At 38.1% G+C, this 1,153,433-nt stretch overlaps 3 protein-coding genes across 5 annotated transcripts; 2 read left to right on the top strand and 1 right to left on the bottom strand.

The window, feature by feature from the left end:
• Positions 1–289,386: 289,386 nt before the first annotated feature.
• CTNND2 (catenin delta 2) lies at positions 289,387–923,057 on the top strand. Of its 3 annotated transcripts, none has more exons than XM_066326477.1 (22): positions 289,387–289,654; positions 409,555–409,688; positions 534,323–534,435; positions 621,198–621,232; positions 621,774–621,890; positions 644,740–644,912; positions 653,503–654,070; positions 674,718–674,912; positions 694,124–694,376; positions 762,025–762,157; positions 783,479–783,692; positions 799,048–799,231; positions 827,779–827,896; positions 830,886–831,071; positions 840,644–840,817; positions 852,649–852,799; positions 886,743–886,953; positions 890,219–890,303; positions 909,205–909,331; positions 913,342–913,473; positions 920,459–920,532; positions 921,859–923,057. In XM_066326477.1, the coding sequence occupies exons 1-22, from the start codon at positions 289,618–289,620 to the stop codon at positions 922,117–922,119; spliced, it is 3,675 nt and encodes a 1,224-aa protein (XP_066182574.1). In that variant the 5' UTR covers positions 289,387–289,617; the 3' UTR covers positions 922,120–923,057. The 3 variants fall into 3 exon arrangements, with proteins under 3 accessions (XP_066182574.1, XP_066182588.1, XP_066182581.1); XM_066326491.1 differs by having other exon boundaries at positions 289,394–289,654; positions 653,938–654,070; XM_066326484.1 differs by lacking the exons at positions 289,387–289,654; positions 409,555–409,688 and adding an exon at positions 505,082–505,215.
• A 79,792-nt stretch (positions 923,058–1,002,849) lies between these two features.
• Positions 1,002,850–1,055,678, top strand: DAP (death associated protein). Its single transcript, XM_066326498.1, has 4 exons — positions 1,002,850–1,002,991; positions 1,009,335–1,009,431; positions 1,051,038–1,051,080; positions 1,052,872–1,055,678. The coding sequence occupies exons 1-4, from the start codon at positions 1,002,937–1,002,939 to the stop codon at positions 1,052,989–1,052,991; spliced, it is 315 nt and encodes a 104-aa protein (XP_066182595.1). The 5' UTR covers positions 1,002,850–1,002,936; the 3' UTR covers positions 1,052,992–1,055,678.
• A 15,950-nt stretch (positions 1,055,679–1,071,628) lies between these two features.
• On the bottom strand, positions 1,071,629–1,113,704 carry ANKRD33B (ankyrin repeat domain 33B). Its single transcript, XM_066326533.1, has 4 exons — positions 1,113,285–1,113,704; positions 1,085,291–1,085,420; positions 1,079,505–1,079,645; positions 1,071,629–1,072,692 (listed from the first exon to the last, which is right to left on the bottom strand). Exons 1-4 carry the CDS (start codon positions 1,113,702–1,113,704, stop codon positions 1,071,842–1,071,844), a joined length of 1,542 nt encoding a protein of 513 aa, XP_066182630.1. The 3' UTR covers positions 1,071,629–1,071,841.
• Positions 1,113,705–1,153,433: the final 39,729 nt, after the last annotated feature.

Consider the following 1,153,433-nt stretch of genomic DNA (forward strand, 5'->3'; position numbering starts at 1 on the left):
GTAGTCAATCCAGTACAGTGCCAAAACATTTGAAGTTAATTCACTGTAGTCAACAGCTGCTCTTGTTTTGCAGAGGGTGTGATTTGGTCCAACAGATGGACCTTTACAGTAGCTTACATTCTTCGGAGTTCTGATCTATCAGAGTAACTCAATGAAACTACTGAAGTTAAACAGGCATAATTTTGTAGTGACATAACGATTGATTAGGTTTTCACTGCAGTTGTGCAAAGTAGTCCAGAAAACTACAGAAATAATAAACTATCTTGTTCTCAGAATTTATGAATCAATCTAAAGTTTTGTTCTGCAAGCTGCAATATTAACATCTTGGTTGGGCAGTTAAACTGATTTTTTTTTGATCTTGCAAATTGTGATGTCACATTTTTAACAGTTTAAACAAAACCTTTCAATCCCTCTCTTTTTTAGTTGCTTTTAGTTATTAAGTACATCCTTCTATAGGATACTACTACAATTGTGCACTTGCATACAAGCCAGAACATCTGGGGAGCTTACCCTGATAAAAGAGGCTGGAGAAAGAATGAGATATTCTCATTTTTTACTTTTGGTCTAGACCTTCTAACTCTACCAAAAATGAAAGAATGCAAACTTCCTAAGAACACTGAGGGACAGAGCTGTCAATCTCACACAAAATATTTAATATCCGGCTGACACTCCTGGACTGAGATGGAGGGAAGAGTCTGTGGCGGTAGTCGATACTCAGTTTTCAGTTTGCATAAACTAGGGTTTAACATTTTGTTATATCTCTTAGGGAATCCAAAGATGTCCTATGTTCACAGATGTGAAGAAAGCTTAGTTTTTAAGGCTCATTGTAACTCAAATTGTGAAAGAACAAAACACCAGCCTTCAAATGCAGGAAAAGTGAAGGTGTAAACTTTGCCCATTCATAGTGATAGTTTAAAATTTTTAAAATTTTGGTTGGATGTTAGGAAGAGATTATTTATTCACTGGGTAGTGAGGCACTAGAGCAGGTTACCTGGAGAAGCTGTGAATGGCCCATACCTGGAAGTGCTTGACGCCTGGTTGGATGAAGCCTTGGGCAACATCCATGCCCATGGCATGGGGGTTGGAACTAGATGATATTTAAGGTCCTTTCCAACCTAAGCTTTTATATTTCATATGATTCTATGATAATTCTTATCATACTGCTAACCACAGCATGAAATATATTCTGCCAACAATCATTTTGCTTCTTTGCATCAAAGAGCGTTTTTTACAATTGGAGAAAGAAAGAATCTGTGGTTCTGCTGCATCTGTCAGCTTAGATTGCCCTTAAAGTACTCAATGACACACATAAAAAGCACAGGCTGTGTGTTTGTATGTCTGTGATAAAACGTAAAATTTGTAAAAAAGTACACATGCAGGTGATTTTCCTACATCTGGAGCAATTATATTTTATGTGAATAAGATGAAAAATGAGCTAGCTGCCACACATGATTCATCAACAAAGCCAAAACCAAAACAATAAAATAAACCCCCATAACAGCAGGTAAATCAGCTGTGCATTGTCCATCTGTGTTAACCTACTCTGAATTATGAAGTTATGAAGGAAAACAATTCCTCTTTCTTAGGATACTTAAGCTTCAAATTATTTTTGTTTAAGGTTGTGAGGATTCAGCACCCAAGAAAATTAGTTAATTGTCCTTCTCAAAAAGACATTTACAGTGAGTGGGGAAGATTTGAAAGGCATTATGTGACCTGTCTTGGGTTCCAATTTCTCCCCTCACATAAATTTACAAAAAGTGACTCAGTATGTGAGAGGGCCCCCTTAAGAGTTCATTGTTATGCAGGACTAAGGAGGATGTTTCTAGCAGTCCGAAGCTGGAATAAAAGGTCGTTCAGAGCCCTCATCTACTACAATCATCTTTCTACTTCTTTTATGCACCAGGTTAGTGGCTATTTTTGGACAGCAAGTATCTGCATGAGCTTGTCTCCTGCTGCTTCTTTATCCCCTAAATTTCAGGTGACTTGTATCCACCAGATTCCACAAGGGTGTGGAATAAGAGAGATTTTGTCAGAATTTTTTACATGGTTCTCTTTAAAACAAAAACCTCATTAAAATGCTATTGCAGAGCTCTGTTTCCATTTCTGTTATTTTTTAAAGTCTTATCCTTTTATCTGTTTTGCTGTCATTCTTGGTTTTATTTTGAATTTTGCATAGTTTTGTTTAAAGCAAAGGCTTATGCAACAATATGGTGGCTGTCTGTCTGCATGTGCTGTAATAAAGGATTGATGAGTCGTGTCTACTGGTTTTCTCTTCTTAGAGTACAAATAATTAGCCTACAAACCTCCAGATCTGTGTGTGCAATTTCCATGGCACTGCCAGTATAAAGTAAAATGGCACTCTCCTACAAAGTAAAAAGGTTTTTCAGGAAAATGTAACAGTTGGGGCATGTGTTGTCCCACAGTTGCTAATGCAAATAGGAGTGATTAATATTTTTAAAGCCTTAAACAGCAAAGGAAAAAGCTTTACTTTCTCCACCAGAGAAACACTGTTACAGTACCATTCTTTTAACTGTGCTATTAACAGTAAGAATTACAGGTCTCACTGCTGAGTAGCTGTGCAAATATATCAATGTAACAAGGGGGAAAAGTTGAGCTCAGACTACAATAGCTTTCCTGTTCTTTACAGGATGCTAGAGATGTTTTTCTTCCTTTACTGAAATAAATAATTTTGCAAATAAGAATTTGTACTTTGATTCTGAATGATTTTCAATTCTAGCTGCTCCCCACTACCTGCTATATCCCAGAGGAGAACTGTATTTTCCCTTATATATCATCCATTGTTCTTACATTTACTGACCCTGTGAATTCATTTATATTGAAATATAGTATCTCTGAGCAGCAAAGATGACATTTTTGTGAAACATCAATGCTACCTTATTATTGTTGCTCTGAAATCTCTTTTTGGTTACCCTGTGAATTATATGCACAGCTTTCTGTGGAGCATTTAATTTCTGTTAAACTTGCAGAAAGAACTGCTCATACAGGGCATTATTTTAAAAAATCCTATTTTTTTCTAGTAATTTTTTGTGTTATAATTTTTGTGGATCGCAGCATTGAATTGCGTAACATGACATTTTTTCCTAAGTTTTTTCTGCATTTTCATTAGCAGTAGGAGCTAAAGGAAAAAGAAAAGGATTAGTTGAAAAGTGATTATTAGAAAAAATGATAGAACACATGAATGTGGAAATACACAAGCAAAATAGGTGGGGGTTTTTTCCCCAGCAAGGTGGTATTGCAGGACTGATTTAGTTTTTTATTTTCCTAAGGCAAGAATCAGAAGTATGAGAAAAACAGAAATAGCCTTAGCAAAATATTTAATTTATTGACCAAAATTTATGGTAAAATGTGATTTGCAGTAATTATGTTGCAAAATCAAAGAAAGTACGTTAACATATCAAGACAAAGCAAAAAAGAATTCAATACATTTGTAAATAGTTCAGTGAAATATAAAAATGTTAATATGTTTTACTGATATCTATTAGGTTTTTAGCATCTCAGTTTATAAATGGTTGGCTAAGTCACTTCTTGTTTCCAAGAGAGTTAGTGGGGAAAAATGAAATCATAACTTCCAAATTCGTGACATTTTTCTGGTTTTAGACATTTTTAGGAAGTCTTATTAGCTACACAGTATATTAAAATTATAAGTATGAGAATTCTTTTAAAGACCACATTTTTAAATTACTGTAATCAATGAAAAAGCACATCATTAATAGCAATTTAAAATAAAAAATAGCAAATATTCTATAGTGAAAATTTTCATAGTGAAAAATGAACCAGTATTTAAAACTTGCTGCAAAATTTCATTAAAATTACAAAGGGAAAGAATGTCTATCTGCAAATAATTTATAAGCAGAGGAAAAGATTTAGCTTTGAAAATGTTCACATCTATGTATATTTGAATAGTTATGCTCATGTATGGTTTATGAATACCTCTGCTCTGTAAAAATTCCAAATCTACCATTGTAGTGTGAATGCCTCATTGAGACTTCCATTGAAACCAACTAGCATCCCCTGGGATAAACTCTTCTTAGCAATTTGTTTTCTTTTAGTTCCATGAAATGTGTTTGTATGTGTATGGGTAATAAAGCTGGTGGAGGAATTAAAGAACAAGTCCTATGAGGAGAAGCTGGTGGAGCTGCGTTTGTTTAGCCTCGAGAAAAGGAGGCTCAGGGGTGTCCTTTTTTCTTTTCACATCACCCAACAAGAGGTTGTATCCAGGTGAAGAGTGGTCGCTTCTCCTGAGTGAGACAAGATGAAAGGACCTCAAGTTGTGCCAGGAGGATTTTAGATTGGATATTGGAAAAACAGTTTTCACCAAAAGGGTTGTTAAGCACTGGAACAGGCTGCTCAGGGAAGTGGTGGAGTCACCATCCCTGGAGCTATTTAAAAGGCTTGTAGGTGTGTGCTTAGAGATGTGGTTTATTGATGGACATGGCCAGTGATGGATAATGGCTGGACTTGATGATCTTTAAGGTCTTTTCCAATCTAAAATGATTCTCTCTTTTCCAACCTTAGCAATTTCTTGATTATATGATTCTATGATGATCTTAATGATATTTTCCAACAGAAATAATTTTACAATTCTTTCTATAATGCTGCAAATGAACCTGAGCTTTTTAAGAATGATGGTATAACACATGCCAGTGATGTCCCTGTTTTCTTTTAGAGCTGATAGAAAACTTAATTATCTAGAAATCTGTAAAGGTAAAACAGCCTTCAGATATTTTGTTTAATGTTTTAAAGCAATGTAATATATAAATATGAAATATTTATTTTTGTGGATTTTTACACAAAAGATGTTTCTTTTTCTGTAAGAAACAGTCTTACAAAATAGACCTGTAAATCCTGATATGCAGTATCTGTATCTACATATAAAGTGAAAATGCCATAAACACACTGAAGGCACAAGATAAAAGCTGAAACTTTCAGAAGAAATGGGAATTACACACACTATTGAGCACAGTAAATCAACCATATGAAAATTGTCCAGCATAAAAATAAACTCTTTTCCAAAAGCCCTTAATGCAAGAAAGGTATATAACCTATAACAGTGAGATAATTGAATTTCACCACAATACAATTTAAAAAAAAAGTCTTTCAAATTCTTAAGAGTGATGTTATCTATTCACCATAAGTCTTGGAAATGAGGACACACCTGGATTTCCAAATATCAGCTGAAAAGAAAGAACAGCATTACGAATTGCATAGTGTTAAAGAAAGCTGCCTTCTATTTTCTTTTTTAAACTATTCTTCTCGAAGGTAGTTGTGGAGAGTTTGTCAGAAGAATGGCTGCGTAGCAAAGGCCACGATAAAGTCAGACTGGTCAAATTGTAGCCATCAGCTACATGACTGGTGGCAAGTATACATTACCCTTGAGAAGGGATGTTAGTTAACAACAGGGATGTTGAAAATACATAGTATGCAGAAAGATACATAAAGCGAAAGAAGTTGCAACAGCAAGGCTAAACACAAAAGCTATATGCGTCATAGAAAGTATAACCAATAATGAGCTGTATTTTTGCAATATGCATGAGCTAATTACTGTCTGTATAAGTATGATAACTTTGGAAGCAAAAAACTGAGACTTGCTGACCATGATAGCATGAGACTCGTCTCCCGCGGCTCTTTCCAACAGGTAGTCACGAGACTTTCATAGCAGTAGAGAAGGGAGGAAGTAAGGGTATAAGGACGCACATACTGCATGAAAGCAGGAAGTTTGCCTAGCCCACTATTCTGTGGACCGATATAGAAACATGTAGATGACAAAGAGTGTACACATGAAGTAATGCATCTTCAGGACTTACCAAGCTGAAAAGAGAAAACATTTGGAGATTCCATGTGTGAGAAATTACATCTTTGATGTTACTCGGATACAATTATTGAGCTGTACAGTGCACTCTAGTTTCATCCATTTATCTAATTGGCTAGTAAACTTACAGCATCTTACAGAAAAAAAGTTCCTCATTAATTACAATGCGCCAGAGGAAGTTCTTCCATCTGACTCTTTTGAAACCCTCTCAACCCAGCTTTAATTGATGTTGTCATTACCTGTACTGGAGGATATGTGGAACATATTTCCTGATTATTTTTCCTATGCTGCTCATGATTTTCCAGGTCTCCATCCTCTTCGTCTTTTCATTCTTATTTTTCTCTCCTTCAAGATTTAGAAGCAAACAAACAAATGAACACACAACACTTATATAGAGAAGTGGTGTTGATATGGAACATGTTCTAGACCTTTGATCATTCTTGGCACCCTTCTCTGAACCATTTACAGGATTATCTGCATCCGGAGGAGCAAAGACAAGAGCAGTCTTCAAGACAAAGACATGGGTATAAAAAATGGCAAAGTAATGAAATTTTCTCTCCTAATAAAGAGCTTGACTCCATGTAACAAGGATTCATCACAAACTACGCAGCAGGTCATAATGTCTTCCAAGGAATTTCTTGTGTTTGGTTTTAAATAAGCCTATCACATTGGGGTGCTAATTATAAATTTTTGGTAGGAGTAAAAACTTGTTCAATTTGTCTCTACATGGTGACATTTAATGTTTCTCTGATTGAAAACTTGAGTCGTATTCACTTTAAATGTAAAATGTCTTGCCTAAATTGTAGCTCTGCAAGTTTCCCAGTATAACAGTTTATTCTCAGACCAATTTATAGCCATAATTGCAGATAATAATGATGATGATGAGGATGACGACATTTCATACTCTCAAATTATAGCTGGTGACATCAGGGCCAGTTGCACTTGGAATTAGCTGGTACAAAACGGTTTCAAAAGAGACATGGTGAACACCAAGACAATGGCCATGATTTCAGAAATAGTTGAGTACACTAAGGTGATCCCCCATTAAATTGTCAGTTCCTTTCCTATGGGTATTCAAATAAGGCAACTTCAGTGTTAATGTCTGTACTTTGTCAAAATCAGCAAATTTGGGGGCCTTGAAACTAGGCTACTTTTGGCACAGTTGCACTAGAACAACAATACATAATCTTACTCCAAGAGGTGATGCACAGCCATCTCCCAGCTGTGCAGCAGCAAAAAGTGTACAAATTACTATCTGTGACTGCAAAAATATTTCATGACAAGAGTTAGCTCTGTTTGAATGACACATTATACTGTGTGAGGCAAAAATGAGCAGGACATCTCATTTAAGTATGTAAAACAGGCGCATGGGTCAGAGAACTTAAGGCAAATTTCTCTGACTGAGAACTGAAATGCCCCAGTTCTTAGCTGTGTCAGGTTTGATGTGGCTTAAAATAACTTAGTAATGAGCTTTCTTAGGCTCACATTCACACATGAATAAACCAGTACTGATATTTTCTGTTACTAGACAAACTCAGGTTCAGAATCATAGAATCCTAGAATCACCAAGGTTGAAAGAGACCTTCAAGATTCTTTAGTCCAACCACTCACTCAGCACAACCATTTCAATTCCTAAAGCACTAAGCCACATCACTCAGCATCAGATTCAGACACTTCTTGAACATCTCCAGGGGTGGTGATTCCACCACCTCTCTGGTGGGGAATGAGAAACCTATTCCAGCCCCTGATCACCCTAACAGTAAAAAAAAAAAAAAAAAATAGTATCTAATCTGAATCTCTCTTGTTTCAACTTATGGTCATTTCGTCTGGGTCTCTCACTGCAGGCACAGCAGAAGAGATTTGCCTCCATCTCACTATAACATCCTTTATGTTACAGAGAGCAATAGGGTCCCCCTGAGCCTCCTCTTCTCAAGACCAAACAAACCCAGCTCCCTCAGCCAATCCCATAAGAAATGTTTTCTAAAGCCTTCATAAACCTCGTTGCGCCTGTCTGGACATGCTCCAGCACCACAATGTCCTTTTTGAAGCTAAGGGCCCAAAAATGAATGCAATACTTAAGGTATATAATAATTATTGGAGGCATTAAATGAGTCACCTTGCAAGAGACTCAGAAATTAACTTGAGCAGAAGGAGAGATCACAGTCTAAAGAACAAGTTCTAGAGTAGTGTGACTGTTTACATTGTTAGGTGACACCAGATGTAAGAATTCAACACTAATAGGAAATACTGACTTAAGAAAAAATTTGAAAAATTTAGCAATGCTTTATGGGCAAATTAGAAATTGTTTTTGTTGCTAGTGTATTTTAATGGCCTAGAAGGTAATGGGTTTTTTTTATTATTTTTAAATCATGGTCCTTCTAATGACTACTACTTCAGGTCATAATAAGTCTACATGTTCCTTTAGACAAAGATCAAGATAATGTATTAAAGCATTAAAAGTATTAAAACATTGAGACGTTTAAGAACCAAACCTTGGTTGTAACAGCTAACAATGGCTCAAAGTGAAACTAAAAAAGAGATAATTTGAATTCATAATTGATATATTAATAGATCATATTTGATACATTAATTTGAAAATTTATTTCACAAAGAAATAGTATAAAAATTTGGGAAGGGTTTCTTTTTGGAGTTTTCTGTCAGTCAAAGTTGGTTCTGCTTCCAATCTTAACAAGTAACATATGTCAAAAATTGTTACCACCTTGAGTTTCCAACTTTTAGCAGGTTTGCACTTTGCTTAAAATTAGCTATGGTGAAAAGAGGAAGAATAAGACAAGATATAAGAAAATTTTGCAATATTCTTCATCTCACAGTTTAGTGCTTTGCCCTGTGAACTCTTTGCTCTTCATAGAGACTAGACTGCACAAGAGTGATACAAGTCTTTCTAAAGAGATTTGTTTGCAGTTATTTGTCTTTGCTTTCTTTTTCCATCTGTTTAAGTGTGAAGGCATCAATCTACAAGACTACAAATGCTATTTTTGTATTTGAATGCAAGTTTAAGTGCATCAGTTTAAATTAAAAATGTATGCAGAAATTAATTTATTATCCCAAAAGGGTTGCTGATAGCAACTTGTACCAAAAAGCAGATGACAATAACAACCAAATGCTCTCTCTACTAACTTGCTATTCCTGTTTGTCATGTAAGTCTTCAATCTCCAGTGTGCATCTCCTAAACTTGATTTTTATTCAAAACAAACCAGAATTCACAAAAGTAATTAAACACGTTTTTTTCTTTCTTGATATCCTTGAGATTAAGGTTAGATACAAACTTTAAAGATGCCAAATATAATTTTTCTCTTTTGCTTTTCCTTCAGCCTTCCAATATATAATTTACCCACCCATGCAAGTTGGATAAAGTAAAAAAAAAAAATAAAAAATTAAGTCTTTAATTTCTATAAGCTATTATCACAAGAAAATACTGATTTTTAATGTCAGTTCTATACTGCAGTTCTATAGTGCTTACCTTGCAAGTTGGATTTTCTTGCAAATTCAGTGTTTAGATTTCAGTGTTTTCAGTGTCCTCCTGTCTCAGTGTTTTCCTATTTCAGTGCTTAGATTGTCCCGAAGATTTAAAAAACTCATAAGTACTACGGTGTGTACAAAACTGTAAGTCTTAAATGCACTAAGCCTTTGAAGAGCATCTTTTGAAAGTCAATCCACTTTTGCATCTTTTCCTCTGAAAAGTGTATTTTAAGTGCTACTTCAGTGTTCTTCATATCTTTCAAATTAATGTTTTAATCTAGTAAGTCAAAGGTGACACGGAATTCATAGTGAACTAGGTGAAAAAAAAATATTAACAGTGATTTTTCTAGAGTAATAATAGCCTAAAACAGCAATTAGCATGCAAAACAAAGCCAGCCAAATTATCCTGGTACATAAAGAATCAGTGGGAAAGATTTAACTAAATATTAACAAAGTCATAGCAGATTGACTTGAAGGCTCTCAAATGGAGGGTTTCCAGCTATAAATATTTACTTATAGAATTTGTCATTCCTGACTTCTTAATATCTTATCCTTTTTGCATAGTTTATTTGTGGCCTTTTTAAGACATACTTATCTATCACATTCATTACATCATTGTTAAAATTGACTTAATATTTCTGTTTCTTTCTCTTTAGTGTTTAAAAGATGATCCAGGAATATGTTTGTACAGGTAATGAATGACAAACAGTTTTGAATTTCTCTCTGTTGTCACAAGGAAGCAGATGTCTATTCTAAAATGAAAATAATTATATTCTAATAACTAAGATATGGAAAGTAAAAATAGGTGTTGGCAATCAGCTTTAATTTTCAGCATGTTCCTGGTGCTATCTGGACAGTGAATGCCTCAATAAAACTGATGTATTTACGGAGCAAATCAGTAAAAATGAAAATAAACTGCATAGCTAGTGGATAGATACAGCATACCAGACAAGTTAAAAGACAGGGAACTAGCTGATAATAAATTGTTCAACTTCACGTAGAAACCAGTCACACTGAAATCATGCTGGAGGATTGATACAGATATCCCTAAGATTATGACAGGCTATGTAATATTAATATAGAAAAAACTGTTCATGTTCTCTTCCAAGAAAATAAATTGATTTTACTAACAGAGGTAAACTATAGAACACTTTACCACAGCTCAGTAGGGTTACCAGAACTGTGTATGGCAGATGAAAGCCCAGTATGGGTGTCTGTGTAGAAGTGATCTAATGAAAAGGAGTCAAGTAAGAGAAAGAATTCTCCAAAGGTTGTGGGATAATATACTTTACAATCTTTCTTGTACCTCCACGGAGCCTTTTGGGCTAGTAACAAGAGAAACAAAAATCTTTTAATTATTTCATTATTAATAGTTTTGTCACTGTTTACACTGTGCATGATCAAATTAAAGCAATTTGGGTAAAACAATACGGTTTGAGAGTTTTAGTACATAAATGACTCCCAATACATAGTTTTTCAGCTTCTCTAGATTTTAAGAGTTGCATTGTACATTTCTAAGTCTGTAAGCTCTCGTGGCATTGCACCTTTGGTGGCTTATTGACTGCTGCTAATGGAAAATGATCTGCAACAGAAATACTGGAGGATGTTTCATCTCTGCTACACTGTAATACCTTCAATTTCTACATTGTATTAATACTTGATGCCTACTATAATTTATTATCTCTAGACTTTTGGGGTAACTGAAACATTTTCTCTATTTTCCTCTTTCATGCAGAAATAACAGAATTTGCTTGTTTAAGAATTGGAAAGATTTTCCGTTTGTTTGATAGTTATTCTTCTACGTACAGTGTATCAGTCAAATAACTGTATCAGACAAGTCACTGACACAGCTGCTGAGCAATTTCTCTGCTCCAAATGCAAATCTATAGAAAGATATGTAAAATGATGGATCATTACATATATAAGTACTTAATTTAGGTTAAGTTATGCTTTTAAATTTATAACATCCACAACACAAATCCCTGCAGTCCTAGGGTATTAATGATTCAGAAGATAAAGCTTTGAAAAACAGATGTATTGTTACTGACTTTGATGTGTTCAGTCATTATGTAAATCATTTCCCTTAGCAAATAAAAGTTTAGGAAAGGACATAATTGTGATATATCTGCAGTTATGGGTCAGTAACTGTACATCTCCTTGTCAGTGTGATGGGATGAAACCGATGTGCTTAAGCATAACCTGGAACAAATTTGTTTCTATTCAACTTGTCATTGTCCTTTTCAGTATTATACTCAAAACTACTGATAAAAAATTTTTAGGATGAGAAGAAGGGATAAACAGACAAGTATTTCTGCTGTTGATCCAGGACATATCTTGGCTGTACTGTTTGATGTAACTAACCTTTTTGATAAGCTTTGGACAGTCAGTTGACCTTTTTCTCCTAATACCTCCCAGCATTCGCGTACTTCAGAAATGATGGCTTTTTGCTTACTTTAGCCATACTTTTTCTTATGAACACAGTGTTCATTATCCTTTTCACTATAATGTCAGATTGAAAGGCAAACATTTGCTGCACTATTACTTTTTTCTTTCAATACATCAATGGCTTAAGCTATGAACCCTGTATATACTTCAGGCTCCTAAGCACATCAAGGGAAAATGGATATTACTGTCCTTTTTCAAGCTAATACCAGCCAGAAAGTGGCCAACAAGTAACTTCAGGTAAGACCAGTATCAACTGATATCTCTTTATTGCTTTTGGGGTTACTCAATGAGGCCACTAAGGGGAAGAAATGGAGCTGACCAGTGACTGTTATAACTTGTGAAACAAGAAAAGTGTTGTGGATCATGAGTAAAGCAATAACAGTTCTGCCTAGAAATGGAAATTCGATTCTCTACTTACAGTTAATGAGACCATTACCATGTTTTTCATAGTTCTTAACACTTAGAGACTGTTGTTATGAAATCTAACAGATTTGTATCATTATGTTCTGTAAATGATGGAAATTAGCATAAATTGCCTGAAATGTGCCATTTGAAATGCAGTACAGAGTGAGGCTGAGAATATTGTCTTCCCACTTTGGAAAGCATTAGTTTATAATGACTTTGTATCCCTTGTGTTAATATAGCATGTATGTAAATGTTAAATGCTGCCAACAACAATTATAAAATAGAAAAGTTTGTGTACTTTATTCCATATTCATCCTGATAATGAGGGATGAATTGTGCTGAGCACCCAGGAACAATGCTGGTAAAACAGGCAAAAACTTAACGAATGCGAAGTATAATTCATAAAGTTCCATATCCCTCTGTGTAGGGAATTTAATGGCAACATATTTTTCTAAGAAGTGATACTTGTTATGAAGAGGAATTTATTGTCCACATTTTCCTCTCAGGCTTTGGGATTAAGACAAGGAACCAGAAGTTTACAGACTGTTCTTTATGGCTAACTGCTTGTTGCAAATATTTTCCTTTGAAATAGCTTGAAAAACACCTTCAGGGAAAAGAAAAAAAAAAAAAAAAAAAAAAGACATTTCATTTTTGCTACATGTTCAGCATTGTGTCCTTTCAACAGAATTGGAAAAGTATTTTGAATATCAAGTATAGGCCCAAACAATTTCCCTCAAATATTTTTTATCTTTTGTGAGGCAGTATCAAGTGTCAGGTGCTACTTCTTAAAAGCCTTGTCCAGAGGAAGTGCAAGGGTTCTCCAAAAAGGACAAAAATATGCACTAATTATCAACCTAGGAAGTGTATCACACTTCTCAAGAATGACTGTGAATTTACACAGGATGGGAGAAGTGTTCTTCCATTCATGGCTTTTAAAAAGGTGAAGGAGGAGATGGATTTTTTTTTAGATATATAACAAATAATCCACACAGAAGGTAAGCAGAATGTCAAGAATGAAATTTTAAGAGAAGGGTAATTAGCTAATAGTACCTGTGGGTCCATATTTATTGGAAAAATGTCGCTAATTGTGAGTAAAGATGGGTGTCCTTGCTGATAGCTTCCTACTGTGTTCATAGAAGTAGAACTAGTTATATCCTTAATCCATAAACAGGATTGCCTTGAATCCACTTTCCATTTACTGTTTCCTAATGCTTGGCTGCCTCCAAATTTGTAATTGACTCATAGGTTAATAACTTAACTTGTTGATTAATAACCCAGTAAAAGTGTTCTGTGAAATAAACTCCATAGCTTTATCAGACTCTTCCTTTTGATTCTCTTTTTAGTGTGGATTTCTCTTAGTGTTTGAGTCTCTTTTCAAGTGGAGGGGTTTTTGGTTTTATTTTTAGCAGTGATTTTAAACATCATTGCTAAAATAAGAAGCTTATCTTCGTTATGGTTCTTATTAAGCCATGTCTTTAAACCTTTAGGAATGGTCGCTGAATGGGAGTAGGGAGATGTAAGAAGTCAGGTCTACAGATTCTTCTAGTATTTTATAGGATCACATTGTATTTATGATTCTCAAAATGTGTACTTACATTGAGAGCTCAACATTCTACGAGATAAGGATACATATCATGCACAACCATGCTCAAAGTTAAGGCTGTGTTTTTTCAAGTTCTCATCATGCTATGATCACTAACATTCACTAGAGATCAGAAAACCCTGGTTGTCTCTAAAGGTACTCAGTTCTTTGCAGACAGTACTGTACTTTAATACCAGTGTTCTAAAACTACTGCATGTTTCTATCCACTACATACCTCCCCAGAGGACATAATCTAAAATTATCCCTTTCTCCTCTGTATTTTCCAAACCATTGACAAATTCCCCATTTTTCAAAGGAAGACTAAAAACCTAGAGAGTAAGTACCTTTTCTTATTTTAATGGAAATATTTTTATATTGATTTGCTTTTATTTAATTTGGATTTTTTTCTCATATTCACCGATTATCTTAAGAAATATCTGCTAGGCTTGTTGAGCTTTGATCCCAGCATGCAGCTATGATATAAAAAATAGAATATTTATTCCAGAGGCCAAACAGTGAATGAAGCAAGAAAGCCCCATTTTCTTCAAAAAATATTCAGAGAGACATCCTTATTAAAAAAACCCAAACCACCAAAGACAGATGATTTTGCTTGTTATCTTAAAAGAATAAGAGTAACCTTAAAAAATATCTTGTTAATATCTTCAAAATTATGCACTTGAAAGTTCAGGTACCCCATTAAGCACTTAGCTTTATTCATTTTACTGACATACAACCATTCCTCCTGTCATAAAACCCAAACCAAACAAAACAACCTCAGCCACAAACTCTGAACCCAATACCTATGGATACCTACAGATAATTGTATGTGAGCCTCAATTGTTCTTTGAATTTCTTTTTTCTTTAAAAAAATATAGAGGACCTTATAAAATACATAGAAAAAATGGAGTTTGGTTTGATTGCTGGTTTGTTTTTTGTTTCTTTAAGGGAAAAAAAGTCTCATCATAATATTTTAAGTTTTCTAGAACACATATATACCCCAAAAAGCATGAATGATTTCACACATTTATCTTGAAGGACTACTCCCAGCTCATCTGAGATAAAAGTGTCTGAAGACTGTGAGATAAAATACCAGCATTTCCACTGCCCTAGTGTACCTCTGTGTTTATATACATATGGTAACATTTGGAGCAGCTGAGGGAAAAGTCAGGTGTACTTGAGAAGGGAGGATAGATCAAAGAAATACCTTCTCAAAGATCTGAAAATATTGATAGAAGACCAAGAAATTTTCCACACACTCAGGAAACTACCCTGTAAAAACCTGGCATGCACTGTCTCTGTTAACAATGAAAGGTGAAGCATTGACACTTTGGGAACTAGAACATAAAAAATACATTAAGCTATTAGAGAGTGTCCAAAGGAGGGCCAAGAGGATGGTGAAGGGTTTTGAGGGGAAGCCATATGAGAGGAAGCCCATAGTGTGGCTGGTCACTGGAACATACTCTCCAGAGAAATGGTCACATCACCAAGCCTGACAGAGCTCAAGAAATGTTTGGACAACACTCAGGTTCATGGTGTGGCTCCTGGAGTGTCCTGCATGGATTCAGGCATTGGGCTCAATGATCCTTGTGGGTCCCTTCCAACTCAGCATATTTTACAATTCTGTTATGTATTGAAATTTGCTTTGTGGAGGGAATGAGGCCTTATCCACTTCAGCAGTACAGCAATGAGAGGTACAAAATGTCAGTCCAAATGACTGCAGTCAGGGACATTACAAGATGACCAATGAATGTCACTTTTCCTAGCTGCTTGTCTGTCTCATTCACAGAAAGTCTTGACATAATTTCCTTACACTGAAGAAAAAATTGAAAGCTATGGAAGAGAACAACAGATCTTTTTGAGAACTAGAATGATGACAGAAATGGAGAAAATGCAGGTAGTTGTAGGGCAGACATATTAGGCAGCTCAATTTCAGGTTTCAAACACAAAGTCAGACTGGGTCTGATGGCACTTCTCTAGCTGAGAATCATCACAAGGATAGGACACCCCTTTTCACATAGTGAGTCCAGTTCCCTTCTCTCCATTCACTGCAAGGGATTTGTCATAAGAAGAAAGTGTTTCAGAGGGAGAATGGTTAAGCTTCAGCAATTGCCTCAACATGTTTGGGAAGCAGCTATTCCTTCATATACATTGCTCAGCAACTGGAGAGTCCTGTGCAGTCCCTTGATACAGTCACAAACTTGGCTTTTTGTAACCTGAGTTACTCAGAAACAGGAAGAAGAAATCCCTCTTTTATTTTGTAGATGCATAGAATAATTTCAATGACAAGGAACCTTAAAGATGATCTAGTTCCAACACTCCTCCCATGGTCAGGGATACCATATTCTAGACCAGATTGCTCAAAGCCCTATCCAAATTGGCTTTGATCACCTGTTTTATACCAAGAAATGTTTATAAAAAATGTTGTTTTATAGGAAATGAACATATGTTTTAAAGTGAGATTAAATAAATACTTTTGGACAATCAAGTCTATATGTTTAGATATTTTTATTATAATATAATATTTCCAGTTACTATCAGTCGGTGTCCACACTCAGATATAGAATGAGTTTAGTTTGAGCATTTCACAGAAATTGCATTCAATAATACAATTTTTCTGTAGTTTCTTACTTAGTTGTCTTTTTTACTAATGTTTTGAAAATGAAGTCAAAATAACAGTAACAATACATAGAGAAAAATTCCACTAAACCATAGATCAAGTTGTTGTCAAGAATATTTATTAATTTATATTCTGTAAAAAAAGGGGGGGGGGTTATGTTGAGTATGAAATAGATTATAGTCTTGTACATTTGTTTGCTTTGTTTTGTGCTTCTATTGCTTTCATTTCAGAGCCAATATGATAAACAAAACTGTTGCTTAGCAACTTCAAATATTTCCTTTTAAATTCAGTGCTCATGTTTTGTGTTGTAATGTAAGTTCACTTTGTACTGTGTGATGAGTTACTGGAAAATAATTAACTTCTTTCTTGAACTAATTTCTCAAAAAATATATTTTATCTTTTATTTGTCTAGGGAGAAGGAATTTTTCTAAATCACATGCTTCAATAGAGATTTTCTTAAAAAGGCAATTTATTATCCTACATACTGAAGAATTATTTTTTCAGTAATTACCATTTAAGTAGAATTTATTTTCTTTGGTGTATATAGAATAGTCTCAAATCAGTAGACTTCTATAGTTTAAATGTACCTCAAGTAGAGTCATTCCAGCTTTTACCTGTCTAATGAGTACCCAGCGATGCAACCTCTTCATGCTGTATAGTTATAGTCCAAAACTTTTGCATTTTGTGAGTGAAACTACAGGCTATACTTTTATTTATTTATCAGCTCAGCGATAGAGAAGTAAGCCATTAATTTTCTTCTAGTAGAATAAGGTGTCCCAACAGTGTTTGCCTTCTTATATAATCAACCTGTTACTAGTGACTAGTAAGATTATCTGGCCATTAATACAAGTAGGGTTATATGGTTATTACTTTGACCATCTTTTTTATTTGAAAGCTTGTATTTTCCTCTTCAATACATTATGATATTATTTCTTGTAAAAACTATATGCATATTTTTTCCAAGTAATTAGAAGCCATAGATTCATTTAATTGGCTTTTTTTATGTCAATTAAAGCTTGAAATTGACCATGCCTATTATTCATTTTCTAATCATTCCTGGAAACAGATTTAGGCAGTAAGATTCTAAAATACAAAAGAGATGACACAAAATTTCTCTCATCACTTGTGATTCACATTTATGGTCTGGGTTTCTTTGGGCTTTGTTGTTCGGGGGTTTTTAAGAGTTTGCTATTCTGCGTTTAGAGACAACAAGGTTTCTGCATTTTGGTAGATTAGTTATTGTGGATAAAACTGAGACTTTCAGCAGAAGAAGAAATTTATGGAAGATTGCTGCATTGTGACAAAAAGAGTTTTCGAAGTGAGAATGCAAAGGGAGAATGGACTAAAGAAACATGGAAATAATTATTTAGGGCTCATGTTGAATTTGGGTGCTGTCATGACATGGTATATCTTCTATACCGAAGAAAGGGAAAGGACAGGAGTTCCTTATTATATAATAGTATACATCAGCTGTTTAAATGTTAGTTATCATATTTGGAGCATTTAAAACAACCACAGTATTTCCCAATAGCAAGAAGCTGTCAGAAATTTAATAGGCAAAGATTAACATATTTTCTTATGATTTATTAAGTAATTTAAGTAATTTAGGTAGACTGAGTTGCTGGCTTGTTTTTTCCCTGAATTTTTCTTGAAGAAAAGTAAATCTTGAGTTAACTCTGGTAGATGGGCAGCATTCATTAATTATACTTGCTCAACGCCAGCATTTTAATCTCTGTATCATGTCACAGATCAGTCTGGAATTTCATATTTGTTGGGATAGAATCAGTGAATGTGTTTCTCTAAATAGCATTTTCTTTTTTTTAGTGAAGAGGGAACTGTTAATTTTGAATAAGAATTGGTAATATGTTGTTGCTTTAGTTACCTTCTGACTTCAAAGGGTAGACAAATTTCTAAATAAATTAAAATATAAGCAAAAATGTTCTTAGTACTTTCTTTAATCAGAAATTGCAGTCACCAATTACTTTATCTTTTAGTCATAAACTGCTACTTGAAATGTGGTGACAAATACTGCCTGTTTTACAGTTTTGTGCAGTTATCCACTTCTTACTAAAGGTAGAATCTGTTAAGGAGAATAAACTCATGGAAGCTGGCATTCTTGATTTAGCTAATGGACAAATTGTAGAAAGATGAGTTGCAATATTCTCCATGCCATGTTACATTGTCAAACGTAAAAAATGTTAAACAGAAGTGCATTTAGGAAAAAAAACCCCACCAACCACCCAAAAAGTTACTTGTTTTACTTTCAACCAATACAGTTTGCCACAAGCATGTACATGAAAAGATTTCAAATCACAGTGATTTCTGAGCTGATTAACAGCTACATTTAATGAAATATGAAAAATGCAGCAAAATGCTATTATCAGTGGTATTAGCTGAGATCATAATTTCCAGAGTTTAAAATAAACTCTAGAAATATTTTGTAGCTCAGGATATTCTTACTTAGAAAGTCCTTTACCAACTTTTTCAAAACCATTTTTTCTGTTTTTTCTTTCCTTTTCTTTTTTTTCTTTGAGGGGAGACGGTGCACAGGGAGTGTTGGTTTGGTTGGTTGGTTTTAGTTTTGTTTGTCTCGTTTTGTTGTTTGTGTTTGGGTTTCTTTTGTTCTTTTCTTTGTTTTCTTTTCTATTTCTGAAAAGCCAGTATAAAATGAATAGATCATCTGCTGTGCTTGTTTCGTACCAAATTCTACAGTGTAATATCTGATTGGAATATAAATTTATATGGCTTGTTATTAACTCAGTAGGTATGCTGCATATTTCAGGAAAAGGCACTTGTCTAAGAAACAATGGTAGCTTGTGATTCAGGAGAAGATCTGAAAAATTGCCTAAGCTATAATAAGACTTAATCTTGCAGTTTCTCAAGTCATATACATAATAAACATTATAATTAACAATCTAGCTCAGATTTCTTAGCAGCAGCCCTTGAAATTCCTGTAGTTCTCCTTCCCATTTTTCATGAGTTTGAACTGGTTGCTGATCGCAACCTGCGTGCTCCTTTCTCCATCTAGATGCATTTTGCTCATGTCAGGAGTTTTCCACGGAGAATTTTTACAGCACTCTTAGAGCACATGCATTCTTATTCTTTGGCTTAGCTACACTAAATTTTTTTTCTTCTACTTGAAAGAAAAAGAAACAAACCAGGAAATGCAAAAATATCTTTCTGTATAGGTTATTATTCTCACAATGAGAGAACATAAAATACTATGTTAATATTGTTTCTTGAGAAATTCAGAATGAGATATAAATTTGGTATTATAAATATATGCAGAAAATAAAGGGGAGTTCATACAGCTTTTACTAATGGAGAAGACATGAAAGATGACTCTACATGTTCCTACCAAAACTTACTGATTTGGGGACTTCTATGAGTAAACAGTTTTAAAAACTTGTTTGTAATATGATTATCTGAACTTCGGTAATCATATTAGTGTGTTTAATGTTGTAGAGAAGGTGAATTCTGGTTTTAGAAGTTCCCAGTCTGTATCTACATACAGTATCTCTCTTCCTGCAGGCTTCTACTTGTATCTCTCTGGTAGAGTCCATATTTTTGAGGTTTTTTTTCTCTCCCCTTTCTTGCTCCCTTTGTAATGTTGTTAATATTTCTCCTATTTCTTTTAAGTGCACTTTACATTCCTTTGGATTCTGAAAAGATAAACACATAACAGTTCTGCTTCCACTTATGATTTGATTTTTTCAGTTGGTACTCTAATCTGTGAAAAGTTATGTGTCAAAACAGATAAGGTGGGTTAAAAATTGAATTTTTTTTTTATCCATACATTTATCTTTTAACATTTCCTTTTTTCATTGGACCTGCAGAAACATACATTTAATTCTTCCTTTTCATTCATCAGCATTAGTTCATCATTCAGATGAATCAGAAGACTGCTTCTAGAAAGAAAATGTGCATGTCCTTTATTTTATGAAAATGTAAGCTCTTTGAGTTTGATCCTTTTTATTGCAATTGAAGAGAAAGATGTTTGTTCTGAATAAAAAGGAAAAATAATGACTAAGTCTTTAAGAGAAAACTAAACACCTACTGGGAATTAAATATAAATCAGTCAAAAGGCTTCTTCTGTGAAGCTGTTGTATCTCTTCCCAAGAGGCTGAAATCGTCTTATTTGGCTTCCAGGAGGTACCACACAGAATTATTTCTTCCCTGAGAGAAAAATTTCCATTAATTCAAAATGATTTAATGTTGAATTTTTCATACCCTCAATGATAAAAGCCATAATGATTTTCCCTGCAGGCTAGAAAAATATGCAAGTATCATTTCTACGTGATTTAAAAATGCATTCCTCTGTGTGTGTTTGTGTGTGTGTTTCTCTGTGAGTTTTATATACACAGAAAAAAAAATTATGTATGCTCTGTTTTATATACACAGAAAAAAATACAATAAACTGCAGATTCAGATTTTTAAATGCTTTTGCCTGTCATCATTTATAGGTTTTAATTATTGGAAAACTTGAACTGGTATTTTAAGATAATGTCAACCAGTCTAACTAGAAAAATCAGGAAAATTTCTACTTAAGATAATTATGAAAAATAGTTGTTGCTGAATGGCATGTTTTTAAGGCAATAGAATGGAAAATAACTGAGAGCCCTGGTTGCTCTGCTTACATGTCATCTAGCAATTATGTGTCTTTCACCTTCTCTAAGATATGAAAAGGCCACTTTGCTTTCAAACATAAAGCCATACAGAGGGATTTGATATCCTACAGACCTTCCTCTGAATGTCTTTTTGATGATACTCTGAACTATATGGATGATATCTGTCCACATCAGACATGGACAGATAGTGGCAGGCTAATATTTATGAGTTAAAAACAAAAGAAAAAAGACAAAAGATGCATTGTAAGTAATCCATATGCATCGCAATAACAGGACTGAATTTAATTTCTCAGATTAAATTACTTACTATTAGTAGAGCTACAACAAGAAATAGTGTTATTTGTATGTCTGACTTAGCAAGATTGCAAGCTGTTTGCCTAGTTAGTGCTAACCTCCAATTTTTCACCAGTGATGCATGTACTCTTCAACATCAGCGAAACTTGCTGCAATTGTAATTTTTCACCAGTTTGATTTCATTAAACTGACAACTACATACAATTCCTAATAAGCAAAGAACAAGTTAATTGTGTTTGCTGCAGACTGCAGCTTTCCCCACTGTGGTTCAAAATCTAAAAATTCAAGAAGACTAAATGCACTCCTTTTTCTCTTGTCACATGAAGAGGGAATATTTCCTTGACTCTTAATATTTAGTGTGTCTGTCAGTGTCTCAGGAAAGCTGAGACCCTTGTGCTCAACCAGACTGTCAGCATCCTATTACGGGGACTCTTCACTGAGCAGTTCACTGGAATGGAGAGTGGTTTGGTTGACCTTCTCAGTGACACACACCAACAGCATAAAGGAGACCCTCCAGCAGGTCTTCCCATTTTATAACTCCTATGTGAGTCTTCCCATTTTAGTGGGTATTTTCTCTGATCCTTCCACATCCGCTCTCAGATGTAGTTGCTACCTCAGATAGTTTCAAGAATACACTGTATTGTCTTCTGCAGGTCTAAACACCCCAAAGAAATTAACTGTATTAGTACTCAGAATTATTTGATTCTTAATGTTGTTGCCTTTTTCCCAACCTGGAAATAAAACTCGAGATAATAGAGGTAATGTAAAAGGAGATCTCTATTTGAAGGCCTCCAGGTTAGTAATGAAAAGATGTCTGCAAAAGCCCACACCCCTCAGGGAAGGTTTAGGAAGGTTTATAAGTTTTAGGAAATTAGTATAATTGATAAAAAGCACCAGTTTGGAGGACAAGTGATGATGCAATTCCCCTCCAGGTCAAGCCCCTTCTCTAGAGCCCTGCTTCAGCACTAGCTGTGTTTTTTTCATGAAAATGTATGTCCAAAAGTTGTCCTCAGCCCTAGTTCCCAGGAAGAACCAAGATAAGACAGGGGCCTTTTACCCTAGAGGCTTGGAGCTCTGGAATTTGTTTTGACTTTCTGCTTAGGGAAAGGCCATGGAAAAGTACTGGGAAAGCAAGCTACTAATACAGTAGCTGACAGAGTTACAAATATATGTGTGAATAATACAGAGAACATATAAAAGAAAAAAAAGGCAAAACTAAATGGCATCACTGTGGCAACATAAACTGTATGGACTTTATCCATATTCTCCCCTGACAGGGTAAAGGCAACTTAGATTCCAATTGTGAAAATTTATATGCAGAATCACTTTTTCTTCTTTCTTTTAAAAATTTTCAGATTTCAGAACATTTTTGTAAGCAAACTCAATAGCAAGGATAATTCCAGAAAATAAAAAAAAAATGGAAACAACAAAACTATTGGAAATTTATATTTGAAGTAACATGAAAGAAAGAAATTTTATACAAAATTTCCCAAGAGTAAAATGTACACTGTGTATCAAATATTATCAAAATAAGAAATTATGAAAAAATTTATTCTCAAAAAAATCTGTATGTGTATGTGAATGTTTGTGTGTTTGTGCACCCATATATTTACAAAAAAGTTGAAAAATATTTGGAGGATAGACAGAGAATACATAGTAATTATTCTTTGGTACCACTGTAGACCAGTGAGTGATTAATTAATGTAGTTTTGCTGTTTTTCTTGCAGAAGAACCAAGAACCAATCTGTCCTTAATATGAGATTTAGGAATGGTTTCTTACATGTGAATGCTCAACTACTACGTATTTTATTTGGAATTGCAGTCAGATTTCTATTCTATTCTATTCAGATCTATTCTACAAAATCTTTACTTTTTTAACTATGTTGCTTATCAGAGAATAAATTCCCTGTCAAAAAGGATTTGAAAGATTTTTACTTCTTAATACCACACTGAAATGAATTCCTCGCTGCCCCCACCCCCCCCCCCACACCCCCCCGCCCCGGGGCTAGCTCAGTTTCTTGGGAGGCTTTGGGAGAATATTTCAGGGATAGGGCAAAAGATCCAAAAGAGGCTCTTACCCTCAGGGTTGATCCAAGACGTTTATTCCAGGAGGGGAAACGAGGGCAGGAGGCCCAGAGGGCAAGGGAGGTCCAGAAGGAGGGAAGGAGGGCTGGAGCCTTGGAGAGCCAGAGGACAAGAGGAAGAAAAAAGGGAGGACAGGCCCTTATCAAGGTTTCTATCCAGAGGGGATGGCTGGATCTCAGCCAATTAGGTCAAGAAAGGAAGGAAGAGTAAAACTACATGGTTACAGGCTTCAGGGGTCCTAGGGAAAAACCATTCCCCAGAGAAATACAACACCACACAATAATTAACCTAAACACAATAATTTGTGTTGTAAAGGACCTTCAGTGGTCATCTACTCCATCTTCCGGGATGGTGATCTATATCCATGCTATTTTTTTTTTTTACTTTGTATGGAAATAGTCTTCAGGGTATCTGAATAATATTCTGGAAATTTTAACAGGAAGATGTTTGTAAAATATAAAAATGGATGAAAAAGTATATAGTCATAAATTTGTTTTTTAAATATTTACATTTTAAGCAGAATTAATGCAGTGTAAGCAGAAGAAAATGGGGTTGAATTTACTTATCTAAGTATACTTAAGGGACCCTCTCCATGAATCAATACTGTATTCTGATTCATACTCTATAACTATATACAGCAAAATCATCCCTGCTCCTATGAATTTTTAAGCTGTGTAGTCTACATACAAAAGAGACAAAAGTACACAGTAATACACAGAACTTTATCAATCATCATAACCAATCCTTTCACACATCATCAAACTAAGGATTATCACAGATTTCATAAAAATTCACAGCAAAGTGGTGTATGAAAAAACAATTTTTAAGACAGAAGGTGGAGAAGTCTGTAAATATTTACACAGAACTTCTGTGATCCAGCTGCCAGCTCCCACCTATCTGCCCCTCCTTAACAGAACAGGGGAGAATATTACTTCCAAAAGTTTCTTGCTTGAGGTAAGGCAGGGAGATCATTGACTCGTTGAGGACAACATATCTTGAGTACCATCAGTAGAACAAACAAAACTTGAGGAAAAAATCAAATAATTTAACCAGTAAAGAGTTGAGTTGGACCAAAAGAAAGAAAGAAAAAATCTTAAACTACCTTCAACTAAGCTCCCTTTCTTCATAGGCTCAGCTTTTCTCTATCATTCCTATCTCTTCTACTTCTTCTCCTCCAGTAGCACAGGGGGATCGAAAATGGGGCTGCAATCAGTCCTTAACAGCTACTCTCTCACCCTTTCTCCTCATGCTTTTTTTTACCTACACCAGTGTGGGGTCTTCCCATGGGCTGCATCTTCCCTCAGGCCATTTCCACCTGATGTGATGAGGGGTACTTCACAGCCTGCAGGGTGCATACCTGAAACACCTTCTCCACAGGATTTCTTCATGTTGGGGCTGCAGAGGCATCCCTGCCAGGAACTTCCCTCCTGTCTTTCTCCCCTTGGAACTGCTGGGTGGTTTCTCTCATGGTTCCCCTCAGACCTGGCTGTCTGGCAGTGTTTTCCCTTCCCTTGCTCATCCATGCCCTGTGGTGGGACTGTTGGATCTCGCTGGAGCCAACAGAGTCTGCCTCCACACAGGGACCACCTCTGCTCCCCTCCCATTCTCACTAGAAAAACCTTACAACTTAAAACAAATACAATTTTTCAAAGACGCAAGAATATAACAACAAAGACATGAAGGTTTAGAAAGGAAAAAAAGAAACCAAAAAACCAACAAAACAAAACCCAAAACAAACAAACAAACAAACAAACTAACTAACTAACTAACTAACTAACCAAAAACCAACCAAACAACCAACCCACACCAAAATCCAAAATTTAACCTAACTAGAGGACGAAAATTGGCCTCTTGGAGTAATTAGAGTTCAAAGTAAGGTTTTTCATACAAAAATAGAGAAGATACACATAGGCCAGCCAAAGTAAAAAACATCAGTTTATTTGAGTGCCATGGCGAACAGCAAGACAGCAGAAGAAAAAATAAAGATGGATCCTCTAAAGCTGAATGGGAAAGCACTATTTATTGAAATGTTGTAAATATACTGGGAGAGAAATATTGAAATTGTCAAGAAAATGACATTCCAAATGAGATTCTGAACAAGCTCTACTGTGTATTTGAAGAGAAAAGGTCATGGCTTATATATTACACAGAAAAAACTTGCCAAACAATAACTACAGTTCATCTGTAAGAGCCCAGAGTATGTTTAAGAAGGGGCTCTAAGTTGACTGGGAAACTGAAAAGCAGTCTGGTGAAAATGCCATTGGTAACTGGAGGCAGAAGGACAAAGAGCTGTGTAACCTGTTAGGTGGGCAGCAGAGACAGCAAGGTACTCATACAGGCACATGAAGGCAGAGGAAATCAGGGCTGGGGTAAGAAGGCTAACATCTAAACTGACCTTATGAGGCAAGTAGATAACAGAAGGGAGAAGAGATTAACACCGGGGAAATTCACCTTATAAAAAAAAAGCTTTGTGGAACAGAGCCAGCAGTGATAAGACAGCAGCAGGGTCATGGAAGTCATTTGAGAACTTATTTTAAGAACTTTGCCTCTTTATTTTATGGACAATGTAAACACGAGTAAGAAGGAATGAGTGTGCCTGTCAGAATTTACTTGTTAATCAGTGAAAGTCCAAACTGATTTAACAGTCAAGATTTTGAAAAAACCTGGTCTATGCCTTTTTGTTCAGGATATAAAAACAGACTGGAAAATAAACCACTACCAATCATGACTGTCTTATCTTCTGTCTGAATCGCTTTATTCCTGAAGCTTTCTTCCTCCTTCCAATTTTGAAAGGAGCTTAGTTGTTGATTTTCATATCTTTTACTGGTTCTTTAGTAAAATAAGATTTTGTCATGTTTTGTTGCCCTAGGACTCTTACCTTCCTAGATTTTTTTAATTGCCCTTATGGCATTTATTTGAACATTATTCTTTTTTATTATTATTATTAAAGATACAATGCCATTTCAGTGATTCTTTGTATCATAGTGTTCATCACAGTGTTCATCATCTTTGACAATGATGTTTAGTTGTGCTCTCTAAAATGTTTCCTGACAGTTTGTTCACATATACTTTTTTTTTTCCAGCATGGTCCACAATTAACTCCCATGCTGCCTGAGAAGACTTACACCTCCTATTTGGTTTTTTTTATGTTTTTTTTCCCAGAAATTTGTTCGTCTCTATGATGGTCACCTTTTTTAATTGACTGCAGCTCTAGTGAATGTTTGCTTTTGTTGCTACAGAAAAGGGCTAGAGAAATGCTGAAGGGCCTAGAGGAAGCCATTTGAAGCTAAGGTCACTCAGCTTGTCCAGCCAGGAGAAGAAGACAGAAGAGATCTCATGTCGTCCACAGCTTACCACATAGGAAAGCAGAAGGGCAGGCAGAGATGTACTCTCTCTGGTGATCAGTGGCAGGATTGAGGGAATGGCTTGAGTCTGTGTCAGGAGAGGCTTGGTTTAGATATTATGAAAGGTTTCTTCACCCAGACAGCGGTCGGGCACCAGAAAAGGCTCCCCAAGGAAGTGGTCGTGGCACCAAAACTGCCAGCCTTCAAGAACCTCTTGGGCAGTGTTCTCAGGCACAGAGTATGAAGCTTGGGGGATGTCCTATGCAGGGCCAGACACTGGCCTTAGATTACTTTTGTCTCTTCAAAATAAGGACATTCTATGATTCTGTAAATACTGAATTACAAAAATCAGCCACTGTAACTGAATTTGCCTCAAGCATCAGCATTTAGAATCACATCCTTTACGCTGATGAGGACCAAATAAAAAATTACCCTACTTCTTAGAATAACTTATGTGATCTTTCCCTGCTTGGAATAGGTAAGTCAAGTCTGCCATTTGTCTTGTATGCCCTAATCTCAAAGCATCTCTTATCTCTTTTGCATATTGTCATTGTCCCCTGTGTGGTCAAGGAGACAGTAATATCCCAAAATTGCTTTTTTTCTCATCTAGGTCTGGATTTTCCCTGGAAGAAGATAACATCTTTTAAGAATTAAGTGAAATCTTAAAGGGATGATTTTACAGTGATCTCTGCACACTTTTGATTCATGAAAATTTCAATTTCCCCAAACTCATTCAAGTAGTAACCTTGGTTTTAAGGGATATTTAGATATTTACCTCAGAGGAACATAAGCAGCTTAGATAACTTACAAGTCTGTAGAATTTGCCTTATCCCACCAATACTACATCTGACACTTAATTCAGTTAACTTGGAAATCCATTCTCTTGAAAAGTTTCTAAGTGATCATTTTACTTATTTCAAATTAAGAGGGATTGCTCTAGGTATCCTGATAAGGCTGACTTCCATTACTAAATTTCTGTCCCAGGTTAGAGAAGGTCTTTTAGACTTTATTCTCCTCCTGTTGCTCCATTTACTCCACATTTAAAACCCCTTTACAGTTTAGTTAGTTACAGATTTTGTTTACTGTTTATCTTTATGTGATAAAGATGGTTTTGGTGTTCTTCAAAGGTATCTGTATATATACCATAAATACTTATGGAAACAAATGTGGCTAATGTGTGGCTGGATCTACACATCAGCCAGATTCTTTCTTGACTGTTTTACCTACCCCTGCAACATTGTGAATTTGTAAGATCTTAGAAATTCTCCTTTGTTCCTTAGCAACAGGGTCAAGTTCTCAGGTGCACTGATGATCACAGTTCTCAAGGTTTACAATGTGCTTCTTCATCTCTTCTGTGCAAGGCAGAGCATTCTACATGCAAACTCTCCTCAGCTAAGTTTATATTAAAATTTTTGGTAGAGTTTTAGTCTAGTATCTTATATCTTTATACAGTGGTTTTGCTTGAAAGTCAGAGAATTTAAATTGCTAGCTCAACACTTTTCAGACTAGATTAGATTCTTTTTTGATAAAGGAAGCTCTAAAGGAATTTATGAGAATGTGAACTATCTTTTTGTTCCTGCCTTCACTTTACAAGGAAACACACTTTCTAAACTGGACCAAGAAGTATCCTAAGAAAATATTGGGACATCTCTTTGGACAGAAAGCCCTATACTCCCACAGCTGCAGTTAGATAATATACTAAGACAAACAAAACATGGTTGTTTAGAACAACCATGGACTATGAACAATAAAGCAGAATCATTTGTCTGATCTCTGTCTTCCCCCATCTGCCCCAGAAACTATTTCTGTCTTATTGTCATCCCAAAGGTACTGAACTAAAGCACTTTCACAAGGATTCTGTCAAGTCAGTCTAGCCAGCTAGATTAACTGAGACATTTGTCTTGGGGAATCTTCTGCTTTGACACAAGGTGAAAACTAAGTAAATATTCTCGTTGGATGAGGTGATGCCAGGAGAACTCCTCATTTTTAATATTCTAGATGCCTAACATGTGTCATATGTCTGTTTTCCTCCCAGTCAGCCACAAGCAGTTAAAGACCAATTCACCCGAATATTCAAATATACAAGAAAAAGCTATTAAAGCCTCTAACCAAAGCAAATCTTCAACACCAACTAAATCCTACTTCTAACTGCACAAACCTGACATACATAGATAATAAATTTAAAGCACGCATTACCCTTGCCTCATGACAGCAGGATCACATGGTAGTACCCCTGAGAATATATTTTCTTTTTGCTTACCCATGATTTTCTATGTTACATTCTTCCTTGCAATTTTAATAATTTTATTTTTAATACAGTAATAGTTCTGTTGGATAACATGATATTAAAGCATTTTTACAATTCTTTATTCAAAGAGAAATGTATGCACATTTAATGTTTTTGATACCCACCAAAAAGGACAGAACTGATATTTCTGCGGCACTTGGTGGGCAATAGAAAATTACTAGGATTTTTATTTCCCTCAAAATCACATAGAATCATAGAATTATAGGCTCATTGAATAGTTTGGGTTGGAAGGTACCTTAAGCATCTGGTTCCAACCCCCACTTTCTTTGGCAGCGACATTTTCCACTAGACCAGGTTGCTTAAAGCCCCATCCAACCTGGTCTTGACCCCTTCTAGGGATGGGATATCCATAGCTCTTTTTTCAGCAGTCTGACTTTATTTGAATTTTACAGAATCAGGATTGTTGAATTTGGAATGGACCAATGAGCTTGCTAAACCTTCACTATTCAACTATTAAACACTAAATAAGTCAAGGTTCTGAAAAAACTGATCAGCTTATTCATTACATATTCCTAGGAACTTTGTGTCAAGTTTACTTTTACTGGACAAATTAAGTGTAATGTTGATGATGACATAAAAATTTTATATTCCTTATATTCCTACTGTTTTCATGATATTTTACTTTCATTAAAAAAATCTTATGCAAAATAAACCTCATTTATTATTGCAAGTGAGAATTCAGATTGATTATAGAAAAACTGCTACAAACCCAGCTTATTTTTATATTTTCATTGACAGCAATTTCTTTTCAGCCAAAAATTTTAACCTTTTAATGTTAGGGTTAAGAAAATACATATTTTTAATAATTTAATGTTTGAGAGAACTTCAGCTATCAGCATAACTGCTAAAAAAAAAGAGAAATCTAAAATCTTCAGTTATAGATGCAGTCTCCAAATAAAGGAAGAGAATCTGTTTCTTAATCAAGGCCCGCAGACTAAATAATTAATCAAATTAAGGGAACATATTTTCCCTATTTGCGTGAGAAAATTTCCAAAGAACCTAAAAAACCCTATTGAACTGTAGAAGTGTAAGACCCCAAGTATTTTTTTAAGTTCTATCTCTAAATCTTCTCTATCTCTATGGATTGTTTGTATTCACACTGTGAATACATTAGGCTTGGAAGAGTATTGACCTCACATTTGTTTCATTTGTTCACATTCCAGATTCAGGTATTAAGATGATGCTTAGTATGTACATTTTAGTACTATAAATGTTTTTAAATACAGTTCCATCATACTTTCATTTCTGCAGTTTTATGGTTAAAGTTTTTATTCATCAAGTTCAACCACATTTTATTTTCATATAGCTACATTTGTGAATTTGAGTTTATTTTAAAGTATGAATTTGTTAAAAGTTACATGGCCACACATAACTTGGTTTAGTATCAGTTACAAGATAATTACCAAGTCTAATGTCCACTACCTCACTACAATCATAGAATAGATTGAATTGGAAGGGACCTTTAAAAATCATATTGTTCCAAACAACTTCCTTGGACAGGAATGCCTTTCACTAGACCTGTTTGCTTTGAGTTTCATCCAACCCAGCTTTGAATACTTCCAGGAATGGGGCAGTCTCACCAACCCCTCAGTAAAAAAAAAAAAAAAAACATAAAGAAAGTAGGTTTAGATTAGATATTAGGAAGGAGATATTTACTCATTTCCTCCTTGTCCTGTCACTTCTTCCCCTTGAAAAAGTCCTTCTCCATGGTTCATGCAGTTTTCCTTCAGGTAGTAGAAGGCCAAAATTATGTCACCCCCAAAGGTAGTTTCTCTTCCAGACTGAAGAATCTCAGTTCTCTGATTTTTCTCACAGGACAGGTGAGGTGCTCCATCATCTCTCTGATCAGGTTGTTGGCCCTCTCATGGTATAGGTCATGTCCTTCCTGTGTTGGGGACCCCAGAGCTGGCTGCAGCACTGCAGGTGAGGTCTCATTGGAGCAGAGCAGAGGGGCAGAATCCCCTCCCTCCCCTGCTGGCTTTGGATGCTGCTTTGGATGCAGCCCAGGACACATTTGGTTTCTGGGCTGTGAATGCCCATGGCTGGGTCATGTCCAGCCTGTCCAGCACCCCCAAGTCCTTCTGGGCAGGGTCACTCTCAATTTGTTCATCCCCCAGCCCATGCTGATACCAGGGGTAACCCCAACCCAGGTGCAGCACCTTGGTCTTGCTAAACCTCATGAGATTCCCACAGGCCACTATTAGAGCTTATCCAGCTCCCTCTGGGTGTCATCCAATCCTTCAGGTGCATCAACCACACCACTCAGCTTGGTGTCAACTGCCAATCTGCTGAGGGTACAACCACCATCCTCTTGATATCACCAACCCAGCTTTTTTTTTTGGTTTTTGTTTTTTTTTGGGTGGGTTTTTTTTTTTAGGGTTTTTTTTTGGGGGGGTGGGGGGGAAGATTGGTTTTTGTTTTTCTTTTTTCCTTAATTACGGACTCTTTTTGAACAGTATTTCACTAACATTGTGGTTAAAGTTGTCCCATGGACAACTGACATGCGAACGATAAGGTATGTGGACTACCAGATTTTTTTTTAATGAAACACAAAATTTTGCAATGAAGGGAAAGGAACAGAGAAGTTGGGGAATGTAGAAAGCGATCCTTCTGAGTCTAATGCCAGAATATCTTCATTAAAAGGAAGTACCATCAGCCTTAGAGCTAAACCTCCTCCATAATCAAAGGTGCAAATGTGATTCTCTTTCTGGCTAAAACTCTGAAAAGAGGAATGACAATCGTGAGCTAAAAAAAATTAGAAGTCATTTAAGCAGTAAAATGAGTTTTGACATGGAGATCAATTATAAAATGAATATTAAAACTGTAAGTGGTACAGACAGCAGGACGAAGAAAGTTTGGGAGAAGATGTAAAATAACATTCCCAAGTCATGAAACAGGAAAACTAACACCACTGAAACCATCTTTCTAGGTGTCTGTTAGAAATAAATGCAGTAAGTCTTTCAGCATTTAAAGCATTTATTCATAAACATCTAATCTGGAGAAAAACGCTTGCAAAAATGTACCTTGTTGTTGTGGTTTGAAGACAAACCAAGTGAGAGGCTCTGAGTCAGAAATAAAATTTAATGAGAAGAAAAGGAAAATAAAATAGAATAAAATAAAATAAAATGAATACAGAAAGAAAAAACCACTGACAGAGTCAGAATACAACCTGATCAGGGTGATGGAAACAGTCCAGACGAGGTGGTCTTCCTGAAGCAGATATCTCGTAGAAAGGTCTGGTAGCTCCAGGAATCCAGTAGGTGAAGGCTGCTTCTACTGTCCCAAATCCCAGCTTATATCCAGGTGAGAATGCTTGGCTCCTCCCCATGGGCGGAGCATCTCACAATGGGATGATGAGTCATGGAAGAGGGCCTTGATGGCCCCTTAAAGAGAGATAGCTCCCGGAGGGAGTTATCTCTGAGTCATGCACAAGGCATTGATGGGCCATTAACTGAAGATGGTGATAGAATATATCCTAAACTACAACCCAGGACACTTGTACTTGTAGGTATGAAGAACTGGCTTTCAAAAGGTCACAAATTCTTGTGAAATACTCATACTTTGTCATACTATAACAAGGAATGCCTTTAACAGTAATAGATTATGGTAATAGAGATTCATAGAACAGTGCAAGTCACCTAACTATTAAATAAACATTTTCTTTAGGTGTGTTTACAGAAATCCTCATAGAGCAGCATTGCTGACAAAGCTTCATAGAACTTACTTATATCTTCAGAATTAGGAAAGGAATTTGTGTCTTTCAGGATAGATCATAAGAGAATCACTGAAATATGCCAGAAAAAGAATAGGAAAGCATTTCATCCACAGCCATAAATGAAAGCACTAAGGTACAACAGAAAGAGCTCTGAGATGGAAAGATGATCTTGTTAAAAATGAAAGAAATTAGAGTCTAAGGAGCAAGTACTGGCAGAAGAAAATATTGTGAGGAATAATGAAAGTTTAAAGAGATCTTCAGTTTAGCCAGCAGGAAATCTCTTTTCACCACAACAGTAATTAAGTACCAAGAGAGGCTATCCAGAGAGACTGCAGATTCTCTGTCCGGGGTGATTTTTAAGACTCAGTTAAATAAAGCCGTGTCTGACTTGATGCAGTGTTGGTGTAGTGCATGTTGGAGTTGGAGAATGGACTTAATGAACTCCAAAATTTGCTTTAAGCTACTTCTGTAACTTTAGGAAAAAATAAATAGGTGGATTACTTGAAAAGAGCCACAGCTATTAGAAGCTGGAGGATTGTGAATGATAAAATATTATGTTGGGGTGTGTGTGGAGCTGCAAGATTAGTAGAGTACACCAGAGATTTAATATTTGCCTTCTTATTTCCTAAGTGCTCATGTGATGCTGTGTATGGCTAAAATCCTTTCATTCTTTTTGAAAGTAGATTAAAGCAGTTTGTAACATCCATTTAACAAATGGACTAAGAACAATAAAAACATTCAGGGAAAAAAAAATCTAAAGATCATAAAATATTCTTAGATAACAATAGGAAATGGTAATAGTATGCTCCAACTTTTGCATATTCCTGTGTGTGCACATATATTAAGACACTACAGAAAGCAAAATATCACAGTGATTGTCTTTGGAGGGTTTTTCAGAACATATCAGATCAAATCTGTTAAGTGCATCCCAGCTCATCATATAATTTTGATTTGGGTAACCTTTAAGTTTAAATAAAAGTAAGGTTTTTTTATGAATCAAACATGAATTATTTCTAAGCATTATCACTACTATTCAGATATTTAGATTTGTAATAGTTTTGGGGTATTTTTCGGTTTGTTGGTTGTTTTTGTTTTTTTAATAGGGTTATTCTGTCTGTGTCTTTAACATACTGAAGCCTCAAGGGCTAGTAGTTTAAAGAAATTTGCATCTAGGCTTTTGAAAAAAGAATCATAAAACAGCAATTAAAAATATAATGATATAAAATAACTGATCTCTCTAGTTGCTCAACACTCTCTTGAAAGCTGAGGCGAGGAGGGTGCGTGTGTGAATGTGTGTGTGTGTGTGTGTGTGACTGAGATTTCATCACTGTATGCTTACACTTTCTAACTGAGAAAATTGCAACCAAAAAAATTGGCAAACTTCATGCTTGGCCTTTCCTTTTGTGCTACAGGCTTTTTCTTAGCTGTTCTGAACATGGCACTTGTCAGTGTGATTGTTCACATTTTTCTTCTCATTTTATGCATCTAAGGAATGCTAGTCATTAAGCTCAGTTCTCGAGTGGCATACTTGAAGTTGTGACTTCCACAAATTAGATGGGGTTGTTGGATATGAAATGAATGGAGAGCTATTCATTTTAATGAAGAATCTTTAAAGTCCCATGGATGACTTACCTTATTAACATCCTGCCCAGACTCAAACTTTTACTAAAATTTGCTTTTTACATTGATGCTCACAGTAGACAGCATTTAAATGAATAGAAAGCACTTTCTCTTCACTGTACCATTCATTTTACAAGTACCTAAGTTATGCTTTGTTCATCACTTCTCCACTTGTTAAATGACACTGTGACTTTAAATTACAAACCAGTGTAAAACAATACTATTCACATTATGGTATTTGACTCTTCTGTCATTGAATCACCATGGAAGAATTATGCTTCTGTATGCACATGATGAGTTGTACTATTAAACAGAACTAAGCATAAGAACTGAACATAAAAAGGTATTTACACATTAAATCATGAAAAAAGTGTGCACAAACATGCTAAAAATGTATATTTTGTCTAGTTATAGTAAAACTGCAGATTTCCTTTTCTTAATAATAGAATTCAGTTTGAGACTGAATTCAGTTTCAGTTTAAGTGGCATTGGAATCTGATAAGAATAATCCAAATTTTCAAATACTCATAAACTCTATAGAATGTGTATATCACACTTACAACTAGCATTTTCATTTTTCTTCCATTTATGTAACCCTCTTAGGAAATAAAAAGTAGATTTTCCAATTGAGATATTAGTTTTGATCAAGAGTAGGACTGCCTCAAAATACTTACCGTAGGAAGGAAATAAATCAAATAGTTCTTTTTATATCCTTGTGGAGTGACGTTTGAAATTCAAATTGAAAGGACGCATCAGGTTAAACAGCCATGACAGTAATAACTGGTCTAAACAAATAAACAAAAACGCACAAAAAACCCAACTCAAACCAAACCAAAACAAAACCTCACCAAAACATAAAAAAACCCACAAAACAATCAAACAAACAAAAAACAAAAAAGCAGCTGCAGAATTTCCTGTAGTTTATTTGTAGCACATAAAACAGAAGCAGATGCCTTTTACAGAAAAACAGGCCCAGGATAGACTTCAACATTCCAGATTTGGTGCTAAATCTAGAAAATAAAATGTTGCAAAATTTTAAAATATTAAGCCATCACCTTATTAAAGTGTTTTTATAATTTTATTACCAGGAATTTACTTGAAATTAAATCATACTTATATGACAATATTTACCTCAATGTGAATTATATGATAAATCAAATGTGTAGATCTGTAAAATCTTTTCAAGGACTATATACCTAGGTAAAAGCTATATAACCCTGAGTAGAAATGAATCAATTTTAACCTAAATTTGATACTCAGTCTTCTGAAGATTTTTTCTTTTAATATGTTTTGTATTTAGAACAACTTATCCAGCCCATTTTGGGAAAAAAATATTTTTATTAGCAGAAAAAAAATCTTTCTCAAACCTTATGAAGTTCAGAATTGTGTTAGATTAGAGCAGCTTTGCAAAATCTCAGTAATTTTCAAGCACACTTTTCTTCAGCTGTAGAAATAGAACAAGACACAAAGTGGTCTTGTCAAAATTATCTAAGCCATGTTGTTCACATAGAATTATAAAAACAGGAGTAATCAAAACGTATTTTTTACAACTTTCAAAATTGTAGAATATAGAAGTAGAAGCTACTTCTTGTAGAAGGCACGTGTAAAAAATGAAAGGAGTAAAAAAGCATCTTATGAAAGCATACTTTTAAGAGACTTTTGTAAACTTTAGCTCATCATAATCTTAACAGTTACTGCATGGTTTGCTCATTTTCTAAAAAAAAAAGGAAAAGTGCTTAGATGCTTTGGGATATGTGTTTTGGAATATGAAAAGGAGTAAATATTGTGTTTTTAAAAAAGGTAAAAAATTTACATCAGACTATAATTACTTTTTTGAGTAATTATATCTACATTGAGCGTATATTCTCATAGGTTAATCATTGGACTCCAGTCTGCCAACATATCTGTAATTTCTCAGTTCATTTCTTTCTGTTGCTGATATACATAGTGTTAATATGGAATCAAGGGACCATCAGACTTTTATAGAAAAGAATTTTAAATTGATATAAAATTAGTGGCATTTCTGAAAAATATTTGAATTAATTTTCTTACCCAATAGAGCATTTTAAATTATTAAAGATATATTTGTCAACAGGTAGCTTAGACCTCCATTCTGATACATTGTGTGAAGTAGTACTTGGTGACTATATCGCTAATTAAACTAAGGTGGAAGTCACTTTCCTGACTTTGAACTAATATCCAATGATTATATCACCATTTGCTAGTATGGATTCCTTTGGTCAGAGATGTTCTCATGATTGTAAACTACAATTTTATTTCCGCAAATATGAGTTTCTAAAAACAGATTCAGTTACCTAAACAAAGTGTACAAGATACTATAAAATTATGCTCACAATTTGACAAGAGAAATACCTTGACTAGTTGACAAGTACCATCTGTAAATAGAGCAAGACAACAGCAATATAGTAAGGCATGGAATGATTGGTTAGAGGTGCGTGCAGCCCGTTAGGTTTGAGAGAAACCTGATAGGGGTGCTGCATGATCAGCAGCAGAACAGTATTTGTCCAAGGGTTATGGGGTGAACTGCTATCAGTAGTTCAGTCTGGAAAACAAGGCATCTTTGGAGTACCATGCTTTCATCCCCAGTTTCCTTGTGAAGCTGACAGCCAGTTGCCAGTCACTGACAGTGTATAAAATTGTGGTCTCTGCATTGGAGCCTTCTATGACACTTGTCTAGTTTAAATGGAGTCAAGGTTACCATGCCTGCTGTATTTTCTGCCTCTAAGCTCTGTAAGTAGATCACAGGCGATGTCACCAACACATGGTATCAGAAAAATACATCAAAAAATTTGCTCTTCCTATCTGAGACTTGAAATTTTAATCTATTTGGATCCTGTTACCTTCTGAGGCAAGTAATTTTTATATCTATTTCAGCATTAGTACATTTTGTAATTCAATTACAGTCTCCCACTGATTAGATAAATATTCTTCTGTCTTTATTTAGTGCTAGACTAAGATCATCCACACAACTTCTTAAGCTTCCAACTTTGATGCAGAAGCATAAATACTTCTGCTTTTGTTCTTGTCTTTACATCTGTCCTGGTCCTGGCCAGGACCAGGTTAATATTTGCAGTAACCAGAAGGGGTATGGACCCTGAGGACCCTGAAGTTATTTTAAACAACATCACATCATGTGCAGGGGGTGGGGAAAAGGGTCCCTGTGGTTGGGTAGCATGGCAGAGCAATCAGGTATTCATGATTTCCATGAGGTGAGTACTTGCATGTGAATTCACCTCTTGTACACATTGTTATTAACATTGTAGCTGTTACTGTTCATTTCTAATTTCATAGTTGCCTCTAGTACATCGTTCCTATCTCAAACCACAATCTTCACCTTTTGTTCCTCCAATTCTCCTTTCCAGCCTGCTGCAAGAAGGGGTCAGGGGAAGTGATTGAGCAGCAAGAGGTTTGGAGTGTTTCACTAAATTGTGGACTATCTATCCTAAACCATGACAGCATTCTGTATGAAGAGCACCCAACCATTCCTAATTCCTCTGCTTGAGTGTGTATGTTTTCTTTCATAACTTAGCTGTTGCTATTTATTACATTCTTGAGAAACCTAGCTCTGTCATTGAGTTAAAAATCCATTCCTTACTAATAAATGCTCTTTAATCTACAATGGTTGGATGAATCCCACCTGGTTTCTGATGAATCCAAGTTCTTACTCCTTGCACTTCCTGAGCTAGATATAAGATTCTTTAACTTCCTAGAAACATTTCACTGACATTTCTCTGTGCTTCCTGTCATCTTTCTTCTGAATTATCTGCATTTGCTTTCAGAATCTTTCTCTTGCTCTTCTCTGTCAGCAGTACCCATACAAACTGTGGTTGCTGGCTTTTCTCTCTGGGGTGTATCTGGACTCCCTAAGAGACCAGGCTCTTCTATAATCAACAGACAAATCTCTAATATAGTATTCTCTGGGAGGAGAGGTTGCCAACTGCATTAAAATAGCATCTTCTGCCACAACAAGTACTGCTTTAGAGCTTGGTTCTCTGATTCCAAAGGTATTTGCTCAGTGCCAGAGGTTAAATGGCCATCTTTTAATCAGGAAAGAAACACTGACATCTCCCCTTTCTTTCAGTTTGGTGTCCTCCCAGAAAACAAGACTGCTGTCTAGACATTCATTTTGCTGTGTGGTGTTCCTAAAGAGCTCTACAAAGCTCTGTTGCCTTTATCAGCACAGAGGATTGTTTGCTTTTTTGGCAATAATCTATTCAAGGGTGTTCTTAAATTTAGTGAATGAACCTCTTCAGTACAGCTACTCTGCTCTCAGGAGATAAAATGTTCTCTGATGCTATAAGTGGTCTCTATTATGTGTAAATATAGACTATCTTTTCAGAAAGGTGCCAGCTTTAAAATTTATCCCCACTTTCTTTTGCTGGAGTTGTTTCTCCATTTCCTTTTTCAGAGAAGAGAAAACAGAGGGGTTTTGAGGCTGTTTCTGTGTCTAGATGAGTTTGCATTCTGCAATACAATGAATCAAGATCTACAAGCTAGATATCATTTAGTTGTAGCACCAAATACACACTAATATACTATATTATATATACACACTAATTATTTTTTAATTGAAATTAGAAATTTAATTACACAGATGGCTCGTGCACTTTCATTTTTAGTACATTTATTTGTACTGATTACTATATATAGGATGCATTGGTTAAATGATCTACTGTTGGTGTGCATCAGATATGGCTTGCAAATAATAATCACAATTAAAGTGATGTTTTTTACTCCCTAGAAGTCCAGTTAGTTTTGTTTGAATTGCAATATTGCTTTTCAATTTTTCATAATTGACACCACTATTAACTTTCTTTGGCATTAATTTGCTGTTATGCCAATAAATTAGAACTAGAGATTGAAAAAAAATGTTTCTCCTCATTTTTAACTATGACATCTGTTATTATTTTAACTCACAGTTTGGTAAATCTGCATGCATTGCCATAAGACACAAAGGAATTCTTAGATTTTCTCATGGGCCAAATGAAGTTCCCAGAAAGGCAAGAGAGTTTTTCCTTATCTCATCTCTCTATGCTTTGTTTTCCATTTGTTGAAGGTCCTAAATGTTATCTATCATTATCCAATGGATATATTTAGTTCTAGTTTGTTCACAGCAGAGCACTCATAATACTGTAGCATCTCACTCACCCTGGAGAGGAATGATGGGTTGCCTGGCAGCAATTCTCATTGAAGATGATATCAGGCCCATCCAAGCCTCCTTGTCAAGGTCACTTCTCAATAAATAACAAAGGGTAGAATCAGTCTACAGAAAAATACTTTCCTGCACAGGATGCAAATCAATGCTAAAGTAGTTTTGTGTTAATCATATAAATGTTAACACAAACGTGTAATTAAAATATATTGAAGAGAATTTGCAGAAGGCAAACAACTGAAAAACTGTATTTATTATGATGAGTTCACTTTTTAACATGATTTATTAGCTCTGAAGGAAGAATGTCGTGCAACTAGAGAAAACAATTTCTGCCTACAGTAGAGAGCCTTCAACAAGATAAACACATTAAAACACCAATCTGGCTATTGTTTCCCAACAAAATCTATTTGGAGTAAAATAAAGGTGTTTATATATCCTAGACTCCCTTAGAATGATTTAATGAAGCCTTGTGGTATGAAGGAACAAAAAGACAGATAAATCTGGTATCCTGCTCTACTGTGAAATTTCTGATAAAAGAAGAAATAAAAGAAATTTAGAAAAGGTACAGTTCTTTTCATATGAAAAGACTCTTAGGAAATAACCACTGAATATTTTCTTTTTCTAGCAGTGTCCATTAAAACTTGACAGTACATATGGATGCAACCATATGCCTGGCTAAGGCTTTATACTCCAACATTGGAAATAACTTCACTACATGTTGCTGTTCCTAAATTTTCATCACTGTACTGATTTATCTTGCCATCACTGAACCCTAGTTTCAGAGTCAACCAAACTGCTGGTTTTCCTGGCAGTATCTCTACTATATATTCCAATCAAGTCTGGAATGTCCCCCAGAAGTCAAACTGAAACTTTTCTCCTAAATGCCATATAGATTTCTGAATTATAACACTCATGAATCAAACCAAAATATCAGCTATCAATCTCAATTTGCTGGCTGAGAAGTGATGAGGAACAAATGAAATTCCTCTTGACTGTAAGTGATCCTATCAGGCTACTACTTCCCTTCCAGTACAAAATCAAAGAGAATATTGACACAACACAGTATAGGTGAACTCATTTGAGTTTGTGATGAAAAGAATAGGACTGCACACACCACTAGCTAGAGATGACAGAGACTGATGCAAAGTGTAACCACTCCATTTCAATGCAAAGTCTAATAGACAGCCATTTTTCTTCCATTGGTAATATGAATAGAAAAAGCTCTGCTTTCCTGCAGGACATGAATATTTTAGCTGCATAAGAAATTTTTTTGCTTTGAGCTGCACCTGAATTGAACAAGCTTAACCCAGGAAGGTACAGCTAGTTACCCAAAAATAAATACAGATAAGAGGGAGTTTGGTCCCTAGATTTAGTTTGTACTCAGAGATATTCTCCATAGAGATAAAGCAATTGGATAAACACCACCCGACGAGAAATGAAGGGATAACCTCCACAAAATAATTTTTATTAGATTTCATTTGTCTTTAGTGCAATTTCAGATTCACAGGTGTGAATACATGGCTGACTTGTAGATAATGTACAAGCTCACTTCTAAATAAAGATGAAACTCACTGATTATTTAATTTTATGCCCTTTTAGAAGGAGAAAGACAGCTTGTCATGGAAAATAAAAAGAGTTGCCATTCTCACTTTGACAGTGGAGAAAAGCATACAATCTTTATTTTATTATCATTTTAATCAAGCTAGCAGTTGCTTGCTGTTGAAGTGAAATGAGAGGAATCTTACATCAAAAATAAATCATTGGTCATGCCTGGTAGCATAAGTTCTTAGCTTTTTCACCTTTTGTAACATAGCTGCGATTGTGTCATTTTTTAATTCTTTGTTATTTTACCCATTAAAGGTCAACTAAGTGCATCTGGGGGTGGTGTTTTGTTCTGGATTTTTTTCTGTTTTATTTATTTTTGGGGTTTCTGGGTTTATTTTGTTTGATAGTTTTGCATTTCTGTCAATAGCCCTTACTCAGAGATACTCAAGCCTTGTTTCTGATAGAGGTAAGCGGTGCACAACCACAAAGCAGTCAGAACACTGTTTTTACAAACATCACAAGCAATTTCCAGGTTAATTTTAATTAAAGACACATTTTCCTGCAAAAAAGAAACTCAAGGATCATTCTAGATAGGTTGTTGTTGGTTTTTTTTTTTGTTGTTTTTTTTTTTTCAAATGGTTGGAGACTGCAGCTGATTGTTCACCTCATGGCACTACACGTTTCTGGTACACTCTCCTGTCTATGGCTAGTTTTCCAAATTTTTCTAAAGACACACAACCATCCTGATTTTGCCTGAATGTTACATGTTTATGTAAGCACCTGAAAAGAAATGTGACTTCCTTTATGGTCTTTGTAGCCTGAGACTGTCTTGGCTTGATACATGTCTCAACGGCTCTGGTTTGGCCATTTTGCCTGAGGGAGTGTATCAGACAGATGATTCCATAGCCTAGTTGTTAATGATTATATCCCATGATCTATTTATCATCTTGGGCTACTTTCTGTTCTTTGATGTTTGTGTTATCTGATTATTACTAGACACTATTTTACTGATACACAATAATTACACAACATCAGTATTCCTCTTCTGTCAGTAACTTACCTGCAACTGACAGAAACTGAAGGTCAGCTTTTAAACTACATTAAGAATTTGATACTACTCAGGAAATGAACGAGAAGGCCTTGACAGAACCTTTAGAAACATCACCCTTCAGGTTAGAAAACACTTTCTAGAACTAGTAAGGCTTCTAGTTTCTAAGAACCTCCAATAGCACATGTATTGGAGTTCTCAACCACATGCGTATATCAACAGCAGAGGTTTCTGATCTCTTATGTGAGGAAATAGAATGCAGCACAATAAAAGTAGTGAAATTTAAGTTCTCTGAATTTGCAGTTATGAGAACACAGAATTTAATGTCACAAATTATGAAATGTACATAAAGATATTTCCTTGATTTATGGAAAACAACCAAGTTCCATTAATATGAATTAGAATGCCAGATTACAGAAGAAGACAGCTAACTAAAAAGAAGAGATTTCTGCCCTCCCTCCCAGAGGAGGCTGGATTTTTTTAATGTTTTATTTAAATAAAAGAAAAAGAAAGCTGGAAGCTTACCTTTATCTTTAGCAGCAGCAGGAGGTTTTGGAATAAGGAGAAAAACATTGGGAATTATGGAAATGATAATATCATACATATACTTCTAAAGAAAAATACTTTCTCATCCTCTTAACAAAGCCAGAAGTATCTGTTCACAATACATTCACATACACATACCCCTTGTTTTTATTCCTTGAGTCAATCTTACAGGTAATTGTTCATAAATGTGCAAGTGACTACAGCCTTTGTTCAAACATATATTTCAAAAACTGAAGTTATAGTGGGTTTGTTCTAAATGTTTTGTGGTTCTTGAACCATTTGGTTTGGGAAATTTCCTGTCTGAGTTTGCTGCTGTTGTAGCTCAATTGCTTTTTGAAAATTAGCTTTGCTATTCTGTATAACAAAACCCCTTTCTTTTTTTCCTCTGGAAATACTTCTTCTTAAAGATGAATAGGAACTATTCCTCCGTTGAGAAAAAGTTCTTAAGGTTATCAAGAGCCTATTAATTATTGTTCTTTTTCCAATTTAATCTTCTCTGGAAGTTTTTTGAAGAGATAGAGCTTTCTTATTTACAGCCATTAATTTTACATAAGACATGTTATCTTTTCCTTGGAGATGATACTTATTGGAAGAAGGATATTTTTCCTGGATAGTTTTTCAGTGAAAGTTGAAATACTGTGACTATATTACGCATAATTACTTCATAGATTTGATGAGTTTACTGTCAACCCTTCCAGTAATGTGCTAATATCATAAGAGTGCTTTTTTTTTGTTTCATCTGAAACTTCTGGTGGATGTAGAGAACACAGTTTTTGTTTGATTATTTTTGAGTTGAATCCTTCTATCATATATATATATATATACACACATACATATATATATATATATATGAGCGCACATTTTTTTATATATTTACATAGGCACATATATTTAGTATCTGAAAATATCCATTCCTCAGATTCTTCTCAATTTCATGGTGTGAATCATTGAAACTATAAACCTGTAGGTCAGGATTTACTTTAAAGTATAATAACATGGTAACCATCTGAAACTCTGCTCAGTGTTGTGATCTAACCCTGGAAGCAGTTAAGCCCCACCCAGCTGCTCAAAATCCAAAACACAGCATTATACAAGGTACTGTAAGGATAACAACATCACATTCAGACATAGTAAAAGCTGATTTTGGCGTTCTTAAAACATAGGAGCAAATATGTCAGAGAAGTTAGCCAGAGCACCTGCTCCAGAGGTACACAGTGTTGTGAAGAGGATGCTGGGACAGGTTCAAATGCACAAAACATTAATACAGCAGTCTGCAGCTGTTTAGAGGAGAGAGGGAGAGAGAGAGCAGAGAGAGAGGAAAGGGAAAGCTCTTCCTAGTGGACAGTTCTTAAAGGAAGCACAGGAATTCCCAGACAAACACCCTCCCTGCATGTTTTCTCTGATGCAGCCAGCTTTTTTCCCTGTAATACTTTGCCTTTAGCAACTACGCAGTTTCCATCAGGAATTGCTCAGCTTCCCAGCTGATTGTTCCTGCTTGTGATGCCTCAGTTGCTGACAACATCAGGGCAGGTACTGCACGCTGCCTGGCTGCTGACCTTTCTGGATGCATATTACTGTCCCCACTAGCATAACCAGGGCTTATCTTGGGCAGCAAGGGAGAACAATGGTAAAGAAGGGTCTTTCTTGTACTAAAGGCAACTGCTTCCCAAAAGTAATTAAAGTAGCAATGCCACTGAGCTTGTGGGAGCCAGGCCACGGGAATAATAGTAGCAAAACAACAGCAGGAGAAAAAAATGGGGAAAACACTGTCAGCAGATCCTGTGAAGAGGTACAGAGCTTGCAAGCTGTAGAGTGGGGAAACTGAAGGTCCTTAGCAATATAAAAAGGTTAAGACACCTAAGAAACTGTGAAAAACCAGGCTGATACCAACTGAAGAATGAAATTCACTTTCTTTGGTGGAAGGGAGGGTGAGAAGGAAACGAGAGGTGAGATCTCATGCTGACCTGCAGTGAAAATGATGGACCTTTGATTTGGGATTTTTTCCTCTATCTAGTAGAAAAATATGGGATTGTTTAGAAACACTGTATATTTTAAACACAAAATAATAGAATTATAAATGCCTATCTAATTTGTACAAAGGCTGAGTATCCTTTTGTGGAACAAAATATGAAATACTTATTTTGAAATGTGGAGACATTTTTATAGAAAATTTGACATCAAATCGCATCTGCTTAGAGTGCTGCAGGCAATTATGATTCATTCAGCTAATATTATCTTTCTTTGAGGACAATATCTTCCATAATCTCCCAAGCAGAAAGTAAAATAATGTATTATAATAATCTATGTAATTAAAAACAGAAAATAAGATGCAAACTGCATGAACTGATGACAACTGGAATATATGCAGTTAATATTTATTGTTTATATTTAATTTCATACAATAAATATTGTATTTTTTGATACATGGTAAGTAATTTTTCTAATTGTAACAAGAAGTACATTTTCTGTTAAAAAATCATATCAGAAATTTTTTTCTGTACCATTTATGGATAAGATTAATCTTATAAAATATTATGAATCTAACTTTTTGCTTAGAAAACATGTTCTAGGCTTTACAGAGAGTATTACTCAGACCTCAAGAGATTTTCTGGAATGAAAAATTCTCAGTTCATTTTAGTTTCTTGATTAATTCAAATATTATTTTCTCTAGTTTATACCAATGAGCTATATTTACTAAGAAGTCATGTTATTTTCTTTTACTTAGATTATCAGATGGCAAAATCTTTAACCTGTTTGGCAGCTCTTCTGAATATATGTGCATAATGTCCTGAGATCACTGCCTCTCAGTCATCAAAAATGGAAATTTTATTACTAAGTAAACAAAGATGCTTACCTCACAAAATTCTTGCTTTTTTAAATACATCATCTATATACCTGAAATAGGGGAATCTTTGATTTGATTTTACTCCTAGTTCTAGCAGGTGATGCTCTCTTCCATGTCCTTTATAATGGTGAAAAGACGTACTTCCTACCTTGTCTTCTGTCATCCCACATGAAGCAAAAGCAGCCTGGACATGAGAAGGACAGGGACATTCCTTTTACAACTCCTTTATAGACTAAGTAAGACTAACAATGGTCAGCTGCCACAGACAGCAAATCACATCATGGTAGAGATTGCGGACACATTGCAAGACTTGTACAATTACAGAGTAGATCAAGCTTGGAAGGGATCTCAGAGGTCATCCTGTCTTAGCTCTTACTCAAAACAGGGTCAGTTATAAGGTTGCTCAAATATTTATCTGGTGATGTCTTTAAACCTCCTGGAGACTGCACCACTGCTCTGTGCATTCAAGTTTGAGTGTTTACCTGTCATCATGACAATGATAAGTGTCTCACCATTTCAGATATAAAAATAAATTTAAAGCAGTGCCCTGAGTTTATGCCAAAAACACTAACATGCTCTGTGCTTTATTCTGAGCCATAACAAAATACACTGCATTTGACTAGACTACTTTTAAGAATTTCTTGCTTCCTTAAAGTGAAAAATAAACAACCTCCAAACATCTGCAAAGAAACAAAAAAACTCCTGTAAAAATTAATTCACCATATTTACTGGAAGATGCATTCACTCTTCAAATGTTTCAGTTTGAGAAGTTAACAGTTTTTCTTTCTGATTTTCCAAAAATAGACAATTACAGAGATCTACAACCACCCCATCTGCATTTTGTGTCATGTGTTATGCCTTTCAAGCTATATTCTTAACAGCACTCGGAAATACTCAACTGATATTCATTTTTGTCCACTAGAATAATGCAGACAGAAAAAAAAAATCACTGCTCTTTTTAAAATATGTGCATTTTAATAATTTGCAGCATGTTATAGGTGATATTAGCTTGCAGCTCTGTCTTGCTGGTTTCATGGCTAAATCACAAGAAATAGTTGTTTTGACTTCCATAATTTACAGAAATTACAAAAGTGAATTTTTAATCGAATTTATCTGTCTCTAATTCCTTTTTCCCAAGAAACTCTGCAACATTTTTTAGTTCAGATGATGTATTTAATACTTAATTCACATTAATAAATTTTCACTGCAGATATAGAAAGGTTGTATAGGCCAAACTAGAATTGGTTATCACCTTTAAATGGATACAAGGAGTCAGTGATATAACATAGATTTAATATCCTATTACTATTAATTAGGTTTGCTTCACTTCCTTCATTTTCTTTTGAATCCTTGTCCTATAACTTGTCTTGTCCTTGATTGATGGAGGTGTCTAGAAACAAAATATGATCACTGTCAGATATACTCCTGCTTTCATCAAGTGAAAGCTCTTCAAGTGCTTTACATCTCATTCTTTTCCTCCTCTGCTGTACTACAGGCTGCTGTATTAAATGATACAGTGAGGGCAGTACCTGTTTAGGTATACCATGTAATACATCAGCTTAGTAACTCCTTTGCCATCCAATAGTGCTTATCTAGGACCGTAGAGATAGACATTTTATTTTCATCTGCAAGTCTATGACCTCTCCACCAATTATCCCAGGCTCAAGATCAGCCAGGCAGGGAGAGGAGCAGCATGAGACAATGGCTCAGTGCTAAAGAGGAGCCTAAACATTTCCCAAAAAACGACCAGCTTCATCTTTACCACGCAGGGGGTCAGTACCATCAGCAAAGGATGAATGGTTACTTACTGCAGGATAACCAGGGTTTCAGAAATATCCAAAGCTTTTCTGTTGCTCCAAAAACTTACCACTGTTTAACAACTGTCACAAGAAGGCTAATGACTGCAGGGAATGTGTCACAGATCCCATCTCTGAGACAGCAATGAACACGTCGTATCCCACATTCCAGATATAGATTGAAAGAGATGCAAATTCATTTATGGTTTTTTGTACTGCTATTAGTCACTGATGTCAGTATTAAAAATAGGAAAAAAGAGGGCACAGTTTCGATGAATGTGATTTGAGAGACAAGATGCACAAGATTAATGAATTATAGAGATTCAAAACCTAAATAAAATTTTACATGTAAAATAGATTGAATGTTTCATGAAGAAGAAAAAGTACAAATAATAGGATTCACTTAAGTCACTGTAAATCAGAGTATAAATATAATTATCCTGCAGTAGTGTAAATTATAAAACAAATTTGTGTTATGGTTACTAGTACTGATGCCCATAAAGCTCGTGCAGGTCTAGTGATGGGAACAAAAATGGTAAATCAAGAGACAATGGGGTGCAAACTGAAAATATCTCAGATCAACTTTCTTACACTTCTACTACATAAATATAAAACCCAGGAAAAGTCAGACTTATGAAAGCTATTTTTTAGTCTTCTCTTGTAGTATGTAAATAAGGTTGCAGATGGTACCTTTTTTATAAAAACTTAGAAAAAGCTTACTGGTGAACAGGAATCTTTTTTTTCTGAGATGGGGTGGGGGTTATTTCAGGGTTGAAGGGAACTTTAAAGATCACCTAGTTTCAGTCCCTTTGCCAGGGTCGGAGACACCTTTCACTAACCAGGTTGCTCAAAACCCCGACCAACTTTCCCTTGAACATTGCTAGGGATGGAACATCCACAGCTTCTCTGGGAAACCTGGTCCTGTACCTCACATTCTTCAAAAATATTTTAATTATATTTGTCTTTATATTCTTCCCCTGTATTATGAAAAGTTTCAAAAGTTTCAAAAGTTTCAAAAGTTTCACATTATGAGCTCCTGTATTTTTAATTGTTTTACTATTTCGACTTTCTCTTTGAATCTATTATTATGTGTTCATGGAAACTATTTGTCTGAATTCAAACTAAGTATTTTAAAACTTCTCTCACATTCTATTGTCTTTCCATGATAAAATGGGTAGTTAACACATAATAGATATGGAAAAGAAAGGCAAAGGTGAATAATTTGTTAGCTTCTTTAGCACATTTTTCCTTTTCTTTTCTTTAGGAAAATATCTTGCTACTGTTATGATTAAATCAGGGCATATTTGAACAAAGAAAGGTCTTTTTGCTTGCAGGCTGAGGGGATAAGAAAGAAATTGCATCTTTAATCCAGACTCAGTAAAATCTGACCCTAAATTATTATTTTTCACCGATTTGTCCATTTCCTGACCACCATGGATCAGGCAGTGTCCATTGCAGGAAGCGATGAGATTTAAAGTAGGTCCTTGCTGTCTCATGGTGAAAATGAAGTTATCTGTGTACTGATGGGGCATGTTAAGGATTGTGATGATCTGTTCCCTTTAGCAGAATACTCACTTGTTCAAGTTTAAAGTTTGGAGATAGTTATAACTCAGTTTGTTACTGAGAAAAAGAAAAGATTACCACATTACCATCACCACAAGATTCGAAGGACTTGATCCAAGGTCTTGACGTGCATTTGATGTCTTCCAGTTTCCTCAAATAAGCTTTTGGTTGCACTCAAAGTGCTCGGGTTGGAATTTTCAAGTCTGTTAAAAGAATAGGCAATCCAGATAATTCTGTGTTTTTAAGGAGACAGGAGATGAATTTAGTTCACTTCCCTTCCCACCTTGTGCATAGACTAAGTATTGGAATATTGGAATTTTCAAATACTTGGTCCACAAACGACAGAGAACATGCTGCAACTGAGAATGGAAGGTGGAATTAAATGAAGGAATAAGAGGAGGAATCCTGCATGCCAATAGTCATGTTTGAATGATGAACAATGATTAGTCACATGAAGAGCAATTAATAGAACTGCTCTTAAATCATTAAGAGTCAAATAAATCTCTCTTTAGGAGAAAGGAGGTGCTTAAATTTAGATCAAAATTTAACTGCAGCTTCATTATTTAAAAAAAGGGCAAAAAGCTCATTTTGCTCCATAACTAGAGATACTAAACCTCTGAAGATGAGACTATGTGTATACATTAATATAAAATAATCTATGCCTTATACAAATCAGAAAGGTCTGATCCTTGGGTGTAGGTCAAGCAAATTGGTTATATTAAAGATGTTTAATCTGGTGATTCTGAGTTTGAACAGAATATTATTACTTGTTTAATTCACCTTCATGTTTAAAGTGAAAACAACTGCAAGGGATGAAATATTGTTTAAAATATTCAGGGCAGCAACATATGCCTCAAGAGATAAGAGTTTCACTGTTAGTTTAATTAAGAGAAAAAAAGCACAAGCTTCAAGTGTTATTTACAGGTTCTTGACATATTCACTAATGAATCATAGGATGCTGTAAAGGTTATTCTGCCTATTACAAAAGAAGAGCACAATAATTGTTTCTTAACCAACTTATTTTCTTCTCACTTTTAGTCTGTTCATAGTAGATCAATGTGCTTGAAATTGGAAGCAAAGATTCTTTGTTTTCATTGTGTCAGCAGCCTGGCAATATACCTTCATATGTGAGATGGAGTACAGTGAGACATTTTTATGTACATTGTTCTACATTAAGGAGTTGAGCATACTACAAGCAGAATTTTTACTACTCTGTATTTTCCAGGACACTTAATTTGGTTTTAGGAATAGAGGAAATGTTTGGTGCCATTGTCAGCATACCAGACACCAATTGATTTTCAAAATACAATACATTCTTTTCTTCAGTATAATCAATCTTTATTCTTTTTGTATGTATACTTATCAACTAGACTGGTATTATTTGTTTCTATTTCTTTTCTAATTCTTTCCAATGCAGTCACAGTCACTGTCTCTTAAGAAATTACCTGCTACATTAGACAATCTTACAGCTAAAATAAATCAAGAAACAACACTTCCAAATAAGTGACTATATGGTTGATGGAGATGATGATGGATCCCACCTCAGATATAAGGAGTGCTAGACAATGTGTGGCAGCATCCATATTAGCATTATGCCAGATTCTTAAGTAACAGCTCTAAGTACAGCATGTCTTACATACTAATGTGTTGCTCATCTTCTTCTGTCTTCCAAAGAACAGGCATCAGCTTACTTCAGCTGTGGCTAACTACAGAAAGACTTTATTATGGAATAAAGTATTTATAGTTCTTGGGTTTGAGTGCTATCTAGATTAGAGAGCCAATATTTGAGAGTTACTGATTTGTGCCTGTGAGAAAAATAACTATATGCACCAGAAAATCAAAGAATCTATCTTTTTAATTTTTTGAAACATCTATGTTATTTCTTCCTCATAAAATGGAAGACCTAATTTTATATTAAAACATTGTTACAATATCATTTTTATTATTCATGTAAAAAAATTTAAATGTGAAATCTTGCCTCTCTTCACATCACCAGAATTTGAAGGTTAAAATCTTGTCTGAAAAAAAACCTGACTTCCCATCCTTGGCACTGAAGGAAGAAATGGCAATCTATTATAGCTATAATAGCTAGTCTGAACTATACACACTCAGTGGAAAGGAAGAAAACCTAACATCCCAAACCTTCTTCAAGGGTGACAGTGAGCAGCAAATTAGATACAGCTAGTGGTAAAGCATGGCTGGAAGAAGGCCATGACTTGCCCTGCTGAGGAGTTAGATATATTTCCACATCTACTTTAGTTTCCCTGCATTTTGGGCAGACATCCAGATTTATCAGCCTCCAGCAGTCAGCAAGGATATAGAAAAAAACTGAAGGAAATTACATTTTCCCCAACAGCAGGTGGTTTCCCTCTAATGAGATTTTCTGAGGACCTTAAATGGGCCCATTTAATTTTTAGCTATGTTCTAAAAGCTTTTTTTTGGAGGAGACAGTCAGTCTTTAACTCAGACATTTATTCCGATGGATTTATGTCAGGTTATGCCCTGAAAGATTCAGTTATAAAATGTGTGGATTTTGTCCACCACACCAGTCTCACAGCCACTTCCACCACCTGTAAACTTGTCCACATTAGGAACTTTGACACATCAACAAGTTCCTTTGTTCCTTTCAGTGGATACAGGGCACTGAGGAACTTCCACAAGCCAGAAAGAGAAACAAGAGGAGAAAAAAAAAACAAAGCAAAACAAAAAACTCACTCACTTGATTTCTCTGTTATTCAGATCCTACTGTCAGGTGTTTATAAATAATTGTGATCACATCTGAGATACATGACTTCATTACTAAATTTTGATCCTGACTGAAATAAAGTATGAAACTCAACTTTTTTAAGATTTAAAAACAAAATCTATGACTATCTAAATTGAAAATGGGCATGAGGTGTGGGATGGGTGTTTGAAATAAACAAACAAGCCCAAGATTTTTCTCATACATCCTACTCTTTCACATAGATGTATTTTTCAACATCTTTGCATGGTATTGTTGATAGTTTTCACATCTTTCTCTCTCTTCTTTTGAGAAAGATTCAGAAGCAAATGTACTCTTGAGTTCCACAGTAAATGGACGGAAAAGCAAAATAAGCCAAATGGAGGATGTGTAACTTCCTTCTCACGTAACATGTTTCAATATTTTTTAGTGGGTTTCTTGACCATAGAAAAAGTAAATGTGAAACTGCAGTTTGAACACTGCATTGGACCTCATCGATAGAAATAATTCTAAATAAAAAACTGTAACTCTTATTGTAGATTTGAGATTTCTCTACCTTTTCACATTAAAGAAATAATCCCCCACCAGGATTTTAAATGAAAACTGAGGTGGAGTAATTATTGGTTTTTTGAGCCCCAAAAGAGCAAATAATCTTACCTTGCAAACTAATGTACAGTCTTAAATTTAAATACCTTGTCAGATGGGTGAAACATGCTTTGAATTGCTCCAAAGTGTTCTTATTATAGGTATTTAAATTGAAGTCTAGGGGGAAAAAAACCCTAAATGTCAATAGCAGAGTTCTTAGAATGGTAAGGGAGATGTAGTATACTAAAAGATTACTTATTATGTTGGTAGCTAAAACGGGCCTTGGAAATGTAGATCTGATCAGGGGAATCTATTTGAAGAAAAGAAAATCTTTATTTAATTGCTCTTTTGTGCTTCTACTATTAGCAGATATTTCTTATAATTAAAAATTAAGAAATAAATCCTCTATCAAGAGAGAATAATAGAAAAAATTTAAGAATTCTGAGAGTATTATAATAGAAATCGACCAGGAAAGCCTTTGCTTTTTAAATCAATTTTTCAGCAACTAATTTTAAGATGTGACATTGCTGTTTCTTCTGGAAGAAGTCTTCTCCGTATTACAGAGTCCAAATAAAGACAAAGAAACAATTTAGAGAAAAAGCAACAAAGAAGATGGCTGAAACAATGTAATTATTATTATTGAGGTTCACATATAAATGAGTATTCTATTTTTACTCCAAATGCCAAAAATCCCCTAACACAGTACTACTTAATAATGTACGGTACAAAACCCAGGAAAATATAACAGCATCTAGCTGTGAATATTTTTGTTTTATTTAGAATACTGAAATCTACATGTCTCACCTGCATGGAAGGGATATCAGATGACCCAGGAGAAAGAGAAACGAAAGTTCAAAGTCTCATGTTTCCTGTAACATGACACTATTCTCTGTTGTGGCAAGTAACAGCTTCTCTCTGCCTCAGGGTTAATATAACCTGTTATTTTGTAAAAGTAGTACATGGAGGGACCCTACCTGGAGAAAATATGCCCATGTTGCCATAGGCTGAAAGATCTTGTTTTTACCTTAAGGTGCAAACAAGTACATATATCCAGTAGGATGAGAGCTACAGAGTTCATATTCATAATTTTTTTTTTTTTCATTTTGTCGCATGGATACTTTTTTTACAATAACTATTAATGTAACATGGACCATCAAAATAAGACCCTTTAAAAAGAAATAATAGTTCAATATGACATACAGCCTAGACTGTTGGAATTGGATAATTTCAACAGTTTTAGAGAAACAGAGAGGAATGTTTTTAAACTGAAATGCTGCTACAGATAAAACTGCTGTTTCCAGAAAACTTTTATATTTTATTGGAATTTCCTTCAGTGACAACCACATTGCCATGACCTCATAAGATTCAATTGTATTTGAATTTGGTGAGAGTATACAATTTTGCTTTTCCTCTGGAGTTTTCAAAACTATATGAAACTTTTTAGACATTGTTGTCTTTTCTGCACTTCCTTTCTTCAACAGGAAAATCCATACTCCTCAACACCAGACACACCCAAAAGGTTAGCATGCTGATGGTGGGCAAGAAATTAGGAGGCAATGTAGCCAGGACATCTGGCTCAAACTGACCAAAGGGTTAGTCCATACCTTATGAGATCATGTTCAGCAATAAAAGCTAAGGGAAAGGAGGAAGAGATGGGAAATTTCTTATTAAGGTGTTTGTCTTCCACAGCAAATACTAGTCACAGTGATGCTCTACTTTCTAGAAAGTGGCTGAGTATCATGTGCTGATGGGAAAGAGAATTAATCTTATCTCCTGATCTGCTGTAGGAGGTGGAGTAGGATAACTGCATAACTAAGTTGTGAATGCAGTTTACAGCAGAAGAGCCTTGCATTCTGAAGACTTCCAAGATCATTTTGGAGAACATTCAGCATATCATGAGGCAAAGGTACCTGCCATCAATAGAAAGCAGACCTATCAGCCTGAGGCTCCACACAGGTCATCTAGGTTCTTATAATCTTGAAGACAGCACAGTACATTAAAAAACATAGTGGCATTTATTCTGGACTACCACTAGGCCATGAAGAAAAAAAGAATAAAACAATTAATTTGTGACTTTAATTTGTCCAGGTGCATGGAAAATTTGTAGATACCATACCTAATGATCTCTCTTGGACTGCAGTTCTGCAAAGACCTGAAGTCTGAGAGCACATTTTACAAAAGAGTGTGATACATCCCTTTCTTGTTTCATATAATGTTGTTTGTCTTCATGACACGAGAAAGATCCATTGCTTTGAATGAGAAAATGGAACTTACACTTAGAACCAATATTACTATTACGCTTGACTGAAATTCTGCCACTCAGTGGCATGGAATAGCACTTGTATCTTGTATGTTTTCCTAACTTCATTCAGAGGTATGATTCAGTTTCCCTTAGACTGGAAAAAAGAATAAATTAAACAAAATTACATACATTCTGGTCCTAAATTACTGTTTCTATTTAAGGGTTTGTCATTGTTTAAGTCATCTAGAAGTTAAGCCAAGTAATTTTTTTTCAGTGTCTTCACCTAGTTAAGGCTTTAATAACTGGTTTTGGCAAGTATGTCATCACAGGATAAAACTCATGTTGTGATTAGGGTGGATGTAAGCATTTATCTTCTACTGACAGCTTCATACAAAAGTGATGCTGTCGTAATTGTAAAATGACCTTTCTGCTATAAGGATATTGACAGCCATCCTCTCACTTCTGTACAGTATGCTTTCCATCACGAAAACTAGGTTTTTGCTAGTCTATTGTTGGCTTTTATACACAGTGCTGCTCTCTCTCAAAATGCTTGTAGATTTTTTCCTGGTTTCCTCAAGATAGCATTTACTATGTACCTGACAAAATGTCAGCAAATAGTAGTACATGTTTTCTTAAAAGGAGTCTTGCTTTTTTCATGTTGATATCAAACCGTAATTTTGTTGAACAGAAAAATAAAAAGCTCTTTCTTTTTCAGTTTTAAGATTTTTTTTTTCATGTATATCTCTATGGGATCCCCAGGGTTAGAATGCAGAAGGGTAGACCAACTGCAAAGATTCATATGTCAAATAAGAAGGCATAAAATCAACTTTTGAATACAAGAAAATGAAGCTGGATTTGCAACTCAGTTTTCAGAAAATGCTTTATAGTTCAGGCAGTTATAGCGTGGAAACATTTAGTTAGTGATTTAAAAATAAAGGTAATGTTCATCAAAGTAAGATAACAGGGTACTGTCATTCTTTTTCACAGTGACAAAGTGACCAAAAGGACTAGAAGGTAAGGAGCAGACTTGGATTTGATTTGGCAACCAGTCAGGTAACTACAAAAGCCCTATTACATTTTAATTTTCAAGTACACATGAATAAATTTGGACTTCTCCGTGCTACTCACACTTAAGATTGGATATCTGGCATTGGAGCTGGGCATAGCTATGGCTTAACTTTCCCTCTTCTTGGTCAATACTACTGATTAAATGCAAAGATTATCCTGATTTATAGAAGTTGTGCACTATCTGAAATTTACCATCCTTCTTCTCTCAGGGAAAGGAGGAATTTTGACTTAACAGTTTGACCTAAGTCATGAGCTAGATGCTAAGAAACTCCTCTTTGATAATGCCACCCTGTGGTAGTCAAGTGGATTCACTGCTCCCTAGAAACAACTCAGCAAATAATTCACAGGGCTTTCCCCTCAGTTTTCACAATAAATGTGACTAGTCTGCTGTTTCCCAGCATAAGTATATTATTTGTGTGCTTGACTATCTTTTAAGTCATTGTTCTTTGTATTGTTCATCTACATTTTTGTGATCATGACTTGTGAATAGATATTCCATGCATGAGAAGAAATGCTGTAGTCAATGGGGTGATGATTTGCCCATAAATTTTGCCTTAGTTGTATTACTAGAGCACCACTGCTTGAACACTATCATTCTAATTTATTGGTGTATATTTATCATTTCACATTAGGACATTTCAATACTTTATATTCCTTCCTGTTCTCTTGTGTCAAGAGAATATAAATATAAAGAGAATAGAAAGTCAATATAACAGCAAAGGTTTTCAAAGGCACAGGTACCTCACTCATACATTGAACTTCATATAAGGAACTTAGAGTCAAGGTAAGCTCCTCTACATTTGTACTTTGACTTTTCTCTTTAGATACTGCTCTTTTGACACAATTTATGTTAGAATCTAATTTTAAGATATAGTTTTAAGGAAGCACTCCAAAATGAATCTTCAGAAAAATACTGAAGTTATTTCAACAGTTTCTCATCTTCCAAGTCAGCTACAGATGTGGGGAAAAAAAAAAAAAAAAAAAAAAAAAAAAAAAAGCTTCTTTAGAACAATATATCATAGAAAATGGCTTACATTCTGCAGTTTATGATGAAGAAAACATCCTAGGTGCAAAAATGGCACTGACAGTAAAATTTAATGAAAAACTCTTTTTCCTTATTTCTCCATAAAATATCCTTCTTTTGGTCTGATATGCCATAGAAAAACTGTTGTTTACAACAATCTCCCTTTTATAAATCCCAGCAATGGGACTTATGAATTATCATCTTAATAATTGGTAATAATCAATCAATCCTTTGCATCAAATGTGTAGTCTTTATTTTTATACATGTAGACTTCAAATTTTTTGTCTTTCTTGAATAATTTTATTATTCTTCATATAGTTTCAGTGTATTTGATGTGTTCTGTTCTCAAAAGACCATCAATAACATTTGACAGTAGGCTATTGAAGAGATAAAGAGGGGAAGGTTACTCTTTTTATTAATGTGATAATACTGTGTGCCAACAATGATGGCCTAAGTCTTGATAAGGACTCTGTGCCAATACACATTCTACCCAAAAGCATCTTTCTCTTTCTGTAGAAGAACCCTCTCAGAACCACTGCAAGACCCCAGATTGTGTGAATCATACATTGCCAGCTGCTGTTACTTAATTTGCCTTAAGAAGGAGCTGTGTTCTGTCAATGAGAGTTCTTGCCAAGGAAAGAAAGGAACAGATATAAAGAAAAATTAATTCCTTTACTTTCAGATCCCTAAAGGGGATCTCTGTAATTGGAATTCTGACTGAAAATCTCTGCCTGTGGAGAGGCACATAGGTGCTTACAGATCATTTTTATGGTGATGGTCAGGTTTTGATCCATACTCATTTTTGATTATTTGAATCACCTACACTGACTTCATTTCCTGTTATTGGAGGCAGGCAGACATACAAAATATAGCTAGATATAAAATCTTTATGGACAGCACAGATCATATAAAGAAAAATTTATTAAATAATATATTCCTTGCCTGAAAACATTGATCCAGGTTTTTTCTTTGAAATGTAGGAAAGGAAAACAAAGTGGATTAATTTGACCTTGCACCTTTAATTACCGCCTGTAGTTAAAAGCAAAGTAGTTTAAGTATAATATTATAAAATGTTATGGCACATGTTTACATTTATTGCATGCATTTGTTCTAGGAGCTTGCCATTACTTAGGGTAATTTCCCTATTCTTATGGTGTGAGGAGTAAGGAATAACAGGAGAAGTATACAAGTTGCGTTAAAGTCTTATCCAACTTCTTTTTGGTCTATATTTTTGAGCTGTCAGTGCCAAAAGCTATGATATAATGTATAACAAGAAAGCTAAATTATCCATGCAGAAAATATAAAAGAATTGAGTCTAAAGGTGAATTTCAGAGTAGTTATTCTAGAGAGCAGTCTCTATAAAATGCTTTTTTTTCCCCTGATGCCAGTAATTTTAACAATAAAAATGAAAGCATAACAAACTTGTCTTTAAAGGTGACAATGCAGTGATTGAAATGAGTGATGTTTCTACACATATAAAGCAGCTAGAGCCTTTCCTCTGTTTTTAGTGGTACATAAATCAATCAGTCTTGCAGAGCTAGATACAGAATTCTTTTTTCATGGTTAGATGTTTTATACATAAACAGAATGCTGTAAAAATAAAAGACTTTTGATTGACTAATATTTTAGCACAGACACAGCTACTGTCTCTTCTATTTAGATGATGAAATCAAAATTAGTCATTCCTTGTTATTAAAAAATACTCCTTCAAGAAAGTAAAAATGAAAACAGTGCATTAACTTATAAATTACTTTCTGGAGACTCCACAATTTTGGGAGGAGTCCAACAAAACACTTCTAAAGATTTTTTTTTCTTGTAGAAGAATTAGATTTGATGATATCCATGCATTCTACAAGATCTCTATGGATTTTTCTGATGCATTGAAATAGCTGCTAATAGCATTCTACATTAATAAATTGAATCTATAACGAAATAATCTGCGTTTTTCCCTCTCAGCGGCCATCTTTGTAAAATGATATTGTTAAAATAGAATCTGTGCTTTATTGATGAAAATTCTTCTTGTGCATTTTTTTAAAATTGTATTACAAGAAAAATTCAGATATTTTTTAGTCTCAGAACAGAATTAGATTTTGTGGTCCATTCACCACAAGAACTGTTTCCCTGAAGGTTTTAATTCCAGGAACATTCATTCAGTTTTGATGAGCAAGCTGATAAGAAGAAGAGGGAAAAATTTTCACTGATCTATCAGTATAAGTATGCAACCTGTCATTTAAAAAATAAATTTTAAAAATATAATCAGATAACTATGTCCCACCAAGGACACATAAGCCATACCCACTGAAGCTTATTAGAGAAATATCTCCTGGAACTAAAAGCACCTATATTCAGAATTATAAAGACATTTTAGAAGAAAAATGAAGAAATTTCAGGGATGGAATCTGAAAAGTAAAGCCTTTGGGGGCAGGGAAAATAAAGGTTAGTTCAAACCAACTTTCAGTAGGAAGCAGTTCTTGAATTTTTACATATCTTGCTTTGGACTTTTGTTCTCTTTTTCAGATGCAAATGACAAGATAACAACATTTTGGACTTTTATACTTGTGACCCTTGATACAGAAACAGATTCTTCTGCTTATCTTGCATGACTTTTATTACATTCTGGTTGCACTGATGTTGCAAAGCATTGCTCAGAATCCTGAAGCAAGCATTAAACAATTGTCTACAGTTTTCTCCTTATTTTCTACTTTATTTTGACTTACCAGTCCATTTAATGTTCTTTACTTTCCAGTGATACTGTCCAGAGGCTTTCTAGAAGTCTCAGTGAGTTCAAGATGGGGGAGTTAATGCTATAAAGACCTATAGTTTGGCTCTCCATATTTACTATATATTCCCATTGTCCCTGGTGCAAGACTGATTTTTTTCTTCCAATGGATACAATTTCTTAGGGACTAGATCTAGTCATCTCCTTCACTGTTGTTATAGCTGATAAAATGCACCAGTGATACCAAAATAATAGTAATATTTCTGCCTCAGCCAATCTTCTCTTTTTCAGTGGCTTATCCACTTAGACACTTTACATCTTCTCAACAGGGATAAGCCGGAACTCTGAGCATTTTCTTATTTGGTGTTGTAAGACAACAAAAAGTCAAAGAGAAGAAAGGGAAAAAAAAATCACAAAAAAGAAAGGTATAAAAACTAGCTGTAAGGACTTGTGGAGACCCTGTCTGTGTCAAGATGTGTTCCCTTTATACTGGACTGGGCAATTTCTTTCCTAAATGCTTGTTTTATTTTACTTTTGTGTCTTTATCCTGATCCAAACTTTCATCTCTATTTTCCAAAATGTCCATTGCTTAATCTTTTCATTTCTCCATTAATCTTTTGGCTTCAGCAACATCCAGTACTGCCAGGAATTTAAACCTTTTCTTGTGTTGGCTATGATTCTTGGCTCTGTAGACAGGTCTAAAATATAACCTCCTGCAGCCTATATAAAGATGAGAAGTGTAATGATGTTTGAAAAGCAATGTGATCTGGAGATTGAGCTTTGAGAATTCAGATTTTAACACAACTCTTCTCTTTTCCCATGTAAAGACAAATGAGCAGAGCAGTGGTTATGCAAGACTAGCCATCTTCAGCTCAAGAATATATCTGATATATCTACTCTTACAACCAAATGACATGCAAATGCTCATGCACACTCTCAATTTGACTTTATGCTAAAGGCTTCTTGCATCTTAAAAACATGAAGGAGAAACACTGTAGCAAGATTCTTTAAAGAATAATGGAAGGTTTGTTTCTAATAATTTTTAAGAAAGGGCTGAGTCTTGTGGGGCTGCAATTCTGCCTTTGTTTCCTTGTGCATGTCCAGTTATTCTAAAACAGATAAAAGATTGTACAATCTAAGCACTGTCTAAGCAAACTGGGTTAAATATCCAGGAAGATTTGTGAGGTCAGATTGTCCCCCATATACGACACTTGCAGCTGGTTTGTGCTCACTAAATAGAATAAAAAAAAAAAAAAAAAAAAAAAAAAAAAAAAAACCAAACAAAACCAACCCCATTTAAAAAATAAATAAACAAAAAAACACCATAAAGCAAAAGAAAACAAACTCACCATTGAGTTATGCACTCTTAAGTATATACAGAATCTAGGTCCAGAAAATCTGCTACCTTTGAATGTTAGTACTAGGGCATAATTCCAGGTGCATGTAGCAAGTAGATTCCTACTTCTGTTACTGGAGAGCTCAAGCACACACAGAAATGGTTTTGGACACGAATTTGGCCTGTGCTAACTGCTGCCTTACCAAAGAAATCGCAAGCATATTTTGACAATTATAATGTTATCAAAGGATAAAATCACAGAATCATTCATGTTGGAAGGTGTCACAGAGACAGACTATTCATTTTGCATAGTTTAAACCAAGAGTAGGTCTGATATGGTTTATTAGTTTACTAATGACATGTAATTAACCAGCAATCAATGAGCTGTACATGTGGTTTGAATATTGCTAATACCACAACTGAAACTAAAATAAATCCATACAAAATTGTAAATATGTCTGTATAACTAATCCCAGGTAGTTCTAATCACAAGCATACACACAGTGGTACAAACACACCCTCCCTCTAACAGCACTTGTGCATTACAGGTACCCCCTGCCCTGTCTGGGGCTACAGACTTCCCTACTTGTACCCACATCCTTCAAGAGCTGTGGGTGCTCTCACCTTGTGGGACCCCTTGATGCTCTCTGCATCTCATGAGGTTACATCCATGATCTCATATGCATCCTGTGAGGTGTGGAGCTCTGCTTGCAGTAATCCCTGCTGGTACCCCTGATCAGAGAGAACCAGCTTATGGCATCTGACCAGACTGCTCTGTCTGGTCATGGAAGAAGTATGATGCCAGTGCAATGACTTCTAGCAGTGTCGAAACAGGTTTTTGCTACTGCTATGTCTACTCCAAGGTCCTTGTGTAATTCCTTGGTTATTCATTTCCAGAGGATTTATGTCTTTCCCTTTTATATGACCATTTGGGAATTAATAGTTGTCTTTCAATTTAGTACAATGTGTTGTGGGCAAATGTTTTCCAGTTTGGCATACTCAGCCCAACACATGCATTAAAATAGTTTCATGTTCTTACCCACAGCAGATGCTGTTATCCAGGCCATTTGCCAAGGATAGACTGTGAAAATATCCCACAAAAAAAGGTCTTATGGAATCATTTAATCCAATCTCCTGCTCAAAACAGGTTCAACATACAACTCTGATCAGAGTGCTTATGTTTTTTGTCGACTTGGGTTCTGAAGGTCTTCAGAGCTGGAGATCGTACAATCTCTTGGGGCAACTGGCTCCAGTTCTTAATTATACTGAGGATACTTTTTCCTTATAACTGTTTGGAAGAGGGAGGGTGGGGACAGGCTGTTTCTTCAAAAGAAAAAGGTGTGATAACAGCAGATAATGGCAGAACATGGCAGGCATATTGTACTAGATAATCGTAGTTCCAAACATTCTCTAAAGCCTGTGGAATATGTTCTGTGTCAGCATCTGTGTCAGCTAGTTTTCAATCTGATCAAGGCTGATTTGTTTTATGATATAGAAAGTTATAATCTCATAGAAAAGACTGTTCCATGCTGGCGGCATCAGTGACAGAGGCTGTTCCTGAAGAGGCTTAATTTACTAATGCAAATATAACCCACATGTCCTCTCTTTCCTACTTCTCCCTGCTTGTAACCACATTGTGCAGTTGCTCAAGACATTTCCTCAAACATTCTCTTGTTTGTCAATGGAGGCAGACTAAATTTTGACCTAAATGTATGGCAAACCTTTGGGATTCAGTGGAAAATTACATGGAAATATAAAATTATAAACATTTCTGGAAATAAGTAAAATATGTGCCAACCATATCCTGGGCTGCATCACAAGAAGTATGGCCAGCATGTTGATGGACATGGTTCTCCACTTTTACTCCATTTTCACAGACCCCACCTGGAGTGCTGTATGCATCTTTGGACAACCCAATATAAGGTAGAAGTGGACCTGCAAGTCCAGAGTAGAGCCACCAAAAAGATCAGAGGCCTGAAGCACCTCTCCTGTGATGACAGGGTGAGAGAATTTGGATTGTTTAGCCTGGAGAAAGCTCCAGGGAGGCCAACAAGTGAACCTGAGAGGGACTTTTTGGAAGAGTACATAGTGACAGGACAAGAGGGAAAAGTTTCAAACAGAAAGAGGCTGAGGTTAGATATTCGGAAGAAATTATTTACTGTGCAAGTGCTGAGGTACTGGAAGAAATTGCCCAGAGAAGCTGTGGATGCCTCATCCCAGTAAGTATTCAAAGTCAAGTTGGATGGGATTTTGAGCAGCCTGGTCTAGTGGAAACGTATCCCTGCTCCTGGCAGAGGTCTGGAACTAGATGAACTTTAAGATTCTTTCCAATCCAAATAATTCCATAATTCTGTGTTAATTCCTTCTACAGTGTAGATAATATACCAGTGAGATTTCTTATTTCCTAAAAATACTTTGTTTATGCATTAGTAACTGAATGCAGTAGAAAGAAAATAAAGCTTTCTTTCATAGAATGACAGTTCTATAAAGTCTGGTGATCAAAAATTCCTGAGGGGAAAGAGTTTTTATTCCCTTTGTGTGGAAAAATGAGAAAAAGCATAAGACATACATCACCCACTCACACCTCCTCTAGGGATATTTGGAGAGGCATTCTAGCAATCAGAGCTGACTAGCAGTGGATTTTCCACTTCATGGAAGCAGCCAAAGTTTTACATTTCATTATGCTTTGATATGAAAACTAGAAGTGCAGCCATATTTTCCATTTGAAAATTTCCAGTCAGCTCTAATAGCTGCATATGAACTTAGACACCAGCATGGTAATAGTTGCCCAGAAAGGCTCAGTGATGGAAACATCTCTTACTCAAGAGCTCATGTTTGGCAGCTGTGTTTCTATTTAAAAGGACTAGATGCTCGTTACTGCTCTCCCATGAGCCATGTGTTGTGGCACATTGCACATATGATAGTAAACAGTGCTGACTCAGACCACTTTTCTAGGAGACATGACACAGAGAACACAGCATAAGATTATGAAAAAAACCACAAAATACTACACAGCTAATCAATTTACTGTGAATTTAACAGAGCTGGCCTTATAACAAAAATAAGGAGCTTCAATATGGGACCAGAACCAGAGGTAAGCAATCTCTGGCTAGCCTTTTTACTTCCCTCAGTGCATCTTTAAAGTGTATTTTATGGTCATTCCTTGTGGCAGAACCAGAGAATCTGGAAGGCTCCCATTCAGGCTGAATCTCACTATGTGTCTGTAAGGCTCTTAATCAACACAGGAATCTTGCTTGCTCGATTGCTTATTTTGTACAGTATCTTCTCTGCTAATTAGAATGACTGATATTGCAAAGAGATGGGTAAAAGAAGAAACTATGATTTCTAGTAACCATGTCTACTACTCAGAAAAGATTTTGCTACTGCTTAGAAGGCTTGACTGCATTAAGATGAAATACATGTGCCTTTGTGTAGAGGGAATAGTCTAGATGCATGTAATGTCTTGTTATTTTATGTTGGTGGAAACTTAGTAAGAATGGTACATTAATAAGACACAGACATAGCTGACACAATATAAGATAGCACCAGGAAATTTTAGTTATTGTAGTCATTTCCAGGGAAGACCTGCTTGTGCCTGCAGTCTTTTCTCCAGAACTTTCTGCCATGTATTAAAATTCTTTACCTACTCAGCTGGAGCCTCTGATCTTTTCTGTTATGGTCTTTGATATAAGGCCACTCTTTTGCCAACAGTATGGTAAATTAAATAATGCAATGTATGGACTGTTTCAAGAGGATAAATAGACTGTCCTTTCTTTGAGGACTGATAGAAGGAGCTAGTTCCTGAAACAGGAAAAAGGGGGTGCTGAAAACATCGATAAATTTTATGCCTTACTCCACACTATGACTGTCACAGTGCACATGTTAATCCAGAGCAGGTGATGCCTCTCTCAAACCAGCAAGCCTCGTCATCGAAGGTCAAATAGAAACTTGGAGCTGGGAAGGGTCAAGCTAGTGAATGAGAAGGGAAAGCTTGCTGAGACCATAATCCCTTCACTCATGTCAAAACAGATTTGAGCTATTGTTCAGCCTGTGGAACCTCTATTACCTTTAGAAGTCATTCTCTTTGAAAGCATTCAGGAGCCTGTGGATAGGAAACTTGAAATGAGCACAGTTTAAAGGAATTCACCTTTGTCACTTCAAGGAGAGAACAGCCTGTGCCCTACAGATATGAACATAAAACACAGGCACAGTGAAAGTCCACTCGTTTATGAGTTTTGGTGTTAGAATGATTACAATCATATAGTTTTGAATTATTTTCCAATTGTTATAATTTAAGATATAAACAAAAGTAATTACGTTAATCTTGGTCTGAAGGGTAAAGTCCCTTTAGATTTTGATGGAAGCAGTACTTGTAAAAGATATAAGCTATCAAGCATAGCTATAAAGTACAGCTGAAAAGCTCTGCTAATACAAAAACTCAGAAGAAAACCTGAGTTGTTTGCAGGGTGAATAAAGACTATAATGTATTTTTAAAAAGACAAAAGATTGCAAGGCATCATTATAGTCTGAATACTGCTCAAAATTTATGCGTAAGTAAGAAGGGATGGAACTGGGAAAATAGGTACTAAGGCAGATCATGCATGAGCTCATGACTTCTGGGAAGCTAAATATTAACTTTGTAAATAGAGATAGAGTATTGGGCATGGGAGTTTGGAGACCAATCCATTTTCTTTAAACTGAAGGCCAGTATGACCAGGATTTTCATATTCTCTGAAATCTGTTGATAAAATTATCAGCATGTAGTCAGTATAAATTACTAGCAAGAATGTGAACATCAAAGAACATATTGAAAGTACATACTGCTGATGTGATTTGATAGAAATCACTAAATAACTAGGTGTATTGGTGATACCACGAAGGAGTATATCTTTTAGATCTTTCCAAAGTAATGATTTGTTTAAGTTTACAAGAAAATTAGGCACATACACTGAGTCTCAGACCAGAGCCATAATTCTCAGCTGCCTGATTTAAACAAGCTTCTCTGCAGAAGAAGAGCGCATAACTGCTTTTATTCTTAGGTGGGAAAGATCCTAGGAGACTTGATCAGATAGAGAAACAGAAAAGAACAGGGCAGATTATTGTGTTTGTTCTTAAGTGTGATGAATTGTCACTATTTTCAGCTTGTTAGGGGAAGAAAAAGAAAAGGAGGGGAAAAAAAGGGAATTTATCAAGAGATTTTGACTGTAACACTGACTGTTTGGTTGGAAATTATTTGACACACACTCTCTTTATCTTCCCTCTCCCAAGAGACCCTATAACACCTTACAGAAAGAATAAGGCTAAAATCTAATTCCAATGCCAAAATGATCTTTAAAGAAATTTATTAGATCTGGACAACCAGAGAAATTCCTAAACTCTGAAAAGGCTTCAAGTGGAATTATCAGGTTGCAAAAATAGATTGTAGAAAATAGTACTAAAGCAACCAGAAAAACTAAAAGTAGAAGAAGGATCCACTAGGGAAAAAGGCAGAATTTTTATTTTCAGTATCCCAGCAGTAAACCAAGGTTCATCTTCCTCATCATTTCACTGGCATTGCCACATTATTCCATGCATGCATTACCATGATTTTGATATATATTTTTAGAGAATAATCAGGTCACATGCCAACATTTGTAGATCAATTTTGATAGATTTCGACTTAATTATAGAAGCCACTTATAAGTCACTGAAGTCTGCAGAGGATTTTGTTCAACATAGGAACTTATGTTAGCTTTTAAAAGAGATGCTTAAAAACTGCTATTGTCAGAGGTAATCTTCTTCTACCACTATCCTGCAAGGCTGATGTTGGGGTTGTATCGTGTAAGTCAACACTCTGTCACTCGTGCTTACCACAATGCTATCTTCAGAATCTAATATTGGAAAAAAAAATGGTTTCCTTTGTGTAGGAAACGTTTCCTATGAATAAAAGATATATGTCTAAATCTGACCATTGAATCAGCATAGATTTAATGGAGGGGCTAATAGGATTGGATACACATGACATAAACCCACTTGTCTGATGATAACATATCATCATATCCTGGTGCAGAGTTACACTTTGATAGCTGGTCTAACTTACAGAACTAGAGGATGAAGAAGAATCAGAGAAAAAACCCAAATTCTGCATGGAAGGAACAAATAAAGTCCCTTAGTTTTTATCATGGAGGCTTCCATAGACTACATTGATTACAGAAATTGTGAAGGAAAGAGAGAGGCAGAAGGAGAAAGAAACTGTAACCTGAAATAAAAAATTGTAAGTTGAAATGAAACCATTTCAATTGTTCCTCTTGGTGTGGACATAATGGTAATATGTCTCAGTGTGTTGCAAAATCTAAAAACAAGAAGGAACAAAGCTACCTTTTGAAACTTCAAATTTCAAAAGGCACCTTAGCCTTTATGGCTGAGTTCAAATTAAACTAGACAGCTACTTACCAGATCTAAAAGGAGTTAACTTCTACTGGTAACAGTCACGAGTTTCATAAAATGATTTAAGACTCTGCTTGAGAAAACTGACTGTCTTAAATCCTTTCAAATAAATGCCCACAGTAAACCAATAAAAACACATGATACTTGCTGACACATATATATTCTAAGAATCAGATAAAGGATTCATTTTCAAATTAGGTGAATACAACTGAGTATTGTATGGGATGAAGTAAAAATTCTGAATATTTAACCAGTCTATCCCTCTTGGGGAAGTGTCAGTGCAGGCAAGTATAAAAATATTTAGTCCTTGTTATGACATGGATTGGGAACTGCCAGGAATTCTAATAGCTAGCAAAGAATCTTCAATGGATCAACTGAACACACTTTCTAATTCTAATGGAAAAAGTGAAATTGCTGTAATCAGATACCTTGGTTTGGTGAAGAAAGGCAACCAGCAATATTAATGACTTGATTTTGTAAAAGGATCAGCTTTTTTAAGTAAACAAAGGGGCAACTCAGTGTTTGATTATGAGAACAGGTATTATTAAGGAAACAAAACCATAGTAAGGGACTAAATTTGAAGAGACAATCCAAGTAATAGTAAAACAATGAAGGAAGAAAAGTTCATACCTTCTACCTTCTTCCTTCATGCAGAGAGATTATTTTTTATAACAGACATTTGGCTCTCCTCTAACTAGTGCGTATGTCCACTTGAGAAATGCAATGCAGCTGGAGAAGTAGACCCCTTAGTGTCAAAAAGTGTTCTTTAGAACCGTATGAAAATGTGGGTTTTCTACTTCTCTTTTTTTTTATTTTTGTTTTGTTTTGTTTATTTGTTTGTTTTTTGTTTGTTTGGGGTTTTTTGTTTTGTTTTCGGGTTTGGGTTTTGGGGGTTTTTTTTGTCTGGTTTTCTTTGTTTGCTATTTGTTACAGAAACCTCCTTTTTCATCCTGTGTTTCAAGACATAGAATTCGATATGATTTCTTACCCATAACAGTGTTCAGGGGGAGATGACATTTATTTATTCAAAACCCCAGAAGGTCAAAAACTGATTTAATAAGCTAAAGTTAATTTTTCTATTTATTGGTCAAGCTTTCTTGGAAAAATAAGTTCTACTCCACTAAAGATTCTTTTCATTTAAAAGTAGTGATTTCTTTTAAGGAAAGACAAAATATTCTCTAGGATACACAAAGGTTTGATTTTCCTGCTGAAACAATCTCAGTCCTGGAATAGGTTGTGGAACCTTTATGGGCTTGCTCTGTAAACCAGTTGTGGTAAAATGGTAGCATTACTGGTTAGCATTTAGAACTCATCAAAACTATTCTTCCCTTGAAATGGTAAAGATTTACATAAAGGAGTAGTTTTGCACCAGACCCAAAAATGTAGAACATTTTTCTTGTTGGCAACAAGGGACAATTCTGATCTTACATGTCAGATTATTTCTTTCAGTACATGTAATGACTTTGGGTGTATGCTTGGAACTCTGAAAGATGCAAGCACTCTTGCATTATTTATGTTAACACCATAAATAATCATGTTGCAGAATTTAGTGGCTATACTTCTCTGGATGCTTAGCTGAAAAACACTTCTGGATTCCCTCGGTTTTACCATTAAAAGCTTTGCTTCTGTCTCCCAGTGCTGCACTTAGTGCAGAATAGGAGCTAAAGCTGCAACAGAATCAAACTTAATTCCTCTTGAAACAGAAGAAGATTGCGTGGTACTTTTATACTACATAATGCAATGTATAGTGAGCCACAAATTCATAACTACTTACAGAGTGATGTTGTTTATGAAAGAATAAATCTATGATCCTGTTTTCTTACTCCTTGGTCAAAGACATTTACTTTTAATGTCTATTATTTGTTTTTCATTAAGGGCACTGAGTTAACACGTGGTTTTATCATCCTAAGACATTTATGCCTAATGGCATTTCTTGTCATTTTTTCTTATTGTTGTTAACTCTAAAACCCATTTGCTTTGATAAGAAAGATCCTAAGAGAATATTTGACAAATCAACACTGTCCAGACACCAGCTATTTTACTACATATATTTTCCTCTGTACCTCATGATGATAGTCTATCATCCATTAGATGAGATATAGATAAAAATGAGAGGCTTATTTTTTTCTTTATCTGACAAAGATACCCTGCTCTGATAGCATCACTTTTATTCGAGAAGCATATTGTCTCAGCCTGAAAGACTGACAATATGTTTCTAGTTTCATTCATGAGCCAAAGGTTTTTCATGGCCTTGGCCTCTCTCTTCTTGTGAAAGACAACTGTGTACCTAATAGGAAAACAGAAGTGGAATTTAATTCTTACAGTTAACTCCCACAGGAGTGAGACAGACTTATCAGTGTTTAAAGAGCATTCTTTTTGGGAGTGGAGGGATGGAGAAGAAGTCTCTGAAGCTTGATTGTCATACGTGTACATCTCTTTTTAACTCATAGTAACAAAATCAAATGAGCTAGAGGGACCTTGAGTATGTGCTACTCTGAGTTCTGTTACAAGAGTGGAGACCAGAAAAATCTGCTATAAAAAACTAAAAATGGTCTACAGAGAAAGAAGACTCATGTTACCTCCTGTGATGGCTGAGATTTAGCTGATGGCTGCAGCATTTTTTTCATCGAGCATGTGTGGTTAGGAAAGCAAAGAAAAATGCCTGAAATTCACTTTTGAACATTTCTACCCACCTGCCATGTTGGCAACCACATTTTTAACCTGTGTGATAGAAAGATGTTGACATGAGGATATAACTTCTGTGAGAAAAACTGCAAACACTGAACTACAACTTGCAGACTCTTCAGGTAATTAAAGCAAACTTAGTCCACTGAAGTTCACAAAAGCTGGCTACAACAGCACCACAATATTACAAAAGGAAGTAAACAAAAGCAACAATCCAAAAGCATTTTTGCACCTGTTTCTTTAGGAAAACTGAACAACATCATGGTGCTCTCAAAGCCTGGAGCCAATCTTATAAAAATTCAAGTGATGTGTGTTGGAGATTCATTGCTGCTACCATTCAGGGACATTTTTAACTTATTGCTGAAGCTGAAAAAATACCTTTTCAAGCATGCTGAAGATACAGAGGTATTCAAGCTGCTACATACAAGTATAAGTGTGTATACTTATACTTTTCAATTTTCAGTGGCATGTTCATCATTAAAAAAAAAAAAAAAAAAGGGAAATCAAAGTGCCTCTTATGCTGTTTACACAATATCTGTGACAGCATACTTGAGATTTTGCTCTTGATTCTGTTTGGAAATAAGCTTACAGAAGTCTTCATTTTTATCCAGAGTTCATTTTTATATTCAAGTCAAGTTTGTATTCTTAGCTTACTTTTTACCTTTCACAAATGACCTAAATCACAAAACATTGGGCTAATATTTAACCTTACCAAGATTATGTTAAGGCAGGAGGAACCTTTCTTTCCCATTTTATCGTATAGGTTGGAAGCAAGAACCAGAATATTTTATTGTATATTGCTCTAGTTGTGTTATTTCAGATGATAAAGGGACAACTTCACAACAGGGAAGATCCTTGGTTTCCACCTATTTACTTGAAATTATTACATGAAATCTCATGTAAAAATAAAAATGTTAGAAATGGCTGCAATAGATGCAACAGAAAGTGCTTTAGTGAGCTACTGGAAAAGTGTGGACTCTCAACAGCACTTGCAGCAGATTTTTAATTGCTTCATCAGCCTTCTACTTTTTCTCTCTGATTCAGTGACAAGTCAGTAGACATATATTTTGTTCTGTGCTAGAGCTGAAGCTGAAATATGTTCACTTATTTCAAACAAGATTCAGGATGTTGCAAGAGTGCCTGATCGGGAAGTCAGGAAAATGAAACGAGAGGAGGCAGGGCAGAGAAACAAGGTAGGGAAGAAAACATAGTTAATCGGAAAGCTTTTGAAGTATCTCAAAGTGAAGACAGAGCAAATTTGTGATGTTTCTGAGAGAAGATAACAGCCTATTCCCAATTTCAACATAACTGAAATTGTTTCAACGAAGAACACTGTGAGTCAATCACTGCCCACTCTGCTGTGCCCATCTGGTCACTTAGGTAAGCTAAAACAAATTTCAGACAGAATTCAGTTCTTGACTTCTTTTGTGTAACTTTTCACTCACTTCTGCCCACACAGTGTGCTATTTAAACAGCTGCATGATCCATATATTCCAGACTATTCCCAACTAGCAGGGAAATGTGAGGGTGTCTGTAACAGTTCTTAGCAATACTAAGTATTAGCATAAAGTTAAGACTTAGAATTTGATTCTGCTTAACCACCATGCATATTTTCCTATGGAGCCAGTAGGGGAGACATATACAGGACATATACACTAAAAGATAAAAGAGATCAGAGAACCTAACTTTGTGCCCAGCTTGTTTTCATCTAAAGATCTTCCTGTTAGACAGGTAGTGGCACGCAAGAAATAATACAGCAATGCCAGCACAAGTATTCAGAAATTATTCTGGCTACCTCACATATCAAATAATAGCATCAGCTGAAACAAGTAAAAAAAAAAATCAGTGTAATAAATTTGTATTCAAAATCTTTCTTCGTTTTGAACCTTCAGAATTTATACACTTTCATAACTCTGTTGTGACTCTGAAACTTGCCTGAGTTTCAGTTTAGAACAATTCATCATTAAAATGTAAAATCATGTCATTGGTCATAATGTAGAAGTTCACAGTATAGATGTTGTTTTACAGATCACAAGAGAATTTGAGGGTGATGATCCAAACAGAGCATATAATGTCAGCTTATTCTCAGTCTCCTTTGTGAATTAGTTGTCACTCAGTATTATTTTTTATGTTTTTCCAAGTTTTTTCAGGTTAAAGAGCAAAAACAATATGAAAGGATTCATCCTATACTTTTGTATCCAGATTGTAATAAAATGTTCCAAACGTTGACTGCTGCACAGAAAGCATCTTCCTTTGTCAGATTTTCTCTGAGGAGCTGAGGAGAAACCTCTTGTTCTGCATTTTACTGTGATGCCTTCACAGGGCCTAGGGTTAAGATTGTAATCGCAGGGTGAGAATAAGGTAGAGAGAAGCAAACTTCTTCCTGTATATGCACGCAGAAAACCCCTGGGAAATGCAAGCCACTGTAGCTATGTCAAGCGTGGACCATCCTGAACTACACAACATTGTCCTTTCCTTGACTTCTTGACAACATAGTTCTTTTCTTCACTGTGTACCTCCAAAATTCAATGAATGAGTCTCTTTCTCCTCCAGAGACAATATGAGAGCAGGGGGAATGATACACAAAGCCAATTGTTATCATGATAATCTGAGACTTCTTTATTTGTAAAAGTCAGTAAGCAAAGAAAATCCTAGTGTTTATTTTTTATTCAGCCACTGAGGTGTAAATCCATTAAATTTCACAGAACTATATAGTATCTCTCTAAATTTAGAGAAAGTATTACCAAAATGTATACTGATTCTATCCTATCTTCAAAGGAAAATTCATATGGCTGTTTCTGTCAGGACTTTATACCTGACTATGGGAACTGTGAGACTAGTGTCATAAATCAATGTTCCTGAGTATAATACCTTTCTCAGAGTAAATATACAGTCCAAAGAGTACTTTCATGAGCTATGTGAGAAAACTCGTTCATACTCTTAACAGCAGTGAATGCCATGGATACTGTTCAAATTCTGTTATGGGGAGATATTTTTCATTTTAGTGATATTGTATGTGCAAAATATAAAGAAAAACTCTACAGCTGTGAACCAAGTGGTTTTGGTGGCTTGCTAGTGGGTTGTTTTTTTTCTGCATCTCTGTGCTTTTCCATGTTTCAAAACTCCAGGTCTGGTCTTATTCTTTTAGAGGACATGTTCCCATTTCTTTAGTCTTGAAAATTAATTTTTCCTTCTCAATTCTTAGGTAATTTTGGTGCCTTTTTAGTTCCCCCTGCTTTAGCCTTCTTGTTCTTCTGTTCTTAATTTCTTTTTGTTCAGTATCTCCTGTATAAAAAAAATTACAATTAATTTTATTTACAATTATGTTATTGACATCTATAATCAATTTTTTATGTTCCTCTAGGTTTCATTTTTTTAAATAATTATTTTATTGTGGGATGATTTTTCTTTTCTCAGATGATCTCTGCCCTGAACAATGATAATGCAAACTCCTTTGGCAACTTTCTATGTGTATCCAGAGGTTAGAGAACACAGTTGAAAATTTTCTCTGAAAACTTATTTTTTAAATTACTCTTTCTTTTTTAAACTTTCATTGTAATGTGGCAACATGCTGTTTTCCTGTTTTGTTGGGGTTTTTTCCTTAAAAATGTACCTTCACATTTTAGAACTACCAAGGGCAAGTAAGAAGCCAGGCAAAAAACGGTCTTAATAGGAAAGTTACTCAGAAGCAAAGAATGCAGAATTGATTTTATATTTGTTTTCAGAAAAACCGTTAATTTTTTTTAAATGTAATGCTTCTGTGATCCTTTATCATTGACATTCTGAAAAAATTTAACTTTTTTTAAAATTGTTTAAGAAAATTTGGTGAGGCGTAACTTTGGAAAAACGTAATCACTAGTGTCAGGTAATTCGCTGTTCAGTAATTAAAGTTGCCTCCTCTTGCCCTTTCTCTTCACTTTTGGATTTGTTGTTTCTTTGTGAGTGAGCACAAAGGAAGAGTTCTTTTTCAGTTTTGAGTTTTCCCTTGTTCTCTACATTTCTCATTCAGTCTTCTTTCTTCCAAACGGGAGTTAGAAAGAAAAAAAATTTAAAAGTAAAAGAAGCAAAGAAAGCACAAACAACAAAACATTTTTTCAACTTTTTCATCTGAGCTAATATAAATTCAACATGTTTGAATATGGAACAAAACTTTGAAAATACTAAACAATGACTTTTTCAACCAAGAAGGATATTTTCATAAATAATTATCTTCCTCATTGAGATACAGCATTCACCTTTATCATGGAAATTTTCTGAATTTAAAAAAATATATTTTTTTATCTGGTCATATAAGGTTTTGTTTATAACAAAAGTCACTATTAGAAAATAATGTTGTAAGTGGCATTATTTTCTATATTAATTTGGTTTTTTCACAGGCCCAGGAAACAAAGATATTTTCATGGACACATAAAATTTTGACTGTCAATTGTTACTGCTGACCTTGCACACTACTTACTGACAGAAATTTGTGTATCTGATCTGCGAAGAGCTAAATATACATTGACCATATTCAAACTTTTCCTGTGCTATAAATGTTGCATGCTGAATTACCTAATCTAAAAATATTCAAATGGTTTCTCAAAGTAATAATAGATTTCAAGCACCTTGGAAATATTTAAAGGTAGTAAGGTACTTATGTAAGCTTTAAAGCATTAGGTTTCTTTTTATTTCTGCTCTGTTTGCCTGAGATACTTGCCACTATGCATTGGAAATAGTAGCACCACAAAGATCCAGTCAGGCTGTAGGGTGTTTGATGATTGCACTTAACATTGATTGACCAAAAATATATTAAGTTTCATCTTAAACAGGCTATTCGGAGGTAATGGGCCAAATAGTATATTGTTGCTCTAGATAAGATTATGGCATGATGTGAAAAATTAATTTTTTAAGCCCTTAATAAATCAGTGGAAGATTAGACTACAACCTACCATTTCCTGGTAGCTCATCTCACACTTATCCCATTAAACTGACTGCAATTATACAGGAAACACTTTTTTTAAGGATGTTAATGAAACTCTGAACATGAAAAAACTTACACAGCAATATTATGAAATTGTTTAATTTTATTACCTTTTATGATTCTATTAACATTTGAATGATGCTACTGAATAATTTTTTCAGCATTTTTGTTGGAGCATCATACTGGTAACTACTAACACAACCTCCTGAATTCAAAAGAACAGAGTACAGGTAAATGTTCAAGAGTCAATAGACAAGACACACTTTTTTCTTGTGATCCAAGTAATCTTCTAGTGACTACATAAAGAAAAACATGTGTCTATTAATAAAATTAATATTAATGAGTTTTCAAGAGGTAGTAATATCATCAGCCATGTGCTATTTTGAGCTTGCATTGCAGTTTTTAAAGTACCTTTGGATAACAACCTGATGTTGAAATGACAGACTTTACAGAGAGAAAAGTTTTAAAGGACTTTTCAACATCTCTATTTTCATCCAACCTATACTCACCCCCTTTTCCACCTCTCTTCTATTGCTTTCACTTTTAACTTTTTAGTCTCAACCAAGAAAGTGATTTTTATGCTCAGTTGGCTCAAATCACTATAGTCATTACAGAAATATTCAACACCAGGGAACAAATAGTATTTCATTACAATTAGGATTTGTCAATATTGCAAACATGAAGTGTATAGAATTTGATTAAAGTGCTGCTGTGTCCTGACCTGGTTGTGAGGTGATTCTAATTTGCAGTGTAGACAGTTGGGTGTCTTTTTTCATTTCCCCTTTATAACCTTCTCCACTCCCTTAATGATAATAGAATCTGATTCTTTCCATTTTATTTTGGTGAGAAGGTTGGAGGTGAGCACCATGGAGAGCTGCTGAATTTCTGTCACATGACCAAAAAGTCAGCAAGAACATAGTACAGCAAATTTCATTTTCAACATTCAATTTTAATCCATAATGTTACACGATATGGCCAGAAAAATAGCTTGTTTAATGTTAGCCTTATTCTCTTCTTATAAAGGTTTTTTACCCTGTTTGAACTGCTTCAGTTCTTTCGTAGTGATTTCTGTGAGGTCCTTCACATATTTGCTTATTTCAATTCTTTCATTTTCATCATCTTATGGTACTCCATTTCTAAAAAACGTTTTACCCTATTTTTTATAAGAAATAAACAGAAAATCAGAGCTGAAGAAAACATGCAAGTGCTTTATGTTCCAGAACACAAAAAAAGAAAGCCATCTATAAACTAAAAACAAACAAACAAATAAACAAACAAAAAATCCCCACCCAAACCAAGCCAAAAAAACCCACAAAAACAATTCAAAGAATAATAACAAAAAACCTAAAACAAAAACCCAACCAAGGAACCATAAAATAACAACAGTAAACCCTTAAAAGCAGGGTCAGGTCCTGGCCTGATGGGACTATGGGTATCCATCAAGGTAGGGAGTAGTTAAAGTAATTCACTGTCTCTGGTTATCTCAGTAACTACTGGTGTTCACAAACCTTGAGCACACCTGCTATTGCATCAGTTTACATAACAGAATATGGAGTCAAGACCACCTAGAAAATGTGAGAATCATACAGAACATCTTCTTATCACCTTACTTTGAGCTTTCTCCATTCAGAATGAAAGCCCCTTCTGAGTGGTGTCCCTCAGAGGTGGGTAGAGGGATAAATCACGAGTTACACAGGCTGTAGGATTGAGTACAGCCTCAGCAAATTTGCATGTGACACCAAGCTGAATGCCAACCTGACGCACCTGAAGGAAGGACCCACAAAAACCTCATGAAATTCAACAAGTCCAAGTGGAAGGCACTGAACCTGGGACAGATAATCCCTAAAATTGGTATAGTCTGAGGGATGAAGGGGTTCTGACCAGCCCTTTGGAAAATGGTTTGAGGTGCTGGTGGATGAAAAACATAGCCAACAGTGTGTGCTCACAGCCCAGAAAGACAATTGTATACTTCGCTGCAATAAACAGAAACATGTCCTGCAGGTCAAGGGGGAGCTGGTTCTGTGCCTCTGCTTCACTGCTGTGAGACCTCACCTGGAGTGGTACATCCAGCAATGAAGTCCCTGGACCAAAAAATAGATGTCTTAGAACAGATCCGGAGGAGGGCTGCAAAAATGACCAGAAGGCTGGAACACTTTGCCTGCTTGGGAAGACTGAGAGAGTTGGGGTTTTTTGACTCGGAGAAGAGGAAGCTCTGGAGAGACCTTATAGCACCTGTCCGTATCTAAAGGAAGATTATAAGAAAGGCAGAGAAAACTTTTTACCAAGGCTGATGGACAATGTTTTCAAACAAATAAATAGAAAGAAGGCAGATTTATATCATATTTTAATCTTAAAAGGAGTACTTTTATATAAGAGAGAAGGAAGGAAGGTGAGGGTGGTAAGTCACTGGAAGAGGTTGTATAGACTGGAAATATTCAAAGTAAGTTTGGAGGAGCTTTGAGCAACCTGGTCTAGTGGAAGCTGTCCCTGACAATACAAACCATTCTATTACTCTATGGAAGAACTGAAAGTGCACAAGAGGCAAATTCTAGAGCAATTCTGGGAATAAATGACTAAACAATAAATAAAAATCAAAAGTAAAGCTGTTGACAATAAAGATAGAAAAACATTGTCAAAAACTCTTAAGCTTTTGGAAAAAATGTGCTGGGTCTTACCTGAATTAAAACTAGAGACACAATGAGAGTCAGCTTAAGCAGAAGTTCGTTTAGATGTAGTCTCATGAAATTGGAGGTTTAGCTGAATTAAATGAAGATTCTTGATCATATTGTGACTTTCTTTACTGACATAATTAGAGACAATTCTCAGTGCTATTAAAAATCTCTAGTATTTGACATGTATGCAGATTCATACATATGTGGATTTATGTACATCTGAATATAATGAAAGACAGAAAAAGCAAATGAAATCCAAAATCTGTTTTTGCAGAATTCTACATCTTATCTGTTTTTACTTGTAACCAAAGCAGTCTGTAATCTATTCCTTCTGGAGATTTCAAAACTGCTTTCATATCTCTGTAAGTAAAACAAATACAAATTCCAAAACAGAGAGAGATAAAATAAAGTAACATTGGGAGAATTTACAATTGGACAAGTATGAATTTAACAAAATGCAAAGTTTTGTAATTAGTTGAGTGTTATAAAATTATATTAACATATAGTATGGCTTTCTTATTTCCATAACACATTTGGAATGTGGCAAAGCATAGGAACATGTACGACTTACTATTTTAATCCAAATTGCAGAAATTGTGAAATCTTTGGGTTTGTGCTGTTATGGTTAAACCTCAGCCAGCAACCCAGCCCCACAGAGCTGCTTTCTCACTGTCTCCTTATATGATGAGGGAGACAAACAGAAAAGAAAAGCTCATGGACTGAGATAAAGACAGTTTAATAGGGAAAATAAAAGCTGTGCACTCAACAGAGCAAAGAATTCATTCACCACTTCCGATGGGCAGGCAGGTGCTCAGCCATCCACAGGAAAGCAGGGCTCCATCACTTGTAACAATGACTTAGGAAGACAGATGCCATCACCATGAATGTCATGCTCCTGTTCCTTCTCCACCCAGCTTTATATACTGAGCATGACTCCACATGGAAGCTCCCTCTGGTCAGATGAAGTCAGCTGTCCCAGCTTTGTCCCCTTCCAACTGTTTCTGCACTCCCAATATCATCACTGGTGTGGTGGGGTAAGGAGCAGAAAAGGCCTTGGCTCTGTGTAAGTGCCAATCATCAATGAGAAAAAGATCTCTGAGTTGTGAATTCTGTTTTCAGCACAAATCCAAAGCATGGCCCACACCAGCTATTGTGAAGAAATTTAACTCTACCCCAGCCAAAACCAGAACAAAGGATCAGTCTCTACATGCTACATTCTGTGTCTAACCAAGTGCAAGAAGGGGGAAAATATATTGTGCTATAAAGGATGTACTTTAGAAGCAAGCACAGTTTTCAAATTAAATTGGAAGCCTCAGGTAAATAGATTGTTATTTTTATCCTTGTTTTTACTACAAATGTAAACTGAGTTCTTAATACAAGCAAAAAAATAAAGGCAGTGCAAGCCTATTATTCCACACATAAAAGCCAGACTTTAAGACCCTTCTGTGATCTTTGGAAACTCATTTGAATTCTGTGGATGAAATCCTGGCCTCATTCATTGAGGTCAAATTACTGTTGAGTTTAGGATTTCTTTTTCAGAGACCAACTTCATCTGCATGCTGGAGATAAAATTAATTCTACACATTATTAATTTATTCAATTTATGAAAGCTGGTAGTAACTGTTCACACCAGGTATGGCATGCAGTTGCAAAAATTAACACTGCTAATTATGAGTCAGAGTCCTGAATTTTTCCTGCTTTCCCTCTGGGGTTTGACTGTTCTCAAGACCTGCTCTGATCTGGTGAAGCTGTGGAAATGAAGGTTTTAGAGCTTGGAAAACAACTTGGATGGAAAAGGCTGTGAGAAGCCTTTTTAGCACCCCGCTCCTCTTTGCACCAGAAATGTTCTTAGGCTAAGATGCTCAGCCTTGTCTTTGCCAGAGTTATATTACAGATTTGCCTGTGCCTGTATACCTGGCTGTTCCTGACCTGTGGACTTAAGCTTCCAGCTTGGTCTTGGACCATCCTTCTGGCTATAAGTTAGCCTGGTGAACTGTCCACTAAACCAAATCACTGGAGGTGCTTTTTCCCTTGAGTGCCATGGGACTATGTCCTTTATCTTTGAGGGTGCTGCCCCTCCTGCTCTGCTGTCTGTCAAAAACTGGCTTTCTCTCTCTCCTGGACTATCTGGTTCCTGCTGCCCTTCGACCCTAGGTGCAAAAGGTTGTAGCACATACCATGGACTAGTCATCCTCACCTCTAAAAATAAGCACATATTCATCACATGTGGTCATAAATGTAAGTCTGCTGAGGGGGAATCTAGTGACAATACACTAGGTAACTTTTTAAAAAAATACTATCTATCAGGCTGTTATAGAATCTGAAGAAAGGAGGAAACAACTTATTGAATGCATGATCAAACCCTAATACTGATATCTAAGTGTGTTTTGTTTTGAATGCTCAGAAAGATGGAAGCTTAAACCAAACCCTTAAATTCGAGGAGAAATGAACTTAGGCGATTGCATGTCTCTCCACCTGTCACTCACTTTTAGAAAGTGTTATTAGATTCATAGCTACAGTGGGCAAGAGGTACACCCACTTAAAAAAAATATGACAGTTTAGCTTACTGAAGTTAAGATACCTTGCTTATCCACAATGCACCAAATAATTTTGTGATTGCAAGAAATCTTTATTTGTGTAATTTTTTTAGTCAATACAATGGAGAAAAAGACTACAAGAGCTAAAGAGAATTTAATGCTTTGAAATATCAGACAAATTATCTATCAAGATGTTTACTTTGCAGAGATGGAAGCATAAGGAATTGCCTAGATGGATCAGAACAGAAAAGTCAAAGAGAAACGACTTTGTCAACATTTTCTATGAATTTTCAGAAACTTCTTCACACAGACTGTATTCACTTGAATTCTACAATTTTGTGATTCAAACAAGAGTTACAGTGTCAGTGCAGTATAAGATATGTTCATGATATTAAGAGGACCAGATCTTATAACATCCATCCAAGGTTTTCTGATATATTTGGGTTTTTTTATATTTCTGTTTTCTTTGAGAACTGTACAGCTGGAAGCCTATCTTCCAGAAATACCCAGTAGAGATACAATTTTGCAGTGACTGTTCTAGGAAGAGGTGGCCTTTAAGAAGTAATGAAATTCAGGAGTGATATAGCAGACAGGTGAAACCCAAACTGTTACCAGAACAGACTAAGGTAGTTGGAAAAAAAAATCACACATTCATCATGTAATCCACATAAGCTGATGATACTTTACCTCCTCATAATAATGAAGTGCTTTATGTATGAACTGGAACTCAGACTTCTAGTGAAATTCACAAGGACAAAAGAAAACCAAGAGATAAAAAATTTTCATTAAAGATTGATCACCAATTTATATTTCTTCCTTATTTCATGTGTCCAAATGTACTGCAGCCCAAAGAAGGAATGCTTTGAAGATCCTTTTATTAGCAATACCAGCAATTTGGCATTAAAGTGTATTAAGTAACTTATTCCTTTCTCCAGTGATAGGACTCTTACCAAATAAAACCATATTAATAAAATTCTGCATATGTCTTGAAGTAGTGACTACAACAGGAAATACGGTCAACATTCATGGTAGCTAACTCTTTTGTGAACATGCCAGCTGTGGCATAACTTGATCTCAATTACAATCCATTATTTGTATTTCATATTTCTTGAAAGTTTACAACAGAGTGGAGTTCAACCACTGAACATTACTGATATTAGGACTTTTTTTTTTTTTTTATCACAACCCTTACCAGTAAACTGCATGAAGGATAATGTTATGCATCTCTTAAGGTGGATGTATTAGTATTGTCCCTCACTCCGTCACTGCCCTGAAGATGCAGCAGCAGCTGCCAATCACAAGCTTCCTGTAGAATGTGTCAAAGAATCTATTTGATAAATCCATTATCTAACTGTAAAGGCACAGGATTTTAATGGAATAATTAAAGGGTTCCACGTGTATTCAAAGTACCTTGAATTTGTATCTCACTTAATAAATGGTCAAAGCACAAGAAACTAAAGGCGTTTTTATTTAACAGAAAAAAATACAGTGTAGTGATAATACAAACAGAAAACCTGAGTGAAATTCCTTTTTTTGTTTGCTTGCTTTTAATTACCAAATTGTTTTGCAGGTTTTGACAGGAATCATTGCACCTGAAAATTGCCAGCATGTTAACATACACCAGATTTCAGCTGAGTTATTTATGCTCTAATGTCACACATACAACTGATTTCAGGTATTTTGGATTTAGCTACCATGGCTTTTTCTTCTGACCCCACAAACCATAATCATTCTAGATATTGAGCCCCTTCTGAAGATCCAGGATTTCCTTGGTCATTTTGGCTTTAAATCTCAGATTTTCTGGGAGAACATGACATTTTGCAAGGATCAGTACTGTGTGGATTATTTATAGTTGCATACACTAACCAACCCTGTCTCTTACCTGAAACAGAGAAGCATAAAACATTTCTTTCTTGCTTTGCAGCCAAAGCTTTCAATTACCTGTTATGTTTTTACTATGTAAAAAAGTAAATTCTGGAAATTCTTTTTTGTCTCTGTATATCTTAGGTGAATCACCTTCCCAAGTATTACAACAAATCTTATAAATTGGGAGTGTTTATGGAAAGAAACACTGATTAGCAGTCAGAGGAGGTGCAATGCCTGAGCTTCTTACAGGAACCAAGCTTTCAGAATTGTGGTTTTGAGCTGTATGCAGTAGGTTGGACTGGAAATGATGTGTTGATGAACAGTGATTTTTTTGTTATTTTTTGTTCTTCAATTCCATTTATTCAAGTCTAATTACAACATCAATCCTATAATAGCTGGCTATGCCACCTTCAACGGCTTCTGTCTGCTGAACCATCAGTCAAACTTATAAACCTTTTTCACAGAAACTGTCATCTCATGGCTTTAACACAAGAGATGTCAGTCCTATTACAAATGAGAATGAGCTTTTTCTTTTAATTTCAGTGAAAAGAGAAGGTCTTTTTAAAATCTTAGTGTTTTCTACACTTTACAGAACTCTAACTTCCATGCCTCATATTCAGCTTAGCTGATGATTTCTCTATTGACAATTCATAAAGACGTGCCTGGTGGATGATGAGGGATTTTTCTGAGCTGAACAAGTAGCAAGGAAATATTCTGGCAAAAAGTCAAGTACTTCATAAGCCATTAGAGAAGATAGAAAATGTTTCTGTCAGTTTCACATGCTGTGCAATACATATCATGCAGGTTTCAACATTATTATTTCTCATTCAGAAATTTAAAAATCGAGGTACAGAGCATACACTTTCCAATTATTCGAAATTTAATTCTGTAAAATTATTTAAATGACACATCATGTTGTGGAAAAAAATTGTTCCAATTAAGTAATTGTCAGTGTCATGGAGTTATATCTACAGACATTGTTTTTGTTAAATGAATTTCCAGAATAATACTGCAAGTATCATACAAAGTATTTGAATGTTAAAAGAATATTCTTGTATGAAAATGACTCTATGAAAGCTTTAATATAAGTAAGTAAATAGTAAGCCATGCAGATAAATGCATTCACCATGAGAAAAGAGATATTCTTGTTATTAGGTTTACCAATCCATGTAAAAATGAGGTGAAATTTTGTCAATCACCTCATTATGTATGTACGGCAGTAAGCTTCATTCTAATAAGAAAATATAAAGTCTTAACAAACTAGATGTGTCATGTTAATAAAAAAAGGAACAATACTTGTATGAAAAACCGATGATTTTATTTGTATTACATTAAAATAATGATCCACTGTAAGTAAAACACCCATACCACAAATATTCTCACAGGAGGGAGTAACTTCTCAAACAGCAAATATTACCAGTGCTGAAGTCACAGCTGACTCCTGTTGCAGCTTTTAAATCTTAGCAAGCAGATGCGGGTTGTGCAGTAGTGGACAGATCTTCTCCCCCTCTGTCAGGTTTTGTCATTTCTAACCTGAAGACAGGAAGTAGATTTCAACCAGGGATAACAGCTGAAAATACTTCTAAAAGATAAGCTTGCACAATAAATGTAACATAAAACACATGTGGACTTTATTTTGATCCCTGAACCTAAATTATTTTTCTTGGAAGGTATAACCATTAAAAGCTACCAATAAAGACTAAAACCTACTATGAATCCCATAGATGTATGTATAAAATTGATAACCAAGCATGAAAAGAATCATCTAGCCCTTTTCAATTTTCACTTTTCATTTACAACACAACCCTGTGTCATACATGCTATGCTATTTTTAAAAAATGTCCTTTATTCAAGAGTGTATACTCTGTTGTTTGCCCAAAACCTTTTGATAACATACCCTGTACATTATTGAAGGGATGTAGAGAATCCTCTTTGTACTTCAGAAAGTTGTTTTGCTGGAAACGAAATACATGACTTAAAGAGTTCTACAAATACAGTAAAATTTCATACCGTTTAAATCTGTCACAACAAATTTCTATAAAAGATTGGCGTTTTTGATGTGCACTGAAATTTTTATTATAAATTGAGTGATGAGTACATGAAAAGGAATATAACACTCTACAGTTCTTTCCAATGCCTGACAAAAAAATTAAGGTAAATTAAATGAACAGATAGAATACATGGTTAATCGAGAAAATAAATCTTTCAAGATCTGAAGTGATATCGTTGGTTTTTAATTTTGCCAGGTTTTGTTTGTCTTTTTGTAAACTAACATTTGTGCTATGACGAGATGGCCCACAGAGAATAAGAATACTCTAAGCCAAGGTCTCAAAACTTAGTCCAGAAATAGTATTTCATAAATGGGTTTTCCATTAACCTTTGCAAAACACACGTACCATGACTTTTAAGATCTGGGACTTCATGCAAACTGACTTCATGCTGCCGATGAACACATGGTTCAGTGGAGATGCATTTCATCAGCGACTATTATTTTCTGCCTTGGTAACAGTTTGAAACTAGAATATCTCTCAACAAGAGCAAGAAATTCCTCTGTTCTGTCAAGAGTCTTCCTCTCCTCCTTCCTTCTTCACTACAAGGAAAGTAGGTTTTACATCTGTGTTTTTTTCCCATAATACCAGTATTTACTAACAAGTTAATACATTAGTAGCAGGGAAAATAATACTAGCTGACTCTAAAGGTGGTATATTTTTTTCCTGTGGATTTCTTTTTTAGAACACCTTGTTAACCTCCAGTTGAGGCATTTGTCAGTTAAAGGAACAGCAAGATGATTGTGTGTGATTTTCTTGGTTTAGATACAGAGAAAAGCCAGGATTTAATTAGTTTGGTGTGATAAAGAGAGGAGGAGGTGTTATTCAGATATGAGCCCAAGCACCATGCCAAACTAGTACTTAATCTCTGCTGCTAGTCAGATGAGGTGGAGTATCCAGGCAAACAAGGTGGGTTCATGCAGCCCACGTGCTTGCTACAGGGACAGAATAATGTACATAAATATCTTAGGGCAGATAACGACAGCAGGAAAAGGAAAGAGAATGCGTGGTGGGAGTGCTAGAGGCCAGACGACATCCAGACTGTCCAGTCACAGATCTCTTAGCACATAACATGGACCTCATTTATGCTCACTTACTGCTTCTTACCAGCAAAACAAATGGTGGGAGCCACAGACATGGCTAAATAATATAAGTGGCAACTAAATAAGCAAAATGTATGGGATGGGACAAGGAAGGAAGACCAAATAATAGAAATCACAGCCCCTCAGCTACAGTTCATAAAGTAAAATTTTGAAGTAACCAGTTCTCTGGAAAGTGAAAATCAGGAGTGCTTTAAAATACATAGTTGTAAATGTTTTTTCAGGAAGATTGAACAGAATAGCAAGGTACTGAAACTGTCCACAGAATCTTTCTAACTGAATTAGTTTAGTCAACTTCATGTAAAATGCTTTGTATTTTGGTGTTTAAGATTGATTTACTTAGTAATATTTCCAATGGTGTTGGTCTCTTTTCCTGAGATTCTCTCAAGCTGTAGTTACTTAATTTGAAAACAGTGAGAAAGCCACATTCTCCTAACACTTGTAAAATTATTGAGAATTGAGCCATATATGTACATTTTCCCCTGTGCTTGGCACAGGTGAGGCCACACCTTGAGTGCTGTGTTCTGTTCTGGGCCCCTCAGTTTAGGAAGGACACGTACAGAGGAGGACAACAAGGCTGGTGAAGGACTTGGAACACAAGCCCTATGAAGAATGGCTGAGGGAGGTGGGGTTGTTTAGCCTGGAGAAAATGAGACTCAGGGGAGACCTTATCACTCTCCACAACTGCCTGGGAGGTGACTGTAGCCAAGTGGGCATCGGTCTCTTCTCCCACGCAACCACTGGCAGAAAGAGAGGACATAGTCTTAAACTGTGCTAGGGATAGTTTAGGCTGGAACTTATCAAAAAATTCTTCACTGAAAGAGTGGTTGGGCACTGCAATGGGCTGCCCAGGGACATGATGGAGTCACCATCCCTGAGGTATTAAAAAAAACCTGGATGTGCCACTCAGTGCCGTGGTTTATTTGGTAAGGTGGTGTTAGGTGATAGGTTGACTTAATGATCTCAAAGGTATTTTCCAATCTAGTTAATTCTATGATTCTGTGATCCTGATACCATCATTTTATTGTTACAATGTTCTGTCATTTTGAAGATCAGTTGAAGAATCTGAAAAGAAAGAAGAGTTACTTAATGTGGGAAGATGAGTGGAAGAAGCAATAAGAGATCAGACAGTCTGATAGAAAGAATTTGTTGAGGGAGAGGAACAGCACTGGAAATGCCTTTTCAGTCTTGAAGATTTGAGAAAGGGGAAGATGAGCTGTTAGAATCATTGTTAGGGAAGAGGAGGAATGAAATTGCATGCAAAGACTCAAAGTTGAAGAAATACATTGTGGGAAAGGAGGACATAGAAACAGTTCTAAGAATCCAGCTTGAAGAAGGCTATAGAAGAGGAAAAATACAATAAATATTGTCAGAAAAAGAAACATGTCTTGCAAGAAGAAGCAAAGAAACATGGCTAGCATCACTTATGTGGTATTTTGTGCTTCTTTTTCTCAGGTAGGAGTCTCTGTAATACTGGTTCAGACAGGTACAGAGACACTCCTCGGAACTGAGTTTGTTCATTGGGAATAAAATGTTTAAGGCCTGCAGCAGGGAAAGAAGAGAAGGAAATCCTCCTCAGAGGAGCATCAAGTACCTTCAGAGATGACTGGAGGGCCAATCTGGAACATGCTGAGTTTGTTACAGTTTGGGAAGTTGCCTAAACCACACCTGGAAGCAAAGGCATAGAGGTCAGGATTAGCTGTAAGCTCTTTATTTCTCTTCAGTCTGGTCTAATTTGAACTTCTCCTAGTAAAAAGTTAATTACTTTTCTATAATAAAAGCTGATTTTTCTGAGTTTAACCTTTCTAGTCTTCACTGGGGGCTCACTACAGGGTATCTACATCAAAGTTTTGGTGACTCAGGTTACACTATGCGTTTAAAAGACACTGAATTTAGAGAAATGGAAGACAAATGTCTGTGGAAAAAGAGGAGATAGGTTGAAATATAAAAGGAAAAATAGAGAATATGCTTTTTGCTGAGCTATGATCTCACCTGGATAGTCTGCTTGGAATTGTACATTGTTTTTAAATAGCATAGATCCTTATGAACAATTACTTTGATTAAGACCTAAATTGGATTATTCTGGATTTAAAATATTTTATCTTACTTTCATGTGTTACTATGCTGAATTGATGGGAATACACTTTTCTTTTAGTGGGATCTATTAAATCTTGTTGTTTAAGAGAAAGCTGTTTTCTGTACATTGGGGTTTGATCCCCTGGGTCACTGGTCAGCAGTGTGCATTACTGACACAGCAGTAGATAGTTATATATCACAGTGCCATCTCAGCTTTTTACCTCTCCTTATTCTCAGGGTTATTGTTGTAACACTTCAGATAATTCTTTATGTGGTGGTTTGCTTTTAAAAACTTATGGCTATTAGAACAGTGAAACATTTATCTTAACATGTTTCCTCTGTTCACATATTTTTTTCTATCCAGTGTAGCACAGGGTAAAATAATGTTTTTTCTAGCTATGGATTTATGAGCAAAATCTTTACAATATTTATTGAAGGCATGAGCATAAATTTCTTTGTGAACTGATGGCATTATATTTCTCAGAACGTATGTGCATTGCATGTCTTTGACGCTTAGCTTCACTAGAATCTTCCCAACCATTTCTTCTAACCTCTTAAATGTGAGCCATTAAGGTACCATTACATGCACAGACATTTCTGAAAAACTTTCACATAGTTACTGTTGCTAGGTAAATCACTCCCTTGACATCCCTGTATTTAGATATGGTTCTTACTTTCTTTGTCTTAGATCTGACACAGTGACATGAATTTAGGTGTGAGGGTAACGACAGATGTATGCAGCCAAAGCAACTGCTGAATTGTGGGAATAAAAAAAAATAAAATTTTAGGTATTTAAAATGTGTTTTAATTATATCTGGATGGAACTCATACATTGAAAAGATGTATGAGATGTATTTACCAAGCCAATGGTAAAAAATGGCAGGAAGATATTCAGGCATAGGTTAGCTTTGACAGTGCTCTGCTGTTGGTAAATTAAACTCCCTAGGCTGAATCTGTCTTTAGGATTTTCACTCCTATTGTATTTCTATCAGTACATACATGTTTTATGCACCTATGTTCCTGCACACCAGTACTTAGGTCAATTTTGGATGATGCAAACAATTCAACAAATCACTTTTCCATGGAACAGGAAAACTTCAGTTTCAAAAGTGAGACATGACCATTGATTGCTAACCTTTAGGATTTGTCAGATGAATGCATAAACTAGGCTAAAGAACAAAAAAAATTCCATTTTAAAAAAAGAAATCTATGGGTGGGGAATAAGAGAAAGGAAAACTCTTCTTCATAAAAGGAATACTAGACTGAGGTTGGCTTTAATGTTCTGCAACAGTGCTCTAGACATTATCCTCAGAGTCTTGGAAAGGAACAGGCTTGCAGTAGCACAGCTGTTCAAATACTTTTAATATCCTTCTGCAGAAGGACAAAATCTGTCAGTTGCAAATGTTCAGTAGACTGTCAATGGCACTGATCAGGTTTCTAATAGATGTTAACATTCACTGGATGTAAGATGCGTCTCACAGCTTTTATAGAAGTTTCTTAAACAACTGTTTTCAAAAAGGACATGAAAACCTTAGCATTTGGCTCTTAGTAACACAATTGTTATGTCAAAAGTAGTGGGAAAATTAATTTCTGGAACTAACAGATAAAATAAACGTAAAGTTCTAGACCAGCTTATCATTTAAGTAGAATTTTTTGAATGCACGACAAGGCAGTTCATGTCATATAGATCTTCTTTCCTTGAAATCTTTGTAGTTTTTACCTTTAATCATTTGATCAACTTCGTATTCGTATTCAACTTCTTCGTGTAAGCCAAACATATTTAATTTATAAGCCAGAATACAAGCTGAGATAATTGGGATGTTTGATTTGCAGACTATTACTAGTAAATAATCTTTTATGTCACTGAGTCACTGACCAATAATACCCTACAACGAAGGAAGGCTCAGAGGAGATTGGTACAAACGCCCAGGAAGCTCAGGGAATATTGCAGGGTATGACTGACCACAGCTGTTGCACAGAAGCTGTCTGTATCTCGACACAGTGGGGGCCAGTACAAGCTTAAGATAAACAGCTCTTAACAGATCAGTGCATCAAGCATAAATGTGTCTCCCTCAATTTCCTTAAATCCATGAATGTCTCCTTGTGTTAGACCAGGATGAGGAAAGTGAATATGTAGCCCAGCTCAACTTAAAGGGTAAAAGGGAAACGATTAACAAAGTTATTTCAAAGAGAGCAAGGAGCATGGGCTGGTTTTAACCCCGCCCAGCAACTGTGAACCCCCAGAATTATGATGGTGAGTGTGTTACAGAACCTGATAATTGGGACCTCATTGGTGTTTGATTGAACCCTGTACTGCAATTTGGTTTTTTGGGTTTTTGGGTTTGGTGGTTTTTTTGGGTTTTTTAAGTGTAACTCTCATTTGTGTTATTTTTTCCAGTATATTTTATATCACTCTGTTAAATGATAATCTCCGTTTGACCTCCATGCAACTATCTCCATGCAAGTAAATGTGATGTTAAATATTGCATCTTCCACTCAGAAAATGTCAAAGATAACCTGGTGTACACACAAAAAAAAAGTGTATTCTATTTCATCTGTTGAAAGCAGTTAGGGACATGTTTTCCATTATCTCTCATAACTCCAGTGGGGAGGGGAGCGGGTGCCTACTTGTAATGGGTTAGCTGTTATAACCTGATGGAGCATGGTTTCTTATCTCTCTTCCATGGCCCATCCACCCTCCGGGGGATATCTTCTGTTAATAGGCCATTAAGGCTCACCAATGACATGACACATTATATCATTCCATTGTGAGACGCTCCACCCAGTGAGGGGAACCAAACTATTCCTATCCAGATAAAAACTGAGTCACAGGGACACCAGATGCTGATTTTTCCATTGGATTCCCGAAGGAAGACTGGACTCATCTCACCATTACTGGACCTTTTCTACAGGACCATTTCTACTCCAACAGAATTACATCTGTCACTCCAGGAGGGCTTAATTTGGACTGTTTCAAACACCCCGACCAAAAGGGCATCAGGTTGTATTTCTGACTCTGTCAGGGTTTCTAGGATTTTTGTTTGTTCTGTTTGCTTGTTTTTCGTACTACTACATTTCTAATAGTATTTCTAGTAAAGAACTGCTATTCTTATTCCCAAATCTTTACCTGAAAAGCCTTTAATTGCAAAATTATAATAATTTAGAAGGGAGGGGTTTACATTCTCCGTTCAAGGGAAACTCCAGCTTTCTCTGGGAGATACCTGTCTTCCCAAACCAAGACACCTGGGCAGAAAGCGTGAAACTCTGGAACACTGATTTCCTTATTAAGCATTTGATTTCTCTCTGTCAATGTTCCATTTGCAAAAATTTGAATTAGTTGTATCAGTAAATCATAATTACTAATATCATAACTATTCTTATACACACACACTCACATGGACTAAATAGCTAAAGCTGTGAAGTAAAAATGTTAATTTAAAAAGACCTATGCTTTAGTATTTTTCTTCGTGATTTCTCAAGATGACTTCTTTAGGGAATGAAAGCACTATTGTCAGAATTTTTTTTTTCTACTTTCTCTGTGTCTACATTTGTTTTGCAAGCTTCCCATTTACAACAAAAAAATACAGTAAGTTTTCAATATTCAATGTCACCTGAATCATTATTTCTCCTTCTCCACGTTTAATTTCCCTGATAGTGTAATATCCCAGTCTGGGGGATACCAATTTTTCTTCAAGCCTTACTGATTAAAGACATTATATCCTCTCCAATCTGAATATTTTAATTCAGAGGATTTATTCCTTGACAAAAATAAATAAATTAAACTCAGGAAAAAGCAACTGAATAACTTAAATGCCCATTAATTTAAAAGTGGTTTGAATAGTGTTACTGACTAAGTTACATGGGACATAAAATATTTATTGATATTTAAAAATAACTAGGTGGGAAGAAGATTATTTGCATTAACCCCTCAGCATTTTCTGAAATGCATAGTTTATTACAAATAAAACATTCTTCTGGATAAAAAAAAGAAAAGCAGAAAAAGAAATTTGTTCTTACTGTATCATTTAAGGCTTGTAGCCAGTCTCTATTAAGTTGTTCTAAATTGATTCTAACCCAATTTTCTTATGTATGTTTCATCTATGTCATAAATGGTAGAGTGAACATTGGCACCAAACTCTGTTAAAGTCTCAAGAGTTCTTGATAAAACCTGTTTTTTCCAATATATTTGAGGGTGAATTTTTAAAGTGGACCAAACCACTTCTTCATGATGGTGATTTAAGGCATTTTAACAACAATATAATATTTGTCTTGGGTGTGGCAACCCTGTAAACCAACAAATATAACAACTTATTCCAATGAGGAATAAGAAGTTAGTCTTCACCCTGGGCAAGGAACCATCTTCAAGAGAGAGTTCTCCAGTGTTTGAAAATCCTATATTATTATTTACACAGGAGGTTGATAATCTTTACACCAGAACTTAGTTTAGAAGACAGGACCCCAGAGTATTGAACACCTTTGGTGAACGCTTTCAGGTGCACCTAATGCACAGGCTAGGCAAAGAAATATAGTGGTATTTATACAAATCATCCAGTTAGTATTTGGGATTACTTAACTGACTTCATTAGAAGCACAAATTTCCCAATATTGTAGCAAGCACTGTTCAGTTTGTACAACAAGAACTAGAAAAGGAAATGAATGCACAACAAAAACTGGAGTGGAATAGAAAATAAAATCATGTTTGCAGAGAGGGAGAAACCTCTATCATTCAAGACGTTTAAGAAAAGTTTTTATAGCTGTATCTGTAGGTACAGCTGGCCCTGCCTTAGAGTCAGGAAATTAAATACAAAGACCTCCTTTACACATTTACACTTACACAACAAACAGCTCTCATGAACTGTAATACAGATTTTCCAACAGACCAGAAGCAAAATGAAAACCTAAAATCTGGGTTAATTTAGATGACATGCCAAGTGACAAGAAGTAAGAGCATTTGGCTTTTAAAATGTAGTGTAGTATTAGACACAAAAATTCATAATGCTTTTTAATTTATGTAGCACCTTTCATCTCAAATAATTTTACACATTATTAAATTCAGAACAAAACAGTTTCTTTTGAACTGGCCTGTAACAAGGATAGCAAAATAAAGAATAATCAATTTAAACCCTCAGCATTTTAAAAAAATTATTATTGTTTTAGAACTTTCTAACATGTGCTGTCTTTGGAAACAAAAAATATCTGCCTTACAGACATGAAATAAATCAACTCTGCTTGCATATTGATATTTGGATTCAAGGAAAGTATTTAATATATTTTTCTGCTGTAGAAGTCCTCATCATAAATTGTTTGCAGCAATGCTAGACATTAAAAAAAAAAAAAAGCTTTTTCCTTTACTTTAAACAATGTTATAAACAATCTGTTATAAAACAGAAAATATAAAGAAACAAAGATATTCATGAATGCTCTAAGAATAAGCAATCACAAGGCATCAGCTGTGTACCTATGTGGAGAATTTCTACAAAAAACCCGAGTTTTCAGAAGGCTTTTCACCAACAAAATTTGCTGCCCATTTATTTATGAGTTTAGAAAGAGCCTGCCACAAACCCAGGAAGAGAATACCAACAGAAGTAAGTTTACTTCTTAGAAGGAAAATTATTAAATTTATAGGAAAGTTTCTGCTGTGCTGAAGTGGAGGGAAGAATCAACATCCCAGTAGTGTGCAAGAAATGCTGGGTAGATTATGCTGTGAGAAGAGAAGCTGTTAAGTTTGACACATTTGACAATACCAGTCCTTATTACTTCCATTTGAACAAGATAATTTTTATTGCATGTAAAAGGGAATTTCTTGAGAACAGAAAAAGAAGATGGCAGCACAAAAACCATGAAAATGTTCTTCAGGAAATCATTTAGGGAATAAGGAATCAAGTTTGAATTTTAAATTCACTTTAATAGAAGTAACATTCCATGAAGTCTCATCCTTAAGGTGCACAGTTTCACTTCAGCATTTTCGCTTACCTTGGATTTTAAATCCATTTCAGAAAGTTTTACTTGGGGATGTTGTTTTTTCCCTGTGAGATTTTATGTCCATGATTGTTTCTGTAGTCTGCTCTTGTGTAGGATCTGTCTTACACATTTTCTTCTTCTTCTGTAGGTTTATGCCTCCCAGAAGATTCCTTAATGTTTGTTCAGCCTGTAGGATCTCAGTTGACTGTGTTCTGAGTAATGTGAAACTTGACTACAGAAAGGAATAACAATTCTTACTCTGTAAAACAGCTCTGTCATTAACCATGCATAAAAGTAAAAGGACAATATTTGTGGAATGCTTTATTTTCTTAACATCCCCAAATTCCTCAAACTCCGTTTCCCTTCAGGTCCACATTTTCTTGGAAGATGACGAATGTGTATTTGACTGCCTAGTGAAAAGGCTCAATTTTTTGGTGGGTTTGGAGTTTTTCAGGGGAAAGGTGTAATTCCATGGGCAATGGACTAAAATCACTTGTTTCTTTCACCATTTATTTGCCTATTTTTACATTTTCAAAGAACTGTAGAGCTCAATGGTTAGGTATTCTCACTTTTGATCGAAAAGCTGTAATCTATTACTTCAGCCTTAAGAATCAAAAAGAAATGGTGACTAATCAGATTTCATTCACTGAAGGTTTATGTGTCCTTTCATGCCTAATTACAGGAACTGTGAGTTTGATTCTCTTCTAGAGACCGGTTTTAGCTAAAATAAACCTAACCTAGGATAAATGAAAGAACTCTTGTTCACCTCACTTTGTCACCTACTGAGCTAATTCAATAAAATCTAGCATATTTCCGTATTGGTGCCCTTAATCCTCGGACTAAAACGGCAACACAAGTAGCAGATTATTTACATGTATCTGGAAATAAAGACCGTAGTCATTTACACTATCTGGGAAAGTTTGATTTTGAATTAGGAATATGGGTGTATAATCCTATTTTATTAAAAAGGAATTAAAATAGCATTTCGGAGGCTATTTCTTCAGTTTCCTCCAGCCTTGTATTTGACGTATTTGTGATGATGTTTCAGGCTAATTTGTTTATCTTAGCTGTCTCATGTTGTGGGGTTTTTTTGGGTTTGTTTTTTTGGGTTTTTTCCCATCAAGATTACATCCATCCCTTAGTCTGCACCTATACTTATCTTTTAATAAGTCCTCTTTAAAGAATGTCATAATAAGTCAATTTTTCCCCACTTGTCCCACAGTTAAATTTTCACATAACACATGCATTTTTTCTTAGAAAGTCAGGTAAGTTCCTTTAAAGATTTCTTTTTTGTGTTCTTTTAATTTCTCACTAGGGATTTTTACTATTTTTTGTGGTATTTTTCTGATAAAACCATTTCAAGATCACTTAGAAAGGATTTAGAAACCTTGGTAAACTTTCCCTCAGTGTCTGTGATGCTCTGAGTTATAAATTATCAATAAGCACTCATCCTTTGAATATTTAGTAATAATAATCATGGAAAAGGTTACCTTTCCACTAACTGTTTGGGTTTGTATCTGGTTGCCTTGCAATGTATAAAATGCATATTCCAGATGCCTCTTGGGAAAGCTGAGGAATTCCTAAGAAAGACTATTCAAATAGTGTTGGACATATCACATGACCTCCCCTACCCTGAGAATTAAAAAATAGACCATAGTGAAGCCCTGAAAAATTTAACAGATACTGCTTTTACCCATACCAAGTTCAAGTGAGCTAGGTATTCTTCAAGGATGTTTGAAAATGGCAGAATTGTGAACAGATTTCACTACTGTAACACCCCATATTCCAGTCACTACTTTGATAAAAGCTATGGGAGTTTCGCATGGACAAGGGTTGTAGGGTCAAGCCTGCAGTACTAACAAAACATTGAAGAGAAAAGAATTTAAAAACTTAATGGCACAAACACTTCTTGAAAGCTTTGCCATCACTGGGCTCTTGAGCAGAAAAATATTCTGAACCAGCTCTTGGGTTTTTGTAAGTGTGCATGAAGTGGAAAAGGCCAAAGACTGCCCTTGATTTGTGTACTTCCAGGTGAAGCCTGGCCAAAGTCAGGTCAGAGTCTCCCCTTTAGCAATGTGATAGACTTAGAACCATTTAGATTAGGAAAGAGCTTTAAGATCATCTATCACCAACCGTTAACTCAACATTGTCAAATCTGCCACTAAACTGTGTCCCCAGGTGTCATATCTACATTTATTTTAAATACCTCCTGGGATAGTTACTTCACCAGTTTCTTGGGTGGTTTACTCCAATGTTTGATGACTTTTAAGTGAAGAAGTTTTTCCTGATATCTAAATTAAACCTCCGCTGGCACAACTGGAAGCCATTTCCACTTGACCTGTCACTTGCTACCTAGGAGAATAGACTGATCCCCCACCTGGCTGTAGCCTCCTTTCAAGTATTTGTAGAATGATAAGATCCCTCTTCAGTCTCCTTTTCTCCAGACTAAATAACCCCAGCTCCCTCCACTGCTCCTCATCAGACTTGTGCTCCAGATCCTTTCCCAGTCTCCTTGCTCTACTCTGGACTCACTTCAGCACCCCATTGTTCTTGTAATGAGGGGCCCAAAAATGAACACAAGATCCAGGTGTGGTCTCACCACTGCTGGGTACAGGGGGACAACACTGCCCTGGTACTGCTGGACACATTATTGCTGATGGAAGATGAGATGCTGTTGGAAGCCAGGATGCTGCTGGCCTTCTGGCACTCCTGGACACACTGCTGATTAATCAGCTGTCTGTCTAACCGGAGAATGGAGAATCTGAGCCATTAATTACCACATACTTATCTTTCAAAATTGTCAGTTAACCAAAGAGAAAAGCCTATGTATGTTTTCTGAAGTCTACAATTTAAGTCAAATCTGGCTAATCTTGAATTAAATGCAGGCAAAATTCCTAAAATTATTTTTCCTTCCTGGTTATTGGTAACTAATTTGAGTATGAAGATTGCAATCCTAACCTGGAGAGCATAGACAAGTTACCATACAGTACTCAGTGGAAAGACTAGAGCAGTTCACAGACACAAGGGTTTTTTGAGAAGGAAAAAAATACAATCTGAAAGCTGGGTGCTGCTACTGTATACATCCTTGTCATAACTGGGGAAACTCAGCTTCCAGAAAACAGATAAAGTGTTGTCAGATTAAACAATGTGCATGCTGTTGAAGCTATGCCCTCTGAAATGTTTTACTGTGCTGTGGATGAATTGTATTGAACACAGTAGTTTCTGTCTATCTAAATTTATCCACCTCCCTTAGCATTTAAAGCAGAATAGTTTAGGCATGCTCATAAAAGTACAGGTTTGCTATTGAGGCAGTTATTGCTGTCTCATAAATTTTCTCTTAACTGGCTGTACTCTCTGAAATGTATTCTCTGCAATGATCTTGTTACTGTCACAATACAATTTTGTTTTTAAGTTGGTGCATATTTTAAAAATTGCACTATTATGTCTCATGATCTTGACAAAACATCTTATTCCCCTGCTTTCTGCCATGTCTGCCTTAATGTAAAGCCAGGAGTGGGCACAGATCGCTCTGTTCAGTTTTGTTCATTCAATGAATGACCATTAAATAGGTCCTCTGTGAAGAGCAGGTTACTCATACCATGCACAAAGGCTGAATTTCTTATCAGGATTTCTAGGGATACTGAACATCTTTCATGGCTGTATCCTGATCTATATTTCCAAAGCAATTACGTGATCTATTTGGAGGCTAGACAGTTTTTCTAATTATATATTTCATTTGATTGAAGTCAAAGTCTCAGTGTCTTGGGTTTTTATGAACCTTTGTGCTTCAAGAGCTTTATACCATATTCCATTAACTTGTTAAATTGTTTTGGTTTCTATGTTTCTGTGATTATTAAGATCTGATCATTTAATATTTTAGCAATGGGGAAGAAAGCCATCAAAGCTAAATTATTAAATGTAAATAAACTTTTTAAAAAAGAAAGTGCGCTTCTTGTATTGGAAGAAATTATATTTAAAATTTTAAGATTTCATAAGGATGAAGTACTCTTCCTAGCACTGAAAATAAAAATAACATCCTGAATTTAGCATTTCAAGACTTTGTATGCTCTCATTTTTTTGTGATACTAGAAATCTTTAAAAATCAGTGACACTGTTTCAAATATTCATGGGGTAAAATATTTTGCAGTTGATTTATTATATAAGTTTTCAGGTTACATCAGAGGAACTTATATTGATGTTTTCAATATTAGGACTGAATTACTGCCAGATGAGAAACCCCTCCTTTAATGGAAACCTCAGTGGAGCTTCAATAGGCAACTTTTCTTTACTTCATGTGGAACTAGCTGTGACAAATGTCTTTCCATAAAAGGTGATGTAATCTGACTGCAGTACTTTGTCCTGCAATCATAATCCTTTGATAATCATTCGGATCTTTCCACAATTTTTCTGCAGAGCTGCATTCTTTAAAAAATAGACACTCAGTGCTATAATTTTTTAGAAACATTTTCCTACTCTCTCTTCAAAAATTTAATATTTTGCCAGCATGGCTTTGACAGTTATGACAGTTTTGAGAATGGCATCTGTTGAAGAGGTGTACTACTGATTACAAAACAATTACTCAAACACCAACAAAATGTGAAATCCATAGATTTAAGTAGATAACAGTTTATAGTGACTCCTTTTGGCCTAATCAGTGCATGTACTTGGAATATTTGCTAGTTTTTCACTCAAACATTGTGGAAAATTACAATAATCTCTTAGTATGTAGCAAGACCTGTATGGAGTGAAAATTGGTAATACGTTTCTTGTTATTTTCTCTCATTGTACAGTTACCGATTTTGTGGTATCCATACTGTTAGAAGTGCTAAATGTGTGTTAACCTTTCTGCCACAAAGACTACCACAGCCTACCTGAGCCAGCCATACTCCCTAGCTACCAATTATAAAAAAGGACAAATGTCAGAGAATTTAAAACAAAAAAAAACCAAACCAAAACAAACCAAAACAAAAACAAAACAAAACAAAAAAAAAATCACAACAACAATAAAACCCCAAACTTCTTTGAAAAGGATTTTTCTACTGTTGGGTTCTTTTGATCAGCAAATATCTGAAGCATTATGAGAGGTATGAAATATCATTTTCTTTTTTAAATTTGAACAATAAAACTTTGCTAGGCATAGTAATAAATGAAAACTTACAAAATAAAAATACTCTTATGAAGTTTAAAAAGCAAACATATCTGGAGCTGTAATATTATATCTGTTGGTAGGTGAGTTCTACCTGTTTTAAATAATTTATAAGTGCTGGGTCTTTGCACAGGAAGCTGACATTCAAAATTATGCTTGCTACACTTGTTGCTAAGTGCAGTAAACCTCTGAATGAGTCTAGTGGGCTAATTAATGAAAACAGCTTTTGAATAATTTGATAGATACTTTAAAAATTATCAGTACTATGTTACATAATCTATGAACCATTCTTTATTTAATCCTAATCTTTTCACATTTAAAAAATATGAAGGCATTCAATCAATATGGATTTATTTTCAGCTTAGTAAGTGTCTCTATTCGAGACAAGAGGGATAAAATAGTTTATTTTAGGTGTTTATTACCTTACACCAATATCCTATAAAAATATGCGTGTGTCTTTACTTTGAAGAAAAGGCTTTTATAAGAAGACTTTTGAAATAATCCCATTGAGATCAAAAATGGTAGGGAGCCTAAAAGGTAAAGAACTACTCAGATATACATAATTGTTGTTTACACTTAAAACCTACCATATTATTTAACTGTGTGTTTGCCATTTCTTACTATTCTCAAACATATAAGCATATTTTTTAGTTCTTTACCTCTTGTGAATCAAAATGTCAATTTATGCATAGCAGTTTCTTGTCACATACTCTGGACATGAACTTCAGAGTTATATATGGTGTTTTGTTCAGAGATTTTAAGCATATTAATTTCTATGTATTTCTCAAATACAGTTCTTCTCACAAATGTGAACTCTGATGAGATCAAGTTATCCCCTTACTTTTTTTTAAGAAGCAAATTGATTTTCTGAGAAAATTTATATTGCCCTAGTTTTTCAGAATCCTATAGATAGGGATTCACACTAAGTCATCATGCCAAAATTATTCAGGCAGTCATTCAGGTTTGTGTAATAATGACTGTTTGAACATGCCTTATCCTGTAATATTAGATAAGAGTGGAAAACGGTCCAAATAGCTTGAGGTGAGAAAGGCAGTCTGAGGAGGAATAGCATTCCTGTGCCTTATTGTATTTGTTGCTGGCTGCTAAAAGAGTGTGCTGGCTGCAGGAGAAAAAACATATTTATTTTTAACGATAGTCAAAGTACAGCCAAAACAAGCATAACAATCTGCATTTACACTTTCTGTCAACTGAAATAATGGGAGGAGTGTAAAGAGTACACAAAATCTTGATTGATTTTAAAATTTGTGAGCATTTTGGGATAAAATATTTCATGTCAGGCAAAAATCTGTTCCTTAGACTAGGTCCATAAATAGAGATAAACAGCAAGACGAGAGGATAACTACTCAAACTGTCTTCTTTCCTGCCTCTAAATTCCCTAGAAAATCAAGAGCATGCTTGTATTGTACAGCATGATCTAGATCAAAGATCTTGAGGCAAACACTAAAAGGTTATCTCTGGGGTTGGAAGCAGTACAGCTTCATAATCTTGGTCTGAACTGATTTAGCTATTTTACTTATGGACCTGAACTCCTTTCTGTATGCAACCCTGCACTGTGTAAGGAAATAGGAATCTGTTTTATGATACTGGACTGCAGTGCAGAAACATGAAGCATCATCAGAAAAGTTCCTTTAGAGGTGCTATGCATTGGCTAACTGGACACACTGATAACCTGCCTTGATAATGCCAAGAAGTTGTGACTTCACCTCTGCCAGGTACTTCAGCTGCTGAGCTGTGCTCTTTTGTCCAGCCCTGTGGTATTTTACTTGAGCACTCCCAGTGAAGTTATGCAGCAGTAACAAAGTCATCACTTCTGGTCTAAGCACCTTAAGCATCTCTGAGGTATGTCTTAAGAAACATACGGTGTTTTGTGCACTAGAAAGGGTTATAGACTATCTGCCCAATTTTCTGTCCTTCCGTTTAAGTCTTAATGTGTTCAGTTCCAGCATGGGTAGATAACAACACAGGTTTTTAATGTTTCTATTTCTTTATAACCAACTGTTACACTGAAATCTTCATTGCAGCTCAACTCAGACCTTCACATCGGTGTCATGTAATTTCAGATTATTTTCTTGACAGCCTATGTGAAATTTCCTTTTAGTAAAACTACAACTTTTATGTTGTTTGACTTAATCTAGACACAGAAGTATATGAAGGTTCTTTTATTTGAATTATCTCCTTTTTGAATTATCTCCAATTATCTGTTTGAATCAGTTCCAGTTATCTCAATTTATCACTTCAGCCTGTATCTTTTTTCTCTCCTTCCCTGTCCTTCTCCTGCTGCAGGCCTGGAAATGCAGTCCATCTGTTATTTGCTATAATAACATTGCAATTTGCAATTGTACCTAAACCTAGTTGATTTGTTTGTTGGTTTGTTTCTCCCTGATGCCAGCACTTAACATTTAACACTTGGGGCCATGAAAGAGGTGGAATTCAGTCATTGCTGTTAGCAGTGTTTAATGATTGAATATTTCAACTGATCTAACAGGAAAAGTACCCACTCTAATTTGTGTGCTTAATTACAGTATAAATAGAATTTTAATTGCCATAACCAGAAACATCATTCTTATTTTAAGATCATGAGGTAACATCAATTAAACTCCCATGTAATGCTGGACATATTGCCTCACTGCAGTCTTAAAGCAGCCCTAGAAGGATTAACTATTGGGCATTTTTCAGGCTAGAAATATAATTAATTCCCTAGGTATCAGTTAACATTTAAGGGTTGCATCATTTCTCTGTGCAGCTTAATCACTTCACACACATATCATCTCCGTTGATTTACAGAGTTTTGATTCTGTCCAGTTCACTTTTATGTTCTCTGGGAAATTTAGGGGAAGGTAGCCAGCACCTCTAACCCAGCCTAACAATCAGCAGGCATAGATACTAAGATAATTTTCCTTAAACCAGGTTTTATTTCTTCTAGCCTTCTATTCCCGAATAAAATATTAGTATAAAAACTAGGTTTTGAATTAGAAAAGAAAGTTCATCAAGAAAGCAGGTGGCTAGGGTTCAGCTTGAGATGTCCCCTAATGCCACATATATTTTCTTGCTTGAAGGACAAATCATGTTATTTTATTGTGTCTATTAGGCAAGTTGCAAATCTCTTGGTACAGTATTTCAGGATTTATTCTGTTGCAAATAACTGATAATACGACTTCACAGAGGAGTAAGAAGTTAAATTATTTTCTCGCATCCTAAATAATATCACATTGCAAACAAAAACATTTTGTAAAATTTACTCTTTCCCATATGGATCATGAATTGCTATTCTTTTACTGTGATAAGAATCAGTACATTAATTGAATTGATAAGAGGCAACAGTCTATCACATAGTACTGTTTGAGATAAAAATACATATTTTCTGTTTCAATCATATAATTATCTCACATATTCCAACTTTAACCACATTAAAGATCTTGCTTTGAGTTTCAGCCTTAGTAATCTTTTTATTGACAGCTGTAAGACAGAGTTACTAATGCAACAGAAGCATACAGAGTAATATTTCCCTACTTATTTTCTCATATTATGATACAATAAAAACTTAATTTATAACTGAATAAAATGCTCAAAGTCCAGGTGCCTTGTTCTTCAGCTTGCTACCTACCCACATAAAGTAGGAGCTTTATATGGGACTTATCTATGTTATCTGGATTGGACTGTGCTGGAGCAATTTATTCATATCCATGAATATGCAAGTATCTTTAGACTATGTTTTGTCTTTTCATTATTTGATTACTTCAGGGTCTTACTTCAGGTCATTTTTCTCAAGCTTTTCAACCAGAGATGTTTAAAGGTAGTTAGGTTCTTAATTGCTGGGGAAGACCTTTTAAATACTCATGTAAGATATATTAAATACTGTCTTTCTGAGTCTGGAATTTTTCAGTCTAGGCTTTTCTGCAGAGAAAGGTGGGCAGTCTGAGTCAGATTAGTAGATACATTTAAACACAAGACTTCAAGGAAAGATGCTGTGTTATCTAAAGACAGAAATTCTGTATCCCCCTCTTCTATCATACTCAGGATCACAGGGAAACTTATGAGATTATCTTTTCTTCCTTTTTAGAAAAGCAGCTGTAAAAGTTTGATTTTCTTTTGCTATTTAATGGCTATGCAAGACCTGTGATCATATAAGCACTGCACATTTTCAGGAAAGAAAAGAACATTTTGGTTTTATAGTCTGTCTTTTACACTTGGAAATGGTGAGTTGTCCCTCACTGACATCTGCCTTTGATTATCACTCATCCCAATGCACAGACAACCTGTTGGAATTGTGCATTAATGGTACAGCATGTAAAAGGAGATGTCACCAGGGTTTTCACAGATAATAAGCTTTTTTAAAATATGCCTGATTTCTAATATAAAACTGAAAAGATATTAATGACCTTGCTCCTAACCTAGAATAAAGTGAGACATTCATTTTCTGCAAATTGGTATATCTTCTTTGACTGTTTGTTACCAACCTGATTTACACATAAAAAGAGTCTAGCCCACTGGTGGTAAATGTATTTCCTGCACCTTTTTAGCTGTTTCTTCTTGTTTCATCCTTAATCCTTAGTTTGGATGACATGAATAAGAAATTCAGAAATATGTGTACACATGACTTGGAGAAGATTTGTTTACCTCAGCTTGCAGATTCACTCCCCTCCCATGGGAGAATTATAGCTCCCTCTGAATTTTAACTCCCACTAAAGTCTCTGAAAAGAAGGACAGGATATCTTTCAAAATTTAGCTTGCAAGTTAATGGGAAAGTTGGTTACTGGCAAAGGAATAATAACATAGCTAATTCTCAAGACATGCATTTTGTATTAGTTCGAATACTGCTCTGTCTACCCACATACCAAGAAATTTTCAATAGCTTCTTGTTCACCGCATATGCAGGCAGAAATGTGAAGCCTGTGTATTTTTTTGTAATGGGGAAATACAAAGTATCTTGCTCCATGAGGGGAGGATCTACTATAAATATATATACATGCGCCTGTACTATAAATGAAGTTTAATTTATTATAGTAGCAATGGTACTCTTCATTCGTTACCACAAAAAGAGCTGATTTATGTTCCTTTAAACATTTCCCTTTATGTACAAGACTTTCTACAATGCAGCTGACTAACACAACAGCACTTAATAGTAAGGGCAGCGGCCTGGCCAGCAATTGGTGTCGCTGTGAGAATAGCCCATAGTCTCATGTCAATACCTGGGAAAGTCATAGAGAAAAGTATTTTGGGAGACATTGAAAATCACCTGAAAGGCAACACAGTCATTGCACACAGCCAGCACTGCTGCATGAGAGGAAGGTCTTGCTTATCAAATCTGATTTCCTTTTACAACCAGGTAACTCACCTAGTCAATCAAGGGAAGCCAGTTAATGTAATCTTTTGGGATTTTAGTAAAGCTTCCAATACCATCTCTCAATAGATCCTTCTGGACAAAATTCCCAGCATTCGGTTGGATAAACACATCATGTGATGAGTGAACAACCGGCTCACAGGTCAGGCACAAAGAGTTCCAGTGAATGGGGTGGCATTAGGCTGGTCACCTGTCATCAGAGGGGCCCTGCAGGGCTCCATCCTTGGCCTTGTGCTCTTCAACATCTTCATAGGTGGCTTGGATGTAGCACTGGGAGGGATATTAAACAAGTTCATAGATGATACAAAACTGGGAAGAGCTATTGACTCCCTTGAGGACAGGGAGGCCCTGCAGAGAGACCTTGATAAATTAGAGGGCTGGGCAGTCAGCAGCCATATGAAGTTCACCAACAGAAGGTATGATTCTTGGAGCGTTCTGTGCAAACCCAGGAGTTGGACTTAATTATCCTTGGGGGTCCTTTCCAAGTCAGCATGTTCTGTAATTCTGCAATGACCCAGAACCTCCATGATGCTTGTGGTCTCTAGACTGAAGACTTTTCTGCTTGATGGAATTCACTCAAAATTGTAAAGTGTAATAGTGAAGGAGATTAAACATGGATTAACTGACCCAGCAATGTTGTTTCACTACTTTCAGTCAAAGTATGTTACTAAAATATTTGTTGGAAATAAATTAGGGTGCAGAAAGAGATTAAGTTAATTTGGATCATTTTGAGGCTTAAAAGTTGTCGATGAAATTGAAAATTAATAGTACATATTGTCATGCTAGAAATTAGAATGATGAGAAAGTTTTGCTACATTTCCAGAATGTCTGGCAAATCGCATTTATAGGTCATAGGATATCATTTGTCATGCTCACTGGATGCCAAAACAGATTTCAGCAAGAATACTGATTTTGTGTTTTGACATTTGTTTTGGAAGATGGAAAGGGAAGAGGTCACTTGTTTGATGTTATTTATTTGCAGCCACCCAAACAGACTGATCGAACTTGGCTTTGTTGCAGAGTAACTTTCACTGCTGTCTGTATGTGACAAGACCCAGAGTTGACCTGAGTTTTAGATGGGTATGAGTAGACTTTTATATTTAGACCAAAACCTGTAAAATCAATTTGTACTTCAACATGAGGTAAACCCCCTGAAGTTTTGCAAATCGACTAACCAGAATGAATTGGAACATGAGTAAGGCCAGTTCTTTTCTTTCAAGCTTGCTCTTAGTCAAGAAAATCTACAGGATTTTTTAGGAGGGGGGGGCTGTTGCAGCAGACTCTTTAAAACCTTCTTTAAGTCTCCAGATAAAGTTGTTTTGTTTTGTTTTTTCCCCATCACCTCTATAATTTAGATTTTTTTCTGCTGTCTGCTTCTATCAGCCATCCCTTTTGCCCTCCAGTTACAGTGTTTGATGAGCACTCAAACCTGGGCTCCCCTACCCTGTACCTAGGGAAGTATGTTATATCTTCTGTGTGAACATGTTCATTTGCAGTAGTAGATAGAGTCACCCAGGTTGATCTGCACATTTCCCACATTTTTAGCTTTCACTTTGCTTCTGCCTCTGCTTAAATACCCCTTGGCTTCTATTGTAATTTAGGAACCTCCATTGTCTCTATAATAAATTATTTTTGTAGATAAAAGACCTCACTGATCAAAAATTAGATTCCTAAAACAAACTCTGGCTTTCAAAATAAGACTTGGCATTGTTTAAGCCTTATTTTCTTGTGTCTCGGTTTGGGAAGACAGGTATCTGCCAGGGAAAGCTGGAGCTTCCCTTGGAATGGAGAATGTAAATCACCACCACCACCCTTTTTCCAATTATAATTTTTTCAGTTAAAAAGCTTTTAGGCAAAAGATTTTGGAAATAGAAATAGCAGTTCTTTACTGGTATGTATAAAACAACCAAACAACCAAACAACAACTAAAAAAAAAAAAAAAAACAAAAAAAAAAAACCAAAACAAACCAGCTACGGCATTGATAACAAAAACAGTACCAAGAACATCGAGGACTTGGCTTCACAAAAACCCAGGGCAGTTTGGCCTCTGCAGGATCCTCAGAGCACCAAGCTGGGAACAGTGGAAAAAGAGCCTTGGTAGCTGTGGAGTGGCAGGATGTCCTGGCAGGGCAGGGGGATGCAGGGTCACTCTGTAGCAGAGGAGCAGCGCTGATGGAACCACCACGGCAGGGCAGGGCTGGCCCAGCTCTCGCAGGGCGGCAGAGAAGCTCAGAATTCCAGGGTGAGCAGATGATGGCAGATTTCCCAAGACAGGACTGCAGTGAAATCCTCCAGCAGGAGCACCAACCCAGCCGTGCCTTCTCCCCAAACTCCAAAAACCAGAGAGAGAGGCTACCTGAAGATCTGCTCTTTACCTGCCTCAAACCCCCTCCGAGCTTCGACCACCCATTTGTTTTGTTAAATAGTCTTAAGTACGACATTTAGTCTCCTTGGTAACTTATGGGGAAAAAATTCTTTAGAGTAAAAAGGAACAAAACCTAACCCCCAACATCTTGTAAACATCAGTGAATATTAGTCATAAATTTCAGTTGCCTATGTTAATTACATGTTCTGATATTAGTTTCATGCAATCATTGGATAAAATTCCAATATCAATGGGATAAAAATAAAACCAAACAAGTATCTTTCCCAATCTATAAAGAAATAACAGGATGGTTTTTGGGCAAGTAAACTTTTAGTACTTAGATAATTCAGATTCCACCTTTCATTATGTATTTGTGAATGCTTTTTCCCAAACTCACACATTCAAGATTAGGAAAAAAACAAAACAAAACAACCCGCAATTAACAGCCAGAATATTAAATAAAAAATAAAATAAAATATTTAATTAAATTATTAAATATTATGTTGTTATTATAATCCTTGGAAAACTCTGGAAAGCTAGTATAATACCTGATGCTTTGGAAAAATATGACTGTATTCTGTAACCAAAGCATTAGACTATTTCACCCATGTAGTAGAATCACAGCTTAAGTTAAGCAAATAGATTTAGACATCAACACCCTGTTGAGGTTTAGGAATGGTATTTCCCAATTTAGTGCTCCCACCAAAATACTCTATCTACCATGACTCCTTTGTTCACTCCCCCATCCCTTCATCCCTCTTCCCTGCAGCAGGGTGGAGAGGAGAATTTGAGGCTCAAGAGGCAAAGAATACTGGTTGATATAAGGACACGTTGCTGGAAACAGCAATTAAATATGGTAAGGAAGAGTAACAGCAACAACAGTAATCATAGAGTATTTTTGGGAGGTGAACAATTCGCCCACAAGACCAAGTGTAAACCCCCAACCACACCAGACTGCACCACCACTGACATGCCACCTGGAAGGGAACATTTTCTCTGTATGCAAAAAAATGAGGTGAGGTGGTAGAGAATAATCTCTGAGTCCTGGCCATTCCCCTTCTGGATACTGCAAAAATTAACCCTGTCCTGGCTGGACACACACCAAAGTAATGTGTCTATAAGTGGTAAGCCCATAGTTGTACATTATCAAAAAAGCCTAAGCACTGACCTCTGGAAGGACTTTGCCTGTGGCAAAATCTACATGATAGATGAGTGGGAAGTGTAAGGTCTAGTCCTAGACCCATATTTTCTGTGTTCCTTAGCTTCACTTCCCTGATGTGATAAGCAGTGGTTTGCAGACAGAAGCAGAGTAAAGAAAAAGCTTTTAATTTCATAAAATAGCATGTAAAGCAGTGTTGTCTTTTTGGATGGTTTTCGTTATTTAAATAGCTGATCTGTGTTCGTATGTACTAACCATAACTTTGTGGAGCATCTTTGCCTAGCTGTGCTTAATTAACACTTCCAGTGAAACACTCCTTCAGAAGCAGGTTATTGTCACCAAGCATAAAACTCACACTACTGGACACAGGGAAGGTATTTTTATGACTGCTTTGTATTGGATTCTATGGAACATATGGCTCTTAAATAAGGCAGGAAAAGTCAAAGAAGGTGGATTAACACCTTGTACATCTACTTGTTTTTACAAAGAAATCAATGTACATTTCAATTAATTTATGTTTAGGGAGGCAGACGAGGAAATATTAAGTTAAAAATCAGTAGGGAAGCCATTAATACACAATGGTAAAAATTGATTCAGTTTTCTGTGTAATAACTCATCAAAAAGGATTTTGGAGTTAACAGCTGAGCACTCGGTACTGATTTTGACCCAGCAAGTTTGAGAACATTTATTCATTTCTTATTCTAAATCAGTTTTTGAAAGATTTCATAAGCCTGAAAAGCCATTCTTTGTCTAGAGGAACACATCAATCTTCTACATACTGTTAAGCTTTCTTATAGTCTTACCCTGCAATAAAAATGAAGGCAGTTTGCACCTGCAGATGTGAATGTGGACACTTCATTAGATAAACTAATGGCCCCATTCACCAAGCACATTTCATTACAATTAAAATACACTTCCAACAGACTGGGGTAAAATTAGTCATGAGCTACTATGAGACACAAGGTAGGTTAAAACCCAATACATTTTATATAGGAAACTAATTTCTATCTCTCCAATGGGGTTTTTTTGTCTCTCTTTAAAGTGCAAACCTTCAGCCACAACTGTTAGCGAGGAAAACACATAACCATCGGAATGATTATGAGGTGCTTTATTGAAGAGCTCTGGGAGCCGGGGTACAAACCCAAATCCAATTCCAAAGAGGGTCCAAAAAGGCCCCAATTTTATACCCTTCTGTTACATAACTCTGTGTTAATCATTAAACCTACATTGTTCTATTGTATACATCCGAGCATGAATTTTGTAAATATCTTCTTTACGATTCTGGTTTGAAGCAATAATCGTGTCCAGCTTCTAACAATCATTACAATTCGATCATCTATCTTATGATGATTAGGTACAGTTTCACCCAACCTAGTTTCCAAATACAAGTCGTCCCAATCTTCTCCTTCTCCCCCCATCCCGATTACCCAGGCAGAGTTATACTTGATTTGGTTAAAACAATGAAAGCAACACCTGGTTGCTGTGAAGTGGAGGCTCTATTCCCAGCTTCTCTGGTAAGCGAAATTATTAACCCTATCCTAACACAACGACAGTTCCTAGCTGTTTGCTGTTACACAGAAACCTGGCTCTTTCGTTTTCTTAGATGCACCTAATCCTGCAGACACTACTTAACCTTGACCTGAGAATGAACATCCAGTGGTTGTCAGTGCCATGGTGATACACCGAGGCAAGAAACATTCTTGCTGATACTGTGGTCCTCTCGCTTCTCCCATTTCCTTCTGTGGAAAGGGAGGTGGGAGGAAAGTCACACCATCATATGAACCTACCCAGGGATCCAAGATCTCTGGAGCACTTAAAAACAGTCATACTCTCTCTCAAGTTGACTTATGAAACTCAAATTATCCCTCAGAGTGTCCTGCACAGCTCTGTCCTCACAAGAATATCTCCTTATGTGGCACAATATTATATGTACAGAACCTGCAAAACTTTGTATTGCCATGCCAAAAGCTTTGATGTGGCTACTGTACGTCTCTTACCTGACACTTCCAATAAGGAAATTAGCACTTGGGACCGGCATTAGTACGTCAATCAAATAAACCTGTGCTTTTAGATTAGTGGGCATTATTATTTATAACTTGCACAGGGATTGTATCCACAGGTACCTGTCAGAATTTCATTTTCTTGGCCATTGTACAGATCTACCATAGGAGACAACCCCTCCTAGAATGAGTGAGTACAAAATGTGAAAACACAGCATGGGTTGGCAAGAATGAGGCAGCAGCAAAAGGAAGCAAATTGCTGTGCCATTACTGAAGGCTCCACTTACTCTGCTTAGATGTTGTCAGTCTGCAGCACACTGGGTCCTTGCTGCGTGCTACTACACAGAGAAATTTGTAAGTACAAATAACACTTCTGTTCCTAATGGCCAAAAGATTTTGAAACCCTTTTGAAGAGGATTAAACCTTTGGTTTTAGCGTAAGCATAACAGGAAAAGAAATTCACTTCTGTGGGGCAGGCAGAGTACTTTTTGTTTGTTTCTATTTGGAGTTTTTCATGATTTGAAATAGAAAGAATTCTACATTAGAGTTGGATATGGCTCTTTAAAGTTTTTAAAGAGGTCTAAATTTATCTAAGAAATAAATATATCCACACCACTAGGGAAATCCTGTCAGAGGCACAAGAGGCACTATATCTATACATATTCTTCAAAAGCAATCAGCACACTTCTAAAAATCACTGCTAAGATTTCCCTGTGACCAAAAGACTGCATTTTTTTTCCCCCCGGGAGTCCCTTATGGGAAGCTTTTCCTCTTTCAAGTACAGTTTCAAGTTTATAGATACTAAGTTTTCATTATATTGATTACAAGCATAGGTCTTTTAGCCAAACATGGCTTGATGAAGGTCAAGCCTGATCACTTCTTAATCTCTTGTGTGAGCAGTGACCATGACAGAATAAGTTTGTGATCTCAGCCCAGTTACCAATGAAATATATTCTTTTCACACGAGGAAAGCCAAACAATAGTATAATCACCCCTCCAAGTAACTACCTTAGAGAATTTCTGAATGAAATTGCCAGGAGAACTTTGTCCTTCTGAGGGTTTTGATATCTTAGATTTGTCTTGTATCTCACAAAGCATTTTTTTACTCACTTATTATAGCATTTCAGTTGAAAACCTAATAAAGTGCCAGCTCCCAATATTTTCTTTCTATAAAAATGCTTCTTAAATAAGAATGCTATTGCTACCGATTTAAACATTGAAAATTGTTTTCCTCTAGATGAGGATGATGAAATTTTTTTTCCTCTATGCCCTGTAATATAAATAAAACATTGCCATATATGCTTGATCCCTGGCAAGAACTGCAACACAAGAAGATTTATAATGGCATCCCATAAATATCTGACTGATGTCAAACAGTTGCAGGTATTAGTCTTAAATCATTAAAAAGGCACAGTTGTAATACAATTAGGACATAATCTTATCTTCGTAAGAAAATTAAATGGTAGTCTACTGGGTAATCTGTATTCTTTAGGATAATTCACCTAATCCTTAAAGCTAGAAATGCCAGATTAATGATCAAACTATGCTTTCCATTCTGAGAAATCAGGAAAAATTTTTTTTCTGCTTCTTTTCTGTTCATGCTGAATTTATTTCTATAAAAAAAATGACAATTACATCCCCGCCTTTTTCAAAATCTTTTTATAGAATGTAAAGAGAATATTTGAAGATAAGTCTTCTGCGAGTCTCCTCCGGTTACTTACCAGTCTAATCTTATGATTAAAGATCTGTTTTCTAAATCTTGCTAGTATTCGGTATACCATGGGTTTAATGATGTTTAAATTTGTTTCAGTTTTTCTGACTTAGGAAATTAGAATCTTTAAGATTCTAATCTTGGAACTGTTTTGACTTAAATTTTAGGATTAACTCAGCTCAAATATGATTAGTATAATTAATATGAAATAAATAAAAGCAAATACACAAATGGGCCATTTTTTTTTTCCCAGATAAGATCTCCCAAAAATTTTTGGAGCTTTCTCATTGCTTGTTTGACCCAAATATCCTAACCTTCCTATATTTTCATATGTATTGGCTGGTTTATCTCACTTTGGACACAAAAGACAGTTTTATAAACCTTCAGGACATATAGGAGGTTTGAAAACCAATTTTAAAAGCTGAACAGCAGGAAGTCAATAGTGGAGATCAAGACATTAAACAACAGAGATACCTAGCTGTCTTTTGCATTCTAATTGATAATTAACTGTCTCTTAGGTGAGAGAATGAAACTTGTCAGCTTAAGAGTGGTTGGAATCCTATTATGTACTAGAGATTTTAGTTAATAATATTTTCATGATAGCCAAATAGAATCAATTGACTCTATGGACACTGTTGTTCTTCCTGAAACGCTATTGTGTAAGAAATCTCAAAGGAAAAAAATATGGTATTTAAGTTGCATTAGTTAAAATTTAGTGCTTTTTGTATTTTTCTGTTTTACTAAATGGACACAATCTTTAAGAGCTCCTATCAGTAAATCAGGATATTTTTTAAATGAATTGATTAAAAAAAGATAAAAAAAATAAGACTGACAACTAGGCCCCACAGAGCCGCTTGCTCACTCCCTCATCAGCACAATGTGGGACAAAATTGGGAGTGAAAGTGAGAAAACTTGTGGGATGAGGTAAAGACAGTTCAATATGAAAAGCAAAAGTCATGCACACAAGCAAAGCAAAACAAGGATTTCATTTATCACTTCCCATGGGCAGGCAGGTGTTCAGAACCGATTCTCTTTACAGGTAGTTTCCTTGTAGGGTTCTTTTAAAAGAAAATTATTTTTAGCTGCTTACTTTAGTAATTGCAGCTTAGTTCTTTATGGAAAAACAGCATTTTGGAAACATGGAAAAGGAAACAAACAAAATGAAATTTCAGTATGCTTGAATGGGCTTATTTCAGTTTATTTTTCTTTTTCTTTGGAAGTCAGAACACATAAAAGCTACAGCAAAATGATAGTGCACTACTGTAACCTAATAAGCAATTTTGTTTACATTCATTTCAGTAAAATTCAGTCCTGTGCAGGCATCGCTGTGAGCTCTGTGGAGGTATGGACGGAATGTTCAGGAGCTGCCCTTATGAGGTTTTCCTAGAGCTGGGATGAATTCCTTCTGACTAAGTGCTAACCATGTGAGCTGTGACATTATTCAGTAGGGCTATTTGTGGCAAGATTAGTGTGTGCACAGCACTTTGAGAGAGCTTCTGTGTTGTTTTGGGGTCTACCATCACAGCAGTAAAAGAGTCACCTCCTCTCTCCTGTAGTATTAATACTTTCTTCTTGATAAGAAGCTTGCTGCTGTTGACACACTAATTAAAGTCAACTGTTATGGGTTTTGCTAATGTCTATTTGTATTTGTACACAACTAATCATTTGAGGTTTCCTTTTAAAGGTTTCTTAGAAATGTTACCTATAGCTTGCTAACACGTGCATAGAGAAAGAAACTGCTCTAAAGTAGAAACAAAATCCTTCCTGCTGGCATACTGTAATGGAATAATCAGAACAAAAAAGAAAGAAAGAAATTATTTTACTCTGGAGCAGACTTGACATTTTTTTTTTCTCCCTCAAAATAAAGAAAATAATGCTCCAAGAGCATCTGTTGTGATGATGACATTTGAGATGGTTTTGGAATAAAATTCGTAACATATTTTTGTACTTTCATCTTTATTGTTTCTTCAGTCCGTAAAGAACTTGTCTCTGAAAATAAAGAGGGGATACAAGGAGAAGAGCTTGCACATGTCAATTGAATTAAAAAGGCCTTGCCAGTTCCATTAAAAATGTCTGATACATGAACTAAACTATATTTTAATTCATTAATTTTGAGAGTGCCCTGAAGTGAAAGCACAGTATCAGTCTTAAATTAAAGTACTATTAAAATAGATGAAATCTCTATTATATTATTTGCGACTATTTTTAATATGTAAATATTTTCAAGCTTGATTCATAGTCATAAGGAAATTTATATCCTATTTTAAGCATAACTGGAACTTCTCTTTTATTTTGTAAGAGGAGAACAAGTTACTCCATCTCTAATGCCAGAGTTTAATTTCTTCTAAAATTATGAAACTTTCATTTTCTATGCAAAGAAGAATGTCATCATATTACATTCTTCTATTGTCAGTCTGATACAAAACCCACTCTATCAGTAATGCTAATCCTGCTTTCCTATAGAAGCCTAATTTTAAAGGTTGACCATTAGTTCTGCATTTTCACACCTTGGGAATAATATATTCTCTGATTTTTCTGCATGATTAGTACTTTTTTTCTACCAGGGATTTAAAAAAAAAAAAGTAATTTTAGATCATATATATCTAAGTAGGTGTTAAAAACAGGGTTATGAACCTGAGTCACTGTTGAAAAAGTTTCTTCACTCAGTGCTGCAACTGACATATTTTGAAATTTTTGTATACCCACAACTAATGAATAAATTTTGTTATTCATATAATTATCCAAGCACCATTTTTAAAAACACCTCTTGTTCATCTGCTTTCTTTTATATTTATTTTTCTTTGGTTAATTTTTTGCCATGGCTTAATTGCATTCCCATATTTTGCACTATGCATTATAGAAGATGCAGAAGCAATCCTGACATGGGTAATAATATATGGCTAAAATCAGGTAAATTTCTATGAGGCAGTATTCATCTCTATAAACTAATACTACTTCATCCTCCAGAGAATTCTTGCTACTGAAGGTAATGTTTTCTTACTCGTCCTCCTTTATTGTTTTGTGGATTTATTATTTTCCTTTCTACTCTTCTTTTTATTGATAACTGATCAGTTATTTTACACAATTTGTGCAAGACCATGCAAAACATAACATCAAATAGCAGTGTAAAATCCTATCAGTAAATGAAAAAAGCTATCTAAAAGTAATCTGCAACAAAATATCTGGTTTGGGAAACAAACTGGAAAATAAGGATCTACTTAAATTATTATATAGACTTACTCACATAATTTAGCCCTACAGAACAGTGGAAAAATACCAGTAACATGGGAAATCTGAGGTTCAGATCAGTTCATAAGTAGGGTTTTTTGAATATCTTGAAGGTCAAAGTACTGAGGTTTTTAGGCAGATACAAAGCAATTAGAAATCAATGAAAATACTCAGACTTCAATGATGCTGAGTTCCGTAGAACATCGTTCTTTGGATTGCAGCAAGCTGTCATGCCAGCTGACTCTCACAGTCTCATTAGCAGTGTTTCAGTTCCAATTCCTCACAACATTTCTTTTCTTGTTCTTTATACACCAAAGATATGTCTTCCCTTGTAGGAGTGTTACTCATACCTCTTTTTTTCTCATTCCTAATGTAAAACAAATATAAAAGGGTTTGCTCTTTTCTTAACTTCCCTGGAGAGCTTGTTTTACACATTGTCCCATATCACATTACTGAAAAATATCAGAGAAGACTAAAGATGTTCAACACAAATGTAATTTCCTTTTTAAAATTGTAAGGTTACAATGAAGCCTGTTTGTTCACTGGAAATTTCTGTGTGTGCATCTTGTGCTCTTTTTTCCTGCTTCCTTCACCCTTTGGTTTGTGTCACACTGTTGGTAGCTCAGTGCATACACCCAATCTTTTTCCTTCCAGAAATTGTTTGGTATCTGTCTGCCCTTGTTGCTTATCCCCCCTTGATTCCAGTGACGTCATGAAACACCATCTGTTGCCGTGGCAACGATCAGCGGTGTGTGGCGTGATCCGTGATGATTACAGGTCTGCACTGCTCCACTGTTTTTTCCAGTCAGTTCACTGAGACAGCTTTTGTTTTGCAGTATATTTCAAGTTGTGTTATTAACACGCTTAACCAATTTCGTGCCTATATAAGTGCCTATCACTGGAGAAAACACATTTCCCAGAGGGCCTCCCATGCACCGTTTTGTGTACGTGCAGCCACGCTTCTTCAGCTGGTGTTTATGCCTTTGAGTGGCAACACCTTACCTGTGTGGAGAAGAGCATAGGGAAGGGCTCATTTCTGGTGTGCAATAGCACTTAATTCTTCTTCCTAGTCCAAGAGGCAAACAGGCCCAGAATGGGCAAGTGGTGAGTAGCTATTAAATGAGGAGTAGATTGGTGGGCAGGGGGCTTTCCTTTAACAGTACCGTCACAGAAATCCTCCTCTTTTTTATTAAGTTTCTTTTTAAGAACAATGACTGAGATGTGATTTACAACCCGGATCCATGTTCTGAAAAGGGAGAATTTCCTGATGACATGTCTACCTATGGAAGAACTTTGATTCAACTGTTAGACACAGCCACAGCTCAGCCACTCTCATATGGCATGCAGCAAACATTCATTTTTTAAGTTTATTTAGTTACAGTTTGCAACTGGAGGAAAGGTGGACAGAAAATCTCATTCTGCTTAATTTCGGGGCTGTCAGTGTCTCATACTAAGATGTAGGTGTGATCTTCTTAGGCACAATTTATTAACATGAATAAGCTCAGGTAGCATCTTCCTGCACTTTTGCGCTGGCCTACGGAATTTTGATGTCAAATTGTTCCCAAATGCTTGCCAAGCACATTAAAAAAACCCTCACATGTCCTGCTTGAGAAGTATGTACCTAAATCTCCCTCTTCAAATTTTATCAGAATTTTACTGTATGTAATATCTTTAGGGAAGTTAAGGGGAAATATTATAAATATTCTATTTATTCCTTATCATCCATGAAATCCATAATTTAATTTTCCTTTCCATCCTCAAACCACAAAAAATATTCATGAAGACTGTCGAACAAAAACTGCAGTAGTGAGAAACAAGACTGGTGAGAAGAAGAGTTCTGCTACACAGTGCAGATGAGCCACAGTCCTGTGACTGGGAAGCACTGTCATGGCAAGGACTGTTCAGGACTGTTTATGATTTTCAGAATCATGGGACTCTCAAATTATGTTTAGTTTAACAAATCATGTGGTGCAAAAGAATAGGTGCTTACAGCAAAAGAGTTGGTGTGCTCCTGGAGCATGTTCCTATTTTTGTTGCAAGACAAATACTGCAAAAAGTGAGAGTTTGCTTGCTTGAAAACCAAAGTAGAGCAAACAGGGACAACAAGATCTACTTCAGAAATGTTTTTCACATCTGAATTGAAACTTGACCCTGGATTGAAAGCTGCCCAGGGATGTTAGAGCACTTGTTCCAGGTACCCTTCTTTAAAGGGAAGCCAGTGTGTTTGTTGTTTATAATTAGGAAAAAAAAAAAAAAAAAAAAAAAGTGTTATGTGCTCATATTCTTTGGATAACACTTGAACAGCCCTGAACTGTGCTCTATCATATGTTTTTCTTCCATATTTAGATTACAGGCTACCTAGGAAACTTCAAATATTTCAGGGATTTTCTTTGTTTCCAAAAAACGTTTAAATATATTTGAAAAAATGTATTTAAATAATATATTTAATGGTCTATAAACATTTTTAGCATTGTATCTTGAAATACTAACTGAAGAAAATGCTTTGCATTTTTCCCTCTGCTCCCAAAATGAAAGCCTTAAGTAAAGAAACCTACCTTTTTTAAAAAGCAACTCAGCCGACTGATTCCTCTGTATGTTCTTTACCTTTTGAAGAAACAAAAAAAGAGGACGTAAATAAGTGATGAAATATGTAAGTCAATTTGAACAAGTTTTCATTCCTGTTTTAAAAATAAGTGGCAAAAGGAAGGAAATTTTCTCTCCCTTGCTGAAATCAAAAATATTCTTTGGTAAGCAGGAACTTTTTTTAATACTGTTATATTTTTGAAAAAACAGTTTACTTTGAGATCACTGTACATTTTAGATTCTGTAATAGAGAGGCAACTATAAACATACACATATCTATCTGTGTATATATCTATATCTATATCTATATGTAATTTCTAAATTAACCACTAGTTTTCATTTGCTTCTCCTGTCTTTTGTTCCTTGACCATAAAGAGATGAACCACTATGAAAATTAGAAATTTGCAAATAATTTTGTACAATAGAAAGTGCATTAATTTTTCTAGCACAGGTTTTACTCTTTGATAGGGAAGGTCGACCAGCTTGCTTATTTCCACTAATTCCTTATACTTCAGGGCATGGACAAATGTTATCTGCTCCTGGACTGCAGGCAAATACTTTCAGTCATTCACTTCCATCCTCTCTGTCTGTTGCTTTTCTAGGGCTAGAAATTAGGAAAGAAGACTGAAGAACATCCTTACATATTCTATGGTGAACTGTCCTCTTTCTTCTAAACTTCTGTTTTTTCTGAGTCTTGACAGCATATCAGTGTGAATCATGCTTGCATATAGAAAGAACAATAGTTTTTGTGGATGAGTGCTAGTCATGAATTCATTTGGGATTTTGACATAAAATTGTAACTAGTCATATATCTAAGAATGTTGATGCCCTAATATGACAATTAATTATACAATAGAATGAAATCATAGAACCATCACTGATTATTTTCCTGTCTGGCAGTTAATCAAAGAAATGAAACTATACCAAAACCCAGATATGGATGTAAATTAGCCTGGTTCCTTTCACTGAAGATACATTTTTATGTTGTGCTTCTCCTTGTAATTTCCAGCACATGTCCTGTAGACGCAAAGTAGTTAGTGTTTGTCAATCAGTTTTCAGTTAGCTAAGCTTGTTAGGTAGACCTTTGCAGGTCGCACTGGCCAAAAAACATTTGCAGCCAGTGGTCTGTCATTTAGCACAATCTATCAAAGGAGTGAATTATTCATAAAAGAATGCCCTGCATGGAGCCTCAGTATCTGAAAGACTTTGATGTCTGTTGTTATTTATCATATCCTGTGTATCTGACCCAGTTTTGAAGAAGAACGTGTTGTGTAACCTAAAGGTACATGCATTCTGTCACTCACTGCTCCATGCAGGCAGAGCTGGCCCTCACAGTGCCCAGATCTGCTGTCCCAGGCTCTCTTCCTCAGCTACAGGAATAAACTGCTTTTTTGATCTGACTGCATGTCAGATTCCAGTTATTTCTGCAACAGACCCTTACACCTAGGAATCAAGAGCATCTGTTCAAAATACTAATTGTCTGAGCATAGGCTGATAGTAAGTCAAGTGTAGCTTCCAAGGATAGGGTAATGTCAGTTTATTCAGGCCACTGATATGAGGAGGGGGTAATAGTGAACCAAGGGTACAGAAATTTGGAAGAAAATAAACCCCCTTTTTTTTCCAGATGGCCCTCAGGGATTAAAGGGGCTAGGTATGTCTGGATTAATTTCTGATTAGAACCAAGTCAACACTGTAAGTCTGGACACCCAAGTTCAATAATAATTTCCATGAGCACAGGTTCACGAATAGCACAGTTTACCAACCTGATACTATGAGTCTGGCTGAGTTCTGTAAGAACTTTCACAATCCAAATTCAGTAATAATACACTTCATTGAAACAACGGGGCAACAGGTTCAGAATTGCCAGTGATCAATTCACTAATTCTTGACTGTTATTATGTGCCACTACAGAAGGTATAGTAACAGAGATGTATTAGTACTATATACATATATATACACATATATACACAGTCTGTCAACTGATCCCAAGCAAACAGAGGTATTTCCCCTTTTTTTTTATTCTTTTTTTGTTCTGGAACTCACTTTCTTTTATACTATAACTTTCAGCCCTTCCCAAAGCAGTGGAATAATTGCATGTCTTACAGGTGGGGCTTTGGTAACTGTTGTCATACATGTAAGGCATGTTCTCTTTCTCTTCACTTTCATTCTTATGGGTAAGAAAGTCAGTGAAGAAATGGGGATCGTGAGGGTCTTGGTTACTTTTGGTCAGACTTTACAGTTGATTCAAAAGATAAAATAAAGATTTAGTTCCACCTCCACCTGTTTTGGTGGAAGTAAAGACTGTCTGACCCCAGAGGGTCTTTGAGCTTATCCTTATCTCCTTAAAGGACCAGATTTACAGCAAGGCTTGGTATGCACAGGAAAGGGGGACTGAGACTAATGGCTTTTGTCTTTTGCTGAAAAAACATCAGGCCATGAGCCCTCTACTTCATTGCAAACATTATTCAGTCATTAGGTCCTGCTTGAGCCAGGTGCAGGATAAGTGAAGGACCCAGTTCGTGTCTTTCTCAACCACCCTCATCAATTCTTCTCTGACTTAAATCTCAGATTTAGGGCTCTGACTGTAGCAAGCCTGACAATTTGCCACAGATAAATACCTGTTGATGATCATGCACCTGTACTAATGCAAGTGTGCACAAGAGAGCAGAGAAGGCATTAAGCCTGTGCTCTTTTTCTTCATTGTGTTTATATCCTTTCAAGAAATTGATCCTGCACTGGGAAAAGACCATTCAGGAACTTTTCCATTGTGTGATGTGAAGGCAATTAGCTGGAGTTCTTAGTGAGGATCAAATTTCTGTACCCTGTTAGCATGATTAATAAGCAAGCAATAATAAATATTTTGCCATTTAACAGAAACCTTCTCAAATAGTATAAACTAATGAATACCTAGCTATTTTTAAAATTGAGGCTGTCTCAGTAATAGTTGTGACAAGACAGTTTTGCTCCTTGTACTCTGGTTAAGGGAGAGTACTGCTCTCTCTTGGCATGAAGCATTTTATTATGTAAACATTGCAGTGCTCCTAGTCCCTATTAAATTTAACTACAAACTTGCTGATGGTCTACTGGCCTATATTATAGCATCATTAAAGTTTCTAAGCATTATTAACATACCAGCTACTTGCTTTTGGGAGGGGAAGATATTATGCTGAAGATTTAAACTTTTTTCTTTCTCTGTCAAAGCTAGCTGAATCCACAGGAGAGAAACACTTGAAATGTATAATGTCTTCCTTTTATAATGGTGCTTTATCTCTTTCAAATGAGGAAAATGTTTAATGCAAATGGCTGTCTTCATGGAACATACTGTTATATGACACACTTGGGATTTCTTCAGACACCTGTATAACTAAAACTGGGGGCCTCAGGTGATATTAATTTTTTGGCTTAAGCATTGAAATTTTCTCCTGAAGAACAAGGAGTACCCTTTCAGTATATTTTTATATTTCACTGAAGAAAGAGGAGAGGGGAATTTATTTAATTAGTCAAGTACATCCTTGTATCCAAAGTTTTTTGAATTGAATTTTTGGCTTGTATTTTGAATTTTTTCCACTCTAGATTTTTTGCTCTGTCTAAAACACCTGTCTGTCTTGCCTATAACTCAAATAACTGATGGCTGTGAATAAACCTTCCTCTTACAAAGAAGTAAGTAAATAATCGCTAATCTTGACTAAAATGAAAGAGGTAAAATAAATAAAAATATTATATATCTCTACTTTCACATATTTTATCATTTCTTCCCTAGAACTTCTTTAATGTACTCTAGAGATGTAGACATAGTATATCCTGAAGGCACACACCAAATATATCTCATGTAAAATAGCAATTATGACGCATCATAAGTATATTTGATTACCACAGCAGTACTTTTTTTCTGTACTTGGACTTTAGGGCCCCTTTTAACTTTCTGTTTCTCACATTTTCCAGAGTAAGTCTGGTGACTCTATCAAAAAATAGACCTATACTTCAAGTTAGACCTATATCCAAATAGCAAACAATACTGAGCAGATTTCTTTTGAAATCTGTTCAGTAATTTCACCTCTGGTGTAAAAGTGTCAAGAAAAAGAAGGGGTTTTTTTCTCTTAATTATTATCTCATTCAGGAAGGAATTGTATTGTTTTTATCTGTAGAATGTATGTGCTTGTGTTAAAGCTTTAGGTGGTTACTCCAACATCAGGTATTAAGCAGCTTTAGATCCTAATGTAAATATACATTCCAGATGCATGTTAGAAATGAGACTCTTTTTCCTGTGGCTAAGAAAAAAGACAACCAGCTTTATGAGGGTAAGCCAGAAATATATGAAGATAATTAATTGTCCTAATGTGACTAGGATATTTTCACTAAAAAAAAAAAAAAAAGATCAAAAAGTATTCAAGATCCATATTGACTGAAAATTTTATTCTGGAATGATTTTACACAGATAATTGAAGTTTGCTAATATAAAGCCTTTTCTTAAGGATTTTTTTAAAGTCAAAGTAATTAGTCAAATAGTATACTTTGAGTGAACAATGCATTAAATAAAACATTTCCTTGACTCATCAAGTTAAGTCATGAAAGCTATGAGCACTCAGATGACTTCTATGCTTGGTTCCTCACTTGCTAAGAATATGATTTTGCTATGAGGGACAGTTAGGAACACTGGGTTCTGGAAATCTATACCATGACTGAAAAACAAAGTTAAAACTAGAGTTGAATTGCTCTGTTATCTCTTTCAGGTCCACACTCCTGTTACAATACTAAAATTTCTCTTTAGTAAATATCACTTTGAAACAAAAAACAAAGCAAAACAAAACTGCTCCAGCCTCTTCATTTGGCTAAAGCCCTCCCACTAACAAATGGAAAAAAAGCAGTCTAAGAGATAAAGCAAATATGATCAAGAAATGGTCCAATGGAAGAGCTCTCTGTTTTTTATATCTGACAACTTTCATTAACTTCTTTTTTCAGATGGACTATAAAATTAAAAATACTTTTAAACAAATTAAAGAGTGAGTTTAGAAGCTTAGCTACAATCATTTAGGATAGGGAGAGGAATAATAGATAATTCCACAATTCAGCAAACAGATAAAGATTTGGGCTGTAAAGTTAGAATATAAGTCCAGGTACTTATAGTCTAACATTCTGTAAACTTGGAATCATAACATGATATAAGTTGTTTTTGAAGTCTTTTAGAAAGAAAGGTGAAAATTTAAGGGTCTGGGGAAAACAATCCAAAAACACAACATGCACACAGATGCAAAATGAACCCCCAAAGCCCCCTAAACATGATGTAAACTTATAAAGCGTTTAGATTTATTATGGGGTTTTTTTCTAATCCACAAGCTAAACATTCATTGTTTTATTTGTTTCCCTCATTAGGGCTACAAAAATGATCAAGAGTGCTGGAGCAACTCTACTTTGAAGACAGGCTGAGAGAGTTCTGGACTCTTCAATCTGGAGAAGAGGAGGCTGCCAGGAGACCCTATTGTGGCCTTTCAATATATTTTCAAAAAGCAGGCCTATAAGAAAGGTGTAGAGAGACTTCACCACAGCAGGTGGTGGCAGGAGAAAGGCAGTGATTTTAAACTGAAAGATGGTAGATTTAGATTAGACTCCTAAAAGAATTTTTTTTTTTTTTTTTAAAAAAGTGATGGGAGTGATGAAACAGTGGAACAGGTTGTAGGCATCACCTCTGGGAGTGTTCAAGGTCAGATTGGACAGAGATTTGAGCAACCTGGTCTAAGAGAAGGTGACCTTAACCCTGACAGGGAGTTGGACTAAATGATCTTTAAAGGTCTTTTCCAACTCAAGCCATTCTACAATTCTATGATTTTATTATATTATTTTTTTCCAGTGAAGCTTGAGAACAAGAGACAGAGAAATTCCAATAAATGCTAACTTTCTTACCTTCCTTGTAAACATCCCAGCTGTTACAGATAAAAAATGTATTACCTAAAATGCACAATGAATGATTACTAGAAGACACAAGATTTGTTGTTTTCAACTTTTTGTTTACTTGGTTGAAGTTTTTTAAAGGAACCTCCATTTACCTCCTGTACCTCCCATTTTTGCATGCACAGGCCTCTGTAGAATTGTATTATTCTACAGTCTAAGCAAATACAAGTTTTCTGGGTTTCTGAGAAAGAAAAGCAAATTAAGATTGAGTGGCTGGTGTCTGAAGTAGCTGCATGTTACTCAGACTAAAATAAATAAACTAGAACTAGATTCTGGACTTGATTTATATTGAAAGGCTTCAGTGCAGAATAGGGATGTGCAGGTTTTTTATCAGAAGAGACTGGGAGCTGACCCCTTGTCAGAAACAGCTGTTTTGAAACCAGCTGTTTCCAAATCAGACCCACCACTGATCAAAATCTGAGCCCCTCAACAACTCCAATGTAGCCTCTGTGATAACATTTTTAGGAAAGGGCAAAAAATTACGATGAAACTGAAAGCTGTTGTGACAGGGAGAGGAATAAGGAAAATTAAGCAGCCCTGCACACATCAAGGAAGACGGAGAGGAAGCACTCCAGGCACCTGACCAAAGATTTCCCTATTCAAATCCTGGACTTTGGAGGAGGAGGTGTTTCCCAGAAGTTCACAGAGAGACCATGCTGAAGAAAATACCTCACTGCATCCAGTGGAGAGACTGTGATGGAGCAGGTGGATATGCCCTGAAGGAAACTGCAGCCCATGGAGATCCCATGCAAGAGCAAACTTCTGGCAGGAACTGCAGTCAATGGAGCAGAGCCCAGACATAGCTTTTCTGGCACAATCTGTGGTCTGTGGGATACTTGTGGGGGACCTCTAAGCCATTCTTGAAGGACTGTACCACACAGAAAGGACTCTACTTTTAACTGGAAAAAAAAGAATCTCCCCCAAGTCCAACATGTTTTGCCCATGAGAGTAATCATTGAATGATTTCTAGGTCCTTATCTTAAAATATGATCTTCTTCATTTATTTTCTCTCTGTTTTCTGCTGAGCAAGGAAGTGAGGAAACAACTTGGTGGGCATCTGGCAGACGGCCAGGTTTAACAGATCACAGGGTTATATGGGAGAAGAAAAAGGAACAACTATTTCATACCTAAAATGTATGTTGGATTTGTATTTTGCATTTACTGTGTCCATTAGCACTTCTTTCTGAAGATCTAGTTGTGCAGTAATGGTGCATCCTTACAGTCTTTTACATGACTCTTCTCATATTTATCTCTAGTATTGTTTTGTTTCATTTACAAATCCTTATTATTTCCATTAGAACTTAGTAAATTATTTTCATTAATCACACACTTGTAAGCTTCAATGATGCTGTATGCATGACAGAAGAAGCCCCTTCATAAAAGATGAAAAATTAATCAATCTCTTGATCACTAGATTGGAATATTGCAAATTCTTTGGCAGATTATGTTCTGGGTTTCAGTCTTCCTCATTTTTCTCTCAGTACTCTCCATTCTCACACTGACATAATGTATTTCATAATCATTATGACTTCCATCTTGCCTAAGGAGTTGAAACATCAGCTCTACAACAGCTAACTCCCACAACAATCTATTCTCTGATGAAGAATTGCTTCTGTTGCCTCATACCCACCTCCTGTGTTTCATTCCACATCTGCTCCACGATCCTGGCTTGATATGTTCTGCCTCTCCTGACTTTATTTTTCATTTTATAATATTCTCGACACATTTCTGGAGGGACCAGAAGAACTCTGCTTCCCCCAAGACTGTGCACTGCAGGGAGAGCAGGGGATGCATCTCCTCAGAGTGAAAGAGAATTGATAGATCCGGAGAGCTGCTGGACTCATCACTGTCCCCTTTATTCAGTTTATAAGAGCTACCCTAGGCTACTAAGCTGTAGCAGAATAAATTCTGCTTGCCAAAAGGCCTAATCAGATGACTCTACCTCGAGAGGCAGTAAATTGGGATGGAAAGGTAACCTAAGAAGTTGCCTCTCTCCTTCCCATCAGCTATTGAAAATGTATTCAGTTTCCACAGAAATGCGGAATCTTTTTTCAAAAAATCTTGTTCAGATTAACAGAAGATAATTTATATTAGACATAATCTAAAACTGCAATGTTTTCCTAGGTGATAAATCCTTTTTGGGAGTGTTTTATCCTAAGAGAGGTATGTTTAAAGTAAATAACAGTTGTCTATTAAGACACAAAATCACAGCATGTAAATACAACTTTGGCTTTAATATTTGGTGCTGGTTGCAGCACTCCTATAAATCTGTTTAAATATTCAGTTGGATTACATGTGAAGAGATCCCTAAGTCAGACAAGGAAATCTTGGCTAAACCCCTGGACTGTCAGCTGTTTTTCTCAGTGTTTTTCACTCTTGACTAGTGCCCACCACAACTGAAAAGAGGAGTACAGGGTATGGGTCAGTTCTGCTACAACCATTTCTAATCCTGCTTACCTCCTGCCTTTTGCTATCAAAAGATAGAAGTTGCAAATGCATTATCTTAAGGTCAGATCTTGGGGAAATATATTGGAAATTTAATAGCAGTCATGAGGTTGATATACTGAAAAGGGACTTTGGGATGCTTGGAAGCAATAATAAAGGGCAAGTAAATTCTGAAAGCTAACTATTAAACTGTGTTCATGAGGAAAAGAAATTTAGTTGGAGGAGCCATTTTTAATAAAAATATTGCTTGCAGGAAAGAGAATTGTATGAATTAATGGAAGCTCATATGAACTTAATCCTTAAACTGAAAGGATGAAAAATGTAAGACCAGGTAGCTTGCCATATTAGAAGAGACAATTAACGTGGTCATTGTGGAGGCATATCCACATCATGCTAATCATTAGCTGTCTGTCAGAAGAAAGATGAACTTCTTATAAAAAGATGTTACACTATCTCTAAGGATTTCAAAGTTATGATGAGAAAAAACCAAAGTTGCACAACTTTAAGTATTAAAACTAGCAAAGCTGCTCGAGGATTTATGGAAAAAAACCACACAAGTCATAAAATTAATTTAAAAATTAATAAACATTCCAACCATAGGCATTGACTTGTCTTTTGAGATTAGATATGAGTTCTCTCTTTTGATGCCTTTGTTGATTTTTGCATTTTTATCTCATGATTCAAAGGGCTAGAAATGTGGTATAAATTGGACAGTTAGATGATGGCCTAGGACCTTAGATGAATGTCTCTCAAGTATTTTTTAATGTCTCTTGCTAAAACTGTTGGGGTCCCATCGATTCTGGATGTTGTTATTTTCCTACATGGAAGGTGGATGGTCACCAGAGGATATATCTGATTTCTACAATATCAAATCATCCTAGACCATAGTTTTTCTTCATATTCATGAAAATTCATTCTGGGAATAGAGCATGTCTAAGGCTGTTCAAATACCCCATATTTATTCAACATATCCATTTGTGACAAATGGCTGGATATTAACCAGAAAATCCTCTTTAAGTCAAATGAAATAAGGCAAAATATAAGTGTAGGTATTAATATACTACCTCCTAAATAATAATCAAATTTAGAAATCTACATTAAGAAAAAAGTGAGGTAATTTTAAAAAAACCACCAAAAATCCAAGAAGTACCTTGCAATTCACTTTAAGGCAAAATTTTGCTTAAAATGTCTGGGTGTTGATTCACAAAGGTTTTCATAAATGCCTGGCACTCTGGGCTGTGCACCTCAGATAATAGCATTCATTGCTGAAGCATGTTGATTTCACGAACTGTTTTTGGCTTCTTTTCAAGGTCATCCAGAGGGTCTACTCAAATTTGGTGTTTCACCATCAAAGCATATTCCAACCACCAGCAAAACCCTTCATTGGCTTCTTCTGCTGACACATACTACAGCTTCATATAATCTTTTAGCAGTACACTGTCTAATTCCTATAATCCGGCTGCTCATGGCAGCATCTCTGATTTTTCCTTCATCTTCGTGGTTGAGGCTTTATGTGAACTAAACTTGTACACCATCGTTGCTTGCAAAAATTGAGAGTGGATTAAGCAATCCAGGATTTTCATTCCATTCCTAAAATTAAATGACTGTAATTGAGGTTTCTAAGTGATAGCCTTCCTAGGACAGATGGACATCAGTGTCATTCATGCTAGGAGTTTGTTTACATCTGGAGCATAAGGTATCATTCTTGTTGTTTGTTAATATTTACCAGGGCATTATAGACTCAAGGTATATTTTGTGTACCATATTCAGCTTGAAAGGACACATTTGGAAACAGCATTTGAGAAGTCTAATGAGTATGAAGCAAATACAAATAAAAGAGGAGAGGAAAACATACAGACCGCTTTATTTTGGACTGTGTATTTGCTTTTGAAAAATGGGAGAGGGATGTTTTAAAATAATTTTATTTTGCACAGCGCATCTTGCAGTTATTGAGGATTATATATTCACAGCTATTACATGAATTCAAAAAGATTATATGAAAGTCTGAAAGTCTTTGAAGAAGAGCATTAAAAATGGAAGAAATCTGCAGTATGACCTATCACTGTAATATTGGAATATAATATTGCAGTGATAAATATTAACTCATTGTACCAGAATTATGAAGTGGTCTGATTTATTTCATCTCAAGGGGTTTGCAAATACTTAAACAGTTACATCCATGTACACTGGTTTGAACAGCAAATTACAACTATGGAGTCTAAGTATTTCTTTATGTTGAATTTATAGTTGCAAAACATCTGCAATAAAGCTGGGAAGAAAATGAGACTGACAAAGAGGAACCATATGTGAAAGGGTGTGGTACAGAAAAAGGGATGAGTGCTGATGCAGAGGATAAGGCTGAATAAGCAGACAGGAATGGAAAGCTTACATTTGCTCTAGCGGGAGAGAAGATACAAGAATCTGGCCAAGGTTCTGTTTAGTAATGAGTCCACACGTGAAAATGCATGTAAGAAACAACATGAAGCATCTGCGAAAGGTTGCAGCTGAGCTGAACAGACTATTCTGTTCCTTGATTTTTCACTTTTACCCTTTTCTACGTCAGACACACAAAAAAATCTGTAGAAAAAGAATGTGGCAGGTCTTTCTAGCCTGGTGGCACAGTGTCAGTAACATGCTGAGAAAGTCAAAGAGGCAAATGGAAACAGGAAGCACAGTATCAGTTGAGGATCTAACTTACCTCGCTACAAATTGGAGGAGCATGAGGCCAAAGCATGATGATAAGGCTGAAGTTGTCAATACACACCATGACTTCTTCATTAAGTTAACATAAAGACAAATACAGCATAGCTGTATACAGCTTTTCAAAGGGGATCTAAAAAAAAAAAAAAAAAAACCAAAAAAACCCCAGAAAGCTAGCAGGAGCACACACAAAAAATATTCAGAGGCAGCATAGGAATCATACTGGAGTCACAGAGTAAAAGCATGACACATACCAGTAAAGACTTCAGAAGTGAAAAAGAAAAATAGATAAACACAAAGGTAGAGGAAGTTAAAAAATTAGGAAGGTATTTAAAAAGAATATTTTTTGTACACAACAGAAAGGGGATCTTAAGAGGCAACAGAATAACTAAAATATAGAAAGACTACCCTAAATAGACAATGGTTATAACACTGGTTTTTTTGTTCTCATCTGTGTTAAATATGGAGGAGTTTGAAGCGTAGAAACAGAGACCCTTCTTTAGAGAATGTGTGTCAGAGGTTTTATTTAAAATTGAAGTATTGGCAGAAAAGGTGAATGGATCAAGGAGACAGTGTGAGCAGTCAGAAATCACCAGGAGCAGGTGGCTTCTGCCCCAGAGCTCTAAAGGAATTCAAGTGTGAAATAGCCAAACAACAAAACAAGGTGTGTAAAAAACTGACTCCTAGTTAGAGGACAGTAAATTGGCTCAAATAATGCCAGTTTTGAAAAAGGACTCCAATGGAACTGCAGATGGAAAAAAACTGAAAGTAAGGAACATATGGATGCATATGAGATGTTACAAAACTAGCATAGTTCTTTGAAAATACTAAGAAGCATTTAGATAAAGATTTATGAGTAGTATTCCTTTGATTTTTCAGGGTCCTTTCATTTATGTACCTCACCAACAGCTTTCCAGAAAACTAACCAGAAGTACTTTTAAGGGTAAAGGATAATAAAAAACTTAGAAAACATAGGACAAGAATAAATGAAGCCACATTTGCAGTGAAAGACAATGCACTGCAGAAAGTCCATAGATGTCTATGCTGTGTTCCTTGGAGCTTATCACACTCACACACATTCTGGAAAAGGGAAATTACAGAAAGTGCTGATTCTGTTAAGCTATTCAGGATTGTGAAGATGATTTCCTGCCGTGAGAAACTGCAAAAATAACATTGCTGGGAGCTGAAGTGAAGCTAAAAGCCAGTGTAGAGAACTGCAAGTCAAAATCCCTGCCTGAACAACTTTCCTTGAAACATCCTAATCCTATTCTGCAACAGGAATAATGCAGCATGGGTTAAAAAATCACCTCCCTGATAATCCACCTTCCATATTCTCAAATTCTGAACCCCATACCTGTGCTATAGCTGTCTTGAAATGGCTGTAAAATTAATTTGCTCAAGGATCAGAGTGCTGGAGTGCTTCTACCGTGAAGAAAGGCCTAAATGTTGGGGTTGTTCAGCCTAGAGAAGAGAACACTCTTAAGACACCTAATAAGACCTTTCAATACCTAAAGGAGACCTAAAGAAAGAACTGTTTACAAAGTCATGTCATGATGGGATAAGTGGGAATAGCTTTAAACTGAAAGATAGTAGGTTTAGATTAAATATTAGGAAGACATTCTTTGCTGTGAGGGTAGAGAGGCACTGGAACAGATTCCCTAGAGAAACGGGATGCCCTATTTCTGGAAGCATTTAAGGCCAGTCTGAATGGAACTTTTGATGTGTCCCTGTCCATGGTGTTAAGAGTGAAACTAGGTGATCTTAAAGGTGCCTTCAACCCCAAACCATCCTACTAATCTGTGATTCTCTGACCTAGCCCCTATTCATGTATAAAATGCATAAACCTTAAAGAAGGAACAAGCACTTAAACCAAAGTTTGCCAATGAAAGCATGAGGATGATGTGATTTTTTTCCTCCCATCCTCTCACTCACATCTGTTGCAAATGTGACTTACTTAATTGTGACTGTGCTAGTATCTGACCATTATCAGAATAATTTTATGATGACAAAAATGCAAATCTCCAAGAGATTTTTCCTGTATTTTTTTCTTTAAAGTAGAGAGAATGCACTGGTAAATTACTTCAGTTTATTGACTGGAATCCAAACTCTGTGAAAAGACTGCAGAATCAAAATGCCATAGGAAAGATGGACATGGGAATGACCATCACATATAACACAGAAAAGTTATACATTGACCATACTATTTTTGAGATAAATTACTTTCTGGATAATTTTCTGTATCTATTTTTAAAGTAACATGGAAACTGATAATGTAAGATATTGACACCAAATAGACTGCTCGGGTGAAACAAACCTGACAATTTTATTTTAATTGCTATGCATTTATTAGGAAACCTTAGAATGTGAAATATTCACTTTTGTTCTGGCGTGTGCCTGATTCTGACTTCTGCCTGATTAAGTTTAAAATGAGAGTCCCTTAGATACAAGTTTATAGGGAGAGGGAGTTAAAAATAAAGTCCTTGCTCAGAATCTCTTTTATCTGTGTTTTCATTCTGTGCTATTCTTAAGCTCCATGAGCTCCACATTTAAGTGCCTATTCCAAAATCAGAAGTTTTTGTTGGCTGATGGCAGAAGACAACTTGAATATCAGTCAAAGCAGACTATAATATGTGAGTGCATGAAGATATGTGGGTGTGACTAAAGAAGATATTTAATACATGCCAAGCACTTGCTAATTTCTACTTCTGACTGCATTTTATGTGAATTAAGAGACCATTCAGTATAAGAAAGTTCAGTGGCTGATATAAAAGAGTTTTCAAGAGAGTGGACAAAGTATGCATAAACCTTATTTCTTAAGCACCTATTTCAGCCAAGTTCTCTGGTAGACTGCTTGGTTCAATATGCAGTTAAAGACCTTTTGTTGGGCTACAGAGGGATGTGAAACTTCTAGCTGTGCTTAGTTGCCCAATTTTCATTGCTCTTTTAGAAGCAGTTTGATGGAAACTAAAGGTAAAAATAAATCTCCTAACATTCACTTCTTATGGTATTAGAGCAAGCTTCAATTCAGTTGGATTATGAGGATATGTAAATTATGGAGAAAATATTATGGATATTCAAACCTTTTTATATTTCTCCGACTTCTTATTTATACAGCTTATCAGTTGAAGGACTCAAAAGAGATGCTACTTCAACAGGTACATCTGCATTGCTGCAGTGTGTGAAGGTTCATAATGGTCTATGCAAATTATGACTGTAATCAAGCCAGGAGATCAATCCCCTATACAGTAAGCACACATGCAGAGAGTGATTCAGTCATACATTGTGGTTTAGTCCTGTGGTAACAGGATCTTAAGTTGGAAATTAGTTTTAAGGATGAAATTAAAATTTGTCCTTTAGTTCTAACTGTGGCATAGTTGTGTCAGTGTTGTCCTTATCTTCACCTAGAGTGCACTAAAATCATTAACTCCTTCAGTTAGTAACTTTCCAGTTATGCATCTGCATAAATGAGGCAATGGAGTAATTTGCACAGTGGACCAACACCAGACCAAGTGATTGAACCCCATCTCATGTCCATAATTATGTACTTGTGCAGTTGCTACAATTTCTGATTGCCCTGGAGATCCACCTCATGCAACTTCTGCCATACCTAAACAAATGAGCACACTTTTGTGTGTAAATAAACATCCTAGGTGGAGAATCTGGCCATCCCACATCCCACACAGCCCACTCAGAGATTCACAGCTTCTGATGTGGTTCTTGGCACCACACATAGGTCAGAGACTTGTAAAGATCGGAAAAAATTGCTCTATATGTGCAAATAAATTACCTCTGTGCAGATAAGTAAGGAGACGTTTTGTACATTATTTGAAATAAACCCCTGCAGCCCCCCAGGGCTCCTTGGCTAACTCAGTTCCTTGAGAGGCTTTGGAGGAATATCTCAGGGACAAGACAAAAGATTCCAAAAGAGACTCTTACCCCCAGGATTAGTTCAAGGCGTTTATTCTTGAAGAGTTCCAGGGGGGAAAGAGAGCAAACAAGGAAGAACAGTGTCTTATCTAGTCTCCTGCTCAGGAAAGATAGCTGGAACTCAGCCAGTTGGGTCAAGAAAGGAAGGAAGGGTCAACTACATGGTTACAGGCTTCAGGGGTCCTGGGGAAAAAACATTCCCCAGAGAAATACAACAATTATTTAAGTAAATTATTAGCAATAAATAATTCATGTTGACAAGTCTTACAGAATTGTGAGCCAGAGTTAAGCAGCTCAAGGAATCTCACCTGATTCAGCTGAATCAGAGATTAATTTTTTCACACTGTAGTTTCCACAATATGTTCGTGATCTGATTTTTTCTAGAAAGAGAACGTTGTAAAAAAGCAATGTCTATTGTTGTTCCTTTCTTAAACAAGAAAGTTTTTAATTCTTTAATGGTAACTATTTTCATTCTGTACTCTGAAGTACAATTTAAACAGTAGTACCACAGCTTCCCCAATAACCAAATCTAGGTATCACAAATTTAAAAAGGAAGCTTATTAAGAAATTCGAATAAAAATATCATTACTATTATACTTTATTAGTTTCCACATTTTGAAGTACCAGTAATATATTTCAATAGAGAAGTAACACATGCTTTCTTTTGCAGTTCAAGATAACATCTCTTTCAGAGACATTAACCTGCAAGTGTATAATAGAGGAGCATTGTACAAGTAAATGTGCAAGACAAAAGAAGCAGTGCACCAACCTGTATCACTCCTACTGATAATTGGTTTAGAAATAATACTAAACAGAACAAATATAGCTTTTCCTTGATTTATTCTTGGTATTTCTGATTAACTCTCAACTGATTTTTCTTTTATGCCAGTCTAGCACCATGAAACTGAAATGTAACCAGGAAATGTGACATATTACTCAGAATTGAAACACTGTTCATAGAAAAGGCAGAATAGAGTTCAGGAGATAGGGCAAGATGCTATTATCATTAAACTAGTGCAAAATAAAACTTACCTTGCTGGGAAAGAAGGCTGTGATAAAAATTTAACTTTTAAAGAGGAGCTGAAAGTAATGGTGTAAGGATGTTTTCTGCTGTTACTTATCCTTTCAAATCCAATTAATAAAGCTGTTAGGAGTCAAGTCAAAACAAGCAAGGAGGTGAGTCTTCTTGCAGCATTTAGCAACCTTTCCAAGGGTTGTTGTGAAAACAAGAAGATTACATTAGTTCTAAAGAGTCATTCACAGGAAGAAAAATCCTATCAGGGCTCTGTGTTCATGACCCTTGAAAGGCTGGAAGGTATTCAGAGGAAATATTTTGTATTCTTGCCCAGTTTTTATCTTTTTGAATCATTAGCACATACCTATTCTGCTAATTAGTTTTGTTTTGCAGGTTGAAAGAACCTAAATCTCTAATATGTACTTAAAGCCTTCCCTGAGAATGAGGTTAATAAAAGATACTGGGGAGGAGGGGAAGAGTGGGGGAAGGATTCAAGAGAATAAATTTGGTGGGAGAAGGCAACAAGTGACACAGAATGAATGGAAAGTCAAAGGCTCAGAAGTAGAGAACTGAGGAACCCAAAATACAACCTGGAAAACAAGGACACCCCCAGCATCACCTCTACTCCCTGGAAACAATCAGATGAGCTGGCTGATGGTCATGGCTGGAAGGAAGATTTTGAGGTGGAGGAATCCTTGACCTGACCCATTCCTGTCTAGCCTCCTGAAGTATTTTACGAGATTATATTGTTGAGCACTGTCTATTTTCTGTGTACAACTCAGAACAGCTCCCAGTGGGAGAGCACTTACATTGACAAAAGTGTGTGCGTTGACAGATTCGACAGTGGGCCTGCAGGCTGAATGGGCTGTGATAAGAAAGGTGATTTTAGTAGTCTGCACCAAAACAGGATCTTCTGTCTTAGAAAAGAGAATAAGGTGCAGAACTCTGAAACTAACTAAAGTAGATGTGTAAATGTTATCCCTGGTTACGCAGGTATCTGTTACAAGTGGCTGATATGCCTAGCCACATATCTTCAGGCCTTTTTTTGATTGATTAGGTTTTTTACAGATCAGCGAGTAAAAGTTGTTCAATGACTCAGAGAGGTCAGTTCATGTTAATGTACTTGTGTGGAAAATATGTGAAATAACCAAGATAATAAAAAAAATGTACCTAGGTATTCCACTGGTGCTAATAAATCTCAGTTTAATTTACAGCATTGATATCCTTGATCCTAGAATACCATTAGGTCACTACAAACTGCACTCTTTTAAAGATGACACTTTTTTATCTTATAACATTCAGACAGTAAAAATACTCTTATGGATTTTACTTCCTGAACAGACATACAATAAGAAATGAATGAGATGAATTCTATTTAACATTGCTTTTCCTGGTGCTCCATTTTCCTTTTTTTTTCTCTCTTGATTCATACCAGAAACCTTAATAATTGCAATAGACTGTAATAATAACACACTTAGGATGGAAAGCATTGAAAGTTGAGTTGCTTTACTAGTAGGGTAGGGAGGTTTTGTAGTACAAGATCTTCAAACTTAATTTATTTTCAGTAGAAATTTTGTTCATTTTCTTAATTTCTGTTTATTGTATTATCAGCCACAAAACCCCCAAACTGACTCACAGTAGCACAGGAACATGCTGTTGCTCATCTGGAGATGTGAACGCCAGGATATCATGTCTAATTCAGGAGCCGGGTCCAAACATCATACTTCTGTGATTCAAGTGAAATAAGATATCCAGATAGTGAAAAGCAAGTAATTAAGCTTGCCATTGTCATTGTTATTGTTGATATTGATCTTCACAATCTTTTGACATTGGGATCAAATGAACATAGAATTGTAGAATTAAAAGTTTTTCTAAAGAACTACTCTGAAACATATTATTGTGTAAAAAATAAGGTGTGCAGAATAAAACCTCAATTAACACATTCTTCAAAAAATCAGAATTAACATCCATACCAAAATTTTTATCTGGAAATTTTCAACAAAATTGATAGGAAAAGTGTATTTAGGCCATCTTGTAAAACTTTGTTGTTAGCCCAGTTTTTCATGCATATCTAGCAAGGATAATTTGCTGTGGTGGGGTTAAATTGTTTTGTTGGGGTTTTTGGCAGATTTAGTACTTGCTTATAGAATGTTGGAAATTTCCTGAAAAATCTTCATGAAAACAACACAGAGAACACTTTGTCAGTGACTCCATGCAACATGGTTCTCATTCAGCAACACCCTTATCTTGTCCTTTCTCCCCACTGTAGGATTACGCTACACAATATTTTCCAATGCATCAGCCTTGCTTGAGTATCTCAAAGTAATGAGCCTTCCATCATCCTATGATCTGACAAAAAAAGCTCTGATAATGATTTTTTTAGTCTCAAAATCGAATTAATAATAGTTAGCATTTGGACTAGACAATTCAGAAATTACATAATTCACTTTTTTTTTTTTTTTAAGTAACAACAATAGCTAAAAATGTGGTACTTCATTCTATTTTATTTTTATTAGACACCCTCTTGGAGGGTGTCTTGGGTTGGAATGTATAACCAAAAGCATGTATTCTATTCCTAAGGTGTTGAAACCAGATGAAGAGGTGTTTTTACTTTCAACTCTAGGTGGGGAGGGGGCAGGTGCCTTCTGTTTATGGGCCAGCTGTTAAAACCAGGTGGAGCAATGTTCCTTATCTCTTTCACATCCCATCCACCCTCCAAAGGGATATCTTTTGTTAATGGGTCATTATGGCTCACTACATGACTGATATAATTTCATCATCCTATTGTGAGATGCTCCACCCAGTGGGAGGAGCCAAGCATTCCTACCTAGATAAAAGCTGACATTCAGCACAGCAGCACAGCTTGTTTTCCACTACATTCCAGAGGTAGACTGGACCCATCCCACCACCACTAAACCCTCCTACAGGGTCTCTACTTCAACAGAATCACATCAGTTACCCCAGAAAAATTTATTTGGACTGCTATCAACATCCTGACCAACAGGGTGTCAGGGCATATTCTGGCTCTGTCAGGGTTTCTAGGATTTTTGCTTGTTTGTTTGCTTGTCTTTTTGTATTACTACATGTGTATTTTTAATATTCCTGGTAAAAAACTGTTATTCCTATTCCCATATCTTTGCCTGAAAGCGCCTAATTGCAAAATCATAATAATTTGGAGGGAGGTGATTTACATTCTCCATTGCAAGGCAAGCTCCAGCTTTCCCTGGCAGACACCTGTTCTTCTAAACCAAGACAGAGGGAACTGCAGATAAGGTAAAATCAGCCCACTTGAACGCATCCACAAGCAAGGCTGAGAGTAGCAATTACAGATGAGCAACCTGGGCACTTGATTCTGTACTGTCAGAACCACTTAGCATTTGGCTTGGATCAAGCACCAGATTTACATTTTCTGTCAGGGAACCCGATGTGGAGAGAGCTGCTGGAAGAATTTTAAATAGAATTCAAAAGTAGAATTAAATTGCACTTAATGTACTAAATCTAAAACACTGAATACATAGTCAAACTTTGCAACACAATCAGTGTGGATTTCTACTTATTACTATGTATAGGGAGAATGAGCACACCTCCGTTGCAGATTTTAATCCAGCTTTCATGGTGTTAGAGATTATGCATCAGTTACTGTGCATTTAAGTGTCACTGAATAAACATACATAAACACAAATTTGGATATTACCTGTTGATTACTATTTTCTCTTTCTTTTCCATTTTCTGCATCCCTCCTATTATTTAGAGTAAATTGCTGAGAGATTTCAGTTTAAATATATTTTGTACTACACTACCTGGTTGTTGCTTCTCTCTTGGTGTTTTTTCCAGTGTTACTAACTCCCATAAAATACATGTATCCTTTCCTTTTCTTTCTCCTTTTGACTAGTTCTCTTGGTATTTAATTTTAACCATAATGCAAACCTTTCTGGCTCCTTTTGTCTTTTATTTATTGTATAAATAAAGTATGAATAACTAGTCTGTTCAGATTCTGTTAGAAGTTCATGCATTTCTGTCCACCATATTATACCCTAATATTGAAGTTTTACAACTAATATTAAACTTCTAACGAGATTTCTGTATTTTCATAATGTAAGGATACATTGATGCAATGACACAGATGACATTCAAAATGGTGAGATGATATTCTCTAATACTTCAATAAGATTTGAGTTGTTTGATGCATTTCATTTATTCAGAACTATTTTCTGTAGTGTGTTGAAGGAGAGATTACTTGCCCACAAATTAATTTATGAAACTGTACATTTACCTACTTTGAGGTTTTTCTTCCCTCTATCCCAATTCTTTCAAATTAACTTTACTTAAATTTATTATGATGATCATTTTCATAAGAAGTCTTTTACTCATAATATCATAATAAAATTATCAAAAATCTGAATATTTCAGAAGGAGATATTAACCATTAAAAGCAATCTTTCTTTTGTTAAGTTGCTTTATTTCTCAATTTGTCTCCAGTCCTGGTATTATTCTTTGTTTCCTGTCACCAATATTGTTATATAGCCCAATACATTTTTTGGCATTTTAGTAAAACCATAATCCTTGTCCTATTTTAATAGTATTGGTTTCTAGGAATTTCTTCTGCAATTTGCAAGTAATTATGTTTGTCTTTCATCGTGTAATTTGAATTTGTGTCTTTTTTGTCCATTTTATTAAGAGAAGTAATTTCAGTACTGTTTCTCTTCTCATCAGTGTGAAATTTCACTGGATTTTAATGGATATGAATGTACTTTAAAACATTAATATAGTTCAATAAGCATTTTATATTTTTAAAAGATTTTAAAAAATTATATATGGTATTTATTTACGTACTTGCAAAGGAGATACTCTCTATTCTACAGTTTCTTATAATAAAATGGATCAACTAAAACCTCTTTTGATTTTCAATATATTCTCAATAACCTAAAGTAATTTGCAGTATATTTTTGAAAACTGTACTTTCCACAGAGGCAACATATCCTACATAATGTTTTGGATCAGACTGAACTGGCTCCATAAAAATTCATTCTATGCTTTCTAACCATTTTTGTTTAAACCACATTTGAATGTCACATATGGAGGATCATCATGTTAGATCTATTGGGGAAAATAAAACTGTTAAACTGGAAAGTCTGATTTTATGACAAAAAGACGGACTCTGACACATAGTGAGGGAAAGATAAGAAATGTACTTTGTTTACTGAGTCAATATAGCAACAGGGTGAGAATGAGCTTATTTCAATGTCATTTTAATTTAATTGTTCTTTTCAGTGGAATCAAATTCCTGAAATGATGTGATGCATCTGTGAAGAAGGCAAATCCAATTCTAAGATGCTCCAGGGCAAACATTTCCAAGAGAAGTAAGAAGTTTTTGTGCCATTGTACAAGGTCCCACAACAAACTCATCTGGAAAACTGTTCTATTCAGCCATATTAAAGAAAAGGAAATGAGAAGAGCTACATATAAGAGCAACAAGGAACATCAGGAGAACAAGAGTTTGCACTTGGAGAGGATTCTAGTAGAAGAGCACAGCTTGTTTGTATGAGCAAAATGAAGATTGAAAAGAGGTATGATTACTGTCTTGGAATACATTATAGGGGAAGTTCTTAGAAAAGAAAGAAGCTGTTAAAGCTAAATATCAGTGTTGGCAAAAACACAAATGGGAATAAACTAGCTATAATCAAACTGAGCACAGATACTGGAAAATGCTTGGCTATCAAAATAAAAAAGCTCTGAAAAAAGCCAAAAATATTGGTCAAATATTTTTGCCAAGTACACTTTCGGATTCATTTTGCTATCATACAAAAAACTAATAATAAACAAAATAATACTCAGTTTCGTGGTTATGCTTTGAATGATTCTTTCTGAGCTGCTCTGATTTTTAATAGTTCTTTTTTATTATTTATAAGTCATATGTTTTGTACTGCTTTGATTCTGAAGACATTTAAGAGTACCTTTAACTTCCTTTCAATGGTCAACATTTTTTTATTCTCATTCCACTTGTACTTTATAATATATGTTAGTTTGTCACCACTTTTTCCTGAAGGTTTTTGTTCCCTTCTGCCCACATGCTGAACTAAGGTAAAGAACATAAAATTTCAGAAAAGGTGTGGAACTTCCTCAAGTTGGCACACAAATCATCATTTTTTGAGAAACAGTGCTATGATCAATTTTAATCCCACATTGATTACACAGGAAAATCCAGAAGATATACAACCTAACAGCAACCAAAGGGCAGGATTATCAACATTAGTAAATTTCTGACAGCAACAAGTAACCATTATTTTACATCAAAATCATTACATTTTATAATGAGTGGCTGATGGTCTAGTTCTGCATGTTAAAGGACAAACCATGTGCAGCCTGGTATGTACTTTGCACAGTTTTCTCTACTGCCAATAATTTTTTGATTGCATAATCAAATTGTCATCAGAGTGGCAAGTAAATGAGTAGGAAGGATCCACATGTTTAGCAAATAATGTTAAGATTTTTGGGTTTTATTAATTTCCAGTGTTTTTTGTTCATCAATTTATCAAAATCCCTTTTGGAAAAGAAATACACTCAGATTTGAAGTGAATATAATAATCCAAACTGTGGCAATCTTCTGAATTGCTTAGAGACTGGGATTAGCAAATACACTGAATGTGTGTTGTTTAAATGGAGTATCCTAGATCTTTCATGTACACATCTCCAGAACAGAAGGTCAGCCTCCTGGTGTGTCATTCTTGCTGTTCAGTAATCTGAAAAATACAAAGGAAACAGAGATTCCAGAGGCCAAACCTCCTGTTGATGTGCATATCAGATATGAAGATGAAAACATTCCAATATATTTGCAGCTCTTCCATGGAGCTTAGTGCCTAAACTCAGTCAAATATCATAGGAGCGTTTCATCTCTCACAATCGTGCTTCTGTAAAATAGATGAGGCAAGTCCTGAAATTTCAACAGAGGGAATACAGAAAACGGGCTGAAATACGATACCATAAACATCTTAGAAGTGCAAAAGCACAGGGTAAGACCTCTCTGAAAATTCCCCAACCAAAAGTATACAATGTAAATACTTCCAAGAAACTGCCTTTTTTATGGTGTCAGTTCTGAGTGGACAGAAGACACAGTGAACATATGCCACACTACAGGAATCTGCTGCTCTAAACTACTCCAGCTGCCATTAGATCTTCCAGCACTGCTTCATTTCTTTAAATTTTATTTTCATTCAAAAGAATATCTCTAATGAGTTGTTACCTCCGAGCTACTCTGAATTTCTGAACCACAAGTGGTGCCATGGCAAGTGTCACTTGACAGTGTTGGCTGACTCATTGCAGCCTAGACCCTTAGGCTCTTGTCAGGTATTTTATTTCCCACAACAGAATGATTTCTGTCTGTCCTATTTAAAAGTCTTCATTTTATGTCTATAAAGCACCATGCCTTGAAACTAGTTCATTAACTTTATGTGCAGCAGTCACGCAGATGTGATAGCAGCACTTGTGATGAATGCCCAAAGCATGGATGAAAAAATTATATTTATTTTCAGTTTAAGTGTTATTCCTATTAACAAGACAAATCAGATTATCAAATAGTTAGTGTCTGTCTCTCATATATCACAGCTGAGATTTTTTTGCAATCAAAACTTACACCTTTGTAATAATTATCAAGCACACCAACTGAAAACACAACAACGTACAGACGTGTATATGTGTATGTATGTATATGCATAAATATGTTCTTTTCAAACAGCAGTTCTAAAAATGGAATTATTTAAGTTCCTTAGGAAGGGTGCCACTGTCTTTTTTCCTTTTTTTTTTCTTTTTTGTTTTTTGGTTGGTGGGGGTTTTTTGGCTTTGCAGGGAGCTACTTATTGAAAGCAACTGTCAGGGATTCAGTATTTTTTTGAAAACTTACAGGATAATATTAGCTCAGAATAATCTCTGGAGATACTAATTTCTGCAAATGCTGACCATGACTGAGAAAGCAGAGTAGTGCTCCAAGCAGTAATACATTCTAGCATAGTGTAGCCTTTAAAAAATGTGGATGGAAGTTCATGAACTTTTGGAGGAGAAAACAAAAATCTTTAACAGGTAAATAAAATTTTTACTTTGACAGCTAGTGATAAACAGAAATGTTTGGAAAATTTTGTCAAATATGTTTGAATGTTTGCTCACAAAAAAAAAAAAAAAATCAGTTTTCCATGGGCAGAGTAGATTTCTAGAGTTCAGGAATAAATTACAGCATGCCATAATGACTCCTCTCTTACCCCTCTCTGTTTCAGGTGAAAGTTCTTACAGGTCCTTTTTCCTACTGAATTTTTAACTTGATGTTTCTACTATCCATATCTTGCCACTCAGAGCTGATACTTTAGCTTCTTTTGCCCACATCACCCTACCACAGATCACACTTCTACCTGTGACACTCCATTTCTCTTTTACAGATTCCCATTATATCAAGCCAGTGGCTTTCCCAGCCTCTTCATCCTGTTAATAGCTTTTCTTTTCCTCTCAAAGATATTATCTTTTTAATTCTTCTGTCCAGAATTCCTTCCCATGTCTCCTGAATTTATGCTTCTGGACAAAAAAGAAATTGCTTAGTTAAGGTCAAAGTTTTTTAAATCCAAGTACTTTAATGAGTATCTAAATGCATATTTTAAAAACTATACTTATGCACTAGACAGATTTAAGAGAGCTATAAATCGGTATGTGTTCCTGTGAAATCACCCTATTTTTTCAGTTAATCTCACTTTAGTATTCTCAGAAGCGGTAATGCTTATTATATAAGATCAGACTTCAGGATATTTCATAATTTGAGCATACTCTGAAGACAGTTGAAGTTAATTTACAAATTATATTGCAGTTAAATCACTACAATTTTAACTTTTTCAAAATCTTCCTTGCATCACCCCCACCCAAAAGGTGTTTGCCACAGATCTTAGCGACAACTCACTTCTTTATGGACCATGAAAAGTGAATGGAGGAGATGGTGCAATGTTGAGGGTTTGGATGCTGATTTTTTCCTAAGAAAGTTTGCTTTTCACTTACAGATGCATGGGGTGCGTTTAAATGTTACCAAGCAACTGTCCAGTCCTTGTCTACATCACCACTTCATAGGAATATGTAGAAACTTCAGTGACAATTATTATAAAATAAAATTTCCTAGGAAAGAAAATTATTAGTTATCTACTGCTTTTACATTCTGTTAAAGACATAAGAAAAATAATGCTAGAAAAATTTGTGTGGCTTTTTGTCCTGGTTTGGAGTAAATTAGGGAAGAACCTCCAAAAGGAGTCCCCTAAACCAAACCTCCACCACCCCTTCCGCCCCCCAGCCCTGGGTTCGGGAAGGAAAATACCTCGGAGGAAAGTGGAAAAACCGGTTTATTGACAAAAATACACTCCCCAACACCGAATAGTGGGAAAGGACGGGTTACTGTGTCGATGGGGAGGGTGCTGACGCGTCTCTGTCTGGCCCGGGTCTTCTCCAACTTGTCAGGTCAGGTCAGGTCCGGAGCCGGTTCAAACCTTCGGGGGCGGGGGAGAGAAAGAAAGGAGGAGAAAAAAAACAAACAGAAGCAGCGGGGGGAAGAAAAACGGCGGCAGGGGCAGCCGGAGAGCAGAGCGAGGCAAAGCGAAGCGAAGAAGGCAAAAGCAGCTGAGCCAGCTGAAGCAAGAGCCGAAAAGCAGCCAAGCAGCCAAAAAGGAGGCAGGAACTGCAGGCTCCTGCCCAAGAGGGCGGGATTCAGCTGCGAGACATAACAACATATCCAAGATATGGGATGGATATATGGGATAGGAGGCAGCTCAACCCAGAACACTTTTTGTGGTGAGTTGTGTCACACATTATTTCTCTACAAAATGGCTGTTCAGCAATACCAACTGAGGTTAAATACTTTTTTTTTTAAATGTCATCCTATGTCTCAGATGACAAATTATTCTTAATGTGTGAACTTTTAGAAAGCTAGACTTGTTGAAATGAGAATATTTTTCTTTTAAGCTACATGAAAATATCACTTCCCTCCTCTCAGCATGCTGGACATCTGCAATGTAAGGTGGAAATTAGATCTGGGCCTTAAAAACAATTTTGTATCCACAAGATTCTCAAAAACTGAAATACATGGCAAGTACCTTAAGTGACAGGTAGCATGAAAGAGAAGAGGACTTTGAAAGTAAATATTATCTGAAAAAAGTAAAACTTTAAAAAAGACAGCCTAAGTTTGAAATGCAGGTGAGATGCAATAGGTTGTTTTCCTAATAAATGAGAGGTCTTTTTTAAACAGTCTTCTAGAATGTTTTCAAATAGATTTTTAAATGAGATTCCTAAACAATCTTTGTGACTCATTCTGGGAAAAAATAACACATACAAAGGTCAGTGGCAAAGTTCAACTCTCTTTAATAGGTTAAGAATTAAGTTCATTCAGAGCTGACATTTCTCTGACAGTATACTCTGTCTTGAAATATTTCTGTGAAGTAAGGCTAAGGTAAAATTATAAATTTTTAGTATATGAAAAAGCACAAATCTTAATACACCTTCAAAACCTTAAACATCCTAATCATTAAATATAAGAATATTTTTTCTAACACAATTTCATTACAGTTGCCAAACCTTAAAATTATCTGCATTGTCCATTAGCACCATAAGAAAGACATCTTTTTCCACTTAAATTTCCAGCTCTTCAACCTATCTCCAAGAAATTGCACTGTACCGCCATCTAAAAATAAGATGTATCATAACCAATTAAAAAAAAGCCCCCACTGCAATGGTACACCAAAACTTTATGTTTGCTTTTATTACAATAAATAATAGCTATTACAAAAAAAATAGCTATTTCAGCTATTACTGAATGAAAATATTTCTTTACAACTTTCCAGTGCTCACTTCATACTAATCATGCTATGTGAGAATAGCAGTACATCATGCTATTTACTGAAAACTTTTGGAAACCCAGCTGGACAATCAGAGAAAAATGCTATCAGTCTTTTCAGTCTCAGCTTTTTTTTTTTTTTTTTTTTTTTAATTAATTAATTAATTAAAGACAAAATATCTAACCTAGTAGCTACTTAGTGCTAAGTAGGCATCCAGAATTTACAGGAATAAAAAAAATATTTTTTTTGGATGCTATTTTCTCTATTATTTTTTTCCTCAGCATGTTTTCAGAGATTGTTTTCTCTGGATATTCCCAAGAGAAGCAAATTCCTTCCTATCACTACAGAACTGATTCAGTCATAAATCCAGGAACTAATTCCTTTAATATTTTAACTTTTTATTTTCCTAACCTTATAGAAAATGGAAATCTCCTACCCCATGTGGTACCTGGATATCCTTTTCTATGTGGTGATCAAGCCTTGCCATCATCAAGCTGAGCAATGGTCCATACTTAAAAAATGACAACTGATCTCTCAAACACATTGTCAAAGACCAGGCAAAGATGAAATTTCAAGTGGCATTCATCTGCTGTGTATTTGCACTCCAACAACTGATGTAGGTATCTTGACAGATGCTTTTTTTCAGCTCTGACTTATGTTTCAGCTCAGCTCTGAAGTACACAACTGCCCTAATTTAAAAAGCATACATAATTTTTCTCCTTATAAGATGAAAAATGTGGATGGGTGGATAAGGGTATAAGACTGGCATCTGTTTATACTGAAATGAAAGTATTGAAGTTCACCATCCTCAAAGTGAAACATTAATCCCTCCATTTCCTCACCCTATATATTTTTTTAACCTATATAGGAAGAATTTAAAGAGTGAGCTGTTACTAAGATCAAGAAATATATTACTATGATGCAATGGAATAAGAGAATACTCTTTGTCATGTCATTTTCTGACTTCAATCTCTTTTTAGCTCTTGTTGGGATGATAAGGTGCTGCTGCTTTTGCTGGTTCTGCAATTGAGAATTGCTATTACCATCTGAGTTGTGTTTCTGGGAGCTACATTTAATCCCAGTCAATTTTCTACTGGTTGGAAAACTTTTATTCCACAGAGAGTGTCCATCCCTTCGAACAGGCTGGAGTTATTTAAAAGATATGCAGATGTGGCACTTGGGGCCATGGTTTATTGTTGGGCTTGGAAGTTCTGGGATGATGGTTGGACTCTTAGAGGCATTTTACAACCTAGATGACTTTATAATTCTGTGATTCTCTAAGTGTGTGTATGCAGAAGAAATAAATATATGCTTCACTTTCTGTAACTGAGGTTTAGTGGCATCCTTTTCCCACCCATTTGAAGGATGGGGCCAGCTGTAGCTCAGTACTGCAGGAGACAACACACTCTGGTTATTGGTCCATCCTCAGCCCCAACATCTCACAGAGTCATGACTGCACTAAGCCAGATGGCTACAAGATGGAGAAGCCTGCACGACGTGCCTCATGCCATATACTGAGAAAGAGCTTGTGCAAGGTGCTGCTTCAGTTTTTCCTGCAGGAGTCAGTTCCCTGGCACTCTGAGCCCAGCCAGGCTCCACTCTCCCATCCACCCACAGCTCCCAGCATGTACCAGGCCCAGCTCAGACATCTCAATCAGACATCTCCATCAGCTGAGCTGTCTGGTAAAAAAACCCAAACCAATGAACAAAAAAACAAACCCCAAACAACAACAACAGAAAACCCAATCAATAAAATCTGCTTTACTTCCAACTTTTCTTTGCTTACTTGGAAGGCATATTAGACTACTACTTTGTCTCCTCCCTCCAGGCTTCTGACAGACTACATGCCTTTGTTTTCACACCTATTGTTTACCTTTTCAAAGCACTCTTCCCAATGTCATGCTGTTTTCTGAATTTTGTCTTTAATCGCAGGGTATGTACTTTGCAGAGGCCAGGAGCTTGGAAAAAGCAGTGAATTCTTTTCCTAACTGGAAGTGTTAAAGCTGCTGTACATACATCTTTTCACATATAATTTTGTAGTCGGGATTCAGCCCTGACTGCCTTCTCAACTCAAAATATTAGCACTGGGACTGATGAACTGCACAAACATATGCTGAGTTTGATGGAATATTCACACATTTTAGATTCTACTTGCTAAAATAAAAGGCTCAGAGGCAAGACAAGAGCCTTTTCTTATAAAATTATACAAATCATAAAAAAAACCACATTTATCAACAACAAAGATACAACCAGTTTTCCACACCCTGGTCACATTTCTGATCTTGGTCAAAGTGGCTGTAGTACTGTTGCACTGAGGTGAGATCCAGTACAGTCTAGTCAATGTGAAGAACCCCCGGGTAGTAACCTTTATCAGCAGTTGTGTAGGAGGAGGTTTTTGATGATTGTGGGCACATTGCCACCACAAGTGTGGTAAATGCAGAAGGTTCTGCAAAAGGATCATGGGACAAACACCTTCCATAGAACATGTCAGTCCCAAATTCTTTCTTGCTTAAACAACAGCTACACTGGAAAAATCCTATCCTTCCACTCAGTTCCTGCACAGGCTCCCAGCAATAGACTTGGTCTTAGTAGATGAACTCCACTCTCCTGTAAAAATTTGTCCTCCTTCCCAGCACACAGGATATTACACAAGTTCAGATTTTTTTAGTCTGAAAGTGGATGATGCTGATGGCTTTTCTTGGAGTATATTTGGGGTGAGACATAAAGGGGTTTGTTCTTCCTAGGCAATAGCTGGAAGCAGAAGAGAGCATAGAGTGCAGAAGAGTTCTCCCTTATCTGCCTTTATCTCAGCTCCTTGCATTGCAAAGCCAAAGCTCACAGTTTGTGTGTGAAGAGGTTTGGATCTTTCATTTTTGTGTCCCAGTGAACCATAAAATTGTTTAGGCTGGAAAAAACATTCAGATCATTAAGTTCAACCATTAACCCAGCACTTTCAAGTCCATCACTAAATATTAGGTTTTGGTATATATATAATGTGAGTGTGTGATGGCTTCCTGTTCAGAAAAAAAAAATGATTATGTGAGAGTCTGATGCTATGTCAAATACTATACTTAAGGCAAAAGAGTTGATGTTATGTTATCACTACATAGCAGAATCATTTATTGGGAGTACATCTATTTGCTGAAGAGCAGCTGCTCACATTTTGCTAGTGCAGCACTGACAAAGTTCTTTCCTTTCTGAAGACTTGTCTCTCACCATTCTGAGTAGTTTATATTAGTAATTGTGAAGATTTTCTGTATTTGCTGGGCTTTTCTCAGTCTCCAGCTCAGCAGCTAATTCCAGTGCCTCTCCAGAAAGCCACAGAAAAGTGTCCTGGGTGAGCCTGGGACATCTGGACATCACCTGATCCCCCTCATTGCTCAGAGGACAGCTTAGATCAAGTGCCTAGGGGCACTGGATGGCTATGACCTGGCTAGCTTGGCATTCTCTTGAAATGAAGAGTCCAGCATTCAGACTCACTGATAGGTGAGAAAGTCTCATCACAAATAATAGGTCAGAACTTTTCAGTAACAGATTTTTCGAAGTTTTCGCTGAAGTGTTCTGTGCAGGAAGTTTGAATGATTATGGAGGTTACATCCTTTTAGACAGCTACTCACTTACTCTGCACATGAGAAGAGGAAATAATTCTAAATATTTATATATACATATCAGATACTTTACCTGTACTCAGATATATATATATATTAATTGTCATGGAAAGTTGTTTTGAATTGCCCTTTGGTTTACAATTTTTTAATTGCAATTCTCTTAAAGTAGCTATCAGAAATAGTCAGAATAAATAACAGGAAAACAAGCTACCAGAGAGCACAGCAATGAGAACATAAATTGCAAAATTAGCTTTCAACTAACATTTAATTTACTATAATAGCTATTTTTCTGATTACCAAAATAAGTGCCAGTTAAAACCTCAAGTCATAAATAGTCATAAATAATTGTACATGAACTAATATAGATGTCTTTTAGGAAAAAAAAACAACAAACAAGCATACGAAAATTGTACAACTAACTAGGGAAAAGAAACAAGAATGGAAAACACATAAAATGTATGCATGTTGTTATATGTATGTGTTTTTCATTGTATAAAGAACTTGCAATTCTGATTTTTAAATTAATAACAAAAGCATTTCTACAAATAGTAATTGCTTTATGTATACTGCACGTATTGTGTAATATATGTTCAAAATGATATGTGAATGGGATGTATATGTACAAAGGAATAGTATGCATCATATATATGCTATGGCTATGATAGAACATATCTGTTTATACAAACACATATATTTAGTATGCTTATGTTTAAATATGAGGGTTCTGTAAAGTAGAAATATTTTTACCTTAAAAATTGAAGGAATAAATTTTTTTAAAAAAATATGATCAGCAAAATTCAAGAAATTATCCTGTATTTTTTTTATAAACCCTCAAGAAAAAATTATTTCTGGTTAATTGGTGTTACCTGTAAAATTTAAATCAAAATGTCTTCTCAGTCTATCAGATAATTACTATTACAGCAATTTCTAAAGTAATCTCATACCCACTGATACTGTCTTCAATATCAAATATATCTATGCTTTAAAATAATCATCAAGGTTATTATGTGATACGTTTTCATAATAGTCTTTGTGATTCAAACTATTTACAGCATGTAGTTGAATATCTTCAAATTCTCAGTTCACATTAGTCAATTAAAGAAATTATTAATATAAGAAACCTGAGAAGATTTCATTTTTTTTCCTAGAATATAACCATTCAGAATGTGGCAGCAAAACAGCCACACAACACAATTTTGAAATAAGGACGCCTAGAACAACAACAACAGCAACAACAACAAAATTCCACTACCTAAATCTCTTACCTTGATAAGAAGATCAGGAAAAAGATATGAGGTTTTTAAGAAATGAAGACAAAGAATCATTTAACAGGAGGTACATATAGTCATCATATAGTCATAAAACATTTAACCAATTCAGGATTGCAAGACAATGGCGCAACAGTTTCACAATATGTGCAATTTTACTGAGTCATCAATAATATTTACCTCCTCTATTTTTTCCTCTTCAGCCACACTTTTCATCATTACTATCACTTTTTCACTTTACAGATACAATATGGATAAAACAGGTGCAAATCAGTGGAACAGAAAAGTTTTTAATGTTAATTGGTCAAAAATAAAATATGTAAATCACCATGACTTCTGTTCCTTCAAGGATAAGGCAGAACAAAAGTTATCTGTTTTCCAATTTTGTGTGTGAGTAAGTCACTATTTTGCTTCAGTGAATTTATGATTTGTTCCTTGATTATGAACCTTTGAGAAGGCTATGAATTGGTGTGAAACAAATGGATTAGCCTGAAAAGAAATATGCATTCTGCTTTGAAGAAGAAAAAGCCAGAAAGTTAGAAACAAAAAAGCTGTGTTGAGCAAGCTCTACAATAATTTGACATTCTGGGATAGGCATCTGGGTACCATGTGTAGAATAAACCCACTGCTCAGATATATCATGCCCAACACTTCCCACTCTCTCTTGCCTGCTGTTTGGCTTTGACATAGATGATAAAACCTACCACACTCGTGACTGTGCGACTGCTGGAGACTTAGTTGTGGGATTTCCTCTCAGCGCCTTGTTTGTCACCATTTTTTACATCCTTTTCTTAGACTTATCAAATCTGGGAGTTAGGAAGCTAACTCGTAGGGTTTATTGGACAGCTTTCTCCCTTCCTTCTCTCCTCCCTCTATCTCACCACCCTCTTCCCCATACACACTCCCACACCTGAATAGGAATGATCCCTTTATAATGGGATGAACTTTTAGCTCCCATATGCAAAATCTGTGGCCTGGTATTTCCTTTGCTTGATGGTCATAGGTGTGCAACTCTCTTCCATTTTCTTCAGTTTTTTCACTCATTTACTACCTTTGAGCTGAGGCTTCTGAGCATCCTGTGGTATCCTTCTCCAGACATTTCAGACTGGGTCTCTGCCTACAAGCCTGTACTTCCCAATGAGACTGCAAGTGGCTGATGCCCACTGCAGTGCTGTTACCAGTGCACTGTGTAAATGCCATTCAGCTCTGACGTTCCTGGTCACCTCAAAGTGGGAACTGCAAAGGTAGTTCTGATAGGAAACTCTTAAATACCAGCAAAACTTTCAAGCTTTTACTGGAAATGTTCCATTTCTTGAGCCTGCCCACACAGCAGCAGTGTGTTCAAAATAAAGCCATTAACAGAACTGCAAACAAGGTAAAAGTCGAAGTTACCTGGAATAAGATTCACTCTAATTTTGTGTTACTTCACGATTTAATCAACAATATTTTCTGACTAAGCAAAATCAGCAGAAAATAAACCCATCCAGGATAGTTACTGTGAAAAAAACTATTAACCTATGCTTAAATGCACTTTGATTTAGGTGTCAAAGTGGTACACAGGAGTTACAAGTGATTGCCATAGGTAATAAAGAGTGGAAGTTTAGCAGTCATTCTCTATATTTAGGATAAATATTTTCTGTTTTAGGTTAATGCAGCTGTGGAAACAGATACTGAGGCCTTTGTGGCATTGAAATGATTGAAACTGTCTATGAAATCTATATTTCTTTTATTTTGAGTCAGAAAGAAAATGTTAAGGAACAGAATAATGACATTTCAAAAAATATTTTATTTGCTTTTGAACATCAGTTTTGAGTGCTGTAATTTTTTGCCAGTATTTGTGATTAAATTATCCCAAGTCTTAGAGCCATTAACAGCTAAAATACACTTCTCTGAACATGCTACACATGGGTAATCCATGCAAACATTGGTGCCATGAACCAATATGTTCAATGTTTCTCTTTTACTTTTTACTTGTTGGTGTTTCTTGGTTTTGTTTTGGTTTTGGGTTTTTTTCTTTTTTAATTAACCTGTGTCAAGAGTTCTGGTCTATTAAGCCCTTCATCGCTATTTTCAGTTTATGCTTTCCTGTGTACTAGGAAAAAGAGAATGTCAAGTCTTTCCTTATCTGCAGGCTTTTACTACTTCAATTATTTGAGTTGCTAAATTAATTGTTAAATAAATTTACATCATTAATTATTGGGATAAGCAAATCTGTCAAATTATACTGGTTGTCTTTGGAGGGCTCATCCGGAAGGCCATTTAGTGTCTTGGAAACAGCATGCCTGTTGTCATTCCAGTTGAAAAAAAAAATGCTAATAGGAAATAGTTAACCTGTACAGACAAAGAGACCGGATGGGATTTTAGAAAAGTAGTGTTTTGCTCACCAGTACAAACAGGAAAGCATTTTGTTGACACAGTTTGTCCTGGAGTGCCTAAACCAGAGCTAAGAATTGCTTCACTGGAAATCATAGACACCGGGAAGTCCTTATCTGTGTAGTAACTTACTATGCATTTAGTTATGACCTTGGCTCAAGCAATACAGATTTCTTTGGATGAAAATTTTAAATTTACTGAAAGCAGACCATCAAACTAGAGTGATTATCCCAACTGAATGCTGTCATACATGCCACTCCCCAAATTTACTGTTTATGAGAGTGCTTAATGATGCATGTTATGTTTTTATCACCAGCAGTTTTCAGTTATTATCTTCAGGACCCCATGTACAGATGTCATATAATATCTTTTTTTTTTTTTTTTCCATTGAAATAGTGTTCTTTCTTCCAGGCAGATTTTATGAATTCTGAAGAACCTTTATCCAAAAAAGATTAAGTGAAAGGACTGGCATTTTGATCACAATCTGAGGTGATTGTGATACATCCAGAACTCAGAATCCTACTTACGGGAAGGAAAAGAAAATTTCTTTCTGTATGTTAGTAGGTTTAAGCAATATGATTAAGTGTTTCTTATTTTCAATAATGCCTGGCATTATTGCAGTGAGGAGAAAATCAGAAAACACTCAGATTTCTTTTGAAGCAATTAGCCTGCCAAATGATATGGTTTTTCTGAGAAAATTCCAATGTCTTCTAAGTCTAGGGGAGATAGAAATACCAGAAGATCTTCATGCATTGTTTTCAGTTTACATTAAAAAAAGAGAATTGTTTATTTTTCGTTATTTCAAAAAAAAATCCACTCCAGTTTAGGAGTCTGAATTTTTCCCACTTATTCTCATAGTATACAGAAGAACATATCTGTAAATATTTGCTAATTAGGGACAATTAAAACCGAGAGTAACTTGCATGATGGGCACATTTTCTTGTAGGCAAAAAGTGCAGATTGACTAATTTAATCATGATGTCTTATGACAGTGCTACAGTACCTGGGATCATATGAGTAACTGTCTGTCCAGAATGCAGACAACCAAAAAGAATGGTTTAACCTCCCTACTGAATTTTAAAGGGTGATTAACTCAGGTGATTTACAAGTGGAATGGTATTGCACCATGCCCAGAGATTTCAAAGAGAATATGAATTTCATTGTGTAATTTTTGTTTTTAATTTCTGCATCAGTTTTTAAAAATGGATGCATTTAGATGAACAATTCAGAAGGGGTTTTTTTTAACTTTCATGCTAGTATTCTGCCCCAAGGGTAAGATATACACTTTATTTTTTTAGCATGATACTAATGTGAGGGGGTAATTCAAAAGTTTGGACTTCAGACTGTGAAGCTGTCTGTTTATATTCAATAAAGCTCTAAAAATATCCCTGAACATATTTCACTAAATCATATACATATTCAGTTATGCCTGTTAGTCCCAGTCCTCTGTTAGATGTGAAAAGCTATCTTTAAAGCTAAAAGGATATTATAGCATTTCTTTTGGAAAATAAAATTTAGTCTGACAGCTAGATCCTAAATCAGGAATGAGAAAAAAGAATTTTATTTAAAACATCGAGCTCTTATAGTTGGTGTTGTTTCTCTGACACACAGGACCTTGAGATGAATTATCCACTGTAAAATATTGCAGTGGGTATTTTGTTTCATTTGATCCTTAAATTACTGAGTTTAAAGACAATGTATCTGATCAGGCATTTTGGAGCTTTTTATGTACCTAGATAGATCCATATAGTATTTTTCTATTATTTTTTGTATATAGTAATATACAGTATTTCTTCTGTCACTATTCTGGGGCTTTTAAAATTTTGTTATTTATTGCAATTCTAAAGATTGTCTTTAGAAATTCTTTTTAAATACTTGGTCTTTAAAATTACTGAAATCTACTTGTTTTGATTAACAGCTCAAACCCATGGATTCTCACCAGGAACCAAATTTTCGCAACTTGTAGCATGAGTCACCAAAGCATGTGTCATTCATGTGGAGTCCAAATTATTCTGTCAAGCATTCAAATTAGAAATAATTCAAATTCTTCCTAGGTGTTCCTTCAGTCTTTTTAATTCTTTAGTTATGGAGTAATACAGTAATTTTTCTACCGAAATTCAGAAAAGGGGCATACTAGGGAAGATAAAAAGAGTATCCAGGTTTAGGATTGGCAGTGATAATGGAAATCTTCTCCTTGCATAAAACACTGATTGAAATTATGTGCAACATTGTCAAGTAAATGTAATGATTCAGAATCACCCTGGATGTGAAAAATTCCTTAATCTTTGGAAAGCCTCATTTTCTTCATAGTAATTCTGCCTTACTCTAGGACAAACATTTCATTTTGTGGTCAAATTTATCTCTGGGATGAAGGAGAACCGGGAAAGAAAGAGTGAAATATATTTTGTGTCCTTAACTGAATGCATCTCCATTGAACCTAGTGATAAAGCACAACATGATCTGGAATGGCATGATGTATTAATAAGCTTATTAAGAAACTCAGATTATGCCATTATTAATATTTAGGTTTTCAAATTAATGTGCAGCTTTTCTTTTGTATAAAGAGATTCTGCAGTATAAACAGATTCTTCTTGCAACTCTTTGCTTCTGCCTGGAAAAGAAATGTATCAATCTCCTGGGGTTTTCTTTGGATTTAAAGAAAGCCCTAAGGTTTCCTTTGAAGGGGGATTCCTGGAGAGTGGCTGGTATTTAGTGAATTTCAGAGTGCAGAGTTTAAACTGACAGAGACAATCTTGTAAAAAGGGAAGATGTTAAACCTTATCCTTTCCCTGTATAGATCATAGTCCAAGAGATGACTAATTGAATGTTTTTACTTTAGATACTTTATATATTGCAACTGTATTTAGTCTGGCAAGTTTAGTTTTCCAGTGCTATCTGTAATGCGTTTCTGTTGTTACCATATATGTTTAAGTTCTGTATTTTAATTCTATTAGCTTTTATTCTAGTGATACTTAACTTAAAACTCCCTCCAAGATAAGAGTAAAAAATACTGTTGCATTTCTCTTATTTGTATCTGTATCACCACTGTATCCAAACAGGAAATATTATCTGTACTTCTCTGAGAGTGAACAAAGAACAGATTCTGACAATGTTTAATTGTTTCATAAAAAAGTTATACATTGCATATTTGGAATACTGATGCATGCAGAACTTCTTATTGTTTTAAAGAAGTTCTGGACAACACCTGTAGTCTTTTCACTGTCTGTGAAATATCTGTAGATTTTTCGCTGTCTTATCAGAGTGCATCTCAGCAAGTAGCTCACACTTTTCAAGAAATAATCCAATATGCCTTCTGTAGAGCAGTAAATATTTACTTTTTTTTTAGGCCCTATGTTGCACTGGTTAAGCTGGAAAGGTTGACTCATGGAGGAGCAAAGATAGTGAGGGAACAGAAGGAAATTGTGCAGTCAATATACTCACAAGTGCTTGAAAAAAAGGGTAGGTAATAAAGTTATGAAGTTTGAAGTGAAGAAAAATCAACCTTGTGACAGTCCAAACTAAAAACTCTGTGAAGAGCTTCATCAGGATCTTATAATGCTGAATCAATTTGCAAATCGAATTTCATATCCACATGAAAAAAAAATAAAACATGAGAGCATTGACAACACCATACACAGACAATTATGGTTCAGAAGTAGCTGCCACTGCTTAAGAAAGATATTGCAATCATTGTAGTTATCCTCACACAGAATGCTCAAATAATTACAGACAAAAAGACAGAAAGAATGGTATCCCACTCAGTAAGTCCATTGCTACCTCAACTTGTGTACTGCTTCCACTTCTTGATCTATTTTTCCCTTTGACCAGGGCTGTGGAGAAGACAACAATGGGGGTCAGAAGTGCCTTCTGCAGAAGACAAGAAACCAACTGCAGTACTTTTCTTTACAAAGCTGGAAACAGATGGCTGTAATAAAATTATGAATATACAGAAAGTTTTTAAGGAACGATTTTTCTTTTTCTGCTTAAAGCCACTGCAGTCATACCATAAGGATGACTGAGTTATATCCTTCCTTTCTTAAACACTGGTAACACCACAATATGCTATAAATACCTTTGATGTGAGTGAGAATCAAGATATTTTTCTTTGTCTGCAAACTGTAAGGATAAACCTGCTCCAGCATGGACTCCATGAGCCATGTTCTTTCAAGGAATGTCCATCCACACAGTGCGGTTCTCCAGGCACTGCAGTGCCCCAGTCCATCATGGCGCCTCTTCAGGAGCTGCAGGACACCACCTCCTCCACCAGAGACTCTGCAGGGGCATCTCTGCACCTCCTCCCCTCCTACTGCTTACCCCTCAGGTCTCAAAGTGCCATTTATTTCACTTTTTCTGTCACCTCTCATTGTTTCCCACTACTGATACTACTCCTGCAGCCCCTTCTGCTACCAAAACCTTGAGACCTGGACTCAATACAAGTATTTACTTTCCAAGTACCTCAGGTCAGAACTGTTTAAAAACAATATTTTACATCCTTTGCATTGGATTATGTGACTTAAAAGTTCATATCTAACAAGTTTCAAATAATGTAAGTCAGTATAGAAATCTTCTAGCTTTCTTTTTGCAAGATATAAGTAATTCATGCCTTCTAAAAAATACTACAAATTCTTGTAACCTTCCTATCTCCCTTTTGCTGTACCCACCTTCTTTGGCTGTGCTTTTTTGGTTTGGTTTTTTTATAATTTTGTTAGCACAGAACTTTTAGCTTGCTGGCAACAGGGAACATTCTTTTCAAATATTCCCTCCCATCAGTATGATGAAGTCAAATCTCATGTTTTATTGAGCAACTATGTCATGAAGTAATAATGGCACTGAATTAAGTAGCTAAAAGATATTCAGATATCATTTTTCAGTCTTTCTCCTCACTATTGATGACATTATATTTTTTTACCTGATATAATAAAACGCATTAAATCTTTACAACTTTTTAAATTATAAAAATGCCAGAGTGCTGGTTTATGCTGAATTCATGATGCTTTTTCTACAGACTTTTCTTAAGCCACAATTTTCATCTATGAAAATGGCACTCAATTTTCTCTGAACTTTAAAAGCAATATATAAAAATGTATATTCATACAGAAGACTTTATTGTCCCTTCTTCTCTTCAATTTTTCCTTCATTCTTTCAGAGCAGATATGTCTGAAGGCTGTCTAAATACTCATGACTAGTCTACAGCTCAGAAAAAAATCTAAGCCCTTTCACTAATTATAAATGTCAGTGATATGAAGATCACAGTGGCCTATAATTCGTATAAAGTCTCTGATTATTTCAAAGTTATAAGGCAATTAATACACTCAGATTATTAATGAATAATGTATTAGAAAAAAAGAGAAAACATTGCTGTCTTTGAAGAGCTTGCTTGCTGCAGTCAGAGATATTTTTTAAAGATCACTCAGTGTACATCAATAATCTTTTAGATCAAATGCCACCATTAGTTACATGAAGCTCTCCAGTAATAACCATAGCTAGTAAATTACAATAGTGAACACCCTGATCAAGATCTGTTTGATGGAAAGTCAGCATCTTCTTGATGTTGTGCAACACTGAATTAAAGAAAAACCCTAGCTGAACATATAAATTTGGACTCCAATACTGATGTAAATAAGAGAGTTTTTTAAATTATGCCCTTTACATTTTCCTTCTCAGAGTCCTAGGTGGCTGTTGGATGATCAGGAACAGCCCAATGCAGAGTTTTTCTTGCATCTTGCCAGTAGTAAGTGAGCCTTTTATTTACCCAATCCCAAGAAAGAGCAACATGAAAAGTACATACTGTGATTTCTTGTTTTACCATGATGTGTAGCATGTCCTCTTTGTTTTTTCAAGTTTCCTTTATTGACAATTTTGATTTCAGCGCGTTTCCTGCTTAAATTAAAGTAATATTTTATATTCACTATGTGCTAGAACTGAGACAATTTAGAAGTGCAAAGGAAAGTCAGATAAATAAAGAGAAGACCCACTTAGAAACTTGTATTACCCCTACATCAAGAAAGTAACATGCACAGAAACTATCTAGTAAGGACAGACTTTCTATCTGAAAAGAACATATCATAAGATAAAAGCTTTCATCCATCTTACAGCTGCCAACATTTGTTGCATAGGAAGAACTGACTTTTTCCTATGCAATCAGACTTGATTTCTCCAACTTTTCCTTGGAGAGATAACAATGAATAGTTGTCTCTTTTTCACTGCCCTGACTTTTGTGTCTCTTCAGTAATTTCAGGAGGGAAAAGTTTGACACACCTATACCTGTTTCATCCTCAAGTTCTGTGGAAGTTCTACTATTTTCTGTTACTTTTACAAAAGTTTAACAAAGATGCAGCTACGAACTAGGTAACTACAAGCAGAAATCCTCTATAACTTTTATTTTAACTCAGAGTTTCTGTATTCCCAATGCTTGAGTTTTTTTCTAAGATTTTTTTGTTGTTGTTCATTCAGTTAAATCATAGGTATGTGTCTATTCATTTAGCATATGGGGTCTCCCACTGGAGCTGGGACATCCAAACTTTCCTGAATCAACATCTTCTTCTCAAAGGTGAAGATTGAAAACACAGAATAATGCAATCTGGAAGGGACTTCAAGTCATATATGCTTCAACCCTCTGCTCATTAAACCATAGAGTAATACTGAAAACTAAATGTTTGTGGAGAATCCATACAAAGAGTGGCTGAGGTCACCAGCCTGGAGAAGAGGAGACCAAGGGAAGATGCCATCACAAGGGGCAAGTGCTTATCTTTTCTTTCTAGTGACCAGTGACAGAATGCGAGCCTGAGCTTGTGCCAGCGGAGGATTGGGTTGGAAATTAGAGGGTGGTTGTGCACTGGAACAGGCTCCCCAGGGAAGTGCTCAGAGCACAGATCCTGGCAGATTTCAAAAAGCATTTGGACAACACTCTCAGGCACATGGTGTGACTCTTGGGGCGTCTGTGCAGGGTGAGGAATTGGAGACTCGATGGTCCTTGTGGGTCCCTTCCTCAGGATATTCTATTCCATTCTATTCTATTCTATTCTATTCTATTCTATTCTATTCTATTCTATTCTATTCTATTCTATTCTATTCTATTCTATTCTATTCTATTCTATTCTACAGTTAAACTTCCTGGATTCTTAGGACTGTCTGAGCTAAATCTTGTGTTTTGGGTTTCAGTGTCACTCTTCAAATTTTGCTGTAACCATTCCAGGAGAAATGAAAAGTTGAAGTTCTTTAATTTCTTTTCCTCAACATTGTCTAAACTGCTACCGTGTTTAGTGACAATCTTTTTAAGTGCAGAATCTGTTGTTTATTTCTTGTTATAGAAAACCAAAGGATGTTCAAAAATTGCTGTATTTTGGGAAGTATCTCAGTACCTAGGTTTTTGTTTGATGAAAGCTGATATTCATTAGATGGAATATGAGAATGTTACTATACACCTCAGTTCATGTGCCCACTATTCTCCAATGAAATTTCTGTTCTCCAGTTAAAATTCTTCTAGCTGGTAAATTTTTAAGTTCCTTTTGATAAAGGAAGAACTTGGTTTGAATTACAAAATTCTTTTTAATTCCTACAAATACTATGAACAATGCACTTAGCAAAAATCCCCTGAAATTGCATACGTTAAAAATAAATGAGATTAAAATAACACAGAAAATAATTTCTATCTGTGCACATATCTGCACAAATACTTTCCTAAAGAAGAGCCAAACACTTCAGAGCCTAATGAAAATCAAAATTAATTTAGATGTATATAATGTTGTGGAAATGAAATCACTATTTTTAAAAAAAATATTCATTTCATAATCTATCATACTAAACAGGTTCTGATTTACTAATATATTGTATAGTCTTCAAATGTGTTGTGGAGAGCTGCTGAGTAATTTCCAGAGCTTCTATGACTTTTTTCACAGGCTTGGTCCTTTCAGATAGGCTATAAAATAAACCTGGACCTATTTTGAAATTTTGTTCTCTCCCTTCCCTCTTAATTCATCTTTAAGTCCAGCAGGATCATTAGGAGCTTCTGGGAGAAAAAAAAAATAAAAGAAAAAAGATAAATTTCATCATAGTGCCTATATTACAAAAGAAGTTAAAAGACCTCCTCAAAGTCTCATGAGAAAGGATACATTGTCAAGTTAAATACTGGAAAGCTTCCAGAGAGAGACAGTGAGAACAGTGCAAGAACTTACTTAAAGCAGGGATTGAAACATAGAAGATTGAAAGCATAGAAGAGAAGATAATTAAAAATCTCAGATCTAACCCATTTCCATAACTCTTCTATTGTGTTCTCTGTGGAGCATCTCTGTAAAGGCTGAGATAAGCACTTGATGGATCTGTGGGTTTGACAGCAGAATGGCAGCAAGAAAAAAAATAGATTGATGAACTATGGGAATTTTTTTTTTGTATTAAATTGCAGGGTGGGTAAAGAGGGACTGTGGAAGTGGAGCCTTGAGCTCTGAGAATATTGATGACTGAACAGTGGACTTGCACATACTTAGGCTCCCTACGAGTTCAGTCACACTGAAGCTCCCTATAAAGCAAATTTTTTTGCAGTGAGGATATCTGGCAGCAGAGCACTTCTCGGAGCTCAGTGATGCACTGACACAGAGTAATGCTGCAAACCAGTACAACTCTGCACTAATGCTCTTATTTTGGAAAGACAAAAAAGCATTTCCACTTCTAATTCAGTAGAGAGGGAGTATATTTCTCTATTCCACTAAACTTTAACATTTCTAGGTGTGTTGTGGAGAAGCGGTGACTTAGACATCAACTTTAAGATCAACTCATTCTTCGATTATGGTTGTTTCTGACTCCACCACACAACTTATTGTGTCGTAAAAGAAAGGTTGTATTGTCCTATTAATCACTGTCCAAATAAATCCAGGAGTGCTCCTGTTGATAGCAGTCTAAGCTTTTTAAACGTGTTTTCCTTTTTCAAGGATTTTCAGTGAACCACAGGGAAGCCCAGTCTCGAACCCCAGATTTGTAGTGTTCTCACTCCCCAAGGACCTCTTGCTTCTGTACCAGTGTTATGTCTAGATTCATGGAAAGTCAGAGAAGGAGAAAGGTTGACACAAGGGCAGCAGGTCCTGGGCAAGGCAGGGCCCAGGGTGATTAAGCAAATGGTGTAGCAGTGATTCACAGAAAAATATTCCCATAACAATTTAATAAAATGATTGGTAAGAAATACTTTGGCTTGAAGGAAAATACACTATTGCTTCCCACTCCACCCTGAACTATTCTGAAGCACCTGCTAGGTTTCCAATGGCACATATGAGTATGCTCCTACAGAACCAAGAGAAAATCCCTTTTACGAAATCCAAATGGGAATATATTTGAGATATTAGGGTATCCTGGGTGTTTCCTTTTTTTATTCATTTATTTTTTGAAAAATTATGAAAGAGGAATGTATAGTGTGAGTTGTGTGAAATGTGTTCTTATAGGGACTATTTCAATAAATGAACAAAACTGAGGAAATTAACAACTGAAATCCTTAACAATTTTTCCTGACCTTTGCCTTGGCAACAAAGTTGCCTTTAAGACATTATGAAGTTGTTGAGTGTTGCTGGAAATTTGTATCAGAAAAAGACTATGTTGTTTATGTTTAATTTTTTCTTCATGTTTTAAAGCAACTCAGTGTGCTGAATTGGTGGATTGGGTGTGTGGCCATGTTTTGATAGCAGAAGGCCCCACCCTAGTGGCTTCTGTGAGAAGCTGCCAGAAGCTTCTCCCATGCCTAGAAGAGCCACTGCCAGCTCTTTCCAGGATAGACCCACCTCTGGCCAAGGCTGAGTCAATCAGGAATGATTGTATTGCCTTTGTGATGAAATAGTCAAAAAGGAAAAAAGAAAATATTGTGCAAAGTTAATTTCAGCCAGAGAACAGAGGAGTTCAGTCAGAGAAACTGCTCTGCAGACACCAAGGTCAGTGTGGGAGGAGCAGGAGGTGCTCCAGATGCTGGAGCTGAGATTTCCCTGCAGACTGTGGTGCAGACCATGGTGAATTAGCTGTGTCCCTGCAGCCCATGGAAGCCCATGGGAATGCAGAGATCCACCTGCAGCCCATGAGGGAGCCCCACACAACAGCAGACAGATGCATAAGTGGAGACTGTGACCCTGTGGGTGGCCTGTGCTGGAGCAGAGTCCTGCCAGGGAAGAACCTGCAGACCCAGGCAGAGAGGACCCCACATTCAAGCAGATTTCCTAGTGGGATTTCTGACCCCATGAGGGATCCATGCTGGAGCAGCCTGTCCTTGAAGTACTGACCCCATGGAACAGTGATGCACTTTGCAGCAGTTCATGAAGAAGGCTTGCCCAGGGGTTGGACTCAGATTAGAGAAGTCCATAGAGGATTGTCTCCCATGGGAGGAACCCCATGTTGGAGCAGGAAAAGGACTCCTCTCCCTGAGAAATGTCAGAAACAACATTTGATGAAATGACACGACTCCCATTTCCCATCTCCTTGTGCCACTGCAGTGGAGGAGATAGAGCTTGGGAAGAGAGAAGGATGGGGGGAAGGTGTTTTTAAGATTTATTTCACTTCTTATTATCCTGCTCTGATCTTGTTAGGAATAAATTCAGTTAACATCCTCAGGTTGAGTCTGTTATGCCTGTGATGATATCTGGTGAATGATCTCTCCCAGTCCTTATCTCAACCCATGAATCTTTTGCTATTTTTTCTCCTTGTCTAGCTGAGAAGGGGAGTGATAGAGGAGCTCTGGTGAGTGCCTGGCATCTAGCCAGTGTCAACACCCTACAACTGATCATTGCTAAGTTGTGTACATTTCCAAACATGTTAATTATACTGGCCATTGCAATCATATAATGGAAGACTCTTTAGACTGTTGTACAGCTGCCAGCTTACATACCGTGTTATGTCATTACAGAATTTTATATATAAATAAAATTGACACTCTGAAACTTTATCTTACTCCTGCTGCCATATCTTCTGAGATAATTTGCTCTATTGCATCTTATGTCATTACTTCTGTAAGGGTCTCCTCTGAGAGAGCACCAGACAAGCCTGGGAATGAACACCCCATGCTATCATGGCTGTCAGTCAGATGTTTGCTGGCCTATAGGATATATCCATGTGGGCAGCTGGTATGCCCAACACAGTTTTAGATCCACGGTGTGGATTGTGGCTGAGACATATCACTGCATGTTGAAATGGAACTTCTACACCTGAGAGATCAGTTTTGACAATATCATTGCTCTCTGTAATGTGTGAGAGATGTGAGATCTGTCATTTTGGCATGTCAGTCCCTCACTCTCTGTGACAGCACCGTGCACTTCACATGGCTTTTTTTGGTTGTAGTACCATAAGGTCTGTAAGCTACCAGCAAGGGTAAGAGTGCTGTATGTGTGCATCCACGTACAGACTGGGGACATACTTCTTTTAAGAGCCACATTTTCTCCAGAAACAGTAATAGAATATTTTTGCCAGGGTTCCTCTGAGCTGCTAAGGACAAGTTGTGGTAGGTTGCTTTGACAAACACTGTCAAGAAGCTGGAGAAGGGAGATGCAAAAAATTAAAGCACTGTCAATGGAATGGGGTTCCCTGTCCACTTCATTGTGTTGAGACCCAGATTTCAATGTTGAAGCAGAGTGCACTATCTTCTCACAACACCCAGTGTATTTTGCTGTACATTGCGGTACAACTTCAGGTGAAGTTTTGGGTAACAACATTACAAAAGTGAGTGCATTGGACAAATATTTCATACCCAGTGATTTTTGTCCTTGACCTTCATTCCACCTGCTTTCCTTTCCCTGAAACAGCACTAATCTATGTTTCTGTCAGAAGTTATTCAACCATGTTTCTCCAGGTGTTCCTACTGGGAAATTCTCCAGGCAGCAACTCTTCCTCCAGCATAATCAGACCAAAAATTCAATTTATTCCAGTCCCCAGGTTATCCTTCTGTGCTCCTAGGACTGGGATTACAACATTTTCTTTCTCTTCTGTAGCAGCCATAAGAAGTAACAAAATGCTCTGCGGGAGATTTTTATTTTCCAGCACGAGAGACCCATGTTTTTACAGCTTTTTAAAAGTTGTGGGATCACTAGCTTTTAGGGAGTTTTGGAAGAAAATGTTGTAGGGCTTAGGAAGGAAAAGAAGACTGAAGTTTGCAGGCTGTTGGTCCATTATACTCTGTGGATAAACCCGGTTCTCCTTTCCTACAAGATTTTTGGGGTTGTGACTAGAAATGTGACTAGAAAGCTTCTTCCCTAGCATGTGACTCATGCAATACAGAAAACAGGTAGTTAGATACTCTAAGTACTGAACTCTTTGTTCAGTATACTTCCTAATGTCCCAGTTGAAGTGGCAAAATGTTAATCCATAAAACTGAGACTGTAAAATCACACAAAGGACACAAAGATATCAAATATATGAAAGAAACATATCAAAAGTGAAACAAAATAAATTCTGAAGCAACTAATTTTAATAAATGAAGACACATTTCTTGGATATGAAGAGATTTCAAAGAAGGAGCCTTTACGATTTCTCAAAAATTTTGAAAAATTATTGTAATAAAACTTGAAACTTCACTGGTACAGAATGAGCCATTTGGTCTTGCAATTTATGGTGAATTAAAGTTTTCTTGTACCATGACATACAGAAAAAATATCGGGAGTTTTATAAGATAGTAAAATGAGGAAGCACAATTGGCTGAGAGGATTATCTAAACAAAATTGTATAGAGTGAAGGAAAGCATTCACTGAGATCTACACTTAAAAGATTTAGGCACAATCACTGATATTAAACTGTCTGTTTCAAAGAATGACTCATGCAGAAGTTTGTGGAGACAGTATCATGGGGTGTAGCTTTTCTGCAACTTTTCAATGACACAGATAATTGGACAACACAGTGGAGACACGGATGTGTGGCTGACAGTGAGTCTGACTGGGTGATGTATGATGCCTCCCTGAAATCAAACTCTCAGCAAATGTCCAATGGTGCCACACAAAACGATGCCCCTTGAAAGATTCGCAAGCTGGGCATGCAACATGCTTGGGGTTTATACAACATACAGGAGTGATAGGGCTGAAATGGCTTAAAAAAAAAAAAATTAAAAATCATCTCAGTGGTGTTCACTGAGCTATTTTTATTTAGCTGAACAGAGCCCTTGGTACCCACAGTGGTCACAAGGGGCCAGCTACTATAAAAGCTCAAGAAGCTGTTTGAAGCTATCACACCCTCTAAGCTGAGGTGCTTCAAAACTGTTCAGAAAAAGGAAATGTTGTAGCTGTTTTCAAACCTTGTTCTAAACAGGTCAGAGCACAGACTTGCTGAAAAAGCTAGTGCTGGCAGGAGGCTCTGGCAGTGGCACCAGGCAGATTTGGCACTACCTGTTTTGACGATATTCACCCTTCTGCAGGCTTATTGTCTGTATCAATGTGTGAAGAAGTTCCTCTTCAAGGAGTCACGACTCCCCTGAGTCACCCACATTCCCTGAGTGCTCCCGTCTGAACCACTTCATATACATCAGGCAAAGAAGCAGCTTTCTTTCAGCTCAGAGAGAAAATGTATTTGAAATCCTGGAGAGGGGTCCATATCAACCTGGTTCAGACACTGTCCCAGCTGTCAGGCCAAAGCAATGACAGAACAATGCAGAATTTCAGAGTTTTGATACTCATCCAGAAACCATGGCAGCTGGGTTATCAGTAAAACACAGAGACAGAATTACCTATTATGGTCCTCAGCTGTACCTGATGTAAGGCCCTGAATATTTGTTATGAGACAAACCCAGGACATTGCCAGTAGCAAATATCTGCTTTGAAATTTCTGGAAAAATAGAGACTTAGTCTGACAATGGTTGGCAAGTGGCTGCCTTATCTCACAATACCTGCAGTTAAGGCTAAGAGGATTGTAGTTTGGTGGAATAGTAGATGTTTTTGTATCAGAAGGCTGACAGTAAACTTCAGAAAACTCTTCTAACATAAGTAGAAGTCAAAATGCTGTAAAATCAAAAATACCTTAACATTTGAGTGAAAATGTTTGGAGCAAATTCATATAAAATCTATGTTTCCTTCATAGCACAAAGTAGACACGTGTAGGACAAGAGAAGATTTAGGGCATAAACTTATATATATTTTTTAAAAAGCCTTCTGTTGTTTATTGGGGCTTTTTTCCTTCTTTTTTAATCTTTGAAGCAAGAAAGATTCATGAAGTGCCAAAATTCTGATTTTTTCACAGACCTTATTTGGTTTTTCCCAAACTTATTACTTCTGAACTACTGAGTGTCAAAAGAACAGAACAGCATAAGATCTTCTATCAAATGAAGACATTTTCCTAGCAAGTTTTATAGTTCTGAAACCCAATAAAGCCACCCACAACACTACAGGTCATTGTCTGGACACCCCTCAGGTTTCTCCCTATAGCAGTTGACATTGCAGTAGATGGCTTTGTGCATTTCCATCATGGACACATTTTATCAGTGTGGTTTGTTGCAAGAGTAAAAATCATTTTAAAAGAATAATCAGTTATGCAGGGAAAAAAAAATAATGTATACCATAGCTCAAACTGATTTATATGCAATATAGATACTTCAATATTCAAAATCCATGATTTGAGAGTATTTTTATTTTGGTGAAATTCTTCGCCCTGTCTTCCTGTACAACTGAATCTTTGCATTTCAAATTTGTTTCAGTGAATGATTATAAGAAGTTTTTCTAGTGGGCAGAGATATTAATCATATTTGCAAAACATGAAAGTTGGAATGAAACTGTGTCATTAATAAAAAAGATTTCAAATTCAGTGCACCTTTAAAAACATTAATTGGGTGGATTTCCATAGTATTACAGGCCTCAGAATGTAGTTGTTTAGGAGCCTGATCACTTAAATTATGCAACTGTTGCTGCATAGAATAGTAAGAAAAGTAATTAGAAAATACCATTAATACATATACATTTGTTTTAAAATAAAAAATTAAATGTGTTTCTTCTTCTGCAGCTATGTGTTTTCCTCATCATAGTTGAGCACAACAAAATTTGTGGAAAAAAGTTATACCTTTTATTAACTCAGCTGATGGCAAAGACAGACATCTTATTATATTATTGGACATACTAGTCTGAGACACCAGACATGCCACTAGTTTTTAGAGGAGGAAGGAAGTCATTAGCAAATGACAGTAACAAAAAAAAATCTGAAGATTGATTTCCTGGAGGAACTTTCTTTATCAGAGTCTCTATTTAATTAATTTCACCCTTTGAAGATTCATAAATTCATAAATTAACTACGGAGTAAAGAAGATGAGTACCATCATGTCTCATGGCTGTGCACAGTCCTGTTTATTCTGGTACAAAAGAACTGGGAAAGGCAGTAAAGTCAAAAGCATGGAAAACGTTCTAAACTTGTCAAGCAGAAAAGTTAGTCAAGAATTAACTTGTTACTTTACATGGGGGATTCAGGAAGAGGTGAGTAATCCAACTGAACGTGCCAAAATAAGTACAAAAATCAGTGATGATGGTACTTTGATAAAGGCCTCTCAGATACTGCTCAATCTATCCTACCTCTTCTCTTCAGATTAAATTTCTTGTAATTGAATCTCAAAAGAAAAATGAGGAACAAGTTCCAGCAGTGATGAAATATAATTTTATTATTCAGGTTTTTAGCTATTTTGCGCTTCTTAATGACATATATAATAAAATAATTTGCTTGCTTTTCTAATTGATTTTATTATTTCATGAAAAATTTGAGTGTAAAATCTAACAACAAAATAAAAAAAATTATTCTTATGTTTATTTTCACTAGATAATAAGGAAGTTATTTTCAGATTCTCATAGCATGGAATTTTTTGTCTGTGTGTGGATACTTTACAAGTATTCTGGTTATTCCTGTTATAAGAAATTATAAAAGCAAAACATAATAAGGAATAGCTAAGAAAAATATTTATGTGTTTTGTTGTGTAAAGCTTTCCATGAGAACGAGGTTTATAATTATTTTTGATCTTTCAAGTTTTAAAAGCAACAAATCTATATGCCCTTTCATAAAAAAAAAAAAAGGAAAAAAAATACAAAGAAACCCTTTTACAAAAAGCATGTAGCTAGCATGTAAGAAGTTAATTAAAATTTTGCAGATAGAAGAGAAAGATTTTCTTATAGTCAAAAAAAGTCCCTGAAAAACAAAGATTCAAGTCAGCCAAGCTTGTCACATATTCTTTTTTAATGGATTTGGCAGGAAAATCATTTCAAAAAGTGAAATCCCTTTCAGAAATTATTTAAAATTTTAAAATTTCATCCTGAACTGTTTATTATGTCATCTTAATTAGCCAAGGTGTTTAGAACAGTTTCTATCCTTTCACTATATGTTAACATATGATTATGTATTAGCTTATGTCTTTATTTATAGTTATCATAGCTACTCAGAAGAGTTTTAAACAAATTGTGGAAAACCTCCAATCATTTTCAAAATTCTTTCTTAGAGGAAAAAGAAATATTTTTTAAGAAATCAGTTTACCCCAATATTTTGTTCTCCTCCTTTTTTCCCTTGGTTTTTTTTTTTTATTTTTTTTATTTGCTTAATTACTCTGCTCTCTGTAACAAGTTGACATGTCTCTGGCAGTCTATTATTATCATTCGCAAAAAAAGCATTCCAAAAACATTCTATATTTCTTAAAGTGTCTAATTACAATAGCAAGTCACTGAGAAATTAGAATTAATCTCGATACAGTAAATGTTTTGTATATAGACAGTGAGAAATTTGATTTTAGAGAAAATATTCTGTGATGGAATTCTAAGATGAAACGCAAACTTCATTTTGACTGCAGAACCAGTAACAATATCTTTTTAGGACATATAGATAATGTGTGGCTTTTTGTAATACCTATTGGAAAAACTGAATATTCTTAAAGCTGCCTTTTACCTTCACTTGTGTTTTAAGTCACAGCAAGCTGTACTAAAGTCCTGTGAATTGTGTATTTTAGGGATGCTTTTCAACCAAAGGACTTCTTTTAAGCATACTATAATAGTCTTCCTGAAAGCTTAGCTTTGAACACTTACATCAGAGAATTGGAAAGGCCTCTTTGTCAGGCTTTTGCTCAGGAGATTGTGCATATATTTCAGATGATTTTTCAGTCTAACAGAGGATGCTGTAGCAGCCCCTGGTCATACAAAACAGTTTTCTGGTTGCTTAGAAGCACAAGCATTTGCCCTGCCTGACATAATTGCTCCCTCCCCAAGGTTTCTGCATAGATCCTCAAAGAACAAACAGACAATTAAAAAAAAACAAAACAAAAACAACAACAAAAACTCAACCAACCAAAAAAAAAAATCCCAACCACCAAACACCAAAAAAGTAAACTAAGAAAAGCAATTTCTTAGTCTCAGATATACTAGTTCTAAAGAAGACGCAAGGTTTCATCAGGCTGCTTCTATAAGAAGAGGCACAGTTGCTGCATCTCCACAGAGAAAATAAATTCACTGGCTTAGCTTAAAAGCAATATTTTGCTTTAAAAAATCTCATTCTTCTTTGATCCCTAATATGCCCATTCCACAAAACTAAAGAATGTCCTTATGCTAAAGATCTACAGATCATGTCGATGATCTAAAGGTGTTATGAAAATTAGAGCTGAGTGTGAAACACGTCACCCTGACCATCTAGTATGTCTTGTTTCACTGTTCAGTGCAGCACAGTCTGCCTTGTCTGTTCTTGCACGGCTTTAGAGGTTGCAGATTTGCGCCGTATTTTTCATGTGATTTAAAAATATTGAGGCCTATGCGGAGATTCTAAACAGTTATATAATAGTAAGAATTCTACAGATTAAAAATGCAGGCTCTAGGTAACTAAGAATGGAAATCTCTTCAAAGAAATTGCTCCCTCATCATATAACCTATATTCTACAACTTGTAATATGCATGCAAGCTATAGGCCTGTAAAGATACTTTAATATTTTTGCTGATTAAAATGCCATCTTTGCAGATTACAGATAATAGATTAGATTTTAGCATCAGAGAAAGAGTGTTTATTCAAACATGATGAAATCCATTAGTGTAGAGTATTATTGCTATTTCATTCTTTTCTTTAAACAATCTAATATTAAAATGCAAAAATTGAGATTATCATAGGAACCCTTTTCTTTTAAGTTACTGGCATATTTCTGTTAATGCTATATGTCATGTATGGAATTGTTTGTGTAAGATTGAAGTTGATACAGAAACACTAAATATTAAGATTAGAGATCTTTCTGACTTCATTAATTGGTGACTTGTGCTTTACCTTTGGTGGATCATAAATACCTTTATTTTCCTTGCTCTCTGTAAGATTATTACAGGTGTGCAATGTGATTTCTTAATTTCAAATATTCTTAAAAAGTCCACAATCAAAAACTTCAGAATCACAGTCCAGAAATAAAAAATGCTTGGTTTTAACCTTGAATGAAAGCTTTAAAAATTTCACTGAGAGAAAACATGTTTGTCTGAATGTCAGTGGGCATTATGCTTTATAAAGAACTAATCTGTAAGATGGGGAAATACTAGAGTTCTGTGTATCAGCACTGACCTTTGCTTTCACTTGGAGACATTCTAGGTCAGCTGAAACTTTAATTTTTTTATATTTACTTGGTGCCAGTCTATACTCCAACTTGAATCATGACCTGAACGCAAATTCAACATTTGCCACATGGACATTATGATATAGAGAAACAATGACAGAATTGATTATGATCTAGAGAAACAATGACAGAATTGAAGACACTTGCTAGTAGGAAAAGAATAAAATTTTGAGAAGCTCTCTTGCTTTAGGATACTCTATTAGTCTCAAATGCATTATGTCAGATGATAAATTAATTGATTTCTAGGGAATTAAAGCTACCCTCATTGTTCATCTCGAATTTGAAAGATACAGCAGTGGGCAAAGGGAGATACATTGCCAAATAGGTAAAATTTGTTATGTACGTTGTGTTTTACATTAAATAATAAACAATCTACTAGTGCATTGGAAATTAAAAAGAAACATACTAAAATTGCCGAAACTGAAAAATAACCAAACAAAAGCAGGTCACTTGGAAAATATAAAAGAAGGAAAAAACAAAAAGGAATATATGTTGCTTGGAGAACTGTATTTTGACTAGGGTAGGAATGTCAAAACCTTAGCTGACCTGATGACAAAAACTCAAGCCCTGTAAATCCATGTTGACATACTGCACAACAGCTCTGTGCACTTGAAGCCAGCTTATGCCAGTGCTGAGCTAACAGAAGTAAGTTCACTGTCATCTCTCCTCACTTCCCTTTCATTTCATTTCAACAATGTGTCTGGCCCTTCTCTTTTGCTGGTGGAGGCAGTATCTGAGCAGCAATACATGTCAGGGAATCCTCTGCTCCTGCTGAAGCTCTGCTCTTCCACAGCAAAGAATCTCATTCATGAGGCCTGACAGAGACACAAAGTTCATGGTCATGAAATCTAAAACCCTACATTACTGTATTTACTTATTAAACTCCTCACTTGGAGAGAGAGCCTGGCCTTGCTTCCTAGCCCTGAGCACATCTGGTAATTGATACAGTGAGCGATTTAAGTTAGTGCTTGCCATGGGCCTTGCTGTGATATTACTTGGGCCTAAGAGATTTTTTTCATAAACTGATTTGCTATAGAAGAATAGTAGTGGTCACTTGGTTTTATCATCACCTGAGCCACTGGAACTTTTGCTTCCAATATAAATCCAAGCTGCGAGGTCCAGGACCTTTGCTGTGCAGTGAGCTGGACTAAGAACAATGTGAACTGTGTAGGGCTTGGACTTTGATCTGTAGCATGATATTTCTAGGAAAAAACACAATTATTTTTTTTATTTTAAAATAAAGTTCTCTTTTACATTAAACAAATTTTGTGTCTCTCTGTGTGAGAGATAAATGTATTTATTACTCTTTGTCATTGATTGAAGAAATAGAAAAGAAATGTAATTTTAAAATGTGCAAGAAGTACAAATTCCAAATTTAGCTGCAGCAGAACCTGAGATAAATACATTTCTGTATTTGTAACTCAATATCTTTTTTGGTAAACAGAATGAATGTTTCTGAGCTGCCCATCTGCTTCAAGTAAGTATTTGTACTGCATATCTTTAAATTAACCACAGAAGAAGGTTAATTCTGGTAGTATTCCTGAGTGATTACTTCCTTTTTTTAATTGCAATTAGAGAATGAGGTATTCAATTTAGTCATTTATTCATTAGTAGAGTATAATAGATAAATGAAAGACATATTACTGTCTTCAGTGTTATGTAAATAATGAAAAGTTTCTTTCCCTATGGTAGTTATACTTTTGATGACTAGACTAAGATAGTTTTCATCACATGAATATTACATGGCACTGCTTGATGGAAAGAATTAATCACATTTTTGTGGAAGAAGGCACTGTGTTTATTTCAACGAGATTGCAAAAGGTGATACAAAGATCTAGTTTTGTTTCACCTCAGTAGTGCCTTTGCAGTGACAAATATAGTGCAGAAAGCAAAGCTGGGTATTGTGCCAGATTTGCAAGCACTGCACAAAAAATTGTTGCCGTGTTCCATCAGTTTTTACACTGGACAAAATTATTTTTGCCAAACACTACATGTTAGAGTTGAGTAGGAAAAAGGAGGATGCTAAAGAGGAAAGTTTAAAGTGATTTGTTTGCTTTGTTGTAGAACCGAAGCAAGCCTGTGGAGCATAGCAGTCTCACTGAAATGAGTGAGTACATAATTAAGCAGATTAGCAGAAAAAATATCTGTCTGTGTCATGGGTCTGTGTCATCATTTCCCTTTGGGGTGTTCTGAAAGGGAATCACAACACAAGGAAAGGGTAAGGCACTTTCTTTACAGAACTCTTCTCATGTCTCGATCTTGTCTTTTACCTATTACAGTAGGATACGGAACAACTCATCTAAAAAGAAATTCTGATCTTTTGCTAAGTCTCACAGTTTTTAATTCTTTTTCTTATCCCTGATAAAACAGGAATAGGTCCCTTGAGCACAGTAGAAGGAAGACCCCACAGTTCACATGACTGCAGAAGTGAACCTGGGTTTCTTTCTATTCTTGGTATATTCCAAACAGGTATGACTACCATTTCTGGGTCCTGATATAATACAGCCATCTTTTGGTTGTATTCTACCTGCTCCATAACTGCCTTCACACTCAAGCTCTATGGTGTGTAACTATGGAGCACCTACTTATTGAGAATTTTATGGATGTTTCTCCTTGTTGACTTTTTTTTCCCATGAAATAACTGGGGACTGTTCTGTTTTTTTGGAAAAGTCTTGCCCTTGTCCCATCTATTCTTGCCAACCTAGCATGAGATATGAGATTTGTAGTGCAATAAGGTTCCTGTCAAATTCAACCTGACCTCATTTGTATGAAGCTCATTTATCTGAAATACTCATATCAAGAAACTTTTTGCTGAAGACTAATAGAAATTATATTGTCCAAATCTTGTTTTACAAATAAATGTTAAGGATATTTTTGATCCAAATATTCATTATTAAAGCATTATCCTGCTAATTGCTCTGATTTTTCCGTACTTTGGTGTTAGCCTTTGCAAGCAGCTGACCCCTGCTAAATGATATATGTTCTACACAAAATTACTATATGTATCCTTTCTATACCATTTCCATGGTTTTTCCTGTATAGAGTGAGCTAAAAGCAGGAAAAAAAACCCTGAGGTAACACTGTAATGCCTGACTAACCCCTAGATTTCAAATTATCAACTTATATTATTTTCTCACAGTACAATGAAAGCAGGAATACCATTTATTTCATTCAGATTACTGTTAATTTTGTTTGGATTTACTATTAATTTCTTCCGGCTGTCCTTGCATACAGACAGAAAAACAGGAAAGAAAACAATACCAAAATAAGAATGGATTAATTGTAACAAGGCAGTTGGAAGGTTTTGTAGACAATGCGTTCTCTATTTTAGTTGAAATACTGAAAGTAATGAGGAGCAGAGGGAGATAAGAGGAGAGGATGAGTGAATAGTCACCTGCCATCTCATTTTGCAGGCACCAATGGGCAGATTTCCAAGCCAGTTTTTAACTATTTAGAATTTAAAACTGTGCCAACAGCAACCTCAGTGAAGGCTAATTCTCCTTTCTAGGCCAAATGCATTCACTTTCCCACCTTAACACAGAAGGTGAGTCAGGGAAGAACTTGATGGTGGATTGATCCCACCATTTGCTGACTGCTTTGTCAACATTCCCTTGGTTTGCTTTGTTAAAAATGTCACTTGGGACTGGTTTTGACAAGAGTCTCCTCAGAAACATTCATTTTCTCCCAAGATAAATTTTCTAAATTTCTGTTGAGGTAAACTGGGTAAAGTCCAAATAAATGCTTTTGGATGATCATAAAATGCACACACGTGATCAATGGCTCCACAACCTCTTGCTCTTTTGGGCATTCTGTGTGTCAGCATCAAGGGGTGGGAGGGTGCAGTGAGAAAGCTGATTGTGAACAAATGAGTAGTATTGAGATATATGAGAATATAAGAGAAGGGATTTGTTACCTTGTTCTTGCTGAGCAACAATTTATAAAACTGAACCAAAGTTTCTTACTCTGCAGTTTTTACCGGATTCTTACTTAGTATAGCCTTCATTATTCACTTCAACTTAACAACTCAGAGCAGGTCAGGAAGAAATACATCTGGACTGAGAAATTACTGACTCCATTTCTTTTTGTCTGGTAGGAAAACGCATTCTTTGAGAACTAGCAAAGCGCTGTTACTCTGGAGTGACAGTTAAAAGAAACATACCTGAAGTAGATCCAGAGGACACTTGCCAAAGAAATTCACATCCTTCCTGGTTTGTAAATTTTGAGCACCTTAAGTACTTGGCAAAACCTTTTTAAGCTGCAGCAGGCAAAATTCCAGCTGCAAAATCAGAACTTTAAAGAGGTTTGATTAATTTGCCATTCAGGCTTGTACCATTATAATTATGTTTTCTCTTGGCTGCTTGATTAAAGAAATAAGTAAACCACTTCTGCATTAGAGACATTAATATTGAACGTGCTGATTCTGGTGGGAACTTAATACTTCCTTCTATACAGACAATGATACAATCACTTAGGAGATGGGAAATGGCAACTTTGTCTTCAGGTGCCACAGTGTAAGTAATGACAGGAAAAGCTAAGCTGTTCTGCCATGGCAAGCTCACTGTGTAAAAGAGGCTGAGTCATCTCTGCAGACAGTCAGAAAGTAGATGGTTTTTTCCATAAGAGCTCTCTTGTTCTGAAAGATTTGTGCCAAATATTTTTCACTGTAGAATGAAAAAAGAAATTGACAATAAATAAATCAAGACAAATAAGATTTTAGCCAATGCAGAGGCATGTGACACCAATAAGCTATAAACGGACTAACGAAGAAATAATCAACATTAACTACACTATAAAGTATGAAACTATTAAATGCTATAATTAACAGTAGTATGAATTTATAACACTATGACAGGATAGCCAGACAGAACTTTGCTGAAATATTTGAGTGAAACAATCACCAAACACTCAAAGAAAGCTTGGTCTGGTTGCATATAAAAGGCATCCTGACAATTAAAGCTGCCAGAGGGAAAAAAATAAGTGACATCCTTCCAAATACTTGTGTATGACTGGCAAGATAAAAGTTATGGAACAAAACTCCCTTTCCTATTTTGATAGGAGAACACTAGCATAAGCTCGTGGAGCACAAGTGACTAGAACTGGATAACTGGAGAAAGTGAAGGAAGACAAGCACATTTCAGTTCTGACTTCTCTTGTTGACTAACTTCCAAGCCTGATTTGTGGGATTTCTGCAACTAAAATCCACCAAGGGTTTCATCCATTCATACAGTTACTCATCCACTGAGTAACTATACTGCATGTGCTCCATGTTATTATGCATTGACAGCTAATTTAAAGTGAGACTCTCAGCCTTGAGAAGGCTGAACTGAGACTACACAGAGCTGAGAGAATAAAGCAGATATTTATTAAAAGGCCTTAAGAGATACACTTCAGGCAGTACAAGAGCCTGACCAGGGCTACATCCAAGGCGGACTCAAAATGGGCAAAAATGGGCAACTGGTCTTGATATCTCACACTTTTATAAGTTTTGGTCCATTTGCATCACTGAGTTTAATTGTCCAATTACAGATTCAGATTATGAAGTCCCACCCTTCTTGTTTTCTCTCTTTGGTCCATTGTTGTTTTTCCTTTTGGGACTGAAAACTTGTAATGGCTGTCCTTGGTCTCCAGCTGGAAAAGGATTACTACTCTGTGAAGAGAGCTTACTAACACTTAATATGAGGATCTGAACTACACCCCAAGGTAGCACAGAATCTGAAAAACATGAACACTAAAACTTAAGGCATCATTAAGGCGAAGAGTTTTGTGCATATATTGGTGCATATGAAATATTAATCGTGCATATTGAATATTAAAATCTGACCATTAACAAATCTGCTACTAATGAACAAAATTTAAAATTGGCTTGATTTGCCACTCCTCTAAAAAGTTATATCCTGATGGTTCTCTAGCTGATATATATATATATGTGTGTGTGTGTATAGATAGATAAATATAAATAATATTTACATACACATATGTTCAGTAGGAATAAGGTGTCAATTTTTCATAAGAATATTTACACATAGTGGTACATGTGTGGCAGCACTTGGTATGAACATAGCATCATTGACAGAGAAGAACTTCCACATCCTTGCAAGCTAGGAGCCAAAATACCATATTCTTAAATCCTAGTGAAGAACTTGAACTACAATCATGTTATAACTTCTAACCTGCAAAACATATCTGGTATCGGTATTAACAATTTTTCTTAAAGAACATCAAAAAAAGACCTGATTACCTCTGCCCATCCTTCGTACCATGTTGGAAACAACCTCTCTTCACACCAAGAATTCAAAGCAGATGTAACTTAGGAGCATTCCCTGATTTAATTTCATTTTTATTCAGGAACTACTTAATGCAAATTGCAATAGCAAGTTGCTTCATTACTGGATTAGAGATGCAAGCTCGCATGATCGTTATTGTGTCTGATGCCATGAATCTTGAAAACTCCCTGTTCCCAGCAGTAGCACAGCTGCTGCTGTGAAGCAGCCTGAATGTTCTGAGCTCTCCAGAACCAGAGGAATTTGTCTTCAGAAGTGTGAGCTCAAACTTGTTCCAACTCAGGTGAGCCTGCCCTTTGGCAGATGCTACAGTCGCAATGTTTGGTTTGCTGTGTTTTTTTCCAGCAATTGAAAGAGGTGTTATATTGACATTTAGTCGGAATTCTTCTTGTGGGCTTGTGCAAAATCTGCTTTGGCTCTACTAGTGGTCCAGGGCTTAGATGGATCTCTATCTGCTTTCCTGTGTGTCTGAAAAAAGACGAGGATTTGGCAAACAATTTTAAGTAGGCAGCCGTAGAATCAAAGACAATAATAGAGCAAAATATCAATGCAGGAAGCACACCTGTGAAGTGGTGGTTTTGTGTATAATATCCAAACTATGGATTATTCCTGGATTTCTTAGCTTAATCTAAGATATTTTCTTTAATTGCTCATGTTGTAGACAAAAAGAAATGCATGTCTGCCACAGGGTAGGTTGGGATTTGCATCCAGTTTTATCAATTCTTGATCTTGCAGACTGTTACAAAAATCTTAAGTGTCATTTACACTGAAACAAAGTGGCACCTGAAAAGAATCAACTTGAAGTTAATGAGATCATTTATAAAGATAGATTCATCTTATAAGGTTTTTTAAAAAAGTAGCTACAAAAGTCGAATGATATGAAAACTCATTAGTCAGAGAGCTATCATAAAACTGAACCTCTGCCTTACACAGCTCTTAAATGAAACTGCATTCCTTAACTACTGTTTTCTAACATACACATAGATTTATATGTATTTTAGTATAAATATTTAAACAACTTGATGGATATCTCCATCTGTTTGAGGCATGCTAAGTTTTCTGTTTCTATTCTGGCACCAAAGATTGCCACTGAAATGTTTTTTAGGCCGCATTGCATTTAGGCCTAAAAAAATTATATCACTTAATTCAGATTTAGGACATGAAATATGTTAGAAAAATTTAAGAGGTCAATATAGATCTTAAAGTTGCTCTGTCCTGCACAGAGAATTCCAAATTAGGGTCCAGGATTACACAATGATGGCACATCTCCTTGATCTATTCTAAACCTGAAACAAGTGTAACACTAGCATCACAGCAACAGTAGCATCACCGTTGCAGGTTTGGGCATTTAAAACCAAAGCTTCACCTGTTGTAATTGAAATTCTGGTGCTAAATCTTCAGAAGACAGGGAGTCATAAATCATATTGTGAGTTTCCTTGGAGTTGTGATCACAGATCTGTATCTCAAGTGTTCACTTTCAGTTCCACATCAAAGTCACAGAATGGTTTGGGTCGGAAGGCATCTTAAAGATCATCTAGTTCTAACCCCCTGCCATGGGCAGGGATAACTTTCACTGAACCGGGTTGCTCAGGGACACATCCAGCCTGGCCTTGATCACTTCAAAGTGTGAGGCAACCACAGCTTCTCTGGGAAACTGTTCCTTTGCCTCACCACCCTCAGTGTAAAGAATTTTTTCCTAATCTAAACCTATTTTCTTTCTGTTTGAATCCATTCCTCAGTCCAGTTATATAGTTTTGGAAAAAGTCCTTCTTCATTTTTCTTGTAGGTTCACTTCAGCTACTGGAAGGCCACAATTAGGTCACGCAAGGCCTTTTCTAGCTAGGAACAATCCCAACTGTTTCAGCCTTTCCTCATATGAGAAGTGATCCTGTCCTCTAATCATTTCTGTGCCCCTTGTCTGGACTCACTCCAATGCTTCCATGTTCTTCCTGTGTTGGGGACCCCAGAGCTGGCTGCAGCACTGCAGGTGGGGTCTCACCAGAGCAGAGCAGAGGGGCAGAATCCCCTCCCTGGCCCTGCTGCCCATGCTGCTTTGGATGGAGCTCAGGACACATTTGGATTTCTGAGCTGTGAGTGCACATGACTGGGTTATGTCCAGCCTCTCCAGCATCCTCAAGTCCTTCTAGGCAGGGCTGCTCTGGATCTGTTCATCCCTCAGCCTGTGCTGATAATGACCAGCAGCACCTTGCATTTGTTCTTGTTAATCTCATGAAATTCCTATTGGCAAATGCTAGAGCTTGTCCAGGTCCCTCTGGATGCCAGCCTTCCTTCGGGTGTGTGAACTGCATCCCTCAGTTTGGTGTCATCTGCAAATATGCTGAGTGCACTTGATATATTTGTCATTAATGAATATATTAAATATCACGGGTCTCAGTATGGACTCCTGAGGGACACCGCTTTTCACCAGGACTCTTAGCCATTGACCAGTATCCTACTAAATATAACTTTCAAACTCAAATTTTATAAAAGTTAGAAGATGTGTTAAAGCTCTCACAGAAACGATTGCCTGTGAAATAAACAAAAGAAAGGATTAAAGATCTGATATGGTAAAATGTTTAGCATCCTCACCATTAGTCATTTTAGTGAGAGGCTTAAGGGCATCACTACTTCATGATATTTCTGTAGACTTGTCATAGGTATGAATTTCATTTGTATCTTAAGGTGTGGTTTTGACATACAGGTACAGACAACAGACTGGGATCCATCATTATAAACATCTAGAGTTAATGAAAGCACCAAAACTACTTTCACAATAGAACGTTTCACATGCAGCACTTACACTGAAGCACACTCCTCCCTGATGTGCCTATCCTGACGTGTCTGTATAACTATCCACAGAAACTCAAAACAGCAGAGGAACTGTGGAGAGAAGATCAGAAATACTGCTTTATAACCAAAAAAACTTGATTAATCAACATCACAGAAAGCTGGTAAAATGAATTAGTAGAATTGGAAGTCTAGTAAAACAAAAACAGTTTATTTAGGAAGCATGAACAGGAGAGAAGGAGACCAATATTATACTGTAGATCAAGAATGCTTTGAAATCACTCTCTGAAGCTGAGAATAAGGTGAGAGGCAAATTTGTTGCATTTCTCTAGGTGAAGATAAAAGGAGAAAGAACAAAACAAAAGCTCTTATCTAAAAGAAGCTGCAGATGAAATTTTTGATCAGGCAACAACAGCAACCAAAGGAAGAAAGCAATGTGGGACTAAGTTCTAAATTATTTATTGAAAGAGAGTATGTAGGGCACAGTCCTACAAAATGTGTAGAAGGGAACTTTGCATAGGAAATGTTAGAGAGGTTCAAATGTTCAGAGAATGATAAAATTCTTTCTGGAGTATCTCATAAGTAATAGAGACCATATTACAGCTAGTCTTGAAGAAATATTTAGAGCTGCTACACCAGGAAATTTACCCCCCAAAGGTTAAAAACTGTATCAACGTAAAAAAGGTATAATTAATAAATTACAGATTAAGTGCTTCATCTTGCCTTCTCAATTCATTTGGTAATCAATCTGTAAGCAACTGAATGACAACCGCAAAAAACATGTACTGTTTCTGATTGTTGCTATTACTTTTTGGCAATATAACTGGCCTAGGATGATGCAATACTTGTGATATATCTTTACCTCAGTAATATTTCAGGCACTAGTCACATGACATTTTGAAAATAATGGAGGTCAGGTTACATCCTATGGAGTAAGCCATGTTCCCAAGTTAGTGTGTGCTCTTAGAGTGGATAGTGATGGTCCACTGATGAGCTGAGGAGATTTTTCAGATAGATACCTGTAGGGATTTGGCTTGGGCCAAGTTCTAAATGATATTTTCATTAATGACATTGAAGAAAGAAATAATCAAGATTATGTTTGTAAGACTTGCACAAAATTCCAGTCTAAGAGGAATTTCAAGTTCAAAGAAGAAAATGATAATTCAAAATGCATCTGATCTTCACAAGATCAAAATAGATTAAAAGTAACCAGTACTTTGCTAAAAAGGAGGCATCAGACAATCTGAGACTAGAGTCTGATCTCCAGCAGGCTCTGAGCTCTGTGGATTTCTGCTGACGAAGACCCCTATGAATGCAAACAGCAGGAACATTTTCCTCTCAACAAAGGGGAAAACCCTTCAATGACCCTGGTGCCAACTCCAAGTGCAGTGACGGTGCCTTGTTCAGAAAAGTCACAGAAAGGATGTCTAATGAAAATCTTCTCTGATTCTTGTTAATAAACTATCAGAAGCTAACCTTTCCACTACAGGACACTAAGTCCATTGTTTCCTACTATGTCTGAGCTGCAAAGTCCTCTTTTCCCAGGGATGGATGTAGCAAGAAATCTGTCTTTAGAGTCTATTACAGTTTCTCCTTCTCTGAACAGGCAAGGTTTATTTGCTCTTATTGTTTGAAACTTTGAAGAAGGCAGATTTCAAATTAAAGAACACTGTTCAGCTGAAATGTCAAAAAATAATCTTACACCGTCACAACAGAAGCATATTTGGACTTTGGCCTCTAACTCCAGCTGCTGAATGGACACTAGAAACACATGGACACTATTTGTTAAGTTCCCAGCTTTTATATATTTTCCCTAGAAAGGAACTGCTTGTTTTCTTTATACCACACAGGTTGCTCAGGGTTGCAAATACAGTGCCTCTTGTCTGGGGAAAAAACCTCCCAAATTTTGCAAAATTACTTGAAAACAGCTCCAGCCTTTGAATAGAGAGTAAGTTACAAAGCCAATCCACTCACATGGCTATCGTTCAGTTTTTTACTGCAGGATAAAATAATCCTCTTTTTTATTTAACAAAGAGTTAAGAATCTTGCACATGAAGTCTCCTGGAACAGCAGGAAGAACAGGAAGAAAATTTTACCCATTTTGCAGGCACAATCCATGTTTCCTTTTATGCCTGACCTTTACCACTTTCTTAATGGCATGGGTGAATGAAATATCCACAGGGCAGTGAGATAAGAGGTTGGAAAAGTGCCCCAGAAGGCAAAGTTTTCTGAGTATGAAACCAGTGTCATCTTAACCACTGCAAAGTTAGGTTCAAATTAGTGGTTATAAATATTGTGGTGAGACAATTACACTCATGCTCCTATTTGATTTTAATATCTGCTCTCACTGCAGAAAGAGCACCATAAGGTAGCCATGAGTTGTCTGTGTCTCTCTGAAAAGATGTCAAGGACTTTTTTCATTGTAAGGATCTTGGTTGCTAGAGAAAAGGGTCGATTTGGCTTAGAAGTAGAGTGGTGTAATTGCAGATTTGATTCAATTCCTCCCTTTGTTATCAGTGACACACCATGACCATTTCCAGAGGTTCTGCCTGCAGTACCATAAAAGGCACCACAATACCAATTTAGGTCTTCTAAATCCCAAGCACAATAGCTATCCTCTGAACCAGCTAGGGGGAAGATCACCACCACTGATTTTATTAATACCTGGTAGATGGTACAGCCTTATAATTGACACAGACATCTGCCTTCAAGTGCTAAAATTGAGTTCAGAATAGAAGTAAAAAAATTCTGTGCCACTTATTTCCTTTTCCTCTCTTTCCTCATTTCATTCCAATATTATTCTCACTGGATTCTTAGGAATTTGGGAGTCTAATTCTGCTAACTAGAAGTCTTATTTTTGCACAGAACAAAATTTGACACTTTATACAGTTGTAAATTGTTCTTTACTCCTTCCATCTGTGAGGACAGTTTTTCTTGAGGATATTTCTTCTACTAGGAAGTAGGAGATCTGCATGGTGGTACATTACATTATTTCTTTGATGAATGAGACCTCTGTTACAGCTTATCCAAGTTTCTACTTAAGGTGAAAAAGTGACTTGGTACTAACCTGATTGAATCTATTTTTTATTTTTTTTTTTAGTTTATATATTTATGAGCACATGGGAGTTTTTTTCCTGCATAGACTCAGTCTTCAGTGTCATTGCAACAAATTGTCACCCTTTTTCTCAAGTGGCTGAAAATGAAAAGGATGGTAACAAAATTGTACTTGTGAGAAGTAGAAATCAAAAAGAGACACTGTTTTATTTCAAAACTGATATAAGACGCTGAGATTTTTCTCATGCTGTTTAGACTGAGTGACTAGAGTACACCTAATGTCCAGTAGTGTATTTCATTAATTTAACAGTAAAGGTCAGTAGGACAGACCATATCTTTCTAAGGAGGATCAATGAATTTACCTGCCAGGTAAAAAGTTTTTTAATTAAGAATAACAACATAAAGATCTGCCTGAAATGCAGCAAGAAGAGGCTGTGACAAAAGAATCCCATAAAGCCCAACCATCCAAAGATGGGTAAGCTATCTGATGAGGGCATCAGCTGATCGATGAACTACAGCCTGTAGACTGCAGAAAGTTCCTGTATTATTTTTTAAATAAAACCTTTGCATGTGTGTAGTCTACTCTTCCAACAAAGAAATATCTGCCTGATTACAGTTATTAGATGCAGGATTTATCTCCTATTGCAAAGGTGCTGACTGTTCTTAAAAAGCATAATGTCTGTTTGGATCAATAGTTTGAGATCTCTGCACAAAGAGAATCTGGATCAGAGATTTTGTTAGAATATCTAAGACCCAAGTGGATCTGCCTTCATTGATCAAAGTATATTCTGACAGAGCCAATATTATTGCAGGTGCCTTGATGAGTGAGACCTCTATTAGCATATTTTTCCATAGCGTCCTTTAAATAAAGAAAAAAGAAAAAGAAAAAAGCCCTACAGTGTGAATCCATACATAGACAAGCATTCAAAGCAGAAAAGTAACTGGAAATTTTAGACATATTTTATCCACACACACATAATTTATTTATTCTTGTCCATATCTTCCTCAAGTTCTTAGGTATTTGGGACTCTGAAATTGAGGGTGAAATTGGGAAATGTGCATACTGCACTGCCCCATATACAGAAGTGTAAGATTAATGAGAAGATGGGGAAAAAAAATACATATGAACTTCCAAAATGTATAAACAGAAACATTGTTACAGCATGGAATAATATGTTTCCTCTACTTGTCAATGCTGACACCTTGCCAAATACCATGTCTAGGTTGGTAAGAATATGGAGTCTGACAGCAAAGAGAATAAAAAGGAGCATAACAAGCAATGAAAAATATTTGCTACACTGTCTTGTAAAGACTAAGTCAAAAGATCAAGTTCTACTACATTAAAAATGCCACTAAAAAAAGACACAGTTTTCCCTAGAAGAAAATTTTATGGGAAATGATCAGTCAGTTTTTCTCTGTTGCTGGTTGGCTGGTTTGTTTAGAGAGATGTCTGGTAATAGATATTTATCAAAGGTGATCGGTAATATATGACAAGTTTTCATAGAATCATAAAATGTTAAGGGCTAGAAGGGACCTTTAGGACCATCTGGTTCTAGCCCTCCTGCTGTGGGCAGGGACATGTCCACCTAAACCAGCTCAAGACCTTGTCCAGCAGGTCCTTGAACACTTCCAGGGATGGAGCATCCACAGGCTCCCTGGGTAATATGCATATAACCTGAATGGTTAATTATAAACAGGAAAAAGGATTTTCTTCTGAGTTTGTAAAATCCTTTTCACTGCAATTTTCACTGCATATTTTTGTGAGAGGGGGGTAGCCAAACACCTTTCAAGATGGGGTTTCAAGTATTGTTTTCCTTCACATGGGACAGACAAAGGGGACTTTTTAAGTGCCCCTTTGAGGCGAATGTGTTTGAAATTCTTTAAGGTTTTTCTTTTTTTCCTCAGCCTGTGAAAATTCCATGTTGTGCTACACCCAGAAAATCATCAAATAATTTGCTTTAAAGTTAATTCTTAGGACTCTCTTGTACTGCAGGAGCATTTAGCTTACAACATTTATAATCCAGATCCGGAGATATTTTAATATTGATTTCAAGGCCAAAAATGTGTCCTCAAACAAAACAGTTCTTAATAGTTTCTCAGAGTTATTCTCTGATTTTATTACTCCCAAATCAACAGTGATATAAATCCCGTCTTTCTTTTAATATGAAGAAACTGGATTCTTTTCATTTCCCTTTATTTAAGATTGGTTCTGTTCATTTCAAAGATACTCAGCATTTTATTTCCTTTGACTAGATCACGATGTATCAGGCATCAATTTCAAACAAATAACCCTTGAGGTCAATTTTTGTTACTGCTGTATCTTTTCAATATTTCTATTTAAATGGAGAGTCAATAGCAAAACCAGTAATTTCTTTCCTTTTTATTATTCTAGGAGTCTCCTAAAACATCACATCTATCTAAACAATTCTATTTCTGAGATTAAAATATTTGTCTATACAGGATCAGAACTGATGATAATTTCTAGCAGCCACAAGCTATGTTTAAACCTCAAAAATAGTAAATAATTTGAACCACTAATACATAGGCCATTCCTTGTAATTTTCTGGTGATTGTAAGCATTAAGTTTATATTTTCCACACACAGACAATTTTTGTACACTTCTGTTGTTATTGCTGGACTGAAAACTTTAAACTAGATTTGCGTTTTCCTGAAAAGTCAGCATCTTCACCCAAAGTAAGTAACTGAACTGGGCTAAAGATCGGGATATTTCAGTTTTAATATTGCTTCCAGTAATGAAAACCTTTGCTGTTGATGACTTTCCCCTCCCACTCACACTGTTTCAAACTGCTTTGAAAAATGTAGCTACAAAGTTTGTACTATTTAATGTACTGAATCATAAACTTCAATATGAAATGTGTCAGATAGGATTTTAAAAATAGAATGTGAAAAACCATTGGAAATTTGAAGAGATAGCCATACTTTCACTTGTTAATAATATCTTTTTCTCATAACCTGTGCAACATGCAACGCGTAGAACATGCGGTTGGGTTTGTTGTGTTTTGGTTATTATATAAAACTAGCTTAGGGAATTTGGAAACTATTTCAAAGACCTTTTGATGTCAGTGTATTGAGATAACACTCTGGTAAGGGATGTGCTTGAAGATGCCATTGTGATCAGGCAGATGAAGGCAGGATCTCCAGAATTTTTGACAATACAATTAGAGATTGGTGGAAAAAAAGTAAGAGAAAACCCCTCAACTTCCAATTCTTTGGAGAGATCATTGTACAAATCTCCAAATATTAACTTGTCAGGAATTTATTTACCTATTTTGAAAAAAAAAAAAAAAAGTTGGAAATAAATGGTTCATTCCCCTTTTCAGGTATTTATTACAGACCCTTCTGAAAGGTAACTTCAAATTATTACCAGATGAAGACAGAGTGTCTAGCTTCAAATAACTTGAATCTGGCATATATTGTTGCTGTTGTCATTCCTGTTGTTAAAAATTCTTAGTGGAGTTTAATCTCTGTCCATAAAACAATCAAATGGGAAATAATTAATTTCTTCTTCCGGCGGTTTAATAGTTAGCAAACATCAGAGATGCAACAATATTTCTGTGGGTTGTGGCAACAATTGCCATGGAAAAAAACATGCCTTTTCATTTAAACCCTTTTCCTTCTCAAATGAAAGGGAAATTAATATATTGTACTACCAACATGTCGTAGTTTAGCTTTAGGTAAATCTCCAATTATAATTTAATTTAGTATTTTGATTATCATATTTTGATTGACTTGATCAACATTTATTGCTTCTCTCACTCAGTTCTAACTTATAAAAGTGGGGGAAGAACTGGGGAGTTCAATAATCAGGGAAAACAAAAGCCCCAGACTCATTGGTTCTGTAGCTGGCGTCATGATATATTTTGCTGGCATTTTGATAATTAACCATGAGCAATGGAGAAACCTCCTCTGTCTAAATGACAAATTTTCTGTAACCATTACCTCTAAAACATCATGAAAACATCTCAGTACACTCTTACATGACCAATTATTCTCTCTGCTCACCCTCACTTGTGTTTTGGGATATAGCACCCTACACTCAATGCCCAGCAAAATCCATATTTACCCCACCATGAGTATGCCAATATCTACTCCACCAGGAGTAGATCTAGTATGCTAATATCTCCTCCAGCAGGAAATTAGGAATGTCTAAGTAAAAACAGTATCGAAAATATACAATCATAATTTTGAAGAACAGACCTAGTCTGGGAATAAATTTTCATTTCAGTGGTGATAGAAGCATTTCATTCTGAGTTGTACAAAGCATGAAGTGTCCAGTCATGTCTGATGAGTTACTATCGGGTATCTTATCTTCAGTGTGCTTATAATCACTTCCAGATACTTAAGAAAGTGAGTAATTTTTTAATAATACACAGAGTAGGTTTTTTTGGTTTTGTTGTTCCATTCAGAGAACTCATGGGTTTCTAAATCGTTTGGGTTCACTATATGTTAAATGAAAGACAAGAAGAAGACTTAACTTTTAGCCATCAATCCCTAAATGCTGACGTCAGGCTGCAGTTAGAGGTCTAATCATAACAATTATGGAGGGGCATAGCTTTGAACTCCTCAAGATTTACTGTGACAGGTACAGTTTAATTTGGTAATGAACTTCTACAAAATGAACTTGATGAAAATGAGAGATGGTTCGTGACAGGGCGAAGATTTCTTTGGTTTTTTAAATATAACTACATTTTTTAAAAACCTTAATATCTTATATAGATGCATTTGAAGACAATATTAGATTTTTTTTGAGTAAAGTTAAAATGAGTTTATAATTGGAAACTTGTTTTGTTGGCCTTAACAAAAGCTGAAGTCTGGACTCCTTTCTGAGCATGCCCCTTAAAGAGCTGAAAATCACAGCTGCTGTAAACATACTTATATCAATATAGCTTAACTACTACATGTTTTACATAATATGTGCAAGTTAGACCTTATTTAAAATTTATGCCTCTCTGAATTCATCATTTTTCTGGAAATCTATTTGATTTCATAGCAAAGAACAGTTTCCTCACTACTGAAGATGCAATACATCAAGGTAATGACAAGTACAAGCAGAAGTCATCACATTCTCTCAGCACATCATACATCCATCTGAATGCCACTTCTTATCATGTGGTTTTACAGTTCTTCAGTTCTCCTCTAAAAGGTACAACACATAAACTATTTCAGCAAGCACTAATGAAGAAGTAAAAGGATGGAAGAAGCAAGTTTTGACATTAAATATTCCTGCTGTTTTCTTTTTGCATTTAAATATCTAAATATGACTTAATTGTATTTGATTTTGTATTTAAATAATCAAATATGATTTCTTGTTTGTTTTTATTTTTAAATTGGATACAGCTTAACTGTAATGATATTTAATTTTTTTGCTGATTTTTTGTCAGCTTTTATTTACTTGGTGAGTTGATTGCTTCTTGTAATATTTTCTTTTTCTTCTTCTTTGCTTTGTTTTCCCTCTCTCTAAAAAATACATTTAGTGTTCTTTTATTATTTTATATTTTCCAGAAAATATAAAAATATGAGGCTGCAGATAAAAATACTTCTACAAGCAGTCAACCTAATACCGTAATGAAATAGAGCAACTTCAAGCGATTTCATTTGGAGTGAAATCAATCACTCTGATACATTGAAAATCCTCAGTGTCTCACTTTTTTTTCTTTCTTAAAGTAGCGAGGATGTTCTTCAGTTTTCCCAGCTGCTGCAAATGTATTATTGCTTTCCATCAAATTTCATTTTTACGAGAGTGCACATTTACATTTTGCCTATATTCATTGATTAGATTTTTAATGCCCCATACTAAAATTTACTGTTCATTAATTTGGTATTCATCTCTGTGTTATCCTCTGTGAATTAATAGGTGATTATCCTGACTTCTTTAGCTATCTGTGATCAAAAAATGAAAAACTGTGCATTTATTAGGCTGGTGTATATGATTAAATTTTAAGGATCAAAATCGATATTTGCTTATGCCAAATTCATCTATTTCATTAGGATTCTACACATTCATGGATGCCAGAATCCCCTGTGCTTCTATGTTTTACATACATTTTTTCACAGCATAAAGCCATTCAACAACTTTATTATTCTTTGGGAGAAAAATTCAGAGGAAAGATGTCCCATGCCTTATAGATATTTGGATGCTTCAAGTCAGCCTTTAATTATATCTTATGAGGAAAATGGGCTTCAGATCTACATATGAGAAAAAAAAAAAAGAAACAAAACAACACCTCCTCTCAGATTGAAAGACCTTTAAAAGGCATGCATTTAATACATAAATATACACTATGAACCCAGAAGTTAAATTCAGTACAGCCTGTTTGGTCTGCCAACAGCTAAAACTCCCCAACAGAGAACAGAGCTTCCTTCCTTGGCTGCTTAACCTGTGCAACCACTAGCTCAAAACCTACACAGTGAAAACTGCAGGAACCAGTCCAGGCCCTGAAGTGTGAACTGTCTCCCTTGATCTTCCAGCACATTCATTTCATAAAGCACCAGCCATAGGAAAGTTGCCACAGAGCAGTGTTTTTCTGTTTAAAACAAGGATGTGGCACATTTGGGGGGGAAGAACCATTCTGAATTACATTATCACTGGTCTGTAATTCTGCATGAGCCTTTGAAAACGGAAAGCACTGATAAACTTGTAAGGCAAACTTTGTGCTTAGATTTCCACAACTTGGGTTGTTGTGCAGTGTTGAGGCAAATGTTTGTCCCAGAAAAGGCAAAGTAAGTATATCAGAAAATCTTTTTTCTTTTTTATTACGTAGTAATGTCCAGTGTACAAGCTGTATCTCCCTATGGTTGCAATGACTACATTTCCTACACCAATTAAGTGTTTTGCAAAGCAAAGTGAAAAGAAAATCAAGTATGGAGTACATCTTTCCTTCTTTTCCTTCTTGAAAAACTGTGAATTCTTTATAACTGAGAGCTATCAAGGGTTCTTATTAGGTGAATGCCACTCCTTACTATATTGAAACAAGAAATATTTTTCAACTGTGCCCTTTGAACATGAGCATTAACCCTTCAGTAATAAAGCAAGGAGCCTGTTAAGATTATTGCAGACACAAGTTTTTGGTTACCAAAGGAGTGGAGAGCTAATGAGCTAAAATGGCAGTGAGTGCCTCTGGCCTCCTTCCCTGCAAGGTCCCACCTGTTCTCACCACCAAGGGAAGCAGGACCAGGTCCTACACCTGTGGACCAGTCAGGTCTGTTTTGTTGTGGACAGACTTTGGAGCCAGTTGCTCAGTGCACGACAGCAGCATCCTGGGTGCTCTGCCTGCCCTTCGCCTCCCACCACCCCTCTAAGCCCAGCAGCACTGAGAAGCTCAGGGGACCCAAGGAAATGGGTCTGTTGGGAAATAGGGCCAGCATCCATCCACAGGGCTGGCATTCTGTTATTTAGGCAGGGGTAAGGTTCCACAGAGGGTTCTGCCATGTACCTTCAATTTTAATTCAGAAAAATCACTGGTACAGATGTCCTTGTCAAAGCATTGTCCTTCATGGTGTCCCTTAAAAGAAGATAGATTAGTCTAAATGCAAGAAATAAAACACTTCATCATAATAAGTGAACCATAATTCAGCTACTGGGATGAGAAAGAGCATATTGTTAAACATTTAAAAATACCAGATGGGAAGTTTAACTTACTCATTCCTGTCTCAGAGTCTACCTAACATTCTCACTCCTTTTGCCAAATGCATATATTAATATTTCTCCTTAAACCCTCTGAGAACTGAGAATATGTTACACAAAAAATTAACAGAATTAAGTAGAATGATTTTGATTGATGATTTGTGTGAAAGCTGGGTGCCACAAAAGCTGCTGAGAGTTTCAATATTTACTCTACAAGTATAAAAGCTGTCCTTTCTGAGCATGGAAGATTTAACACAGCTGATGGTCAAATACCCACCCACCAAGTTGCTTGTTCACCTGCAGGGGGACAAGGAAACAGGAAGAATAGGCATGAAAAAGATCACAGGTCAAGATTAAGACTGTAAAATTGCTTACCAAATGCTAGTGCGGACACACTCAGCTGAGAAAAAATTAACTTAACTTTTTGCTTACTAAACTAAATATCATTAACATGACAGTGAGAAACAGACAAACAAACATCTTTCCCGCCCCATTTCCAAGTCTCAACTTCACTCCTCCATTCTTGATTCCTCTACTTCCATCCTTGTTAGAGCCACACCTTCAGCCCCTTTGACAAAAATACGGGCAGAGTAAAAGTGAGGACAGGGAGTTAAGGTCAGCACAGTTTCACCTTGAAGTGCTCAGCTGTGTCAATTTCTGAGTCTTTATGCAATGGCCTTTGTAAATCAAGTCTGTCTGTTCATATATATATATGTATATTAGCTTTTGCATATGTTTGAAACTTTGATAATTTAAAATATTAAATGACAGCTACTTATTTTGTCTCCCAGGACCTTAATCCTTCACAGCCAGAATCTCAATGGTCAGTCCTCATAGCTGGTGGTACCAAGCCTGAAGTGGTGTGTTTGCTCTGCACAGGTATGGGTTGCAGGCCAGAGAGTGTGAGCTGAACATTCATACTGCTTGTAAAGTTCAAGTTTTGAGTTCAAACCAATTGTCATCCTGCCCAATTTTTCCTCGCTTGGAGACTGAGATTTCTCAATCCCTAAAGGAAATGAATTACTCCTGTTCTTACTTCATAAAAATCAAGGTATTTTATGAAACACATGCATTTCCTACAGACCCAGGATCTGCTCAAAATGCTTATTTTAGAAAGTTATTAGCGAAATTGTTAAATAAATACTCTAAAAAATTTAAATATCCACCATACACATGAGCTCCTGAATTAAGTCTCTGGTATCCCTTTAGACAAGTTACGTGCAGTTAACTTATCTTTCTCTCAGCTATCATGTTTAGACTCTCTAAAAAATAAACTCAACAATGAAGTATGAGATGCATTTAATTGGCACAAAAATTGCTTAGGGTAAACTGACACAAATTCTGTGGCTTATGCCACAGAAAAGAAGACTTGGGTTATGTGCAAATCCTGTTCTGCATCTTGCAGATGAAATTCAAAACTTTTCTCGGTCTTGATTTTCTATCTAGATGAGTGCCCTATATACTAGGAGATAGCATAAGCTTTGGAAATGACACCTCTTGGCACCTCACAAATTCAAGTGTTTTAAAAGAACAATCAGCATCTCTTGCTGGCTTCCTGGAAATTCTTTAGAGGAGTATTTATATAGTATTTTGTATCTTTTTCTTAGTATATTTACTTGCCAATCTTTTTCTTCTTAGAAATCTCTTTTTCAATCCTCTTTTTGTTTTCTTGCATCTGTGACCTTTTCCTATGTGGTGCTTTCCCTTTATGGCCTGGCATGCAGAACTGTTCTCTTCACAACATCTGCATTTTTTCCTCAAACCCTTACCACCATCAAATTTCTAATTTCTTTTAAATGTTAAAATCAGTTGCTAAACAGCATGTAGGACTCACTTCTGAATGTGTGTATGTAGCATTTTAGGAGGCCCTTTAGGAGGCAAAATGTCACCAGCACAGCCATTTGGTTAGAATGAGGAAAATAGCAATAAATTATTTATGTCTGGTATTTTGTAAGAACAGCTTCATTTGATAGTGTTGCATTTCATTTGGACCTAACCTAGGTAAAACTACTTTTAGGAGGAGTTAGTATGACAAAAATTAATATAGCATATTATTATAGCAGGAGAGACAATTTTTTTGAAATATATATACACTACAAGTCCCTAGTGCCCACTTGAAATACAAGCAAAAAAAAAATTCTGAAAACTCAAAGAGTAACAAGTATGGTTATTACAATATTGCAAATTATTGCCATTGCTATGACTAAACTGCAAGTAATGCAAGGAAAATTTTACATGTTCTGGACAATTGGTTGGAGAAAATAAAAGGAATAGTTCAGAGAAGGAAATTCATTGATCTTTGGATGAAAAACTAGAATGTGGATTTAGGACATATTAGAGGTTAATGCTCCATTATTCAACCAGCAGATAGGTAGTGCTGAGATCTGACTTGCATTCCATCAAGCCTAAGGATCAAGGACAGGCATCATCAGTACCATAATATAATCTATAACACAGCAAAAAACAATAACAATACCAAAGCATACAGCATAACATAGTGATTAATGTTCTTCCATGAAGTCTCTTTGAAGCTTAGAGTGTGTGTGACTGTATAAGTCGGGTCTGCTTGGACATAGAGACCTTACCTAGCTGCAGGATCTTTGTCATGACAGGAATAACTGATTGCTTTTGTAATTAGACAAATGCTTTCTAAGTTTTAAGCAGTAGTCGAAAGCCATAAATCCAAACCCTTGTCTCAGAAAAAAAAATGAAACAAACAAATGAAAAAATGCACTTGTTTCATTTCTTAAAACAAAGACTTTTAGGGTGCCGATGCGAAGCAAGGATGTCCTGCATGGTTCTATGGAGTCTGACACTCAGAAAGGCTAAGGGCTGCTTATGGTACTCTCATTAAAGGGCAGAAGGGCCCAGAGCATTACAATGCTGTATCATAGATACAGGAAAAAATAAGTTTGTAGTGAGCTTCATGATTCTGAGATAGACTTGTATTTTGCAATATAGCTGGGGTCAGTCTTTGGTAGAGAAAAAGGGGAATTGCATGATTTAATTTTCTCTTGCAATATGCTATAATCGTTTCAACAAATCTAAATTCAGATTAGTACTTGCACTTTTCCTTTGTGAGAGCACTGATAAGTTCAATTAATGATCAGTGAGCTCTCCCCAAGCAAAGCCCTGTTTACTCAGGACAGCAGCATTACAATGAAAATGAAAATGAGATGTAAGTGCCTGTCTTGCTTAGGAGTGGTCTATTAATATCCCTAAAGAAATATAAATCTAAATCCCTTCCCTCTGACTGTTCACTCAGCTCCAGGTTTTGGCCTAGTGCACAGCTCATACCCAGATCTGGTGTGTGCTGGGAGCAGCACCATTAGGTCAGCAAGAGAGCCACATGTAGGATGACAGAATAGACAGGACAGCACAAAGGTCATCATGCAGCTGTTATCACCTGCTGCTTGCTGTCTCCTCCAGCCATTGTCTCCTCCATCTTTGCATATTAATTGCGTGAAGTTCCTTCTGTATCCATTAATTTATGGAAATGACATAGACCAAATTTCTAAGCCAAAGGTTATAAATACATCATCTTACCTAAGGAGACTTTGAAGCAGATCCCATAGCAGACAGACTGCTGAGGCTTTCATTCTTTCCTGTGTGGCACAGGGGACACCTGTTCTGTGAGGGAGGAGGAAGAATATGTACTCCCACCTTCTGCAAGGTAAGGGGTTTGGTCATTGGCATGTGAGCCAAAAGTTAAAGAACTTGTGTGTCATGAATTACTGAAGTGAATTCATGTTATACTAGCCTCTACAAGTAAGATTGAGTGTTTGTTTTCCTTTCCTCAAAAAGTAGAGTTTAATTTACAGAGTATATTGTCCTGTAAATTTAAGAAGTTCAAATTGACCATGACACCACTCCTAGTGCTTGTTATACCTGCTACTGTCCCAAGCCATTAATTTGCAAACAGTGTATATTTTCAGACAGGACTGCCAATTTTCTAAGTTTAAAGTCTAATTTCCTTTTCTGCCTCTCTAATTAGGCCATTTATTTCACATATTCCTTGGCAGGGAAAGAAAATTTGGACAGTGAGATCTTTAAAGGCTTTTCTCTTGCATGGTTTTACCATAACAATTTGGTCTTACTGGCTCCTAACCTTTTCTAGACTCTTAGGACCTACCTTTAGTTCACCATCTTCTTTTTGGTCTTATTGCTGACTGAATTCCTGGCTTCCTGTATATCATTGATAGTCCTAACAAAGTAGCCTTCTGCTCTTCTGTGGTGTTACAGGATTTTTCACATGGCATATTGATCACTCAGAACTAGGAATATTGAAAAACAAGAATTTATTGTTTTCTGTAAGCTGTAACTGTTCAATTATGCTGCATTTAAATAATTTAAGTAAATAGGGCTCCTGTATTACAGAATGCCACCTGCTCCATCTTACAAATTTCATTTTGATAGCTTTTTCCTAATGTCAACTTTCTAAATTCCTCAATTTATAACTGACATTATCCCTTGCAATTCAACAGAAAAAAAGCACTTCTCGTAACAGTAATTTCTGAACAAGCATTTCCTTTCTGTTCTGTATATGGAGATTGGAGTTTTATTTATGCAATGAGTGTAAATCTCAGCTAAAACTAGAAAATGTTGCTGTCAAATGCTTAATCAATGTTATTTCAGTACTGGGATAGCAAACTAAAAATTATAATATCACATATTGCATCTTACTGAGGATGCCTAAGAGATCTAAAAATTACTATGGGTTCAGCCGCAAAAATCCCATAGGTATTACACACTTTAGGGAGCAGAAATCCACAATGCTATATGGCAAACTGAAATCAGATCCAAAGAGAATAGTTGTTTTGTGGCTAGGGAATAAGTTCTCTTTCACTGTATAAAGTAGATTTTCACCCTAATGTGCTTTCATAATTAAGGATTAAAATTTTGGTCTGGCACTACTACTGTGAATAAAGTTATGACAAACAGGATCCCATACTTATTTGGACCTTAACAGGTGATCAGTCTATTACTTTCTTTTTTTAAGTCATACAACTGTATAATTTCATGTCTATTTAATTAGGTAATATCTCTTTATTTTTTTCAGGCTATTACCTTTAGAGGAATAATGAAAAGGCTTTTCAGACAGTGAGGTAGCAAAACCTTGTCAAACCCCTAGATTTTAATAGTTCAGTTTACAGACACACTACATGTTGTGGAACCTGAAGGAAGTATACCAGAAAGGTGTCTGAAATTATCCCTTGGTTTCTGCCCAGGAAATACTAGATACAATTTAATTTGGGGCATTGTTCTTAACAGGAAATAGTCCCAAATTTACATTTATAAATGTAAATAATGAATACATTTGGGGTTTTTACCCGTTTTGGTATGTTTTTATCTGGTTTAAGGAAGAAAATAACACAGAGTAACAAAGTTTTGACTCGGCCGTGTGAGACATAAAAGCCAGTAGTAGTAGTTGGCATGATAGAGAATTTTCTTTTTGAGTTTATTACAAAAACATGCCTTCTTCTTATCTTTAAGCAGGATTTTATTATCATCATAGACCATCCAAAATTTTACTTAAAGATTACCTTTCAGCAGACAGTTTCTGTCTATCATCACTCTTATACCTGAGGTGAATATTATATCTTTCTATATTATATACAAATGAGGTAGAAGTTCCAATGTTCTTTATCAAGAATTTAATTTTTTCTCCATTGAGAAATTAAGATCAATTAACATAAAGAATATTTACTTTATCTGAGAAAATTAATCAGCTAACAGAAGTTTGTGACTTTGCTGTTGGTCTGAAAAATGTGGTAAACACAGTTAATCATCTCATTCATAGAGGATAGCTACAACTGCTAAGCAAATACCCATGGAAAGACTTAAGTCTTGGTAGACCTTGCAGGGAATATTTTTTTCCCCTGTTTTAACCAAAGGAAAAGTTTATCCTGTGTTTACAGAACTCAAAACAGATCAAAAGACTGAATCACTTATTCAGTCCCTTCTTCCTAAGAAGTTTCTTTTCTAAAAAATATTAAATTTCTTCAGTGAAGACCAAGAAGTTTAAATAACACTTGTCATCAATATTAGTTAGAAAGGCACAGAGCACCTTCCCATTGAAGATGGGTTGCAGAAAAACTTAAGTGCTGACAACTAAATTCATCTAAGTGTGAGAGGATTAAGTCTTGCAAGAGTCCTAAACTTGAAAGGGAGGTCCTAAAATTACAGGGAGGACCATAAGACCTAAGACCCACATTCAGTGGGGTAACAGAACAGCTGAGGATAAGACAATTTTCTTCTCAGAAATGATGGCTATAGAATGGTGGATGCTCCTGTTTCCTTAACTGCAGAAATCTCACCAATTAAATTAAAGCAAATACATGGAAAAGAAAGACAGATGGATGCACAAGAAATAAAAATAAACTCAAAAACCTTTAATTCAGTCAAGTTGCAGCCCACTACAAATGGTCTCTTATCAGGAAAAGACAGGTGGTGTTATCACCCACCCTTACAATAGTATCCTCTGATATGAAACATTTATCAAACTCTAGCTGAAAAAAAGTCAAACAGATAATCCTTGTGAATGTATATTTCTCAGCCAGACAGTTTGCACCTATTGGTGCATTTTTTAAATAATGTAGTGGGAGTGATCTTTTTTTTTTTTTTTTTTTTTTTCCTTCACACTTGGAACCTCAGTGGACAGTCCTCATAGCTGGTTTTATGAAGCCTGCAGTGAATTTTAAGCTCTGTACAGCTATGGTTTTAGGCCAGTGTGAGTGTGAGTTTGTATCTTTCCTAAGGCTCAGATTTTGACTTCAGACCAGTTGTCAGCCTGCTAATTAACTTGATTGGAGACTGACATTTCTCAACTTGCTGAAAAACCCCCAAAGAAAGCATTGATATAGTTTATTCAAACTAAATTCAACAGACATAAGCCAACACAGTTGACAGACTGAACTAAATGAAGTATTTATGAAGAATGAAATGACTACATCATATAGACATAAAGAAACGGAGAGAATTTTGTTATTCAATGGGAATGAGAAAAGATGGGGTGATGTAATTGCAGCCGTTCATTGCCCTGAAGTTGAGTTATGCAAAAGAGGGACATAAAATAATCTCCAAGCTGCACAATGAAATGATGAACCATATTCATAGTCTGCAGGAAGGAAATTCTAGACATATATAAGGAAAATATATTAACAAACAAATGCAGTGGTCAAGGACTTGGACAGGTGTAATTCAGAAACTGTGAAATCTTTATTCTCCGAGGTTTTTGAAATAAGATTGTCCTGAGCAAAGTAATCTATCTTTGAATCTATTCCTGCATTACAAACTTGAATGATCCTTTCCAAATTAATTTTTTCCTATGATTTGTATGAAGTACACTTGAACAACCATATGACTAGTCCTGGGTTCCCCAGTGCGAAAGAGATAATGAGTCACTGGAGAGACATCAGTGAATGGCCACAAAGACGATGAAGGGACTGAAGCCTCTCTTCTGCAAGGAAAGGCTGGGGGAACAGGGACTGTTCAGACTGGAAAAGAGGTGGCTTCAGGTGATCTCATCATTGTATATAAAAATCTGAAGGAAGATAGAAAGAAGATAGAACCAAGTTCTTTCTAGTGGTGTCAAGTGAGAGGACCAGAGGTAATGGACACGAACTGGAACATGAGAGGTTCCCTCAAAACTTCAGCTTTTTCACTGGTTCAGATTGACCAGAGAGATTGAGACATCACCATTCTTGAAGACACTAAAAAGATGTCACAGAGCTGGGCCATGAGCTCTAGGTAGCCCCTCTTGAGCAAGGGAATTGGACCATGTGATTTCCAGAGTTCACTTCCAACCTCAAATTTTCCATGATTCTGCAATGCATGTTATGTTAGAAAACAAATTTTGGGGCTTAGTTGACAGTACAGATCAATCCTGTGAGTTTCTCTTTTCTCATGGTTACAGCTCTAAATGGCCTAAATCCACAGCTAGGACTTGCACAATTTTGCCATCTCTCTTCAGGAGAATGAGAGATTTTGTTTAATATTATTCAGTTTTTATGCCTTGTGAACACTTCGCTTGTTGAAAAAAGAGTTTTTTCTCTAAGGAAAATTTTTTCCTTAACCAGCTGGGGGAGGGGGCCACTTGAATTTGCTTTCTAGAGGGACGCCATTGAGAGTTTTCCTCCCAAAATTTGCCCTAAACCAAGACACAGTGGTATCAAATATTCAGTGATAAGTTTTGTCCAATTAATAAAACATGGAAGATTTATTATATAGATAATGCTAATTACTGAAAACTAATTGTCTAAATTTCAATGAAAAAAGGGTTTACAAGTATTCATAACTTTCATAGTCTTTAATAGGATTAATTTTAAAAATTACATTTGTTTTAGTCATAATAGAGCATTATATAAACCATTATACAAAGCATTATAAACCAAGATAATGGTTGAAATGTCTTGCCAGGTTGTGAAAATACTATATAGCCAAACTCACAAAGTAAATTGAAAAGTTGCTCCTTCCCTCTCTATCACAGCTACCTTTTCTCCTGTATTCACAGAAAGTCCAAGGGAAAAAAATTCTGAGTTTCACACTTAGATTCAAATTGAATGTACTTGGCAATCAAAATTCATTCCCAGTTTGAACTCTAAAACACAGAGTTCTTTCAAGATTAGCAATAATTTTATGAAAGAAAAAATTATTATATCTGCTGGTGCCTGCACCTGTATCAGCAATTCAATTAAATAATTGAACTGTTCTACCTTATTCTGGAAGCAACATTTTCCCTGGAGTAACTAATGTTCAAATTGAAGCAAAACCAAATGCAAACCAAGCAAATCTATGTGACATTATTAAGACAGTATTAGGTTTATTTCTCTAACAGTGTTGGCTGTGTAAAGCAGAAGCTTGTGTGAATATCTAGGTCTCTTATCTAACAAGACTCCAAGCTGCAGTAGCTGTCTGGCATTTTTGCTGTCTGAAAAAATCGAAATATTTTGTAATTTCTCTCTTTGTTTCCTGGGTGTTTGTTTTTCTTATTTTAAGAATTCGAGTGAGGCAAACCAGAAGAATAAACAGAGCTTTTCTGAGGAATCCATAGGTAATTTACCAAGGTACACAATCTAACAAATTAATTAAGCAAATGGGTTGTCTGATAAGGATTTTTTAAGCTCATTAGAATTTTTTTAATAGGCTTACTTTAGAATTTTAGGATCATGTTTAATTATGTTTAAATTATTTCTTAGAAGTGTTTTTCTACAAATGGAATTGAAAGATAAAGTACTCTTCCATACATCATATTCATTACTATAGTGGCATGCCACAGCACAGACCATTGTACAGATTTATTTTTTGTCCACATCCTTGCTAGCAGAAAGGGGAACAAGAATGAGCCTCTGTTTGGGTTGTTTTTGTTGGGGTTTAATTGTGAAAAAACGATTTTTTCCCCGTTTTATTTACGAAATACAAGGAATTAGAGAATGGCAGTTCAACAGGACTTGGGTAAGTACACAAGGAGCATCACCAGCTGAGAACATTAGCACAGAGTAAAACTCTCTGTGATTATTGGGATCAAAAAACAATTTAGATATTCAAAGAGTTAAAATGCAAGTCCAAAATCTGGAGTTTTTCAAGTCCCTCTTGAACTGGTGCAAACACCAGAACAAGGAATTCCTTCATGGGTGTCCACCTGAATTCACAACTACCAGGTTTGTTTGAAAGTTCTGAAATCTCTTCTCACAGTTAGCTTTTGAATTTTATGAACTTTTCTTCATGTGTAGTGAAACACCTCAGGAGGACATGGCTGGAAAACTCAGTATTCATTCGTTTAAGTAAGAATGAATAATGAAGTGCAAAACAGTAAAAAGGTAAAAGATGCACTTCCTGAATCAGAAAACAGTATCAACAGTTCCCTTTCCTAAAACATTTGGTTTAACTTTTCATTTGTGATTGGTCACTGGCCAAATAAACCTTGGATTATCTACAAAAATGTCAAATCACTGATAAGATTGCTGGAAAATATCTCCAGGACCCAACAACCAGAATATGATTTACTTAGAGTATTCCTGTGGAAAATTTGATATGTAGACTTGTATTCTTTTACTTGAGGAAAAGAATCAACTAATTGTTCTGCAGTCGCATGAGTGGCATCAGAAAAACTAGAAGGTATTAATAACCAGTAGTGTAACACACACCTGCTTTGCTCTTTGAAACAATGGACATGTTGTGAGTCTACCTTGACAAGAAGTCCTTGTCCCTCTTCTTCTAGGCTGGGACAACTCTAGATCTTTCAAAATTCCACTCCTACTCCTCCATCTATATTTATGCCAGAAATTGCCAGGGAAAAACTGAAAGAACGGCATGAAATAACCTTCACCATTTAATTTCTAGCACATTCCTTGACACAGTTTGGGCCTGTGCCAGCTAGCATGGTCTATGTCAATGTCCAGTTCATGGCATGGTATGAAACAAACTTTTTCCAGTTCACATTTTGTGTAAGCTGTCATAGGAAGTGCACCAGTGTGGACTTCCTCTTGACTCCAGAGCCCGAGTACTGCTCCTGGCCTATTTTAAAGCCTTTGTCTTGGTTCCAGACCTCAAAGTTTGTAACTGACTGTGTTTCTTCCACTCATGAATTCCGTATCTCAATTCTAGCTGCTGGATGAGCCTAGAGTTACCATCTACTGACAGAAGTGAGAGGGAAAGTTCCAGCTGTGTTATTCCCATATGGAACAAGTCATAACACCAGCCCATCAGAATATGCCTCCGATTTTAGAGTAAACAGCAGCCTGAGTTGAAACTGGTTTCCACAGTTTTGACACCCACTGCTGCAATTTTAGCTGTGATTCAAATTAAACTTCTCTCTCACTAAATTTGAACACTGAAATGCTGCAGGCAGGTAAAGTAAAAGCTGAGGTTTCAGGCTTCAAAAACTTGAAATGCTTTCTATGACAGTCATAGCAAAGAGCCATCTCTGGATATGTGCAGGAAGATAATCAGGACATGGCCCAAAAATATTTCTATTTACGATAAGAAAAACTTATGCTTAGGGAATCAGGCTGCTTCATATCTTGCTGACAGCTCAGCAGTAAGAATGGAAGCAGATGTAGTCTTTCCCTAATTTTTTGTTGTTTTATATTTCTCATGTAATTCCAGCTCCAATTTCTTGGCTAGAGAAGGAATTTTTTAACTGCCTAGACAGGAAGACTGGTACATGATGTCCAGCATAACTGTGGGTGGGAGATTGATAACTCTTGTTTATCTATGCATTTCCATTGTTTAGGAAACTATTTGCCTTCCAGAGAAAAAGAGCTGAATTTAGTGTTCATTCTGTAGTTACTTCTATTTCGCTTTTATTCATTTGTGACTGGGGCATAAAAGCACTGAGTGGATTCTTCATTTTATTTTTATATGAGAACATAAATACACACTACAATTATGTCCCATGGATTCACAGTTGAATGAAACACTGAAGTACTATCTTTTTTATGTGACACAATTTTGTAACCTAAGCAGCAGTGTAAAGTAGTCTGAAGATCCGCTTGATCTGAAAGATAATTGCAAATACTTATGAGACTTTTAACAATTGTGATTTATTACCAAGCAGTTTATATTCAAATGCATTAATAATATTCTGAAGTAATGCAAACTCTTGACTGTGACAAAAGGATTCATAAAGTCAGTTAGTGTTTTATGACATGATGAAATGACAGCTTTCACTTCAATGTATGTAAATTGCTAAAAATGTGGTGTGACACCTTTGCTTTGCTGTCAAAGGTTTTCCATCTGAATATATGCCTAGTCTTCCCTGCTGCTTGATAAGACAAGCAGAATATTTTGGTTTCTGAGGAAAGTAATAAGGAACTACCATCTCAGTTTGCCGCTTCAAACACCTTTCTTTTGTTCCACTGAAACCAGTACATGTGGAAAACAAGCAGTCAAGGTGAGGAATACAAAATGCAAAAGGGTTTCCAGAGGGCATCCAGAGTAGGCAACATAAGAGTGGTTAGGATACTCTAGAAGTGAGTAGGGTGAAATCTAATTTAGGAATGGCTTGAGATTAATTAGATACAAAATGACTAAGCAGATAAAGGGACTAATTGAGCTGAAAATGGCTGGGGAAATGTGGAGTCCATATGGTTCGCAGTGCAGTTTCCCTTTCATTGTACAAGTATTCAGAAAGAGACAGTTAAAAAGACTTGGGAGAAACCAAATGTCTTGGGAACACAATGGCCTCATTCCAAGTTTCAGGGAAGATTCAGAGCTTTGTCTCTGTTTGTGTTAAGCCTCTCTCCAGGTGCATGGATCTCAATCTAGTTTCCTCCATATTTCTGATCAATCAGCTGCAAGTGAATTTTTTATATAAAGATCTGAACTTTTTGCTGTATATAGATATTAAGCAGTTTATTAATTATGAGGAAGCCAATGTCTGACACTCTTATGAGCATATACATTTAATTGAGGGATGCACATTGCATGTGATGGGTACAAGAAAGGGAAATTCCTTTACACATGTCAGATATTCATATTAAGATATAGGCTTTGTTTACTTTTAGCTTTAACCACTCTTCCTTTCAAATTGTGCAGTATTTTTCTCCAAGCATAGGTCATGGAATGGTTCTACACCAAACCAGGAGTATGTCTGGAGTGTTTCACAGGCATGGTGAGGGAAGGGTGGAAGCCACCACAGCTGGATCCAGCTCCACGGATCGGGCTCCTCTCTGGGGACAAGTTGGGAGCATGCGGGAAGTCAAATTGGCCTGTATATGCTCTCCCCAATTGATAGTATAGGGTCACCGATTTCTGCAGCTGCAAAGCTGCAAAATAGAACCTCAGCTTCACTGCAACCAGGATGTTGCCTTCATGTTATTGCTTTAACCAAATCAAGTGTAACTTTGCCTGGGTAATCAGGGGAGAGGGAAGATTAGAACGATTTATACTTAGGCCTATGTATCTTAGAAATAAAGCTATTCTCTACTAGGTCGGGTGAAACTATACCTAATCATCATATGATAGATGATATAATTGTAACAATTGTTGGTAGCTGAACGTGATTATTACCTTAAACCCGAATTGTTAAAATCACAAGGGAAGATATTTACCAAAATTCATGCTTGGATGTATACAATAGAACAACGGGAGGCTTAATGATTGACACAGAATTGTATAACAAAAGGGTATAAGACTGTACACCTCTGAGCCCTCGTTGGAGTTGGATTTGGGTCTGTACCCCCACTCCCAGAGCTCTTCAATAAAGTACCACGTATAATCATTCCATGATTATGTGTTTCGTATGCTAACACAATGAGTTGGTCAGGAAGGGGACAGGCTGCAGCTGCATTACCTCTGAGCTGGCCCTGAACTGCAACAGCCAAATCCAAAGGAGGGAGGATGAATCCAGCGCTCTTACATTTACTTAATAGCTACTCTTTTTTTGCTAGCCTTTACAATGAATTTCTGACCTTCTGTCTATAAATTGTATACGCTAATTGAATGTCTTTAATTTCTTTGGAATGTTTTCAAATATTATTTTTATAATCCTTAATGTTGAGCTTACTTCTGAACAATAGTAAATCAGAAATATAAATAATGTCTGGAATGGTTGATATATTTTTAGAGTTTCTAGAATATTTAAATCATGACTTTGTATAAAAGAATGATATTGACAGGCAGAACATGGAGAAAGATGGCTCGAATTCCAATTGTAATGTAAAAATCCTCTTTTATCTTCCAAAGGTATTTTTTCCTGTAACAGATTGGGTTTTTTACATAATATCTTTTCTCTAAGTGAAGTGTACTTCTGTCCTCTGTCAAAGCAGCTACAAAATCATTAGAATATGAGGAATTAGGCTCTCCTGCCTCACAATTAGTATTACAGACTGAATAGAAAGAATTCTAACAACTATGAAGGTCAGTTACAAGGACAGGGATGTAATAAACTATAATTTGTGATTACAGTAACAGCAATTTTATTTTAAAATTGAGCTGGACTAATTACTGTAACTTTGGTGGTTCTAGTGGACAGAGGTTTATTCTTCCTTAGCTTGGGATGATTTTGGCATAGGCCAATGCAGTATTATATTTAGGATAATTCACTGGATTCAAACAAATTTAGTGTTTCATCATTCAATTAAGTTTTCACTTTTAAGTGTAATGGCACTCAAAAGATCTGGTAAACAACAGACACAAAATTTCAGACAAAATGATGAAAGTGTCACCTTCTTTCAGGTCAGAATTGGGGTTTTAAGATTTTCTACTTGGAAATCTGTTACAAAACTTTAAAAAACTTTAAGAAGAAAAAAGGGTGGGAGAGTTCTTGCAGTTAGTCTGGAACTATAATTGTACAGTAAAACGAATATTCTTTCTTATCTATGACCAAGCTGTTGAGGCAGCCATCAGTGTAAAATAATCTGTTTCATATAAGCAATTAACTATTGAATACCTAATTATTTGTACATTATAATTCTATCGAAACATTCTCTTAAACTGCTTTGGCTTTGTCAGGAAAAATGAACTATAAAACTATTTCCTGTCTGTTTTATGTAAAAAGACAAAAAGTGTTCTTTCCTTTGACCCTATTACCCTCCTTTTGGCTTGATAAACTTTCTTTATGGCAAATACAGGCTTCTTTCCTGAAATTCCAGGCAAGATTTTAAACTCATTTCCTGACTTCTTTTTAGCTGCTTCTTCTATTGTTAAAAAAAAATTTGAATGGATTTAATCTTAGGTTTGTAGCTCTGATTTAATTTCTTGTTCACGATTTTGGACATGGTGTTGCTGCCCCCTTTGCAGAGAAGCTGGCTACCTGCTAAAACTTCTCTCCATCCCTACATGTATGTTGCAAAGAGACTGACTGATATACAAAGAAAGCTGCTGTTGCAAGTGTCCTTGAAGACAGCTTAACAAGAAGAATAGAAGGTGTAAAAGGGGATAAAAAAATCTGTAGCTGTAGAAACTGAAAAAAGGCAAAGGATAGCACAGAGAAGTACAGTTTGGGTAAAACATATTGTCTAGCTATTCCTCTCCTTATTTGTATCCAAGTAACAAACACCCAGAGAAAATACTATGCCCCCAACGAGCTGTTAACAGTAGCCTGTATTACCAATGAAGAGGTAATAACTTTCCCCTAACACCTGGGGAGAATTAAGTTTCAGTGTGGGATAGCATGTATATGTATGCATGAGTGTATATATATTCATATAGATTCATATATTAGGGTATGTGTCAGGAAAACATAACACAAGCTCTGCTGCTAGCATAGTATTTCTGTATTGTTGTGTAAATAAACATAAACACACACATGCATACATGCAAAATACATATATTTACATAAATATAAAATATTACATGTGACCTGTCTTTACATGTGTATAAATAGACACATTTTTGCCTTTGAAAGTATGGCTAACAACAGTTAGTTTGAATTTCCAGGTATCAGAATGGCTCAGAATATCACCTGTCCAAAAATCTAATCTAATTACAATTTTGTGCATGATCTACACCAGCAGCTTGTCGCTGAAACAGAAGTGACTAAATCTTAATATAGAATGAGAAGAGAGAAAGTAACATCCTTCAACAATTCTTTTTCCCCAAGAGGTAGACAGTCCTTGCAGTACCAATTTTGAGATCTCCACCTGCTTTAAATGATTTCTCAATCTGAAGATTAAAATTTCTGCTGCTCATTATTTGGAATTTAGGAATTATAGACCTATCCAGGAGACTATATAAAGTGATACAAGATACTTGCTATTTAAAGTAGAAGTGAAATAATTCTTCCATGTACCTAATTTTCAACGTTGGTATTTAGACTCACTCATCCTTCTGTAGCCAGCTAAATTTTCTAGTATAGTTTTTAGTCAAATGATTCCTGAAAAACATGTAAAAATTAATTTGTCTTGAATAAGCAATGGACTTCAGATAAAGGAGGTTCTTCAAGGGAAAATATTCTACAAGCTTCCCTTCCTGCTACAAAGGTGTGGCAGGGAAGCGTATGAATTCACATAGAAATATAAATATAGGTGTTTCTGAATTGAAAATTACCCCTTCCTCAAAAAAAGCCGAAAAGTAGAACTTTCACATTTCTCAAGGTCTCTCCTTAACCTACTAAGCACTTTTTCTCCAGCCTGCTAGTGACTTGAATTGCTTCTCAGAAATTAGGAATAAAGGAAAGAAAACCCTGCAGAGGAATACAAAGGGATCTGTGCAGGACAGGCTATAGGACTTACAAAAAGAAAAAGTGGAATTTCACACTACTCCCTGCAGTCAGGCAGTGATACCATGCGGAGCTGGTCACAAAAAATGAAAGTGAGATTTGGGCATGGTCAGGGTGTTGGTTGAATTTTGAGAGGAATAAGGGCTGAGTGAAATTTAAAGTGCGAAATACCTGTGCACTTGTAGAGAAAGGGGTAAGGGACAACCTTTCTTCTGAGGAGAAAATTTTTAGTAAACTATGGTGGTTGTATTAGCTGGAGGAAGGACTTGAGAGAACCAGTGAATTACCAAATGTTCCCCACTCCCAACACGAGAGGCTGAAAGACTCAAATACAGCCTTGTTTGCAAAAATACTGACAAAATAGCAAAGGAGTCTTTGCCGTTTAATACATACATAAATAAAACCCCCCAATTTTCACATAAAGCTCTGTCTTTTATTCAGTTTGGAGCTGTCCAGGTCATTAGTTGGATACTGGGGGATTGCATAAGTGCGTGGGCAATATTATACACATATTTGGACATGAAGGACACAGGAAAGTAATTTGCATAATACATTTGAGGCTTTCAGAGACAAAAACATCTTCCCTGCTTCTCAGCAACCGTGTATTACAGAAGTAGGATGCTCTTCCTCTTGAGTTTATAAATTATGTGAGTTTTAACTGTCTGTAAAACCAGAATCACTGGTAGAGAAGCTGTTAAATTTTGGAGGAATTACACCCTTAGGCACCATTAGAAAGAAATCTGGAATGTCACAGAATAACCAACATCATGATGGAGCACAATGCAGGTGCTCCTTTTCAGAAGAAAATGCTTTCAAGTGAATTTCCATCACCACTTCCTTTCATATCCTGTATGCTCTCTTTGGCCTCTGGTTCAATCCACATTTTCCAGGACAGCTCAGGTTGGGAGGGCTTGAAGCTGGTGTGATTACAGCAAGGTTGTTAAGCCAATTGAAGCACATAACATTTGCACAATTTGTTTAAATAAAATTTAATTTCGTGAAAGAAGCGGATGAACGACCAGGATGTACAGGGCAAATTGGGAAGGTGGAGAAGGAGGATGAATAAGAATAGGTTTAGTTGTAACTGTCGAGCTTTGAAGACCTCATTTGCAAGTCATCTGCTGGTTCCGTACTTCAAATGCAAAGAAAGGATTTACAAATCTACTTATTTTAATTTAGGATTTATTGGGATGATTTGTAAATTAATCATAGGAATTACATATAGCAAGTAGGATTTATAAGCCTAGGGGAAGGGGAAGATTAAAAAGTGTGATGTAGGATTAGTAAATCTATTGTATGTATATACATATATTTCCAGATATCTAAAGCTATTACATACAACAGTTACATCATATTTTTAAATTAATGATGTGTAAATCAAAACTAAGTAAAATACTTTTTTTTTTTTTTTTTTTTAATATAGCCGCAACATAAGCCAAGTTGGTACAAAATCTAAAAAAGGCACATAAACGCATACCATTTGTAGAACAAAGTCAGCACAGAGTACGTATTACCAACGTAAATGTGTGTTAAGAAGAACCGGATATACTGAAAAAGTTACTTTCCCCTAACTAGATTTAATTTGTAGGAACCTGTCTAGCTGGAACAAAGCAGCAGTCTAAAACAATCCTTTCAGTGATCACATACATGATGGTGAGGGGAAGTCAAGAGAGTGGAACTGAATAGAACCAGGGAAGAGTGCCTGCATCATGTTGATTAAGTTGATTAGAACAGACAAATCCAGTGACAGCACAGTGATCAGAAACAACACGGAAGTTACACTACAAGTCTGAAAAAAAACCCCTTGCCCTCCACAATAACTCTGGGATGTCTTCCCTTTTTATTCCTTCTCCTTAAGTCCTGGGTCAAGGGAAGACTGTGTTGGTGAGCCCTGGCAGAGACCATTTAAGTCTATAGGACTGATTCCATCTTTCAGATGGGCAAAAATACCTGTAATGATAGCATGAGTAATTTTAGATTTTTAGTAGTACAGCTTTCCAGAAAAAACTTTACATAATGACAAAAAATTAAAGCCTTCTGGTAGCCTGTAATCATTCAGTAGAAGACACCACAAAGTAACAGACTTAAAATTCAAGGGAAAAGCAACTGGCAGTGATATCAGAACAATCTGAGGAATTAGACTCACACTGTGAACATATTTGAAATTTTTCTTGGCTGGCACTCAGATTGCATTTGCCAACTTGTAGCAAGTTGCTCAGATTTACTCTGTGTTTGTAAACACCCTGCAGAATTCATTTTTATTCCATAAAAAAAATCTATTTTTATTCTGTTTCTAGATAACCACAGTATATGAGAAGGGAAGAAAAGTCAAAGCAAAACTGTGATGAAGATCTTCAAAGGAAGAGGACAAACAAGAAGGAGACCTCCTTTATGTAGAAAGCTTATTGGCAGCAAAGCCATAATTCTCTATTACTAAGAGACAGAAATTGTCTACTTGGGCTCCTACACACAAGTAATTTTCATCAAAATTTTAGCACTAAAAATTCTAATCAGGTGTTCAGCTTTATCCATATTCCATTAATAATTAAAAAACAACATCTCAGGAATAAGGAATAAGTTTACTTTTTATTAATTATGACTTTTACACCAGTTCTAATTTTTCTTAATTACTTAATCACTTCTGCAAATGCATTCAGTGGTCACAGAGTAAATGGAGGAAGAGCTTCTCCTTTAAATCACTGACAATGTTTAATATTCAAGCAAAGCTAGGGACTTATTCTGAGGTTCCAAAATTAATTTCAAGAGTGGAAATTAAGGAAAAGATGTTATTCCTTACTAAGGAAAAAAGTTCTGACTCCAGATAATTGAAGCAGAAGACTGACAATGCCAATTTATTCCTTCTTTAAAACACAAATGCATGAGAAAAAATGTAAGTGAAGCAAAAACAATGAAGCAGCAAAAATTGCTTGAAGCTGAAAGCCAAGTCAGAATAGCATTTTAAGCATAAACACAGACAAAAGTTTAGAGTTGTGCTAACTGACAGGTATTTTCCCTCATTTTACCTCAAAGCTCTTAAAATGAAATTGCATTTAAGAAATACCATGTTATCACCTCTCAGTCATCTGCAATGTTAAATCTTGCTTCACACTGCCTTTTGGGATATAAAAAATAAAAAAAAAAAAAAAAAAAAAAACGGCCTGTGGCCTAAACATTTTCTTGAAGCACCAAGTACTTTAAATTGTTTCTATCACATGCATATGCAGGAACTGCAAAGTACAGGAGGACCATCAGCTAACAGCTCACCACTGATACCAACATACCTGCCTATTTCTTCTAAGTTGTCCCATCCTCATCTTTTTGTGCATGCTACTTCATCCTCTACAAAACTCAAGAAAAGAGTGTTTCTTGGTTGCATCTACTTTTAATCATGCAATTATCTGGATTAGAAGGGAACCCCAGAGGGCAACTCATTCAACTTACTCTAGAAGTAAGTCTCATTAGATCAAGTTGCTCCGGGTTGTGTCTAGTCAAGTCTTGAACAATTCCAAGGATAGTTTCTAGACAACCTGTTCTTTCAGTTTACTTCACCTTATGGAAAACAAAAAATAATCCTTGTATTGATGGAAATCAGTTAAATCTTATTCTTTGTTCATCCTGACTTGTCACTCTCTTAGAAGAGTCTGGCTTAGTTTCCTCTGTATCTTTACAAGTAACTTTGGACAGCAATAAGCTGTCCCCTTAGCCTTCTCTTCTTCAGACTGAACTAACAATATTTTCTCAGTCTGTTTTAGTGCATCACGTGCCACAAGGCCCTAACAATCTCAGTGTGCCCCACTGGATTTGCTTTATGACGTCAGTATCTTCTTTGTACTGGTGAGCCCAAAACTTGACACAGAACTCCAAATATAATTTGATAAGTGCTGAATAAGTTGGAAGGTTCACTTCCTTGAAACTTCTGGCTACACTTTTACTAATACAGTCCAGGACGCAGCTGAACTTTTAGCTGCAAGGGTTCACTGCTAACTCATGCTCAACATGTTATCCAGCACAGGTCCTTTTCTTCAGAGCTACTTGCTAGTCAGTTCCCACCTTGTACTGTTGCATAGGGTTATCCCACTCTAGATGTTAGGCTGCATTTTCTTTCACTGAACTTAATGACATTTCTATCAGGCCATTCCTCCAGTCTGCCGAGGTGCCCATGTCCTCGAACATACTAATCAATTCCCACATTTAGCATCATTCACAAATTCACTGAGAGCACACTCCATCCCATCTTTCAGGCTTTAACAGAGACTTTAAACAATGCTGGTTCCAATATTGATCCCTGATGACCACTAGTTACTGACCTTCAGATGGATTAGGCAATGATCACAATTTTTTGAGACTTGCAGTCCAGATGATTTTCCACCCACATTAAGAGCCAGCCCATGTTTTACAGGGAAACTATGGAAGACAGTGTCAGAAGCTTTGTTAAATAAAGTCAAAGTATAAAACATTCAGTACCATCCTTTTGCGAGGGGCACTAGGCATCTTATCATAAAAAAAACCCATGAGATTATTTAAGCATGGCTTGCCCTTTGTAAATTGTTGCTAGTCACTCTCTTGTCCCTCACATATTTGGGAGTCGCTTCTAAGAGGACTTGTTCCAAAATCTTTCACAGGGCTGACGTGAGGCTGATCAGCTTGCTAACTGAATCTCCCTTCTGGCCCATCTTTAAGATGGGTATGACACTTGCCTTTTTACAGTCATTAAGAACTTTTCCCAGCCGTCATGACAATTAGTAGATGCCATCAGCCATCTCCACCACGGAGGAGGCACTCCATCTGGTTCCAAGGGATGTTGAATTTCTAACTGGCTGAAGTGATTCCAGACTTAAGTGATTCTCTCTGTACTCTGAATCAAGCTTCACTTTCATAGACTCTGCTAGTGAGCTTAGGGACCTGGGATGCCTGAGTAAATATGATAAATATTTCACTAATAAATATAACCACTGAAAGCTGAGGCAAAGAAAACTTACTCCACATCCTTAGTTGCTAAGTCCCCTGCTCCACTGAACAGCGGATCCATTTCCTATCCTTTCTTTAAGCTGTCAATATATTCAAAAAATTCTTTCTTGTTTTCTGTCACCTCTATCACAGTATTCAACTCCACCCGCCTTTTAGCTTTCTTAGCTAAATTACTACACAGAGGCAATACCTTTTTATTCCTTTTGAGCAGACTCCTTCCACCTTCTGTGTATTTCTTTTTTTGTATCAGACAGAATTTTCATGTTCACCAACACTGGCCTTCTGCTGTGATTGCCTAATTTCTATGTATTGGAATGGACCCCTCTTTTCCCTTTAAGTAAGCTGTCACTGAAACCTCCCCAGAGGAGTCTGTTGCAGCTTACTTGGGCTCTTTGAACTCCAGACAAGATTCCTGGGGAATCCTGCCAAGCAGGTCCACGAAGAAATGAACATCTGCTCTTTCAAGTCCAAGGCTGAAATTCAGATATATGTGTTGCTTACTTCTCTCAGGATTTTAAACTTCATAGTCTCACAATCACTGAAGCCAAGATTTTCCTTAACCTTAGTATCTTAAACCAGTTTTTACTTCCTTGGGAATAAATAACTGGTCTAAGAGAGCATTTGAATTGGTTCACTGATTACTTGCATTAAAAAAAAGTCTTCTGTGCATTTTAGAAATCTCCTAGATCTCTTGTACCTCACTTTATTGCTCTTCCAGAAAAATATATTAGCAGTTAAAGTAACACATGAGCATTGTGGCCCATGATTCTGGGGCTTTCTCCACCTACTTTAAAAAGTCTTCTAAAGTTGCAGATCTGCAACTCATAAACTTCCAGCCTTCTGCATCCTGAGAGTGAACCTCCACTGCTTATTTGACCATGGCCTCAGACTGTTTCTCCTTTGATGCTTTGTATGGCTCATGCTGTTGTCTCTGCCAATTTTCAGTGAAGACTCCCTCAAACTCCTTTTTGTTTTCCTTGATGACACACCCTGTACACCTCCTCCTTCAGCTCCTCCACTGCGTGACTCAGTGCCTCAAGCTAAGCACGTCACACACGTGAGGTCTCCAGGCCCAGGCATTCCCCAGAGCTCTGCAGCTGAACATGAATATAACTCCCACGGAGCTCTGTCAGGAAAAAGGCCTCCAAAGCATCAATGGCACTTGTACCAGTCGATACCAAAGAATGTACCCCCAGCATGCTGAAACCATTATCAGACGGTTTTCAAGCAGCCTCACTGAGCTTTGAGTGTTTTTTCTGTGTTCTTCTGTGCTCCTACTGTGCCATGATATCTGCTCTGGTGTGCTCAAAAATCTGGAAGAATAGCAATTGTTTTTCCTCCTCTCTGCTGCTCTGTATTCGGTTTTGCCTTTGCTTCTCAGATAGTTGAACCTGGCAGCAAAAAGGAAACAAATGCCAAGAGCATGTGTTAGAAGAGGATTTTAACACAGAAGAGAAATTAGAAAGGTAGTAAGTAATAACTCATTACTACTAGTCAGTAATTCCAGTTAAGATTTTTAACCTTGTGCCTAAAAAATATACCATATATATTGCACTAAGGGTTACATATAATGTCACTATTTTAGCAGTTTCTGTTTTGATGTGAAATTCCTTATGGACTTTCATAGAATTGACCAATTTACCTAGCCATGTCATTGCTATGCTCAACTTTACATCTGCCAGCACAGCATTAGAAAACAGACTAAGGAAACAAGGTTCCAGACCTTAATTACTTACAATTGTATTTGTATTGATTTATTGAACACCTTGTTCATGAGCCCTCATTGCAAGGATTACACTGTTTGTGATCTTTTTACCTTTTCCTGCCGCTTGCAAATCAAACATGCATTTGAAAGTCAAGAAAGTATGTTTACATTACTGCTCTAATTGACAAAGCATTCCTGTTATCATCTCAATAGGGAAATTAAACCTATGATAGACCTTTGAAACAAAGCATGAAAAGGAGATGACAGTTATTTGAAGTAACATGGAACATGAAATGTAGGAATGAAAGCCTGAAAGCAAATGGCATGAAATACAGTGTATGAACATGTGTCAAACTTATCCTGCTTTGTGCTTGCATAAGTTATTTTACTTTCTAAGTAGGTACATCAAAGATAGTGGAAAGCTTTGTGTGCGTGTGTCCTGGTTTTTACCTCCTGACAATGACAGTTCTGTTATCTGAACTATAGGGAAAAACAGTCTTGTAGAGCATCAGTAACAAAATCATGAACAATAACAAAAGAAGTGAAATTAAGAGGGTAGAGGAAAGAGCAAAAGACCTAGGCTGAACACAGTCATACCCATCTCTTCCTAACACATGCTTATCGAAGTTTCTTAAAAATTTCCAGTGACAGTCATTCCACCATTCATTATGACTAGAGAAATCCCATTTTATCCTGCAATTAAATGTCCATATTATTTTCCATATTTTCTTTATGGTAAGACTGGGGAACAATTTATTTCCTTCTCTGTGGCAATGAACATTCATAAACCATCACAGTGTGCAGAACCAGAAAAGAAATAGACTAGAATTCATTCTTAGGTCACTTCCAAATTGCAACACATACCAGTTTATTCAATGGTACTTTTCTCACTCAATTTATGCTTTTAAATTCTTAGGGGAGAAACTTTACATGGTTGGGTTTGGGTTTTTTTGTTTGCTTTATATTATCTTTAGTAAAAGTATCTTTTAAGGCTGCTGCTTGCTATTCATGGTTTTGTACTCCCTGTTTTTGCTGACTTTACTGGGTCTGGCTGGGGCAGAGTTGATTTCATTCATTTACAGCCTGCATTGTTCTCTGTTTTGAATTTGTAACTAAACCAGTGTTGAAAACAAAACAGTGTTTTGCCTATTGCTGAGCCATATTTACACAGCAACATGGCTTTATCTTTTTCCCATTCTGTCCCCTTCATGAGTGGCATTGGAGTGTGCAAAAAGCTGGGAGGAACCATGGCTGAGATAGATGACCCAAACTTACCAGAGGGATACTCTATACCACAATGATATCATGACCAGCCATAACATATGGGAGAAAAGGACTTCCAGTGGGAAGTAATGAAAAAGTTCCTTATTTTGCTTTGCTTCTAAGTGAGCTTTTTTTTTACCTAATAAACCCTTTTATTCTTGATCCTCAAATTCTCTTGGTTTTGCTCTTCCATTCTCTTTCCCATCCTGAGTAGGAAATAAGCAAAAACTGACTTGCTCAGTTGACAGCCAGGGTCAACCCAACACACCGGCTGTAAATATGAAAAGACATACTGCCAATAATTTCTCAATAATTTCTGTCTATGTTTTTATCCCATAGGAACTTAAGATTCTTAGTAACTTTCAGTGGCATTTTCTTATTTGCTTTTGTTCTTTAGTCTTTTCTCCCTACTTCAGGTGATATTATTTCACACTTCAGGAGCAAAAAGAGTTACCTGATCTACTGCATCTGATGTGTTGAGTACCTTCACAGTCACTTGAGAAACGTGGCAAATAATATGCACTTGACTGAAGTCATAGAATTAAGGTATGTATTGTGGAGACACTTCCCCCAAAGCCATCACCCCACTGACTCTTCAGTATGGCAATTCTGGCAGTCTAGGAGTCCATGTCCTTGGAGGCAGACTCTCCAAAGTCATTCACCAGGGCTCTCAACGCTAAAACTTCACTGACGGTATGCCTCTGCCTTGGGAGGGAGGCATGTGGCCGTTCAGCGACTCATCAGCGTAAGTCCAGCATTTCAATTTCCCGGTTACACTTTCATACAACGTTTCTCATGTGCTTTCCTTTATATTCACTCGCACTGAGATTCAGCTGACATTCTGTTGCCTCTCAATTTCCCTCCTGCAATTTTACAAGCAACCCTTACTTTTCATGTTCTGAGTAATCTGGTATATTTAGCAGATTTTTGTATTCCACCACTTAATCCCTTCATGGGTGTCTGGGATTAAACTAACTAGCACAGTTCCTTGCAGAAGCCCACTGCTGACCAGCCTCCATTCTGAGTGCTGAACACTTCCTCTCATTTCCTGGGGTTTACCCTACAAATAGTTTTTGAACATGCTATTACTTTTAGATCTTTTTTTTTTTTTTTTTTTTTTTTTTTTTTTTTTTTTTTTTTTTTTAAGGTTTATGAAAAGTGTTTTCAATGCCTTTTTCTTAAAGTCCTTTGAATTAAGACTCAAGAACTATCTGAATTACAAGCACCTAATATGGAATGTCCTACAGCTAGTGCCTACACTGCAGGAAGGGGAAGTAGTCCAGGGTTTAAGAGCAGCACCAAGTAATTAAAATATACCAATAATTAGGAGAATATATTTGGCATCCTTCTGCTGTACAAACCTTTTCCTTAAGTACTGAGATTCAGTCTAAAACTAGAGACCACAAAGACCATAAACTACTTGTCTCTCTCTTTGCTTTAGGAGGCTGGTATTTTCTCAGGTCTCAGAAACTGATATTTTTGAGAATTAGAGTCACTGCCCCTATCCCAAATATTTTTCCATTTCTTAGGTAGCAGCTGCACTATCTTTCAGAAACAGTATAACTGATACATATCTAATTAAATTCTCATTGGTTCTTCCAATTTGTTTTCAGATTTTTTTCCCCTCTGTTCATTGATGTGAAGAGGAATTTGTTTCCCTGAAACATTTTCTGATTTTTTCTATGGCAGGCACAAAAGAAGTGTTACTACCACTTGTAAACTTTGTCTTGCCTGTATCCTTACACTGTCACTGCAGCAGCAATACCACCATTAACAAGAGGGTATTGGTGTAAATTTGATCAGTTAGAAGAAAATAGGGCCACTTTGTTTCTTCATCTTTAACTCTGAGGTTACACAAAGGATTATGCACTACAAAATTTTCTTCTTAACCTCATTAATTCTGGAAAACACTTTGTGAAGAAATTTGCTATTTTATCTTTAATTTCCTTTATTTCTAGATATATTTTTAGCCATACAGTTAGGCGTATGCTTCTGTTTTTTATAGTAAATGATTAATAGGTTAATAAATATTTTTAGAAGTCATGGTTTGTATGCACCTTTAATTAAAAATTTCTTTTCAAACATATTTAAACAGTAAATATCAATATTTTACCATATATTTTCTTTGATTCATCAGCAGAATAAAAATGTAACAAGATTAAAATCTGGATTAAGACTGATTCTTTTTGCAAACCTAAAATACTCTGTGAAACCAGCATGAGGTTTGTATATCCAAAAACTGTAGCAATAATCAGAATTCAGTGTTACCAGAGATTCTATATTCTTTTATTGTTTGGTGATACTAATAAGAGAGTCTCTGATTTGCCTTGAGTTATGACCATTATTTTCAATATCCTAAGTTTTCACTTCATTTAAAGAAAAAAAACAGTGTCACTCTAGCCATACTTTACACTGTATTTCTCACACCTTCCACATATTTGAAAGTGAATAGCATTCTCTTTAATTCCTGTACATAACACCAAGGTATGAGGTGGACTCTGTATTAAATATAAGTCCTTATGATATCTAAAAATGTTTGATTTACACTTTTTTTGCATTTATATGTATTTCACTTTTATTGTGTAGTAAGATATTTTCTTTAGACTTTTTTATTTCCTCTGTGGAAGGAAGACTTAGATACTCATTCGTATTTTAAAACATTCTTTAAAGAGGTGTAAATAATTAATTTTTTGCCAGAAAAAAAATTACCAGCTACATACAATCCAATACTTTATCTAGTTTCCCATTAACATGGTGTTCATCAGAAATCAGCAGGAGAAATCCATCTCTAGAAGCTGCAGCAAAAGTATTGAATCTAATTACTACATATAGCACACTGCATGTCAGCTTCTAGACAGCACACTCAGCTAACTCTGGGAGTAAAAGAGGCATGGCATAAAAAAGGGATAGCTCATACCTTTCATGCTTAACTCTTTATGTATGCAAGTGGTTTTTTTTCATAGGAAGGAGTGGGTGTGAGCAGCATATGCTTTTAAATGCACATTTGTTGTATTTTTAATTCTGTGACGAAGTGTAGTATGAATCAAGCAGTACTTTGTTTCCAGAGTGCTGAACACACACAGCTGAAGCAGACTTTCAAAAAGCACAGAAAAGCTTTCAGACAATTAAATGCCATCCCTTTTTTCTCATGCTTGGTACCCACTAAGACCATTATGGCAGATTTTGCTAAATGATCTAGCACACAATGTACTACTCTATTCCAAAATATTACAATTTGTTTGGATATGTAAATAAAACCACAACCATCAAGAAACTCTGCCCCTTCATGTACGCAGGTTATTTCTCTTTGGGTTTAGAACTAACCTAGGCCTGGCTTTGAATTTTATTATAGTGAAACAGGATCTAAGATTGTTTCTGAATTAAGAGAATTCAGTCCCAGCATTTGAGAGTTAACATCAAATTTTCTTTCTATTCACAGACACAGCACTAATCTTTTCCAGTTTCCCTGTCCTCTGAGCCATCAAGAGACTCTAATTTTAGCTGACACTGGATTCTTATTCATTTCTCTCATTCTACAAGAGTGTTAAGACATTAGTGACAATGAAGAATTACTTGTCTGCATAGCATGCTGTGTATTGCAGCAATCACTGCATGCAAGAAACTTTGAGGAGTGACAATGACAGCTTGATGTTCACAAGACTTCAAAATTATTGATGTTACACAAAGAATATCAGGTTTAATATCAAGTTTTAATTTTCACTCTTCTTGTTACCAAATTTTTTATGTTCTTGACTAGAATTAAAGACAATGTATTTGTCCTATTAACTTAAACTTCTATTGATACTTCCAAAATTGTTTCACAAATGTAAAACCATTCAAGCAAGGCTGATAATTTTAAAATGGCACCTATATATTGCTAATGCTTGCACTAAATCTGCAATACAGATTTTACAGTTTTGTCTTCTGTACTTAAATGCTACACATAGAACCATAAAATCATAACTATGCCTCCTTTTAAAACAGGATACACAAAGGTATGATCAGAAAGCCACAAATGGAATGTAACATTTTCAATCTTCTTTATGATTACCATGTGCTTTTCCTACATTTCTACATGTTTGAAGGTTTTGTAAGGTAAAAAGCCTTGAAATATTAATATTGTTATAATTACAAACTTTTAATAATCTAAGAGGATGTAAGATAAAAGCCACTTGAAGCTCTTTATAGCCTGAGGGACTATTTTGATTCCTTTCTGCACTCATTTCTTAAAGTATTAAAAATGCATTATTGGAAGTGCTCTGATAACTGCTCAGATGTCTATTTATTCAACTCTGCAATTGTTTATGTTAGAATTATGGACTTGGTTTTCTATTCAGACAGTTATTTAGTTTGCTTGCATGCTGAGTCTTGAAGCTATTTTAGCTCAAATTATATTAGAGCATCACATACAAAAGAATTCTTTGTTCACAGCCTATCCAACAAAACAGAGAGGGCTTCAGAGGCATCCATAGCTCCAGGGCCCAGTAAATTAGGTCTTGACTAGAAAAATAAAAGGAATAAAAATTGCTATATGTAAGAGGGTGGATTGGAGGTGCTGTCTTCCACTAAGAAAAAGGAAACTGCATTCTCTTATAAATTGAAATCGTATTTATTTTGCAAACTTTTTCAAAAAGTCACGTATTCTTAGATAACAGGATCGACTCCAAGATGAAGAAACACTGTGTTTTATATTCTTTCTGTGGCCCAGATGACATTTTTCTATGATGAAAAAGAGAAGAAAGTTAGATAAGAAATCTCTATAGAATTTACATTATCTTTGCAACTACCCGTTTTAACACCAGCCAGGAAAGTTCTGGAGGTGCCTGGCTCCAGAGAATCTAAGTTTTGCCACATCCTTATTGTTGTACAACATCACAGTCTGAAAGTGGGAAGTATTTGTAGAAGCTGTTTCAAAATAGTATGTTTCTCTTCTTTCTCTGCTCCTGCTCTTTTTCAAAAGGTTGAAAATCAATTTACATTATATTCTTCTACTGAAGCAGCCACTGAACGATATCTTGGGAAGGCTAAGACATTAAAACTCTGATATCATCAAAACATTGCTTTTTCCCCTTAATCTCTTAATGATCATATTCTGAAGCAGATAGCCTTTTAAATACTATTCACATGGAGGAACCCATTTGCTTTGTTTCCTGTAGATGTCTAATTAGCTATGTCATTTTCCTTCACATTTTATTTACATAGCTGAAGCATAGAACTTGGTGGAAAGTGATAAAATCAGCTTTATGTACAAATTTGATAGTTATTTTTGCATTGAACATTATTCTTGTAATAATACAAGCTGTAGAATGAGGATTATTTTTAATAGATTGATTAATATAATAGGGAGAAAGAACGTGGGTTTAGTCATGTCTAGGTGAGGTCATTTGCAAAGTCTTCTACATTGTTTTAGAAAAATTTTATTCTCTGTTGCATTTTCCATTTCCTCAGTATTAACTCCCATGAAGATTGTACATATGCTATCCTTTAGTCTTAGTTAATAATATTTCAATTTCTACTTTCTTCCTTCACTTCCTAGGGATGAGGATCCAATTTTAGTTTTATTTCATTAAAAGAACATTTTATCTTGATCTTTTTGAAGTTCTTTAAAAGATCAGGTTCTGGCATACCATTTGTATACCTTGGAAAAAAACATAGCAAAATGGAACAAAGCAACATAACAACACCAACAAGAAGAAAAAGAGGAGGAGGAATTATGTCTTACTGGAAACACTGAAAAATTAATAGTGTATTTTAAATATGCCAGGCACTATTTTCAATTAATCTGTATTATAACCATGCATCTTTAAACCAGTATATGTTGCTCAGTTAAAATTTGACATACCTGTTGAATTCATTAATGTAGTAGGGTAAAAGATCATTCTTTAGTGCTACACGTGGTGCTATTTTGGATGAGGAAGGAATTGTTTTTAATTTAAGAACCTTTGTCAGAAGCTATCAATCAGAATTATAGATAGCTTTTCATTACAGCAATGAGATATTGATTTTTTTTTCCTATAATTACATGGGCCAATGCCTTTTTTTTCCTTAAGAAGTGTAAAGGGGTTTTTTTGTTTGTTTGTTTTATTTTAATTTTCAGTTAAAGAAGGATATTCACAACACAACCATTTAAATTATCAGTAGTGACAATGATATGAAACTGTGACAGAATAGGGAAAAAATAGATTGATAAAGTAATAGATAAATCAGTCACATTTCAGGGTTTACTATAAAGTGTTTGAGAGTCAGCCAAAGAAATGTTTATACTATTTAACTTTGGGAGTTACAGGATGATGACCCTGATCTTGGTTGTGTGGGGTCTGTAGCCCAACATCTATATTTCAAGGAGGGGAACTAAAAATGAAAATATGAGGCTATTTAGCCTGTTTCAAACCTAGAAAGATTTTAGCACTAATCAAGTAATTAGGGTGTGCATATGTAAATACAAGAGTGTAACAAATGTCAGATATGAATTTGCTGAGACTCAATGTCCCTCATCACCAGAACAGAGGCTTACTGAATGGAAGAAATGGCAAATAGGATAGAACTTCATTTCATAAATATTTTGATGGCACTGCATGGCTTGAAATTCATGCAATCAACTAGAAAAATACATTTTAGAACATCTTTATGAACTAGAAGTAACAAAAATTGCAAATTAATTATCAAACTTTCATAGCAGTGCTGAAAACAGGGCAAAGCTAAATGTAGTAGGCGTTCTGAACACTCAAAAGATCCAAATTGGATGGGGAAAGTGAAATCCAAAATGAATAATTAGGTGAGGGTCTGATGTACTGGGTAAGGTCAAAAAAAGCGAGCTCTTCATTGGATCCAATGAACGGTGTCCATCACCTTCCAAATGAAAGAATTAGCTTAATCTCTGCCACCTTTGGCTTGGCACAAGATTCCTTGCAAACTTATAAACCTCAGAAGAAAAAAAAGAAAAAATGAAGTCATTGCAGATCAACTTAAACAGCTTTAGAACATTACCATTGCCATTCAATCAAGCCTTTTGCAAATGAAAAATTGAAATTAATACAGATTTAATATACTGCTTATTAAGGTTAGTGAAGTAAAATAACTCAGCTTTATACTTTTCTAGCAATGGGCAATGTGCAAATCTCACCTCTTCTGAGATGAACAGAAAAAAAATATAAAGACCTCTTAAAAGAGCTGCTTTTGTGCAGAAGTTTTGTTTGCACGTGAGAATAATGGCTTCTCAGGCCTGAGAAGGCAATTTCAAAGAGAGTGTAGACCATGAGGAAACAGAAAATGTCTTTTGCTCTTTTAGCCAAGATACAAGCATGACAACATCACAGATCTTTTTTTGGCAATGTAACATTTTCTCCTTCTGAAAGTCAGGCACTTTACAGTGGTGTATGGTAGGAGAACACAGGACCACAGATAAAGCCAGCTACTAGAGAGGGTCCAGCCTGATATATGGAAAAGTTTTTGAGAACTGGAACAGGTTGCCCAGAAACTGCATGCAACTTCCACTGCTGAATACCTTCAAAAGCATCTAAGAAATGGTGAGTATTCTGGTCTGATATCACAGCCAACCCCACTTTAGCTGGGATTTGGACCAGAAACTTTCTGAGATTCTTTCTAACAGGAGTTATCCTACAAAGACACAACCAGCAGCTTTTCATACCATTACCTAGGAGGGTTTTCCTCATGCCTCCCTCCTGTTTTTCAGTGTACTTGTACTAACCAAGTGTGGATTATAGCCTTATATTTGTAGTGAACTTCAAGTTTCCAACTTTTTATAGATTGTAAGGCAGAAATTCTAAGCACACATAACTAATTTGGACTTAAACCAGACTCACTCTGTGAAACAGCACTCATTTCACTTTGTATTCTAAATGGCACCATTTTGTGTCCAATTTAGTGCCTTTTGACACCCAAATTGTATATGTCGGTCTGCTTCTTTCTAACTCTCAAAGCACTGTGTACCTGAGTTACAGTCCAACACAGAGAGAATAGCTTTTATTAAAAAAAAAAAAAAAAAAAAAAAAAAAAAAAAAAAAAAAAGGAAAGCAAACATGGTCTTTTCTGCTTGGCCTTTTTCATTCTTAGCCAAATTTACTTTGGTACCCTCTCATTCTTTCCTTTTACTAACTGCTGCTAAGAAAAACTTTCAACATCGGCAGAGAAAATAGACGATCTTTTTATATGTCTTCTTACTTTCCCAAAGCTTCTTTTGACCTGAAAAGAATTTTTTGCAGAGAGGTGTGGAAATGTATATACATTACATGTTTCCTGCTGGTTAGAGGGAGAAATAGGTTTGATGGGAGTGCAAAATAATATGTTTTTTTCTTTGCAGTAAGATACATCTTGCTAATATGATGTCATAGCGAATTATCAGGGTTAAATTAAATAATACCAAACTTACTTGATATTAATACCTTAAATATTAGGAGATGTTCTGTAGATTGTTATGAATGGGGCTCCATAGTTTCAGAGGTCTGTAGAATCATCTTTAAAGCATCAAGAACAGAGAGCATACAGTAATATGGACTATATACAGTGACTGTAAAGAGTTAATTGCCTTTTTTTTTTTTCTAAAGGACAGTTCTGAGGTCTCACTTCTCCAGGTCTGCTTCTTCAAAATGTCAGTGATTTGAATGAATAGGATTTAGAAAGAACAAGCTGTGCTATTTTCACATTCTTTCTATTTGTGTTAAAAGTTTGACCAAGCCTGCCAAAAATATTAATCTTGTCATGGAAATGTCTGGGTTGTTTATGTCCTAAACATAACCATTCAGAGCTGGCCAATTCTATTACTGAAATGAAATTGCCACATCTGAATGGAGAGAACAGATGCATTAGCAGGTATAATTGCCCAGTTTTTCTTTTTACTGTGATATCTTATGCTTAAATTTTGTTAGTAAACTATTAATTAAAAGGAAATATTGGTAGAAAAAAAGAAAAGGTAAATGAAATTTCAAATTGTTCCAAGCTTGGTCTTCATAATTCACAAAGACTAAGCCTCATTTTTATGGGTTTTTCTTAGTCTTTTTAGAAAAACCCATGTTTTTCTAAAAAACAAATATTTACTGACCGAATCTTTTCTTGAATCTTTTGAGGTTTTGGGGCCTTTTAGGTGTTTTGTTTTTTTTTTCCTGCATAAATCTCAAAAGAAATACATAATGTCTCATTATTTATTATCAGCTATATTTACATAAGGATTCCCTACATATAGCCGTAGATATTCCTAATAGATAACAGAAATAATGTTCTTGAAAGTCATATCTCAAAATATGGATACAGCTAAATAGTCCTCTGGAATCTAAATGTTGGTACTGCATGTGCTGGGAGTCAAAAGCTAACCTTTGATACAGCCATATTGTGCAGGAAATCTTCACTACCCAACTTCTGGCCCTTATGAAAATTTCTTACTACTTTCTACAATTACCTGTCAGTACTACCAATTTCCAGTATGACTATAAATAACCAACCTCTTATGTGCATTCTGGTGTCACTGTTCTCAGAACATCATGCTTAACGCATGACTCTTTATCCACAAAAAACTTTGTCATGGTGCAACATAATTATTATGATATAGAGGCACTTGTGAATGTGAGGTTTGGTGATTTTTTACATACTTTCATTATTAAATATTTGGAAGAAATTGATTGTACAAGATGGGTTGCTTTTGCATGTTTCTAAAGTTATATCAGAAGCAATGAGTGTGACCTTCAGATTCATAATTAATAATACTTTAAGATATTTTTCAGTTTTTTCCTTTGGAAATTTAACCATTGCAACTGCAATTATTTCAACCCATCTTTTGGGCAGAGAGGAAACCTGTACTATGGAATGTTCCTTATTTCACTTCTGAAGATATTTTAGAAAAAAACCCTGTGATTGGAGACCTGGATATATCTTAGGAACTCACAGAATCCAAGCAACTAATTTTTACTTTCCTAAAGCCAACTGATATGTCTACATTAAAGAGATGACAACTAAGCAACCCTGCAAGTAATTGTGGAAAATATCATCATATTTTCCATTATAGATTCTGTCATTCTTAAATGAGTTATTTAAAAAGTTTTCAACTTAAATAGTAAATGAAGCACTGGAACCATATTATGAAACACAGAAAAACTGCAGTTCAAGCTCAAATAACAGATACTCCTTAGCTGGTCCCATGCTTAGTTAAATATTTTTGAAATAAACATAAACAATGGTGACAGCAATTGCAAAATATTTATATGACAAAACTGGGAGCTGAATCATTTTCCACGTAATATATACTTAACTGAAAACTCTTCAGAGTAACTGAAATATGTAATTAAAGTGAGATATAGCAAGATAGTATTTGAAATGCCCAGACAAAGATCCACTGGAACAAACCTTAAACAATTTACAGCAGAGAATACCATTATACATTAATATACATTATAATATGCATTAATATCATTAATAATGATCCTGTTCCTTATGGTTAAGATTCATTACCTATGTATTGCAAAAAGATTAAGAAACTGCATTGCTTTGAGGTACTGAAAAGTTCCTGATCCTAACAATCCCCTTAAAGGAATCATATTTCGCTTGATCAGAGAAATATCTGCTATATATAAATATTTTTAAAGTTTTTCATTATTTCAAAAACATTATAGAAGACAAGAAGTTATATTTAATTACTCATAGAAATTTTATTAACAATTAATTGACAAGTTTTGCATTTAAATTATACAACCTACAGCAAAGCAACTGCTTTATAAACCTGAATTTACATGTGCATGAAAGCTTCATTGAAATCAAATTCAAAGATAAAATATTTCTTATAAAATATTTCTATCCTTCTCCTGTTCTTCATATGGTGTTACCATTTACTGTTCTCTCCTACGTGCTTGATGTACTGAAACAAATATAACTGTAAGCAAAATTAAAACATAATTGTTACTTACAGTTAAAATTGTCTTTAAGAAGAGGCTTGAAAAATTTAGGAAAAAGTAATAAACGCCATTTTTATACTTTCACTAGTGTCTATATTGTATATCAGCTGTGAAAGCACTGCAAATAGCAAAGTGCTGAATTTCTTTTGAAAACAAATATATTGTCAAAAATGCTTGCAATATTTAAAGCTTCCCTACAAAAAAAAATCTAAAATAATGTTTACTTTTATAAATATAGTCTTACACAGGCCTTATCAATGTAATATCTTCAACAGGTCAAATTTTGTGTTTTAAGGAAAAATAAAATCTAAAAGAAACATTAAAATGATCATGCAGTAAATTTAAAAGCAAAGAAATTACAAGTTAAAAATCCTCACATCATTTTATTTCTGCTCTTTCAGAACTATAATTTTCCATGGTATTATTGAACCACCTCTATGTATTCAACTACATGGATTCAAAACTGATGGAAAAACTCATCATTCTGATTAAGTGGTATTTTTTGCTGTTGTGTTACCTAAGTTATTTTTACCTTCCTCTATCACCATGTGTCACCTGTTTTGCAGGCTCATCAGAGCATATTCACCTAAAAAAAGTTATCTCCCATTCTATCGACATGGGGATTGCTGATACACTTGATTGCTCCTGCTCTCCTTCTATTTTTGTGATCTTTTACACTAAAGATCCTAATTTCTAAGGTTCTGAAGTGCTTTGTGATTCAGGGTATGTCAGTATGGTCCCTGCTAGACTAGATATTTATTAAATGCATGGCTGTAGCTCATAGCTGGGTATATTTGGTGGGTCAGAAGGTCCTCTCGAGCGCCCTAGTCCTAAAACTAAATGTGATTACATAAGGTGGGAAGTAGGAGAGAGATTTAATTACTAAATCACATAGGCTATTATTTGTGAAGGCAGTGATGCATCATGAACAAGGCAAATGGAGCACATTGCTTTATCCTCTCCTTTCAGTAAGCAAGGACACCTGCATCATTCCTCTGTCGGCTGTTTATTCTGTCAGTGGGGATTGCTCTCATGAGCATAGTACAAATTAGATTCTTCCTTCTAAACAAGACTGGGTCTAAAATACATTGCCATGCTCGTTAAAACAGATACAAGCACCATTCTTCAGCTATTTTTCTGAAACTCATTTTGATATTCTGTATGTGTTTATTGAAGAGATATCATCTCCTGCTGATTATTTTTGTCATTCAGGCAATCCTCACTTTCCTGGGACTGCAAGGTGATGGTTGCCTGGGTCTGACCTACCTACTTGAAGGAGCATGGTGAGCTACTGGACAAGAGGAACTCCTGGATGTGATGAGATGGGTTTATGGGAATCTAACAACATTTTGCATTTTGCTGGTTGCTCAGGAGTAGGTATGCAAGGAACAGGCAAACATTACAGGAGGTGAGAAAGACCTTTGGGAAAGGCAATATTGCAAGGCTCAAGATACTGAGAAAATCATATCAGCAGTAGCACATGGCTGCAGACACCTCCATAACAGTAGCTGAAAAACCCTGATTAGAATACAGATAGATGTACTAGAATATGGTGTGAAAAGTAATTAGGGATGTATTGTTTATTTGGTAGGAAAGAGTAGTAAAAAGAAAAAAAACCTTTGAGAGAAAAAAGGAAAAAGAGAGCAGCAACCAAGGATGAGTTGGGACTATATAGGCGGAGCAGCGGGTGGTCTTGGTGCTTGATTACCACCCCTTGGCAGCACAGCAAAAAAGAACTGTTATTCTGACCATAAATAATGTGGCAAATTTGTTTCTACTCTTAGGTGGACCAAGGGCATCCAGATGCCTTCATTTGCTTAGTGGAGAATGTACAGACAGTCCTGCTACTGTCACCTTTCCAGTATCCCTTCTGGGTCTCATGACACCACAACCTTCCACACAGCTACCCAGCACAATTCTAGTCTGACTATAGGAAACATGTGATTAAAAACCTGGAACAGATATGGACTTGAGGCTGTTTCAGATGGATGCACTGTTGTAGGTAAAATTGGATTAACACTGCCCCTAGAAAGCTAAGATAAGGTGAACAGGAAAATTTACATAAAATTATAAAAAACCCCCAGTCTTCTAGTTCTGTTCTTGTACTTTGTATTTTGAGAACAATGAACAATGAAAACTTTTCAGATTTCACACAGTAACTTTGAACACCTTCAGCTTCTTCACTGAGTTTCAGACTGTTTGGTCTACAGTGATACACGTGAGAGTCAGAGAGTCATAGAATAAACTGAGTTGGAAGACACCCATAAGGACCATCGAGTCCAACTCCTGGCCCTGCACAGGACTCTCCTCAAGACACACACCATGTGCCCAACTGTGCAAACCCTTGTCAAACTCTGTCAGGATCTGTATTTTGACTACTTCCCTGGGAAACCTGTTTTAGTGCCCAACCACCCTCTGGATGAAGAACTTTTTCCTAATAGCCAATCTAAACTTTTCTGGATACAATTTCAGGCTATTCCCTTGGGTCCTACCACTGGTCACCACAGAGAAGAGATTTGTGTCCGTCCCTCCACTTCCCCTCACAAGGAAGTTGTAACTGCAATGAGGTGTCTCCTCAGCCTCCTCCAAGCTGAACAGAACTAAGTGACCTCAGCTGCACCTCACATGGCTTCCCCTCCAGACCCTTCATCATCTTTGTTGACCTCCTCTGTATGCTCTCTAAAAGCTTGATATCTTTCTTACATTGTGTCACCTAAAACTGCCCCCAGCACTGGAGGTGAGGCCACCCCAGCTCAGAGCAGAGGGGACAATCCTCTCTCTTGCCCAGCTGTGATGCTGTGCCTGATGCTCCCCAGGACAGGGTTGTCCTTCCTGGCTGCCAGGGCACTGCTGGCTCATGGTCAACTTGCCATCAACCAGAACCCCCTGTCAGTCTGTCCATATATCCAGTGTTGCCCTGTCCAAAACTTTCCCTTAGTGAATTTCATCTGGTTGGTGATTGCCCAGCCCTCTCATCTGTTGAGTTCTCTCCGCAGGGCCTCCCTTCCTTGGAGTAGTCATCAGCTCCTCCCAGATTTGTATCATCGGCCAACTTAGTATCCCTTCCAGTCCTGTGTCCAAGGTGTTTATGCAGATGTTGCAAAGCACAGAGCTGAGGATGGAGCCCTGTGGAACCCCACTAGCAACAGATTGCCAATCTGTCAGTCACCCCATTCACTGCAACATTTGTGCCTACCTGTGAGCCAGCTGATCACCCATCACATGATGTGTTTATCCAGCTGTGTGCCAGACATTTTGTTTAGCATCACTTCAAGATTGCTCTGGTTTTATGTTCTTTACCAGGAATCCTCTACAGGCCTCTGCCCAAAAAAAGGCTAACACATCAGGTTGCCTTTCAGTCTGGTCTGAACAGCTAGCAGTAGATGCAAGAGAAGCTCTCTCAGAACATTTGCATTGATGCCTGACTTTGAGCAAAGCTCCTTGGAAGCACTGCCCAAATTACAGTTGTCTTCACATATCCATGGATTTGAAGGTGAACTTTTAATATTTCATATTCCACACAGTCTCCTCCTCTTCTGCATAAAGGAAGAATTAAGAAGAAACATTTTGAAGCATTTATTCCCTGACAGTCTGCTAAATGTCCTCCCAAAGGTCAAGCTGGTCTCTATGACTAGAGAAGTCAAGTGATAGAACCAAAACCAGGCATTTCAGACAGCAAAAAGGCATTAAAATAGCTTAACTAGAAATCTGAAGGTGAAGTTAAAACAAACAAGAACTAGTCTTATGGAAGTGTGTTGAAAATACAAGCTGACAAATTCTAAAATGTGTAAAAATTTCAGCCCTCAAAAGTACAATCTTGGCAAACACTTATAAAAAAAAAATTTGCCTTAGTTGCCCATTAATGAAAGAAAATATCAAAGTAAATTAGATTTTTGTGTGTGTTTTTCCAGCATAATGGCCAAATGCAATCTGGCTTCTTTTAATCTGACTACTTTGAAACCACTGTAAATAGCACAGTTAAACATAAGCAGGAGTAATGTAGCCGATGCCTAGCCTGAGGTCAGTGGAGCATGGCTGTTCTTCTCAAGGGCCAGATGTCAAAACAACAAACATTTTGTGAACAGGTGAAGGTAAAATGCAATAATCTGTTCTCAGGGTTGAAATAATCAGGGGCAGGGACATGACATGATTTTTAAAATGAGAAATATTTTTACTTAAAAATAATACCATGGCATTCAGTGCTGACACAAAGTACCTTTTTCACGGAGTCTTTTATGATTGTCTGCATATGAAATGAATACATTCAATTTTCAACAGCATCATTCAGTCTCACGGAGATCTGGATAACACGCTACCAATTAATTAAGTTCAGAAATAAGGTGTAATTAATTCTCTGAGCAATTACTTAATTTCAGTCCAGCAAAGTGATTCTAGCTAAAAATGTGCATGTCTTTCTGTGGCTAGCTGTGCTTCAAAGGAAGACTATTCAAATACATCCTGCATTTTTTTGTCTTCTCCCATCCCCCATGTACTAAGAGTTTCAATATATTTGGATTTATCATCACAGAACACATCCAGTAGAATGTGCCTGAATAGAAAACATAAACAATGCACGTAATATACAGACAATTCTGTCAAATATTGATTGATGCCTTTGCTACATATGCTGGAGAAGGCTATTATAGAGATTCTGCTAATGCGTGGAAACATTTATTTGCACCTATTCTTTTACATTTACTTTTTCACCCCTACACATTCACTTAAGATTTATCATGAGAAGCTTAGAAGATAGCTGATGTTCCTATGCATCTGGTATATTTTGACAGGGTTTCACTGGAACTGCATCAAATGAAAAAGCAAAACTTAGTGAAACCAATTGTGCTACTCCCACCATACACAAAAGCTAAAACATTTACCAATGCTTTCCTTGACCAAGGGATGTGCATGTATTTTTAGTGCTGTTGCCTGAACCAGAACACAATTTTTCATAGTAGTGATCAATCTGCTTCAACACTTCCTCATGTTTCTAGGCTTTTATAATAAGAAGTTTGTTTATAATGAAATAAAATGCAAATTATATAGGAAAGTAAAATGTGAATTATGTATCTTTCCTTTGTAAATACTTTCTTTACTTGGAATGCAGTTACAAAATACCCACATATCATTCCTTAGAGCTAGATAAAATCAACTGTATGTATCATGGTTTTGGTTGGTTTGATTTGACTTTTAATGGAGGAATGGATTGCTTTTTAAAGTTTTTTGCTTAGCCTTTTTTTAAGGAAATTATTTATGTCATCTTTTCAAAGGAAGAAATTGCATTGAAAACTAAATATATATGTGTATGTAAATCTGTTTTTTCAACTGTTCTTTGGCTGTCTCAAAGAACAAACTGCAAAATACAGTTTCATCTTCTTCCTCCACATCCATTCCTAAATGTTATCTCATTTACCAGTCTTTAAAAAAATTTTACAAAGAAAAGTCATTCTATCAGCAGAATTAGCAAGGACTATAACAAAAACATTCTCTTTCATGGAAATGTATAAGGTAAACTGGCATGGTACAAGTTTAGTAAGTGTGTTACTTCCTTTTCACTAAAGTGAACATAAGACAACATTCAACTGGCATAATTTTCACTAGGGATTGCTTGCAGGAAAGATAGAATTTCAAGATATTTCATTTTATTACTGATTTTTTTTTTTTGGTGCTCTCCTACAAGTAAATAGTGTCCAGATGTTAACATTTCCTAATTAGGATGGTTTAGAATTGTCTAAATCAACTATGTGCCTTGTTGGAGTCAAGCCTTGTAGCTGTTTCCAATTAGCATTCCCATTCTTTTCCATTGTTTATAGATTTGTCAAATCCATTGTCATTAAATTTTCAAAAGTATTAGACAACTAGAATAGAAATTTCTTCAAAATAATTCATCTGTTCTATTCTCTTTCATTATTTTATCATATCTTTTCAATTCTCCATTTATTGATATTAAGTTTTGTGACAAACTATATCAGTTTTTTAGTTTCCACATTTTACTTTCTTCTCTTTGATAAATCATCTTAGCTCTGAGCATATATGTCTATGAAACATGTCCAAACTGGTGACAGTCACTAAAATCTCAGAATTCCCAGGTTTTGTCCTAAGAATCCTGAAACATCCTTGGTTTTTACATAAGAAATAATGCTCACATGAAGCAATCCTGAAAAAACAAACAAACAAAAAAACACAAAGAAAGGAAAGGACAGCCAAGGGAAAAAAGTAGTTTCTTTCAGAAATTACACTTTTAGCAAAGCCTTTCTAATTTTTCAAAATTAATAAAAATTCAGACTTTTTATTGGTGATAAATATAAGTTATATAGAAAATACAGAGGAAGGTGTAAGTTAGTTGCATCTTTATTCACACATTTTCAACTTGAACATCCACAGGCATTTTGAAGAAAGTTTTAGGTGCCCTTTAAAGATATTTTTGTTTAAAGCAAATAAAAGCTTCTCAAGAATACAGTACAAGATTGAGAATAGAAAATCTATGAGTAAACATAGAATTTGTTGTTGATAAAAGGTCATAAATTCAGAAATATGTATGGAGTGCATGGAGAGAAAATAGTGACATGGGAAGAATCTCAATTGACACAAAAGATGAGGAATTGTACATAAAACTATGAATGTAATTTCTTTGGCTGTATTTATGCTAAAATGAACTGTAAATGTAGTTCTGTTTTAACTGAAATGAAAGGGCAACTAAGGAAAAGGCTTGCATCCTAATATTAAATAAAGTCACTGTGGTTTTGAAAACTTCCTCCAGTCTAAGCCACTGGCATGGAAAACTGAGATGGTAAGAGCTAATGAAAACCTAATGTAAATTTTAATATTTATATAAGCTATGTTAATATAATCACTTAACATTTGGGATGCTTATTCTCATATAGGATTCTACTGGGATCCTGTGTTCCTCTGCCCTCAAATATATCAATTACTCTCCTTTTTCCTTTGTAGTAATTTAGCAGATGGGAAAACTGAATATTTGTTTGCATGTTATTAGCTGCGGATCATAGAACAGAAGCTCATTTTCAAGGAGGTATATGTCTGGTAGCATTATCATTTAGAAATCAAAGGATGCAGCACTGTGAAAATGAGGATATTCATCAATGAGATGAAGAATTTTTGAGGCTGGATGTTGCTTAACTTCATATATCAGATCTAAACTACTTTAGAGAGAAATGAATCATTCCTTGAAACATCCGATCTCTTCCTATGAAGTGTAAAGGTAGTCTAAATCTCCATGAATACTTGGTGCTGAAGTAAAGGTCAGCAAGATGTATCTAATTTTAAAATAGTGAATGTAAGACACTGATTCTATGCTCTTTACTTGGCTTCATCTCATTTTAAGTTTCCAAAACGAACAGTGTTTGTACACCACATTACAATGTTCTGATCATTATGGTTGCTATGGAAACTTAGCTCAAGTTTTATCAATATAAACTCAAATAATTGAATTGTGATTAAGCACAGTAGGAGAAAGAAGAGCTCACACCACACCCTTGTACTTCAAAGCAAATTACAAGGTCATGAGTCCAGGCATGCAGGAGCAGGATCTTCAGAGAAATTCCACTGCTCCCATCAAGGTGCATCTGAACAGGAGTAAAGGCTGCAGAGACAAGGGCTATGACTCTCAGTACATGCTGTGAGTAAAGTGCTGGGGTAGCTTCTTCTGGCTACCATGCCTCATTGCAGGATAAAAACAAAACTTCCGGAGCCTTGCAAGACAGTGAAAGCAAAAAACAAAACCAAATGCAAGGTCTTACACCTGGGTTGTGGCAATCTCAGGAATATCTGCAGGCTGGAAGGAGAGATGGTTGAGAGCAGCCCTGTGGAGGAGGCCTTAGGGATGACAGTTGATGAAAAACTCATCCTGAGCTGGCAGTGTGTGCTCACAGCCCAGAAAGAAAATGGAATCCTGGGCTGCATCCAAAGGGGCTTGGCCTGTAGGTCATGGGAGGTGATTCTGCCCCTCTGCTCCACTCTGCGAGACCCCACATCTGATACTGCATCCAGTTCTGGTGTCTCCAACATAAGAAGGACATGGAACTGTTGGAGCAAGTCCAGAGGAGGGCCATGAAGTCAGTAAGCGGATTAGAGTGTCTTCCCTGGGTTGAGAAAGTTGTGGCTGTTCAGACTGGATAAGAGGAGATTGTGTAGAAATCTCATAGCAACCTTCCACTATCAGAAGAGAGCCTCCAGGGAAGCTGGAGAGGGACTTTTCTTCAGGAACAAGAGAGAATGGGTACAAACTGAAAGGGAAATTTTGGTTAAAGAATCAGGAAGAAATTCTTTATTGCGGGAGTAGTGAGACATTGGAACAGGTTGCCCATGAAGGCTGTGGATGCCCCATCCCTGGCAGTGTTCAAAGCCAGACTGGATAAAGCCTCAAACCACCTGGTTTACTGGGGGGTGTCCCTTCCCATGTCAGGGGGGTTGGAACTTGATGATCTTTAAGGTCCATTCCAACACCTTAATCTTCTCTGTTTCTGTGAAGGCCCTGATACAGCTGCAGAGTTCTTTCACCTCACAGCTATCAGCCTTGCCCTTAAATGTAAAGTTGATTTAATGCCATTTTCTGATAACTAATTTACATAATTAGCCCTAATTATCAAATAACTATGTCCACAAATTCCAGTGTGGAAAAAAACTAAATGTTAAACATTTTTAGTACCTTCTGTCTGTGGAAAGGCACAAATTTTTCAAGCCAGCACTAGGAGAGCTCAGTCCAGTAATTAATGATGTAGAACAGAGTATAATCAGAAAAATAAAAAGCTTCTCACATGATTAAAAAGGGTTTGGACCTGCAGCAGCAGAACACATTCTGAAGGTTTTGAGGGCAGCTATGTAACCACAAGATATTACAGAGTATTGTCCATGTGAAAATAGGGTTCGCAAGCACAAAGCAATGCAAGGGTTAAGATGAACTGCTTGTGAACATTGGGGTACATACAATCACTCAGGCACAGCTATTTAGGGAAAGGAACTGGGTACCAGTTACACAGCTCAGCTCAACACAGTAGAGTGTTCAGTTTTGGTCATTTTAATTAGAAAGGAAACAGCACATACGGAACAGGCTTAGTAAGAGTCAATGTTAATCAGGAGAAGCAGCGAAAAAGCCAGAAAGAAATGTATCTGAAATATCTAAGTTTATCTTAGAGAAGAATAAAAATGCCTTTTGGTATAAAAACCCCAATGAATTCCAGAGAGAAAAAAATGGCAGAAAACAGTAAATCCCTCTGTCTTTTCTTTTAGGAGACAAAAAAAGGGTAGTTTTCTGGTACTACTGTGTGTCATTCACTGAAAGAACTCATTGCCACAAAATAACACCAGGAGAAAGTTTGAAGTTGAAAGGGGAAGACAATTTGATGCTTACATGCTTGGTGAGTACATCTGTAGTTAAATCCTAGAGAGAATTTTAAAGTAGCAATATTTGTACACTGACACTTCAGAACAAAATGTCAAAAGCGCTTTTATAGTGCCAGTTTTTCTAGATTTTTCTTTCTGGATTACTTCACTCTCTCAAATATCAAAATCAGAATTACCAGATTGTGGTTAGCATTATAGCTCATTCATAATTGTCTCCCAACCATTTCTCTGATTTCTTAACTCGTCTATTTCTATGATGATCTCAGATCACAACAGTCCCTATTGTACCATAATTGCATTGAAATTAATCTATAGCAAATGAAAAGATAATTCCATGAGTTATAGTTGTTGATCAGGTTTCAGCATGGGGGAAAAAAGCTAATTTATTTCAAAATAGGGAAAATGCTGACATAAATGATGTGCTAAAACTATTGACTGACAGAAATTCTTTGTTAGAATCAAGAAGGACAAAAGCAGGGAACAGATTATTTCCTTTAATTTATATATATAGTTTGTTTTGTATTTTTTGTTTGGGATTTGGGGGAGGTTGTGGGATTTTGGGTTTTTTTGGATTTTTTTTCAGAAAGGGGGAATTTTCGTTGCTTGATATGGCTCTGTATTCTCTTTACCTCACTGAAATAAGTTGATGTGGCCAGCAAGTGCAGTAACAGGCATTATAGAGGATTTGGATGAAGATGCTAATGGGCCAGTTGTCAGACAAACTTCTTGTACCGAGACTGTGATCTTTCACTCAAGGGAAACTTTCAGTTCTATGCAATAGTTTATTTTCACAAAGCTTGTGGTAACTTAAAAGCTTTAAGTCCTCAACTGTGCTTTCAAATTTGAAATTGTATACCTTGTTTGAAAGCTGTTGGGTAGATTGACAGACTGACAGACACATAAATGGGCACGAACAACATGATTGCATAAAACTTTTCTTTTTAGGAAACCAGGATAAAAATAAACTACCTTTATTATTACACTCGGTAGACTTCTGGAATTGCTAAGAAAGCTTCCATAATTATAGCACTATACTTCTATACAGCCTTAGCTGTTTGAAGGTATATAATGGTTATAACTGCTATTCTTGTTTGACTACCTGTAAAATTGCTGCATGCCCCTCATTCCGAATGGTGTTTAACAATTTTTGTTGTTGAATATGTGCTACCAAATGACTGTAGCTGGATGAAACAAAAAGCAAGACAAAACAAAAATCTCAATATTCATTTAGAGTTGTCTCCACTGAGGTCTGTAAACAAAACCTGTTAATTCAGCTGGAAGCATGATGAGTGCTATACAAGCTGGGTAGTTCAATCCAAGAGAACTGAACCCCTTAAAATCATTTAGGTTGGAAAAGGCCTTTAAGGTCATTGAGTACAACTGTTAACCCAGCACTGCCAAGGCCACGATTAAATCATTTCTCCAAGCACCACATCTACACATACTCTAAATACTTCCAGCGATAGTGACTCCACCACTTCTGTGAGCAGCCTGTTCCAATGCTTGACAGTTATTTTGGTGGAGAATTTTTTTTTCTAGTGTCCAGATTAAACCTTCTCTCACACAACCTAAGGCTGTTTTCTTTTCTGTGGTCACATGTTAACTGGGAAAGGAGACTGACGCCCACCTTTCAAGTAGCTGAAGAGAGTAAAATGGTCCTCTCTAAGCCTTCTTTTCTCCACAACAAACAACCCTTGTTCCCTCTGCCACTCTCATAGGACTTGTTCTCTAGACATTTCACCAGCATTGTTGCTCTTCACTTACAAGTCACTTGCAATTATTTTATGATGCCACTTTTTGAAAATCAAGTGCATACTTGATTGTGAAGTACATCAGAAAAAGCTGAGGTCCTTTTGGTCATTTAGTGGAACACAAAAAGCCATTAAAGTAAACTGTGCTCCTCAAATGAATATTTATTCAGATCATTAAGTGGTTTATTTCAACCACTTCAAATTTTAAAATTCATCTTTGCTGCATTCCAATTGTTATTTTCAGTAAACAGAGAGGCATTTATCTAAACGCAGAAGAATATTTGCCTGTAAAAAAACCCCATTCTGATGAAATTATCAAGGTTGCAATGTACGCAGAATTCAACAAAAGCAAGCTACTTTCCTGGAAACTTATAGATACTTGGTGGGATTCGATTATTTACTGTTTTAAAAAAAAGGCCTGTGACAACTCAAGCAAATATGGATTTGCCAAGTGTTTGTTTTTGTCAAGGAGATGAAGAACCTGGTGGACGTTTGAAGCAAAGCTGAGGTGATGACAAATCCATTGCTGGCACTGAAATTACAATCTGGGTACAATTTGGGCCAACATCACCACATTTTAACATCAAATTAATGTTTTTGATTAAATACTGAGTAATGATTTTTGAGTTCTTTGTCTCATATTTTTCAGTAGCATAGCCATATGCTAGAAGAGGGCTCCAGTCTTTACTCTTTAGGTAAGACTAAAGAGTAGTCTTTACTCTTAAGGTAAGACATCTATTCTCATCAACAGAAATCATACATGCTTGAGTTTTTTGACCTGTTTTCTCTTCTCTTGCAATTGTCAAGCAGAGAACACCTCAGCTGGCAGGACAGTAGTGGTGAAAAAAAAGAAATAGGTTTGTTAATCAAGCTCTTCATCTAGTTAAAATGGTGCTGGCCATTCTTACTTATTATCACTTATTATTCTTTTTTGTCAATTATTTTTCATCTCTTTATTACTGATGCATGTCCATTAGCTCAAAAGATTCTTTTAAATTTGCTGATGAATAGCCTTGTATAATGGCATGGCAACAGTCCTCTAGAATAATGTCTGATTCAAGCGTACTGCCCTTGTCACCTTGTGCAGGTCTAGTCTCTCTCATAAGAAACAGAAAGTTGGAATACTGAACAAAGAGGTTTTTAAACCACTGGAGAAAGTTTATTGTATCATAATGATTCTTTCTGGGCAAAATCTAATAAATTGCTTTATAGGTGAGCTGACCTTATGTCTAAAGCCAGTCCTTCATATTCATCATTACATTGGCTTTCTAGAGTTATGATATGCATTCCTGCATCTAATGCTGTCCGTCTAGAGTTTTGGGATGATTTTGTTACTAAGCGTGAATAAGAGTCAAGATGCCAAACTTGAGGTAGAGACAGTTTTTACTACTGGACTGGGTAGAGGAGTTATATCTTTTTTTAAATATCTATTTCATCTCTTACACGTCTGCATCCATTTGCTCCAATGGCACCTCAGTGTTTTGTTTCTCTTAAAAGACCTTGGATGTGAGATTTTCTTTTTGATGAAGGGCTATTCAGAGCTTAGCGTTTTCATATCTTAAACCATTCCATGCTGAAAATATATACCCTTCCCATCACATACCAGAAAAAAGACAATAAAACTGCCATAGCAGAATAGACTGCAAGGTAAGTAACTGTTTCCTAGTTCTTAAAGACAACTTGTAAAAAGAAAATGGGCAGTTTTTTATAACCATATTTGAAAGAATTGATGTATTTATCTCGAGACCTGGAAGAATTTTTATATCATCAGTAAGTTCTGACCTATTGATCTGCCTTCCATCTGGTGACACCATTTATACTCATGCAGAGCACAATCAATAGTACAGAAAAACCATATTTTTTCCTGCATTACAGTGATATTTTACATCACAATATGGTCAAGGGAGAAGGCGTCAATAATAATAAAAAAAAATTGAAAGAAGAAATATAGTTTGGGGTTTAATAGCTTGTCCATATTGATTTTTACCAGGGTTATTTGCCATATTTTACCATCAGGAGGAGTTGCCACCTCTGCAAAAGCCATTTATTTTCCAATTAATTATTTCTACTTGAATAAGCAAATAAGAGTACCAAGGGATTATTATGTTTTCCCAAAAAATAAACCAAACTTTCCTGCCCCAGGGTTCTAGTAACTTTCTGCACCATTTCCTCTGGCTCTTTGGGATCCTTTAAGCTTACTATTTTTCAAAAATGTGAAAAGATCCCAGGTCTTTCCCTAGTCTCAGCAGTGCAGACTATCATGCCACAAACAAAAGAGGTTTCCAGAGGTCCTGTTAGGAGGAGAGAAAGCAAAAGCACAGCCTTGGCTTATGTTCCAGCAGAAATCACTTAGAGAAACATAGGCTTTCATTGACAGGCTTAGGCAACAACCAATGCTCAATACCACAGAGGAACATAAATAAAAGCCCAAAGTCTCAGTCAGTCTGACTGGGAAGAAAAGTCCTTCCTCACTTCAAAGCCAGCAAGAATTGTTTCAGAGTCTGTCTTATGGGATAAAGCTTACCTGAAAGTACTGCTCAAGTAAATGGGATCTTGTTTATATCTTCACAGTCCTGACTGACTGACTTTAAATTGTTGGTGCCAAATTCACACCCTTTTAAAATTTGGGGGGGTAAGAGACCTGAGTGTGATAGAAGTCAAGACAGAAAATGTTAAAAGGCCTTCAATATAAGGAAACTCAAGGAAATTGGTTTGGGCTACATGATTAGCAGCTTATCAAATTTCTATTTTAGAAAGTACTAAATGCTGAAGACAATTCTGGGGAGAAGAGAAACTCTAACACAGACACTGTGAAGACTGAGTCCAAGGTGAAACCACTGTGTTAAGGGTCAGGCCACCTGCCACATGTTGAGAGATTAGACTGGTGTCATGCTGCCCCAGATCTCCAGTGCTTGTCAGACCTGCACTGCAGGGCCTCAATTATGTGAGAAGTAGTTGAGTGCTGAGGAACAGAAATCTTAGAATAGAAGTTATTACTCACCTTTTTTACTTTATTACATAAATTTTACTGTGTGTCACTGAGTGGTGTGGCTCTGTTCTCATATCCATCTGATTCAGATTCCCTCCAGGACAGCATAAGAACAAGAATAGCACAGCTGACATTTTGGGTCATTGGTGTTACTGAATGCTATCTGAAGGCTGATGCTGTCTTCTCTGGGGTTTCCTGCGTTCACAGGTGGCCAGTATCAATGTTTCAAAAGAAGAGGGAAGGAAAAATGAAGTACAATTCAAAGGGGGAAAAAATCTTCCTTTCTTCTTCAGTGAAGTTCTATTTTTATAGCCAATGCCATCAAAATCTTTGGTGTTTTTCTCCTACAAAAGCAGCTGGCCTTATGAACAAATATCAAGAAATAAGCATTGTCTGCATGAAATGCCTATGAAGATGACATGAATTTATCATTCTTCTAATCATAGCCCAGACTATATATATATTTGGTTTTAACCATTTGTTAAAAGAGTTTGAATCTCTCTGGTGAGCTTCTATGGCTTCATGCAAATCCAGAGAGGCTGTGCCTGTCAGTGCAGCACCCTATCTTAGTCATCATTTTCTTTAAGAGTGAAGAAATTGCCAAGGAGTTCATCTAGCACCAGTGACTCTTTCTGGACCCTGAAGCAATCAGCAACAAGTAGTGAAATCCACACACACAAAGAAAACAAACAAAAAAAAAAAATCCAAACAAAACCAAAAAAGGAACAAAAAAGAAACAAACATAAACCCACACACAAACAAACCAAAAAATTGCAAACCAGCCCCTCCCCTAGAAACCCCAATAACAAACAAACAACCCCCCCACACGCCTTCAAAGTTAGTGAGAAAAGAATTGTAATAGCATAGCTGATAATTGATCTTAGAGCGATATTTTGGGAATTGTAAATTCCCTGGAAAATTCACAGAAACTTCAGCTGAAAGATTATTCATCTAAAACCAAGGAATGAAGAAAAACACAGCTGGATGGGTAAAAAAGAGAAGTGTTTGCTCTGCAGCAGAAATTAATTTATTAACTCTTCAGGGGAAAGATAATAGATGTCAATTATATTTCTGTACTTGGGCACTGTATAGCAAAGGTAAGGGAAGTGTGGCAGCTGCAAGTTTTGCAGGGACTAAATTACTAAGCACAAATAGTTTTGATATAATGGTAACCTAAAGTTTGAGCCATTGGGAACATTTCCTGTAAAACTACCTCTTCATTCCAGGATTATTTGTTTCTGTTTTGTTTTACTAGACCTTTGTAGACTTTCTGTTATTAAAGAGGAGAAGAATCAACATGGATAACTGCAAAAAAACCCAACCAAACAAAACACCCCCAAACCAACAATAACCATAGCCTCCCCCACTCCTAAAAAAAAAAAAAAAAAGTCAAACCAATTTTGTCTCAACAAAAGGAAACCTCAGGTTTAAGGGTAATTTTATGCAAAAAATGGATGAAAGGAAAGCTTTCTAGGGAATCTGTAGCACACAGAAATGAATCAAAGCATGAAAAGGGCATGCAGAGGAAAGGAGGCCACAACAGAGAAGAAAAATTACTTGTTTATATCCCTGCTTAACTTGGATAAGTTCAGGGAGATTTCTGAGCTGAACTATGTTTTTTAGCTATAGACTCATTAAAGGATACTCTCAGCTGTCAGCAGAAGTTATTGAAGTAATAGAATTAAGAATAAAAATTGGCAAGTCTCATTGATATTTCTCTTTACACTCTTGGGAAACTTAAAGATGAACATAAAAATCTCAAACCTCTGTCTCAAATACAGGGTGAAGGCAGAGGACTGACACATGTGACATCAATTATTTCAGAAAGCTGCAGGGGAACCTGAGGACTGACCAGTAACTCAATGCATCCAGCATGTTAATTAGTTGAAACTGCCTGAAAAATGAACTTAATGTGCATCTGAATAATATGAACAATAATGGTTAATAAATATGAATAATTAGAGAAGAGCAATATGAATTTTGCAAATGAACAATGGTTTTCACAAACATAAAGTTCTTTGAAGTAACCAGCACACCTCCAGACTAGTGCAAGAAGGCTGATGAAGTACACCTTTGCCCTTGAACAAGTGTTGAACAAGGTCTTCTGACAAAGACTTACAAGATTAATATTACTGTGGAGAAGATACTAAAATGAATAAATAAATTCCTTATTAAGAGGTAGAAAACAAGTGGCAAAATTAGTAAGATTTCTCAGGGTAGGAAGTTTATCAGAAGTATTCCTTAGTGATTTGCACTTGACTCCATAATTCTTAATTTAGTCTTTAATGATCTTGAAAAGATGCTGAGCAGTGAGGTGGAAAAGTCTGTCAAAGTTAATAAGTTATTTGGTACAATATATATGACCAGCGGCTGTGAAAAATGCAAAAGCACTTCCTAGTAGTGACTGACTAGGTGACAGAATGCTGGGTGAAGGTAAAGGAGAAAACAGAAGTCCACTTTATCACCTTTCGTGTGCTTCAATTAATCCTTTTATAAATGAAATTTACAGAAGGTAAATATAAAATTGAAGTCATCGACCCATTTCACAAGCAATATAGGAGCCTTAGAGAACTCTCCTGAATAGTGTTTCAGCTCAAAATTAGTATTTACACATTACATCCTTGGGTCTGTGGATATTGTTCCCTTGATTTTCAGGTTTCAGACAGAATGGAAGAGAACGAAACATCTGATTTATGTTCTGTTAAATAAAATCCATCTATGAAAACTTCTGATGTAGTATCATGATTTAATTTTATTTTACAAGCAGACAAACCATTTGATATCTATTTCCAATGTAAAGATCCAGAAATAATTACCATTACGGTACTGCTAGTGTCTAATTACCATTAAGCTACTGCAACTTTTAACGATCTTTTAAAATAAATATATTACAACTGTTTTCTAAAGCCAGGCCAAGAGTTAGAGAACCTAATACATACCATAATGTCATGAATACAAGCTAAAGCAAGAGTCTCCCAAAGATAAGCTGGAGAAACTTTTCTATATATTCTTCCCTGGGGCACTTCGGTCAATATGACTTGGTAGAAACTGATTGTTTATGCATATTTTTCTGTCTCTTGTTTTTTTTTTTCCCTGGGACTGATAGAAGAATAGATTCTTTTCCTATACTGAGAAATTGTGCATTTTCTATTTTTTATATCCTTTCAATTTTGTCTGCATTATGCATGTGATTGGTTGCAGGTGTTTTTCCTGTTTCAGGTACCAAAGAAGCTGTAGTATAATTTTTTTTTGTGCTCTCTAGTTTCTATTCTAAACTTAGCTCTCTCTCTTCAGAGATGCAGATAAAATTCAGGCAATTCTCAATTAACTCCTCATTCAGTTTTTTTAAGTGTAAGAAAAATGGGTTCCCCATCTGTAGCAGAGATACACACTACTTTCACTTCAAAACGATAAGCCCCAAAAACCAGCAAGATTTGTAGAATCATGGAATCATTTAGGTTGGAAAAGACCTTTTGGGTCATTGAGCCTAGCCATATGTGAAGGAATAATTTCTGTAGCTCTTGAGAAAGAAATAGTAAACAGATCAAAAAACTGAATCATTCATCAAAAAAAAAAAAAAAAAAAAAGTAATTTAAAATAATTTAAAGAAAAGTTAGCAGGGCCACTGAATTCAGTCTTGAGTTTTTGACAATTTCACTACAATTGATGATGCTATTAATTGCATCTCTTGAAGGTTTTTGGGACCCTAAGAGTGTCTGGCCATCATATCAGTACTGCAGGTACCTTATCAGGCTTCTATCACAGAGGTCTAAGGCATTGCAACCTTAAAAAATTGGCTGGCTATCTTGCATTTAACATGATAAAATGTTAGTATTCCAACTTTTCATTGGTCTTATCAATTTGTATAATTTTGTTTGCAGCCTTTATAAAATTTATAATTATTACAGGTGACACTTGAGTAGTCGATTTAAGATAACAAAATAAATATATGCCAGAAATAAAATGAAAATAATAATTTTATCAGTTATCTCTTCATCTCTCTGCCTTTTTCTTCACTGAAAAATACACCAGTTATAGTTTTGCAAAACTTGAATTAAACTATCAGTATCTAATTTAGAGAAATTTTCTGAAACATAATGCAAAGATAGTAGAGGCCATCATCCCAAAGTAATTAGCTCACTTTTTAAATGTCTTTCAGTTTGATGAGTCTGTCAGTGTCATGAACAATAGTTCTTCAAATTCAGTAGACACCATGAAAAAACACCTGATCTAGGGAAAATACAGGCAATTTTCAAAGAGGAGTTTAAACTGTAGAACGGCAATATCATTCCTTTTGAGTCAACTAATTTCATTTTCTCCAAATAAATTAGTAAATATTGGACAACATCTTAATGGGTCTCAGATATTAAAGGAAAATATTGCTGCTTGATGATTTTAAAATTAAAGGGTACACTATTATTTTTGTTAATTTAAAATTTGAATGTCAAATATTAATTCTTTTAATATGTACATACTGTTAGTTTAGTTGACTACTGTTACTAGCAAAGTCTTCTGCATATATGCTATTATTTAAGATGCTCAGAGCTTCTAGAAGCATATTTTCTTGTAATGTTTCATGATTGTTTTAGGTATTGTGAGCAACAAACAAATAAAAAACGTATCTGAATATAGCTGAACTAATTAGAGAGGTCAGGAGTGGTGTCAGCAAACTTTCAGCTATTTAAGGAGTTAGTGGATGTGGCCCTCAGGGATAAAGGGGATAACAGAGCTTAGAGAATATTTTTCTCACAGAACAAGAACTTTCGATTTCCTTTTTTACGAAATCAGGCACAGAAGGCAGGAGATGAGCATGGCTGAGCAAGGACCTCTTGATCAAATTAAGTATAAGAAGGAAATGCACAAGCAGCGGAACCAAGAACAGGCTTCTTGATTGCAATATAGCAAGTTGTCTAGATATGTACGGATGGTTCAGGAAATATATGGTTCAGTTAGAGCTGAATTAAGCAAGGAATGCAAAGAATAATAAGGATATCTATATGTATGTTGACATGAAAAGGAAGATTAAAGGAAAAGTACCTGTCCTGATGAATAAGACAGGAGAACTGATGGCAACAAACATGAAGAAGACTTTAGGTACTTAATTTTTTTTTCTGTTTCAATTTTCAGTTTTAATCTCTCTTCCCACATCTTTCAAATCCCTAAACCTCAAGACAGGCACTGAGAGGACAGTGTCTCTGGCTCTAGAAGTTCAGTTTCAAAGCCACTTGAGAAACTTGAATGTACATAAATCCATGTGACCTGGTGACATACATCTCAGGGTCTTGAGGCAGTTAGCTAAGACAGTGGCCTCTTATGATGGAGTGACTGCTTCAGTCAACAAAGGAAGAACTACAGGTGTCATCAGTCTGGACTTCAGTGAGGGTTTTGACAAGTCCTCACACTCCTTACCCACCCCTCCTCCCATCCCTGCCCAATATTCTTCTTGATAAATTGGAGAGATATGAGCTTGATGAATGAATTTTTAGATGGATAAGGACTTTGTCGGATCACTATGTCTGAAGTTCAGTCACAGTTAACAGCTCCATAGACCAGTGGAAACTAGTAATGAGTGGTGTCCTTCCAGGGTCCATACTGGAATCAATAGTATTTATTATATCCATCAATTATATAGACAGTGGGTTTGAGTACATTCTCACCAAGTTAGCAGATGACATCGAGCTCAGTGGTGAGGAGCCTGGTGTTATCTGCTGCTGTGCTTTAGGGAAGTGATGCCAACCAGAGGGATCTTGACGGGCTTGAGAAATGAGCCTACATGAACCTCCTGAAGTCCTACAGTCCCTGGTGCAAGATCCTGCACTGTGCCAGGACAGTCCTAAGCACAAATACAGGCTGGGTGGAAAATGGATAGAGAGCAGCCCTTCAGTGAAGAACTTCAGAATACTGATTGTATATGAGCTGGCAGTGTGCACTCACAGCCCAGAAAGCCAGCCGTAACCAGGGCTGTATCCAAAGCAGCCAGGGCAGCAGGATGACAGATGGGATTCTGCCCCTCTGCTCTCATGAGACCCCACTTGGAGTGCTGAGTCCAGGTCTGGGATTCAGCAAAGACGTGGATGTGTTAGATTGGATCCAAAGGATCCAGATCACTAGAGGTCTGGAGCACCTCTCCTATGAAGAAAGGCTAAGAGAGTTGGAGCTGGAGTTGCACAGCCTGGAGAAGGGAAGACTCATTGAAGATCTTATTGTAGCCTTTCTGTATGCAAAATGGGGCTTACAAGAAGGACAGAGGAACACTTTTTATGAAGATCTGCAGTAATTGGACAGGGTTAATGGTTTTAAGTTGAAAGAGGATATAAATAAGATGTTCTTTACAATGTGATCAAAGACTGGAAGAGTTGTGTATGTTCCATTTCTGGAAGTGTTCAAGGTCAAGTTGCATGGAGCTTTGAGAAATCTCAATCAGCAGAAGATGTTCTGGCCCATGGCAAAGTATCATGACTAGATGATCCATAAAGATCCTTTTAAAAAACATTCCATGGTTCTATTTTGTCATGATTCATAAAGTGACAAGTACAGTGAAGCAAGAACTCTTTAGTTCTTTAGGATGAAACACACACTAGCTTTGTAAATAAAGAGATTTCCCAATAAGCTTACTTTTGCACAACCTCTTTCAGATTAATCTATTACTAACCTAGACTGAGCATTTTTAGAAATCTGTTTGTCATATTTCATTGCAGTGGAAAATTAAGAAAAATAAGATAGTTAAATGCAGAATAAACAAGAAGAGGTCAACTAGATTAAGTGAAAAAAGCAGTAGCTATAAAATTATGCTTTGAAAAAATTATACCGTTAAAAATACTTTTAAATAGTAAAGATGAATATCAGTATTTTACAAATGTAAATAATATTGGCGCATTCTAATCTTGAGTCTGTATATTCTACCATGTAAATAATATACAGGTTTCTTCTTCTCTAAGTTGATGCTCTCTCAGCAAAAATAATTTTGTTTATAAGTGCTTGAAAAGTTGACCAATTTACAGAAATCAACTGCAAAATGTAATTGCCATCTAGTATTCCAGGCAGCTTTGCCCATAAAGGGAGGAGAAAGTAATAGATAAGGGAGAAACATAAAAGACAAACAGTGAGAAAGAAGTGGAATTATAGACTGCTGAGAAGAGGAACTACTACTATCAGTCCTGCCAGTTCATGAGAAACTGATCTGCAATTCATGAATGCGACAAAACACATTTTCCTTACAAAACAATAAAACAGAAAGAAGGGAGATAAATAGACAGAACGAAAGGTGCCTTATCCCGCAGCAGAATGATGAATAGTATTCCCATTGAGGTAGATCCTCACATTTTTACAGCTGAAAAAATTAGGTCCACAAAAATGAAGAGTTCAGTGCAAAATTCTGAACATATATACAATCTTCTGGTAACTCAGGAATCCTCAAAGCCTTGCATTTGCAAAGCTATTAAGAAAAACTGCATACTTTTTTTCTTCTAATTTAGGTTTCTTTCTAGCTAATAGAAGCTGAGATACTTTTATGTGTTTTTACTATTGTTTTGCGCTTTTTTTATAAGTAGAGCTCCTGCTATCCTTTTTCTATGACATTTTTTGTCTGTTTACTCCAAAGTAACCACATGCCTTCTGTTTCTTTCCTGTATTCCCATGTCTTTAAAGGCACAGCATGGAAAATTGCTTTTTCTTCTTTCTGCTGGAAAAGCAGGAGTGTTGTTTTGCTTTTGGAAGCAAATAAACAATCAGGGCAATTAGATTTTTTAAAAATCAAGTGAAATAATGCATACTATTGATTACTCATTCAAATGCAAGTGTAGTACTCTTAAATACTACTTCTAACATTATCAGTTTTGGTCTTTAAGCCTTATATTGTTTTTACATTCCTATTCTTTCAGGAGATTATTGATTCAATTTAGAATTCACTTGTAGGATCTCTAACCCTAGAAACATTGCAGACTTTCAGATTGACATAAGGAAGTAGGAGAATCTCTGACGGAAGAGGTCTTAAATCAGACAGCCCCACCCCACAAGACAGTGTAGAAAACCCTATTGTAACATATGTAGCTGCAAAATAAAATTTTTGTTGAACATAACAGAACGACTGTTCCGGGAAAAAGTGTCTGTGTGTTCTTGGGCATTAACACTTCTGTCACATGTCCTTTTCATGTTCAGTTTTTCTCAACTAAAAAATTCCTTCTGCTTCTTATATCTGTATGCAGAACAAATAAGGGTAATGTCTCAAAAGAATTACTGTAACAGATTAAAAGTAATGTGCAGGACCACTATTATATTGTACATGTCCAAAATGAATAAAATAGAATTAATTTCAGCTTTATAATCACAAGAAATGAGGCTAATGAACAGCACTAATTACACCCCTGTAACATGATAAGCATAAAATAATTAACTATGGATAATGTATCATATGATTTTAGCAGAGATCAGGACCATAGGTTTTCAGGAAAAGTTCTAGGCAATGGAGAAGATTCTAAACTTTCAAAATTAGCAAAGATCTCTGGAATATGAGATTTTCCTTTAGGTCTCTGGAATAATGCTTTTTAAACCGACATTTTATATATCTGAATTGTAAACTACAAAGCTTGTATTTAAGGCCAGGAAGACATAACTGTCTAATTCCCATTATTACTGTTCTTCAGACCATCTTTGATGCCTTTTATATCACACCATGTTCATTCTTTATGAACATTTAGTAAATTATTATTTTCTTAGGAATAGCTCTAAGTACTGATTTCATTCGTGTATCTTAACTTTCTCTGGAAAAGTAAATTTTCATTTTTTCAAGTAACATTACAAGAAAAGAATAATAAAAAACCCTAGGTATCCAAGCTAGAAATAGAAACACAAAATTAGACAAAGGTATAGAAAACTAGTCCACCTTGAAGTTATAATATTGAGTGTTTAAATAGCAAACAAAAGCATTCAAAGAAATATTGGGGAAATTACACAAATCACAATCTAAATGATTAGCAAATGGAAGAGAAAAATTGGTTTGTTCTTTAACCATTTTTTCTGAAATGGGGGGGATTTCTGAATGCTACCATGTTAAGGAGTTTTCTTCTTTCAATCTTTGATTTATATGTTAATACTGCTGGGGTTTCTTACAAAAATATTTCTGAAGTCAAACATTTTCTTTAACAGCTCTTCAGGTTTGAACCAAACCTTCCAATGCCTGCTGTCCTTTTATGCGCAGTATTCTTACTAACAGCAGACGCAAAGATGAGCAAGAGGGTCTCCGGTGACGTGCTGTGGACTGCTTATGTTTATGTGCTTCATGAAAAGCACATTCTAAATGGTAGGCATGTTGCCTAATGGAAAGAAAAGCCTTTTAAAAACTCCATGTTTTCAAGTTGTTTTGCCAATGCTTTATTAGCCTTGTTTTACAATCGGAGGATGAAGTTCTTCCTTTTTCTTTTTTTTTTTTTTTTTCAAAAGTAAGATTAGAGCTGGCACAACTCGGAGGGGGTATGTGGTGGAAGGGAAGCAACAGCCTCTCTGTTTATGTTTCATTCTTTGTAAAGCCACAGTCTCACAACCAACTTGCAGCTGTGTCAGGCTTTAGCAAGTCTGCAGGATTATGATGGCATAGGGAAGGGCTGAAGCTGAAAGATGAGCTGCTGTATAGTACATCTCAGGTTTAAACTTCCCGGGGAGCAAATAACATCTCTGAGCGGGATTAACATTTTTAAAACTTCTGTTGAACACTGAGCACAAACCATGCTTGTGTAGCTCCCAAAGGAAAAACACCTTTGCTAGGTGACCAGAACTGGAGACCAAATGTATTTGGACTCTCATACAGCAAAGCATAGAAGCATGGTCTTATTCTCCACATGGCCCTACCACATGGGCAAAACACCATGTTCCTTGGGTCTTATCAGAATGAAGCTTGTACTGGAGTGATTTGTTGAACTGGGTTCGTTGAAAGCTCACTAAGGAAATGAAAAATGTTGCATTAGCATTGCTAAGCTTCAGAAACAAAAATCCTATGATCTACAGAGCATGAGGCTGATTTCACAGTAAATCGCCTCATTGCAGTTTTTGAGCTGAACAAATGTAATGAGATTAGAAGGACCATCTCACAGATATTTCTCATTTCACAATATAAATGAGTATGTATTGCCTATAGATATGTTTTTGTCTGTTACTTATCACTAACTAGTAATTCCATGAAATGTGTATTTTTCTTCTCTGATAATGCCTTAAAACTTGTCAGACTCAACTAAGCATTACGACTTGGAATAGGAGACAACTTTAAGCCAGAACCTCCAAGAATAAAGTTTAAAAATGGACTTTTTTTTTCTTCTGTGCAGCAAACACCCAGATAAGAATGTGACTTTCTGAATGAAGAAATTATGAAATCTTTGTAAGGAAATGTTGACATGACAAAGTCCTGTTGAATTATTTCATTGATGAATGTCTTGAAAGACAAATTTAGTGGCTTTTTTTGAATAAAGAAGCATAGAGATTCAGGAAATACAACACTAGAAGAGGAAAGTTTCCATTCGTGACCAGGAAAATAGATTAATGAGGAAGTAAATCATATTCATCATCAAATAAAAATCTTGTTAAGAACTGAAAACAGTGAGCAAAAGAAAATTGTAAGCCAGGTTGCCCATCATATCTATGTTGTGTCTTTAGCTGGATCAGAGCATACCCTAAACAGTCAAAAAATCTGTGGATACGTGCTCTGTATCACTTTGGACTCACCCAGCAGAGGACGGAAGCCAAGGCTGACAGATGTCCACTTCCAGCCTCACACTGTACCATATGGCAGAGACATACAGACAGTGCCCAGAGGAGACAGACAAAAGGTTTGTTTAATTCCAAAAACCTTAAAGTGTTATGAATGAATGTTACAACAAAAAAGTGGGGAAAAGCAGCCTGCAGTTCCTGGTACTGAGCAAGCTGTGTATCTCCCATTCCATCCTATCTTCTGATAAACCAGTTGTAGTACATTATTTTGTACCAGCAGAGCATGCAGAGGTCTCCCACTGGAGCAGTAAATCTAGCCCAGTATACTTCATAATGGAGGGAACTGCTGAGCCTAATATTTACATGACCTGTAAATGATATTGGACTCCTTTATTTCACAGTAGACTAACCATGCTGGAGGTCACCTCAGGGTGAAATGGGCGTGCTTGAGTGTGCGGGTATACATATATATAGGTTCGTGAAGGAACTGCAGCACCATATATTTTGGTTTACTCCTAGTAACTGATTCTTGAAAAAAGCAAAACTAACATTTAATAAATTCACAATTTGCTTGGTAAGGGATTTGACAAATGATCTTAGGCTATCCTGGAGACAGGTAATGAGGAGCTGTTTTGGTGCTGGAGATCTAGCCCCTTTAATATGACATGGGGTGTCTGAGAAATATAGATGAGACTGACAGGGATAAGCACAGGGCCTGTTTTTCTTCTGGAATGGCAGGTGGAAACTAAAAAGCATATCCCGTACTGAAATGGCACGGGACCCCACCTTCAGGTACCTGAAACTCCAACTCCCTTCTTATTTTGGGAGAAATCAAGAGCAAAAAATCAGTTCAACAAAGCCAAATATAAAAACTACCAGTTGTAAAATTTTTGGCTGTGAGCACTAAGTCAGCACTGATCATATGTTAAATTATTATTCTGAACCATAAATATTTAGTGACTTTATTTTTAAAGTGTCACCAGTGCTGACATCATAAAACAAATGTAACCCTCCTTGCTTCACAGCAAAGCCACCCAGTGTGGGCCCTGCACAATGTACACCTTCCTTTGGCCAGGGGTGTCTGTCGGTGTGAGGGACTGGGGAGGGGGGGTGTGTTGCCCAAATGCCCCAGGGACAAACGGGCTGCCAGCAATTTTCCTTCCATCATACCCACATCTTTCTAGCCTGTTCATCTGGTTGTCAGCCTCAGCTACTTCCTGCTCATTCCCTTCCATCCTCCTCGCTATAGTATAGCAAGGATTCTGGTTTTGAGGCCCAACAAAAATCTTTCATGGAAAGGATAGAGACTACTAGCTTGTCATTTGCAATTTTGTCTGAAAGAATGCTTCTTATTTCAACAGGTTAGTCTCTCCTGTCACATGAGATGGTTGGACATCACCTGCATAACGTAACAGATTTTTTTCTAAACTGCTTGTGGGTTATTTACAACCAGTGGTGCACAACGATTAAACACAATTTTCCCCACTTTTCATCACCCACACTTTTTAAACTTAATTTTTCACCTATTTTTATCTGGCCTCCTCATTCTTCCTTCTGCCTTTATCCTACTTCAGGCTTCCTTCTCCGCCTCTTTGAAAAAAGAAGAACAAAAGAATATGTTGTTTCATTCTTTAAATGGGCTCTATCCTTTAGCATTCTAAGGAAGAGTATAGTGAAAAGCAAAAACTAGAGGTTGCAGACACAACAATCAAGGAGGAGGCACAAGTTTCACTACAGAGCAGCTTTTCCTTTTTTTTCCTTTTCTTTTTGTTTGTTTGAATGTATTTGACAAGGTCTAGGCAAATATATAGAGAATTAAAGGCTTCAGATTGCTAGGTTCATTGGCAAGGTTGGAATTCTCATTTATAAAGCTGTCTTTTGCAAGCTGGTAATTGTGCATCCACGGTAACATATATGTGATGCATGGCAATCCCAGAAGAATGGTGATGGAATTATTGCCAAAGATTATTATTTAAAAAGAAGAGAAAAAGCAAATTTACTCCATTGCCAAATGTGAAGTCTGTTTTTAATTCATACTACTTTTCAAACACTGGAGCTATCCAGGAATAACTATGGAGTTATTGACAAATTACTTCAAACATATGCATATATATTACTTATTATCAATTCCTACGCAGCCATACATACATAGAATACAACATTTGAAGGAGATAAATATGGTTTATCATTTCAGCTCTATTAAGTTTAAGTATACAAAATGTCTTTGACAAACTCAACTGATTTGAGCTCTGTGTTTCGAAAATGGAAAAATACCTGAAAACTGAAAAAGACGAAAAACAAAAGATATGATTCTGCTGACACTAGTTCATACACCAAGCAGGTAAAAATTATTTCCCAGTTCATCTCTTCTTTTAATCATATGATCAGTTTCAGTCCCTAGCATAATACAAAATTTCTAGTTTCTAGTTTCATTACTAGCATAATATAAAATTATTCTATTAGGTCCTTGTTTTCACTCAATGCATTATATGTGCTTTAGATTTCATGTACATTTTTCTCAGAATATTAGAATACACAGTGGAATATAATCTGTATTCTACTGTATCTTTACTTAGTTGTACATGTATTTAATACCGATAAATTACTATGTGGTGATAAATTTTGTCAGTTGAATTTTCACTGACTTTCCATTACAGCTAAGACCTTGCTTGTTTAAAAAAGCTGCAATGAACTATATAAAATTTCCTTTTATATTCTTCAGTTCTGCTAAGAATATTGTTTAGGTTGCTGGATATTAGCTTTTTCCCATTTAGGTACAGGCCTCAGCTCTCAAGGATTCACAAGACAAATGTATCATAGAACTTGCATCCTAAAGGAAAATTATATCAGTGCTCAGCCCCTCCTACTTCAGACAAGTCAATCATAAATTTTCAGTGACACCCACAGTGTTGTTTTACTTTAAGAAGGGCAATATAGCAATATGTTCCTTCCTTCTTAATGCTTTCAGATAGGGAAATGTAAAGAACAAAGCTCTAGCAAAGGAAATTAAAATTGAAGGGAGAAAGAAACCTGAGTACACCATCAGGTTTGACTGACTGAGTAGATTAATAAGATCACATTGAGTTTAGCTAAATTCTCTGGCCAATGCAAAACCAGGATTTCGTGAGTATTTCACAACAAGTTTTTTGTGAGTATTTCAGACCAAATTTTTATAAATGTAGAGGTAAACAGGTAAACAGCCTCAATTAAGTTAAAAAAATTAAAATAAGGAAAGAAAAATTTAATTTCCAATATTTTGCTTAAACCTTATTTTATAAGCTCTCAATATATACTGGGCAGTCTATTTCATGCTCTTGTATATAACAGTACAATGCACATCAATGTCCTAAATGCATGCAAAATATCCTAAATAAATAAAGCTGGCATATAAAAATAGTTCTTTGCCAGCAAAGACAGGAAGCAGATCTGTGATCTGCGTAACACAAACCTATGTCTGTACCATCTTTATGGAAATACATAAATGAAAATAGAGTCAAAGGGATATTTTGTGCAAATGATTGACTGCTTTGAATTAAAGGCTTGTACAAAAATAGTATTTTTTTGATGAGAAATGGTAAAAAATCTCCCAAAAGTTAGTGTTTGCTATAGAGAACTCAGGCTTGGTTTAGAAATGTTTATAAAATTAGAAAACAAACAGAAAATATGGTAGGCTATTAAGTAATTTTTTAAGTCCCTAAACCTAATTCTAGAAAATTAATGCAAGGGTATCAGCAGATACCACATTCCTCGGAATGACAAAAAACCCCAAAACATATTTCTTTGTTAAATAGTGAAGACATTGCAACAAAATATGATATTAGTTTTCTTTTTAGTGAGAAAAATCTTACCAAAGTAATAGGAAAACCTTAGTTTTTAATTTGAATCAATAAATTCGGTTAAAAATTCATAAAAACAAACTTTAAAAATACTGGAAATTTTCTAGCAAGTTTGCCTAGAATGTTGAGTTCAAGAACCTGAAACTGAAGAGGATGCAGAAACCTGTTGAGTTCAATATATTAGCTTGGTGCTTGAAGTTCAGGGGAGAAAATCCATTACAAACCAGAACCTTGAGAGGATTACAGACTTCCTGGGATGACTAAGCAGTTCCTACAGATATCAAGAGTAAAAATAGAGCATGCAAATATGAAAATTCGAATGTAGCATTTTTCTACATCTTGGAAATTTAGAGCTTTAGAAAAGACCAACAGCCTACTGTGGCACTAGATCTTGCAAAGAAAATGAAAATATAACACTAATGTTCTCCTTAGCCATAAAGCAAGAAGTAAACAGAAACTGTAGAATAGTGTACTGCAGACTAAAATCACAAGACTAAAGCCAAAAATAATGAAGCACACCCAAATATTAAAACATGATACTAGAGTCAAGGAAGAAAAGAGAGGGTAGAATCATGGAAAAACAATACGTATCATGAAAAAAGTATCCAGATTGCTCAGGATAGCAAAAGGAAGGGTTGAAAGATCAACATAGGGAACCACGGCTACAAATACCTAAACATTAAAGAATACGTGAAAGCATTTTAAATGCCACTACCAACAGATATTGTTGTTCACACTTTTCACTTTTTAACTTGGTTATTTTTCTCTATTGCACTAGAGAAATGGTTGACATTATACAATAAAGGCAGTTCACATTCATATGATATTATAAAATTTCATTACCGGAAACCCAAAGTCTAACTTTTCTTACAAGATATTGAGAAGCCAACTAAAAGAAATATTTCTATGACTTCTGATGATTCTCCACTGCTCTCAATAAAATATTTATAAGAACCTCAGTTCTTTTGCTGTTATAAAATAAAGCTGTGCAATTTTATGAGAGTGACTCATGAACTACAACAAATTTGTGATGTGTCTAAAACTTTGGTGCCTACCTAGACCCTGCCTGAGATTCTAAGCAGAATCGGAGAAAATCACATCTGCAGTCACTTCCACTCTAGTACCACAGCAGCTAAGCAATGAAATAATTAATTTCAAAAAGTTTAAGGGAAAACAGTAATCCACAGAAACCTATGAAGAATTTAGTATCTCAATCTCAATAATCAATAGCCATAACTATAATGACTACAAGAGGAAAAAAAGGAAGGAATTTCAAACTAAACAAAAAAGGAAAACAGCATTGTACAAAAGGGAAAAAAAAAAAAAGTTCTTTGTGATTTGACCTGCAAGAAAACAGTCTTCCTGATTTCCAGTATGGTCACCACTCCAAACATGAGCATGTGAAGAAAGAAGAAGACAATGATGATGATGCTGATGACAGAGTTTAAACTGATTTTTGTATTTCTGTGGTTATTTCCCTTTCCTGATATTTACTTATTTATTTTAATAAGTGGTCAACAACACCCTCAGACTGTTCCACTAAGCAAAACAAGTCAATTACTTTTAATTCCACTTCTTTAGGATAGTCTTCCCCTTTGATTAAGCTAGTAAATCACAGGCTGCTTTCAGATAAAAAATTTGTTACTTGAAAAAGGCTAATCTAAGCACTGTATGTTATTTCAGAGGAAGTCCTGACATTGTCTCTAATAAGAATTCTTATAATTCTATATTCCCATCAGATGTCAGAATTTTCTCTCTAAACTCACGGCTGCCCTGTTTTGACAAACTTATCTTAAACAGCAGCACTTTTCACACATGACTCACAGGGATGGTTCAGATGCCTTCTCCAGATGACCGTGCACACAGATTCCCCTTGTCATCAGAACTGCATATTTCTTTTGTCCCTTCTCACACTTTCCTTCAAGATCTTTTCTAAGACAATGTCCAGTACTCAGGTATACTATCAAGAAGTTTGTCGGTGAGTAATTTTCCACATTTTCTGAAAAATATGTTGAAAAACTTCAATTACAGTTCTGAAATAGATTTTCCTCCATGAGAAAAAAAAAAAAAAAAAAAAAAACCACACCAGCTAACCAACCAGGACTGGTTTTGCTATTCTTTAATCCACTTGATAAAAAGAGCTCAAGAAAACCTGGTCATACACTGTAGTGGGTCTAATGCTGGCCAATGCACCTACAGGAATTATTTACTCATTTTCTGCTGCGAGATCAGAATTAAGAGAGCAAAGCAGGCTCAAACTTTAAAGGGTATACAGAAAAACTTTTTTAACAGAATTGAAAGAAAAACTAATAAGAAATCAGAATAAACCTTCAGAACACTCCTCTTCTCCCCACACCCTCTTTTCTTTCTCACTGACAATGTAAAGAAACAAAACCTTTAACTTTCAGTCAGTTTATCCCCTATAAAACAGCCTTTCATCAGTTCACTTAGGGCGAGGAGTCTCTTTTGCTATGCCATGGAGACTTCTCCACAAGAAAGTTCTCTCATGGCTTCAATGTCACAGCAAATCAGCCACCTGGGAAAGGAAAATCTGTTTGCATTGTTACAGTCCCTACCCTCGATTTACAATTTTCCCCACAGCTGTTTTCGAGGGCTCAGTCTTGGCTAATGGGGTCGACTTTTAAGGATGAGCTGTTCAGAAGCAAAGGGTCTCTTCACCCATCTCGAATACCATCTCTGGGAACAGAGGTTTTCTTCTTCTTCCTCCTTGGGAGCAAAGTTTTCATCATTCTTGTCTCTCTGTGTTCCTCACTGGTTCACAGCTGCTTCAATATCTGCTTGCTTCAGCATGGGTGCCTTTGCTTGTGTCTACAGTTTGAATTCTCCATCCCTCCATGCTTTTCATGAATTACAGAGATATTCTAGTTTATCATAGTGTATCACCATGGCCTTATAAAGAATTTTCAGCTCAAACCCAAGGCATTTCCTCATCTTCCTTCCATCAGGAATTTGACTCCTTCTTTACTGACCTTGGTATCTTCATGTAGTTTCTTTACATGTCTTCACCCTTTCCTTTTCTCTGACTTCAGAGAAGATTGGCACCCGCAGGTTTATCTGGTTTTAAATGGAAAACAAGCACATACATTGAACTTACAGAAATTATATTTGTTACAGAACAGTGATACAGTCTGCATGTACAAGCATTAAATATTCTACCTCTTGGTTCCCGCATATTTTTTAGTTATCCAATTTTAAGACTAATGTTTTTACTAATATTTTTGGGAAATGCGTAAGGATTCATGTAAGATTGTTTTTGACTATATGGACTACAATTACATAAAAGAGTACACCTGAATATAAAATAAAGCTGTGCTTCTCGAAAGATCTTTTCTTAAAAAGAAACAAAAGTTTGGTTTAAAAAGCTGCTGCATTGTCAAGGATATTCAGGGATGTGTAAGAAAGAGGAAGCAACAGCAACTAAAAAACTCAGAGAAAAAATAGCTTTATTTTTTACAGAAAATTCACATTAAAAAAACAGTTAGTGAAAATGAAACTTCATTGTTATTTTTACAAGCAATCATTAGTTGGCTGCAGGTACTTTTATCTACTGGAAGTAGTGACTAAATGTCTGTTTCTTTTAACAGAAACTCATTTTCAAAGACCTTTTGAAAAAATCTTTCTGGATAGTTAAGGCAATTGACAAGCCTGGACAGAAAAAAAAAAAAAAAAAAAAAAAAAAACAACCAAAAAAAAAAAACCAAAAACCACCAGAGCTTTGATCCTTTGATCTCCTTGGTTGCACCTATCAGATATCACACTCTAGAAGATCAGGAAATACAGACGCAGATACGAAAATTACTGGAGTTAACTGGAATTAACACATGAAAATCAGAGCAGAACTTCCCCTGAGATAATTTTCCCTTCATTATCCAGTATTGACACTCAGTATCTGGGAGATTTAGATGCCACCACTCTGTTGAAGTGTGCTTTTCCTTTTCTTTCTGAAGTTCTCTACACAATCCTCATGAAAGTACATATGATATCTTAGTCATTACAGGGAATCTTGATTCTCAACTACTGTTTGCCTTGGAACATCTCCCTTTATGAAACATCCGCTAAAACAGATGCCTCCCAGATTAGACTGAGAGATCAGAAAGGAAGTAATAGCTTGAAATCACAGTATCCTCATGAAACCTGGCAATGCAGACAGCAACAGGAGACTGGAAACAGGGTGAGAACTCAGCTAACCGTCTCATTTCTAAGCAGATAGTCTGTTATACGCTGCATACAGCAGGTACAAGGCTTAAAAATGAATTCATGTTAGCAGAAAGCATACAGTAGATGTGCTGAAAGGAAGCTAAAGTTTTCTAAGCATAACAAGTATCCATGCCATGTGATACCAAGGATCAGCTACAGATAAATTAGTGTACATTTGTGTAGGTATCAGTGTTTTAATTTTTTTTTAACCAATGCACATTGCTATCTAATGAAAAATTGAAAAGTGCCAAAAAGATCAAAAAGAAGAAGAATGATTCCACAATACAAAACCCCAACTTTTTAAGCCACATTTTTTTCAAAAAAATTGCACAAGTTTCTAAACTGCATTGTATGAAGATGCTTTGGGTGCTGAATGTATCTAATATTTATCAGACATGCAACAAAAAAAAAGAGATTGCCCCAGGTTGCCTGAAACTTAATACAGATTCTTTAGTATTTAAGAGTATGGAAACTCTTAAATACTACCCTGATTCTACGACTCAGTGAAATCCTAAATCACAAACACTACACTGCCTCTGAAGGATTCACACAGATCTGACATGAACTAGATTCTCCTCCTGCAACAAACTTAGACAAGCAGAGTGCAAATATTAAAATTAAATTGTTGTGATGGAACATCATGCACAAGCATTTAACTCAGTAATTACACATACACTGAAAATAGAGCCCATGATCTCTAAACTCAGACTCAGACACTGAGCTTCGGTATGAGAGCTAGAAGTGATCTGTTAGTGTATGAGAACTTCGTCATGTACCTTAATTACTGCATTGCAGAACACAAGTATAATGACCACCATATCCTTAGAAGGAAATTTCTTAAACACCCCTATTTTATATATATGGGTTAATGACAGAATTAATGAACTATCATGTGATTGTCTAAAATAAAAGATAAAGTCTCATAAACAGAATACTATTGAAAATCACTTTTTATAGTTTACTCAGTAATATGATGACTTATAAAACATGAAATGGTCTCTAAAGGTAACAATAAATCAAAAGTGTTGTTAGAAGTGTGATTTATTTTTTCCTTAGTTTACATTCATCCTACTCTTTTCAATTCTAAAATATAAGCTAGTTTCAACCAAAATATGCCCTGAGACCTGAAGGACTGCAAAAATATTGTACACTTCATCATTCTGTGCCTATGAATGATTGTCTACACCTGAAATCCCAAAATTCACAGAAGCAAAGACCAGTAAAAAGCCCCATCTGAACGCACACGTTGTCTTGACTACCTAACATCGAAATTTATGGAACTGAGGAAGGGTACTAACTTCTTGATGCAAGTATGATGACAATATGAGCTCCTGTCCTGAACAATAGGAAAATTTTTTTTTTGGACAAGGTCCATTAAGCTATTTTTCCTCATGAGTGACCTGTCAGTATAAAACAATCATTACATACATAATTTTACTCCAGTTGGCATTTTCAAATACTCCTCAGCTTGAAATATCAAAGTTGGTACATTTTCTAGACTATCATAATTCAGAATGTTGTGTTGTCTACTCTCAATTTACATCAAAACTGAAATTCCAGTTATACTTACCTTACCTTTGATTTCTAGTACAAATTCTGATTGCTACTTTTTAATGTGTTACTTCCTGCTGCATGCTGTACTTAATGAATATAAATGGTGAGTTATGAATTGGACAATATTTTAATTCTTAATATCATGCTGTTTTCAGACAATAGGCACTTGATAACTGAACAAAGTAGGGAGGATTTATAATCTCTGTGAATCTGGACCAGATAGTGTGATTGTCCAGGGAAAAGAGGAGACATCAAAGATTGTACATGGATAGTTGATCATGACTAGATGGAATATCTAACCGTGCTTAGCAGCAGGCAAAAATATTTTGGAGGATCCTTAAAAATCCCAGCAAAACAGTAAAATTTCAGATTATATATATATGTGAACCTTTTTTATTTCTTTTTTATTTTCAGTAGAAGATACAAATTCATTTAAAGCTGCTAACAGCAGCTTCATTTAAAGCTGCTAGCAACAACAACAAAAAACCCCACAGAAGTTGAATTCTGAAGTAATTTCCCTAAAAGTAAGTTCCACATGAGGTAAAATATATATTACAATATGAATATTTTAAGGAGTATAGAAATTCAGAGTACCACTTGAGGGTGAAAAATAGACAAAACTTAATTTCCTGCTGAATGGTAGATGCCTTGCTTTGGTGAAGAGCTGGAATCAGTCATGGTTCTTCACAATTTGTCAAGCTACAAAATGTAAAGCAGAATTAAAGAAAACCTAGTTATTTATGATTTAATTATTTCAGGTTGATAAAATGTAGTGCTGATTTCTCAAATTACATTTGAAGTGCTTTGCAAACATTATCTAATTTGTTTATAAATATTTCTCTTTGCTTTGGATTTTTATTTATGCCACTCTTTGTTTTAGATAAATGTGTTAAATTAAAATTAGCCACCCCTATAAGAGATACAGTAGAAAAAGAGACTCAGTAAAATGTAAGAGGATTCAATGCAGCACAGAGCAGATTCTAATATTAACAACTATTGTATCAAAATTCAGGTTTTGAAGGCTGCAGCACTGCAGGGCAGACTATATCAGTAAGGCACATCTGTGGAGGTGGCAGAGAGAGACTACTGAAAGCACTGAAAAATAGCTTTTTCCCTAAAAGAGGTGTAATACACATATCTTAGCCAGCCACTGAAGACAGGTAGGGATACACTCACAAAAAGACACACACACAGAAGTCTAGGGCCTGAGCAATGCAAAAGCTGCTGAACTTTATAGGTGCTACAAATGCTCCTGTCTAATTAGAGCAGATAATTTTCCCCTGCATCTCTACACTAAATACTGGGAGATTTCTAATCTGTCATCTTGAAAGACTCGAACACTTTCATTAAGTTGGTCTTTCTATGAATTCATATGTCAGAACAACTACAGATATGAGATTCAACATATCCCATGTTAAAAACACAGCATAAGTCTCAGCTGACTGAAATGCTTTCAGATCTAAAAATATATCTACCCCTGAGATTTGTTTTGTTTTACTAAACAGCTGGGATATTTCTTACTAAGTATATTAAGTTAATATTGTATGAGGAAAAATTATATAATTTTTTTTCGAAGAACAGTACATTTATTTTTCAGAAGTTTACTTTTAATTTTTACTAATTTTCAAAATTTTTTTGCTTCGTTTTTCTTTAAAGTTTTTTCACTAACCAGGAAGAGAAATAAAATGCAAGATTTCTGTAATAAATTCCTCCTCATGATGGATGTAAATCAATTGCAAGTTTAAAAAAGGGGTGGGGGGAAGATATATATTTGCACTCATTTTTAAGCAGTATTCTTTTTCATAATGCAGTTCAGATTTTAATTTACCCTTGTAAGTGTCTGCAACCAGCGTAGGCAGATTTTGACATCCATGTGACCAGATAGCTTTAGGGGCAAGCAAAGCTTGCTGGAGCTTTCTTTCTGTTTAACTTGAAAGATCTAAAATATATATAAATATATATATACCTAATCCCGTCTGGCTAAACATTTGAGTTATGACTCAGGTCTTGATCTGAACAAACAAGAACTCAGAAAAGAAGAAGTGACTTGTCAGAGTTCTGCAGGTGCGCTTAAAAAGTAGCCAGTGCTTTCCAATGTGCTTAGATGCCTAGGATACTGCTGCAAGTGAAAAGCTGGCTGCTTCAGACATGAATACTGTCTGAAAGTACTTTTTCCGTGAGTATTCTGGTGGTTTGGATCAGCTTTACACAATTCCCCACCTCTGGCTGAATGACATATGTGGTGCATATATGCGTATATGCAGGTGTACTGTCTGTATGTATGTTGACATATATAGATACTGTGTGTGCATTTATGTGCTCCCCACTGAGCCACGGGCACCACTCCAGGAGCCTACTTGCTTAGCACACAGTCACTGACCTGTTAGTGCTGGAGTCTTTACACATCTGGGATAGTGGTTTCGGTTCACCAATTTTTCATTTCCTGGTCAATACACCAATTAATGTGGTGGGTCTAATGTTGTCTAAACACCCATTCACTCACTAGAATTATTTACTCCTTTTCTGCTGTGAGATAGGATTAGGAGAAGAGCAAAGCAGGCTCAAACTTTAGGAGCATAAAGAAAACCTTATTAACAAAAATACAAGAAAAAGAAAAAATAGTAAGAATCAGAATAAAACCTTCAGAACCTTCTCCTCCCCTCAAAACCTTCTTTCTTTCCCACTGACAATGTACAGACACAAAACCTTAGGACTTAGGTTAGTGTACCACCTCTAAAATCATCTTTCATCAGTCCTCTTAGGGAGAGGAGGGCTTTTTGCCATGTCATGGAGACTTCCCCACAACAAAACAATTCTTTTGTGGCTTCAATTCTGAAACCTGCATTTGTGAAGCCCCTCCATCTCACACAGTCTTCCCAAAGCTGCGTTCATGAGCAATGTCAAACTCATGGGGGTTTTAAGAATGAGCTGTCCAAAAGCAAATGTTCTCTTCATCTATCTCTGAGATCATCTTCATCACTGGGGAGAGAGGTCTTTTTTTTCTTTCCCTGAGGGCAAAGGGTCTTTATTACTCTTGTCTCTTGATGTTCACATTCCTCATTGGATCACAGCTGCTTCAGTATCTGCTTGGTTCAGCATGGGTGCCTTTGCTCATGTCTATAGTTTGATTGCTCCATCCCCCCCATGCTTTTCATGAATTACAGGGATATTCTAGTTTATTGTAGTCTATCACCATGGCCTTGCAAAAGAATTCCAGCCTAAGACTAAGGCGTTCTCCTCCTGGTTAGGACTTGACTCCTTCTTCATGACTTTGGTGTCTTCATGTTGTCTCCCTACGTGCCTTCACTCAGTCCTTTTCTCTCACTTGAGAGAGGATCGACGTTCTGCAAATCTCATCCGTGTGAAAAAGGAGTTACTATCCCACCCGGAGCTGGCAGCAGTGATGATGGTCTCTGCCGGGCGGTGGTTCTTACGGCGCCACATTCAGGCCACGCCGGGGCAGCGCCGGCACCTCGGGGCCCGACCGCGCTGCAGCGGAGACAGCGCCCGGCGGCGGCATCTCGGCAGCCTCTGGGGCCGGCCGGAGGGCATGGGGCCTCGGCTTCCCGCCCCTGCCCGGCAGCCGCCAGAGCCCGGCAGACCCCCGGGAAGGGGCCGGCAGATCCCCGGGAAAAGGCCCGGCAGACCCCCGGGAAAAGGCCCGGCAGACCCCCGGGAAAGGGCCCGGCAGACCCCCGGGAAGGGGCCGGCAGATCCCCGGGAAAAGGCCCGGCAGACCCCCGGGAAAAGGCCCGGCAGACCCCCGGGAAAAGGCCCGGCAGATCCCCGGGAAGGGGCCGGCAGATCCCCGGGAAAAGGCCCGGCAGACCCCCGGGAAAAGGCCCGGCAGATCCCCGGGAAGGGGCCCGGCAGATCCCCGGGAAGGGGCCCGGCAGACCCCCGGGAAAGGGCCCGGCAGATCCCCGGGAAAAGGCCCGGCAGATCCCCGGGAAGGGGCCCGGCAGACCCCCGGGAAAAGGCCCGGCAGATCCCCGGGAAGGGGCCCGGCAGACCCCCGGGAAGGGGCCCGGCAGACCCCCGGGAAAAGGCCCGGCAGATCCCCGGGAAAAGGCCCGGCAGACCCTCGGGAAAAGGCCCCGCAGATCCCCGGGAAAGGGCCCGGCAGATCCCCGGGAAGGGGCCCGGCAGATCCCCGGGAAAGAGCCGGCCCCTCGGCAGGGCCCGCCTGACCCGGCCCGGCGGCACGGAGCGGGCCGGGCAGGCCTGTGACCTGTTCCCGGCCTGTGACCTCTTCCCAGCCTGGAAGAAAAAGCGAGCTTTTCTGAGGGTTTGTTTGATATTTAACATGTGTGTTCACACAGGCGTGTTCAGCTTCCTAGAGGTTTAACACGGTGTCAGTGTTCAAAACCAGCCACTGATTGGTTTTGTCCCACACGGAACAAACTGTTGGCAGCTTCTCGTAGAAAAAAATCATTTCCATGGGTGGCTACTTCCCTGCTTACTTTGTGTCAATCAATGCAAAACCAGCACACCTCCTACTAATGAGCTGTGGGGGCCGAGGCAGAAGCCCAGCCATCAGATGAAGAGCCCCAAATGCTTGGTTGTCAAAAGAAAAAACGAAAGACAGACTGCATCTAAAATGCTTCTCCCCACCATGTATACATGCCACAATAAGAAGTGCATTATGTCAAGCTTGGCTTATGAACTCATTTTCACTATTTCATAGCAAGCAATATCAACGAGATTTGTTGGAACGACTGAAAGTGCCTTCTGGGGAATGGAAGGCATGAAGCACAGCTATAGCATACTTCATTTCATTTTTTGAGGTAGGAATGCATCTCTCTTATGCTCACCACTGACACAACAGCCAGTCACTATTGCTTTATTGCTCAGGAAAAAAGCTTTGTAAGAATCTTGTTGCCACCTGGGCACTTTTTCTATGATTGTCAGGATGCTCATGATAAATGTCTGTCTTCTGATAGCAAGGTGCAGCAAAAGAATTTTCCTAGATGCATATATTAATCAGTATATCTCTAAGTATAAAGTCAGTTTAATAAACCTATATTGCTGGATATGTTTTGCTATTTATAGCTTTTCATTAATTGATGACATATGAGAATTTAATTTTTTTCTATTCTTCCTCAATTAATTAATAAATATAGCACATCAATTACTTGTTTGTACAATAAAAAAGCAGGTAATAAGAACACCACAAGGAAAATATCATGAATCTTCAACTATGCCAAGCAACTGGGTTGAATTGTGCCCAGATCTGTCTTACAGCTGTTTCATTTTCTCACCCCACTTCTTACTGGAAAGATGGTTCAAAGTCTCATTTTGTTAAAGAATGTATTGTTAGCTCTAATCTCAGCTTACTTGTGTGCAGCATAGAGCTTTTTTTCTTTTTCCTGTGTCAATATTTTCTTCTGGCTTAACAAACTTCTCCAAGCTTTTTTGGTCTAGAAAGTAGAGAGGGAAGTGAAGGTCTCTCACAGAGGGATCAAGTATGTGTCATTCAGTCTTTGTTTAGAGAGATTATTAAACCAAATTCAGTTAGTCACTGTTTGCAGGAAGTTTTGCCCTTTCTCTGAGCAGTCTCTGTACTCCTTTTAATACAAATTTCAGTTTCCCAAGTGTGGACGATCACAATGTATATAGGACTCCTCATGATAATTTTCTTCTAGGACTTTATTTTATTAATATTTCTTAGTCTCCTGACAGTTCTTCTGATATGTTTAATTATATTTCTTTTCTCTGGACCACATCACACTGATAACTTATGACTCATCTTGATGAACTCAAACTTTTCTCTTCTACTGTTATTTCCTTTTCATGATCTCCATTTATAGAAGAAAATTCTTTTATCAATCCATAGTAGCAAGGCCCTCTTGTTCTTGCGTTTTATACTAATTCTTATTTGCCTTTCTAGTCTTAATTGCTTTTTCTTTGACAATATATTCCAAGTCTCTCACACTGTAGAGGTCAAAGTCATCTATTTGCAGCTGCCTAGATAACTTCTTCCTTTTGAAAAGTTACTGCTTCAAGAACTGTTTTTGATGCCTTCAAACATAGAGTTTTTAGTAAAAATTATTGCTACTAGACTCACTTGCACACTTTACTATGTTTCTGTACTTGGAAATCTAAAAATTTGAGATAAACCATCCTACTAGGTAGGCCACTCCATACACTGAGAAAGTACCCATGAGGAGGATCTGACTGGCATTTCCTATGTCTCAGTTTCCATGTCCATATGCTCTTTCCCATAGCCATCTTACTCCTGCTATATATTCAACAATGATGTCCCATTTTCTGCCAAGAGAAGCAGAATGCTGTTTTAACTTAGCCACTCCTGTAGTTATTTTGACCCTTCATCACTGATGGGGATGAGCTCAGCTTTGTTTAATCATCTTCTTTCTTAACTTTCAGACCTTCTTGATAAGATTCTTTGATGATCAGTATTTTCTCAGGATTTTTTTCATCCAAGTTTCTAGGTTTTTATTAGTATCCTGTTTCAGCTGCCTACAGGTATTCAACTAAATCTAGAGCTCTCCCCTACACAATTTCCTTTGTGCTTGGCAACAAACTCCAAGTACTGTAAATATTTCCTTCACATACTTCCAGAGCCTTGGACACAAGAATTCTCTCAGTTTGACCTCTGAATTCCTTCATAAAACTCAAATCTGTGATTTTGAACTAGAAAGCATTATGTAGTAGCCTGGGTTTTTAGACTTCCTTTTGATTTAAGTGAACAACTCCAAGATACTGGTTTGTGTACTTAGCATTTATAAACCTTCCAGAATTTATTTCTTGGCATTGTATCACTCTTGAATGACAAAATCTTTTTAGCTTTTGCAAACAGAAATGACATTGTTATTGTTCGTAATAATTTTTTGTGTTATCCATATAGGAAATTAAGAATCTGGTAAACACAGAAATATAAATACTTGCAGTATATATAATATAAAGAACCACAGATTTAAGTTCTTGGAATCTATAGAATATTTTTATGTTGTTGCAGTGGTACTAATTTGTTGCAATCCTTTCTCAAAATTGACTAATATATTAGTTCAGTGTCTCTGCTCCTCCTCTCCTCCTCCACATTTAGCTCAGTTACAGTTGGGCCATTTCAGTGGCAATATTTGACCTCAAAAATAGCAATTTGTATACTTTTTTTTGTTTCTATCAGAATCTCTTTTTTTTACCTTACATTCAACTTTCTTATTCTGTATGTCAGGCAATTAATTTTTCCATCCTTTGGTTTTACTTTGGATTTAGGACTGGAAGTTCTTTAACAGCAGTCCCCACTAGAAAACCTCAGACTTGTGATATTTGTAGCATCCCTTTAATTTCCCAAGTATTTCACTTTTAGTTTTCCCTTGCAATCTCTTTAGCATCATTCACTTTTTGGAGGCATTACTGCCCTTATCCGCTCCCATTTTCTTCTTTGTCTGCTCTGACGGAAGGAGTCTTCTTTCTCTTTGTCCTTGTCGCCCTGTCCCTTACCTGTTTCCCTTTTTACTTCTCCAGCACAGCTAAACTTGTTCCTCAGGGAACAAAAAGACTTGTTTGTCTTGGGAATTAGCTAAGCCAGACAGGATACAATTGTGAACTATTGGTTTGAGCCTGCATTCAGTAGAGAAGAGAGGGAAATATGGGAAGTTGCTGCTGAAGTGGGATGAAGAGTACCAGTGTCAGAATCCCAAAAAGCAGCTGCTCTTTACTTCTGCTTAGACCCCGTCAGTCAGTTCTCATTTGTTGTCTTATTTAATGAACGTTTACGCAATTACAGGCCTAAGAGTGCATGCTTTAGTCAGGCAAGCCTCCTGCTGAGCTTTCGAAGTGACTTTTCTACAAGTTTTTCCTTTCTAGAGTTCAAGATAAAGTACAAGGGAAGCAAAGCTGAGTTTCCTCTCTTTTGTATCTGGACTGATTCGCACACCATTTACAATAAGCATTCTTAAACAACTTGTTAATTCTCTAGGGTTCCTCACAGAAGCAACCCGATGACTATGTTACTGGATCAGTTTTGTTTCAAAAGGAGATGAGGTCATTACCTTGCTCAACCTCAGCAAAATTCCGGTGTATAGCACTACTCCAGAGTTTCACCAAAGTCTTATTTCTAACTCAAGACTTTAGTCATCAGCAAACACAGCTTGCATTCATGAGATATACTATTAAGTTTTATATTTATGCAATACCACAGAGATAACCATCAATATTTACTTTATATTACAAGCTACTTTTGGTCCAGCTTCGTCCCTTATTCACTCTATGTAGCCTCCTGCAAAATGGTGTAATTTCATAAAAAACTTGCCAGAGCCTGGATCTCTGAGCGACAGTGGAAATGACAAGGGAAACACTAAGATTATTTAGCAATGTCAAGCCCAGTGATGTAGCAGTGAGTGCTTTCATTTTTTTCAGTTTTGTTAACTGTAGTTTTGAATCAGCTTTACACTGAGAAAATAATGGATCTATTTCTGCCGACTGCAATAACTGTGGTTCATGAGGTCTATTCTGGCTGTGAGCTGAAGGGTTGCAAAGTCAATGAAAGTTATAAAATGTTTTGATAGCTGTTAATAACACAAACTGAGGGGTAAAAGTTACCAAAGAGAGAGTAAAGAGAGAAAAAAATATTTTAAAAATTGCAAATTGTATCTGTCTGTGAATATGATAAAATGACTGCACTGAAACCATCTTTAGCCAGAAAAAAAAGCAGCGCAGAAATGAATGAACCCAAAGTGGTGTGTTGGAACACAGTCTGTTCAACATCTGCCCTTAATCACTACCTTTTTAATGGTCTTTAAAGAGGCACTTTGAAAGGAACAGGTGGACACAAAATCCAACCATCAAGAAGGCAAATAACTGTTTTTTGACTCCAGAGACTTCAGCCTTTGATTTTGATCCCTGAACTCATCTCCCTAAGGGTGTTTCCAGATTAGCTCATTATAAAGTTAACAAAATCCCTTTTCTGATTAATGTGAAGCCTTCCTTCTCTGTTATCTGTCCGGGATTCAGGGGAATGAATATGGTGATAGAACTTACAGTGATTGAGCTCAAGCCTTGGACAGTAAAAAGCATTAAAAAAGTAGGGGGGAAAAAAAAGAAAATAAAGTCAGAGCTCCCCTCTGTTACCAGATATCACTTTCCCTATTTTGTGTTTGTTTCCTTTAAAAAATAATAAGAAAACTACCGTATTTCAAAGAACGGAAAGACAGTAATAGCCTTGTTTTCCCTATGAAATATGTCCTTACAGCAAAAAATTACTTTTGTTGCTAGACCCCGATATTTAAAAAAGACTATTTGGGGATCTTTCACCAGAGTTTTCAGTTTTGTAATTGTGTGTGATTTGTTTTTCTTTTTTTTTTTTTTTTTTTTTCTTCCAAGTAATTATTTCTTATTCTAACATGTATTTTCTAGATTCTGCAAAACAGTAATAAGTACCAGTACCTCTATTTAAAACTTATTTACTATTTGACACACTGTTACAATGGAGTTGCCGTATGAATATTGATAATTCACTATGCTTTTTTATCCTTTTTGAATAAAGGCAGTTGTGCTGAAGCTCAAGTAAAACTGATCAATCCATAGTGACTCCAGATCTGCTCAATCAAACTGTCAAACTAACTGCCTTTCATGGCAGAAGGTCTGAGGGGCTGAGACTCGGCTGAAAAAGAAGAGGACATCAGACCACAGAAACAAAGAACACTGCTCACACTGCAGCAGCTGTTGTCCAATCCATATTCATCCACTCCTGGAAAAGTTTTTGCCCTTACCTTCCTTGCCAGAATGCAGCTGCTGCTGACTAATGAATACTGCTCAGAATAACCACATTTTGCTGTAAGTGGACCACAAACACTATGCTTCCCCCATTACTACTGATGGAGAATGTGTTTGAAATACAAGCTATCTTTAAATAGCCCTAGGGTAGCTTAAAATACAGTTTAATTTGATAAAGAAGTGGGAAGGCTTATGGAGAGCTACATGTTGTATATCTGCTATTTATATGAATAGTGCAGAACACTAAGGGTCTTCCTGGTCATGTCTGAACAATAATTTCTATGTGTAAGGGAGATGTCCAATTTTGCAATGTGAAATGTTATCACAGAATATGAAAAATGCCTCTTTCTTTTTGTATGTTGTGAGGCTGCATTGCCAGCAGAACCCAAAATGAAGTTATCCTGAAATCATATGATCTTGTTAACACTTAGATAATTTCTCCATGAATTATTTACAACTTGCTGTTACTTAGACATGTTCTCCACTGCCTACATGGTTCAGGTTATTTCACCTTCCTTTTGCACTATCATGCACTTCCCACGGTCTTGCCACAGTCTTATTTCTTACCTCATTCAAATATTTATTATGTTTCATTTTAGACAGAATTCATTCCAGGGCATATGACTCAACTCAAGACTTTAATTATATTTCAGCAGGTAAAGTTTGAGAGTTTTGAGTCAGATTCATCACTTGCTAATTTTTACATCACCCAGTATAGTATCACATACTGGTTTATATAAATACAGGTTTCTCTTTATTGTAGGAATATATGGCTTGTCTCCTCCTTATATGACACAACTATTTAAATCCTGAGTTAACAAGTATTTAAATAAAGATACCTGCCTTGTGATAGCTTGCTGTATGGTTGAAGGGAGTTCCATTGGCTTGTTGTTCATCAGAGTGAAATAGCCCTGATATTTATTGATTATTGAACCTTCCCTAAGCTGGATATAAATTATTTCCTTACCAACTGGAAGTATAATATATTTAGTTACTAGTATATTTGTATTCTGAAACTAAGATGGTTTGGTTTCATACGTTTGAAGATATGTAGTACTGTAAAATGCAAGTACTAGCCAGCTGTGAATTGTTTATTTCTTAAGTGCTTTTAAATCATTGTGAATGTTTTTGTGCGGAAATTATTCCATATTCCATTTTAGCCTCTAATGCGCAAAATGTATTACATTCTTTAAAGAACTTACTTATCCATTTACAAATATAAATGCTTTATATTTGTTCTGAGTTTTTTATTTTAAACCTATTTTTCTTCTGTGCACTACACTTGCAAATTATGGTGGAGTCAAATGGATTAAGTAGAAATAAAATAAGGAAAAATTATTCTTTGCAGAATGACCAGCCACATTCATACCTGGAGTTTATTGACAATATTTTCTTTTATATATAAAATCCTCCAGATTTTTGTTCCCAACAGTGCTTGCCAATTTAAATTAATTTTTCATTATATTCTGAAAAAAATAGTTGTGCAAAGTAATCTCCAGAGACTTTTGAGGCTTGCATAAATGGAAGCTAAGGTGATATCTCAGATCAAATAAAACAACATATTGATTCTCCTTAAGAATTCTGATTATTGATTCAGCAGTGCATTCACATGATGGTGCTGTAGGTAAACATTCATGGATGGGGATCCTCAGACTTACATCCATCTGGCTGAAATGGATATTATAATGCACAAAACATCATGTGCAAGAAAAAGGTGAAGCAGCAACCAGCTGCTTAAACACAGAGGGGATTTATGCAGTTTTTTGTAACATAATTCAGACTATGCTACAGGCCATCTCAATCTGAAAAAATGTACAGAGGGAGCAGGAAGAAACCATTTACATAGAAAAACTCTTCTGTGATATTTACTGGTTTTATTCTTAGTCTTTGTTTTAGTTTTAAAAACAAGAAAGTGATAAACCATTAGCAGGAGATTATTATCTTTTTGCAGATAGGGATTCTATGTAAAATGTAGCATTCATTAAAAACAAAAAGGGGGCCTTTTTATTTTTGCTCAGGAAAATTGTTGAGGTTTCTGTTTTCTCCATTTTCAAGAACTTCGAAGTGCTGTTGGTCCCATGAGAATGAGAACTCCCCTTTCTTTATACCTCTAACACAGAAACGTGTATGCATGCACAAACACTCACACATCTGTTCATGCTGGTCCATTTATGAATAATTCCAGATAGATTTCAGCTAAGTCAGGAGTACTCATATTCTAAGCACTCTTGGGAATGGTGGTACAAAAGAGACCCTCTGACAAATCTTGGAATTAGCGATTACAAGAAAATGGGAGGAAAAGACTGGAGAAGCTCTTTGCTTAGTCTGAAGAAGGCTAAAGAAAATAAGCAGAGTTATCCTGTGCCATCTGTTGGGAAAGGATTTGGACGAAGAATATGGGCATGAAGCCTTTCCTAAGAGTCGTGGAATATGAAGTACACAGAGATGAGAAGGAAATAAATAACAATAATGGGTGGATTGGACAGGAGAGTCCACTTGTGAACTCTATACTAAAGTATGGTGGTAGAAGTATCAAGGATGATAGAAGCAGGGACCCTTCGGTGTGTTGTCACATGCATTTACTCTCACTGAAGAGCCTGTCCAGAAAATGCAAGAAGGTCTTTCTCAACCTTTTTTTTTTTTTTTTTTTTTTTTTTTGTGGGGGGACGACTGTTCAGGTGAATGATGGACAAAGTTCATATGAGGTTTCATTGCCTTGTGAAGAAATTATCTCGTTACCATGAGAATTCCTTGTGGCTTTATAGAAGTGCTAGCATACATCAGTTACTCCACAAGAAAAATAGTTTGATCAATGCCAGTCTGTGTATGGAAAAAGATGGGAGCTTCAACAGCAGAATACAACCTGAGGCACATTACCTCATTAAACACCCCTGAATTTTAAGTTCCCCCTTCTCCACCCTGCTCCCCAGAACCTGTTTTTTACATTCCAATGAAAACTGCAAGGAAAGAAAAAAAAATCTGAGTTTGAACAATATTTTTATCTGTATTATGAGAACATATGGTTCCATCTTTTTTTCAACCATAATTTTACTGTAAAATCTTTGTCCTAGCAGATATAGAAAACATGCAGATCTAGAATTTAAAGGAAGTGTAATGTAATGCAGTTTCTAAGAGAGAATGACAATAATCCAATTTCTTTACAGTCATTTCATTAAAAAATGAAAGATTTTCAAGGATCATAATATAGTAGAACATGAAAATGAAATTTGACCTAGCAGAATACATGGAAACATCACTTCAGAAAAAAAGACCTTTGGGTACATCATCTTAAAACAACCCAAAGCAAGCCAAACCAAACCAACCAACCAAAAAACAATCAATCAAACAACAAACAAAACCAAACAAACCCCACCAACCAACCAACAAACAACCAAACAAAACCACCAAACAAACAAACAGACAAAATCCCAAAAAACTAAATACATATGGAGGTATTTGGATGTTTAAGTGGCTCTGATTTCTTTGAACAATTGTTACACACTCTTCTCTAGGTGTCTGGCAATCAGTCACAACACTGCATCTGGTCCAGAAGTCACTTTTTTAACTGTGCTGATGCTGCAGGATCATAAAACTAATTTTGATTCATAACTAATGGAATATTTATCACACTTTAACTTAGTTTTTTGGTCATAAATAGATATTTTGAAAATCACACTGAAATCATTGATAAGTTTATGCATTTAGGAAAGGACCTTAGCAGATCACTTATTCCCAACTCCCTTATTAAAGCACAGTGTTCAATACAGACCAGGTTGCTTTGTTCAACCAGTTTTTGAAAACCTCCTTAAAGCTATTTGAGACATCTGTGATATAGTAAAAGCCCTGTTAGTCTCCGTGGCCATTTCTTTCTGAATTGATTCAGAAAAAGTCTACCTCAGAGATACTTCACCGAGAAAGTTCCTCAGGAAATTTCCAAAGGATATAATTGTAACAGAACTGCAATGATATTGTTCATTCTAGGAAATGAGAATAGGTTCTGCTGACTCTATTTGGTTTTGAATCAGTGTTGAACAGCTGGTGTGGTGGGAGAAACATTTTGTTAGACACCTGACTTTTTTTCTTTCTGTTTTTTATCTCTAGAGTTTTTAGTGGCCATCCTTTTTGAAATTACAGAAATACTTATAGCTTCTATTTTAGCAAAACGTGATTCCTGCACTGACATCAACCCATAGACTACTGGTAAGTATTTTCTAAAGTTGTTTTGTTGATATAACCATGGGCTAAAATTTTAGTGAAGCGATTCTTCCTTAAGGAAATGAACAAATAAGATTGCTTGATTTTTATTCATAAATAGTAGACAGATGTTTGTTTCAGTCCTACTTGGTTTTGATGCTCTTTAAAAGTGCTGTGCTACATTGTGAAAATATAGGAAATAATTTGATTATATGAAAAGGAATTAATAATATTCTACAAATAGACATATCTGTTCTACAGATAGATTTAATTTCTTATATTATCTTCTATTATTTCTTCTTAAAACACATTTCCCCTTGCTTGCATACATTAGAATTAAGATCTACAAAAAATTAAAATTGGTATGAATATTTTTTTTGTGACATGTATGGCATCACCCATGAAAGCACAGCAAAGAACAATCATTTAATTGATTTTTCATCTCTCCAGTACTTGAGAATAAATCTTCATGAAGAAGATATTTTTTAATCAGGCTAAGGTCATTATAATATCACAAAATTGTTTCTCCTAGCATGATATGTACAAGTTTTGATTATCTTTTTAAATTTCATTGTAATCTTTCAAAACAGAATAATATCACTTTTAGAAAATGGAGGAAAATAATTAAAACATACAAGGCAAGAGTTGAATTCTTTCAACTGGTTTATATGAAAATCCTTGAGATGTGTTTAATTGTAAGACTATTTCCTCACACATCAAAATATATAGTTTTTATTTTTTTTCTCATGTATGAATCTATTTCACCTACATTAAACTCACTGAGAACATGAAACTGTAGCCTAATGTTTGTGCTTACAGGAAAGCAGCAAGTTGTATGTGGAAGTCAAGCAAAAGGAGCTACCTGCTCATTTTCAGCCAATGGATTCCTGCTTCCTGGTTGCGGGGGGGTGGGGGGAAGTTTGTGTTTGGTTTTTTATTGTTGTCATGGGATTTTTAATGCCTGGGAAATTTTGATTTTAGCCTCAACTCCAGGACAGCATTATAAAATATAGTTGCAGTGTCAGAGGGTCTAAGCATAGAGACAGAACTACCAATTTAAGTATTACTTTTAATTTTCTGGATCTAATTTCTATAAAAGAAGGTTGAACACGTGATTAGAGAATTCTTGTGATAAGACAATTCTTGTGATCAAGATCTGCACTTCCCATGCTTTAGCTACTGACATGGACATTCAACAGACTGCATCAAGAAAACAGATCCTGATACTTTATGCTTGAAACAAGGAAACTAATTCTTTTTTCAGCTCAAGTGTAGCTTTATAACTGGATAAAACTCTGTTCAAGAATTTCTCAATCTTTTTTACTCCTACATCTCGCTTCATGTAGTCACACTTTCCATGACCCCACAGTCAACGCTTTGCAACAGCTCATCCTCAGATTCAGAAGTGCTCAAGATATTTTCTGTGTGTTTTCCAGAGACACAAAAGTAACACCTATGACCCCGAAAAAACTAGTGTTCTCTGATTTGGTCATAGGACTAAGCAACTGAGAAACTGCTGCAAAAGATTGGCAGACTAGATGAGTTAGAGGAAATGCTGAAATATTTCAAGACTTTATCTCTTAAAAAAGCAGAGGGAGAAGTGTGAAGATCAAACAGATGGAGGTTGTCAAAAGCCTTTATTAATGTTTGATTTTATGTATCACACTATATGAGACACTTATGTACTCAATCTTTTTACTGCTCCAGATATACATTAGATAGGATCTGTGTTGTCTGGAATGGCTGATAAAAATAAAACACCTTTTGTAATTGCAAGAAAAGAAGTAGTAAGAGTTATTACACAGGAAGAAGATTTATAATGCTGCCACAGGGCACATTACAAGCAACCAGGAAAACAAAAGAACATTAAAGGCCAGAGGATGATGACTTTATTGTTCTTCAAGGTCTGCCCTCACCATATGGTCTACAGTCTCTGATTGTTTTTACCTTTCCCAATGTTTTATTGTCCCTTTGTGTTACGCACATAAAATGTTAGGAAAATTAACCACTGGCACATTCTGATAAGATGGTTTTCAAACATAAAATGAAAAACCTTTCAGCATTTTTTGCCTTTGAAAATATTGCTAGCTTCATTTTTTTGTCTAGGTTGAAAATCCTTATTTGTTTTCTAGGAGCTGCCAAATGGTGTCCAGAATAATACCTGAGTGTATCTTGCAACACAAAAACGTCTGTTCTAATGCAGTCAGAGCCAAGTCTTGCCACTACATCAAAAATTAGGCAGACAGGAAGAGAAAAGGCCTTAGAACAAGGGTGAGTGCAGCTCTTGTGCATGCTGCATACTCCTCACCATCTGACTATGTCCAGAGCATGTGCTGCCAGTATTTTCATCCCAGCCCTTCTGCTGCCCCACTTATAGCTCATTTACCTTCTTCCCTTTACAGCCAGAGCACCCATGTGACATGTAAGGTCCAGATCTCCTAGAGATGGGGATAGTTTGAAGTACTGGGCATTCCCCAGTTTTCCTGGGGTGCTCAGTGTTTCCTTTTTGAACCCTTCTCACAGCTTCCTTCTTCACCAGCAGGACAGAAGAGGTCAAGTGATAGACATTTCCAGCCTTCCTTGGCTCACCCTTTTCCTCTGCCTTGTGATAGCAATAGCTTCTGACAGTAGCAGGCATTGCAGGTGCTACAGTGGCATCCTGGAGGACCACCTATGCTCTGACTCCTAAAAAGCAAAGCAGGGACTAGCTAGTGACTAGCTTTCCCTGCATGTTCTTTGATTGTGTAAGTAAGAAAGACTAGAAATTAAGCCTGGCTCATTTTCTTCTCAGTCAATGTCTGTGGGACTATTATGCTCTATAAAGCTAAGCTCTGTGAATTTGAAACACATATTCAACCTTCAGTATTATAATGGTTCTTTATGTTCCTCTCAGCATGGGAAAAGCTTCATGAAGTAGGAGCTGGAGTATGATAGGGAGCTGTTTTGTGCAATGGCATGTTGTCTTGAAATCGTAAAGAATTTCTCAGTACAAGAACAACTGCACCTCTTGAATCAAGCACATCAGAGGTGAATCCAACAGAAAAAGAAAGATATAAAAGGTCTTGAGCCTAAAGATAGAGTAAAAGAAAGTGTTGGCTACAAGCAGGTGCTACAGTGCTATGGGAGTTTCACAGTGGATCTCAGAACATAGAGGTTTGATGAGTTCTCTCTTCTGATGACACTGCAAAAGAAGAACGGGAGGTCAAATGGACCCTTAAAGCCCATCTGATTAAAAAAAAAAAAAAGTGGCAATATTTCACAGCCTGGGTTGTGTAATGCAGACATTCCTTTGTTCATCACTGATAGCATGTATGATAGCACAAAGGTAAGATCTTTTATTTCTTTTCATATTATTTGTTAGACCATTTCTTTTTGTGGAGTGAGATGTCATATTTTCTCCAGAATCAATAGAAAATATTATTAATATTATATAATATACTACTTGGTATATGTATAATTAGTATTTTTAATTATGAAGGACCATGATACTTGGTGCCTTGTCAGATGTTATTTATTATGTAAACAGTGATGCTATTTAATGCTTTCTGTATAAGGCAATCCACCCTTGTCCAGAAATACTGAATTCTGCAATGTGAATGATATTAATTCTTCCAGTCTGTAGTGACAGCTTTTAACAAAGGAACAGCTGATCTGCTGTAGATGCATCAGCTGCCAGACTGAGTCAACTGTGAGGCCGCAATGAGCTGATGAGCCCTGCTTATGTGCATGTGTGTGTAAGTAATCAAAACAAAAACAGTCAGAAACACCTATAAATAGAAATAGTAGCATTGTTCATAGCTGTAAATTCCTGCTCATGTAGTGACTCAGTTGGTAATTTGTTAGGTGTTTGTAGGTCTTGTCAAATGCCAGCTAGTATAATTGACTGGTATTAGCACTGTTTGCAAAACAGACTTGTAGGGTTATAAAACAGGCTTTATTAAAAGAGATGAAAAACAAAAAAGGCATTAATGCTCTCCTAGACAGCGTTTTTATATCAATCTTAAAATATTTAACTGATAAACTACAACAATTCCAATGCTTCTGCATGCTATGTAAATTAAACCTACATCTGTTTTAGAAAAAAGCCAATTCGCTCAGTATTAGCTGTATATCTCCCACTGATAAATTTTTATCCATCACATTCACTTCTGTGTAGGCATCACCTCTTCTGAAGAATGTCATGTCACACATGACTTTTAAGCCACAGTCACATTTTCACACTATTCTGTAGTGCAGTGAAGGGGAAGGATAAGAAGTGATGTAACTAATCACTTTTTCACTTACTTCAAGGAAAAGAAGAATCCAGAAAGTGAAGACAAAATCAGGTTGCTAAAGATTAACACAAAATAACATAGGTGAACGTATGGAAACAAAAGACCAAAGCATAAGCCCCATGAAACTGACAAGATGTATTATCCCCATAACATATGCTCAACTTACTAGCAGAAGAGCAGGGAAAAAATCCTCGCTCATTACCCAACAGTGAAGAAAACTCATGAATTTTGTGCCCTTTTTGAAACTTGCCATTCCAAAATTCCCATCAATTATCATTGGTTTTCACAAGTGATTACTTCACATCTGTGGGATAAGATCTTAGCCTAGAACAAGGGGAAAAGAGATGTGAGTACATTTAGGTAAGATAACTGTTTGGAAATCAGATGTCCATGATAAATTTAATTCTCAAATATTTATCAAAATGGCTAAAAAAACACATTTATTAGCAGTTATTTTTCAAAATTTATAGAGACAAAAGGTGGTCTAAATGCAGACTAACCCTGAGAACAGTAAAAAGAAGAGAGATGGACAATTTCATAGGGATTTTGCAGATTTTTCAGCTCTGTCGTGGACCCTGAGTAACCCTGATACACGTAACTAAACCATTTCCAGGTAGACAAGAGACTGAAAGATTACAGAATTAATAGCAGCTAATGTGGATTTGTAAAAACATTAAATGTGTCAAATGAATACAATTTTATCCTAGAGTGGAGTGATGAAACTTGTGGATGGAATGGAAACACAGGAACATAGATATATTTTTCATATCACAAGAACGATAAAAACTTTTAATGGTGCCTTGCATGATACCATATAAGCGGGTTAGGGACACATGATGTAGACAAAATTTATTATAGGATGACCTGGATAAATCTGCTACAGTGTGGGTGTAACTCTTTTTGGAAACCTGTAATTGGAAGGATATGTATCAATGAATCACCACCCACAGCAGAAGAGGTCTGCTCAGAATCTGTTTTTACTTAAATCTTGTCATGAATGAATTTGATACTTAAGTAAAAACAAGCTTATTAAATTCACAGATGATGGAAAATCAGATGATCAACTGCAAGCATGTTGAAACATAAACTTAAAGATTCTAAATGACTGATAAATAGCAGAGGTGATCCCACAATTTAAAAAAACAAACCAACTTAAATGGTTAGAAATGCAGTGTGCAGTTGTGAAAGTAAAAGGTGAAAAGTAACTTGTTAGAAGTCAGTCCTGTGGGAAGAAATAAACCATGTAAGCATAAAAAGGTTACTCTCAGGGGATCATTTTTGAAAGACAGCACAGTTTAAGCCATCCATGTGTCCACACTGTGCACCTGTTACCTAGTCCTGTTGTCCATATACCAAGGAAAAAGGAGAAAATTTAATATCATCTATGTACACTGAGCATTTTAGGTAAGGTAAGACCTAATTTGGAGAATTTAATGGTTTTAAAAATACTTCAGAAAAGGATGATATTCACTCTATTGATAAACATGTCAGAAAACTATAGTTATCTAGACAATTATTCTTTACTATTACTTTAAAAAGCAACTATTCATTTCCTGAGTTTCTAAAGTGTATCTGGAGTAGACCTGGTGGATATTTCACCTCCAGATTAACTGGCTGGCTCAGTATGAGGATGGAATTTAGAGGGAAATTACCTCAATCTTTAAATTCTTAGTCATCTACAATGAATAAAATCATCACCAGTTTCTAGGAATAAGTTCTTTTTTGACTTATACTAATGCAATACTAATTCTTTTCACGAGTTTTAAAGGTTTGTAGGCTGTAAAAGCCTATGCCACGTCATTCAGAAACCATTTCTATTCGTCCATGTATTTTCCTTTTCTAGGATGTAGGATGCTTTCCTGACATAATTCTTGGAAAGGCCAAAATGATTTTAACTCCCATCTCCCCACTTTTTTGCTGACTAGAGCTCTAGATTAAGGAAGTCCATCAAATTTGTGGCTCCTTCGAAAGTCTGAGCACCTTAAGATGAGTACAGGTGACTTGGATACACAATAAGAAAGGGTCAACTGCCTCTGGGAAGGGGTTGAGGTGCATGGAATATCTTGACAGGCTGTCTACAACAGGTCAAAATCTTTTAATCAATCAAATTGAGACAAAATTGTCCAGCCCCTTTGGGTTTTCTTCCTTCACATAATGGTTTGTCTTCTTTGAGTATTCTCTTTCTGTAGGAAAAAATAATTATTGAAAACTGAGTTTTTCAGAGCTAAAAAACATTAAGTGAAATGAAGTCACAGAAGCAAGTTTTCACATAAAGCACTAGAGCAGAAAAATTACCTAGAAAGAGCTCAAGAAGATACCCTGGGAAAAGTAGAGAGTTGCAGCTAAAATATTTTGGCTTATCAGTTTTTGCTGAATACTGGGAGTTCTGTGCAGAATATGCAGACTGTCTCAGCTGCTGTAAAAAAGCTGTCAAAGCAACACTAAAAGATCTGAAGATTATTGGGTATTTTAAAAGCCCGCAGGACTGCAGTTGTCTTTGAGTCTTCACATTAAATCATTGTATAAAACAAGTGGCTAGTTATTTGTTGTTACCAGTGTGGTTGGATAGGGACAGGCGGCGCGGAAGATTTTGGGCTGTAACGGAGAAGAAAAGAGCAAGCCTAACTCCCTCTTAAGATAAGTTACCCCTGAAAAGGAATGTAGACCCTCTACTAACATGTGCCAGTACTTTTTCACTCCAACTACTAACCCAGGAAGTGTGGCAATATCCTGTCTGACGTAGTAGTAGACCCGAGGGTATATAACTTGAACCTTTTACTTAATAAACGTCTTTTGTAACCGTCTACCATATTGGTACAATGCGTCTGTTACAAGACCCGACCCACTCATGAAAGCAAAGTGGAAGTCGTGCTGTATGCCTAAATACCAAAGCCTCCACTGTGGCAGAAACAGCGGACTGCTACATACCAGGGGTGTTTTTCTTTGAATATCAGTGAATTTCTTCTACCAGTAAAATACTTTGTAAAAATCAAAGTAATGTTATGTAGCTGTTGCTCTCTTTAGAGTCTGCAAAAAAGCGCATTGCTTGAAAGAGTATCAGGTGATGTTACCTTCAGAATCCTCTTAATAAATGACTCAAACAAAAAGAACTGGCTTATTTTTTTTCATCTAGATCAGTTTTCCTAAGAAGATGAGCTCTAGTTGCTCCAACATTGTGTTAATATTGCTAAGTACTGTTAGGAAAGGTGGAAGGTAAAAGCTGTGTAAAAGGATATATGACATTTGTAATGTAAGGACATTTTTTGAGAATATTATTTAAATAAAGAGAAGACACAGAAAAAGTAATAAACCCTACCTCAATACACAGACTCTCAGGAAAAAGATAAGAGAGACAATATCTATGACCAGATCTCCCAGCTCACAGATTGAGGGAACACAGCTGAACAAATCACTCAAGGCCTTGGAGAGGTTCCATCAGCTTTTTGTAACTGATAAGAAAGAGTGCAAAGCGGGAGAAAGAGTGTCACAGGTCTCTCAGAAAGAAGCAAACATTTTCAGAATCTTTGAGGGGCTTAAAGGCAATGGATAACACTGACTATAGAATGTTAGGGGATTAAAAACAAAGGTTGACAGAGTTGGCTAAGGTAGACAATACTTCTGCAGTGAAATCAGGTAGTCATAGATCTGTAGGGGCAAGAAGTCAAGAGCAAAGGAGACACCTTTGATATATAAATGGAAGAGCTTTCCCCCTTGCTCTGGAAGGCTAATGAACACCCACTGCCTGTCTGAGCTGAAAGAGTAGTCAGGACTTTTATCAAAATGGTCAGGAGTACCTAGTTTGTGTCATTCTTCATAAAAAATACATTAATCTGCAGCATGTGGTGGGCAACTTCACCTCTTTCAATAACATCATGTTTACTTGCCAGTTACTCATAAGAGGGAAAACTGAGACCATCTGATAAATGAGTGAAAGAAGAGAAGTCTATGAAACGGTCATAGTCAGGGCAGTCAGCCTTTCACAGATATTCATGTTGTGGTGGCTCTTTGTATTTGCCCATTCTGGAGTACACTGCCTATATTAGGGGAGTTTTTTCTATCATGCTTATATGTTGTTCCTCATCCCAAAACCTCAGTATAGTCTAACAAGTTTGATACCCCCATTCAATAAGTGAAAAGTAGAAAGCAGTTGTATGGAAACTACAGACATATCTTGTCTCAGTGAGGATCTGTAATAGGCTATCCTGACCCTCAGCCCTCTGTTTTAATGACCACCTCATATATATATTAAACACACAAATTGTCTGCTATCCCTATGACTGTGACAATCTTGAGATTGTTATTAGATCTATGAAAATTCCAGATCACGTTTTTTTATAATTGACTAATGCAATACTATGTCTGAAGAACAAGTCACTAAACAACCACTGAAGAAATACCCTTTACAGATCAAAGTATTTTTCTTCACTCTAATAAACTGGCTTCTACACAGGAAACCTAAGTGAAGGATAAAATTTACAAATTGTTGAAATTATAAACACACAATGCATTCTATAAAGAGGCAAGGAGTAATGAGTACAAAATGAAAGGGGAAATTTAGACTAGATATTAGAAAGAAATTCTTTACTGTGTGGGTGGTGAGATACTGGAGCAAGTTGCTCACCAAACTTTGGATGCATTATCCCTGGAAGTGTTCAAGGCTAGGCTGGATAAGGTCTTGAACAACCTGGTCTGTTGGGAGGTGAATGGCAGAGGGTTTGGGACTAAATAATTGTTAAGGTACCTTCCACCCCTTAAAATTCTGTGATTCTATGAGTCTTCTTTTTTTGAGCTCTGTGTATGAAAACATAAACTGTAGCTTTTGAAAAGTGAGGAGAGTTAGCCACTATATACTACTAAAATAACAGTATATTGGCATCTCTTGCATTTTGTTCTGTTGTTTAATCATTTTTTTTTTTACAAGAAATAGCTACCTTGAAAAAGTGAAAGTACAGTCTAGCCATAAAATTTATGCTAAGTGTATGAAGATCAAAGCCTACTCTGTGTCACACAATTGCTTGATGCAGTATTAGGTTAAATTGGCAACTGCATTGTCAATCACTCATTACAATAAGCAACAGGAAAAGAGTCAAAGATGAATAGTTGCTCAGCTGTATTTTTCTACAGAATATTTTCAAACTTCCAAAACCAAAGTACCATTCTCAGCCACTTTGTAACAGCTGAAAAAATCTCACAGACATCACAAATAGCATAAATATAAGCAAAGTTCACTGAATCTAATACAAATTTCTCAATTGATATCCTAGTGCGAAAAAGGAGATTTGCCATCTGAACTCCATGTGATGATAGTAACTTACTTTAGGGACAGAGTTGACATGGGAGATGTCAAAGATATTTTTGTAACTCAGTTAAAAGGCCTTACCCCTTTAAAAGGATTCTTGCTGTTGAGCTCATCAGAGCTATCTTTCAGTGTCTCTCCAAAAGACCCTGGAAGACACAGTGTGATGTGGGACTGACTATGTTACTTTTACTGGGACTGACTATGTTACTTTTGAACAGCTACAGTTGTTTTCATCTGTATAGCCTCAATAGAAGTTGTGGAAATTTCAAAATTTAGCAAAAATGACTGACTACATATATTTATATAAATGCATTTTAATAAGTACTTGATAAATAGTAATAGTGATTATAAAATTTTTACATTAGGATCATAAACCATCTTATTTCCCTCTTAGAATTTGGTACTACTTTACAGCTTATTAATTCCATTTATTTCTTCTTTCATAAAAGGTAAGAAAATACTAAACACAGTTATCTTTTTCTTTGTAATTTTAGCAAGTGCTGCTGATGAAACATATCTTTCTGTTTTCCACTAAGTTAAAAATATCACAAGGGAGGTCAGGTGTGCAGTAATACAGAGATTTACATAACAGGATTACATGAAAATAAGCAGTTCGTTTTTCTGCTGAAAAAGCATGGGGTAAGAAACTCAAGTTTTCCTTCAAAATTTGTTATCCTGAAACCGAAAGAGCAAGAACAGGAAATGAGGAGAAACATGTCCTGCCCCTTGTGCACCATATATTTTCTTGATGCACTTAAAAGGTGTGCTGAAAACTATCACAAAGAACATGAGACAGCAACAGACTTAAAGGATGGTACAAGGTTGAACAATTTATAACTGTTTAAATGTTGTGTCACAGATTTTTTCACTATTTCCATTTTTTAAACATAATTTTAAGAATCGAGTTTCCCGTGTAGAGAACTATGATGTTGTAAACTTTTGTAGGAAAAATGAACTGCATTTAAATTTAATTTAAACTGCAGCAACTGGTCCTCCTTCATTGCTGAAAATTATTCTTTCTGAACAACTTTGTTTGTAGAAATAATCTTGCTACTGAAAACTCTATGGGATGGTGATGAACACACCTCTTTACAAATTATGTATAGGACTAGAGATAGCCAATTATGCAAGATAGCCTGTAGCTAAAAGTGGTAAAATTGGGTAGTAGGCACGAACCAGATGATCTGCCACAGTCCAACCTAATTTGAGATGAACTGAGGCCTGACATAGAGAATTATCAGGTCAAAGTGTAAAGCAATCTGCTTCATAACTATGAAGTGCAGAACAGTTCAGCTGAGAAACTAAAGGAAATATTTTATTGTACTCTCATAATGTACAGGTTATTCTGGAGGGCCTTGTGTCCACACTGCCATCAGTGCTCTCCAGACAGCCCCCATCTATGATTTCAGCCTTGGTGCCCCTGGTGGGGAAACCACTTTGAACAAACTAGTGGCATACCCAAAAAAGTTCAGGTATGGGGAATATTACCTTGTGTCTTCCTGTACACTAAACCACTCATGTGCATGCCACAAGGAGACAATTCTTCTAAGTTGTCCTTGCTAAACAGTTGTATACCCATGAAGCTTCAAAAGTGTGGGTTTTCACAAGAGTTGTTAGTGAAACTATCAGATTAAATTTAGAGTGAAGTTCTGAAAAATTGTCAGATAAGAAGCTCTCCTGAGCACTGGAAAAACCCACCAAGACTTTCCAAAAAATTAAAATCATACTAGTTGGAAAAGGTAAATGTGTCTCACTTTTGGGGAATGAAGTTCATGGAGTACAACAGTGAAGTAAAACTAGTTTCATCTTTCCTGATACTGACTAAACATAATAGAGCGCAGATTAGAAAATGACCCAGCATTCCATAATTCCATAATGCCAAGCCATTAATTTTGCCTTCAGGGTAGGTAATATCTCAGTCTTATGCAACGTGAGGTCTAACTAGATAATCAATCTACTGGTTCCTTAAACTCTGACAGTCTTTTACACTGTGGAAAGATACAAAGTAAAAGTCAGACATAAATGGATTAAATGAAAGGTCAACTGTTGCGACAAGGTTTCACTAACTTTTATTCAAACAGCATCATTTCCTGAATCCTTGGCAAGATTTCTGCTTGACTTTTTTCAGGATCTTTTGATCTCAACTTTTTTGTTGAGATGGACTTATTCAATATACAAATACAGGGATGAGAACAAAGAACCCAAAGGTACAATACAGTTTTGTAAGTGTTATACCTTAATCCTAAATGCTTTTAAAGCTCTAAATGTATTAAAAGGATGCATCCTGAGAATGGCTCATCATTTCAGTTGACAATAATAGGGATAAGCATGTTTTGAACATCCACAGATATCCAATCCATAGATTGTAATTTGCAGCCGAGTTAACATAATACTGCTAATAGTACTGGGTGACATAAAGACAGAATGAAATTACTTTTTTTTCATGGAATTAGGGTTTACAAATTATTTCAGACCATTCAGCTCTTTGTATAGCCTATTCATGTACAGAGTATATGAATTTATAACAGCAAACTTTGTTTTCCTGGGTGCTGACAAGAACAATTTTTACACTATGTTTATTTTCATTTCAACTTCTGTCCTTCCATCTTCCAAATTATAATGTACAAAAAAACAACAAAAAACCAACAAACTAAAAAACACAACCCCTCTTTAAATCAGATCTCTTTAATGGAGAGGAAAAAGCAGCTACATTTTGTTACCCTCTTTTTCCACTATGAATTTCTTTGAAGTTAAGTAAAACTCCAACTAGTTCATTAACCAGGAAAACTTAGATAAAGCTTTATTATTAAAAAATGCAGGTCTCTTACTATACCTTGAATGCTCAAAATGCCAAGTTGTTTAGGAAACTAATGGCAGCTCTTCACTAAAAATTAATTTTTATAATTATTTTTTCAGTAAAATAGGTGCAAAATATTTTATTACAGCTGTTTCAGAGAGATCCTGTTCATTACTGCCTATCTGGTCATAAACGGATGAAGCTGGGAATAAGAAAATCTTAGTCAGGTCCTAGGGATGTGAGCTGTCTTCAGTACATAAAAACCAACTCTCCCAATGCAAATACAGATTCATTTACAAAATCTGCAGGTACTACAAATTCAATTGTATTTTCCTATTGCCAGTCAAGCTTAGCACTTCAACAATAATTTACTCATAATCAGACTGAGTCGAAGCCAGCTGTGCCTCAGAATTGAAAATACCTTGTATTTCTTTAGGACACTTCTGTTTAAAAAATATTTTCATGAGATCAGAAAATGCAGGCTTATGCAAATACAATCATGCAAACCTTCTCTTGTCATGTCATTATCGTGGCATAGAAAAATCATCCTCATCCCAGGATTTATGGGTACTTTGTTATACAATATTGTGCAACAAGTTAGGAGAAAGAGAAAATACATATAGTATTGCTATAATTCAGTCATGATTTGACTTTTTAAGATAACATCAAAGTCAAATAAGAGAGAAGAACTTTGGACCAATTTTTTCAATTCATTACCAGCTTAGTTGCATTAAGATACCATGCTGTGTGACTCAAGAAACATGCTCTTTATTATCTGAAAGGTATTTTGATGGATATTGTCAACTTCTTTTTATAATTTCACCTCAAAATAATTCTTAGAAAGGGATAAGACAATAATTGCAAGAACTTATTTGAAATACTGCTCTAAACTTGAAAAAGTATTCGTGCTTCACTGATTTTTCAGTTTATTAAAAAGAGCAAAAACAAGTTTTCCCAATTTTATTCCAGATTTACTAAAGATTGTCTGAAACATGGAATTATTACATATACCCAGTTTCACTTGAGTTACATTTTTAGTATGGAAATTTCCCATTTATTTCAGTGTGACAAAAGAAGTTGCTGGACCTGGACCAGGACAGGGTATCTCAACAATCTTCATATGAAGAATACATTTAAACATAATCTTAAATAAAGACAAAACAGCAAAGAAATGTTTTCATTTTTGTCCAAAGATTTAAGCTTCCAAACTCTGTTCCAAGAAAGATCAAACAAAAATTAAATATGATTTATGCTGAGACGGAACATTCAGACACAACTAGTGTCTTGGTAGCCCGTAGCTTAGATGATTCATCCAAGTGTTGACTAAAGCACTTTCATTTGGGTTCCTCCACAGCTTCATCCTTTATGTCATGACATAAATTTTTCACAAAGAAAAAGATATATTTTTAGTTGGCAGGATGGGAAAATTATCACTCACCAACAACTATTCCAAGATGGAACCCTTGAAACTAAACTTGAAAAAATTGTTACTGCTATTGTTTTTTATAATACGATCATTTGTAGGACTAGTCATCTGAAAATTTTGTTACTGCATTTAACTCTATTCATGTTACTACTTATTTTTTCTGTTTTCTAAATTTTTTATTTGCCATTATTTCGACCAAATAGAAATTGGGTGCCTCAAGAACCTTTGTAAATATAACAGGCAAATATAAATGGCAAAGATGATTTTACAGTTCCTGTGCTAGAAAATATCTGCATTGATATGATAATTTCCTTGTCTTTTTCCATCTTTTTCAAGCAAAAAATAAAAAACTGCAACTTGAACAAGCCCTCAGGGAAGTTAATCAAGGATTAGGATTATTCTTATTAGACATCACTTCTAGGTACAGACCTAAGACACCTGAGAAAACAGACAGTCTATATCTGAGAAGTCTGAGACTGACCAAAAAAATTAACAGCTTCCACCTACATATGCTTTTGGCTTGTCAGAAGAAGAGGTTTAGTCACTGAGAATGAAGTTGGCAGACAGCACCTACTGTAGATGGGGCAATCTCTTCCAGAAGTTGATCCCACTGCTTTTCACATTCTTAGCCCTCACTGATCTCCCTTACTCTTCCTCTGTGACAGCAGCAAAAGCAGTAAAAAGTTACATTGAAACTCTGTTTTAATTCCCTTGTTATGTTTCTCCATATCCATAAGCAGGGCTTGGTCCTGGCCCCTTATCTGACCTCACCTGGTGTTAGAGAACATTGAAAATGTGATACAGGGAGAATCGGGGGGGGAAAGTGACAGGAAAAGGAGAAGCTTTTTGACTCTTGCGCTATCTTAAGATGAAATCCCTCCCATGTGGGATATGAACTGTGATGTGAAAGGAGGAAACCTTGTGAGAGAAAAAAACGATTTCAGACACCTCCTAGATCCTTCCAAAACCCTTCTGCCTCCAGGCCTCACTTTCCCTGCAGAGGGTCTACATTATTACGTATCTTTATTTTTACTATATTTAACTTCCAGGCTAACAGCTTCCATACTGACTATTCAGATCAGTATAGCCAGCTGGGTAACCTTTGCAGTGTGGGAAAAATCAGATGTCTTAGGTCCATTCTTCAGTAGAACACACTGCATTTTGTACAACTAGGTCAGATGTGTACAGTATTCAGGGCCATGAAATGTCCCTATCACATGGGAGTATTTGAGGGAGAATGGAAGGAGGACACAGCCTTCTTCTAGTCTTTCAATCTCCTTTACCTTTATTGACAGAAAGACCTTTCAGCTCTGAAAAAGAGGCTGGGCTGCAGAAGATGGATCACAAGATGCTACGGCATGTCTACGATACTGTGACACCCAGCAATTTTATTATCAAGAACATCTTGAAGTTTAACTGTAAGACAGTGACTCCAGGTAACTCCTGAGTCATCCACTACCCTCAGTTCAGAATTACATGTCTGTCTCAGGCTGGAAATCACAAACCCAGAGTCTTGCACTTAGCAGACAGAATGAACGTTTGGTCTAACCAAAAGTTTGGACAATGGGCTAGGTGGTCACTTCTCGGCTTGGGTGAAGACTGGATTGGCCACTGTGCTCTGCCACCAGCAAGCTCCACTCCGTAGCTGCAACTCAGTAGGCATCAAGGCATGCCGGAGCAGAACCTGACAATGAGGGTTTGGGTTTACTCTAGATTTGTGCCCAGAGATGCTCTTCTCACAAGTCCTAGTAGTTGGGCAAAGTCTGGATTGGCATTGAGGGGTGCTACCAGGCTGAATCACCCTCAGCTGCAACTTACCGATTTCGTCACAGGTGGATGGGTCACCTTCACCTAACCCAGGAAAAGGACAGATACTAGTCATCTATATGGTCCAATAAATATGGAAATAACACCCCTTGTCCCACAAAAAGTGACCTTAGGCCTAAAACAAGGCATTCTACCACTGGGAATACGTAGCCTCCGGCCTTTCCGTGATATTAAGGGAGGAGTAGCCACCGTAACCATCCGTCGGTGTGGAGTGGGTTCTTCAGCCAGGTGAATCTCCTGCTAGCAGCAGTTTGGGAAAGCTGCGAGAACGCCAAGCGAGAGGTGGCAGCAGCGAGTCGCCGTGCAGCCCGGTGGCGGCCGTCGGCCCGTACCGCTGCCGCCTCGGCTCAGCCCGGCCGCAGGTAGCGCCGCCGATGCCGCTGCGGGGCCCGGCATGACTTACCCGGCTTGGCGGTGCGGGGCTGGGGGGCCGCGGGGGGATGGATGGGAGCGCCGTGTCCCGCGGGAGTGGCCCGCCTGGCCGCCCCTGGCTCCCGGGGACACGCGGGTCCCTCCCGCCCTGCGGGGCAGGGGCTGGGACGGCGCGGTCGGGCAGCAAATGACCGGCTGTAGGCGCTGCCCGGGCGCCTCGGCCGCCCTCAGTACCGCGTTGATGCTCAGCCCGCCGCCAAGCACGAATTAGCAGAGGTTACCCCGGGCAACAACCCAAAAAAATTGGGTGGTTTTGTTCAGGTACCAAAACTCCGAGCGGCGAGTTGAAAGGAGCCGTGGAGTGGCAACTTTCAGGTGAGTGCTGCAGTTGCATTCCACACAAGTTTCTCAACGAAGGGTTAAGCGTGAGCAGGAGTAAAACATGACTTCCATATTCCTTACCCTATTTGCTCGCAAGAAGACTTCTGAAAACATGGTAGGATTTCCACCTAGGTTTCCCAAGAATGGCAAGAGAGACCTGAGGTAGACACGAGCCGGGGAACGAGCTCTGGCTTCCCTGTTGCTGTCACCGTTTTGGCTGACAGACCCCAAGTTCCCAACCCATGACAGCAGGAGACTGCCGAGGGGCTGCTCCCCACCGACGACCCCCGCCCCAGGGTGCGCTCCCACAGCTGCGACCTCCGCCCTGCCTCCCCGTTCCCCAGTAAATCAGAGCCCCCCCGGCCGCGGGCTCTGGGGGAACACGGGGACGCGCCCCTCTGCGGCGCTGCCGGGGGACCCGGCCCGGCCCCAGCCCCGCCCGGCACAGGCGGCGGCGCCTCACCGGCAGCGGGGCCGGCCGCCCCCCTCTCTCCCCCCAGCGCCGGCTGCTCGGCCGCGGCGGGCGCGCTCCTGCTGGGGAGGGGACGGGCAGGGAGGGGCGGAGGCAGGCGGGAGGGAGGGAGGCAGGGCGGGCGGGAGCGCGGCGGCGGCAGATGCTGCGGCGGCGGCTGTGTCTCCTTCGGCCACATCCCGCGGCCGGTGCGCCCGCCCGGCGCGCTGCGCTACGGCGCCGCCGCGCAGCCTGCCCCAGCCGCCGCCGCCGCAGCGGCCCCGCGCCTCGCCCCAGCGGCGGGGCGGTGGATGCCGAGCCCTCCTCGCCCCGGCAGCCAGCCGGCAGCTGTCCTGCGGCCGAGCCCCTCGGAGCCGGATCGGCGCGCTCGCAGGGACGCGGGGACACACGGGCGCACACGGGCGCACACGCACGCCCTGGGGGGGGGGCAAGCCGAAGATGCTGCAGCTGGGCAAGGTCAGGACCTTGCGGTGAAGCCCGGAGCCGTCGCTCGCCCCCCCCCCCGCTCCCCCCCTTCATTCTCGCTTAGCGGACTGAGGATTTGCTCTTGGGTTTTGGTATATGTTCGGGAGCAAGCAGGCTGAATCGGCGCCGATCGGTGAGTACGACAGGCACCGTAATGGTGCCAGGTCCGTCCCCCTCCCCCCCACACACCCTTCCCGCCTGCGTGATATTTCTTCTTGGTGCGGGGTCCTGCGCTGCTCCCCTCGGCGAGGCAGCCGGGCTGGGCTGGGCTGCAAGTAGCGGTGTTTGTGCCCTCGGCCGAAAGGTAACAAAGTGCGTTATTTCCTCACGGTTCTTTCTCCCGGGCCTCCCCCCTCCATCGCTTTCCTCCCTTTCTTTCTACGTTAGTGATCGCTTATGTAGGGCATCCGCGGCACCGTGTCTCCCGACGCCCTGCACTAATGTGCTCGTTACGGCGGTGAAGTCATGGGCCAGCGAGAAGGAGGAGGAGGAGGAAGAGGAGGAAGAACGTGAAGGGGCCTGGGGACCCGCGGGCGGGGGCAGCGCCCGGCCCTGCGAGGACCCCGCGCCCTGGGGCGGCTCCGAGCGACGGCTGCTGCGTGTTTCTGTGTGTCTGTGCTGCGTGTGTGTGTCTGTGTGTGTGTGCCGAGGGGTGTGTGGGGTGTGTGTTCTTCCTTTGAAGCCACCGTCTGCGAAATCCTGCGCTCGAGGAGCGGGCGGAGGGGGTGGGGAGGGGAGCCGCGCTGTGATGTTTCGTTGATCTATATTTAATGGCTGAAAGGAGAGATGCTTTTCTTTCCTTTACCCTTACCTTACTCTTATTCTGGTGTGTAATGTGCTTGCATCGATCGGTCAAATCGTAGCTTCAGCTGAATCAAGTCACCACAGAGGAAGGAGGTGCAGCGGCACAGGCAGTACATGTAATACACAAATTCATCTGGCCAGGGATCTTGGAGAAAAATTGAAAAAAAAAAAAAAAAAAAAACAAACCAAAAAAACCTAAGAGGGATAATTTTCGAAACCATGTTAAATTTCCCCTGGAGGAACTGGAAGGACGAATACATGGAAGATTGTAATACAGTATCTTGTGCAGTTGCATTTTCTTATACTTTGTTAGGGTGTGCTTTGTTTGGATTCAGTGTGTCACGGTTAACCCTATGCATTACAGAAAAAGAAAAAAATCCAAAACTTGGAAGAAATATTTAGAAATGAATAGGCTCCTTTATTGAACACCCAGCTCTTAACTTTGGTAGCTGTAGTAACTGATATCTGTGCCCCTTAAAACATGTATACCTTTTTTTGGCAATAACAAGGTAAAGTAAAAACTTCACATTGCAGGTTTATTTTCGAAGTCTTTATAGGTAGCCTATATGTAAGGGGAAAACAGTGAGTCAGCCTGAGCTCTGCTTTGTAGCAAACCTCTCCATAGGGTACGTCAAGACTTACGTACCTCAAGACAGAGAGACGACAACCCAGAATTATATGGAGTTTATGTAAGTCTGTTGTGTCTTTTGCAAAATCAAGAGAGGGGGGAAAAAATCTTTATTGTTCTATAATTCAGGATATATTCATCCTGTCTTAAAAAATAAACTGATTATGTAACTCACATAGGCTGGGTTTATCTTTTTCAGACAGCCTGGTTAGTTGGCCAGTGTATAAATGATACGGCACGAAGGGGTTAAGGGCAGGTCTCCAGAGAAAGCTGCTGTATATCCTACCTGTGTGCCTCTGAGACTCAAGTGGCTTTAGGGCTTTTGTTGCTTTTACTCAGGTTATCTGGGGAGGAGCCCCGACACTAAACCCAAACCACCTAGAAAGACTGTGCTATTTAAGCAAAGCATTTTACGATGGTGAAATACCCTTGTAAGACTAATTTCTGAGGCAAGCTGGTGAAGCTGTCTCATTCCGGTCTGTGAATGACATGATCCTTTGGGAGCCTTGACTGACTATCGGCTGCAAAACTGCAGAGAACTTGCAATCGATCATCATCATTAGTAAGAAGTTGATTAATAGCTCCAGACTGGGTTGGATGTGATTATGTTGAATGTTGTAGTTCCAAAAGAGGAGATCACATCTTGATCACGTTGTTCAGAGATGGTTTTTGCAGTCTGTTATATAAGAGAGGCTTGGGGAAAAAAAAAAAAAAAATGAGGAGCGGGCTGTGTTATGTATACCTATGGAGGGAAATACCCCCCAAAGCTGCTAGTAGGAAGCAAAGTATTTATTTCCAAATGCCAGCTGCATGACTTTTTGTAGGTTGTAAGAAAGATGCTTTTGGGAGAGGACTCCAGCTACAGTGCTCGAGTTCTGTTTGTCAGGTGCCTTAATAGATGTTAAAAGCAATAAATACCTCATCAGTGACACAAGCCTCTGACTTTTGCTGTGGGGTTTTTTTGATAACAATACCAAGATAATTTCATCCTCACATAATGAACTCTAATGGACAAAACAGAAATAATAGCAACTAAAAAAAATGTATTTGCATAATTCTGATTTGCATAATTTACCTCTGCCGATGGATGGTATCAATTTAATGACAATGGTTCGATGTTGAGTATGTGTTGCTCAAGACACGTGTGAAATCAGCTTATGCTACAAAGGAAGTGCTGGAGTACTTTATTTTAAGGGTTTTAAGGAAAGCCTTTTTTAGGTAGGGGTGTAGATTGGCATGTAAATGGAGCAGATAACAGATTTAGCGGAACTCATGAGTGTTAAATTTTGCACTAAATTTCAGATACATTTTCTATTTCATGGTTCAGTGTCATATGATTTTTAGAGCCGATCACTTGTGGAATTTCCAGCATATCTTTGTTAGGATTTCAAGCATATGTTTCTATCCTAGAAGCAACTGTTTTCAGGAGCATCAGTAAGATTAGGAAAATGCATTCACTTAAATTTTGATGCTTATTGATTGTGCTTGTAAGTCATGAAGATTTTGATATTTGAAATTACAGCAGAGGTTTGACAAAAATGAAAGTAATTTTTTTTCTTTGAATTTCTCAGTAAGATTTATTAGAGGATGAATTTTGGATGCTTATTTAATTGCATAATATTAAGTTTAGTAGTAGAATTATTAAACATACAAGTAAACAGGCTTTAATAAAGACAGCAGTTTTAAATATGGGAAATTTATTTCTTAAGTGACAGAATGACTCTCAAATAGGACTAAACCACATTTGCTCTTAAAGAAGAGATTGCTTTTGTCATGACAGAAGATATTATACCAGGAAAAACATTGTATTTCTAACCTTTTTTAACGAGGGCATGGTGGGAAAAGTATTTTCTCTCGTATAAAGTCTCCATGCAGGACAGGTAAGTAGTCCTCTGCTCACACACTGCAGAACCACAGGACCCTTTGGCTAAATGGCTCCTTGGTAGTTAGGCTCACCTGGAAAGAAATCTGAATGTAGCATGACACACTGAAACAATTTCTTCTATCCCCTTGGGATGTGCTAACTTTGTGTAGCGAATGGGTTGTAAAAGCAGATTGCCTGACCAGATTGTCTGGCATTATGCTGGACAAAATTTAAATTCAATAGTATTGAAAAGGAAATGTGGTATCTGTTTGTATGTAAGCCAGTTGCCATGTTAATAGATTTTTTTTTCTTATATAAACTGCCTGTTTAGTCTAGAACTAAGAAACAGGGAAGCATTTCATTATCTATGAGAGTAAGCATTTCGTATTTGTTTAAATTGCTCTTGGCATGGTAACTTCTAGTGCATCCTACTGGCTCTTAATCTGCCTATTCTACTTTACAAAATTCTATTATAGTAATAAGCAATAAGTTCAAGAGACATAAAGCATTGAACAGAAGATATTATCTTGTCCTTTTGGTTGCTGCCTTTGTTTTATTGAAGTTTCTGAAAAAAAAAAAAAAAAAAAAAAAAAGAAAGAAAACCCCCCAAAAATCAAAACACCAACCTAAACACCCCCAAGAAACCCCCCAGATTTCTAATGAAACTTTAAAACTTTGTACTTCACAGAACTGCCAAAACAGTCTTAACTTTCTAAAATTCATATGTAAAATAACCGCATTTGGTGTTATATTTTGTTTTGGTTTATTGTATTAATCATACTAACTCTACCATATAATGAACTGTTATTTCCACTTGTTTTGTTCATTTTAAGAAGCCAAAAATATGTAGAGTTTGACTTGTAGCATCTGATATCAAGAATATCTGACCCAAAGAGGCTTTACATAAAACATTCTGTAGGCAGGATTTTGCATTTTCCCCTCCTACGTTTTCGATGTTTTTGTCTTCCACTCTTTTTCCTTGCCAAATTTACAATTGATTTCTTCATCTCCCAAAAAGCTTCACACTACAGCAACTTCCTTTTGGTCAAGAAAATTACTTTTGGAAACTGACAGTATAAGTTAAATTTTCCTGCTTAATGTAATATAAACATCTTTTTTCAGCCATGGGTACATTCTCCATTCAAATACTGTCAGTTGTTATTCAGTGAAGTAGCCAAGATATCCTTTTAAGGCTGAGTTTTTGAAGGCAGCCAAATGAAATAAACAGGTAGTATCCAAATATATTCTGATGGGATTCTTGATTGTTTTAAACCCACTTACGCATTCATTTATATCAGATTTATATTAGATAGTTTCATTCAAATTACTAAGATGCTGGGGAAAGTAATTAGAAATAGGTTTCAGTCTGGTGGTAGAAAATTGCTGTACCTTTTAGCTCCAGTAGGGTGATTATAGGTTGTAGTCTTCATCCTGTAAAAATATATGTTTCCATCAGAACCAGCAAGCAGTTTGGAAGGGTGGCTGGCAAGGATGGTCTGAGAGGTAACTCAAGGCTCCAGACAATGAGTTTCAAGGTATTTTAATTCCTACTTCCCACAAGAGCTCTACAATTCTTGAAGCTGGGTATCTGAAAAGCAAGAAAACATGCACTGAATGTTATAAGCAGAACATTTGAACTTTTTCAGTTTTCTTTACAGTTTTCCACCAGAATGCTGAAATTCATGAATTTGTGTGTTTCTGATACGCTTGCTGATCTGTAGGTGACTTTGGGGCTTGTTTGTTTGGGTGTTTTTTTTTGTTGTTTGTTAATATATGCATTATTTTAGATTTGTGTGAGCAAAGAGTGTAACTTCTGAAGATGCCATAAATGAATCAAATCCTGGCATGCTGGCTGGGTAGTAACCAGGTTTCTTCAAAAGCATGTAGTTGTTGTCCCGGTCAAATTTGCTTGTTCAAAAATAATCCTTCTTCTTGACAGGAGGCTGACTGTTGCTTTACCTGTTTGGCATATGGAAAGGCAAAAGCTTTTTCATGCTCTTTTTTTGCGTGAAAAATGTCATGACATTAGATATGGATGTTCATATTCAGTGAAAAACAGAGTGAGAAGGCAGAAGGCTAGGTCAGAGAATGGTTATCTAAGGAAACAACAACTTAAAGGTTTTCAGCAATGGAAAAGCCTCAGGATTAAACGTGCAAATCTTCCCTGTACAAACCTTGTTGTTGTCTTGTATGCCAGAATTTGTATAGTCAGTTCTTTAAATAAGCAGATATTTGGAGACATTCATAACACCATCACTTTCTCACTTTTCTTATGCCAACCAGGCTTCAGGACGATTTTGAATGTGCCTAATGGCATCATCTAATTTGTGCATGGCGTGATACTGTAGTGGGCCAGATTCTGTGTGATCAAGAAATTGAAGTCTCATGGAAAGCTGGAGTTGGGGCTGCTAAAATGTGTAGGTACCAAATGCAGTGGTATATCTAGAGAATTCTTACAAATCAAAATCTGGGTTAATCTGTGAGCATTTTGAAAAATTTAACAAAATGATTAGTCATTATATGATACTTTCTGTGTACTTCTGATGAAGCACCTGTATCCTTGATCACCACATGATGGTAATCTGAACTTTCAGTTCAGTGCCTAACCTCGTCTGACCTACTGTGCTAAGAAATGCAGTGACTAGAACAAAAAAAGTTCTGGCTATTTCTAAAAGTTTGTGTTTTAATGAAGGAGGTTGACAGTAATTGATGAGTCGTGGAATTCTTGCTGCAAATGGTTTTGAAGCCTGAGTTACAAGAATAATGTGATTTTACATGTGGATTTCCACTGCAGTGCTGATGTGTGTCATCTGATGGTACAGGGCAAAACTTGGAAGTGTGGTAGTGCATCTCTTCTTTATAAGTGTCAGAAGTCTAGAATGCATTCTCAAAATTTTCATCACAGTTAAAGTAACAGAAGACTGTTAGTTTCTGTTTTCTTTACTTCTGACATTTAACTGTGTTAACCTTCCCAACAGAAAGATTTTGAGTAACAGGGTTGGAAGTTCTGTCCTGCCTATGGATTATCAGGTTAATTCCAGATGCTTCTCAGCTATGTCTGTGTGATTTTCAGATGATAAAGTTTGGTCTGTTCTGGGGAAAAAAAAAGGGGTTGTGATTTGCCACACACCTCGAGGATTAACTGCTAGACATGCATTCATTTTACTGATGACTTACAGCATCCTATACTTGAATCTGTAGGAGCTAGGCAACACCAATTCCTCTTTTTCTGCCATAATAAACATGATAGTCCCTTACAGATTTTATAGATTCACTAATATGTATTTTTGGTTGAAGTGTTTCTGACAAGCTTGGCAGCTTATTGTACTTATTTTTCATTTCTGACTTCTACTGCCTTTACCAAGAACAAGTAAATTATTGCACAGAGCCTCAGGAGTCTTGGGGGACTCTGACTTTAATCTCAAAATCATTCTTCAAAGAAGAATGGACAGGTTGAGCTTAATTAGAAACATGCATGTCTAATCAAAGGGTAAATTTAGAATCACAAGTTTTGGAATCACTGGCATTAAAAGCAGACTCATGATACCAAAAAATCTTTGGTGTCATGAAGCCATGGTGTATTTGCAAAGCTCAATGCACTATTCTGATAAGCAATTGTTTAATACTCTCCTTCCTAATGTATGTCATTACATAGCTTTTATTAAAAAAAAATCCAGATAATGCAATTCTGGTCAAATTATGGAAGTTCATTAGCCCCTGAGTGTTTCCACCAGGATCCTGTGCACTTAATTCCATGCAGATTCTCATAATGAGCACCCAAAGGATGGATAATACTCTTAATTTCAGAAAGGAACAAACAATTCCTTACATTCTATGTATCCTATGTAGCATAGATCTGTTCAGCAAGTACTGTGTGTGGATGAAGTGGAAAGCTGTGGGGTAATACGTAATCTTTACATTTCTTCTTTGCCTTTCTTGAGATTGAGTTTGATTAGTTGGCTTACATATTCCCTCTCTATAAATACCTTAAAAGTAGCTAAGAGTAATCTGCTTATTAATTCTTATTTTTCTGTCCCTAAGTCTTGGAGATACCGTGCATGTATAGATCTCGCTGTTTTGTTTTGTGGGGTTTTTTTTGCCCAGTCAGTCTGAAGAGATGTAAATTTTTTGTAGTGAGTAATAAATATTTCTTTTATTTTTTGTGTATCAGAATAACAGTATTTGAACTCAGTAGAAGAGACATCTATTTTAGTGTGGTAAAAACAAAATTCCAGGTTTTGATCATGTTTTATGCCTTTGATTTACCTTGGAGTGGATAAAACTTTACACAAATATGTAAAGTAATTTAGTTTGATTTCCAGAAAAAGATTTATGGACGCAATTTTGTTGTTGTTGTTGCTGCCGTTGCTGTTTTTGTTGTTTTTTTGTGTGCAAGTGCAACACCAGTATTTGAGGGATATGCTATACCTGACAGTGACAATTAAATGCAACATAAACTTGACCTACTCTTAGAATTTTGGGAGATCTTGGATTTTTGAGACCTGGCATCTCTGACCTCCTGAGCATGCTGGTGTCATTTCATTGGAAAGCTATTTGAGCAAAGCCACTTCAAAGAACCTGATTTTCCTGTTTGTGTGTGAAGTCTCTATATCTCCCTACTCAGTGGAGAGCTGGCCAGTGAGGGGGAGCAGGGTCTCCTTCACAGCTGTGTTCTGCCCACTGGAGTCCCCAGGCTGACACTGCTGATGGATCACTCTGCCTGAGACTCTCCCCTCTAAAAATATCCAGGGAGGAACTACTTGGCTTTTGATCAGTGGTGATGAAAATATTTCAGGTCCCCAAATGACAGATTGTTGGTGATCTATTGACAGAACAGACTTGGAGCAACGAAGTTTGTCAAGGAGCCAAAGAGTCTGCAATATAAATTGCTTTTACATTTTAGGGTTTGTTTTGTTTTCATTTGGGGTTTTTTTGTTTTTACTGTACATAGTGTCCAAAGCAAAGAAGGAGATCTGAGATACTGGTTGTAGCACGCCAAAAAAAAGGCTGGATGGGAATTTGGGGACAGGGAGGCAGACTGGAAAGCATAATTGCTATGTTGTGAGTAGGAATAGGAAAGATGCTAATTTAATCTCTTAACACAGGTGGTTGATTCAGTCTGGTGATTTCTGGCAAACACTTTTAGAAATATATTTTTGGGAGTGTTTTATTTACTAAAGTGCATCACTTCTAACAGAACACCTTGCACTGATAAGCAAAATAGAGTTTGAACATGATTAAGAAATGCATGCATGCATATATTCTACTTTTGTGCTGTAAAAGTATGGAATTAGTTGCACCTCTGTCAAATGTAAAAATTCCTCTCTTGCATGCACATTACATAACTTGCATATTAATCTCAAAAGCAATGTAGCATTGTAATCTCCCAGAGGCAAAACCCAGTTGTACTCCTGTTGAATTTGGTAACAGAAATCCAACTGATTCTATGGGACCCCTGTGTTTGACTAGATGTCCTGTAGTAAAAATATTTTTTCTATTTATTCAGCCGCCTTTCACTTGATTCTTTCGTAATTCTACAAGATAATGTTCATCGTGAAACAGTTAGGGTGAGCTTTTTCAGTGGATTTTGTTTTGTTTTGTGGTTTTTGGTTTGGTTTTTTGGTTGGTTGGTTTGTTGGTTGAGCTTTTTTTTGTTTGTTGGAGGTTTTTGTTGTTTGTTTGTTTTAAGAAAATTACAGTTATTGCACTGTTATCATAACACAGGCAGAACAAGTAAATTCACTAGTAGTTAATATTTTATATATTATTTAGTCAACGTATGAGTTACAGGTGGGGGTAAAAATGGTGGAGGCGTGGGAAAGAGAAGGGAAATATCAGCATATGAGTTTGTTTAGCTAACTGTCTTACTGGAAGATTCTTCCTGACCTGCAGATTAGTATACTTCTGGGGGTATAAGGTTTTTTTACCTCACTGTACTGAGGTTGTCATCAAATGGAATTGCTCTCTAGGAAGTTGTACAGACCTCCTTAAACAAGTGACTGAGCTTATGGAAATACACATTCTTGGGAATAAAGCAATTTATTCTTCCTTTTCTGCTGTTTTTAAATTCATTTTTTCATAAGGTATTTAGCATGCCTCCAGTAAAATACTGTAATAAAGAAGCAAGGACTCCTGATTTTTGAAAGGCTTAATATTCGCATCATAACATTCAAGTATCCATGTTTTTCAAATACTTTTCTAATTAATCTTTACTTAAATGTGGTCTTTTGGTTTCACTTTGGATTTAATAACTAAATAGTATTAGCAGATGGCCAAAAATAAGGGGTTTTTTTTGGTCACATGGTTTTGTTTAGGAGTGTCTAATTTGTATACACTATGCAATGCATTCATATTTTTGTTACACAAAAGAGAGTGAGTGGTGGGTATTAAAAAGATGAATTGACCTGTAGGAATGGGACAAATTGAAAAGTGACACAGTCTTGAATGCAGACGTATAGCTGTGCTTCAGAAATAAATGTTGTGTCTAAAACCTAGATTGTGGATTACATTACGGGTCTCTAACTCTTTCACATCAACTACAGTAAGTTGTACATTTAAGGGAATGGGACGCAAAAATAAAATTATTTTAGTCATCCTCAAACTTAATGGGAATAGTAGAAGATCTATTGTAGAGATGTTGCTTCCATTAGCTGTCCCAAAACTGGACACACGTCTCTAGTCATATCATTCCAACATGGAAGGTTCTCAATGAATTATATAGGTGAGCTGAGATGCTGTCACTACCATTTACTTCTGAGGCTGATTTTCTGTCTGAATGGGAAGAGCCAGTGAAAACTTGTACCATTTCTATGTTGACTTTTCTACCTTTAAGTATGTTCCTGCACCTTGATACAGACCCTGATGGATGTCTGTCTTTCTGTCTACTTAAGTTGGTTGTACAATAACTATTTTGAACTATTGTAGTCTTGTTGTTTCACTGTAAGAAAACAAACTTATTTTTCTTAAAATCCAGTAAAGAACTTTCTCTGGGTTTCAGGTGGCTACCACACTTCCTAACAACATGACTGGAAATTTACAGAGTTCAAATTCTCTCTCATTTCTATTTTAAAACTTTTATTTGAATAGCAATATCCCACAAATAAATACATGTGCATTTAAGAAGCATGGAGAAGAATGGTTATTTCTGATTGTGTTATCAGTATCCAAAGCTTGCACTTCTGTCCATAGTCTGTGAAAGAAAAGGGTTAGAGACTTGTGATTGATTTCCCAATAACAGATTTTAGATACAAAGTGTATTTCAGAGGCACAGCTATACATCTGCATTTCACAGGAACCATTGAAGAAAGGAAGGCCATCACAAAGCTTTTTCTTTTTTGCACATGAATCATTCTAGAGCTCCTTCAAGAAGGTGACTTACCTTGCTGAATGAATTTATAGAACATGGTACAAAATTTCTGATGTTTTAATCTTCACATTTTTCATACATGTGTAGAACAGAAGAATAAAAGAGACTTCCAATCAAAAGTCTGAGCATTTATAAATCCAAAACTTCTGAAGTTTGAAGATATATGCAGAGCTTTTAATAATACCTAAATATGACATTCAAATATTACACGAAACATAACAGGCATATAAAGCAGTTCTTTCTACCTCTTTATTATCTTCCTGCCAGGCAGGCTTCCTCTTTTGAATGGACTTTTTATTTGGTTGTCTTGAAAAAGTCATTAATGGGTTAAATAAGACATCATGGAGATTGCTGTGGCCTTATGAATTCTGTTCTTGCCTTTTTATATATTTTTTTACTATTTTAGTAAGCTCTACAGCTTATGATAGCACTTTACCCCTGAAATAATTCTATGTTGCAAAAAAATATTATGAAGGGCCTGAAGCTGCTACTTCTAGATGCAGGCTAGCTCATAGTGGAAGCCTCAGGAGACCCCTTCAGTTTGCAGCTGTTGTTTCAGACTTCCTTACCATTCTGCCTACAGGAAACCAAACTTCTCAGGGTTTGAGTGGAAGTGTATTTGCTGCTTATTGATGCTGAATTTCAGTAGGTTGATTTTGTTATAGAACTGGACCTTGGAGCTAGCTGTAAATATCCCAGTGTTTCCCATGTTGAAATGCAGAATGAGTTCAACACTCCTGAGTCTGTCTGTGACTCTGCAATAAAAAACAGAACCAGAGTCTGGACTGTGCTGCAGCACCCTCTGCCCCTGCAGAGTGGTGTGTAACCAATTCCTTCCTGGGGCGCATTTAGATCATTGCGTGCTGCAACTTCATTAACTGCACCCTGTATGAGAGACCATATGCAAGAATGCAGATGGAGGAACAGACTGGAATCATCTAGGCAATCAAACATAGTGGTGGCTCTTTATTTTGTATTACATCAGTGTTTTGACAACCGTACTTAGATCACCGCCCTGTTGAACCTGTGCTGTCCAAAACATGCTCACAGATGGTCCATGTGCTGAAAAGTTCAAAAAACCTATCTAGCAAGACTGCTGAAGGGAAAACAAGTCAAGAGAGGCTGAAAATAGGTCAGGAACAAGCACGAGAATAGGATCCTGGTTGCTTATGTACTCTGTCTCCTAGAGCATGTAGCTCTTTCAATGTTGCTTAAGCAAAAAGCTCTTGCTACACTGCTCTAAGTTCATGGGTGGCATAAAAGTTAACTTCTGTTGTACTTCAGCTGGCTTTTTCCAAAACAAGTAACAACATATTTTATGTGATGTAAGAGGCTTTTTTCTAAAACAGAAAATCTCATTAGTGAGCATTTTTTAAAGAAAAGCTTTAAGAAAATAAAAATAAGTAAAAAAAGACAGTAGTTTGGAGGGGGGTAAACAAGGCGGGGGGGAGAAGTAAACTGTACAAGATCCCTTCTCTGTGAGAATTTTAAAGAACAAAACTAGAACTTGATTTGGCAAGAATAATGAAGCCCTAGAAATCATCATCAAACACTCTGCTGCTGGTCCCTTACTACACCTATTTTATTGTATTAACATAGTGTGTGAGGAACGGCACTATACTCATTTGTAGGCAAGAATTGCTATTGTTTCATTATGCACAAAGAGTAATGGACAGACAATTTCTGCTCAAGCCTTGCTGTGCTACCAATAGTAATCTTTTCAGTCTTTTTTTTTTTTTTGTTTCAAGCAAAAAGGAGCCATTTTAGAGCAGGAAGGTGAGGGACAAATGCTTGCACTACCTATATCTATAGATTTTCTTCTTTTAATAAGGGTCAAGTTGATGTTGGGGTAATTAGAGATTGTTTCAGCAAAATAACTGGCATAGGTAAGCCCTAAAATATTTGAACAATATTTCAGAATTTTTTTTCCACTTTTACAAAACATTAATACTATTCTAATCTTTGTCTGAAAATATCTCAGTGCTTTTAAGGCGGTTTCTCACAAGTGGTCTTTTCTGGGAATTTTTTTTCTGGGAATTCATTTTGTAAGGAAAAATAAACAAAATACAAAAGAAACAAGAAGGAAAGAGAAGGGGAAGGGGCCAAGGTGGCTGAACACCCTAGGCTTTGGTTCAGTGGATCAGAAGGGAACCATGGAATTTTCACCATAGATTTTTCTTTGTAGTTGGTTTATCAGGTAAAAGCTGCCTTTAACACTTCATGAGTTTTAAATAAACTAAAATATCTCAGCAAATACAGGTAATGACTTTGATGGCAAGAATATATTATCTTTTTGGACATGCTGTAGATTGTGTTTGTTGTTCTGGAATAATCTACAGGTATATAAATGTAATACATTCTCAAAACCATAATTAATGCAATATTAATTTGAAAAATAAAATGTGTTAAACTTAACAAATTCCAGGAGACTTCAGTCAGAGTTTTTGTAGATGCTGCTCTTTCAGTCAAAATAATAATTAAAGAAGGTTTGCTGAGCAAAATTAATTTAATTTATTGGAGAAATCTAATTTACTCAACTCTATCCATTTATATACTTGTAGTCAGCCTTGATAGCATAGTCTATTGAAATTCACAGTGAATTTTAGAACATCTGCCTTCTAATTATTCTAAATATCACTATCCTAAAAGCATGTGCATAAGGCAATTACTCCTTATGGTTTTATACATTTTTATTCTAGGAGCTGCTCAAAGCATGTCTTTGTTTTTCTTATCCATTGTTCCTCTAGTTTGTCAGATTACAATCAGCAAGGCTTGTGGAGTTAACAAACCACTTACACCTCCAAAGAGTAACTACAGCACGAATGACAACGGTGTTTCCTACAGATACAATCTGAAAATTCATTTTAAAACCCGTAGTTTCTAGGAGATAAGTTTGTGTGTGAATATAGCAGAGTACATTATCTCCTTTATCCATGGTATAGGTATTTTTTATGTACTCAGAGAATGATTAGACTTCAAATCTTATTTTTCTTTTTCCAATAGTCTATTCCATAGTTCAGCATCTTTCCCTGACATCACTTTGTCTCCTCTCATAAGCTTTGCTCTAGGCTTTATTTCCTGTGTTTTCTGCTACTAGCTAGCCTGTTTTGGATAATGCTTTTGGAAATTGTGTTTTCCCAAGTCAGGGCACAGGCTGCTGTTAGTGATGGAAAATCTGAGCTCACTCATCATGACTGTGGTAGCATTAAATTCTTCGGCATCTCATTATTGGTCTGTGACTATCAAGCTGTCTCAGGATGTTTCCAGTAGGGCCTTTCCTTTTATTCTGGTGTGGACTCTGTTACAGATGCAAGAACATATCTGATCAAATGCTAATAAACAGCTGATTTGAGCTTCAGAGCTATGTTCTAGACAATAGTTTCTTCCAGCAGCAGAAAGTGATCTCTCTCTCTTTCTCGTGCATTTCTGCCATATTTGCTCACTGAAAAGTGGAGGAGTCTATACTGATCCTCTTTATCATGGCATCTACCCATCATCTACTTTAAAAATTCTACTTACGTGCTAATTGTATGAGATTTAAAGTCTCTAATAATTATCTTTGAAAGGTCATGGCTATCATGGGAGGTTCCTGAGGACTGGAGAAAAGTGGACATCATCCCTGCTGCCAAGAAGGATGATCTGGAGAACTACAGGCAAGTCAGTCTCACCTCAGTCCTTGGACAGGTGATGGAGAAAATGCTCCCAGAAACACTTTCCAAACATATGAAGGACAAGAAGGTGATTCGGAGTGGTCATAATTGATTCATGAAGGAGAAGACAAATTTTGAGAAGACAAATTTTGCCAGTCTGATGGACTGCTGTGGTGAGATATGATGACCATGGGGAATGAAGGAAGAGCAACAAGTGTCATTTATTTTGACTTTATGGGGCACTTTTGACAGCATCCCATAATCTATTCACACTCAATCTTTTAAAGGATGGAAGAAATAAATGGACAGTGACATGGGATGAAAACTGTCATATCTGCTGGACCCAGGGATTGTTGTCAGCAACAGGACATCCAGCTGGAGGCCAGGCACTAACAGTATACACCAAGGGTTTCTGTTGTGTCCTGTATCGTTGAACATCTTTGTTCCTGATCGTAGTGATGGGACACTGAGCTGCACTCAGCAAGTTTGCAGCTGGTACAAAACTCAGAGGAGTGGCTGATACACCAGAGGATTGTGCTGCTGTTCAGAAACATGTCACCACATTGGAGAAAAGAGAAGAAGGAAACTTTTTGAAGTTAAATGAAGGCAAAATGCCAAGTTTTGCACCTGGGTTGGAATAACCTCTTGTGCCCATTATGTCTTGGGGCTGGCTGGCTGGAAAGCAGCTTTGCAGAGAAGGATCTGAAGTTCTTGGTGGAAGTTCCAGTGTGCTCTCATGGCAGAAAAAATACAACAACTTCCTGGGCTTCAGAGGGAAGTGACTTTTTCATTCTATGCATTACTGATAAAACCATGTCTGGACAAATGTGCACAGTTCTGCTTTATTTCATAATTCACATTCTTTGACTTAAGCATTGACACCTCCATTGTCTCAAAGAAATTCAGATATTAATGGACTGTGGTATCAGTTTAACCGTTACTTCGTATTGAAAAACGAACAAGGCTTTAAACCAGGAATGGAAGTTGTTTAGGACCACGGAAGAATCTTGGGTATGGGCCTGATATGTTTCCACTGATGCTTGCTTTTAACACAGTAAACAACTGGTTTCTCTGCAAATGGGAATCTGTGTGTGGTCTTCAGATTGTTCATTGAATGTGGTGGTCATCCCAAGGATGTCACTTGCATTAGTTACTATGGCTTGTTTCTTGACAGACAGATGGAAAGGACATACTCGAATGCTGCCTGAAGATTTAGACATTTCAGAATGTAAAGGAGCTTTGCATTATTTCCAGTATGGCCCAAAAGACTGCACTAAGCACCATTCAGCCTTGTCTGAGACTGCCTCTTCCAGATTCAGGAGCTAGTCTGAAATTCAAAATTCACAGTAGCTAGAGCTGCATCCCTTAGGAGCCATCATCAGGGTTTTTCAAGAGTCTCGTTACTGTTTTGTCCAAAGGAGATGCTGCACAATTTTTATTAACAATTGGTCTTCATTTAATTTCACCAGTCACTGATACAGAAGTCTAATTCAAATAAAGTGATGAGTATGTCCGAAATTAGTCTGATACTGGAACTGGAGAAGTATATGTGTAGAATCATAGAAAATTATGTGCTGTGTTGGAAGGGTCGTATCAGGATCATCGAGTTCAACTCCTGGCCCCATGCAAGACACCGCAAGGATCACACCGTGTTCCTGAGAGCATTTCCCTTATGCTCCTTGAACTCAGACTGGTATGATGCTGTGACCACTTCCCTGGGGATGCTTTTCCAGTGCCCATCCACCATCTGGGTGAAAAGCTTTCTCCTGACCTGATATCTGACCTAAATCTCCCCTGACTCGGATTCATGCTCAAGGATTTCCTTGAGTCCTTTCACTGGTCATGAGAGTGAAGATATTGGTACCTCCCCTCTTCTTCCCCTCATGAGGAAGTTGTAACTGCAGTGAGGTCTCCCCTCAGTCTCCTCCAGGCTGAACAGACCAAGTGGCTTCAGCTGTTCCACTTACAGTGTCCTCTCCAGACCTTTCAACATCCTTGTGGCTGTCTTTTGGATACTCTAAAGCAGCTTAATGCGTTTCTTACATTGTGGCACCCAAACCTGCCTCCAGCACTGAAGGTGAGGCTGCCCCAGTGCAGAGCAGAGCAGGACAATCTCCCCTGCCTGGATGGTGATGCTGTGCCTGATGCCCCCCAGGACAGGGCTGGCTCTCCTGGCTGCCAGGGCGCTGCTGGCTCAGATTCAACCTGCCATCAACCAGGACTCCCAGTCTCTTTCCACAGCACTGCTCTCCAGCTTCTTGTTTCCAGTCAATCTGTCCATACATCCAGGCTTGTCCTATCCCAGGTGTAGAACCCCTCACATTTCTGTGTTGAACTTCATGCAGTTGGTGATTGCCCAGCCCTCTGACTTGTTGAAGTCTCTCTGCAGGGCTTCTCTGCCATCAAGGGAGTCAAGAGCTCCTCGCCATTTAGTGTCATCAGCAAGCATATTTAGTATTCCTTTGAGTCCTGCATCCAGATCCTTAATGAACATGTTGAAAAGAACTGGGCCAAGAATACAGCATGCCTCCTTTTTTCTTTTACTCCTGGGATACCCTGGACACCCTAATCTGTGTGTTCTGGCAGTTTTTTTGATTGCTTTCTTCAGAAAATCAAGGAGGGATATTTGCAGCGAAAGACCAGTGATTGGAAAGCTCCAGAATAATGACTTGCAATTTCAAACAATTCTAAAAATAAACGCTTCGCAGTCAGAATTTCTGTGATATAATTGATGATGGGAAATGCTTCTTCAATATTCAGATTGCAGAATGTTTTGTTGGGATTTTTTTCTTTATTAATGAAGCATCTAAAATGACCTAATGCTTTCTGCTTTGTTTTGAGGAAGTTGTGCAAATCTGCTTGAAATACCCTTTATTTTTAGATATAGAGTGATAGTAGCAGAAAATTAATGCTTTGTTCCTGATCATATTTGTGTTGGACCTAAAGACTGTAATCTACTGAGATCTAACTGGCAGTTCCTCATTATATAGCTTAGAAAATGGCATCCTAACACCAACTTGGTCAAAATGTCAGAAGGCAGCTTTGCAATAAAAAGTTCTCTTCCTTCATATTTTGTATGGACAGGATTTTGTGGGAAGGTGTCTGGAAAAATGATGGCAAACAGGATTATTAATTCTGCTTTTATTCAGAGAATGTAAACAAAATTTATCTTCCACTTTATAAAAGTATATCCATGTGACAATAGAGGCTTGGAATATTGTTTCACAGTGTTGCATAGATGGGTGGTCTATTATTTTGCTGGCTCTCTCCTGTGTTGGCTAATTTTGTCATAAACTAAGTAAAACAATAAGCTTTATAAAGACACAGTTATGTGGTGATTCCCTATGTTTTTACAAGGGAGTGTTACTTGTCATCTGTTTTTCTAGTTGTTCTTACAAATCCAAAAGTCCTGAGCTGATGGAATGAGATGAGCAATCTGATCACAAAGAATGAAACCAGAACTGATTTTCCAATGCATTAGCTTTGCATTCTTGCATAAACCTTTTTGCAAAAAGCTTCACTGGGTCAAGGCTTGAGTTCTGGGTCATAAGCTCTTCTAAATTTTATGATAAATATCTATCTTCTGAATTGTTTTTCTGTGGGAGCAAAACCTCTAGAGGGTGCCAAAAACTGGTTTTGCTTAAAGAAGCTGTTGGGTCTTACACTACTAATGTCAGAAGTGGAAAAGTGCAGGTCACTGACTGGGCCCTGAAAGCTCTTCCTGCTCCAAATAATTGAAGTATCTTTAAAATCCCTGCTCCTTTAAATTTGATTCTGAAGTCTTTCTACTCTGTGATTTTTTTTCCTAGGCTTTTTTTTTTTTTATTTTTTTTTTTATAGTAGGCATTAACTATATGATTGACAGAACTGGCATTGGAAACCTTTTTTAGAATATCTTGGGTAATCTTTATTTATAATTTCTCCAAATGAGAATAATGCATCATGTTTCTAATGTCACACAGAAAATATACTAAGATAAGTACTGTTTATTTGACCAAGGCTTCTTGTACCAGCAGGCTCTAGATGTCTACAAATTGTAGGTTTTCCCATTCCTTTTTAACTCTAATCTTGCCCTTCACCATTGACAGGATTTAAAAAGGCCCAGCTAGCATTTAGAGCACGCTGTGCTTTAAAGGGAAGCACAACAAAACCAAAACTAACCTAACCCGCCCCCCCCTTGCCCCAAAACTCCAAATCAGAACTAGGAGGAATGGGAGGAGTTCAGTAGTGGAGAATGGTTCAGGGTAGAAGTTCCAGGAACAGGTTCTTTTAGTAGTTACTTCTAATTGACTTCTTGTCATGTAGCTGCAATTTAAAAATAACTAGATCAGGGTTTTGGGGTTGTTTTTTTTCTTTTCTTAAGAAAGACTGTTTTCTAGCAGTTAAACAGGTACATGACAAAGTATTGCCAGCTGAACAATGTATCAAGCTGCATCACTGCCAATCATCTGCAGCTAGGGGCAGTGAGGACGCTATCAGAAATGACTGGCTTGTAATTGCTCCTGCTGCCCCTTATAAGAGACATAAAATGTGCTTTGTTTCTTGTCTCTCTCTGTACAGGTGTGCCAAAAATACCTGGATGTGCTCATGTGTTTTAAGTTGAAATATTCCTAGGAATTCTTCTCAATGGCAGCCTTGCACACAACCTCAACAGTTGTAGAGGTTATAGACAGTAATGATGTGCCTTTAATCATAAAGTGGTATATCAAAGTTGCAACCATTAGCACAGATTAAAAGCTGGGAAAGAATGTTTTCAGGAGGTCTGTAGGAATTTGGAAGCTTCTGGTATAAGATATGATTGTTCAGGGAATTTGTATATGGCCTAGCACCAGTGCCCCCAACCTTCAAGGTATGGAAGATCTTTGTATTTTGGTCAATACAATCATATCTTGTTCATGATTACTCTCAAAATTCTATTGACATCCGTGGAACTCTTTACATTAGTGAAACCAGTGGGATTTTCCCCAAATTATATAATCTCCAAAGGAATTTAATAATTTGCATGTATTAACAGCATTTACAGTCCATGCTCAAGATCAATATTTAGTCTACAGAAATTTTAAATCAATTACATGACCTGCCTAAGGAGGACCTTAGGAGCCTGAAAAAAACTTCTCTTAAAATAAAAAAGGGTAGGATTTATTCTTAACTGGAGATGCTCATTTTGAACAGAGTCCTGAGAAAACGTGGTGAATAGATTAGCTAAAGGTAAAGATTGCCCCAGTAAAATATTGACTTGTTAGAATGGCAAGGCTAATGGGCACAATTGACAAAATCAATTTGTTTTACCAAAAGGTTTTATTTATGAAGCTAGTCATGCAGGTGCAGAGAAAATCTGATGACATTTCTAGGAAAGCGCAAAACTTAGGGATTAAGAAAAAAGGAGGAGGGATGAGTCTGTCCCAAACAAAATAACATGCTGTTTATTGGGTTAAAAATCAAAGGATTCTTGCCCTTCAGTGTAGTCATCTGAGACACTGCAGGTGTATTGAAAGGGCCTTTCTGGAGTGAATCATGGTCTAGAAAGCACACCTGCAGAAGATGATAAAGAAGCTTAAGCTGTTTTCCTTTGCCAGATGAATCAAATTATTGCAGACAGTTAGTACCTCCCAGGAAAGTGGTTTCTGGTGGATGGCTTTTTGATTTTGTAGCAAATACAGCAATGAGATTTGGAGTTGGTAGCTAATATGAACAGATTGATTTTAGGAATTAATTTAGACTTTTAATGCTTATTGTAGTTCATCATGGAAATAAAACCATCAAGTTATAGTTGTCTGGATATATTTCTTGAATGCTATATGTATTTAAAATACATAAATAGTCTGATTGGTAAGCTATTCTATTGTGGATATCAAATGCTAGTATATTCTGCCCTTACTACTGAATTAATTACTGAACTAATGCACTTCAGAAATTATTCTTGAAGTTGTTCTCAGTTGCTCAGTAGTGTTCAGTGTGCTGGTTCCGTATTCTGTCCTTCCTTTTGAAAGAACACTTGAAGCTCATTTATTTCTACTTAAATCACCAAACATAACACTATTGGTTGCATTATTTATATTATTGCTTCTGTTACCATTGGTTCTGGCATGATTCCAGGAGAACCAGCTGGGCTACCATATATTTATAGGTAGGGTAAATCCTGGTTTAATTTGTTTTCATTTCACAACAGTGGAAAGTAAGAATCTTATCAAATTTAAAATCACTAACAAAATCTCATGTGCAGCTCTAAGAACCTACTTCTTTTTCCATCTGAAATTCATGAACTATCAGGTTTCCATCTTACTGTTGAAATATCCCACAAAACTAGCACCAGAAGGCAAATGATAGCATTTCATTGCCTTTTTCTCACTGTTTTTAGGTTTTTACTTCTACCCGCTTCTCAAAAGCACAAGGGAGATTTTGGCTTCAATAGGATCCTTGTTAATATACAGTTAAAGGTACTGGATTGATGATACTCTGTGTTAGTCTTTTGCTTGTCTGTCTGTTTGGTTTAAACATTGTCTTAGAACGGTAAGGGTCATAAATGTCTGTTCCAAATCTTGGCTAATTGACTTACTGCATAATGAATGTGTGTTTTTCAGAAAGCAAACTAAAAAAGTGTTAACTGGTAACAAAATTTGCAGGAGATGAAGTTGGTTTCGTCTCTGCTAAGCTGTTTGCTAAGCTACAGAGGTGAAGTTGTTCACAGGTGTATGACGCCACCAAATATGACAGATACACAGGAAGACAGAGCCAAATTCTGCGGGGTTCTTTTTGTAATAAATGTTTATAATTTTCTAAAGCAAACTACTTTGATGAGATAGCCTTAAAATGATGGCCTTCTGTTCAGAAAGAAATGCAAAGACCTTTACATTTTTTCACAAGGATTTCTCTGTATAGTGCATTTCTGTTACAGAATCATAGAATCATTCAGATTGGAAAAAACCTTTAAAATCATTGAGTCCAGCCATCATCATTTAGACATCTCTAAATACCTCTAGGGATGGTGACTCCACCACTTCCCTGCACAGCCTGTTCTGATGCTTGAAAAGTCTTTCTGTGAAGACTTTTTTTCCAGATATCCAATCTAAACATCCCCTGGTGCAACTTGAGGCCATTTGCTTTAGTCCTGTTATTTGGGACAAAGGCTGACCTCCACCTGGCTCCAGCCTCCTTTCAGGCAGTTGTAGAGAGTGATAAGTTCTCCCTTGAGTCTCCTTTCCTCCAGGCTAAACAACCTCAGCTCCTTCAGCTGCTCCTCCCCAGATCTGTGCTCCAGACCCTTCACCAGCCTGATTGCCCTTCTGTGGACACGCTCCAGTCCCCCAATGCCTGAAACACAAGATTAGAGGGATTCCCTCACCAGGGCTGAGTACAGAGGGTCAGTCACTGCCCTGGTCCTGCTGGCCTTTTGGGCACCTTCTCTGTCAGAACTCATTCCTAAATCTGTCTCTACAATGAAGACATCCTTACTGAGTATTTTGATATTTGAATATCCAAATACTTAAAAAGATGTGTGCCACTCAGTTTCTTAAAAATATTATAAAGAGCTAGAGTTGTGAGGCTTAGAGTCTTCCATGTGTATAGAATGCAAGTTTCTTAGCACCCCTGAAGTGTGGTGGTGCTTGGGTTTGCAATTTGAGAGTAAGCATGTTTCTCCTGCAGCTATGACTTCTTACCTGACTGGCAATTCTGAAATTGAATTTAGGCTTCTCAGGTGTGCTAATTGAACTTTATTAATTTTAAATGCCTTAACTGTGTTATGAAGAGCAAGAGAGCATTTGTTTATGTTTAAAAGAGAGAGGGGGGAAAAAAGGGATTGATATTTCTACCTTGTTCTTCTCCAAGTCTGTTATGTAAGAAATAAAGATCTCGTCCTAAAATTGCAGTAAAAAACTACAGATAATCTTTATAAAATCCAGCTGACTGTGGAGTAGCTTTTTGTTTTAACAATGTAGACACCTACAAGTTCAACTTCCAGTCTAGTGTACCACTGTTTTTTTGTTCTTAATGATACATAAGGCCTTTTCCTCTTGGTACGACTGATTAATATGTAATGTTTTGTATATACCTTCTTGTCCATTTCCAAGTATTTGTATCTAGCACAGATTATTTTGTTGCCTGCTAAGTGTGAGACTTGTTACTTTTCTGGGCATTTAGTAAAGGAGTGGTTAGGAAAGTTTATTGGGAAATTATAGTAGCCTTTATGAAAAATGGGAGTTTGTCAAACAACATAATTTTGTAACATTGCATTTTACTGCTTCCTAAATAAAGGAAACACGTGGGCTGTGTGAGTGCCTCCATCCTGCTCATTCCAAGAGAACATGCATTAGTCTTTTAAATCCTGGTTTCTCTCAAAATATAATGGCAATTTGTGATGATATTTTTGCTGAAGAGTAATGACCAGTGTAACCTAGGCATGTTCAAATGGTTTAGAAATTATTTGTTATATTATGATACATGTTCAGAACAAGGTAATGCTTGTAAGAGTTCAATAAAGATAACTGTCCCTTTTTAAAAAAATAATTTCCACTTATAAATTGAAATGGATAGATGATAATGCGACTTACTTTTGTTTTCCCACAATTACAATAGTAACAGATCTTTAGTGAACTTAGGAGTTCAGAAATAGAGCATTTCATAACTAATTGAGAGAGAACTGCACGTGCAAGTAGAAAATTATTCTTGTGCTTATTTTTATCCTCAGTGTTTTAACAGCTGCATATTTCAATTATGTGTGGCTAATTAGAAGCCTGGCTTAAAGGCACTACTGCTCCTGGGGTTTTAAAAAATATATTGGGCTATTTATCACAAGAATGAAATTCTGAGACTGCTTTCACCCTGGACTGCTTCTTCCATGTTTCAAACCATGTTTCAGTGCATGACTGCTTCTTATTTGCCTGGAGAGATGAGGCATTGCCTTCAGTTGCATTAGGTTACTCAAGCTTGTTACTCAAGCAATCTTTGTTTCATAGGATCCCTTTTTTCAGAGGATACCAACACTGCCCTGTAATCACTTTGCTTGGATTGCTGGGCTGTTGGACTCCTAAAATCCCGAGACAATAGATTTCCCCCACCCCGGTATTAGTATTTGTTTCAGAGAATTTGGAAAAAATTACGATAATGTGTCCCAGTGCCTTGAGGCACAGGTGAAGCCTTACATAAATACCGCTGTTTACGGGTGGACTTTGAGCAGCTACCTGCTAGTCCAAAAGTCCAGCTCTTGTTCTCGCTGTTGCCTCTTACAGCATTCTCTGAGGGCTTTGGCTAAAGCATCAAAGCTCTCTTAAGCAGTGGATAAATTGTGAAGTCAATTAAATGGTGTGTAGCTTTCCTTGAGCCTTTCCTTTGGGCTTTGTCAGGAGATACAGGGGTTTTATTCTGCTGTTGGGCTGTGTGTTCTGGATGAATTGAGTCTTTGGACCGCTGCAAGGACCAGCGTTGCACCATGATCTAGGCCTAGAACTGTCACTCTGAAGTAGAGGGTGGAACTGCTCTGTTGAAGATAAGGCTTTCAGAAAGGAGAACTCAAGATGCTTTCTTGATTTATATAAATCATGCTTGAAAGAGCAATTGCGATGTCAGGTGAAATAAAAGAGCATTATGTAATGGGTCTTGAAACATTCCCAAGCTGAAGTAATCAGGACAAGATTCAGTCCAGTTTGCTGACAGTTTGCTTTTTGCACCCTTCCTTATGGTAAATCAATTTAATTTCACTCAGTTTTTAACAGAAGAGATAGTGGACTTAGTGATTAGCAGCTACTGTGATAGTACCAGCATTACTTCAGAGTGAAATGGTGTGTGTAACAAAAGAGTATGACTTTTTTTTTGTTCCTAAAACTGGTGAAATACATTGACTTACAGAACACATTTGGCAGGATTTTGTCAGCTTTTGGACATACAGTAGAGAATTCAGCAAGGAGAACATTATACACTGTAAAAAAGAATTTGAATTATTTTCAAGGCTGTTTAAAGAACCCTATTGTTAGTTCTAAATAAACACCCATTAATATAATATATTTAGCTATTAGTGGAGTTCAGACTAGTTCAGAAAGGCATTTTAACTTTATTAGGGCAGGGAGTGTTTGGGTGTTTTTTGTGTGAACTTGTTTGGTTTAGTTTTGGTGCTGTTGATTTTTTTTTTTTTTTTTCTTCTTAATTTAAGAAAAACTGCTTCTGTCCTCAGAACAGTTAGTATTTATGTTCTTGGTACCCAAGCATGCTTGGTTCCACATTGGCACTTGCTCTGTACAGTTAGAAAGTGTCACTGAATCTTGTGATTTTTTTTATTTTTAAGATATTTTAAGACCATGTATTTTTTTAATGTATTAAAAACAGGCAAATAACTCACCAAAAGGGTACAGAAATGTTCAAGTGAAGAACAAAAGAACAAAGCCAGATTCAAACATGATTTGAAATGACATCGGTAGAACTTTATTTTCACTTTTAGAATCCTGCTTTAAAAAATGTGCTCTCTCCTGTTCACAGATAGCCATTGACTTCAAGAGGGAAACCTGATAAACATGGACAGAATCAGGTCCACCAGCACTAACATCCTTTTACTAAGTATAAAATATATATGTAAGCATTTTCCAGATGTTTAAAATGTTTTCATTTCCTTCTTCTGAAGCTGGATTTGATGTGGATAATTAAAAGAATCATTGCTTACATAGCAAATAGGGAGGAATAAATGTTTTACAGTGTGTTTATTGTGCATGACCAGATGTCATGTTATCACGCTGCATTATTTTTCTTTGAGATTAATAGTGCTTTGTCTGTCTCCCAGATGTATGCGACACCTGCTAGTTTAATATCTGTCTAGGTCATCATTGCAGAAAGTCTCTCCACTGTGTGCCTGCTGCAAGGATATATCCTGTATAATGACTTTGCTCCAGTTTATACTGGTTGTTTTTCCTCATTTAGAGGATACATGCATTGATCCATAGAGCTGTAGGAAAAGTCCTCAGCTTCCTTCTCTCTCTTCTGGCACTGAGAGTGTTTTCAAGCCCAGTTTTAGACTGGATGTGAGAGCCGAAGCTGTTTCCTGGTTTGGCCAAAACCTCTGTGCCAATGCAGACATCAGGATGGAGAGAAACAGATCTGTCTCTTCCACCTACTGGTTCTGCCAGACGAAAAGAGAGGTGCAAATTTCTCTTGCTATCCCTTTATCCTCTTCGTGGTGTTTCTGGCATCCATTTAGCTCATGAATAACTGCACCACTTGTTTCAGATGCTCTTCACAGGGTCTTGCCAACAGCAGTGCTGTGAAATAAGCGTGGTTCATGTGAGGTGTTGTGGCTCCCCACTGGGCTCTCAGTGGCAGTGCTGAGCGATAATAACATGGTCTTTTTGCTTTCACTGCTGTGGTTTAACAAGCCCATGTGTAACAGCAGAGATTAATTCAGCTTTCTGTCTGCTGGCTTGGGACAGCATTACAGCACTCTGCATTACAAAGTTTAGGTTTACTATTATAACATGTAGTAGGACTTCTTATTCTTATTCTTATTCTTATTCTTATTCTTACTCTTATTCTTATTCTTATTCTTACTCTTATTCTTACTCTTATTCTTATTCTTACTCTTATTCTTACTCCTACTCTTATTCTTACTCTTATTCTTATTTTTATGGAATAATTTGAAACAGGAAAACTTCCAGCCTGCTTGGCTTGCTTCTGAAGGCTTTGCCCCTAGATAATTAGTAAAGTAAAATAGAAATTTAAGACCCTTTTGGTGCTGTGTAGCCTGATCTATGTAAGTGTTTTGTCTGAATCCTACCAGGATAACAGGCTTTAGGGTTGTGGTGCTAGTGGTAATTCCAGACAGAGTAGGGCTTGAGTCAAGCAAAAGCTCCTCTTGCATCTGAGCCACAGTAGTTTAATTTAAACATTCCTAAAGGTGTTCCTTCTTTTTAAGCAGTGAGAGTATATGTGCTGTTGCTGGTCCATGGGAAAGGAAAACTTGTTGTGGTCCTTCTCAAGTCCACTGCTGAGAATGGGGCCTGCCTTTGTTCTCTCTTTGTAGCAGCATTTGATTCTCTGCTGTTCTCTGTATGGATCCTCAGAGCTGCTGCTGGTGGTTTAGAAAAGATCTTCCTTTTCCAGATTATTGCATTCTAAGGTTTCGGGACTTGTTGCATTCATGTCCTGACCTCTTGGCTTTTTCTTGCAGCATATTTCCCTTCTCAGTGGGAGGAAAGGTACAAAAGAAAAAGTCTGAACAGGATTATTGAGGATGTCTCACTGTACAGTGGTTGCCTCGTTTTTAACATGCTTTTGAAGCATTGCTGAGCTGATTGACCAAAAATCATCAGTTTTGAGTATTTCAAGATGTAATCAGTTTTAGACCCACTGGACAAGGTTTTAATTTTTTATTCCTCACCAAGCAGGATCTGTTCAACTCTGTCCTTCTCAAGTCCCTCCACTACCGAGGCAAGCAAGTCACATGAAAAGGATTTGTTTTGCACCGTGGCCTGCATTGTACTGCTAATGCTGGTGCTACAGCACTCCACTCTTCTGCTCCTGTTGTGGGATCTCAGTCACAGTGGGCTCTCTTGAAATAAGCAAAGAAAATTCTCCTGCCTAGCATGAAGTTCAGAAGAAAATGCAGAAATCTCCCTTGTGCAGCACAGCACAAGGGTGGAATCTTATTTTCAATTTTGTGACATCTGCAGAATTTTAATGCTCCTGCGATAATTAATTCTGTTTTATTTTAATACCGTTGTCTGATGCACGCAGTCCAGATTACCTGCCTTTGCAATGAACTGAAAAAGATGGGGTGAGGTATCCATGTGAGGATCTGAGATGGACAGGCCTGCTAACCACTGCCATAAAATTCCTTCAAAATTGCTATGGAAATGCAATGTAAGAGTTAGATATTTGCTCTTGCTGATGAAGCTGGCATCTGTATTTGCTGTGGTGTAGTTTAGTGGGTTTGTTAATTAGTTTTAATATATGATTGAGGCTGCTTCTGCTATCTACAAGTAGATGGAGACTAAAGTTGCCAAAAACGAGTTGTCATTGCAGCTGCTTCCACTCTGTGAAGAGAAAGAGTGTGTTTTTTCAGGCTCAGATGAGTATATCTGTGATGCAGGAACAACACTTGCAGATAAACGCCAACTATTTGTCATTTGCATCCAGTTCAGACACTGTTCAGAAGTCAGTTAAAATTAGTCAAAATTAGTTCCTAAATGTTATATTAAAATGTGTCCTTTCATTTAATGTCATATTTATCTTGAAGTTTGAGGATGAACATGAAGTTACACACTTACTACAGAGCTTTAATAAGCTTGTGCAGCTAATTTTGGGAAAATAGAAATTACTCCATCTGCTTGCTGTTATTTAGAAATGTGTGATTTCTCAGGTGTCTAGGTAAAAGAGCCAAGCTATTTTGGTGTGCACAGAATAAACTCATGTTCAAATGTCAATGTAAATTTTCAAGTATACCTTTAAATAAATTCACTCATTCGCAACCTTCAACCTTTTGTAAATTGAAATGATCTTTACCACATATTAACTTGTTATATTTTAGTAAGCTTAAGTATCACAAGTGCTGAAAAGAAATGAAATTTGTATTAGGGGCAAACTTTTGAGATGTGGAGTTGCTGAAATTTTGATAAAATAGAAAATCTAAGTTAAATGAAACATTTTATTTCTATTGCAGAGGCATTGCGTTTTATATATTGGATGAATTTTAATGTGGTGAAAAAAATCCTATTGAAACATTGTTCTATTCTGTGTTCTCTCTTCACTGTGATATTTCACCAATATCTAGATTTTCCCTCACTCAAAAAAATTATGTTCGGCTTTAGTATTTTTGAAAACTTTGTCCAAGGAGAGGCACTGTGCTGCAAATAACTTCTTACGGTATTTTTGGAAATTCTCTGAGAAGGTGAAAAAAAGGTCTGTAAGGGTGAATATTCATCAAAGCATCAAGCCTATTACATGATCCATCAATGCAACCAGGCATCTTTGCTTGCTGACTCCAGCTAAGGCCAGCTCTGCGTTTCTGTGTTTTGCTGGGCTTTTTTGCTGATGTGAGGAGCTTGGGTTTCTGCTGTAGCTGTGAAATATGCCCTTTTCATATGTTCAGCAGAAAGTGTATGGATCGTATGGATCCTAACTTGCTAATATTTTTAAGGCTTTACAAGGGCTGATGTGAAGTACCAGCTCTCTGCTGAGCCTGTTGGTTGAGCTGTGTATCACTTTGAGTGTGAAAGGTGTCTTCATATCAGTGGTAGGGTTTTTTAGGTCACATTGGAGGATGTATACAGTTGGTGTAAACAAGATTTGTTGTATTCTTTAAGTATTGCAAACAAAATTCAGCTGTGTGGGGGCAGCCCACAAATATGGGCTGGGTGGAGAATGGTTTGAGAGCAGTCTTGTGGGGAAGGATTTGGTGGTGTTGGGGGACAAAACCTGACATGACCCAGCCATGGGCACTCAGAGCCCAGAACGCCAAATGTGTCCTGGGCTGCATCCAAAGCAGTGTGGGCAGCAGGGCCAGGGAGGGGATTCTGCCCCTCTGCTCTATTCTGGTGAGACCTCACCTGCAGTGCTGCAGCCAGCCCTAGGGCTCCCAATATAAGAAGGACATGACCTGTTGGAACAAGTCCAAAGGAAGACCACAAAGATGATCAGAGGGATGGAGTACCTCTCCTATGAAGACAGGCTGAGAGAATTTGGATTCTTCTGCCTGGAAGAAGAGAAGACTCCAGGCAGATACTGTCACAGCACTCCATAATAATGGGGATCTACAAGAAAACTGGAGGGGGACTTCTAAGGTCCTGTAGTGACAGGACAAGGAATTATGTCTTTAAATTGAAAGAGGGTAGGATTAGGTTAGATGTTATGGAGGAAATTCTTTACAATGAGGGTGGTGTGACAACGGAATAGATTGCTGAAAGAAATCATGGATGTTCCATCCCTGGGAAGCATTCAAGGCCAGGTTGGATGGAACTCTGGGCAGCCTGGTCTATTGGAAGATATTTCTGCCCGTGGTGAGGAGGCTGGAACTAGATGGTCTTTAACATTCTTTCCAACCTAAACCATTCTATGGAAACAATACCGTGTTGTAGCTGAAAAGATTGTGCCTTTCTTGTCATTTTCTTGCACTAGATTCCAGTAGTATGGGCTTTCTTCAGTACCTGAAGAAATGAATTTTTCTCTGAGCTGGTGGTCTTATCTATGAGTTACCCATATGGTGTACTAGATTATGCCAGGTTTCAGAAGTACTCTTGCTTCTGCATCCAGCTTTCCACTTCCATGTCCTGTTCGACTGCCGGCATACTCAGCTATGAGATTAAAGCATTTTGCTTTCTGGGGGATCCCACATTCATTTTGCTTGCTGAGGGATCCCAGGTTGTTGCTGATGGTGGAAGTGGTTTCTGTATGTATCCCTTCAATTCTGGCACCCCCAAGGTAGGCATGATGTGCTGTGAGCATGCTTGTACCTGCAGAGAATCCAGGAGCATTTGGCTAGCTGTCTGTGCATATGGGATGAGGGCAGTGAGGAAAACATGTGGAGTTGAATGGAAGTGCCTGCTCTGACCATGTAGCTCTGAGTGACAAGAGGTTTTGACATACAGCTCCCTGGACCTTCCCCTCTCAGGAGGTGCCCAGAGAAGTCTGAATTGTTTTTACATTAAGAAAGCATCAGGTTTTACCAGGGGGAAAGACGCTTCCTTGGTTAAAAAAGTCATGAGTGGCAGACAGGAATATAAAAGGAGGACTGTGAGTAAGTTTTGTTCAAGTGTGCACTGGCAGGAACAGCCCTTGTGGCTAGGCATAGCTGTCATGGCAGCAAACTGCATAGACCCATTTGATTTAGGGAAGATTTTTCCATTTTACAATCTTGGAAGAAGTACAGTTTGTAATAAAAATCTTCACGATAGGATAGTAATGCCTGGTAGGTCATTACTAAATGTCTGAGTACTGGATTAGCTCAGACAAAATGTTACGAGACTGAGTAAGGAACAAACTTTTTAATCTATAGTAAAATTACATATTTAATTTTGTTCCTACTGGACGTTTTAGTAGTGTGGTGTGGGGTTTTTATTGTTGTGTTGGAGTTCTTTTAATTATTTCTTTTTCTTTACTAAATTCTTTCCAGTTTCTCTAATGTTTTGTGTCTTTCTCTCTCTCTTTCTTCTGTTTACAATTGAACACTTATTTTTATGGTGCCATTTTTTAGTTAGTCAAGAGTGTCTGTTGATGATTTTTAGCATCTGTAAATAACTTCCATTGTTATTTGATCAAAGAGAGAGTTAATGAAGGAATGACAGTGTATATCCTGCCTAATGATCTCAGACAATTCAGTTGGATCATGGGTGTTGCTATTTACTCTGTAAATGTTTTTTTAAAAATAAAAAAACCCTACATAATCCATTATGGAGGAAAAAACTGCATGTTGAGATGATCATACAATGTTCAGATATTTAAAAACTAGTATAAAACCACTAAAATATTGTTTGAAATGGCTGGTTCAATAACCAGCTTCATCACCTATTATGTGCATTGATTTTATTCTGTTCCCATTGTGAACTTCAGAAAAATGTAATGGTTATTTGTCAGTGATTTTGATGTCCAGTGGGAACCTATGAAACACTGTGGTATGGGGGTCATCAAGATTCTTTTCTTGCTATGTACTTAACTCTGCTGTGCACTTCTTAAATTGGACTTTACACAGTGCTGAGTAAAGGAATACCACAATATAAACAGCAAAGATCGTGGTGTAATATTTATTTAGGGGTAATTTTACAATGAACATAAGTCCTAAGGCAAATAGGAGAGGTCCTGTGAATTATCTGGTATATTACATGATCAGTGTAAAAAAAGTTTTTATTCTCTTTATCAATTAAAAAAAAAACCCCAAAAACCCCAACCCCCCCCCCCCCAAAAAAAAAACCTCAGAAAAAAAAAAAAAAGGAAAGAGACCTCTATGTTTCTTTATAGCTTTACAGAACCTTCTATACATGGTTTTAGCTTGTAGTAAATGATTGTATCTATTTTAATTTTATTAACACATTAGTCTTTATATTTAGTGCATCTTTAATTTTATTGAAGTGTTAATGAGAAGATGAAACAGCCTGGCAGCTTTTTTTCTCCCCCTTAAATGAGAGTTAAATGGTAGTACACTAGAAAGTTCTCCTCCCACCTTGAAGCCCCTGCTAAACTCACCAAATTCATACTGCTATAATGACCATACAACCTGAACTTTGCCAAAAAATACTAGATAAACTGTTCTGCATGAGGCAAAGGAGAGGGTAGAGAAGGTTGTATGGATGTCTTTTTATTTAGTGTAGAGGACAAGCCCCACTATGCATGGAAGATACTTGGCTGAAAGTTTTAGAGCTGTTTCAGCTTGATAAGAATACTTCTTACTGCTTATGTTGTATTGGAGGATTAAACTAAAAGTTTATAGGACTAATGAATTCAGACTATTGCTTCCAATTATATTTTGACGAGGTTTGTGTGACCTCTTTTTCCTTTGTATGAGTTACAAGCAAAATTATTTGAGATCATAGAGAATGAATAAACTTTAGAACTAAAATGCAAGTAGTTTATTTCTCTACATTTAAGCTGATAGAAGCCTAGGCAGTTTTATGGGAGTGTTTGAATAGAACACACCATACGTATTTCAGCTCATTTATGTTCCAATATGCACACATCTAGGGGAAAATAAGGAACTTGCTTATCTTGCCTATCAAGATTGAAGATTGTCCGTGTTCCTTAAAAAGAGAAAGGGGAGGGAGACTCCCTGCTTCCTCATCCCTATTTTATTTGCTTTCCGTAATAAACTATGGTATTTCTTGAGCATGTTGGGCTTTACTTTGTATATTATTCATGCTGTCACTATGCCTAGGGCTTTACCAAAGCTAATGAATAAATGCATCAGTTATAGCTGCACAAGAAACCAGTTCAGCTGGAAGGCTGATTCTGAATTATATCAAGGAATGCTTGGAAAAGAAACAAGCAAGCCAAAATGCATACATAGCATTGTATGCAATGAGGAATTGTAAATTTGCAGATGGTGATAAAACTTTTCGTATAAAGCTGCTGCTTCTTCCAGTATAATGCACTCTCCTGCATTTGGGCCTCTACTCCCCTAATGTGCAGTAGGCAGGCTTCAAGCAGTGAATGCAGTGGGAGTCAGATTTGTGTGCATGGGATTGTGGAAGTTTCTATGCTTTTATGCCTGGCTGATGTATTTCTGGAAAAAAATAATGGACCTTACAATGTTAAGTCCTATCTCAAATAAGAAAAGGCTGATTAACGTTTTTATATAAGGATTAAGTAACTGGCTATAAACTTCTGTTAAAAAAAATTAGATTTGGAGAGTAAAAAGATTACCAGGCCTTAGACAACTGTAAGTACAAAAAATGTTTCCTTATATGGGATTAAGACAGAAAATATGACCTTATGCTTTAGGGTGTCTGCTAAGTACAGACGGGTTAGGAAGAAAGTTCTGTGATAGGCTATTTGTTGCGTGCTCACCCAGAATGGATTTTGTTTTTCTGAAGATAACCTCCCATAGTCTCCTGTACTAGACATGGACTGAAATGTAGCTGGAAAAATCAGTGGGGTCTGATCCCTCCTACTGCATATGCAGAGGGTTCCAGCAACATTGTTAAAGATGATTAGGAATGTTTGGGTATGAAAGCACCAGGAGGAATTAATTGCAGGGAAGGGGCTGTAGGAAGGAACAAGTCTAAATACAGATTTTCCTGGGCCCTGGGTTAAGAGGCAGTGATTAAGCCCTGGAGGCTCTCAGGATTGATCACTGGCAGCTCCTGAAGGCTGGATGAAGCCACACCTAACTGCTTATGGCTGCCATCCCGGCAGGAACAGATCTCATCCTTGTGAGCACCTTGGCTCCCAAATAATCCTAGAAGGCTTGGATGGATGCCAGTGACACTGACTCTGCAGCCTCACCACTGGGCAGGCTGCTCTGACCAGTGACTTTTGGTGTTGGTGAATACTTGGGACTGAAAGCCAGAGTGCGAGTGAGTGAGTGAAGGCAGCTTTGTTTAAAAACAAACCCACCTTATTCTCCTGTAAGGTTTGCCACAGGAACACTGTGATAATGGAGCAATGTTCCCTACATAGCAACTGGCATCTGCTCACCGGTGAACCATTGCATGCATTTCTCCTGACGTAACTAAAGATTATGGCACTCTTATGGGGTCTCGGTGGGGTGTTGCATATGTTTTTCGCAAATATCCCATCTGTGAGCAGTTAAGTACTGGAAAAACACTTAGAAACCCAAATGAAAGCAGAAAAACACACACAGAGAAACTCAATCACCAAGATGTTGTTATGCTTCTTCAGTGCATCGCTCCTGGAGCGCTGCTTGTGTTGGTGGTGCTGCCTGGTGGGTGTGAGTGGGGTGTGAGGAGGGAAGGGGGTTTATTGGTTTGTGTCTTCCTGCAGGAGGCTCTTATGCCATAGGTGTCAGGTCAAAGCAGTAACAGAAGTTGCTCTTGGTTTTGTTTTAAATGAAAAGAAAGGTGGAAGTTTTGATTCATCTTCCTCAAATGTTTGGGAAAAAAAAAATACATGTAGGGTTTTCAGGACTCCATTCTTTTTGTTTGAATGGGTACATGGTATTCGAAGTGTTAAGTGTGGAAAGAAATGATAAACACTCATGTATTTCACAGCCATCACTGTCTAATCAGCGTGTAACTTAATTTCTTGCTTTGTTTTTTCCACCCTTTGCCATGAGTCTGGTGAATTAATAGGAAAAAGAAATCAGTGGTTTGACTTGTACCTCCATTCCATAACATCTCTGTAAAACAAGCTACTCTTCATGCATGAAGAATCCTTTTCTTTGTCATTGCTGCTAGGTTCAGGGAAGCCTTTCTAAATCTGGGGATTTTCAGTCTTTCTTTAACTTGGGCTCTCACCAGATTCTCTCATTGCTGTGAAGATGATGCTTTGTTCTGCTAAAACAAGATGTAGTTTGTTGTTTATAATATGGATGCATGGTAGCATAAGTTTCCTAGGTGTGTACAGGGGTTGTGACAAGGCCACGGCTCTATCTGAGCCAGCATGCTAATTATGTGTTTACCTTGTAATCTTTACATCTTCCTAATTACTGTAGTTGTGAGGTAAAAGGTGTGATGCACACATTGTTCCCCAAAAACTGCTGAAGTGTGTGCTGGGGTCTACTTGTTGGTTTAGGGAAGAAATCTGAGAGACTAGAGACTGTAACACAGCAGTAGCATTAGAAAAGTTCATTCAGTGGGATGCCTGTGTATGCCATGCTGTACCTAGGCAGAAAAATGTTTGGCATCATGCATCAGTCTGGAGGAGTAGACTTTACAGAAGCAAATAGACAGTGGAAAAAAAAATGTACGTTGTTTACATGAATTGATTTTGATTTGCTGTAACGAAATTAACTTGAAATTCAATTCCTAAAAGTGTTAAATGTATTTTCACCAGCAGTAAACTGATCATTTATTAGTCTGAGTCTAGTCATCTGTCCTTTTAGCTGCAGGGATGTGGGCTGAAAATTTTCTCAAGGATGAGAGAGATTTTTTAAGTGTTTCTACTGGAAGTACATCCTACTCATGGTGAACGTGTTCAGTCATCTGAAAGATTCTCTGGATAATCCATCCAATACTGCATTTATTAAGAAGATGTAAAGATTATAAGGTAATTAGCATGTTGGTAACCTTATGAACCTTATGAAGTCTCAGGTTTACTGGCTTTCATGATTTTTTCAGGTATTTCTAATTTTTTTTTTGTCACAAATTAACATATTTTATTTAAATTCCTTTAAAATACAATTTCCTACAACATCAAAGAAGTTTTCTCCATCAGGATTACTATTTATTATTCACCAAGATTCTGAAAGAAGCATTGTATTATTTCATTGAGATCCTGGAGGAGGGTGAGGAGAGACGAAGCAGAACCAGTGTAAAGTCAATGTATCATTTTTTATTTGAATAGAAAAGTTTACTGTTCAGCTGGCTTCCTGCCACTTGTTCTATTCTAATTCTATGCTAAGAGAACTCTCACCATAGAGTTAAGGTAACATGAATTTCATAATGAAGATCTAGACCAGTGACTAGGATACTAATAAAAGAATAAGGGAGTCCTGTGTTTCTTTGTGAGCAGTGTTTTTCTCCTGAAATGCTTACATAGCTGGTGTAAGATGTAAAATGCTTACACATTTTGCAGGCTAGTCTTGCATTAAGTACAAAAACAGCCATAAAACATGACCATCAAATAATTACAAAATATGGCTGTCAATTAGAAAAAGTATTTAGTATGCATATTGCATTGAAACAATATTGATTCATGCTTTAAAACCCATAGTTACTGATATAATGTTATATTTCCCCCACATTTTAACAGCGACAAAGGCTTGCTTTCCCATAGGATTAGGAAAAAGTCAAGTTTTTACTCAGAAAGTAAAATTAAATGCTTTTTAATTTTCAGTAGTTGAGAAACTACTTTTTTTTAGGTTAAAATAAAATGTTGTTCAATTAAGTGCTTACACAAGTGCTCTATTTCTTTATTTTCTTCCTAGAAAACTACCGTGTGTTACAGAATTTTGATTAGAAAGTTACTGACTCCAGACTTTGAGAATTGTGTTTGCTCTGACTGATAGAGGAGAATGTAAGCCTCTAGAGTGTAGTTCATTTATTGCAACTAAACTTGATGAACTTCAGGGTCTCAGGACATACACATATAAAGTGACAAGATATTTTCAGAAGGCTCCCTCTGCTATGACAGCATGCTGTCTTTTATACAGGTTTTGCAAACTTTGTGGGCAACTTTAATGGGTTAATAGTTTTCTTGTTAAATATCCTATTTGTTAATAAAAGGTATTCTGCTTGTCCATCAAATCTATCTGTTCTTGGATTGTTTACATATTTTCTTTAGTGATTCTCATGGGACAAATCCTTTGTTATTACAAATGCATTTGTTGTTCACCCTCAGAATAGATTGTTGTGTTAAAGGAACTTTTTATTCTCAAAATACCTTCGTATGGGAACTTGAAAATTGCTTGTCAGCTGCACTAGAAAGAAATGTCAGGCCAGCTATAGCTCTATCTACATGCAGGGATGGTGTAGCATTATTTTACCTGAGAGATGGGAGGTGTGGTGGAAACCAATGCCTTGGACAGGAAAATATGGAGCTGTGTTTAATACGAATGGGGAAACTTCTCCCCAAGCAAATGTCTGACTCCCTACACGAGAGATGCTGTGCAAAAGCTGAAGATGAGAAAAATGTCTTGCACTGTGATCCTTATCAAATGATGTGCAAAGTGAGTTCCAGATATGGTGGAAAGTGTCCTGTGCAGCCAAACTTTTGATATGCTTGATTCTGTTCACTTTTGAATTTAATTAATCTAGTTAACCTGAACTGTTTTTTTTACTGTGTTTACTTTTGCAAAAAGTGTTAAATATAAGCCTAGATACATTACAGTGATGAGAAACGAAACAATTTTGGATTTTAGAGAAGATTTCTCCACAAAGAGGAATGAATGTAATTCTTGGCCTTGCTTTGTTCCGAGAAGAACATCTTTGGCCTTATTAATTGAGAGAGAATTGTATGTGAAATACTACTTGAAATAAATCCTGTCTTTTTTTTTTATTTTTAGGTTGTATAAATCCTATGTCTTTATGACAATTACATGTTTATGGACAACATAACTATTAACATCTGTAATTTTTGCTCTTCTTTGTGATTTCATGCTTTATATTCTTTACTTTGCATGCTCTAGGGAATTACTGCAAGACTGAGCAGTGACTGTATATTGCACAGATACTGCCTTGTTATTGGAGTTTTCTGGATCTGGAGATTTTATTTATGTGCTGGACTCTTGGCTGCTGAGTTTGGATGTAGCAGGTGGCTGTGGGAGTTGAGCTGTTCTCACAGTTTATGTGAAACTCATCGGTATTTCTTTGTTAGTGTTTTGCCTCTCTTATGGACTACCTGTTTTGCTAAGTAATGTTATGAAGCTCTGAATATATGATGTGTTTTCAGAATCGAAAAGCTGTAATAGTGTTTTTGTTACTGTGTGGTATCATTTTTTTCCCATTTGTTCTTTAATGCTGTGTTGCAAAACATTGAGCTGTGTTTGGACTCTTTTAATGCTATGACTGTTATAGGCTTTAATAATCTCTCAAACCTTTTTTGCACATAATTGTTTTTTCTGGCAGTGGAAATCTGGCAAATGTTAGGTCATTTCATTTTAAAACAATCCTAATGTTTGTAAATTGCCTGAAACACAGTTGGTATTTTAAAAAAAAAAAAAAAAAAAAAGGCAATTATCTTTGCCTTTTGCTATCCAAAATAAACAACAAATGCTAAGAATCATTTTATTCTAATTCCTCCATTTGGCTGTTTTGAAATAATTGATGAAATGCAATTTATACCTCTACAAAATCCTTAAATTAAAAAATGCTGTGATACCTTTGAATGGAAAGGCATGGCAGTTTCTATGAATGATGTGTGTTACCTAAAGCAATGTAGCTTTCATGCTATTGAGCACTGCTGGCTTATTTCATGCAGACTAATTAGAGCCATTGAGCCTGGCTTCAGTGGGGTTTTGAACTGGTTCTTACCTGGGCAGAGTATCTCAATTACAGAAATGCTGAAGATGTGATACATCAGCATGTATTATTAAATAATGTCCTTGCCTAGTGTTGAATAAACTTTAGAGCCCCATCAAAAATATATCCTATGCAGTAATCCCATTACAGTAATATTTCTTGTAAGGTAGTTGTTTGAAACTTATTTTGCTGTTGAATTCCCCTCTGATCAATTATGGAGTCTGTATTCAAGACAGAGAATCTGAGAGATCAAGGCACAAGGGATTTATGCAGATGTGGCCATACGCTAAATAACAGGATCTGAATCTATGGACCTGTCAGCCCTACTCAAGTGAAGTGGTTGCAACAGTTCTGTTAGATCCTTACTTGAAAAACTTGGAAGTTCAAAACCAAAACGAAGCAACGCCAACCACTGTCTTCCCCAAAACCCCTCTGAAACTACAAAACTCAAAAAACCTCCACCAGCAACCCCCAAAAACCAACCAAAAAACTACAGTCAAAACCAATTCTAGGCAAAGCATCTGTTTGTCCTACAGAAGGGACATGCTAGGAGCTGTTCTGCCTCAGACATATCAAATATCTCCTTGAGCTTCATGGGTGCTAAGTTCGAGGGAGTCTGCTGTTACCATTCCCAGGCTGCTGTAAAACTGTTGCTCTTTTTTGGGATGGAGTAAAAAGATGTAGTATGAATGGTAACAGCTTCAGACAACATTTTACTGGTGTTCTGCAGCTTCAAGTACAGACTTTCCAGAAGGGTGGATACACCGCTGACATGTGAAGCATGCCTGTCCCCATGCGGCAGTCAACCCTAATTGTAGAGAACGGCCCTGACTAACTGCACGTGCAATAAACACTTTCCTTAGTGAAAACCAAGGCTGACAGAAATTGCTTAGCCTTGGCAGACTTGACTAGCTGGCTGAGAAAAAGCATATCTGGACTGAATCTTGGATAGAAACATTGAGTTCGCATTTCTACTGTGGAAGCCCATAAATACTAAGAGGATTCTTGTGTTGAGGTCGGGAGAGGGTCACAAAAGTTTAAGTATGGTGTCTCTAATTTCTTTGAAAATAAGTAACCACAAAAAATTTACACTAAAATAAAAAGGAAAAAACCTATGTTAAATTGAGAGTGTAAAATCTTTGGTTTGTAAAACTGTGATTGTCAATGATAAAGTACTTAGTTTGTATTTCTCCTAGTTCAGGAGATTTCAGGGAGCTTTAGTATCATAATCAGATTTCAGCTGCTGAAAAATTTGGTTTTACAATATGTTCAATGAATATTTCTTTAAAATGATCATAGCTTTTGTCTTTAGGGTGTGGTTGTATTAATAACTGTTTTGTTGGGTTTCTTATTGCAGTCTCAAATACAGTGTGCTCCATTTCTTACAATGGCTTCTTAAAAAGCCCTGAAAGGTATTAGGTGACTTTGCTAAAGGGGGAGTGAGATTTTCTCTTAGTTTGCAGGCTCAGTGTATAGGAAATGAAACTGTTGCTGCCCACCTGCCCTCCCAGACGCAAGACTAGTTTCTTTCAGGCTCGTGCCTCTCTAGTTCAGAGTCTCTCATGTAAGTGAAAGAACTGGATTTTCATAGTTTGCATGTAAACCAGAACATTAAGAATGTCATGGGCAATAGGCTGAATTCCCAACCTGATCAGAGAGGCCTGCCTGAAGCAGCTGTCTCCACATAACTCTGGAAATGCTGGTGTCTGGTTTAGTAACACGGTTTTGTGAAACTTTTGCAAGCTTGGCAACGCGTGGGCCCTCCCAGTTGTCCAACCTCATGTGTTCAATGTTATCACAATATAATATGTGCGTGGGTCTTCAAGTATATGAGACTTGCTAATTTTTTTACAAGCTTCTGTAGTAGCTGTGTAGCAACTGCATCCAGAAAATGGAAAATAATGAAACAGATATCTGTGTTTTCCAGTCTCTCTTCTGAAAAATCATGAGCAGAATAGATCATGTTTACATCTCCATTAGAAGACATGATTTCTTGGGCTTCATACTATTATCTGGAAATGTTCTTCTAAAGAAAGTGTAGAGCTAAATAGCCACTATATTCAATAATTTTATCTCACAGGTAAGCTTGTTTAACATTTCAGACCATTTCCTGCAGACCAGCCTGAAACGGGTGGAGATTTTTTATGGAAGAGCACGGTGATTGAGCAAGCCAGTATTTCCTTGATATGGCCATAGGGATTTAGTTGCCTGTAAAATGGAAGTTGCCTTTTCTGAGGACATAGTTCTGGAAGTAAAGGTCAGGTGTGTCTCTGCTGCAGTGTTGAGGGGCAGGGGGAATTAATAGCATTAATGAATTTGCAGTAGTTCATAATAGTTCATTAGTAGCAGTCTCATGAAGTAATCTGTATTTAAAACTTTTTTTCTATGATAAAGATGATCCTCTTGCAATGCTTAGATACTATTTCATTATAATGACAAGTAGTAATGCTTAATTGGTGCTACATAAAGAATAAATTACAGAAGTATGACCGGTACCAGGCTTTAGAAAGCCATCACTACAATTTCTTAAATAAACCTTTTTTTTAAATACAGGTGGGAGGATGTCAGTGGTTCTGTGCAAAAATTTTTGATTTCTATTTTTTTAACTTAAATTTAAATTTAATGGTTTAAAAATTACACTGATTTTAGAGGTGGAAATAACTTCAGAGGATAAAAAATTAGTAACCTTTTAATGATAAATTTTAACTTTCAAAGAAATGTAGGAATATTATGCACAGATAATTAATTCAGCAAATGTTTATTATAAGCTGCTCCTTCTGGAAGATATATTACTTAAAAAAAAATTAGATATATGGAAGAATTTCCTTGGGTTTTTTCAGTGGGTCATCAATTGTTCTTAAGAGAAGTAAAGCCTTTTACTTTTGTTTGCATTCTCTGCTGTTACAAAATTCTTATTCATTTTCTGTTATCTCTCTGTTTCCTTTATCCGCTAAACATTGATTTGCCTTTGAGCTTTGTGTTTGGATAAATAGCTGGGGTTTCTTTGTAAATGGTAGAGAGACTGATAGTCTGTGTAGCCTATTTTTCCTTCTGAAAGAGAAGGATGGTATTTTGCAGTTGGTTATGTCTATGTTTCACTGCTCCTGCACTTGGCACAAATGAGATTTTCTTTCTCTTTTTGGCCAGAACCCTCTTTATGTTTATATATTGATTATTCATTGGAGAAGTAGATTTAGTTTAGCTGTTACTCAAAAGTCCTATATGAAGACTCTCATTCCCTTCCACTGCTTTCACCATTTTTGGCACTTCTTATGCCTATGGATGTATTTTACCCATTCTTTTTGAAGGAGAAGTGCATTCTTGCTTTTAGAAACAGAGAGAAGAGCAAGTGGAGACTATGCAGAACTAAAATTCTGTTACGCAAAGAATAGACAGCAGACTGCATGTGCTCATGTGTCCTTAATGGATCTGGGAAGCAGGTCTCCTTCCAGACAATGTTCTTGGCTAACCTCCATGTCTCTGCAGATTCACTCAAAGATGTTTTTTCAACTTTTCATCAGTTTGTGAGACTGTTAAGTAGACAAGAGCACACTCTTTTAATGAAAAAGAACCAGAACTGGGTATCCAGACTACTTTGTGATTCAAAGTCCCCCCTTCAATTTGTGTTGGGATGCTAAGTCCTCCTATTATGTGTAAGACATGCTTGTCTTTTGTGAGAAGGGGCTCTCCACAGGGTTGAATGTGCCCTGAGAAATCTGAGATTCCACTTGCTTCACAATCAACACAAGATGTGTTTCATGCCGGTGCAGTCCAAAGGTCCTTTCCTTTGGGGAAAGAGTGGTCCTGTTGGTCTGTTAATTGCATTGAGGTACAATAACATTGCTAGATCCCAAAATAAAAGTGAGTGGTCTGTAGTTTAGTTGTTCTAGCTTACCATTTTCATCTGTGGCATGGGGAATGAGCAGGTAGGATGAATGCTTTGAGTTAGTGTCTCGGATGAGACAACCTTTTTTTGCCTTCTCTCTGAGGGGCTTCTTCACAGTTCAGTTTCCATTACTTTGACCTCCTTGAGTATTTTTGTTTTGCTAGCCATAGATGGTAATTTTTGTACAGAAAAGATCCTGCTGACTGCTTTGTATTTTTTCTGAGACCTTGCCGGAGTTTATAGTCAGCATTTTTACTATAGTGAAATTAATGTTTTATTGCTGTTTAATGTACAGGATGTAAATCTTGGGGCAGAGTTGCTTGTTACTTGCCACTTTTTAAAATTAGTTTTTTCTTTGTCTTGCTCTGTCATTCTCTGTAGAGAATGGTGTTTGTTCTCTGCAGTTGTAAGTGAATTGTGAGACTCTGCACCCTGAGCCATATTTCCTTCACATTTGTTTTGCAGCGAATGTTTTAGATTGTCTGGCATCTTCCCCAAACCAATTAACATTAAAATCTGTCAAGAACAGTTCAAGCAAAAGAACTTAGCCTCTAACGTGTCAGACTACAGTGAGCAATTGCATTTTTAACAAAAATTTAAGACAAGCATCTCTGCTATTTAAATGATTATTTTATCTAGCTGTGATTTTCTTCTTCTGTATGTTTACTGTCTGGCGAACATATTCCCTAAACATAGCCAATGCTGAAGTACAATCTCTATTCCAAACATTTTAGAGCCTATAATCCCCCCAATCAAATACCTGTCAGAGCCAGGATCAAATTTCCATAATCTCATTTTTCTCAGTCTCATGAACAGTAGAATTACTTCTCCAACACTGTACGGAAAAAAAGTAGGATTGCTCTTGCGGTGAGAGAGAGGTTGTTTTAATGCCTATGATTTCTCCCTCTCTTCTTAACGCTCAAGTTGAGCCATTCTCCAGCACTTCAGATGTGGTTGTGGAAGCTGAACTGAGAGTGTCTTCAAAGTTTCCATGCTGTGTTTAAATGTTGCTAAGCCATAAAGTAAGGAGAAATTTTGATTCACTTTTTGCACTAGCAATTGGCTTTGTGGTGGCATCTAGGAAGTCAAGTTCAAGACAGTGTTACAAACACATAAGAAAGAGAGAAGCTTCTCCATGGAACTGTGCCAGACGTGTCATCAGAGGTGGGCAAGAGATGAGCAAATTTGTTTAAAGTTCAGTAGACAAATGTAGGGTCTTGCAGTGTCCCCTGGCAGCAGTGGAAGCTGAAGGCATCCTGGGCTGTGTTAGGCAGTACACTGATGGGTATGTTCCAATGCCCATTTGGGTCAGATCTTGTCAGAATTCCACCTGGAATACTGTACTGAGGTTTCAACACCATCTCCCCTCTTTTTGCCAGCCCAGTTCAAGACAGACATTGAATGGCTGGAATATATTCATTGGAAGGTGACCAAAACAGCTGGAAACTGAAGCATACATCCTTTGTGAAGATAAGGGAATGGAGCTTGTTCAGCCTGGAGGAGATGCTTCAAGGGGAGGATAACCTAATGGCAGCCTTCCATTCCAGATAAGGAGGCAATCAAGTGAATTGAGCTGGGCTCTTCACTGAGGTGCTTGGCCAGAAGACGAGACACCATGTACGTAAATCAAGACATAAGAGCCTCACTCTTAAGGAGAAATATCCATTCACTGTGAGGATAATTAGCCATTGAGAGAGGTTGCCTAGCAAGGCTGTGGAATCTCTGTCCTTGAGATTTTTTGACTCCTGCCTGACAAAGCCTTGAGCAACCTGATCTGAATTCAGAGTTGACTCTGCTTTCTGTAGATGACCACCTAATTCTTTTCCAACATGACTTAAAATTTGATTCTATGAACCGAGGAAGATCACCAAGAAAGATGCTGGGAAGAAGAATATTTGCTGTCAAAGATCGTGGTTTATATAAGATAGGCCTACTTCCCTGTAGCTGATCAAGAAAAAGATTTCAGATATTTTTCAAGAGGCCACATTTCAGGTTTTTGAGAGACTCATCCCTCTACCCCCAGAATTATGCAGTGTTCCAAAAGTATAGCAGTGATCAGGAAAGTACAAAAAGCTGAAGTAATTGTCAGGGTAGGGCACAACTTCCCTGAGAGGGGTGGTGTATGTTTGGGATCTAAAGGCTAGAGAATGGATAACTGAACAAGTGTAGGGTAAATAACAGGAAAAATGCAGGATATGAACTTGGAGCCTTTGTCAGGCAAATGTAGTCATCAAACGCAGTAAACAAGAAACAGGTTGAAAATACAAGTCAGTGGTTCTCTGCTAATAAAGGCCGTTGGGTGGGTCTGCTTGCTGCAGCTGTTAATTTAAAAATAAGTCAATAAGTAAATAGCCTTCAATATGTTTAAAAAGGAAAAAATAATGGAAGATTAAAAAATGTGATTTACAGGTGGTCTACCATAGACTTGACAAGAGTATGTGAGAGAAAAAACCTAGTTTTGACTAACAGTGGAGACAGGAGAGGACTCTACCTGACTATTAATACTGCTGTGCTCTGATTAAAGGAATAGTCTATTAACTAAGTGTGAATTGTATCAGCTTGGAATTTTCCATATTTCCAAACCTTAAAATGACATGATGTCACAGTCTGACAACTGATCAATGATTGATTGATTAATACCAATGATCTGAGAGCCTGGAATAGTCATAAAGGCATGATATCAAAAGGATATTTTTTACTGGAAGAGGACACAGAGAAAATTTCCTCCTTGCTGCTGGTTTTGTTGACATTCAAGAGCCATTCAGGATTCAGTCTGAGAAAAAGTGTTTTATCACTGGATCTTTTCCACAGAGTTTTCATCCTCTTGTAAGCTCATTTTCCTCTGGTTAAGAAAAAGAAGTTCTTTGAAGCTGTCAATAGGCATATATGTAGAGGTGTTTAAAGCAGTAACTTTATGATACTTTGATGTAATAAGGTCAGAAGGAAACTATTCCAGAGAACGAAAAATTATACTTGGACTACTTTATCCTTTGGGCAACACATCAAGCAGGAGTGGAATGTGTACACATACAAAGTATCCAATGTTTGATCACTTTTAATAATACTCAAATTCCAGACTTCACTGGACAATCCGCATAGGCAACTGAAGTCCAAGTGCCATGAAAGTGAGCTTTTTAAAATAGCAAACTTTTGACGGGTGCAGTTGGTGGCAGGATGTAATAGTCTATAGAAAATACCCAGTACAGAGCCAAGAGTGTGTAATTTAACGTAGTGTGCTTTGAGCGCTTCAAATGAGCATAGGATATGAGGGTATTGCAACAAATTTATGCACTGTAAATTTTTTCTCAATGCGTGTGGGATTTTTAATCATCACAACATGTTTCGAGAACTGCAGATAGAAAATTGCTGTAACAGCTTCTTCATATTTGAATAAATTTATGTTAATAGCAAATATATGATGACTGCTTCAGATGTAGGAATAGAGCTCCAGAAATACTAATGAACTTCCAGAGTTTTATGCACTCTTTTCCACTTCAGATTTGATGTATATTGAATCTGTTTTGTGGGTACAGCATCCAGCCTTGGAGATGTGTGTGGGTGGGAGGCAGAGGACAGTGAAAGGGAAGTACACCCCTGATTACATCTGCCAGGAACATGTTCTCTAAAGCAAAAACTTGAAAGAAGGATTATATTCCATATGAAGTTTTCCAAGTGAGGACAGGCTGTCTTGGCATGCTCTTTGTTGGTGTTTGACACACGGTTCTCATCTTCCCTTCAGTGCAGAAACAAATGTTAGCAGTTAGTGTGCCTGCAGTTGGAAGATGGGTGTTTCCCACGTGCTGCATCCTTTGCACTGAGCTGGCATCTGGAAAAGCCAGAAAACATATCTGTATCTGCAAGTTTTAAACTATCCTCAAAGCTACTGTTAATACTGTCTTTACATAGCATGGCAAAAAGCAATGTAAAATTGTATGTTAAGCAAAAGACACTACACCTGGCAAGCACCTCTGTGTGTATACTGTAAAAGCAAAAATGTGATGCTGTTCAGCAAATATGGTCTTCTGTTCAATTGGTTTTGGTCTTACATACTTAATCATCCATTTAAAAACCCTGAGATCTAGTCAGCAACAAGGGATTATGTCTATTACTTGATCACAGAAGTTCATGACTAAAAAAAGTTTATATATAATTAAGAGCATCTAAATGCAGTAATTCCATTTTGTTTACTTTATGCTATTTGAAAACACTTGTAGTGAAACAAAATATTCAATGTGCATTGTAGTCTCTTTTACTTAAAACAACAAAAATTGTATAAAAAGGTTATTTGCTAAAGCTGTAAGCGCAGATGATTGTGTTGAGCTGTGAATAATCAAGTGGCAAACACTCTACCCATTTCTAATTTTGGCATCCTTTAGGCAGCTGTGTTATAAAATAATGTGCTAAAGATTTTGGATTACTTTTATCTGTCTCTATATTGGTGGTCCCTAACCTCCACATGTAATGAAAAGTGTTTTAATTCAGATGGTCCTATTATATTCATTTGCATCAATTAGAATTGCTTTTTATTAAAAAGGCCAAATGAACTGAAAACCCCCAGCGAACACAAAACACACACACACAAACCCAAACAGCAAAATTAAGAATTTAATAAGTAGCCTGAATGATGTAATAGGAATTTGTGGGAATACTCTGAAACGATTTAGAGAAAGAAAATGAAATATTCTGAACAATGTAAAGTTTCACATATGCGGTCTGTTAATGTTGAATAATCACATGCTTTTTTTGAAACATTTCTGGGGGTAATGAAATAGTCTCAGAATGGAGTTGATGAGATGTTTGTGACTGACAGGTAATGTCAGATGTGCTTAGTAGCTACTTCGTCTGAACCAGTTCATATTTTTTACATGTGCTAAATGGCAAAATAGCTACCAAACTCCTGAGTGTTGCTGGTATGTTAACAGGTTGATTTAGACAACAGGAGACATTTGAATGTATCTATCTGCCACAAGAATTTCTTTATTATAACTTACTAGTGAGGATCAAAAATGACATCACTGTGTGCAGGAAGCTGACTTCTGACTGAAGCAAATGTAGTTTGTTGTCAGGGCCTATGAATTTACATTAAAGGAGTCCTAAACAACACAAGTGCTGCTAGAATGCAGATGAAGGCACACTGAAGCAATTGCTTGATTATGATGTTAATAAGTGAATGCAATAATTCTCTATTTACTGATTGTCAGAAAAACGACCAGTTTCAATAACACAGATAAAGTCATTGTAATGCTGAAAGAAAACTGTCATCGTGGATGCCCACGGCAGTTGTTTCGAGTTTTTTAACACCCATTTCTGGAAAAGGGTCAATGAGAGAAGATAAATAGTAGGTACTGGGGCACCCATTAAATATGTTTTGATTTGCATTTAGATATTACTTGCTAGAGGACTCTGAGAAATTCTATTTGTGTTCCAAGCTACTTTACTAATTTGCAAAGTGATTGTAGTACTTGCAGCTGTCTGGCTGTGTCCATTTTACAGGAGTCTATGATTTTACATGTGAGAGCTGAGAACTGGCCCTCTGAGACCATTCAGGTCAAAGCAAAGCAGACATGGCTTGAAGTCCTGTGGTGGTGTGGGCTGAATTTTTCTGTCACAGTGAACACGTCAATCACAAGGAGAGGACGACCATGTGTGGTTTTCATATGCCTCTGTCGGAACTTCTGTCAGCTGCTGGGAGTGTTTGGAGGTGTTTTAGAATAGGAACTCTAAAAGGTTTGCAATTGAAAATGGTGGAGGTAGAACATCCTTCCTAGATCAGATTCTTCCAATTTTTTTTGCCATTTCAAAAGCTGTTTAGAATATGTACAACCATCAGCTGAAAAAATTGATTAAAAAAAATACATTCACTGTTAAACATGGTCATATTTTGTTTTGTAATTTTATGAAACTTCAAAGCCATTCAGAAGCTACTGTTGTATCAGGGCTTCAGCTTGTTTTTCAGCTTTCCCCTTGATGTCAAATATGACTGTGACAAGAGCGACTTATTGCAGAAGTATGGTTAAAGGAATATTTCAAGATTTCAATGCAAGATCTTCAACATGTAACAGGAGAACTGGAAATTTATCTCTTTTTTTGTAACTCCTTCTTCAATCTTGACAGCAACTTTTTTGTTCTAGTGGTAAGATACATTCTGAAGGCATCAACATAGTCAACAATGTTGAAGGCATCAACTCCTGCTATACCACACAAGAATCTCTTGTTTTTTCATATCAAGGAATATATATATGATTGCATTTCTTAGTTCCATTCACTTACCTAGTGAATACATTACACTTGCGTACTTTGCATAGAATGTTTCCCTTTTCCTGTCTTTCTTTCTCTTTGTGATTTTTTTTTCTGATGTTCCTTTGCTTCCTACTTTGTTAAACCAAGTTTGAGGAATTGGTTTCATTAACTGAGACATTGAAAAGGAACAGTGGGACTGCTGACATGAGAAAAACCTGCAGGAGCAGATTTTCAAATAATACAATAGAGAAAAATCTCAGAAATTTATATTCAGAACCTAATTCACTTTGCTATTTTGCCTTCTTTCCCTTGCTAAAGATTTGACAAATTCTTGTTCTATTTTCAGCAATCACTCCTTTAAGTGTTTTTTGTCCCTCATCTTAGATAATCCTGTCTTGCATTCATATATATGTAGCACATGCTGCTGTAGGACTTCAGTCTTAATCAGAAATATCTTGTCTTAAGTTGCCAGTTACTGCACAGGTTGACAACAACTGTCCTGTTGTTTAGTGGAATTTTTTTGCTCTATTTGATGGATGGCATAGTGAGACAAAGGATAGGTGAAAAGATTGTATAGTTAGCCAAAAAAGCTACACCTTTCTGAGCAAACACCTAGTTTGAGAATTGCTTCAGTAATTAGTGTTTTGTTCTGTCTTTTTGAGCTGACTCAGACTTCCCAGTGCCCAAGGAAAGATGCACGACTGTGAAACTTTCTTTACTTTTTAAAAAATGTTACAGAGGCATTTATTCTAGTACTGCCAGTTTGTAAAATAGTTTAAAAATGTTTTAGCCACCTGGAAATGGGAGCATTTCTCCGTGAAAGAGTGGAAGAGCTTAAATTTCATAGTTGCGATGGGAATATACAATTAATATTTCTTCATTGCTACTATAATAGAAATTAAATGGTAAAACAAAGTGTTTTCTCTGTAAAATGTAATTGTAGAGAAAAAGCAGTGCTGCACAATTGGCAGGTTGAGCACCTATGAGAAATTTCCATTTAATTTAGTCATCTATTTGGTGAACAAGAAGGTATTGAAAATAAGGAACACAGATGGAAAAAAATCCCGAATTATTAATTATCAAATACTTTCATCAAATAAAATTGAGTTTCTTGAAAGTTTTGCTTTTTCCTCAGCTGAAAGTAGATCACATTTTTTAGAAAATGCAAATATGCGTGACTTCTTTGTCTTTCTAAGTGGTGGAGAAATTCACTAGGAACATCCCATTCTTCTGTGTTCTTGGTTCTGGGAAATATTCCTTTTCAGAAGACACTGCTTGTGCTTTTTTAATGAAATGGACACTTGAAGTGGTGCTTGGGGTGTTTCTTCTGACTGGCAGTATGTGCTGGAGGTGGGGGTAGGAGTTGCCACAAGCATTGGACAGAAGTAGAAAGCCAAAGGAGTAACAGTTTGGTTTGAGAATGAGTTTGTTAGTTAGTTTTATGCGTGGAGGCATATCAAAGCTAAGAAACACTAGGCTGATCTGACATGAAGAGTAAACAGATTGTATTTCTCTAGTTACATCTACTCTGAGAACAGATATGCAATGCTGAAATTGCTCAGCTTTGTGTGAAGACTGAGGAATCTGAATGTGAACTCCACGGTTTTAGATAAATGTATTTCCTCTCTCTGTAGGAAAATTGAAGGGTTGTCTTCTATATGAGCAAAAAAATTAGCATATCATACCATAGAATTGTTCTTGATGGCAGGGATTTGTGATGATGATCTGGTCCAACTACCTGATCACCCTATGGCTAACCAGAGTTCAGTGACTGGACACTGGAACGGGCTTCCTGGACAGGTGATCAGTGCCCCATGTCTGCCAGTGCCTAGAGAAAGGAAACATTTGGCATTTGATTATGCCCTTCATAATGGGATTCACTTCTTGGTCAGCCCTGAGGTCGTGAGGCAGTTGAACTAGATGATCACTGTGGGTCCCTGCAAATTGAATTATATCCTCCCCTCCCCGTTCTCTCCCCTTCTCTCTCCTCTCCTTTCCTCTCTTTTTAGTGGAGAAGATGCCGACGTCATTACTCAATGTACTTTGTTCCCCAATGCTTTTTGCTGCCTCTTTCTCTTCTGGGAATTGTCTTGATTATTTGGACTTAGTTCTGGGGGTGTTTGTGGTCTTTGTTTTCTAATGCTTCAGGATTTTATTTGCCACCCTTTAATAAGCTTGTAATTATAATAGTCTGGGGACATACAAATTATTATCTTTGGAAGGTGAAATTTCATATAGTGTACTTTCAGACATTGGCATGTGTGTGCATGAACAGGTTTAATAAGCAGAAGGAAATTTAACTTAATTCAGTGGTATTTTTTTGGTAATTATACATACATTGTGTATAAAAATATTTTTATACATTAGATAGTCAAAAAGAAAGGGAAATTATTAGTTCATACAGAGATGAGTCCATTTGAATTCATACAAATTCAATCTGTGATATAAACCTAAAAATGTCAATTATTTCTGCAGGTGGGAGAGATTTGGTAGCTATTAAAAACTACTTCTGTCTCAGACTGATAGACTAATGTTACTGATCTCCTATGATACATGTAGAATGGTGTTCCTATGCTAACACATTTTACATGATGTCTCAGATTTGTAATTCTGAAAAGGAAGCTCTAAATAATGCAGAAAGTTCCCAATATTGATGTGAAAATGATTCCTGAAAGTTAATTTTTATGTGTTGTTCGTATCTTGTGTTCATTTCTGCATTCATTCACTTATTCAATCATTCAGAATTATGAGAACTCACATTATGGAGTTAGTGTGTTTATCCAGAGCAGACAAGGAAATACATTTTCCATGCAGTGAAGCATGAATCTCTACTGTTAACACATGCCGCACCCCTGTATTACATTTGACTGCATTAATGCAGTGGGCACCCATCCCTTCTTCCCCAGTAAAGTTTTGTTGGACAGCACCTTGGGATCAGTGCTTGTGCTAGCTGTGGATGGAAAAATGTGTGGTGGAGGAGGTGATGTGTGGTTTTTGTCTTGGTTGGGTTTTCTGGCCAACAGATAGAGAGTAGGCACAAGGAAGATGCTGTTGCTACTGTGCCAGTTATTCTGATGCCTTACAAATATTTCAGACAGATATAAGTCTGGTTTATTTGCATATCAGGTATTAATTCTCCAATTACAGCATCCAGGTAATGAAGTCATATACCCCCAGTTTTCACCCCTCAATTCAATTCTGTTTATACTTTTCCGGACCTGAGGCTATGGTGTGTCCTTGGAGGCCCAGAGGGATTGTTTTGTCTAACCAAAATGTGAAGACGGTTAACTACACTTTATATGGAGTTTAGAGCTATGCACTAATGCATCGTGTTGGGGATTTGAAAAATACAAAAGCTGAAATCTTAAGGCATCCATTATGAAGGGAGAGCAGGGAAGAGGAGCACTCTTGGGAGAGAACAGGGATTTGTGTTCTTCGTGAATACAGAAAGCAGAAGCTAAGCAATCATGTGTAGAAGTGTACACCTGGTATATTTTTGTAGGTCAAAGAAGCACACCTTACACACAAAGACAAGAATTTATTGTTACTCTAATTGAAGTTCTAGCAATCTAATAAAGAAATGTCATTTTAATTGGACTAATAACACCAGGTTATCTTGGACTCAAAAAAACCAAATTAATATTATGTTTAAAGTTGTTCATAATTGTCCTTGAATTGACTCCTTTTGTGTCATGCTCATGTAATGTCACCTGGGTCCTGAGGTCAGTGGCATTGAGGACAGGGGCAGGGCAGCACTGATGTTCCTGGTCCTTCGCTGGGTGTGGTGAGATACTGTCTGCATGACAGGCAAGCTTCCCCCTTGGTCTCGGGTCTGTTTAGGTCTGGCTTTATATATTTGCAGTCTGTTCAGCTGCTCTTTCTTTTCTAAATGATTTGAAGGGTGGTTGCACAAGGACTCAGACCGTTATCACGACAAGGTTAAAGCACATCATGGCACTTGGAATTAAGCAGTAGCAAAGGCATCTCTTGTCAAGCTCTAGAAAATAAGTCATTATAGAGTCACAGAATCATGGAATGGTTGAGTTGGAAGATACCTTAAAAATCAAAGTTCCAGCCTCCCTGGTGTGGGCAGAAACACCTTCCAATAAACCAAGTTGCTCAGAGCCCCAACCAACCTGTTCTTGAACACTGCCAGGGATGGGACATCCATAGCCTTCTCTGGGAAGCTAGATCTAGTGTCTCACCAACCTCATTGTAAAGATTTCTTCCCACTATCTAATCTGAACCTACCTCCTTCAGTTTAGGGCCATTACCCCATGTCCTATCCGTACATGCCCTTGTGTAAAAAGTACCTGTCCAATTTTCTCATAGGCCTCCATTAGGTACTGGAATGCTGCTCTAAGTTCACCCTGGAACCTTCTCCAGACTGAACAACCCAAGCACCCTTCAGTCTGCCTTCACAGAAGAGGTTCTCCATCCCTCTGGTCATCTTTGTGGTCCTCATCTGAACTTGCTTCAGCAATTCCACACCCTTTTTATGCTGGGACCCCAGAGCTGGGCACAGCACTGCAGGTGGGGTGTCACCAGAGCAGAACAGAGGGGCAGAATCCTCTCCCTCACCCTGCTGGCCATGCTGCTTTGGATGGGCACTATTGCCCTTCTGGCCTCCAAGTGCACGTCAAGCTTCTTGTCTAACAAGACCTCTGAGACTTTCTCCTCAAGACTGCTCTCAATAGCCAGAGTCACTGTATGTGTCCCCGTCACAATCTTCCTATCCTTTCCTGGCCCTTATCAATATTTGCAATTCCAGCTAAAGAAGACCCATAACCATTTAAAGCATTCTCTGGTTAAGCCCCAGGGCCAGCAGTGCGAAGCTGCTGGTGGGCTCAGGTGTCCATGGCTGGTGCTGCAGGTGTAGGGAAGAAGAGCACCATGGGCTGGGGCATGAACTCCATGAGAGCCAAGGAGAGGAGGTGCTCAGGGAGAGGATTCCGAGGGTGGGTGCAAACAAAATACAGCTTCACATCAGTCATGGACAGTCTAACAGAAGATGTCACCCAGCACTCTGCACGTGGGTCTATGGAGACCTTTCTTTACCCTATGTCTGATAGTGGCAGTTCAAAAAGTCACTTTTTTTTGCCTCAAGCTTATGAACTGACAAAGCCAATTTGGGCACACAAGAAAAAAAATCAGCGTTTAAGCACGTGTTTCCATTTTTGGCATTTTAAATCTTTGATTGCTCTTTAAGCCTTTAACTTTAAAATGTCATTGATTTTCATTAGAAGGCTTTGTAATCTTTTTCAGAACTGCTCTCTAAAAAAAAAATCTATGTTGTTAGGGAGTTACACTGATTTTCTATGTTGGCCTCCTTCCACTTTTATAAATTGAGACTTAATCAGGGCTACTGAACTGAAATTGATTTTATAGAAAGTAACAACCCATTAATAAGATCTTTTTCTTTAAATAAGTCTTTAATTGCAGCTCTGTACAAATGTGATAGAGGAAAAATGTTTGTTAGTGTCATGACTTGATATTGACTAATATTTGTTCTTTGAGAAATATATTTTTCCTTCTCTATTTTTAGAGAGTACGACCAAACCTGAATCTAAGCTTTATTTGCCTAACCAAATGCATTTGAGGCATTAACGGATTTCTTTTTCAAATGTCTGTCAACTTAATCTTGTGTAGCAATCTTGATTCAGCACTTTAGAGTTCTAAATTGTTACAACAGTCTGTAATGAATTTCCAAACCTTGGAAAACCCTGTTAAATCTTTCTGCCTTCTCCCCCTCAGATCCACTACTGGGAGAAAAAAGTCTGCTGAGCTGAAGTATGAAAATGAGATGATGCCCTTAATGAAATGTGTCTTAAATAAAAGTTAATGTGGGTAGATTATATTGACCACCTCCTCCCTGGTCTTCTTTCTTTCCATCTCCATATCTCATTGAATTACCTGATAACATTTTTTTTGCTTGATAATTTTAAAATAAGCTGTCTTTAAAAAGCCTGCATATATCTCTGTATCAGCTGTATTCTGTTAATTTTCAGATTTAATTTGTAAAGGGCCCAGTTGAAATCATTTGCCCTTTCCCTTTCAACAGACCTATGAAAATGAGAGATTGAGAGGTGTCGTGGCATGTTGTTGCAGAGCAGCCCAATACAGTGGGATACCTCTGGCTGCTTAATGTAAGCACTACTCAGTGGTGTATAATCTCTAATCCCTGTATAATGAGCTCGTTGCTATTATTGGGGTTGCTATTGCTCTTATTCTCTGCCTTCCCTGAAAAACTATCCTATTTCTTAATTTCAGGGGTTTTGAGGAAATGACCTTGTTATCTCGTTTAAACGGGACAGGAGTTATCTCCCTCAGGTGTAGACCTAGGGCCCTTTTGGGAGGGGGTTCTTACAAGTAGTTATCAGGCTGTACTACTGGTTCCAGGTGTGAGACATCTAAAGTGGTGTGCTATTTTTAACCTATTTCAGCTACCTTTACTTTTGAAAGATAAGCTCAGTTCTGTCCTGGGCATACAGTTGATGTGATGTTTCTCAAGGAAATGCATCATTTTATTGATAACAAGCTGTTTTTTCTATTGATGTGTCACTCGGTCAGCACTGCAGTGACATGGCTTTCAGTGGTAGATTTTTGTCTGCGAGGTCAGATACATCTCAGGACATCTCAGTCAGTGTGTGTTGACACTTAGAGGGAGAAATTAGAGAAGGAGATCACTTAAGCCTCTCTCGATAATAGCTAGACTTCCAGCCAACAGTGAGGTCTCCCGAGGCTTGTGGATCTGACCAAGTGGTGCTCCAGGCACGTATTGCAGCAGTTATGGACTTGTTAGTCATGAGGGACCAGTGCAAACTCTTCTGCATCTTGGAAAGCTTTATATGTTGTTGAAGGTTAAATACAGAAATCCTTGCATGGAGTTTGTATTGCTTCAGCTGTTCATTTCAACTAGGCAGCAAATTTCTGGGTACCTTCCCCGTGTAACTGTACAATAATTAAAGTGCAAAAATTCTCAAGGATGTTGCTGCAGACATTTAATATATAGGGCCTATTGGTATCTGCCCTATTTTCCGTCCTGGGAAACAGCTGGACTTTTTCCTTCAGAAGTCACTTAAGCATTATTAAGATGCTGAACCTCATTAACTGCCATCCCAGATTGCTTTAACATTCTGACTTGGAAGTACTGCTCTTTGAAAGAGGAGTCTAGGATCTTTATTTAATTGGCTTATAATTTAACCACAAATTAGCCAGTAAATTTGTAAATGAGTAACTTCCAAGTTTATGCTCCAAATTAGACTTACCTAAGGAGTATTTGCATTACTTTATGCAGGTGGAATAATTACTTTAGCTTACTAACACTCAACAGATTTTCAGCTTAGATTAAATTCAGTTAGATTGAATTAAATTCAGTTTAGATTCTGTTTGTTTAAACAGAATCGAAATTCTTTATATTTATTCCCCTCTCAAAGTATGCAAAAATGGCCTTACGTGGTAGGCAGACAGAATCAAGTCTATTTCTCCCTTCTTTGTCAGGAGCCTTGAAAAACTGGCATTACCTAATTCTTCCAAGGGAATCTGTATCCTCCCAATGAGTTTGCTGTAATACTTTGTTTCCTTTGCTTGTAAATATCAATTTTTTAAAAAAAGTTATTTTGCTATGTCTTTAGGATTTTTGGTGATGCATATAAATGTAGGTGTGGAATGTATATTTGCAAGCAGTCACTTAGTCAAAGGAAAGAAAAATTAAGGGACAATAATAGAAAGCTTGAAATGCTAACTATTTTTCAGAGGTTCAAACCCAGAACTGATTAAGATAATGGAAAATACTGGGAGTGGGCAGAGTGATTAAGGCTTAAATGCTTCAATTAAAAGACAAAAACCAAACCCAAACTTCAGAATGAAGTGTTAATCGTGAGGGTTAATGAATATCTCAAAATAAGATGGAGAATCATTTCCCACTCAGAACCTCACACGTGTTACCAGAAGGATTCTTTTAAATGCCTTTGAAGTATGGTATTAAGAAATTCTGAGTCTTTGCCTACTTTGCATATGCCTTTATTATGCATAAACCTTATTCTTGACAGGTGAGTCTTATCGTGAATAATTTTTTTAGCTTGTTTCAGTATAGTATCACCCTTCCCAGAATTCTAAAATCGTAACTGAATATAAGCACGATCATGTTTTGATTAAAAAATGCTTATTCCTAAATTATTTGTGTTTCACGTTCAGTCTACTTTTCAATGTACTTTTCAGTCTTCCTCCTTTCCTTCTTCCTCTGCACTTCCCCACCACATACCAAGCAAGGGGCTGTAACATGTTAACACCATCAAGTGAAACATTTCTGCTAAGTGACAACAGATTGTTTTTGTTGTTTACAAAACTAATTTAAATTAGACACAAGTAACATCAAAAAAAGCCCCAACCAACCACCCCCCAAAAACCTTCACCCACAAAAAGAACCTCCCCAAAACAACTGAGTTTCAAAAATCAGTGCCCTTATCCTGGGATGAAGAAAAGAGAAAAATTCTAAAGGGCTTGGGTATAACTACCACCTGTGTAATGATTTTGAGTAAAAGGTTTCCTAAGAATGTGTCTAAGTTGAAGAAGCTTTGCTATGTGACTCTAGCAGTGGAACATAGCTGGCAAGTCTACTGTAGGCTGAAGTTTTATTTCATATTCCTTTGTGGAATTAGTAATGCTGTCAAGCCCACAACTCTACCTGTGTAACTGCTGCTGCAGTGGCAGCAGTTTGTTGTTTCAGTTCTTTAAGCTAGTGGAAATAACCTGTGGTGGTAACAGATGTTAGTGTGAACGTGGCTTTGATTTGACTTAGAACTGTCCACATATGTCATGGCAGTGAAAAAGGGATTCATTTGGGGTAAAGGACTTACTGAATGTGGTCTGCTACAATGACATGTATCTATCAGCTGAGGTTAGGTGGCAGCTGGTGGCAGCACATTGACCTATTCATGCACGCCTTCATGGAGACTTGGGCCGTTTGAGTTTCATTTATCCAAAAAGAATAAATGAAAAATTATTTACCCCAAAATGGTTACATTTTTCCCTGTTATAGTTTGGCTACTGGACTCCATTCCATGGGTAGCAGCATTGATGTCAAATTTCACATTTTGGAGCCATCAGTACTGACATGGGGAGCACCTCTAAAAAATTATTTAAGGCAGTGCTTATAAGATGAGGAAAAAGGATTTTCTTCCAATACCACCCAGAGGAGAACTCCAGGTTATCTGTTGCAAGTTTATCAAAGAGATCGGGAAAGCTTACGAGTGTGGAATTTAATGATGACATTTTTTCCAAGTGTTGATAATCTGAAATCATAAATTACTTGGCACTGATACTGCCTTTAAATAGGAAATGTTATGTAACACTTGTCAGAAGAGGTATTTAATCCTAAATTAGCTTTTTAAGGAGCTGTTGAATAGCTGAATAACCATGATATGGAAAACTACAATTCCTTCTATAATAGGAAAAAGACACAAGAGAAAAAAAACAGGGTGGGAACTTGAAAGTGAAAGGTGAAGGTCGAGTCTGACGGTTTGAACTATGGGTAGCAGAATTAAGAATCATTTGTCTGAGAAGCTGCTTGTGCATGGTGGGAAATCCTGTTCACTCAGAACTTATCCCAGAGTTACTTTTGCAGCCCAACGGGAGGAGAGGAAGGCTGGGTCTCACTTGTCCTGAACATGAGTGCCTCCAAGGCTGAGAACTCCAGACCACGATGAAGAACAATAGGGAGAGAACTTCGTGATAGTGTTGCTCATCTATATCAAAGACCTCTTCAGTCCTTGGCTCAATTTAAAGTGGCCTTGCAGCTCTTGTTTCCTGTGTCACTGTGCCAGTTCCTTGATAGCTGTGCAGTTGCAGAGGTCCTTGAGTATGGCAAGTTTATCTCTTCTATTAGCAGGAGCAGTTAGGACAGATACCATTTTAGGGTTGGGGTTTTTTTTGATCCTTGTCAGTGTACTTTGTCCTTATACATGAATAAATGAATATGACTATGTATGTAACTAGAAAGCAAAAAAAAAAAAAAAAAAAAAAAAAAAAAAAAAAAAAAAAAAAAAGAAAAAAAAAAAAAGTCCTCCTGAATGCTGTGTATGTCTGTACATTTTTAGTTATGAAGTACAGTAGAAGGGAGAAAACAGTAGATACATAAGAAAGGTTATCTTTTCTATAACTGATAATATTTTTCTTTGCCCTTTTCCTGTCTCCAGGTTAAGAAATGCAATGGGGATTTTTTCACTGGATTTCATGTTTCCAAATTTTTCTTGTAATGTGATGAATTTGCTGAAAAATGTAGTGCTGTGTTTTTATGCTATAGTCTTAACATAAATCGCATAGTCCCACTGGAACTAGTTCAGGTTTGTTGTGAAAAAGAGGGGTCAGTCTTGGACCAGTCACCTGGCTGCTGGAGTTGAGCCTGTAAAGAACACTGCTGACAGCATTTGATGCTCTTCATCCCCTGACCCTCTAAAATATTAATTAGCCTCAGGCTTTAAGTAACTCTTTAATCTTAAAAGTGAATATCTTTTCAAAAGTACTGTACTTTATTAGCTTTCTGCTGCAGAGGCATGGTAGATGTGGCTTCCCATCTGCTTAGCAGTCCTGATCCTACTTGAGACCAAGTTGTGCCACAAAATTGTGATCTACTCACACTTCCAAACAAGGATTACTTGAAGTCTGAAACACTACAGCTCCTACAGAAGAAATTTATGAATTTTTATCTTCAGGATTCTGTTTCCCAGAAGATAAGTGTAAAAAGTGTAATAAGTCCTTTTCTTGCAGTATCCCATCCAGTAAGATCATATTTTTCACCCTTCTTGAATGCCCCATTTCAGGGATATCTGACATGATCAGTGCTGACAACCAAACTGACATCAGTTTAAGGAGATGGGCATGGCCATAAAGGAAAATAACACAGCAGTGATGGTGGGGAATGGAGTTTGCTGGAAATGTTGAAATGTGGTTGTCTTTCCTTTTGCAGGTCAGAAGGAATGTAGGAGAAGGGGAAATTCAGCAGTGTAAAGCTGTAATTTGCCTGATCCTGCTGAAGGCTGAGCAGTGTTAGCACTATATTGAAACAGCACTGGTTTTGGAATGTTTGATTGTCAGTATAGCTACTATGGTGTGTTACAGACACCTGGCAGATAAAGTCTGTACATTTCTACCTGATGACACAACGTTGTGCCAAGCTTGTGGATTTTAGACAGGCGTAAGAATTTCTCTACTCACATCACCTTAAAATATCTGAGCTCTCCCAGGGGAGATTCAGATGGTACATTAGGAAAAGGCTCTTCACTGAGAGGGTGGTCAGCCCCTGGAGCAAGCTTCCCAGGAAAGTCAGAGCACCAAGCTTGACAGACTTCAGTGAGATTCTGGACTCCATGATCCTTATGGAATCGTTCCAACTTAGATGCTCTATGATTCTCGTCAGCCAAAAATAACCAATATTGCCAACACAAATAGACATTTAGACATTAGGCTAAACTACTGAGTTTCTAGTCCTGTATATTGAAACATGTTTGAGTTATGTTGGGTGGACATCAGCTTAAAAAGGCTAGTTAGTTATCTTGGATTGTACAGCATTTCTACTCACCAAGTTAATAAAGTGAAGAGCAGAGACTCTATGGTTTCTGCAAACAAGTCTTGACATCTGTGAATTTATCAATTAACATTTATCAATTGCCTTGTAACTTCTCCTTAGTTTGGTTTAATTTTTGCCTGTAACTTGTATTTCACTAAATGTAATGATTATGAACCTTCCAAAATTCTTCACTCGAAAGTTAAAAAATCCCAGAGCCAAAGTTGTTTCAGGTTATTCAAAACATTCTGATTTGTCTAAGTACCATATCCTCCTTTCAAATTCCCCGTATTGGAAGGGAAGAGTGAGAGGTTCCAGGAAACTGCTTCTGTTTTCCTCTGTGTATTCAAGTATCTTGTTGTCTCTTAGCACAACATTTAGTAGATAAAAGTATTTACAAGCGAGAGCTTTTGTATATAAAATAGGTAGCTCTTATTTCTCTAATGGGCTGAATATAAAGTCCTCTGTTGATTGCAAACATCTAAAAGGGTTGGACAATGTTATTGCTACATAACTAATACAATAAAAAAAAATTAATGGCTTTTTCAGAAACATGATGGAAAAAATAAACACATAGTTGGACAACTATGACAATGTTACCAGCAATGAGAATAAACCCACCAATGCTAAATAGTAATCCCTTTTTATTGGACACTTTTTATCTGCCACTTTCTTGCTGGGGAAAATCATAGTAATAACATTGCCCTAAGCTAGTAGGCATTCTCAGTCTTTTCCATGCCAGTAACCTCTTCTGATGCTAATATCAGAAAACTGAAGACAGTCCATAGAATTTTAAAATTTTAAAAGAATTTTAGAGTTCTTTGAATTTTGCTCTCCTGAGTCTAAGGATCTCAGCTGAAGTGGTCCACCTGAAGTGGATTTTTTTATAGTATAGGGCTAATTGTAAGAGGAAACACATAGTGGGATTGACCTGAAAAAATATGTTAAATTTTATTTCCTTTCCTTTGGCTTCAAATTAATCTATTGTCCATTTAAAACTTACCAAAGCTAGTCCTATAAAAACAAACAAAAAAGCCCCACAAGACTAATATCATATCTGTACAAAAGTGTTTGAAAGACTTGAAAAAAGAAGGCTAAAGTCCATCTTGTTTATCTCAAATGGTGAGAAAACCAATTGCACTGTACCCTACTCTGCCAACAAAAGTAGTTTGACTAAATTGAAGAGGGTCATAAAATGTGAGGAATGTGACAGATTGATGAGTAGGTTGAAAATGTTTATCCTGTAGAATATGGAGGCTTAGGGATGAAGACCATCATCAATCTGTAAAGCAAATGAGATAACTTGAGAAAAATGTGAGTTGAATGTGGCATAATTTAGTCATAAGAAGTAATTTATGAAGGGTTCTCATTTTTTTTCTATGAGATCATTATGTTGGTGTTGGGTTGAATAAATGACTTTCATATCATGTTGTCAAAGATAGTTGTTGTAACCATTCACCACAAAAATGTGGCTCCCCTGTCCTCATTGTTTCTTATCACTGCCTGAGTATTATTTCAGGATACAATGAGGGATATTTTCTGTTGGATATTTATCTGTTCAGAGTTTTCTCTGGTAGAGACAGAAAGAGAAGATAAGAAAGACAGGGGGCAAAGTGGAGATGGAGCAGGAAGGGAGGGCAACAATAAACAGGTGAGATAAATTTTGCATCATCAGAAATGATAACCCTTAATGATTTTTTTGTTATGGTTGTTATTTTCTGCAGTCTTATTCATGGGAATATTTTTTTGAGTTTTGGAATTAGTCTGACCTCCTTACTGTTAAGGTCAGTAATTTTATACTAGCCCAGCTCACAATTTTAGCTATCCTGTGCCTGTGGAATGCACCCTTCCTTTTTTCTGTGGGGAAAAGAAATATGAAACAAATTCCTGAGCATTACCTCTTTATGTAGTGACTAGGAATGTCACATTAGTAACTTAGCTTTTATGGGAGACAGGGCAATATTATTTGTAGCTACTTGAACATTTATCTAAATTGGCTCTATCAAGTAAATGCAAGAAGCTAATTCTAATTGACTGCATTTAATGCAGTGTCACCTGAAAGTGTCTATATTGCTAAATTTAAACATGAGCAAAATGACTTACATAGCCCAAGAGGAAGTTCAGGACGTGGTGGGGTTTTTTTCTGCTCCGTTTAACAATTAAAGAGCAAATCTCTCAAGATTAGCCAGGTGCAATATGCTGCTACTCACTTTTCTGTGTAGCATCAGGTATTGGCCGGTGCTGGAGGCAGCATGCTGGATTTTACAGAGCCGCAATGTGACCTGCTATGACAAATCCTGTGAGTTCTTTTGGGGAAGTATAAAGCTGCTCTGCTTTGAACACTGATGCATTCTCCATAGATTGTGTTTGTGGGTTTAGTGGCGTGTCTATTTTTCTGCTTCCTGCTTCATAGTAGTAACATTTCCCTCTCCAGCTGAAAAGTTATTATACGGGAGGACAAGATGTTTACCTTATGTGCCAGCATGAATGCAGTTGAAAGGGTGGAAGTATTTAGAAGGAAAGCATCAAGGCCAAGTAGAAAGAAAGATACAAACCAATGAGGGATGTATATCCAGGGCTACCTGTAACATGGCTGTAGGCACCCTATTTATTAGGTGAAAATGAAGTAGAACTTGCTAAACTATAACAGAAGCGGAGATGTTAAGCAGAAACAGTGCACTTAAGCTCTGGTTCACCACTCCACAATTACTGCCTGAAGACCATTCCACTTAGCCTGTCATGGTTTGAGCTGACTGTTGTGTGACTTCACAAATGTCTCCAGGCTAAGTAACTCACAGGAAAGGCAACCATAAGCACTAGTACATGCTGGGGGCCACCCAGCTAGCTGAAAGATAGCTTTTCAAGAAAGGACAAGGGGTTTTAGTGACCACTGAGTTGACCATGACCAAATAAATCAAGAGCAAGGGGAACAAGATGTTGCAGTGTAGGAGAAGGGAATACAGGTGACCTCATGCCTGGTGAGTAACAGCTATAGCCAATAAAGATAAGTGTGATAAAAAGGAGTGGGTTAGCTGGTGAATGGAATCATGAAGGAGGAGGAACATTGAGGAGGAGGGAATGAGAAAATCATGAAGAAGGAGGATCCTGGGGAGAGAGAATCCCTGCTGTGAGGTCAGTCTGGGTCTGCAGTCAGAGCCTGTTGTTGGAACCTTCAGTCATAGTCTAGCTGGGTAAAAGCCTGCAGTCAGAGTCTGCAAACTAAACCTGCAGTCATAGTTTAGCAAGAAATAACCAGCAGTCAGAGGCTGCAAGGGAAACCTACAGCAGGAGCTTGCTGCAGCCAGAGTCAGTGAATAGTTGGAGTCAGGATGGCTATGCTGTAAAGAAGAGTAAACCAGGACCCTTTTCATGCTGTGATAAAGAAGAAGTCTGTGTCTCAATTAATTTCTACCCTCTAACAAGAGGGCTGCTGCAACGCTGCAGTATGAGTCAAACTGATAATGAATAATGAAAGGGGAAGAAGAGGATGTCAGACAATGCAGTATTGAAGTCTTCCTAGCTCTAAAAAAAAGTAATAGGGATTCCATTTTTAAAAGGATGACTTTGCAAATCTTTCGCTATGACTGTTTTCAGGACAATGCTTCAATGTTTTCAGAACTGTTATTGCAGGAGGGAGTAAAAGATGTCAAAAGAATTTGGCATAGGGGTGATGGAGATAATTTCATTCTTTATTTCTATCTAATGTCAGTTCAAGGAACTTGGATGCATAAAAGCAGCTCAAAGGCTAATTACAAGATGACAGGAATGAGTTTGTATTATAGATAAAACTTTCCAGGCTTTGATTTATGCGAGGATGATGCAAATTCAAAGTGAAGGTTGCTGATATAGTGAACCTCATCTTGTCCAATTTTCTTCTCTTCTTATTTCTTCTCCTGTTGCAGCATGGACTTGGTTTCAAAACTTTACTCTCCATCCCTATTGCTGACAAGTTTCAGAAAAATGAATACCAAATACAGATACCTTTTTTATGAGGAAATGACATTGAACTCCATGTCTTGAATCAGTGCTTTCATCAATTTTGTGTGATAGTGGGCTAAATAGTATTCATGCTCAGTTTAGTTTTAATTTCAGGATGACATTCTCAAACATTAGTATGGAAAAAGGTGGATTTTTTTCCTTGTTCCCCCCTGATTCACCGCCAAATGAAAACAATTGTGTTTTCTGCTCTAAAAACACAGAAGAATTTTAAGTTAGAAAAAATATTAATTCTTAATTTTTATCAATATGAACACAAAAATGTCAGAATGTATTTTAGGGAGTATCTGTGTTTTCACTGTTTCAGCAGCCTTATGGTCTATAAAAAACCCCATAATCATTATTCCAAATTTCCACATTGAGGTTGTGTGGGTTTTTTGTTTTTCTTTTCAAGATTGGAGGCACTGAATGTGAAAAATCAAAGATAGCAGTGAGAAGATGATACAGACTGCATTAAGCATCAGAACAAAGTGTCTGGCATTATGCTATCCTTACCTGAGACTGATCACAATGTGAAAACTTCACAATTGTATTAGCTGGCATTTACAGGGAAAAAAAACCCAAAACACTACAAAGAGATAATTGGAAAATGGAGTGATGGGGATTATGGTTTGTCTTTTTGCATGTTAAGTAGTTTATGAAAGATCTCATCTGTCTTACGTGATGACTTCAGCTATCTACCCTTGCCCTGAGAGAAACATGGAAGCTAAATGTTCATGACAATGACCTAGGATTTTTATAATGGTTTGTTAAATGAAGGAAATGACTAGACCATATGCATAAATAGCCTGACCTGGATGTGATCTGTTCTAAATGTTCAGAACGGCCCACAACTCAACAGCTACAAGAAAGACACAATGATTTGTACTTCAGAGGATTTCTTGGAATGTTGCCTGGCACCTTGCAGATGGTTTCACTTAGAATTTATGGTTGAAAGAAACAAAAATGTTACCTGGTATCCTCTTTTTCCTTAAATCAACCAACCAACAAACCATTTTTTTTCTCTAGTCTCTCTGAGATGACTGTCTCTCATTTGTCCTTGCACTGGGTGAACTTGAATCCACCTAAACACAGCAAACCACTGTGATTTCTCAGAAAAAAAAAAAAAAAAAGTGAATTATATTATTCAAAGAGTGAATTCAAAGGGATGAATATCTGAAACACCTGCACTGAATCAGTGGTCTCTGACTAATAAAGACCCAAGAGAAATGGCACAAATTTCTTTCTGTTCAATGGTAGAATATAACAGTTTTCCATAATCTACTTTCTGTGGTGCAAAAATTATTAATGTATGTTTGCATTGGTAATAATCTGAAAATACTTGGTTTTGGAGTAATGGACTGCTTTGTTCATTCAGGTGGTAGGTAAAGATGAAACAAGGGCAGATTTAGCTATACAATACATGCTTGCTTTAAAAACCAAACAAATAAGCTCAGTAGTGGGGCTGAGAAAACCCCTGGAACCACTACTCAAAAAACCCTACATTTTAGCCTGATGTTTATCCTTGATCTCGTCTAATCAGTACTTCAGATCTCTTCTAAGAATATTCCTTCATGGGATTGCACTCCACATTAGAAATGCAGAGAGAGAATGAAAGAGACTTAAATGCAAACATTTAAATTCCTTGGCTCTTGTTGATTTCTTCAAGGCTGTGTGAATGATATTTTAACTTTATTGGTAGGGCCTACCTAAACCCAGCTGAAATATTATAATCACAAAAGAGGGAATTATGATTGCTGTGCTTTTTTAAAAGCAGAAACTATATTATATACCTTGAGGGGAAAATATTTTGAGCTTGAGTAATAGTCTAATCCTTTATTAAAATGCATTTATTTTGCCCAGGAGTTGAGTGTCCTACTCACAAAGAGTTTGATACTCATGCCCTAATTCCTCCAAGGGCACTGCACAGCCAAATTTTTGTAGCTTTGGGCATAGTCTCCTCGGTTCTCAATTTCTTGTGGGGTTTTTTTGTTTGTTTGTTTGTTTGTTTGTGGGTTTGTTTGTTTTTTAATTTCTTGACAGAGTGTAAATTATTCTAAAATTCTTTAAATAAAGCAAAAGTCTGGGATATCTGTAGTCTAGATTTTTTTTTATTATTTCTTCTAATTTATTTTAACTGTCTTTCTTATTTTGAAGTGCAGCAGTAGAGTAAGAAAATAGGAAAAATCTTTTCTGGAAATAGTTTTAGAAAATAAATTCAATCCAGGGAAGGAAAACTAAGTTCATTTAATTGTCTTTCACTGAAATTGTCATTTTCCCTGGAAAAACAATTGTGAAAATTTTCATTTTCAGAGGACTTATTTAGACAGTATTCTACCTGTAAAGCAAGATGTCCATGGTGAATAAATATCCTTGCTAAACTGCTGCTGTAGATGATTAGCCTTTTCATTAAAGGCTTGAAATACATTCAGAATATCAATCCAGCTATCCTTGAGGTCCACCTCTTGGTCTAGCACATAAAGGTAGTATTTCTGTCTTGTTTATATCTTCCCATATATTTATGGAGATCAAGATTATCTGCAACCTACTAAGTTGTTGAGAATTTATTTCAAAAATAAGGAGGTTTTGTCAGTATAGAAGTGTTGTCTTGGCTCTCTTTCAGTGCACCTTCTTTGTACTATAGGTATCAGAATTTAACACATTTACCATGTGTTTGTCTTTGGATTTATTAGCTGTCTTTCCACTGTCATGTCAGTTCATGGGTGTCATCACTGTTCTTTCCCAATGAACTGAAAATTTCACATCTGTGCCCACCTGTATATCAATTTAGTGTGTGCCATGGGGATCCATTTTTTGAATATTTAAATGTACATAAAGATGTGCCTTAAGAGAAGAACACCACCATTACTACTGCTTTCAGCAGAGGAAAATTGTCCTTCTGTATTCTGTTCCTTATTTAATATAAAATGTTTTCTTGATAGACACATAATTACTTTAATTATTTTATCAATGGAGCATTTACAGGGGGTATTCTTTTTATTCAGCCTACTTAATATTTTAAGAACAGCTCTTCGTAATTTCCCTCGCAAAGTAAAATTCTTCCCTGCTATGAGGGAAGAATTCCAAGTGGCATTTTAACTTGTGCTTATCAACTTACACAGCTATTCTTGGTTTTTTATTGATCTATTACATGGAACAGGTATGCTGCAATGAGATTGCTGTGCATTGCAATTGCAGGTAGGGATTTGGGTCTGCATTCAGGGTTACCTCAGGAAATGAAGACAGGCACTACGAGAATAAGTGAGGTGATCTGTCCTGGCTTTGGGGTTGAAGTTGTACATAGCTCTTCCCACACTAGTAATTTAGGTCTGTAAGTACTTCTGTAAACCTGGCATGCTCCCCCTTGCCTTTAATGCACCTCAGTCCTGCACATATTTGACTGCTAATATCTGTAAGGTTTATATCAATACAGTTTGTAATAAAAGTAATAACATGCAAGTTTTGTACAGTGTTTCATTTGTAAACTGAGACTGCTAATTATGATTGCTGCTACTCACATTGCTAGTCACATTTTGTAAGCATGAAAAGTGATCTCCTCTTTGTAAGGGGTTTAGGTCTAGTATAAAAAAATCTGTTTTTAAATGTCCATGTATCAGTATTCTGGAGGGCACTGGAATGAAAAGGCACTGAAATCAAGTTGTGGGTGTAAGCCTTATTCCAGTAATTTAAAGTGACAAACTTCCAAATTTGTATCCTAAGTGGGATCCTGATTGTGTCCCACTCTATATCCTGAATGGCTACGGGGAAAAAAGGTAAAAAAAGTAGGCTGTATTTCTCATTTTATTTGGTTATAAATGAGACAGATAATACAGTCATTACATAATTCTGAAGAAAAATCTGTTTCCAGAGATCAGGACATAAACCTATTCATAACTGCATGCATAATGTGATTTAATTTTTATTTTTTTTTTTCTTCAGAGCATTTGTAGATTGTTAGATATGTATATTCTCATTCCAGGTTATGAATTTTGAAGAATTTTTCTGGATATATCTTAGCTTTCCCGAGCCACCTTTTTAAATCAAAGGAATCCTCATTTTGACAAATATTCATAGCACAAAGAGATGGTCTTAAGGTCTCTGAGAATTTTACTGCATATTTTGTTTAAATGGCTAGCCAAAGCTATGACTGAATATTTTGAGCATATATTTTCCTACCCACTTTATAGGGGAGGGTAGAAGTTGGTGACGGTATGTGTTCCTCTAATCTTAGGCGCTTGAATTTTATGATTGAAATCAGAGATGATTTTTAATCATGCTGTGGCTGATTTGTAGTCTACAGTGAAATCTCTGAATGTTCCAAACACAGAATTGTCCTTTTTCATTCACTTTTTTCTTCCTAATGGATGTGTGATTTTTTTTTTTAAGTTATGCTCATTCACTGACCTTTTTTTGTTACGACAGTAGAAACCTTCCCAGCAATTAGTTAGCGTGAAGAGATCACTTCCACAGCCTGACTGTGACATTTGGCCTTGCCACAAATAAATGAGGGTAAAGAGTAATATATGCAGCAGCAAACATTTTCCCAGTGATGGGATTTCTTTTTTATTCTAGTCCTTTTTGCTGATAGGAGCTTTGTCTGTCGTTGCAAATAAATTACTCAAAATAAATTACCTAATATTTTCTGTTTGGTTTTTTGGGGGTTTTTTGGCATTTGTTTGTTTGTTTTACTAATTGCAATAGATAACCTAATGAACACCTTTTTTTAAATAAGGAAATTTGCTCTTCAGGTGTCTTCTTACTTTTTGTTAGCTGCATTTTTTATTCAGGTGCACAGTCTAGTAGTTAGCACTGAAGCGATATATTTTTAGGAAGGTAGATAAGATACCGTATTTTGGATTATTCAGGTTCTGTTTGATTTTGGTTTTGCTTGTGGCTGGCAGCAAGGAAGAATTCAGATACACTTATGGAATGACAGGCCTGTGCTAGTAAAGGGCTGCCCTATTCTCAAGCTGCATACATAATTTTTGCAGTGTTTCCTTTCTCCTGTGGAAGATTTCTGCTATTGCACGTTACCAGCCCAGATGGTTACAAGCATGTCACACATCCTTTAAAACTGATGTTTTCCAAGTGTTTCCCCTGCCTCCACAGCTGTAGAAATTTCATTTTGTACTGATTCCTTTCCAGCCTTTGGTTGGTTTAGGCTGCTCTTGGAGGTTCTTCATGAGCTGTACATTAAACACTGTTTTCAAGCTCATTTGTATGATGGTAGCTGGCACAGAGGAATTCATGTGCTAAAGCATTATTAAGATCTATCTCTGTCTTCCAACTTCCCTTACATTTGGCATTTTTAGCAATTTTCATAAAAACATCCCGTGATAGTGACAGATTAGCTTTCTCAACAAGAGCTTCTAAAATAGGAAATATTTTTGGTCGCCTAAAGATGAGTAGCTTAAATAACAAAGTTTAAAGCTAATACTCTTTGAAATCAGATAAAACAAATTCTTCCAATGAACTAATATATAAAAACCTTACAGATTTCAGATAGAAAAATAATTATCATAATACACTGTCACCACAAATTTGAAATCCAGCATTATTTACACAGTTTAGGAAAATTTTGGGTCTGGTGAAAAAGACATTGGCAATGACAACAGCCAGTGGTGGATCAGGTTGCCCAGAGAGGTCAGGCAGCCTCCATCCCTGGGGGTATTCCAGATCCAGATGGATGAAGCCATGAGCAACTTGGTCAGATGTCATGGCTGACACTGCTTTGAGGAGATGGTTGGCTTGGATGATTTTCTGAGACATTCTCTAACCTCATTTAGCCTTTGATTCTATGAAAATCAGTTGGAGTCAGCTGCTGCTACTGGAGTGGTTGTGTTGTAGCCCTCACAGGTCTCTTCCAATCAGTCATACCTTGTATAAAGATGGTGAAAGAAATAAGATTTAATGCTTAATGCGGGAAAACATTAATTCCTGGATGTTTAGGTTTTTCCAGTTGCCTTTTGATATCAAGAAAGTTTGATAGTCCCAAAATGTTGCAGTGTATCAGGCAAATACATGGAGTTTATTGATTCTCAGTTTCTGAAAGGATGGCTGGTCACAGATGGTCATGATTTGTCTTTGCAGACCTCTGGTGGAAAATGTATTCTGTACTTGAAACAAATAGAAATTGAGATATAGCTGGAGGAAGGGGATGGTTTTCTAGATATGATGAAGAGAAGCACTGAACTCAAAGAGCTGGTTGCAGAATGATGTCCAGAGAAGGCCTGGAAAATCAGTAAACTCTTTGGTATGAAATAGGTACTTTCTGAGATCTTTAAATACTGTTTTTAGCAATTCTTGTTTAGTTTTTCTTGTGCAATGTTTACAGGTTACTTTTACTGGCCCTGCAGTCTTGCACCAAGCCTTTCTCTTATAAACAGGAAAGCAGTTGGATCTTGGGCTATAGAATATTTAGAATACTGTAAAACTTTACTTCTATTTCTGTGCCAAATATGCATAATAATTCTTTAAAACATATGACTTCACATTCTTTTATTTATATGTCTAAGACCATCTACAGAGGCAATGAAGAGTTTCCAGGGGTTTGCTTGTGTGTTTGTTTGCCTTGTTTCTGTTGATCATGATGGCCTTGTTTTCAGTACAGTCATTACTACGCTTCATATAGTATATATTTTAGTTAGTGTTATAGTATATAGTATGGTTTGTGTTAGCCTTGGTCTGGTGAGGTATAGATTGGCAGGAGGAAAACAGGACATACTGGGTTTTTTTAATTTCTCCACTCTTTCCCCGTCCCCTTCAGCTGTTGGGACGCTGGAACAATTTTGTGAGTAGGAAGGGTGATAAGAGATCCCCATAACTCAAAAGCTGTCCCGTTTTCTTTTCCCCTGGTGGTCTGGGAGATGCCAGCTGCTGCTGTGCACAGGGTGGTACATAGCCCCTTGTCTTGCTCCATCCCATAACTCTGGCGCTTGTGGGCTTTGTGAATGTGATGGTACTTTCATGTTTGCCAGCAGACTGCTGTGTGTATCTGAGCAAATTACCATAGAATTCTGAGTTCTCAGAGCATAAATCTTGATGTTGAGTCTCAGTCTTTGCTTAGGCTTCACTTTTAGCACTACCTACCGATCTGTGTGTATACTTCTTAAGGGCCTTTATATTTATTGCACAATATAGAACCACCAGAGGATTTTCAGAATATTTTGCTACCTAAAGCAGTGAGATCAGTCAAGCAGGGTAAGATAATCTAGCAACTGTGTACTTCATTTGGCTTCTCAAGCTGTCTAGCCTATTTGATAGAAATGCCTGGTGTGATTCCTAACATACTGTCCTTTATCAGAGCAGAGAAAATAATGCCTTCAAGTTTACAATTTACATCATTGCTCAGATGAGAAAATATTTGATAGGTTTTTGTTGTATATTTAAAATTAGTAAAATGCCACTGGTTAGAAAAAAAAAGGGGTTTACTTATGCTCTAAAACCTTACTATTTCTGTTTAGTACCGTGCTTCTCAGAAGCCCTAGCTGGATTACCATAGCAGTTGTGCAAAAGCACTTTCAAACTTCTTGTAGAACAGGAAAAAATTTAAAATTTTTAGTTTTAATTTGGAGCACATTATTGAGAGGCATTAATGGCGTTCATTTGGTGGAATTCCATGTCACATAATAAGAATTATCTTTGGTGGATTGCGAAGAATTTTTACTTTTTAAACACTGAAGTGTTTAAAATTGAATGGCCAGAATACTTCAGTCTAAGTACTGAAGTGTGAGAAAATGTGTTTATGGAAATTGTTTCTGTGGCTAAGTCTTGGATAGTGGCATAAAAACTCTTGGAGTATTCTTCATTGCATTACAATTCCTTGTGGGAAGTGAATTCAGCCCTGACATGAAAATGTGGGAGGCTACAACTTAGGCAGGCATCTTACTTTTCTTATCTCCATTCCCATTTGTCATTGAAAATATTACAGACCTACGCTTTAGAGCCCCAGAAAAACTGAGCAAATGATGGCTCTGCTGGAGTAACATGTCTCTGGGCTCTGATCTTCCCTTCCCTAAACAAAATAAAACAAAAAAACTAAGCAAAAATGTAGATAAAACCCAAGAACATGAGAGCAGCCAATACCTTAGTCTGGAATGGGCTGAGAATTGATGAACAGGGGGAAGACATACCTTTCGTTCCTAGCAAATCTGAACTTGAAAACCATGAAAACTGCATTATCTTCAGTAGACTGACTTGCTAGTAGAAACAATGGATTAGGTATCTATAAACTTTTAAATACAGATTAAAATGCAACTGTGTTTTTTACCTTGTACTTGGTTCCAGATATTGAATAGTTCATACAACAAAGACATACAAGGCTTGTTATTCTGTGCTTTACTTTTTCATACACATTCTTGCATTCTTAATCTGATGACCTCCTTTCAAAATATGAAGTTATATAAGAAAATAGACATCTTCATGTGCATGAAGGTAGAGAGATGTTATGGCAGGTGGGGAACCCTGTTATTTCAGCTTAATGGCTTAGGGTGGACACATACTACAGTGAGCACCCATTGCAGTGTCTCTGTGCAGTCACTGCCCAAGGGTATGGGCAAATCAGGGTTGCAGTGGAATGGCATTTCAAGATTACTCCCACAGGTGAGGGGGTTGAGGGCTTCAGGAGGCAGGTGTACTGAGCATCAGGAGTGGCTGCTGGAGTGACCAGAGAGTGCAGGGGAACTCCCAGAGAGACAGCGGGGCTGTGGCAGTGTCTGTGTGTGGGGCCACTGGAGACAATTCAGACACGAGGTACAGGGCAGACTGAGAGTCTCAGGTGAGTTACTGGAGACTTGCACAGCATGGTTTTCCCACTAGTGGACCTTCATCCATGTCTGCTAGGGGTGAACAGGGTGAAGCTGCTGGTAACGTTCCTGTTTCCAGCTGACAATTTACAGCCCTGAGAAGCAAGTGAGGTAACTGTGCTGCTGCCTGTCCACATCAGCATGATGTTTTCACAACCACATGAATGAATTTCATAGAATTATTTAGGTTGGAAAAGATCTCTAAGATCATCAAGTCCAACATTTAACCCAGCATTGCCAAGTTCACCACTAAACCACGTCCCTCAATGCCACATTGACACGTCTGTTAAATACCTCCAAAGATGGTGACTCCACCACTTCCCTGAGTAGTGTGTGCCAATTCTTGACAACCCTTTCAGTGAAGAAATTTTCCAAACATCCAAACTAAACTTCCCCTGGCGCAACATGAGGCCATTTCCTCTTGCCCTGTTCCTTGTGACACCTTAACTGAATGCAGGTTCTCCTGGTAGCTACTTGACCTTTCTTTGCAGGGCTGATTTCTCTTCTGCTGTTGCTTTCTCATTTTTGTGTAACTATTTTTCTAGCTGGACTCTGACAGTTGTCTGTGTGGGATTTGGTTGCATCCCATTTTTTTCTCTTTATTCCACACTTGATTCTAACTCCATTTTAGTTGTGAGGGGAGAGTAAAATACCTCTTTGGTTTGCCATGTCTTCTCTGCTGTACGATATTGCCACTTGAGGTCTCTAGCTCATTGAGTGTGCTCAAAATACATGATTTTGTCCCTACCCCTGCCCTTTGGAAGTGCTGAGCAGAATTTACAGCAAAGATACCAATTCGTATGAAAATGAGTTCATCCAAACTGTCTGTCAACTAAAAGACCTTTCCTTTTTTTTTTTTTTTTTTTTTAATGCAACACTAACACAAACACATTTCTTGCTTGCCTGTTATGTGGAACATTAGAATCAAAGTTTCTGGTTATCACATTGCAGATATCCAAGACAGTAAAGCTGATTGTAATTGAAAGCATATTTGTATTAAGCAGCAAATATGCTCATTTTTAATATCCAGAAAAGAGCTAATTAGAAAAAAGTAGTTCATTTCTTTTGAATTGAATGAAATGTAAGTTTAATTTTCAGAACATTGCTTGGGGCAATGGTTTGACATTTTCTTGAAACCAATCTGATTAATTCTCAGAATTATGCTGAGAAATGTCACTTACTGTGGAAAATACCTTTCTAAGCAGTGAACCTCAGAAAAGAAAAGAAAATTATTTTTTATTTTTCTTTACAAATTACTTTGTGCTTTTAGTTGCAAGGGCAACAGTTAGTTCTACTTTTGTATTGAGCTTGTTTTTATACAATAATGGAATCAATTCAGAATCTTAATGGGAAAATTATATGGATTGAACCAAGCCCATTGTGCTATTTTTGTGAAGGTGACCTTAAAGAGAAGGTGTAAAGAATTTCCAGTTTGAAATTTCAATACTCTTCTACTGTGATTTTTTACAACATGAAGTTAAGAATTGCCTGTGCAAAATCTGCCTAAAATGAAACAGAATTCTTCATCCAAATTAGTGGCAAAGATGTATTGCATTGCTTAGACCTGGCTTTTGAGCAAGTGAATAAATATAACCAGGCTGCACACTGTCACTTACAGGACATGCTAACAGAAGTATTTAGCTTATATAGTCATGCAGGACTGTGAAGATTTCAGTAGACTTACTAGATTCTACTGGACAGTGAAATGATATTTTAGATGGGATATTGAAACTAGTGTAGTTAAACAGCTGGTAGAATTTCCAGAGCCAAAAGCCTGACTTTGATGATCAGATTTCATCTAGTGCAAAGTTTAAGGTTTCCACCAAAGGTGCCGTTTTCCCATCTGAATGAAGATTTGTGGTTGTTGTAAGGCCAGCAGAATCCGTTATCTGGGGGAAAGATCTTTTCAGCACTGCAGTAGGTTTTAATAACTAGGTTTCTTCATTAAGAAAATATATATAAAATAAAGACTGTGCATATTTTAAAAAATTGTTATTGTTTATGATGTTTATTATTTAAATTCTACACTGTATTTTTTTTTAAATTAAAAAGTCATGGGGATTTGGACCTCCTCACTAGTTGACTCAATGCTATAGTTTAATGTCTATTTTAATCCAAATCGGTTTTTAATTAGAGAACTTTTTGCAATGACAACAAAGTTGATCTATCTGTATTTTTGTGCAGTGTTTGATGTCATTGTAAACAAATGCTAGTTTCAAGACACTGCATTCATCCATTAAGAAGAGAATACAAAGTCAGCTGTTTTTATTCCTACAAGTTCTGGAAAATGTAAATTTTACCTCCAATTAAAAAAAGTAATTAATATTGAAGACAGAGAAAATAAGATGGATTTGTGTGGTATGCAATAGGCAGTTTACAGCATAGAACATGAAAATTAAGAGAGTGTTTCCAAAATTGTTAGTGCAGCTTTAAGCTTACATTGAAGGGAAGTCAACCTTGCACTATGTTTGTTGATAACTGATTTAAATGTTCATATGTTAATGCATATGTAATTAGTTGGATATACAAGTCAATGTATCTAAAATCCACTCTGACCGCTGTTATCTGAAATGTCTGTGTCTATACTATTTAAAAGAAAAAAAATTGTTATTCAGATACTTTGTGAAAGAGGTCAGTAACTTTTTTTTATCTTCCTTCTCTTTAATTCCCAGGTTTACAGATAGGGAAATGGGTAAGAGAAAAGAAAATATTATTCACTCAAGGTGAATTAAGAAGGTCAGTGACAGGACCCAGGTGTATTTAGTCCCAGCCATATGACTTCCTTATTCTTAATCAAATTCTCTTTCAAGCAATGTTAGTTTTAATTAAATAGGACTAGTCCTATCTCTAAGCTTCATTAAGGTATCATTAAGAAACCAAGGAGATGAGAAGAGGATGCCAGAGTTCCTTCAGCAGAACCTTAAATTCTGTTTCTAAACCATAATGCAATTTCATATTCCAGTTTATTTAATCATTAAGGACTGGTTTCTGTTGAACCCTTCTGAAATATGAAAGTGCTGGTCATATTCTAAAGAAGCATTCCAAATTTTTTTAAAAAATTCCATACATTCATTTCACCTTAAAAATTTTTGGGGTCGGGAGACAACAAAATAGCCTTATTTGTGGGGGGGAATAATGCTTATATTTAATACTCCATACCTGAGAAAAACCACACAAGTTGTGACTGAAGTGTCTCTAGTTGGAAGTTGGCATCATGGGGATATTACAAGGTTCAACAAGACCAAGTGCAAGGGGCTGCACATGGGTCAGGGTAATCCCAAGTACCAGCACAGGGATGAACAGATCCAGAGCAGTCCTGCCCAGAAGGACTTGGGGCTGCTGTAGAGGCTGGACATGACCCAGCCATGTGCACTCACATCCCAGAAATCCAAAATTGTCCTGGGCTGCATTCAAAGCAGTTTGGGCAGCAGGGGAGGGAGGGCATTCTGCCCCTCTGCTCTGTTCTGGTGAGACCCCACCTGCAGTGCTGCAGCCAGCTCTGGGGTCTCAAGCACAGGAAGGACATGACCTGTTGAAGCAAGTCCAGAGGAGGCCACTGAGATGGTCAGAGAGATGGAGCACCTCTCCTGTGAAGAAAGGTTGAGAATTAGGGTTGTTTATTCTGGAGGAGAAGGCTCTGGGGAAACTTTATAGAAGACTTCCAGTACTTAAAGGAGGGTTACAAGAAAGCCAAGGAAGGACTTTTTGCAAGGACATGTAGAGATGGGACAAGGGGGAAAGGCATCAAGCTGGAGGAGGGTAGGTGTAGATTAGATACCAGGAAGAGATTATTTTTAAGAAAGGTGGTGAAACACTGGAATAGAATGTTAAGAGAAGCTTTGAATTTCTCATCCCTCACAGTGTTCAAGGCCCAATTAGATGGGACTTTGAGCAAACTGGTCCACTTGCAGATGTCCCAGCCCACTGCAGAAGGGTTGGAATTACATTATTTTTAATGTCCCTTCCAACTGAAGGACATTAAAACTGAAACCATTCTATGATTCAATGATTTGGGGCAACTAGAAAGTAGTAATTTTTCAGATGCTCTGTTTTGGTGCTAAAATATTGTTACTGTCATCCTGAAATCAGGTTTGCATTTATGTGAAATTCTATTGTGTATCTTGTTTTATTTTGTTTTGGTTTTTTGTGGGTTTTTTGTTTGTTTGTTTGGTTTTGGTTTTGGTTTTGTTTAAGCATTATAGAGCGCATAACTTCAGGTTTTCATCTACAATTAGGGATTTGTAGACAGGTCAGAGAATTACATGACTGTGGAAACATGTCTCTTAAAGGAGGAAGAGAGAAAACATAATGTTGCAATAATGTTTAAAACCAATAGGCTGAAAACTGTTGACTTTTCCTTAGAGGTGAACTGCAGCACCATATGTGAGCAATTTAAAGTACTCTCTTAATTACAGTGTTTTGAAATTTGCAGCATATGCTTGTGTGTTGGGATGACTAATTGATGTCCACTCAGTTTTCATAACACTCTCAAGAGCAAGAACTGCTTTCCAACACGGTGACTTCTTGTTTTTTAAAGTAATGGTAACAGAAGGCTGCAGGTGCTAGCAGGAAATGGCAAGGTGGGCATTGAGCAGGCATTTTCCCCTGAAATTTATATATTTTAAATTGCTTGCAATCCCTGTGAAGTTTATCAAGTTAAAGCTGTCTCCTTAATTTCTTTTCAATTTGTTTTTCCAGATGACTTTAATCATCTGAGAGGTAGAGGACAGAGGATATGTCCTGGAAGAACATTGATTTGTTTATTTGGTTTGTACTGTTTTTCTCTGGAGACAGAGCACAGCCAGTGTTATCTTTGTGCAGCAGTCTCACTGAAATGCCTTATTCCTGGCCAGTTCCTTCCCTCTTCCTAAAGGGGATCAAACAGCTTTCATCCTCTTCAGCTCACTGCTTGTGCTATCTGCAGAGCTCTTGTTTTGAGGCATTTCTTTTATGTCTTTGATAATCTGGGGCCTAAGGAATTGGCCTTGTTGGTTTCCAGAACCAATGAATCAAGCCAGGGACTAAGGAAGGACTTGCAGCTCAAATCCAAGAATGGTTGTGTTAAACAGTATATTGATTTAAAATTTTTTTTTTTTTTTTATATTTCCCTCAGCACCATGCTTTAGGAAGAAATGACTCAAATGACCTGTATCTTCTTTTCTTCCCCTTTGCTTTTCTTTGTTGTCATGGCATTTTCACTTTCTTCTTTCTGAATCTGCAAATTGGCTGCATTTAAGCAATACTTTCCCTCTTTGTTTTGTTACTCCCTCCAAAGGTAGGCTATGTATTTGTTACATATAGAGGAAAAACCTATTGAAGTGACATGGAACGATTTAACTCTCACCAAGAGTGACACTTGCACACAACATGTGCTCTGTTTGCCTTGCAAGCGTGAGCCGTGTTTTGAGCAGCCTTCAGCTGTGTTTAAAGTTAAATCACACTGTGCTGTGATTTCTGGATGCAGCCACACGCTCTCTTTTTGTAGTCAGCAAATGTGCAAAAATTAGAAATCTGTGTGCTTCTAAAAGTGCAAAAATTATTTTGGACTCTCTCCATGTGTTTCAGGATTTAGACTCATTTGGACTCAGCATTCCAAATGAATCAGATTCACATCAACAGAGTTCCTATAGCCTGACTATAGGGAGATACTAATACAGGCAAAGAGTGATCTCTTACTTAGGCTTCCATTTAGTTTCACTTGAGCTGATCCCTTTAGGAAGAGATTTAATCAGCTTCATTGCTCTCTAGGTAGAAACATGTAGTCGTTAGTGGTAGGCTGAAAACTGGGCTACAGGATGATTAGAAAATGAGGTGGAAACTTACAGTGACCCAGTCTGACGTAGGATATTCATAATATGAAAGCCTGGGATGTCAGCTCTTTTTTTCTGGGAAGTTTCTTCCTAAAGAACATGTAATTCATTAATTCAGCTGAGTTTATCATCTGGTATGACCTAAGAGAAAGACTTAATAGACATGGGCCTTACCTCATAAATTCACTGATATTTTGTTAGTGAAAATAGCTGTACTATTGCTGTACTGAGAAAAACACACTTGCAGTGCTCTCCCCATCTTTCTGGTTCTAGCAGAGAACATGTTCCCCAATGCCTTTGGGAAAACTTGCACAGCTATAATTTTAAGACCAGTATCTCTAAGGCTTTCACAGTATTTTTGATCCTGAAAGTTGATGCAGGAGGAAAGTAAATCTGCCAGCACGTTGATTAAAGGAGCAATGTACCCTCCGATAACCATTCCCTCAGAGCTGTTTTCCCAGTGACCTGTTTTTCCTACTGAGGAATTCAAGTGTGGTCCTACAGCTTCTGAGGAGCAAAGTGCTGCCTATCAACACGTCTGTGAGATTTGGGGCACCAACACTGCAGTTTTCCAAACCACTCTGTTCTTAACCCGTAGCTGCCAAGATGAGATGTCCCACTGATTTGTAAGTGAGGGAGACTCTTTTCTCAGTGTCCTTCTTTCTGTGGAACTGTGACATGCAAAGATCTTTGTACACGTTAATATATATTCATTTGAGTTTGTCCATTCCACAGGAAACAGCAGCCTGCAACAAAAGGCTCCCATGAATCAATGTCACATAAGGGTCACTGGATATGGATTGCTATGTAATGAGTGCTTTAAAGTAAATAGGCATACATGTATGCATATGTATGTGCACATACTGCTGTGTGCTGTAATATGTGGGGTGTATTTACAGATATAATTTGCAGGTTTTTAAACTTTAAAAAGTTCTTGCAGAATGAATAGACAATATTCCCCTTACTCAGGCATGTTTTTTGTCTCTTTAGTTACTGTATTTTTGCCCTTCCTAGTATTTCCAGAAACAGGCTGTATATCTGCTCAGCACCCACACCTGTGTACTGTGTTTAGTTTTGATTTCTGTTATACAAAACAACCTTGTGGACAAGCTGGAGAGGATCCACAGAAAGGCCACAAATATGACCAAAGAACTGGGAAGTGTGCCATGTGGGCCGAGAGAACTGGGTTTGTTCAGCCTGGAGAAAAGGCTTATCACAATGTTCCAGTATTTAAAGGCTGGCTGAAAAGAAGATGGAGACTCCATTTTAAAGGAACCACATGGAAAAGATGAGGGGTAATACATCCAAGTTACTCCTAAGGAGATTCTGGTTGAAGATAAGGGGAAACTTTCTACACAGTGAAAATGATTACTCATTGGAATAATCTCCCTAGGGAGGTGGTGGATTCCCAATGTCAAAAACTTACAAGAGCCAGCTGGACAGGGTGCTGGGCCATCTTGACTAGACTGCGCTTTTGCCAGGAAAGGTTGGGCCAGATTATTCTTGAGGTCTCTTCCAACCTGGTATTTTAGTGTTCTAACTCCAAAGCTGAAGCAGTGAAAAAAGAAGGAATATTTCTCATTATGTTGTTCCATCTTCTAACAGATAAAAGTGATGCTTTCATAGTTTTCTTCTAAAGCTGTACATTTCCCTTAGGATTTTCTACCATCAGGAATTCAAAGATAACACTGACAGGCGTGACAGCAAGGCTGAGGTGTTGATCTGCAGATATATAGTACCTTAGTTATTTTCAGTCTAACTCTTAAAAGAAGTTAGACAAAATAGTATTGGACATATACATTTATGTAATAGTTATGAAAAATTATTCTACATCTCCAGTTAAGGTTTTGCTTTCTGTCTTAAAGTATTTCCATTTCTGACGGGAAACTTTGTAAAAGATAAGCAACTTAGGGGAAATTTTAAGATTTCTTAATACTTCAGCAACGAACAAAGACTTTTTATCAATGTCTTCCACTGCTGCAATAGCTTTGAAAAACCCTAGTATTTAATGTATTTCTTAAAATATTAAATATTTGTAGTTAGTGTTTGACCTCATGCAAAAGTATAAAAAATTATAATAAAGGATCTACTTTAGCAAACCAATTATGCTACTCTCATTCATGCATGGAGTTTGATTGACTTCACCAGTGGTTTTCATCAAAATCTTTTTCAACTTTAGCCAAAAAGTACCAAATGGACGGTATTATTGATTTTAAATAATTTCTCTACATGTGTTGTTATAGAAAAGACAATCAAACAACTGAAATTCCACTTATTTTTCCTTTACCTTTATTTAAAACGTCCATATTTTTACTGAAATAGTTCCTGAAAAGCAAAAACAGAAAAAGAAAGTAATATAGAAGCATTTCATCAGTGTAGTGTTAGCCGTTCAAGATGGATTTGAAACCTTCTCCCTTGGGATCTATGCAAGAAACCACTGATGTGTTATGTATATCATATTTTTTATTGTGTATTTCTATATAATTAAATTAAAAAAAGGGAAGCTGATTTTGTTTCAGATCTAATTTTACATAATAAATTGATCAAACTATTTGGCTAGTGAGTGGAAGTACCCTATCTTATTTAATCATCTAAATGTGTGTATTTATTGTAGGTGAAGTACAGTTACTGTAATTCTTTATACACATGTACTTAAATTAAAGAGCCATGTGGTGGTGGTATGAACTGGAAAAAGGAAATGTCCTCAGATTTCCAAAACCTGATTTATGAGTGTAGTGATATCTCAAGGAGTTCTATATAAAATTGCTTGGTCTTTTTGTCATGCATTTTCTGTTTAAGTCAGGGGAAGTTGTATAGCTAAAATCACACTGAATTCATTGCAAATCTAGGGCATGCTTAAAGGGCACTTCATCTGAGCAAAGAAATCATTGCTTTGACTGTGGCTATGTTAAGTGAGAGTTGGAAGTGAATAGCTTTTAGTATATTGCTCATTTGAAAGCTAGAGGGAAAAATGGCCTTTGTCTACCTGCCAAGCCCTTCCTCTCCCCTACCCAGACTTCCTAAAAATGCTTATTTGAAATCTGGCAGCAGCTACCCTTGATTTCTTTCAGGAGCTTTTTTTTTTTTTTTTTTTTTTTTTTTTTTTTTTTTTTTTTCCCCCACCATTTTTGTTTCTTTCTTTCTTGTAATAAATTGTATCTATTTTTAAAATGTAATAAGTAAAAACCTTATATGGCTTAAAAACAGGCCTCAAAGAAAAAGTCACTTATTGATAATTTGATACTTAATTCAAAGTTAAATCACTAATATGTACTCTTCAGTTGCTCAGTTCTTCTCTGTACAATGATAAATGAACCTGTTACATTTCCTTAGGTGAATTTTTCAAGTCTACCTCTATGTATACACTATAATGACATCTTATTGCAGATGCAATAAGATTGTGTCATAATGTTGAAATCCAGTAATTGCAGCTTGTAGCAAATTTCTCATCTGCATATATGTGGATATGACAACTCACTGTTATGTCATTTCAAAATGAAAATGAAATTATGAAGTCTTTTGTTGCCTTAAAATATTGTGCATTTAATGCATTATTTAAGCTCTGTTTGCTCTGAGAGAGCAAAAGAACAGAAAATATCTGTTGTTTTCATGGCAGATGATTAATTAACACAAGCTTTTCTTAACAGAAGCAAACATGAACTTACTGTGATTTTGCATTTTTTTCTCCTTTTTTATGTTCTCATTTATTTGGGAATTTTTCAGCTTCTGCCAATACCATGGATTTCAAGTAGGCACTTCTTGGAGATTTTTTTTTTTTTTTGAGAGGTTTGTTTTTATGCAGGAGAAAAAAAAAAAAAGGTTCATTTTTTTCCTTCAAAGCTGTGTTATGATAAAGCACTTTCCATATTTGGGGGTTGCAATTAAGGGTATAGCTAACTAAACCTGAAATCTTGCAAAGTCCTGCAACTCACTGCAAGAACAAATGAAAACACTTCCTGAACAGTGTGTCTTTCTAGGTGATATGAACATGTCCATTTATACTTTGCCCTTGTAAGACAGTGTTACTTCCTTAGAGCTTTAAATAGCTTTTATGTTTGCTTTAGAGTGACAGCTGATACCTGGAACAAAGTCAAAGAACAGTTTCCCAAGAAGAGAAGAAAAGTCAGTTTAGAAAAATTCAATCTCTGCTCACACTGGTGTCAGATTTTATTAGTGGGTGTGAAATTGAAAAGGAGGTACTCAGGATGATATTAATGAACACAAACCTAAGGGAACAGACTGCAGAAGTTAAAATTTGGGGTGGGTTTAGTAATGAGTCCCCAAGCTAAGCTTGCTCTTTGCTGCCTTGCTTTTGCTGGATTGTGAGAAAATCAAGTAATTAAGTAATTAAGTATTCCCAAAACTTAATGTTCCAAAGTTAAAATATGTCCTTATTATTGAAGTGGTCTTATAAAAAGAGAACAACACTTCTTTCCTCAATATTTTTACTTTGAGGTTCCTCTTTTCTAAGCTCTGGTTGTAGTCTTTTATCCTTCTCCATCCAAATTAAAACAACTTAATAAACACTTAAATTCCAAGGATATAAAATGAGCAAGGTGTACTATTTGTGATGGCTATCACAACAAATGCTGACCAGCAATAAAGAATGTTGTAGCAGCATAATGATTCCTGCTTGATAAAGATGCTACTATAGATAACGATGCTGCCAGATAAATGTCATTAGAGTATGAGGCATTTATCAAAAAACAAATATCAGGCCCCAGCTGATGTGCATATGGATCCAAAAAATTAATTCATTAGGAGCGTGGAAGGTGCTTATTTCTGCATCGAGGTTAAGCACGTTAGGATGATGATTCCTTAAGCACATTAAGAGGATATTTAGGAAATGTACTTCCTCTTTTTGCCTTCATGATTAAAGAGGCTAAAATTCTTAGCTAAAGTTGTGTGGTTGCCAGACCCAGGAGAGACCATTGTGTTCTCTGGGCAGTGCAGCCTGGTGCTGCCAATAGAGACATGATGGGAGAATTTTTATATGTGTGTAGACTATGAATACTGCTGAAAGTGCAGTATACATATAACAAAAGACTTGCCTATCATAAAAGTACAGGTCTTCCATAAGAAATTGCATCCTCTTCTGGCAGCCAAACTGGGAAGAAAAAGAGGTGGTGGTGCAGGACTGGTAGTTTTCATCAAAGTCAAAGGTCTGATTAAAAGCTGGAAGCTTGTGGCTTATAAACCACTGTGACAATATTTCATCATTAGTAGGCATTACAAAGTACAGTTTGAAGTAATAATTATATTCTTGGTTGAAAATAAATTATTGGATTATTCCTGGTAACTTCATAATCTGATCAATTTGATTTAAGGGAGAAAAAGCTTTCTTCATAATGTAACTTAAACACCTTTTAGACCATGTCTGTGTCATAGAAAAGACATTCTTAGGGAAGGAATGTTTAAGCAAAACAGCTTTGTTTCCTATTAGTTTATTCAAATGTTTTCAGAGATATCCTTCCTGAAGTTCGAGGTAAACTTAAAAAAAATAGAATGTTAATAGTTTACAGGCCATTATGTTAGAATATTGTCTGTACGACTTACCTCACAGAATCCAGTTTGCAACATAATTTCTCTCTGTTTCAAAAGAATTATAATTGGAAAATACAATATATGTTTAATTTCCAGGAGGTTTTGTTGGACAATATTGCCATATAAAATTTAGTTTTAAAGTTAGTTTTTTGAATATTTTTATCTCTTGTTAAACAGAAGTCAGAAATAACTACTTTAATTGTCTTGGCTTATAAAAAAAGGGAAAAGTAAAACTTGTTAAGCATGCAGTTTAGCTATTTTAATCATTGGTACGGTTTATGGAGGTTTTTGGTTTTGATTTTTTTGGTTGTGTTTGGTTCAGGATTTTTTTGTGTGTTTTCTTTTTGGTGTTTGGTTTTGTGCTGGTTTTGTTTGTGGTTTGTTTTTCTTTTCCAAATAGTGGAATTGTAGATTTGCAAAGCATTTATATTTTTCCTTGGAGGTAGTGTTTAATTTAGACAAAGTACCTTTGTGGAAGTAACCATGCTTCTCCCCTATTTCAATCTGTGCTGTAAAATGTAAGTTGATAATTGGATCTTTGGGAGACCTTTAATAAGAATTAATCTCATAAAGTAATGTTTGCTGGATATGTTTAGAAAATTAGACACCACAGTCTTTGCGTAAACCTCTCAGTGTTAGACATTTGAGGTGTTAATACTTCCTGTAAAAAGAGAAAAATTAAGATAGTGCCCACATTGCCTACAACTTGAAATATCGGGATGTGAGTAGCATCTGTTCAGTGAACATAGCTCCAGGATGTCATGGCCTGGGAGCCCAGGGAAGAGAAGTCTTGTGATTCATTCCGATTATAGCCAAGTTTGCTCTTGATTTAATTTCTGCCAGTAGCAAACCCCAGAGATAGGTATCATCTGCCAAGAATTCCCTCCTTCTGGGTGCATAAGACAGAATGCTTGGAACTCGTCAAACTTGGTGTGGGTGGGTTAGAGAAGGGTAGTGAGTCTCCAAAAAGGCATTGCATGCAGGGAATTGCCAGTTATACTGACTGCCCAGCACTGGGCATCTCACGTAGAGTAATACCAGCTGCCAAAGGGCAGCAGCACAGCCTAAAATATATATTGTGCTTTCACCTCCCATGTAATACCATATTATGGAAAGCATGATGCAGGTTTTTACAGCAAAGTTCTACTCTAGAACATTGGAACACTTCACTGATTTCTGTGTGAACCAAAAATACAAACTAACAAACAAGTCATCTACAACTTCTTATATATATCTACAACTGATATTATGCAGTTTTTTTATATTTTGCTATTAAATATCTATCTATCTACCTATCTACCTATCTATCTATCTATCTATCTATCTAGATATATCTAGGCTGGACAAATTCAGTTTCCTGTCAACATTTTCACAGTCTAAACAATAAACCTCTGTTAGACACTTGTGTCAAATGTATGCTTTGAAATTCCAGGCACTTGAAGAGTAGTCACCAAGGATGGAGTTATGCTTGATTTTTTTCATCCACTGCCTTCCTTCCCAAGGTAGAGGAGACACATTTGGCTTTAGGGAGCAGAGGAAAAAATATCAGTTATAAAAGCAGCACATGGAAGCTTTCAAGAGCAGTCAACCAATACCGTGATACTTCCAAAGTTTTTGTTATGTTTGAGCAATGATTTTTGCTGTGACTTTGGCTGTATTTTATTAGTATTCAGAGTGCCTCTTAAATCATTTCTAAGTGTAAAACTTTAAGGCATTATTGTAGTATGTGGATAAGAATTCGGACTACTTGTCCTTCCCTCTGTAATAACAAAGCTGGTAGTCTATTTGGCAGTGATGACTGCTTTACTAAGTTGACTTTAAATAGTATTGCTATGTCTTCATTTGCCAGAGAAATTGTATCTTCCCAAATAGCACCTGAAATATTTCTAAAATGGCAGATACCATTTAGTTTAAAAGCCAGAGTATCTGATGTTCCTGTAGTTAAGGAGGCTGTGAGTAGTGCATGATAAGCAGAACTTAAATTCCTTGACATTTAAGATTAAAAAATGGAAATATTATTATCAGTGTTGTGCTCTTTTAGTAAGCAGGACACATTGGAATTTGGAATCTAAACTTTATCCTATGATCAGCTTAGACAGGCTTATAATTTTTTTGGCTGTTTTTACACAGCCCTACCCTTCTTTTGGGAAAACTTTCAAACTTTTCCCTCTGTTGATGATTAGTGCTTTCTGTGGGAAGCTGAGTAGCTCCTCAGCAGAGTTAGTGCAGTGGAAAGAGGAAAAGCTCTTCCTTCTGCAGGGCCTTAAGGATCTGGTGCCCGGGAATATGGGAACCTACCTTGCAGAAAGTTGATGAACTCCTGAGAAAAGAGGCTCCCTTGGCCTCATAAGAAAAACCAGGTACAATGTGAATTTTCTTGTTCTGACATTTGGCTCAGACAAACAATACTATGTTGCTTTCCTTTGTCTTGTCTGCTTGTTTTCTTTGCTCCTCAAGATTGCCTGGCAGAACATCCCTCACCAAGACGCTCCTGGCAACTCCTGGCCTGTTTTTCAAAACCCCGTGTCTTCCTTCTATTCTTCTTGTGCCTTCAAAATCTCCATTCATCATGTTCCCATTCCTCCAAGTCACGGTCTAGTGAATAATCTCAGCATGCACTTTGGCAGGGCTGCTGCATTATCGACTGCCGTTCTCCTGCAGAGGAAGATACTAAAAATTTAAAGTCATTAAGTTATGCAAGCAAGATTTTGAATAAATGAATGCATGCAAAGTGGGTCGAATGACTGTTGATTTAGTGTTGCAATGTGGATTTTTTGTGGCCAAGGTCTTGACTTTCTTTTATTGATCATTCACTTTTGGGACAAGGGTAGTCACTGAACAAAGAGTATATTTGAACAACCTTTGTGTTGATTAAAGTGTGCTTGGAATAATTTGCAATGGAGTGCTTCAATATGTATCCATACCAAGTATTATTTTAGAGCCTATGTTAAAATGGCCTTAAGCTTGCTGATATATTCAATATAAGGAAATAGTGAAAAAGAAGACAGAACTATGAAAATTAGCTGATCTCAAATAAGTACTATATAATAGAGAGTTCACTTATTCTGAATATTGTTTTCAGAATCATCATGGAAGTCTGAATTATATAGATGTTAGAATTACAATATCCATAACATCATGGTCAGCCCAGCTTCCCCCCCCCCATACTCTTACCTATTGAAAGAATTAGCGTGATATAAATCAGCAAGCAGGATGGCTTTTGGGAGTTGGACTTGATGATCCCTGTGGGTCCCTTCCAACTCAGCTCATTCTGTGATTCTGTGAGAAGTAAAGGACTTCTGAGTATAGGAGTGGCAAACATGGAAAAGCATCTAGAATAGTAAATATTTGCAGTATGCCTCAAGCATAGGGAAAAGCTTTTCCTTAAACAGGGGAAAGCTTTGGTGGAGCCAAAAGTTTGAGATTTAGAAAGAAACAGAAATGAGACTTCTCATTCTATTTTTGGAGTTATGTTCAAATTTCTATAATTCTTGTATTGCAACAACATCTGTTTACACATTTTTCATTGAAAGATGAGTTTTTAGAAAGACTCCTGTTTGCTGTTAGACTTTTTTCCAGCTCTTAGCTTTACATGGAAGTGATCAATAACTTTATTACTGAGTTTACTTTCTAGAGCACCACTGATAAAATTACTTGCAACAACTTTCTTCCTCATAAGATATTAAAATATTATTGAGCATGATCAACTAGCATCCTATATTTTAGCAGTTCATTTAATGTTTATATGCAAGAATATATTTAATGTGCATCTAAAGCACTCAGCAGTCTCATTTATTGAGAGCATTTGTTTCCAGACAGGAAAAAGAAATTTGCTTTTCCTAAAAGGGCAAATTGCTTCTCTCTTAATTGATTGTCTTGAAAAGATCTGGCAAAATTTTGTGTTCTTCTGCATGTATTTCAGCTCTGAGTGTCTTTCCTTTCTTCCTTGTAAGTATGAACAGACATACTACAGTGCATTTTTAAGCATAATTGTGTTGTGATTTGCTAGCTGGTGAGCTACTGCTCATTCCATCCTGTTTCTCTTCTGTGTCCGCATTTTTTTTTCACACTCATATAAAGTAACTCAGAAGAAAAACCATTCTTGCTGCCAGATATTTCTTGTGGGTGATGCTGTATACTCCTTTTTGTGTTCTTATTCTCTATAACTTTTCTGACTGTCCAGAAGGTTCTTTGAAGTAACTTAATTAATGTATGTCTTGCTGGTATGGATTTATTACTTTTTAAAAAATTTTGTTTGCTTATCTTTTTCATCAGCAGTGTCTCCAAAAGTTCTCCTGCTGAGACTGCTAGGGTTCTACTTGTGGCAGAATATGAAGTGTTGTGCTGGCCTGGTGAAGAGTATTTCTTCAGTCATTTGTCAATGTTTTTTTTGTATCCCACCCTTTAGTAGTTGTCTCACACTTGAGAGTTACTTTGGCATTGCTGCTGCATTCCCTGTGAAGCAGAAAGAATGAGGTTTGGAGTGCTGCTGTTGCCACCATGTGTGTGGCAAGGTGGGCTGTCCTGGACGATGCCATGTCACTAGGCTGACTGTGTATTTTACTACCCGTGGGAGAGACACTAGAGCTTGTGAGGAACCTGCCTCCTGAAAAAAACACATAAATAAAAGTCATAAATCCGAAATCTGAAGTACTTGAAGCAGGCTTCCCTCACATGCCTCCAGGCTTAGGAAAGAGCATTATAAGAAATCCTCAGATCCTAAGCAGTCCCTCTAGATATACCGGCTCCTTTTTTCTCCTTTGTCTTTTGGAAAGCAATGCATTTTCACCTTCTGTTTTCTTTCCTTTTGGTACCTATTTTTTTTTCTTTTTTCTTGGTAATTCAAGAGCTTGAATATGTATCAAATTAGAAAACTCTGGTTTTCTGTTGTGACTTTCTTAGTACTGCTCTGTGACCGTGAGGCTTGGTATGGCATTCATTTTGTATTTGGTTTAAGATGTAGCTAGTCTTAAAAGACTGCTTTCTAGATTCAGCTTATTTGGCACACAAAGTACTTCCACTGGATATTGGAATGACCAGATAATTGAAGGTGGCAGAGAGCCATCAGTAGCACTCATTAGCTTTGTACAGTGATGAAATTCTCATATGCCAAGATGAGTGGAAATAGCTGCCCTCTTTCCATACCTTGTCTCAACTAAAACACAGGAGCTGGAATGAGAGAGCTCATTCTTGAGACTAAAGCATGGCCTGTTCAATTTTTTATTTTAAGAAAAAAATACTAGAGAGGGCAAAGTTTGGATTGCTTGTCTGCTACAGGAAGGTATGAACATAATTTCAAAATTGTTGTGCACTGAGAAGTTTGGGGGGTTTTCCAAGTATGTTCAGGATAAATACTAGGAAAAATACTTGCCCTTGTGGAAAGCTGCAAGTCCATAATTTGGGTTTCTTGTATGGCAGAATTTATAGCTCAGAGAAGGAAAAGGGTCACATTGTCATAGAATCATAGGACGGTTTGGGTTGAAAGGGACCTTAAAAATCATCCAGCTCCAATCCCTTGCCAGGGGCAGGGACACCTTGCTCAGAGCTTCATTCAACTTGGCCTTGAACACTAAGAGGGAAGCAGCATCCACAGCTTCTCTGACGAGCTGTTCCAGTGCCTCACCACCCTCACAGTAAAGAGTTTCTTCCTAATATCTAATCTAAATCTGCCCTCTTTCCTTTTAAAACTGTTGCCTTTTTCCATTGCTACAGACTTTGCTATAAGGCACCTCCCTCTTTATTATAAGCCTCCTGTCAATTATAGATGGCTGCAGTAAGGTTTTCCTTGAGCCTTCTCCTCTCCGGGCTGAACCACACCAATTTTTTCAGCACTTCTTCAGAGGGAAGTTGTTCATTATCACAGTATTTGACAAATTTTGGATGCTAATGATCTTGGAACATGCTTTCTTTTCTCAAATAGTGAATGAAATAGGCAGATCAACTGAACTAAGTTTAATTTCCTTTTTACAATTATTATAGCAACAAAATCTATAATCACACACAATTTAAATATACATTTTTTTAAATTAAAGCATTTTAGATCTATTTTAAAAATAAAAATACATTTACCAAGCAAGAAATTCAAGTAATATCAATGGGGGATCTTATTTTAGAAAACTAATTATCTAGAGTACATATTTGTTAAGAACTGCAGAGCTAATTTTACTTTTTAATTTATATTGTTAAAAGAAAAGCCTGGAAGGAGAAAACAAAGGCTTAATAGTATACTGTAAATGTATATATTTTTTTAAGTGTATAAGTCCATGACTTTTAATTTATCCCTGATACTAAGCACAGTAGCTATGGCCATGATCAGAATGAAATCTGATGATGTGAAAACAGGGTCTAAACATTCTGCTCTAAGTCATACTAAAATCTCTTCCACTTCCCTCCTCGTGGTATTGCTGAATGTTGCCATGGAGGTTGGTAGATGAAGAGGCAGACAAAGTAATGTAAGAAAAGAACAGACAGCTGAATGAAGCCTGGACATTAAGTGAAACCTGTTGCACGCTGCGGATGGTGGCCATGCTGGGCTTCCCAATAGAGCCCTGCTGTGCCAGCATTTATATGGCTGAGAAATTCTCCCTCTGGTCAAAACAGGAGAAAAAAGATGTGGTTGAGTTTTTCTTTTTCTCTCCCAGCAGTCTTTTACTGTAAGTACCCCGAGTTTCAAAATATTTTTTTCTCAAAGTTACTCAAACTCTGTGGAAGTAACTGGAGAGAGGGGCATCTGTTTCTTGACAGACTGACATGATTGGTTGGAATACTGCAAATTGACTGCATAACTTAAGTAGAACTGGGGAGGGAATCCCTGCCAAATTGTTATCAGCCTGGGACCATAAACTGCTTTGAAACAATTTCCCTCCTTTTTCCACTTCTTTTTTTTTTTTCGGTGATGCTTTTATGAATTAATGGTGCATGTGTGATTCTTTGAGCCTATTAGTACTGCATATGCATACTGCAAATGTCAGCTTAGGTGGCAAGGCTGGAGGAACAGTATGCTTTAGTTCACGGCTTTTTGCCACAATATCCTGTCTAAAGGGGGGCAAAAGAATCTGCAGCTGCCCAATTTGTTTCTGTTTTTATATTCTGTAAATATATGCCAGATGAAAAAGCTGAAATTGTGGTTCTCATTCAAAATAATTGCCTTTGAGAGGCAGTTTTATTTTGTGCTAAAATGTGCATCCTACAACAAGTAAATTATTTTTGTGGAAGCTTCAAAATAACATGATGACATTTAAACCAATAGAATATATGAAATTGAAAGAATGTTGCTCTGAATATTCCTTTTCTTCCCTGCCTCCCCCCCCCCACCTCTGAAATGAATGAATGTGACTGTGCCCTTTCTGTACACACATCTGGTTCAGGATTAAGCTCGTGAATTCAAAATTTGGATTTTAAATGCTATTCTTCTGCCTTCAGCAGTGCTGTTGTAAATCTGCAGCTTCTTCATTAGAATTGACAATTTTAAATCAGCATCTTCTGTCAGAGTACTCCTTCTTTTATTATCAAATATCTATGCAAAGTAACCATATCACTTAGGATCCTTACGGAGTCACCTACACAGAGTTTAAAAAATACTGCTAGCAAAATCTTCCATTTATCACTTTAGTTAGATAATAGTAGTGTTTTCCCTTTTCCATCCTCCTAGAACATCCTACATCACTCCTTCTTCTTTATGTCATCATAGATACTAGTTTCTTCACCTGTTTTGAGCCTCTCAACTGAAAGAAAAATCAAAACTCATTCAAAATTCATTCAGAAATGAACTGGAGGTAAACTTCCAGTATGTCCACTGGCATTTTAATGTTATGGGAATGAGATTCCTTTGTAACATTGTCCATCTAGTTCAGTTACCATCTGGCACAGTGGTACAGAGCCTAAAATTGCTTTTGTAATAAAGGAAACCTGATTGCTAGGGAATTTTTCATTTTGCTTTTGAAATTTCCTTTGATAGTTCCTGTTCTTGCTAAATTTCCTGGGAGAGAATTTGGCTGTGTCTTGCATGTTTGTGTAGTATCCAAGTGAAAGCCAGTTTAAGGAACCCAGTTTGGCTACTCTTGTGATAGGAATGATTTTGTCCAGAATTTGTAGCTACATCTCTCCTCACACTGGTGCAGAAATACACATAAAGCAAATTATTCTTAAGATATACTAAAAATTTGATGATACTTGCTTTTTGTTTGTTAGAATTCTATGCCAGACTTTAAGATGTATTTTTGACTTGCAGAAAAGAGACTTGTGCTAATTCATGAATAATTGTGGGTGGATGCAATATGACATATGACCAATCTTTTGAAGTTCCAGTTGTTTTTTTTTTTGTTTTTTTTTTTTTTTTTTGTCTGTGGCCTGTCCCTGTGTGTCATTTCAGTCCCCCACAAGTTTTCACTTAAGATGTATTCTTTTTGGGCACTGGTTTTTCAGTGCCTTATTTTGAACTTAGGGCAGGAGTATTCAAGAATATTTTTCATCAATTGTGTCTCAAAGTGTAGATTGATGCATTCTTCTTTTTTATATCATTTTTTACATCTACCTGATGCTGTTGCAGAAAAGCTGTGGTAAAGTTTATTCTGCATGGGAATGGTAGAAATCGGTGCCTCGTGTAAGTGCTGTTTTCACTGCAGCTAAAGAAAATTATTACTTTATCTGCCTGAAGTGTCATAACCTCCTGTTGTTTAGAGGTGATTCTCAACATGGCCTTGTAGAGGTAAAAGCTTAACCAGAGCTCAAGTAATTCTTTGGATGTCAACATACTTCAGCTTGTCAGCTGCCTGCCTCACTGTGCTTTGAGTTACAGCATTGTAATCATTGCTGCCTTAAATCAACGCTCTGAGCCACCCTTGCAAATGGAGGTTGATGGGTACCTGCTCTGCTGTGAGTGCAAACGTGTGCCTTCAGCATCAGGCAGCAGGAAAGCAGGGAAATTAAAACTGGGGGAAGGAAAGATGAAGTAAGTGGAAATGCAAAAGGAAAACAGAAGAGAAGGTTGTTAAGCTTTCAGAGGTGATTAGTGATTTATTTTTTTAATTTGAAAAGAAATTAAATTGCGAGGGGGTGTGTGTGTACTGCAGACCTGCAGTTCAAATTGCTTTGTCAGAGTCTTAAATTGAGCATTATAAAGAAAGCAACTTTGTGTGTAACATTATCATGTGCTCACATTTTTATTTTTACCTGTAACTTCTTAAGATTTTTACTCCATAGTAGAACCAGTGTAGGATGTTATGCACTGAGCAGAGGATTTCTAATCTCATGGAATAAATTCACAGACAGTTTTGAAAAAAGCTGAAATACAAATTTATTCAAATTAGCTTAGTGAAGCAAATTTTAGGGGTTTGCTGGAAAGAGAAAATCATGTACATCAGAGAAGCAAATTATGTATCTGATTATTTGAGAATTTGCATAGAAATAGGAAATTATGCAGAAATCAAAATGTAATGTTCATTGGAGTTTGGACAAGGGCAGTAAAGAGACTTGGAGTTACACAAAGTAGAAAATTAAGGCAAAATCTCTGACATACTCTATTTCAATTGAGATTATGTACAAAGATTTTTTTCCCTTTCCTCTTTCCTTTTGCATATGCATCTGAAAGGGATCATTGTATGTGAGACACTGCCCTTTAAAATATGTTTGATGATACTGTGTATATTGAGATCCATAACACTGATTGATTTTGAAGTTAGTTTTTTGATGCAGTTTTTTACCTTCCTGAAATGTTTGTTTATGCTTGCACCAATAAGCAATGCTCAAGTGGATTATAACATAAGTAGGACATCATGTCTGTTTTTCTTGAACCACAGCTCATGGATAAAATTTATGCTAAGGGTAATAAAGTTGTTAGCCTATAAAAAGTGCCTATAGTTATGTAAGACATGGATATCACGTATTCTCTTGTACCCCCACTTCTAGTCAGAAAATAAGAGAGTAGTGCCAAAGAATTTTAAAGCCACCCACCGGCAAAGAACCTTCATACTACTGCATGTAATACCAGTGAAATGTTTCAGAAAAAGAATACTAAACTCAAACCAGAAATTAGTTTGTACCTTGCATATGCCATTCCGAATGAAATGAATGGCATGGTTCTTTGCCTTTTCTCACAGGAGAAAAATTAAACAAGCTCTGAATGAATTTTATTCAGGCTAAAATTTATTTCTTGGGATAAGTGCAAATTGTATTAATGCTTCTCTTTTTTTAGAAATCACTTTGTGCCTCGTACTGTATGTGACTTTACTTAAAGATGGAAGATGATATTACAGTTGTTAGATGAGCTTATGCATAAAGAGAAGTGATGTACAAGAAGGAGCAAAAGTGAAGGGAGGGGCATTAATTGCTAAAGTGAAAATGTTAACAATTCTTTGTGAAGGTTTATAGGAAAGGCAAATGCCCATGAGCCTTGGAATAAGATAAACAAAATCTTTGAATTAGAGAGAGACATAATGAAGTAACAAGGCATTTAGAAAAGCAATGCATATTCTCAATACTTCAGAACTATTCTGAAATAAATGTAGGAGGGTTACAAAGGTAAACATCACATCTGAAAAAAAAAAAAAAAAAGTATGATAGGCAGGTCTATGTTTAAGCAACCTTGTTGAAATGAAAAGCAAATGACATTACAGTGATGCTGTGCAGCAGATCCAAAAAGCAGCCCTGAATCTCCACACTGCAGGGACTTGGGACATTGGAGATCAGCCGGTTGTGGTGAAGATATAAATAGGCTTGGTCATCCCCACTGGTGAAAACCTTAAAAGGAAATTTTATCTGAACAGCCTTTGAGGATCTTGTCTCTGTGAAGCATCTGACAAATGACTAATTAAACCAAATCAAATTAATCCTTTCTGTTAAGGATAACTTTAAAATGTTTGTGTAATCTTAGGAGAGAAGGAAAATTTATCAGATTTGAGGGCAAAGCACCATTCACAAACTGAGAACCAGGGCAAGAGGAACAGTAAAAGGGCATTGTGCAACTCATTAGGGACTATTAGCCTACAAGGTGGTAATGGACTTCTTCATGAAGCAAATATTTGACACTGATGCAGCTAAATCATGAAAAAGTAAAAATACAGCTGTAGTTCACAAACATAGTTTTGTAGCAGACAGAAAATAGGATTGCCATGGAATAAGGAATTGTCAGTTAAAGATCAAAAGCAGAAAGGATTGCATTTATACAAATGAAAGAAAAGAAAAGAAAAGGAGAAAGGGTAAATAAAGAAGCTAACAAACCCAAACAAGCTCTATAAAGACAAGTATTAATAGAGAAACTTGTCTAAAACCAGGAAATTATTTCTTATAAAGAGTAAAATAAATAATTATTGAATTTAATTTCATTCAATCTATAGGACAGAAATATAATTTTGTGGTAATTAAAACTCCAAAAAGCAGAAAATATCTCTTTCCCAGCCAAGCTTATTTCCTTGTAAGGTATGTACTAGGGATCTTGGAAAATGTTTTTTTGTGCAAATTACATGACTCATCTACATCCCCAGCGAGTGAAAGAAGGTGGAGAAAGAAAATTATTTCTTTTTATCAGTCTTAGTGATAGAGGAAAGGGAAATACTAGCATTGAACTAAGCTAGATAGAAAAGTGATTCCATGTAGCCAGCTGAAATAGCATTACTGTACACTGCAGTTCACCAGATCTGCCTTGCAACTGTGTGCAAGTGCTAAATGCTTCAAAAAGGTTAAGTCAAAGCACTAGACTTTGCAGTTGTTAATTATTTCAATTGAGAAGATACTTGGAGATTAAATATTCCTTGAAGATGAATACATGAAAACTAGCATGCTTTTAGTAAATGTAAATGGGGTTCTCACTGCATAGTGAATGGAAATGGTGTCTGTCTACCCAACATATCACAGCTCAGTATTTCCCTGAGAAACTATTTAGCATATTGAACATTTTGGAATCAAAATAGGTCTCAAAGCTTTTGTGAAAGTGTATCTTATTCACTGTTGGAGGCACAGAGACAAATCCCCATTCTTCAGAGATTTTCTCCAACTTCAGTGACAGTGGATCCTTTTCAGTGAAAGAATATCAGCCAGTGTGACAAGGTCATCTTCTGTGGCTTTATTCCTTCTCTGATTTGTCTTTCAATCTCTGGCTAACAGTCTATGAATTGATTTCAGATGCTGCATTTTTCAACAGTCCTGCTTCAGCTCTGTCCGTAGTAGGGAGGCACTTTTCTGTGCCTCTATGTGTCAGCTCTGGTGGAAATCTCGCCTTTTTTATTGACTTAATCAGTCCTGCTCTCTGCCTGGTCTTGTTAGCAATGTTCAAAAAGACTGGCTGCTGTCACTAGTAATTGCATCACTTCTCTCTGTCTTGTGACAATCTGTTGACCACACTAAGCACAAGTCAGCTCACAGCAGTAATAAGTGCTGCATTACTCTAGCAAATGGTTTATTTGGCATATGGTTTCCAACTGGACATGACAAACTCCCCAGGTGGACTCCTTTACAGTTCTGCAGTCTCGGGACTGACTGATTTTCACCAAAAATTTACTCAATAAGCACTTCCTTTAAATTATTGAAGTACAATTTCAGATACAAAAGGATATGCATTTTTGTCCAGTAATGCTTTTATCTTAATATATTTTGAAGAAATTGAGATTATAGCTGTTGAAATCCTAGACTTCATTAATATTCTGATCTTTGCCAATACACATTAGTGAGTTGTTTTCAAGTGAGCTATGTATTGTTTTTCTTGAGCTCTAATAACACTGATTCCATGAGATCCAGTTGCTGTTATTCATGTTAGATGTAAGCTTTACTCTTACAGCCATGTACAACAATGTTCTCGTGATCATTATGTGCTATAAATATAATGCACAGTTTAAAATCAGTATAGAAACACACAGATGAAGTTCAGATAATATTTGTACAAATTTTAACTCTGCATGTAACAAAATATGTATTGGAGAAAAACTGGAAATGGTCTGGAAAAACTGCTGCTCCCTATAGGTGCACATTTTCAGACAAAGAGCATTTAAAAATATGTGCATTATATGAAGGATTTCTGAACTTGCCAGTTCACAGAATCACAGAATTCACTATTTAAAATAAAATATATAGAAAGTTTTACGGTAAAATATGATATCTAGGGAAAAAATTCTTCAGAAAGCTTCTGCACAATTTGTAGTATATTATGGCATTCATATTTTTTCTAAAATAGCTGCTTTGTGCTGCTTTCAAAGGTCAGTGCTAAAGAAGACATTTAAAAATCACTCATGCTTTTTCCAGTATAGCAATTTTTGTATGGACCTTGCCATACAAATTCTCTTTTTTTTAGTCAAGGTAATCTGCCTATCCAGCTGATCTCGAGGCTTGTAGCTGTAAAGGGTAAGAAAGCACTGTTAATGCCAATAAGCAAACAATAAGCATGGTAAACTACCTGTGTTTTATCTTCTTCTTAACCAAGTCACAATAAAAACAAGGGAGTGTTTAGAAACAGAACGCTGTGGTGTTGCATTGCAAATTGTGTTTGGTTAAGAAAAATAATAATAATGCAAATCTGTAAACGCTTTGCATAACATGTTCACAGGCATTTGTAAAGCCTAGATTTATGATAAAACTTCATTGCATCTGCTCATCTTTCTCGTACATCATCTTTGGTATGTGTCTTTTGGCGTACCTGATTTCATACTTTAAACTGTTCATAGGGAAATTTTAGTTCCAGAAGAGATAATTTGTGCAGTACAAATTCCATAGCTGTGAATATCATTGTAGCATCACTTCAATGAATGATTTATTTTTATTTATACTGAGATATCTGCTGTGGGCAAGAGGAAAGTTCCGTTGTAAACAGAATAATTCGAAGTGCTGATAATGAAATGGTGCTTTATTTTCAGTCCAGCAGTTTAGGTCTAGCTGATCGTTGTTTATCAGTTGGCAGATGTTGATGAATGCACGTGTAAGACAGTACAGAACAGGAGGAAGATTGTGCACCACTGTTAATCCTGATGCACCTCTCTTACAATCTTGTTCAAGAGGCCACAGGTTCACTGACAGCAGACAGCAGAGTTTTCATGCCCTGTAAATACTGTGCCTTCCTTTGTACTGGATGTGGGCTATCTCAGATAGCCAGAAGCTTTGTAATATAGGTGGAGCTGTAAAGAGAAACAAAGAAGAGTCTGTTTTGCTACAATCTGTTGTGTAATTTATGTGGGCCTTATTGCTTTCATGCTCAGACAATTATTATTTTTAGTAAAAAAATTCTTCATGCAAATAGTCAAAGCAAAACCTCACTTCTGAGGAAACCTTTGGCATTACAACTACTAATTTAAATCTGTATTCTCAATAACATGGTATAATCAGTTTGTTATTTGTACTCTCTGTATGTATAATTTATTCAAAATGTGCAATGTAAAAGTAGAATTTTAAATATTATGAGTATTATTTATTTTTCCTCCAGATTTCTTGGTTTAGACCTTAGTCGCCAGGTATCCCCTCCTCCTTATTTCAAATGCTATCCTCATTCTGAATTTTTTAAAAGTTATATACGTCATCTTGCAATATGTGACTCAAAAGCTGTTGTACCTGAACACAAAAGCAAAACATGGAACGCAAAGTTGTGTTGAGGACTTTTTGTACAGAAAGATTTCGGTTCACATCCACCAGCTCAAACAGAGCTTATTATTGTGTGATTGTTGCAGTCAGAGAGAGCTTGTCTAATGTGACAAACTGATGGCACTTTGCCTTGTCACTCCTGAGTACAAGGAGGCAACACCTGAAGGAGGCAACTTTGGTTCACTCAGAGAGTGCTCTGGCCACATTCCACATTACCTGCCAGTAATTCTGAGTAATTTGCTGGCCACTTCTGAGATTCTTGAGTCATGGAGTGTTTGGGAATACTTTTTGCTACCTTTTGCAGCAACCAACATTTGTTGGTAGGTTGTGGATCTTATATGCTGGCTGTTATTGCATCCTGAAATAAGAATGAGAAAAATAATTTGTTTGAACAAAATGGTAGATGTTTTGATCTTTAAAAGTAGATCTTTTTAAGTTACAGAGTTTTAGTAAAATGACTTAGGAAGCAAAGGAATAGTATTTTTCTAAGTATTCTTGAATTTACAGAGATTCTTATTCTGTTTAAGCAACCTATTTTCTATAAAAAGTAATTCTAAATGAATAATCCAGCAAACTGTATCACTGTGTGGGATCTTTCCAAAACTATATTCAAATTCCCTGTCAGACCCTTTAAAAAGGAGGGCTAGAAGCCTGAGTTGTATTTCATAGAAATTGTTTTATCTCCTTGCTTACAATAGACTAATTTATCACTGGCATAGTCCCGATGTTAAATTAACTTGTTTCCAGTATCAAGGTTACTTTTTTTTATTTTACCATATCCATATTGCTCAATTTAACTTCTGCTTCATGAGCTCATGTGGCTTTTTTATCACATTTGGTTAATAAGGTTTTATTTTGAGCCTTTGCAGCTTTTCGTAATTCAGTGCTTATATTTCATGTAACTTGCAACTGCTGAGAGGTTGCAGTGCTGCTTTGGTTATGCATTAAACTTGTTCCATAGCTCCACAGCATGGAGCAAAAACAAATGTCTTGTTTCTGTAGCAAGCTCTGGTTTCCCCAATTCATGCGTGTACTGCAAAAACAATGGCTTTCCAAGAAAAATACATAATTTTTCCCTGCATTAAGCTCTTTATGTGGTGTTTTTCTCTTGTTTCACTGGGTTATAGGAATGGAGGGCGCAATTCAGTAACCTCAACATAGATGCTTAATGCCATTTGAAACAGTTCTAGTACAGCAGGTAATGCCATTTGTAGTTCCAGTATAGCAGGACCTACAAGAGAGTCCTCCTGAGTGCCACCTGGACTCCAGGCAGGATTACCCAAAGGACCCTCAAGAAGCAGTAGACATCTGTTGTTGGTTACCATTAATGTAGGGGTTTTTTTAATTGAGTATTGTGGTGAGAACAGCTCCATTGGATCTGACTGTCCTGCCCCCAAAATTGCCAAATATAAATGATCAGAAAAAACGGCCTGAACACGACAAATGTGCATTACCTATCCTTTGAGCACAATACCAGCCTCAGGCACTTTCCAGAAAAGGTGTGTTTGTTTAGTAATCTTGGTGCATTTTTCTCACCTGAAACCATATATATGTTTAGCAACTGCAGGAGCACTTCACAAGGACTTCAATAGCTCAGCAATGTACAAAGAGCCTCTTCCTTTTGTCTGCATGGAACTTACCACTCATCACTTCATCTGCTGTCCCTCTTTGTTCCTAATCCACCCTTCCTGTGCTACCCAGGCTTTCAGAGTTTTCTCATTCACCCTCTCAGCTCTGTCTTCAACCAGAGTTCTGGCATGTATTCTTATTCTCGATGTGGGGGCCATTCCTTGCCTCTGACTGTCACCCTTCTCTTGCTTTGCTATTCTGCTGTGCCCCTTTAACAAAGGGGAGCCAGACCTGCTCACACTATTCAAGATGCAGGTTGTGTTTATTGCCCAGTCATTTAGTCTTGCAAGTTGTGCCTCTGCTGTTCTCCCTAATTCACCGTTTTCTGTAATATTTCATATCATTAGCAACTTTCATTATCACCTGTAATCCAAAAAAAGGAATGAACAATATGAATGTGTGTAACACCCTAGCTTGCAACCTAGCTGTTTCCTGGAATTTGTCTTTGGTGTCTGTTGGAAGAGTTTACTCTCTCTGCTTTTGTTTGTCCTCATGTGATTAGTCAATTGCAAAGAAACCTTCTACCCTCTGTAGTATCTATACAGTTTGCCCAAAAACTTTCAGTGAAGGATTTAAGAAAGGCTTTGGCACAGGCTGACATGGCATTGTTTTATCCAGCTTGGGACATTACATCCCAGATGAGTGGTCTTACTAGATGGATGAAAAACTGTGTGGAACATCAGACCAGAGGTGTATCTTGACTTTTTTAGCTCTTCTTCTGAGACGTGGATGTGGAGATTTAAGGCATCATTGACAGGTTTGTGTATCACAATAAATGGTGAGGGGCACTCAAGGCACTCGGAGGCCTGGCTGCCCTTTAGATGAACCTACACAGGCTTGGTGAGAGAGCTGGCAGAGACCTTGTGAAATGAGGCAAATAATTTAGTCTTGAATCTCAGATGGACAGACTCCGGCCCCTGGTACGTCCTGGGCAGTCAGTGGGAAGTGGCTCTGCTGGAAAAGACATGTAGCCTTGTAGCCAGCAGCCTGAGCATGAGCTGACAGATACCTTGGCAGCCAACTGTGCCCTGGGCTTTGTTAATAGCAGCACAGCCAGGAGACTGAGGGAGAAGTTTATTCTCTTTTAGTCAGCACTCATAAGACTGTGCCTAGGCTGCCATGCACAGGTGGGGCACAGCCCAGTACAGGAAAGACATTGATAAACTTGGGCAAGGTCAGCAGAGGCCTCCACCATGACCAGTGGCAGGAGTACATGCTCTGTAAGAAGAGGCTCAGTAATGGGACTTGTTAAGTGTGGAAAAGAGATGGCTTAGGGGCCACGTAGCAGCCACCTTCTTCTTTCTGTGAGGAAGTTATGGAGAAGACTGAGGCAGGCTCTTTTGCTGAGATGTATAACTGGAGGTTGGCTCATTAACTGAGAGGAGATATTTTGGCTTGACCTACAGGGAAGAAAAATTCACCATAAGTGTAGTTAAGCAGTTGAGGAGATTTCCTGGAGAAGCTATAGGATCTTCATTCCTGGATGTTTCAAGAGCCAACTGGACAAAGCCTAAGCAACCTGGTCTTTAATGTTGATCACCTGGCTAATACAGATTTTCCTGATCTGCTTGAATCAGGATGTTGGATCAGAAAGCCTACTGAGGTCTCTTCTGACATGATTAATTATTTTTGCATGATCATTGCTCATTTTATACTTGCTCCTTTATTAATATTTAACTTCTTACCTGCATGCTTATTAATATCCAGCTTCTTAGTTAAAAGCAAAGTAATGTTTTTAAAAAAATAGTTACAGTATGGAAAACAGATTTGTTCGTATTTTCATTCAGCACTCACATGATTGAGTTCTTACATTTCAGTACACAGACATAAGTAAAAAATAGGCAAAAATAATATCATTTTTTTAAGAGATTCTAGTTTGAAATAAATCCTCCTCCCCTGCACTGGAGGAGTATTATATCATCTTCTTTTCCAAAGGAAAAAAACTGAACAATTAACTCTATCATAAATGCTGCATACTTAGCATAATTATTTTTGTACTGAATCTGCATGTGCATATATTTCTGCTGAAAATATTGTACGAAAAAATCTCAGCTGATGCCTAATCCTATGTGTGAAAAAAAAAAAAAGAAATATACAGGCAAGCTTGGGCTTGGATGTTTTCACGTCAGGGACAATTTCTAAGTCCTGGATAATTATACTCATCTTTCCAGAAGAAGTTTTGAATAACCTTTTGATTATATAGCGTTTCCCTGATGAGCTTGTTTGTTGGTATATTTATTATGCATCTCAGATGCAATTCATCTACCTAATTTTAGCTACCTGAAAAGGTAGTCACTGAGTTTAAAATAGTTGCCTAGGCACTCACTACAGGTAATAGAGATGATTCTTCTATCCCCAAACATGAGTCACACTGTCTGCCTCAGTGTCTTGACTTCTGATAGAATTCATCACTCCGCACAGCACCTGTTTTACCCTATTAACTAGGAGGAGACTTTAGGTATCTAGTTCTTCTGGGAGAACTAGTTTAAAATGCCTTTTTTTTTTTTTTTTTTTTTTTTTTTAATCTCTACATTCAGACTCATCCTGTGTCATTTTTTTCCCCCTCAAATATCATAGAAATACCTGGGAGGAATAGAAGTGAGCCCAACTAAAAGTAAATAAGTAAATAAATTTCTTAACCTATCCTTAGACTGGGTAGCTAATGCAAATATCTGTTTTGGCTAGAATTTTGTAATATAACTCAGTCCATTTCTGGAGCAGATACATACCTGATGTGATGACTCGTTGGAAACATGAAGTCAGCACTATCTTTACCACGGAGTGGGTTGTTTGCAGGACATGATGGAGTGGTGATGCTTGGTTTGGGGGTTATTTGTTTGGGCTTTTTTGATTTGGAGGTTTTTTAATTGTGGGGTTTTGTGCCGTGTGTGTGTGTGCATCTTTTTCATTTTCTCCATCTCTGGATATCTCACAGTAGACATTGGTAACTGTCAAGGTGTTGACAACACACCAGAGTTTTGGGTACTGCTGAGCAGCACTGGCACAGCATCAGCACTGTCTCTCAGCATTTCACAGATCAAGGGGCTGGGATGAGATCCTGGGTGGGGACACAACCAGGCCAGCTGACCCAAATTAGCCAAAGGGATACTCCATGCCATAGGACATCTCCTCAGATATAAAAGCTAAGGAAAGGAGGAGGAAGATGCAGCATTTATTATTTGTGATGTTTGTCTTCCGGAGCAACTACTGTGTGCACTGAACTTCTGCTTCCTGGCAAGTGGCTGAACATTACTTGATAAAGGAAAGTAGAGAATAAAATAATTTTTTTTCTCTTTGCTTGTGCTCATGAAAACTTTTGCTTTAGTAAACTGCCTGATCTAAACCTATGAGTTGTTTTCCATCTTATTTCCTTTCCCCTGTCCATCTGGGAAAGGGAGTGGTAGAGCAGCTTGGTGGTCACCTGGCATCCAGCTAAGGTCAACCCCCCACAGTATTGTTGGGAGACAGTGGAAACTCTAGAAGTGATGCGTGTGAAATAAGATTCCAAACCTATATTGGAATTTCCTATTCTTATACTTCTTTTCCTTGATTGCTAGCTAGACTTGAGAGCAGATTGATGTTGGATACACACGTCTTTTCTTCTCCCATGGCAACATATGAATCCTCTTCAAGACAAGTCAGATATGAGTTTGTATCTACTTCAGATTAAACCAGATGAAATCTGAAGTATTACTTCTTTCTTTTCTTTCAGAAAGTAATTGAAAGCAAATTCGTTCTAGCAGCAGAACTGTGTGTACTTCATAGGAAACTCATGTAATTGATAAGCACTTCTAAAAGCCCAACTTGAACTCCTGGGCTAAAGGTGATAGCAATAATGCTTAGCATTCAAAGCCTGCCTGCAGCTGAACAATGAAAGCAATACCAGATCAGTTCAAAGTATAGAATGTGTAGCTGAGGGTTTAAAGTGTAGGACAGGAAACAGCTGTGTTGTTAAGACTTCCCTTTTGTGGGCAAACTGTAATGTGTTAAGTCTAGTGGATTAATCAGAATGACTGTTCTTTTGGGGTTGTACATTCAAACATCTCTGGAAAATTCTGACACTCCTGTTAAAAGAAATGGGTAATGAATGAAAATGAAAATCATGAATACAGCCAGCGAAGAGTTATTTCTAACCTTGTACTGTCACTATGTTTAGTATTTTCATTCAGTAAATCTTGCATATGTTTGCTGATCATAAATTAATGATCTTCTACTTCCTTAAAATGTTTTAGAATGCTTCATTAATTATTTTAGAGAGAGTATGAAGTTCTAATTACCTTAGCTTTCATTCACTTTTAATCTCTTAGTTTCTCATAGCTGGCTTTGCTGTAGACAAGTAAACTTCCAGTGGATTGTTTTTTTTCCTGTGCATGTCTGGTCTAACAAGCCCCAAGTATCTTATCAAATAACAGTATCAAATAACTTATGAATAATCCTTGTGAATAATTTATTTTGTAGTGAGAAAATATCTCCATTTGTTAATTCTGTGCTTGATTGACAATATGGAACTCACTAGAGATCTGCATATTATGTTTTTATGATATTTTTCTAGTTTTTTGTAGTTTGTACAGTCCTTAGGCCAGTGGATCTTCATTTGCAGTTAGAGGCTCTAGATATTCCTATGGTACAAGTAATTATTTTGCTGCTGTGCTCTGTAGAACAGAAACACTTCCAGAGATTCTACTTTCTCGAGATTTTTTTTATAATGCAAACAGAAAAAGATACTCTCCAGAAATACAAATCTTGGAAATGCCCAAACAGTTAAAGACAGGGGGGAGTATGTGTGTGTGCTTAATGACAAGCCAGCTGCTTGGATAGAGTATTTCAGCCCAAACAGTGAGCTTGTGAAAAGTGTAAGTGGCTCAAAATAGGATCTTAAAATGAGAAGTGCTAAACACTGCTAGCTCTGCCTGCAACCAGAAAGAAAATTGTGAAACTTCCTCACCAGATTTACATCATGGAATTCCACCAAAACTGCTTTTAAAAATTGCTTCCAGCAAATTTGACTTCCTGCTGTTGCTGACTGCTTTCCTAGAAGCTGTAATGTCTCAGGTCTGCACTGCTCACCTTCCCCCTCTTCACCAGCTTCATTTCAGGAAGCGTCTTCTCATCTTGGTCAAGGGAGGGGAAAGGAAGATGAGGCACAGGGAGGAGTGGCACCTTCTTTCTTGGCTTCCTGCCCAAATCCTTGGCCTCCTCCCCAGTATCATGGAATGTATCTCTGGCAGTATATTCCTGAACATGACGTTTGTTTAACTTGTGCAAATGCTTTTATGGTAAAGAAATTTAATTTTCTTATGTGTAATTTGACAGGATGAACGTGTGATTAGAATTACAAATACAACCTGAGATTCTGTGGATATAAGCAGATTAAGCAGATAAGATTGCTGTGTATACATTCAAAGTATGTATATAGGAAGTTAAAACGAGGTAATATAAACAGCCAAAATCGACACTGGAGAATGTGTATAACTTAAAACAATTGTGTGTATGTCTTTCCACGTGCACTGAAATGTATCTGCTTTGAGTGGATGTAGCTGCTGTTCCAGCCAGGGCAGTGGAATTCAGTGCTGTCTTAAATCAAGCTTGCAATGAAAATGAGACACAACAATTATTACACAGCTCCAGCTTAACACAGCAAGGCAATTTTAAGGATTTACACATTGCACTAATTTGGCTTTAGTTCTGTTGAAGACTTGGACAATAGTGTGTGTTGGAAAAAAATATTCTGAAAAGAAATAATGGTTAAAAGAAGTCATCTGTATGAAGACTGGGATACATTCTCAACCAGGAGAGTGTTTAAGGGCGGGGGGGTGGGGCGGAAAGAGTAGTGTATCTTTGTAGGGCTATACAAATGGAAGAAATAGATGCAGGAGGATGTGTACTGAATTGAATATATTGATTTCTTTCCTGTTACTGCTAATAACTTTGATTTAGGAAAACAGAGTTACACAGTGTATAATAAAATTCAAGTACACATAACTCACAGGTGATTTTCAGTTCTGTGCAACTAGCTGGTTTAAACCCAAGTCATTGAGGTGAGCACTGGCTTCCTTCCTATGCTTAACTGCCACTGCAACTTTATTATTGTTTCTGATATTTTAGCATAGCCTTTAAAAATGGGCTCATTATTTAGGAACCAAATTTTGCACTGTTATATGTTCTTGAAAAGTCCTGTGGAAGTAAACAGGACTCTAATAAAAGACAATGACATAATAATATTGTAAAAGAAGATCCCAGTTTTAGGCTTTTAAAGAAAATTATTGCTTGTTCACCTGCCCAGAATACTTGTAGGTGCAATAAAATGTAATCATAATTAAAGGCCAATTTATGTTGCTATATTAGCTCAGCTGTTTATCCTCACTGCAAAAGAGTCTGTGGTTCTTCAAGCAACACATCCCTGGCACTGAAATAAGGAATTTGATTAAGGTTCTGATAGTGCTGTGGGACCATTCCTTTGGGTGAGTTATCGTGGCGCTTTACTGTTTTATGAATCACTTGATTAGTCTGTTGATATCATGTGAGGTTGCTTTTCACTTGTGATCTTGTAGGTGAAATGGACATGGATAAGTAAGACATGAGGTACATTCTTCACTAATACTGTTCAAACCATCAGTCTGAGCCTCCTTCCTGCTTAAGTTTAGTCAGCCTGTGTTTGGAAAATTTCTTTATAAGCAACAGCAGAATCCTTATCTGCTTCCTGATAATCTTTATCTTATCCTTAGCAACAAAAATATTTGAATGAACAATTCCTGCACTTAGAATCATAGAATGTTAAGGGTTGGAATGGACCTTAAAAGATCATCTATTCCCAGTGCCCCTGCCATGGGCAGGGTCACCTCCTCCTGGACCAAGATGCTCAAGGCCTTATCCAACCTGGCTTTGAACACTGCCAGGGTTGTGGCATCCACAGGCTTCTTGGGCAAGCTATTCCAATGTCTCACCACCCTCACAGTAAAGAATTTCTTCCAAATCTCTAAATTTCTTCTAAATCTCTCTAAATCTCCCCTCTTTTAGTTTGAACCCATTACCCCTTGTCCTACAACAGGTGGGGTCTCACAACAGCAGAGCAGAGGGGCAGAATCACCTCCCTTGGCCTGGTGGCCAAGCTCTTTTTGATGCAACCCAGGATTCCATTTGCTTTCTGGGCTGTCAGTGCATACTACTAGATCATATTTAGTTATCATCAGCCATCACCCTCTACTCCTTCTCCACAGGGCTGCTCTCAACCACTCCTCCACCCAGCCTGTTGGTGTGTGTGGGATTGCCACAACCCAGGTGTAGGAACTTGCACTTGGTGTTGTTGATCCTCATGAGGTTTGCATTGACCCATCTTCTCAGCCTGTCAAGGTCCCTTTGGATGGCATCCGTTCCCTCCCTGTGTCTAACACATCACCCAGCCTGGTGTTGTACTTGCTGAGGGTACACTCAATCTTACTGTCCATGTCACCAACAAAGGTGCTGAACAGTATCAGCCCCAGTACTGACCCCTGAGGGACACCACTGGTCACTGGTCTCCACTTGTACAATGAGACAGACCACGACCCTTTGCCATCCAGGCAGTTCATTGTCCACCAAGTGGTTCATCCATCAAATCCACGTCTCTCCAGTTTTGGAACAAGAATGTCATGCAGGACAGCGTCAAGCACTTTGAGTAAGTCCAGTGAGATGATATGGGTTGCTCTGCCCTGTAAAACAACTGTAAAACCATTGGCTCTGAGACAGTTACACAAAGGTTTAGGTTTGTTCATACTTTTCCCCCAGCAATTTTTACTACTATTTAACAGATTATCTGACTCAATGTATAGAAAACAGGAAGAAGACAGACATAGCATAGCCAGTCTATTATAAGCCCTGCAAATGATGTATTCTTAACCAATATATTTTAAGAATGTGCTCAACATATGTGTATGATGATACCACTGTAAATTGATACCCTTTTAGTGTGACAGAGTGAAGGCTGAAACTGTTAGACTAATTACAGTCTTGCACAACTTAAATATTTTTATTCTTTTCTGTCAATAAGCTATCTCCTGGATATTATAATTTTTGGCTAGAAAGAAAGTCAAACAGAAGATACATACTGTGAAGGGGCACTGGGTTAAGTATAACTGTGGGGGGGTTAGTAATTTGCAAACTTTCAGACAAACTGTGAAGAAAGTGCAGTTGTCATCACATTCTTATAAAGATTGTCATTTCTGATTTAAGTGTATTTCAGTTAAATCCAAACTTTCAAACTTGGTTTGGGTATGTAAGCTGTACTTAGTAGAAAATGATCCATTAATGCAAGGACTTTCTGGCAGGCAGAGATCCAGAAACGGTTTTCTACTCTATTGAATTTTTTTTATGACTGTGTTTCTCATGGACTTTATTAGTTGATGTTTCAGCAGAAATTTCTGTCAGTGTTTATTTCTATGAAAATCTAGATTTCATGCTTGGGAGCACATAAAATATTCCTCTGTACAGAGCTTAGAAAAATGGCTAGGATTTTACTGATAGAATTTCTGGATTGTTTTCTCCATTAAATTTTACATACTGTCATGGAGATCAAAGAAGTTTGACTCTTGGAAGAGCTGAATTCAGCTCTGATGTCCTTTAGATTTCTGCTTTAGATTTCTGTATCTTAGGAGAGATACTTTGTGTATTTGTGACTCTGTAGACTTTATGCAGTTATGAGTGTCACGTGAATTTGATATCCCATCAGAGAGATGATTTTGTCCAGGGGAAAATCTGGGCAAGTTAGTGCAATGGTTGCTTCACACATCTTCTCTTTTCTGCAGGGGTGACAGTGAAGTCAAGGAAAGAATACAGATGGGTCAGCACAGTGTTTCAAGCTGGACTGTGTGCAGACCCAGCGTGGAGTCATGGGGTCCCCCAGAGCACTCTCTGGTGCTCTGGGGTCCTCTGCATGTTGGTGAGGTGGTTCCTAATCTTGCTCTAGAGTCATGAGGTTCTCACCTCTCACTTCTGTACTCTGGTTTCCTGCAATATTAAATATCGTTAGTTATAGGACTAGACAGGGAATATCATGTTGGTAATGAGTCCTTTCATATCTTGATCTTTTCTGATTTGCAATTACTGCTCTCGCTGCTCACAGTCTGTTCCAGATACAGAGTCTTTGCAATTTTTAAATGATCATCAGGTAGTTTGCATAGTTTGACAGCCTGTTTTTTTCAGCACACAAAACCAATTCTCTTTTTCAGGACAGGTAGCTGACTGTATTTCATCTGCTTTTGCCACAGTAAAGAGCTGTTTACCATTTACTGGCTTATGCTAACAGCTATCCGGTCTGGACATAAATCATGTTAATTGCTACAGAGAATGAAGAAAAAAAACCCTAAGTTTTGTATTTGTTTTGTCCAACTTTCTTGGTCATAAAGTCTGTTCAGGGAGCTTTCCATTTTGCAGTGTTATTTGTGGGGATGCCCTAGACTCTCAAGATATTGTGAAGAGTTTATGAAGCCTAAAAATCAAAATAACGGATGATGAAAATACATGTGGATAAACTTAAAATGATACATATATAGAGAACAAGAGTAATATCCCAGCTTCACACAGGAATCTGATTTGGGATTTTCTACTTTTTGTGGGGCTCAGGCTGTGTGAATAGGCATAAGCCCATATCACAAGAAGTGAGGAGACAAGAACCTACAGTTCCCATTAGAAGTACAGCACTGTTCAGGAAAACACTCAGGAAATGTTTGATTGTCATGCTCATCTTCGGCTGGGAGAGGTGCATCCAGATGTTAAAAAGAAGCAGATCCCTACTTCAGCATGCAGTTAAAAAGTGAGGAGATACTGTCCTCATCTGCCAACCCCTTATTTAAGGGGTACAGCCATGGAAAGAACCCCTCCAGTTATTGCTGTCTTGGTTCCCTAGTGCAGCCCTACCTGCCAGACATTGTGTCTCTGAAGGTCAGGCAGGAGGCCCGTTGCAGAGTGTTGGATGGGGCTCGGAAGAACACATTCCGCTGTCTGGCTCTAATAAAAAAGGAGAGATGTGAGGCAAAGAGGATCTGTGCAATTCAGTATGATATATGTAAGTAAGCTCCTTAACTGCAGGAATTAGTGAGGAAGTAGATTAGTCCTGAGATTACACCAGTACCAGAACTGTCTAGCCTCCTTCAGGTTGAGAGCCATGGGAGACATGAAGAGTAGTCAGCATGAATCAGCCTGCAATTTAAATTTAAAGTAGTAGCAATAAAGAGTCTATTTTGGCAAGAACCTTAGTGGATTATTTGCTTCAGACTCATAGGGCTGTGCTTTTGCCTTGCTATTTCTGTTCTTGTAATGAACATGTGTCCTCAGGTATTTCTGCCATTGACGCCATCTCTTTCATTACAAACTTCTTTTTCCTCTGATTACCCTTGGTGGTGTTGGGAGGAATTACTCAGCCATGGTGTGGTTGGCGTTTGACTCTGGCCAGCAGCTGAGCCTTCACCCACTTGCTTGGTAACCCACTACAGCAGGACTGGGGGAGAGAATTGGACAGGCACAAGTGAGGAATAAACCTCCAGTGAGTCAAGATAAAACTTAATAAGTAAAAGGGAGAAGAAAGTAACAAATGATGCAAAAGCACCACCATCAGACTGATGCCCTGTCAGTCACGAAGCAACAGCTACTTTGAAGAAGCTGCCCCCAGTTTAGATGCTAAGCATGACATTGTATGGTATGGAGTATGCCTTTGGTGTGTTGAGGTCCTGGCTGTGTCCCCTCCCTGCCTTGCTGAGGGGCACAGTGAAGAACAGAGGAGGCTCAATTCTGTGCAAGCACTACTCAGCGGTAGCTGAAACACTGTTTTTTTTAATCACAGTGTTACCATATGAGTTTCTATAAAGAAAATTAACTCCATTGCAACATGAGCAAAATGTAATGTCACTTAATTTTTCAGTTCACCCCAAGGCAGTAAGAGACCAATTTAATGAAGAAAAAAACCCCAAACCAACCAACCAACAACAACAACAAAATCCCACAAAGGGACCCTTCATATTATATTAGTATCACTCAGTCCTATGGAGTCTACGTAATACAAGACTTTAAGAATTCATTGTAAGGTCTGTTTCTGGCTTTTGTTTGTAGATGTGCATTTTGCTCTCTGTGCATGAGGATATTAGCATTGTCACTGAAGTAAGAACTCCTGTTCCCTCAGTAACAGAAGCAAACAATATCCTTCATTAGATTCCATGAATGAAGCAAATTTGCTTGATTTATGAATAGATTTTTCAGCAAAACTGAAATCAATTTTTGTAAATCCTCATGCTGAGTTCTCTAAAATACTGAGAGGAGGATGAATTTTCATGCTGGTTTCTTTATGTGTCTGTATTACTAAATCCAACTGAAATATTTTCCTAAAAAATTTGGGAGGTTGCTCGGTTCTCAGATGGTGTATTCTAGCTGGCTAGGGTAAATCCTTACAGATTAGGATGGTGGTTTTAGGACCAATGAAACAGGAAGAAGCAGCATGTGGTTTATCTGTTCTGATTAATCACTTGTTCAGTTGCTATAATATATTGGCAGAGAAGGGAAGGGCAGAAGGCTGGGGGCACTGAACTGATACAGCTTTGGCTTTGTGGTTTGGGTCTGATCTTTAAATCTCCACGCACTGGTCAGCAGTGGTTCTGACTGTGGTTTGAGAGACAAAAAACAACAGAGGATGTACAATTAGACTGGCTTTGGCTTGTTTTCATTTACATTTACCTTTGGGCCAAAGGCTATACCTTTTTTCTCATTTAGCAGAGTTATTCTGCTAAAATAATTTGGCATGGTTTAGAATTTTTGTTTCATTTTAAGGAGGCAGGCTGTGTAAGTAATTCAAAGTACTTGAAATCATAAATATTATAGAAAAAAAAAAAAACAAAAAAACAAAAAAAACCCTGCCTTGCTTTATGACATGTTACTTGAGCAAAAAAAATACTTAGCAGGATCATATTGAACTAAAAAGTTTGGAATCATTGCAGATGGCTTAAGCACTAATCTAGACTTCAGGTTTCATATGGCTTCCAGTGTAGATTGTGGCAGAAAAAATTTGATACGGCCTGTGGAGGCCTCAGGGTATTGTGTACATAAGACCCTTCATTTTGCTTCCTCTGCAGAGTAGGAAAATGGAGATATTTTAATCAAGACTCAGGGTAGAAGTAGAGAGTTCCTGAGGAAGCAACTTTTTTGTCTTGAGCTATAGTCTTTGCAGTGTTTCAGAAAATGCCTTTTTGAGTCAGGCATCTGTGGAAGAGAAGGAATTTTTAGGTATTTCATATTTATTATCAGACTTTAGAATAGACTAAGTCAAGGAAAATAATGGAGGAAGTTTTCCAGTATAGCTTCTCTTCTGTCAGGTTTTAGAACAGAGTTGTCTTGATCTGTTACTGTGACAGTGGGCACCTTTTATATCTTCTACCGCACTTCTGCAAAGAGCAGGCAGGAAAAAAAGAGAAATTTCTTGATTTTTTTACAAACCTGAACCTCGATTTTGACTGAATTTTAAACCAGAGGGTTCTTTTTCACACCCTTAGAGGCCCTAAATACTTATACAGTATGCCTGAAATAACTGAATGCAACAAGCCAAAGTCACAAAAGAAGACAAAAGCCAAGCTCATCTGTCTTAGGGAGCTGGGAGATGGATGAGTGTATGAACAAAGAACAATCTCAGAAAGAAAACAGAGCCCTTGCTCTTTGGAAAGCCCTCGTGATGTGTTAGCGAGAATAAGAAGAGTGCTGACTGATCCCACATATCCCTGATCCCTAATTGAGCCTAAGCCTTTCCAAAGGTCTTTAAGATATCGTGTCTCCTTTAATTAATCTGTTTTCCTCCCTTTGTAATTTCAACATAGGAGATCTCTTCTTTAGGATGTTGTGATAACTACTTAGGCAATGAGAAGACATTTTTGCCTTCAAGCTATTTGGCAGGTTCTGGCAGTTTTTCCTTATCTTACTGTTGACTCAAGAGATTATCAACCTTTTTTTAAGAACACTTACCCAGACACAAATTGTACCAGGCCTGTCAGCTAAGATCGGACAGTAACAGAAATCTGTGATTTCAAAGGGGTTTTGTGCAGGAGGAGGGAGGGCCCATATTTACAGACCCTCTACCCTCTTTCACTGTCACAAAGCTGAAGGATTCAGATTCATTGCAGAAAAAATCCAATGCAGCATTAATAGGTATGTGTACTTCTGTCTAGAGCCAATGCTACCTCAGCCTTCATTCACCTTCATAGTTTGAGATTACTGAAGGAATAATGGGTTGTTTTCTACTGGAAGTGATTCCTTGCATATCTAAATTCTCAAGCAGAGCCAATTTCTACTTCTTCCAGTTGCAATCTTATTTCAAAAGTCTAATGTAAACATATTTGCTAGTCTACCAGTCATATGTGATATTTGAATTGACTTTACAATATTTTACAGTGAGATTTACTATTTTGGGTATGTTTTTCCTGTCCATATCTACACTTAATATGACTTGTGATATATCTAATAATTTGCAAGAATGACCAGGCCTATTTAATTCTGTGTTGTTCTGACTCATCACATATACCCACTGAAATCTTAGTTTATCAGAATTGACTCAGTGAACATCATAAAAGCTTGTAGGTTTCATGTTCACAGATACAATGCCAAATCTATGTCCTTTTCTTTTGGGTTTGGTTTTGAGGGTTTTTTTTTTTTTTGCTTCTGACAGTTGTTAGAAGCTGGTATGCTGGAGCTGTTGACAAGTGTAGTCTTTCAAATAGCAACTGTTGTTTGAATATGCTGGGTGAAATAGATATTCCAAGGGGAAATTGTGCAGTCATTATGTAGAACATTAGAGTAATTTATGCATTTATTTTTAAATTACAAACAGGTAGAAACAGGATCAATGTTAGCCCTTCTGACATAATATTAGTTTAGATATCATAAACAGTAAATTTAAGTGTGGGAATAGTTTTAGGTAAAAAAAAAAATCTAAATTATTTTCATTTTAAAGTAAGTCCTCATGGTTTTGAAACAGTAGAAAAAAGGTAAGAACAATTCTAATAGGAACAATAGAAATGCTGATTATTAAATGCTAGTCATACATTATTCTCTACAAAGCACGTCTAAGGTAGAGGAAAGAAAGCAAAAAGTTTTTCTTGATGCATAATTGCATATTGGATTATTTTAAGTGACTGGTTCTTATCCAAGGCTACTTCAGTATCATTTGTGGCTTTCCAGATGAGCTCAGTAACATGCCAGATTTGATTACTGTGCAGTAAAGACAGCATGACTTACACTTTTATAATGAATGCACTCACTGATTAATGGTTCATTGTACAGGAAGAACTCACTGCTGAGTACGTGTTTCTTACTGCAATATCTTTTTATAAAAGAAAGATACTTGGATTTTCTGATTGACGTGATTTGATGCAGTTGCCAGTGTAGTGGCTGACTGTAGATAATTTGCTGTAGATTCTCAGACATTGCGGAACTGGTTGGTTTGTTTTGGGTTTTTTTTAACCTATATGCATTTTCTACTCATGAAAGGGTGATAAAGCATTAGACTGTGTAAACAGCATTAACAGAGTGACTTTCAAAGGAACTACAATCTAATATTCAAAACTGAAAATCTGCCTCTTTAAGAAACATTCCCTCCTTCTTTAAGCATGGATGCTGCAGTTTCTTCAGTTCTAGATTTATTTTTTTCTGTGAACAAATCTTGGTTATTTCTGATGTGGAGGAGGAGAATAAGATTAGTGAAAGGCCCATGTAACTGCCCCATGTGAGAAAGAGCAGAAAGAGTGGCAACATGAGATTAAAGAACTGTGCCACCAAAGTGCTTTCACCAATGACGTTGCCATGGCTATACTTCTTTAGTTTCCTGTTTAGTAAATCTCTGCCCATGACCTATGCAAAGTGTGTGTGCAAAATTAGACTTTTAAGTGAAACCTCAACATCTGACATTGGCATTTTCATATGCATTAGAAAATCTTATTAATATTTTGTTTTGTCTAAGGATTTATTTATGGTGTAGAATGTACCTCTGCACCTGAGTTCAGCCTGAACAGACTTTTGCAGTTTGACCTTGGAACTAGGTTGGTTATGTTACCTCAGATGAGGCATGAAATCCTCCTCCAAGGCAGGGTGTCTGCTGTCCAGCATCCACTACCAGCCCAAGGGTCACAGAAGGAATGTGGTCTTGCCACCTTCTGTTTCCCAGTTCTGAATGTATTACTGTTGCCAGACGCTTACCTGATCTAAAAATTTGTATCACAGAGGTACAAACTGATGGTTCTCTGAAGATCATTCAGTCCAGCCATTAAGCTGGCACTAGGAGTCCACCACTAAACCGTGTCCTTAAGCACCACAATTACATGTGCTTTAAACGCTTCCAGGGATGATGATTTCAGTTCCTTGGGCAGCCTGTTCCAGTGCTTGACAACCCTTTTGGTGGAGAAATTCTTTCTAATACCTAGTCTAAACCTCTCCTGGCACTGCTTGAGGCTGTTTCTTCTTGTATCAAATAGTAATTGGGAGAAGAGACCCAGCCTGACCTCATTTCAGGTGGTTGTGGAGAATTACAGGGTCTCGGCTGAGCTTCCTTTTCTCCAGGCTAAACAACTCCAGCTCCCTCAGCTTCTCTGGACTTGCTCCAGCACATCAATGTCCTTACTGCCGTGAGGGACCAGAACTGAACACGGGATTCGTGGTGCCCTCAGCCGTGCCCAGTACAGGGTGACAATCCCTGCCCTGGTCCCATTGCTGGTACAGACCAGGGTGCCCTTGGCTGCCTTGGACTGTTGGTTGGGGTTTAGGTGTCGTTTTTTTGTTTGTTTGTTTTGTTTTGTTTGTTTGTTTTTTAATGTTAAGTTGAGATAAAGTTTTTAGATGCTCTTAGAAAGACAGGGGAAAAAAAAAAATGTAAAGGGTCAAACTCCAGACAGAATTTTGCCAGCGCTTTGGAACATGGGAAGCCATGAATTATTTATGTCTGGCTTCCCAGTATGTTCCCAAAAGGCTGGTAGTATTTTTCTGTTCATCTGTCTATGATCGTCTAAGATTTTAATTCGGTTCTCTCAGGAGCATGTATATGCTCTGACTTACAGAATTTCATCTGTGTTTTTGTGGCACAGATAGAAAATAGTGTTGCCGTTCTGGAAATGAAATGTAGCCAATTTACTTCTAGTAGTTTCTCAGCTATGGTGTACTCTGTTAGGCTGCTTAGCTTTTAGTTTTCTTCTTGTACTCCCTCTAATTTTCCCTTTGTTTTTGGTGCTAAGTTCCCAGGAGTGTGGGTGAAAAAGCTATCAGCCAACTTATTTTAGGAAGAAAAATGGAAAGGATTGGGCTGGGTTTTTTCAGGGAAGGAAAGCCAGAGAAGAAGGAAAGGTACTGTGGTCATTATCATTAGGTGAGAAAATGCTTTTTTGAAGACATCTGATGGAATTATTAGCTTTCTTGTGCCCATGCTGAACAGTGGAGGAAACAGGGAGATTAAATGTATTATATTAAACAGCAAAGCAAGTTTTCTACTGATAAGGCCAGTGCAGCCTGGAGCAGAGGGAGGTGGCTAAGAGAGGCTGCAGTGAGAGACGCTGTGCTGGACTGATTCTGTGTGTTAAATGTGTGGAATGACAGGAAAGAATATGCCTTGTCTAGAGATTTGCTAGTGGGCTAGGGGTGCAGAGGCTCATTTCAACCACATTTTTTGTAATTCTAAAGTACTAGCAGTTTTAAGTCTCACTGAAACCTAAGAATATCCAATTTCTTATGCTGAAGACTGAGCTAAATTAAAAGTTCATCTCTGAACAGATGTGCAAATGTGAGTGCTTGCTATGTTGGTGTTTGCTATTGAAACGCTGTTTCATGTTGCTGAATCACGTTGGTTTTTTGGTGTGGTTTTTTTGGTTTTGTTTTGGTTTTGGGGGGGGGTTGTGGGAGGGTTTTTTGTGGTTGTTTTTGTTTTTTTAATCTGTACAGCAGTGTTTCTGTTGCTTGTTAAAATTCATTCTGTATTTCCTTTGACTATGGTATTTCTCCTACAAATTTAAGTAATGAAAAAAATAACTGTTAGAGTCTATAACATTAACAGTTCACCTGGATATCACAAAGCTCTACGTCCAGGGATATTGGCCTACTAAGAACTATTGGCTGCAATCTTTGCCCTTGAAGAACTGTAGTAATAAACTGAACTCCTGTGATAGATGTTTGAAATTATATTCTCTGTCCAGAAGAAATATTTTGATAGGGGCACAAAACATTCCTTTTAATGTCAGAGACATTTATTTTGATTTCTCTGTTTCTAGATGAAGAGGGCATGCCTTTTTATAGTTTTCTTCCCCCCTCTTTTAATATCTATATATTTTTTAAAAATTATAGAAATATACAGTATTTGCAGAATGTCAGCTACTGTCCAGATATTGAGTCTGTTTGAACAAGTACAATTTATGGCAGTAGTTGACTGTGGAATCAGATTTTTTTTTTTTCCATTTAAACTGATGCTTGCAAATGTAGGTTGCTAAATCAGTTATTTGAAGTGGGTTTTTGGTGAAAACAAAGAGGTTAGAAAAACTTACGGCCTATAAATTAAAATGTACTGAAATTGAATTTAGCCCAAGAAGAAGTTACCAATAGCAGCAGGCAGTCGCTGCCTGTGTCTCATGGATGTAATTGTTTTGAACTCACATAAACTGTTGGTGTCCTGCCAGTAGCATCTTTTTGGTCGCAGAGCAGCTTCCCTCGGCCACGCAGCCTTGCAGCCGCTCTCAAAACACACGTTAAATATTCCGGAGCGCTTGCGCTAGGGCAAGCATTTTGCGTAGCTCCGGACTCCCAGCCTCCTTTACTTTGCTGGGTTTGACCTCCTCGGGCGAGTGTTTGTGCACGGCCGGTTCCGCAGAGGCTCCCGCGGGGCTCAGGCCGCCCTGGGATGAGCCGGGCGGACAAAGGGGCTTTTCCCTGGGAGCCTCCTCACCGCCGCGGGGAAAGCGGGATGCAGCGGCGGGGCTGCTCTCGGCCGGGGCGCCTGGGAACACTTCACAGCTCCGGTGTTTCTTGCCAGCCCAGTGCATAGTCGGGATGCGGTTCTTTGAGCCTCATGCTGTTGCAGTGTTTCCCCGGTGAGCTGGCCCGAGCAGGAAGCACGGCTTCCCGGCACCTGGAGCCAGTGTATGCCAGGGAGGCAGGGCTGCTGCGCTTGGCCTTCCTCATGTGCTTGGCCCCGTGGTCTCGTTCAGAATCCACTGACTACGGAGCTGATGGCGAGGAGTGTGGCATCCCAGTGATTTCTGCAAATATCACTCTGCAGAATTAACGATTAGGCAACAAAATCAATTAGTAGGCCATTTGTAATATTTTTGTATTTAAATTGCCGCACCAAAAAGAAAGCTACTTTTGTTTCTATTACCATAATGTAACTATTGATTTCTTAAGAAAATAAAATAACTTGATTGTTTGAAAGCAGGGTAACTAAGAATAAAGATTTATATGTGTGTGCCTAGGTGTCTTTTCAGTGATACTTTGCAAGACAGCAGCAAGTTTAGTTGTACTTCACAAACTAGTTAAATTCTTATAACAGAAGCTGGTGGTGTTTTGGGGTTTTTTTTTTTTTTTTTGTTTTTGTTTTTTGTTTTTTTTTTTTTTTTTTTTTTTTTTTCTTTGAAAACCCCAAGAAAATGTAGTTCAAGAAGTCCTTTTAGACTGAGGTCTTGGAATTGACTAGAAGTTTTGTTCAGTCTGCTTGTGATAGAAGAAGGCAGGTATGCTCCCCAAGGTTTTCTAGTTTAACTTCAAATAGTGTTTGTGTATGGAGCAAGGATATTACCAGAGCTGAAGATTTGGTATTTACCATTGTCAGTGAGATTTGCTTATGAGAAATAAGCTATATGAAAATATGTAGCTTCTTTAATTAAAATGATATATAATCACATTCTTCAGTGTATAAAGTAATCTAGCCTGAAATTTAGGGAGGTTGTTTTTTTTTTTCTTTTTCTAACAAGTAACTGTCTTTTTTTATGAATAATCTGTGTTTTCATGTTTTTGTCTTGCATATGTATGCCAGTGTCTTGAGCTTTGGGAAGCTTTGGAAAAATGCTACCCAGCTGGGCTGTGTCTTCTTGGGCAGCACTGAGGCTTCAGAAACAAAGCTTTATAGGATGTCATCTTCCCTTCTTTTGGAGCGCTAATTTCCATGGCAGACTGATGCAGGGATGCTTGGTCTGTGTATTGAATTCTATATTTGCTTTTACCAGCTATGCTTTCCTACTGTTTTCAGTCTTCTCACTTCTTCCAGAAAAAGTTTTATTATATATTTTAGCAGAATAGAGCCAAGGCAGGAGTTTTACTTCTGATGGTGACTGCTCTGAATATCCCCACTGCTCTTTAGGAGGCCCATCCAGCTGGCAGCCCGTGAGCTGAGCATGATTTTATCCTGTTGTGCCTGCGTGTAACCATGCAAGCTTTACTTCTGGAACGTGGCACAACATGTCTGCCTCTGGAGATGTGCCTGTGGTGACATTTAAACAGAGATACTGCACTAGAGCTTATCCTTTGGAAAGATTCCACATTGACACTACTGGTTTGCCCTCTGAAAAGAAATGCTACAAGTGCCTTCAAATGCTAGAGATTCTTCTTTTTTCCTTCTTTTTTTTTTTTTTTTTTGTAAGAGGTCTCAAAACTGGCTTAACAACTGGTGCTCTTTTTCATAAAAATACTGAGATACTCAGATAAAATGTTGTCAAAATCACCTTCTAGACTAGAAGAAAGGGCATGAAAAATACCTAGGCTTGAAATATAATGCATGTTAAATAAACATGTGTGTTAGCAAGTAAACACTAGATAGTTTGTATTTCTCTCATGTATCATTTGTTGGTTTTCTGTTCACAAAATGTTTCATGATTCATTACTTTCATGATACTATAATTTTATGCTGCATGCTGCAACTGGAGTACTATACAAAAATCACAGCTATAAATTATTTGAATCCTCCCAAATGTACTGATGGTAACTATTTCAGAGTAAAACTGGGAGATAATTTATTTTTGTTAATTCAGAAATTTTTTATGTTTTAAATAAGTGATATATTCTGCAGTAAAGAACAGAAGCAAATTTTATAATTTTTACTTTAAATGAGTGTTACTATTCTTCTATGTATATGATGAGTCTGGTATTTATCAGGTTTCTAATAACAAACCCAATTTTTTTTTTTTTAATTTTTCCATGACCTGCAGAAACTATGCCTGTTCCAGACCAGCCCTCGTCTTCTGACAAGACAAGTTCCCTTAGTCCTGTGTTGAACACATCCAATGGTGATGGATCTGAAACTGAGACAACCTCTGCCATTCTAGCTTCAGTCAAAGAACAGGTAGGCAAGTGATGCATCTGTAACTAGAAAACAATAGTATGATTTACTGAGGTTTTGTTACAAATATTTCATAGCTGGTATCTGAATAATTTAGTTCAGAAATGCATATTGCAAAGAATGTTGACCATTTCCTCATGTCTTAGTATACTTCTGTAAGCTTTCCTACAGTAAATTTAATATCATTTAATTGAATTACTCATTTATTCTCCACTTTCACTCTTTGGATGGTAATTTTCTGATCTCTCTCCTGTTATTGTTGGCAGTCTCCATGTGGAGTTACAGGCATGGCATGTAATCATTATGGACAAATGAATTGCGGAGAAGTTGTGCTTTTGTAGAATTTTTAAAGGATTAGTAAGAGCCCTAGGATTTTAAAATTTATAAACATGTTTCTAGGGGTTTTGTGTAAAACCTGATGCGAGATTATTTCAAGGCAAAACTAGGTATAGATAGAGGCACTTAGTTTTGAATGATTAAAACCAAAATATTAGAAATTTGAACAGAAAAGGTCTTCATTGTGATGATCTGTCTGCTTGATGCTAGCAAGGCAGGTTTGGACATTTTAATATAAATTTTTGTAGGCTGAATGTCAGAGATTTTCCTTCTAAAGTCTTTTCGTATATTAGGAGATGGTTAATATTTCAGTTAATGCAAGCAATTGGTCTCTGTCACTACCCCTTTGGTTCAACAGCATCAACAGGATTTCCAAAGACAGACATTAAAATCAGTTACTTTTAGGCTGCTGGTTTTTTGCTGAAGGTGGGACAATTGGTTCTTCCTTTATCAAGTACTGATCTTTGCCTGCCAAAGACATTTACTGCTTCTTGATTTAAATTAGTGCATGAATTCAGCTTATGATATCTCTCAGCAGTGGATTAATAATAGCTCTTGAAGTCATAGAGATTTTATAAAAATTATGACATCGCTCTTCACTGGTGTTTTTTGCTGTATGTGCCAGTTCTCTTTTTGGGGTGTTAGAGGTCAGTCGTATTTTCTGTCCTGAAAAGAGGAGTGCAGAAAAGAAATGTTATAATGTGGAGTTTTGCTTGAGATTATGGCAGATCTTTGGAATTTAAAATTGCCCATGGTTTAGATGTTTGTATTGTCTTCCATGTCAATAATATTTCTTGGGCATGTACCAGTGTTTCAGCCTGTGTCACTGCATTGTTTTGTAGAAAAATACCTGCCTTTCTTTTTGGCTGTCTGATACAGAAAAAGTGTACACAGAAGATGTATCTGCATGTCGCGGTGTGGAATAGTGACAAGAGTCTCTGCTGTTTGGTGTTGTGATGTTCACTAGTTTATACCTGGTTATGTGTTTTACAAACGAACTTCCCACCCTCATAAAGCTATTAATTGAGTACCAGAGGGATTTGTTGCTGAATTCACTGGATTTCAAGCAGTAATATATTAGCAAAGTTATTTCTGATTTCTGTGAACCACAGCAGAAAGGAGCCTGTAATAAAGTAGTTTGCATCCACTTATCACCAAGAGCAGCATGGCCAGCTAACCTAAGGTACTGCTGACTAAAAGATAATGTCTTGAACTATTGTGGTACAAGGTACCAAAATTTAACAGGTGTTCTCTGAAGTAAATTTGTTTCTTGATGGGTATCTCTAGTCAGACCTGTCTTGAAGCTGGAAGACTGTACTAAGCTCAAAAACAAGCCATAATAATAATAATAAAACCACAAAATAATCATCATCATAATCATCTTCCCTCAAAAACCCCCACAAAACCCCCACAAAACCACAAAAACAAACAAAAAAAGCCCCAAAAGCCCAACCACCCAAACCTGCTTTTGGTCCTTTTCTTTTCCCCACAAGATTATGTGTTTTGACGCACTTCCATTATTTAATGTTCTGTTGGAAAAATTCTAGGTAATGCCACAATCTTGTGCTTCAGATAGATGAAGTACATTGCATTGATTCTTCATTATGGGATTAATGAAGTTAAGTTTCTAACTGATTGTTCAAATGGGTTGCCACCTGCTTTTTAGAAGAAGGAAATGTCTGGTATGTGATTTTGCTCTATATGCTCTTTGATTTGTAGCTAAAAATATAACTAGAGTTAAACAGATACAATTGTTTGAAAGTACTGCTACTATAGAGAAATTAAGGTGTTTTTCAACATATCAATCACAATTAAGGTGGTTTTCAACAAATCAAGTATATTACATCCTCTTTTTCTGTGCCAATGCTTAGCTTTAAAAGGTTTCCTTGCATTTTTTTTTTTCTTTTGGAACACTTGGGGTAACTTGATGTGTTACTTCTCATAAAATAGATTGTCACTGAGTGATGGCAGCAGAGTAGACTATGGTGTCTATGATACTGAAAAAATAATAAGTGTTTGCAATCTTTGAGGAGGGCAGGATACATGAATGGCGCAGAGAAATACTAATAAATGTTGTATTTATTTGCTTTGCTTAAATCTCCTATGTGAAACATAAATGATATATTCAGAAAATTCAAAGTTTTGCTGTGCTTAGTTTGAAAAACTCATATCCCTGTGCTGTCATGTTTTGAGGAACTGATTTATTTGGTCTAAAAAGTTTATTGGGGCAAAAAATTGTGGTCAATATATCAGATGTAAAGTGACACATGTAAGTGTCATGACTCAATCAGAAGATTTATCCACATGCTTTTCAAGCTGAGGGTATCTGTCAAAAGAGAAATAGAAACCTGTATTTTGCTGTTGAAGAGTTAGGTTGATTTTGAGAAATGCAAATGTAGAACTCATTGTTTAAAAACATAGGCCATTTCATTTATGCTTTTCCAGTGAAGCATGCTGATTCACTTTTGGGCTTCAGACTTCAGAGATGCTATTCAGAACTGATAGATATGGAACATGAATCCATTCTTTATCCCTTGCTGCTTACTTTCTTGAGGTTAGACAGCACTGCTGCAGGCAAGGTCAGAATCCTTCACCATGTGTCTAAGAAGCCAGGAGATGCCAGGCAATGACCTATGGCTTAGCTGGTTTTGAGCAGTCCTTATGAAGAGAAACAGTAAATAACTTCTGTGAAAATGAAAGCTGTTGTTTTGGGGGTTTTTGTGTGGACTTTGTTTGCTTGTGGTTTTTTAGACAGATTCTCTCAAATTCTTTAAAGAGAAATCAATCAATAAAGACATAATTTCAGTTTTCCATGCTGTATAAAATGTGTGAAGAAGGAATTTTTTTTCTTTCTTATGGTATACTGGCAAACACCTTTGGCCCTATGCTTCATAGGTTTTAGAAAACATAAGGCCATTTCTTTTTGTGCTTTGTCATCTGGTTTTGTATCTGTAAATATGGGGAAAAACCTTAAAAAAAAAAAAAAAAAGTGAGATATCAGGACTCCTAATTTGTGAGAATATATGTGATAGATGCAACTAGTTCTGCAAAAAGTATGATGTGCTGCTGACTGGGAATTGCCACCTGCAAAAGAGACTTCTGAGCCCACTTGTTAAAAACCATCCTGGGAAGGGAGCTACTGATGATGCTCTTTTGAAGGTGGAAATAGCTGCTGGGGAGCCTTTTGAGTAAATATGTAATGAAGCTGATGCTCTTCCTGGAAGTCTCCAGACATATGTGGTTCACAGTATTTTGGTTCTTGGCATACAGAAAACTGCTCCCTTGGAAGCTGAGGAGGACTGTAGTGACCTAGCAGAGGCTTGTTTTGGCAGATTTTGTTTTTATAGAAACACTTGGAAAAGATGAGATAATACTAATTTCCTAAGAGTAAGATCCATCCTGAAGTTTGGACAGCTATTTTCAACTCAGAAATAGTATCATGCATCTCTTTTATTTTCTTTGTGGCTCTAGATTCCTTTAACATCTTAGCAGTTTCAAAGAACAGCTTTCACTTCTGGAAAACTTACACAAAGAATAGGCTGTGCCAATATTTAATATTTCTTTTGAATCCTTTTTATACATACCTATTTCGAATAAGGGTATTCCAGTTGCCTGTCTTCATTTCGCCCTTTCGAGAAAAACATTTTGACTAATCCTTTTGAAATATTTCTCATACGCTTCAAATAAGTAGGGGTTGATATGTTCTTTAAATCATGCTGCTAATTCCAGAGAATACAGAAATATGGCTTTTAGCCAAAGCTGGTTGCTTTTGGTTTTGGCTTTTTGGGTTGGATTGTTTGGCTTTGTAAGATGCATTTTTTTTTCCTAAAATGAACTATGTTGCTTTTAATATTTACTATGTTTTTCCACAAGAAAGCTAATTGTTTTTCAAAAAATTATGATTTGAAACTATATTAAAAATCACATACAGGGCAATAATTATGAAGTGTTACTATTCATATCAGTATTAAATAAGGGCAGTATATCTGACTTAAGTAGACTTTTGCATTAGGTGTTAGTACACTTTGGAAGCAGGTTTATGTATGCCATGAACATCCTATATAGGTACATGTAAGTAAAACTGCAGATATGGCTGTAGAAATGGCTGTAGAAGTTCAAAGATTATTTTCTTTGCTCTGCCGGGTTGTGTTGCTTGTGTGTTTATATCATGATTGAAGTTTTAGAAAAAAAATCACATATCTCGATGGATGTTTCAATTCGGACTATTTTTTAGGGCCTTAAGTCAGAAGAGATGTGAAATCATCTAGTCTGACCAGCAGATCATGACATTTCATAGAGTCATCCAAGTTTTGGGCCCTCAAATCTGACTACAGGATGACATATGCACTGTTTTCCCTAATATAATGGGAATGCCATATTGTAGTATGTAATATTCACCAAAATAAAACCCCATTCTTGCCTTATGGGTACTAGCAATTACTCTAGTAGTATCAAGTGTTCAGCAGGTTTTCTAAATAGGTTCAATTATGATATATTCATGTCTTGCTTCCCCTCAAACAGCGGGCTCTGTTTCTGCCTTTAAAAGTCCTTGTGGCTCTATTTCAAACCCATGCTAATTATATTCCAGCAATAGATACTTCTTTCATAATGTCTCTTAAGTAGCATGCCAATATATTCACTTCCTTAGTTATAGAAGTCCCTTGTTTCCAGTTGGGTTTTAAAATATTCGAGAGATATATTCCTCTTCTGTTTTCATTAATATATTGATTTAAAACAAGACCTGGACCCAGTTTATGATAAGCTCTAGAATAGCACAGGTCTGTGCAGTGGATATGCTTCTAAATTGCTGAATGGACCAACACATTATTGAAATAGGAAGCCTCAGAGTACAGCTGGTGCTTCTCAGATACATCTTCAGGTTGAATGGAATTGCTTTTGAGATGTACAACTCTGCTCCTGGAAATGGCAAGGTGTGTGGAGAAGTTTTGAAGAACACCATTTCATTGCCTGTTGAAGAGAGAAATCATTTAATATAGCTACTATCCACCCTGCTCTATGAGATTCTCAGGTTCTTAATTTAGTCTGGGACTGCTTTCACGCAGTTCTTTGGAGCAACCATGAGTGTATTTGTGTAGAGCTCCTCAGGAGCGACACTGGAGACCTAGACAAGCAATAGTTATTTCTGTTCAGAGCCCTGTAGCTCTTATATCATGCCAAAGGCATGCTGAGCCATAGTAGATGCAGTATGAAGAAACTAAAAGTTATTTCACTGATAAAAAGCTGCAATGATATTCCAAAACATTTTTGGGAGAGTTTGAAATGAGCTAGTAACATTTCTGTGGAGATTCAGTATGATCGAAGAGTATTGAGGCAATATATCCTCCCAGCAAAACCATCTTTGAAGGCAGGGAAGAAAATGCTAATTATCAGAATAAAATTAGACTCAAATATGATATTATTTTGATTTTTGAAAGATTAGTATTTCAAAGCCAGGAATTTCAGAGGAGCTGGGTAGAATGCCACTTAGACACAGCTCAGTCTAATGCTGATTTAAAGCATTAATAAAGGCCATCATAAAGAAAGGCAATGTATCCTTTCTTATCAGGCAGCCAGTAGATGAACATACTTTTGGTAATCCAAAAGCACTTCTGCTTTAGCTTATTTTTTTGCCAGTAGTGGAATAATTTCCATCTTGGAATAAAGATACCCTATGAAAGTAATAATATTGATCTCAATGCCAACATAATTTAAATTTTATGATATTATGTCTCTAACATTTAAACATATTACATTTATAACTTTCTAAGACTGTTGAGTACTTTCTCTCTGGTATCATTCATTAGGGTTTTTTTAAGCATAAAATATTTTCGCTCCTAATCCTAACTTTTTTTAACCAGTGTAGTGGAAAAGAGTCTTTATTTCACCTCAAAGTCACTTGAGAGGGAGATCTGAGCTTAAAAAACTTACAAGAAGCAAGTCAAAGTTGTGCCTTTTACTGCTCTGACACATCTGCCTCTGTTCTGGCAAACAGGTACTTTTGCAGCCATATGGGGAATGCTGCTTGAGTAGGTTGGAAATATGAAAGATGAGATAGCAGCTTTGGGGTATTGGAGTGTGTTGCTTTCCCTTTTGGTGAAGGGCAGTTGGGTCAATGTGTCAACTTGTTCACAAAGTATGGGGCTATTGTAAGCATATACTTTAGACCATGAATTTAATCAGCTTTCCTGTAATATTTGGAATTACTCAGAAAGTCCAACTGAATAGGCCTATATAATTGTATAGGGGGGTGGAAGTTTTCGGTGTGCCTCCCACAACTCTTTCTTTCTCTAAAAGCAAGTTACAAGCTTTATGAGGTTTAATTATCTAAGCTGTTTTCAGCATTTTTCTGTTTCTACGCATGAATTAGGCAATGTCCATCAACAGTGATTCTCATTTGCATGGAGAATATTTGAGGCTGGATTTCCATGTTGTTCAAAACCACCACACCTTTTCTACAGCGAAAATTAGGTGCTTTTAAAAGGCAAAACTCTGTAGGCTTCAGTTAGTGATTGCTTTCATTTCTTCAGTCTTCTTGGGAAATGAAAAAACCCACTAAAGAGCACTTTCCAGATTCCACAGTGACCCATTTTCTTCACTTGTCTTGCCAGTATTTTTCATGCAGTTTGCTCTTAAAACTTAAATTTTAAATGGGATTTTTGAAGGAGAATTGATTTTTGTAATTAATTTAGCAATTTTTGTTCCTCATATGTAATTTTGAAAACTTTATTACTTTTATTGTGTTTCCCCATCTCTTTCTGTTTTCTCATATGATATTATTTTCTACTCCCAATGCATTAACTGCTAAAGAAAACTATATCTTCATGTGGATAGTTTAAATCTTTTGTATTTCTAGGTAAAACTACTTCGGGGGTAGGCTGAATTCTATGCACGTTGTGTTCTGATAAAATAAGTTGCAATTTAGTTTGTTCCCATACATGAAAACTAGAACCCAGCAAATGCTAAACTAAGTTTAAACTTAAGTCTCCTCCAGAGTTAAGGTACATTACTACCAAAATAACCTTGACCTAGGCTGTGAGTTACAGAGTTGTCGTAAAAATAAACCAGGTTAGAATAACATAATAAATTGATTGCAGCATAAACCGCTCTTTTTTTCTTCCTCTGAGGTGAAAACATGTTTATCTCTGAAATTTCTGTTGTATTCTGGTTGCTTCTGATGAGGATCTTTCCAGTGTAAAGGGGTAAAAGGCAAGCAAAAGGACATTACTCTTTAAAAACCCCAAGCAAACAAAAAAAAGCTTTGAAGATTCATAGTAAAGTTGTAGACAACTTAGTTGCTCAATTCATAATTCTTTTCCTCAGTGTTAAAATTGCATTTTGGGTAAAACATCACTCACTTTGCTTTGGAGGAAGGCTTTAGATATATAATCTATAACATGCTTAATAGGGGAGCCAGACTTTTTGTGGGGGTTCCTTGCTACTCTTTATGAATGAGTTTTCTTTTTCTATGCAGAGAGCAAATCCAAGTCCTGAAGCCCGAAGAGATTTTTCTCCTTTTTATTTTCTATTAGGTTTCATTGTAAATTTTTAAGGGGCAGCTATGAGATTATATAGCACCTTAAATTATTTTTCTTGTTGAGACCTTGTCATAGTGCAATAGTTTTTGACCATGTTCTTTTTGATACATGTAGAAGACTCTTTAATATATAGTTAAAAGTTTAATTAATTTCATGTTACTTGCAGTTACAGGAGATTTTGATTTGAAAGTGATACAACAATTCACTCAAATCACAACTGAGTTGGTGAAGTGCAGCAATTGCAGCATGCAGTTGATACAACATAAACGGAATTTAATTATTTAGAACAAGCTCAGCACCATGGTGCTGAGCATCTCCCAATCCCCAGAAAGGAAAGTGTTTGTTGAAGTCAGTTGAAGGCCACAACTCTCTCTCAGAAGAGAGTTGCTTGGTTCATTAAGAGTTCCATATAATTCACATAAAGCTCTCCAGCGAGCTCCCCAGTGGGGATTGTATTCCTTCCTCCATCGCCCTCTGAGTCCCATATCATGAGCTGTCCTGCATGCCTGGAGCTCATGACTGGCAACCACGGAGGAGTGAGGCAGATCTCCCAGGAGACGTATCCCAGCTCAGCCCTCTTGCCTGCAGTCTGCTGTTGCATTGGGACTTCATCAGTCACTCACTGTAGGCGGAATCACAGCAGGCAAAGTCACTTGCTGAGGGCACGGCTGGGCTATGCAGAAAAGCATAGAGCAATAATCTGAACACCTATTACAGCTATATGAGTAAAAGATAGCCTTGATTAGAGCTATAGGATAGAAATTTATAAGCAGATCCAGTACATACAGAAGTTTTGTTATTTTAACCGGAAGCTAAAACTAACTCAACCCCTGAAACTGGTTTTGTTTTGCTCTGGGTCTACATTCCTTTCATTCAGGGACAGGCACTTAGGCAAACAGTAGAAATACTTTGCTGATACAGTCAGTTTGTCTAAAACAAAGGCACCCTTGGGTTTCCCTTGGCAGGGAGATGAGTCTGGCTTCCTTGTCAGAGTTTGTGATCAATCATGCCATTATTCTCCCCTGGGCCTTCAGGTCATGTAGCCTCTATTTATCTCTTCCATCCTTCATTGTGGGTGCCTAAGCAAGTGTGTAGGGGGCTGTGTGGAGAGAGGTTGTGTTTGATCTGTTAAAGCTCTTTGGCTCCTTGTTTTACAACAACTGATTGGAAAATCTTGTTTTCTCCTGTGCAGAAACGTACCTTTTTGTGTAATAATCCCTTGTGACACCAACTTTTGTAAGCAAAAACCTGCCACTGCTTCTCACTCGACAGCATATAGAGTAAAACTTCTGCTTCTATTAGTATTCCCTCAGTTTCTTCAGTCTAGATTGTAACACAGCAAATAGCTGTTTGTAGTTTGTTTCCTTAGTTGCTTCAAAATGTGAGCTGTACTTCTCAAATTTCACCTCTGTTCCTTTAGTTGCCACATTTGTTTTTCCTGGACTTCTCAAAAAGCATTATTCTTTACATTTTTCAGACAGTCCCATGTCTTTTGCATTACTAGCTCCTGTCTTTTGAGCTTTCTTACTTGGATTTCTAGTGCCCTCCAACATAATGATCTGAGTAATCTGGAATGACATTTTGCTGCTCAGTGTGGTATTCCATCACTCTAACCTGCAATTCATGTTGCAGTGTTATCCCATGGTCACGATTATCCATCTACCCCAACGGTAACACAGTGCAATTATGTGCCTGACTGTGTAAATAAGATTTAAATTGAGCTGTTTCTATACCATTACCAGCCTCTTCATCCAAGAAAATTTGTAGTTCATGTTCACATAGCTAGGCAATTTTCAACAGATTTTTTTGGTTAAAAATAATTATAAAACTAATTTTTAAAAAGGCACAGAATGGGACAATTTTCTGACTTTATCTGTTTGCTTCTACATATTTCATAATCTTCAGAGTCCTGATGTAAATAAGTCAGTTTAAGAATTGTACTGTATATTGCGTTGAATGTGGCAAATATTTTGTTCACTCCTTGTCTGATTCCAGCAGAGCAACACATCTTGGTTAATTCCTGTTTATATTTTTAGTATATTGTTATTTTCTAAAGTACCTTGGTGCTTTAGGTTTTACAGCTGGTACCCCTGGAAAATACTGTTTTCATGTTTCAAAGTGGTTGCAGATTTTTTTCCTCCTTGTTTATTTTTCCTGTACGTAGTTAGATCCGTCTTTGTTCAGCTCATTGTCAATCTAGGTCATTATTTGAAGCTTTTGTTGACAGACCTCTTGAGGGTAAGTACATCTGATGCTATAAATAGGGCTGATTCTTCATAATAAGTCAGCAGATTCACTTGGAAATTCTCGGCTTTGTAGTAGGTTTGATGAAATGGAAGATCTACTGCATTCCTCTGTCACCCAGTAGCATGATCATGTTTAATTAATATCTTCAAAACTGTGACATTCTAGAATTTAGTAATATTGAATTATTACAGGATTACTAATCTTGTTTAGAGGGATGAAATAGACTCCTTAAATGATCTCTTTTTTAATTTTGTTTTTTAAAACTTCTATTTTTATTTCACAAAGCAGTCCTTGCACAAGAAAGCTTGTTCCAAGACATTTTATACTGTTCTGTTTGTTTCAGATCTTAGAAAATAGAGGATACTATTTCTCTTACTGCATGTTTTCTGTATCCTGCACTGTGATTCTTTGGATTAGACTTTGTTTAGCACAAAATACGTCAGGGACCAGCCAAACAGTACTCATTCTTGCCATGGAGTAAGGTAGCTGCATGCTACAGCTCCAAGATGCTGTTCTGCTGGCTAAAAATTTTCAGGCATGGAAAAACCTGGAATAGGTTGTGTTTTCTGTATGGCTACAACCACAGGAATGGAGTTAGGAGCAGCTCTGTTGGCTACGTGTGCATGGGCACCATTCCGAAATCCTTGACCCCTCTCTGTGGTGCTGGAGCTTTAAAAATCCAAAAATTATGTCATTTTCACAATCTGTACGAGTCCTTAAAGGGTTATATAAACAGTGAATAAATTCTTGAGAATAAATTAGCAATTAATTTTCATCCTATGTGCACAACAAATGTATCATGGAACCTGGTGCAACACTAGGCAAGCACCTCAGTCTCTGAAAGTGGAACTGATTGTCCCACTGTGGTGCATTTTGGGTTGAGAAGCATTGTTAGTAGGGGTACAGACCACAGGCTGTAAGGATTTGCCGAAACACCCCCCACAGCCAAAAGGCACCAGCATTTACCCTCGAGGTTTGTCATGCTGAGGCTGCAGAGGGGCTGAACGGTTGGAACCTGAACAGTTGTCCATGATAAATCTGATAGCCACTAAAACTGAGGCTTGAACCAGTGCCTGTTGGCTGATTCTGAATTGGCATTGCTGCCAGTGCTGTGCTTCACCTGCCAGATTCACTGTCAGACACAGAAATATAAATTAATGGATGGCATATGCCACAGCGACGCCTATCTAAATGCAAAAGAGCTAAGTTAATAACTTAAATAAATTACTTATTTATTTAGTAATACATGAATATTTAACGGCTGATGAGAAGTCCACTAAGTGCTTTCCATTTAATTTTAGAAACTGAACTACAGTTTATTCCTAAATTTTTTAAAAATAAACACAAGTAAAAAGTTCTTTCTGCAGCAGTGGTGCGTGAGTGATATGCAGCTGTATTTCCATATTTAGCATGAGAAATTGTCCTATACCTAAAGTCTTTGCTAGATTGTTTATGTATGAGAGAGAGAGGACCTTTACATTGTCACTAGTTTTACTGCACTTTGGTTTGCAAAGGCCATACTTAATTGTGTTTCCTTTATGCATTGGAATGAAAGGATTTTAAAAAACCTGTATGGCTGAGATCAGTTTATCAGAAAAGTAACAAGTGTGTTCCCTCTTTTTTTTATCATTTTTGTCTATGGTGAGATTCATGTGAAACTTTTTCTTCTCAGTTCTCCCCACCACATACGGTTTTGCTTCTGATTTTCTTGTGTTGACAACTTTGTCTACTCCCTCCCAATTAATCTGTGGTCATGCAAAGAGCTACCTTTATGGCTTCTTACACTAAATTTGAATGGTATATAGAGTCCTTTGATTTGTTGTTGTTGTTGCCTTATATTTAATAAGGTAGGCTGTTAATCTATAGCCATAATGCAGGATTTATAGGTATAATTAACTAATTTTATGAGGCCAACTACACCCTTTACTGTGGTCTAACTTATACACCTCAATGTTTACCATTTTTTTTAAATACACTCAGTGGTTCTATTTAGTGTAGCAGTGCACAGGTATGCATACAGAGAAGTAAAGTCTTTAATAAAAAGAATATTAATTTTTGTCTGTTCTGTTCAGTATTTTAGATATTTGTGAAGATTTCCATGTTGTGAAACTTTATTTTTCTTTTTCTTTTTTAGTTGGCTTCTTTGATCCTTAATCTGCATTGGTAATCTTCATTACTTGAAAATGAGGAAATAGGCAAATAAACTCTCATCAGTGATTGTGGTGAGGTGTGAATGGATTGACTAAAGAAAAGTGAAAATCTTCAGATTACCATTGAAAAGGATTGTATTAACATTGACAAAGATACACAAGCTACTAAAATAATTCTGATTTTAATTTGAATATTCTTGACATAGACCTTCCTAGTTGGATGTGTTTATTTTTAGAATTTGTTTTCTATGTATTTACTTGAAAGAGTCATCAAATGGTGGCATCAGTGTGTCCTTGCAGTTGTGGTTTAATACTGCCTTTTTTCCCTGAAGTTCAATATTAATTGGTTTAGATAAAAAATTACCATGCAAATTTTAAAATGTTTCAATTCATTACTAAAAAGTGTAATATGGGAAAGATTACTTCAATTCCGTTCACTTTAATAGGTAAATTTAAAAGTTTATCACCAGTTGTGTGCTTCCCCCCGCCAGTGTCAGACTGGTTACTTTATAGCAGGAAAAAACTCATCTGTTTTCATTTCTTTTTCTGCAGTGTTCCCTGAGACTTCTAAAAAATTTTTCACCTGAGTTACCTACTGGGTAAAAGTTTCTACATGCGATGCCTTGTCAGTGGAAAAAAAGCCTACACCATTCATTCAAAGAACACAGAATTTGTTTATTAACCTTAGGCTTCTTTTGATCTGTAAGTTGAATTCAAGTTTGCTGTAGTGCTTCATATAGTACCTTTAATTTCTCCTTCATTATTTCTGAAGGAAATAAATTGAAATCAGGAAGGCAAAGCCTACTTGGAGCTGAGTGTGAAGGCATAACATAACAGGAAAGGATTCTTCAAGTATTTTCCAGAGGGAACTCAGGAAATTTGTAGGTGCATGGTTGAATATTGGAGGCAGTTTAATGGTGGACATAGAAACATAGAAAAAGCAGAAATCTTCTTTGTTTTTTCAGCAGTTCTCAGACAAGGGTCTGTACCATGGCAGAGGCAATGGTTCAGGACTGTTTAGTGGAAAATTGATGTATTCAGCTTCTTGGAGGTCTGTGCCAAGACTGACAAGAGCTCATTTAAGTAATGGGACTGCAAGGCAGCTGTCATCCAAGAGGAGACATGGTAAGTGAGGAATGTCCTGAGAATTAGAAAGAGACCAACCTTACAGCAGCTTTTACAAAAGTAATGAGAATGGTACAGGGGTACACAGGCTGTGTCAGGTCAGTGTCAGTCTCCAGGAGGGTCATGGAACACATCCTCTTGTTTCTAGACATGAGAAGGGCAAGTGTGCCTAGAAAGAGTCAGAATAGATTTCTGCTGCACAGTCAGTGTTTTATTTGACTATGAATGAGGGGAGCACATGTGGTATGGTGTAAATTGTAACTTTATTAAGGCTTCTGGTTCCTTCTCCCACACTGTTGTCAGCAGTAAGCTGAGGAAGCATGGGCTGGGTGTTGAGTGGGCTGAAAATTGGCTGGACTACTGTACTGTAAGAGTAGTAATCAATATTATCAACTAACCAATTGACCATCTATCAGACTGTAAGAAGTGAAAATACCTCAAGGGTTGATTCTGGCACTCCTGCTACTCAATTCTGCAGTGATTTGGATGACAGAACTGAACAGAATGCACCCTCAGCAAATTTATGAATGATACTAAATTAGGGTGATGCTTGGAAAGCCAGATTGAGCTTCAGTCTTAAATCATTCTGAGACCTTGAATGAACTGAGGACTTAGCCAATAGGAAACTCATGTATTTAAAAAAGAACAGATTGAAATTCTGCATCTGGGGTGGAACGACACCATGGCTGGGAAGCACCTGTCTGAGTCACAGCCCTGCTCAAAAGGGCCTGTGATCATTAGGAATGTCAAGCTGAATAGGAGCCAGTACTGCAGACAAAACTTGCCGTGCACTGAGCTGCTGTAGAAGGAAGGAGGAACATGACTGGCAGACTGAAGTAAACCTTTACCATCCCTGCTTGGAGCTGCTTCTTGCACACTGGTGGGTCATTTTGGTAACCCCCAATACAGAGAGGATGTTGAGAAATGAGAAACGGTCTGAGATACTAAACTGGCTGGAGGCACAGACAATGTGATGAAATGGGAGACGTTAGGGAGCTGTGATTTTCAGGGAGCTGGGCCAGGTAAAGCAGAGGCTAAGGGCGTGAGCTTAGGTTAGTTCACAGTATCATCAAAAGGAGGGACAAAGATGATGGCACCAAACTTTTCTCAGTAGTGGTATACAGTTTAGCAGGGGGCAATACCACAGATGACAGCTTGGGAGTCCAGGAGACTAGACACAGGAAAATTTTCTTCATTAAGAGGTTACTGTAGTAATGGAGGAGGTGGCTAGAAAGGCTGTGAGTTTGATCTTTTCCAGCCAACTACATAAATCCTGATATGTGTTGGAAATTATCATATTTTTAGTGGGAAGTGCGACTAAGTGACTTCCAATGAAAATTTCTGTGATTCTATATTGATTCTTTGATAACATACAATTTTACTAAAATTATGATTTAAGTATTTTTTATGTAGACCATGGAAAATAAAATGTGAGGGAGGACAGTGTAGCTTAACATTTCCCCCATCGTGATTACTTAGCTTTTAATGCTTTAAAAATAGGATAGAAACTGAGGATACCTGATTATTGAAATATAATCTCAATACTTTTCACTGTTTATATTAAGTGGCAAGCAATGAAATAGATCAAGCAACAGAACTGGTGGATAAAGGGGAAAATTGGCTAACACAGGGTGGAATACTGGAAGATTTTGGTAAGATTTCAGTTTTTTTCACTCCTGGAGATGTCATCTATCTTTTTAACTAGGTTTTAGACATCAAGTAATTAATTCGAAAACTCTACCAGATCTTAGTATTTTCAAGATATAAACATGTGGAAATAAATAAATAGTGTTTTCTTGATGTTATTATACAAAACTGTAAAGGTAGCCTCACGTTTAAATTTTATATCCTTTCTGTCAAACTTTGTATGACTGATCCCATCTTTTCACAATGCCTTAGCTTTTATTTAGTTTTTTTTTTTAAATTTGGAAAAGTAGCATTTACCTTTATTTCAGACAGCTTGCGTATATATGTACAAGAAGAGAGACAGCATAGGTCCTTAAGGGAGATAGGGCACTTTTCTGTCAGTTGCTTATGTCAGGTTGAATATCTGGAGAAGAGCAAAATAGGTATGAAAACGATCTTACACACTTTAATATGGCAAAGATTCCTATCTCATGAGGACTGAACCTTCCCTTCAGAGGATTCAGAGCTAATTCATAGAGACTTAGCTTCTCCCCATGTGACTCGGACCTCAGGTCACAGAAAAGAAGTCCAGGCTAGTCAGTTCGGCCGTCAGCAGGAAAATTAATCACCTCAAGGGGCTGTGTGTAGCATATAAATAATTAGCCTGGAAACCAGAGCAAGGAAACGGAGTGACTTCATGTTGCTGCAATAAGTTGGCTGTCTGTGACTGCTTGATCTCAGTGGCAGAGAGAGCAGTCAACACTTTTTGAATGCAAGATCAATTCTGCAGGAGACTATTCTTTGCGTTAATCCTCAGATTCAGCAAGGTATTATTTCCTGGTGTTTGTTCAGCTCTCCCTAGAGCTAAGGACAAAATACAATGTAATTGTTGCAATGATGGATTTTGGGATATAGTATGTTGATTGTTATCTTTCTAATACTGACGTGGTTGGCATGAAAATACATGACTGTTTCAAGTCAGACACAGCTCTTGTTCTTTTAGCAGTTGTTTAGAAGTTCCAGTGTCAGCATGCCAGATGAGGATTTCAGGCAAGAGAAGTGTGATTGTGGCAGATTTCTGCCTACTTTATCAGACTATTTATACAGTAGACATATACCAATAACTCTTCCTGCCCTCCTTCCTTAAATCCTAAGAAATGCTTGGTGCTTTAAAGAAAATCTGTACTTTAAGGGCTTTTGTGAGCATCTTGCAGTTTACTGAGATGCTATTCAACAGTGTGGTTTTAACTTTTGTGCCACTCTTAATGAGTATTGTTGTTCAATTCTGGGCTGTACCCTATAATCCAATATATTTGAGCAATGCCCAGAAAAGGAATGTAATAATAATAAATTTTTTTTGTGGAATCTGCTGCAGCTAATGTACACTGTCTAATGTGCAAGCATTTTCTACAGCAGTCTATTCACAGTTAAAGTTTACTTTCTCTAGTTCCTTCTGTTGCATCACTATCAGTAAAACTGATGTGCTGCATTTTCATACGCTTGTAAAACCTTATTGTCTTCATCAAGTTTCTGTAATTTCGGATTAAAGCAACTTTGCTATAGTGTTCTTCCTTATTACATGAATGAAGATGCTTTCTGACTAAGATACTGCCTAGCTTTGGATTACAGATATCATCTGGGGTTGCACTATTTTTTTCAGTAGGTTTTGCATTTCTGCTAGTTAATTTTAGCCCTAATGAAGTTGTTGTTCTGCAGCACAAGAATTCTTATGCAGCTATCATTTTTGTATCTCAATTTATTTTCTTCTTTAGTGGGATGTATTTTATTGTAGGAGGGACTTGCATAGTGTGTAAAAAGCTTACTTGCTTACTTTTCTCCATTAGCATTTTATTCCCAACACAATAAAATTCTCTCCTATTGCTAGGACCTATGGATTCTGTCATGCAGTTTTTAAATTAGAATAATTTAATTTTCAGTATCTTTGACACGTTCATAGTAAGTTAGCACAATCTCCAGAAGCACGTTCTTGTAAACAAGATTTTTTTATCTGCATACTTGTATAATGGAACAACCTAAATAATACCAGTGTAGCTCTCTCTCAGTGGCTTAAGAGACAGTCAGTATCTGGGAGGACTAGTACTGAGTTTGCTAATAGGCTGAGGAAGACCTGAGGTGGCTTCACGTGATCAGAATTCCCCATGGTTTTGAGCGCTTGTAGTCTCAAAATGAAATAAATGAATTGCTTCTAGATCCCAGCATGTGTTGAATGGCTTACAGAGGCTTGGTGCTCTACCTGTCTCTTCTTCACCTCTCATCTTTCCACAATTCCCTAGGTGCAAGGCTTTGTCTTGTTATTTTGCTGTCTTCTGGGATTCAGTTCCCTGAACTTCATTTTCTCCATGCTCCAAAGTCACCTTTGTTAGACCAAGCTGTGTTCAGTCTTCTCAGCTATGAAAGGTAAAGGTATCTAGCTACAGCGAAGCCAGAAAACCAAATGGTACAAAACAAAATTACACAAAAGGAGATCATAAAGCGCATCTATTTGTCTGGATATGGTAAATATCTGAATTGATCTTACTTCTTGGGCAGGAAAGAGTTACTCAGTTCTTGACCTCCCTGTCATACTCCTGGTGTACTTAGACATCCGGGAAGCCCTTTCTTGTGTGCTTTTTTACCACGGAGGGTGTGGAGAACAGACACACTGATGTAGCTGTATTCATATTAATAGCTAGAAGTTAAATTTTCAAGCAATTTCTCTGTAAGCATTATAGTGAAAGAGGAATAATCCTGCAGATCCTTGAGCATAAAAGTGCTCACCTGAACATCATAATACAGCTGGTGAAGTTACTTGTGTGAATTGTTTGCCAGTCAGAGGGCTTAGAGATTTGAGTAGAATCCTGATTTTAATTTTGAAGAGATGGCTTTGAAGACTGGGATTCAAATGATGTTTAAAATAAATCCTTTCATGGAAGTACAAAAGCAATTTTAGCATATAAATTTCCAAATGTGAATGATGTAATATCCAAATCCTATGACTTTTTACATCAGCCTTCTTTTTTTTCTTTTACTGTTGGAACTTTCTTTTCTGTTTTAAAAGGAACCAGCATATATTTGCATAATTTTACACAAATTTTAAATACAGCAAATAACCTGCACATGAATATTTTTTGCTAACAACTTACATTATCTACCTTGAAGCATATAACGTGTTGTTTGGCCTTTAGAAGGGCTTTGTCTAGTTTTTCATAAATTTCAAACCCATGATGGGTGTCAGATTTTAGACATCTCTATCTGAGACATGTATTTGTATAAGAATTTGAACATTTTCTTTATATTTTAAAGTACTAAAATGCCAATAGAATGTTGAAAGTCTAGTATGGTGCTGAAAAAGTCTAAATTGAGAAATTAAGCTAATGCCTCATTAGAGTTTTGAGAAAGAACACTTGTTACGTCTCTCTTGGTAAAAAGCACATTTGCTTTTGTGTCTTTCAAGGTATTTTGGTTGATTGGTTGGTTGGGTGGTGGTGTTTTTTTTAAGTGGGGTTTTTTTTCAATGACTAGAAAGAAATACCCTCTACCTGGAGAGAAATATTTGAAAGCAAACAATTAATATCTGGATAAAGGACTTTAGGAGGTTATTAATCAAAGTAACTCTGTATCAGTAGAAAGTTAGATAATGTGCAGTTGAGGACTTGGAGACTGGTGTGATGTGTAGGTGTGGCTAATGTTTTGAGGACTACTGAGTTAGTAACTGAGTTAACAAGGTTAGTTTTCCTGTCTTATTATATAGTAAAATAGAACTACACTCTGCATATTCTTGTTATCTCTATTGCAAGGTCCTCCCAAAAAATTGTCCCAAGGCATTTTTTTCCTGAAAAAAAGTACTGTTATTTTCCAGACATGCTCAGGATGAAGCATTTCACACTTATTGAAATATTTCACCTTTCTTCCTTTCCCCCTACTTCCTATCTCTTGACTTCCAAGGTAACATCTTGCCCCTGGCTAATCATTGGTTTCCAACAAGGAAATACTTCAGCAGAATGTTTTGAAGGGAATCTAATAGAAAATGCAGCTAAAATTTTAATATTACCTTATTAATGTGCAGAGCAATTTTGGACCACTTACACAACCCAATTCCAATGTGATAAGCAGTGAAGATTATAAATATTACCAACCTACAGATACAAATTATTTTACATTTGTTTATTTAACAGGAAGAGGAAATTATTTTTAATGATCTTACTCATTAAATGCCAAAATCTGGTGCATTTAGTGAAAACTGCAAGGCTGTTTTATTCCTGCTGGTATAGCAGTGTTGTGAAAGAGTGAAAAAAATCCATTTTGTTCTAATGCATCTACTGTCTGATTTTTCTCTGAGCTCTGAATGTTTGCATTCTGTCTTCATTTACTCCTTTGCAAGCTCATTGAATTTTATTAGTTATCACTGCAAGCTAAATGAAATACAAGTAGTTGCACAGCTGCAGTGATATGAGTCTGAACTGCTTCATCATCCTTACTTGCAGTGATATGAAAACAGGAAAAAACGAGCTTGATTATAGATCTCAGGAACTTTGCCAAAACCAATATGCAAGTGATTCTCTCAAAATGGAATAATTTTGCACTGGGAATCTTAAAAAAAACCCCAAAAAACAACAAAACGTGGGTGGGGGGATGGGGAAGAAAAAAAAATATAATCTCTTTAATTCTCTGATGCTTAGCATTCTTTCTCAAGTCAGTGAGAAGTGTGGGCCCCCACTGTCTTCTAAAAATTGGACCAATATGCAAAAAGTTTTGCTCATATTTAAGTTCATTATCTTACTGTAGCAGAAGTGTATCCTAAAGCACTCCAGTTGAGTTTGTGTAATTGTGGCAGAAACAGCTGTGCCTGAATATTGATCTTGACTATCACAATAAAACCATTTATTTTGTGTATGTAGAAGTATGTATTTTAAGCTTCCAGAATGAGCACATTTATACTCTGCAGTTAGGTAATTTCACAGTATTACAGCAGGCATAAAGACTGGAGTGAGGGAACATCTCTCTAGTGGGGTTGTACCTCTTGAACCGCTGCTTGTAATTCATATTTAGTGCAGTGTGTGTTTGTTTTGTAAATTTTGTTTTCTGCTGTTCCCACTCTGTAGATTCACAAAAACTATGCCTTGAAGATTTCAACCTGATTTGCCCTGAGATTTTTCCCAGTGGTGCAGGTTGGCCTAAGACACCCAGATCAAAGCAGCGTTGTAAAGAGGGAGCAACAATCTGTCTCCTGAGAGTGGAGTTAGGGAGCTCTTGTCAGAGCTCCAGACAGTGTGTGCTGTCCCACGTGCAGTGTGTCTGTCCTGACTGTCCTGATGCCAGCCTTGTTACTCCAAGAGTCACAAAGCCACAGTGCAGGTTAGGCTGTGCAGGGAGCTGATAGAAACTCAAAATGGCAAGTGTACAAAGGGAAATTGTGAGAGTGGGTATCTGTCATCACTACAATTACTTTCAGCTTATACAGGCAGGAAGGGCTGTATGGTCTGTATAGACACAAAAGGATATAAGATGCTTTTGGCATAAAGCCAGCCTCACTTGAACTGAATGAAAAGCTGCTGAAGGGGTGTGCTGCTCAGAACTGTACATCATACCATGCCTTCATTCCAAAAAAGTTTTAACGTTTTATAATCAGCTTTTATCAGTTAGATACACAGTGTAGAGTCTTTAAAAGATAGCTTTAAAAGTAGGATTTTTTAACATATATTTTGGATTTCTGCATTAGACTCCCCTGAATGACAGATCATTCATGAATTTACTTGTAAAGAAAGAATCTATAACAGTTTCTTACTTGCTTTTTTGGTTTTAATTTCCAAGGTAAATAAATTTTTAATAAATGAATATTTTATTTCTTTAGTACGTTAAGAAAAACAACTAGGTGAGCAGCTGTTTATACTTCTTTCCTTGCACTTCTGTTAATGGCAGGTTTTGAAACTGAAAAGGAAGATTGAAGGAACAAATCTGACATCCAAATATTCTCACTATTTTGTTATGGGTTTTTTGTTTGTTTGTTTTGTACTTATTTATACTTGCTCTGCTCAGTGTCAGTGAAACAAATAAATATAATAATAATAAAAAAGAGAGAGGCATCTTGCAGTAACATTTAAAGATAAAATATTTAGATATTTTTGTCTAAATATTTATGCTTTTACTAAAATAAGAAAGTTCAAATTATATTTCCTGATCTGATTGCAGTTTTTTATGTTCTTGCTTGAGATGCCTGTGTACCCTCCAAGTAAATCTGTCAACAGGTTTTAAAAATTCCCTATGTTTACCTGTTAGATTCTAGAACGTGAAAGCTCTCAGTTGCTAAAATAAATCTTGGTTTGTTTGTTTTTGTTAGAAAAAAAAATTATTCCACTGTAGGAAAAGAAGTTGTATTCTCTTGCTTGGAGAGTGGGGAAAATTTATTCATACATGAGTATATAAATGAAAATTGAAGTTTACACAGATGATGTGCTTTAGTCTCAAGAGAGGAAAAATATTATTGTCCCTTTTTTTTTTTAATTTGGAATTTTATTCTTTGTTTCAAGTCTTTGAGTAAGGCATGATTGGTGCTTCAAGTCCTGTGGGAATACGTGCTCCAGTGCTCAACTCTGCTGGGTGAATCCATTACCTCTGGCTGTTGCTGGCACACTATAAGACAGTAAATGATTTCACACTGAGAAGAAGCAAGAGAGTGGCATGTGCTGGTGACTTGGTGTTGCACTGAGGGTTGCACTTCCTGTTTCTCCAACATAAACTTTAGCACTGTCTCTTCTTTGGCCAGCCTGCGAGGAAGAACACTTATTTGTCCATGGAGATCAAATATGCTGCAGGATAAGGAGCATTGAAATGCTCTGACTTGAACTGGTTAGTGCTAGTAGGTTTTAAAATATGCCTGAGGAGTCAGCATGGTTTGGTTCATTGTTCACAAGTAGTAGTTTTTTGCATTTGCTGAAACAAGTGTATTTTCCATCATGGTTCACATGTGGAAACACCCAATTTAACCTTTTATTGCAAGAAATACTTCTATATCTCTCTTCTATTGCATCAAGCAGAATGCTGTGGAGACAGTGCGAACATTGAAGTTCAAAAGTACTTCTTTAAACTTATTTCAAAAAGTGATCATGTTTTCAATGGCACTGATAAGTTGCTATTATATCTTGTAATGAGAGAAACTTCTGCTTCTGACTCCTCCAAGGCTATTTATTGTAGGAAGGGGAACAGGAGGGGCTCTTGCCTTGTGCCACTGTGGTAGTACCTGCAGAAGCAAGACTGTAAAAATTTCTTTTTCTGTATCATCAGCCTTCCCCAGGCACAATTTTTATTACGAAGCATGTGACTAATTTTTGGCAGGCCCAGAAAAGTGCTTTTATTTTATTTTGGTTTGCTTTTGTTTAATCTTTCAGATTTTGAACATAGGAATTCACTTACTCATGCTTTCACATAAATATAGGCACTTATTTTGGAGGAAAAATTGAATTTTCTTGCAGACTACCAGAGAGCAAAGAAGGCAGAGGTTTCAGGAAATATGGCAACAAATGGCTGAAGGCTTCCTTTATTACCTACTTTTGTAGTAGGTAGGGATAAAGTATGAAAAAAATTTGCTGCATCCCTTCAGGAACAATAACAGTAGGATTTCTTATTATTCTTGAGAGTTTTTCAGAGAGAATTCTGAATTGCAGGGGAAATAACTCTTACTTACAGGATCTTAAGCTAAGAAATAGCCTGTAAAGTTGTCAGAGCTTAGCTACTGTTTCTCAAGTGTTGGAATTCCTAGAATAACTCTCCATTTATGATGATTGACATACCAAATAAGCAGGTACTATATAGTCAATCTGCTAATGTGTATGTTTATTAAAATTATTTCTTTGAAGTAGAAGTTGAGTGTTGTTGAGATATAAGTAAACCACTCTTGGGATCATTTGAGAGTCACAATACTAAGATTGTACAAATGTAAACACACGGAAAAGTTTAATTTCTCTACATTAAACACAAAGGATAAAAGAACTTCAATCTCAGCTCAAAGTATAGGGAGTAAATGACAAAGCATTACTTAATCTTTGCCAGAATTAATACTATTTTTTCATAATTTTACAATAAAATATTTAATTTCATAAAAAGAAGTAATTCTTAGTTTGGTTTCAAATAAGTCTACCCAAACCCTTAGCTCAGTTAAAGTACTTTTATGGATACTGAATATCATTCGAATTAAGATTATTTCAATGGAAAAATAATATAAGGCAAAATTACTGTGATTGCTTGTCGAAGCTTCTCAGAATGTTGAGAGCAAAAAAAATAAAATAGTCACTGAAGCCACTGGTATTTTGTTTCCAAGTCTCTCCGTTATTTTTTGGTCCTTTTTATAAGCATGATCTTCAGTGTAGTGAGTGAAAGAATACTCTTCCCAGCCCGTTTCCCCATATTTTTATCACTGATCTAAATAGTTGTATCAGCAGAACACTGGCAATTACACCATTGCTTTAAGAACACAATAAATAACTCTCTGTATGCCAGGGACTCAAAGTCATACTGCAGTCTTGTAAATTCTTGAAGTGCAGAATCCATGATGCAGAAACTTGGACCTAGAAGCAGTGAGCAATGGTGTGTACTTGAAATACGGTTTTGGCTTCTGGGAAGCATAAGAATGAGACCTTATAGTTTTCATTCCTTTATTAAAGAGTATTTTGGGTCAAGTTTATATCTGTGTGTTGTTTTGATTTTGGCTTTGGTTTTGGTTTTAATCTTGATATTGGCCTACCAAATTCATATTTGTGTGTGTTAATAAATGACCTAATATCCAGTGGAGGGACATATTGAAAGAAGCTGTTTTGAGCATCAAGCAATGGCTAGAAGTCAATAGTTCTTGTGTGAATATTTTGGTGATTCCAGTCTTTTTTTTATAGTAGTAGTAGTAGCAGTATGTAGCAACAGCGCCTGAAACTATTGAGGAATTTATTTTTTACAATTCCCAGGGAGCCACGTAAAATAAAATACAAAGGCAATCCCTCAAATGTTTCTGATCAATCCCTTCCTCCTCCCTAACAGTTTAAATAGTTCTAAAGTTAATTCTGGTCTTCACACTTCATGGCCTATGAGTGTCTGAAAGATTTCAACTTTCAACAAGATTTTTATAATACCCAAAATTCCTATATCAACAAAAGAGGGTTTTTTTCATTCACTCTGTTCCACAATTTCTTTTTTAGTTACAGTTACAAGAGAAGCCCTTTAAACCCCTGTTAGAAATAAATTAAACCATCACTCAGTAGCAAACAGTCACTGCCCCTACCAGAAAATTTGATTTAGAGTGTAATTTCAAATTAAACTAATATTTAATTTGCTGTCAAAGTTACATTTAAATAACAGCCTTACTAGAATTGCTGACAGGCCAGCACAGGTACAGGTTTTAATCTACTTTTCTGAATTCCGTTGTACTTGTGCAGAAATCTCAAAACCTGAGTAAAGTGTCACAAATGGCAAAATTTTACATGGGCAGAAAATCAAAATATGTGACACTTGTTCAGCATAGACTAGAAAATAATTAAGCTGAAAATGGATACAGATAGTTTTGGCCAATGCCATTTTGCTAGTGCTTTATGGGGAATGATAGACCTCAACCTGTCCAATGTTCAGAATCACAAGTAGGAGCGGGGTGCTTTTTGAGCATCACCAAAATGAGAGTATTTAAATTCTTGTTTAAGTCCATGTCAGCTTGATTCAGTTTAAAAGCAATTTGTGTTGCATTAAGTGCTGTTTTACCTAGTGACCCAAGCACATATAAGAGTAGTGCTTGGTAGTAGTAATAGAAGTTGTAAGATTCTCACTGACTCAAGGGAGTGTTCAAGTGGCTCTGGATACTCCAGTTGTTTTTGAACATATCCCAGCTCTAGTCCTGAACTAAGTTACGTTGAAAGCTGAGTGGAAACCCACTTTCAACTGAACTTATATACATGAAAATGTATGTAACCATCAAAAAAAAAAATCTGAAAGTCTGGAAACCATCAAAGAGCCTTGATGATGCAGTGGAGTAGCCAAGGACTTGATTTGTCATGTCATCACAGTCAGTAAGACTATACTGAGGTATAAAGACTTTCCTTGTTTAACGAAGTGATTACAAAAATAACAGACTGTAAAATTTCTGGGTGAGAGAGGAGAAACAAATTAGTGAAAATGAGGGTGCAAAATGTAGCGTTTCTTATTGTAAAAATGTCATAGTAAATTATTTTGGTGTGGGGTAAATGCACCAATCTTCATAGGAGTATCTCAAATTCCTTTCAGCAAGAGAATGAACAGTGTAATACTATGGTTTTGCCACATAGTATTTCTGATGACAGGCTAAGGAGTAAAGTGAAAACAACTTCCAGCTGAAGTCTATGGTCATGTCATAGTTAGAAGTGATTAATAAAGAGTAGTTTTCTTGAAATACAATACAAATTATACAAGCAAGCTGGTATTTTATTTTGATGAATGATTCACTTTTTGTTTACCCTGTCACAGTCAGCTCTGCAGGTAGATGAGACTAAGAGGATGTGAAATTCTCACTGTCACCTCATTCTTAATTAGTGCATTGATCCCATGTGATCCCTGTAGAGTAAACTCTGAGATCTCACAACATTTTTTCACTTAATTCATTTCTGCCTGAAAAATCCATATCACCTAATAGTTCAAATAAAACATATAGGTTAGATCTTCACTTTGTAGTCCGCTTAATATATGGGCAGGCTTCACATTTTTTCACATGTTCTTATTCACAAGAACCTATTTCAAATGACTGTATTACTCAAGTGACTGTATTAATCAAGAAAATAGTAAATACAAAAACCAGATCAGTATCTGCTGTCACCTCTGGTTGTTCCCTGTTACTTTAACTCTTAAAAATCCCCCACTTCTTTACTCTGACAGTAACGATTTTTATATTTAAACCTAGGTACAGTCTCTACTTTTTCTACTTTATAGCCTTCTTCAGCAAATATTTTGGAGCATGCAGTTGTCTGTAATACAGTCATCTTCCTGTTACTTGTGATGCAGTGGGAATACTGTGTGTCACAGTACCCTTGGAAATGCAGCTGTGCCCTGGAACACTTGTGGAAATAGATACCAGGAAATCTTAAGCACACACACATCCTGACTGCCCAGGAGTAGGGTCACCCATATGCAAAATGGTGTGTGTTAAACAAGACACAGAAACGGGCTGGCTGATTCTGAGGTAACTCCTACATTTATGTGTAAAACTCTACACACAAGTGGTGTGTGAACCAGAAAAGTCTATTTGTTCTCATATGGCTTTTCAACTTAAATGGCTCCCTGTACATGCAATGAAAATCTCTGTGGACATGAGCTTTGGGTTCATCATTCAAGTACCTAACTTGTTAATTATGGCTCAGCTTGGGTTTAGGTCACCTTGTTGGCTCTGTTTCAGTGTTGGCCACGCTGGAGCAGAGCTAATCTTTGTAGAGACACCCTAAAGTAAGTCAACACCTCATTCTTGGTTCTTATGGATCTCTTCTAAGAGCTGCTTACCTTACTGATATGTGTCAATGGACGCAGTTAAACCTGCCATGGAAACCCGGGATTACTCAGTAAAGTGCTTCTTGTCTTTACAGTTTTAAAAATCTAAACATGCCCGTATTTCCATAAAGAATGCAGCTGCAAATCTCACCTGTGTCTAGTTGTTCATGACGCACTGCTGGGAATCAGAAGAAGATTTGCATTTCTGTAGCTTACAGCTACAAAGCACAGACACTGTTTTAAGAGTTTCTGAAAGTCTGGAAAACAGTGCTAATAAGGAAATGTCATGTTGAAATGCAGTTTTCATTACTTAACCCATGGATTTTTAAATGCTTGTAACTTCAAGTGCTTCTCAGGATCTGAAATGATTCCAGGCTCTGTTTCAACTTAAAGTCATTAATTTTTAATTTTTTAATTTTTTTAAAGGAAAAAGGAAAAGAACACCAAACTTCTTTATTTCTCATTAAGATTTTTTTTCAACTACAGTACTAAAAAAATAAAACTTTTGTTTAAACTTTCCTTGTTTCATAGACTGTGTAAGCCTTTGAACACTAATCCTCTCATGAGGAAAATTGGTGCAATAACTCTGGGCCTTTCCCTGTGAAATACTGTACTTTATAAGATATTAACTCTATACCTATTACACTGATTTGTTAGTAAAGGGAACATTGCTGAAATATTTTTTGTGGAAAGGAGTTGAGCCTAAAATACTAGTACAAAATTGAACTGTGAGTGGTAGCTCCATAAAATTTGAAGTGTTTCATTTAAAAGTAATTTTTTGTAAAAGAAATTGGACTCAAATAGTTAGACTTGTAATGGATACAAGTTTAACTTACTCACTGAGACTCAGTTTTCTAAGAAGGAGTGGCAAAAGCTATGATTATTAGTAAAATTATGCTCATTGAATATTTACAAAGTTGTTCCTTCTAGACTGTTGACAGTTAATTGTCAGTTAATTGACAGTTAATGTAAAATTGTCACATCATAATTATATAGTATCCTACATATCAGAAGGTCTTCTGAGTGAACAAAAGTAATCTCAGAATTTATCTCTTTAAGGGATTTAAAACACAACCTGTAGACTCTCACATTTGGAGTTGAATCTGGAAGAGTTGGGCTCTTTTGTTTTCTGAGGTTTACTTCGCTTTAAACAATATTTCAATGCTTTTTCCCTTTGTTTTGTTTGCTAGGAGAATGCCATATGGATATTTGCTGATCAGAATAGAGCAAAAACAAAACAAACAAATGTACACAGAAGTTTTCTCTCAGATTATTTTTTTTACAATGCAGACATAGGTGTCCTTTTCCTTAGGGATCCTTAGCAGTGAGGTGAGAGTTAAATGAGGTCCTTAGATGAAATGCCAGCTAAGTACAAATACTGTGGTGGTGGATGGCATCATGTGTATGAGGGGAGGGATTATGCAGGCTGAAAACAGTGTAAGCATAAGCAGATTATTTTCTTTGTATAGAGTAAGCTGGGCATTTCAGTCATTATTTCAGTGCAGCTTTCTAGTAAAACTGTGTAAGTTTGGAAGCAGTCTCTGGAGGAGAGGAACAGTGCTGGCTATCAGACACGTATCTTAAATGCTGGATTTCTGAGTATTTAAGTAATTGAATTTAGTTTGCAAAGACAGTAGACAGCACTGACAAATGCAAGTATGCTCTAACCATGTATCTTGTAATTAATCTAAGTGTAGTGCAAGTATTGCTTCCAGGAGGCCATGAGCACACAGGGCAGATGTGAGGATTGCAGCCAGTGGTTGTGGCACTGCTCTCACCATGACTTACAAGGATAATACAAAATGGCAAAGGGCTTCTCCCCACTTTTCTGCACTGCTGTGGGAGTGGCTGAAGCTGGATTTTTTTCAGCTTAACTACTTAATGAGACTGGTGAATGAAATCACAGTTTTCATTTCAGCCTTAACAGCTTAAGGCATCTGTGGGGAAAAGTAATTTTAAGCATCTAACCCTTAAGTTTAAGCTGATTAACTATGCTGCTCCACTCCCTAATTGCTCATCCCTTTCAACATATAGGTCATCACTTTTACCTTCTCCCTTACCCACAACATTTTTAAGTCATTTTAGAAGTTGATACTAGTCAGGCATTCCCATTTTTCTCTGTTGTGCTTCTTTAGTCATCTGTGTGTGTCTCAAACAGTGTATCAGTGGACAACAGAAAGTAGTTTGTTATTTAGCTCAGTTTATATATTAAATTGTGCTCTCCTATTTAACCTGGCTTCAGCTGTTCATTCTCAACCAAAATTTAGGATTTGTTCATCCCTCTGACCATTTCTTCACTTCAGTAAATCTGCAGAGGATTATGATTGTGATGTGGCAACAGAGTAAAGAAAAGCAAAGAGAAACTCTAAAGTCTTAGAGAGGAAAACAGGGAGTAGAGCTTAAATGCAAATCTGAATATAGCTACATCCCACTGGTTTGTAGGCCATATTTTTTTGTTGAATGCTCATTCCTTATACTACCTGTATCATATTAGGGTCTAAAATATGTATCTCATAATTAGAATATGATGAGGACCTTTGATTAAGCCTTCAAGTAAAATAAAACAACACAGACCTCCAAATCCAATAAACAAGTAAAAACAAAAACAAACCCAAAGAAAGCAGATTTTTTTAAAGTCTCTCTTCCTCTTTTCCCTCTTTCTGCCTCCCTCCTTCTCTTTTTTTGCCATCTCCCTCCCAAATTTGGATCACTGTCACAACCCTTTTGAATTTTAGTAGCATGCAATTTTTAGAAGACTCATAAATCCTCCTTAGATGCAATCTTGATTCTACTAAAGACAGAGGTACAAAGGGTTCTCAGATGGATGAGGGTGTGTTTTCAGATATCTAGAAAATAGAAAGGCTTGTTTAGCTCTGTGGTAGTCTATCACCTGTTCCAAGTGGTGGGGACACCTGTCTCAGGTCCCAGTCATGCCTGTTTTCCATGTTTCATCCCAGTCTCCAACCAGAGTGCCTCTCAATAGGCATCTGATGCTCTGCTCAGGGAAGCAGGGTTGGATCTCAGAAATGATCACATCCACACTGGGCTGTGCTCCATCAAGTACAGAAGGACAAGGTGAGGAGCTCACCTTTCCAGTACACTAACAAGGAACTTGTGCCTTTGGAAGATAGGGGAGTCAGATGCAAGTCTCTTGAAGCAGAAATGAGAAGGCTTCAAACACAGGTCTGAGACAGTCCTTTCCCCCACCCTCTGATGAACACAAAGACAAGAATTGTATCCACCCTGTATCCTTCCCAATAATTTTCAATCCACTGTCCAGCTGTCCTTCTGGATCTGAACATCAGACAGCTCTCAGCATGTTTGGGTGAAGCCAATCATGTTCAACCTGTGGGTCAAGATCTCTCAGGTAATCATTGGCTGGATCCTCCTTCATGCCTACTAATTCCTCTCCTTTCCTGACTTTTCCTATGGAAATAAAGAAGTGGGAGACTTCTTGTTGTTTCACCTTCAGAAGAAGGCAGAGAAGGCATCAGTAATCTCAATGTGTGTCTATGTCTGCTTTCATCCACCCTATTCAACCATAGTTCCACATTTTTCTTGTTTTGTTTGTACCAGTAATTTAATGATCTCTCTGTTGTATTCAATTTTTCTTGCAAATCTTACCTCTAGTTCAGCTTTGGCCTTTCCTAATATCATCCCCTGCAATCAGTGTTTTCAAACTCCTCCTTTATAGCTTGTCTCTGCTTCCATCTCCTGACGGAGGAAGGAGTTTTATTCCATATATATTTAGTTTTAGTTATGTGAATGCTCACTGCATGTGTGTGAAAACTGGGAAGCTGCATATAAATAGAAGCAGTTGTAGCTTGCACTTTAAGATGTTCGCAGGAGACTTTTATGTGGGCTTTCTCTCATCAGTTTGTACATAACAGTTACGTGGTGAAAAAACATCAAATGCTTCTGTAGGAATGATGTGATATACACAATGTGAAATCTTTGCTTGCCATTATCATTTATCCTCAGCATCGCTGGAGTGACTCTAATTTGGCACAGTTTATTTATAGATGTAGTACAAAGAAGTTGCATTTGACTTGTGCTTTTAGCAGTAATAAAAATATTCAGAATCATAGTTGTATTCCTTTTGGAACTCATTACTGTTAACTATCTTGGAGAAAAAGATGTCCTTCTCTGGATTCTGCTTTCAAAATTTCTGTATGTGTGTTTTGTATTAATGGGAAAGAAAGTCAATGACTTGAGGTCAAACAATATTTTTTTTACTATGATTTCTCCAGTTAGTGCTTTAGGTATTGACATTGATTTGGAAGTTTTACATAAAATAAAGAGATTTCAGAAGGAGATATGTTAGAAAACCTGTATGGAAAATATGATTTTTTTAACCATTTTTAACTAAGCCTCAAATCTTTTATATATTTTATATATTCAGTATAATTACTGAATCTTAAATATAGACTATATCAAAAAGGAAAAGAAAACCACAGAAAACTGTCAGTTATGTGCATCTGTAGTTGTTTTGTGCAGTTACTTATCTAGTGTGTCTCTGCCTACCACTGTAGTAACACATTTATCTGAAAGAATCATCAGTTATTCTGTTCCAAATATTTATTACAATGATCTAAGCAATGTTCAATTATTATCTTGTGATATTCAATATGACTACAGTTATAATCCACATGATGATCAAATGTTTTCTTTTGATAGTGTCTTATTACTACCCACTCACAACAGAGACAGTATGTTGTTTATTTGTTATGAAATAGAGGACAATAAATGTTACTGAATATTCCAGAATTCATTGTTTAAGGGGAGTTATGTAGTTATGTAGTGGTTTAGAAGAGTTATTCAGTGAATCAGATCAAGCCCATTACATATGGCAAGGTACAACCTTATTTAGATACATGAAGTTTCAGCTATTTATGTTTTTTCTAAAATTAGGTCAGCCATATTGTGATATGGAAATGTACACTTAGGGCACTCATGTAACTTTAACAGCCCTATCACCAATACCCACACAACCTTAAGTGCTTTATCACAGCTGCTTTCCAAAGGCACCCTTCAATTTCGCTGAAATCCTCAGGGCAGAATATATTTGAACACAGAAATAATTCTATTTTTGCATAGCAAAGCTTATGTCAGACTTAGGAGTTGCGTGTTACATAACTGAAAACATTTTGGTAAGTCATTGACATCCATACTACTTAACAGGTATCCTGCTTCTATGCTTTTAAATACAGGTTTGGAAGCCTGATTGCAGTTTTAATCTGCAGCTATGAGAGCTGGGCGTTGCACAGTTTGGGACACGTGAGCAGAGTACTGCAGCAATGGAATAGACATTGTTAAAGAAAGGGCAAAAAGCTTGTTGGGGTGTGCCTCTCAAATGTCACACAGGTGTTAATTTCAGGAAAGGGATGACCTGAAGAGTGGCAGCATGGCACCAAATGACTCCAGAATCCTCAGTGTCCCTGCTGATAGCCTTGAGCAGCTGCACTGCTGAGCAGACAAGTAGATGTCACAGCCTACTTTTGCAAATATTAATTGCAGCAGTGGGCATAAAAGCAAGGAAGTGTGTAGGTAGAACCTTGCTGTTGCCTTTGATTTACTTGCAGTAATTTTAGAGCTGCACTGCATATGCCAATATACTTGAAGTGTGAATATCTGTACATGTCAGCTGTAGAATACCTTAAATTCAATTGATAATTGATTCATCTGAACTCTGTCATATCATGGAGAAACAAGACCACTTCATTTCTGTGCTGCCAAATTTTGTGCCATTAATAGACCTGAGGAAATAATTCTTATTTTCAAAATAAAAAGAAGCCAGATTTATTGTCCTGATGTTTTTAAAATTTATTCATGACTGTTCCTAATGGTAATATTGTGAGAATGCAGAGGACAAGTCTGGCCTCACAGGATTCCCTTTTAAATTCCCAATACATGAAATATAATGTTGGCTTGTAAATTGGTAATTTCTCTCTTAGCACACCCAAATTCAAATTTTATGTGTGTTTCTACATATTTCTGCTAAAACTTGTTGTCTAGTCTTCACACAGGTGAAGCTTGCATGAGGGATGAGGAAACACAACTGTTTATCCATAATAGTCAGACTAGCCTGGATATTCAAAGTAATGTAATTACATGAATAAAAGCAAAATGAAATATTCATGTAGCTGAGAACATACAGTTTTGCAAAAAACTGAAGAAAAACGGGATTTCAAAATGTGTTTTCCAAAGCCCTGAGCCTCTGTGTAGACGTTTTAATGTTTGCATCAAGAAAGGGTTGTATTTGTTTTGGTTAGTGAACCTTCTAAAGTTATTTGTGTTAGTGGACTCAGCAAGTAATACAGATTTTAAAAGCAACTATGTCCTTGGTGAATGAATATCTACAGGCCTAAATTCAGACATCAAGCTCTGAAAATTCTGGATGAAGGTAATATTGATTCTTTTCATATCTTGTGGTCTATGTGTATCTACAGGCACATTCTGATAAAATATACTCTTCAAATCCAGCACTGACCCCTGCTCCTTTCAGATTCACCAGAGAAACAAATATCTCTTGTTGGGGTATTTCTTGGCTTTTCTTCCAGTTTCTGAATCCCTGCCCTGTCACTGAGCCTTCTGATAGGGGAAATCAGCTGTTACTGGAAAAGGCTACATTTGTACTTTATATATTGATTTTGTAGTTAACTCACTAAAGGATGGTAAAACCAAAGAAAAACATTTGTTTTAAAGGAAGAGCATACTACGCAATTTGTTATTTTGGCAGTAATTACATAGAGGTTCCTGTTATCAAAGTACATTCATACGTGATACATTACAAACTGGACCAAAATTAAACCATATAAAACTAACAGACATTTTTAAAAGTATTCACAGAGGAATTATTAAGTAGATGTAACATAAAATTTTGTATAGAAGGTTTTCATTTCATGTCTTGATCCATGTAATTTAAATCTTGCAAAGAGCACTCACTTTACCCATTTGTGAAAGAGCACTGTCATTCTGGAGGATGCTAAGTAAATGCTTCTGAGGCCTTATTGTGGATAACAGTTTAGGCTTGGATCTCAGCAAGTATGTTTCAACCCTCTGTGATAGAAGAGAGGATATGAAACATGTGCCCCAGAGTGGCATTGAGTAATTGTTTGGAGTAAAATGGGATTAAAGAGCAAATCCTACCTCTGTAGCGCAGACTGACAGATTTCATAGTGTGAGGAAACAAGATAAGCGGTAATGAAGAGGAAATATTAATCTGGTGTATTGTGTTTTTTCCTCAGTGGTCATGATTTTTGGATTTTTTAAATTTTAATATCATTTAATTTACCTCATCACTTAACTCTTTCCACTGAGGAGTATTTCATTTTGTTGCCAAAAAGGGAGACCAAGGTTCTCAGCTGGAAAGTTTAAGCGGCCTTTCCTTCTCTGTTGCACCTAAAACCTATTATCTTTAAAGGCTGAGACATCAGTTCCTGAGGATGCTGAGAGGCAGATTGCATATTCTGTCCCTTTGTTTGAATGTGATAAATTTCCTTCATATATAGAGTTTCAAACTGAGGCTATTTGAGGTACACCATGGATATAATATACGTGCAGTTACAATAGTATGTCCAGAGATGATGATACTGGATGTTCCTGTAGGAGATGCTATTAAGATAATTGTCTTACCTGTCTTTGTTTTAAAGATTTAAAATAGTTTCATATTATCTGGTTTCTGGTAGTTTCTGTATTCCACTTGGCAGTAATGAAAACATGAGGCTGATTTAGGGTTTTTTTGGTTATGAAAGTCATGTGTTTAACTGAACCAGGAAATGAAATCATATCTTTATATTGTCCTCTTTGTATTTTGGTTAAGCATGTAATCTTTCTTTGTTAATGAATTTGTTTAGAAGCCTCATGAATACTCATTCAATATTATTTAGATTTCATTTTATGAGCTAATAATAGTAATGCTGTACTTAAGACCACGTTGGATTTGATATTACATCCAGTTTTGGCATCACAGTATCTAGTTATATAAAGTTTATTGTAGCTGAACTGTGTTTTGTTTTGCTACCCAAGAATGATTTTTTTTTAACTATTTGTATATCTTAAATTAATGAGAATTTTTTTTTCAGTTCTCCCTAGATAAATTAACAGCCTTAGTATTTTTCTAAAGATTCAGAATTTCTACCAGTAAGCTGTAATACAATTAGTTTTGAAGCTTGATTGAAAAAGTAATTCCCATTGCTTTGTTCACTTATCTTAGAAATGGTTTCTCAATGTCCTAGGTTTGAAAAGATGCAACTTTTTCAGCTTTGAAAATTTTCATAGGAATGTCTTTCTTAATTTTTTTTTGTTTTATCTCTTGTGGGTTTTAGTTGCTGTCACTGTTTGCCTGTAATGATGTAATTATGGTGAATATTATTTTCCTGAGAGGCTTTCTAATTTGAGGAAGAATGCCAGACACTTCAATTTTTTGGCTTCTTAAGCAGATTCAGAAAACATCTCAATAATTTCAGAAAATTCTTGCCTCTTTATTTTGATTTCTTTGGATGATTAAGATTATGACATATTTATATTTAAGTATAAGATAACGTAATTTTCTAAATCACAACTGGGGGGCTGAGGTCCGAGAGCATGGCACGACAGGTGTGAGGCAGACATAGGTTTACCACACAGGCTACAGTGACTTTGCCTTACAGTGCCTTTGCCTTTTGTTAGCACTCTTTGGGATGGCAGATGCTCTTGCATCATGGGGTAGGTCCCCATCTCTGTGCAACTATCCCATCGTATAAACTGAAGCTGCATCTTTCCATGTGGGATTATCGTTGGGAATGAAGATATGTTTTTCAGTTCCTTTAACATACCGGTTTGAATCCCATGCAACAGAGTTTATTAGCTGTTAGTGGCTTATCTTTCATCTCCTTCTACTCCAGATTGTTACAAAGTACAACTCCATGTCTGAAGTAGCAAGAGGCAAATCTTCACCATGTAAATTATGCACATTACAAAATATTTCAATATCTGGTAACATTTTTCTTTCTGCTTTTGGTATATAGGGGCATCCTAAGAGTTTGTGTATGGTCTGAATCTTCTCTTAAATAAAACACAATAAAAGGCAGTGGAAAGAAAGAATGTTTTTTTTTTCCCAAAAGCTTTCTCAATGTGCTTTGTTACAGATCCCCATTCTTGTGTACCTGCAAGAGGTGTGCACACAGAAGCAAGTCTTTCAGCATGTGTAGTAGAGTGACCGAATTGTTGGACTAATTTACATGCTGGAATATGAGTCATATTTACTTCTGGCACTACACAATTCAAATGTTTCCAGAGTGGTTAATCATGAAAGAGCTCAAAGTTAGGGGAGAATGTAACAAGATTGACTTACCAGCCCCAAAAAAATCAATAAAAGAGAATCTAATTATTACTTGAACTCTGTCCTTGTCAAATCAGCTGTAAATTAAAAAGGCCAGTATCCTAAGGCAGCATAATAAATAAAATAAACTTTGTAACTCCTTTTAGGAAGGAAATACAATTTTCTTTCTACTTGAATAACTAAAAAAACATTATATACATCCCTATACTTCGTGTGTCTTCTCCACTAATGAACCAATGCAAGCTAAGTGTTAATTCTCATTGTCAACATTTATGCCTAATATACCAACTTTTTTATTCTCACTTGATGATATTGAATTAATGAAGAAAAATGGATCTGGAAAAAAACCCCGCTATATGCACAACCTATAGGACTCCTGTCAGGTTTTGATTGACTTTATGGGATTCCTTATGTGTGATACAGACATCTGGATAGTCTAAAGTGCTCTCTTTATTTACAGGATTGGACAGGAAAATGTGCATTTCTAAAAAATAAATCCCCCTCTCCTCCAACCCCTCTTCAGTTACAGTGCTTAAACTTGTCATGAAAAGAATAGGTCAAAGTCATTGGAACAGACAATTTTTTCAAGTTACAAATGCTGTGCACAAGCTTTCTGCACATGACTGATTTCCGTGAGATTTCTTCATGATCTCTCTGTTTGTTGTAGCTTCTATAGTAATACTCCAAATAGCTTGGATTTTTTACTGCTATTTTTGGTTTCAGAACTAGTTAAAAAGGAAGATCCCATTCTCACTGCACAGTTGCTTCCCTCAGAAGAAAGTTCTCTTTTATCTGACCATGCTATAAGGCTGCTGGCAAGCTTCAAGCAGAAGTTCAGAGGGAGTTTCTCGAGAGGGAAACATTTTGTTGGGATGCCATGTTCAGTGCAGCCACGTCATATTTCCCCACCTTACTAGAAGAGATTGCTCTTGGCCATTCTCTCTCTTTAAAAAGGCCACTCAGTGAACAAACAAACAAAAAATTCTCTAACAGCCTATGGAGAGAACCTGTGATTGTGTAGGGCTCTGTATTTTGTCAATTATTGCCCAGTAGCAGACTAGTGAAACACTTTGTGAAAGTAGATACGTTTAACCCCTATAACAAAAAAAGAGGTCTGTTGAACGTACCTGAAGTCTTCCAACATAAACAGATTGCTGCAGTTCTGTTTTGTAGCCCATGTAGATGGCATTGTACTGGGGAATTATGGAACATAGACTGGTTTTGTTTGTAACGGAAGGTAAAGGAGAATACAAATCTAAGTGCTAGCAATTATCCATAGAATTTGGAGTTAACCAAATAGCAAATAATGATAAAGGAAAATGCAAAAATTGTATCTGCCTTAAGCTTATTTTGCAATAGGTACAGAATTTACATAACTGTAGTGCTGGTACCTGGAAAAGTGTGGGAAAAAACAGGATTAAAAACATTGCCTGCTCCATTTAAATTAAAATGCTTAGTGTGAAGAAACAGTGAGGGAGTTTTTAGGGATGGCTGGGATTTTGCCTCTTTTCTTTTGAAAGATGTGCTTTAATTTTAACACTCTAGTGATCTGATACACATCAACATTTTTTCTCAGAGAGATTATAGTATTCTGTTCTCAGAAATGCAAAGCACTATGTTTTTAGATGGTCTGTGATTTATTTTTTCTCCCTCAAGTCTCATGTAGGTAGAATTTGCTAATATCTGTTAAAAAAAAAGGAAAAAAATCTTTTATTGTCCTGAAGGTTTTCCTTTTTTTGCATCTTCACTAGGCAGCTTTCTGTGGCATACCTGGGTTTTTTTGTTCTGCTTTTCATGACCTTTGGTTATCTTTTGGTCTCTTTATAAGCATCAACCAGATTAAGTCTTGGAGATGTTTGATAGACTATATTGTCCAACCTAGCTGGTCTTAATTTTCTTCTATTTTTCATCTTCTGATCAGGTGACGTAATACTCTTTGATACCTCATACAGTACATATTTCTCTTCCACATTTTGCATAGCTCAGCCTCAGTATATCTTCCAAAATCTTGTTCCATCGAAGTTCCTTGTAAAACATTATCCTTAAATTTTCTGAGCATCAGTTGACACAGATGTTCAAGGCATTGTGATGCCTGTTCTTGGGTTAGGCTTACAGCATTTGCCTGAAGCAGTTGTCCTAGGTAATAATTACATTCCTAAATACTTAGAGAGTATTTAATATGTAGTTCCCTCTTGCAAGTATAACTGCTTCAGATGAAATACAGATTATAAACTCTGAAGTCAACCTTTGACCTGTGAACAACAATGGGAATCATAAATAGAGACATTGTGAGAAATTACCAAAGCCTTTTTTGTATGAAAATTATTGGAAAAACCTGACATAGTAGCAAGGTGAGAAACAAGGTTTGTTGGTTTTAATAAAGATAAAAGGAACACGTGTCGTTGAAGAACATTAACACATTCAGGAGAGAGCTGAATACAATTGGAAATGATAAAGTAGACTGATAGAACAAGGTATAAAAAAGGCTTCACAATAGAGAAAATCATACCTTTTCAGATCATCTCTAGGCAAAATGTCAAATCAAAGTGGGAGGCAAAATATCTCAGAACACAGATTTATTAAAATCTACTGATATTATGCAATCTTAAAAATCTTCATTCTCTAAATATGCAAATAAAAAAGATTTGGTGGGTGACTTTATATGTGGCTTAAATTTCAGCTTTAGAAGAGAAGGGCTTGATAAAATGACTTTTTAAAAAAGGGAAAACCTGGGTTTAAGCCTCAAATGTGTATTCATAAAGTAGGTTAGATGTGGTAAAATATATTAAACCTTCCAGAAATTCTGCATTAAACTAACAGTAAATTTTTTGTGCTATCTTAGCAGGGCTTTGAAAAACTGCTACTATTTGAGACTCATTGTTAAGAAAAGAGCGTAAGCCAAGAGTAGCTGGTTTGTATATTCACTCTGCCAAATTAAAAGCAAAATATGTCAGGTTGCACCCTGCACATTGTTGAGTGGCAAATCCTGCTGGAGGGTCTTTTTGTTTAAAAGAAACTCAAACTTTTTAAAACTTTGCAAAATTTATGGGAAGCTCCTTTTCCTTTTATAACTCTATCCAAAAAAAAGTCAGTAGGGATAAGAATGGTATTTTAATTCCTTATTTCATAATGAGAAGAAGCAGTAAATTTAAGAGCTTGTATCTGTGGCCAAATTGCCTTAGAAAATTGCTTTATTTCCATATTGATGCAAAGTTCTTTTAATCTGGTGAAAAAACCCTTTGATTTTTAAGTCTCAAGTAATGTGGCTCAGTACCAATTTTAAAAAGTGCCATTTAAGAAGTATGAAGATTAGAACTGATGGGTAAGCTAACTCAAGTATGCCTAGAGCTGCTCTTGCTGCCCAGTTTGCTGTTCTGTGCCTTCAAGTGCCTGATCTGAGCTCTGCCTAAGTATGACTGCGGGGAAAGTATGTGCTTAGAAGCCTGAGACAGAAGGTACTGTTTCGTCATCTAATTCTGCAGCAGTCTCTAACAGAGGCAGGGAGGTTCAGTCCTGGTGTGAGAGTGACACTGAGCTGCATCACGCAAGAGGGAAATCTGGCTTTGGTGGAATACCAGGTGACTGCTACTTCAGACAGATTCACTTTTTGCAGTTTTTGATGGGCCTGGGCCCTGTCTCTGGGAGTCACTGTCACCCACGTCCTTCTGCTGGCCTCCTCTGCAGAAGGATATGGCAGGCAGTGCCTGAGTGGGAAAGCTGCTGGAGCTGAAGGTTAATCTGAAGAGCTTTTGTCTTCTATTGACTTCCACCAGCTGAAGATTGTTTTGAATCTGGACAGCTTCTGAACACACTTTCTACTTGTGGAAGCTTCAGTGTCTCACTAAGTGGTGAGTATGGCCTCTACAAGAAGGTTTGAAGCCACTTTATTTCCTGGTATCGCATGGACTTCTCCAGAGCTTGGTGTCCTTTTGGTTACTGCTTTTGTTTCAGGAATTTCTCTGCATTGTTCTTACCCCTATGCAGCCTTCCCCTCCCCTTTGGTCATTTGCTGTCACCTGTGATCTCCTCAAAAATTACAAAAAGGTGATATTTACCTGAGGAGAAGGCACTAACTCTCTGCTGCCTTCTCCACAGATGTTCCCTGGGGTTTTACACTTGCATCTGTTCCCTAGCCAGTGAATCCTGGAAAGTTTTAGATTACTTGTTTCAGGTTTCCAATGAATGTCAGGAGGCCTTTTGTTCTTGGAAGTGAAGGAAAAGAGCTGAGGCAGACAAAAGTGCTTTCTCCTGCTGACCTCTAAAGCATATGAACCAGAAGAGGAAGCACAAGAGACACATGGAATACAAGACCAAGTTTTCAGGGTAATTCATGACATCCAGACATTTTTTGGATTTGCTAAATCACACTGGAATTGTGACCCCAGCAAGGGTCAGAATGATGTAGCAAAATTTAAGGAAAGAGGAGGTGTGTGTCCTGTGTGAATACAAAATTACTCCCTGAGTTTGGCAAGGTAGAGTAGGATACACATTGAATATTTTCAGCCTCTAGCAAAATAGTCCTTTCTCTTACTCTCTTCCCAGGTTATATTCCACAGATGTTACTTCTCCAAAGTCCTGTAGGTCCATTGGACTTTGGTGTTTTCTTAGTATAACAATACCCATTATCATTAGGATAAAAGGATTTATGCTCTTATTATTCTGCAGATTTTAATGTATTTATAAGGACTGTTGAAAAAGAAAAACAACCAAACCCTCCAAATAACCTAAAGGAAAAAACCACAAAAAAAAAAAAAACAAAAACCAAAAAAACAACCAACAAACAAACCCCCCCCCCCCAAAAAATCCAAACTAAAAAACCCATCTCAAAACAGTTTTAAGATATGCATATGCCTGAAGTCTTATTTTTGTAGATTGAAAACAGGGAGGAAAATGAATTATCCAACCTTAGCCTTATTAGTCTCTTGTCGACAGACATTTCTGAGGTTAAAGTTTGTTTTTTTCTCAGCATTTTCTGAGGAATATATATATGTGTATATATATGTGTGTGTGTGAATATGTGTGTATGTATTTCAACTATTGGCTGTTCCCTCAACTTAAACAATTCTCTGAATTAATTCTCTGAAGAAAAGAAATGCCTAAAAGAAAAGAACAGAGGACAAGATTGCTACTTTACACAAATGCATTCTGTGACAGGGAGGGTAGCTGAATTGAGTGGAAAGTATGACTATAAAACTTGGATGAAATAAAATAGAGATGAAAATCCCAAGCAGAATTTGAAAACAAGCTGTAGGCCTAAAAAATTCAGCTTCTTGAAGTACATTTACATTTTCTTAAGGATGTTACCAAGATTTGGAAAAAGACTGTTAAAAATCCTGCCTCTAATGGTGTTAGTTTGTGAAAGGATCTTTTGTATTCTCTGTTTTATTTGTTGTTGTGGGGCCTTTTTTCCTTCTGTTTTCCTTTCACCTTTTGCCCCAGAGATGGTACGTAGAGAAAAAAAAACAAAACAAAAAACTAGTGTTCTGGTGCTTTTAACTGCATGGCTTAAGATTGGCATCTGATATAGATACCAAGGTAAGGGCTGCTTTGAGAACTTAACTAGCTGTCTGCTTGCTTCTTTATATTTCCCTTGCAAGGAGATCTCTGAAGTTCTTGGGGATGTAGGGGAAGTGCAGTGTCATCTCCTTGCCATCAGTTTTATTAATAGCAAGTAGCGCCTCTGGCTATGTAGAAGCATTCTCTCTCGAACTGCACTTCTGCTAAATGGATTGGCTTAGATTATTTTATAAATCCTCCTTTAGGAGGAGCATAAGGAGCAGCTACTCAGATACCCAGCCAGCTCTCTTAAATATTTTTCATATAGTGTTTGCATCACATCTACAAAGTAGTATGAAGATAACTCAAACAATGTATTAAGATGCAAGATGATTCACTAGCAGTGAGCTACAGATGGTCTATTATTGAATTACTAAGTAACAGTGGGAAGGCTGGGACAATAATTATGGCATTTACCTGCACAGGGGCCAGCAAGCTGTTCAGACCTAGTTATCTGAGAAGCAGCCTTGCTGTTCTGCACATTAAACATTTGTTGTTGTTGTTGTTGTTGTTCACTTATTCATTATCAGAAGGCAACTGAGAAAAAGAAACCCTTTGGGTTAGAATAGAATAAGAGTCTGTTAAGGTCATTCTCCAAATTTCTACTTTAATACCAAGGATTCCAGACAGTATATAAATAGTTACAGTCAAAATTAACATTATGCATGGGAGGTCACAGCCATGTATGTAGCATCTCACCGCAAGGATGTGAGCAGTTTTTTGCAGGGAAAAAAATTTGAAAAACATGCTTTGCTAGAATTTAGTTCAAGTATCTAACAGACTAAATGCATTTTTGTCCTTTTTATCATCTTTGATGCATTCTCATGTACTGTGCTTTTCTGTTTATAATCTAAGTGCCATATAGATAAGCACTTCACATATAAATTCATCAGAAGAAGGATCAAATGAGTATGAAGCAATCTATACTTGCTTTACTATAGCAGGAGAGTTTAATTATCCATACCCAATTTATAATTGAGTAAGAAAGGAACAGATTTTTTTTAATACAAAAATAACACCTAGGCAATTATCTGGGAAGATTACATAATTTAAAATGTATTTTGATGACTGTGTCTTATAATTTTAATCCTTTTTATCTCAACATTTAGGTAGAAATGAATTACATAAACTCATTTTCTTTTTAAGAGTTTGACTACCTGTTTGTAAAATGTCTGTGGGAGAACGAACTCCCCAAGGTGCATTTCAGGATGTTTTCTATGCTAGAAAACAGCAGAAAGCCGGATCACTCACTAGTTTTTATTGACTTTCTGTGCAGCTCTGTCTCTCTTGGTGAATGACTTTTGTCTCAGATTCCCTTGAGTTCATTCGAGTAGCAGAATTACACCATCCTGTTCAATGTCAACAGGTGCACCCAAATTTTATCTCTTTAAATAATTAAGTGTTGTTTGAACCTCTTTTTGTAAACAGCATCTGACAGTAGAAGACTGCTCATATTCTTTTTATTCTTTACTTGGAAATGTCACTCACACATTTGATTATATGATTTAAGTATGAATTTATTATTAAGCACATGTCCCAAATTCCTCATTCTGCATAATACATTGAGCCAGTGATGCATATAGTAAGTGTTTATGCATTTTATTTTATTGGAATAAAAGCAACTGATGTTTTACTGTAGATTAAAGCCTTTTCTTTTACATTATTGTCTCGAAAATCATAATTTAAGGCATAAAGACTGAGAGAGGATGATCAGTTGGATGCCTTGTTAGCTGTGGCTAATGACTTTAACTGGAAGAAGCTTTTTAAAATGGTGGAAAATTATTGATTTAAAATAAAGCTTATTCTTCTCACTTTTTTTTCCCCAACAGTCAAAATGCTTCCCCCAAGCTGCTGCAGATGGTCACAGTCTTTCTTCAAACTTTTTTTTTGTCTTGCATTTCCACAGCATTAGGCTTGCTTATTTCTGTTGGATTGCTTTAGGGAACCCAACATCAACATTCATTTGCAATATCTAAGTAAGATGATGCAGTATGATAGCTTGCTCTCAAAAGAAGGTCATTATTTTTCCTTTAACCCTTCCTACAGATATGCTATAGCCAGACATATTGTCAGAAATCCTGATAGCTCCTTTTAGTAACTGAGGCTGCTGTTGGCAAAGGTTTAATATTATAAGCTTTCACATTGTATTTAGTTTGTATGTCTTTTTCTGCATTAACATAATTCCATGCAGTATTGGATTGAGTTTATATTGTTCTTTGAAAGATTAGTAAAATCTGTCATTTCCTATTGCTTCGTTTGGTTTGTTTCATGGAATCATTAAAAAATTAAGCTAGAGGAGACCTATAAGGTCATCTCATTCATCTCTAGAGTCCAAAGGTAGAAGTACCTCTACAACTAAATTATTATTGCCATTAAGTAAAACGTCATTTTTCAGTTCAAACTTTCCCTGCTTCAAATGTTCGATTAACTTAATCATAAGAAGTTTGTATGTTCTTTCTCATATGTAAAAGCATTGGCAGTACTGCAGTTTGAGATTATTCTGCCTCAGCTGTGTTTTCATCTAGTGTGCTGAATGATATAATCTCACTTTATATCTTCCAATAAATTATTAGGGGAACGCAGAATTAATGTGAGCATTTATATTTTTAATGCTTGGCCAAACCTAAGCTCTTCTGTTCTGCTCTTTTAATAGTAATAGTACCAATGGTAATGCTAACACTAATGCTACTAAAAACATAATAATTAAGTAGACTGGGCTTCTTCAATAACCATTGTTTCAGTGGCACTCTGTTCCCAACCCTTCATAAAATACTAAGAAAACCTCATACCTTGATGTCTGCCTCAATGTAAATTTACTCAAGGCAAACAAAACAATTCTGAATTTAGCAACTGAAGAAGGGGAAAAAAGGAAGGTGTTGCCATGGAGAAAGAGGTAGTATTTTTAACATAAGGTATTTAAAAAAAAAACCCAGTGCTTGCAGAGAGATTGAGAGGCATGATAATACATACAAGAAAAACCCAAATCAATAAAATCAAACCTCCCAAAACCCAATGAAAGCCCCCAAAAACTCAAGAGGGGAAATATGTTTGTTATACATGGAGAAATATATGATATCAGAGACTCAAATGAGAAATTTGAGAAGCAAGCTTATTTTGACATGTTGAAGTTTTTATATTTTCAAAAAAGTTGTTGTTGGTATAAGACGCTCTTGATTGGGGCTGCTAAATGAAGCATACATGCTGCTGAAACAGAAAGCTTTGTGTGTTGATCCAAGGAGGAATCTCCTTGAAAAGTAGAATGATTTTGTCATTTTTGTCTTAGGTCATGGTATCAGAAGGAACCTAAAAGATGAAGTAGCACTGTTGGTGAAAGGACAAGGAAAAAGTTGAAAATTTCATTTTCAGTTTTATCTTCATGTAAATGCACTTCAAGTGTTGTGTGGAAATGGTAAGGAGATGCCTATTAACATGCAAGGTGTTATTGTCTTGGATATCATAAAAAGGAGTTTGACATTTACTGGATTTGCTCCCCTGCCTATTTCTCCTTCCTTCATTATTTTTGTTCCACCTTTTTTTTTTCATACATCCAGAGTCAGTGGTGTAAACTGTGGTTCTAGAGACTGCTGTCACTGTACTTCAGTTGCCTGTACAGAAATTAGGGGTGTCCTTCTGTCATATCAGTCTCCAGGAGCCTTAAGGTGTCATGATATTAGCTTTATGCAAGTGCTCAGTGTTCCTTTGCTACTGTCATCTTGTCTCACCTATGTAGAATTTTCAGTGCTTATAATTTCTATTAATGAAAATTTCAACTCAAAAAGTATACTTATGGTTATGATGAACAATATCTGATACTTGTAAGATAAGAATAAAAAGCTATAACTCTTTGAGGTCTTTTTAAATATTAGGCTTTTACATTACTTGGCAGTACATACATATTGCCTGACAACGTTATACATGCAGATGTGCTCTTTCTAGTTGTGATTTGGTTTATGCGCATTGCTAATAAGATGAGATGCAGAAAATGAGCTTATACTTGGAATATTTTTTATCAATTATAGTCATCGGTGCCCTCCATATATCTTGTGTATTTAAATCGTTTCTATAATGTTAGGTCATGCTTCAATTCTCTGGACACTTGCTCCAGTGCCTTTTTTATTTTCCTTTATAGGAAACACTGTCAGTGGCATAAATCTCTGTAAATTTTCTAAATTATATTCAGGCTGAAAGGTACCTCAGTAGGAATTTATGCCAACCACCTACTGAAATAGATCTTTATCCTTCACGTCCCAGAAACTTTCTCCAAGAGCACTTGCTCCATGATTTTCCCCTGGGCTGAAGTGGAGCTGACTGGCTTTGTTATGACTTCAATCAGCTCTTCAGCAGCCTTGGATGATGCAGTGCAGCCAATCCTACAGACTTGATGAGTTGTCATAAGTAATCCCTTCTCTCCTTGAACCCTACCTCTGCATACAGAGGTCCCGAAGCCTCAGCTGTATCCACTGGCACAGTTCCACAGTTTCTGTGTCTAAACTTTCCATGTATCAGTAGAGGATATAGGTAGCTGGTTGCTCAGAGCTCTGCAAGTCACTGTCCAAGGAAAAGAGGTGGGATTGCAAAGTGAACTAAAGGACTGTGGGAGATGCAGTTCCTGTTCAAGGAGCAATGGAAAGAGGCTTGACTTGTCAGCAGAGATTCTGTACATAGGTGCTGCTGCAAGACAGAATGGAAGGGGGGCTTGAAAAAGGATTGAGTGTAGTGTCCATGGCTTGGGAGAGAGGGTAACTTCTCAGTGACAGTTAAACCAAGCGCAGAACTAGTTAATTATGCCTGTGGAAGAGAACCCTCTCAATAAGGAAGTCTTTTTGTCTCTCTCTGCCCAGAGAGAGAAGACCTTTCATCTTATTTTCCCCATTATATCCAACTCTCAGGAGATATCACCTCTCCCTGCTATGAGTGGATATGGGTCGTCTACCTGAGGATGGATAATCACTATTCAAAAGGGCATACTTCTGGTCTGAGGACTCTTCACACAGAAACCTTTTCTGTTCTCCAAAGTCTGTTCTGCCCATGGAGCAGTTACTGACTGAGTGCCCTGGTGTGCCTACTACTAGGATAAAGGGAGCAACTCATGGAGTGTCCATGCACTTCTCAACTCATGATGATCCACTGACACATTTGGGTCTGTGCTTCCCGTGTTACACACATTGTCCCCACACCACCAAGGATAAACATGTAAGGAATGCATGTAGGAGTAATATTTCAGTGATGTGGTGTGAAAGGTGTGGCCTTTTCAGGTTCACCCTCATGGCAAGCCTGGAAGTTTGGGTTGAAACAGCCTGTAGAGCTCAGCTCATTGCTTATAAGCTGGAGGGTTCAGTAATGTGGTCTTGTCTGAATCCTCTTTTTAGCAGATTAATGTCCTACTTAAAGTATTTTTACTTGGATTATGATTATTATGCCTTGTTTCAAGAAACTTGGCATCACCTTTTTTGGTTTAATGAAATATTCACACTCGACTGCAGTCATAAGTTACAAACCTGCTGATGTGGTCATCAAGCGGAACCACTGCCTAAAACACTTGCAGATCTCTTTTAGAGGTTAAGATACGTAAGGTAATATCATATTCATGAAGTCACTTCTCTTTTCCCATGAGTGGCATGAGTAGCCATTGACTGATAAGACAGAAGATAGTTAAATATGGAAAACGATAATAGGTAATAGGAGCAAAAATTAGTTTAATTCGGGGTGATTGCAGTAGAAGAAGGTGCAGGTAAAGAAAAGAAAGGCTTTCAGAGTAGAAAATGTATGTGACTGAAGAAGGAACAGCAGAATTGAAGAATAGTTTGAGAACTTTCCGTCACTTGGTATAATGGAGGAGCTTCCTCATGTTTGCTGTGCTTTACGAACTTTTAGTGATGCTGAAAGTTGCATGTGGCAGTGCTAGCTCTGTAGGAGTTTGCACCTAATTATCCCCGTAAATGTTGTAGAGCACTTTGGTGCCGTACTTCTAGCTGATTTTTCTAAAATCTAATTTATTCTCAAAACTGCTCTGAGAACTCAGCAAGCACATAGGAAACGCAGTGAAGCGAACCAGAGAATTTGGTTTGAGAGTGCACTGTTTATCTAAATGGGATTGCTAATGTACTCACAGCCTCTCTGAAAAAAAGGGTGAAAAACTGGTAAAAAAACATATTTTGCTTGTATGCTTGTATTCTACCAAAAGAATGGAGAAATTACCACTTGTAAATTAAAAAACAAACAAAAGCCAATAAAGGAATAACCTCAAAAAACCCAGTAAAAAACCAAACACCCAACAAGCACAAAACATCTTTGTTTAGTTAAGTTTTCTGGATATCATTTTTCTGAAATGCAGGTTCAAGCATTGGGCTTCCAACACCCTTGCTTTTACTTCCTTTACACTTGCATTCATTGTATTGTTTCGAGTAATCTAAGCTGTTTAATGGCTTTACACAGCTTCAAATTAGGTTTGAACCACAGGCTCAGATCATAATATGCTTGACTAAAAATCTACATTTACATAAATTTGTCTTTTTTTCTTAACAGTTTACTGTACAAACATGAAGCCTTTCTTTGCAAGCTTAAAAGGTTACTTCATTTATATGTGACATCTTTGTTCTGACGCTTGAATTTCTGCATTTGTTTAATAAAACAGTGTCAGCTGTGTATAAGCTAGTAATCAAGAAACAAAAAGAGTTTTTTAAAATGAGATAGTAGTTCAAACCTATTGACCATAGTCCATTCTCCTTGTCTTAAATCCCTATTCTAAGGTAACTTGTTTTGTAATTCAATAGAATTAATTCAGCTCAAAAGAAAGACAAAAGAAAAGGTGGAATTAAATCAACTTTTTGGCAATCTTAACCTTGCTCTCCCCCAGTCAATGTAATCTATTCTTTGTATAAACTTATTAATTGTTTGCAAAGCACTTCTCTGATAAGTGTTACATGAATGCTTAATATTAATGTTACAAGTATATTTCTTTGCAACTCATTCATTTAATTGACCTCTATTTTACTACAGCTTATAATGACAATCAATTAAATCCTTCTTTCATCCCACATTGTGTTTTCTAACTGTTTTTCATCTCAAATCCCTTTAGAAGATAGGAATAAATGTAAGATTGTTTAAACTTTTTTCAGCTTCCCCCTCCTTTTCTCAAGCTACCCACAGATTTGGAAGATTTTTACAGTATTTCAGCTACAGAAATTCAAAATAAACATACTAATTAAGCTATATGACTTAAATAATAATTATCAACTAAAGTGAAATGCAGCAATTGCAATAGTTTACCAGTAGATTTGAGAGAAGTGCAAAAAACGACTCAGGTGTTTTGTTCTTTTCAGTGGTAAAAGGGAAGTGAAACAGTCCTAGTCCTTTTTTATTTGTCACTTGGAAAATAAGTGACCAGTTCTATATTTTGTTTGCAACACTCTACAGCAGAAATAATTTTCTAAGAAATATTTCCATCTTTTTTTTCATAAGTAATTTTTTTTTTTGCAGTACTCCTTAAAATGTTGGTTTAATAATTTCCATCATGTTATTCCTAGGAAGACTCTTAAGACTCTTTGCTTGTTTATTTTTTTTTTTCAATATATTTTTAACTCAGTTTTGGAAGGTCCCTTGTTATAGAATTATAAAGGTGATTTACTTTGACTCTTATTAAAATCTCTACTCTGTGTAACATTTTCCATATTTATGCTTTAAACAAACATGTTTCCAAGACCTGTTCTACACTTGGTGTTTCTAACTCGGCATATTCCTTGTCATAGTAATTCACTAGGAGCTGGGTTTATTTTGATGGCAGATTCCCCTGGAATGCGGAAGCATTTTGTATCAGCCATGTGTACTAGAATGGAAATTCCCATCTATGCCATTCTGATTCTTATTCTTGTGAATAATTTGTAACCTGCTTACAGGAAAAGCTGCTTGTCTGTGGGATGGGACACATCATAATTCCACTGCACAAAATAACAGCAGCATTTTGTGAAACTAGCTAGGAGCAAAAATGAGAAAGGTGAAAGAAGAACACAGAAGAAATGCAAAGACTTAGAATATCAGTGAGTGAGATAGGTCTTAAGGTTTCTTTCATCTGTGGTCATATCCTAGAGTTAGAAGTAGCTCAGAAAATCACAACTGAAAAAATCCATCCTGCCACAGCAAATGGTGACTGGCAAAAGGAAGAAGGGGCATTCTTAGACTTCTCAGATCATAAGTGAGGAGAGGTTACTTTTTAAGCTTAAGTTAATAATTGAAAGATCCTTTTTGCATCTGACCTGTTAAATAAAGGTTAATGAAATGACCTGTGTAAAATATCAGATTATTATTTATTGCATTGAAATGGATTAAAATCTAAGTTAATAGGAGCTGCAGATACTGTTTCTAAATAGCTGATTTTGTAACAGTGAAAACCATTATAAGGCATGTTTTCTGGAAGGAAGTATTTAAGAAAGAAGAAGAAATAATAATAATTGAAAGCAATTGATTTTCAAGATACCTATTACATAATGCCAGTTGGAAATAAACTGGGATAGAAAAGAGCAGCATAAAGAAAAAGGCAATCTGAAGGCAGTTTAAAAATATGTATATATTTTTATGTGTATTTATATACACACAAATAGATTAAAGTTCAAGCCATTGGATGTAAATCTAATGGAATCCGAAACATTTAGAGAATAGCTGGTGAGAATAATAATCACAAGTGTAGCTAGGAAAGGTGAGGCAACAAAAGAGTGGTTTTTGAAGTAAAATAGGAGTTGATATTGCACAGCATATTAACAGTCAAAAAGTTACTTCAATTAATGGGGGTTTATTGTTGTTAGTATTACTACTACAGTGTTCAAAGAGGAAACAGAATAATTTCTGTTTAATTAAGAACCGTAGAAACAAGATTATACTTTTTTAAAAAAAATTAAATTCAAATTGCATTAATAAACATGACAGAAATAGTAGAATAGGCTTTCCTAATACACTTGATTTAATATTACCTCTGTTCTAAGAAAAAAAAATGGCATTAATTAAACAATTTAGAAAACAGGGTTTTGATGAATTTCAGATGTATCAGGGAAAAGCCTTTGACTGCATATTTGTGTAGTCAACAGCAAAAAACTTTCTCTTTTTTTCTCTAAGTTTTTTTTTTTTTGTAGTGTCCCAGATGACAAAATAAGATTGTTTCTTACCTGCCAGATATTGCATGAACCTTAAGGATGAATGCTACAGTTAGAAAAGTCTTATTATTGGTAAAGCAGCAGGTCATGACTAGCAAATTTGCGAACAGATTAATCAGTATTATCTCAGAAGGGTCGAAGAAGATGTCATGCAAGATAGATAGATAGACAGACATCATTATGTAGACATATCTTTGTATCTTGTATACCCAAGAATTTCTGACAATACTTAAAAGTAGTCAACTTTGTTGGGCAAATCATTGGAAGCCAGGATGGAATGGTTCCAAGTGTGGCTTTAAAGCCAAGCATATAATTTAGCTGGAGTGGAGTAATTATTTTAAGAGTGTCTTTGTTTTTAATTCAAGTCCTACAGGAGTTTACTAACTAGCTCTTATTTGTCAATAGTTCAAGAAAGATGCTGATAAACTCAGAAATATTTACAGAATGAGAATGACCAAAGAGCAAGAAAATTTCCTCTGTGGTGAAAGATTCACAGAATTTGAGCTGATTAGTTTATCAGGGGGATGATAAAAGGTACCTGCCTGGAAACGAGATATCTGATAACAGGGTTAATCTGTAGTCTAGAAGAAGTAAATCATCCAAACTGTGGAAATTGAAGCTATGGAAATTAAGACTCAGGTAACAAATTGTTAGTGATAAAAGTAAATAAAATTTGATAAATTGTTTCAAGAATTATCACATATATAGCATCAAGATTATTCTATTGCATGTACTATGTTTTAAAATGAAGGCTTAGTTCTTGTAATTTCTTACTGTTTTGGAAGCCACACTGGATATAGTTACTCACTACAAAATATTTTCACCAGCCCTTGAGAAGTAATATATTAATAACAACTCAAATGTCACTGTTCAAAACAATTCTGTTACTCAGTAATCCCTCATAATACAAAAAGGTTAGGTTCACTGACTTATAGCAGTTCAATTTGTACTTTGTTGCTTCATACAATCAGTGTTACAGTGGGGGAAGGATCCACCCCACTTCAGTGTCCTGTCTTCAAACAGTCATAAGCATGTGTGTAGAAAAAGGAATACAAGAGAGTACCTATACACTGATGCAGAGATCTGTGGCTTCTGAGCCACATATTGACTCTAATGGTGAATTACTTTTGGGGGAGGTGGAAAAAGAAGAGGAATGAGAGAGAAAGGACAAACTCCCCCAGCAGGCAGTAGTAGGAAAAGTGCTGGGGGGACCCCACGGTGTTAAGCTCTCTGCATGCATATAATGATTGCCCAAATGTAAACCAAGAGCTACAGTGAGAAGAAGGGAAGGAAGGAGTGACCAGTAATAGTTCCTTCCCTTGACTACCACCGTGAGAACACTGTTGGGGTGTGCAGCAGGTAAAGGACCATATGAATAACACCACAAGAGTAATTGCATAAGAGCAGCAGAGAAAATGCTGCCACTGAGGCTCTAGAAAGCACTCTTCTTGGAACTTGAGCAAAGGGATCCAGACCCACAGCTGAAGGGCTCTTAGGCCATTCATAAATCAAGGCATCAAAAGCACAAAATACCTCTTGGTCTGTGTCATGAACACAAGTGTTTAATGTGTCTCTAACAGTGTATAAGATGTTTTTCCCTTTCTGAAACTCGGTTGTGATGTTTTACAGTCACTCAATGCACTGTCTGCTATTCATCATTGAATAACATATTAGCTGCATTAGAATTCAGTCATTAAATTTCACCATGTCTTGGTTTGAACATGAAAAGCTCTATGATTTTTTCTTCAATACTAGTTTCCAATTTGGACATTGCTATTTGTTTCCATTCCACTTGTCATTCTCCTTTACTCCTTTTTAAACAGTTTTCCTTTCTAAAAATACAGTGAATTGTTCATTTACTTCTTGAGCCATATATTGATAGCCTTTAATTTTGTTCACAACCTCACTAAAACCTTCCTTGTTCATTTCTGCAGTTAACAGTTGTATCCATATTCAGCCATTTAAAAGAGAAATGAAATCTATCTTAATGATTACTGAGTAAAGGAAGTAAATATTTTAAGGATAGAAAAAAAAACACAAAAAAGACTTTTAAAACTTAGTGACTTAATTTTATTTTGATTTAAATTGAAGAACCCTAAACAAGAACAAAAAGCATCTTTATATACTACCATCAATATTTATGCAAGAAGGTGTTTGAAAGATTTGGAATGCCTAAGAGGGAACATTTAAAGGGCAGTTTAAATAATTCTTTAGAACTTCAAATAAACATGAGTTTGTTTTTAGATTTTATAAGCTGAATCGGTAATCTTGGCTGAGACAGAAGTGAAAATTTTATCTTTTTATTCCACAGCAAATGGTAGAGAAGCGATAAGCCTGGTGTGTAGGGTTTTTTAGTTTTTGGGGGGCTTTTCTGTGTGTGTGTATGCTCACTCAGTACAGGGATATTTTTGTTTTTTGCATGCACAATTCAGAAACTGCTGCAGGTATTCACCAAAATCCAAACAAGCCTGTACAAGAAAAACAAATAAATAACCACTGTTAGGTTTTGAGCCAGTGAGTACGTTAGGAATTTTAAATTTGAATGTAATAAATTGTGAGAGAAGCAATAAATCTTATTAAAAATGACATTTTAACTCTTATTTTTACACAGAATTATCTGGTTGTCAGAGTGTTTCTCTCCATTCAAAAAGATTGTAAATCTTTAGAAAGGAGGAAAATACTTTTTTAAAAAATTGCTATATTTTTCAATCCTAACTCTCATGTGATTACCAAAAAAAATAATTTAATAGACTCTGATTTTTTCATGGTTAGGGGGTTTTCTTCTTTTTTCTTTTTGGTTTGTTGGTTGTTTAGTGCTTTGTTGGTTTTTTTCCTAAATTGGGAGTTTGGAGATCTCAAAATCCTTAATAAAAGCAAAAATATGACAAGGAAAGGAATTTAATCTGCGTTTATAATAGGGAGTTTGCCTTTTAACACTTTTGACTTCCATGGAACTGAGGACTGATCCTTGCAATTGAAATCAGAGTATGAGATTGTTCCTTTAATCAGGCTGTCCCCTGTGAAGATCCAATTTTGGGTTTTGCCCTAGAACATAAATTCAGTTAGTTCAGCTGTTTATTTGCAGCATACCGACCCAGAAATACAAAAAAAAAAAAAAAAAAAAAAAAGAAAACACTACTGAAGAAAACACTATGCTGAAGGTATGAAGCCTGTGTCATCATATTAAATGAGTAAAGAGGGTATATTTAAGGGGATGGGGGGGAAGGAGGGGTAGAGACGTGTCACTGGCTATAAATGTATGTGAACTATAAATATATGCCTGAGAAAGGCAAGAAATTAAAGAATGCATTACTATTATAGGTGTTTGCCAAACAGAGCGACAGAGAATAATACCAAAAGACCTATTTTACCTGCAAAGGGCCCACGTCATTTTTCAGATTGGTTGCTCAGATTTATTTGGTTTATGTAAAGTTGATTGGAAAATAGTATAATACATCCATTCTTCAGGATTAGATACTATTATGAGGTTCTTAAAGTTCTTTTTTTTTTTTTTCATGTTATGAAACATCAGTATAAGCATCAACAAATATAACTACCGGTATTATAAAATCTAGCTTTAACCCATATCTTTGGATTGCATAATGACTTACTCATTTAAACCAGTCCATTTTACATTGGTAGTAAAAAAATTCATTCAAGTAGGTAATTATAAGGGTAATAGAAAAATCTGGCAGGAAGCAAAAGCAGAAAAAAGAACAATGGTTTCAAACACTGAACAGTTGGCACAAAAAAAGCTTATTGGTGACAGCTAAATACAGAATAGGGACAAAGACAAGCAACTCTTGTTCTCTGTGTTCCCACAAATGATCTCAGAAGCACAACAGCTTAGCAGGAGCTTCTCAGTACACACAGCAGGGTCTAGCTGGTACCAAGAATATGCTGCCCAAGGGTTGTGTGAGGGCACTGCCAGCCTCCTCCGCTTCCATGCAAGATGTCCTGAGTGAACCCCAAGGTGGACAGAGTTAAAGCTTATGGCAGTGTTGGATGCTGGATAGCATCCTCTTCCAACACAATGAAAGAGCTGGAAAGAGTGTTTCCTTGGTTTTAAATAGATTAAAAGGAAGTAGGAAGTTAAGAGACAGGAGTGTGCAAAAGGAACAGTGCAATGAAAAGAAAGTGAGAGGACTGAGAGAGATGGGAGAGAATAACATGAGGGGAGAATAAACAAGCTTTGCCATTTGGTCTGGAACTCAACTCCAGTTATGTCAATGAATGTCCTTTCCTGACTCTGTGCTAATCAAAGCTGGCAGAATTCTCTGGCAGTCAGATACTGGGGAGCACAAAAGGCCAGAAGCTCTTCCTCTTATGTAGGGAAATTCCCTCTCAGAAATGGAAACCAGACATCTTGATAGTATAACCTAAGCTGCAAATGCAATTGCAGTCAAATGCAGAATGCTGAACAATCAATACGGTCAAAAGCTACACTGGACGTGGAAAACTGCTGGCTATGAGTCAAGTAGGATAAATGCATTCATTCATCTGGGAGAGCACCTAGAATTTACTATACCAAAAATGATTTCTGCAAGCAGTAGTAGGAAAATACTTGACTTCTGTAAAACAGAATCTGAGAAAAAATAAAATTATTTTTTTGAGGAAAACTCTGTAACATCTGAAAGGTCTGTATTGGAAAGTAAAGAGATATGTAAGTATGGAGTTACCCATACCTGAAAGTCATACTGAAAACCTAAAATATGTGAGAAAAGAACATAAGTAATTGTAGTTATTAAAATGAAGAACACACTGAGAATATTAAAATGCAAAGTAAAGAAAGTGACTGAACACTATTATTTAGTAGTAATGCTGTAAATTAGCATACAGAAATAGAGAGAACCAATCAACTGGTGATAGCAACCATGAAAAGTAGAATTTCTAATTGGAAGGAGAGGAAAGAAAAACAGAAGCTAGTCACTGCAGAAGAAGGCCAAAATGTGTAGTATTATGGCTGAAAATGTGATGTGAGATGCTTTGTTCCTTATACAATGTATTGCAAGTGAGAGGGGTTTTGAGAGGCAGGAGGCTAAAACTATGTAAGAAAAAGTCACACAATGAAAGAGAAAACTAGGACTATGTTGCTGTGGTTTGGCTTTCCACAGGAACTCTTCTCTTTTCTCTTATAATATCAGAGGTCTTGCTTCTGTTCATTGTCTGTGCTCCTGCTTATCCTACCTTCTCTGCTTGTGTGCAGTTTTTTGCTAATATGCTCCTCCATCTGGTGGGAGGTATGTCAGGAAAGGTTTCCTGCCCTGAAATTATTGCTAGAAATAGCAATAACTAGCAAACTAGTTAGCAGTCCTGCATAATTCTAGTAAAATGCAGTTCTGAAGAAGAGTTACAAAAATCTCAGGCACTGAGAGGTGGTCTGAATATAGATCTTTTCCATTCTAACACTAACTCAAATAGCCATGGCTGCTTAAATAGCGCATGTGGAGATATCCTGTCTGAGGGCTTGGATATTTATCAAAAACATAGGCCAGCTTACTTACTACCTGAAACTAGATGGCACTGGAAAAATAGGCAAGAAACAGGTACAGAAATTGTGTGAAGAGACCTGAGATTCAGTAAAGTGAGAATAGATACAGCCTTTATTAAATATATGCATTGTCTGCAAAGTATCTAATGTTAAAAAAAAACACCTCAGTGAGTGAGAGCTCAACTATCATTTGCTATTATGAAGATTAATTAAATATTCAATACAATGCTTGAGATTTCTTAGATGACACAATAGTTTTCTGACGGGAGAGTAAAATGAAGAAACAATATCCCAAAGCCCCTGTTTTGACAAAGATGTGGCAGAATAACACCTAGTAAAACAGTTTGATAAAGGATATCCAGCATGAATTCAGGTAGAAGAGGTCATGCTGAGCTAATCTGTTTGAGTTCTTTGAAGATACTAGTGGTAAGAAAGATAAGGGAAATTTAGAGGATGTAGCATCCTTACATTTCAAAAAGAATTTGACAGGCTTTCACATCAGAGATAAATGCCTATGGAAAATACTCTGGAGGATGAAATAAATGAAGATCATGGTAAAAAAATTATTTGAAAGGGAGGAAATGCTTTGTGAATTTCAGAGAAGTTGAATTGACATTCTCCTGGTCATTCTATTTTATGAAACTTAGACAATAGGACCAAATATGATATTGTTAATTTTTAAAATGGTTGCAGAAAGAAAGCAGCGGTGACTTAAGGTTATTAAATCAGTTGCTCAAAACTTGAGTCATTTGAGTTAAGATTTGTCAGGAAACTATTTATGTTCGCACTCAGAAAATCTCCTGTTAAATGTTCACAACACAATTTTCCATGGCATTTGCCTTCTTTACTGTATAAAGGGTTTAGTATTCACTTGGCTATTCAGTAATTTGTTTTACCTTTTTTCAGCCTCGAGTCCTATTAATTATTACTGCTTGTCTTGTGATTTAAGATAGATTTTTTAAATTCCTTATTGGCTTTCCCATGATAGTTTCTAATAGCACAGACTGTACTACAGTGGAACTTTCAGTGATGGGGAACTGAGGCACTAAGCACTTACAAAGTTGTCTCCTTATTTTGTATTGTCATTCTGAAGTTCCTACAGCATGATTTTTTATTATACTTAATTTATACAGCATTCTGTTTCAAAGGATAATGTGGTAGAGTTTTTGAAGTGCATAGTATTAAAACTCTAAGTTTGAAAGAGTCATAAAATCACTGCTGATAGCAAGCTTTTTTGCATGTTGAGGAGAGAGGAAATGGTAACGCTGGGTTTTGTAAAGTCAATGACACATTTACTGATTACTGTTTCTCCTGTTATTCCTGCACACTTTGCATAAGTGGTCCCAGGGTAATGTGATGCAATCGCTTTCAGTTTCTATAATAAAGATGTGCTACTTTTTCTTATTTCCAAAGAAAATATTATTGAATATTACAGCAACATCTTCCTCTCTGAAGTTCAGGTCCGTCAGGAAGAGAGCAGTAGTTTTAGCATTATTATGTTGGTTAAAATCTTTCTGCTTTACTCGATTGAAATCTTGTATCTTTCTGGTGATTGTCCCTTCCAATAAGTCTGTGTCCGATTGGAGTGCAACATCTGGAAGAAAAATAATCTCACATCTTTAAAGTGAATCTGGTAAACCTGAACTGTGATTTTAGTTGACACCCCTTGGACCTCATAAAATAAAAGTGCTGTATCACACTGCTGTTGTAATGTCAGCACAGGATAAACAAGAGATATAAACATGTAAACCAAAGTGGGGATTTTAGTTCTTTAGAAGCTTCATTTCATGTGATTGTAGCTTGGGTTTGGCAGTATAAATAAAGTGATCACTTCTCCTTCAAGCTTCAGAGATTAAGTCATGAATACTTATTCCTTGACTGTCACCTAATTTATGTCTTTTGTTGTAAAATCTTTATCTGTCCAATTTAAATTGTGTTTTTGTCTTTCTATTGAGTGAGTTCTGTCACGAGAGAGATAGTTTCCTGCCAAATATCATTTTACTGCAATATGTAACAGGCTAAACAAGGCATGACTTTTTTTCATTTATGTGTCATATATATCACCTGACCTATTTAATGCAGGAACTGAATTAATAAATAAACAAAGGAATCAAAAGCCATAAACCATTATTTTCTGGGAAAAAAAAATCTGTAGGAATAGAACTACTCAGATACATGTTGGAATTGTGACTGCTTATATTTACTATATTCCCTTGCTTTGAGGCATATTTGCTATTGATTTTTCCCTGGGGCAACCAAACAGTCTTAAAATTACAAATTGGCAACAATGAACAGACAGAAAACAATGGGTAAATCTGAAATAGACATGAATCAGAGGTGTCAGTTGGAGGTATTTGAAAAAAAGAAAAACAGATGTGGGGTAATACTGTGAGAAAGAAATAAGAACTTGAAAGCCTTGAACATGCTGCAGTTACTGAACCTACAAAATGTATTGTTTTGACTTCTTTATATGAATCTCAAAACCTTAAGGTGACAATCCTGCTTGGGTTCTTGAAGCTGAGTCATCAAGAGATCATCCTCGGGGCTTGGACAGTTTGACTTTTTTCTATGTTTCTTTGATGTTGAGTTCTGTGCTATCATATAAGCAATGCTAGCATTTTTAGTGATAAAACTCCATGAATGAAAATTGTCAGTCAGATCATTATTTTGATGATCAGGCTTGACTGAAGCTTTTTTCAATCAAAAGATGGTGCTGTTAAATAAGCATTTGTGTTGCAATCATTCCGCTTGAGTCATTTCATGTCTATTTCAAGAATTAGCTGAGTAACAAGTTTTTCGTAAGGATTTTGGGATTTGGTTTGGCTTTGTTGGTTTTGTTTATCACAAAATGGGTGAGGAAGTAAAAGGGAGGGAAGGAGGCAGGGAGGAAAGAAGGAAAAGAGGGAAGGAGGGAAGAGAACAAAGAAAGAAAGAGAAAAGAAGGCGGGGGAGAGAGAGAAAGGAGCTTGAATAATCAGAAGCCTTTGGTTAAGCACTGGTCCTCAGGTTCAATTTTGGAGCACTTTCATTCAGATGGTGTTTCATTTACTCTTTCACACTTTTTTTCACATCTTTAAAAAATGATTTTGCCTTACTGAAAAAGATGTATATAAAAACAATCATTTCCTTTCATTGTCATTTTTCCTCTGTAAAAACAAGAGGATATTTTTGCAGATTTCAGACTATGCCTATGTGCACTGACTCATGTGAAATATCCTATATTCATTCTGGTTTGTACTTCACAATTTATTCAGGTTGTTAAAGTTCTGAGATTCATTGCTAGGCTTCTGGGTCTTCATATTATCACAGGACAAAAGGAATGACCTCTATGGGTGAATTCATTTTATTATTGTTTTCTACATGGGTTGATGATGGCAGCCCATAGGGATGAGACACTAAAGCTTAAACAGTAAAGCTCTCTTCAAGGATGAAGCAGTAAAAAAGTGAGGGTATTTTTCCTTTCTTTATAAATAAGAAAAATGGTTATACTTGATGAGTTTTAGCAATGAAATTGGTGAGCTGGAAAACTTCAGTCAGGTGAGAGAGCCTCTTCTCCACTCAATTTTTGGAGACTGCTTGATGGAATATGTCTATTTGAATAGAAACTCAGAGTGTAGAAGAAAGATTTTATTGAGTATGTCATTTTTGCGTTATAAAAGAAACTCTTGAAATTTAGAAGGCAATTTGCCTGTAGGGAGTTTTTGGAAAATAAGAGGATTTTTATTTTTTAATAGAGAAAGTCTTTAGGAGTATTAGAAAGGAAGAGGACTTTTTCCATCAGTATCAATTTTGATTTTAGAAAATTATTAGCTCTTGCCTGAGGCAAGAAACCAAATTATTTTGCTGTATTTCAGAAAGATGTAATTACAGTATTTATTTCCAAATGTGTTTTTAAGATAGAGTTTGATTGAACTTTATTACTATTACTGCCAAGGGAGAACCAAAGCTAAGATTGGTAAGAATAGGTGTAGCTGATACTGACCCCTTGCTTAAAGAATCTGAAGAAATAAAAAGACTGTATTAGCAGACAACACCCAGTTGGCTTCAGCATCATTGCAGTCTGCACACACAAGTGGAACTGATGACAGTTAAAACCTACCACAACAGTAATTAATTGGGCAAACGTGCATTTTTTTCCCATTAATTGAAAATAAAACATTTTGAGGCCAAAATTCCTGTCCTTCTTTAGCTAATAAACGCATTGTCAAAACCCTTCATCTGTGAAGGACCTACAGTCATATACCTTGGAGGCAGAAATGAGACTGTAGAATCATAGTTTCATTTCAGTTGGAAGGGACCTCTTAAGATCATACAGTACAACCCCCCTGCCATGGGCATGTTTCACTGAACCAGGTTTGCTCAAAGCCCCATCCAACCTGGCCTTGAACTTCTGGGGATAAGATATCTACAGCCTCTCTGGACAACCTGATCCACATAGCATATCTTATGTTCTCATCATTAAAAAAAAAAAAAAAAAAAATTCCTTTTATCTGATCTAAATTTACCCTCTTTCACTTTAAATCTTTTGCCCCTTATCCTGTTGCTACAGGCCTAGGTAAAAAGTTTATCTTGCTTTTAAGCCTCTTTTATACTGTGAAGTGGGCCTCTGGACAAAGTAGGCGGCAGTAGGATGACAATGGCTCTGAAAAGTGGAGCCATGTTGGGTATGAGTAGTTGCTAAAGTTAGCAGACATTGATGCACAGGCTCAAATGTGCAAGAAGTCATTCAGCAGTAACAAGCAGAACCAGCATTACAAGCTTGCAAGCCCACAGTGGTCAACAGAATAGAAGTTGTAAATCATGTATTGCTTCAGCTGAGCTAAAGACTGGCTTGTAATCACACACCAGTGCTCTAGCACAGGCCCTGGCAGAGGCCCTGCTCAGCTTCCCCAACAGATAAGCCCTATTTAGTTCCATGTCATTGCAACCCATTACTATCTGAGCACTGAGGATGTTCAGTAAAATTTATCCATGTAGCCTTCTTTTCAAAACTTCTACTCTTTGCTGGAAACGTGTTGTTCAAGAACATTGCCAGCACTTAAATAAGGAAAAGTTTTCTGTATACTTCAGCCTGTGTAGATACTTAAATAACTGATTTTTATTTACATGGAAAAGCTTTGGCAGCTGCTGAATATCAAGATGACTGGAACCAGTAATTTTTTTTCAGTAGTCAGGAAGAAATAGCTTGTTGCAGTAATTTTCCATGCACAGAGTGGTTCTTGCAACCCAGGCCAGTATTTCAAAAAATTATCAAAATTTACCTAACTGCTTGCCTTGTCATAGGGCTTGTGTGTTGGGAATCAATTTAGTGTGTTTTATTTTAGAAATGCTGATCTATTTTTATCTGGTTTTTCAAATGTAAGGAGTTTATTGGCAAAAAGTGAGAAATGTACCAGCAATCCAGGGAACTTGAGAGTTTTCCTGCTGAGCTTAATATAAGAGCAGTTCTCACTCCACAGGGGCACTCTATTTTCTGCTAGCTAATGTCCACATGGTGAAGTTTTTTTCATTTAGTAAAGAAGATGTTTTTGAAATCTGCTCCAGAGCCCATTAACAATTGCAGGAAAGCTTTGGAGCTCGAACCAGATGTAAAACATTTACTTTAAGTGCTTTCTTGACTCTGAGCCTTCCTTACGTGGTATCCCTGAATATCTGGATTCTAAGTTTACACCTTCAGGTGTCACAAGTGGAGGTTGCAATAATATCTATAAAAATGTTAGTGTTATTATAAACAAGTCACACCTGTTCAGGAGCAAGGAGCAAAGATAGGGCTGCTTTGGACCATCCAGTGCAAGACTGGCTAATCTTACATGAAGAGTCACAGCAAGGGTCCTAAAATTTAGCAGTGTCAGACTGTAATGTAGCATTCCTGTGACACATATCAGGTTAATGAACATCCTTCAGTAAGACACCAGTTACCTGTCAGTCACAAAGACATTTTATTCCTCAGCAATAAGAAATAATTTCAAATGTTATGTAACAGTAGTTATATTCCTGGGGAGTTTGTTTAGTTGAAGTACCTTGTGAAAATGATACAGGAAATTTCCTCCTTAAATGCTTTTCTTAAACACCTCTAATGTTACATATAGAGATTTTAAGTTTCATACTCTTAGTTGGCCTTGAGCCGTAGATTTCGCTAGTCCTTACATGAAATAGTTGTATTTCCCTCATGGTTATATTTTTATTTCTTTAAATTAGAAAAGAAAAAAAAAATTCTATTTTTCTTTTCCATAAGAAGGCATCAGCATAGGTTGTGAGGGCTCACCTTCCTGGTGCGAAAATGCTCTAAGATGTAAAGTCACTACATATCTTCATGTAGTCTTTCTCAAATCGCATTCAATTGGAATTATCTCAGTGTTGCTAGTAATTGTAAAATACGTATTTTTCAAATACAAATCTAGTGATTTTTCTCATATGCAAGATCACATAAATTGCAGGAGCATGGCAGTAATTAACTTGGAGGGGGATAAAATTAGTGAATAGTGTTTACAACGTATTTTCTAATTTGATTTTAAAAATAATTATATCATTAAAGGTATTTCAGAAGCCTGTGGAACTAGTTCCATGTTTGTTGCTTTTTTGGTGCATATGATCCACTCCCAAAGTAATGGAATTAAAAAGGTCATGCTTGAAATGTCTTCCAGTGTGTTGAGAAGCACTTTCTCCCCTCATGACAGGCCACTCTGTTGTCTAAAACTCATTTGAGTTCCCAGTAATGGCAACAGACAATATTCTTGGTGTGTTAATCATTGAGATGCCAAGCCAGAATGCAATTAGAGGTAGTTTAACATACCCTTAAATCCTAATAAAGCCAATTGAAACTAACTATGTGTTTAAATGCCTTCCTGTAATAAAGACTAAAGGAATAGAGGCAAACTGGAGACTTGCAAAGTTCCTCTAATCTGAACGAAACATCACAAAAGCGACTTGAATTCTTCCCTTCTCTGCAGTTCAGCTGTGAGGCTCAGCAATACAAACTCAAGTCCAGAAGTAACCAGCATTGATTTACATTTCCCTAGGAGTGTAGAACATGGAGAGTGGCTTCCTGGCCAGCAACTTATGGTTTTGCTCTAGTAGTTATATACCATACCTCTTCCCATCCTATATCAAGGATAACTGGTAACTTTACTTGTGGTCAAAGTGTTGGTGGTCTAAGAAAGTAATATCAGGAAAGATAATGCATCTCTACAGTCTGTTGTCTTTCTCAATTTTTGTGGGGCTGTCAGATGTACTTGCTAAGTAAGCTGACCACAGCAAGGGGGAATAAATCTATGTATGAGGATTCTTATTTCAGATTTTCAGAAATCGCAGTACTTCAGCTCTGACAACTGGCATGTTGAACTTATTTTTGTACATGTGTAACATTCATGTACATATGGGAAATAATGCACAAGCCAATATGTAATCTGGAAAGCTTATACACCAGGCTAGGCTTAGGCATTCCCTGAGTTATTTAAGTCTTGTTACCTAGCAAGAGAATGACAGAAATAATACTCTCTCTCCTAATATTTGGTGAAGTATTTCCATGATTTAAGCCTTTCAATATTCCAAGGTGCAACCTAACACCGAATGATAAACCTTTTAAACAGAATCTCTTGTATATTGATTGTATATTAGAAGTAGTGAATACCAACAGTCTTTTCTAAAGGAGAATGAAGTAGATATTTGAGTGAAAAATACTTTGCAACTGCTGAAACTGAAATAAGATTCCTAGTTTATGCTCTCAGCTTTAAATATAACGCCCAACGAGCTGCAATTATTTGTGATTATGCCCTTTTGGTTGCCTCCTAAGTTGCAGTCTGTATCTTGGCCTGTAGTTAGTTGGAAGTCACCAGTCCAGCAGCCTCCCACATCTATAAGCCTAGGGGTGCCAGTTCCTGAGTGGCTGACAGGGGTTAATTCAAGAGCTAAGATATTTTCTGCATTTTAAGAATATCTAGTCTGTTAGAAATGTGACACAAGTGAAACTTCTTTGCTTTCTGATCACTTGCTAATTGAGTGTCCTTGCAGTTCTCTACCTGAGTGCTTCAAATGTAATGAATGAATATTAATGAAAACCTCTAATGAATTTAGATTATGGAATGTGTTTGATCATTAGATTTTATCTTTGAAAAACTTCTGTTAGAAGAATGAGAAAAGAATTCTGTGCTGAAACTTGATCCCAAATTTATGCATACTAAGTTTGCTTCTTATTATGCTAGAAGGCCATTAGGTTTCATAGAACACATATTCTCCACTAAAACTGTTATGTTTTTTTAAGATTTTACTTGAAAGTGTCAATGAAGTTCTTTTCCACTTAAAAGTAGTCTTATTGCAGTTGTTACTGTTCAGCTGCAATTGATTTTTAGAGAAAAAAATAACAGATGAATTTCTAACCATATTAAAAAGGTGCTTGATAATTTATATGGTAAACGAACTGGCTCCTCACAAAAGGAAATGAAAATGCTGACTTTGTGACAATTCCTACCATCTTTATTCACAGTGTCTTATACTTTATTCCACATGAAAGCCCTAGCAGAGAGAGTTGGACTAGTTGCCTAGAAAAGCAATTACCTAGATAAATGAAGATGACAGAGTCTTTTCTTGAATAAACATGAATAATCCTTCCACCCATTCAGCAAGCTGAACGTACAGGTGCCATCTTATCCTGGCATAACAGTTTGTTAAAAAAACCCAACCTTTTCATTCACCATTTCAAAAGGCTGGATTAAGCTACAGTTATTTCCACATTTCTTGCTCTTTATTCCTGGTTTTGATTCATAGGTAAGTAATAGTTATTACAACAATTCAGGATGAACTTTCTAATTTCTGCATAAATGGATCAGTAAAATAGTCTTTTCAAATAAGATAAGCCTTTGAAAATACTGTTCCAATTAAAGTTTCATGAAATCAGCAGGACTTTTTTTGGATAATCTCACTGCAGACATTTTGTTCCAAAAAAACCACCCTCATATTTGATACAGTGAAAGAAACTAAGTATAGCCAAAATAGGTTACATTCTAGGTGAAGTGGTACTTTATGTGTATCCTGTTTCTGGTTTTTCAAAATCTGTCAGACTTCTTTTTCAAAATCTTCCAGACTTCTGATACTATTAATCAGGTTATTTCTACTGTCTTTTATTGATTCATCTCTTGAGTTAATTATTAATGAAGGTTTTCCTTTTACAGAGAAGACCATCTAAAGTACTTATTCTTCAAACTGTATGGTATTTTTTTAATTCTGGTTTTCTCCTAGAGGAAAGAGAAAGATTAAATGGCAAGATCTAATCCCTCATATGTTTGTATATGACAAAAGAAACAGGCCAAATGTTCCAGAGTTTCCAAATTATTTTACTTTTCTACATATTGTAATATATTGTCTTTGAATAACAGGATTACCGTGCCAGAATTTACTTGGCCAAATCAAACTGGAGCAACTAAGTTTCAAAAAACCCAAAAAAAGCCAACCAAAACCAATAAAAAACCCAAAACAATGAAAAGCCCAAACAAATTAAAACAAAACAAACAAACCCATAAAAATTTGTTCTTAACTGAAACAAATTGGCCCATAATGATCCCAAAAATGCAGAATGGGTGTCCAGTTTCTGTCACTGTCGGCCAGCCTTTGTGCAGTCTGTCATGATAAGAGTATGTTCTTTGTGACTCTTGTCATCTGCCAGGATCTAGGTGGCCTCTGCATGCTGAAGCCTCCTGTGTAGCAGCTAGTCTCCACCTAAGCATGTGTTGTTCACTCCAGTGAGAAGGAATGTTGACAGAGATGCCATTGAAGAGCTGCCCATGCAGAAATGAGCCTAGTAGTCTTATGCCTCTGGCCAAGAAAAACCCTAACCCAGTGCCTCCTTGTTATTTGCACTCAGTTCTGGATTGTTCCAAGTCCCATTAGGCAGTCTTCCTAGGAATTTTTTAAGTGACTCCTCCAGAAAAATATTCCCCTTCAGAGGTTGTAGTCAGCTGTTGTAGTCCTTGTCCATATTAAGAACTTGGCTCAACAGCCAAGGTGCTGTGGGAGCAGACTTTGTGCCAGGAATTCTCTTCAAATTAAAACCACTAATCAGATTAATGTTTTTTCTGTTTTGCACAAGATTTCAGGTCTTGTTTTGGCTGAATACACCAAAAGCATGTGTTACAGGAGCTGGTGCTGAATTCTCCATCGTTCCTCCCACTCTGAAATCCAGTAAATACAATTTTGGCTTTGACAATAGGAGGTCCCAGGCTTGGTGCTGACCTGATAGTGTCTCAGGACATGTCTGGCCTTGTCTTGGAGAGAGCTGGGTTTAGCTCTGAGGCAGCAGTTTTCTGGTGCCTACATGCCTGCGGCTTTCCTGCCTTTTCCTCTTTAGACTTTCAAATCTCTAAATAGACCAACAAACAGCATTTTGAGTGTAACTCCCACACTGTAGCATGACCAGCTGCAGCAGCTAGGGACATGGATGGTGGCATCCAGCTGAGATAAAGGTTTGGCACTAGAGCAGATTCCTGGTGCAGCCTGGGTTTGCCTGTCAGGACCTCTCTCAACTGCAAAATTATAAACTGTTCAATATTCCCTCGTCCTCCCAATTGTCTTGAATCAAATACTGCAACCTGGCTTTCAGGTGTGGCATTTGTGCCATGGCACTTTGGGCTGCCCTTTTTTTGGACACATTAAGAGATTCAAAACTCTCTACAATGTTCTGAAAGGCAGCATCCAAGCTGTATTTAGATGGTAACAAAAGAATGCCACTACAGATTTTAAACAATATGGAAATCTGTGATCTGTAACAAAATAGATTTTAAATGTACAAAAAAAATGGATCCAAAAATTCTAGTTTTTCTCAGTGAGAAAAAATCTGAGCTTTCTGAACTAATGTGATCTGCTGTGTATCTTTTCTCCTAGCTTTAGCCTACACAACAGCTCCAAATTCTTGCTGTTTAAAGTTTGTCTGAGCATTTACTTAGATGAGCATTTGGAACTAGTTAGTGAAGTGATTTCCTCATAGCTATCATGATACTACCATGACTAAAACACTGTGTCCTCTTCCTTCCTCTTTCTTTCTTTTCCTTCTATGCCTTTTAGTGTCTTGAGACTACATTTCAGTCATGAGTAGCTTTCTAAATTAAAGCAGTTCCAGCAGAAATGTGATCTGTGTGCCAGCATTCCTATAGTAGATTGTTTTCTTTCCTCAAAATATGATTTCAAGTGACCTGCAGATGGGATAGTTAGGATGATGTTGTGGTTCGACACTGGTCAAATGCCAGGCACCCAGGAAAGTTGCTCACTGACTCTCCCCTGCCACAGCTAGGCAGTGGAAAGGAAAAAATTAACAAAAGTTTCATGACTTGAGATAAGGATTGGGAAAAACCATTTTATGGACAAAACAGGCTCAGCTTGAAGGTACAAAGTGAATTTATTACTAGCAGAATCAGAGAAGGTTAATGAGAAGCAAAATAAGCTGTTAAAAGCACCTTTTTCCTCCCGGCCCCTCCCTCCTTCTCACTGACAGCACAGGGAGACAGGGCATGTGGGTTCTGCTCAGTTCATCACTTGAGGTTTTCTTCTGCTGCTCTGGGAGAGGAGTCCTTCCCCTGTGAGGCCGTGGGGTCCCTCCCACAGGTGACAGTTCTCCATTAATTTCTCTGGCATGGGTCCACTCTCATGAACAGCAGCCCAACTGCACCTGCTGCAATGGGAGTCCCTCCCACAGGCCTCCCAAAACTGTGGTGGTGAGTGCTTCTTTTTCCACAGGGTGCAGCCCTCCAAGGACAGGCTGCTCCAACCTGGAAGCAGGACCCTCTTTCTCCTCTGGGTCTCCCACTGGATCACAGCCTCCTCCCAGCATCCAGCCTCTCTGGCATGGGCACCTCTCCCATGGGCTGTGGGTGGATCTCTGCATCCCTCGTGGATCCCCATGGACTGTAGGGGCACAGCTGCTTCACCATGGTCTTCACCACAGTCTGCAGAGAAGCCTTGGCTCTGGCACCTGGAGCACCTCCTCCCTCTCCTCCTCCACTGACCTTGGTTTTCTTTTTTGACTGTCGTGTTTTCCTCCACATGTTCTTAACTCCTCCTCTCCTCTGGCTAGGAAAAAACTGTGTGTACTTTTGTTTTGATTTTCTTCTTAAATACATTATCACATAGGCATTACCATCATCTTTAATTGGCCCAGTTTTGACCAGTATCATGTCCATCTTCAGACCCATCAGGGATTGGCTCTGCCAGACATGGTGGAAGCTTCCAGTAGCTTCTCACAGAAGCCACCTCTGTGGCTGAGCAAACCAGGCTGAGCAAAACCAAACAAACCAAAACAGGTGACATGACATACCATCTATTCAGGAGGAAACTGTGCTTCATTAAGTTAGCATTTTTGTTGATTATGAACTTCATTTACTATTTTAGTAATTATTTTCCAAGAGCCACTTTGCTGTTGCTTGGAATTTTTCCTGAATTAATCTGCTGAAAAAAGTTGTTCTAATTGCTTTAACATTTCAATGATCTATGTAATAAATCCACTTTAGCAGTTCATTCAAATTTATAATTACTACCACTTCAACCAATATTCTCTATTTTGTGCATTTACGGTGAGGAAATGCCGTAGGTGTTTCTAATAGTGTTAACCCTTACAGCATGTTTGAACTGTAATCAACTATAGATAAAAAGTTATTTGTTAGAATATTTGAACTAGGGTCATCCACTGGGATGCAACGTTTTTCCTCGGTACCTGTTAAAGAGGATAAAAATAGTCCATAATACTTCCAAGGCTAATTTTCTTGTCAAAAATGTAATTGACTGCAATGGATTTCATTCCTTTCTGAAGCAGGATGAGAACCTGGATAAGAGCAGTCTTTCCTACTTATTACTGATGCATTTGTCCAAGTTCCATATAACCTGGTGTGGTTTCCACCTTAGCAAAATAGATGAAAGAACTGTGAGTTCCAGGATTTAGGGGGTTTTTTGTGTTTGTTTGCTTGTTTATTGTTATGTCGATCTTCTCTCTGCACTCATGCAAGAGTCCTATCTAAAAATCAGTCTTAGAGTTTAGCTTTATAACCAGATATTATTTATTCTGCGGTTTCCCATTGTTGGAAAGTAAGACACACATTAGCCTTTATAGTGATGTGAAAAGGGAGTTTCTTGTATGTAAGACCCACAAAAAACAAAGGTAGGTTAGTGTATGCTTCAATAGCAAGTATTTCAGCTAAGGAAAAAGAAATAAGATAAATGTAAACCTTTATGTTGGTAGCATGACCACATATTACAGGGATATGATAATCAGCAGAGGTTTTGAACATAATGTTTTCTGTAAAGTTAGATGATTTATTTCAATATGAAATAGATTGTCTTCTTAATAATTATAAACAACTTTACTCTCAGCTTCTCTCCACGTAGCACCCAGTTGAAATTGTGCCTTCTAGAAGACATGCAAATAAACACTTGGTCCTTACCAGAAGAAAAATAAGAGAAAGTGCATTACCCTTCCATCCTTTCATTTCCTAGCAACCATGTCTTCAAGTTATATTTTGTCCATAAAAAAGCAAGTAAACTAAGCTTCACTCTTGCCCTAGCCTATTAAGAATTTAGTTCCTTCCTGCCTTCCTTCCTGCCTGCCTGCCTGCCTTCCATCCTTTCTTTCGACAAGTTCAGCAGATACCATTATGGAACTCTGTACTGATGAGTTTAACTTTGGCAAAAGATTTGGAGCAAGTTTTATGAGAGAGAAAAATAATCATGCTATTTTAAAGATGCTGGATCATATATTTCCCTGTAATTTTTACTTCAACAGTGAAATGCTAGGAGTTCTCAACAGGATTTTCAACCCTATCTTCACTGTACAATGCAGCTTAGCCTTTGTTTCTCATTAAATTGTGTATATGTACAGTGGATCATTACTTCACAGAGCAAAACTTTGATAATCTCATCATTCCATGTGATGAATTCCAATAAGAATAAAGGTCTATTCACTTATGATGATTTAGTGTGAGGAAAAAAATAATATTTTTTTACTATTTTACTCTAAAGAAGTGGAAGGAAACTAAATAGTACTATGTTTGTAGGAAATCTTTGTAGAAAGAGAGTAAGATACGAGTGAGATGCAGAGTAAGATCTAAGAAATCTAAAAGGCAAGCTGGCTTGCTGTACACCATTCTTTTTTCAAAGGTCTTGGTTGCAAAAGGGATCACCTATACATAGAGGCATTTCATTTTGTGCATAACTGGTGGGTAGGAAGGTGTGCTTTATAAGGAGAATGCCTATAACGAGAATGTGTTAAATGTTACATGCTGATAGAGTGAGGGGGGAGACCCTGAAAATACAAAGCACTTTGGTCTAAAAGGTGTTTGAAGTTTTTGGTTTGAATTATTTTAAGCACTGGCTTTCACATCCTTTCACTATTGTAAGGACAAAATATTTCATTTCTCAGATCTGAGACAAAAATTGTCTAAATACTTTTGGAAAGTTTTATTAACAAATAGCGTAAAAATTTTGGTGCAATTGCATCTTCAAAATGGTGCCTCATGGGTATGACTGCTAGATGTATTGCTTAACACAGGAAGGATGTAGCTTTGTATTCTTGCTTTCAAATTCAAAATAAAACTACTTAATTAAATAGTGAATTATTGCTTAAAAGTCATAAATATAAGAGAAAAAACTAATTTTTTAAAAAAAGTCAAAATCTGCTATGGGTGAGGTTTCTTAAACTTCAAGAAAAAATGTTACTGCTTGATATATATAGGCATGCATCAACCTCTGCTCATGCTGCATTCACTCTGAATGTATCTACTTGAAACCTCTACTTTTGTTTACTGGTACTGGCTGAAGTATTACATGATGAAGGATGGAGCTCAGAGGTAATCTCGTCTATGTAGGTAAATACCTAAAGGGAGCATACAACAAGGGGGGAGCCAGGCTTTTCCCATTGATGCCCAGTGACAGGATCAGAGACTGTGGGCACAAACTGAAACACTGAAGGTTCCCTGTTAACATCAAGAAACACTTTTTCACTATGAGGGTGACTAAGCACTGGCACCGGGTGCCCAGAGAGGCTGTGGAGTCTCCCTCTTTGGAGGTATTCAAAAGCCATTGGATACAGTCCAGAACACCCTGATTTATTTGTGTGTCCCAGCTTGAGCAGGCAGGTTAGAGCAGATGAGCCCCAGAGGCCTGTGCCAACCTCAAGCATTCTGCCATCCAGTGGAGATGCCTGCTGTACATGGTTAGAGCCAGTGTATCCAGACAGCTTAACTTCTTGCACTGGAATAACATTTACTCCTTTTTTTTTTTTACCATCAGCACAATTCAGGCAGCTGACTTTGTAGGCACATGAGCAAAATCCTAAAGCACACTGTGACTAACAGCCATGATCTGTCATGAAATCCCAACAGGAGAAAAAGGCTGACTGATGAAATTATTTTAAGCCAGCCCTTTCATTGGCCCACCTGTTCTGGTAGTATCTCTTCACTGGAGGGAGAGAGTAATTTTCTTGTTACAAAGGGAATTACTACAAGACCTCAAAAGGTGTGCTGCAAGATAGCATGCTGTCTCAAGACAGCTATTTTAGTCACTTGACAGAGTGGTGTAATCAAAAGATTATGCAGTAACAGCAAGACTGTTGATGCATGTGCACTGCCACCACTTACTTTGTGCTCTTGATAAATGATTGAGCTGGACAACCTATGGGGTCAGTGTGCACAGTACAGCAGGATGCCCAGATCTAGTAATGGGGATTGAGGACAGAACTTCTGAGCTTTCCTACCTGCTGTTACATGCTTCTTTTGGCAGGTGTGGCTCTTGCTTCTCTTCTCCCAGTTGTAAAATGCAGCATTTTCTTCCCACTGTGTTATAAGGATTAATTAGTTGGCATTTAGAGAGAGTTTCAAAGAGGAGTTAATAGGACAGTGTTAAATCTAAGACACAAGAGAGTACAATCTATTTGGTTTTTATCTGAGCAATCCCACTGATGTCAGAGAGCCAAATTCCTTTTCTAATCTAGGAAGCGAAATCCTGGGAGGTGAAAAACCTCTGCAGCTTGCATTTGAAAATTTGATTTAAAGTCTTTCTGACCATAATTTCTGAACTGTGGCATGATGAATTAAATCAAAGTAAAGAAGCCGAATATGTAACTTCATTTCAGTTCTGAGCACTCAGTGACTCTCGGTAATGTTAAGAGGAAATGTGCAAAGTTTTTGGAGGTTTTTTTCACTTTTTTTTTTAATGAGGTCACTTAAACAGCTGCTTCAATATGGAATTAAGAAGCTAACTTTGGTTATCTTCTCAGAATATTAAAAAATTTAAGAAGGGCTTTCATTATATAGGGAAATCATAATGTGCCTTCTCTGAAGACTTCATCCATAAATAAATTCTTGTAAGCAGGGCTTAATATCAAATGAATAGAGTCTGCAGTTACAGCAGGTGTTTGAAAGTCAAAGAGTGGCACCAATAGGCATAATTTAAAGTTCATTAGCATCAGTAGAAGAAAAAGGTATCTTTTTTCTCAAGTTCTGTATTTTAGCTAGAGCTTTACAAGGCCATATATGCATTGATAATTTTAAAATTATATCTTTAGCAGAACTGTTAAAATGCTTTTTAGTCATTACAATATTGTTTTGAAAATTCAGGTTTAAAAATAAAGTATAGATGAAAAGAGGACTTCATTAAAACTATTAAATAGCCCTTAATGCAAGGCTTGGCTGTGGTATCTCTGCAGGGCTTGTGCAAATAAGATTCCCAGGGGTGGACTCTTAACACCACAAGAGACATTTTGTCTTCAAAGCCCATCAGCAGAAGCCCTTGGATGAGAAGCTGCCTGTTCAATGCCCAGGTCTCCTGTGACTAGAGAAGTAACACATGCTGGGGATGCGTATCCTGTTGGGATTGCACAGAGAGTGCAGCCTGATGTGCCACTTTCCCAGCCCTTGGGGAGGAAGTGGGGAGAGAAGAAGCCTGTCCTTCTGACTGCCAGTCCCCCCTGCCATTAATCTCCAGACTGTTTTGTTGCAGCTGTGCTGAAATGTATTCCATACACCAGCTGTCAGCCTAATGTGACTTGAAATGGGCCGCTGTAATAAACCATTATCAGAGCACTTGAGGAGAATGTGAGCCTTGACCTTATCTGGATAATTATCTAATAGAGTGCACAGAGTGATCCCTTTAATTGCTGTTGTCATCCTTTGCAGCCATGGTAGAATGTGCTGGCTTGGACAGTTACTGATTCCAAGGGTGTCTTTACACTTTTAATATCAACATCCCCTTTGCGGTTCTGTAGACTTTGTTATAGATGAGAATCACACAGAACTGATTTTATTTGGAACATTTAAAAAATTCTGTTATTTAAATTGCTTCCTAAATTGACCCCAGCCAGTTCTTGACAATTACTAATGTTTTAGACTGTGCTATGTAAGAAATCCCTGAACATTATAACCTTAAGTTATAGTCAGCAGACTGTAAAAATAAAGGTCTGCTCGGTCAAGACAAGTTTTTCACCCCTTCTTGACCCTGACAAGAAGGTAAGATGCTCAGGTCTTCTAGAAAACAAATTTACACATTTTGTTTACCACACAAAAGCAATTCATTATGGCAAAGAATCATTGAGTAGGATTCAGCAGTAAATCCTTAACAGTTCGTTTCCTCTGGTGGTGAATGGGGGCAAAGCAGAGACCTCAAGAAAGTTCTATTTGTGTTACTTTATTTAGGAGCTTTCAAAAACTGTTTTTTGATGTACAGAGAAGGCATTTTGTGAGAATCTGTATGTGTTGGTGGGTGAGATGTTTTTTAAGTCATTCTTGTCTTGTGTCATTCACATGCTTTCTGTTGCAAGTTCATCTAGTGGTAAAAATGGTTTAATTTCTTTTTAAGTAGCAAATATATTATCAGTTCTCATTACAGATCCCTTTTTTTGACCCTGAAAGAATTCTACCAGTGCATCTGTGTCAGTCATACACATGTGCATATAAATACACTTAATTGTGACTTGGATAAGATGTAGCTGACATTTAATTCCAAATCCAGTTTATCATCTTTGAAAGAAGTATCTCATATTCTGTATTGCTGTCATGTTTCTAGTCCATATTATATCCTGAAAGGTCAGAATCTGGAAAGCAAGATCCATTACTTTTTAAAAATACATTGGACAATTTTTTACTGAATAATTATGGTATTGTAGTACTATTTCATATTTTACCTTACCAAGAAGTCCTGCTCTAGTCCATACTTTTGGCCTTGTATCTCTCTCAGAATCAGATGGCCAGAAGAAAATAGATAACGGTTCTCATTAAAAATGTTTATGCTTTATTTTTTCATACTTTTGGCATTTTCCCCTTTTATATGTTATGAAAAAATTCTGATCATCTCTTTATGTTGGCAAGTTTATATCATATTTTTTTCTTGATTTCTGTGTTTTCCTAATGAATACTATATTAATACACTATAATGTTATCAGTTTTTCACTTGCACCCAGTGAGAGATTTCAGATGTGAGTAGCAACTCATATTTCAGACTCTGAGAAGACTGAAAACAATGCACTGAAAATTTTTTAGTGTTTGTAGATAACAAAGGACTTTGATTTTTTTTTTGCGTGCATATATAAATCAAAATACAATGCAAAAATTGTTGTTATTTAACAAAACAAAGACATAAAATACAGCAAACAAAGCCTTTGTGCCAATGCAGTGAAAATAAAGTAACTGTGTGAGTGAGTAGCGATGTAGGTCAATTCAGCTGCTCCTCATATTCGTTGTGACAGTTATTGGAATAGCTGGAGGCGGAGTGGTTACTGATCCACTATCCTGTATTTAGGGTTTTAGATGCTATGGCATCAACAGCAAGACCAATGGGAGCACTTAAAAGGATATTGGTGATACAGAGATTGAATTTCATCCTGAGAGGAGGTAATGAGTCTCATGGATTTTGGTGTTGAAACACAATTGACAAGGCAATAGGTACCAGATGCTTACGTTTTTTGTTGGTTTTTTTTTTTTTTTTTTTTTTTTTTTTCTCTTGTTACTGCTTTTATGACACTGGATCTCTTTGTTCCCCAGTTCTCCACATTTCCCTATTAATGGTATACATAAGGAGAAAAAATATTAAAAAGGATTAGATATCAGATATTACTGTAAGAGAAATCATTTAACTCCACATAAATCATCATCCCTGACTTCCTACTTATATTGACTAAGCAGTTAAGGCTGAACATAGTTATTCTAGGTACTGAGCAAACAGAAAATGGTTTCCATCTTACTCTGAACAGTTTAGTGGACACACAGTCCATACGTAGTATGAGAGGGGTTTACCAAACAAGAATAATAGAAGAAATACTGGGGAAATTCTGTGATAATCTTTTATTTGAGTGGGAAAGGCAGTGAAATGGAGGCAAATGCTGGGAGGGAGAGAGAGAATGGTAGACAGGGAGAAACACAGGGTGATAGATGTATGGGGTACAATGAAGGAACAGAGATTCAGGGAAGGCCTGATTTTGCTATTACTGTGTGTACCATTTTCTAATACAGCACTAACACAAGAACAAATCCATTTGAAAAGTGAGCTTTTTTTTTTTAAGCACAGGCCACAATTTCAGGAGTATTAAGTAGTATATGCCATTACCAGGAGAACTGGCTTATTCTCAGATCCACTTCTTGTGTGGAAATAAATACTGTAACTTAGAGACATATATATAGACCCCTAAAATGAGTGCAGATCTTCTCACTTCACTGACTTGATGCCTAGGCAGACAAATGTCTCATCACTGCAGATCTGTATCTCCTTGATAAGTAATCCAGTAGGATTGGAAGGTTGCTTTGGAATATTGTAAATGAAGGACACATAGCAAGACCTTTCAGCTGATGTTCACAGCTAAAGGTGAGAAAAGAGGAGGTTTCATGATGACTGATGAAGTTTGCAGTTGTGCTATGCCTGCAACTTAATAGCAGTTATCAGTAGTCAAGAGAGATTGTGAATAGTCTGTTCTATTAATATTACTTTGTAACGATGTGTTCTTGACTGTAACCCTTTCTTTACAACTGTCTCTCTGAGATTTGCCTTCATTTTTAAGCAAGTGAGGAAAACTGTTTCATCTGTACTGTCATGTTACAAATTTGGGTTACCACTTAACTGAGATCTGTACTTCACAATCGTGGCTCTCACCCCAGAGCAGGCTGCCATGCTAACAAGAACTTGAAATTTTAGGACAAGGTGCGAGACCAATTCCATGCTGCACACAGAGCCCTGTACTCCAAAGGTAAAATCAAGTGAGTTTTCTTTGCTTTCACTTATTAGTTATGCTGCAGCTTAATCTTGCAGCTCTTTGGATCTACATGAGCCTTCTTTTGCAGGATAAAAGCAAGATTTAATTTGACATTGACTTGACTTTCAGATAATTCCATTTTTAGCAGCAAGTAGGTAAGATTTTTAAATGCACTTGAATAAAATTGGTACTATGTGCTGATTCTCATTAAAGGATTAAACTATAAGCATTTTATGGAGTTATTCTTTATAAAGTTATTTTTATCAAGTTATTTTTAATTGACAGAAGAAAAAAAAATTAGAGGAACTCAAAATAGAGAGAAGTGCCATTATTCAGAAGCTTCCAACCAGGAAATTATTTGTCTACTTTGAATATAAAAAACCCAAGTACTCTATATTATACAGAGATCATGCTGGGCAAACTTTATTCAATTTCTTTTTTTTTTCTTGGGCCCTCTAATAAAAAATTCACCTAGAACATACTTCAATTTCTTGGGTCATTATTCCCTATATGAGGACTTGGAGTGTGAAGAATGAAGGAGTTATACTTTTTTCTTCCTCTTTTTCTTTATCACTTCATCTGTGAAAAACTTACAGAATTCACAGTGTTTATCTGGGTTTATTCCATAAGAGGGTGAAAATCTACCTATGTGCAACAGGGCAGTGAAGGGGCTGTTGAAGAATAAACCAGCAAAAGCCAGGTGATTTAAAGATAATTTTCTCCTGAAAAAGGCCATGGTTTTTCACATGTATCCTCAGCAAAGGGAAGCAGATATTTCATAGTGGTTTGCTCTCTGTTGTACGGAGTTGTGTCTTACCTTTTGCCCTGCTGTGATAAAAATCACCTCCCTTCCAGCTCTCATTTAGTCTGGTCCCAGAGATCTGTGTACTGTCCTGGGAGAGCGAAAAAGAAATAGCTTCCTATCTGAAAGAGCAGGATGACCTGACTAGCCTCAGATGGCTAAGGATAAGGGAAGGGAATAGTTCAGGAAGGAGAATTGCAGGGACAAGGGTGAAACTAGAAAGCTCTCCGAGTCTTGTCAGGAGGTGAAAGGAAGATGTGCTGGAGCTGAAAAAACAAATGGTGATATTATGAAAGGCCTCAGAAAGAAACTGGTTTACCAGGCCAGGGAAACATCTTCAGATCCTTAAATGTTGAATTGGAATGATTTTGTGCTTATTTATTCTGCCAAAGAAAACCTGAATTGTTATATTCTAATGATAGTAGATGGCAGTGTCAGTCAAATGTTCTATTTAGAGAGCAGCAATCACCTATGGAAAACCCATTGTATACGTGCAGATATTAAAAAGTAGCCCCAGTGATTGAGATAATTGTGAGCTCTTTTAAATGAGATACAAAGGAATAAAAGCTATAGTAAATAATAACTGTTTCTTGCTATATAGTTATTTCCCATTTGAAGCATATGGTATATGCCTTTTTTCACTTCTGTTACAGGGCTTCTTTTGTATTCAAGCTTCATATACTGTTAATAGGTCATATAAATCCATTGAATTAAAAGATACTGTGTACAACAATTTGCTTTAATTACGAAATATCATGTGTTCTATTTAACTGTGATTTTAATGAATGGCTGTTTAATTATGGGTTTTAACTCAGGTAATCAGTTTGCATCACTGGGCAACAAAGAATCAGTTTATAACATGGAGTTGAACAGTCAGAAAAAGCATCAGGCAAACCTTTTCCTGATAACATTTATTGGCTAATTAAATGATCTGGACTCCAGGGTAAGTACAAAACAGGAAATAGATGGTAGGTGAAAAGAATGTCAGACGAGGGTACTTGACAGAGCTTGTTGAAACCATCTAAATGTTAGTAGGGGATTGTCATTCACTGTGTAAATAAAACAATTCACTGTACACACACTGTATCATGTATAGAAAAAGTATGTCTTATACCTTTGCCTATCTTTTGCAAATACATTACAACTCAAGTAATGAAGCACTGAAATTACTTACTGATGGCTATGATATAAAAGAACACATCACTTCAGATTTTCTTGGGTGGTAATATAAAAATACTTTATTTTCAGGTTTGTGGGGGGTTTTTTAGGTTTGTTTTTTCTTTCCACTTTTATCACATCTTAAATGACTTCTATTTGAGTGAAATTGATTTTAAATTTAAATGAAAAAAACTCCTGTTTACATCAATACCTGTCAGAGCACATGCAATAATTGACTATATTCACATTCTAAGGCTGATATGCCTTCTAAAGGTGTAACATGAGGCTAAAGACTTGTATTTATGATTATGAGCAATGTCTTCATTTGATATATCTGCTGTCATTCATTCAGATTTTTATTTCATACATTGTAAGGATAAAGCGAGACGTTCTGATAGTCCATGGTATACTTTGTAGGCAATAAGATTTCAGCCAACAATCCTAGTATTTATTTCAAAAGCTGTGGCTGATCTATTGAATCATTTTAGAAAGACAATCTAAAAAGAGGAAGTGATGCATGATCCACTACAATGCTGGAAAGTTACTCCAACATTTTAGTTCCTTTATTATTTAAGTTTTCCATCTTATTTCTCAATTTCTTTTACTTTTCTTCAACTGAGCCTACTTGAGCTGTCAACTAAAGAGGTTTTATTTCTCATGTATACCCTTTTTATATACACCATAGCTAAAGCTTTTCAGATTGTTTCTTCCCAGTAATCATTTAAATTAGGAAATTCCTAAAGTTTTCAATTCAAAAGAATTTTTTGAATTATGCTCATGGTATGTATAAAGTATTCTACTTCAACTGAGAGACCAAAACCAGGTGTGATCCTGAACTAAAAAATGGGGAAGTGCCATGGATTTAATTCTCAGTTTTACCTTTAAGTGTTTTACACACCAAAAAAACACCCACAAAAAAACCCAAAAAACCCAAAAAAAACCCCACCAAAACTGAAGTCTGTTACACACCACATGCATATGAACTGTCTTTTTGTTTGTTTTAGGCTATGGCAAGCATAGGTTTTGCATTTAGACTACAAGAATAGATTTCTTCTCTCCTGCATCATAAAAGAGCTAAGTCATCATGATAATACAGGAGTGCAAGACAAGAAAAACATACTACATTTTAAATAAGTGCAATAATATTGCATACATTAAAGTTCTTTTCCTAGGCTGTCTTCATGGCCTATTAAGAAAGTATTTTTTCCCCTTTTCACTTTGCTGGGTCAGAGGAGGACGAGTTTTTTTTCTGTGTAAGAGTTTTAGAAGGGAATATTAGAAGGTTTTCTTTTCCAACTCTAGGTACAACTCCAAAATAGTTGTCTTCAATCAGCCTAACCATGCTTGCACAAAATCCTACATCTGTATGGTATGCTGACTGAAGAAATTGTTTTTCAGCTTTTATAGCTATTTTAGACGGAGATTTCTGTCTTGACTTTCTGCTCATATCACATGAAAATTTCAATTTTCAGGCACTCAGTGGCTATTTGAGTGATTTCTAAGAGTGTAAAGAAATGAGGATGAGTTGGAGTCTTTAGTTTAGATTAATCATGCTTAGATATGATTTTAAAACAAGTGAAAATTTAATTGTTCTTACTAAGAGCTCAACAGCTTCTGTAGTAGAAAAAAAAATATCAGTGATCATAAGACATTTCACTGTCTTCACTAATGTTTTACAGAGAGGGCTACCTATAGATGGCATCAAGAGCAAATACTAGAGGGGCTATACTGAGAAAGTCTCTTGTATCCAGTGTACTTGTGCTTCTGAAGCAGTACTCAATGACTTTCTGATTATGTTCACAGTGTTTCAGTAGTTTCATTAATTCTTATGGAAAATAATTGAAATCCTTCCTCTGACCAAAGCTGAATATAGACACTGGGGACTGGATTCAGGAGATAGTAGCTTAAGTGGCCTTTTCCTTAAATTCTGTCCTTCTAGCCTGTTTTAGGTCTTGTGACAGTTCTGAAGATTGTCATGTCTCTCAGCACTGAGCAGCAGTATCACAAGGCTCTCTACTCTCATGTATGCTGCTGAAGAAGATGGAGGGCGAGAACATTGTCTCAGACGCTTTTGCTTTCCCCCAGCTGCATTCTGGTTCTCTAAAAACACAAACAAAACCTTTCTGGGAAAAAAAAAAAAAAAAAGGGGTGCTGAATTACATCATGGATGGTCCCAGTGCTATACTATTTCTTTATGTGACCCTGTGCAGTGAAATGTTCTGAGACATGCTGGGAAGCAGAATCAGCCTTTGAGGCAGTGTGGCCCTTGGTTTTTGTGATTAGTACATGCATCACTATCTTTTTGCTGTCAATCCCCTCATCCAAACTGGCTCAGCATCCCCAGCCATAAAGCTTGCAATGCCAACTGGAACATCATCAACATTAATACAGCGTGTTCCCCTCCATCTTCAATTGCAAATATAGTAACCAAGCAAAAGAAAGTCAGCAGAAACTGCACAAAGAGTCTGTCCCAGTGTTATTCACCTTTGTAAGTCAAAGCAACAATACATTAAAGTACAGAGAAGTCAGGCTGACACTAGAGCAGGACTCTGGAGATTAGTACAAAGATGAAAAGTCCATATTACACATTTTCCCGTTCTGCCTTAGGTAGGGCAGAAAACAACAGTATTAAGGCAAAATAATGTAGGAGATACAAAGAAAATTTTGCAAGGTAAAACTAGTAACTATTCCAAATTTTAAATTTATCTTGAAACTTGAAATTAGATTGTTAATTTTTTTCTAGTTATGTGAGAGGATAAAGACCAGAGGCCTTGATTCAGCATAGGACTTACTACCACTTCACTCATTCTCATGAAAAAGCTTTTTATTTATGAAAGTAACAACTTAGATTTTTCCACCTTCCTTAGTCTTTGCTATGATCTCAGTCTTTGATTCATAACTTAAACAGTTATCATCCTTACTGCCATCACATGGCACCTATAAGAGGGCTGGGGAGGTCAGACCCAGCCAGCATGGATTTCCGAGGGGCAGGACCTGCCTGACCAGCCTGATCTCCCTTTATGCCCAGGTGACCTGCCTGGTGGGTGAGGGAAGGGCTGTGCATGTTGTCTACCTGGACTTTAGCAAGGCTTTTGACACTGTCTCCCACAGCACAGTCCTGGATAAGCTGGCAGCCCAGGGTTTGGACAGGAGCACCCTTTGCTGGGTTAGGAACTGGCTTCGTGGCCAGGCCCAGAGAGTGGTGGTGAAATGTGCCACATCCAGTTGGCAGCCAGTCACCAGTGGTGTCCCCTAGGGATCTGGGTTGGGCTGTATTTAATGTTTTTATTGATGATCTGGGTGAGGGGATTGAGTCTACTATTAACAAATTTGCAGATGACACTAAGTAAGGGGGAGTGTCTATCTGCTGGAGGATAGGAGAGCTCTGCAGAAGGACCTGGACAGGCTGGAAAAACAGGCCAAATCCAACAGTATGGGGGTCAACTAGACCAAGTGCCCAGTCCAGCACTTTGGCTACAACAACCCCTGCAGTGCTACAGGCTGGATGCAGATTGGCTGGAAAACTGCTCAGTGGAAAAGGACCTAGGATTGCTGATTGACAGTCAGCTGAACATGAGCCAATGTGTGCCCACATGGCCAAGAGGGCCAATGGCATCCTGGTTTGTATCAGGAATAATGTGGCCAGTGGGACCAGGGCAGTGATTGTCCCCCTGTACTCAGCACTGATGAGGTTACACCTTGACCACTGTGTCTGGTTCTGGACCCTCCAGCTTAGGAAGGATTTGCTGAGATGCTTGAATGTATCCAGAGAAGAACAAGGCTGGTGAAGGATCTGGAACACAAATCCTGTAGGGAGTGGCTGAAGGGTCTGGGGCTGTTTAGCCTAGGGAAAAGGAGAGTCAGGGGAGACTGTACCACTTTCTACAACTCTCTGAAATGAGGATGTAGCCAGGTGGAGGACAGTCTCTTCTCCCAGGCAACTAGCAGTAGGATAAGAGGACAGAGTCTTAAGCTGTGCAAGAGGAGATTTAGGCAGGAAGAAGTTCTTCACAGAAAGGGTGATTTGATACTGGAATGGGCTGCCCAGGGAAGTGGTGGAGTCACTGTCCCTGAGCTATTTACAAAAGACTGGATGTGGCAGTCTGTATCATGACACGATAGTACTAGGCAATAGTTTGGACTATATGATCTCAGAGATCTTTACCAACATAGTTGCTACCATCCTTCTGGAGTTCACCTTCTGAGACAGATTTGTGTGTATAGATTGCATACCAGAGACCCTCAAAAAGAAAAGAGAAGAAAAAAAAAAAAAAAAAAAAAAAAAAAAAAAAAAAAAAAGATTGAGGTGCAAATATTTAAATGTATCTCATGATTTAAATGTATCTCATGCAGGACAAATTTTTGACATTGCTCATCAACTGTAGTTTTTCCAAGTACTTCATCTCTTAAAGCAGCACTGATCCAGTAAATATGAAGAAACAGTGTTATAGTGTTTGTTTCTGAGAGAGTGAGAGAGTTCATGGCTGTTGAAGTCAGTCTGTGAGAGGAAAAGAAGAGAAGAAAGGAAAGATTCAATTTTTAGGAAATAATTTCCTCAGAGTACATTTTTCTTTTGATGTTGGCTTAAATACTGTTTCCATCATACAAATAAATTTTCATTTCTTTCTATTTTATTTCATATCACTGGACTTCAGGCAACAAATTTTCTATGCAAGAGGTACATACAAAAGGGAGTTTTAATTGTTTGCTATCCTTCTTTCCAAGAGCAAGTCTCAAATACCTATCATTTGGGGGGCTTAATACTCTTGTAAAGCTTTATTCCTTTATCAAACAACAGATTTTCTGGTTTGTTGGTTTCAGAAACCTTCCACAAAATAGGTTTCAAATACAGTGCGTGGCAGTGCCATTTTGGTTGAGTGCTGATGCAAATCATACAATCTTTAAGGCTATTAAAGATAGCTGCTAAAGCCACATAACTTCTTTTTAAAAATTAAACTTTTTGTTTCCTAATAGACAAAGCCTGAAATGGCATGTGTCATATTCTCATAGTACTATGATACTATATCTCAGCCATTTTTAAAATAATACATGTACTGTGCTGCAATTATTTTGAAAATGTTTAACAAAGTTGAGAACATTGTGTGCTATTTAAGTGTATTTTTGACTTTATTCTTCTTAACTGGCATTTTATAATTTCATTCCAGATTCCTTCTCACTGAAAGAATTAAAGTTTTAGTTGTTTTAATGTAACATCAAGGGGTTGTGTAACTTTTCCTAGCCATTATATCTAACTTTTGAACTGTACAAATGCATGTGAGTAGCACTAGTGATATCAGCTGAAACCATGAAAATATGTTAGTACCTTCTAGTGCCCATAGTGATACCAAGCCACCATGGGTATTTTGTGTTTGGGGAGTAAATTAGTTTGGATAACAGAACAAAAAGTGAATTCTCCTTATCTTCTACACAGCCGTTTAGTCCTAACTTCTCTCTCATTGGTACAGTTTTACATAAAGTATTACATACTGTGTGTCTGTTTTTCAGACATTTGATTATAAATATATAAAATTATGGAAATGGAATGGAATGGAAAGGAAGTGTTATTGTTTGTACTTTAAAATTTCTTATGTAAATTCTATGTATTCCTTTTTTATTATGCTCCAAGCTAATACGCAGTTCTTGTTATTGCTATCTTTATCTTCATATAATTTTATATTTTTTATATTCCAATATTCTTTTTAGCCTGTAAGGGTGACTCTGACTTGTTTCAGTCTTCAATAACAAAGTATTAATTCTTAATGTATAGGGATGCTCTGGATTTATGAACTTATTCCCACTTCTAAAATGTGTTTTTCCAGAAAAGAGTCAGTATATTTTGTTTTGATAAATAATACTCATACATTTTCTCTAAGTCTACAAGTCATGCATATTATAAGACCATTTAATAATGTCAACATTTAAAGAATTCCTTAGTGACCTTTAATTACTTGATACAGCATCTACTTTATGAGTTTGATCATGGTAAGTTTATCAAATTAAAAATATCTTCACATCGAGAAGGATATGACACATTTGGCACACGGTACTTTCTGTGATTTTTTCCCTTGGATATTTTACTTAGCTAGATGAAAGCGTCTCTGTTATAGAAGAAATTGTGAAGTTATTTGATGCTTGTATCTCCAATGATAGAGCAACAGATGACAAAATTCCTGGGCCCCAGATAATTTTTTGTGTCTTCTAGGCCACATCAATTTTTCCTTAATTAAACACTCAGTGGGAGGCTCGCAGTTTCTCTGGTTTATGCAAATTCTGAATTAAAAAATTACCTGCCATTCTTAGGTGAAATAGAATTTAGTAGGTTTGTGAAGTAGTTATCTTAATTAAAAGGAAAAAAAATACTGTATGGAAACTTGGTTATTTTCCATATGAACTTCATACAATTTTAAATTTAAGAGAAGGAAAAGCACAGTTGCCCTTACTTTAGTATGGAGGAAAATAATTAAACACACTCTAATAAAAATAGCAAAAGCTATGAGGGATGGGGAAAAGAAACTGGAAAAGGCAGAATAGGAAACACGTTTCAAAATGTTAGGTTGCAGAGAGTCAAGAAAAACCAAGCAAGCAACTTTCTGCAACAAGCCTTGTGTTCAGTGCTAAACGCTTCTTACCTCTTCACCACCTCCTGGCTTCATTAATAGCACCAGCTGTCAACGAGAGACAAACACCCCAGAAAAGGCCTTGCCCTTCTGAATGACTGAGACTTACTTGCTCATGTTTTTCCCCAGGATGCTCCACCGTCTTTATTATCAAGGTCCCAGAATGTTTCAAAGCCCATGATGTACCCCAAAAATAGGATATTTTGTGTGAATTGGTGAATGGTATAAGGAATACAGCTGACTTCTAAAATGGTGTTCTAAGCCACTGTTCTGTTCAGTAGAGGACTACCCATGAGCACACCACCACAGGCTCTTGTTCATGGTTTCCTGCCCTAATGCTGAAAGTGAATATCCCCCCAGGTTGTGAGAGCAGGCAAAACAGCCTCACTGGGCTCTATGCTCTCCTTACTCACTGCTTTCAATTGCCTTCCCACAGTCTAAATAATTTGGTTTAGGCTTATGAAGTAGTGTAAATTAATTTCCAGACTGACTTTATTTCACTACTTAGTGCTAAACAGCTGGGAAAAGAATTGGTTTTTTACTGAAGCATTCCTCATTTTCTCATTGTCTTCAGTAAAATGAAAGAGCAGAAAAGTGGACATGATTATCAATTATGATTATCACTTATTTACATCTGCTTGAATTTCTAAATTCTTGATGTCTACTTGTTTTACTGAATATGAGAAAAACCTTTTCATTAAGAACCCACAAGTTTTTGATTATTTTAGTACGTCTTGCTGTATTGATGCAGTCTCTAAGAACATGGTGGTTGTCACATATTACCTGCTAGAAGGCTGTGCTACCTACTGCTACAAGTAATAAAATATTCTCTAAGTTCTAAGCAGATTAATCTCTAGGTATCCCTTGCATAAAGATTCAAAATATGGAAAAGCTTATTTAAATGAGTGCAACACTTTCTGCTCATATATTTACTCCTGGGATGCATATGGCAGCTATGTGTGCATTCCAGTGTTGCATAAACATTTACCTGTTCCAGCCCTTTCAACATGAGCAAGTGTAACTTCCTTCCATTCTGCATTTATTTGCAATTCTTTTATTGTTAGAGTAAGTAAAGGCCAAACTGGATGCTGTCTAGGCCATGCAGGTCTATTAGAATCAGTTCTTTTGTTCTCAAAACCAGCTCCAGCTGACATGTATGGGGCATGTCTGCTTACGAGTGAACAAGAACTGTTCTCCCTAGGTCACAGGGAGCACAACCCAGTCTGTAAGTGGAAGAAACCCAGCATGTGCCTGTGCAGTTTTTAGTTTAGAAATGTGCAGTAGGCATCACCTTCCTCATCGTGAAGGAAATTTCAGCAGGCATTACCTTCCTCATTGTGAAGGAAATTTCAGATGTAATTTACACAAATGACTGCTGAATAGGTCTCAAGATTCTTTTAGGCAGATACAATTGCTTGTATTCATGCAGAAAGCCCCTGTTCTCTGTCATGCCCTTGGTTTTAATCTCCATAACATCCTAGCTGGGAGAAATTCTGTCTGTAACTAGCAAAGCATAAAGACAACTTCATTTACAGTAACTAGGCCCTATCCACCAGTTTATGAACACACCCAAAAGACAACCCCTTTCCTCTGGAGGCCAAGGGAAGGACACAGTCTTCCCTGAGACATGGTGTTGTCAGCTATTTCAAAGTTGTTTCAGGAGACATGAGTTAGGGAAGAGTTTAGTCATTCTTCTTATAAATGTAGACAGCGTGAAAAGGTTCTCATTAGGAGGGTTAAATTTCTTACTCTACTAAGACATTCTGGGAAATGTGTTGCTACCTTTCTATGCCCACTCCCAGCAAATATTTTGAATGTAGGGAGTTTGAGCTCTTATGTGGGTCAACACAATGTAACTTTTCACTTTCCAGTTTATAGAGATAATGTCATCTCATAAATAGAAGTTCTTAGACCCAACAGTCACTTGGTAGTTTCCACTAATGTTTTCTACCCAGTGTATCAGCTTGGTTTACTGATAGCTTTTATATCACATGAGGGCAGTTACTTGAAAAGCTTAGAAACAGATTTTGAATTTAACACTTGTGGGCAAGGTGTAAAGGCTGACAGACAGCTCAGCATGGGCCAAGACACAAGCAGAAATTCTTGCACAATGTGTTGCCATGAAAAGAAAGGAGACAATAAATTTGCATCACAGCATGGGAAGAGGCAATGACCAAAATTGCTTGGCATCTCTGAAGAGGGAGAAGAAAATATTGCAATTGAGCACTTTGAACACAGAAAAATAATGTTTGAGGACACAGGCAGAGAGATAAAATGCCAACAGAGGGAAGGAATAGTGTGCTTAAGTGTTGCTGGGATTTTTTTTTTTTTCTTTAAGGGAATTGCATTTACTGTAAGGAGAGCAAAGTGGCAGGAAAGAATAAGGGAGTGATTGAGAAGGGAGGAAGAAAAAGATGGAGGGACAAAGTGTGAAAAGGATGTTACATAAATGTAGCATTGTTAAGTTATTAGAGTGAATGCCTTATTGACTGGAGAATGTTAGCAGAAGTTTAAATAACTTAATTGGTCTTTTAATCATTGTCCAGGTTGCTTTCTCTTGGGGGTACATAACATTGTTTCTTGATTTTTGCAGCAAATATTCTACAGGTAGAATGTGAGGCATTAGTATTTTCTATGGTAATATGTGACTATACTTCATAATTTCCTGATACAAAATCATTGTATCTGTAATAAAACTTATGGAACAGATGCACTATGTACTTTTAGGAGGAAAAAACCCAAACACTAAAACCACACCAAACCAAAACCAAAACTACACCTTTATCCTTATCTGATTAAAAACCTAAACTGAAACTCCGATAACCAAGCAGTCATCACTGTTCAAAAGAATTTCCTGAAACAGATGTATTTGCACCTGATATGACTGCTGTAGCAAGGGAAGGTTAATACGCCTGTCACCTCAAAAGGAATGGTGGGTGCAGTCATTAACAGGTGCCTCCTTCCTGGTAGTATCAGTGTCTCATACACCTTTCTGAACATCAGATCCATTCCCAGCTTTTTATCTGTTCTTTTTATCCCTCAGCCTCCACAACTCCCTTCTGATCAGGTTAACTTGTTTTCATTTGTGACAGTCATTCATCAGTTTATTCTGAGTACTTCTATGGCCAAAACAGAAATCCATTAAATCTGTGTAGCAGTTTAAGCTCAACCAATAATTACTCATTAATCTTTCTGGAAATACAATTTTTCTTCAGCCCATTGCCAAGGCACAAGATTGAGGAAAGTAAGCGAGTATTTAATCAGTTTTTAAAAGTTTGTTAATGGCAAATTCTGGCTGACAGATTAAAAAATTAGGTCCACTGCACTGGGGTGCATTCAGTTTTTAAAAAATGATTAGCTGTATGCCAAGCTGTCAAAGAAATTTTGCATGAAAAAGAGGAGTTGTTAACATTATTATGTCTCTGCCCAATGACTTTATAATGTCCATTTTAAATAGACATGGGGGAAAACAGGTCCAGCACCATACAGTAATTTTCAAAAAATGGAGTTTTGTAACTCTCTAAAGAGACGCCTGAAACACCTTTTATGCTCATTCCCCAATATTTCTCCCATAGGTTTGACTTTAAATACCCTCCCCTGATTTTTTCTCCCATAGGTTTGTGTTTAAAACCATTTCCATCTTTCCCTCTAAAATTTTAGTTACATCTGCTAGCTGATTGAATTGAACACAGATTTTGGCTTTTCTGTCCTGAAGAACGTCTCCTTGTTCTTGCTCTCCCATCAAACCATGGCTGCATCCTGAGACACGCAGTTTTCCAGCGCAGTTGGATTTGCTGACACAGTAGGTCATGGCCTTGGTTGGTTTAGAAGTCCCACACTTGCTAAATAATACAACCTATTTTATGGCTACTTGCTTAATACCCAGTTTCTGTGGAGTTGGTAAAGTGTCTGACAAAAGCTCAAATTTATTGCACTGCTTCTCTCTGTTGAACTTCTCCTGCTTCCTCATGCTGCTGTCAGTGTATCTTCCATTCTGATCGATTTTCTTAATTCAAAAATTGATGCAAAAAAGTCTTTTTTAATGAAAAGCTTGTTTGTCAATATTCTCCACTCCCTTTATGGATTTCAGTTGTGTTGTTACTTTTATTTCCAGCCCCATATCTGTTTATATTCTGGTTTGCATGAAAACCCAAATCTTTGTTCTCCAAATGTGTAGTTTCATTTTAAAGATCTTTTTGAGAGCAGAAAGCAGCCTCATGCTACCTGAGCCATACTGTATTTTTATATACAGAAAGAGAAGAACAACAACCTGTTGTGAGCAGCAAGTCTTTATTTCTGGTCAGAGATGAATTCCCAGATAAAAGGATATATTTCTTCTTTGCCTTGTGACACAAAGTCAGACTTTAAAAGCATTCTACTTGTTCAAAGTGACTTGGAGGCTGAAGAAGTGACACTGTGTAAGACTGTATGTGACACACACCTCTGCTGTGCACTTGTTCTGTGCAAAGTATTGAGTCTTGAACTCTTTTTAGTTTGACAGAAAACCCATCATAATGTTTGACTATTACAAAGCTTCAGCATCACAGATGTTGAACTTTTCCTGACACTTGTATACATCATACAAGATGAAGCATGTGAAGCTGCGTTACAGACATTGTTTTGTGTTGTGCTGATGGGTTGTTTCTGCCACTGATCACCACACTAGAAATGGAGTACATGGCTGTAATAACACATTTTCACATCCCATTAGTTAGTTCCAATATTGATTAATCTTTTCCAATGCACCCTTAGACTTTCTTTGAAGCTAAATGCAGCAACTTTTGAGGATTCCTCTATTCAAATAATATTTACTAACTAAAAAAGATTCTGTCATTCAAGTGAAAATAGCCCACATTACCCAGTCCTCCAAGATTTTATACAGATGAGCACATCCTCTCATTAATTTGGTTTTCCAGGATTCTGTATTGTTGAAGTGAAGTTTAGTAAGAATGCACATGTACTGGGAGCACCTTCCCTCCCTACATCTTGAAGGATACGAACTCGAACTCTGAACTGGCATCAAATTTGTAAGATCAAATTTTGTTCAGGAAATATTTACTAACAACTTGATGCGAGGGAAGTGAATTGGTAATCCAAGATGGGTGACAAGTAGTGTTCCTCGGTGATTGGTATCGGACTGGTGATGTTCAGCATCTTTCCTGGCAACATGGACACCGGGACAGAGGGACAGAGTTCACCCTTAGCAGGTCTGCTGATGACACCAAGCTGAGTGACGTGATCGACACAACAGAAGGAAGGGATACCATCCAGCAGGACCTGCACAAACTTGAGAGGTGGACCTTTGCAAACTTCATGAAGTTCAGCAAGGCCAAGTGCAAGGTGCTGCACCTGGGTCAGGGCAATCCCAGGCACAAATAGAGGCTGTGTGGAGAATGGATTGAGAGTAGCCCTGTGGAGAAGGACTTGGGCGTATTGCTGGACAAAAAGCTTGATGTGAGTTGACAATATGCACTTGTAGCCCAGAAGGCCAAGTGTATCCTGAGATGCATCAAAGAAAACACGACCAGCAGATCAATGGAGGTGATTCAGGCTGTCTGGTCTGCTCTTGTGACATCCCACCTGGAGTGTTGCATCCAGCTGTGAAGTCTCAAACAGAAGGAAGACATGGACCTGTTGGATTGAGTGAAGAGGGAGGCCCCAAAGATGCTCAGAGGGCTGAAGCACCTCTCCTACAAAGACAGGCTGAGAGACTGGGGCTGTTCAGCTTCTCTGGAGATGAGAAGGCCTCAGGAAGACGTTACAGCACCTTCTAGTGCCTAAAAGGGGCCTACAGGAAAGCAAGAGAGGGATTAGTTACAACGGCTTGTAGTGACAGGAGAAGAGAGTTAGCAAATAAGCATGATCTCTTCTTGCTTCCTGTTACTGAATTGGTTATTCCCCCAAACACGAAAACAGAGTAAGTCTTAAAGGCTCTGTGGCCTATATTATTATTTAAAAATAATTTTGCTATTCATTGGTGTTACAGGACATAAAGAGCAAAAGTTGGTGGAAATAAGTGCTATTTACTACTGTCTATTCAGACCCTGAAAAAGGCTTTCTTCATTTATCATGCTACAAGAAAATTCCCCGTTTGTTCAATTTGCATGAGCTTAGTATGTCATGGGAGAAAAACTGTAGGGATCTTCAGGGCCACCATGCCCAGGATCACACAAACCCCTTACTTGTCCTTGGAGTGGTCATCCCCACAGGCTTATCAAATCGAGAGAAACATGAGTAAAATATAGTACGAGATTCTGACAGAGGCATGAGCTTCTGAAAAACATCTGAAGTTTTGCAGTATTTCCAGGACTATTTCACGGTAACTTACTGTCGCAGACCAGAAAATGTAAGTAGAGAAAAAGGAAAAATTCTGGAGTAATCTCTGTCTGCATATGCATAGATTGCCAAGCAGAAAATAGCAAAGTGTCCCTTAGAAAGGGTTTAGGAGGGAAAAAACCCTACCACAACTCAGTACAGAAACTACCTCAGTAAATATCTTTATTTACTTTATTTCACCTAAATGAAATAGTTTTATTTCTAGCTGGTACAGCAGTTTATCTTGTGTATGAGTGTTGGCTCACTATACTCATTAAGGATAGCACAAACTAACCCTTAACTCTGGCCTTCATACAACTGCCTTGAAATGTTTACAGATGTATCTTTTCTGAAAACATATATTTCAGGATTGATGTTTTTCATTCAAATTACAATGAATCCACCTAGGCACTACACTCTTGATGTTTGGAGGTGTTTTAAGTGATTCTTGGTGAGCCAACATGAAAGGCAGGGGAAAGTGCATTTGTGTAGATTAAAGTGAGGTGTGGATGTTAGCATAAGAACACTGAATTGTGGTTCAGAGATAACTGTTCATGTGTTGCATGAATGAAAAAAAAATCATACACCTGATCTCCTTTCCCAGAATTCCATCTAAAATGCAGTTTTCCTTTTATTCCAGTAGTTCAGAAATAAATTATAGGGTTTCTTTCTGTTTCTCTCTGTTCAAACTCTCAAAGTTTGCACAGCTTCAGCATACAATGAATGAAATATCAACAGAGCACTTAAGGAGTTGATCAATTCTAAGTGTGTAGGAATTTCTGTGATTCAGAAAAAGTAGGTATTCAACCCCTATATAGGAACCATATGTGGGTTTGAACTGGGAATAGCTTTCCTCCACTTTCATCAATCAGTTTTATGAGATAGGATCCCTTTATATGAAGACAGCAATCTGCACAAATGTCAAATGATTGAACAACTCTTTCATAAACATGTGGCAATCCATTTTAATACCAACCATTGATTTTGGCAATGAGAGTGAAATCCCTTTGAATTGTATTGATAGGTTAAATTTCTCTATTAAATACACTGCAAAATGGCCTGTGTGTTGTGCACTGCTGCAATAGATGCAATAACTTTATAGTACCTGTATTCTTATTTTTTAACAGAGCTGTCCTGAGGTGGTGATGTGTATTAACTCATTGAAATAAAACAGGATGGCTGTTCACAATATTTTAATAAAAGAGAACATGGTCAGGCTGCTATGTAATTAACTATGCCTTTGAGATATTCTTGCATGTGGATTAGATTTTTTTCCTATTAAATTGCCATTTATTTGTGACCTTTAATGTGTCATAAACGGTCTCCTTTCTACATCCTAAGCAGTGCTGGAGAACAACAATAAACTGTTGTATTGCTCTCCTTAAATGACACTTACAGCTTGGCAGAGTTACAAGGAAGCTAGTAAGTTTGCCATTCAAGAGCTAAAATAAAGAACATATCCGTTGCTCCCAGCAACATTTTACTTCCTCGAAATTTTAGAAAGACGATTAATGTTGGATTTTCCCCTTCCAAAAGTTTCTGGGATAAGTAGCAGATTGTGTCTATTATTGTTATTGTTATTATTATTATTATTATTGTAGTTGTTATTAGTATTATTATTTCATTGGCCTCAGCAAGTGTTTAAAAGCAGTTTCTAACGCTAAATCTCTAAACCTGCTTTGGTGCTATCTTTTTCTTCCCTCCCTTTTGGGAGGAAGCTGAGGGCAACCCCTGCACCTGTGTCTGCCCCAGGCAGTGCACATAATCCCAGGCAAGATTGGTAGAAGCCAAGTCAGCTGCTTTTTTTTCCCTTCAGACCCTGGAATGCTGCATTTCCTTCCTCAACGTGTATGCTGTGTCCTGTCGAATCAAGCAAAAGTGACCTCAGCTTCATTATGGCATTTTGAGAGAAGGCTATTGAAGTGTGCAGTGAAAATTAATGATTCCCAATCAGAAGTGGTAAATATTAATGATAGCATACGTGGTCCCTAAGTCCCTATGGTACATTGAGTACCGTGGTCATTGTGGTTCAGAGAAAGGGGTGGCTCTATGTAAGCAGAAAGGCACTGGGTTTTTCTAAGATTTATATTGAATATGGAATTTTAATACTAGGCTAAAATGCAAGCCTCTAGTCCAGCCCTGAAGCCTTTAACCTAAACATTGGCAGCAAATAGCAAAGGCTGTGTGCAAGTAATTCTTTTAAAATTAAAATGGGTATAAAAAATTACATTAAAAACCTCGGGAAGGGCTCATTTTGGAGTCTAAGATGATGGTTTATTCACATGAGGTATTTGAGTATGAAGCTTAACATTTATGTGAAAGGGAAGGCTATTTTGCCTGACAGGATCTTGGTATACAAAATAATGGAACAGTTGTTTTCCACCAGTATTCAGATCAGAGAGGTGTTGACCAATGCGAATGCGTGTACTGAATAAGCCAATTTAGCAAGAAATTTTCAGGAGCAAGTTAAATCTTTTTGACTTCAGCAGAATAATTGAACCACTAACGTTTGCACCATGCCAAAAAAACATCACCAGTCTTTTATGGCCGTAATTAGACCTGTGGAGGTCTTGCCCGAGGTTGTAGAAATTTGTCATGAATGTTGATTGAGCTTCATTTCCACCTTTGGCATCCTGATCCTTGATCCAAGAGCTCTCAGACTTCAGGGTGCACACAAAGTCTTGTGGCATTCAGCAGCAGGAATGATGTACATATATTGGCTCCTAGCAACGTGCTTTGGAGCCTCAGAGTTGTCCCCAGTGGAAGTTGGGCCAGGTACTTTTCCCTTAGCTTGTGACCTTGCCACCTGTTGCTTTGCGCATGTGTAAAAATTTGAGTGTAAGTAAGTTTCATTTTTTAGATGACTGTGAACTTTAAAGTTTGAGAGCTTCAGGTCATACAGTCTGCAAAGCAGAAGTTTAAAAGAAAAGCTAAAAAAAGAATGTATGTCCCAAGAATGTAGTGTTTTGTATTGTAAGAGACTGATGAGACCTGTAAGACTCTGATTTGGAGTTAAATTCATTCAGTGTGAAGTTATGCTATGCATAGAATCATAGAATATCTGAGCTGCATAGGACCTACAAGGAACATCGACCCCTGGCCCTGCACAGGACAGCCCCAAGACATCACACCATGTGCCTGAGAGCGTTGTCCAAACGCTTCTTGAACTCTGCCAGGCTTGGTGCTGTGAACACTTTCCCTGGGGAGCCTGTGCCAGTGCCCAGCAACCCTCTGGGTGAGAAACCTTATTCTAATATCCAGCCTAAACCGCTGACACGGTTTCATGCCATTCCCTCAGGTCCTGTCACTGGTCACCACAGAGAAGAGATCAGTGTCTGCCTCTCCTCTTCCCCTCGCAAGGAAATTGTAACTGCAACGAGATCTCCTCAATCTCCTCCAGGCTGAACAGTCCAAGTGACCTCATACACTCCTCATGCAGCTTCCCCACAAGGTCCTTCACCACCCTCGTGGCTCTCCTTTGGATGCTCCCTAAGAGCTCAATGTCTGTTTTATATAGTGGCACCCAAACCTGTCCCCAGCACTGGAGGTGAGGCTGCCCCAGCTCAGAGCAGAGGGGACAATCCCCTCCCTTGCCCGGCTGGCCATGCTGGGCCTGATGCCCCCCAGGACAGGGTTGGCTCTCCTGGCTGCCAGGGCACTGCTGGCTCAGATTCAACTTGCCACTCACCAGGACCCCCAGGGCCCTTTCCGTGGCGCAGATTTCCAGCCTCTGGTCCCCCGTCTGTCCATACACCCAGAGTTGCCTCGTCCCAGCTGCAGATTCCGGCACTTGCCCGTGTTAAACTTAGCAGGGTTGGTGATTGCCCAGCCCTCCAATTTGTTCAGCAGTAGCTTATCGACTTCCCTCAATTAGGAAACCTCAACGACTACACTTACGTGCGAAGATTGATCTGCACCCTGGTGGGGGGGAAAAAAAAATAAAAAAAAATTGCCGAATACGTGTGTCTGGGCCAGTGGCAGGGCCGGGGGCTGCAGCCTGCCTGCCCCGTGTGGCCCGGGGCCGCTGTCGCGGCCGTGCGGCGGGGGGCGGCGCGGGCGGTGAGGGGCTGGTGCCGCGGTTGCCATGGAGCCCTTTGTGGCCGCGGAGCGCCGCCCCCGCGCTGCCCCCGGCCCCGCCCGCCCCGGCGCTGTCGGCCCGCCGCTGGAGCGGGCCGCCGCTGCTCCCGAGTCTCTTTCTGCAAGTGTTAAAAGGAGAGAAAAAAAAAAAAAAAAAAAAAAAAAAAAAAAAAAAAAAAAAAAAAAAAGAAAAAAAAAAAAAAAGGAAGAAAGAGAAGAGTAGAGCTGCTGCTTGGGCCGCCGCTCCGGAGAGGAGGGAAAGTCGGCTCGGCGGTGAGGAGGCTTCCCAGGGCGCAGCTGAACTGATTCAGGAGATTAACTTACAAGTGCGCGACAAAAGGTAAAGCCTTAAAGATGGATCGCTTGTGTGAGATGGAGTGGGAGCTTGTGGAGTGGGAGCTTTCCTGGAAAGGTTTATGGCTTGTCTTAAAACGTCACTTTTGAATGTCTTACGGTTTTTTTTCGACTTCAAAATGCTCTTACCCAAGAGCAAGCAGGTAGTATTATTGGCCACATTTTAGAGTTTTTAGAGTTCACAGTAAAGGCAAGAAAGTTAGTGTTGCTCTTCAGTATCTTGTTTCCCCCAAATGCCTCGTGTTCTTTCTCAGCAGCAGTTGATTTGACCGCGGTTGTTTCTTGGTGCGACCCGTCTAAAGCAAAGCTTTAAGTAATTCCTCTGAATTAAAATAATTCAACCAGCCCAGTTTCCTTCTCCAAAAAATCTATTTCTGTAGATGCATGCTTTCGAGTTTGCAGACCTGTTGCTTTGTACTCTCGCCCTAGAAAATGTTCTCAGTAAAATACCGTATACTCAACTGTAGTGATATCTCTCTTTTCAAATTAAATAGGTAAGAACGGCATTTGCCTTTTTTATAATTATATTTAGCCTTTCACTTTCAGACTTAGTGAGCTTTTAAGGTGTATATATATATTTTTAGATGCGTCAACTAATTTGAAATTCATTACAAATAGTAAAAATAATGCATAGTTACGACCTGCTAGTTTCATCTGGTGCTGCCCAAGTCCCAGGGAAATGTGACTGACTGTTCAAGGGATTAAATAAATGAATTTCATGTGGAAGTCAGTTGTGTGGAAAAAGTCCCGACAGCCTTCTTTGACACAGATCTGTGTACTTGTTAAGGTAACAGTTAAGGTAATAGTTTGATCTTTTGGCTGAATAAGTGAAATAGCTAAAGTGTAAAAACAAACCACCCTTCCTTATGTCTAGTGCTTTCTACCAGCAATAAAAAAAGACTTTGTCAAGCAGTATTGTTTTTATGTATTTTTCCTGACTCAAAACACTGCAGAAATGTCTTAATGTGGAGTAATACTGTTTACTAGGTGACTGCATTTTTGAGATTAAAAGCAGTAAACATGTATCCTCCCAAAGTCCATAAGGACTGAAATGCATGATTTTGAGGGATTTTTTTTTCTGATAGTTTTTATCAGTTAAAGTAGGAAACAAAAGGTTTTCTCGCCCAAAATTGTATAACTACTCAATGTTAAGCTAAGTGCCGGAGTGTTTTGTGGTTTGTTTTTTTTTTGTTTGTTTGTTTTGTTTTTCCCTTTTTTTTCTTCTGGTAGTCTAGAGTATTCATCTTTAAAAAATATTTTTCTCCAGATGTACCCATCTTTATTAGACCAATAGAACCACTGTAATTACTTCAAGATCAAATTTTATTTCAAAAAAAGTTCAGTAAAACAAATTTAACATTTGAGTAGTGCTCAGTAGTTTAAGTGCTGTGTGCAATTGAACCAAGCTTTTTCCCGTTTGATCCAACTAGTCATTTAACTAGTTTGTACCACTGGACTGATTTTAGTAAGACTGCTTAACTTGTTCTGTGGTATTTTTCAGTTGTTTGTGGTGTCTTAAAGCGTACTTACTTACTGTGGATTCTTTCAGTACCTTTCTAATTGCAGACAGTTTAGTTTTAGTGGCTTCTGAAGTCGTGTGCAGAAGCTGGGTACCTTCTTCCTCTTCCTCCTGAGATGTGCTGCATAAAGGCCCCAGTTGGTCCCAACCGTGGGAAGAACATTAAAGTGGCTTAGAAACACTCATGAAGTGCTCATGAAGCCTGTGATGTCAGAGCAGTATGTGAAGTTGCTACAGCAGTTAATTCCAGTCTCCTTTTCTGAAGTCCTCTGAGTCAGGTGTAGAAATAAAAATTCAGTGAAGTTCCTAATAGAGTGTGCTCTCAGTGGAACCTCCTGCGGTTGATAAATATTTCAAGAAGCTGAAAGTTAGTGATACATTTTAAATGCACTGCTAAGCTGAGATACTTCATGGTCCTTTGCATACACATTTGCATTATTCATTTGTGCTGTGCAGGTAGATAATGGGCCAAATCTATCTTTGGTATTACTCCACTGATTTCTGAGTAACTGAGCTAATTCAGCCATATGTGAACATCTTGCTTTTTGGATGTCCAAGGCAAAGTCGGAATTACTTTGGTGGTTTTATTATACAGGTAAGAGTTGTTTGTATACTAAGTATTAATGTTCAGTAGCTTAAGCGTTTCTTCATTAAGGTAATTGTAAGCAGAAGGTACAAATTAAATTTTCTTATTTTTTTTCTGAAAAAAACCCCTGTGGTTAATGTTTTAATTGCTGAAGTGACTGAGAGATGTGATAAGCCAACTTTCTGTCATTGGTAAAAATTCATCCTAATAAGCTACTAACTGAGAAGTTCTTGACATAGTTCTTTGTACCATGCTACACTCTGCATATTTTAAGCATCCATCCGTGCCTGGGTCCATGATACTGATGTGCTGCATTTGTGTGTATGCATGTATACAAACTAGACATATATTTCTATTTTAAATAACTGGGTACTTGCTTAACTTACAGTGAGGGGCAGAGGTAACAGAAAATAGAAAGCCTCGATCTATCAGCATGGACTAGATTTAAAATGCTGACTGAGCAGGTCATTCAGATGGCAGAGTGTGTAATGCATTTGATGGAAGCTACTATCCCTACATTGAAATTTGTATATGAAAGAGGTTATTGTTTGTGGGGAAGCTTTCTTTCTTTCTTTCTTTCTTTTAGTAGATAATGATGCTGTAGAAATTTTAATGTCAAATTTAACTGTTTAATTTTAAGATCCAGAGAGATCCTTTCAGAAGACCCTTAGCATGGAGTTCACACTATTATGAATACTTTCTGCCAGAGATCAAGGCCTGTGTATGGCATCCTCAGAATGCTCATTCCAGTAATTGGCTTTTGAAAAAGCTAACCTGAAAATTAAAGCAGGAGCTTTGTCCTCCCAGCTGTTAACACATGAAAAACATCTCTGTCACTGTTGAGTGCTACAAAAAATGTGCAGCTTTAAGGATCTGGAAGAAAAAGTAGGTGGAAACACAACTGCATGTCAGTCAATTGAAATAAGTCTCTACTTAATACACCCTGTGTCTAACATTTTCTAATGACAATGTGCACAGTCAAGTTATTCAGCTGAAAGTCCTTCCTTTCATCACAGCAGAGTGGAGCAAATCAGAACTTAGGAGTCAATAAGAAAAACATTTATATGTTTAGGATGTTGTAAGGAATTATCACCATTGTCTAATCAATTAAGTAGTTAAGACCAGATCTAAATCTTTGATTCTCAGATCAGTGGGATCTGAGAATCTTTGATTCTCGTCAGTGGGATGAAGTATGTTGCAGCTTCAGCAGTTGTCAGAGAAGCTAAGACTTGGGACACCTCTCTCTTCTGTGGCAAGGAATTCTGTAAAAGTCTATTGAAATAGACTGCAATAAGCATTTATTGACAGTTTCTTCTAAAACTATAGGCAGAGGAATGTTATCTTTTTTAATTGTTGAGCAATTACATTCTATTGTTTGGTGATCAGCAAGCACTCAGATGTCATCACGCTTTTGGGTTTTTTTTTAGTTCTAGCATTGGTTTTCCTGGTAATGATGAATACTGGGGTTTTTTTGTTGGGTTTTTTTTAAGAAAATTTGAGTTCTTTTAAATAGTATTACCACTGAGCAGGTGTGCACCATGTATTTAAGATAATTTGATTGTGTAAATAAATAATACAGATTATTGCCATTCTCTTAGCTTTGTATAATTGTTGTGTAACATGTGGAGTGGTACCAAGCAATCAATTTGGAAACTGAGGGCAGAAGATGCCTTTGCTTTTTAGTATGTCCAGGCTCTCGTTCTGCCACATGCTCAGGGCTGTTTCACCTGAAGCAGGTACCCATTGCTTGTGATGTTTGCAAGCACAGTGCCCCAAAAATGATGTTGGTTGCCATGGTGGGAAAAGGGCAGACTGCTTGTTCAGCCTACTGGATGGCCCAGCAGACTATGAATAAATAACAGCATCTCTTCTACAGCCTAGGTTGTGCAGTTGCTCATTTCTATTTTGTGAACCCACTGCACAGCTGGAATTTGTAGTATATCTGAGGTTTAATGAGTTTGGGTTTGCTTTTCTGTGTTTCCAACTCTTTCAGCTTTTCTTAACTGACAGAATTCATGAATGTGCAAAAGACACTTACCAAAACCTGATACAAGTCTCTTGCACGGAGGATTAAAATGACTCCATCATCAATAATATTAAAGGGGTGGTGTTGACTAAAACTTACAAAACAATGTAGAAGTGAAGAGGTAATATTACACGCTTGTAGTTTTTTGCAGGTAATTTAATGGCAGTCATCAGATGGATCAGTATTTTATTGCTGAGCCCAGCCTTGTAACAGTGTGTCCCTTCTGGAGTGCAGCTACACCTTTCTATACCCCAGTCAGCCTCTCCAGTGGAGAAACTGCTTGAGAAGAATTCAGGCAGCAATCAAGCTCACACATTCACACATGTTACCGGCTGGCTCAGCAGAGAGGCAGAAGGCTTCCAGCCCCAAATCAATTTCCAGCAAGTGTTTATTCCATGTGCTAAAAGTGAATCCGGAGCCAGAGAGAGGGATCATATGGTTTTCCTCAGTTATATAGGGTCCGAGGTTCGTGGGTAGTACGAGGGCAGGATGGGGGCAAATGACCATAGAGAAGAGAGGATCAGGGCACCAGGCCCCATAGCCAATGGGGAAACAGGGTAAGGGCATACCACGGGAGGAGTGATGGACTTGGAAAACTCCAAGAGAAGATGGCACAATGTTTGAAAGGAGCCATGTGGAGAAGCCTTTGTTACACCTAGGGTATCTTTAATCTTCGCTTTTCCAGGGCAGCACAGCTGGAAATTCCTTTAATGGCACAAGGGACTCCACACAGCCTAGCATCAATCTTCTAATCATGTTTTTGTCTTTTAGTGTTGAAACCATTTGTTGTCATAAGATGGCCTTTAAGCAATGGAAAAGTCAGCTGTCACTGGAAACTAACTTAGAAAACTTAAAACATTCTTCTAATGCAAGAGGTGGTTAATTGAGAATAGATGAAGACAAAGAATTGAAAGAGAAGGATAGCAAAGATTTTAAACAAACAAAACCCTCCAAATCTCAATAAACAGTTTTGCAGTTTCGTTTTGTTTTTAAGGTTACAGTGCTACCTATCTGCTCTGCCCTGATTTCAAGTTAGGTTTCTTTTGGCTCCCCAGTTGACTCTCTCAATTGGCTTTTTATGTGATAAAAATTGAATAGTCAAATTTCAAATAGAGAGTCAAGCGTGCAAATGGTTCCATGACAGCTTTCTGTGAGGAGAGGGTTCTCATCTTTGTCCTTGGTCTGTGCTCCTTTTCTCCACCTCAGTCTGCACAGTGGCTCTGTTGTTTTTCATTGTCTGTCTTTCTGTGGTATTCAAAGCCATTACGTGTTCACAGCTCTATACTGCTGAGCTATGACTCTTTTTAAATAATTCCCACCTAATTGATACCCAGTCACATGGGTAAAGTCCTTCAAAAAAAGCTCCTGTCAGCCCAGTCCCGGCCATTAGCTGGGGAGGGAGATGCTCCTTGGCTCTCATGTGAAATTCTGAGCCATTAGGGAGGGAAGTTCATGGCTGCTGAGTCAGAAGAAATATTTTTAGTGATCTGCCTCTTGTACTTTTTTTTTTTCCTGATGAACTTGATGATATTCAGTCAAAGGCAGAAGTTCTCAGATGGTTTGAAATGAGGTGTCAGGATCTGCGAAATTAGTGGAACTTGGCTTATGTATCAGGAGGTGGGTCTGTGTTGGGTTGCCTTATGGTACCTTTGTAGCTGCGGAAGGCTTGCCTGAGCTGATAGGATCCATTTGTTCTGTTGTCACTTGCTGAAACTGTTATACCACTGCTTAAAGCAACTTCAGCCATAGTAAAGTACAGCACATCTTGGCATATCCTGTGGAGGAGGTGAAATGTCACCAGCTTTATCTGTGTAAACCATGCGCTCAGAAGGATGTAATTAAAAGAGGAAAGAAAATAGTAAATAAACTGCAAAAGCCCTTGAACTTTTCTAAATAATTTTACAGCATCCTCACTGTATTTGTTCCTCTCTGAACAGTCATAAGGGTAGACATTGCACTGGAAGGGTGTGTTTAACATTCATTAAGTTTCAAACACTGATGTATTTTGGGTTTAATTTTAACCAAGCCCACATGCCTAAAAAGTTGTTTCCAGTAAATGATTTCCTGGTGCTAGGATCTGATGAATAACTTGCATTCCCTAATCTATTAATTGAACAAACATATAGAAAATAATTTAGAGCAATTTTATTTTAATATAATTGTTCCTTTCTGAGATTAATACTCCATATGAGTATTGAGTAACCCCAGAATTAATGATATTTCATTCTTTATAATTCCCTTTCGGCCTCAGTTCACTGTAAAACTATATATACTCTGGTCCAGCACTAATTTGTGATTTTCATCACAGATAACAGAGACTGTGTATTCAGTACCAAAATATTAAATGTGTTGAAGTTGTAGTTACAGAGGTGGAGAATTTTCCTTCAGAGGTAGCATAATGGAATGTATAAATTTCTCAGTCATTTTTGTCATATGAGTTACTTGCATCAGCTTTTAAGGAGGTCATGTTATACCTCCGTTCTCCCATTACTGCTCTTGTGATGTGTTGGCAGTCCATGGTTTTGGTTTGATTTGGGTTTTTTGTTTGCTTGTTTGTTTTGGGGTTTGTTTTTTTGTTGTTGTTCTTCGGGTTTGTTTTGTTTGTTTTGTTGTGGGAGTTTTTTTGGGTTTTGTTTCATAGATGAAATAACTACTTTGCTTACTTTTCAGCTGTACTGTTGTTATTGCTCTGGGTACATCTACTTTACATAATGTGTTTGTAATAAGTATTTACCACCAAAAAAAGTTATTTAACTATTTTTTTAGTATACCTATAAGTGGGGCTTTTCAAGTGCCATTGCTCCTCTTAAATAAGCTTCTGCAATTTTTTTAAAGCCCTGTATATATAGATACAGTGCTGAACTATATGAAGAGTGATATCAAAATTAGCCATGTTCAAATTAGCTCTGTACTTAAATAGGAGCTTTACCTGGAATATGCATGTGTCTACTCTCTTGGTGTTTTTTGCACAAGGTGCCTGTCTTTGAAGAGGGGCATTTCACACAACATTAGTCCTAACAAACTGTTATTTTCACAGGATTTTTTAGCTTGCCAATCTGTTATTTTCACTGTGTTTAATGGTAGTTTAAAAGTGGTGTTAAATTATCATAATGAACCTGTGCAGCACATCATAAATAAATTATTTCTAATACCATATGAGCTGTCTGGCTTATACTGTAAATTTTGTAAAATGAGAACTTACTGTGAATCAGACACATGCTCCTTGATTCAGTTGATGGAGTAGCCAGAAGTTCCTTTGCCTGGTAGCTATAGTTCTGTGCTGAAGAACTAACACGAGGTCACAGGTTCAGGGGGGCAGGTAAGGGGAAGGAGGAAACAAAAAGTAAAGTCTTAAAAGGTGATGGTGATATTTTTCATCTGGACATCTAGCTGACATGTTGGTCCTTCCAACTGAAGAAAAAAGACTGCTTTTATTTTAACAGAGCAATAAAAATGTATAGGAATTTTCAAGGAAAGATGAAATCAGAAAGGTTTATAGATCCATCATATGTTGAGTGAGACCCAGAGCACCTTTGCAATGTTCCTGCAGGCATCACAGGACTGGGTTATGTTCAAATGGAATGGGCAAAGTTCCTCTTTTTTTCCGGTGGGCAATGGCAATACACTATGTGCTGTATTATCTGAAAACGTTCCTTAAAAGCGACAGGGTTTCCTTTAATGGATAAACTCTTGTCATAACAGCTTCTTGACACTTGTATCTTTAGAGTCTGCTCTTTAGCCTACCATGAAAGAATTTTATTCTTTTTAAACGCTGCCAGTTTGTTCATGTGTTGGTGATGACTTACACACAGACACAATAGCGTTGCTTCAGAACACATGCATTACACGTGTGAATTTATCTCTGTAGAAAATGTTACCTGAACTAATATTCTGGAAACACCAGGAGTCGACTTCAAGTATATAATATTACATTTATAGCCTTGCCATCTGGAAAGACACAAGGCATCACAGCCTTGTGAATGGGCTTGGTGATGTTTGAGGAAAAACAGAGGGAATAAATTTGGCTGTGGCTCCTTTGTCATCTATGTTCCTGCACTGCTAACATGAAGAGAGAAGTGGAGGTGTTTTATAGGAGAAGATGCTAACTGTTTTAAGTAATATCAAAATTATACATACTTTGGAGTGTAGGCCTTTACTGTGATGTGTAGACAAGTAAATTACAAAGCAGTCGCCTATAATTTTCAGGTGCTTACAAGTGGAGGACAGCCCCTTACATTGTGACCTGAGGCCATTTCTGTTACTACCTAGATGGTCAGGTTCCAGGTTAGTAAGCTGGCAGCATCTGAGCTGAAAAATTTTGACATCCCTGACTTGAGTTTGCACTTCTGTGCTATTCTAGAGAGTAAAACCCAGAAGCAACTTTACAAGTTTGGTTAGTGGGCTAAGCAGCCAGTTCTTCTGGGAGCCAGGTGATGTTACAGTCAGATTTGGGTGAAGTGTTTGTGCTTAAAAGTGCACAGAGGGGTGTGGTTGATCTCAGACCCTTGAGGAAGTCTTGGGCAGTTGGGAGGAGGTCTGTTCTGGCAGGCTGCAGGATGGCCTTACTTCCATTTGGTGTCCTGGCTCTGAGAGTTGTCTCCTGTAACTTCCGCAACAGAATGTTTTCTTTGTCATTACTTTCTTATTGCCTTTTTTCCCCCAGGAATAATTGGTGCATTGGGATTAAACAAGTACAGCAGTGATTCCAATGCTGCTGCACCACTTTCTTTCTTCTCCCAAACATTTGCTCTGTGTTCACTCTTACCATTCTGTACTGATGTGTTATGTATGGGTCTTTCTACGTTCTTGAAGAGTTCTCCGAGTTAGAGGTGTAATTTTCTTGTCTTGAACCATTTGTTATGTTTTTCATTAGGAAAATTATTTTACAATGAAATTCTGAGGGGTTTTTTTAACTTCTTGGAATGGTTAGAAATTGCATTTATGTCTGTGGCAAATACAGCATTAGATACGTTTGGACTCATTTACTCCTAACAGGAATGCATGTACAAATAGCACCTGCATCCATCTGGACAAGGCTTTATTTTGTCTATACGAGCATGAAGATTAAAGTGGATTTTGCATATTTCTGATTTTGTTTTTCCAAACTAAATGGGATTTATTTGCTATATTGTTTATTTTAAGATTTCAGGTTTTATTGAATCCTATGACTAGTTAGTGCCCTGCTATCAGTCACTGTTTGCATAGTCAAAGAGTCATAGATTTTAAGTATCAGTGTCTCATTACAGTGCTTTCTTCTGTAGCATTTTCAGGGGCTTCAACTCAGAAAGTCTGGCAGCAATAATCTCAACTGTTTTCCTATTCTTATTTTCTGCTCTTTAGCATCTGTGTTATAATGCCTCAAAATGACAACAAACTTGGATAAATGTAAAGGCAGTGTCTGGACACTTTTTTCTGGAGATAACTGCCTTGGGTTAAGCAGTCATACAACAGGGATGGCTGTGGCATAGCTGCAGGATAGGGCAGATAAAGAAACTGCCTGGTTGGCTGTGACCCCCAGATAGACTCAGGATATCTGTTTAGACAAACTCTAAAATGCCTTATGATTAGGCTTTTATTGCATATGGGCCTCCTAATGTAATCTTTTAACATTTTTAAGACAGCAAAGAGACATAACCTAACTTTTAATTAGTACTGTCTCTTGTAAAACAGCTGTCTATAAAATCAGTGAAATTCCTGTTTGGACATAGGTGCATTTTCCGAGCTCTTACACAACCTCCTTGTGTGGGTTGCTGTCTTTGCTTCCTTTAAATTTTTATTTTTAGTATTCATTGAATGCTTTTAAAGAATAATTAGCCATTTTGCTATTTGGAAGGAGAAGTCAGACACAGACTTGAGGCAGTCATCATTGGGACTTGGCATTTTATTATTGATTTTTCTGAATGGCAAAGTAGGTTTATTAAAACAACTCAAACACGCTCTTCCATCTAAATATCTGTATATTTGAAAGGGAATTTGGAAAACAAATTAAATACAAGCATTTTGAAGGGATGGAAGGTTTTTCTGAGAATGAGAGGCTCAGTCATTACTGTTTGGCAGCACTGTCCTTATTGTTTCTGAATATCTTTGTATATGACATGTATATTTTTTACATAGAAAGGAATTAATTTTCATTCTGATTTTTCTCATTTACCTTATGCTGATTTTAGTTGAAGGTTTAAAGCAGGCATCAATAAGGCACAATATAACCTTAAAAAACAACTTTAAAAAAAAAACCTCTTAAAAAATTAGTTTGAAAACTAGTTTAAAAAAAAAATCAGTTTACAAACAAAATCAATTTTGCGCAGTTTACCAAAACATGAGCAGGATTCAGAAACAGCTTGTTGGCTGAGCTCAACAGCAGGAGAGGCTGTAGTCGATCAGTTCTGCCCTCTTCAGCAGGTGTAATACCATTTGATGGAAATTGCAATATGTGGTTTCAGGGGACATGTGGATAATGTGTCCAGATGATAGCAGCATCGACAAAGTATAGAAAAAAACATGGGCAGATGTTTGGCTTTTCCAGTCTACATGGTTACATGTACTTAAATTCACTGTAATGGAGTTTATCTACTGTCATATTGTGGTTTGCTCTCTTACAAAGAAGGATTTTATGGCAGGCTGCTAATCTTGCAAAACAGTTCACCTGTTGCAGCAGCCATATTTTGCAGCCTTAGCTGCAGGACGTTTTACCTTTTTTTTTTTTTTTTTTTTTTTTTTTTTTTCCCACTCTTTCTTTCCAAACATATTGAAGTGCTGGCTTTCACTACAGCAGGATGAATTGCTTTATGGTTTTGACATACAGCAGGGGATTCTTGCAGTGTGACTGGGTACTCCAGACCTTCATAGACAGAAGAAGATAAATTGAGCACTTTTTAAATGTCACCCTTAGAGAGAGAGAAAAAAAAAAAGCCTCTGGTTTTATCTAACTGGATAACTCTTAGTTTTGTTTTTTATTTTCTTCTCTGTGTGTGCCAGAAGTATGGCTACTCCTGAAATTACTGAAATAGAATGTTGACTAAACTTGATCTATAGAATATTAAGATGTATCAATAATTACTGAAAATATTTAGACAGATGTTTAACTTATGAGTCATTGTTTTTCAGATCCATTTATGTATAATTCAAAGTGGTGGTGTATCCAGCTATTCTGTCATCAGGAGGTCCTGTTGGCATGGGTACGGCATCCTGTGTCTATTATCTGTTCCTGTCTCTTTTCATTCCCACTACTAGAACTCCTTAAAATTCTAGATCAACACAGCTTGCAAATTTAAATTCAGTGCTTTGTAAGATTAATTCAAAAAATGTATCAAACTATAATTTTGAAGCTGATATGAGCATTTAAAGAAAAGGGGGCTTATCTGCTATTCATTTAATGCAGCATGAAATTAACATCTGAATCAAACAGCAAAATTTTAGTAAATAAGATGCAGCATTTATTATGAGGCCTCATTATTCCATATGCATAGTAATATTTTCAAAGTGTATTTTTTTCTTCTTCCTAAGCTGCTCAAAATGTTTCCCCCTGTTTTTCAACAAGGCATTGTGTGTTGATGTTTGTAATTAGATCATTTGCATACAGTCATTGTCATTAGAAAGTTAGCATTTTCGGTGGTTGCAGTTGTCTGAGTTATCCAAAACTTTCTCATTTAGAAATATTTGAAATTATAATTTAAGTCACATCCTTTTTATGCTAACCATTATTTTCAGTGTTATTTTTCACATGACTGCTTCTCAAGCTTAAGCTTGTTTCACTGTAAATAATTTTGTAGTTTCCATTTTAGTGGAAACTAACTGTAGAGTATTTTCTTTTAGGGAACACATAGTTGCAAGTTATTTAGGTGAGGTACTGTATCCAGGGCCATGTGTACTCAGTTGCTATGGAGACACCTGTCATCCTGTCTTCCTAGGAAAGTGATAGTCCAGTGTGGGACCAAACATGCCCAAAGCAGTGGTGTGCAGAAAATTGACGAGCAGATACAAAACCTGTGTCACTGCCTTGAGAGATGTGTTGTGTAAATTCAGTAAAATCCTAAAAAACCCAAAACCTGTGCACTTCGGCTTACCTCCAGGAGGCTATGTTCCCCTCTGTCCAGTCCTGACAATAATCCAGTTGCCAAATTTCATAAGGCAATTAGAATCGTAGAGGCTACCCTATGCAAGTACTGCATCTGAAAGGGCTCCTTGCATCTCTCCTGTATCAAACGTGAGCTGGAAGAACAAAAGGTAGAAACTGTTTGCAGTGTTTGTGAAGCTGTTTAAAGGGAAGGCTTTAATTTTCAAAGTCCTCCTCTCTAGGTGGTATTACACTGTTGGAGGACTTTGCTCTTCCAGAAAAAGACATGGAAAGTGGTTAGAGACACTTTATATTCTGATGATGCTTTCAAAGACATCCCAAACATTGTTGCAAGGTCTCTGCCTACTTTTCATGAATGTATTCAAGGGAGAGTATGCTGTATTTCTCTTTCTCTGTCTTCCTCTTTCTGGCTTTTCTCTGCAATGGACCTGAGCCAGAGAAATGTCTTTCCTGGTCAATGCAGTCTCTTGTTTGAGGAATGAAGTAGAGTGCATCCCATTAAATTATTTCTTTCATTCTAATTTCAGTGACTTAGCTTTTGGAAAGGATACACACTTTGCCAGCCGTGTAATAAGAAAAACCAGTGTGTACTAAATAGAAATCAAGTTTGAGGGATAGGAAAGTAACACAATAATAAGAAAGCTTCAGTAGAGGTGAAATTTGGCTGAAATCCTGATTTTGGTACACTAAATATATACTCTCCCGTTTTAAGGCAGAAAGGAACTTGCTGTATAAATTTTCAGCACTTGCTAAATCAGTTGGATGTCACATTTTACTTGTCCCATGATTGGATAATGTAAAATACACAAGGAATAGACATGACAACAGGTCCAGAAATTTAAGTAGGTTTTCTTGTATTCTTACAGTTTAGCATTGCAAATGCTTCTGGTACTTGTGTATTCCAGTCTGGTGAGACTCTCCTCGAAAGGGTCTGAATCCAAAGAGCCAGATTTACTGAGCAAAGAGGCTTCTCAGGAATATATCCAGTGCAGCTCTCAGACTAGAGAAAGTTACTATTTTGCATGGAGCAGGCATTGTTTAAATTAGAGTGTCTGTGAGATGAGAGGAATAAACTTCGTAATGTAAGACAAGTTGGACTAGCTATGATCAATTCAAAAATAAAACAGTATTTTCCCATGTTGATGTAAGTGGATATCCTATCCATTCCTAGCCCTCAGGCACAGTAGGAGAAAGCTACACCTCTCATTCTGATTAGATGGAGAAAATTCTAGAAAATATCGATTTTGATGGCACAAAAAAGATTTCCTAGTACAGTGTGCCTGACAACTGTCTGGTCAAATTTTGCTGCTTCTGGGGTGGTGTGTTTGCCTCAGTAACCTTGATAAGGTTAGTTTCAGACAGGGCTATGCCTGGTAGCTCTGTGCACCAGTACATGCTGGAGCCACCAGGCTGATGAGCAGCTTTCCAAAAAAGGCCCTGAGGAGTCCTAGTGGAGACCAAGTTGAACATGAGCCAGAGATGTGCCCTTGTGGCAAAGAAGGTAACCAGTGTCCATGGCTGCCTTAGGAGGATGAGTGTTGTCAGCAGGGCAAGGTAGGTGATCTTCATCCTCTGCTCAGCACTGGTAAGGCCACACCTCAAGCACTGGGTCCTGTTCTGGGCTTCTTAGTTCAAGACAGATACAGACATATTGGAGGGGGTCGAGCAAAGGGCCACTAAGATGATGAAGGGACTGGAACATCTCTCTTTTGAAGATAGACTGGGAGCTGAGACTGTTCAGCCTGGGGTAAAGAAGGCTTGGGGAAGGAAGTCATCAATATCTGCAAACACCCGAACAGAGGGTGCAAAGAAGAGGAAGTCAGATCCTTTTCAGTGGTGCCCAGGGACAGTATCAGAGGCAATGGACACAAAATGAAACATGGAAGGTGCTGTATGAACACCTGGAGACACACTGTTACTAGGGGAGTGGCTGAACATTGGAACAGTTTGCCCAGAGAGGATGTAGGTTCTCCTTCCTTACAGATACTCACATGGTCCTGGACAGCTTGCTCAGAGTGGCCCGCTGCAAGGGCCCTCCAGAAGCCCCTGCCTATCTCCACGCTTCTGTGATCCTTTAAAGGTGCCTGCCATGCATGGTTAGGGCATATGTCTAGTGCTGATACATTACATCCTGGTTTGTGAGTGGCTTGGGAATTGGAAACACATACAGTAATCTTGCATCGTAGTTATGTTGTGCAAGCAGAGATTGCAGTTCCAGATTCTCATTATTTCAGGCTAGCGAAGATTATTCAGAAGTGTCACATCGTATCTCATTTCTGTCATTGAGACATTTGGCTGTGCAAATCATATGGCTTTGACAAATAATCCCAACATGTGCACAGTTCTGAGATGCTGAAAAATCCAACTAAAACTTTGGTACCATGAGTTTGATATTTCTGATTTGTGAAGTAAAAACAAGGTTCCCCTTGTGCTGCTTCAGTCATGGCAAGTACATATTTCTACTTCCCCTCAGCCATGGAATGACCAGAAATCCATCTGCTGCACAGTCAATTTGCTCATGGAGGGTAGGAGAGCCAAATGCTTTCTGGCCATCACAGGTTTGCTTGCACTTCCCAGCAAAACTCGGCACTCTATCCACCCCATCACATGGGCTTGAAGCACAGCAACTCTCACCCTGCACGAAGGGAGATTTTCAGGCTTCGTGGTACTGCTGGCCCCTCAGTCCCTCCCAGGCTGTGCAGTCAGCTTCTTGTCCCTGGTTTCTCAGAATACCTTGTCCAGGGAGGTGAGAGGGAGCTTTGCTGCAGGAGCGATTGTCATTTCCCTCCCTCCCAGACCAGTTTGGAATAGCTTTCCTGTTGCTGTCATGGAAATGGTGCCCGAAGTACAGAAGAAGGAATATGTGTGGCATTCAGCTGCTGCCAGGTGTGGGGAGGAGAGAGCCCTCATTTTACCCAGTCCAAGTTCCCACTGGGGGGAGATATGTCAGATTTAAGATGAAGGGGTCAGAGGGAAGAACAGTATGGCTCTAAACTGCAGCCTAGAAACCATGTCTGGAAATTAATTTGAATTCCCTCTCTGCCATTAAATTCACTTAAAACATTGAGTTTAAAATTCTGCATGCATGGCTTGTGTTCATTTACTTTGCCTTTCCTTTTCAATACTGAGACATCATGACCTGTTTTTTTTTTTTTTTTTTTTTTTTTTTCCTGAAAAGGGAGCTGCAGCTCCTCCCTGCTTGTTCTATATTTGGGACGAGGGGCTTTAGTAGTATGCATTATATGAGCAAAGTCTTGGACCTGTTACCAGCACTGCTAGAATGTTCCTAGCAGGAACCCAGTTCCATAGGGATAGATGCAGTTTTGATGGCTGTGTTTTGCTGTAATAAAGACTTGAATTTTAGATGACTTTCACAGTACTGTCAATGAAATATTCTTATTGAAGTTGTACAACAAATTTATTCATTTATCATTTCTACTCACTCTCTCTTCCCTCTTTTTTTGTTCCCCCTGAATCAATGAAAGTAACAATGATTCCTATGGCTCTCTTATTTTGTACTTGTATTATAGCAATAATTTTGATATTCTTTCTGTAAGGAGCATCCCTGTGGAGATGCTTCTCTCCGTTTTAGTTTACTGACAGTTTCCTCGACATCATTTTAGTGGCAACTGAATAGTCTTTGAACTGAAATCTGTGCTGTAATTGTGGAAGCAGCACAATTGTCTTAGTGGGGCATGGTGATTCTGGAGTGTAGCAAGTGTTGCTTGTATGTTTGATCTCCCAGAGGCATAAGCACAAATCCAGTCCAGTATATTTAATATTCCGTTCTATTCATTGCTTTGCCTACAATGAACAGTACAAATCTGGAATCTTTCTGTTTGATTGTTTGAGAACTCGATAGCAAAATCTATTTCGTGTTTTATTGAAAAAATAGCTTGGATTCCCAGTCTGGGTGTTGTAAGGATGAAAATCTATTTTTCTGTAGAAAAAACAGATACACTGTTTTCTGGTATCTGTTTGGTGGTAATAAATGTATGTTTTACTAGTAAGAATAGCCATTGGTGGTCAGATAAAATGTCTTCACTGATGACCTCAAGTATATCTCACTAAAGAGTAAGAACAGAGGCACAATATGTGATACTGTCTTCTAATACTCAAAAGCCACCTGTTCTCAGGTTTCCATGACCCAGTGAGGTTATGATGTACTAAGTAACCATCAAAATCATGCCTGTTACATAAAGAATCATCTTCTTTCCTCTCTTTTCAAGTCAGTAGAGTGCCTCTGGGTCAAAATCAGAGCTATTGAGAGAAATCTCATGATGTCTGCTATGGACCAAGGTGAGGAAGAAAAGAAAAGGTGAGAAGATCAAGCCTTTACTTCCAAGAGGCCTCAGGCTCAGGTTCTCAAGAGGGAATTCAACTGTTCTGGTATTGGGAAAACAGCATAGTGGTGCATAATGATCTGGGACATTTCCTGGATGTCACTATTGTATTAGGGACAGCTGAAGAATGGCACAAAGTCCAAGTCTTCTCAGAAGGCAGATCTCCCAGTTTATTAGAACTCTCATCTTTTATAGACTGTTCCGAAAAGCTGGACATGATTGGTCTTCCAACCAACACCCCTCCCCAATATTGGCTAATTAGAAACAACACCCCCTCGTAAACATCTCGCAAGTCAACAAGTGCAAAACAACAGGTTTAGGATTGTTTGGATTCCTTCATGAGTTTTCTCTCAGCTTCCCAGATCCGTGTATGGGAAAGTTATGTGACTTTCTCTCTCACAGGCTCTACTGCTGTCTGATGCTTCCTCTCTGACCTAGCTGTCAGCATCCACACCAGCATGCTTTGGGAACAGCTTTTTCACATTGTGGATGGACCAACTAGGAACAGTTGGACTGAATGTTTACCAGTAGAGACCTGTTGGAAGATAAAAATGTCAACAGCTGCTGCAGACACTGTAAGAGCATAGAGGCCAGGGACTTGAAGAGGACAAGTGGTCAAATAAAGACCTGGATTTCAGAAAAGCAGATTTCAAGTCAGTCAGGGAACTTCTAGGAAGGATCCAATGGGAACCTGTCTTGGAGGACAAAGAAGCTCAGGAATGTTGGGAGATTTCCCAGTGCAGCTGCTTCTTGAAGTACAAAAGAGCAGTCTATCCCCATAAGCAGGAAAAGGAGCAGACATAAAAAGAAATCAATTGGAAAGGCACCAAGCTACCAAGAGAGCTCAAATGAGAAAAGGAGCACTGGAGCAGTGCAAAAGGGGACAAACTTCCAAAGATGAATGTAGAGGTACTGCTTCAGTGTACAGAGATGCAATTAGGAAGGCAAAAGCTCAGCTGGAGCTCAAAGTAGCGAAAGATAATAGGAATAATGTAAGAGTTTCTGCAAGTATGTTAGCAAGTAGAAGTGTGAGAAAGATACAGCTCTGCTTCTGATAGGGGCCAGTGAGTTCATCAAAAATGGCACAGAAAAGGCTGAGGCACTCGGCCTCTCTTCATGGGTAATGTCAGTCCCCAGAACTCTGTGTCAAGAAGCAATGGCGAAGCAAATGGCAAACCACTGATAGTACAGAAAGTCAAGTGTTGCTGCCCTACTGCCCTCCATAATTTTTTACTGTTGCCTAACTCTGTTGAACTGTTGATCATTCCTTGTTTCAAGTAATTTTGTATGTATTAAACAGTGTGGAGCATGGAACCAGAATTTCACTGGTGGACATCTTCAGCTGGGAGAATTTACCATATATTTCCTGATTTGACCTCCTATTTGACAAAGAACTTACTCATGCAGAAACTTTCTAGATAACTTGTTCTTGTTTATGTTAGAGGCCACAAATTCTGTTCTGTGTTAATGACTCTGATAATTTTCCCAGTAAGACTATCTGGCTTGCTGGTCTATAGTCTTCTAGATCTCCCTGAAACTGGCATTGTATTCAATGTCTTATAGTTTTAACCCATGTATTTCTTAGTTCCCTAGAACTATTGAGCAAATATCATCTGATCTTCAAGTTGTTACAGGTTGTTTGGTCAGTTTGTTTCATGACCTATTCACTTCAATTTCAGGCAGATCCTCTGATAAGGCTCCCTCAGAGATTTCTTGGCATGAGAATTTCCCATAAAATAGTAAAATTTTCCACAAGGGATTCATTTGGTTTCTCTTCATTGAACTCTTTTGTACCCTCACCAGTGGTTTTACAGACTCATCAGGCAAATTCTTGCTCCTGATGCATTTGGAGAAATATTTGTTGCTTGCTTTCATGCCTTTGGCTATTTGTCCCTTAAAATCTTATTGTGCTGTCTTGTCTTCTGATGTTTAACCTGTCTGTATTTACACTCCTGTATTTTCTTCACTTGAAGATGATTTTAACTTTCAGAGAAAGTGTTTATTATTGATAAAAACTTCCTTTGCCCTATCTTTTGTGTCTTGACCTTTTCTTGATACACTGCATTGACTCTATACATCCATCATACACTTCCAACAATTAGTTTCCCTACTGTATATAAATACCTTACTCTTAGCTTTAAGCAAGCTTTCTGATATTTCTTCTTACATATTTTCTCTTTTTATGTGGCTCCTAACTGGCAGGTGCTCTGCTTTCTGTGGGCATGTTGGATTTAAGGACAGAATGATCACTAAGAGTGGCTTCTCAACTGCAAGATATGAAACTATCTTGCTTGACCAAGTCAAGAACTGAATCTTGGACAAGATTAAATCCTATGGGCATCCCAAGCATCTGTATACGATATTAACCTGAATTTCAGATATGTGCCATATCGTTGTGTTACTTATTTTCTTTTTTTGTACCAAGTGTTAGGGTAATTGAAGACTCCCAGAACTATTGTATTTTGTACCCATCTTTCAAAATACACCTCTGCCAACTCCCTAATGCATCAACCCATATGTCAACCCAGAAGAGGTATTTTTATTCAGTGAGATTGTTTGTTTTACTGATTCTAAGCTCTTTCCCTACCTATCCTTGCCCATACTACAAATATTAGCCTGAAATACATATTCCTTCCCTATTTGTTTTCAAACAGGTGATTTTTAGACTATAATTTCATTATGAAAACCTTTTTACTTTATTCAAAAGATGAGCTATTCATACCAGAAATTATAAGAATAAGATCATAATGATACTTCTTAAAACTAACATTTTCATTACTAATTGCTTTTCTTTTTCATAAGGAACAATATGAGCCTGTTGGGAATTTCCTGAAACTATGGTATTTCCGTAGGGTAGCCAGAAAAGGAATAAATTGCCTAATTATTTTACTAGTTCTCTTCTTTGTAATAAAAGATGTAATAAAAGAGGAAATATTCAAAAGCTATTAAAGTTAGCTGCTACTGCCACAGAATCATCTGTGAGAGAAAATGGGCAAATCTCAAGGGTTTGCAGTCCTTGAGTTAAAATTGTTTTTAGCCCATGCTGGGAATTTTTTCTTTAGTTCCTAATAGTACTTAGTAGCAGAAATAAATTAATTATTTGTCTAATCAGTGTACTGTTAGTTGGAATAGTAGAATTTTTGTTTATGAACATCCCTGTATTTGAGCTGAATTTACAATTTTAATGTTATCCTTTACTTATTTGAAAGTCTATCCACATTCAGTTAGTGTAGCAAAGTGTGTGTTCCAAATGTGCAGAAAATCAAGTTTCTAAGTTGTTAGTTTCAAGACAAGAAAAAAAAAAATCCTATAGGTATTCATTTGCATGTGCTAGGTTGTCTTAAAAAAAAAAAAAGGCCATCTTGCTTTGCTAGATAACTTTTGAATCTTAGTGACTTGCCAATGACCTGCTTTTTAATAGCTACTCATGGCAATCTTCAGATCAAGTATCCTAATTAATTCAGAAATTCAGAGATTATTGTAAATTATGGAGGCTGTTCTTGGATATGCTGTGCTGATGGTCTGTGTCTGTGTTGAGAAATAAGTCTTTCTTATAAGGTGAGGAAAATCAAAAGAAAAAAATTTTCACCAGAATAATTTCCTCAATTCAAGTAGGAGAAGAGAAAGGTAATAGTTGGCTGCTCTTTTAGACCATTTTGGACAAGTGTAAAGCTAATGATTTATCATGCTTGTTCTCCATCTGTTCCCAGTGCCTAGGATGATGTGTATTCTCACAACTCTGGGAGGAAGAACTAGTACAGAGGCATATAGATAGGGAACTGGAGAACTCCATGATAAAATGCTGGAGAAGGCTTCAGTTTTAAGCATGCAGACTGCTCAAGAAGTTGTGTGTGTCACTGGTGTGCACGTATGTTGGTGTGTGCTCTAACAGCTCTGCTGCTATTGCTGGCATCTTGGCACATTGCCTAACAGAGCACAGATCAAATCAGATAAGAAATGGCTACTAGAACCTGAGGATGTTGTCAGAACCAAAAAAGGCTTTCTTACTGCCTCAGTGTCTAGGACATTTTTAGAAGTTTCACATTTTGTGACCATGTTGTTCAACTTCCTTTGCTTTTCCTATGTCTTTAAACTATACAAATATATGTATAATTAAGCATTTTCCATCTGCAACAAGACTGTGTTGCTCTTTTCACAACAAAATACTGTGCAGATATGTACTGGAAAATCAAGGTGAAAAACATCATCCCACAGTTCTGTCTGTATATTAGATTTGCTGAAAATGTGAAGTCAGGCTTCAAGAGCTGCTACTGTAAATGGAATTACCCTTTTCCACTTAGACATATGCTTGGACAGCTGAGAAGTAAATGAGAATTACAAGCTCAGACCAGTGTAAAACTGAAGAGTCAGGGGCTGTTACTAAACTCCAGCTCTACTTCTCTTGCTCTCCTTGGAGAAGGCCTATCCTACTTGGAGGATTTGTTTTGCTCTTGCATTGAGCTTTACAAATAATAACAGTAAGCCCTAAAGCAGGTTGAAATTAGTAAGGTAGAAAGTCAATTTAGTCTTACGTCCTCCTTAGATTGCTGCTGCAGAGGGTGGAGAAGCAAAACACTTACATTAGAAAGCTCATAGTAGTTCTAATCCTGTCCTGACACTCCAGAGTTTTTGCTTACAGTTTATTGCTTTATGAACAGTAGTAGTTTGCATGGAAGGAAATGGAATACTACAGGAATCATGGTGGGTGATGAACCACTGGGAGTGTTGCAAGGGATGCAAAAACTAGTGAGAAGAAGAAAAGTTAGCTTACAGACTGAAGCTGAACATAAAACAGAGAGAAGAAAAAATGGAATAAAAAAGGACCAGACCATTTGAAATAGGAAAATTGAGATAATTTTTAAAAATTTGGTGATTATGCTGGAAAAGAAATAATGCAATTTCCATAGGAACAGAGGTCCACGCAGTTGGGCAATGTGCCTTCAGAGAGCAAGGCTTGCCTGCAGCTGACAGAGGAACAGGGCAGTATGCCTAGAGAGCTAAAACATGCACTGAAATGCAGTTGTCACCATATTTGTATCAGGATCCTAAACATAGAAAATGAAATAGGGTCTTATTTCTATAAAAGTTGTTAAAGGCATGAAAAGGACTTCTTTGAAGTAATCTTACATGAAAATGAAGGAATAGTTTATTTTTAAACACTGTAATCAGCCAAACTAGTTCTTTATCCCATAAATAATCCACATGCATAATAGCCTAAATGCCATGCTAATCTCTCGTAAAGAAGCATGGGATTTCTAAAACAGTCAAATCAGGTGAAAGAACAAGCTAGAGAAATTCATAAATGCTTGATAAAATTCAGGAATTTATGTCAAGTGAAATATGTCTTTATGTAATCATCATGATCAGAGAGTTTGGTAGCCTCTGATATAATCAATAACTGTGTTATAAAGACTTGAAAAAATATTCAGAGCTCATTAGTTCTAGGATCATGGAGAAAATAGGTTAAAAGGGACTCTGGAGGTCCTCTCCAAGCAAGTCTAGCTTCATTGTTAGATCAGATGTGAAAATTACTTTTGAAATCTCAGAGAATGGGGATTCTATGTGTACAAATTGTTCCAGTGTTTCACTACCCTTGATGGATTGTTTGGTTTTGGATTTTTTTAAATTACTGTTTTTGTTGTTTCTGTTTGTTCTTTTACCTTTTGTTCAGTTAGAATTTACTTCACTGCAACTTGTCTCTGTTGCCTGTGTCCACTTGCTGCATATGCCTGGCAAGAGCCTGGTGATGTGTTCACTATAATCCCCTTTAAGAAGTGAAAGTCTGTGACAACCACGCTACAGGCGGGGGGCAGAGTGTCTGGAAAGCTGCCCAGTGGAAAAGGTCCTGGGGCTGTTGATAGACAGCAGCTGAACATGATCCAGCTGTGCCCACATGGCCAAGAAGGCCAATGGCACCCTGGCCTGTACCAGCAGTGGTGCGGCCAGCAGGACCAGGGCAGTGATCATTCCCCCTGTACTGGGCACTGCTGAGGCCGCACCTCAAATCCTGTGTTCAGTTCTGGGCCAGTCCCTGCAAGAATGCCATTGAGGGGCTGTAACATGTCTAGAGGAGGGCAACAGAGCTGGTGAAGGGTCTGGAGGGGCAGTCATATGAGGAGTGGCTGAGGGAGCTGGGGTTGTTTAGCCTGGAGAAAAGGAGGCTGAGGGGTGACTTTGTTGCTCTCTACAACTTCATGACAGGATGGTATTGCAAGGTGAGGATCAATCTCTTCTTCCAGGCAGCCAGTGAGAGGACAAGGGCACAACAGTCTCAGACTGTGCTAGAGCAGGTTTAGGTTGGGCATCAGAAAGAATTTTTTCACTGGCAGGATTGTTAGGCATTGGAACAGAGTTGTCCCTGGAAGTGTTCAAGAAACAGCTGGATGTGTCACTTAGTTCTATGGTTTAGTTAACATGGTAGTATTTGGTGAAAGGTTGGACTTTTAATCTTGGAGGTCTTTTCCGGCCTTAATGATTCTATAAAATACATCCTCTCTAGGTGGTCTCTTCTCCATGTTAACCAAAAGAAAATTTCTTCACCTTCTGCTTGTATAATGTGTGCTTTAATCTTCTGACCATCTTTGTGGCCCTCTGGTGATCTTGCTTCAAAATCTTGTTGTGTCTTGTCCTGGTGGCCGAAAGCCAACTACTGTACTTGAGAGGCAACTTAACAAGTAGCAAATAAAAGGGAATAATTAGCTCAATCATTTCCTTGTTCTACTATTGGCTCTCTTGTTAGTGCAGTAAAATGAGTGGTTGGCCATTGTCACCACAGGAGTGCACTGCTATGTCATAACTTTGTGTCTGCCACACCCCCAGATCCTTTCTGGGGAAATGCTGTACTTTCATGTGGGATTCCATCCTCTATGCAGGACTGTTTTTCTTTCACAAGCTTCATGACGCTCTTGTTGGCCTATTCTTCCAGCTTGTCAAAGTTCCTCTGAATGGTAGTCCTGCCCTCCAGTGTATGAATTGCTTCTTTCAGGTTGGTTACATGGAAACTTGCAGTTGCTTGTAGGTGCAGTCTTCTCTCCGTTAGGATTCTGTGAGAATGTACATACTCACCACTGGGTTTCTGAATCTGTTGCCTCTCTGCTTATCTGATTACCTTTCTTTGAGCTTTTTCCATCATCCCTGTGTTATTGAGTAAAATGGAAGAATGAAACAATCCAGTGAAAACCAGTAAGAACACAACAAATGAGAACACAGTCCAACAATGGAGAGTGTAGAGAATGTGAAAGGTACTAATCAGTACATTCTAAAGCCCAGTTTTGAAGCTCTTGAACAACATTTAGTGTCAGATGTTTAGGGGCATTGCTAGTGGTGTTTTTTTTTTTCCTGTTTTTAAAACATGAAGGCTGTTTTCCTTCTGTTTACAAGATGAGCTGTCAGGTCTGGTTTATGTCTCATGATATCTGCCCCTAGATTTCTGCCAAGTTAAACTTCCCTAGGTTTTGTTGTTTTTCTTAGAAAGTATGTGCTCCAGCTTTTGCTACTCCTGTGTTTGGTAAAATAGTTTGTTACCAACATCACTGTGAGTAGTGGCATTCAATGGAGTGTACAGATGTGGAGTATATGGAATTGCGTGTGATGCTGTAGGACGTGTCTAGGAATATGCACATACTTATGATGTTGATTGAAGTAAGTTTCTTCTTGTTTAACAGGTTACAAAAAGGTAGAGCCAATGTTGCACACTTCTGTAGCCTCTGTTTTTTTTGAAGTTCTGTGGTTTCTAACATACTCCTTTGAAAGACTTCAGTCCCAGAGACGATTTATTTGTTTGTGTAGCTGTAATCAGGTTTCCTGTATTCATCTCACCAGGGATTCCAACCTGGATTATCAGTGCTCTTATTTGTCTGTATTTGAGGATTTAAATGATCACCAGTGCCCCAATTAGATTTTGTATAACATATTTGCAGTCAAAAGCTAAACACTTCTCCTTTTTCCGTGCCATGACCTGAAGATTCTTAGGAACCCAATAATTTTGCAAGCCTCTTGTGCCTAAATTTAGATTTTATTTTCTTTTTTTTTTTGGTTGTTGTTGTTTTGGTTTGGTTTGGGTTTTTTAGCTGCTTTTTACTGTCACTACTGATTTTGCTATGTCTTTTGCTTAGCATCGATACACATCTTTTTGTGAAAAGATTGAAGGATTACTGGGTCAATAGAGATGACCCAGCAGATGGAAAGCATAAAAAATAACAAAATACCCTCATAGCCTCTGGTTTGGTGTGCCATGAGCTCAGGAGTTCCTAACTTGTCCAATGACTGTGTAGTTTTCCATCATGCTTGTTCAGTGTCTGGACCACTGTGAATTGTTATGACCTGAGTCAAGTCTTACATTGTGCTTGAAGCTTTGGTGGCTGCAGAGGATAGGTAAAATATAAAACTCATGCCAATAAAGAAAGTACATTGAATTGCCTTCTGTGGAATAATTATTATTTTTTACAGAATAAACCCCACTGGACAAATACCATTTTTGAAACATAAATTACTTCAGGCCCTAGCAGATAAATACTTGGTATCACAACAAAACAATTTGATAAGGTTATCATGAAGTTCCTCCCCTTTTCTCTAGAGTGGTTTCTCTGGATTACTCTCGTCATTATCTCTGATCTCTGGTGGCTTCCCACTCCCACACCCCCTCCTGATGCTAAGGGCTGCCATGCTGGTCGCTGCACTTTTTGGTGCCTTTGAGTGGGCAGTTACTTGCTTCAGCATTATTGCCCTTTACAGCACAGTCCTTGAGGCTGCTCTTGACATGTTATTATGTAAATTAATTTTGATGTTGCATTGTAGTTCTTCATTCTGCAATTGTCTTGACAACAGATTTGCATAATCAGTGACTAGGAATTCGTTTTTAATTTTGATGTTCCGATTAGCTTGATTCAGATAAATAATAGAAAGTTGTGAAGATAACACAACGTGGCATGAACTGGTGAAAATGATTGTAAACACAACAAATAAGACAAATGATGGAGTCAGGTTCAGTGATTATTTTTATAAAATGTAAGCAAATGCTATTTCTGGTTTCTGTCTCCTTGCACTGTGACAGCTGCTTGAAATCTAAACATATGGATTTATTCAAATATTAGTCACTCTCACTGCTTCCCAAACAAAGAGAAGGAAGCTTAATAATTTGTTTTCTGCCAGGGATTCTTGATATAGAAGGAAAAGAGATTCACAAATCTTACTAGAATTCTTCTTTCCTTTTTTCAGTCCAAAGGCTGTAGACCTGCACCTTTTTCATGGCATGAGGGAATACCAAAGACAGTTGCTTATTAAATTTAATGCAGAGGATAATTCTTGAAGTCATAATTGTTTGGCTCTGCGCATATCCTACCTCCCCATCTTTTGTCTCCTTCCTTTCATTTTTAACTTCTGGTAGCATCTGACAGAAGATAATTAACTAAGAAATAGTAGCAATTAAAAGGTGGTATGAAGTTCCTGTTCACGTTTCCAACCCATTTTCATATATTAGAAACCCAAGTTATTTCTTTCTTAAGTGATCGAGTACATTTCTGCTTCCTATTTGCAGAGTGACATAGATACAACTTCCCTTTTCTAGTCATCTCTGCAGGGCAGGACCTAAATAGTGTGGGCAGTGAAACCAGAAAACATCAATTTGTACGTCTTAAGAACAGAAGAGTTTCCTTAATAAGGGACCAGGGAGAGACAGAATAAGAAAAACTCCTTAAACCGATCAGTTTAGGGCATGTGCTGGAGTAGCATTTAGTGTAATAGGACTAAAAGAGATTTAGTGGAGGATGAGTCATGAAACGTGCTAGGAAATGAAAGAAAAAGGGAAGGTGGAAGAGAACAGAAAGCACTAAGTAGGAAAGAAAAACAAATGACTGAGTGAAGAGTAGAAAAGGCTATTTTGGAGACTAGAATCATGAGCAAAAAAAAACCATTCTGTGGATAAAGTCATCATAGAAAAAGGATATTAGTTGAGGAAATGCAGAATTTTCTGGAAAAGTTGTCAACCAGAATCATTAACTGAATGAATACAAGGCATAGGAAAGATATGAGAAGATATAAAATCCAGACAGTTGAAGAAAAAAATAAAGGCAAAATATTATTTGCTTTTGAAGTATTTCAGTAAAATAAGTTTGGGGCATTTCTGTATTTAGTTGTCTTGGGATAGCATGGAGAAAATGGAGAAACTAGAGAACCATTGTTTGCACCCCTACTAGACTTACAGAACACAATGAGCTGCACTTTTTTTGTCTAAGGAAAGGCAGGCGGACAACACAGACAGTGAGGAACATTTGTTCCCCAGTTCCAGTTCTTGGTGCTTAACATTCTCTTAGCAACATTGTGAGGACAGCTGCACCTTCTTACTCACTGGGTAAGACAAGTGCCCATGGTAGGCCATGGATGGCAAAGAGCACATCTGACCTGCCTCACCTGGATGGTGAGAGCTGAGCTGACTGGGTGAAAATCTGCTAAGCACCAAAATTTACATTGTTGTGATAGAATCAAGTGGTTTAAAAAATGCAGTGGGACAAGATACTTGTTAAAAGTTGTGTTTCTATTTTGAAATATAATGCTCAATTAGATTTTTTTGGGTGTTTTATACTATCAAAATTTCTCCAGATTTGCATGCTTTGATTTAAGCATGCTGGCATGGCAAATACTGTACCACTGATTTTTCATTCTTCAACAATTTAGTAATATTTCTGTTACAATCCTTTCTGCATTAAGGGTTTTATTTTATGCAAACAAGACCCGTATTTGAATAATAACTCTTGGAAAGCCGATAAAATGTCTCTTCAGCTTTTCAGGCAATTGATTCTTCTAGGTGAGAGAAATGCTCTCTGTGAAGGAGGCATACATGAAATGGGTGATTATTGTCAGGTGATTTTTGTTAATCATATCTTCAAACAACAGTGAAAGAAATGTTTCTGCACACTACAAAAATGTGCAGAGAATATTAACTATTGATTACTTTAGCCCCATTGACATTTAGTGAGAAGTGATGTTTTGGTCTTTCATCAGTCTGACTTTCAGTGGTATTCTTGTACTCTCTGTAGATTTGTTTGGAATAATAAATTCACACTTAAGCAGGCCTTGTCACATAGTGGCCATTTAAGTATTCACTGGCTATTTCATGCTGAATATAACCTATGTAGAACTCTCCCTTTACTCATAGTGCAGGACAGAAGTTATTCCTTGACAATAGCAAGAGAAACAAGGAGGAGTGATCCAGCTGGATTAAGCAAAATGACCACCAGCCAGTTCCTTCTTACATTTCATTTATCCTTTGACTCATTTCAGAGATTTGAAAAGTTTAATGCCTTCATTTACCCTTGATTACTTGGTTATAGGTAGGACTTAGAATGAACACCTATAAATTGCACTCTACTTCTAGCATTTCTTCCTTTCTCTCAAATACAAAATCCTTCAATGTCACTTGGTGGGCATAAGTCATAACTCCAGTAATTTCCAGCGCTGTTCTGCCCAGCAGGACCTTGCTGGGGAGTTATTCCATGGACTCCCTCCCATACCTCTGCATTTCAGGGAGGTCGTTTTGGAAAATAAAAGAGGGACAAAGAGATAATGGGTTCATTTGTATGGATAAGGGAATTATTTAAGAAATGGATTCTCAAAATATTTCTCCTTGAGCCTTCGACGGACTTAAATAAAAGATGTTTCTGTTTAACTGTGAAAATGATGCAGTGTTACTGACCAAAATGAAAGACCAGCAACACTCGAAAAATTTCCAATAACCATAACTCCCCTAAAGGTATTGATTTTTTTTTTATTTGATAAAATTAGTACTAGAATATGTGAGGATTGTAGCCCTTTAAGAAATGGTGGGGATTTTAATCATATTGGTCTTACTTTTTTTAAAAATAAAAGATACTGTTTTGTGTATTAAAACAAAAAAACTTTAGAAGTACCTTTATAAGCTCTGTGGATAAGTGTTATCTGGTAGGACTGGTTTGGTTTCCTTCATAGAATAAAAGAAAATAAATTAAAATAGTGGTAGGAATTTTACCACCACTTATTTCCAAAACTTCTTAAGTTTCTCTTCTGCACATCATTAACTGCAGAAATTAAGCTGTGCTCAGGTCATATCCACACACCTTCAATTTAGTTTATTTCACTGGTGTGTACTGTGGTGGTTGTCTTTTCAAGTGCAGAAACTTTTGTCATCACAGGATTATCCACAGAATTTAGCATCTTTTTTTTTCAGTAACACGAATTGTACTTATTTGTGATCATACTTAGGTCTATTTGTTAAGATCTCGATGTTACTGAGAGATCTGCCTGAACTCTAGAGGCTAAATTATTTACTATATTTAGAAATTTCATTCCTGATAAACAGTCTCTCTATCCTATGACATACATCATTAGAATAAATGAAGGAGCAAGTAGGTGTCACCACAAAAACATGAACTTCGAATGTGTTAAAAAAGGAAAAAAGGCTTTTTTTTATAAGGTATTATGCTAATAATTATTGCAAAAATTTCATTTTTATGTGCTGAAATTCCCTCAATCTGTAGAGAAGTCAAAGCAAATGGTTTAACTTACTTTTTCAGGAACTGCAGTTTGAGAGACTGACTCGAGAACTTGAGGCTGAACGTCAGATTGTAGCGAGCCAGCTGGAGAGATGTAAGCTTGGATCAGAAACTGGAAGCATGAGCAGCATTAGGTAATGTATCAATTCTTGATGTCTTTATAATTAGTAAATTTTCTTATGAGTTATCACCAAGAACAAGTTTGATAATCTTTTTGTAAAATAATATACACTAGAGAGTCTGAGATTTTAGTAGAGTTTGAAAATTTGCATTATAACCTGCTTTTAAAAAAGGAAATTTCTTGCAATTTTGTATCTTCTTTGTCCAGTAACAAAGTAGTAGTCACGTTTGGAATTCGTTGATTGCTGGAGTTTGAATGAATTTTCAGCAACTTGTTTCCACCACCAATACAGCTATAATTTTCAGCTGAAGATTTTTAGCTTCATAATTACAGAGATGTATTGGTAAGTTTTGTGAACCTTACCAATCATAATTTTATCACTCAAGGTAATAATATCTTTAGAATTAATTATGTAACACTGCTGACTTTTCATCAAATTTTACTGAGAAGACATAAGCCACTCTCTTTGTTTAAACATTGGTTTTCTTTAAGAAAATGTTCTGGTACATTGTTTGGAGGATAACAAGTTTATTTAAGAAATTGTAACAAAAGGAGACTGATCTCTTGGTAAATTTAGTGGAAGTTGACTTTGCATTTTTTAGCTTCTTGATATGTGTGTGTGTTTTCTCAGTGTACCTAATAAATGGAAGATGATGGTACTTCAGTTTCAAGAATTAAGAAAAAAATAAGTTGTATAGGCATGTGTTCTATTTTTTTCAGTGGAAATATGAATAGATAATACTAATATAACATGCCAAGCTTGGTGCCAAGTTTTGTGTGATAATAGTAGCAAGAATACAAAGAGCATTGATCACTTTCTTAGTTTAAGCTATTCAGACTATGCTTCAATCAAATTAATGATTTTTCCATGATAAGTAGGAAATAATTATTTAGTAGAATACCAAAGATGTAACAAAAATATGGAATGTAAGTTCAAATAAAATGGCAAAAGTCAGAAAAATCTTGTACTAATTCAGCAACAGATGTACATGTAGTTGACTTAAATGTAAGCATTCCTAATAAATCAAGTGAGAATTAACTCTTTAAGACAAACTCCAATTTTATAGAAAGACTGTCACCATCTAGACTTGTTAATGTTAGAGGAAGTATGTCACTTAAAATTATTTAAGCACAGTCTATGTTGGCATGTCAAGTGCAGTTCTCCAGCATTTTTAATTTTACGTATGGTATGACTGCATTTCAAGAAAGTTATCTGAAATGTGTCTGATTAATATGGAGGTGTGTTTAAATAATGGTGTTATTTTAGGATTATTCCAGTCAGTGGTATGAAGGTTGGGAAATATGTTGTTGTGCAGGAGATGTTTCCTTGGTGAACTTTTTTCTTATTGATAAAGTTATACTTTTGAGTTACCAGCAATATCAAGGGCAGATGACTCGGAATGGGTTCTGAGACTCCAGTTACTCATGAAGTTTAATAATTGGACTGCTAATCTGTCTTTGAATAACAGAAGAAAAATGGAATAAAATAACAGAAGTGATTTTATGCAAATTTTTTTCTGTAATTTGCCCTTGAAATGTTTTACATATGACCAGGCAGTTTGTAGCACTTCAACTAAAAACATTTAAAAAATACCTGAAATACTGTTTTGCAGGAGATAACATCAAAAGCTTACAGTTAGATAGCTGTCCTTAGACTTGGCAAGTGATGTAAAGAGGAAAGAAATATTAATCTAATTATTTGTTATTAATTGTTTGTGTTGGGTTGTTGTTTATCCCTTACATATTAAGTGAGTAATCTTATGTCCAAAAAACACTAAATCATCATTGGAGGGGCTTAGAACTAACACAAATATGAAATTAGTCAAGTATCTTTCTGGCTTGCTGCGCTGACTTTCCAGTGCTCATCCAGATTTGAGAAAGTTTCTTTAGCATTGTGTTCTTTCACATATCCTTGATCTATGGTAATTTTTTTAGGGGATTTGGGATTGTATTCAATAGGAATTTTGCTAAAAAGGACTTGAGTGCGTTCTTTTCAGGAACAGGTACTTGGCTGTGAACCAAAGGCAGACTCAATTGCTTCTAATGAAACTGAATAAAATACTTAAACCGTCAGTTAGGAAAAAACTTGTGAACTCTTCCCTTCCCCAGTTTTCCTGTTGGCAGACTCTCAACAGTTCATTACTCAACCTGCTGAGTATTAAAATTTTATGGTACATTCCATAAGGAAACAAGTCATGTTCTATGCTATTCCATTCCTCTGGCTGAAGACCTTATTCCTTCTGTGCCAGATCTATCAGTCTGTCACTCCCTTTGGCATGGGGAGGCAATTATATGCCAGCATATCTTTAGAGTTCTTCAGTCTCTGATAATTTTAAGCACATATCAAAAAAATGCACTGTTAGCAGATCCTTAAAACTAAGTTTCTGTTTCCTATTCTTTATCAATGTTTTGAGCATTTCTTTGATTTTTCGTTGTTTTGGGGTTTTTTTGAAAGAGCCTTAGTGTTTGAACTGAGGAGCGTAGCTCAAACGTAGCCTACTCTTCTTCTTTGAACACAGTGTTTGCACATTGGTCAGGCAATAGACTTTTTCTGAACTGAATTTCTACTTGCTTCTGAAATTGGTAGAAGTGATGTGCCATTTGTTATTGAAAATCTCTCAAATAGACTGGCATTTGTGCCTGAGTGCCTGGAGGAATATGCAGAAGCTTCTGTATCTTACAGGTATCAAAAATAAAGTCTAACAAACTGAATAACAGGCAAACATACCTGCTTTGTATATGCTTTTTTCAGTAGAGTTCTCTCCCTTTAGAAATGCCTATGTTATTCACACTTTATTACCAGGAAACTTAGGTTTTCCTTTGGTAGATATAATTTTTGCAAACTCATTGAAAATAAAGGAAAGAAAGTCTAATTGATAAACCCATAAGATCCTTCATTTCAAGAACATTGAAGAAATAGCTGGTGACATAGGCAGACAGCTGCTGCTGTGTTGGTCAGGTAAAATTTTAATTACATTTTCCTGTACAACTGTCAGTGTTAGATTTAATTTGGCTACTTGTTGTGAAAGGAGTAGTCTTTGTAGATATTTAATATTAAGGATTGACAAATCCAGTAGCCTCATAGAGATGAGACTGCCGCCATCTAGACCTGCACAGACTGGAGAAATGGGCTGAATGGAACCTTATCAAGTTGAAATTCATAAATGATTTGCAAATGCATCTGGGATGGAGTATCCTCTTGGTACAACACAGCCAGGGATAGAAAATTGCCTTGCAGAAAAAGACTTTAGGACCTTGGAGGTGTTTTCCAACGTAAGTGATTCTCTGAGTCAGCAGCGTGTCCTTGCAGCAAAGGCCAGCTGCCCCTTGGGCTGCAGCAGCAAAAGTGGAGCCAACAGGTCAGAGCAAGTGATTCATCCCTTCTGTTTGAACCTCTTGGGGATACATCTTGAGTGTCCCATCCAAATTTGGGCATCCCACTACAAGAAAGGCATCAGCATGCTGGAGCAGGTCCTGTGCAGGGCTGCCAGGAAGGCGGGAGGCTGGAGAGCACCTGGGTGGGAAAAGACGCTGAGGAAACAAGGGGTTTAACTACAACAAGAGAAGGGTCAGGAGGGGTCAGTCTTCTGATTGCAAACAGGTAAAGGAAGGACATACAGAGGACAGGGCAAGAGTGTTCTCAGAGGTGCATTGGGGTAGAATGATAGGTGACAGATAGGAGTTGGAACACAGAACGTTCTAATTAGGTGTAAGGTGTTTTTCACTATGAATTTGGTTAAATGTTGTCACAGGTTCCTCTGATAGGTTCTAGAGTTTCCATCTGTGAAAATAATAAGGACTTTCTGTTCTCACTTGAGTTTTTCTGTGGGTTTTTTGTTACTGTTTCTTCATAAATCCTGGGAATAGAGTTGTATTAGTTCTAGAACTATTTTTTTTTTTTTCCCATCAAATTACCGGCTCCCCAGGGAAGTGGTCATAGCATCGAGGGTGCCAGAATGCAAGAAGCATTTAGATAAGTCAAGCACATGGTTGGGTTCCTGGGGCTGTCGTGTGCAGGGACAGGTGTTGATCTTTGTGGGCCCCTTTTGACTCAGGTTATTCTATGATTCTATTTAAGTATTTCAGGAAAAACCCTCTCTTAACTGAACCGGTGAATGTGTTTGCTTTTGCCTGTGAATTTGGGTATTAAAATAAGAATATGGGTATTTAAACAAAGTTGAAAAATGCATGGCTAGTATGGATTCTGGAGCAAAATATGAGGCAAAAGACAAAGATATGTTTGTCATATTATGAGGACAGAACAGGGTTTTTTAATGCAAAGAGTTTGATCAAAAGTCCTGTGTAAAAAAACACTGCAACTTTCGAGTAAAATTTATACACTATCGTACAGATAGAAGATACATTTCAATACATATTAGAAAATAGTTTTGCCTGCATTGTGGTTCTGTGTACACTCAAGATTTATGAGTTAAATATATTAAACCTTTTCCCATTGGTTTGCTTACAGTGCTATCTCCAAATGCTACTTGGAAGCTTCTAACTTGAAAACAAAAGTTAAAAAATCCTTTTAATTAAATGTAAATTAGAAAGCTAACTTTTAAAAAGAAAAAAAAGTCAACAATTACTGCAGATGTGAATTAAAAAGGATCAGTATTTTATCATGTTACCTATAAAAATGTCAGTTATAGATTTTTTTACGTTTTTAAAAAACAACCTGATAGCATGGCTGTTTTTAACAGGATTTTTAAAAGTGATGTTCTTTAAAGAGATGGGCATTTCACCAGTGGGGAAGAAGATTTTACTTAACTTTTGTGAGCAAATGCTGTAGCTCAAAATTAATCTCATTCTGCAGTGTGTGTTTGCTTAGTAGTTCAGAAGCTGAATAAGCCTTAAGTTTTGTCACACACTGTTGCTCATCATTGTGGATTGTGTAAAGCTTAACAATTCATGCTTGGCTGATCTTTCATCAACTGAATTATTAAAAAATGTTTATCTGAAAAAATTAAAAATGGCAATAAAAGCATGCAGGTTTTTGAAAATGTAAGATTTTGAAAATACTAGTCACAAATTCTACAAGTCAGAATTAATTAGCTGTGATAAGACGACATTTTGTAGGATTTTTTTTGTTGTGCCATTTTCCCCCCTTTATCTCACAATGATTTTATGTTGCTTTAAGTGACCAAGTCAAGTATCAAAAAGATGCAGATTGCTCTACTCCTGAAGAGAATTTTGTCAATGTTAGACATGATACTGTCAGAATTATTTCTAGATCTTGTGCAAAGCTAATCATGTGTGGGCTTGTGATAAAGCAGAACATCCTAGTAAAAATATCTTGTAGGTAGAAAGAGGTAGAAGAGGTTAAAAGCATCCTACCATTCTTTGCTAGGAAACCTAATTTTGGTTATAATGCTGTTAAGCCAGAATGAAAATTATATTAGCTGGAAGGAAGCATTCAATTAGAAGTAAACAATGTGAAAATGTGCAGGAGTTTGTTATGCCAGAAGGTTTTCACTGAAGAGTTTGCATTATTTGAGTTCTTTGCTATCTCTGGAAGGCATGCATCCAAAAAATACCTTTAAAAAACATCACCACTGAAAAGAAAACAAAAAAATACCAAAAAACAAAACCAAAACAAAGAGCTTTTCTTAGGAAAAGTTGAAAAGATGGTATTTTTCTTGTATTCAGAATCCTTGAGGAGGAATCCTCTAATCCATTTGTATTACCTGAGAAGAAAAGAAACTGAAGCAGCCTTTGTCACACCCTAATTAAGAATGAACAATGTGGTTTTAATGCTTGGCCACATTTTAAAAGGTTGGTTTGATTAGTTTTGTTGTTTTGATGTTTGTTTCGGGTTTTTTCCTGTGTCAGTTTTCAGCCTATAGTTTAACTAAGTCATTCTTCCCCGTATCATTTCTCTTTTCCAATAATCAACTGAGCTACCACCAAAAATGTTAGTGACTTTGTTGGGTTGCTAGGATGGCTAGCTGCTGGTTGATAGTCACTGTGCTAATGTATGCCCAGCTAGGTAATAGCTGGATTCCTTCCGAAAGTAGCTGATAGCGCTTCTGAAAATCGGGCTACTGATTTCCATGCTCAAACACAGCATTTAGGAACTTCTCATGATGAGAAGGTGGAGGGGCAGGTGCTGATCTCTTCACTTTTGTGAGCAGTGACAGGACTCAAAACAACATGAAGCTGAGCCAGGGGGGGTTTAAGTTGGATATCAGGAAAAGGTTTTTCACCTGGCGTGTGGTTGGGCACTGAAACAGGCTCCCCAGGGAAGTGGCCACAGCACCAAGCCTAAGAGTTCAAGAAGCATTTGGACAATGCTCTCAGGCACACAGTGTGATTCTTGAGGTGTCCTGCACTTGGCCTAGGATTGGGAGACTCGATGAACCTTGTGGGTCACTTCCAACTCAGCATATTCTATTTTTGCCTGACTCTGAGATCTTGGAAATCAGAATTTTGTGGAATACATTAAGTTGTCCAGAAGTAGAATGGGCAGATTCTGCTTGTCATAACTGTTATAGAGTGCCAGGCCTAGTTTCCTACACAGTTTGACATCAATAGTTGATGTTCCTGGTGTTGTGTGTAAGAGTTTAAGTTAGAGTGTTCAAGTGTTCAAGTTAGAGAAAAGGTTTTAGAACTCAGGGAAATACTGAGGATAATATTTTCAATACTTCAGTATCAACTTGTACTTGGTATCTCTTGATCTTTTGATTGTGAGACCTAGAGACCTGAAATGTGATGAACTCTATGCTATTAGACTTGGTCAGTAAATTAGTTTGAATCCACCAAAAGAAGATTTGAAGAAAATGTCACTCTAGGAAATAAATTATGGCTGGAACAGTTGGCACAATTAATATTAGTAATGTGCCTACTTAATTATATTTTGAAGAATGACATTTTACTGGATGAAAGTATCAGACTCGGTATCTGATCATTCCAAACAATCTGATCTCAGATTGAGTTTGAGCTTGTCTGTGCTCAGTTTGTTGTATGTCCAGTATTGAAGAAAATGGTTTAAAAATGCTGATATAAGAAATTGGTACAAAAACGAAAAAATGAGATGAAGTCAAAGATTATTGTACAATAATATTTTAAATTAATATTTCTATTACTAGAATATTTGTCGCTTCTTTGTGCTGGTTCTCCACAATGAGGCATATGAAGAAAACAGATTAATCCTGTTATCCTCCACTGAAACTAACTGGTTTCATAATTTTGGAGCAGATAAGCTTCTCTTGATGAAAGGCAAGTTTCCAGCATATGTCCAAACAATCAGGTTTGGTGTAATTTTGTTTTCTACCGTGCATCCATTTCTTTTACATCAGTAGTATGGATCATATCATTCCCAGATAGACATGTCTCTGTAGGCACGAACTCCAACAGGACTTTTAAAACGCTCCTTCCGCAGATATTCTCCATCTTCTTCTGCTCGCTGAATATCCTCCAGAGATACCATCTCCATGAGAGGAGTAAGACAGTAATATTCAGCATTGCCAAACTCATTACATTGGCATGTAATGAAGTCAAGTGTCAGATTTTTGTTTAATCTCAATAAAGAGAAGCTGTGTCAATAAGGATATGGACATTTTTTCTGCCCTAAGAAAGGATCTTATATGAGGCTGCCAGTTGTCACTTATGTTCTTTCTCAAGTTATTCATTATGTCTTCTCTTTTATTCGTACAGAACATATAGGAATAATACAGGAAAAAGAACATAAGCAAAACCACAAAAAAAGCAGAATGACAAGAGTAAAAACTGATATTTTACATAACAATTTTTACTGATACGTGAGTCAATGAAGACTGTATTTAATAGTAAATTCTCTACTGTAGTGCACTTTTGGCATACTACTAAGTTATTTGAAAACTGTTTCCAAATTTTGCATTTAATATGTTTTTGAAGGCCTGACTCTTGAGTATGGCTAATTTGAAATAAGCACAGAAATGCTGATCTTAGGAAATACATTGTTAATGTAAAACTTGGTTCTGTCTTACAAAGTGAAGTTCTGTGCTCAGCCTAATGTTCACAAGCTGTATATTGAAAAATGGGGACAATTCAGCTTATCATAAAGGTTGGATAAGCACTGTAGTAGTTTGCCCAAGGACACAATAATAAAAACTATCATCTGAAACTTAAGGATATGTAGAATATTTATCAAGACTTGGGCACCAATGACAAGTCTATTTCTCTACAGCCCTTCTATCTCTACTTGCTGGGCACTGCTTTAATAGTTTGACAACATTGTGTTTGTCCCCATCCTTCCTTATTGTATGTTGAAATGTTTTTGGATAGGTTAGGAGTAAGACAAAATATATACTGAGGAAAAGGATATACTGAGGGAAAGTTCCTTATTATCAAAAAGTTGTTGAATTTAGACTGTTTGCCGACAAGTTTAATAAAACTTCTTCAGTAATGTTCATTTTAGTGCTTACTGCTTGAGAGTCAAAGGTATTAGATAGTTTTTTTTTGTGATATCTTAGATGTAAATTGCAGCTGAGAACAAATGCTGTAACACGGTGCTAGCAAGAAATGGCCATGGGCAATTGACTTCAAACATTGAACAGAAGTAAGGTATCCAAGGTGCTTCAAGGAGTGAGTTGTGAGAAACTGTGGACAGAGACCAAAGTGCTCTCTGTCATTAAAGTTGCCTGCTGCTTTGCATAAAAACAGGATTTCAGTCATTCCCTAGTTTGATAAGCTCACAGGTTGAGTATTTCTTTTTCAAAATGCACATACTGAGGTTTTGAAGGGAATTTCAGCTAAGCAGCTTTCTTGCTGTTTTTATAAATTTGCACCAAAAGACATTGCTGTTATCAGAGGAATTAAACATACCTTTGCCCAGAGTTATGGAGGTAATTCCCTATTTTCCTACAGTGATTTTTGCCTTCTACCTAATGTGGTGTATGATGGGGCAGAATACTGCAGCTTGAAGAGAAGTCTCTTCAGTGTTATTCCGTCCTTCCTTCCATGTTGCCAGGGTAAGGAGGCATCCTTTGAGTCCAGTGGCAAGAGGCCAGGAAGCAGATTTCCAGCTGCATTTAACATCCCAGTTAATGCACGTATGGGGGAAGTTAGAGGGGAGGAACCTTAGTTCAAAATGTGCATGTGGCATCTGGTAGAATGCAGACTCAGTCTATAAAGTGTAGATTGGTCAAAATTGGGGACTTGAGAAGCGAAGAGTAGGTTGAAGAAGTATGAGGAAAAAACTGGCAGAGTCTAGAGAAGAGCAGAAGAGGTGGATAAGGCAGAGGAGTCAGGGAGCTGTGTTCTTTCCTTACAGCTGGAGGATCAAAGACTGAAGTTGAAAATACCCATTTATCCTGGCTACTCAGTCTGAGAAATCTCGGAGTAATTACTGAAGAGATCTTACCAGCTTCATTTGCTGCTGTAAGCAGTCATCACATCTGTGTGTCAGTTCCTGATCTGGGTATTAGGATCCCTGCATGTCTGGAAGGCTGTACAAAGGAATAAGAAGCAAAGAATACCTGTCAGGGATTCAAATGAGTCTTTACAGTAGCAGCATTAGGCAGCAGAACAATTCCACAGGTACAATTCCATTGGATTGCCTTCAGCTATTACAAGCAGATAGTTCTTTTCCTAATGCACATTTTGCAAGTTATGAAATCTATTAGTCCTGTAAACAGCAGTGTCCCTCCACACAAGCATGACTTACCCCTCGAGCAGTTTCGAAATGGCCATGAAAAAGAAGTTGTGTACAAGGACTAAGTCAAAATGCAGTCAGTTGAAGGTGTCCCAGAACGCCAGGTATACCTTTCTTCATGTGTTTCACCAGTGAAAACAAAGCCTATCTTATTGCTTCCTTGAGGGAGAAAAAAAATCTGATGTTTAGTTTCAAAGAAATATTTCAAAGAACTATTGCAGTCAGGCATGGTAATGTTTTTTTTCCTTCACCACCCTTACCTTCTGCTTCTCACCATCTGACCTTATATAGGCAATTTTGAATTATGTCTTGAGCGTCCACTCTTCTGATACCTTTCTTCTTCTCCACTGCCAAAATTTAAATTTCACCTAAATCATTAGACATTGTATTTTGACAAAATGAAGTTCTTACCTCATGCTCTCAGTACTTCCTTGCTTTGGCAAGTCCTGATCACCTTTCAGTGCAGATATGGGAACAGTTACTAAAGCTGCCAGCCAAACCCTCATCCCAGCTGCTTTATCTGTCCCTAGCAAGTGATGAAGTTATTTTTCTATTAAGAGTCCTTTATTTGGGTTCTTGGTTTTAATAAAAGTGTAGTTGTTTTCCAATGCAATCTGATTTTCAATAGGAATGTATTGGTGGAACTTACAGACTTCCCTGTAGTCAACAGCTTTCAAAGGTCCACTCCTCGGAATGACGGTAGTAATTTCTACAGTCAGAGCAAAAGTGGATCCTGTATCTTGCCGTGATTTGTCTTGATAAAAAAGATTATTTTTTTTCTATTTAGCTGTAGTATTTGATACAGCAAATTTAAAACTTACCAATTCACTTAGAAAACAACTTAGGGGTGGGGTTTTTTTCTGTTCTTTTTTCCTAACTTTAGGAATTGACTGTTCTATTGCTCTTAATTATTAGTTATTCTCTTCTTCATACGTGGTAATTGGTCCTGATTATCCTTTGTGTTATCCATGTACTTTTCTGTTGGATTGACACAAGATTCTTCATGGTGCTACTACAACTGTGACTGTTCTGTAGTGGAAACTGAGTTATGCATTCTTTGATACTCAAGTATTTTGACTCCCAGAAGTGCTCAGGAAATATTACTAGTATATATATATTTGAATTGCACCCATGGCATGAATGGACACAGTTCTATTCCACTGGCATCTCAGAACTGGATAGCAGCGTACTTTGAATGGATAATTTTAGATGCTTTCTAGTCACGTTGCCACTTCAGCAGTTAAGGAATATTTTATAGACTTTAATATGTTAAACTTAAAGGGGCTTTTAAATCCCTCATGCTTTCAGCTCATAGATGTACTCTGAGCTATTGCTAGTTGTGTATAAATACTGTGCCTCCTGCTGGCTTTCCTTTACCCCTTCTATTTTTACCTTGTCTCTACCCTATTTGTTTGTACAAGCAAATGATGAAAAAAAAAAAACCCAAACAAAATACACACACACACACACCAAAAATAAAGCTACCCAAAACCAACTAACCAACCAAAAAAACCTGCCAAAAAAACTCCCACAAAATAACCCCAAAACTTTTGCATTCAGCAATTCGGAGCTTCTTCACTGTCTATGAAGTAATATACTCAATATACCCAAACTCCCCAGGTATAGAGAAGGAAAGTTTAGTACAAATGTTGCATTTATATCTGTTCTGTTATCTTAACTAGATCAAGATTAAATAGTTATATTTTCTTTTCATGTAAATCTACTTTTTTGCATTTTTTCTTAAGTCTTCCCAATATAGCTATTGACTTTTTTGACTGTATTCGTGAATGGCTAGCAGGAGCCAGTGGCTAACCTGAAAGGAATGTCTCTAGCTTAGATAAGAATGCTTTCTTCAAAGCTTATCAGAAAAAGCATTAAAAAAAATATAGGGCACCGCCAGTTGGTAGAAAAGTTTTAGTTTCATGGGAACTTCAACGAGCTTCACAGCAATGGCATTCCTCCCCCCACCAGTAAATCCACAGTTTTGAGAGGATTAACTTGGTAGTTGGTTCTATGGATTCTGGCCAGTATTTCCAGCCTCCCTTCTGGGTTTGAGCAGTACTCTCCCAACCTTTTTGCTGAACCCCTATCAGTAAAACATTTTTGAGCATGCACCCACAATATATGGTTATTTGTTTATTGATTACATTAGTGTATTACTGTATTAATATATTATGAACCTTATAAACCATACAACCCCCAGAAATTAAAAAAAGTATGAGAGAAAAATAAAGCAAACACCATTTTACAAAAATTTATTTCCTTTTTGTATTAGTGGTGCAAAAAAATTTTTTCCTGCACTCCAGTGACTTGTCTTGTGCAATGCCCAGTGTATCTGCACCCCACTTTGGAGAGTGCTGGGATGGAGGCCTAATAATCTCCCAGTGGTAATAACTTTTCTGCTGAGGAGTCTGATTGAAACCTTGTAGAAGCAGTCCTGCTTTAGGTCAGACCCTGCAAGAAAGGAGTCCAAGGCAGTAGTGTTGGCAAGATAAGCAAGGGAGCTGTAGATGGGCAGGTGGGAGTTTCCCCCTCACTTAAACCATCTGAGATCTGCAGTTCTTTCACAGTATTGGGCACATTGTGTAGGGAGAGCAGCAGCAGCACATCAAAGTTGTAGTTTTCTTCTTCTCCCCCTTCTTTCACTGCCTTTTTTCTCCATTCTCAGTGTTAAAGAGAGACACCATCAATGTTTTAAGTTTTGACCTAGATTTATGGGTTTACTGAATAATAAGTACACCGTTATCTTTACAGTAGGTTTATCCTACACTTTCCATGTAGCTCCCAGTGCTTAAGGGATCTTGCCTGTACTGGGGTAAGTTCCCTTCTGTAAGCTGAGGCATGTATAGTTGGGGTGCTATTATGCCATTCCTTTTGCCTTTTATATCACTTGTGAAGAGATTTGTTTATTCTAAAAACCAGTTGTAAGTAGTATTTAAATCTAAACTCGTTTCAACCACTTCAAGCTAACACAATAATGGCATTTCAGCAACATCAATCTGGCAGTGTTAGTCTGTATGGAACCATTTTTAGTCAGAACACCAGACTAGTAGATAGAGAACATTACAAGAATTTTCTTTATTACACTCATAGGACCCATCTAGCTATAATCAGTGCTTTTGTAGTTCAGCTATCCAATTTTCCCCTTCTTCTTGATTCACTGAAAGCTCTGGCAGATCTTTGGAAGCTCGTGGCCAAATAATTTGTCAATGAAGCGTATTGTATGTAAATTGATAAATGTGGCTGTTAGGAGGAAATAATCGTTGCCAATTCATGATGAGAACAGAAGACCCTATTAATAATTTGAAGCAATCATCATGTCCACTTTTTTTCTTAGTCTGCTAAATATATTGCATCACAATATATTGCATGTTGCTTCCTTGGGATATGTAAACTTAAGGGCATATGGAACTCTGTATATTTATGAAAAGCTTTTGCATAAAGCTTTCTGATTACCTCCATCCAGTCCATGGAAATCCTGTTGAAGAAATGAGCCAGAGATGTACCTTATCCATATGTAATGGCGTTTATAAATCTGCTCCTGAAAAGGGAAGTGTACCTTACACAGTAGATTCCAAAATTCAATCTGAAACAGCTTCTTTTAGCAGCATTTATGTTTCCCAGCTTTTGGGAAAACGATCTAAAAATACCTCAATTTAGATGTCAGAAGAGTAGAAGTTTCATTATTGGGTATTTTCTCATCCACCTCTTCTCCACTCTTTCCCTCTCAACTTACATCCTCATATTGTTCTCAGTTAGTGCTGTAATTAAGAAGGCACTGTATTTATATTTGAAGAGAAAGGCTTTAAGATTTTCACCTTCCTTGAGTCTTCAATTTTGGCACTAATATGAAGAGGACATTGTGTTTTACCCTCCTTAGCACTATAAGAATCTGGTTGTACTACAAGTCACTTTTGTTCTGATTTTGAACTGTTTTTCAATCCGTGTAAATCTTGCTGTAGCCAACTCTACTAATAAAACCTAAAAATGGATTTATTTTAGTGCCTTTGGAATAAACAAATGTTTCAAGATTAATCTCTGTTTCTGCAGCGAGCACTGGTACTATGTTGCTTTATTCCTTTGCAGTTAAATTTTGTTGACAGTTTATATTCAGCTTAGAATAAAGACCCCACCAACAAAAAGGGATATTGATATAATTACAGTAAATGCCCTTTTTCATGTTATTAACATAAACTGTGACAGGAACTGCCTAACATCAATGGTATTTCAATAAGCATGATTTTTATCCCTTGATGAATAAAATTTAGAGAAGGCCCTGTTACTATGCATAATATAACCCTTGTCAGGTTTTGATTATTTAAAGCATTTTTGATTGTTTAAGGCATTTACTGAAAATGTAGGTTATTAATTCCTTTTATTTTGTTCAAAATAATGCAGGATACACATAGTGAAGAGATACAATTTTGGCTAGTCATTTAGAAAGATATTATGATTAATGTACAGTTTTGTGCATTAATGCTGACTTTAGTGAAAAACAGTACGACATTTACTGAATGTTTAGAGAGTAGCACATCATTAGTTAAGAGTGCAGTCAGCCTTTTAACCGGGGGTACAATTTTTTTGGATCTTAATTTTTTTTTACTCTATCCTGTTAGGATTTAAAGCCATATTAAATGATGCTAAGCAGTAATAATGCTAAATATTCTTAACCTAATCCAATTATTAAGATAGGATTTTAAAGGTTTATTTTGCTCTTTCATTCAAATTATACACAGGACTAAGTTGATTTGATGTTACTTTTGCTGTTCAGAGTTCAAACGGCTTGAATTTAGCTTGTGAGATACAGCAGATCTCATAACAGAAACTACAAGAATATTCTCAATGTCATTTTTGTAAATATTTGGAATCTCATGTTTTCAATTCCTTCTGTATTTTTCTTAACATTTCAGTTCTGGTTTAGCTTTTTGTCATATTTATAGAAATTTCTTCTGTCTCTCCTTTTCTCTTTTATTGATATTATAAAGGTGTAGGAGTTTTGATGAGCAGTGATCTGTTCTGTAGGATTCAATGTTTTTGCCACCCTGAAATGTCTGATGAGGTAAATAATTTATTTTACTGGAGTGATGTCATATTCATGAGTTTCAAGACCCAAGAGCCCTGAAGTCTTAATAACTGCAAATCCTTCCCAATTAACCCACTCTGGAAAATAAGGTGTGTCTAAAAGGAGGGAGATTTTTTTTCTCTGTTGATCATCTCTGGTTCTCAGCTAATCTAGGAGAAGATACAGGATTCTCCAATCTACTTAAGAATCTCCATACTTCTCTCTCTGTTGGCTTCGGAGGTATTTCTTCATTTGCTTCTGGAAGAACAAACAGTTGCTTTGTGTCCTTAAGCTTTTTCATCACTTCATGATGAAGATAGGCCCCTCTATGTATTTCATTCAATTATGTTTCCTGGGTCAGAATCAGGGGATACAAGACAGAGGTAGTGTAGTTTGGAAAAAATGGTAATGCTTTCATAGATATTGGCAGTCTGACTGAATACAGTACTTCCATGAAGGTCTGTCAGAAATACTACATGCTACATTTCTTGATAGTCACTGTAAAAAGAATATTATATGAAAACACATGTACATATTGCAGCTAAAATTTTATGACTTTCAATGAAATGTGCTTGCCTTCCTGCCTTGGGTTCCTTTGAACTGCTCAGTCTGAAAGCCTTGCACTAATGTTGCTGAAGTTTGTAAGCAATCTAGTAAAAAATTTATCCCTTAAGTCTGTTTTGACTAATGTTTAATTTTATTGCAGACAAATCTCAAAGAGGAATAGCATGCAATGTGACTTGCAAGCAGGCAGCAAGCCTTTTAATGGAAGATACAAGTCTTGCAGCCAGTCTTCAATTCATTGACTGCTCATTAATTTCAATGGTATTGCTTGGGTAAAGAAGTTTGAAAATGACCTTTGGTTCTGGCTGTTTAAATGTTGCATCATTCTTATGGAAAAGAACTATGAAAGTAGAACAAAAGGTAGTAAATTCATAATTGAAAGTACATTCTGTAGATTTGCTTCTGTATTTGCTTTAACTTATTATGTCATGGTCAACCGTTAATCTCAAAGAAGAAAAAACAAAAAAAAAAACCAAACAAACCTCCCACCTTACAGCATTGGGTTGACATTGGTCCTTCTTGTAAGATGGAATTGCAGGAGAATGCAGAGGTTTTGAAATGGCCTATACAGTAACAATTAAATTTTAAAATATATGCATTAAATTACAAATTCTCTTTTGTGGAACTTGAGACCCCTGAATATCTTTAGGAATATGATTATCAAGAGTGTCAGGGCAGAAATTCAAGGTCATTTTCTAATGGACCATTTTTATGGTCCAAGGTGAAATTTTAATTGCTTTTCATAACACAGTTTGTACAGAGATAAATATTGAAGTTTTACTTCTTTGTTGAATTGTAATGCTTCTTTTTAAAAGTAGGGGACCTAGGTGGTGTACCCTGTAGATTTGTTGATTTCCTTCTTTCAGTTCTTTTGTTCCCATGTGCAGGGGAATGAGGAAAAAAAAAAGGAAAAAGGAAAAGGAGAAATTTAAAAAAAAAGGAAAAGAGCTTTATTTGCATGGAGGAAGGGCAGGGACTGAATGAAGCATTCAGTTCTGCCAAGGCAGCCATTCTCTTCTGTGCCATCAGTACTCTGCCAAGATTGTCACACTGTGATACCTCCTTTATTTTGAAGTTGGAGACTTTCTAAAACTAGGTTGTTTTAGGTCTATGGGTTTACAGTGTGATAGCATGAAGCCTGATGGGAAATATTCACCAGGAACTACTGCCTGGAAAAGCTTGACCAGTTCTCTCTGAGCAGAAAGCTTGCAGTGTAAGAAATGCCAACAGGAGGAGAAGCAATGGATGTGGTATAAGGTTACTTTACTTGTTTGATAGGACACTGCACAATTAGTGTGACTTTTCTTATCTTTTCCACTGTCATCTTGATGGCCTTTTGGTAGCATCTGGGGGCAAAGCTATTAGCATTAAGAAAAAAAGATTCAAATACATGAGGACACACAGTCTCTCATGGGAAATATACCATCTTAAATGGCATTGCTTACTTTCTGAATGCAGCTCAAAATGCCTTCAAATTCCAGTTTTGACTGCATTGGATATTTTAAATAGTGTGATGATTTACCCAATATATATATATATATTTTTAAAATAAGATTAAACAACCTCACGACATTATTAGAAGTTACGGCAAGCATCTAGATTTTGGACTAATACTATGAGAAAAGAAATGCCTTACTGCATTAATTTTCAGAATAATTTTTTGTCAGTGTTGCAGCATATGATTTTCATATTTCATATAGATTCATGAGCTATAGAATAATTACTACAGGAAATATATTTTCTATAAATAGCTAGGGGTTTTATTTTTCTCAGAATCAAAATTATGTTTTCAATTAATGATAATAATATCAGGCAATTCGTTAAAAGTATATTGTGCATCCTTCACTGCTTTCCAGGTTTTCTCTGAGAGTTTTAATGTGTTGTAAGTAAAAACCCCTAAAAGCTTAAGTGCTCCAAATAGTTCATGGCTATTAAAGATAGTGCTCAATTACATTCAGAACGGTGATACTTTGGATGCTATGGATTGTTACACTGGTATTTGGGGAATAGATGCAACTTTAGGGTTTCTATAGTGAATGGCTTCCTGGACAATTTCATTGAGCTTGGCCATCCATTGTCCAGACACGGAGTTTTGGGTATCTCATTCTAGCTCCCTCACTGTTTAGCCAAGTTCTTTTCAGGTGGAAGCCAACTGTGCCTTTTGGTTCTTACTTCACTTCAGAATTTTTCATTGTTTTAATCTGTTCTGCACTTGAAACTTTTAATTTATGCCTGCTCTGGTGTTACAGTAATGACATACCAGGGACGGTTGGTGTACTGTAGCAAGGCACCTGTCATTGCTCCCTTGTACACAGGATAACTGTGTAATAAAATGTAAGAGATGTTAAGGAATGATCCCATTTCAATGAAAACTATAAAATAAATATATATGTAAGGCTTTCACAGACATTTTTTGAGTATCTGTAAAGGAAAAAAGTTGTATAAAATGAAAAGGCCAGGAATTATTTTATGGGGACTATTTAGGCATTCTCGGAAATAATTATACCTGAAAATCCTTTCTGAGTGTATTCCTGTGCTTCACCTGCAGAAAATGTGTACTGCTTCTCTGATAGATAGTGTTGTCAGTTTTACCAAGTGTTGCAGCCAAGTGGCAATATATTTGTTCTCTCTAAGATATGTACGAGATGACTGCACTTGCAGACTGGCTGTGAGAGTGACAGTGACACAGAACTTGCTTTTGAGTTTGCTGATGTTACTCCATAAATGTATAGGCAGGTCATGCTTGAAATGAATGTGTCACCATTACTTTGCTATACACTGGTATCTTTAATGTCATTTCCATTTCATTACCCTACCCAGAGCAATTTAAGTTACCTGTGATAGCATTTTTGTCTGCTGTCAACACAGTATTGGTAAGGCACTCAGGGGCCAATGGAAAATAAATGAAGAGTGTGGATATCCTTGCCCCCCTGCAAGATAAATTTGCAGAATGGTGCACTAATAATGCTCAGTAATTTCTAGAAAACTTTCCATGTCTGTCCTGTGGACTAGCTTTCAGCCTGAAAATGTGTGACACTGAGACCAAGTGTCACTTTCCTAAGGGCACAGAGTCAGTTTGTAGGTGTACCTTTTCCAGTCTAGTTTCCTTGATGAGCACTGAATGTCCATTGTTGGTAGCTGTGTCTTCAGCCCTGTGCATTGCTGTGTCACCTGAGTGGACCTTGGATGTATGTTATGGGTAACTTCTCTCCTGGATGGACCTCTTGGATGTGCACTGCAGCTTGTATTCGGGTCTGTCCCCAGCCCTACCTCTGGGTACTCGTGACTCAAGCTGCTAGACAGATTCTAGACCTGATCAGTTACTTCACTGTTTTGGGAACTGGAGGTAGACTGATACCACCACCCTGTCTGCTCAGTTCCTTGGCAGGAGTTAGGAGCTTATCCACAGCACAGTGTGGGGCACTGAGCAGACCAAAGATGTGTCCCTGGATGTTTCTTCACAATGATCTTCTGTCCTTGACGGCTTGAAGACTACTATTCTGGAGGAATCTCCCGTGTGATGGTCCTGGTTCTGTGGGTGGGGGTATCCAAATGAGTGCAAAGCTTGAGTGCTGTGTTTCCATATGAAAATGAGCTCAGGATGTCTGTAATGGAGACATGTCTGTTTTGCTACCCCCTAAAGTCTGATGGTGGTTTAGGGTCCTCAAAAACTAAGGTTTTCATTTTCAGCTCCCATGTTGCAGTGTAGTAGTATAAGAAGCACTAGAGAGTAGCTTTGAACCCCTAAGCCTTTCAAGAGCCTTTTGGGTGGCATATGAATGCTTAGCGAGTATTTGGTGTACCTCTGGAACAATGTTTTCAGCTAATTTTCCTCCTAAAAGTATCTAGTTAACATGCACTGTACCTCTTCTGCAAACTGACATTCCAAAAGGGCTTTACTTCATGGATTTGCTTCAAAGTGATATTACTGCTGAAGACTGAAGGGAGTACCACAGATGCAGCCTTAGGACATGGATTCATCTTATGATGACTGACTGCCACTGAAAGGAGCAGTAGTTGTCTCATGCTCACATCACTTTTTGTGTGCTTTTTCTGCTTCCTCTTCTAGTTGTCACACTAAACGTTCCCTGCTTGGAGGGAAAGGTAACTCATGAAAACCTCAGAGTTTTCCCTCAGATCAGCAAGCTGAGGAGAGCCACTGGAGGGTTGCACAATTACTAAATTTAACTCAAGGGAAGAGTCAGAAAAGCAGGGAGAAAGCAGGTCTACCCCCTCTGGCCTCTGCCTGCTGTTAGATTGAATTAAGTCTAATATGAAAATACACCCTGAAGGAGGAGCATGTGAGTTTATTTAGAGAAGATTATCACTGTTGCTGCTGGTTGAAAATTCACACAGCTGAAGATTTGCTATTTAAAAAATATGGTGGAATTCCCCAAAACCCTAAGATTTTTTTTTTTCAGCAGATAATAAACATTGTCAGATGTCTTGTGGAGGTCATTCTTGAGAAGCAGAAAAATAATGCATATGTATTTGGTTTTCTTAATTTATTCTGACCTCCTCAGAAGAATGCAAAAATTTCAGAAAGTAGTAGCAAACTGTTAAAATCAGTATGATATTCATAGGCAGATACAGTAGCTAATGCACCACTGAGATCATGCTTCTTTTATTCATCTTTCCAAAATCAGTTTTAGTATGAGGTCACTATTTTTCTAAATTTTAATTTGGTTTTGTGTATCTGTACTTTGATGATGATAAAGATGAAAATTTTATATTGTGTTTTTCTACCTGTAATTAACAAAACTCATATTACCTGCTCTCTTTCCAATCTATTTATCTTTTTCTAAGCATAAAAACACCACCACCAACCCTTCTTTAAATGCCATATTAAAACACCACTCAGTCTAGGATTGAATTTTGAGCCTCCTGCTGGAGCTGCTCCCAGCTCACTTTGAACTAAACTGAACAATGGGACAATTCTATTCCCTAAATACACATTTTGTTAGAAATAAGGTTATCTAATTTGAGCACGTTAGTTGTGGAAATCAGAAAGTCTCGATGCTGATGTATAGGCAGATTCAGGTGGAAGTTCCAAAATCAAATCTGACTTTTGTATTCTTGTACTGTAAGTTGTTTCTTGCTGCTTGTACATGAGCAGCTTCCAGAGATTTTTCTGGATTGAACAGGTACATTTCCTCCTAGGCTCATGATGGTCTGGGCTTTTTTCCCCAAAGATTTCTCTGCAGTATAGCTGAGATCTGCTTTCTGCTCTGAGCAGAGCCCCTCTCTTCGGGGCGTTTCTCCCTTTCAGCCTCATCCTGGAAGCCCTTCCTCTTCCCTCTGGATAATTGTTCTGAGTGCAGCAGCCAGGAAAGATAGCTGACCACACACACTTTTAGCAACAATGGCAGATAATGTTTATGCATCACATTCAACAACACCATGTGCCCAATAGACTCTTAAAATATGAAGACAGAGGCAGACACCAAGGAAGATCCCTTTGGCCTTAGTTATATCCTGCAGTTGTTGTGAGCCTGTAGCTAGGACAGTCCAGGCTTAGCACTCAGTGTGTGCCAAAGGGCTATAACTGGTTGAACAATTTAAGGTATCTGATGTTTATTATATCCGTTACATTAAGCCTGCTTTGGGAAAGTGAAGTGTGATAAACAGATCCAGCTTCAGAGACCTTGGCTGAACTGACAGTTCCATGGTTACCATGCCATGAAACCAAAATGATTTTTCTGCTGGGAAAAATATCCATGTGAGTATGTGCAGCGAGGTTGTGTCAGGATATATTGAAGTATATAAGTTTGTGGTTAGAGCTTTAGACAGAAATTATCAAGGCATTGCTTCTGTAGAGTGCTTAAGGATTGTGATAGAACAAGCTTTAGAGTCATTTACAGAGAATTTGCATATACGGCATCTTACCAGAAATTTTGCTGACCTTAAGGAGGATCCACATCTATTTGCCACATCTGTTCCTCACCCCTGGTGCCTTCATCATTCTGCCTAGGATGTCCAAGGAACCTGTCTGTCCCCATAACGTTATGTGAAATTATTCTGTCTCTTCTAGTTGCACCTCTGAGTTGCATCCAACTGAAAAAGCAACATAAGGAAATCAAGAATAATCCAAGACAAAAACTAACCCAAGGCACAACCATATCAAGTTTAATAAGGGGCAAGTGCTGGATTCTGCAGCTGGGAAGGGACAACCCTGGATGTTCAGATAGACTGGGGAATGAAAAGCTGGAAAGCAGTGCTATGGAGAGGGACCTGGGGGTTCTGGTCGGTGGCAAGTTGAATCTCAGTCAACTCTGCTCTGTCAGCCAGGAAGGACAACCGTGTCCTGGGGGGCATCAGGCCCAGCATGGCCAGCCGGGCAAGGGAGGGGATTGTCCCCTCTGCTCTGAGCTGGGGCAGCCTCACCTCCAGTGCTGGGGGCAGGTTTGGGTGCCACTATATAAAACAGACATTGAGCTCTTAGGGAGCATCCAAAGGAGAGCCACGAGGGTGGTAAAGGACCTTGTGGGGAAGCTGCATGAGGAGTGTATGAGGTCACTTGGACTGTTCAGCCTGGAGGAGATTGAGGAGATCTCGTTGCAGTTATAACTGCCTCATGAGGTCAACAGGAGGAACAAGCACAGATCTCTTCTCCATGGTGACCAGTGACAGAACTTGAGGGAATGGCCTGAAGCTGAGTCAGGGGAAGTTTAGGCTGAATATTATCCAAAGGTTCTTCACTCAGAGGATGGTTGGGCACTGGAACAAGCTTCCCAGGGAAGTGGTCACAGCACCAAAACCACAAGAGTTCAAGAGACATTTTGGATAATGCTCTCAGGCACATAGTGTGATTCTGGGGAGTTATTGGGCAGGGCTAAGAAGTGGACTCAGTGATCCTTGTGAATCCCTTCCAACTCGGAATATTCCATGATTCTGTAAATTTCATGTTTTAACTTTTAACTTAACTTATGAGACAGAATTGGTGAATTCCTTGTTCCTAAGTCCTTTGTACATCTCACCTAAGCAAAAAAGTTAGTCTTTTTTCCCTCAGCTCTTAAACCTCCAGATGAATATCTGTGGCTTCTTGAAAAAAGCTGGCAAATGTGCCTTCTCTCTGCATGCCCTTGATGAATGTGAGGAGAGTATCCACTCTACAGCCCCAAACTCTTCTAGCTGCAGAAGGGTCTGCTTTGTGCAGAGAGCATAAGCCTTCAGACCTCTCCCTTTTGTCTTCATAAGGTTCTCCTCATGGTTTGCTACTATTTTATGAGAAAAGGGGAAGGTAGGAACAGAACAAAGCAAGACTCAAAAACATGAGGAAGTGGCAGAGAAATTTAAATGGATGTTTAATAGTGAGAGGCTCAGGAATTTAGTAGCAAGGTAAGGAGAGTAAGTTAGAAGCAGGAGAGGGTGAGTGGTAAGCTGGGACTGGCTGAGCAAGCACAGGAAGACAATGGTGTACCAAAACTTGAGAAAAGAGTAACATGAGATTATAAAAGGAACTAGGCTAGGTCGATGGGAGCTGAAGGAAGTGGGTAGACAGTTTCAAGATAAGGAAGACCTGTTTCAGCACAAAATGATGATTGTTAGACTCAAAATTTTATTATCAACAGTAGAGTACACACCATATATATGTAAAAAAGAAACTTTTCAATGCAAATAAATAATTATGTTGTCTAGAAGTTAAAATAATAAAGGAAAACTTCATTTGAAATAGCTTATAAATTTTAAATGCAGGAGACACTTTTGAGTAACTGCCCCTTCACTCTGCTGCTGTTTGTATTCTTGCAGTGTTCCTCTGGTTCCTGGAGCTGAAAGTGTCAGTCTTTCTGAACAGGAAAGGGGGCAATTAGAACAAGCTTTTAGCAGGGTGAGGGCTTTGCTGAGCAAGGTTCATGGTGAGGGTCCCTTTCTCCTCAGTCTTGGCTCTCTTTTGGGGATACTTTTATGTAATGTCTTACCACAGCCTGTCTTCCCCCTGCTTTCCAAGTTGGGGAGCTGCACACTGCCTCCCCAAGTACCATTATGCTGGAGGAGCTGTTTTGTCACACAGTAATTATGAAGGAGTGCCAGCCCCCTGATCTGGATGCCCCCAAAATGAAGTCATTGTAGGGAAGCACAGGCATGTGGCCATCAGACGACTGCTGCCACAGCTGCCAGAGCAGATTCCACCAAGACAGAGCCAGACACATTGGGTGATCCCATGCTGCTGACTGAACAACATACCTCTGATCTTGTGCTAGTGATTGCAAAAACTGTATTTACATAGCTCAGGGAGAAAGACTGATGGAAAAGACAAAGATGCTGGAGTTAAAATCAAACTGGAAAAAGTGGACCTACATGTTGCTTTATAGGGAGATGGAGTCTGACTCCCTCCAACCCAAGAAAGGGATGTCAGAGTTATGAGTACTTGTGGATACAGTATGAGGACTGAGAAAAACAGCTTGGCACTATAAAGCAGAGGAGATCATGCTTGGAGAAAAGGTACCATTATGGAGTAGGAACAAATGTCCTGCAGGAAAGCGGGGTTGAGTTCAGGGTTGGTTCTTCATGTTCCCATTCCTTGCTGTCAGCAAGTGTCTATTGGGAAGTATGTCCAGTCTTGTTACAGGCAAAGCTTACCAACCTTCGAATTTGCCAACTACTTTATTAATACAGAAGATTGCAAAACCAATTCAGAAAGTCTCATCAAACTATTGATCTGCGTGAATCTCAGCATGATGCCATATTTGTGGAGAAAACTCTGCAATAGTTTGTATCTGTGTTGAAGATTTTCAAGGTTACTAATCCTTACTAAGTCACAATCCTTAAGAGGGTCATCAGGGGTATTTTTCTATAATCATTTGTGTCATTCTGCAAACAGGATGGATCAGCTAAAAGAATGGTTCATAATTATTATGCAGTTTGATGTATTAAAAAATTAAAGATAAAAATAGTTAAATGGAGTTTATTGTGCTCAATATTCTCAAAAATAAGTTCCTAATAATTTTGAGATTTCTATTTCTATGTATGTTTATGTTTATATACACAAGCAATATATATATATATATATATATATCTGAAAGCGAGCAGACTTCTCCACTCCTGTTCACTTGCAGTAATAGTTTTCTTGTATCATGTCAAGGTGCCAATTACAGTCTAATGGAAAAACATATTTAATCTGTGCTTTTATTATATTTTGGATATATTTGAGAGAAAACAGTTGAATTGGATAATCAGTCTTTGAAAATAGCCTGCTTTTTCCTTTCTAGGAACAGAGAATTTATCAACAAAAACAGTAGATGAGGATGAAGCCAAAACATGTATTTATAATGAGAGAATCAAGTTGTGTGTTGAGGCTATAATGCAGGGATTTTTGTTCCACTGTATTAAATGGCAGGCAAAGGCAATAACAATTTTGTTTGATATCAGTACATTAAAGTAAATGCTCAGCTCAGATGCGTTTTGATTATGTTTCAGAAAAGATTCATTTTTCAACCCAGTCATCAATCTAATTTATTGGTAAATTGAACTCAAAAAGTACGACTCAGTACCTACATATATTTTAGGTTCTCTTGAACATACCAAGGAATGTGTCACTGATGGGGAGGCTTTGTTAATTTTTGAATTTTATTTTTTGGAAAAGGTCAGTGCTGTGTCTTTTGGGAAGGAAGCCTGGTGCATACACAGCTTTCTTTTAATGGTTTGATTAATCTCAAGGATTCTTATTGTGACAGACTGAGTAATTCAGGGATCACTGCTCAAACTCAATACTTAACTCTCCAAGGAGGGCATGTACCTTGTACATACTGGCTCATCCCCTGTCTGAGTCTTTTTGCTCTGGGCATGGAAATTATAGACAGACTAATTCAGGTCTGGAATCATAGAAAAAAAAAAGTTCCTTTTGAGCTGCAATTGAAATGCCTAGATTGGGGGAAGGAGAAAGTTGCAATTTTATCTCAAAATCCATTGTGGCAATGTTTGCAGACATTTGTTTTTGCTGACCTTCTGCCCAACAACTTGAACTGCTTATGTTTTGAGAGCCGAGTCCATCGTACCCAGGAGACTACTGTACCTTTGGTGTGAGCTAGCTAGGTTTTCTCCTGTCTTTCCTGACTATAGAGACACTCAGGGAGGTTGGGTTTCTGTGTGCTGTGTTTGCTGTACTTGCAGCTATTTGCAGGGCTAGAGGAGGAGACACAGACTTGTTCTGGGATGGCAAGTGCTAGAAGCAGTTTACAAAATCAGTTCAGCAACTGCTGCCTGCAGGGCTCTGCACCTCTGGCTCTGACTGGTTTCATGTAGCCAGTGCGGTTTAAGTGATGTATTAAATGAGCTTAAATGTGTTGCAGTGGAAAAGTGTGAAGGACAATTAGTTAGCTTCTATTTTCATCAGTTTTACCCTTCTTTTGTCAGGCCCTGGTTCTAGGAACTTGGTGCACCACTGTGGGAAATGCAAGTTTTGATGGCTGGGTCAAGTATCGGGATGTGATGGATGGTATTATTTTAAGTTGTGAACTAACAGAAGAAAGGAATGTACTCTATTATCTTGTGTGGGACAACTTTAAAACTGGCAACTCAGGATCAGACAATGCAATTAATAAAGTTGCTCATTTGTCAAATATCAGTGTCAAGATATAGATTATAATCTACAATAAATGCTAGATGCAGCCCAGCACTGAGTGTTCTCAGTTGATGTTCAGGGTCACACTGCCTCTAGATGACTCTATCTGAAAAAAATAGTTAAGAACTTACAATGCTCTGAATATGTTGATTGAATGGCACATTTGAGCATTTTGGAGATTGTCTTCATCTCTGTATATGTATTACAATATACCACTTGTTTCCTTGTCCAAATTAGTGTATTTTCTCATTAATGTTAAATTTCAGTCACAGTGCTGGAAATCTTGTACAGTTTTCTTTTGTATGTGACTTTGCTTTTAATATCACTAGAGGGTGATACTGTAATTTACTGGTTATGTTCTATTGCTGCATGACTGGCCCAGCACTAAAATTTGATGGCCAGAAGACTTCCATTGTGATGAGGCTAGTCAGCACATTGGCACATTGTTCCTGTGTGTGGGATCATCCGACACCACAAACTGTTGCAGGGAGCTGAGGTTCTCTTTTGCCCAATGTCAGGCTGAAGGAGTATAAATTCTGCTTTTGAAATGACTGTTCGAGAGGTTTTACTTTGCTGCTGTGCCAGCATCCCTCACAAAGGCTACAGTGTTCAAGTACAAAATAGTATTTCTTACCACTTAACAGGATGCTCTTGGATTCTTTTTTCCAACTCAGCAGGGCTCTAACACGGTGCCAGACCTTTATTTTGTGGGTATCCGGTCTGTACTCCCAGTTCCAGCATGACCGTCAGCCCCAGCAAGGGATGGCTGGCCGTCAGCGCTGGGGAGTCAGGGCAGAGCATGCTAACAAGCCTGGCAGCATGGGGGGCTCACCAGCCAGGCCACATCCCTCAGGATCCAAGCAGGGTGGGGCTGGAGACAGGAACAAGGTTCAGAGAGGAATGGAGTTCACCCCAGGTTCAGTGAAGAGGGCAGACGAGTTCCTGGAGATGAGGCAGGGCTGAGGTGAATCCAGAGCACAAGTCAGTGACTCCTGTTCCAGGCAGGCCCAGAGGCAGTAGCTGGGTCAGCCAGAGTGCAGAGGTCACCTGGCGAGATCCCAGGGATGAGGCAGAGACGTGTCAGGCTGGGAAGTCACTCTGGGTCTGGGTCAGTGGGGTACATGGCCAGGAGCAGGCACCTGCAGTGTGGGGGCAGCATAGCTGAGGTGAGCTGTGGTCAAGTGTGGCAGCCTCAGCTCTGCACCCATTCCTGCACAAAGGGTAGGGCAGCCACCAAACCTTCTTCCAGCTTCCTCCTGAAAAGTTCTTTGAGGCTTGCCAGGGCATCTCAGTGCTGGCTTTTCCACACAAAGCTGGGCTGCAGTGTGTTGCAGTCTAGACAATCACTGAGAAGTCTCATCTCTGTCTCCCATTGAACAGTGATTTGAAAATACTCTCTTTTGATCAATGTTTAACAAAGTGAGAACATTTCTGATGCACCTCCAAAGACAACCTACTGGGATATCTTTTGTAGCACATTAAATGGTCATGAGCTATCAAAAAATTTAAACCAACAATATAGAACTGCTTGTCCATACTGCTTATGCACAGATCTATGACATTTGATCTCTACTCTGTACAATGTTGGAGGCAGACTATACATGTCAACTAGTGATGAGGCAGACATGAAAGTCTGCTTTCAGAGACTGCCATTTACTTTCAAGTACCTGTAGGCAGACTAGCTTAGCCCTGCTACAGAGCAAATCTAAGGGAAATAATTTCAAGATCTTCAGGTCCCTGGATGTGCTTTTATCAGCAAAAGTGTGTCTAATTTTCTTACAGAAAGTCACATCCATAGACCATCCCTTCCTCTTCTGCCATGAGGAAGGTAGTGGGTGGAGAATGACAGGAAAGGCAAGCTAGGTGGTTTCTGTGAGGGCCTCTGTTCATCACTTCTCTGACTCATGGAGGTTATGTCAACCCAGGAAAGCTCAGCTTAGGGAGGAACTCCTCTACCTATTTACATTCCACACACTTCCAACAAAAAAAGTTTCTGTAAATCATTAACAGGAACTCAAATGCTGAATTTACTTTACCTGGCACAGATGCTAACCTTATGGTCAGCATAAGTGAAAGCCTCATTCATGTGGTCCTAAACAGAATACTAAAAGGATAAATGAAGTCTCCCTCCATTTTCTTTCTTTTAGGACTACCCCCTTGAGTCCAACATTGTAGTATCAATTTTTGTGAAGCAGCAAAACCAACCAAAACCAGGAAGTATTTTTTAGCAAGTATCTCGTGGCTATTTAGCCAAGGCAAAAAGGTAGCTGTGATGCCTTGCAGTTTTGTGAGCAAGCTGTGCCTTCTGTGCAATTTTTTCTGTTCACTACCATTGGGAAGGGCTTCCTCTTTCCATGAATGTGAAGCAATGGGGTACTTTTTTCCCTGTTGGAGCGGGCTCACACGTCCCTGTGAGCTTATGCTCTTGGCTCTCCTGGCTGAAGATTTATGGGGTCCTGGGCACAGTTTAGTGGGCAGACTATAGGAAGTGGAAAGCTATCTCTTCTGGCACTTGCTGACAACTGTGACCTGCCTGCAGAATATAACAGAATAGATATTTAGTGTCATGTTTATGTGGACCTCATTACTGAAATCAAGGCAGTGTTTTATGTAAAGCCTATGCAAAGCTTTCTGTGCATAATGGGGACATTCTGCAGGGAGTCTGCAGGGAGCTGCTGAGGGGTTTTTGTGCTTCAAAGTTTCTTTGGCATTCACCCCAACAAAAGGCACCAGCTGCTATTAAGGCTTGTTGTTTTTTCTTACCTTCTCTGCTTTTGTTTCTCTGCAATTAAATAATTAACTTAATGAGAGATTTCTGGTTATTCTGGTAATGTTCTGGGACATTGTTCAATTTCTGTGATCAACGGGAACTCTGACAGGTGTCAGGATCTATTTACTGTCATGTGGAAAGGTACTGAGAAATGGCCAAAAGCCACATAGAGCAATGACACAGCACAAAGTGATTCAGGAAAAACACAAAGTCCTTTAAATCCAAACTATCTGTATGTTTAGGGAAAATACATTTGGTGGCTCAGTAATTTTTGTTTACTCATTTTTATTTGTTTATTTTTCTGACTAGATTAATGATGCACTGGGAAGGAGTGAGTAGGAAAACTGGAGGTTTTGTAGTAAAGAAAATAATTTCAAGATATTTATAAAGTAAAATTTACTTTGGTTCTTAAGTTAATACATACTTGTCAGAAGTAAAAGTTGGAAGTCTTTTTCTCCCCAGAGGCAAAGAAAACCATGATGAAAACTTACTTGTGGCTATAAAATTGTTGCGTAGGTTCTTGTTCTGAATAGTACATGGTTTGTAAAATTAAAATTTTTTTGCTATGTGTTGTTTTTTTAACTGTTCAACTTAAGTACAGTTGGAAATTTTGAAATGGTGAGTGCATTCAAGCAATGCTGCCAAATTCCTGGATTAGTACAGTTAATAAAGAACATTGTGTTGAATTTAATTTGTGAAAAGGGATATGCAGCCTCAATTATCTTTGGAAAAAATGCTACAAAATATGAAAGTGTTAGAACACCCAAATGATTTATAGACATAGTAGTTTATTGTCAAGGATAATTGATCTGAACTACATATACAGAATATAGTCTTTAAGTCTTTCTGATAACGGGATTAAACCACTCCAGTACTCCAACTTCTGTTTCAGAAGAACCCTTCACTCTATCTTTGTGACTTTTTAGAGGAAAAGGCACTAAGGCAAAAATTATGTGGTGGCTGGTTTGAAAACCATTCCTCAGACCAGCACCTTACTGAAGTTATCTTGCTGCTAGAAGATGTGGGAATTTGTGACAAGATCTCAACTGAGATAAGCAAGCCTGGTCTTCCTCCTAAAAATAAGCTCCCCTAAGAAGATGAAAAGGGTTCTTAAGTGCAGAAGGGGCAGAGGGTAAAGAAAAGGAAAGAAAGTAGAAAACTTATCTTTTAAATACAGAAAATTTCCAAACGACTAAGAAAACATCACAGAGATGAAAGTGGTTCCTACTGTGTCATGGTACAGTGATTTAGTCCTTCTGGGCTTGTTTTTGCCAGCTTGACCTTGAGTTGTAAATTGTGAACATTTTTTCCCCTTCCTCCCACCCCTGCCATGGTTTGCTGCATTTCCTCTCTGCTAACCCGTGATGTCCAGCTGCTCCAGAGTTCCTCTGACTTCTCTTCTTCTCCCACATCTCCCATCCTGCTATGGCCACCTGCCCCACCAGGCAATCTGCTTTTTAGTGGCATCCCTGGGCATCCCAGAAGGGAAGCACAACCTCCAGCCTGGTCCCTTCAGGGAGCGGAGCGTACCTCCGAGGGCCCAGGCCTTGACGAAGTGTATGATGAGAGCTTTCCCCAACAGACTGAATTAGTCAGCATGCAACTGCTTGTTGCTTTCTAGCAGTTGCTAAATCACAGTTGGGGCAGAGGCAAAACAAGGCTGCCCTTGACTTAGGGAATAGCAGGCTGCAGCCTTAATTATTCTTGAATTTAAAGGCTTACTGATAGCACAAGACAATCAAAGGGAAGAATGCTTTAATACTACTAGAGATTTGGATTTTCTGGTAACCAGGACTTAATAAAGCTGATATTTCTTAATTTGAGCAACCTTCCCTAGTTTATGTGTAATTTTATACTGTTTCTCTGGAGGCAATGTATGTGAGTGAGGAAAATACTTAATTCCAAGCACAGGATTAGAGGATGTTTTCCTCAGCATCTCAAAGTAATTCTGGCATCTTTTCTCAATGTTAGTCTTCTTTGTGGTGTTATACCAGACCTGCTAATAAGAGTCTGTGTGATACAAAAATTGGCAAGTACAGGGAAACAAGGAAAGGTGCCCTTTACTAAATGGTTGCTCGAGTGGCTTTTCCAAGTGTCACACCAGAGCAGGCAGAAACAACAGTTCAGTGGCTGTTGGAACTGCAGTTTGATGGGTTTTTCACTAAAAAGCTGACACTGACATTATGTTTTGAATCTTTTGTACTTCTTCACAAGTTGACTACGATTCATTTGTCAACTATCTATCCAGTAAATAATGTGTAGAAATCCTCCAAGTGACATGCCTTTTTAGCTTGTCTGTTTTTCCCCTTCTATTACCTTCTATTAGTTTACAGTTGCCTCTGAACAGAGACTAAGTATCCCGGTTTTATCTGCATATTTTCAAATTGTCAGTCTGACAATATTCTTTTAACTTTAGAAATTTTATTACCTATTGCTAAAAACCTTCATATTCGAATATGATTTTAAAAAATAAAATACAAGCCTAAGTATATAGTACTATCATTTTTCTTGCCTATGCCCTCCACCCCCAAAATATTTGGAAAACAGAACATTTAAACAAGTGCTGAAAAGATCCTTCTAAATTCAGACACATGACACTGTTAAATGACACTGTATATCCAAAGAATTTAGCATTGGTAACTGTTGAAGTAAAAATTTACTTATCTACCACAATATTAATTTTAGGTACCTGTTTTTAAAGCTGCACTGTACACTTGAGCTATCTGCTTGGAAATTAGTTACTCAAACTAGTATGTGATTCAGTGCCCTATTTTAGATTGATTTTTCCTGACCCTTGGCAAAATATTTTGGAATCCCCATTGCTAATGTCTCAAGTATCAAATTCCAGTGTTACAGGGGTGGCCATTAACCTTGATAACACATGGAGACTGTGCAAAAATTAGAATTGCCTGGGCTCAATTTTTCATAAAGAGAAGGTTCAGCTGGACTCTCTAAGTGCAGAAGAATGGGCAAATAAAGGGGAACAAGTTAAGTAGAAAACTGTAAGAAAAACATGTCTAAAAATGTTTTGTTGAAATTTCCATAACTGTTTTTCTTTTCTCTGCTAAAATACAATTTTTACATGCATAGATCTTGAGCAAAAGAGAGGACTGCAAAAGCAGATTAAAACCAATGGCCTCTTTTTACATTTAGTTTACAATGCCTTGCTGAAGATCAGATAATCCCAGTTTGTTCCAAAACAAAGTACAAGAGAAAGGGATTCTTGAGTTCAAGAGAAATCATAGATAAGCTACATGGTTGAAACAAGTGATAGATTGTAAGGTTTTTCTATTGTTTGTTTTTTAGTATCTATTTGATATTGTTTTTAACTAAGAATTTTAATAAATATCCAGGTATTTGTAAGTAACCAAATGGAAACTAAGACACCAGCCTACTCTTTGAAGGTAGTGGTTGTATTTTAAAAAAATAGAGCTCAGATTTCCTGAGGTGATGTCTGAAACTAGACCAGGAAAAAATGGGATACAAAATATATAGAAGAAATTAACCTCTCCCCACTATACAGATCAGCTTTGAGCCCTTGGGCTTTGTACTTAATAGCATGGGTTTCTAGGCCACTTCTACCCAGTTTTTTCCCCTTGTCCTGCTTTATTAACAGAGTAGTTTTTGCTTTTTCAAAAACTTTGTCTTCTAAGGTGACATCATCCTCTGGAAGAGATTAAAGCCCATTGGCAAATAGTTGTTGACTGGCATGTTTGCACTTTAGTCACCAAATTTGGAAAGGTACACCAAACTTATTTGGTGCCACTTCTATTTGCACAAATGGTTATCCATAATATAATAACAATTAAATAATTAATAATTAAATAGTCAAGGTAGCCCTGTAGTAGATTGAGGACTTGCTTAAGATTTAAATTTATTAAAGGCCAATATTGAAATTAAAGCAAAGATGAAGGGATAGTGCAATTTGAAGGATGCAAGAATTTTTTACTAAGTATTTCAATGGCAGGCCTGAACCACTAAAATTTTCTACTTTTTGCAGCTTTTTAATCTTCATTATTTTTGCATACTTTCTAATTTAATGAATAAAAAGAATCCTGTATTCATTTGGGAGATAATGCTGTTTGTTACAGAATGCACATTTCAGGGGTTTTTGTGGTTCAGTGACTGAGCCTATGTTTAGTTAGCATTACTGTCTTTTCATCAGGAGGAGGTCACACATGGTATCTATCCCCATACATGAAGTCTAGTCTACACTCTACACACTTGTTGTGTAGTAGGCCCAGTCTTTTCAAAAGAACCCTGAACAGGTTAAGCTCTTTGGATTTTTCAGCAAACAGCTGAACAGAAAATCAGATTTGTCATCTTAAACTGTGATTCTGAACCTTCTTTCAGAGAAAATCATCAATGCTTACAGACAAGTAGGAAAAAAGGGATCCTGTTAGAAGTAACTAATGTGTGTCACTCCATGACAGTAGTTCAGAGTGTATGACTTGTAATTTTAATTCCAGTGCTCGTGTTTTCTTCCATGCCAGTAGAGATTCAGAGAGGCTGTCATGGATATAATCTGCAGCATTTCACCTTTATGAAGAGTGGTGATTTTTTTTTTAATCAGGTTGGCTTCTGTTTGACAATACCAGCGAAGGATGACAACTTTATCTGGTCATGTATGTCAATAAACCTCATTTTTCAATGGGATCAGAACTTACATATGCAGAAAATAAAAACAGTAAAGAAGACAAAAACTGAAGTAGAGAAGGAAAAAAAATGAGATAAAGAGATGAGCAAGCAATACTGAAAGGAAAATTTGACAGAAGATGGCTATTTTAAAAGAACTCTTATTTTGGAAATACTACTAGTTTGGTAAATTTTAATTTTTTTTCTTTTGAATCTCTGCAAATATCCATCTATGTAATTTTGACAGTAGTAGTTGTCATCAATTTGAACATCCAGCCCATCTCATTGTCACCTAATTGAAATTAGAAGATTTTTAAAGGTGCTTTTCAACCCAAATGATTCTATGACATGAGTAAGATACCTTTGACTGAAAACCATCTTGACAAGTGAAAAGGGTTGCAATTACATACTTTGTAGATTATGCTTGTTCTTTATAGTATTTTTTCTGACTTGAGAGAAAAAGCATTCATTAAAAATGTCTAGTTCAAAAGAACAAATGTTGGGATAGTTGTGCATGTCTGTATTTCATGTTCAAACAAATTAGCTCTAGTATTTATTGATGACTATTCCAATCATATGTTTGGAGGAGAAAAAACTGAAAATGACTACAGTATAACAGCAGGATAAACCCCCAAAATTATGCTTCCTATACCTGTCTGTTTTTTCCATGTGTGACACTGTTACTATAAAATGGCTTTGAATGACTTTGTAAGTCACACAACTTGAGGTGCTTCCACAAAGAAGGAAGAGAGGAGAAATGAGTATTTATGAAGAATGCCTTTAGTTTTTGACAAACTTTGCTTTCTTTAAAAATTACCTGCTGCTTGTTTTCTTTGTTTTTTTTTGTCACTAGTAACTGACAACAAAAACTGCAGAACTGTAGTTCCAGCAAAAGGACTTGAATTTAATCCTTTCTTTAATTCAGGAGTAAAGCAGTAAGGCCTCGATTCAAGATAAGAGCTAGTAACATTTCTTTCAAGTTAAGCATATTTTTCCCGGCTATTTCTGCACTGTCGCTTTTCTATTTTAACCCTGCAATTACAATCAAACAAAAGTTGAAACCCTTTCAATAACAACTCCTGAGGCTACAGATAACAGGTCAGAATTGTGCTCTTCAGCCCATGTGTCTTGAGTGGAATAGACAGTTAATCTGCTAGCAGTGACTTCCAGAACTGGCAAGGATTTAAGAATAAAGATTTTTAGATCTCCTGGTTCTTTGCCCCTCCCCGCCCCCCCCGCCGCCCTTTTTTTTTTTTTTTTTTTTTTTTTTTTTTTTTTTTTTTTTTTTTTTCCCTTTTTTTTCTTTTTCTTTTTAAATCCATAAACTAATTCAAGACATTTTTTGACTGGCTTCTCAAGAGAGGGCAAGTGTAAGGTCTGAACATGGACTGAAATAGAATCAATGAATTTGTGCTGAGAAGAAAGAGGAAAACCTTCAATTTCTGTGAAATTAGCTGTAGTAAAATTTCACACATGACTGTCTGACTTCAATTTGTCACTGTTCTGTGTACACAGAGATTCCCCTGCCATGAGGAATATATAGTTTTTTGATATTATTTACTGTGTAATCCCACTTTGTGGTTCTGCTGGCTCATAAATGTCATTAATGATGGACATTTCAAAGCTCAGTCATTTTTCTACAGTCACTTCCTCTTCTTAGGTAACAAATTAACCACTGAAAACTGCATTGAAGTCTGAGGATTTCACTGAAGTTATAACTGTATTTGACAACAATGAGTTTGGGAATCTGTTACAAAACACTGAAATACTGACATTAAATGTGTTGATGGTTTTGAGTTAATAGCCTTCAAATGAATTCATCAGACAGAGAGAGTTATTTTTACCTGCTTAGGAGCCCTTTTCTGGATCAGTTAATTAAAATTTCAGCCCTGATGTGTGTGTGCTCAGCATGAATTCCCAGACTGCCTGGATTTTTATTTGAAAATCATGGCTTCACAGGTCACAAACATACTTTAGATTCTCCTTTTGAGAATCTAAAGGATTGATGCAATCAAAACTGAAAACTGATAATCCACTGTGGACTCCTAAGCTATCTCAAATTTCTAAGGGCTGTAAAGAACACATGGAGAAAGTAAGGCTGTTTATTATCTTGTAACTTCATTATTTTCTCCATTCCATTGCTTTGTCCTTTAAAGCATCTTTTAAAATTTTCCTCTTCTTCTAGAGGATGTACATGAGTAAAACATAAGTTAACTGTACATATCTGTTTCACATCTCAGTTGAAATTCTGAAATACTATATCAGGTAGTACAGGAAGACATGACAAGAAAAAATATTAATTTTTCTCCTAGGAGTTTTAAATTCTTGGAAACTTAAGTTGATATTCATGATTTCTCTTTATCCGAGAGAATGTTGTCTTCCATACATCTGCTGTTGAGTGTGCCACATTGAAACTGTCTCAATCAAACAACTGCTAAGAACTACCAGGGACACTTCATTTCTACCACATTTTTAATGGCTTGAGTGTGTGGATATTTCCTTTCTCTGTAAGCAATTTTCACATTCCTGACTGTTTGCATTTACTGAAAATTGCTCCTTGTTTTCTACTAAAACTGTAGTTTGTGTGCAGATGCTTTGCTGCAGGGTATGCAAAGATCAGAATATGCACTGGTTGATTGATTCCTTCTAATAAAATAAGAATTTTATACCACTCTAAGAATTTGATTTAGTAGCATTTCCTACATTCCAAAATGTCAAATTTTATCCTGTTCCATCCGTGTATTTAGTTGGTGCTTGTGTACAGTACTTGTATTAGAATGCAAAAAGATGAGCTACTGCAGTCCTAAGGTTGCCTATTTAAAATAGCTTAAAAAATAAAAAAGGTCAATGAACAATACTAATGTACTGTCTTACCACCTACAGATTAACTAATACTCCATCAGAGAGGTCAAAGAGAGGAAATTATCTCAAAGAGCTCCTGGAGTGTAGGGACTAATCCTATTTAAACTTCTGAGTTAACTAAGTGGTAGGTGTGGAGTCTTCATCAAGAGAAGGCAACCTTTTCTTCAAAAAGGGGTGCTGGAACACCAGAGCAATGTGTATTTTTGTTGCCTATCAGATCAGATAAACAGCAATGGATGACTGCATCTGTATTTTGCTAAAAGCCCAGGGTTTTGACAGCATACATGGAGACTTCTTTGATTGAATTTTTTAAATAGTTCAAATGTTGCATGGAAATACTATCTCCAAAATAAGGAGCTATTATTGCTGCATTGACTCAGATTTAGTTTGTAGGGTCTGTAGTGTATTGTGAGTAGTTTACCTTACAGATAAAATTTTCTGATGCATACAGTTACGTGTACTATACTGTGGATATTGCCTGTCATCTTTCTTTAACATCAGGCTAAAGGGATGCAAAAATTACCAATAGAAAATGTCTCGAATTTCAGTAAATTAGTAAAATTAAGTGCATTGGTGATAAAAAGCAATCAAGAATAGATGAACTAGCAGGATAGATGTCTAAAGGGTGAGGGGACTGATTGTGAGACTGAAGAAAATGCCTAAAGCATCTAGGTTTGCTTCATTGGTTTCACAAGATGGAATTAACTTTGCAATTTGACTTCAGTTTTGCAGTGCCAAGTCTATAACTCACTGTGGGCCTGGGTTAGTACCTGCCTTTTTTTCATTCTTTTTTTTCTTTGCAGGGTGTCTGTGGATGAAACATTTTTCATTACAGCAATAAGTTTTCTGTCCAACCCTTGCTTTCAAGAGGTAGAAGGGTAGAGACTTAGATTGTGATTTCATTTTGTGTGGAGCTGAGAGCACTGAGCCAAAGAATGCTTTTCTCAGTTATCCTAAAAGGCATGAGCATATTCTGTGCCTCACACAGACACACACATGTGCTGCATACACAAGTGGTATCTACACCTGCCCTTGTGTCTTGGGCCTGAGTGAAATGTGAACATAGCAAATACATGGAAGCACAAAAAGAAAATTATGTAAAATAGAAACAAAGACTTGTAAAAATATGGGGGAAAATATTCTGGCTATTGTGAACACGAACTTAAAATTTTATGTACAAGGTATGTTAGGAAAATGAAGAAAAATTTTAAAACTTAGTAAGTTAATCTTCTGATTAAGATTTTTGAAAAAGTCTCAACAAAGTAATCAATTCCTGTTGGTTTTAAGGAAGAGTTGCAGGCCTGATTACTTTAAACCTCTTTCAAAGCTAAAGAATTTGATGTATCATTTTAGGTGCAAATGATTCTCTCATGAGAAAAAAAATCAAAATACTTGTACAGATATTAAGTTCTTAATGTAAAGTATGAATGTCTGAGAGTGCAAATAGAATTATAAATAAAATTATATTGTAGGATAAAAGGGTATAAAATAAGAAGTCAAATATTTCATTTCTGAGAAAAAAAATCTAGTAATTAAGAAACAGAAGTCTAAGAAAACAAGTATGTTATTTGCTAACAAAATTGTTGTTAGCAAATACTAAATATACAGTCCAACAAATGCATACTTGTTTTTATTCTCTCTTGATGGATACACATTAATTAGCCTAAGTGGGTATTGCCAAATTTTCCATTTGGCTGTGGGTTTGTGAAATAACACTGCTGTTGCTTGGAGTATTGTTTTTAGAAGAGAGTAGGTAATATTGAGAAAAGTTTCATACTGTAATAAAATACTGCATCCTCATGTGTGCATGTTGAGAAAATATCTTAAATTTCACGAGTCACATCCAGCTATTAGTTTTCATTGTTGTGGAATTATAGAATAGTTTGTGTTGGAAGGGACCTTAAAAGTTCGTCTAGTCAAAACCCCACGCAAAGAGCAGGGACATCTTTAACTAGGTCAGGTTGCTCAGAGGCCCATCCAGCCTGACTGTGAACATTTCCAGGGATGGGGCATCTACCAACTCTGTGCAAATCACTCTGATGTTTCACCAGGCTCATAACAAAAAATATAGTCCTTACATCTAATATAAATCTACTCCCTTTCACTTTAAAACCATTACCCCTGTCCTATCACAACAGGCTCTATTACATGTCTTCATCTTTCTTAGAAGCACCCTCTAAATACTGGAATGACAAAATAAAGTCTCCTTGGACCCTTTTCTTCTCCAGTCTTGACAAGCCCAGTTCTCTCAGCCTGTCCTGTAATCATCTCTGTGACTGTCTTGTGAACCCATTTCATGTCTTTCCTGTGCTGTGGATGCCAGCGCTGGAGTGAATACGCCAAATGGGGTCTCACCAGTGCAGAGGAGAGGGGCAGAACCTACTTTCTTTGGATACAGCCCAGGATACAGTTGCCTTTCTGGGCTGCAAGTGCCCATTGTTGGCTCATGTCCAGCTTTTCATCCGCCGGCAGCCCCAAGTCCTTCTTGGCAGGGCTGCTCTCAAGTCTTTTCATATCCTAGCCCTGTTGATACCAGGGGTTAGCCTGACCCAGGCACACAACCTTGTACTTGGCTTTGTTGAACCTCATGAGATTCCCATGCACCCACTTTTCAGATTTGTGCAGGTCCCTCTGGATAGCATCCCATTCCTCAGGCCTGTCAACTGCACCACACAACTTGGAGTCATCTACAGGCTTGCTGGGCATGCACTCAGTCCCTCTGTCTGTATTGATGGAGACATTAAACAGTCCTGGTCCCAGTATGGAGCCCTCAGGGACACCACTCATCACTGATTTCTGTTCAGATATTGAGCCATTGACCATTACTCTCTGGATATGACCATCTGAGCAATTCCTTATCCACTGAACAGTCCATCCATCAGTGTTACAGCAAAACATATTTGAGTCTCCTACAGTGTATTCACTGTCAACAGTGATTTACTTCCACTTTTTGTATATTTTGTACATAACCAAAGCATCTGTGTGAGAGAAAATTGCATATAACTGTCACTACAGTGGAACCTGCCATAGTGTATAATGGAATTGTAAATAAGTGAACCCTGTGGAAGAAGCACTCTGCATCCTCCCTCTTCTCTTTCTGTTTTTCCGTGGAAGCTCCTGCAGGAAATTGCTGTTGTATTTTTTAAATAGCTGCTGTAAAACACATGATGATGGTACAAGATGCTTCAGCTGATTTAAATACAAATTCTTCAGTGACATTGCATATTATGTGTGTCAGCATGGAATTTAGATAAATGTCTTTATCTACCATGCCTTACCAAATCCCTCAAAAGATGTACTGCTGGCTTGTTAATCAATTGAGATTTGAGCCGGGATTATTTATGTTCCATAGTCACATGATATAAGGAGTTAACACCTTGAAAGTGAATGATTAGTGTTTAATTCAGGGTATACAGAGCTGTGGGCAGACTTAAGAAATCACATAAACTCTGTGTACATTCCTAGCAATGTATCAGAATTAAATGTTTAATTAAAGGACTTGCAAGGTGGTTTACGTTATGTTTGCTAATTCTTCTTCATCTCAGCTTATCTTCTAAAGAGAATTACACCACTCTTTAATAACCTTTGTAGTAAGAAGGTCATATGCTGATCTTAAAGTCATGCCATACATCATGCATAGCTCATTAACAGTATCTTAAATTGTCTTTTTGTGAATGTTTTACTATCAGGATATCATACATTCATTTTATTTTATTTTTTTGAGCAAGGACATTGGTGAAACAATGTGTTAAAACTAAACAAAAGAGAGAACTCTATCAAAGTCTGCCCAACACCTATCATTATTAACTATGTAATTTAGCAAATGAATGTGGATTGTTTCAGTCTTCCATGCCTATTCCCCTGATGATAGCAGAACAGGGATGAAAATAAGGGATGGAAAAAAATTATTTGTTGTGTATATCAATTGGCAACCCTTTTTAGTGATTTTTCTTACTGAAGGGGTGGACTTGGAATGCAAATAATGCTTTCAATCCTGTGATCTGGAAGGTTGTAGGTTACACTAAAATACTCCATCAGAGAATTAATATAGCTTTAAATACTGCATAATTAGTCACCTGTGTCAGTTGGTGCCATACTACAAGTGCTTGATCTTTATTGAAGAAATACATCCCCAAAATATATGTAGTAAGCCTAGAGGAAGTGAATTTTTGCAGCTATAATTTATATTTGTCAGTGTAGCATCTGCAAAGAAGTCAAGACATTGAACCATTATTAAAAATGCAAATGAATTCTTATCTTTTTCAAACACTTGGTAGTGGATGAGCTGTGATAAGGCTGGCTCTTTGCTACACAGTGCATAAATCTGCAAGCTGTGTCGATGTGAGATGGTTGTTGTAGGATCATTTAGGCTGGTGCAAGTGGTAATGCAGTTCCTGAAGCCTGGACCTTTATTAAGCTGTATACTCTCATCAGAACTGTCTAGGTCTTTCACATATAGCTAAACATAATTTCATTCACTGAAAGTTTTTTTGAGGTGGATGTTATGCCAAGGTCAATTGATATCTAATAAACAGTAGAAGCATCTCACATGATCCAGGATGATCATGTGTAAGTAGTAGAGCATGAAAGAAAAATGGTTTATTAGAAATTGAAATGGAAGTGTTTATTAAAGAAAGTTGTTTGATAATAGGTTCACTGTAGATAATATATACATGCCCTTTAGAATTCTAGAAATAAAATGAAGACTTCTATGATTACAATACCTATTATAGACAAGCAAGATATAATAGCTCCTGGCACAGTGGAGGATGATCCATGAGGATCTCTTCAGCACTAACCTACACCTTCGTGTAGGTTAGTGCCTAATAATGCTACCAACACCACCTAAGCTGCATGTAGGAAAGTGTATCAGTTCAGAGATTCTTCTGACTTCTTCTCGTTAATGATTATGTCATTATTTTTTTCTCCACTGATTATGTGGCCATTTTGGTGGTAGAATTGACTTGTCAAACAGCCTTAGTTCAACTCCTTCTGGACAAAATGTGTAAACATAATATTTGCTGTGTCTTGGATAACATATTGGTTTAGGTCTCATCTTTCACCTAGTATTGCTTTGACTGAACAATCTCTTTTAAGGAAATTATAGGCTAAGGCTTCTCAAGTAGATCCTTAGCTTCTGTGTGCACAGCTCCTTGCTGTGTGTTTCTTGTATCTGAAGTGTACCTGAAGTGACCAGTTCACATTCCAGTTCCTCAGTGAAGAACAACAGTTCCTGGTTCTACCTTGACTCCCAATTTGCATTTAAGGACGTGAGTCTGCACTGGACTTGGGGAGACTTGAAGTCTTAGATAAACACAGGTTTTAAGCAGTACTGTGATTTTCTCAGAATCAAACTTCATGTGATTGTGCTGTGTTCTTTTGTTGACTGATTTCCCTTTGATTAATGAAAAAGTCCCCACTATGTGATGCTTTGAAGTTCTCTCTGGATGGTCAGAGAGCTCTCTCAGCAATACTCTGGGCAGTCTTCTCATCTGAGAAATATTTTTTTTCTGTAGAGGGTGTAAGCAGTAAGAGACAAACCATTGGTTGAGCATAGTAATACATATCTGTTAATTAACCTGAATCTCATTCTGCTCTTCAGGAAGGGTGGGGTAGTGGCAGGGAAAATAGCTTTTACCAATTTTGACCCTAACTGGGAAACATTCCTACTTGATTCCAGAGTGTCTGATCACAGGCTGTTTGTTGAAAAACAGCCAGGGTGGATATCACTTAGTCCAGTGGCTCAGATCAGTCCAGGGTGTCACTTGTGTTTTCCCAAGCATGGCAGGGGTCGGTCCATCCAGGGAACTGATGGCTGACATCCTGGATGTGCACACATATAAATCACTGATACCCAGCCATGTCTGATTCGTAATTTCATCTGTGATTCACAGTTACAATTTAAGCTTCATAGATCTGGACACATATACCTTCCTGAAAGTGCACATCCTACATTAGCATTGTAGGGAAGTAAGACAGGGCAGATGTAGAAGAAAAATATTGAAAATACGTTGACATGTTAAAGTCACTGTCACATCCATGGCAAAAACTTCTTTCTGTCTTGGAGGATGAAGGAGGCACATGTTGCTGGGCCTCACTCACCCTCCTGAAAATGTTTTTAGTTCCCTTCTTGTAGATTTTCTTCTGTGACTTCTAGGTAACCACTTTGTCTGAGACAGGCTCAGATCTTTTTTAAATGAGGCCCTAGGAGAAAATCTGCCATTGGGCCACTATCAAAGAGTGGTACCTGGCTGTTAGAAAGTTTGCTTTTATCCTTATTGCAGCTGTGGATAACATGAGCTCTTAAGCTACAGCTCATCCTTCGAGGCAGTGAGCCTGTAGAAACTTGCCTGTAAAAGGTTTCTAAACTGTGGAACATGCTTCACAGATATTCTAGGAAAGTGAATTGACCTCAGATAGTACGTTGTAATGGGTTAGCGTTGGAATCTGAAGAAAGTTTCATAACAAAGTCTTTAATCTTGGAATTTTTAGGAGCATGTATTTTTTTTTCTTCATCATAGGTAGGGAGCTCTCTTGTGAGAAGTTCATAGAAGGGGACAGAGATAAATAGTACAGAATGTACCACTGTCTATTATCTTTATAATGGCAATATGAAAGAAAGAAACAGATTTGGGATGGATTTTCCTTTTCTGTAGCTGTCTCCACACCAACTGACTTCTTTTTAAGGTGAGTCTTATGGTTAACAGTTAGGAAGAGCTGATAGTGCCTGGATTCCTTTTGAGACGTGACACTGGATGGTGCAGAGGCTTCAGACGCTGCATGTGAATGTACAGTTTACAGAATAGCCAAGAGCTGTGTTGCATGCTGGAAGTCATGCTGGTTTTCTAAAATAGGACATTTTGTGAATTTAAGGTGTGAAATGGCCTGCACTAAGGAATTTTTTGTGAAGATAACATTCTGTCTCTTCTCTCACATGTGTTAATCATTTCAATAACTAAGCTACTATTATTGGCCACTTCATGAATGATTAAAGTGCTGCTGTCTTTAAGCCTTTAAACTAACTGTTATTGACATGTTTATGTAGGAAGAGCAATGTTCTTCCTGAGCTTATACAAGACAAAACCATCATTAATTGAACTTTATACATTGTGCAAGAGTTTAAGTAGATAAGAAAACCATGCATATGTTGCATACATGCAACAAGTTCACCTGTTGTGAACAAAACAGCACTAAAAGACGTACTCCATTTCCTTCTCAACAGTTCTGCCCCCAGCCTATGTATGATTGTTTGTCATATATAAATAAATCTGATTATTTAGTTTCTGAAAATGTCCCTTGGATATGGGTCTGTCCTCATTTTTTTAATTTTTCTAAATAAAAATAGGAAATAGTATCAGTAAAGTTCCTTAGAAAATACCTAACAAGAAATGAGATTCCATGAAAATAGTAATTAATACTAACTAACACACATTCCCATATTGCAGCCTGGAAAACCCAATGAAATGGTACTGAAAGAAAAGGTTACAGGTGGTTAGGCATTAGCCTCTATCCCAGTGTCTCACCCGTAAAATTCTGTACAACATCCCTCAGTCACAAAAACAACAATATGTTGCTGCACTGATGAGAGTAGAGGTGTCTCATTAAAAAAATAGAAAACTTGGTTCCAGAATATTGTTGGCTCCATCAGATAAACTACCAGGATTAGATATTGTAGCTAAAGAAGTGATAAATAAAAGCCTTGTCAGAGACTCGTACTGTTATAAAAATTCATAGTTATGTAGATTATATACTTCTAGAAGGTCAATAGTACATAAAGCACTGTAGTAATTACCATTCTTGTTAATACAGTGTATGTCTGCAGAAAAGTGGTTAATTTATGACCCAAATGCTATTGAAGGTAATAAACATAATGCCCTGGAAAACTACATGAGCAACTGTCATACAGAAATGATGCTTTTGACTTTGGAGAATGTCTTCAAATATTTTGATAGCTACATATGGCCATTAGCTCCTACAGTTGGTACAGGATGATTGCTTTTGGTACTGTGACACTGATGCCATATTATGTGCCAGTTATTCTCATGCCTACTTAGTATCATGGAATAGTTGATGTTGGAAGGGAACTCTCAAGCAGAGCCACCTGGATCTACTTGTCCATAACCATGTCCAGGCAGCTCTTGTATGTCTCCAGGGATGGAGGTGCTACAGCCTCCTTGGGCAAGCTGTGTCACTGCTTGGCCAGTACAGAAGTGTCTCCCAATATTCATGCAGTACTTTCTGTGTTTTGTGCCCACTGGCTCTTGTTTTGTCCCTGGTCACCATTTGCCATTTGTCTGGCTACATCTCCTATGCCCCCTCCCTTCAGACATTGATAGCCATTAATAAGGTCTCCCCTGAGACTTCTCTTCCCCAGGCTGAGCTGTCCCAGCTTTTACATCTGATGACTTCCATACTACAAGGTGTCCTTGAGATGCCCCTAGTTAATTTGAAACTCTTTTTGCAAGGCAAATGGTGCTTGAATTATATGGTAAAATACTGCAACAGGTATATAATATTTAAAAAAGCATTATTTGTGGTTTCTTTAGAAATTATTTTAAACAATTGTAACTAACATTGTTTGAGTACAAAAGGTGATTCTGTATTGTTCTTGGTGTCACTGAGAGGTAAAAACTGTAAAACATTATGTTATGTAGCATAACATAATATTACATCTCCCACAGCCTGTTTCTCTTGTCATGTTTGTGACTAGTCAATATAATCTGATGAAGGACCATTTATCATTTTTACTGTTGAACATTTGGTTCACTAATATAAAGAAAGAAGGTTCAGAATTGTATGTCCTAGTGGTTCTTGATTTTATTGCAACTTCTCCAATTTTAAATAATTAAGCACACTTTGGACTTAAGGATTCTTTTTTTATTTTGGACACATCAGGTCAAAACCTCAGCTAACTAGGTGAAGCTATCCATTCAGCCTTAAGTTTCTTTATGTAAAGGTTATTTTTGCTTATTTCCCCTTAGACAAAAAAGCTGGGATATCAAAAGAAAAAATATGAATGTCTGAGTGTACCATTTGAATTACTTGACTATATTAATATTGATATATAATACAGGCTTTCCTCATAATTTTCATCAGTTAAGTTTGTACAGTGTAATGAAAGTTTTTGTTTTGTTTCCGTGCAGCTTAGTACCATATCATTTCTCTTCTTTTCATGTGTTACCTGGCATATTAATTACTAGCATGCTTCTGCAGCTCTAGGCAGAATGTCTTGGTTTGATCTATGGCAGATTTTAAATTCTGTTTATCATGGTTGGGTTTTTGTTTTTTTTCATTTCTGTGTTTGGCTTCTCATTTTTCTTCCTTTTCTTTTACTACATACAGAGGGGCCCCAATACCACAGAGTACTTACCTGCATCCAAATCTAAAAGCAGCTGAGTTGTCATGAGTTATCCATGCAGAAGCAAAGCAGCAGGAAGCTGTGTGTGACAGAGTTGTATTATAAATTGCAATTCGCTACTTGGCTGTCCTGCTACATCAGATAATTGATAATCTGATGCCTTTCCCATCCTGCACCTGTACCCTGGTGAAAAAGAAATTAGCTGCCAAATAGCTGCTGTAAAACAAAACAAAACCAAAACAAACACAGAACAAGCAAAAAAACCCAAAACAGAGCTAACCCTGGAGATGCATACTCATTGAAAAGAAGATTTTTCATTATTACCTTTCCACCTTCTACTTCATTTAATCACTCGTGACAATTGTCTCATGTCCTCCAGTTCTTTCCATTTTACATACAATTTAAATTCTGCATCTGAAATGGAATAACCCCATCCAACTGCAGGGCTGGGGCTGCCTGGGTGGAAAGCAGCTCAGGGACCCTGGTGTACAGTAGACTTGAACCAGCACTGACAGAACGAAAGGCAACAGTCACAAACTGCAGCGTAGCCAATTCTGATTAAATATTGTGGATTTTATTTTCACCACAAGAGCAGTCAGGCTTGGGAACAGGTGTACACTTTGGTTGTGGAATTTCATCCTCATAAATATTGAATCCTCACACAAGCACAACCTTGAGAACCTGATCTACTTGGACCTGCTCTGGGCAGAGAGCTGGGCTAAATGGTCTTCAGAGGTCCTTTGGGACCCTAATCTCTCTATAGTTTCATGATAAGCAAGGAAAAGCCCTCCAAGGGTAACAGAAAGTACCTAATGAAGCACCTTCATTGTTGAATTTGGAATAACAAATGATGCTTTTTTTCTTTCATGTATATAGTTTTCAATCTGAAAAAAGAAATCAAACTTAAATGAGGTACATTTTTCAGAAAGTGCTTTTGAATTTTGTGACTTTCACTATGTCTAATGAATTTACTCTGGACAACATTTTTACCTGGTTTTTATGACAGACCAGTGACTGACTCAAGTTTTAGATTTTCAGCTGAGAATTTATGAGAGGCTGGAGTTGTAGGGAGGAAATATTCCATGCAAGTATTATATATACACAAGTTCTGTTTCATTGGTGCATCTTAAAAAATAAGTTAGATTGGACTGTTTTCAGGGTCTCAAAAATTTATATCCAAGCAAAAGCTTAGGTGAATAGGGCCACAGAAATAAGCATCTCTTTTAAGAATATTAGGAGTGTTAACTCCTAAAAGAGACAGGGTGAAGATTTTTCTTGCACCATGATTTATTGTATTTGTCCCATGGAAGGAAATATAATACAATCCTTGTTTACAAATCAAGGGAGTTGAAGTATAGAAGGAAAGAGAAGACAGGGCTATGACTCTGATGTTTCATTGGGAATTTTTACCTTTTGGGTTCTGCCAGAAGGGCAAGACCAAACACCTGTGCAATAGTGATAATTGGATTTTTATTCCTCCAAGGTAACAGGGCAACTGTATCACTTATACATTCTTGTATATATGTAAAAAACTTATATGCATACATGTAAAGAAATAGAAATGCCAAACACATATTCTCTTGAGTAAAAAAGATGAAACCCAGCAGAAATCTTCCCTGCAGGACTCGTATGCTTTTAGGCATAGGATTTAACACTAATATGTTTAGCATTAAATATTCCCTAAGATATTTTGTTTCTGTCTGACCGAAATAGAGCTTTTCTCAGGAAGTAAAATTACCCCAAAGGCAAAAAGAGAAGGGGGGAAAACATCCATGACTGTATGTATGCCTCCTGTGTGGCAAATAGGGAGGCACAAGCTTAATCGGTAGGGGTAGCCCCATTTACTGAAATAATTGAATTTCACCCTTTCATGTCCTGTCATTCAGACATTGCTTGACAATGTTGCCTTGTGGCATTCATTTCTGCAGTTTCATTGTTTGTTTTGTTCATATGTGGCAAATACAGCTAGTATTTACTGCAGCCAGAAGCAACCAAGAGATGGCAGCACTGCTTTTAATATTCTGTGAGCACAATCTGCACTAAGTAGTAAATCTGTCAGTAATACTTTTGAACTTTTCCCTTCGTACCTGGTGCATGCTTTCACCAGTCAGTGAGTAGTTCTTTCTTTACAGAAGACCTGTTAAAATTAGTGCCCTTACTGCTAATGGAAATCGTCTTTACCCATTGCAAATTTGCATGATGCTATCTCATCTCTTCAGCAGGAAAAGCCTAACAGACACAAGAACTCCTGGGAATATTTAAGTGCCAAAGGGCAGCTTTGGTCGGTGTAACTGAGCAATCTTGCTTCATAATTTTCTTTTTTGCCTTGCAATGATTTCTGTTTCATTTTTTATTCCAGAAAACAATTGTTTTCATCAGACGAGGGGTTTTGGAATATAGGATACTGAACTAACTGCCCATGCTTAGCAGTTTCTTTTTATCGGTGTGCTAAATACCTTCTACCCTTCTGAAGTGAACATCAATCACTTCAGTTTAATCCAAAGAAAGCCCTAGGGAGACATAGCCATCAAAGAATTATTAACATTGTCAGGAGGTTATTAGCATTTCAGTAATTGTTCATGGACTGTACAGAGTCACTTTGTTTTTGGCACTGTTATGGTCACATTATGTCACTATATACATACAAAGACGCAAAAAAATTTAATGAACTAATTTTCCTTTCATACTGTATTTTTAAAGATTTTTTTAGCAACTAGACATCTGCAAAAGACGACACAGTATAAATGTGGTGATTGAAACTACAAATTAAGTATTTAAATATTAAGTTAAATAGGTTGTGATACAGTCTGAGATTTGATACACTGCATATAAATGTGAGCATTTTTCATTTTGTATTTAAAGAAGGCAAGAACATATATTTGGCTGCAGTGTCAAAATGATTTGATCATGTTGAAAAGCAAGAAAATTTAGCTTGATCCTCCTGAAATCAACATCTGTTTCTAGAAAACTGACTTTCAGATTACTTCTTACTGTGACTTGGTAATGTACTGCTTGATTTTTGAGTTTTGTGGGTTGTGATTAGCATTTTAAGACTTTCAGTCTTGCCAAGAAAGACTCCATTACATGTAGACTACATACGTGTTCCTGCCCAAAACCATTTGATGATTCGGAGTGATACGGAATTGCTTATCCATGTGTGTCTAAACATCCAGAAAAAAAAGGCAAAAGCTGATGGGCCTGAACTTCATGGGTTTTTTGCAATATTTGATAAAATGGCTTGCCATGTTTCTGCTAAGAAATCAGTGTTGCCATGAGAAAATAGGCCTATTTCTGGCATTACTAATTTTCCAGTACTCACCTGGGCTGGAATTGCGACAGTGTTGCTGAATGGAATAGAGCATCATTATTTTAAAATAAGCACTTTGGTTTTGTTTTTTTTTTTTACATGGAAAGTATATAGCCTAAATGATTATCCATATTCAGAATTAGAGTTGTGTCATTTCAGCATTTCTCTTTACAACTGCCCTGGTAGTGGCCATCACCAGGAGGCTTCAACCATCAAAATTCCCGAGCTGCATGTGGATAATTTTAAATTATCCATGTAAGCCATTTCTTTGGATGCAGAAATGGTGATGCCAGGACATAAGGCTGCTGGGAGACATGGTGCCTATATGATGGCACAGGGCCAGACAGGTGCTGGGAATCCAGCAGAATAGTCTGGCGATCTCACTCAAGTCGTGCAGCCACTCCTGCAGGGACTGCCATGTGCAGAGGCTGCTGCTGCCACTCAGACAGCAACTGGCCATGCTTTGTGTGAGATCTGTGTATGTCTGGGAGCGTTACCCAAGACAAAGCATATAAATTAGCAAGTTTTGGGTTGTTTTTAAAGTACCTGTTTGCTAGTGTCTGTACTTTGCTGCATCACAGGTATTTCCATTGACACGCACTGTGAGGAGAGGCTCAGTGCCCATGAGCTGCTTGTGGCAGGCTTGGGTTGGTGCTGATGGCAGCAGAAAAGGCAATGGTTTAGGGCTGCTGTTGAACTTAGAAGTCAGATCAAGCAGAACAGCTGAGGGAGGCACAGGGCATCCCTGGCATCGGGCACCTCCCTGGGGATGGGGTAAGGTCAGGCTGGGACTTGGGCCCATCGCTGAGCTGGGCAGGGCTGTGGGGAGCTGGAGACTGGCCCTGCTGCAGCATCACTGGGGTAGAGGCTGATAGCCCTGGGGCACTGACATAGGGTCCTGGGCTGTGGCTAGGTTTGGGGAGCACCAAGGAAGACTGGGCGGGGACTGCAAGGCCTCTTGGGTTCCTGACAGTCTGGGCAGCTCACGAATTGACCACTCATGATAACAGGAGTCTTCATTGGTAGCATCTTGTAGGGAAAAAACCGAAAATAAACACTCCAAATAGCTGCAAGTAGATATTACAGTCATTATAATAAAATGTTTGTAGCCCTTAGACATATCTTCAAAAGCTACAGGAGAAAATGAAGCAAAAAGCTTTGTTATGCAATCAGCATTGGTAAGTGGCAACACTAAAGAAAGGTGACAGTGGATTAGCATTTCTGTGGATATGTGTAGAGTCCACTGGCTTAAATCACAGGGATGGAATTAGGGTAGCCAGCTGAAGTGAGCAACTCTAGTTTCCTTATTGACCTGTGTTTTCTTTTCTTCAAAATGGCTGTAATTTTCAAAAAAGAATAGTTTCCAGTTGGGCTGGAGAGATGCTGTCTTTTTCTTCACTTTGTTTTTGGAATCCCCCTTTCCTCTTCTCTGACTGGGAGGATGCTGTCATTAATTAAGTAGAAGCCTTGGCAGAATTCAAACCTTTTGAAGGACTTCACAGTCCATCAGGCTTTGACAAATGAAGACAAGTGGGAAGGTGTTTATCTGAATGATGGCTAAGAGTCTATAGGCTGGGCCAGGGACAAAGACATTTGTTCTGTCTGTGGCTCTGTTTGAAACGTATCCAGACCATACAGTAGAAGAGCTTTGTGATAGTAATACTGGATTTTAAATTCCTCATGAAGCCTAAAAGCTTTCAGAACTTCACTAACTTGAAAGTGGCATCTCAGTTTCTTCATCGCCTTCAGAGTTCAAAGGATACCACTATGAGTAATATGAATGTTGATATAATCCAAATCAGAAAATTATAATAATAGTTAAAACCTCAGTCATTATTTTAATTCATTAAGTATTTGTAATAGGTTCATCCACTATTGCTAATGAAGCAGAAGATGTAGCCACTTTTAATAAATAAGGTATTTGAGCAACTTTATTGGCAAGTGACTTGAAAAAAACCCAAAAGCATAAAATTGATCAAATCAAGATTGGTGAAAGGTGCAAAAAAATAGTTTGTGTTCACTGGTGGGAAAATAACTAGTGAAACAAAATCCTGAGTAATCTTTAATAGGACTTGAAGTATGTCCAGCAAACCAATAAACTTCTTCATAACAGAGGCATGCAGTCATGCAGTAAAAGAATTTAAATAGCATTGCAAAAAGTATTCCAAGTGTAATAGTAAAAGTTAACTCAAGAATTGAACTCAGATTTGGATTAACAAGAAAGCATTCTTTTAACAGAAAATCTGAACACTTAGTTGAAGATAAAAAAAATTAAATTCTAAGGATGAAATTCACATAGTGTACTCTGCCATGTAGTTTTTTTAGTCTTTTAAGCTTTATAGCTACTAAGCTTAAGTTCTAATATTTATACTTCTTCCCTCCAGAAAATTATAAACCCTTACAAAATTATATTTGAGCAAAATACCTGTCTTTTTAATTTTCCTCTGTCTGATCCGAAGTCATGAAGGAATGTCAAAGACAACACATGAAAGAAGTTACTCAGACAGAGAAATTTTAAGCGAAAACTCTCCAGTCATGAAAACCAAGTGTTTTGTTTTTCCTAAGTATTCAGAGAAGTAGTTTGCAAATAAATTATAAAAGATTAGTACAGCTGTGAAAAAAGCTCACTACCTTTCCAAGAAGCTGAGCATAGAGGAAAATACTGGATATAGTGGCAGTCTTACAGTCTTGAACAGTTGGAAGCACACACTGTAGAGAACCTCTATATGGGGCATGCTTTCAAGGAAAGAAGCAATAGGTAGGTTCAATAGGTTTTGCCTAAAATGTGTTTGAGACAGCAAAATCTTTCATGAGCATGCTTAAGGAAATGCCATGTAAGAGAGAATGGGAATTAGTTGCAGAATTACAACAGGCTGGGTCACCACCAATTGCTGCAAAACTGATTGAAAAAGCCATGTCTCTGTAATGCTGTTAGTGCCTGAAGGTGTTTTATCTGACACCAGAGAATTTCTTGCTAAAGACACCTATGGAGGGGAGACAGAATGAAGGAGGATTGAGAGGCCTCTTCAGCGTCCCACTGTGTGAGCTTCCCAAATAGGATACAGTTGTATTTTGGATGCCCAGTGCTCAGTTCACTGTGAACTTGCAGGCTGCACAGTTACATCAAGCAGTAGTCTTTAGGCCTGGTAAAATTACTTAAAGGATTAAGCTTTGGCAGCTGTGTGTTTGATATATATTTACTGATCTATATTTGAATTTGATTTTTTTAATATAGGTGGGAATATTATAGGGTAGGAGCTGAGAAAGGAGTTTTAGAAGGGATTAAGAGAAAAATCCGTGGTTTTGACTTGCAGATAGTTCTTCAAAATTTGTCCAGTTTTGATGATATAGAAATCAAGTTAAGGTGCATTTCACAACCGAAATGTAGACTTCAACAAGGTCTGCTTTTTTAAATGGAAAATGAAACCCTTTCTAAGTATGCCTTCACCTGAGCAAGAATAATAAAACTTCAGCAAAATTGGTAAGGCAAACCTTTCATGTACAAGTAAAATAAATTCAATTCTAAATTAATGACTCTTTATCAGTGGTCTGAATCATAGCATGATGTTAATGCACAAGGAAAGCTGCTATATTCAAATACTAGGCCACACAACAAATCTATGTTGTCTGGTTTCCATCGTAGAAAGCATATTTACCCAGATTATGTGGGCTGCATGCAAAAAGTAGTTTTGCTGTAGGGAACAAAGATCCTCCTTCAGGCTTTTGTATGTCAGTAACTGTAACCTCGGGGTTGTAGTTGTCTAAATGGCTGTGTTAGTAATTCTTTGTTTAGATTCTCTGGTTTTCTGTAGCTGGCTCAGCGGATGACCTCAGATTTAAATTCCCTGGAGCAGGGACCATACATTTATATGAGCATGAACAGTGAGGGTTTGATGTTGGCTGGGGCTGCAGGCTGTGACTGCGATGTAAATGTCAAGTCATAATGGAGTAAGCTCAGGCAATTTCTCTCAGAAATAAAACTTGCTGCTTTCAAATGTCACGAGGCTAAAGAAATTTCAGCATAAACTAATGCGGAAATCAGTGGGAAATACATTTATCCACAATGTAGCTTCAATATAAGTTATTTAGTTGTATGACATATTAAAATTTTATTAATCCAGTTATGCTGTATTGTTCACTCTAGCAGAACTATGCTGTTTGAGAGGAAAAAGCTTATTGGATGCCTTTGGAATGGTCACATTTCCTTCTGTCTCTCAGGCACTCCTAGCAATTTTTGGCCAGACAGTCTAAAAATAAATAATTATAATTAAAACAAAAATATAGTAACACCTCTAAACATAATCTTATGTGTTAAATCAGCCATAATGCATACCCTTTTTAGGGAAGTCAAGTTCTCAAGAGTCTCCTTACCAACAGTGTCATTTCCAGTTCGTAATTTCTTACTGCAAGTCCAGAAAACAGTAGGTTGCCCTTATGAGGAACACTAATAAGTTGGAATGATTTCCTCAGATTTTTTAGCTTTTTATGGCTACTTACCCAGAATCACTAATAGCTTTTTTTTTTTTTTGCAAAGCATAAATCTCAGTAATGCAGTCTCAGTGAATGCAAAGAACTCTGGATATATGTATGTATGATCTTGGACCTTTCTTACATGTAGTCTTTTATTCCTGGTGTGTATACCTTTTGTTTTCAGGCACTTCATTTGTAGTTGGAAGAAGTCACCATCCTCTCTCTTGTAGCTCTAGTGCTTCTTTGCAGAACATAATTAAGAATTCAAGTGTGGATTATACATGGACTGTGAAGAGAAAAAAAATCTGTGATGCAAGGTACAGAAGTAAATATTTGAGTTGGTACATGTGATTTTTTTTTTATTTCTGAAATATGTATAGAGTCACTCTCCTCAGTGGTGGCACAAAAAAATAGTTAAAGCTTGAATTTCATGGCAGATGACTACATGAAAATTAGATACTGCTGATTTGGAATCACAAAGTCCATTTATCATAAGTTTAATAGCTGCCGTGATTGAAGGGAAATAATTGTGTAAGTTGCAAAATCTTACAAAATACAAAGATGTGCTGTGATTTCCTTATCTTTAGGCAAACTGTTGCACATTTTGAAAAGTTTTGTTATTGACTCCCGTAAAAACAATTGAGGCATCTTGTACTGAGCTGATGCATGTTAGATTCAGGGAATGATTAATCATGAAAGATATCTTTAGGGTCCTGGTCTTACACCTGTGTTTTCATGATCATAAAGTAGGTAAAGTTTGTTGGGTACACACTGTTTTGGATTGCCTAGTAGCCATACTTCAGTAGGCATTGCTGTTGTTCACTACAGCTGTGAGCTCTGACCTTTGCAGGGACAACATGGATCCTAAGGCAGGACTCAGTGGTGTGTCCACCACCTCTTTGTTCCCTACACCTTTGTGAGGAATGGAAAAAGCTGAAGGCAGGAAGCATGTCTCCACCAAATCAAAGGCTTTTATGTAGGTCTGTCTACTTCTTCCTGGATTACAAAAGTCTTTAAGTAGCTTTGAATTAGATCTGTGTGATGTCTTACATCTGCTGTAACTCAGATGTGAAGCTTTAGCAAAGAGTGAAATTAACTGAATGTAGGTTCTTGGTGTTTTATAGAGCAGTGTTTGCTTGGCATATTTTCCACTGTGGAATCAGGACCGACCTTGAAAACACACAGTCACACACTCACGTGCACATGTATTGCTAAGATGGAGCAGTCAGCATCAAGTTATGTAGATATCAATTGTATAACATAAAAGAGGTGCTTTATATATATATATATATGTATAACCATCACATATAATTAATCTGCTTATTGTAAAAAAAAATATAGACAGCTGTAGAAATTCATCCATAACCAATTAATTCTAAAAAAATATGCTGCATTACTTTTTAACCTGAAATTCCTAAGCTATTTTTTCTCTTCACTTGACTTTCAAGTTGACATGGCAACTGCCATGCGTTCTCCTGCATTACCTTCATCTTCCAGTTTCAGTGAGGAATGCAGGAAATACTGACCTGCATAACGTTGTGTTGATGCAATGAGTTATCTTTGTGTTTTGGTGTAAAAGGAAGGTTCTGAGGGGAGAGCCTGGAATGGGGGTGCAAGCCAAGGTAGAAATTAAAGAGTCTTACAGGAGAAACTGACAAGCTGCAGATTTATTTGTAACAGGGTATGTCCACAAAGAGATGTAACGCATGTGTACAGCGGACAGAAGGTGAATACTGAAATGCTACCTCACATAGCTTTAGCCTCTCAGATGGAAATTTCCTGAATCTTGTGTTGCTTTAGGTGACAAATCGTCTGATGGTGTAATTTCCACTCTTAATTTGGCATAATTGAACTGGAGGAGTGGGACTCAGGGAAGCACTGCTGGTCTGTTCACTATGGAAATAAAATGAGCTAGTCCCGAAGGAGATGAGATAATCCATAATCCAATTTACCTTTCCTAAGGAAAGTTCATCACTGACTGTCTAAAGGACAGTGTCCTTAACTAAGGACACTGCCTTTAAATCCTGTAACTGGCCACAGATGTGAATGCTACTTGAAAGACTAATCAATCCAAGGGTTAGTAAGCTGGCAAAAAAAAAATCATTTGAGAACAAGAAATTTATGAAAAATTAAGACAGAAGAAACACCAAGTATGAGTAGAAATGCTTCAAAATCAGTGAAAAAACTGTAAGAAGTAATTAAGTAGACTTCAGAAAATCAGTAACATTGTATCTGCAATAAAACTATTAGGATATTCTCTACAAGTTTTAATACCCAGAAATTGTTAGAGAGTGAAAAAATCTGTTCTCTCCTGTCTCCTGAAAGAGACGTTTAAAAGTGATTATTTTAATGGGCTGGGATAGCCTTCTGACTGTAATACTTGCTGGTACAACCAATACAGCAGGTCAATATGAGTGAAGTAATTATTAATGTTAATCAATTTAGTAGTAGTAGAGTTGCTTACTACATGATCTGATACTGTTATGACTACTTGTCACTTCCTCAGAGTATTGCATTCCAGTCTCATATTTATTAGTAAACTGAGCAACAAATCCTCTTTCTCTTTTTATTCAGTCGTAGGTGAAAACATCATTCATGGACTTTCTGTTCAAGTAATTTTTTCTCTCTTAGCAAACATATCACCATTTATAATAGTTGCAGTCATGATCAGTCACAGATCCCACAATGTAGTTGTAATCGTGGTTAGTGATGTACTCAGTTCCCAAAGTGAAATCTGTGTTAAAAATTGGATAAGTATTCTTATTTCAATAAACAACTAGCATGCATTTACCTCTCAGCAGCTTCTCTCAAGTTTACTGCATTTCATCCTTTCACTGCTTAAAAATGGTTCTGAAATTTGAACAGTGATCAGCAGTAAGCAAGTTCTTGGGTTTTTCATTCGCTTTTATGTATCAAAGTGTGATTTAGTCTTAATTTGCTGACTAACATTAGTACATCTTCAAAGTCAGTTAGCATGGAAATTCAAGCATTCCTAATCTTTATTTACTTTAAAACAATTTTCTGTCCAATCTAAAAAAAGCTGATGGGAGACTTGTGACTTTGCCAAAATTATTTTCCTTAGAATTTTACTGTTTAAACCAAATTTTAAGGGCTGAAATGTCAAATAATGTGAAGACCATCTAAGATCTCTGGTATACTTCTGATCTGAAAGTTCTGTCAGTGAAGTCACCTAGTCCTCAACTGAAGTTCTGTTGACAATTTTAACGTGTATTAATTGGTAGTACTACCAGAAACATGAAAGGTTCTTTGAAGAAAAAAATAATAAGGTAGTGTAGGATTTGAAGAAGGGGCTTGTGTGCCATCTGCAGTGGCTGTCCTGATGTATTGCCTCTCCTCTCAAAGCACACCTTGCTGCAGTGCAGAAAACCAGGCATTGTGGGATCTGAGTGGTTTACAGGATGAAATTTACGTCAACAATTGACAAAAAGTTCATGTTCTTATGGCTTCCGTGGGAATCTTCTCATCTCTTACACACCCTAAAAGATGACTGTGTAGTCACTAACTTCAGATGTGATTTCTGAAGCTTCCTGAACTACTACTGCCGTCCATTCATGCTTTCCATTCATACTCAGTACATTTTACTTAGGCAGTTTCGTCACTTGGTACAATGGGGAGATACCCCATGAATCATTGTCTTCTTCAAGTTTAGCCATACAGTTAGCAGGGTTGTAAAGTCACAAAATACAGTATTTGTCAGAGTAATTACTTAAAAAAGCTGTAGAACCCCAATACTGCATTTTCTCTCCCTCCACAATTATGAACATGCATTTCAAATTGATGTCACTTTGTTTGTGGCTTAAAAGGATCTGGATTTCACTAATTGTCTGAGCCTTGTGACCTCATATTTCATACATGTACTTGCAACAGTTATTCTCCAGACCACACTTCTTGTGGCTCTTTTGCATTGTCAGCTTTTGTTCTTTTTGTTGCCTTTTTTCCCCCCTGGGCTGCAGCTCATGTTGATACTGTCATGGCAGTGTCAGGCTGATTACATGCCTGGTAATAGTTTTAAAAAATGGAGGGGAAAACAGTTGCACCACAACAAAAAAGCTTATTGCTGTAAGGTTTGCCAGCTCTACTTAGCTGCAGTGTATGTAACTTTTTCGCTTGCTGAGGCAAGCACTGACGTGTGTCAGGAAGATGCATGAAGGAAAGAAGTTATGGTTTCTAGTTTTTCCTTGTTTGCAAGTGGGATAGGAATCTCCATAAAGTATAAAAATGGTTGAGATTGAATACTGCATATTCATGGCCACGCCTGTAGATGTCTCTTGTGTTAATAGAAGAGACCATAGCATAGCAAGCAGTACAAAATCTGTGCTGCCAAATGCTTTTTGGTTGGAAATTACTTTGCTTCTCTAATAAAAAATGTTGCACTGGATCTAAGGTACAGTTATCACCTATTCTTATCCTTTGAATAAGCCAAGGAATGAGAAACTGTGATCTGCTGTGTCTGAATGCTGTCCCTTTAAAGCCAAAGGAGATGGGCTCTCAGATCTGATTTTCTATTTCCTAAGTCCAAGGGACAGCAGTTGATAAGGGAATAAATGCTTAAAGTATTTTGGGAAAAATAGTGACTTTCCAGGAGAAGATGTAAGAATGATAGGCCACTGTGCTATTAGAAGGAACAGAAACAAAAACCTTGCTGGTACATATCAATTAAGCTTTCTTTCTGTGGTCTTTTTTCTTTGTGAGAAATACTAGCTCTTACACACTTCTTTAAACCTTTCTCTTTCGTAGTGTTGCAAGGCGGTAACTTATTTAGGGAGGAGGATCAGGTTGTCATTATTTGACCATTATTGCAAGCTTGTTTCAACAGTCCTGCTCCATGGTCCTACAAATACAGCTGTCTCAGAGACAAAAATTACTGCATGAAAAAAAAAAAAAAAAGCAAAGCTTAATTCTCTATTCAATATACTACTTTATTTTTAATTTTAAATATTTTCTTATTAATTTATTGGATAGAAGGGTGCATTTTTCACATGTTGAAAATGTTGGAAGTCCTATGCTCTATATATCCTCTATATATTTTACCATATTGGACAGTTCTCTTACATTACTCTGTGTTGCAAATTGATGAAAAGCAGAAAGGTACAGTTATATTCCATTACAATTAAAACCTTTACATATAAAGAAAAGAAAACTAGTAAAATGGCTATATTATTTTTGTCTTAATCCTCAAAAGATTTGGTACAAGAGTTCTAAATTAATTATAAATGTAGGCATAAGATGGGGTCTGAGATTTGCAAGATGGGGAAGGATACGAGAAAGTGTGCTGGAAATGAACTCTCAAGTTCAGCTAAAGCATAGAGGGCAATATGCTTATGGGTATTTTTTTCTCTTTATATCAAAGGTCCAGTGTTTTTCCTCTAGAACTTACATGCAAAGAGAAAAAAAATAAATTATTTGAGGTGATGTTGTTATTGTTCACAGTTAGCTAAAGTCACATGAGTGACTTTTATCATTTCCAAAGGAAACAAAAAAAAGCCCAAAAAATCTTCAACCAAATCTCTTGCGAGTTTTTGGTTCAAATCCTTTTTTTTTTTCCTTCTCTTAAAAAAAAAAAAAAAAAAAGTCATCTTTAACCAGAGCAAGTCTTAGTTATAAGTTCATTTTAATACTTACTAGGTAAGCACTAGTTCGTAATATTAACTTTCCTACCTGTTTACATAAGAGAACAGATATATAGCAACTTCTAATTTCTATAGCAAACACAGAAGTGACAGCAGCATCAGTAATTGCTTTAAGGTTTGTATTACTTCAGTTTGGGGTAATATTGATGAAGCATCATTTTGGCAGAAATAAAATAACTGAGCATCAGGTGAATGCCTAGTATAAAGCGTTAAATAGGAATCAAATATTCATTATCTACATTCAACCATCTGTAATCAACAAGAGATTTGTAATTCAGAGCACATTTTAGCACCATTTCAAGTGCAGGACCTTTGGATATTTATGTGCTGAAGACTAAAATCACAGTGTGTCATATTCATGGATTTGTGTTTCAGAAAGTAAAAAGTTCTTTAGTCTAGACTGCCAAAGCTGCTACTGTTTTAAATCTAAATAGCATTGCTACCACACTAGAAAATCAAGTAAAAGTGGTAAAGGGTCTACCTGTAAAGGAATTTCTGATAGAAAAGGAATATGTTATCCAATATATATATAATAATACCAGAATATTGGTTTGGAATAATGAAACCAAATGCACTGACTCTTCCCAGAGTTCCCTTTAACATAAACTGAATGACCAATTTTCTGTTGTCTAAATACTGCTTTGACACAGAATGTTAAAAACAATAAGCAGCAGATGCAAGAACTGTCATACCGATGGAACACTCAAGTTTGAGACAAAGTGTTTGGTTCCTGACTGTACAGTGCTCATAAACCAAAGTGTAATGTCTAATAACTTGTAAGATAAAGCAAAATAAAAGTTTTGTTCTTTCTTTTTTCCATTTGGATTCTTGAAATACTTTTAAGGGACAATCTGTTTATTTGGTCCTGCCTGTCTTCTTCCATACCTATCTTCTTTTCCTGTGTTGAAAATGTGTGCACATATCTCTTCTGACATGTGTTATCTCAGGGTCAAATCCTACAGCTTTGATAAAATCTTTGGGGATGACTGGAATTTTAGATCCATGGAAAGGGATTTTAAGCTTCAAGATTTATCATGAAATGCTTGAAGGATATTAAATCAGATTCCTTGTGAGTCTCAGTGTCCAGAAAAATGGTGTAATTCAAAATAAGGATGAGTTGTTACCAGGAGGCCTGTCGCCAAATATTTTTAAGGTCAAAATAGTAACAATCATAACCTCTCTTTTGGATAATCCTGGAAAAATACACAGCTTTCAGAGTGGTTACATTTGATTGGAGCTCACCTTTACGTTGTTTCCTTTAATTTCAGGTGTGTAAGGCTCTGTGAGCTCATCTCTGGCATTTGTGGTTTGGACAGGTAGATGCACAGAGCAGTGAAATTACTGCTGTCTCAGACATTTGCTGAGCATCCTTTGTTACGCCTGGAGTTTTTTCTCAAGTGCACTGTGCACCGAAGAGTTTAAATGCTGGCTGCTGTGGACACAACTTGTCTTTAATTTAGTGTTACTGTGGGCAAAACCACATGAGGTTAAGAGCTTGTCAGTGTGATGTGAAACAACCAGCATACTGAATGTGGCACCACCTGAATCCACAGCATATTAGAGCACAGCTGTATACATCTGATCACATTTTCAGTCCATCACTGCAAGCTTCAGGAGGTCAGCTCTGTCCACCTAAGGCATGCTGGCCTAAATCTTCTCTGGTATATAAAAATTGTTCCAGGTTTCTTCTACTAATGTCCAAAAGGCTACCAGAAAAGGTGTTTGATATTCTAGGTAGAAAATTTATGTAAACTAAGTTCAATTCATTTCCCCAAACAACAAGGAGAATTTTCTAATGACAAGAAATATAAATTATTTTGTCTGAGATGTATTTTTATACTTCCTATCATGGCTGTTCTACTGTGCACAAAACTGAAGATTCATTAGAGTGGAAAGAGGTCAAAGAACATTATTCTGACAGCTGGGGAGGTACCTGCATTTCCATCTGTGCTTCCAGGACTTTTCTGTACTGTAGTTTCAGGGACTGAGATATCAGCCTTTAAAACATAAAGCTTTTATTTTTATTTTTTCCCTCTATCACCACTACATGCCACATTTTCTAAGAGTGATTTTTTTTTTTTGAGGTAAACATAGGCAATAACATAAATGAAAAGATGTCTTGTCATTTCTCTGCTCATTGGCATTAAAAAAAGCAGTGGGTCTTTTGTTATGAGAAGGTGAGAATACAGTTTGTGTGACTGAAATTGTTCAAGGTTATTCAATAAGAATGGCACAGAGAGGTGAAAGTATCCGTCAGGTTTGGTGGGCTTTTTTTAAAGTTACAAACCTTCTGTTCAAAAGGTTTGTGGGTTTTGTTTTTGTAATCAGCACCCATGGAGCTCTGGATATGGTCTTTCTTACACATCACTGCTGTTGTGCTGGTGGCAACACACACAAATGTCATACTTGAGTACTTCTGTTTTGACAATATCCCAGTGGTATTGTGAACCTTAGCAGGGGGAAATAGGGAACTGTAACTTAGACAGCCACATCTTTTATTGAAATCCAGGACAACAAGAGCTGTTCCCATTACCTGCAAGTACACCTAACTTTCTGTGGGTTGTAAGAATAAATTAACTAAGAAATTATTTTAGTTGTTTTAGAGAGCAGAAGGCTGATGAGAAGGAATGGTAATTTCCTTCTCCCAGCAGTTTTTTCTACATTGAGAAGAGGTATAACCACCAAGTTAGTAGTAGCTTTCACAGAAAGAACATCAAAAGGAAGAATGCTCGTGTGATTGCACACAAATCTCTAGCATGAACAAAGAGAAAGCTTAAAAAAAATTAAGCCTTAGCTTTTGAGTGAGATGTCACAAGATTAATTATCCTGATGAATCCTGTTTCTAAGGTTTTACAAGCTAAATGTACAGGTTTTTGCACAGTTAACAGTTCTAGTTCAGTGCATACTGGCCAGTGGTTACATAGGGTTAGCCTGATCCTGCTGAAGACAATCACACATTCCAAATAAAAGATCAAATGCCTTGAAGTAGATCACTTGGAGATAAACAGTATTAAAATGGAAGCACATCTGCCAAGTATCAGCTGTCAAAGCCCTGCAGCTATCTGAAACCAATCAAGTGTTAGAATAATCCGTTGTAGTGCACTTCATCTTTATGTCTTTGTAATCATCCAGCCAATTTCATGAGCTACATGGAAAAGCATACGTGTGTGTTTGTGATTATAATAATGCTTTAGGTGAAATCAGAAATAAAGAAAAAACACTTAATCTGCAGCTATAAATTTCAGAACCTCATTTGCTCATTATTTCCTGATTTCCCATCAATTCATAATTACCTATGGCAGTTGAAAACATTTATTCATTCTGTATCTGGCTGAGAATTAAAAAAACTTGCTGTAAATAGTCTGAAGCTCTTTAAGCAAGTACATATAAGACCTAAATGATTCTGACATATGCATTGTTGCACTTTTGTCCTTAAAAATATTTGTGTCAGACTCTTTGCAGAAGAATAGGACAAGGTGACTGCTAAGGTCCAAGGTCAATTTTCAGCTCACCTAGTTGTCGGATCAGGTATCTGCTTTGTTTGTGAGGGGGCTACAAAAGTTAGGTATATACTCTGTCACAGTCACTGAATAAAACTGAAAGCATTCTCTGATGGTTACAGAACAGGTTGGTAATGAGAACTGGAAGGCTGTCGGAACTGAAAGACAGCCCATGGGACATAGGAAAGGCCACTTCATGACACCCATTTTTCTTCTACCTCTTGCCTCCTCCTTCACTCACCATCATATTATTTGGATACTTTGTAGAGCAGAAACTGGCTTTTCATATAAACTAAGTCTAGCTTGTTTTGGCATTCCTAGAGCACTTGGGAACTATGCCATACACACTAATTGGCTTTCTTATGCAGTTGATTCTAAAGACAGAGTTTCATGCTGTTGGTTTTTCTGATAGGGTAGAGGAGATGCTGGACAAGTTGAATGTGAAGTCTAGGCCATCAGGACATTTTGGATGCTGCTGGAGTTCAAGAATCTACTTACTAAATATCAATAGTTAAAACTGTGTCTAACTTTTGCCCTTGGTTTTCTGGTTTTCAACATAATCACTAACTTCTGTGTATGGATTTCACTACTTTTGCCATTATGGAGATAAAAATTGGGTGCAGTCTTTAGAAGTATCATGGACAGAAATGATCCTGGGAGTGTTCAGATCTGACCTCTCATTTACCTTAGGCCATTTAATTTCAGCCACCTTATATGTACTTGAATAACATGTGTTTACCTCACATAATTTTCAGAGAAATGTGAACTCTTTGTTTATAGGCATTAAGGGATGGAGAGTTTATAAGTGTCCTTAGTAGTTTGTCAGCTCTAGTGGTTATGTACCTTCATGAATATTTGTATTTGATTATTCAAAGAAAGAGTTTGCTATTGTAATGCTCTCCTGGTCTGCTTTCTGTACCAGGAGAAAACCCTAATGCTATGACTGAGAGAAAATTTCATATATTGTAATCAGAAACTCTCTCAATTTTCTTGATTAATTGATCAAACAAAGTCTTTTAATCATATAGATCATACAGGGGCATACAGAGGCATTTTCATCAGTTTCATTTGTATTATTCTTCCCTTTTTTCTTCAGTTTCTTTCAATGACCCCTTTTGAATTTGATCTCTCTAAGCAATATTTAAATATCAAAAATATTTCTGGAAGCCTTTAACCAAAATAGAATTTTCTCCACTGTTTTTATGCTCTTTTTACATCCAAGGTTTTTAAATTTGCTCTTCCTGCTACAGCATATGGCATAACTAGATAGATGTTTAACCATGACACCAAAAACCCTCTTTAACTGTTTTTCCAAGATGCATTCTCCATTCTTTGGGAAAAAAGCAGGATTCCTTACTGTTAAATGAATTGCTCTCCTTTTGACCGTAATAAAACACATTTTTACCTAGGAAAGTAATCACAATTTGTCTTTCCACTTGTTTCCTTCACATCTGATAATGTTCCCAATCCCAGTCATCAGCAAGCTTTATAAAATCATTGTACTATTTTCTTCCAGCTCATCAGTGAAAATAGTGTTATCTGTACTACATACTGTCCCCATTTCCTACAGAAGAAGTCAGCCATTTCTTTACAAGTGCTTTGATTCTGCTCAGTCCTATTTTTTTCTCTGAAAATATTATGCAGAATAGTATTGTGTAAACTGTATCTACCATTAATTTTAAAAAGTGAAACTTTAGATCTAGGAAGGCAATCAAATTGGTTTGATAATATCTATTCTTGGTAAACTGTTATTGACTGACATTTGGAAGCAGCTCTTGGTCACTGCAAAGAGAAAATACCTTAATAGTCCTAACAATTGATGCAGCAAGTGGAAGAATAATTAGTTAGACTAAAGCAAAAAATATAAAAATACTTTCATAAAGTTGTTTTCTTCTGACTCTTGCTGTAGAAACCCTCAACAGAATTTCAGCTTCCATGGTTATTAGTCAGGCATGATTTATTTACAAAATTATGCTTAGAATGATACACATTTTTTTTTTTTTGGCAAGAGTTCTCTAAAGCAATTTGCATTTTGAACCAATATGTAGTCTGATAACTGGACTACAAGTGATATGAACAAAGTAGCTACATAGTCTAGTATTCAGTGTATTTTTGAAAACAAGCAAGACTATCTAATAGTACCTGAATGTTCATGCATAGTCCAGCCACTCAGTTTGTTTACAATTAATTCTCTTATCAGAAATACAGGCTTGAATATAAGTTACTAACTAGACTGTGTGACTTAAATTTCATTCTGAATCTCATCATTTTCTAAGTGTAAATTGTGCAAGAGATTAACCTTGACCTTTTTTTAAATTCATTGAGACAGAAGGGTTTTGGAATCAGCATTTGAGGTTATGGGCAAATGAATGGGTATTGGAATTGTTGTAATTGCCCTTCACATGCTTTGTTAGGTGTTGCATTTGCTATCTGTTCTAAATAATTCACCATTCTTTTTATAAGATTCTGGAATAAATTAACCTATTGACTGAATGTAGGATTTTCTGTATGAAATTTTTGTTTCCATTAAAAACCCACAATCTTCTCTTTTCCATTATTCAAATTGTCAAATAGTTTGAATTGTATAATATATTAATTAGATCCTCACATTTGAATCAGAGCAACGTCAGGATTACTTTTCAGTTGAGACAAATCTGTTTCTGTAGCTTTAAATATACCTGCAGGTGTGCAGGATGTTCAGAATGTTTGTGACAATACCCAGTTCTGAGGGGAAGGGGACACAGGTTGCATTTTGCCTTTTCTTCTTTTTTGGATTTTAACCATCAGGCACAGTATCAGGAGAGCATCCTTTATACACCAGGCTTGACAGAGAGACAGAAGCGAGTTCAGCAGCTCCTACCACCTCTAGCAGTATTCACTGCTGGCTGAGCTACACTTAAGACTCAGCTGTGAAGGGCTCACAGGCCTAAGCAGGCTCTCCTTACTTGATTGCCCTGTTCAGGGGTTCAGCTGAGGAAATGTAGGTAGGAGCCATATGGCTTGGATTACCACACAGTGTAGGATCTAGAGATGAAAAGCAACTCCTCTGGGAGCCTGCTGATAGGGTGGATGATGCCCTCAAACAGTAAACACAAAGATTTGCATCTCTTTGCTGAGTCTGATGAGTGATGCTGTATTCAACATTAACAGTTGTTACCGTTTACATTATAAAGCTCAGACCGTTTTTTGTGCTCCTTTTTCAATTAAATTATTTTGTCCAGCATCAAAAAAATGTCCTCACAATTTTGCCAATTTTACAGGATGAGGTGCTATTCTTATTTTTATGTGAAATTGTTCAAAACACTTAAGAAACTGGGAGCATGTAGATAATGCATGTGCCAATGTTACAGTTCTAGCAAAAATACAATATGAAAATTAAAGTATTTAATTTTATGCTTGCATATAGTTCACATTGCTGGGAGCTCTACATGTAATCACTTTCATTTTTCCTGGTAAATGTGCTCATAAGGAAGAACAATACTGCATCACAGCACTTTGTAACACTCAATCGTGATTAGCCTGATTAAGTTATATGGTACTCACAATGAGTAATTTAAAAGTATGTAATATTCAGAGAGGGGAGCAGGAGAAAACAGCTCACTTCCTTCCCCGTGTGCTTGCTGTTAACTGTCCAGTGAATGGCCTTTGGCCTTTGTCAAACAGCATGTAGATTTTTAAGTGCCAATTCTGTGACTTTTGTAAATACCCTGTACAGTGAGAATATATCTCACTCTTCTGTAGCTTTAAGGAAACACTTCTGAACACTGGCAGAGTTTGGCTTCTTCCCTTCAAAATTTTCATCTACTTCAGTCATCTTCTAGCAGTTTATTCTCTCTAGCTGATAAGGTTTATACTTAAGAATCATGCAAGATTCGTACTCTGTCCACAATTGCCTGTTGAAACATTTATTTCCAATACTAATTTTTTACCTTAATCTTTTACTCTGAGAAATGACAACCAAGGAGAGACCTGAGTTCTGTAGAGCAAGTAAAATGCAATAGCTTCAGCTATTAAATAAAAACATTACAGATTTTTGCAGCTGGAGCTTAAGAAACATTGGGTAGTAAGTAATGCTATTCAAAATATATTCCCATGATGTTTCCATTTAGAAACGTTCCTTCAATCTATGTATATTATTCTCCACTTGATTATGCAGTTTGAATTTTTATAGCCAAAATTCTCTTTGGCCTTTTCATAATGATAACACTATAAAATGCCTTCAAATATTTTCAAAATAAAATAGCTTTCAATAACCAGTTATATTATTTACTATCTATAGATCTCTGCAGAAGAAGCTTTTTTTCTGTCAAGTTAACTCTGGAGCCACTTATTCTCTCCTTATTCTTTCATTTCTTCATCATCATTACTAAACATTTATGTACAGCTGTGCATGCACTGTCACAATGATTTGACAATATTTTGCAAGCGAGAGAAAGTCAGTATTTGCATTTTCAGTAAGTTTATCCAGACTTCTTAGAGATGCCTTTCTAGCAGCAATGCTTACTGTGTACTGCTCAGATTTTGCCCTTTGTTACTTGATACAGCTACAAACTCAGAATTTTGCATAGATGGTACTTGGTGTAAGTGCCTCTGATTTCTCCTAATGAATTACAAATATCCAGAAACAAGTGAAATATATTGACTTCATAAAGAGGATATTAAGTACAGGAAAGACTAAAATGCTCTGAATATTCAGGTACTAATTTGTAAGCCTATTTTCAAGAATACATGTTAGAATATCACATTATAGAGATAGTGATCATCTTCTGGCCTGCCTTGTACTACACTAAGACTGATAACCAAGCTGTCTTTCTTTAATTATTATTGGTTTTGTCTGTGGAAAAATTGAACTGAAACTACCCACTCAATTTTAATCCACAGACCACCAGCTAGCTGGGGATGCAGCCTTTCCAATTTGGATTCCAATTTAGACAATAAAAAGAGATCCTTATCCTATCATCTGCCTGTGCCCTGCTGAGTGCACTAAAAGAACATAGCTATAAAAAAATCAGGCAGTTTTAGAGGTGTAGTCATGATAGATATTTATTCAGTTCTGAGATTTAGAACCCAATAATGGAACATTTTGATTCTTTTGAATGATAAGTGGGTTTGTTTCAGAGTTGCATTTTTTTTCCATACTGATATAACTCATGTAAAAGATGCTATTTAGTAGCAATCCCTGTTCTAATTAGAAGGAGTACTGGTGTCACACTTTTCATTAAAGAAAAGATTTCTAATAGTTCAAGTGTCAAGTAATAATAATATTAACTGAAATCAGCATTGGCAGAAAATTTGGACAAGGCTTTCATTTGCCATGTCTATCTGATTTGAACAGATTATTTTCTAATACATCACAAAAATCTGGAATTTAAAAATAGTTTGCTGTGCAGGGATTAGAATGATCATAATTTTTTTTTAACTTTTCCGAGTAAGTGGAGACCATCTGTCTGTTAATTTTTCCCCAAGTTCTAACTGTAATTATTTTGTAGTATCACATACCTTCATATTTAATCATTCCACTTGTATGAAAAGTTTTATTTTTAACTCATCTTAAGGATATACAAAAACGTATTTTCCCAACTCAGTCTGGATTGAATACTAACCTGTAGCTCGTGGATTAAATGTTTTTCTTGCTTGGCCAAGGTGCATCCTCAGTTCAAGAAACTGTATCTGGTGAGGGTTTTCTGTACACATTTCAATTTAAATATTTGCAGAATGAAGTTAGCACAAAATTGACATTTATCATGAGACTGTTCTTGAAATATAAGATTTACTGAGCAATTTAGATGTGGGAGGAACCCAGCTTTCATCCTGGATGCATGATGTTCTGAAAATAGAAGTGGTATTTCCGATGCTTGCTTATGATCCAGCTAAGTTGATATGTGCTGGCAAGGGGTTTTGGGAGCTGCAAACATTTCTTATTTTCAAGATGTCTTTTCAGTTTTAAATCAAATCTCAGTTTCTTCCAGCTGACTGTTAGATGATGGGGCAATGATCCATTTGAGTTCTGGAAATGAAAAGAACCTGAGTTCCAGCACAGTGGGGTTCTGCTAAGATTCTTACAAAAATTTGTTTGTAGCTGTACTTTCTTTTGCAAATATGAACATTACTTTCTGTCTTCTGAAAAAGGCATCTGTGTTGTCTTCAAAATACTATTAATTTGAAAAATAATTGTACAAAGTCTTCTTAATTAGGTGTCTGATTGTGATAGCAGACAGCCGGGGAGGAGGCTTCATACTTTCTCTGTGGGGCACATGGCCACAAAGTTGCATGTAATGGTTGAAGACAATGATCTTTTAGCTTTTTTGTTAAATCAATTTTTTTGCAGTTTCCAACATGCCTGGCTTTAAATTCTGGTTTATAATTTACCTGATCTTGGTAACATTGTCTTAGGGTAATCTAGAAACTGGTTTCATTTTATCCCTGTTCCTTCACAAAACATAAGTATTTTTAAAATCTCATTGAGATCCCAGTATGCTCCATCTTTTTGACATTCTGATGTAAAATCAGTGAACAGTCAAGATTGCAATGCATCTGTGGAGGTGTCTGGTGCCAGCTCAAACCAGGGTCAACCTAGAGTAAGTTGCTCAAGACTGCATCTTTACATCTGAACTGTTGACTCCACAACCTCTCTGACCAACCTGTTCTAGTCACTAACTGCAAAACAATTTTCCTCATGTTTAAGTGGATTTTCTTCAGTCTTAATTTCAGCTCATTGCCATTTGTCCTCTCACTACCACTGAGAGGCCTGGCTCTTCTTCACTCCCTTCCATCAGGTTCTTACACAGATTGATAGGATCCCTCCAAGCCTTTCCTTCTTGAAGCCTTTGCAGCTTTCTCAGCCTTTCTTTGCATAGCAGAGACTGAAATGCAGTTGTCATCCTTGTGGCCCCTCACTGGACTCACTCCATGTCTCTGTATCTTACGTCCTGGGGAGCCCAGAACTGCCCACTGTGCTCAAAGTGTGGCCTCACCCATGCTGAGCAGATGGAAAGGATCACCTCTCTCAGCTCACTGGCAGTGCTTTTCTTAGTACAGCTCTGGGCCCGTTTGGCCACCTTTTACTGCAAGGTCACACTGTTGATTTATGTACTACTTATTACCCAAAAGGACTTCTCTGCAAAGATTCTTTGTAGCTGGTTAGACCCCAGCCTGCACTGGTGGGATTGTTCCTCCCTAACCCCTTGTTAAACTTCATGACATTTCTGTCAGCTGATTCCTTCAGTCTGTTGAGACCTCTCTGAATGGCAACATAATCCTCTGCTGTCTCAAACACTTCTCACAATTTTGCATCATCTCTAAACTTGCTGAGGCTGCACTTTGTCCTGTTATCTACGCAGTTAAATTATGATACTCAAAATGCTCATCTCCACACTGATATAATTCATGTGGTATTTTCACCCAGCTGCCTTGAATTGCTGAAGAGAGGCAATATATGTTAGGGAATAGATATGCTGTACACAAACAACAAAAGACCACTTCTTAATTTCCTGTAGTATCACAAGCGGCTACAAAACAACAGTTCAGATGTAAGGGATATTGGACTTGGACACTTAGGTGAGTCTAGTTACGAATACTATAGAAATGCAGGATTTTCAGATTCAAGGCCTCATTTTTACTTCATTTGGAGCACCAAATGCATTAATTTTGGGTCTGTCTCACTGAAAGGGAAATAACCTCTAGCATGTGTTTCTGGTTTTCACTATATACCTCTTCTACTTCACACACGTAACGTCTCCTAAATTTACTGTTATCTGTATTTGGTCCTGAAGTACATAGCTCACTCTGTTTAAATGTCTTTTTACATATTGCTTTATTGAATTTTTGGTACATAATAGCATCATAAAATTACTGCTGCAGTACCTAATCTGTATTCTACATATGTCTATATGTAGTAGGTCACTATTTCAAAGTACATACTTAATGGACAATAAAAACATATTTAATAACTGTCTCCCTGAAAATATGTTATTTTTACCAGGAATATTGGTTTATTGGTTATTCATTTAAGTAGGCTCTATTTAAATGTTTCTGTAGTTTTGTTCAGGCTACAAAGTTCTTGGCCATAATTGTACTGACAGCTGTGGATACAGTAATCCATTTGTATAAAAATCAAAGTATTACTCACAACCTGAAAGCTGAAAATTGATAAAATGGTGGAATAGAATTGAAACATGGAAGTCAGAGGACAGAAAAAAAATTTTATGACTGGAATATTTATAAGGTTAAATTAATTTTAAATGTGATTCACACTGTGATGTGAGGAGTGAGGGTGGCTTCATTAATTAATTAAATAAATAAAACAAAAATAAACCTCTTAGCTACTGATTGGGCCATATTCTAGTCTTATAGAATTATTAGAATATTTTTGCTGCTGGAAGTATGTCTAGAACTTACTACATAGACATAGCCAATTTGTAGGGGAAATAAATGTCTGACAGTCTAATAACCTGTGACATCCATAGCCAAAGAATGTGGCTGTCAAGAGGATCACCTGCTGGTACACGTCATGAGTGGGACCAACAGGGTGTGCTGACCCTGGCTAGTCTGTTTGCCTAAGATGTATAAAGGAGTTTTTACTCCTAAGGAAGGGAATATTATTTGGCTACTACAGCGCAGAGCATTCAGTTTGTCAGTGAGCAGGAAGGAAATGGAAATGCACTTGAAGTCAGTGTGATAGGCTCAGAAAAGTGTAGTGGCAGTAGTGCAGTATCTGACCTGTGGTCACTCTTGGCTGATGGCTCTGATACAGTAAGTTAGACACAGGTAACACACACTGCAGCGGAGCAATACGGAATCCGACTGTTGGAGATTCCTGCTGGGGGAATTTAAGATGTAAAATAGGACTGGGGCAATGGGGGATATGGAGAAAGAAGGCTGAATTCAGAGTGGGTGTAATCCAATCATCATAGGGTCCAGCTTTTAATGGACTCATTCAGGTCAGGGCATTCATAGAATAATGGGGCAGATGTTACAAATTTACTTGCATTAACAGAAAAGCTTGAGCCTTGTGGAAGAGGATGAAAAATACAGAATAATTGTGCAGTCAGCTGCTCCCATAAAGCTGAGTTTGCCACACACAGTAGTTATGTCAAGTGTCCTGAGCTAGTTATACACTGACAAGGAATTTTTTTTCCAAGAAGTAAGAGTTTATTCTTTGTTCAAATGCAAACTTACGAAAGGCTTGAAGGGGAAAGGGGAAGGTGCCCATTTTATGTCAGATAGCCCTTCACTTCAGCTGATGCCACACTTTTGCTTAGCACATTGTTCTTCTGCAGCTGTGAGAAAGGTTGCCCTGTCTGCCACATGCGTGTATTGGTCAGAGCTCTAAAAGTGAATTGTCAAGAAAGCAGGCTTCTGGTCATAAGTTTCAGTTGGTTTTCAGGTGATGCCACATATTATATCACATTGCCCTCGGCTGAAGAAGTTGTTGAAAGAATCCTTTCCCTTCAAATGTTTCTGAAAATGTAACTCAGCCCTGAAAAGATGGTATCAATGCCTTCTGTTTCTGCTGTCCCAATGATTCCAGGTTATACTTTCACAGTTTCAAAGCAAATGTGGGGATTGCACTCACCTTCTCTTTTTCCTGTCTGCAGTGCAATTTGAGACTGGATGCAGCCAGACCTTCTTACATATGATGTCCTGGTTAGGAGGACACCAACAGTAATGCCAAGCACTATGTACAAGCCAGAACAAACCACCTGCTTTTTCTAAGCAGTATTGGCTCTGGGTTTGCAAGAGTTAAATCTATGTGTCGAATCTAAGTACTGGCATGTGCAAAATATACCTGCTTCATGTACTTGGAATCAAATTGCTTAATATACCAACATTTTTAATCTTATGTTTGATGGATAGTCTCACTTGCATAGTAATCTACCTTCTTCAGCTTGTACTAGTCTGAGTAAAATCTGAAGCTAAAATCTGCTTAGGAAGAAATAAAAGGATCCATTATTGTTCGCAATAAATATGTTTATTCACTGGACAAATATTATTTGAGATTCCAGTGTGCTTGGTCTTTCAATGGGTTCCATTAATGGTTATTCTAATAGGCAGGAGATTGGGAGGAGGAGATAATAACTCTGAAAAATATCTTACGCTCCCCTCCCCCCCAAGTAACTCATGTTAAAGGTTTTCAGAAGTGTTTTTCTTTGAGTGCAGGTGCTGAGTAGCAGCAACATGGAAGTTTTGGGTTGGAGTGGAAAGGAATTAACTAGGCAGTCAGGCCACCCACCATTTGTACAAACACCATGTGCTGTAGGAGAGGCTTTCCTCCTGTAGATACACCAGGGAATCCTTGATCATCTTCTCCTACTGCTGATGATATGCTCACTCATGCACTCCGGTATTTCTGGATTCCACCCAGCACCAGGTCAGCTCGCCCTGTGAAGAGGCAGGTGAGGGTGCTGGCTGTCACACCGAGATCAGCTCTTGTCAGTGTCTCCAGCTGTGCCCTGCAGCTGCCTGAAAGTGACCTAGCACACAGGCGAGTCACCTGGGGAGGGAGTGCAACCTGGATTCTTGTGCAGGCTATTTTAATTATGTATGACTTCTTGAAAGCGCTTCGACTCCTGTAAAGAGGACTTCATAGAATATGTCAAGAAGGCAGTCTTTACCTGTGACATGGAAAGGTGTTATGGGCTCACAGTGCTGCAGAAGAAAAATGTATTAAAATTTTTCTTATCTTTAGTGGTGATAACAGTGACTTTAGAAAAATAGGACAGAAAATTTTGGCCACTATTAGTGTGTGTCACTGACATTTCATGTGCAATTCTTAGTAGAATTTAATTTTAGACAGAGGTCAAGAGGTCCAGTCTTATCTGATACTAAAGGGCTGTTTTAATACATTTCAGGTACTGATCTTGCCTCATTTTCACACTGTCTGAATTGTCTTGCATACTTCTGTGGAAAACTGTATTCCCCTAAGACTGACTTTTGGGAAATGCTGGGTTGTGTCTCTCTTGCTCAGCTTCAGTTTAACACTGCCAATTGTCTCTTGTCTGGCTCTTTTTATGCACAGTGTTTAAATCTTGTACGGCTTCCCACTTTCTTTTTGAAGCTATTAACTTGGCAGTGTCATGTGATAATGGGTTAAATGCCCAGTGGAATTCCAGATGTATTAGATCTACTTTTCCTTTTTACTCTGTGAAAGAAATTGTGCTCTGTGAAACCTTAATAAAATCTAGTGCATTTACTTATTTTCGTTTTGAATTATTAGCACATTTTTAACTAGCCAGCCTTTCCTCCTTTCTTAAATAGGTGTGATACTTTGTAATGTCTGTTTAAAAATTGCCACTCCCAGCTTGATGGAGTAACAAAATGTGTGATTACATCTGTTTATTTCACTTATGGACTGGACATGATATAGTTCATCATGGGACATAGAGTGTATCGTTGTTATTCAAATTCTCTGAGTAGAATGTCATTCTTGTTGAAAACAGACCAGATAAAATGTTTTTCTCCTATACAGGTCACTTTTGTTCTAGTCCATCCTAACAGCAAAGCTGTTTTGTATTGAAGTCAAAACTATCCAGTTGTCACGCACAAGGTTGTCTTGAACTATATTTCTCAACACAAGAAACCATTGAAATTGAGATTCTTAGAATTTTGTTTATCAGTAGGTCTTTTCATGCTTTTTTTATAAACTTTTTTTTTTAACGGAAAAACACATTAGGATCTGGATACAGTTTTTAACATTTGAAGGTTAGAAACACCTGCCAGCCAGCACTCATTGATCTGGCTTTGAGCAGAGGTTTTGCTGCATGATGGGGAGTAAAAATCTGTCTCTGCTCTTGACACTGACAGCCCTGAGGCTAACTTGCAAATACTGTTCTTCTTTAAAATGGCCACAAAACTCATTGCTTTCTTAAGCAGAATTATTGTTTTCAACTCTGAGCTTTAGCATTTCTGTACTGTGAAAAATTAATTTTGTGAAGTCTAGAACAGATTTTATGTGATTCATATTCAGGGATAAAAAAAAAAAATAAATCGCTTTCTTCGCTTTTCATATTAGCTCTGTTTTGCAATGAGAACAGATTTAGCTTTTTGATTGGACTATTTCCAAGGTGCACTGAACAAGTAATATAAAATCTCAATTTTACAATCAGCTTTTAAGCCTAGATTAAGATATTCAAAGAGAAAGAAGTTAAGAGAGTCAGCAAATGACGGCATAACTCAGCTGAGAACCCCTCGAAATTTCATTTAGTGTAATTAGAGAAAAGAAAGCTAAAACAAATGCAAAGCTGGTGACTTTTATGTATATGTAATATTTCTGAACATGGAACATGGTGATTTAGATGGGCACGAAGAGGAAAATATTACTTAGTGGCATGAGCTTTAGTGAAAACTAACTGGATTCTGCATCTATAAGGCATGGGAAAGAAAGAATTTTAATTATTGTTTTGAACAAGTGATGTTGAAGCATCCCAGAGAGGGATTTGCATAGGTAGCCAAGAACTCAATTTTCTTATGGTTCAGTAACCTTTTCATCAAAACTAAGGACTTTCAAAAAATTGTATCTGCCAATGTAAAGCTCAGCTAGTTACTTGAGATTTGGGTTTCATTTCCCTTGTCTGCTGTTTCAGCAGAGTCAGCAGAGAAAATTAGTGCTTTTATTTAACCAAATAAACTTTAACATGTTTCTGCATAATTTTGCAGACTTCACAGAAAGTACTAGACAGTCCCATGCATAGGATGAGGATCACTGCCCTGTCTTAATACTTTAAAGTGTTACAACTTTCAAATTTGAAGTGCTTTGAGGACGGCAGTAGGTAGAGGGTTTTTTGGGTTGTTTTTTTTTTTTTTTAATCAAACAAGCCATCTCCACAGTTGAATTCTTTTATTAAAAGGTTCTTAGATATGAACTCAGTGCTGCTATAAGTGACAGACTAATTGGTCACTTAAATATTTACAAGTGATAAAAGCATATAGCTAAGCCTCCTGCATTTTTTTCAATGCAGTGTGAGAATCTGTAATATTTGTGAAGTCACTTCTCCAGTATTTGGCACATTTGCATTGGAAAAATTTGCAATAAGTAAGTAACAGACAGCTTTCACTACTTATCCAGTCTGCTTTCAGCTTTGCTCTACCCATTTTGTGGAGAGAAAGATGGTCTTTTTGGCAGCTTAATGGAACAATGATATGAAATTCAAGGGTATGCTTTTGTTTTTCATGAGTATTGGTAAAATTACCCAAAACAGGCCACAAGCATTAGGAAAATGTCTGCAATTCAGGTGTGGCAGTATCAGCTGCATGGTAATAGGTGCAGATGGGGAATTTGGTCCTTGCCTCAGTATGCAGACAGTGAGTAATAGAGGGGTTATAGAAAAGCCCAAAAGAACAAAGAAGGTGCATGTAGAATTTCCAAAGTGGGCTGAGCACTTGTTTTTAGATCTGATCAGAGTTTTAGTCTAACTCTGCCTGCTAGTACATCCCTTCATGGTTTACCTGGTTGGCAGACCTTTGGGACTGGACTTAGACATAAAGTTCTGTTGCAAAGTAATTGCAACAGAAGTAATTCAATATTGAAATGTGTAGATTATATATGAAATAAAAATACTCAATATGTTAATATCTTGTGAGGCTTCAGGTTCTGGATGTAAAGTATATATAAGTAGAAAAGTGATTTCATCCTTTTGTTAACAAATCAAAATTTCAAAGGATTGGTTTAGTTGTCTAGTAACTTACACAACATTTTATATTGTAATATTCTTCTAAGAATAAAGAGGATTGAAAATATTATTTCTTTCAGCATCACTAGTATGATATCTGTAAGATATTTTCTTTATAATTCCAAAAAAATATAGTTTTACTCTTTAGGAATATTCTTTATAATGCCTGCATATAATTTTTAAAAATACTGCATATTTGTTACATCTGTCTTTGCTAAATGTCTGACCAATGAACCTGGTTTTACTTGTATCATGTCTCCTGTGTTGTATTTCTTCTGGTACGCAACAAATAATGGAAGAAATATTATTTTCATAAGAAACTGATTCTTATTTTCCCCTTTGCACCTTAGTGGTGGAAAAAGCCAAAATAAAAAGACTCTGCTTACAGCAGTGCTCCCAATCTGTCTAAAGGTTACATTTACTTTTTGTCAGTTTGCATTAATATAATTTTAGTCATTTTCAGTAATAAATGTGTGATTAAAGGTTATCCATATAGCTAAATAGATGTTATTACCATGTGCCATTTTAGTTACTTGGATAATTTGTCAGCTCTGTATACAAACAGACATTTTACAAATAAGAACTTTCACCCCTATAGTTAAAATCATAAATCAATAGCAATTTTTCATGGGTTGATCCAGCTGCTTATCACCTGCCTAACAGACACAATTACCTTTACATTCATCTAACATGTGAGGTTAGAAAGTAGTTTTCTGTTGCCTTTATGTTCATCCACTGAAATGTAAATGTAACACTCATCAGTTCGTAGAGATATTATTCTTGGTACTAACTGCTTCTAGAAAACTCTATTGCCTGGTGTCTCTGGTGGTATCAGTTACTATTTTATGCAGTTGTGTGGATACTGCTCTGTAACTATCATCAATTTGCCAGCATCACAGATTAAGGTCATTTCAAATACAGAACTGGAGGAACCATCCTGGGCATTCCTCCAGTTCCTTGAAGCTGGAACTAACATCAGCTCTTTCTAATAAACTTACTAACCAACCTTCTAAGAGCAGAGTCAGTATACTTTTGACACCTCAACTCAAACTGCATGGGATTGGCTGTGGACCCGATATTTTCTGAGCCTGGGAATTGCTAGCTCTTCCCAAGGGAGACTTTTCAACAGTTCTGTTTTTCCCAAAACAACCTTGTGTAAACAGTATTCCTTTCCCATAACAACAGGTGTTGTTTGTTTTGCTATTTCTGTTACTTAGCCAATGGGAGAAGTCTCAGTTCTGTAGACCAATAACATCTTCTGAATGCAGCATGTTATAAAAGGGCTGAATGAATTGTAAATAAAGCCTTCTGATTTTTACTGCCTTCTGACTGGAGTCAAGCATCTTTATTTCATGGTTTATTGAGACAATTGGCTGCTTCCATGATGTTTTAATACCTTTTTTTAAGTTCCAGCAAAAATTTCAGTGGCCAGCTTGAACTTGTTTGTCCTTGTCCTATGTTCGCTTCCTCTGACTATTTCATTTTCTCCTGTTCTTCAGCCTTGCTAAATTATAAAAGCCAGTTGCACTCCTTTCTCAGACTTAGATTCTTTCATCTAAATTCACCAAACTCTTCTAATTTCACCTTTTATCAGTCTTTATTTTCTCTATTAAAAAAAACTAATTAGCTGCACAAATTCTGAACAGCAGAATACTGATAGAGTCTCCCATGTGCCTTGCTACATTATATCCAGGATAGTACTTTGAAAGTAGCCCAGCTTTGAGTGAGGACTGGACTAAATGTTGCCAAATTGTCCTTTAACAAAGATCAACAAAATCTTTCCTGCTTCCTGCAAAAGCTGCTTCTGTTTCATGGGAGTGTTTCATGTTCACACATCTGGTGGAGAATATGGAAACAAAAGACAACCTGTAAGGTATAGATGACCACCATGCAGTCTGTTCGGTGCCAAATTCAGACAATATATTGACAAATATTTAACCTATTCTTTGTTAGTTACAGGGGCCTTCTGACCACTGTGGAAGCACAGTAGGAGTTTGCTTCTTGGCTCCTACAGGCATAAGCTGCAGGAAGGGAAGTAGCTAAATAAAAAGAAGAAACATCCTGGTTCTGTATTTTTTCTGTATAGGGGAAAAGGAATGCAGAGAAAGGAAAGAATTGTTTACAACGAAAGAGGCACAGTGAGAGGTGAGGAGCCCTGTGAAGGGAGGTTTCTTGGAAGCAGCTGAATGAAGCTAATGTGAAGAGGCTGTAAGGGAGAAGAACGGGAAGGGCTGTGATGTGCAATTTCACACAGTGACAGGCTTTGCCTGTGTGTATTGGGAATTTCCTGCATGGAAATACACTTTCTTCAAGGTAGAGGCCGTCTGGCTTCTGTCTCCATTATTTCCCCAAGGAAGTGCTGAATTTAAAATGAATCATCCCCTCAAAACAGAGAGAAAATCCCTTTCTATTATTTACCAAGGACAACACAGAACAAATATTGTAGCTTGGAATAGTCAATAAACTGTGATCATACTTTACATAATTTACCTAAAACAATGGTCAGCATGAGGCTCTTGGCTTGATCTTCATGTTAAGGATTAGCAGGAGGGATATCCTTGTGCAATCTGTTGGTATTGAGAAGATGAGGAGCTTCATGTTACTGGTGCTGGGTTTTTTACCTGCTCTAACAGTTAGCTGTCCTTAGGAAAAAAAAAAAAAAACAATTGCATTATCTTCATATACGGAAGTGGTTTTCCTTGAAGAAATTTCATTTATATTACATCATATTTATTTGGAAATGAATGTTATGGTACCAAAGACCAGAACCAAATATTTACTGGAAGAATAATGTTGTAATTCTTATTTTTAGGTGACTGTCTCCACGCATCCATGGTTTGAGTTAGCACCCAAACCACAGTGCTCATACAATGCATAGGGAACTATGTGCCCCAGAAAAGAATTGATTTCATAGTCACTGAATGTTTCTCACCCAGCATCAAAACACAGGTTGTTAAAAGCACCTTACAAGAAATTCTCTCTCACTCTTCAGTCTTCAGTACCTTTTTCTGCTCCACTGGGACAATACCTTTCCTCAGTGCTATTGTCTGCACACTTTCCCTGAAGGCATCTCTCAAAACTTGTTGTGAAGAAAGTGTAGCTGTAGTGGTTTCTTTTTTATAATGGCGTTTCTTTGCTAAAATAATGTATTATTTTCTATACAGAATCGAGGTTTCAGTAGGAAAGACAGGGAATAGCCCAATGGTTACATTGAACTTAGTCACTGCTTTGATTTCTCACAAAATACTATAACTAGTTCCATCACATTGTGCATGAGTGTTTTAATAGCTAAACTTTTGGAATGAGAGGGAGGAGGGAATGAAGAAACTTACTTTTAGGGTATTGTACTGTTTTCTTTAAAGCATGGCAACCACTGTGCTACTTTTTGTGCAATGGTGTCAATAAGGCATGCTGGAGGAACACATTTTTATGAGTACTGATAGGCTGTGGTGTGATTTAGGCACCAGACTGCTCTGTTGCCTTAGGGCAGAGATCATTCTATCTCTCCACTATTGATTTCTCTAATTTGCCATTTTTGATTCTATTTTAGATGCTTGTTTGGTTTGGATCAGATCCAAATGCCACCACTGGGACTGAAGGAATATCACAGTACACTGCTATCTAAACTGCTCTGCTGTGTAGAAGCGGCAAAATTTAAAATTTAAGATGACTGAGCAGTGAGCTCATTGCTCTGCAGCTTCCTCAAGAGGTGAAGCGAGAGAGGGAAAAGCTGAGCTCTTCTCCCTGGGATCCAGAGACAGGGCACACCTGGGAACAGTTGAAAGCTGTGTCAGGACATTCAGACTGGCCATGAAGAAGTATTTCTTCACCAAAACGGTGGTCAAACACTGGAGCAGGCTCCTAGAGAGGTGGTTGAGGCCCCAAACCTGCCAGTGTTTTAGAGGCATTTGGACAATGACCTTTATAACCTGCTGGATAACCTTCAGTCATCCCTGGAGTGGTCAGGTATTTGAACTCAATGGTTCCTGTAGGTCCCTTGCAATTGAAATATTCTAATTCGGTTCTCTTCTAAATATGCTCCAGTGTAGCTATGTTCTGTTTGGGAAATGAGCTCGTTTTGCAAATAAAAAGAGGTTTGAAGCAAACCAGAGGAACTAACAGTATTAGCAGAAATCCAGCCTTGAGCTAATGCCTTCTTTTTGTGAACCATCATCTTTTTTCTTAATTAATTAATAATGGGAAATTACAAAATTAAGTAATTTGGTTTGATTTTGCTTTCTCTAAATAAAAACAAAAGAGTGGTTGTATTGATTCAGAACTGGGGTCTGTCTAGCCCAGTATCCTGTCTGGAATGCATAAGGGCATGAAAGGGACATCAGGGGAAGAGTGAGAACGGGGCAATCACTCAGTACTTGTTTCCAACAACAATAATGTTGTTATTGTGTCCAAGTTTGAAGTTAAATAAATACACAAAATACAGATTGCCCTCCAAATTCTTCTCCTTGGAACAGCAGAGCTTCCAAGGCTTCCACTCTGAAAGAATTCTCTGTGTTCACTGCCATGCCTGTAACTGTCTGCAGAACTGAAGCTAAAGGAAACTGGCTGGTTGCAAGTGAAGTAGCAAGTGTTCTCTCCCCAGATGACCAAGTTCATTCAAAACTGAAGTAAATGGGTTTTGGAGGCTTGGTCTGTGTGAAACTAATTCAGTAACAAAATAAAATTTACTATAATTGATGCTTTTCTAGACCATTTCAGGAGCGATGGTCAAAAACTACAGGAAGACAGGCTTTGTTATGCTTTGTCTGTTAAATAACAGCCTCTGGCACCTGCTTTGCAAGCCTTTAAGCAACGCACTGTGTGGAATGCCAGGCTGCTGGTGCCTTTCCATGCATGCTCTGTACTTGAACAGTGTTCTTAGTGGTAGAGCACCTTTACTTTTAATCACATTTAAGTAAGAAGAAACGTAACAGTTTGTTTAAGTACAATCAGCATAGGGAAATTGAATATAAATAGCACTGGAGCAGTTTAAGACTTGTTTTTAAGGGAAAATCATGTCTGCAAATTTCTGCAAGTATTAAATGCAGAGGAAAGCATTGATTTTTGAGACCTGTTTGGAAATTCGGCTGCGAACATTTCCCTGAATCATTGGAAAGAAGTACAAAACTTTCACAGCACAGCCACAAAGTTCTGCTATTGATTTTGTAAAGCCTAGGGAATAACAATAATTTTTCTGGGAAAAAATTAGACAGTTTTCTTTCCCTGCAGGAACTTGAAGCAAGGCTGTTCTAATAAAGGTGGGAATTAACCACCTGAATGGTTTTCTGGCACCTACAGCTAGGAATTTTGTCATCATTTTAAAAGTCAGTTTGAAATTTCCAAGATACAAGAGAGCAGCCATCAGTAAAAATTTAAAAATCAGTCAGACAGTATCTGCCTGTAATTACATACAGCAATGCTTGTGTAGCTCCACTGTAGAAATAATTTAAAAGATGGTGTGCTGATACAACTCCTTCTAAAATCCTTTCATAGCTTTTCTGCAGTAGTGTTACATATAATTTCATTAATTGTTTTAGATATAATTTCATTAACTGTTTTAGAAAACAATAAAAATATTTTCATGTACCAGATAGCTATATCAGTTTCTCAAAAAATGAGTGACAACTGTAAACTGAATGGCTTCACACAAAGGAGAGGCACACAAACACTTCTTGGATAATTAGAGGAATACAAAAGTGTGAATTTGCCCTGGCAGCCTGTATGCAGGCTCAGTGATAAAGCAAGGAGTGTGCCAGAAACTGTGAATGAAAGAAAACCTACCTCCCTTCCCAGCAAGGAGTGAGTTTCTTTGCTGTGGTGTTCTTCTGGGGAGCAGCAAGGCAATGAATAACCAACTGCTTTGGCCTGCTGTGCATGTGCACTGATGTATTTTGGTGCATGGGATAAAAACAATGAATTTCTGCAGGCTGCATAATAAATACTGTTGCTGGAGAAGTGTGTACAGGGCAGTGGAGCTCCTTCTTGCACTAAATGGTTCTGAACCTATCAAGGCATTCCTCTGAAGTGGGCCAGGTCTCACGTAAAGCCATGTAATGTCTAAAACTAAACCCAAGTGATGCTGCAAGTACTGCTGTGTCCAGGAAGTGTGTAAAGCGTGTCTTGGGCTGGGCTGTGGTGTAACTTACCTTTGCCTACCATTGTCCCTGCTGCCAGTGCCACAGGCACACATCCACCCTCTAGGAGTTCAGCTGAGTCCAAGGTGACCTTGCTGCTTCCCAGCACCTGCTTTGGAAGTGGATCTTTGGGTGTTTGTACAGGCAACACAGTCTCAGGGTGTCTCAGGCAGCTTTTCTGCTGCCAAAGTACTTAATAGCATTCCTTGCCTCTGGGTTACCTCCCTTGAGGACTTTTGTTGCCTTTATAGAAATATGGCTGGTGAATGTTGTCCAGGAAAGCATTATTTTGGTGTCATATGGAGCATTCACTTCTATACCACCAAAACTGCTTTTGACTCCCATAAATTGCTGGGAGTGGTATTTGGTGGTCTTCTGTAACTCATGTTGTTATGCAGGTGCTGGCTGTCTGCACAGAGTCCATCTTACCGTAGTGGATTCCTATCAAGTCCATCATTATGGGGCACCCACTTCTTGTTTAACTTGACTTGAGGTAGCGGAAAAAATGAAGGGTCCCTAAGGCCTGGTTTGTTGCTTGTTTATAGACAAACTGTAGGTCAGTCTGGGATTTTTCTGTTTGTGCCTGAAAAGGGATAAACTTGATGTACAGAGCTGCTGTCAATAGTCAGACATCCTCAGCTGGCTGTAGAAAATCTGCATTTTGGCAGTGCTCTGTGCTTCTGCTGTTTCCTCACTGTGCAGAGGCAGGTAGAGCTCCGCAGGTGACACTCCCCAAAACGAGCTCCTTGCAGTGTGCTGTGCTCATTTGCCTTTCGTCCTCCCCACGTGCAAGGTCACACACAGAGGGTTCTCACTCCTTGTATGCTTTCATGACATGTGTGCAGAAATGGGAACACGTGAGTTCAGCTGGAATCAACATGATCGTTCTGTGGATATTTACTTCGTTCATTCTTGCCTAGAGAGGTAAAACAGTTTTTAAACTCCTTTCCTAGGTAGTTATTAAAGGTAAAGCATTAAGCACAGTGTAGTGCATCTTTACAGAATATAGGTTACCTTAATTGATTAGTCATTAGCTTAAACATTAACATCAAGAACTAAACATATTCTTATTTTGTTTAGTCAAATGTTTGGTTCATTTGTTCGAGTTTTAGCATTATTTTCTCATTCTTAAGTTATTCAGCTTCCTTGTGATTTTCCTTCAATACATTGAATTTTCCAAATATAATACAAGCACAGAAGAAGTTGAATAGCTGCAGTTTTGCATAATTGAATAGTGATGGAGGATTCTTTCTGTAAGTCAGGTAGAATTAAGTAGAACATGTCTTGTTTGTACCATTTGAGGTATATACAGGATGCAATGACTATCAAAAATAAGAATAAATAAATAAATCAAAATTATTCTTTCAAGTTTGGTTTAGGGATGGTAATAATTCTTCCTGCTTGAGTTCTCAGCTCAGTGTTATTTTATGCTACGATTTTCTAACACTATACTAATGTAGTTCTGGTTAAAATCCCTTCCTCAAACTCTTAAGCTGGGCTCAGGTTATGATAGTTCAGAACAACTTGATAAAGGATGTTATTGTTCATCTGCCTCAGTTAAAGATACTAATGCTTGCAAACCTACATAATGAGGCATAGGAATATGCAGAAAAGTGGTTGCTAATGCATTTTTCTTTAGAAAAAAATATGAAGCAAAAAATAAATTTTGTTGAACATGCTGAAAAATTTATTAGGACAATAATTCTGTTAATTATTGGGTTTTTTGTCTTTTCATATATTTGATGTAAAAACACAGTCAATTTTACTGGTCTCTTGTGAAGCTGGAAAACACCTGAAAGAGAAGGACAAAAAAGCATGCCCTTTTGTTCATTCAAGCAGATTTGGCACAGTCGTATGACAGCCTAAAGGCTTCCTGCATGAACAGGTCAGGTTGCCTCAGTCAGGAGTCTTTTTCAGGCCAAAAGCAGGGGAAGCTTAGTTAAAAAAAAAGGGAAAAAGGAAAAATAAAGAGTATCTAAATTAAAACTATGGCAAATTCTAATAAAGTTTTCTAGTGAAACCCTTTTAATGTTTGTTTGCAAGGCTCTTGGCATTGGTTTGCAACCGAAAATGGCAGCTTCAATATCCAACCATACTGGATTTTTAAAAAGCTAAAGAGCATGAATTTAACTAAACAGCACTCTTACCATACCAAAATATACTGACATCTTGATAGGAGCAAACACAACTTTAGTAGAGAATCACAGCATGTTTTAGGTTGGAAAAGACCTTTATGACCATCAAGTCCAAGCATTAACCCAGCACTGGCAAGTCCACCATTAAACCATGTCTCTATCAACACATGTTTTAAATACCTCCAGGGATGGGGACTCACCACGGCCCTGTGCAGCCCCTGGTTCATGTTCCATGTGCTGAATGAGAAGGTAGCATTAGGATAAAAATTCTGATGGTGGATCTGCTATCATGACTCTAAGAGCTACATTATTTATTGAAAGACCATTACAGTGGTGGTGAGGAGAAGCGTGACTAAAATTGGAAAAGTCAAAATGTAGTGAAAATTCATTATGATCCTGAGATTAATATGGATACAGTACAGTGTTTCTGTGGAAGCCAGACAAGTGATATTGGGGATTACTACTAATCAGCCACAAGTGATTCATTGAACATAATGAGCTTTGTTACATTTTGTACAAGTTTGCTACTTAGAAAGGGCTAAACTGGGATTCTTGGAAGTGGTAATTCACTCTTTATGCATGACTTTATTTTCTTCGTTAACTTACTTGGGTGAGGTGGCATAGGCTTTTACATCATCATGTTCTTGCCAGCAACATCTAGTAATTCATTCTGCCAGCAAGAATACCACCTGAGATATTACATTTTTTCCTGGCTGGTGAGGTGATATCTGTCACATAGAAATCTGGATACCGGAAAAGGGACTCTAGAGTGGAAAGTAGTACATTACTTATTATGGATTGTGCTAATTACAGAAAGGAATATTGCTCCCAAGTCCCAGTGTGTCAGATGAAGCTGCAGTTATTTAGTAAATCTGAAAATCAGGCAAAAGGAATGTAAAATTGGAAAAAAATGTTATTTAAAAAAGAGTCAGTGTCCCTAGTCACCACTAGGACTTCATTTCAAAAGGTAATTTAAATTACAGTAATTTCATCCAGTTCAGCACTTCGCAGTTATTATTGTTTGTCCAAGGACTCTGGCAACATTTATCTTCAATATTGTTAATTTCAGTGGACTTGAATTCAAGAATTTTAGTTGATTATCTCGTCAAAGGACTGGCTTCTTAATCTATGACATCTCACTACAGTGAGTCAATATAAACCACAGACCATAGATATTAGGAAATTTTTGATGATTTATAGATTTGAACTTGCCAGATTAACATTTATGATGCCAGGTGGAAATGAAAAGTCCTTTTACAACTATTTTTATGTAAATTAGACAAGTATTTTTTATCACTAACAAATCTGGTAAATAATTGACACAAGTTCTTTACTGAAAAAAACAGACCTCCACAAGGAAGTATTTAATTTCATTTACATTACTATTGTTCAGAACATAAGATACTAGGAGATACACTGACGTATTCATAAGTGATCCAGCATCTGCTGGGAAAAGGGAAAATAATTAGAGATTTAAATCCATTTACTCATCCAAAAGAGCATTTAATCTTAACATCAGAAAATAAATAAAAAAGAAAGAAATATAATTGTTTGAAAAGTTAAAATAATTTCAGTCTTTGTTTTTTCTTAACTTATAGATGCAACAGATAATGTTGTTCTCCCCTATAAGTATGTTATAAAAATCTTCCAGTCATGAGTGTAATAAGTTCACCATTATCCAAAGAATGATTAATACTGAGTAGCTTCAACCTTTTTTTGTATTCCTATCAAGTGAAAAAGTCCTATAGTGAAGCATAAACAGAACATGCCTTGGAGGAAAGTGTAGTCATTGCTTAATTGAATATACAATTCATTTTATCATTCATTTGAATGTATCTTTCATTTTATTGAAAAAAAACCCCATACCCTACCTAACCCATCCTCTGGTGTGCATGTTCATTATTTTAAAATTAGGACCTTCTGTTGCTTAAGTGCTTGTACATAGAAGCACAAACACATCTAAATTTACTCTCCTGTGTAGGCCAATTGAATTAACTTAGCTGCACATTTGAATAATATAAAAATGCACATAATGATCAGTAGAAATAGGAATCATACTCATAATTTCTTTCAGAAATCATATAACTATTCATACAAGAAAGCAATTTATAATTTTCTCAATAAACATGGAGAATCAGACAAATGGAAGCTTCCAGAAAAGTTGAAGAATGCTAATGTTTTTGCTTTGAAATAGTATGGTTTGTATATCAAGACCAAGAGGCCAATTTATATATGTATGATTCAAATTACTTGATGAAGAAATAAAGATGCTTCTCTCCAGCTGAATGAATGTTGTACAAGTCATTAATCAAAAATACATATAAAATTATGCATTCCAAATATGCTTTTATCCTTAAGTGTATGTTCTTCTCTTCAATCAGTTCCTTCAGCATAGATTTGTATCTGAATATTCATGGCACACTACAGAACAATTTAATTAAAAATGGTCACTTTTTTCTTTCTCTTTCCAGTTCAACAGAAGAGCAGTTTCACTGGCAAACACAAGGTAATGTACTTACCTACATATATGTATAACATACATTCTCTCCCAAAAGGATCATTTTTACCTAAAGAAGGTGGAGGGGAAAAGCACATTGATGTATATTGAGGTTTTCATTGGGAGTTTTGTGTGATTTTTCTCATTGCTAGTGTGTGAAAACTCTGCTTAAAAAATGACAAGATTTGGCAAAAGTTGTTAGGGTTGACAAACAGTACACTGAAACAAATGTAGAGTTTTGAGAGGGGGCATTGCTAAATGTGTCTCTGGCTTTTTTTACTACTAGACCTAAATATTCTCATTTTGCTTTTATTAATCGAAGGCCACACTTTCAAAGTATGGCACAATTTTCAGTATGGCCAGCATCTTGGGAACAATTTTGGAACAAAAATTGTTTGGGAACATTCATGGCACAATTTTCAGTGTGGCCTCCATTAGTTGATCAGCTGTGAATGCTTAGTCACATATAACTGGTTTTAGCTTTTGTCTTGTATATGGCTTTACCTTTTTTGCCCTTCTTTTCATTTTTATCTTGTTAATTTCATCACAGATGGTCAGAAGGATATAGAAGATGAACTCACCACTGGTCTGGAGCTGGTGGACTCCTGTATTAGGTCACTGCAGGAATCAGGGATACTCGATCCACAGGACTATTCAGCTAGTGAAAGTAAGTAGCTCGAAATATGTTTTATAAACCCCAAAACTTCATGCTATAAAACTGAATGCATGTCTTTAAGTGCTGCTAGTTTTTTTGAGGAAAAACAAGTGCATGAAATATATTTTAAGGAAAATATTTTCTCATTGCAATGTAGCTGTACTATACTGTAAGGTCATGTTACAAAACTTCAGCATCAAACCATAAAAACAACATTCAAACAGCATTTTGTAACTGTCCAAAGTGAAATGAAACATACTGGGTGGCTGTGAGGAAGTCTGATGTCTAATTGTAACCACTTGGCCAGGTAGCTGGTAACTCTTTACAACTGAAATTTTCTTCTGGATGCACAGACAGAAATAAGTGAACTTAAAGATGATGAACTGAATGGCAACTGTAGCAAGAAAGGTGAAGTCTTTTCTCCAAGGCTGGCTCACTGGTCACTTACCAGCCATTCTGTTTGCAGAACTGTGCAGTGAGTGGATGGATTGTTGGCTAGAAGCAGCTACTGGGGAAGTGAATCAAGGCTAAACAACAGCAAAAGTGAACAAGGGACGTGCCACTCAGTGTGTTTGTAGAGCAGATGTCTACCAACAGTTGTGCTCATGAGTCACAGTGAGACTGTTTTCCAGCATGTTAACTGGTCTGTTATCAGATGTAGCACTAGATGATGAGAAAGGAGGTTAATTCCCTAGTCTCCTTTCTTTTTCCTCAGGCTCTTATCTCATATTCTGTCCCCATCTGCCACAACACATAGCAATATTCACTTCCCTGCCACTGCAGCTCCTGACACTGGCTTGGCTTTTTTTTTTAGTATTCCTCTACATATACTTCCCTCTTGCTCAGTTGATCCCTGTACCCAATACCTTCTGACTGAGTCACGTCTTTGGAGGTGGCTGCCCAAATTCAGGTTTTTTTATATCAAAGGGGATAATCTCCCCTTCATCTGAAAAGGCTGATGAACTGTGACAGACACCTTCTGCAAAGCATCTCTAGCAATGACAAGTCATCACCAGCATGTGGTCATCAGGTGACAAATGGAAGACATTGCACATTGGATGCAGAAGTTTAATTTGTCAAAACATTTTTCATTATTTTGAAACAAGGTTTGCTGTCAAATTCAAGCTGACAATCCTGGGAAAACAGAAAATTTTTCATTTTTCATGTGCACAGGATTTCTGGGCCAACAGTGTCACTAACACTTTTGTTATGGTTTTACTTAATCTGAACACAGTCTGTATGATTGACATCTGTTAAAATGCTGCTTGATCTGAACAAAATGGGGAAAACATGATGCAGCAATGTAAGCCCTTGTTTTTCTTCTTCATTTATGGGTGAGGAGAAACAAAACAGACTAGCATGATAAGGACTGGCTTCAAAATGTAATTCTATGATAGAAAAATGAAACTGTGTATATTGAGGAGATTGAGAGCAGAGTGGGGCCAAGTTGTATGGAAAACTGACAGAAACTGTCTTAAGAGATGGAAACTAAGAAAATAGTGGAGAAAGATGAAGATAGTACATGGAATGAAGTCTGTGTACATGAAGAAAACTAATACTAAAGAAATTTCTGGCAAGTATCACAATAAGCTAGAACAAATAGAAATGCAAGTAGATAGAAACAAGAATAAAGAAGATGGGCAAAGGGGAAACAGTGATGGAGGAGAGGAGCAATAGAGATGAATTTGTACAGGATCATCAGGAGAAGAACCAAGATTTTTTGAAGCAGGAGGTCTACACAGAATGTTGAAAGCTGAGTTCGTTTGGCTGGACGATTTGTTCATGAGAGCAAAAGTAAGGTGCAAAGAAAGGGAACAATGGGGTGATGAGAATGACAGCCAAGAAAAGGAAAAGTGGTATCATTAGGGACAGGACAGTAGCTGTCCCTAAGAAACATAGGTTTGGAGAGAACAGGCAGATAGATGCACGTGCTCACAAAGGAGCAGGCTTCCCCACAGGGCTGCAAGCTTGATCTTCTGCATTGTCAGGAAATATTTGTAAAGCCTTTTGTCACAGTGCCCTTATTCCTCTGCTCTGGGCTCAGCTTGTAATAAAACTAGATTGCTATTTGCCATTTATGGGTTTAATTAAGAACCAGATCTATATGCCAAAGCTAACAGTTGGAGCTCTGCTAATCACTCATAAATACAATTAGGATGTCATATACTGGATTTCTTTTCTGGTTTGGGGGTCTTTTTTGAATTTCGAGTAAAATGTTACAAACACATCAGAGGTAAAATGTTACTGTGTTTTAAAAGTCAAAAGTAGAAAAGTCAAGATTGTCTGTACAGCATAATTTGAATTTCTTATGAAGGCATTAGAAAACGATTATTACCATGCACTATTTTGTACATTTTCTGTCCATGCCTCATTTACCCCAAGTCAAGGTTCAAATTGTAACGGCACACTAGAGGGGAGAGTGCTTCTGACTTCTTTAAGCAATGAGTAGAACACACATACACAATGAAAACAAGCATCTTATATTTACTTAAAATTTTATTGTGTCCCTTCTTTGTGTCTTAAAAGTTTTCATGTTATAGTTGTGATATCATTCAAAATATTTTCTACTGATACATAGTTTTAGGTATTCCTAGTTAGGTGTGCTAAGAACAAAACAGTTGTGGCAGAACACTGTGGGAGCACACTCTCAAATATTTGAAGCATGATACAAAAACGAAATTTAAAGCCCACTCTGAAATGTCTCAAACACAGTATTAGTGTTTCCTAGACACTTCAGTTCTTAATCCTTTCAGTCTTGAAATAGGAAATGAGATCTATATAAATGTCTCACTTTACAGGTATTCCAGAAATCACCATTTGTGATGTATCTGAAGTGTTGAGTGCTGTAGAATTATCCACCAAGGTGCTACTTTTTTTTTCTTTGTATTGAATATTTTTCAGTGGAGACCTGATGTGATACAGTAAAAACACAGAACCATCTTGGATTGTGTGCACTGGCATGAGACAAGGAAGGAGAGGAAGAATGATGACTCAGAAAAGGAAACTTAGTCTGGCATTTTCTAGCTTTTGAGCTCCCAATTTGACAATTCTAGTTATGTTTACTTCTCTGCAGTTTGACTGCAAAGCTATATTTTAAATAACAAGACTCACTCTGAGGAGAGCATTTCCCCCCTGCCATGCATTTGAAGCAGACTTTTTAAAATCATCATATGAAAGCCTGCCCAGTGATGTGACCACAGCTTCCTTTTCTGAACTATGTGCATCTAGTCTAATGACTTAATCTATCAGTAGCCCTGCCTTTGTAGAGGATTAGTGTGTCTCTACTCAGAATCTTTACAATTTGATTTCATGCACTCTGATTTTCTCAGACTTAGTTTTAAAAAGTCATCACATAGCAGTCAGCTGTTATAATACTCTTAAATCCCAAACATCACATCACATGTGCTATTCCTTTAGTAGCAAATAAAAGCCATGAAAAAAAGGCTAATGGGACAAGTCACATGAAAGGGGCTTACACAGGAGGGGCTCTGTACTGCTAATAGAGATGCTCACTAATTATCTTTACTGAGTGCGAATCAGCAACTGTAAAAAACCTTAAGTATATAAAACTTACTAATTTGGTGAAATGAAAGCATAGTGATCATTGGTTTTAAAGACATTATTACCAGACAGGTAGATTCATAACTGCTGCAAGCTCTCATACAAGCTTCCTCTAGTGGAGCTAACCCTAGGATAAAGTTACATGCAACCAAGAACTCCTGCACTGTTACCCACCTCTTTCTTCTGTCCCAACTCAGTGTACGTTGTCTTCCTCAAACCATGTGCTTCCAGGTACAACCGACAGACAAAAAGTCAGGAAACTTCCAGAACTATGCAAGAAACTGCATCTGACTGGAGACCTGAGTCTGCATCTCCATAGTCCAGTTCCGCATCCTGCAGTGATTTCTCCTTATCTCTGTGTAGCTCTAGATCTGTCAAGACTATGTCACTCCAGTTTACATCAAACATGTCATGGTTTTGTGGCCTCAGAGGGGCATTCAGCCTGTCCTGAGCATTCCTGGGGATCATCAGCAGAACAACAGTGGTCCTCACATCCCCTCAGTCCCCGAGGGCAGGCACATACAGGCTCCTGCTAGTGTCAGTAGCCATTAGCTACAGTGGCTAACCTGGACCTTCAGGGTCACCCTGAGGGTAGTCAATCCCTCCTCCTCCCTGCTCCACATTGCTGTAACACCCAGCTTGCCTGGCTGCTCCTCTCTGAAAATATTTCTTCCTTCCACCATTACCTTTTTCTAATGGGAACTCAAAAGTACTGATTTTGCACAAATGAAGATAAGTAACTGTCACCTTAAATAGGGTCAGGGGAAAGACCAGATGTGTGAGAGCCAATGTAATCACATAAAAGATGCTGCAAACGAGTCATGGAAGAGGGATGGGAATGCACAGTAAGTGCAGGACCCGAAATCGCTGGGTGAGGAAACATGCAGGGGAATGAAATTTAGCTAAGGACAGAGATAACATTAGGGATGTTTCAGGAGACACAGCAGTACTGAACAGTGAATGTAGCTCAGGAAAGGTATTTTCATGGCAGAATGGTTTAATTTAGTGAGGAAAGGCACATGAAAATAATTTTGTGATGGCTAAGTATGCACTGTGGAGTCAAAAAAATTAATACTTCTTATTTTCCAAGGATAAAAGAATGCAGGATAAAAGAACAAGACATTATTTCCTCCCCTTCCCATAACTGCACCACTGTTTCAAAATCACACAGCTACTTCAGATCCATTCCTTTTACTACCTTGTCAATGCACCTCCTTTTTTTTTTTTTTTTTTTTTTTTTTTCCATTCATGTTATATGTAAGAACAATTGAAAAGGTGGAAAGCTGCATGGAAGGAAGGAGAGTAAACATAGATGTTCAGCTGTCTGAGTGGTGAAGATTGGCTGCTGAGGACATTTGTCATTAAGGTTTGATAAGGTTCCAGTCTGGCCTGCAGATAAGTGGGAAAGGTCCTGATGAACTGCCTGAGGCCCCCAGATGTCCATCCTCTGTGACAGAGAAACTGGAGTCCTCTAAGCAGTTGTTAAGACCAAAAGACCTTTTCCTGATGATGTCTGTACATTTACAGATGGGTAGTGTAAGGTAAAAGTGGAACAAGAGGAAAAGTTGGTTCTATATTTCTTTCCCTTGTATTAGTTTCTTTGTCTCCCTATTCCTGTGGGTCATTAGCGTGCCACATTAGAGGAATGACATGACACTGTCATCAAAACAGTTCCTGAGATAATTAGCTGAAGCTCATGGAGTCTTTACACAATATGCTGCATCCTTACAGTCTACAGCAGTGCAGACAGGCAGTGATTTCTCCTTCTGTCATGGCATTAGCAAAAGGAGGGTTAGAAGACTTCTAAGATTATTGAGCACATCCGTTGGCACTTTCTTCCCTACTTAAGCCACAGGCTCAAATGTCTGCTAATACAGAAGTCTCTAATTTTAATTTAAAGTACCTATTCTTAATTTTCCACACTTTTTCCTTTGCTTCAGCCTCCACAAAATGACCATAAGACTGGTCTTTAAAGGATTATGGGGCAGATTTACAGACCTTTTGGTGTTTATGCTTCGAACTGAAACAGAATAATTTCATTATTTTTCACTTGCTTCATCACTTCTTGTGGCAACTTTCCTTGTTTGCTCTCTAAATTGACAGCACAGACTGTAGGAACAGAGCTCTTGTTGACATGGATCAGAAAACTCTCTGGATAGTTTTCCCAATTGTCTTGCTAATTTTTAAATGCTCATTTTAAATTTTTTTTTAGAACAAACAGTTTCTATTAGGATTACAGTTTTTCACACAACACTTGACAGTACTCAAGATGAGGTTTTTTTCCCACATTCTCTGGATATATATTTTTATTTATGTCTGTGACCCTGTTGTCCTGGTGCTCAGGATTAATTGCAGAATCCAGAACACTCATAAGGGAATAAATACAATGCAGATTTTATAATATCATCTTCTTGCCTAAGGCCATTTCATAATGCACTTCACAGATGCTACATATTGACAGAAATGCAGGCAATTAAAGATGTCTTAAGTTCTTCTGGTGAAGAAAAAGCATGGCTTACCACTCTGGTCTCAATCTCACAATATATATTTTACTCTTTCAGTCATTCAAAACTATTTGCCCCAAATGCAGCACAATAGGTAGCAGTACCATTTAGATGCTGGGGGGTTTTGCCTCTGAAGAATAAGTTATGTTACAAGAACATTTTACCACATGAAATTATATACAGATGTTGCATTAGACAGATCTGGGTTTCATTTAAAACCGCTGTGTAATTATGAGGCTGGAAAGGTAGGCTAAATTGTCACTTTATTCTCTTAATTCACTTTTGTTTCAGCAATTTTTTGTAATGACAGAGATCCTCCTTACCCAGTGGGAAAGCAGATGTCCCAGCTTGAAAAAACCACTCCTTGTTCAACCTGTATGATTTTCAGCCTTTATCAGCTGCTTTTATCATGTATACTGAAAATGGATTGAAACAAAAAGGCACTATTTACACAATGAAGGTGTAAAAGGATGTGTGTTTATGTGTTTTCCATCCCATAGCTCTTGCTTTGTGAAATTGCCACCTGTCAGATGGCTGAACATGCTCAATGAGATGAAATTTGGCAACAGTGGACCTCACAGTTTTTTGATAGATGAAGTTATTTCCATTTCATTATCTGCTCTGAGAGCCAGAGCAATCCAGCTTAGTCATTCTTTGTGCACACAAAGGAGGTGTTCCTGTGGGATCTCCTGGTAAACATACACACTAATAAAATCACGTTGAATATGTTTCCAAGCTAAAAAGCTCCTAGGAAGCGTGCATCCCCCTCGTCCATTTCAGGATCAGAGTGTTCAGAGTAGAAGTGGCATAAGTGACTAACACAGGGAACACTATCTTTCTGTCTGCTGCATTAATGCAAACCTGGCAGTGTCTGACTCAACAGTTCATAGATCCAGATAAATATCTCAGAGTATGAAGTCTGAGGAAATTTTGATTTATTGTGGAAACTTCTGTCAGTATCGTAATATATTTAGGGTAAATATTTATGGTTGGACATGTTGGGTGCCTCTCTTTACTCCATTCATCTCTTCTAAAACAAGCTATTGGCTAACCTTTGCTTCAAAACTTTGGGGTTTTAAAGTCATCTTTGCCCTATTTGTAATGGAGTACACCACTTTTCAAAGGGTGAATTCAGAGTTGTTCATTGTATGTTCTCACAGAGAAAGTTGTAAAGGAATCATCTCAACTGTGAGTCAAATTCAGTCTTTTGAAGTAGTTGTTAAATATGTAAATTTTTTAGACATGGGGATAACATGTTGTTTCCTTTACCCTCTTCTCTTTCTGGCCCTAGTCACCCTAATTGTGAGCCTGAAATAATTATTAAGTCATTTAACATTGTAATAGCCACTGACTGATCAGAGAGACTTGCTTTTCAGGGGCAATCCTCAGCAGGAGATGAATGTCTTTACAAAATAGCTGACCATGAAAAGCTTCTGTAGATTCATTGCTGCACCTCACTAAGACATTAGGATTTGATGAAATGAGGCTGCCTCTAGTGCTGCTGAGAGCCAGCTCTTACATATCAGCATCACTGTTTACAGCCACTGCTGCCTCAGGAAATGCTCCATCAGTACTAAGCATCCTAAGCTTGGACTCTGTTGTTTTCATTCTCTGTCACAGGCAAAGCTCAAAGGCATTGAGAATAGCACCAAGAAGAGATGCAGCTCAAACGCTGTCATGCAGTACTCTATCACCTCTGCCCTTCTGGGTGTAGGATGGTATAACAGGCACATCTTTGTTGATGACATACCACATCCTGGGAAATTCATGTCAGTGCTCTTACTTTAAGAGCCTGAGTGAAGTTTTCCTTTTTGGACTTTCCACTTTCCTTATGCAGGCAGGAGACCAAACCTGCTTTCACCACCAGGATTCATGACACACTTTGCTATCTACTTCAGGATGGACTCAGGTCCAGCTGATCTTAATACTCTTTGGATTGCTGCCTGTCTTCAAGTTCATGTATGGCTGTTGCAAGCAGGAAACCTGGTGAAGGCTGAATGACCCATCTGTTCAGGGAAGCAGTTCATTGCTTTCCCTGGTTTCCTCAGGGGTGGCACAGAACTTACTGTGGGCACCTTCCTGTGCAGGGCCTCAGTTGTCTCAATTCTTCTGCAGCCCTTGTGTAGATTGGTAGGTGCCTGGGTGAGTTTATAGCTTTCTAGGGGGAAAGCACTAGAAACCACTGGCAGAAGTGCTGTTCAAAACTGATGGCCCAGTAAATGCCCATATTGTTGGACCTAAACTTCTGCAGGCTGCCTCTTGCAATTTCCTCTCCTCAGGAAGTTCTTCAGCTGGAGGCACTCACACCATCTTAATATCCAGCCTTGTCCCTTCCTATGCTCTCTTGCCTTTTCTTAGTGCCCCATCTTTCCCTAAACCCCCCATTTCTGTCTTACAACATCCTTGTCCTTTGCATCCTTTCTTGTTTCAATTCCCATCTTTTCTTTCATCTTCTTCCTTTATCTTTTATTTTATCATTTATTACATAACAGGCAATAAAGCCTCAGTGCTTGTTCCAAAACAGATGACCATTTATCCTCAGAGACAAAATATCCATCAAGCCCCCCAAAACCACACACATTTTCGATGTATAAGTCACCTTGCTATCCTGACTTTTCACATGCTTTCCATTAACTGGAAGCAAACCCAGATTGTGCATTGTTGTGTCATGTTGGGAGTCCAGAGGTAACACTATGAGAACATGCAAATAAGGATTTCCCTCAATTTCTGCACAGCAGCCTACAGGCTGAATTTTCCTTTCAATGTACTGTGACCTATAACATGGATTTTCTTGGAATTCACTTATATCTGCAAGATGAAACATGTTTTATATGTATAAGTTTCTACTGATATCACAATATTACTTCATATCTCTGAACTTGTCCTGTGATGAATCTGATTTGGGTATCTGGTGTCATTTAATGCTGTGCAACTGACTTAAAATCCATGCCTAAGGAAAACAACCCCTCACAATCTAGCTTTAGTACTGTAGTACAAAATAGTAAAAGAAAAAAAGGGCAATAGCAGCAGGTAAAAAATACATGGGGGGGGAAATGGAAAGATGAGAGTCAACACCAGGACAGCAGGAACAATTAGTAGCAATATCAAAGATGGATAAGAGGTAATGATCAGCTTGTAATGCTTAGTCTGTGTCAAACACAAATCCTTTACAGGCAACCAGGTGTTCCCTCATCCACTGCAGGAAGCAGCTACTGAAACTCGTTAGGAGATGACAGTGACTTATAGCAGCATCTGTAGGAGCAGAACAAAGAAAGGCTTTTGGCATCCGAACCTGCAGCGCAAAAGAACATCAGTAAATATTGTGCCTGTGGTACGGGCCAGGAAACAAATGCACCCACATCCCCACGACAGACTGATAAACCACTCACCCTGCTCCTGCCTCAGTGGCAGTGCCAGTGCCTGCACACTCGGCACAGTCAGGAGTGCCAAGAGCCACATCATTCCGGGATCTGCCGATGCCAGCTTGTGAGCATAAGCACCGTGGAGATGCAGCCCTGGAAAAAGAGGTAGTTGGCTTGTTAGCCTATGCAAAATGATGTATGTGGAAGAGAAAATTTTGGCAGGTATGGATTTGGGGTTGATTTCTGTTGTGCTACATGCAGTTTACACAGCTCTCAATCAAGTAGGATTTTTGTGACTTCTGTGGTAATGCGGATTAGGGAGCTGCTTCCATTTATTCCATTCTGGCCTTGTTAATGGAGAAATGCATTTTCTCAGGACATTGTGAGAGCAGAGAGTGGTTCACATTTGTGTGGACACAGAGAGAGAAAGCAGAAGGGTATACTTTCTGGTTTATGGCAGAGGAGGTTTTGGCATATGAAAAAGATTGTAATAAAATTTTGACCTTTTTGACTTACTTTTAATTGACTTCTGAGGCAGAGCTAAACACATTCTGAACTGGCTCACCTCAGAGACCAAATAGTCATTTTCTTTTGTGGATAGAAAAGATTCAGGATTTAAGCCTGCCAAAGGTCTGGAAAAAATGGAGTTCTACTTTGCACGAGAAGAGGAAACCTGTTTTGTGCAAGTAGTTAAGTTCATAGAACAATATAATAGCATAATAGATCTGCTGATGTCTTTTGTATTAGATCCATATATCTGTGAGCGGTTTTATAGGCTTTTATAATCAGAAGCTGTTGGGCACTTTTTTTTTCTTCAGCAGTTAATTTAGGTCTATCAGAGATTTGTCTGTTTGATTTTTTTTTTTCTGATAATGCATTCAACTTCCATGTGCATCATATTTGTGTGATGTCTATAAACATCTGATTTTATTTCCTAGTAATAAAAAGGGAACACATTAGTTTAGTAGTATTGATAGCAATTTTAGGCTGCGCTAGGCACAGAGGGTGAGTAGAAACAGTTGATGTTCACAGCTGGTTTTCACAGGTATAAACACTTAAAAAATAAGGATTAATAATGCAAAATATGTTCTTAACTTAGTTGGCCTTTTTTTTCCCTGTAAACAAAGCCCACACACCATTTTAAATATAATTATTCCTTTAAAAATGGGAGACTGATAATGAAAACACAAATAAAAAATAACAATTTTTAATGCCAAACCCCAGCGCTTCTCAAATGGAAAAATGGCAGTTCCTTTTGAGTTGGATCTTCCTGTCTGTGTTGCAAGCTGCAGTGCCTCCTCCGGTATGCAAATTTCCTCTTCTGCTCACGTTCACAAATGTACCTAATCCCAATAAGGAGTCCCACTCAGGTACAGTTCTCCTGTGTTTCCACAGTGATATTTTAATAGAGAGCAAGCTTCTGTTACAGTGAAATGTTCTACCACTCCTAGTGTTGCCAAGTTTCACAGAAGCAGCATCAGAAAGGCTTGAGGATGCTATTTTTCCTCTGTCTTCTGTAATGCAGAAATGTAATTTAGTTTTTGGCCTTGCTACCCATCTTGTTCTTGGGTTGTGTCTATCTATTGCTCCAATAAAGCTCATTGTCCTAATGGCCAATCATAAATTATCTTGTTCAGAGACTATCTGGTTTTGATACCTGCAGGGTTTAACAAGTAATTTCATAAAATGATTAATCTTCTACCAGAAAAAGAAAAAAAAAAAAGTTTTAATTAAAAGCTTACATTAGTAGGGTTATCCTTGGCTTTAAAATCAGATGAGGATAGATTTTTTTATATAAAAAAAAAAATCCAAAACAAACAAACAGAAGGAAAACAAAGACAAGGCAAGCTTCTGTATTCTGAGCTTAAATACGTATAGGTCCATTCTTGCTCAGTTCATGTATTTCAGCCCCAGTCTCCAGCATGTTCAGTAACTTCTCTCATGAGTAATGGAATTCCAGATTTGTCCTGATGTCAGACATTAACCAGTATAGCTTATGAAAGAAGATTTGGCTGGTTTTACATTTCATACAAACATCTGGAGTAATGCTATGCAAAGCATATGGTATAAAAATATGGTATAAAAAGCAAAATATACACTATCTGAGTAGTTAACACTGAAGTTACCCTATTATGCCAGGATTACTTTGGCTTTTCTATGTTACCTTATTCCATGAGGGTTAAGAAAAAAAAATCCTCCAGGAATCAAAAAATAATGTTTACTCTTGGGATGGAATGCAAACTTACTTTTTCTCTATGCCCTTCAAGTCTTATATTTTTCTACTACTTCTTGTGGACATTATGGTGCTTTGCTATCCCTTGGAAGTAGAGATTTATTATTTCCAATCCTAGAAGATGCCTCTTTTCTTCTCACAGTATTGGCAGAAACGTTACCTTGTCTAAAAAGCATAAAATAATCAGCATCTAATGAAACTAGTTTCTGTTTCCACTTCACTTACTTTTGAAATAACGTGTTCATCTTTCTTTTCAACAGTAATTAGGTCAGAAGAAGGGTTAGAAGGGATATCCTTGTATTGTTCACTTATATAATTGTATCAGCCTAGTTTTTGCATCATTTCTTCAGATATATATCATTTATAGAATTATTGGATGAAAATGAACTTATTCTACAGTCGTGAACGCATTCCAGTCGCATTCCACAAAATCCTATTTTCCAGTACCTAAGAATATATTCTATAGCAGTACTAAAGTCCTTTTCTGTATTTGTAGGTAGAACATAGCCCTCTTAATGCTGGTAGAGCGTGGCATTGCATATAAATGACTTTCCTTTTTGTAAAACAACTTTGTTTTCAGTGTACTCATTTAAGAATTGCTGCCTCTCATCTAAAGAGATGTGTTTGGTTCATAACAAGGGAGCTGCTTGTGATTAAGCATTTAAAAGTATTACCATTTATTTCTTCATTTTAAGTATGCAGTTGGTGTCCTCTCTCCTCCCCTCCCCCTGCCTTTTTTGCCCTTCAACTTTCTTCATTTCTAGGGTATGCAATCTCTTTGCTATATTGCAGCCTTGGCATTTTGTCTTGTAGTACAAAGCTACTGATATATTTAATATTTAATATCTCCTAGAAGGTAGATGTTGAAATATTTTCCTAGACATATTCTAGTTCTAGTCTAAGATTTGGAGGGAGAATGGGTGCCATGCTTATTGCTGTTGCTATAGGAGAGCTGCTTGTTATCTTCTATTTGAGGTCAGACTAACAGGTGCCTTGAAAACCCTTCTTTGCATATAGAATCTGTTCGACCAGTTTCAGCTGACAAGTTGTGTTTTCAACTGCAGATCTTAAGTTTTGCCTTGGTTTAATCTCTCCCTTTTCTGTCTGTAATTAAGAAAATGTCTTCTTTTTATGATTGCCACAAAGTTCCGTCATCTGGTTCCCAAGGACTTTCCCCATTGCCTAGTGCTAGTCTCGCCTTGCATTTCTCACAGCTTCCCTGGAGACTAGAAAATGGAGAAGGTTTGTACCTATGTGGCATTGTCACTGCTTTTTGCCACCTCTGTGGTACTTGCAGGGCCTCCCTTCTGCTCACTCAGTTCCTCCCCTTTCCAAGACCATCTTAAATCATCTTGGCTAGAGAGAGTTTCTTCAAAGAATGTTTCAGATGACCTCAAAAAATGGGACATAGTGCAACGGAGGGGGTTAGAACAGACAAATAAGTGTTCCTTACTCTTCTGATTTGGAGGGAGAGTTTACTCCTTGTTCTAGATGGAGCAGCTTAATTCTGGAGCAGACTTGGAAAACAGGATGTACCAGTGAGATGCCAAAGAATTTAGCATCACCAGGAATGGGTCTGTCCACCTCGTCATTACTATCATCACCTCTTCTCTAATGTCAGGTACTGTGGAAGGACACCAGCAAGTTACTGTCAAAAGCTCTCTCTTGTTATGCTGTTCTCTTTATCCATTCCTTTGCAAAACTGGGCAACAAATACAACTCAGCTTTAGGAGGGGTTGGCAACTGCCTACTTGGAGTACAGACACTTTAATGAACTAACAAAAAAGTAGGTTGTAGGGTAGGAATCGATATCTTGCTCTCAAACTAAATGACCTGGGAGGCAGAAGAAGCAAGTAAGTGATGACTTTTTGGTATTTGAGATCCTTAATTAGGCATATACTAACAGTTAGGAGGTGGTTCCTCTCACTGGGATGTGAGGCACCTCAACCTATTAACTCTGTAAATGAATGTTTAAAGGACATTAAAGGAGCTTTGCCAGTGTTTTTCTTCAACTGTTATCCAAATGAGCAAAGGCAGGTTGAAGAATGTGTGAAGTGATTAATTACACTAATTAAAAACACTTTATTTACACTTACTCTATAATTTATCGTTACTACTTTTGTCAGTTGATCGAAGGTGAGTGAAGCATTGTTTATAATTGGTATGGGAGCTAATTAAATGGTCGTTCAAGCACGTTTTGGTCTATTTCCTTTGTCAATTAGAACTGGCATCGTAATAGATGACTGACCAAATGGAGATGTATAGCACAATAGTAGTGCTACACTTTACTACTTACTTGGAAAAGCAAATGGGAAGCCAACTGACTTTAAATCCCGAGGAGAAAAAAAAAAAAAAAAACCTTCTCCTTTCACTTGCCTTCTATTTTTGTTTGTCACTTCATATGAAAAACTCAGGTAACAAACATGCAATTATTACCTCATGGAGGGCGACTAGGTAGATGTTTCTGTTGTTTGTACTGTAATTATTTTAGCCAAATCAGAGGTAATTATTGCATAGATTTGGAATACTGAAATAATCATACCCTTTTCTTGCAACAATATAGCGCTGTATGTAACTTGTCATTATCTGATATTTATTTTATAATGGAACAACTACCAGATAATGTGTTACTGAACACTTGTTCCACAGTAAATTCTGCTCTGTAGTGTAATACATGCATCCTGTTTCATAATTCAGCCTTTTTATTTGTTTTGGAGATTGACCATACTATTGCTGTAATATTATCTTGGATTGTTAGATATTATGACGCTAAAATGTTTCAAGTATTCCGTAAGATACTGTGGTCTAAGGATTAGGAAAGGGGAGCAACTCTTCAGAGGTTTGACAGCCAGACACTAGGGACAGATTGTCAGTGATATCCCCAAGAGAGCAATTTCTCTTGGTTTTTTATGGGAGTTCCTCCTTTAAAAGAAGCCCACGTCCATCCGAGTATTTAGTTTTGTGATACAGCAATGGTGCTACAATGTGAGACAGAAAAAATATAAAGATCTCTGAATATGTAATGGAGTTAATCCACACTCCTGCAAACCTAACTTGCTCTCCTGTAGCTTAAATATGTATCACAAATAGTGATTGTATTTAAATCTTATCAGACTTTCCCTTGGGAAACTGTCCTTAAGAAAAAAGGGGTCCAGCAAGGCTGGACACACTTAAGAAGGAAATCTTAATGCACAGGACTAGGCCATCCCTATGTGCCAAAAGATGAGCTGATAGGGAAGAAGGGTGGCCTGGCTGAAGACAGAGCTTTTGCCGGAACTCAGGGGGAAAAGGAGAGTTTATGACCTTTGGAAGAAGGGGTAGGCCACTCAGAAAGACTACAAAGATGTCATCTGGTCATGCAGAGAGAAAATGAGAAAGGCAAAAGCTCAATCTGTCAACTGCTGTGAAAGATAATGAAATGTGTTTTTATAAGTACATTAACAACAAAAGGAGGGCCAAGGAAAATGTCCATCCATTATTGGATTTGGGCAGGAGGGGGAACATTGCCACCAAGAATGAGAAAAAGGCTGAGGTATTTAATGCCTTCTTTGCCTCAGTATTTATCAGAAGGACCAGTTATCCTCAGGACAACCAGAATCCTGAGCTGGTAGACAGGCATGGGGAGCAGAACAGACCTTCTGCAATGCAGGAGGAAGTAGCAAGTGACCTCTTGTGCCACTTAGACACTCACAAGTCTATGAGGCAGGATGAAATTCATCAGAGGGTGCTGAGGGAGCTGGCAGAAGAGCTCACCAAGCCACTCTCCATCATTTATCATCAGTTATCATGGTGGTTGACCAAGGAGGTCCCAGACAACAGCAGGCTGGCAGACATGATGCCTGCCTACGAGAAGTGTTGGAAGAAGGAACTACAGGGCTGTCAGCCCAACCTTGGTGCTGAGGAATATTATTGAACAGATTATCCTGAGTGTGATCACGTGGCACATACCAGACCAGGTGACCTGCCTTGAGGATTAGGGAAGACTGTGGATTTATTCTATCTAGACTTCAGTAAAGCTTTTGATACTGTCTCCGACAACATTCTGCTGAAAAAACTGTCAGGTTGTGGCTTGGACTGATGCACTCCTCCCTAGGTTCGAAACTGGAACAATGCCCAGACCCAAACAGTGGTGGTCAATGTTGCTGCATCCAATTGGTGGCCAGTCAGTTGTCACCAGGACTGAAGCAAGTTCTATTTAGTATCTTTATCAAAAATCTGAACAAGAGAATGGAGTGCACCCTTGGCAAGTTGATGGTTGACAATAAGTTGGCTGGGAGTGTTAATCTGCTGGAGGGTAGGCAGGCTCTGCAGAGGGATCTGGGCAGGCTGGTAGATGTGCTGAGGCCAGCTGCATGAGGTTCTACAAGGTGAAGTGCCACGTCCTGCTCTTTGGCCACAACAGCCTCATGCAGCTCTAAAGGCTGGGGGAAGAGTGGCTGGAAAGCTGCCCAGTGGAAGAGGATGTAGGGGTGCTGGTTGACAGCTGGCTGAACATGATCCAGAAGAGTGTCCAAGGGCACCCTGGCCTGTAACAGCGATGGTGTGCCCAGCAGGACCAGAGCAGTGATTGTCACCCTGTACTGGGCACTGCTGAGGCCACACCTCTAATCCTGTGTTCAGTTTTGGATCTCTCAATGCCAGAAAGTCACTGAGGTGCTGGAGCACATCCAGAGACGGGCAGCAGAGGTGGTGAAGGGTCTGGAGGAGCACGAGTCTTACGAGAAACGGCTTGGGGAACTGGAGGTGTTTAGCCTGGAGAAAGAGAGGCTCAGGGGAGACCTTACTGCTCTCTACAACTGCCTGAAAGGAGACTGTAGCCAGGTGGAGTTCAGGCTCTTCTCCCAGGCAACCAACAACAGCACAAGAGGAAACAGCCTCAAGCTACACCAGGTGAGGTTCAAATTGGACAACAGGAAGAATTTTTCCATTGAAAGGGTGGTTAGGCTTTGGAAGAAGCTTCCCAGGGTGGGTGGTGGAGTCACCATCTCTAGAAGTGTTCAAGAAACTACTAGAAGTAGCACTTAGTTCTGTGGTTTAGTTGACAATGTGGTGTTCAGTCAAAGGTTGCACTCATCCTGGAGGTCTTTTCAAGCCTTAACAATTCTATGATTCCATCATGTGTTTGTTTTTAAAACCTCACTCATGATCTGATAGTATTACAAATATTACAAATTTAATAGGATGAGCTTCATTGCCCCTCATCTCTAATCAGTGTCAGTGTAAGTGTACTGAAACAGTCTCTCAGCACTTAGAAAATATTGCTTATCTTTGACACTGGTAAGCTCCTGGAGACCAAGTTCCTACTGACTTTCTTATATAAGATACTCTTCTGCTTATGACCACCATGGGCTGTGCTTCAGGTGATCTCTGCTACTTGTGTGGTCACTAGACTAGTTCTTACCCTCAGGTGGAAGGGTAGAAAAACATCTGATGACTCACCAGCTCTGATTCCTAAACAAGATTCCTGTCTTTTCAACTACTGTTGGTGGCTGATGCCTGTCACTGAAGCCTCAGTCAGCATAATGACTGTTCATTGAATCAAAATTCAGTACTGTGTTGATGCACTTGGCTCTTTGTTGGTTTGGGTTTGATTTGGTTTTTTAGCTAGAAGAGTATAAACAGGTACTGGAAAGTATCCTGGCATTCTGCTATTTTGCTATTTAAAATTTTTGCTTGCAGACACTTGTCATTCAAGAATAATTTATTAAAAAATAAATTAAAAATTAAATTTTTAGGTTGTGATTTTGTTTCCTTGGTTTGGTTTTTTGGTTTTTTACCCTGAATGACATAAGAAGCAAGAGGACATGGTCTGAAGAGAGCACAAATGACAGGCAAAGTATTTTATTTTCAAAGAAAATATTGTTCTTGAAAATTAAAAAGACAAATGTTTTCATAATTTAATTTTTTTCCTCACTTTTGACCCAGCCATGAATGATAATAGTAGTCTGGACTCTGCGTCACTTTTGTTTCCTGTAATCAACCCTTACTGTGATGTCCTTGAATTAATGATAGTCTCAACATTTAAGACCACTCACTTCCTTAGTTTGGTTTTTAAATAGCTAACCGCACCTTATTTCAGCACTGTGTGTTGTGTTTTCAGAAGGAAAAGCAGTGGCCCCTGAAGGAGTCCTGCCAGTGCAGATCCCGGTCCCTCCCAGGCCAAGGGGCACGGCATGGGGCTCACCCTGCAACCCTGGCCTCCGGCTTCCCCCAGCTCCCCCTTGGCAGAAGCAGGCAGATGCTGTGGAAGCTCTCCTCTGCTGTGGTTTGTCTGGAGCCTGGAGCTCTCCAGGGTACACTGGTGGCCACATGCAGTGTTCCCAATGCCAAGAATCAGGCTGGTCAGTGCAATGGCAAACTGCTTTGTCCAGTGCAGTGTGGTGGGAAGACGGCAAGTGTGGGCTTCAGTGCTGCTCTCTTTAGTAAGAGAGCACTGCCTCTGCTGCTCGTCCCCATTTGGCTTGAAGTAAGTGTGCAAGGTACATTCAGGTCCTCCATATCTCTTAAACTAGTAAGTTTTGAAATACAAAAAATAATAACCATATAATAACCAGCATAACTGCCAGTAAGAGAGGTGGGTAATATAAACTAAGGGAAACAGCTTCACAGAAAGCCCCCTCTCCTCACTGTCTGAATGGCAGAATCAGTTTCCTCTAACTTTTCAGCACCTGGTCTCCAAACCATAAAATAAATTCGTGTTTCCCTTATCTGATTCCTAGAAAAGTCCTCTGCTCTCCATCACCTCTAAAGTTTCTATGTGGGTTGGCTCCCTGATGTAAGCATATCCTCCATTTACATCTGTTCTCTTCTTGCCTGGTGTTCTCTGTGCTCCAGCAGCTTTTCCCCACTTAAGTGCACTTTTGTCCCAAGCAAGACACCACCCTCTCCCTCTCCTTCCAGCTCCTTTCTGAGCTGGATTACAGAGGCCAGGGTGAGCAGTGCAGTGAACACTGCTCTGCTCAAGGTTAAGAGGAAGGTCTGCAGTACCTGTCCTCCAAACTGGAGACAAAGAGTGGATTGATCTACCCTGCTCCATCATTTGAAGTCAGCCCACAGCAGTCTCTTGCACTATGATGGCTCTGACTTAGTTTCCTGAATATTCCCTCTTACTTCTACTATTTTAATAATAGAGGAGAGTAGCACAAACTAAATCAGTGAAAAATTGGTAGTATCAACCCTGAATAATCCAACATCAATATTCTTTCACAACGAATTTTTTTTTTTTATGTGGTGGTGAAAACATAAGGTGAAACATATATAAAACATTATATTTTCCCCATACCCTCAAATAGAAACCAAACATGGTACAAAATTTTAAAGCGATACTACAGATCATCGATATCTGCTATACTAAATCTTATGATACCTGAAGTGTTTGTTTTAAATTGAACAATTGCAGTAATTATGTCTCATTAAGGGAACCACTAAGACTGAATTGTGCTAGCAGTTAACTAGTCATTTCCAGTGCATAGGTGAAAATAGAGAATTTCCAGCTGCCTTAACTCTTTTGAAAGCAGATGAAAAACAGTTGGATGAATGCTTTCTTATACCAACATAGCAGAGTTTAGATTCTAGCCTGGAAGAAATGGTAGCTTATTGTCAAGAGCCATCAGTGTACAGGACACAAACTTCTGAGCGAGCTGCAGGCTCTTCAGAAGGTTTGGTTTTACCTTCGGTTGAAATCTCAAGAATGTTAATGAGAAAAGCAATCTATCTTTTTTCCCTATCAGACAAGGCAGGACTGCTTGTAGTCCCTGAAAAACGAACTCATGTTTTTTCATGGGTCACATTGATTGATCTCAAATGTATCTTCTAGTTTGTATGCTTGATTTAGGGCTTTTCTATTTAGAGGTGAGCAGCCACTGTTCTATTCTACAGTAGCTTGGGCTTATTTAAAAATTCTAGGTTTATTTAAAATATCTGTCCTTCTCAAATTACTTTGTAATTATGAAATGTATGTACATTTTATTTGTTCATTATTGCTTGTGAAGGTACAAAATAAAAACTGCTAAACAAAACCAATATTGTGAACTTCAAACTATGTGTGCCAACTTTTACATTCTTTTTTTCAAGGGTTGGATAAGTTTCTTTAAGTGCATGAAGTGTTTAAACTAAATGGTGCAGGGAACCCATGTATGTGTTTCTAGCTGGCAATGTAAATCCCTAGTGAGCCACAGTAATATGAAAGCAGCACTTGAAAGCCAGATGCAATGAAAATTTAAAACATATTGCATTCATAGCATGTGATAGTTTTAATCATTATTTAAGCTTAGAAATGTCACAGCATAATTACTTTCAGATGAGTACAAACACTTTCATGCACAAAAATTGCTTTCTTCTTGCAACTTTGCTTCTCATGGGAAAGTTATGCTTTTGTGAAATTTCTGAACTTGATCTTGTTCATGCACTTGATCACAGAAAAATTCTCAGTGAAAATTCAAAATCCAAAAGATTGAAATAAACCTCGCAGATCTTTTTGGAACTAGAGCATGTGTTTTCTTTATGCTCTTAAAATAACAAATAAATCTGTGAAAGAATTCTTTCATTAGAGGGAGAAATTTTTGCAAAAAAACCAGTTAAATGGAAAAAGGCTAAATAAACCCTATTTGCAGAGCCAGGGAATGGAAAGTACCAAAGGCTGGATTTATAAGCACCCATAGAGGATTAATTTCAGCTCATCCTGTGGATGTGATACATTTTTACTTGCCTCACAGCATACATGGAGCCTACTTCCTTCTGTACTTGTAAGGACAAAGTACAGGGACCAGAACTTACATTCTAAATTTGTTCTGTATCTCGAATGTACTGATGAATGCAGTTGATTTTGCAGTATAATTGTGTTGGTATGTAAAATAGTGTCAAAATCCCAGCCTACATTTAGATGCCAGCACTTCCTCTTTACATAGCCTACTACGATTTGTTTATAATACGAGCACTTCAGGTTGGATTTGGAAAATAGCAGTTATAATGATTCTGCCATTTCCTGAGAAATAGGCTGGAAGAAAAAAATACTCTCCATGTAATTCGGGGTGGGGTTGTTTGCACATTTTCTAAGTAGAAATTTTTTTGGAACAGCTTTACATCCTCATAGCAAAGACTTAAAGGTCATAAAAACTGCCTTTGTATCAGGAACGTACTGGAAGTTATTTCTGGTAAATTCATTGGATTTTTTCCATGGTGGGTCTGTTTAAAACTGAACTTATCACATATTCTGTAGGACCAAAATCACTGTAATCATTTCACACCTCTTAAGGCTTGTGTCACCTTCTGTGCTCTCGTGAGCTTGTTAGTGCTAACCAGAAGATGAACCTGTCACCCCTGTGGAGCCACTGAGTGTGCTATAGATGGGAGCTGTTGGGTTAAAGGAAACCTACGCAATGGCCAAGGTATAACCCTTTTTCCTTCTCCTGTATCTCACTTCCTGGGCCCAGACATTGAAAGAGACTAGTATCAGTGAAGACAGAGAGAGAATTAAGTGTGTATTCTTTAATGTAGCTCTCTGTGTGTATCATAGAATCATAGAATGACAGACTGATTTGGGTCAGAAAGAACCTTCAAAATTATCTTGTTCCAGCACCCTAGCTGCAGATCAGGACATCTTCAACTGGACCAGGTTGCTCAGGGCTCCATCCCACCTAGCCTTGAACACTTCCAGGGATGTGTTATCCTCAGCTTCTTTGGACAACTTGTGCCCTTGCCTCCTACCACAGGGAAGAATTTCTTCCTAATAGCTAATCTAAAGCTACTTTGTCAATGTGAAGCCATTGTGCTGTCACTACATGCCCTTATAAAAGGTCTCTCCATCTTTCCTGCAGGTTCCCTTCAGGTGCTGGAAGGCCACAATGAGGTCACCCTAAAACCTTTACTTTACCAGACTGAACAGTCCCAATTCTCTTAGCCTTTCATTATAGGAAAGGTGCTCCATCTAAATTAGTGGCCCTCCTCTGGACTGCCTCAAAAAGGTTTTCTTCCTGTGCTGGCATTTCAGAGCTGGCTGCAGCACTGCAGGTGGGGTCTCACTGAAGTAGAGCAGAGGGGCAGAATCCCCTCCCTCCCCTACTGGCTTTGGATGCTGCTTTGGATGCAGCCCAGGACAAGTTTGGTTTCTGGGCTGTGAATGCACATTGCTGGGTCATGTCCAGCCTCTACAGTAGCCCCAAGTCCTTCTGGGCAGGGCTGCTCTGGATCTGTTCATCCCCCAGCCTGGGTTGATACCAGGGTTTATCCTGACCCAGGAGCAGCACCTTGCACTTGGTCTTGCTAAACCTCATGAGGTTTCCATGCACCCACTTCTCAAGCTTGTCCAGGTCCCTGTGGATGGCACCCCATCCTTCAGGTGTGGAAACTGCACCACTCAACTTGGTGTCATCTGCAAATTTGCTGCAGGTGCACTTGATTCCTGTGTGGAAAAAGTGGGAAATTTGCTATGCTCATGTGGTAAGCTAAATCACTTCTACGTGAACCTACTGAAGATTAGAACGTTCCAGTTTCACAGAACTACCCAATAACTGTGGAAAGTGCCAGTGTTCATGGTCCTGACATGCCCTTCAGTCTGGCAGCCTCAATTTAGGCTTCCTGCCTGTACTTGGCTCTCCTGCTGTGCAGTGCTGTGGTGGGAAAGATAAGATAGCTGAGAAATAGTCATCAAAGATTCACTGAGAACAGGGTGTGTCCTGCATGATGAGAAGAGCAATTAATATTTTAAAGGCTGCCATCCATCCCTGCAGGCACCAAAGTATTACATCACTCTGTGTACAGGACAGTGGCAGTAATCAATAGATCTAATGTGCTGGGGGCCCAGGGTGGGACAAGTTTGCATTTCCCAGGCAGAACGACTGGATATAATTAAGAGAAATAAACAAGGCTTATCCTTAGGGGAAAAAAAAAAATTCCTCATCAACTATTCTGAGTTGAAAAGCAGGAGTTCTTTATCAAATAGTACAACTGGATTTGTTCAGGCATAGAATTTCTTCACCAGTCAAAACCATGCATTTCTTGCAAAGAAAACAATGTGGTCTGTTGCTTGAATGTGATGACCAAGTGGTAAGGAAACAAAGTAATGCATGTATTTTTATTACTGAAAAGTCAAATTCTGAAAATTTGAAGCTAGATATATCTGATAATTTCAAGTCTCACTTGACAGAGTACAAGTACCTCTTTCACTGAGGCTTTCTGACTGCTCTCAAATCTTTTCCCCACAGGGCCCAGCCTCCTCTCCCAGAGTGCACTCCAGCTCAATTCCAAACCTGAAGGATCCTTCCAGTACTCAGCCAGCTACCACAGCAACCAGACCCTCGCCCTGGGTGAAACAGCGTCCGCCCAGCTCCCGTCCCGCAGCAGTCAGCCCAGAGGTGCCATCCAGAGCTACAGCCAGGTATGTGTCCTAAGCAGTCCTGGTCTCTCACACCTGATACCGTGTGGAGTAGCTCCCGGGAAAAGAGCTGTTTGCTGCTCCCCACACCTGAATTTCTGCCTTTACTTTCTGTCTTGTTTAACACACCTGCAGCAGGGTGGAGTTACCATCTTGATTTTTGTAAATCTTTGTGGGTTGACTTGCATACTAATAAAGTAATCCTGATTAACAAGGAGATCTGCATGCCAAGATTTACTGACTTGCTTGCATATATATTTTGGTAATAGCATGTTCAAGCATTTTTTAAAAGCAAATTTCTGTGACTGTGGTGATTAGGAGTCCATGCTAAGGTCAAGGACATGCCAGCATTGGTCTGAGCACATTACTGAAAGCAGTAAGTGACAGGAAGAAACAGAAACAAAGGCAGGCTGATGCCAGATGTGAAACCTGCCTGGGATACCATGCATCACATGGTGCTATGGACTCATCTCAAGTGTAGGAAACTATTTTTTTCTCCACATATTGTAGGACAGTTCCCTCTACATTTGAAACATTTTGAAAGATTGTCTCAGATACTCATGAAAACTTTGTAAATCCGTCTACCTGTCTAAACTATCCTTCCCAGCTCTGACAGGTAACCCTTTCACCTTCTGTGCTTTTTACTGTGACATCAAAGCCTCTCAGCAGAAAGTTAAGCTTCAGTTTAGACAAAAATTTCAAGAAGTGTTCATGCCTCTGAATATAAACAAAGCCTAACTGGGTTGCATTGGTCAGCACAGGTTATTTTCTCTGTTTTTGATGCTAACCATCCTAGCAAAGCAGATCATCTCAGTGTGATAGCGGGACATTTTGCAGTTCAGGATTCTGTAGGAGAGAGAAGTTATTTGAATTTCAAAGCCTTAAATTGCTAAGAGATTTCAAGTATTAGAGTCATTGCACAGTTTGTGGGATACTGAGAGACATACAATATTCTATTCCCTCCATTTTCTCAGAAAAGCTCCCTGTTCTCTAAGACTGACAAATTAAATAAAGCACAGTTAAATTAAATTACAAATTGGGTAGGTACGTTTTTTTAATAGACTCTTTTACACTGAAAAAGACCTCTAAGAACACAGTCCAAATATTAAGCCACATTAAGCACTGCCATCAGCAAATCATGTACCCGAACTGCCACATCTGCATGTCTTCTAAATACCCTCAGGGACAGTGACCTGACAACCCTTTCAGTGAAAAAATTCTTCCTGATATCCAACCTGAACCTCACCTGGTGTAGCTTGAGGCCATTTCCTCTTGTGCTGTTGTTGGTTGCCTGGGAGAAGAGCCCGAACTCCACCTGGCTACAGTCTCCTTTCAGGCAGTTGTAGAGAGCAGTAAGGTCTCCCCTGAGCCTCTCTTTCTCCAGGCTAAACACCTCCAGTTCCCCAAGCCGTTTCTCGTAAGACTCGTGCTCCTCCAGACCCTTCACCACCTCTGCTGCCCATCTCTGGATGTGCTCCAGCACCTCAGTGTCTTTCTGGCATTGAGAGATCCAAAACTGAACACAGGATTAGAGGTGTGGCCTCAGCAGTGCCCAGTACAGGGTGACAATCACTGCTCTGGTCCTGCTGGGCACACCATAGCGGTTACAGGCCAGGGTGCCCTTGGACACTCTTCTGGATCATGTTCAGCCAGCTGTCAACCAGCACCCCTACATCCTCTTCCACTGGGCAGCTTTCCAGCCACTCTTCCCCCAGCCTTTAGAGCTGCATGAGGCTGTTGTGGCCAAAGAGCAGGACGTGGCACTTCACCTTGTAGAACCTCATGCAGCTGGCCTCAGCACATCCACCAGCCTGCCCAGATCCCTCTGCAGAGCCTGCCTACCCTCCAGCAGATTAACACTCCCAGCCAGCTTGGGGTTTTTTCCTGCAAACTGATTGAGGGTGCACTCTATCCCCTAGTCCAGGTCATTGATAAAGATATTAAACACAGATCCCTGGGGAATTCCACCTGTGGCAGGCCACCAACTTGATGCAGCCTTTCAGCACCATTCCCTAGGCCCAGTCACCCAGCCGGTTTGTTACCTAGTGAAGAGTGCACCCAGCCATGCCATGGGCTGCCAGTTTCTCCAGGTGACTCTTGTAGAAAATAGTGTCATCTGGAGTTATGCTGTTTGAAAAGCATCATACCCTAGGGGTTAGCCTGAAAGACTGTGATGCAGCCTTTAAGGAGGCTGGAAAATTAAGGTGATGGAAATGGAGCAGGTTATGAGAGCAAAAGAAACAAAAACAAAGTAGAAGTGAGAGGGGAAGGAGAAAATTTAAAAAAAAAAAAAAAAAAAAAAGCAGGAAGGAAAATTGTGCAGTTTTGTAGAGATTAGAAATAAATAATTTTAATATAAATTTTATTGTACTCATTGATAGAAAAATATGAATTTTTGGAGGGGGAAGAATTAGTGATTAGATTTTTTTTGCAAAGGATGCCTGACAACTTCAGATGAATTAAAATATATTTTGAAAATATTAACAAACTGCCATAAAAACTATTACTTAATACCATTAATAGTATATAAAAGAGGTTTTAAAATAGGTAAACAGGAAGAGGAAATTTCAAAAGTCAAAATTAAAAAATTCTGAATATGACCATTGCTGATCCCACAATTAACAGGGAAAAAAAAAGTCAACCCTAAAATTGTTTTGCTATATCTATTATAATTAAAATAAGCCTCAGGAGCTGAAGCTTCTCAGATTGTGATAATTTCCTTTGGTATTTGTGTGCAAGGAATATAGCTGTCTCTCAACATGAATGATAGTCCAAATGTTTGCAAAATAAATGTAAATAGTCCCAAGGCCAGCTGTGACAGCAAGAACAATTTGTGAAAATGCAATTGTATAAAAAAGAGAAACTAATTAGTCTTGGGACTTCCTGTATAGTGTTGCAAAGTGCAATCTAACATTTTTGTTAATTTGAAGTTCATTATAGATCAGTTTTTCCAGTGCTTTGCTTACTTTAGAACACAAAACTTTTACCTTCTATATACTACTGGGATAGGATTTCTTAGCAAAAACTGCTCCTCTGGCAGGGAATTACTCTGCTTCCCCACTGAAAACTGCTTTTCAAACTCAATGTCCAACCGGCTTTAGTGCAACCTTGAGAATTATCATCTTATGTTGCAGAGATCAAAGGAGTATGAAGCATAGCATGTACTAAGAAAAGCAGTTTTCTACATGCTCTGTCATGTGTTTGCAAGGGGACAGGAAAGGAGGTTTGCATTCTGGATGAGAACTTGTTTAGCTGTTGGTAATGCTGCAGTCTTTTCAGAGGCTGTGGCAGCAACACAGGTAAATCCCTACTGTATATTATCCTGTGCACCTGATGCTTTTGGACTGAGAAAGCTGGCACAGAATTGGAAAACTTTAAAAACAAAAAAGTAGATGGAAATTAAAGGTGATTAAAAAGTATTGAAAACCCATTTTACAGTTAGTGTTCTAACCTGTCTCCTTTTTCCTATGAACAAGTCGTAAGTTTGTCATTCATTAGAGCACCACACCTCATTAGCAAATGAGTACTTAAATGCATTAAGTTTTGAAGCAGAAACTGTATACTGGCCACAGGGTAACAGGCTGCTTGATAACCTACCCAGACAAAAGCTAAAATAAAGATTTCCCTTCTGGTAGGTATGGCTGATGATGATGTGTTTAAAACCAGATTCCAAATATAAATGTAAGAATTTTTCTGTCATAAAGGAAAGAAGATGAAATCTTAGGATAGATTACTCTTACTATGGCACTTGGAGAACAATTCACTAGTAGAGATTACGGCAGTGGAAATCTGCAATGCTGCTTTGGTTCTATCACAGGTAATGACTGTAGCTTTCACTGCTGCTTTAAAACCAGAGATGCACCATCTCTGGACACTCTGAAAAAATCTCACACCATTCTGTTTATGTATGTAGAAGACTACAATTACCTACCTTTGTCTATATGTATGACCTTTGAGAGCAGGATCAGGTAGGCTGACAAAATTTCCTAATATTGTTGAAATTTTGGAATGGAACAAAATCAGGAGAAAGAGATGGAATAGACCATATTTGAGGGATCCAGAGGTCTGGCATCTGTTATTCAAGAAGAGCATTTGAACACAGGTAGCATCTTCCTAGTCAGGTCAGGGACTTACAAATGATATTAAAGCAGTCCTGCAGAAGAAAGGCCCTTCTATAGGTGCTGGCCAAGGACTGAAGGGTGCATCCCAAGACTAGAGAATGTTATGCAATTTTATGCAATTTCTTTTACCCTTTGTAAGAGTTTTGATAGAGGCATTGGACCACAGCAGAGTGATGCCTTGAGTGAAGCCTTTTGGAATGTTCTTTGGGCTGACAGGAAAAAAAGTAGCCCTCAACAGACTGGCAAGTCTAGCAGTCTCTGAAAAAGCTCAGAGCATCACTGAGACTGTGAAACAGAACTGTGCCCATGGAATGTCACTAGAAAACCGTAGTAGAGGGTAAACAAGTTTCCTGCCTAAAGCTACCAGCACACACCAATGTTTAAAAGCCAAAGTGGCCTGGAGGCAGTTTTTCCACACAACTTGGAAAATCCTCCCTAAAATCAACAGAAAGGGTCTCCTCATGGACAACATGACCATATTGGTATTCATCAGATATGACCTTGTTTGAGATTTTAAGGGCAAAGAGATCCAGAGAACAAAATGAGCTGAAAACTGGTGCAGACATTTACTGCTAAACTAAAGTTCATCCAGACCTAAGATGGGCATGCAGACGTACTCAAACCTCTGGGAGCAATCTCCAAGGATCAATATACTGATTCATAATTAGCAGCTGACCCCAAAGTTTCACTTAAAGTTGTCTAGCTGTTTTGTAATTCCTTATCCATGAAAAATTTTCTACAGAATAAATAAGTCAACACAGTTATTTGCCCCTCTCATTTCTACTCTATACAACAGAATCTTACATTGCGTTTATTTACTCTTTCTTGGTTAAAGTTCCAATTTAAATTATCAACTGGATTGTAAAAAAACAAAACCAAAACAATAACAACAATAAAAAACCACAAAAACCCCCCACAAACAACAACAAAAAAATCTCCCCACAAGAACAACAACAACAAAAAAGAAACAAAAAAAAACCAACCCCAAAAAACTAATTTCCTGGAATTGAGGGCATTAAATGCTTGAATGAACAGGCAAACAACAGTTAGACTGTTCTCTAGTCTCCTATAACCTAACTGGATATCCCCAATAATTTTCTGTATGAAGCTCTAAAGATACTGTTTTGTATCAGTAGAAAATGATCTTCCTAGTAACATTAAATGGGAAAGAAAATATTTTTATAGCTGTGCTAATGTTCTCATGTTTTTTTCACATATTCCGTCTTCTAAAAAGGATATACCAGAATCCATATATTGAATCCAAATAAGCAAGGCTACTTTTCATTGGGATGCCAGGGAAATGGCATCCCCTCTGTCTTGGAATAGCTACTCATAGGGCTGTAGTAAGAAAGTCCTTGATTTTTATTCACATTTATGAAATAGGTTGATGATAGAGAATATAATTACTGAGAAGCAACTTTGCTCTTAGTTTATCAGCTTAAACACTGTTTAATTATCGGGTTGACAAAAACAATGGATAAATGGAAAAAACTAAGGGAAAAATACTGTTCTACTTCATTCTTCGGTATGAAGTATGTCACATTGCAGGGTGAACAATGACATGTCTTTGTCTCTCATAAGCCAGAGACAGGGAGAAACACAATGAAAAACCACATTTTGTCTCTGCAAAACTTGTGTGGAGAATGTTGCTGCACACTTGGCCCTCTGAAAAATCCTAAGAGCCTCACAGTACATTTAAGACAGGTCTGAGATTAGTCACATCCTAGAAAATACTTCATGCTAATGTTTTCATTGCAATCTGTTCATCCATAAGTTCTCTCCTTCACACAGAGCAAATGCTTAGCTTTTTAGGAAGTGCTATACACTGCATTTTTAATTAAGCATTTAATTATTGTGTCCCACCACTACACCTTGTTCCTTATAACAAATCCTCATGAAATAGGATTTTTGGGGTGTTTTTGAATTACTGCTTGCAAAATGCCCACAGCTTTATAGAGATTTATTAGGAATATGGGATAATACTGGTTTACTTGAAATTAATTACTCTAAATCCTTGACACATGAAGCAGTGTAGAAGTAGATTAGAAAAAGAAATTTTGTATACATGATGACAGTGCTTGACTAAAACCCTTAAGATCAACCACAAACTGTTAAAAGTTACCAGTGTGTTCAAGAAGTAACTGGTATACTGGTAACATTGCAGAAGCCTGTATTTTGGAGCAGTGTTTATTACAAAATTATTATTATTATTATTATTATGCCATTTGTCGGTCCAAAAAGTAAAATATATTAACAAATATCAATTGATAATGTAGCTAGTTTGAACAACATTTTGTTATGTGCGAAATTTGCTTTGCCCATGTTGTCTTAAATCATGCCGGCCTGTTTTTGTTTAATGAAAGTTGTTACCATATAGTCTAAACCTGGAAAATGAAAACTGTACTCCCATCAAATACTCTATTGGACAGTCAGCTGAAGATTAGTCCTTCTTGCCAGTTTAAAGCCTATGCGGTAAGTAGCTCAGTGTGAAAGTAGCTTTTAAAAGTTCGCTGATGTTCCCAGAGTTTTCCTTCCTGGTTTTTGTTAGAAGCCTTTCAAATGAGCAGCTTGAGCTTGTTGACCATTTATGACAATGTCAAGGCTTGTACTTGAAGCTGTGGTGTTTTTTAATTGCTGATGCAATCCAAACAGTTCAGCTCAAAAGAGAGCAGCTACTTCTGTGTGTGAGCCCCTTGCTCACCTGGCAGTCACCATACAGAGCACCTGGAGGGGAGCAGTTCATATTTCATTTATGTGTAAAGCCATTGCTCTGTGAGGTGCAAAACCTCTCGAAGCCAGGGAGGTTTGAGTGCTCTCTTGAGAAGCCTGAACAATGTCAGTGATGGTAGCTTCTTCCATGCTACTAACAACTGGGAGCAAAGCTCCAGGAGGAGTTTCTCCAAAGCCTTGTTTCTTATCTGTCTCTAGGAAAATACATATTCTTTCCCCAGATGCAAAGCATTTAAGATGAGGGACAGGCTCCAGAAGTTAAAAAAAGACAGAAACATTTCCAGTGGGCGTACATGGGAAGGAGTACAGATTTCTGGCATTTTGAATCTTGTTTATTTTTTTGCTCCTATTAGTTACATTGACCTCAGTTCATGCCAAAATCATTTATTGAATATCCTAGTGCAAATAAATGCAATTTCATACCAGGAACATGGTGCTTTTGCCCACTTGTTTTTTTTATAGGATGCTACTGAAAAACCACATTGCTATTCAATGTATAACAATGCTGCTGTTGGTATTCACAACATCCCTTTGAATTGAGTCACAAAATTCATTATTCACATTTTAAAGCTTCTTCTGGCTAAGGAAATCAGTAGCTGAGAGCTGTGTGTGTGTGTTTGGGCAAAACACTGGGCAGGCCGATTCAAACTATGTTATCAACTCTGAGCATCCAGAGCACTTTCTGAGGTTTCAAGTAAATCCCCCGCATAACCAGAAAAAAAAAATAGTATCTGAATCCCACAGTGCATCTCTCAACAGAGCGCTGAGCTCTCACTCACTGCAGGGTGCAGTTATGAGAGGATTTTAATGTTACCAGACTCACAGATGATCTCTTGAGCCTAAGATCCCCGATAAAAAAATAAAGGGAGGAGCAGCCTGTGTGTGAGTGCGAGCTCCATCCTCTGCGGCTTCAGAAGCAGCTCAGGCTCAGAACCGAAATTTCTCATAGGCAGCATCTCCCGAGGATATTCTCTCGCTCCCTCTTCCCCCTTAATTGCTGGTCTTAGAGGGAACTCAGCGCTGCTTTGCCCGCGGCCAGCGGGTCGGCGCAGGGAGCTCTCTGCCTCCTTCCCGATGCAGCTTCCCCGCTGGATGCGGCCCCGGGAAGCGCCCGGCCCCGGCGGCTCCTCCCGTCCCCCCCGCCCCCTCCGTGCGGCGTAACCGGGGCCGAGGCGGCCGCTCTCCGTGCTGCCCGCGGCGCCTGGCGTGTGCCGCCCGGGCTTCCCCCGCTCCGCCCCTGCACCGACTGTCCTCGCAGGGAGCCGCGCTGCTGGAAACCCAGGAAAGTTACTCCATTAGAGGCTTTTCCGAGGCTTCGGCCGCTCTTCTCTAATGTATGCAGAATAAAGGGGCGCGGGTGTATATATTTGTGTATGTGTATGTACGTAAGTATTTGGGCCGGGGTTAAACCCTGCCTGGTTTAGGGGTCAGCGGGCGAGCGCGTTCCGGACGCGGAGCCCCGGAGCGCTGTGCCCCACGGCCGAGCGCCGGCTTCAGCCGTCGGGAGGAGTTTCGACGGCTCTCGGCCCGACCGGCGGCTGTTTTTTTCCCTGAAGGGCCGGGAATGCTTTAGCAGATTACCGCCTCCCGTAATCCCGCGGGCGCCGGCCCGGTTCGAGGTCAGAGAGGGGGCTGCGTGCGGCCGGGGGGCTGCTCCGGCCGGCGGGCCCGCCCCGCCCCGCGCAGGGCCGGGGGAGCCGGGCGCCCGCCGCCGCTGACGCCTCTGCCTTTCCTTCCCGCAGCAGGGCCCGGGGGGCCGCGGCGCCCACCCGGGCGGCCCGGAGCCGCCGCCGCCGCCCGCCGCCCCGCAGCCGCGGGAGCCCTTCGCGCCCAGCCACGGCAGCGCCTTCCACCTGCCCGAGCCCCAGCACGCCGCCGCGCTCTACTACGCCAGCTCCACGCTGCCGGCGCAGCGGGTGAGCTCCCCGCTGCCCGCCCAGCCCGGCGGCTCCCCCACCAAGCTGCCGCGGGCCGGCTCCGCCGCCGAGGGCGCCGCCTACGCCACCGCGCAGCGCCTCTCCTCCCCGAAGCAGTCCCCCAGCCGCCTGGCCAAGTCCTACAGCACCAGCTCGCCCATCAACATCGTCGTCTCCTCGGCGGGACTGTCGCCGTCCCCCATCCGAGTGACCTCCCCGCCCACCGTCCAGTCTAACATTTCCTCCTCTCCTATCCACCAGTTAAGCTCCACCATCGGCACTTACGCCACCCTGTCGCCTACCAAGCGGCTGGTTCACGCTGCCGATCAGTACAGCAAGCACTCCCAGGAGCTGTACGCCACCGCCACCCTGCAGAGACCCGGCTCCCTCGCAGGTAAAAGCGCGGCCGGCAGCGCCTCGGGTCCGCGGCGGGGGCCGGGGCTGCGCGGTGGCGCCGCGCCCGCGGAGGGAGGCGGCGGGGGGCGAGAGGCGGGGGGCCGTGCCGCCGGCCGAGGACGGGAGGGAGGGAGGGAGGGAGCGGGGGCGTTTGGCGCAAGAACGGCGCTTGGGGGAATTGCGGGTGCTTTTCATCCCGGGTCGTGCCCGGAGAGGCCGCCTGCCGCTGCTTGGGCGAAGTAGCTGAGTTGTCCCGGCGCGTCCCGCCTCCCCGGCGCCGGCAGGTGTGCGTGCTGCCGGGCTGCGGGGCTCGCCGCGCTGCCTGCTGTGACCCGCACCGCGGGTGGGGGTTTGTTACTATGGCGAATCCCTTCTCTGCCGCGATCGGAACCTCGCAGCCTTTCGCAGGGGATCGCTCTTTCCCGGGTTTACGGGCGGCTCAGGCGTACTTGACAAGTTTGGGGTTACTTAGCAGGAACTCCCGGTGTACCGAGTCGTGCCGAGTAAGAGGTAGCGGTGATCTGGCTCCGAGTGCTCTTTGGGGAACAGGCTTTTGCAGCTGATTTAATGTCTCTGTAAACGCAGACTTTGAGCAGATCCTAGAAGTGAGATACTGGTGCGCTGTTCTCTAAACCATCTCTTTGCTAAACTGAGCATCCTTCAGGGGTGGGTTTTTTGTGTTCTCAAAATTTCCAGTTTCATTGCTATAGTAACAGCTGCTATGCTCATATGTTCTCTTGTGTGACATAAATAGATTTGAAGATAAATAGGATACATAAAGAAGTTTGAGTTTATCAGTCAAGTACACAAGTTTCTTATTGAGGTGAAGACCTCACCCCAGTTTCTCCTCTCACCCACCTCCCTTCCCCCACTCCAGCTGTTGTCAGAATCGGATATAATTCCAGTGTGTCTAAACACACAGATGGAATTAAATAATAATAAAATACAGTTTTGATCCATCTCCTTGTGAGAACTATTTGCTCGATTTTTTTCCAGTTTAAAGGGCAGGTATTTTAAAACTTTATATCTTCATATGTATAAGTGTATATATATATATGTATAACACCACATTTTAATTTCAGAATGAATAAAGTGACAGTATCATTAAGATAAAATTCAAGATCTCAGGAGGCTTGTATCAAGCCTGTCGTCAAATACTGAGCCTCAGAATACTAGGTGGTTTATTTAGCAATTATATTAATACAAGTTCTTCCTGCTGTAGTCCAGCACACTGTTAGCCACAGATACTAAATACTGCCGTTGTACAGTGGAAATTTAGAATTGCCACACACTCTGTATTTTAGGGAGTTTTCTAACTTCATCCTATAACAAGAGTTGTTTGAGTCTAAAAATCCCATGGATGGAACTGTCAACATCAGAGGAACTGAGAAAAAATCGATTTAAAACATAGATACCTGTGGCTATGAGCTATTAACATTGGCCTGATTTTTCTTACTTTTGTTCTTGGATAGAAGTCTTTCCTTTGGGAAGTTTCTAACAGGAACAGTACTTTTTCCTGCTTATGGACTGTTAGCATTGAAATTTGTATTGAGGGTTTCGTTGTGGTTTTTTAAGAAGACATCTTTATGGCATTTCAGCATCAAATCTGTGATAACAAAACTTTTTTTGTGTAGGGGTTAAGGTCCAGCATAATGACTCTCAGGTGCTACAGAAAGCTGTTCATCATGGGCTAGATCCCAGTTGAAACGTGGATTTAGGCTTTTTTGGCCTCCTTGGCCAATAATGTTTCTACAGACATTCCTAATAGGATTTTCTACTTTGTTTTGGATAAAAGTTAAAGAACTGACAATCATTTTCTTGGATTGCTTTTAAGTAAAAGCTTTTGATAAGACTTCTGCATCTTGCCTAACCTGAATCTTTTTAAAGCCTACTGCAGGGCGTTGCCTGATTTACTGATTTATGGCTTTGGTGAAAGAAAAAGCCTATAGATGATAAATGCATTTAGAAAATCGCTGATGTATTTTTGTGGGGGGGTTTCCTATGGGAGGGAAGTAGTGATTGACCATTTGACTTTGCTGTTGAGTTTGTAAAAAATTGATAAAGCAACACTAACCTTGCCAAGTGTTGGGCTGATCAGAACAAATGTAACATTCTACTGGGTCACTCATCTCTTAGGGATTTAATTTTAAGGTACGTAAAAACCCTTGTTGTTTTATTTTATAACAAATGGAAAATCGTGTAACTTGAATAAGTATTAGGTGGCAGACCTGGAGTGAGAGACTATTGCTACTTGAAAGACTCAGTGTAAGCAACAGTATGTTAGTAAATACCTTTTTTTTTTTTTTCCCCACAGTGGTGACATGGCTTTCAAGTAGTCCTTGAAAGGAGCTCTATCACATGATCTATTCTTTTGCAAAGGTTTCCCATTGTGTGCTCCTACCCCTTATTTTCCACTACCATTCTTATGCATGTTCCTCCGTGGCCTCTGCCATCCTGGAGTTACACATTTGCTAGCAGTGTTAAGTGCCTGACTAATCTTCTAGACTTTCACTGGATTCACTGAAGCCAATGGACTACTCAGAGGCTTAAAATTAGCATATGCTTTAGAGATAGCCAGGATCGGATGTTACAGATACTACTAAGACAATCTTAATTCCTTCTTTTTTCAGTTAGTATTTTTGCTCAGAATAGGTTTGGAATTTGAGCTCTAAGTATATTGTATTTTTGCAGCAGTTTTTCAGTCATTGTGTTAGAAATCAAACCCACTGAGAAGGAGAGCAAGCAATTGTGTTTTGAAGAGCTAATGTTCAATAAATTGTGGTTTTGCTTCTTGTTTAAAACATCCAAAATAAGTTGAAGTTTTTTGGGGCTTTTCAGAGAGAGAGAGGAGGAGGAAAAATGGAGAACAGTTGTCACATTGCACTGATTGATGGTTTGCCTGCTGTGATTAATGTGAAGTTGCATTGGTATGTATGTGTCATCACAGGGATGATGTTATACTAAGTAATCCTTTTATATCTGGCAATAAAAAATAAGTATTTGTAGTAATTACTAGAAACACAAATAATGCATTTGTTTTAATTATTTTTGCATGATACTATAAATTTGTCCTGGAGCTATCTAGTTCATTAGTACTACTGGGTTTCAGTGTGCTAAACAAGCCAAACTGTATCAGTGCCAGACTTGGATATTTAAAAGAGAACACATTCAGATAAGACCCATTAAAAAAAATCAAATAAAAAGTTACATACATGGCCCAAAACATAATCTTTGTGAGACTTTACTTAGGAGATGGCATTATTTATATTAATTTCCTAACAAATTCGATTATGAAACAACTTGAAAGTATAAAGATGGCAATTCTTAGACTTAATCCTGAATTTCAAATGAGACATGCAACAGCGTGCAATGACTCAGTTTTAACCGAGTAACCTTAGAAACGTCTTCAGAAATGGCTTTTAGTCTAGTTATATTTGAGCTGCTGCCACTGCCAAGTGTGTGTGTATGGGTGTGTGTGTACATGTGTATATAGTGGTTCTGGTGAGTGTACATTTGCTGTGTTTATTCTTAGTCTAGCTGCTTCATTGCTGTGATCTGCAGTTACAGTTTTAGAAGTAGTTTTGTGCTCTGCGCTGCTCCAAAGCATATTCGACCGTCTGTTCAAGCAGCGATCCAAATCCAGAAAGCACAGTTTGTAAATACCTTCTTGCAGCTTCCACACCTGGATTGAGCTTCAGAGTGCTGCTGGGAGCCAAACTCACCAAAACAGCCCATTTTTCTGGAAGGAGGAGTGTGTAGGACAGCAAGCAGCAGAAACATGAGAAAACTCTTTTAGGCGGCAGGTCATGGCACAGGTGCCCACTCTTCATGCTCTTCTGAAGCATCTCCGGCTGGGCAGAATCAGACAGACAGCACTGGAGGAGTGCTGAGTTTATTTAGGAGCAAAGGGAAAGGAGGCAGTCAAAGTGTGTTATTCAGGTGGTTTGTGCCTCGGGTTATGTGGCTGGGAGCAGCCCCAGTGGTACAAAGCCACTCATGCCTCTTCATCCAGGTTTAGGGAAGACTAGGGACGCGTAAAGCAATGGAAAGTGGTTTTATGCAATGCCTTATTAAAAAAACTAAAAGGGTAACAATCGTGCTTGAGGACTGCACCGTATTTTATAAACTGTAGTAAAAGGTTAAGTTTAAGACGTGAATGTTGGTATGAATCACTTGATATACTGCTAGATGGAAAAAAATATTACACAGCTATCTTTCCTGTAGTGGTGACACATTCCACTGAAACAAGAGCTGCAGCATCCCTCTGGACAGCCCTGCTGCTACCAGTGTTGAAAACTTCAGTGCTCAGCCTGGTGTTTACAGTCTTCTTTCAAGTCCCTGTAAAATCAAAAGGGAAAAGAATTTTTCCTTTCCGAGTAGGACTGTTTGTATGCAAGTGTAATACCAACATTAAAATAACACCAGTTTATAAAAATGTGGCATGGGTTAATACATAAAATATGTTCTCCACAGTTTATTGAGCAAAGAGTTCTAAGTTTATCAGCGTCTTAATTGGTTCCTTCTGCTCCTTCATATGTTTTGCCTTGCTTATCTCTCTCTTTGCTGAGGACCTTCCTTTACCCTTTCTCCTTCTGTAAGCTTTTCACTGCATATGACGTGTTGAACCGTGGTTTCCTGTTGGGGTTTATGGCAGGACTTCTATTTGATGGTGAGTGTTGACATGTGGAGCATGTCAGTGTGCAATCACAGGGGCTCAGAACAGTTTAAGCATCTTTGTATGGGATAAGCACGGACTGATGTTTCCGTTTGATTGCCTGAAGATGTCAGATTATCTATATATCACTAGTTCATTGCCATCTTTAAAAAATTATCTTGTTAAATGTTAGAGGTCTCCAGTAAATCACAGTGTACTTGTATTTGTGCTAGAAGAGCTGCATTACTGTTAGCTTACAGCCAAAGGGAATCTAAATCCACCCTGGAATTAAAACTTGCCTGTGCCTTTAAATCTTCACCTGAGACACTAATAAAATAGTGTAGGTGTGATGTGCCGTTGTACTTTTTTGGACAGGCGAGGAAGAAGAATGTTTGGAATTTTTTTGGCTTTAAGATAAGCTCTTGGACCATCTATATGATTGATCATAATAGAAAGGAGACTCAGTTGTTTCCTGTAACTATTCAGTATTTTTACAGAATCCCGTGAGTATCTCTTCTACAGGGAGAACCAAATTGCTTCGTTAATTTTAACCAAAGTAGTTTTCCATAGTTCTTTTTCCTAAGTTTTTTTTTCTTTGTTTTTATTAGGTGGAAAATTCCTTTTTCTGCTGCCAGAGCCTTTGCACATGAGAATACTGTTCATGCTCTATTGTTCTGGGACAGACACTGCAGTCATAAGGGTTTATTTTTTTTTCTCCTTCTACTCTTGTTGCTTTTGAGGCTCCTCCTTTTAGATAAGAAAATGAAGTGGAAGGTTTTGAGTAATATCCAGAAATATTTCAAATATTAATCAGAACACAGAATTTGGTGTCTTTCTGATACAAAATTACTTGATTCCACATTGCAACCTGGAGGTTAGATATGCTGGTATTGGTTTGGAGTTGATACAAATACACAAATCAATGTACACTTTGATTTTCTTTTTCACTTATTCTACCTATTTCTTTAGCAATAGTTATGTTTCTGATTGTTGCAACAGAAACCTTTACAATAGTGCTCAAATTCAGCTTGGAAAAGGTATCCACAGTGGACAGTGCACAGCAGGAAAGCAGAGGGAATAAGGCGGATGGCTTTGAAATAGGTTATTGTTGCTGTGATTTTTGCTCCTGTATCTTTCAGATTTAGATTACATGAAATGAATTTGCTTGTAGAAGAAGAATAATCGATAAGAGCCAAATACAGAAGCCCCACGTGCATCTTTGAGCTGATGATGTTGGCTCCCAGTGTGAGCAGACACCAGAAGCATGTCTAAACATGGGTCCTCTTCTTTCACTGATCACCACTTTTCCTTTTGCTTCCCGTTCTTGCTAAGGGACATTGTTTGACTGATCCTCCTGATAATCTTTCAGAGGGCTGTTAAATAACACTGCAGACTAACAAGCCTTTTGGGTAAAGAGCATCAGTGTGCAGCACTGCTGAAAATGAGTTCAACTTGTATAAAGCTGGAAATATTTTAACCAGATGACTGGGAAACCGGGTGGCAGTGGCTATTTCTGGGATTTTAGGTGAATGTAACATCAGACATGCTTCTGGGGACTCCTGAGGCCTGTGCTGTGGCTTGGTAGCCACACGTGGTTTTTGGCCTCTGGTCCTGAACTTTAGCAGTGTACCTGAGAAGGCCAGGATCCAAACTGACGTATGCAAGTCACTAGAAGAAATTTCTTAAGCATCAGAGCAGAATTTGAAATGTCTCTGTTTATATGCCTACTGAGCAGGAGCACAGGAAGGATGTAAAGTTATCAAAAGGCTAACAACTTCTGCTGTGCCCCTAGCAGAAGGATGGTTAAGCCAAGGAACTGGAATTTGCCATTTTTTCTTGGCTACTTAAATCCAATGGAATGTATGAAGGCAAAGAGCAGTGTTTTGGGAACCTGACTTCATGGAATTTAGGTTAGAGCAATGGAAATACATTAACTAGTGTTGGCACTACAGTTCCTATGCTTGCTTATGTTTATCTGTGTTCTCTTTAGTATGAGATTTAGTATGAGCAGGAAGAGAATAGGGCCTCATAAAAACAATTAAGCATCCACATTTTTGGATCTTAAGGGTGTATAGTGAGGCTAAGTCTCATCCTTGCCCATTACAACCCATTTTTGCCTTCAGGTCTCAGTGGGGTCCTCATGTACTCCTCTTGTCCTCTTCAGTTGGCAGCAGTGTGATTCTGTGCCATAGGTCTTTGGCCTCAAACTCACTTCTTGAGAGCAGAAGAGAGTGCTATTGTATGGGATGGGGAGTGTAAGCAAAGGCAAGGTCCGCTTCTATCCAATTTCTGACACTCAGGCTTTTCTGGCATCAGTGAAAATAGTTTTTTGTGCTGTACAGTCTAAAGTGGGATGACTGTGTTTGTCTTGCTTGTGCACTGGGCAGAGAAGGCACATGTGAAAGCTGCAGCTTTCTCAGTCTCAAACCCTGTTGCAAGGCTTATGCAGTAGCATGGAAACGTTTGTTGAAAAAGTATTGATTAAAAAATTACAGAAATCTTACGTTCATCATGGTCTTTGGGTATTTAAGGGGAGTGAGAGCAAGGCCTTCATTTTTACTGTGGTGGAAAACATCATCCTTTCCAGTTGCTGTGGCACAGAAACTGTTAGGAATTGATGGAGTAGCTGAGATGCAGAACGTCAGTATGCGGCTGATCAGTAACATAAACATTCATTTGTTGGCATATCTGATGGCTTTTTGGTTGTTGTGTGCACCCACTCTCTTTAAAACAGCACAGGTGTCTCTGATCAAAAGTAACTCATCATGGCAGAAGGAAGATTCATTATGGCAAAATGGGCAGTTGAGGAAAGCAACCTTTTATTAAGGACGAAGCTCGAGTGGAGAGGTTGCCCATGTCTGCCTGTGCCATATGATCATAGGTGAAACACATCATTTGTCAATGGTAGCAGCTGCCAGAAGCTACACTGGGCCAAATTTGCTCTGTGAGCAATCATGGCAGATAAGTGAGGCAATTTTTCAGTAATTGTAGGGTCAAATTTGAAGATCACATAGATGTGGACCCAGAACAGAATACCTTTTGGTTTTAGAAAAGTGGTATTGGAGAGGACAGAGAGATACTGTCTAATGACAATGAATTCATGGAACTATACATTATCATAAGTGGTTAGAAGCAAAAGTCGCAATTTAATATGCTGAAATGAGAAGGACCAACTGATGACTAATCTTACAATTATAAGGCATGGCATATGAAACTGCCAGTTGGATCACATAGATTTTTGGTAAGTACATCAAGTTGCAACTTAGAGTGTGTTACTGAAGTGTCCCTGCCCATGACGGGGTTGAAACTAATCCTTAAGATCTCTTCCAACCCAAACCATTCTACGATGCTGTAATAGAAAAGTGCTGTATTAGTTTGAATGCAAGTGGTTTGAAATCTCATGAAATCCTCCCTTTACTGAGGAAGTTTTTGCATATGCTTTTCTATATTTACTTCCTCCATAGTGTATATCTGTGTTTTGCCTTACGGCCCCTTATGGTTTCCGTGCAATCCAGGTGCAAAGCATCCCTTTTATCAGCTAGCCAGCTGTGCTGCTCTCAGGCAGTAAAAACTTTTGATCATAGATTGTCCCTAAAGCTGTCCCTGGGTTCAGAGTGTTTTCTGGGAGGAAAGCAAGGGTGGGGAAGAAGCTGTGACCCTCTGATACTAGGGCAGATTTCCTGTCACTGGAGAGTGAAATGACACCTCTCCATGGGGTCTTTCTCTCACCCACAACTTCCCTGAGCATCCTGGTTCAGTGGGAAGGCAGTCATGTTTACATTTGATCACCAAAATGTGTCAGTGAGCTCTTCAAAGTCCTGGGAGCATGTTCTGTAAAGGAGAGTGAGCTGGACTCTTTCAGATATTTGTGGGGGAAAAGAAGGTGGAGGGGAACAAGATGACAGCTCTTTGTGTATTTGGGGCTGTTCTAGTCTGGAGAAAGGAAGGACTAAGTGAAAGAAAATTTACAGATACACTGATCAAAATGCTCTTTGGACATTACAACATAAACTGATAGAAAGGATAATATAAGACATGAAGGTAGTAAATGGTTAATAGGACAATTTGCAACATGAGTTCTCCAAAAACAGATTGTGCTGGAATAACCTGCTTACTGACCTTTTCTTAGATGATACTTGACGTCTTTGTATTTCCTGTCAGGGTTCTGAGCATAGATTTTCTGTAGTGCCACTTGGGAAATGTTTAGTTAAGCTAGGGAAGATGGATATTCTTGCAGGAGTGTAGTTGGGCAGGGGCCTGGGTAAAGGAACATGTTTAGTTTGTCATTTTGAAGACTGAAGTAATGGAAGGGAAGGGTACTCCTAATAAAGTTCCACAAGGAACTTTTGGCTACTTGAAAAACGCTTTTTCGTTTTATTATCTTGGCGCAAAACCACGAAAAAAGCCAAGGAAACGTCTTGATAGTGGAATATTAGGAGGCATTTTCTGAAGAGAGGAAGATAAATCCTATGTAGAAAGGGTTTTGTAGATGGGAGGGAAAGAACAGAATTGAAGCTGAGGTAATAATACGCTTACTAGCTAGTGCATGTTCGGCATCTTCGGCTGAAAAGAGGAGTAGGAAAATACCTGCGTGACCTGGCTGAGCATATCTCAGCCACCTGTATTAGGAACATAATAGAATATTTCATGGCCTAACATGGCCTCCCATAATAAGCAGAACTGGGAGTGTTACACAGGGTTAGGACCTTATCTGGAGAACTCTACACAGCTGTGACCCTCTGTAGGCAAGAGACACTTTCTAGCCTTCATCCCCTCTGAATGTCCTGCATGGATCATCAAGAAGTAAAGAAGCTTGTTGTACGCAGGCCTGACTTAGTGTGTTTCCTCCATTTCCTAACAGAGGGAGAGGCTGCTAGATTACATAGCTTCATGTCGTAAATAGAGGTTATTCATTAAGAGTGCTGGATCCTGGTAAGAATAATTAATTTGGTGATGGATATACTTTCCTTGGAAAAAGACAAGATTAGTTGAGTCCCTGTCAGCTTTTAGGATAGTTCATCCCTGCCCATGTTGAGGGCTGTTTGGAAAAGATGATTTTTAAGGTTCCTTCCAACCCAAATCTTTGTATATTTCTGTAATTCATCTGACCAAGGAGGGAGTGATAGCTAAAGTTATCTTCTGAGTGGCTTTCCACCATCAGCCTTTGATTTTAGGGCTTTGACTAACCAACCATGATGTGTTTGACTGGAGCATCTTTGTCAGCTAGTACTCCATTTTCCCTCAAAAGATTTGAACCCAATAGCCATAGAGAATACAGTGAGCCCCCAGCCATGATTGCACTTTGTCTGGTCTCTGACCAAACTTCAAAGTTTTCAAGGTTTATTCATAGAAATGTTGAGTTTCTTTCTGTCTGAAGTTGTATTTCCTGTGTAGCTCATGTCATCCTTGTCCGTGTTGCATCTTAAGATGCCTTTGGCAAGAATTAGCTAATGCTGAACATAACTGAGCATCTCCTCCAGAGTGATCTAGTTTGTGTTCTGCCATGCTTAAGATCCTATCTTGTGAATCCAGAATTCAAGAATTGACTGTCTTAGCTGAAAAACTGCTTTTCACTGAAGTTTATTGAGGTTGTGATTGTATGTCACTGCTTTTTTCAGTATGCAGTAGATTTTGGACCACTTCTGTAAAATCAGCCAAAACTTGATGCATATGTCTTCAGCCAGCCATGTGGCCATGGAAGTGTAGGCTTCACAGGCAGGGCAGCCATTTGACATGCAAATAGTGTCAATTTACATTTATGAATAACCAGGAACTAATTGTGTGACACTTCAGAATGCCTCAAGTGTTTGTCACCTTTGGACTACACAAATCTCATTCTTCTGATTGAAATTGGAAGCCATTCTTGGAGCTGAATACTTCCAGTAGTTTATTGCAAACTGCTGTGAACACATTTCTTATGTTTGTTATCTTAGATCTGCTTTCCTTATGCTGTGCCCTTTTTCCGCCATTTGTCTCCTGCACCATTTGTCATGGCCATTTCATTTTAGCATGGACTCTCTGCTGGAGGGACAGCACTCTTTCAGCCTAAGGTCCTGGCCATGCTTTTCAGCAATAATCTGAATTTGTGAGGTTAATTGCAAAGTCTGTTTTGCTGTGTTTGTTTCTTTTCTTCTTTGCTATTGAGTGATTGCTGTATTAGTAAAAATAATGAATTAAAACAGAACTCTATTTTATGGGATACAATGATTATTTCAGCATAAATTTTAAGTCCTTGAGCTACTTATGTCGTGGTGTTAACAGTATTTCTTTTCTTTGTCTCTACATTTAGCATTTCTTTTATTTAGAGCATCCCTGTTAGAATTCTTTAGATTATAATTATTTTAGTAATAGGAGATTAACTTAAAATAATCTTCCCTTTCTTGAACTTGGCATTGACAAAAACACAAAGATAATAAACTGTTTGTTTTTTTGGTTTTTTTTCTCCTGGAATGTCACATACTTATACCTCATGTCTTGGTGAAGTCTAGAAACCAGGGGACTGGAAGTTCACTGAGGAGGAGAAAGAATGGGAAACACTTTTCTTTTCCCAGAGATCATCAAAGTTGAGCTTACATGAAAGAACAAATACTACTGATGCTTTTCTCTATTCTCTTAATGAAAAGCAAACTTGACTATAAAGAGTTGCAGATAAAGTTTCCAAAAGTTAGTATTGTTCACACCTCTAATAGTGTGCAATCTTCTTGTAAAAGGAATTACAAAAGGTAAGTTGCCAGGAGTTTTCTGTGAGCAAACCCCAGATGCAGTGTCTGAGATTTTAGCTGTGTCTGTCAGACACTGTAACACAGGTTTTCAAACAAGAATATTCATAATAAGTTAATATTTTTAGAAGGTGCATGCGTGATTTAGATTCATTAGAACTTTGATTGCCTTTTCCTTGTTAGCAGGAAAATCACCTCTTGGAACTGTGAACTTGTAGGAACAGCAGTACAATTAGACAAAGAATTTAGGTTTCCCAGCAAAAGCCACTTGAGGAATACTGTAGTTTGGGAGACTTGACACTTCATTACCCAGTTGAGTTTTATTTTCTGGTGTCCCCCAGTGTTGCACAGTGACTGTTTTTTCATTAGGAAACCACTGTTCCGCAGAGCACCTTTCTTAACATATTCTCTGTGAAAATCTTGAGAATTTCACTTCTAGTTGTATTTAAGCTCTAGATATTCTTTCTGATCTTTGTGTGGGGAGGAGTTGATGTGGAAAGGTTTTCCCCTTCCCCCTGCACCAGAGCTTGCTGTGAGAACTTGCTCTGTTTAAGGTTGACTGAGCTGATGCTCTGTTCGGGGAAGGCTTCAGAATTGCTGGGATTTTTGCTGCTGTGCTTTTCCACAGTGTTAAACACGATCAGAAAGTTAAATTTTCACCAGCAGGCATTAATGCAATAGTGCCTGATTTGTTTTGCTGGAGGCAGCAGTGCTTTTTAGCAAATCACTCATGCTGCTGGAAGTGGTCTCTAGCCCTAAAAAAACTCCCGGGCTTTTGGATGTTTAGCCTATACTGCTGCTTGACCAGCAGAAATTGGGTCTTCAAATTTGCTTAGGTATAGCCTTGTGAAAGAAGGAAGACACAGCCTTGGGGAATTGAGGATGCACTGTTACTTCCCTTTGGTTTGCAATCATTGTCAGGGAAGCATTCACTGTGGGGTTTCACAGATATCCCATGGAGGGTTTTTTTCCTGGATATTTGCTTTTGGGGTATGTCTAGTCAAGTATACCAGTGTTTCATTCCTTTACTTGCTGAGTTGAATGCATTGCCTCAGCCCCTGCATCAGCATAGAGCCCATGGTGCAACACAAACTATTAGCGTTCAGAATTGGAAATAATAAATTTCTATCTTTTCCAAGATCAAGATAAGCAAAACTTCAAAGATTGCTGCTGCTGCTACGAAGGCCTAATATTGTTTTCAATTGTCGCGTAGCTGGGGTGAACTATCCAAACAGCTTCTGCAGAGCTGCTTGGCCGCGTTGCTTAGTAACATCATCCTGTTGCTGAGGCACTCGGCCCTCACTCAGAGTGGGTAGCGAGAAGGAAAGTTAGCAACAGTGATTTGTATAACCAGACAGCAGCAGCTGTTCCCATTTGTGCATGGGACTGCTTTTCCCTCTTCTCCTAAAATGGGCGGGGTTGAAGGGCGTGGAAGAGGCAGAGCTTAAGAGATCAGAGGGGGGAAAAAACCCCAAACATACGCAAAGTAACACCCAGTATGATCATTTGCTAAATGGTTTTAAAAAAACCCATCTTCCTTCCCTGCTGAAGGCAAGTTGTTGATGTATGCCAGTGGTTGCTTTGGGGCTGTTTCTGGTTTTACTTTTTTCTTCATTGACAGTACCCTAGATCAGAAATGAAATAGGAATTATCTCCCTGAACTTGTCTGTCACATTTAATCTGCTACTTCTTCCTGGCTGTGTTTGCCTCTTAAATCTTTGCTCTCAGTCAAACTTTTATTTTCCACTAGCAATTTATTTCTGATAAAATGTTTTAAGCAGGTGAATGCTTTTCAACAGAACGAGGGCAGTAGCAGAAAGAAGAAAATGCTTAGGATGAGATACAAATTTATAGTGTGGTTTTTCTGTTTTCCCTAGATTCTTAGAATTACGATAACTGATACAATACTTGCAGTAAAGTCAGATTGCATGACTAGAATCAGAGACCATTTAAAAATACTTTTACCCTTATTTTTCTTTTAAATATGCTCAGAAATGTGGTGGATGCTGATATTCGGTGAAAAACTAGTTCAAATGTTGGTACTTCTTATAAGACATAATAAGATTTATTGAATGATTTTTAAAGTTTTTTTGAGGCCTGTTTATTACACTTATCGAAGTGTAATCCCTTTTTTTCCTCCTTCCTTTCTCTGTTTTTAGCAGTAATGTGAAAACTGCTGGCCCTAGTTCAGATCCTGGTTTAGAGGTGTCCCTTAAGCAGCCAAAGCCAATCTGTTTTGAGGAGACTTTCCTAAGATACTTAATCTGGTTAATGGACAAATTATGTCTGGGAAATTCCACACAGTGTAAGCTGAACGTGGCAGTATCCTGACGGTGACACTGCTAATAGGTTTGACAGTGCAGTGAGTTTGCAAGAAACACTCCAGACCATGCATCATACTGCACTTCTATCTTTTAAGTAGAAAACCTGAGGAAAAGCAATCTAAGATACTGACAGGTGAGGCAAGACTGTTCTTTCAGTTCTGGGGGCTTGGAATATTGGGGCACAGACTTCTTGTTTGGTGGTGAACTCCTATAGTGTGGGCTGAGAATGCCAAAGTAGCGTATCCATGGGGTTTTTTTCAGACATCCAGAGTTTGATATCAGTTGAAAGATGTCATGTGTAATTAGTCAATTCACTGAGGGCATTATTTCTTTCTGTATCTGTACAAATAGTCCTGAGTCAGAGAGAGAGAGTGATGTAGAGAGAATGGAAAAAGTGTAAAGACGGAAATGAGTTTTAATTCTGAGCTTTCATTAGTTAATCTTTTATTCTAGGATTTTGGGAAAGAAAAAATTGATACCTTTTGTGTATATGTAAAATCTAAACAGGCGAGAATCCTGGGTTTAAAAAAAACCCTAAACCCAGTTAGAAAGAATTCCCTGCAGACTATATCCTAATTCTAGTGACTGCAGATCTTTGGTGTGCTAGGGCCCAAGATGATGTACCAAGGTGTGCATTAGCTGGTACTGCCATATGGCTGAGCGTGTCTTACTGGTTAATTTAACCATCTGTCATGTCTTAACAATTTGTATTCACTTTCAGTAGTCGGGTTAGAAGTGTTTTCTTCCCTTTGGTACTGTAATTTTCATCACACAGTGCTGTTACATTTCCCCTTATCTGAGTTTTATTATTTTTATTTTTATCAATATTACTTTGAGATCCTACTTTCTGATGTTATGACTAGAAGATGCATACATTCAGGCAGGCATTTTGGAGATCTTTCTGCATAAATTTCTGGCACAGAACAAAGTCAGTATCAAAACTTGAGCTGTGAATGTTTGACTCTACTTCTCCTGTTCACTTTTAAATCTGCACTTGTGTTCACATCCATTTTTTTACTATGTAAATTAAAACAGATTAGCATGTGTAAAACAGGTTTCATTACATATGAGCTCAGAGTAAAAACCCCACTATTCATATACTCTTTTCTCACATGTTGCTTTTTCAGAATTGCAGTGAAGCTATGACCTGATCTACTGTATAGATATATTTATTTAATAATTAGCATTATTCTTATGTAAGTTTATTTAATAGTAGCATTTCAGGACAAGCATCTAAGAGAAACTTATGTCAAAAAGGGTTTTCAGCCATGATGTGCTGTTTAAATCAGAAAGTTCTTTCAGTCCTCTGAAAAGCATGCAACATAGCAAAGCCACAAAACTCCTTTCAGATTCTCTTTCAGACTCTGCCTGCAAGACCTTATCTCAATGATGGGCTTATTGCAGTTTTACCATAGTCTGGGGTTGGTTGTTGTTTGATTATCTTAAAAAAAACATGTAGTATAAGCAACATTGTCATTATATTTAAAATTAAGAATTGATGCAGCCACCTGTGGATCTTTAATGTTCCTTGTCAGAAAGATGCATCTTCTAAGTGAGAAGTGTTGTAGTGTGTTCCGATTTTGGTATCTAGAGCCTCAAGTAGCCAGAGATCCCTTGTGTGTTGAAAGGTGTAGGATTGCAACAAACTTTATTAAAGGTAAATTAAGCTGTTAACATGTTACTGATAAAGGGTAATAAAATACCATTGTTAATCTTCAGCTCATGTCTCACTAATGGTGTTCCTCCATCATATACATAAGGAAATTGTTTAACAGGACTATTGATCAATGATTTAATGTATTTAAAGATCAAGGATTTCTGAATGAGGGCTAAATGGTTTATCTGGTCAAATCTGAATGGTTTTTTTTTAACGTCGAGATTATCACTTGTGTATTTTGTGTTTCCAAGGAGCTCCTAAATCCTTGACAGGAGGACAGTATTGTATGCTCTTGCTATCAGAGATGTTTAGAGAGTATCATGACTTTGTAGCTTCTTCTTAAAGCTGCAGCAAGGCAGGATGGCAGGTTATAAAGACTTTTAAAAGGGGGCACAAATAAAAACTGTCCAAGGTTTATTAGAGCATACACAAATGCCCATGATCCATTAATTTCAGTCATTTTAATGTTTTTAGTTTCTTGCAGTGACAAATGCCAATATATTGGTTTACGTTATTCACCTAAACTGTCAGATCAGCAGTGTCATTCAAACATGTCTGTTGTGTTTATTTTCTTGACAGCCTGCACCAGCTCTGAAGAGCAATTAGGGATTATTTCATGTATTTCTCTCATGTTACACTTGTCTGATTACAGTATTTATCTTCCTGTGGGAAGTGAGACTTTGTCCAAAAAAAGCGTTTTCCTAGGAAACAACTACTTCCCTATATGACTGAGGAATGTATCTAACTAATGTGGGAAAATCTAGCTAGTAGAGTGGGTATTTTTCAACTGTAGGGACTGGAGATTGACCTTCTGATCCAATTTTGTAGGACTGCGCTTTTCATGCGTTCTTTCTATTGCCCCTCTTGAATGTGGGAAGAGAGGAAATACCACTTGTGGGAATGTATATTTTCATCTGGACAGTCTAGGTTATCATTGTTGCCCTAATCCAGTTCACTTGGCTGGAGGCTCATGTGATATCCCAGTGGACCCTGACCATGGATGATTTTTAAAAGCTCCACAGTGGTGCAGAAGTGGCATTCTGCTTGCTTTCAGGTTTCAGTCTTGGAGGCTTCAGAAGATAGAGAATACTCTCCTCCTTATTGTATGTTTTTGTTCTTATAGTTAATCAGTTTCTGTTCTAAAAAAATTAATGTAACTTTTTTTTCTTAATTTGGTTCCTCTCACAGCTGTTTTAGAGCTGTATAGTCTTCTCTATGTCTTCTGCTGTGATGCATCTCTGGCATTGCAATCAAATTATTTCCCAGTCTTTTGTCAAACAAGATTGGACTATTGGAATAATTAATTAATTTATGGTTTCTTGAACCCCTAAATACTGGTTCAGTTCTTCTCAGTGGTTTTGGATTGGTTTGATTTGTTTGGGTTTTTTTAATTAATCTACTACCCCACTTCACCACCACCATGATCATGATAGTTCTTGATATGCTTTGGTGCTGGATACATTATCTGTAAATAATGGCTATAAATAATGAAAGCTTAATAGTGAGTTTTTTTTGAACTTGAGCACAGACCTGTCAGTGAACAGGCTTGATGCCTGACTACATCCCTGAAGGAAAAATAGGATTGCTGTGAGGGTGGATTGGCCAGGGAGTAGGCCTGAGTCCATTTTCAGAATATTTAGAGAAAAGCGTGTGGCCTGGATGCACATCACTGCTTTGATATCAGGCAACTCAGAGAAGTGCAGTGCTATTAGTGGGGTGAAAGGATGGCAGCTGGTTAAGAAAAGGCAGCTGCAGTTTTGGGTGAGCCATGCATTCATGATGCCTCTAGGATTAGGGAAACCACTTTGGAGGGCGCTGAGTCTCCTTAATGCAAAACTGCTCGTGGGTCTTCGTGATCTTATGTTCTATTGCTTTCTAGTAGTATATTGGTTGTTGCTTTTCCATTCTGATCTGATGACTTTTCCAGCCTCTCTGAGCTTCAGGCTGCATTAATGCAAGTGTTTTTGAATGCTGTGATACATATGAGCTTGCAGCTTTAAGTGAGCAAGGATGTAGCTGTTGGCTGCTAACCTGGGATGCAGGCAGGAGACCTGCTGCACCTCTTCTCAGTGACATCACCTCTTTGAGTTCGTGGTCTTTGTTTTGTTCGGTTATCTCAACTGTCTCTCCAGTGCCTTCTAAAGCAGCAGGATATGGTAGAGGGTTGAGTGTGTAGATGAGGTGAGATTCAGTTGTCTGAAATCCCCAAGTTATCTCTGTGACCTTTCCTGGATATAACTCTTGGTATAATAGTTCCTGTTAGTTGATTTTAATATTTAAATAAAATATGCAATAAAAACCTGTTGCTCCTCAGTTGAGAATTTAATAAATTAAATACATAGAAAAACTTCTAGGAGCAATTTAAAAGAAATTTTAACTTAAATCAACTTGCTGTTCTACTTTTTAAAATACCAGCTTAATAAAAACATTAAAATTAATAAAATCATTATGGCATTGCATCTTTTTATAAATCTTCTGATTTATTGTCTTTTTAACTAGATTTAAGAACCTTAAAGGGTGGTAGTATTTTGTGTTTATATATTGATATCGTATAATTTGGAAATAGTGTAGTAAAATAGCATATAGAAAAGTATCATTTTTGCTTGAACCTAAAGGTGTTTAAGAGACATGCTTTTAAAATGGCCTCAATTTCTGAGATTTGAGAGTGGCTTCATTTCTAAAATAAAAATATTTTAGTTACCTATTGAAATCTTTGTTTTCTTGACATGTTAGAGGGATAGTGGCAGTTATTCTCTGACAGGGTTTTAACTCTTGAATTTCTTGGGGGAGATGTATCCTAATGTTGTTACCCAGATGCCTTGAAGCTGTTTTTAGAGTGCCACTTTACTGATTGTAGTCAAATTAGGTTGTTTAAATGTTTTGGTCATGAAGTTTCTTTGATTATACATATGCTTGCTGTTTAGTACAGTAGTGTTAAAGTTTTAATTCCGTATGTAATTTGCAAATAAATCTCTGTTCAATATTAGCATAATAAGCTAAGTTTAAGCTTCTATTTAGACTAGTATCAGCACTTGCAAATGCAGCACTATTGATAGTGTATGAAGGAGGTTGAATTAAGCCCACCTCACCAGAAGATTACCATACCGGTTTGGAAACATACTGATATCTGGGTTATACTGCTACAGAGTTCAATGGGAAAAATATTTTGGCATATAGGAAGCTGGATTAGGAAGAAAATCTATTGTTCAAGGAGCACTGTTAACTTGTATGTGGGCAAAAGAATTGTAGTGCTTCTAGAATGGGTTGTAATTCTTTATTCTGTAGCAAGTCTGCTTTGTTGATACACCGTTGAAATGTCTGAAATGTTCTCCTCAATTTTTATGATTTTTTTTTCCTCTGAATACAGATTGAACCAAATATGCATTGAAATTTGGACATAATCACAGCAGGCTGTTTTTCAGGCCACTCTGAAGGATACTAGCTAGACCTTGGTGGGAGTGGTTCAGCTGTTCTGAAAATCAGTCTCAAGGGTGCTGGGCTAAAGAGCACTTTGAAAATGTAGATCATGAAGAATTTAATTCCATAATAGTGATATCAACTTTCTGGATAATTGCTGTAGTTAGAGATAAAATATGTCTTTGGGATTCTTGGCAGACTTTCTAGTAAGGGGAGCAACAGAATTACTTTCAGCAGTGTGCTAATGGCAAGTCAGACTGAAAAATGTTTAAAGGGAACAATATGCAAATAGACCATTCCACTAAAAACATACACGAATGTTGAGAAATTCAGAAGAAAGCACATAATTGGCACAACCTGATTAAAAGAAGAAAAGGAAATAAATAAAAAAAATTCTTTTCTCCATACATTAAAGTTTAAAATTTAAAGTTTAAAGTATTAAAGTTTAAGTAATGTTGTGTCGGTGTATATTTCTCATTTCTATCCTGTGTTGCTGTTTCACCTTACTTTATATCTGTGCTTTGCATTTTAAAAGTACTTAGTGTCTTGTTTATGCCACAAAACCATTGCCAACACAATGATTGTGGCAGAGGCTTTCAGCAAGAATGGCTTCACCCATGTTCTGAGCAGTACAGGCTCTGACAGTGGAACATTACCTACATCCAGGATCTCAGCCTCACAGAACTAGCAGCAAGGGCCGTAATGGTTGTGTCTTTGATTGCTTTTCTAAACACTTAAGTAGCATGTTACCACTTTGTGGTATAGACCTGACATTTGCTGAGTGTTACTTGCATACCTATTGCCTACGTTATTTTTACCTTCAAAATGCGTAATGTTTGTATGGCATCCCCCTGACTCTCCTTGCCAGTTTTGATGACAGACCACAGAGCTGAAGGTCATGAGTGGCAAAAGGATTGAAGTGGCAACTTCAGTCATAGCTGGAAAAATACAAGTCTCTTTTCTAAATGTTATAATATAATCTGTTTTTAATAGCAGAATAAGAAAATGTTTTAATAAAATCCTGTTTGATTTTGTTATTTACGAAAAAAAAGCTGTATCCTTAAAATAGTTTTTTCAGGAGGCGTATTTAATTTATTCATTCTCAGAGGATATTTAAGTTGTAGAAAGTCTTAGCAACTTGATTTTTTTCGAAGTCTTGAAGACAAAATGTTGATAAGGCACAACCATTCTATTGCACTTCTGTGAAGTTTTCAGAAGATCAGCCTTCATGTAAAACTACATCCATTCATCAACTCCAGCTTATTTCATTTGTAGATCATCAGATATGGGCATAACATGTGAAACTTGTTCTGACTGCTGCAGCTTTTTTCTCCCCAACCCTACTATCTCCCCCAATCCTGGACCCGTTCCGTTGAGGACATTCCTGGGTTGCACACCTTTTGCTTTTTCTCGTTTATTTGGGTTTTCGGGGGCTTTTATTTTGCCGGGGGTGTGGGGGGGGATTGGTTTGGGTTTAGTTTGGTTTGGGGATTTTTTTGTTGTTGTTGTTTTTGGTGGGGGGAGGGGAGAGTTGGGTTGTTTTTTTTTTCTTTTTTTGAAGAGGAGGTTGTGGGTTTTTTGGTCTCTGTTTAAGAAGAGATGATAATCGTGATATCTATCTCACCAAAATACGTAGTTTCCTTGAAAGAAACGGGATTTTGGTGTAGATGCAAGCAGCTGGATGATGCAGCTGAAGTGATTAACTGGAGCTGTTGCTGCCCTTGTTTGTTATTTCTATTTGCATGTTGAAAACACTTACTACTTAGTTTTGTTTGGAGATTTTTTTGTGTGTGTTTAAGTGAAATTTTAAGTCAGATTCTGTATTTGTCTCTTGTTTTCTCCCTCTTACACATCTCTTACAAATCTGTTTGCAGCTGGGTCTCGGGCATCTTACAGCAGCCAGCACAGCCACCTTGGCTCCGAGTTAAGGGCACTGCAGTCTCCAGAACACCATATAGATCCTATTTACGAAGACAGAGTTTATCAGAAACCCCCTATGAGGAGTCTCAGCCAGAGTCAGGGGGACCCTCTGCAACCAGCACACACAGGCACATATCGCACTAGTACAGGTAGGTGGACGTAACCTGCATGATTGTCTTTCTATGGGATGTGTAACTTACTCTCTGCTACTAACTCTTCTTCTCTTCTTGATGTGCTTAACCAAATGTATTCTGTGCATGCCAGTCAAGTAACATACCTTCTGCAGATTGCAGCTATCAATAGAACCCTAAATACACTCATGAAAGGGAGAAATACTTAATGTTGTGCTACATGTACAGTAGGTTAAGCTAATTTGGGGAGGGAGCTTACTCAAAAGGAGAGTGAAAATACTGTTAATCTAGTGTATTGTCTTGGAGAAAGATCTGTTTTATCTGAAGAAATTGCTAGGATTTTTTTTGCTTACAAAGGTATTTTTTGTGATGCAAAAAATTCCTACCACATGAAACTAAGTGATTGTTCACTTGCTTTCAGAGTAAATCATAAGTAAATGTTCTTCCTCTGTCTCACAGAGGTGTGCTTTGATATAGGTACACAGACATAAAATTGAACTATAACGTAGGGAAAAACTGTTGCCATCACTGGTTTATCTATAAATAACAATGATTGTTCCTGAAATGCATTGGTGTACAAGTCCTACTTGCAAAATGTCCTCTCAACCCGATGAAATACAGCTGTTTGTCAGAACCCACAAATAGATCAAAAATCAACAGGGATATTTATGGTATTTAATGCACAAAATAATTAGAGTATATAAATGCTAGAGCCAAAATAGCCTAAAGCAGATGTAGAAGAAACTTGCCTTAGGAATTGTAAGTATTTCTGGTGTTTCATCTTTGCTGTGTTGATCAAAGAGGGAAGATTATGTCCATTTTCAGATCACTCCTATTTTCATCAGGGAAGTTAAGTGCACTTTTCAGAGCAAGATACTTTGCTTTCTTTTAAAACTATTTTTTTAAAACTGCTTTAAAAAACCCTCGCCAAGGGGAAGGCTGGCAGTTTTTGTGTGTCCTACTGACTTGTGCAAGTTCAGGTGTTCAGAATACAAGAGGAAATCTTAAAAAGGAAATTTAGCCAGACAATTACCAGCGAAATACTTGTAACAGCTTTATGCTTTTTGAAGAGCAACGTTACACCATTTCCCTCCTTTTAAAGAAACTACCACAGTCTTATGTTTTGTATAGAGTCACACATGTATATGAGGAAAAATTACTATTCTTTGCATGATGGGGACAAGACCTCTGCCTACATCAGTGAGCAGTAGTAGAGATTGAAACTACTGCTTCTATTAAACTTTAAGCCTCCTGTTCCACATGTGGCTGCCTCATATTGCCTATATGATGCTCTCTTTCCCAGGCGTGCCTTGAAGAGGGTTTCTTGTTTTGCTTGCAAAACATCCCTTGGTTGTCTGTGCTGAAGTAGCAGGCTGTCTTGTGACTGTACTGCACACAACACCTCCGCAAGGAAGGAAACCTAGTCAACACAGATAACAATTGCAGTGAATTAAACTGGGACATGGGATGTTAGTTAGTTACACATGAAGATGGATTTTCAGAAGGAAAGAGGAAAAACTAAAAAAACCCACAGTCATATGTGTAGCAGAAACATGCCCTGTGAAGGTGAGTTTTGTTTTGCCCCTTGGGATGTGGATTTAAACGTTGCTGCAGGCTCACTCTGAAGAAAGACCCCATCAGTCCAGTTTTGTGTTGGCTTAATCCTCCCTTGCCTTTCCCCCTGCACCCCTATCATTAGGGTCACGGGAAATGAAGGCAGATGGATGTATGCCAGGCTGATCACTCTGTTGGTAGCTGTCAGCCTTTCGCACAGCCAGGCTGAAGCACTGTCAGCGCTCAGAGGGAGTTTTGAGCTGGATTGGATCAGCTCTTGGACTCCTGCCTCTAGAACAAATAGCAATAGGAGCATATCCTTTCTGATGGAGACCATACAATTTTTTTTTTCAAATAAACAGGAAGGAGGGAAAGGAGTTCAAGTTTGCACGTATTTTTTTTTCCTTTATTGGGTTTTCTTAAGTGTTTGATTATTTGGCTTTTTATTTTTTTTTTAGGACTAGATTAGTATTTGGTGTAAAATATGAGTGATGTAGATTACCGTGTACTCCACGAAGATACGTGCCAAGGTTTCATGGCCTGTAGATTCTGTGTGCATGAGTCATGGCAGAGTGGGGAGCATTAAGACTTCAGTGTGCTCCGTCTACACCATAGTTTGCACCCTTTGTCTACCACAGAAACAGCTTTTATCGTTGTCATGGGTTAACACAGCTTGGTTTTTAGTTGAAGGAGAAACGGTTCCCTATAACCCTGTAAGGACCTGTTAATTTCTTGTGGAAAGGACAGGGCCCTGTCAGAGGCCAATTTTTAGATACTGACATGTTGTTTAACCACTGAGGAAGCTGGATGAGACTTTGTGAGTACGTATATAAAGCTGAGAGGATGTCTGGGTCGGTCGTTTTCCTTCTGGCGGAGAAGCACTGACACCCAGCCCTGCTGGTGCCCCGTGGGTCAGCCCAGGCCGGCCGGGCGCCGCTGCTCCTGCGCTGTTGGGGAGCCGGCGCTGGCCTGGCCGTGCCCCCGGCCCCATCGGCTCCGGGCGGGGAAGGGGAGCCTACAGCTTAACATCCACAGAGCTTTAGAGCTGGCCTCGCTGCCGGCCGAGGCGGGAGACGTGTCCCCCAGGCCCCTGGTCGCAGCTGCGGGCTCGGTTGGGTCCCAGTGGTCACTGAGGAGGTGATGCAGAAGGCATCCACCAGCCAGGCCACTCTGAGACCCCTGAGACCCCTCCCTGGGAGTTCTCTTCCCCCATCCCAGAGGCTTTCGAATCCTAGCGGCTGCTGCCCGGCAGAGATTGTGTGACCACTGCAGGCCCTGGGCGAGATAATAACTCTTTCCTTGCACAGATGAAACTTCCAAAGCCCTAACCCTTCTCTAAGTGAGAAAAAAGATCAAACTGGGGTCATGTAAAGGGACAATATGAAGATACTGGAGTCAGTGAAGGAAGGAGTGACCCCTTAGGTGGAAGAGATGAGAAGATGCCTTGGTCATAGGCTGAAAATCTCCTATGAGCTTTGGTAACAGACTGTAATATGCTAGAATATCCCTTTAAATCATGGGAAATATGGACTGGGGAAATGATTGTTCAGATTTCTAGATTTGAGCAAAGGTGTCTGTAATTGACTGAGTGACTGTTGAATTAGTAACTGTGATCTTGTGATCCCATGAGATGTTTGAACAGAGGGAGATAAGAAACCCTCTGCACCAGTGAAGTAAAAAGAGATCTCTGTCCCATGAGATGAAGAAATCGTTTGTGTTTGAATTGTTCATTTTTAAAATGACACCCCAGTATGCATGAGTCCATGGCCCATATGTAACCACAAGAAAGGCTACCTAATACGGGAGGTCCACAACTGAAGATTTTTCCCCCGGGCGGCTGCTTTTGTGAAAGTTAAAAGCCTCAAGCAGACTGTTACTTCTTGTGGAAAGTTACAACTAATCAGGAGACTTCTCTCTCTAAAAGGACTAAAAGGAGTATTTTATAAGTAGTACTGACCTAAAGTTCAGAGTTTTGTCTTTATCCATTGTGAAAAAGGAAATAAGCTAGTGAGGGAAGGGGAAGTGTTTTGAAAGTTTCATTTTAGTTCCAGTTTCTTCTTTTAGTGTGTGTTTATAAAATCTATCTTAATACCTTTAAGTTTAGGCCTGCTTTGCTTTTCTCCTAATCCTGTCTCACAGAAAGAAAAAAGTAAGTACTCAGACCACTGTACTAAATTTAGCAGATAGAAACAGGCGAATGTTAAAACCATTACAATCATGAAGATGAGGCATGCTTTTCTACATCTGACAGAAAGAAAAGGGAAGGCAGACTTAGTCTAAAAATGTTGTCAAAAGCCTGGATTTTCTTCTCTGCAGCTAACACTGTCCATTGGAAATAATTGAGTTAGTTATACTTGCAAACCATTTAAATTTTTTAGTGGGTGTTTTTTTGTTGTTGGTTGGGTGTTTTTTTTTTTTTTAGTTTTGTTGTACTTTGTGGGGTTTGAGAGGATTTTAATGGGTTTTTTGTTTGGTTTGTTTGTTTGATTTTAAAGAACATCATTCCTGAATTTGAAAATTTCACCTCTTTTGGAAAAGTAACCAAGAATGGTTACCTACTGTAGACATCACCTCTTTCTCCTTTGTGAGCTCTTAAATACATACTGCATTCAAGAATGTCTGCACAACTGAGAATAAAGTCCCCTGAAGAGTTTTTCATCTTCTAGGTGCATGAACCTTAGTATGCAAAATTCAATAAGCTAAAATTTCTCTGTGTGGTGACCTAAATTAAGTTTGTTGTATATAGTCATTGTTATTTGGGTGATGGTTTAGTTTTTAATTTTAGTAATTTTTTTTTATTGAATTTGAAAATGAAATTCATGATGATAGTTCTGCACAACATACTGCAGAAGGTACAAAAAGTGTCTGAACATCTCCCCTAATAGCTTTAGATAGGATGAAATTCATAGAATCACAGAATGATTTGTGTAGGAAAGGACCTTAAAGATCATCACATTCCATCTTCCCTGTCCTTGGTAGGAAACCTTGCACTAGACCAGGTTATTCAGAGCCCCATCCAGCCTGGTCTTGAGCACTTTCAGGGATGGGCAGTCCACAGCTTCTCTGGGCAGCCTGATCCAGTGCCTTACCACCGTCATAGTAAAGAATTTCTTCCTGATATCTTATCTAAACCTATCCTCCTTTATTTTAAGTCCATTCCCCCTAGTCCTATCACTTAGGGCTCTTGTGAAAAGTCACTCTCCAGCTCTTGTAGGCCCCCTTCAGGTACTTAAGGGGGCTCTAATGTCTTCCTGGAGCCTTCTCTTCTCCAGGCTGAACAGCCTCATCTCTCTTGGCCTGTCCTTACAGGAGAGGTGCTCCAGCCCTCTGATCATCTTGGTGGCCTCCTCTCAGCTCACTCCAGCAGGTCCCTGTCCTTCCTGTACGGAGGATCCCAGAGCTGGTTGCAGCCCTGCCGGTGGGGTCTCACCAGAGCAGAGCAGAGGGGCAGAATCCTGTCCCTGGCCCTCCTGGCCATGCTGCTCTGGATGCAGCCCAGGACATGGTAGGATTTCTGGACTGCAAACACAAATTGCCATGTCATGTTGAGCTTTACATCCACAAACACTCCCAAGTCTGTCTCCCTAGGTCTTGTCTTGATCCATTCTCCAGCCAGCCTGTACCTGTTGTGTAAATTATAACTGGGTGTGTTACTGTCATGCTGTCTTAGCTAAATATGTTTCAAACTCTATAGCAGCAGCTGTAAAAGCCCTTTTGGTGGTTAAGCTTTAACTTAACAATCCCTTTTGGTGTTCAAAGGGTAATGCCTTCTCTCATATAAAAAGTACTAGCCCAAACTTTTGCACAAAAAGCACTAAGTGTGAAATTTTCCTTTTGAAATGAGAAGCCTCGAAGGATGTGCTTGGAGGAGTACTCAGACATATAAAAAGAAAATTAATTTATTTGTTGAATAGCAACCTATAGCTTGCACTTGTAACTCAGCTAAATAACACTAATAATTTTTGTTCAGGCAGGTTGGTTACTGGTTTTCCTTATAAACCTAAAGGTTTTGAATTATTCATGTAGTAGAGATAAGCTTATTTGATGGGATGTTTACATGAACATTGATGGAATTTGAAGAGGGCTGTTAATTAAGAGGGAGGAAGGGTTGCCTTTCAGCCAGGGTGGCACATAGAATCAATGATTGTTTGCTTATTTGCAGAATTAGAATTTTGAGCTAGAGGTTTAGTCTATTGTTATTGACATTTAATCCACGTCAAACATGAAACCAGGCAAAACAGTCAAAATCGCATTATTTTGAAAGCCTAGGATTTTTGTAGCTGTCTTGAGGACAAAGCATCCTTACTGCTCTGGTTGGGGGCTGTCACTGCTGAGCTGCAGCTCAGGAGCATACCTTTGGCAGCTGTGGGGTCTATATGAACAGTTGTCATCATCACCCTCCGGAGACTGGCCTCACTGTCTGGAAGCTCATGCTTCTACTGTGGTCCCTCAGAGAAACAGATGAGCCCTCTTCTGTAAAAAGGATGTAATTTCCAGATAAAGTTTGTAATAGCCTTGATACTGTCTGGGAAGGAGGGATGAGAAATGGGAGAGCTGTTTTTGTTCTGAACTTTCTACAAAGAGGGACTTTATCAGATAAACTAAGTGTTGCTGTGTAAGAGCCCTGGTGTTGCTGGTGAACTGTGAGCATTTAGATCTTAAAACCTGCAAAGTACTCATGCTTTAAGAGCATAAGTGCACTAACTGGTTTCAGGGGCTGCAGGTGAATACTTTTGACCCCAGCCTTACAAAAGTGACAAGGATGCACTGGAGGAGTAAGCCTGTCCTCAGGTCTGTGAAGAGTACGTGCATCAGGGAAACCCCGGCAGCCTGGATGAAAGCTTAGGGATGGTCTGGGGATGCACAGCCTGAGAATGGTCTCTGTCTCAGTTCCCTGAGGGTCACCATTGGGAAGGTGTGATGCAGCTCAGTTGTATTTGAATGGACTTCAAAGTCCAGCATCTTTGTGTGGTTACAGGACTACTTGGTGCTCCTTGGAGTGCTGGGTTCACAGAGCTGAGCTGCCTGCTTGCTGAAGATGGGGCATGCAAGGTACTGCAAAGACCATTTTTTGAGACCTTTAGGAGAATAAGGAGTAGTGTCTGTGATTGAAATTAAAGAGAACCCTGAAAGCAAGGACTTAATGAAAGGAAAATAGAAGAGTAAGCAGTAAAAGTTTTTGTTGTCTCTGGAGAGTTGCTTAGGGTGGGATTTGAAGGACTTAGCAGGCATGCTCTTGCAATGGGTTACCTATCAGGGAGCATGTTTGTAGCAGGTGCACTCCCGCAGCACTTCTTGTGCTCCCTTCAGAGCTGCCCAGTGTCCTGTGTGTGCAGGCAGTTGCCAGGCTGCCCTCAGGCTTCTCTGATGGCCTTCATTCCTTCAGGCCAGCTCCATCTCCCTCAGATTCCTCCAACTGATGCTTGAGTGCTTCCACCAGTGCACCAACACCTCTGAAGAGGTCTGTTACCAGAAGCTGTGCTGCTGCAGACTCCACCACTTCCTGGGCACCATGGCACAGAGTACCAATCCAAGAGAAGAGGCCCATGGAATTTGTGATGACGGGTGCAAAGCAGAAATACATCTGTTTGCAAGCTGAGTTTCTGTGTGGAAGAAGAATGCTGACTGGAGAGCTGTGAACAGCCAAGGCAGTTGCTGTTCAAAGGAAAGAGTTATCTGTTGCTCCTGGCCATTTGCCAGTGGCAGGGAAAAAGGCAATATGTCATTGTCCTTTGATGCAGCTCAGGAAAAACTGCCGAAGGTGAGAATTGCCACTGTGTGTGTGGACAGATTCTCTTGTCCTCTTCTCTGCCTTCCATCCCACTCCTGCATTGTACTTCATTTACTGAAGGAAGAGCTTGCACCAAGGGATGCCTTATCTCAAGTGCTGCTTGTGGTAATACTGCCTTTCTTCTGTAAAAGTGTGCCTTGCTTAAAGTCAGATAGAAGCAGTGTTTGCTCCTGGAGTCCAGGCTTTCTCCATGGACTAGATACTACTGGAGAGATGGGAAGAGGAGCCAGGTAGCAGTGGCAGCATTTGCTGCTTCGTGCCTGCTGCACTTGGCCTGGGCTTTTGCTGCCCTGGAGTTTAAGCAGTACCCAAGGAGAAGGTGTACAAGAAAACCTGACTGTCTCTATGGCCCTCCTCTGGAACAGCTGAAACATGTTTGTGTCTTTCTTGTGCTGAGCTGGCTGCAGCACTGCAGGTGGGGTCTCACCAGAGCAGAGCAGAGGGGCGGAATCCCCTCCCTCCCCTGCTGCCCAAACTGCTTTGAATGGAGCCCAGAACGAGTTTGGTTTCTGAGTTGTGAGTGCACATAGCTGGATCATGTCCAGCCTCTCATCCACCAGCACACCCAGGTTCTACTTGGCAGGGCTGCTCTTAATTCCTTCATCCCCCAGCCTGTATTGATACCACTGCACCTTGCATTTGATACTCGACAGTCAGATGATATCTGAAACAAATGTGAGTGGGTTTTTTTAAAACTTTACTTGGAGATAAATATTTTTGATAGTCCCTTGGTAACTTGTTTGTTATTAGCTGTTTCAAATCACTGAAGCTGTCTTATGATTTAAACATGCTGAAGAAAATTTAGAAAATTAACACAGCATGAAATAAAATGAGACAAGTAAAATGACATTGAGGGACTGCAATTTTAATGTCATGACGAATCACATACAGCGGGCTTAGTTCACAGTTCTCTGCACCTGAAAAGTGTGCAAACATGAATTCAGCTTTGGGAATCAGAAGTCTGATCCTTGGACATCACCGGTGGCAATTTCCAAAGGGCACTTTATATCCCAGTTAACAGACACTTATCCTTTCTTGGATTGTGTTAAGTATTGCTTTTCAGCAGGGAACGGGAATTTAGTTTACCAGACGTATCACTTGTAATTCCATAGATTTCAGATTAATGAGTAAAAGGAATCTCAAGGAGCTTAGAGGAGAAAAAAAACACCTGTATACATGCAGTTAGATATTGTCAGGTTCTTACAGGGAGCACCAATGAGTACATTGGTATAGTAATTAATTTCAGAAGGGCATCTTACTGTTAATGAAAAGTTACCTGTTACATGCTCTTTCCTGTCTCTACAAGTATTTAATTTAAAAGTAAAATGGAACATTGGTTTCAAATATTTATTTTTCTTTCTTTGTCTCTAAAATTTCAGTTCAGGAGAAAAAGAGGAGCAACAGAAATAGCAGCTTTCACTTGCTCCATTTAGATTAAACCCTTCATCCTTTATGCTGCTTCTCAAATCTGTATTTAATTTCTCATTCTTCCTGACCTAAAAGAGTTATATTATAAATACCAAATATTGCTTCTTTCTGCTTAGGTGGTGGCTTTTTTTCTGGCTGGTTTGTGGCTGGACAGGTTGTTTTGTTGTGTCACAAGCTGATATGCTGTACATGGATGTGCTGTGATGGCACAGCTGCAGATTAATTGAGGATCATGCTGATAAATCACACAGCATGGAGTTCTGGCTATAAGACATAATGTTTTCAGAGAAATTAAAAAGAAAAATTATTCCTATGACTGCATCTCTTTCAGTTTGGTAATGTAGTGATAATAGACCTGTACTCCTAACTTGATAACATTGTTTTGGGAAAGAGAATTATAGGAAGCAAGCAGGGAACAAATTTTCAATACAAAGTAAATTGAGCAGAAAATACCTTAGTAATCTGCATAAAGAATAACAAATCACCTCAAAGCAATACAAAGTCATAATCCCATTTGATTAGTCAGATCCAGGTTCTCTTATATAGTCTTACCTTTGTTACAGGCTTACATATATGTTTTTAGGTGACTTTTTATTTTTTTTTTTGTTCTATGAGAAGGAATTTTCTATTTCCTTCCCATTAAAATTTTGAGAGAGGAATAACAAAATACACTGTTTTCAACTTCAGCAGTATCCTGTGGACAGGAATGGAGAGGGAGGTGGCTGGAGGTTATGTGGAAACAATGTCCCCCTAATAGTGCAGAAGCATTTCTCCAAATAAGATAGTTGTAGTTTCAAAGTACTGAGCCCATGATTGGGTTCCATAGAAGAATTGCACCCATATGAAGACAGACAAGATTTTACCACTCAGAATAGAAATGTTTTAGAATGGATAGTATCCATGACTTCTTTCCTGTGTCCCATGGGCAGGATACCTCCAGAAGCTCGTATTTTGTTCCATGTATTTTCTAATTCTTCTGTTCCCTTTTTTTAACAGAAGAATGACTTGTAACTTGTCTGACCATTTCTCAGGTGCCCCTTTGACTTTTGCCACCTGTTGAGGGAGAGCTGTGATTATAAAATCTTGCTCAGGGGAGTGCATACCCTGTAAATCTCATCTGCCACTACTGAGAAATTGCAGTTTTTGTGCCAGAAACTGTAAGTGTATATGTCATCTGTTTACGGTACAGGTGTAGTCTCTGTTTAAAGATCCATCACATGAGATTTTAGTGATACAGGACATCCATTCTCATTTATATACTTCAGTGTTGCATAGAAATGCAAGGTTGTCATTCATGAAATAAGAATTCAATTCAAACACCTTTCATAAATCTCATTCTTGTAAATCTTTGCTGAACAAAAGCACTGCTGTGCCTGAGGTAACTACCCAGTCATGTCTTTAAGATGACTAAACTAAGTCCTTTGTTAGAGGACCATTCCTTCTGTAGTATGTTTAAAGGCACTCTTAAAAATCACCAGCCCATAATTTTTTTTAACTCAAGCTGTACTCTTTCTCTTATTTTTTTTAAGGTATGACTGGCTACTTTTAGAACTTTTCCTTTGTCATAATTTCAGCAGTTTACATGTAGTTTTTATGAGTACAAGTATAGTAGTTTTTACTTAAAAGTGTTCAACAACTTTTAACTATCATTCTATCATTTGCAGAAGTTAGGTTAATGTTTAAGGTGAATATATCATGTGATCTGGCACTGGAGCACAAATGTTATTCCGTTAATAACGAAACACCTGTCTATTCCAGAGTGGAAACTACTCATTAAAATTGCTGAAGTTCAGTAAGGTGTTCTTAGAAATACCATTTATTAGCCACTTTACTACTTAGGATTATAGTGCCCTAAATAAGGAAAAGTCAAAATCCGAAGGAGAAGATGTCCATGTGCTTGATGGCTGTAGCATGATGCAGTGCAGTCTGTTAATCTGTTATTGTCTCATACTGTTTATATATCTTTTTATATATTAACTGTGACTTCTTTCCGTGTGTTCAGCTTTATGCTGGCCAGATGGACAGGAAACTTCAGAAATTTCAAGGGAAGGTTGCTTTATGAGTGAAAGCAGAGATTTCGTTGCAGAAGGCTCGTCTATGTGCAGCAGTGTGGTCTGTGTGGATTTGCTGTGATTGGGTCATTTTGTCCCACGCACAGAATGTGAAATCCTGTAGTACTGCAAAGAGGAGGAAAGTGATGTATGTGTCTCCTATATTGTGCCATTGCTCAGGGTTGAATTTTATCTCTAGTGAGTAAATTTCCATGATGAATTTTAGTATGTGAGATTCTGAAAGGGCAGTTGTTGATTTCTCTGTTTAAATGCTCATGTAGCAAATGAATTAAACTGCATGTTCTCCCTAAACTGAGGGATGCAGCTCAGAGAGAGAAGACACAATCTGAGAAAAGATCTTGGCAATAACGTCTTTAGCAGCCACAGTTGGCATCTGATTATCACATTGTGTGTGCACACCATTTTTTACATTCAGAGCAGCGTCACTGAAACATGGTAGAAGCTGAGCCTGAGAATGAAAGTTGCATATATAAGTGAGATTAAAATCTGGCAGATTTAAAATGCAGTTGGTTCCTGGAGGTGGAAAGGAGTATTATATTTCTTAATACAGATAACTTGAAAAATGAGGCTTCTCCTTGCTTGGTTGTAAACAAGGAAAAAAGTCGTTCCAGCCTTGAGTTGGAAATCTGAAATATTGAAAAGTTTTAGTTGAAATTCTAATATCTGCATAAAACCCTGGTGTCCACTTGGACTATGGGATTTTAAAATGATGCTTTAACTACATACACTTTTGGGATACAGCCTTTGAGATGCAGGCTGTGTTACTGTGGTGGACACCCTGTGACTCTGGAACCTCATGGTGGTAAATGACTGGAGGGAGGGATTTAGAATTGGAGGTGTTATGGGTGTGGAGATGTGAGATGGGGTATGGCAGTGAAGCCTATGACATGCCTGGCTGTGGAAGAGGCTGCATTCAAGTTTTGACTTGAGGCTTCGCTGAAGTCTCATTAAGCCCTGTTGCAAAATAAGCCCAGGCAGGAACTCACTCATCTCAGCCACTATATTTATTGAACTGAAATACAAGTTTCTAAAATACAAATTCTGACACCATTGCTGCTCACTGAATTACTTCATCTCCCTGTTTCTGCATTAACATTTGCTCAGAGGTACAAACATCTTTATAGATTACTTTGTTCATAAAGTCATTTGCTTCCATTGCCAACCCTGGTGGCACCAGGTGATTACAGATTGACACCAGCTAATTGCCTAATGAACCCATAAGTAAAATAATTAGTAGTAAGGAAATGCCAAGTCTAAACTGGTGATGAAGAAAGTCATTCCATGTGCTGAGGGTTAGGCAGTGGCAGTTATACAACCTCCCCCAAAAGAAAAACAAAAAAGGAAACCAAGACATAGTTTGAGTGGGCAAGCTGAAATGGAACAAGATAGACAAAAGCTTTCAAAGCGACCAGGTAACAGCTGTAATGGAAATAGAGGAATAGCTCAGAAACTAAGGAAACAGTATTTTCTTTAGCTGACCCTTTCTGCATTGTAGAGAAAACATAAGTTTCTAAGAAAAGGAATGTTCAGCCTTATTGTTACAATTAGTGTTAGATCTAAAGAACATTCTTAGAAAATGGAACTAAAAGGATACCTCAGTGCAGTAGCACGTTCAGTCTTCAGTCTTCAAAGGTTATCAGGTTTTGTATTGTAAGACTTACTGAAGACAATATTCAGAGCACAAATGATGTTTCCTTGGTTTGTCTGAAGCAAGGAATTCTGCAAAAGAATGGCATGTAGCTATTGCAATGGTCAGGAGATGATTTTAAGAGTTTTCAAAGAATCAGGTAGCAAGTTGTTGGAGTGTGCACTCACTTTGAATATATTTATGACCTTCATTAGGATTAGTATTTTACAGCTGCCAGCAATGGCAATGAGCCTATGAAATAATTCAGAGAGGCCCTGAGTATTTCCCATAGTGGCTAAACAGCTACCTGTGGTTTTGAAGATGGGATGGAAAAGTGATAAAAACATAAATCTCCTGTAATGGCATCTAGTAGACAGAGATGTTGCCTTGATAAAAAGGCTTCCTCCTCACCATGTCATGAAAACATCTGATGATTAAAATATTACTGAATATCTACTTGCACCAACTTGTAGACGTACTAATTGCAAGTAGGTGTGACAGCCAGGTATAACCAGTACTTGAGAAAATTATGAGTAACGTGTTTGTGGGTGGAAAAGAGGTCTTTTTTTGCTAAGCACCATCCTGTTCTGTATCAATTTCTTTAGTTTGCTTGCATTTCCTCTGTACATTGTGCTATGTTATATATATACCTTGTGCAGCAGGGAGACCTATTTGCCATGACCAACTGTTGAAAGGACGGAGCTGAGCATTGGGAAGCTGACTGGAGGGCAGGAGGTTGTATTTCCCCTGATCTACACAGAATAAGAGCATCTGGAGAAAGCTGGAGCCCATAGAAGGAATTAGGCAGAACAATCCTGGAAGCCCTAAAGGGTTTTGATATGTTTGAAGACAGAGGCTGGCTGGCTGGTGAAGAGCCTATCTCATGAGTATGCAAAGGAAGATTTGCTAAAAAGTCATTTTTGTTTGTCTCTGGCTGAGAATTGGGAGACTGGAATTTTGATTGCAAGAAAAACTAAACAGGACAAAATAAAGGGTGCAGGAAAGTGGGTGAGGAGCAAGTGGAAAACAAGGTAAACAGAAAGTTGTAGTAGTTTTGGTGGTGCTTCTTCTCGTTTGAGTATAAGAAGTCACATAGCAAAGTTGTCAACCTCCACAGAAGTTCTGTGGTATTGGTATTTGCAGAAGGTCCTAAATATTTTAAATCAAAATTGAAGCCTTGTCTCTTGAAATCCTGTAGTGTTACTTTTTTTTTTTTTTTTCCTTACTTTCCATGTCTGAAGTACAAAATTCCTTGTGCCTATGTACTTTGAGCAGAGGACATGATAGTGCCTTTATCAAATCTTAACAGCATTAGAGTTAGTTGTTAATATCAGTTACATTATCAGAGGGGTTTTTTTCCCCTCTTTCAGTACATATTTTCAGTTCCCCTCAACCATGTATTTCTCTAAAAATTTTATACTTTCCATGTGGAAAAGTGCTTCTAAAATTAACAGCTAAACAAATTATTACTATTATTTATTTATTCATTTATTTATTTATAATTGTTATGTGTGATACCATGTATCTTGAACAGTATTAAAATTGACTGTTTGTGCTTGTTCCTTTGGATTGCAAATTTGTTACTAGCTTGATTAACATCTATTTTCTTAAATTTATATTGCAAAAAGACTGGTACATGCCTTAAAACACTTATTTCAGCATTTTGAGTGTTCAGCATTTAAAGTGTTTGTATGTCCCAAGCTTGATGAGTTTTTTTCCTAATTGACAGAAAATGCACTGTGTTATTTTTATGGTATATTAGGTGGTAAAATTATCTGCTTTATAAATTTTCTATAAATTTGGTACCAAGAGAATGCACTGCATTTATATTGTTTATGAACTCGTGGAGGGATGGTGGACATACTTTGCACTCTCTCCGGGATCCAATTTTCAACTTTCATGAGAGAGAGTATAAATCAACTGCAAGTGTAAATCAGTGAAGAGAAAAAATAAAGGGAGAAAATAAAGAAAATAATTTTGAAATCTCCATGAAAGAAGCTAAGGAGAAGGTTAGCACAGGAACTGAATGTCTAATATCAAATTATAAGAGGAAAATTTTACAAGGTAATACCTCCAAATCAAGCAGCAACATCAGTGTGGTAGTTTTCAGCAAGCAGGTGTAGCAAGATAATTCTTATTAATGAACTTACAATTTCTGAAGGTCTGATCTTTCTTATGTTAACTGGGCAAAATGTCCTCTGGCTTCTAGGAGGTCTGAACTTCTTGGCAGTTTATATGCAAACTTGATCTCCCTAAGATACTTAGGTATGGTGCAATAGTATCCCTGCCTAGATCAAGGTGTTCTTACTTTTTACATTTTGTTAATGATTCTAACATCTGCTGCCTATGTGAAAAGAACATTCAAATGCTGAAAGTCAGCTTCTGAGCATGAGCATATTTAGTGATACTCCTAAATAATCATCATTAATATAAAAGTTGTGATCTCCTTGTTAATACTATGTAAAAGCCAAATAAAATTATAAAGACTGGATTTTCTATATGCTATTACTGCAATCAAGAGAACCATAATCAGGCCATATATCAGGTTTTTGGAGGGTTTTCATTATATTAAACAGGGGCTTTTCTTTTTGACAAACATTTTTAAGAACATACTAAATGTCTGTGTGGTACCCCAGATACTATGTTTGCTGCGTATGTGATTTTGGTTGGAGCAGTGAGGGGCTGAGATGATACAGTATCTCTTAGGCATGAATGGTATGACAAATAAAAGCAAGATCTTAAATGTTCAGGGGCCAAACTGAGATCACTGAGCCTGTACTTCTTGATTTGCCCAATGGAGTGCTCACTTGGAAAATTCTCATTTCAGAAATTCTCTGTGAAACCCTTCTCTCAACCCAAAATGAAAATTCTATTTTTCAAGGACAGTTCTTATATTGAAGTTTAAAATACTGATAATATATAGAGATTTATTGGCCCACAACTGAGCATGTCATTTTTTGTACTGGGTCTTTGCTGGCTGCAGCAGAGAGGGTGTGCTATGGCTCTCCCTCCAGCATGAGCCAGCCTCAGCTGCAGGTCATGGACCATACAAGCCCCTCTTGTGTGTCTGGAATGGGGCACTTGGGAGGGGAGGTCAGGTGCTAGTCACCCTCTCCTTGTGTCTCTGCAAGGCCACTGGGCTGAGCAGTCCCAGGGAGGAGCCATGGAGAGGCCAACCAGTGCAAAAGGAGCAAGCAGAGCTTTAGAAACTTGACTGACATTCAGAATGCACTGAATTTCCATTTAAGTTCTTAGAGAGTGAGGGGAGCAGTCGCTACTGAAAGCAGTATTTTCCTGAGTGGTCACTTAGGTAAGACACAATACAGGATAAATAAGGTTTTGAGTCCTTCTGCTTACTTGATTTTAATCTTGATCTGCTTGTAAATTTTGGGACTTTGGAAGACCAGAGGAAGGTCTGGTTTTGTGGACACCTTTTCCTTCAAGCTTCACAATACTAAACCTGCTTCTTCACAGTAAGGTTATGACTTTTTGGTTTTAGCTTTATGTAGAGGCAGAACAGAGTCAGCAGTAGCCCCAGGGAAAGAACATGACTTGACTATGATTCTGCTTCAGCCAGCCAGATCTCAGGCTGGTGGGAGAGGGAAGAACAATCCCAAGCTCCAGAAACAGTACTTTTGCAATTCCTTCTTGTCTCTCTCTCCCATTGCTGGGACAAGCCCCCCTCACCCCCCGCCAAATGCCAAAATGTCAGTTTGGCATTTCACCTAAACTGACCTGGTTCTGGTCAAAGTGTAACTGGCTTGGATTTGAGAGGATAGTCAAGTGCAAAAGTTAGAGAAAGGGCTAAGTGTCTTCAATTGAAAAACAAGTTAAAAGATTGCATGACCATCTGCAAATGTGTCTGGTATGTGAATGCTTTCTGGTTCAGTCCAGGCATGTGCCTTCTGGATGCTCTGTGCTCAGAGAAGAATTACTGTGCTGGGTGAGGAAATCAACTTCTGAATTTGTTTCATTAGACATAATAACTCTGGCTTTGCTGTTTGAATAGCTAAACAGAAAGGAGATCTCAATAGTTTGCCATAGCTTAAAAGAGCCATAGTTCAGTCAGTAGGTTTGGCCGCCAAAGGGATTTGTTTAAGCAAGGGAAGTGTATATATAGATAGAAGATGACTTTGCTTCAGTTTTACATACACTTATTTTTACAAAAATGTCTGCTAAAGCATAGCCCTTTTACAGTCAATGACAGTGAATGTAGTCAAGTTAGATGTAGGAGATTTTCTGAAGCGTTAGTTGTTTGGGTTTTTTGTTTTTCTTTTAATTAATCTGAGTAACACTGTCCAAATACACACAATTGTGAATGTTTAAGTCATAGATTTGTCTCATTCTCGTATTCTGAGTATCGCATTTCTGTGCTCATTGTGCTAAAGTTCAAAAAGAAGTAACAGCATGCAGGAAGGTAATTTCAGAAATGAATCAGAGTGACTGGAGAAGCTTGTAGGTGTTAGTATGACAGCCAGTTTCAGTTCATATAAATACCTATTTTGATAACAAGACAAAGGAGAAAATAGAAAGAAAACTTATCAAATAATTAAAAAACAAACATGATTTCCATTGAACTGTCTTGCAAAGAAGATGAAGGAAATATAGTGAATATTTTGGAAAGCAGTCAACATTACAATGAAGTTCTTGTTTTCAGCAGGATTGGTGTTGTAAAGTTTTTTAGTGATTCCCCTTACAATTTGTCAAAAGGTAGTAGCATATTCTATGGAATGACAGTGCTTAAGCGTATGCTATTTCAGTATACAATTACATTTTCTCTTTCTCACTTCAAAATATTTCTAGTTTGTTTTTCTAACTTGAGGAAATTTCTAACTTGTTTTATTACTCTGTTTCTCACTAGGCACCTGATTTTGGTTTTGAACTCTGTATTTTCTGTTAAAATGTGATGTTTGTCTTTCTTTCTAACACTGAATTTAGCATGATTTGTGCATGGGATGTATAAATATGCTGATACTGTTAATGTATTTGAAATGATGCAGTTTTATGAAAAGGTTTGTGTGTCTTGATTACTCATTTCTTAAGGAGGTATGTATATATATATATGTATACACTAGTAGTTAAACCAAAACAATATATGTAAAGTGTTGCTGTATATGTGAGTAAATGTGATTGTAGAATCATAGACTGGTTTGGGTTTGAAAGGACCTTTAGGGTCATCCAGTTTCAACCTCCTGCAGTGAGCAGGGACCTTTTCAACCAGGTCAAGTTGCTTAAACTCTGTTCAACCAGACTTTGAACACTTCCAGGGGTGGGATAATAAGTGGGTGATCCCGCTTTCTTATGTTTGTAATAAAGTGACGATTCTTGCTATTGTAAAATTCAATATTTCAGAACCATAAGGAAAAAAAAAAAACTAATGAAAAAATTCAAAATAAATTTAAAATTTTCAGTTGTATTTTTGACAAGTACAAGGTCATTCAAAACCATGGTAATTGTATTTAAAGCTCACTGTATTTAATTTGCTGACATTTTGAGATAAAATGCTTAAAATCCCTTTCATTGACTTATAATGCATTAACTATTTATTTTTTAAATGTGCATGCCAATAAATAATTGGGAAATCTGTTATGAAACCTATCTTTTCAGTATGTGGTTTTGTCTACAGTTTAGCATATGAATTTGACCCAGCTAAAAATAGCCCTGGACTCAGGCCACTCGTTTTGGCAAAAGTATTCTTGTTGTCTTGGGACAGGAGGAAATGGCAACCACCACAAGTTCATGTGCCACTTCAAACAGTCCAAATTTTCTTCTGAGCAGAGCCAGCATTTAATTTCTTTCTGTCTCCAGGCCAAAGATCATGTGGGTATTGGTCCTCTTGCCCTCACAGTGATAATCCATTTGCCATTAACTGGACTTTGGTTCTAAAATACTGCGTGTTTAATCCAGTAGACTGCATCTCCACTACCCAGTGCTGTAACAGAAAGATAATGGGCTGCAAGAGAGATTAATAAGATTTTTGAGTCGCAAAAGCATTAAGTCAGTTTAAAGCTATTGGTTAAGCTGCTCAGAACTGGTAATGCATTAATCTTGAGCTGTGGTGTGTAAGCGCAGCTGCTGCTGGCGTGCATTAAGACCTCTACATGGTCACCTTGTGCTTAGCTCTTTTTCAGACTGAGTTAGCAATTACGCTCTCCTAAGTCTTAGCTTAAGGTGAATTTGCAGGAGATCGGCTACCAAAGCACATGCAGTGATTCTCAGTAGCAGGTGTCTGGTTTTACCTGCTTTGTGGATGCCAGGGCTACAAATCTGGGATGGCTGGATACTTCTTCTGCTGTAGAGCCGTCTGTCTCAGTTTGGACTCTTGAGCCTGCTTTGATCCTCCTTCTGTTGGTGGACCTGACTGACTTCCACCCCTGTAAGGACTGCAAAAGCCTCACTCAGTGGTGGTTGTGAACCTTAGCTTGAATATTCCCATGCTGCTTCTGCACTTCATTTCGTGTTAGGGCAGTTAGAACCGCAGGTGAAAATACCTCTCCAATCTGTTTAATTAGTGTGAAGGTCTTCCAGTCCAGAACTGGCATGTCATTTAGAAATTTGTTTGATGGTAATTTCCTTCTGAGGTTTGGAAAATGACAATGTTGCTTGTTTCTTTTTGTTTGTTTTTTTTCTCATTCTTTTTGAACCCTCGTTTTATATGTGTGTGTTTTTCGTTTTTTTTTCCTCTGCCTAGACCTGGTTAACCATTTCTGTGAACAGGTCCTCAATTTTTTACTTTGTCCCTACTTTCCTGTCGTAGCCCCATCTTCCCCTGGTGTCGACTCCGTACCCTTACAGCGCACAGGCAGTCAACACGGCACACAGAACGCAACCGCGACCTTCCAGAGGGCCAGCTATGCGGCCGGCCCAGCCTCCAATTACGCAGACCCCTACCGACAGCTGCAGTATTGTCCTTCTGTTGAATCACCATACAGCAAATCTGGGCCAGCCATCCCACCCGAAGGGACCTTGGCTAGGTCACCTTCCATTGATAGCATTCAGAAAGATCCCAGGTGGGTGAAACCTTCTTCATTGTCTTTTATTTCTTGCTCGTGCTGAGATTTGCAATTGCGGTTTGCTTTGGTGTTTCTGCTGTTGGGTATTTTAAAAAAAACCACCTGGGGTGGTACATGGGAGACTTTGTTTGCATGACAGCATTGTCCTAATGCTTCACCTTGGAAAGCTCTCATGAGCTGTTGTGTGCAATGAAATGATAGGTGTGGTCTTGAATGTGTGTGTGTTTAGCCTGCTTTCAGTAGTGCCACCCCTCAAAAGCTTAAGAAAAGTAATTTTCTCTGGAAATGGGAGGAGTGGAGTGACTGTTGACTCTGTAGACATTGTGGATTGAATTTTCGAGTTTCTTCTTGGGCAGAAGTTGTTGCAGTTCTTGGTTTGTCTACATGTAATGTTTATAAATGCTGCAGAAAAGGATATTTCAGTGTTGTGCAGTGAGACTGAGCAATGTGAAAGCAACATGTAGCCAGGGTTGTGTTTCATCCCATGTGTTGTACAGGCTTCCAGTGCCAGTATGTGGTAAAAGAATGTATGACTATAGCTTTGCAGAAGTGGTTATTGGAGTACATGCTTTTCAAATATTTAGCACAATTTTTAATGTTGTTAGTGACCATCCTCACCTGCTTAGGGAAGGTGCAAGGAGAAAACTTTACAGCCCAAGCAGGCATATAGATTAGAGAGAGAATTTTCTGGGAAATTACTTGACTTCCATGATAACCGCAACAGAAATGCTAGCAGCAATCCTCAGTGCACTTTGTGATTTTGTTCAGTTTTCTGAGGGAAAAGAAAGCTATTCTCTTTGGTAATTCGAGTTTAAACTTGTTGAAAGTGTTAGTTTATACTAAGGTTTTTCTTTGGCAGATGGTGTGATTTATTTGTTTGCTTGCTGTAATGTGTAATTTAATGATAGGAGAATCAAAAAATTTGCCTGCAACAAAAATGCTGGAGGTTTTTAAGTAACAATTTGAAAAGACTTCTTTCCCAAAATTAAGAAAAAAAAATCATAAACTAATTCTTTACTTGTTTAGCATTATAGCAGTTCTTTCTCTCTCTCTACCCAGGAACAAAACAGCAGATAACGTTTTATAGCACATCAGAAACATCACTGCCTGCAGGGTTTTACTTGTTGAGAACACTACTGTCAACTTTTTTTTTTTCCCCCTTAACTTTAACAGCAGAAATTTGAAAAAAAAAACTAACATAATTGCTCCCCTTCTTCCCCCTGCCCCAAAGGAAACCTTAGTAATGAGAGGGAAAAAGTCTTTTTCTGAAACGGTGGTATTATATTTCTATTCCAGAATATAAGAGCCTGTGTAGAAAAAAGAGCTTTGCTTTGTAATTGTGTTACGTTGGAAGTTAAAGAAACTTAGATTAGGAGTGCACTAGACCAAAGGAGAAGTGACTGTAATCAATAGGGAATGTTCTTAGGAGAAGTATGATGGTGTTGAAAATGCTATTCCCTGTAAACAGGAAAGACATATTTACAGTGTCTCTACAGGTCTTAGACATAATATCTTTTTAAGAAAAGGTTATTTCTTTTCAATTCCTTTGCTATCACTTTGCAACTGTTAGCCAGTTAATGTATAGGATATGTGCTAATATTTTTCATTTGCTTCTTTTTTGGTTCTTTGTCTTGTGGTACTATTTGTACATTCATGAGTATTGATTTCTGTAGGTAAAATAGGAGCAAGCAGGCATCTAGGTATAAAATGAATTTCATAAGCGCTTTAGAGGGGATCATTAAATATTATTACTGATTACTATTAGATGGATTGGAAATTTGCACAAAACTTTTGTAAATAGATTTGCATTCCTCTTGATTTCATTCATTTGATCCATAGGCTGTGTGTGGTATATATTAATATTTCTGCCCTTGCACGTTGGTTTGAATAGCTCCAATAAAGAAATGTGAGAGACACACTTGATTATATTATGCCTTAATCCCCAGAAGCCATACTCCACCAAGGAAGACTGACTTGTGGCCTACAGCAGTTACTGATCATTCAGCTATTGGAAAGACATTGAATGTTTGAAAGGAGTTTGGAGAAAAGTAACAAAAGCAGTCAGAATGCTTTTAATGTGTTGATTTATATGAATGGATTACAAAAATGCCAGTGTATTAGAAATGTGGAAATGATAAAATGAAAGACTTTCCAGATACTTCAGAAAATAATATGGAAGGGTAGAAATTACATAGGGTAGAATGTGGGAGATACAACCAGGAGAAGGAAAATGACCCAAATGCAATACAGGCCTTCAGTGGCTGTGTTGTGCTGTGTGCCCCAATTTTTATAACTGTGTTGCCAGTTATATCTTACACAGCAAGAAAAAAATACACAGGTTGGTCAGCAGCTGCACTTTGTCAACTGAGAAGTCACACATGTCTTTACAGCCATGTTGCTGCTCTTGTTGGCTGGTTGGTTGGAATGTCTTGTGACTGTCACAAATTGTAGAGGGCAATAGTCAGCATCATTTTCAGACGCCAAACTTACCTGTCCAACCAGGAGTCCAAAAAAATACTCAGTGGCAGAGAAAAATCTGCAAGACAAAAGCACACTATCTGCAGGCTTTTGATTAGCATTTCCTATGTGTCACTCAGCTCAAGATGAAAAAGTAGATATCCAGAAAAGATTGTACTCACCCTAATAAGCAATTAGCATTTCTAAAATTGAACATAATTTTCTGGAATCTCAAATTCAGACAAAGTTTCTATATGGAGGCCCAGAAAAGTGGTTGGCAGGCACTGATGTAATTGACAATTTTTTCCACTGCTTTCACCATGTAGTTTGTCTTACTGATACTCCTAATTTTAAATACGTGTTCTGAACTGACATTTGGCAAATGAAATTTTAGCTCAACATCTGTTCTGCATCATCCAGCTGTCATAAAATGCAGTTCTTTGTTCATTAACTTAAAGTTTAGGACAAAAACGTAATGAAAAGAGGGGATTGAGATGTTTACAATCAAGTTTGTGGCAGGGGATAATTTTTAATTTATGCAGGTAGACTGTTAGCTCATAGGAGCTCATAAACAGGTAGTAAAAACTTCACACATCTATACTGTTGGAGAGTGAGGCTTTGCTGTTTAAGAAGGAAATAAGTCCCATATCACTGTCAGAAATAATACTTAAATTCTGCATATGGGAAATGGAAAAGTTCATATCATTAGAGACTGATTTTTCAGACCATGCTTTTATGTTTACTTCATATAAAAAAGGACAAGAAATATGCAGTAGGGCTGTGGTGTCAACTGTTTTGTGCCATAATCTCTTCTTTGAAGATGTGGTATAAGGAGGGAAAGGACACAATATTTCTTTTATAATTATTTGGTTTCTTCTGAACTTTGAATGAGAGAAGTCTTGAGTATTTTAAAGTATCAGAAATTAATGTTAATGTGATATTTTCCAGCCTACTTTCATGAAGGAAGATTAATCTGTCTCTTGGCACCAACAAATTATCTGTGGTTTGTGTATACTTCTTATTATTGCTATTATTTTATTATCATTTTATTTTTCAGTTTTATTTTGGCTATTTCGAAATTTTAGCAGAATGTGGGAGTCCTAGAAATAGAAATGTTGGGATCCAGTTGTCAGTATGTGTGCCTTCCAGATTTTATACCAAAATCTGAATTTGCCAAATGTGTATAAATTACTTAATTTTTGAAGTTTTAACCTAGTAAGACACCATGTACATGTACCGCTGCTGCGAAGTACACTTGCTCCACAACAGATGAAAAAGAACCTTTTCCTATCCTCCATTTAAATACATACTGATGAGGTTTTGTGGTTGCAGTGTTTTTGCTGGTTTATGAACTCAGACTGTGTGGTTTGATGTGTCCAGTCACCAGGTGTCCTTCATTGTCGTGTGACTTCCCACCTGTTTTTATTTACACCCATATACACAGGTCATCGCCTGCAAAGAAGCTGTCAAGAAGCTGAGGTAACAGCAAGAATTATGTAGAAATACACTCCACCATAGCTACCAAAGTGATTTTCAGAGCTCACTGTCGATTTTCATACTGGAATTGTATTGATCTGCAGTTAAAACTTTCGCTGGCTTTCACTGGCGTAACTTTTCATTTGTTTCAGAACCTTTAGAACTGTTTATTCAAAAAAGTGGGATAAATTGGTGAATGAAACTGTAAAATTATAGAACAGACTGCAATAATGATTGGGCTCTTGTTAAAAAAGAAAAAAAAATTATCATTAGAGAATCATGTTACTTCACAAGAAAAAAAGACCTTAAACCCAGTTATCTTGTAGTATTTCTCACCTTTAGAACTATCTGGATGTAACTCAGCACAGAGACAAAAGTTTTCCAGGTATTGCATGATTTAACTGTAATATCCTGAAACATTTCTGCATTTCAGAGTCAACTTCTCATTTCATTACTTCTGCTGACCTTAATTTCCTCCTAAGCAGAAAACAACAGTGCTATCTATCTTCTAAACTTTTAAACTGGCTTTCTTTTCACTTATGAAAGGGTATAAATTAGATTGCAACATTTTGTGTGAACTGTAAATTTCAAAACTCATCTTTTTTCTCTTTCTTTTTTTTCAAGAAATATATTTCATTTGCAAAATGCAAGCTAGAGAACATTCTTCTTCTGTATGAAAAATGATAGAAGTAAAATAAACTCTAGTTTAATTTCTGTGCTCCCGTGAAACTGCTTATGAGATTAGCACACTGAGTTTGGAGCGTGGCCTGTTAAATGTTTCTGCAGGAGTCTTCTCCAAATATTTAATCTCACTTTGTTACAAGGATTGTCTTGGTATTAACAGTGTTAGTCTGCTGTAAGTCTGAATAGCAGCCAGGCAGTCTGAGAGTCTAAAGCAGTAAGAAAATAACAGTATAATACTGCATGGATGGGACGTTGGCAGTCTTAGTGGGAATGTTTCTGGTAGTTTCTTTGGGAAGGGTTGTCACCTTCAGAAAGAAACTTCTGGTGAGATAGAAGTGACTACGGTACAGCTGGTGGCAGCAGTATGCAGTAGTGCTGTTTTCAGGCCTGAGACATGGGCTGGGGTTTTCAGAATCCCAAGGGATTGGTGGTGGCATTGGTGGGTTTCTGACCCAACTCTCTAATGCAAGGTGTAGAAGATTGAAGTTCACATTCCCAGTCTGGATGAGACAGAATGGGGCTTGCAGATACTCTTCCTGCTTTTATGTGACACAAGGCACGATAGGCAGCTGTCCTTTTCTCTTGATTGTTTTCAAAGGTCCCTCTTACCCTTATCTGAAATTAAGGGTAAAGGGGAAGGTTTCTCCGAAGGTGGTGGTAGTAGGGCAGCCGTGCGAAACACACTTTTAGTGAATCAGGGAATGTAAATTTTGGCAGTGTAGGCTTATCTCCAGAAGGAAATGGTTCTATTTTCTAGGTCCTGTGAACACCCTAAGAATTTTTTTTTCCTTAAGATTTGCTTAGACCAGGCTCCTTGTATTGGTAGAACCTATGGAAATGTGTTTGAGAGCACTCATTTCATAATCTGTGTTTAAGTATTTCTTTCATACAGGAAGAAAATGCCAGGTTTATTTTCCTTACACAGAAATCTTACAATCTCTCAGGATTTAATCTATACTCCTCTGAGTATGAAAAACTGACCCCACAAGAAAAAATTTGAAGAGTCTAAACAGAATAAAATTACACCAAATTCAAGAATAACAAGTCTGGAGCACATTGCAATTCTTCATACAGATGTCTTCTACATGGAAGGTGGGAATTTTTACTTAGTGGGTAAGTCAGTTTTTGAAAAGCATAGCAGCTATGGTAAAATAAACAGCAGTCTGTTTCCCTCTCTTGATGAAGATAATTAGGGATGAATTTTGCTTCCTTAAAGTACATGAGGCTGGAATCCATAGACTATCCTACAGTCTGTTAAATTGGGATTTCGGGACCTAGCTGGAAACCTTGTCTGGAAAAGATTTTCCCAGAGAGTATTTAGTTCCAGCTTGAGCAGGCCAAAATAAACAAGCATCCTTCTGGTCCTTGCAGGTGTCAGCTTATGACAAGGTAAAGAATTGATATCCAGAACTGGTAAAACTTACTTTAATGTGTATTTGAGCACATTGCAGTATGTGCCAACACTTCCTGTCTTTGCACTGTTTACATTGAGTGGTTTATAAATGGCTGGGGAGGCGTTGGGCACAGGTGGAGCCATCGCACAGCACGGCAAACGCAATTCAGTATATACGGAATTATCCACCTGTATTTGCTATTTTTCCTCACTGGAATTTGCCCTATATTGTTTACCAACTTTCTTTCTCTAGGATAAATGCTTGGTAGTAAAAAAAACAAAACAAAACAAAAAAACAAAAAAAACCAAACAAACAAAGAAAGAAACAGAAAATTAAAAAAAAAAAACTATTTAGAACTGTAAGTCTACAGTAATAATTCAGCTCTGCTTTTAGTTCATGGAGTACTTACTACCCTCTTTGTCTTCTTTTTGACTGGTACCATGTCTTGGTTTGAAAGAGGTATCTGCTAAGGAGGGGGGGGGCCTCTCCAAATTATTATAATTTACAAAATTAAAGGAGCTTTCAGGCAGAGGTATGGGGGTAGGAATAACAGTTCTTTGCTAGTATGTATAACCAGGCAAACAAACAACAGCAACTACAGCAATAATAATACCAGAACCAGGAACCTCAAGGGGCTTTGTTTCACAAAGCTCGGGGCAGTTCAGTGTCTTGGGACTCTCAGAGCAATCACACTGGAACGGTGGAAAACCCTGGGCTGGTGGATGATCAGAAGCACTGTCGGTGGTAGCTGGAATGTCAGGGATGTCCCAGCATGGCAGGGCAGTGCGGGGCCACAGAGTAGCAAAAAGCCTCAAGGCAGTGCAGAAGAAAGGGCAGCAGTGGGACAAGGCTGGCCTGGCAGGGCAGGAGAAGGCGAGCTCAGAGTTCCGGGGCCCACGAGCAGGTGGTAGTGGATTTTCTCAGGACCGGACCCGGCTGGGTCAGTGAACTCCTCCTGCAGCAGGCAGCAGCCTGACCGTGTCCTCTCCCATGCAATGCTTAGAGCAAGAGAGGAAGCAGCCCCCAGTCCTGTCCTTATCTCCACTTCCTGACTTTGGGCCACCTCTTTCTTTTGGTCAAGCACCCTTAAGTACCCAGTACTTAGTCTCCTAGCAACTTATGGGGAAAAATTCTTTAAGGTAAAAAAAGGAACAAACATAATCCCCGACATACCATTTTGCTGACAGTGCAAGAGGGCACTCAGTAATGTTGCCATCCAGCCACTCTTTCAAGAAGTCAAATAGTATCATTAGAAAGTCTGCTCTATTGTGATCACAAAACATCACCCTTTCAGAATATTACACTAACGTGGATGCTTCTGGTCCGTGTAGTTTGAATTATGAGTATGTCCAGGAGAGCTTACAGTTCCTAACCTGTGAGCAGAGTAGAAGAGGTTATATGTAGCTGTTTTATTTGTCAGGTTATTTAGCAGTGTGCAGGGTATAATTTTTAGAGGGATGATACCTTGTCTCTTGTTTTGATCTGCAAGTTTAGCTCTTCCAATCCTCTTCCTTCACCATAAAGTAATTCCTTTCCATTGTGCTGAAGGGAGAGAAGCAAAAAGCTCTTCAGGTACTTGTGACTGAGGCAGGATGCTGGCAGGAGAGCCACATAGTGTGGTAAGTGCACTTCTAATAGCTCAGGGGAGATGTGACTAATGTTTCCTTTTTGAAGTTCTGTTATTTCTAACCTTCCTTCCTCCCCAGTGCTGGTCTACCACTTAAAGGACAGGAACAAAGCCCTTCGCGCCCTTTCTTTCTTCGTCTGTGTACGTTGTGTATTTTAATGGCCTCATTCATCCAAGAAGCAAGTGGACAGTGTACTTCATACTGTTCATAGCTCATGACTGGTTCTTGCATGGCATTACTGAGCTTCTAATGGCAAACACAGGTTTCAGTGCAGTTTTTGGCTTTGTTTGCCACACATTTTGCTTAGCATCCTATGGCTCATTTGCAAACTTTGACAGATGCAGAATCTGTGTGGTGCCTTTCTGTGATGACAGACTGTATGAGCCAGGAAATGTTCTAAGTATGTTTTCTAACCAGATATTAAAAGCAAGGAGAAGAATCATACTTTCAGTCTTTACTGGGCTCATGTAAGCTGTTACGATCTTCTGGCAAGATAAACCACATAAGAAGCTTCTCAGTAGTAGCTCTTGGACATCTCATTAGCCAAATTGATAATAATGATCTTACTGTTTACAGGGACATTGAGAATAAGTTCAATTTTTAAGGTGCTTTGAAGTTCAAAGGATAATCTTGCTTTTACTTTCGTGGGAACTACGATGGGAGCAGAAGAAGAGAAATAGATGGAGAAGATGACTAGGGAAAATTTTAAAGAAGTGATATGATATCAGGATGCATAGTGCCAATTTTTTTCATCAAAAGAAGCAACTGAAAGTCATCCTCGATCCTGAGACAAATTGCCTTGCAGAGATTGTTAGTTTCGGAAGCTGGACCTCAGTGTTGTGTACCATAGCTATTTTATAAGCAGGAAACAAAAGTTAACATTGAGAGTGCAGAACATTTCTGCAAGATAATAACATCCAGCATTTGCTGAAAAAACCCTCTAGTGTAGAGCAGAGCTAAAATGTTTGAAAGGAAAGAATGGTCAACAGCTTTTATTAGTTTCTAACAGAACTTGATAGCTTTTATAAATTAAGAGCTTGACTTTAAGAACTTCACCTCTGTGTAGATTTAAAATGTTATCCTATCTCTGCCAGTTCACTCGAGGTGACAAAATCACAGAATATGCTGAGTCAGAAGGGGCCGATAAGGATCATTGAAATAGAATGGTCCTTGCACAGGACACACCAGGAGTCACACCATATGCCTGAGAGCATTGTCCAAATGCTTCTAGAACTCCGTCAGGCTTGATGCTGTGACCTGTGGAGGTCCCTGTGGAGCCTGTCCCAGTGCCCAATCTGTGGGTGAAGAACCTTTTCCTGATACCCAATCTAAACCTTCTCTGACACAACTCAGGCCATTCCCATTGGGTCTGTCAGTGTCGCCACAGAGAAGAGATCTGTGTCTGCCCCTCATAAGGAAGTGTAGACTGCAATGAGGTCTCCCCTCAGTCTCCTCCAGGTTCAACAGACCAAGTGACCTCAGCCACTCCTCATATGGCTTCCCCTCAAGGCCCTTCACCATCTTCATAGCCTTCTTTTGAGATCAGAGCCTGATGTGAAGTCCAGCTTTTCTTTCTCTGGTGCATCACCATTTCCCTGGTGATCTCCACCACCTTCACTTAGATTGTTCTTTCTCAGCCTACTCCACTGCCCCACTCCAGGAGCTCAGTGAGCAAGCAAGGTTCACAGATGCACCTCAGTTCTTAGCATTAAGCAAGCGGTTTCCTAGGAAGCAAAAGATACCACTGATCCCATGGAAAACTGCAGCCATAGTTGCCAGGGAAACTCCTAGTCTCTAGACTTACTGTGAAATATTTAGGGTTTTTACTTGGTTGGTTTGGGTTCATTTTTTTAAGCCACTGCAACACCAGTGGGACCACTTGCTGCTTAGCTTGCCGTTTACCATTAATAATTTGGGGGTCATGTGTGTCTTCACTGTTTAATGAAGTGGAAGGATCTGGATAGCTGAAGACCTGGACTGAAATGGACAGGTTTTCTTAGCCCAAAGGAGGGCTAAGAGTGAGATGTCTAGGTTTCCTGAACATACCAAAGGTAAAAATGTGGATAAGGAAGGCGTATGTGGAGAAAGGAAGGGCTGTGTAAACTCTGTCCCAAGATAAAGCAAATAATTTATGTCAGGAAATTACCAAAAGCTACAGAGGCTTAAGGAAAGTATTTTAATATAATTTTTTACTCTTCAGAAATCATTTGAAGTTAGCTTGGTAGTCTTTTCCATGTAAGGACATGATGTATTTATTTCATAGATTTTGAAGAGGAGTGCTGATTTTTTGTTTTATTCTATTTTATGCTATGATTTTGTTTCTGCCTATCTGAATTTGAGCATCTTGAGTGTAAAACTTGAAAGTTTGTGCCTGATAGCTTCAGTTTAAGAAGAGTGTGGGGGTGACTGGAATGAGTGTGGACAACACAGGTGTAACAGAGTTTCTAAGTAAAAGTAACTCCATTACTTTCTAGTTAGCCACGGCTGCAAGAACATTTTGTTGATACTCCCTCTCAGAATTTGGGCTGATCCATCAGCCTCACCTACTCCAGCTCTTGTTGCTAATGTGAAAAGTGGTCCCTTTTCTTGACCAGGAGGTGGCTGCTAGGAGTCTAGGCAAAGGGTGAGCCTAGAGCAGCCTACATGTGTTTGTTTTCCAGAGGTACTGGTACTTCCCTGCTAGCTGAGTAGTAACTGCTGCCATGCCCATATTATAAGAACTTGGAGCTGTGCATCTGAAGCAGGAGTGTGCGGGGAGTTCCCTGCTTGCAGAGAGCCAGGATGCCTGGGCCTGCTCACAACAGGGGGTTTGCTGCCAGTGAAGTTTACTGCAGCTGAAGACACAAAATACTTGAACTGTTTTAGACAGTTGTAATTTATGTCCAACGATTCACAGAGAGAGGCAGCCTCCGCTGTTTGCTGAAATGGTCCTGTAATTACACACGTAGTATGTATTACATTACACCATAGTTAGATTTATGGCCTTAAAATAAAAGGAATTTCTTTTCCTCCTGCAAGAAATTAGCCTTTAAGGGCTTACCCTTTTTAGACCTTTTTAGGTTTCTTTATACTTCTGTGATTCCTTCCAGTACCTTTTAATAGGGAAGGCTTGACATTTTTCTGCATGAGAATAGCTGTCAAATGTCTTGTAGAGCTCTGGCTGCACACAAATGCGTGCACAGGGGGATCTTTTAGATGTTTTTGCTGTTAACTTTTTAGGAAAAAGTGGGAGAAAAGGATTTGATTCCTCTTGCGCCTTTACCTGAGTTTGCCATGGTTTGCCAAATTGCAGAACCTCTGTTTCAGCAAGGCATTTAATCTCTCGTATATTTAGAAATTCTTTTAAATGTGTGAAATCATCTCTGCAGGATGAAATCTTCTTTGCATAGTCTTCTCCAGTGGATGTTTTTTTCATTTGTCAGCAGCTACATTTTTTAAATGAAATTTTATCCTAAACTGTAAAGGTTTTATCTGCAGCTGTGAAGGGATAACAGATCCTGTCAGCCACTGCTTTTTCTGTGGCATGGTTCCAGCAACCATCTGTTACCTTTCTGCTTCTGCATGATTTACACACTAGAATCTCCTCTCTTAAAAAAAAAAAAATAAAATCCACAAAACAGTAGAGAAGTGCTGCACAATAGCTTCGTTTGAAGTATATAAGATTATGTAGATGATTTGAGTAAACTTGAGGGACCAGTTCTTGGGTTTAATAAGAGAGACTTTAGAGCAATTTGGTTATGCTTCATAGGAGGAAGGGACTGCCTTTTCAAAGGGGCAAATGGCCTGAACGAAATATTCTCATTCAGAAGTGTGTGTGCATGACTTCTACAGTGAAATTCAGGAGAAATGCGCACTGAACACCTCTCCACCTTTTCCTTTCCAGTTATGAGTTTGAGCTGATCAATTTTCAAGTCAGCTAGGTGGAAATACTTTCATTGAGAAGCCTGTTTATCACCCCCTATATGCCTGTAATCATATCAGTTGTACACATGGGTACAGTGAAACTGAGCCTAATAGTTCCTAATGCACAGTAGGTTTATTACTAAGCCAGATTTGCCTCATAATAATAATGCAGACAGCTTCTCAGAATAACTTGCAGTGTGAATGCAGAAGCCTTATTCCTGTTTTGTTTCGTATTCATCAGCATAAAGCTGTCTGATACTGAACTTGCATCTTTGCTTTTGTTGTTGTAAAATAAAATCAGATTTTTTATAAATAATATTTATTAATATTAAACATAACGAAGTTCTATTCTGTTTCAGTGTTTGCATTGTGGGGTTGTGGTTTTTTTTTGTAATTGGCACTAAGAATTGGGTAGGAGTCATTAGCTTCTCAACTGTTTTCTAAGAACATGCAATGAGAAAAAGTCTGCGCTTCATTGCTTAAAGAAAAAAAAAAGGTGTTTTGAAAAGGTGAAGAGAAGAACTGATGGAGCTGTTTTCTGTCAAAAGAGTTTCTTGGGAAAGAAAATCAGGAAAACTATGTATCAATCTCTAAAGTTTATTTCAGAGCACTGTTTAATTATTTTGCCTCCCTAAGTTAAGAATAGAATGGATGGCAGAGAAATGATAGAGCTGGTAGATGAATCTGAGACATGCAGAATAGTGGAAGTAGCCTGTTACACTTGTATGGAGAGTTTCAGCATGACCTGAAGAATAATTAAATGCACAAAGTAGTTTTCAAAAACATTTTAAAGAAAAAACTATTTATGAGCTCACGTCTCTAACATTTTAAACTTCTTTGGAAAATGCAGTTCTCTGCATGTGGTGTGGATTTAGTTCCTTGCTGTTGCAGGCTTCTTGGGAGAGCTAAACCTACAGTACTCCCAGTTGTGCTGAATAGAAGCAATATAAGCTAAATCCCGCAGTCTTTTCAAAGAGGAAATTCCAGTTACTCTGTAACATGACTTGGAATGGAGTAAGGGCAATAATTCAAAGAAACTTTTATTTTATTGGAATATTGACCATGAGTTTTGATCTTCAGTGGTTAAGAGGTGAATTTTTAGTTTGGGATAAAAAAATTAAAAGGATAAGAGGATAAAACTGTCATGTGACATTTTGTCAGATTACAGTGAAAATTAGTGAGGTTGAAGAATTCAGTAATGATAGTTTGAAGTTCAGCATTTTTTCTCAGTACAAGCAGAGTCTGGGGTTCTATCAGGATATTTTTCTCCACTTTGTGAATCTTGGATGTGGGAGAGAAAATGTTCAAAAGGCACGGTTTCCAAGTTCACAAAATATGTGCACTGAGAAATATGTGTAGAAAACATTTCCAGCCTGTTTCCTCTAAAATGGTCTTGTAGTTTCCCTGTACCTCTCTAAAATGCAACAGCTGAGTCTTTCAGGAGGTTCACAAGAGCTAGGAGCAGTTCAGGGATGCGGTTTTTTTTCATAATTTCAGACTAATAAATCTACTTGATTCAAACAAGAAAATAGCATTTCTTGGATAATAACTGCCTAATAACTTATCACTCAAATGATAAAATGTCAGTGTAATGAGAAGTATTTTTTACTTGTCAGCATCTCTGTAGATTCAGTTGATATGTCATGCATCCTGCTTTAAAACTTTAATTAAACTTCTGGAGAGACATGTTTTAGATTGTTCTTGCAAGACTTAAAGTTTGAACCTGAGTGGTAAAAAAGTAAAGCAAATAAACTTTTAATAGAGCAAGTAGGATTTTCCTTTGCTGGCGTTTCATTTTGTTTAGAAAATTCAGGACAAAATAATACTCTTTTGAAATGAAAGCCAGGAAAAAAGAATAAAGGCTTAACTGAGTAAATGTAGCTTTTATGTTTTCTGGCATTTTAAAGACTGATTGAGTGTTCAGAAAGTTCAGAGAGAAGAGAGATGGCGTCTTTTACATGAGTGTTGTAATATTGTAAAAAATATGATCTCTGCCTTTGTTTCTTTTACCTTAGGGAAAGAACATTTTGGCAAAGAGCATTTGCTTCTTCATTCTCCCCACACCCATGTAAAGTGTGGGCTTTGTAATACTGAATTCTCTTAGGATCCCATTGAAATGAAGACTGGTGTGAAGATTTATGTGTCTCTGTCAGTATGTGCCCGTGATAGTGATGCAACTCCCTTGAGAAGATGCAAGTTGGAATGGAAGCTGTGCAGAGTGCCTGAAGAATTACTGGCCAGCATCCTCTTTTAATATGCGAACCAAAAGTAAAAATGTGGACTAATGCTGCTGTTTCTGCACATCTTGCTAGCATTTATATGGCCCAGTGGTTTCATTTTGCTGTACGTGTTCAGTTCTAAAAGCCTCATGTTCAATTTGAAATGAGATGTGAAAAGCTGGACCGATGAAGAACGAGAGAAGGAAAGGCAGGATTAAAAACAAAAGCAGTTAAATTGTTTAGTTATGCCAAGGATTAAGAATCAGTAGTTTCTTTCTGGACAGGTCTGCTGTGAAAGCCTGTAGGAGGGTGTCATGTGAAAATGCAAAAGTGTTTTTGGAAAAGGTGGGCAGATATGTGCTCAGGGTTGTTGTCAAAGGAGCTTTTCAAAGAGTGTAGCGAAGGGCAGAACTCTGAAGGACCTTGGATGAAAACTATCTCAAAAATGTACTCAACTATATTCAACAGTCTCATGATATCATCTTGTAAAAATCAAAATTGCTTTGAAATCTTGATTGCTGGAATGAAAAGCCCACATCTTTGAAATAGAGTAGTAGTTTAACTGCACAATTATTAGGTCTGGTTAATTAACTTGGAAAAAAACCATCTGTTTTCTTTACTACTCCACACGTGCCATTTGCTAATCTTAGCTGATTATATATACATATATTTTTGTGTATATACCTATGTATGTAGTTTTAAGTAGGGCTTTTAGCTTGAGCACATGCTGGCCATGGAATGTCTTGTAAAGAAAAAGTGAAGAGTACAGGATTTTTGGGAACAATGAGACAGTGGAGGCTTTCCTGTGGAAACTTCAGTCTTTCTGTATATAGAATAAATACAATTTATATATGTAGCATGTATGCATACGTAGAAACCATAATCCATGTTTGCCTGGCTTGAATCTGTATGCTGACAGCATGTGTGTGTAGGTGGGGATATGGAGCACAGGAGCAGGGTGTGATTTTTATTCAAAGACATGTGAAATTACTTTGGTTTATAAGAAACAGTAGGATCAGTACAGCGTGAGTGGAATCTCCTTGGCTGTTGCTGAAATTCCTTGTGTAAATCAAACGGAAAGGGAATACATTTAGCTTAGATATTAGGGAGAAATTATTCATTTATGAAGGTGATGAGGCATTGGAACGGATTGCCAGGAGAAGCTGGGGATGCCCCATCTCTGGAAGTGTTCAAGGCTGGATAGGGCTTTGAGCAATGTGGTCTAGTGAAAGGTCATAGCCTGTGATCATAGGGGAGTGGAACTGGAAGATCCAAAATCCCTTCCAGCCCAAACCATTCAGTTTGATTCTGTGAAATGCTATGATTCTGTGAAATGCTGAAAAGCACTTGGCCTGATGTAGACCCCAGCCTCTCCAGCACTTTTCACATAGAAACCTCATGTTCAAAGGACATGGTCTGTCCTATGTCACCTTCAGAAAAGATATATGTTATGTCCTCTACTTAAGGTAGAATCATTGTCCATATACTTTAAGGTCTTCGTGCTGGTCTATCCAAAGTATCTTCTCTGTTCTCTGAAATTACAAGCTCAGGACGTACAAATTTTATATATGCAAATTCAATTGCAGCAGCTAGTTTTATTTATGCCATGGGGATTTCCTTGATTATAAAGTGGAAACTGCAGTATCATTTTATTTGAGGTATTTGTGATGGTTTTCACTGACAGACAGCTCAAGAAAGAGTCATGGTTATTTTCAGTGTTTAAGTTACAGGCAAGTTTCAGAGAATCTCTTTTATTTCCATGGTTTCAAATGCAGAGTAAATAGGGATGCTTTGTCAAAAACAAATGAAAATAATATGAGTATTCGAAACAGAATAATATATTACCTGGGTTTCACATTAATGTTTTCCTATAGCTTAGTACTTTACCTTGGATAGTAACATAGATCTAGTTCGGTGATTAACCAGACTGACACATGCTGCACCAAATTAACTCGGCAGGTATATTTTATGAAGAACCAAAATATGTGACACAAGGTAGTGTAATCCTGAAGTGACTAGAATTCTGATTCGGTTTATATCAGCTGATACATTTAGGAAAGGCTGGTGTCTTGCTAGGGGTGTGATATTTAGAAGCTCTCCTCCAGTAGAGCTGATCTGTGAGACTAAAGTTTTTTATCTTTGTTTCATGGCTAAGTTTATGATGGAAAGAGGCTTTCACTTCAAAAGAGGTAAAGGAATAAGTAGGATTTGGTGAAGTTCCAGCTGATTTGCTTGCTGGGTGATGTTGCTCTTCTTGGAAGATGTATGACTGAGACCTGGATTAGCCTAAACTTAAAGAGTATTAATATTTTAAAAGTATTAGTTATTATAGGGTAATAGTAATCTTCATATTAAACAAGTATGTGTACTTATTGCATATTTCATGTATACATGACCAAATTCTTTGTTGTAAAAAGATAGGTTTGCCAAACAGGACAACAAAGTTGTTTGTTTTCAAATGAGATGTAGTTATTGGCAGATATGGTACTGTTTATTTGTTTGCTTGTTTATTTGTATTAAATTTTTTATAAGAACACTTATCCCTGAATAGTCTTTTAACTTATAGATTCAAAACTTTATTTGCTGAGGACTTTTGAAATAATTTAAAAGTATTGTAGTTACATTACATAAGATGATGCTTCCGTCTTTTGGGTAGGAAGCAGATTCTCTATGTGCTTAATAGAGATTTGTGTTTTATAGCCTATTACATGAGACTGCTCTCCATGGAAGCTCAAAAACTTAGGGAAAGTAATATATTTTCTGGGTTTTTGTTTGGGATGGGTTGGTTGGTTGTTTTGGGGATTTTTTTTATTGCTGGGGAATCTCAGAAACGTTGCAAGAATACAAACCTAGTAATAGTCAAGTGAAAAATTCTCCTCATGTGTTACCTCGCCTCCAAACCAAAGACTTGAGTCTCTGATATCCTTAGAATAGATACTTTCTTCCTTTCCTGTTCTCTTATTTGACACTTTAACTAGACAGAGCTGAGTGATTTTTCAACAAGTAGCTAAAAATATGTAGGAGAGTGACAGATAGAAAACTAGTATGAATTAAAATGGTCAGAAGATTGACATGCATGTGTTTCTTCTAAATTTGTCAAAGGATAAAGCAGAAAAACTTTTAAGACCTACAATAAAGTCAACTTGCGAACTCCAAGAGCAGTATTCCTAGTTGTGAATTTGCTTCCTGCTTATATTCATCCTAGGAGGCATATCTGGCTCCTAGGCTTCTAAACCTTCAAATTTGAAATACGATATCAAAGGCATCATTCAGGATTTCCTGTCTTAATGTTTTTGGGAACTGTAGCGTGCATGTGCCCTGTCAAATAACACTTCCTTGGAATGGCAGTTGGTCTCTTCCTTTATTTCTCCTTTTTGTAAAATCATTTTTCGAGCCTCTAGTGATGTGCTGTGTGGCAGGGTGTGCAGCCATCTCATGTCATCGGGGTTTTGACACTAAAGTGGTCCCTGATGCAAGTGAGAATTCCATCCCCGTGTTTCATGCACATGCCTTTTTTTTGTCCTCACAGAGCAGGATGCTGGCCAGTTTTTTATTGGGATAACTAGTCACTCCTCTGCTGAAAGAGGAAGAGTTCAGAGCAGAATTTTATTATGGTTAAAGAAAGTGTTGTGAGTAGCGAGGAGAGTGAAGCTGAGCTCTTATTCCTTTACGTGCAAGGAAGGGTAGAACAGGCAGTGTGGTGATACTTCAGCTGTGAAGTGTAAGGCTTTAATGCCTCATCCTTCAGAATAGCTCATAGGGCAAATTACAAGTTAAATTTCATAGTGGAAGAGACACGTACTTGCTGAAGGGCTTATTTCTTGCTACACTATACACAGTATGCTTAGGCTGTATCAGTTTTGGTCTATTATTGTTTAGTACACGAACTTTCATTATTGACAATTTTCTAGCTGGTGTTGTCTGAGGTTTTTAAGAATAGGTCTAATAAGCAGAACCATATTGGTTTGGGTTGGTAGAAGAAGCTCTGAGTGTTGGTAGAAAGCTGCTGCTGAGAAATTATATATTAATTCATAGATGATAAATGCCTTTTTTGTATATCCGCCTTCGAGAAACAACTAGAAACCAGGTATGGATTTCATTTTTCAAAGTTACTAGACATGTATTGTATAATTGAAAAACTTTTCCTCTTGGCTTTCAAGCTAGTTTGAGGCACTTAGAGGAGGGTGCCTTTCTGCCTTCCTCCATGCCCCTGTCTCCTCCACAAATTGTAGTTAGACTGGAGCAGTGCAATTTATGGTGTGCCATATGGAATGCCATATGAAGGGGAAAGCAAGGATCAAGAATCTTCTGTCATGGGTAGCTAATGAATATTTTTGGAATTAAGGCTGACCTGAAAGCTGTGGCTTGATGTTGCAGTTACTTGCAAGTTATAGCAATGGTCTCAGTAACACTGCAGCAAGAAAAGAACAAGGGATGAAGTCTGCGTTTCCTCACAGAAAAGGCTGAGGGCTCTGAGAGTTGTCGTTCCAACAGATTAGTAGAGTTGAAGATTATATGAACCTGTGAAGTACTAAAATATTACATTACTGAATGTTTGCTGTTTAAAGTTACTTTTATGTGTTTTTATGTAAATTGTCTTTGTTTCTACATTCTGAATTTATAAAACAGCTTAAATATTCTAAATAATTTCAGACATATTTCAATTTTTTTTGTAGTTTGCATTTTTATTTTTTTGTGGTTGAAGAACCACATAGATGCCTTCAGAAAGGAAAGTGCCCTTTTCAAGCTTTTTATCAGGGAAGGAGAGGTAAAATTGCATTTCAGTCTGTTCATTCTAAAATACAAAGTTATGCTTCCAAATACATTAATTCAGTTTTTGTTTAATAGAATTTGATTGTAGGGGGTATCAGAGGAGTATCTGGAGTATAAAATACTGAGAGGAGCAGAATTTTCAATGCACTCAACATGAAACAGCTTTCTTCATTTTATTTACAAAATCTACCTTTTTTGCTTGGACACTTGGTCTTAACTCTAACAGAAGGTATAGTATCTGATTCACAATAAATGTTCTAAAAGATACTGTTTGCAACCCCTCTTTAAGTTCTTAGTGTTGAAGGTGATGCCTTGTCTCTAAAGGTGTATGTACAGTACTGTCAGTTTTACACAGGCAGTATAAATAACATATTACAAACCTGAGCCAGCCAGCCTGGGTATTGATAACAATGTGCAGAACCAAGATTGTTCTGCGAAGCAATCCAAAAAATGAGGCTATCAATTGCTATCTCAGTGGGTAGGTGAGGCAGCTATAACTGAAAGCTAGTTTGAATTGTCAGCATAAACTCTGTCTAGCTTGTGCATACACTGAAATTAGTGGATTCTCCAACAAAAATTGTCACAGGTTGTCAAGAAAATCTGTTTGCTGATGTGAAAGAAAGATACCTGTCTCTGGGATTTCCAGCGGACAGTATTTGAATGCACGACAGCATTTACTGCAGAGTGCATTATTTCTAGCTTGGGTTGGTTCTGATTCTGCAAATTTTATCCACTTTACTGTCCACTGTTATCTTCAGTAGAAGGCAGATTTTCCTAAGACATGTGATACATGTGTAGGTTCATCTGTATCACAGAAATAGGCTTAATCTCTTAAAGTCTAATAAAAGGTGTGATGGATAGTGGTTACAGAGAAGGAAAAGTGGAAATGAAAAAGGGATGTGAAACCCCTTATCTTTCATTTGCACTGTCTAGTACAGAACTCAGCCTGTGTCATGTCTCAGGATGGCTGTCACAGTGGCTGTGCAGCTCCAGCATATATTGGTCCAGTTTGGCTTGTGGAAACAGTCATGATTTAGTATGTAATAGTTTTTGTTCGGGTCTTTTCCTGTTTCAGCCATACCCATGAAGCAAAATGCTGCTTTCCTGCTAGTTATAAACACTAATTTTGGCACAAGATTGTAGTTTTGTTTTCCACTATTTTGAGAGAAGTTGGGGTTTTTATATGATTCCTTTCATACGTTCTTGGTATTCTACAGTTACGCTTGCCAAGCTGGGATCGACATTTATTGTATTGCCACAAGTTGCTTAAGGCCCAGACGTATTTACCTACTCTCCTTAATCCCCTTATCTGCTAATTGAAAAAAATCCTTGGAAATTTCTTCAGGTACTATTATCCTAACTCATTCTAACAGGTAGTAAGTCATACTATTTCATACTTCTGGTTCATGTACAGAACTTTTACTAGAGATTAAACGGTGAACTCATCCTGTAGTTGTGTAGATGGTGTTTAGAGTGGCATAAGGGGTTGATCTGGAGTATTTTGTTTGGGGTTTATTTTCATTAGCTGAATGTGCCTTCTTAAAGGTTTTTTCTTAAGGCTTTTTTGTGTTTGGTTGGTTTTTTGGAGTTTTCTAGATTTCTTTACAGAGTTTGATTATCAGCTGTGTCTGCTTGGCTTTATGGTGACAAAATACCTGCTTTATGTCTCGACTGGGACTAAGAATACCATCTTTCTTTACAAATGACTTGTGAGTAGCCTTCCAAATTGTGGTTGCATTGTTCAGCCATGTGTGATTATGGGATCATTTGATGAAAAAGCACCTGTGATGCATATGAAACCTTGTGGCCCAGCTTCCACAAAAACCTTCTTCAGTTCATACTACTATATACCTCTCATTTTAGCCACAGGTTAAATGCAGACACGAAGGTAGTGTATTACTACTAAAAAAATTTCTAAACATAAGAAGGCTGAACACTGTAAATTGAATTCAAAAAGAAAGGAAAAAAAAAAAGCCCCCCAAACATACAAAAAACCAACACCACCACAAAAACAAAAAAACCCCCGCAACCTAAACTCGCAGTTTTAGTTGGTTTCCTCTTACGTGCTTGAGAACGTTTTCTATACAGTGGGAGAATATCATCTCACTTGAAAAGTAGACATCACGACACTTACAGATTTGTCATACAGGACATTGGAAATTATCCATGAGAGTTGTAGTGTGCTAATTTTTACTGCTGCCCATATATCTCCATACATTAAAAAAGATGAACTAGACTTGAGATGAAAAAAAAGTGTTGCCATACTTTTTCAGATGCATAATTGACTTCATATTATTAAACTGGAAATCCTGTGGGATGCTAGAGCTTATCTTGAATAACAACTCCTTGGTGGCCATCTGGGCTTTTAGATAATAAAACAATGTACTCATTTTTCTTAACACTGATTTTCTAGAGTACAGTGCAAGGTCTCTATTAAAATCAACTTTCCTAGGGGGAGCTTCCCCATCATCTTTTTTTTACACCCTCCTACCACAGTATTTTTGTGTGCTCTGCTTACAGACTTCACTTCCATAAAATCCAAAAGAGAGACAGCTTGTGTCGATTCTGTGCTTTTCTTACCTTATATAGGTTGAAGTAGTTTATAAACTTCCAAAAGATCAGTTATTTTTATCACACTGTACAACCTGGAAAGTGGTTTTAGATTGATATTGCTTTTGAAGCTTGTTAGCTGTTTGGCCTCCTCTCTTTTTATTACAAGATACTGCTAGAAAATCCCTTTTAAGGATTACTTAAATCTTTCAGTTACTTTAGTTTTTCTAATATGTAATTTATTTCTAGACTGCCTACCTTTGTTTCCTCATTCAGTAGCAATGAAAAATATATTCTTTAGGCCAAACATTCTAGAGGGTATTTTTATCTCTGAAATTGTAACTGTCCTTTAGTTAGATTTAGCCAGGTAAAATATAAGAGTAGAATGGCATAACATACTTTGTTCAAAATCCAAAACATTCCTTGTCCTACGGAGTTCAGCTGCAGCCAGAAATGCCACTGCTGCTAAAGAAAAAAGTCTGGTTAGGAAATGCTGGATGTTGCAAGTTGTTGAAGCCTAGATTTGTTAAATGCTATTAAAAATGAAGAAAAATTAAAGAAGTTAGTCCTGCAAAGCATTTGCTTTGTGTCTGTTTTTCCAGAGTCATAGAATCTGTTGTTTCCTTCCCTTCAGGGAAACAGAGATGGTTGAACTAGCTACTCAGTTTTTATACAAAGGCAGACGCTCCTGAACTTTTGTAGCTGAGTGAAGGAAGAATATTACTGACTGAAAAGAATATTATGTGGCAATACACGAGATGAGCCTGTCCTTGCAGACTGATAGTCTGTGTGAAACAAAGGCACATCATCAGCTACCTCAAGATGGCTAAATGCCCCCTAACTTAAGGGGCAACTGTTCTTCAAAGGAGACTCCTCAGTGGAGGTGTGTCAGCTGAGGTTTCTGCTCTGAAGTCACCATGCTTTTTTATTTATTAATTCCACTATTAGGCATGCAAGGGACATATATATATATTTCTCTCCTCTCAAATTCCTGTTGACTTCGATCTAAGATTTTAAATGTGGTCTGTAAACTTGTAGCATTCTGGAAGAGAAAGCAATGAAATTTTAGAATTTGATTCTAAGTTAGCTTAAAGGACTGTTGAGTCCTGTATCCCCTCTGACAGGCCAGCACCCAGGGAAGAGGACAGAACAAGCCTACTGTTACTATGTAAAGTGTTTTTGCATCAGTATTGTTTTCAAGGAGTTTTTCAACTTACATGTACATTGCTTGAAGATCTCTTGGGAAACTTCCACTTGATATTTTAATTAGATGTCTATTAGTTCTTGTACTGAACACAGCTGTAAAAGATAGATCCATATTCCTCTTCTCCATGGCAATCATAATTGTGTAGATCTCTACCACACATCTTGTAACTCATTTCTTTTATAGGTTGAAGCATTCTCTGTATATTTAGAAGTATATATTATGGAAGCTGCTTCTTAGCTATTAGTGTTCTCTAACAGCCTTCTCTATTTTCAGTAAGGTTTACTTAATTATTTTTGCGAGAGGGAGATTAGAACCAGGCATACAAGGTACAGGTGTGTACCATAGATATGCAAGTAAAGATAATGATAATGGTGCCTTTGTCTTACATTGTTTTTCTAATCACATATTGATTTCACAGATGTTTCACAGTATAAAGCTGATACTTTCCTAGAACCATTATAATCCAAGTTTATTTCATTTTTTGAAAAACAGTGCACTCCTTGGCTTCTCCACAAACTTCCAGTGGCTTGTATGTTTGCATGAGCGCATTAATTCAGTTTTAAAAATAATTTCTAAAATTTTGGCCAGGTTTTTACAGGCCTATGGTTCCCCAAATATTCCCTGCAGCATTGTTCTTTTTTAATTAGCATTCCTTCACCCCCCCCCCCCCCCCCAATTACTTAATACACATATAATTTTAAGCAGGAGATTGCACAGTCTACGTAGAGGTTCTCTTATTTTCATTCTTGCGTTTCTTTCATTGTGCATGCCATCATAGAACAGTTTGAGTTGGAAGGGACCTTTAAAAACTATCTAGTCCACCTCCTCTGCCATGAGCGGGGGTCTTCAACTGGATCAGGTTGCTTAGAGTCCTGTTCAACCTGACCTTGAATGTTACCAGAGATGGGGGCATCTACCTAGGCAGCCTGTTCGAGTGTTCCACCATCCTTGTCATAAAAAATGTCTTCCTTTGATCTTGTCTCAGACTACACTCCTTTAGTTTAAAACAATTCCCTTGTTCTATTGCCACAGGCACTGCTAAAGACTTTGTCCCCAACTTTCTAAGACACTCCCTTTAAGTACTGAAAGACCACAATAAGACGTTCTCAACTCCAGATCTCTCAGCCTTTCCTCATAGGACAAGTGATCCTGAGGCTAACCTGTTACTGGCCACTGCTGGCACCCTTGAAGCACTCACACCAACAGTTTACGGAATACCACTCTATATAATAATAAATTGTGACAGCTTAAGGTTTGAAGATTGAGGGTGATAATACCAGGCTGCGAAGTCTTATTCAAAGCAATATACAGATAAGCTCTAATTCGTAACAAAAACTACCTCGAGATAATCAGTCAATACACATAAACTACTAGCTCTTACCCAGTAGGTGTTCCTATGGAAAAGAGGAGAGATTCAGCCCAGAAGTTAGGATGGAGTCTTCCCTAACTTCTCCCCATCCTCAAATTCTACTATTTCTACTATTACTTCATGTTTTAGGTGGAGCTTGAGTGACTCTAGTCATACATAACTTTATCACTGATCGGTGCAATTTCTAAGGCATAGTCAAATGAAAAACAGAGCACATGCTCCGTAAGGGGTGGTGGTACTTCGGAGGCAGATGGCTTTGGAATGAGGTATTACATTTGGGATCAGGCCATGGTTGCTGTTTCAACAGCAATACATCTTTTTTTTTCCTATGCTTGACAGCTGCTTTGTGAATTGTCAGCTGCAAGGTACCACCAAGTTTCCCTCCATTGCAGCGATTTCCCCAGAACCTGGCCATGGTGTCTCTGCTCCACTCCACCCTTCATTTCATTCCCTGTGGCATGTGCTCTCTGCAGGAAGTCTGGCATGCTGACTGCATCCCATCGGGGAGCAGAAACTGCATTTCACCAATAGTGTCTGTATTTTTATGACCTTTGTTAGAATGTGAATATAACATCCTAGTTTTTTATAATTTGCCCTGAGTAATTTTCCCATTTCATGATACTTTAGTTTCCTCATTTAAGCACAATCCCAAGTTTTCTGAAAACTTTTTTCTTCATCTCCCATTATGCCCTTTTTGTTGCTCTTTAGCCATGGTAACTTCTTTTTAGGGTTTATTCATTTTTCTCAAATTTAAATATAGTGTACTAAATAGTGCTAAATCTTGACCTATGGTAGAGTGACCATTTAGCTGCTCTTCCTAACTTCCTTTTAGCAAGCTGCTTTATTCTAATATGATTTCTCTCCCTGAAATCAAAGATGACTGTACTGCTTTCTTTGGAGTTTTGCTCCAACAAAGATGTTTTATCTGCATATTCTTTATGATTTCTTGGAGGTGGTTTATTGACTGCAAAGTTGGGAACTAGACCTTTGCACAAGTGAGGACCAAGACAGGCATTCCATTCCTTGCATGGATTAGCAAAATTAGAGCCCTTCTGTGCAATAAGTGTGCCAGTCTCTAAAAACTAATTAGTAACTGGATTTATTTGGGGTGAATGTTCACCATACAGACTATTCATTGACATCAGAAATATTGATTTTTTTTCTTTTAAGATTAGGCATTTTTAAAATTAATGTACCATGGAGTTAATTATATGAAATTGCGAAGTGAACATCTGGTGCAGTGAGTCTTTCTTGTATAAGTTAATGGGCATATGAAAGAAAACATGACTGGAAACAGTCACCATAGATTTACTTAGAGTGAATTATGCCTGACCAGCCCAGTTGGCTTCTCTGATAAACTGACTAGATTTCAGGATGGGAGAATAGCAGGTCATGTAATTGACTTCAGCAAGGCTGTACTCCCACAGTATTCTTTTGTCCACATTAGAACATCATGGTTTTGGTGGAACAAGAGCTCAGTGTGTAGAAAGGTGGGTTTAAGATCACACTCTGAGGCTGATTGAAGGACATCCTATATCTGAAGGCCAGTAGCAGGTGAAATATCCTGGGGACCTGTCCTGCTTAATTTCTTTATCAGTAACCTGATATATATATATATATATAAAAATAACAGAGGACACTGTATTCAAATTTGTAGGTGACACTGGGTTAGGGTGACCAGTTGATACCCTTGAGAGCAAGGCCACCATCCAGAGAGACCTAGAGAGGCTGTGGAAATATGTCAGCAGAGGAACCTTGGGAAATTGCAGGTGGGCGGATTCCGAGTCCTGCATCTGACAAGGAATAAGGCCATGCAGTGACTCAGGCTGGTGCCTGCATGGTTGGGAGCAGCGCTGCAGCAAGGGACCTGGGACTTGGCAGGCACAAGCTGGGCTGGGGCCAGCACTGTATCCTGACTTCAGGGACAGCCAGCTGCACTCCGGGCTGTGTCAACAGGGGCACAGCCAGGACAGCAGGGGAAGTAATGATCTGTCTCTGGCCAGTCCTTGTTTAGTCACATGTGCGCATCCCCCATGCCTGATACAGGAGAAACATCAACAAACCAAAGCAGCATCAGTGAAGGGAACCCCAAAGATGAGCAGGGAACTAAATGTAAGTCCCATGAGGAGGGCCTGAGAAAATGGAGCTTACAGAGAAGGCTTTGGTGGTGTCTTTTCTGGTGCCTAGGAGGATGTTACTGAGAAGCGTTTTCACTGTGCTGTGTGGTAGAAGGATGGGAGGAAGGTTGAAACAGGAGAGGTGTGGACCTCATATAGAAAACATTTATTACCACATGGAGACTCCAGTTGGGAAGAGGTTGCTCTCAGAGGTGCTGTGGTTTCTGTCCTTCAGATTTGCAAGACATGAAACATGACAAGTTTAAACCCTGGGCAATCTGAAGCTTACCCTGCCCTAAACAGGAGGTGGCAAGAGGTGATCTTCAATTGTCACTTCTAACCTTGAACTTCCTGAGTTTGCTGATGACCATTCATTCTTGGAAGCTGTTTGACTGCATCTTCAGAAAAAATTACAAGGTTGTCTGTCTCTGTGTGTGTATGTGTATGCATACACATACATACATACATGAAGAATTTGAGATTAGTTAATGGGTTTTTTTGGAGTTTAGGAGTGAGAGTGGTATGGATAATGTGAAACAGACCAGTTTGTTGTGGGTATTGCAATCTCTTGGTAAAGAGTGGTTACTAACTTACTGTTCCATGACCAAAGGTGTCTTTGCTGTATTCTGTATGCTTACTTGAAGTACTCAAAAGTGGAGTAGATTTTCTTAAAAAGAGCAAGATGGAAAGCTTGGGAGTTAGACAGTATCAAGCAGTGGGCAAACATACCAAGAACTCACTTTGAATTTGAACATCGGTAGCTGTGGTTTGATCCCTATACAGTTACTGGTTCTGTCACTATTCTTTGTGAAAGCACTCTGTTCCTCACTGCGTCATCATTTTTCAATACTCTTAAAATACTGTGTGAATTGCCTCTTTATATCCATTGGGGTTTTTTTAATTAGCTTGAGGTTAAACCAGTTTAAATTTCAGGTGACTTTGAATGCACCTTGCTGCAATCTGAACCCAGCTGGTTTGTTACGAAGGCTGGCACAGGAAGACAGATGGTCCCTGAGGTGGAGTCAGATATGATACTTTACAATGCTTCCCCTGGAAGAAAATGTTGCCCAAAGCTGCTGAGGTTTTGATGGGATTTGTTATGATTTACTAGGTTTAAAACTCAATTCAGGTATATAGAATTCCTAATATGCCTGCTAAGAAATCAAGTAAGCCTAACACAAGTGGTGGAGTGGCACTTTTTTGTTCTGCTTGCCTTAAGATTGTTGAGCACTTTTTCCCTAATTTGTCTGTTTAATTTAGACTGGGCCGCTTGTGTTTCTCTCAAGGAATCAATGTTGAATATGTTTTAAAATATTACTAGAACACAGTACTGAAAGTTCAATTACAGATATTACAACTATAACTTGGACTTAAATGAAGCAAGCTCTTCATGACACATTTCAGAATTAAAAGTATGATTTAAATTGTGTACACTTTCACAATGACAAATAAAATAAAACCTTCCATTGTTAAACTAGACAGAAGATAATTAACCAAACTGAGCTACAGTCCTCTTACAGATATGACAGTGAATTAGCTCTGTATATTTTTGTTTCAGGACACCATTTGGACCTAGGGTGTATGTTCTCTTTCTCTTTTTTGCATGTAACTCATGCTCTGTGCCCATGCTGCATAGAAGAGGTGTAGGTAGTAGCTCACTTTGAGGACAGAAAGGAGCGTATTTACAGCCTCCATCCATGTGTGTATTTCCTGCTAACATGCACGTTCCTTTTTTCTTGGGGAAAAGAGCACAAATCCTAGGAGTATAACAGCAATATATGAGGCAGTTGTTAGACATTTAATTTGCTAAAAGCTAAGAAAGGACTCAAGCTCTTAAAATAGAATGGTGCTTTTCAGCACTTTTCTCCTGGTGACCACCTAGAAATGCCTCTTGTAGGTAACAAAAGATCCGTTTTATTCCTCTACAAGATAGTAATTAGCTCTAGATATTCGTTTGTAAAGAGAGGCAGTGAAAATAATGGGAGCTTAAATAGTTTATCATAACTATTAAGTTGTCCGTTTAAATGGGGCATCAGGAGGGTAGGGAGCAGTGATATCCAAATCAGGAGACAGGGAGACAGGTGCCCTTCTTCCACCCTTATCCATGGCAACTGACTGTCTCAGTGACCTGAGGCTCCTTAGCCCTTTGAGAGGCTGGTTAAGGCTCTACCAGATACTGTTGCACAAGGAGGCAATATTAAGGCAGGACCAGAGAGAAACATTGCCTTAACCACTACTGTGAATTTTACTTGGCCTGCTATTTTGTCCAGTCTTTTCCTAGTTCAGGCAGTAGCTAAGGGAAACCCTTTTCCATACCTTTCCATACCTGTTCCGTTCCTTCTGGAAGAATAAAGGAAACAAGGAAAAACTAAAGTAGACAGAGAAAGGGTCGAACTAGAAGCAGGGAGTCAATGGTTACTTTTATAGAGAGGTTAAGGGGGCTACACACCATAAATTGGGAAGGTGTGACAGGAGATCTCAAACCTGATATATTTAGGAGCAGTTTAGTTATCTGTAAAATTTGTTTACAGTTGCCATCTGAACCATCTGTTGCCTTTCCTTGCGTTGTAGTCAGTTGGGGTAGATGATACTCTGTAATAGATGAAAGGTTTTTTAAAAGTATGGTTTATGTCTCTACATATACATTTATAGAGCACATCTTCTAACGAGGCCTAGATCCCATTGGTGCTATTTGGGGATGCCACTGTAGTAACAATGATATATTACATGCTGTTAATGCTGTGTTTGCAAAGCATTTCCAATTAAAGTTGTTATGCAAATGAAAATTGCCTCCTTTCTCCACCTGGCTGTTTGCATACAGGCTATGGCATGCTTTTCAGTAAAATAGTTTTTGGTGTTAAATTTTTAAAAGCTTATCTTTAATGTTTGCAGGGGTAGGGGAGGACTTCCCTTATATGGAGTAATAGTGCCCCATCATAGGAATTGCCACCAGTGCTTGGACCTGCTGGATGTACAAGCATTTGAGCTGATGGGGAATTCACCACAGCCTTGTTACATTCTACCCTCCCTTGCTGGTGAGGGCGTGGAGGCTATGGCACAATGTCAGGAATCACAGCTGCTTTCCAAGGGGTCAAGTAGTATTAGGAACCTAGAATAGGTGTTCAGTTCCAGACACAATGCTGCTGTGTTTTCCCGGGTAATGGACCGGAAAGCATACAAGGAGTGACTGGATCTGGTTTCTAAGCAGCCCACTGAGTCATAGATTTGGTTCCTCCAGGTCATGTTTGGAAAACTAGAGCTTTTTCCCCTGCATCTTGGTGAGAATGTCACCATGCAGCCTTGCCACTCAGGGACTACTTGTCACAGGGACTACAGGATAACCAAAAGAGGTTGGAAGTGACTGTCATTTTTGAAAATGAAAGGTCAGTTTCACTCTGTGCTGGCATTAACATCAGTTGAAAAAGCACGATCTCCATTAGGACTCTGCAGAATTAACTGAGATTTAATGCACCATTTACAGATGTTTTTATTCCACTGCAGTTTTTGTCAGGATCTGTCAGTCTCATATGTAGTCATGACCAATTTATTTGAGAGCCCATCCCAAGTATGTATTTAATAGTTTGTTATGGTAATTATTTCACAAGATAGTATTCACTTCAGAGAAATTGCACCTTCTAGTTTAACAAAGTGTTAGGAATTTAACATCTGTGAAGGAATGTGTGGGTATGTGGATCACAATTTTCCTTTAAGAGAAAAAACATAACTATGAATTAAATAATGCTGAATCAGAGGCTAGGTGGTCCCCTCTGAAAAAAATAGCAAACAAATAATTTCTGCTAGCATTAATAACTATTTGCTGTAGCATTTAGTCTTGTAGAAGATAACCCAATTCTTCTTGTCCAACCTAAATGACTCTTGTGTGTTGATGCAAGACAAGTCTCAGCAGCTATGATCAGCACTTCAGAGATACAATCAACCTTTCTACTGTTTCAGCCAGAGGTGTATTACCTCCCTCTAGGATTACAACATGTTGTTTTCCTTAGAAATGGGGCTTTTAATTCATTGCAAGATAATCTGATTGTGGGGCCAAATCACAGCAATTTTCAAAATCTGGTACATACTCTGGACTCAGTTCAAAAATACATTTCTTTCCTCATAGAGGGCTTGGGATTTTTCCCCCTCTGCTTGTGGACTGTGGTAGATAATGATCACCTGTTAAAAATCTTGTATCTATAAAAACTCCACAAAATTAATTTTGTGTATGAATCCTAATGGCATGTGAAAGGAAAGGGATCAAGTCAAGCAATCCAGTTTTTGCATATTAAAAGAGTAAACAGATGTGTAAATACCACAGAGTGTCATGACTCTGCTCTTAATATAAAGTACTGCACAAAGTTGTATATATTTATATGTGTGTGTGTGTGTATATATGCATATATTAGCATATAGTTGAATACATGTATTTTAATAGACATACAGTTATGAATGTATATACACATAATAATTATGTGTATGATACATGTTTTTCCTAGAGAAACTGATGCTGTGAAGTTAGCATTCACATTTGGCAGAGAACTCAAGGAATGGGTACTGCTATCCTTTCATTGATGTTTGCCTTACCATTTCTAGTTGTTTATTCTGAAATACTAATTGTTTTTAGGGATTAAAGGGATGAAGAGAGATTTCTTTAAATTTCTTTAAAGTAAACTTCAAGTGACTAAATTCAGTGCTGCTGAAAGGCCCCTGGGAGTGCTGTTTGATGGCAGGTTGAAGATGAGCCAGCAGTGCCCTGGCAGCCAGGAGCGCCAACCCTGTCCTGGGGGGCATCAGGCCCAGCATGGCCAGCCGGGCAAGGGAGGGGATTGTCCCCTCTGCTCTGAGCTGGGGCAGCCTCATCTTGAGTCCTGTGTGCAGATTTGGGTGCCACAATATTAAAAACACATTAAACTACCGGTGTGTCCAAAGGAGGGTCACAAGGATGGTGAAGGGCCTTGAGGGGAAGATGCATGCGGAGCAGCTGAGGTCACTTGGTCTGCTCAGCCTGCTGGAGACTAAAGGGACACCTCATTGTTGTCTGCAGCTTCCTCATGAGGGGAGGAGGAGGGGTAGACACATCTTTTCACTCTCATGACCAGTGACAGGACTTGAGGAAATGCTCTGAGCCAGGGCAGGTTTAGGATGGATATCAGGGACAGGTTTCTTCACCCAGATGGTGGTTGAGCACTGGAACAGACTCCACAAGGAAGCAGTCACAGCACCAAGCCTGACAGGGTTCAGGAAGCGTTTGGACAATGCCCTCACACACATGGAGTGACTCTTGGGGTGTCCTGCATAGTGCCAAGAGTTGGCCTCAGTGATCCTTGTAGGCCTTTTCCCGCTCAGCATATTCTGTGATTCTGTAAATCTACAGGACTGCAAATCCTTGATAATCTTTTTATCTCTAGGGAACAAACTAGGGAAAACATGTAAGGCACATTGTAAACAGTAGTTGTTTCTGTAACTAGCTGACTTTCCCATGTTTGTCAGATGGTGGCATTTCATAATTCCCATCTTATTCCTTCATCATCCATAAATGATGAAATTGGTCAGAGTTTTGTCATAAAACTTTGTACACTGTTTAGAAAACTATATTGAGTTCTTTCTTACTGCAGCAAGAAAGAACTTAGAGCTTACTTAACTCTGTGTGGGACAGAGACACGAGAGAAAAGAAGTTAAAATGAAGTTGAAGAATACTATTGTAATTCCATTGTAGTTTACATGTTCAAAACACTTCGGTAACTTTTGTTATTGTATAAACATCTAAAATAAAGCTGCTCAGTATTTCATAAGGGATTTAGTAGTTAAATGGTAAATATCATAAAAAGAATTAATAGGTTATAATTTAAAAAGTAATTTTAAGGACAGACATTACTAATTTTAAATGGGAGTATTTAAATTGGAGATCTCTATCTCTAGAACCCATGTTTTAGCCTCAGGAGCTGAAAACCTGCAGCTATGTCATGTGAAACCTCTGAATAACCTTCCGGTTGCATGAAAAAAAAAAGATTAATCGTAATCAGTTTGCATTGTTTACTTGAGTTAATATTTAATGTGCATTATGAGTTTCTATAATAAACTGCTTACAATAATTCATTATGGAAGGATAATTGGTTTATAATTTTATTATGTCCTGTAAATTGTGTCTTGTGCTGGCACTAATCAAAGAAAAAATCATAATCGGAATTTTGCCCTAATTTGAAACAAAATTTTCATATTGGTAATTTTTTCCTTCAAACATCATAAACACAGGTTGTTTTATGAATACTTCAGAACTTAAATATTTGTAATGAAAGATTTAATCGTCCTATACATCTTATTTTCCTTCCTATTTGTATGAGAATAGGCAAGTATTAATCACTGCTGAATTTTTTTTTAGGCAGTTAGAGAATCTTTGAGAGTGGAGTACTTGTAACAGCACCAAGATTTTTAAACCACTTTATATTTTCATTTGCCCCTGTAATCCCTAGTCACTTAAGAGGTATGATTAGTTGCAGTTACTCAGTTTCTGAGTAGCTTCATGGTTTAAGTTGGTTAGATTGTTAAAATAATTTTTAGTATGAAGAAGCAGTTTGTTGCTTAGCCTGTAGCTTAACTATAAAATAGAAATTCAAAGTAAGTTTTTTCCTGTTCAGTTATCATATAAAGACACAATAAACATACTTTAAAAGGTATAATATTTGAGATGGGAAGTGTATTTGGTGTTCCTTTTTCATATTAATAGTCCTTTCTTACACAACTAGTCATTTTCAAGTTCAAGAGATTTGCTTCTGCTATGGCTCATTAATAACGATTTTGGAATTGGTGCACATATTTCTCTGAAGTTAAGGGTAAATCAAACACATTTGATGAGTTTTATTTCTGTACCAGTGCTGGCCAAGAAACTAGAAGCATACATATGGTTACATTGTGATATGGTTGTACAGACTATCTACAGTAAGAAAATCTTCCATTATCTCTCACAAAAAAACCCCAAACATTGTTTTGTATCTGTCTTATTGAGCAGGAAAAAATGGCATTATTCCCACTGTGTTTACATCTAAAAAGATGAAGAGCTGATTTTGCTACTTGCATGTTGCTGTAGAAATTATGCTCCATCATAGAAAGAAGTAAATGTTTTCTATCTCATGAAGTAAACATTATTAAATTCTTGAATCATTAAAGTGGAAACAACTTCGTACTGTTTTGAAAAATCTGCAGTGTATGAACACTAAGACTATTTGTAAATCCAGTGTTAATTCTAACTACTAGGAAAACATTATTTAAGCCAAATAGAAGTAGAAGATGGCTATGCCAGTAGTGGTGATTTTTTTATTGTTGTGGGTTTGCTTGGTTTGGTTTGGATTGGTTTGATTTAGTTTGGATTGGTTTACTTTGGTTTCTGGGGAGAGCAAGATGTTTTTTTCTTTTTTTAGTTGCCAGGTTAGATCTTCCCTGAGAAGAGCTAGTTAGAATTGTAGAAACTCTCACTCTGGAACCTCTTGGGAAATTCTGATCCAGTGATTTTCTCAGTACAAACTCAACACCAAATTTAGACCAGATTGCTGAAGGCTTTGTCTAGGTCTGTCTTGAGCATCTCCAAGAACAGAGATGATGCTGCCTCCTTAGGCAATGTTTTATAGTGCTTAATTCTCCTGATTTTGAGCATTCCTTTCTTTGTGCCAAGTCAGAGCCTCCCTCATTTTAATTTTTGACCACGATCTTTTATGCTTCAGCCACAGATCTCAGTAAAGAGCTTAAGTCTACCTTAGTATAACCTCCTCTTACATAAAGGAAGGTTGCTGTTAGGTCCTGCTCCTCAAACAGTATTTCCCACCCTGTAACGTTGCAGGCATTCATTCCTAGAAGCAGAACTTTGCATTTGTCCATGTCATGTGTCTTGAGGTTCCTGCTGGTCTGTTCCTCCAGTCTGGCCTCAAGTTTGTCCATGCAGCTCTCAAAGTTGCCCCCAGATAGGCAGCAGACAGTAGCTGGAACAGAGGAATTTCTGATTATGTTTCAGATCCATGTGCCTGGAAGTGGCTTTCAAGACAACTTTCTCTGTGATTTTTCCAGGTGCCAAAGAAAGATTTACTATCCTATCACCTATGACTTTGCCATTTTTTAGATACCAGTGTAGGTTTGCTTCTTTTTTTTCCTGTGTTACTGAGGACCTTAGCCAATCTTCATGTTGTGCTAAATGGCAGACTTTCAGTGTCACCAGCAGGCTCTCAGCACCATCACCTGTATCAGGTTTTGTCAAGTCTTTTGCTATTTGCAAGCTATTAGCTGCCAGTGTCTCTCCTCCTTGAACTCTTCAGACATAAGACCCTGGGAGACATTGTTGGGAAAACTAACACAGAAGGTGTCAGGTACCTTGATCTTGTCAGCACCTGTGATTACTGTTGTGGCAATCAACTGGTTTCATTGTTCATCTTCTGTTATTAATGTAGCAATAGAAGCTGTTTGCATTGCCTTTGACATTGCTTGCACATCTCAATTCATTTTTGGTTCATTTTTAGCTTTCTTAACAGTACCCATGCATGTTCAGGCAGTATTTCTGCTTTCCTCCTTCTACATCCTGTCCTCTCCTCTATCCCTTGTACCCATCCTTGCTACACTGGAGCTCGGTGGGGAGTTCCTCAAACTTTTTACTTAGTACACTGACATAAATAATCTTGGCTTGTGGTTTGTTGAGTATTAAAACTTGAGGATTTTTTCTGATTGATGCAACCTTTGTCCTGTGACAAAAGCTAAGGATAAAATGCTAAAAATAAATCAGTTAATTAGCCTTAATTTTCTTCATTTGAATTAATTTTGCAAATAAATCAGTAATTAGAACATATGTCTGGAATTTTCTGAGAAGCTTCAGCTAGGTTTCCAGTGATAACTGAAACTCATGCATGCTTTGTGTAAAGTTCATGCAAGTAACACTCATTTACTGTAAAATTGAAGACTTTCAATGTAGTCTTTAATCCCGAGAAAAATTAGAAAAATATGGCCTATCTGGAAGAAATTAGATAGAGGAGATGTAGCCTTTGTGTGCCTGTGTAACGGTTGATACTGTCATGAATTCAGAGCAGCTGAAGTAAAAGCTGGATCTCATAAGGGAAAATCAGCTAAATGCTGTTTAGAGGATAAGACAGCGATGTGCGGATAGACAGCAAAGCATATGGTGCCTGGAGCTTGATGCTGGGAACAGTCCCACTCTCTATCTTCATTATTAATTTGGAAAGAATGCAAACATATGTTAAGTTTTATTTTATATTTTCCTTTGCATAAATGGAACCTTATGAATTGAAGAATATTGTACTTTACTAGTCAGGACAGAGCACAGTGTGATTTGGCACAATTATTTTTTTATTGGAAAAAAAAAGGCAGAATAGTATTTGACTTGGAAATGACAAACTAATGTAATTAAGGGGAAATGAGGCCAGTTTATTTATTTAAAGACAGAGACACTCATGTAGGAAATAATGGTACTACAAGAGACCCTTGTCATTCCTTTTCCCTGGCAGCAGCATGGAAGTGCAGAGAGCTGTATTCCAAAGGCCTCCGCTCATGGATGAGGGGAGAAGGGGCTGCCCTTTCCTGCAGAGATGTGTTGGTGTTTGGCAGAGAGTAGAAAAACAGGTCAAATTGGGATTTAAGGAAAACTGCCAGAATCTGTGACAGTATTGATCAAGTGTAGACTTTTTGCTTTTAGTCATTTTTAATCAGTAAATTGAGTAGTCAGTTCTGCACTTAAACTGATCACAGGTTGAGGGCTCAGTTAAAACTTCACAGGGAAAAAAAGAAAACTGGCATATGGCTTTATCTGTCACTAGCATGTTCTGGCAAGCTTGGGAGCATGGTTAAAGTATTATAGATTCTTATGCAGAACAGAGGCTACAGACAACCATTGAATTTGGCCATTTTGCAGTGTGAAAATGCCATCTGAATACATTTGAAAATGTGAACAGTTATCAGGAAAACAGAAAGGTCTGTCATGCAGCAGTTCATCAGCACAAGCACAGAAGCAGCATCACTGGAGTTGTTTTACAGCAGCTCAGAATGCCAAGTGTGTTTCTTGCACTGATACTCTTTCAGGCAGCAGGTACTTGCCTGCCAACACTGTGGCGAATTAATCTGGAGGATAGAAAAGAAACCAGCATTTCTCTTATGTCTGCTGTCTGGAAAGGGCTGTATTTCATCAACAGGTATCTTTGTGCCTAACAGTATGACTTTCTTCCTTATTGCTTTCATTCTGTGTGGAGCAGTGGTTGGGGTTTTATCCTTCAATAACAATTAAAAAAAAAAAAAAAAAAAAAAAGTAGAATCATTTCAGAGCTGAAACGCTGAGATTTACTTTCTTCACCTGTATTTCGTGTACTTCTTTTAAGATTCTGTTCAAACAATCTCAAAAAAGTAGAGAATATTTAAATAATGTCCTGTGTTGCATATGGGATTATGCTTGACATTTGCTTGATATTTTCTAGTATATCTTGCTGGTTTTAGTCTCTACAGCATCTTAAAACTTTGCTTCTATAATACATATTGAAAAAGTACTTCTTAGCATTTAGCAAGTAATGCCAGCTGTATATTTTATAAATACGAATTCACTAAATGTTAAAGTAATGGTAATAAATACAAATTCAGAAAATGAAGATCTAATGCCGTTGTTTATACCAATTTTTTAAAATTATTTCTAGTGAATCCTGCAGGAAAATTCCACAGTTGTTACAATATTACTGTTACAGTTTCATCTGAACAATTTTTTTTCAAGAAACAGTGACTGCATAGCAAACTGGACAGATGTTTGCATAGTATATGTAACATAGCATTTATGTGAGTCACTTCATAGAGGGATTGCTCTGGAATAATAACCATTCCTTTAAGAATTAATTCACAATATATGCAGTTATATTTTCAGGAGTGTATGTCTAGGAAAACACATTCAAATTACAGATTTAATAATGAAATTTTGATGTGATTTCATTTTCAATACTACATATAGTCCTGCATTGCTTGTAATCATGAAGCTGCTCTTTGAGGAGCTGTTGCTTGGCGTCTTAAAACACCTTGCTGTGTTTGTATCTAAGTAGGGGTAATGCATGAACAAGTTGGAAAATGTACCTAAAAAAACTAGTGCTATAGTAAATAAGTGAAAGAAATTGATCAGCTGCATTAACAATAGTCAAGTAATTGTTGGAAAGACAAGCTTCATATGCATTGTTTAATGAATATAATTGTATTTTTTTAAATATTGTCCAGATAATCTTGAGATTTCTCTTATTTTTACAGTTTTTGAGGTTAGCTTTAAAAAAATTCTTTTTCTCCAGTTAGATTAAGAAACTTGCTTGATACAATGCTTGTTTTTCAGTCTCTTATTTTGACTTTTTCTAAAATGTCTTTAGTTATCTGTCAAAATCCTGAAGCCAGTACTGCTTAGTCACTATAAAAATGTTAAAGTATCAGTAAGATTTTTACCCTTCAGGAGGAGAGTATCCAGGCAGTTCAAGGAATAGCAGGGACCTAGTGTTCTCTCTAGTATTGTTACAGGTGAATTTTTGTATCTCAGTATTTTCTTTGGAGTTGCCAAGAGTCTCCTGTCCACATTTTCCATGGCTGGTCATCAGATCATGCAGCTTGATTCAACAGGAAAGGAATAATGACAATACAAGCAATGATCCAGGTTAGAATTATATCTCTGATTTCTATGTGTTGTGATTTACTTGGGGTAAAAATAAAAAAGGACTAAGCTGTGGTTTCACTCAGGCTGGCAACCAAGCATCACGTAGCTGTGGTGCTTCTGTGCAATAGAAAATCTTGAAAATTTAGCTTGGATTTAGTTGTTTATGTATGTGTAGGTAATTTCCACATACTTCACTAAAGTAGACTAATATACAGAAGATCAAGTGCCATATCAAAAAGGTCAGAACCTTTTGGATCAATAAAACTTTTGTAGTCTGGAGACAGAGTGTGCCAGCTCTGTATTGAGGGTTCCAGGTACTGCCTGAGTTAGCTGCAGTACAAGAGATGACACTCGTGTTTCAAGATCACACGTAACGATTTTGATGTGTTTTGTCTCACTGTGAATTGATGTTGGTGAACATCAACTTGATAGAGATGTCATCAGTGCTGGAAATCCACAAAAAATGACTCAGTAATTTGCCTGGAAGCATATATTTGAGTTTCACAAAGTATATGGGTACGATTTCAATAAAACATTAGTTACTAGAAGGTTGAAAAAAATACCTAAAATACTATGGTTACCTGTCAATGATGATGGTAGTAGACATTTGTAGAGCAGACATTCGTTTGAGCCTGTCTTTTTCTGAATTATATTCACTAAATTACATATGCCACTGATCTCATTTTAATAAACACAATCACTAGTTATAATAAACTCAATTAAAGTTTTTAAGTGTTTCAAGCTATTTTTTAACAGATTTAGGTGAATTTAGGTGCTGGTTCTTGGCCATGAGACTCTTGAGTAAAAAGAGACATTTTGACTAATGAACTGTTTAGTTCAATAGTCTAATGATCGTGCAAGTCATACAAAATCTCTAAAGGGAAAGGATCCAGGGGCTAAATTCCCTAACCAAATTAATACTTTAGAGTTTCTTGTTACTCTTTTAACTTCCCATATTTGTCCCTTTCCCCTTGTTTTTCACAGCAGTACTTTTTTTCAAAGGTTTCATAATACTCAGCTTTTGTAGATTTGTTTGTAAAGAGTTGACAATTGCAGCTACAGTAGCAAATAGCAAGTACTCATTAATCACTGTCTGGAGAGCTGTTCTCTCTATAACCTTATGCAACAAAGATTAAAATATAATGATTAGTTCTTAATGCAAAGAATTCCTAATATGTCTCTCACTTTAACTTGTAGTATTGCTTCCTCCTCCTTCTCCCAGCTTGTGCTTCCATCTCTTCAGATTTTATCACTTCTACAGGCATGTGCCAGAAGCACCTTCAGATACAGCCTTAGAATGATGTTGGGAAGGGAGCAGGTGAGGGTAGCTTTGCCTTTTGGGTCTGCTTCAGAGCCCAGAGTGATGGTGGGATGGAGTGCCAGCAAAGAGAGAGAATATCTGAAGGCCTGACTGTTTCCTCCTTGGCAGAGCCTAGTTTTATTTGCTCCGTAAGTGAAATAATCAGCTAGCTCCTGTTCTAACATTACACTGAAATAATGATATGCTCTTTCTGAGCATTTGGAAACTGTTAGGTAACTGTTAAGTCCCAGTTCAGCTGTGACTTCATTCTTAAACCAGACATTTTATCCATCTCAGTAAACTGATTTTTATTTTCAGCTCTTGGGATGAAATGAGAACAGCACAAAAATTGTTCAGGTTCTCCATTCATAGGTTCTTTTTGACTTTGCACATCACAAAACAGTTTAAAGACTGCCTTGCTGTTATCCTTGACCTCTCTGTAAATGCTTCTGTTACCGACACATCTCATGGGTGTGATGCAATCAATGTAGATAGAACAAGATCATTTCACGATGCCTGTAGTGAGCTGAAGAGTTAAGCCTGCTCTTGATTCATTTTCATTCTTCAACTTCACTGGTTTGTATTTTCAAAGATCTCAGAAACACTTTTTAAAAATGAATTTTCTTCATCTTTTTCACTTCTTTTTCCCTTCCGTCAGGCTCCTTTTGATGGGTGGTTCATGCTACTATCACGCTTTCCTTAGGGTGTTGTAAGGGAGCATTGATACTGCATTAAGTATCGTCACTACCCCTTTTATGAAGACAGTCTTTTCTTCCTTCTCTGAAGTTCAGTGGGACTGGAGGATATTGTGGCCTTCGTGTTTTACACTGGGGTGTTGAACCAAAGAACATTCTAGTCACTTGCGGAATGTGTCTTCAGTTTCAAGAGCTGAAACGTGAGCTTGCATGTCATCAGAGGCAAGAGCTGCACTTTGTGTTATGGACTGGTTAAGCAGGAGCTTTACTGTTTGTCTTCATCAGTAGAAGAAAGACCCACCCTAGACCATGGGCTATTCTGTACCCTCCATTGTCGCAATCAGGACACGAAAGAAAGACACTCACCCGTCAAGTTGAGAAGTGAGGAGAGAAAGAGAAGGTTTACTATGATTTGGGGTTTATGTAGGGTTTGGAAATCGTTCAGGGATTGAGGGATGAGAGGAACACCTCTCTGACCCCAGTGGTCAACTTGGAAGTCCATCACTGTTCTTGCCCCTGGAAAGGAATGCCTTATTTACCAAACATCAGTCCTTGTTTACGTTTAAATTGCAGAAAGCCCCAGTAGAATGAGAAACAATCAGAAGCCTGAAAAATCAGGGTGACACTCCATCTTTTAATCCTTCCTGCCACCCACCAGCCCCCACTAATTAGTATAAAGCTCATTCATGTCCTTCTGGATTTGAAATGCTAACAGGTTGATTCCCTTAAGATTCAAATGAGTTTCTTGTGTCTAGCTTCAAATGTCTCATACAAAGGAGTCTCCACTCCATAATGAATAGGAAAACTTCTCTTTTGGCCAGGCATCCTTGCACATTTGTCCATTTGTAGTCCTTTATGGTATGCAAGCATGTAATTACGTGGAAGACCTTGATTCTGGCTTCCTTTGTAGTGTCCTAGATTTTCTCTCTAAAATCTCTCTCTTGCATTTTCCCTGTGCTACTGGCAGCCAAGAAAGCAGACACGCAGGCTTCTCAGACCCAATGCTTCTTCCCTGGTGATTCACAACCTTTGTGCCCTTCATATGACCTTTGCCTCCAGCAAATGGCTATGTGGTGGTATCTGGTCTTGGAAACTCCTGGTTCCTTAGTGCCAATCCCACTTTTCCCATCATCACAGGTCCCAGATTGTAGGACAGAAGGAGACTTGGTGTAGAAAGGCCTCAGCATGGCCATCAGTGTCCTTCTGCCATGGCACGTGCTTTAGCCTGCTCTTGGATCTTGTTTCCTGAACTTCCTGAAAATCTTCTCTCCAGGCTGATCATTCTCTTTCTCAGAGGACTTGGTTTCTGTGTTTGGAGAGCAAATTGCTCACCAGTGTCTCTGTAAATACTGCTTTTAACGCATGTATTGTGTTTCTCTTGAGTTCCTTTGCTCCAGCCCCCTTAGAAAAGCTCCCAGAGATACTGTCTTCATCATGGTGCATCAGGGCTGCTTTCCTACAGGTCAGGTATTTGTACATTAAATGTTCAACATTTACTTGCTGGAGCTCTATCTTGATTTTTCATTCTGGATGGATAACAGCAGTTTTTTAAGATTGTTTCTGTGTCACAGTGATTCACCTGACAGGCAGATTTCCAGACGTTGCTGAATTGCCCCTGGATCCAAACATCCATTTATCTTCTCAGCTCACCTCTTCTGTTATTTCTAGGAGCTCTGCTCACTCTATACCAGGACTCATGTTGCCTTCAGCAAAAGGGCCCCATTTCTAATTTGCAGCTGAAAATCTGATCTTCCTTTCTTTCTTTCTTCCTGCCACATCCAGTGCATTACTCAGTATATACCTGTTCTTGATCTTACTCACAAAAATTTGACTGATTTCTTATTAATGCCAGAAGAATAAAGCAAAACATGTAAATATTTTTGCACAAAGCAATATATTCATATAACATATTTTAAAGTACCGGAGAAACACCTAGATTCCGTCTTTGAAAAATAGGAAGAGCATTAAACAATATGCCATGGTCAAAACAGAATTTCTGACAGTTTTTATTTCAATTTAAACAAGCAGTTTTCTGGGAGGAATTGTATTAGGGTCTTGTCTTTGAGCATCAACTATGAAATACACAAAACAGGAAAATATGCAAAATTTTCCATAGATCATCTATTTTCTAAATAGATCATGACTTTCCTGGTTTAGGGAAATTAGACCAAAACTAGCTACATTCTCTGATCCGGAATCAGTCATACTCAAGGGAGAGTCAGGTCACAGCTTGAGGTTACCTTACCACATTTATCTGTAGCGTGTATATTGCTACGTGGTCTGCCCTTTTTTTGAGGGCTTTCTTGGAGTTGGCAAGGCTTGGGTGTGTCCACCTTCTTTGGGGTATCTTCAGATCTGATCCCCAGCCATTTCCCATGATTTCATCTGAACTGGTACCAGGATTTTTAGATCAGTTGTTAGCAAGAGCATCATGTTGTTGACTGGACCAATGCCAAAACAAAAATCAAAATGCCTCTGTATTAGCTCTGTGTGTGGATAGTGAATTGATCCCAGAAATGCTGAGCTGAGTCTCACTGGGCTGAATAGCTTTAACCACTTAGGGCCACTGGATCAGAAGTTCATCATCCTCAACAAAAATAAGCAAAGCAAACTCACACTCCGTTGTTCCAAGAAACTCCCGGTTTAACTAATGGCAGTTCTGTGAGTTCATTCTGCAATTGACTTGAACCATCCTAATCTATGAGTAGCTATTGTGGTCCTTCTGGTATTCCACAGAAACTGTTCCTGATCTTACCCTGTCGTGTTGTTTCCCATTACTGTGGCCATATATCTGTTTGGTTGCAATATAAAAATACATTTTTCTGGTTTTGTTTGTGCAGGATAGATGACTTGTGTTTTCAGAGATACTTTGTGTCAGAATGAGTTTTGCGTAAGGGAGGAAATGTAGCTGCTGAGCACTGAATGATTCAGCAGTGTTCCAAGGGAACAGACTTTGACATATAGATGTGTAAATGACGTGAGCTTTTCCAGTATACAAGGCTTACAGCATTGATTCATTTACTTACCCCTGTTTTCTCTTAGTATATTTATTTTTTGTAGGTTAGATGTTTTCCTGAAGGACTGTTTCAGATAAATTATGAATTTTCAGCATAAATCTTATGTGACCATTGTTTCATTATGATTGTCCCGTTGTTTGTTTGTACTACAGAAAACTGAACAAACATCTGCAATTTTGGTGTTTCTTATTGCAGTTTTAATTAGTATTTTGGGGAGTTTATATAAAATCTGTTAGGATTTAGGTTTGCATTTTATACTGTGTCACATGAAATATGTCTCAAATTAATTCATATAGTTTCAGTTTAAATGTTGTCATCTATTCCAAGAGCTTATTAAAGGCTTTAGTTAAGTCATGATATTAAAGCTTGTGGCTTAGGTTGTGGAAAAATGTATATTATTTTGAAATAATATTTGTGTCTGATAATTTTAAATGAGATGCCTATATTAAAAAAGCCAAAGGAGGAGTGAGAAAGCATAACAATAAAAGCCATAAGCAGTTCTTCTTTGGAAGCCTGCCTTACAGGACCTCAGAAGAATGATGAGACATGAAAGACCTAGAAAAGTCAGTAAGTAAAATTCTTGTATTTACATTCAAACTGATAATGTGTTTGAAAAAGACTGTGAAGAAAAAACTATGAAGAGTGACAATGGATGGCAAATGTTTTAGAGGTATGATGTTTGAGATGCAGTAGTTTACATGACTCTTCTGTGATCAAGTGCAAAAAAATGACTTGAAAGCTAGCCAGGATAACATGCAGAACGGTGTTCTTCAGAATTAATCAGAAGATGGACAGGCACCTGTATTAAATTTCACACAGGAAAGCAAAAGCTAATTAAAATTTTCTGTATGGGTTGCTGTTTGCAGGAATTTTGCTATGCCTTTCAGTATGCAGAGTGTAGTTGTTTTCTAGTTCATCTGAGAAGTATTTGCTGAAATAATGTAAATAATTGTGTTCATCTAAATCAAATTTTTACTCTTCATTGAAGAAGCAAATTGTAAAATCTGAAAATAATGAAGAAGCAGATCGCATAACATTTATTGCTGTGAAAAAGAAATTTATGAAGTTTCTCATTAACTTAAAATTATTATAAAAATAGGTAATTGGAATTACTTTTGTAATACGCCTTGTCACAATCCAATTTATGACATCTTTTCAATGAAACAACAAAAGCAGGAAAAACAAAGCTGAAGTTCAGTGTATTAAAGTCAACTACTACTGAATAGAGACGATCAATATATTTGAAGGGAATTGCATTCCAGAAGTGCATGCTTGCACAGCCCAATACTGAGACTGAAAATCAGATAATTTTTATTTTTCTTTTAATACATTGTTCCAGAAACTACCATAGTGTTTAATCTTGTACTTACGTTCTTTTAGCTATTTTTTGGGGTTTTTTTAATCTTGTGGTTAATCCAAATTATACCTGCTGTCAGGAAAGAATCTGCTTCTTATTAATACAGCAAGGTTTGCCAAGACTTACATGCTGAATTTGATATGTGTCTACATAATTCCTGGAGGAGACAGAAGAACGTGGAAAGCTGAGAGTGCCTCTACCCAACTTGCACGTTTTTTCCTCCTCCCTGTAATTATTACAAATTTTATATTTGAAGCAGAAGAATTAACATTAATATGGAGTTCTGGCTTAGTACGAGCTTCTGATTCATAGTGTTTAGGATTTAAGGTTTCACTACCTAAGCATTAACCTTAAATTTTGTTCTAAATTTTTCATTTAAAATGTTGATAGATTTAATTTTTGGGACACTGCATTAAATATGATCTTTTTTTCTCTTATAAGCGCTGTGCCATGAAATGAGATTGCTGTTCTTAAATCAGGGATTGTCCAAAACATAATGGGCTAAACCTGCTGGCTGCAGTGAGGTGTGGGGTTTTGCATCCCACTGTCCCTAATGCAGCATAAAAGTTTCCAAGCCTACTCACAGCACCTGCCAATCTCTTGTTTTACTCCTTTTCTCGTGACGAAGACTGACAGGGTAATCTTGGTCTGCAAGGCTTCCAGGTTTCCCCTTCTCTCCTCAAATCACACTGTGATTTGCCAAGAAAATTTCCAGATTTCCTCTACTGTGTAAGAGATGATGAGACATTTGGTCATGTAGTTTTGAGACACATCAACAGGTGCGTCATGTTGGTTGACCTGCTCGCTCCCTTAGCCCGCACTGCCTCAGATTTGATTCTTCCCGTTTTTGAGGGTGTAAATGGATGTGACCATTTCCTATCGATGGCCAGCTCTTAACCTGGGAAACTACCCCTTGTCATCATGTAAAATGATGTTCTGTTCTTGAGTCAGACATTCTGAAGTCAAGGTAGGCAAAGCATAGAAATGACAAGAGGTTGCATGGGATCAGGAACAACGTAATGAAACAGTTGAGTGAAAATGGCCTCGGTGTCAGATTGCTTGTGCAGACCTTGCCAACAGATAGTTCAGCCTGTGAATCACAAATGTTACACTAGAGGAACATTTATTTCTTCCTGAATCTTCCTGCCAGCACTTGCTCACTGAAGAGCAAGTGAAAAGCTTTTGCTTTCTCTCCTTCTGAGAAGCATTTCTGAGAGAAAAGAACTTACCATTATCTCAAAATGTATTAGCGGCAAAATTGGGGAACAAATACTAAATTAGAAATAACAGATTGCCAGGACTAGATAATGTTCATCCAAGAGTAGCAAGAACAGTCAGAAACAAAAGAGCCAAACTGAAGGCTATAGTGTTTCTCTTCTAGCCCCCACAAGATATCTCATAGGACATCTGTGTTCCAGATGAGCTTCCAAGTAGGTCTGGGCAGCTCGGAGCTGTATCACATTTGCATCAGACTAATAGAAAAGGCAATCAAGAGCAGAACTGATTAGCTCACATAATAATACAATGTGGTGTGAGAGAAAAAACATGGGGTTTTTAAGAAAGAAATTCTGATGCCACACTGAAATCAGTTAAAACTGATTTTGTGGAAGTATGAAGTGATGTATATGGAAAAGTCATGACTTCGCATAGACATGTGATGCACTGTAAGCCAGTATGAGGCATGAAGAGGGTCTTGTGGTGATGACAGGATCATTCCATTGAAAAAGTTGTTTAGTGGTCAGTAACAGGATGCTGAGAAGTGCCTGAGATGACCTGGTATCCCAACCCAGAATGGCTTTTCCTACATTGTAACATACAACTCAGAGTGGCATTTTTGACAGCTTTGATTTTGCTTTGCAAGTCCCTTACCTTTGAGATAGTCAGTCCTAAATTACTTCCCAAATTTTCCGGTAGCATCAGCCTGTCTCAGATCTGTTTATCTTCATCAGAACTTCCTGCTGAAAACTTGCAAAGAATAAGCAGTCAGAGATCTTGTTTTTGATGAAACAACAAAGTTCTTCAGGCAAAACCCCCAGATGACAACCATTTAATCATTCAAAACATAATGTGGGTTGATACTACCATTTGTAAGTAGCATAAGCAGAGAATTCATTTATGCATTGTATACTATGTTTTAGATACAAATGAAAAATCATGATTTCACATCATGCCTGGAGAATCAGAGTGAGCTCATTCTTCTGCTACAGTTGTCAGAACTACCATAAGCCTTAATTTCTGGTAGAGTAAAAGGTTTTAGTCCACATGCAATTCTTCACAGTCTTCTTAAAATCTACTCCACCAGTGAGATACATATTTTTTTTAACTGAAGTATCTTTCTTCCAACTCATAAAATTAGACGTTTTTAATTAAGTGTAATTATCCAGATTTACCACATGCTGTCCTTTCTTCTGTGGAAGTGCTAGCCCTACATCTGTCATCTTTTGCTTTGTGAGTTGTAAATGGTGTTGAGAAGTGTGTCCCAAATAGACTTTTAGATCTCATCTGTGGATCTCCATGACCAACTGCTATTTTTCATACTGTCCAAACAGTGCCAATCTAATTTAAAACATACAATTTATTAACAAATACAGTGACTCAGCTATATTATCCAGAGCACTGTTCAAAAATTAAAACTGGAGAAAATGGAAAATTTTGGAAAAACATAATTTTGTAGAAAAAAAAGAATGTTTCTACACTACTCCATGCCCCACCCCCCAAACGGAAAAACACAAAAAAACACAACAGAAACCAACAAACCTACTAGAAAATCTAAATACTCATTCATGCTGTTTGTGGTGGAGATACATTTTAATGTCTTCACACTCCAGAGCAGCAAAAAATCCATTAGCACACAGATTCTCACAGTCATTGACTGTGTGGGAAGATGCAGATGGGGTTTTTTTCTTCATTGCAACAATATCACTAACAGCAGGAGCTGAAACATACTATGTCATGTCAACCTGAAACAAATTAGGATTTAAGAATCTAATAACGTTGGGATTGCTCAGTGGTGCAGTTTGCTGACAGAATGTCATTGTGCACGAATGGCATGTGCTCAGAGTTGACTCGCTCTGGCAGTTAAAATACCCATGTTTCCCTATTAAGCCGGAATGCCAGCAGCTACCCCACTGGGGGCTTCAGTGTAATATAATACACCCATCCCAAATGTTTTATGGCATTGAGTGGTCAGAGAGCTGTATGGCCAAACAACTGAACTGAAGAAAATGAGGAAAAATACCTGGTAACCTGTCAGAAACTTAAAATCTGCCGAGTTCTGTGGTTGCCTCACTGTGGCTAATTAATGCTTTCTCACAGATTCAAATAAATATGTTGATATATTCTGTACTGTGCTTAATTATAATGTTTAAAAAACCTTAAAAATGGGTTGGGTTTTTTTTTGCTAAATAACTAAAATACTAATTGTATCAGTTTTCTATATTTTTTCTATTACAGTGAGAAGAAAAGCAAAAGGTTCATGGGCAGACTTTTCATTTTATTACCAAGAACTGCAAGTGTTTGCAGTTTTTTGCATTATATATAGCCAGGGCTAAGAAACATTCTAGAGTTAAGTAGCTCCTTGTGCAGGTTTTTTAAACCTGATTTGAATTCGTGGTTGCAGCAATGTATGTACAATCCAAGAGAAAAGTTTGCATATAGAGATGTTAATTGCATACACTGTCCATCCTGTTTTACCCGTGATAAAAGAAAACTCACATAAGCACGTGTTGTATCAACAACAGATAGTTGATAAATTCCAAATTCAGAATACTCTCTAATAGATAGTGCAAATACAAGGCTGTGCTATCCTTCTAAAAATTGGCTGTTCTTAACTCACTTGTTTTGTGAAGCAGAACACAGCTCACTTGTTCCCAAGTGTCAACATCCCATGTTAGAAGGCTTTGTGTGGACACGGCTCTTCAGTGCAGTGGTCGTGTCAGCTTGACCTTCTTCCTTTTGCAAAGATATTTTTTAAACAGCCGTGTTTGAAAATGTAAAGATTGTTGTATGTATTAGCTGCCAGTTTTTCAACCACTTCAGAGAATTCTCTGTTCCTGAAATAGCTTAAAAATATGCAAAAGTATTTGAACATCAGTATCATATATAAACTAAATGAAATGTTTCGATTTTTTTTCTCTAAACAGAAAAGGCATTTTAAATGTATGTTAGAATAAGTTAAATTTTTCAGGGTCCAGTTGAATGGTGCAGAAGACATTGTCTGGTTTTGTACTTCTTTTGCTTATCCCCTAGTGTACATATTTATGCGTTTTTGAAGCTAATTGATGGTAAAGCTGGTGATCTTGTATTTTTTCCCCTATTTCTGACTATACAGCTGGACCTCATTATCTTTTAGTGTATTCCACAAGATTTAGCACTATGAATTGTCAGTTTCAATGTGCATGGAGAAATTTTAGAAAGACAAAAGTGCACATAACTTGTAAAGATTTCTGTATCTGTACCTAGGATCAATCACTTTTTAAAGGAGGAGAAAACTCATCCCTGCTACTTTCACATCTTTTACTGAAATAGTAGCAGCTTTTCCATGTGGAAAGTTAATATTCTGTTTAAAGACTAAAAGCTAGAGTACAAGGTCATAGGGAAATGCAGAAATCCTAGTGATTAACTGAACAAACCTTTGAGCAGCACACATTTTCAAGCCTGACTGCACATTTCAGTGCTCCTTGTGGGTGTTTTATGGCACCACTTTCTTGTGTCTTAAGAGCTGCTGGTACAGCCTTGGCGTCCTCTGCCTGTGTGGCTCAGAAAGCTGTCCCCCGATTGCAGTGTTCCACATCTAATTGCTGCTTCTCTCACTGGATCTTGCTGAGTTTAAATCTGGTAACTCCCTGCTCAGCACTGATGGATTGTTATCTTTTCCATGTCCTTTCATCTACCAGTGGTAGGACAACATTCTTAGAGCAGATCGTTATATAAGGATTTTGCTTTCTCTTAAGAAAGAGAGAATAGCTAGGGGTTCTTTTGTCTACTTACCATGTCTATGCACACCTTTGAAATGGAAATTGAGATATCAGCAGATACTTGAAGGCCAGTTTGCTCTGAATATACCTTAAACTAAGCCTTTACAGAAAGCACATAATTATTTAGTTTTTCTGTGTATTCCTTTGGCTAGTCCTTAACTTCCTGCAGTGTCAAATGAATCTCACAGAGAACTGTAAGGTTTTTTTGACTGTATCACTGTTCTTGTCACTGAGCTGTCCGCTGGATGATCTTGCTCACTTCTGAGGCTCCATCTGAATTTCAGCAATAGTGAGCCTTAAATCATTATTATGCATTCTTGTTCAAAATGGATCACATGAAAATATTGATAATTATTGCTTTTTTTACCTCCATTACGGCTCTAGGAAGTGTTTGAATTATCACGGACTTTAAGCTTCTGGGATTTTATTACAAACATTAAAAATGCATTGCTTTTTAAAAATTCATTAACTGTTACCTCTACGAAGTGGGATTTGCTGAAACAGCTCAGGTCATTTCAGCAGCTCCTTCAGTCAGTGCGTCTCCAAGGGCTGGACACCCTGATCCAGTCACAATCCAGGTAGACAGATAGAGGTCTATCTGGATTTCTGTTATATATATATATTCAAATAGATATTCTAAATATCTATTTGTTTCCTTCCAAACAAATGCTGAGCAGCTTGGACGGGTTCTTGACTGAGCAGTCCTCTTCTTTGGGGTTCCTATGACAGTGGTTGTCATGGAGGGTAATTGATCTTACTATTGCCTGCTCCTAAGTTTAAACACGGCTTTGGAGCTTTTAGATTATGCCAAATCATCACAAGGAAGCGTGGTATAGCACTTTGATTTAATACTTGGATGTGTAAGAAACTACCTGTCAGTTAGTCCAGTCATACCTGGAAATCATGGGCAGTTGTCTGCCTACCAAAGCAGCAGCCAGCAACGTGAGCAAGGCTCATGACTTCACCTCACAACAGGCGTTTTAGAGCAGTTTTTCCTTAAAAGTTCTTGTTTTGAAAGGTGTAGAAGTCAGGAAGAAAGTCGATCTGCAGAATGTCAGTAAACTCTTAAAGTCAGAGAAACATTTGGCTCTTGAGTTTTCCTGTGCACCAAAGATAGTCTTGGAAAGACATAGAAGGTTTAATGTCAAATGTAATAAATGTGTAATAAATGTGTTCTTAATGATTACTCAACACAACTGTGAATGGTGGAAATGGCTTGATTAGTTCAGTTATCTATTTCCTGGGTGAGTGTTATGTGTTGATTGATACTGCATGGCATATGAAAAACTTTTGTCCTCCTTCCACCATCAGTTAATTACTCATGAAATAGTCACACAGCTTATTTGATCTCCAACTTTCAGAAGTCTTCTCTGGGATAATGGAAAATTTCTTGTCATGTTCCTGGTTCACTCTCATTCACGTTTGACTTCCCTCATGAAGCAGCCCCCTGAGAGTCTGATGCTGAGCTTTGTATGGTTGTAGATACCATTTATGAGAAAACATTAGATAAAATGCAATGTCAAACTATTAACACATAAATTGCAATTAATAAAGTAAACAGCAGCAGATTTCAGTTAACAAACTAATTGATAATTTAATTTTGCTGTCACTTAGAATGGAATAAGAGATGCCATCTAAGTATGTGGCTATGGCTACGATATTAAAATCAAAATGTCTGAAAAGAAAATATAGTGCTGAGCAATCTTGTTGATAAGTAAAATTTTGACTCTTCAAAATGTTATCTCTTACTGACATGGAAGGAAATCAGTTCCAAGGCCAGCAGCATTCGCTAGAAATGTAAGCTTCTTATCTGGTTGTAGTGGATGATGGAAGTATTTTTAAGGAAGATGGTGGGAGTAGTAGTTAGATGTTTTCCAGCTGGTAAACAATTGAGACTGCTGAACAGATGGCAGTAAAGGCTGATAGGTATTGGTGAGTCTGGTGATTGGTATCACATAAATGCTCATCTATACTGTGTGTACATCCCTGGTCTGTTCAAGGTTTGTCATTAAATATCCCTTGAGTGTATGTAAAGCAAAATCCAAATTTTCAGCCAGCTAAGTTGTCCTCTTGACATCTAGGTATTGCTGAGTAATTCCATTATCACAGGAAAGACCAAGAGCAAGTCTAACTTGCTAAAATAGTCATGAAACCACCCAGTTCCAATTGTTCAGCTGTGAGAGTCATTCTTGTATTTGTCAACAGTATGGTAACTGTTGACAAAGATCAGGTAAATGCTGACCTAAGGTGTCATTTTATTAAGAGCTCTCCTCAGTGAGTAGTGGTAATTGACCATTTTGCAGCTGCATACACTGGGATTATTTTTAATAAGGTGAGGAATATTTTTCTTAAGCCTGTCTTTAAATACATCTTGTGCCTATATTCTCCAATCAGCATCAGTTCTCAGAACTGGGATATGAGGAATCTGTTCCAAGGAAATTTGAGTTTTAGGGCAGAACACCTGGACATAAATGAGAAACACAACCTCTTTAGGCACGTGAAACAAATTGCCTTTTACTAAGCTTCTCTCATTTTCTTGTTGCACAGTGCTTGCTTAACAAATGGTAGTCAATAATCTGCCTCCTGATGGGTTTTTTTTGTCTTAGATCTTCACCCTCTTTAAAACCATTTCAGTCTGGGTAACTACTCTGCACTTCTGTGGCAGCATTGATAATAACATTTTGCCCTAGAGTCAGTTATTTTTATGGCAAGATCTCAATAATCTTTCAGAAGGGCCTTTCAGAAGGGCTTTGTTTTAATAGGTAGCAAACCAGATGTATAGAGATATGCAATGACATGGAAAAAATAACAATTTATTTATGCCTCCCATTTCCTTGTCTCTTGCTGTGCTTACTCTGCATGATCTCTGCCTGACCTACTGGGGGTTTTTTCTTAGTTTAATTCATGGAGTTTGTGGCTGTGAGTATATTGCTTTGCTTTTATCTCATGTCTTCAAGCCATAACTCTTTATCTCCTAACTCAAAGCTGCAGGACTGAAGGCGAAGCTGATTTGCTTTCTTCTTTTCTCAGTGCTCTGATGTTCTGCAAGGAAAATTTGGCAGAGGTAAATAACTGTCAAACAGAAAGAACAAGACAAACCTAGCAGATCAAGGTTTTCAAAATTGGCTAGTAATTTTAGGTGCATTCATTTTGGATGTGCAGTTGATAAACAAAGACTCACAGCCAGGCCCTTGTAGTTTGGCAGCCAAAATCATTAGCATCTTTTAATAAACCTGGCTACCATGCTATCTTTATAGATAACCTGATTTTAAACAGCTGGCTGAAGTAAAATTTTGTTAGCAAAGGTAATTCAGTCTGTTGAAAAATATTACTATTTTTTTTTCCTGTATTCAATTCCTAATTATAACAAGAAAAGTTTACCTTCAGAAAAAGGTTAATGCTTGTCTTCTGACAAGCCAGCTTTTAATTTCTGCTGTGTGGTAGTCCAGTTCAAAGGGAACAGAACAGAAGTCTCACCTGTTGTTGGCTTTGCATTGCAGGCTGATGGGAGCTGCACAGCTGCAGCTGTAAGCAAACCTGGCTGGCGCTGGGTTAGACTTACGCTGCCTGTCCCAGGAGCATCCTCCTAAGCAGCCCTGGGCCTGCAGGTCAGGCAGATTTTGCAGGTGCAGAACTAGTTAGCCGTGGTCTCACTCCCTCCCTCTCAGTGTCTGCCAAAGCAGGGGCTCCCTCAATATTTGTAGCAATATGGAATAGACAGTGGTTGCTGCTACCTTTTCCCAACAAGCATCTCCTCTGGAAAAGCCTCCTGGGCAGGCACTCAGGCAAAGCAGTCAGGTCCACACACACACACCCCATGGGCAGCTCAGTGAGGAGAGGCAAGAAGGGTCTCCTGTCTCTGTAAATACCAGCAAGGTTTATTTTGCCAAAGGGGTCAGGGGCAGAAATCCCCAGATCAAAGCAGTGCTCAGGGTTAAGTGTGGGGTCAGGAACAAATGATCTGTGGGCAAGGGGTAGTACAAGGGCAGGGCAAAGGACAATGACCTCTAGGGGCCATGGGGGCAGGCCAGCAGGGATACCACAACTGATGGGAAAACAGGGAGAGGAGAAACCAGGGAACTAGGGACAGTGCTAACAACAGAGGTGGGCAAAGGCCAGTGGGGAAAGCAAAACTGAGATAGCTTAACATAGTGTTGTAGAGCACCATGGGGGAGAATCTTTCCTTTCAGCCTAGGTGGGGAAACGCTATCGGAGATTCTTCCAGGGCAAAGCCCTGGGGGCTTCCCTGAGGGGTTCAAGGGTTTCCACAAATACTGGATTGCATCATTTCTGAGATGGGGCAGCGGAGCAGCTTCACGGGACATATTCAGTTTTCCTTGCGCTTTTGGAACCTGTTGAACAGGCTGTGTTTATATAGTCTCGAGACAGTAGTTGATGCATCACTTATATGTCTGAATAAAAATTCTTTCAGAACCTAATTTAGGATGTATTTCCTTATCTTAAATTCTAATCAGGCAGAGCTTGCCTAGTTGTACATATTCCTAAGAAAGCAGTTAGTTGAAATAGGTATTGCAAATTTGTTTTTATCCAAGACCTGTTTTATCAGTTGCTCTGAATTTTTGTTGAATTTCTAGGACATCTCCTCCTATGTTATGTTGCAGCAGCAGCAGTCCATGACTGATTAGTATGCAGAGATCATTTTGGTCCTGGTCTTGCCTAATAGTACTAACCTCAAAATAAAAAGTTAATTAGAGCAAGTAAAGTTATTAAAAGTGCCTGTGTGATTTAAAAGCTGAAGTCTACGTTTTCAAGAGAGTCTTAGGCATTTTGGAAACCTAATTAAAATCCTTTATGAGGTTACATGAAAATAGAACTTCAGCTTTAAATCACCTTGCTGATTTTGATAATCTTAGTGTCTTTCATCATCTCACACAATAAATGGTAATCCTTCACAGGTGAAATTCACCACTATGGAGGAGTACGAGGACATCCTCACCAACAGGATATATTTAGTAAAAATCTTTCACGGAACTCAAGAGCACTTCAGATAACATTTATTTTTAAATGACCATTATTTAGAAACAGTTAGGTGCAGACACAAGAAAGTTTCTTGTTTGGTTTTTTTTTTTTTTCTTGTTTGGTTGTTTTTGTTTTTTTTTTTTTTTCTTTTTCTTTTTTTCTTTTTTTTTTTTCTTTTTTTATTCTTTAGTGTCAGGAGAGACTTTGTGACTGTGTTATGGTTGAGATTACATTTCTTAGCCCAAATGAATAACTCTGATGCACTCTGATACCCAGCATATACATTTGTGGGCTTTGGCAGGAGAAGAAGAAGTTCAATCGGAGGGTTGCTGAGGGAAGCACCTGTCCCTCAGCACAGGTTGCTGAGGGAAGGCCTCTCCTCCAGACTCAGTGTCGATATCAAGCCCAGCAGTACTCAGGGGCCACTGTCCACATACGCATTGCCCACACTGGCCATAGAAAACTACTTTGGTGTGGTTGGATCAGGGAAGTAGGTGTCCATAAGAGTCCCGGTTGCCAAATCCCCACTAGCTAACCAAAGACTAAATGAGCCTGGAGACTGGTTTGTGTTTTCACCACAGTGACTCTCTTCAGTGGAAATTGACTGCCTGTGGTTCAGTTAGTGTAAGAAACGCAAAACTCTATGTGTTTTCGCTAATACATGGAGTGGGAGAATGAATGATCTGCTGCTTGGTGATGGGGATGAAATGTAGTGACAGGGGAAGAAGGAGCTGTGAAGGATCTGAAACCACTTCTAGTAAAGTGGACAAGAGACATCTCAAATCCTTTAAGCATTCTGCTTATCTTTAGCGAAAGTATCTTGAGATAGTTGTGATGGTACAGATAATGTTTAATTCATAGTCTTGTTTTCTGTGTACTGTCTTGGTAACATAATAGGTGTTTAATGCAGCTCTGCTTGTCTCCTTTTTTCTACTTGTCTAGAATATCCTTGGTGTTTAAGAACAACCCTTATGTCAGCTTCTTTATTAAAGAATGTGCTGCGGAAATTATGTTAATTAAGCTGGAGTGTAATTATGGGCTAGAAAGATTATTTCACAGTCAGAATCAAATTGTTGTAGATAAATGTGCATTAACTTAATAGTGTGCAGCTAATTAGTTTTGCTATTTACTCATAAAAATTAAAAAAAAAGATATAATCAGTTATACAAAAGCTTGAGAAATGAATATATTGGAAAGCCAATGGGGAGCATACTCCGAATCTCTCTTTAATTACTGTTTTGCTGGAATTTTTTCTTAGTTTTCGTATTCTGACTTGCAATGGACACAAGTACCTAATTAAAAAACTTTATTTCTACTTGAAATAAAACATGTGGTCGACAGTTTGACAGCTATATATTTGTAATTCATACTAAAGCAGTTACAGCATCAGTGTCTTGTACTCTCCACAAAAGTTAAATTGCTTTGGATCTCATTCTGTTGCAAATTAAGATAGAGACTTTTTTTTCTATGTATATCTAACTTTAATTTTTCTGTTTGTCAGCCAGCTGATATTAGACTTTAGCATGGCTTAGTGAAGGAAAGAACGAAGTACTTTCATGGTCAGATACATCCACCTCTTAGAATACTGTGGTGCATAGTCATGGTACAGTTCTGAAAACTAAAGAGCACAGAATCACTTGACTTCCATCTAAAAGACCGAAAGCCTTGAGATGTTTGCCAACAAACATGTAATTTTACATGTTCCAAAAATACGCGTGATAGTTCTGTGTCTTAGGCTTTCACAAGTGTGAAAGGAAGGCTGCAGAACGTTCTCCTTAATGTACATTGTATCAGCTTCTGGGAAATCTAATACAGTAATTTGATTTGTGCATAGAAATTCATATATAAATATTTTTCTAAGCCACCTCTGAGCATAATATGGCTTCATATTGGCTTCATAATGGAAGAGACTCCAGTATAAATTAAAGTAGTGATTAAAAAGTGCAATCTCAAACTGAAATCTGGTGTGCTCTGAACTTCATGTGCAGTGTTGTCTACAGGGCTTTACTGTATGATCATCTTTCTTTATGCTGAAATGAAAAAATATAGAAGAGGGACATATTTTTATGAAACAGAGAAAAATAATTTCAATAGCCTATATAGTGATTTCTTCCCTAATAAATAAATAACACCAGATATAATATCCTCTGTTGCAGAGAAGTTCCATGGCTTTTCCACGGTGAGTTTTAATGAAATTGGATATCAGTTTCATTTTTATCAAGTTATATCAAGAACGCTAGCTCCTATGTGAATTTGTATTTGCTATTAGAAGAAAACTTAGGAACAGCAAGTATTGACACAAACCTAAAAAATCTCAGTTTTCCCACTTCAGCCTCCCTTGTGCAAACGACACAGCTGAAAATCTGTGAACTTTGTCATGTTTGAAATGGACTTTGGAATTTGCAACAAGAATTTGGAATATGGATTTCAAAATCATACATATTTTTCCTAACATGACCAGAAATGTAAAATTAAAGATGTGTAAAACACGGGGTTTTTTCTGCTTTGTAAGATTTATAGCTGCAGTTGATGCTATCAGTTGAGCACAGAGAGCAGAGTTTCAAAGTTTGAGGAAGTGGAACTTTCAGTTCCTATAAGGAAGTATAGAGGGAAAGATTACCAAAGTCTGAAAAGAAATCAGCTCTGAGGTGCAAAGGGAAGGATACAATTCACAGTCTTCATGCTGCTGGCAAAATACATTGCAGAAATCACCTACCAACTAAATTCTTGGATCAGTGAAAGTAATGAGCACTGGAATTTAGTATATCACGTGAAAAATCCACCCAGAACATGTTGCATGAAAATCAGTACCATACACATAACAACTAAGTAAAATACGAGTAACTCATTCTTTTTCTGTCAGTAGCTGTACTTCCACTGGCTGAGGAAAGATTTTTGATAGATTGAGGCATGTATTTTCCTTTAATATATTCAAGCTTCAGAGACCTCTTTAGGGTACTGATTCTGATTTCCAAATGACAGATCCTTGGCAGTATATCTGTCATTCGTTAATAAGGGCAATTGCCCTGAGTCAGTGCCATGATTATTGTCTCCAGTGGATTTATTAGGTACATGCAGTGTTTCACAATTCAGCTGGAAACATTTCTGTAGAAATGCTGTACAGCACATTCTGCAGCCTCATTCTTTTACTCAAGAATAGAAAAGTTACATCCCCATTGTATCCTGACAGGATGGCAATTAAGGGAGGAGCTAGTTTTCCCCATTCAAAGGATGTTTTTCTCTGAGCTGGATTTTACATGAGTAAAACTATCAAATATACATGTGAGATGTTTATTTTAGGTTCATTTAAAAGATACAGCCTACTTCTGCACTAAACTCTGAATATCATCCATGTAAATTTTTTTTGTTCTAGTTCAGCTTTTGCATTAATTTTAGTAAAACACTTCTGGTTTCAGCTGGGATTCACTGTTCTTCGTCTGCTTTTGTTGCTGATACTACATCTGTTTAGGGTTATGGATTTCTTTAGTGTTGATGAGCACTTGGTAGTACTTTAACCACTGTCAAACTCATCATTCTTCTGCTGGCTTTTGAGTCATTGTGAAGACTCTCTGGGTTATACTGTGGCCCAAATAGAGATCAGAGACATTACCATTTCTAGACAGCCAGCTAGAAATAATCCCTTCTCCATTTACTTTCTCCTGTAAGTGCTGAAGTACAGCCTTGTTTTCTTAGTATTCAGGAAAGTGGGACATATATTATGTTTGTTGATGCTTTGAGCAGAATAGGATGAAACTGAAATACCCAGTTAGAAACAGCACTACCAGTAACAAGAAAACACTTCTTCTGAAAGAATGTGTGACAAATTTTTTTTTTAATTAATGTTATTATTTATGAAATGAAACTGTTGTTAGTTTGTGTCAACAGAATCCAAGACTAATTTCAGTGCAAGCCAGTTGATGGCTACAAGAAGCCATCTTTAGGTTAAGCAATGGATGTGGCAGCATCCATGCCAAGTAGCAGGAGGCTTGCAGTCAGAGGTTGGCCTTGGTAGCCCAGAAGGTCTCTTCTTGCCCTGTACTCCCCTGAAGTGCTGTCCAGATTCTCTGCATTTTTTATATACTTGAAAACCTTTTGCAGTCAGCTAACAGTGAATCAGTCTCTCTGAGTTCTAGGGTTGAAAACCAGGACTGAGGATTGAATAGTGGCCCTTTTAACTTTTGCCAATTTTTTTTTTCCCCCTCTATCAGAGAGCCGTGTAAGTCTCTCTTTACCCATGCCTGGCATGAAGATGATGATATCTCTGTGCTGTATTACGAGAATTCACTAGAATTTCTGCAAACCTTTGAAGAGATTAAAAGCATGTGATGGGAAGTAGCAATAGTTTTTGAGTATCACTACTCATTGCTATTGGATATTTTTTCTTCCATCTAACAGCTTTTTTTGAGCAATTTTTTAACAATTTTAAAATTGTTAAAAAATTCTGTTACTGGCTCCATAAACTTTCTGTCTCATGAGTATCAAGCATGTCTTGCATTATTACATTGTTTTGGTGGTTGTACATCAAGGTAGCGCGCAGGAGATCAGTTTTTCCGTGCGTAATGAAAACTGAAATAAAGGCAGCACAGAAAAACTCATTAGTCTGTATTTCCCTTTGACAAGAAGATCAATTTCAAGTGCATGTATAGTATTATACAGCTTGCAACTTTAGTGAACAGAGTTAGTTCCTCAATTTCTCCAAAACACTGAATAGGAGTCTAGTTGTAAGAAAAAAAAAAATTAATACTGCTTGTTGTTTCTCTTTTCTAAAATTCATTATTAGAAATTCAAGTAAGTTTTTTTCTTGGTTTTCAAGAGTTGATGCTTCAGGACAAATTCTGGAGTTATCAATTTGTATAGTTTTTATGAATATATTGAGTCACTGTTAAGTTTTACTGTTTGATATTCATTTTTAAGCATCAAATTAATGCCTATTATGAAGAGTTTGCTGTGCTCAGGAAGACAGGGAGTGCTGAAAAGTGTTACATGGATAAGAATGATACCTGGTAGGGATGTGTGGAGATGAGAATTGTGTGGATTTCTGCTGTGCAGCAAGAGAACAAGGCAATAGTGCACTCAGTGGAGTCATCATTAAGGACTGAGATAACACAAGATATTTAGGGTTTAGACTTTTCTGTTAGTTTAGATTAACACCTTTTCCTGGCGCCCCACCCCAACTGTAAAAAGTATTTCTGCAGCTTGTGCTAAACTGTATGCTCTGTTGGAATTTCCTATTTTCTGCTATTTGCACACATACAAAACACCCGGTTTCTAGTGATAGTGGTTGCTGCTTTCCTGTTTCCAGGTTATCCAGGCGGTGGTATGTCCAGGCATTTGAGAACATGAGAGAAACATCCAGTTTCATTGTGTCTTGATTTGCCTAAACCTTAAAAAGCTTGACTTTGTCATCCCTGCTGGAAAAAGGGTAGAAGCAGTTTTCCTGTCACTGCCGTCGAACTTGAGATCTGGAGCCAGAAGCTTGATCAGGCAAAGAGAGCAGCAGGGAGAGACAAACCATGTGTTGTCACGTCCCTTATTATGAAACTCATTATGCTTAATAGCACAGCATTGAAAAGCTTTGACTGGAGAGAGGTGGCATGCCTCAAAACTTTTTGGGAACTTTTCGTGGTTCTGGTTATTTCAAAAAACAATGGGGATGCTTGGAGCCTTTCAGGGAAAGCCAGCTTCCCCTCCTGCCTGATTTAAACCACCTGAGTGTGGTTTAAATCATTAACATTGGTGCTGTTAGGCTAATGTTCAAGTGCCCCTGCTGCTTTTATTCACTTTCTTTTTTTTTTATAGCTCCCATGTTTAGGTGTTTTCATAAATGTAGGGAAATTAATATCTTCCTATCTAAAATGCTTCTCCCATTTTCCTAGGGAAATGAGGGGTTTGTGGAGTAAGATTTGTTCTGTAGAAAGGATACATTTCTGTATGGGCATATAGGAGCAGAGTCTCAAAAGCCTTTTTTTTCTCCTATTGTTATATAGAAGGTTTTCTTTCTGTGAATGCAGAAAGGTTTAGGGGACTCTGAGTGGGAACAGTCGATCTAGAAAAGGAGACAACTTTGATTTACGGGTCTCTGGAGGTGGAAGACCTCTCAAACCTCAGAGAAAGGCATTAAAGTAAATAATTCTGTCTGACAGTGTAAGTCAATGACAGGAGTCAAGGCTGGAATTCCCTAGGTCTGTGTACTGCTCTGGTCTCCTGTCTAAGTTTCCACCTTTCTGATCTATGAGGAAAGCATATCTGCATATGTAACAGCAGTGCTGCCTGTGAATAACATTTCACAATCTCCTGAAATCTGCCCTGTGATGTGTGAACTCATGTAGATGGAGGGAGGCCAAGTAAGCTGGTCTCTCAGGGAAGGGTTAATTTGGCATATTTTTACAGCTGCAATGTATTAGGCTACTGTAAGGCCCTTTTGTAGTAGGAGGGTAGAAAAATGTTACTCATCACAGGGGAAAAGAAGATAAATTAGGCAGCTTAAAGACATCTTGACAGTTTAGCTAATTTGCCTCTTACATGCTTTTGCAGAGGCAGTCCCTGTATATGCAAATACTGCAGAGGAACAGATAAAACAAGTTTTTCTAGACTTTCAGCTCAACAGCCTCAAAAGAGAAGTATCACTTTCTAACCAAAACAAACTAAAGAAACCAAGTATTACAAATGGCAAAGTAAGAGATAGTCTGAAGCACTGAAGTCCCTGCTCCAAACACACAGTCTAAAGGAGAGATAACATTGTACCAGGTACTGAGGGTATGGTTACCTCACAGTACAGGCAGCTTTTTTCCTAAGTGTAAGAAATGCAAGCTCCCTCACAGGGTGTGAGAGAATTAATATATAGATCAGTACTAATATAGAGTGAAAAAAATATTTCATAAAGGTTCATAAAAACATTTTCATTAAAATGACATTTGTAAATGAAATGAGGGTAGCCTTCAGTAGCAACTCTTCAGTAACTCAGAATATAATCATGTTGTATTGAAGGCAGTAACCTGGAGCTGTAAATAATAACACATGGTCCAGTGTCATTAGATAATCTTTACTCAGCTGAAGCATCTTTAAAATTTTTTCTCTTAAATCAAATGTTCACAAAATCTAGACAGTTCAGCTCCAGGCCATTTTTGTTACGTGGAAGTAGTTCTCATCTTGCCTCTACACATGCTCACCTTTTAAGGTTTTTTTAATTCTAAAATCTAAATAACAGAAGAGTGATGCCTTATGAGAGAAAATGTAGAGGATACAAAGGCAGAACTGCAGGAAGGTTTATTTGCCATTGTAGAAGCCAGTTTTAGCCCTTTGCTGTGTTCAAGCTGTAATTCTTTGAAGTACTGGATTAACCCCGAGACCCCAGGTTTATGGTTCTGTTAAAGACCTGGGACATGCTGAGCATCTCCATCACTGCTTGGCAGAGCTGGACAAGAATCCATTGCATCTGGTCCATCAGATCCTTCTGTGCACCTCATTAGCAGACACAAATACATTGTAAAAACCACACTGTGCTGAATCTGTGCACAGTAGTGATACTGCCTGGCAGTTTTAGTTTAGGCCACATGAATGCATAAACCATGGAAATGTCATAACCCAAGTGCAACATCCAAGTTTTTGGCAGAAGTGCCAGATACTTTTACAGCTGTTTTACATACAGTCATGTGAAATTTGAAAAGTTGTGACAAGAGCAGCTTTTCAGAAAGTGTAAAAAACTTTTTTAGAGGAAGAAAAAAATGGTGAAGATTTGCAAAAGTCCAGAATCGCAGGTTTGGTGAGATATTCACATTTAGTCTGTGTGATGGTGGATTACCTGGAATCAGCTTTAGGGAGCACCGCACACAGGCTACAGTTTTCAGGTTGGAATAAACAATAACATATTTCTTTGTTTCATAAGAACATTTTTATGCATAGAAAATACATCTTCAGTGCTTTTTCTCTGTCGTCCTTCTGGTACTTCCAAATTTAGACTAAACTATGTCAGATTATTTTGTTCCTTACTTTTCAGTGAGATTTGGCTTATCTAATTTGAAAGGACAAAAAGAGAAGTGCAGGGAGCTGTCTGCTGATGGGGGTTCATTTCTATCCTAAAGGGTTTGCATTAGGCCCAAACAGACTGTTGCTACATCTTGTGGTAGGTTATGCTTTGTTTGTGTCACTGCAGGTCTGAGGAAAATGATCAATTGCTTATTATTGTACACTCCTTTGACCAAGTTTAGCTGAGGGAGTGAGTATGCTGAAGGGTTTGAGAGTTTTCCAGAGTGAGAGGAACAGAGATTGACACGTCTATTTTATTTCCCAAAATTGAGTGCTGAAGTTAACCAGTATTCATATGTTCCATTTTCAAAGCACATACAGTAGTTCTGCCTCCTCTTAAACTGTAGCAGATCATTCAGAGAGGGCTGGCAGTCTCTGAATATGTGTATACGGGTATATATGGAGAAATGTGTTTGAAAAAGAGAAAGTACTTAAAGGAAGCAGTTCTAATTTAACTCACAATAAATTAAGTGTAATAGGTCTGTGTTCTCTTGTGTTTCACTGACTGTCAGAGAACCACAGAAAGAAAATAAGGAAATGAACTCTTACTTGCTCCTTCCTCTTTATATAACATTCATTTTCTATGGATTATGTTAAAGTGTTCTTGATTTCTTCTAGTTGGGCTTAACATCTTATCTTTGCTTTTTTAAATATACCAAGAAAAGTCCTTAGAGAGAGATTCTTATATTGGTATATTGCCTTCCAAATATTTTAATAGAAGTTAATGTCTCCCTTTAAACACAGGAGATAGTTCTTTGATCTTCTCTCGGCTTTTGATTAGTTCTCCTAGTGTTTGATCCTGAACTACATGTAGTTTGTTTTCTTTTAGTACTACCAGAAAACCATTTTCACAGCTCTCCTTTCTGAAAGGAGTGAAAAGAAATTTTCAGACTTTATTTATTGAATTGAGGGAGGAAGCTAAGAGAAGGGTCTATGTCTGTAGGCATAAATTCATCAGAAAGTCTTTTGGACATTAGCAATGCTACAATATATATGAGGTAAAAATTGAGGGAATATCCTTAGCTCAGATTAAATTGCCTTTGCCTTTGAGCACCACTTCGTATGAAAACCTTTCCTTCATCAGTTTAAGATTGTTTTATATGCATATTAAGACAGCCAGGAACACACAGACGAATTTGGTTTAAAGAGTTTTGTAATAAAAAATTGTGCATTCTCTTTCTTTGATAAATGCTTGGTGGTAGTTCAGTCTTTGTCAAGCATATGGTTCTTTATAGGGGGCGTCTTCACAGCACTGCCTTTGGGGAATGCTGCAGAGACAGGAATAGCTCTGGGTGTCAGTGCTTGCCTGTGCCAACTGCCTGATCAGATGTGAATATTCTGCTCTAATAATGTAAATTAGGAATAAAAACCCAAACTGTCATGAGATTCACTGTGACCAGTGGCTGGAGAGTAGACAGAGCCATCACACCTGCTCTTCTAATGCTTTGTAGAAGCAATCAGTATCCTTAATCACCAGCTGGAGACCTGTGTTTTAAAAACTAATTTAGTAGCATTTTTAAAATCAGTGCAGATGTCTGTGTAACAGGATTTTTGGTTTTGCTTTTCTGTGTACCATAGCATTTTCAGTAGCTGAAGAAGAAAATTCTGGCATAATGAAAGCAAATACTCAGATGCAGTACGTTCTCTGTGTTCAGCAACGCCTCTGAGTGAACTCACAGAGCCAATGCACTCAGCTGTGTTACAAACAGTCTCTTTTAAGTTTGCATCTCTTTTGCTTTCTGGTACATGTATGTGATATGATAGCAGGACCAGGACCTGTTTTCAGTGCATTACTTGCAGTACTCAAGTGAACCTGGATGTCTAGGTGCTGCTGCTGCTGCTATGTCAGAGCTGTATCTCATGTAGAACTCCATGTTGATTCTCTTCAGTTGTTCATAATAAGATGTAACCTTTTGCAATAACTCTAGGCATATGTATTGCCAGTTTACATAGAGCTTAGTGTTCCCCTTTGGATCCTCTCCCACTCCTGGAGCAGCAGTCTGGTGTAATCCATGGAACATCTGCCTTAGTCACCAGCTCAAGCTAAACCTTCTGCAGGATCCAAAATCAGATCCTAAAGCACAGTTTCCATCAAAGAAAGAAGGTTGGAGCACCTTGGTGTGTTCCAGTCAGTCTCCTCAGATGAAGATGCTTCCTAGAAAAAGATGCGCTTTTACAACCTGCCAAAATACTTGGAGTTTACAGCAAATGCTGCTTTCCAGACAAACTGTGAAGTTCTTGCACAGCTGGGATCCTCTTGTGGGGAAACTCAACACTGCCACCAGAAGTCTTTGGCTGACCTAAATGAATTAATGTTTTTATTCCAAGGATATCATAGGCAAGTGGCAGATTTGCATGGGCAGCTACTATCTTACTCTTCATTTTTGGATCAACCACACAGGTACTTTGGTAGCATTCTCAAAATGCCACACACCTCCTCAGATTATTCCAGCCTTCTGGCTTGTGTCACCATCTGTGTGGATTGCCTTGCTCAGATTTTGTAAGCATGGTGATATTTTAATAAAGGACATGGGCCTATAAGGTGTTTGTTTAGGATGTTCACTATGATTGCAAATTCTGCTTGATTCCACTTTATAATTTTACTAAGTGCCAGTTTTGTCAATTTGCATGTGGCACAATATCAGGTGTTTCACAGAAATGAAGGTAGATTGCATTTTCATTAACCTTCTACTTTCCTTTAATTTTATCTCTGTCAAATACCAACCCTACTACTTCTTGTTGGTAGAATTCCAGCTCCCTCCTACTAGTTGTTGCTTTTTTTCTCTATTTTAATGCGTATTTTTTGTCAATTAGGTATGTATGCTTGGAGGCATGGCCTGGATGTCCCCCCTCACATCTATGCAAATTGTTCCTCATACATTTTGTGCCATTATCTTTAAGGAATACTTCCTTCATTCTCCAGGCCTTGGCCAGATGACTTTATAAAGCAGCCTTTCTAATTTTTCATAATGAAACTAAATTTAAAAAATACACCCACATTTACATTTTTAAAACTAATGTTAATAGAGCTGAAAACTTGCTGTTCTTAAAAAAATCCTCTTTCTCATTCTCACTTTTTTCCACCTATAAAACACTTAAATAAAACAAATGAAAAATTTAAACCCCTGAAACTACTCTTTTGTGCCCTGAAAGCTGCTAAAATTAACGCAATTATTCAGGCAGCCCTAATTGTTGACGGAAGTTTTTGTTTGTTTTATGTAGCTACAGTATTCCATTTAGAAACTACTAAAAATACAGTCATCTTAAAGACCATCTGCTTAAAATGACAGTGCATACTAGGGCTAAATTTTTAAACTTCTTTTCCTGCTTTATTCATTAGCTCTCCAAAAACTGGTTACATAACAAACTCAGTATTCAGTGCTAAGAGTTTCTTTTCTGAATTGATTTTCTAGTTATGCCCATTGTGCACACATCTGTTTGCAACAAGTATTCATACCTCACTCTTATGCTTACTTTTTTGGGAGATCAGAGGGTTAACAGTAGGGAAAGCCTTGTTTTCATACTTAAGTACCATGTAAAAACTGCAGGTTCCTCAAAACAATTTTTTTAATGTCCTTTGAGGTCCTTTGATCAACAGACCTTTTTCCTTTTGCCCCCCTCATTGCCTGTTCTGTTCTGGATTCCATGACAAGAGGAAGAAAAACCTGAGCTGATGGTTAGAGCCCATAATGTACTACTGCACATAATGGGTCTTTTGTTTAGTTGGGTTTTGGTTGGTTTGTTTCTTAGTTGGATTAAGTAATACGCGTGTTGAGAAGGAGGAAATTTGTTTTTGGAGAGAATTTGTCAGTAGAAGTTCCCACACTTTGGTGTGTAGTTATTTGCTGTAAAACAACTCATTTCAAATGCTCCTCCTTGCTCTCTTGTCATTCAGACTGTTTTTGTCTGATATTTTGTATGATGTCCAAAATACCTACACTGGTACTTGGCATTTAGGATTGAAAATGAGAATAAATTAGAAGTGGAGGTAGGATAAATAATTTGTCCTCAGTGAGGTTACTGGATTTTGCTTTCAGTTCTTATTTTTATTGAAACAAAAAATCTGGAAGGTGTCTTTGGTTTGTTCAGAGCCGTTTCTGTAGAATGCAGGTCTAACAGGTTTGAAGGACTTGTTAGGAAGTGGTAACACTATAAATTGAAGGGAAACAGATATAAGAGGAAGCTACCCTGTCAGATAACATTGTTTCTGTGATCTCTAGCAATTTAAATTAAGAAGTGCACTTAACCAATGAATCCCTTCCTTTTCACCTGTTAACAGAGTCATGGTAAGCTGGAAATGTGATGTTCACCATCTTTGGCTACTGAAGTTTATAGCCTTCCCTGATACCTTTTACAGTGTTCTCTGTCTTTTCAAAATGTCAATGAAATGTTAAAATATTTTTGAACCTATGCAGATGTCTCTTGCTGAGATTTCCAACAGTCTATATGATCTAAAAATTCATTAGAATAGTCCATGTGTGATTTATTACTACATCTTTATGGTTTCTTTGTATTAAATGTTTAATGTGAATTCTAAAATTCGTCAGTTAACTTATGTTTTGTCAGAAGAGAAATTACCAATGAAATTCTGAGTGATTTTTTTTACATCTCATATTCATATTCTCAATCTCCATAAAGATACAATTGTAATGATAACTCTCAAGCTGGCAAACATCACATATGAGAACAGACAATCCGTCTGTTCTGTAGCAATTCATTATTATTGTAAAGTGAGTCTTCCTTCCCTGAAATGTTGTGGAGAGTTGTTGTATTTAAAGTGTGCTTAGGACAGATTGGAGAGATGCTGTGAATTTCCCTTGTGACATATACTTCTCCTCAGTGCAGAAAAGCCCTTATAATATAGGATGGAGACTGGCGATCAGGATTATTTTGTCCTAACATTATAGCTGGACTCTGCAGCGGTTCTACCAGGGTTTTTTTTGGCAATGAGGTCCCAAATGATCATGGTAACTGCAACAGAGAACTCTTTTGCAAGTTACCTCTCTTTCCTAATTTCCATATTTTATCATAAACATGTACTACTAGATAGAAGATGATCAAAATATTTATATGGCACAAAAAATAAGCTCTTGGGGAAAAGGCATGGCATAACTGAGTATATAATGCAGAAAGGCTGGATGTATTTCTGATTTTAGGGACACAAAGTCGAAAGCTGTGTTCATTTATGATTTTGCCCGTAAACCCAGAGTGGAAAAATTCACCTGAAGTGACTGGTTGATTTTAAGTTCAGGTCTGGAAGCTGCATAATATGTACTGGGACTTGCTCAGCATACTTGGATTCAGTTCTTTTGTGTGAGGCTAATGACATTTCATGTTTTGTAGGATTAAAGTAAAGTGCAAAGACTTGAGTGCTCAAGTAGGGCCAAAAAAATGTGTAAGAGTTTTACATTGACTGTATCTGAAAAAAAAAATCAAACCCAAACAAAAAACCAGAATTTGTCATTGCTTTCTATATAAGATAGCAATCGGTATTGCATAGAGATAGCAAGAAGTAGAAAGGACTTTTTTACAAATTATCATTTCATAGCAAACCATTCATGGTGATATAACCTTGTATTTTCTTTCTTTTCTTATATTCAGATTTCATATAGCCTTTTTATTTAGTTAGAGAACTCATTCCACAACTTTACTTCTTCCAGTTATATTTTGTATAATTATTTTTCCAGAGAAGTACAATTTAAAATGAAAAATATCTTCATATTTGATTTTAATGTTTGCTTTGATAATAATGGAAGGAAAAAAGATTTTATTTAGACATTTCTGTCGTCTTTGTTGACCTAACTAATGGCACATTTATCCACTAATAGCAGCATTTTTGATGAATCTTCTGTATTTTCTTTTGCACAGAGAGTTTGGATGGCGAGATCCAGAGCTTCCAGAAGTTATACAGATGTTACAGCATCAATTTCCCTCAGTACAGTCGAATGCTGCAGCCTACTTACAACACCTCTGTTTTGGAGACAATAAAATAAAAGCAGAGGTAAGACTCTTAATCCCTTTTACCAGCAGTGTTGCTGTCTGCTATTTATCATCAACAACTGTGTGTTGATCAGCACGAAGTGTGTGCTTTAAAAAACTTAAAAGAGACATCATGGATATATGCCTGGACCCATTTTACTAAAGCGTTCACTAAAGTCATTTGTTACTGTTACAAAATGTAAAAAAATGCATAAAATACTGTTGGAACCTTTTGTTTTCTTTGGAATAATTTGATTGATTGCATACCATTAAAACACTGTATCATAGTTGTTCAGTAATCAGCTAGTGGTGTAGTCTTGATCTCGTTGAAACATATGGGCATTTCCTTAGGGTTCTCCAAGAGGCATCTAGACACTAAATACAAATAAAGAATATGAAAATTAGGCAAAAAAAGTTCTAAATCAAAGCATCCTTTAATGCATAATTGTGTGAATAGGTTTAATTTCGCTGGGTTTGCAGTCTGAATGGTGCTCATTGGTCTATGATCTTAGAATTCAGTGCAGATTGTATCTAAAATGTAATTCAGAAATCAGTATAGAGCTTGTTCTGTACCTGTAGCTGACAGGTACTTCTTTCTTGTTTGTTCCCTGTGGTTAATGGGACCAGCACAGCTTTTGGCACAAGTTGAACAGAAGGAAGGCAGCTCTGAGGGTTATGACAAACAGACAGCAGTCAATTAAAATTGAATGAGTGAAGCTGTTACCAGCCCCAGCTGCTTCCCCTGGTCCTCTCAGAGACACTGCTAATCAGGTACATGTGGTGTGCACATAAATCTGTGCCTGTACTGGCACCTTTTAGCCTGGCATGTAAGGGTAAACTGAGATCAAGATCTGCTGTTGCTTATTTGTCAGAACTGTGCAGTGATGCTGGCTTGCCAGCGCTTCATCTTCCTCACCCTCAGCACAAACCACTCAGTGGATGTATCCCACTAAAGAACCTTCCCTTCCAGGCTTTTTCATGTTCAGCAAATTCCTTAGTGAGTAAGCACATAGTCTGCTGACATTGGCAGAGCTGCACTGGTTGAAGACATCACCTCAAACATCTCAGAAATAGTAATAAAAAAATATTCAAAAAATAGGAATATTAGAGTGAAGAATGTTTGTGCACTGGAGAACTCTGGTACAGGTATCACTGAAAATTTTAACTGTGTACTCTCTCTGTACTCAACTCTCATCCTTATTCAGAAATTCGTTTTTCAGTAAAAAAAAAATATAAACCTCTGAGAAAGGCAGTTAAATTATTAGAGCAATTTACTCATTGCACAATCTCTGCTGCCTCCTGTTAGCCCTAGATTGAGACCCCTCAATTAGCTGCCCTATTTGAGGGAGGCAGATGGTATAATTTCTGTTGCTAGCCATTTAGGAAAAAAAGTATCTGATCATAGTTGGTCTCACCCATCCCAGCAGCCTTGGGACATCAGCCTTTGGAAGCCTCAGGCTCATGAGCTGGAGGGGTGAAGGTAGGCAAATGGAACAGTAGAGCACTAGGCAGCATTTTGAGCTTCTTCTGTGAGTAAGGATAGGAGATAATAAGGATTCACCCACTTCATTTGTTATTATTCAGGACTTTTGTATGTTCCTCACTATGTAATACATAAACTGTTATGGAAAGGAACCAAAAGACTTTTCTTGAAACAGTTCATCTAAGAATATGCTTTCAAACTTCTGGTACTTTGGATTTTTGTAAGACAACGAAGTAGTAGGATGTATTGTATACTTCCCTAATGCTTTGTGGAGCTTTTCAGCCTAAAGCACACAATATTATCAAACTCTTTTATCTCTGTCTGTATTTACATACCAACCTCTGTTATTTAATGGTTACCTGTGTTGTGTTTAGGTCATGCCTCTGCAGAGCACTTGAAACAGTTTCTGTGTTCCCTTGTTGGGATCAGGGTCTACCCAAATGGCTCAATAGTGTACTGAAGGCCTGCTTGACCTTCCACTGAATCACAGTTTCTCAAGGAACCTTTTGTGTGAGAGTTAAAAATCCTGTTGATAAGTAGGTACCACAACAGATATTTCAGATTGTTCCTGTGTCAATATATCTAGTCAGAGGAACTTGAGCAGTCCTGGGACAACTCCTGTGATAACTGTTAAGGATGTATCAGAATGAGTTGAACTAACACCTAAATAATAGAAACTGATACCAAAATTCTCTTTTCTGCAAAGTATTTGTGTTGTAGTTGTGTGTCGTGGTCAGTTCTCCTCTGTCTGAGAATGAACCACATTTAATATCTAATTATTTTTTCATAACAGCAGCATTCCAGTCCTGTTGCACGTCGTTGCAAGGAATCCTGCCAGCTCTGACACAAGGAAAAAAGCACCAGAATACAGCATATTTTTCTTATAATCTCTTACTTAGATTACAGAGCAAAAAAATACTTTGAAGCAGAGAAAACTGCTCTTTAACAAAGTATCTAGCTTTAATATAGCAAAGGTCTTGGGCTAAAGATAAGAAACTGTCTAGGTGGTCTTTCAAATCCTAGAGAAAGGACAAACAGATATTTGTAAATAAAGAATGCTGCTGCTATTTTCTGTGCCTGACAGGCACTGAAGAAAATTGAATTAACTAAATAATTTTCTAATAATTTTTGTTAATCTTTAATGTACACTTGAACGTGCATGCACAGAAAGAATAATATTCTACAACAATTTAGTTTATTTGTCTGGTTTTATTGAATTCAAAGTATAATGTAGTTGTTAAAGTTTCAACTCTGGAGTTACCTGAGAGGGGAAAAAAAGCTCTCTTACCTTTGTCACTACTGAGCATTGAATTCTCATAGTGCAATTAATGGCTATTACATCCAGAGTTTCTGGAAATAACTGTTCTGAAGTACTTTTAAGTACTTTTTTTTTATTATTCTTTTAAGCGTGATTGATACTATATCACCTACCCAAAAAGATGATTAATGATCTGTCTTCTGAACCTGACCATTCTTTCAGTCCTTCTGTTTTGTTTTTGGATAGTGGCAGACTTGTCTTACTCTCATAAATTAGTGGGATATGTATAAAATTTCTCCTCATATACTTGATTGGACAAAGGCCTACCTTATATTCCTTTTGTGGAAGAGTGTCACCTAAAATTTAGACAGAAATAAAAAATAGCAGCTGCGACTATGTGCATTTCTGAGATTCCTAGTACCTTACGTTTTTATCTTCTAAAATATTTCTATTTTTGGGCTGAAGTGTAGGACACTACCCCTTGCTTCCTCTGAACCCCCCCTCAAGAAAAGTAAGTGGAAATGCAATCCAGAAAACAGATTAGAAAAAGATGCTTGGTCAAAAATGTTAGATGCACAGCTACAGAAACTAGAGCTATTTTTCCCTTCATGACCATGTAGGTTGTGGTAGGTGTTATTTCTAGAGCACACTGGTCACAGGTGTGCTTATGAATTTGGTGATGTCATTGGAAATGTGCTTTTATCTTTGCATCAGCATAAGTGTCCCACTCAGTCTTACATAGCAATGAAGTCTGTCCGCAAATCCCCCTCTCTATCTTAAAGTACTCCTAAGAAAGTTGGTAACTTTATGTAGGATGTCCCAGGCTGCATGCTAAAGTTACCTGAAGTAATTTTCTTTCTCACAGAATAAACTCAGCTTCTGGAGGAAATCAGGTTTTATATTTCTGGAAGAATTTGTATTTTTCCCCTTCCAGCCCTTATCACAGCAGAACAGTAATAGGTAAATACAATAAACACAGGCCACTGATGCAGGTGGTGGTGTTACTTCTTGTAGGTGCTGCCACTTCTGTGCTGCTCGAAACCATTCAGTGCAAGTCTTTATTTCAAAGTACAATCGTAACTACTGCTCTAATTTGAAAGTTTTTTCACAAATGCTACTCCTGAGTCTCCTTGAGTCTTGCTGACTGCAAGGCAGGTGCTCTAACATGCTCTCAGTAGTGCTTCTCATTCTCTACCTTTATTCCCTGTGCTGGACACTTATTTGGTGCAGCAGACATTAGAATGGAGTTGAAGAAATAGGATTATTTTTGCTAATGTTTGATAGTTTGATTTTTCATCTCCTTTTGAATAGTGACCAGTTGTTGCTGAAGGTCTCACATATGTAGAAGGGGACATAGGGACGCAGAAGTCTAAATATTATAAAAATTTACCAGGCAGCCCATTACAGTTAGGCATAATAATTCCAAAATTCAGAATGTCAGAATACTTCAGTAAGTTCTTACATAAATTCTTCTTTCATTTGTGACAGTGAAGAATGTAAAAAGGGCAAAATGGAAGGAGTGAAGAAGTCTTGATCAGATATTTGAAGGCAAATGAAAAGCCTATCAGGCAGAAGAGCACAAGAAGACCCTTTCAGATGGCATTTTTTCTTCTCAGGAGAGGCTCTTACACCAACAATGGTGAGATTGTGAGCAGAGCCAGAGTAGCTGCTCCTGGTTGCCAAGAAGGAGCAGACAGGGGATATAGGAAAGGAGAAGCATTTTAAAATACTCTGTAGAGAACATTTCTTTAAAAAAGCGCATTCTATTAAACACAGGATTCATTCTTCCACAGCATTTTTTTTTCTTTCTATAATGACATTTTTCTCCTTTGTATGAGGTCACCGTATAAAAGGATTGAATTGTGCAGTTTCACATGCCAACACCGTTTTTCTGTCATGGAAAATGGCAGGCTGCCATCAGCTGCAAAGGTGTAACAGGTCACTCAGGGGTTTTGGCACCAGTGATTCCCTTCAAGCTAGGAAATTAATTTTTGCCAGCTAAGTCACAACACTTGAGATTGTCATCTCAGAAAAATAATTCAAAAATGCCAAATAAAAGAACTGCAACTGCTGAACTGTCCTGCTTGAAGCCTTTCCTTGCATCCTTAATAAATATTGCTGAATTGGACAGTGTCCTCTTTATCTTGGAGAGCGTTTCCATAGACTCCCTTCAGAAGAAAAGTGTAAGTCCAGACGCTATCACACAGAGTTCTAAAAACTGAGTGACTGCACACTGAAAGCATCTATTTTCCCAGCCCGCTGAAGCCCATCATTCACATTCATTTTGTCATTAACCTTATGGTGTTTCTGCATCTTTTTCTGTGAGTTCTTTGTAATACAGATAGTTCAGTGCTGTAGTAACTTTGATGCTATCCATTACACTGCTAGATTCCTCATAGTCAAGGGACATGCATACCTGTTTATTGCATGCTTTTCTCCCAGGGAATACTTGCACTTAGTATGGGGCGATGGAGAAGTAGTCCATAATGTTGCTTTTAGACATGCTGACTGACAGAAATCTTCATAATATTTGAAGCATTGGGAGTGCTCACATCATCCTCAGAGCGTATCTGGGTTTGATTTCTACAGTGTTCTGCAAGATTCCGCTGTTTCCATAAGGATAGTCAGAGAAAACAGAATATCTTACCATGCTGCAGTCTTGGGGAAGAGAGTTACTGGAAAAGTTACTGGAAGAGTTGCTGGAGAGTTACTGGAATGCTGCCCAGCAGGAAAGGACCCATTTACCTGGTGGTTTTTGACAGCCAGCTGAACAGGAGCCAGTGTGTGCCCGTTGGTCAAGAAGGCAGATGGCATCATGGCCTGCACCAGCAATAGTGTGGCCAGCAGGACCAGGGCAGTGATTGTCCCTCTGTACTGGGCACTGGTGAGGCTGCATCTTGAGTGCTGTGTCCAGTTCTGGGTCCCTCACTACGAGAAGGACAGCAAAGTGCTGGAGCATGTCCAGAGAAGGGCAGCAGAGCTGGTGAAGGGGCTGGTCATGTAGTTGTGGTACTCAGGGGACATAGTTTGTTGGTGAACTTGGCAGGGTTAATGGTTGGACTCAATGATCTTAAAGGTCTTTTTTAACACAAATGACTTTATGTTCTTTTTTTTCCCCTATGTGTTTGAATAAAAATTATAGTTCTGGATTCACTTTCCAAAAGCCTTGCTTTTCTCCTTTTACTTCTTAAATTGCTTCAGTTAAAGGCTGGATTGTGGCTTGTACACTAGTGTTACTATCAGTTTTCCATTAACGACATTATGAGAACTCCTTTAGTCTCTGCATGCAAGAAGATACAGACATAGTATTTAGTTTAAATAAAAGAAGTATCTCACAGGTGATGCTGAAAAGTAATGTAGTAATTGCAGAGAGACTACAGCATTTGTTGAGAGTGCATTTTAGTGCAGAAAACATGTGTATACCTTTGGAGAAATTTTACTTCCCTGTTTGGTTATAAACATTTCGTCAGTACTTTGATAACCATAGTTTTCATATGTTAAAATAACTCTTCGGGTAAAATCTCACAATTTCAGAAATTACTTCCCTCAATAGCTTCACAAGGAATTTCCTATTGTCATAATGTTTTTTTATATTAAAAGGTGCTTGCCTGTACCTGATTCCTAAAACAAGCACTAAGATGTTCATGCTTTTGCTTACCTGTGTTTAGATTACTGTAGCACAGTTTGGGTCTATGCCCCCATTCCCCTGGGCAGCTGTATTCATCTCTGCAGGCAGATGTCAAGCCGTCCCTTTTCAATACACTTTCTGTGTCATTTTTACTGGTAGAAATTACTCAAATGAAGTAAAGCAGCACCCAGTGGCATATCCAGAAACAGTCTTTATGTAAGAATTTATTTTTTTTCTAAAGCCTCATTGATGATTTTACAAGACTTACCTTTCAGGTTCTTACTGATCTCTACTTTGTTTTCTAAGAAGTCAATCAACAGATGGTACACTATTTTGCCGTGAAGGTTTTATTGATGGATTATTTACTGTCAAGTATTCTAAGACAAAATGCTGCTTGTTTGCAGTTTTTTTATACTTTACTCTCAAGGTATTTTTGGAAATTATTCTTTGATTTGTCTTTTTTAAATTGTCTACGTTCGCATTGTTGAAATAGTTTTTTGTAACAAGGCTTTCCACTCTCAACATCTTTATTCAAGGATATGATTTTACACTGAGAGAAAGTTAGGTGTAACTTCCACTCAGAACCATCAGCAACACCAGGGAGTCTCACTCTTCACAATAAGACAAGGAAGACAAAGCATACAAATAGAGATGTATGATTACTTCTTGTCCCACTGTACTCAAGGTTTTTGTTCTTTAGCACAGGGAATGCCGTTTTTCGTTCCACCTCAAAATTTATTTTTATTTTCACATTAGTCTTCCAGAGAAATTTTGAACTACTTAAAGAATGTATTTCAGCCGAGAGAGGCTGCACTGTTACAGTACTTCTGGTGTACTCCATCTGAGAAATAGTACTTACATGAGAAATAACTTCGAGTGTAAAATAACTGGCCTGTGATTACTAAATGACATTTGGTCAACTGAGCAGTTGATAACTATAAAACCAAACTGTGACAGGAAGAATTAATTTGATCAATTTGAGTATCCATTGTTGTAGCTTTCTCTATCATACATATGACTCAAATAAACTCCTATCATGCTGTGATGCAAAAAAACCCCACATATTTACATTTCATTATCATCAGACAGAGAAGAGAAAGGGGTGTCACAAATAATGAACATGTTAAGTAAAAACTGTTCACATGAATGTACTTGAAGTAAAAAGGGTTTATACTGAAAGCTCTTGACTAAATTTCAAACCAGTGGCCCATTTTTAGTCCTTCTTGTTGATGGGCACTCCTTTAAATGGGGATGTTATTTTTTATTATTTTCATTTCCTTTTTATTCTTTTTAAGGGTGATAAGTTGGCAACAACCTGTCAATATCAACTCCTACATGGCTTCAGGTTGAAAATATTTGTGAGGGCTGTTCCTCTGTCAGGGTTTGACCCCAACCAGCAGCTAAACCCCACGCAGCCACTCGCTCACTTCCCCACGGTGGGATGGAGGGGAAAAACAGAAGACTAGAAGTTAAAAAACTCCAGGGGTGAGATAAAGACAGTTTAATAAGGAGAGCAAAAGCCACACACACAAGGAAAGCAAACCAAGGAATTAATTTGCCACAGCATAACAAGGAATTTCCTATTCCACCTCTTTGTATGGGCATGCAGTTTGCCTGGCATTTTGTGTCTTGTGGCATTCTTGCAGTCCCACTAATTTGAGCTGGGATATAGGGGCTGAAGTTATCTTTTCCCCTGTCTTATTAGAAGCCTGGGACAGCTGAAAGATGAATCTTCTTTTGTTTGAAATAGAAATTATGCCCTTTTTTTCTCCCAGAAAAATCCCATCACTTGGATATAATATTTATGGCTTGTCCCCACCTTCTTTCCACAGAATTTTTTTAGAAAATTTAGTAGTAGACTAACCCTTGTTTTCTACTATTGCTGATTGATTTTGATTTTCTTCTTTTTTTCTTTTGGTCCCATCTTCTGCTCTGTGTAGCCACTCGTGATCACTCTGCTCCCTTCCTTTTTATTCATTCCAGCATTCAGTACCTTAAATTCTCTTTCTCTGTTAAGGCAGGTGGATTTAAATGGTTTGTTTCTCCTGAGTAAAGCAGTCATATCTCTGCTTTGAGCTTTTCTCTATTGATAGGTGTACAATAGAATCTATATGACAGCATTTCAGTAACTACAGTGCCAGTTTCAAGCATCTCATGTGTCTGCTCTGGATGTCCCTTTACACCATTTCCATGGCACCCTCTCTCCTCCTTCAGTTTTGCACATAGTACAAGCCTGTGGCTGAACATTTTTCTCTTCAATATTAACTAAAACAGGTGAGACAGAAATGGCCACATTGATCTTGACACAATAGTCTATGTGAACACTGTTAAGACCACCTAAATATGAGTGGTCTTAATTATAATGCTCATAAGAACTCAGTTTCATTCTCTTCACATAAAGTATTGTAATTCTTATTCTCAGTCTAGAGAACAACACTGAGTTAACGAAACAATATTGATGAAAGTATATCACTCTGGTTTTTTTCTTGCTAATATATTGTCTTTATTTTGCTAATAACTTCCACAAAAATGATAAGGTGGTAGATCTGTCCACTTTTTCACAGGGAAAAAGCATTAAAGTGTACGTTCTGCCTGGTAATTAAATCTTACACTGACAGTCTTGCTTTCAAAAGCTTTTCTGAATGCATTTCTGTGTTCAGTTTTGCCATCTTACTTATACGATGCCATTTTATACTATTTCTCTTTTCTGATGAGAGGGTGCATCTCTGTTTTGTGCACAGTCTTTACACTGATTAAGACTGAGTATTAATGAGTGTCACTGAGTGCTGTGCTGTGTCCCCATAATATGTGTTTTCTGTAGCACTAAAGTGGCATTTTACACTCTGGGATCCCTCTGGGATCATTAAACCACGGTTGTTCTTGATTTCATCATCAAGATATTATGCCTGAATTATAATAATGATTTACTGTGTACCTGGCATATATTTCGCTTGATGCAAGATTAGGGAATGTTCTAGTTGTTCAATAAGTGAATTAATGATAAGCCCCATGGGAGTAACATTTGGTTATAGGGGGGAAAGGCAGATTTAGGATGTTAAGTTGGGATGTTAACTGAAGATCGCACAACAAAGTAGTGGCAGATTGCTGGGGCCAGTTGTCTTCTTGTCTTCTTGTCTTGTAATCCTCTGCTCTGCTGGGGATCTTGACCAATGCTTTGGATTCATGGCATTCACATTTGAAAATTATTTCTTTGGAGAAAACCTTCAGTCATGTGAAGTGGCATGATTTTAAAAAGAAGTACCTAAGAGTGCATTATTTCGTAAATGCAGTGGAACATCTAGTTGTGGTTGGGTTTTTTGAATTAATGCTACGTAAGCCAAAATTAGACATTTTTCTTGCCTTCCTGTTTTCAGTTGTTTTGTAACATACCATTCTTTCTCATCTTCAAAAGAGACTGAATCAAACAAATTTACAAGATTAGTTAAAACATTATTTTACAAAATCATGGGCTTTATATTGAGAATGCATGTTGGTATTTTCATCTCAGCACTGCTTTACCCTGCTTTGGTGTTTCTCCCCTCCCACTGCCCAGTTATTCCATCTCCAGGGAATAACCAGAAAGACACTTTTTTGCCACTCTTCCAAGAAGTTTCTCTCTAAGGTTTTTCTATGATAGAGTGAAAGTGAGCCAAAATTTTATATGCATTCAAGTAGTAGTAGTAGTAGTAGTCGTAGTAGTAGTAGTAATAGTTGACAAATGTCCATGTTTCATTTGGATAATTGCAACTTTGCTCTTTGGATTGTGCTGTTTATTCACTACACTGGGAGCTGTTAGCAGTGTCCACAAACATCTTTGGGATGCAGAATTTCACCTCTGTTATGCTGCTGTTTAGGGTCCTGGTTCTGGTCTTCTTGCAGGCTGAAGGGAGAGAGTGAGGCCTTGAACAAGACCCTGTCTAGACTCCCTGTTTATCTGGGTTTAGCACTCATTCCTACCGTGTCTGCCTCACTGGAGATGGGAATACTGGCTAAAGGTTTCTGTCTTTTTCAGCTCTGGACAGTCAGAATAAGCACCTAGAAGAGAATTTCAAGCAATAAAGAATGATTAGCAAAAAAATTCAGATGTGAGTATCTGGTGAAAATGCTTTTCATGCAGTTAGGAGAAGAGGAAAAAAAAAGGAGTATTATATGTGCAAGGTGAATGCCTTTGTGCTACTTTCTGTGGTATGCAGCAGACACAGAAAGAACGCTGCACTCTGCTGTTCCTCCCTCCACTGGTCTGAGGAAAGCATGTTGTAGCTGTATCAAAACATTTGCAAAAGCTTTATCTTTTGTATTTGAAAATATTCAGTGGTAGGAAAAGAAGGGTAAAACACTGAAAGACAGTGTCATTTGACATAGGTAGTATGACATTTTGAATGGGTAATAAATATATTTGCAGCTTCTTCAAGCAGTATAATGCTCTACTGTATATGCCATGGATTTCTTTCTCTTCATAACTCTCCTGCCTATTGCTTCTCTGATTTATTAGATAATGTGTGAATGCAGAGGATCACTTTCCTATTATAGAGCATATATTTTTATTATTGTTCTCATCATCCAGCAAGCCATGGCAGGACTTTGCACACTCTATATAGGAATAAAATAACCTAGACTGATAGCAATAGCTGAAACTTGATGCTTTCTCAACATAGCTTTACTAAAAAGGTTGTCAGCAAAATTATTTCAATAAGGAAAATCATAGTCCTGATAAAAAGGACCTGCCAAATGAAACTTTTAAGGTAAAGACCATCAGTTGATCTTCAAAATGTGTTTAAAAAGACAAAGAGACGGCTGCTACTAAGCTACTGAGAATGGTGGCAGCAGAAGGCACAGGTTTGTAGAGACATAAGAGCACCAAGGGCTCTAAAACAGAAATGCCCACCTTGAAACCAGTGCATGTGTATCTATATAATTGTATACACACACACACACACACACACACACTCTCTCTCTCATTTATTATATAATAGATACTTTTATATATCGGTAAAATTTTACATATTGATCTGTGGTTATTACAAAGTGTATTAGCAATGAGGCTGGTGTTTACTTGTGCTGCTTTTTACTTCATTTATAAGACTCATGTAAATGAGGAGATTGAGGAAAGATCCTGCAGTGCAGCTTTCTGCTTCACTGCAACTCTTAAACTGCAGCTCGTAGCCTGCCTTTGTTAACTTAGACAAAAATTTAGATTTTATGTGCCTGGGGTTCTATTGACAAAACTTCCTACCAAAGAGGGAAGTTGTTAGAATGAGTTCATTAGTTCTTGAGGGAGTACCTTGCTCCCAAAAATCTTCAGGACAGAAGATTCTCATGTGACTGAGAGATTCTTTGAAGAGTAATACATCATTTCTAGGAAGAGAACACCTCATATTTAAATCACAGTAGAGAATGTTCTGCAAGCAGAGGTTATCAGGTATGATGCTCAATGTAATAAATTGTAAATGTATTTTTAATCTGATGTGAGGCAAAGTGAGGTAACCACAGCAAGCACCAGAAAAGGAACTTCGTGAATTTCCAGTTAGATCTGAAATGTCAGATAAGAGTTGGTTTGTTGTTTGGGCTTAAATGATTGAAAGAAAACCCGAAACTTTTCTTTGGTCGTATTGGTGACCATCTTGTTCCTAGATGGCATTTTTGTTCACATTGACTAAATCTCATTTATGATATCCTTAAATGAATAGAGTCCACTTCAGCTTCAGAAATTTTCATATAACACTGAGGTGCTGTCCTCTATTGCTGTTGAAATATTTGAACAAGTGACATAATGCTTTCTCTAAAAAACTTACTTTTGCTTTACGTAAAAAAAAACCCTGAGTTTTCTTTATCTTTTTAAACTTTACTAGGTATCTGGTTATAGGAATACCAGAATGTTTTTAATTGAAGTATATATGTCAGTTCTTTTCACCAATAATAAAAGTAAACTTTCATTCTCAAATAGAGACTTAATTATTTTTAAATACCGGAAAGTGAATGATCCAAACCCTTGTTAATCATAATTTTTCATTTAATGTCAGACAGTACTAAATCAGTTGATTGGTTGAGTTATTCCAATGTCTTTGCATCCTAAATTAGTATTGCTATTGCACTGTCTGTGAAGTGCACACTGCTGAACCTTCTTTAGCATTGTACATTTTTTGAAAAACAAAGACCCCAAATCAATATCAAGTAGTTACAATAGCTACTGAAGGCTTTGGCATGTGTGTATTTTATCATATTTATTTGTGTTCCTCAGTTTATAATGTAGGTCAGTGCCAAGCTGTTAATTTTAGGAGATACTGCTTTTAACAGTGGGATTGAAAATTGCTTTTCTGATGCCTTCGCAGTCAGAGAAGCACTTAAGGTCAGCTCTGTGCTTGCAGTTAAAAGTGTTTTTTGGAAGATCCCACTAGTCCTTCATGATTTGAGTAGGATACTTGTGTTGTCCTTCAAATATTATGTTTTTTGAAAGCATTAGGGTAAAGTAATTTACAATTACAGGTAACTCGTGCCAACACAGGGATTTTTAATTTTTTTTTGTAAAATCTAAAATCACATGAAAACTTTGATTTATAATAGGTATAGCCTTCCTACCAAGCATGAAAAACAAATGTGTCGCAGAGCAGAATACATTAAGGCTTACTGACTGAGAAAGCAGCACATTTATTCTTACCTTCTCAGGGCAATTTTAGAACATGATTTTGAGTCTCCTCCTGTTCAGAAAATGTTCTTGACCCTCTGTCAACCCCACACATGGATCCCAAGATCTAAAGAGGTCACTTAAGAGACACGGGGAAAAACAAATCTGTACTCAGTAACAGAAATAAGATACCCACTCCTATAAAAAGAGCTCCTGAGTATTGACCCTATGTTTTGCATCTTCATGTCACACAACCTTTCCACCAAACACCCACCTGGTTTCTACAGACACAGAAAAAAAGATTCCCATCCTTCTCCATGAAGTGCAGTTTAACACAGAGAGAGCAATTCTAATCTAACTCTAAGGAGAACATTGTATATATACTGGTAGTTGGATTTATTTACAGTGTGCCTGTTCAGAGTTTTATGTTACCTTTGTATCTGATCCAAAAAGTCCTAATGAGAAAGCCATTCTTAAATGGGACCTACATCAAAACCCTGATTTAGATTCCTTAAACAAATTAGACTTTGGAGTTAATGCAGCAATTTGCATAACATTCTGCTCTATTTTCAGCTAAAATTGCTCAGCACTTTTTTAAACCTCTAGCAAAAAACTTAACTAATGAGGCTAAATTACCCTATGATGTTACATGTAAATTTGTCTGTAATAAATCTCATGTGCATTTGTAGTGTACAGATTTTGCATTGTCTGCCTGCTATTCCACAGGCATATCATAAGAAATAATGGAGAAAACTTAAAGTTTGACCTAGTGTATTTGTCTTAAGATATGTGCTGCACTAAATATTATTCCCATATTCTGTTCTGATGAGTTGTTTTCCTCCCCTTCACATCCATTTCAAGTTCTAGGAGTCAGCCCTCTGAAACTAGAATGCAGTGGGGCTGCTCATCTTCCAAACCTTTCTTCACATAATAGCGTAGTTCTTTCCCTCTTAGATGAAAGTCCTTTTAGTAAGGTAAACAAGGCAAAGATAAATAACTGAGAGAATTTACTGTAGTAAAAACATGAAGAAATGTAATGATTTCATGGGTACTGCGTGTAAATGGTCAGTGCAGTCAAGTTGCTGTGCAGCTGTCTTGGCCTTTGCTGCAGTGCCCTGGTCCGTGTGGGCACACCAGTCTGCTCACACAGTGAGCCTGAGAAGAACAGGGTGGCTGTAGTCAAAGGGGCTCACAAACACTGCATGGCCTGCCACCATTTAAAAATTCTTGGTAATTTGGTTTGGCTCACTTGTAGCTTCTCCTGCCAGCACTGGTGGAACGGAGTTGCTCAAAATCCATTCACATGTGAGTTAGTGCTTGCCCTGCTGGTTGGAAAACTGGTATCTAAGAACATTAAGACCGATTCTTAGCAATTATTTCCAGAAGCAGACTTAAAATGAGTTGCCCTTTTAATTTGATTTTTACTGGATACTTAACATCACCTGTGTTAGCAGCCAGTTATTTTTTAGTTCTGTTCTGTATGTAACAGAGTGGCATTAAAAATAATTACATGTATTTAAATATTCGTATTTTGATATATTAAAACATGCTTTCTTCATAGCAGAAATGTCACAGAATAAGTGGCAGATGATGCAATGTGTTATGTCAGTTAAACGGGCGATTAATATCTCTGATGTGTAGAGAGGATTGATTGTTGTTAGATTTCCTTCACCTCCTTTGGATGAAGAGTTGCTCAGTAGTGATTATTAAGAAAAATGTGGACAGTAAGCATCTAACCATGAATTAATCTTTGAATTAGGAGTGTGGAACTGTTAATAGCTGAACACTTAATGTCTTACCGGGAAAAGGAGATTGTGTTATTTTAGCAGCGCACTTTATCACTGTCAGTCTAACAGGTTTTTTTACCTATTCCTATTTCTCTTCTGTTTCCATGATATGTATGGCAGGGTACTCAGAATTAAATGCAGAAAAGGATGTTTCAGTCATACCTACTGGCAAAATTTGAACAATATCTTAGATACCCACTTGCTAAATATAAATAGAAAAGGAAGGGTGTTTTGGTTTCTGTCACAGAAGTATTTTTAGGCTGTTTTGAAATACTTCATTATCTAACAGTCTTTGGCTAAACTGTTTAAAACTTGAAGCTTCACTTTTCTTTCTTTTTGTTTCTCAGGCTCTAATTTTTGTAGCCTTCCAAGGGATGGAAGAGGCAATCCATTGTGCAATGATTGAAAGAAGGTGGTTTGCTTCTTTTCTTTGCTGCTGGGAGGAATAGACTAATTTTCACTCCACAGATTTCACAGAATGTATTTCAAAATAGGGTTCAAAACCTAAGTGAGAGTCAAACCAGATAAAATCTATTTGCTTTAACTTTGCTTCTGCTGTTGCAAAGCCATAAGCAATAGCTGGCTTCTAGGGCCAGATTTCTCACAGCTTGGTATGAAGAGAGGTCACTCACCTATATTTTGTTCTGTCTGGTCTCACCGGTATCTATTCCTGAGATCCACAGTGTCTCTGATAGCTCTTTCCCACATCTGTTCTTCTCATCAGCTATTCCAGCTCGAGGTTTACTAGTGTTATGTGATTGTTAGCAATTAGGATTAATGAGCAGATAAAACAAGGTGCAATGATCAAATGAGGGTGTGGCCAGACAAGCATGCTGAAGCAAAACTTATTTACAGGTGATGAATCTCTTTCCTCATGCACTTCTCTATTTCCTCATGTTTTTCCTCCCCCATGTTTTTGGAATGTCTTCTTTTTCCTATCTTTGCCCTTCTGCTAAACATCTTGTGAGTCTGGCCCACTGCCACAATCCCATCAGCATGCTCTGCCATAGGACCTTTCCATTTGTTCCTCCCTGTGTGCCCACTTTACCAGTTAGCAAAGCTCAGGCTGAGCCTCTCCAAGCCTTGGAATGGTTCCTTCAGCAGCCCATTGAGCAGTGACCTCCCAGACCTGGTCTTTGGTATTGTCTCTTGCTCTGCAGCGTTTGTGTATGCCAGTGTGGTTTATTGCTTTTCCTGTCTTGTCTCTGTTTATACACTGGACAGCCATTGAGCAGATGTCCTCACGAAACAGGTGTCTGTACATTACAAGTATCTACATACGCTTCACAATCCTACATTTCATTTTCTTCCACACATCCAGCCAATCTGTTGTACTGAATTAGGAAAGCAAGCTATCAAGGATTCATATGCTAAAATCTCACAGTAATGAAGTATATATAAGTATATATAGATACAAAGTTTAAGACATATCGATGTCTTATTGACTTGTTTTACCAGCACATATGCTTCAGGCTGGTGATGTATAGCTACTGGTAGATTAAGTGTCTAACAGTCCACTGTTGTGGTAAACACCACTGAGCCAAAGATAATCCTTGAAACAGATAAATAAATTTCTCATAGGCTCTTGGCATGAGGCATAGAAACTGTCCTTATTAGGAATATAACTGTCATCTTCACTGCCTCCAGCAGCGGCCTGAACCCCTTCTTGAGTGTAAATTTTATTTTCATAGTGTAGATACGAATACATATTCTCAGATGTAATGCAAAAAAACTTCATAATATACTTCTGCCAGAGGAGAAGACTGTCATCAAGTTGACATGAGTGCACTTTTATCAATCTGTGTACTAGAGAATCTGGCACCTTTTCCTGTCCTGTCTGCCTGTGTTGGGGCATCAGTGGGGTTGGTCAAGTGCTTCTGGCCAGCAAGTAGACAATAATATTAATGGCAGAGAGCCAACTTTAATGGAAAGTTGGAAAATTCCTGGTAAAAGAAAACACATGATTCCTCAGATGAAAGCAGCCCCGTGCATTCTTCTATGGAAGTAATTTTTTTCCAAAATTTATGTAATCTCTGTTCTTTCAGTTTTCACTTTGATTGGCATAGATTCCTAATCACAGCTCTGTATTTAACAGCACTCTAACAGTGTCTCCCAAAGATACACACAAAATATTTCCAGTGACAAGAAAGAGGGAAAATAACTTACAGAAATTAGCGCTATCTGTGGATTAAGAGAGTCATGAAAAACAACGCAACACAGATTCACCCAGCACTGTTAGTATTGTTAATCCTTCTCCTTGGATCCTCTTCTTTTGTTTTTGAGAAAAGGTGGTGTAAGAAGGGGGCAATGGATTCAAGACATGGGTGGATGCAACTGAGCATACTCAGTTGTGCTGGAGAGTTGCAGGTCATTCTTTTGAGTTCGGATGTGGCTACTTTGGAGCTGATCTGTGTGAGAATGGAGTTGGTTCTCTGTATCTCCTGACAAGTTGGTACTCCACTGCTTGTTTCTAGTAGGCAAACAGACTGACATATTCTATTTTCTTTTCCTCCTAGATGTAACAAGGCAGCAGCCACTGACATGTCAATAAATATTATAGTAAGAAATGTTTTCTTCATCTTAAGTTAGGAAAGAGACAGAACTATCAAATTGGGGTTTGGGATTTGATGCCCCATTGGTTCAAATTGCTGCTTATCCATCCATCCCAGCATTCTTGGCAAAGACATTTGGCAGTAGCACTACTGAATTCACCGGAGCTGTGACTAACTTAGCTGAGATCTGCCCTGGGAGACTAGGTCAGAACTGTCCTCCAGGCTGTGGCTCTTAGCTCCCTAAGGGACTTGAACAAATAAGTTCATTTCCTTTGCCTCTATTTCCATACATTTAAATAGATCCTGATAACATCCATCACAGTCTCACAATTTGTCAGGCATAGTTAAACCTGCTGGAGAGTATAGTTTTAAACATTGATACAGATATTTGATAGAAGCAATTGATAGAAGATGGGATGCGACTTGTGGTGAATAAAGGCCTGTTGTAAAAAAAACCCGGAACAACTAAACAAACAAAACCAACAAAGCAAGAGAGTAATCCACATAAAAAACAGCATCAGAAACTGAGCTCTTCTTCATGGACAATCAGTTCCATCTCTCCCTGCATGACAGTTACTCTGCCAAATATCTGAGCTTAGAAATGCAAAGAAAGTTTTAAAAATAAATCATGTATTTCCCAGGTAAGAATAGGTTTCTTTTTCTGTAAAATTTAAGACATTTTGTCAAGTTATGTAAAGTGTTATGTAACATCTGTTTAATTTCTGTTGTATTACCCTTTTTTTTTTTCTCTGACAGAAATGCATTTTAGATTAATATTTAATGCTTTTGCTTTTAAGAAAGTAATCTTTGAATCACTTCAGTCTGCTGCTGGCTTCAGGTTCCTGGGAGAGGAGGAGCTGCATGAGCGGAATGCTAGTGTGCTGTCAGCTACCATGAAAAGGGAAGGTGCAGCTCAGGAATACTGTCTTAATGTAGCAGAACTACACATGTCCCTTTAGAAATGAGCAGAAGATAGCAAAACCTATCACTTGAGAGCATCCACAGGATAAACTGCTGAGGAACATGAGATGTCACTTGGTTGTATGCAAGTGAAAGAGTGGCAAAAACAGCATAGGCACAGAGTCCCTCTGAATGGAGACAGAGCCCTCCGAGTCTACAGCTGAATTGTAGCACACGGAATGATTTTTTTCTACAAAGTAATACTTTTTCTCACTCTTTTTTTTAGCAGCACAGCAATTAAAATATTCATTCAACATATTGTGCTTTAAAAATATAATTCACAAAGATCAGCAGGCATGTTTTCATTCTGTCGTTCCTGATATTACTCATCACACCAGGCAACTCATATATTTTTTAACTGTATTCTTTCTTCTATCAGATCTTGTTTCTTTTCTGAGGTTGAAGTGTGAAGCTCAGTGGTTGATTCACCTTTTGTAGAACTGATGCATAAATTTTTGTTCCTAGTCTCTTTAGTAAATGTCATCTGTTTTGTCATGTAGGTGGCTCTTCATGTAGCGTGCTTGGTTTTGAAAATCTGGTTAGTAGGGGAAAAATGTATTTTTATATGAAGGTTAAATGGTAATGGATTGTAAACCCAGGCAAACAAAACAAGCAAGCTTCATCCTCCACCTCTCCCAGATAAACTTGGTAAATTGTTTTCTGGCTCAGAAATGAGCTTTTAATTGCAAGTCATCCTGTTCACATGGAAAAGATTTGACCAGTGAGATCTTTTGCAGCAGCACCTTTTCTCATTTCTAGACTGAAAGATGTCATGGTTTCTCTGAGCAGTAGAAGCATAAACTCAAAAAGATTGGTGAGTGTTTCTGCCTGAAATTGATGTATTTTACAATGTCCATTCATATCTCTTCATACATCATGTAGTGCCAGCTGCTGTAGTCTTTGAGGTTACCTCCATATCGCTCAGAAAATTGCACAAGTACTGATATAATGCTTACTTAAGGAAAAATATCCTAGTTTATTTGTCTTTAAACACTATCACTTTGGCATTTAGACCAAAACTGTGTGGTAACTGTACAGATATTAAAAAAATTTAACACTGTAACATCATGGTGTGTATGCTTTTTGATAACACAGCTGTTCTGTATTTTAGCTTTGCTGTTATTAAAAAAATAAGAATATGCCAGATAAACTTGAAGAAGAAAGGGAGAACTTCTGGTTTAGCAGTGAGTAATTTCATATAGCTCAGTTTTAGAACCCTAAAGCCTGAATCATTTTTCAGTCTTTATTTGAAGTGAATCATAGATTCACAATCATTTAGGTTGGAAACAATCAAGTCCAACCATTAGCTCAGCACTGCAAATTTCGCCAAGGGCCACATCTGCACACTTTTTAAATACCTTCAAGGGATGGTGACTCCACCATTTCCTTGGGCAACCCATACCAGGGCTTGACAACCTTTTCAGTGAGGAATTTTTTCATAATATCCAACCTAAACCTCCCCTGACATAACATGAGGCCATTTCCTCTTGTCCTACCGCTTGTTACCTGGGAGGAGAGACCAACTCCCACCTGGCTACACCCTCCTTTTAGGCAGTTGTAGAGAATGGTAAGGTCACCCCTGAGCTTCCTCTTTGTGCTAAATAATTTCAGCTCCCTCTGCTGCTCTTCATGAGACTTGTGCTCCAGACCCTTTATCAACTCCCTAGTCCTTTTCTGGACTTGCTCCAGCCCCTCAATGTCTTTCTTGTAGTGAGGAGCCCAGAACTGAATGCAGGATTTGAGTACTCACCAGTGCCAAGCAGAGGGGGAGGATCACTGCCCTAGTGCTCCTGGCCACACTTTTGCTGGCCAGGATGTCCTTGGCCTTCTTGGCCACCTGAGCACCTTCTGTCTCATGTTCAGCTTGCTGTAGACAGTTTATTTTCCAATAGCCAGCTTTCCAGCCACTCTTCCCAAGCCTGTAGCATTGCATGGGCTTGTTGTGACAGTAACACAGGACCCAGCACTTCGCCTCGTTTAAGCTTGGGTTAGATCCATGAAATGCCATACATCAGCTGTACTTTAAGATATATTTCAAATTTTTTTATCGTTTTTCAGTCTTAAATGTAAAATGACCAGCTGGAGTGCCTGCCTTGTTTTGGGCCTTAGCCAGCTGCACCCATAGAGAAACTTCTTGACTTTTTCAGATACCTGTATAACTTGCTTAAAGCTTGCTCAGTCATTGTACTCTTTAGATGTTAGTTATGAATCTGTGGTTTCTTGAAATTAAATCCAAGACTGATTACTCTTTGAGGAGCACGTAGTGCCACAGAACAATAAAAATGTATTTGTTTGAAATGGATTTCATAATAAATTGTGTTTGACCTTCTTGATTATTTGTCTCAAGTATCTCTGTGCTATTTTTAGAATGTTTTTAATATGAGATACCACATAAGAAATTTATTTCGTAGGCCACCTTGGGTACGCATAAGACTTCTGTTTCTGCATCATTTAAGGGTCTCCCTCAATACTGTTAGAACAAGCTTATCACAATTTATTTCTCATCCTTGTTTTTATATTTCTGGTGACCTCCTCCTTTTCCTTTCAAATTTGCTCATCCCAATTTCGTTGATATAACATCCTTACTGAGACTACAGTAGCTGTTCCCATTCCCAGTAATTAAATGTAAAGGCAGGTATATATGACAGTAAGTGCTTTTTTGTTGTTGTTGTTTCCTGTAGCCTTGTGGATTTTTTTTTTCCTAGCTTGTGATGTGTTGCACTCGGAAGGAGATGATATTTCTCCAGCACAGGAGGAACCCTTGCCAGGGCAAACCTTGAAGGAACCATGAGAAACATTGATGAGACAACCTGATGACTCCTGACTAGCTTTGGCTGATTTTATAGAGATTCTGGTTTGTCATTGTACAGTTATGTTGCTACTGAAAGAGTAGTACTAGGAATCAAAGCAGTGAAATGTAGCAGCTTTGTGGTGTTACTAGCACACCTTTGCTGGCCTTCAGTCCGCATAAAACACAGCTTAATTACATTGGAGAGCATTTGTTAATATTGTTCATTGCCTAACTGTATGATTATCACTTTGGCCTGTTTCAGATAAGAAGACAAGGTGGAATACAATTACTGGTGGACCTATTGGACCATCGGATGACAGAAGTCCACCGTAGTGCCTGTGGAGCTTTGAGAAACTTGGTGTATGGGAAGGCAAATGATGACAACAAAATAGCCCTGAAAAACTGTGGTGGTATCCCAGCATTAGTACGGTTACTCCGCAAGACTACAGATTTGGAAATCAGAGAACTGGTCACAGGTTTGAATTTTTCAGTATTTTTTTGTTCAAGCTTTCTGTCAGTCTTGCAAGCATGATTCTGTGCTGAATGCCATTGATCCATCAGTAACTATTTCATTACCATCTTATTTGCCATAACAAAAACTTTCAGTCCCTTTGGATTTATGTAATCTGTGAATGGCTTTCAATATGTAATCTGTGAATGGCTTTCAGTTTACTGATATTGATGTGGCTTATGCCTGTCATTGCTGGCTCACTTTGGTCTTGGTTAGCCATGCTCTTGCAGGAGGTGTGCTCCACACATGGATATGTTGTAGTGGGAATCCTCTGCTCTGCCTGCTGTCTGGGGTAGGGCTGGCCAGGGAGGAGCCATATTTTACTGAATTTACTTAGAAACTGTTACTCATTGCATTTATATCCTATGAAGTGATGTTGTGAGAGGGAGGATTTGTGGGTTTTCTGCCTTTCTCGGGGTTCTGATAGGAAAGTGGAACACTGTGTTGGAGTGGTGGACGTCATCTTCTGAAGCCTTTTGTCTGAAATTTGACGGAATGCTGTGTGATGTGTTTTACACAGACCATGCAGGTAGTGGTAGTTTATTTCATTTCTTGATATAGTGGGATCTGGTCGTTTTAAGATTGTGTGGATTTTTTCCTTTCTGAAATTCAAGAGAGAGAGGAGGGGTGGTAGTGTTCAGGAATACAGGAATGCTGTCAAACAGGACTGATGTCAAGTGTTTGGAGCTTTTCTTTTCACCTTGCCCTTAAGCTAGTGTATTTAATATGTAAAACAGAAGCAAGGTAGAGGTTGGGTTTTTTTATTTTTCACTTCATGATTTCATTCTATTTGGGGATTATTTAACACTGTAAATCAGAAACATTTTCATTATCCTATTTTCAGTGCTGGTATTTTTTCATTAAGATTTTTCTACTAAAATATGGAAGAAAATTTCTCATTTCTGTCACAGAATCATCAGAGTACACATTATCATTTATGTTTCTGCAGAAATTACTTATCCTTGTACAACAGGCCTCATTTAGGGTACGAATTGATAAGATTATCATCCTTTGGTTGGGTCCATGTTCCTTCCTTGAGGGTGTTTGAATAAACTGAATGGTGTTTATTAAATATACATTTTTTAATATTTAATTTTCTTTCTTAGTTACAACAGTTACCACCTCCTACTTGTTAGTCAGGATTTATGGGGCAGAGATACAGGTTACATGGGCTCGGATTGTGCCTCCTGTAGAGTGACAGAATTACTGACAGATCTAATAAAGTGTAACCACTGCTTCAGATTCAACATACTTGTTTGTTTCTTGGTTATGTTGTCAGTATCCTGCCTCCAGGGAACATTCTGCCTATTTATTCTGAGTAGTAAGTGGCAAACTGCTAATAAACCTCAGCAGCCACTTTGGCACTTTCCATGACATCTGTAGATGGAACATGTAATGTCATTAGGTCATTTAAAGTAAATGTACTGGGCTACAGTTTATGATGGTTCCATTGCACAGTATGCTGTTAAATTTTCCTGAATTCCCACAGAAAGAAAGGATGTTCTTTCTCAAAGCCCTCAAAGCGGTATTACCAAGAGGAGTAGGTGCTGACCATCAGTGGGAGGCAGTAACCTGCCTTTGCACAGGTAGATGCAGTTCCCAGGGATGGTGAGCATCAGGAGTGCTGGATGTGTATGAAAGGGGAGAAGACCTAGACAGTGACCCAGAGGAATGGGATCAAAGTCAGTGGTATTTCAAGATTTTATTTCTGAGCCTGTTTTTGTATCAGAGTTTTTTTGTTTGTTTTTAATAGCCAGTACATCTCAGGAGGCTACTGCTTGCCCTGGCCATGTTTTGTGCCTTTCAGAATGCAGATTACTGGCCCTTGCTTTCAAAATGCAGACCTGTTTGTGGTGGTGCTCTGCAAAGCTTCCTTCCAAAGCAAGGCTCATAGCTGCAGCTCTCATCTTGCATCTCTTAGGAAACCGGCTGAAGTCCTGCATCTGAATCAGTTCTTTTCTTGTTGTTTTTTGTGGGGAGTTTTTTGTTTGTTTTGGTTTTTTTTGTTTGTGGTGGTGTTTGGTTTTGGTGGTTTTTTGGTGTGTGTGTTTGTTGTTTTTTTGTTGTTTTTTTTTTTTTTTTTCCCCCGTGAAGTCTTGTCATATGACAGCTATCTTAGCTGAATTCCTTCTTTCTGTCCTTTCTGGGGGATGAAAGGTAGCTCCTGCAGCAGCTCCCTTGGTAATGAAAAGATTTGACTTGGTAGCAGCCACAAGGGGAAATAAAAGGTTCCTCAATGCTTTCCATCAGCCTTCATGAGCTGAGGTGGCAGGAAGGTAATTATTTCAGTAGGGGCTCCACAGCCTGGAGGAGATGCAGACAAAATAATAACAAATGTCTGTTTCGGGAGTAAACTAATACCTTGAGCCTTTCCATCTCATGTTCGTTGTGCATCCTGTCTCTATAAAAGCTGCCCTGGTTTGTTACTCTTAGAGAGGACACAAAGTTCATGCCTTAGGAATTCATACAGGCTCTGACATGGCTGCCCCTAAATAGTCATCCACATTTATCCTCAGAGCACTTCTCATAGGTGGGGAAGTATCATTATCTCTGTGTACAGATGGGGAACTGAGCCTGTCAGGTGTAAATGACCTGTCCAGGAATCTGGCAAGATGAAGGTGTGAATCCCTCTGAGTAGGCACCCAGCTGCAAGGGAAGAAATATGGCCTGGAGAGGTTATTTAGCAGCTCCATTTGTCTGGCAGTAGTGAAGCATTCATTGCCTGCCCCAAGTACCGTGAAGCACTTGCCCAGCAGAGCGAAAGTTCTGATATTAGTTTCTTCCTCAAACATGGACATTCTCTTCCTTCTTGTTGCTCTTCTCTAAGTAGATTATAACTTCAATTTCTGCCAATCTCAAGACTGGGTTTGGAAGGGTATTTAAACCTGCAGACCAGCTTTCTAGCCCAGTAGCTCCTTGATTGTCAGGATTGCCTTCAGCACTATTTGTGGCTTGTCCTCTTTTCCAGAGATTTCTTTCCGCAATAATCTCTCCAAACCAGAGTTTTTTCACTTCTTCCTTTAGCTCATCCTTCTCCTCCTCAGCAGCAATAATACTGGAAAACCTTACCATGCTCAAATTTTTGGATTGCACAAAGTTAACCTTGCAGCAAAGTGTCTGAGCTTCAAGGCTCTCCCATGTCAGGGAGATGGTTTCTGTGCAGGCTCCCATGAAGAAGCTCTGAGGGAGATGTGCTGCCTGGCTGTTATGAAATTAAATGGTGTTAATGCCCAGGAAATATTTCCTAAGACGTGGGAAGAATATTGTTACAGAAGCACTTCCACAGTTACAGGTTTTTACTAGAAGAACATGGATAAAATTAGGTATACCCATTAATATATACCTTTGTGCAAAAGTGAAGTACTCTGATAGAATTAGAGATGTTGGCATGGCCTACAGCCTCTGGTAATTTCTAGAGACTCAAGGAGAACATAAATCACAATATAATTCTGTAAGTCTGTTCATGTCAGTCTGTAAGTGAAAAGAAACAGGCGTAAGCTGAATGCACCACACTTAGTTCAGCCATCTTTTTCCCCAGCACTGTGCTGCCAGTTTCCTCAGTAGCACCTGTTAATGGGAAAAAATAAAAGCCTTCTATTTTAAAATAATTAAATGTTAACACTTTTCTAATAAATATAAATAGAGAGGAACACAGTACAAAATTAGCACAGATCCTGCAGATGGTAGAAAGAAATGTTTTCAGTTGATATAATGACAATGAGTAACTGATTTCTGATTCTCTTGCCTTTACGAAGTTAATTATGAACCCTTCCACAAAATTCTATTTTATAATTTTGCTATTTGTTTTACTGTCAGGGAAAAAAATACGTGGAAAAATCTTGACATTTTAGCAAGGATAACAGAGGAATGCCAAGGATGCCTTGTGCAGAAGGTGAGGTCAGGCTGCTGTTGCTAGATTCTTTCTAACTCAGGCCATTCTATGATTCTGTGGTTCAGCCTGTGCTTGCTCCTTCTTCCATCAGCTTGATTGGTTAACTGGGTACCTGTCTCAGATAAAATGGTTTAAAGTACTGTTCTTCCCAGTTTTGACAAACAAGATCCATCACAGCTAGAAACACAGTTTCTGTCTATGGACAATGAGGTAGCTGGATTGGAAAAAATTCCTTTTAAAGAGGGCCCTTGTATGACTGCATCACCTGTTTAAAATCTGTAAATACCATTTCTGATTGAAAGGTAAAAGTGGATAATCCACTTTTAGAAAGTACATGATGATAAAGAGCTGCAGCTATAAATAATGTCAGGAGAAATTGTTTTTTCCTGTGCTAGCAGCCAGTCTCCTGCTTATTTTAGTTGACAATAAAGTGTCAGAGATTTAACTACTGTCTACTGAAAATATATAAATTATAAAAATTAGCACATAAAAAAATTAAAAAGCAGAAACTTTCTAACACTATACATATATACTAAATATAGATAGGTAGATACTGAGTCATGTATTTCATTCATATTTTTATTCACCGAATCAAAAGGCATATATTCCCATATATTCCATTCCTGCAAAACATTTCAAGATGTTGAGTACAAAATGTTTCTTTCGAAGAAGCACTGGTTCTCCAAGTGTCTTAACCCACAGTCAAGTTGGACAGGGAAAAATTATATTTACTTCCCAGACTTTGGATTCCAGTATTCATTAGTGTTGTCTTTAATTTCAGCTGTGGCTACTTTGTGTTTTGTCTTAGTTGGTCCTCTTTTGTCCCCCCCATGTTATGCAATATTATTACACAGTCCTGTTCCAGTTTTAGTAGCTGCCATATGTTTATAAGGAGGGGTTTATAACCTTATGGATAATCTCTCAGTGTCACTGAAAGCAATTACATGTTGCCTACCTTAGATCTACCTGGCCTGAGTTAAGCACTCCTTTTGATTGAATGCTGCTTCTTAGCATGTGCATAAATTATTGGCAGATTGGTCAAGTCACTCCAGAAGGCCCCTTGGAGCCCTGTATCTGCCTGTGCTCATCTGTGTAGCTGTGAGTTAGTGAGCCTGCAGTGATAGGTAAAGCATGTTTAAGGGAGCATTCTATTTAAATGAACCTTTTAGCTCACTTCAATGGAAGATTTAATTGGATTTCATTTTTTTAAGTAATTCTGGAAAATTTTTTAGGATTTTTAACTTCCTAGTACAGTGGGGTTCCCAAAGTCAAAATCACATGCCTGCAATTGTTTCCTATTTGTAATGTTATTTTCTAATAGGACTTTGTAAGGCATTACACTTGTCATTTTTTTGTATAGTAAATCTTATTTAACAGTATTATAGCATAGGGCTCACTGCTTAGTACTTAGGATCTTGAAGCAGTTTAATTTAATAATATAATAGTTTTCTGCAAAAGTGCCCTTGACATTACCTTAGTTAGTGGAGTGTGTAAACACAGATGTGAAATTTTATTGTGATACAGACCTTCATTTAGAGGTGGCACCTGTTTGTAACCTTATTGCACTCTGGAAATTTGATTTGGAAATAATTAAAGACTTTTTTATCCCATTCCGAGATGTATTTCCCACGGCCTTAAGTAAAGAAGAACCAACCTCTTCTATGAGTTCTGTATTCTTACAGTATTTCACCTTGACGTAACTCTAAAATCTATTTTCCCTCCTTTTTCCTTTGCAGGTTTATATTAGGTGTTCCTCTAGTATTGCTTATATTAAGTATCTCATTTCTTTACTGTGTTCAAGTTTTGTAATGGAGCAATGCAAGTATAAGGAAGCCTGACCAGTGGAAGGCCTAATAAATTAGAAGTTTTTGATATGTAATGTAAAAAGATAGGTAAGAAGATAAATGTGCAGTGGCTTGCTCGTGGAACCAGAGATGGTTTCAGCATTACATGAACTGAAAATCAGATTATAAAGATTAATGTTTTAGGTTCAGATAAATATCCTGCCTATCACAAGCTTTTCAAACAGATGACACGAAAAGCAATATGTGCATATTTAAATTGTCAGGGTGCCATAACCATGCTAAGACTGCTGCTACAAGGTTGACATAGCTCTGGTTCAATATATGCTCAACTAAGAGAGTAGGACTGCCAGATATCCTTTGGGGGCCATAGCTGTGTAGTAAAATAAAATGGAGGTGTGGGATAAATGCAGAAAGTATGCAAGTGCCTCTTAGGATGAAGCTCCTCCACCTCCAGTATCTGATCTGATCTGTCACTGTGTCCTGTCAAGTCAAGGAAATTAGAAAGGTTAAGCATGGAGTTAGATAACTGCTAGCACACAACACTGCTTTCAGAAGTGATGATTTTGATTTTGGCAGGAAAATATGTTCATTCATTTCTTACTTAGTGTCTGCTCTGCACATAAGTGAATTCTCTTTAATAACTTGAAACAAGTGTTTTGAGGAACTCTGCCAAGCACAGGGGCAGGTGATTTACAGACTTTAATTATTTTTCCACCAGCAGATTTAGGATAAGATTAAAAAATTTTGAATCTGCTTGCCTAGGCACTGAAGTTTGCTTGTATGTTTTAAATGCTTTCTATTCAAAATGGAGATTTAAAGGGTATTAGCTCTAATAAACCTTTCCTACTCCTTTGTTAAATGGATGTAATTGCAAGTACAATATCCTACTACAATCAATTTTAAAAGTTGATTAAAGCTTATGAAGTAATTTACTTCTAATTAGGTGTTTTAAATAAAAGTTGTTTTCAACATTAACAAGATTATTTGTGTAATGAAAATTCCTATCTATTTACTCTGGATCAGAGCCAGTGGCTGAATAAGGAATTACCTATCATAGTTTCTTCGGTATTTATTTCTTCAACTACAGGAACCTTTTCAGTTCCCAGAGGTTACATAGTAATTTCACTCCCTCCTTTTGCTTGAGATAATTCTAAGCAAACCACCTTACTTCAACTTCCACTCTGAGTTCTGCAAGCCATTGAGGATTTTAAAAAAAATGCTGAACTCCATCAAATTCCCTGCAAGTCTCAGATTGCTTTTAGAACAATGTGTTTCATCTCACAGCCAAAACTTTGCAGAGGCTACTTTATCATTTTATACTGTTACATCTAAAATCTTACGGGAGGGAAAAAAGGAAAACCAAGGGTTTGTTTAACTCAGAAGAACTACTTGTTACTGCTACCCTGATAAAATTTGGCTTAATCCAGACCATTATCAAAGCTAAGCAAAAGCAAAATAAATGAAGGCATCTGGTCAGCAGAAACAGTTTCTCAGTTAATCTCACTGAAGGTCCAGGTGCCCCAATACAACTTCAAACAACTCCACAAGGTAGTACAAACCCTATGGCAGGGTTAGTGGCTGCATGGCAACTCTGTTTTTCCACCCCCCTCATCAGTTACTTCAAGGTTTTACAGAGAGTCTCTAAAAATTACTATTGCATCATCATAATTTTTGTAAAATACTTAAAATTTGTATTATGTACTATTTGTATTTCTCCAGACTAATAGGCTGACATTTCATAGTGGATGTGCTGTGGCCAGGCACAGCTGTGTGCTGTACTTTACAGTATGATTCTACAGTGTGGCAGAGTTTAGGTTTTTGATTTTAACATTGCCTACAGAAAATGTTACCATCATTTCTGGAAATGTGGAAGTGATTTTCAAACAAATTCAGAGCAAGAGTTAACTGGCATTTTATAAAGTCTTCATACAAACCCAGTGTGGAACCATTCACCAAAATACCAAATCTTTATAGTGACTTTCCTTGCAAAACAGGAAGGTAAAAGGTTTTACAGCTTACACTCATATGATGTTGGGAAACTGATTTCCAACCTATAGGCTGTGACATCTTCAAGAAATTCCAGAGTCATTCAAAACACATCCTATTTATAGTTCATATGTACCAGCAAATCTAAAAGTAATTTATTAAATTGTGTAATTTTTCTTCAGAAATGGTGCTGTCTTATCAAATAATGCTTAGGCAAACAATGTTGACAGCTCAACTGGATCATTTTATACCATATCTATTACAATTTTACTGTCTAATTATAAAACAATCTTTGCCCCCTTTCTCAATATGCTGTCACTATTTTGGCTCTGAAAATGGGAAAACCCACTGATAGAATCTGTTGTCTTCATGAAGAGTTATTCTCAACTTTTTTCTGAATCATCAGATTAACTTCTTCACCCCCTGCTGCTCCTCCCAGTTAAATAAGGAGATGTGTTAAAATAGACACTTTGTCAACTCTTATGCCCTGCTTTCTTAGCAACAGGCTGGGGTACTGATTTGTCGTGTAAGGTGTTACATCCAAAGAATTTTTATAGGTAGAGGGGAATGTACTGTTACACAGCAATACTAAACCTTCCTCAGGCTTGTAGTGCCCGTTTCCCTGGAGGTGAATGTGGGAGAGGAGGTGCTGAGGGCTCTGCTGGGAACAGCGCAATGCTCCTGGTAGAGGAGTCCCTCTCCTCTCTCTTAGGAATCTGTTTGGGGGTGGTTTCATCTGTTTTCCCATCACAGCCTGCTTCCTTCTCCCCATTTCCCAGGCAAATTCACATTTGCTTGTCCTGCATTGACCACTCTCAGTACCAGCACAAAACCCAAGGTGGTCCCTTGTTGCTCTCCTTTTCTCTCTAAGTAAGAAGTAACTGTTTTTCCTCTTGCACACGGACATGCATCTTCTATGGAAAATTCATTCAAGTCTTGCCCATGTTTCAATTCAAGGAGCAGTCAAACTGATTTCATAATCTGCTTGTTAATATACTACATAAATAATTTTCTTCTGTTTTTTACTTCAGTCAAATTTTAAATTTAAGAGGAAATATCGAACAAGGTAATCTGGAGTGATAAATAGAGGACAACTGTTGCAGCATATGGCTTGACATAAGAGCTGCATTGAACTTTTTCAGCAACTAGTAATCCTTCGGAAAAATTCAGCTGGACATGTAATTTTGATTGGGCCTGCCTGAATGATGGAATATTAAAATTGCTTGCAGTTTTAAACCACTTTGTACTTTGAAATGTTTGAGATTTGCTGCACAAAGTACTAAATTTTATTTTGAAAATAGATCTGAATATTTCACTTTTCATCTGCAAAATTAGAGTTTGTGGTTATGGTGAAACATTCATTCTGTGGTCAAATTACTGTTTTCACTATGCTTAGTAATTTTATTCTTTTTTATTCATTATTTTTGGGTTCAAAGGCAAACATCCATTTTTCCCTCCCAAATAATGGTATTTACAGTACTGTTTTTTTCTTATGTAACAATTTGGCTAGTGTTTCCTTCTTTTTTCTCTTTTAGCAACTATACAGTGAGCCTTTCATTTTGCACATAGATGCAATTTTATAGATAGAATTAACTGTCTAACTGGTTCTTTTTAGAAAGGAGTTTTGTATTTAGAGTTGTAAGTTGATGTCCAGCTTTAATTATAAAGTTTTTATTCTCTGTACTAAGGTCTGTTATCAAACATATGTTTTGATTTTGGGTGCTAGAAAAAATTATTCAGTATAATACAGGTGTAAGCACTGAAAAATCTTGCCATTCATATATATCCATCCTTGTTAGATTCCCAAGTTTTCTAATTAAGTACTTAATTTGGAATGGCATTGTCATTAGTCATGCATTAGGATAAAACTTTTTTTGAAAGCAGTTGATTTATTTTTTTCTGGGTTTCTGTCACTTAGAATGAATTGGTTTTTGCTTGGCTTCAGTGTTTTTACAGGACTCATTTAATTTCATCAGCTAGGAAAGGAAGTTAAGCAGGAGCCACTGATCTTTCCACAGTAACCTTGCTCAACTCTTCCAGTATTTCCTCTACTGTTTAACATGAAGGCTAATAACTCTCTTAACATTCTTGGCTGAGACTTCTTCACTTCCACAGTTAAGTGTTAATTTGCAGTGGACTGCAGAAAAAGAGGAACAACCTTAGGTCAAAATTCAGTCCCATGAGAGAAACACAGACTCTTTTGTTAATGCAGTAGCATTTGGGTGGAACTTGGTCTTAGTCAATACTAAAATTGGCCCCTCCTTTTTGTTTTAATAAAATCCAAGTTGTAATTTTGGAATGAAAAGAGCAGCAATTGAGAAAGAAAGGGCTAGTTTTTCAGAGGAAATATTAATATTTTTTTATACTACATTTTGTCTTGTATGTTTATGTAGTCAAGATCAGCAGTATTTTTTGTAATTAAACCAAAAAAAACACACCATAATAATCTTTCTCCTCTGGAAGCTTTTCCCTGGTAAGGCTATGAGTGGGTGCAAAAGGAAAAATACATTATAGCAACTTTGCTTAGCGTTCCTTAAGGACCTGCCTGCTTATGGCTTTTACTGAAACTCAATGTTTTCAGTGGGGACTTTTCCTACTTCAGCCTATAGAGAAATATCAAACCACCTCTCTGCATGTCAGTGAATTACAGCAAGGTATGCATAGGTATTCATTCACAAACAAGATAAATATTTCAAGAAAATTGGTGAAAGTTTCTTGTCTGTTACGCCAATTTTAGACTTACTTTCACAGTGTGCTTTTAAGGAGATTCCTTCTGAGCTGTGTGTTGTTCAGGTGCCAGAACTTTTCAAATCAGCCAGTTTTTATTTCCTACAGAAAATCTGTTACCCAGCCAGTTTCTCACCTTGACGGTTGAGCTGGTTGTGAAGTCTTATTGCACTTTGTATTAAGAAATGTTGTGGTTGATATCCAGCATCTCTGCAGCAGAACTGCTGTAATCCATTGGGAGCCACATCTGCTGCCAGGGAGCACATCCAGCTCTGCAGAGCAGCCTTGCAATTACAGCGGGGGCTCCGAGCAGCAGCCAGCAAATGACTTTTCCAACACTTGGGAGCTTGGGTAGGAGGAGATGCTTTTCCTAAGGACTCCAGCAAAAGATCCCTTGTGCTTGGCTCCTGTGCCAAGGTATTTAGCGCTCAGATTTCAATCTTAATTGTCATGTTCATGAGGGAAACTCCCGGTAGTATTTCTGTGCCGTCAGCATATAAACAAAAATGCCTGCCAGTGCTTTGGTCTCTCTTTGTGGGATGCAGTCTCTCAGCACTACCACATGGTTTTCTGCATTACTCCATGACCAAACTATTAAATTATGATGGAAAAGGAAAAGCTGGATGCATTGGAATACTTTTGGATTTTTATTTTTACAGAGAATATTAAATAAGCAAAATCTTAATATAATTGAAAGGTGACTTAAACATCCCGTATTGAGAAGAATCAAAGTCTTGTTTCACCAGATAGTATTTGTTTACTTACAGTTTTTTAAACGTATAATTTATTTGGGAAAGTGCATCTTTTGCACCACAAAAAACCATAGTGGCAGTGTGGCAGGGGCAATGCTTTTTGGAAAAGATGACTTTTCCAGTTTCTTGATTTCCATTTATATTTGTAATCTTAGTTGTTCTAAGAAGTTTGTTTATATACATGTATATATTAGTCATAATTTGAGGGCACATTAAATCATGAACTAAATAGTTGGTTAGACTTCCCTGGTTGTGCTGATGTTCTCTTGCTATGATGGTAATTTTTGCTTAGATGTATGTTATACCTATTTTCTTAATTTTGAGTGGAGTAAAGATAACATGTGGCTTATTTGGTCTTGAGTTATATCTGACCATAGATATACCTATACGGAGATATACATATACCAGTTTTAACTAAAATGCCAGCACAAAAATGCATTGCAGTGTCTAATGAGCATGAGTTTGGGCTCCAGCCTGATTCAGAGATTATGGGGTTTTCACTCTGACTGCTCCACTTAATTGAGCAACCCATTCACCATAGCAGTTGAATGTCCTCTGATAAACTGCTCCAGAAGATGCAACTTGATGAAGTAAAGTCTTCAGAATGAGCATTCCTATAGTCTCCGCTAAGAATCCTTCATCTCATGTTTGCTAGACTAATACTCAGACCCAAAATTCATCTTCTAACTGGAATCAACTGAATATTTTCAATATCAGTTTCTCCTCAGTTTTAAGCTTAAAATCGGATTGCAAGATACTTTTTCACTGTATTTCCATTTATTGTATGTAAGGGTAAAAAACCTCAACCAGCAGAAAGACTTGTTCAGTCTGGTGTAGCTGTTTTTATCTTTCTACAAGCCTTCCAATACAACCAAAAGTGATCTGAAAATGGGGACACAAAGTGCTTAATCTGAATGCCTCACAGCTTTAAATCAGGAAGGAGATAAAGTGTGAATAAAGGTGATTAAGAGATGTTCAACACTGATTAGTATCTTTATTTCATACCTCTCACAAGAGTCTGTCTGCAGATGGTAAACACTTGAGTTGAACTGTTGTGTTGTTGAGTGGATCCCACTTTTGTCATTGGCCACGGGTGAGTCCAGTCCTTTACCGTCCTGTGGGCAGCTGATAACAATGCAAATTCTCGAGGGGTCACTCAAGGCACCTCTGAGGCTATTGCAGACTTGCTTCTCATGCTCAGAAACCCAGCTCAGGCAGAGCTTTCAGAGTAAGGTGTCACATGGCCTCAGTAACCAGATTCTTACAGTAGCCCTCAAGGACATGTCATGAACACACACTTGGAAAATACGTTCAGAATCATGTGGTAAAAATCATGTGGCTCTGTAATGGAAGGTGTATCAGGTAAAGGATTTACTTTATTGTCATTCTCCCTTGCAAAGTCAAGGCAATGGATCATCTTCTCAGACCCCACATAAATCTAGCTCCAGGTCATCCTCAGCAAAAACAGTGAGAAGTCAGTGCCTTTTCATAATTGCAAAATCTTAATTAAGAAGGTTACAGAGAGGAGTGTAGAATGCCAACCTCAGCATGTAGCAGACTGCGCTGCTTGTGAGAATAAATTTTAATGTGTCAGTAAAAAAAAATTTGGTTCATGTGGTAGGTGGTATTCAGTCTCACAATTAGATATAAAACTCATTGTTCTAGGGTGGAAGAAGATTATCTCACTCTTTAAAACTGTGAGGAGCAAAAACTTGTACGAAAGGATCAGGCTTACTGGGCAGTGCTTCTGCCTTGACTTAAAATCGTTTTAGGAGAAGGTGTAACAGCCATTTTAGCCTGGTGATCCCATCATCCTCTTACTCTGAAGGTTTAATTTTCCAGTTACAGAAATCAGAGGGAAAGAGGGTTTAAGGAATATTTCTAGGCTCAACTATTGCTGAATACCACGATGTTTATATGAGTTTGCTTTCAATAAGAAAGAACCTGAAGTGAATAGAAAATAGTTTCAACATGCATGTTTTTAAGCATTTTGCTAGACAGGGCTCTTACATTTGTTTCTTTTGTATTCTTTTCTGGTTTTCCAGTTTTTGACCACTTCTTGAAGCCCAAAGTATTGTTTTGTTGCCATCAAAACACTCTCTTCTGCTTCACTTTTAAAATAGGACTTCTTCACAAAGTTACAGCACATTGTCTTGAGTAAAAACTAAATTGATCCTTAAAGGGGGAAAGATTTGCATTCTGATTCTCTGCTTTTAAACCATGCACATCATTTACACCTGTCTAGATAAATGTAAAAAAAAAAAAAGGCTACTGCATTGTTGTTTTTACTGACAAAACCCAGCAAAATGCTAGTGATTTCAAGAATAGTAGATGTAACATTAAAGCTTGCCAAGAACAAGAATACATAGAAAAGTAAGTATAAGTATCCTTATGAAGGACTTTATTCCTTTAAATACGTTATTCCTTTTCATAAAGACATTCAAAACAGAATTCAAACAAAGAATCTTTTCCCTTTAAAGCAATTCTTAAATGAAACAATGAACATTATTAAAATGAATATTTTTCTTCTTTTTTTTTTGTCTGTAACTAAAGTTGGTCTACCTCATGCGGATTATGTTAATGGGCTTTTTTACTAGTATACTGATCAAAATTTTATATTTAACTGTAACTGCTTTTGCAGACAGTTAAATATAAAATAATTTAAACATGAAATTGTATAACAGAAACAGTCTCCGCATAGAGGTAATTAATTTTGAAGGGAAACCCAAAAATGTAAGTGGATTCCTGTTAATTACTCTGTTCTGTCAAAGCACAGAATGCTAAGGAAAGCCTTGAGCAAGTAGTGTTCTTGCTGCATATGTTTATAAATGTCTGAGTCTGTGTTCCTAAGGCCTTCCTTCCACATTTTCCTTCCACAACACTCACTTGGATTTTTTGTAGTGTTTATATTTGTAACCTATATACAACGATGATGATGGGAATAATTTCTCTGGTTTGGTTGAAAAGTTTGATAGATGTAAAATCAAAACTCAGTTTTGGCACTCAATGTCAGATGTGGGGCCAGGCTACTGTCCTTTGGGAAGGAGAGTAAGGAGGAGTGGGATTGGATTCTACAGGAGAGGATACATGTTGGCAAGGAGAGGGGCATGATGAGACAGGCTTCCTCTTCCAGCTGCTCCTGGGAGGGTGCTGAGCTAAAATAAAGACGACTGGTTCTTCAGGGCAGCAAACTGTCCTCCAGCTTCCCCCAGCAGTAAGGGCTGCACAGCAGCATCGGGCTTTTGGCACAGCACAAAAGTCACACGTGCTTTTCCAGCAAATAGACAAATAAGTAGATGTGGGAATGGAAAGCAGGGTGTCTTTTGCTCCTAAGAATTTCTTGCCTGCTTTCTGTGTGGCACAAATGCAGTGACCTTGGTCTTTGAAGATGAGCTTAGAAAACTTTGGCCCTTGATTTTTTTTTTTTTTTTTCCTTTGGCCCAATGCAAATTGCAATGGAAGGGATTGTGGTTTTTTTAAACTCCAGTAAAGCTCCTTGTTAGCTGCACCATTAAGCTTGCTGTTTCCATCAAAAAAATTACAGTATTCTGTAACTCTGTATAGTTAAATATTTACAAAACATAGTATTACTTACTGAAGTCTGGTAAAGTACTACTGGATCAGGTTGTGGAGGAAGTCTTTGTGCTTGTAGTACCAACAAGCCTTGACAGTAACTTCCATTACAGTGAAGATCACAGGGCTGAGGTTTTGTTCCCTCCATATGTATCTATCAACAGCAGAAGTTTCAGTGTAAATCAGAACCTGTTTTCTGCTACTGGTTTTTATTAATTTTACTTAGAAGGAAGATATCTGAAGACCAAGCCTTAAAAAATTCCTTCTAATACTCCTTTGTTCCATGTGTGCTCCACAGCCTGCATAGGCCTAGATCATAACCAGCTGCTGAGTTTTTAGGCAGAGCTCTGAGAAATTTCCAGTGCTGCTGTGACTACATGTTTCATATTTAAAGGTGTAGTCCCATTGCAAAAGTTTGCAGATGTCATTCAGCCCCATCTACAATGTAGTCTGTTTTATTTTAGACAGAAACAGCTAAATTAAGCACATCAATATGCTGTGAAATATATTGGTTTAGATTGGTTAAAAAAAAAATCAAACTTGTTTTGAAAAAGTGTTGATTATTACTCGTTTTACTTTTTGTAGGAGTTCTCTGGAATCTATCCTCCTGTGATGCACTGAAGATGCCAATCATCCAGGATGCCCTTGCAGTGTTGACCAATGCAGTGATCATCCCTCACTCCGGATGGGAAAATTCTCCACTCCAGGATGATCATAAAATACAACTCCATTCATCACAGGTGCTGCGCAATGCCACTGGGTGCCTAAGGTGGGTACTTCAGAACCTTTGCTTTACCTTACTCATCATGCTTTTGTTTGAATTGCTGTTTCTCTTTCTTAGTCATCTATAAACTAAATAACTGGTTTGTCTGTCAGCAAAGATGATGACTTTCAGTGATGTAAACTTAAAGTTGGCAATTAGAAGACAAGCTTCAGGTCATTTAAAAAACAGTCATTAGAAGGGCTGTTGGGAATTTTCTGGGTTTTTTTCTTAGCTGCTTTCATCCGAGCTTGTGTATTACATACATTTTCTCCCTTGTAGATGTCCTGTTTCCCCAAGTGCTTAAATAAAGTCAATATGTTCTCACTATTACGTCCAATTTAATCAGAAAAGAAAAAAAGAAGATGTTCAGAAGAAGTAACATGTCTTAAAAGTTACAGATGCCTTTGCTGGAGTTGGGATAAATTTATAAAGTAGATTTTTCTATGCTGTGAAAAGATGAGAATTTCAATAAGAGACCAACCAAATTAACATTTTTCAATCAAAAGACTTAAATAGATACTTACCAAGTATGGTAACTGGTTATGTTTGTGTTTCTATGCCAGACTTGTATATGTGATGCCAAGGTGCATTTTTATAAATAAGTGCAATTTGATCTGTCCATTCCTAAAACTCACTATAGGTGTGAGAATGAAAGTAGAATAAGTAAGAAGAGTTCCAGTTCTGACAAAATCTTACTAAATTATTAAGGCATAGCAATTTCTGAGTTCCAATGCATATTTTCGTAAAATGTTTTAGGATAATAGGCAGGTTCCTTTAAGTGTAGATTTCTTTTTCTCCAGGTGTGTTGGAGAAGATAATCTGTAATCTATCCCAGAGACATGAAAATAGATCAGTTAATATTTTTACATGCATCACAGAAAATAACATAGTGAATTATATATTTCAGTAAGGCAATCTATGTTGTATGCTGCATCCAAAGCAGATATACATTAAAGAGCTAAATAAAAAAGGAAATTGATAGGAGTCAAAGAGCAGCATTTTTTATGTATCTGTAGCAAGCACCTTTTTGTCTTTGTGCTCTTTCATCAAATGAAATGTCTCCCTTTCCAAAGTTATATTTGAAAAGTTTAAGGGAAAAAGCAATAAATAATATTGACAGTTTATATGCAATCAGAAGAGAACCAAAGATAGAAGCTAATAACTTCCATGTTGCAAATTTGGAATTAATTCCAGTATTGCAGTATTGGACTTGAACACAGGTGTGATTACCTTGGGGTATGTGACTGAAGTCAGGTATTTGTACCTGAGTTGTTTGACTTTTTTAAAAAAGAGTTTATGGGATAATTGTGTTGTATTGCATTCAAATCACTACCAAAAAAAAGTTGCCATAATTGCTAGGAGGCGATGGAAGGTGTTACATGAAGACCTTTACTACATTAACAGTCTCACATTTCCATTACTTATTGTGCCTCAGTGAAAGAGCTGCCTCTGAAAGAAATGTCTGTTACAAATTTGGGGCTTTGTTGTCCCCTCTCTGAATGAACACATCCAGTGTTGATCTCCCCTCACCATAAGCTCCATCTTCCTGTTAATTTTTCTCAACTGCTTCTCAGGGACCAGTGCTCATCCCTGATCCTGCAGACTTCAGTTTTTCCTGCCTCTTAGTTGTCAGATTCATTGCACACTGGTCTTGAAATCTTTCTTCTTTCTTTTTTTTCTTTTTTTTTTCTTGTGAGTGTATGTGCACGCCCATTTGCAAACTGATGTGAGCTTACTGTAGCCTGCACTCTGGGTCAGCCTGAGGACTGGGGCCACGAGAGAAGGGTACGTTGCCTGATCTGACACTCACTGCTTTGCAGCAAGGCTTACTACCGAGCGCTTGATGGGATGCTGTCATAGCAGAATGGCTTCTGGTCAGCTCGTGCAAAATAAGCTCATATCTGCCTGCAAAAGACTGTGCATATTATAACTCTTGAATCCTCCTCAGGTAGCTGTAGCAGCAGCTCAAACTGCTGTCCTGAGCAGGTTGGTCATCGTTCTAAACCCAGGCCCTTCAATCACAGTACAGCCTTTTAATATCTTTCTGATATCAAACCCTCACTATTTCCCAAATACATCTTTCTATCCTCTCTAATGGCATCAGATTTTTTTTTGGCCTCCACCCATCTTCTTCAGATAGTTTCATCCCACTCAGTCTGTGTGGATGCTCCTTGGCAGAGCAAGAACATTTGGAGAAGGTTGAAACTTACTTCTACTTCATACCAGCAGTAACTTTTCTTGATTACTTTTCCCCAGTAACTTTTGAAAATACCTCTCTCTTTGCAAATTTCAAATTTGAAATAGTGCACGAAAAAAAAGTGCAAGCTCACCCATGAGATGGTAACTGGTTTCTTGTGTTGAATTAATGTCATATAATGGGACTGTAGGCTGGAGGAAACAGCAAGTGCTGGAATGAAAAGATTAGAAAATTCTGTGAAGATGATTGGAGTCCTGCATGCTCTGTTCAGGTGAAATACCCACCGCCCTCAATAAACTGAACAGCTTTCATACTTTCTACTTGGGTCTAGTTGCAAACCCTGTATTTCCATTTCAAGATCTCACTGGACAAGGGAGGTAAATCAAGATGATGTGTTGTGGTTGCTGGCTAAGGTTGTGCTGTGCTTACCTGCTAAATGGAAAGTCCATTGTCATCTTCCATGGGAGAATTTCTTCTAAGACTCTGGTTTGGTCGTCCTCTGCTCTTTTCTTTTTCTGCTTTTGCTAGAGCTCCTTTTGAGGGGGCGCAGTTTAAATTCACTGGTATCAATATCAGTCACAATGCTCAGGATCAGAGGAAGCGTAGTGGTGTTCAGGATACTTAACAAATTCTGAATATCTAATGTTGGCAGATTTTAGAGACATCAGGTTGTATTACATAAGTTTAATGTTAACAAATATGCCAGGAGAATTTGAGTTCAGGGTTGTTTTTCAGTCTTCTGTGACTTTGGTTGTCTGGTGTATTCACTGCTGAAAACTTTAAATAGTATTTGAGAGGTGATGTAATATAATCCATCCGATATACAATGCTAATAAGTAGTTCACAATGGCCATTATACAGGAATAGGCAGACCTTGTTTTGTGTTTTTATGACAACAGTATATGAATAATTACTTTTTCTGCTGATCTTCGCTTTTCTCAGTTTCTTGATGAAAATTTCGTATAATTTTTCAATTAAAAAGTTGGTTATTACCTAAAATTTTCAGTACTCGTGTCTGCTTACTCATTATCTTTCTTAACTACATTCTTGAGTCTATAACTCCAGTCACCCAGTAGTGCAGCTGAAATCACATAAAAAGCAGCAGCAATATCAGACCTTCTTCTCCTGTTATTTTCTCTTTTCCTTAAAGATGTTATTTACAAACTGCACTTTGCATACTTTTCTAATTTGAAAGAAGAAGGTAGTTTTAATACAATATTGTGCAAATTAATTTTACGTAACTGGAACACTTTGAAATTGTTTACGTAATTCAAGCATCTAAATATAGCATTATGGCTATCACTTACAATTTTAATCTAAATATTCATCTTTCATAAATTGCCAGACCTCAGTGTGACATGTTGGAGTAATCACCCAATTTAGTTGCCTCCCCACTGAGATACTAGTACCTTACCTCATTAAGCACTGGTAAAGTTAGACTTCATTTTTTTCCTTTTGTATTTTAGCTTCTTTTAGCTTCTTCTTTTACTTGTGTTAGGAAAATACTAGCACAAGTATCTTTGACTTATAGTTTCTGATTCACTTAAACTTACTAGGGGTAGTCAGGTGAAAACTAAATTTGTAATCTTAGTTGTTTGTGGGAGGGGGTTTGCAATCCCCAGTCTGAAATGTAAAAATCAACAGAAGAGACACTGGATAATGTTGTCCTAACTTCTTCAAGCTTACTTATTACAAAACTATAAATCCCTTTCCAGAGAACTGTATGAAAAAAATTGCAGACAAAAAACTTTTCAAGAATTTTTGCCTCGTGTACAATCTGAAACCTTGTTTTTCTATTAATTTAAAATTAATTTAAGTTAATAGAATATCATCTAGGGACTTTAAAGTATTTTAAGACTTTACTGCTTTAAAATTCTAGTGTGAGTTTAAACAGAAAATTATAAAATGCTTTTTATTTCTTCCATGTTGTGTTTAATCTTTAATCGTACACTGAAAGTACAGGAGCAATTGTGAAAATCAAAGACCTGTTAAAATACTCATCTTCACCCCATTAGTTGATTTGAAATTGTATGAGAGTATCATTCAAGTAGTAATTTGTTTAGAAAGCCCTATATCTTTCCAATTTTCACACTTCATACTTGCTTACTTGCAAAACCTTTAACAAAATACCTTTAATTATTTTTCGATTGAATAAATACTTAACAAGCTCTCAAAAGTAGAAGAGCAAAGGGGAAAAGTGCTTTTAAAACATGACTTGAATGACTGACCCAGTAGTATTTTCTGGATAGATCAACTTTTGGAAGGAACAAATTGCCTTGTTAAAACAATTTGTGTTAGCTGTGAAACCTGAATATCAAATGTTTTCCACCGGTTTGCAGGTGGGAGATGTATTTCACAGACATTTACATCTAATGCATTTGCCTCACTGTCTTATTTCTCCTCCAGTTCTCTTCTAAACATCCAAAATCTATTGACTCCTGTTCTTAGGAATTTTTGTACTCTTGTTTTCAATAGAACATTCTGCTGCATACTGACAAAATAAGATATGGGAACAGCATCAAATAAATGACACAGACTGTATTATTCGTTATCTGTTTAGTTTCTAGAGAAACACCTATGTAGACACATTTGTGAAACATGTTTGAGACTGAAGTGATACATGTATGTGTGTGCATATGTGTAGATGTGTTTATGTTGTATACAGATATATATATTCAGATATTAAAAGGATGATTATGGAAGCCATAATACCTTTCTGTCTTTACTGACTGGTGCAAACTCTGAGTATTTGCTGTTGAGTATAAGTGGAGATGGCTTCTTACAGTGGGACCAGGACTGTTACTGCTGATTTTGTGATTCTCCTCCTCTTAACAGAGCAGTCATATTTTGTCCATGACTGTTGATATAGTGGTGGATGTAGAGATTTTGGACTTAGCAACCCACCTCAGTACTTTCCATGTTTTCTAGAACCCAGGAGCTCCTCTCAGGCTCTGACCGTGCAGTTTTGTCCCTCAGAAAGCCCACGTTTTCTGTCAGAAAGGAATCTGTCAGAATGCAAAGTTAGGACCAAAAGTCAAATGAATTGTGTATTTCCACAGACAACCTACTCAATGGAGGGACTGTTACTACAAGCAGTTCACTCAAGCCAAAACGGGAAAAAGCACAGGAAATAAATAAGAGTCAGTCTGCAAGAAAATGTGTATTTCACCTTTTCAGGAATCTAGGTTTCAGTCTAGAAGAGTCACAAAGCAATTGAGAGGCCTCAACAATTCTATCCCAGTTAAGCCTAAAGTTTTGAAGGTGAATTTCTGCAAGATACCAAAGAGATTGTTCCTTCCTGAATGCTGCAATTGTTCAGAAATGTAGCTGAAATAAAAGTTTAATGTTAGAACTCAGGGGGAAAGAGAGATTTTGGTAGGAATAGATCAGTGTCCTCTGATTACTGCTGTAATATTTTTATTCAGAAGATACTCAAGGGAAAAGTACCAACAGAATTAAATGTGTAGTTGTGTCAGATATTTAAGCACCCCACTTTTTCTTCACAGTGTAGTTATTCCTAATTTGCATATTCATGAACTAATTTATAAGGTTTATACAAGGTCATACTGTATTAATTATAGCAGTGGCATTCAAATAGCACTCTGAAGTGTAGTGCTCTTAATGCTTCTTCAGCATTCCTGTTAAAAGCATTATTTCAACATGTCAAATTGATAGCTCTGGAAGTTTATTCTGGGCTCAAGCTGATGAAAATCTTAAACAGAAATTTTGACTTTAAACTGATGTTGTGGAATGCCCTTTGTATTCTTTTTTGGTCTGAAAAATAATACAGCATAATTCCAGCCACTTTTTACTTTCCTGTACTTAAAAACATAAAAGCTTTGGTGGCATACCTCCTTCCTGCATCATTTTATCTGATAAAAGAGATGCTGGGCTGTTCTGCCTTCAAATGTAGAACAAACTCCCAGTGTATTGATTTTGCGTAGAGTTAGGCAAAAAGCAATCTGTCAACATACATCTACAGAATACTATGTAAGTGGTTCCTGGGCAAACAATGCAACTCACTCATGGGTCAGGGGGGGCTCATTTTTGGATACAAATTAGAAATACTGGACCTGTGTGTTGAAAGTTTGCTAACTGAGGACCTAGCTGAAATTTAGTTCCTATTCATCAGTTGATGTATTTTATTCTCTTTAACATGAATGTATGTGTATTTTTTTCAGAAAAAAATGTCCACAATTTAACTGTTGCATCGTACAATTAAAAGTATTTATTTATTGCAGTGGCAGGATAATGTTCTTCCTGTATTTAAGTAATTTACTCTTTTCTGGAAATTACAGACCTGCAAATAAAAAGAATGTATATGCCTTTTGCATCTTACTATATTCTTAGGCTCAGCAACAGTGACAAAATTATAAAGTGTTGCTTCTAAGGCTGAATGGCTTATGAAGTACCCCAGCCTTGAATGTGGGGGATGCTGAATATCTCAAGTATATTTTGAACGACTGACTATTTTTCCAGCTCTTGATGATTTCAGTTCCTTTCAGGTTGAATGCCTACTGTTAACTAGTGCCTAATATGAAAATTAAAAGTCCACTCTTATTTTCATAGTCAGGTACTGTTAATTTATATTTCCTTTTCCCAGAGTTTTAAGTCTTGTGGATGTGAATGTTTTGAAGAAAGCAATTTGTTTGTTTTGTGGAATGGCTTCAACTTGGTTGTTTGGGTTTTTTGTCATTTCAGAGCAGTTTTTATTTATGCAGTAGCAAGTGTTAGCTTGGCAGATGCTGTAACAAAGTATGATCTGTGTCTTATCTCAGATCTGCTGGCTTGATTTTAGCTGACTCTTAAACACAGCTGTTACAATAACAGGTCTCCTCACTGGCCAGCTGCAGAGCTGAGTATCACAGTGCCACTGGCGTTTTCTTTTGGGGAAGAGCCCCCTAAGCCTGTGTGGTACCACATGTGTTTTAGAGCACATCCATGCAGTCACTGTGTGGGAAGATAAAGAAACAGAGCCAATTCTTTCTTGGCTGTCTGGGCGCATTGAGAAGAATAACCACGAGTGTCAGTGGGAATCAAGGTATACCTCTGTTGTGGCTTTGCTGACTATCTGAAATCCTGAATAGTCCTTTTTGAATGGGCACTTTGGAAAACTCATATAGTCTGCCTCCACAGAGAACAGAAAATATTATTTGTCGGACCATGAGAGAAAAGCTGATTGTGACAATTCTGTGGCATCAGTCACGGTCACGGTGATTGATGATAGAGAATGATGTTTTATTTACCCAAGAAAGATGAGAAACGCAGTCATTCAGAGTTTCTATGCCCACTCAATTTCACCAGAGATAATAAAATAATCCTCAATAAGTTTGGGTTCTTTGGTGCTCATTGCGTGATTTCTGTATTGACTAGATTTTTCTCTTTTTAAAACTATTTGCATTACTAGGCAATATGAAAAAGGAACATGTGATGAAAACACATGGCTTTCCATAGTGAAGGAAAGGCAGGGTGTACTTCTGCAACTTTCCCTCTCTGTCTCATGATAAATGGCTTCAAATCTAAGAAGCTTTGCCTAGGAATGGGAGGATCATTGGATCTCTGCTCAGTCTGAGGATTTGCAGTAGAGAGATGTATTTGAAGTATCCTGAGCTTGCTTCAGCCTTCTGGATAAGCCAGTCAACATCACAGAGCAAACATTTTATCACCTCCTTTCAGAATGTTGTAGGCATGTGAACTGTTGGACTTCAGGCATAGGAGTAATTAATGCCAGCAGCTCAAATTGAGCCAGTGCTCAAATCTTTTCCTGAGAGGAGGCTTTGATGGCATTCCACAGGTCTGCAAGTTGGTGAGCTACTGAGAGCTGGTGAGGAGCACTCTCCAGCAGTGAGTGCAGCACTGAAGCCCCGAGAGCTGCAGTCCCTACTAATCACATTCACAAACTTTGCACCTTTTATCTGTTTGGGAAATATTTTCCCAAGAACTCTCCTGATGAAGTAAATAAATAAATAAAAACACAGCTGCTGAGGGGTGTGATAAAACAGGCTGCAGCCTGCTTCATTTGCAGTCCACCCAGAATGTCTGAGCTGAACACTGAAAAGCAGAATATCATTTCCAAATATATTTTGTGAAACTTTGCCTAGTTATTGTTGAGAGTGCATTCATGTTATCATCACTGTAAATCTCCATAGAGGAGTTTCAGCACTTTGGAAGATTTTTCGTTGAGCTCTTTTGATGAAGAGAGGGCAGTCTAGTAAGAACATGTTGAGAAATGGAAACCACTACTTGCAATAAAATGCATTCCGCCCATTTCTGAGAGTTTTAGTAAAGTGGAGAGTTAATGTGACGGTAAATTGAAGCTTCTGTAAAGACTGAAGTAAAAAGCAAGTGATGCTTTTCACTAATTCAGTCCAGTTTAATGTTATCCAATTTGAATATTTCTGTGGTCATAATACAAACTAACACTCACACAATTGAAGCGACACGATTTAAAGCTTGGGCAAGGTGGTGCTGATTTCCAGCTACAGCTTACTGATACACACACAGCCTTGCAAACACTGCCTTAGAAAGGCAACAGCAGCACAAAAGGAGAGGATTTTTATGTGATCTGCCAGCAAAGACTGTGCTTAATTTCTGTCTAATACAGAAAAGAGGGTGGCAGACTGCCTTCTTCAAAAATCAGTTAGATATACTGGGGAGTTTGTATTTCAGATGTTTATTTCCTACTGTCTTCCCTAAATTAGCTTTATATACAGTATTTTCAAGGTCTTTATTACTAGTGGGAAAGTTGTCTTGGGAAAGAAAGAATACATTCAGTAAAAAAATTTAAGAATCCAGTATTTTAAATGCATAAGCATGTACTATGAAAACATTTAACATCTGCCTGCTAGCTGTCCTTTTACAAGAACGTATCGTGACAAGAGAGAATGGTTTCAAACTGAAAGAGAGTAGGTTTAGATTAGATGTTAGAAGGAAATTCCTTACTATGAGGGTGGTGAGGCACTGGAACTGGTTGTCCAGGAAAGATGTGTATGCCCCATCCCTGGAAGTGTTCAAGGCCAGGCTGTATTTTTTTGCTTTGTGAAATTTGGTCTAGTGGAAGGTGCCCCTGCTCATCACAGGGAAGCTGCAGCCAGATGGTCTTTAAAGCCCTTTCCAACCCAGACCATTTTATGATTTTATAATAGTATTTTTGACTAGAATTGCACACTCCATGCAGGTAATTTGTGACAAAGTACTTTTGAAGTATTTGTCCTAGTGTAGCTTTTTTACATTCACAGTTCATTTGTTTTTCGTCAGGTAGTCATTTATTACAGTTAGTTGGTTACAGCTTCAGCGTTTTCTCTTGAAGGACAGTAGTATTGTGAAACACTTCCTCTTCTCTCCCTGCTGTCATTCATCGATCTTTATATTGGATTTACTGTGTGCAAAAGAACAATATTTGCAAAGTGTTCCAAAAAAGATTGTCACAAGAGGGTACATTATAACTATTGTGCCTATACAAATGTGAGTTTAGGGTGTTTTTTTTTAATCTCCTAATGAAGTAAAAATGCCCACTAGAAGGGATAATAAAAATATTTATTTGCACAAAAAATATTTAATTCCCTGTGTTTGATTTATGTAATTGATTTGTGTGGAAGAAGGTTTTTAGTTGACTGCTCAAATAGATTGACTTTGGTTGATTTTGATACCTGCTACGTATGATTGCCAGACTTCATGTTAAGGAGTGTCTTCTAATCAATGCAACTGTGAGAAAATGCAAGATATTGTTTGCACTTTTAGTAGTTACTTAGGGGTTAGAGTCATCTGCCTGTGCTTGGGGTCTGATTGCAGAGGTGGACACTTGCTGTCAATGAGGAGAGATCTACAGCAGCCTGGCCTTGGGCACAGCTTGTCCCCTCAGAGATGTTTAAGTTTCATAAGAAATAAGATCAGTCCTGTTTTTAGTTAACCAACACAGTGGGAGATTGTCCTTTTTATAGTCCATGTGATAAAGGGAGCAGAGCAGAGAGTAATGGCTGTGTTTGCATCCACCGACAGCATGACCAGGAACAAACATTTGTGAGTTTGTATGAATATCTTCTGTGCACAGGAGAAGGATCAGCAGGGACAAATAGAAGAATCAACTGAGACCAGTTCAAGGAGCAGGGTTCAGCTTTATCAGTTTAACATCAAGGAGAGTGATGTAACTAGGGTGGTATCTTCTGTGCTGGATATGGATCTGTTTTGGAAGCAGTGTAGTCCTCCTTAGCCCACTCTTAGGTGGAATCGTGTCCACCCTTACCCAGGTGGATGAGGTGACTGAGGTTGCAGAGGTGACTGAGGACACCTGGTCTGCACACAAGGCATAGGATCCACCAGCAAAATCAGCAGGAGTGTGGCTGCCCCTGGAATCACCAGCACTGAAATAGGGAAGAGAGAAACTCACACGAATGATACCATTTTTCTGAACTGAAATTTTATACCGTTTACAGAAATGACATGGGAGGTTTTCATTGTTTTTACAAGAACAATGTGTTTACTTTTTTGTTTCCTTTACGTTTTAGAGAATTGGTAGTTTTGTTTTTGCCTTCACCTAGGTTATAGGAAAGTCAGCTGAAAGAGAGTCCTTGGGCACTGAATTACTCAAAGATTGCCATTGTTTTTTTTATTAGTAGTATTTTGTGTGTGCTTTAATCAAAAAAACTGGAATACCTAAAGTTAAATAGGCAGCATTTTCATCTTGAAAGATTTCAGGGAAAAAATTGTCTTCCTTTGATTATAAAAGCAATTTATGACTTGTTTTAGGTATCTTATTTAACTAGACACCTGAATGAGGTACTGGTTTTTTGGAGGCATACTAATGCTGTATGTATGTCACACTTGTGTATACAAAGATGATCTGTAAATAATCCATTTGTTTTACCATTTTTTCCCCTGAATATGTAGGTACTTTAGGCACTTCACTACTATTATTATCTGTAATGAAAATGCGTATTTACTTGCTAATAAAATAGGAAGATGTGTGTGCATGTCTAGGGGGGCTTGTTTGCATTTATATCTTTTTCTTTTTTTTTGGTACTCTTTGGTCGGAATAATGGAGTCAGTAGAATTTCTTTTAAGGCAGTGGGAAGTGATTGCATTAGGACAAATATTTTATTCTAGAATTGTGGCTCCACATATAATGAAACACATGGAAAGCATTAACTGATTAATTATCCCTCATAATTCTCCGACATATCCCTGTCTAGATTATAAAGCTTGCAGTATCGCTTCTGCAGGGGTTACATTTTGCCTGACCTTATGGCAGACATACAGTGTAATTACTAAATAGGGGCTAATTTATGTAAACAAATGTTAGTTTTTCATAGCATGAGCCCTATCATTATGTTTTATTGCTAGTGGATGTGTTATGTAGTCAGCTATTCTTCAACGGTTTGGGTAGACCATTATAGTAAATTATCTTTATGCTATAAACTAAAAAGATTAGAGTTTAAAAGTCAAAGTAGCATAATCTGTAGATACTGTTTATATTTCCTTGCCTACAAATACGTGAGAGCATCAACTGATCATACTTTAGCAAAGTATATATTTTACTTTGTGTGAGGGTACTTCAGGTATTTTCCAGTTAGTACAGCTTGTGAGCTTCTAATGCAGACTACAGCTTGTATCAGATGTAATAGATAAAAATAAGAAAGCAGGAACTGGATTTTATTTAATACTGTGGTAACTCTGATGTACTGACCTTCATCTATCAAAAACTTCTGAGGTAGCTGCCATACAAAAAAAGTAATTGATTTCCATTGTTCTTTTTAATGTAAATTAACCTAATAGCTCCAATTCTTTAATCAAGGGCAGGAATGTGTTATGAAGATAACAGTGAAATTACCCACCAGTTTTCTTCTTGGTTTCAAATTGTTCTAATAAAAGCATTTCATTCTTTCTTTCCTTACTTCTTATTCTTAGATAAGGAAAGAAAGGAGATTGATCATGTTTACAGTGACATCTGAATACCTGGAGTTTTCAGTGGCGCAGACATGCAGCAGTACTGGTAATGGGACTCTTGGCAGGCATCTAAGCTTATTCATGCCTTTCCTGTTTAATCATTTCACATTTACTCCTCTCTGCTGGAGGTCTGTCCTTGTGTTGTTCATTTTTTCAGGTTCATGTATTTACTAAGAAACAAATTATTAATCTGTTTTATCAATAATAAATATTTGTTCATGTTTAAAATCTGCAGTGAGAAACAGAGTGGTTTCCAGCAGATACCATTTGGGAGTTTGCTCTGCTTTTTTCATAGTTAGTGTGAAATGAAGTTAGTGGCCTCAGCACAACTCCTGCTATTGACTCACTTGAAGCAGTAGTGCTGTTGCAGTCCTTGATATGGAGGCAGGAAATAGGAATGATGTTGGCAGAGGAGGTGGAAGGTAACTTGCAGTACAAGGGATGTGTGTGCCCCTGCAGCAGTCAGCACATTCAGCCAGCAGTACAGACTATTTCATTTGGCATCAGCCTCCTGTGGGCCTGGACTGTACATTTAGGTTGTTATTCTCGACTCTAGTGACATACTTTCAATTTTGGGCCCTTACTTTGGGCCCACTTTCAAGTTAAGTTTGGTTGTTAACCATACCTGCCTAAGTATTTGATCAATCCTCCTGACCACAGCATCAAGGCATCCATGGCAGTCACACGCTCAGTGGATTTTGAATCCTTTGTGAATCCATTCCAGAGGAGAAAGGTGCGCATGAATTAAAAAGCAAACAAAACCAAAACCAACCAAAAAAGATCCCCAAAACCAACCAAACCACCAAACAAAAAGCAATCAGCTTGCTGGGAACTTGAGAGCAAATCACACTGCTGTAAAGGAAGACTGGAAATTATGGCAGAACCACTCACTTGGTAAACAGAAAGTCTCCTGGTGCGCAAGAAGAAACCAGAGTAGAAACCAGAACAACAAAGGAATATGAAAAGCTGCATTTGGAGATAAAATGAGGAGGATCAAAGACCGGCAGGAGGTAACTTGTGATTTAAAGGGTCACAGCAGGGAATTTTACAGACATACGTATCCTAAAAGGAGAAGGAAGTTGAGAAGAATGTAAGTCCATTAATGCATGGGGAAGACAAACTAGTGATGGATGAAAGGGACTGAAGAACTCAACACCTGTTATGCCGTAGTTTTATCAGGCAAATCCTGCTCCTGGACTCCTGTACATTTCAGTGTGTTTTAAGAAGAGCAAAGAGAAGCAGCCATGGGCATCAACAGGATAAGGGCTATTTAGAGATAGATAGATAGATATAGATATAGATTTATGAATTTGGATCCATGACATGGGATGGAATTTACCTAAGGGTACTGCAAAAAAAAGCTGATTGGTACAGTTGTGAGGCATTTATCACACTGATGTTTTACAGAGGTGACTGAGAACTAGAGAAAGGCTAAAATTAATCTGGCTTTGAGGAGAACAAAAAAAGTCTGAGGTACACCTTTATCTCAAACCTCAGAAAAAAACATGGACTGTGACTTTCTGGAATCCATTTCAAAGCATATGATGGGGGAACAGTCAGCATGGATTTACCACTGGCAGATAATGTTTAGTGAGTGTGATTGCCTTTTGTGATAAAGTGTTTGTCCATGTGGATGAAGGGAGAGCGCTGATGGTATATACTGTTCCTTTATTGTTTTATTAGTACAACCTGTAAGTCCTGACTAAGCTGCACACGTTTGAAAAAGAACTGGGGTTTATAGAGGACACCAGTCAAAATATGAGCCAAAAATGTGTTCCCATCCTGTATTTGGCAGACTGGGATACATCTGTGACCAGCAGGAAGATTATCTCCTTTTCTTGGTACTGCTATGTACACCTGGGCAACACTGTTTCCAGCTTTAAGAACTCTCAGAACCTGGAGAGGGTGCAGGGAAGAGGTCACAAGTTTCAGTTTGGGAAATTCAGATTGGACATTACACTTCACCAGGCAGGCAGTGCAACAGTGGAACAGAGAAATGGTGGAATGTCCATCCTTTGATCACTTCAAGGCTCTCCAACAAAACCACTGACCTTCTCTGGTCTTGACAATCCTTCCATAGGCAGCAGGCTGGACTCTGATGACTTCCCGATGGTTCTTCTAACCAACAATTCTGAGATTACGTGAGTGACTCTGGAGTTTCAAGTCAGGCCTCTGGAAAACTGGGAGTACAGGAAGTACAAGCTCTTAGACAAAATCTGGAACAGAGGAAAATTCCCTTACCTCCTTTCTCATGTCAGGGCCATTATTCCTCTTCCCTTGCATTGGTCATGGAACACTTGCTGACAGGTGAGCATACTGATGGAAAACAATCCCAACAAGCCCTTCTAAGCAAAACTGTCAGTCACGTCAAATTAATCCATTGTGTGTGGTGGATTCCTACACACACAGTGAGTCCTACAGGGGTGAAAAGTGACAGCGTAGACAACATATCACAACCATTCTGTAAAAGGGGGTTAAATTACATATGCAGAGGCCAACTTTTTTTAGGTATTATGTGAGTTTTCAGTGCTTGACTTCCTAACTATACTGTTCTGTAAAGCATGTTACAACAATGAGCTGATTGGCAGTTGCATGTATGATTACTTTCAGATGTCAGCCAAAGAGCTCAAGAAAGATTTGTATTTGAATTTTTTTTCAATTGTGGTCATGTAGGCTAATAAGGTGTTAATTTGTGTTCTCTTAATAAACAAGTAAATAAGTGGTATTTTGATGGTACTTTAATTAATATGTCTAGTTACAATACTGGATTTGTAATTAGATGTTTATTTAAATAGACAATTTCAGAATTGCAGTTGTAAGCTGCTTTGCATATTCTTTACATCAAGATGAAATTGCAGTCAGAGAAATGGTATTGATCATTACATGCAGTGTGTCTTGCCATTTGTAAATCTCTAAATTCAGTTAAGGTCCCTTGAAATTGCAATCAAACTGTAAAATTCTATGCAAAATATTAATACTACAATTTTTGAAGAACTGGACATAGAGGAAATCCAGCAGATTTTTTTTTTTTGTTTATCAGTTTACCTAACTGATAAAACTTTGGGATGTTTAGGTCTTATTTTTCAATCTCATTGATACTTCCATATTTTTCTGGAGTTCTCTGAACTTCTATACTGAAATATTTCCAGAACTCTCTGCTGTTTGTTCAGAGTGACTTCACCATTGGTCTAAATAAATAAAGACGGTTGCACTTAATCTTTAAAGTACTTTAAGAGTTTACTGCTGTTCTTTTGGGTGTTACAGTAGTCGTCAACTTCTCTGGCATTGCTATTTTTTTTTGCTTGTCATGTTTTGTTCAGTTAACAGTGCAGATTTGTAGATCAAATTTGCAGCCTAGCAGACTGCCTGAATCTTCTGAGGCAGTTTATAGTGCCAGTTTTCAAGTGGACTTTGGGTTATAAATGTGTAAATTGAAGACCTAAATGGTATAACTTTTATTTGGGGAAAGAGGGCAGGAGGCATATTGATAGTCATTACGTGATTCCTGTAAGAGGCTATAACAGATAGCAAAGACAGGTGTATGAGGTTTTGCTGCCTGAATTAGAGATGTTTAACAGCTCAGTTTAATTAGGCATATTTTGAGAAAAGATTTCATGGCGTGGATTGAATTTCAGGCATTCACCTACATGCATGTGCGTGCTTTGGCTGCAGCCATCACAGCAATACCACTGCCCAGCAGACATAGTATTTGGAGAAGCCCAGCACATCCCCGACAGTGTGGGAAAACACTGAAGCTTGTATTTTCCCATCTGCCGGGGTGCTGCTTTCAATGGAGATTCTCAGGAGAACAGACGACATGGATGACAGTGGTGGTGTGTGGCCTAATATTGTGATGCTGAAGGCAACATTTTAGGTAAAATGGTGAGGCAAGAGTGAGGGTATGTTTGGTGAGGAACGGGCAGAGTAAGTAGATTAAATTGAAGCTGGGTATGGATTATTACTTGCCTGTTGTAAGCAAGAGTTTTGTCTTGGGGACATGTCTACACTGTGGCATAGCAGAAAGCAAAGAACTACAGAATAGTTGTTTCTCAGTAATTCTCCCAGTGAATACTCTCAGGATATACCCTATGTCTCCAGATGAAGTTAGTGCAGGATAAATACTGCATATGAAATACAGATAATTTTTCCACAGCTTTCTCCTGTGGAAGAGTCCATACAGTGCCTGAATGTTCCTGAAGCGTTCAGTGGCACCCATTGGTGGGAGTTTCTGGAGTGCAGGGGTGATGTTCTTCCCTTCGTCTAAGCCCTGGTGTGGTTTTACACAGCTAAGAAGTTCCCAGAGCTGTGATCAGAGACACACTTGCCTGCTGCCAGAGGCCAAGGATACAGGCAGTGGTGCTTGTGCCCAGCAAAGCCCAATCATTGTCTGATTCTAAGTGCAGTAGGGAAGAGAGGGTGAGCCCCAGCTGAGGCGCCTGCAATACCTCTGCCTCACATGGTGGGTAAGTAATTGGCTGGATGCACATAGACAGAGTTGTAGTCAATGGCTCTATCTTTATGGGGAGACTGGTGATGGGCGGTGCCCCTCAAGGCTCTTGAGGCCAGCGCTCTTTAAATCAAGTGCACCCTCAGTAGATCTGCAGATGACATGAAGCTGAGCAGTGCAGTTGACACAACAGAAGGGAGGGATCTCATTCAGGAGGACCGAGACAAACTTGAGAAGTGAGCCCATGAGAAATTAATGAAGTTCAACAAGCCAAACCAGAAGGTGCCACACCTGGGTCAGGGCAGTCACAGACATGAGTGCAGACTGGGAGAAGCCACTGAGAGCAGCCCTACCAAGAAACACTTGGGAGTTCTGGTGGATGAGAAGCTGGACATGAATCAAGAGTGTGTGTGCCTGCAACCCAGAGGGTCAGTGGTGTCCTGGGCTGCATCAAAAGCAGCATGGCCAGGAGATTAAGGGAGGTGACTCTCCTACACTACTGTACTCTCCTGAGACAACAGCTGGAGTGCTGCATCCAGCTCTGAAGCCCCCAACATCAGAAGGTCATGGACCTGTTGGAGCAGGTCCAGAGGAGGGGCATGGAGACAATCTGCTCTGGGCAGAAAGATAACTCAAGGACAAGGAACTGGAACATTGCAATATTCAATTCGTACGCTTTCTATCTTGATGGAGTGTCATTTTACCAGAGCCACCTGCTAAGAAAGGAAGAAAAAATACTCTCATATTTGGTACTAACATATTTATTTCAGCAAGGTTTTGCAATGGAAATCTTCTCTGAGCTAGGGAATAAGCACTCAGCTTCCTAAAGTTCTATTAAATAATTTGCAATCTTTATACCTAATACAGGAAATTTTACTGTAATTCAGGGAATTGTGTTTGCACTGTTTCAGAGGAAGCTATGTTTTCGAGTAACTGACAATTAACTGAGAATGGTAAAATAATAATTACAAAATTAGAATGAGTGTTCATTCAGAAAAGAATAGGCACCTTTAGAAGCTGTAATTATCTTTTTTGCTAATTTGGTCTGACTAGCAAATGAAGCATACAGAGGATGATTTTTTTCCTGGGCCTAGCACCACTGCAGTCAAAGCACTGTTAGAGGTGAGGTCTGTTGTTAAAGCAGGTCACGTGGCAGCAAGCTGTGATGGTGCTGAGTATCTCTTGCTCAGGGCATTCTTATCTGTCAGCTGAAGAGTAAAAAATACTGCAGGAATTCCTCAGCATAGGAATAATTAACTAGAGACCGAGGCTGAAGTTTGCCATGGCACCAGTAACTTTGTACTTGAAACCAGCTGTCAACTTTTTCTGGTTCTTCAGTTTGCATAATTTTTCCCCTAGTCTTTTTTATTGTTAATGAATTTTGTGTATTGTTAATGAATTAATTGTGTTTAGAAACCACAATACACTCTGTCTCTTGGCCCAAGAAATATGCTTCTATGTCCTCCTATGTAAGGTGAAATTGGATGGAAATAGGATGCACAAAGGTGCATCAAGAGAGAAAGGAGACAATGATTCTGCAGAGAACTTGACTCAGTCAGGTACACACAGTGCCTGCAGACTGTATTTTTGGGGGAGAGGAAGGGTTCAGGGTGAGGTTTCCTTTTATTTCACGGCATACAACTGTTTTGGTGCAATTTATAGGAAGAATCAGAATGAGGAGAATACAGTAATGTGTTAAATGCATATCTTTGCAGGTGGGAGGGTGAAATATCTGAAGCGTACTAGTGTATTTCATGGCCGAGCAAATAACAAAGTAGAGAGTCTGCTTCACATGCAAGAGTTTTGTGAGCATCCTAAGGCACCAATGCAAAGTTTGAATTTAGTGTTTAGTTTAACAGGAATGAGTGAATTGATTTGAAAGGGTATGTGTGAAAATGAAAAGGGAAAAATTAAATCTCTGACAATATCTGTCTCCTGAGCAGTTCCTGTGACATAAAAGAGAGCCAGGCATCAAAACAGGGCAGTGTAGGTTCTTGTAAGAAGTTTGTTCTGGCAGAAGATCACGTTGTCTGATGCCACCCCTCGGGTTCAGCCAAAGGGGTAGAAAGCATCAACAATAATGCTCATAGCAGAGTTTGTTCATTGTTCTCTATGGCGTGGACTAGGTAGGGGTAAGTAGGGTTGTGGTAGAGTGATCCCCTTCTGTTTTTTCAGGCTATTTCAACCAGCAGTGATGCACAATGACTCATTAGGCTGAAGGGCATGCTAGAGGGTCAGTTCTTTCACCATCCCTCAGTGTGCACATAAAGCCATTTGGAGATAGGATGATGTGACATAATCTGAGGTAGGATGCTCACTGGCAATTTCAGGTGAACTGTCATGAAAATAGGACACAAACATACATTCTTATGCTGAAGGCACATTTGGACAAAGCGTAAGAATCATAATTTATTAGGCACCACATTATATATTTTTTACAATTAGGCAATTTATGATAATGAGATTTTTTTTACAGGTATTTAGCTCAAAAAATCGTAACACCTTGAGATGCTATTACTGGGAAGCAGCACAGGTACCTTGATGTTTTTAATGGAGTTAAAGCATAAAAAAAAGAAAATTGAGGGTAGAGATTGTTCCAGAAATAAGAAAATGCAATTTCACAGGAACGGTATCATTTAATGAATTATGTGACTAGAAAGAAATAATATGAGCAAGTAATAAATTAATTTTGAGATGCCTGATTGAAAATTTGGAAGGAGGAGCTGGTAAAAGAGCAGACAGTAAGAGAACTTTGGTAACTAGTTTAGACAAGGAAGATGATAAGATGGCAAATAAGCAGCATTTCTAAAGATTTTTAGTTTGGTGGGGAAAAAAACCACCCCACAGATTTGGAGAGAGACTGCAGCCGGTGCAATGTCGGTGGCAGTCCACAGCACTGAGAACATGGGCAATCACACAGCTGAACTGCGTTTGTCTTCTACTTTGCTGTACTGTGCTGTGACTTTGTTTCAGAGCAGTGTTTCATACTTCTGATACTCTAATTAGTGTTCTACTTTGTGACTTCTTATATTCTGTATTAAAATTTCTAAGTACCTGATCAAAAAGTGATGAAGCTAATAATCTAATGAACCGATCGGTGTTGTAATTAATTGTGCTCATCTGATTAGTCAACAACCAAAGCTGATTTACCCTCCTGTCTTCTCAAGGCACTGCACTGATAATGGTTTTTCAAGACTGCAAAATAGATGCAGGAAGGCACTTGAAACTCAGATGTGACAGGGAGATTGCTTTGTAGGTTAAGGGAATCATCTTACTTGAGCAATCACGATCCTATTTGTTCGTTCCTCCAGGTTGATAGGATTGCATATTGCTTGTGTTTTTTTCTGGAACCTAATCTTTATTCATAGGATTTTTAGAGTGTTAACTTCGCTAAATATACCTGTTTACATTGTTTCTGTAACTTTTGCAATTATTTTTTCACTGAGTTCTAAAACCAAAGCAAGAGAGCAGTATAACTTTCCAACACTTTGATTTGTAAGACTTGAGAAGAAGTGCTTTACTGATAATACTTTCAAGTGTTTCAAACTTAAGGGCAGAGGCAAACAGACTTGCTGAGCTTAAGTGTCTACCAAAGTATATTAAAAGAATATGCACTATGTTGTAATACCTCATCCAAAACTTTTAGGTTTGGTTTAGTAAGAACAGTGTCAACTTAAAAATCAACACATCCGATGGAAAAAATGAAAATTGGAGCATTAAAAGTAGAATCGTATGTCAAAATGGAATCCAAAATTAATCAATAATGTCATTCTTTATCTTATATTTATACAACTAGAAATTCACATCTGAACTGTCATCTAGCCCAAGCAGAATGCTTGTTTTAACAGAGTGAGAAACCAAAATAACAATGTCATAGTATTCCATCCCAGGGTTTAAAAGACATTTTTCCTCATACAGATGCTCTCCTGGGTTACTATGTCTGAAATAAGCTCTCTTTCTTTCTTTTTTTGTTGGTGTTTTTTGTTGGTGTTTTGTTTTTTTTTTTTTTTTTTTTTTTTTTTTTAGATGTAGCTTTCTTGCTTTCCTAGAAATGCATTCACATCCCTTCATCATCAGACTAGGAGAATTCATATCAGCTTTCAATCCTTTCAAAGTGTCTATTTATTTGTAGATGTAAAATGACTGGGTTTATACCTGAATCACAGATCTGTCCTCTTGCATCATGTTGTAGAAGGAGTTTGACAGTTGTGGCACTTGGCTTTTTACTACATGTTTGTTTGGTTGCTCTTAAACTGAATTTGTGTGGTCAGTGGGTCTATTTGGCATATGGACTGTTTTCCATGCTGCAGGCTATTCACAGGATATTTAAATGGGATTTTTTTCTGGGAAACTAACTGACTTCTTACTGTTCCAATTGTGTGCATGAGCCACAAAGGAAACCAAGACAGGGACCTACAATTTATTCATTAAAGCACTTTTTTCTTTTGTAATTGTCAGTTAAAAGAATTTATGGACAACAGGACCCTTGAATGCAAGACACTCAAATGACTGAGAAAGTTTTAATGCAGATATTGAGCTTCAGATCACTTCATTTTTTGCTTCTGTGTGGTAGTGCAATGACATTCTTTTGCACAGGCTTCTGAGCCTGCTGAAAACCCAGTTCTAAGTGTCTTATTAGAACGGAGTAGAGGATGGCTCCAGAGGGTACCAAATGTCAGGTACTGAGTTCATCATTACTTGAAAGAGGGGAAAAGATGCACAAATTAGTCGTTTAAGACAGAAAGATACTTAATAGATAAACTTTAAGGCAGTAAAACCCAGAGTCTGTTTTTCGTAGGTTTTGCTCCTATATTTTGGGGTTTTTTTTTCTTATTACAGAATTTATACTTGCAACACTTTTTCACAGATTTTGTTGTTGTTGTTGTTGTTTAGGAATTTCATTAAACAAGCAAACTGGTCTGTTGGAAAAAACATCATGCTTATATTTTTAATTAATTTTTAATTTTATGTGATGGTCTGGTCCTTTTCTATTCCTATAGTCAAATGTCTTCTGTAGGTAGAACGTGCCCACTACTACTAAGCAATTATCAGGTAAAACCTGGCAGCAGGTCAGGAATGTATTTTGTATCCATGTTGGATCCTGAAGTTGACTTTTATTATGACCAATTCAGGCACTGAAATATTTCTGAGTGTGTAGAAAAGAGGCTTGCGTGTATTCCTGAAAAGCACAAGAGCTACACTGGGATTAAGTCAAGGGGAAAGAGCTGTCAAAAGTAAGACTTTTTGTTTTCGTTTGTAAGTACGAGTTGTTCTTAAGATAAAAAAAAAAAAAGGTCAAATACATCAAAGGATGGCAAGAAATTTCACATGCTGTGAGAAGTTTGCTAAATTCCTTTTCCAAGTTTCAGGCACGAATGAAAATGCTTTTCCCCCTTGTTGTGTATGTTACAATTTTGACTGAAAGAGAGTGATTTTTCTTTACATCTAAAATTATATTAGAGAAATAATATTCCAAAAATTTTTAAAGATATCTCAGCAGTGTAAGGCATTCTGGTACACTCAGAATAATATTTTAGACACAGTAAATTACTGCCTTTTACAGATAGTATATTTCTTTGATGCTTACTCCAAACTCTTTAATGCATTTAGTCTGCTTCTTTTTAATTGTTTTTAAGAATGCAGTTGTAATGCCAAGTTTTTCCTGAGACTATAGCCTACAAAAAATAAAAGAAGTAATTTAATTCTTGTAAAAGTATTTTTGCTAGGGCAGCTCATGCAAATCAAATATTTTCCCACAGACCTAAATAGGACAAATGGAGCCTTCATCTTTTAGTGGAGAAGTAGATATAGAAATGATGTACAAATAATCTGAATTATAATACTTTAGAGATTGCTTGAATGGTTCATGTAGAGAAAGGCAATTAGGAACATCAAAACAGACCAATATATAAGCATTTGAAGAAAATAACCTGTTAAACAATAGGTAGAAGGAGGTTAATTGAAAACTGTTTATGTCTGATCAGTTTTGTTCTGAATAAGGTAACAAACTGAACAGAAAATGAAAATGGACTGTTTTCCAATGCTGAAGCATCTGACACAGTAATTTTGAGTTTTCACAGTGACCAGAGTAGGTAGGCAGGAAAGAAATATGGAATGAGACCAGGGCATGCTCCCACTGGCCACATGGGTGTTTCAGTGAGTGCTGTTAGGGGGAGTGGTACCTGCCTTTGGCAGCCTCGGTGCCGTCCTTCTGCACTAACTGGTCCCGTTGCTCTTTGGTCCTTGCAAGGAGTAAGAGCTCTGGACAGTGTTTCTGTAGGGCAGAAGTGCCTGAACTACTGCTGGTGTTTAATGCTGGATCATCAAAAGCTGATGCTGTTGCATTTACATTTTTGCAGCCTTTAACACATATAGAGCTCCATTTAGCAACATTACAATTGTAAATGGAGAAAGGTGTCTTGACGTGGACATATTTAAACTATTCCCATTATGACCTTCAGAGTCTGTACCACAACAGGTCTTCCCAAGGGCAGTGGCAATATTTCAGCTCTTACTGAATGAACAGGTAGTATATTAAAAGTTGTATAAACAGATGAGAATTGATGAGTGGAGTGATTTTTGTGAAGCCAAATACTTGATGTCACAGAAATTAAATATCAAACCAGAAATTTGATGCAGGTAGGATTTTTATACCATAATTTAAAACATTCCCTTAATACACTATGTGTAATTCTGTGTTTTGTAGTTAAATAGAATTGCACATCAAATGAAAACACAGCAAAAGAGGGAAGGAGTAGTTAGAAATATTTTTTTCTTTTAGATAAGGCTATGATTGATTATACCATGAACTCTTATCAAAATTGTTTATGCCATAAAATTTGGGGTGGTTTGGGGTTTGTTTTTACAGAGACAGTTTCTTTTAAGATGTTTATTGCAGTTCATGTGCTTTCCCATCGTGTATCTTTCAAAACTATCAGAATAGCAAAGAATAATGTTAGGGGTCAACTGCTTCACAAATCACACAGGGCAGTCATTAAAAACAATGCATTTAGCCTTAGGATTGGACGTGCAGAAGCACAGCAGTAAAAGGCACCTGTTGAGTGCTTGACTTGGTAGGCTAATTGCTCTGATGTTCTGGAAACAACAGGTACCACTGGATAATCAAAGCTAAATAACATTGTCATAGCATTTAATAGAAAGGTTAATAACCAAGACTGTAGCTACATTAGACTGTTAGATGTTGTCTTATTGCAAAGTATTCTTTTAAAGTGAAAGTGATACCTAAGAGAGAAAGATCTCTTTTCAGCCAAGTCCTTTGTTGATACCGAATGGTCTTCTTTAACTACAGTTGAGCTGTTCTAATTAGTACAAGACAGTTTTCCCCAAAACTGATGTTATACCAAATCCACATGCAGGATTGCTAAATTCTGACAACTGGCTTATAGATAAAGAAAGCCAAGAATAGATAAAGTGGTGCCAAGAATACTTAGCAAGAAGAAATCCTGCTGATTTTGGTGATACTGCATTGAACTGTCATTCAAATCAGGAAAAGTTAAAGGGAGATCTGTGGCAGTGACTGAGAAATCTATTTTAATTTATGTTTACTTCCAAACTATAAGCTGATTTTATAGTCACTGAAAATGTAACATTTAGAAACTCTTAATGAAGAAGAAACCATCCTCTGTTTTCTTAGGTTCTGTCTCACTGCCTCGTTTAAAATTTTATTCTGTCTGAGAAATAGCTAGAATAGTTTAGTTTTCGGCAGTAAGAGATGATTTTGAAAAGTCTTACTGTACAAGTAATAATAAAAAATCAGAATTTGTCTAAAAGTTACAGTAGTAACTAGAACTACTACGGCTAACCTATTTACTCCTTGTCCAAAGGCTGCACTGAGTACTTACAGATAAGCCAGTGTGACTCGAGGTCTGCTCCACTATAAAAAGCCCCTGAAGATTGTATGGGAGTTGCACAGGGTCTGCTGATGACACTGAGCACACTTGATGGATGCATGCACAGTGTTGATTGCTTCATTTTGCTGTGTCACTGTATGAGACCCTTGGAGCAAGGAGCCTGAATGCTGACAGAAACAGCTGGGAGTGTATAAAAAAAGCAATAGCTCCTAGGGGATCATGTGTTACACTGCAGGCCAGCACAGAGGATCATCACCACGGCAGCCTCTGATGGGACTGGGGATGCCAGCTTGCCCCCAAGACAAGGCTCAGTCCTGAAGGAGAAATGCTCAGTCAATCAGACAGAAACAGAAACAGGCAGCATATAAAACAGCACATAGAGAAGAGGCCAGTTGCAGGGTGGGGGGTTATTTGTTTGGGTTTTTAATTTAAAGAGAAGTATTTAGTGTGCCAGTTGTAACTCAGTTTTTCAGTATTCTGAGGGCTTTTCCCTTGCCAGGTATCCTCAGGCAAACATAATCGCAGTTGCTATAACAATAATGGGGTTGGTGCAGTTCCTGATTTGTGTAAACCTTTCCCCTTGCTGTGAAAAATCTCTTTTCAGTGGCTTTTATACTACATATAGAAAGATGTAAAAGATTGAGGCTTTTAGTCTCTCTTACACAAAACTTCTTGGAATAATTATATACTTGGAAGGCCCCTGAAGTTTCGTGCTGAAGATAACTTGTGCTTTCTATCTAATTTAGGATATTATCATTCCTCTGTGTGTCCTTTCTTATATCAGTCCATGGCAAAAATATTACATATACTAGATATTAAACATACTTTCCCTTTTTAGCATGGGGCTTTGAGGAATACCTCTCTCAATTTCACCTTTGCTAAATGTGGATTACTTATTTCAACCATTATCTTCCATGACTGCAATGAGATCTGCAATCTGTAGACTGGTAGCTGCTACAGGAAAGGTCCTACTACTTGGTGTGACCTGAGCATGCTTAGGGAGGGCAGGTGCAGATGCTTAAATTGTCTTTGGGGTGGATAAAACTGTCACTGGGAGTAGTGTCAACAGCTTGCTAAATATTCCCATATCCAGAGGTCATGTCTCAGCACACTGGCTCGCCTTCTGGATGATCTTTCCATAGAAATCAATGTCCTTCTCCTGTATAAGGCAGATTATTTTAGTTACCCTAGAATCATAAGGACATTGCTCTGAACCTCCCACAGTTTGTACATGTATGGAAAATGACCCTAAAGCAGAAAGAAGTTGCTTGGCACCACCCAACTTCCTACCTCAAAGCCTGACAATTGCATTGAATAACTAATGCAAGTGCCAGGGTTGACAGGAGTCAGGTATGTGTTGCACAGAGCACTCCTTTATACCACACTCTTCATATCCTTAGAGCTTTGGATGGACATGCCCTAGGTATGGAGGATCATGCCTGTTGTTAGTTTTCAGGTGATGATATGGTAGTTGGCACATTTTCACATGAAACTAAAGCTGGATTATTTTAGTTCTCTTCCCATTCCTAGGTAATTAGCAAAGTCGGTCTTATATTTATTCAGAAAAGCAGTTTGATGAGCCATGGGTGTGTCTGAGCTCTTGCTCTGTGTTCCTAGTGTTCCTCTCTTGGGAAGAAGCTGTTTACATTATCTGGGTTTTAGGGGTCTAACTGGGACCTTCTGAATAAACTGAGAGTTGTTCTTCAGCTCTCTGTATTCTTGGTATTCCTGAGTGACTGGATTCTATTTGAGATTCATTTTGTTGGTTTATGGCAGGCTGAAGGACTCCTTGCCCTGTTAGATTCAAAATGACAACCTATGGCTCACATACACCTTGAGTAGAGTTAACACAAAGAATCAAAGCATACAAGGGGATCAAGCTGGGCTGCATTTAGAATGGAAAAGTTTTTTTTCCCCTGAAAACTTGAGCATCACATCTCTACATCTTTTAAGAACATCCAGAAAACATGGTTTCACCTGTTTGAAAAATGGCACTGGAAAAATATGCACTGACTTATCAACAGTAGATAGTACTTATGTTCTAATTTAACATCTGCACAGTGACTTGTAAATTCACAAATGACAAATCATGTCTCGTTCCCTGTCGCACTGACAGCTACAGTTAACAATGAGAAATAAAATGAAGATGGCAGTGTGTTTTCTTTGACAGCTCATGTAGTCTGGGAACTTGTTTCTCTTTTGCAGAACTACATCCCCTGAACATGGTGATATTAGAGACCCTCTGTGAGTGATCTCAGTTAACAGTGATTACTTCAGTGGAGGTGACATGAGACTAGCTAGATATTGGGATGTATTTCTTTTGAAATGATCAACTGATTATTTCTTCCAAAATGCTGATGCAAGGTCTGGATTTGTGTTGGTTTTTTTAGCTATTTCCTATGTAAATATAGCTAAAAATATCTTGGGGAGGGCTGTAGTACCTACAAGTCAGTGCAGAATGTAAACAGCAACTTTTGTAAGAAAAGGAAAGGCAGTCATGGGAATATCCACCCCTTGATTACGGGAGCAACTGGAGCATAATGGGGAAGGATGACAAACAGAAGAGCCCAACTCGACAGCTCCTCCATACAGAGCAAGGGAATACATTGTCTGTGCAAGATGTGCCCCTGGTGTGTCTGTATTGCTTTGTGTAAAGGCCTCATATTCTTTGTTTGCTGGAAATGAATGAGGCAGCTCACAGCTCTGGGACTATAAGATTGTCTACATTGCTGTCTTGGTGAGGAGGAGTTTCTGGTGAACTTGGAGAAGAAGTGAGAGGTTTACAGTCTCTGCAGGCTCTGGATAATCAAAGTGACATGCAGTTGGCTGTGACGGAAGGAAAAATCACCTTCATGAGAATATAAGGGAGACTCTATCTCTTAGTGTCTCCTGGTGTCTAAATCAGTCTGTTTTGAAAGCTTGCACTGAAGTATATGTAAGTGCAGATAATAAAGAACCCTGGACGCATTATCCTTGTACAGACTTGAAGCTCTATCTCTGTTTAAAAGGATTCAGGACTATTGCAGCTTTTTTTTTTTTTTTTTTCTTTTTTTTTTCATAGTGGTGCAAAGAAAGGTGCAAAGCTGGGAACTCTTCCTCAGCATCCTCCTATTATAATTTGTGCAGTTGCTCTTGTAGGGCTAGATACAACTTTCCTTCTTCATCATAGGATCATAAAATGGTTTGGGTTGGAAGGCATCCTAAAGACTTTTGAATTTTAACACCGTATCATGTACAGCAACATGTTTTGCTGGATCAGATTGCTCAAAGCCCCATTCAGCCTGGCCTTGAACACTAGCAGGGAATGGGACATCCATAACTTCTTTGGGTAACCTGCACCAACACCTTCTCTCCATCTATATTTATCTACCTACCTGTGTATCAGTACTTTGGACTTTATGACACAATATGTTATGCAGTGAATTTGTTTTGCTTGGATTTATATAAATGCAGAAGACCCTCTGGCCCCATCTGAGGAACACAAGTGTTACAATATTATTGTAATAATCCAAGGCCTTAAGTTTCACAGTGTAAAATAAACTACATAAAGAGAAGATTGAGGCATTAATGTTCCCTCAAAATGAAAGAGAAAAGGAAACACTCATGTAAAATGAGAAGCAAGCAAAGGCAGGTGTATTACATTATGCTCTGATAATATTTTTCTCTCAGGTTAAGTGCCCTAACTACTGGGCTCTTCAGTTCCTAGGAGATATATTTGGCAAAACCTCTAGACTTTTAAAAACTAGATTTATATGTACATATGCACATTTTAAAAATGCTTATAGGAAGGAAGGAAGGAAGGAAATTATCAGCCCTTCTCCAAATTTTAGTGGGCCATGAGTCTCCCCGTGCAGGTGGGCGCATGCTGCTTGGCCACTCAGCCCCATTCTGTGGAGGACCTGATGTCTTCCATTTGTTCCCCTCTGCGTTACATTTCCTGAGCTCATTCGCAGCTGTCTCCATTATTCACAGCTCTGAACTGATGAGAGGAAGAAAGAAAACGTGTGTTTTATCTGTATGTGAACTGTGAGAAGGTTTCATGCGGGGCAGTGGGCGGGGAGCCGTGAAGATAGTGACCCTTGCTGTTGCCTTGCAGGAATGTCAGCTCTGCTGGAGAGGAGGCCCGCAGAAGAATGAGGGAGTGTGATGGCCTGACAGATGCATTGCTGTACGTGATCCAGTCTGCTCTGGGGAGCAGTGAAATTGATAGTAAGGTTTGTCGTCTTTGTCTTTTCAGCAGCAAATCCAGGTATTCAGGGTACATGGGGACTATAAAGAGACAATTTTTTCATTCTATTCTTCTTTTAATGCATTGTGAGGAGTGTCTTAGCAAAGCATAGTTTAGCCCATCTTTTCCTTTTTTTTCTTTTCTGCTGAGGTGTTTATTTTAGTGTGCTAAGCATCGTATTTGAGTCTACCTGTGTATGTGCACAGATAAGCATGTCATCCTCTCAATTCAGTTATTGAAGTGGAAGATATGATACTGGTTTAAGAAGGGCAAATATAACATAGTCCATGTAAAGTTCCTTACGTTGCTCTGCCAGTTTTACCTTAAAATTGATTTTCAGTACCCAGTGTGAGAGCTAATGAGAGTGAGGTAGGCTTAGAAGGCAAACAAGCAAAAAAAATTGGTTGATTAATAGGCAGTTGTGCAGTAAAGCCAACATTATTTCTTCTTTGAAGAGGATCAATGAATGCTTTCAATAACAACAGTGTTAGGGTGCCTCATTATGTCAACTTTGCTTCTCCTAAAATGCTAGGATATGAACAAGCTTCTCCAGAGGTGAAAGGCACTCCCAAATTAAAAAGAATCCAAGCATTTACAAACTGAAGATTGGTAATGCATTAAAGTATTTCAGAGAAGAAGAAAAAGGCCAGTTTCTTCTGCTTTCAGTATACCATGCTAAGTTAATTACAGGACCAACCCTGGTCCATTTGTAAACCCCTAGGAATTGCAGGACAGCAGCCTTTTATGCAGCAAGGTTTTAAAGCCCACTGGGTTTGTATTTCCAAATAACACTTCACAGAGCTTCTGTGGACCCCATGGGTTTATAGATTTGGAATAATCTCCAGGAGTCTCTGGTCACTACTGAGTCAAATAAGTGAAATTTGCCTGTGTATTTAGGGGATGGAGAGAGGGATTAAGAGTGGTTTGTAGCATGAGGTGCTGGGCTAACAGCAAGGCTTTGGGGTATTTTTAAAGAAAGCAAAAAAGAAGAAAGCAAAAAACCCTCAAATCAGCCAAAAAAATGCACAACCCATTAGTCTGTAATCGATTTTCTATTAAGAGAAGTTGAGGAGAGGGATGCTTGCAGGACATGCACCCACAAGTCAGGCACAACACCTGGCAGCAGCGTTTGGGGCAAACTTGGCTGTCACCAGCCCCCACTACCCCTCACAGACACTTCCTGCAGAGCAGCCCCCAAACACAGGGGTGTTTTTAACTTCATTAGCTTCAGAGTAGCTTAAAAGTAGGTAGAGTAGAAAAACTAGTGAACTTGTACTTAGCCCACTTATGATGAAACTGAAAGCAGAATAAGGAATACAAGGATCCTTCAAAGTCAAGGAGGAGTGAAATCTGTCCATCTGTGTGGTTGGAACCAGCTTTTTTGGCTTGTAGGAGTTCACCTTAATAGAGAAGGTATTGGTTGCATTTGAGCCTTGGAAGTTTGCTTATCAGTTTCTAGCTTAAGGTAACATCGTCCTTGTGATGGACTCAGCTTATGTTTTCTACAGAATGAGAATTTTAAAGGCAAAAACTATGATTTGTGAAAAAGAAAATTAAATTTTAGTGTTCTAACCAACAAATGTAAAGCTTCGACTTCAGCATACTATATCAAAAGTTAATAAAATTCATCTTAAAAAAAATCAAAGAGGCAGAAAACTTTAAAAAATAGTTATGGTCACTGTGATGTTTGCGAAGCTTTCAGCTATGACAGGTGCACTAAGAACACTTTCTAGACACAGATACACATTTCTACATGTATTTATATGTTTGGCAGAAATTTCAGAGTAGTAAAAGTGTATTCCAAAATTGTGATGTTTCATTTTTGTTGAAAATAAATACATAAATATTCCTGCATAGATGAATTTGAATTTGATATTGCCTCTGGAACTTGGTGTTGTCACAAAAAACGTGCTGAATGCATACCTGGCAGGAGCTCATGTGGTTCGTGAGAGTAAACGAAGGCCCATCTGTTTGCCTCACTGGTGAATGTGGCAGAACATGATAGAGCTGAAAGCCTCACAGTCATTCCATTCTGGGTTAATGGAGCAAAAGAGCTGGGATGTAGTGGCTATCGCTTTTTATCTCCATAGAGAATTAGGAACAGTTTAAATAAATATAAATAGATGGAGAATGGCTTTTTTAACCGTGCTTTCCTTGTGTGCAGAAAATTAAGCTCATATCCTTCTTATTAGGGATAATCAAACCAAATTGAACCAACTAAAAGAGTAGGTTTCACGTCTAAACTGAACTTCTGTTAGACTTGGAGAAATTAGGTTGAATTACAAGTGAATTTTTCTCCACTGGGTCTCATCCATTTATGGATTCCTGTTTGCATCTTCTACAGAAGGCACAACCTATTAGGGAGATAAATGTATGAAAGGGAAAGGCTGCACACAAGGTATCTGTCTGCAGCCTGGCTAGCAGAAGTAAAAGCAGCAAGACAGATTTCTAGTCCTACTTCTGGGACTGGAGAATCTGTTCATGCTACAAGTACTTGTGAAATGGGACTCAGATCCCAATTTTATGTCAATTTACATAGAATTTTTGCCAGAAAAAAGGTTATTTCTGGTTTTTAAAAGGACAAAACCCGGAATCTATTGCCATTTTCTTTTTGTAGCATTTTCTATTCACTGAGGTGAGAGTTTTCTGACATTTGGAGTATTCAGTGGTCACCTCGATCACTTTTTACCTTGACATCTGTTTCACATGGGGCTCCAGTGTAAAATTCAGAACAATAAAAAAATCTCCCAGAAAATTATTGTCCAGACTACTGATTTGTTACCATAAAAATCCCTGAATCTCTTGACCTGTGATTCTCTGGGGAGAACTCAGAAACGTGCACATAAGAATTGTGCTGGGAAAATGCACATGCAGAGACAGATGAAATCCCTTCTGCTTTGTATTCAGAGTGAGCAAGGGGAGGATTTTAATCTTTTTCTGGTTTTCTGTATTTTTCTTTTTGTCATACTTTTCAGACCGTTGAAAACTGTGTGTGCATTTTGAGGAACCTCTCATACAGGCTAGCTGCAGAAACATCTCAGGGACAGCAGATGGGAACAGATGAACTTGATGGATTACTCTGTGGTGATGCCAATGGAAAAGATGCAGAGAGTTCAGGGTGCTGGGGGAAGAAGAAGAAGAAAAAGAAATCACAAGATCAGGTAATGGAAGTTCTTTGCAGCTGTGTTGTGAGTAGTTGAAGTACCCATCATTTAAAATATAAATAATTAATGCACTGTATTAGAAATTAAATGCATGACGCATAATATACAAAACTGTTGCCCTAGTTGATTAGCTGAGAGCTTAAAGCAGAATATGGCTCTGGAGTAATGAAATATATTTGCTTGAGAAATTGTACATTATGTGGTGCACCTGGAAGCTGTAGTCACGGGTACACTGTGAATGCCATAAATACTGTAAAATCCTCTTTGGAAGGAAGCCATTTCTAATGAAAAGTGTAATCTGCATATACTTTACACTGTGCTTCCACAGAGCCACGTGTGTGTAGAAAGGCTTTGGTGCAAACAAACATCAGGCTTGTACATATACACTCACTTGCTTCAAAGTTAGTCTTGTACTGTTTCTCTACACAAATTCAAAGAAAACTTTATCAGACTGAATCAAGTAATAGGAATGAATGTTTAAAAAAATTGTATTTTGATATATTTAGTGTTGTTACCAAAGAAAAATTGAAAAGCAAAATCTTGACTGCTTCCACAAGTTTTTTGGCAGGTTATAATTTTGGGTGGGTTGATTTTTAAACTGTATTTATCTCCATTTTTATCCCATTAAGAACTTATAATTTGGGGAATACTGACGGTTATATTGCAGAGAAAGACACTGTTGAATCAGTACACACAGCAAATAGCAATAAGAGTGGCTACTGATTTATGGGCTTTTTCAGACAATCTGTGCTTGCAGCAGTAAGTTTTCCACCTCTTCCTACACTTAATCACTTTTTGACATTGTAGTTTATTTCTGTTTCAGATTGCTCAACGGAAATATTTATTTGAGTCAGCAATTAAGTGCACAGGATATTTGAATAAATGATGTAAAGCAGTACTGAAAATATTCCCGAGTTCCTAAAGCCAAATTGTCTTAATGTGGAAAAGTTATAGCAACATTATTAAGCTAAAAGTTCGATACTGAAAAATGCAGCACTCATGACTAGTAAGACTTGAATTTCACCTGCTCTTGTGGTTAAACACCCCATCATCAGATAACTTGAATTTATTATGCCCTTTGTTGGGATTCCTGTATTAGGCTACAGCAAGATTAGAAGTGTCGAAGCAAACTAATTTTACCCCATGAAGTAGTCATCATCCCTGTTACTGAATTAACAGTTCTCACACACTGTGCTTGCAGTTACTCAAAGTGCAGGGGCAAAAAATAGTGTGTCTGGATATGAATGCGTCACACTGCAACTTGGCTTGCTCTTTGATGCTCTGTTTACTAACACATACACACACACTCACTATGTAAAGTCTTTTTTAAGTCTTCTTCTATTTCGTCTGTGACTTTTGGATCTCAGATTCATACTTTTAACTCTGTACTGTTGACTCTTTCAGTATTCCCAGAGGGCCTCTCTGTACTGTAATGGTTGCCTTAAAAACATTTTCTTGCTCCTCCAGGCCAAAGAACTGAGCTCTTCGCCAATTACCTTTACAATGTATAAGCTTTTTGCCTGCTCTTTAGATATTTTTGTCTGTTTCTATGAGTGCTCAGTATCAGCATGCTGCAAGGTAGAGATTTCCTCGGAGCTGTTAGTGTTGGACTCATGGAAGAGTTATATTCTTTCAAATCCAAAGAATAAGAAAACTACACACATATTTTCAGGTTTATGATCAGTAGGCTTTTTTGTGGCAAGGACATAAATTTACTCTTTTCAGAACTGATTCTGTTGTGCGTAGGACTGCTTTTTATTACAAGTATTAGAAACATTTTTCTAATGGTGTTTTCTTCTTTAATCTAATTTCCTTTAAATCCAGACATCCTACTTCATCTTGCCATATTCAAGTTCTCACATGTGGATGTTATTCAGTTCAGGAATTTTAAGAGGGCCCTGTGAGCCTTGTGCAGGTTATTTTCACCCCATAATCCTCGACTGTTGAACATTCCAAATGATTTGAAGTATATTATCAAATTAATATATTATCAAGTTTACTAGAGCACCACCAAGAACAATAGCAGCAAGATCACTGTGCCAGAAACAGCTCTCCCAACTTACTTTCAAAAATGGAAAAGAAAAGCAATATTTTTCATGTAACCACATTTATATTAAGAGCAAAAAATTTTGTCCATTTGTTTTGCAAAAATGAGAACAGAAGTATGTTCAGAGGCGCTTGTCCAGTGCAGACACAATTGTCTAACTGAGGAAAAAGATCTGTTCTTTCTGCTTCTTTGTCTTTGTGGTACTTACAATACTTGAGAGTTTATTTCTTCAGACAACGCACAGGGCATAGGCACGTCTCTGTCAGTTGTGACACCTCAGTACAGGGGAGTAGTATCCAGTCTGTGGTTGCTACATTTTATGCCCCAGAAGATATGTGTTCAGGGTATAGGGTTTTTTCCCTTTCATGGCAGTACACAGAGGTTTTGAATAACAAAATTGCTGTTTCAGTAATTCTCAGAAAGTAAGATGTACAAAACAGTGTGGAGGAAAAAATGTTCAGATTTTAGTGAATGTAATTTTGGAATTTTCCTATTACACTATCACTGTAACTTAGTTACTTCATTATTATGTGTATTTTCTTGAGCTCCATTTGTGCAGTTATGAGGTAGTATTTAATTTTTGGATAAAAGTGTTAGTAAAACAATAGTAGCAAAACTACTGTAGTTGCAGAAGAAAAACAGAAGTATCATTTTAGACAAAGGATATGGATGAAGATGCAGCTTTCCATACTTAAAAAAATCCCTCACAGAGCAGGGGCGTTTATTTCTTAAACCATAAAAACGGGAGAAACTTTATATTAAAGTCACTTTCTAATGGGTTTTCTCTATAATGAAAGTACAAGTTTATTTCTTTTTTTTTTATGGTTTAAGGAGCAAGCATCCCAGTTTTTCTAAGTCATGTTTCACTTGTAGTCACATGTAAGTTACTTGAAGGAAAGAACAGAATTGAATGGAAGTATAAAATGTGGCCTCTTTCAAAGGCCTTTCAAGAACAAACTGGATTTTTTTTTAATTAATGATGCCAGTTGTCTATCAGTTGTCTATAAAGGCAACTTCTGTACATCTTGGAATCAAGTAAGAGATGTGTCTTTGTTCAGATCATAGGTCTAATGACACCTTTCAAATTACTTAAGGAGTTCCCTTAGGACCACGGGAAACAAGTGTTCTCCACAATTCAGAATAAAGGTGAGTGGTGTTAAAAGAGCCCACAATCATTTCACCAGAGCTAAGAGAGGTTCCTGAGGCATCTACTTTGTCACACAAATTGAATGTTAGAAGAGGCCCAAACCTTCTGAACCTCTGTGATAAAATCTAGGTAAAGCACTGATTTTATTTATTGAAAAACAGAAAGCAAGACTTCCGTTAAGACCTCAGAAAAAAATAAGTGAAACTCATCTGATTTCTGTCTCAAACCTCTGGGACTGTAATTCTCTACTGCTTTGTTAGTTTTTCTCTGCTGCTTAGCTGAGATCAGCTGGTACTGAGCCCTCACCCCAGTAAGCTCTCCAGCCACAGACCCCTTCATCTCCAACCAGGACCCTGTAGCCATCAACCTCTCTCCCTTGTATTGTGTCACTCTTCAAATGGAAACTGATTCTTCCACTGCTGAAAGTGTTGATGCTTATGGCATGCTCACTGCTGCCAACAGTTTTATTCTGTGAGCTGTATGAAAAATGAGGATTATGACAAAAAGGGCAAATCAGATGCATGGTCCAACTTCAGTTAAAAAAACTCGCCATGGAGTTGTCATTAATCCTTATTTTATTTCTTCTTATGCAGCCCATTATGTATACATGCAGTGCAATTTCATTTCTTTTCCTTTCTTCTCTAAGAAAAACATGTTGACTTCTTGGCTTCATGTTCGTCTCAAGTTCCCCATCTGTGATCATTCTTGTCAAACCAGAATCTAGCCCAAAGTCTGTTTTTTGATTGAAGTGACACTTCTGAAATGAGCCTGACCTTCTTTTTCACCTTCTGTCGGGAGCCTTAAGGTACAACAGCAACATTTCAAGTTATATATCATTAAGAATTGACTGGCCCACCTCTTTAGCATGCTTGCTAAATGGCCTGTAAATTCTTCTATCTAGGTGAAATAGCAGGTTTAAGGCAATAGTATTTCAAAAAGCATAAAAAATAAATCTTCCAGATACATCTTTTCTTGTGGTGCCCCCACAGTTTTGCCAAGTGTGCTTCGTACTCTGCCAAGCCATACCAAGCTAATAAGCACAGAAACAGAGAAATGGTGGCACCTCCTGGGTTTAACCAATAATTTGAACTGTGATTAGGGATAAAAGGCTGTGTTGCCAGTATGTCCTTGCTCAGAAAGAATATTATTTCCACTTGTTGCTTCCTCATCTTGCTCAAGGTGGTTATGTCAAATGTTGAGCAGCAAAAATCACTATCTTGAGCGATTCCTTACAGAGTTTTTTGAAAAGCATTTCTACTTTCTTGCTTGCCTACACAGCATCTTCCCAGATACTCTGTGAGCCTCTCAGTGTCATGTACGGCCAATTTGTTTTCAAAGTCAAAACTGCAGGGTTATTAAATGTAATTTGTATTTGTCAGTTTGTGCAATATACTGCAAAGCCAGTTAGTTTCAGCTTTCTGTGGACAGGAGAAGGGCATGCAGTGACATGCAAAGGGCTGTTTTCCTAGCTTTAACTCTATCCCCTTTCATTTGGGAAGGGTCTGTTTTTAAGCAAAGAGAAAATGCACAAACTGATTTATTTTTTTTTTTTTTGCTAAGCATAATATTAAGAAGTTGATTAAAGGCATTGACAATTACTTTAAGAGTATAACATAAAATACAATTTAGATTTATTAATATCTGAGATTAGTTATAATGATTCAATACATTGAAGTGTTTCGAAAGCATTTCAGACACTTTTGCACTTTAATTTGTAAATGCTGTTGCATCAAGCTGAGAAGGGTATCATTATTTTTGCAATGAGTTCTGCTCTCTCCCACCATGCACCTGTAGTCTCTGTGTCAGTTAACACCTGCATTTATATTCACCACCTTTATTTAGGCCTGGATATCTAAACTGAAGTTTGACTTGATGTAAATAGTGGTATTCCTGCCTGCTTATGTCAGCTGTGCATGGATTCTGAAATCAAACTCTGTGACTTGGGTGTATTGTTCTTGCTGAGTTTCTGATTTCTACTCTAGACAGCATCAGCCAAGTCACCTCTTGGACAAAGGTGTCCAAAAGAGGGTATTGGACAGACATGTCTAGGGAGAGCTGGCAGAGACTGTCACAGCCACTAAGACATGCAGAATGAGATACCAGTGTCTTCCTAGGGGGCCTGTTAATTGAAAAGTCTTCAGCATTTCAGAAATGGTTTTAGTAAGCACTGTGTAATTGCTGATACGAATTTTATCCCTGCTGCCTCAAGGCAGCCTACAGTGTCATCAGACTGTCCCAAATGTCTAGGATCATTGGAGAGAGGTCTAGATGGTTTAAGACGTTGCTGGAGTTTGTTTTAACTTCTTCCTATTTTTTTTAGTAGTGGTAATTTGTACAGAGTGGGGGAAAGGATATACTCATATGTAATAAATAAAATAAAACAAAACACTGTTGTTTTGTTATCACAGAAAAACGTATTGTCATGAGATACCTATTTAAAAGCAAACCCCACCAATTTGAGGTTGTTACTAGTTCAAACCCCAAAATTAGCTGAGTGTACTGCTCTTGCTGAGTTGAAGTCTTCCCAGGTATTTAGTACAATTGCACTATAAATATGGATTTGCTTTCATTAAAATGAGAAAGGTGGTGGTAGATAATCTGTTGTGCGGCACAGGAGAGCATCTCGATGAGTGATCTTTTTTCTCCTCTCAGATTTCTTAAAATTATGAAAATTTGGAAATTTTGTTAGAGTACTCTTACTATCAAAAGTCTGTTGTTCTTAAAAGATCTTGGTATTTGGCTTTTTCTTTTTCTGGACTTTCATCCTTTTTTCGCACCAGTCTCAGGAAATGAGAGATTTGTATCTCACCCACGTAACAAGCAGTTTGTCAGCTTCAACCACAATATATGTGGGTAATTTCAGCTGAAGGAGGGAAGCCTGGAAGGAATATTTGTTTATGACTTTTTTTTTTTCTCCTCAGTATAAGCTAGGAAGAGTAATTGCATGTTGTCCTCTTTTCCAGAGGCTCCTACTGCAGCCTCAGTCTATTTCAAATAGACCTTCCTGATCATTCCTGATGGGCTGCAACTGTACAGTAACTCTTCCAGTAATTTACTGGGTAGAGGTGTTTACTGGTGAGGATGCTGCCTCAGCTCATTAATATTTAGCAATGCAAACTGCAAAGCAGCTTCTGCCATGCCCTAACCACTATTTTACGTCTGAACTCTAATACCACTTGGGGAACAATATATTTTTTTTTCTCAGACAATTGATGTTGATGAAATACAAAATAAATGAGTGAAAATCAGGCAGATCTCCTTTGCAATAGCTTCTTTGCTTACCTGTGTCAGTTCTGCACGCCCTGCAGCTGTACAGCTTCAGGCACTAAAGCTACACAAAAGACACCAGAAGGCACTGAGCCCTGCAGGGCAGAGGCTGCCACAGGCACAGCAGGTGCTGCTCTAACCCCAGCCAGCAGCCAAACCCACACAGCTACTCTCACACTGGGGAGGGGGCAGAGAGGAATGAAAGTGAGAAAACACGTGGGTTTAAGTAAAAGCAGTTTAATGGGGAAAGCAAAAGCCCCACATACAAGTTAAGCAAGGGGAGGAATTCATTCACCACTTCCCATGGGCAGGCATGAATACTTCCCATCTTCAGCCATCCCCAGGAAAGCAGGGCTCCATCATGCAAACAGTGATTTGGGTAAGCAAACCCCATCTCTCCAAATGTCTTCCCTTCCTTCTTCCCCATAGCTTCATATTCTGAGTATGACATCATGTAGTATGGAATGTTCCCTTGCTCAGTTGGAGTCAGCTGTCCTGACTGTATTCCCTCCCAGCTCTGCATCCCCATTCTCATTCTGCTCACTGGTGGGGTGGGATGAGGAGCAGAAAAGGCTGTGTCAGTCTTACTCAGCAGTGGCTATAACATCTCTGGGTTATCAACACTGTTCCCAGCACAAATCCAGAACATGGCCCCATGCAGAGCAGGATATTTTCCAGGGTCATTGAATCTCCTGTGCTTTCGCTTCACATGCATGTGTGGTACCAAAGATTTTCATCATTCTTACATGGACTCTGAGCATCTTGGGAAAAAGGTCTTCCCTCCCAGTTGGTGATAAATTAATGCAATCATGCTGAAAGTGAGTTGCAAGAAAGGCAGGGAAATGCAGTAATTTGTCTCCTTTTTTTATTTCCTAATGTTTTCTCATTACTGGACAGAATGGCAAAACAATATTAAATATTAATTGATCTGCTAGATAATTTCTAGTGCTTTATATGTATCAGCACAGCATGAACATGTATATAGGGCTCTGTGTGTATCAGCTGATTTTCAGTAGTCCTTGGGATCTTACGAGTGTAAGTAGCTAAGCATAAAAAAATTACACCTTCACATAGGCATATACCCCCTCCTAGGGGTAGATCTGATAGATTTGAAGCATTTCATGTGCTTTGTCCTTGCAATTATATACCCTGTGCAAACACTCTTCAGTTGCATAATGCATAATTCGTGTGAGTTGGGATGAGACAAGTGAAGACTTGAATTGGTGCCCTTGGACATCACAAGTCATTCATTAGTGGACTTACTAAGGTACAAAACCTCAACCTGGTGTGAGGTCAGATTTGACCTGTAAGATATGTCTCTCATTTGTTTCCAAAAAAATCTGACAGTGTGAATGATTGAATTCTGAGAGTTAAAATAAGAAGCAGGCTTTAATGTATTTTTTATGAGCTAAAAAAACTCATTTCTGGCAAGACTGGTGATTTATAAGGAGGAAAAAGCACATGCACTGAAAGCAATCTATTGGTTTAAAGGCAGAAATATATTAAAAATTTTGAAGACACAGCCCCATAATAGTGTCATTTGAAGGCATTGTTTCTCCAGAAGTCATTTGTCCTCTACTTTCTCAACCATCATTGGGCATTGCTATGCCAGTTCTTTTAAACTATGATAGTGAGTTTTACATCTGAGCTGCTTTCTGGTAACTGCTCATGTGTATGAAATGGTTTCTCTAGCTTTCCACTTTGGTGTTTGTTCTGCTTGAATTTAGAAATAAAAATAGTGGGTTTCATTCCTAAAGGTATTAAGCACACAAAACCTTGTTGAAATTGGGTTAGTTGTTATTAGGGACGACTTGATTGACTGTCTCTTAAAAATACATGTATTTTATTTTTAAAGTTAGTGTAAATGAAATTACGATTGGTACTTCCTGAAAACAAGAGGTCATAAGTCTTTCCCAGTGCAAGTATTATTGTATAGTCATAACTAGTTAAATTAACTGTTGCAGGTTTAAACCAGGAGTTAATTTGACTTATGCTATATTTGTATGTTTAGTAAATGTTTAATATTATGGTACAGATCTTTTGTTTATATAAACACAGTAATAGCTAACCGAAGGTACGAAAAGGTTTGCTTTTTATTGTAGTATGCAATGTGAACATGTCAGAGGTGTTAGGAAAGATCTTTTATAAAAAAAGTTAAGACTTGTTCTAACAGTGGCACTAGAGCAATTAATTATTAAAATATCCTTATTGTACAAAACAAACTACGGAATAAATACATAAGTAGATTACCATATTAAATTATATTGAAAGTGTATTCCACATCTTACCTTTGTTGAAAAGTCAAAAAGAAAGTCTGTATTTTCCTTTGAGATGTTTCATACATTAGTGTAAGTGTTGTGTGCTCCACTGGAGAGAAGAATCCCTGTCCTCCTGGATATTTATTTCTGGTAAGAGTGGGTTTTGTGTAATAACCTACCTATTGTTCAGGATTAAATATTGCACATTTTGGATATCAGAACCGAGTTGTTTTTCATGGCAAAACTCAGCATGTTATGAGAGGAACAGTGGGTTTGTTGAGAGCAGGTTGTGCCAGTTGTATTGGAGTCTCGGACCACACAGCTGGCTGGCTGAATACCTCCTGCACTCTCACTGTGAGAAGCCAGAAGGTGTGCAGTTGAGGAAGACTTGGTCACACTTGTGCCTTTCATAGGATGGGGGTTCATGGCCTTGAATGATTTTGTTTTCCATAGTAGCATTCTGTGTTGTTTTTCCTCTCATGGGAAGAGAGAGAATGTGGAGAACTGAGAAGGATGTGAGAAGAAATTCTCTTCTCCCCATGCAGGTTCTAGATTTGCCTCTTAAGATAACATTCATTGGGCTTCTGTTCCCACACAAAAAAAATACATGCAGTGAAAAGTGTTTTTGTTATGTCAGCTAGCTAAAACACTGGGATTTCTGCCAATCTTATAGCTTGTCTATAAGGAATGCTGAGTAGGAAATTTGGTTCCTCCGTGAAGAATCACATGATGTACAAAAATTGAGAACATCTGTTTATGGGCAGATGCCTTCACAGATGTTACAGTTTGAGGCAATTCTCAAGTGTATTTCACTGTTCTTGCTGACAATCTGATTTGTGCTTTCCAACAGTGGGATGGCGTAGGACCTCTCCCAGACTGTGCAGAACCACCCAAAGGAATCCAGATGCTGTGGCACCCTTCAATAGTCAAACCCTACCTCACACTTCTTTCTGAGTGCTCAAATCCAGACACGCTGGAGGGGGCAGCAGGGGCACTGCAGAACTTGGCTGCTGGGAGTTGGAAGGTAGGAATATTAGCCCAATACATATTTCCTCTTTGGTTCTGAAACGGCCCTACAGCTGACAGCAGGTTGGTGATATAAATGTACCTAATTGCTTCTGGTAGTGGAATAACCTTCTGTTCCCAAAGAACTGTCTGAAGTCAGATTTGAGATAGTATTTCAAGGTAGTCATATTATAGCAAATGTCAGCATACAGCAGCAAAGATCACATTGGTCAAGTCAGGTATGAAAAATTGCCAATGCAAACCAATATCCAAATGTGGAGAATGAGGAGAAGCAGTTCTTTATGGACCTGGGTGACAAAGCCATGAAAAATGAGCTAAAAATGAGCCAGTGGCAATCAAATGAAATCATATTGTTTTGTCACTGCAGAAACTGGTTGACATTCTGTCCCTTAGGTGAAGCCAGGGCACAGCAGAGCAAGATACAAATGATGTGATACCAGCCCAAGTAATCTTAGCATCTACTTTTTTTAAAAAATAAGGCATTATTAAAATACATTCATAATATGATTAATTATATATAATGAGTGAGTAAATGTGCAATCAAGGCACTCTACTCCAGCTAATCCTATTTTTTGATTAAATTCCAAAGCACCATTTTTCTTTCACGTATTATTTGCAGTATATCAAGTTAAAATTTAAGAAAATACTTGCAAATTTAGGACAGATCAGTAAAATTCAAGATAACATTGAACTTTGTTTACTTTTAAGGGCGGCTTTCCTGATGGTAAACTGGTTTAATTGGGTGAAAGTACTCACTGTCTAATCCTGTGGTGTAACTATAATGCACTGATTTTAAATTAACTCTCAGCAGGAATTTTTCTCATTTACAATGAAAACAGTCATGCACGGGGAAGTGCACTGATCAAAGTTATGTCTTAAAAGGTATCCTGTTGGGTTTTAAGCAGTTGCACATTTGTATGTGATATGTAAATACCAATTTAATTAGGCATTCATTTTGAAATATTAGCACTGACACTAAATTTTCTTTCTCCTATAAAGTTTTATTGGAAGTTGGGTTGGCACACTCACTAGTTCTTCCAAGGCATGTGATGTTTTGTTGGGTTTTTTTTAATAGTTGTGTTCCACCAGACTTAGAATAGATCTTTGACTGTTGCATTCAGTGGCATGTAAAATGATTTAACAGAGTATCTGTTCAGTGATTTTTGTCCTATGTAAGCACTGTGCCTGGAAATAATTATGGTTTTATTATTCTCATGTTGTAGACTGCTTCAGATGGTGTAATCCTGGCAGAGATAAGCAATAAATATGTTCTGTCCATCTGGGAATGGGTGTAGCCCTGGTCCAAATGAGAAAACAATGCATGCATGTTTGCCAGGACTAATAGAAGTGCTAAAATCCATGTGGTGTCCCTTCTCCCATTTCTAATAAATCTGTATACCTGTCATCCTTTAGTTGGCAGAAGTGCACAGGGAGAGGAAACGAAGCTCTGCAGAGCTCTTTGGCGAGTGCTGGCTTAGAAAAACTGTTTTTGGACTTTAATACTATCTGTGCTGATGCCATGAGAAAAGCTGAGTTGTTCTCATATTGCTCTATTTTTCTAAAGACTCACCAATTCTATTACAAGGGATGTGCAGACACAGAATGAATATCCTTAATTTCACATGTCATACTAGCCATTTTTGTGAGGGGAGTAATCCTCTTTGGGGATTACATAAGCATTGATGTTTCCACCTTTTGACCTCTCCTTTCCACTGCTGCAGTCCAGATATAAAATGACTGAAATAAAAGATAGAAAACTCTTAAAAGAGGTTATTCCTAAGGGAGATTTTAATTTTTTTAGTTCCTCCAACACACAGTAATTGTGTAAAGAGTGGATTTTTTTTTTTAACTTGAATTCTTTCAAGAGGAACTTTTTGATGGACTGAAAGAGAAAAGAGCAAACTGCATGAAGATAAACAATGTTGCTATTAATAGTAATACCAAGAGCAGTCGTGGGCTTTTTCCAATTAGCATTATTTTAATGCCAGAAGAATCAGAGACTATAGAGGCACCCAGCCTACCGGGTGTGCTCACACACTACTGAAGATACAGTCTCTTCTGGAAAAAATACAATCCAGTTGATATTACGCACTTGCATAATTCTTTCCTAGCTGTTTCACCCTTTTGGTTCCTCTGGTACAAAGCTGTCTAATCCTCTTGGGTGGCCAAGAGGTAATATTTTTAACACAGGCAGTGCTTAGCCAGTGCTATTACAGAGGGAAAGTTAGCAGATAAAAAGAAGCCTGAGTAATTTTTTAAAAATAAAAGGTTGTGTAGGGGATTTAGATAAATGTCTGCCACTAGAATTAACAGACGATATGTGTATAAATCCCCTAGACTACTTTGGAGAGTTTCAGGCACAAAAAGAAAGCAGCAGTATGTAGCTTTAAGGATTAATAGCTCAGAAAGGCTGAAAGTTTTCATTATTTCAGGGAATATAGTTTCTCAGGGATACATACACATAAAATCGACACATGCACATGGTGAAACGTAATCTGTGGGACATTTTTAGCACTGCTTCAGTTGCAGGAATTCCTTCTAAAGCCAAATACTAACATAAAAGAAAAAAGTGTGACATGCTTTTATTTATGTACAGCCTTTCTATGTCAAAATGAAACACTTCAAACTAAAGTCTTGACCTATATTACCCAACTGCAAAGTAAAACTTGGAAGTTTTTTATTGTGACTAAAAATATTTGGTCACTGCAATTATTATTAGATCAAGCACAGTCTGTAACAAATCAAAAAAGGAGCGTCCTGGTCACAGATATATCCAGAGACCCAAATGAAGGTTTGTCAGTAAAACAGGATTTTTTTAGATATATCACTAAAACAGGATTTTGTGGTATGAGGAAGAATGTTTGCAGTGTGAAATTTTAACCTGGCATACCTTATGACTGTATATCTTCACTTTGGTGTATATTGTAGTTTTGAAAAGGATTGACAGCTTATATGCAAAGCAGAACTCATTTTGGAAGAGACTGTTTCATATAAGCATGGACATTTGTTCATCTTACTGTTCTGCATCAAGATGTCACGTAAGGAAGACACTGGTATTGGAATCTGAAGGAGAAGAACCATCTCTGTCATGGAAAATGGCCTGCGTATCCTCACAGAGATTTCTTTTTTGTTCATGTGCTTACTTGATACATCTGTGAAAAACAGGATTGGCCCTTCTGGAATAATATCTATGGAGACAACCAAGTAAGTCTTCTGGAAAGACTGGACAAATTAACATTTTCCACATCACTGCCAGGGTGTCACCTTGCCTGAGGTCTAAGTGCTGCCCTGTACAGTGACCTGTGACACCAGCAGGGGGTCACTGGGTGTCCCCCTCCTGGCAGGGCTGGTGGCTGCCAGTAATACACACTCCAAGCACAGTGCTGCTACCTGACAGCAGTGGGGCAGCTCGTCAGCCCTGGATCTGCACCCACCCTCTGTAGAGCCCAGCTGCTACGTGGGACTGGAAGGGTTACTGTTTTAGGGAAGTCATTGCTTCCCAAAACATTTTATGCCATCAGATCACAACCATGGTAATTTCACGGTATCCCGAACATGCTGCAGACAGAAGGGGCAACACGTGGAAATCGTGGCTGTTGGGTTTGCTTCCTCTCATTGCCACTCCTAAGTTGTTTGGGTTTTTTTCAAGGATTGGCTTTTTGTAATTATACTTAATATGAACTTGAATATTAAAGCTGCCTAGAAATATGAAATAATAAAACTAGGGAAACACTTTCCTCATCAATCTTAGCTGGAGTTTTCCCTGAACAAATAAGGTTTGAGATGTGCCTTTGGAAGCAGTGTGAACTCTTTTATTTCCCATTAGGCTTTAACTTTCACTGGGAGCTCTGTTATTTTTCTTTGCCACTTAATTTGGGTTTAACCAAATTTGTGCAAAAATGTAGAATAAGAAAAAGGGAGACTTTCTGACTCCCTCAGCTCTATTCTGAAGACAATTGCCTGCTTACTAAGAAATCTCTCCCACTATAAGTCTTTAAACAAGTTCTTTCTGCAACCCCATAGAATTTTTTTTTATTTTAATACCTTGGATTGAAAAAATTACACGGTTTAAAATTACAAGAGTGATCTGATCCTGTAAAAGATGATCTTTTTATATGTAGTCTGGCATTAATACTTCTCCTCAGATGGTGAGAATAAAAGTGGCAAGTTCTTTTTAGTTTTCACCTTGGTCAATTGGCTATTAACACATTAAATCTCGTGAGCCTGTAAAAAGTTATATGCAAAATGTCCTCGAGTTAACAATGTCAAGCATCCAAGGTTATGTCCCTTCTGAATAAAATTACCCTCTCTGGAAGAAAGGAAATTTTAGGATGTCTGATTACTACTGTGTCTGTGTGTATGTAACTGACAGCTGAATTTAGGCTGATGTCAGTTTATCTGCCCGACATTACTGCGATATTGCAAGACCTGTTGCCCTGAACTCCTAGAATCATGAAAGAGCTGAGGTGAGCAGGGGCATCTGGAGGTCATCTGGTCCAACTCCCTGTTTAAGCAAAGCCACCTAGAGGCAGTTGCCTGGGACCATGTCCAGATGGTTTTCTGAATGTCTCCAAGGCTGGAGACTCTAGAACCTCTCTGGGCAACCTGTGCCAGTGCTCAGTCCCCCTCACAAGTGAAAAAGCAATTCCTGCTGTTCTGCAAAAGTCTTGTGTTTTACATACTCCCCACTGCCACTGGTCCTATATTACCTTTTCTATTACATGCACTTGGTAATGCAGTGTTGTCACCACAAGTGGCATTTCCTTAGTTTTGGCAAACTCTTAAAGATAATGTCTTCATCTGTATGATCCTTAAAAAAAAAAAAAAGTGCTATCATGACTAACATAGGCAACATCTTTTAAAGCCAGGAAACAAGATTTGCTGTATTTCTTGTGGCAACATAATGGCTTACACTGGAACAGATAGCACACCTGCTCTGGGCCTTGGTTAGTCCCTTTTGTGCACTCAGTCTTCCATCTCAATTTACAGGCTTTGTGAACTCCCTCATCTACTTTAATGACAGGACGGCAAACTTCCTTTCCCACACTGTTCCTGGTACAGGCCAGGATGCCCTTGACCTTCTTGGCCACCTGGACACAGGCTGCATCACATTCAGCCACTGTGACCAGCACCCCCAGCTGCTTTTTTGCTGGCCCATTTTCCAGCCACTCTGCCCCAGCCAGTAGCACTGCCTGGGGTTGTTGTGATCCAAGAGCAAGAGGCATTTTAGTTACTTCAGCTCTTTCCTCATCTCCTGTCACTGTATTTCCCCCTGCATCCAATAAAGGATTGAGATTCTCCTTAACCTTCTTTTTGTTGGTGCTGTATTTACAGAAACAGAGCTCCAGCAAAGCTCTTTGTTCAGCCAAGCTGCTGCTCTTGGGGTATCAATGCATCTTTTAACATACAGGGATGACTTGGTTCTGTCAACAACAGGAGCAACCTTCTAAGATTTCCTACTTGAAAAATGTCTAGCTTCCCTGGACTTCTTTGCCCTTCAGTACTGTCAAGGTACTCTGTGAACCAGTCTCTTACACAGTCTGAAGTTTGTCCTCTGCAAGTCCAGGGTAGCAGTTCTGCTGACCCTCCTCCTTTCTTATCCTTTGATTGAACATGAGGAGCACGTGCTTCTCTGTTGACATCAGTATCAGTCTCATGAAACTACAGCATTCCTTGCCTGGTTCTTTCTAGCTCCTCTCCTTTCTGTTCCATGTTTGATCATATTCAGCAGGGAATGAGGAGGCTCTTTGGTTAGACTACTGAATGTCCCTGCCTTTGATCCCTAATATGCAGGTACAGTACCCATGTGAATGGGGTTTATAGGTCGTTGGTCTGATCTCTTGAGATGGCTAGATGTTATCTTGGTCTTTGTTCCTTAGACAAGGAACTGCATTTATTTTGTTAATTCCATGTTAGGGAAATCTGACTCTCATAGGAGCAAGAGTTCCATTAAGTAAATTATTAGATAAGGAAACTGAAAACATAAAAGGGACCCATTTAGACACAAGGTCAGTGCAACTGCTTCAAAGGGTAGTATGAGAGAGTTTCAAGCTCCTTACCATCCAGACACTTGAAGATAATGAGTAATTATTTTCTAAAGCAGCAGACATCTAGGTTATCAATCTTCTCTTATCAGGCAAGGACATATTGTGGGTTCCTGCCAGAATTTCCTGATGACTAGTTATTTATGTATTAACCCTTTGAAGTTTCATCAGGCTGTTCCAGGGGAAAGCTATTTTTTGGTTTACAGTGAAAAGGCTTACTTTCTATGTAATCAACAAAGTCAATTTTTTAAATAAGAAATTTATTCTGTCAGGAATTCCAATGCTTTTTTCAGTCAAGAATGCTTACCTGGGTAGAAACACCTCATAAATGAGAGATCATTCTTGAAGGGAGATGTATTGGCTCTAGAGGACAAAAGCCAAAATTGAAGAGGCAGGGCAATATTTGAAAAGCAAGACCTGCTGCTGCAAACACTTGTATCACAGACATCATGAGGAGATCACCACGGACATCTGTATGTGGAATGGTCGCACAGTAGTTCATAGTGGCTTCGTGTTCAAAGTAATCCCTTGCTATAAGCAGAGTGCTTCCCCTGAGATGTGTCACTTTTGTCCCAAATCTTTTCTTTTTTAATTATATTAGTTTTAATGTTTGGAAAACTGATTCTAAAAGTTTTCACGTTATTTTAGAAGCACAGTACTTACTTGTACTGCAGAACCAAGAATGATGAGGTGTTATGACAGTTCCTTATTAGTTTTACCTTCTTGTTTAAGAAAAGTTAAAACTGTTTTATTTTTCTCTAGTTGATTTATTTAACTTTGTATCTTTACTGGATTTTTATCTTCTTTTTTCTTCGTCTTTACTGGATTTTTTTCCTCTCTCTTCAAGCTTAAGTAAGGTTATGGAGCAAGAGAAGAGTAACCAGTTAATACTTTTCTCTTGTCCCAACACAAAGATATAGAGAACTTGCTGGTGATATACCAGATAGGATCATTTCTGAGAACAGAACACTGCAATCAGGGGGCAGAAAGTCCTTGGGAAGTCTCTTTCTGATCTGTTCAGATACTTCAGAAAGCTAACCAAGATTGCAGAGCTTTGCTCTCTCTCTCAGGTTATGTGACTTCTTAGGGATCCCAATAGAGATTTGAGTAAACTAGATCTGTAGTTTTTGAATATACAAATATTTTTCTTTTTTCCTGATAGGTGTTTATTAAGTCTGATCAGACAGAGAGGAATATTAATCTTTAATTACTCATTGATCTTTGATTATTCAACATGCAGTTCTCTTTCATGGTCTGCTACTTTACTACTGTTGGTATGGACTCTTTCTAGGCCTTTCCTAGCAGACCTCAAGTCTCTCTAATCTTCCCGGTACTCTAGTTTGCTGAGTAATTCAGTTTTGTTTTGTTTGCTGCCCTGGTTTAGCTCTCATGTTGTAGTTTATGTCTCAGTAGTTCCCCTTAGTATTCAGGAACTCAGTAGTCTTTGGGTCACAGTGTTGTACTGTACCAACACAATCCAAAATCTAGTCAAAGTTGAAGTATGTGATGAAATATTCTGCAGATACTTCAGGAACACTGATGTCAATGGCAGGAAAGTGAACCCATTCAAAATGTCAAGTGTATACAGTTGTTGCTATTCCTTGCATTTTGCGGGAAAATTTATTTTGGTAGTTTTTTTCATTTTATGGTGAAAATTTCTTCATTGTTCAGGTTGGTCTCCTGTGTTTCTGCTTCATAGGGAAATAAAGAAAACCATATGAAACATCAAAAGGAGTTAACTGAATAAATGCTTTTCAATTTTTCTGTAAAATATAAATGAGTTTTTTCTAGAGTAATTACTCTTGAGTTTCAGCCCAATATAATCTTAAATCCCTGGAGGCATTCACTTCTGCAAATGGTAACTGACAAACAAAAAAATAGTTTGCAGGTTTACTCTATTTTTCTACCTAATTACTGTGATGAAAATAAAAAGAGAGCTACTAATGAAAGTGGACATGGAGCTCTACTATGTACCTTCAAAGGGGTGTGTAGTAGTTAATGCCCCCCAAATTCCATTATTTGTAACGTGTATTCATGCACAGACTGTGGCTCTTGTGTTTGTCTCTGATAATTTAGCCTCAAGCTGATGCAGCAACGATTTTATTCTATTTTTTAGCTGCTTGTTCCCACAGGAATGCCTTTGCTTTACAAACTGAACAGCTATTTGATCGTTGACACTGCCACTGATTTGTGCAGTAACAGGATGATTAAGCGTATTAGCAGAGTGCCTCATTTCCTTACTGATAGGCAACAAACCCTTTGTCTCTTTTCTTTCTTATGATGTTTCATCTCTTCGCTTTTATGCTTCACTGGGCTCGTGTTAGCAATTGACCCACGATGTGGAAGTGCAGGCACTCCACGATGGCTTTAGGCAAATGGAAGGATCATCAGTATACACAAGACTGAATCAATTTCTCCATTCTCTGCAAGAATGAAATGGCCTTTTGAGGCATCTCAATTTGAGCTTCCCTGAAGCCCGCACAGCACAGTGTAATTGCTTGCAGAGACTTGTCCTAATTGGCAGCTTAAGGAAAGAGAACCAGACGGTTCATACCACTTTCCACATGGAAAGTTCTCCAGAGGCCGTTGAAACAATTAAAAGCATTTCTCTCTGCCTAAGGTTCATGACTTGAAACAGTAGATGAAATGATAGCAAATCACACATTGAGGAGTCTGTGAACTTTTCCCCAAGTGGATGACATCCTCTGGAAAAAGACAGCTTGGGAGGGAGAGGAGTACACAGGGGAGAGGAGAGGTTTCTCCTACATCTTTTCTGTAGTCCTCCTTCCAGTGTTTTATATGTATGTGTGCATATGTGTGTCTGTAAAACACTGTAGTTGGATCCTTCCCCTGTGAAAGCTTTGGAGCTCTATTTTTTACTGTTGTAATCAAGTTAATTGGTTTGTTACAGATCCTGAAGGCTTGCGTGTTGTTTATTTAGTAAGGAGATCTATATTTTCTCTTCTTTTTTCATACTGAGTTATTTCAGTGTTTCTCCTACAATGTCTCCTACTCTCCCTAGGCTTAAAACTAAAACATTCCCTAATTTGTGTCACTTGAACTTTTGGGTTGGAGTGGATGAAAATACTACATCCCAAGAATTCTGTTGTAAAGCTGGCTTTATGAAACAAGTGCTAATGTTTTCTCTTGGTAGGTGAGTAAAAAAAAAAATCAAAGGAAAACTGTTTACTGAGATTTTAGTGTGGAGGTTTTTAAAATATAGTGAATGGTCTAAAGGATCATTTTTGATTCTCCTTGGTATTGAAAAGACACAGATAAGCTTTTCTCCCTCAAAACAAACACCCCCAATGGTTGCCTGTGTAGCCTATTTTGGATTTGCTACATCAGTGACGTACTTCTGCGATCAAGGACAGCATCTTTCAGAGTACTCTCAGCTAGCTTGAACTCTCACTCAACCATATAGGCTCACGACTTTCTCAAAATATTCTCACTGCTACCTTGAACTCTCACACAAGCAGTCACCTTGTAATCACAGCAGACACAACAGATGCTTCTCCTGGGAGAGATGTACAAAATACAGCATTTTTTAAGTGCAAGGAGGTATTGGTCTTTCCCAGCTGCAGGTGAGAATACATCTAACTGGCAGGTAAATACATATTTATTAAACCAAGAAGGTTAGAGATAGCAATTTCTTGTTTCCATAACGTCCTTTATATTGAATATCCCATTAAAATCAGGTATAGGAAAGAAACTATGTTTTGGAAAATACTTCCTGTTAAACTCATTGATCCTTAAGATCTGATTTAGTTTTTTTATCTGTTGATCATCCTATACACTGGTTCTAGAGAATAGACTGGAGGGGAGACCATAGAATAAGATGAACCAAGAGTCCTGCTATCCCTTATCTCCCCTAAGCTGTTTGCTTCGCTGCACGAAATGACAGCACATTTATGTTTTAGACATGTTATTGTGCACAGAGATGCTGAAAACCCCTTATCCAACTTAACTGACTAGAAAGCTTATCATAGCCATTATCACCTTCATCTACAGCAAAGTCCAGCCAACTGGCTTTTGTTATGTGTACTTGTTACAGAGGAGAATTAATAAAAAAATACTCTTTAAATGCTGGTTTCTTTATTTTTCCCCAATTTCCTCTGAATTAAATCAGCTGGAATGAATTTGCACTACAGACATTGCAACACTGTAGTTCTTGTCTATCTCCATATCTACTGTTTTTGTCATAAATATATATTCTGGCTTTTGCTATTCAGGGCGTGTATCTTATATAAACAGATGCTTTTGAAACAAGCTCTTCAGCTGTGGTGAGTAGAGGCCCTGTGCAGGGGTTAAGCAGGGTCTGCTGACAGTGAATGTGCTAACCTTTTTTTCGTTTTTACTCTGCCTGGCTGTGGAGTAATGCTATTGCAATGTAATTATTCTTTACAGTGGGATGTCTTTATCAAAACAGAAGAACCATCTAGATCAGAAAATCCTAAGACTTATCACCCTAGTTTCTGAAATATTTGTAATATTTTAAAAGCATTTGAGAACTTGTCTTCGCCTTCCAGGTACAATGGCAAGATAAGCATCCATGCCATAGCACTGAAAGGAAGGAGACATTCTGCTTCAATAATTTCCTTTCAGCTGTCGGTACAAGAAGCATGAATGGGAACTTCATGAAAATTCCAGAGAAGAGGTTGTGAAGTGAAAGGAATGTGTGCTTATGGACAGCTTGTTCTGAATTGGGCTGTGCTGAGGAGACCTGTACATCTGCAGATGTCCAAACATCTTAATTTTGGCAGTACCCATATACTTTAACCCCACAAGGTCACAACTGCTGTCTTGTTTACATGTTTTGCAAGTGCTGGAGATAACAGCGGAGGGGAAACCAGGGTAGTATAGCTGCTCTTTCACCCCTTCACATGCTGGGAACCCCAAGTTGTGCAGCTCTGGATGGACCTCCTACTCACAGCACACTGCACAGATCCCTTGTTCACTGGCGTGATAGTCTTCAGAGCTCCTGAAGGGTTTCTTAGAAGTAAACAACTCTATTCATCATTTCTGCTGTCAAATAAAACGGATGTTTACATGAGAACATACTGCTCGCTTTGATACAAAGACAAGGCCGTGCCAGTGGTGTCATGACCAGCTGTCAGGTGGGCAGTGCCTTTAGGCTTCTCTGATAGAGTCAGCCACTGGCTTTGTCCTGCAGCCAGGCACAGCACAGGCACACGCCGCCCTCAGGCCAGCTCTTGAGGGAATCACCAGCAGATCAATGTACAATAGTATTCCAGTTGGGATCACTACAGCTGCTGAAACCAGGAATGTCGTTTTCTTCAGTTTTCCTTCTGCACAAGTTAACAATCACAAGAGAAATGATGATAGTGTTTTCATGTTTGTAGACTGAGTAATTCTTACAGCAACAACAAAGAACGCTCGGACCTCTTGAACTTGCTTTGTAATACGTATTTTGTAAAATAAATGTTGTTGGTTTAGCAGTAAACAAGCATCATTAGATGTTGCATACAAAATGCTGGTAAAAAGTAAGTCATTTGCAGACTCGGGCTGTGAAAATGTAACCAGGTGTGCTGGGGGTGAAGTCAATTCATCATTTAATTTCTCTGTCACCATAAAAAGCAAAAAGAGTGCTGATTGCCAAATCAAGTGGTTGCCTGGCATCATCAATGAAATTATTTCCACTCTTTTTTGAGTTTTGCACCCAAATGCTTCTGTTAGCCCTTACTGTGCTGTGAGCTGAGATGGCTCCCTGTCTGTGGTGGATTCCTGACTTTGTTGCCACTCTCTCTCTCCTGTGTCTTTGCAGTGGTCAGTGTACATCCGCGCTGCCGTCCGCAAAGAGAAAGGATTGCCAATCCTGGTGGAGCTGCTCCGGATAGACAATGACCGGGTGGTATGTGCAGTTGCTACAGCTTTACGAAACATGGCCTTAGATGTCAGAAATAAAGAGTTAATAGGTATGTTCTTTCCAAACAGTTTATTTGTACTGTGGGTTTGGGGATTGTTGGGGTTTTTTTCCAGTTCGCAGCAGAATGAACACAGTGAAAATTATTCACCCATTTCTAGAACAATTTCTTTAATTCTTTCTCTAGTGTGTCATATTCAGATTTTATGTGACAGCTTGCTAGTATATATCAAGGAATTGTTAATTAAACATCATGCAATGTTTCTTGATCTCTCATGCTGTAATCTCTGTAAGAAAAGCAATGGCTTTGTTCTGCTTTAGTATTTCATTCTTAGGCTGGCAGTAAGACTTGCACCTTCCAAATCAAGGCTCTAAGCAGAACACCCTCTCCTGATCCTCAGATTACCTATTGCAAGTAACTCTGGAGTCACGAAGTAACAAGTCATAAAAATTACAAGAAGGTTACAGGAATTTACTGGGCAGATTAGTAGCTCTGGCAAGAGAACTGGGAGACTCTAGCTTCACAAATACACTGTTAAGGAAAAGGACAATGATTTCTGTAAATCATTATTGCCCCTGAATTCTGATTGTATTGTAAGCACACATCTGGGTGTTTGGACATGTTCTATTTTGTTCAGGCATTTGGTGGGGTTTTTTTAGCTGAAATTCATCCAAACACTCTGGGTCATTGAGCTTTTATTTTCATGTTCTGTCTTGAAAAATAATCGCTTCCTAGATTATTAACTATTTCAACAATCATAACCAAACTATTTCTACTTCTGTACATCAGGAGTTTATTTCTGTTAATTTTTCCTAACTTGTTCATTTGTTATCATTATAGCATATTTCTTCCCTGCTTTTAATTACAGAATTTTATAAATAGATACTACAGTCATAGTGTTTATTATTTGCATCCAGTGCTATCTGAGGGTTAATGCTTCATTACCGCAGTGCTCTGCAAGTTGTTAAAACAAGGCAGTCACTCCTCTCATATTGGGAGGACTGTCTCCTTGTACTAATGTTCCCAGATCTGCAAATTCAATTTAGGAATGTAACACTGTACATTTAAAATTGAGCTGTCTTAATCTCATGTGCCATTCAAAATACTGGTCAAATTAGGGACAGTAAATTTGCACAACCGTAACATTTTAATATTTTATTAAATTCTTAAATAACACATCATAAAAGCCAAGATAAATATTAAAAATGTGGGAACAGTCTGTTGAATATAATAATGTTAATATATTTATTTACATAGACAGCTAATAATAGCTTTAGAGTGCTGCTCTGATTTATGTTATTTTTAGGGTTATTCTGAGAAATTGTACTTCATAATTGCACTAGTAATTTGCTGCAGCTTAAAAACAGTCCAAACATGCCAATATGACAGGGGAGTTACGATTACAGTACTTGAACCATTTCAGCTGTGATCTTTGTATGTTCATTTCTTTGGCTTTCATCATTGAACTTCAAAGAAACAGTAATAGTGTCATTACTGCTCTTGTTCTCCAGTATTTTTTAGCAAATAAGGCCTATCGTAGAGCTGACTTTTAGAAATGCTGGACATCAGCAGTGGTCAAGGATTTCAACTCATGTTGTAGTCTATCCATTTTTGTGATATTGCACTTCAGTGTATTGTGTATGTATTGCAGGATGCCTTAGCTGTTGCTATGCAAAGGAAGCCTCAAAAGGAGCTTGTGCTTTATCAGGGTAGATCCTCAAGCATCCTTCTGCCTAGGCAAAATCGACTTGCTATTTACCTTTTCTCTTTCTGATTTTTGTTAGTGCATCAGGTTCTTGTGGTGACACACTCTGTCTCACAAGCTGGAATTTTTCCCTAAGATAACCTTTTCTAAAGGAGAATTTTTCAACTGTATATATAGTAAAGTTACATAGCTAGAATTGAGTTGGTTGAAGGGAGTTATTGCCTTTATAAAGCTTTCTTTTCAGTGGTGCTGTCATTCCATTCCCGGCTGACATTTTTTTACTGAAATGTGCCAGAGAATGATGTATTTAATTCTGCTGCTGCAAACAGCCCATAAATCAGTATTGAGGCACCTGGAAAATACATTAGAAAGCTTGCTAAAATCCAGACTTACCTGTACTGAGCTACAGAACAAACAAAAAGACCCTTTTTCACTATGATCAGAAGTTTCATACTAGACTTCATTGAATTGACCAATCTGTTTTGTTTTTCACACAGATCTATCAACTGTGTTCTTACATTGCTAAAGCTTGGTGGTTAAAGTTTATCTGAGCCATCCCCATAGCAACATTTTCTTTATTTGTAGTGAGGTCTTCTTCCTGGGTTTCATTTCAGGCATGCTCCATGTCTTTAAAAGGACTTTCTTTTTTCTCCTTCTTTGTTGCTTTTGCAATGTGCCATGTGTCCCTTGCCCAAGCCAGCAGACATATTCATCCTTCTCCTTCCCCTAATTCAAAACCATGGTAAATCTGGTCTACTTAGTACTGGAACAGATAATGCAACACCCAGTTTTCTCTCCTTGAACACACTGCCCGGTCACAGGTCTGGTTACAGGTTAGACCACGTTCATTTTCTTGTGACTCCCGGGACCCCTTGTCTGCATAAAATAGTACACAGTCTTTGTTGCTTCCCAAGAGTGCACCCAAAGGAAAGCCTTTTCTCTCGCCCATCTGAGGGAAAGATCCACTACTGATACTGCCTCTTTTGTTCTTCCTTGTTTCAGTGATCTAGGCTGCACAGCATGCCTCTGTCTCTCTGGTACCACAACATTTTTTGGCTTCTATTCATGTGCTCAGCATTTTTGAATGCTTCTTTTCCTTCCTTGAAGCAGGTTCTGTCTCTGCTAAACTTCTCCGTGGGTCCATTAGTTTCTCCCCCCAGCCCCAGTAGATGCCACTGAGTTGACAAAAATCACTTCTATTTGCTTTTGACTGTTCACTTAGGCAGAAGAAAATCACTTTTATCCCACAGGTCCTCTAAAAGCTATGTTGATGACCTCTGTGCTGTTGTCATCTCCATGTTCTTTCCCTCTTCTTCATCTGTCCCTTTCTCTCAGAAAAAAAAGGTGAGAAAGGGAAAGCAGAATAACAAACCCACCCTTCTGTGTTCCTCAGGCTATACTGGTGCCTTAGTTTGAGGTTATGACATTATTCTCTTTCTGCTGGGAATGCAGTTTTCAACTTGAGGATTACCTGCAGACCTCTTGCTTCTGGCAGTGCCAGTCAGGCCAGTGCCTCATGCCAAAGCTGTCCCACTGTCTTCCTTACAATGGGTGCACCTACAGACTTCCATTCTCTAAAGCCACATTTTGTTGGAATGGTATCAGAAATTGCTAACTTTAATATAGTTTTTTTTCTTTAATTAGAGGAAAGATGGATCAGCTGGATGGAGCAGAAAAGCTTGAGAGTAAACCTGCCTCCTGTAAACAGCATCTTTGCAGGATGAATTGTTTCCTTGCAGTCTGCCCCTGCAACCTTCAGTGGCTTTCTGGTTTCAAACACCTTCCACACAGTCCTCTGAACTTTTAGGGAACTTTCTGTGGATTACCTGAGCCTGCACTGTAGACTTGTGTCCTTAGGAGTCTCCCAGCCAGCGCTGGTGCAGCAGTCTCCCTTCTCAGTATTCCCTCTACCCACTCTGCATGTGAGAAGACATTCCAAATCAAGATTCCCCTTTCAGTCCTGGGAAGCAAGCCAGCTTCATCTTTCTTTTATCTGAAAGACAGACAGCCTTTTCTTCTCTGCTGCTATCCATGACCTCTTTAAAGAGATTTTGCATTGTGCAGTTCATTGAAAATGATGTGACTTGTTATTCTACATAAACAAACACATACAGACTATCCCTGTCTGAATTTTTTTAAAAGATGACTACCCCAAAAATTTGCATTTTCCTTGTTCTTGTGTATGCACAGCATTTACCTTTTATTTTAAATGGCAATTGCTGTGGCATTTTTAAGTGCAAAAGGTGGTCTTTCAAACAAGGTAAGCTGATTTTTCAAGCTGCCCCAGGTGAGAAATTTGTCACTATTTCATGTAGTGCAGAATATGTACAATATAGGATCTTCCCTCTTGAAGGAAAATTTGGAATTTGTATTAGTACTGTTCAGTGGTAAGTCCACAGGGCACAGGCTTTGGAGAGAAAGCAGAGCTGCAGGTAGCATGTATAAAACTTCAATGCACACTTTTGTGCTTCTAGTCTTTCTGTCACTTTCATTTTACCCTGACAGTGGTTTCTAATGCCATTCTGGGTCAGTGTTGATTAAGAGGAATATTATTCTAGTAATTGAAAAGTACCATTCTTTCTCTTGGCCTCTTGGTCTGCATTTTTGCAGTTAAATAAAAGAATTTTTTTAGAGACTGGTAGTATTTTAATCACTCACCCTTGGAAGAAACCAAAGGTTTTTGTTGACTTGTACTGTGTAGAAAACAAGTCCTTGTGTATATCTATGCCCTTAAAATGTTTACAGAATTCAGGTGTCTGTTCAGGGCTCTAGGTTCTATGGAGTTTGATGGGACAAGTTGAAGTGTTGTAATAATTAAAACATCCTTGTTGTGACTATCAGATAAGTAAAGTTAATGATGCAATTTCTTCTGCCTTCACAAGGTTTTGAATTAGGTCTCAAAACAGGGTCTGTAGCAGGGGTCATTTTTAAATAATTGTTCCTGAGTTGGGGACTATGTGTCAGAACTGAATTATCCTCTTTCACTCTTCATCTCTTGGTAATGCAATTATACATACAAAATTCAACAATAGCACATGAATTAAATTATTACTTAATAGATGCTGGAAACTGCTTACTCTTGCTAGGTGTCTAAAAGTTCATTGTCTAAGATAAGATACCTGTAATGGAGGCCCTTATAGGTGACTGAGAGACTCACAGAAAGTGACTTCTTTTGTCTAAAACCTGATAAAATGGAAGTTACCCTGTATTACCATATCACCATTGATCAGTGATGAAAAACATCTAAGTGTGTAAATTGTCAGTGTATGTCTTGTGATCTAATAGCAATGCAAGTCAGTTTGGGTACCTGGTGTTAGTTTCAGAGTTTTATTGCAAAACTTGAGAAAGTTTGACTGAATTATGTATCAGGAGTGCACAACTCTAATGAATTGTTAGATTTGCAGAATAATTCATGTTGGAAGGAATCTCACAAGGTCACCTTGTCCATCTTTGCACTCAGAGAAAGGTCAGGTATGTTATTTCAAAGTGTGATATCAACGCTTGGAAAGATTGCTTTTCAGCTGTGAGGCTGAAAATGCATCAGAATCAAGTATTTGCATTCTCAGAGCAGAACATGGCTCTTTGGGTGTATAAACAGCTACATGGGGTCCTCCTGCCTTGGTTGTATTTCATTTCAGGATTAGTAATAAATCCAAGTGAAAAGAGTTCCCAGTTTTGTAGTTACAAGAACAACAGCTAAGTCCTAGTAATGTACATTGATATGGGGATGTGTTGGGAGATGATTAAATCAAATATGCAGCTTTCATCCCACTTGGGTGCCTACATGCAGCTTTCTCTTATTTTTAGATGTGAGCATTTCTGAATTTCTTACACATGCATCTGCTGACAGTGAGAGACAGTGAATTTTTTTATTGAGTTTTTAATTGACATATAAAGTATCTTAGTCACTAGAATGTTAAATTGACATAAATTCGCAATGCAGAAGATGCCAGAAGCACTAATCAGACATTTGTTCAGAAGAAGGTGAAGACATAATATATCCTGCAATTTGTTTAATTCATGTCAGTTTTTATTGCACTTCATTTTTTGTGTTTGATAGTTGAGCTGTGCAAAACAATAAACAGATACCTGAATTAGAACAGGCTGGCGTCAAGAGGTTGAGGAAGTTGATTTATAAAATTAAATGTATTGTCATGCATTAATAACTGGTGTTCCTTACTCTGTATCAATGAAGAGAAAGATGCTAGTTAAGTTAGTAAAGGGGTAATTAAACTATGATGTTTTATACTATCTGTATGGCAGCATCAGGACTCCCTGGTTTCTAGTGTTGTATAAGTTAGCTGAGAATTTAACCTGATAAATATTTAAATGTTAAGTACTTTTTCCATTGCAGTGTAAAAGCCTTGTGTCAAGGAGATGTTGACTTTCCATGTGCCTTAGACACTTGCATGTTGATTTTTGCTATGTGTTTCCTCAAATATATTTCTGACAAGCAGACCTGGTAGTTACAGAGGTTAAGGTTTTCAACCTCAGTCATTTCTTATTAAATAACACTCTCACGTGAAGAGATTTAGGAGGAAAACCAGCATTGGTAAAACTGAATTCTTATTTTTAGTATCGAAGTCAAGATCAAGCACTTTAAAAATTGGATTAACTCTTCTATGTCTGAACTTTCCTGTTGCCTAAGTACACCTGTCTGGATTTGGAGGGATTTTTCTTTTCCATGAACCACGTGAAAAACGTGGTGTTCCAAGTGGTCAGCTGGGCTTCTGAACAATAGAGAAAATGACACCTCTAGGTGTTCATCCTACTTATCTCTATCACATGAAGTGTTTGATCTTACAGTCCTAATGGTCCTTACATTCTTAATGGGTCCTGTGTGAGAACCTAGAGAAGTAGCCAGAGACTCCATGGCCAACTTTTGTGTGACCGAAGATAAGGAAATAGTATGTCTCATAAATATTCTGGTAATACAGACTGAGCACTGTTCTGCTCCCTTTTAATTAGTAGGTTCAGCGAGGGCAATTAGTAAAAAAGCATTACAGTTTTTTCATTGTCACCCAAAACAGCAGAAATAACTGCATGCAGGTTCAAGTCTAGGATAATGAGGGATACTACTTTCACAGATCTCTTTTTCCTTGTAATGCCAAATCAAAGAACAGTTTCATCTCTGTCATAGTAAGGTCAAGATGCTTCACAGATTGGAATCACAACCCAGCCATAGGTCAGCTATTCCTTCTAGTAGAATAAACTGTGGGGAAATACCTGTAAAATGCCCGTGAAATGCCTGTATTTCTATTTTAACTGCTGTAATCAAGAGAATCATCTTCAGTATCGCACCGTGACATCTTCTCTAGATGATGATGGTAATGTTAAATGATGCCATATAGTGCTTTAAGGTTTATAAACCTTGAAGTCCTTATTATAGGTTTTATCATTTTGTATTGACATTCAGTGTTACTTCAGATTGAATTCTGAGTGCAAGTCATAAAAGTCGCAAAATCTGGTAGAGGTGGCCCAGGAAATCCTAGATTAACTGTGACTGCTAATGACAGCAGCACCTCAAAAAACAGCTGAGGCATGTGGCATTTCACTTCACTGATGTGCATTTCACACATAAGAAAGTGCCCTGACCTGCACCTTACCTTTTGTTGGAGATAAACAATTTCTGTTCATTTCTGTTCTCCTGCACAAGGTAGCAAGCAATTAAACTGTAACCATATCTGCTTTTCTCACTCAGAAGACTGACATTTCAAACAATTTAATATTAATTTTCATCTCTGTTTCTCAGTATGTTTGTGCTTAGAAGTGTCACTTACCTTTTGAAAATTTGGAGTTCTGATCTAAAAAGTGTGTATAATTTAGTCACATATTCTATAAAATATACAAAGGTAGAAATGCAAATTTCAGAAACTGCCGAAGTAATTTTAAAAACACTTTTAAATCCATGAGAATGGAAAAGCAGTTTTGAAAATGCAAGTTTTTTGACAGCCTTACAGTAACAGATAAGTGTATCAAGGCATGTTTCCAGCCTATTCTGTATCAACTTCAATTGATGAAACAGCAAGCTGGTTTTATTCTCTGTAAGATTCAAAATAGTGTTTTTCCCTGAAATACATATCACCTTAAGTGATTTTTAAATGATAGAAATGACATATATGGCACTTTTTACTAAAAGCACTTTTCTTTGAAGAAGCTCAAATTCCCATTCATGGCACGTCAGTGCAAGAGAGTAGAACATGGCAGGTGAATTAGCATTTGATTAAGGAAATTAATGTGGTTTTCTTCTCACGTGTGAAGACCCTGAGAATGGGTGAGGGGCACTGTAGTTTCAAAAGATGTTGAAGATGGATCTGAGAAATGGAAAAAAATTAAACCAGTAGGAAAAAAGTGGATGAATGTGTATTGATTAAATTTAAACTACCTCTAGATGGCTTTCAGTCATATTAACAGTAATTCTTTCTGTGCATCTACATCCTTGCACTCCTTGATTTAGTGCAATTGTTCCTGCAAAATGTCATTCAAACGTGGTTCCTGAGTTTGATGTTGACAGGCGAAGTGGGCAGTACACAGTGTCCCTCTCACGTTGTGTGGCTTCTGAGAGATACTTCCACTTTTATTTTAGTGTCCCCACAGTTGTTTTCTTCATGTTTTAGAGTGCTCAAAAAAGGAAAAAAATGAAGGATAAAATCCAAACACCATTCACAAAGGTGACACTGGTAGAAAATTCTGATTGCAGGGACCTAAGCTATGTCCTTGCACAGGAGGACTAGTTGTAGGCTAAGACAGAAGTAAAATACCTGCAAATATGCAACACATATGTTTGTCATCATCTATTAGATTAAAAAATGCACCATAGAATGTCTCACTTCCACCAGATAGAAATGTGACTGTTGGGGTTTGGTATTCCTTAATTTCGTGCTCCCGCTAAAGTGAAAAACCACAAGCTGCTTCCCTGTCCCCATCTCCTCCAGTGAGAGACAAACGGCAGACGTACCAAGCTGAGATAAAAACAATTTACTGGAAACCACAATGAGATAAGAAGACAGTAACAGCAACTAAGTTGATAACAAAAAGATACAAAATTGATACAAAAAGAGGATGTCTTACAGGCAAAAATTGCTCTCCAACTGGGACAGTGAACAAAACTGTGGACAGACTGTGCATGTCCATGCTTTTTCCCTCAAGCCTGAGACAGTGATAGTATCTAATAGCACCATATCTTGGCCACACCCACACAGTTCCAGGCTCTGCCCCATCACCGCTACTGCAAAAAATTAACTTTGTCCTTGACTGAAACTAGGACAACAGCAAAGGTAGAAGATAGCAGAGAGTTATCGTGCAAAGAAAGCAGGATTAGGAAAGATTGTGGATGTCTGGGTTCTTACAACTGGCATTTTAACTAAATCTCAGTGCAGTTAAATTGAATTTAGTTTTTCTCTCTATTCCTGACCATTAGGTGCTCATACATTATTCCCAGTTCTTACCACTTGCCCGTTATTGGCAGAAGGTGAGGGTACTTCTGTGTTGGGTTATATACGCCCTTTGCCAAAACACTACATGTGTTGGTTTAGTCTCTGATGGATATAAAAAAGGCAGTCAGTCTTTTACTGACATACTTGTTGGTTTCTGCATGCCATCTTCAGAGGCTTCTGTTTCCTTACAGTATAACTGGTCTTCATTAAGTACTTCAGTGTAGGATTTTTTCGCTTGTAAGAACCAAGTCATACCCTGGTTGTTTCCATCATTTATTATGGGTTTTAATGTTAAAGGTCCTCGTTTCAGATAACACTAGTAAAAGTTCAAATATCCTCTTAATTACAGAAAGCAGAATAATGGTCTTTTGCTGCAGCCTTTGCAAGTGAGTGCTTATGTTTCCTGATGAATATTGTGCCTTTATGTGCATGTAGTACCTCTCAAAACGCACTGACTGGGACTGGCTCAAAGTACTGCCTCTGTGTCTTAGGTTTCTCATCATTTATGGGCTCTTATTTTTCTAACTGGTTAAATAAGTCTCAGGAAAAAAATCCACTTCCACCCCTCCTTAACAAGCAGTATTTTAAAAAAACAAAATCTGCTGTTTCATGCTTATAACTGATGGGATTGAACAGCAGCAGTTTTGTAATACACAGTTAAAAAATATTAAAAGGGTAACAAATTCTCATCATCTGAGATAAGTGAGAGAATAATCAATTTGCTGAGGGGCCTTATTATCATAATTCCATAAGGTAAGACTGTGATTCTGCTTCTTAATATCTCGATGGGCTCATTTAAACAAAAGTAAAGAAATGTAGTTTTCCTCCCTAGGAAAGACTAGAGAACCCTTAGAATCAGCTTCAAAGCCCCATTGATCTCTCCATGGCATCTCTATAGAATTACTTGAAATCTAGTATTACTGATACAATCTTCAGTGTTATTATGTTTTTCATTTTCCTTTTGCTTCCTCTTGTGGCTATGTTATGCAAGAGGTTGTGTGAACCTAAAAAAGATTCAATGACTACCCCCTAGAGTTAGCAATTTTATATATGTATAATGTATGATATTTTATAATGAGAGATTGGACTTCAGGAATGCTAAGAAAGCATTAAGATTCACTAATACTTAAACCCATGCTTTTGGAAAAGATACATAATATCTTTGCAATTTGAAAGTGCAATTTGAAAGTCCAGGTTAGGACAAAAGAAAACAGCATGCTGTTAGCACTTATAATTGAAGGCCTTTATTTTTTTAAAAAAAGGAACTAGATAATTGAATATTTTAGATACAATCACTCCAATATTCCAGAATGAAGACTTCAAGCAAACATAATTAGAGAAACACCTTTAAAGAGATAATTTTTGAGAATTTTCATTAGATTGTCGAGCCCTACCTTACAAAAAGAAATGGAAATGAAACCTACCTTGTTGCTGATGGTTTATAAACCTTGACCAATGTGCAGGGAAGTAATCAACAATGAAATTCAAAATTACTTGTCTTTGTGGTCTCAGCTGTTAAGTAACAGTCTGGGATACATATACTATGAAATTCCTTTGGTCACTAGATTATATTGTGCCAGTTTACTTCCTTTTAGTCCATATAAGCCTAGAAAATTAAGTTAACTGGGTAACTTTAGAAAATACACTTAAAAATTAAAGTAACTTTTTCAGACTGTAGGGAAGGCTTCAGTCTGCAAGTGCAATAAAGACAAGATTTTGTATTACTGGATCAATTTGGCTTGGAAGAGGCCTCCAGAGTTCAAGCTGGTCTAGTAACAGAAGGTTGCTTAGGACAACCAGCTGGTGTGATGGAGATTCTTCAGCCTCCCTGGGCAACCTGTTCTGTTGTTAGACCACCACCATAGCAAAAATAGTCTTCCTTTTATCAGCTGGAATTTCCTGTGTTCCAGCATGTCTTTTACTTCTTTTTCTCAGATTGTGGAACTCTTTAGATGATCCTGACCCCATCTTCTCCATACCATTCCACTAGATGGTTGTAAACAATAGCAAGATCTCTCCATAACCTTCTTTTAAGGCCCAGATGATGCAGTTCTTGTCTGCCATGTGTTCCAGTTTCCCAGCTGTCTTTGTGGTGTTCGACTGAACTTGTTCCAGTATTTTGCAATGCCTTTTTCTACTGGGTAGAAAAACACTGCATGTGACACTCTAGGTGTAGTGTAGATGAAGAATTGTTTGAGTGAGAGGAAGAATGCTATCTTGTTGGGTTGGCTGGACTCCATGTAATAAAGCCCAGGATATCATTGGCCTTCTGCACTGTAAGGGCACATTCTGGACTCATGCTCAGCTTGTCTACCAGCACTTCTAGGTTTCAGAGTTTTTTTAAAAAAGTTGCTTTATAACCAGTTGACACCCATCTGTGTGCTGGTACAGAGGCTTATTTAATCTTGAGTGCATTTGCCTTTTTTGAACATTGAGTTTGCTGTGAAGCTGTCCATCTGAATAGCAGTTCTGTCCTCCAGTGTATTGACTACTCCTCACAACATCACACTGTCCAATCTTTCTTTCTGTCCTGTCCTTCAGGCTGTTAATGAAGATGTGAAACAGTCTTTCCCGCAGTACCACCAACTGTGGGGCACCTCTAAGTGACCATCTGCCAGCTGGATTTCATACTGGCAATTTAGCCTTTTTGTCCAGTCAGTTTTCTGCCCACCATATCATCTACTTACCTGGTCAAAATCTCAGTAAGGACACCATACAGAGTAAGGATAAACTGGCACGTTTGTTCTTTCAAGCAGCATACAGTACACTCTGTAATTCCTAAATTAGAAATGGATAAACACAATTTAAAAGTCTTTAACCTCAGTGACATCACTGCAGATACTTGAGTTCCTTCAGGACAAGGTTCACCAAATTTTAAACCACAGTTTCAGTGTGACAGTGTACAGGCTTCAGGGAATAACCATCTTATTGTGGAATCAGGGCCATAACAGGATAATTGTAACTAAATTCACTTAAAAACAGAAGTTTGCTTGATTTACCAGAGGGAATTGTAATAGTAGCTCAATTTGTTGCATTTTTATAAGGTGCTGTACTTGCAGATCTTAAAAGGGAAGTACTGTGGAATGGCATAGAATACCCTGAGTTGGAAGAGACCTGCAAGGATCATCAAGTCCAACTCCTGGCGCTGGATAGGATGATCTCCATGAGTCACACCATGTGCCTGAGAGCATTGTCCAAATGCTTCTTTAACTCAGTCAGGATGGTGTTGTGGACCACTTCCCTGGGGAGCCTGTCCCAGTGCCCAACCACCCTCTGAAGAACCTTTTCCTAACATTTACTTTATCTCTAGAATTGATTACTTTCAAATCAGTGGAAATAAGCGTAATTTCTCTAGTGTTCAACAGTGATGCCTATTATTAAACTAATCACATGTAGACTAATAGATTCTGATCTGATACATAATTCAATTGTAAAGCAATAATATGAATTTTAAATTATTTCAGACACATGGAAAAATGCTTGTAAGAAATATAATCAGAACACTCTTCTGTACAAAGGCATTTTTATTCTGTCCTTAACTTACTTCAGATTCACCTCTGAATATCATCTGCAAAAGTATCTGCATATTAAATTGATGTAGACTGCCTCTAACCTAATCTTTATTTATATTAATATATAGACACTACAACACTGTATTTGTGTGTGTTGGTGTGTGTTTTTATGTATTTAGGTACGTTTTATTCCAGCCTTTAACCTGCACCAAAGAAAAAGAGAAGCTGTGCTAAGGAATGCACGTTCGTATAGAAAATTACTCCCTTCATGTAAAACACACATTGTATTATGACATACAACTGCAACAGCTAGAAAAAAACCTTGTTGCTTTCAGCTTAATCATCTCATAGGAGCTAGAAGAAATTTTTTCATCAAGTTCCTGAGAAGCAGGATTCAACTCAGAGTAACAAAGCAGCATTATTAAGATAGAGTGAGTAGGCTGCATAAGTAGTAATCACCATACAATGTCAAACAACGGTAAGGTCTACTTAAAATCAATTAATTAAATGGGAGAGTAAAGTGAAAGTACAGGTGGTTCTTACCATGTTAATAACATCTGGGTAAAATTCTTAGGTGCCTGATGGAAAATTAAGAACTGAATTTCTGTTTTCAGTCATGACATAGACATTAAATGGACTCTTCTAAATTACTAATAGTTTATTATGAAAACCAGAGTTGGATGCCAATTAATTCACTTTGATCCTTTGAAGATGTAGTACTTACCCCATTAAGCGTATTTAATAGAAATAAATTCACGTTAAAGATATTATATAATACAGTTCAATTTTTAATAGTGGAATTTCTATTTTCACTCTGAAAATTATAGGTTCTCAGCTGACTGAGTTAGCATATTTAGGAAGCTACAGTTCCCTAACCTAACACATGGTAATTCACCAAGAGGCAGTCAGGGACACAATATCCTCCAGCTTCTGGGTTCTATCCAGCCACTCATTAAGGCGTCACATCTACATTGAATCAGCACTCCCTGACTAATCTGTCAAAATGAGCTGGGGGAGCAAAAAGATTATGTTTCCTTTTACAGACACATTTCATAAAACACAACAAACTCAAATGAGTCAGGTCAGCAGCTGAGGGGTGAAAAACTCTGACTTGGCCCAGTAGTGCTTATGAGGCACAAAATGATAAATTTTCATGCTTGTATACTAGAGGTCTGCCCACAGCCTGAAAGTTGTTTTATATCGCTAGAATCCAGCCATCATGGATCCTAGTTTAGTGTTAGTGCACTGCTGTAAACTGTTGCTTTACTAAAAACCCTCCCTCCTCCTTCCTTCCCTATCTCCCAAAACAGAACAACCAGTATTGGGAATTCCTTCATGTCTTACTGGAAATAGCAAAACAGATAAGCTATGTTCCTTGAACAGACAAAAGCAGGGTCATTTGGAACATAATGGTGTCAGATAGGATGGCAAGCTGCAATGTATAATTTCTCTATATCGGTATTAAATGTTCAGCAGCTAAAAGTGTGATCCTCTGCTGTACAATTCTGTACCACAATGTCTAAATCAAGCCCCAAAGAAAGGGCCATGTCTCCTTCTCTCTTGTGAGCCACTAACAATCTGAAATACCAAGTACATCACAAGCAAAGCCTTTGAGACAGGGGGTTCTGAGGATGGATTTTTGTGCATTATCCACTGTAGTTAAATCCATTCTTGTGCCTTGGGATTGAATATGTATATGCCTTATATTGAAAAGCTCAGCTTCTTCCTAGGGAGACTGAAATTCATCTCGTTCAGTTGTAGCCCTGTTCAAGCATCTTTCATTCACTAGGACTTTTCTGATAAGCTGTACTCAGCTTATAGAAACTTCAAAGCTGAGGCAAAGTTATTAAAAGAGAGAGAAAAGAACTGCACTTCTAGTTCAATCTTCAAACAATACAAAAATCGATTAAGAGTCAGAGATTAGCTTCATTGTAACCCTTCCCACATTCTCCTGAAAATTAAATGTTGTCTCTTTCCTTCCCTATTTTATTCTAAAATCTACTTAAAACTTAAGAGATCAGTAACTATTAGTCTGGCCATGTTAATAACAAGCTACACCTTGGAGCCCTGTGGCTAGAGATTAGTTGTAGAGTTGCCACCAATGTAAACAAAGTAAGACAATGAAATTATTTACAAAGCAAATATTAAAAAACCTCACCGTGAAACTGGAAGAGTTAATTTCCTTCTAGCATTCCTAAGGAGAAGAAAAACACTAAGTCTTGGATGGCTTCTTGAGTTGTCTGTAGCCCTATCTTGCCTTGATTTCTGTAACTGTGAATGAATGATCACATGTGGCTTTGTCATTGTGAGAGACAAGTAGTGTGCAGAAAATGGCTAGACATCACCCACTAAAAGGAATTCTAAAAAGCACATCATTATTATAAAACTGATGGAAGTACTTTGAGAAGCAGTGGTACTAATTTGAAGGTTAGGATGGCATGGGCTTTTTAACCCATGGCTTCCTAACAGCCAAGGGTAGATTGCAGTGGGAACACAGGAGAAAGCATCCAAGGTGAACTGTTCACACACTAGTCTTCTTGGAAAGAGCAGTGCTTTTGAGTATTGGCCCATCAGTGTGTGCATAGTTCTTGCAGGATAGGTGAGTCAGAGTAGGCACTTGGCTGTCTGGCCATGGCAGCAGCTGACCCAGGAGCCAAGTCACCTAAAGGCTATGAACAAAGAGAAATAATATTCCCTGGATTATGAAGAGGAATGGAGGAAGACAGGATTTCTCAGCTTTCTGCTTCACCTGATTCTGAAAGAAAGGGAGCAGACAACAATGAGCAAGAAAAGGATGGTGGTCAAATACACTCAAGGAATTGTGCAATTAGAAAACATACGGAAAATATTCAGAGACTGGATCTGGGGACTCATACTGTCAGTCAGCCATTTTTCATCTACGTTTTTCCTTGGATCTCTTTTTTTTTTTTCCCTTTCTTCCAAATACCAGGAAGTTAAGCAGTTCATTCCTTTTGCAAGATCACATTGTCTTCCAACAAGTATTGCACTCCTTCACAAGCTAAAAGGATACTTCATCTAAGGAGTATATTTACAGGGCCCAGGACCACAGACAGAGACTTCAAGCAAAGGTCTCAAGCCATTATGATCCTGAAGAAGATGCAAAGTATTACCAAAAGCAGCTATTGTAGTTTGACTGCAGGAGTTTTGAAAGTAAGCTCTGTGTGCAGATTCCTGCCAGCCATCATTCTGAGCCCACTAAACCAATTAATTTGCAGAATCAGCTGTAATTCCCCAGTTACTCTATAGGGAAACCAACTGATGTTGAATCAGTTGATAGGCCTGTCAGTGAAAGCACTGTGAGCCAATCTGTCAAGTCACACCTCCACCTCCTACTCCTTCAAAACGCAGTATACACAACCTTAGTCAATTGATAGTCCTGTCTTGTCTCTCCCAGCATGTCACAAGCCTCCACTTTCTGAAGTTAACTCTGTGCCTGACCCTCCTCCACCTCAGAATAAGCCAGCAATTTTCAGATCCTCTAGAGAGGACATGGTGTGGTTCACTTTTTATCCTCAGAAAAGCTTCCTTGACAAAGGTCCTGTTAAAGGAACTAGCAGATTCAGAAAACACTCAGTCGTTCTTACAACTGCTTTGCAATAAAACCTTACCCAGTGCTGCAAGGCCCTTTGAGTGCAAGTTTGGAAGTCCTAAACCCAAACACAATCTCTTTACAAATGAAGTTCAACATAAATCCCAGTCACCATCAAAATCTCACAGTTCTCACCAACCAGTTTCAAAAGTACGCAGCTTATTGCAGCTTCACAACTTTGACAGTGAAATGGATACAATACCTTCAGTGAACAGTTTCAACTATCCTAAGTAGCACCCTGATAATATTAATGCTGTTCCTAAAGCCATTCCTATAAGTCCTTCAGCACTCAAGGATGAGAAGGAAGACTACATACACGCTTGCAGCCATGGCATGATGTGTATTTAACAGCTATGGTGGTGTATTCAGCTCCATGGGAACTAGAGTTAGTGCTTTTATTCCACAGGGTATATTCCAGATGGACTAGAGCAAAAAATCTGTTTCAAAGTCTGCAGAGATAACACTTCCACTTCTGTCAAAGAGAAAATTAAAATGCTTCTTAGCCCCACAGTAATGTCAAGCCTCATAGATTTACATTCCTGAAATCAGTGGAACTATGCCTGATGTACTGTGACCTCAAAACCTGTCAGAACAAGTCCCATCCTGGGGATACAGACTATCTCATTGAAGGAAACTGTTTCTTAGTCCTAATTGACCATTTATAAATATGAAGTTAGCTCAGTGAATAAAAAATTGGGAAACTGAGATGGACTTCACGTATAAGGGTGAACCACTCTATTTCAAGGCCAACAAGAGCAGCTTGCAAGCATAAATTCAGAAGCAATAAAATTTACCATATGAACCAGTTCTTTCTTTCCACTTTGGACACTTGCAATTTTCTTTGTTTCGGTTGTTTAAGTAGATCATATGAAGACCTCATCCTAAACATGCAATGGGGCCATATGTCAAGGGACTCTGCTCTTTCTGCCATCTCTTTGTGACCTGCAGTCTTCAGTAGCAGTCTCCTCTGCCATGGATATCATGCATGAAGACATTGAGTAAAAATGGTGCCACTGCAGTACACTACCATAAAGAACACAGCATTGTTCCTTGTTTGCAGGTTGAGGGGGTGTCATTAGAGTAGCTGAGTATATAATTAAAGCTGAGATGGCAGTCACTTCAGTTTGTCTTCCTAGCTGCTCTTGTTGCTTTCATTTGGACTCATTCTGGTTGGTCCCTGTCCTTCCTGAAGTCTGCCATTCAGACTAGTTGTGGTATTTCTCCATAAGCTCTGCACAGAGGGACATGTCATCTGTATGTGCTGCCAGGAATAGTTGTTAATATACTCCTGAATGGCTGTCTTTGTCACAGCAACCAATCTTGTAACACATGCCTATCTTATGATGTTCTCTGGCCTCTTGATCCTTTCCTCCAGGATTGCTACTCAGTAAATTGCTCTTCATTCTATATTTCTGCAGATAATCATTTCCTGCTTCTGTAATAATATTATCCATTTGACTTTAATGAATTCCATCTTCCAAAATCAAGATAACGGAAATCTAAACCAGTCCTCAAACATCTTTCAGTATTTGTCCTTGTCTCTCTCACCGTCCGTCCAACGGACTGTGACACAGGATGGATATAGACCCAGGATAGAAGATTGTCTACAGAAATGAATTCATACATTTTCTACAGAATTCTTTTGTTAAATGCTGATATTTCAATGATGAACCGTTAGTACCTGTTCTGAGTAGCACCATCCAAACATTTTTTCATCCTATTCGCATCAGTTGCATCTTATGTATTTATTGACAGAACAGGAATGGAAGCTATTTTCTCCTCTGTATTAGTTAATCTCTCCTCTTGCATATTCTTGCTGCCTTCATACCTCAGAATATATTCATATCAAAAATAATGCAGTCCATTGTGGTCTTTATTTAGTGAAAATTGTGGCTAAAATTTGTACTGTGAGAAGAGACTAAATGAACATGCACACATGAAGACACACATTCATCATATTTAAATATTTCTTCCATTCTGAATAGTAATCTTTTTGACAGGAGAGAAGCAGAGGGACTGTATGTGCCATCTAGTGTATTATGTCAACTATATGAGATATAATACATGTATTTTTTAGCAGTTTTCTATTGATCATCAGTTGTCTCATTATGGTTTTGCATTGCATTGGTTTTGCATTTGTTTTGGGCAGGGAGGTTAGGTTAGACAAACTTCCTATTTCCTTTCCAACCTCAGTTATTCTGGTTCTACATGTAATTTTTAAATTTACTTGATATTAATAAAAGCATTTTTTCATGTGTGTTTACATAAAGTCAAATACTTCTTTTAATTATAAGGACAGCATTATCAGACTCAGTCTCTGAAAGAAGAAATAATTCCAGGACAAAGAGAACTTGAACATAAATGACAGATTTATCTACTTTAATTTGCTTTCAGAAGAGGATTTTGTAGCTCAAATGTGAGCCAGGTTCCAAGATATTCTTCAGTATATTTACTTCTAATGTTTGAAATAAGTATGGACTAAGGATATATTTCAAACATTTTCAAAGATAAGAATATGTGTATAATAAATCTGGTAGCCAAGAGCTACCCAATAGAATATCATATAATTGGTAAGAGAGTGCTTTATATTAATGATCTTTAAAGAATCTTTTCAGTATGGTTTGTCTGCTATAAATTTGATACAACATAACTGCAAATGTGTTTTCTATTGCGGTTTATATTAGATAAGGAGCTCATGTTTAAATGAATGTGTGACTGCACAGTGTTGCTTTTAACTGTCTCACTCAAAAGCTGATATGCCAGTACTAATTTTCTCCTTCCCTCGTGTTTTTTCACAACAGTTTCATTTATCTGAGTGGATTTTTTGGGAGTAGCACTATGATATTTAAGATCCATTTAGTTTAATGGTGCCATTTAATTGGAATATTTAGTGTGATTGTTAAAGGGAAGACCACTGCCACTTGCTAGTGCATTGCATCATATTTGATTCATAGGTGGGAATTTTAATTGGGTGTTTCTGCTGAATCAAGCTGGGAACCAGCTTGAGCTGCAGGAAAAGCAGGGCTAACAGAGTGAAATCTTTAATTTTCTCACATAGTGAAGGCTAATGTTTGCCTGAGACAGTGATAAATGAAGCCATACCTCATTGCTCCTGCCCAGCTTTTGAGAGCAAGATCATGCCAAAAAACTGGTTTCTTTTTTGACAGTTATAAACATTTGTGTCAGTTTATTTTCTAGTTTTACTGGCTTACTTGGTCTTGGGTTTGGTTAGAGGTTCAGAAGGTGTTTTTGTGCTGTTGGGGTCAAGGATTAGAGTTTGGGATTGGGGTAGGAGGTGGGGGAGAGGTAGGATCTAGGAGACAAACTTAGTGATCAGAGTTAGTGTAAAGGCTTAACAAGCGTGGTCTGACACCCAAAGCCCACTTACCGCCACAAAATCAACCCTTCCTTGCTGGCCCAGCTCTCTCACAGCCTTTGTGTGAGCTTCACATGCCAGCCTCCAAGTCCTGGCCATTCAAGTGCTGAGGCATGAGGACCCCCAGGGATCCAGCTGAATCATTCTGTCCTCCTGGACCTCTGCCCATCTCTCACCTCCTGGGCACAGGCACCTGAGAGCTGGGGACAGAAGAGGGGCTGAATGTGCAGGGTCAAGAAGGAGGGTTTAGGCTTTGGGAATCTGTGTACGGCTAGGGCTAGGGGGTTGAGTCTGCCTTTTGGGGAAAGGGATTAGCCTTTAGATTTACAGAAGGGCTTTGGGTCAGGGTTTGGAGTTCCAAGAAGAGTTTTTAGCAAGCAGTTGCGATGTAGGTTGGAGGTGGGAATCACAGTGAGAGTTTAGGATTAGGGTTAGGAACAGCAGATTAGGCTGCCATCAGAAGAAGTATGTGGGGTAGGGGTAAGATAGAGGGTTTCAGGTTTGGTTTTTGGCCTTTGCAATAGATCTTGGGGTCAGGGTTTAGTGAAGGGCTCTGGGGTGGATTTTAGAGGTCCAGTTACACGGGCTTTGTGCTAGTTGCCAGAGTTGGGTAAGGCCTTAAACAGTGTGGTCTTGGATTTGCTGTACCCCCTACATTGCCGTCACTTTCATTGTCAAGACAAATCTAAAAAAGTCCTGGAGTCAGCAGCATGCTCCAGCAGCAAAGTGGGCCAGCAGCCCTCCTGGGCTGTCAGGAGTGTTAGCAGCAGGTCAGTGAAGGTGATTGTTCACCTCCACACAGCACTGATGAGGCCACACATGGAGCACCAAGTCCAGTTCTGGGGCTCACCAGTACAGGAGAGACAGAGACATACTGGAGAAAGTTCCGTAAAGAGCCCCAAGACTGTGGGTCTGGAGCATCTCTCCTGTGGGGAGAGGCTCAGGGAGCAGGGACTGTTCAGTCTAGAGAAGAGGAGGGTCAGTGAGATCTTATACATTGTTAAATGCCTGATGGGCAGGTGTAAAGAGGACAGAGCCTCTTCTTGGTGATGCCCAGTGTCAAGACAAGAGTTCATGAGCACAAATTGAAATACAGGAAAGTCTGTCTGAGTATAAGAGAACACTGAGCTGAACTACATTGGGCAGAGGGTTTAAACTAGTTATCTCTAGAGAATTCTGGCAACCTCAACTCTTCTGTGATTTATAAGGAAATTATTTGCAATTTTTTAATTTAATTTTTACTAGAAGTATCAAGGTCCACAATCAAGCATTATGACTATGCTAGGGGCTTCATTCATTCATGGTTGCATAACAGTTTTACACACTTTACCCTTTGGGACGTGCAAACAGAGATGGGCTAATCTTTCTGACATGGGGAGCTTAGTCATTTAAATAATGAGTGAGTGACCCTGCTGTTTTATGGCTGTTCTTTGCATTTTATTCAAGGTACAGGCTGTACCTTTTGTACCTTTTCTTCTGAGAAGTTCTCTGCAACCTTAAGAGAGATAAAAATGCTCCTAGTCCAGATTTACAGGTTTTTCAGCATAAGCTCAGTGTACAAAAAGAATGTGCCATGGTGGCCCTCGAAGTTCACCTGCTGTTTGGTGGATCTAATGTGCAATATGAGAAAAATAAATTGTCTCATTACTTACTCCTCTCAGGAGAAAAGTTACAGGATCTCTTAGATTGTGTGCTCCTCAGGGTGCTCTTAAAGTGATATGTTTTATACATCATTTGGATTCCATAACTCAGGATTATTTTAGCAAATCATCAGTGCTAATTTTAATTAGAGGAAAATGCTTCTATTAGCATGAGAATATGCAAAGTCATATATTTGTGTATAAAGTTTTTCAAGGTGACACTGACAACAAAGGTTGCTCTCACAAAGGGAATGTGCCATTTTGCAGATTTACAGTTTTCAGAGGAGCAGTCTGGCAAGAAACATTTTACCTTTGGCAATATTGTCCTCTGAATCACCTGTGATTAGGAGGTCAGCATTGTGTCTACCTGTTACCTGTTTTGTTTAGCTGACAGCATTTATTTTTCACCCTTGTTTTTCTGTTGTTGTTACATCAAATCTTTCCCAGCACTCCAAGCCTGATCTCTCATCCCTCCCCTGCAATGCAGAGTGTAGTTTATATTCTGCCACTTCTCAGGGAAGTTGCAAGGCTGCTGAGTACATGTAAAATTTTCACTCTGACTCCTTCCTTAGTCTTTCAGAGCACTCTGATCATTTAAAGTAAGGCGCTGGAGCCTGGGAGCCAGCTGCTGTCTGCTAGATTTGTCTTTTCTGTGAGTCTGGAGGGGGGAAGAAGACTCTTGCAATATTTGCCCAGTTCTCCCCCTTTCTTTGGAAGTAACTGAGGTCAGACAATGTTTCAGAAGTCAGTGAACTTACAGGATCTAAGAGATTATGAGCTTTGCCTGAAGCAGGTCTCCTCTGTCCAGCCTATCTCCAAGAAGGGTGATGAAGCCCAGCATAACAAGTGTAACATACAGACTCTGACTTTTGCCACGTGGGCAGCTGCATCTCCATGGAGGTAACAAAAGGAAACTGAGTAGGTGCACAGTCCTGAGAATCCCCTGCCATGTGTTACTGAGTTGTAGGTGAGCAGCTGTGACTCAGGTTTAAAAAACACAGTTTAATTACACTGAGCAACCTGAAATTAATGTCTAGAGGAAGGGTTTCTTTGAGAGCCACTAGAAAGAAGACTTGATCAGCTACTAGCCTGAAGGTGACACCTGGAGCTGTTACTTTGAAAGGATCAGCAGTAGCACAGGCCAAAACCAAGTCACGTTATGAACCGTTTGACTCCCACCTCCTGAGGAAGCACAAACAGAGCTGTGCTCCAGTAGATCTGTGCTCTGATGGAGCAGCTAGGACTAGGATTCGTTTAAAACTATTTTTTTAAATGCAACTAATAATGAGCTGTATGCCTTAGAAGAGCTGAGAAACTTTTTAATGAGAAATGTAACAGCTAGTAGTGTTGTATTCAAAACAATAATGTACTAGTCATTTGTCAAAGGAAGTTATTGCATGCATTTTTGCCCTTCCTATGAGAACACTGAACCTACTTTTACTCTGCATTATACCCTTGTTCACATACTTGCTGTATTCAGGTCTTATATTGTAGTAGCTTTAGGTGATTTAAAATATAGAACTAAAATATAATTTGCTCTTTTCCAATGGCTGTCTTGCTAAGAAGAAAAAACACTGTAGGGAACAGGAATTTAACTGAATCGGAACATTAGTAATATTGCAAAATTATTTAACCTCTAAAAAATACCGGTAAAACCAACTACATGTCCACTTTCTGCATGACTAATGGAGAGGCCCTGTTTCTAATAAATGTACTTACAGCTTCATTACCACAGCAGACCTTTGGATGGTCTGGTTTAGTTATACTGATACATGAGTAGTTCAACACATTAACGCTGTTTTCATGAAATACTTGCTAACAATTGCAAATTGCAGGGGAAAAAATATCAAATTCTGTGTTATAGTCTTACCAGTTCATGGTTTAGTTGTGTTTATAGTTTTAAAAAATAATTTTTAAACACCCATCGCTTTTTCTGATGCTGTTCTTTTGTTTGCTCTTGTTCTTTTCCCTTATGTCCTTCTCCCAGCCACTGAAATCTGTAAAGTTATATATGATTTCACTGAGCCTTAGAAACTAACCAGTATTTTGTAACTGAAATATAAATGGTTTATTTTATGGTGCACAATAAAGCAATGTGAAAACCTGATACATATCCTCAGCATTGTTATGCCATCATGTACAGACTAATTATCATAACTTCCATGTAGAGTTTTCTTGACTTAAGAAATATTTGAACCCAGTAATTACAGAAGAGATGAACATTGCAGTGTGACTTGAAGTGGTTTTGATGTCTGTTGGAACAGTTGTTTTCAAAAGACACTGCCACTTCACCAAGATTTTTTATTTATTGAGTTAATCCATTTACATCTATGCTTTTTATTTAACCTTTAATAAAAGAGTAGGTCATGAAGATCCTTTTTATTTCTCTTGATATGAAATAAAAGAATCTTCATGTTTTCACCATGGTATTGTATATAAAAGTGTGCAGAAACGATCAGTCTTTCAGACCATACCATGGGGACAAATTTCTTCTTGAGTTTCAGGCAATAATATAGCACAGATAAAGAAGCAAAAAAGAGTAGCAAATAAATTGCAATTCCTTCATGGACACTTAAAACAGGATAATGTCTAGTTGCAATTTCCTCTGACTACCCCTGTCAGAATCTTGTTCTATTTTGGACACAAAATAAAAACCAAAGTGGAAAAGAAAGGCTACTTTTTTAATGCATCTGGTTTCATACCTTCTAACATTGGCAGACAGGCTCATTAATTTCAGTGGATGTTGGATCAGGCTATAGAACTGGAAGCCTAAACTTACTTTTCCAAAAATAGATTACATTTTTATTTCTTCATTATGCCCTAATTTGAAGCCCCTTGAATCAGACTGTTAACAAAATATTATCCTATCTCACAAAACAACGCAGATAAAACTAGAATTCCACTCAACTCTCACATAGCACTTTTCCTCTTCTAAGCATTTTAGCATCTCTGATTCATCATAGCATTAATTAAACGACTATATTTTAAAAAAAAAAATCAGCCTTCCAAAAGCTCTGTTCTCTGCAGGGAGCAGGGAAGAGCATAGCAAGGGACTAAAACCAGCTCCAGTAATCAGAAAACCTAGCCTGCAGCAATTAAACTGAGGAATCACTTCCCTTGCAGAATCTTTTTTACCTTGGGCTAGTGGAAAGATGAAAGGAAAGATGACAGTGCAGTCTAAACAAGAAATAAATCTGCTGGCGTGAAAAGGAGCTGGTTAATTGGATATATTTGCACTACCTGAATCAATAGGTGGGCTAACAACTTCTTTCCATGCATTTTCTGGTTTGTATACCTGGCAGGAGATGCAATCAAAATTAATTAGAAAGGAAATTATTTGAGTTATTGCACACATGGACTCCATCCATTTTCTATATAAAACCCAAACATGCAAGAATAAATTCCTTGGATCCAACAACAATTAAGCCTGAGGTTGTTACTTTTGTTCTCAGACAACCCTCCAAGAGCTAAGACTGGAAGGGAGACAGCCAAAGCTACCACCCAAATCCTTTTTTCTGGCCAAGAGAGCAGAAACAGCAGAAGAGTATGAATACCTCTGATTGTTTGCCTTTAAATATACTGCTTTCTTCACTGCTGAGGGTGACAAATAGACTCTTATTAGTGGAGATTTTTCTCCTTCTGTGGACCCAGCAGTTGTTTGGCATACCAGGTCAGCAGATAATTAGGCAGGTCAAGCTGAGCTTGAACTGACTCATTTTTATAGTCCCAGCATGGGTGAGACAGTCAACAAATTAACGCCTGCACCTCTTCCCAAATTCATCTTCATAAACCCGGTTGCATGTCAGAGAGCACACTCTTGAGTCATTTGATGGTTGCTTTGCTTCTCCAGCATGAAAGAGGGAGGATTGCTCGACTGATAACATGGATGAACATTCAAAACAGAAGCCATCCACTGTGCTGGGTGAGAAGTGTTGTTACAAAACAGAAAATCCATTTGGCCATGGTACACATAAATCCATTTCAGTATTAGTCTTCTGACTGTTTTGCTGCAAACATACAGACCCCTGAAGGGCATCTGGTAGCTCCAGAAATCACGTCAGGCAGCATGTATCCCATGAAAATTGCCAAAAGGGCAGCAGCAAAGATAGAAGAGGCAGAGATGTTCAGCAGGGTCTCAGTGCAGTACTCTGCCTTTGGCATTACCTCCAACCAGCTGAAGTACTTCTGTATGCAAAGTGCAGCCATGCATCTAACCTTTAAAGCATGTGTTAGAACATGACTTAGCAGGTTATGGTCAGCCAAAGAGCCCTGGAAGTTCTTCAATCTGTAGTTTTTACAGTAACTGCAGCTATAAAGTCTGAATATCTGTAGTCTCACAGATCTCACAGTGTGAGAGACAAGCAGAATATGAAGGAGCACCACTGAGAGAGGAGTAAAATCAGTATTAGAAGTAAGAGCAGATTAAATAGCTGCCTGTGAAATTGAGATATATAGGAGAGGCAACAAGAGTAGTACAAGAACAATAGCTTTTAAACACACTGGTACTTTGAGTCTAAAATCTATGTTTGCAAACTAGCTAAAATTGTCCTTTAGTTCAGAACATTAAAAAGTATGAGTCTGTGGCAGGTAGGGGTGGGAGTGGGAATGCAGGGGTGACAAAAGCAGGATCTATGTGACTATCAAAGTGTAAACATTTAAACCAAGATGCTTGGCAAACAAGGCAGATGCACAGAGATTTACAAGATGTGGCAAAGAGTAACAAAAGCTTCACAGTTTAGACCCAAAGGTTTGAGGGGATACAGCTCAAGGAAAAAAAATTCTTAGTCATGTAGTAGAGGGGAGAGGGAGTAGCCCTGAGAAGATGAACACAAGAAAAGTAATCAGCCAGAGGGAGGCAGGAAACGTATGAAATGGAAAAGTTTTGTTTCTGGAAGCAGAGAGGCTGAAGGAAGAGGGTAACTGGGTTAAAATGCTGTTACAGGAAAGAAAATCTATGAAGGATCTGAGACGGCATATTGCTGAAAAGCTGTGATTGCATTGCACCCAGTTGTGATTTCCCATGGCATGTTCAGGTTCAAAATACCAAAATTATTCTCTTTTGTCTTTGTCCAATGCTAATAGATTCTATACATGCTGCTCTTTCTTCCTTGTTCTGGATGTGCCCTTTGTCATTCCTTGTTCTCCTCATACCTTTTTTTCGCAAAATACAGAACCAACACCTTTAATCTTTTTCAAAAGATAAAAGCTTCTATATTGGTTACCCTTTTAGATATTTGATTCTTTTACAAGCAAATCTCAACTGACATTGCCACACAGTTATTGGTGTTCTACATGCTTTCATCATTCTATGGTAGTTTGAGGGTTTCTTCCCTAAAACTGTAAAAGATGACTATTTCTGCTCCCTGTAGGGCTTTGTATGCTACACTGCTGATGGCTGAATTTATTCTTGATAAAAAAGATTTTTAAAAAAGAAAACCAGTGACTGACACATCACATATAATGCATCAAGGAAGATACTGTTCCTCTTTGTCATGGTCCATACCTAATACCAATCTTATATCTTGAAATCTTGCTGCCTGTCATCAAAGATGGTGGAAAAACTGAAAGTGTGTATCATTTATCTGGAGTGAAGAAGGAATCTGAGACCTCCACCTGATTCTTTGTTCAGTCTCAGCAGCCATAAGCAAAGTGCACCTGGATCCTTGAGGGCACAGGAGGGCATGTGTGTGTAATGGGTTTTATTCTTTCTTTATTCTCAAAAATAATTTATCCCTACAGAGTCTTAAAATTTAAATTTTAAAAACCTGCAAGGATTGGTATTGTTCTCTAGCTCAAAGTATTCATTATCCCAGTTATGCTTAATGTGAAGCAGCTAAAACAGTGGCTTCCAGCCCATGAGGTTTGAGCTGCGTACTAAAACCAGTTTAAGTTAACTCATCACTCTTTCCTTTATAAATGATTGAGCTGAGGTGATTGGTTTTTTGGATAGGGATAATTGCAGAACTGTAGTCAATTACCCTTATGTAATGCAATATATATTTATTCTGAAGTGCCAGAGATTACAAATGTTTGTGCATGTTACTAACATAAGAAGTAAAAGGACCTGAGTATGTAGCAAACATTTTGGCCAAACACTGAGAATGATATCCAGGTCCCTAGAGATAAGCATTAAACGTTAAGGGCCAAAGGGTATTCAATTCTGTTTACATCTGCTTTTCCAGAAGCCTGTGTGTCTTCCATAAGTCTACTAACTGTGCAGGTATCTCAAGTATCCAAGGGAATTTGAAAGTACGTTGCCCCCATCTGTTTGGACACATAAATTTCCCCCTATTTACCTGGAAATGGTTTGATCTTTTTTTTTTTTTTTACACTTCTATCCCAAAGTGATCCAGATTCATCTGTTCTCTTGCACTTTGTAGAAGTGGTGAGGTTCATGCTATTTGAGACATGCTTTTCAGTCCTACTGCTCCAGGATTTTTTCCACTTTCTTCTTCCAGTAACAATTCGTGCACAGTGGTCTTAGGAATAATAAACAGATGTGTTGTGATGAGCAGCATCACAGACCATGACCCAGCACAGGCCAGGCCATGGGAGTTTGACAGTGGGGCACTACCTTGGAGTATTGTAAACATGCTCTATGCACAGCTGAAGTCATGTCAAATGAGGGGCCTCAGAGAAAGGGAAGAGAGAATTGCTGTATGCAAACTGTGGGACTTGCAGCCCTTCCCATGCAGTATGCCCTGCAGTCAGCACTGCTGCAGACTGTCTCCTACAGTGTCAGGTGGAGAGCAAAGTCACTGGCTCGGTGGTGCAGTGGAAAGCCTGTCTGGAGGCAGTCGTGTCGTTTAGTAGTGAGCGAGAGGGCATTAAACTTTGTGCTGGCTGATGACCTTTATTTCAGCTTGTGCTGCTCTGTCTTCTTTTATAAACCTACTTTTAGAAGAGGTCCTCTTTTATAAACCAGCATTGCCTCATAAGGTAGATTTTTTCTTATACTTCACTCACCTTTCCCGCTGGTCCCCAAAGTCTGAGGAGTAATCATTTACTCAGTGGGTCAAGTGTCTCTCAACCTCAGTACTGCAGCCTTTTTTGCTTTCAAAGATACAGGTTTGTGTCTCCTTCCATCTGCTGCCTTTGCTTCTGGCCCAGCAGCTCTAGCATTAACGCTGCTTCATCTGCTTGGGCTTGCTTCGTACTCTGCCCCGCAAAAAACCACGTGTTTGGCTCTAAGACCCAGTATGACAGCATTTCTTATCTCTTAGCCAATTTCCCCTTGAAATTCAGAGTAGTTTTCCCCCTTGAGTCTTTCACTGGTGAAAGAAAATCTCCTTATGCAAACTAACACACCTTTACCCTCTGAAATGACATGAGGTTGACTGCTGCTCTGATGCCTCCACTCTACATATTGTATAGGCAGTCCCAGTCCAGAGTCTGCTACATATTGCAATGAGAATAATCTTTTTTTATGGGCTCTTACACCCCCTCTTGCACCTCAGTGTGTACTAGAAAATTTCCAGTGTTCAGAGTACACCCGGGGCTCCTCTGGAACAGCGTCACCTGGACCCTGAGGGCAGTTCCAGGTGCTACACAAGTGCCAGTAGTGGTAATACATTACAGCTTAGAACAGAGGTATCTAACAGTGAAAGCGTGGTGCAGGAATGAACAGCTTTGGCACATTTACTAATGATTGAAAGTAAAAATAAAAGTTCTCTCTGTCATATTCTTCCCATAATTTTGTGAAATTCTGAAGTTGAGTAGTGTTAAAAACGCAGGGGTGGTGAAAGTGCCCAAAATCACATAGGTCTAAGTGGAGCACATGTGTTAGCACAAAGAGAAGAAAATTCACATATATTCTGACAAACAGGCACAGTAGTTCTGGAATAGGATATCTGCACCTTCACAACAAAGTATGGTGGCATGTTGCCATTTTTATATTAACTAGCTACATGACGTGAGTTAATGGATATCTTTGGAGAGGAGGAATAGGGAACAATGACCTTTATAGAAAAAAAGATCTATCTCTAGGACAGGGGTCTTAGTTTGAATTAATACCTGTTTGGGGTTTCTTGTTTCTTTAATAGGTCAGTTTTCCTAATCTTGTACTCTCAAACTAGAAACCATGTCACAACTGTTTAATAAATTTGCCAGTGTGTCAAAGGCATTGTTCAGAGATGAGTGAAAATGGATTCAACGATGTTACAACAGCAGTGAATTTGTCTCAAGGCAATAGCAGGGAAATATTTCCAGAAGTATAACCTTATCTGTGATGATTTTGCTCTGGTTTAATCTAGCAGAAGAATAGTTTGGTTTGCTGTTGGGCTTTGGAGGCAGAATCTCTCTTAGGATAGTTATTTGATCCTCTGACATGAAGTTTCCTGAATTAAATAATGAAAGTAGGTATTAAAGTGCTGAGACTTTTATCATGCAAGGGAAACAACATTAAATCTTCATTGTTGAAATAATAAGCAGATAGAATAATATCATCTAATAGTCGAAGACTTAGTGCATGGTATTAGATGAATCACCTTCTTAATATGAAAATGATGGAAGTCTAATCTTGGAAAAATAACTTTTAAGTGTATAGTATCAGAAAAATGCTCTTCTAAGCACCCACAAGATAACCCCTTTCCTGTTATGTCTCTTCTACCCCTTCCTGTTATGTCTTTCTTTCTTTCTTTAAGAGTGAAATTGAACAAATAAATAACTTTTCTTTTTTCCTTGTCAAGCTGTTGGCTATGTTTAATCATATTATGTAAATCCTCTTTAAAAGCTTTAAATCAGTTTTGGGTCTTACAATGTGTAATGTTGTTCAAATACAAAAAATAAAAATAAAAAATCAATTTGTTTGTAGATTAAAGTAGTTCTGCATGGACCCTAATGAAAATTAGCAAGGCTATTTATTTTTAATATAATCCATGATTTACATACAGCCTCTCTTCCCAGCATCCTCATCAGTTCTCACTTCTTTATTCAGGGAGGCTTCTTGTGTTGCAAGCTGAATTTCTCAGCTCTCCTACTAGTGGTGCTAGATAACAGTAGTGCTAGATAACAATATGTTGACATTACAACACTGGTTACCATTACACAGTTCAGTCTGCTTTCAGAAGAGGCTCTTGACATGGAAAAACGAAATTCTAAGTGCAATTGCTCTGTGGAATGTAACATAGACCAGTGCAGAGGTCAAGGATCACAGTTGTGTTGGGCTGATACAACAGTACCTGTGGTAGGACTTCACATTCACACCACTGTAGAGCAAGGTTTCTTCTGTAGCTCATGCTAGAAAACATGACTCGTCTTCATTTCTGTAGTAATGCAGTAGGAACGTAGCTAAGACAATTTAACCAATAACTGATGGGATATTTTTCTGTGAACGTACTACAGTGATTTATTAACTGTATGTGTAGTTTTAGAAAAACTGCTTGTAGTATAAAGAATAGTCCTTGACTTTCAACTTCTGTGGCTTAATTCCTGTTTCCTGAAAATGTCCTGCTTTTTCAGGATATTTTCACATAGCTAACAGTGTTTGAAGTACTCAAACCACAGAAAATGTGCTAACAGTTCTGCGTGTTAAAAGGTTTTAAGAGCCATATAAACAGTGGCTTGGATCAACTCTTGGATCAGCCACTCCCTTCTTCCACCTGGTGTGCCACCTGTGTTTGGTGAACCTCTGGAAGGACATTTTGATGTCCTTGACCATGATGCCTGTTGGATTGTGGTCACTTGCTTTACTGATGTGGATGAGCAGCTTCATTGGAAGTGGCAGTTCTGTCTTTCACTGCCTCCTGGGGACAGGGCAGGGAGAGGGAAGCCTGTGTCCCCAACTGGCAGCTCCTGCCAGGGAGGCCTGGCATTGACATTACAGGTTCTGCTATAGGGTCTCCAAACTGGTCACCAGCTTGCACGGCCACCACAGATGAAATACAGTGACTAAATTTTAGATCTAAGAGATAGGAGTCTTCTGGAACTTGCTATCCAAAGGCTAAATTTGATGCAATTCTTGGGGGGGCGGGGAAAGAAGGGGAAGGCAATTTAAAAATCCTGCCAAACCCACTCAGAATATATTTTACTTTAAATATGTATCTGATTAAGAATTGAATGGTAGTATTGGACTGGAATTACTACAACTGCTCAGAATAAGGAATGCTGTACTATCCCACTGTTACACATTATCTATAAAAAGCCTGTTTTATTGTTTTGAAGTATCTAATACTGACTTAATCTTCTCACGCCTAGCTGAAGGGTGTGCACAGCAGCAATGTTAGAACTTCTGAGCATTGGCATGTCCAGAACACTTACACCCTGTTAATTGTGTCTGGTTTAGTTTTCCGACTGAGCTTTTTTTAGTTTTCCGACTGATAGCTCTAAAGCCTTTATTTATTGTAAGAAACATCTTGTGTGTCTGGGAATGTGTGCTGGTGTGGATATTACTGCCTGGAATACTAGACCAGTTCCAGGAAAAAATCTATATGGGGCATCCATCCAGATTTCCTTACCCCCAGTGCTCTGGGGTGCAGTCTTTGGCTGCTAATGAAATGATCGTCATGAACTGATTCCACCAGGGGACTGAGGTGCTGAGATGCTGTGTTGCAATTTAAGTGTGGCTCAAAAAGAAAAAAGAATATTGGTCTATTTTGGATGTGTGCACAGAGTAAAGCAGAAAGTCTCACTGATCTGATTTATCTGCTTGTACTTACCCCTGACCAGTGGCAGACTGCACTAGAAGAGTAAAAGCTACATCAAATCATAGTTTATTTTTTTGAAACACCGCCTTAATTTGATATGCTTTGCAAACTGAAGTAATCACTGTAAGTGATATACAACTGTTAATGTATTCATGTTGCACAGAACAGATAGATGCAGGTAGAAATAGCATTTTAGACTTTTCTGCAGCAGTGTTTCATAAATGTGTAAGAGAAAAGAAGATTTTCAGTTTGTTCAGACAAATCATTTCTGTAAGAAATGCTAACAACTGTTCTACGTCTGATATTAATAATAGTGCTTAAAATTCTAACAGCGCAAGTAAATTAAATATTAAGTTCAAAGAAATAAAAATGTTTGAGGACAGGATTTGTATTTGTATTGCAGCACACTGGTAAGATTCAAATCCTACTATACGCATTTTGTAGGCAGTCTAATGCTTTTTATAATCAGGAATGTTTTTACATAATATAGAGTGAGTATTTTCTAACACCTCACATTACCACAAAATCTATTTGATAATCTTTAACAATTCAGTACAGAGATTTAAGTTTTTATCTGTATTATGAATATTTTCTTCACATGACTGACTGTAGTTCTACCATATCAGGCAAAATTGTGAGAAATAAAAATTATTCAATGTCTGATAGTTAAAAGATTGATTTTCCTTTTGCCTCTGTTTTCAAATATGGATACAAACAACTGAATTTAAGAATTCAGAAATAAGATTTTTAATAAGTATGCATAAACACTAATTGATCAGAACATTTTTAAGTTATCCAAAAAATCTGATTAAATTACCATATTATATACAATACTTATACCTGATCATTCACAAAATGTGATGTAGATTAGATTGCTAATTATGTTTATATTTCCCAATTTTCCTGTCCTTTTAATCCTGCATGATACACTCATGGTGATTGTTATATGCAAATTCCTAGCACAGCTGCATTGAAGGTGATTCAGAGTTGTTTCACTGACCTCAGTAATAACTTCATCAGGCCTTTGCCTTCTCTGATCTTCTCTTCATCACACTGAAGGACTGAGCAGCCATTCACCATAATAGCAATCCTCTAGAACTGATGTGAGGCTTCTTGTATATCTGTGCTGGTGCTAATCTGCCGTATATATATATGTTCTCAGAAGCTGCTTTTTTTATCATTTTCACAAGCACTACATGACTTCTAGGTGCAATTTTGAAAAAGAAATCTGTTTATTTAAGTATGAAAATAATGATAAAAATCTTAGAATCATTTAGGTTGACAAAGATCATCAAGCCCAAACATAATTGACAGAATTTCTTTAACATTTCTTTAACATCATTTTCTTTAAATGTTTGATGTGACCATTTAAAAAATTCCTTTTATTTTAGGAGATTTTAGGTTCTGGAGGTTAGTGTTTTATTCAGTAAAACCTTGCAAAATACCAGACTGGAACAGATGTGAAAAAGGCTCCTTTTCTGGTCAGTACAGTGCATACAACTAAGGATGAATGAAAAAGATGATATCCTCTTGAGCAACACAGTCTCAAGAAACACTAACAAACCCAGTTAAATTGCTGCATGTAGAATAGAATTAACCTTGTACAGTGAAGAAATCTTCAGAGAAGACCTTTTTCCAAATAACATCACTGGGTTTGCATTCACTGTTGTGGTTTTGACAATTGATGCACATTCAAGTTATGGTAACAAGCTGTGAGTTGTTTGGTGGGAGATGAGGACTTGCCAAGTTCTGTGAACTGTTGTATTCAGGTTATCTTCATGCATATCCTTGGCCTTTACCATCATAGTTCCATTCTCTTAGGGGTGTGATGTAGTCGTATTGGAAGTCTCTGACTGATGCAGTATGGAAGTGTGAACAGAGTCCGTAATGTGTGAAATGCTTGAACGTGCAATCATATAAATATGGCTTGCTCCAAAATAATATCAGTATCCAATTAGATGACGTGCAATGATGCAAATGGTGCTATTAGTCTTGCGTGTTTTCCCTGTACTTCTCCGTCACCCTTTATTGCTGTATCTTCTGAATTCTCCCTTCGTTTTCTTCCAACAAAGGCAAGTATGCCATGAGGGATCTGGTCCACCGACTGCCAGGCGCTAACAACAGCAACAGCTCAGCAAGCAAGGCCATGTCTGATGACACCGTTACTGCCATTTGCTGCACTCTGCATGAAGTCATCACTAAAAACATGGAGAATGCCAAGGCCTTACGAGACGCAGGCGGCATTGAGAAACTGGTTGGCATATCTAAGAGTAAAGGAGACAAGTATGTTTTGCAAATCACCTTGCACCTTTTTAACCTCTCCAGTAGTTATTACTAGTCCTGAATGTGTTTGCCTCCTCTGTGCAATCGCGAGTTGAATCCTTTAGTTTCATCAGAAATCACGTGCCCAGTGTGAAGGGTGACAAGAAACAGACAATGCCAATACCAAAAGTCTCACCTCTGCTTTGGTTTATTTTTGATGTGCCATCAACAGTGCAGGGAGTGCACTCCATGTGCATTTTAAGGAATAGTATCTACAGTAACCCCTACCTCTAAGCAATTGCAGAAGATCCTGTTAAACATTAGGGATCAGAGTATTTGAATTGCACCCTGCACAAGGCGTGACATGCAGGTGGAGTAGTCCTTCGAAAGGAAGGACCTCACCACAGTTCTGCTGCTGCTCCTCTTGATCTAGGAGTGAAGAATGTAAAGTCACTGTCCCTCTTCACAGCACCCTTTTCCCTGCCATCAGCTTGGTAGTAGATTTGTGGATTTTCTGACTAGTTGCTTCCGAGAGAGCCATTAGGCTGCTTTGTGAGGCAAAAAATGTCTTGCACACAACTGTCACATTTTAAGAACAGCTATGGTTTCATCTTGTCTGTTTGGCTATGTACACACTCTTCATGAAGAGTTCACTCTTTATCCTTCTTTTGCCTAAAACAGATAGCCTGGTTCTCATATTTGTCAACCTGATGAAGTATAGTGCAATGGGACTATGGCAGTTTGAAAACAAAAAGCCTTCACTGTAGTGTACAAACCCCATCAGTCCACCTACTCGGAGCTGTCATCACACAGCCTACTGCAGCATCAGAGCTCTTAAAGAGCCCCACAAAGCCAGGCCACAACCTGAAGGAAAGATTTATGCACCCTACATTTGGTATGAGAACTTATGCTCGCCTATGTGATTGGAGCATTGCCAATATAATTTATTCACATTTCTTTTCCCCTATTGTCACCCCTTTCCTTTCATACCAAATTCATTATTGAAACATTCTTGCATTCAAATTGTAAGGAGTAAAAAGTAGTGTGAGCAAGTATGTGATTCCAGTTGTGGGAGCTCCCCATGCTCTGCCAATTTATTTATATTTGCATTTTGTTATTATTAAATCTACCCAAATTATTTGTTTGTATTTTCTTAGATCAAATGTTCTGACATTGCAAGCAGGCTCATATCCATTTCTCTTAAATTGAATGTGTATTTCCTGAGAATAATGCATTTGTCTTCCTGTTCATCATCTGATAAAGAGTACTAATATCTGTTGAATCTGGAGTTTTTGAAGTATCATGGGCAGTTTTAAGAGAATCTAAGGGCATAATTCCCTGTCTGAATCTCTCTCATAACTGTGAAAGAAATCTATTTCTAATTAATGTAGAGCAAAGTAATTCCAAAATGCCATTCCAAGTCATTTTATGTATCCTTCCCCTCAAGTACTTTGATCTGCAGTCCTGTGTTACTATTTTTACAGGTTACGCACTTCTAGAACAAAAAAACCTGTCAACACACAGTGCTGCAATTGCCCATCTTTAGTAAAAGTTCATTCTTGAGCTTTCAGAAATGTCAGTACTGTGTGCTATTGGTTTGGTTTGGTTTCTTACAGGTAATTCATTGCTTGAAAACTGAAATTGCTGGTCGTTGGACTGATAGAAAATTCTGACATGCACACTTTAATACAGTAAACCACTTCTGTATGAAATCGTTTTGTCCAGTGTGAAGCAACTGCTTCTGAATGTGCAGCATACTGAGCTGGCCATGCATCCTGATAGGTATCAGTGCCAGTAGTGTGGGGCTGGCCCTGAAAGCCTTTGGAATATGCCCAGGGCTGCATGAGAGGACTGGTGTTCATAAGGTTATTTATATTGGCCAAGCCCGTATCAGCTTCACATAGCTCCTGCCTCTCCTCAGTACTCATGGAGTGGTTGGCACAGTTATTTTCCTGGTTACTCCATGTTTACCAGCACCCCACTGGCCAGTACAGCTGGAAGTATAGTAAAAGCAATTATACTTGAAAGGACTTACCAAAATCCCGTTTACTCACCAATTACCCACCTACTGCTGTACTCGGGGTGAGAAATGGAATAGAAGTAGGGAAAAAGCACCAGATAAATTACTAGGGAAATGTCGTATTAATTAATCAGTTGTGTCATAGCAACACATTACCAACTTGCATGTCAGCCTACCAGTGATCCTTCTCAGAAGTCACAGAATGAACCAAAGCCTGGCCCCTGCCCAAAGCAGTAACGTATGGTTGCTGCTGGTTTTCTGGTTTCCCTTTGGTGTTTCAAAATATATTCCTCTTCTGAGTAAAACATAAATCACCTCAATGACTGCCCCAAACTCCTTCAGTCCTCATCTGGACATTGGCCTTTGCAAGGTTTTCTAGAATTCTACTGCTTTATATGCATTTTTGATCCTGCACAGTGTATGCTTCCTTAATGGGCTGGGTTATCTTCCTGGCCTTTTTCTATTTGACCCTTCCTCACTGAGATGAATACTCTCTGATTTGGATTTTTTTAATTACCTATTCCAGCAGAAATATATGACACCAACTGATTGTAAAGATAGTGTAGATCTTCTTTCCAAACTTGTCTGAAGAGAATGACCTTATGAAGTTTAAATGGTTTTCAACATGACACTTTATTGCTGTCATTAAAGGATGATGGTGTGAGCAAAATACTGGTCCACATTTGGATTCCTAACGAAATTTATCATAACTTTTTGTAATCAGTTGTATTTCTGCATCATGGCTCTGCATTTCAAAACCATCAGCTCATCAGCCATCTAGAGTTTCTTTTGGCCACTGCTGAGAGGAGTTTTATGAGTTGAGCACACTGTCCTAAACTGGACTTCAGCAGCTTGCAGAGAAAGAAATTCTGCTCTGACTCCTTGTCCTTTATACCAAAAGTTGTAGTGTATCTTAGATGCACATAATGCCAGGTGGGTCCTCAACAATTTTGCCAGTTGCTACCTCCTGTTCCTCTTTCTATGCTCTCAGCAGAAATCCCTCTGTGTACTGAGATGCACAATTTTTGCCCCTCTCAGATTGATTTGTACTACAGAAATAAGAGCTATTGCCCTTGCTTGAACAACACATTGGTCTCCAAGATGCCAAGCAAAGATCTTATGGTATACTTGAAACTCACTTTATTTGTGGGTTTAAATGCGTAGCGATGCATTTGAAAATTGGAATGAATGGTGTCTTTTACTTAACAGTCTCTTTCTCACTCTTTTTCTTTCTCTCTCTCCCTTTTTGATGTATGTGTGTAACAGGCATTCGCCTAAAGTGGTGAAAGCAGCATCTCAGGTCCTCAATAGTATGTGGCAGTACAGAGACCTGAGAAGTCTCTACAAGAAGGTAAGGCTTGGGTTTTTTTAGATTTATCATCTTTCATGCTGTTAACCGAATTTGGGGGCTGAGAGACTTTAGACCAAAAAACTTGTTTATGTGACTGGAAATTCACTTGGAGTTTAAAGTTTCAGGTACTTGGAGTTCTTTTTTTTTTTCTTAATTTCTACTTTTAACATAAAAATGCCCTTTGAAAATATTTGTGTAGTTGAAAAGGGGGTGTGAATTTGATTTTTAAATTATTTCATACTAAAGGTGCTGGATCTGACAGCCCTGGAGAGTGAAATCCTCTGTTCTTAGAACAAACGGATGTAAGCTCTCCTACTGGAACAGTTCTTCTTACAACTCCTCACCTTTTTTTGAGGAGATTACCAGATTTCCAGCCCTTCAGCTCCCAAATTTCCTCATGAGATTGAAAACAAGAGTATCTGAAGGAGTGGTGCTTAGGGACCAGCTACATGTGGAGCTGGGCTGAAACCTGGTAGCTTTGTTTCTAATCAGCCAGCAGACAGTGGGCCTCATATACTTGTTTTTCAGACTGTCTGTTGAGTCCATAGTACCATGCCATTCCCTCAGGGCTGCTAATCTCTTGAAAATGAATTGCAGTAAAGTAATATAACACTATGAAACAACATTCTATATAGCTTTTTAAACATAAGTGTCTACTTTGTAAATGAAAACATTTACAGTAATTCTTGCTGAATATTTCCAAACTGATTACATTTCATGTGAGCGTCAGCCCACACCTTTAGTTCTTCAGTGTCTTCTTGCTTGGAATGTCAAATCTTATGTAAGTGATGTTTGTATTTGGAATCTCATCAGAGAGAGCTAGGACTTCATGTGGCATCTTTAGTTCAGGCCCTAGTTAAGGCTGAAGCATAAGGGCGGTGAAGTAGGGAAGGTTTACAGTGGTGTGGTCTGTGTTGTATGTATTCTGCACAGGGAAATAGCTTAGTTACATGAAATGTGTGCACCAAATCTCAAGCTGGCAGAAGCTGACCTTCTGTGTGAATTGCTGTTCTTTTGCATGCCTCAGCCCTGCTTGTGTCAAGTCTGAGGAGGGAGGAAGATGATTATTGAGTCTCTCCCATTGTTCACTTCCAGTATTTTCAGTCATCCTTGGCAGCCCTAGGGATACCATATGTGAAGACATTCCAAGTAACAAGCTGGTCCTCAACTGTCCCATTAAGAGGTGGGAACAAACATGAGCTAGAGTAGGCTTTTCTTGATCCAAGGCAGTAACACACTGGCAGTGTGCGTAGCCTGACTTCTGTGTATGTGGGTGGCTGCTGTAGAGGCTGAGCTGTTCTGCACCATAATCTCTTAGAGGTTCTTACAATATCTGGCTCATGTCCAACCTTCTGTCTGTATATATATGCTGTAATGGAAAAGCAGTTTCTGGGGGTGCTCCATGCAGGAGATAATAATAATGTTTGTGCTGTGTGGCTGCTGAGTTTACTGCTACCCAGGGGACACCGTTGGCTGCTGGTGTGACTGCTGGTGATGGACTTACATATTCAGGTACTAAGTACCTTCCATGCTTACAAGGGCATTTTCCTTGGCCACAAATACTTACTTGTGATATGGAAAATAGGACTGGCTAGCCTTAGAGGAGTATCTTCCAGGACACTCATAGCAGACAAATCATCTATATTATCAGGAAGAGAATTGTCCATATTAGTTCTTACACAAAATCTTAAAATGAAGATCAGTCTCTGCTTCATATTTGCATACTAACTACATGCCATTATATGTGCTGTTAATCCTTGTATAAATATGGCTTCTTTTAATCAAAATGTTCAGATAGTTAATTTTAAATACTCCTTTTTGTTGAAATACATGCAATAATCTTTATGAAATTATAATATTTGTTAAACTTGCCTGTAATAGGCTGACTCTTATGCTGGCTGTCTGAGTTTAGCCACTATTTAGAAGCCAATGACAGTGGTTTTATGATAGGGAAATTAGAGAAGTTTGCATTATACTAATAGTCAGCTGCTTATGTAATATGAAGATACTGGATCAATGCAATCTTTGTTTTGTCCCATTAATATATGTACCAGTAAAAATGAGTGAACATACAGTGTAATGAGATAGCACTTTGCAGTATCTTGCACTTGTACAGCCTTTTTCTGAAGTGCAGGTAAATCCCATTGCATAACCATCAGCAATTTGCTCCCATATACCAAACTATCTATACAATTGCTTTCAAAGAGTTGGCCAACAGAGACACAATTTTGTATTGTAATACAAGGAAATTGCAAGCATCCCATTATAGTTAAGTGAAAGCAGAAGCACTTATCTTCTGTTTGAGAAACAATGTAACCAAATAGTTTGAATTGTGGCATATTTTAGAGCTGCACGTTCACAATAAAGTGAGAAGTTGTAAAAAAATAGAAGTATTATTCTTCATATTAATGGGCAAAGAAGGCAATACATGTTTACTGCTGGTAGAGTAGCAGTCAGTGTATTTAGTCCAAGTATAACTGGATCAGCAAAAACACTAAAACCTCTTTCATTTTTCTAATATTTCTCAACATTGCAAGGAACTTCCTACAGCTGGCAGAAGATAAACTGTGCTGACAGAAATCCAGGGTTGGGGATGGGTGTGGATGCTCTTTAAGTCCTCAATATCTTATGCACTGTGTTTGCAGAGCCGTGCCACAACCTGTACCCTGCCCTGGCATGTTCTATCCAGTGTCCAGGGATTTCCAGGTCATAGCTGTGTTCTGGCTTTACTGGGACACACAGACTCGTTAGGCTGGACTAACATGTAAAAAACATAGAAAGTAAACAGCATTCAGATCTGTGAGTGGGGAATGATGTTAGTCCTCTGCAGGCTTGTGCTTTGAGGGAAAATAATGAATTTTGCTCCCTGGAGTGGTTAAGTTGGCACTGTCCTAACACAGTCCAACACGGAAAAGTTGTAAAATATTTCTGGTCCTAAAACTGAAGGGAAAAAAAAAATACTTGACAGACAAAGAGGAAACAATTAATTTAATCTTGAAAAGAAGCAGTTGCCAGCCCCCCCAAAAGTTGCAGGTCCTTCATCATTCAAGAGCTCTTAAGAAATACTGCTTAATTTACAAGCAATAGCTGGTACAGAAATCTAGTCTAAAAAAGTCCGCTGAGAGGAAAACAATGCTCAGGTTCAGTCACATATAGACAATGATTAGATTATATAGTGTGATTTCTAGAAAGGAGGTGATCACATTTTTCATCAGTAGAAGAAATATGGTCTCCCAAAGACAATACCATCATTTTCAAACTTCTTTGTTCTCTACAAGCAAGACATATATTCATAAATGATCATTTATTTGTCTATATTTTCATGAGTCTGTTCCAAATTACTTAAAATCTGATTTTCAAACATCCTTCATGGTCCCATGGCCCAAAGCCCCATAGGTGGGTCAGTGGCTCAGCACTTTGGAAAAACAACTTGTCCTATGCTTCCAACTCCTGGTACACCCCTTCTCTTCAAGGGTCCTGTCAACCTGCATTATAGAGTAAGCAGGAGAAGTAAGTGCTGCTTACAGCATCCAGAAAGACATCCTGCCCCTTTTATGCTTATTCTGTTAAGCAAGGTGCAAGGAGCCACTACGTGACTTCTTTAAAGGCACCTATTTTTGACTCAGTAGCACTGACCCCCACCCCAGTCTCTAGGGTATTCACTGGTTGAACGTTTGGGGACACCTAAGAAAATACAGATGTGTCTATAAGAGAACAAATTTCCATTAGCTGGTAAACTCTTCTCTATGTCAGTATTCAAGAAAATTACCAGCTACTCTTAAATACAGATAGCTTGTTAAATTACATGAGGAAATTTGAGCAAAAGGGTTGTGCTAAATGACCTTAACATGAAGGAAAATTTATTAGCTAAAAACAAGCTTCAATTAGCATTAAATGTGTGTAGTATTAAAGAGCTGGAGGAGCTGTCAGGAAGAATATGTTTTCTATTAATTGGTCTGCATTGCCTAACCACTTAGGCTCCAACGAAATGTGTTTACATTCTATCATTGTGTTTACACTTACTCAGTCTTCCAGTGTGTAAGTAGAGGTCGTGATGAATTTGTAGAAAATATTTTTCTTTCTCATTTATTGTGGTAGGTTTCTGTTCTGCACGGAATATTAGAAATGTTTGTCCCATTCACCTGCCCTGAATAAAAATACCACCCAATACAGGGAGGCTGTTGAGGGCAGTCGTCCTTCAGCATGTATTGTGCCATTTACAGCAGGAATTACTTTTGTGATAGGCATTTAATGGAGTCACTCTAAAGATGGCCTCGTCTGTCATTGGTTGGAAAAAATAAATAGAATTGCCTGAAGTCTTTGAAGCAGTTAAGGCAGTGTGGATAGAGAGAAAGACTGGCTTTTCATGTGACTTTCATAGTAATAGAAGGATAACTTTATGAGAAAGTCCTTTATGACTAAATGTTCCATGAAAATTGACAGCATTAAACTTCAAAACCCTAGTCTCAAGGAGTTTTAGAATCTAAAGTCTTTTCTTAAATAAAATATACCTACTCACCTTTTAAAAATGTTAATTACAATATCCTATCATGTAGACTTGGGACACATCATTTGGATTTTCTTCTGGTAAGGTTATTATTATCAGTCAGACATCCTCCAAAAGGAAGCTGGTTTAGGTTAAATTTATCTAGTGGAAAGGTCTGTGCAGAACTTAAACCCTACATTAAAGATCTAAATCCAGAGCATAATAATTCCTCAAAAATAGTGGTTTGACTTGAAGGAACTATTCATGTGTTCAGATTGTTCATGAGCATATGTACTTTGCAGTGCTGATCTTTCAACGGGGCTTCATTTATTTCTGTACAATTGGCAAAAGCTTTTTCAGATTAATATGTCACCCTCTTAGAAAAAGGATTAATTAATTTATGATAAACCCCCTTCTGTAATATGAAGCTAAAGCATCATTATAGAGTAGGCATTGTCTAGAGCCCATTTTTATATTAACTATGAAAATGCAAGTACCTGATTAATAAATGATTGACTGATTGATTGATTTATGGCAGTGGGCGTCCCCAAGCTTCAGTGTGACTGATGACAGAGGATTTTCACCAACCCACGACTCTGGGTCATGGCACGCTCAGCATACTCTCTCCCAGAGCCAAGAAACCAGAATCTATTCCCCAACCCAGGTATTCTAGCTGTCAGCTGACCAATCTTGAATTGTTGTGTTTCATGCATACTGAGATTTGTACCCAAAGCAGTTCTACAGGAGAGCATTGAATCAAAAGTAACAAAGCCTAACTGAAGAATATGTTTTTAAGTTGCACAGTTTAGTTCACCAAGCCCTGTAGGTTCTATATGGAAAGTGTCTCACTTCACTTCACTTCACTTCGAGTATGTACAAGGAAGGTGTGCAGAGTTTTGCTCTCTCTGAGGACAGCACACACACTTAGAGTGACAAGTTTGTTACATTCAGCTCCCTGACAATCCTTCTAAGCTTTTGTCTGATCTTTTTCCTGATTGTCTGAACCTTTCAAAGAGAAGGGAAGCTGCTGATAAGCACTGCGTTGCAGCAGCAGATTAAATTTATCCAGCACATTGCTTTGTTTTATGGCACAACGGTCTCTTAAGAAAAAAAGCAATAGTTGGACATTTCAATAAAGGGATCCCAGGTAAACTGGCACATCTGTAGAAAAGTCAGTAAACTCAGTGTCTCCAAGAGTCAATTAACTTCTTAAAATGTTAATTTTCAAAATCTCTATTAAGACTGATAATGTACATTTCCTTCAGACAGAATTATAGGTAATAAGAATTAGCAGGACTGACACTCCTTTTTTTTTTTTTTTTTTTTTTTTTTTTTTTTTTTTTTTTTTTTTTTTTTTTAGGGACAGTCTATAATTTGATGTACTAAAATTCTATTTCCATAACCAAGTGTATTCTTTCTTTTTCCTTTTAAATTTTTTTCTTAATAAAATATTACTTTCTGGCATTAAGGGAAAACCAAAATACCTTCTGCATCTGCACCACATTCTAGTAAGTCCATGGAGGGACTGTATTTATGTCTGTGTATTGTGTGTGTGTGTATATATATATTACTATATATATATATATATACACAAATATATATATATACACGGTCATACATATATGTCTGTGTATTATCTCTGATAAAATATTTAGAGGAAATAGGAATTTACATGTTTTTCCTGGCCCTACAGAACATAATAGCTATGCTATTTCTTTCATTTTTCCAATTTTTTGCACTAAGTTTGCCAGAAAAAGAGAAGACATCAGAGAAGATCTCGTTTAAATACTCCAGACATTAATATCTTTCAAGGTTAGGATAAATCCTTTTCATCTTTAGCTGACAGGAATATAGTTAAATCACCCAGCATTTCATCATCTGATACATTACATTACTTTCTTCTGTTAATTAGGAACTAGGCAAAGTCCTAAATTGACTTAAATAAAGTCCTAAATAAAGGAAATGTGGAATTTTTCTGCTGAAATAAAATACTCTCAGGCCTTTTAAAAGCATCATATGAATAATTTTAGTAGAAAGAGATTTTATAACCAATATAGCAAAAGAGTTATAGTCTTCAAGTGTATACTTTTTCTCTTTCTTAAGAAACATGTGATTCCCCTTTAGTTTAGGATTTTAAATGTGGCGTTTTATCAATTGGCAGTCTTGTGAAATACTGAATCATGAAATTGCCGTTGGATTCAGCACTAGAGGAAAAAGTTGGCATCACTGATTTGTGTGTGCATTCTTAATTCTGCATTTTATGCTGAATATTACTTTCCAGTATTCATGTGAGATAAGTGTGCCTATCTCAATGCATGCACTAATATGAAGAATATCATCATTAAAGCAAAGGCATATTTTGTATTCTGCAGGAAATAACAGGTAGTTGCTGCAGAGCGAAGAATAGTATGATAATCTTTTCACACTATTTCTTAGAGGCACAAAAACCACTTCAGTGAGCAATAATATGATAGTCTGGAACTTGGTTTTACCTTAATGCCACTTTTTCAACATAAATTGCAGTAGGCGGCATCAGTGTATGTGTAAACTCACCATTTAACTTACTTCTTTTTTTGATTGTATAAACCTTCCCAGGCACGTTTTTTTACGACTCATTCAAACCTTTAGCAAGAAAATTTTAACATTTCTGGCTTTTTGATTGCCAGTTGCCTGCTTGAATAACACCCTATTTGTCTATACAATAGTAATTTACATATCATGAGAAACATCATGAATCCTAAAGGGGAAATTGTAAAAATAAATTGAACTGACATATAGAAGAAAACTCTTTGGCTTAAGCAGAAGTAGTCAGGATTATTCACACAGGGGAAAAGTGATGTAATAACCACTCTTCAATTTTTAAAAATAGAGAGAGAAAAATCTCATCATTTGACAAAACACGTACTGTTTTCACCTAGCTACACTACTATTTGAAATCTTTTGACTACTTTTTTAAGAAGACCAATTTTTTAAAAGACCAAATATTACAAAGTGCTAGCTCAAACTGAATGTTGTTTTGATTTCTTTTTAATACCCATAATTATCATTTCACTTATGGCATCAAATGAATGTGTTTTGATTTCCTCAGCTTTTTTATCATCTCAAGTAATTTTTTTGTAGATCCTTCTAACTTTCAGTTTATTAGCAATCTCAAACAGTATTAGAAAGATAGAAAGTGATTACTATTTTAAAAATATATTTTGCATGACCTAAAGAGGATAGAAAATATTTTGCAATCCAAAATAGTCTTGTTTTTGCCTATATCACAATGACAACACACAGAGGAGTATCAAATCATGTGTTTCGACAACAGTTGTTAGGAAGTGTTCTCAACTGTTTTATCCCTCTGGATTCCATAATTTACTATATATTAATAATCATTTATTATAATTTGCATTTTACGTGGTTAAACTATTTGTGATGCCCTCAACAAAAATCTACTTACTATGCAGTATCACCTGCCATTCCTTTAGTTAAGTTTCAGTATTTACATGTTTCTCTCTGAAACATTTTCCATGTCTATGATGATATTGAAAATATTATTATAATCTAAAATGGTCTGGTCTGAATTGAAAATTCAATACTGATGATCATTTTTCATGAAAACAGACCTGCTCTTACTTGTACTATTTCAATAATGAATGAGATTTAAAAAAAAAAACAAACAGGTATGATAACTGAGAAAAAATAGAGCAAAACAAATGGATTTTTTTATATGTATACGCAAACAGGCTGTGTGGACGTAAAACTTAAACACAACACAGAGTGCTTAGAAGGTGCTGCCTTAAAGTATGATGCCCACAATACCCACAGGTTGGATATTATGTAAAGTTTCTTCACCCAGGGGGTGGTTGGGCACTTGAACAGGCTCCCAAGGGAAGTGGGAGCAAGCCTGACGAGAGTTCAAGAAGGGTTGGACAATGCTCTCAGGCACGTGGTGTGACTCATGGGGTGATCCTGTGCAGGAGCAAGGGTTGGATTTCATGATTCTGATGGGTCCCTTCCAACTCAGGAGGTTCTGTGATTCTCTAATTCTGTGTTCAAACAAAGTGACCTTGGGGATGTGTAAAGAAATAAACCTTAATGGTTTTAGTTGTGAGCTTAGAAAGAATGTACAGCTATGGTTGACTGTTGCTTTTCCCCTGAGGGTATTGAAGGCATGATAGTACTTCCCTCTAGCATTGAGCATTGTAGCAAGCAATAATTCAAGAAATTTAGCAGTAATTCTTCCAGATAATGACTAAGGAATGTGTGGAAGCTAGCACCATTCTCATCCAAAATCTACTGACTCAAGAGGTGCTAAATAAATGAGAAAAGAATCAAAGTTTATCCAAAGAATTCTGTAGGATGAGCCGTATATATGTGACACTAAAGCATCCTCAGCATGGATGCTGCGTCTCACAGGAAGCTCTAGCTGATTCACAAGGGAATCATGAGGTATTGTTCACTCAAAAACTCAAGTCCACTCTAAGGTTGCTAAGTACAGATTTAAATGGGAGAAATTTAATCTCATACTTGTGTGAAGTCTGTCCCCAAAGTACTCCACCCTTTGAACTTCTCTGAAGAAAAGAAAACTTAAAATGCAGCCCAGGAGCTGGTATCTTTAACTTAAAGCCTTCTTTCTGAAGGGAATTGTATAACTGAAGTTTCTGAAATATCCTTAGAGTAGAGCTGTGAGGAGGCATCCAGAATCCAGAAGGTTATGCATAGGTCACATCTACAGATGTTTTTTTCAAAAGTATGGTACCTCAGAATAAAATTGGATCTTAATATTTGAATAGAAAATAGAGATCTAAGAAAATTAACTACATATCTTTTTGGTACTGGGAACATTTTTAGTCCAATTATTAAATAATGTATTAAATATTTTAAAACTAGTACAAACATTAATTAATGGCAAACAACATTTAGCTGGATTCATATGTACAATACTGAAAAAAAATTCCAGAAATCTTCCTAAAGGCTTTCAAAGGTGTTTTAAAGATACATGCAAAGAGAAACAATTTTTAATTGATGTCAGTATTTTTCTCCAAAATTTTTTCAAGGGATATGGTTTCTACCATTCTGAACAAAAAGTCATATTTAATTAACTTGTCTGCTTAATATTTGCATATCTAGGTTCAGGAAGAAGATCAAAGTAGATGTGCAGTAAAGAGTATGGGTGAGAAACTCGGTTCCTCTCAGCTGACTTGAATGTGTTTGTCAGATGGTGTTGGGTGGCTGCTTAGAGTTTTGCAAATGAATCAGATCACTAGAACTTTTACTTGCAGTAATAAGACACTCATAGAGCACAGAGGGGAGGGAAATCAATTAATTCCTGTCTCAATCACGGCTTATTTCTGTCTCAAAGGTAAATAGTTGAGGTGGGATATAGTCAATGAATAACAGTGGGCATCTGTTGCTGATGCTGAGATGTGTTGCTGTACTTGCACTATCGTCACCCTTGTTCTTCTGGGTGTTACAAGGAGGTCAAAAGTGTTTGTTCAATATAGCCACTGCATGTTAACTCAATCAAAGGTCAATCAATGAAATATTAAGCTGCTGCATCAATATCCTACTTTCAGTTCTTTGATGTTCTACATGATCTAATAATGGGTGGGGGAAAAAATACTAGGAAGTCTTTCTCATTTCTTCCTTCTTCTCTTCCTTAAACTACTAGCGGAATTCAAAAATACCCTAAATACGTCTGCCATTTCAGACAAGAAAGAAACCTTATATTTTGAAAGGAGTCTCTTTTGTAGTACGTGTGCTTTGTTCTGAGTGTTTTACTTCCTTTACTTGCTGATAGAGTTTGTCTTGATGAAAGAGCTATAGCTCCTTCTTCCTGCAAAAAGTAGAAATGAAAAGTTTCACTGGAAGTTTTTGAATGGGTTTTATTACTTTTAATTGTACAGAGTGCTTTTAGAGAAAGTTGAGGAACCTCTAATTTGAGAGTTGTAGTCTTTGGTCCAGCAGCATATTTCTCTTTGAGTTAACAATACTTACTTCAGAAACTGTCAAAGGTGTATCAGTAAAAAATAAGGTCCATTTCTCATTATTAATGTCCATGTGTGCTGGTGAACTGCATGTTCAAAGCAGAGTATCCTTAAACTCACACAGCTTAGCAGTAATCACTCGGATCTCTAACTCTTCGATTTAAGTGTATTATGCACAAACTTTTGACCTAAAACCAAGGGTAGCATGAGTCCCTCCATTGAGTTTTCTGAAGGGACACTAATTCTTGTGTCAGACAGCTCCACATTTGATTAAAATGATCCTCTGTTTTCAGCTGCACTGCTGCTCTTTGGGAAGCACAAACTACTAATGGCTCTTGATCACAGTATCATCAGTACTACCATGTTCTTTAACATCAGGGAGATTGGTGAAAATTTTACTCTGATAATGATTTTTTCATGTTTTACACTCACAAGTATAACAAAATAATTGTATCTGATTGATGTTATGGTTAAATGCATGAAAAGTAAGAGTAAGCGGTGTTGATTAGTGTCTAGCCTTTGGAAGGACAGTAGATTTAAAAACTGACCCTGAACATGAAGTACTTGTTTCTCTCATGAAATTTTGTGGCCAACAGCCAGAGTTCTCATTTCTAGATCATATACATGTTAAGATAGGTGGAATTGCATTACTGGAATGAAAATTACAATCCAAATCAAAAATTAATGTACACATTTTCTTGCAGGCAAGGGCTTTTTGTACATACAAGATGCAAGCAAGAATAGTTCTTTTGTAATTCTAGCAATTTAAATTATAGCTAATATACCTTACACAGGAGAAAATAGAAGAACAGAAATTCTAGCTGAAGGGCCAAGTAGTGCCTTCATTTCCTCTAAAATATATTAAAACAATTTTATTTCTGTATAAGAGGCAAAATGATGCTTTGAGAAATGAATGCATTTCGTTTTATTGCGATGTTTTGAAAGTTTTATTTTTTGGCTGCATATAACCTTAGCAAAATGAATAATGAACTCTGCTGTGTCTGAAGTCTTGTCCTTCATGCTTTGCCTCACATACAGTTCTCTTTTCTTGCAGCTATTTTATTCATCAGATTAGGTCTTGTCATCTTTGCAATTCACACAACAGGAAATCAATAATTAATTATGGATAGGTAAAGCAATGCCTCACTGATTGCCTAAAACATCCAAGACTTGCACTTTATAAAACCACTAGGGATAATTTCCTAGCTGTTTCTCACTTGAATAGATTTAGCAAGTAATTAGCACTATCTTTCCCTCATCGTGCATCTCTTCGTAGCTAAAATCAAGGGATGAGGTGCAAAAATTAAGGTACAAGATCTATGATTAGAAGATGATAACAATGCACATCAAAAAGTGCATTTGAAAAAAGAAAAGTCACCAAGGCCATCTGTGGTATTTTGAAAGAAAAAAAATGGATGATAGTCTCAGAAGAATATAATACCCCTTGCACTGCAATGGAAGAGAAAAACAGGGAGAGAAAATATTGTAGATTATTTTGAGGTGGAATGCTGACAGTGGGAGAATAATGGTGTTGCCTTTCAGAGAAGCCGAGATGGAGGCTGGGAGGTACATGTCTCATTTCAAAAAAAATTAGTTTAACCACCCATTCTGAAAATGTCACTTCAAAGAGCCTACAGAAAACTTAATAATCCTCAGCCAGTGCCAGACAGTTTTGCTGCAGTCAATGACTGTCTGACTAGGAGCCCTTCTTTAAGTCTCATGCTGCCCTAAATACGTATTTCAATATGTATTTGTATTTCAGCTTCTTAGGCAATTGAACTTCTGCTGTGTCTGGGATTCAGAAATGATCACTTTTAAGTAAAAGCCATTTGACCATTGAAATTCAGAGTAAGAAGTTGAGGAGCACTGAGGCCGAGCCCGCTGCAGCAGACAGGAGATGGAAGCACTGCGTGTGTCACAGAGCTGCACCAGCACTGGGCACTGGGACAGGGGGCTGAGGGTCCCTGGGAGAGCTGGCTGCTCCAGTGGAGCTCTGCCCCCTGCCTGGCCTGGTCCTTCCCTGCCTGCTGCTCTTTGCCTTGGCTCAAGTGATGCCACTGCTGCCATGGGGCTCTCAGCAGGGTCTCCATCCTCTCCCCGCAGTTGGGTCTGCGCAGGAGAGAAGGGAGAGGCCTTCCTCAGAGGCTCACACAGGAGGGGTACTCCCAGCATGACCTTTAACCAGCAAACAACTGGTTTTTTCGTCATCGTGAAAAGGCATGGGGAGCAAGCTGTGCTTTCCTTTAAGCGCTTTGGCTAACTTCTCATCCTGTCACCAAATCCCACTCTTTTAAAAATAATCTCCTGGCTTCCATAAGTTGTGGAAATGAAACTATAAGCACAAATACTAAAATCTTCAAATTGGGATGAGCTTCAGTGATGCATGTCTTCACTTCAGGTCTGTTGATTTTGGGTGCTTGGCTCGTAACTCTTTGGGAGAGGAGGGGAAACATGACACTGGGAGTCAGCAGCCCTTATGAAGCCATTGAAATTACTCCAGAATTAAGGATTTAGACCAAATGGACATATAAACTGGGAGAACACCAGGATCTTCCAGGTTCAATCCCTACTCCTCTCTTGAACAACATATCTTGATTTACCTCTTTGGAAACAAAAGATAAAATCCAAGGAATAAAAGTGTTAAGACTCATTAGAATTGTAGTAGAATTGATGGCAGTGAAATAATGTTTATTCGTAATACACCATAAAGCAGATCAATGACCAGGAATTCTTTTCTGGTTTTCTGGAAACAACACAAACAAATCCAGGAAGAGCAATATTTTTGGGAATCATTTACTGTTAATAGACCTTGACAGTGTAAATTCAATTTGAATTTGTAAATTCAAAGAAGATATTAAAAAACACCTTTGGGTTTAAATTAGATAGTTCATCCAAAACTAGTTGGTTCATTTTTCAGGAGTGTTTCTAGAGTTGCAGCTGTAAGAATTTAATTTAAATCCCTCTTCCAAAGTAAATACTCTTCAAGTACAAAGGCAAAGGCATTTTTAGAGAACAGTTGTCTTGCCATCTCTTCCTCAGCAGCTCACATTCCCTTGTCACCCCCTCCAGTGGTGCACAGGTCCTGTTGGTGGGGACTAGTTAGCTTCCTCTCTTGCTGCCATGGGGCTGGTTTGGTATTTGTTGAGAAACACTGGGAAATGTATTTATCCTTTAATTAAAACAAAACAATATGATCCCAGACTGTAAACCCTAATGATAAGTAATGGTGGTTGTTGCTGATCGTAAAAAGCCATATTATTTTGGAAATCCCACGTGAGAGCTCCATGAGATATTTTTGTGGATCACCCCAACCTTGTGTCCATTTCAGATTTCTCACCACAGCCAAGTCATACACATAATTTTCATATGGCAATGTATGTAGATTATTTGATCCAGTTCTAATCTCTGCTGTGTCCGATTAGAGTTGTGACAGCAAATTCCCACTGAAGAATTGCCCAGACCTGTGTAAGTCTGATGAGCCTTGACTTAATTCACATCAGATTTATCTTTTGCTGTAGACAGCGTCACACTGGTGCACACCAGTCAGGGTGTTTCATTTAACCTGACAGTGGTGCTTTAGCTTGAGAAGGGAGCAGCACCAGCAACTCAGAGCAGTGTCTGGCTGAGTTTCAAAGCGGGTAGATCCTACATTACATACTTACAGGCACTTTGCCTTGTTGCTGTGTCAGATACTTCTGACACCACTAGTGGGTCTAGTTACTGATCCCTGCAAGAGATTTTCTACCCAAACTTCACATTTCTAGAGCTTATAGCCATTGCAGGAACAGTTATTACTGCAATTAATATCCTGGAACCAGTAAAAAGCTGGTTTATGGGTAAGAAGGTAGGATGATGAAGCAAGTGTGGTCCTATGTGCTTCAAGTTGTCTTTAAAATGTCTGTTAAATCAGGTTACAGGAGGATCAGACCTGAAGCAAGAAGTAGCTGCTGGAGAGGCTGGAAATTTCAGGGAGGCAGGGCACAACATTATTCATAATTTTTCAGGCTTTAGCTGTTATTTTCTTGGATATGTTGTATCATTTTAATTTTTTTCTCTCTAGTAGGAATTTCCTGTTTACAGGAAGTTGCTCTTGTCTGTTCCTGACAATGTTCAAACACCTATGGCCAGGAGTCAGGCAGACTCTGCTCTTCAACACTGAAAGATACTGAGCCGCCATACAGCCATCATACTTCATACAGTTTTTCTAAAGCACTCAGTGCTTTTCAAGTCAGTGTCTTCTTATAGTAGCTGATCAACATAATGAGTCAGAGGACAGGGCTTGTCTTCACTTCTACTGCCCGGCTGTTTGTGGGATTTCTTTCTGAGTGAGTGCCGTGAGGTATCCAGGTTAGGCACCATACTCTCCCTGACTACTGGACATTCCTTGGCCACCTCCCTCCTCTACTGTCTTTGAATTCTTCAGGCAGGAGCTCTCATCTCCTCCAATCAAAGGCTCCACTACCAGTGACTTCTGAAGATTGGAAATTCTTGCAAACACAATAGAAATCTGCTTTCCATTTTGCCCTTACTTTTTAAACACAAAGAGAATATCAAGAAAAGGAAAAACAAATTATATTTTCATGAGACACATGCAATAGGTGTTTGGCACAAATAGTTTAGCCACCCTGACAAAATAATTCTTTTCCCATGGGCCTAAAAAAAAATGGTTTATTTTCAAAATGACTGACAGTTGAGAAAGGAGATAAAGAACGTGTTCACCCCTTAAGCCCAGTGAAAAGTGATCAGAGAGACTACAATATCACTTCCCTTTTCTACAGCGATTATTCAACTCCCATCCCAATTTCAATCCTGCAACTTTTCCATAAGGATGTTGTCAGAAACATGTCATTGCCAATCAAACTTTAACATTTGGACTTTACGAAGTACAATTGATATAATAGTATAATGGATATATTCAGTATAGTCAAAATACAGACAAATGCCCAGTAGAAGATACGTTGGAAGGATGTATAATGATATTTCTGTACTCTGGTTGTTCTCTGTCCTCCTGTAGCGTGCAGTTTCCACCTAATTGACTACTGCCATTTAACAAATACATCCATTCTGTAACAGAATTGCATTAAATTGCCTTCCAGTTTGTCAATTCCTTTTGTCTTAGTCTTCATCTGCTAGATCACATTTGTGGCTAGTAAACTGGTTTCTTGAATTCAGTCTCACATACTCTGGTCTTGAGTTAGCTTTCTTCTCTGCAGGACACTGCTGTATACTGTACCTTTAAGTACCCAAATCAATTTAATTAAATTTCGTGACAGGCAGTAGACCTGAAACAAACTAATGAAAGCAGCCATCATGTCAGGTGGTATTTATCTAGCCATTAAATTGAAAATACCCCCTTTAGGCTCTTAAAAATTAGTTTCAATATTTAATACTAATAGCTTTTGGAATTGTTGATGGGGATAGTTTTAATAAATTTAATAAATAAACTGTTTACATTTACAAGGAAAGAAGCTTGTTCCTTGCAGCAGAAGACAGCTAAAGACAACAACTTAGAAGTATTGAGGTTTTGAAATACTGTGAGGTCTGGAAGCTGCCCACAGTCTGTTGAAAAAAACCCTGAAAGTTGTCATTCAGTGATAGGAGTATGCCTTGTTTAGTCAAAAGCAATGCCAAGCCAGTACAAAACTTGTCTTAGAGTTAATTGTTTGCCTCGCTTGTCTTATTGAGCTGATTTGGCTTGCCAGCTTGAGAGTTTGTAGCAGAATTCATTTCAATACCTCATTGTAAAAAGCACTGATGTTACCAGTGAGAAAAATGAAAATATGCAGGGAAGAGAAGAAGGGAAAATATCCACTGCAGAAAAGACTGCTAGTGCCAGCATCCTGAACAGCTCTCCTCGCTGCTTAGGCACCTTGTGGTGCTGTGTCTGAGGAACAACGTCGACAAAGTAGCTGTTGATATCCTGCACAGCAAAACTGGTGCCATGTGCTGTTCCTGCAGAGTCTGTGGGACGGTGCAGGTGGCAGGGATTTATTTCATCCATGTCCCATCAGAACCAGGCTGCAGGTATTAATGTGTGCAGTACTGATGGACTGGGCAACAGGAAGAAAGACTTAGGGGAAGACTCTCGTCACTTTTCACTGAACAGTATGCTAGGGTTTTACTTGAGGGAAGCAAGAGTGCAAAAGGAGAGTACACTTGACCATGAATGTATCCAGATGCACAAAGCTGGAAGCATTTCTACCTTGCTCTGTGTAAGCGTGGTTGGTGTCTCTTGTTTTGCAGGCAGACAGCAATAAATAGTGTGCCGCTTTTCCTTTTGTCAGATCTAAAGTCTGTCTTCTTCATAGCTTCCCCTTCTTCAGTCTGTTTAAAAGAATATTTATTTTTAACAGAAATAAATTCTGTAGAAAACTAGAACAATAATTCTGACCCCGGAGAAGGAGAAAGAAGAAAAGCATTTTTCTTCATCAGGAAAAGGTCATGAGCTTTTCACATGTTTGCTCCTTCAGTTTTATAATAGATAAAGCAATGCACAAGTTATTGTTAACCAGAGACAAAAAATTAAGGTTATATGTGTTACTTGTGTTACAAGTAACCTTGTAGTTAAGTAAGGTTAAGGTTATATGTGTTGTAGTCTTGATGCTTGGATAAGATTATTGGGCTTAAGCTATTCATTATAACTCTAACTATAAACTATTATATCTTCTTCAAAATGCATGTATTTTATACATATGTACATATCATATATAGCAATTTCCAATTTGATTTTAAGAATTTAGGGCTTCACAGATGTTTTTTTCCATTATCCTGAACTCTCCCTCTAGCTCAGAGGAAGTGGTTTGTATAGAAACTTCTTTTTGGAGACCGGATATGGATTGGAAAGGTTGTATATAGAAAATTTTGGTTTATAGAAGTGGTATTAAAGAACAAGTATTTCTTTTTTCAAGTTACTCGTACTATTTTTTATTAATTAACTTGATTTCTCCCTTATATTTTCCTATATCACTGTAAATATGAGGTGCAGTTCAGTGAAGTGTCCTAAAAACGAGTGGTAGAGGACAAACAGTCACTACTGACTTCAGGGAAAGTCCTGATGGTAGTGTAAAAGCCATAGCCCAGAGTTCACTCTTCCTCGTGTTTGAATTTGCAACCGAGATACATCCCTGTTTGTACAAATACATTCATTACGTGAGGAATACAGACATCCAGCACATGTAGTTAGGTGTCACCTCTGTCTGTCCTAATTTGTTTATAGCATTTCCCTCTACAAGTGTGTCTTCTTTCCTCCTACTGTGTCACAGTCTTGCTGAGTTCTTTTTTCTAGGAGTCTCATGGAAAGGGAGTTTTCAGGCCATCTTTTCTTCCTAGAGCAAGGTGCCCATGGATGGAATGAAGTCAGACAAATACCTTGAGCAAAGGCAGAGCATGGGAAGGGGTGGATCCATTGCTGGATGTGTGGAGTAGCTGAGTTAGGGGGTGGTAGTATTCTTTACTACCACAACGGTGAATTATAGTTCTGAAAGCAAGAGGCAAATTCCAGCTGTTTCTTGGTTATGTTTTATTGTGCTTATTTTTATTCAGTATTTCATTGCAAAACTTTTGTTTAGCACCATGCCTGGTACTTAACTCCATTTCCACTTAGCCCAACAGGAAGTGGGCATTTTTAGAACTGTGTGAGACTGGGATATCTCAGTGTTAGTGATTTGGACTTAATACTGAAGGCATTTGAAATACTGTCATTTAATAAGAACAATGTCAGCAGTCAGTTTTTGCACTCATTATAGTTCCAGACTATACATAATATGTTTTCTAAAATGCGAAGTACATTATTTTGTAGTAGTACATTACCTTATGGTGCTGGAATTAATTATTTAAACTTCCTTTTTTTATTTTTGAACTAGCTGTTTCTAGTATTTGTATTATTTTGTTGCATTTTTTAAATACCTCACCATAAACACAGTTTTAAATGGAAGGAATAGAATTTCATTCTGTATGCCTTGAAGAAAACTGGAACAAAGAAAATGCATTGATTCTTTTTCTCTCGTGTGTGAACAAAAGGGCAGTTAGTATAACTAAGCTAAATAGATGTGAAGTATGGTAATCCTGGAACTTCCCAATCTACTTACTCCAAAAGCTCCTTCTAAAATGGGAAATAGTTCAATCCAGAATGCTGTTTGCAATGTGAAAATAGAGGTGTGGGAAAGAACTATTAAACAAACAGTATAAAACAGTGTTAATAATTTGAGTCTGAGTTGTGATATTTTACAGACCTTTCTACATTTATTTTTAATCTTGCTCTTTTAGTGCAGTCAGCACATCCTGTCCTGCACCACTAACTGTATTTTCCAGCCAGGGGCAGGAAGACGACAGCAGCCTACTGGTGTATCCATAGTGAAAACACCACAGAAAGATACTGTACTTGGAGCAGGGAGCTGTGTGACCTTTTCACTGACCACTGTCGCAATTCTTGGTGTTGCAGGATGGATGGTCACAGTATCACTTTGTAGCCTCATCTTCAACGATAGAAAGGGATCGGCAAAGGCCGTACTCGTCATCCCGCACGCCCTCCATCTCTCCCGTGCGCATGTCTCCGAACAACCGCTCAGGTAAGGCCGGCCGGGGCAAAGGCAGAGGCGGCCAGCCCATCACCGGCGTTTGTGGTTGACTCTGGTGGAAGGGCACAAAGGGTCACCTTTGCTGTCACCAAATTACCTGTTCAAAATAGGATTTTCATTTCTTTCATTAGCACCTAGTAAAGTTTTAGAGAAGAAAGATTATTCCGTAACGTTTTGTCATAAATTCTCCCAAAGTGTTTTCTTGATGGGGATTACCTGATTAGATCTCAGGCAATGGTATCCATTGGTAGCACCAGGAAATTCTGCTGTTCACTTTCTAGTCATGAAATCCACTATGTGGTTTATGACCATTTTGCACACTTAGCAGAAGTTTAAAGACTTTTGTCAGCTTTTATTCTGGGTATGTGTGTATACATATGCATGTGTTAGTTTCAGAGATTTGTCTACATGTCATCCTGTAATATTGATAGCATATTTACACCAGATATTATCAATTCTGTATGATCTTCACAATGAACTAATGTAAGTATCTCAACTAATGCCGTAATGCAAATCAATTTTTCTATCTAGAAATCAAGTAATATTCCCCTCACTTTATTCTAAGGTAGAACATACCTTCATTAGATAAAGCCACTCCTGAAAATTTTTCCAGATAAACATAGTGCGCTGTCAGTCTTTCACTGGCCTTTCTGCGGCTTGTTCAATCAAATGCTGCCATTCCATAGGCACACCAAGAGTTTAGGATGAAAATTACCAAACTTATGATTACCATTATGCCATTATTTGTTTTTTAAGAAAATTGTTTTGTTAATTATCTAGAAGCTGCATTTTAGTCCTGCAGAACCACAACTGAGGAGATGTGAAAATGTAGCCAGAAGAACAGTGAGAAATGCCTATTCTGTTTTTAAAATCTGCCATTACACAAGTCGATAAAGGGCTCTTGTTCCTTCTTTTCCTGTTTAAAATCTTGTCTTGACAGTAAATGTAAACTTGTTTGTCTGGCCCTGAGATCTTAGTTCTCTTTGTTGCCAGAACCATCTTCTCACTTCTGTTACTCTAAATTTTGGATGAAATTTTATTGCCATCATCAGTATCATAAGACTGGAAAAGCACAGATAATAGTGGCTGTTTCTGAAGGAAGAAGAGCACATGTCATTACACACCAGTCAGTCTAGAAAATTGCTGGAACAGATAATCAAAACCTGGGCAGCTCAAAGATAGTAGGAACATAAGATACTACTTAATTCTTGGATTATCTATTTCTACATAATAATGTAAGTTACTGTGTATCTGGTAGGATCCATATCAAATGCAAACCAATTGGTCTTATTAAATCCATCTGAATTTCTGCTACAACATAATCAAAGCACTTTGAAAATAGAAAAGTCTTTAAGTACAATATCCTATGGTCAGTAATAGTCTCTTACACAACATTCTTACAGACAAGCCTAAGGCAAGCTAGCCAAGAGTTCAGGAAACATACTGTGTGGTAAATAAAAAACTTACTGAAAACCATTCAGAAGGAAAGGGTATCATTTATTGCCAAAATGGCAGAATGCTGTGCTTGGAGCCTAGCCTGGGTCCAGTACTCTTCAGTGGTTTTAGTAATGACCCAGATAATATGCAAAAGTTACCTATTACCTTTGCAAGTGACATCAACCTGAGAGAAACTCATGTTCTTTGAAGGGCATTATTGAAATTCAAAGTGATCCTGAGAAATTGGAGGTAATGTTCAAAGGGAAAAAAATAACCAATTCTTTAAAAATAAATTATAAGGAGAATTTATGACTAGATGAAAGTTCTTTAGAAATTATGTGGGGATTTTTGTCAGTTGCACACATGAATTGGAAGGTAGAAAAATCAGGATATGAGAATGTATAAAATGGACTGTAATTGCTTAACTCAAGTCAAAGAGACATGAGAGGGAGACAGTGAGAAGAGGTACACACCAAGTCTTCAAGCACGTAACAGCCAGCTGTGAAGAGGGATGGTGTGAACTTTTTCTGCTTTCATAGCAGACAAATGGAAATAATGAGCAGCAAGGAGTCAGGCTAGACATCAGGGAACATTTCGTAGCAGTGGAGAAAGAAAGCACTGGAACAGTGTGCTTGAAGCAGTTATGTGATCTCTGTCATTAGAGATCTTTAGTTCCAGATTAAAATCTGTCAAGATTTATGTTGGTATACCGGATCCTACCTTCGGGTATAGAGTTGAAGTAAATGAACTTACACCATCCCGTCCATCCCTAGGACTGGGTGATAACAGGCTCAAACTACTGTAGAGAGCTCTGTATTCTTTTCTGTGTCCTTTAAGAAGTAGAGCAGAAAAACATTACATCAATTTTCAGTCTTATATCAACCAAAGTCTTCATCTTTGCTTCCAGTAAAAACTCTGAAAGAGGGTGCTTCTGCATTTTAACTCTTACCAGAAAGTAGTTTTTTCTCTCATGGGAAAAGCAAGGGAATTACCACAGGGAACAGAGAGAGATGATTTTATCTGTATCAGTCAATTTTGTTCATGGCACCAGAGTGTTTATAACTATTACCAGAGTATGTGAAACAAAATGTGTCTCTCTTCTAGAAGCTTTTTCAAGGTTTGTGTTCTGGCCTGCTCCCCATTAGACTCAAGCTGCCATTAGCTGATTTGGTAGTTCAACGTCATGTTTCTTTCTGTCTGCCGGATTATCAGCTTTAGGTTTACATCACTATTGACAAACAGTTTAAAAGCAATCCCCAATTCTAATGGCTTAATAAGAAAGAACATCTGTCCCACATTTGCTCTGTAAATTTAGAGGCCAGGGCCAGCAAAACCAATCGAAGCAGAATTCAGCATCACTTGTGCTTCCCTAGTCCATGGTTGAGTGCAAGTACTGTTGCTTCACTAAAAAAAGTAACATAGTTTAGAGGTGATGGAAGATATGTCTTAAGGTCAAGCTCCACGAAGAGTTTAACATTTTTAACATTACGTTTTTGGTTTTTTTTTTTCTTTACCTTGTTTTTGAACAAAGGCATTGTTACTGGTTTTTTGAGCTTCTTTTTATGTATCAAATACCTGGGTGTAGGCAGGGGTAAGCACCAGCACTTCAGTAAATTTTGTACCACTGTGCCTGTTACGAGGTTCTGGGGGGCTCTGCCACTCACCTGTACTCCTTCCCCTGTCCTCCACCACAGGGAAAGTGCTCCTTATCTACCAACACCTAAATATATTGAAGTCACTTGGCTTGAAAGCCATGGATTTTTTTTTCCTTTTCCTAAGCATTGCAAGCTCTAGGGCTTAATGATCAGTGCCAGTGATCACCTCCACATTCTGCAGTGTGTGAGACTCAAGTATAAAGCCCAGTTCTCTTGTTACCTGTGCTTTCCTCCTTTAGCTTGCCATGAGTATAGGTGATGAAGGGTTTAGTTTTAATAAAAATAGCTTAAAGTAGTGGTTGTTGCTTTACTGGCACATACAGGTATTTAAAGATAGAGAAATTATTTGAGTTACCTTTAATTGTTAGGTATTCTTCAGTATATGTTTTCTAGGGGAAAAAAGGCTTTCTTTTCTTTGCTTTTCCATTAGAATTATTTAATTGGTTTGCTTGTTTTCAAAAGAAAAGGGAAGAAAACAGTTTTATAAGGGCTTTTTCCACACAGTTGAAAGTTAACAGTCTTTTCAATGGAAATAAAGTACCCATTTTGAGGAAAAATATAGAAGTGCCTCTACCAGAAAGTTTTGACAAGTTAAAGAAACTGAAAAGCAAAAGGAGAAAAGGAATTGTTCTACTTTTTTTCTAATAGCAATCATCTTAGATGTTGGATGTAAGTAAAAAGAAATTTAGCATTCAGAAATAAAATTATGTTTGCCATTGATTGCCCAATTAATAGATTTGCCTTGCCCTTGAGGTAACAGCGTGTTTTCCTCCATAATGTGGTAGTATTTCTTCAATCAGCTTCATGTTAGAAAACTAACAGATACAAACTTCATTGAAACACTTACTCAAGAGTTAAACCCTATGTTTTGTCATATATGATTAAAAAGAAACCATTTTTGTTATCTAGCAAGTGCCCCAGCCTCACCTCGGGAAATGATCAGCCTAAAAGAAAGAAAAACAGACTATGAATCAACTGGAACTAACGCCACTTACCATGGAAATAAGGGAGAACACACTTCTAGGAAAGACACCATGACAGGTGAGATTTTGCTTGCAAAGCATATATAAAAATAAGAGCACTGATTTTATAGGATTGGCTGGGCTTGCTGCACTGTAAGAAAGAGTCAACCCGCTTTGGTTAATTGCCAAGTTTTGCCACCTTGTAAAATACAGCTGAAGATATATTTGAATGAATGCAACACTGTGAAAATTACTTGTCAACACCATGGTTCTTCACAGAAGAAAGGCTCTGAATCCAACTTTGCATGTCTTTTTCTATTTTATATTTGTTTTCATTTCAGAAGGAAGTTGGTTAATCACTTTGAATTAACTGGTATATTTTAACGTGTGCAGTGACACCTAACATCTGTCTTTTGCAGGGAATGCTCTTCAGGATCAGTTCACTCATTTTGTATGTCAGTATTCATAGGAAATTTGTGACTCTTTGTAAAGTCTACCCATGTTACTTTCTCAGCTGGGCTGATCTAAATGCAGTAATTTTCTCTGTATGTTGTGGCATCTGTTGCAGGTTTCTTTGAAGGCCTCTCTTCCCCAGTGAGCTTATTAATCTCTTAGCATTTCAGTAATTAGGAAATTTGGAGTGCTTTTCCCAGTGCTGTATCTCTTCATGAATTCTCTTGCAAAATACATATTGGTCTCCATCACCAATGTACAGGCTTATATAACCATTATTGAACTTTTTGTCACGTTTACGAAGTGCCAAGCATCACGGTCTCCTCCAAATGCTGCCTCAGGGCAGGCAAAACATGACAATAAGAAGTCTGAATGCCAGTTACCTTCTCCCATGCCCTCTGTAAAGGTCTTGCTCAGAGGCAGAAGGGGTTGCTCACCAGGAACATGGTGACTCAGCATCAATCCATCCAAAAGATCCATAAGAACCATCTTTCAAGACTGTACTCCGGATATGAAGATGCTCACACTGTCTCTACTACGTTATATGTGATTATGTAATCAAAAGCTAAAAACCAGCCCTGGAACATGTGTGAAAATGCGATATGGAATGTTAATTAGCCTGAAGGTGGAAATCTAAAGAGAAGAATGACAGTCAAGAGGATTTGGAAGCTACAGAAATCAGGAGTGTCCTGAATGGCTTCTGTGGGGTACTACAGGAAAATGCAGAAGATTCAGTCCAGGTACTTCATTTTATGTGTCTGTAATGTTTTGAGTGTCTCATAGTCACTGCATGAGTTGGTTTTCTGTAATAATTCAGTGGCCCTTGTTTGGGTGATTGTGAAGGACAGGACTGAAGCATTTTCAGCCGTTTGTCAAGGACTCATAAAGGGTGAATCTCAGGAATAAGAGTATCAGTCTGAAAAGGAAAAGGCAGAAACAGTAGTATTTTTGTTCTAGATGTATCTGTAAATTCAGACTAGCAAATTCTATCTGAAAATTCATCAAAATACAGTTTTGCTAAAAATTTGTGTTTTTAAAATATAATTTTCAGATTGTGAGGTTTGTACTGCTTCAGCAACCATTAGTCCACTTTGATTTTTGCATTATGTTTTCCACTAATATTGTCTCTTGTATTTTGTCTATTTCTGTTGATTATTTGCGTGGGCTTTTAGTAAGGAAATTTGAAACTCTTAGCATTATGCTCAGCTATCAACTGTCTTTTCAGCTCCTGAGCTCAGTGAGAGAAAAAAATCAAACTAATTCTAATAAAAAAGTGTAATATTTCACAATCTTACATCACCAATGTAAAAATAAATATGGAATTAACAAGTAACTTTCTGTCTTTCAGATCACCAAATCTCTGCACATTTGGTCTAAGCTCAAATTAAGCACCATTATAAGAACAAAAGAAAATGACAGGAGGAGTTTTGCTCATCAACATTCACCATGGAATTTGTGTAACATAATTGTAGCTCATTAAATAATAAATACTTGATTTTACAAACCTATTAAATCAGTACCTGTGATTTTGTGGGACATTTTGGCTTTACTTGAGTGGCCTAATACAAGTTCATGTAGCCAGTTTCTTGTGATGCCTGCGTTTAATTTAGTGCATCAGACAGTGCATTGCAGCCGGTTCATCCACGTGGATGGGATTGAGATGAATGTTTCCTCAGGTTCCACCTTACATACATTTTGTTCTCCTCTTCTACTTTCGTGCCAAGCTGATGTATTACACAAAGCTTTCTTTGACTTGCAGATTTTACATAGTGTAGAGCCACAGCTGTAGTCCAGTTTGTCCATGACCGTCTCCATGGTCTTCTCCAAACCTCTTCTCAGGTTACAGTTGAAAAATTTTATGACCTTTGGGCTGGGACTGAAAATAAGGTTTTTTGATGGATTTTTGAAATAGGAATGTTGGCTTCCTGCCATCCTGAGGATTTGTCAGGAAACCTCTGGGGGAAATGGAGAATCTATGAAGTAAACAGTTTGGCTGAAGATGATAACTTACATTGATTTCATGAGGATAGATAAAAAAAATAGCGGCACAGTATCAAAGTTCTCATTGCCCTCTTCACAGGTTTATGATGCCTTTTATATTTACTGTCCATTTTCTCCTCTCTGTAGAAAATAATAACTAAGTATAAAATTTTGTCACCTAAAGTATATTTTTAAGACCAAAACTATTATATTCAGTTTAGGAAAACAGGAACTGTAAGTGCACTTGATAATGTTATTTATGCCATGGTGTTTTCCTTCAGAACAGGGAAGATAGCAGGGAAGATAAGGTTCCTCTGTACCATCATAGGACTCCTTCTTTGAAGTTTCTTTTACTTTTTTAGTTCCCTCACTGAATTAATAGTTCATCATAGTCTACACACTGTGCCTTCTCTTCCGGCAGCAGAAAAAAACTTTCTGATTAATTTACTTTTCCTTTGGTTATAAAGAATCATTCATGAGTACTTTTGGTATTTAAACTTACTGGCAAGTCCATGCATATTCAGAACACAAAAAAACACTATCTGATGTTACAGGTGGTCGAGATTATTATTATTATTACTTTCAGAAACTATAATGCATTGTAATTTTTTCTCACACCCTTACCTTATTTTTCACTGTGCAAGAAGATGGCAGTGGTAGTGACAGGTGATGATCTCTGTTACCTAAGATTTGTGAGGTATGGAAGGATTCTCCTTTACTATCTTGAACTAATTTTTTTAAATGCTGCTTATAGCAGAAAAAGCAGGTTGCACAATATCAGATGAAGATGACTACCTGTCCAGCTGAGCTGTCCTTTCTTATTTTCAGTTTGTGTTCCTGAGGGCAGAAGGCTGGCATCTTGTTATTCCAAAGTGTCTGTAAATATGTTCAGAATAAGTACTTCCAGGATCTAAAAGCCAAATGTTAAACCATGAATCAAGTGACTGGGGTATATGGGGATGAATTTGATCAATGACATATTTGTCATGTAAACCAATGAGTAACATAATTTTCAGTGGTTGTCGTCTTTAAAGAAAACTGCTATGGGGAACTATGTGCCTCTTTTTTAACCAGGAGCACCTTGAAGACTGAACAGAAGGGAGAAAAAAAGGTGTCTTTCTACAATGTCCTTTTTGCAGTTAAACCACAAAGTGCTGCAGGTTGATAATAGTATTCATTTTAGAATGCTCATAGTTTTGCCTACCAGAAAGTCCCTCTTCAGTATTATCATGTACTGATGTTTAGACACTGCATAAAATATGCACATAAACACACACACACTGATCACTCCTCTGTTAATTTAATTTTCAGCTAGTTCTCACATCTCTGTGAAGAAATGTGGCTGCAGAAATATGTTTCATACTCCTTTCACTCCCTTCCCTTCTCTTGACATTTTTATTTAAAAAAAATTTCATTGACTTCTCTTTCTATTTGTTTTACTATTTTATTATGATGGTACATGTACAATACTATCTGGAAAAATCAGATATTAACCACACAATCTGTCCATTCATCTAGCTCGTTCTCTTCTTTCTTTTATATTTGTCCTCTGCTTTTGGACAAAAAGAGTCAGCTGCTCACTGAAGCATGGTGAGTGGGAATGGAGTTCCCAGGGATGACACCTGCGTGTTCAGAAGCAGGAAGCAGGTACTGGAGCAGGGCTGCATTCAAGCTACGTTGCTTGACTTATGTTTCCTCCAGAATCAGAATTACCTCAACCTTGGCCTAAGCCAAGATTTCTTATTCTTGAACTCCTGGCATTTATTTTTAAGCATTTTGTGTCTCATTGTTTTTATTGCTTTAAGAGAAGATTACTAAGGGTTTGAGGGTTATTTTTTTCATTTTAAACTTTTGAATTTGTATCCCCATTTCACTGCAGTGAAATCAGCAACACAGAGCTTGCTACTGTTTTCATAAGCAGAAACTGTCCATTTTCCACTGCAGAATATGTGGTCCAAGAGACCGTAAAACTTCAATCTGGTATGTGGCATTTGTGAGCACATCAGTGCAAATGTCACAGTAGTGCACTGGACAGCTACACACCAACTCTGAGCTATTTCTGGGTTTATAATAGTCATGGCTAATAGCTGCACATATGCACCACATGTCTTTTCATATATCAGTATGGAAAGGTCACGACCTCCCTCCTAATGTCTGATTGCCTGAAGGAACGGCATACAAATTAGCATGAGTCCAGTTTGCTATTTTTGATCAGATTCTTCATAATACCCTCAGATGTTGCACCTTGTACCAGCCTTTTACTCTTTAACATCAAACAGCATTGACCTGCCTCAACTCAGTATGTTCAGTCGTGTCTGACTAGAAACTCACATGCATGAAACTTCAAACCCTCTTATCTTGACACATATATTCATAAAAACAAAGTGGTTACAAGAAGTTCTTCCTCCATCTATGACAGTCCACTACATTGTATGTCACTGTAATGTTTTTTCAAGAACCAGGACTTCACAGAATGGATATCTGAAACACTTGAGTGTCTTTAGATCTTGAGAAGAGGAATTTGTATAACAAAACTTCTTCTGGCATTTTGTGGGACAATCAATAAAATCAGAGAAACAGCATTAAAACAATGATATCAAGGAAAAATCTAGCAGCTGTACTGCTGAGAGTCGTGTTGTCATGAGATGCAGCATAAAGAGCAATGTCGATGCAAACTTCTCTAATACTAAAGACTCATCAGGTGGGGTATTTTCAAATACTACAGCTGCTGGACTATAAAGAAACCCACTGAAATAACAGTCATGTCTCAAAAATCCCTTAAGTGACAAAATGTAACCTGACCGGTGAGAACCTCTGCAGATCAACTCTGGCATTAATGCCGACAACCAAAGAAAACTATCAAGCACTACTTTCCATTATTCCACCTGTTTCTATCTGTTATGGCCTATTGGCATACAGGTAGAATTAAGACTACCTACCACTGGAGGAGCCCAACCAACATCTGTCACTAGAGTTTGTATTCTTGCCACCTTTAAAAAAGGAGGTCATGCTGCACTTGGAGACCTCCAGGGCTCTTCTCTATTTCCTGCAGAGGACTCTGCACTTTCTTAGTGATTGCATCCAGCTCTTCAAGGAACAGGAGGGGTTTCACCCCATCAGTTAATGGTTGTGAAAGTGAAAGTTGGAAGTGAAAAGTCCCTTTTTCCAGCTGTTAGAGCTCATCAAGCCACCCTATAAGCTCTGTCTTTATCCTGTTTTCACAAGCATGGTGCAGATCTTTAAGAAAAACCATCTGAGATCTGCAAAGCAGCAACATGGAGCAGTACATCAAACTGACAAAAATTATACCCTCAGCATGGAACCCGTGGCAGATGTGGAGATCAGAATTGGTGTATTCCAGTCAGCTTTGGCTGATAGGCCATGCCATTCCTTTCTCCAGAAAGTGTGCAGTGGTGGGGAAAAAGGTTTAGGAAGTTTCACATGCCATGCTTGCACATTGCCAAAGGAAGAAAGAGCTTACATCTTCAGAAACGTGGTTCTTCCTAGTGATGTGACTAGCATGGATCCCATATCCAGCTTTCAGCTCTGATGCTCAGTGCTCGCTGTCACAAGTTTTGAGCTGTAAAAGTATTAAAAACACTCTTGGTGCCTCCAGGTTTTATACCATTGCACAGAGAAGTCACAAGCCACATGTTTCAGTTCCACTGATGACTCTGATTCACAACTACTGAATTTTTACTTTCAGGCTTGTTCTTTTATAGTAAGAGTCCTCATTAACAGTGTCTAATCATTGGTTAGAATGTTTGCAAAATTAATAATGCATGAAAAGTGTGCAGCAGCCACTCAAAATGCTACCTTCATAGCCTTTCAAATATGAGAAGTAACTACAGTCTTTCAAGTCCTACCAGCAAACTAAGCTTCAGCTACATTGCCACATCAGGGGGATCAGTGGAGTCAGCTTTGCGAGGAAAATCCTTTGCTTTTCATTGGAGTTTTTTTGGGATGGGGTCGGAAATCAGTTTTTGCAAGACTGTATATTATCCTCCTCCTCTTTAGAAATCCTTCCAGTTTCAAACTTGCAGCTCAGTTTTGTCTGTGCATTTGAGTAGTAAGGTATCTGAGAAGAAAGTGACAGCAGTCATGGATTTGACACTATCTTGGACAGACATCTTCAGTATAATTACATATTACTTTTTGCATAACTTGTCGCTTATATTTAATCACTTTATGCTTGAATAATTTCATGATAAAGCAAAATGACTAGGATTAATAATCCACATTGTCCAAATGAAGTGAAAGAACTGAAATGTTTCTTAATATTTGCAATTGTTGTTTGTTCCATGTGTTACATAAGCCCACATATAACCTGAAATTTATTATTGAATGCTAATTTTATGTGAAATTATTTTGTTGATGCATGTAAGAAGTGCACAAGATTGTTATGAATGTGGCATGGAGTCTGTTGCCATCAATAAATGAATACCGAAGAGGTATATATACACCAAAGCAAAGATGATGATGGTTCAGTGGGAGGAAAAGCCTGCAGATGCTTTTAAAGACTTTGGAATGTAGGAAACAGGCTTTGTATGATGTATTTAATGAAGAATTCCCTTTGAGGCCAAAGAGGTATGTTTGGTAAACCTGTTTTCTCCTTCCTTTTCTCTCTGCAGCTCAGAACACTGGAATCTCAACTTTGTACAGGAATTCATACGGTGCGCCTGCTGAAGATATCAAACATAACCAGGTAAGTTCAGATGGCAAAAGACCGGTACAATATCATATATGAAAATGGAAGAAAAATACCAGAAATCTAAACATATCACAAATTAACAGATTGCTTCATATAAGATTTTACTCCTATGTCCAAATAAAACACCTGTGTTTGAATATGGGAAATGAATGAGGTCCTGAAGGTCAGTTACACCTCGATAGTTCTAGAAAGAGAAACTAGAGTTACACTCCTTTGTGCAGTTATATCAGGCCCTAACTTGTAAGATCCCTTGTGAGCCTGCCACAGGTAGTGAACTTAGGCAGCTTTTTTCAATGCCTGCCTAGAGTGCAATACAGATATTTGTCTAGAACAAATATCATGGAGTTTGGGCCATAGCAGTGCAACTGTTCCTGCCATCTTGAGGGAACGTTACTAATATGTGCAGAGCAACAGGATGAACGAAGTGTTCTCACATCATTGTCTGAGCATTAGTATTCCCAGTGATAGCCGTGTGAGGAATGACAGGCTGCATCATTTTGCAGTCACAAAGTCTGTCCAAGCTTACAGAGGTGGCATGAAGCAGAAGATAGTCTTCTAAGATAGTCAGCATGTGTTTATATATTTCAGATTTCTATAAAGTCCCAACTATAAAATCAGAGAGTCACTAGGGATATCTGAAAAACAAGTATAGGAACCTTAGGGTAGAGGACCCTCTTGAGAATATTTTTTTCTGCTTATCATAAACAGTCCACAGTTTCAGAGCAACACAGCATTGTCATTATGTGTTGAGCAGGTGTTAAGAAGATGCTTCTGCTTAATAGTAGCAGAAGAACCCATTACAGGGCACTCTTCTCATATCAGTGCCCTGAAAACTGTAAATGATTTTTAAGGATATGGTGTCACCTCTTCCCCTAAATCTCACTTCTGTCAAAGGTGGCTGCAAAATGTTTAGCATCTTTGGAGTGTAAGTTGATTACATTCAAATTCTTCAAGGCTGAGTTTTGGTTGCCAATATTTGCATTATACAGCTGCAAGTACACACAGATTGTAGTTACGAAAGTGAAGTATAAACTATGCTGCATCAACTACTTTTTACATAAACCAGCATCTTTTGCAGCAATAGTATTAAATAATAAATATATTTTATAATAATAATGCTATTAAATTAATGCAAATATACGAAATGACAAAGCAGAGCTGTGGAATTAATTCAGTATTAAAGCAGTGCTTTGAGCAGAAGTTAAGATAATGCACAATTTTGTACTTTTAGCATGAGAAACCTAAGTTGGGTTTACTCCTTCCATACTGTTGCCTACAATAAGTTGTATCTAACAAACTGTGGATGTTGCTGTCTTTCAGGTTTCAACACAGCCAGTTCCACAGGAGCCCAGCAGAAAAGATTATGAACCATATCAGCCATTTCAGAATTCAACGAGAAACTATGACGAGTCCTTCTTTGAGGACCAAGTGCATCATCGTCCACCTGCAAGCGAATACAACATGCACCTGGGACTAAAGTCAACTGGCAACTACGTCGACTTCTACTCAGCTGCTCGTCCCTATAGTGAACTTAACTATGAAACAAGCCACTATCCAGCCTCTCCCGACTCCTGGGTTTGAGACTTGGGCAGATACAAAAGCTCCAGGAACTGTGCATGTGCATGCATACCACGAGACATTTTTTTTCCTGCAAATTTAGTTTGTTAAAGCCTGTTCCATAGGAAGGCACAGATAACCAGTATGGAAAAAATTAAGAGATTATTTTAGAAGGCTAAAAGATACGAAAGCTAAACCTGGGAGTAATTAGAAAGAAATATATATATACATATATATATTTTACAGTGTGGGGCAACTTTACTGTTGGCCTGTAGAGTCTGAAGTTCAGTGCTGTATATTGAACGTGGCTGAAGGAAGGAGGAAGAACATGACAGTGGATCTGGGTCAAGAGTTAAGCACAAGTTACTGAGCAGCGTACATACTTTATGGGGAACAGCTTCTCACACTTTGTTTAATATCCTCATTCATTGTGAATCTAGGCTTCAAGTTGCATTTGGGGTTTCCTCTGTACAGCAAGATGTTTCTTGCCTTTTGTTAATGCATTGTTGTAAAGTATTTGATGTACATTACAGATAAAAAAAGAAGGTGCATTGTGTATATTACACCAATGCCACAGTGTTTCTTCATCTATGGTTCTAAATATTGCTTCAATTTCAAATTTTGAAAGATGTATGAATTTCCAGGTTTTTGTTTTCTTTTCCCCGGTGCGTTTTAACAAAAAAAAAAAAATTCAAAAAAAAATCAAAAAAAACAAAAAGGAATATTTAGCAGTATTGTTTGTTCTGATATGTGAATTTGTTTGTGGCAACTCAAAAAAAAAAAAAGGCATTCAGCAGTTTCTGACAATTAACATTCATCATTCCACACTCCTTGTCAACGAAGTGCTTTTTCACTGCCTAAAATTTTAGATGTAGATATTTGAAATAGATTTTTTTCATTTATACCAGTTTTCTTTATGATGATACAGTGTTAAAAGAAAATAAATTACAATTGATCTGTCATCCATATTTGCTAAGAATGTCTATTTCCAAGAACCTACCATACAAATACACATTCTTACCTGTGTGTGTCCATGTATGCATAGTATTCCGTGTGCGTGTGTTTGAGTGTGTGTGTTTGTGTGGTGTAAGACTTCTTTTCATCCGATGTTCTCCTTGTTCAGCTTCAATTTTTGTTTGATTTTCAGTTCTTTTAAACAGTGGAAACTCCAGTATGTGCTTTCTCTTACTCACTTCTGTAACCATCGATAGCAATTCAACATTGATAGGCCACATGCTCACAAAAGAAGGGGTAGCTGATTTTTTATCACCAACTCCATCACCCTTAGGTGCCATTTCCTTTAAAATAGCATTTTTTGGTCTCCTCTTGAGGAAATTCATTGCTCTCCAGCCACCAACCAGTAAGTGCTCAAGGAAGGCAGAGTTTGCCATCTCCCTGAGGGAATGAAAAACTAAGACCCATCAGACTTTATCTGGACTCTCCAAACTCTTTAGACTACAGAAGGGTCCAATTCTTGAACCATTAGGACAATCATTTATTTTAACCCATACCAAAAATAAAACCCAACACCCAGAACACATTCCTCAAATATGAAAAGACCATTTCTGTGCATTTAAAGTGAAATTCTAAATATGTAAGGGACAAAGAATTATTTTTTTTTAATTTTAAAAGAACAGCTACATAGGCTAGGAGGCCAGAAGAGTTGGCATACTCATATTAGCTCTTGTAATGCTGGAAGTAAAAAAAACCCAAGTATTTCTTCATTTCTGTGATTCAGGCAACAAACAGTTCAGCATACAGTTTTCAGAGCATAAGACCCACCACTAATGGAGTAGTTGTACATTGCTTAAATTGCCAGTAAGGAATTTGTTTTAGGTTGCAAACATTTCTGTGGTTAGTCACTGTAATAGTTTTAACATCACCTGGCACACTTCTGGCTGTGTGCAGGGGGAGAAGTCTCTCACAAGTCATCACCTGCTCTATAGGACGCAGCCCAAGTAGTTCATGCAGGCGGGTATCGTGATGTAGAATTGGTTTATTGGTAATCTAGGACTATAGTTTAATCTTTTTGGCAGCTTTTCCCAGTGTACGATATGTAACCTTTGCTCTTTGTAGTAAACGGGGAAAAAAATAGCATGCAAAAAAATTTTTAAAAAATTTCAGAAAGGGTGGGTGGGAGGGGCACAGTGGGCCAGATGTATAGTGAGGTAGATAAAGATACTATTCATAGTTTTGGACACAGGTTGTTTATATTTTATTTATTACATTGATTTTAATAAGTGGCATTTGCAGTGCTCTTTTGAACAAAGCACATTTTCAGTATAAAAACTTTTTTTTAATAAAGAATGTCACTCGCAACTGGAAGTTCTTCTTGACTGCCTGACAAACAGCAGGCTGGGGCAGCTCTCCAGGTGCAGGTTTGCCAACAGGCTGAGGGGATGCATGGTTCTGTTCAAAGCTCTTAGGACGGGAGATTGCTGTAAGTTGGATATATTTCCATTCTTCAAACTACTGAAATGCCCACATTGCCCTCTTTCAGCTCCTCTTAGGAATTACTTGGAGTCAAGTGTTGACCATTGCTCAAGTGAGAGATTCTGGATTGATGACGTGGCATAAAATACCTTTTGTCTATACTTTGTGTTGGTTTGTTTCCATTTTTCTGTAGTGGCAAGTGCTCCGACTGATTCACTCTTGCTGTACTGGGTTTTGAGAAGGTGTTGAATTACCTGGCTTCTTTTCCAGGTTTGGAAATACAACACTGCCGCCATACTGAGCAAGATATATATGATGCATTCTTTTTAATACTGAGGAAAGTATCATTACCTATTGCTGTTCCCTTCATTCTTGTACTAGATCACACACAGAAATAGAGAAGAAACAAAACTGTTCAAAAAAATGTATAAAATGCAATTGATGTACTGTAAAATGTCGGATTTTTTTTTTTTTTAACAAGCTTCGTATTAGAATCTTGTTCAGCTGTGTAGAGCTATATAAATCTCACTGTTTTATTAAATGCTGTTTATGGTCTGGAAGGAATGGTTAACCTATCTCAAGATTTAACAAATTTGCACTAACATGAGCAATATTGATTTGAAAAAAATAATATGAATTCAATATTTAAAAGATAAACTATGATTTTAAAGGTATATTAACACTGAAAGTACATTTTGACAAATAACATATTTAAGCCCAAAATATAAATGGTTATGTCAGATAACACAAAAGAACTATAACAATATAGATTGAGAAAAAAAAAAAGTGTTTCACTGTACATGTTGCTAACATGTACAAAGACAAACTCATATTGACGTATTTTCTATTAATAAATCCTACTGTATTGTGGAGAATCGCTGGTCATAGTGCAGTATGTTTAAACTCAGAAGGTGGCTCCGTGGAAGCTGCCGAGCTTCACACAGCAAACAGATCCTTGCAATTTAGGTATTTTAAATATTAATCGGATACCCTTCAGCTCTGAAGTCAGTCACTGCCCCCTCCCTCTCCACAAGGTTGATGAGCACAATCCACTTACATCAGCCAGCCAAGGGGCAAGATATTTTTGAGAACACCCAGTTTGCCCCTAATTATTATCTGCAAGGGCTCAGTTGCACCCCTAGTAGAGAGAGTTTATCTGCACCCCTAGAAAAAAACCTGAAAACCTCAAGGCTGCTGCCACTGGATAGGAACATGCTGTAAAATATATGATCTTGGCCACAGGTTACATCAACCACAGCCAAGAAACAAAGAGCGAAACATTAATTTACTTGTGCATGGCTGGAAGACCCAGCACACAGTGCATGTAAAGGCTCAGGAATAATTGTTTCCTGGGTTCCATGAGCTTGCAGAAGCATCTCACCAGGAGACTTGCAACTCAGATGAGAAATGCTGACTTTTTTTTTGTACCTTGGCACACCACAGGCTGTGCATGCCAGTGCATGGCAAGGGAGGCTTTCTCATCTCTCTCACTGTTACTCATCCTCTCCTGCCAGCAGACAGAAAGAGCCCTGAGTTTATTGCTTGTATCATGAATGGGAGAGATGGAGACAGAAATCCTGAACCAGGGGGAGGAAACAAGGGCCTAAAAAACCACTCAAGAGTTTGTGTGTGAAGACACATCCTCACCCATAATTACTAGCAGTGGAATAGACCCAACAAGAGATTTTATAAAGCAAGATCTTTAAATATTACATTAACATGAAGTTAATGTAATGAACATTGAATAGTAGCAGTGTGATGCACACAAAGCTTTATGCTAGAAAAGTGAGAGGGAGCAACAGAGAGAAGTCACAGGTCACCACTGGGCACTTCCAGCTTCAGCCAGAAGATGTTGGGCATCTGGGCAGAGACTGCTTACTGCTGTGAAAGACAGGGGAAAGGAGTCATTCTTGAGAAAAAAATTAGGTCCAAGCCCTTCAGACTCGGTCAGAACAACATCAGCTTAAACAGAGGCCACTTTTTGAAAACCTGCCCCTAATGATGTTCCCCCTAGCAGACACATGGACATGGTGCACATGGGGGGCAATCCTATCAAGGGCCCAGCTTGCAAAGGCCCTTTTCTCTCATCTGGAAAATACCTGGAACAGGTGTGTGTCTGACAGCTGCCAGGGCCAGGGCTGAGCTTGTTGAGCAGCTGCAGCCACTTTCGATTTGGAGTCCAGCATTTTCCCTGGAGGACAGATGGGCGCCAACATCTGCCGAAGAGCTGTGCAGTCCTGGCTCTTTCCCAGGGACTAGACAGTTTCTAAATAGTGGCCTAAAGCCAGTTTCAGACATTTAGGCTGAAAGGGAAAGGTTCGAGTTCCATCCCTAGGCAAGGGGGCTGAAGCCTGTGGTTGATACCTGTAAGGAGAGGAGCATCCCCACCTTCCAGACTGTTGTAAAAGGCAAGTGAGAAGAGCTGTACTGGCTTTCACACACCTTTAGACAGCCTGTGTTAGGAGCAGTTGCTTCTAACTCATGCTCTACTCTTCTTAAGGGTCAAACCAAATAGCTCCGCATAACATTTCTACACCTTCCTTCGCTATGCTCCACCTGGGTTTTCCACCATCTCAGCTGGGACACATCAGTCAAAAGAGCAGCACACCACAGTCTTCTACAAGTCCAGCAAGGCACCTGCATGGGTATTGGTGCTAGTCAGGTGCAGTGCACCATGCCTATTCATTATTCTTAAACCTAATTATCAATCAAACCTGCTTTAGTATTTTAAATGCCATTTTAAAAGCAGTTTCCTTCCTCTGTGAGCACTGGTGTTGCTTTGCCAGAAGAAAGCGCATGCTAAACTCTTGCAACCTGTAAATGTTTAGCTTCTACCCAAATTCAAAGCCCATGGAAGTCCCTGGAAAGATTTCCATGAGCATCACCAGGCCCAAGGGACAACAGGTAAAGAATTGCTACAGCCTTCCCAAAGGATGTGCACATCAAGGTCACTCTTGCCAGCATATCAAAGGCTGCAACCTTCTAATGGCTAACAGGAGGAAAACATTTGCTAGTACCTGTCTGTCAGAATTTACTCTTGAGCCTTTGCCTCTCTGCACTTTTACTTTCACTGCTTTCAGAGAATGACATAGATAAAAAGTACTCGCGGTGACTGATAGTTGCAGTTAATTTCAGTAGTTGGATGAGTAGCTTCAGACACTGAAATACCTTTCTTTTCCAAACAGGTAAAATCTGAAACTTGCCAGTAAAACTAGGAAAGCAAAATACCAGTGGTTTGCCGATTCATTATTTTTCACAAATTCAATTAAAATAGTAACTCTGGCTATGGGGGCTGTTTTTACATAATTTATTTATTCTACACGAATGTTACATAGGCAGAAAATGTTGATAACTAAGCATCATGACAGTAACTTGTTTAATAACATCAAGTCTGAGGAGAAAACCTGTGGCGTAGAATTCAGGCTACTGCGTGCAGACACAATCAATTATTAACTCTGTCATCAATGGAGGAAAAAAAAAAAAAAACAAACCTCTACCACCATTTGAAGCCTAACATCTTCTATAGCAAATACAAGTCCATTTTGAAAAAGACATCTACTCCTTCCCTCAGGAAAAAAAAAAAAAAAAAAAAAAAAAAAAAAAAAAAAAAAAAAAAAAAACCACAACCCCAAAGCCCCTCTCAACATTTTCCTTAAGTTACCCTGGGTTTGACTTTTTTGGGGGTGGCAGGGAGGAGAATTTACACTACATGCAATATTTGAACAATACATTGTGATGCTTTTGTTTCTGCCTAAGGTCTGTGGATGTGGGCAAGAGCACCACCCACTGTAGTGCTGTGGCAGCATTAAGCAAATCAAAATATGCCAAATAGCAGCTGCATTGCCAAATGTGACAGCCACCACTTCCAATACCCTGGCTACCACGGCAGGCTTGTCATCATGGGAAAGAAAAAACAGTGTCAGCCTCCTGTTACAGACACACCAGCGCTCAATCACGAGTGAAAAGACGGAGCTTTGCAAAAGCTGCTCAGAAAAGAGGCTGTCTGTGGGCTGCCCTGTGCCACAGGGCTGAGCAGCACAAGTCAGAGCCTGTGGGAGCACCACGGGCAGGAGCATGTGGGGCTCAAGGCTGGGCACAGTGGGCAAAACTGGGCAGAAGCATCTCAGACCTCAGCAGGGCACAAATGCTGGGGCCAGAGAGCTGGTGCTGGCCAGAGCGTGCTGAGAGTGCTGCAGCTTCAAGAGACCCAGAAGTGACCAGGTACCCCTGCCTTACTCTGCTCCAGCAGCTCAGCCAAGGACCTTCCTATCCAGATTTTTGAGTTACTTTCAGTTAGAATGGTTTAAGACATGGCCTGTTTGTTTTTTGGGTTTTTTCTTCTGGTCATATTTGTAACAATGCAACTCTTCACGGTATCACAGGATGGTAGAAGGACCTTAAAGATGATTTAGTCCAAATTCCCTCTCCTGAGCAGGGACCACCTTCCACTAGACCAGGTTTCTCAGAGGCCCATCCAGCCTGGCCTTAAAAATTTCCAGGGATGGGACATCCACAACTTTTCTGGGCAACCTATTCCACTGTCTCACCAGCCTCACAGTGAAGAATTTTTCCCTAACATCTAATCTAAATCTCCTGTCTTTTAGTTTAATACCACTCCACTTGTCCCATCACTATCTGCCTTTAGTTAGAATGGTTTAAGAGCTTACCTTCTGGGTTTGTTTTGGTCTCTTTGGTTTCTTTGTAATAATGCAGCAGTTGTTACCATCTGCTGTGATTACCAAAACCCAGGTGCAGAGCCAATGCTTGCATGGCAGCAGCTTGTTCTGCTCTTGCAGTGACAGTTTATCTGTAACGTAGCAGGGAAAAAAAAAATCTCAGTTACTAGATAATATGTTCTGAACAAAATAAAGGGATGTTTAAATATGTGTGGTTTTAAAGCATGGGCACAGCTCCCAGCCCTGAGTGAGGCTCTGGCCAGGCACCCAGCAGGAGGATGTTCGAGCAGGAGGCTGCAGACTGCCCCAGTGGGGATGGACTGACCACAGGTTACTCCACAGATCCCACCCAAGAGGAAACTCTCTGCCAAAATATGAACATCTGTAGTGGCTCTCAAGTTATCAAGAGGGGAATGTACAGTTGGAAATGGGACACAAGGAGATTTGACAGTACAGTTGTTTACATAGTAAAGTCTGAGATATCCTTCCCACAGCTAAGGTCTGTAGTTTAGGGGTTTGGGCTTCTTTTTCTTTTTTTCCCCTTTTTTTCTTTTTTTTCCTTTTTTTTTTTCCTTTATTAATACAGTTTAGGGCAATAACATTTTTGATGCAACCATCTGTGGAATATGTTTTGAACAAGCAAAAAAAGAAAAGTGATAGTAATAAATGTAATTGAAAAATACACAGCTGGAGACAAGTTGGTTTGATTTCCTAAAATTTGATGCATTTGTGTTGTTTAAGACAATGGTTTGGTTTAACAACACTGTGATGTAAATGCAAATTATGTACTCTAATAGACTGTGAAAATCCAGGTCTATCAGCTGTGTATAGTATACACAGTTAATTAATGACTGTTCAAATCAGCAAAATTAAGGTTAAAGAGGTGTTTAAAGACAGGAAGATTGTGGAGCTGCTTCATAAAGTGACAGATGATGGCTGTCATTCATCTTGTCTCTCACATGCCAGCGTTTAAGTATTACGTTAGTATATTAATGCTGCTGTATTAACTTGGATTTTTAAAATAAAACTAGTTTTATAAAGCAGAACAACTTCAGTCACAACTAAGCCTGACCTGCTGGAGACTGAGGGATGTAAAAAGTGGGAAATGAACTATGTAGACTTTTATTGTGTTTCCAATACCATGTCCAGAGATCATGAATTATCCCAGAAAAACTGGGACTCTTTTACTTCCAGGGATTTACTCTGTGTCTTGTTGATGGCACTTACAGACTCTCACAAGACCATCTGTCAAGGCACTGTTGGAACTTCACTGAAAGGCCAACAATATGTTCCTGAAATCTCAGGAAAGCAGTAGGTGCTTGGGAAGAAAATCAGCAGCTTTGTTTCTTGTCACAACTGAACTCCTGATCCTTGCTCCAAGAGCTTTGTCCATCCCACACAGGCCTAGAAGGGCAGAAAGGGGATGTGACTGCCCCAGCCTATTTGGAATAAATCACTACATGGGACTAGGATCATCTAAAACTCTCTAATGGCCCCATAGGTTTTTCTCTATTTTTGATGTGAGTACTCCAATGGCAAAAGGTGCACCATGGCAAAGGGAGAAATTCAGCTTATTCCATGCAGAAAAGGTTTCAGTCTGATTTTCTTCCCCTCAGCACCTCTAAGGGTGCTGAAGCCAGTGTTTTATTACCAATCTCCTTGAATGCACCCCTTGCTCCCCTTACTGCCACTCTGCATCCTTGCAGACTTGCCTGGTTCCTGTACCTGGTTCAATAATCAGGATATGAAATAGTGCCAAAGGAAAGTGAAGTTAACTAAGGCTCAACAAAGTCAAAGTAGTTGGATGTAATGGAGACTTGCAAGGCAAAGATCCTGAGATAATTAAAAAGTGTCCCCTGAAAAAAGAGGTCCCCTGGTCACAGAAAGGGAGGAAAGGCAACGTGGCTGCAGAAGAGGCAGTGGTGCAATGAGTCTGCCAGGTCCTTGCACAGCTGACTGCTAAGCTGGACACTCAGTTTGCTGGACATGCAGTTTGCTCTACATGCATTTCAGTGCCTTTGCTCAGGACAGGAGGCACCAGCCCCTCTTCCTTCCCCAGAGGAGATGGGACTGCCAAGGGCTTTGCAGCAGCTTGTTCTCTGGCATAGTTTGAGTGGCCACAGCAGGACAGCAGCAGAGCTTGTCCCATGCATGGGGACACTGACAGAGGCATAAGAGCTAAGGAGAGCCTGGGGGAACCAAGACTTCCCTGAATTCAGATGATGGGACACAGACAGGCCAAGGTCTGCAAGGCTGTCAAACAAAAATTATATTAATGGGAATCCTGTATTTGTACAGTTACAGTATATATTCTAATCTTTGTAACAATAACAGAATGTTTTAAGCCTCAGACCTTGTCTGGATTTTTCTGGGTTTTAACCCATTTTAGCAGTACATGGAAACATTATCCTAGAAACTTTTGTAGCAGCAGCTCTGCTATCCCTCTTTCTTTGGCTGTCTCAGTATTTATATGTCTTAGCTGAGGTTTTGCTTAGCCTTGCACAATTGTGTGGTGTCAGCAGTCAGCATGAGCAAAAATACTCATCCAAATACTGGAGGGATAAAGTATTACCAATTAAACAGTTGCAGATTAAGGCATGAACAGCATGTGATGCATGAGGAAAGGAGGACATGAGCTGCACCCAAGGCCAAGTTAATACCACTAAGAGAGCAGGAGTGCGCCCATAAACCAAGCAACCTGTAACAGGAACTGGATGTTAACTGGTTAGCAGCAGATGTGTAAAAGAGATGCTGCATTTTCCCCTCAGTGCAGCGATACCAGAAGAGGATGCTCTGGGCAAAAGGAGCTCTGGTCTGACATTTCTCAAACCTGGAAAGCTTAGGCAAGGAAAATGAGCTTAGGTCTGAATGTGTGTTTGCTCTTCACATGTGTGAGATCCTGCTAAAACTACATCAAAAATCAGGAAGTGTTGTCAAGTTATTGGTGTGTAGCACCAAGTATCCAAGACCTGTAAATCAGTGTAGTTATCCATGTCTGTGCCAGTATGAAAGCCAGAAGAGGAGTTACTTTTTCCTGGCACACTTATGACTGTGAATTTATGGGTGAGGACCTCAAGAACTATTTTAATAAGGTACTGCTTCCGTCAGTTCTCAGCTGTCAAAGTCACAGAACTGCTCAATTCTGGTTTTGTTTAATTTTGCTGGAAAAGAAAAATTCCTTTGGACAAATCAAAAAATCAAAAGCTTTCAGGAGAGGAAAATGCCACATGGCATTCCTTTCTGCTGGAATATGACGGGAAAGGACTCAGTAACATGTGGAACAGAAGTCCTGTTGAAGTCTGTTGAAGGCTAATTACAGCAGAGATCTCCACAAGACAATGAATGAAAATGTTGTACTTGATCAGATGGAGATTTTGCTATATCCAATCTTTCTTCTTGAGCTCAGTTTTCTAAAAGCAGAATGGAATATCCTTTTCCTATGGCCTGATGAAGCTTACTTTGATTAGGACAGATGCTTTAAAATATAGACCAAACTCAGTGTAGATAGAAGAAATCAAATACTGTTGTTCTCATCTGTGTTCTTTATGATGTTATTATTGTCCCCTGAAAGGATGATGAATGTTCTTTTTATGTGCTTGATAATTGATTTGCATTATTATTGAATTTCCTTAATGTTGATAGAGCTAAGTAGAACAATATGGATTATATTGATTTTTCTGGAAACAGACTGTTTATTTGCAATTTCTATTAATTCACTGAAGACATTAAAGCCTTATAGTAGTAATCAAATAATGCATAACTGGCTTTCTATTGCTTTCAGGAGCATCAAGAATGAAGTGTGATCAATTCATAAAGATCAATAGGCATTGGAGTTTTGTCCTTTATAAAACTGTCTGAAGGGTCTTCATAAAAGATAAATGAGATCCTAACACTGGATTTACACCGGAGTGCCTAGAGCTTTTTGTCCTGGGTCAAGTTTAGGTCCAGAATTCACTTGATCATCCAATCAAAATCAATAAACATTTTATGTTGCAGAGAGCATCTCTTGTTTTGGACTTCTCTTTCCTCCAGTCTACATCATGTCTGTGAAGTTCTGAATAAGAGCTGAGCTCTTTAACTGAGCTTTTTATCTAGATATGTGCTTTCTGAAAAACACATGCACAGGGACTTGTTGAAGAGGGTTTCATGAATTTCAGTAAGTCAATATTACTTTTCAGTCCTGAAGGGAAACTGCACTCATTAGAAAAATCTTCCTTGCCTGGGTTTGCAAACCAAACTGTGAAGAATCTGTATGGCCATATTGCATGTCAGGCATCAAATCTTACAGCTCACCATCTTGTTATAGTGATGTAACCAAATTAAACTGTATTTGCCTAATCTAACACCTGTTAGCATAAGAAGACTTATTTTGTTAAGGTATTTTCTAGATAGATTCCTGTAGTGTGTGTGAGGGCAGGTTGTTTTAGATGTTGACTAGAGCTTGAATCTCCATTAATTCCAATAAAATAGGAAAGATAAGTCTGCAGCATTTGTCAAAATGACAGTTCAGTTTCTGCGTATCATCCCTCCGACTAATTAGCTCCCATTTTTTGTCTATATCTTACACAAGAATAATTTCTTTTTCATGAGAAAACAATTTTCCCCTTATCTGTTCTAAAGGGTTAAGGAGCTTTTTCATCACTCTTAGGAACATAACTGCAACCTTGAGTCTTCCATGAAAGCCTTTTTTTCCTTCAAGGGCATGCTGACTACATTCATCTAATTTTGCTGCCCTGATTTGCATATTAAAGAATTGTTTCTTTCTGCAGAAAAACAGTCTGAGCAAAATCCATGGCTTTTGATGCCAACTGTAAGCTAGATTAATATTAGAGAAAATAATTACAGAATTCAAAATAATACATAACGTACTAGAGAACTAACAAGGCAGTAGCTAGTCACAGGGTTAACAGCTTGGAGAGAGCTCTGCTTCAAAGGCTTTTATCTGCCAACAGATGTCTGTAAAATAAAATCATCATGAGAATACCACACTGTATCTGTAGAGCAGAGCTGGGAGGGCATGGATTACCCACACACAAAACCACATCCCAAAACAAACAAGAATCCCAAAGCCAATACTTGGTGGCAGTATGCAGAACAAATCAGAGATTTGGTAAATACTGTGGACTCTTCATTTGAAAAGCTCAGCTTTTAAACCCAGCTTCCAGCCCCTTCTGCCCAGCCATAAAAGTGCTAAAGTAGGCAGTATGATGCTTGTCTTAGGAAGAATTTAACATGCAGCCTGACTGATGGCCAAAATTAGATCTACGTGATCATAAGCTTGGGCACAGAAGGTTTTGGAGCGAAGCTTTTTGATGGCTTCCAAAGGCTGATGGGAGAGCCAGACACCAACACCCTACTGTCAGTCTGGACAAAATCTTTTCATTTGTGGAGACTGCATTTTTCCTGTGGCAAGAAAAGAAAACTGAAGATGTCTATAATACAGGTTATTTGCCTGTGTTTGAGATGCCAAATACATTTCCCCTGTGTTTTGTATTCCCAAAGGGTACAGTATTTTTGGATTATGACAGATTTTTAGAAAAGAAGCAAAAATCCCAACTGTTCTTCTGTCGTACAATTCTCCTTGATTGAAGTTAGCAGCATTTGCATTGTCCTTTACCATGCCTGTAACCAACTATCTCTTAAATATTTCCTTGCTTCTAAATCCTGCCTGAATGTGAAGTCTGTGGCCTCTCTCTCCATTGTGTCTCTGTTATTTCAGGACTGTCCTACTAATACAGTCCTGAGGTGCGTATGTACAACCCAGACAAAGTTCTGCTTCTTTCTTTTTAATCTCCCTTTTTGTCTGGAGCTGAACTAAAATTCTTTTATGTCTTTTATTTTTTCCCCTTTCACAGAGCAGCCAAGCATTTAATCAACTATATGGCATAATTTCCAGGAATTAAAGCACACTGATTTTCTACACAATCTTTAAAGAAGAGCCAGCCTGAGCAATGCTTACACCACAGAGCTAAGGGACACCTAAAAAGGAGGTATTAGAACTGCATCCTCTAAGGCCTTGTACTTTGCTGTCATTTGTGGAGGATCCTTCCACTTCCTGTCAAGGCTTCAGTCTTGCCAACAACCACCCTAACTCGTGCCTAAGTAAGGAAGTGTTGCCATAGTTAACATTAACTGATATGCCATTGCAAACTTTTGCATCTCGTTGTGTGATAAAGCATATTCTGTGGTAGTCCTCTTCATGTTTTCTCTCTTTTGGGCACCCTTTCTGGAGAAGGTGACACATAAAATGTTCTCCAAACAAGATTGCTTGTTCTCATTCTGCAACATGTACCTTTTCCATTTCTACAAGAACCATTGCGGTAGCTGTCTTTTTTCTCTACATTTTCAAGAAAATAAATACAGTAAGTTTTCCACTCTCTCCTGTCATGAAACTGTCTAACACATCTAAATTTCAGTCTCTCTACAGATGCTTCCAGTAATCTATGCCAAGGCTTCATATTCTGCAGCACCATATCACTTGAATAATTTGTGCTGAGCTTAACACTTCTCCACATTTAAATAGATATTCTGCAAAGCTTTTACAGCATTGGTTTAGTACTTTCTTAGACCTAGGAAAGCAATCAAATGTATCTTCCATAACAAGTCACCTCAGCAAATGTATGGGCACTTCATCAAGATACTTTCTTCACTTTGATATTCCTACCTGTTTTCATGACTCCCTCTTTCTGAATACAGCCTATCTCATCCCAGTTGGATTTATATTATTTAATTCCTCTCTTGCATTCTCTCCATGTGATACTCTTGCAAAATAATCCCCCCAAGCATTGCTAATTAATTCAGCATTCGTTTCCAATATACCTTATTTACCTCTTCCATAAGCATGTTTGTATCCTTTATAATTTGTTCCCCTGCATCAATGAGATTGCAATTTTTTTTTCTGTGTTTTGAGTCTTTCCCCTCCCTGGAGAGGTATAAAATTCACTGATAACTCTACTTTTAGCTGGCACTGCTGCTGCAGCTTCCTTTTTGCTTGTCATATTTTCACTAAATTCAAGTGATTGTTCCAATCTTCTCAACTCAACAGGCTCTTTTGCTTCAGTTTTTCATAAGCAATCTACTTCATTATCCAATTCAGTTCTGATATTAGTACTGGGGGCTTTCTGAAGAAAATCTACCAATAGTTCCGACTCTGCCCCACTTATGTTGAACGGATTCAACAGATCACAGGTGTCAGAGGTGGAAAATGGGGATTAGGTGTATGCAGTAGGATTCCTTCTTGCCCACCCAATGGGTTTGTCTCAGTGATTTTCCTCAGGTTGTGATGGTGTTCTAGACAAAAATGAATTCCTTTGCCCCAATGTCTGTAAGAGGCAAAACACTATTACATGGATAAAGAATCAAGGTAACGCAAATCATACAGATAAACTTAACAAGAATTAAAAAAAAAAAAAAAAAAAGATAAAATGCTTAGCACTTTAAAGCTTCAGACATAATTTTCATGGACAGATATTTTTTCAGAGGATCTCATTAGCAAACATGAGTTCCTTTTGAAAAATTTCTTCATGACCCTCTTTCATAAAATGCATCTTCTACCAAGCAGCTGATGGACTGCAGAGTGTGTTTGTAGTAATGCCAACAAAAATGGGCACCATATCCTCATTCTTTATGTTGCATTTCTACAGCCCAAAATCCTTCCACTGTGCAACCCTTGTTCTGTCTGGCTGTTGTGTATAAAATTCAACAAGAAAGCAAAGAGAAAAAGAACTTGGCTTTCTGAAGAAGAAAGATTAATCATCTTGCAGTATCTCAGTGGTGCAATGGAAAATAGTATCAGTGGGGCAGCAGAAAGCTGTGTGCAACAGCTATTTGCAGCCAAGAAGAGAGAAATGGGATAACCTCTAACCAGAACATTTAAAGCTTTGTCATGTCACTTGAGTGTTAATTTAATTTTTTGACAAGATTACTTTAATTAGTTGGCAGATGATAGAAAGAAAACTGACAGGTAAGCATAACCTGACAGGTCCTGAATCCCTGCTGTCCCTTTGCCTTTTCATTTTGAGTTGAAATTTGGGCTAAAATTTGCATTGCCATGAGGCTAAATGTTGGCATGGAAGTTCCCGCACCAGATGTTTGTCTCACCTTTAGGAGATTTTGTATGTATACTTAAAATATTTTAATAACAACAACAACAGAAATGGACAAGAGCTTAAATTTTCAAGAACCCAAGCCAAGACTCACCTTTTCCAGTTTTAGTCAGCAAAAAAGGGCTGTCCACGTCTTCCTAATTTTAAAACACGTGTTATTCTCTGAAAGAGGGTGAGTGTGATAAAATATAAAAATTCAACAGTTTTCAGGGTCAGTGAGGAAAAAACCAAAAAGGATTTCAGGGGCGAGGGGGAAGATGTGCAAATCTATTTTTATTTTTATTATGATTGAAACAATTTTACAATATTTAAGATCACAGTTCACTGTACAATTAGCACAGCAGGCCTTCTCATTTTAAGTCTTCTGGTGGTTAGAACTGGGCCTGAGAAATCTGGGACTGCCACTAATCATTCGGGCTTGATGCTGCAGATATTTCTGCATGTGAGTACCTCTGCCTTCATGAACAGACCCAAGGTTTTACCAGACCATTTGTAGGTGTTCAGCTGCACAGGACTGTGCACTGTTTCCAGGATCAGAGTCCTAACTTCCCACCTAGGTTTTGAAGTGCAAAATGTGCCTCCATGCCCTGAGGGTGAACAGGGCCCTCAATTTCCTCTGTCACTTCCAGGCAAATCAGTGGAATTTCTGCTTAAAACTATTTTCATGTCCCTTAAGTTGATCTGAATTTGTACACTCCCTGGAGAAAAATGCCAGACATCATATTTAAGACCTGAAAAACTTCCCTATGACAATCCCGTTTTGTAATGTTGTTCTGACTAACAGCAAGCACGAGCATGAGCATGAGCAGGAGATGAGACAACAATGAAAATCCAACTTGGAACAATTCAGGGCACCACAGCTCAGCTGAGTGCATATTGATGTAGTGGGGGTTTCCTGCGTTGCTCCTATGTTACCTTAGTTGAAATATTGGACATGGTTCCATAAAGCAGCTTGTAATTTCTCTGTTGAGACTTTTATAGTTTCCAGGCTCACCCAGCAGGCCCTCCTCTGACATCTGATGTATATTATATCGACAACAGATAACATCCTCTTGGCACAAGTCTGAAATTTTTAACCTCTCACATACTTGACCACACAATGGGATTTGGTGTTATACTGAACTCAAGAAAATATTTCGCTCCAAATTATTCACAGTTTGTGAGACTCATTTAGTTAGGGTCAGTTGTTTTCTATGTGTTATAGAAATTACTTTTCTCAGCTCTAGGTATGGGTCTGCTGACTCTTCCACTGGGAGCTGCTGTCAGCCACCTGAAACAAAGTTCCTTATGGAACTTGGAGGGAAGGAAATTGATTCTCCCCAGTCACCCAAAGATGGTTGTTTCCTGGTAAGATTTGGGTAGGTAATGTGTAAATAGCACCACTCAGTAAGTTCCATTAAAGGACCTCTGCCTCAGCAGAGAGGTGGTTGTTGTCTGGTCTCTTGTGCAGCTGGAGGGTTCATTTCCACCTTCACTCCTGACTGGGCAACTATCTTTTTGGAGCATCTTAAGAAGTACTGATGTCTTAAACCTAATGTTTTTTGGTTATAAAAACCCCCCAAACATCAGAAATACTGACTTTTCATTATATGGGGATTACATTTCAAAAAAATCAGTCAAGTTCCTCATAAAGTCAGTCCTGAACTTGACTATATAACCAACATACAAGCATATAACCTTCTTCACTATTACTCAAAAAATGTATCTTGAAATATTTAAAAGATTTAGTTCTAGTTCTCTGAGAACAGTTTCTGCTCTCTCAAATTTTATTTCCATTTTATATCATCATCGTGATGTCTATTTACAGCACCTGGCTTGGAATCTATAAATAATAACTTTCAAGGCAGAAGTTATTTTCTAAAGGGAAAAAAAAAAAAAGGCAGGAAAAAATCTAACCCCCAAACCCAACTCTGTTAACATTACAACAAATTCATAGGTTTTTTTGAAATAAGAAAAACCAAAGCATTGAAATCAAAAGTTAAAGCTGGCATGCAGAAGTAAAGTGAAAATAAAATTAACAAAATGTTGTAAGAGTGCTATTAAACATTGCCATTCATATATATTATATATATTCATGGTTTGTGTGTATGTGTGTGTGTAGGCATATTTGGTACATGAGTATGTATTTCAGCATCTGGCTTAGCACAATTCTGATATTGGTGAGGAACCAATCCAATTTGATCTTAAAGCATGTTATCTACAGATTCATGGTAACATCACAGATTGAAATTTAGACCATAAAGATTTCAAAGATCAATTCTAGAACAAGAAAACAATAGACACAGCACTTAATACAACCTACAAACCCTCTGCTATCTCCCAGTCTTGCTGCCCTGGGTCACATTCTTGTTACACAGCAGGAAGATGCTTCAACATCCTGGTGTCCCTTCCAAACAAGAACCACATAAAGGCAGGGAAAATCCACCATCAGTTTCTGAACAACCTCTGATGGGAGCAGTAAGAAGATGTGGGAGGCAGAGCACACCAGAAAATGACCTTGCTTGACAAAAGACACAGCCTCAGTTCCTCTTGCTCATTTATTCTCCATAATTGAAATTCCTGGTTTTTGCAAGGTATCACATAAAAAACAAGGAAATTATCATCTCTAGTTTCTACCCTACATTCAAAATTGTTCAAACATTTCTTGACAGTAATTAAGCCAACAAAGTTCTGGAGGATCTGATATTGTGAAAAGACAGAGTTCTCAGATTTCTTTTGTTTTATCATTTTGCAAAAGTCCCACATCATTTGCACCAAGATACATTTTAGTAACCACCTCCGAACACACACTAGGAAGAATTAACTACTGTGTAAAAGATAACAATTTCTATTTTCAGAAAAAAAGCCTACATGATTTTTAACTGAAAGATCCATCTGAGAGGGCTGCCAGTTCGCTTTCTCTTTTGGTACAATCAGGTGGGACAACTGGGAGAAGTCACTCACTTCCTACCCTTAGTGAATTGTCTCAGACTACTTCAAATAGATGGGGTTTTCCTTTTCTCTTTGGGGAAGGGAAGAGTTTGGGTGTTGCTAATTGCTCCATGCATCAGCTCAAACACTGCTGACTGAATTAAGTTCAGGAGCGCAGTTGTAATTTTGCTTATTAACTTGTACCTGTCATGAAATAAGGGGGAGGCTCCTGTTTCAGGCAAGTTTTCCCTCAGATTTTACAATCAGTTCCTCCAGGACACATTTCCTACACATACAACAAAAGATAAAACGTTGCCCAAGTGTTCACTGGTTCCGTTGGAAAGCAGATGAAAGACTTGCCTCCAAGACATTTTACTTTATTGGAAGTAGGAGCATGGGATTTCTAGCAGAGCTAATTAACTAGATTATCTTGCAAACACCATTCCAGTTGCACAGGTCAATATAATGCTTTTGAGACGCTGTCTCAAGGCCAACTGCCCCAGTGCAAAACATGGAATAGGCATCACTTCACAGGTGGCTTTATGGGAGCGCCATACAGATATGACAGTGATAAAATGATAGTGGAATAACTGAGAAACCTCAGCCATTACAAGCTATTTTTCAAATCAACTACGAGGCTGCATGGGAATTGGTGAGTCCAAGTCTGAGGCAGGCATGATTTGAAGTCTGTGTACACATTGCTAAAAGGCAGGTGCAATTGCACCTCTCCATCACTGCTCTTAATAAATACCTAACTTAGTTTTATGAATCGACTCTGTGAGTACATCGTTAACCAGAACTGGGTAAATTCATCATGGTGAACAAGATAAACATAGAGAGATCCACCACGGGGAAGAGAATGTGACTAATGGGTGTGGAGGGTGGAGAAGAATTTAAAACTGCAATGCAGCCACAGTACAGGGTGTTGGGCTGCCAGAAGTGCTGTATTTCAAAAAGAAAAAAAAAAAAAATCAGTTAAGAGCAGACAGCTGTCAGAGCCCTGTGATTTTGGAGCAGGAGTCAGAGGTGCTTCTTTGAGAAAGAACATGAAATGGAAAATAAAGAAGAGAAATTGTGTTGTCTGGGAAGATAATGTGAGTGGGGGAGGTTCAGACAGGAAAATACTTGTTTATTTTCAAAACATAAAAGACCCACATGGAAATATTAGCAGTGAAATCAGAGGCAAACTCCTAAGCAGAATGTGTTAGCTGATTAACTTGTGGGTTTATTCTGAAAATCTAGAATAGGCATGCATATTTGCTTATGCATGCATCTGTACACAGAGCCATGCATATATGAATGCACATTTTTATACATATATGCATACATTTAGGTATTTGTGTGTACACAGACACACACCCCTCTTCATCTATACACACAGCAGATGTCTGAATGCTATTTCCAGACCTACTGCATACTTTGAGTACCAGTTGCCACCTGCTTAAAGTGGGATATTGAGGAGGAATTTAAGCAATGTGTTCTGTAAGCCCAAGTAAAAGGCAAATCAAGATAAGCAATTAGTAAAACCATGCCTATTGCCCCTTTTTTATCTTCAGAGTATGGCAATGAACATGGACACAAGGCTTAGTGCTTTTTCCTTTTACCAAACAGCCAATGAAGTGGGCAAAAGATAAAAAATAACACAGTAACAGTAACGCAGCTGGTTTGTACCCAAAATGTTCTATTTTAGAAATACCTCATACAGAGGAATTATGAAAATAGAAACACGCCATTCCAGTTGCATGGTAAATTTCTCAGTTTTCCAAAACTAAACATAATCCAAAGTGGAAAAGTTTTACTGTTCCTTTATTTTTATTCTGTTCCCAGGTTTTATTCTACTGAAACAATCAGAGAAACTATAAACTGGAAAATAGCCCTGGAATGAATCACTGAAGAGAAATTCACAATATGCTGCCTGAGAATTTTATCAAAGAAACTTCACTAGCCCTTTGCAACACTTATGGATAGCTTTTACTCTATTTTCATCAACACATTTTCCAGATTAAAAAACAGTTTTAAAATATTACCATAAGAGCCTCTGCATGTCATTATCAATTTATAGTCAGAAGAAAAAAGCCACAATTATCTTATGATTTCTTTGTGGGCTTGGGAGACATAAAAAAAATGCTATGGCATCAGAAAAAAATATTCCATCCAAATACTCTTTTAGTTAGTTTTTCTCTTGTTTTAAAATATAAAATGAAATATGGAAGTATAGAAGGAGATAGAAGTGAATGGAAAACTGAAAAGTTCTGATTTCCATTTGAAAAACCATTTTTTTTCTGTCAGCAAATTGGATAGTTAAAATAATCAGCATTAAACATAACCAACAAATAATCCTCATTATGGTATATTATCTTGAAATCCCTTTTGCTAACCTTGCCTTTAAGAGCCTTAGATGAAAACTTGCATGTTACATAAGCATAACACTTGACACAGCCATGCCTATAGGCATCACAAGATGGTTTACAAAATCTTAAATTATGTATATTGTAGGTTATTCACTCCATGAATAAACTATTAAATCAGTAGCTCAGACTTCAGCAGTTATGCAAATCTGTGACTGCAGTCTGTGCTGTAGCACTGAGGTGGCAAGTTGAGGATGATGGGTTCATGAAGTTTTATCAAAAGCCAAACATCAAATGCAATAACACAAATACTTCTGAGAGTGTCTGGATGAAAAACTTTCTCAGTGCTGCTGTGGTCTTGGTAGACTTCAGACCAAAGATGTGTTTAAAAATTACATGTATTCAATGAATTATTTGCTTGTGATTGTTGCCAAATCAGTAGAGAGAAACATCATTGCAAACTTGAATGAATATTCATATGGCGCAAATAAACAATGAATACCCATCATGGCAAGCTGACAGAAATTATGCTAAAATTATGTTGAAATTGGTTTGGGAACAAATTCAAATTCATAGCCTGTTGGCAAATGCTTTGCTGAAAGGAAAAGAGCTACAATTGTCATAAAATCATTTGCATACTTCAAATGTTGCACTGAGTTATTTTATTTAGCCATAAGGACTTTAAGACTTTCAAGTCTGAAATAAATTCCCATGGGAAATAAACAGGTTTTAGAAGATGCGCTGATTAATTGCCTTTGGTTCCCAACATTAACCCTCTTAGCAAGACAGATGAAGAAGCTGCCTCTACAGATTTTCTTATTTAAACACCATTACATATCCTTGGACAACATTACTGGGAACGACAAGATACTAATTTTCAATTTCTGTTCCAATATGGAACCTAAACTGAACTTTCATTTTCTTTCCACCTCAGCTGATGGTTAAGGTGGGAGTTTAGCAGGCAGCCATCCTTATCCTGGCATGACTTCTTCATACCTTTCAGTTCAGAAGTCCCTTCAGACACCGGAGCCCATCAACACCTGCTATGCCTCTCAGCCAGACTCTAACTCACTCAGCACTTGCTTGGCTTTTCCATCAGCTGGCTGTTATTGCAAACATACCCACTATTTCTTTGGTTTCATTGTCCCCCTTCCAGCACCAGTTTATTATCTACTCTATCAAACCCTTTCACTTTAAACAGTCTACAAAGACAGCTGCACTGTCAGATGCACAGTTTGCCTTGGAGGGATTTTTCTTTCTGAGACAGAACTTTTTGTAGGAGGGAGCTGAAGACATAGTTAGTTTCTAGAGGCCTGTAAGTTTGTGCTTTTATTAATACCACTGAATTTCTTTAGTTTTCAAATACACCACTTGCTACACTGCCTGAATAATTAATGAACAAATTAGAGAAGGCAAATATTTTTTTTGTTCGTGTGGTTTTTGACTAAAGGCAATTTTGAACCCACAAAAAGTGGTAACAAAGTGCAAATATACGTGTTTAGCCACCATTGAGGCGTGATAACTAATGACAGTGTGTGCTTTATTATGTAAGGTGAATAGTACCTATTTTCACCATATCCCCTACCCACAATGTCACTGTGGCCCTTGAATAAGGGATTGTACCCTACACTTAACTAAGAGACCATCTTGGAGAAAAACTTTCAAGTATCCAAAGCCATCACACAGTCAAAATCTGTTTCTTTTATCAAACCAATAATTTTGCAAATAAAAGCAAGAGTCTGAAACACTGAACTCGATTATAATGACTTCACTTACAAGATTTCCATAAACTCAGCAAAGCTGCAACTAATTACCACAGCCTTACAATGTGGTGATGAAGGCTGCCTAGGGGAAGAGCTTTTTAGAAAGGCAGTATGGAATGAAGGCAGGAGTTGAAAACCAGTCATGAAGCCAACATTTCAAGCCTAATTAAAGCAAGAAAATTTTGTCCATAAAAAATCAACCCCACTACTGATACATTGAGAAGTAGCTGGGAGAATATTTCCAACTCAATGTTGACAGTAGAAATCTTAAAGGTATTTGAAAAAAACAGCACAAATTTGATTAAATGCTCACTAATCCTGCCAAACCTTTACCCTTTTCTATCTTCTTGGCCCTGCCTTGCCTGGGACTGCAGTCCTATCTGTAGCTTCGTGCGGTCTCCATTCACAAATGTGAGCAGTGGAGTATTGTAATGAACCTGGGCTTTTCTGAGTTTAAAAGCTGCTTGGGGAATTCACTGCAGGAAAAGGTCCAGGCAAATCCTCTTCATTTGTACACCATCTGGAGTCCTGTCACATGCATTTTTGAGCATAAGGTGGTAAATGCTGAAGGGCCTTTGTCCCATCAGACTTCAATTTACATGTCCTTGCTCTGTAAGTGTCTCTGGGCAGCATGGCTTCCAAGAAACATATCTGGAGGTCTCCAGCCTTTCTCTCAGGCACATTCATCCCACTGTCTCTCCTCGACCTTGCTCTCTCACTGAAGGATAGCTGAGGAGTGCACTCTCTCTCTCTTCCACAGCTTTGCACCCAGATCATGAACAACACAGTGACCTATTCCGACTGAGTCATGACAAGACCTTCTCATTTTCTCTCTGAAACAAATCCAACAACCATTTAAGATTAAAAAATCTGTCACATTGTAAAATTTTACTATTTGCATTACTTAGAGTCTAATGGCTAGCCTGTGTAGTAGCCTATTGAGAACTTCATGGTCTCAGCTTTGACGTCAGTAGGTTTTGGATTTCTAATTCCAAAACTCCAGCTGTTGCTAAAATCCCATCAGGCAAAACCAGCCACCTTTACTCCCCCCTCTTTCAGGAATGTGGAGGTGACATTGTTTGTTACATTATGAAATGGATTTGTCTGGTGTGATTCTCTCACCTGTATGTGGGCTGAACCCTTGCAGTGCTTGTGCTACTCACATGCTCTGTTGCTTTCCTTGGGTGATGACAGTAACTAGGATGCCGAGGTAAACTTTTTTTTGCTGTTTGGTATTTTTTGCCAACATTGCAGAATATGTGCCTTAGCCTTAAGCCAGTTGCAAATGACTTGTTTTCATCTCCTTTGGTACTCCCTGTAAACACAGACAATATTATACGTCAGTTTAACAGAATCCTAGTTAATGGAAAACTAGTAAAACCATCAGAATTAAAAACTGAAGGCACCCGCTCTGTCTTTTGTGTTGCTTTCAGTCTCCCAGGTGTCCTCCTGGCTTCTGGACAGATTCAGTTTTCCTCAGATTTTAGGCGCTTATTCATGCTTTCCAGGAGGGCTTTGTTTTTGTGGGTTTGGGTTTTTTCCCCCTAGCTGCACACTGGGTTCAGTGATCACTGTAGAGATCTGACAGAGGTGAGCTGCCTGAAATGTTTCAATTGTACCTGAGCATTACACAGAGAAACCATCCACCATTACCAGGTCAGGCATGTTTACCACTTGCTCCCCTGCTGATGGGACCACAATTATGATGGACAATTTTATTTTCTGCTGCAAATACACCAAAGGATTTGCAGGAAAGTTTCCTGTCTCCCTTTTTTTCTAGCAGGCAAAAGTTAGCAGTATGACACTGATAAAATCCCATTTATTTCCATTTAAAGAAGGTGTTACTACTCCTTTTTCTTCCATTTGCAGCTAAAGTCCCCTTTCTTGTCAATGCAGATAGTTTCTGTGCACAGGAGCTTGAAGTCGCTGATGTCTTGAAAGGTAGAACAGCCTCTCCTCCTGACAGCTGATGGAAAGAAGAGATTAATAAAACAGAAGCATGGAGCATGCCTTGTATAAACATACCTGTGAGGATATTCTTCATATTATTCCTTTATGCTCTTTTCTTTTATAAAGCCAATTGGTTCACAAGTGAGGAATATCAGGTCATTGAGGAACTGAAAGTTTAATTTCATTTTCCCCAGTTTCTGGATAGGAACGAAAGCCAGTGTTTTATTAGCATGGCTGAAATTTGAACTTACTGCTGACCCTTACTGCTGCCAGTCAGTTGAACACACACACACCACAAAACAAGGATGTTGTAGATGCAGCTAATCCTGTGATCCAAGGCACCTGCATCTACAGAGGGCTGCAAGGATGTCTGAACTGTCTTGCTGCATGATTTCAGCATGACCTGACACAAAAGCATGTCAGATTCCCAAGAATTTTGGATGCTGACTGAGGGAAGTAGATTTATAGCACAAAGGTCAATCAAAACATTTCTTATAGTTGTGAATTCATGTGGAAGCAATATGTTAGGTGAGTTTTCAGTCACTCCCTTTTCATTTGGAGTTTCGTCACTAGAAATAGCTCCTGGCAACATTCCTGTGCAGTAACTTTTAAAGCCCACATTGAGAACCTCTCACAGTATGGTATCCCTGTTAAATAAGAGGGACACAGAGAAGAGGAAAACCAGAACAGCAAAACATGTCTAAATCTTCAAGGCTTTATTAAATTAGAAACTCAAAGACAGAGGAGAGGAGAGGAGAGGAGAGGAGAGGAGAGGAGAGGAGAGGAGAGGAGAGGAGAGGAGAGGAGGAGAGGAGAGGAGAGGAGAGGAGAGGAGAGGAGAGGAGAGGAGAGGAGAGGAGAGGAGAGGAGAGGAGAGGAGAGGAGAGGAGAGGAGAGGAGAGGAGAGGAGAGGAGAGGAGAGGAGAGGAGAGGAGAGGAGAGGAGAGGAGAGGAGAGGAGAGGAGAGGAGAGGAGAGGAGAGGAGAGGAGAGGAGAGGAGAGGAGAGGAGAGGAGAGGAGAGGAGAGGAGAGGAGAGGAGAGGAGAGAAGGGAAGGAAAGGAAAAGGAAAAGGAAAAGGAAAAGCCAAGGAAAGGAAAGGAAAGGAAAGGAAAGGAAAGAAAAGAAAAGAAAAGAAAAGAAAAGAAAAGAAAAGAAAAGAAAAGAAAAGAAAAGACAAGAAAAGAAAAGAAAAGAAAAGAAAAGAAAAGAAAAGAAAAGAAAAGAAAAGAAAAGAAAAGAAAAGAAAAGAAAAGAAAAGAAAAGAAAAGAAAAGCGACCAAAGCCACCCCACATACCTCTCTTGAATGCAGTGGCTAGAAGTGCCATCTTATTACTTACCTTACCTTTTTATATGTGACAGTAGGTGTCATCTAGAATCATAAAGAAAATAAATCCCTACAACTTCTAACAATTTCACTGTCAAAAGACTGGGTTTTCTACCATGGTAAAAAGTTGAAAAAATTACTGTATGCATAAAAAGTCGTATACACTGTCACACCCTGGGGTTTCACTCCTGTTTTGTAATTATAAAGTATTTTCCAATCATTAGATCAAGGACTTCATGTGTGCTGCTGGAGATTTTCCTGGTCATGGTTCACTGTCTCTCAGCAGTGTGGAGCTCAGCTCTGGGTCCTCAAGCCAGTCTAATATAAAAACAAAAGAAAAATTACTCCCAACAGTGCCAGGCAATAACAAGAAAGAGCAAGAGTTGGCAGACATGGCCAGTGGAGAGACAGACTTAAGAAAACATTTACATGCAGGAAATTCATGAATATACCTCCTTTCTTTTGTGAGCCAAAATGTGTGCATTGCAGGAGCTGAACACACCAGCCTTTCCTGAGTTCAATATTGCCACAGTTATGGAAGCAGAAATAAAAACAGTTGCATTTGTGGAAGCTACCTTCCATTGCCCCCCTTTTAAAGTTTTTGCCCTTGTAGAAAGTGACAGAAATACACAATGAATTAATTCCTTTCTTCTGCATGGTAAAGAGAAACACTCCGACAGAAAACAAGCAAAACAACCCAAGTCATACTATGATTAACAAATTATATACAGAATGAATCTCTTCCTGTCTTCAGGGATTAGGTGACAAGTATTCCTCTTGATGTTACCCTAATGGGTGGATAGGCTCATATCGGAGCTGGATGACCTACTTAACTCTTCGTCACTCACAATGACTTCCATGAATTTGGAGTATTCAAGAAAATGTCTATTTTTTGTTTACAATTTGTTGATTATGCAATAAATGAAGTGTCTCTTTGCCTACATTTAATAGACTGGTGGCAATGAGATCTAATTACCTTTACTACATTATGTATTAAGAATATATAAAATGACCAATGGGTGCTGATTAACAATCCCACAGAGGTGGCATATGACTGCCACCATCTACAGCCCTCCCTCCTCGTGCCTCTCCATCAGTGAGAACTGTGAGAGATGCCAGAGGGTGTGCAGCCCTGCTTGTTCTGTTTGACATGTGCGTGCAGAGCTGCAGACCCTGAATTTGACTACTGCCCTCCTCCACTGGACCTGCTGACCATGTCTGCCTCCACAATATCCCACAGCAAAGAGCACCAGGTGCTCACCACCCACAGCCCAGAGACCTGCTTTCATTTCTTCATTTCAATTCAGTCTCCTACCAGTTTCCTTGAGCATAGCCAGTGTTTTATAGGATCCAGTTAACAGCCCAGTTACATATTTAGTTCTTCTGCCTCCGCGCTTTGTAAAACTCAGTCTTATGTCCTATCCATCTCCTCCACTAATCACAGAACAACCACAGCCTCTTTACTCATTCCTTACAAAGAAACCCCTACATCCCTTCATTGCAATTTTTCTTCTCTGTACCTTCCCTAAGACCACCATACTGTTCTTGAAATGTGGCAGGCACCACACTTTTCCTGATGATGCCCAGAGTCCCACTGACTTTTCTGACTGCAGTTGCATGGCAGGTCAGTGAGTTTTAAAGGCAGCCAGAAATGGCTCCAAAATATCTTCCCTGGGTTGTTTGTCCTGAGTTGCAACAGTATTTGAGGTTCCCTTATCACATCTTCTCTTTATACTCTTTCCAGTAATAGCCATGATCATTTGCAACTCCCTTCACATACGCAGCAGCTCCAACTCTGATGATCTGCTGCCCTTCTCAACCCAACTGCTTCTGTTTCTGTTATGTTCCTTTTGAAACAAAGTAATAAAGTCTGATTGGCCTGTCCAAGCAAGATGTGGCATTTCTGAAATACTTTCTATGCTGCACTGTGGAATTTCTGATTTTTTTTTTTTTTTCTATTGCAGTCTTCATTTTCCTTTGTATACTCTAAGTTCCCAATCTGAAATTTTATTTGGTATTGACACTATGTTTTTTGATATAAAAAGTATAGCCTAATCAGCTTCTTCATTTTATAGCTCAAAACAATTCCCATTTTTAAGAAATATCAGAAATTTTAAGAATATCCAGAAACTGTGGAGTATTTTCTTATTTAGGTGTTGCCAAATGATAACTTTTTTATAGAGTTTGAAGTTCTTCACAAGTATTTCTTGTAGATGGTAGGGCTTCTTGCAAACGCTATACCACTTATCACAGCATGTATCTCTTGAAATACTAGTGTGCTGGAACAAGTACATGAAATCTATGAGTAGGTTTCAAAGCCCAGCTACAATATGTATATCAAGAAAGAGCAGGAATATGCAAAAGTGATTTTAAAAACAGAAAGTGTGCCTAGCAGCAACTTTTTATCTAAGAAAGCAAGAAACATTTTTAAGGACTAGGGACCCACAGACATTTTTGGAAGATGGAACTAAAAAGGGGTGACAAAACCACACAGAATAATATCAAGAGAATGAGGGAGAGAACAATTTATCCGAGTCTTAGAAGTCATGGTCTGCAGTGAACTTTAACTATTTTTTCCAAAGAAGATTGAAAGCAATAAAAGCACTGATAAGTGCTAACCTGAAAAGCAGAAAAGCATGTCAAAGGTGTTCAGGATTTTTCTGGACTTTTTTTGGTTGGTTGGTTGGTTGGTTGGTTGGTTGGTTGGTTGGTTGGTTGGTTTTGGGGGATTTTTGTTCTTCGGTCAAGCTTTGTAATTTCTTACCATGTATATGTGGTATATCTCATATTTGTGTACTATATATTGTTTATTAGCATAAACATAGTTCAGCATAATCATAGTTCATAAAGCATTTTTAATGCTATATTCAAAATGCAAGTTTCATAAGAACTAAAAAATATGTGCCAAGCCATTCTTTAGACAGCAGTTTTGCAAGAGGTACTGAACAAGAGAGGCTTTCTTTCTGCTTCACGAGCAAAACACATCACATCACAGTGTTTTTCTCCAAATTGACTTCCACTTATTTGTTTGAAGGAGTTTCTGAGTGGAGGCAATACTAATAGCCTTCTTCTAACTAAATAGCAATGGCCAAAAAAAGAAGAACCCTCTAAAATTAGGAGCCAGCTGGATACTTTTTTTTGTTTTGGGACTGCTTTTGATAAGCAGTTGGTTTTCCTTCCCTAGCTTGCCTGTGGCATCTTTAAATATCTGTTGCATTAAAGAAGTCACATCATGGAGCACACTGAGGATTGGCCTTAAGCCCTACAATCTCTTAAAGAATGGCCTGTCCTATTACAGGGACAAAGGTATTTTTATTGATATTTTGGACTATTTTAGGAAGGTTTGGTGTTTTTTTTGATCAGTTTCCTGGGGAAGAAGCAAAGAATGATGTGTATTTCTGCCAAGTATAGGCTTCTTAACCATGGACCAAATAGACACACAAATCAACACTCTTGGCAGGTGTGTGAATGTTTGGAACCGCATCTATCCACTTCCAAGGAAGCTACTTGTCTAAATTTTCATTCAGCGCCTTGAAAAAGCAAGGCAAATGGCACTGCTGTGTCTCAGTGATCTTCTGCTCATTTATCACGTCTTCATTCTTGGAGAATAGACCAAGGCATGACATATGATGTTTGTTGAGATTGCAGCAGCTCCTGCACCATTAAATGCTTTCTAATAGCGTGTCTAGGGTAGCTCCTGGGCCATGTGCCTTCCATCATCTCTCTGGCAACTGACTGGCTTCGAAGGAAAACCTACAAATTTTAAGACCTCTGACTAGCATTCCACTTTTTCCCATCAGCTGGATCAGCAGAATGACTCTGGAAGGTAGGTAGGCTCATTTGTATGACACTGATGAGGAGGGCAGTTGTAGGCACTGGTGCAAATATTTCAGGAGCTTGAGCTCAGACCCAGCTGTGATGGATGCCTCAGAGTACAAACTCTGTTGCTGTCTCCTGAGAACTTCTTTGCTGCTTTGATTTGGACATATGGAACAACAGATTGGTGGACAGGGAAACTGGTTAAGTCAGTCTGTAAATTTACTCACATTAAGTCCAACCAATCCTCCTGAATAACAATTAACATACTTACAGTTGAAAGGTCTACTTTCAAGTGAAATGTCAGTGTTTTGTGGTCTTTGGACAGATTGCTATACAGGAATGCTTTTTGCAGGCTGCTAGTAACCTCCTGGCAATACTGCTAAGCATTCTGCCTAGGTGATGTGTAACATATTTTCTCTTTGAAGTGCTCTGTGGCTGTAGGCCTACTTGTCACCTTCCTTGAAAAAGATAACACCTTTCTTGAGAAAAACAAATGAACTAAAAGTAAAAAAAAAAAAAAATAAAAAAAAGGCTTTTAGCAGCACAAACAATATTTATATCCATAATGCTATGAAGGAGACCAAATCCCAGAACAAGATTTCCTGATGTAGATTTCAGGACACCAAGATATGACTAATATGTCTCTCAAACATATCTCCTCTTACCTCTTAATGTTGGAACTATGCCTACACTGTTCTTCAGAGGAAATTTTAGGAGCATCTATCAAACATCTATCCAGCTCTTAATAGTATCAAATGTACATTTAATGCAAATGAACAACATCAAACTCTTTCTAAATAAGTTTAAGAGTTTAATAATCTAATAAGAAAATACCTGTCTTTGCCACTAATGCAAAGCTGAAATGAACAGAGCACAGTTTATTAATATATAAATAATAAATATCTCAGTATTCCTTTTATAAACCTTTTTTTTTTTTCCATCTGGGATATTTTCTTCCATATCTACTTGTAGCATTATCACCTTGTTCAGAAATTGAAATTCAAAACTATAAGCACATACCATTCTAGAGCTAAAATGGCCAAGCATGTCACTTGGCTAATGAGAAAGGTAAATTAGACGTGGTCTAAAAGGCGCTGCAATGAACTGTCTCATGTGCACGTGCATCTGTGCCATGGAGCCACGACAAGTTATGTGCTGCTGTAAATTTCTCTTATGGTAGCAGAGTCACGTGCATTTGCAGAAGAGCATCTGTCTCTGCTTCCCACTGCTGCTGTGAGCTCGCTTTCACAGGTAGCAGCAGCAGGCACAAAGCTGCACACATTTATACACTTATGACTCTTAATATCATGCTGGGCTGGTACACACCAAACAAGGCACGGACCTTTTCTGATTAGAGTGAGTTACTGGAAGTTACTGATAAAAAATGGGACATGTAAAGTGTAGGTTAAAAGGAGTGAGGAAAAAAGTGAAGAAATGTTTTTTATGTATTTATGCATTTATGCAATTTGGTGCATGTTTGCTGTCATGCAAGATGGACAAGGACACACTTTTCATATGTACTATGGTTGACATAGTATACAAATAGAATACAAATGGTCTGCTACTTTTATAAAGCCAACCTATAACACAGATTTCATTTCACCCCAAAACCATGATTCCTGACTTTTTTAAGATCAAGGATCTGGGCTCTCACTGAAAAATGCAAAGCTGTCATTGAATATGGTACACTGGAAAACAGAGAACCACATAGGGTCATAGTTCTTTCCCAACATGACTCTGTATTTGAAGTTGGTATGAAACATATTTGAAGATGTAGAGGACCATAACTGCAGGGTGTTTGAAAATAATATAAGTCTTTAAAATCATCAGAAGAATTAGATATGATTATAACTAAGAGCATTCAGAGATATGGAAACCTTGTTTATCTGTCTAGTTCAACTCATACATATGAAGCAGGATATCCAGGTCCTGGATGGATCTCCTGAGAGGCAGAAAGCAAGAGGACTTCCCTCAGAATATATAGCAACTACATCTAAAGATTTGGTTCTCTGTATGCAGCCTACAAGCTACTGACACAGATCTGCTTAAACTACACAGGACAGGAAAGAAGCACCTGGAGTCAGGAATTCTCCACGGATCCACAAAGCACAGAGAATGTGGATAGTGTAATAACCAGCAGCAATAGAAATATCTTTTTTATTAATGATGGAAACTGCTATTGGAATAACGTGTTTCAAAATTGAAACTGCCTGATTATATCATGAATAGGCCCCATGTGATCTACCATTTGGTTATCTACACGTATGCTTTTTAAAAATTAAAGAGTCAGTCTTGGAAAGATTACAGTGCTCTTTGAGTAGTTTACTTTTCAGTAGAGATTACAGAAAATAATTTGTGGAGTCCACAGAGACTGTGTATTGCACAGTGCATAAGACAAAGGAATGGATTCCACTTAAATCAACAAAAGAAAATGTAGAGAGCTGATCTGGAAATAACAGGAGTTTATTTTCTTTTACAATACCTATTCCAAATTGAAGAAGAAGGAAGAAGCAAAGTGATAGTTTTGAGGTATTAAATAATTGAGTGATGAGTGAAATGAAAAAAAACAAACCCACTTCTAAATCTAAACTTTTAGTATTACCTGTAAGCCTCTAGTGTGCTAACCTGCGTAAAGAATAGAGAGAAAGTTTAGATATTAACAGCACTTCCTAGGAATACTGGTGCTGTGGAAGGAAAACAGGAGACACAGGATGATGCACAGATTCTCCTTCTCTGAGGGGGGACAATGCAGTGCACGATCTGGGTGGAAGGAGGGAAGGAGCCTGTGCAAAGTTGTCCTTTCAGACATCCTGACATCAGAGCTGTAGGACTGAACAATAGGACCAGAGTGGCCTTTCACAGCAAGCAAGATTTCAGATAACTTCTCTGGGGTATTTGCAAGGATTCAGGTTCACATACCCAAGAGCAAGCTGGGAAGTATATTGTGAGTTTCTTCCTTTTTTAAATTCTTTTTTTAACATAAGGGTCTTCTGCTGAGGGTCCGGGAGAAAGCTTTGTGAAAAATAGCTACATACAGCCTTAGGTTGCCCTACAGAATAGCTTGCCCTTTGTTCTCAGAAGTCACTGCTCTCCTCAGGGTATTTAAATCAGACAGTGGAACTCAGGGAGGAAACTGCTTTTTGTGCCCTGATCTTTCAGGTTGTGAGAATTAGAATAATTTCTGGGAACCAAGGTTTCCTCTTTATGTGTAAAGCCTGGCTTTCAGACCTAGCTTTTAATCATAAGCACTACATAAGCCTGAAAATAATTAATTGGACATTTTGCAGTTGCATGCTGCAGTTCTGGATAAAAGTGATATATCACTTGGAGATCAGATATAAATATGAAATTGGCTTGAATGACTTCATCTTGTGCACTGGTGTGTCGAGACTATAGTCATCAATGACTACAGAATCCCTAGATATTAAAAACTCAATCTTAAAAGTTTCCTCAATGTAGGGAAACTTCTGGATAAAATAGGTCTAACTCCCTGATGGTACTGGTGGTTCACTGGCAGGACTATTTATCTCAGTTTTCTTATGTTTATTTATTTATGTTATGTTTATTCTTATTTATGGCATTTTAAGAACTATAGGCAGAACAAAATGCCTTCACAAGAAAGGTGTTACTGCAGCTGCAAGGTCATGGCAGTCAGTCAAAGTCAACCACAGCCACAATGCTTTGTCACCTTAGTTTGTCCTGCTGTGCAGTGTGTTGGTCTACGTGTGCAAATATCCGGGAACCTGATTTTACACTATGTGGGAAATTGCATGATTTTACAGAAAAGAAAACCCTTCTGGATAGACAACAACAATAAAAGTTAATGTCTGTGGAACAGAGGGGGAGGTTATGAGTATTTGATCAGAATGAAAGGAACTCACAGCACTGTCCATGGTTTCCATACTTATATCTTCATATCCATACTCTGGGTTGTGACACATTGCCTTGAAAGTTTTGCTCACGTTGCCTGTGATGGAAAGAGACAAGAAGAACTGAAAATGAGGAGATAAAGGACAGAAGACACTCCAGACAGCACCTGTGCTAGGCTGAAACTCAGTAACTCCTCCCTTCTTTACAAAGTGGGACTGTCATAACACTTTGCGGTGGCCACAGGGTGAGGGTAAAAAGCCAAATGAAGAGGTAGAGCAATGTAGCAATTACTGCTTCTACTGCTCACATTAACAACCAGAGCATGTAGATGGTCTCCTTCCCTTGCCAGATACCAGGCGATAAATGAAATTTCAAGGGTCTGATGTGCAAAAATTCCAAGGTCACTCAACCCGAGGAGGATAAATGATAATAACCTTCGCTATAAATAGCAACTCCAGTGACCTGTTGTTGCAGTTCTGGGTGAGTTATCAGTGAGGCATTTTCAAGTATTCACCATTAAGAATAATATGCATCATATTGAACTTTAGACTGTAGAGGTTGTAGACCTATTCCTTCTTTAGACAAAGGGATGAGATATAACCCATCAAGCTGCAGCCACTATGAGGCATCTAGTTTAAGGTAGTTATTTAGGCTTCCCCTGTAACAAAGAGGGATTCTTCTTGGTGTCAGATGAATTGACTTCTGGAGGTGCCTATTTTCTTTCCAGTTAACTATGAAGGAATCTTAACTGTCCTTAAATCAAGGATCTGTGTCTTAGAATGATAAAATGTGAAATCCCTGACTGTGTTCAGTGATACCTAGTGCCAGTGTAGTCACTAGGCATAACCTTATATCTTACCCTTCAAAGTTAATAAAATGAAGGGTGATACTTGTACTAGATACAAACACCTAAATAACAAATGCTCCTAAACTCACGTAGGGAGAAAAAGACAAAATTATGGCAAACAACAGGCAAACACAAAGACATTCAAGTGAGCGTGGAAAGCACCATTGAGTGGGTGCAGCCACATGAGCTGGTTCTCCTTTCCTCCATCAGCAAGGGTCAACAGGTTGTGTTTGTGCAGGGCATTGTTTGTAGTGTTAAATGCAAATGGAAGATAAATGCAAGCCTTGTTGTCCAGCAGTCTCCAAGGCTTTAAAAATCATCTTTAAAAGGAAGGTAAAAGCACAGTGCAGTCTCGTGATTCTAGGAGCTGAGCGAGGCTTTAAAAACAAGGCTTCTAAGGGAAGAAAAAGCAAGAGAAAACCACAACAACACAACATATGACACCCTTATCTGCTGCCTCAAATTAATCTCAGGAATGCCAAGGACTGGGCCTTCTCTCATGATAATATACATCAGTGTAATTCCACTGTAGTCATCTTCATCTTTCTTCCAAGAACTCCAGAGGATGGTTTACGCTGTCACAAGTATGGGCCCTCTTCTTCTACTGATTACAAATTTTCCATCTCAGCAGTAACAATTATTTCAGTGTAAATATTCCTAACTTTTTACAGTACAGGCAAGAAGAAGCTAAAAATGTGATTAATTCTTTGTCAGTCATAAACTGTTTAAGTAAGGCATATTGTCTACTGGGTTTTCAGTGATACTGAAGGAACATGAACCTGCATTGTTTAATATCAATTTACTGCTAAACAAAGCCTCTTCTGACTTCAGTGTGGCTCATGAATAGCAAATTAATCAAATTTGGAACTGTTTGTTTGGTCTTTAAAGTGATTTAATCAGACATACCTCATTTAGAAAGTAATTTAATAAGAGAGGTAAAGTAACAGTTAACACTGCTTCAGTGTTAAAGCAGATTGTTTAGATGAACTGGCTTATGAATCCAATATGCAGTGTATAAAAATGCAGACCTATCACCCTGCTCTTTTTGGATCAATAACCTCAACAAGTTCCTAATAACAGGTTTCATATAAAGCATTCAGACAGAAATTTCTTATCATTCTGTTTAGTGAAAATAAATGTTTGCATTCAATACACAATTTTAATATACAATATATCAGAAAGTCAGTATGGGTCAGATTAATAATAATTCACAAAATCTGAATCATTGATCTCACAGGAGCTACTCCAGCTCATTCATCTGATGGATGCATCCCCTGACAATGCATTGTAGAAGAGGAAAAAAAGCAACATGAAAATCATTCTCTGTGGAGAAATGACTAGACTAGGAAAGAAATGAGTAATAACTTGCCAGCACTTACTCCATGAAGAAGTTTACTCCTGTTTATGGAGCAGGACAAAAATTCCTGGCCACTCTGGTAATGTTGTCACAGCAAAACAAAGGAGAGAGATGCTGAGAAGATCCTGGTTTCCCAACGTGCATTGTCATTACCTCTAAAATGTATGCTTTAAAAAGTACATTACAACTACTACAGCAAAGTGCAAATAATTAAGAAAAGCCATTTAAATTATTCATTGCTCCTACGCAAAAAACCTTCATGTTTCAGTAGGCACCAAGAAAGAACTTTGTTGGGACATAATGCAGTCTCTTTTTTTCAGTTAACAAACATAAATTAAGATTGCATTTATCTATCTTCAGCTGAGAGATGTAAACTCTTGTTGGGTACCCAAATAGGAATTCTATGATGAGTCAATCACTCTCAATACAATGAAGACTTTAGTAAAATATGTAATGGATCTCTTCTTGCTGTCAGATGAGGTTTGCATGAGAAATCATCACCCTCTCAGATCTCCCATACCCCCTATAAGGACTCCTGTGCTACCCTCACCCTCCCTGGCCTCTCTTCACATGTTCAGCATCGTATCATGCTCCTCACCCTACCAAAAAATGCTCACAGCTCTGCAAACTCTCACATCTCAGTGATTCTGTCCTTCTTCCTTCAGATCTACCAGTATCCTGTGTTCTGCCAAACCCTCATACTCAAGGAAGCACAAACCACGGCACATACCTGCTAAAGATGTGCTTTTCAGGTGGTGTTTTTAAAAATTCAGAAAGCTAAGAGGCACCTGCATTATGTACAACTGACAGGATACTGGCTCTTGGCTCCCCCTCTGTTTACAGAGACATAAAGAGGGCTGCAGGGGGGCAAGCCAAGGATCTGTCCAGTTTGGGGCCCTCAGTTCAGCAGCAGACAACAGCAAACACACATGGAAGAGCCTATGAAGTAAGATAACATACAACAATGACAATATTTTCTTAAAATTTTCTCATAGCTGTAACCCTGTAAGTAAGATTTTTGACTCTAAGAAATAAAAGGATCCAGGGTTTAGCTGTGGCATCAAATTGACTGGTGGCCACATGCCTGTTGCATCCCTGCATTTTCTTTGCTCTGGGAGTGCCCAGGGCAGGATGTTGGCACCCCTGTGTAGTCACTGTGGGACAAACAGCTTCTCCAAACTTTGTCTGGGAAACAGGGAGAAGGACATAAACTGTGATAAAACTTTATTTTAAATATCTCCAAAGAGACCCAAGGCTGAGGAGGAGATCCCAAGTCATCCTCATACTGAACACAACAAATACTTCAGCAAATACTGATTACTTGTTGAAATCCCCCTGCACCTTTTATGAGGGAAACTCAGCTCCTTGACCTTGGACCTGCGAGAGCCCTTGGAAGGTTCTTTAGAGCATCAGAGAAAAGACAACAATATCAATAAATCTTCTTGTAAACGATTTTAAGTGCATTATTAATGAGGTTTCTTTATATTAAATTCAGACTTAGAGTGCATGTTATTGTAAATGCACTAGTAATTTGGGCTCTTAGGCTGTCAAAATACTGCTTGGACTGATGTTAAACTATTCCTTTATGCCAATAACAATTGGGAGTGTAAATAGATTCTGAGCGTAAGCACATTCAACTAAATTTGTTTCCCTCTAGGGACTTTGTGAACCAGAACAGGTATCTCTGGAGTTAGTAGCCATGAATGGCTTCTCATTTTTATACCAATGCAGATCACTTGTCTTGCAAAGTTGGACATACATTACATATTATCTCACAGGAACTAGCGAGCTGAACAAGGGCTTTGGGGCACATACACTTTGTAAAATGTATTTTGCTCTGCTTCATATTATAGACAAGCAGAAATCCCCATATTCTCATTAAGTTTTGCAGAAACTTCTCCATAATTGTGAAGATGTTTGAGAACATATGACTGTGCGTGTTATTACAGCATCCATACCAGCATCTTCCTAATGTCCAAAATACTTGGTCTGTGCTGTTCTTCAGCTGTGTGGGATGGTTTTGTAATGCACCTACTACTGGAAGCTGAAGTGCTCTTACTTCAGTGCCTTGTAGGCAGCACTTTGCCTCAACATGTAGAAGTGAAGGGGTCAGCTTTGAACACAATCTGGAATTCCTAAAGGAGGAAAAAATATTTGAGACATTTGGCCTTGGTATTCACCCTTGGCTGGCAGGTACTACAGAACAGCACAAAAAAAAAAAAAATCTGTTAGATCAGCTAAACCCAAGAAACAAACCAGTTCAGGACTCACTGGGGACTCTTTCCTGTGTTTGTACACTGCAAGAGAGCTTTACATCCACAGGTGTGTTCGCTCTTGATATTATTTTTCCCTCCACTTATAAATGAGTCAGGCATGACTCTCTTGTTAGAAAATCCACACATGAATTGTGACTTCAGTAATTTGCTACTGAGTTATGCCTCTGCCCTGAGCAATATGTATATACTCTCAAAGGCAGTGAATGAAATAACACTGCCACAAAAACTTGTCCGCAGTTCTTTCTGAAAGAAGAAACTTCACTGCCTGTGTAGCAAGCAGCAGAGGCAGAGACCCAGGACACTTCATCAAAAGCATTATGGAACTGTCTATTTTCCCTGGGAGGCTGAAGAACATGATTTTCTGAAAACTCCACTCTGTTCATTAGTGGAAAGAACAAAACCAACACCAGCTTTAACGATTTTTGGAAGATATTTGCATTCTAGTAGCACTGACTTAGACCTTAGAGGAACATCATTTATATAACAGCTCATCTTTCTCCATCCTGTGCAATGTTTGGTGAATCATGGCTTATGTCCTTTCCTCTGTTTTCCACGATATATACTCCCTCTCTTCCATTATTTCCCTGCCCTAGGCTGGCCATTCATTATGGCAATGATTCACTCTTACTATGGGTAGCAACAGACACAGTGGTGAAAGATGTTTTGGCACTGCTAGCTGATGCTATCATTATGCAAAAAACAACAGTGCTTAGTTAATCCTGTTCAATATAACAACAATCAACAGAAGGCAAATATTAACTTTTCTGCTCTGGGAAAGCAGAAATGTTATTATGTATGTCCTTATTTCAGGAAAACACCCTTTCTTGGATGTCTTGTGCCTGGGTCTAAAGTGGAAGGTAAAATTGAAAAATGAACTGTTGGAACTGTTTCTTAACAGGAAAAATGTAATATAGTTCTTCTGGGAAATTAATATTGTGCTTATGCCTCCAGTGGATAGATGAACTAGGATGGCTTTACAACTACTAATAGTACAAAAATTCTCATTTGCACTACAGGTTAGTAAGCAATCAAAGAATAGTGGTCATGTTGCCAGGAAGGGACCTCTAAAAGCTATTTAGTCCACTGTGTCATTCAAAGCACAAGTATCAGCAATTCATTTTCAGGTCAGCTTTGGCTTTCCTAGGCCAGTTCTTGAAAATCTTCAAGGTTTCCCAAGTTCCCAGGTAAGCCGTTCCTGTGCTGCACTGACCTATTAGTGGAAAAGCTTTTCCTGAAATTCCATCTGAAGTTCCTAAGACACAACCGATGCTCTTTGCACCCTGCTGTATCATCAGTGACTGCTTTGCAGAATTTGTTTCCTGATCTTTATGATTTTCCCTGAAGTACTGTTAGCAGCTATTACATGGCTCCTTATTTTCTTCTCCTGCAGACTACAAAAGCTCAACTCCTTCTAACTGCAGACTCCTCATCACCTCAGACAGTGAAAAGCTGTCAGCACCACTGCTTTGTTTGGTTCCCCTAATTGAATGAAAGTACCTTCTAGTGAAACCTAGGGGAGAAAAACAACAAAAAAAGCAAACAGAAATCTCCACCCAACCAGAAAGTAAAGTTTTAAAATATTTTATAGAATAATCTCTCACACAAAATCAGAGGCATTTCTTGTTTCCACATGAAAACCATATTATACTGAACTTTTAGCCATCTCTGCACAAACAAGAATCTTCACAGTACTGTCTTCTGTAATAACTGAAACTGCAGTTTGCATTTTAATGGTTTTTAGTAGTATTGAAATAGTGCATCAATTTCTTTTGTCATATTAAGTGTCTACCACAGCAGAACAACTATGCAATATATACAGGATTCAGCATCTACATGATACGTAACAGAAGACATATTTGCCTGCAGGCAACCAACCACATAATATAGGTTAAAAAGTGATAAACTTCAAAAGAACTGCGGGACAACAGATTCATATATGCACAGAAATGAGTGACTCAATTCCAACTCTGGCTTAGTGATCTGGAGCCATCCTGATACGCCTGTTTTCTTCCCTAGAGAAGAGCACATAGAGTGCAAGCCAGCCTACTGCTCCAAGGCAGTACATAAGCAATCCATATCTCCACACTTCAGCAAGCTCTTTTGCACGAGCTGCAAGTATATAATTCCAAACACCCCAATCCAGTCACAGGAACTGCAGGCCCCAGTGTGCTCTGCAGGGATAGCGAAGCCAGACTGAGGGCACATCCTTGTCACCAGCTTTCAGAACACCCAGGAGGAATGGAGTGGAGCTCTTGAATGTTGTTTACCCAAGGAAACCTCTGGCAGTACCAAGGCAACAAAAGGGCGCAGCACTCGATGTCACTGCGTCCATCCCCTACTTTTCCCATCACCACACAGAAGCACTGCACCATCTTGTCCAGTGCCACTGTCCAGTCTTGCAGTGCTGCTCAACTTCCCATCCTTTAAGTAGTTATGCAGAATAGCTAGCCCCCCTTAGGCATCCTTCCAAGAATTTTGTGGCTGCTGTACTGTTATTTCACATTTATTTCCTCAAGAACAATCTTCTCTACTAAAAAATCAGTCTGATTACATGAAAAACAGTGAGATTTCAAAAGCTGTTCTTTCCACCTATGTGCAATGAGCTTTGAGTAGTTTGGTTTTGTCCAGTCATGAAACATTCTTTATTGGTGGGAAGCATAGAAGAAGCTTGTTTTTTAAGGATTGTTGAATCTGCATAAAGTAAACACAAATCATCATTCAGGCATAAGGAAAAAAAAAAGAAAAGTTAGCATTGGATAATGCATCCATTATTGATTTTGTTGAAACCAAGATTCATTTTGTTCCCACTGTGGGAGACTGCCCACTTTCTCATATGAAGGAAATAGCCTGGGACATCCAACAAACGATTTCTAGAGCTTTCATCTGTTTTGAAAATTCCTTCTGAAAAAGTGAAGGAGGACTGTGAGCTGAGATTTCAGAATCCCTGTGTGAAGAAACCTTATCAAAACAGTGCTTGTTCTTTAGGAGAGAAAGGAAAGGAGAGAGAACCTGCTGAATGAAGTGAAAGCAGGAGCATAGATTTATATTGTAAGACTTTTGAAATTTGTTTTCAAATTCTGAATTTTTGTCTGTTGTTCAAAACAGGAAAAAAAATTTCCTCTAATCTCAGTGGAATCCAGAAATAATGGCCACCTGCTGCCTCCTGCTGCTTTACTTCAATGGCATCTTCTAAGAGCAACTCCCTTTCAGGAAAGCTATCTTTTATGCCTGAGTGGGCACAGTTCCTGGGACCTAAGGGTTGTCCAGTTTAATTTTATCTTCCCTTGTGATTAGGAAATAATCTTAAAAGTGAGGATGCAGCAGGCCAAAAAGGGCAGAAATGACAGAATTGCACAGAAGATTTGGAGAAATCTTTATTGCCTAAAGATCTGGAGACTACTTGCTTGCTATTAGTTTGACCTTTTTACCTTGTTTGGTTTTTGTTCATGACTTTCTCTTCAGCTTGACAGATCCTAATGTCATCAGGATTTCTTCTTCCCATAAATGTTTTTACCAATCCAAACAACCTACATAGAAAAAGTGTACTAATCCTAATTATAACACAGCTAAAAAACATTCCCTAAAGGAAAAAAAAAGGCATGATGCAGAAGGCTTGATAAAAACTAGAGCCTTCTGCATATTTCATGTATAACTTTTTTTCTAAGAGGATAAAAAAAACACTGGCTTATAGCAACACTCCCCCACCTTCCAATAACTGCAGCAGGTCTGTGATTTCTTTAAATTGGTGTCACAGCCACCCCATCCCTTTCCCAGGCAATTAAACACCAGAGTGGTTCAGTTCCTTTACTCACGGAAGAATTTGTTGGGGGCTCTTTCTAATTTCATAAAGTTTCACTAGTCTGGCTGTAATTCAATGAATTATTGGCCAGGGGAAAATTATTGAAGCTCATCATGACAACATTTTTCATCAAATTAAGCAGTGTTGCTGAGAGGGGGAAAAGTTGTACTTCCAAGACAATGCACCTGCAGAGAATTAGCTGATAAATGATTTACAGACACGTGGCTGAAAACATTAATGGGGAAACGTATTTTTTAAATGCACTTGGGGTTTTTTTTCCAACTCTAAATGCCTCCTCTGTGTGATCTTAAATATCTGGCTGTTCAAAGATGCAACACTAAACTTTGTGCCATGGGAAGCAAATTGCTCAGGCACTTTTCCCTCCTGAGTGCTGTTTGATGGTTCTCCTCCCCGTTATTTTGTTGCTGACACTAGTGTTCACAAATAAATCATCACAGCTAGTGATTCCCTTCCACTGCCACAGAAAAAGTGGGAGCATATAACTACTTGCCCAAAAGGGGCAACCATCTCTGTGTTGTTTATATATCCTTACTTCAAGTAGTGTTAGCTGTACTCTGTAAGTTTATGATGATTATTTTATATTAATACTACAGTAACAGTAAAAGGTACCAGCCTGTTAGTGCCAGACCCTCAGAAGTATTGTTTGGATATCTAACTCCTGGGCTTTGGTTGCTGTGCAGTGTCTGAAGGCTGCAGATGGAAGAGGTAGTCAAGCATCAAATTACATTGTTTCCTACAGCTCCCTTGATTCCCATGTTGCAGCTTTTGGGAAGTATGGGGTGAGTAAAGAAGGAACCTGCAGGAATAAAAAGAAGATGTGAGGGTTCAGAATGGTGCCATGGAGAAATGTACTTTATCCCCCAGTCTCCTGCTGGAGAATTCCTACATGATGCCTGTTACTAAACTTTCCAAAATAATTACTTCATGGTACCCAAAGTCAAGCACAGAAAGGGCTGGGTTTGCCGAAGTGTCAGTCTCTAAGAGCTCTGACTGAGAAATCTTGGGGCTGTGCAATGAACTGCTGTGAAAAAACAAAGAAGGAGAAAGTGGTGAAACTGCTAGGTGGTTTTAAGTGTTTGGAAAACACTGTTGTCTAGAAAAGTCTGGGAGGCAATAAATATTTTGGACTACTTTTCTGTGTCTCTACCCCAGACCTCTAAATGGATCCAGCTAGGACTGGATCTTCTGTGGAAGATCCTCTTTCTCACACCTGTACTCACCTTTTTATCTTCTGGGTGCATCCTTACTTTCCCCTCACCACCTTAATTTATTTCTCTTTGTTTCCTTTCACCTACTGCCTCCTAATTCTCCTCTTTAATCTTTCTTCTGCAATGTTATTTACACTGTACTCCATACTTTTCCTCTCTCCATATCACAGCTTGGAGTAGCATCAAATTCAGTAATTGTTGGGAAAGTTTTGATCATTCCCTGAGTCCCTATTATGTGCAGTCACCTTGCTGAGATAAATCAAGCTCAATTGTCTCAAATTTTCCTCTTTCAGTGGGAACATGTAGTATGCCTGATATCCAGATGTCGAACCTGAATCTTTCCTCCTGAGTTTAAACCTATTACTTTATCCCCCTGCCTATTACAGACGTAGAGAAGAGCTTATTCACTTGCTTTTAGCAGCAACATCTTCAAACATCCAAAGACTGTTATTATGTCTCTCCTTGACATTTTCCTCTCTAGATTAAATAACCTCAGCTGACTTAACTTTTCCCTGTAGGTGATGTTTTTTTCGTGCTCTCGTTGTTCTCCCTGCAATTCCTTTTTGCTCAGCCTTTTTGAAGCATGTCATCAAAAGTGGACATAGACATCCTGCTGAAACCCTGGCAATGCTGACTGCAGTGGAATTCGGTGTTTTAAGATATAATCCCTTCTTTCTCTACCCATATATAGAGATATAAAAATATAAATTATCTTTAGTATAGAGGGTTTACTGCTGCTTTTTTTTTTTTTTTTTTAGCAATAACATGACATTGCTGCCTTATATTCTTCACTATAATTTTTTCACCACAGAAGGATTTCTTGCCAATTCTTATTCTTGCTATGTTAACATAAAGGAATGTTCCTGACTGGGTGTATTGCTTCTTATTCCTAAAGGTAAGCAACCTTCTCTGAAGAACATTCATCCAATTCAACAAAATTATCCAAAATTCTAAGCTTGCTTTCTAAGGTCCTTCCTAGTCTGACACCATCTGCAGATTCAGTAGTCATACTTTCCCTACTGTAGCTTCCACTGTCCCACTTTCTGTCCCCAAACTTCCTGACTCAGGTTAATCATGAAAATTTTATGAAACACTGTATGCAGATCAACTCTTCTGGAATGCTGCTTTGCATATCTCCACTTCTGACAGTGTCTTATTTTCTAGACAGTTTTTCCCCCACATAAAATTAATTCATGCAGTAGTTCATGTTTCTTTAACTTAATTATAGACTAATGGAAAGCAATGCCTATTGAAACATAAGACAAATGAACTCTGATGCTTCCTCCACATCGACAAGACTTGTAATTCTGGATGGATTAAGAAATCCATTTCAGATGTGCCATTTCATTATCTTCTAGATGCTTATGTACAGTTTGCTTGATTATTTGCTCCTCTATTTTTCTGAGTGAAAACAGAAACATCTCTGTTGCAGATGTGTTAGCATAGGTGTCCTCTGTTTATAGAATCAGTATTTCTAATAGATACTGTTAATTTTTCTTAGTACTGGACCACACTGCCCAAGGAAGTGGTGGGCACCATCCCTGGAGGCATTTAAAAGATGTTTTGGTGTGACACTTGGTGGTCTGGTTTAATGGTGGACTTGGCTGTGCCAAATTATTGCTTGGACTTAATAATTCTAGAGTTCTTTTCCAACCAAAAGGATTCTATGAATCTGTTAATGAATGCCATTTCTTGTGCAAAGGCCCACAAAACCAACAGAGACAAGTGAAGGAAGTGAGTAGCTCTGGCCGTTGACATCTGCTGTGTTTGTGGTTTACTGAGTAATGTGCATTCTGTTACCCCACAGCCTTGCTCTGGCTGCTGCAGTCTGAATGAGCAGAAACCTCTGGATGGAGCAAAAGACTGTTATTTCCCTGGAAGCCACTGAGCAAGGCCACAGGCAGTGTAATGGGTCAAGATGGAGCTCAAGAGAGACTGGGAGCAGGCAGTCAGGGAGCAAGAAGCCTGCAGCATCTTCATGGCACCTGTCACACCCCAGGGGTATGTTAGGAACATGGGCATAAACTTGCACGTCTTCTGCCCTGTTGAATTTTGAAAGGGAGAATAAGTGTTAGAAAGACAGCCAGTTCCATGTGCAGAGCTCTTCTGTGTTTGACAACATCCTGGCTCCCTCCAGGGCAGGGTTAATTTTTGCAGCAGCCAGGAGGGGCATGGCCAGGACCAGGAGATTATTCTGTACCACCTCACATCATTGCTGGGGGTAGGGGGAAAAGGTCACTTCCAGCTGAATAAGGGTGGCAAAGGGAGTGGTTGGGTACTTCTGTTTCCAAACATTGTGTGTGAATCTTTTGCCTATCCTGTACACTTTGTTATTGATGTTGTAGCTGATACTATTTGCTTTCTTATCTCGTTCCTGTTTCCAATAAATTGTTATTACCTCAACCTGTGATCTTTACCTATTGTGCCTCCAACTCTCCTCTCCACCCTGCCTCAGTGGGAAGAGGAACAGGGCGGGGCAGGAGGAAGTGAGCAAGCAGTGCATAGTTCAGAGCGCTTTGGTGGGAACAATCATTGGGGAATACCATTCCTAAACTATGACAGAAAGATTGACACACACCAAAAAGGAGAAAGGGGAATTTTCTAGCTAAAGGAATAAAAAGATTTCCTTTTCTTTCATTGGGTTTGTCTGATTTGGTACTCATATTCTCTTAGGTTTATACTTTTTACTCTTAAGTTACTTTGAGACCTTCATATTTGAACACCTACTAAATAAAACTGTCAGCACAAGGACATAAATTCACTGTTAAACTGCAACAAGGATCTGATATCTTTTTGCTAGGTAGGTGTTTTCTTCAAGAGGATTCCCCAGTGTCTGTGAGCAAAGATTTGTGTAGCAAGACAAAATCCAGTCAAATCAAAGAGTGTTAAAAATGTGGCCTCTAAGCAATGAGCACAAAAAGAAAACTTTAGCAAAGAACATAATATTTTTCTGATATCAGAAAAATATTTTGCACTGCTTTTCAAATCTTTCTGACCATTGACAGATCAGGAAAACCTCAATCCTACAAGCTGATGTTCCTGTAAGACCCTGTGCCATAGATGAACTTTCTCAAATACTGTAGCTTCCGGAATCACAATTCCTCAGTTATGATGAGGTAGGATGTAATGTGGAAGAAAGCATTTTTAAATATAATCATAGAATGATTTGGGTCAGAAGGGACCATAAAAGATCATCTAGTTCACGCTCTACTGCCATGGGCAGGGAATCTACCACTAGACCAGGTTACCCTGAGTCCCAGCCAAGCTGCCTTTAAATACCTCCAGGGATGGGACACCCACAACTTCTTTGGCCACTTCTTTCAGTGCCTCACCACACTTACAGTTAAAAATTTCTTCCCAATATCTAATCTAATCTAATCTAATCTAATCTAATCTAATCTAATCTAATCCTACACTCTTTAAAGGCATAGCCACTTGTCCTGTCACTACATGCTATAAGAATCGTAAAGATCATAATTGCCTTTAAACATTACCAAGGCTGCAGAAGAATTTGCTGTAGGATAAACCACCACAACAGGAACTTCAGATAAGCATAGGAGAAAGGAACGTGCAATAGGAGGGCACTAATTCCAGGCCTAGCAGAGGTGAGCTTTGTTTAGCCCCTCCTAATTAATGCATCCAAATAAAATTCTCACAGTGGGAAAGGAAGCAACTGCTTATAAACATGCCATGCCAGGTTATGGGCATGGCATCTATGCCCTGTGGATACCAAACTTGGGCTGTATAAAGGTGATACCCCAAAAGAATGACTTCTCCATCACCAAGAAAGGCAGAAGAAGAAAGACCAAATGGATATCAACTGCATCTATGGGGTAGTGATAGCTTTCTGCTTATTCTGTACCTCTGACTCTTTTTCTCTCCCAATCCCTCTTTCCTATTTCTTTCTATCTCTCTTCTTCACATTCACTGTTGAACAGAACCCATATCATTGACTTTGAGATAAGGTATTGTTTGCACCTTAATTTGGGCAGAGGTATCTCTTAATAATAGGATCATAACAATTGCCCTTGTGAGATGACTCCCTCCAGCTTTCCTGTAGGCTCTTTTAGGTACTGGAAGGTGCTCAAAGTTCTCTCTGGAGACTTCTCCAGGCAGAAAAACCCCCAGCTCTCCCATCCTATCTTCATAAGAGAGGTGCTCCAGCCTTTTGATCATCTTCAGGGGCTTCCTTTGGAGTTGCTCTAGCAAGTCCATGTCCTTCTTATACTGGGGAACCAGGGCTGGATGTAGCACTCCAGGTGGTGTCTCACAATAGCAGAGTAGAAATTACATTTTGAAACCTCTGAAAACTACAGCAAATAGACCAGCTGGGGGAAATTTTCACTTTCCAAGTTCTACATTTAATAAGATCTGCTCATTGATATCCTTGAATATATTATTTTTAGGGTCATAGCATCTGAGACCATCTGTCACTTTGACTTACAGCTCTGATGATTACTTCATTATAGAGGCTTTAGTGTTTCAAAGGGGAGGAACTAATTCTTTCAACAGGAAATATCCCTCCAAGCAGAAAGTCCAGCAAGTCTCTAAATTCTCATTACAGGGATTCTCTGCAGAAGAGAATTTTGCACATTGGCCCGAAGCTGCCTCAGCTGTGCACGTCTGGTGCCTAGCACCCTCTATCAGGAACAGTGCATCTGAGAGTGAAAATGATGATCTCATTCTGGTTGCAGATTAGCTTGAAACAAGATTTCACTAAGTCATGAGTGCTAGAGGGTTTCTCTGGGTTATTGCAGTCATGACTTGTGTGTGTACTGCAGGATGTAGATTGTTCTACACAGGCTCCCAGGCATTTGCTAGGCCACAGAAAGTAATCTTTTTGGCAGAAGCAGCCTTTGTTGATTGCAAAAACTGTAAATGCCAGGGGCTACTTCAGCTAAACAGCATATTTCATCCTTTCAAGTCCTGAGAGTGCAGGCAGGCTTGGTCAGACCTCAGTGACTTATTTCATCTGCAATAAGGAAGCAGCCAGCACAGTGCTGTTGAACTGGCTACTATCTCCTATGACAAACTATTCCTGCAAAAGAATTCTTATCAGAAAAGAAGACTTTGTCACTACAGTATAATACTTTTATCTTTCAAGTATTACTTCAGCTATAAAATAAATTCTTTTAGCTTACAGAGTACTTCAACTTTGCCTCTATGATTTTGATGCATGGGAGTGATTCTAGAAAGTGTTAATATCTGATTTGTTCTAGCACATTTGTGTCTGTCTTCAACTTCATGTATGTACAACATATTACATATGACAAACTAATGATACATTACAAATTATTTAATTTCAGTATTAAGGAAATATCAAATGTGTGCTTGATTTTTCTTAATAACTGATCAAGGCTGAGAAAAACCCATTTAGATGCTGGAGGTAGAACAGTTAGTAATTACTCTGTGTTCCTTCTCTGGCAAGACACTTTCCTTTTTTTTTTTTTTTTTTTTTTTTTTCTTTTTTTCTTTTTTTTTTTTTTTTTTTTCTTTTTTCTTTTTTACACTAATTGCAGCTGTTACAAGGATATTATGTATTTAGTGTCAGAATTTGGTTATACTGTGGGCCTTGCTATCCTGAGTGATCAATCCATGCTATTATTTTTGTTTTATATGCCTAGCCTGAAAATACTATGCCAAATAAGTATGAAAATAATTAAAGCTGCAAAGGCATAGAGTGGTTTAGCCTCATTTCTTCAACACATCAACACATTAAACTTTTTCACCACATTTCACAAACCGCAATTAATATTAAGATTATAATTACTGATTAACAAAAAATATGCCATCATATTTACTCTACTAAATGGCTCAGGAACAGACTGGAAAGTCATTACCCATTATTAAGTCAATGGAGGAAAAAGAAAATTTCACAACTCTTTTGTTCCATCCACTCATCCTTCATCTGTTCTTTCTTAGCCTGGGCTAATTCAGAAACCTGTTTCATGGATCAGGTCCTCAGCATAAATGGAGTTGTTTGTAAGCTCCTTAAAATCACTCACTCACTCACTCACTCACTGTCACAGAGGTGAAGAGTAGGGCGGAAGGCTGAATAACTGCAAAACCAGAATAATTATTTCCTAGTCCTTACTAATACAAGAGTCACATCATTCTCATTTTGGCCTTTGCAAGTCAGGGGAAATGACATGACTCTCTAGTCAGACTACTGAACCAACTTTCCAGATACAAAAGACCAGATCATCCAGCAATGGCTGAGAGCTCAGCACAAGCACATGTAGAAGGTGAAGAGGATTCTGAGGGAGCTGTATCTTCATATGATAATTGTTCATGTCTTTTGAGTCACTACATACACCTTCCACTGCTAAGATGATCAGCAGCCGGACTAATCCATCTAAAAAATGTCTGCTATCCAGGGAATACGTGTCTTTGTCTATATATTCATACCCTATTTACCTTAATGGCAGAAACTGGTACACTTTAAAGGCCTTTACCTGTATCACAAATAGACTAAAACTTGCTTCTTTTTAGAAGTCTGAATTTGTTGTTACATCCTGGGGTGTGGTAATAATACAAACCAGAACAGCTTTCAAATTCCAGCTGGACTTGGGCAGTAAATGCAGAATTAATTCTGAAATATACATGTGCAGCTGCTGCCTATGTCCTTAAACAATCCAACATTCAGCGGGACAGAAGTTGTGTAAGGACACAGTTGGAACCCCCAAATGTTTTAAGTATGTGTATAAAAGTAAGAGTCAAATGCATGTGAAATGTCACATAGTAAAATCCTTTGTGTTTAACTTGCAATGCTGTCCTGCACATCTCAGGCATAATGAATCAATTCCTGTTTGTCCTTTTATGAAGCAAGGTCTTTATTACTTTTGGCAGCAGCCTGGCTATTCGCTGTATTTTTTTCAGTGAAGTCCTACAATTAGGGACAGAAAATAATCTATTAATTAACCACAATCATTGCCTCGTGGAGCGAGTCTCTGATCACAGTCTAGATGAGGAGCAGTAGCTGGAGAGAGGTTACATCAGGTCAGTCATTTGGGCTCTTTGCTCAAAGTGTTGGGCTAAACAGCTGTTCATGGGATTACTCACAAACAAGACTGTAAAAAGAAGACACTTAAAAGGTAATCTGCATTCTATTTTAGAAACAAAACTAAATCCCCCAATTCTGAATAATCTGCACAGCTCGATATGAAGCCTTTGCTCTGGCAGTAGTCTCAAAGTTAATTACCTTTTTTTATTCCAGCTTTTCACACATCATTTCAACTATAGTGTTAGTAATTTTATCTTTGATGCTCATTTTAGCTGCTCACCAGTTCCTGCAGCCATCTTCTGGGAATTGTGAGATCTGGCTGGGAATTACAGCTCTACAGGCTGACTGCTCAGAAAGAAAGCATGGTCAAAGAATGCAGCTTTAGACTGTCTCCTTGGCAGGGATTTTTCAATAGGTTTTCACTCAGGTTGGGCTAAATATTTCATTCCCTTTCCTTGATTGGAGCCAACATTTTTATGATTAGATGCCTTAAGGAACTGTGCCATTCTGAAAATAAGAAAAAAAAAAAAAAGTGTGGTTCTTTGATAAATGGCAAAGAAAAAAACCCCATCATGTTGGCTGAGACTCATTAATAGTTCTACTTTTCAATTTTTTATAACTTTGCTGTGTGTTTTGGAAAAATGAGACATGAGGGGGGAAAAAAGCATCAAGACAAAGCTAGTGGTACTGTGTTCAGTGTCTTTATTTTTGGATTAACAAGTTTTTTGTGACAAAATAATGAAAGGTTTATACTGAGGTCAGAACATCTTGGCCTTTAGTCATCTGAACAGTGATGCACTAAAAATCATGCCCTGAATTTACAAGATATACATTCTAAAAATATAAGACAGATTGCAAAACAGAATAAAGATTTATTTTGCACTAAATAAACTCAACTGGACTGCAAGATTTCCAGATAGATTTATGTAAGCAAAGAAAACCAAAGCCTTATATCATTTCTACCATGAGTATCTAGAATTTTTTTAACAAGGCTACAACTGTTAAATAATATCTTTGTAATAATAGCAATTTTTGTCATCGGAGACATTCCAGTAGAGCCTGAAACAATTTCACTAACATCTGTCTGTCACAACTCTTTTTCTCACACTCTTAAATCTTGCACACTTGTGTCATAAAGCCATCAACGAGGCAGATTACAGAAGTTTTTTTCCAGGTTGGTTTCTCTGGATAAACCATGGAGACAGAGAGATATGTGCCTAAACAATCCACAGTAGACAGCAGGCTGGCTCTGCCATGCAGATAGCTTACTTAACCAAAAGGAAGGGGGAAGAACAAAAGTGGGATCTTCTGGTTCAGCTTTCTCTTTCTCTCATGAAGGAAAATATTTTGACCATCTGGCTCCAGAAATCCCAAAAGAAGTACAAGCCTTACCAAAACAAAGTCTGTTGCACTGGAGATGAGGGCTGTGTAAAAGAATATACTTTGCTACAGCAACTTTTTGCACCTTTTTCTTGGGAAGAAGGTGGAGCATTTCTATTTTTGGGGTGTACCACAACTTGGAAGACACCAAGGCTGCAGCATTCAGATTTAAAATATTGTGAAGCAGATTCTGTTTCTTCTGTTACAGTAGCTCTACTTTACCTGAAACTACTAGAGAGAGAATAAACATGCCTGTAACCTACTGATTTGACTACCTGCTTGGGCAGAAAAACATGCAGGTCACTATGCAGATTGTGATGGGATACAGTTGAAACTAAATCATTTGAATCCTGGTCAAGTGCTACAGGGAACACATCTCCTACATGTCCAATATTTCATGTAGTTCTTCTTCCCTCCTGAAAATGTATGCTGAATCCTGGAGACTTTGAACAACTTCTTTTCCTAAGAAGGCTCTTTGAACAATCTTCTGTGTGCTAGCCTCTCCTCATCATTCTAATAGACCTTCTTTTTAGCATCAGTTCCAGATTGAATTCAATTTTCTCTACCACAGCTAAGCAAAGGTGAGACATTATCAACACGAGCGTTTTCTCCTGATGTGAAGCTATTCTTTAGATGGAGAATCAGCACCTTGCTTATTTCCAGTTGGACTGCCTCAAATACTGGAAAGTGCTGCAGTCATTGAACTGGCTGCCTTTTATCTGGGACATCTCCAGTGTCGTATGTTTTTCAAAGCATTCCCTGAATGGATAAAGTTTCAGTGTGGTTATGATTTGCTTTGCGTACCTGCCAGGATTCTAGGAAATAAAAACAAAAATATGAATTATGTTAGAGGAAGGACAGGTATTTGTAACAACTTTTGATAAAACTCATAGCAGAAATATGTCTTTCATTAATAATGTTTTATTTTTCCTTGCTGTAGCATTTTCTATAGGTTATATCTGGTATTTTTCAATTAAAATGAAAATAAACTCCAGCCATTTTACTTCTCACAGATGTTTTCTTTTACCACATGCTTACAGTTTTGTTCTGCCTGTCTTGTTCAACCTCTCTGTTGATCAGTATGCTTTTTTTTGGCTCTTGTCTTAGCTTTGCCCAATCCTGTAAGAACTCCTCCATCTGCTTGACATTAGGGCCCTCCTGAAGTAGAAACATAAATCTCAATGTGGCTAAAGCATTAGACTAGAAATATTTTTAGGATGCAGGATCTATTTCTGCTTCATAAGCCTTCCCACAAAGTGGAGCCTCACTCTAACTTGAGTGCCTGCATGTGATTGAAAAATAAATTGTTTTTAAAATAACTTCAAAAGAAGAAAGAATTCTTGCCTGCTTCCTGATATAGGAACTGCTCTTCTCAGTTACCAAGCAGATAAAAGTAGCTGGTTCTCACCATGTTGAATGGGAAAGGCAGGAAACTTCACAAATTGGACTTCCTCTAAAAAAAAGTTTTACATAGATGCATTGGAAATGAGGAAGAGATTTTAAACATTAATATTTATACAAACAGCAAATAACTACTGGAAAAGTTGAAAAATGTATAAAGTATACATTTTCATATAAAGTACACATATATATATAAAGTATACAACAAAAGTATATGGCTTTCAATAAGCATAAAGATCAGTTAAAATAAATGCATCTCTGTTTGCTGTTTCAAAATAATAGGAAGATGCTGATTCCAGAGATGCATTAACCATTTCTTTAAGCTAACCACTACTCTTCATTGCAAAACTGTCCCCATGGGAAGTATGGATTACTATTTCCATTTGTCAATGGTTAAAACACTTGAATTGTGGGAGTGATAGCAACTGTAGTAGTCATGTCTTCTAGTTAGCAAAATGGAGGACTTGTTGGGATGCTATATGTGTGAAATTTACATATTTAACTGTAAGAAAAAAAAATCTAAAGACTACTTCAAATTATACTTTAATTTCTCTATGCCCCTTGTAGACTGGGTAATTGTCTAGACAGAATAAAGAGTTTTGTTCTTCTGGAATTTCACTGCTGAGCTTTTTTCTCAGTTCTGTTAAATATTGGGTACAAGTTTAATCACTAAAGCAAAATTCTGTCCTTCCTGCTGGTGCACCTGTGCCCCTGAGCCTTATTTCTGCCCACCCTGTGTGCTGAAAATGAAAGGTTTTTGTTGGCTGCTAAAAACGAAACAAAAAGAAAAATGAAAAAGAGAAATTTTCTGGTGTGAGAAGTCATAAAGATCACTTAAATGCATATTAGTGGCTTCTGCCTTTAAAATCAGAGTCCATTTACACTGGGATAAAAAGGGTGCTGCAGTTAAGATAGACCCCTGGGAAATATTTCAACTCTCTATAAATAAGCACTTTGTCACTTTGTGGACTTGTTATACTCTTCAGAGTCTTCTATGCAGTCTATCTCTGTGACACCTCTATATAGGGTAATAGAGAAAAATGGTCATTCCACAAATAAACCTCTTCTACACCAACTTTTATTTTATTTCCCCTTAGTCAAGAATAAACCTTCACTTGAAGTTGCCAGATGTGATTATTGATCTGAGTCTGACAGCATAACTCTAGACAACAGTCCAGGAATAACTAAAAAGTTGAGTTATACTTTCCCCTGGCTTTTAATTTAAATTAGATTTCAAACAAGGATAGCAAAGATTGGAGGAAAATGTAGCAAACTACTGAAGTTAAAGCAGCATCATGCTGTTTGTGGCTTAGAATCCTGGGAGGCCTGCAGGAACAGTAGTGGACATGTGCCTATAGATCTCTCTGCATCTACAGTATTTGACATCCTGTGCTGATTGAATAAAGACAAAATGACAAAAGGCACTAAACAGGAGCAAAGTTGGAGCACTGACAATTTTGAATGAGGTCTGGCAGAAGCATCTTTCACTGTGATCTGGTGACTTGTCCTGCACATTGGAGGAGGCAGATGCTCCTTCCCTACCTTCTCTAATTTCTTACACTACTAAAATTTAATGTCCTGAAAGTTTTACGCATGAAGAAGTTTGGCAGGCTGTAGTCTTGTTGTTACATATGCCCCTCTGTCCCATAGAAAATATTTCTGCAAGTTTAGAAGAGACACTCTTTTTTGAAAGCTCTGTGGATGGCCTGGAGGCTTATTTAGTAACCAAAATATTTATTGAAACTCTTGCAAATTCCAAAGCCTTCAATCCATTGATTTCTGAGGAAAAATGCTTGAATAGAATAAATGACGGCTGTTGAGTAAAGGTGTAATGTCCATCCACATTCCTAACCTGAGGCAGAGGTGGCTTGAGGCTTTGCAGAATAGTCATAAAATCATGGAATAGTGTAGGCTGGAAAAAGACCTTATAGATCATTGAATCCAATTGTTAACCCAGCACTGCTAAATTCACCATAAACCCATGTCCCTAAAACCACATAAACACGTCTCTTAAATACCTCCAGGGATGGTGACTCCAGCACTTCCCTGGGCAGCCTCTTCCATTACCTGAACATGTTTTTAGTGAATAAATTTTCCCTAACATGCAATCTAAACCTTCCCTGCTGCAACCTGAGGCAGTTTCCTCTGGTCCTGTCACTTGCTACTTGTGAGAAGAGGCCAACCCCAACCTTAATACACGCTCCTTTCAGGGAGTTGTAAAGACCAACAAGTCACTCCTGAGCCTTCTTTTTTCCAGGCTAAACAACCCCAGCTCCCTCAGCCACCCTTCATCAGCCGTGCTGCCCTTCTCTGGACACCCTCAACAGTCCAGCCCACCTTGGTGTCATCCGAGAACTGATGGAGGGTGCACTCAACACCATCATGCAGATCATTTGTAAAGATATTAAATAGGTCTGGCCCTAACACAGCCCTGGGGAGCATCACTAGTGACTGGCTGACAACCTGATTTAACTCCATTCACCACCACTCTCTAGTGGCCATCCAGCCAAGTTTTTACACAGCAAAGAGTGCACAACCAAGGCATGAGCAGCCAGTTGCTCCAGGAAAATGCTGTGGGAAGTGGTGTCAGAGTACCAATGTTCAGGCAGAAAACACCCACAGCTTTTCCCTCATCCATTAAGGACATCACCTTGCCATCAAAGGGATCATGTTGGTCAAGCAGGACCTGTCTTTCCTAAGCCCACGCTGGCTGGTCCTGACCCCATGGTTGTCCTGTGCATGCCATGTGCTGGCACTCAAGAGGATCTGCTCCATGACATTTCCCTGCACCAAGGTCAGGCTGACAGGCCTGATCCCCCTTATGACACTTCTTGTGGATGGGTGTCACATTTTCTAACCTCCAGTCATCTGGAACCTTTCCACTCAGCCAGGACTGCTGGTAAATGACGGAAAGTGTCTTGGTGAGTCCTTTCACCAGTTCCCTCAGTACCCTTAGGAGGATCCCATCTGGCCCTATAGACCTGCGTATTTCTAAATGGTGCAGCAGACAATTTCCCCTTAGATTATAGGACCTTAAACTTACAAGTATAGACATACTTGAAGTTTTCTGTCCAAAGAGGAAGGGAAAACTTATTTTGCTGTCATTCTGAGGAAATAAAATCATTTTTTCATGGAAAAATTATCTTTTTTGGGGGAGACTAGCAGAGATTCAAGACTCACTGGAAGTGATCTGTAAAATATCTGTTGACTAGGGATAGAGAAACAAAAGGATCTGGTGTGAGTTTTCCAGATCTGATTGCTCCTTCATAAATCCTTCCTTTAGATATTCAGCCCTAAGTTGAAGGAGTGTTGCATTAGCAAGTAAAAGCAGCTGTACTAGGTTGGTCCAGAAGTCCAACAATCTGTGTCTTATTTGTGACAATCACCAAAACTGGGAAAAACTGATCAAAACAGGATGAGCCTATTGCAACTCACTTAATTTTGAGTTTGCCATCAAACAAATGGCCAGAGGCTTGTGCTTTAGAGGTGGCAGCGCAGGGTCCCAGGATGTGTGTGTCCTGCCTCTGCATCAGCTGTTTTTAACAGTGGCAGCAATCGTTCGATGGCCACATGCCTGCGGCCTCCTCTGCTCTGATTGCACTCTGAGAGCACCCAGGACAGGGGGCTGGCACCCTTACCTAGTCACTGTGGGACAAATAGGATCCCTGAGGAAATGGGGATGGGGGAGGGCACATTGTGTGGCTGGGAAGCAGAAAGAAGGAGGCAGGTTGTGATAGGAAAACTCCAGGACTGAAAGAGGAACATCCCCATTACTGTGCCTAACTGGGAGCTGAGGATGCTGACAATTTGTTCTGACTCATCATTCATCTTGAGGAAGGCTCAAATCCTAACTTTGACACCCAGATGTACATGAGAAGGATGAACACAACACCAGAGAAAATACACAGCTATCAATAATTTTCTTGCATAACAATTTTAATAGCATTATTAATGAGTATAAACTAAATCATTTTTGCAGTAGACTGTTGAAGTAGACTGTTAAAACATCAGCTAGGTTAACAACAAATTCTTGATTCTACATATATGCCTATATCAAGATGCTGATTGCAAAAATATTCTCTGTTTCAGCAAATTCTCTCCCAGCATTCCAGAGGTTGTGACTCAGCGACCACCTGGGCCAGATGTGGTGACTTGGTACTTGATGACTTTAAATTCATTTTCTTCCCTACAGGATTGTCTGACTTTTAACTCATAGATACTTCCAGCATTCACACCATCTAAGGAAAAGATGAGCTACGGGATGCATGGAAAATTGCCTCCATGTGTTTGTATGAACTCGCAATCAGCTTATTTTTTTGATGCCTCCTAAGTTGCCAAGCAGCAACCACAATCCTTCTTTGTTTGCCACCAGCTGACATTTCCTGTACCTCCAGAGGCTTTTGCTTTGTACCTCAATTACATCATATGGACTTCTTTTAGGACCTTGCTGCTTCCTCGTGTCTGACACAGGCCTCTTGTCTTCTCTTTCCATCCTTCCCTAGAGGATACAGACAGGTTTGCTCTGCAGGTACTTGTGCCTCCCGCAGCTGGTCTATTATTAAGAAGCTGCCTTGCAAAAATGACTGGCACTTCTGGGCTCCCTGTTGCTATTTTTAGCTGGGAGCTCCGCGCTTGAGATGTCATGGAAAATGACCTTCCCAAGGCAAAGAGCATTTGTGGATTAGCATAGTAAAGTGGGAATAATTCCTGCTCCCAGAGAACCTGTTTGGATGAAAGAAGCCTCGAGGTCTATGGATACATGAGATATGAAACACACAAAATCATAAAACCTGTTAAAAGTTTTCCACTTTCCAAGATAAAATGCTTGATTTATTCAATCAGTTACAGAGGAGTTTGGAGAAGCTTTAAATAAACAAAAGGTGCAAATTTTACACTCTATGTCTCGCCAAAGGTGCATTCTTAAAACCAGCATCTGGAAAGCAAAAATCGGGACATAAATTCAGATTGCTGAGCCAAATGCATTAACCACAGAGCAGAAGAGGAGAGACAAGTGGAAGTGGAGGAGAATGGCAGCCAGTGCTGACCTCAGAGCAGATAATCAGCTACTTAAAGCACTTAGGCAGTGCCTGTGACAGGGTCCCTATGGCAAAGTAGATGGCCAAGTACCTAACTAATGGCTGCTGTTGCAGACTATGCATGAAAAAGTTTGGAGAGGCTTTGCCCTGAAATGACTCAGACTCTTCTAAGTTTATTCACAGGCACAAATATATGAGTAATATATATTAAAAAAAAAAAAAAAAAAAAGGCATTCGTAAGGTTGGTTGCCATGTTGGTCTTAGATATCTAAATCCTTTCCAAACAGCTATGTGGGCCTGTATGTAAACATCTTTTTCCAGCTTTCTAGAGTAGTAGGAAAAAGGACAAATCATAACGTGTGCAATAATAAGCACTAACTATATATTTTTATTGAATTGAATAAAAGAAGATTCACTTTTTAAGGACATAAAGATTTCAGAAAAGTGCATTGCACCAATTAGATTTAGTAGCACCATTAGAAAATAAAATTGTGTTACTCAATTATCAGTCACATTTACAGACATTAGTTCCCCTGGAAACTTGTCAAAACTTTATAGAGTACAGCTGTCAGGGCAAAAAACACAGAAAAAGAATACTTTACAAACAATTTGCACTTGACCTTTAAATGTCATTTTCACCAATGAAACTAAAAATTTGGAACATTTCTCAGAATAATCTCTTATGCCTGACTAAAATGATATAATATTCTGCTTGTGTATTACTTGATATATCTACATATATATATACACACATACACAAATACAAATGTTACTGATATGCCAATATACACGTATTACATGTATCTACTACATTAGATAATTCTTCTACCTGAAGCAGGTTTCCAAAAATTCCTTTTGGACAAAAATAGGACACAAATGTTAGGAAGATAAGCACTCATGTCACTTGCTTCATGTCTAATAATGATCTTAGCAAGAGTGAAGATGAAGTTTCTCCCCTAGATATATAGTAGTACACAGTCAGATTTTGGTTTGTTTTTTTGCTTCTCTTGCCTGATGCACTAAGGGCTGGTCACTGGCAGAGTTTCCAACTTGAATTGAAATATATTTAACATAAGCTTGCAACTCTGTGGTTCCAGTACAACAAAACCACAAAGAGACTGAAAAAGTCCTTTAATCTGAGGTTTACTATGCTCCTAAATGAGAGTTTCATGCATGGAGGAAAGATTTTTTCCCCAGTTTACTACCTAGGATATACACAAGACATGCAAAGCATGGATATATTTTTATAAAAGAGACATATGATTTACAACTTTTTTTTTTCTAATTCAGAAAGCAAAAGAAATTTTGCTGATATTGACCACTAAATAAAACAATTTCCTACATGATATTAGAGATTAGTCTGACATTACTGGGGAAAACATTCAACAAGAGTTGCTATTTTATAATATAAGGAGTTTCAGTAAAGAAATCTCTTTTGTCATTAAATCTGTTCTTCTTTTTTCTACTTTTACTCAGGATTTCTCCTTTCCTTACCTATCTTGTTTCTGTTCCTGGTATCAGAAAAAAATTAACATATCTTTTCTAATTTTATCTTTACAGAAACACTATGAATAAAGGTGTGATGCTTAGTACTTTAGGGTAATACAATAAAGGTTTGGTGCTTATTACTTTAGGGTCATAATCTGAATTGCCTGTTAGAGACTTTATTCCTGTTAGATTCAAAATGCAGCCATGAGTTGCTAGTCAAACAAAGAGAAAAAATGCTTATAATACTGTCTCAAATACAGAACACTGATTGCATTTTTTATAGCATCATCATTTGCTATTGATTATTCCCAAGGAACATCAGTCTAAGAGACAGAGTGGCAGTCTTCTAATTTCTGTGTGTGTAAGGTTTAGATATATTTAAAACATGCTACAAGAGGAACATGCTGTGGGGAACACTGCAACAAACACTGGTTCTTCAATTCCATTGATAAATGTGACAAAAATACTTTAGAACTTCCAAAAACATCTAGTAAAACATTATAAAAGAAAAAGTAAGGATGATAAAAGCATAGGCATATGATGTAACCAGTTTAATGATGTTTCTTCTTTTTATTAGTAGCAATCCCACAGATGCCTGAGGAATCACATTTGCCTTTGTTAAAACAAATCCATTCTAGAAACTGTTCTGACATCCATCATTAAAGCATTTTATGTGAGTAGTCTTTCTTACTGTATTATTAAACCATTCATTAGCATGATAGATAAAATCTCCATTCCACTGAGAATCTGCTATGGCATTACAGAAGTGAATCAGAATGCTTGGCAACGATTAAATATGGCATGACAAGAAAACAATGGAACAGTGTAACTTAACATTAGGCCTTTCCAACTGTGGAGTATTTCTATTGTGCTATTTAGCATACATACCAAAGTCAATTTACTCTTACAATAAATAAAGGAATAAAAAAATTCCATTTGTGCCAGAATTGAATCTAGGCAGTGCAGCCTGCAATATGATTGCTAAAACAAGACAAACACAAAGATGGAAAACTCTTAGTTACAGCACTGAGTCATTTTAAGTTCCTGATACAGCTCTTGAATGTGCCTGGGCAGCCTGAACTCTATCTCTGTAATTGAGCAAATGGCAAATGAATGCACTCAAAACACCTGAAACTGCACAGGGTTTAGAGAGCAATGTATTTAGGCATGAAGGAAGACATTTACCAGCCTTTTCTTTCTTCAGTATTCTCCAAGGAAAACAATATTTTCAAAGCTTTGCTTTCTAAGTAATTTTTTTACACTATTACTGAAGTATTTAAGCACTTCACAGCCTTCAACATTTTTTGTAGTGTCCCTGTTATACCTTGGAAACAGATAAAACAGAATCACAGAATCAGACAGTCACTGAAACTGGAAAGACCTCTGAAGAATCGCTAGTCCAAACCCTCTGCACAAAACAGTCTCTACTAGCAATTTATTCAAGGTTGTGTGCAGATAACCCAGCGGATGGGCACTCCGCAATCTTTCTGGACTACTCGTTCCAGTGCTCACTCAGATTCCCAGTAAAAGAAGTGTTTTTCTTAGGCTGAAGTAGAATTTCCTGTGTTAGTTTCTGCCCACTGCCTCTTGTCCTGCCACTGGGCACTGCTGAGAAAAATCTGGCTCCATTTCATCTACATCCTCTTGACCCTTGTCTTCTTCAGGTTGAACAGTACCAGTTCTCTCACCCCTTCACCATGTGGCATGCACTTCATGCACTCCACATCATCTTTGTGGCTCTTCTCTCTTGCCCCAGTGTGCCAATGTCTCATACTGGGAAACCCAGAACTCCAGACACAGCCTCACTAGTGCTGAGCAGAAGGAAATCTCCTGGCAGTGCTCTTCCTAACAGGGAACAGGATAGAGAACTCTTACAAATTAGGTAAACTGTACAACACCTTGGAAATGAGCCTGTAACTCTCAAAACCAGAGCTCCCATTTCCCTGCAACCCAGTACACTAACTCTAGTTCAGACACTGAAGTTTTTACCCCTTAATAATCTGGGTTGCAAGGGACCAGTAAAGCTCATCTAGTACAACCCCCTGGCAATGAGGAGGGATATTTTTTATGTAGATCAGGTTGCTCAGAACCCTGTCCAATGTGGTCTTGAATATTTCCAAGGACAGGGCATCTATCACTTCTCCTGTCAACCTGCCCCACTTTTTTATCACCCTCATCATAAAAAATGTTTTCCTTTTATTGAGTTTAGGCCAACTCTCTTTTAGTTTAAAATCATTACCTCTTGTCCAATCACAACAGGCCTTAATAAAAAGTTTTTTCCCCATCTTTCTTACAGGCTCTTTAGGTACTGGAAGGTGCTCTAAGGCCTCCCTGGAGCTTTCTCTTCTCCAGGCTGAGCAGACCCAGATCTCTCAGCCTGTCCTCATAGGAGAGGGGTTTACATGCTATGTGCTTGAGTAAAAGAACAAGTTCTTCTACAGCATGTCCTTCACAGGGAATGGTGGCTGGAAGCAGTAACAGATTACACAAACTGTACCAAAGCCTGAAGGAGAAGGGATCCATAAAACTCAGAAGATTTCAAGGCACTGCAAAAGCAACATACTAAAGGACATCTAAAATATTTTCTCTGATCTACAGAGGGAAAACCAACTAACTGGAATTTCTGAGAGAACTCAAATGCTGGCATTAGAGAGATTTCTTTGCAGCATATAATAGCATGAAAGCCTAGCCTGGGAAGGACACTACTTTGCAATGAATCTCCAGTTTCTGGAGGCTGAATGGGGTTCTATATCATCGTGCTGTCATGCAGCATATAGCATAAGACAGAGACAGCCCAACCCATCTGGGATTTCAGTGCACCTTGGAGGCTGACATGCTATACTTTGAGGACTTTGGTGAGTGATGTAGGAGATTCACATGAAGAGAGGGAGTGCAAGAATAATTACATGTATCAATTTTTGGTATCCTCATCAGCAGTGCAGGTCAGAGGAACCTGGCTTCTGTCGCCCTGATTTTTCAGCCTTCTGATGTTTTTACATTTCTGTACTGGAGTTCTCACGCTTGTAACATAAACAAAGACTGATGTTTTGTAAATAATACATTCCTTTCCAGGGGAAAAGACAAATTGATAAACTTCTAGGTTGACAAGTGCAGTCAGAGAGGTGTTAACCTTGTTCCCCAAACGCTAGTCAAAGTCCAAACCCTATTTAAACCCTAAACCCAAATAAACTGCCTTCTTTTCTCGTCTCACAACCTGAAGGTGTGAGTGTAATCTTTTCGTGTCTGTCTAGTGACAGGCTTAAGCACTGCAACAGAGGTATCTGGAACAGGAAAATTCCAACACAATACTATGGGCCATTTACAATTGTGCAGTTAATTGCAGTTGACAGAGCTGAGAGAATCTCCAACTGAAGAATATTACTGCAGTCAAACTGCGTTTTATGGCCAGACTGCTCAAAGTCCTTGTTGGCTCTCATTTTTCTTTTATTTGAATCCTGTAAAATCATTATGTGATTCCTCCTCACAACACTGAGCAGAGGGCTTGTGATTACCCTCACTGCTGATATGCTGAGGTACACTAGGATCAGAAAACAATTTAAGCACCTGATTCTCAAAAGCTCCTTTTTTATTAATTGATCATTTTTGTTTCCAGCAGTCAAGCTAGTTAGATGCTTGAAGTTTTGCTCTTGTACATGCCTTTTCTGACTGTACTTTTGCACCTTACTAGAACAAGATTTGGAGGCTCGTTCAGGAACACTCCAGGCCCACCTGACTCTGTGCCACATCATTTAACATGGTCCCTATTACAGATTTGCTCACACCTACCCACAGCCTCTGTGACAGCTGAGCCAAAGACCAAGAACACCAGGCAGCACGGACAAGACTGTACCACACTTGTTTGACCTGCACTGTCCTTCAGTGCACTTGCAAGGGACTGTGCAATCCAAACCATTTTTATTCACTGCATTGCCACATCATAATGCATGCAACACATGGCTTCTGTTTCAGCAACAACCAGCTGCCTTTCAGCACACTCCTTGCCTCAGACACTACAAAGTGAAAGGAAGAAGACTGTTTAGCCCTGTTTAATGCATTGGTAGAGACACAGTTGCAGGTGAACAATTGTCTCTAAACATAACATGGACCCTTAGGTTAAGTGTGCTCCAGCCAGCATAGCCAAGAGGCATGTCCCAGCAGGGGCAGTCTCTCCTACTCTCTTTCACTGGGATAATGATCCCTTCATTGCTGAGAAAGTTCTCCTAGAAAACCACTGATGTGGATTTGAATCTTCCACTTGTTTTTTTCAAGGGAAATGGGATCTTTGATTTCGGTTAGTTAGCAAAAGCTTCCACTCAGCTAAATATGTCAAACTGTGTAAGTCAGACTTCAGAGCTGTGACATTAGATATTATAACAATACAACTGATTCTCTGCAAATTATTTTTTTAAGTGGCTTGCTTAGGACCACCTCTGATATCAAAGTACAGAGAATCAGACTTGTAGGCACATATGCCATCCACACAGCTGCTCTCCTGCTTCTAACCAGGAAATCTGGCTCTTGTTTGGCTTTACCAGCCATGGTTCTAGAGTCACTGTTGGAAATGTACCTGCTAGAGGCATCTCTGCTTAGTCTTTTGTGGCCTCTGATGGAAGAACACACAAAGGCCACTGAGGCTGGAAGTCCATAGGACACACATCTGTGAAAACTAATTAGAGCCTCTCCTTTGCAGCCACAACCCATATATTTGGAAAATGGCTTTGTCATACCAGCTTAAGCATCTGGTTTTCAGACAGGTGTTTAGGTATTACATCTCAGGTAATTGCTTTTCAGGTCCTTTCCTTGGAAAGCCTGCTACCAAAACCCACAGGCATCTTTGACGCACTGTTGGATTTTCTCTGACTTAGAACAGAACAGTTGTATTTTAATTTATTTAAATATTTAATATCCATCTTTCTCAGAGTGAAAAGCAATGCTTTCTAAACTTTCTTAGTTATGTACCCACAGGAGTGCTTTTCCTGTCATCCCTGTTGCTTTCAGCTATATGTGAAAGATGTGGATTATTGCTAGCAAGTCTATGAGCTCTTCCTTCTGATTTGTGCAGTTCCAGACACAATCCTTTGGTGTATACTGCTCTGCCTGACCTCCTCTTTCTTCTAAATAACATTGAAACTACTATCACTGGCTCAGTCTCCCCTCCCTATTGTTCCTTTCTTCACAAGCTCTTTTCGCCCCTGGCGGTTCAATTTTCTGAGTTTCTGTGGTACAATTTTAATCTTTTCTATGGTTTTCTAGGATTTTTTTCAAAGGCCATAAGGTCTTCTCTGACAGGTCCTTCCTGATGCTGCTTCCGGTTCTTCAGCCTTAATGTGGCTTGTGTAAGTTTGTAGCAATTTAGTAAAAATGAATGAAAATTCGTGCTAAATTACCAGAGCTCAAGGGCCTGCACTTACTCTTTATTTGGGTAATTGAGAGAGCCTAAAAAAGTACTATAAATACCTCAGGGCTGCTCACCACGCAGAAGTATTTTAATCCTCAGACTTAAATCTATTCACAAAACGTCTTTTGCGTTTTCTTTCTGCTTTTATCCAGTGGCCTCAGAGCATTTAGGAGAAAAAAAAAGTGACTAATCTTGTGTCAGTGTTTTAAGAGACAAATAAAGAGAAAAGTGCATGCAGTAAAGCTGATTTACCTGTGGTGCAGCGATGAAGAGTGAGGTAGCTCTCTGAGAGACTCACACTAAATGTCACAGTCACCCTGCTCAGAGAAACACAGTGCCCTGCACCTCTCAGGATTCCTCCAGTGGAGGGTACCACGTGTCCTTCCCCAGCTGCAGAGAATGACATGCCAGCCATCTGGCTGCCTGGTGTCTCTGAGTGGCAAATCTGTCTGAACTGTGGTAAATGATGGACACTAACTGGCAAGGCAGATTTCCTCCCTGGCATACATCAGCCATCCCCTACTATTTTGAGAACTAAGTTGGACTCCACTGTGTTGTTTATGCAGCTGGAAGACAGAGCTTTTATACTTTATGCTTTCCCTTTGACCAATATAAGATTTACTGGAACTCAAAATAACTTTCCAGGAACCATTTAATAAAATCAGAGCAGTCAAGAGTAACAGCTGTGAGTTTCAGTTACCACTAGCTGTACTATCAGTATATGAAAATCAGATACAAAAGATAGGTCTGGGCTTTTCTTTTTCTTTTTAATCTGGAATGTATTCAGACCTCTGAGGAATTGTTTAGTTTGATATCAGCTGTTTCCCCAGCTGTTTCAACTTAGAAAATCTTGTAAAAGCTGGACTGTGCCTCCAAAGGCATCCCACTAAGAACTTCCAATACCACAGCAGTGAAGAAAATGCAAGACACTCATTGATCCACTGACTCTCTACAAGCAATTCTAACATTTTAACAAAACTAAGTTCAGTTTCAAGCAAGGAAGCTTTACTCAGTGGCAGACTGAAAAAACCTATCTCACCAGTTAAGGTTGGCCTCCTTTTTCCCACCCAGTCACCATCCTCCATTTCTTTTTGTCAGGAAAAAAGAACTGGTAAATTTAATTAAAAGAGCTGCTAAAGCAGAAAAGAATACATTAGTCATATGATCTTCTGAGTTCTCTCCAACATCATCTTAGGTAATGGCTTATCACGTAACATTTGCTTTATTTTCTCTTTAGCAGTAAGATATTTCCAAACTTGTTCATCCCATCTGTATCCATTTTCGCAATGACTGAACAAATGCAATTAGTCTGCAGTCAGCCATGTAATGGTCTCCTACTACTACCACTAGGTATTTTTAGTCCATGGATTCTCTTATTTCTCAGCTATGCCTTCTTTCTTTCCCTAGCTTACATTTATTATCAGAATTGCTTTTCTCCCTTCACTGCCATTCTGTGTTATTGAAAGAATCTCATATACTTTATCTTTTCGTATTTCCTCTCATGGTCACCTCATTGCAACATACAGATGGTTGTAAAAGGAGGAAATTTTTCATCTAAATATTGCAAAATTTGCCATTTATTTCTTCTCAAATTCTGTATTTTGCTTTATTTCCTAGATCTGAGCAGTCTGTCTTCTAACTAGACTCCCTTCTACTGCTTACTGTGCTTTCAAAAAGATATATGAACCACTGGAGAAAAGAAAATCTCCATGTCAACCTATCGAGAAAGGAGTTCAGTTTCCTCCTCCCACAACAGATTTCCAATGCTCTACCCACCTCATAGCGGAATGCAAGAGTGATCTTTTTAAAGTCCAGATTGCAGTTCTCTTATGTGCTGAACAGAGCAGGGATGAACATGACTTTGCGTGTGCTCTTTGCCTATGACGTGCAAACACAGCAGCCTTTCTGACTTAGCTTCAATCTGTTAAAAACAAAGATGTGTCACTAACGCTTTTTTCACTTTTCAGGGTGTTAAACATGACATATCTTGAATTCTCTGAATTTGTCAACTGGTTCCTTCATCAAGCTAAATGTGATGCTCCTCTGACTCTATGAATGATCCTGCTTTCCTTAAAGCTGCTTGGTGAACAGGCTCTTCTGTCTTTCAATGTATTTTATTTCTGATTTTGTGGTCTGATTTTGTGCTGTATATGAATTTCCTGTTTGTTTGAGGTGCTGGTATTTGACTTTTTTGTTGCTGTTTTTATGAGACAGACAAATTTTATTATTTCCACCTTCTTTTTTAAAGTACTTCTCTGAAAAGCCGTGAATCCTCAGTTGTCTCTCAACAGCTGAGAAATACTTATATCAGGCTTGCCTCTGATGTGGACCATACACACGCAGGAAGCCTTCTCACAGCAGAAAAATACATTATTCAATTTAAACCAAGTTCTAAACCAATTTTGTTTAGCAAATGTAGGTTCTTGTGTAGACCTTCTTACTTGATACAGTTTATGCAAATGTTTCATTGTCCTGAATTAAAGAGAAAAGAAATCGGTTTCAGGTTAATTGGGAATGTCTATCGTAATTATTTAAAACTGCACACCTAAAGAGACTGGTGCAACTTTCTCATGGAGAAAAGGCTTTAAAATATACACAGCAAGATAAGAAAAAAAATGTATACAGTCCCCTAGAGTATTCGTCCCGCTATACTCTGAGTTCCCCATCCTTTCCACACTTCTGATTGCAAGCTTAGTTTTTCAGCTGTTTCATAAAACAGAAACTTGAATAATTTCACTGCAGCTTCTGGGGACCTCAACAATCTCAAGAAATGTTCTTGTGGTTACACTTCCTGTTCACCAGCTCCTGTTTCCTTTTTTACCCTTCTTTTTCCACACTTTCTCTGTGAATTGTACTGGCTCTAAAACAATTTTGAACATTTGGACTACAGCATCGCCTTTCAAAAATTTAACCAAGCTTCTAGGAATATCTTCAGAATATATCCCTCCCACCATCCCCCCAACACATTCTTACCTCTTAATAGAGAAAGAAGCATTAAAAAGAAATATTCTGACAGTGAATAGAAAATGAAATGGATTTCTACCTCTAGATTTGGTTAAGTTACATTCAGAGGCAGGATATACTGAAGAAGCTACAGAAATACAAGCAGGCTGAATCTTTCATTACCTTAGAGAATAGCCAAGCTTAGCAGCAGTGATTTCATCTCTAAGTCCAAAATCTTCAGCCGAAAATACTTTCCTTGCCTTCTTTTGAACAGGCTCAGAAACCTTTTCTTCCTTCATCTCACTTTTCTTCCCAGCAAAAGAAATTATTCTGGTTTTTCAGTCAGCCTATTTTCACTAAGCATTTCAGTTTGCACCCTCAGCTCAGGTTCATGTGAGTGAATCACTTAAGCAGAGCTGATAGGATGTTGCTATTTCCTTTTTTTTCCCTTACACATAGGCCTATTTGCTATTACATTTCCTTCCCTTTGATATCAGATTAGTGAGGCTACATTAATTATTCATTTCCCTAGGCGACAAACACTCTGTGTTCAATAGTTGATTGACCTGGTTCTTTAAGCTCAATAGAGATGTTAGTTTTAGCTATACCAGGGAGGACAAAGGAGAAAAGATACCTCACCAAGAGTTCAAATATTTATAACAGACCATTTTCCTACTGCTTTTCACAGTGCTGCATGCCTTTCATTTTATGAAACTCGACATTTTAAAAAATCTTTTCATTCAGTGTTAGGAAATGCTTTGACATCGAAACTTGCAGAATTCTTAGGTTAAATATTCTCCACTATTCTGCTGCTTTCCTGACTAGCTCAAGTCACCAGACAACGTTTCTTCCACTTAAATCCCCATCTGACAAGCTCTAAAATGGGGGGGAGGGAGGGGGAAAGTACAGGCTTCTGGGTATTGCACTAAACTGGTTCTAAGGTTAGCTGCACCTATGGGATTAAGTCGTTAGTTATTTACCTTGAAATCACCCTTAATTGAAGCCTAAACTAAAAGGCAAAATGATGCTTGCTTACAGAATTTTAAATAGGTGCTCGCAGAATTTTCTGAAGTCAAAGTGCCAAAAGGAAATAAGATCTTCAGTCATTATTTATGTTGACTCTAAAGTTTCTTTTCACCCATTATGAGGCCGCTAAGACTGTAGAAATTCACATCCTCTTGACAGAGGATTCAGTCTTGAAAAATCTGAAAACATCCTCAGGCTGAGATCATGGAAGGGGATCTCGGCTGAGGAAAGAATGTTACCTTTCATAATATGTTCATTTAAACACATTTTAGGGATGTATTTAAAAACAAATTTCTTTTCTATCAGATGAAAAAGACAGATTTACTCAAACCCTTTGTGTCTGATTAGTTAAGGAAAGCCAAGACCCAGGAATGCTCAGAGCCTTGTGCCCCGCCAGCCTGTCAGCATCCTGTTAGGGGTACCCTTCAGTGAGCAGCTCACTAGGATCAGAGACTGACTTGTTCAGGGTCACACACCAGAGAAACCCCTCATGGATCTCCATACCTTTACCCACTGTGAGTGGCTGCCCTTGAAATATTCACATTAACAGTTCATAGAATAATACTCTTAATAAATGAAATTGTGAGAATTTAAGGCTCTAAAATTGCTGCTGATAGTACCTGACTGCAAATATATACTCAAAGTTATGTAGTAATTAAAAGCAACATACAAAGCAGCTCTAATCCCCTGTAAAAGCTGGCTCAAGATGATAATTTAGCATGCAGAGAACACAGCCCTTTACTAGAAAAGCATCTCTATGGGAGAGAAGACTGGTTCAGCCCCTCAACTGATCTCAGCTGGAGTTTCCCCCACTTCCCTCTCCACACCATTTCTTTACATTTAGGTGGACTTTGGGTGACTTTAGTCATACATCTCACTAGTGAGTGGTGGTGGTATCATGGGGGTGGATATCTCAGGATAGTACCTGAGACAACCTTGGGATGGGACATCTTCCTTTATCTCCCCTGGTTTTCAGCTGCTGTGTTGTTCAGTTGAAAAAGCATCACTGAGTTCTGTCCTCTGCAAGGGTTTTGGCAGAGCCTGGCAATGTTGGCTCCAGTCTGCTCCATCCTCAGCTTAGTCCCTCTTGGATTGTATTGTGTGGGGGAGGTCAGACATGCTGACTGCATTCCATACGGGGAGTAGCAAAAGCACCTTTCCCTAGAACTTCCATACCATTATCTTTCCAACCTCAGTGGTTTTCTCACATCTTCCCACAAAATTTTTAACTTTCACTTCTTAAATAAAAGCCATCCTTCACTTTGGACCTTTTCCTTGAGTATTAATTTCCCATGCCCCTTTGAAAATGTTGCTTTCTTTTTGGCAAACCAGACACCGTCATCTCATTAGCTTGAGTATTAGCAAGTGGTTAATGAGTTTATCACCAGCGGACACACTTCTCTTCCTACCTGATCAAAACTGAAAATACCTCTGGAAGTCAGTTATTACTTTAATCAGAAAGTTTCATTTCATCTAAGGCTTCTCCATGGTTTATACAAACATAAAAATGGACTATGCCACATCTGCCTATCAGATACAATCCCTGATGCAACTGAGTTCTACCCCACAGGCTAAGTCAGGCACGGAATGTCTGAAGAGTCTCCCCAGCTGACACTTACATGTGTAGCACAGGGTTTGATTCACTTCAGGTCCATGATGCAGCTAATTGTGGGCAGAGCAGCATGCAGGCTCTCACACAGAACCTCAGAGCCACGGCAGGAACAGATCAAGCCTCCCCAGGCATAGGTTTCCTTTGCTGGATTTTCAGCATTTGCAAAGCTGAAGGGACAGGAGAAATGCCCATGGGACAAGGCATCATGTGACATTTTTTGTTTGGTATTTTTAATATTGGTGAGGGGTTTTTTTCCTTACAGACTTGGAACTCATGAGGTATGATAAATGGCTGTGAGACTAAAAAGCAGCTATATTGTTATCATATATATTTCATTTGCTGAGGGTGAGTTTGATGCAGCAGAGCTTTACTCCAGGATTGTCTCCAAAATCCAAGAGTTATGTGAACAAAAGCAGGCAAAACAACATGCATTTAACTGACATATGGGGCTGAAAAGAGCAAAGAAACAGGGCATTTATTCCGGAACAACCTGTTGGTGAAGGGATTTTCACCAGGTGTTTGGAACTTGTAGCAACAGGGAGGACTGGCTAATCTTCTGCAAAGACATATGAAAGGGGACCACATGGAGCTATTTTCATTGTTGCATTGGAAATAGACAGCAATAGAGCACAGAAGGGAAAGGCCAGAGGCAACAACAACCATTACAGAAGCAGAGGCATGCCTAATAATAGACGGTTTTGAGGAATGCACTTTTAACCTGCGATTGAATTTAAACAGGAATTAACTGATGGATGGGACAGTAGCACGAACATGACTTGTGGTTGCTGCTAATGACAGCAGAAGTGCAGTTCAGTTTCAGTGCAGAGCACTGTCTTTTAGGGTTATAAACTCTCAAACTGTTGTGTTAGACACAGGTTTCGAAACCAAGATAAGTTTGTGCCATGGAAGAGGGCAAGCAGGATCATTAAGGAGTAAGATGATAAGGGCAAGGAAGAAGCACTAACCTCTGGATAAAAGGATGAGGTAGTTTCGGGAGGCAGAACTTCCCCAGGTAACCTGTGTAAACTTGACGCTGTTTCAGGATGACCCTAAAAGACAATATTTCTAGCAGACTTGTCCTTCAAGGGAAACCAGGAATACTGTAACAGGTGAGAATTTTAAATCAGTGGAATTGGAAAGAAATGGCCTATAAAAATAATAAATGAGGTTTCTGAAAAGAGGACTTTGGGTCCCCTTAGTCCTCTAGGACAGATATTGACAAAAGAATGTGATGAATTCAGAAGGATCCATTCAGCCCACCTCTTACTCTTGCACAGTGTCCATAAATGATGGTGGTGACCCTCAATGTGCTTGTTGATACACATTTTTCTTGACCTGGCAGTATCAGACATTCTTCCCCATGGCCTTGTAACATGGCTTGCAAATTGTAACACCAAATTGGTAGTTCAGCTATTACCAGACCAACATCATGATTCCGATTTTGCTGGGATTCAAGACCCAGGGACAGTATTTCTTCAAGAAAGTAATGTCAGTGTGTTGCCTGGTGGCTGGTACTGCCTCTGGTAATTCATCACAGTACAGTACAGGCAGTGAAATGGGAAGTGGAAAGCCTCTGGAATCTTATTGTCCTCAGGTTTTAGCTGGAAAGGGAGGGAAGAAACAACAGTACTACACAAAAATGTGGTGGCAGGGACTGACAAAGGATATACAGAAGGTGAGGTACTTAATGCTCTTTTTGCCTCAGTTTTTAAGGACATGTTCTTCTCTCAGGTATGCCAGGAACTTAATAATGGTCAGTGCAACTGAAGCATTACCCATGGTAAAGGGTAACTAGCAGAGCTAAGGATCACTTAAGCCAGAATATGAGACTTGATGGGGTGCATTCAGCAGAGCTGGGACAGCTATCTGCTGTCATTTCAAGTTCTTTATCACTTTTAAAAGGGTGTGGCAATCACAAATAGGTTTCTGAAGACAGAAGAAAGTAAATTCCACATCCCTCTTTAAACGGGGCAAGAAGGAAGATCTGGAGGAAACAGGTCACTCAGCCCTGTATGGAGAAGCTGGGGAACAAATTTTCCTGGAAGCCATGTAGGACTTTAGGTTTGTAAACTTAGCACAGCTACAAGTGCTAAGGAGCTGCCATTAACACAGGTTTATCACAGGTCAGCACCTTTAAGTACCTGACAGGGTGGTCATGTTTGGCACAAACACTCCTAAGTCACAGTGAAGCTGGGACTCGGGTGGGACGACCTGGGCCAACAGCCAAGCACCCACACATCCACTCACCTCCCTCTGTCCCACTTACTGAGGGGCACAGAGAGGGAAATAGCGAAAGCCTTGATGCTGTGCAAGCACTGCTCAGCAACAGCCTAAACACTGCTTTGCTTACAAATCCAAAACACAGGACCATAAGGACAATTATGATGAGAACTACCTCCATCCCAGACTGACATAGCACAAGCATGAAAAACAGTCTAATGATATTTTGATAAATTCTTAACACAGGATAATTGGTGAACATAAAACTAGATTTCTGTGGAAAGTATAAAAAATTGTAATACTAGCAACAACAAAAATAAAGAAAAATAAAGAAGAATTTAAATTATATAATCTGGACAGCAGGAAAAAAAATGAAAACTGCTAAACAAACTGAATCTTTGTGCAAAGAAAAAATATAGATACATACTTTAAAAACATCTTATAACCTTTAGCTCTCACCCAGCAAGTACTTTGAAAATATACTCATTAAAATTGAAGTAATTCTGGGACACAAGCAAAAAGCAAAACAGCCTTTCCACCATCATTCAGATGCTGCAGCTTCCCAAGGAGAGGTCATAAAACTTCCCAACCTTAAAGAATGCTGATACTTTGCATTCTTTTCATGTAAGAAGAAAGAGGACTGGAGAGATAACAGGAGAAAAAATGTGTTAGCCTTATACCCTTGAGCTGTGATGAAATACCAGTCTACTTACATTTAATTATGCTCAGTTTATAACAAAGCATTCAGCTGAAAACATCAATAAGAATGTTGACACACTGAGACTCCTTCTAATAAGAGTGAAGAATTATGGTTGAAAATCTGGCATCTAGAATTCAACTGAAAAGGGATTTTGCTGTTGAGCAATTAGTTCTCTGAAACATAAAGTAGTGTTTCTAAGGAAAATTATTGGGTAGATTTACAATTGAGGTATGTGTTCAGATCAGTTCAAAGATTAAAAAATGACTACATTACTCTAGACAAAGACACATTTGGACTAAATATACACCACAATATATAATTTCTTGTTGTATATTACTTAATGTTCTCTGGAAGGAACATAAATAAATAATACAGAGTGTAAAGACCAGAACTTTGCAATTGATATGTTTGCTGCAAAGTTAACAGAAATCTTAGGTCTGAAACCAAGGCACTAAGGCTCTTTCAGGAGAAAAAGTGTCCTTTAGAATAGGTCTGGCTGTACCAGAAGATGAAGAAGAGCCAGGCAAAGCCTCTGTCAGGTATTGGTGCTGTGGGAAGCTGAGTATCATCTTCACTCCTGCCTCAGGAGTGGCTGTTTCTATCTAAGCTAAAAGACATCACACTGTCAGGTACTGAAAGGTGCTGACCTATGATGAGGTTGTGCTAATGGCAGCTTTTTGGTACCTGTAGCAGTCAAACCTACAGTCTTAAGAAGTTATTTCCTAGAAGCTAGCAGCAACTTACTTGTGTACATACAAAACTCCCTCTGAAGCCAAGAAAGTTTCTGTGAAAGATTAGGAAGAACCTGAAGATACTGAAATCAATGAAGTTTGATGTTATTTACCATGGTGTCTGACTTCAAATATGAAATACGGACAGTAAGCAACCATCGGTTCTGTACTGAGTGCTTACTGCATGGCTTGCAGTTAGCCAGGTTCTCAGTTTCCATCACAACCACAAAACCCCCACACACTCTGATGTTAACTGTTTTCAGAAATAAAATGCAGAACCCCCCCCCCCACCAAATCCAACGTGTTTGTAAACACTAAGAAGCTAAATTAGCTTTACTTTATTCATTTTTCACTTCTGAACCAGCATTAATGATTTCCTTTCTTGAAAAAGCACAGCTTGCATAGGTCCAAATCAGTAAGACAGAATGGGACGGGAAAGAAAGAGAGGAGTGGGTAAGACCCATTTGCAGACTGCAACATCTAATGCTTTTGAGCCTCATTTGGTATGAACATCAGTAACTCCCAGGAGCAATCACAGCCCCCACTCACAGGGATCTTGAGGCTATGATGAAAGTCTGAAACTGCAAGAGGCTCTGCACATTTATCTCAAGTGGAGAAAAGCCTTGTCTCTACAGAGCTAGAAGAACAAGATCTGCTCTAACTGGGCAGCACTAATGTGCCCATTTTCTATCATGATGAAAACACACTGTTCCTTTAGTAATCCCAGACTAATGAGACAATGGAGAGAGAACTATGCCCCAAGGGAGCTGGCTTCTGTTTTCATCTCTGCCACTAGTTCAGCTTTGGCGACTAAATTTTCTGTACTTTTGCTTAGACATTCTAAAGCAGTGGATAATGAAAATTATGGCCTTTATGGAGAATATTGATCTCTTTGGATAAAAAACCTCCACAAGATGAAATTTACTTTTTCTGTTGAAGTAGATATATCCCTCCATACATTCCTTCTTTTCTTCTCCTCCCCTCTCCCTTTCTTCTTCTCCCTGGCTTCTCCCCCTTTTCTACCTTTCTTCCACCGAATCTATAAATTGCTTTGTTAATCTTCCATATCAGAATACTTCTGTGGAAGTATCACCATGAGTTGTGTTTTGAAGCAAAACTGCAGTGCACTGCATTGGAGGAAGAACTAGTCTTTTGCAAGGCAAAGCCTCTGGAAACTCATAGACATTTATTCTCTTTATTTTCCTTTTAGTATATAGTGGTAAAGCCATTTATATATAATTTTATTTCCATTTAATGAAAAGCAATAAATTTTAGCTTAATGCAAGGATATACTGTGAAAGCTCTTTCCACTGGGTCTTCCTTAAAGAATTCTCATGTGAACTCAATATAAAATTTTACTTCAGCTGTATGGCAAACAGCAACCTGTTCTACAACAAATTATGTGACACTAACGTGCACCATGTCTAAAACTTAACAGCTAAAACAATATTGTAGAGTGGGGAGGAGCAAATGTAAAAAGCAGTCATTGTAGCTAAGATAGATATTAACAGGGTAACAGACTGCTTTTGTGAAAAAGGCATACAGAATAATTTCCTAATTTGCTACAAGCCTACTGAATTTGATTCATATCTCAGTAGTAATCCATCATACTGAGAAATTGCTTTTCATGCTGATTTAATATTTGATAACAGCTCAGAAGTCTGACTTCATGACAATATAATATAAGAGTGGCAATGTAACATTGCAACATTTCTTTCTGAAAACATCATCATTCTACCTTTCTCATGAGATAGACTTGTAATACACTTTTTATCAGAAATATTTCCAAGGAAATCTAATAAAACACTAAGAAAAAAGAGCATTTGAGTCTTAAAATTACATTGTGATTCAATTCAGAAACTTTTAACACTCAACAAATTTATGTTTGACCCAATGGGAACTTATTCTAATTCTAACTTATTCTAATTTTTAAAGAAAAAAAAAAAAGAAAAAAAAATATATAGGTTTTCCTGGAAAACTGAATTAGTAAATCAAGCAATCAAATAAATTAAAGTTCTTCATCAGAATACCAGTACAGTTAGAGTAACAACACGGAATTAATCAGATTGTCACGATACAAAGAAACCAGCAAACATTGCAACCCAAGTGACTTTAATGAATCAATGCAGTGACAATTCGTAAGGGAAGATCACTACTAAAGCAAATGACTCCTTGCCCCATATTTATTTGCTTGTTCTACTAACTATTTTCCCAGGTCTGCACATTATAATAAAATCACCTTCTTGGGTGGCAGCCCACACAATCTCTGAAAATTTTCTAACAAATCATAGTCCTAAACCCAGCACCCTTTTCTCAGTCTGGCATAGAAGTGAGACAGAACTAAAATGATATTATTTGACTTTTGCTAAAGGCTTTACATATTTCCACATAAGTAAAAAAGCAAGGAATTTTCCCAACTGGCTGCACCAGACTAAGCCCATTCTTTTAAGTTGCAGGTGGTAACATATACAAATAAAGATCTGCAAACTCAAAAAGTCAAAGTGAAGGATCAACTTCCTAAGTAAACCCTTTGGTTTGTTCTATCATTTCTCAGAAATTATGGCACACTAAAAATGTCACAAAGAATTAGAACTGTGGATAACTGATACTGTTATTAACTGGTGGGGGGAAAAAAGAAAAATAAGCAGATGAAAAGAGAAAATAATTTCATTTCCCCATGTTTTTTAATGTTTAAAAATATTGTTGAAATAAAACAATCAAAATTTCAAAGCAACTACCTCCTTTCAGGCAAAGCTATCTTGCTTGGATGCATTATCAGAATCAGCTGGTAGCTTTCATTGACTTGATGCTTGTCTATAAATTGGCAAAACCCTGTTAACTGAAAGAGTTTTGCCTACCTGTAGTTAAACAGAGCAGATTATCATACTTCTCAGGATTTACAGCATGCATGTGCATATTTGTGCTGGAAATGACAGAAGTCGTGTGGCAAAGCAATTAGCTGCCTTTTAAATGCTGAGTGACCCTAGGTTACACTATTATAATTTCCCGTTGACTTGAACCCAAAAATTGCTTTTCTATGTGTGTCAGTATTTTCAGAAAGAACACAAAATTTTGCTGCAAGGCCTCAAGTGAAAGCACCAAAACTACAGCCATCTGTTTAGCACTGGTGAGCATTTTCAAAACTGACAAAAATGGTGTCCTAATCATAGTTCAACAGACTGTTTATTTTTAAAAAAGGCTGGTTACTGAACATACTTTGGGCTATAAAGTACAAAAAATAAGAACCTGGTATTACTGTCAAAAGTGCTGTGAATGCCCAACTGCCACTGAAAATAGCTGTTCTATGCATGCTTTTGCATACTTTTCTAACTATTCTCTTCAGGTTGTTTTTTTTAACTTTTAACTTTGGGATTTGTAAAGGGCTTTTTCCTATTTTTGGATGGCTTTTTTTTTTTTTTTTTTTTTTTTTTTTTTTGGCTGCACCATCACCACAAAAGACATAGCTTCTTTCTGCTTGCTATTTTAGTTAAAATTAGTAGTAGCTGGAGAGTTCTCTTTCTTGGTTGCGCTGGATAATGTCACAGAGACTTAAGGTGTCTATTACCAGCTCCTACCCATGAACTGAAGATGTGTATGGTGGAATCCTCCACAAAAATACTCACCTTCTAAAACATCCAGCAGTCTTCAAAACACGTTAAAACATGAAATATCCTAAACAACATGTTTTATTTATTCTCCCCTCAGTGTGCTGCTACGTTTCAGTGCCTTATGATGCTGTCATTCACTCGTTTTCCAGTAGGAACTTGCCTTTGCTACAGTCTCTGGGGAAAGTGTGTCAGCACCAGGCGTGGCTGAATTGGCAAAGGAAGTGACTCCACAGCCAACTTTTTGTAAAAACGCTGCCTGTTTTCCGATGAAGTTTCCCACTGTGGCTGCCATTTGTGCATGCTGGTACAAACAACCGGCCTGCTGGAAATGACTAAGTGACTGAAAAATCCTGGCATTTTACTGCCTGCCATTAAGAATGCCTCTCTATTTCTTGCACATTGGCATAATAGAGCAGGACATTGCTTAGCCCTGGGGAAAAAGAGGCTCAGGGCAAACCTTATCCCTCTCTACAAGTACACGTGAAAGATGGCTGTAGCCAGGTGGGTGTCAGTCTCTTCTCCCAGGTAACAAGTAACACGAGGAGAAGAAACAGCCTCAAGTTCTGCTGGAGGAGTTTACACTGGATATTAGGAAAAATGTCTTCATGGAAGAGGTTGTAAAGGATTGGCACAGATTGCCCAGAGCGAACTATTAAACCATATCCTCAAGTGCTATATCCACACATTTTTGAACACTTCCATGGGCAGTGCTAAGTTGATGGCTCAACTTGATGATCTTCAGGGTCTTTTCCATCCTTAATTCTTCTGTGATGCTGTGATTGTTACTAATATTATGGCACTGCCACTAGCTGGAAAAATGCATGCTGCCTTACAGTTGCCAAAGAAACTATCATACTGTTCCACAAAACTGAAGTACCACTTACAAACTTCGTGGCATCTCCTCATTTAGGTGCTTGATTCTACAAATCTCAACTTATTTATTTGTTTTAATTTTTGATTTTTGCCTTCCTTTTACTTTACTTCCAACAATTTAAAAACAGTATCTGAAAATTACATTCTGTCCTATAGTATCATAGTGACACCTATATAATTCTTCTGCAAGCATAGAAGCTTAGCATTGGCACAGGCCCTTGAGGAAAGCAGTAATTATGTGCACTGACAGCTACAGAGAGATCAGTCTGAGAAGATCCAGACCATGGAAAGCAGTGAAGATGCTTCCCTCTTCCTCCCACTAACCTGACGCCCTACATGCTTGCTCCTGACTGACCTACCTTCAGTCCTCTATTCTCCCTGGGGTCCTCATCCTCATCTCACTCAACCAGTTCTGGCTCCTACTTCATTGTTTGAGGAAAAATATTTCTTTCCTTCTATTTGCCACGGTATTTGCTGTAGTGTTTGCTCTGCTTCATAATTCTCATGTTACCTCTCCACCACTCACTCAATTTTTGACCTTGTCTCCTGGTCCACCAAGGCCAAGTGCTCCTGTTTCTCACATTTTCTGTTTCAATCTGTCTTCCCCTCTTCCAGTTCTTGCTCCTTCTGCACTAGTATGGTTTGCCTTGAGATCCCAGCTTCCAAACCTGATGCACAGCTGCGCTTTCAGGAAATTTCAGCCCTGTGTCTCTGAGAAATACTCAGGGTGGATGTCGTATTTTAGCTGTGAAGTCACAACAAGCCTTCAAACAAATTCTTGTGCTAATGGCGACACATGAATTCTCTTAATGTGAAGAAATATTCCTGGCTGTAGCAAGAACAGCCAAAACACATCTTTGATGTAATACTTCCTACAAGTATTACATCAAAGTGCATCTTCATATACTAAAACTTTGTGCTTAAATAGGAAATGATTAAACTGTGTCTTAGAGAAAAATCATTAACTTGCAGGTGTTTCAATGTCATATAGCATATTTTCTTTGATTTCTTTTCTGTAACAGCTGGTTTACATTAAACCTGCAATGGCAAAAATTTCTATCAACTTCAGTAACCAGCACAGGGAAATCCAAAGCAAAAAACCTGGGAAAACCAAGAAAAAGTGAGAATGTAATATTTTAATTCAAATTCAGAGAACAGTAGACAAAAAAACATTAAAATCTCATAATACTACTCTAGAAAAAAAATTAATCTGGATAGACTTTGAGAGAGACTAGAAAGGGAATTGGAGTAATTTGTGTTAGGCAACACGGAAGGTGACAGAGCTGAAAAAACAATCTGAGACTCTAACGTGCTGCATGTGTAAGAAATTGAAATAACCCAGCAGCAAAATGTAAGAACTTAGTTACAATATTTTTACAACATTTGTTCATTCAAGCTGTTTAGGATAACATGATGGGATTATATTTTGGACTGTCACAAAAAAAACCAAACAAACAAAAAAAAAACAACAACCCACCAACAAACGAACAAAAAAACCCAACAAACAAACAAACAAAAGACAACCACACCACAAAATACGGATTTGCACATCACACATATTTTTGCAGTGGTAATACAGTTGTTACACAGTGATAAGAAACGAATGAAATATGATTACATTAATTTCCCTAAAACAAACGTGTGGTTGAATATTTCTATACCCCATACACTCATCTTTTGGGGTACTTGGTTTGTTATTTCAAACTATAAAAGAAAACCAGAATGGCCTGCATGGTTTACACTTTGCTGCAAATATAATTAATTCAGATACCGTGCTCTGTGCCTTTCCACATGACTTGGAAAAGATAACTCAAGTGTTTGAAATTTTTCTTAAAACGATGTGAATCAGCTCTGTAATTTTAAACAGCAAGGAAATGGGGTCTGAAGCAAAGGCAAGGCGGGCACTTATTGTCCCGAGTTATCAACAGGGTCTCCAGCACAATTCCAAAACACGGCCCATACCAGCCATCGCGAATTACCTCTCCCCCAGCCAAAAATCGCACAGCTCTTTATGCCGCTTTCACACACACGCGGTTTGGCAGAACACAAGAAAGCGCAAGGCGCGGACCGCCAATTAGTCACTAATTACGAGTATTATCTGAAGTGCACACGCAGACCGTTCAAGAGCACGCTGTCGCCTGCCCACGGCAAACAAACCCAGAGCGCGGCCGAGGCGCAGGGGCTGCCCGCGCTGCCCTCACGGCACACGGCACACAGACACGGCACAGAGACACTGCACACAGCCACGGCACACGGCACACGGCACACAGACACGGCACACAGACACGGCACACAGACACGGCACACAGACACGGCACACAGACACGGCACACGGCCGGCACACGGCACACGGCCCACAGACACGGCCCACAGACACGGCACACGGCACATGGCACACAGACACGGCATACAGACACGGCACACAGCCACGGCCGGCACACAGACACGGCACACGGCACACGGCACAGCCGGCACACAGACACGGCACACAGCCACGGCACATGGCACACAGCCACGGCCGGCACACAGACACCGCCCGCCGCGGGCGCCACGTCCCCGCCCGGCCGGGGCAGGGGCAGGGGCAGGGCCCGGGCTCGGCGCTCGGCACCGCCCCGCCGGCGGCCACGTTGACAGGGCGGGCGTGGGCCGTGTTCGCCGGGCCGTGCTGGGGTGCGGGTGCCCGGTGCGGGAGCGGGGCCGCTGCCACAGTAAAAATGTCTTCGCCTCCCAAAGAGAAAGCAGAGACGCGGGCCGGACACCCTCCTGCTGGTACGGCCGCCGGGTCCCGTCTCTCCGCTCTTTCTCTTGCCGGGCCGGGGGGGGCCGGGGCCAAGTGCCCTCCTGTGCGCGCCGGGGCTGAGGAGGGCTCTGGCGGCCCAGGGCGGGTCCCGCCGCTGCCGGGGATGCGAGCCCGGGGGCGTGAGCCCCGGGGGGTTCGAGTCCCCGGGGATGCGAGCCCCGGTGGATTTCCTCGCTCTCCACTGCTCGGGCGCGGTGCGGCGCTCTGGCCGCGGGAGGTGCGCCGGGATCCCCGGCTGAGCCCTGGGCGCCCGCGGCGCTCCCTGCCCTCCGGCAGCCTCTCCCGGTGGCGGGGAGACGCTCCCTGCCCTGCCTCTCCCCGAGGAGAGCTCTGCTTGCGGCCAAACCCTCATCGGGTGTGTACAGCTTGGCATCTCCGGGCTCCGACCCGGGAAGCAGACAGCGTTGTCTCCCCGGCATCCCGCCCTGGAAAGGCGGCGGGGGCCTCCGGAGCCAGCCTAGGGCTGGTGGTGGTGGGAAGGGGAGCGGAGCCGTCTCGGCCCCACGCAGCCTGTTCCAGCTGAGTGTATGCTGAGTGGGAACACACACTGCGAACCACGAGTGCTCTGTGCATCCATTTTGCCTGTGGGCATCACGGTGCGAGTGCCAGAGCAGCGTGTGCGCTCCTGGCTGCGATTCTGGAGCCTGGCAGGGTAGGAAGCAGGTAAAGGCTCCTGAGAAGTGCCCCAGCAAAGGAGCTCCATCGCCTTCCGTGCTGCTGCTGTGTGCCAGTGGGCGGTCAGGGTGGGAGCTGTGTGTCACCTCCAGTGGGACACTCATCTGCCAGGCTCCATAGGTAGTAGCTACTCTCTGTACACAGGTGGGTTCAGTTCGTCGCAGTATCAAAGTTGTGTTCCTTCACGTACTGTTAGTTTTGCTTCTTAGAGTTTTCTTAAAAAAGGGAACTTTGGTCCCTGCATCAGCAGCTTTATATATGGCATCTAACGTTTCCCTGTGGAGTAGTTGACGAGCTTTGGTTTTTTTTTTTCTTTTAAGTGTTCTAGTAAAAAATCCCAAGGTGGCTAGTTTTGTATTCAGATCAGTTGATGAGATTTAAAGCTAAATTTGTGAACAGCTGTTGAACTGTAATCGAATTCTGTGCTTTTTATAATGAGGACCTGAAATTCCTCTAAATAGAAGTGAGAAATAATGGCTTTGTTTGGCATGGCAGATACAGTTCAGCAGTGCAGGTAAGTCAGTCTCTTGGCTGAGCAGTCATTCCAGTTTTGTAGCCTCCCTTGTCATGGCATTAGCTCTTGCCTGGCTTCTTGCTGAGCTGCTTCGAGGCACAAACCAAAGCATCATTTTCCAATGCTGACAGCTTTTGTTACCCTAGCTCCTCGAGCTGGCTTGTCTTGAGGTACACATCAGCTTCAGAGTGGAGGGATCATTAAGATCTTACACTGGTTTAGCTCTGTCTTCCAGCTACACCACTGGTGAAACAAATGTGCTTTGTAACTCTATTTTCTGATGTTGTTCCATGTTTGAGAGTTTTGCTTCAAAACTTGTGTTTTGAAACTGGTGAAAATTTTAAAAAGTCCTGAAGTGAGCCTCCCTAGGCCACATGAGAAGCTAGCAATGTACAGTGTGAAAGCTCAGCTGGAGTACAGTACAGGTTTCCTTTGCCATCATGGTATTTCCGTTTGAGATTTTTTTCTTTGTAAAACATGGACCCACACATCACCTGAAGAACACCTTCAACTATGAGCTGTTTAAGGTCATTGGCATCCCTGTTTTTGGCTTTTTTTTTCTGTTTTTTTGTGAACATGCACACAAAATTTATTTTTGGAAGGTGGGTGATGACTGAGCCTGTCTTCGAGGCCAGAAAAAACCTAATGCTTTACCACATATTCATGTTGCTTTGGGAAGAAGATTTTCCTAAGCTGTTTGGCCCTTTGGTCTTTTAACACCTGGAAAATCCGCAAGAAGTGTTATGACGAGCAAGAGTATATATTTACACTAGTGGCTGAAGCTAGGTTTTTAATCCTCTATCTCAAGCTTGTTTAGATCCCTGAATATTGGAATAATGCAATAAATCAGTCTGCAGACAAGTTTTAATAAAATGAACATAAGAAATTATTTTAAAAAGTTAATACAAGTGGAGTTTTATCAATGAATAACAAGGCAAATTTCTGTCAAAGAAAAGGTGTGAATAGGGAATCTCTTTTGATAAATTGCTTAAAAGCCCATGTTTTGCTGCCTGTAGTGCTCTATAAAGAGCACTATCTGTAATTACACGTGTCTTAGTCTACTTAGTAGGTTGGACATATAAGTTAAGAAGGATTTGGGTCATCAAATTAAAGCAAAATTGACAAATCTGTTGTTTTTCAAGTGCACTGTTGGCCCTTGCTTACTGACTGCACTGCAATCCTCTCCGCATTGATCTTTCACAGGGTAAAAGAAAAGGCAGTTGAAAAGACAAAGGGTAATGAAATGGAAAGAAACCTCAAGACCTCAGCGCAGGAAGTGACTTTGACCTCCCCTCTGAAATATAAGAGGCCTCTAACTTAATCTTTATTAAATATCTGCCCGTCAGTGAGATCAAGTGTGCCCATAATACATTGCTGAGTAGGTTTGTACAGGTCCTCTGAAGAGATCTGTGTAATTATGCTTTAACTGTTCATCTAGTACATGCTGTGGAGGGATAAAGGAAGGTGATTGTGTTAATAGTGTATTTAGGAAGTTTTATGATAGATTTGTGAAAATAGTTATGTGCTTTCTCATACATTAAAAAGAATAGCTCTGAGCTGAGCTTTCTCTGAAATTAAGGCATATAACTCATATTACTTTGTTGAACACTAATGTATACTCCCTTAATCTTGTACAACGGTGTATTTTGTGTTACCCTTTTCATACATCTTATCGTTGTAATGGAATCTGTTATTACATAGTACATAAGAAATAAATTTTTGTGTTAATGTTGAATACATACTCAAGAAAAAGAAAAGCTGCTAAAACTCTTGTTTGTACTCTGGATTTTTAAAAGTTCCTGTCTGGTTGCCGTGAGCAGCGGGTGGTTTGGGTTGAGCTGGAAGGTTTCTCTGGGAAGGACGGCCTCAGGTCTGCACCCTGAGCGAGCTGGGGCCAGGGCATCCCTGACCTGTGCTCATTCTCCAGGCACTTGGTACTCGCACCAGCTCACTGGGGTTTATTTCAGAATTCCATCTCAGAAACAAGAGAGGAGTGCAGCAGTGAGGGCAGGGAGGAGAAAGCAGAATGCTTCCTGACTCTAGGTCAGCTTGAGTGGTAATTGATTAACACAGTTGTTTAATACATTTCCAGAAGGAGTAGTCATACCTTTATGAGGAACACAGGTTGGCATTCACAGGACTGACAAAGTAGTCCTGTCTGCCTCTCGAGGGGGAAAAACATGACATATGATAATTAAAATCCAAAACTTGTATTCAGTAGTGAAGCAGATAGACTTGTTGCTCCTCTGAGTGTGAATGATCCTTTCTTTATTTCACACTTTAATAAAGGCTTGGGGCTGTCACCACTCCAGGGAGCCATTCCCTGTCCTCTCCTGTCTTGGCACCTGAGCTCTGCACTTGCTCTTCAGCACAGGAGCTGCCTTCTTCCTCATGCCAGCAAAGGGTCATTGACACCATCTGCTTCTGGACGCTGCTTTCTAACAGTGTGCTGGAGGTGGTTTATCAGTTATTTAAATCTGTTGTTTGCAGGATAAGGAAGTCTGAGCACTTTTAAGGATGACTTTGAAGTGACAAAATCACCATGGTGAGCATCTGTCGAATTAGGTAGTAAATGCTAGGCAAGTAGGAAATAAATGATTCCTTATAACTCCCGAGAAAATCTCACAAATGTTGAGTGGGTTTTTCATTAGCTTCATGGATGTAATAATTTCTTCTCTTGTCACACCCTGAGGTAATGTAGCTTAGCTAATACCTTTTGAAAAGGAAGGTGAATTATGCTGCAAGGGTATTTTATCATCCCACGTTAAATATCTTGAAACTGGATTGGGTATGAGCATGCTGTGTCATGGGTGGCAGATATGTACAGAATGCTATCTAAATATTTCACTTCTGGTCTCACAAATACACATGATTATTGGAGCTGTTTGCTGGTTCCTTCTGCACAGTAACCTTGGATTGCTAAATACAATTCAATTATGCACCAAAGTACTTTAAGCTGCCTATGCTGTGCCTGCTGATATTACTTTAAAAAATCAGATTTAAAATTCTAAGTTGCTGCATTGCTCACTATTATACTTTTTTAGTTGTCTAGTTGTTTGCTTTTTAATCCCTGCTTTTTAATTCTGCATACAGACAAATCTGATTGTGTTAGCTGTGTATTTTTTCCAGCAACAGATAAAGAGATGGCCTCATGATACACAGTGTGAGAGCAGAGACATTTTAGGTCTAAATTAGCACTAAATTTTCAGGTATTGTTTTCTCTAGTTTTCTGTTAGGTATTGAAGGACGTGGAAGTGTGTGTATTGTTCACATCTGCTGTTTGTAACCCTGGCAGATGTTGCTGTGGAGACAGCATCTTCCACAAGAAGTCATTTGAAATAAATAAGTAAAAAGTCCTGATTTTGCAATGATGTTAAAGTTTAGAAATTAATTAAAATAAATTAATAATTTATAAATAAATGTAAATAAAGTATAGCGCTACTTTGATTAACTGAGATGTTAAAACAAGACGGCACTTGAAGGAATTCAGTGTTTGCTTTTGCAGACAATCTTAAATTTCTAAGGAGCTTGAATCAAGAAAAATGAACTGGAATTTTAATTTTTGCTTCACTTTAGGCAACAAAAACCATGTAGTTTTTTAAACTGTCTTTCTTGTCTCATGTGAAACATTTCTCACCAATTAAAGTTTTACACTGGAGAGAGAACACAAAATTGTTAGTGATTTGGGTATGAGGTTTTTTAGTGCATGATAAAAGGACACAGTTTTGATAGGTTTTAAAAGATATTTCTTTGAGTTTGTCTGTTCATTGCCTGTCTTTGGTTAATGGCCTTTATTGAATCAGAAGTTTATCATTCAGATATCACTCAGAACTTAAAATCTGTTTTTAAAAGACCGGGCCAAAGAGCTTTCACTTTCTCCTGGAGCAGGTCACTTTCTCTTTCCTGCTTTCCTTCACCCAGGCTGTAAAATCGATGCATAGCAGTGGCCTTTCCATTGCTGTCCTGATTAAGAACTGGGAATTAGACCTGGGTCTAGGTTTCTGGGGTTAGCACTGCACAGCTGTGAGGTGTCTTGCTCCCTCTGGGGCAGGACACAGAAGGGCTGTCAGGGGGACAGCCTCCCTGTCTCTGCCGGCTTCAGCATCTCCCGAGTGCTGCTCTGGCATCCTGCATGCTCCGGCTGACATCTCTGCCGAGGCTCACCACAGACACTGTGTCAAGGCACTGTGAAACACAAACCAACGTGTCTGTAAGTGGTTTTATTGACTTCTGACCACTACGGTGGTTTTCTGATGTGGTTGCTGATGTATCCCATCCAATTAAGCTAACGAGATGCATCGTCTTATCCTGTGCTGTCCTGTATCATGTGTAGTAGCAGTTGTTGAAGGAAAAGAAAAGTACACTATTAAACCAGAAAGCAGATCAAGAGCAACCTGTCTCTTGCTCTGCTTCATAGCTGCAGTGCTAAGCCTGACTTGGTTCCTGTTTTAGATTGCACTTTGGAGTGGATAAGTGATGCACATAAGTGGATTTGCTTTCACTTCTTGTTTTGTTTTTCAAAGGGCTGCTTTCATGTTTGCATCATTTCTAAAACTTAAATGATGCAAGGATTTAAAATGTTGTAAATGCTCATATGTTTTGCAAAACAAAAAGCTCTGTTCTAGGTGCAAGTTAACAGTCCTAAATTTTGCTTTTTATTACACTATTTGTGAAGTACTTACTTGTATAAATAACTACAGATGTAGTTTTTAATATGAAATGACAAGTTCGTTTCTTTGGTTTGTCGCCTTTTGTGTAGTGTTATGCAAGTCATTGCCTCAGTTTCTTCTGACTGCTGGAAGCTAGTATGGGGTGAAGGGGGAATTAAACAGAACTGAGTATTCTAGAATGTCATTGAAAGCAGGTGGTAAAATGTGCTGCAGCTTCTCAGGATAAGCAAAGATGGCATCATGTGAAAGAGAAAGGCAGATGTGGTCCTGAAGTAACTGTTCTTTAGGCTTTCCAATTTTTTAACACTTTGGGCCTCCTTTTCAAACTGTGGTTACTATTAAATTTCTATGTAAAGTATCGAGAGGGAAGCAGAGTGGGTCATCTTTAAAATATTCTTCATTTAATGCAAATTTGACTGAGGTTTGTTGTTATCTATTCAATTTTTATTCTAGTGAAAGCTGGTGGAATGCGGATTGTGCAGAAACACCCACACAATTCAGATGCCAAAGAAGAAAAGGATAAGGATGACCAAGACTGGGAAACCAGCAGGTGGGCACTTTGATTTGGTCCATAAGCTACAGTGAATTTCCATGACCTTGAACCTTATCACCAGTTTGTTTTCCTTGTGATTAGCTGACCAAAGGTGCAGTTGCTTTTGTATCATAAACCAGAAGCAAGGTAGACGCTCCTTCAAGAGAACTGGGAAATTTGGGAATTTTCATATTGCTAAGCCTGCTTTAAATGGTCCTGCCTTGTAGGAGAAGGCTGGAGAAAAACGGTGAAGTAGAAATAAAACCTCAGCTTTCCTAAAATGTCTCAATTCAGCCTGTGCAGAAGCATTGAGGCTAGGCATATTTAGACAGAAGGATTAGGCTGGTAGTCCATATATGAGGTGGTCTTTTTGCGTGCTGGGTGTTTTCCTTTTGCCTTTTGGCCCTTAAGGTATTTGGCAGTATGGTGCTTTTGAAAAGACAAGTGAAAATATACGATACTGATATTATCTGCTTTTATTTTTAGATGGGAATCTATCAGTTTTGGTGCTGGAGGATACTGAGACTGCAGTTACTTAGCAGTTTTAACTAGATTTATCCGATTACTGCTGTTTAGAAATGAAAGCAGGGAGGTTTGACGGACTGTCGCTGTTTTTCTGTTCTTACAAAAGCCGCCTGGTTTTGTGCTGCTTTCCCCAGCTAGCTGTTTTTCTTTCCAGCCAAGACTATATTTACCTGAAATGTTTATCTACTAACTTAGGTCATGGGTTTCTCCTTGCTATTTGCTCAAGTTTAAAAAAAAAACAAAAAAACAGAGAACCATTCCTGTGTTTTGGTAAGCAGACTGACTTAGATTATATTTATTTTACACATGAAATAATGATAATAAATAAGCATTGTGAAAATGTCTAGAAATAAATCCAGGTGTGTTTATTTACTTGAACAGGAAACACCTTTCTGAGAAGGAAAAAGTAATTTTAACTAATAAATTAAAATACCGGGCAGGAGAATTAAAATTTATATCCTTTCTTCATCAATCAAGTTGGTCATCTTGTAATTCTGTACTGTGGCACATAAGTTGAAAGAGTCTGTATTGCAGCCAAGTTTTGTCTAAAGGAAGAAATTTTATCTTGGGGTCAATTTAAACTTTGTTTAGGGATACATCATTTTATTTGGGTGTGTTGACCTTGGCTGGACAGCTGCTGTCTACCAAGCTCCTCTGTTACTCTCCTACTCAGAAGGGTGAGGAGGGAGAAAGTCAGATGAAAAAACCACACGTGTCAAGATAAGGAGAATTTAATAAAGCAGAAGCAAAGGCCATGCATGGAAGCAAAGGAAAATAAAATACGTATCCACTATGTCCCATCAGCAGATGATGTCCATCACTTCCTGGGAAGTAGGGCTTCAGTATGTTTTAATTTGTATATTACTCTGGAAGACAAACGTCATAGTAATGAATTCTCCCTGCTTCCTCCTCCTTTCTCCTAACTTTTATTGCTGAGCAGATGATACAGAATATTCCCTTGGTCAGTTGGGGTCAGCTGTCCTGGCTGTGTCCACTCCCAAGATCTTGTCTACCCCACTGCCTGCGGATGAGAGGATAATGTTGGAGAAGCAGCTTAGGTTCTGTGGAAGTGCTGCTCAGCAGTCGCCAAAACTGGTGTGTTATAAGTTACATGGTGTTTCTAGCTACCAGTGCAAGGCACAGCACTGTGAGGGCTGCTGTGAGAATTTACTGCCTCAGCCAGACGCAGCACAGTGTTATATACTTGCTTATCAATTTCCTTGGCATGCCAACCTTATGGCAAGGAGCTTCATTAGGATCCAGATGACAAGACTTCTTGTGCCTGTTCACACATCTAAGCCTCTGTTACAACACAGCATCTGCTTTATTCCCTTCTTCAAACAGGATTGTTTTCCCTGTTTCACTCAAAGAGTGCAGGGAAAAGTTAAAATTTAACCTTGATTTTAGTTGCCATGTCTGCTGTAGCAGGTGCTGTGACACAGTAGGAGCACATCTGTAGGGGTAAACAGTGGGTGCTGAGGACTTCATGTTCACACTGTGTGTGTTTTGGAGATTAATTAGTTTGGTCATCTGGACTGAAGGACCAATCCTAGCTGGCATGTGTTGAACTGTGTGTGTCAGTTTTGCATCACTTGCTGGGAGTCTAGGTGAGGTGCCCTGAAACCAGTCCCCAATGTGAAACAAAGCCTAGGTAGCTAGGCTGGAATGATTGGGAGAGAGGTGCACTCTTGATCTGTAGATGCTAACAAAAACAAACTGTATTTTAATACTGTGAGCAAAGTTTATGCTTTTAAGACAGAGGAGAAAATTTAAAGACTTCCAGAACTATCTTATTGACTAGCTATCTTATTAACAATCCATTAATCATGGATTGTTGCATCTCAAAATCCATTCCTTCATCCACCTGATCAGTTGATTGTCAGAATATGCACTCTGAGTGTCCTCTTTGCTTTGGTTTTCATGTAGAGAATACATTGCTGGTCTGTATTAGGCACTTGTACCTATAGTTATCTGAATCTGTGTATTAATACTGAAAGCATTGAGCTGAACTATTTTATTTCTTTGATCTAATCCTCTTGAAAAAGAAAGCAGCAGGAGGACATAAGGAGCATAGTTAGGTGGGAACTAATATGAAGTGTATTATAAGATGGTTTACAAGTCAAGAGAAGTTGTTTTCCTGGTAGAACTGAGAGCCTTTTGTGTATGTAATGGAAAGGGTTTAATGTGTCTGTTGTAGACTCCTTCGGGAATACTTGCACAGCTCTGATGGCTGTGCAAGCTATCCATGTGAGCAAGAAGGTATTTAGCCATAGACAGGATAAGCTAGTCAAAATTAAATTTGGTTTGGAGCACATCAGCTGCTTTTGTGCTGCAAGGTGCAGACCCCCTGAGTTCGTGTGTGTTCCAGATGATTCATGGCGCCATTTGAAAACCCTTGGATTTCTGTTGTGTGTGTGGGGTGATTTATCAGGAGATACATTTATTAGGAGAGGCGAAATGAGCATTGCTGCTTTCTCCAGCACCAATAAAAATGTATTTTTGGGGCTTAGTTAGCTGGTATTTTATGTCCCTTTGTTAAGCAGTTGTGGAAATATCTGTGCTTTAACTTTATACTTGTCATGGTTTTAGTCTTTGCCATTTTAGGGTGGTATTGTTGATATGACGCAATCTCTACTCCCCATTGCATTAGAAGTCAAGCCAACAGCCCTTCAGGAAATCTCTGTCAGCTGATACGGGCAGCTGACAATGGTGTGAGAAAATAATAAAAGAGAGAAGAGTAATTTATGTGTGAAGAGGGAGGCTAGGATGAGTCATTATTTTAATCTCATTGTAAACTTAGTTGAAGACAGATTAGTGGAATTGGCAGTAAATGCAAGCAGAAGAATTCAATCTTTCCCAGAGTTCTCTGGGAACTCAGAGCACATGGCCTCCCCATGATGGCACAAATCCGAGCAGTTGCTCAGCAAGAAAGCTTTCAGCTTCAGTTCATGGAACTATTTGTGGCTTTGGAGACAGCTGGCATTGTTTTTGCAGCTTGCAGGAAAAGACTTGGATCAGTGTTTCTAGTCTTAGTGTAAATGAAGCTGACACAGGTAAACACCCCTGACGTAGCTAACTGTGCTGTGTTAAAGGTGACTTTAGCATTCACCTGGTAGGTCTTCTCTGATGCTTTTTTTTTCCTCAGGTGTTTGGCAACTTGCAATCCAGATACTGTATCTAACTCTGCAAAGTATTTTACTCAATTCTGTTTCCTAACATAAAATTGTTATGACAACTTCCAATTTCATGAAATTGTAGGGAGACTTGTCAGGGTGGTGATTTGTGATTCCTTAAAACAATATGTGATAAGACCATTTTATACAAATTTAGATTTTTCCTGTAGGGCAGGTCTCAGCCTTGAGTTGTAGCAGAAGTAATTTTATGTGTCTGGCATAAATGTAGTTTTACTTAAAAAAGGAATGTCTGGATATAATTATATGGTGGAGAAGGCTCAACGAAAGAGGGGAGGGGTTGCACAGTTTGGTTTAGGTGAACTAAAGGCATGTGTGGCATCCAAAGCCAGTGGCACCCCCTGGTCCGAGTGTCAGTGTTAACTGTACTGTGAGGTTGGATCCTCGGCCCACATGCTCTTCAAGATGAGTGATTTTGATCAACCTGATTAGAGCTGGCTGAACTTCTGTACTGATGAGTTACTGATTTTTCTTAGGTTTTTGTAATTCCTTAACACTTGTGTTGGTTTGGTTTTTTTGGATACGGTTGCAGTTTTTATTGATTGACAGTCATACTGATTGCTGCTGGAAGGCTTTTTTTGTGATGCTAGAGGAGGGTGAAACATATCAATAGAATATATCAAAACATATGAATAGAATTTATAAAAAATATATTTCAGGACTGTATATTATCACAGAAATTATTTGGAATAAATAGGCCACTCACAGTCCTGGGCTTTATTAAAAGCCCATTAATGCCTGTTTAACTGAGATTTGCAGTATCATGTGCATTCCTGTGCCAGCAGCTGACTCTAGGCATAATAAATACTCCTGAAAGACAGATAATTTGAATTGAGAGCTGCTTGTTCAGTTTTGCACAAGAGATTCATTAATTGTCATGCTGGGATCTCAAGAAAAAGAAACTGTAATTATCTACCAGGATCTGGATTCAAAAAAAAATTTGTAAAGGAAATATCCGACTTGTTTTTAACAAACGGGGTAAATGGCAAAGGCTTTTATATCTAAAGACTCTTGTCTTCTCTTTTGTCATGTTTCTGAAATAAAGTGGGTAATTACCATGATTTAATTACTCAAGATAAATGCACTACTTTCTCTCTATATATGTAAATTGTATGTGTTTTGTGCCTTAAGCCTACCTGGAGACTGTGAACCCAACATTATGCCTGATTTTTATGGTGTGGATATTTGCCTTAATATCCATTGGGTGAAGGGAAAAAAACCAAGAGACTAATTTAAAATGTTGACTCAAAAGCAGAATTATGCTAATGCAGCATATGGGTGTTTGTATGTCAAAGAGTACTCTCAATACTTAGTTACATGGTGAGAGAGGAGTTGTCAAAGGCCTCTGTTATCCTTCAGTGTTACTTGTTAGGTCTGAATATGCAAGTTGAACTAAATCTATTTTTTTTCTGTTGGAAGTAAAGTGAAAATCTCAAAAACTTGGCTGTGGGTATATACTTCCATTCAAGAGTAAATTTATTTTTCCTTTCCCTCACTTTGCTCTGCAGCAACTGGCAAGAAATAAGTCACAGACGTTATTTCTTTTTTATTTTTTAATTTGCCGCTGAAGAGTCTTCTGTCATTAAAATATTCTTCATTTTTGCCTTGTCATGACCCATGTTGACCAAACGTCTGACAGAATTAAAAAAATATAAATTGGTTATATAATTAAGCTATCAGAGAAGGCTTGTATGTCTGTTTACATCCTTTTTGAAACCATTTCCATTCTTTGTATTATATTCTTCTGGTTATTTTAGCTGGGGTAGAAAGTGCAGCGTCAAAGTTCTGACCCTTTAGCTTGGGAATAACTGCTCTTCAGGACCGCCATGACCTGGGAAATGATGTACAGTGTTCAGCTCACTTGCATGCATGTCCTTTAGGAGGTAATTTCTATCATGTACGAAGATGTTCCAGTCCAGGTGGTTCTGGTGTTGTTTGTTGTAGAGTCAGCAGGTGTTTGATGGAGGGAAACCTTGAGAGTTCTATGTGTAAACAAGCGAACAAACAAAAAAAAACCACCTGAAACTTTGCAGCTTGTTAAACATGGAAACTCATATAAATGTGAACAGGTAGTATTGAGCTTCCATAAATATCAGAGCAAATGGCCCATTAGTGTTCCTCCCATGTAGTTCACCGACATAAAGCTGAAAAAAACTCATTACCTATGTTCATGCATCTGCAAAACCAAAGTACTGGGAATGGAAGCAGGCATTGACTCCATGCGATGAGTATTTAAGGTTAAAAGAAAAAGACAGGTCAGGACAGATAGACTGCTACACCTTCTGCTTGAGTTTCTGGATAGGAAATGTGGAGCCTTGGTGGATAGAGAACTGACTGAGTCCCATTTAGTTTCAAAGGTCCCTTGGGCTATTATGTCGGTGGAGGCAGCCCTGAAGGAGTGAACTGGTACTCTGTAAATGCATCTGACATCCTCTTCTTGGATGGAATTCAAATTTCTTCCACCATATTTCTAAACACTTCTTTTTTTCCCCTCTTTTTATGGCCTGGTTCTGTTACCTCTGTGAGCTGATATGGTTGCCCAGAAGAGGTTATGTTCGTAGATTGTATTGTCGTTTTACACTTGACCATGTAAAAAGTGAAATTTGATTAAATGGATGGATATAATGGATATGACTAAGTTTTTATTCTTGTCTTTGACCTTTGAACTCTTGTTACTCATGTGTGGAGCTTTGGAGGCAACTGGCCTTGAGCTGTCTGGGGGAAATGCAGTGGAAAAGCAACCTGGCTGTGAATACTGTGCTTGTGGTTTCTGGGAAAGATGCAAACTGCAGCAAACGTTGGGTGTTACCTCATGGTCATAGTAGTTCTGTGTGACTGACTTTTTCTATACTTGGCTAAATATTCCAAAGGTTGAAAGAAAGTTCTGCTGGGAAAAGGCTGTCAAATAATTGCAACCATAATTTAATATTATTATTAAGCATAATACTAAACAGAGCACAGTTAGGGAAATAGCTTCCTACCTTCTCCAAAAGATCTTTATTTCCAAAAAAAGATTCTGTGCTTAGTGCTTGGGTTTTTTTTAGTCCCTTCCCCCTTCTTATCTTTATTATTTTGGACTTAAATTTACTTCATAGTTAAGGGAATAGCTTCTTAATAGTGTTATACTCTTCTCCTTTGCCTAAGTGGCATTGCCTTTGATGCATTTTCCTATTTTATTATTCATCTTTGTGTCTCAATCTTCTGCCTAGGGTTTTTATGATTAGCAGATGCTCAAGACTGCTAAAGTTTATACATACATAATTTGATTAGTTATAAAACCTAAAAACAATATTAGCTGTATTCATGTGATTTTTCAGGACAATGCCTTCTGCAGATGACCAGCTACTTTGAGAAGTAGCAAAGTAATTGCTATGACCTCTGTTGAACTCTATCAAACGCTTATGCAGTAACAGACTTAACTGTATGTGCAGAGAATAGAATGTGTAATACTGATTTTTAAATGCAGAGCTACTGTAAAGCAAGAAAATAGGCTGTGAATATCTCCATTTAAGAACTGAAAATATCTGTGAATGTAGGGAATGGAGAAAAAACTAGTCAAGATTATGAATGAAGCATTCTCATACAGGAAGATGAGAGCCTTCCGAAAGACTGTTTTATACTTCCAGTATTTCTTGATGATTGAAGCAGTGAGTTGATAAATCCATCAGTGTAAGTGCCAGTTATGACATTATATGGATAACTCTTTTCATATTCCTGAAGTACTGTGTGCATGTGTGAAAGAACTAAAAAAGATCTGGTATTTCTCCCCCTCAAAGTGAATAGAAGATAACACCATCCAGCTCAGCGAGAGCCAGGTTCAGTCCCGAAAAAACATATGCTGTCTTATGAAATTAGCTGGAAAGCTGAGTTGAATTGTCAGCCAAGCTGGTGTAAGAAAAAAGATTTTAAAAGAATGAAAGTCTTTAATTTGTATTCTGTGTGATGAGGAAGGTGAGAACAGCTTAGTCATATATGAGAGGAAAATGGATGGGAAATAGTGTCTTTACAGTAGCACGACTTAGTTAGCACAGCATTCCATGTCAGTACAGAAAGGTAAATGATCTTGAACTAATAGCTTCTGTGGTATTTTCCTAGTTCTTTTCTCTTGATATCTTTCTGAAGTATTGGAATGCATTGGATGAAGGTGGCTATGCCAGTCTGAAGGCACAGGCATTATAAAGCACAAAAATTTTCTAAACCCAGAAGTACCAGTCAAATCCATTTCACTATGCTAACTAAGCCCAAATCTCTATTATCTAAGAGTTCAACAATACTGAGAGTATTTCTAAAGCTAAAGGTATGAATTTCTCCCAGAAAAAGATTGCAGAGGACCAGATGCTACTCATTTATTTAGCATCAAAACCCTGTGTTTCAAGTGAAGTCACCAAGAGCTGAAAATGAGTAGGAGGTGCGTGCGATTGAGACTGTGTGCCAAGGAGGAGGATCTTTTTCCAGTAGCACATTCCTCTCCTTTAAGTTTCTTCTGCCTCAGCTGCATCAGGCACCAAACTTTGAAGTAGCTTAATATTGAAATAAGCTTTGAATTATCATTTCTTAACTGTCACTGTGCCAAACAGGAGGGAATTTATTTCACTCCCAGCTGCTCCCAGGACACTGGTACTAGAAGCAAGAGATACATGGGAGATAGATAAGAACAACACTGAAAGCATTAGATTACATAGTCATCATTAGAGCTTTATTTAGTCTGCTGTGGCAGCTCATAGGCCTGTTTGCTGCAGTACATTGCTTGTTGGGGAGTGTTCACTGCCCTAGGCTTGCTGTCTTCTGATATTAGTGCAACATTTTAATGGCCACATCTTGATCAGAGACATCATGTTAAATAGATGGCAATTAGTAAAAAGTACTTCAGCAACATTCACACAAATCTTCGTTCTGGTGAATTTCAGTTTTTCTGGGACTCGTTCCTTAGAATGTATGCAATGCCTGGGGGTGGTACCATGTTCAAAAGGCAGCTGGCTTCGTTGCTGCTGGGTAAAACCTAAGTGGTTAGTTGTTTTTCCCAATAATCTTGAAATTTCACTTTTTTCTTCTTTATTTTCTCAACTTGTTAGGAAGTGATTAAATACTAGGCTGGCTCTCAGTTATGGCTGGCCTCATCTAGCAGCTCACCCTGCAGTACTGAATCAAACAGTCCTTAAGATACAAGTACTTTGAGTGCTGAGTCTTTGCCTATTGCTTTCCAAACCCTATTCTAAAGCCTTCTTTTCTACTTTAAACAAAAAATCAATTCAGGGCTCTGGGTGTTACAGTGGAAGAGCTAGGCTGGATTTTTTGCTAGAACAAAAAATACTCTTTGGAGAGTATTTGGAACTACCAAAAATGCGCAAAATTTTTCAGTAAGCAAAAATCTCCCTATTCACTGTGTGCATCTTTGTACACCTTGAATGTTGCTAATAAGCTGGACTACATTCCAGTGCTGATGATCACTCTTTAAAAACTGCAACCTCATATGGGTGTTTAGAACATGCAGTGGTAAACTGTGTTTACTGTTTAGTGGTTGTTAGGATGGTCGAGAGTACTTTGCATTATGCTACTTACAAAAGCTGTTGCTGGATTTTTATTTTTCTTGAAATCTTTTATTTTTCCATGCAGCTTATTAATATGTGCTCATGTGCAACATATTTTTGCTTCTAATAAGCAATTTCTTTTGCATGTAATGTATTAATGTTTTGACTTTGTGGAGCACTAAGGAATTAATCAACCACTTAATGGACAACCCCATTTGACTTGCTTGTTAAAATATTGCTTTTGTATGGGAGGTGATGGAATGAAATTTTAGTAAATTGAACTGAGTATTTTTCACTTCTGTGATTCTTCATTTGTTTCTGGTATCATTCTACCCAGTGATTCTAGAGGAAAAGTGTATTTAGCCATGTGTGTGCTGTTTTATATCAACAGTGACACTAATAGCATTACCACAAATTCTTCCACATAAGACTATTTAGAAGGCTTTTGATTAAATGAAATTTAACATTCTTATTTATTGCTTTGAAAACTGCTGTAGAATTAATTTCCTGTTTTCAGAGATTACATGGTTCTGGTTTTGCTGGTGTGTTTGAAAGATTTTATTCTTGTTCCAGTTTACAATAGGGGAAAAAAAAGACCAGGACAAAAAAAAAAAAAAAAACAAGTTTCTGAGGAGCGGAGCTGTATGTTCTACTGTTTTCTCCAAGCACAGGCTTTCTGGCTGATAACACTGGTTGGCTTGGTTCCTTCCTTGTATTGGGATGGTTTGGACTACCTGTATATATATGGCTTTGAAGCCTAATACTACATTTTTCCTTCATGTCCTATAAACAATCACAATTAGAGAAAATTTGAATTCCTGCTGATAATGTATTATTTATTCCTTCTGCTGTTCTTCAGAAGATCTCTGTTTATGACACCTTGTTTCCTAGTTCAAGTTACTATTTTGTGTTGTGTCCTACTCTTGAAAATATTTCTGTTAGTGATCACCATTTGTTCTCATCCCATTGTATTTTACTGAAATCACTTCTTTTGGGTTTGTTTTTTTTCTCTCTCTTTCTATCCTGAGAAGATGTTGAGAGACCTGCCTACCTCTCCTCCTCCTATGCAGAGATAACAGAGTAGCTTGTCTGATGATGAGGACTTGGCTTTTTTATAAAAATTTTCTGTGTCTGACTGAGAAAAAAATAAATCTTCTGTTTAGGAGCTGTGTAGTTCTAACAGGAATGGATAGGTAGTAGTCGTATGTTTTAAAGCCATTTATGTGTCATTTCTGTATTTGACTATTCCAGTTTCTCTCTGCTTTATCCCAAGCTAACTCAAGCTATAATTTTAATAAGTTTAATGAGAGGTCTTACAAGCGTTTTTGGAAACCTCTGCACACCAAATAGGCTAGAAGTTTTGGTTTTTTTTTTTTTTGTTTTTTGTTTTGATAATAGTATCAGATTTTAATAGCTTTTACTGGGAATAGAAAATTGCTAAGTTAATGCACACTGTTGTCCTGTGCCATAGGAAGAGGAAAGGGAAGATAACTGCTCACACTTAATACACCAGATTTTGTCTTCCTTTCCACCTTTTTAAAAATTTCTGTATTTTTATTACATAATGGCTTTTTAATACACTGGATATTTCATACTTCTCCCTGCTGTTCCCATGTCATGTAAAACAGTAAATTAGTAAGACAATGAAAGAAAGAGGGAGTTACAAGCTTATTATAATCTCTTTCTTTCTCTTCTGTTTTAAAGAGTATAGATGTCTCTGCAGGGCCAGCACAAAACTCTGCCTGTGCAGCACTCCCCAGCAGATGGTCCTTTGAGGCAGTGTACAAGAGGAATTTGTGTACAGTGAGCCCAATGAACTCCCCCAGCATCTAGCAGTCAAAATTACTGCTTAGAAACTTACTAATCAAATTACTGCAATTTGACCTAGTTTGTATTTCTCTGTCCTTCTTTCAACCAACCATATGTACATTTCTCACCTTGGTGATCACCTTCCTGAAAAGGAGCATCACAGTCCAAGTAGTGTGTGCTGCAAAATGTTTTTCTTTTTGCATGCCTGGTAACTTTTTCCTGTGTCCCTCAAGTCATATGTACTAAGAAATAGTGAATAACTGTATTTGTTTTACATTCTCCTCTTGATTGTATATTTTCTTGAGTTCTCTTTTATCTTTTCGTTTGGTTTTTTGGAGGCATAACTAGAATTGCAATGTGGAGGGTAAAAGCCTGCCCCAGACTTTTGTACTGACATAGTTCTATTTTTCTGCCTTTTTTCCCCCTTTTCTTAATTGTTCTTGTGTTCCAGTTGTCTTTTTATCTGCCTTTTAGGTATTAAGCTGCTGGTTTCAAAAATCTTTTTCCCAGTGATTCCAACATTTTTTATTGAGTGTAATAACTGTGGCAGAGGCTATCATCATGTGGACACAGTTAGGATTATCCTTCCCAGTGTGTGTTTTCTGCATTTATCATGGTGCCATCTTTTTTCTTTCCCTTTATTGTTTTGTCAGTCCTCTGAGGTCTCTTGTAACTGTTTACATTCAGGCTTTTTTTATCCTGAATAATTCACTGGCATTAGCATCTATTGTCATCTGTTTAGACCTCTTTTCAAGTTTCTTGCAGAATCCCGCTGTTAACCTCCATCATTATGATATTCCATTTATTCCTCTGCTCTATTTTCAGTTTGTCATTCTCTAGGGTGTCTTCTGCCATATCCCATGGTAACTCAGTTTATTTACTGAGGAGCCTTGTTTGCATTTTTTGGAATTCTGTGCATACCAAATAGACTGACGGTTTTTTCTTCACTTGATCATTTGCTCAGATTTTAATACCAGTCCCATTAAATATTTAGCCAACAAACATAACCTCTATTTGGGGTAATTTACTGTAACTTTACCTTCAAAGAACACTCATTTTCTCTCTAGAAAATCCTCAGCTAAGGTTTCCTAGTACTGTTACATTCTCTAGGTAGCATGCAAAAATATGCAAACAAAGGAATTAAGTAATAGATTAATCTGCTGCATCTAAATTATTATTCATATTGCTGAAAAAAATGAAGTCTTTATTTGTATGTTTTTAGTATTTCCTTTTCTAAGCTATTTTTATGTACATACTTGAGAGAAACCTTGGCAGATAAATAGCTTCTGTGGGATAAGTGGCATTCATTTGTTTTTATTTGAACTTAATTATGTTATTACAAAATGTGGTGAAAAATATTATCATCAAATGGGACAAAGTGCCTGTGCAAAGAACCTAGCAGCAAAATTTCCATCAGACATCCCCTTGGGTTTTCACAGCCTTTTTAGTGATGTTTGCTGACACTGAAGTTATTGAATCCTTGCAGTTGATGTTTGGTCTGCCATAATTTCAGGGAGTATTTACAGCCATGAGATTGCATAGCGTGTCTCACCTTTCAGTAGAGGAGGCAGTGCTAAGCCAAGTCTCTGGGCAAACAGTCGTGCATTAGGATTTGAATGAATAAACAAAAGCTGTGTTTCTGGGAATGGTGGACATGTTACTCCATCTATGCAACAGTAAAAGAGTTGGTTGTTGTCAGTGACCTTGGAAGTAAACAGTGAAATATTCAAGTCTGCTGATAGTAAATAGCTGTTTTGCTGAGTTAAATGCTGCACCAATGGTGAGGAACTCCAGAAGCACATCAGTGAAGTCTGCAAAAAGAAGTTCTGGATTACAAAATTCACGGAATGTAGTTGGTACTGTCAGACAATACAAGTACACAGCCTCTGGCTTGGGAAGTTCCTGAGCAGGAAATTTCTGGAGAGTGCTGTCAGAACCACACTTCTGCATACTCTGTCTTCATCTCCTGCCCCAAGTGTTCAGTGCGGCCCCTGAGAGGCAGCAACAGGAGTATGTGTCCAACACTGTCCAACTGTTTGTAGGCTGAGTTAATGTTGAAACCGGTTGCTGTTTCAATAGAGAGATGTGTTGGGAAGAAAGGGTGATCTCATGAAAGTTTTATGTAGTGAAACTGAGTAAGAGTAGTGTTTGGGAGTTTCTTTTCAGTAGCTGTGATGGTATTAGTTGGTTACTGAGGCAACTCAGTGCTGCTGCATTAGGCTCCAAAACGTTTGCATTGGATTTTTAGGGACTTGAAAAATTGGAAGCACCTTCTAGGACAGCATTTTAAAACTGATTCTGAATTATTCTAATAACGTGCTGTTTTCCTTAGGAAGTAGGATAAGCAGGCTAGAGTTTAAAGTGATGCCTCCATAGCCTTACGTGAGGATTGGGTCTCTGTGTCCTATGCTGTGTGCACTGTGTCTGTGGGCTCTATAGGAAATTCATGGAACAACTCAAAATCAGTGTTGGTCTCTGGATTCACCCCTGCTGCACACATTAATACTTTTAATCTCACAAGATTCTCTAGGCGAAAAGGGCTAGAAAACAAATAGAAATCTAATTGCTCAGACATAACACTGATACTGTTTACAGTACCTCAGGAAATATCTCCTGGCTGGATTCTGAGAATTTGTATGAGGGAGGGTGAATACAAGGCACACATATGTTTATTTGTTTTGGTTTGGTTTTTAAGATTTCTTTGCCAAGAAGTGTTTCCAGGAGTTCGGTTTTGGCGTAACAGTGCCAAATTAGCATCTTGATTCTCCTAGGCTTTCCTTAGATTTGTATCTGTTATCTTTAATGTGTGGCATAAATTCAATATAAGTAATTTTTCCCTGGTTTCTTCAGACTATAGTCACGGATGTAAATATGCACTGAGCTTTTCTAGCAGATACAAGAAAAGCATAGAGAGGAAAGAGAGAAGAGAAGAAGAGCCTCAATTTATATATGTTTCAGTTTGATTTTTTTCTTTCGTAAGATGAAGGAAGGTAAGAGTTGCAGTGTTAGTTGATGATTCATGAGCTGCCAAAATAAGCTTGACTAAAAGAGGAGGGGAAAAAAATCCACCTAAAAGTCATGTTTCAGCTTTCAAAATATGGAAAAGGAAGGAAATTTAAGCGTTCTCAGAAAAAAATAATTTTACCACAAACTTGGCAGGCATTTTTGTGGACAAATGTCTTTGTTTTTCCACATGAAAATTAAGAAAACAACCTGGTAAATATAGATGAAAAATTTAAGTCCACATGTTAGTCTAACTAGCAGTCTCTGCAAATAAATTCTAGTGATATCAGTTGATCTTTGGACGAATATCAATATATGGATGATTTTGATGTAGAAGTTTAATTTGATTCTGTGCATACATCTCTTAGTTTCACTTCCCCGAATAAACCATTGGAAGATATGAATTATTGCCTTATGGGAAGAAGCCTGCAAAAACTTTATGCAGGGTTTAGTTGTTTTAATTCAGTGTGTAGTACCTGGTTTTCATGACTTTTCATATTCAGTAATGAACTTTTCTTCTCTCACCTGCCCCTGCATCCCTGGTGTGATACTTTTCATTTAGGATGCAAGTCTGTGGTCCATCTGCTGCTAGGCATCTTAAAATGTTTCACTTGTAGGACACGTTCTTATAGATACAATGTCCTGGAAGAGTTCACATTTGATGGGAGTGGTATTGGCAGCATAAATATTGAGTGGTAGTTACAGGCCAGCCAGAGATGATCAGAACTGAGGTCTGTCACATGCCCACGCAGTAGCTGGGACCAGAGACACTTCTTTAGCAGTGTTCAGATGTAAATATCTTTAAACTAGAGCAACAGTAGCTTTTCCTGAGGTGAGAGCAATCTCCTGAAAGCATGAAGCCTCTTGTATCCCTAGATATAGCAGCCCTCAACAAACCATTTTCTATTAATTTTTCAGTGGCCTTTGTAGTCCAAACCTTCTTTTTGCAGGGTTTGATGCCATTCTGGAATTCCTCACCACTGTAGGGCATTTAACCAAGGGGCAGTCAGCTAGGCTGGTGAGTGGTATTGGTGCCTGGGCTGTGAGTGGTACTGCATTTTGGGAACAAGATCACAAGAACCCCCTGTAAACCCAACTTGAAGCTGGAAGGTTGGTCCGACCTTAAGAAGGATCTGTCCTTCCTGTTCACTCTCATCCTTGGACTGCCCTGGTTTTGGAGCTCTTTACTGTAAGGTTCACAATAAGCAAACAGCTGCATTATTTTGGTTTTGCTAATCTCTGCCAGTCTTAATCCAGGAGTTATGGATAGGGAGGGGTTTTTATGATCCAATACCATAACAACATGAGAAACAGATAAAAATCCCTTCAGTTGCACTGTCGTCCCTGCTTTGCCTTGCAGATTGAAACAATTCCAGACAGCTGGCAGTCTTGTTACTGTCTGAAATATTCATGTGGCACCTTTGCATCTTGACTAGATTCCTGTCTCTGGCATGGTGGCAGGGAGAGACAGAAGGGCGAGGGTGGGGACAGCATGCTGTCAGTGAGGTCACACACTAGAATAGTGGAACATCTCTGTGCTGCGAGCTCTGCTGCTGTTGCAAGCCCTGGCCATGGGCTAACAGTTCTGTGCTGGTTTACAGATAAAATGATTGAAGTCTAGGCTCTAGCCGGAGTGAGAAGTAACCTACTTCCCCTACTTCCACCAGCTAGCAGGAATAATCTGTTGCCTGAGGTTCTCTACAGAGCATTTGAGCTCTGTGCTTACTTTTCAGCTTAGCTGAGAGCAAGCTTGTAGTGGTTTTGGGTTTGCAGACTATACTGCTAACCCTCTAGCTCCAGTTTGAAATACCTTCTTGAAGAGAAAAGAAACTTGGGAGGCGACAAAGTTGACTACTTCTTCTCTCACGTTTCTGTAGTGTTGAATGATTTGCTTTACATGAGCCCGATTGTGAATTAGAAACTACCAAACCATAGATTTATGATCTTGGCATAGTAGAAAAATGAAGCAGTGTAAGTGTTCATTTTTGTAAGCAATCTCTGCGAAAAAAAAAAAAAAAATTGATTATGAAAACTGTTGGATTGTGTTCCCACCTGTCAGTGATCATCCAAGAGAAATTGCAGGCAATTGGGTATTTGCCCTAGAGGCCACTTGAGCTGTTATCTATGAGTGTCTGTTTCCTGCTCTGGGTAATACATGGAAAAAATTTTCAGGGACTAAGGCACATTTTAAAGACTGCAAGCTGGGTTGTAGTCAGGCCAGCTGAGATGAGACAAGGTATTATTGAGGAGCCCTGCAAGGTAGTCAGGTTGCTGTTACACTCCTAAGGTAAGCAAAGGTGTGGAGGCACCAGCTTTTAAAATACCCTTCTTTTTTTTTACCTGCTCTTAAACATAGGATCTTTGACTCTTTGTGCAGGTGGTTCTGTGTGCTCCATAAGGGCCCACTGAGAAGAGTATCCAGTGCACAGTTCTTTAAAATATTTATGAAGTAATCTTCTGCATCTGTGCCACTGCTCTCTTGAGATCTCTGCTGGTTCTTATTGAAGTTCATTAATCAGTTGTGGAGTTTTGAGTTTTAAATGCAAGTCCTGCATAGTTTTGTTCTTTGTTACAATACAACAAACACAGCTGCTGCACTTGAGTTTCCTCAATGAAACATGCTGGAATAGTGTTGTGATGAAGTTATGAAAATCTGTCTGACATACTCCAAGTCTCTTAAAAAAAAGAATCAGCTTTGCCAGATAATTTGACACTTCCTGCCTGAGTGAGCAGAAGGACTGAGTTGAGGTTGATTGGCAGACTTGACAGGCTGGAGAGGGGAGCCAGTGTGAACATTGTGAAGTACAACATGGCCAAGTGCAAAGTCCTGCACCTAGGTTGGGGCAATTGCTATCACACAGGCTGTGTCATCGTTGGATTGAGAGCAGCGCGGCAGAGAAGGACTTGTGGGGATTCTGATGGATGAGAGGCTGAACGTTTGTATGTGCAGCCCAGAAGACAACTTGTACCTTGATCTGCACCCGCCTGGAGTGTTGTGTCCAGCTCTGGGGACTCCCAAGATAAAAAGGATGTGGTCCCATTGGAGTCGGTCTAGAGGAAGGCGACAAATATGGTGGGAGCATTGGAGTACCTCTCCTATGAGAGAGTTGTGATTATTAAGCCTGGAGAAGAGCAGGTTCCCTGGATACCTCTTTGCGGCATTGCATCTTCTAAAGAGATCTTACAAGAGAAATGGGGACAGACTTTTTAATACGGCAAATTATGACAAGGGGCAGTGGTTTAAGATGAAAGAGGGTAAGTTTAAATCAGGTATTAGGAAGAAATTCTTTACTGTGAGGGTCTGGAGACACTGGAACAGGTTGCCCAGGGAAGTAGTGGATGCTCCATTGTTGGAAGTAGTCAAAATCAGGTTGGATGGGACCTTGAGCAGACTGCTCAAGGCAACCTTGAAGATGTCTGTGCCCAAGGTAGAGGAAGTCCTACTAGATCATGTTTAAACTCTTACAACCCAAACCATTTGGTGGTTCTGTGTCTACAGGTAGTGCCCATGCTGTTTTATAGTTTGGAAGGAGGGAATTTCAGACCATTGAGTAACATTACTGTATTTTTAAAAGTCCAAGCAAAAAATGTTTAACTGGAGCACATTCGATGTAGAGATTTGATGTTATTGCAAACAAGAACTGTGGAAGGTTAAAAAAAATATTTAGAGTAGCAATGTTTATAGTCTCATATATGTATAAATCATTTTTGTTAAAAAATACCAGCCTCCATAGGATACAGTAGAAAGAAATTTCCTTATAAGCAGATTCTGGTACAGTTTGCTTGCTGTTGTATGTCTGACACCTCTTCCTGAGGCAAGATGAGGCTGTGAAGGAAAGGGAACACTGACTGATACTGAATTAAAAATACCAAGTCTTCAAGGCTGATTTTCCTGGCATTTCTTTGAGTATTTCTTTTCATTTGATATGGGAAGACAGCTGTCCTTCAGTGTCCTTTGGTTTCTGGTAGCTAAAAATCAAGTGTTCCCATTGCGTGAGTTTGGCTATTGTTCCTCAGTCCTGGAGGCACTTTGTAGACCTCAGTTGCAAAAGGGTAAGGGCATGGATAGATGAAGAATCTGTCTGAGGCAAAGCAGTGAAGTGTAGAGGGTATTTTGCTTATTGAATGTCAGTTCCTCGGAGGGGTTGCCATCCTTATTTTAACAGGGTAATACAGGAGAAGTTGTTTCCTGTACATTATTAGCAGGGTCATTAGTGAATGATGGCAACATCTGAGTCTGGATTTCGTTTGTGCTACTTTAGGGAGTAGAAAAAACCTTTGTTTTGTTTACCACGAGGGGGTAACTAAGAGGTTTGCTGTATTTGCTGTAATAATTTGTGGAATGACAGAAAGAGCAGTCCCACCTAGCAGGAAGAGTATCAAGAAAGCTGTGTGCTTGGTGGAAGCGGTATTTTGAAAGAGAAGAGGTATGTGTTTTAGTTAAATGAGTGTGTGTTCTGTCACCAAGGGATTGCCTGTCAGGTTTAATTTAAAATGAAACTAATTGTTTGTCTGACAGCTTGATGTGCTGGGAAGCACGATAAACACATTGGTACCAAAAATCGTTTTCAGCTCTATTATCTAACTGTTGTTTGACTTAATGAGAAAGGAAGAGCTGAAACATGCATGTTTTTAGGAACAGCTGCCTATAAGTTTTGCTTATGTAGAAATAATGCAATATTTTGTGGTCTTTTCATCAAATGCTTTTAAAAACTGTTGTACTCTTGTTTCCTAATCTTTGCTAATTAACATAGGCATAAAAATATTGCTAGCTCTGGCAACGTCAGTATGTTTATCCTGTTTTTCTTCCCTACTCAAGCATATCCCGGACAGAGAGCAATCTGAATTCCCTAAACTACTGAGATGTAGAACTAAAGAATTCATTTGCATTTTTGGTCATAAGAGATTTCATTAGAATCACTTGAACTTTAAAGAACTAATTGCAAGCTTATTTTACAGCTGGTATAAAAAGGACAGCAAGGTCACTTTCTCTGATCAAAGTGAGGACTGAAAATAACTGCCTGGCAAATCGCATAGATAAACTGGGAACCAATTGTATGAATCATCAAAGTTTTATTGTTATGGCTTCAGACTGGTGTAATTAGGCATTACCTTTTGGGCAGACACAGAATGTAGTCTCTCTCCCAAAAATCAAAAGCAGCTTGGTGTATACTGCTGTGAGACTGGCTTTGAAATAGAAAAGGCAGTGGTTTGTCAGGAAGGTAGGACTTCAGGCAGGAATCTGGGCTAAATACTGTCTTTGTAGGCAGCTGTCTTTACTGCCATCAGTTTCTTCTCTTTGCTTTGTTCCAGCAGTTGTTTTGATTTTCTGAAGAAGTCACTTAACATTTATTGGCTCTTGCCTTGTGACAGCGGCCAAAACCTCGCAACAGTACCAGAAAGATTTTAGCAAAGCTTTCAAGTTAAGTTGACTCCTAAATATGTGTAAGCATTTGTTTCTTTCTTAAGCAATTGTTTTTTTTCTCTCTTTTTTCAATCTGCTGTCATCTCTGGAGGGGTACTGGTTAGTGGCAGCAGGGAAATGTTCTGTTTTCTGAAGCTCCTTTTTGATCCTACAACAAGATGTAAATCACCAGAGGATCCTTGCTGCAGAAATATCCAGGGACTAATGTCTCCAAGCAGTAATTTATCAGAGCTAGATAATAATGGAAAAGAATTAAATATCCTGAGGGGATGAATATCTTTCTAGGACAAAGAAGGGAGGGTCGAGGAATAGGAGACTCTTTTAAGAAAATATTGCAATTGTCTGAAAAGATAATGGGAAGGTGATTGTCTTGAGTGTGAGAGAGACACCTGAACTGTAGATTAGGGCAGAAAACTGAGTGATAGGCCTACTGAAATTAATAAAGAGCTGGATAGAAAGAAGGAGAAGGAAGGAAGAGATCAAAATCAAGATTTACTAAAATGGCAGAGGGGATTAAACTTGAGAAACAGAAGGGAATACAGAAAAATGTATATGCTTCTAATATTTCTGCTTCTTCTCCTTTGTGGCCAGGAACTGGACACAAGATACTAGCAGTGTCCTTGCCTCACGCAGTGCTAGGCAGCACAGAGGGCTCATTACTATTATCATTTACCCTTCTGGCTTAAGTAGCTAACCTTCATCAGTGTGATGATTAGCATGATGAAATCTGTTTTCCAACTTGACTTGTTAAAGGCAAACTTGGGGATTTAGTCCCATGCAGGCTTACCATCTAATGAGCTGTGTGCAGCCCTGCACCCCGTGTGGAAAAAAAAAAAAAAAAGAAAAAAAAAAAAAGCTTTCTCCCTTTTCCTTACCCTGCTGCAAGAAGGATTTCAGCCTAAATAATATTACTAGGGTAGGCTAAGCTAAGCTTAAAAAAAAGAAATCAACTTAACCTTCTCTGACCTTTGTTTTGATGTTTTCTTTTAAAAGCAATGGGGGCTGTAGAAAACCTGTCAGTTCTTTCAGACTTGAGAATTCAATAACAACTGTTTCAGATTTAACTTCTGTTAATTATTAGACCATCACACCGAAATGATAGCAATCAAAAGCTCCATATGTGCAAAAGTTGTCTTAAAATAACAGTATGACTTCATAGAAGCAAACAAATACCCTCAAACCTGAGGATTGGAATCAAATCTGTCCCATCTATATATTCACTGACAGACTTTAGTTGTGTGATCAGCTCTCTATATTTTCTTCAGAACTTGCTTTATTCCACAGAAATTTATGCCATTGAGAAATGCTTGCCCAACTTTTTATAATACCCATTGAATTTCCTGTAGCTCTAGTTCCTATTTATTACACTTTAAAAATCTTTTTTCACAACAGTCTCTGAGTAATTTCCTTATGGGCTTTTTGATGGTGCTTGTAAGTGGTGCTTTCAGAATCAGATTATTTTTAAAATGTTCTTCAGGTATGAAGAAGCCAAAATTGAAGTTAAAGTGCAGAGAGTATAATTAACAGGCTGGCCAGCTTGACCCCAAGGTGCAGTCATGTTAGAATACTTAGTTTGCATGTAGCACTTGGTGTTTTCCAGCTATAGCTCCTATTGCCTTTATTGGCCTTTCCTCCGTTGAATTGAACGTGTCAAGTTGGATACTATAAAAAAAATGAAGAAAGTTTAATCTGTGAAAAGTTTGATTATGTGATTTACTAGGTACAGCTTTGGGATATTTTCTGGGGAATGACTAGACTCCTTTAGTTCTGAGTGTCTCCTTTCTTGAGTATATCGTAGCTTTTTTGCTAAACCCTTTCCAGCAGCTACAGCAAGCAGCTTGTGTAATCCTCATTGATCACCAGAGGTCTGTTCTGTTTGCTGAAGAAAGACAGGGTTTATGTGAGGGTAGCATAAGAGAAATTAGTTGGACATTGAGTGCAATTTGTTCTGTTTGTTAGTAGACAAACAGAGTAGAATCATCTAAATTCCAGTAAGTAACATCTGGTTCAGACACACCTTCATGCTACTTTTCTTTCAGTTTCTCAGCCTCTTTCATTTTAAACAATTTACATACCATTAGCAGAATTTTGTTTTCTACTGCTTACAGGCTAGATGGGAGTGCATGTTAATTGAAGATGATTTCAGATGTGTGCTGACATCAAAGGCCAGGGTGAGATTTTGGAAATCTCTCATCCAATTGCCAAAATGGATGGGAGCAATTAAGACAAAGAGCTGTTGATGAGATGAATAGCAGGGAAGTGATCACTTTGAACTTAATTTAGTCATTAGCACTTTTGCTAAACTTTTGCAATGGATTACTATAAGAAACCAGTTGATAGATGCAGATTGCTTGGTTTAAATTTCTAAGCTTCTTACAAACCATAGCATCCTAGGACACAGTCCAGGCTCTCTACCATGAGATAGCTCAGGTTGGAGAGGTTCTTGAGAGATCTCCAGTGTAGGCTCAAAGCAGGGATAACCAGAGCTCAGACCAGAATGAATACTCATGGCTTTGTTCAGCCAGGTCTTGTAAATCTCCAGATGGAGGCTGTGCAATCCCTACAAGCAACCTGTTCTTTTGCTCCCCTGTCCTCATGGCAATTTTTTTCACACAAAACGACCCTTTTTTCAGCTTACCCCTGCTGTCTCATCCTGCAGCCATGCACCACTCTTTAAAGCCTGGCTCTGTCTTCTTTGTAACATCCTTTCAGGCAAGCTGCTGTTAGGTTTTCCTAAAGCCTTTGTTTCTGCATGTTGAACAAACCCAGTTCCCTGAGCCTTTCCTCAAGTGGACAAGTGATCCAACACCCTGAGCATTCTGATGGCCCTCCCTGAGCTCACACTATTTTATTGATGTTTTGGGGCCCAGAACTGAACACATTATTCCAAATGTGGTCTAGAGAGTACTCAGCAGAGCAGGTTAATCTCCAGCACCAAATAAAGCCAGATTTATAGGCTACTAGAAAATGCTGCTGGCTCATGTTCAGCTTGCTGTTCACCAGGAATACTGGAGAGAAATTAGTTACAGTAGTTGCAAAATTTAGTCTGATCTCTTCATCAGCTTCATCATCTATAGCCTGTATTTCATAACTTATCACTCTACGTCAGGTTTCTCTCCAGTTTAGCTTTAGATGTCTTTACCTCTTTTTTCACAAATCCCAGTCTTCTGTCTTTTTTGTCTGCATCTGTTCCTGCCTGGTCTGTGAAGCTCTTATTTTCTTGGATCTCCTGGGATTTTCCTTTGTAACAGTGTATAGTAGGGACAACAAATAGAAGCAGTGGTGATAAAGAATAGCTGGTGTTTTATGTGTTGTTTTTGGGGATATTGCTGTCTGCCAAAATTTCAGGACAGTCATTTGGCTCTTGAAGCTTTGAGAAATCTTCTGCAGGTTAAGCTGTATTTACTTTGCTTTGGCCATGCAGAGCAGAGACCTGCAAACTGAAGTGCCTTATCTGCAAGCACAGATGGTGTATCTCATTGGAGCTCCTAACAGAGCTGAAAATTTAGATGACCTCTTGGTCTCTTGAACCTTTATATATTTGAAATATTCAGACTTCTGTTTCATGCCTGAAGATTCCTGCACATCTTGCTTTACTTGTGTCCCATCACTGGAACAATGTGTTCTCATTATTGGGACTGTCTCCTCAGCACCTCATTTTTTTTGCCACATGCACAGATGCCACAGAGTGTTCTTGATAAACAAGTGGCAATTGAGAGTCTCTGATAAGCTGTGACATTGCTACAACTTCTTAAAGTTGCTTTCCTTCTTAGTATGGCAGAGCAGCAGATCTTCTCTTGAAGATAGTTATTCAAAGACTTAAGCTACATCCATGTTTTCCAGAGGATTCACACTTGATAGAGAAAAAACTTTTACCTGCAGAGGGTAGACAGCCTTTTTGCTATGGAGGAAGTAAAGTCCTGGTTGGAGCTGTTTCAGTTCAGCTATCAATCACACAGGAGTATTTCAAGAAGTATCAGGATGAATTTTAAATAAGCTAAGAGGTAATATGTTCTGACTTGTGTATAGGTGTTCAAGTAAGTAATGTCATGTGAGTCCCACTGCCTGACTTCTGTTCTACATATCTTCAAGATCTTGATTTGCATTTATATTCCCTTAGCTGAATTTCAAGAACCAGTTAATCCCAGAAAAGAACCCTTATGTAATCAGTTTGCCGATGTTAAGGTATTGTGGGAGAAACAGAGGTGATTTTGCTGGGTTTTTTTTAAATTCAAAGGATAATAATATGAGATTATCATGTGAGATATCAGTGAGATTATCACTGAGATGGAACATGTGAGATTATCATCAGTCTGCTACAACCAAACAGCTCAGTATCTTGGAGAGCACTTCTTGCCATGGATAAGGAGTTCATTCTTACTGAGACACACATTATATTGGATGAAGCTCTCATAGTTAAAATTGTCTGAAATGAATGAAGTAACGCTGTCAAATTACAGCACAGGAACAGCCATCTAGAGATGCATTGGATATTTTTTTTAAATTAGATTAATAGACCTGGGCACATAGACAAGTAGAAAGCCTAAGGTATCTCTATCATTATAAAAATGGAAAAAAAAAGTTTTACAAGGTTTGTGTCTTCAATAGGAAGAGAGATTGGCCCTGTGTCTTAGAGTAAGAGAAACTTTTTACTTGAAGTTTTGATATCAGCCTTATTTATGAAATGTGCGTTTCTTCCTGGCTATGGAATTCATCTCAGCCAGAGCAAACTTTGGTGTGAAGGGTGTTAGCTGTTCCTTTTAAAGGGTATGTTGCAGGTTCCTGTGTCCAAGTTTGGACAGGATGAAGCACAGGCCCACTAAAATAAAAAGCAGTTCCTAGGATCTAATTTCATTTGTTTGCCTTTGTTTATGTATTGCAGTTGCAGAATTATTTTTGGGGTGTCACTTTTACTAGTGGTTCCCAATTCTCTGCTTTCAGAACAGGATTTTTAAAGTTATTTTGCTTATATTTTACAGTGGTATCTCTGACAGAGACTTTGCTTCCTCTCTCATGGTTCTGGTCTCTCACAAAATGGGATTAAACAGCAACAGCCAACCTTTGGACAGCTTTATTAAGCTGTAAAAAGGCTAATGAAAAAAAAAAAAAAACCCAACAGTTTATAAGTTAATTTTCGTGGGATTTGAGATTTGACTAAGCTCCTGACGAGTCACAAGTTCACCAGTCTTATGTTAAGTTTTTAATGTCTCTTAATCCACACATTTTCTGTGAAGATGAACAGTGTTGACTGCAGAGGCCCTTGCTTTCCAGTTTGTCTGTGTTCTAGAAATTTTCAATGAATCTTCCATATTTAGGAGCTTAAGATTTGTCTAGACTTCATATCAGTGGTACATCACGTTTTTAGTGTTACATGTGCTGCTTAATTCAAATATGTCTCCATATAATAATTCCTGAAGTGTCCATACCCAGAAGTCTCTCAGCTGTTAGATGATTATATTAGAATGGTTGATTTGTTTTATGCAGAAGTTGACTTCATAAATGCAGGAAAGGAGGAAATCAAATTCTACTGTGCAATAGCACTGCGTAAATACTACTTTGGTAGACAATAACTTTAAGACCATATCTATGGCAAAATGTAATACTGCTGAAATTCACTAATCTGCTGTATTTCCTAGAGGAATGTACCTGGTTAATTCTAAACCGTAAAATGTAAATGTGAGTATCTTGATCACTTCATGAGCTCATAAATTCTGTACTTATCTTTGGTATTTATTTCAGAATAATCACTGCATAATCAGATGCCTATGTCTCAACTTAAAAAGTTTTGAATGCTTTATATGGAACTACATTTGACAGTTAAAAGATTCAGCTAAGATAAAATCTTTTGAAGAATAAAATATCTTATTCATAATTACGACTTTTCAGTCCCACCCTTACAATAGCTTTTTTGTTTTCTTGAAGCAACTAATATAAACTCTTGGAATATTAAGATGAAAATTCTCAGTGTTTAAAAGCACTTCAGAAAAGGCAGTCACAAAGAGCCAGGGAACTACAGGCTGGTCAGCCTTACCTCACTTCCTGATAGAGCAGGTAATCATGGAAACTGCATTCAGGTACCAGAAGGACATGAACATGATGGAAAAGTCAGCATGGATTCATCAAAGGGAAGTCAGACTTGATAACTTCTGCGATGACAGTGCCAGCTTGATACACAAGGGGAGAGCCTTGAATGTTTTCTGCCTAGGCATCAGAAAGGCTTTCAGAGCTGTCTGTTGAAGGATCTTGATAGAAAGGGTATGATGAAGTATGGGCTGGATGAGCAGAGGTTGAAAACTGCTTGAATAGCCGGGCACAGAGAACATTGATCAATTGAGGGAAATCTAGATAGAGGCCAGTAATTAGCACTGTACCCCTGGGGTCAGTACTGGATCTGGCCCAATACTCTTCAACATCTTCATTAATGATCCAGGTGATGGGGCAGACCGTGCCCACAGCAAGTTTGCATATGACACAAAACTGGAAGGAAGGGCTGATATGCCAGAGAGTTGTGTCCAGTTCTGGGCTTCTTGGTATAAGAGGAAGTTGGAGCTGCTGATGAGTGTCAACTCAGTTAAGGACCACAAAAATGATGAAGAAATTGGAGCACCTTTGCTGTGAAGAGAGGTTGAAAGAGCCAGGGAGAGCTTTTCAGTATGTATAAATACCTGCAAGGAGGGCACAAAGAAAAGGGAGACAGTGGTTTTCAGTGGTGTCTTGTGACAGGACCAGAGACAGTGGGCACAAACTGAAATACAGAAGGTTCTCTGAGGACATCAGTCAAAAAAAAAAGGTGTTTCCTGTGAGAGTGACTAAGCACTGGCACAGATTTCCCAGAGAGATTTTTAATCCTTGGAGATAATAGAAAGCTGCCTCAACATTGTTGTGGGCGCCCTGTTCTAGATTGCTGAACTTGAGCGGGGGCTTGGACCAGATGATCTCCACTGGTCACTGCCAACTTCAGCCCTTCTGTGGTTCTGCTGTGGAGGGCTTTGTAATTACAGTTCTGTAATTTGTTTTACTAGCTTTTTCAGCGATACTTGTCTTTTAGACTGCCTAGACTGGGCTCTCTTAGTTCTCACATCAATGAAGATAGTTTTGGTTTATGAACTCTGTAAATAGTATTTCCAGAGAATGGGTTAAGAATTAATGTTTCCAAGACTCTCTTAGGCTGAAGTAGTGATGTAATCTAAGACTGATTTTCAATTTCTGTCTGAAGTGTAGACCTCTATTAAGAGGGATCTTAGAGGAAGCACTTGTCCTTGGCGCTGCTGTCCAGGAGGAGCCACCCAAGCAGCATGTACTGGAGGTTGGATGATCCAGGAGAGCCATCTAGCCTTTTCTGGGTGTTGCCTTGTACAGTCATCCTCACATCTTATAAATTATTTGATGGGACTATGTAGAACCAGCTGTGTTGGTCCAAAGTGACCAGAGTTCTGATCAGTAGGCTGCCAGCGTCAGATGAGTGCAAAAAAATTACACATTCACAATTAAATGCTCCATGAAGGAAGAGAATGCCGGTGATCTTCAGAGTGAAACAGCTGCCATGGACATTTGAACCTCCAGAGAGACAGCCTGCCCTGAGCACTGACCCAGCACATGGCTGCAGTGATGGGACTGTTATCTGTGGCTTGGCATCTGTTTATGGGCACTGCTAACTGAGCCTAAGCTGCAGCCAGATGAACCGCTAGGGAAGATGCTGAAGTGCAGGTCCAGGGAAAAGGTCACATTAGCAACAATGTTTGAGCTGGCCTCTGCTTGCATTGCCTGGTCTGTGCTTAAAGGGATAATGATCTTCTGGGCTGTCAAGTCCACAATTTGCACAATACCATATTTCCTTGTCATTACAACCAAATGGTTAATAGTAAAAAAGCACATGTGAGATGGTGAACAACCAGCTCTTTTGCACTGTCCTGTTTGTGTGTTAATTTGTGCTGAAATTCTTTTCATATTTTCCCTTAGAATTATATCAGATATTTCCCTTCTGTCATGCTTCTGTGATAGTGGTTCAGCAGGCTCAGTCACACATTCTTCTGAAAATTCAGAAGTGGTTTCTCAAGTGCGAGTACCCTTCTTAATACTCTTCACTCAGTTTTCAGAGGTCCAGGTGTTCCTGTTTAAATCAGTCACATTTGTGAAGGCCTAAGTCCTTTGAAAAATGCAGCAGGGTATATAATGAAAATAGCCAGAGTTCAAGTTTACAAACTGCATTTGAAACTGTTGCATTATGTGCACAATAGCTGAGGTGCTGAGTAGGCTTCCTTAGATTTTCCAAGGACATAAACATCACCAAATTACACCTTCCTATTGCTATGTTAATATTTTGCTTTGATCTAAAACCTGACCTACCTGAAATAATTACAAGCCTTCCTGAAGTTCTAAATACGCATTTCCATTAAAAAACTGCTACTGAAGTCACACCTGTCAGTCTGATTTAAGTTTTTAATTAATTTGTTCCTCAAGATTACCATACCTAAAAGGAATGATAACAGCTGATAAAATTGCTTCATGTGCTAAGAGTGACAGTGAGAGAACATTTGGTGAAATAAAAAAATGAAACTTTCTGAGCATTGAGTGATTTATGAGAAAGTTATGAGGGGCTGCTTGCCAGTCTGTGAGACCTAGAGGAAGACAGGAATTACTTCAGACTTTTGTAGTAATGAATTGGCTTAGCTCGTGTTTTCTGGAGTGTTTCCATTCTGTGTTAACACCCGACTGTTGCTTGAAGCTCTGCAAACCAAATGCAGGTTAAAATCAACATGACTTCTTCCACTTCCAAGGGCGATCATAGCTCTCCCTTTGACATAATGCTAGGTAGTTGCTTTCTGTCACAGAGTGTAGTTTGTGTCATGCCAGCACAGGCAGAGACAGAGAGTGGGAAATTCTCCGTGCATTTTTCTTCTGCTGTGGAGAGTTGTGGCCTTCCTCTTTCAAATCTTGAAGTTGTAACGTTTTGATTCGTAAAGGATTGAGGATCTCCAGTGGTCTGTGTGGAAACTAGACTTCAGGAAATAGCAGAGGTACCAAAATTAACCCATAAATGTCTGCCGATAGCTTATTGGTGCTTTTCATATGCAAATATGCCTTTTGATGGTCTTTTGATGGTCTTTCAGAAGAATGGCAGTGCTCCACATCTCTGCATAGGCTACAACACACTTGGATCATTTCTCCATGTCACAACTATAAAATTGGGGTGGAGAGGAACAGCATACATGTGATTACACTTAGCCCACTCACGCGAAGTGGGGAGAAGAAAGAATATTTGTGCAGCAGTGTTGTGTCCCTTCATATGCTTAACATGGTCATGGCTGAGCCCTTTGTCTGTGTGAGGTGGGAACTGCATGGCAACCTGTCACTGATCCCCTGGGGTACCTACATCAGAGCACTTCATAGGCAGATCAGCAGTACCCTTGCACTGTCTTTGCGTGGGCTTTCTCTAGCCTTACTATTGTCTACAAAACAAGATAGCTTGTGCTTGACATGGAGCCTGTCCTTGGATATCTCTCCTGCCAATTTATCCAAGACTGTCATAGGCGCTTACACTTCCACTGTGTTTTAGGAAATTTTTCCTGATGCATATTCAGCAGTACTGGCAAAAGAGAGGATATTCTTTTTTCCTTTCTTTTTTCTCTTCCCAACCCCCTTTCTTTTCCCTCTCCTTGCAGTTTTCTGTCCTGCTGTACTGCTGCCCAGTACTCACAAAACTCTGGAACCTAGGAGGAATGGGCCCTTCACTTCTTACTTCCATTCACAGATAAAATAGCATGATGGCATCATGTTTTTCTGAACTCTGGCTTGTGCTACTGTCCTCTCCGTGTTGCATCACAAAATGTTGATGTTGTCTCTTATTTACATTTCTTTACAACTGGAAGTAGCTAGAAGAGATCTCTCTGATAAGCAAAAATGAAATTAAACTTCAGTTTGCAGCTAGCCATTATGTAGCAGCAATAGCATTGCTGTCATCTAGGTGCCTAGGGTATGTCTCAATGGGCTTCTTCTGTATGAAGATTTTAAATAAATACGACAGGAGCCCAATACCCTTCTGTCAATTTTAATGTCCTAGTAGAAAGTACTCAGAGCAAGAATACACAAGAGAATCTGTCTCCTCTCTTGATAGTTCAGGTTAATAATAGGAATGCCATGTTGGTTGATACAATTTTTTCCCATAAACATGGAGGATGAAAATTAGAAAATTATTTGGCCTTTTGATAAATTAGGGACATTCATTTTACACCTGCTCTTTTTGCTTTTTTTGTGGTCATAGAATGAATGGGATTCATTTGATGTGAAAGGAGTGCACAAACTTGTTTGTTTGCCAAAAAATTGGCATGTATCAGTTTATAAAATGTGATCTCAGAATATAATGTAAAGAAAGAGTATACGTGAATACAAGTAGGAGCAATAAATATCTCAGACATTAATTAGGTTTTTTGTGTTCTTACTTTGAGCTTTTTGAGGTTACAGCTATCAGGTTCTTACCAAAAATCTGTAGTACTGCATGTGTTTGGCGATTTTTCAGCCCCTATCAGAGGATAGATTTTTGTTGAACCACCGCTTTTTGTGTCTGAGCAGCCTGAAATGCAGTTTGGCCTCATAACTTACTTGCACCAGCCATGGGTGGGTGCTCTGAGAGTCACTGGGAGCCTAAGAAGTGACAACAGATAGACACCCAGAACACACAATTGCTACTTCTAACGTTGTTATGTTCTGCTGACCTTTGCTATTCTATGTTTTGCAGCTCTCTTCTGAATAAAATATTCAAATAATGCCTTTACTTTTCAATTAAATGAAAACTTGGATTTTTTGAGGGGCTCGGTTTTTAAGATTATCTGTATTTTAAGATATCAAACAAGAATGTAGAGCCTTAATGGAATCTGAGACCTTTCTCAGATACATGCATTTCTGTCAGTAGATTTCTCCTCTCTGTCTTGCACTCTTTCATGATACGTTTTTCTGATGAAAGTGGGATAACCATCTGTATCCCTTCCTGTGTTGACTTAGCAGGGCAGTATATCTTCTCCCTGAGTCTTTGATTTAAAAAAAAGAATGAACGATACGATCCAAATTGGTGCTGTTGTTCCTCTGAAGTATTTTTAAGACCTCTCGTTGCAAAGGTTTTGAGCTGTGTCTAAGATCATGTGAATTCGGAAGAGTTCAGCTGAATCAGGCAGTGCAGCATCTTCCACTCCAGCCTGCAGCAAAATTTGGTTGCTACAACTTCCAAATTCCTGATGTATTTACATGTGAAGTGATTATGCTGCAAGTTGCAGAGATGCTTTCTCAGGAAAGCACTGACTTTGGAAATATGTTATCCAAAGTCATCACCTCATACAAAATAAACAGTGATATTTGGTGATTAACTTGCCACTGTTGCGCAGTTAATGTGTTGCTATTAAAAACAACCACAGAAACAACTGGTTTGGGATGAAGTCCTTGGGGGCTAAAAGGCTGTTAGAGAAGGACTGGATCATTACCTCCCCTGTACCCTCTGCCAAAAAAGTACCATTGAAAAATTTCCTATGGTTCTTGCTCCTGCAGATCTTGAGCTCCCTCTAACCACTTGCTTTTGTAAGGAAAACTCAACAGGGATGTGTTTTATACTGAATTCTTAAAATAATCAGCATTCACACATTTAGCTCTGTGTCCCAGCATATTGGGGAGTCTTAATGGTGGGAGGGGAAATAAGAAAATGGAATGGAACCAAGAGATAAATAATAGAAAATATGTTTTCATAGTAGAAATAGCTCCTATTTACAAAATGTTTCTTCCAAATGGGAAAATTTGAAAAGAATAAGCTGTGAGTCATACCACATTATGGAAAGTTATGAAAACTAGTGTTTACAAATTGATTTTGTGTATGGTAGATATTGCAGTAATTGTGACAATTGCTATTTTCACTTTCTGATTGTTTGAAAATCTGATTGTGGTTGTGTATGTTTTCATTAATCTTCACACTGATGTCCTGGGACTCCACTGAACTACACAAAAGTAAAAATGACCTGAATCATGAGAGATCTCTGCATTTGCATGTTAATAGGCTTTTACAAAGCGTGTCCCACTTCATTAGTAAATAAAAAGACATTAATTAAAATGTTTCTGTGTCCAAATAGACACAGGCTGACAGAAACAGGTTTTTGAAGCGTGCAGAGGAATGGTATTATTATTTTTGCTAATCCAACCTAAGCTGATACTTGGATAGGTACAGTTTTCAAAGCCGAGTGGGTAATGATTTCTTAAGTCAGCTCCCATTATTATGTTGTCACTTGTTATAACATCCAGACAGTGGCCAGAGGTACTGCCACCAGGCAGCTCTTTTGGAAGAACTGTGTTCTTGCTGAGGACACCCTTCAGCCAGAAGTACAGAAGTGTAGCTTCAGACAGTACTCTAGCCAGAACTCTCCCAGCAGGTAGTGGATGAAGCAAAATGAGTAATTTTTAGTGCTTCTTTGTTCTTTTCTGTTGTGCTGTGCATAGAAATGACCAGCATAAAATACTAGTACAAATTCACAGCATAAAGTACCACTAGTACTGCTACTGCTTAATAAATGTAAACTCAGCTGAGACTGTGTATGTATGTTTTATTTTCATTCCTCAGAAAGGCTGATCTGTTTGTTCTGTAGGAGCAAAATGAAGAAGCAAAGCTACGTGTGCATCACAAACAGAAAAAATGCAGTCTAACCCTGCTTTGTGTGGTAGAAGGTAATGCTGCCAGGTGGTCAGCTGCCATCCTGCAGATGCTATGGTGCTTCTTTAAGGAAATTAATTTCTTTTGCTGTTATTAAAGCAATTAAAAGCCATTCAAACAAATAGAACACCAGGAAGCGGCAGATCTAAGAGATTGAACTAGAAAACTAGTGGTCATTCTTGTTTGATTAACAGAAAAACCACTGGTGGTATTGACATTCAGGAGTTTGTAGTTACTTTAAGATTTCTACATCCCATTGAAATGAATGGGTACTACTTTGGTACTATATTCAGATTTAAAAGCACATTGATCTGTTACCCATTTGAATTGTCATGGCTTCTGTTATTGCTTTACAAAGCTAGACATTTATTTCACACAGAGTGAAAGGTTAGTGTCTGAGAACTCCCCTTGACATCCTTCAGATTACAATGCTTTGGATCCCATTGCTATTGATCTCCTCAAGGTTATTTTCTGTGTCATTTCATGGCACCAAGTTCCAGTCCCACTGACAGTGGAAGTTTCACAGGTGATTGTAGTAATATCTGATATTGACCTTCCAGATTAAACCCCTAAGATTAATATGGAGGAAGAAACAGCCTGTTCTGATAGTGTTCTGGGTGTTTCTAGATGGAAAATGATGCTTCCTTTCCAACTGCCACCTCTCAGCAAGGCATAGTAATGGTAGAGCAATCGAGTGGTTGCTTCCTCAGTGGAGGTCACCTTCTGTGTGGAGCAATTACACTTCACCAAGTTCATTTAAACAAAGATGCACCCGTCTGAGTCCCTTTGAGAGAACTTGGTTCCTTGTCTTGTGTCACAGTAAAAACCTATCTGGGCTATGTGTATTAGGGACCAGGGGGTTTCTTGCTATTAAAAGTAAGCTGTTAAGTTAAAAACATTTCTTAATTCTATCTTCTGTTCCTCCTGTGTGAGCTCTGAATATAAAATTGCATACTTAAAGAACATTTTCTGTGTCTGGATGACATGATTTATGGCTCCATTTGCCACTGGAGAATAGGGAAAATTGTGTCGATAACTGGCAGGGTTTGAACTGAAGCAAGTTTTTGGCCAAGAACAGTCGGCTTATAAAATCTTCTGCTGGGATCTGATATTACCAGAGTTTCTTCATGACCTTCCCACAGCATCCTTTATCATGTTCAGAGCTTCTCCAGGAGTGGCCTGTAAAAATGGTCAAGAACTTCCTCTTGTGCAGAGATGTTTGCTTTGGAGAGCTTCACGTTAACAGTAGGGTGCGACTGTGGAATGGAAACCATTCAGAATGCACCGTGTAAAAATGGGCTGAGAAGGTTCCTCACAACAGCTGCATGGCTGTGGAAAGTGATGTAGTGTTTATGCATGTGCAGATGCCTGCATGTTTGACTTCATGTCTGCAGTGGTTTTGGGGATAATAACAAGTGATAGTACAATTGCTCAAAGCAGTAGGAGAGTGAAAGGTGTGCATCTACTGAATGATTAATACTGTGAAACATTGGAAAGCAAGATTCAGGTCATGAACTCTTTACAGGAAAGGTTGGGAAATCTTGGGCCACTGCTGTGGGCTCTGAGACCAACAGAGCTTCACCTGGGCAGAAATTACAAGGCTTTCACCTTCTCACCTTCTACCTTCTTGTGCTATCCTCATGGCACTGGCATCCTGTATTCCTAGTACAGCATCAAGCTGTTCTTCCAGTTGCACTCCCATCTTTCATCTGCTGAGAGGTAGAGGAGTACAACAGTGCCACAACTAGCTCGTATGTCCCTGTAGCTAAGACACTGCAGTGCATACCCGTGGTCACGATATTCGCTGCATGTCAAGTGCATTGCTGTCATGGGAACATAAATGGGGATGCACTTCAGCACCTGACAAACACATGGAAGATTTGGTCTTCTCTCCCTTTTGAACCACAGTCTTTGGTAATTTTGCAAATGCTTAAAGTCTGCCCTGTTTCATTACTTATTTTAGAGTTTCCTTTGAGTTGCATCACCATTTAAGCACTACTTTGTGTCAGTTTTCATACCTCTCTTTTTTCCACAGTTAAGTAGTTATAGATTATTAAGTGGGCTAATGCTGCAGTTGCTGTATGTGAGAAGTTGGTCATTGGTGTTCACTAAGAGCTAATGGAGATACTGCAATAACAGGGTGGAACCTTTATAAATCAACTAGCAGCTGGAAAATTGCAGACTCTTTCTAAATCCTCTGAGTATGTGGAAAAGGTGAAATACTTAAATCTTCATTTTGTGATCAGAAGACAGCATGAAAGAGAAATTTATTCTCTGATAGCAATATCATGTACAACAATATAGATAAGAGATGGTGGATCTCCTTCTTAAATAATTTCCTTTTATGGGTTATACATGAACTAAAACCAAAGATAAATGAGAGGCTGGTGAGATTAATCAGGCCATATGCTGCAATGCCTTAATAGTGAATGTAAGAATAATGAATGCCAATCAGTTTCTATTAAATGTAATGGCCAGTCATTTACCACCTCATTAAAAGATCAGGACACCCAATTTGCTTGTATGTGAATAGCAAAACAAATAGTAATTAAAATTTTCTGATAGGGCATTTCATTCTCTTGGGGGTGTATCGGGGCACACAGACAAGAACATTGTATCCCTAAGTAGTGTCAGTAGGTTTGTGTAAGAATTTCGTGTGTTTTTATGTGTGTACTGTGTTTTGTCAAGATTTGTCATCAAGGGGAAGTACTGCTTTTTACTTGTTTTCGTATTTGCTGCAGCACCTGGATGTTTTTGAGGGTGTTCCCTACTTTGCCTACAGGAGACTCTGAGGTTCAACAGTGCCATCCTGTGGATGATCTTAAAGATCTGCAAGCTCTGTCAGATAAATGATCTCAACACAGTAAATTTTTATAGAATATCAGATACAGTATGTCCCCATGCAATCAGTTAAAACATTTCCCTCTGGTAGTCAGTCAGACTAATTATTACTTTCCTGTCCAGAAAATTAATAACCTAAACGTATTATAACCAGCGGGAAATTATTTCAAGCAAGCTGATGAGCAGGGTGCTTGTTAGTTTTATTCTGTTGCTGAGAAGTGTGATTTTAATCATCTCAGTGTGGTTTTAATAATCTTGGAATTTATTTTTGCAGACAATGCCAAAATCAAAGGGCAACTCTGTAAATTCAAATAAGCCCCCCTGTAATGACATATCTGGACATCTTTAGAGAAGCATTAGATGGAGACTACGACTAGTTAATGTTCATGTTTCATAAACAGAAAATAAAAATTCCCAAACAACCTTGAAGATTAAGCCGGATAATTCGAACAACTGGGAACAATACTTTCAATTGCAGAGATAGAAGGGCAGGATTAAGGTATGAAGTTTTGTTGACTGAAAAGGAAATTCTGCTCAGAATACTTGGGGAACCTTCTGTGTGTGAATATCATGCCAGGAAGAAGTAGAAACCTACAAAACTTGGTCTCATTAGGGAGCAGTTGGGGGAATCAATGAGTAACTGCAGATCATAGTATTTCATATATGATTTTCATTTTGCCTGCCTAAGCTAATAGGGAGGAAAGTGAATAGTGTTTATTTGGAAATGAGCAGGGAAATAAAGGCAAGCTGATCAGTGGAAGGTTCTGCTCTCATTTCAAGTTCCTGCTCTTTTGGGGTGCTGGAGAGACAAGGGTATGCTGTCTGTGTGCTGCCTTTGCCTGAAGGGTCGGGGAGCTGGGTGCAGCTCCAGGTTCTGTGTTGTGATCTCTTTGGTTTGCAGGAATTCCTTCTTTCTCCATGCTTGTCACAGAAATTGCTCCTTTGCTCTCCGGAGCTATAAGCCAACTATGAGTTGCAGTATGTGCCACTGGATGATTTGATTAAAACAAGGAAACACCAAGTTACAAACTCCAGCGTTATTCTTGGATAGTTAAAAATGGTGAAGTACTTTATCTGTTTGCCAGGCTTACTTAAAAGAGCAAAAGGTGATCACCAGTGATAAGACATACCATTAATTACCACGAATATTAAAAGATAAATATTAATCATTCCCATTCTTTAATCATAAATATGAATCATTCCAACTAGAAGATTAGTTTAACATAATGGAAATCATCCCATCTAACAAAAACTTTGCATCCATGTAGTTTTGTCCTCTTTAAAGTAGACTAACCTGTTTTGAATGTTGGCATAGTGGAAATTACGAGATTGATGCCTTATTTTCAGGAGGTTCTACATTTAATTCTATTTTAAAGGTATCTGCTGTCAATAGTTTTAAATGTAGTCTTCTGCAAGTGTCACTTTCTATTTACACTGTAAAGAAGGTAAATGAGAGCAATATTACTTACTCCTCTGTACACCATATGCTAATAGTTCTTAGCTCTCTCCTTATGTGCATTCTTTGTGCTCTCTCAGCTATTTTTTCCATCTATAGTGTTTGCTCTAGTTCTGCACTTACGGTGTTCCTTGCCTGAGTACCATATTTTGATTGAGGTATACTATGAGGTACTATTCTTACTATTGCTTTTTCTCCTTCTTTCTTTGCCTTGATACGTTATTTTGTTTTTTCTGATCACCAGTGTGCATGAGGCACACACCTGCTGCACTGTCTGGCTGCAATGGGACCTGTTTCCCATTTTAGGAGCTTTTATGTTCATGTGGACAGGAATGATGCTTATGCATGGGGTGTTTCCTGGTTTTCTCAACTCTGAATGGAGCCCTTTGGTTTGGATTGCAGTGTGAGCAGTGCTCACAGTCCTTCCTCCAGATTGGTTCTGGTGTTCAAACTGCTGCTAGAAGCCAGCATTAGATCCAATCCATCCCATCAGGTAAGGGATGCAGTAGGCAATTTGGGTGCTCCGAACGCCAGAGTGGCTGCAAGTGTTCAACCCACCACGGCCATGTACTCTGCCTTTTTCCACATTTGGAACCATTCTGAAAGAGCAGTGAATTTGTGCAATCTCTGCGTGTGTACATGCGCAGCCTCTGCACGTATGTGCGCACATTCGCTGTCTTTATAGATATATACAGTTTGCTATAAATTTCCCTGTTAAATTAGAAAACTAATCAGTTAGTCAGTTTCTCTCTTTTAATGGAGTCAGATAAATGCTCATCTGCCCTATGTGTGTTCTGTGGCCTCTAGGAGATTTCACAGTAACTCCTGTGTCACCGTGTTTGTCTTTACAGGATGTCTGTCATACTTCAGTTCAACCAATCCCTCTAAGGTGAAGGCATAAGATTTTAGTATTATTAATCCCTCATTTCATCTAGTTAATGATCTCTTTGAGTTATTTCATCTTCTTTGTGATTTACCTTCCATGTCAGATAAAGACCTTATTCAAGCTAAGTGTTATGAAATAATAGAAATCTTTATTCTATTTGAACAGTCAGGATAAATGAATCCAGTAGAGAATCTGATGTTAAACAGGTGCAGCATCGCACATGTAAAATCAGGGTAAGTTCTCTGAATGCTTAGATCTTAACAGATGTGTTCTTTCTCTCCATATGTTATAACAAAATAAGGATTTGCTCTGCAAGTGTTGACACAAACACTAACCAGTCTTGGCAAACACAAAACTGTGCTCCTTACACAGTATCAGCTGTGGCTATTAATTAACTTTAAATAAATGTATGCATTAAATAGCTGTAAAGCACATATATATATATTTTTATATATATATACACACAAAATAGTTTTTGTCAGAAAATAATTTTTTTTTTGCTTTCTTGTTTACTGATGCCTAGACAAAGGAATGTTACATCTTGAAAACAACATCTGTCAAACCGATTTTCATCAGATTAAGTATATCCTCAGAACAGCCATCACAGCTTACAAAATACTGGAAATGTCAGTTGTGCTTTGCATAAAACACCAATAGAATTTAAAGCACTTAAAAGCATTTTACAGATGTAGCAGTGATAGTCTGTGCCTATTCTCCATTTTTGTTTCTATTTTCAGGAGGTTCTTGGGAAAGATAATGAGTGATGTTGCAACACTGCAATCCCAGTAGATGTCTCAGAGTGCAATTACAGAGTTATGGTCCTGGCAGCTAATCTGGGTCCACAGAAGCCCATGGTTTGGGAGTCTGGCAGTAGAGATTGAATTTATTATGACAAAGTTCATCTGTGGAAAGATTTCTCTCATTAGCAATGAAATTAAAGCATGAATCAGTGACTGATTATCCAGGCCTTTCTCTGATCTGTTGAATTCTTCATTAGTACAGATGTGTGATTATATATGCTCTGGCCTGGTTCTGGTTCTATAGATCATCAAAGATAATGAATAATGTTAATTTTTTTAAGATTTTTTTCTGGAACAATGTAATCTGGTAAAAATGTAAGGAAACCCAGCGGCTTGACATAGGACATAAATACTGACACGCTTAATCATTCTTATTTTGGCCAGCTTTCTGTCTTTTTCCCTGCTACAGGATAATTAATATATGGAAATGAGCTTCCTGTTAGGCCATGTCGTCTGTAGGAGCAAAGCATTTTGCCTGTTTAACGAGTTAAATAGAGAGGTGAAGCCTCATTACCGTGTGCACCTGCAGCTGATCATGGAAACTTGGGGCAGCCAGAAACAAATGCCAGGGTTTCTGCAAGATATTTGTGGATGGAGGGTAGAGGCACCTGAGCTGGAAGCTGGGTCAGCATTCCCATTAGTTCTTCCATTTAAAAAGCTGGAAACCTAGTATAAAGCAGGAAGAGTCCAGTCAAAAATCCATGGATATGGCAAACAAGAGAGAAAGTCAAGGAGAAAACCGTTCCAGCTGCATCTGGGAGTAGATACGTTTTGCAATTCTAATTTCCTGTTAGGTTGTTCCCTCCGTGTCAGCACTGTCCTAGAATGTGCCACGTGAACCCCTGAGTGAGGTGTTTTGGTGCCTACCACACACCGGTGGGAGAGCCCGAATCTGTCCTGTTTCCAAGGCAGTGTAACTAAAGGCAGTCACAGAACCCATTGCATACCAACAAGGCTGAATATGTTATGTCGTGATAGTGCTCAAGATAAATGCTTTGTGTCTGAAGAATAGAGTTTTTACTAGGAAAATGGTACTGCTGACTTCTGTCTTCTTTACAACGATGTGCTAGCTGCTTCTGAAGTACTACCTGAAGCATAAACCTCAGACTGGATTTTAGCTTACCTGAAAGTGACATTGATGTTTACAGGATCTTCAGCCTAATTCCTGAGACAAAAGAACATACAATTAAGTTAAAATAAGTACAGAAATCTGCCAAAAAATTCTAACTCTATCCAGCTCTATAATGTATTTGGGAGACTTAACACATGCCAGTTTGGGTCCTTCAAATATTAATAGCATGACATTTCAAGAGGAGACCGGGGTTCCTGAGAAGATTTTGCAACTTGCAGTGGTAAAAGATGTGTTTGAAATTAACATTATGCAAGAGATTCTTTCTGGTTGTCACTTTTGGCCAAAACCATGGAGCATTGCACTTCTTTTTAAAGCAAGAATTATGAACCACACAGCAGGTAATACAGTGTGGTGGTTGGTGAAGAGCTCATGGCACATTCAGCAAATACAGGCTCTGTTGGGGAAACATTGATTTGAATTTCACGCATCATCCAAGCATAATGAACATTGAAAGGTCATGTTAGGAATATTTAAAAAATTCATCTGATTTGACTTTTTCACTATCCAGTATTGTTAATAATACAATGTCAAGCAAAAAAGAGTTTCTTTGAGTGTGACTAAAGCCAGATTCCTTGTATAGTTGAAGAATAAATTGCAATACTTTTTTTTTTTTACCCCCATTTAAATGTTCATTTCCTTTATAAAGTCATGGTTTGTGTGAATTGTACCTTGAGCCACTGCAGTACATCTGTATTTTCTCAGTCAGAGTTATGTCTTTGAGTTAGTTACTCAGCATCCAGGAAGTCTCATGCAGACTGTAACATACTAATTGGCTCACTACAATTAGAATGAAATGGAAGTGTTTTGCTATTGATCTTTGCTTGTTATTAGTTTTTACTGACAGAAAATTGGATTGAAAATGTCAAATATAACTATCAAAATGTTATTTCTCATTGCAGGAAGTATCACTGTTACTCTTCCATGGAAGTATTTTAGAGCAGAACTCTCTTCCTTTTTCCTTTTTTTTCTAACCTTGTCTTTCTCGTTCTGACTTTTTAAAAAATTTCTATGAGGGATGCTGAGCCTTGTTAAATAACCAGGCTATTCAGAGACTGAGTAGCAATACTGGGACTTAAACAGGCTCAGGAAATATTTATGAGTTCATTATATCAAGTCTAATACTGTGCTGCCTGTTATCTTAACTTCACAGATCATCATGTTAATAAATTTTACAAGCTGTGTAGTTGTAAAGTGCATCATAGTAATCACTATCATTCCTCTAATAAGTAATTTGATTTGTGTGTGCTTTGTGTTGTTCCACCCTCGTGAGAGTGTAGAACATCTCAGTGTAAAACCCTTCTTGTGGTCCAGATTAATGAACCACCTGCTCTGAGTCCTCAGTTACAGATGTTCTCAGGGGAAGGGACACCTTCACCTCCGCACTCTGCTTCCCTTTGCAGTGCCTCAGGTCATGTGGTTTTCTTACAGGAGAATTATTGTGGAGATTTGCTGGAGCTCTGGGTCTCATCCTTCTGCAGACTCCATGCAGATGTGTGGTTTTACTTGCCATGGGGTCACTGAGATTGCTGAGTGTCTGTAACCCAGACACTGGAAATGCCAGCAGGGCGAGCACTTGGACGTGACTGTGCTGTGGCCTCCAGGCAGAGGTGGTCACTTCAGGAGATCAGTGATCCACAATGGCTGTGCTGACCAAACTTCATAAACTCAGGCTGTGGAGAGTCTGTTCCTGTTGGTGTGGATGGAGGGTCTGCAAATGAGAAACCAGGAAAAGCTTTGCTTTGTGTTTTTTAGTATTTGCTTCATTACAGACACATTTCTTTTTCTTGTAATAGAGTAGACTACCTGCTTGAAAATCTGTGATTTAAAGTAGAGAGTGTTGCTCTTCCTGAGACTCAGAATCCTCATTCATTCAATTGACAGAATTGAAACTTGAAATTTGTTTTATTCTCTAACACAGCAGTGACTTTAGTCCAGTTACAGTTTTCATTGTGCAATACAAATAAGTTAAGCCTAAAGTACTGCTGGCAGTTTATGTATAAAATTTGAGGATTAAGAAACCAACGCAAACAAAGACTCAGCTTTAAGAAGCAGTATTGTTGGACTAGCCTCTTACTGCTGTCACAATCAATGTGAAGTTGTAGCAGCCAAAACCTACAGGTCTGGTTTTGGCTGCAGTACTACTAAGGCAATAATCATTTGAAGAGGAAATTTGTTTTGTTTATTTGAAACATTAATCAATTTCAAAAAATGCCACTTTTTTTTCTTTTTTTTTTCTTTTTTTTTTTTCTTTTTTTTTTCCTTTTTTTTTTTTCATTGTATGTGTGATTTCCTTTTCATTCTTACCTTCTAAATAACAGTACAAATAATCCCTCTTATTTTTTTCAGCCCACCTAAGCCAGCGGTGTTCATCTCCGGTGTCATTGCTAGGGTAAGATTATCAGTTAATTTCTCTCAATCATAGCAAAAGTACTGTAAGCTTTTCAGAATTACTGCCAATCAGACCAAAATTAATCTTTTTTTATACCCCTTTCTCTTTTGTGAGGAGAAGCTTTGTGTTTCCTATATTCATGTAAGGCCCTTTGAGCATTCTTTCTGGGTTTGTGTGAAATTGAAATTATTAATTGAAATTATTTCCACCATTTTTCTTTGAATTTTAGCACTTTAAGTTTATTAGATCATCTTTTTATATCTAAGATAGATATTACTGTATTCATTTCTTTTGGAAGCAGCTGCATATTAAGGTGCTGCTGTAGCTTGGTCTGTGATGAGGAGAAACCCTCCTGCCTGTAAGGATACATGCTTGAAGATAGTGTGTTTCAGCTGCCATATGTGCCTGGAGGTACTTGGGATTCAGAGTGTTATTCCCTGGACTTTAGGAGCAGGCAGGACCTGTAAATCCTTAGTATTAGCTACCCATTAATCATGTGATCAGTAATTTGTGCATTGTGGCAGGGTTTTTATTATGGCTTTATGTGATGGTTACCTTACATCACTAGGATTTATAGTGTGGCTTACAGTAAGATGTGTAGTTGTGCCGGATCCCATAGGTGGAAAGAGTGAGATGATGCCTTTTTCCTTAGCCCATAAGGAATGGGCAATTGGCAGCATCAGGGCAGAGGAGGTAGAAAATGTTGAGTCTGAGGAGAACAGATCTTTGAAAATTGGAAGCAAGTTGGAGTAGAGAAAAAAAAAAGTTAAGATAGAGATTAAAACAAAAGCAAAACAAAGCAGTGTAAGATTGTTGTCCTGTGAACTGATGGAACGCTCAGACTTTCTGGCATGTGATAGGTTTGTCCCACTTTCTGAAGGGGGAAGTTGTGGTGCTATTGTCCCCCTGTCACTGAGCACTGATAGTATTTGTTTCCTGTTGCCTTTTGAAAGCCTCCTGGGACTGACCCTAGAAATGGCAATGGTAAATAGGTGACATATGGGTTACACCTGGGATGAGACTGCCCAACAGCAGCACCTGAGAGCTAACACTAGCAGATCTGGTTAAAAGAGCAGGTTAAACTTAAAAGCCAGCCATCTCTAAGATCTGAGTCATAAGTAATTTTAGGTCCTTCTTTCTTCCTAAAGACCTGGCATTGTTTAGCCTGGAAAAGAGAAGGCTTTGAGGTGACTTAACTGCAGCCCTCCATTACCTGAAGGGAGCCTACAGGAAAGACAGTATCATTACAAAAGCATGGAATGGCAGGACTAGGGGGAGTGGATTCAGACTAAAAGAGTAAGTTTAGATCAGATGTTAAGAAAGATTTTTTACTGTGGAGGTGGTGAGGCACTGGAACAGGTTGCCCAGGTTGGATGGAGTCCTGAGCGACCTGGTCTAGTGGAAGATGTTCCTGCCCATGGCACTGTGTTGGAACTGGGTGATCTTTAAGGTTCCTTCCAACCTAGGCCATTCTACAGTTCTGATTCCTACAGCAGGCTTTTTGTGCAGGTATTTTTCCTACTGCCTTAACTTACTTTTAAAATAGTTTGTTCTTTCTAGTGGCTTTTTGAAAACCAAACACATTTGAAGATAGGAATATATGGATTTTTTTCCCTCTAGTGTCACATTAAGATACTTTATAATATATAATGTGTTCACGGGGAGTCCAATGTAACACGCAACACTGTTTTCCATCTGATTTTCACATTTTTTTAGAACTTTACTCCAGTTTGAACTGGAAAGTACATTTTTAAGATTCCTTAAATTTTTCCTGCTGTGTTCTTCCAACAGGGTGATAAGGACTTCCCTCCAGCTGCGGCTCAGGTGGCTCATCAGAAACCACATCCTTCTGTGGAAAAGCTTCCTCACCCCCAGCATGTCAAACAGCACATCCACCAGCCTCGCAAATGAGCTCCTCGTCAGGATCTCTGCCAAACTGCTCTCGGTGAATGAGTTTTCAAGAGAAGACAAAAACCCTTTAGGATTCACACTGTCAAATCTGTAAAATTGACATCTAAAATAATATGCTGTTTCTTTTACTTTAATTCTCAAGGGTTAATAAGAATGAAGACATTGTTCAGTTGTTAGCCCAGATGGAAAATTCTGTATCGAGTATTTGCTGATCAGGGCTGTTTTTTATAAGATTTTCTTATTGTCAAGATAAAAACTTTAGTATGAATAATATGATTAATGAGCTTAAAAATTGTACTTTTAGTTGTGTACTCACAGTAGCAGATAATTAATGTAGTTTTTATGCTAAGCCAGTAAGGAAGAACAGCCCTTTTGTCCTGGTACCTTTACTGTCTGGAGGGAGTTTGTTGTGTGTGTTGAGACAGAAGTCAGCAGTTGTCTTTATTATTTAGAGACCTTGCAGCCTTCAGCATCCTGCAGAGTTACACCCCAGTGTCCTCTGGATTCAACCAAGGAGATGATGAAAGGGCCCCCATACATTCTCAAGTGGGCAGAGATCCAGCTGAATCTTCTTTACACCCCTTTGCACTCTCACAGTCTTGCTGAGATTTTTCCCTCTGGTGGTCTGTGGGTATGGAAGGAGGGAGAAATCAGAATTACAAGAACACTGCTGCTGTAGACAACTCATTTGTAATCTCATGGGTCTCACTGGGGGCTGTATTTTTGAGGTGATGATTTCACATTCCAATAACAGGCTGAAGTAGTTCATGACCCTCCGTATTGAACTTAAAATAAGTTGGTGAAAAATCGGTTTACTTTTTTTAATTTAGAATTCGAGATCATCTTTTTAAATTAATAGATATGATTAGCAAATATGTTTATGATCCAGCCTCTTTGGCACATTGTATTTTTTCCTAGTCTTCTTATTCTGAAGGACAGTAATGATATGAGGGAGTAAAAAGAAAGTTATTTGCAAATTGAGCAATTGTTTTATTTTTACCACATAATTAAATAATTTGATTTTTCAGTTCAAAATCACATAGCTCTATCAATTTCGTTCCATAACTCACCTCTGTAAAAACCAGGAAAAAAATTTATACATTCTACCTATTTTAAAGTGTCCTTCTGTTTTTAACTGATGACAAATACAATACAGCCTTTGGTACCCTCCAGGTTTATAAAGTTTCTAATGATGTTAAAAAAAAGTGGGAGCTAATGCTGCAGCCATTCACCTGGCAAATCAGTGAAATTTTAGGGTCACTTGGGGCTTTACCAGTTCATTTATGGTTAAAAAACAGTGAGGAAAGTTTAAAAATTATTATTTTTAAAAATTTCTACAGATTTAATAATTATTTCCTGAGTATATGATTTAAAACAACAACAACAAAATAATGGCAAATACGGCCCATTTCACAAGTGGAGTAACTCACTTTGTGTGGGTGTAACGGACCTGACGTTTCCATCTCTTCATCGGCTTGAAATGGAAATGATGTTTTGCGAATTATATGCATGGACATATTTATCCTAGACCCAAGGAAGGGTGTACAATCTATATATGCAGTTCCTTATTTTCAATTTGATTAGAAACCATACTTGCCTTAAGGAACGAGTGTTGTTGGTAAGACTTATTCTGTTAGAATACGTGTAGCTTTTCAAAGCTGCTTTCTGTTTCTGATGCTGGAGCAGCAGAAGCCTTGTTTGTAGCTGCTCATGAGTGTGCAGGTGCTTCACACCTGAGAAACTCATGCATAAGGGTAGCGTTGTTGGAGCCTCTTGGAATCTGTGCAGGAGGTGATTTGCTGGCAGGGATGTTTGCAGACTCGGGACAGGAGGCGGGTGACGGTGCAGGTGTGGCTGTCTGTGTGCTGTGTCAGCAATGGAGCAGATCATCGCAGTCACTTCTGGCACCTGCTGGCCTGAGGGAGAGCTGGGTGGGATCCAGCTCTGCCTCCTGCTGTGCCTGCGTCTGAAGCAGTGTCTACAGCCTGCTGTAGTCAGTGGGGGTGCAGTCAGGACAGTCAGCAGAGTTTAGGTATGGCATCATTGACCAGAGGGAAGGGTCTTTCAGGATGAGCTGGATCACTCTTGGCTCCCCTGACTGCAGTGGAAAACTAAACCTCATTGTAAAGGCACATGGTGAGGTGGGGCTGGGTACCTCTGCTCCATGTCTTGTAATAGGTATAAATGGTTTTGAAAGCCACACCACATCTCCATTCTGACAGTAAAATTTAGGAGCATGGATGCTTTTGAATTACAAACTACTGCTCCTGGTTGTTAATGCAATATATACAGCATATATAGACAATACCTGATTTTTGTCTTTGATTACTTAGATAGATATGTAAGTTTGTACAATGAAGTATGGCTCTTAAGATAGCTTTTGTGGCTTTTAGAGTGCAGGAATTCTTACATGATTAGAAAATGTCTCTGTATGAAAGCATACTATATATGGGTGAGAGGTATCCATGTTTATAACATAGATGTCCTTACCCCAAAGCATTACCTTGTCCAAAATAATCATAACTGGTGAACTGGATTTCTTACTGATGGTTATTGATACTTTTAAAATATGTTGCAATAGCATATAAGCACAGGAGATGTTCAGATGTAATTTTGAAATAGCTGCAAAAGAAATTTTCTGTAATTGTCAGTGTGGCAATAATGCAACAATAAAGCATGAAGTTGTATATCAGGCTCTTTTTTCTCTGTTAAGTGCAATATAAATCAGCAGGGTGCAGCTTTGTGGGATTTATGGGATTTTATTACAGACTGCTGCATGACTAATCAACATTTTATAGATAGTGAAATTTATTATGAAGTTTTATGACATGGTGGATGAGCTGTTTTGAATAGTCCAGTCTCATGTAAAATAAGAAGTAGATGCTACCAGCTATAATGGGAGTTGCTGTTTTCCACTATGAAATTGAAGATGCTCACTCAGCCCTTGTGAAGCTAGAGAATTTGACCCTGATAAATCTAACCTAATAAACCAGGATAGTAAAGGAAGTTAAATGTAACATTTTTTCATTGCTTTGCAAGTTCTAGTCTTTCAGAAAGAGCAAGTATTGTAATCAGAAGAGGTGGCAAGCTTTTCATAAAGCTGCAGTTAACATTTCATAAGGCATGATGTAACATAAGTGATTTGCTAAAGAATATGGAGGAATTGCCACAGAGTTTCTGGGAAATTTCTGATGCTTTGGGCATCCCATGTTTAGTATAGGTGTAGTGTATATATAATACAGCAAATGCTTGTGAAACAATGCAGAGGTGATACATCCTTAGACTCTGCACTCACATCATCATAGAATTGTTTAGGTTGGAAAAGACCCTTAAGGTCACTGAGTCCAAGCATTAACCCAGCACTGCCAAGTCCACCACTAAACCATGGCTGTAAGAATCACATCCATACATCTTTTAAATACCTCCAGGAGTGGTGATTTAACCACTTCCCTGGGCAGCCTGTTCGAAAGCTTGACAACCATTTTGGTGAAGAAGGTTTTCCTTATACCCAATCTAAACCTCCCCTGGCACAACTTGAGGCCATTTCCTCTTATATTGTTACTCCTTACCTTGGAGAGGAGACCAAGATCACCTTGCATTATTACATTATTGCTCACCTATTACCATTACAACCTTACAGGTTGTAATGAGTAGTAGGGTCTCCTCTCAGCCTCTTTTTCATGCTACATTATTCAAAAGATACTTTCTTTCATTAAAATTTTGTAAAATACACATGCAGGATGTTGAGCATGCAACAACAGATTGCGTTGTTCATTGTTATTCCAAATCCCATGGCCTTATTATCAGCAGTATTACAAATGTTACTAGTAGTTCGAAATTATTTACTTCTATGTCAACGGTATAATCTACCCTTTTGTCACCAAATGCCTTGAAACAGAAGTCTTTTACTTTTTTCCACAGTAGTGTGATCATTGTGTGCTCCCAGCTGTTTAATGAAAATACTTACAGCAGTTTTACATGCAAAGGTGAAGAGAATGAATGGACATATATTTTTATCCCTTTGGAATAACTTTATTTGGAATACTCACCATTTTCACGAGGGAGGAAGGCATGGGCTTTGTATGCCACTTCTTGTGTCCCCCTCAGATTTGGGTATATTAAGTTAATAATACATTAAGTTAATAATGCCTTAAGATGCTGAATTAATACACCAATTAATGCATGCAATTAATAATTGCATTTTAGAAAATGTGGGGATGACAGTATGGGTACAGTTACTTTTACAGCAGGGGGTTATGTTGCTGGTCAGAGGCTGCAATGATATAAACAATTAAGAAGACAAATCTCTGTTTTAATTTAAATTCTTTGCACACAAACCTCTCACAAGATAAAGACAAATATAACTGGTTACAGCTAACGTTATCTGCTATATAAGGATGCAGATCATAGTGACTGGCTGGCTCAGGAAGAAACTGAGGCAGGTCTGCAGCAGTAAATCATGGGATTTCTTCAGCAGATGGGTAAAGTAAGCAGCATTGTAGCTGTAACCTTTGGTAAGTGCTGATTATATAAAATTAGTAAAGGTAATTTCTTAGGAAGGGGGAGGTTTGTATTTTGCTTGTCCCTATGTTTGTGGGTTTCCATCGGGAATGTGCATTTATTGATTTTCTTCGTCCCCCATCAGAGAAATGACTGCAGCTAGTGTATACTATTTCTTGAATCATAAAATGGAAGCACTAGCATTCAGATATGAGGCCTGAGAGGAGAGGTGGAGTGCATTGTATTTGACAAAGCACTCTGTGAACAAAGAAGTAATTTCTATTGCAATGACTGTTTTCCTTCCCTTCAGAATGCTGATCAGAGGTGAGAAAAAGAATACGAGACTTCTTTCTGGGAGTGTAATTTATTACTATTTGGAGCTGACAGGCAAGCATGGTTGCTGGTGATTTTTTGCAAAACGCAGGATGCTGTCAATGACAAAACTGAAATGCAGGATACTAACGCCATGGATCTTGCAAGCATAGATCTTGCAAGTGACCTTGAAAAAAGCCCTGTAACATAATCTCTGCTGTCCAGCTTACATTGGTGGTATTTTTAGAAAACGTGAGTGTCTGGCATTCTATAGGTCACTCGTAGCTTTAGAAAAAGAAAAGCATTAGTAATCCACAGTGGTTTTAAGGATTATGAGAACTGGTTAGCTGCTAATGACACTGCAGCTCGCATCAGTAAGGTGACACATCATGTTACCTTCAGTGTAGTCTCACATTGTCCTGACTAAAGCTGGTTCAGCATAATGGGTTTTGTCCTCCTTCCTGGCAGAGAAGCAAGTGGCGGGTTACGAAGGTGTGCAAAATGAGTTCTTACAGGCCATGTGTGGTCACTGCTCGGGTGTCAGTGGATATGTGATACCATGTTAAGGTGGATAGTGACATCACCTTGTTACATGTAGTGGAGTGAGTGAACTGAAGAGCACAGCAATGGGATCAGTTTCCAAATCACAGAATACTCAAGAGTTGGAAGGGAGTCACAAGGATCCAGTGAGTCCAACTCTTAAGTGAATGGCCCATAGGGGGATTGGACCCATAACCCTGGTGTGATTAGCACCATGCTCTGGCCAACGGAGTTATTCTTAGGGTCACAATGGAAACCACTTGGCTTCTCTCTTAAATCAGAAGCTGCTTTTGAAATATAGAAGAGTGGATTTAGTTAAAATGAAAAGCAAAAGTTAGCCACTCACTAATTTCTGTATGCTGATAGCAGCTGAAATGACAAACACCTTGTCATGTTTGAGATGTGACTGAGACCACACCTTCAACGTCTTTCCAAGTAAAGTTGCACCAAGTGTGTATGTTTGGGTCTCAAGGAAGAGAGGCATCACCTTTTTCTTTATTTTATGCTTGTTTGTGAACCTAATGTATTTAACTGGAAACTTCTCTTGGTATTAAAAAACAAACAAACAAAAACCCCACTTATTTCTAAGATGAGATGTGCACCTCATCTTAAGCTGTATTTGATTTTTCAAGTGATATCTCTAAGGAAGATAAAAGTCTTCTGGCTTTGTCCCTTGAAGACCAGCAGACTAGGGCCCATGCCAGTGGAGTGTTGCACACCTCATTTTACTTTCTGGTGTGTTTAAATCAGCAGTGAACAGGAGCTGTGACTAGATAAGTAAAGCCTTAAATATTAAAAGTAGAACAGTAAATGGACCAGCACAGAAGTGGATTCAGTTGTGCACTGTAAGGCTGTTGTTAGAAGATGATAAGAGAAAAAAAGCAAAGCTGTCATACTGTTTCAGAACTGTGTACTGGCCATTTCTTATGCTGCTCAGTGACTTCAATTTCCCCTGCCTAATTACATACTGAGAGGACAATCCTTTGATTCATAAATCTACATGTCCTTGAATCTTTTTGCATGGAAGAGGCCTTTGGATGAGGGAAATCTGCAAATGCAAATACATTTCAACAAATTCTGGTTCTTCTAACCTACAAGGTTAAGCATAAAGAAATATATATTATATTTCTTCACTGCAAAAGACAGCCCGTATGTGGATATAGGATGTAGAACTAAGACGTACGCTAGTTGGACTGAAACCTAATTAATATTTGTGTGTGTGTGTGTATGTATCCCTACAATGAGAGAACAGTCAGTTTTAAAAATTAGGATGTAAGATTTTGTTCATCCCAGAGGTGTTAAGCAATGGGAGATCAGATTCTTTGGAACACGCAGTTTGGGTGAACACCTTTAGCATTCTTTTTGCAGGTGGCTAGTGTTACATCTGAGTTGCTAATAAAAGAGACCCACTTCAGAAGCTAATTCTATACCTAATTCCTTCCCTCTGGACAAGAGAAAATGACTAAGCAAATACAAGAATTCTCCTTTTAGGCCCTGATTTATTACCCAGAACATAATAAACATTAGCCTGCTGCTGATGTGACAGTTGTGACAGCTGGAAGGGTTTGGAATGAAAGGCTGAAGCCTTAAATAAGCCTGTCAATTGAGCTTGTTATGAGCATCTTTGTTAAACACTCAGACTTTGCTTTTCGTGGCCCCAAAGAGGTCCTACAACATCCACACTGAAAACTTCACAGTGTTAGATCTGTGCTTTGCATACTGATGGCTGGCTCAGCACCTGCCAGCAGTGGCTAAGGTAAATACTTACAGAAAATATAGAGCTTGATCTGCCTATTTATCATGACCCATAATATTCCTGTCCCCTAGACTGATATGTTTAGTTTGTTTGTGCACCTGGCTGTCATGGCTGTGTGTGTCATTCTTTGGTGGCTGGTCCTTCACAATAGGAGTGACTTTGGTTTTGGGTGCAGAATAAAAGACAGAATCTTAAAAGGCAGAATCTATGCATTAAAAGGTATGGACAATGTTACCAATGTCATCTAAACAGATATCCACTGGGAGATTTAGATTTCCTACAAGTGTAGGTTCCTTCAAGGCAGATTATTTTCCTATCCCATGCAGGCCTTTTAGAGGATTTCTATTTTGTGTTTACAATCCTATTAACTTCAGTGTTACTCTCCAAGGAATAAAGGTAAGTTCAGATTTATTTTGCAGGACTGGAGAGTCAAACCTGGTAGTTTACATGAGATAAAGACCTCCAAACATCCCTCTTTTCAAACACTGTAAGGTCTATCAACCTAAAAAGTGGTGGAGAAGACTTGTGGGCAGCTCCTTTCCTTTATGTGAGTTGTGTTTGTGAAGCTCTGCAGAGGAATGCTGGTGGTACAGGGATATGTCCCATCTTTAGTTCTGCAGCTTGGTCACTGCTAAGCCACGTTTTTTAACATTGATTTGTGGGCTTTTTCCTGACTCACAAATGCTCTGGCCTCAGGGCATGAAATGTAATTTGTCATGCAAAATATGACCCTAGACTGTCATTTTGTAGGCCCCATGATTTCAAAAATAAGGGACTGGAATTCAGCAGAGCTCCTTGGAAGAAGGGGCACCTGTCTGTGCAGTGCTCCTTGCTGGAACAGCAAGTTTAGAAGAGATATGAGTGAGAACGTGAGTTGTTTTGAAAATGGTTGAACAAAATGCTTCAGAGTAAATTAGCTTATGAGATAGAAAAGGGAGGGAATCACTGTTGTAACACACAAGTGTACGTGCATATCTAAACATATACATGTATGATTCAGTATACCTGATTTTAATAACTAAAGGGCAAAGATCCTAATTTTTCTTTTACTAGTAAACAAGTGTACAATCTGTTTCAGCAGAAACAAGCATAAGCCCAACCACAACCCCTTTTTGAGGAAAGATATAAATGTATATTTTTAAAATTATATCCTTTGTTTATTTACAAAAGCAGTCCCGGGGTTACTGCTCTGCAGTTTCTCTTTTACTTATCTGTTGCTTTGCCTATAATCAAGCAAGATTGCAAAACAATTGGCAAGATGTCAGCTCAGCCTGCAGGTGCTATTGAAATGCTTTCAATACTCAGAATCAAACAGAAACTTCACTCTCGATTTATTGTGCTTTATGTTCTGAAAATACAAATATTTCTGTGGCTGAGATTATGGAGTGAAAAGATTAAAGCACAGCACTTGAGTAAGAAGAGCTGTACCAATTACCCTGAGAAGCATTTCTAAATAGCATTAGCGACCCAGTGCTAGTGCTCTGAAAGGTGGCTGAGTAAAGATGGCACCTTCATATTCATTTTGAGCACTGCATTTTGATAGCTGAGCATTTGTACTCGAGGTAAAATGCTAGGGCCAATGTAAATGGAGAACATCACTTCAATACCATTATAGTTCTAATAGGTAATACAAGCTACAAGGAATGAATATGAGCCCTGTATATTTTTTCAGCCATATTTGCTGGCATTAATAACCATAGAGCTGAAGACTTTTTGCCTTTCATCAGCTGTGCAGCAGAAGCTCTTCTAGCATAAAAGGAGAGGTGAATTTGTTTTTATTCTGCAAACTTTACAGAAATGCTTCTTAAAGTGAAATCTTCAATCGCTGTGTGCCTGGAGGCAGCAGTGTCTAACACACAGGCCTGTGTCATCTGCTGGCATCTCACTCCCTGGTGCTGCCACTCTCAAGGACAGGCTGGCATGGCCCAGCTCCTGCCTGTGCCTTGCAAAGCCACAGATTAACTTGGATGTAGCCACTGGTGCTGTTTGCTGCTGGGCTAGACTGCTTAGAGGTGGGAACTTATTCCGGTGTGAGGAGGTGACTAAAAGCAGTGGCTGGGAGAACATCCAGGGGAGAGAACTCAAGCTGAGCTTGTATCTTTTCACCCCTAAAACTGCCAGTGGATGCCAAACATCAGGCAGGCCTTTTCTGTAGATTTGCTGAGGGATGGTTTAGCTGATGAACAGAATTTGGGGAAGATATTAATGAAAAACAGTGGTGTGAGGCTACAGCAACTGAGCTGTTCTAACCTTGATGCTTTAAAAGAAAAATGCTACAGCCTTTTTAGAAATGCACTTTGGAAATGTTAGTGCTTTGGAGCATCAACAATGCCTAAAGGTGTTACAAAGTATTAGAAAGTGTTTTTAAGTGTTCTCAAGGTACTTTTTTGTTAGAGGTGAGTCTCCTGGTGTTGCTCTGTCCCAGTCAGTTCTCTGGATGATGCAGCAGTCTTAGCTGGAGGCTGAGGTGGAACCCCAGAATGTGGTCTCTGCCCTTCCTTGGTGAGGGTCTTTGAGGTATGGGGGTATTGATGAACTCTGCATTACTGATGTAGGACTTTGGAGATCTCTGCCACGGCCACTTCTCAGGACACTGCCTGGCCCAGTCTTCATGGGACAGGCACCTCAGAGAGCCCCAGCACATGAGACATTTCTGGTGGCCAGAGGCATCCAGCCCCCAAGAGGGTGTGCTGGTGAGCACGTGATGGAAGAGAGGGCAAAAAGGGTGTTTTGTTCTGGACCACTGGGTATGTTTGAAGTTTGCAGCAGACATAAAGTGTGTGGGGTTACCACATCACGTGTGACTGCATCTGCTGGTGATGCTTAGCCTAAGAAGAGCACACCCAATAAGCAGTGGTTATTGCAGTGCCTAGAGCAGGGTGTGTATTATACAGACTCAGATTTTAAGAGATTTGGATTTCTAGCCCATTTCAGTGAAAGCTTTTGTTATCTTTCATGGAAATTGATTGCTTACCAGTAAAATCCGTGCAGTTTATTGTTACAATTTAATAGGGTTTGCCTATGAAAACAGATGTGAAAAAGCCCTTAAATAGCTACATGCCCTGCCAGCATCCCAGCATTCACTGCCTGACTCAGTAGATATTTTCTCAAAGGGAAGATGTGGATAAAATTGAAATTAGCAGAAACACTTTGCAAGGATCCTAGGAAAGGTATGAGTGGCTCCTGAAGTATTTCCCCTTTCTGCAGGTGCAGACCTTTGCTGCAGAAGTCTGGGTGTAGCACGGTACTCCAAGAATTCCCACTTGCTTCCCACCATTATGGCTTTCTTTCAGACACTACTCTGAAAATGTGAGCACTGTAGCCTTCTCTGGCTTGAGGGGAAGACCTTCAGGCCACAAGGATTTCTTCACTTTTCTGTGGGTCTAGGAGTCCAAAGGTTGTTTTGGGTGGGTGTACACCCACATTTCTATAGGAATATTCATGTGCATACATTAATGTGATTTTTAAATAACTGGGTAGGGGATGATCACTGTTAAGTTAGGTCATGGCTTTATTTGACCTAGTCATGCTGCATTGCAGCTGCCACCTCTCCCTCTATTTTCTTGCCCTGGGTTCATTTAAAGTCCTTCTAAGTGTCATTCTCAGATGTGTTTCTCAGCTGGCACAAGGCTTTTTGAAGAACCCAACTAATGGGAAATGGCAACACAGGGATTTAATAGCATTTAAACTGCATGGACCTGACTTTTGCTTTCATAACTTCATAAATCTCTTAAACAGCCCACTGGAATCTTCAAAAGCTGGAACTCTTCAGAAAAGTAGGGCATGATGTTGGTATATGATGCAAAACTTTCTTAGGCTTGCATTTTAGACTAAGCTTTCCACACACTTTTTTCTATACAGCAAATACTCATTTATGTAAGAAAATCACTTGGTGAGAAAAACAGGCCAAGGACACTGTAAGCTTCCTGTTACTCAGAGGGAAGTAGAGTTTTTAATGTGTTTTGAGGGAGGATGCTCCACTCTGGCCCCTGCTGTCACAGAGGCTGCCTCTGCCATCTCTCATGAACTTTTTGTGATTTTCCAAAGCCAAGAGATGACATGTTCTCTGTTTGCTTGACTGATAAAGTTTTCATCATGTGGTTTTGTTTTTATGGATCGTCCCATTTGTCTTTTTCCCTCATTACCTGATAACCAAGAACTGACCTTATGAATTAATTTGGGATTGAGGAAAATATTTCTCTTCAACTGAGAGGTAAACTGAGGCACACAGGAGATAAGCCAGGCTGACTGGAACAGGCCCTGCACTTGATCCAGCCTGTGCCACATATAACAGCTACATCTCTGGTGCTTCTGGAAATACCCAGATGGTGATCTTGGCGTTGACTTGTTTTCTTCCCTCAGTGTTTTCTTCCCTCAGTGTTTTCTTCAGCTATATACCCCTTTGTGGTGATGGATCTATTTCTCTCATTCCACCTCACATGCTTTTCCTTTGGTCATATCTGGCTGACTGGTGTACAACACTCAGCTCTGCACAATGCCCTCATTTTATTGCTTTTCCAATTTAACTAATTCTTGCCCTGAGGAAATGCCATTCAATGCCCTAAAAGAGTGATCCTATAACATATGTCCTGTGTCCTGACATGATGGGCTTAAGAGAAAAAGAGCCAGAACCATACTCTATCGTATTTGTAGCATCTTCCTACCATGTTTATAGCTTTTATGCTTTTTGTTTAATTTGACACTTCTTGAAGCTGGGATTTTTTTCTAGTGACTAAAAATAGCTACAGTTAGGATTTTGATCTGCACCTGGCAATTGAAGAGCACACCTGGAGATTAAGAAGGAACAGAGGTCTCCTGACAAGCCCAGATTTGGAGTCTGGGAGGTGGGCTGTTTGTCTGCAGTGGTTAAATCCCACAGCTGGCTTCTATACAAACTGTGTTTTGTAGGAGGTGGCCTTGGGAGACCTGCAGACAGGGAATTACTCTAATCCAGCCTGGATGTCACGAAAGCATGGATTAATATTTCATCTTTTGCCTCTGACTGTTGTCAAGCTCACTTTGTTCCTGCACAGGGGCTGTGATCCTCAAAAGACAGTGCTGAATTAAAGATTAAGCCAGTGTTTTACTTGATGGAAAGAGCAGTTCTCTGTGGAGGATGGTGACAATGCGGCTCTTACCCAGCGCTGCATGTGGGGGGTTAGATTTTCCCAAATCCAAATGACGGAGCAAAGCTGCAGCATGCTGCTGGGGATGGTGTGAAGGGAAGGAGCCCTGGCAGCCGTGAGCCGTGTTAATTAAAGCGACACTGGTAATTAGCCGAAGGTGAGCAAGAGGCACTGAGCGGCTCCCGGAGATGCCATTGACTGCTGTGTGAAGAGTGAAAGGGCCAAAAGTGCTCGGAAAATCGGAAGGTGCAAGGAAAGCTGCATGGGTCAGCAGAGAGCCCGGATCAGAGCCTTCCCCAGGCCAAGGATGAGGCAGGGCAGCCCTCTTCGCTGGAAACAGCACACCTGAGCTGCCACAGCTCTCTGCACGCAAACTGGTTTCAGGATGAATGATTTATATCTCTTTAACCACAAATTGGTTCCGATTGGTTAAGTTAAGTGAATATCAGCCTGATTAAAACCATCCCAAGAGAGTCTGTGCACATTAGTTCAGCTTACCTTTTCAGTTAAAGCAGCTCAATTGGGGGTTTTGGGTGTTGTTTTTAAATACAGAGCAGACCTCACCGTGGTACCTGGTTATCTCTTCTTTGGACAGCTGGCACACAGCACTTTTTCCTTGGCTTTCTCTGAGAAGAGTATCCTAGTCAGTCATGCAAATCCTGAGACAACTGAGAGTATTTGAGGCTCCTAAGTGGGAAAATTTCTGGGGAATGCTTACCCTAGAATGTGGAGGATGCAGTTTGGGTGTACAACCAGAAGTACTGCCCATCAGTCACCATGACCCAGACATCACACAGCAACACCAGGTTCTTGTGGCTCAGCCTGTGGTACTTGAGAGTTTCTCCTAGCAAAGAGCAGGAGCAGATTCTCATGAGGGCTGGAAACACTTCAGAAGCCAAAAAAGGCTCTTGCAGGAGAGCTGGGAAACGACAGGCAAACCCTGTTCATTGTGCTTGTGAACATAAAAAAAGAGAACAATGCAGTCAATCATGCGAAGAATAAACCCCACATTTTTCAAAAGCCACAGGTGAGAAACTGATGGTGTAAAACACCCACAAAGTACATTTTTATGAACGTGTTAGTGGAATTTCTGTTTGCTAATTTATTTTTTTTTTTTTTGAGAGTAAAACAAAGGAAAATGAGTTTAATATGGCTGGTCTGTTTGGTTTTATTGCTCAGCACACAAATGTTTTATTTCACTCATATGAATACACTTCAGGAGGCTGCAACTGCAGCTTTTTGAAAAGGATACCAGACGGTCAAAGACCACACTTCCCTTGCACAGAAGTTGGGTAAATGCTGCATGACGACTATTGCACTACGCTTCCCTGGGAAAGCAGCCAAGCTGATAGTACAGCACGTCTGCTTTCAGTACAACCATGTTGGTATATTCTTTTGAAATGCTACTTCACCTTGATTTGGAACAGAACTTTTAGTGAGGCCATTACTTAAATTCCCCATTCACTTATTGATTTGTGTCCCATTAACACCCTCACACAAAAATGCAGAACACCTCCACACTACTGGCTTCTGCAAAAAGCTGGCTTCAGTATAGTGGCAGCAAACACAAGGAAACTTTAACTCCCTGCTGCTGCATGTGGTGTGAAAGTAAATATTTTATCACCTTTGTCAGCAGAAAGCTGTGCACAGAGACTGAGGAAGCACCTTTGGTGGTTAACACGCTCTGAGCTGACTGCAGTTACTATGGCACCAAGAGTAAAAACCCCATTGGCACGCACATCCACGTGCACACACACGGAGGAGAGATGTCCCAGCAATTCCTGTGCCCCTTTCCTGATCCACATTTACAGGAGCTCACTGCTCCATCAGCGCCTTGTGAGAAACCACTGAATGCAGGCAGGATGGCACCTGCGAGCACAGATTTTGCACATCTGCCTCTGGAGGGTTTCTGTTCATTTTCTGTCTGTTTGGGAGGAAGGGCTTGGGCAAAGAGGCGAACTGTCATTCGTGTGGGAAGCTGCTACAATGGGAAAGGGAAAATGAACCACCTGAACCCATTTTCCCAACCTCTTCTGTTTCCCTGAGAGACAACTAAAACAGCAGCATTTGACCCACTAATTATCCACAAACCTGTGTACAGTTTTATAGATGTAAAAGCATGCTGCAACCATTGTAAACTCAAATGTGCCAAGAGAAGTGGCAAATTTAAACCTGACTAGGCAAAATTAATGTGCATAATAACTTTAATTATCCAATGAAGTACAGTTTTCATATAATCCCCTGCCTCTTCCCTTGCAAGTGCTCCACAGTGTTCAGTGAAAAGGCAGCTGGTTTGTTTTCCCTTTGTAGCCTCTGTAATATACCCTGAATGATTTGTTCCACTTATAGAACAATTATTTAATACTGTTTTTTAATAGACAGTCATCATTAACATATATAAGGGCTCCACATTACCCTCCACTATGAGATAAGAGGCTTTTCATATGTATATATGTTAATAATAGATATTAAAATTTTAAATTATCTATCTATATATATATGTTTTATATATGTATCTCATTATTATATATGAATGATGTTTGTGCGTGCCTGTGTTACCTGCAAGTAGTTTTATAGGTATGGTTAAGTGTAATACCATGTATAATTAAAAATAACTTAAAGATATAGGTGTTTATATAGGTGGAGAACTGATTTCGAGCATCCAGTTTTCCAAGTCTGGAAAATTTAGCATATTTAGCATTATAAAGCACATCTCAGTCTCAGCATGGATTTGGCTGATGTAATTTATACTACCCAGTCATAAGCAGCTCCACAGCCAAAGCAAAAAGGGTCCAGAGTTCACAAAGCTTTTCCATAAATGCTATATTTAGCTGTACATAAGAATTCACCAAACAGAAGAAAATTCCTGTTCTCCAAAATGAGTTGGCCCTTCTCATTTTCCAGGCTTCTTTTCTAATACTGAGACAGCCTGTAATGCCTTTAGAGGTATCTATGAATACTTTTTGGGTTTTTTCCTTACTTGGATGATGCCCAGCACAGTGGCTGGAATTGGGTGATGGCGAAGATGGTGCCTTCCTGCAGGAAGGATACTGGGAACCTCCAGGCTGAAGCTATCTCTCACCAGGGATGAGAGCACAATATAATTTTAGAGAATGTTGGGAAGCAGTTGGACTTTCACCTTCCATTGTCACTGTTGTTAAATCCCTGTTAGTACAGTTACTGCAGATTTGAGTTGGCCCATGGGGCTGGGAGTTTCCTGGGAGCATCGTGGTGAGATGTTCCCAGGGTACTGAGACAAGGAATGGCTGTGATAGCAGACACAGTCCCTGCTCCAGTTACAACACTCCAGGGCATTCTTCTTCTAGTATGCCACACTACACACTGGCACTGAAGGCAGGTAGAAAACCTCCCTCTGCCCTAGGAATTAAATAATGTTCCTTTTCCCTCTGAGGAGTGTCTTTCTGCAGCAGCACCTTTGCCTTCCCTCAGGGGCTCCAGCTGCCTGGAGGTGCTGCCAAGGGTTTGCTTGCTCTTTTTTAGAAGGTAAACTGTGCTGCTTGAGTGACCGGGAGCAACCTGAAGTGCTGCCAGTATTGCCTGAGATTTCATAGTCATGGATCTCTTGGGGAAAAAAATATCCACAACAAAACACAGATCAAACCACTCTGTGCTGAAATCCAACAGAAATCAAATCCTCCTCGGCAGCAACAGCTCAAGGGGGCAGATGGCTGAAAGCAAGCCAGGTTTGCCTCCTCCTCCTCCACAGTGGTTTGCCACAGGTTTCAGGAATGTTTTGTGGGAGCTTTGCCCACTGCAACCTTCACACAGGTAAGACAAACAGCAAGTGAGGGGGTGCAAACTTTATGGTGAGGACAACGATGAAGAGGGGAGGATAGCTGGGAACAGTGAGGCAGCAGGGGAGGAAGGCAACGGGGACACAGAGACCTGTGGCTTGCACTGCCAAAACTAGCAAGAGCAAAGCTTTATACAGATGCCCCAAATGGAGTCTCACTCTCTACAGGACACTGGGAGACCACCTGCTTGCAACAGAGCAACATGGACACAGGCCAGCAAAGCAATGATTGCTCTCTCAATGACTTCTCTGTCCAGCAAGATGACCATTGAAAACTGGATGGGAAACAAAAGTAATAGTTTGCCTTAACTCCTAGGGAAAAATTCACAAGAGGTGGAAGTCAACCCACAATCACTCCTTCCAGGGAAACCAAACTGCTTTCAGGTGATGCTGATGAGTCCTTTGGTGAAAGTGAATGGGCTTTTGGATCCACTGGAAAGCGAAAGGCAGCATCCCCAAACCCCTAGGAAGAACAAGGGTGCCAAACAAGTTTAACAGCTTATGCCTCTTTTAATGGAAATATCACATTTATGCACATAAACACAGTAAAGTACAAAGGATTAGAAAACAGGCTTAATTTCCAGCCCCTAATTCTAACATACTACACGTTAATCCCTGAGAGCACCTGTCAGTTATCGGTCTCTTGCAGGTGGTACTGAAAGTGCAAATTCAAGTGCTCAGCTGCAGCACATGTTGCTTTTCAGAACCAAATCTGAGTGCTAAATCTTCAAAACCCTGGGTTGGCAGTAAACAAAAAGTAACAGTTAAACCATTCTTATCCCACCTACCAATTTGAAATCTACCCTGAAACCTTTGCCACAGACAGCCAAAATATTGTCTTCCTGCTTTCCAAAGAAATGAGTTCAGCTTGTACTCTGGTCACCCCAAAGCCATTACAAGACTGGTGCCTATGAATTGCACAGCACTGATGCACTTGCAGATTAAAATGCTCCTCATCTTCCCAGGACTGGGCAGGTGTATTGGCAGGTGCAAATTCTTCCAGCTCTGACCTAGGAGGCTACATGGCAATGCAGTCTGACCAGCACAGAAGTACAAAGAATAGGCTGCATGGAGAAATCCTTATTTCCCACATCTGTCCTAACCTCTGTCAGACCCCACAGACAGGAAATGGCAGTGCTGATCTGGGCACTAGTTTCCAATCAACTGAATTTATTTCTCCCATGACATGCACAGTCTCATTACAAATTCAGTGGGTCTGTGGCCATCCTTTGTGCTGTGGGACTAAAGGATAGAAAAGTTTTCCCTCTCTTTAATTGAGGGGAGAAACTGGCGACAGCAGCAGCAGCAGCAGCTGGGGTCTGCCTGGGCTCCAGTACAGCAACACCTTCAGGAGGATACACTGCAGCACATTTCAGTTCAAATGTGTGCAAAGCCTGGGCAAAACCTTACCCTGAGCATGTGCTCTATGCTGTTTGCATTGGCCCTCTACTTCTGTGAGTGTGGTCTTTCTCCAGCAAGCAGCAGATTTACAGCCCTTCCTTACCAGAATTTGCCAGGGCTTGGCTTGCTGTTCAGGCTGACTGCTGGTACAACCAGAGGATCCCTTAATGTAGAGCACAAAAACCTGCAGCAAAACCCCGTGGGAACTGCCGCTTGGAGATGCACTTCCATACTAGGGAAGGTTTTCTCCCAGTGTAGGGAGAGAGGGGTGAGGTACTGCCATCTTTGGGTACCCAGAGGTGTCGTACCAAAGCTTACAGTGACATCTGGCCACATCAGAGCTGCCTGGCACTGCACCTCTGACTGGGTATTCACAGCATGTAGCTGCACTTGACACCTGGGAATGTTGCTTGAACCTCTGAAAGCTGCATAAAATTCTGTTCCTGGCTATATTCTGGAAAGGCTCACAATAAACCTGGTGAGTTTTTGAAAAAAGAACTTAAATATCAACCTAAAAAAATATCCACTGTGCTTCACCATCTCCTTTATTTCACAGTTAAAAGCAATGACAAAAAATTCCCTGAGACTAAAGAGGAGAAAACAGATAACAGGTAAAGGGAAATCTAGTGGGGGAGGCAAATCTTAGGTGATGGTGGCAATCAAAAATTGTCTCATCTTCTGTGTTTCTTCAAAGAAATCAGTCCCTACACCTCATTTATACTTCAGAAGATGTGAATACCCCAACTGTAGAGGTATTTAATATTAAGCCCTTTTTAGATTCATCACAGCAAACAAAAGCATTAAGAACTTCATCCATATGGACTGTATAGACCTGTAGGCTTTAATACCTGTACTTGAAATCTGTTTACTGGTATAGAAATAAAGTGCTTAGTATATCCAAAACAATTGTAGACCTGGATTTTCACTGCCAACCAACACTGTGATAAATTTTAAACTTTTAATTATTACTATAAACCTTTGCAATATGTCTACCTAAGGAAGGAAAGGGAGGAATGTCTAGTGTCAAAAACACAACTCCTTAATTTCGTCCATTACAAAACGAACAAACACAAAATATGATCATTTCAAACATGTTTTTCAAGCTGTTTCACAGTCATTCACCAGGAGCTGGAAAAACAGGCATCCACAAGAGGACTGCACAGCTTGGAACATCCCTTCAACAGACCGGTAAACCTTGTAAGTCTTCCAGCTCCAAACACCTTCCTGCTCCACCATCAGACAAGCTGTGGCACAGCCCTTGCTGTATTTCTGCTCCTTAAAGGCGGTGACTCAGCATTCCAGCGCCATGAGCAGTGGGCATGCACAAAGGCATTCAGTCTGTTATCTCGCTAGGATAACAAGACCAGCGGCTCAAGAACCTCCTCAGGAACTGCCCTTAAATCAGGTCCTGCTCTGGGCAGGAGACACCTGTCGTGGCTTTTGAGCCTCTGCTGCTCTGTTCTTCTCCTGCTCCTCTGCCTTCCTCCGCTCCTCTTTCAGCTCCTTGTACCTCCATTTGGGAATCTGCAGATAGGGGTCGTCCTTCGCACTGCTCCTCCTTCTCGCCTTTTCTGGCTGGAAGGTGGGTGGAGGAGCCTTGCTGACACGGACTTTGGGGATGACAAATCCCGGCCGGACGCTGCTCCGCCGAAGCAGGTGGAGTGGCAGGAGGCTTGCTTTCCTCGTGGCTACTGTGCTCACTTGGGACATGGCCATGCTGATGGGCTGCAGGCTGGCTCGACGCTCCTTCTTCTTGGGGATCACCGTGACTTTGGAGTTCTGAAAGAGCTTCTCGTAGTTGCTAACGTGATCTTTGTCTTGAGATCGGATCTCCTCTGCTCTCTGCTTCCTAAGGATTTCCTGCACAGCCAGTCTGCGTTTCCCCACACAAGGTGGGCTGCCTGGGCACACAGTCCGGCACGCCAGAGCGATGAAGGGACTTCCCAAGCTTGTTGTCACCTTCACCATGTGGTCAAGGACCCCGTCCTCTTCCGGGCCGTAGAAAGACCGGAATGAGACAGCCGCCCTCACGCATTCAGAAATCTTCTGCAAACAGCTTTTTGGCTCTGCAGCCTTGGCAAGAAGTTCCTTCATTTTTGGCCATTCTGGTTTATATTGATCAGAAAACTGTTCTGGGCATGGCCTGTCCATCAGCTTCTGCATGACGAAGGCAGACTCTGATCTTCCTGTGAAACAAGCCCATTCCCATGAAGTCAGTCCACGGCTTGGGTCAGTTGCATGAACATTTGCCCCTCAAAAGAAAAAGAAAAACAATTAGTGTTAATTAATTAAACCACCCACATTTCCATAGCTGTGATCAGAGGTGAATCAGGCAGATCTCTGCAAGAAAATGTGACATAAAATACACACTAATATTTGTGTCAAAGTGAACATGCAATAAGGACAGATCCGGTTCTTGACTTTGTGAACTCCTTATTTATTTAAAACAAGGTAAAAGACATTAAGACTGCCTATATGAAATTCTCTTAAAATTACAAATAATGAAATAATTAATTTCACCTGCATTTAATCCTGACTGGCATTTTAATATCCATAACTTGAGCTCACAAGAAAAGAGTCATAGATATGGAAAGAAACAATTCTCTACACAGAAATCCTTCCCCATATAGAATAGTGGACTTTGTACTGGTCACTTCCACTTGGAAGAAAGGTCTTAGGCTAAAGATCACAAATTCCATGAAAATATCCACTCACAGCTCACTAGGGGTAAAAACAGCAAATAAAATGTAATTACTTTCTTAAAAAGTATTAAAAATGGAAAAAAATGCAAAGTATAAAAGCAGAAATAGAGAAAACAACAAATGTGCAATTCATGCTCTCACATCTGAAAGGACCTAGTAGAATTAGGAAATGTTGAGAAGTTGTAACAAGGGTGATCAAATACAAGGAAAGTTTCCATAAATGTCGAAGAGTGGATAATGGGTGAGATGGACCTTCAGTCTGAGCCCAGAACAGCTGTTCTCATCTACCTGAGACTACCAGCCCTAAGGAAATGAAGTAATTGTTAGCCAAAACACTCTGTTATTGCCAAGGGGACCAGCCATAAGAGGCAGCTGGGATATAGGCTTCACAGCAGAGGCTTAGACATTTGAAGTGTTACGTCCTGGAAGGAAATTATTTCTAGTGGCCTATCCTCCTCCATTCCCAGTTTATGATCTTTATCTCTCCAATTCTGACATCTGTCCCCATCACCATTCTTTTTTCTTTTTTTTTTTTTTTTTTTCATAAATTTCTGCATCCTTTTCCATCTTTGCATTCCTTTTGATCTCTCCATCCTCCTGTAAAACCCCATACATAGGCTTTTGTCCTTGTTCTTCACTCTTTTTTCTCCAAAAGTGTTCTTCAATATTTGTTTTCACTGTTCTTCAGGGAACTTGGATGCTTGAAGAGAGGATACAAGAGTGACAGGAGAAGCAGGCATGCCCTATGATATCCTTTACAACTTCTTTAGTACTGTATCCACATTCCTTGGCAACCAGAAGATTGCCGGGAAGTTCTCCCATAATATTAGGGTGGGACTGTAGGCATTTTTTAATGGGGGTGGCATGTGCCCAGTCCTGCTCACAGAGAAGAGCTCTGTAAAGGACACCAGAAGTTCAATTCAAAGTGCACCTGTGGAAGAATTGCTGCAGAACAACGAGCAGCAACAAGTAGTTTTGGAAGCTGAAATTAGCAGGACACCGTTGCAAATACCCAGCAGATTACAGCTGGTGAATGCTAAAGGATACAAAAGACCTGTCCAAAAACTGGCTTGATGGCGCCAATTAAAAAGAATCTCAGAGACATGTCAAGGACTTGACAATTGGCACCATATCCTGTGCTTTGCATCCAAGTGATGCTGGGCACACCACCTGGGTACACACATCTTGATGTTTTACAGTGTATGGGTATGAAGGTGAATGAATGAAATCAATAGGAGGATGAAGGAATACTCTCTGGTGTCAGGCAGACAGGTTCTTAAGCTGAAAATCCTTTGGTTTATATTCTGCCTTTGAACTTTGACTGATCTCAGGGGGAGCTTTGCACTCTCCAGTCTGCAGACTGTTCAGCAGATCTGCACCACGTTCCCTGTGACAGGCACTGGAACTTTGCCCAGCTGCCTTCAACATACTGAGCTCTGCAACATTCAGTCACGGTTTACTCATATCTCTGGCCCTGCAGATAATTTCTGGGTTTCTTCAAAGTGTTTAAAGCTGGCATACAAAGAACATTTGATTTATTGAAGAGCTTCTTTACCAGATGAAGGACCATTTTCAAACAGTCAACACAAAACTGACCTACACAGATCCTGTCACAAAAGTGACAGTCTGTCTCATTGCTTTGCAAGAAGATGTCCAAAGATCTGAGGAAAAGACCAGGGAACACCATGATAATTTTTTTCTGGATGGATTACCTTGGACACAGCACTTCAAACTAGAATAAGGAGGACGTGATAAAAGGAAAAGCAACCACCAACCAGTTTGTGATGGGTTCAGTATAACCTTTCCAACAAAGGGTGTTTTATCATTACAGGAAAATAAAGGCAACAAGAGAGCACGAGAACAGTGATAAACATCTCAACTTTAAGTCTATTACGTTAATTCCTACGTCTCTGAGAAAATCCCTAAAGAGAAGATGCTGGAGACACAGATCAGGAATGGATGTGGAAGGAGACACCCTAAGCAAAATTGCTGATCACATTGTAATTGTAATTTAAGTGAAATTTGCAGAAAGGACCACTCAGAGAGAGAGCACCAGGGCACTGCAGGGAGTCAAGTATGGGCCCTGGACTGGAAGGCAGAAAGGAGCCAAAGAAGAGAAAGAGTCAATCAAATCAAAGAGTTCACGACCTGTGGATTTGAAGAAAGGATTGCAAGATCTCAGAGGCAGAAGGGTTTGATGAAGTTCATAACTGCAGAAATTACATATAAATCGGTGAGGGGAGGGAAAAAGACATTCCAAGACATGCCCTCCTGCTGAATTAACCTGTTCTTAAACCTCCCTACTCACACCGCCTATCTTCAAATCTCTCTCATCTCAGGCTAGCTTCTTTCCCTGGTCCCTTCTTAACACTTGGGAAGGAGTCTGAACTCCTTCCCAAAAGAGCTGACTGTGACTGTGGCAAATTATATGGAAATTGTTTCCTCAATGTACCCATAACAGGCAAGGCATTAATACAGGAAGAACAGTAGCTAAAGGAATTGTTTTCAAATATGAAATTTAATTCTCAGCTTGTAAACAAACAAGAGGTAGAGACAGCTGCTTAACATTATCTTCAAGAAAAAGTCATTCCAGTTCTGATATAGTGCAGCTGTGAGAATTTGGAGCAGAGTAGTTCAAAAAGAACAGTTTGAGAAAGTGCTCACTGGGGGCTCCCCACCTTTCCTCGGAGCTGCACTCAGCTCTGGTGCTGTGCCCTGCTGGTCTGGACCCTGACCCACAGACTTAATTTCTTGTTTGACCTCAGACCTACCTTGTCTCAATGAACTTGCCCTTGTCATGATGGATTTGCCTGGCAATGACTGCAGTGTCAGGTTATTGTCCAGGTTATTGTCACCAGCCCTGCCACGTTCCTTAAAGGAGCACCTTTGTTGATGAGGCTGGTGCTGAGGCCTTGCTGCCACCCTTGGCTCACCTCCTTCTGAGGAGAAGCCCATTCTTTCTGACAGATGGGTCCCCAGGTGTTTTGGATACTCTATTTCAGAAAACAATACTACAGAGTATTGAAATCCCAACCTTTCAACAGAAATCGATGGTGACTTTGTACCCTGTATCACAAAATCTCTTCTAAGTCATGATTTACCATAGTTTTATTGATTTCCTGCACAAATCAGGAGACATTCCTGAACAAACTTGTCATTCAGCAGAATGCCTTATCTGGAATACACGAGTAGTCATGTCCCTTTGTAAATGTGATAGCAGTCTTATTGAACTAATTGTCATTTCAGTGTAACTATAACCTACAAGTTTTCTTTCAGGAATGCTGCACTTGCCACTTGCCTTGCTTTTCCTAGAAGCTTCCCTGACGATCATTTTCAGCACAACTAATTTGAATATGTGTGCTCCTTTAGGATATAAATATCCTACTTTATTAAGACTTCACGTCCTTTTGAGATGCAAAACTGGCATCTTGGATTTTAAAGACAGGGGCTGAGGAGGCTCAGGCGCCTGTTCCCAGCCCGTTTCATGGGTGGTGTTTAAAGCTCAGTCTCCAGACCCAGGCCCACTCCGACAAGGTTACTAAGGCACACTGAGTTGAGGCTGGAGATCACAGCAGGGCTTGACACGTGAATAACAAGCGGCATTTCTGGCGGGCTCTCCTGATCAGCGCTGGCAGCAGCGCGGTGCTGGCAGTGCGACAGCCTGTGACAAACTGCCCGGGGGAGACCGGCCCTGCTCCCGCCGTGTGCTCACAAACAGCGCGTTCACATCTTCCAAAGAGCCCCTCTGAAACTGCGACAGCATGGCCAAGTGTCTCAGAGTGCCCTGATCTTGTAGTGATTGACCTTGGCCCCCCTCCACGAACTCAAATTTCAGAAAGAGCAGTCACTTTGGCAATCCAGCTCTGACCATCTGTCACACATTGCTGTTACCTCTTTCCCCATCTGACTGTGCTGAATCCATGCTAAGGCAGCTAGGAAGGTGAGTTATTTTGATTTGCTGACCTGCTGCATTGCCGTAAGTAGCTGGACATCAGCAGAGGTCTTACCCCAGCCATTGAACAGATACTGGGTTTAGAAACCTCCTGGCTGTAACTCTTTTCTAACCACACATAACTGCTTTGTAGCTGTGCAAGTAGATCCACAGCTGATGATAGGCGTTTCCCCTCTGTTGCCATCCATTTTTACAATTTAATAGCGAATTTTGCTGTTTTGTTTGTGAAACTGATTTTTTCACAAAATCTTTTAATAGCTTCTTTTACCTTCTTCAGCTCACCAGTATTTCTTTGTCAGCGCCCACTCAGCGTCCCTTAAGTCACAAACTACTTCTAAATCCATTCTGAATGAGCATTTCCCTCCTTCTCTCCCTCCATTTCACCAGACTATGAAAACACAGTGCTAAAAAATACTTAGATACTAGTATTAAAATATAAATACTTAGATATTAATGTTAAAGTGGGTGCAAGAAATTTACGACATGTCCTTTTTGGCCCCTATTTTGAGCTGAAAATGTGAGGAACTGCAAAGTACTCACTGAAACTGCGATTTAGAAAATCAAAAGTATATTAACTCACCAGATCTTTAGTTGGTGGGTGATCTGTGGTATCCTCACTATCTCTGATGCAAAAACAGGCTGATAGAACTTTCTGTAGGCAAACCCAAGATGGAGGCCAAAAAGCCATTTTCTGGCTGCCTAAAGGTTTGTTCTCCCCAATATTCTCTTTTCTTATGGATCATGGAAACAAGAAGTGGCAATTCAGAGGCCAGTTGCAGCAACCACAGCAGTGAACTTTGATAATGATACTTTTAGTATAAGAATCAGAATAAATACTGAGTTATTTACATAGCTGAAAGTTTGTGAAACAGCTTCCAGTGACCCAAACAAAAAGAACAAGCTTCCCTCAGATCCCTAGTGATAATAATAGGTCATGACACCATAAGGCAAATTTGACAAGTCAGGAGATCATAGGATTGAAGTTTCATTTTAAATGATGATTTATAACATTCACTGGAAAATTCTGAACTAGCATCTGCATGAAGTATGTGTGGGTCCAGAAAGTGCATCTGTTTCTGGCAGTGTTCAAGCTCTGACAGTAGTTTCATAATTTTTTGTAATAAAAAATTAAAATGAATGATCCAATTCCGAAGCCTTTGTTCCAGAATAAGAGGCTACAGAACCTAACAGAAAATAACACACCAGTTACCACATCATGTTTTCTGTGTCGTGTCAATATCTAAAAACTGGATATTATGAAATGAAGGACAGTAACATCACTATGCTTGATAAAATCATGTGACTTAAAATACACTGATTATGAGGGGTTAGACTCTTCTGACAGTGAAATCACTGAAATGAAACCCTTATTCAAGATCTCGCAATGAAATGGACTGTAGGACTCTTGATCTAGACAGTAACAATAGTCAGACTATTCATTATTATTCCCACAATATTTATGTCATGTATTTGCAACTGAAAAACAAGAATATCTACTAATCTAAACTAGTTATTTAATTATTATTTAACGGTTCATATACCAATTACTTCATAAAAAACCCCATACAATATTGTGGCTGAAGGATGCTGTATATTAGCACTTCTCTTGTAGAGGCTGTTGCCCCTCAGGCGACCTTCTGATTCTCCTCTCCAGGACCCCTTCACCTTGCAATGCAATACAGCTGGAGATTCAACAGCAGACAAGAGTGAAGAGCAAGAAACATAATTCCTGTTCTCAGATGTGAAGAGAGACAGGTGGGCAGAAAGAGACCTGCTCACTCCCTGTGCCACAGCTCCCTCCTCGCAGCAGCCACACACCTGATGGTGCTCTGCTGCCCATAAGCCTGGAGACCAAACTCAGAGTTGTAGAGGTATTAACAAAAAATGTAAGTCACGAAATTTCCCACCAGTGTTCTGTGAAGGGACGTGGCCCCTACACCTAGTAATGATGACAGAAGCTGGAGCCCCCAAAGCTGTCCAGTCCCCACCACAGTTGAAGGCAGAAATGGAGGTCTGGCTGTGGTCCCACCCTTGCACTGTCTGTCACACACAGAGACAGCTGCAAGCAACCTGCATGTCTTTCCCACCTGTGTCATGGATTTTATTTAAACCCTGTTTTACAGATTTTGATGATCCTACTCCCCAGACTCTCCTGGAGACAATCAATCTCATCCTCAGAGCTCTAGGAGAGCTCCTGGGTGAGTTTGTACAAGCAAACTGAGTGCTCCTGCAGCATGTGCCATCACTGCCTTGACTATAGCTTATTTCAAAGCTGCACCCATTTCCAGGGAAGGCTGTAGCACAGCACTCAGAGCAAACATCCCCAAGAGCCAAATTTTTTTGGCCTTTTTTTTTTTTTTCTTGGTAGCTGTTAGATGGTGACAAAGAAGAAGAAAAGCCCTTTGCATACCTGCCATCATCAAGGCTTTCACACATTCTGTTCGGCCCTGCATCGCAGATTTCATCAGTGCTGTGAATCCAAACGCATTCCTCTTCTCAATATCAAGCCCAGGAAAATAGTTCAACAGATAGTTTGTAATGGTTATGTGCCCTTTAAAGAAACAAAAAAGCACAGAAAATGTCACACAATGCCAGTGCTGTCTCAAGGATAAAACAGAAATTTACTCCTACAGGTCTGATAACTGTAAAATGCAGATAATTAATAAGATCTCTTTTCCATGTGTCCTCTTCCACTCATCGCAGTCATCAGCCTTAGGGTTAAGTGGGCCTTACTTGTGATCAGAATACTGGGATAGGAGGTGGAAAATCTGGGTTGCCACCTTCTCTTGAATTGGTCTTCTTTCTGAAAACTTAGTTTAAGGTAAGAAAATAATTGAAGACCAGAAATGGTGACTCTGAGGTTGCAAGGGGCCCCGGTTTCTTGACCCAGTGAGTAGCACTGCAGGGACAATCCCTACAGCTTATGGAAGAAAGGCCCATCACCAAGAGCAGCTGATTGCAAAGGTTCAGCTTTCTCCCTCCCCTGGTAAATTTGAGCCTTACAATCATGATGCTTCATTAAAATTGATGGCTGCACATAGTTGTTCCAGCCAATGATGCCATCAAACCATGCCAGGCCTGATACAAGAGAAAGGAATATTTTGTGTAGGATCCCACATTTTGTTTTTTCCATCTGACAGTGTAAAGCCACTTGCCTACTCCCCTACAGTTGGAAAATGGGATTGATGTTCAGTTTTGGTAGTAAAATAGATTATTTAAGTTCCGTTTCTAAAAGCAAGTGTTGTTGTCATTCATGTGGCTTGTATGCCAGGATAACTGGTGTCTACAAGGCTATACTGAGGAGCTGAACACATCTCTGGCTAAATGGTTGGAAGACCAATTAAGACATCAAATCTTTATAATTGGACTATCACATGAATAGCTAGTGCCATTACGACTCATTCAAAACAGTTTTCCCTTCACTTTTCAATCATTTTATGATGCTTTGATGCTCTATAAAATAATGCCGTCTGTCAGGCAGCTGCAACAATCACAATTTAATTAGTAGGAGTTGTAAAAATATTCTCTCATCTTGCTTTGCAGACCAGATGACTATTCTGTAATGCATGCCATTCAAATTCATCTAGAAATGTTACTGAAGCAGATTATAATTCATACAGGACAATTTTAAAAGTCTGTAGCATCACATCTGGTGTGGATTTCATCAGCAGCCACTTTGTACCAACACAGACCTCCATTTGTTTTGAAAAGCAAGTTAAGAATGTCTTTACCAATTAATTTGTGTTGCAGGTGTTACTCTTTCTCTCCTATAATTTTTTTGACTCTGTTACCTTTCTGCATAACTTGAGACTCTCATGAAGCCTGAGCAGACGTAGAGATAATGAAGATCAGATGAGCAAATCCAGAGCCAGAGAAAACCAAATAAAAAGCTCCCTGTACCTTGTGCAGTCTGGTGAGAATGATATATAAAGATTCAGCAAACCACAACAAGCTGAACAGAGCAAAAGTGAACTGGGTTCAGGGCAGGATCAAGTGACCCGGTCCTGCTTACTCAATACAGAGGTTTCAGCTTTACTGATTCTATGGCATAAAATCAAATCCCAGCAAGGAATCAGTTGCTACTGGGAGAATCATTGTGCCCAAATTGTTTTTCAGGACGTGCTCTGATTCAGTGATGTAGAATATGTGTCTTCATGAAGGTTTTGGAACAGCTGAAATCCTGCTTTTTGACTACAGGAACAAGAAACAGACTGAAACAAGTAGAAATAATAAGATGGAAGATTTTTCAGCCATTATTGCATCACAAAATATGTTTTTTCCTTTGCCAAAAGTATAATTACAGTAAGAGATGTTTTGTAAATCTGGGGTGATCCTAAGAATTAATCCTGAAAGTCTTTGCTTAACCAAAACTCTCCAGGAGACTAGAAATCAAACGAGATAGACAAATCAAAACTAGAAATCAAATGAGACAGAAAAAAAATACCATCAGTAAAATGAGAAAGAAAATCAAGACGTTTGTGATTCCCAGAAGTTTTGTGTCTCAGAGATTCCTGAAAACCACTTCAGTTTTAATCTGGAGGATCTTCTGTCTTCTGAGGTTTGCTTCAGAATTCCAGTTCCAACAGATACCAAATTCAAAGCAAACTCAGAGATGCCAAGTTTCAGTCCAAACCCTGTCATACACTTTTGATTTAATCCCATGAAGTTTGCTTTGGTCCTCCTGTGTCTGTGTGAACAAGCAGCCTGTACCTAGATCGTAAACTGGGTGAGCCTCCTGTGATGTAAAGTCTGCTGTGAAAAGTATGCAGCTCTAAAATAAATGAGCCTGGGCTCAGCCTGTTTGGTGATACTGAATTCAGAGCAGGCTTTTGCTGTTTGTAAGCCAGATCTACTTCCTACCAGAACTGGCATGCTAAGGGTTCACTTCTTCTCCCTGTGAGCCATATTTAGAGATCAGCACAGATGTCTGTAATAGCTTAATTCACTTAATTGCTGCCACAAAGGAGAGGCCTATAATGATGACAATATTACCTAATAGTCTGTGTAACACAGGCAGAAGGGTAAGCTGCTTAGTAAGGAAGACCCTTTGTCAAATACCATTTCTCTCCTGAATTGTACCTGCAAAATGCTTGTGTTTGGCCTGTGGGTAGGGAATGCTTTCTCCCAGATGGATGGAACCAAGGACATCTGGAAGACTTTATCCGCTGGGTGGTTTAGGTGTTTGTGTTCTCATGTCTTTCTTAATAAACAGAAACTGGGATAACTTTCAAATTTTTGTTCCCAGCTCTATAGGCTTGCCCCAACCTGGTGGCTGTAACATAAAACATCTATACTTTGTAAGCAAATACAACTCCCTCTGAACACCAGCGCATGCCATTTACTATACACTGATGTAGCTATGTCCCCAGTAGCAGCAGCAGAACTGAGGAAAAAAAAAAAAAAAAGTAATTTTCCTTATTTTCCTTTTTTTTTTAAATCACTTTCTTTCCTCCCTTTCTTTCCACTTGTTATTTCAATATCTTGCTTGTATCAATCTCCCATTTTTTCTGCATTGTCCTTGTAATGATGTTAAATGATTTTGCTTCTGCTTTAATAGCATCACCACCCATTTCTGGGCACCACCTTCTGCAGACTGCAGATATTATGCACTTACAGTTCTGGAAGGCAAGCTGTCTTCCAAAAGCGACATAAGAAATAGGAAATATTGAGAAAGCAGGTGAACAGACCAGTCATCAAATGTGAAATTTACAGACAAAGCAGAGCACTTCGTGGTTACTTTTCTATACTAACAAGCTTGTTAAGATGGAACTGCTTTTCACTGATCCTTCCAACCTGTCTTTCTCTCACCAGCCCATGCAGAGAACTTCAGCCCTAGATACTTTTATTGGAGGATGAGAATCTCAAATTATCAAAAGCAATATAAGCAATATGAGAAACGGAATACACTCATCTTCTGAGACTCTAGTTGCTCTTTAATTTAATCCTATTCAATTTAAGCTGATGCTCATATTTGATCATCATGTCTGGGCAGTCATGAAATGGCACAGGCAAGTGTGGGTTTTAAAATCCTCAGCACAAGTGAAGAGACCTCTCTGTCATCTCTTTTGGTATTATATCTTATAATACAGATGGCAAACTCTGAAACTCAAGGAACAATTCCTCAGGACCACACCTTTTTTCCCATCCATCTCCTCTTTGGGGTCGGGCCATACACGATGGCCCACGTGGCAGTGGATCATAACAAAAACAGCAGCGCTTTCTGAAACCTTCAAATACCACCTTACAAATACCTGAAATAATGTGGATTTGCTATTAGGCTTTCCACAGGAAAACCCATAGATTTGGTAAAAATAACAGCGATCTCAGAAAAAATCATTTTGCAAAAATGTAATTACTTTCACAGCCTAAAGTTAACCCCTCCCCCAACAAATAAATTCTTCACTAAAGGCAAGATTGCATAAGCTTTGCTTTCAGATCTTTATAATCCACTGCTCAGTGTTACTACTTAACATTCAGCAATAATTAAGCAGCATCTATTGCACTCTAACTCCTCCTGTGGTTGCAATGTTAGCCTCACAGTAATCTCTATTAACACTGCAGCAGTGTCTTGTGATAATTAATTAAATAACTGGTGTAAACACTGCAGCTCCGGATTAGCACAGGCAGGGGAAAACATCCAAGTTGTCAGAGGTTCGTATAAGCTTCTGTTGACTACAGTCATTTCCAGTTGCCTTTGGGGATCAATAACAAGTACTGGCAGAGAGTGTCAAGTCAATGTCAGCCCGCTGGATTAATTCTGAGCTCATTATCATGAGTTATAAAGGTCAAGAAGGAGGCAGTGTTAAACCTTTTTCAGTCCAAATTTATATTAGGGCAGATAAATAAAAGTGGATTAGTGTTTTGGAGACTTTTCCACCTTCCTTGGAAAGCTACTGTACTCGTGACTCTGCTGTGAATGTGGTCACGGCCCTTTCTTCCAGTATTCAAGACCCATCTTGCAGGAACTTTAGCAGAGCTCGCTTTTTGATACAACTCAAAGCAAGGTTAGGTACTACCTGGAAATGTCCAGTGGAACTATTACTAAATTGACATGAAAACCAAACTGCTCAAATCTTTAGAAGTGGTTTGCACTGTCCATTGATATTCCCTGATGGAAATTTGCTCCCTTCAGGCAGCCAGTGTGTGGGAGTGAGGGCTATGTCCCACGAACTCCCACAAACATCCCAGACTCTTCACGAGTCAGCAGACATGATAAAGACCAGCTATGCATTTCATGCATTTCATTGTAAAGTGACTGCCTTTGCAGAGTGCACTTGAAGGATGCAGAGGAAACCAGAGATGCAGAGCCACACAGCCCCTGGAACAGCTTTTAGACTACAAAGTGATGGCATCCTTCCTTGGAGAAGTTTTTCCTGATTTACATGCTTTAGCACTTTGTTAACGCTTGTTAGAGAAAACTAAAGCTTCCCTTAAAGATTAAAGCACAGCCCTTCAGTTTTAACAGAAATAATCAAAGGATTGTTTTCTATCTGAACACTGGAAACAAGGAACCCTCCTGGGAGTTTCTCTTACATCTACACGATCTGTTACACTTGTTCACTGAATATTACCATGCTGGGTGGGATAAAAGAAAACCTTGTGCTAAATCCTGCTCTGACTCCAGCCTGCATCAGGATTTTAACATGGCTGATGTGGATATCAGCTGTTACAAAAGGATCATCGGCAAATACTAAATCCTGCTGAGGTTTTTTATTTTTTGCTTTTTAACTGTGGAGTGGATGAAGACTGCTTTAGCAGCTAAGGTATTTCTTAATGATGATATGTTTCCTACAGTTATCAATTACTGGACACCCTCTGGAGTAGGTGCAGCAAGTATGGGAGAAAAACACTAATGCAGCACATGACACGTCCACAGTGTTCAATTGTTGCTTGCCAGAGCAAACTTTGGAAAATCACCTGAAAGGAACAAAGCACTATAATACTGCACACTTGGGATGAAATTTTTCATTATTTTAAAGTTAAAATAATTAATGATATCTACTAAAAATGTATAGCTTTTGCAGCCTTGATCTACTGGATAGATAATACTGTAGATTATTAGTTCAAAGAAAATCACAACCAACCTTACACAGAATAATTTCTTTCAGGGATTTGAAAAAAATCCTAAAAAAATGTAGCCTAAACACACGCTCCTCCCAAGACCCTGCATGTAAGGGGTGATACAGAGAGCCTTACCTGCCTGTGCAGCTGTAATTAGAGCCGTGTTCCCTTCGTTGTCCTGCCAGTTCACGTCAAGGTGAGGGCATTGTGCTAAGGCTATTACAATATCCACATAACCTTGGTAACAGGCAACGATAAGACCATTCTGTAAGCAAAATATAAAATGAGAGTTAGCTTTGCCAGGCTGAGAAAAGTTCCCTACACAAGCTTACTAGACAGCTTTTTAAAATTTTTTTCCAGACTGAAGAACTGAAAAGGTGCCAGCACAACTAGTGATCAGCTCCAGGCACAATGTTCAGATCCAAAACACTCCTTTTTATCTCTGCCCTTTGGCAAGTAATGTTTGATACTCCTCAGAAATACCTAAGAGAGTAGGTATTACATTATGCTACATGCAAAGTAACTGTTTATAAATGGCTTATGCTTATATGGCTATATACTCAATACCCAAATGAGAATAAATCTGATTTTATTGTACAATAAAATGAACCCAGCAGGTAAGATGAACTGGACCTGCTCTGAATATTAATTCCCTGAAAAACGACTACTTGTTTCATGAAAGGGAAGTGGTAGGCAGGAGTTGTGTTCATACTTCCTGTTGCTATCTTTAAATAATTCAAATTTCCCATTAGAACCATGCCTCGTTTTTTTATAATCATAAATAAAATTAAATTGCTTTTAGAGGTCCTGTTTAATGTGCTTTATGACAGCTGGAGGCCGTAAAATTTCCAGGAGGAAGCCAAGACAGGAGGTAAACCTTGTAACTGCGCTTGGTACCCAGATAGTGTTTCACTCCACAGCAGCAAACTGACAGCTTCCCTAAAATACAGCGAAATACCACTTGCCATTAATTAAATGGAAGCACAGTGCTTAATCCTGGCTGCTCCCTTGGCCACTGGGATTAAAGCCATTATCCCCAGTCTTGAGGATTACTTGGGCAGCCCTCGCTCCCCTGCCGGGGCTGATGGGTGCGGAGGAGGGCGGCCGCAGAGAGATCAGCGCTCCTCTCGCTCCCTCTCTGCCGCCGGGGCGTTCTCAGAGCGCCCGAGCCTCGGGCTGCTGAAAGGATGGGCAGGGCAGAGACACACACCTCAGACTGCCCCGTAACCCCGACGGCCCGAAATGCACTTCACACTAAAAACCTGCAAGGACCACCTGGTTATGAAAACAGAATGGCCCGCCCTGACGACTCCATCATTCTTCTCTTGCCTACACATTCTCCTTGTATCTCTTCCCCATAGACATCACTAAGACAGAAGTGTTCGCCAGACGACAGCTCTGGCTTCTGATTTATTGTCATCTTAACCAGCTAGTTATTCATTCAGTGTCCTGTTTCTCTGGCATTCTGGGTAGTTCTGTTGGCTGAGGTGGCAAAAGCCTTCATTGAGATCCAGGAGTGCTATCTCCCCTTTAGGCTGTTCACAGGCTACGTTGGTTATTTCTCAATTACATCTTTCAATAAAATAATTACTCTGCTTTCTTTTGTTCTCAATTCACTCTTGCTCTCAGCATGAAGCAACACCTACCACTAGTTTATAAAGAGCATCTTCATTTCTTTGTGAAGAGCCTGTAATACTTCAAAGCCTTCTATTGAAATTGTACAGAGGATTCTGCCATAAGTCATATATTTTCCTTTTTTTTTTTTTTTTTTTTTTTTTTTCTTTCTTTTCTTTCTTTCTTTTATTTTTTTTAGCTAAACAGATATACTTTCCTGGTGGGACTGTGCAGATTAATCCAAGTTGTACTGTAAAACTTTTTTGCTTTCAAGAAAAATGTGTCAATGTCCATTATAAGGACTTGAGCATTACTTTGATTCTTTAATAATTTAATTTTTCAACTGATGATCAGGATATAGGTCTTTACAACTCCAAAAGCTGTGCAGATTTAAAGCACCATGCAGTCATTCAGTAAAATGTCTGTTACTTATGATAGCAGAAAATTAAGTTTACAGTTGTTTGGAGACCAAAAGCTTTTGAGAATAAGAAGAGAGATTCTATTGTTCACTGAAAAAAAAGAAAAAAAAGGCATTTTTGAAGATAGTTTCAAAAAGACTGTAAGAATAACTAAAAATAGATATAATCTTTAATGAAAAAAAACACCTACTTTACCCCATATCTGGAGGATATTTTTGCAGTATATTTTCACAGGACAATTTTTGTTCTAAAAATAGTTACCAGATGCTTAAAGTAAGTTCTTTCATTTGTTCTCTTTGTAAAAGAGTAACGTTAAAATATTGTAAAAATAAAGTAAGATATTGTAAAAAATTTATAATGAACATTAGTTTGGGGTGATTCTTTGGTAGGTTTTGTTGTTGTTGTTTTGGGGGGTTGTTTTGTTTTGGTTTTGTTTGGTTGGTTGGGTTGGGTTGGGTTTTTTTGCAAGAGGTTTTGGCATTGCAGTATTGAGGAACTTTGTCCTACTTTTAGTGTGTACCTCCATCAGATAAGAATTAATGCATCTAATACTGGCATTCTGATATCAGCAGATACGAGACTCAAATTATCTTCAAATCAATCAAACTCACTCACTATTCTAAATCTAATAACCAGAAGGATTAGTTAGGTGTCAACATTTTCTGAAGTTTATTTTCCAAAGATGCTATCAAAGACTGCTTGCTTAAGGATAAAGAAAGGCAACAGAGAGCAGGAGCTTTCTGAGGGATTACATGATGCAGTAGCACAGAAAATCATCCTTGAAGAACAGTTTTACAAATCTGAACTGGGCCAGATAAGAGTGTGAGAACCCAGTATTCGGTGAGGTGTATGCCCAGCAGTCCCCGGTTGAGAAGCAAAAGAAAGCAATGGCATGAGGACATAAAAACAAGTCCCTTCTGTAAAGCTGATGTGGTTTTTTCCACTCCTTGCAGGCCTATGGGGAGGTGGGTGAGACAGACTGCTTGCTGAGGGACTGCTTTCCTTTGCATAACCCTTCCAAACCTTTCAGATACTGAAATGGGGTGCAGGAGACTGCAGCCTTACTATGAAAGTTGCAATAAATTTCTGGATTTGATGCTTATTTCCCAAATCCTCATGCAATGATTCAATGATTACTTGTATTATCAGGTTGCTTTTTTTCCCCTTTTTTTTCCCTTTCTGACCCTGTCTATATCCTGCCTGCTGAAAGCTGAAAGTACAAACAGATCAGCCAGCGTGTGCAATCAGTCAGTATCAAAGCAAGTTATTAGTCCGGAATCTTTAAGTTCATACACCAATAAATACTATCATATATTAAAACCTCCTTCAACAGTTCTCAATTAATAAGTGATACAAAATCGCCTCCTGCAAATTGCCTTTTGAAGCAATCAATAACGCAGTAGCCTGTATCACAGCAGTATGCAGGAAAATACAGCTGTGCATTTAATGTAGTTTCAAAATCTAAAATAAATTGGTTTTAGTTAGAAAATACTGAACCTGAACAATCTGATTGCCCTGAGAAGAGAGGTGACATTAATATTCCACCAAAGGTATCCATTATTCTGCTCCTTATATAAAAAGCCACAGTGCAATTATGAAATGGTAAGTGTACATGGAAAAAAAAAGTATTTTTTTTAAATTGAATCTTACCATTATTTTTATCAGTAAGATCAATTCTCAGAAGTATTCACTACTTATGAAAGCTTTAGGAGAAAGGAAGATTGATAACTTTTAAAAGTATGTCCTCTGCCTAAAAGGTAGATGCCTTCAACAGCATCCTTTTCCCTTCCTTTCCGTATGTCCTCAAACACCACTTACTTTAAATAATAATAAAACTCAAACTATTCCCATTAATACATAGTAATAAACATCAATTATTAGACTGTGTAACTGTTCATGTGTCACAGCATGCAAGCTCAGTATCCCTGCTTTTCAAGGATACTCTGTTATCTGGCTTGTCTCTCCCAATCAGTAGCCGGGCTTGCTGCCCATCATTCTCCCAGACCAATGTAACAGATCCTCTGTGCAAAAGAGATGTAAAATATGAAACAGGGTTTGCAACAGATCCTATTTCATTTTTCAAATACTGCACACAGGCCCTGTGTGACAAACAAGAAAGTGTGAGTCATCCATCACACCAACTACATTAACATCTACTGTCGTTTTTCCACAGAAGGGGAGGTTGAAAGTCAGCTCAGTAATGGTTTTTTCCCAAATAGAAGCCACAATACTTTCAGGTGTTGGGGGCTCTATTTTTCCCCTGTGGAATATTTGACATTTCACAGAGCTTTCCCACAGTTTTTCTGTAGTATATGATATATCTGATTTTTTGTTTAACCAGCACAGTTTTGAAAGATCCCCTTTTGTTTTGAAATGACAGCCAAATTAATAATATTTAGAATATATGACAAAACGGTCTCAGATAAACTACTTGTTTTCCATATATTCCAAATAAAGTATAACTACTTTCCTTATTTTCTTCTCACAGTACACAAATTAAAATTAAAGTAACAGGCATGGGACTACCTGAAGTTAATCAGAGGTTGCAACACCTTCCTCAAGCAGTGAGTCTTCTGAATCTGTTTAATATGATAATTCTTCATGGGCCTTTGATTTCATGCAACACTGGATTAGTGCTGCCACTATGAAAATAAACTGTTTTGCTCAGCTGTGTTGACTAATGATATAATAACATGACTGATTAAGTGAGGTCATGGATATCTCAGGAGACAATTTTATAAATCAGATATTACGACAAAATTACTGATGTAAAGCTATTTGTACACTAGATCATTACAGATAATAGAGATCACAAGAAATACTCAAGGTTCAATACTGAACTCAAGCTGAACAAGCAAATCACATACAGCATGCAATTAATTTAGCTTTTAAAATGTTCTCTTCGGGCAACTTGTTTTCCACCAAGATGCTGAGAATGAAAACAGCTTATTATAGTTTTTTGCCAATTATCCCAGACAAAACTGAGTCTGGCAAAAGGCTAAATTGGTATTACCCACTGCTCTCCACAAGCACTGTGATAAACAACTGTCCAGTTTGCTTTGCATGCATCTGTAAGTACTGATGACAATTCTGCAAGGTTAGTTTACTAGCAGTGATTAAAATCACATGTAATTGAATTAAATGAGATAATGATTCATCGTAATCCATAATCACATGCAAGGACAACAGTGAAAATTAAGTCTAATTTAACAACATGTTATGAAAAAATATCAAAAGTAGTAGAAATGAAAGAAGAAAAAAATAAAGAAGTAAAAAGTGTTGAAACGTTTTCTTGTTGATTCATTAAAATAATAATTCATATGTTTAATATTTTGTCTTATACAAAAAATCACACCATAACACAATTTTATACATAACCATAATTCTTGTACAGCGCAAATTTAAAATATCAAAATCAGGTCAAGTATTCAAAAGTAAATCTCCCAAAATCATTTGAGGGTAATTAAGATAATTCTGATCTCCACTAAAAGCTCTACAATTGTGTGAAACTTAACCCCAACAGAGATTCTAAATGTTGTATTAAAAAAGAGCAAAATGTACCACTGAGCACCATGATCTGCTATATACTAATTTTTGCATCATGCACAAAAACCTTCCAGTATAAGAACGGCAGTCTGAGAAACTTTCAAAAGTGGCTTGAGCTTGTCTTTATATTTGGTTTAGGTTGATTATTTCAACGTAACAGCGACAGAGACGAGGTAATTATTCAGGTCATGAGTCCCGGGAGAAGTGGTGTTTATGTGCTACAGAAATCCATCAAGCACATAAGCCCTAATATTATCTGCAGAAAATAATTTAGGCTGACCTTTTAAAGAAAGGGCTGCAACCGCTTAGTCACATGCACATTTGTATTGAGAAAAGTGACAAAGAAAAAGAACTGGAAATTTAAATAAATTTAGTCCAACTGTTGCTTGATCAAAACCCCATATGCCTGGAGGGGGCAAAGGGGGAGAGGCTAATTTTGCCAGGGAAAGTGATCAGAGAAGTACAAAAAGGCATCCAAGGGGGGGTTGGAGCATCAGTGTGCAAAACTCTCTGCCTGCTCTTCAGAGGAACAGAGTAGCCAAAAGTCCAATCCTGTATCCAAAATCAAGCCCAAATGGCACTAACCCTGCCAGTGCCTCAATACTGAAGGCACAAAATTGCCACCTTTGCTTTGCAGCATTATGAGCATTTACAGATCCATTTCCCAGTATGGACAGCACTCCACTACATAAAAACACAGTCCAGTCCATGGACAGGCAGATGATGACCCATCATTTTTCCACTCCAATTTTTGGGATATGTTCGGCTTCACTTATTTCATAAACACTTCTTCAATCAGTCAGGTCACATGTCTTTAAGTAAAGGTATATGTATCATCTCTGCAGAAATCCTTACTTAATCTATTCTAATCCAAATCCCCATGATCACCTCTAAAAATAGTCCCAGGAAAGTTCGTTTTACTACGCCTGCAAAAGCTTGCATTACACAACAAAGAGAACCTGTGCCACTTGTATAATAAAGCAGACAACAGGAAAAGGTAATAAAAATAGAGGGGCTTTCCTTATTTACTAACATGTATGTCATCTGAATTGTTTTCAGCATCACTGGTGATATAAGCAGCTGGCAGAAACCTCAGCTGTAACTGCTAAGAACCATAAGGGTTCTTAGAAGGGAAATAAATACATGCTGTGTAGTCACAGATATTCCAGTAATTGGAATATATAAGAAATATGTGGCAATTCTGAGACATGCTTATGAGATATTAACCCTTCTCTATTTTTTTAAATAATATCAAGATACATAATAAAAGAAAATAATTCAGTAGGAAATCTAAACCCCATGAGCTGATGGGGACTTGAGGGTTGTGTACTGTTCTACAGGAGACTAGAACATGTGCCCAGTTCCTGCACTGCCTCACATATCCCAACACCAGCCATCTAGCTGCCTTTTGGAACAGCTTTCTTGACCAAAGTCTGGGGGAGAGGACAGCTGAAGAAATGATCTTCAGCCCATGGGAAGCAGAACTGGAGCATCACATCTAAAACAGTGGTCCTTTTTTTCTTCTCACTCCTACAGGGAGTTCTCATCTTCCCATGAGGCAGAGTCCAGATGAGACAACACCTGGGAGCTCTGTACCCCATTCTGCACCCTAGGGATGCTCCAGGAGCTGTGGAGGGTGACTTCTCTCTCACACTTCTTTACCTGCTCCATCTGCCACCACCTCTCACCCTACACCCATCACCTCTCATCCCCAATCACACCGTGTCCAAAGGCCTGGAGGGCTGATAAAGCACAAAAGGCATTTTTGGACTGTACAACCTGACCAGCAGCCAGTGGTGGCTGGCACCTCCTCTCCCCATCAGCAGAGCAAAGGGCTGCTTTGTTCTTGGCTGCATTCCATCCTCTTTACAACCATGGCAGAAGTAGGCCAGAAGCAGAGCCACTCAGGATTACATTTAACAGTGGGAACACCTCTGCAGAAAAAATATGAGCCAAGGGATGCTCGCTGACTGAGTGGCAAGAGGCCTGGGCTGCATTGCCAGCTGTTTTCCTCTGACTTATGCTGACACTTGATAACACTTCTTGAAACAGCAGCAAGTGGATGTATGTTATCACATGAATAATCTTTTACTGCTCTTTCCTTTCTGAACCTCAGCTGGATCTGAGTATGTGAACAAGAGCCAGCAGCAGCCACAACTAGCTTGGGAATATCTTAATCTTGAGATGCTTGTGTTAGGAAATTTAATGTGATTCCATTGACACATACTTTTAAAATAACTGCTCAAGATGTTAGCAGATATACACATTCATGTTAAGTATCAATTTTGTTAAAATACTGTATTATTTTTCAGTGACAGCTGGTAAAGGATTAGGAATCTACTCATCAATCCGAAGTTTCAGCAGGAAGAAGAATTTCCTTTGCTAGTCACAGCCGACTGACGTGCAACAAAGCAATATCAAGAGGTTTATATGGAAAGAGATGAAACTGGGATCATTTTCCCACTGAGTGATATTTGATGTATGCAATCAGTCCAAAATAAAGCTCTGGAATGCATGCAAGATCTCTGGTCAAAGCAGAACTTAAACAAGGCATGATTTTAGAGAAGGACTAAGTAAGGAAACTTTAGGGAAATGCTGCTTAATACAAACAACATATCCTTCAAATGAACTGACAGATCATCTAGTGGATCTTACCAGCATTATATATAAGATAAAAGGAAGCTGTATCAGGATTCAATAACATGGCAAAATAGCCCAGAATTCCATGTTTGAGAAAGGGTTCTGTGTTCTGTTTATGAGGTGCTCAGCTACAAAGAACAGAAAGTAGTGTGGGAAAATGTTAGGGGAACACAAATTTTATCAGATTAAATTTCATATTTTCATTTTATTTAGACTGTCACATTGGGCACAACTAATAAACAGTGATGATCCCTGATAAATAACGCAGCCTTTACTAATCCTAGCTTACCTGTTTGCACTGCACATAAGTAATCAGTGTTAGAACTGTCAAACGTTGGTGCTAAGACTTCGTAAGTGTTGGTGTTAGTAACACATGATCCATAGCAGCCAAATTTATACAGTCCTCTTTGTTATGCCTGGTTTGGCATCAGAGCTAAACACAGGATATTCTGCTTTTTTAAAAAGCAAGCGGTCTGGCTTCAGAAAAGAATGTAAATCCCATGTCTTTACTTCAAGGTGCTTTGAATATTAGCAACCCAAACCATTAACTACAAGAGGGCTGGGGAGGCAATGTGACAGACTCCCACCAGCATCAGGGTCCTGCTACAGCAAGTGGTGAGTGGGTTTTAATTTCATTTCTTTTTCTTTCACAAGCTTGATATGCAACGTTTGCAAAGGCTTCCAATGGATGGGGACAAGGATAATGTGGTTCTGGGTGCTTAAATGAACAGTATGTTGTTGTGCTTTGCTTGGAACAGCTGTTTCCAGCTATCAATACATTCAAAGCAGAAAAATGCTGACTGCTTCCTCCTGAGGACACCTGAGGCTGGGATCACCTGCTGCTTTGGCTGCTTTTTGGCTATTTGCTGCACAAAGCTGCAGTGGGTTTGGGCATCTGGAAGAACGAGTCTTTGTAAAAAAGCTCGAACTTTTTTGGATATAATTATATGTAAAACATTTTAGAGAGTCTCTCAATTGCCAGATTACTTCAAAATCTGATGTAAAAATTGTAGTTTTCCTGTGAATTCTATCACAAAAAGCATTTTGCTTATTCTATTTTCAGAAAGACAAATCCCCTAAAATGTAAACAAAGTGATGGTCAAAGCTGGATCATCTAACAGCATAACCAAACCTGGTGTGACCTGTATGCAGTGCACTCTCTCAGCACATAAGACCTCTGGGAACATTCAAAAACAGGTTTACATGTGAACTCCAAGTCCTGTGCCTGACAAACTCTACTGTTAATTCTCTCCTTGTTTCTAAATATACACATACCTTCATACACACCTAGGATGAAAAGGTGTTTGCATCATTTAAAAAGCATTTTGTAGGGCATTCAGAAACCATGTGAAATCTATTTTGTGCACTGACATAACTGTCAAAAAGAGCTCCCTTTGGCTTTAAAGCATATGATTCAACTCCTCTCTGTGTTTAATAGATGCATTTTCCTTTTTGTTACATTCTGTCAGATGCAGGCAGGCTGTAGTTGAGATCTGTTGCAAGAAGCTTAATAGAGTGTTTGAATGCATAGTTTGGTGGTTTTTTTCAAGAGACCTCTCCAAAAATAGTGACTCACAAAATCTTCGTAAAGATAAATTTCAGTTTGACACTGAGCAAAAGATGAATGTAGAACCTTTTCTGCTGTCAGACTCTATCACTATATCCAATCTGTCTCCTCTGTAAAGAACATTTTAAAGCCACCAGAACACTTTCACTGTGAAAGTCTCTGAAATGACCAGCCATGGGCTTGCAAGCACCCTCTTGTGGCAGTAAAGTACTGTAGTTTTGTTTAGGAAAAGCCTTCCCAAGAAGTTTCACAAGTTTTCCCCCAACTTCTGTAAATTCATTTTGCTACTGTTCTTCTGAGCCTTGTGGTTGTAAAATCTTGCCAGACCCAAAACTTGTAATGAAAGAGCTCAGGAACAGTCTGTCAGTGGGAGGAAAAAAACCCATAACCTCAACCAACCAAAAAACCCAAAAAACAAACAAACAAAATCCTTAAACCTGAAAGCTTTTTCCTCAGAAGAAAATCATCCTGATGAAGTAAAATACCCCTCAGGATGAAATCTCTTCCTTGCAGAGGCCCTATTCTCACCAAGAAGAGCAACTGTACACCCTTCTTGTGACTCCAAAGAGGGGAACTGACCACACACTACACACAGTGCTGCATAATGAGGTGGAGCTAGATGAGCTTTAAACTCCCTTCCAGCCCAACCCATTGCATAATTCTAGGATTTAATAATACCACACACAATTTCCTCACCAGCCTATTTCTTCACCCTTTGATCTAAAGAAGCTGTAAGAGCACTAGAGGCCCAGTCTCAGAGTGCCATCTGACAATGAGTTTCATAATGGCATTAGTGGATACTTAACTCCCTCATTGTGTCTTCTTCCCAACCAATCCCGTGCTCCACCTCTTGAACCTCATTGCTTCCTTTTCTCTATCACTTCTAATAATAAAACTCCCTCTTGATCTTGGATGGTCTAATAATAAAATTACTGATCCTGAAATTGACCCAAATGGACCCGGAAAATGTGGTAAAGTTTCTTCCCCAGTGAGAAAAAGACAGGGAAAAGGACCAGCTGCCCTCGCACTGCAGAAGGGCGCATGTGTCTCAGATGAGAGTGTTAGTATTTCCCCTACAGCATTCACCTTACATACCTCAGTCTAGATGTGCTATCACACAGCAACAGTCAAAATCCTCTTTTCAAACAAGAGGAAAACACGGTAAACAACAATTTTGTTCTCCATGAGAAACCAATGTTCAGAAAGAAATGTAAGTTGAAATATTACTGGTAGGTATGAAAGGGATTCTCCACCTGGACCAGGCATTACTATTTTACTTCTATCAAGCAAAGATCTCACTGATAGGATCTCATCATCTTGCCTCTTCAGTTTATTAGCAAGCTACTGCAAGTGACAATGGTGATTTGGATGTCAAAGTTTCCAGGTTCTTGAAAGCCCTTATCATTATGCTTTCCACAATGAAAGAGCTTCATTTATCTAGGTTATGCTTTTGGTTTTACCTAGACTAGTTTTCCACTCATTTATGTCCCTTCTTGTTCTTTCCCTAGCTCTAATAAAGCAAAAGATTTTCTTTTTTTTTTGGGTGCATAAATATAAAAAAAAAGTCTCCTGCTTTTTATTAGAAAACAAGTGTTTTTGAGCAATAGATGCATTTGTGGTGAATGGATGAGGCTGTTTTTCACCCAGAGACCTAAAGTGGATTTTTGTATCTGTGGATTAATGTCAATTCCTGTGATCCTAAAAGGTTGCAATCCTGTAATCTACAGCTCTGTGGAATGCAGCTGCTGTGGAATATTACAGATGACCATGCTGAAAGAAAAAAAAAATAAAAAAGAAAAAAAAAAAGTATTTTTATAGGTATTAGTACTAGGATGAAACTTGGAGGAAAATACCACAGTTCCTGACTTCATAGGAAGCTTTTTGCTCTTTCCCACCTATGCATGGCTTATTACTAGTGCTCCAAAAATTGCACTGAAAAGTTAGTCTCCATAAAAAGAAGAAAAAATAAAAAAAGGGAGGAGAGAGAGAGAAGAGAGGCAGTAATAAGTATTTTTTTTTTTCACACATTCTTGAAAAATTCACAGTTTCTGAATCCTGGAGATTTTCAGTTCTGGGTGAAAGCACTACCTTCAAACAAAATATGCAATTTTGCAGTAATACACTGTTCACGAGCACTATAAATTTTATTCTCATCGTTTTCATCTTTTATAGCTGTTAGAACCACTGGTGACTGCGATCACATTTTAAATTACAGCAGAACACATGACCTGTGTTTCAGTAAGACCTCTATTTTTTATGTAAATGTGCTTTGGTCAAGGGCAAACAGGGCTATGTTCTTGTGACTTACACCTACAACGTTGGCTCTGTAATGCTCATGGGTGATTAGAGAGCAAGGACTCCTACTATAAAACTCATCAACCTACAATTCTGTCTATTTAAGTAATAAAGTCACTGATAGGCTGCACACAGCCACTGGAGAGGAAATCCAGCATGCCTCAGGCTTCTCATTAAGGAATGGTTCCTTCCTGAAGGTTTAGCATCACCCTGTGAAAAATACTTCTATTTTAAGAAAAGGCAGAATTACAGTCTTGAAAGATCAGAGACTAGCACTTGGCTAAATCCAAAACACTGCTGCTACTGGCTTGCAAGTCCCAGTGAAAAGCCTCACATTAATTTAATGCTGTATTTAGGGAATAGGCTCATCCACCTTATTAATCTGAAGGAAGATCAGCCTTGCATTTTTTGTTTGACAAAACACACACTGTGACATAGAATCAATCCGTCCAGAGGGACATTTTTTCCTCTAGGAGCTCACTGGTTTTTTTATACCCAACTTTTTGAAAAGCATGAATAATATGGTTCAAAAGCAGCCTGGGGGTTTGTTATTGGGGTTTTTTTATTAAGTGCGTATTCCCATTTTAAATTTCCCTTTTATTATTTCAGTTGGCTAGATAAGGATTCACTGTAGCTGTAACAGGTATCAGGGTGTGAGCAGACAGTTCAAGAAAGGTAAAAATTGTATCTGGAATACCCAGGTGGGACACAGTAGCATCATCATCTTACCTGTCTCAGGTTAACTACAGTATTACAATTTGAGTTTAATAAGCAAATGCAGCACACCCTGGTACTGCCTGTCCTTGGTGGCAAGAGCAGAGTGAGTCTTTCCTCTTCTATAGAGCCTGTGACCACACTGTTTGTCTCAGCTAAGAGTTTAGCTCTGTGCAATAAAAGGCAGAAAAGCATCTTCTGCCTCTGTGCTTGGATCTAAAAAGCTAATCCTCTAATGAACACACCCCATTCACCTTAGTAATAAGGAAACATAGGGAGCTCCTGAACATTTGTGTACTACTGAATATGAAGAAGACAGAATTAAATATCTGGGGAAAAAAGAGGGAGAAGCAATTTCACATTGTATTCAAATAGCTGGAATTTCTAGAAATCTAGAAATTCTAGCCTTTGTTAAAATAGCTAAATCGTTGATACAATATATATACTTTATAAAACAGTTTCCATCGAACAGTCCAGAAACAGTTCTCCTACTTCATAAAACTGGAGAATATTTAGATAAACTGTTGAACAGATATTATTAAGACAGGAGTCTAGGAATTCATATAAGCAGTTTTTTAATTTAGGGACCTATAATTATGAGAGAAATGGTAGCTATTAAGAGCACAGCTTTTTTAACAAAAGAACAGCTTTTGCTGAAAAGAAGCACTCTACAAAAAACCCAGCATGTACCAAACACATTTGATGGAGGTTTCTCAGAGCTGTTTGCAGTGAGCTTGACACATCTCTGTGAGCCACAGCAGCTGAATTACAAGAGTCTTTGGGTATGTGAAGATTTTGCTCAGCTGCAGGGTGGTATTTTTTTGATAGCAGCTCACTAATGAGAACAGTACCTTATCACACTGTGGAGCCTTACAATGATGCTGCAGGCCCCTGGAGGGAAAAAAAAAAAAGAGATAGCTGGCTTGTAGGAAATGTTCAGTATACAGGTGGAAACTAAAAGTTTTCAGACAAAATCAGAATCAGACAAAATATGTGGGGTTGGAAGGGACCCATCAGGATCATCAAGTCCAACTCCTGGCCCTACACAGCACCATCCCCAAGACTCAGACCTTGTGTCTGAGAGCATTGTACAAATGCTTCTTGAACTCTCTCAGGCTGGTGCTGTGAACACTTCCCTGGGGAGCCTGTGCCAGTGCCCAAACACCCTCTGGGTAAAGAACATTTTTCTAATACCCAACCTAGACCTCCCCTAACACAACTTCATGCCATTCCCTCAGGTCCTGTCACTGATCACCACAGAGCAGAGATCAGTGCCTGCCCCTCCTCTTCCCCTCATGAGGAAGCTGTAACTGCAATGATTGGTTGCTTAGAGAGACTTGTTCATTGAAATAGTAAAGAGGTGGCTTGTAAACACAATTTTTATCATTTCTGCCGTGCCCAACTCCAAAGCAATGAAATTTTCTAAGAGATGAGAAAGAGCACACTTGCTTAGAAGAAATACTGCAAAGAAGATTCCATTATTATTTGGGCAACTTTTACATTTCATAATGATGAAGAGCATGATAGACAAGGAAACTCCACCATTAGATAAGCATGGAATGGTTAGCAGTAAATAGGAATAATGAGAATAAAAAGCTGGAATAAGGAGGTATTTCTGTATTTAAAATGAAGGTAGTAAATGCTGGTATAATTAACTATTCTATTATTAGTTCAGTATTCTCTTATTAGCAATATAAGACAGCATATATTTTCAGCTGTGCAACATAATTGCATACATTACACTGAACGATTCCCACTATGTATCTACTCCATAAAGAATAACACTATTTTTTCTAATATTATTCCTTGTCCATTTAGCAGTCACTCACAAGCCACGCTCAAGAACAAATCAAGCAGTTTTAGAGGAGATGGAGGCAAAACCAGAAGACTGGCTTTTTGTGGGCCTGATATTTCTGGGTCTGAGAGATTTTAGCTTGCTAGCAGCTGCTAACTTTTTGCCAAGGTAAAATTTCTCAAGAAAGCTTCTTCTCAAAACAATATTGGCAAACAACTATACTTCCTCATAACAATCTCTCCAGGTGGTGTTTTGCTGTTTCTCTAGTTTAACCAACGGGATTAGAGAGGTGTCATTCCTATTCACCAACCATGTTAAGTCTGTATTGGAGCACCTTATAAAAGGTACTAAGAATTAGACAATAAAGCCTTTTTTCTATGCTCTTTGTCTTCTGAAATATTTGGAGTCTCTCATCTTTCTTTTGTGTCCTACAACGACAGCTTTTCTCAATTGGATTGATGATTAAATATATTCAGCCACAATTAAGATGATAGATGGTAAATATTTTGCCATTTTAAAGATTTTTTTTTTTTTGGCACTTCTTTCTATTTCATCACAACTGATTATGTGGAGCATTAGCTGCTCTCCTTCAGCAGTGGACCTTTAAGGAGCATCCTTAAATCTGTCTATGTGTGGTCTGAGGACAGTAAATCTCAGCAGCATTAAACCTCCTAACTCCATACAGAGCTCCCCATGACGCCTCAGCTTGCCAGCCTGTTGGCATGGACAGAGCCCTCTACCAGAGCAGTTCAGCCACAGGAGCTTGTGAGGCAAACCAACAGCACAGTCTACTGCCAAGTCTTGCTCTTCCCTTGCCCTGGGCATGGACACAGGGCTTGGCAGCAATAAACACTCTCCTTCATTACCACCAGATCTACAAAGGTGCAGTTTCTTCAGCCCTAAGTTCTAGAAGCAGAGGCACTGAGAGTTTCACCTTCTGTTCTTCATTTTTTTAAATTCCTCTAATACGCATTTTATCATCCAGTGCTAGATGTCTCATTTCCTAAGTCTCACTCCCACCTTGCTCTTTGGCCAAAAAAGTGTACAAATAATCCTTTTGATTCTGAAAAGGTAAGAGATGATATTCTAACTGTGTAGACTTCAAAGCCTCTGAGCCCTTTGTTCCACAGAGAAATTCCACTTGCTACAGAAGCCTACCAGACTCTGCCCAGCTCAATCAAATGAGAGCCAAAAACCCCTTCCATGCCTCAGTTAGAAGACAGAGGTCATACGAAATTGCATCAGCTGCACAAAGGCAATGACTCATACAGGAGCAGTAAACTGAAGGGCACGCATACCTTAATGACTTCAAAACTCTTTTACAAGTTATGATCCTTTCTATTTTTGATTCAGGAGTGTCATGTCTCCCATCCACCCTTAAAAAAAGTGTGTTCTAACCTATCCTACACAGCGGGATGTTAGAAAGCACAGGGAGGAAATATCAGGGTCTTGTTTCTACTGGAAGACTAACAATTTATAACTTCCTTCTCTTTTTAATTCATGTGCAAGGAAAACTTGTACACCCAGATTTGAAAATTTTTGACTTTATAACATTTTACTTTCTGTATATTTTCATTCCCATTACATTTTTATGGCATGAATAACCTCATCAAAATGTGCCTGTCTGCATCATATATCTCTGCCCTAAATATTTGCTCAAGGAGAAATGCTTCATGTTAACTTAGACTTAAGATATTTTCAGAGACCATATAACAATTTTCTAACTAATTCCTAATTTCCCATTTCACTACTGCTAAAATTTTCATCCCTCATTCAAAATGCCTTAATCCAGAGGTTGGCTGTGAAGTTGTCAGTTTCCACTGGCTTTTACTTTTAGTTCAATAGGAATTAAGGTCACTTAGGTTTGTGTAGAAAAGCTGCCATGTAGTAAAAGCAACAGGAAGGTTTGTTAAGATCTTCCTTTATTCACATCAATGAGAAAGGGAAATTTTTTATGAAAAAGAAAAGAAGTTGAATCCAAAAAAACAATAATAAATGTGGGCTCTTTCCAATAACAGTCCATCTTTCTCATGATTTCAGAAGATAACTGTTTGGGGGTTGTTTTCTTTTCTCTTCTTTGAGGAGTGGAAGCTTGACAAACTTGACTAGTTTTTAATTACTAACCAAATGCTGCAATTTCTTATCCCAGATTTTCTGAAAACTTTATAGTTCTATTAGCTAAATAGACCACAGAATTGCAGTGGAAGTATGGTAAAACTTTTCTCCCTCAGTATTCAGACACTTGTAAGTAATAGCAGAATATTTCTTAATGTTTTTCTCAGTGTTTGGAGTAATTTTTTGTATTTCTCTGATGCAAAATGAGAGAATCATACTTAGTAATATGGAATCTTTTAAAGAGCAGATCTGGTCTTTTCATTTCTACTTGAAAATTATGAGCAAGTTGTTTCCTGCTACCTTCCATGTCTGACTCCTTCAATCTATCTCTGGAAAAAACAAACAGTAGCACATATCCAAAATGAAGGCCAGTTGCAATTAACTGGTTCTAACTAACGTTGTTATCAAAACTCTACAGCCAAAAATCAACTTCTTCGCCTTAACATTTGTAAATCTCACACTAGATTTTTGAATTTACTGTAGAATTTCTGTAAATAACATGGTTATACTACTTGATATTGCTATGTAGCAATAATCCTAGAAGCTCAGCCAATACAGGTAGACTTCAAAATCATGTATTTTGGAATATTACTGGTTGCAGTACCACCAATAATGAGGTATCATTCCAGATGCACTCCCCAAGGACCTTAAAATCTTAAAGGAAATAGCAGGACACAGCTCTGAGAAGAGAAGCAAGTTTGTGAAAGCAATGTTGACAGTGTTTGAATGTTTTTGTTAGGGTTTACATTGCATGAACAATGCTCACTTGCCCTTTGCTCTGTGAATGAAAAGCTGCCAAACCGTACAGGCTTTGCTCTAGTTCTTAGTTCCCTTATGATACACACTGACAATTTAGTAATAAATCACAACTGATGCAGCCACAGTACTAGAAATAGAAATTACATGAGAAAGAGGAAAATACAGTATTTTTAGGCAAGTACTCAAAATCTAAACAGGGTAACTAAGCACTATTTTAAAAACCTCCTCCCCAGAGGAATGTGTTTTGCGGATGGCAGGGAGTAAACAGAAAAAAGGGCCAATACACACACTAAACTCACAACTGCAATTGAAGTTATTATTTTACTTTACAGGAAAAAAACAAAAAACAAACAAACAAACAAAAAGAAACACAAAAAAACACTACTGATTTTTTTTTTTAATTCTCAAAACAATTAATTTATTTTGATAAATTCTCAAAACACGAATTTGGATATATTTGATCTAAATTTTCAAACTTCACAGACTGACAGATAATTGACCATGGGCTAGTTTACCAAGGATATTCATTACAAAACTGTGAACTATGCTTCTCTGCACACCCAGCTTGTGAAGTATTCAAACAGTGTCTGGGTTTCCCTCTAAGCAGCCCAGCCTGAAGCTACCAGCCCTCAGCTCACACTGCTGGGGAGATGTACTTCAGCAACACATGCACCACAGGTAAAGAGTGGACTTTGCACATGACTGGTTGCTGTCTGTGAATGTGGCCTTGTGAGCAGGTATGAGCCCCTGCTCCAGCAGACACAGAAGGTGGGACCTGAGCTGGAAGCAGCAGGGCAAGAGTGTCCCTGCGGGTTCAGTGCCTGTGCTCCAGGCACCCTGCTCCTGCACTGCCATGACCTGCCCTGGAACCACTCTTTCTTTCCACTGGCACTAAAGGAATCCCGCAATTTTTAATACCCTGCCTCTCTGTGATATCGTCACCCATATCACACGTATTTATGGCATTTAGTTGGCAGTGTTGGCCTATTTTGCCCCATGGTTACTGTCTCACTGCAGTTACCTACTGCAGAAGGGTAGCTCATGCTAATCTAGCATCAGGAACTGAAGCTCCAAAGAGAGATTTTGCTGACACCTGATAACTGGGGGGTTTCATAATTTTTACAACAGCAGAAAATAGAGTGCTGGGCCTGAGATATGGGAAGCGCTGGGAAACAGCATCACCTTACTTGAAAGGTTCAGGTTATGTTTTTTTTTCCCCTCATTTGACTTCAGATCCTAAGAGAATGGTAAGTGCATTTGTGATCTGTGAACATTGTCATAGGTGTATACCTGAATACCAGAGCTCTGCCTGCACCCATCTGTGAATGGAGACTGCTTATAAATCAGCTGTGCTGACTGTAATGAGCATAAACTGGGTCAAGCTAAAAATGCCCCTAGAAAAAAATGGCAATAGCAAGTAAAGGATATTTCATAATCTTTTGCCTTAAAAGAAAATAATTTGGGTGATTAATTTCAAGAGAAAAGTTCACCATTTATTTACCGTCTCTAGTTCTTTCTTTTTTGTTTGTTTGGTTGGTTGGTTTTGTTTTGGGGGTTTTTGTTTGTTTGTTTTGTTTTGCTTTGTTTTTTTGTTCCAGTCTGCTGATATTAGAATCACAGAATCAATAAGGCTGGAAAAGGCCTTGAAGATCATCAAATCCAGCCTTCAGTGGAATGCCACCATGCACACTGAGTCACATTGTGAAGTGCCACATCTACTCATTATTCAGCATTTCCAGGCATGGTGACTACACCACTTCCCTGAACAACCTGTTCCAACACTTAATCACAGAATTACACAGAATCACACAGAATAAGCTGAGCTGGAAGGGACCCATCAGGATCATCAAGTCCAACTCCTGGTCCTATGCAGGGCACCCCAAGAATCATATCTTGTGTCTGAGACAATTGTCCAACCACTTTTTGAACTCTGTCAGGCTGGTGCTGTGACCAGTTCTCTGGGGAGCCTGTGCCAGTGCCCAGCCACCCTCTGGGTGAAAAACCCTTTTCTAACATCCAACCTAAGTCTCCCCTGACTCAGCTTCAGGCCATTCCCTTGGGTCCTGTCACTGATCCCCACAGAGCACAGAGCAGTGTCAGCCCCTCCTCTTCCTCTCATAAAGATGTAACTGCAATGAGGTCTCCCCTCAGCCTCCCTTTCTCCAGCCTGAAAAAAACAAGTGACTTCTGCAGATCCTCACATAGATTCCCCTTTTAACCACTGTTTCAGTGAAGAAATTTTTTCTTAGTACCCAACTCGAACCTCCCCTGGCACAACCTGAGGCAATTTCCTCTTGTCCTATCGCTTGTTATTTGGGAGAAAGAAGATGACCCCCATCTTACCACAATCTCTTTTCAGGTGCTTCAGAAACTTACTGCTTCTAAAGTGTTTAACTTGAGTATTAAATATTTCAATTTTTGCTTCATGTTTCCACAAATATGTAAAGGATCTTATACACTTCATGGGAACTTTCATGGAGAGAAGTTTTGTAAATGCACTGAGACATCTGGCTTTAATAAACACACTATTTTAATTCAAGCAAGGGACTAGAAAGATTAGCATGTATCTAGCACTCAGTTCTAATTCCTATCCCACAGGCAGCTCTTCTCATGGCTGTCTTCACACATGGGGCATCCTTGCTGCATCCTTGCAAGAAGAAGAATTTTCTGGACTGTAAAATTCTTGCAGATCATATAGCATCAGTGCAGTAAAACAAGAAAGCACAGCCACAAATAGCCAGCAAAAAAAGTTCAGTCCCAGCCCACATAAATGACAGCAGGACTCAGCACAGCTCGGCCTCTGTCCCGTTGACTGGTGATGGCAGGAGGTTAATGGGGGATCCCAGAACCACTGAGCCCTTTCACACAGCCACTGCTTGCAGGCTCTAGGAGAGTCTCTGCCTGGGAGACTGCACCTGTCCCTGGGGTACAAGAAAGAGCCTTTCAGTCTGTTCCCAGAGGCCTTGAAATAAAGAGTTTTCCTTCCCTGTCAGCCTTGAATGGTTCACTCCCCCCTCCAGCCACTGGCCAGGCTGTTCCTCCAGGAACTCTGCGTGTTTTATTCCAGGCTGGCAGCTCTGCATGGGGAGCTCTGCTGAAGCAGTGTGACACAGCAGTGTCTCTGATATGCTCATGCTGCCCAGATTTCCCTGCAGACAGGACTCACCTAGCACAGCGGTGAGCCTGAAAGGTGTCTGCAGGACAGCAGGGAAAATAACATTTTTCTTCCTAGACAGGTTTCCTCTGGCTGGCATTTTTCCATGCTTCCAGGCATTTACTGTGTAGTACTCCTTGTCTCAGTGTAACCAGAAGTCTTCTCTACTATGTTTATATTTTTTAGTAGCTCAGAAGGGCTCTGCAAGTCTAAACACTTATATTTCATTCGAATTTGTAGTATTTCATTTTGCAGACCTGGCCAATACGTGCTATCTTACACTCTTACACTCTACTTCATTCTTTTTATAGAAAATCTGTAGAAAACTCTGTAGGAAGAAAAGTATTTTAAATTAACTCCTTTGTGGAGCTGAGCTCTGACTCTGCTTTCTCTTGGATCCTTTATCAAACTCGTATGATGCTTGCAGATACACAGAAGCATCACACTACCTTTCAAACAAAGCCTTCCTTTCCCTTTCATCCACACTTAAAGACACTTTTATGGAGGCCTTTCCTGTGTTTCACAATCAATTGCTGAACAGGTGAGCTGAGCCTTCTTACTACTAGCTCCAAATAGCAAGGTATCTAGGTTTTGTAAAGAAAAAAAAAGAAAAAAGGAAAAAAATCCAAATACGCCCTGAAAGACTCCTTTTATGAGCAGATTGAATGCGTTCCATTATCTGTCTCTTTTGCAGTTCAGAAAACTAATAACAATGAATTCTGCATAAGCCTCCCCCCTACAGCAATAGAAACAAAACTTCAAAACTTGTCCACGAGCCCAGTTCTGAGCTCTGGTGGCTGCTGGCAGCAGCTCTTGTCGCCAGCAGTTGATCTGTCCACACACAAGCTGTCACAAAGATGAGTCCTCATGTACTAAGAGGCAAAAGACAAAAAAAAAAATATCCCCAACCCTCATATGTGAGAAGATATTACAGGATCAGGCTCGGAACGCTGTACATCCGAAACGTGTGAACCAACAAAAGCCCAACCGTGAGTCATTCCCGTTTTGCATCATCTTGCTTTCAAATTGCTCCCCGTGGAATTTAACAGACATAATAGAAAATAATAGAATTGAAAAATGGGAACTATTTCCACATAGTGGGTTTTTCCCACAGTGGATGCAATTTGAATTGCTAATTCGCTGCCAGATGTGCAACCACAGACTCTGTGACAACAATCCTCTTCCTACAGCACTTGATTATTTCTCATTGTGACTCACTGAGTATGTTGCAGGATTATATCTAGCCCAGGTTGGAGGGTTCCCATTTTTGTATTTAATTAAAGAACACTCAGAAACAGGTAAATTCAAACCTATGTGGCATAGTATTTTAAATAATTTAGAAGGGTAACCCTCTGAGAGAAACTTTATTTATGAAAACATTAAAGGTGAACTCTGGTCTCAAATAAGGCCTGTGGGAATTCTTCATTGTTTTCACATTCTCCAGAGATTTTCTTTTCTATTTAAAAAAATCTACCAGCAGTTTTTAGCAACTCCACCATTAGTTTTTAGTGCAATTCTACCTCTGTCTCAAAAGATAAACCTAATTCCACTGTGTAATGACAGATGATAGATACAGAAAGAACATGCAGAAAAATTCTTAGCAGGCTATATAGCACTTAAATATATATAAGAAACACATTATATTTCTGTCATACTTACTGAACACAGCTGTCCCAGACAACCAGTCTTATTAGGCTATCAGTAGATTTTAAATGTAGCTGTATTTTTTAACATCTGGAGTCAGCCTGTGCTCAGATGATGGGTAACCAGGATCATCAGTGCATCTCTGAGGAGCCCTGAAAGCCACACACTTGATTTAAGACCCCAACGTGAAAGATTGCTTAAAGCAGAACTGAAGACTGAGGTGACCTTTACTCCTGCGCTACTGTCAGACTAAAACCACCCCTCCCATTCCATATACTTTGCACTAAGCAATTTGTCAAAATTTTTCAAGGAAACTATTCTTCATATGGTTTCCCTGGAAGTTGAAACTATCCACTTGAAACTAGATTAAACTTGTACAACTTCCTCATGTGGACTTCAAATCTGTATTTGTCCATTCCAGTTGGACCTACCTCTGTTAGCTAATGCTGCTTTGGACACTAAGTACGACTTATATCATACTACCTGTCAGCTCCATGGAGGGCACAGTCTGCTCTGGCCATGCAATTCCAGCAGTGCTAAAGACCTACATTCCCATTCTTTATGTCTACACATCCTCGTGGTCTTTATTAATTGTTCTCTTTAATCCACAGAAATTATTTTCTGTGGGCATACTTTTTTTCAGTAAAGTTATTTTAAAGGATACCTCTTTGTGCCAGGTTTACAAGGGCATTAGTGACTAACACTGCAGATGAGTACAGAGGAGCAGGCAGACAGCTGAACTGCTGCCCACACTCTTCTGGTAATACCTCTGAGTGCCTACCTGTATCAGTCTGGTTCATGCTCTGGTTACCTCACCAAATTCCCTCTTAGCCAGCTCACTTCATATTTTCCATGCTCCATCTATTTCTTTCTGATGGCTAACCTTGAGCTGTAATTACTGTATTTGAAGAATTCCCCCCTTTTTTTTTGACATCTACAATTCTTTACCTTACTTCCTTTGTAAGCACAAACATGTAGTTACAGGGACATTTTTTACTGCCTTTGAGTATTTCTGTACTTTTTAAAGGATTTATATATTACTTTTGTTGTTTTGTTGTCCTTTTAAAAGTATTTTCACCAAAAAAATTCCCTTTCGTGGTTTAGTGTCATGATGTTAAGTTTCAATACAACTGTTTCCATGAGAATGCTTTGTATAAGATAATATGAAGGAACTGAAGCTTTCTATGAAAATAATAATTAGAAAAATATTCTGAGCACTGTAGCAGATGATGTTGTTCAAATCTATTTTCTGACATGGGTTAACTTAAGCCACAAAACCTGAAAAGCAATATGTGACAGGGAGAACTTCATCCCTTACCAGAAAATGTTGGGCTCTTGATTTTTTATTTTTACAAGCTAAAACTCTGAAAATTAAAAAAAAAAAGTTAACAGAGTGTTACACAAGCTCTGGCACTTTTTGTGATACATGACTTTTTAGAAAAGCATCATCCAACACAATGTTCCCTCATCCAGAAAGGGGGAATCAAACCACTGGCTCCCTGTCCTTCACAACCAGTTGCAATTTCAGAAGCCCAGCCCTTTGGCAAAGACAAATTCAGGTGTCAGCTCCATGGAGGAGTCACTGTGCATTGCTCCGTGAAAAATTCTGAAGGTTAAAGTTCCCTAAATTGGGTGAGTTGCCTGAAGCAGGTTCTTTGTGGCAGTGCAGAGCCTGAGGAACTGTCTGCAGCACAGGGCAAGGAGAATAACATGACAGGTCTGATGCCTTGGATACCCTCACGGACCCAGTGAGGAAACCAGGTGAGTGATGCCACCTCAAAACACTCACTCGTGGTGTGCAGCTCACAAACAAGCCTAGGCTGCATTCAGAGAAACATTTCCACAGTTATGTCCATAGCTGTCTCTGGAACTGAACAAAAGACTCATTGAGCAATGACAACAACAACAGAAAAGAAAAACAGAAAAATACTACAACAGAATATTCTTGCTAATATGGGCTCTACCATGTGTAAGATCAGCACAAAACCTTTCTGTGGATCAGCTGCAGTGATTATTTTCAACCAGGCAAGGGAATGTTCTTTGCCTTCTTTTCTCTCTCCCCCATCTCTTAAGGCTTTCTCTATTGTCATGGCAAATTTCTATATTTGCTTGCAATTTGCAGTTAGGTAACACCAGATTTTGAAACTCTGTCTTTCTGAGTATATATATAATCCTGGTCACCAGGCAAAATTTGATATTAAGTGATGTTAAAATGATGAGATAAAAGTATCTGTAATTCTAGAAATTTGGCTAGTGAGGAAGGAGAACCAATCCCCATGCAACAAGGTGAAAAGTAGCACCATTAGCCTATGGTCTCAGTCAGGTCAGGCAATTTCACCAGAGCCATGGTTTTATTTTCCCATGTCTATTTTCAAATTCCTCTTTACTGTTAGGGTAAATACACAAACACTGAAGAAGGGGTCACCCTGCATGATGTGCAATTAGTATATTACAGGCTGTCATAGTTATTTTCCAAATATTTCAGTGTTGGTTTGGGCAAGGAGAGGAAATGAGCAGTACCAACGCAGTCCTTCAGGATTCCATGGACAGACAGCAGTGCAAGAGAAGATGAGGGGATCAGCCATTTGGGGATCCTCTGCAGTCAATGATATATAAACTGTTGTTGTCTTGACAGTAATGAAAACAAGACAGAGAAGATACAGACCTTCAGGCTACATGTGATGACTAATAAATCAGATGTTGTAGAGTCTGGTTTACTGCAGGAAGGTGAATTTAATGAAAACTTGTGCCTGCCAGGGGGTTCTGCAGCTCATGAACTGACTATGGGGAAAATCCGCTTCTGAAGAAGGGACACAAAAAGCCACTATCCAGGCTTGGCAAATTGACTCAAAGAGACAATTGATGTATTTTGGCACAAAGGGTGGAGGAAAATAAGTAAGGGTACCTCTGGATCCTGGCATCTTCCAGACAACTGCTTCTACATCTTCAATCTGTACATTTATACTTTAGGGACAATGTAAAACTAAGTAAAAACAAAAAAAGGCTCATTGTGCCCAGTTTAGGGCATTTGGAAGTTTCTTCATGTTGCATTTCATAACCTGAGTTTATTTACTTTCAGAATCAAAATATAGTGTTGTCTTACTACAATAACTTGTTTTGTCTATTTTGAAGAAAACTTGATTTTGAAATTGTGAAAATGAAAGTGTACTGTCCCTACATACCTGAAGTTGTCAGATCAGGATGGTGAAAATAGTTAATATCCTCAGCTGGACAGCCCTCCCTTCACCACCCCACTTTTCAAAAATCAAGTTATTCTTCATTCTCGGCCCTGTCTAGTGGAAAAGGAATTAAAACCTAGAAGAAACAAAAATGCAGTTTATATGTTCACGGCTTGGGGAAAAAAAAAAAAAAAAAGGTAAGATACAGAAAGGTTAAAAAAATTAAAATAAGACAAAAAAATAGAGCTTTCCAACAAATGCATACAAGGTAACATTGTAGACAAACATTATCCTGGCAAAAGAAGATGTCAAAAGCCAACAGTAGTTTTAGTTTCAACAACTAAAAAACTTCATGAGCACAACAGGTGTGTGTAACTTGTTTTGTTACCTTGTGGCAGCAAAATTGTCTTATTCATGGATAATGTCCAATGACTTTAAAATCAAATTCAGGAGCAAAAAGAAAAAATATCCACCGAAAGGGTGATAAAAGGCCTGAGTGAAACTTCCCTTTTGTTTGGTAGAGTTCTCTAAAAAAGGTCGTTTTCCTTTGCAAAATAATGACAATTTGCTTCAATATCCCTGAGCAGGAGTCACACCTGAAGTCTCCGCTTCCTAGTCAAAGATTTCTCCCACTCCATTCACATCTGTCTGGAAAAGACCAACTGTCCTCTCTGTACTGCTGTGAGTGGGGCACTTCTGAGAGGAAGGCAGGGAGAAAAACTCGTGTCTACCACATCATTCCTGTAGCTTCACAAGTTGCTGAATTCCAGAACTTTTTTACTTTGTTTTCATAAAAAATGAAGAAAACAGAATTTTATGCCAATTTTTAATTTCAGGGCAAATAGAATATTCGCCTAAGTAGATGTTCTTTTTGTTTTGTTTTGTTTTGTTGTTTTTACAGTATGAACAAAGAAAATAAACTTTCAGATTCAAACTAAAATTTTGTCTCTTTTCTCTGCCGCTGAAGAGATAAAGAGCAATTTTGGGAAGGGAGATGGTGAAGGGAGGGCTGTCCAAACAGGTGAATTTGCTGCTTTCACAACCCTGATCTGATCACCTTTGCCAAAAGAGCAGCTGCAGAACGAGGGCTGATGCTCATGCTGAATTTGGTCATACCTGTTGACTGAGGTCACCAGCCCTAAGAGAGGGTTCTTGCAGCTTCTTGCCCTCTCTTAGGTGGGAAGGCCACTTTTTCAAAAGGGACAGCTCTGAGGCACTTGGCCCTTTATGCCACGTGTATGGAGGGGCCAAACCTCCCACATCATGACACACTTGAGACATGCTGAATCAATGGTCCTCAGCAGAGGCTGGAGCCCAAACCCCCCACAGTTTCAGGGATGAGGTTAGGCTCCAGCCCAGGCACAGCACTAATATATGGGATAGGTGTATCTGCAGGATCTTCAAAATATCCTGTAATGTACAACTGGATCTCACATGTTACCGGATAAAGTATAACCACACCACATCCTGGCCTGGGCAGAAGAGTTGATGTATTTTTTTTCTGTCCTCTGTTGCTCATTCCCACCCTCACACCAGAGGGTTACTTCTCTCTCAGATGTGTTAATACAACTTTATGTCTTTTTAAGAAACTTACAAAAAATCAGATCTAAAAATCTGTATTAAAATCAATGCTTCAAAGAAGAAGTAAAGATATTTCTAGGAAAAATTCCAGAAGTGCATATATCTAAGACACAAGAAAAGCTCCTCTCCAGACAGAACCAAACACAAATTATAGCATTCTTTTCAATGCAAAGACCACTTATGTTACCAGAATGTGGAAGTTACTTACCCAATTAAAATAATACAGGTTTTCTTTCAAAACACTGCTGTCACAAAATGGTCACAGAACTGTTTTTTGCAATTGTTAATGCAAATTGTTAATGCAAAATAACTTGTTAGGCTTAAACTAGTAATACTGGTAATCTTCAATATTGCTGTTCAAATATCCCAGTAATGCATTAATCAAAAGATCTTTCCCAAGTTTTCACCTTCTGATTTAGAGAAGTACGCTTCTGTCCCTGCAATTTACTGAGTAGCAGGAAAAAAGCTGAACCACAAAACTTTTACTGATACAAACCCCAAAAATAGATTATCAGCAACAAAATAAATACAAGGAGAACTCTGAAAAACGCTGATTTTAGCACAGGCATACCCTGGGCTCTGTTTGGCAATCTAGGAACCAGGAACAAGCTTACGTTTTGCGGAGCGCTAAAGGAAAAAGGGAAAAAAAAAAAAAAAAAAAAAAAAAAAAAAAAAAAAAAAAAAAAAAAAAAAACCAACACCCTCCACATACACTTTTACCAGCAGCTCAATATTTCAAGGTGAACATCATAAAGTATTGCAGGGGATGAACAGCCCAGAAAAGATGAAGGTTTTTTGATGCTGAACACAGCCGTGACCAGCGATGCCCCTCTCCGTCCCCAATAAACAGAGGGAAAACAAGACCCAGTTCAAAACTGATCGCGGGAAAACCGGAATCTCAGCCTCTGTCTCATCCCGTACACCGAACCCTCAGGCAGAGGTGGAAAGTCGGGGCTGGCAAGGCGAAGCTTTACGGCCTTCCCCGCTCCTCTGTGCCCGGGTCCCGTCCCCCGCGGGGTGCAGAGCGGCGTCCCGGGGAGCGGCAGGGCTGTGTCCCGGCTCGGCTGGGCGCCGCTGCGCCCCGGGCTGCGGGATGCTCTCACTCACCCTGCGGTTGCGGTCGGCCTCCCGCACCTCCTCCTCCTGGGGGCCCTGGCGGATGAGCGCCTTCAGCACGATGCTGTTGTTGGTGCAGCAGGCTCGGAAAAGGCTCAGCGCCTCGGGGCTGTCGCGCTCGTCCCCCTCCAGGGACCAGAGGTCCTCGTCGTCGTCGTCCAGCCCCCCCGGAGGGTAGAAGGAGTCGTCCGAAGCGATGCTGCAGGTGTCGGGCAGCTCGGAGAAGTCCTCGTACTCCTCGCAGTCCTCCTCCTCTTCCTTCTCTTCGTCCGGCTCCTCGGCGGCAGCCTCCGCCGCCCCCTGCTCGGGGCCGCTCTCCGCCCCGGCGCCGGGCATCTCCTTAGCGGCGGCGGGCGCGGGGCAGACCCGCTCCCCGGGCAGCTGCTCGCCGTGCCCCGACAGCAGCACCATGGCGGGGCCGGCCCGCGGGGGCTGCGCCGGGCCCCGCGGGGCGCTCAGGGCGCCCGGCAGCCGCGCCTCCGCCTGGCCGCTGTCCCCTCAGGCCGGTGTCAGCCCCCGCCCGCGGGCCGCCGCCCGGGCCGGGGCATGCCGCCGCCTGCGGGGAGGGTCCGCGGGGGCCGGTCAGCGCCGCCGGCCCGGCCCCGGGGAGCTGCCGCCGCCGCGGGGAGCGGGGAGAGGCTGCGGGCGGGCAGGGCGGCTCTGGGGAGCGCGGGCAGCCGTCGAAGTGCCGGCCCGTAATCCGCTCAGCATCGCCGTGAGGAGACCGGGCTCGGGCGGAGCGGCGGGGCCGGGGCCGTGCGCGGGGGGAGCGGGGCCGCTGCTCCCTGCGGGCACCGGGCTGCGGGGCGGGACCGCGGCCCCCCGAGCTCCCCCCGGGCTCCTCGGGAGCGCTGCGCGGCGGGGACAGCGCCCCGGGGCTCGCAGGGGCCCGAGGCCAGCCCGGCCGCGGTGGCGGGGGCGGGAGCGGGGCCGGCGGGACCCCCGGCTGTCACCGCTCCTGCGGCACCCGCCGCGCCGGCCCGAGGGCCGCGGTCGCAGCGATGCGAGCAAAAGTTTTCTGGAATACAACCAGCCTGTGCGGAATTCGTCTTTTGAAATAAGCACTGAAACTAAGGGGGAAGACTGCACGGAATTTTCGTGCTTTAAAAGCAAGTAATTCATTAAATCAGCCCTGACGCTTTACCAACTGTAGAGATATCAGGCGCTCGCTTTGTATGGAGGGCTTTTGGAGATTAGGTTCAGAGGAATAATGCACGTATAAATTGAGTTCCTGCTTTGTCACAGTTCCTCTAAAATCTCTTTTCCCTTTCAAATGCCATGGATTAGCACTGTTCTCTGGCAGGGAAACAGTGGGGAGAAGCCCTTTGGTCAAAAAAATAGGATATTTGCTTTCTTCAACCGCTTTTTGAAGTGAATCTGATGTATTTGACATCCTCCAGCAAGTGAACGTCCAATGTCCAAGTCCCTGTCTGTCTGATGGGTGAGAAAGGAGGTGGTATTTCTGCGCGAGGGGAGGCAGATTATGAGCCACACTTTATACACTAAAAGAAGGCAGGAAGGAAAAGTAAAATGTAACTGCGAGTAAAGGGCCCCAAATAGTAGCTGTTTACAGCCTTACAAGAAAATACTGCGGAAAGCAGACATGGTGGGCAATACAAAGCCCAGCAGCTTCTTGCTGAATCCTAACTGGCAGGGTTATCCCAGTGCCCAGCAGGAGGATATCTGTAAGCAGAATTAGTATTAAATAGGTCCCTGATTGGCTGCTTGTGCAAAGGAGCTAAACTGGGAAAGAAGGAGATTAAACTATCCCCTCACCTCCAGACACCTCTGAGATCAGAGCTGGTGTAGATTACCAGCGGTGCTCATGCTGCCTGTCTCCCGTTATTCGCTTGGGTACAGACAGGCCCTTTCTCTCCACTGCTGCTGTGTGTGACTGCTCTCAAATGAAACAATTCTGAGCTGTCTTTGCCTGCAGCATGACAGCGCTGTAGGGTTCACTTTTTACACTTACCGCCTCTCCATTTGTTATGTATTCGCATTCACAGAGTTTAAGGGTTCCATTCATTTAACTTCCTGTTTTCTTCTCAGAAAGTGTGGCTAATGACCTGCTCAACAGATTGCTACCTCTTAGAATAGCACTTGTATTTCGAAAAAACTTGATTTTTTGCCTGAGATCCTGCAGCTGGTAGGGAGCATTTGAGTTTTCTCAGCCTGAACTCATCAGAAAAGCCCAGAAAGACTCTTGGCTCTAGTAACTTCAAATAGCAGAACAAAGCCCCAAAATAATTCTAACTACAGGGGAACAAAGAAGGGTTTTATGAAGATTCAGCTCTACTGTAAGAATTTATTAATCAAATATACTTGCTTTGTTTCTGTGTCATAAAATCAATCCAGAAGAATAAAGATTTACCATATTACCAGACTGTTTTTCAAAAAGTTATGTGGAATTTGTTAGCAAAGAGGCAGGGACTAGTAAATTTAAATACAAAAAAGCCCCAAAGCCAACAACAACATCAAAAACAAAACAAAAAAAAACCCAACCTTGAAAAACCTTAATGATAGCTAGAGGGAAAGCACAGTTATACAGGAAAGAAGTTTGACTCTGAAAAGTCATCCTTTTTTCTCTCTGTGCCCAGTTTACCTTATCAACTTATTAATAGTGGAGAAATGAATCTGTTTTCTCCCACAGCTCTAGTAGTTCTGCAGGGACCTTGGAGATGAAAACTGTTTTCTCTCACCTCAGCCTGTCACTTTCATCTCTTAAAGAACAGTGCTATACTACTTGAGCTTTCAAAGCAAGGTGTCAGGCTGAAACACGGCAGACATGATGCTTCCCCTTGAATTTTTCGCTTTAACAACCAGTATTGAGACTGCATTTCAAATTATTTAACCTGCAAGCAGCTTGGCAATAAGCTGGTGCAGCTAATTGGGCATAAACTGTGAACTTGACTCCTTAAGATGCTCCTGCAGCCATTTATTCTTGTCACACAGAGGTGCCCACCAAGGCTGCTCTGCTTGGGCACAGTCATAGATGTAAAGCAGATGATGTCTGGTCTGTTGGTTCCTTCAGTGATACAGCTTATACGTGACAAACAGGGCTTCTTGTCACTTGTACTTCTGTGTGCAAATCAAATTGAAAGAATGCGAGGAAAGGCCATAGATTAGGCCTTTAGAATGTGAGGAAAGGCTGCAGATTCTTTCAAATTATCCAAAAAAGCCCTTGTTTTCATGGTGTTTGTAAGAGGACAGCCTCAACTTTTCATCTGGAAAAGAAGCCACTTAATATAATTGAAGTTAAATGCTAGTATTTATACACTTTGTATCAAAAACAAAGAAATAAACATTATCATCTCAAAGCAAATACCCCAGAATTATTTGTCATTATCATCATCCAAATCTATTGCTGGGAATTATCAAGGCAGGAAATTAAAGCACTCAGAGCAGATACCACCTGGCCCTATGCAGACAAAGCTTCCCCAAAACTTGAGGACACGGTTTGCCTCCTTAAGGTTTGTAAACCATTCCATTTATAAAATATTCTGAAATTGAAATTTAATGAGATTTATGTGCAATAGTAAAGACAAGAGTAAGATAAATAGTAAGATCCAATGAGTTTTATCTATTCTTCTTACAGTCAACAATTTAACCTAAGGAAAAAATTCATAACACACTCAAAGCTATTGCCAATATCCTTAAAAGATGAAATCTAGTCATAAAAAAGCATTGGTTTCAAAAATAAAATAAAATAAAATACATTTAGTTATTGTTTTTTCCATTACACAGGTGTCTAACATTTCTGAATAACAAGAAGCCTGCTTGTTTCCGTTTTTTTACCTATCTGACATCTAAGCATTTACTTTTGAAATTCAGGGTGTATTTCTCTCTTCCTTAGTTGATCTGCCTGTAAAAATCTCCTAGGTAATCTGAGGCTGAGTGAGCATTTGTTGGTAAAACACTTAGGCTGTTTAGGCATCTTGCTGTTGTATTCCCACCAAGTGGCAATTTCAGCCACTTCAGAGACCCGAGGGTTTTACAAACTCTTGATGGCAAACCAGGCAGGTTTTTCTGTATCCATCTGGCTCCTCACCCATTGCTTTGTAGGTTTGTGCTGGGAGCAGGTGAAAGGATGGAGCAGCATCCCTGGCAAAACCTGCACTTGTAGCAATACCACAGTGTTAACAGGAGAGCCAGCTCACTTTCTCTCTCTGTTTAGCAGCTTGTAAAAACTCTGAGATGCACAGAAGGGGTTTCTGTGGACGCTGCAGCTCTCTTTCACAGCATTTCCACCAGCACCACTGAGGGAAGCACTCAGGGCACAAGGGAACCTCTCTTGAGCAGCCTCCTGTCTTCACAGATGGGAGAGGAGCTGAAGGCCCCAAAGTGTGGGGGGTGGGTTTGGTGGCCTGGCCTAAGTCAGCAGCATCCCAGTGCTGACCTGGTCCAGGCCAAAGGCCACAACAGCTGGTGCATAAAGGAAATGTGGGCACCAAGGGAAACAAGGTGCTAAAAGAGATAAGATACTGCTTTTTACTGACAGCATCTTTTGGATTCTTAGGGAGAGACTTTCAGAATTACTGCCTTCAAGCCTTGCACTGTCCTCAAAACAGAGTACCTGCATCTTCAGAAACTGTCTGCTTGAAGTTGATCTCAAGAGAGTTTATAGGCACAGATGTAAGCAAACTGGTTTCTGGGGTTGCTGAGTTCTTGGCAGAGTGAGCAGGCTAATAAATCCAACCTCTTGTTTATTATGCCTGATAATAATAATAATGTATTTTTGATTGGGGCGATTTGCTAGGGTTGTAGCAGGACTGTAAGCAGGCTAGCTGCTGTGAGGCATCGAAGTGCAATTAACCCAGTCAAAAAACATCAGGTGGTGTACTGTTGGCAAGGTATGTGTGAAGAAGGCGTTCAAGGTAAAGAATTAAGTTGAAGAAATGATCAAGAAAACGTTCCCTCTCAATTACAAAGAACCAAAGAGAGACAGAGCTGTTTTCATATTTACCTGATGGGTAATAAAAGTTTATATAGTGTTTATAAATTAACGGATTTAGCAGCGCTTGCTAATACTGCCCTACTTTAAAGTCCTTTGGAAGGAGAAAGGTTGGAATCTCAGTTTTCCTAAGCTCTGGCCAAGACTTGATGTGAAATCCTGGTTGATCTGAATAGTAACAGGTGCTAAGGAGCTATGAGTGGAAGTTGCAATATGTTTCCTAGAAACCAAAGGCTTGAGCTGAATGATGAGAGCAGAGCCAGAGAATAAGAAATACTAGCAACAACCTTGTTAAACGTTAGTGTTTTCTCAGTTGCCTGTATTTCCCAGCACTTGCTCAGTCAGATTAAATGCTGTTTAAAGAATCTGTAGTACCAGCTGGTTGGTATCTCTGTGCAGTTAATAAAGGGACATAAGTGTATAAATGCAATACTAGTTCTTTTAATTTCATTTACTAGCTATGACTGAAAATAATCGATGTTCTGCTTTCAGTATGAACCTCTATTTTGTTTTCACTGAAATCTAAAGCACAGCCCTTTCCAGAAAAGGAATACTTCCTCAAGGCACAGTCCTGGGTCTAGCTATTCTCGGTTTAGCTTGTAGTCAAAGCTTGCAAGCCCTGTCAGTGCTGAGCTCCCAGAGGACAGCAGTTGCTAGCAGCAGGTAGGTCTCTCAGGGTAAACTCTGCTAGTTCTGGGCAGGTAGGGCAGTTCTCTGATAGCCAGGGGTGCCTGAAAAGTGGGCACCTACCACCTAAGCGTAGGCTGGTGGGGTTCAGCTTCACTGGAGAAGTATAGAAGCTACTTAAATCTTTTTAGATTATTTCCTCAAGACTGTAAAGAACAAGAAATGTAGCATTAGTAAGGCACACCAAATATGCTAACAGTCTGCTTTTTTGTGTGGTTTGATATTTTTGAATGTGGTAGGTAGAAGTGGAGGAGGCTGTGCAAGTGAAGACGGGAGAGATGGGGAGTGTTCTAGTTCCTACAGAGCTGCTCTTTTCAAATATATGCTGCCGTAGACTGTGATCTGAATATTGCTGAAGACCCTTGAGGCTTCTCAATAATTCTACAGCATGGAACTTCTGTTCTCATATTTTCTCAATTTCTGTCTTAGGGAATTTCTTGGGATAAAACTGTTGATAATTTGTTGTTGTCCAGATGTTGCTTTATTGTGCAGAGATGTGCATAAAATCTTTGTCTGAGAGTCTTCCATCTCTGAAGAGTAGATTTTAAAAATCACTTCTTCAGAAGAGTTCTTTTTCCTTTTTACTTTGCATATTATTTCTTAAAATGCCACAAGCCCACATAATAATCGGGAAACAGCCATGGCTTGAAATGACAGTGGATTTCTTTGTCTTGGAGGAAGGCTGACAAAGATTGAGGGAAGGAGAGAAAAATGTTCTGCAAACTATACATTTAATTTTATTTTTCTGTATTTTGATATTTTTTACCAAAATAACACAATACTAGGCATTAATACATGTACAAAAAATATTGGGGAAAATAATCCTGTATATATTCCATTGCTAGATTATAAGTACCAGGTCATCAAAGCTGGGGTTGGTGGTTGACTGGATTAGTGTACATGAGAATTTATTTGTGAACTGTTATCTTATTTTTGCATTCTATTGAAGCAGAAGACTCCTGACATGTACATGTGAAAATGTGTCCCTCAGTTTGGTATCTAGAATTATTAAGTAATGCTATTTTTATACCAAAATCTTTTGTTCCTCCCTAAAGGAATTCTTTCTACATACAGGGGATAAACCATGTATCTGTTTCACATTTTCCTCAAATTATTCCTCTTCCTTTATTGTGAAATTATGCACCCAAAATAGGCTGGTTTGATGCTGGTATGAGTAAGCCTGCTGATGACATTCCATATGGAGAAAGCGTGTAGCATGTCTACGCTTGCACTTCTGATCAGTTCACTCCTCTTCTACAGATTTCCTGGACGACTTGTGAGAGCTTTAAGCCCTCTCCATCCCTGAGGTTTTGTGCCTGGATAGCAATAATGGTGCTTCTCTCTACTCCCGGGAAGTTTGGGACCTGAGGACATTGCTGTTTGACAGTTTCTGATGGTGTTTGAATTCAAGTCTTGGAGGTAGCCCAGATACGTGTCTATCTATCCTTACAGTTGCCCTGCATCAGGAAACTGTAAAGAAGTCAGTGATAAATTCATCCTAATTTTAATCTTTCTGACAAACCCTAGAGAAAGCCTTAATATGTGACCCAGTTTCTATTTCTGAAATATTATGGGTTTAATCCTCTTTCTACTTCAGTTTTGTCTAATTCAAACTGGGGATTGGACGCTGCTATCTAATGCAGTCCAGTGCTGCAAAAACATTGGTACAAAAGCAGAAACAGAAATATTTTCAAAAAGTAAAGAAATTAAAAGGGAAATCTATAATTTACTGCCATAATTTATTAATATATACCATCTCATTTTATTATCCACTCTCCTGTGAGAATGTGGAGTGCTTTAGACTTTAGCTTGCATTGAATGACAGGTTTCAGCAAAATATCTCACGTCATGCTGAAAAGGTGAATGTCATAACCATTTTATAGACCCTGAAATTGAATTGCAAACTACTCAAATGCAGCACAGCATTGTATAATATAACATCAAACATACAGATGTCTTATTTTAGCATTACTCAAATGCTTTAAATGACTCATGGTTCAAATGGCTTATCCATATACCTACATAATTAGGAAATGAAGTATAGGGTATGGTTACCAACTGGGACCATTAGAGGAATCCATCTGAGGACATGTGGTGTAGCTCCATCAAGGGCTACAAATGGTCATCTTGGAACTATTTCTCTTTTTAGAACAAAAAGAACACTGGCCAGAAAATTATAATAGCACTTTAGGACAAAGAGTTATTATAATTAGTGCACTGGATTTTTCTTAACCTATATCTTCTACTCTCTTAAATATAAACCAGGATATTGAGATACAAAGTGGTCTCCAGCAAGGCTGTGTGGATACAAATCCAGTTTATTGCCTTGCTACAGCATTTCAGAGACTGCATTTGTTTCTTCATACAGTATCAAAATAATAACATCCTATATTAGGAAATGTGATTCCTTGTATGTGCAATGAGTCATGCTAAGAGGATTTCTTATTTTTCCTCTCCCACCTCTTTCTGAGATAATTGGTCTCTCTGGTGTTAACTGATGTTTCACTAGACTACGCAAACATGTGAATAACCAGAGGCTTTTATTGAAAGACAAATATACTTACATATTCTGGAAAAAGCTTTGTGCATATATTTAAGTGATTTAAAGAATTAGTGTCCTGATAAGATGCGTGCGGTTTGAAAACATTTTAGAAACTCACAGAATAACTGTGGGGCTATTATTGTTTCCCTATTGTGTGCATTATCTATTAGGTTTCCTTCTCTCTGATAGGCTCATACTCATTTTCATCTTTGCAGAAATGCAATGTTCTTCAATGAGATTATTTAATATTTTCCTGGAATCATTAAAATTGCCATACTGCCAGGTTAAAATAAACAGATGGTTATCTAGCCCAATGGTACTATTGTTTCTTGGTGTTTTCATAATGTGATTTTCACAAATCACAGACATCGAGGGACTCATCCCAGGAGATGTTCAAGTGCAAGCAGATTATCTGTAAAACATTCCCCTTTAGAAATCATATCTCCCATGTGATCGTCATTTAAGCAATTTTAAATATCCTACTCACTCTGTTTCGTCCCTTTTTATCAGAATTCTTCCACTTAAGGAAATATATTTCCATAAATTCGCCAGAGATGGAATTAGTGGGGTAACTCTGACTGCATGGTTGTGGTAAATCCTCTGTGGTTCCATTTCAGTTCTGTTACTGCCCACACCCCCATGTGTGCATATAGAATATGAAACTGAAGAGCTGTCCCTGCTCACAGCATGTTCTGCCACAGAGGGCAGGTATGAGGGGCCCCTTCTGACCCCCTTTACAGTGCTAGTTAACAAGTAGTGCCAAATGGAGAGGGCAATATCTCCTTCCTGTGCTGTTCTCATTGCCTGCATTTTCTCTACAACTCTACGTAGTCTGTTACTGACTCAGTAAAGGACACAGATGTTTCTGTGTGGTTATATTTTCTTTAGAAACATCTTATGGGTCCAGTGTGATTTCCTTTTGATTGCTTCTTGCATGTCCAGCAACAAGTACGTTTCCTCAACTTCCCCTGTAAGAAGGATGGCATCAAGGGATGACATTTCCATAGTCACGCCACTTCAGACGCAGCAATTAAAAATCAGAAGACACTGAGATAGGTAAATATTGTTATCTCAGCTTTTCAGCTGGTGAAATTGAAATAAGGAGGTCAAGGTCAACATCTTCCAATTTAAAATTTATGGTTGGACTTCGACAGCAAAATTAATGACATGAATTGCGAACTTTTGAAGCCTACCGAATCAAAACCGCTGCACATTTTCAGGAATCATGGAAATCTGAACACTTATTTATATGCCATAAGTGTTGTAACCAAGTTAAATGTTCTTGCTTCAATTATTAGGGCAATGTTAAGTCATGGTCAAAGATATCTTAAATCTTTTTAGGTTTTAGAGTTTTGTCTTATGTACAGCTGTAGATAACTGCATTTGCATTTCTGTTTATTTGCACTTACACAGTATCAAAATCTTAGGAAATTTTCCTTAAAGAGTGTCGTTGCTCTTAAAGTTAAGTTGTACTTAGATTTCTCTGGTTTGCTTCACTACAGCCTGTCTCACATTCATGAAGGAACTTGCACACAAAGTGAAGGAAAAATTATCATCTATTCCGTGGGTAGTTGTGGAAGAGATGAAAATAGGCACTTTCCTCATGAAAAGAAGAAAGAAAGAGCATCTTGCTTTCCCAGAAGACAGTAGTAGGGAAGGGCCAGGGCCAGAGGAGGCAGCTCTCTAGAAGAGGGTTTGCACTCAATTCCTCTCCACATCCATGCAGTCCTGTTTGACGGGCACTCCAAGTATGGTGGCAAGTGCTGATGCAGACCACAAGCTGTACGGTGTGCTTTCACCACAGACGGATAATTTGTTAATGAAGTGCTGACCAGACAGCCCCCCAAGTGCATCGATTTTGTACTCATCAATTTGGACTCTTAAAAGTTGAGGATGGGGAAGTTAACTGCAAAACTTGAATGTTTTGCATTGATTGGCCCTTTTGGTTCTCTTCCTCACATTAAGCCACATGGCCAAAGCAGAGGTTTTCCCATTTTCAGCACACAAGGCACAGAAGATACAGAAATGCTGCCTAACTTAGTAATCAGCAGTAGAAGAAGACGGGTGTTTCCTTTAACTCAGCACGTGATCTGACTACCTCTCATGCTGCGTATTTCTTCTCCTGACAGAGGAGTGGAGGAGTCAGGTCAGGTATCTCCTTTCTCATTAGTGCCTGGAGGTGGCATGTCCTGCCTGGAGGCACGATCATCCTGATCATGTACTGCCCCACATGTGGCCAGTCAATGAGGGGAAGCACAAGCTGGGGGATGCTGCTGAGGCAGATGATAACTCTCACATCAGAAGCCTGGAGATGGCATTCTGGCAGCCTGGGAAAGGTACATGCTTTGCCTTAATTATGAACACAGTTAGTTATATTGCTCGTGAAAGTTTCATTACACTAGTTAGCATATTAGCATTACAAGCAACATAATGAAGCATAATTGGTACAAGGGTTCAGTGTGAACTAATTGAGCTGGAAAAAAATGACATTTCAGAATACAAAGAAGAAGAATAAACCTTGATGTTTCCTAGAAGTTTCCAGGAGGGATTTTATTTATAAAATATTAAGATAGAATTGAGGACTTGCTAGCAAGCTGATTTAATTTCTTTGTTGATTGGTTTATAAAAATGGCATCTCGCTTATCACCCAGCTTTACCTGCAGGGACTTCTATATTGAGCTATGTTTGATTGGAAACTGCTGAAAATATTGGTTTGGGAATAAGAGGATACATCATGTTTATAAAAGATAAATTGCTGCTAATTTTTGTTGTAAAGGTAAGTACATTCACGTAAAGTTACTGAGAGAGTGAAAATCATTCTAGTTACAAAAAACCTGTCAGCACAGCTATAAGGTCTTGCTGTGTCCTGTGCTGTACAGTGTGCTAATTGCAACTGATAAATTTTTGCCAATCAAAAATAGTGACATGGCATTCAACTTAAACCCTCTTCTGTTGTTCTTAGCTAAATTAAAATTGCCTTTTCCAATACTGAAAAAAGAATTGAGACCTAACATTTGGTTTTACAAATTAACTTTTTGTTTTCCCGTATCAAACCTCTGGAACTTATAAACTCTTCCTTGTGTTAGAGCCAAAAATAGCTCCTATGTTTCTGTAAAAAAAACAAGGTCTAGAATTATAGTTGTGAAAGTTAATGAAATGCCCTTCAAAGAGCTAAGAGATATTGTCATTTAAATGGGCCTTGTTACTAGCAATTTTGGTGAGATTCAATTGTTTTTATGTGTGGAACCACCAACATTTGTCTGGGGAGACAATCCTTTGCTGATGCCATTGGGATGACTTCTGTAGCAAGAGGCAAAGGTATAGAATGAGCATCTTATTTAATGAGTATAGCTTGGATTAAATGCCTGTTTTCAGCAGGTGACACTGGTTTTGTACCACACAAAGCAGTCGTAAGTATTTGAATAGCAGGGTCCTGACACTCATAAAGTGAGCAGAGTGAAGGAGCTGTGAATCAGCTTTTGAGGTGATTTCACAGCTGGGAGGCTGAGGGAGGCCAGCAGCATCCCTCTGGGGCTGAGGAGGAAGGCTGGGGGCTGGCCTGGGTGAGGGGCACTGAAAGGAGCAGAGCACTTGAACCAGAGGGGAGAGCCACATCACCAGCTGCTCTGTGCCTATCCCTCTCCTCTCCTCTCCTGGGGTGACAGCAGCAGGCATTTCCTGGGAATCAGGGTTCCTTCTAGTGACATCCTCCGTGCTCTTCACCCCATTTTATTTACCTCTGCCTAGTAAATCCCTAGTCAGGTAAGACAAATGTATTAATAACACTTTAAACCACTTCAGCACTGCAAGAAACACAGAGCTGAGAGCTGTGACAGCCAAGTTCAACACACATAATTTGCCCATTTGAAGGTTTTACAGTGAGTCATTTTTGGATGTGTATGCCAAGTGCTCCAGCATCAGTGCTGCAAAAAGCAGTATTTCTTCCTGAGGGGTGGTGTCGGCTCAGCACAGATGGTGCAAATTCCCAGCAGTGAATCACCAGGTTTTGTGCAACAGGTGGGTTTGCTTCCTTCAGGGATGAAGGAAGAGCAGGTGGGGTGGGCTGAGTAAGGAGACCTCCCCTGCCCAGCACTGCAGCTCAAAACTACACCAGGCAGTGACTCCCAGCAGGGTATGAGAGAAGAGGAATTGGAATTTTTCATTAAGTCAATAGCTAGATGCTGCCCAAATCACATTTTGATATTACATCAGCATTTGAGCCGAATACAAATGTGGAGCCAGGGCATGTTTCTCTGGTGGTGCTCCTCTGGTCTGGCTGGGAAGTGAGGCACAGTGTGAGCAAAGACCCTCATTCCTCCAGAGAGCGTGAGGAGGATTGCCTTCTGCACATCAGTGCCAACAGTGTGCCCAAGTCAGACACCAAGGAATAGGGATTACCTCCCAGGTCCACATAGCCAGGGCAGCTGCTGACACAACTGGAGGGTTACAGGGGAAGTTTTAGCAAAGGCTGATGCTGAAAGACACATTAGTGGGCTTGAAGTGCTTTGAGATCCATTGGGAGTAACTTTTGAGAGCAAGATATATACTGATGGGAAAATACTCTGAATAACAAGAATAGGCTGTGATCCTGAGTAACCAACTGTCTTGGTTGTCTCATGATGTCTCATTATGTTCCCATTTTTGCTGAAAGTCAGAGCTCCTGAAATCATCTGCTTAGCTCTAAATGCCACTTCTAAACTAGAAAGATGAGTAAAAGTTCTGGTGAGTCTGTTACTTTGCATACCTCATGATTTTGAAGATTATCTAGTGAATTATGTTGCTGAGTACAGGATCTTGCAAAGTTTGAGTGTTTCTGTCCTCGGAATGTGTGAATCCACTGTCATGCATTTTCTACCAAATGCTGCACAAACTGGGAGCAGTCCCCAGGTTCATCACCTGTCTGAGCTAATTCTTCTGCAATCTAGTATACAGATCCCACTGTCCCAATGCTTGCTGATGGTTACAGTGCAATAATATCTCAATGACTTTGCAAGCTAGCAAATAATTACTAAAAACTCTGCCTAATTTGAACTTTTGTAGTTAGGGATCAGTGTTTTGGAACCTCACTGATCTGGGAGGAACATGTTAGTAGTACAAGAGGCACTCCCACATTTTATTGTCCTGTTATTCTGATACATGGTCAAAATAATATTTCAGAAATAATAGACAATCCAGTCCATAACCCAACAAGTTCTTGGCTAGTTTTATGCATGTGCTTTTCAATTTTGTTCCTGCATTGGAAGCTTTTCATGTGTGGCTCAAGGACATAATAAACTGATTTCACGTAAGAAGCCTCTCATTAGTGGAGAGCCAGCTTCATTAGCTGCAGGTCTGTGCTGGACTTCAAGAAATAAGTCTGCAGTTTGTGATCAATATCAATCTTTCCATGACAGAGGTTCAGCCACTTTGGGCCTGATGTAATTAAGTCAGCTTAATGTTTTACCATTAAATGGAACCCTGTTCTGTTACTTCAAAGTTCATGACACTTAGGAAAAATTCCTTAGATTCTGTGCTTCTATTGCTTCTATGACTTCAGTTTTTTGGGGTGTGGTTTTTTTGTTTTGTTGTGGTTTTTGGTTTTGTTTTTGGTTGGCTGGTTTTTGGGGGTGGGGTTGGGGTTTTTTGTGTATTTTTGGTGGTGTTTTTTTTTTTTTTTTAACTTGTTGATTTTGCTACACTCAAGAAGGGAAAAAGCCAGAAAAATTGTGCTGTTTTAGCATGTTAAAAAAAAAAAATGGTGTTGTCTCTGAATGTGGTTATTCTGTAAATATTATGATTAATTCTTTTCTTTCCAGCAATGTCATATTTCAGCCCTTTGAACCAAGCTAGTGATCACCAGCTGTGTGTTTCTGGTTTTCAGAGAGCCTTGATTTCTTCTTTCCAAAGTCTTGATCCTTTTTTCAAAAATGCTGATCATTCACTACTGCAGCTGAAGCATACCTACGCTGGACAGAGAGATCACCCGTGAAATTCTTAAGAGAAATATGAAGGTAAATAGGCACATGTATTTGGTATCAAAATACATTAAAATTGTTTGCTTCCTATGAACTGGCAAAATCCAGGTCCTAAGCACCTCCTGTGGTGTGCTCTAAATTACTAGACACTCACAACTCTGTGCTTCATCTCCTCTGAAAAAGCCTTTTTAGTGTGTGAAAAAATGTAGTTCACAGCGTAGCATTCTCTTTTAAAAGTCAGGTTTTGCTTCTCTTACTATTTTTTTCTTTATTTAGATTGGAAATATGAATTTAAGTAGAGAAGAATCGTAAAGTATTTTCTAGACTATTTTAAAAAATCAGAATTTCTTCCTGACTGCCTTTACTTTTAACAGATTCCAGTTTTTAACAGGCCCCCTCCCCTTCAAAAGTGTTGCTCAAAACAGTTTTTTTTATCGTGATTCCTCGTGTGCTTTGCATTCTGCTGCAGCTCCTGGTGAGGTGGTGATACTCCATAGCTTTTCCTACCTGTGCTGTGTGCAGCAGAGATGGGGCACCGCCGGGGCTCAGCTGCTGTGGGATTGGATAAATAGGGTTTTATCCTCCGGGCAAAGCAGCTTCTTGGCGAGGAGACAAGCGGGCACCGCCCCTCTCACTCTGTTACACAAGAATTCGTGAGACATCTGTAGTTTACATAATGGTACCCAGCGTCCAGGCAGCATTTCTCATCAGTAGATAATAAAATGCTCTTTGAAAAAAACAAAAAAATAGGTCAGTGTTATCATCCTCGATTTACATATTCTGAGTCTGACTTTGAAGAAAGGGCATTTTTCTCCTGATGAGAGCAATGGTAAAAGACAAGACAGCTTGTGCAAAGATTTAAACACTTGAGTAATGTGCCTTAGTCAACCAGGCTTATCTATTTAGTGCTTAAGACCCGTGGCTGAATCCAAAACATACCTAAATTATCCTTGTGTAACTTCGCAGTCATAAAATTAAATACTGCTAATTACCTTCCTGTCTCTGATGTGTTATATTTTGGGCTGCAGAATAAGCAGTCCCTATAGATTGATTTGCTTAACACTTCACACTAAGACCTTGTCTTTAGTTGCATGTAGTCTGTGTGTGTGCACAGCTGTGCAGGTTAGAATTTTCAAAGCTGTCTGAACAGCTTCATCTGTAAAGACAGCTGATCTTGAAAAATCTTTTAAAGAAGTGCTTCTGTAAAAAAAAAAAAAAAAAAAAAAACCAACAACAACAACAACAAAACAACAACAACAACAACAACAACAAATAAAAAAACCCCACGAATTGAAGTTTGGGGGAAAATGTTTTTAGGCATATCATGGGGGATTTTCAGTCTTACCCTGACACTGGATAGAGGCTTTAAAGTTGCCACTTATTTCTGTGCCTGCAATCCTTGCATACCCCATTCCCACAATCTCTCTGAAACAACAAATATTCAGAATAAAACAACAGCACCTTCTTTATGCAGTTTTTCCCATGTTTTGCCTTTTTGGCCTGCCAACTCTTGCGACCAGAGTCCCTGTCTTAAATATACTTTCTGGCTATTCTGGACCCAAATGTTATTCAAGAAACTTGCTGTAAGAAATTTATACTAATATAATATTATTATGGGCTTTTTGACCAGAATTTCACAACATAATAAAAGAAAAATACATTTAGGAAGAGGAATGTATATTGTGGGAGTGATCATTTGTTTGACCTTAATCTGTCATTGGCGAAGCTTCCAGGCTGCACTGTATTAGCAGATGGATAATGGGCTCCAGCTGAAATTACTTGCACAGTTAAGTACTTTATTTTCTCATTTTCCTACAGTGAGAGTCTCTAAGAACAGGGCTGGCATATAAACACTCACGTACATTCCTGCATAAACACTTGGGCTCTTTGTTTAGACTGTTTCAGTGAGAAGCTGAGGTGCTGCCATCTCTTCTGCAGTGCTTTGTTCGAGGAACAAAAGCTGGAGCCAGGTAGTCACTGCTGCTTCCCCTGGGGAGAGTGGGGAGCCTGGCACAAAAGTGCAGCACCTCATTTGGGACAGACTCCAAAGAACAGGGGGAGGGAGGTTTTTCACAGACTTCACTGGATTTTGGATCATCTTCAGAGTTTTTATCTTAGAATAGCTTGCAAATGCTTCTCCGCATTGAGTTTTTCAGTGACATCTTTGTGCTGTGTACAGAGAAAGTAATTAAAAGAGAAAATTTACCACAGCAGTAAACAAAATTAGAAAATCACAAAATTCAAGATTCAGGGGATAAAACCAGAGAAAACAATAGAAGGAACATTCATTTTGCATGCATGCAATCTTATTGCCTATAACTTTTGTTTACAGGTTAAGGAGAGCTCTTGCAAAGATTTTTACTAAAGTGCAAAGCAACATGAAGAACAAAAATGATCAATGCTGCTAATTATACATCTTCTGATGACTTTGACATCTCTAGAAAGGAATTCCTCACCACAACTGGAAAAGATTTGCATAGTTTTTGTCAAGATGACTACTCCCCTAAATGATTCAAATGTTATTAGAGCAGAATTAAGTGATGTGCAATTCCTACCAAAAATAGTCTCTCGTTTGAACACCAAGATGTAGAGGGTTATTGATTATAAGTTAAAACGTTACAAGCAAATTGTGCACAAAGAAAGGGGTGTATCCAAGGGGATTGTTCAAGAATAATGCATTTATTTATTCCAAAATGATATAAAGAAATTTGCATGTATAAGAAAATTGCATGAATGGTAATAAAGATGCTGTAATGAAGAAATGTTATTGTTTTCATGTGGTAGGAAATAGTCATTTGAAACTGGCTTCTCTCCTTAGTATATAAACCTGACATAACTGTTCCAAATGACACAGGGTAATTTTAATGAAACTTAATTGAAATAAATTGAAAGGCAGGTTGGATTTGGTACTCCCATCTCTATTATATTAATTCATCTTATATTAACCAGAGACAAAAGAAATTCATTTAACTATGCTTTATTCCTTACAGAATCATGGGTAAATGACATTCAAAGAAAATTGAAAAAGAAAAGAAAAGCAGATTCCCTGCTTAGAGTTGTAGAAGCTGAACAGAAAAGGTTTTGGTTTGTTTGTTTTGTTTTGTTTTGTTTTGTTGGGGTTATATGTGTGTGTGTGTGTTTTTGTTTTGGTGGTTTGTTTTTTTTTTGGTTTTTTTTTGGCTGGTTGGTTGGTTGGTTGGTGGTGTTTTTTGGGTTTTTTGGTTTTTTTTTTTTTCCAAAATAAGGGAAATATGTAGCAACCAGTGAAATAACCATAGATTTTGCAGGTCAAATGGGGGCTTAGTGATGTCTACCAAGTCCCTGGTGTGGTTAACTGTGGGAGCAGTATGGCCAGGTATCCAGTGGTCAGTCTAGAGGCAAGTAAAATAATCTGGAAAGAACAGAGTCCTGTGGATGCATAGCATAAACAAGTATGCTGTGGCATGAAAGTCACAAAGAAATACAATGTATGTTGAATAAAAAACCATATTGGATCAGGATCCACAGGTATTTTAAAAAGAGACACAAAGCTTTGATCCGTTTGATACCCCTAAGACTTCCTACCCCTCAGGTGGCAGAACCTGCAAACAGAGAAGCCTGGAGCCTTGCTTGGCTGGTGGCATGACCTACTGAAACCTGTTAAACTGGGACTGGGATACAGGGCTTTGAGGTTCTCTGCTTGCAAATATGTATGTTTTCATGAGGGCAGGGCATCTGTGACATTTGTGCTACTGCCACACAGTGAACACAAATCAGCTCCAATGACAGGTGTGGCAAATCCTTCTCGATTGCTTGTGGCTACATATGATTGATAATAGAGCAGAGGCAGATGGGATATTCTTTATTTAACTTAGGGAAGCAAACAGCATAGGCTATAGTCAGCATTAAAAATTACATATTGTCATAGGAGCAACCCTAAATGTTGATGGGCTCCCTAAATCCATGTTGCATGAAGCTTAGGATGACTCATAGATTCAAGGCTCACAGCATTCCTCTACCCTTCGGATGCAGGGAGGGAGGTGGGGTGCTCTCTGTGCACATCAAAAAAACACCAAGGGCATGAGATTCTTACACGTACATCCGAGACAGTTGTGTGGGCTCCAGCTCCTGTCAGTGGAGTCTTGAAAGGGGAGTCAGTGGAGGCTGGGTGTGACTACGGCCCTCAGACAGCATTATATGGATGCTAGACCTGGCCCAGACAGAGGTACTGCATTGTGGCCACCCAAAATTCAGGAATAAAAGCCCTTCCCAGCTTGTTAGCAGTTTGCCTGAACCTTAAGTCTACCAAGGCTGCAGATATTGGCAAAAGAGAGGGATAATTACATATTTCTTGTACAATTGGACACTGTCTTACTTGAACACTGCTATTGGTCTGAGAAGGTCAGAATTCATTAAAGGGTAGAGAAAAAAGGTGCTAGAGATTATGCATGTGAGCTGTGATGAATAAGAGATTGGTGAAACTAGATATTCCCTGTAGAGGCACATGGAATTTAATTTCCTTTTAAAAGGTAATTTTTTTTATCTTCTAGCAACCTTGTAGTGTGACATCTGTTGATCCAGTCTAGATAGTTATATTCTGAGTTCAGGTACTAATCAGGTGTGAAATTCATGGGGGATTTGGGGGGGGGGGGGGGGGGTGTGGGTTTTTTTTGTTTTATTTTGGTTTGGTTTGGTTTTTTTTATTGTTTTAAGCTAATGTGTGAATGACAAAATTACTTGCAAAAACTATACAAAACTGCAGTTTTGTTTGGCTTAGTATTCACAGGGAACATTTTCTCTAGTTCTGAAGAGTCCCCAGACTTTGCATAAATCAGCAAGCACTGGCATTTTCTTAATGTCACTAATGACATTTTGGCCAAGAGGGTCTCAGCTGACTTTATTTACTACAGAATAACACAAGGCATGTCCTGGGGGGAATTACTGCATCACTGGGTTTGTTTACATTACTCTTTAAGCTGTCATCCTCAGCAAGTGTAATTAGCTGCCCAGTGAAACAAGATCTTTCATTACCGTCTTTCCTAATGCTTAATGTAGGAATAATTCTCTGGGATGTCTGTTATATATGGAGTAAACAAAATATTTCCTTCTCAGTGGGGTGAATAAAGTTACTATTGTCAAACACTGAATGACAAAAGACGGAGTTTGCCCAAAGGCACTGTTTTAGGGGGATAACTGAGGGAAACTGACATTGATCTGATGCAATGTTGCTGAGGGTATTAGATGGCAAATTTAGCAAAGAACATAGTATTCCAGGCCCTTACAGAATTATATCCACCAAGGGGCCAGTTAAGAAAGTAAAAATCTCTTTCCAAGAGAAAGAGGACCACACTGAGTATATAATAACAACTGGGTTGTTATTCAAGTGATGGTGATGGATTAAGCCAAGGTTAATGTAACGTAGCTGAACTCACAGCCACTGACACAAGCAGGAGGGAGGTCTGGTGACAAGGCTACCTGCTGTACTGCTCTCTGGAGAGCAAGCAGAGTGTGCTTACTCTAAGAGTTGTGTGCCTTAATCACAGCATCCAGCCAAGTTGATTGCTTTTGGAGTCAGTATTCAGTGCTTTGGGAATAGGAAGAGAGTAAAAATGCTTCCACAGACTCAGAGAGGTTTTAACAAAAAATACTTAAATCGCTTCTGAACTAGATCTGCGTTATGCCTTGTGGGCAATAGTAGACCACTTCAGAAGTGTTGTGACCTGTACCCAGGATATCTGGCCTCCTACCAGCAGGGCAGTTCAGCCACAACTCTGAATAAGAGCAGCATTTTAGGACAGTGTCATAGTGTTAAATATTCCACCTTAATTACTTTTTTTCAGTGAATGTATATTGCCCTCTTCCTTCTGATCATGTCAGTCTCAGCCTAACTGGAGAGGTGTGCTGCTGCTACTCAATGATGCCCTTTGCCATGCTGTATTCCTAAGGTCTTGACATCTTATTTCTTCACTGCACAGGCTGTGTTAGGGCAAGGCTGCATTACCCCTGATATCCCACTGGTTTCAGAATTAGAGGGCTCAACATAATCAAATGCTGCCAAGGGACGTAAAAAAGAAGTATCTGACATCTGTGCAAGGCTTCAGTGCATATGCCCTGTGCTTTCCATGCTCCATAGAGGTTAATTATTTGCCTGATAAAAATATTGTCTCAAATGACATGTTCCCCAGGAGGTTAAAATGCTCCCCTCTTCAACTGGGTTACTGATTTCCTTTACCATTATGAAAAATTGCATCAAGTTTCACTGGAGAATAGGGTAGTGGTAGAGGGGATGGAACCGCTCATTAGCACAGGGTCCGTGACCCATGATTTAGCTTCCACAGGCAGCGAAGGTAGAAGAGACAGTAAAAACTGAGGAGGGGTGTCAGAAAAAATGGAAAAGCAATCCTGACATTTCTTTTCAAATCCAGATGGTGAGCTAGTACTCCATGTAAAAGTTGATTGATTTATAGAAGATACAGCTTTGTTATTACTTTTGGGCAAATGAAGAACAGAGGTGGCTTTGGTTTTTGTTTGTTTATTTGATCAAAAAGAAAGTTATAGAAGAACAAGTAAGCAGACCATGACTTTTATCAGACCATGACTTTTACCATGACTAACACCAGTGCAAAGAAAGGGGGAAATTAGATGCTGACACAAACAAGTTGCACCTGACAACAGTCATTGGTCCTCATTTGAAATGCTCGTCCCTTTTTGTCTTAACCTAGTTGCCTGATTTTCCTTTGAACTGTGAAACACGTGTATGGCAGTTGGAAAAGTCTGGAGGAAACACAAGTCATCTCATCCCTTGGACTGTTCATCTTGTTAAAAATGCCTATTATAAAGTTGGCTTTTCGCAAGATGTGTGCTATATGATTAATAATTTTGTGGTAAGGTTATAAGTTTTTATTTCTGCTGTTAGTAAAGAAAATTAGGCATAGTGGTAGTATTGATATAGTATGCTTAAACTGTCTGTTTGGCTGGGATAACATCCAGTGAACATGTAAAGAAGACTCTGCTATTGATACACCAGCTATCAGCATCTCCCATCTGAAGAAAGCATGGACCAAGGCCCAATCTGGAGGTGATAATGAAGACGCAGCCAAGAAACACGCATGCTCTAAAAAGGCGGACCCAAGGAGGGGCCATGCAAAACAGTCCCTGGAATATGGAAACTAGTTTATGGAAAAATATGAATATTCAACAGACTAATACAACAGAAAGAGTATTTAAAGAAAGCCTGTGGAATGACAATTTGTTGACTTGGCTAAATGCCAAGTCACCCAGCCGGCCGTATTTTGCTTTTTTCCTTATCTCCTAATTGTCTTATCTTTTATTAAACCAATTTCTTAAAATCTACGTGAAAAGTGAATCTCGTTTTTCACAATCTGCAGTGGTATCAGGAAGTGCAGCCTGGTTGATGGCACTTGGTACGAAGAGAGGACAATTTTCCTTGAGTTGCGCACCAAATGAAAGTAACGCAGTCCCTGGAATGGTGGTGTAACATAAAGAGGAAACTAAACAATTCTAGGCCACAAAGACTTTAAACATGCTTCAGAGGTATTAATTAACTGTATGTTAATTAGTGGTCCAGGTATGTACAGCAATTGTTCCATAGAATCACAGAATTGTTTAGGTAGGAAGAGAGCTTTGTTTAGGTAGGAAAAGATCATCAAGTTCAACCATTAACCCATGACTGCAATGCCCACCACTAAACCATGTCCCCAGGCATCACATTTATACGTTTTTGAAACACTTCTAGGAATGGTGATTTCACCACATCCCTGGGCAACCTGTTTCCAATGCCTGACCACCCTTTCCATAAATAATGGAAAGGAACACAAGGAACTTCCCTCTCATTCTGTCACTTGTTACTTTTGAGAAGAGACCAACCCCCACCTGTCTACAGCCTCCTTTCAGGTGGTTGTAGAAAGCAATAAGATCCCTCCTGAGCCTCCTTTCCTCCAGCTCCCTCAGCTGCTCCTTACAAGACTTGTGCTCTAGTCCTCTAGTTCCAGCCCAAAAGAGATGAAATAAGTGACTCATGGTCCTGCTCATTGCTTCTTTTCCTGAATCCCCTGGCATTTGTGTTTCTTCGCTTCAGGATGAGTATCTTGCCTTGAATAGCAGAGGGGAAGATCAGTCTCAGCATTTGCATGTTCTCCATGCCCTCTCAGGATCTTGTCTCAGCTGGAGATCCTCTTATGAGGAAGGGCTGGGCATGGTGCCAGACTGACACCAGGGAATTTACAGATGAGCAGTAATCTAAGAACCTTCCAATTACTTGCAAAAGAAAAAGCTGCTGTCAGTTTGTCCCATGTTGTCTCAGATACATCTTCCTCATCAGGGAGAAGATTCTTCACACTCCTTCGCTGCTCCAGCCTTGGGTCCATCTTTATGGTGCTCTTTAATGTTTTAGTTAAGAAAACTTAATGAAAATCAAACACTGACATACAAAACTAGTTAGAGTTGGTTTTTTTAACCCTGTTTTCAAGAAACTGACCGATGATTCACTGCCAACCAGGTCAAAACAGCCTCCCATGAGAGGCAGGATCTTGATTTTTGCTTTAATAAAGAAGTAAAAAAAACCAAGTTTTTTTGCATATTCTTGTCAAATAATCTTAAAACACTACATAGAGAGCAAAAAACATATATACAGCTATGGTCCTTTGTTTCTTGGCAGAATATCTGGAATGTGAAGGGAAATAGTTTTTATAACAGAAGAACATGCTATGTGATGTCTTTCCCAAGCAATTATATCCTTTCACAGTAATGCTTTCATGTAAGATAATCTGATGAAATTCCTTTGGTCAGGAGCCTATTTTTAATTAAATACCCTAAGGATAGCTGTTTTAGCTATCTAACTTTGAGCTATTTAACTCATGTGGGTTTAATGGCTGTCAGTAAACCCTGAGTAATTCACATGTTCAAAGAAGCTGAATTTATGAGTAAATCCTAACTCACCTCAGCCTGAAAGTGTGGTTTATCTAAGGGGTTATAAAGGGAGTTAAGGAGTCCATCTCTGCTACACAGACCCCTGAAGACTGGAGAAGAACCTAGGTATCCAGTATGGGACACTTTCAGGTGGACCACTGCTCTGATGCCATGCAGCTATTCTGATGCTTTTATGCCTGAACTTTCCTAGAGTTTCACCTTCTGCATACTCAGCCATCTTTGAGCTCTCCAGAATTGTTTATGCACAGCTCTAACAATAAACAGTCAAACATCAGGGAGACCAATCAGTCATTTAGGCTGCTAACATCTCAAATACAAAGTGGGCCTGAAATTTATACATATATAGACACAAATTAAAGGTTATTCACACATTAAATGCATACTTGGGTGCATTTAGCCAACAGAGGCAGTTGTTTGGGTGGCAGTCTCTGCATTCTGCTTTGGGAGCTTCTGGATCTCCCAGGGACAAGGTCTAGGATCATTGGATACACCTGGGAAATGCTGAGAAACTAGAGTGCCTGCTGCTGTTGGGCAAGAATAAGGGAAGGGGAGCTACCAGGGGTGGGCTCAAGGAAGCTCTGGCAACTTCTAGTGATCATGACCAGCTGCCCTTAACCCAGCATGCCTGGAGCCTTTGTGGCAGCTGCCCATCCTTAGAAGGGTGAAGCACGTTTGGCCAGAGCTCAGGTGAGGATTATGCAAGAGCCCTGGCTCAGAGCACAGCTCCAAGGCAGCAGTTTGTGCAGCAGACCACAAAGGAGGGGGCCTCAGTGGGGTTTTTAGTGTTGTGACAGTCTCAGTTATGGTGGTGATGTGTCACAGGGCAGTCTGCCTGGCAGATGTTGGAGCAGCTGTTCCTGCCTGGGCAGTGGCCTGAGGCAGACTCTGGTTGGCAGATGAAGGCCTCCGAGCCCTGGGCTGTGAGGAGTACCTGAAGCATCTCTCTGATGCCTGAGAGGTGGCCTGCTGTCCTGCCAGATGTGTGCTGTCTTGGCAGATATGCAAACCAAATGGAGGAGTTACAGGTGGGAGTAAGCAAGCTGTGCAGCATCAGAGAGTCAAAAAAAGGAGATAGATAAGTGTTTTTATGAAAAAGGGGGGGGGGAAAAAAAGGGAAAGGTACTTCTCAGTAGTGTGAGGAGCCCTAGACCACAGCTGCAGCAGAGAAGCTGGCAGTATCCACCACTAATATTGAGGTATTGAGGTAAGTGCAACTGCTGGAGAATGGGAAGGATGGAAGTTCACGACTTCTATCACTAAGGAAATTTCCTGACCCCATCTAAGGGCTTAAAACTAGGAGATGCATTCCCTGCACTCAAAGCTGATGAGAAGTCAGGTATGCCTTCAGACAAAGAATCTGCTCCATCTGACCCTAAACCATGCAAGACTCCGGGCATGAAATGGTGAGCCCATGCAAACAGGTACCTCTCTGCTGTAGGGGACAGAAGCACCCATCTGCTGATCTGACCATCACCTGGAGTGGTGGTGACCTGCCAGTGCCATGACTGGGGATATAATCATGGAGGGATTATTGAAACTCCTCCAATCCTATGGCCACTACTCTCTGCAGACCAAGGGAGGTAATTCTTCCCCTCTGCTCAGCACTGGTGAGGCCACACCTGGCACACTGTTGGTCTGAGTTCCTCAGTGTAGGAGAGATGAGACAATGGTGCACTGCAGAAAGACCATGTAAGGTCCACGTACAAAGATGATGGGCTAGAGCATCTCTTGGGGAAAGGCTGAGTGAGCTGGGACTCTTTAGTCTGGAGAGGAGAAGCTTCATGGCTTAACTTATCAATATATGTATATAAATACCTGCAGGAAGGGTGTTAAGAAGATGACGTGAGACACATTACAGTGGTGCCTATGAGAGAGTCAGAGAAAAGCATAAAAACTGAAACACAGTATGTTTCCTCTGAAGATAAGAAAACATATTTTAACTGTGAGGGTGACTGAGTGCTGGCATAGGTTGCCCAGAGAGGTGGTGGAGTTCCTGGAGATATTCAAAAGCTGCTTGGAACTGGTCCTGGGCAGCTGGCTCTTGCTGATCCTGTCTTGACTGAGATGGGGAAAAGTTGGATGAGATTATCTTCAGAAGTCCTTTTCAATCTCAGCCCTTCTGTGATTCTTCCTGTTATAGCCACAGGGCTTTCTGATGGCAAGACTAGGATAGTGCTAACCATTACTGTGATATTCCACTTTTTGATTTCACTTCAAGTTTTTCACTGCATCAGAGAAGTAAATTTGCAGAGTGCTACCTTGAGACAATACTCTAATGAGAATATGCTAATCACAGATGGAGCTGTCTGAACCCATTAATTGTAGAGAAGAGCGTGTCTGACAATAAGTCCTCAGAGTATTTAAAAAAACCTTTGCCTGATTACAGCACAAACTGAGAGACAAACCTAGAGGAGTAGCCTGCCATGTAACATGCCACAGATGGCCACCACATCAAATGGGCAGCCACTCAGCAGCCCCCAGTGGTCTGGCTGTGGTTAGAAGAGGGATGAGCTCTATCTTATGGTGGTACATACATAATTTTAATTAATTCAGCAGCTGGAAAGGAGACTACATTGCAAGGCTAACTTAGAGTGCTGGTTGTGCACACACAGCCTAAAAATAGAGGTGGCCATATTGTCGGTGGTACAGTGAGTTTACTTTAATTTTGGGCTGACACCTGGGGCCAGTAACAGCAAATGGAGCCATGTCAGAAAAATATACTTGATCCAGAAGCAAAATTATACATTTTTTATCTGTTTTAAATATAGCTGCGTATCATTATGCTCCAACAACTTTCTAAATAGGAAAGAAATAGTACTTGAGTCTTCTATTGAAGATTTCTTTTGTATATAGGTATTGATGAAATAATCCCCAGAGTAAATGAAAGATTTATTCAGTTTCTTTGAGGAAAGTGAAGCAACTTACAGCATAATGCATTCCTCAGGTCATACAATATATTCACCTTCTTTTTAGAAATTTAGATAAAACCTGTCTACTAGCTACAAGCCCCCCTTTCCTGAAAGTTCCTTGAAAAAATAATGTCTGGATTAGGAGTCAAGCATTTTTTAATCTACCAAAGCAAAGCCTGTAAAACCAACGCAGGCAAGGTTTGAATGCTGCTAATAAGCTAATTAGTGAATCTCCATTTCTCCTGATCTTTGATATATTAAAACAATTGACATGAAGTTTCTGATTAATAAGTACTTGCTGAAATCCTCACTTTAATCAAGCCCACTTGTTTTTTACTGAGCTTAAACACATGTTCTGATCACAGTCAGTTAACATGCTTTTATTTAAAAACAACATAAAAGACTTAATTTAGGATACTATTGAAAATATAACTAATTAATTTTAAACATTGTAACAATTTATTTGTACTATTCAAGGCATGATATTTCTTTAGTGATATTAAGAGTGATTAGGATTTAACCTGTAATGCTAAAAAAACCCCAGTTATTACAACCAGCCACATCCTGAAAATGGTCACAATCAGCAGACTGACAGTCAAATTGGGTTGTTTGGCTGAACTGCTGCAGTTTTGCCATATTGTTAATCACCAATTTCCACAGCAGCAAATTTTCTTTCTGGTGTTGTTAATGTCTCCCTTGATTCTTTCATAGGGCTCTGGTTGTCTTTTAGGCATAATACTGTCTTGTTAAACTATGCTTAACAGTCTATAATGGCTGTTTCAAGCATTTTTTCCTTTCCATAATTTTTACAATGTGTTTAGGAATAGAATACAGTGCAGTGAAATAGAAAATGCATTTAAGTCCAGCTTGGGTATTAATTGGAAGTCTCAATACTTATCCTGTTTCAAACCACAGGTATCTATCTCTTTGAAAGGCAGTCCTTTGCCTAATCCATCCTTCTACTCTGTGCTTGTGGGTGGGGGGCTCAAAATGCTTGCCTAAATGTAAACCTTTGGCCTGAATGTTTGGGAAGTTGTCCCAGATCTGGACATCTAGGAAGCTGAGGGCTCCTGTCAGGGTTTGTGTGCTCAGATGCGATGAGGTGAAAGGAGGGAGCGCTACTGTGCATAGAGACCCACAAGCAACATCTGTGAAGCCGCTAAAACAGGTCGAGTCCTGTTTTCTCAGCTGAACTGACACGGCAGCGAGCAGGCACACAGTTCTTCCCTCCCAGCACCCAGAACCACGTGGCTGCATCCAGAATGAAAGGAGCAGCCCCCTGCTTGTACCTGTCCAGTGCCTGGCAGCGCTTTGGATGAGTGATGTGCTGGGGACCGTGCAGGAGCTTTGCAGGGCCAGTGGCTGGCACTGAGCAGAGAAAATCACAGCTCCAGATGCTGTGGATACTGAGGCTGTGTGGAGCTGGCAGGCTGGGAGCAGGCACAGCAGCCCAGAGCAGCCAGCTGCAGAAGAAAGACCAGGCAGAGTGAGTTGATGAGGTGAATTAAACTGCTTGTTAAATAATTAGGCTCCCCCAAGAAAATGCCTTTTAGTAAGAGGACAAATAATGTTAGTGTTTGGGTGTTTTCTTTTTGATTTGTTTTTTAACAGGTTTTTAGCATGTATGTTTGTGGCACAAATTAGGATGGCAAAATAAAACTTTTTAGTATTTTCAACAACCTAAATGCTTTCCGGGGAAATTTTTGCATAAAGTAAATTGTTAATAATAGTGTAATGTGATCATAATAATAATGAGTAGGCATAGTAGGCTATTTTATAATATGCCTCAAATTTTTATTATGTATTGCATATAGCTCCTGCTAAAAAGGGTATTCTGTCCTGGTGATTTTAAAGTCTAAGGTTCTAGTCCTGTAATTTGCAGTTATGAGTACATTTCTTTATCTGTCTGGACTGTTAATATAGTCAGTTGCATGGGAGCAGTCAGTCACAGGTTTTGGTTTTTCTAGAGCAGAAATGAAAATTGCCTGGGAGGACCAAGTCCTCATTTTTATTAAATTTAGCTAATATGTCTTATTTTCTTGTAAAGTTGAGGCAGCTTTCACTTTAGGAAGTGCAGGGCAGTATAGGGCATCGCCCATAACTCAATGTGATTGCCAAGTGAGTACTGTTGTGATGAGTCTCTGTAAATCCCAGAAGGTTTCTGGGATATACTGTGCCTTTCCCTTAATATGGAAATGGTTATTTACAGCCAGCAAACACACTGAGTACAGAGAAATGAGTACAACTCACCAAAAGTGGCTGTAGCTTCTCTGACTGGACAGACAGAAGCCCCTAAAATACTGATCTTACTAGCAGCCCAAAAAATGTCATTATCAAATAATTATCATAATTTAGTTGTACCAATTTTACTGCAGGAAAAATGTCCAAGAGAAATAATGCATTTTGCTTGTTCATAGTGGTTAATGCTGTTGAAGGCCCAGCACCCTGCATTCTTGTACGCTACCAGGCCACTAGCAGTAGAATTTTGTCATGTGTGACCTGATGTTTTGTCAGTTTTTAAATTTATTGCACTTTGCTAGACTGTCACTCCAGCCTGACACCAGCTGAATGAAGCCTCTCTTGGAAAGAACAAAGAGTGAGACAGTGAGGATGGTGTCTTTCAGGGCTTTCAGTGGCAGACAAAACCAAAGTAGCTCCTGTTCAGCAGTGTTGTTTATGGCCCAACCTTGTGGTCCTTCAGTTCACTCCCTTGTTTCCTGCCTGTGTGAAAACTGTGCAGTCAAGTCCCACAAGAACCACGAGCATTTCCTTGTGTATTTTGAGATACAGGGCACATATGCACGAGAAACTTTCTTTCCCAGCTGTCTAGTCAAATAGTTTATGACATGGAAGAATAATTTATTGCTGCTGGTGTAGATAGCACCAATTACAACACCCCTTGGGAATCCCTGTCTTTCATCACTCAAAACTCCACCCTGTTTATTTTTTTCTTATTTTAAAAGAGATTGCTTGGACATTTTTCTTTCCTCCCCCCTCCAGGAAAACTTGACTTGAGCAAATGGCATTTCCACCATACTAAATATCTTATGCAGCTATCATGCGAAATTAAAAATTACTTTTGATTTTCCACTAGCTCTGAATGTACATAGCTAAAAATATAAGAATAAGATGTGTGAGGAGATAAAAATAGTGTCTTTATTTCTCACAGAGTTTTTTGTTAATCTATCATGTATAGTAAGGTTTTTTGCTGGTTTAGAGGTGTGTGAGATAAAGTGACACATCTTATTGACTCTCTCTTTCAACACTGGGCATCATGAGATCTTCAAAACTGAATTGCTGCCAGCTAACCTAAATTAGGACTGTGCTTTGAGGAAACCAGTTCCCCAGCAAGTGTGGGTGTAGCCTGTTCAGGGATGGCAGTTCTTCCTCTCTGTCCATCTGCCACCTGCCTCAGCCCACAGCTGAGCTGCTTTATTTTCAGCTGGCAAGTAAGGAGCTTCAAAACTTAGACAGCAAAATAGTCAAATGTATTTTGAAATAGGTAAGCCATTAAAGCAGCAATTTAGAAAAAGCCATCACGTTGGTCATTGCAACTTTAAAAGTGAAAAAATTTTTTGTATTCTTTGTGCTATTTACAGGTGAGATAATAATTCCAGGGCAAGTTTGCCTTCCAACATGACCAGTGAATAGTATACAAAGCAACATATATAGTAGCTTAAACTATGTGCATTCAAAAGAAAGTAAAGAGTTAAAATGAGCATGATGAATGGTTAAACAGTTGGTTCCTCCATGGTCTTTTCATACAAGTGTAGGTATAATACCAATCTGTTTCCTCTGAAAAATCTACTGCAATTTACTTTGTACTACATGGTGACATGTTGTATCCTATTCTTTATATGAACAAGGGATAAAAATATTCTTTCTTAGATTGACTTTTTCCTCTTTCTTAACTTGGAAGTTATTTGTACTGCTATATACGTAGGAGACAAGATCTGAGTACTACTTGTACTGTGCAATATTTTGCTTTCTTCTCTGACTGCTTTTCTCCTTGCCCCAAGTCAGTTCACCCAGTCTCATTTGCTACTAAAATATCTCCTTTTCAGTGTGAGTTAGCCAGGGTGCCACTCTGTGTGGAACAGCATGGGACGAGTAGACTTTGACAGCACTTTAACTCTGTATGTAATGAAGAATCTGACTCATTTGCAAAAGTGATAAGGATATGTGTTGTCTATATTGGTGGTTAATGTTGACCAAGAACTGGAAAAGGTTCTCATGGTGGTTTTACTCAGAGCTGCAAAGGGAGGTGTAACCCACGTGCACCTGAGGCAATGCCTCCCAGGGGAATTCCACTCAGGTCAGACTGAATTCTGATCCCATCTCTGCTGCCCACCTGCATCACTGCTGTCAGCACACCCTGCTGTCTCTCTGGATTTCCTCTGCATTTGTCAAGTAATATTATTTGCAGTCATATTTTCTTTCTGCTATGAAGATTAGAAGGGTAAAGCTAAGCCTGTCAGTGAGTGACTTGGCTGGCATGTTGCTGGGAAACGATTTTGATAGTTTTGTGGCAGTCTTCCTTAGCAATGCATGGTGAGGTAGGCATGTCCCTGATCTCCCATGACCCTTCTCCAAGGACATAATCTCATTGTCTGCTCATTGGCTCAATCCATGTTGCTGCTTCTTTGCATTTCACTTGCAGTATTTTGCAGAGGATTAAGGAACCCTGTCATCAATACCTGCACAAAGAAGCAGCACAGCTATCTTCTTTATTGTCTACAAATCACATGAGAAATAGAGAAAGGAGAACAGACCACAAGCATTCTGTTATCCTCTAAAGGTTTTCCATTTTAAAAAAAAACCCTACTCAAGTGAATTAAGGCATTGCTTACCACACCCCCTCCAAGTTTATTCCCTGATGCTGGTCTCAGACGAGACTTTTTTTGCCACTTTCCTTTTTAACCTCACTTGGGATTTATTTTTTCTTTTGCACTTAAGGGATTCTCTGATCCCCTTAACATAAGCACAGTTACTAGTCCTTATGGTGCTAGCTACCTGGATAACGCTGTGCTGAAGCTGAAACACAGAGCTACAAAGGCACTGCACTCTGACCACCAGCTAAAAGCAAGAACTTCCATGCATAGCTTTGGATGTTGTCACCCTATTGGTTGGTCATGAGCTATCATGAACTCCAGGATATCATCTGCCTGAGTACATTACTGATAAAAGTTCAGTATTGAGCGAAATTGTACTTACAAGTTTCTAGCACTGGAGTTTCCATGGCCTCTCTGACTTCAGTTTATTCCAGATCCATTTTGGTTTTGAAAGACAGTGTTCAATCTAGGCATATACCTCCTGCAGAAGCCTTAAAATGCATAAGAGAATGCAGGAAGTACTTGCAGGATTACTTGTTGGTATTGTTCACTCATCTCCAATTTACATGGTCCTGTATTGCACAGCAGTCTGCCACAGACTTGTGTACAGTTCATGGTCCACTGTAAACCCCAGAAACTGTTCTCCTACACTTCCTAACTCTTTGGTCCTGATTTGTACTCCCAAATTGATTACTCCTGCCCAAGGGCAGTGTTTTATACTTGTCTTGACAAAATTTCTTTTTTTTTTTTTTTTGCTGTCTGTTCCTCCAGTTTCTCAACTTCAAATTTGGCCTCTGGTGGGAAGGAGGTAAAACCAGTTACTGAATAGACTAACATTCACCTCACGTCCATAGGAAACTAGTAAAAAATTCAAGAAGAAGAGAATTCAAGACTTGGCATGTTGCACTGACTGTCCTACATTGGCAGTAGGAGAGGAAAGTAGTGTCTACAAACTTCATCCAAAAGTTGTGCTCCACCACAGTCGGTCACAGCTGAGTCCTGCTTTTGTTCTTGGTCACATGTGCAGCTGAAAGCTCTCTCAAGGATCTTGGAACATGAGAACTTGGTGGGCTGCACCCAGATGTGCTCCAGCATCTGCTGTTAGCGTGTGTCTCTCCCCTGTGACTGAAACTATAAATCCAGGTCTGCTGGAAGCTGAGTGTGCATTTCTGCTTTGCTAGATCAAGACCTTACTCTTTAGATGAGGTGTGCACACAAGAATACAAGATGAACTGCAACCAGATTTTCCTACCTTCTAGTGCGAAGGACAAACCAGGCATTTCTTATTTTCACACCTGTGCTGACAGGTCACAGTAGTATGTTAACAAAAGTTCACTATTGGTGCTTGAACAAAAATGCATGCTTTTCGTAAAGGCACTCATGGTAAATTTGCAGAATAAGGAGGTCGTACTTTTTAGCCTTGCTTTTAGCAGAAACATTGTGTCATTTAGAGATAGATTGTGTATTTGATAATGATTCCAGTATTTAGCAGCAGCTATTTTTGCCTGTTTGTTTGGAAGTCTCTAATGACTTAGTCCAGTTGAGCTCATTTCATAGCTTCCCCTATCTGTGGGGCCATCTGTTATCCACTTACAGTTTTTTCTTTCCCTGATTGGTTTCACACAGGCCCTTTAGTTCATTTCAATTAGGGTAGTTTGGAGAAGATCATACTATAATCTGCACTTGTGTCGTGTGTGTTGTCCCTGTTCCACCCCGCTCATCCTCCCACAATTAGATGGAAAACATTCCATGATGAAGAATGTTGTTGAATTTACCAGGCATGGTGGAAAAAGACTGTGTGGATTTTCTCCAAAGCTGGAGGATTTCTGCAGGTAAGCCTATAAAACTTGCAGAAGAGGGTAATGAAAAAAAATCTAAAAATAGAAAAAGTGAATAGAAAAAAAAGCTTAAAATTTTGATACTTTCTTTAATCATACTGTTGACCTTTTATGTATATATATGCATATATTCATGCATATATATGTATATATAAACACTGCTGACCTTTCAAATCTATACATAAATAATATATAATTTATAAATATGCATTACATAAAATATAAAATATATCTATATCACTTCCTTGGGCATTTTTCTTTAAGTTAAAAATTTCTGGCTTCCAATTCATACAGGTTGTGAGTGAGGCTGGAAAAGTATAAGGGGAATGAAGAGATACTAGAAAATTCCATGAAGCCTTGAAATATATCTCCAGATAGATGAACCTGAAGGCCTCTTTTGCTTCTGGAAATTGTGTTGAGGGTTGGGGTTTTTTATATATAATTTCAGACTCTGAGCAAGAGTTAGAGAATGGTGGAATGGGGAATTGCTGCTATGGGGAGGATTTTGGAAGCAGTAGTTCAGAAGCAGAAGGGCAATGTCAAGCTGGAGGAACCCTGTCTCGCTTCCTGTGTCATTTTGTCATCATGAACAGAATCCTGTGGAATCCCCTGGGTTTTAAGCAATTCTTATTTCAGATTGGAGTGGGCAGACATCAAGGAATAGCTGAAAGGTTCTAACATAATCTGTAGTTTTGCAACAGTGTTGCAATAGGCCACACCACTGAGAAACACAGGAGCAATGTTAATTTGAGCTGTTACCTTTCAAAGCACAAAGTCCTCTCGCTGGCTGCTGGAAACAAGGGTTTTGCAGAGCTGCTCATGGCATGTTACTGCTGTGGGCTTTGTCTGCGTGCAATAGCTCTGCCTGTCTTGTGGTGCCTTCAGTCTGAGCTTGGCACAAGCTTCTCCTGTTGAAATTTTCTTGTACCATAGCCCCAGGGAGGAAAAATGCAGGTAAAATATCAGCCCGGAAGCCTTCCCACTTTGGCTGGGAGAGGAGCACTGCACGCCCTGGGTTGGCAGGGCGCTCAGGAGAGTTGCCCTGTCTCCCCTGCCCACACCCTTGCAGACGGATGACAGGTACCAGCTTGCAGCCCTGGCACAGTGGAGACTGAGAGAGAACTGAGCTGCTGATGGGGGAGGGAATGTCCACAGGATTCCTCGTGCGGTCGTTCCCCAAATAAAATGGGGAAAAGGCAGTGTGAAGAATGTGCTCTAGGTTTATAATGGGAGGAGTGTGAGGGCTTCCCCTGGTGATGTAAAGACACCAGCCCGCTCTAGGAGCTAAGGAAAGGCTTTGTGCAGCCGTTCCATTACTGAAATGTCACTGCGTCCGTGCTGCTGTGCCACGCACGGCAGCGAGGCGGAAGATCCCGAATCGCTACCTGCGGCAGGCGTGCACGCGACAAGGAAGAGCCAGGGTGGCAAGGCAAAGCTGTGCACTGTGTTTGTCTGGGGACAGGGAGCCCCTCCGTGCTCCCGGTGCCGGCCGATGTGCGGGACTTCGCTGCTTTCCATAGCTCCACCTGGTGTCGGGCTGGGAAGAGCTTCCAAAGGCGCTCCTATCCCAAAACCTCCCTCTGCCCTTCTCTCTGTGCTTAACAAAACTGCTTCTTCCTCGTGAATGGCTCTCGGGGTGCCTGGTGAGCACCCACCGCCTCCTGCCTGCCGTGGCTCTGCCCCTTTGGCAGGGGCAGCCTCGGTACCTTTTAGCTTTGCAGCTGCCCTGTTGTAGAGTGGATTTCTAGGAAAGGACCGATTGGCATTTGTCTCTTTTACGCCAAGTATCGCTTACTGGGATAAACTGATGATGGCCTTCTCATCTTTCAGCGTGGCCAGGCCGTGAGCAGTGACAAACCCCAGGTGCCACCCTGGGCGTGCTGCTGCACCACTGGCTCACGTGGCAAAACAAATGCACCAATGCGGCCAATCAGGCTTGCTTTCTGTGGGCAAAAGCAGTCACAGCTAAAGGCTTTTTTTAGTAACTATGTGTTTACAACTTGCTGCTCTGCTGCCGTGCAGATCCCAGACTGAGGAGACAGGAGGTAGTCAGGGAGCTCTCTGAATCCCAGCCTGCGGCTCCTGCCTGGGCGACCGCACCTGAGCAACCCCAGGAGGTGCCAGGGGTTAGCCCAGGTATCAGAGAATGGGATGGTGAATCTCATCTCTGAGGTACATGTCTGCAACCAAAATATAAAGCCTGGTTTGGAGGATGTTGCTTTATTCATTGGTACACAATAGCAGTTCGGTTTTATTCCAATACCCAGTGACAAACTTTCAGAGCAAAGATGATGCTACTAGTCTCTGTTTCTAAATCAGTGTTTCTACCCAACTCTTCATTTGGTTCCCTGTGTAGCCACCTACACATGGGGAAAGGCAAGACTGAGCTGAGGTATTCTGACTTTCCGGGCTGCATCTCCATTCCTGTAAGATGTGTAAATATCCTTCCTCCCTCTCTTTAGTGTGACAGTTTTAGGGTGGCAGGTATGGCTTACAGAACAGCCTCAAATCCCCCATGGCTGCTTCCCAGAGGCAACCAGAAGATCTTCAAAGGGAACCCTTTCATCTGTAGACTCCTGCTTATCCTGGTTCTAATCATGGCTGTACCCACTAAGACTCTGCTGCCGGAGCCAGGAATAGACGAGAGTAATCCTGGTGCCCAGTATCCTTACAGAGAGTTTTGTAATTCACAGCCATGTGTGTGTCATAGCTCATTCTGCCAGGCATTGCCTTGTGCAGTATGTACAGGTAGGATCTGCTGCCCACCCACCAAGGCAGTGTTCTCCACGCATGCTGTAGGTGTGAGAGGCATCAGCACCACCTCTAGGCTCTCAGCTACAGACAGAGCTTTTCCTACATAGGAGTTTGCAGCTTAAACCGTGTAGTTTTAAATCAGCTCTTTTTACACAGCTTATGACTCTGTGTGTGTATCAGGTGGACTCTGGATTGATTATTGACGTGCTTTGGTTTTGCTAACAGTTTTTTTGCTGATGGGAGAGGAGCTGTTTGCTTCCTACGTAAGAGATCTCCTATTAGGATTTCTATACTGCTTCTGCTCTGGTGGGCGAGGGATGGATCTGAGGCGACACACTTCACTGCACTGTAGTTTGACAGGCACGGAGAACAACACGTGCAAAGTTCTGCCTGAAAGTCTGGAAAGTGGAATAAACAAGTGCTCAAAGAAAACAACCTAATTCTTCATGCACACTTGCAGGGAAGGATGTGCCAGGCTGCTGTGTGCACTGGGGATGGAAGATGCATCTGGAGAAGTGGGTGAGGGTGGATGCTTTTCCTCTGCACTGCAGCCAGGCTGCCATTTGCTTCACAAGGCTGAGCCTTGAGACAGACAAAGCGTGTGCTGGGGACAGCCGGCAAGATGGGTCAGATCTGCAGACACACTGAGCAAAACGGTCTGCAGTGAAGGTTTTGGGTATCAGTGAACAGAGCCAGAAAGACCTGAGATTGTGCAGCTTCTGACATAATGGGTGGGGATGCCTGCAAAACCACAGGTCTGACTGGGGAGGAAATGGGGGAAAGCCTGCAAAGAAGTAACATGTTGGAAAGACGCCTGCACTAGGGAACAGAGGGATGTGGAAACCACAGTGTCTGTGTTGAGTGGAGTACTTTAACTGCAAAACTGTAATGATTTGTGAGTGTGCAGAGCTGAGAGAAACTGGCCGAGGGGAAGAATTTGACATTGTAATTGAGGCATTCACAAGTGCTTGAGGACCATTTCTGATCAGAAGCAACCAGTACTTCTGCTTTGTGTCTCAGACGAGAGGTTGAGCTTCCAAATGTGATGACACTGGGGTACAAAGACTTGTGCTGATGTAATGCTATCACTGATGAGCTCAGCAAATATGGTGATCTTGAATTACGACTCCCTGTGAGAGCTAAACCCTCCATGTGTTCTCCCCATCAGCAATTTTTTAACAGGATCTGTTTCTCCCCTGCACTTGCTTTCTCCTCCCTGCCCCCATGAGCTTGGGAAGCTGCAGTGTGTGACCATTTGAGCATATGCCAATCTCTTCAAAGATTCTCTGTAATCCCCTGTGCTAATCCTCCTGGAAGAGGAAGGATGCTTGTAGGCAGCACTTGCAGATTAACTGATACACCCAGAATATTAAGCTTGTTATAACACCTGGCCTGTCCTTGCATCTGCTGACTTGTTTCCAAGGAAATTGTTGTGTATAAATTCCTCCTTCATGGGGACTTACTTTGAAATGTTGCTTCAGGTAAAAGTAATATTGTTTGCTTCACACATGCTTATGAGAAGAAATGGCAGCATTCAGGTACAGGTACAACTATTCACTGCACTAACAGTGCTGAACATGAGAGGCCACATTTTTTAAGCAACCTCTAAGGCTGCACAAGTCTGCAGATGCAGCAAAAGTAGGTGGCTTGATCCATGTGTCCGAACACTGATCATCATCCTCGTGCCAAAGATCCCTCTTAAGGGATACTCTGGGGCCCCTGCAGAGGAGATAAAATTCCCTGGACCAGTGCAAAATGAGGTAAATTTAAGACATGTACACATGATAACTGCAAGGGAAACTTTAGCACCAGCTGAAACATGCAGTTGGCACAGGTCTCCCGTGTTGCTCTAAAGCTTTCCAAGTAGTGCAAGTGCTGAGAGCGTGGAAGGTCTGTGCTGTTTCAGCTCCCTTGTGTGGCATTTCAAGCAGACATCAATTAGAAATCAATAGCATGCTTTTAAAAGAAAACCAGGGGCTCTTCTGTGCTTCCTGGCAGAGAACACAAGGAGCCCCGTGGTGGAAGGGTCTCCACATCTCTGTGGCAAGCAGGGCACTGGCACAGCTAAGCAAGTGCAGGGGCCAAGTCACCTGCCAGAACTTGCCACTTTCCACAGTTATGGCCACATTTTAGTTTAGCCAGTTTCCTTCTCAGCAGTATTTGTGACAAAAGGAAGAGGCTTTTGTTCTTCACAGGGAATATGTTTAATCACAACACGTGTTAATGAAAAAATAATTAAATAAACAGTGATGGCCACCAGACCATTAACAACCAAGGAGGAAAAGGCAAGGGCTCCACCTTGGCTCCAGGCAGGAGCTTGTTGGATACTGTTGGCACTGGCTTGTTGGATAGTTCACAGCAAGGGAAGGACAGAGAAGGGAGCAGGTAAAGAATCAAGGGTTGCAGTGCAGAAACTGTGAAGGGCATAAAGAGACAAACCCACGAAGGCTTCAAAATACACGTTAAAACTTGAGTGTGAAAGAGGGCATTGGATTTACTTCTGGTGGTTTAACAGTGAACTCCCAGCTCCATCAAGTGAGAACACCATGCTTTACCTTTAAAGATGGGAATGATACCAGCCTGATTAAACAGATCTAAATCTGATGAATCCATGAGAGATCACAGAGAGATACAGAGAGAAGAATCAATAAAGCATTAATAGGTGCTAGAGCTGCTGCCTGCAAATCAATTTGGAATTGTCCGGTGCACTGCAGTTCATAAAATACACCACAGGCTGTAATTGTGAACTGGGCTAAGTTACAAAGGAATAAACATCCAGGAGCTAAGGAGCTGCAGCAGGCTCTGAGTGGTACACAGCTGAAGGAATAAATCATCTGCACTCCTATAGCAGATGAAGCAATGAGGTCTCAGCATTCTCTGGGTTCCCCGGTTGCCATCAGCACCTGTATTGCTCCACACTGGCACTTCAGGATAAGCTGGAGGGCAACAAATTAGAACTTGGGACAGCAAAAGATGAAAATTAAACTCTTGTCAGTGGTCTGGTAAAGGGAATTTTGGAAAATATGCCTATGACATGAAGGATACTTCTACAAAGTGTTTCTTATGTGCTAGAGAAGCTCACCTCATGTCTCTATAGATAACAAAGCTGGTTCAGCTGAATCAAGGCTACAGATTTTGAATGTGGCACCTTTGCTGAAGTCTAAGGTAGAAGAGAGTAAAAGCAATAGTGACCAAAAAGAATGAAATGCAAGTGTCTGTGTGCTTCATCTTCACCAAATCTCTCTCATTTTTGCAGTGACACTGATGTTTATCAACCTGGATGTCACAGCTCCTTTCCTGGAGAAAATGAGGTTGACATGTGGGCTCCAGGGGCAAGGGAGAAGAGGTGACAACTGCCAGAGCTGCTCTGAGATGAGTACAGTCAACCTTGGCACCAGGGTGGGACCCCCCACACCTCCCTGTTCAACATCCCCTGCTCCTGCAGTCCAAGGGCTGTGTTAACGAAGCAGTTGCAGTTTAAATTGCCCTAGGGATCTGCACGGCATATGTCCTGGGAGAGCCATTGCCTGCTGCACGACACACTGTGGTCTGCCAGCTGCTGGCTGCTTACTCCACACCCTTCACAAAGATGCAGAGATCTTGTTGTAACTTCACCAAAAATGTTAGGGAGGAAGCAGCAAAAATCTATCACAGTTGGAGGCAAAAGCTGTCTTTTCTATCTCCCAGGCCTGCATGGGCTCTCTGGGGTCACAAACCAGGCTGCTTCCATTTTGGCTTTTGGGTAGTTCTGAGAGATTTCTATTCATTCTAGAGCTTGTTTTGCCTTGCTTCACGGCCCTTTTCCCACCCAAAAATGTGCATGCTGAATGTGGTTAAGGATTGTGAAAACTGTTACAAAGCTTATTTTAGCCAAAGTAAACTTTTAAAAAATTAATAAATTGAGCTTTCACATTTTTCCCTTGTTTCCAGGGGGAACAGCGAACACATTAAAACTGTAAGTAATGCCTTGAATCTAAGGAATAGAAGAAATGCTAAATATGAAAGATGTCTTTCTTTCATGTTAGAGAAAAAATCGGTATACATCTAAATAAATATTTGGCTGCAGAAAGTCTCCAAGGTTTTCTTAATAGTGGAGGAAAATACTAACACAAGCCATGGGATGCTCCTCCCTGCGTCAGCCATGTGGGGAAGGGGTTTGCTGCTCAGGATGAGCCTCCCACTCTTCTTGCACACCCATTAGGAAGGTTTGGACCTTGAGAGCAGTGTGATTTCAGTGTAGTTTCAACCTGACACTCTTGGAGGTACCAAATGACTTTGTTGGGTTGAGACCATTCAACCTAGGTTAAGCTTTGTGCCCCAGGGTACGGTCCTAAACTAGGTGGTTCCTGATGTGCCAACAGCTGGAGTATCTAGCAATATAAATTCCATCTGGAGGAAGACACAAGGTGGTACATTTAAGGAGCTCTCCAGAAGCGCTGTATGTTATCTGTCTTTATGTTGGCTTAGTGTATACACCAATTCCCTGTTGTACCTTCTGCTTGTCCCGCAGTTTAGGACTGCTCTGCTGCACTGTGAGGAGATTTGGGGCTCATTTCCACAGAGACTTTCTCTACTGATCAACGTCGTCCAGAAAAAGCATCTATGAAAACACCACACTAATTGGCATGAATTGCAGCTCTGCAAAGGGGCAGGACCACACTCAAGTAGCCCTGTTGCAGGATGCTGCAGCTGTGGAGCTTCCTCTCCCCTTCTCAGAAGGGACCATGAGGCTGAGTGTGTTAAAT

The sequence above is a fragment of the Sylvia atricapilla genome, chromosome 1, assembly GCF_009819655.1.
Source record: "Sylvia atricapilla isolate bSylAtr1 chromosome 1, bSylAtr1.pri, whole genome shotgun sequence".
Lineage (NCBI taxonomy): Eukaryota > Metazoa > Chordata > Aves > Passeriformes > Sylviidae > Sylvia > Sylvia atricapilla.

Bases quoted from the DNA above. Each gene is read 5' to 3' on its own strand.
- CTNND2 (XM_066326477.1), top strand. From the start codon at position 289,618: ATGTTCGGGAGCAAGCAGGCTGAATCGGCGCCGATCG. The intron at 762,158-783,478 runs GTAAGACTCTTA...GGCCTGTTTCAG, and splicing joins ACAATAAAATAAAAGCAGAG to ATAAGAAGACAAGGTGGAAT. The intron at 909,332-913,341 runs GTAAGGCCGGCC...TTTGTTATCTAG, and splicing joins GTCTCCGAACAACCGCTCAG to CAAGTGCCCCAGCCTCACCT.
- ANKRD33B (XM_066326533.1), bottom strand. From the start codon at position 1,113,704: ATGGTGCTGCTGTCGGGGCACGGCGAGCAGCTGCCCGGGGAGCGGGTC. The intron at 1,079,646-1,085,290 runs GTAAGGCTCTCT...GTTTCTTTAAAG, and splicing joins AATTACAGCTGCACAGGCAG to GGCACATAACCATTACAAAC. The intron at 1,072,693-1,079,504 runs GTATGCAAAGGG...TTTTCTTTTGAG, and splicing joins GAAAGCCTTGATGATGGCAG to GGGCAAATGTTCATGCAACT.
- DAP (XM_066326498.1), top strand. From the start codon at position 1,002,937: ATGTCTTCGCCTCCCAAAGAGAAAGCAGAGACGCGGGCCGGACACCCT. The intron at 1,002,992-1,009,334 runs GTACGGCCGCCG...TTTTTATTCTAG, and splicing joins GGCCGGACACCCTCCTGCTG to TGAAAGCTGGTGGAATGCGG. The intron at 1,051,081-1,052,871 runs GTAAGATTATCA...TTCTTCCAACAG, and splicing joins TCTCCGGTGTCATTGCTAGG to GGTGATAAGGACTTCCCTCC.